The sequence below is a fragment of the Crocodylus siamensis genome, chromosome 3, assembly GCF_052110815.1.
Source record: "Crocodylus siamensis isolate JL-2025a chromosome 3, ASM5211081v1, whole genome shotgun sequence".
Classification (NCBI taxonomy): Eukaryota; Metazoa; Chordata; order Crocodylia; family Crocodylidae; genus Crocodylus; species Crocodylus siamensis.
The window spans coordinates 131,618,689-132,741,293 of NC_143397.1; the positions used below are offsets into that span (position 1 = coordinate 131,618,689).

The 1,122,605-nt window shown below is 43.1% G+C and overlaps 9 protein-coding genes, 4 long non-coding RNA genes and 1 pseudogene across 32 annotated transcripts; 4 read left to right on the top strand and 10 right to left on the bottom strand.

Annotated features, from left to right (window-relative positions):
* Positions 1 to 176,030: 176,030 nt before the first annotated feature.
* On the top strand, positions 176,031 to 646,716 carry PHACTR1 (phosphatase and actin regulator 1). 5 transcript variants are annotated; one of them, XM_090039210.1, is made up of 15 exons: positions 176,031 to 176,091; positions 177,309 to 177,432; positions 191,892 to 192,038; positions 455,874 to 456,038; positions 533,089 to 533,169; positions 554,844 to 555,029; positions 557,628 to 557,834; positions 568,163 to 568,493; positions 587,714 to 587,922; positions 592,466 to 592,622; positions 620,349 to 620,404; positions 626,297 to 626,358; positions 636,557 to 636,697; positions 641,453 to 641,529; positions 644,173 to 646,716. In XM_090039210.1, exons 2-15 carry the CDS (start codon positions 177,372 to 177,374, stop codon positions 644,186 to 644,188), a joined length of 1,896 nt encoding a protein of 631 aa, XP_089895336.1. In that variant the 5' UTR covers positions 176,031 to 176,091; positions 177,309 to 177,371; the 3' UTR covers positions 644,189 to 646,716. The 5 variants fall into 5 exon arrangements, with proteins under 5 accessions (XP_089895336.1, XP_089895338.1, XP_089895334.1 ...); XM_090039212.1 differs by lacking the exon at positions 557,628 to 557,834; XM_090039208.1 differs by lacking the exons at positions 176,031 to 176,091; positions 177,309 to 177,432; positions 191,892 to 192,038 and adding an exon at positions 424,989 to 425,235.
* On the bottom strand, positions 641,566 to 653,372 carry LOC149868821 (uncharacterized). Its single transcript, XR_016441338.1, has 3 exons — positions 653,183 to 653,372; positions 643,142 to 643,232; positions 641,566 to 641,844 (listed from the first exon to the last, which is right to left on the bottom strand). It is a non-coding gene; the product is annotated as an uncharacterized LOC149868821 (long non-coding RNA).
* A 14,258-nt stretch (positions 653,373 to 667,630) lies between these two features.
* Positions 667,631 to 698,942, bottom strand: TBC1D7 (TBC1 domain family member 7). 3 transcript variants are annotated; one of them, XM_090039214.1, is made up of 8 exons: positions 698,827 to 698,942; positions 695,266 to 695,385; positions 693,361 to 693,441; positions 689,047 to 689,234; positions 686,484 to 686,621; positions 684,334 to 684,479; positions 668,854 to 668,983; positions 667,631 to 667,861 (listed from the first exon to the last, which is right to left on the bottom strand). In XM_090039214.1, the coding sequence occupies exons 2-8, from the start codon at positions 695,375 to 695,377 to the stop codon at positions 667,775 to 667,777; spliced, it is 882 nt and encodes a 293-aa protein (XP_089895340.1). In that variant the 5' UTR covers positions 695,378 to 695,385; positions 698,827 to 698,942; the 3' UTR covers positions 667,631 to 667,774. The 3 variants fall into 3 exon arrangements, with proteins under 3 accessions (XP_089895340.1, XP_089895342.1, XP_089895341.1); XM_090039216.1 differs by lacking the exon at positions 693,361 to 693,441; XM_090039215.1 differs by lacking the exons at positions 667,631 to 667,861; positions 668,854 to 668,983 and adding an exon at positions 681,730 to 683,589.
* A 532-nt stretch (positions 698,943 to 699,474) lies between these two features.
* On the bottom strand, positions 699,475 to 713,882 carry LOC149868823 (uncharacterized). The gene is made up of 3 exons (XR_016441035.1): positions 713,828 to 713,882; positions 700,272 to 700,457; positions 699,475 to 699,613 (listed from the first exon to the last, which is right to left on the bottom strand). It is a non-coding gene; the product is annotated as an uncharacterized LOC149868823 (long non-coding RNA).
* A 2,640-nt stretch (positions 713,883 to 716,522) lies between these two features.
* Positions 716,523 to 829,476, bottom strand: GFOD1 (Gfo/Idh/MocA-like oxidoreductase domain containing 1). 2 transcript variants are annotated; one of them, XM_090039218.1, is made up of 3 exons: positions 828,963 to 829,476; positions 724,799 to 724,977; positions 716,523 to 724,660 (listed from the first exon to the last, which is right to left on the bottom strand). In XM_090039218.1, the coding sequence occupies exons 1-3, from the start codon at positions 829,213 to 829,215 to the stop codon at positions 724,058 to 724,060; spliced, it is 1,035 nt and encodes a 344-aa protein (XP_089895344.1). In that variant the 5' UTR covers positions 829,216 to 829,476; the 3' UTR covers positions 716,523 to 724,057. The 2 variants fall into 2 exon arrangements, with proteins under 2 accessions (XP_089895344.1, XP_089895343.1); XM_090039217.1 differs by having other exon boundaries at positions 716,523 to 724,977.
* An 11,845-nt stretch (positions 829,477 to 841,321) lies between these two features.
* On the bottom strand, positions 841,322 to 869,755 carry LOC149868825 (uncharacterized). Of its 2 annotated transcripts, none has more exons than XR_016441340.1 (4): positions 869,589 to 869,755; positions 864,264 to 864,425; positions 862,017 to 862,712; positions 841,322 to 848,433 (listed from the first exon to the last, which is right to left on the bottom strand). It is a non-coding gene; the product is annotated as an uncharacterized LOC149868825 (long non-coding RNA). The 2 variants fall into 2 exon arrangements; XR_016441339.1 differs by having other exon boundaries at positions 864,940 to 869,755.
* Positions 869,756 to 879,021: 9,266 nt separating this feature from the next.
* On the bottom strand, positions 879,022 to 886,307 carry LOC149868826 (transmembrane protein 14C-like). 3 transcript variants are annotated; one of them, XM_090039219.1, is made up of 5 exons: positions 886,231 to 886,307; positions 883,929 to 884,005; positions 880,490 to 880,591; positions 880,089 to 880,176; positions 879,022 to 879,852 (listed from the first exon to the last, which is right to left on the bottom strand). In XM_090039219.1, the coding sequence occupies exons 2-5, from the start codon at positions 884,002 to 884,004 to the stop codon at positions 879,795 to 879,797; spliced, it is 324 nt and encodes a 107-aa protein (XP_089895345.1). In that variant the 5' UTR covers position 884,005; positions 886,231 to 886,307; the 3' UTR covers positions 879,022 to 879,794. The 3 variants fall into 3 exon arrangements, with proteins under 3 accessions (XP_089895345.1, XP_089895346.1, XP_089895348.1); XM_090039220.1 differs by having other exon boundaries at positions 886,136 to 886,275; XM_090039222.1 differs by lacking the exon at positions 886,231 to 886,307 and adding an exon at positions 885,163 to 885,184.
* Positions 886,308 to 888,482: 2,175 nt separating this feature from the next.
* Positions 888,483 to 906,674, bottom strand: PAK1IP1 (PAK1 interacting protein 1). Its single transcript, XM_090039223.1, has 10 exons — positions 906,523 to 906,674; positions 901,142 to 901,304; positions 900,352 to 900,472; positions 900,168 to 900,242; positions 899,386 to 899,438; positions 898,365 to 898,510; positions 898,174 to 898,271; positions 893,334 to 893,433; positions 890,539 to 890,665; positions 888,483 to 889,097 (listed from the first exon to the last, which is right to left on the bottom strand). Exons 1-10 carry the CDS (start codon positions 906,583 to 906,585, stop codon positions 888,943 to 888,945), a joined length of 1,101 nt encoding a protein of 366 aa, XP_089895349.1. The 5' UTR covers positions 906,586 to 906,674; the 3' UTR covers positions 888,483 to 888,942.
* LOC149868828 (tRNA selenocysteine 1-associated protein 1-like) lies at positions 906,230 to 918,996 on the top strand. 4 transcript variants are annotated; one of them, XM_090039226.1, is made up of 10 exons: positions 906,230 to 906,352; positions 907,779 to 907,961; positions 911,452 to 911,548; positions 912,513 to 912,586; positions 912,690 to 912,814; positions 913,325 to 913,456; positions 914,402 to 914,521; positions 917,083 to 917,275; positions 917,822 to 917,867; positions 918,589 to 918,996. In XM_090039226.1, the coding sequence occupies exons 4-10, from the start codon at positions 912,557 to 912,559 to the stop codon at positions 918,720 to 918,722; spliced, it is 780 nt and encodes a 259-aa protein (XP_089895352.1). In that variant the 5' UTR covers positions 906,230 to 906,352; positions 907,779 to 907,961; positions 911,452 to 911,548; positions 912,513 to 912,556; the 3' UTR covers positions 918,723 to 918,996. The 4 variants fall into 4 exon arrangements, with proteins under 4 accessions (XP_089895352.1, XP_089895351.1, XP_089895350.1 ...); XM_090039225.1 differs by lacking the exon at positions 906,230 to 906,352 and adding an exon at positions 906,614 to 906,723; XM_090039224.1 differs by lacking the exon at positions 906,230 to 906,352 and adding an exon at positions 906,718 to 906,849.
* A 4,898-nt stretch (positions 918,997 to 923,894) lies between these two features.
* NUP153 (nucleoporin 153) lies at positions 923,895 to 995,947 on the top strand. Of its 3 annotated transcripts, none has more exons than XM_090039228.1 (22): positions 923,895 to 924,158; positions 949,990 to 950,206; positions 951,176 to 951,424; positions 953,515 to 953,651; positions 953,758 to 953,886; positions 956,198 to 956,314; positions 956,453 to 956,497; positions 956,598 to 956,651; positions 959,120 to 959,266; positions 961,343 to 961,395; positions 964,484 to 964,613; positions 968,523 to 968,666; positions 969,430 to 969,522; positions 969,751 to 969,838; positions 975,228 to 975,347; positions 976,908 to 977,540; positions 979,255 to 979,449; positions 979,970 to 980,836; positions 984,196 to 984,558; positions 988,006 to 988,281; positions 991,619 to 991,781; positions 992,339 to 995,947. In XM_090039228.1, exons 1-22 carry the CDS (start codon positions 924,069 to 924,071, stop codon positions 992,421 to 992,423), a joined length of 4,395 nt encoding a protein of 1,464 aa, XP_089895354.1. In that variant the 5' UTR covers positions 923,895 to 924,068; the 3' UTR covers positions 992,424 to 995,947. The 3 variants fall into 3 exon arrangements, with proteins under 3 accessions (XP_089895354.1, XP_089895355.1, XP_089895356.1); XM_090039229.1 differs by having other exon boundaries at positions 949,993 to 950,206; XM_090039230.1 differs by lacking the exon at positions 923,895 to 924,158 and adding an exon at positions 924,678 to 924,758 and having other exon boundaries at positions 949,993 to 950,206.
* On the bottom strand, positions 984,920 to 987,999 carry LOC149868830 (uncharacterized). The gene is made up of 2 exons (XR_016441341.1): positions 986,230 to 987,999; positions 984,920 to 985,909 (listed from the first exon to the last, which is right to left on the bottom strand). It is a non-coding gene; the product is annotated as an uncharacterized LOC149868830 (long non-coding RNA).
* Positions 995,948 to 996,085: 138 nt separating the features above from the next.
* FAM8A1 (family with sequence similarity 8 member A1) lies at positions 996,086 to 1,007,535 on the bottom strand. The gene is made up of 5 exons (XM_090039231.1): positions 1,007,101 to 1,007,535; positions 1,003,073 to 1,003,193; positions 998,563 to 998,686; positions 998,093 to 998,232; positions 996,086 to 997,808 (listed from the first exon to the last, which is right to left on the bottom strand). Exons 1-5 carry the CDS (start codon positions 1,007,483 to 1,007,485, stop codon positions 997,664 to 997,666), a joined length of 915 nt encoding a protein of 304 aa, XP_089895357.1. The 5' UTR covers positions 1,007,486 to 1,007,535; the 3' UTR covers positions 996,086 to 997,663.
* LOC149868832 (large ribosomal subunit protein eL33 pseudogene) lies at positions 1,007,484 to 1,008,165 on the top strand (annotated as a pseudogene).
* A 1,426-nt stretch (positions 1,008,166 to 1,009,591) lies between these two features.
* CAP2 (cyclase associated actin cytoskeleton regulatory protein 2) lies at positions 1,009,592 to 1,113,599 on the bottom strand. 5 transcript variants are annotated; one of them, XM_090039234.1, is made up of 14 exons: positions 1,113,471 to 1,113,599; positions 1,092,903 to 1,093,035; positions 1,087,579 to 1,087,679; positions 1,065,387 to 1,065,464; positions 1,051,558 to 1,051,701; positions 1,051,260 to 1,051,345; positions 1,048,652 to 1,048,757; positions 1,033,471 to 1,033,660; positions 1,031,993 to 1,032,168; positions 1,029,913 to 1,030,036; positions 1,029,605 to 1,029,687; positions 1,026,513 to 1,026,653; positions 1,024,718 to 1,024,847; positions 1,009,592 to 1,010,735 (listed from the first exon to the last, which is right to left on the bottom strand). In XM_090039234.1, exons 2-13 carry the CDS (start codon positions 1,093,024 to 1,093,026, stop codon positions 1,024,764 to 1,024,766), a joined length of 1,437 nt encoding a protein of 478 aa, XP_089895360.1. In that variant the 5' UTR covers positions 1,093,027 to 1,093,035; positions 1,113,471 to 1,113,599; the 3' UTR covers positions 1,009,592 to 1,010,735; positions 1,024,718 to 1,024,763. The 5 variants fall into 5 exon arrangements, with proteins under 5 accessions (XP_089895360.1, XP_089895358.1, XP_089895363.1 ...); XM_090039232.1 differs by having other exon boundaries at positions 1,009,592 to 1,010,740; XM_090039237.1 differs by lacking the exon at positions 1,009,592 to 1,010,735 and having other exon boundaries at positions 1,023,664 to 1,024,847; positions 1,113,471 to 1,113,598.
* Between the last annotated feature and the right edge of the window lie 9,006 nt (positions 1,113,600 to 1,122,605).

Genomic DNA, 1,122,605 nt, shown 5'->3' on the forward strand with positions numbered 1-1,122,605 from the left:
TTAGGGTAAATCTACCGCAGTCAGTCTTTCTCAACTGATGTCATGCCGCTGTATCTTCATGCTTCTGCTGATTCTTACGTGAGAATATTGCACCCATTGATTCTAATTTGTCATGAATTTTCTTTGAAAGACCAGCTTTTTCCCCCCAGACACCCTTGTTCTCTGTATATTCATTGACTTCAATGGAACAGTATATTGACTGAAAAGACAATTTGGTCCACAGCACGATTGCCAAAAAGAGAAGGTGGACAGTAAACAATGCAAAGCTGTATTTGAGTTGTTACATTTTCAGTTAAGTTGCAGTAAAAGCACTCAGTTAAGTTGTAGTTGCCAGTAAAAGCCACTCAGTTGTTCCTAAATTAAACATAACAATTTGCTGTAAGCAGCAACTTGGCCTACAAGGCTTGGCAAATGAGTAATTAATAATATGACTTAAACTGTTTCAGTCATTTAAAGATTGCCAGCAGTTGCGAGTATGCTTTCTGGAAACTAACTTGTCTAATGATGCTTAGCTCCTTTGTAAAGTACTTTGAGATTTACTGATGAGAAGCACTATGTAAAACATGGGAAGTCTCAAAACAATGGAAAAAATGTTGTAAAACGATCCTGGGATTGACTGTGAATATTCATTTGTATTTGAAATTTCAACAAATTGCTCGGGGTACATTTGCATTTTCTTTGAGGTTGTATTTGTGACATTCTTTATACTCCAATTTTGTTTGTAGGAAAGTTCAAAAGAAGGTTGTATTTGTGACATTCTTTATACTCCAATTTTGTTTGTAGGAAAGTTCAAAAGATGTAAGTTTTAAACTGATTTTGATGAACATTTCCCCTGGGACCTTGACAGTAAGATCGGCTGTGGGGGGACCCCCAGAGGCACCAGTCACCAAACTGGGGGGGGAGACCCAGAAGTGGGCCAGAAGTGCTTCTGATCTACTTCCAGGTCTGCTGCTTAGTGTGCTGTGGAGTCCCCCGTGCTCCTGTGGGATGCTCCATCCGCTCCAGAATCATAGCTTTTACATGCTACCTGCTACCTTGAGGTATGTAGAAAAAACATTTAAAGCTGTGTCTACTATGTCCAAATTTCCAAATCTCTCCAAATCGATTTGGAGGGTTCCGATTTGATTCGGAGAGATTAAAGGGTTCGTTTCAGATTTGGAGTTTTGGCCACCAAATCTCTGCCAAATCGAATCAGGGACCAAAGCTTCACGCAGCCCTACTGAAAAGCCCCAGACCAAACTCCCTTTTCTCCCTTTCCCCCCTCCCATTCTGAAACAGCTTGAGGCTGGCAGGCAGTGGAGACACAAGTTACAGAAGAGGCTTTGCTTTTAAATGTCTTCATCTGAGTCAGATTTTCACCAGATTGGCCATTTTTAAAGCTGTCTACAGCTATGCATTTGTGGTTGGTCACTGTTATAAATTGCTTTCTGTGGCCAGATCAGGCAAAAATTATCACTTCTGTCTGCACCTTTTGTCTCCCAACCCACAGAACACTACTAATGCCACACAAATTGTGATCAAGAGCAGTTAATTAGAAAGTGCTGGAAATTTGTACTTTTGTGGTTGACCTCTGTCTATCCTAGACTAGACCTTGTTGGCCCTTTTTCCCAATTAGACAAAGCATAAAATCGAGCTGCTAGCAGTATGTGTTCTGTGAAGTTTTTTCAAGTTCTGCAAATGTAAAACTGTGGTTCAAGGACAAAGTGTTATAATTAGACTCATATCGCAGATACAGCAACTGTTCTGTCTGTCATTCTTTATGCAACAAAAACAGTATAAAGAAACCACAAGGGTGGGTCAGATCCTCCAAATAACTGGGTTTACTAAATCCAAACAAACATTCAACACCTAGATACATACTTCTGTTCTGACTGGTTTCTGGCAGCTTCACCAGTGGAATATTCTATATTACCCACAAATCATCTAAAGGGAGCTACTCTAGGAATGCAATGCAGAACAGTAACTAGAAACTCATTTGGGTAGATATCATCATTGCCTGTTTGAACAGATACGGAGGCATGAATGTTTCCTGGCAGCTCTTCTTTTAAGGACCTTGGCTCTTAATTTCTTTTCTGAAGCTGATTTAGAGGTTATTCTTGCATCCTGCATTAGCCTTCATCCCATGAGTGACTGACCTGTGTCAGGACTTAAGCAAACTAATCTTGCTCTGTGTAAACGGCGTCCCTCAGTCCATGAGACAGATTCAGAGTCTAGGGCCTATGAGTGATCAGCAAACTTTGTACAGAATTCTCATCTTCATCACATCTCTTCTTCGTCACAAGGGATTGCTTATTCCCTTCAAGGACAGAATGAGCATGACTGTCTTTTGGACAGTGGACAATGGAACTTGGACTTTCGTTCCATTGACTTTTTTTAACTGGCATTGGCTAGTAATAACTGTGTCATAAATGGCAGTTTATTAGGCCCCATCTACATGTTACATGTAAATTGTGATTAACCAGTTAATCACGCCTTAAGTGGTCACCTAGCCATATAGTCAATCAATTCATGGCACGATAAAGAAGAATAAGCTACAAAGTTAGTTTACAAAATATGTGTAATAGCATTTTAGCTGCTTCCTACCATGCCATTAATAGAACATGTGGCCAGGGGCCCTATGGCTTACAGCCCTGTCAGCTGGCTCCCAGCGGGGGTGGGAGGGCGTGTGCACCCTTCAGCCTGGGAGCTTCCAGCTGATGCTGGCTCCAAGCCCACACAGCTGGGAGCCCCATCAGCTGACAGGGTTCCCAACTGTGCGGGCATGCCATGCACACTTGAGGCTGGGAGACTGCTGCTGAGATCAGCTTCTACCTGCAGGGGTGTTTCATGCATCCCTGTGGCTGGGAGACTGCAGCTGATACAGGCTTTCAGCCATGGGGTGCTTCATGATACTGTTATTTCTGATCCACCTCTGATACTCCAAGAGTCTTAAATGTATAGGGGTGGAAGGGACCTTCTTCATCATCTAGTCCAGCCTCCTGGAGCACTTGTTATCACCAGTAAGGCAGAGAGATGAAAAAAACCTGCTAGATATAGGCACTACTTATTTCAGACTCTTAACAAAAGGCAACATGCCATAGTGATAGAAACCTGGGACTAGAAACCTAAGTTACTGCACTGTTGTATGGGAAGATGAGAAGGCAGGGAGGATCGGAGACAAATGGGCTAGCAAGCCACATGGGTAAATCTGGTCACACAAGAACATGCATAGTTTTAATGTATGAATTCACTGATGACTGAACTAATGAGTGGGTTAATTAAATACCCAGTAGTTTTTCCAGTGCACTTATTGCAGATATACTTACATGGTCCACTGAGATGGCATTTCCAATGAGTTAAGGTCCAATCTAATGAGCCTTGTTTGTAGAAAGGTTAAAGTCATGTTTTCTTTTTCAGAGCTTGTCTGGATTATCTGTAATCTTCCTTTTATCAAATTTTGCTAAAGTTCATTTATTTATAGCCATGACAAATTGCTTTCATACACATTCTTGCTGTGATTTATTGTGCAATTGTTTTGCATTCCTGAAATGTAAAATAAACCCACAAAGTAAGGCGAGATATGAAATATTTATTTTTATGAAAATACAAGCAGGATACAGAATGATTTCTTGAAACGGACAATGTCAAATGTAAATAAATAAATCAGCTGTTGGGATGGTTCAGGCAAGGTTTAAAATAGAGGAGTCATAATTCTGATGAGTTTTACATGAGCCACATAAGCCCTTTTTTTGTTAAACAGATGAAGATTATGCCTTTAATCAACATGTCGCTCACCTTTCCAATAATTCCCAGGCCAATCCCAAAGCACGGGCAGCAATGAGACAGGGCAGGACATAAGATTTTCTTCCTCATTTGCCTTTGGACTTAAAATGGCTTCTCTTGAAGGTTGATCCATTTTCCACTGAAGTCCAATGGAACTGAACCAGTCTCTTTTTTGCTTATAATCAATTAACATATTTGGGTATACTCTGTTTCTTCATCTTCCAGTTTCATAACAGCAAACACAGAAGGAACATGCGCTGCCATCAAGGTACTATATAAAACAAAGGAATTTCAAACTGAGCTGTTTCTGTGGATTGAAACTGTGTAAGGAGCACATGGGGAGAGAAACAGCTGTTTAAGAAGCCAGCTTCCAAACACTTGCTATCAGATAAACAGATGCCAACATCAAGAGCTGAGATGAGCTGGCTGCTAACTGACTCCAGTGGTGCCACAACCTCAGCCAAGTAGCGGCCCATTTTGAGGTAAAGCATCTTGGCCTTAAAGCAGAGGAAGGAAAAAGAGAGGAATCCCAGCATACAACGTAGAGTCCATTGTGGAATAACCTGCAACTTCTGTGGACTGATCTGTGACTCAAGGATTGGACTCTTAATTCAACTCAAGACCCATCAATGAGTTGTGGTAGAGATCATCCTCAAATGAGGAACTGCTGCTGCTGCTGCTGCTGCTGCTGCTATCAGATACTAAACTAGATGTTCAACAGCCATGGGCTACTGGTGCCTCCTGAGTCAGGGGAGCACTTAGCCCCACAAGTGGACAGTCAGTGACTGGGGGAGGGAGTGTCCTCCCATGGCCAACCCTGCAGGCTGGGGGAGTGTCCCCCCGTGGCCGATCCCGCCGACCCATAACTGGCAGCAGCGCACCACTGGCACTTCAGGGAATGCCACTGGCACTTCTGGGTCAGTAGGATAGGCCACAGAGGGGGACCACTTCTCCTGGTGTACTCCCTGGCCAGTGCTCTCAGGGGGGAGAACCAGCGCTCTCGCCTGCCCCCCCTGCCCAGGAATGCTGCAGTTAGGGGGTGCACCAGTGCTCTCAGGGGGTGCACGTGCACCTCCTACATGTTGCCATTATCAACAGCACTGGCCTAGTAAGAGGAGACAGAGCTGGACCCAAATATCATCTGTCTACTGAAGACACTATAGCCTATGTCTCCTTATTTATCTAGCAGATGTATACTACATGAGAGAATGGACAAAGCCACATTAGTAATTCTGAGAAAAAAGAGAATTCCTTGCAGCCACATCTAGTATCATCATCTGCACCATGATCGAAAGAGACTTGGGGGTCATGATTGACCACAAGATGAACATGAGCCACAGCAAGATAAGTATCCAAATTTCTTAAAGATATCAAGAGTAGGTGCTTGCACCACTTCTGGGAGGAGTCTATTCTAGACTCTGGAGACTCAAACTGTAAAGACGGTTTTCCTTATGTCCAGACTAAAATGGTCTTCCAGCAGTTTGTGACCGTTAGACCTTGGGATGCCCCGGTCATCAGACGTTCTCCCAGTTCCTGGTGCACAGCCCTTATATACTTATAGGCTGCCACCAAGTCACCCCTGAGCCTGCGCTTCTCCAGACTGAAGAGTCCAATGCCTCTCAGCCTCTCCTCATAGGGCCTGTTCTCTTCACCTCTAATCATGCACATGGCTCTCCTCTGGACTCTCTCAAGCTTGTCCACATCCTTTCTAAAGTGTGGAGCCCAGAATTTGATGCGGTACTCCAGTTGCTGCTTCACCAAGGCCGAGTAAAGCAGGAGGATGATTTCTTGGGTCTTGCTTGAGATGCATCAGTAGATGCAAACCAGAGTTTTATTTGCTCTGCTGGCCGTGGCATTGTATTGGGGTGATCTGACCCCAGCTGACTTCCTGCCCTTTGGGCAGTGGTCTGGACCCAATGATCTCACAAGATCCCTTCCAGCCTTAATGTCTATGAAATCTATGAAATCTGGGACTTGGGGGACATGTCCCCACAAACAGGGGAGTGTGGTTGCCACAGGGGAAAAAAGCAGTAGCACAAATTCATGCTGCTGCTTTTTGCCCTGGTACACACCCCTTCATGTAGAGTTAATGCAAAGAAAAATGCTCTGGGTGGGGTAAGGAAGGCTGGGGCCAACACCTGGGCTGGCCCCAGCAGCTTTACCTGGGGTTCTGGGGGCATACCAGGACTCCAGTGGCAGCGATCTGGGCATGCAGAGCCTAGCTGGCAGCCAGAGTGTGGCTCTAGCTGGCCAGGCTCTGGTTTCAGGTGGTGCACACTGCCACCACATGTGCCACCCCGCTTTTTTTCTGGTGTGGGTTTTTTTGACACCGAGATCTCCTGGTGTAAAAAAAAAACCCCACTGCACTGCAAATTAACAGCATTTTGAATACCTGCATGTACAGCATGTGTGGTTTATGGTGCTTCAGATAGGTCTGTTTGCTTGTCTAGATGCAGTCTGGAAGGGCAATCCTGTCTACTGTTACTAGTCAACACCTATTTTAAATAAAGATATGACACACACACACACGCGCGCGCTTATGCACCTTGCAAATGGAAGTAGTTTCCTTCTGATAAATTGCAAAGCTGTGTTGTAATGAATTTATGGTCAACCTTTCACTACTTCACTTATGAATGCATACCTAATGCTTGCCTACTAATCCATCTTCCTGGAGTGCTGTCCTATTTCCAACCCCTCCATCAGCTCTAAATGGCCAGTTAGTCAGAAAGACTTTGGTCCTTTTATGTTGTTTTTCCTTCCCTCTGTTAAATGATTTTCTCCCGCACTTCATTGAGATGTCAGAGGTTGATCTTAGGAGTTATTTGGATTTGCCCAGAGTAGTGGCTTGGTGAATAGGCTTGTGGTAGGGATACTCAGTGCAAGGGATAGCATAGAAAAGTTAATTGAATGCTGGTGAGATGAAGGAGAGTGTTTAGGGTAGAATCTCTGTCAGAACAGGAAGACATGAAGAGATATTTGGTCAGAAATGTGGACTAGCTGTGCCAATACCGGGCCATGAAAGAAAGGACAACTCGGGAATGTATTACTGTTTTGACTGGCACTTGCTCCTTTCCTATTTGCTGTTTCAAAAGGCAAATTCCCCTCCTGTTTACTGAGAGATTTTTACCACCAAGAAGGGCTTCACAGCTGTTCATTTCTATCCTTTAGTAATATGCTACCATGTGTAGTTGCACGCTTGGTTTCATAGAACAAAAATCAGCCTGCCTCTCAGAGTACTGTGGGCGTTCTAGGTCAAAGGCTGGCACAAGGTTGTACCTCAGATATTGAATACAAAATAAATGGCAGAAATTGATTCAAATCCCTCTCTATTTTAAATAAGAATGACCATAATAAATTGAATACTGTTTTTTTAACCAAAACCAGGCATGTGAAAAGTTTCAAACTTTTACAATCCTACATCTGAATTTGACCATTTAGAATTACTATAATGGACCACACCAACATTCTAGACATCAGCACCAAACTTTGGAGGGAAGATGCCAGTTAAAATCCTTATATCATCTCTAAGCTTAGCATTCGAATATTGGGGACAGGTTTTTTTCTCTTATTTATACCCTTCATGTTGATGAGTGTTATCAGAAAGTCTTTATGTACAGGAAGCTAGGAAGCAGATTTCACATCCCCTCCCTCAGATTTTTGAGAGAGCAAATTTTTACCCTCCCAAATGGCAATAAAATCTCATATTGAAAATCTGAAAACAGTCTACTATGAATTAGCACCACTTAAAAACCATGGGCTGGCACTAATGTGCCATGGCACCTATTACGGAGCATTAAGTTAGTACCTGTGGTTACAGATACTAAATTTAATGCACCATAATTATAATGCATTAATGAACATGTAGACATGCCCAAAGTACTTTTGAACTGGAAAAATGGAAAAAATTGCTTAAAAAATCTCCAAGCAGGTTGTTTCAACAATTTTAAAACAATAAATTTATCAAAACTGATCGTTATTCACCAATAGTTTTGGTTTTGGCAAATCTGCGCTTTTCAACATAGACTTGATCAAAACAACAACAAGAACAAAACCCCTCCTAATCATTTTGTTTACATGGGAAACAAAATCAGTTTGCCATTCTTTGTTTTTCCTCTCCCTGTGTATAAATAAACTTCATTTGTCATGTTTATCACAGGATAAAAGGAAAAAAAATGTCAGAACCCTTCATCAAAACATTAACGGGACTTCACTGCAACTAAGAACATAAAATGGTCCACAAGGTTCAGGACAGTCTGTGGTGTAAGCATCTGAAAATGGAATAAGTGAAGGGAATAGCTAACATGACCGTAATCAAAGTCTTCACTTGAATGAGAACAGAAACAATACACAGAGCTCCCACATTCCTGGAAATTTATGAAATAATCATGAGGTTTCTTGGTTGTTTTGCTCTGTTTAATACCAATTGTTTAAGGAAAAAAAACTGTCTTGAAAAAGGAAATCAAGAGCATTTCTCCATCCCTACTGTTGCTGCAATAACAGGAAACAAAACTCACAAGTACAGCTCACCCGATAAGAGCTGACTTGTAGCTGCCTATGAAAAAGCCCCCTACCAAATCTACAAAAGAAAATGAAATTGTGAATTCAAAAGGCAAACTGTATGTTCTGTTCTAAGCTATATGAAGCTAATACTCTGCACATGTGAAGGGAAAAGGGCTTTAGACCATCTTTTTACTCCATCAAAACATAGATGAGCCTTGGGGCTACTCCAAATTACATTTATTTCAAGAATAACACCGTCACTGTAATACTGACATGTCCCTTGCAAAGATGGGAAAGGATGGGTGACTTGCTATGCCAGGGATTTACCTATGTCAGTGAGAATGTCTGGGGTTCTGCTTGGTTGAACAATGGAAGGAGATTTTAATGAACTAAACATGAATAAGAGTAACCAGTGCAGTTTTTGTGGTGTTTATATTGGTTGTAAATTCAATTTGCATTAGGCTTTCTGGCCACTTTTCAGTTTTTTGGGTTTTTTTAATGCTGTAGAACTTTGCATTGGCAACATAACTGTTTTGTAACAGTTGTCATGGGTATGATGGACATTTTGCAGCCAGCTGAGAAGATTTGGTACCTGGAAGGCAGTATAAAGTTGTGAGGGAAACATGCCAGCTGGAAGAGTCAGCTAAAATTACCAGCACTTAAATTGACAAATGGTATTTAAATGGACATCTTTAGGTTTCAGGCTCAGCAGTGCAGTTACGAAAATTTCTTAGAGTTACTGTTTCAGGTTGCCTGCAGACTCAGAAAGACATTTAGTTTATACTTGTTTCACTCACCTTTTCAAGGTTGTCTTCACAGCTATCAGCACTTGGCAAAAACCAAAGTATGTTTTTTATGGCTAGATGAGGATTTCACAAACAGTTTAACAATGAAGGAATACAAGAGGTCTTCATTCTACCAGACAGTTTCCCGTTAGAGCTTTGGATCTGTCATTTTTAGTTATTATGTAAATTTCCCTTCTGGCTCATGAGCACAGACTCTGCAGTTATACGCAGGGGTTTCTTCTAATCTTTTATTTTTTTTGTGAAATTGTGTGTGTGTGTGTGTGTGTGTGAAATTACTTTCTACAACCTCACCTATTCTGGGCAACCATCCAGCTATCATGACTAAATGTTATTCCAGGCTAGTACTGAACGATGTCCTACTTGCATGCATTTTTTAAAAAATAACCTCTTGAGTCAGGTACTTGTTACCTGTTTGGTATTATACACTTATTCAACAACACTATGTATGGCTTGGAAGCTAAGAAAATAATAAAGTGCCAAATTTTTAAAAGGTTCTAGTGTTCAAATTTATAGACAGTTACACTTAGGCTAGGTACAGACATTAATTTCCTTCAGACTGGGTTGCAGTTGCCTGTGTGTGGTTCCTGATGTATCCATGTTGAGTCAGTTTTCCCATCCTTCCACAAGAACATAGGTCAACTGAAGTCAACTGTGCTAAGTACAGGCAGTCAAAAAGCCCAAGGCTGAATCGGTTCAGTCTTTGCAGGTTAGTCTAAGCTGTGATTGAACCAATAAGCAAGTAAATAGATTGATTGCAGAAATGCAGCCACATGCCTACAGTGGTTCTGGCCAGAAGCTGTGGGAAGCTAGAGCATGCCTCCCTATTCAGCCGGAGCAGACAAGGCTGGCCCCACTACACAGAGGGGGTGTTTGCAGGGGAGGTGCAAAGCATCCTGGGATGCTGGGGACTGTGACTTCACTAGAATGTGGAGGGGATCTGGGCCAGAAGTTCAATAAATTGATTTAACCTAAATAGTTTCATAGTTTCATAGTAGCTAGAGTCGGAAGGGACCTAGGTAGATCATCTAGTCCGACCCCCTGCCTTGGCAGGAAAGAGCACCGGGGTCAGATGACCCCGGCAAGGTGCTCATCTAACTTCCTTTTAAAAATCCCCAGGCTAGGAGCCTGCATCACTTCCCCTGGAAGCCGGTTCCAGGCCCTAGCCGCCCTGACTGTGAAGTAGCGCCTCCTAATATCTAATCTAAACTTACCCTCCGCCAGCTTGTGACCGTTATTCCTGGTCACTCCTGGGAGCGCACGGGGGAACAGGGACTCCCCCAATACCTGCTGATCCCCCCTGACCAGTTTGTAGCAGGCCACAAGGTCCCCCCTTAACCTTCTCTTGTGGAGGCTAAACAGGTTCAGGTCCCGTAGCCTCTCCTCATAAGGCCTGCCCTGCTGACCCCTGATCATACGAGTGGCCCTCCTCTGAACTCTTTCCATATCGTCCACGTCCCTCTTGAAGTGCGGCGCCCAGAACTGGACGCAGTACTCCAGCTGCGGCCTGACCAGTGCCGCATAGAGGGCGAGGATCACCTCCCTGGACCTGCTCGAGATGCATCTGTGGATGCATGACAGGGTACGGTTGGCCTTCTTGACTGCCTCCCCACACTGCCGGCCCATGTTCATCGTGGAGTCAATGACGACTCCAAGATCCTTTTCCGTCTCCGTGCTGGCAAGAGGGGAGTTCCCCAACCTGTAAGTGTGGTGCCGGTTCTTCCTCCCCATGTGCAACACCTTGCGCTTATCAGTGTTAAACCCCATCCTATTCTCATCCGCCCACCATTGCAACCTGTCAAGGTCAGTCTGATACTACATCTGTTCAGGTTTATCTTAAACCAATTTCAGCCATTTTGAAAGTGGTTTATGTGCACTGAACTTCTGTTGTATTACAAATTTGAACAGGTTTCCGATCACTAATACAAGTTTATGTGTAATTTCTGTCCCTAGCCCTGGGGTTGTCTGTGGGAGTCAGGGTTTCACCCTTCTATATATTGTGCTGCTGGTTAAACAACTTATACACAGAAAATTTGTCTGGCTGTTCTCTTCTCTCTCCTCATTGCTAGTTTCTGAGACATTCTCTTTGTTTCTTTGAGTACATTCCCAGTATCCTCTGTGGTTTTCCTTTCTGCTTTGGAAGCACATACCTGTTACCTTAACAGGCTCTGATTCATACCTATTTACCTCCTAAGGTGTGGAAGTGTACATCCCTTACATATATCAAGATGATATTGTAATGAAGCAAATAGCAGCCCCTTCATTATTGGTATTATTAATGTAATAAATCTGTGATCGTTTGAAATTGACAGGTGATTCTTTACTTTATGTCAGAGTCTCTGGAAGTTCAGTGGCAATGAAGTTAGCTCTCAGAATGGTCTCCTGCCGCATTGCAGATCCTTACATTCCCAAGTAGTATCCCCAAGAGCAGTTAGCAACAGTGGAGCTGTGGTCCATGGCTCAGCAGCTTTGATGCCATCATACAGAAGGAGATATGCATAACCCTAGCCATCTTATTGTGTTTTTCTTTTAAGTCACTGCAAAATGTCTTATATCAGGCATAACTTGGCTAGCCATATTGTTTATTTTTGTAAGTGGAAGAAAAGCTTGAAATTATTTGTATTGAGGGTGGTCATATTTGTTGTGGGAGAACAAGAGGTGAGGTCGGTAGCAATTCAGAATGCAACAACGTGCATATTGCAGGGTTATTGAAACACATTAATAAGAAGCAGTCAATGGGAATGTAAGTACATACAAATTTTCCAGTTTCTAAATACTCAGAGCACCCAGCACTGTAAAGCCAGTGGGAGCTTTTGTATGCTTCCATAATATAAATATTTTCTGTTTATAAAAACAACAACAACCCCATAATCTCTGCTCTTTTGCCACTGAACACTGTTTTTGAATGACGCCCTTTCTAATGCCATGCAATCCCCTTGCTTCTACTGGATTTGCACAGATAAAGGTGACTGCAACTTAGCAAACAGTTCTGTTAATGCACAGATGAGACAGAACAACCACCAGCCACCACTGTGGTAAGAAATGTTAGCCAAAAACCTGGGTGTAGATTAAACTATAGAATGCTCACTCCCAGTAACAAGCAGCCCACTCAAAACAATTCTTTATTAATACATCATCAAAAGCTTTCATAATGTACTGCATTGGGTTGACAGAGGAGTGAGGATTAAGTGAATAACAGGAAGCATACTGAAAGAATTTCCCCTAAAGCACTAAGGGCAAGCAAATAAGGAACCTGCAGACAGAATCAGCCTGCATTTTACATTTGTGGAATGCATGTCTTTTGGGAGCGGTGCACACTCCTGGTCCTGGCAAGCTTCAGCAATTGTGCACAGGGGGCAGAGAAACTCAGTGCACAGGGGACAGGTGAATTTGTGACTTCAGTATCAATTCACAAATCATCACATTTCATCTTTGGTGTAAAGCCCACTGTTTTCCTATAAATTTAGGGCAGATTCACTGTTGGCCAGTACCTTGGAGTCATTTTCATTGGTGTAACTCAAATGCAAAACAGTTTAGAATGGTAGTATTGTACTCTGATTTTTGTAATAGTTTTCAGGGTAATGGTGAGTGATGGTCATACTTTCTGCAAGTGGAGGGCAAGGGGAAGCAAAGAGGTGTTTTTAATAATAAGCCCTAAGGGAGAGGGACTGTTTCTGTTATATTTTTATATCACCTAGTATGGCGGAGCACCAAATTCTTGATGTTACCACAAAATTAACAGTAAGTAGGAAGTGAAAAGATTCCAGTTTCTACACAAGTGCACACAGTGTTGTTGAAAGTGGTAAAACAACATTTTTGACATACGCCTGTGTTTTCACATAGTACTAGCTTTCTAGAATTCTCTTCTCTTTCTAGGTTTACCTATGGTATTTTTTTTTGCTTAGGATGTACAAATGTGTGAAGAAGACATTAGGATAATGAGGGGTGGGGGACCAGGACACCACCCCACCAACTGCTGCAGCTGGCCTAGTCCCTGCAGCCATCCCTGCCACTGCTGCTGCTCAAGGTGCAGACCCTGGCCTACCTCTAGAGGAAGGCTCAGTTTACCAAACTAGATCCTATCTGGCCCTCATCATCATTGGTGCTGGTTTACCTTGGCTAGGGACAGACATTCAAAAATCCTGAGCCTGAATTGATTCAATCTTTGCAGGTTAGTTTAACCTGCCTAGGTTGAACTGGTTTGCAAGTGCACTGACATTCCTTCTGGACTGAGGAAATGCAGGCACATACCTGTAGTGGCTCAGGGTAGAAAGCAGGCTGGGAGGTGCTACAGCAGCCCTCCCTTCCCTTCCACAATGCTGAGCTGAAGGGGGCCGTGGCCATGCCCCAGCAGGAAGCTCTGATTAGGGAGGGGTTTAAACCCCAACCCTGCCTGCACAGTCCCAGGCTTTCCCCCTCTCACTGCTCAAGGGGCAGGAGTGTTGCCAGCTACCACTCTGAGGCAAAGGGGAGAGGGGAGGGAGGACTGCTTGTGTTCAGCACATGCACTGGTTGATGATACTGAGGTTTTCAATCTTCTTCTCCTTGCTTCTTCATACTGCCTGCAGCAAACCTTACAGGCAAGGGAGCCAGAAGATGGGCTGCTAAACTCTGTGTTATCAGCTCACGAGAGAACAAAAGCTTCTCTCATTAGTTCCAGTTTTTCTTAAACAGCTTTTTCAAAGGAAGGAACATAACATTACTAGCTGACCTGTTGATTAGCTCCAAAAAGCCCTAAGCAGACACTGTACTGCTAGGGAGCAGAGGGGCGGGGCCAACCCTGCTCTCTGGAGCAGACAGCCCATCCCAGGCCAGGGTTGCAAAGCATCTGGGATGCTGGGGGACTTTGGTTTAACTTAAATCAGGAAGGGGGCTGGGACAGACATTGCATAAACTGGTTTGACCCAAATCAGTTAAGTCTGATACTTTCAACCAGGTTTATCTCAAAACAGTTTCAGCTATTTTGAAACTGGTTTACGTGCACTGAACTTATGTTTTGTTACAGATTTAAACCAGTTTCTGAGCACTTAAACTAGTTTATGTGTAATGTCTGTCCCTAGCCCTTGAGCCTTTTCCTTTACCCCATCTCCAGTAACCAGGCCTATCTCGCACATTGCAGAGCAGCAATTGAATATGACACAAGAGTTAGATATCTGTATTAAAAATATATAGCCTTCCTCCTACTTCTTGGAACCAGTTTGTTCTTAGGCTTGTTGGCAATGGAAGGGCATCATCTCATTGTATGCAAAGCATAAAACAATAATGATAAAGAACAGATGGAGACCTGCAGGCATCGTCACCAATTGGTGACAGTTTTCTTAAAAAACAACTTCTGAGTGGCTGTGACTCAGGAACTCAACAAAAAGCAAAAATAAACTTACCAAGAAACACAGTGATCCATTAATATTACGTGTCCTTGTTTTCCACAAAGCAAGGGAATGAATGGTACCTTTAGGCCACTGAATACTGCAGAATAGATTAAAACACTTCCTCTAGATTGCTTCCCCATACAAGAAGACAACCACATGTGTAAAAGGAAAAAAGCCGTCTGTGAAACTCTGAATAGCACTTTGTCTCAGGATATCAACTTGAAATTACTGTATCAAAGAAGTGTTCCACTAACTTTTTTTAATTAAAGACCATTAATCTTGTTGCCATGCAGATAATGCTAAAACAAACAAGTGCATTTTTTCATTCCTGAAGAAAGAGTATTTTTCTAAGAATGAGGTAGTAGCCATGCAGAAAATCCCTATGGTATAGAAACTATCAGAATTACTTTGTTAACTTCAGGCTATAACTGACAAGTCAGTATGGAAAAAAAAAGTTGAACACTATAGTTGTTCTTAGAGGTGGGAGTTGGGGAAAAGTGTTTTCTTCCCAGCCTCTGAGCTACTGTGAAACCATTTAAGTCCTTCGTCCAATATGATATAAGTATAGAAATGGTCGTGCTAAGATCTATGAACTGGACACAGGGCCCAGTTTTTGTTAAAGTCCTGTTACCTCTTTGTCAAGGAAAGGCAGGAAACACAGGGCTCTGTCTGTCTGAGGTACTTACTTTGTCCCTGTTAATGTAGTAGCTGAGCTTGAAGTATTTATTTCCACAGTTTCCTATGAAGGAAGAGCTTTGTTATCTACATTGTATGGAGGTGGTACAATAGGACTAAGAGGCTTATCCCAAGTTAAATACTGATGAGGGAAATGAGGTAATTCTTCATCTACATTTTCACAAAACCTGCCTTTTTCACCAGTTTGGGACTGTTTTTTGAAAAAACCAAAACCAGAGATGCTGTGGCTGAAAACTAAAATATGTCAGTACTAAAATGCCAGTGAGGTTTCTTATGGGATTGGGTATTTCATGCGACTCATATCCATAGACTGAGTTCCCTGGTTGGACTTCATGTCTCACAAGGCATCACAACCTGGCTTTCTGTAGAGGTCACATGGAGAAATGAACTCTGTCTGTGGAATCCAACCCACAGAGAGAAACAGAGAGCATTTCAGAATAGAAGTATTTTATCTTTGAAAGAGAGAGGTTGGGTTTTGACTATAGCCAGGTTTTTGTTTTTCAGTTTTTGGTGGTTCAGTTTTTTAACAAAATTCAAAATTCTCCACACACAAATTATTTTTAAATTAGAAATATCATTTTGTTGACCCCAGCTTCCATAGAAAAACACTTCCAACAGAAACATGTTCACTATGACAAGCCAAAAAGAAAATTCCTATTTGCTGTAGTTCCAGCTCAAAAGTAAATTGATATTAATCGAAATTTGTTCATAGATAGCAGACAGGAAGGGGTTGCCTATCAGTTGAACATGTGCAGTTTATGGGATATTTAGCCTTAGGAGTTTGGATTACTGGGATAAGGTTTCGGATAATCATCAAAAAGTTTAGATCTTTATCTAAACCAGATCTCTGAACTTTAAAGGATTACCCCTCACCTATGATAATCCTGTTGTGATCTCAACACCTGTACTGAAGCTCAGTGGGTTCATACCCTCAGCCCACTAGACTAGTGTTCTCTCACCCTATAATTTGTCTCTGATGGTTAAAACCAATCTGTGTCAGATCCAAGCATGACTTTCTGGGCATGCTTATTTTAAATGACAGGGTGGCAAGATAATCCCAAATTATCAGTAGGAGCACTTACTACTAGAAAAAACCATGAAATTTTGCTCCTATAAACCACAAAGAAGATGTGCACAATTTTATGAACATTTGCATGCATCTTTTCTTTTGTTTTGGATAGGATTCCTCTTTAGATGCATTCTTTGCTGCCTTCTTTTGCAGTTACCTTGGAAATATTTTTACCTTCACAAAAAGAAAACAGTGCACTATAGAATGAAGTGATTGATCCTAAAAATAATCACCTGCAAACACTCAACACAATATTTCATGTAGGGCCTGGGAACTGTGCTTGTGCCAAACGTATATCCCAAAAGACCAAAACTGAACTGATTTGCATAAGTGATACAGGTAGCTATGTCACATATTGTACACTGTCTTCAGCATGTAGGATCTAAATCTAATGGATTCCCAAGTGAATTGGGAGTTTTTGAACATTTTACTCATCAGTTTTGCTCAAACTTTTCCATCGTACGTAACAGGTTTTTTTGTTTGTTTGTTCATGTTGCAGTTTATTACACTGCAAGGTAAGGAAAAAGGAGGATAAATGGTTTGGAATAGGTGGAGAGGAATATATTTAAATTGTATGCATATATTAGATGCCATTTTAACAAGGATTTCAAAATGCTTTGTCAGTATTAATAATTTAGCCTCACCATATCCCTTCATCAGAGAAATTAGTATTATTCTGGCAACAGAACTGTGTACGTAATTCAATCTTTCCTATAGCATTTTGGAAAACAATTCAGTGTTCTACATTGGAGACACTGTTCACAATTAATTATAGAGAAGCACAGCCTTTTCAATAGAAAGTTATTGGTTCCTAGTGGGTTCTAGAAGACTTTTTCATATGAGCAAGAAAAAAGATAGTATTTTGATATTTTGGTCTAACTTGTAGGAAACCATGAAAATTTCTGGAACTTGCTGGTAGCTTTCATTAATCTCTTGATGTATCTCTTGACTGGGAAAATATGATGTTGTTTTTATCACTGGTGTACCGTGTTTGGAATTAGAAGGAAGGTTTCACTCAAGAGCACCGAGTAAGATGTGTAGGAAATATATTATTAAATGCTGATCTTAAGGCACCTTATTTCCAGAAAACAAAGCGGATGCTGTTAATGAAGTTTCCGGTTAGGTATTCAAAAGGTCAGGTTAAGGAATGGCTGTCTGGATTATAAGCTAATTGCTTTTATGGTGAAATCCTAACCTCATTAAAGTCTATGGGAATTTGGGAATTTAGCAACTGACTTCAGTAGGGTCAGGATTCCAGTCCCTGAGAGTTCCTGCTCAGTAAAGGACACCTTATTACATATGAGTCTAGGAAAGATGGCAGATGATGTAAAGTAGGCATTGGACACAATATTCTTTTGGTTTGTTTGTCCTGTCCTAAATTGTTCAGCACATTAAACTGCTGCTCAAACACACCAGTATTTTAAGAGAGATGCACAACTGCAGTCTTTTTAGCCTGACACAACCTTCTTGTGAAAGGGCTGGACCCATTCACAGAGAGAAGGGTCAAATGACATCCTCGTTCTCTTCTCACACAAAATCACTTCCTTCTAACCATATTGATTCAGTACCTGAAATGAAAGATATCTGTTAGGAATGTTAAGATGTTGTTCTTGAAAAATGATGGTCCAACATAAGGTTCACATTTTGTAAGACTTTGGACTCGGGACTGTTTTATTCAAGAATTTACTGTGGAAAATACCGATTTACTTCTTGGGGGCATTTTCCTGACCCACAAAGATAAGTCTTTTCTGGTAAGGACCAGAAGAGCAATGACTGCATGGGCGGGATCTACACAAGACACTAAAGATGCAGTAGACTAATTCTGCTGTGCATTAGTGTGGCTGCAAAAACCATGCTAATTGGTTTACTGCACATTAGTGCACCGGCACTACTGCGCAGTAGCATCAATAATGACGCATTAAGTTACTACCTGTAATTACAGGGCACTTTTAGATGTGCTCCAGGAGTGGAGGGAATGGCGCTTTAATTAGAGTGGCTCTGGCAGCCTCTGCGCTTATGTATAGGCACTCGCAAGTACTAAACTTAATGCAATGTAGTTACGGAGCATTAATGAATGTGTAGACGCACATGAAAATTAAAATCAGCATTGTGATTAGGTGATAGGACTTGAAAAAGGGGCTACCAGAAATCCTCAACAAGCTTCTTCAGCACACCTTTGCAGCTACTACTGCTATGTTTCATCCCAAAATAACTGCATGTTAATGCCGGAGGAAGTGAGTCCAAGACTTATTTGCAGCATGCCCAAAGGCATGATATTTCATAGATTTCATAGACATTAGGGCTGGAAGGGACCTCGGGAGATCATCGAGTCCAGCCCCCTGGACCATACATAAAACCAATTGCAATCACATAGTCTGCAGTGGCACTAAAAAACAACTGCTTTGTGTACTAATAAGTAACCTTCTTCAGTCCTAGTACTTGGCCAGCCTTTGGAACAATGGTAAAAAATAGACCTCAGTCCAGGGCAGAAAGGACTTAAACGTCCAAAGCAGAGACAGAGGACAGAAATGCAAAGTTCACACTTGTTCTAGACTTCTTTAAGTTTGTGGATGTTCAGGTCTGGGGCATTAGCATAGGTCCATCTTTATTAAAGTAAATTTAGGTGTGAGGTGTCACTTTTCCATGCTACAAAATTATACTTTGGTGAGGTCAACATGCTGCTCCTTGAGTTGGTTGGCTATTTGTTGTGGTGGTAAGAAAAACCTGAAAGGCCTGTGTGCCCCTGGGTATGTCAATGCTGTCATGTCAGCCAAAACCTTCCCTGTCCATCTGGTCCCACTCGTATGCTAAAACTGAAGATACCCCTGGGAAGTCACTGTAGGACACACCTTTGCAGAGGTCCCAGGCTCTATATACTTGAGAGTGACCTGTGGTTTTAGCCCCAGAGTGTACTCACTGGTGTATTTCTGAGTTTGGGGCAGGAATGGACACACGTGCATTTGGTGGGTGCTCAGAAACATCCCAACTGGGACACACTGTGGTGCTGTGACATAGACAGAACCATTGTGATCTGCTATGTACAGAAATGCTGTTGAGAAGATGAAGGCCAAGGAGCATCTTAATCCCAGGGCAACCTTGCAGAAGACATCTGCAATGTTATAGCCGGCATTCACTATGCATAAGGCCATCACCAGGGAGGACTATACCTCAGTTGCTCGGGGCTGCAGGGGGGCAGTCAGGAAGGCCAAGGCAGAGATGGAAGTGGAACTAGCTACCTGGATGAAAGACAACAAGAAGTCCTTTTTTTAAATACATAGGGGGTAAAAAGAAGGTACCGGGTAACATGGGACCTCTGCAAGACATGATAGGAAATCTGGTCATTGCACCAGACAGCAAAGCTAACATATTTAACAATTTCTTTGCTTCCATTTTTTGAGCAGGGACCGGGTCACACCCTCCCCACTGGGACCCCCATAATACCCAGGGGAGGAGCACCCAGGGCTAGGGTCAGTGAGGACCTAGTTGGGGAACTTCTGGAGGAACTGGACATATTTAAATCAGCTGGTCCTGATGATCTCCACCCCAGAGTGCTAAGGGAATTAGCAGAGGTCATTGCGGGACCCCTGGACCAGCTTTACAAGCACTCATGGTGCTCTGGTGTGGTGTCAGAGCACTGAAAAAGGGCCAATGTGGTTCCCATTTTCAAAAAAGGGAGGAAGGGGGACCCAGGATACTATAGGTCAGTAAGTCTTACCTCGATCCTGGGTAAGTTTTTTGAGAGAATTATCTTGGTGCATGACTGTGAGGGGTCAGCAGGGGAGATTATGCTTAGGGGCAACCAACATGGGTTTATTTGAGGCAGGTCCTGTTAGACCAACCTGGTGGCCTTCTAGGACCAGGTCACAAAATCCTTAGATGCAGGGGTAGCAGTGGACATAGTATTTCTGGACTTTAGGAAGGCCTTTGACACTGTCTCTCACCCCATCCTCATTAAAAAAACTAGGAGACTGTGGTGTCAACACCTACAGTCAAATGGGTCGCTAACTGGCTGGAGGGCCACACCCAGAGAGTGGTGGTGGATGGGTCATTTTTGACCTGGAGGGATGTGAGCAGGGGGGTCCCCGAGGGCTCGGTCCTCGGATCCACACTGTTCAACATCTTCATCAGTGACTTGGATGAGGGGGTAAAAAGCACCCTGTTCAAATATGCAGACAACACTAAGGTGTGGGGAGAAGCGAGCATGCTAGAAGGAAGGAATAGGCTGCAATTGGACCTAGACAGGTTACAGGGGTGGGTGGATGAGAACAGGATGGGTTTCAACACTGACAAGTGCAAGGTGATGCACCTGGGGAGGAAGAACCAGCAGCATACCTACAGGCTGGGGAACTCCCTTCTCATCAGTGCAGAGGCAGAAAAGGATCTTGAAATCATTATTGACTCCAAGATGAACGTGGGCCAGCAGTGTGGGGGCGCGGTCAGGACGGCCAAGCGTACCTTGTCATGCATCCACAGACACTAAGATGTGGGGGGATGTGGGCATGCTAGAAGGGAGGAATAGACTGCAATCGGACCTAGACAGGTTACAGGGGTGGGCAGATGAGAATAGGTTTCATAGACATTAGGGCTGGAAAAGACCTCGGGAGATCATCGAGTCCAGCCTCCTGCCCAAAGGGCAGGAAGTCAGCTGGGGTCATAGGATCCCAGCAAGATAAGCATCCAATTTGCTCTTGAAGCTGTTCAGTGTAGGTGCTTGAACCACCTCCGCTGGCAAACTGTTCCAGACCTTGGGGGCTCGGACAGTAAAGAAATTTTTCCTTATGTCCAGCCTGAAACGGTCTTGCAGGAGTTTGTAACCGTTCGACCTCGTCATCCCTAGGGGCGCTCTGGTGAACAGACGTTCCCCCAGATCCTGGTGGTCACCCCTGATAAACTTATAGGTGGCCATCAGATCACCCCTGAGCCTGCGCTTTTCCAGGCTAAAGAGTCCCATGGCTCTCAGCCTGTCATCGTAAGATCTGTTTTCCTGACCTCTGATCATGCGCGTGGCTCTCCTCTGGACTCTCTCAAGCTTCTCCACATCCTTTTTGAATTGTGGAGCCCAAAACTGGACGCAGTACTCCAGCTGCGGCCTCACCAAGGCCGAGTACAAGGGGAGAATGACATCCCGGGATTTGCTCGAGAAGCATCTATGGATGCACGCCAGCATTTTGGTCGCTTTACTAGCCGCAGCATCGCATTGCAGGCTCATGTTCATCTTGTGGTCAATGATGACCCCCAAGTCTTTTTCTTCTGTAGTGCTAACCAACGTAGCACTGCCAAGCCTATAAGGGTGCTGCAGGTTTTTCCTCCCAAGGTGAAGAACCTTGCATTTTTCGGTGTTAAACACCATGAGGTTCTCGTCTGCCCATTTGCTGAGCTTGTCCAGGTCAGCCTGGATCACCCGCCTATCTTCTGGCGTGGATGCTTTGCCCCAAAGTTTGGTGTCATCGGCGAACTTGGCCAGTCCACTCCTAACTCCAATGTCCACATCGTTAATGAAGATGTTGAACAGTATGGGTCCCAGGACAGAGCCTTGAGGGACCCCACTGGTTACAGGGCACCATGATGAGTGACTGCCATCAATCACAACCCTCTGGGTCCGACCACAAAGCCAATTTCCCAGCCAGCGGATTGTGGTGGAGCCAAGGCCACAACTGGGCAGTTTGGCCAAGAGGTGATCATGGGATACCAGATCAAAAGCTTTTCTGAAGTCAAGATATATGACATCAATCTCTTCTCCCTTGTCCAGGTGATAGGTCACCTGGTCATAGAAGGAAATGAGATTGGTCAAACAAGACCTACCCGCAACAAACCCGTGCTGGCTGTCCCTTAGAATGTTAGCCTGGGCCAGTCCCTCAAGGATGGCCTCCTTAATAAACTTTTCTAAGATCTTCCCCAGGATAGAAGTCAGGCTAATGGGCCTGTAGTTAGCCGGATCCACTCTCCTCCCTTTCTTGAAGATCGGCACCACATTGGCCTTCTTCCAGTCTTCGGGCACTACACCAGAGCACCAGGAGTTTTCAAAGATCCATGCTAGGGGCTGGGCTATGATGCTCGCCAGCTCCTTGAGTACCCTGGGGTGCAGGTTGTCAGGGCCAGCTGACTTGAAGGTATCCAGCTTCTCAAGGTGTTCCTTCACGAGGTCAGCATTGATGGAGGGTAGGGGATTCCCCTCACCCAGATTTCCCTGTCCCATAGCAGGCATGGGCATCCCGTGTGACTGATGAAAGACTGACGCAAAGTACCTATTTAATAGGTTGGCTTTTTCCTGGGCGTCAGTTGTCAGTTGCCCCATCTGGTTTAGCAGGGGACCAACATTGCCCTTGCTTTTCCTCTGGCTCCCCACATATCTGAAAAAGGACTTTTTGTTGTCCTTGATGCCTGAAGCTAGTTGGAGTTCAGTTGCAGCCTTGGCTTTCCTGGTTTGGTCCCTGCAGGACCGGACCAGCGCGGAGTAATCCTCCTTGGAGGTGAATCCCGACCTCCATCCTTTGTAGGCTTTCCTTTTTAGCCACAGTAGGTCGGCTAGGTCTCTGGAGAGCCAGGGGGGCTGCTGTGCCTTCTTGCTGCCTTTCCTCCGTGTTGGAATAGATTTAGCTTGTGCACTGAGGATCGCTTCCTTGAGAAGCAACCACTCTTCTTGAACTCCCATCTCCCTGGGGTCATGGTCCCTGAGGGCCTGACCGACTAGCCTCTTGAGCTTGTCAAAGTCGGCTTTTCTGAAGTCAAGGACTTCTGTGTTGCTGACTGACTTGCCAGCTTTACGGCGGATGGTGAAGGTGATCAGCTTGTGGTCGCTGTCACCCAACTTCCCATCGAACACTAGGTCGCCGATTAGGTCATCCTCCGTAGCCAGTACCAGGTCAAGCAGCGCTTTGCCTCTCGTTGGCCCATAGACTTCTTGGGTCAGGTAGAGGTCATCCATGCACGAGAGAAAGCTTTGCGCCCGCTCAGATTTAGCTGAGTGATCTTCCCACAAGATGTCCGGGTAATTGAAGTCACCCATGACAACCAAGGTCCTGGAACAAGCGGCCTCAGTCAGTTCCCGGGTGAACTCCTGGTCAAGCTCGGGACTTTGAGTGGGAGGTCTGTAGTAGACTCCCACCGTTGTGTCCCCTGTGCCGAATTCCCCACGAATTTTTACCCAGAGGGTCTCTAGCTGTCCATGCCAGTCACCAACATCAGCTTGCAGGGACATGTAGCTTTCCTTCACATAGAGAGCTACACCCCCGCCCCTTTTGTCAACACGATCCCTCCTGTATAGGGTATAGCCCTCTATACCCGTGGTCCAGTCATGGGTGGAGTCCCACCAGGTCTCCGTTATCCCAATGACATCATATTTCTTTGCACTGAGCAGGAGGATGAGCTCGTCCTGCTTGTTGCCCAGGCTCCTGGCATTAGTGTACAGGCAGGCAAGTGTGCCCTTGGGGGCTCTTGCCTTGCCCACAGATTGTACCAGGGCTGGGGCAGGGGTGAGCTCCCTTAAGTGCCCCCTTAAGTGCCTTGGTCCGCTGGCTTTGCAAGGGCCGTTCAGCGGGCCAGCAGGGGCAGTAGTCCCCCCATCCCCCAGCAGGCTTAGTTTAAATCCCGGTGGAGCAGGTCAGCCAGCCTGGCTGAGAAGAGCCTCCTCCCCAGGGGAGAGAGGTGGAGGCCATCTCTTCCCAGCAGCTCGCTGCCTCTCTCTCCAAAGAGTGGGCTGTGGTCATGGAAGCCAAAGCCTTCCCGATAACACCAGCGCCGCAGTCTTTGGTTCACCGCGTGGATCCTCCTCTCCCTCCTCAGCCCATAGCCCGAGACTGGGAGGATCGAGGAAAACACCACCTGAGCTCCCAGACCCCTAAGCCCTGCTCCGAACTCCCTGTAGCGCCTCATGACCTGGCTGGGGGTGCTCCGAGCCGTGTCATTGGTGCCCACATGAATAAGGAGCATGGGATAGTGGTCTGTGGGCCGGAGGAGCTGCGGGATCCTCTCCGCAATGTCTCAGATGCGGGCCCCTGGGAAGCAGCAGACTTCCCGGGCTAAGGGGCCGGGGTGGCAGATTGCCCCCTCAGTGCCCCGCAGGATGGAGTCTCCCACAACAAACTCCTTACGCTTTGTCTTGGGGAGAGCGGGGCCAGTAGCTGCAGTCGAGCCTGGGTTGCCTGCGGGAGCTGGCAACTGCGTGGGCTCTGCTGGGGCTGCAAGAGGTGCGAACCTGTTGCTAAGCTCTGGCGGGGCAGCGGCCTTGGTGCGGCGGGCCTTGGGGCCCTTGACCACCTTGGTCCATGCCCCTGACTGGGCAGAGCGGGAGGTCCCAGAGTCCTCCTTAGTCGCGGAGGGAGATGGAGCTCTCCCCTGCGGCTCCCAGGGGAGAAGGGCCTGGCAGTAGGAGTCTATCTCCTGCTCACAATCCCTGATGACACGCAGTCTCTGGACTGTGGCCTGGAGCTCCTCCAGCTGGCGCGCCAGAGACCCCAGTAGGGAGCAGACCCCGCAAGGGGAGGGGGCCATGCTCCCGGGCCCCAGAGCCTGAAAAAGGGACAGGCAGCCCCTGCAGCCAAGAGCCAGGGGCTCCGTCTGCGTGGAGCCCGGAACTATGGGCTCCGTCTGGGTGGCCGTCTCTGAGGTGCCCAGTGGAGGGGCCGCAGATCCCGAGGGGACCCTTGGGGTGTGGCACGTGCCCATCCTTGTCATGCCTCTGGTAGGCTGGCTACGGCTGGGGCTGGCTATGGCTGGGGGGGGTCGCAGGCAGGGTCTCGTGCCCTCCCACGCCCTCCCCTGCGTGAAGTCCGTGCTAACTCAAGCGCCTGTTTACGCAGCCTGTTCGCGCGGCTCTGGTGGCGGGGCTCCCTGGGGGGCTGGGCCAAGTAGGGGCCTGGGCGGGGGCTGGACCTGGCCCGGCACCAGGCAGTGGCCTCCTCCCAGCAAGCAAGGAGTTAACCCCTTCCCACCACGATCCCGCTTACCTCTGGCTGTGCTGGGGGTCAGCAGGGGGCTCGGCGGCTGCTGAGGGGGTGTCTGGGGGGCTTCGGGGGAGTGGGGGCGCAGCGGGCTTCACCCGTGCGTCTCTCACCGCTCCAGAGCCTACCTGAGTGTGGTTTTTTTTTTTTTTTTTTCCCCCTGGCTGGTGGGCCCTTTTAAACTACGCGCATGCGCAGTGGGCCTGCCGTCGGGGAATGCTGGCTTCTCAGGCCAGGGGGGCCCTGCCCGGGATTTGGGGGGATTCAACACTGACAAGTGCAAAGTGATGCACCTGGGGAGGAAGAACCGGCAGCATACCTACAGGTTGGGGAACTCCCTTCTTGTCAGTACAGAGGTGGAAAAGGATCTTGGAGTCATCATTGACTCCAAGATGAATGTGGGCCAGCAGTGTGGGGATGCAGTCAGGAAGGCCAACCATACCTTGTCATGCATCCACAGATGCATCTCATGCTGGTCCAAGGAGGTGATCCTCCCCTTGCATGCAACACTGGTCAGGCCGCAGCTGGAGTACTGCACCCAGTTCTTGGTGCTGCACTTCAAGAGGGATGAGGACAACATGGAGAGGGTCTAGAGGAGGGCCACTTGCATGATCAGGGGGCAGTTGGGCAGGCTCTACGAGGAGAGGCTATGGGACCTGAACCCGTTCAGCCTCCACAAGAGAAGGCTGAGGGGGGATCTAGTGGCCTGTTACAAACTAGTCAGAGGGGCTCAGCAGGCACTGGAGGAGTCCCTGTTTCCCCGAGCACTACCAGAAGTGACTAGAAATATCGGTCACAAGCTGGCAAGGGTAGATTCCCATTAGACATTAGGAGGCGCTACTTCACAGTCAGGGCAGCTAGGGTCTGGAACCAACTTCCAAGGGAAATTGTGCTTGCTTCTACCCTGAGGGTCTTCAAAAGGAGGCTGGATGAATGCCTTGCTGAGGTCGTTTGACCCCAGTACTCTTTCCTGCCATGGCAGGGGGTCAGACTTGATGATCTGCTCAGGTCCCTTCTGACCTTACCAGCTATGAAACTATGAAAGGCGGGTGAAATGGGGAGTGATATTCCTGGTGAAACCCAAAGAAAATGTAAACTTACCAATCTTGCTTTACAAGTAACTGTTAGTGCTCAGGTGGTGGCACTAGAAGGGGACACGTATTGTATCTTTCAAAAGGCAGGCATGGTAACCCCAGCCACTAGTCCTTGCTGCTTCACATCACCATTCCTCTCCCCCTCTTCCCCCCCTACCCCTACAGTGAACTTCTGGGTGCAAAAGCTACAACTGAGCCATAAGAGCATGCTGATATTGGCCTAGTCTCATACCAGTGTGACCCTATTGATATCCGTGTGGTTATATTTATGCCACTGGAAAGGAGATTGAGAACCAGACCCCCAAGTCTGTCAGGTAGCAGAAAGGTTGTTTAACTAAAAATGCCATGCAAACAGTGGCTAGAGAACACACCTCTTTCCTTCTTTTAATCTTGTAAACCAAATGTTAGTGTGCATGGTAACTGCTTTTAGATCCATGGAGTGATAATAAAAGGAGCGTGTAATTGCTGTCAGGTTACCTGCTGTTTATTACTAGGTGAAAATTGCATAGCTGTTAATGACTCTATCAGCTAAGACTATTTGTGCAGTATCTGTTGATTTGTGCAAATTGAGTTCATTAATCTTTCTTTCAAAACTAACATTGCTTTAATTTGTTCTTTACTAGGCTTTTCCATTTTTCCCCACAAAGTGTAAGGATTGTAGATGAACCACTTTGCACTGCTGTTTCCATTGCAATGCAGTTTGTGCTGTCAATGCATCTTGACAATACTTGCAGCTTGATGGAAATACTGTCCATTATCCAGCAGAGTGCCTGAAGTTGATATATGTGACACAGCACTCTAGATGCTTGTACTTAACATGCAAATATTCAAATATATCAGGTTTTGCAGTCCAGTCAGAAAAGTCTTACCTCTGTTTCATTCAAGAATAAACTGTCCCATTCTAGTTTGTCTCTACAGTAAGGCAGGAGAGAGCACATAAATGGTTACCATGATACAGCTATAGCCAATAACTCTCAGCACTTTGTTAACTTGCTGTCATTTGTTGTCCTTTCTCCATACCCAGTGTTTCCAAATAAGTAAGATGAAGTGAATTTCTCCAGTATCCATTAGTTTCTGGAATCTTCTATTTAGGAATCTCAAAACAGCTTGATGAATAGAGGGTCAGGTTTTATAGATGACTGAACTGGGTCACAGAGAGGTGCCAAAGGCTGAGCTGGATGACTGCAGCAAAGCCAGTAGTTAAAGCCAAGAAAATGGCTCTGCATTGCCAAGCCCCTTGTGTAGTTGTTCACAGTAGTGCAAAACACTGCCTTTCTGACTGTCTCAGCTTGCAAAGCCTGGCATGCTTGGTGGCATTTCCCCATTTGGATATAACACAACGATGTTTGGCAGCTACAGCTGGTCGATTCCCAAATTTCAGGGGACATTGTTGCCATCAGTAGACAGGGCCACACTCTTTTTGAAGAAAATCATAGAACTAGGATACAGAAGGTGGAACACATGGAGCCCCTGGCATGTGACAGCCACAGCCACCTCTGTAATTTTCTGTGGATCATAAAGTCGGCTGATGTTAGCCAATAATACAATGCAGTGTAACAATTACTGGTCTCCCCAGATGAGCTCTTCCAGTGTTCCCCATGCAGGTTGGAACCTTGAGAAAGAAAGAGAGTGGGCATGAGCACAAGGATCCCGTGTGGGGAGAAGAAAAGGAGACCTGGCATCAGAGGATTAGAGGAGCACATAGAACCTCTGGTGTGGGGCAAAATGGAGTGGTCCCATGGAAAAATTGGTGGAGGAAGAATAGAGACTCATGGCATAGGGGGGAAGGGAAAATGGGGTGCATTCATACTATCATAGAGAAGTCAGGCTAGAAGGGACCTCCAGAGATCATCTAGTCCAACTCTCTGCCTGTGGCAGGATTATCCCTGTCCGACCAATTGTATACATAACCATAGTCCTAAGCACTTTGTAAAACTAACATCAACCCTAACACAACAAAAGATATAATGCCCTAACCTGCCACAGATGAAGCAAGAGAACCATGGTAGCCAATGCCTTGCTTCTATAAAAGGTTGTTAATATATGGCCAAGTGACCCCAGGAAGAAGGCCACATCCCTAGCTATAGAGGAAGGCAAAAACCACCATAGTCTGACTGTGAGCAGAGGGGCAAGGCCATTTAGCCAGAACCTCTGGCGTTAAGTCTCAGCAGGCTCATTGGCACACCCCAGTCAAAATCCCCAGCTTTGGCTTTAGCCAACACCCAGTGCCTCTGAGGAAGACTTAAAAACATCTTGACACATGTAGCAGAAAGGAGTGGGGGCAAGCAGAAAAGCCCAGAAGCATGGGAAATACCCATAGTAGAGCATAAGCATAGCTACACCTATATCATCCCTGACCAGTGGCTGCCCAACCTCTTACTGAATACCTCCAATGATGGAGTCCACAGCTTCCCTAGGCAGTCTGTTCTACTGCCTCACTGTTTTAAAGGTGAAGAAGTTTTTTTCTGATATCCAATCTAAGTCTACTTGGCTGCAACTTCAAGCCATTGGTCTGTGTCCTCTGTACAGCAAGAGAGAAAGGCAGCTGCCTTTATGGCAGCCTTTCAAGTATTTGAAGGCAGCTTTCATTTTCCTTTGTAAGTGGCTCTTCTGAAAGCTGAACATGACTAGCTCCTTTAACCTCTCCTCATATGACTAGCCTTGCAAGCCCTTTATTGTCTTTGCCATCCACTTCTTGACCCTCTCTAACTTCTCCATGTCCTTTTTAAAATGTGTAGGCCAAAACTGCACACGGTGCTCTAGATGAGGCCTGACCAGTGCTGAGTAGAGAGGCACTTTCACCTCCTGCACCTTGCGCCTAATGCGTCTACTGATCCATCCCAAAAATGCATTCGTCTTTTGTGTGGCTCCATCGCACTGCAGACTCATAGTGAGATCTACCAAGACTCCCAGATCCTTCTCTGTAGCATTGCCATCCAGCCTGGTATTGTGCATTTATTTATTTGTGTTTTTGATTATTCTTCCCAAGGTGTAGCACCTTGCATTTGTCTATACTGAACTTCATTCTATTAGCTCTAGCCCAGCTTTCTACTGGGTTGAGATCCTTCTGAATTGTGCCTACATCCTCCAACACATTCATAATTCTTCCCAGTTTTGTGTCACCTGCAGACTTGCTCAAGAAGCTTTCTATGCCAGCATCCACATCATTAATAAACACATTGAACAGCACCGGGCCCAGGACAGACCCCTGTGGGCCTCTACTTAAAACCTCCTACTATTCTGACATAGTTCTGTTAATAATTACCCTTTGTTTGCAGCTATTGATCCAGTTGTCTATACACCTTCTAATAGTTTTGCCCAGCCCACGCTTCTTCCATATGTTTATAAGAAGATGATGTGCAACCCTATTGAAAACTTTGCTGAAGTCCAGATACACTATATCTACAGTAGGCCTGTATGAATATGGAAGTATTTGATTCAACTTTGATTCAGATTTGGCTGATTCGGAGGACAGTGATTCGAATAGGAGGTTCAGATAACTGTCCTGAATCAATTCGGCCAAATCAGCTTTGGAAGATTTGGGACTGATTCAGAGAGATTTGGTGATTCAGATCAGCCAGGGAGAGGCAGGCACAGGTGGGTGGCTGCAAGTTCTCCCATGGCTCCTTTGGCTGTGCCTGCCTCTCTCTGGGTGGGGAGAGCTGCAGGAGAAGCCCCCATGGATGCCCTGCCTGACCCCATCTCCTGCCTAGCCTCAACCTAGTCCTGGCACTTTACAAATAAAATTTTAAAAAAAAGCCCTGAACTCACCAGCTGCAGGAACAGTGATTGGGGCCTCTGGGTTCTCAAGGCAAAGCCCCCCGCACAGCATGGGGGAGTGGGGATCACCTCCCCACCTTGGCACTCATGCAGCAGCTACCCCATGGTGCGAGTGCAGCATGGTTTGGTAGGGCACCATGCACTGCCTGGGAGCTGGGGCCACTAGGGTTGAGCACTGCTGGGCTCCAGCCACCCCGGCTCCCAGACAGAGCATAGTGCCCTGTGACAGCTGCTGCATGGGTGCCGAGTGGGGGGCAGATCCCCGCTGCCCCTCACTGCTCTGCACTGCATGGGGGGCGGGGGGGCAGGCTCTGCCATGAGCACCCAGAGGCCCCAGTTGCCACTTCTGCATCTGGTGAGTGCGGAGCATTTTTATTTATTTTTTTATATAAAGTGTTGGGACTAGGCTGTGTCTGGACAGGGGATGGGGCCGGGCAGGGCAGCCATGGGGGCTTCTCCTGCAGCTCCTCCAGCTGTGCCTGCCTCTGCCCTGGTGGAGGTAGCCACGGGGGCTATGCCCTGCTGCTGCTTGTCCAGCCAGCACAGGGGATGGGGGCATGATGCAGGCGCAGCTTGCTCCAGGCAGCAGCAGGGCATAGCCCCTGCTCCCAGTTCTGCTGCAACCTCATCAGCTGTGGGAGTGGGGGCTCTGCCCTGCTGCCACTTGCCAGCTGGCATGGGGGAGCATGGGATGTGGGTGTGGCAGCACTGGAAGCAGGGGCTATGCCCTGCTGCCACTTGCCCCCTTCTGCCTAGAGCAATCCACACCCGCATCCCACCTGCCCCCCGCCCTGGCTGAGCAAGCAGCGGCAGGGCAGATCCCCCACGCCCAGCACTGCCACACCCTCATGCCCCCACACCTCTACACCCCTTTCCCCAAGTAACGTGCCCCCCACCTTGGCTGGGCAGCTTGCCTGAGCCCCAATCCCTCTATCCCCAACACCTTTTCCCTCCCTCCTCTCCCAACCCCAACAGACTTACCAGCTGGAGGCAGCTGTCAGCTGCCTGTTTAGTCTATGGCCAAATCTCCAAATCAGCTGAATCTTTTCTGAATCATTTTCTGATTGATTCAGATGCTTTTAATTGATTTGGAGCTTTTACTTGGTCTCCCAATTTGATTCAGATTTGGAGATTCCATCCCCAAATTGGGCTGAACCTCCTCCAAATCGAATCAGCTACCGTAGCTTTGCACAGCCCTAATCTACAGCATTCCCTTCATCCAACCATGAAGTTACTTTGTTAAGTTTGTTCTTAGTTAATCCATTCTGGCTGTTCATGATCAGCCCTTCCTCCTCCATATGCTTGCAAATGGTCTTCCTTAGTATATGCTCCAGTAATTGCCTGGGTATTGGAGTGAGGCTAACTTGTCTATAGTTCCCCTGGTTGTCCTTTTTGCCTTTTTTGAAGGGGGACACTATGTTGGTCCTTTTCGGTACATAGCTCATGTCCCACAATTTAAAGAAGATCATTATCAAGGGCTCCAAGATCTCCTCTTCCAGTTCCTTCAGTGACCTGAGATGAAGTTCATCCAGCCCTTTTGATTTACATTCATTCAGACCAATCAAAAGCTCTCTGTCTATTTGGTTACCTTATTCTGCAGCTTGCCCTTTCCTTATCCAAATAATCCTAATTAGGTGTCTGGCAGAAGCTTTTTTTTTTTTTGTGAAGACTGAGGCAAAGTAGCTGTTGAGTAGCTCTGCCTTCTTTGATTCTTCTGTTAGGAGTTCCCCAGGGCTTGTTAACAGCAGACCACAGCTTCCTTGGTCCTTCTTTTTTAGCCAGTGTACTTAGAGAACCTCTTTTGGTTGTCTTTAACCTCCCTCACCAGGTGCAGCTCATTTTTTATCTTTGCCTTCCTGATTTTGTCCTTGCAGGTTCCTGCTATTTCCTGGTATGTTTCCTTGGTGACCTGCCCATTCTTCCATTGCCTGTATGCTTTCCTTTTGTATTGGAGGCAGCCTAGAAGCTCCTTGTGCAGCCACATTAGTCTCTTGCCGTTCTTTTTGTGTTTTCATCATGTTGGAACAGTTTCTTGTTGGGCTTCCAATACTGTGCTCTTTAGAAGCTCCTGGATGCCTTTATCATTCAGTCTGTCTTCCCATGGCACTTTGTCCATGAACTTTGAGTTGAATGAAATCTGCCTTTTTGAAATCCAGCATCCTAACTTTATTGACCTTGTTCATTCCCTGTCTCAGGAACTGGAATTCTATCATATTGTGATCGCTACTTCCTAAGTTGCCCATCATCTTCACATCCTGCACCAGTTCTACCCTATTGCTCAGGACAAGATCCAGGATAGATGATCCCCTAGTTGTATTCTCCACCTCCTGGAACAGAAAGTTGTCCTCCGCACAAATTAGGGATTAGCTCAACATGTAATCTCCAACACCTGGCTTCCCCATTTTACCTTAGTTCCGGGGCTTGTGCACAATACAGCCAAACATAAAATGTCAAGCCAGTTCCTAACTTGTGTGGATCTGGTTACTCCGTCTTTTGAGAAATATACTTCTGGCAAAAGGGAAATTTAAGCACTAGATGGAACATCTAGGAGTCTGAGTTTCTGAGATGTATGGGATTGTTTCATCTCTCTGTTTTCCCAATAAGCTCCTTGGACCTTCTTGGAGGCTATGCTCATATCCCTGTGTTGTTGCCTCACATTTGCATATCCCTGACACTGAGAGGGCACCATTTTTCCCTGCCTACCAGAGACCCAGAACCCCTTTTCCTCTTGCTCACCCCCTATGTGAGAAGCCTATTTCTCAAAAGAGGGAGTAACCATCTCAGAGACAGACTCAGCACTTCAACAATATTTTAGTTTGGACATACCTCACCAGGATTTACGAGCAGCACAATTTTTAGCATCAGTTCCCCAGGCATTGAAATACATTGAAAACATTGGCTTGGCTTCATCTTAATTTTCAACCATGAAGGATTCATCTGCCTGAAAGGTAGCAGCAACAGCAGCCTCTAGGAGTTGTCAATAAGTGAAGAATTGTGTTTTTATGGCTGCTACCTTGATGCTGACTGCTACCTCGATGCTAAAGCCATGTGCTTTAAAACTCCAGGGATTATCTTTGTGTTTAACTTGTTGTGAAAACAGGGAGTTTGATTGCAGCAGGAACATTTTCTTTCCAAACAGTTACCAGAATCCTATTGTTTTTGTTGACCTTTTTGTAAAATATAATAACCCTATTCCCGGTCTTGCCACCTTCAACTGAAGTGATTTATGTTATGCCAGGATCTGAGGAGGGACTAAAATGATGCATCACAATATGAAGTTCTATTACAATGGAGTTGTTGAGAGGTAAAAATTCAAAGGGCCTCGTCATCAGGAGAGCCACATCTTCTCCCCTCAGGTTGAAAAAAATCTCTGTAACAAAATGACAAGCTTTCACACTGGCATCATAACCCTGTTTTTAGTTGAATCACACCAAACTATTAAACTGTCCTTTTTATATAGAAATGGCTATAGATATGGATATAAACAGATAGCGGTATCTGTATCTCTGTCCCTAGGGTTTTGAATATGATGCCGTCAATGTCATCTTCTTATCCAGACAAGAAAGGTAGAAGAAGAGCAGCAACTTGGGCTGCCCCCACCTTTGGCTAATGCCCTTTAATCTTGTCTGAAGAAGGAGTGTAATTCTGTCACCATTTCTTTTTAATCCACAGCTGCCTTGGAATTTTTATTAGGTATAATATCTAATGATGATTTTGGAGATGGCAGCTGGTTAACATGGATTCACAGACCTATTGAGTCATAAAGGGGTTTAACTTGCTTGGTACGTAATATGCAAATAATGAGCTGACAGCAGAAGTAAACTATTAACCCAGACACAGGTGTGGACAAGTATGAAGTGATACTTTAAAAGCTAAATATAGTAACTAGAGAGTATGAAGTGTTTCTCATACTTCCCAACATCAAAGCTATTTGTTGTTGATAGCTGACTCAAATTGAGGTAGCATTCACATATAAAAGTATGTGCCATTATGATAAGATAACATTGTCTTTATGATGCTGTTTGCTGATTCAGTTCCTACGCATTACTTTAATTTGTCACTAATGACTGTAAAAACTTTGTGGAATGTATATATGAAACTGTGTTATCTACACCCAGCAAAGCTTACAGTATAATTTACATTGCTTATCTACAGGGGTAAACTGGTCTGAATTAAAGACTGTGTGCCACAGACTACTTATAAAAATGCCCTTGGCATTCTTCAAGCCTCATTTCCACAGACTCCCATGTGCCCCATAACAGATGTCTTGTCACCTACTACCAGTGCAAAGCACTAGCCCATCAGCAAACCCTGGGCTGGATCCAGCATGCCAAGGGATTGTATCTGGCCCATGGTGGGTTCCTTGGGGCAGCCTGGGCCATGGTGCATGCAACTGGCCCCATTGCCCCGAAGCACAGAGCGAAACTAGGGCAGTGGTGGCTGCACTTGGCTTCCTGGAAGCCCTGGTGGTGGCAGCTCTTTCTGACTGCCACTGCCAGTGTCACTGCTACTGGCCCTGCCCACTGTCCAGCTCCTACATGCCACTCTTCACCCTTCTGTGGCCCCATTCCTTTGGCCAAACACACCCTGCTTGTAGGGGGTCCCAGGCTGGTTCCCATGGAAACCTCTCCCACTTGCCTGCCCTCTCTGTCCGGCACCCCCCAGCTGCAAGTGTGGCGCAGATGGGCCCAGGGCCAGTTAGGATAAATTGGTATCTCCCCACCATCCCCCTCCCCCTACCCTGCACCGAGACCAGGTCAGCACCCCCTCCCCTCAGCCTACAGCAGCTCACCAAAACTCTGAAGTGGCCCTCCAGCCAAAATAATTGCCCACTGTCCTAAAGTGATGGGAAAAGCTCTTCTGGTTCCAGGACTCTACACTATTGGCCCTAACAATGATGAACCTGAGCTGTAGTTTATCAGACCATTTCATGAACTTGTCCACATCACTGGGTTAACTTGCTTTTCCATGTGATGAACACAGCAAAACTTACTTATTCTAAAGAAGAGAACACAGGTTTCACATGAATGATTCCCTAGGATTGTTGCACATCACATTTGTCATTTTCCTCCATTTTCCACAGCAACATCAAACTTCTCCTCTTAGTTCAACTGGAAATGACTCACTGGCTGTCCACCTGGAGACCATCATAAACTAGACAGAGCTGAAATATTGCTGAAACAGAACAGTTAAACTGCTACTAAAGTATGATCTATGTCCCAACATAGTTTTTGTGAACATAATATGTTATATAAGTACATCAAGCAAAATAAAGTTATTTGTCCATGGGCACACAAGGAGTCGGTGAGAAAAGGGAAGAAAACTAGATTTCATTTTGTTCCCTCTTCAACCCTAAACACATTAAAACTTGTGTAATGGTAAAACTTACCCTTACATTGGTTTAAAAAAGAAACTAGCAAAAAAATCAGGGATGCAAAAACAGTGCAAGTCAGGGGTGGGCATTTATTTGGGCTGCTGGGCCACTTAAGCTTTGGTGAGCTCTTGAGGGCTGCACACATCAAAACTTTCAGAACATATCATTTTAACAACTTATAGATAAAAGCAAATATTATACTAAAATCAAACATCTAGTATAATATATTTTCATTTTATTTCAAAAAATAATTTTGTCCTGATGTGTTTTCTGAGTAGTGCATATAGAGGTGATTGCACAATAGCTCAAAATATAGTCTTACTCTTGTATATTGTGTGTGTATGTGTGGGCAGGTGTCTCAGGTGTTGGAGAGATGGTGTGGGGAGGTGTATGTGTGCGTGGGGTGGGCTGTCCACATGTCCAGGGAACGAGTGGGGGTAGGGGAGGCAGGGATGCATAGAGTAGAGGTATCTACAGTAGTTGCTATTACAGTGCCTGACCACTAGGTACCAGAGAAGTCAACAATAGTCTGCTTGCATTGACCACATGCCTGCCCCAGAAGAGAAGTGGGCATGTGATACCTACATAAGTATAACTTATATCAGGGGTGGGCAAAATAAGGCCTTCAGCCAAGATCTGGTCTGCCATCTGATTGAATCTGGCTTGCAGGTGGGTACCTACCAATTGACTAACTGGTCTGTGGCTGCCCCCACACTGCTCTGCATGGGGCTGAGCCCCACCTGCTTCCACCTGGGGCAACATGCACTGTGTTTCTGCCCACATTTGCACCTGTCCCCAGCCCTGGCTCTGGCCAACATGCACGGCTTCCTGGCAGGCCTACCCACAGTGTGGCTGCATCCGCCCAGGTACTATTTGGTTCCCCCCACGTCCAGCAGTTCCTCCTCCTCCTGCTGCTTCTACTATGCTGTTCCGGGCAGCAGGTAGCAAGGGGAAGGGCTGTGGCCATGGGGATTTATCCCAGATACCACATGCCCAGCCAGGTGGAGGGGAAGCTGCAGCTGGGTGGCTCTTGCCCTGGCATGCAAAGCTCCAGCTCCAGCTCCAGATTCTGGCTGCCTTCCACCCCCTCCACCTGCATGCAGGTGGCTGCTCATCACACTGGGTGGGCAGAAGACAGCTGGGAGCCGGACCTGAAGCCCTGCACAATGGGGCAGGAGCTTCATGGTTGAAGCTTCCTTCCTGCTTGGCTGGGAGGAGGAGGAGCTGCTGGAGGCAGGGTGAGCTGAACAGTACGTGGTAGGCCTGTGCGAGTCAGCAGCAATCCAATCTGGCTTCAAATCATGTCATGAGTTTTGCCTGTCAGCAGCTAGGGGTGCAGGGCCCCAGAACCCCCCTGCACCAATCTCCTCCACAGCTGGCAGGCAGTGTGGCCTCAGCAGGGGCCACCATCCCTGCAGCTGTCACCCCGCTGTGCCTTAATGCATGCAGTGTCACCCAAGGCACGAGTTTTGCTTGTCTACAGCTTGAGGAGCAGTTCCCCCCAAACCCCTGCACCAATATTCTTGAAACTCGGCAGACTTTGTGGCCTCAGCAAGAGCTACCAGCCCTGCAGTTTTGACCCCCCTGTGTTGTAACATGTAGCCGTGACAGGAGTTTTGCTTTCAAGAATTTGGGGTGCAGTTGCCCCCAAATCCCTATACCGATCTTCCTGAAACTTGGCAGACTTTGTGGCCTTAGCATAAGCTACCACCCCTTCAGTTTTCACCCCCCATGTTGTAACATCTGGATGTGACATGAGTTTTGCTTTCAAGATTTTGGGGTTCAGTTCCCCCCAAACCCCTGCACCGATCTTCATGAAACTTGGCAGGCTTTATGCTTTCTGCAGAGCCTAAAAGAAATCATCCAAATCAGACACAAAACTAACAAAGTTATAGATATTTTATTGTTTCCTCATTATACCCTATGGCCAGATCTCTGAGGCAGCTCTGAAGCACTTTGCAAGCTCTGAACCACTTCAGGAAGCCTAACGAGGCAGTGCTTCAACTCGGATGTGCTGCTTCAGACCCTGAAGTGTCCGAAGCTTCTCTGGATCTGAAGCTCTTTCTGAAGCCTCGCACAGCCCTAGTACCTGGGAGGCTACCGCTGCATTGGGAGCAGCCCCGCTGGGAAGCTGTGCACACTGACCAAGGCCAGGCCTGGAGGCATGTGTGGGCAGGAGTGTAGCATGGGCCATCTTGGGTAGGAGTGGTCAGGGTTCAGCCCAATGTGCAGTGCTGCAGGGGCAGCCACAGGCCAGATGCAATCAATTGGCAGGTGCCTGCCCACGGGTTGGATCCAATCAGTTGGTGGGCTGGATGTGGCCTGCAGGCCATATTTTGTCCTCCCTGGTGTAAGCTATATTGCTGTAGGTATCATGTGTCCACTTCTCTCCTGAGGTAGCCATTTGCTCAATGCAAACAGGCTATTGTTGGCTTCCCTGGTACTTCGTGGTCAAGCACTGTAATATGGGCAACCTCTGCTTAATGCTGTTTCGCTTAGCACTGTTTCACTATCATGCTCATTTTAAATTGATACCTGATTCCACTTAGCGCTCAGTGAATTTCATTATAATGCTTGCAGCCACCATCTTGGGTCATTGAAGATGATTGCAGTCACCATCATCAAAAACTTTTGGGTTCATTTAATGCTGATTTCACTTAACACTTGTTTTTTCAGGAACCAATTAAGCATGCTAAGCAGGGGTTGTCTGTAGCACCTACTGCAGCTACCCCAGGATAACTAGTCATTTGTCTACTCCTAACACTAGTGTCTGGTAACTAGTAGGAGTATATCAGCATTGAGCTGTTATGTATCTAGGCCCTTAGATTGGTTTTAAGCAAGCTCAGTAATTAGTTGCTTTGGTTAGATCTTCAAGGGAAGAACTGTTTTGTTTGGGTTTTTTTAAAATTCTGATTTTGTACAGTGCCTAATGCAATGAAATATTGGTCCATAACTAAGGATCAGGGCACTTTTATGGTAAAAATATTAAACAATGTAAAGATAAAGAAAATATTTATTGAACTGGAGATATGTCTATGATAGGCATGCACACCCCCCCACACACACCCATATAAAAATTGTTGGCCTACCATAGCCATAGACACATAATACCAGCCCAGACTCCTAGTTTTAGAAACTTGAGAGCAACATTCTTCTCCAGTAAAATAAACACTGTTTATTTTCTCTCAACCTAGATAAAGTGTTGGGTGTTTTTGATAAATCCATATGGTTTGCTTATTTGCATAAGAAAGAATGAAAGACAACAATTCCCTAGATCTCCTTCCTCAGAAGTTGCATTATCAATAAATGCTTGTGGTATCAGCTGGGTTCTTAAGCCCACACATCCGGCTTGTATCTTAATTGCAATAACTTCATGTCCCAAAAAGCCAGTGCAGAGATATGTGACGGACCTGATTCCAACCCCTAACCTCCCAGAGCCGGGAAAGTCTTTCTGCATTCCTGCAAAGTTACATAAGAGAGTAGAAGCAGATAACATTGTATGTTTGGAGTTAAAAGTGCAGAATGCTTGTGTCCCCTTGCAGAAAGGAGTGAAACAATGTCCTTTGAGGAAACATATTGGAAGTAGATGGGTTCCTCACAAGTGAACTTTTCACAACACAAAAACATCTCAAGGAGTTTCAGGACTATCCAACACCCCCTCCCCCATCAGCTTTCACAGCACTCAACAGCACTCAACAATGTGACAACTCCAAACCTATCCAACAAACAGACAGATCCCCTATGATGTGTAGCATGGAGTTGCTCTACACAAAGTTGTGCCCACTCCACCTACCTCTTGGCAAACAGTAAAAACATAAGGCCAAATTCCATGCTGACTTGTAGCTAGCTAAGTTTTGCTAATCTCCAAGCAGTTTTATGAGTATAAAATAACTAAATGTTTGACCCATCAGGTCTTAATGAAAAAGGCAGTGGCTGACAAGAAATGACACTTTTTTTTAAATGTAAAGCATAGGCTTGTGTTAAAGACTGTCTCTCCCAGAAATAGGAGTGCTGTTTCACTCTATTGAATGTAATTATGGCTAACTTTATGAGTGTTGCATATGTTAATGATATCAAATTTACAGGTAGATAAAAGTGCAAGAGTGAGATGAGTGTACTCTAACTCAGTTTATAGGGAAAGTATTTAACAATCCCATTGTGGATTTATAGAGCTAGTCCCCACATTCCATGGGAAGACACTTGGAAGGGAACTGGAGGGGCTGGGAAATTTAAGTGATGGTGATGTCAGTTTACTGTACATTTTTCCCTCAAGAGTATGAGGATCCTTAGATTTGATAGAGGAAGAAGGCCTCATGGTCCTACTGATCCAGAAGCAATGCTGGGCTTTTACAATGTGGGAAAAGTATTGCTATTGTGTGTCATCCTGTGGAGTCTTAGAGCCAACACTGAGGGGATTCAGAAAGTTATCCATGCTTCAGGGGTCTTTGGTTCTTGTAGACTATCCCCTGAGATGTCTGTAGGGTGCAGTGATACAGAAGACAGTGCCTCAAAGGGCACAGAGCTGCAGGTGGGAGAATCCACAGTAGGAGTGGGAATTCCATCCTCCTTGCTCTTCCCTGCAGATGAAGGAAAATATGCCCGTCTGCTCCCTGCCACATAAGAAGAGAGATTGCTCGTGTGCATTGTTATTCCCATAAAATTAAAGGTGTTTTTTTGCTCAAGATTCAGTGAGTGTATCACTCATTTTTAAAGGTGAATTGCACTAGAAAATAAAGTTTGTGGTCAAATTCCTGCATACCCCATCTGCATTCTGAAGTCATAAATTATTAACTAGTTTCCATCCAGATACATTTCTAGCCAGAAGAAATTCTACTCTTTGGTGTTTAACCAAGTGTTTTATGCTGAAATGATGAATTAATATTATAACAAGAGACAGGCTGACACAAAATGCTGTATTCAACTACACTATGGTTTTGGAATAGGTTTGAACTGACTCCAGCTTAGTCTCAAAGCCCATTGTTAATTATAGTAAGTTGGAGACATAGTAACAATCTCCTGTTTGAGCCATTGCTATTGCTGTTTTATTATAGTAAAAACCTACACGCCCTTCCATCCCTGGGGTAGGGGACCCATTGCATGGAGGTCTGTACACACACATCCCAAAACTGTTCCCTGCACAAAAGAGTACAGAGTCATAGTGATGAGCTATAGGTACAGGGGGGAAATGGGGAGAAAAAGGTGCAAGTTGAATGATGTTTATTAGAATAAGTAGCAGACTGAGCCCACCAGCTGCCAACAGTTTTCATGTGATTTTTTTTTTTTTTAAGAATCATAGCAAAAATGGGTTTGTAAATTGCATTAAGCAGTTTGTTTTCTACACATCTGAAAATTGAAGCTAGTCATTGAGCTTTCTAGATGGAATTTGCTCCTGGCACCTAGCATGGTGCATCAGGTGTGTGTGGTCTAGCCCCTGTATGAAGCTGCCCTTTCGTTCTGACTTCCCTAACTGAAAAGAACAATGCAGCTGGACATCTTTAGTTAGTTAAATGGCCCAGATTATTTCCATGGCCACTCTTCTCACTGACCCTTAACACTTTGCTTGTTATGGACTTTAAGAGGCTCTCTCTTAATCTTCTATCATCAAAGGAATCAGAGCTGCTGGAGAATGTGGCTATTTTTTTATGTTGCTTTCCCTGAATTTCAAAAACCCACATTTGCAAGTCTGCGTGTAGTTGGACATTTTCTTGGTTTCATTGAACACTAGCAATAAATAGTACAAACACTTAAATTATGCACAGTTTTTGGTGTAAAGACTGATATGTCGCCTTATTTTTCCTAAGGCTGATTAAAGCAAGTATTGCCAGAGAAGATACATACACTAAGATTCCTTGAAAATTGAACTTAGGGGAAAAGGGGCTGAGTGGATCTTTTTGTTGTTCAGGTGTCTGCTTTTCTATTCTTGTTCTGGACCAGGGAAGACTTGGGTACTTCAGAAAGTGATTTTTCTGCTGGTGACATTGTTCTATTTGGGTCTAGGCTGAAGCAGCGTCCTATCATATTGTTAGAGGTGCTGTGTCACTGAGGAACCCACGTTCTGGTTGAAGTCATAAGTCAAGATTCTGATACAGGCTGGTTATTAAATTTCCCACAGCCCTTTTTTGTAAGGGCAAAAGGGCATACCCCAGTGTTCTTCTAGATTCAGTTTAAATAATTGTATTCTTCTCACCATCAAAACGGTCTTCACGTTTTGCTCAGTTAAGCACTCTTTTCACATCTTGTCCTAAATGGCTCTCTAAAGTTGTTCTCCTGGGTTAGCAGCAGGGAGGATAACCATGGCTATTGTCATGATCTCGAGCTGATCCGAGAACTCCAGCCAGAATGGGACTTAAGCATCTTAAGGTTTAAGGCCACTTCATCCTTCTGTCATCCATCAGCCCTCCCAGTAGAGCCCTGTCAGAGCTCTTCCTGCTACTCAGCAGAGATCAGAAATCGCATTTGCTTTCCACAAGGGAGGGATGGGTGGACAGGGAGTCAGCACTCAGCAGCAGCTGCTATTCTTTTACTAAAGTTAGTACCGAGAATGACATCCCTTAGGCCACAGCCCACAGAAGGTGGCTGAGATGAAGGTCCTACTGATGTGGAGGAAGGTGATCTAGAGTCTCTTAATAGTAGTAAAGGGATTTAAGAGAAGAAATTAAGTTGGACATGAAAGTGAGGCCTAGTTGTAGGAAGAAAACAGGAGGAGGGAGAAAAGAATGCATTGACAGAGGGGGGAAAGAAAGGAGAAATGCGTGAGTGAGATCTTTCAGGTATGAGGAGAAGATTTTGACTAGAAGTGGTTGTAATTATTTACTGCTTTAGTGTGCACAAATGCAGTGTGACTACATAAGCCCGGTGCTAATCCACCATAAAGAAATGTCTTTTAAATGTTGGAGGCCTTTGGATGGAATGCTGCTGTTATGATGTTTTCTATCATGGCCAGTACTGAGGCCCTCCAGAGCTAATGGCATAAACTTGAGCTACGGAGCCCAAATCTCAGCCTGTGTGAACTGCAACTGACTCCTAAGTTTTCCAAGTCCAGTCCAGATTTGGGATATTGAACATGCAATGTGTTGCAGCAGTAGTTATCAATCTTTTTAGATTCAAGGCACCCTTCAGAAAATGCCAGCTCTTATCCTCTGCTCATTTTTTGATTATGGAACAATAATAGAGCAATTCTTCTGTGGCAAAGAACTCAGAAAGACTACAGCAGGTCCAAATGTTTTTGACATTATAGATTCTTATTTCAAATCTCTAGATTTATCCGATGAGTCACATGGAGGTGTTTACATACCTAACAGTGCTAATATTGCACAGCATGCTTAAAAGGCTCTCACCATACACCAGGGATACTATATATTTACCAAAGGCAGGAGGTGGAATCAGGGGGGAAAACAGCAAATTCTGAATATGATTTACTGATTATTTTCGTATTTATATGAAGAAAATCATTGGGATTCACCACTAACTTCATTAGATAGCTTACCTACAAGACAGACCTCTTAACTGTACACTAATTGTACTGCTTTGGTACCATGGAAACAATTTCTAGTAGTGGAATATCCTCACTTATGTGGGGTACCTCTTGTGCATGTAGTCCTAATGGGCTTCAATGGAATTTCTTTCATAAGTAAACACCACTTGCATCAGTGAGGGCTCACAGATTCAAGCCTCAAGTGCCTTGTGCGTAGTATCTCTAAATTGGCAAGCCTTGACTTGGTTGTGCGACATTCCTTCATATCCTGTCCTCTATTGTTGACATTTCTTTCTTTATTTTCTGGTTGACCGACAAGCCTTTAAAACAGAAAACAACAGGATAGCATTGGATGGTGGGAGGAAACATTGTCATCACCTTGGGATATCATTATTGAAACAGCTACAAATTATCAACAGCTTCAGAGGGGGGAAATGCTGATACTTGTTTCTGCCTCGGATACTATTCCCCATTCAATAATCGACTTCTTGACTCTGTGACCCACTTTCCTGTAATAAGAATTCTATGGAAAATCCAATATTTCCTCCATCGGTTCTTATACCTCTGCTTGCATCCATGGCCTGAAGATTTTGCTACAGCATGCTAGTGATTACTTCCAGCCGAGTGACATTACTGATTGTAATTAGTAAAGACCTTTCCCTCTTATCATTTTAGAAATCTTGTTCTAATCCTTTCTTTTGCTGGCTTTTGTTAGTTTCTCCCCCAGGGGCATAAGAAGGTCTAGAATGAAGTTACTGAGAATGATCTGATTTTGCTGAATTCCTGAGGGCTGTAGGGGGCAAGAGGGGACCAGATCTTTTTACCTTCAGGAATATTAAACTAGTTCACATATCACCTGAAAAGAGTTTGGTGGCTTCTAATCCTAATAAATATGCTGAAATTACAGAGCTCCTCTTGTCTGAGAATATTAGAACTTTATAAACATGAATTAATTAATCAAACGCTCCTGCCTGCCAGCCGGTCTGCCACATTTCTGTTTTCACTGTTGTATTTTCATACCACAGAAGCTGTGACTGGGATCTGATGGTACAGGGTATTTACACTAAGCGACTGCTGGACTAGGTAAAGAGTGAGTGGCAGGACTGGGAATAAGTCATGCACCTGGCTTCTCTACCTCTGCTATAACCAAGAGACATACCTTCTTTTTGATTAACCCTGAGCAGTCAGTGTGCAATTAACTTAAATCAGCTTATTTCTTCTGTTTTCGCTGGGGAATGATTTCTTTCTGGAATGGTGCTAAGAGTTAAGCTAAACAAGATTCTGCCAAAACCCTGGGAAGTAGCAGGAGTACAAACTCTGCTTATTCTGATGAGTACTCTTGAGTTATGGAGCAAGAAGCAATGGAGGTGATACTATTATTTTTTTAAATATCAATGAGATTCTTTAATTTTCATTAAAAAGAACGGATCAAAAATAAATATCAGTAAAAATATCAGCAGATTCCACAGGAGTAGCACAAGTTCACAGGGTACTTCATGTATTCGTAGACCGTATGGCGAAGAGGGACTACCATTTCATTTAGTCTATGCTCTTGTACAGGTTTCCCTTGATTTATGTGGGTTCTGTATATGTGAATTCGCTCTTATGTAATGACTCTTTTTATAGCCCCAATTTGTTACATGGGAGGTAAATTCACTCTTATGTGATCAGCTCCGGGGCTCTGTTTGTTCCCACTCACCCCAGCCCCTGGGCTGCACCATGCCGTGGTACGAGCAGGTGGTGGTAGCTGCTTCTGGGGCCACTGCAGCAGGGGCTGGGGTGAATGGGGAGAAGCAGAGGCCTGGGGCATGGTGAGGTAAGTCTGTAGGGGAAGGGGCAGGGGGAGAGGTGCTGTGCAGCCCTTTGGCCACTCCCGGGGTTGCAGCAGGGAGCAAAGCAGAGGAAACTGAGTGGGTGTGGGGCACGGGATGGAGGGAGACAGGTGGGAAGTGTGGCTCTTGTTGCTATGCACACCCCAGGAGGGCTGCAGGCTGGGGGGCTGCACCAGGCTCTTCCCAGGGGGGGGGTGCCCCCTGATCTGCGTGCGGGAGGACAGCAGGCTGTTGCTGTGGGCTGGGGACAGTGGCAGCACCAGGCTCTTCCTGGAGTTTGGGGTGGGCCACAGTGATGGGAGGGGGGCTGCTGCTACTGCAAAATTTGCCATGCCCCCCACAACCTGCTCTCCCAGCACCACTGCTGAGCACCGGCAAGAGCCTGGTGCCACTGCCAGCCCCAGCCTGCAGTCCCAGCCTGCTGTCCTGCATGGAGATCCTGGGAAGCTCCTGGCACAGCACCCCAGCCCACAGCCCTCCTGTGGGCCGCACTCCTCCCCACCAGCCTGCTTGGTCCTGTGCTCACATCCACTCACAGTTTCCTCTGCTTTGCTCCCTGCTGCAGCCCTGGAAGCAGCTTATGGGCTGCATTGCGTGCCTCCCCCTGTCCCTTCCCTAGTCCTAGCCTTATTTCCTCCCTCCCTCACTGTGGAGAATGTATCCCTATTTGTTACATTATAAACTGGGTTCCCTTTATGCAAAGTTGATTTATGCACACTTTTCCTGGAATGCATGTATCGCATAAATTGAGCAAAACCTGTATAATCAGGACAAACAACTTCGCAGTTAGCCCTGCCTTAGCCAACAATCTAAGTTTAACTAAAGCATCTTTTGCAGAAAGGCTGCCTCTTTTGATTTGAAGATTTGCTTTCTCCCTTATAGTTTCATCCAGTGTTCAGTCATTACTTTCTCTAAGTCAACAGTGCATCTAGCAGTGTCAAAATCTAACAGTTCAGTTCTTGGGTAGTAAATGAGGATCTCTTTATTGCAATGCTGCTGCAAACAAACTCCTAACATTTGCTCCGGAGGGAGTATACTACACCCTCTCTCATTGTTTATTCTGCACCTTTGCCACTTTGAGCTTCTCCCACCCACAGCTTCATTCTTCTGTCCAGCTGTCCTATTAGGTTGAAACAACCTTTCACTTCTTACACTCACTGTCAACTCTAAGTACCTGCTTGAGGCACCTTCACTTCTGCTCAACTGCATTACTGCTATTGTTCTTCCTGTTGAAACTGGCTCTATTCCATGACTTAAGATTTTTTGAGCCAGAACTTCCAGGCAAGGAATTACCATTGTTTTCTGTGGGAGTCCAGCATGGTAAGAGTTTTCAGAATGGGGCCTTTGAACTGAAAACTGAAAAGGGCAAAAGCATACTTCTTATGGGCTCCATTGCAAGTATATCAGAGGCACACTGATTTAGGGAGGTGCTCCAAACAGTTCTGTACTTGAGCACCTCCAGTCTGTGGGTGCATGTGTGATTAAACTCCTTCATGCAGAAGTAATACTGTCCTACTGAATAGCTTTTATGCTCAAACAGGACCCTTCATACCTTCTTTCCCATGACATGCAGATGTGAGATACTAATGGTCTGCAAAACTGTAATATTTATATTTCTGGATACATAGTAATATGTAAAGTGTATGAGGCTAGATCAAGGGTGAAAGTCAAAAATAAAGTGTTACTGATCTCAAGCGTATTGAGAACACCTCTTTTAGGGAAGGACTGAGGGTGGTATTAGAAATGTTTCTTTTCTGAACCCTTCAAAAGTTAAAATCAATGCAAATAGTTAAAAGAAAACTAGAAAAAATTCAAAGAGCTACTATTATATATAATGCATAGGGATCCTAGAGGAAGAGTACTTCACCCATAGCTGTTGGAAAAAATTATACTGAGTAGTGGTGATATAACAATAACTATATAAATAAGTTAAAGGAAGTCACATCAAAGAAAGGAAGAAGATTATCTGGATTATCTAGAAAGTGGTCAAATAAGAAATAGCAGCCTAAATTAAAACTGGAAAAATATCAGGCTAGACACTGGAAAAAAAATATTAACCTTGAGTGATTAGACCTTGGAAGAGCCGATCAAAGGAGGCAGTGGAGGCAACGACTTGGCTGTACAAGAACAGATAGGATAAGACAATAGGAATAATAATGCAGGGAAATAACCTCTCTAGTGCAGGTGATTGGATTGAATGACCCAACTTTTTGTTTTTCCAGGCCCTACCCTCTCTGTACAATTGTATGAAAACACTCAACAAAGCATTGGCAAATATATCAGTGGCTTCTAATTCAGATTGCTCTAAATGTTGGTAAGTTTCTGTGCCCCACCCCATCTAGTTTACAAACTGTTTGTACAGATAGGGCTGTCTGAAGCACAATCCAATTTGCTGTAAATCTAAATATGTGGAAGAAGGATAAAGTACCAGTCCTATCCTTCTCTTCATTATGGTCTCTGGGGTTTTAAAACCTTTAAGATGCAGAGCATCTGGCTTGGGGATATTTTGTGCTGAAATTGTTCTTATTTACTTTTTCACTTGGTCGGATGCTGCTCTCAATTTTTTCTGTGCTTTCTCTGAGTGACATTTCTATTTCTGGCAAGGTCCTCTTAGTCTCTGTAGAGCAGTTTGAGCATATGATATGGGAATGAATAATATGAGACATGAATTTTGACCTCACTTTTCAATTTGACCATGAAGTAATGATTTGGTGGTGGTAGGGTTGGGTGGAGAGAAAGTGGAGAATTTGTCCAAAGTGCCTACTTAGTGAAGTCTCACAGCGGGCTTCAAAAGTGGAACAGATAAAGAAGATGATGTAAAATAGAAAACTTTAGGGTCATGTTTTTTTGTTGGGGATTTTTGGACTTTGAAGTGTGTGTCCTAAACTAAGCTAAAATACCTAAAGTACCTTAATTGAATCAGAGGTGCCTACATATTTGTGAGCAACAGTGCATTTCATCCTGAAAGCTTAGGCATCTCTGATTCAATTAAGGTGCATCTCTATCCTGCCCTCTGTCTGGTTTCTATGACTGTGCCAAGCTTTGGGTGCTGATTTGATTCAGAGGAGTTTCAGCCCAATTTGGTGGTGGAATCTCCAAATCCTAATTGAATCAGGGGACCAATAAAAAGGCCCAAATCAATTCGAAGCTCTCCAAATTTTTGGAAAAGATTTGGAGAGCTTCGACGATTCAGGCAGTCCCTGCCCACTGCAGCCCTGCTTGGAGCTGGTAAGTACAGGGTGGGGGAGGGGGGACCATGGGGGACCCCCACCAGGGACCACCCCCTGCCTGCTCCCCCAGCCCCCATGGCTGCCCTGCCCAGCCCAGCTGCCAGTGCTTTAAAAAAAAAGCCCCTACTCCCTGGGTGCTGTTGGGTGGTGGTGGAGAGGGTGATCCCTGCTGCCCCCCACTGCCCCATGCTGCATGGGGGGGCTCTTCATGAGCACCCTGACCCCCCGTGTCCCAGCTCCCTACCCCATAGCTGCCTCACCCACCCCAGCTCTGGCCCTTTAAGGAAAAAAAATGAAAAAAGCCCTGGGACTCACTAGTTCCTACAGTGGCCTCAGGGCTTCGCTGGCCTTGTGGAAGATCCCCACATTGTGGTGGGGGGTAGCTGAGATTGCCCCCCACCAGGGATGAACTGGTGAGTCTTTGGGGTTGGGGGGGTTCTTAAAGGGCCGGAGCCATGGCAGGTGGGGTAGACACGGGGGGACTGGGGCAGTGGGGGGGGGGGGGGGGTCAGGAGGCTCATGCAGAGCGCCCCATGCAGCATGGGACAGTGAGGGGCAGCAGGGATTGTCCCCCTCCCAGCAGCACCTGTAGAGTGGGGGCTTTTTTCCCCCAAAGTGCTGGGAGCTGGGGCAAGGCAGCCATTGCCAGGGCTGGGAGAGTGGGTGGGGGATGGGCCTGTGTGAACTGGAGATTTGGCAGCAGCCAAATCTCTGAATCAGATTCAGCCAGATCGACTGGGGCAGTGATCCGAATCACCGAATCAAATCACTGTTCCCTGAATCGACCGAATTCAAAGTGAATGCTAGCTACTTTGCACAGGCCTACTGGTTTCATTCTGTCATAGTAGACTGGGGTGAGGAATAGAGGAAGGGCAGGGTGGTTGGAAATTCTCTTTCCTGAAGAGAAAAGAAGTCTAAAATGTGTAGCCCAATCATGCATTTTTCCCATACTTATTCTGTGAATTACAATTCAGATTCCAGAGGCATACCAAAAGGGAAGCAGCAAGTGTTTGGAGTACTGCCAAATACTGTAGACTGCTCCATGCCACAAATGCCCATATAATTATTATTTTTATTATTATAACATTTTAGTTTGGCCTCTTGCTGTTTGTAAATTTATAACACAGCCTATCATGTTCCCACTGAAGTCAGTGAAAGTTTCAGTCCTGGTTTCTAGATATTGTCTCTCCAAAAGAGTGCTGTAGAACTAGAAATGTTTCAGAGAAGGACAAAACAGTTTGGCTTTTACAAGTTCACATTTTCCAGTTTGTGTCAGGAACAAAAATTTTCAACAGCTGTAGGCATGATCAAAGGAAATCAAAAGTGACAAATTCCAAATGAATGTAAGGATGTACTTCTTTCTTTACAGCGTGAAATTAGTGTGTGGAACTCATTGCCACAGGATATCCCTGCAGCCAAGAATTTAGTGAGACTCCAAAAGAAACCGGGAGTTTGTACTGAGAACAGAAATGTCCCCAAATTATAATGAATCCCATAAAGATAAGTTTTAGAAGGAATCAATGTTCCCTCTAAGGAGCAGCAGTCCATGAGCATGCTGCCTCAGTCCAGTGTGGACATTTACTGAAGGGGGCCAGGTGCTGAGGGCTGGAGGCTGGATCTGGGGGCTGGGGCCAGATGCTGGGGGCTGGAGCTGGGGGCTGGAGCCGGAGCCTGGCATGGGCTCCCCAGCTCCGGGGAAGTGCTCCACTCCCCCACATCAGGGCTGGGGAGTGGAGTACTTCCCCGGAGCTAGTGGAGCCCGTGCCAGCTGCTCGCACCAGCCTTCACCCCTGCTCTATCTTGATTAATCCAGGCCCTAGTCTTGTTTAGGTGCTGAGAGTCTTAATTTCTCCTAACTTCCAATGAGAGCTAGGATAAATGAGCAAATTACCTCTGGGGCCATATGTGAATGGAAAAGTGATTTTTTCTTTTATGTTATTTTGGTACACTCTTCTCCAAGAAAGGGTATGCATACTCAGAACCCTGAAAATTATAGTAGTGTAAGACCAACAGTATAGTTGGGATAGAGTTAGACAAGCTTCCAAATGCCAGGCATTCTTTATCCCATCTGACCGGGACAAGTGAAGCACAGCATAATAAAAAAAAACTATTGTGAGAGACATTGTCAGGGGTAGCAGAGAGACAATTAGTAGCAAAAATGAAGGTGATTACTGGGAGATTCATAGCCCACCAAAAGGAAGGTCAGTCTCACCTTTCAGGAGTCAGGTAGATGTTATAATGTGCCATAGAACCAATATCAGCGTTAAGTCCTTGGTTCTTAGTGTCCAGCCAGTTTATGATTTTTTGTTCTCAAGTTCACCTTTTATACATGTTAAATAGATTTCCCTGGAGCATGAGGACAGTGAGGTCAGAGAGGTAGTGGTTGTTCAGTGAGAAATGTTCTCCTAATGGTGCGTGTTGTGTGTGTCTGGCCTTTATATTTTTCCTGTGAGAGTCCGGTTCATAGTTGTTGCTTAGTTTCAGCCACATAGTTGCCATAAGGGCATTTGGTACATTAGATCAGATACTTCTCATTTTGGGAAAGGCATGTGGAGGAACCACAGATTCTGATGGTTTTGTTACGGGGAGTGTTGATTATAGTGGCAGTGGAGATATGTTAAAAGATATTAATAATGATAATAAGTTGGGCATGGTTAGGGGGTTGTCCGAAAGCCAGGAGCAAAGAGGTTGGGGATATTTCACTCGGGGTCTGATCTTGTTGTGTATAAGCTGCAGTTATCTGATGATTCTTCTGATCGGTTCCATGGTGGGGTGATAGATGACCACCAGAGATGTGCGGTTATACTGGGGGTTATGCCATCTTCTACTTCACTGGAAACAACTTGTGGGACAAGAATGTAGGGAATTTCTGGATTTTCCTGAATCCCTTGTTTGAGTGCATAATGAACACAGTGCTCATGGACTGATAGGCGTCTGTTGCAGCCATGCTTAAGTGGTTGATGATTGTCCTTCTCTGGAAACAATACAGTTCATTACATAAATAAATGCTAGTACGGAGACTTCTGTCTTCCAGCAGACTGTGGGTGTGGACTAGACTGTGAATTCCAGTATAGCCCCACTGGTATAATAAAATTACACATCACCAAGAATACTGGAAACTAGAACACATTAAAACACCCTTTGATAAAGTCTTTTAAGTGGGTTTTGATATGCTTATGTGTCACCTTGCTGACATGCTGATGCATCACCTGCTCCCTAATTTTCTTTTCTGGGTATGAATTAACATGCATGTATTTTATAAACTGCTACCTGTTATAACTCACCTGCTACAGAGTCTCCCAGCCCAACCCCCATTGTTGTGGAGCTCGGGCTGAGAGTTAAGCATCTCCCAGCAGTGGCCTCACAGTTGCGGGGCTGGTGTTGGGAGCTCCATGCTGGCAGAAACTGGAGAGCTTGTTCCCTGGAGCCCAGGTCTGTGAGGCGGAGGAGTTCACTGGCGAGGTGGCAGAGCTGGGTGTGAAACAAGCTCCCTAGCCCCACCCCCTGCATGCCAGGGTGGGGACAATGTTCCCCTGCCCCAGCAGCAGGGAGCTTCCAGCCCCTGCTTCCTGATTGCAGTTGTGGAGCAGGGGCTGGGAGATTGTTCCTAGTTTGTGCTCTCCAATTGTGGAACAACAATTGCAGAGCAGGGGCTGGGAGGTCCTTGCATGGGATGAGTTCTCCACCCAGCCTGGAGCTGGCTGGGACCTGCCCCTGACTAGAACAGTTCCCAGCCAGCCCCAGGCTGGACATGCAGCCTGGAGACGGCTGGGGACTGTCTTGTTTCAGGTAGTCCCCCACCAGCTCTGAACTGCACATGCAGACTTCCCTGCACAGCCCAGGGATGGCCAGGAACTGTCCTGGTTAGGGGCAGATCCCAGTTCCATGCCCTGATTGGGTGATCAAGGCATGGGGCTTGGAAACAGCTGCAGGGGCAGGCTAGGTTCCATCCCCCTGCCCTGATCTGCCAACGGGGCACCTAGCAGCAAATTAGTGGTTACTTCCCCACCAGCAGATCCAGACAGGGGATCTCCCCTGCAGCTCTTTCCAAGCCCCATGCCTCTGATTGGGAAGCCAGGGCCAGGAGCTCCCTTCTGCCAGAGCAAGAGGACATTGTCCTCACCCCAGCAACAGGCATTCCCCCAGGGCCAAGAAACAGCTGTTTTCTGGCCCATGCTCCCTGCTATCCCCTGGGCTAGCTCCCCCCCAGTGGCAGCAGGGGCCCATTGCACTGGGTATTTATTTCTCCCAAATGAATGACTGGACTTTTTGGATGGGTATTCATTTCTCCCAAAGGTGTGCCATGCTCACTGCACAGGATTGACTTGTATTCTGGGGCAGCATGCAAGATGACTGTGTGAGATACAGCCCAAATATAAATGACCAGTTTTACATAAAACTTCCTGCAGAAGTGGAGCCACGCTGCTTTTCCTTTGTAAGATCAGCAACTGGCTTGTATTTTCAAGGCCATCTTTGTAATAAGCATAAAGGAGGAAGCAGGGAATAGAAGATGGAACATGACCTCTGAAAATGGCTGGTCAACACCAGGGGAAAATACTCTGTTTGAGGATGTTTTAGGTATATGATCTTGATTCAGTTTGCTGTACAGTTCAAGAAATCTCATTCCAGATCAGGAAACTAGCCCATTTATCATATTTATATATAAAAAGAACTGTGCCTGGGGCAGCTGTGACTCACAGAGCAGCACTGGCTGGTATAGTGCCAGTCGTACTGCTGTAGCAGCTATTTTTGTGCCTCCGTGTAAGTCCTGGACACTGAGGTGAGGGACAGACATTCAAAAAGCCCGAGCCTGAATTCATTCCATCTATTCAGGTTAGTTTAACCTGCCCAGACTGAACCAATTTGCAAGTGAATAGCCATTCCCTCTGGACTGAGGAAATGAAGGTACATGCCTGCAGTGGCAGAAGCCAGGAGCTGGGGGGAGAGGGGTGCCTCTCTTGAGGAGGCTGAAGAGATCCAGGTCCCTCAATCTCTCTTCATAGGGTCTTATCTGCAGGCCCATAACCATCCAAGTAGCCCTCCTCTGGGCCCTTGCAAGGTTTTTCACATCCCTCTTGAAGTGTGGCATCCAAAACTGAACTCAGTACTTCAGCTGCAGCCTTACCAATGCTGGATAGAGGGGAAATATCACCTCCCTAGGTGATGCACTTGCTAATGCATGATAGAGTGCAGTTAGCTTTACTGATCACTTCATCATACTGACAATTCGTGTTCATCTTGGAGTCAACTATGATTCCAAGATCCCTTTCTGTTGCTGCGCTGCTTAGGAAGTCATCTTCCAGTCTGTTTGTGTGTTGGTGATGATTTCTCCCTAAGTGCAGTACTTTATACTTATCTTTGTTATCCTTGCATCCTATTCTGTACTGCCCACTTTTCCAACCTGTCCAAATCCACTTGAATCCATTCCCTGCCCACTAGTGTTTACTTTGTCCCATAATTTGGTGTTGTCCATGAATTTAGACAGAGTGCTCTCCATACCCTCATCCAGATCACTGATGAAGATATTGAACAGGACTGAACATTTGGGGACCCCGCTGCCTACATCTTTCCAGGTCAATACCAACCCGTCCACGACCAGTCTCTTGGTGCAGCCCTAAAGCCAATTTGCCACCCACCTGACTCTGTAATCATCTACATCAGGGTCTTTTAGTTTAGTTATGAGAATGGGATGAGACACCGTATCAAAGGCCTTTTTAAAATCCAAGTAAATGACATCAACCTTGACTCCTGAATGCAAGTATTTTGTGACCTGGTTCTAAAAAGAAACAAGGTTAGTCAGGCAGGATCTACCTGCTATGAATCCTTGCTGGTTGCCCTTCAGCATTATTTTTCCTGCTGGACTCCCACAAATGTGTTCCTTAATAATTTTTTCAAAGGTTTTCCCAAGGATAGAGGTGAGACTAACCAGCCTGTACCTATGCAGATCCTGCTTCCTTTCCTTCTTGAAAATAAGGACCACATTGGCCCTTTTCCAGTCCTCCCGTACCTGACCCGAGTACCACGAGTGCTTCAACAGTCATGCCAGTGGTTCTGCTATGACACTGGCCAATTCCCTCAGCACCCTTGGATGAAGATCATCTGGGTCACCTGACTTAAACAAGTATCCCTTCACAAAGTCGGCGCTAACTTTTGGTGGGTTGGTGTCCCTCCTGTGCCTGCCTGTGGTTCAGTTGGGAGATTTGTTTTGATCCATGTTCAGGAACACATAAGCAAAAAAACTCATTGAAGAGCTCATATTTGGTCCTCTTATCTGTCACCACTGTCTCAGTCTGTCCTGTGGGGGTCCTGTGTTACCATGGGCCTTCTTTTTGCTCCCTATATACCTGAAGAAGGACTTTTTGTTGTATTTATTTTTGTTGCCATCCTGAGTTCCATTTCTGCTTTGGGCTTTCTAAGTGACTCCCTGCAAGTGTGAGCCAAGGTATACTCCTCCTTGGTGGCCACCCCCTCCTTCCACTATCTGTATGTCTCTTTTTTCACCTCTAGGTTTTCCTGGATTTTCCTGTTCAGGTTTTCTTGGCCCTTTTGCTCCCTTTTATATGTAGTGGGATTGTCCCCTTCTGTGCCCAATGATTGTTCCCTTGTGGAATGACCACCCTTCCTGGGCTCCCATCTCACCAGTGCTCTTGTCCTTCAGTGCCTTGCTAACTAATCTCCTGAGGTCATTGAAGTTAGCCTTTCTGAAGTCTAGCACTACTGCCCTGCTGGTTATCTTTCCCACCTTTCTCCGGATAGTGAATTCTAATAATTGGTGGTCACTATCCCTTAGGTTACCCTGTATCTGTAGGTCTCCTACCAGGTCATCCGCTGTAGCAAACACCAAGTCCAGTAAGGCATTTCCCCTAGTGGGACCATATACCTCCTGCATTAGGTGAAGATCCTGTATGTAGGTTAAGAACCTATGTGAATGGTCAGATCTAGCTGACTGCTCCTCCCAGCAGATGTCAGGGTAGCTTAGGTGACCCATAACAACCATGTCCCTTGACCGCACGGCCTCTGAGAGCTGCTTTGAGAATTCCAGGACTAGCTCATCCTCCTGGTTTGGTGGTCTGTAATAGACCCTCACTATCAAGTCCCTTTCCCTCCTAACCTCCTTGTATACTGACCCACAGCACCTCAATTTATCCCTCTTCTGATCCCATCTTGATTACAGAGGACATGTATTGTTCCTTAACATAGACAGCAATGCCCCCCTTTTCCCCACTCTGTTGCATCTGTACAGCCTATAGCCTTCAATGCTTACTGCCCAATCGTGGGCAGGGTCTAACCAGATTTCAGTTAATCCAACCAAGTTAAAGTATTTGTTTGTATCTCAACCCAGTTTCAGTCATTTTGAAACTAGTTTATGTGCACTGAACTTATGGTCTGTTACAGATTTAAATCAGTTTCTGATCACTTAGACCAGTTTATGTGTAACTTTGGTCCCTAGCCAGAGTCTTCAGGAACTGGTTGCTCCCAGGTGAAGCCAGCAGGCATTTCTGGGTAGCAGAGCAGGGCAGGCCAGCCATTGTTACTTCTTACTGCAAAAAGTTGTATATAAGTTTCTGTAATAAAGAGTTGTTCCATGTCACAAGCCTTCAGATATTATATCCCCCACCAAAGGCAGCTCCTAGGGCTGCCCCAGTTTCTCTCTCACCTCCATTCTTCCAGTTACAGTACTGTAAAGAAGGTCTTTTCAGGGGCAAAATACGCACATCAGTTTATTAGCTGTGAAATGGTGCTGTTTCATTAGTAGTAATAATAGAAAATTTAGGGTATGAGAGGTAATCAGTCTGATAGTAATTACTTTTTCTCTGTCTGACGACTGTCTTTATTTCTAATGCTTTCACTGTTTCCTGATCATCCTCATTTCTGATCTTCAAAACTCCCTAAACCAGCAGTATGACAAATGCAGCAAAAAGGGCCTTTTTTTCATTCCCCCTTTACTCATAGCCTGAGGACCTGCATATTTATTTAATGCTTACATTTTAAGGCATGCAACTGGCTGACATCCTTCAAAGTTTGCAAGCATGTTTTTCTGGCAGTGCAGTCCTGGAATGAAATCCACATCTTGCTTCAGGGGACACCTCTGCCTCTGAGTGACAGGCCTCAGCAGAGTAATTAATCTGCCAAACTTCTTTAGTGACTCGAAGGAATTTGGGAGAAATGCATCAACACTTGTTCTCATCAGAGAGAAGTCTTTAAACAGCAGATTCCCTTTTCTCTACTCTGTGTTATTCAGGTCGAAAAGGGGATTGGATTTTAAACAACAGAAAGAGTCAGCCTGGTTTAGTTAGGGAAACTGCAAGGACTTGTTAGCAGCAGCTACAAATAGGTACAAGCTTCTTTCGTTAAAAAATACTCAAAATCCATAGGATCCTCCCTGACCAATTCAGTCATGGCATAGGCATGAAATAATATGGAGCACATTAAAGAACACATCAGAGAGATGTACACTGCCATTGCTATTTGACTTAATAAAATCCTGTAAATTATAGATTTAATCTTTTCAAAAAAGAAGGGATATAGTTGTTCTTCTAAAGCTGGAAATTGACTTATCACAAAGTCTTGGGTAGAAATTCCCATTAGACATTTTTGGAAGAGAACTATGAGCCCACCGGTTTACATCCTGGTAGCTGTTCCATAGTAGATAATAGAGAAGTTTTAAAGATTTCTATGTTTTTCATAGATCAACAGAAACCTTATACTCGGTTTGAAGCATTTTTCTTTTATATTAGGAGAGCAACTGAACAAGAAAGAACAGTGAAAGTCTCCTGGAGAGAGCAAAGTAGGTATGTGCTTGTGTCCAGGAGGCTGCATCTGAATGGACAAAATAACTGTGGTAGGAACAACAAGAGAGGCTTTCCTCTAGTTAAAGGAGCAAAGCACAGGAAATAAAGTAGTAGATACCAATTACTTGTTATCAATATTTATAAAGCCATCTAAGACTCCTCCCTATTCCTCCTCAAGATGCACCTTTACTTTAAGGCAGAATACTGGTTTCTAAAGGGTAGGTGGGTTGGATTAGCATGATTAATGCTATACTAATTGCAATGTGCACAGTTCATAGCATCTTCTTATTACACCAAAGTACCCTATTATTTTTGTTACACTATATTCTCTCCCTCCGCACCTAGTTCTTGGCAAATTCTTCCTGTTACATCTTCTTGTTTAAAGTGCATGCTCTTTGAGATAGGAACTGTCATTTACTGTTTATCGTTTGCCTAATACAACAGGAACTAATCTGGATGAGACCCCTAGATCACCAACTCCCAAATGTATTGATTCCCATTTCACCTTCTTTAAAAGCTCTCCTTCTTGTTAAGCCTTTGTAGGTTTAATGCTACCATTTCCAGGTTCTAGTAAACCCAAGATCGAAGGAAGCCTAAATATTTTATTATAACTAGGGCTGGCTGTGAAACAAGAATTCCATTTTGCAAAAGCATGCCAAGACATCAACACTTATGTGGATGTGGAACAAAACCAAAATCTTTCAAAAATGTGTTTTGTTTTGCAAAAACCCAAATTAGGATGTTGTTTCTCATCTGAGTGTCCTAACCACTGGACCATTGACCATTTTGGAGTATGCTGAGACTTTTCTTTTTGAGCCTAAGAAACCTCCTCATCAAAAACTTTAATTAAAACAGATGTATTTCCACAAAAAAAAAAATCTGTTTTGGCTTATCAGCACTTCCCAGTGAGGAATGTTTCCACCCAAATGTTCCGAACCTAAGTATAAGGCCCCTTAAAAACATTTCAAGTTTTAAAAAGAGCATCAGAAAGAAACTTAACATACCAGTCATCATCATTTTTAATGTTTATTGTATTGATCAAATTACAAGGGCCAGTTGCATGTCACATGTGGCCTCTTGATATATTTTTGGAATTGTGCTTTGGGACCCATCAGTGGCTTGGCTTTTTAACTATAAATTTGAAATTCCTGATAAATCTTATCTGGGTTACTGTTGAACACTAGCCAGAGCTCATCCTGCTTAGCTTCTGGCAAACTGAAAGTTCAGCAAAAACAGAAAACATTTGGAGTAGAAAATGAAGACAGTGCCCTTACTGAGAAGGGTGCTTATGCATGTTAAAGAGAACTCAGAAGGGAGTCTTGGCTAGATTTGGGGCCTTCCTCTGGGTATCAGGCAGCTTTAGTTCAAGAATGCATCTTGCTTCTCAGCAGCTGTGTTCTCTCCCACCAAATGTTTCTGGGTTCCTGCAATGATGGGCAAATTTCACCACAGATCTCCCTGACTGGGGGATGTGTGTGTGGAGGCTTCAAATTGCAGCCAAGAAGGTGCTCTGGTGCTGAGGACCCAGGCAGCTTTTCATAAGACCATGTTGCACATTACACTTGGGGTGAGTTAATTGCACTTAAAATGCCAGTGGCCATGCATTCAAGCAGTACAACGCATGCTAAGTGTGCTCATATTGTATCAAAATTACTGCTTTTGCAGGGGAGTATCACCAGATCTTATTAAGTAGTGTGTTCAGCCTTGGTCTGGGTGCTGCACGGAGATCATACAAGTTCAGAACTGGTGCGCTGTGGAGACTGGGACTGACAATCAGCTGTTTGTCCATCCCAGCCCTACCACTGCACTGCAGCTGGTTCAAGACTTCCAGTGGCAGAGATCCGGCTTGTCCCATGGATCTAACAGCAGGAGTGGCACCCTCTCCTGCGTTCAGCTCCCTATGCCTCCCTCCACACACTGCCAGCAGCAGAGACCCAGATCACCCTGTCCAGCCAGACCATCCCTGGCTGGGCAGTGCTGGGCACACTGTGGGGAGGGCACAGCTTTGGGCATGGGGCAGATATGTAAGCTGCGATGCCTGGGGCCAGGGTCTGTTGGGGGCGAGGAAGGGGGACAACAGCTAGCTCCAGGCCTCTCCAGAGCAGGCTGAGATCATAGTAAACATCATTGTGAGACTGTTCAGAACACATTCTAACTTCTAATGTGGCACAGTAATGCTTGAATATGATCTAAATAAAACATGCTAAATGTCCCATGCAACAAGACTTTTCATTAGCTTTTTTTTTTTCCACTGGACACTCCCTTGGCCTACTCACATCTCTGCAGAGAGGAAGGGAAATCCCTAAGTATCCCTGCTTTCTAGGCCAGCTGCAGCTTCTGCATGGCACTGAGTGCAAAGCAGGGGCTTCCTACATGAGGAGATTTTGGTATGATTTATCCCCTGTTGTTGCACAGTTTGCAACTGCTTTGAACTGCCATTGTTTTACATGTGACTTTGTAGACAAGTTAAGCTCTGGTCCTATCATCTGGAACAAGGCGTGTTCTCTGCAGTAGCTTGATATGTGTGACTTAGCATGAGTTGAAGTCCTAAACCAAGGAGAAAAACAGCCAGCTGAGCACTAGACACACAACACACCACTAAATAGTCATCTGCTGATATGGTTGGTGACTGTAAATCACCATTATTGAAGAGAGCAGCCAAAAAGACATCATTCTTTTCTGAGGCACTTTCTGGCATTCTGCCATGCATGCTGTGACAGTTCATTGGAAAGTGACAGTGGATTTTTTTTGGGGGGGGAGGGTCTTTCTAGAAAGGATTTTAAAGAGGTTTTTGAGTAACAAACTCACATTTGACAGTTTGGCAACTGCTGTTTTAGATATTTTCACAATATAAATAATAACAGTGGTTATAAACAAAAGAATACCCATACACACCAGAGATTTAATCAGAAATGAATAGCTTTTCCACCAGTGAAATAATTGGGGGACAGGAGATTACAAAACGACGAAATAAACACTTCAAGGGAATTGTATGTCTCTGAAGCCCCTGACAGACATTACACTTAAGAAGTGATGAACTGGTTAATCATGCCTTAAGTAGTGACCTTGGTGCACATTCAATCAATTAATAGTGTGATAGAACAAGAAACAAGCCACAAAGTTAATACGCAAAATATGTGTAATACTTTTGTGGCTGGTTCCTATTACACATTTAATTGAACATATGGTCAGTGCCCAAACTCTAGAGCAGGGGTAGGCAACCCCTGACACATGTGCCAGAGTGTGCCATGCGAAGGCATTTTGCTTGCCACATGCACCTTGGCGCAGATGGTGAGGAAGGGGCCAGGGCTACACCGACCACAACAAGGATCAGGCCCCTCATGGCTCCCCTGCTGTCTGCCTCTGGTACATCAACATCTTCCAAGTCAAGGTTGCCAATGTTTTTGGCAAAAAACATTGCCAACCCCTGCTCTAGAGCACATAGGACCCTATCAAGACTCCCCTGTGCTCCAGAGACTAAGAGCATCCCTCAGATGACTGGGGCTCCCATCTGCAGGAGTATATGATGCGCTTCTCCGGCTGGGAGACAAGTTTGCTCTTGCCGGTACAGGGGGAGCCTGGGGTCGGACTCTCTTTGCACAAGCATGTGGTGCAAAGGAATCTCATGTGGGATCTCAAAACTATCTCATCTAGGAATTGCATCTTCTTGCCATAAACATATGGCAGGAAGCATGATTGTTGGGATCCCTTATCAAATCCCACTGTGTCTTTATTGTAACTTCTGTCAGGGGCCTGAGAAGAAAACTGTTGGCAAAATACTTTTCTGCAGGGCAATAAGAAGCTTAAGAAAACCAAAGCATCTTTAAAAATAAACATGTTGCTGGAATGCTTATTAATAATAAATATAATGCTTCAGAGATTTAATCCGACATTAGCAGAAGCTTCACCACAGAATAATGGAGGAACTGTGTCTTGTTAACTGAAACCACTTCACGAAACTGTGTGTCTGGGAAAGGAAACTGCTAGGAAATTATTTGCATCCAAATATGAGCAGGAAGGCAGGAAAACCTAAGCATCTTTTGCTGGAAGTAAAGCAGCAATATACATATATGTTTCAGTTTCAATTCATTAAAATTTTCTAACCAAAGACAATTTTGTCTTGATATTCCCAATCTGCTCTGGTTTTGCATAGATCTGCCTCTTGTGGAAAGCTTATGTGCCATATTTTCTAAACTTGACCAGAAAATCATTGGTTTTTGTTTGAATGCATTATAGAGGTTACACACACGCACACACACTCTCTCTCTCCTCTCTCTCTCTCTCTCTCTTTTCTCTAGGGGTTGGGAACCATCTATATGTTCAATTTAAGATGTAATAGGAAACAGCCACAGAATTGTTACACATATTTTGTGGATTAACTTTATGGCTTATTTCTTGTTTTATCGTGCCATTAATTGAACATGTATGTGTGGTCAAATTTAGAAAATGAGGCAAACAAGCTTTCCAGAAGAGGCAAATATATACAAAACATGAACTGCCTGGGAATATTGTGACAACATGATATTTGGTATCAAAATGTTGATGAACTGAAACTTCCTACATGCAATGGGCAGTTTCAACAAAATTATTTGGGGAAGCTTTCTTATGGCCAGGATGGAATTTCTGGTGAGCAAGAGTGAGCCCAGAAGAGCTAACAGCACTCACTGGGATGAGAGAGGCCATGGTTTAAGACCCTTCTCTGCATTATTTGGAGCTTAGAATTTAGTTCGCCCACATCCCAGATGAATAGCTGAACCAATAAGTGACTCTGCAGTGTATATTTCTCAGGCTCTCTGGGTGTGTCTATATTATTTCATAGACATTAGGGCTGGAAGGGACCTTGGGAGATCATCGAGTCCAGCCTCCTGCCCAAAGGGCAGGAAGTCAGCTGGGGTCATAGGATCCCAGCAAGATAAGCATCCAATTTACTCTTGAAGGTGTTCAATGTAGGTGCTTGAACCACCTCCGCTGGCAGACTGTTCCAGACCTTGGGGCTCGGACAGTAAAGAAATTCTTCCTTATGTCCAGCCTGAAACGGTCTTGCAAGACTTTGTGACCATTCGACCTCGTCATCCCTTGGGGCGCTCTGGTGAACAGACGTTCCCCCAGATCCTGGTGGTCACCCCTGATAAACTTATAGGTGGCCATCAGATCACCCCTGAGCCTGCGCTTTTCCAGGCTAAAGAGTCCCATGGCTCTCAGCCTGTCATCGTAAGATCTGTTTTCCTGACCTCTGATCATGCACGTGGCTCTCCTCTGGACTCTCTCAAGCTTCTCCACATCCTTTTTGAATTGTGGAGCCCAAAACTGGACGCAGTACTCCAGCTGCGGCCTCACTTAAGGCCGAGTACAAGGGGAGAATGACGTCCCGGGATTTGCTCGAGAAGCATCTATGGATGCAAGCCAGCATTTTGGTCGCTCTACTAGCCGCAGCATCGCATTGCAGGCTCATGTTCATCTTGTGGTCAACGATGACCCCCAAGTCTCTTTCTTCTGTAGTGCTATCCAACGTAGCTCTGCCGAGCCTATAAGCATGCTGCAGGTTTTTCCTCCCAAGGTGGAGAACCTTGCATTTTTTGGTGTTAAACACCATCAGGTTCTCATCTGCTCATTAGACTGTTTACTGCAGAACTGCCTAACTAATTCCACAGTAAAGTCTCTGCATCTACTGCATGGCAACACGCATGTAGATGGTGATGGGGCTGGCAGGGGCTGCCTGCCCGCTAACCTCGCATTGAAGTACCTTCATGCCTCAGCCAGCCCCTCTGCAGTACATTGAGCTGGGTCGGAGTAGGCCTAGGCTGGTAGGCTGACCCCCAAGGCCTCCTGCTAGTTGAAGTTGCTCTGATCCAGCTCAACATGCTACAGTCCTGGGTGCACATTCAAACAGCATGCCCAAGAGCAATAAAAGTTAGCACAATATGCACTAGAGTTTATTGCATCAAATTAATAGCATGCTTAAACATGTTCTCTCTCTCTCTCTCAAAAAAAGGAAGGCCTTGGTTTCATCCAAGTGTGGAGCAAGAGGTATTTTTGACGTTTTTAACATTTACTAAGAACTTAAACTGAAGTTTAGGAGGATTTGGGGCTTTAACTGAGCCAGCCAGCTTACTTACAAGTTTACATTGTTTTGTCTACTACTCTAGTATTATAGAATATTAGATAATGCCCAACACCCCTTTATGGTTTACGCCTACCTTTATATTAAGACTGATTTTTTTTTCCAAGCCAGGAATTCCATCTGCTTTTTCCTTAATTTTATGCTTTCTATTGTAAAGTGAAACAAACAAGATCTTTGGTTTTTTTACCCATTTGTACGACTGCTTCCCACCCTGCTCTGCACAGATTTAAAACCCAGTCCTGGAGCAGCTTTACCTTTTGGATTCTAGTGTAACTTCTTATATGGAGTAGCTGTACTTGTTCTTTACTGTTTTTGTTGCATCCACCAATGGTCATACTATGTTTGGTTGCAAGGTCTTGTATGATGGGTATCCTCTTTTTAGTACAGTGACTAGAATAGAGGGAAAGGCACTAAATTAAAATGGTGACTCCTAGACAGACGAGTAATAGTGATAATAAAAGCAATATTATAAGTTGTAGGGCCTTTCTTTGTACAGTTTAAGTGTACATCCTCAGTTTGAAATAACCAGTCATGGGTGAATGAGGGTCCTGTCATGTGTCTGGGAAAAAGCACTTATAAAATGCTTACTTTGATTGCAGTCAGTTCAAGTTCCTCAAACTTACAAATTGCAGCCAAGAAGGTGCAAACTTACAAGTGTGTTAGGAAAATTGATTTAAATGTGTGTGAATTGTTCAGGCAGAGGTGTAGCATGGAAAAAATGCACTTGTGGTAGTCTTCTTTCACCTTCTCCCTCCTTCCCTGTCATACGTTTTGGTTTGTGGGCTGCAGCCCATTGCCTCATGCCCCACTGTTGGTGCAGAAATCTTTGGGGGGAGAGGCACATGCCCCCACATGCCCCCCCAGTGTGTCACTAATAGGGTCAATCCTTCTCCCAGCACCAGTGCTTCTGTGCAAAAATATGATTCCCAGACTGCCTTGCACTCTTTGACTCACATTGCCTGTGCCGAGTGCTTCCTGCAGTCGGAAAGTGCAGGCAGAACCAGGCAGGCAGGGTGAGGTGTTGCCCCCATCCTTCTGGCACCCCTCCCCTTAGACAGTACCCAGGTCACATGCCCTGCTCACCTATCCCATATTATGCTACTGTATTCAGATACTGGGAAGATGGGGACAGAGAAAGAAAGAGGCTGTTGAGGAGACCAGATGCGAAGAGGTTAAACAAGTACTATAAAAAGAACTGAAGTAGGTGAATTTCTATTGTAAGACTTCATAACTATTCCACTTATAGGTGGAATTCATGGCCTAAGGGAGCGTATTCTTTTGTTGCTGACACCAAACTAATAGCATGAATTTTATTATTTCCAAGTTAGTTTATTTTTATTATACCTACAGTTTGCAATGACATTTCCCTCCTGGAATAGCTTGGTTTTGTAAGATTTTTTTTTAACGAGAGAGAGAAATGCAGGTAATTAGGAGATTTTGACAGGAATGCAATGGTTTGTAAACAACGGATATTTTTCTGTCCGTTTGTGGGTGGTCAGATGGTGGCTAGCAACAGTTGTGATAAAGTAACATCTACCAGAAATATCCAATGCCTCAGATCAGCAAAACACTTAAGTGTGTATTTAATTTTGACCACATTTGTTCCATCTGTTTTGCAGAATACTTAAGTACCTAAAGCTAAGAAGAAAATTACCTTGTAAAAATCATAAAACTCATAAACATGAAGATTGGAAAGGACCTCCACAAAGTAGTTCATGCCCCTGCTCTGAAACTGTTCATTTATTTCTAAACTATCCCTGGCATGTGATTGTCTAACCTGTTCTTAAAAATCTTCAAGAAAGAGATTCTAGAATTTCCCAAGGAAGTCTATTCCATTGCTTAAATACCCTTGAGCTAGAATTTTTTCCCCACTATCTCAAAGATGAGAAAACTCATCCTTATTACAAATCGGGTGTATTACATCAGTAAATGGAGTGAGGAATTGATCATGGTCCTCTTCATAGTGATTTTGCTTTGCATATTTAGAGTGATGTTACACATTACACTTAGACCATACTAAATCTGTGAAATGTTAAGCAATGTTAAAGTTAGAACATGTTGTGAGAAATCACACAGGGTTAATCCTGTTTCTTACCTGCACAGCTCTGACTTGCCATTAGAAAGGCTGGTAAACATTTGAGTTACCCCTGCTCTGGTTGCTGGAAACAGTGCATCCTGAGGTGCTGGAGCATTTCAAATAGCTCGTTTTACCTCCATGAAGCAGACCGTAGTTACCCTAACGTGAACTAGGTAGCACAGCCCAAAGTTAACCCTTGCCTGAAGTGATGTAACTTTGAGATGCTCAGAGGGCATTTAGCAAGTGTTAAGGAGTGTTAATGTTGTAAGTGTCCTTAGTATGGTCTAAGTGTAAAATGTAACTTCACCCTTAGAAGACTTTCAGCCTTTCCTTACAGGCCATGTTTTCTAAATTTCTTATCATAGTTATTGCTCTCCTCTGGATTCTCTGAAATCTTTCTCAAGGTGTGTTGCCCAAATCTGGACGTTAATCCTTCCAGTATTGAACAGGGCAGAGTAGTTATCACTCTTTCCTTACACATGTCCCTCTGGCCAATACATCACAGAGTAAGAGTTGCCTTTTTTATAATAGTCACATTTATTTGTTTTCATTTTCAATTTGCAATTTATCAACCTCTCTCCCCCAACATCTCTTTCTGCTAAATTGCTGCCTAGCCAGTTTTCCCCCATTTTTCTTTGTGTATTTGATTTCCTCATCCTAAGGGTAATACTTCATATTTAAACTATCTTGTTTTGATAATTTTGAATTATCATTTTGAATTTTAATCTTGGTCTCCAAAGTGTTTATAGCCCCATCCAGGTGGGAATCATTTTGAATTCTCTTAAGTGTGTACACTGGTTTATCACCCAAGTTACTAATGGAAATATAGAAACCTGAGACAGGCTCCTGCAGGACTCCACTTGCAAAGTCTTCCCAGCATTTTATAGTGAACCGCTGATACCTAATTTTTCATGTGAGTTTTTAACCAGTCATTTATGGTGATTTCATCTATACCAGGGATTCTCAACCTTTTTTGTACCAGGACCCGTTTTTAAACATCAATGACCAGTCCCAGCCTATTGCCTGTCATCCCCTACTCACTGCCCCCAACTTTGGGGCCCCAGCCCCTCAGTGTATGGGGGATGGGGTGAGTGGGTGGGGCAGGGGGGTTGTGGGACATGGGGATGGGGCCCAAGCAGCCCCTTGCAATCTGGAACTCTGCCAGCCTGCAAGGGAAAAGCCATGCTTTTCCACGTGTTTCTCCTTTAAAGGAGAATCCATTTTTAAACTTTGTTTGCAACCCTTTCATATATTGTTGTGTCACACTTTTGGATTGTGACACACAGGTTGAGAAACTCTGATCTAAAAAACCATCTCTACTGTTCCACCCATATTCACTCAGCCACTCACTCTGTCAAAGAAGGAACTCAGATTGGGTTGGCATGCTCTATTCCTGACAAAATACATGTTGGCTGTTGTGGATGTTATCACCCTATCACCCCAGTAGGTACGAATTATTTAATAAATTGTTTCAATATCTTTTTAAAAATCAATGTTAAACTTATTAGTTTATGACTCCCCAGGTCCCCTTTTGTTATCTTTTTAATGATAGGTGCTATCTTGGCCCTTCTCCAGTCTTCTAAAATCCCTCTCATCCTTCACAAGTTCTTAAAAATAATTGCTAATTTTTAAGAGATTAAAAAATTCCTTCACCTTGTTCCTGAAGCACTGTACAAGTACAGTGAATTATAGCAGGTCCAGCCAACTTGAACCTATCTATCTTACCTACATATTCTTTGACCAGTTCTTTCCCTATTTTTGGCCTGTGCTCCTATCCCTTAACATTCATTCTGTTAAGTGTATGGTCACACTTAACCTTTTTTGTGAAGACTGAAACAAAAGGGCTATTGAATTCTTCAGACTTCTTTGTGTCATCTGTTATTTGCCCTCTTTCCCTCTTAAGTAATGGGCTTTCTTTTCTTTTTCTGTTTTCCTCTTATTTTTTAACTTATTTATAGAGCCTTTTCTTGATGACTTTATGTCCCTGGGTAGTAACAGCTCATTTTGTGTCTTGGTCTTTCTGAGTTTATTCCAAAGTGCTTGTGCCATTTCTTTATCCCTGTGCTTATTCATACATCCTTGCTTCGATTTTTTTTGTATAATTTTAGGTCATTAAAGAACTCCTGGTGCAAATACAGTGGTCTCCAGCTATACATGTAATCTTCCCTCTGCATTAAGGTCAGTTTTCTGTTGTGCTTTAATGCAACTGCCATTTTTTTCTTCATTCCATTTTCCTCTTCAGAAAATCGTCCCAAAAGACCCTACCTACCACTTCCCAGAATTTGAGGCTCTGCAGTATTTGGAATCTGTTTTCCTTATTTGGTTGTTCTCATGTTTCCTTAGAGTCATGAGTTCTGTTGTTTCACTATCGTTCTTACCCAAACTACCTTCCACTTTCAGATTCCCAAAAGCTCCTTTTATTAACTGAAATTAACTTGAAAAGAGCTGCTTCTCTGTTAACACCTTTCCCTCTCTGAGCCTATCATGCACAGCACATCCCAAGAAAATGGTGGGCTTCCTATCTCCTGCCACATCACTTACCAACCACTACTGGACAGTCAGAGTTCCACATTGCCAGTAGGTTCTGTCCTTTAGTTATTTGTCATATTTGTTCAGGAAAAATATTATCCACCCCATTCTGAGCAGGTGGCCTATGTCTCTCCCCGTCCTTGACGTTGCTCTGGGTCTTTTCCCTTTTTAATTTCACTTAGAGACAATCAACAATTCCTCTCACATCTAAGGCCTTGCTCCTGCAAATGCTTTTTCCATGTGCATGCATTAAGAATGTCTGCAGGAAAAGAATTTTCTTATGGACCACTAAGTTTGTGCACACACACACGCACAAAAAAAGAAAAGAAAATTATCCATTCACAAACATCCTGTTTCAGGGTAAATTTGTTTGGTTCAAGTTGAATGACTTGAATGAATTCATTTGTGACTTAATTCTAAGTAACTAGGAACTTGAAATAAAGCAATCTCTTTGATTATAGGTTTGAATGAATGTGCAATAATACAATAATTTTCCCTGTTTTTGGAAATCTTGCTTTATAAAAGTCAAATGTTTACATTTTAGCCACTGTGTACTAACCATTTGAATGTACATGTTACTCTGTGTTACTGAAAACTGTATAAACTGGTGTTGGTCTCTTCATGTCCTAAAGCCTCAATCAAAACATTGTGAAAATGCAATTTTTTTCAATCATTCAAAAATACAGAAATTTGGGGGAAATGGCAGTTGCAAAGCAAAGGCAGGTTTTTAGTGCTAGTATACCCTGAGGTAATTTCATCACTGGTGATCCTCTGCTATTAGCAGAGTGATACCAGAGATGGATTTGATCTACTGAGTTTAAAACTAATTCTTTATTAAAAAAAATGAAATATCTTCTTAGTCACTTTTGGCAAGTACTGGGGCCTTTTAGGAAAAAATTAGATTAGAATCTCTTGAGATGCTGCAAAGACCTCTGCTAGCAAGTGGAATAACCAGTGGCAATAGTACATGGTCAGATCCAGGATTTGCTAAAGGGAGATGTGGCATACCTCTCCTCAGACCATATGGGGGTTGGGGCAAGGCATGGCTGGAACACTAGAGCTGGCAAGGGACACCGCGGAGTCAGGCAGGGAGTAGGCCCATGAAGGGGGAAGGAACCCAGCCACCACTGCCAATACAGCCCAGTTTACCGCAGAGCTGCTCCTGCCCTGCTTCAGCTGGTGACTGTGGGGGACAGCTGTGCAGGGAACCAGAGTCTGCCAAGGAAAGTGGCAGCAGTGCACAGGGTCCTCCTTCCAGCTCCTGCTTCCTGCCTACCCTTACTCCCATACCCATCACTGGCTGGGAGTAGGTGCTGGAAGGAGGAACCTGCATACTACTGGTGCTGTGCCCAGATGAACCTGGTTTCCTATATACACAGATGCTGCCTGCAACTGGAGCTCTGGGGCTTCCCCTGTGCTCATGTCCCCTGGGGCAGTGGCGGCAGCAGGGAGTGGGTTTCTCTTTCCAGTGCCTGCTTCTAGCCAGAGGGGACCTAGGGATGGGGGAATGAGGTAAGGAGCAGGTGCAGGAAGAGGCAGCCTACCTCCTGCTGTGGCTGTCTCCTTCTGAGCCTGGCACCATGTACAGCCACAACCTTTGACTGAAGTGGAGCAGGAGCAGCTCTGGGTTCCCCCTGTGCTCAGGTCAGCCAGGGGTAGCAGATGGTGGGTGCACCTGTACTGTTGCACCACAGCCCCTGGATCCACCCTGGTCACCTATCATCATTGTTGTGCAGCATTCGAGGGAGGTGGGACACGTTACCAGTGGCTTTCACGGAAATTTGCTGACAGTAGCGGGATGGGGATACTCCAGAATCTGGGGCTTCTTTTCAGATTTTGAAGGAGGGATGCACTATAATTGGCAAACCCCCCACCACCACCCTCTAAGCTTGACTAGTTCTTCCCTCTCCCCCTCAGTGTCTTCACAACTCTGACTCCTTGTTCCAGTCCCATTCTCCTTATTCTCCTCATCCCCCTTCCACTCTCCTTGCCTAGACAGTCCTAGACTCTCCCTACTCTACTGGCTCATTGTTCAAAATCAGTTGGAATTAGAACACTCTAGCATTGCCTCACCATCATGTGTATTAAGCCCTTCATGTTTTAAAATGGCCATGGGGGTGCTTTAACTAAAGCTCATTGAATTAGCTTTAGTTAAAGCGTCTCCATGGCCATTTGAAAATGCGAGAGGCCTAATACACATGACGGTGAGCTGTTTTAATTTGAGCAGCTGTAGAGGAACTGCTGTAATTAAAATGGCCTCTTCCCATCCCTGAGCACATGTATAGGCATCGATCCACAAAAAAGGATTTAAGCACATGAAGTTGACCTTAGGCAGACTTTGGGAGCATGACCCCTGGACTAGGGACAGACATTCAAAAAATCTGAGCCTGAATTGATTCAATCTTTGCAGGTTAGTCTAATGTGTCTAGGCTGAATCTGTTTGTAACTGTACAGAAATCCCCTCTGGACTGAAAAAATGCAGGCACATGCCTGTAGTGGTTAAGCTGGAAGCCGGGGGAAGAGGGGTGGGCTAGAGCAGTCCTCCTTGCCCTGCCACAATGCTGAGCTGAGTGGGGCACAGCCAGGCCTGCTAGGATGTTCTGATTAGGGAGCACCCCCGCATTCATAGCAGAGCATCTGTCAGCTCTGTTATCAGCATTTATCACTCCATCAGAAAACAAAACCTCTCCCAGTAGTTCAGTCTCTTCTGAAACAACTGTTTCCAGGGAAGAAATAGAGGGACATTACCAGCTACCTGTTGATTAGTTCCAAAAAGCTATAAGTGGACCCTATGCTGTCTGCCTTTTTCCTGTCTGCCACAGCATGGACCATAGTCAGCATGTGGTCTGCTAGCTAATACTGAGAGGTGTCTGTGTAAGACAGAGGGGAGGGGTGATTGCCTGCTTAGCAGGGAGTGCTGAGGAGAGCGCGGGAGCAAGGGAAAGCTAGAGAGACACCTGCAGTATCTGCCAGACCTCCAGCCAGGGAGCAGAGGGTAAGGGCCAGCTCTGCTGTGGAGCAGAGAGCCCTTCCCAGAGAGCATGCTGGGATGCTGGGGATTTCTGGTTTAACTTAAACCAAGAAGGGGTCTGAGACATTGCATAAACCAGTTTGACCCAAATCACTTAAGGCTGATACTACATTCAACCAGATTTATCTCAAAGCAGTTTCAGCCATTTTCAGACTGGTTTATGTGCACTGAACATAAGTTCTGTTACATGTGTAACCTGGGCAGTACTCCAAGAGGTACCCCCTCTCCAATTGAAGGGATCAAAGCAGGTGCACAAGTGCTGTGGGAGGTGTAGGGACTCTCTGCCACCTATAGACCAGAGCCAGACCACCAATGGGGACTTAACCATATACCTTTTAATACTGGGAACATAACAGGCATAAATCAGAGGGTCTAGTGGACACTACAATGCCCCAAGGGGGCAGGATTCAACAAAAGTTAGACACTTAGAATCACTGACAAAAAAACAGGGTTAACAAAATATAAAACGCAAACAGCAGAACAAACAATATGGGTTGGTGAAATATAAAAAAGGCACAAAATGCAAAATGTCAAATGACAAGGAAATATAGGTCCTCGGTACCTCGAGGGGGAGAAAGCACAATGGCCCTTTTCCACTGCAAGAAGATTTGCTTCTTATTATCTCACTCACCCCAAGTCACCTCAGCTGGAACTTAAACCCAGATCTCCCACATGGTAGGTAGCAATGCTGCCACACAGCCACCACTGGTGGCCCTGCTCCAACCTGTTAGGGGTCTTGACCTTCCTGGAGCACCGGCCTCACATTAAGCTGCCTGGCCTCTGATTGGAGGAGCTGGAAACCCCTTGGGTCGCTGCTCAGATCCTTCCTGGAGTTGGGGGAGCCTCTCCTGCTGGCTGCAGCCTCTTGTAGGGGATTCTGGAGCCCAGTGGGGAGCTTCTCCTGCCGGCCACACGCTGAAGGTCCCACTGCGCTGCTGAAGGTCCCACTGCTGCCTGCAGGTCCTGCTCTTTCAGGCTCTTCTCGGGCACTGCTTCTGCCCCGCTGGTTCAGCTCTTGCCAGCTGTATGAAACTCCTTCCTTGTTGTCCCTCGCTGGTCTCTCCTGAGTCAGCCCACGCCCAAGGGGCCAATCAGGGGACACGGGGGGGGTGAGTCTCTGGGACCTGATTGGTGCGGAAAGGGAATCCCATGTCCTCCAATCATCTTATACTCCTTCAAAACCCCTGGGCCAAATCATTACCAGATTGGTGAGGAAAGGGAATCCCAAGTCCTCCAATCACCTTTTGCCTTTTCGAAACCCCTGGGCCAGGTCATTGCCAGCCAGCCCGTCACACATGTTTAAACCAGTTTCTGATCACTTAAACTGGTTTATGTGTAATGTCTGTCCCTAGCCCAATAATGCAATTCTCAGCATGCCCATTGTGCTTTTGCTTAATCCTATAAGCACTTAAAGTCCAGTGGTGTCTAGGTATTTTATATTACAGTTCCCCAGCACCTGAGTTCTGCATCTAAACATGCCTAGAAGCATCTCTGTCTTGCTAGCACTGAATTGCTCACTGCCTAGCTCATACCTAAGTCACAGTTGAATCTGCAAACTATGCATTACTCCACGCATGTCTCAGAAGAGTGCCTTAACAACAAAGCCATAGCTATTCCAGGTGTGTTGTTGTGTGGAGAAGACATTAGGAGGCACTGGACTAAAGGGAAAGAGAGTGAACATGATTTTGGAGCCCAGTTACTGGAGCACTAACCTAGCTCATGTTGCTGGTCCTTGTTCTAAGGATTTCCCTTGAATAAAATAAAACTTGGGGCTGTAGATCCACTCTGGGAGCCCAGAGGTTAAGAAGTAAATCCTTTATGGGGGTTTTTGTTGTTGTCTCTGTGCTTCAGGTTCCCATGTTGTAAATGAAGTTGGTTAAGATAGCTACCTCTTAGAGATGTAAATACATTACGGGGTCTGTGTAAGTAATTGAGATTGACAGATGAAGGTCATATGTAGCTAGAAGCACCAAGAGGATTTGTTTAGTTAATATTTTAGAAGGTGCAACTTTCATACATTAGTTTGTCCTTTATTCATGTGATGACATGGCCCATACCCATTTTTAGTGTCCATCATACCACAGGAAAAAAAAAAGGTAAATCTGAGATTGGAAACCCCATGGAAAATGTGCTGTCATTGTGGGTTTTGCATGGTGCCCTGAACAGTGGGACCCTGATCCCTGCTTAGTCCCACAAGTATTACCCAGAAGGTATTATAGAATCACTTGAATTGAAATACAGTCTGCCCTCAGCTGTTCTGATGTCCTAGGAGGGGAGGATGTAAGATGCCTCTTCTCTTTCTACCCACAAGGAAGGATGGAAGCCTGGTATGTTTCAGATAATGGTAGGAAGGGGCAGGATCCCATTGACCCATGCACTTTAGTTCTCAAATTGAGACAGTCTCCCAAATGGGTCTACCCAAATCCAGGTCACTCTTGCATTGCTGCCAGTGGTCAGCAGGGCATGTGCCTGATGCCTCTGTACTCTGTCTTTGTGTAGACCATGCTTGTAAATCCATGGGGCCTAAAGCAAGGACATCACTTGGCACGTAAGTCAGAAATTCACCAAACAACTGGCCAGGAATTCTGTCATTTGTAGTAGCCCATACCACTTTCTTTCAGACTTCTTACCAGTAACTATTTAAAAAAAATTTTTTTAAAGAATGTCTGGCACCCCAGTACTGGCAGCTCGAGGTTGTTGTCCTTGTGGAACTCCTTGCACCCCTAGCAGTGGATAGCTTTATCAGAAGTCTCCCCTCTACTCTTTAACCAGTGCCAGTGTTACAAGCCTCACTAGACTGATGATATTCACATGCAGGAAACAATGCAAGGAAAACAGGATTTGCATGGCTCCGGCTGCTCTGCCCCAAGAATTCCAGGAAGTGATTGTACTTTATGAAACCGTCTGTGCGCGGCTAGATTGTCTATAGCTTTTAAGGTCAAGTCATATCACACTGCGTTTGAAAAGCCCTTTGTAATAATGAAGACTGTTTATGAACCAGAGTACAAGCTGTATTGTTTACCCTGAGGTTTGGTTAAAAGGTGCAATATTTCAGCCTGTTTTTCAGGATGGCACAAGGAATCTATCACAGGCTTTTTTGGCATCAGCTTGGGATTAGTTCAAAGGGGAAATGTCCATCATGTCATTTGAAATATCTTGGTGCATGGAAAAAGTCACGCAGTAAGCATAGCCCCCCAGCTATGTAGCACAGATGAAAGTGAAAAGCAAAATGTTTAATACGTGTCAGGTTTGTATGATTAGTTTCCAGTAGTCACTGCAGTAGCTGAGGCGTCTCCTCGGAGGAGGGTGCCCCAGTAACTGCTGCTTTCAAACCTAAGGAAAGGAGTGGTGTAAGTGTTTTACAACCCATGCCGGACAACAATGGCATCTGCCTATTAGTAAGAAAGTTCTGGGAACCAGCCATAAATTCAAGGTCCCTTTTTTGCTAACTCCCTGATTCTTTAATAATAGCAAGAACTGGCTGGTGCCAACATGGGTCTGTGCAACTGAGCTCTGAACAATGGATTTCTAAACCTGTCGTACTCCACAAAGGTACTCAGACTTTCTAGTGCCTGGCTCAGTTTAATAATATGTGGGTTAATGAGCTTGGTATAAAGGCTTCAGCAAGCAAGTTAGAGAGCTTGGACCTGAAAGGTGACAAAGAAAGAAATTTTCTTCAAGTCTCTTACATTATGGTCTACTGAAGTCCACTTGTGCTTGTTAACTCAACTAAATGCTAACCCCAGTTTTGCTCACATCCCTAATGACAAATGATGCTGTCTGTAAGTAGGTTGTCTATGTAACCTGTGACTTATACATAAAACCACAGAAAAAAATGTCCCAGCATTTGTTCTGTCAAGGCAATGAAAAGGCATTCTTTCTCTAACCTATTAACTCCCATTCTGAGCAAATCTAATGGTTACAAGAAGCACATTCATGCCCAGAAAGCCTTTTGATGTAGCTGCTGGTAGGGTTGAGATGTCAAATAGATGATAGTTGATTAGCCACTGGAAGGCAAACAGTGGGATTCAAAGCAGAGGAGGTGAGAAATGGTCAGCTTGAGGAATGGAGGTTTCGATTAATGATCAAGATAGAATGAAAACTGTCAGAGCCGCTAAACGTATGACAGAGATACAGGAAGAGCATTGCAGTCAGTAAAGATCAACAGGAATGGAGCTTACTAAGAAGGGTGACCCATAAGCGAGCATGTGTTCAATCAACCTTGAGAGAACAGTCACAGATGACCCCAAGCATGTCACATCAAACAAACAGTGTGAGGCTGAAATCAGGAACTGAATTTGCACTCCAGAAGGGTTGCTTTCCATTTGAACTGGCATTCTGCCGGGGTGTGGCTGCTGTTTGCCAGTGAAGACACAAACCCGAGCAGCGAATGACTTAAAGGCTAGGGACAGACATTACACACAAACCAATTTAAGTGATCAGAAACAGGTTTAAACATGTAACAGAACAGACATTCAGTGCACATAAACCAGTTTGAGAATGGATTTTCAAACAGGTTATGCAATGTCTGTCCCAGACCCCTCCCTCGTTTAAGTTCAACTAGAGTCCCCCAGCATCCCAGATGCTTTAGAGCTCTGGATGGGGCTCTCTGCTCCAAATCAGAGCTGGCCCCACCCCTCTGCTTCCTTGCTGGAGCCCTGGCAGAGATGGCAGGCACAGCAGGGTCTGCCTGACTTCCCCCTGCCCCATTGCCCCTCACTTCACTTGCTGCTCAATCGGGGATCCCTCCCTCCTCTCTCCCACAGCATGGACCGTAGCCAGCATGTGGTATGATAGCTAATGCTGAGAGGTTTCTGTGTAAGGCAGACAAGACAAAGGCAACAGGACAGCGTATGCTTAGGGCTTTTTGGAGATAATCAATAGGTAGTTGGTAATGTCCCTCCATTCCTTCCTTGGCTGGTCACTGACTGGTCACTGGGGGAGCACATGCCCCTCCCTGACTAAAGTGGCACCAGTCGCCCATGACTGCAGTAATTAACAACATCAGTCCCCTAGAAAATCATATACTGGAAAAGGCATCTTTTTTCTTGGCTGCTTTTCTCCATGATGGGAGTACACAACCCCAAGCATATCTTATAGGTGTTCTTCTCTACACACATCTCTAACTCTATCTGGCCAAGAATGAGCTTCAGTCTGATTTATGCTCATTTAGGCCTCTCCCTTTATCATGTGCTGGGACAGCATCAAGAATGTGGATGCTGGTTGTTATCTTAGAGTACTACAATCTAAAGTGCCTCATAAATATCCTTACCAGCCTCCCATATATTTTGAACAGAAATGGTGGCAGAACTGAACCCCTGGGCTATAGAGGAGAGTATCCTTTGGATACTCCTTACCATCTTTTAGGAACACTCAAAGAAGAGATAACGCAACTAATTAAAAGCTACTGCATCCATCATTGCAAGGTCCCCTAGGCAAGTCAGCAACACCTTATGGGAAATAAGATTGTAATGGATTTGCCTAGGTTGCAGGCAGATGTAGTTGGGGAGAGAATCTGAGGGGACTGGAAAGTGAAATCAAGTGTTCTTGCTGTGGTGAGACATCTGCACTAATAGAAGCAGGAGCATCTGTCCATGAGGGTTGTAGCTGTGTTAAAGTTTATTGGGTTTTTTTACAGTATTTCTGATACTACAGCTTAGCACTCTTTTGAGATATCATTTAATTACCTAGCCAAAAGTTTTTTGTTTTAGTTTTATTTCACTTCTTAAAATCTTTTTTTATATATAATTGTGCATATTAAAATAATACAGTAAATCTTACAGAAATGTGTTAATTTCAATTTATGATGTGTACCACAACAACAATGGCTCTTCTCTCATACTATATTTCATAGTTTCATAGTTGTTAGGGCCTGGAAGGGATCTTGGAGATCATTGGGTCCAGTCCCCCCACACATGGGCAGGAAAGACTTCTGGAGTCTGATGACCCCAGCAAGATGGGCATCAAGATGCTTTTTGAAGATTGCCGGGGTGGATGACTGTATCACCTCTGGGGGAAGCCTGTTCCAAACCCTCGGCACTCAACTTGTAAAGATGTTTTTCCTTCTGTCTAGCCTGAAGCAATCCTCAATCAGGTTGTGCCCATTATTTCTTGTCCTCCCCTGGGGGGCCTTGGTGAACAGATACCCTCCCAGGGCCTAATGTACACCTCATACTTATAGACTGCCACCAAGTCCCCTCTGAACAGGCTGAACAGTTCCAAGTCTTTCAGCCTCTCCTTATATGGCCTGGTCTCTAGGCCTCTAATCATGTGCGTGGCCCTCCTTTGGACTCTCTGAAGCTTTTTCGCATTCTTCCTGAAGTGTGGCACCTAGAACTTGACACAGAACTCCAGCAGCGGTCTCACCAAGACCAGCTAAAGAGGGAGGATGACATCCTTAGCCTTGCTCAAGATGCCTCGGTAGATGCATGCCAGTGTTTGATTGGCTCGGCCCGCTATGGCATCGCACTACTTCCATAAATTGTGAACAATGAACAATTTTGTAAACTGATTCAAATCTTGAAGTATATTACTGCTCTTCTCAACAGTAGGCTTAGATTTTGTTAAGACCACCTCTTCCCCAGAAACTACTTGGTAATAAACATTTCTAATTTTGCATTTTTTTAATGAGGAATTTGGCATGTAATCGAAATTTAATGAAAATTAGAATTCTGTATCAATAGAATCAGTATTGTTTTCACAGTGCTCTTTTGAGAATCTGTTCATGAGCATAACAGACAGATATATTAATGTTAACATTACAAATGCTCATCATTTTATTCCAGATCTTTTTGCATATATAGTTGATAGGCCTGTGTGAATAGGGAAGTGTTCAATTTGGATTCAGATTTGGCCAGTTCAGAACACAGTGATTTGATTCAGAGATTCAGGTCATTGTCCTGAATCAATTTGACCAAATCAGCTTCAGAAGATTTGGCACTGATTTGGAGAGATTTGGCCATAGACCATAAAGGGGAATCACTGAAATACCTATAACTCCATTATTTATTGGCAGATTTGGATGAAAATAGCAGGGATGATAGCCCCTTCTGAGGCCATGAAACCTGCTAGGTTTCAAGGAGATAGGTTTAGGGGTTTCTGGGAAACTGTACCTCAAGGTGCTGAAAGCAAAACTCATGACATGTCTGACTGTGTGTGTGTTAAGGCACAGCAGGATGAAAACTGCAGGCATGGTAGCCCCTTCTGAGGCCATGAAACCTCCCAGGTTTCAAGGAGACAGGTGCAGGGGTTTCTGGGAAACTGCATCTCAAGGTGTTGACAAACACAACTCATGATGTGTGACTTCGTGTGTGTGTTAAGGCACAGCGTGGTGAAAACTGCAGGCATGGTAGCCCCTGTTCTCACCCTCACAATTCCACTGCAACCAGTAAGCCTCAGGCCTCTCAAAGATCTTACAGGTCTGGCTTTCCCCAGCCAGGACTGTCCGGTGGCTGGAGGTTATCAGGTGCCTCCTGCTCCTACATTCCTTTCACCAGTGACATTTGCAGTCCTGGCATTTCCTGGGGCTGCTGAGCCACTGGCAGTCCTACCCAGGCCTCCCTATCCTGGTAGGGTGCAGTTTTAGGTCATTCCCAGGGTGATGTGAGGCCTCCTCCCCATATAGCCCCAGTTCTTATATCTCCAAGTTCTTCCTGGTGCGAAAGCTAAGCAGGGAGATGTTATTCCTCTGCTGACTGTGCTGGTGAGAAACTAAACTGCTGCCTCCATCTCTGAGACTGGGGCCTTAAATGGCTGCTCTATCCTGCCACATACATCGCCCCTTGTACAGGCATGAGGTAGGCCTGCCAGGTTTCAGGCAGAGTGGTGCAGGAGTTTCTGTGAAACTGCACCTCAAACTGCTGAGAGTAAAACTCATGTCACTTGTGTGTGTTAAGGGGTGTAGGTTGTAGCCATGTTGGTCTAAGGACATATTCCAGACGAGGTTCTTGGGGCCAATCTGATATCTTTTATTAGACCAACTGAAGAGTTGGAGAAATTCTTCTTTACAAGCTTCTAGGTTTAAAAACCCCTTGTCAGGCTGAGGAAGCATCTAGTTGTGGGGGGTGTGCTCTTCTTGGATGGAAGGAATAGTAAAGAAGCCAGAGGATGGCATGCAATGCAGGCAAGAAAGCCAGTCGGTGAAAATGGAAATGGAGGCGTCAGGGGGTGAGAGACAGGCTGGGGTTGGGGGAAAGGGGGATGTAGCTGGTAAAAGTGGAGAGGTACCTGCTTCCTGGGGAGTCAGATGTCCAGGAGGTTGTATTGTGTTATAAATCCAATGTCTATATTGAGTCCATGAGTTTCTGTATCTAGGAGGTTGATGAAGTGAAGTTCATAGACCCATCTGTTAAATGTGGTTTGTAAATTCAAACAAGCACTGAACCTTGCTAACCTCATTACCAGAAGTCAACTTTCTACAGGCCAAAACACACCAAATGGATCCAGACCATGCCATGACAGGACATGCAAAACATGTCAACATATCTCCAGTACCCCCACCAACTGCATACCAGAATCTATCAAAGACAAGAATACCCAACTACCTGTAGGGGAACGTTTCTCACAAGAAAACCATTCTGCTTCCAGTCTCTCAGTCCTGATCCTCAAAGGGAATTTACACCCACTTTTCAGGCCATCCAAGGTATCCCTGACTATGAGGTGCAGCTTGTGTGGATGCCAACAAAGTTGGCATCATAGACTGCCTTGACCATATTGGCCTCATTGTTGGTGACCATGAACCCATGGGTGATCTCACCCTGCCCAACAAGCCACCCCTGCACCATGCAGTTCATGGCTACCATGATCTCCGTTCCCGTGTGGGACTCATCCATCACCTTGGCTTGAAGGAGAGCTGACTGATCACACCAGTGCCCTGTGAGGGAGAGGTAGGCATGATCTCCACCCCGGCTGCTTCAGATGTCAGAGGTAAAGTGCAAGGCTACCTGTGGTCTTGCACTGCTCCTCCCTCAAATACTCCCTGCATGCCTTATACAGGGACGGCACTGTCCTGCTAAAGGTGGTGCATGCAAAGGTGGTGCGTGCGAGCACTTGGTAGGATGGGGCCATAAGTGCCATGAGCCACCTGAACCCCGGCCACTCAACTAAGGAGAAGGGCTGGCCATCCAGAGCAAGCATTTCCCCAATGCTCTGAGTGACCTTGCTTGTCCTTGCAATCATCTCCAGCATGTGTTATCTGCGGCTTGCCCTCACTGCTCCAGGGTGGCCTGCCTCTGCTTTGTGGGGACGGGGGCTTTGGAATGAGAGGGGAACTCCTTTTGGGCATGCTCTGATTGGTGCTAGGCTGAGCAGGAACAAGGGCAAGGGGATACTGCCTCCTGAGATGCAGCAGCATCACTATGGTGGTGAAGTGTTTCACCTCCTTTTCACAGCTGATCTGCCTTTGGCAGTGCTGGCAGATTGCATACTTGGGATCATCTTCCACCTCAAAATGATCTCACACTACCCTACCCCCCACTTCTGGGTTGAGGGTGGGGATCCTGCTTTATCCCCCTCCTCAGCAGGCTGAGGCACAACAACAGGGGGAGCTGACTCAGCTGAGCCACTTGCCTCCACAACTTCAACTTAAACCTCAACCTCCTCTGAGGTGCTTTCCAGAAAAGAAGACCTGGCTCTAGGGGAACTTTGAGGGGTGTGGAACACGAACTCAGATTTCCCCTCAGTCCCCAGAATTTCTTTTGCTAGGGCACCTCTGCTTCCAGATCCAGCTCCTCCTCTGGCACTGGGAGGCTCACTCTGGGAGATGAAATTGGGGTGGAGGAGACTGCCATGCTGGTGCTGGTGGCTATTTCTGGTGCTAGTGGAGGTGGTGCAGGTGCAGGGGCAGGTACTGCTCCCACCTCCTTGCTCCTACTGGCAGGAGAAGACTCATTGCTTCCAGGAAAGGATGCATCTATGTTGGGGGGGGGCCGGGCTTGCAGCTCTCCCCCTATCCCCTCCATCCCCTCCTCCACCCCTGCCAGAAGACCTGGCACCTGCATCTCCAGCATGCCTCATATTAATTTTCCTGTGCTGGAAAATGTGCCTGTGTGTGTGCAGCTGTACTATCTCTTCTTCTGTGTGTAACTAACTAATAATATCTCTTCTTCTTTTCTGATTACTGTATGTGTCTGACTACTTCTTCTCTGTTGTGTTTACTGTATGTGTGTGTAATTATAATGTTAATATTTCTTCCCTGATTACTGTATGTGTCTAATATCTCTTCTTCTCTGTTTACTGTATGTGTGTAATTAATAATATTAATATCTCTTTTTCTTCTTTGTGTATGTGTGTGAGTGTGTGTAATTTATGTGCTTTCCTGCAGAGTGATGGATCACATTGCCAGGGAAAACACAGCTTTCTTTTAAAGTGTGTGGGGGGGAGAAAAATAACAAGAACAGATAAGAGATTTGTGCTGGAAGAATAAGTTGAAAAAAAAATGGTTTGGATAGGGATAAGTAGAGGGATTTTAGGCAAGGGTAATTAGTAAGCTGTAGCCAATCCTTTCCAGGAACAAAAACTAGCAGGAGACTGACTAGGAAGCCAAGCCAGTCCAGTAGTACCTTTCAGGCACTGTTGCTCAGGCAGAAACAGCTCACAAAAAGGACAGAAAGGCTACAGACAGAGGCTTATATGCTGTTCCTATATCCTTCCCCCAGAGCACTGTGATTGGAAGGAGACTCAGGGAAGGATCACAGTCACTGATCAGCTACAGATGTAAGTCTTCCCCCCCGGTCTCCCTCCCTCTTCTGTTTCTGTTCCCCTGAAAGACTGCCTTCCGAATCTCCAAATTACTTGTGGCTGGACTCTGATGAGGGTGGGTTGCCAGGAGCACATACCTCTAGTGTTTTGAAGTCTATACCTGCTCCCAGTAACTTTCCAGGTGCAGTTCAAGGTGTTTGTTTTGACCTGTATGGCCCTAAATGTATAGGTCGAAACCATACCTATCCTAAGTATCATGATAAAACCATACAATAAGTATCATGATAAAACAAAGCTTCCTAGAACAATTGGCCAAGGTAAAACTAAAACATGTTGGAGATGGTCTAACTTGCCATAATAAATTGAAATCTAACATGAAAAAAATCATGCATGTGTATTTCATTATGCAACTAGCCTAGAGAAATGGCAATTTTTCATAACATTCTGTAACATGTATGTAAACAACTTGTAATATGTACAAGCACCCTAAAAGCCTGAATTTTCCTTTATGCTTCATCATGGTCCCTAGGGTCAGCTGAGCACCATCTCCTACAAGTACCCACAGTAAAGTAAGCCCATTTGATGAAAAAATGGGGAAGATACCTCTCCACAGTCTCTCCTTAACTCTGGAACTCCCTCCGTCTAAGTACCTGCCAGAGTCCACATCTTTCAGGAAACATGTAAGACCTTCCAGTTTGGGTGGGCATTTAGCAAACAAAGCTGGGCTGGGATATTGTTTAGGGCATTATATGTTGACATTCTAGTTTCCTTGTAAGCGGTTTTGTTCTCTTCTCACTCTCCTGTTTAATAAAGTATCTTTTTCTCTTACTGTAAACTCCGTTCTCTTATTGTAAGCTTCCCCAAGCATTTGTTGGGACCAGTGGCATATAAATTGAGTGAATGAATAAATAAATAAATTCACCTCACCATTTCACAAACACTCAGGAGATTCAACTAAGATTTCCATTTATGATACAAAATCCACAGAGGCTAGTACAGGTATGAATTTTCCAATCTCTTGCTACTATTTGTGTATGCTTAACAATACAAAACCTGGCACCTCACTAACACTGGGTATATTATCTAATTAAACCTCTGTATTACATTCTGGGACAGCAGATAAACTCAGTCCTGTGAACAGCAAAAAGTAAAAAATCATTAGCCCAGCCCCTTAAAAAATGATCATATTGGCTTAAAAAACATGAGGTTTAGGAAGGAAAACTCGTATTTGGATAGGGCTGTGTGAGGCTTTGGACAGAGCTTCAGATCTGGAGAAGCTTCGGACAATTCGGGGTCTGAAGCAGCACATCTGGGTTGAAGCACTGGCCTTGTTAGGCTTCAAGAAGCAGTTCGGAGCTCCCAAAGAGCTTTGGAGCCGCCTCAGAGATCCGGCCATATGGTATAATGGGGAAAAAATAAAATATCTATAACTTTGTTGCTTTATGTCCAATTTGGATGAAATTTTCAGGGATGGTAGACTCTTCAGAGAGGATGAAGTCTGCCAAGTTTCAAGAAGATCAGTGCAGGGGGGGAACAACACCCCAAATTCTTGAAAGCAAAACTCATGTCATGTCTAGGCATTACAACATACCGGGTCGAAAACTGGGAGTGGTAGCCTATGCTGAGGCCACAAAGCTGCCAAGTTTCAAGAATCTCAATTTAGGGGTTTGGGGGCAACTGTACTCCAAATTCTTGAAAGCAAAACTCCTGTCATGTCTATGCTGGTGTTACATCATGGGGGTCAAAATTGCAGGGGGGGTAGCTCTTACTGAGGCCACAAAGTCTGCCAAGTTTCAAAAAGATTGGTGGAGGGGGTTGGGGGGAACTGCCCCTCAAGCTGTGGGCAAGCTAAATTCGTGCCATGGGTGCTTGTGGGACTGTCTCTGTCCTGGGGTGGGGAGGGAAAACACTACTACAGGCCTGGCAGCTAAGCTACTGTGTTACCAGTTACCAATCAGTCAGGGACCAGGGACTCAGGGACCAGCTCAATACACAGGACCTAGCTACTACATAAAAACTTAACGAGCATCAATTAGCACCTACAAAACCAAGCTAAGGAGAGGAAAGAATCAATACAGACAATCAACTGCCCCAAGACAGACACAGTCTTGGCACAAGTTTTGCTTGTCAGCAGCTAGGGGTGCAGGGCCCCAGAATCCCCCTGCACCAATCTCCTCCACAGCTGGCAGGCAGTGTGGCCTCAGCAGGGGCCACCATCCCTGCAGCTGTCACCCCGCTGTGCCTTAACGCATGCAGTGTCACCCAAGGCACAGTTTTGCTTGTCCACAGCCTGGGGTGCAGTTCCTCCCAAACCCCTGCACCAATCTTGAAACTTGGCAGGCTTTGTGGACTCAGTAAGAGCTACCAGCCCTGAAGTTTTGACCCCCACCCCCATGTTGTTAACACACAGCCGTGACATGAGTTTGGCTTTCAATAATATGGGGTACAGTTCCCCCCAAATCCCTGCACTGATCTTTCTGACATTTGGCAGATTTCATGCAGAGGAAACAATCTCTGCAAGTTTTATCCAAATTGGACAAAAAACAACAAAGGTTTTAATTTAATGGATTCTCCATTATACCCTATGGTCGGATCTCCGAGGTGGCTCCGAAGCTTCAGAGCTGCTTCAGCTGGATTGAGGCAGAAACCTGGTCTGGAACTCTATATCAGATCATGGCCATCCAAAGTGGCTGGATCTGAAGCTGGATTGGATTGCTGTCAACTCGCACAGGCCTATATTTGGGGTAGTTTTCATCTATCTTCTGAAATTTTGAACATTTCAGGTGCATTTAGGTGAGATTTTTTTCAGCTGTTTCTTTGTCACTACAAAGATTCATAAATGTTAAGGCTGGAAGGGACCTCGGAAGCTCATCGGGTCCAGCCCCCCTGCACCAGGCAGGAAAGACAACTGGGGTCAGGTGACCCCAGCAAGGTGACTATCCAGTCTCCTCTTGAAGATTTCCAGGGTATTGAACCACCTCTAGAGGGAGTTTATTCTACAGTCTGGACACCCTAGTTGTGAAGTAGTTTTTCCTAATGTTGAGCCTGAAATGCTCATCCAGGAGTTTGTGGCCATTAGTCCTGGTTTTCCCCAAGGGTGCCCCGGTGAACAGTTGTTCACTGAGCCCTTGATATACCCCCCGATATAGTCGTAAGCTGCTACCAAGTCCCTTCTCACCCTTCTCTTTTTCAGGCTGAAGAGTCACAGGTCCCTCTGCCTTTCCTCATATGGCATGCTGTGCAAATCTGATCATATGGGAGGCCCTCCTCTGGACTCTCTCAAGCTCTACCACATCCTTGTTAAAGTGCAGTGCCCAGAACTGGATGCAGTACTCCAGCTGTGGTCTCCCCAATGCTGAGTAGAATGGAAGAATTACTTCCTTGCTTTTGCTGGAGATGTATCAACTGATGCATGCCAGAGTATTATTTGCCTTGATGGTTACAGTGTCGCACTGATGGCTTGTGTTCATACTGTGGTCTATTATTACCCCAAGGTTCCTTTAATTCACGGTGCTGGTCAGTTTGGCACCACCAAGCTTGTAGGTGTGTAGGGGATTGTTCATCCCTAGGTGGAGCACTTTACACTTCTTGATGTTGAACTTCATCTGGTTCTGATCCACCCAACTTGCCATCCTGTCCAGGTCCACCTGTTAGCCTGTTACCTCTCAGCTCCGTGTTCTTGGGGAAGCCTGGCACAGGATGCAGCCTATGTGACTCACAAAGAACTCTCCCCCTCCCCACCTCTGCCTGAATAAGAACTGATTAGAGGAAGAGCTTACAGAATACAAAGAAGATGCTTTGGGAGATGCACCTAAAGCCCTCCACACAAGGGTGACAAGAGTGAAGCAACCCCCCTGGTCTCATTTGCATCCAAGATGGAACCAGATGACAACTCATTTAAATGGGAGATTGGACAGCCATGCGCCTTCATTAGCATTCAGGATGGAGAACAGAGATTCCAGGGCAAGGACCGCACTGAATTCTGGGATCAGAAAAGCAGGGGAGCACTGCATGATGGGGAATCCTTGCTCCAAATGCTAATCAGCCCATGTCTACACACACCAGCTCAGCATTTATCAGACCAACTCTAGTAATGACTCCTCTATTGGTATCCAAAATGCTGAATCTTCCTGTCTGTATTGTAAACTCCCTCAGAGTAATGCCACTTATAGCCAGCAGTGATCAATTCCTATTATCCAGCATATGAGCCATTGTTTACCTCTAAACAAACCTAGTGTCCTCCCTTGAGCCATTGTTAGTTCTCTACAAAAACCCTTACCCAAGCTCAAGTGTCTGTCCTGGTACTTGGATCCAACGCTGCACCAGTTCCACTCCTTTTCTGCTTGGAATCTCTCCCTTGATCGTGCTGAGGCCTCTGCCTGTCTGCCAGCTCCAACAACACCTGGGAACCCTGACTGAGTGGTTCGCTGAGCAGTGAGATCACAACTCTCTCCCTCTCTCTGTGCCTTCAGGATCCTAACTTTTATTTTCTTACTCCAGGCACAGCTTTCTAAACTTGACTTTTGCTAATCAAACTCAAGCTAGACTTCCCCAAAAACCTAATCAAAACGATATAATACCTTAACTGTTTATTTCTCTCTCTCTTGTATGGCCATTACTGGTATCATCATAAGTTCATATACCTGGCAATAAATAACTTATGGTCAAGCTGGTTGCTATACTTTCTTTCTGAACCTCACCTACTCCTTCTTCCCTTTGACCTCCCCATTTGTTCTGCAGCAACGCTTCTTTTACCTAAGCCAAAGATCCCTGTAATGCCCAAAACCACAGTGGGGTCTGCTCATCAAGGCGGTTACTACTAGGACCATTGTGACAAGAGATTGGGACGTGCTGAGTTTTGAGGTGCATGAGGGTATCAGCTGAAAGTGCTAATCGGACCCAGCCTGCTCTCAGACATACTCTGTTAGCGTGTGTGTATGTGTGTCTAACTGCATTTATTATTGTCCTAATGAACTGAGTTCAAGGCACATGAGGGTGTCAGCCTATCAGTGCTGAATAGTCTAGCCTGACTCCAAAGTGCTCTGTTAACGTGTGTGCTTGTGTCTGATTGCATTTTATTGTTGCCCTGATGAACTGAGTTCAAGGCATATGAGGGTGTTAGCCTGTCAATGCTAAATAACCCAGCCTGGCTCAGGCATATCCTGTGTGTATATGTGCGTACATGTGTTTGACTGATTTGGTGGCTGGAGGAACCCAGCCCCAGTGAAACTGAGTCCTGCAAGATAGCTCCATTGGGGGTGAGGACTTGTAGAAGGGAGAGATACAGCTCCATATAGAAACACAAGTAACACAAGCAGCACACTGATAGAATTTCAGAGACCACCAGAAATGTACCCCTAATAAATGAGCACTCCCCAAAGTGATGGGCAAATCTGGTAACAAGCTTATCTTCAAGCATGACCACGCTTCCCATAATTTGGTGTCGTCCGCAAACTTGGCCAATGAGCTCTTCACCCTGACATCCAAATCATTGATAAAGATGTTGAAAAGCATTGGGCCAAGCACTGACCCCTGAGGAACACCAATGGTCACTTCTTGCCAGGATGACACAGATCTCTGGGTCCTACCCAATAGTCAGCTTCCTACCCACCTGTCTTGCAGTTAAGCTCACAATCAAAGGCTTTTTGAAGTCGAGGTATACAGTGTCAACCTCCTCTCTCTTATCCAGGTGGTGAGTTACCTGATCATAAAAGGAGAAGAGGTTGGTAAGACAGGACCTACCTGCAACAAAGCCATGATGGCTGTCATTCAGAATTCTACCTTTTGCAATCCTATCGCACATAGACTCTTTAATGATTTTTTCCAGGATTTTCCCTGGCATAGAAATTAGGCTAATTGGCTGATAGTTGCCTGGGTCCTCCCTCCTGCCCTTCTTGAAGATGGGAACAATACTGGCCATCTTCCAGTCTTCAGGGACCCCTCCAGAGTGCCACAAGTTTTGGAAGAGCTTCGCCAGGGGTTCCACAATGGCTTTGGCTTGCTCCTTCAGGACTCGGATGAAGTTCATTTGGTCCTGCTGACTTATATATGTCTAATTTTTTTTAATTGATCACACACCAGTTCTATGGCAATAGTAGGAAGGTGGTCATTCCTACTCTGCTTACTCTGTACCCTATCTGGCATGATTTTCCCCTTGACCCAGTGAAATACTGAAGCAAAGTAGCCATTCAGGAGTTCAGTTTTCTCCTGAGTTGTGGTAACTAGCTGTCCTAAGTTGCTGAGCAATGGCCCCACACTCCCATTTGTTTTCCTCCTGTTGCCTACGTACCTAAAGAAGGACTTCTTGTTGTCCTTGATTCCTGTTGCTAATTTAAGTTCAGTCACCACTTTAGCCTTTCTAATCTGTTCCCTACAAGTGCAGGGCATTGTTGAGTAGTCCGTCTTGGGGCCTGTCCCAAGCTTCCGTTGTTTGTACACCTTTTTCTTCTTTTTTAAGAGGACCATGATTTCCTTGTTTAGCCAAGATGGCTTCCCAGCCCTTCTGCTACCTTTCCTCCACATGGGAATGGACTTCTTTTGCACCTAAAGGATTGTGTCCTTAAGGAACGACCATTCTTCATGCACTCCTTTTGCCTTCAGTCCCTGGTCCCACAGCACTTCCCCTACTAGTGACCTGAGATTGTTGAAATTTGCTTTTTTTGAAGTCCAAAACTTCAACCCTGCTATCTGATTTGTATGAACATCACATGCCTCCAGAGGCTGGGGCGGCACAGTCACCTCCTGTAGGCGGCAATGGTGGGGGCGTGTTGGTAGAGAGCGGGGAGTTTTCACAGGCAGTTGCAGCAATGTCAGCAGCGGGGGTGGCGGGGTGGGGATGGCAAGTGCTAACCAGCAGTCAGTGACCACCCACAGATACCACAAGCAGTAGGGGCGGTGGCCAGCGGTGATTGGAGGCCACCCACAGACACTGCCAAGGGTGTCAGTGGTGGAGGGGGTGGCGAGCAGTGACCACCTGCAGGTGCTACTGGTAGCGTTGGTGGCGCTTTTTGCAGGGGGTGCACCACGATCTCGGGGGGTGTATGTGCACTCACGTGCACACCCTACCCATTGCCAATGTTGATTTATCTGCCTTGTGGCATGGTCACTGTTGCTCAGGCTACCCTCTGAGTCAGTCACCAGGTCATGTCCTTTGGCCAGGACCAAGTCTAGTTACATCTGGTTGGCCCATGTACCTCCTAAGCCAGGAAAAGCTCTTCAATGCAGGTCAGGAAGGAACGTGACTGATCCGACTTGACTGAGTGCCCTCCCCCTCTCTTTTGCTGGCCCTCCCCCCTCCCCCAAGCAGTTTGACCCAGAGGGTTTCAAGCCATTCTTCTCTGGAGCTGATGTTGGCCTCCAAGGAGGTGTATTGCTCCTTCACATAGAGAACTACACCTCCACCTTTCTTTCCTTCTTGGTCCCTTCTATGCAGGATGTAGCTCTCTATGGCTACTCTTCAATTGTGTGAGGAGTCCCACCAGGTCTCTGTAACCCCTACTAGATCACAATGCCCACTGGAGATTAGCAGGGCTAGCTCCTGCTGCTTGTTCCCCATGCTCGTGGCATTAGTGTACAGACAGCTGAGTCTTCCTACTGAGACCTTCAACTTCCTGTTGAAGCTTTACTTTTCAATGGCAGTTGAATCTCACAGAATCATAAAACTCCAGGACCTGTGAGTTTTAGGTAAATTGTGAACTGTTGGGAGACCTGCAAGAAAATTATGGTTTATACCAGCACAAAAAAAAAAATTAAATCCATAAATAAATAAGCCGAGTTATAACTGAAAAACAGAGAGTAGCATTAGAGCATATATTTATATTTAGGTGGCTTTGTAAAATAGATCCTAAGCACAGGAACAGTCTGTTTATAACCCAGCAGGAGTGAAAGTGCTTTTCTTTGTCTTTTATGTGAAAAGTTTGCACAGCAGTCAAAAAAACCAAAAAATTACCCACCCCTTGGACCCCAATCAACAAATGATTGCTAAAACAGGCATTTAAGTATCACTCCTTCAACACGAAAGATGCCTGAGGTGTGTGTGTATTTTAATGCTTTTTGCCCTCCTGCTCAAAACATGTGGATTATGCTAAATAGAAATCTCAAAGCTTTAAATCCTATACCACCACCATATATCCACCAGGCTTAACAAGAAAATCCCTAAAGTATGTTTGTTGACAGACTGGTAACAATGGTTGATTTAATACTGCTATTTACCCCTCTCCTTTTTTCCCCCCTTGCTCACACATGTATGCTCTACTTGCCCATTGATACATCTAAACTCTGTTTTAATCAAGAAGAACAAAGGTAAATGTGACCTGGATTTCTCTTGCCTGTATTGTTTGTTTGAAGATTAGAGAAGTTTGGGGGAAAGGGACATTTCAGGCTTGTCTCCTAGGATGTCTTAATAAAGGATGGCAGCTTCTTATCACATATCATCACACAGCTGGCCCCTTAATTCCTGTTATTTCTCAATATACATTCTCTAAAGTTTTGCTGGTTGACACTGATATAATTTGTGGCATTCCTTCTACCAGCTCCCTTCCCTTTCTGTGTCTGCTTTATCTGATTCTTTTAGCTTTCTTATTCCATGGGGAAACTAGGGAAAGTATTTTTAGGTTTCACAACATTTAAAAATGTAAATGAAAATAAAAACTAAGTCTGGATGGAGAAATAATCTTCAAATTTCAGAGTGATGTATAGATTAAAGCAGAGTGAATGGAGAATATGTTTTAAAGATGGATGGACTTTATTTAAAGTTCCATACTCTGTGCAGTCAGTTGTAAGAAAACCTCCCTGTCACCATGTTTGGCAGAGCTGTAGAGAACTCTTTATGATGCTGGAAATTATGTGGTGATTTTAATTAAATAAAAAAATATTCTGTGATGTGTAGCTTCTAACTCCAAGCTGTGGAGGGCAGGCAACAGTAAAAGGAACAGAAGTACTGTGTTGGTGAGAGTAAGAAATTATTTTGAGAGATTGGTGAATGCATTTGATAGTTTCTGTGCCAGTTTGAGTATAAAGCTGCTTAAATGTAAGTTTTTATATTCACTCCCAGGAGCTTTGGAACACATCCTACAAGGCAGCTGTACTATTATAGCATAGGGTTTAGGAGCTCTTTGTGATAAACGGTCTGTTGGTTGAAGGTGATGAAGTAACAACCCACTTGAGTTCTCTGCTCATTTGAATCCTGCTGTTCCACGGGGTGGTTTTTTAGGAATGGTAAATCCTGTACAGGGGGTTGGGCTAGACACTCAAAGTCCCTTGCAGCCCCACAGTTACATGCTTGGATGAAAATGTTTTGCCTAGTCTGTCTTTTCATTCCCAGTTCCCCACCTCCCATACTTTAAGAATGTGCCCTGCTGTTTTCTCCATTCTTCTTGAGTATATGGAGTTTATTTCAAATCAGCGGGTCCAGATGCTCTCCACCCCAAGGTGTTGAGGGAGTTAGCAGGGGTTATTGCAGGGCCTTTGACATGGGTTTATGAGCGCTCATGGTGCTCGGGCCAGGTGCCAGATGATTGGAAGATAGCCAACGTGGTCCCCATCTTTAAAAAGGGAGGAGGGAGGACATGGGGAACTATAGGCCTGTTAGTCTCACCTCAATCCTAGGGAAATTCTTTGAGAAGATCATCAAGGAGCACATCTGCGATGGGCCAGCTTCAGGGATGATGCTCAAGGGCAACCAGCACGGTTTCATTAGGGGCAGGTCTTGTCAGACCAACCTGATTGCCTTTTATGATCAGGTCACAAAAGCCTTGGATGCAGGTGTCGCCAAGGATGTAGTCTTTCTGGACTTCAGCAAGGCCTTTGACACTGTCTCCCACCCCATCCTCATTAAAAAACTAGGTGACTGTGGCATTGATGCCTACACAGTCAGATGGATTGCAGATTGGCTGAAGGGTCGCACTCAGAGGGTGGTGGTGGACGGGTCATATTCAACCTGGGGAGAAGTGGGCAGCGGAGTCCCCCAGGGCTCGGTCCTTGGGCCCACGCTGTTCAAGCTCTTTATCAGTGATTTGGACGATGGGGTGAAAAGCAACCTGGTTCAATTTGCTGATGATACCAAAATTTGGGGTGAGATGAGCATGCTAGTAGGGAGGGAAAGACTGCAGCAAGACCTGGATAGGTTGGAGGGGTGGGCTAGCAAAAACAGGATGTGTTTCAATATTGACAAGTGCAGGGTGCTGCAATTGGGGCAGTAGTAACCAGCAGCACACTTATAAGATGGGAAACTCCCTTCTTGAGAGCATGGAGGCAGAAAGGGATCTTGGAGTCATTAGTGACTCCAAGATGAACATGGGCCGACAATGCAAGGTCACGGTTGGCAGGGCTAACCAGACCTTGTCGTGCATCCACAGGTGCATCTCTAGCAGGGCCAAGGAGGTGATCCTCCCCCTCTACGCAAAACTGGTCAGGCCACAGCTGGAGTACTGTGTCCAGTTCTGTGTGCCCCACTTCAGGAGGGATGTGGACAACATGGAGAGGGTCCAGAGGAGGGCCACCCGCATGATCCGGGGACAACAGGGCAGACCCTACAATGAGAGACTGCGGGACCTGAACCTGTTCAGCCTTCAGAAGAGAAGGCTGAGGGGGGACCTGGTGACCGTCTATAAACTCACTAGGGGGGACCAGAGGGGTTTGGGAGAGACCTTGTTTCCCCTAGCACGCCCTGGCATAACAAGGAATAACGGCCACAAGTTGTTGGAGAGTAGGTTTAGATTAGACATCCGCAAGAACTACTTTACGGTCAGGGTGGCTAGGATCTGGAACCAACTTCCAAGGGAAGTGGTGCTGGCTCCTACCCTGGGGGTCTTTAAGAAGAGGCTTGATGCCTACCTGGCTGGAGTCATTTGAGCCCAGTTTTTCTCCTGCCCAGGCAGGGGGTCAGACTTGAAGATCTACAAGGTCCCTTCCGACCCAACTTCTGTGATTCTATGATTAGTGCTGATATTAGAAAGAATTATGGGATGATGTCACACCGTTACTCAGAGATTCATTACCCAGTGATTTAAGGGATTTAAAAATCCATCCCCTCTGAATATTACCTGATATTCCCATCAGCCAGCTCATACACTTGAATACAAATGGAAAAGCTTTCAGTAATAAAACTATTTGTATTACTAAAGTAAGCAGCCCCCATAACTTTTCAGACATAACAAGGAACAATTTACAAGAGCCAGGACATTACAGCATCATCTGAAATTCCCTAGTTTATCAGTTGTCAGGAGGTAGGCCTGAGGAAATGTAAAGCAAAGGAATTACAGCAGCAAAAATAGACTTATATTGTGTAAACAAATAGCGTGGCACAGAGAGCAAGTGCCTTGAGCATTGTCCATCTACACCGTCCTCATTTTTCTTGGCTTCATTGCTGTTTTTCTTCCTCTTCAGACATTGCAACTCCAGCTTTCTTCCCATTTCTACCACTGGGTCTGGCAGTTTCTACTTTTCCACTAAAAGGTCTTTTCTTCAGCAGAGTTTGATCCTGGTGTGCAGTTTCAACTTCTCAGCTTTATTTTTCCATGCTGTTCATTCAGTTGTGTTTTTCTCTTGTTTTGATTTTGTTTTTTTTGTGATGGGCACAGTATAAACAGATACCAAAAAGCATAATTACAAATTCTGGGCAAACATTGTTCATTCTGCAGATTAATATTGCAAAAACATAATTTAGAAGTGGAAAAGAAAGGCTAAAGATAAGAGTAACTTGAACTACATTAAGAAGGCATTTAAGGTAATACATTCTTTCACATCCTTTGAAATCTTGGCTTGCAGCCTTTAGACCATTTAAGCAAGGCAGTTAAGCAAGGGACTAACTTTTAGCATATAATGGCAATTGACTCGTGCTAAAAGTTAGTCTCTGGCTTAAGTACTATACTGCAGGGGTTGTCAACCGGGGGTACTTGGAAAGATGCTAGGGGCTATGTGCAGGTGGGCAGGGATGGAGCACCGCCACCTACTGCCCCATGCTGCTGCCTCTGAGGAGCAGAGCTGGGGGAGAGGGGGGCGAGGGCAGCAGCACCTGTCTGTGGGGTACACAGGCACTGCCCAGGTGGCCAGACATAAGGGGCAGGGGAGTCTGCACCCAGCCGCCGCTGCCACCCCCACACCCTCCCTCCATTCACACACACTCCATGTCTGGCCGCCGCCACCAGAAGGAGTACACTCCTTAAAAAAGGTTGAAAACCCCTGCCATACTGAATCAGGGCTGGAGTGTGGGCTGTGGAAACAAATGAGTGGTTAGACTTGAAGGGAACTGGTTATAGTGTTGTGGCAAAATATCGTATTTTGCACCTCTAAAAACCTGATTCCTGGAAAAGGCTAAAAGGAATTTAAAAATTATTTACACGGAAGCATTCAAAAAGTCAAAATGTCAGTTTTCATATGAAGTTTTGGTCCATGGATGTTCAAAAAAGTCACCTGTGAAGATTTCAAACCCCAAGGAAGGTACAACTGCATTTTGAAGCAAGAGACTTGACCTCTGCATTTAGTTTCCTAATCCTTAAAAATTACTTAACAAGCCACAAGTAGTACCTTTGACTCTACAAAGCTTAGTGATTTTAGAGTTCATAGCTTCATACAAACGTAGGACTGGAAGGGACCACAAAATGTAGTCCATGCCCCTGCTCTGAGGCAGAATCAAGTACATCTCAGCCACCCCAATGATGTCTGTTTAACTTTCCTTTAACAAACTCCAATAAGGAGATTCCAGAACAAGTCTGGGTACATATGTAGGTTTCCCCTAATTCTAACAGAAAACTTTCCTGTTGTAAATTAAGTCATTTACTACTTGTCCTTCTCCTAGTACAATGTATAGGGGAGACATGAAAGTTTCCTGGGGGATATATGTGAATCATGGCAGCAATCATCAGTATCTTCCATATTTCAGTTGCCACCAGCACTTCCAGTGCTTCCAGTTGCCACTGGTGACAGGAATTGATGGCACCCCATCTACTTCAGTCATGCTTGTATCCATCAGATTCAGTTGCTTCTCTTGCAGCAGCTGGAGTAGGGGAGCACGAGAGTGTCAGACTTTACTGAAGTTGGGCATAACACACAAGTTTTGGGAAGTGCTGTCTTAGGGGACAAGGGAGACAACCAATGTCCTTTTTATGCAACTTTATTTACATATGGGAGGGTTGCTCTGTTCCCCTTCAGTCTTTTTTTCTCTACTAAACAAATGCAGTTCTTTCAACTTTTCCTCATGTTTGCTAAACCTCTTTTGGAGCAGGGAACTCCCCATCACCAAGTAGAATGGAATGATTATTACCTCCTGTATCATACCCATACATCATCCCATTGTTGGCTTATATTTACTCTGTGACCCTGTGGAACACCAGGATATTTTCTGCAATACCAGCTGGTTATTTCCCATTTATTGTCAATTGTAAATATAATTGGCCACATTTTTTGGCCAAACAAGCCAAATCTCAGTGTTGTCATAGCAAGTTCCTGGAGGACTTAGTGGCCAGGTAAAGGAGGCATAAACCTGGGAGATGGGAGACAGTATGAGGTGCCTAGTCCTATTTCTGACATTGGCATTGTTGGTGGCTGTAGGTGAGCCACACAAGCCAGATTCCTGAGGGAGACTTAGATGGCTACATGTCTCTTTATGGGTCTAAAACCAAAGTTGAGATCTATGGTATTTCAAATCTCCTGGGTAACCATGCAGATAACTAAACAACCTTGGAGCCAAAGTTTCTACTGTTAATGTCCCTAACTGCTGGGTGCTTATTTCACACCATGGCACCAGCAGGATTCACAAATTAGGCGTTCATCTGCTAGTCTCATTTATAGGCCTTGATCCAGAAGTTTGTGGGGGTGGGGACCCAGGTGCAAGTGCACTGTCTGCCTGAGAGGATTTGAAGTCCCATCTCCCAGTGAACAGATTAGCCAACGAGCTATTAGTTAAAAAGAGGTTGCACCACTACCACCATCTTCTCCTCCTCTTCCTTCCAGCTAGGTCATGAATCTAGGATCCAGGATTTTGGAAAGGGGGATATGGCAGCAGCAATTGGTGCTGCACCCCTACTCCCAGGTTCCCTTTCTCCCCCCAGACCCCAACACCAGTTCAGGTAAACAGTGGTCTGGGGGCAGTAGCCATGACTTTTTTTAAAGTCCCCAAATCAGGTAAGAATCTTCCATTCCTGCTGATCTCTCTCAACACCCCTCTCCTCCCCTCCCCATCTCCCCTTCCCTGCTCACAGCTGCTGCTGTCCCTTACTGTCCCAGAGCAGGGGGAGGTCCACAGCCATTCCTGCCCTGGCTGTTCCAGCCAGATTGCATAGAGAGCTGGGCTTAGTGGCAGTGGAAGGAGACAGGTTTCTCCTTCCTGAGCTCATTCCTGGGCTAGTGGGGAATGCCCAGGAGGACTGTGCAGTAAGAGAGAACCCACCCACTGCTACTCCTGTTGCTGCTGTCCCCAGCCGAGCCTGGTTTGCTGAACAGTCCAACACCCAGTCTGCCTGGAGCAGGGCAGAAGCAGCAGTGGAGTTCCCCCTGCTTCTGGCTTCAGCTAGGGGCAGTGTTAGTATCAGTGGTGGGTGGGGAAGCAGGGGACATGCAGCTGAGCACAGAGGGGAAGGGAAAGAAGGGGTTCTCATCTGATTCAAGGACTTAAAAAGAATCATCTGAAAGGGGGAGTGCAACCATGACACTTCACCCAGTCTGGATCCACCCCTAGATTTGCAAAATGTTCTCTAAGTGCAAGTCATCAAGGCTAGAACTTAGGGTTTCCTAGCACCCAGCCCTGTCTTCTGTCCTTTAGACCAGGGTCTTTTCAGCACCTCCCCCTCCATTTGACAAGCCTTTTAAAATCCCTATTCATTGATTATTATTCATGTTTTTTAAATTAAAAAATGGCTTTTTTAATAATGTCAGCCAGAAAGCAGGGTAGAGATGCATCTTATAAACTAAATCAGAGATGCATAAGCATTTTATGAGCCTCAGCTCACTTCATCAGGTGCTGCCCAAGTTAAGAACAAGACATTAGAAGCAGTTTTAAAAGAGCTCTGCTTCATGGATATTTTGCAAACTCAAAGCCAGACAAAGTTAATCCAAAAATTGCCTTGTCATGACTTTATTTCGACTCTATAAATCACACTGCAGTCAGACAGGCAGTGAAGCACACACTGTTCCCAAAATTATGCCCTGTTGGTACACCTCCAACAAGGCTCATTACTGAAAGCCCATGCCCACCATTGTTTTAGTTCTAGTGAATCCATGTTTCTCATATTTTAGGTAATTGCATTTATAAAAGTGTACCTGCTGCCCTGTGCAAGTGTTTCCTCTCCCCTTCCACCCAGCATGATGGGTGTCCTCTGACTCATGTGCATATACGGTGTTCAGACATCTAAACTGTAACTGGGTTTCCCTTATACCAGCTGTGCACAAAATTATTTTCACCAGAAAGTAACTGAACTTTTATGTTGCTTAAGGTTGAAATGTTAGACACTGCATACTGCAAGGCCACATGTGTATCAAGCTTTTATAGCAAGAAAAGAAAGCACCTAACAGGAAAGGAAAAATCAAGCTGGAGTTTCCTTGTACCACAAGCTTGTGGTTTCAGGCTTTGCCCCTGCATTCCTGTGGCCTAAAGCCCACTTGATCATTCATAGGTGAAATAGGACAGGATAGAACAGCTATCATTTTGCCTGTACAATCACAAGTATAGTTTATAAAGGTGTAAGTCAGAAACACTGCTGCTGTCAGTGTAATTAATCAGCATGTAAAATGAATGCAGATGAGATCTGAATTAGGCCTATAGTGCTTAATCTTGCACAAATACGACACATCTGCATGAGATGTTTACTGCAGAGTTGACTAATTATTGTGCAGTAAACATTACATATACACATGTGCCCCTTTTAAGCTGGAATAAGCTAATTAACTCCTCAGCAAGGTAGTGCTTGTAAATACAAGGACTATCTTGCTGTGGAGTTGTTTATTCTGCAGCACCTCATGTGTAGATGCTTCCCCGGCTGGCTGAGACATGAGGGTGCTTCAGTGTGGGGGCTGGCTGCCAGCTAGCCCCATATTGAAGTATCCTCATGCCTCAGCCAGCCCTCCATAGCATGCTGAGCTGTGGGAAGCATCTCTGGGTTGGCAGGCTGACCCCCCAGACCTCCTGCCAGCTGGCACTGCCCTGATGCAGCTCAGTATGCTGTGGTCTTGAGTGCATGTTCAAATGACGTGCCCAGGAGCAATAAACTCCAGAGTAATAAGCTCCAGAATTTATAACTTCACATTAATTGCACACATAGACCAGCCCAAAGAGAAGTAAAGCTAAATCAACCGTGTCATGTGCATTCAGATACAGTAGCTGTCAGACGTAGAGCATTCTGGGGCTGCATTTGTGTAGGTACATTCAGAAAAATGTAGAAAAACTGCATGAGCCATTGTTCCATACTTCAGATTTTGCCAATAATCATGTGACTTTATGTGCACATGAAGTCTAGATTACTTTCTCAGCTATATTAGCATAAATCTAGTTATTTAACTAACTGCAAGGAGTCATTCCATACCTAAATTAGGATAAATGAAGTAAGAATCTGACCTGCCAAGCAACTGCATTTCATATGCTAAAGCATGAAGTACCTGAGTGCCAGAAAAGAAATTCCCTGCCATGACAGTCGCCAAGGTATTGGTGGTGTGCTTGCCTCTCCCGACATATTCTAGTTTGTTTTACCAGGTGTTTTGTGATTGGAGAGTGAGGGGCCAGACCTGTTGTTCTTGTGGACCCTTGCAGAATAATGCTACCTGTGAATCTAGGTTCTGAACTCAATAGCTCAGTGCCTCCTTCCCGTATGTCATACCTCTTATGTCCCCACATAGACCCTGATACTTGCATATGCAGTATCATGAACAAGAGACCCATGCAGTCATTTTCAGATGCTAGACTCCCCACTTTATTTAAACTACCTGGCTTCAAATGTTACTTTAGTATATATATTTTTTTCAAGCTAATGTATAGGTATAAAAGATACAACCATTGCTTTGTCATTTTATTATTTTATATTCCTATTGCACATCTTCCCATCTTCTCCATTTTTTCTTTTATGCATACACATTTTTTCAAATATTTCCTCAGCTGTTTGTATTTAATATAACTTTTCATAGGCTTCTCTATTTTTGTGTAGGCACAGCAGTATTTATCTTCTCTATGTATCTTGTACCCTTTCCTCTCATCCTTTATCTTTGGAGTCTTAGAACTCATTAGTCTTGATTCAATGCACAGTGAAGTCGGTGATAAGCCTCAGGGCATGCTGGATCAGGCCATAAACTCTTCAGTGGACTGTCTCTTGAGCTAGTGTATAAGACAACAGGGTCCCAATGGTGACAGAAGTGTGGGTGCTGTTTGTGTTTGGATGGAAAGAAAAGACAGAGTAGCTTTTTTAAGTACTGCTGCAACTTCAGCCACTGTTCTCTTTTCCAGTGGTATCATATCAACATTGGATAGCTCTGGGATAGGATAGTTTTTCTGGTCCTCTAAGGGTGTTCTTATAGGTTTGATCTAAAAGGAAATCTCTGAACGAGTCTCGGTATCTTTCTATGTAGCTGGTTAATCATTACATAGTTAATTTGTCCTAACGCATCAAGCTATTATTTATTTTTTTCAAAATGTGGAGGCTTATGTTATAATACATATTTTTATTGCTAGCTTTATTTTCATAAATACTTTTCACAATTTGACTTTTTTGTTGTAACTTGCAACAAGCATTTACAGTTAAAATGGAAAAGCAAGTTTTCAAGTTCTTTTCCTGTTTAGTATAAATAGGTAAGTTCAGCCTTTTGATCTAAGCTATTTTTAAAAATTTGCCAAAGCATCTCTGTTGCTTTTCTTATGGCTGTTCTTAGTATTACCAATTCATCTTTTCTCATTATGTTTGCTAGTTGCTGGTACTGAATGCTAGAGGTATTTTTTTCTTCCATAAGCTGCATTTGTGAAGAGCTTTGGTCTATTTCCCAAATTTTCTGTTAAGTGAAATGTTGGTGCCCTCTAGTGACCACATTTAAATTTCAGTCATTAAAAAACCTGTTGAATAGTGGCAGATGGCACTGTTTTGCAGTTTTGTGGTGCAGGCTGAGCAATATTTTTTTCCTATTTAATATATTAAGAGACTATAATGGGAAGGGGGAGAGGGAGGAAATGGAAGAATTGGCTTGACAACTCTGTAATCTGAAGTCCTCTAACGACCCAGTAGGTATCTGTACAATAGCAACTCCTGAGGTAAAAGGACCACAGCTAGTATAATAGAGCAAATCATACAGAGTAAATACTTTCCTCAGCATACACATAGGGTATTTTTGTACGCTGGATAAGCAGTTCGGTCATCTCACAATTACCCTTTGGATTAGCCAACAACATTTTATGGCTCCTTGGCATGCTCCTCAAACACTCCTTTCCTGTTAATGCTTCCTTCCCTCATTTGTATATCTGTGCCTGGCAGGTTGCAATGCTCACAATGTTTCTAACAGTAATAATGGCCCCCTCTCCTAACAGTTAGCTCTTGTCATATGCTAAGCTTGTAAGTTCTTTGGGGCTTGGGGTATGTTTTTAATACACGCCTGTTAGTGTTTTGTACAGTGATGCTCTCATTCATGACTGAGTTCTGGAGGTGCTTCAGCAATATGAATAATAACGAGTATTCTTAGGGAGGTTAGGTCATTCCAATGTATTTTTTCCCTTCTTATATTTACACCAACTAACTGTATACAAAAAGTGGCCCTAACTGGGAAGGATGGAAGCAGATTTTTCTCCAGTCAGTATAACTACCTCTGTGTCCAGGTTCTGGCAGGCTTTTTATAAACACTGTCCCCTTATGGGCCTGGGCTCTGGATAAAATATGCTAATTGCATTTATTGACCAGAAGTACATAATAAAGGACAGAGTCATAGCAGCAAGGGATACATTGTTTGACCAGCTCCAGGGCAGTCCTAATATTGCTGCCAGCTTGGCATTGTAAGAACCAGCAGCAATACTCTTTGCCAGCCAGGAAGCTGCTACAGAGAAATGTGCGTTAATTTTTATTGGGATAAGCAGTCAGTCAAACATCTGGGTCAGAGCATTGCAGTGATTGGGCACAGGTTGCCCAGTCTGGAGAGAGTGGAGATGATGTCAGCCTGCTATCATATAGAGAGGCACGATCTTCTAGAGATGGCATGTTTCCAGGTTATTTTGAGGTAGATGAAGCTAATGCTGCAGACCCCTAACTTCTCTGAGAAACAGTGATTTTGGAACAAGAAGGGTCATAGGTAGTAGATCTATCTCTCTATCTATCTACCTACCTACCTACCTACCTACCACCTCCAATGACAGGCTATTCTAGACCTTGGGGGCTCAGATAGTAAAGAAGTTTTTCCATATATCCAGCCTGAAATGGTCTTGCTGGAGAGTTTATAACCATTTGACCTTGTCATCCCTTGGGGTGATCTGGTGAACAATTGTTCCCCCGGGTCCTGGTGAACACCCCGATAAACATATAGGTGGCCATCAGATCACCCCTGAGCCTGCACTTTTCCAGGCTAAAGAGCCCCATGGCTCTCAGCCTGTCGTCGTAAGGTCTGTTTTCCTGACCTCTGATCATGAATGTGGCTCTTCTCTGGACTCTCTCAAGCTTCTCCACATCCTTTTTGAATTGTGGAGACCAAAACTGGATGCAGTACTCCAGCTGCGGCCTCACCAAGGCTGAGTACAAGGGGAGAATGATGTCCTGGGATTTACTTGAGAAGCATCTATGGATGCAAGCCTGCGTTTTGCTCACTTTACTAGCCGCAGAATCACATTGAAGGCTCATGTTCATCTTGTGGTCAGTCATGACCCCCAAGTCCTTTTCATCCATAGTGCTAGTCAGCACAGCACTGCCGAGCCTATAAGGATGCTGCAGGTTTTTCCTCCCAAGGTGGAGAACCTTGCATTTTTCGGTGTTAAACACCATCAGGTTCTCATTCAAAGACAGGGAAAAACAGGTAGAATATGAAAAGGCAAGCTGAGAGATGAGAGTGACTAGAATAACAAAGAAGAAATTAGAATCAAATATAGGGATCATTCTAGAAACTCTGGGAAATCGGAAAACACAGAAAGATGGATTGGCCTTCCATAAAGACACTGGGGAAGCTTTAAAAATAGTGTTCAATGGACAACTCTTCACACCCTTGGGGAAAAGTATGGGCCACCATGGCAATCTTAGGGAAAACTAGGAGTAATGGCCACAAACTCCTGGAAGACTTTTTCAGGCTCAACATTAGGAAAAGCTACCTCACAACTAGGGTGTCCAGACTGTGGAATAAGCTCCCTCCAGACGTGTTGTGTGGCAGGGCACTGTTGGTGCCTGCCACTGTAAGAGCGGAGCCAAGCAGCCAGGAAGTGCTTGATTGCAGAGCCCATTTTAGACCTCTGGCTGCCTATATAAAAAAAGAGCAGTTTGCATCTGGCAGGCCAGGCAGTGACATCGCCTGGATGCAAGGCTGAATACAACATCCTGGAGGTAAAGGCAGGAGCTGTAGGGAATGGCTTGGATCCTGGTCCTGGGCATGACCTAAAACTGCACTCTGCTGGGAGTGGGTGGTCTGGTGGGACTCCCAGTGGCGTAGGAGCCCCCAGGAAATGCCAGGCCAGTTACCACCCAGGTGAAAGGTGAGTAGGTGTGCCTTAACCCCAGCCCTCACCTTTGAGTGGCAGCCTGCACCATGTGGCATGCAAGACCCCAAGAAATGAGAGTTGGGGCCAGGCATGGCTGTAGCCATCTGAGCCCCCCAGGGAGGGAAGCAGAGATGTGGAGCCCCAGTGACAGGGCAGCTGCAGTGAAGGGGTGGTGTGGAGTTTCAGTGAGGGGGCATGAGGATGCCCAGTGAGAGGGCGGCCCCAGTAAGGCGGGCGGTATGGAGCCCCAGTGAGGGGGCAGAGAACCGTATGTGAGGGGAGTAGGCCAAGGCATGTCTTCGTATGCCTGAGGCTGAAGTTTGGGCCAGAGACCAAGTAAGGGTCTCTGGCCCAAGAGGTCCAAGGGTAAGGGTGAGTTCTGACCCCGGTAAGTCCTCCACCACTGGGAGGCTGAGTGTGGGTCAAAAGTAAGACCTATAGTTGAGTACAATGACCTGCTGCTCCGGGGAGGAGTGAGAGTCCCTGTGAGATGCCAGAGCACCAGTCATGATGTGGGATAAGAATGCCCCAGTGATGGGTAGCCCGAGAATGGGGGCAGAGAGGAGGGACCCCAGTGGGGTGGGGGAGAACCAGAGGGCTGGGAGCCCAGTATGACTGAGTGTACAGAGTTGCCCTGGAAGGGGCCAGAGCAAGCTTAGGCCCAGTTGAGTAATTGGCTGGCTGCTACCCTGGTAAGGGTCATGGGAGAGGCCCAAAAGACGGTACATCTGCCACCCAAGGTATGAACTAGCTAAAGCCTATGGCCAAAGGGGCCTGCTCCAAGAGGGAGCAAGTCAGTACAAGTTGTCGACACATGAAAGAGACCATGTGAGAGAGGGTGGAATGTGAGACGCCCTAGTGAGAGAAGGACGGTATGAATGTGAGTGTGTCTGAGGCCTAAGCTTGATCCGGCTGTAGGCCAGGAGCATTGTCATCTGGATGCCATCTGTGAGGCTTGGGCTGCGGTGTAGGGGAGGAATGGAGCTGCAGATAGCACCCCATGGCATTGGGGCAAGAATGGGTAGCTTCTCATCTTAATCAACAACTTAATTAATTACCAACAAGGCATGGCAGGCGAGTCAGGTGGGTGATGTTCCCAAAGGCAAATGGGGAAACTAGCACTGGCTAGTCGGGGAGTCCCAGTTTGCCACATGGTGCAATTGCCTACCCTCTAAATCTGCAAGAGGAGACTGTACAATCACCTTGCTGGGGCTACCTGACCCCAGTTGTCTTTCCTGCTTGGTGCAGGGGCCTGTACCCGGTGATCTTCCAAGGTCCCTTCCAGCCTTACAATCTATGAATCTATGAGCTCAAAAGAAAATGCTGGAAAATCATGAGTTCAGATCTGTACTCATAGTAGAGTTTCATGCAAATGGAATCCCATTGTTACTTATTTTACAAATTTCTTTACTAAAAATAAAATTAGGAGAACGTCTGAACTTTTTAGAACTGTGGCTCCAAAAGTAATGATGCATTTCCACTAAGATGGGCTGAAGTGAAATCCCTGGTTTGAACACTCCAGGCTTTTAGGAGTGCTTGCAATCTGGGTTTGAATTCTGCATTCTGAATTCCTCCTGTGGAAGATTGCAGAGTATGTCATTTTCATTCTACGTGTCTTTTAATTCAGATTTACCCTATGTGACAAAGTGCAATAGAGCATAATAGAAAGTTATTTTATGTGGTTTTTTTTTAAAAACAATTTACTATGTAGATGTTGTCCTGAGTATGACTGTAAACTGCATCTCCCTGGGGGCCTGATAGTAACAAGATGGGGCTACTTGTGGCAAGGTAGCTCTTATAAAATGCCACAATGTTGCAACCTCCAGAGTAAGGTGAGTATAGAACACCTCAAAACCCTTTCACCAACTGCCTTGTGGGTATTTCTTGGTTGAACTAAAGATAAGGAACATCATCCTGACAGAAATGTACCCTCACACAGGCATTAGGCAGTCAGCAGCAGCTCTAATCTGTTGCTCTCTGGCAGAAGCTACAACTACCAAGGCACTATCTGGAGTCAGTCTGGCCTTTGGACTCTGTCTCAGTGGTCTAAGGGGGGAATGTTAGATCTAAAGCAGCTTCCACTCCTCCCTAATCTTGCCTAGCTGTATGCGTTGAAGGTCTGGGTGTGATGGTTGCAGGACTCCATAAGGAGCAAAAGGAACCTGAGGCAGCCACCCAGGCATCCAAGCAGCCCTATTCAGGGTTTACCTGCTTGCCTGTCTTGTGGAAGTCCCTAGAAAAGGTGGGGTAAAAAAAGCCATGCCCCAACTCAATCTATTGTGGCCAAAATGACATAAAGCAACTCATATGTTGCAATGTTTGGGCTCAGACCCCTGGATTCAATTTGGACTCTGATTTACAGAAAACAGAAATACTAAACAATAAATTGGTTAGACTCAGAATTGAAATCGCTATGTTATGAGAAACTTGGGTCCTAGTTATGTGTTCTATCCAAGAGAATAATTACAACATATTCTGGGATGAGAAGGCAGCAGGAGAAAGGAGAGAGCAGGAAGTAGGCTTTGATATTAGAAACAGTTTACTTCCTGTGAAAGCCCCATTGCTGTATCTGTTTGACTCATGACACTCAGTGTGCTGGATTTGGTTTTGAGAACTGGCCTGGTATTCTAAGCAAATACAGAATTGATAATATGAATGAAAATGACCAGGGACTGTTAGAACTGTGTGCAAGTCAAAATCTGTATATTACCACCACCTACTTTACTGGGAAAATTGCAAGAAAGACGTCATTGAAACACCCAAGATCATTCGTACCAATTAAATCTAGTACTGACCAGGTGCAACCACTTGAAAGAAATCCTGCACATGAGGCCTTATCACAGTGCTGACTATGACACTGACCATGCCTTAGTCTGCTGCCAAGTCAGAATCAGTCCCCACAAAAAGATCCATCATAGCAAAGCCACCAGTCAGCCTCAGAGTGACATCAGCTAAACTGAAGATGTAGAAAGATGCAGAATATTCAATGAAGAAGTTGTGAAAGCAAGTTTACCTAACAATTCAGTCACCAAGGCTTGAGAAAGCTTAAAAACTAACATGTACAATGCTGCTCTAACAGTGTTTGACAAAAAATGCGAGAAAAATGCAGACTGGTTTCAAGAGCACTCTGAAACCCTTCTACCACTGGTTGAGAGCAACAGGAAGGTGCTAACCATCTAAAAGAAATCTTCTAACACCACAATCCCGAAAAATTTGAGAAAAGCTCAAAGAGAAATGTAAAAGGAGACTAGGATGTGTGCTCAGGATTTTTGGCTGAAACTTTGTCACGCTATTCAGAAAGCAGCTGATGCAGGTGGTAGCTGCAGAATGTATGAAGCTATCAAATGAGCAATTGGTCCAGTCAAGAAAAAAACAGCTCTGCTGAAAGACTTAAATGGAAATATCATTACCGATAAACAAAAACCACTCAGTGGTTGGATTGAACATTTTGGAACAGTATACTTTAGTGAAACTGAAATCAAGCACAAAGGCCTTCAAGGATTACCACAGTTTGAAGTTATGATGGATTTGGACAATGAACCTATATTAGAAGATTTGCAGAAAGCCATTAAAATGATTCCTGGGAACAAGGCATCTGACAATGACAGCATGCTTGCTGACATCTACAAATATGCCAATGACAAATTACTTCTAAAGCTCCATGAAGTTATACTGCTCTGTTGGTACTGCAAGATTCCAAAAATGCTCAGTTTGTACGATTAAAAAATATACAAAAACAAGGGGGATAGAAGCAACTGTGACAACAACAGAGGTATCTCTCTGTTGAACATCATCCAAAAAGTTGTCATTGCATTATGCTTCCTAGGCTGCAGTCTCTAGGTGAAAGACTCTATCCTCAAAGTCAACATGGTTTTCACTCAGGACACTTCACCATTGGTATGATATTTTCAATCAAGCAACTGCAAGAGAAGTGTAGAGAAAAATAAATACCACTGTATATCTTTCATCAATCTGATGAAGGCCTTCAATATAGTCAAAAGACAGGGGCTTTTTACTGTTCTGAAGAAAGTGGGTTGTCCCCCACAAGCTGTTGAACATCATTCACTCACTATATCAAGATATGAAGGCAACTGTAGTGTATGAAAACAAAGAATCCTTGGATGCCTTTGACATCAACAGCAGGATGCAACAGAGGTGTGTTTTAAGCCTCCTTGCTCTTTAACATCTACTTTTCATTCCTGCTGCTTCATGCATTGAAGGGCAACAATGATGGCCTTTATCTTTGAACCAGACTAGATGGAGGCTTGTTCAATATCACAAGGTTTGGAGTGAAAACCAAGGTGAAAGAGCTGGTTCTGAGAAATTCCCTGTTTATAGATGACACAGCCTGCAAACTTGACTTGCAGACTGAAAAGAAATCAGACTAACAGAATCAGAAATCAGCTATGAATTTTGGGCTATTACAGAAATGCACATGGAATAACAGCAAGCTGTCAACTAAGGTGATGATTTGAATCTATGAGACTTTTATCCTTGCTTTATGGTTCAGAAACATGGACTACATATGCTAGGCACATGAACAGCTTCCACATGAGATGCCTGCACAAGATTCTGAAAATAAAGTGTGAAGACAAAATGCTAAACACGGAAGTGCTGGAGCACTCAGGATTAACACACTTACAAACCACTATCAAAAAGAGGAGGTTGTGACAGCTTGGCCATGACAGGAGAATGGGAGGAGTCTGTATCTCCAAGACTATCTTGTGCAGCAAGACTCCAGATGGCTCTAGAAAGCAGGGTTGCCCTCTATGGTGATACCATGACCTATGCAAGAATGATATGAAATCGTTCAGCATCAGTGTAGAAAGCTGGGACGAGTGCACAGAATCCTATCCAATCTGGATGGAACATCTGGCACTAGGTGCAGCTCAACGTGAAGCGACTTTGATACAAAGGATGGAAGCAAAGCAAGAAAGAAGGAAGCAGTGTGCTGTAAACTTGGACTCCAAATCAGACCATACATGGATCTGTCAAATGTGTCACTCTCAAATTGCGCTTGTCACAAGCAGATTCATCAGGCACCTAACAAGACCTGTTACGCGTACACCATGATCCGGAGGACTGGCAGTTGCCTATATAATATATATAGATGTGAAGTGCTATCCCAGATATAGATTTCTGTAAGAGGATATCATCCCATATTTAAATTCATTCATTCCCTGTTTAAATGTAACCATTTCCAATGAAAATCTGCAAGTCCACCATTTTAAATTAAGAACCCTATTAAATTTTTACTGTGTCCAATTGGTTTTCCAAAATTAACCTTTTACATATTCTTTTAACATGCCAGGTTACAACATTTAGCTATATCCTACAGTAATTCTACAGAGTTTCTTTGTATTGTTTTGTTTGTTTCTGGTTTTGTCTTTCTTTCCTCCAAGTGGAAATCTGTTGTTGTCTAATGCATGCACTGCTCAAAAGAACAGCTAACAGGGCTTTCCTTGAAATTCCAAAGCATTTAATCCTTGGACAGAGACCAAGCATTAAAAATGTCAGGGTAAAAAAAGAGTGATTGAAAAAAAGTGATTAGCTGAGGAAAGAAGTTTTATTTTATAACTGAAACTATTTTGCAAGCTTATTTGTTGCTGCAGTGGTAGTTTCACTAGATAATTCATTTCTAGTAAGTGTTCCAGTACCATAGCAATCATGCAGCATAAAAGTCTAGTAGAACAGCCATAAATTTGTTTCTATAATACAAGCTGAACAAATGGTCATAAATATATTTAAGGCAGCCCTACTAAGTGATAGGTAGAATAGTAATTTACAATTGCACTTTAAAGAGTTTTGAAATACTGTAACTTTAAAAGTTGTATTTTATAGCCCCTGTCCTCAAATTCTCCATCATTTGAAACTAAAGGATGTTCCATTCTTCCAGCATTTAGAAAATGAGGCTGCCAACAGGGTTGGCTTCTGCTACCAAGACATATGTCTGTGATACTGGCTTCCTGTATCCTTGAAGATAAGTAGAAGCAGTTTTGCAACCACCCAATATAATCATTATCTTGCAGCTATACCTGGATTCCCCCCTTATTTTGTTCTTTTGACATTTATCTTGAACGTGTTGTGTTTCATACACAAAATATGTTCTGGATTTTAAGGCCATGGACACTAAATAGGGAAACTGAAAAAGGTTAGCAATCTAAAGTTTCTAGTTAAGTGAGTCAGTTAAAAAAATCCTTTATAACATGACCCCTCCAGAGATTTCATAGTCTGGCACAGCCCTTGAATAAATCGTTTCTTTGTGCATTTATAAACCCATTAATTTATGGCTTAATTCAATTGATGCGACTACAAAAGCATTTTTATTACCACTGACAAAATATTTAGAAGTAGTTTACACTGCCCTCTTCTACAAGACACTAAGTACAAAAGAATAGTTCAGATGCTTTATTCTACAGCCATTAGTTCTAAAAAACAGAACTGAATCCTCTCTCATGACGTAGTCCTCTGTTACAAAATTCTCCATCTAGGACACATATTTCCTCTAGTTATTATTTACAAAATGATGTCTATGGTCAGGATATCACATATTATGTACAATACCATCTCTTCATTTTAAGCCTTCTCTTCCTAATAGCTGTTTTGAAGAATAGGTCTCATTTCTGGAAATGCGGTATGGTTACATAAAGCCTGATTGATGTGAGCTTAAGTGGGCAGAAAAAGTTATCAAAATCTGACTGCTTTGAAAGAGAAGAATGCACTTTTGTTTGAAGTAGTGGGAGGGTATAATTACCTGCTCTGAAGAGAGAAGAAATGTAAGCTCACATTGCAGAGGCAGAGTCAAGTCTATAGGCATTTTACACCAGTCTCCCTTTCTCTGGTGGTATTCAGCTATATGTGACAATGACCAATGAGTGTTCATCTTTTAAGATATGACATGAATGGCACTTGAAAAGCATGTATGAATAATATCAAACAACACAATGTTGGGTACTCAAGTATCCTATCTATAAACCTATGTTAACCTAATAACTTCTTTATCCATTGCAGTGGCAGGACAATGACAACTTCATTGTCATTCCCTGCTTTCTACCTATGGCATGCTGAGGGTGGCCTTTGATTCTGTTTTTATAAGTAACTTCATGTTCATGGCATGTATAAGGTGCTGCAGTGTACAGTTTCTAGGACTCTGGGTGAAAGGTGCCTGTGAATGCAGGGGTCTGGACTCAATGGCTGCAAGGTCCCTTTTAGTCCTGTTTTTCTATGTTAGTATGTCATCTGCATACAAGGTGTTAGTGCCTCCTGTATTTACTGCTTTGGTATTGCAGAATAATTTAGCCTGTATTTTGCAAAAAGGTACCCTTATTGGATGGACACTACTATGTGTGCAGTCAAGTTGTGTGATGCTGCCTTGAAAACAAAAGCCACCATGGTCCTGAGCATGCATGGCTGTGGAACACAAAACAGATACATACAAGTGGAGAGGTGAAAGAGTAAGGTGGCCACATGGATTTTGTAGAGCTGTACATCCAAATGAGCATCTGAGAGGAAGAAGCTGCAGCTGGCATCAGCTCAATGAATCTGTTTCATTTTCAGGGCACTTGCTCATGATGTGCAGAAGGGAACGCTGAAAAGAGCATACTAAAGAACGACAGGATGGTGCCTCAGAATCTGGCTCTCAGTTAGAAATGGAGCCTGGCTTGCCTCCATCCCTACACTTAGAATATCACTCTTAAATCTGTCTCTTTAAGCAGTTGGATGTAATATTATCAGCATTTGAGTCCTCTCAGGCCATGGGGATAATATTTTCTTCGGCATTTCTGTGAACTATATGTGCTCAAATATTTCAGCAAAGCTTTGTTTTGGCCAGTGAAAGCATTGTTTTATTCTGATGACTAGCACTCTCCACATCACTTCATTATGCACAGTCTATCAAAAATCCAATCTAATGCCAAACTACTTAATCAAACAACTGACCATGGTAGAGCATATGACACTCACGTGCACAAGACATATGGAGGCAGTGATAAAGATCAGAACTGGGATGCACATAAAGGAATCCAATAAAAGGGACTCCTCATTAAGCATGATGTTTTGAGACCAGTGGCAACTCCTTAATGACACTTCAATTACCAGCTGCCTGCCTAATAATGAGAAAAGCCCAAACAAATCAATTATGTGTAAATGGGTGATTTGCCATATGTGTATTTTTTTTAAGTCTGCAATTAATATTCTCACAGAGAAAGGCAAGCCATGCCCAGTGTGTATTGAAAATGTCCTACCTGCAGTGACAGTACAGTGATGCTGGCAAACCTGTAACCTGCAAAGCCCCTCTGTTGTTGGCATGAACTCACTGGCCTGTCAATGTGGCCCCTGCTGGAATTCAGGATGCACACTGAGATCTCTGAGTTCATCAGCATGTCAGTCTGGGATCTGGCCAAAGGCATCACTTTTGCACAGCTCCTGAGACTAGGGGGTGAACATCATTATTGCAGGAGTTTTCAACCTTTTTTAATAAGTGTACCCTCAGGGCCAGATGCAAAGTGGGGTGGGTGGTGGTGCATGGATGGATGTGGAGCAGGCGGGGGGTGGGGGGGATACGGACACATGCAGAGCAGCAGCAGTATGGGGTGGTGGATGGCGGTGGGAACACCGCCATGTGCAGACTCCCCCCCTCCCTACCACCACTACCCTAGCCCCACCCCAGCCCTGCTCCTGGGAGGCGGCAGCGTGGGGTGGTGACGTTTTGTCCCCTCCCCCTACACATACCCCCTAGGGCCTTCCTAAATACCCCCAGGGATATGTGTACCCCCAGTTGACAACTCCTGCACTATTGCTTGGGGAAAACGGGAGGAGACAACACTTTCCAAGGTGGATCCAGAATTTTGAAAAAGGTGTGCAGATGATGTGGTGCATCATCACATATAACGGAATGCATACTTTTATCAAGTTAAAAAGAAACTGGAAGCTTTACTAATAATCTAAAGGCCTAGGGCTGTATTGTTCATTTTATGATCCATGCAATAGCAAATATAGATTTGCTATATCATATATTATGTATAAAAACACACACAAAACAAACTAGGCAAAAATATATATTGTCTGTAATTGTTAGAATTAAATGAATGTCTTTTTTTAAGATTCATATTAAAAAAATAGCCTTCTTGAGCATCTTGACAATGTATTCAATGCTTCACTGAAAGTTACTTTCACACCTAAGAGCGTGTTTTTAGCCAGCGTTAAAAAAAAGCCCACTGGGCAGTGAAGTAGGACCTACATTACCAGGAGTGGCTAAAAGACAGTAGAATTGCAGAGGAAAGAATAGCTTCATTAGTGGAATATCAGGACCATTAAAAAGAAGGGTTATTAACATACCTGTGGAATGAAGAATTTAGATGGAATCCAGTGGAGTATAATGAGCCATGAAGTCAATTGTTTCTGTCATTGCTGCCTGACTAGAAATGAATGCTGCTCCCACTGCCAGGCCATTGGTTTTACATGTTGGGTAGAGCGGTAATCAACTGTACCAGTGCACCTCCTTTAGATCTGACCCTGGTGTTTACCCCTGGGCTCCAGAGCTGTGTAAAAGCAGTACCTCTGGATACAGCCAGCAGTGACATGCCAGTTTGCCCAGAGAGCTCACTGTGTATGTAGTGTACACTAGGGTTACTATATTTCCAGTTGCAAAAAAGAGGACACCTGTTGAGGGGTATGATTGTGGAGGGGCGGTGATATGCCCGTGCCCTACCCTTGCCCCTCACTCCCAAGCCACAGCCCCCCCAGCCCTGACACTGACCCTCAGTCCCAACCCATAGTAACCTGCCCCCTAGACCATCCTGGTGCCCCTCACTCCCAACCTGCAGTATCCCCATTCCTGCTGATACCCCTTACTCCTGACCCACAGTCCCCAGCCCCCACTGGTGCCTCTCACTCCCAAGCCACAGCCCCTCCCCCAGCCCTGACAGTGCCCCTTATTCCTGCCCCACAGCTCCCTGCCCCACCATCCCTGCTGGTGTCCCTCACTCCTGACCAACAGACCCCTGCTCCTCCCAGCCCTGCAGTGTTTTCTGGCTGCCCCATCCCAGTGAGCGCAGGCACTGGCCCCAGTGCCATGAGCCCAGCCACGCAGTTCTCTGCCGCCCCCAAAGGGCTCCCGCCACCCCCTTCCCCCACTGGAGGGGCAGGTGCCTCCTCCTGCTGGAGCCCCAGCTCCTGGACAGCTTCCCTCATTGCTGGCAGGCACCTGCCTCCCTCCTACATCCCCCTGCCACACACACTCTCTCTCTCTCTCTCTCTCTCTCTCTCTCCTCCACCCCCCAATTCCTGGCTTTCCAGCCCGCTGTGTTACCTCAGAAGACCAAGGAGTTAAACTTACAGAATGATAAAGCTTGTTTATTCAGAGAGCATTCTTAGCCTACTGATCTGCTGTTTCCCCTGTGATCCCCGGGGGCCAGGGGACATCTTATACCTAACAGTCTTAAAGGTATCCACACATCTTCCCGCTTTATATGTTACATATCCCTATATAATACTAACATTGTCAGTTTAGTTCAACACATAGTTAAAAGCACATTTCAACAGGTCTCTATAAGTCTCTGTGTTGGTTTTTTAGCTCTAAGTGGTCTTCTCAGTTTCTCTGTATTCTCAGTCCTTATCAGTTCAGTTCTTGTTTGGTTTCCTTGTTTAGATGTCTCTAAACCACTGCACCAGACGTCTCTACTTCTGTGTCATTTTCAAACTTCTCTGTCATTTCTTGTTGCTTTGTTAGCTCTGTTTCCTTTGATGAATCTCGTGATGCTGCTTCTTTTCTCCCTTTTATGAGCTGCAGGTGTCATCTGTTCCTTCTTAATACCTGTCCTTCCAGTGTGGCTACTTGCTAGGATCTGGGAGCTGCTTGGTAGGAAATTAGTGCTTTTTGTTTCCACATTTGTCCATTTGAAATCAGCACCATGTCTGTTGTGCAGTTGTGGTAACTCCCTGGACCCCCTGTCATAGTACTATTTTTGTTTGAGTTTGTCGAATTTTTTAAATGTTTTCACGTTTTGCTTTTCATTCTGATAAGCACCAAGATTTGTCAGCCTGGTTTTGAGTTTCCTGTTAAACAGCATTTCTGCTGGGGACAATCCATGTTTCATGGGCATTGACCTGTAATTTAAGAGTGACAGGTAAACATTAGCGTGTGAATCTGTAACTTTTTTCAACAATTTCTTCACTATTTGTACTCCATTTTCTACCACAGTATTTGGGTTGTGGGTATTTAGGATTTGAAGTGTTGTGACAGAATCCATATTTCTTTGCAAACTCTTTAAAATCAAGAAAGTTGAGGTCCATTGCCTGTTCTCACAATTTGTGGAATCCCATGTCTAGCAAAAATCAATTTGATGTGAGTTATGACATGTTTTGCTGTTGTGCTTTTGAGCATTACTATTTCAGGATAGTGAGAATAATAATCCAGCACTAATACATAATTTTTTCCTGCATGCATGAATAAGTCAATGCTCACTAGATACCAAGGAGCTATGGGCTCCTCCATGACCATCATGGGCTCTTTTCTTTCTGCTAATCTGTAGTTTAAGCACATTGTAAACAATTTTATAGCATCTTCTATGTCATTATTTATGTTGGGCCAACATAGAGCACTCCTTTCTCTGTGTTTGCATTTTTCAATGCCTAGATGCCCCTCATGTATTTTGTTTAACATGTCTTTCTTTAATACTGGTGGGACAAGTCATGAGCCTTTGAACAAAATGCCATCCAGTACTGAGAGTTCTTCTTTGAGCTGAGAGGAGGAGCTAGGTATATGTTTTCCAGGTTAACCGGCACAAATAGCTGTTATCACTTTTTGCAATATGGTGTCCTGAGGAGTAGCTTCTGCAATTAGTGCCCATATTTTATTTGTGACAGGGATCACTCTTTTAATGAGATTAACATGTACTATGTCTGTGTCTGGAATTCTGTCATTTTCCATTGTGTCATATGCTCTGGACAACATATCTGCAATAAGTAGGGTTTTTTTGGCATGTACTGTATGCATAGATCATACATTTGCAATTAAAAGAAAAGTCTCTGTAATTTGAGTGGAATGTCTGATAACTTTTTCTTTGCTATAGTTACCAACAGTTTATGAGGTTTTAAATGTTGAGGTTTCCAATGCCCTAAATGCCCTAATGGAAAAAACGTAGGAAAAACCAAACAACCACTGCATACCAGAATGAATGCACACCAAAAATCCATCAAAGACAAAAATACCCAATTATCTGCAGGTGCACACTTCTCACAAGACAATCATTCCCTCTCTAGCCTCTCAGTTCTACTCCTCAAAGCGAACTTACAAAACACCTTCCATAGATTAGCCTAAGAACTTCACTTCATAAATCTCTTGGATGCAAAAAATCAAGGACTCAATATAGACATTGGATTTATGACACATTACAACCTGCCTGACATCTAATTCACCAGGTACCTGTCTGACCTTAAAATTTACATTCCCCCCTCCCCCTTGCTCTCCTCCCCTCCTTCTCTACCCTTTCTTTTCTTAATTTCCAACTATTTACTTTTTCACAGACTGGCTCTGTTCTACCTTGGAGAACACATTACTACAGCAGAGTCTCTCTTGCTTACCTTTGGCATTCCTTCACCCATTTTTCCCCCCTCGTCCCTCCCCTCCCCTCCCTTCTCTACCCATTGTTTTCCTAATTTCCATCTATTTACATTCTCACTGACTTCCTGTCACACTTTTTAGATTGTTTCATTCCCTGGAGATCTCAAAACAACAGCAGAGACTCCCTATTCTTTTCTAGGGGAATTTGCCAAAACCCAGAAGAGGCATCCAAAGTGGAGAAATATTTAGCTTCTTCTATGTTGCCAAAAACCTCCTCCCTGGTGGGAATAGAAAAATGCTCCCTTTTGATGTATATGTTCATTTGCTTAGGATCCATGCACAATCTCAAGCATGAACAACGTGTGTCCCCCAGAGGCTGGGCAGGACACAGCAACTCCCCATAGGTGATGGTGGTGGCGGCAGCAGGGTCATGGTGGCAGCAAATGGGGAGCTCCCGCAGGAGGACGCAGCAGTATTGGGGTTGAGTACCAATGGACAGTCGGTGACCACCCCCAGATGCCACAGGCAGCATCGGTGGTGGCCAGCAGTGATTGGTGACTGCCCGCAGATGCCTCCAGCAGTGTCAGCAGTGCGAGGGAGAGGGGGTGGCAAGTAGCAACTTCCCACAGGCATTGGCAGCACTTCTTTCAGTGGGTGCACTGCCAATCTCAGGGGGTGCACATGCACCCCTTATGTATTGCCAATGATCTCAAGGATCCATCTTGTTTTTTTCCCAATTATGGCCAGTGAGTAGAACCCAAGCAGTTGATTGCTTGACTTTTTCTATTATGTCCATGTTAACTAATCTATCTATTTCCTTTTTCAGTTTCTCACTTAGCAAAAGGGGAACATTTCTTGGAGAATATATGGTGGGAATATTTGTTTCTTTTAATTCTATCTTGTACTCAGTTGACAATTTCCCTATGCCTTGGAGTACACCATAACATTATTATTCTAGGTTCTTGCTTTCTAGTCCCTCAGTGGCATCCATTCTCATAATCAAAGCTAGAGTTTTACACATTTGCTACTCAGTGATTGGCACTAGCTTTCCTGGGACTGTTACAGGCTGAATTTTTACTATATTACCCTTATGTCTAACATGCAGCACACAAACACATTTTGTTGTAATTATGTTCCCACTATATGCTCTAAGTTTCACTTTCTTATTCTTGTAATACACAGGTTTAGTTTTCATTTTTTGAATAATGTATTCTAGTTTTACATTAACCTGTGTCCATGTATCTAATTTAAAAGTCACCATTTGTTCATTGGTGTCCAGGGTGATTGTCCTACCCTCAGAAGAATGAACTTCTTGCATTGTACCAATGAGGAATTCTTCCTCTTCCTTTTTGCATAAAGCATGTACCTGTTTTTTCTTGTGTGGTCCATCCTTCTCCTTTCTGGAATCAAAACACTTGGCAGAGGTGATATCTTTTATTAGACCTTTTCCTTTTGCCTCTAGAGCGATACAGCAGCAACCTGGATACCTGCTCCTTTCTGCAAACTCTTGCAAAGTGATTGAATCTTTTGCATTTGTTGCAGGGCTTACCAAATGCAGGGCATTGCATGGGTTTGTGGTAACCCTCACAACATCTGCAGCTGTCCATTGTTTCTTCAAGCAATTCTCTTTGGCTTCCACTTCCGTGGTTTGTAGTGAGGTCCTCCTTTCTGTATTATTTGTATATTGCCTTAGGTTTTTCCAGTCTTGTAATCCTGTCTAGTTCAGCTTGTTCTGCTTTTTCCACCAGCTTCTGCAGCCTGGCATTTGTTATCTCAGCCACTTGGCACAATTTAACTTCCTTTTCCAAATTAAGCTGAAGATCCTCTAACAGTCTTTTCCTGAGGCTTGTATCCCTTATATCTAATACTATTTGGTCTCTGATAATGGACTCTTTTAGATCTCCAAAGTTGCATGTCTGGATCAGCAGTCTGAGGCCTTTGACAAACTCTTCAATGGTCTCACATTCTTTCTGCTGTCTCATGTGGAAATTAGAGTTCAAAGGTTTCATGTTCAAAGATTTCATTTGGTTTTCATATACAATATTCCTCAAACTTTTTTATTACTGTGCCATAGCTTCTCTGTTCTGCTTCTGATAGTTGCAGGCTATTATAAAGAGACAGAGCTTCTGGGCCTGCTATATTAAAAAAAAAATAAGTACCTTGAATGGATCTTCCTTCTCTGTAGTTCCACTGGTCATGATGAAGCTCTGCTTAAATTTCTTTCTGTTTTCTGCTGCATTGCTAGACAGCTTTAACTCCTCTGGAATTCTGGAATATTTGTTTCAGTATTTTCTTCCTGAGAAAAGAAAAATATATAGTACTATTCAGAATTATTATTCTTTCCCAAATACTGAAACTCTTTTTTTTCTTTACTCTTTTCTTCCGGTACCCTCCCAAATGTCCATTATCTTTCAGTGGTAAAAGAATGTTAAAGAAGGTTAGTTACCTAATTCTCTTAAAGCTATGGAATATGATTGGTTTCGGTCTGCCAACTTCTGATCTCCGAGTATTCCATTCTTGCTCTTTATCCAAGCTGCAGCTCAATTAATCACTTATGGTTCCTAAGCAGTTTAAATTCAGCTCCTAAAGAAAGAAAACAAGTTATGCCAAAACCGTTTTTTTCTATATCTCTTTATTTATTTATTTATTTAAAATTTCTTCTCTTCTTGCTTATTACAGTCTAAGAAGCCATTTAGCAATAAATTGCTTTTTGCACTTTGGCATCTCCAAAGTTTATGTCCACTGGCCCTCTCCTCTGCTGTGTCAGGATTTTGCTTTGCAACTAGTAGGTTTAAGAAGTTTGACCACCCCTGTCTTTGTCCCTTCCTGGCTTTTACAGGGATTGTTTCTTCCTTTATTAACTGCTCATATCCCATCTTTATATTTCTCTACTAAAAGATTGATATTTTAAAAAGAGCAGAGCATCTCCGCCATTTTTACCCTTCATTTGCTGTGTGATGTACTTTCTTTCTAGCACTATTTTTAAGACAGTAAAGATTCAACTAGATAGTAAAACAACTAGAGATGGGCTCAAGCAACACATTTCCAATCTAGGTGCAAACTTTTTCAAATTCAGGTGCAAACCAATGTTAGGAGGAAAGCCCAGTTCCATTGTTGATAATATATTGAGATGGTATTTATAGACAGGAGGTGTGAAGTGGCTGAAAAGTAGCTTGATTTGGTCTTCTGTTTCCCCTACTATAGAAGTGGGGCAGGTCCTCAGATGTGATGCTTACTGACTTCCTCTGCCTTCTTTCTCCCCACCTTGGAGTGGGAGGCATGCTGGGAATGAAGCCAAAATGATGCCGTGCATGTCAGTTAACAGCTGCTGTGTAATCCTTTGAGGATGGTTACCAGCTGGCACACTTTAGAGCAGCCTCCTGGCCCCTCTTAACTATGCCAGAGTTGGAGATGGACTAAAGCCAATTGGAGAATCATACCTAGCTCCCCATCCAGACCTACAGTTCTGCTCAGTACAACTAAGACTCTAGGCTGGTCCAGTCTAGGAGGCTGCTGCCACCACCTTGGCTTTGCTGGCAGCACCTCCAAGTGGAAAGATGGCATATGGCCACAAAGGGTGCATCCAAACGAGCCCACACATGCCTCTTGCACCATCTCAAACCCCTTTACAATGCTGCAAGAGGCACATGTGAGAACAAAAAAACCATTCCCCATGCTGCAAATTTGCAGCGGGGTAGCAAAATCAGACTCCTGGATATTGAGGGGTCAAACAATACCCCAGGGGATAAAAACAGGTCAGGGCACAACCCCAAACCATGCCCTGAAGCAACCAGAGGCTCAGTCCTCCACAGAGGAGTGTCTCTATGATTGGCTCTTTCCTCAGTCCTGAAGTAAGCTGCTTGCCTGTGTGAGGCTGGCAGCAGTGCAAGCTGCAGGGACCTCATCCCAGCTTCTGCCAAGTAAGTAGGGGGTTGACAGGCTGGAGAAGGGTGGAAGGGACCTTCCCCAACTCCCCATTTGTTCTCCTCACCCCCCTGCTCCTGGTTAATTCACCTAGCTCTTCGCTCACTCTCCCCACCCCCTGTTCATTCCACCATTAATTCCTCCCACCCCCATTTGTTCCCCTAGCTCCCTGCTGGCTCTCCCAGCTCCCCCACACTCACTGGAAGTAGCAGAGAATGAGCAGGGGGCTGGAGAGAGAAGGAAGCTGGACACAAGCCCCTGGAGATAAGCTGGAGACTGCCTCTGCTCTCTCCAGCCTCCTCCTCATTCTCTGCTACTGCCAGTGATTGGGGATGAGGTGGGGGCTGGGAGAGACAGCAGGGAGCTGGGAGAATGAAGGATGGTGTGGGGAATGAACAGGGGGTGGGAGGAATGAAGGGGGGAGCTGGGGGAACCAACAGGGGTGGGGGGAATGAGCCTCCTGCTTGTTATTCTCTTCTCTCCAGCCTCCTGTTTTTTCTGTTCATCTCCAGGCTCAGGAGGCTGGAGAAGAGCAGGGCCAAGGCTGGAGAAGAGCAGGGGAATGAGCAGAGGGCTGGAGATCAGCGGGTGGGCTGAGGCAGGGGGAACTGTAGCCCGTGGGAACAGTCCCCCCCACACCTACACACAGTGACTCACATCTCCCCCCACATCCCTCCACACCTACCCATATCCCCCCACCCCCTTCCCACTCCCTCCTGCAAACCCCACATCCCTCCATCACATACCCACCATGTGATAAGGAAACCAAAAGCAAACATTAAAACATATAGATATTTAGGATTTATTTTATTATGATGCTAGAGACACTGGTAGGCTTCCAAATTTCTTTAACATTGTAAATATAGCAATAAAACATTGCCCATCTAATCAATACCCCTTTCTTTTGTTCTGTAAGAATGTGGATTTGGGGTATTTTAAAAAGTGAATTTGGGATGCTGCTTCTGCAATCTAGCTGACACAGGGGCTTGTGTCCCCAGATACCAATTGGCTGGGCCTCAGAAGCTTCTGTCTATTTGTAACATTCAAAATAGCATGGGCCCTAAGGCCCACCTGTCTAATGAATAGCCCCTATTGTATGGGGGCTAGTGGGTGAATGTTACAACAAAATACTTGGGACAACTAATGAAAAAAACATGATAGGAGTGTCATGTGGGTCAAAGGGTCAAAATGTGAAAATAAGTGCACCTGAGGGGGACACCAAGTACAGCCCCCCCAAGCCACACCCACCCATCCTCAAAAGCATCCAAGGAGCTAATGGACAATGCCTACTGGTGCTCTGCCAGGAAACATGCACGGACAAGTGAGAGGAAAGCAGCCCCACAGTCTCCGGGCACCTTTCCAACCAGAGCCTCCTTCCTGGTCAAATACAGGGCCCACTTGGCCAGGGCCAGGAGGAGGTTGATCAGGAGGTCCCAGGACTTTGTGGGGCCATGGATGGGGTGACCAAAAACAAAAAGGTGGGGAGTGAAATTTGACCAGAACCTCAAGAGGAGGCTTTGGAGGTGGAGGTAGAGAGGCTGCAGCCTGGTGCACTTGAGGGTCAGGTATGCCAGGGTCTCCCTCTGCCCACAGAAGGGGCAGAAGCCCCTTCTGTGAAGCTCGCCACATACACGCCTGTCGTGATGGCTCCATGGAGGAGCCACCAGCTGAGGATCCCAGTGGTTCATGGGATGAGGGTGGCCCCAGAAACTCCTGAGGGCAAGTAAACCTGAGCTGCCGGCCAAGGCAGGTTTTTATATTGCTGGGGCCAGGGCAGGGCAGCTTTTTATACTGCTGGGGACAGTACAGGTGCTGGCCCCAGGATTTAGGTCCCCCTGGCTGCAGATCCGGGAGGAGTCAGGCAGTGTTATTTTATCCCAAGTGGCACAATTTGCTTTACAACAAAGTGCATGTCCAAGCATGTGTGCTGAAGCAAGAAGCCCTGGTTCAAATTTGCTCTTCTTCTGTTTGAGCTGCTGCAAGCACACATGCTTGCATGTGTGGACGTGCCCAAAAGGGTTTTTTTCTGCTTAAATGATAGAAACTTGCTGGTAGAAGACCTTTTCTGTTGGCATACTGGCATCCAGAGGTACGTTGCCTAGGCAACATGATCTCTTCCAACCCCTAACTGACAAGAGCTATGTTGGCAAATGTTTGTAATGTAGACCAAGGCTCTTGACTTGGATAGCAGGTCAGAGAAGTAAACATACAAGTTGTTATTGCTGTTAATTAAAGCACTTCAGTTTTCAGCCACAGTGACTAAGGCTTGCTAAGAGTTCTACTGTGTTTATAATAAAAGTAGTGCTTTAACAATAGGAAGCCTTAATAGAAGCAGTTGCTATGTGGGAGGATATTGAAAACACCAGTTGGCGTACATCTTTCTTCTGTTTTCCGTGATGCACGTAACTCAAGAATTGGAGAACAACTTTTTAGTGAGGATATTTCTGTCCATCTCCCTGGTGTTTTCTTTCAGTCTTTAATGTTTTAGAATAACTTAAAATAATCACAAAGTGAATGAGGGTTTCTGTTTTCCAAAACAGTTATTTCTGTTATTAGTGTTTTAAGTAGTTTAGATTTAACTGTACCTTGTGGTTAAAAACAAATAAGCCTATTCTATCCAAAAACCTAGGTCAGGGAAGCAAAGAGTGAAGTTTTCAGAAAGAAGGCATAGCCTCAGCCAGGTGAAATGTAATGGCAAAGCTCTGAAAAAATAATTCTGCATGAGGCTAACTCCACTTATTTTCTGGTCAAGTGCAAATGGATGGACTGTAGGCAGTCTGGGGGAGTAATTAAGGCTTGGAATCTACTCCCAAAGCACCACCTAGCATAGCCAGGTTGACACAAAGGGAGAGGTCTGGGGGACTTGTTATATGATTAGCACAGATGTATCCACCCTCATTCCAAGGGGGAGCCATGCCGTGACATGGTCAGAACATGGTTTCAGGTCTGTTTGCTCAAACCAAATCCTTGTGAGAAAACCCCATTCTTGCCCTTAAGATCTGGGCAGTGGGGTTCCTCAGGGCTCAGTCCGTGGGCCCGCACTGTTCAACATCTTCATCAGTGATTTGGATGAGGGGGTAAAAAGCACCCTGTTCAAATTTGCTGATGACACTAAGATGTGGGGGGACATGGGCACACTGGAAGGATGCAACAGGCTACAGTCAGACCTAGACAGGTTACAAGTATGGGTGGATGAGAATAGGATGGGTTTCACCACAGACAAGTGCAAGGTGATGCACCTCGGGAGGAACAACCGGCACCATACCTACAGGTTAGGGAACTCCCCTCTTGTCAGCACGGAGGTGGAAAAGGATCTGGGGGTCATCATTGACTCCAAGATGAACATGGGCCGGCAGTGTGGAGAGGCAGTCAGGAAGGCCAACCGCACCTTGGCATGCATCCACAGATGCATCTCAACCAGGTCCAAAGAGGTGATCCTCCCCGTCTATGCGGCACTGGTCAGGCCGCAACTGGAGTACCGCGTCCAGTTCTGGGTGCCGCACTGCAAGAGGGATGTGGACAGCGTCGAGAGGGTCCACAGGAGGGCCACTCGCATGATCAGGGGGCAGCAGGGCAGGCCCTATGGGGAGAGGCTACGGGACCTGAACCTGTTCAGCCTCCAAAAGAGAAGGCTGAGGGGGGATCTTGTGGCCTGTTATAAACTAGTCGGGGGGATCAGCAGGCACTGGGGGAGTCACTGTTCCCCCGAGCACCGCCAGGAGTGACCAGGAATAAGGGTCACAAGCTGGCAGAGAGTAGATTTAGGTTAGATATCAGGCGGCGCTACTTCATTGTCAGGGCGGCTAGGGTCTGGAATCAGATTCCACGAGAAGTGGTGCTGGCTCCTACCCTGGGGGTGTTTAAGAGGAGGTTAGACAAACATCTTGCTGGGGTCGTTTGACCCCAGTACTCTTTCCTGCCATGGCAGGGGGTCGGACTAGATGATCTGCTCAGGTCCCTTCCGACCCTAGAAACTATGAAACTATCTTTCCAAGCTGAGACTTGCTCCTGTTTCTACTGGTACCATTGAAAAACTCCCGTTGACCTCAGTCAGAACAGAAACAGAACCCTTGACTGAAATCTATTTCAAACTGAGTGTGGTTAGCTCTAGTTCCAACTAGAGTCACTTGGATGCTTATCTTGCTGGGATCATTTGACCCCTGCTGAGTGCCTGCCCTTGGGGACAGGAGGGGAGTGGGTTGGAAGTTCTCCAGAAAACCTCCAGTTCCAGGAAAAATGAAACCTGAAAGATCCAAATGATCAACTTCTAAGTGCTGAGCAAAAAAAGAGGCAGCTAAGGTGAATCTAAGCAAGCAGGGAAAGAAAGAAATGGTGAAGATTATAAGGGTAGCAGTGAGCAAACTTCAGGGTAAACTCATAAGTGGAGTTTCAAGAAGGGTTTTAGAAGCAAGGAGGAATGAAAAAAGGTTGCATTTTAATGGGAAGAGAAAATTCCACTCCGTGACTGAATACAGCAAAAGTCTGATTGTCTCATTTCATTTGCTGTACTAGGAATCTTTAACAGGTCTATCCCTACACAACTCAAAGAGGAGACTTCTGTTTGAAATGTGGTTTGTGATTTCATAATGACTTGAAAACCACAGTGTTGCCATTTTGAAACCAATCCCCTTCTCTCTATGCAGCAAGTATAAAGAGCTCAGAGTAATTTTGTGTCACGGAATAAGAGAAAATAGGGCTGGCAAGGACTTTAGTAGGTTATCTAGTTCAACTTCAAATAGTCAGGACCACCCCTTGTCTAAACCCAGTCATACTGTTGCACTTTGAACAAAAAGTAAGTGATGGAGAAGCCCCTGCTAAAATCTTGCTAAAATAGGATAGTTTGGGATGGCAATACTACTTCAGTGATAATGATTTAAGGATATAGTTACACAAGCTCATATTAACAGGGTTAATTTTAGTCTGAGCTGTAACTCTTACTCCCTCTGATATATTGAGGTGCTGACTATAGACACTGATGTGGCTTACATACTTGTTTTAATCTCCTGGATCTCACAAAGTTTGTCTAAGGTAGACCAGCACTTACTCATGTCATGAAATCTTTGCTTAGCTCATAAATGTCACCCTGCGATGATATCTTCTTTTGCTCTAAAGAGCATGACTGTTTTAAAAAATAAAATAAAATCACAACTCTGAAACTCCTTGCTTTACATAATAGAAAGCTTTGATAAGTGAGAAAACTTATTAGAAGCAACAATATCAGTTTAGTTATGGAAGGTTTGTACAATGAGTCATTTCTCCAGTTTATCCAGGTCATTCTGGATCCTTGCTACACGCTTCAGGATATCTAGAACTCTACCCACCTTGTTATCATGCACCAATTTGCTAAATATGCACTCAATGCCATCCTCCAAATCATTGTTGAAAATGTTAATACTGGACAAAGAACAGGCCCCCCACTTGATACCGCCAAAGAGAGGTATACCAGGTAGACATGGAACCATTGCCGAGTATGCACTGAGCACACAAATCCAACCAGGTATTACAGCACTTTCAGCTGATCTGCATTTCCATAATTTATTCTTGCTAATGTTGTCGGGGAAAGTGTCAGAAACCTTGCTAAAATCAAGGCATATAACATCCACTGCTCATCCTCCATCCACAGAGGCTGTTACCATATCATAGAAGGAGATTAAGTTGGTCAGGCATGACTTGCTCTTGGTAAACCCATGCTGGCTGTTCCTGATCACTTGGTTCCTCTTCAGGTGCTTTAAAAAAGACTCCTTGGTTTCCTCCTCCATAATCTTTCCAGGTATTGAGACCAGATTTATTGATCTGTAATTCCCTAGATCCTTCTTCCCTTTCTTAAATATGGACAGTATAGTTGCCTTTTCCAGTCATCTGGGACCTCACTCAACCTCCATGAGTTCCCAAATATGATAACAAGTGGCTCTGTATTACCTCAGCCTCTAGGGCGTATCCTGTCTGACCTTCCAACCTGAAAACATCTAGCTTCTCTGAGTAATCGCTAACCCTTTTTTCCACTAATCTAAGCTGCTTGTCTCTTTTCCTGTCTTTGCTGCCAGCTGAAGTTGGCACCTGGTTGGTAGCTTACTTTATTTGCGAAGTAAAAAAAAAAAAGGCATTAAATAGTTCAGCCTTCTCTGTCTCATCCCTAACTGGATTGCCTTCTGCACCTTCCTTGATTTTCTTCGCACTACTGATTATATTCATTGAATACTTTATTATCGCCTTTTGCATCTTGTACCAGTTTCATCTCCAATCCTGCTTTGGCCTTTCTTGATTTTTTTTCCTCACATGCAGTGCCATGCTTTTATATTTTTTCCTATTAACATGACCTGGTTTCTACTTCATAAGTTTTCTTTTTTGAATTTCAATTCACTGATGAAATCACTGCTTAGCCAGGCTGGTCTCCTGTTGAACTTCTTGCAGCATCCTTTTATCTACTTACCACATGCATTTTCTAGGTGTATAAAATGCTCAGAAGCTCTCCTGTTAGTATTCTAAATGCTTCTCCAGCACCTGCTGGAAACACAGCATTTGTAGTCTATCATCCTCTCCTAAAGACAAGCCATTTTTATTTATGTAAGGGTATGACTACTTTCTTAATCCTAGTGTCCAAGGTGCCTTCCATATCTTCATTCTGCATGATTATAGGCTTGTTTCTGCAGTTTCTCTGCAGTCTCTCTCTTAGGCCTGCATCTATCTCGGGAGCATTTTTGTCTTGCCATATAAGCTTTATGCAATCTATTCATCCCCTTTGGGTGTGTCTACATGTGTGCTTTACTGCTCAATAGACTAATTTACTGGTCAGTAAAGCATCACCATCTACACATGCCTGGTAATTGGGCTGGTGTAGACTAATTTAGAGCTCTGTCAGATAATCCTGTCAGACACAGGTACTATCCAATGATGGAGTAAATTACTGTGCTTAAACTCACGTGTAGATGGTGATATTGAGATTAGTTTACTCCAGCTCAGATTGCACCAGAGTTTATTTAGTTGCATTAATTGCACATGTAGACATGGCCTTTATGTCTGTCTTTCTTAAAACTTGCCAGGTCTGCCTTCACTTCTCTAGTCCCACTGTCTTGCCACTTCACATTCTGAAATGCATTGCTCATCTCTTCTTTGTTATATCAGGCCCAGGTGAGACTCCATGTTGGCAACTCTGCCCAAAAGAGATTTTCCCCATTTAGCAGGCTCTCAAAAAATCATTTCCACTTTTTCTTCACTTATTTTATGCAGATGTATCTCTAGCAATTTTCTCCGGTCACCATCTATAAATGGTATTAATGTACTCTAGCATCCTCCTTCCTTTTAATTTTCATTTTTTGCCAAGCTTTAGTCCATCCATCTGTGAGCAATTTGTAATTACATACAAATGATCCAGGACACTCTTTTTGGCCTTATTCACTGCCTTTTTAAAAGCTTGCTTCCTTCACTTCTTCATACTTGTCTTTATTTGCTCCTGATGAATTAATTCTATGCTCTTCTCCCAGGTAATTACTTGTACACAAACACTCCTCTTCCTTACTTGCTTTTAAGCAGACGTCTGCTAAATCCATGTTCTTTTCAGATGCTTCTATTCTTCTGTGGCTAATGCATACCTATCAAATTTTGTTTTCACAAACATCTCTGGCAAGCTCCCCCTTAATTTTTCATACTCTAATCTTGTTTCTTTAGAACTTATTTCCCTCCATTTTTTCAACGCTTTGCTGCAGAATTCACCACAAATGTAATAAACTGAATAATTAATAACACCAGAACCAAGAAGGAGACCCCTAGGGAAATAAGGTCCACACTTCATACCTTCACACCAATTGCATGAAGTTCACACAACTAATTAAAAGAGGTTTAAAAGAGTAGGATGAGTGTAGCCATAGCCAAGGATAGAATCTGACTTTAAATCTTTCCCAAAGTTAACAATACCACAAGAAGGCACTGCAGTTCATTTTTCAAGTGTCTAATTTGCTGCATAAGCAAAGTGCAGTTGTTACAGGAATCAGATAGAGCAAAGAAAAATAAGACATTTGATTAGATTCCACTTTTTCATATAGACAGGTAACGTCAATGAGCCAGGAAGCCTTTTCACCAAATCCTACAGACTGGAATTATGTAAGTCTAGGTAAAAGGAAGAGAAGTGGAAGTTAATATATTACATTTCACTGCAAATGGTTACAAGGACACAAATGGTCTAAAGGTTATTTACAAGAAAAATAGAATAATTAAACATGATTTATGTCAATTTTCATATTAATACGGAGGATAGTCTTGTGATTAGGTCGTCTATGACTCAGCAGATCCCAATTCTGTCACAGAATTTCCATGTGATCTTAGGCAAATAACTTGGTCCTCAACGTAGTTTCTGCTGAGTGGAACAGATATAATGATATTTCTTTTCATCTGTCAATTGTCAGCCTCATTTATCAGATTGTATGTGTTTTGTGTGCAGGGACTGTCTGTATATGCATAGCCTGCTCTAAATAATAATATAAACATAATGAAATGGTGAGTTGTCTCAGTCATGTCTGAGAAAAATATAGGGTTCGGACAGAAAGCTTTATGAATACCCTGTCTGGTCCCGGTCATGGTGTCATCTGCCACATGTGCTTATGTTGAGCCCTGCTTTGTCCATGAAATAGGCAAGCTTCGTTGGTTCTTAGTATGTTTGCCAATCCTCCTTGACATCCTCAGTCAATACTTCTTTGATTGCAGAGCTCAGGGAAGACTCAGAATACTGTCTTCCTCTAACATGATAGAAAAACACTTGGAGATACTCCAGCATGCCCCACACAGGCAAATTACAGACAGAGGCTGACATCCAAACACTTACTTTCTCCGTATGCAGTACATCCGGCTAGTACACTTCAACACTAAACCTTCACTTGTTTTAAAGTTCATTATGTGGGAGAAGAGGAAGCGGGGACAGCACAACCTTGTTCAGCTGCATAAATGGGTTTCTCTGGCAACCAGCGTCAAATTGCTTTACTTGTTCGCACATGGCAACTAAGTGTAGAAGTGGCTATATTTAGGCTCCAGGTTTGCCATAACTTATTTTTTTCCTTTGTTGCAGTCAATTTGCATGCATCTGCTACCTCTAGACAGCTGAGGTGTGGGGTACTTCTGTCAATCATTTTAGAACGCTTCTAGTACTGATCTGCCTAACAGGCCAACATCATCCATCTTTTGCTTTTATCTATTTTTAAATGGTTTTAATCTCTTTTAGAAGGTTTATTAGCCAGTGATGTGGTGCCTGTTTTGGCTTTGAGATCTATTGTGGCTAGTTAGGGTCTTGGCTGTTAATGGACCTGGATCTCTTGTTAGTCCCACTTATAGCAGTGAGGCCTTCAAATGAATTTAGGCTTCTATCTCCCAGTCATCTTAATTACCCTCAAGGATATGGGTCTGACTTCTTCAGTGAATACCTAATACAGCACAGTTTTGCCATGACTCTTTAATGCTCCATAGGATAGGCTACTGCACATTAAAGCACATGTGTAGATGCATCTACCTTGTATGTTAATTGAGAGGGGAAGGGGAGGGTTGCTGGTATGCAAATAAGATGAGGGACTTTTTTCCTCATGCTTATTTGCAGTGGGGTGCCATACAGTACTTACCAGAGCCTTTGAGATTCATGTAAATGACCTGAATGAACTGTTGAAAATTGACTTGTGCTTAGTTTGGTCACAGACAAGATAGCAAATGCTTAAGGCTCCTATGTGGTAAAAATTGTACTAGTGCCCTATTATTCTTTTGCAGATGCTTCACCACTGAAGGAGGGGAGTTTAGAATGCAAATCTCTTCTAATAAGCTGGAGTTATTTAGAAACTGAATTTCAAAATAGTGAGACAGGCAACAGTGGGAACTCTTCAGAAATGTGAGGTGCCTTTTAATAAAATGAGTGTTTTGGTTACTGACAGTGCTGCCTACATGACAGATGTGAGAACAAGGTCTCAGAGCTTTGTTTCTGAACAGTGCATGTGACTTGTACAGCGCATTTGCTCAACTTAATTGGTGATAGATGGAAAACAGCAAGTAACAAGCTTATTAATACAGCAAATGGGCCTTTACTGCCTGCCCTGTCTGCAAGGAATTGTTCTATCAGCATTTCAAGGCAAAGGGGAAAGATCCTGAAATACCACCTTGACTGGTATTCACAAAAGGTGGGACAATTGGCTGGTAACCGCCCACATTCAGCCCAGCAACCTCAAAGAGTACGTAGAATTATTTGAGGAAAAGCATGAGCAAAGGTTGTAGTTAAGGAGGAGGGAATGTGACCTGCTAATGTGGGTGGTGAGAAAGAAATGTAGATATTTCAGCAATGGAAGCATTTGCTCCAAGAAAAATGCCCTATGATTTGGGTGATCTTGCCAACTGGACAAACTAATTCCAGACAAAAAAACTTCTCAGCAGCATTTTTGCTGAAGTCATCACTAAAAGCAGTGCCAAAAATGGAAACCTGCAAGCATAGAGCTGGACAACATTGTCAAGCTGATGCACTTTTGGTCAGAGCATGCTCAGCGTTTCATCCCAAATGAGTTAAACATTTTGACCTCACATCAATAAGTGCATTTCGTGCAATTCTTATGTCTGAAGATAGTACATTGGCAAAAGTTGAGGTTGGTAGCTTCCAACACATCAAATACAGAGTTGACTTTTGGTGCACGACTGAAATGATTGCTTTCCAACAGTCACTGTTATTTCTTTGACAAATCTGTGAAGAGTCCAGTGGGAACCAGACTTTTTGTCAGGTGTGTCACATGTTAAGCTCTGCACCCTCCCTGAGTGGCACTCTGATCCTCTCCCTGGCCCAAACTTTGGCTCTGCTCTTTGCTCCCTACCTGATCTGATGCTTTTCTTCCTGCACCCTGCCCTACCTGCCACTTAACTCCCTGCTCCCTCCCTGATCTGTTGGGTGCCACGCACAGAGGCTGCCCAGGCCATGTGTAGCACAGGTGTTGTAAGTTGGGCTCCGTGGTGCAGCCCGGGAGAGACCATTTTCTTCTTTCTACAATGTTTTATGAGGTCACAGACATTGCATCAGGGATGCTAAACCCACTCCATGTGACTGTTTTGGAATTGAGGAAAGCTCAGATTACTAGTACAAACCACCTTTTTTTTCCTTGTTAAATAAGATAACACTTAAGCTCTTTAGTAGTAGGTGATTTTAATTGTACCTGTTAGCATTGAGGGTGTTGATAACAGGCACTTTATTAGCTCCTGTGAGTGGTGAAGTCATGAAAACAACATAAATTGCTAATCTTTCCATGAATATTGGGTGTCTTTTTTGCATTTCTGCTGTGCAGTTTACTAAAAAGTACATAGCCTTATTCATCATTGCCCTGGGGCCAGTTGCAGTAGCTAGAATGACACAGTGAGGAAACAACCTACCCCACCATTTCTTTTTATCCAAAGAGCCTTGCACAGAATCCTCTGGAGTCCTATTAGCCTCCTATGATTTAATCACAACCACCTTTTAAAGTCTTAAGATTCAGCACTATCCTTGTTCTGTATTCTGTTGCATATAACTCTGACAAACCTTAACTAATCCACTTGGCATTTTTCCAGGCTTGCTCTCACCCTTGCGCTGAAATTTCTTTCTCTTCTTCTTCTTCTCCTTCTTTTTCTCAAACTTCAAGCACAACTGGTTGAGATGTTCTTGATTTTGTAATTATTCAATCATTCTTCCTTCTTTCCTCTTCAAATTTAATAAGATTATTGAAATATAGGTACCTAGAATTTTCAAAGCAGTGGTGGATTGTTCTATGTCATGTTCCTATTAGTGATATGTCATAAGCAGGGATCCTAGTTTTCTCTGATTTAAAAAGTTCCCAATTTTCAGTTAAAAAAAAAGTAACCCCAAATCCACATTGTCCCATGATTAAAATGAAATACCATTATACATATATCTATATATTAGTGGTGTTTCATTTAACTCACAGAAACATGTGGATTTGGGGTTCCTTTTTTAATCAGGGAAAACCAGAATCCCTTGTCATAAGGCTTTAGTTTTGGATTTAGTAGTCATGAAGATCTTCTGTTTCTTACCCTGCTTTATTGTGGTAGAACATATGAAGCTGTTAATATTTATAAAAGCCCAATGTGAACATGAGTCTTGCTATAAAGAATGTTATATTTTCTAATCCCTTACTGCTTAGTCGCATGAGATATGAATTTGCAAAACATACAAACATTTCGTGCCTCCTGCCTATTTGAATTTTCAGGTTATTTTTCTTTACTAGCAGAACCCAGTTAAATGGCAGAAATGTGGCTTTCCACAATGTTAAGCATACATGTATATGGTAGTGTGTGAAATACTTGATTGAAGTGTCACAGCAGTGATTGAGTCCCCTGCAGGCTCTGTGGCTCAGGGACTCAACTCAGTAATATAACATTGCAGTAATAAGTGACTTAATATCTTTGGCATTAGTGTATGAAATCCAATTTGCTTGAAATCTAACATTAGTGGGGTCCAGTTAATAATACTATCAGATTTTATAGTCTAACCATAAAGCACATTGCTATGAATGCATGCATAGAGTAACTTGAGATACCAGCTTTCTGCTGCCAGGCACATAATTAGTTATGCTATCCAAACCATTCTTAGAATGAGTATGCTTCAGCGATGCACGATAAGTTCTGCCTTCTTGCTGGCTGCCGCAATGGAATTGGCTCTTGTTGGCTGCTACAACTGTAATGTAATACTGTGGTTGCTAAGGGCATGTATATAGAAATTTCAGGTCCATATAATGTATCAGACATGAGCTTTTTGCAGTGTCAGATTCCTACAGAGGGCCAGCAGGCGGTGCTCATGCACAGATTAGATAACTTCCCAAATTGATTCTACTTCCCTTGCAAAACCCATTCTGTCTCAAACCATTTAAAATACCTTTATCTGAAACTTGAAGGATACACTGGGTCAAATTAATCCCCCTATAACTCTGGAATTATAAATTATATCAGGGTTAAAGTTGAACTACTGAGTTCATGCTGTGCATTTGATTTTTAGATATTTCTTAGATACTGTTCTATTAACTCTTCTGAAGATGAGCCACGTCTGTAAGAAAAAGATCTTATTTAATTTGCTATAGTACATAAACCAATATTTACTTATAACTGGACAGTTTCTCTCACTGTCTGGGGATCTATTACACACTTATTATATGTGATAGTATTCTGCTTAGATTCCAAGGAGATAGTACTGACTTAGTGCTTAATATAAACCTTTAATTGTTGATATCTTTATCTTTGTCTTCCAGATACTCAAGGATATCAGAATTGCACAAATATTGCTAAAACAGCTGCCTACACCAACATAAATGAATCTCTCCCTCTGCATTAGGCTGAATATACAGCACCGCAGGACAAGATGGTTTTATCCTGGAATATAGCTTTTTACTTCAGTGCCCAAGGCTGGATAAATGTTTCGTAAACATTTCACACTTTTGCCTTTCATTCTAGTGATATGACAGCATTTCCAGTAGCTTCAGATATAGTGGACACCTCTTGCTAACCCCCAGAAATGGCTGAGGTGGCATGTACCTGTATAGCTGCTACTTTTCCATCCTGAAAACATGGTGAGTGCCAGAAATGGAGTATGTATTATTGTTGTTAGTAATATTTTGCATCCTTGAATTATTACTGTGATTAGTAATATTTTGTATTGTCCTTTTAAGAAGAAAGTCAATTACTTTCAGGTAAGGGGGAAAAACCCGTTCCGAAAGCTTTAACCTTTAGAAACAGCTTTTGCCTTGGGCATTTTTTAAATCCCAGTGAAGTCAATATATTGACAAGATTCCTTGGGTAAACCTGATATCTTTTATTGGACCACCTAAAACAGTTGGAAAAATTCTTCTTTGCAATCTTTCAGGTACAAACACCCTTCTTCAGGCAGTTGAGTCTTAGCCATTTAAATTATTCAGGGGATCAAAATGAATGAGAGAAATGTATGGAGTCAGTTATATGAGTATTTGGGCCAGGCTCTGTGCATGTGCGTGAGAGAGACCATGCTCATTTTCAATAATATTATACATGCATATTTCTTACACATTGTATGGTAAGTGCTGTCAATACAATGAACAGTATTTATCTCACACTTTCAACACACACAGAGCATATTTTAAGCCAGTGTTCTGGCCACTAACTTAGCATCTGAAGAGTTATTCAGGCATTTCAAATCTTTAAGAAGCTTCAAACATCTGCTCTTTCTTTTTAAAAAGCCCAAAGGCTACCTCAGGTTCATCCAAAAATGAAATTCCTCTTCCTCTCCCCTGAACCCTCCAACCCCCAAAATTACCCCAGTGAGGCTATATTTAGGCCTGCATCAGTAACCAATTTAAGATCAGATACCTCACATTTCCCACTGGGACACACACTACTGCCTTTTAGTCATGGAAACAGCTGAAATGTCAGGCTTAAAATCATTACATTCTTGGATGCATGAAAGCTAGAGGAGGCCATTTTCTGGGTGATTTTATTTTTTTATTATTTTATTTAGAATTTCCTAGTTATAATTTGCTCTCTCACTGAACCTTGTAGCCTTTAAGCAATATGATCCTGTAAGATGCTGAGCATCTTGGTCCATAGCTAGAAACTACTTCAGTATATGAATGGTCCCATGAAAGATAATCCATTCATGGTACTGGAACTGGCAGGCCTGCAGGGAACAAACAAAACATCAGAGATGGAAGTCCAGCATGGTGATCTGAGAACCGAGTATTTTGCATACTATTTCACCAGTTTATTTGTGTGTTATTGAGCACTAAGCATGTTGTCCAAGAAATAATATTTTAATGAGCAGGATATATAGTATAACTATACTCTTCACTTCTGCTGCAGTGGAAGAACAAACTTATACTTAACTTTCTCATTAGAAATGATCTGACCTAGCAAGCCAATGTGTTTAACTAGACCTTTGCAAACTGTTCTAACAAAAATGTTTATTAATGAGAGAGGGTATTTTTTCTGCCTAGTTTTGACCTGACTTGTGTTTATGTACCTCATCTTGCACTTAATATTGTTTCCATTTTACCAAATGTTGGAAGTCCCTAGGAATCTCACATTAGCTGTTTCATTATTACGGTTTCTAGTTAAATATCTGAAAGTAATTTTCTTGGTAGCTGTAAAAGCTGCATTAACTAAGACCTTATTAATATAACCATTTCACAAGGGAGTCTTTTTTTCACTTTTAAATGTTTCACCAGTCTATCAGGTTTGATATTCTCATTTCCAAAGTAACATAGTGATGCACTTACGTACTTAACAGTATGGGGCGGTTTGCCATGTGAAGCCCTAATTAAAAGGGTTTATATAGTAACTCTATCAAAAAATGTCACTCCATTCCGAAACTTGGATACACAGAAAGAAAGCACTTTAAAAAGAATAGGATTTAGTGTACTGAACATTCACTGTGTCTGGTTTTTAAATGAACAGATGGAGCTGTTTTGGCCGATCTGGTCAATAATCCACAAGCTAAGAAGAATTTACATGATAGATTGTAATGGCTTAAATCCACTTTAAAAGGAACTGATATTGATATTTGTAAAGCCACAAAACAATGCACAATAAATTCTGGGTGCAATGGCTTCTTGCGTAAATAAGAATCTACTCCTCTAAATGTCTAGAGGCATTTAAAAATTAAATGAATGTATTTAATAACGGAACTTTAAAATGCCTGAACTATATACCGTGCTTCTCCAAATCTCAAGCTATATAAGCCTGAATATTACGTGTTACAAAAGGGACTTGATTCCAAATTAGGAAAAGAGCATTTCCAGGGCTAGTAGAGCAAGATAACCCTGTTCTTAACCTGCAGGTCAAAGGCGGCGAGTGAGAATGATGGAAAACGTTAGTTAGGTGAGTCCTTTCCTGCATTAGGATTCCCAGGCCAAATCCATCCCAAGCGCTCTTGACTTCACTGGGGAACCAGGCAGCCGAAGAGCATTGTTACATATTATGCTTAGCATGTGTCATATTTAGATGGTAGCAAGCACTGATATGCCTTAGAAAGTTTTACAAGCAGTTATACATTAATGCCTATTATTATTATTATTATTATTATTATAGATATAGATTGCAGTACTGCAGTGGTATCTTGAACCAGCTCTGGTACAATCCCAGGCCTGAGACTGAAAATCAGTTGATCTCACCTGACCTCAATCAAGGTTCCAGAGATATAGGGTCAAGGCGAGACACAGCACATCACGGGACCCAACTGCAATCTCCAAAACCACATAGGAGCCAGTCCAAGGCTCTAGTGAGGTAAGGGGGCTAAGAGCAAAACTGGCATGGAATAGGAGCCAATCACAGCCCCTGCACGGGACCAGAGCCTTGAACCTGAAAATCTCTGGTGGCGTGGCGATGGGACAAGAGCCTGACAACAGTATTTGTCAGGCTCCTAGCCTTCTTACTGTGTGGGAGCCATGAAGTGGCAGGGCTCCAGTGCAGTGCAGGTGGGTAGGAGCTGTTTGTCAGCCCCTTCTATCCCCTACTGCACCAGAGCCTTGCTGGTTCAAGGTTCTGGTGTGGTAAGGATGCTGGGAGCCTGCCAAACAGCTTTGTCAAGCTCCCACCCCCACTCTACACCAGAGTCCCCTGACCACATTTTCTCTATGGAGCAGTCCAATATTAGATCATACAAGTTCCGGAGATGCTTTTTGCTGGAAAAGGGCTAAGGTCAGGGCACTCTTTCTGCTCTGACACGGGATTCCTAATGATATTATCCAAACTACCTAGGATTTGTTCTTTTCCTCCTTGTGTTGAGTAACACCTTGCTCTGCAAATACTCCCACTAAATTATTTGTCAGCCATAATTCAGAACCAGTTTGAACTCTTGTGCTATTGTGTAACAGGGAACTGAGACTGTTCAGACCTCTTGAATGGATCTGAGCCTTATGTTCAGCCCCTGCTTTTTGAATACTCTCCACCACAAGCAGAGGCAGGGCTGGACACAGACATGGGTGAACTGGGAAATCACCCAGGGCTTGGACAGAAAGGGGTCCTGAGATGATTTTAAGATGAATTAAAAGACATTTCAAAGTAGCAAATAAGTTGTTTTGAATTGGAAAAAGCAAAATGCTTCATTTAAAATATCAAAACAAAATGTTACACCTTTTTTCAGAATTTTTCCAGGTTATTTTTTAAGAATATAAAATTTCATAGTTTCATAGAAGTTAGGGGCTGGAAGGGAGCATACAGATCATTGGGTCCAGCTGCCTCTGCACTTGGGCAGGAAAGACTGGTGGGGTCTGATGACCCCAGGAAGATGGGTGATCACCGGGGTAGGTGACTGTACCAGCTCTGGGGGGAGCCGAATTTAGTAAAAACCAAAAATCAATGTGTAAAATATTTCTAAGGCAAGGATTTCTTAGTGGGCCAACTTTTACTGGACCAGCTGCATAGTGGGGATAGAGTTAGAAAGCAAGTTGTTCTTCATCGGGTCTGATCCGAACAAGTCAAGCACAGAGTACATTTGTAGGCGGGGGTGAGAGAAATTGCCAGGGCTACCAGACAGACAATTAGCAGCAGGAAAGACGCTGATTACTTGGTGATTCAAGGCCTATAAACAGGAAGGAGAGTCAGTCTCACCCTTCAGGTATGGAAAGAATTCAGGAGTCAGGTAGATTATACTGTGTCATAAACCAGTATCAGTATTAACTCTTTGGTTCTTAGTGTATAGCCAGTTCATGATTTTTTTATTCCCAAGTTCACCTTTTAAAGGTGTGTGGTAGATTTCCCTGGAGCACAAGGATAGTGAGGCCAGACAGGAGCTGGTTGTTCAGTGAGAAATGTGCTTCTAATCATGTTTGTGTGTCTCTGTCCTTTTCCTGAGAGTTCATTCTGGTGCATAGTTGCTGTTTTGTTTCAACCATATAAAGTGCCATGAGGGCATCTGGTGCATTGGATTAGAGATATCACACTTTGGGAAAAGCATATGTAGGAACACATGGGCATATGTAGGAACCCATGGGTTTTGGGCAAGGTTAGGAGGTTGTTCGAAAGCCAGGAGCTTTCAGAGATCAGACTCAGAGAGAAATATTCCCAGCCACCTTCAAACAACCCCCTAATCCTGCCCAATTCAGCATCAGAAGCAAACTCCCCACTGCCTGACAGACATCAAAGGCATTTATACGCATACTTTTTCATCCCACGATGCACTGAAGATCCGCCACTTCAGAGCAGACTGGATTAATCAAGTCTGCACTGCATGCGAGCTGATGCGCACCAAGCTGTGCCATGTGTTGTATAAGCAGCAAAATGCGCTTCAGCGCACAGAAAATGGCGGCAGTGGGCTGTTGAACTAAAGCACCTCTGATCTGTTTTAGTTCAAAAGTGCACCACCACCCATTTCTCAGCACTGATGCACATTTCGCTGCTTATACAACTGCAAGCATCACAGCACCTAATGCTTTGAAAAGCTTATACAACAACAGTGCTTGCATGTGTAAAAATGCCCCAAGTGTGACAAGGGCTTGTCTTAGCAAGAAATGTTTAACCTGTCAACACATCTCCACTGTTACTACAGTCAACACCCCCATAACACAACCATCAGAATCCATCAAAATTCCTGAATCCTTTCCACTCCTGAAAGGTGAGAATGACCGTCCTCTCTTTTGATTTCCCAGTAATCAGCTTCTTTTCTTCTGCTAGTTGTGTGTCTGCTACCCCTGGGAATTTCTCTCACCCCTCTTACAACTGTTTTTTACTATGCTGTCCTAATTTTTACTGCTCAGACCTGCAGAAGAATGTCTTGCGTTCAAAAAATTTCCTAAACCTTGCCTCTTGCATAATTCCTGGACCATCACATATACAACAGCACTGTAACGGTACCACAGTGTTTCTGTCATCAAATCTGCATTTTCCACTTTAAAAAGCTTTCCATTTAAAAAAATGGTGCCACATCTGTAGCCAAGATGTCACCGGAAACTATATTACTATTTCAACTCCGTAACTTACATTCTGGCCTAATCCTTCAGGTATCAAAGTCTATGTTTCCTACAAACCACTGCCTCTAGCCAGTGCATAACTGACGTGTGAGAAGAGCAGTAAGATACATGATGTCGATATATCAGTGTGCAATGCAGCACAAGAAAGCTATTTAAATAGAGCTATTCATCATCTGACTAAATCAGTAATGGAAACAGAAATCTGGATAAAGCTAAAAATTCATTTCTGACATATGGCACGTTCAGCATTTTTTGACCACTAGAGACTGAACAGTGTAACCACATATGAAAGGATCCTGTCTGATGAAGGCAGCTACCGGAAGGAATATCAGAAATATTACAAACTTCCAGAGAAACCATTGAGAGGTTTGCCATTGTGAGTTTAATGGGACCAATATTTCACTATGCTTTTCCAAAAGAGTAACAGGGTAATTAATTTAAAATGGAGAGATTAGGGGAGAGAGAATCTTTGCAGATTGATTTATGTAGGGTCAGAATACCTAAGAAGCATTTCAAAATGTAAGGGTTTTTTATTATTATTAATGAAATGTTTCAGCTCATATATTATCCGTCACAGGTTTCTTTTCTAGTTTTTATCAGTCCACCCCTTCAGATATAAGAGTTCTCTGCTGTGTTGCAGTCATAAGACTTTGGTTTTTTCCTAGACTGAATCCAAGGCTTTGACAGCCCATGGATCCAGTGTGGTTCCTTAGATAATCCAAATGTAGTTCTTTCTTCGAGAGCCTGTCATGAAGAGGAAGACCAGAAAGCCTTTTTGCACGAAAGCAGTGTTTCATCAGAAGAGTAGGAATACAGCATAACACAAGGGGCAAAGGGTCTTGAAATAATACTATATAAACTTGTCTATCTCACATAAAGACTTCATAGTTTCTAGGGTCGGAAGAGACCTGAACAGATCATCGACTCTGCCCTCCTGCCATGGCAGGAAAGAGTACTGGGGTCAAACCACCCCAGCAAGGTGTACATCCAGCCTCCTCTTAAAGACCCCCAGGGTAGGGGCCAGCACCACTTCTCTTGGAAGTTGGTTCCAGATCCTAGCCGCCCTGACCGTGAAGTAGCGCCTCCTGATGTCTAGCCTGAAACTACCCTCTGCCAGCTTGTGACCGTTATTCCTGGTCACTCCTGGCAGTGCTTGGGGGAACAGGGACTCCCCCGGTGCCTGCTGGTTCCCTCTGACTAATTTGTAACAGGCCACTAGATCCCCACTCAGCTTTCGCTCGTAGAGGCTGAACAGGTTCAGGTCCCATAGCCTGTCCTCATAGGGCCTGCCCTGCTGCCCCCGATCATGCGGGTGGCCCTCCTTTGGACCCTCTCTATGTTGTCCACATCCCTCTTGAAGCGCGGTGCCCAGAACTGTGGCCTGACCAGCACTTTATACCTTGTTATGGTACTCCAAGAAGCCCAGCCTCTTTGGACACCCCAAATTGTGTCTGTGTGCATCAAGCTGTTCTGAGTAACCACTGCCTAACCTACTGGGCAAAGTTCTTTTTTTCCCCCCTTTAACTCATTATAATCTTTTTAGTCTGCTGGCCCCTGGAATTGGCCAAGAAGCCTTTGTAACCAAAAATGAGCTACTGGGCAAATGGGCCCCTCTGCTTCCCCTCCAGGAACCATGCAGCTCCTCCAAGCCTAGCAGCCTTTTCTTCCTTGTCCTGCAGCCCCTGCAGGAGCTTCAGGGCAGGGGTTTTTAGGAGTGTTGAGTCACAGGGAGCCCCAGAGCTTGTTGTAGCCTGGCGCTTTAAAAGAACCTTGCCCTGAAGCTCCCGGAGGCTGGAGGGGAAGGCAGTCAACCTTCAAGGATGCAGGAACCCAGGGTTACCTGTGACCCAACACGTTGAAGAGCCCAAACAATAAGTCCAGTCCCGAGAACATTTCAGCACACCCTGCTGGGGACCTTGCAAACACAACTGGTTTGCAAGGTTCCTCTTCAAATAATGTGATTGAGATCAGTCCCTGATCCCCAAAATCATGGATCCTGCTATGCACATGTAGCATGGCAGGTTGCATGATTGTTGGAATTGGGGATCAGATCCCATTGCATCATTACTGAAATGCCTGCCAGGATCCAAAGTGTCAGAGGCTGAGACCAACCGAAGGTCACAAGGCAGGGGGCAAGAAGCAAGGCAGAGGACCAGAAATCAGGAGCAAGGGTCAGGAGAGAAGCTTGGGGTGCCAGCCAATAAGTCTTCCAGTGTTGACCAGCTGGCAGTCAGTTGCCATAGGTGGCTGCTGCCTCCTTTAGTGGCCAATTAGGCAGTGTGCATGGGTAGCTAGCCTTGTGCTCCTCAGCTGGCCAAGCAGATCAGGTACACCGGGTTGTTAAGAGTCCTCAACAAATTTATCTTAAGCTGTTGTTTCACTTCCAGCATGTCCTTTCCAACGACTTGCTATTAAAGTGAACCAACATATTCATACAGTAAATATCCTGATAAACAGGTCAACAGACAGTATTCATACAATATTACAGCAACAGCTCTATATCTCTCATGCTATGACTATGTTCTTAAGGGTATTTTTTTAATTCACCCCTTAATGGCTTGTCAAGTCACTGATTTCTGTGTATGATTACTTGTGGTTACAAGATATGAGACCCAGCCTAGAAATAGCTAATTTTGTTATTACCAAGCAGGTTCTCCTGAGTACTTTATCAATTCGTTGGAAGTCAGGTTTTCCATTCTATCAGCCCCTCAAATAAACAAATCTATTCCTAAATAAGTTTTGCTTAATATTGTATGTGAGCAGGATCCTTTGACATATGCAGAGGAGGAAATCAAATGAACAAATTTTAGTTTTAAAGATAAACCAGTTAGGGATTGTGATATTGTTGCTTAGTTCTTGGCATACAGCCATCATATTACCAGAGATAAAGTATCTGGCTATTTTGCATCTCAAGCATGGAATTTATTGCTTTTTCAGATTCTGCAAATCTCCCTAAACTCCTACCATTTTAGCTAATTCATTTGAACAGTTTCCTCTCTAGTTCAGTTCTTGGATTTGCTGTGAGAAAAAATGGGAGGGGTAGGCCGTGCCTTGAACTACTGTTCTGTACAACAAAGTAGATGAAGAGAGAGCTCCCTTTCCAGACCAAGGCAATTTATGAGTTTGGCTAGCTGGAGGATGCTGTGCACCAAAACTGTACCTACTACCTGCATAAGTGAGCAGGGGAGAGAGTAAAATGGACTGAGCTTTGACTCCAGATTGCTGACACAAGCTGACCAACGTGAGTGGTGTCTTAACTGGCACCTGGTGTGGCCTGCAGTAAGTTCTTATGCCCTTCCCTTTGGGAAGTGGGGAGCAGTAGGAAAGAGACTGTCTCTGAGTTTTGTGTCTGTGTCTGAACCACACAATGACTTTGGGCTTTGCCTAAAGGCAGAGTCTAGCCCAGGCTTATTTAAGAAGTAATGCTGAGCCTTGAGTTTTATGTCTTTTGCTTTAACATGGATACTCTTCAGTTATCCCTTGCTCCTTTCAGCAGAAGTGCTTGTCTGCCATCAATAGCAACAGTGACTAATAAAATGTCACTTCCACTGACCATTCTGATTTTTTTGTCTTTTCTTCTTGGCTTTAAATAGAAAATTGACTTTATCAACTAAGAGACATAACACCAGTGCTCCAGAGACCGCAGGAAGAATCACTAGAGATGCTGTTATTAGAGTGATCATTGAGATTAGTCAATAATGAGACATCACTAATAAGCACTGTTTATAAAGGCAAGTATTCTTCTTCCCCCTGAGAGTGCACTATAATTGATAATGTTGTTCTACAGTGAGAAAATATCAAGCAAAATTAAGAACTTAGTTGACTTTAAAATAGCAACTCCTGTCCTCAGGTACTTCTTTGTTTTATCAGTCAAAAAAATGTATATAGATGACCACCTGTCAGTCAGATCATGGGAATTGCCTTACTTTCACATAAGAACTTTGCCCACATAAAGATCCCCTTTGAGAGAAATAAGGATATTTGTTCACATTTTCTGGGAGCCTTTTTCATTGCAGGTGTACCCAGCTACACGTAGGCAGGTCTATAGCCAGGTATGTAAACACATGTTTTTTTACACATACTGATTTGCTTGTACAGAATAATGCTAGAAGCATAGCATCATTGAAAATGTTTCTTTTTGACACAAAGTTAGAATGGATTTTTTGGTAAGCAAGTACATTGAAGCACTGAATACTAATCAGCCTTTGCGAAAGTGTTGATGCTTAGCTAACAGCAAACAGCAGTCTAAAATGAGAAAAGGAGGATGAAGAAAAGAAAGAACAGGTAATGAAATAAATATTTCTTCTGCATAGTAGTTCATGTGCATGCATTTCAGGAATATGACTTTATGGAGACACTGTATGCATATATTATGAAACTTCATTGCAAAGTAAACAACATGTTTTACAAACAGTTGCATTTCTGGATCATATTATAAGTAATTTGCATAAGAATGATGAGGTAAAGAATGAAAACAATCATTGTTGTAATTAATTTCCAGATTCAAGGATGACTCAGACAAGGCCAGTCAACCTAACATCTCAGCCTAAGGTCAGTTGAAGGATTCCTAGTCCTGTGATGAGTCAGCATATGACTCACTAGGCCAATTGCTTTTAGCTCTGACCTGGTTCCTTGCAATGCCACCCACAATTCCATGGCAGGCCCTCCTTAAGCCTCCTGTGCTGTTCATGTAGATTGGCACTATCTCCCTGGTTAACACATTTTATTCCACACATGCAATCTCTGTCTGCCCAGAGCCAGCTGTTCCCAGCAGTTAGCTTCCTGTCCTGAAAAAGGACAAACTTCAACAGATCTATGAGATGCTGTTTTTTTGGCTAGCCTTTCTTTGACTGCATGCCAGTTCTCCATATAGTAGCTGGCTGCTTAGTTATGCACTTGTAAGGCATGTATAGTCAACCTGCTGGTGCTGCACCTTTTCTATCACATTTTCAATGCTATAACACAGGAGCCAGTTTATAGCAGTCTGAGCACTGAAGATTCAAACTGTCTGATCCTCTGGAGGAGTTATAAGCAACATGTTAGTGGAAGCTGTCCAACCTTAATCTTTGCAGAAATGTAATTCCTCCAGGTCCACCTGCTTAATTTTCCAAGGGCTGCATTTGTTTTCAGGATGCTGGAATCAGCTTCCTTAATGATACTGAATTGATCTATTGGTATGCTGTCCAATTAACCTGACTTATGAGGCATGAGAAGTCACTTAAATACATTTCAAGTATACGGCTGCATACTGGCTGATGGTATGCACCTCTAATCGAGCTTTGCCATTTTTCAACATCTGTATAGAATTCAGGCTCCTTTAAAAGTAGTTTGTGATATAAGGATGTTGAGGCATCTTGCCCATGGTATGTTGGGTAGTCCATCATCAGCAACATTAGATTTATTCAGTAAGTCCTGCAAATGCTGCTGCCATGGCAACCAAATGCCAACAGGGGCAATAATCAAAAACCAACCGTTACACCCCTTCACTGGCATTGATATGTCCTAAGCATGACTATGCGCAGCATTAAGTTGCACAAGGAACAGCTTTGTCATGCATGTCAGCATGCTCTAATAGTTCATGTGCTTTGTCATTCTGCAAGATGTCCTGATTCGATGGAGTTGGATGTGAATTTCGTAACAAATCATTTTGTAATCCTGCTGATGGACAAGGAAATCAGGGTTGTCAAGAACTTTTGAGTGGATTATTGTCTTTTTATCTAACAGTTTTTGGATTATATCACCATTTGTGTAAAACCAAACCTGCTGGTAGCAGGCCACAAATGTGATATTTGGCTCAGTGATACGTGACACAGTACAGTGTCCTGGATGTTACCCCACGCTGTTCCAGCAAGTACATCATTAAAAACTGCAACACCACCAAGCAAGCAGAGGTCAGCTTTCTTGCATAACCCTGAATGAACCTGTTCACCTGTCAGCTGATATGTATTCAGCCTTCATGGAAATTTTGTTATAATGATATTAACATTTGAGCTGAATTTTTCAATGTTAGCCTTGAATGCACTATTTGATCATCTGTCCAGGAGTGCACCCATTGCATGACCCTGGTATCATTAAGGCTTTCTGCCACACAGTGACAGCTAATTAGGGGCCACTGACAAGCTCAGAGATGCATGCTTGACACCTTCCTCTTATCCACTTGCCAAAAAATGTGCTTGTAATGACCAGGTTCTTCCTGATGCACAATGACAGAAGCACAGTGAGCTATGCAAATGTGCTAAATGTGCACATGAGAAGCTAAAATTGCTTTTAGCTGACTCAATCAACAGCTGCATATCAGGAGTGAGTCCAGAGCAGGTGCAGGGTCATGGCTGCATCTTTCTTTTGGACTGGATCACACTGTGGGAGCCTTCAGGGGCTTTTTAAAGTCCCTAAAGCAGGTGAAAATACTCTCTCCTTTCCCTTTCCTGTTCAAAGAAATGCTGCCTCCCTGTCTCTTCCCCACAAACCCTCCCTTTTCTCTTGCTCCCTTACCTGCCTTTCTACACTGTCCCAAAGGTGGGGAAACACCAGAGCCATTCCTGCCTGCTGTACATGAGCTGGGCTCAGCTGGGGATGGGGACAATGGCAGAAGAGATGGATGAGGTTCTCCTTCCCCACACTGTGACTGGGCAGGGTTGGGGGTGGGGGGGCAGAAACTCTCCAAGAATTCTCCACTTACCCTGTTGCTGCTACCCTTTCCCAGTTGTGCCTACACCTGCTCGGCCCATCTGACTCTGGAACTTCCCTGGCCCCCAGCTATAAAGAATGAAGCAGGGGCAAACAGGGAAGGGGAAAGGGAGGGGGCTGTGTTTGAGCTTGAAGAGGAAGGGAGGAGGTATTTTTACCGGCCTTTGGACTTCAAAACTACACAGAGGCTTCTGCAGTGTGGGCTGCTGGCACCAGTGGGGCAGAGAGGGCTGGGAGGTGGGCATGAAGCCGCCCCTGTCAGCAGTCTTTCCCACAGTTGTGGCTGGAATCATTTCATTTCAGAATGCCTTTGGACAAATATAATGGATCTGATCACTGGCACAGGCAGAGCCAATGCTTTGTGTGCCCACTGCTTGATGCCAGATACAACAATCTTTCATGACGTGTGTGTAGTGTTTCCCAATCAACAATCAGCATGCCTAATTTGGGACTGGCAGGGATGATTTGGTCCAAGTCTAGGTCTTTTCCTTCTTTCTTATTTACATTTAACAGTGTGAGTACATGCACTTTAATCAATGTAGTCTATTACCACTGAATGGGAGAGACAGCATGAACATCATTCTACCACTAATCCCTTCAGGCCTATTACAGTCAGTCCAAATAACAAACCCACTTCCACAAGGATACATTTTCTCAACTGATGAGCCTCACCCAATAAAAATGTACATACCTTTCCCAGTGCTCAACCAGATGTCCTTTACCCACCAGCATAGTTTTAGTCAGAGCAGTGGTATCTGTATTGTAAAGGCCCAGTTCCTTAGTAACATCCTTCAAGCAGGCCATCGGTGTGGCTATCTGGTCAGGTCCATGTAAAGTACAGGTCTTTATGTAAGGGACAGTGCTAAAGGACTATCATCTGATTGCAGAGAAGCGTACCCCATTGTACCAGCCCTTCAGTTGCCAGTTTGTCTGTGAACTCACATGCCACTGAGATGATAATAGGTTGTAACCATCAGGAAGACTGTTAGCTATCCCCAGGTGTTCAATATCATTGGTAGTTGTCCCATTGGACTTTGGTGAAACAATGCTTGTGATATGTTTAAGTGGTTTTTCAGACCTCATAAGTCTGGTTATCTGGACAGTGTGTGCTGATAGATCAAGTCAGTATCATTGAGGAAGATGGTTCCAGTGTCTTGAAAGCAAATGCAGCCTTAGAAAAATTGAGCTGGAGGATCTGGAGACAATTAGGAATTAAGGTGTCTATGAAGATTAAAGTTTGTATGATTGTGTTTTTTATTATTTTGCTTTATGGGTGTGAATCCTTAAGATTGTACAGGTGTCCTCCTGGCATCTGGAAGAAGTCCCATTGGTAACCCACGCAAAATTCATTTTCCAATCTTCATCCCTTTTCTTAGCAATGATTCTTAATTCTTTTGAGGAAATTCTATCAGATAGATCACTTCCATCCAGAGATATTACAATGAAAAGGCCTTTAGGATGTCATTCAGCAACCTCTTCCAGATGTGGGTTGAAATGGCACAGCTTAGGTCCAAGGTGGGCCAGCACTAGGACCTGGCCACCAATACAGCTGCTTCTCTCAGCTTCCACTTCTTTCCATTGCCCAGCTGCAGCTGGCACAAAAGCACGGGAAAGCTCCCTGCAGTGCAGACAAAGCCCTCACTGCTGTCAAGGTCCCTCACCAGCTCTGTGAGCTGCATCCAATGGCTTTGTGGGCTATACATTGCCAGCCCCTGCCTTAGGGTATGCGTGATTCAAGAGTTCTCCAGAATTGCTCAGAATGGAATGAAATGGTATGTGAATCAGTGAATCCAGCTGTGCTAGTAAAAACATGTCCTTCCCCCTTGTTCTTAGTTCACACATGTGAAATACCAAAACAAATGTAATATATCTGTTGTTTGGCATAGACTCCATTGCTTTGACTCTTGAGCATGATTAATAGAGCAGTACTGAATGTGGCCAGCAATGCTCTGACAATTACTAAATTAAATTTTTTCAGCATTTAGCACACACATAGAGGGAGAAAATGGACAGATCATATTTTCATGTGGAATAGGTATGCCTGAAGTGAAGGAATACTGTTAACGAAACAAAACAGGTCTTAAAAATAGAACAAGATTTTTCTTCTGAACAAAGGGCATCTATACATGTGCTCCGGGGTGGAGCAGGGGGAAGGCACTTTAATTAGAGGAGCTCTGAGAGCTGCTCTAATTAAAGCACCTACCGAGTCATGTGTATTCAGAGTCCCATGCTTCAAAATAGTGGTGGGGGCCATTAACTAAAACTTGTTTTATGAAAGTGCCCCCACCACCAGTTAGAAGCATGGCGATGTTGAATAGAAGTGACGTGGAGGCTGCTGGAGCGTGCTAATTAGCATGCTCCAGCAGACTCAATCAAGTCTGCTCCAATGTGTGCTAATTAGCATAGCCAAGTGGTAGGGGCCTTCCCTGCCACCGATGCCACCGGCAGCTTCTGTGGGTACCCCCCCAGACTCAAGAAGCATCAGTTGCCCATGATAATTAACACACAGAGCAGACATCCAGCGTGTGTATAGGTGCCCAGCAAGAGCATGTAAGACAAAAGTGTTGTGAGATCAATACACGGGGAGGGAGAGGTAAGTGAAATATACATAACTCTCCATGGGCCAAATTGTGCCTTTGGGGACTCTGATATAAATCAATGGTGTTTACATTAATGTAACTGAAGCCAACATTTGATGCATAGTTGACTTATGTATTTTTCATTTTCTGTTATGACTTTAAATCCATCCATTGTATTTTAGTATGTTCTAAGAATTATGTGTTCTTTCAGTGCAAAGAAACCTGATGCTGTGTAACTGAACTGCTTTCTGTTTCCAGAAGCTTAAATTATGAAAGCAGTTCAAGATATCTCTTACACAGAGGAAGCAACTTTTTGTGTCAACTTTATTTACAATTCTTCATGCTTGTTTCCTTTGTCAGACTCTTGCTTTTGATGGGGGGCGGAGGGGAGTGGACCTTTACATCACCAAATCCAATCATTTCCACTTTCCTGAATGAATAATATAGGGTCATTTGGAGTGACTTGTCTCTTTGCAAAGTCAGCTAGTACACAGCTTGATAGCGTGTACGGTGGAAAGGCAAGGGAAAATAAAAACACCTTTTCTAATTTCTGAAATGGTATTAATTTCACTAATACATATGATTATCACTATGCAGTAACATCACCAATACATCTGATCATCAGAAAACCTTGCAATTTATGGAGACTCTGGAGAAGGTTGCTTCAGGGCTGCCTTTGTGTGAGACTGCAGAAGAGAAGTGGTGAAGCATCAAAACAAACAAACAAAAAATGATCTGTGTTACTGCTGACTCTATATTTGGCAAGCAGGTCAGAAGAAACCTGAACTGATTTGGGGTGCACTCACATGAATTGATTCATGTGTCAAGGTCAAACAAACTGCTATGTTAAGTCACAGAAAGAATGCTTCAGGTGGAACTTTGAAAGAAATGAGGAAAGCAAAGTGTGTTTTTCAACAGATTTCAAGACACTGTCCCAATGGTTATTGGCTGTGACTGTCAGTCCATATTTGACACTGGAAAAATCAGAGGCATGTATGACAAAATCAAGAAGACAATAGGTTCCACTGAAATGAAGTCAGTCCCATAGAAGACAGCATCAGGAGAAATCGTAACAGACCAAAAGCAACAAATGGAAAGATGAGTAGAACTTTAGCTTGAACTCCATTCAATGGAAACTGATAGCACTGACACAGCCCTTAATTTCATTGAATGTAGGTCTGTCCTTGAAGACCTTGACAGTTTTCCAATTATTGAGGAGCTAAGTAAGGCCATAGACAATCTGACCATTGGGGAAGCCCCAGGACAGGATGGCATTCCTGCAGGAAATCGAGGGTGAGAAACCTGGGCTTCTTCCGCACCTATACAAGCTTTTGCTCACTGCTGGACAGTAGGGACAGTGTTACAAGATATGAAATGTTAATATAGTTACTCTGTACAAGAATAAAGGCAACCACAGTGACTGTAACAACTGTTGTGACATTTCACTACTAAGCATTGTTGGAAAGCTCATTGGTTGGGTGCTGCTCAGAAGACTTCAGATCCTTGTTGACCATGTTTGCCTTGAGTCACAGTGTGACTCTTGAGCTAGTAGGTCCACCATAGATATGATCTTCTCACTTTGACAAATCGCAGAAAAATGTAGGGAACAAAAGAGACCCCTGTATATCACCTTCATTAACCTACAGCCTTTGACCTTGTCAACAGAAAAGGGCTCTTCAAATTATTGGAAAAGATGGGCTTTCCACCAAAACTTCTCAGCAAAACCCACTCTTTCCATGGTTAAATGTGAGGAATAGTCAGCTATGATGGATCAATTTCTGAGGCTTTTGAGATCTGAAGTGGAGTCAAGCAGAAAAGAAAAGAAAATCTTGCTTGTGTTCTTGCCCTAACCCTGTTTGGGATTTTCTGTTTCCTTTCCTTTCTTTTCCTTTCCTTTCTGTTCAGGATTTTCTTTTCTCTTCCTCTGACATATGCTTTTGGGACTACCACCAAAGGAATTTAGCTATGTATATGCTCAGAGGCAAAATTATTCAACCTCACATGCCTTAAAGCAAAAACTGAAGTGCAGGAAGTTTTGATTCATGAGCTGCTGCCCTGTTTGCTGTTAATGCTGCACTGATAGCCCGCACAGAGTGACCTTCAAAGCCTCATCAGTCACTTGACTCATGCCTGCCAAGACTTTGGTATTCCAATCTGCATCAAGATGACCAATGTTATGGGCCCGAGTAATGATTCACCAAGAACAATCACAATAGGTGAAAACATATTGGATGTGGTTAGTAAATTTATGTACCTTGGCTCCATTGTTACTAGCCCCCTGTCACTTGAGGCTAAACTGAGTCCCTGTACTGGCAAACCATCAGGTATCATAAGCACACTGAATAAACAACTGTGAAACAACTCTCAGAGTCACCGATCAAGCAGGTCAGCCTGGGCCAATTGCTACTAGGGATCATCAGGCAGGCCACTTGGGATAATACCTCAGCAGTCACACCAACAGTAAGCCTCAGCGAATAAACTCTGCCCTGGTTTAGGAGCAGCAAGCATCCTGATTGGCTGCTGGGAATGCTGCCTATCAATTTAGCACCAGCTGCGGCTCTGGGTTTGCAAGCCAGTCAGCAGTTCTGCTGTGGCAAGCCTCCTGGCTCCTGCACTCTGATTCTCCTGGTTCCTGATCCTGGTTTTCAACTTATTTCTGGACTTTGGCTTTGGATTTCCCTGTGGAAATTTCCCCTTTTTAGATTTTGCTGTGTGGATTGCCCCTCAGATTCATACTTGGCATGTGACCCCTGGATCCTGAGCCTGGACTGCATTGTGGACTACTTCTGGAGTTTCCTCTTGTTTTGGTATATGGCTCCTGCCCTTTGACCCAGCCCCAGGCCCTGCTTTCCTTTGGTAGCCTAACCAGTAGGCCAGACTGCCTACCGTACAGTCCCTTACAACAACAGCAAACTGTTGTTAAAACCAAGACCAAAGCATATCATGCTTGTGTCATGAACATGCTTTTGTATGGCAGTGGATCCTGGACCACATACTCTATGTAAAAAAGCACCTCAACAGCTTCCACTTACATTGCCTTCACCACGTTCTGGGGATTTCCTGGCAAGGCAGATTTGTCCACACTGAGAACTTGGAAAGTGCTAATATTCCAAGCATCCATTCTCTTCTTAGTCAGTGCCAACTTCAATGGCTTGGTCATATACAGAGAGCGGATGATGGCTGTATACCCAAGGATCTCTTGTGTGGAGGGCTGTTTACAGAAAGAATGCCGTGCAGATGTCTTTATCTACAATTTAAAGATGCTTGCAAGAGAGATATGAAGGCAGTGAACATAGAGCCAAATGACTGGGAGATTATTGATGATCAAAGCACTTGGAAACTATGAAACTATGAAACAGTCTTTTAAGCATGGAATGAAGGCTTTTGAGTAAAGAAGAAACCTTAGGAAGAACCTCGTATCACATTCAGGATTGTTTGATATGAACTCCACATGTGGTAAGTGCCGAATGGACTGTCATTCAAGAATTGTCCTCCACTGACACACTCACAGATGTTCAGCAAGCTGATACCTCATTTGGCTCAATTCTATTGTGTTGTTAGACAGACAGATAGATGCCTACTACTGCCTACTATTAATGTTCACTAAGGGTATAGGAAGACTTAACAGCTCTACCTGCATGGAATGATATTCTTATAAACTAAAATGCTGCAAATGTTTCACTCAAGTTTAAAAGTACAGCAATTTAGTCCACTTATATTGCTTTAGGAGAGTGTGGATATAATAATTACATGACAACAGCTGACATAGGATGGCAAGCAGCAAATTCACCCTCCCCTTTTAAAGTGATTGAAAGTTATATCTATCCAGTGTTCAAGGCTTGTATTTTCCAATTGGCCTAAAGGTGTTGGGTATGAAATGTGCACTGGCCTTCTACCCCTGAAATACTAGTGTGCATTCCAATCCTAAAAACTCTTATATCAGACTTCAATATTCTTACTCTGGTTCAGTAAAAAAGGTAATTCCACTGAAGGCCAATGAGACTTCTGATGGAGTGACATACATTCTTGTATAACTGCTACATCCACACATTTAGTGAAGAAACATTAAGTGCTTACTTCAACGGTAGTTTTAGTGATACTATTGAAGTGACAAAGGTATCATAATCTGACCCTTTAGCATGAGATGCTTTTATGATACACACAAGTAATTTCTAAGTATTTTTAGAATTGTTAGGCTCTCTTCACTATATTTGCAGTCCCTTTTGAGAGGCTGCATAGTGGAAAGGGTTGTTCTTATTAGGTTCTTTGTTTCTGCTATTTACAAGATAGAGTAAGTGTATCATTTTTACTCTAGAAAATTACTACAGCAAAAAATGTCTTTAATTTGTCATCCAATATTTTTCCTGGGCTGAATAATTTAATTTCAGTGGCATTTGGCCTCTAATTTAGAAAGCTCTTTCAAGAGATGCAGCTTCATTTGACCTTGCTGTGAATATATAAATCATTTATATTACATTCTGAATAAGGCAATGCTTTTTTTCTCTTGCTAGTGGATTTGTTGTCTTAGACATGAAAGCTGTAAACTGAGAATGGCGCAGTCTTGTTACAGATATCAGTTCCTTTCCTTTCATAGGATAGTCCTCCCATATGAAATGGTGGTTCAGACCACTGGAATTCTTTTTACCATTTGAAGTCTGTTTTGGACTGTTTAGGGGTTTCCTGGTGCAGCACAGGTATAAATTCTGTGTTTTCCTGCAAGTTGGCATGTTTCATATTCCAATCCTTATGCTGTCTCTCAAAGGTAACCTTTGGGGCCTTTATACCATTTTCTTTATGTACTTCCACTTGATTCAGTAAGAGAGAGGCATAATCTAAATTTTCACAATGAAGCTCAAACTGCTGAGCATCTCTATGCAGCAGCAGAGTGGTCTTACAAACACGATGATTCCATTCAATAATGTATTACTGATTCTATCATGCTTGATACTGATTCTGTCTTCTTGTCAGGCTAACATCAGGCACAATGATGGATAAGTATCTTAGGTCCATTACTAAAATGTCTTTCTGTTAACTGTGAAACATTTTCAGAACTGTACTCAGCAAAACATATTTGAAACAACTGATAAATGCTTTATATCCTCAAGTTAAGAGTATTGCAATGCCTAGTTAAAGGCTTCTGTGTACACCACAGTAGAACTCAGCTTATTCAAAATGCAGCCTCCTGTAATCCTATTAGCACTTAACTGACTAAGCGTATTATTCCTTTCAAATTATCCTTTCACTGTGTTCCTTTTAAATTGACATCTCATTTCTGAAGTTCTTTTACTTACCTTCCAGGTCCTTACAATTAAAATTCAGGTTTTTAGCTCTGTACATCCAAACAGGATCCGTTTCTCTGATTCACCCACAGAGCCAGACCAAGTGGTCTGCATTAACTTCAGCACAGGAAAATAAGTGGCTGAGTCTCCATGATACAAGAAAGAGATGGAAATAAAACAGGAAATTCTGTAAATAAAAACTGGCTCAAGAAAAAGCTAAAGGCACTAGGTGCAAATATATGCCTTTCTCAAAAATCTCTTAAGGACACCCTACCATGAGATGGCTTCAGATAAGTTGTTATCCTCTGACTACAGTTTACTATTAAACATATATCTATATAAGTTAAATTCTGATATGGAAAGTATTAATCACAAATGTCTTTTTGAAATTCAACAGAGAGATTAAAGCAATACAGCAGATAGTGAGGTGCATGATGTGTCTGATCAGACTGATTTCCTGAAGTAGCATTTAACTGATTCTAATAAAATAAAAGTATAGATGTATTCATTATTTTTAAATGATAAATAATAGATTCTGCAATGTCTAAAATACTTCATAAAGTCAATTCCAGTCTTTGGAGCTGCTTGACTGCGGACCCTTCTAATCCTTACCATAAAAATAAAATTATTATGTGCCAGCAGTCTGAACAATCAAATCCCCATTCATTCTGTTTCAAGTTGTTTGCTTTTATCCTGCTTTTCCCCAACCAGAGCTCAGTACAAAGTGATAACTCAGGCAACAGGTCCACAGGTACTGATTCTTTAACAAAAAACCATTTAAAAGAGGTTGGATGTGGTGGTTATGAGGTTTTGGTTTTATTTTCTTTTTGTTTTTGGCATTGGCAAGTAGCCAACATTTGTTTCTACATTATTCAGAACTAAACATTCTCCTTCTAAATCTAGAAAAACGTATCTCTGCTTCCAAAAGACTGTTATAAATCAAATGGCTCTGTGCATACAAATATGAGAATTTTCTTACCTTTCCAGGTACTGGTTTTTGAGGGGGTTTTTGTTGGTTTTTTTTTTTTTTGGGGGGGGGGGAGGGTGTTAATATTCTTGATCTGCTGCAAAGTGACAGTTATGTTGAGACTGTATTATAAAAAGAGAAACTGGAGATTTAATTGGCTTTTTAACTGTATTGTTATTAGTTATTTGTTCTAGCACAGAACTCAGGCTTCCCAGTCGTAGGCCAATATGACACTGTGAAGGGATCTGTGCAAAGACAACACAAAACAGTCTCTGCCCTGAAGGACTTACAATCTAAGCATAAGATGAGACAAAAGATGGATATAAAAGAAAGGGAGGAGTGCAAGAAAACACTATGGCTAGGGACAGAAGTTACATATAAACTGGTTTAAGTAATCAGAAATGGGTTTAAACCTGTAACAGAACAGAAGTTCAGCGCACATAAACCAGTTTCAAAATGGCTGAAATGGATTTAAGATGAACGTGGTTGAAATGTAGTATCAGACTTAACTGATCTGAGTCAAACCAGTTTATTAAACTTCTGTCCCAGACCTCTTCCTTGTTCAAGTTAAATCAGAGTCCCCCAGCATCCCAGCATGCTTTCCAGCTCTGGGCTAGGCTGTCTCCTCCAGCAGAGAAGGGTTTGGGGGGAGGGAGGTAGACAGACAAAGACTGCCCTCCCCGCCCGCTTCGCCCCTCCCCCCTGGCAAACCCTGGCTGAGGTCTGGGGCCGGGGTGGGGAATTAAACCCGCCTTCTCCCAAATACAGAGCTGCCCTGCTGCTGAACTTATTGAAACTTAGTGCTGGCTGTGACTGTGGACTACAAATCCTAGAGGCACCTGGAAGCAGGAAAAGGAAGTGATGAGCAGCCCTGCAGAGTCCTGCTGTTGTGATTCTGGACTGCAAATCCCAGAGACCTCAGAGGCAGCAGGAAAAGGAAGCAAATACACAGCCCATGCTGGCTACATGCCAGAGAGACATGCTGTAGCATCCCCCAGCTTCTGGCCTAAGCCACTTGAGGCATGTGACTACATTTCCTGAATCAAAAGTAAGCATGTGTCCAATTGTTTCTCAGTTTAATTTCTGCAGTTTAAGGTAAACTGCAAACACTGAATTGATTCAGCCTCAGGATTTTTGACTGTCTGTACTTAGCCTATTAGTCAACAAGGCAGTGATCTCACCAGATCAGAAGCCTAACTATTGTCAAGATCTTTGTAGGCAAAGGATAATTTCAAGGAGGGGTTTGGAGGAATATGAGAGAGCTTCTAGAGGCTTACACGAAACTTCTCCAGGTGCGAGGGAGTCCACAAGAGAGAAGAGTATGATGTTTTTATTTGAAAAGTGGCTGTATACTAAAAAGTAGACACTGGACAAAATCTGATCTCTTTTGAGAATATAATTTGGCCAGGCATCTAAGTAACTGCTTAAACCAGATTTAACTTAATTCTTGTTCAGCAGAGCAATGACAGCAACTGTGACTTTAATATGTTCTTCAGTGGTTTGTGTGTGTGTGTGTAGGGATAGTTTTAAGCTTGAACTAAGTTTCATAGACATTTGGGCTGGAAGGGACCCCAGAGGATCATCTAGTTCAGTCCCATCCCCCAGGGGCAGGAAGTCAGCAGGGATCATAGGATCCCAGCAAGATAAGAATCCAAATGTGTCTTGAAGGCATTCAAAGTGGGTGCTTGAACTGCCTCCAGTGGCAGTTTATTCCAAACCTTGGGGTCTCGGACAGTAAAGAAGTTTTACCTTATGTTCAGCCTGAATCAGTTGAGTCGGAATTTGTGATCATTTGATCTTGTTATCCCTTGGGGTTCTCTGGTGAAGAGATGTTCCCCCCAATCCTGATGAGCACCCCTGATAAACTTATAGGTGGCCACCAGATCACCCCTAAGCCTGCGCTTTTCTAGGCTGAAGAGTCCCATGTCTCAAAGCCTCTCATCATAAGGTCTGTTATCCTTCAGACCTTGCATGTGGCTCTCCTCTGCACCCTCTCAAGCTTCTCCACATCCTTTTTGAATTGTGGAGACCAAAACTGGACACAGTACTCCAGCTGCGGCCTCACCAAGGCCGAGTACAAGGGGATAATGATGTCCTGGGATTTGCTTGAGAAGCATCTATGGATGCAAGCCAGTGTTTTGCTCGCTTTACTGGCCACAGCATCATATTGAAGGTTCATGTTCATCTTGTGGTCAATCATGACCCCCAAGTCCCTTTCATCTGTAGTGCTAAGCAGCGTAGCACTGCCAAGCCTATAAGGATGCTGCAGGTTTTCCTCCCAAGGTGGAGAACGTTGTATTTTTCAGTGTTAAACACCATCAGGTTCTCATCCGCCCATTTCATGAGCCTGTCAGGATCTGCCTAGATCACCCTTCTGTCCTCAGGCATGGATGCTTTATCTCAGAGTTTGATGTCCTTGGTAAACTTGGCCAGTCCACTTCTGACACCAATGTCCACATCACTGATGAAGATGTTAAACAGTAGGTCACCAGTGGGGTCCATTGGACAGAGCCTTGAGGGACTCCACTGGTGACCACACACAACAATGATTGGCTTCCATCAACCACCACATTAGCTGGTGCCTGGGATAGACCCACATCCTTGTCAAGTGTGACTTTGGCTGCCTCCAAGGTCGCTAGCACTCCCTCACTGCTTACCTTGAAATGGCCAAGAACAACCTATGGACCAGCTTGTGTGCTGCACAGAATCTCTGAGGCCTGGAGAGTTGTTCTATGAGGCCTGGGTAGAGGAAGTGCCATGAGACCAGGTGGAGGTGGCCTGGCAGTGGGAGCATGAGCTGCAGTAGCAGTGGCACCTGGGCTTGGAGCACAGGAGCTCCCAGGAAGCTGGGACAAGGAGCTGGCCATGCCCCACCCTCCCCACAGGGGGCCTCTCTGGGGAGACACCTCAGAGCCAACCCCTCAGCACACCAGTGCTGCACCTCAAGTGTGCCCCTGCTGTATGTGTGTCCTGGCTGGTGCATGATGAGCTGGTTGTACAGTCATGGCCACCCCTTGTACCCCTACTTTGATGCAGCACTGCTGTGCTGACCTGGACTGCCTGTGATCCCACATCACACCCGACAGCTTCATAAATGTAGGCATTCAAGTGGCCACCCCCACTCCAACTACCTCTGCACTTCTGTGTCACCCCAGAGTGCCATGAGGTCACCAATCTTCTCCAGGCTTCAGCTGGGGCCCCAAGTGGAGGGAATGGGCATGCACACATGGGTTGGGCTGGGTCTGGATGGGGAGGATGGGGAGGACATGCTGCTGGGTCCCGCACTGGCTCTCTGGGCCCCTGGACAGCTATCCCTGTGTTGCCACCCCTGGGCAGGCAGCTGCCAGCAGCATCCAGCACAGGAGCATGGAATGGGACTGGGAGCTGCACAGCTGAGGCTATACCCTGTAGCATCAGCAGTCACAGAACAGGCTGGTAGGGGTGTGGAGCAGGGAATTGATGCTGACCCTGCTGCACTTGGCTGCCTGCAGGTGGGCCTAGGGGCTTCCAGGCCTGCCTGGAGACTGCAGCAAGCTGCAGCCAGCAGCCACAGGATCACCAGACAGAAGGAGGACACACAGGGTCTGCAGTGCCCTCAGGCTCCTGTGGTGTGTGCCCCAGGGCAGAAAATGACTGCTGGATTTTATAGTCTGCAGATAGGGGCTGCCAGTGAGGCAGCCCAACCCTGGAGCAGGGGAAGCTCCCAGCCAGGAGCTGTGGGAACTCAGCCCAGCCCCCTAGTGGTTGGGCAGACCCAGCAGCAAACCTAGTGCCATGTTGCGTCTACACGTGTGTTACTGTGCATTAACTAATCACATTTATATTTGCTACTTGCTTATTTGCATTTTTAAGCACATTTAGGGGAATTTACTGCACAGTAAGGGCACACACGTGTGGACGCTCACCCATACTGTGCAGTAAATTAGGCTAATGCGCTGTAACGCGTCTCATGAAGATATGACTTCTAGCTTAGGTAAATACTTCCTATTTCCTAACTTGATATTTAAGACCATGATTCTCATTTCACACTCTTTAATTTAGGTATTAATCTTTGACTCATCCCTGACATTTTACTTACACCTACCAGCACTTCAGTGCACAGTGTGTTTCAGAATTTAGTGAAATTAGATATACTGCATTTTGGCAGGGAATGATTTGAAAAAGTAGTTTTTTACTAGGGTACATGCAGTTCATATGCAGTAGAGGTGAATAGGTAGGTAGACTTTTATCCAACATATAGAAATTTAATATTTTTTTTATACCTAGAAACTCTAAGCTTTCAAAAATGTAACATATATAAGATATAGTCTTTCCATTGCTTGTTGCTTCTCCCAATTCCTGTCTTCATTGCTCTGGTGAACAAAAATAGACTTAACAAAGTAAAACGTCTTCTCTAGTTCTCTTTGAGCCCCTTTCCATAAATCCTGGTGTCTCCTAAGTCATGAACTGGGTATGGTATATTTTGCTTTGTTTTGTTTTTGAGGATTGCATCTTTACATTTCAGTGGGGTTTTTCTGTTGATCCACACAAAAATTGCCATTTTCTGAAGCAAAGGCAAAGCAATCTGTTATAAAGGAAACATGCCTCTTGCCCTCTTGTTGGCAATATAGTTTTGTTTGTTCTGTTTTTTGCTGTTGCCCATAATTGAAAATGTTGCCAAATATGAAATATGCATAGTTCCTTTGATATCTGGGGAAGAGTGTAACAGGATGTTTGCAATAAGATAAGGATAACGGTGTCCAGAGAAAGGGAAGGAGCAATGAAAAGGTGCCCTTTAAAAATATAATACATACACACACGCAAGCACTCATGCACACATGCATGCACACACACACATGCGCACACACACAAACACATGCACACGTGTCTGGCATGTGGCAACTAAAGGAACAATGATATGTGGCAACTTATGGAAAAATATGGGAAATGTCCAATTCATTGAAAGCTAAGAAAACATTTGAAACTTCTGTTCTTCAGCTAGAACAATGATTTGGTATCTTGTGCTGCTGCAAAGGCTGCATATAACACTCATCATTATCTTGCTTTCACCTTGTGTTTCCATTGTTTATCCATTATACACTTGGGCCTCAATCCTGGGAGCTTTCCACTGAGTATCAAGGTCATAAGTTTCTTGGGAAAGAGTATTTTTTTTCATTAAATATGTTTATTGTGCTTAGGACAGTGGAGCCCTGCTCTCTGATTATGGCTATTAGATGCAACAACAAAGCAAATGATATCAAATAATGTTAGCAAAATAACATACATTATTAAAATAACAGAAGTATATTTTGGATCTAAGCACTATTTCAGTATACTGGAAAGAGCCATTGGTTTTCTTAAGACTGGTGAGAAGAGTGACCTCCATAGCTTAAAAGCAAAGACATGTTCAGAGAGGAAGCTTACTAACTTGCAATGCACTTGCAATGAGTAAGAGAATGGTGGAATAGGGCATTCCACTTGGTAGGTAGGCTTCACTGATAATTGAGCTAAGTATGGAGGAATATGTACAACTTTTAAGAGATTTTGATAATAGTATAAAACATGATTTTACTCTTAGAAAAATGTTCTTCTTCTCAGAGTCAAGCTGTTTGTCTCGGACATAGCACAAAAACATATGGAACACATCCACTAAGAGAGAAAACATGAGTCTCGTAGAACATGGCTGTAGCCAGCAATGTTTGACTAAGATTTTTTTTCCCTAATGCTAATGTCCATAAAGATGAAGACAACTCATCAGTTACACCAAATTTATCAACTTTAGTCAGTCAAGTAGGGTATGAAAAAGAGGGGTTAAAGCATCTTGCTACAGCTCTAGCTTCACTCTGAATTTGTAACAAAGCCTGCCCTAGTTGACTCAGCTGTAAATAGGCACCTGGCAGTGCTGTGTAGGGAGTCAAAGGTGATGAGAGGTGACACTAGTAACATCATTCCCTAGTGTGCCATTGGCTACAAAAGGCGGCATGCCTTCACCATGCTAGCCTGATGGGTCTTTCTAGACTTAGCACACCATGCTGACTGAGTTAATCAAACATCTCTGTTTTTACTAAAGCATATGTAAGAAAGAGTTTAGGATTAAGAGACCCACTTAAGTAAAAATCAGTTATTCCAAACTAATGGTGCATTTAGGCATTACCCTACTGTTCCAAGGCAGCTTTCCAGTGCAGAAGAGTGTTGTTCTTCAAACACATGTAGAGACTGGAAACACAGAGGCAGCACCAATCCACTTGTTTCCTAAAGCCTGTTAAAAGCAGAGATAGGGAGCACTGAGATGAGTGAAAAACTCAGTCAGACCTACTGCAATGACGCTGAAAAGAATACTAGTGAGGTGGATTTGTCTCTCCAGATCACAGTGAAGGGAGCCTGCCTTGCCAAGTATTTCTGTTTTGTTGTTCCTTCACTTTAGCCTCTGGAGTGTGGCTCGCATGGTAACTATAAAGGCATGTCTCCGAAAGGTCCGTGCATAATTTTGATGGGTGTTTCATTTCAAAGCTGTTTTGACTCATTTCGAGCTCCAAACAGCAAAATTGAAATTAAACAAAAGGCTTTGAAACAGCTTTAAAATGAGATGAGAGCACTCAAAATGTTTTGAAACTTTCAAAACATTATGAGTTTTGAAGCCAGGCTTGCTTGCAGCTAAAAAGAAACTAAGGAGAGGTGAGGGGGAAGAAGGAGGAAGGACTGCTCTAATATTGACATCTAGCTCCTGGTTCAATTCCCCAGCTCTCTGATCATTTTCCCAGCTCTTTCCAATGGGTGTGGGCCCCTGATCTGCACATGGGGTTTCAGCAGACTGCCGCTGCAGGCTAAATGCAATGTGCAGATCTGGAGTCCCACACCCCAAAGGAAGAGAAGGGGGAATGGAATTGGGGGCTGGGGAATTGAACAGGGAGCTAGGGAATCAACCCAGGGGGCTGGGGAAGTGATTAGAGAGCTGGGGAATGAACTGGGAGCTCCGGCTGATGCGTGGAGTTGCCCCAGCTCTGGGACAGCACACAGCACCCTGCCAAGCCACGCTGCACCCGTGCGATGGTGCAGCTGCTGTGCGGGTGCCAGGTAGGGGACAATCCCTGCTGCCTGGGGGGGCTTTTCCACGAGTCCTCAGAGGCCCCAGTCACCACTGCCAAAGCTAGTGAGTGTAGGGCTTTTTTTTTTTTTAAAGCTCCGCACACCGGCTGTGGAGCATGGGGATGACAGCAGGCTGCCACTGCTGGCAAGTGATATCAGTTTTGCTTTGAACAGTTTGAGGTGCAGTTTCACAAAAACCCCTGTACCTGTCTCCTTGAAACTTGTCAGGCTTCATGCAGGGCCACCATCCCTGCAATTTTCATCCTAATTATGCAAAAAATGAGTTATAGGCATTTTCATGATTCCCCATTATAGCCTATGGGCAAAACGTTGAAATGCATCGAAACAGCATTGAAACAGCAAAACAGAATAGTGCTTGAAAACAACAAAATGAGTGATTCAATAACCTGAACTTATTTTTCTTCAAAGGGAAACTACTTAAGGAAAGAGCTTACAAGAAGGAAGACTGTATTTGGGGAAAAAAGAATGCTGAAAGGGCTAGAATAGTACATACTCAACCTTCACATGCTGCTTAGTGGCCTCAAAAATTATCTTTGTACCACATTTAGTTCATATTGTAGTTCCTGAGAGTAAGTGGAACCCTGCTGATTTACAGCAACTGTGGGGCTTAATGTGATGTTTATCGTTGGGCTTCTTTGTTTGATTATTTAAAAATGGCCTCCACAGCAGGTAGACATGGTCAGCCTTTCTACACTTCCAAGATTTTCCCCTGCTTCTGAAATCTCAATCATTGTGGTTGTCTTATAGTCACATATTTATGGAGGGCAGTAATGCATTTCCCTTTTAGAAAAAAATGACAGACTGTATTATTTCTACATGAACAAATACCACTTGCATCATATCTTTTGATTTATTTGCTGTTGTTGTAATGATATATTTCATTATGTTGTTTTTCACTGAAGCTTCCGCCCTACCCTGACTGGCTGCCTTTATGTGATTTTTTTTTTCCACAGTAATCCTTTTCCTGGGGAATTCACTAGATCTCTTTTCTATTTGAAATGTCCTTTCAGTTTTGGTAAGTTTCAGACCTCATCTCCTCAAATTTCTTGCTCTTAGATCTGTTTCCATTAAAATTGTATTTTTTTAACAAAGTCTAATCTTCAGAAAGAAGATTGTAGCCTGTTAACGTAAGTTCACGCTAATATAAAGCGTTGAATTTCTGCAGTATATTTGATATAGGGTCAACTATACATTTGATATGGAGCCATAGATTCATAGATATATGAAACTACCAATCTTGCTGACCACAGTGGTGAAACTCATTTGGCCCACAAATGTTGCTGCATGTCCTATAAAGTCCTTTCCCAAAGTGATTAAGTAGTGCCCACTTAGGTATTGTTCCAAATATTGTAATTACATAGAGTCACACACCATTTCCTGCTTTCAAGCCAAATGAGGTGTCATATGATGCTCTCTCATGTATCTACTACCTAAACAAAGAGTGGTAGTTACACTATTCCAGGAGTAAACCAAAAATCAGTTTTTGACTGAGGCACAATCTGATCCCCCACTTATCCCCATGCTCAGGGGATGGTGAGGAGGGATATAGTCTGTGAAGTCATATACTTGGCCCAGCTCCTTCCCCATTGTTTCAACTGCTATATCCTGTGGGCTGGGGAAGTGGAGTCAAGATGCAACCCAGTCTATACCCCTGGGAGTAAGAGGACAATTTATAATCATTTCCCTGTCTTTGCAGCTGCATAGACAAAGGTGAAATTTATCCCTTTGCTCTTTGGGAAACATGCTGGGTTTTCTCTTTTAGTGTATTAGGTTATATTTGGTGACATTTAGTCAGTTCTGTAAACATTTGAATACTATCTTTCACCTAACTCAGTAGAAACTTTTTCCCCCTGCCTTAGCATTCAGTTATTTCTTACCATCACTCTTTATCCGTCAACTTCTGTTCACTGTACGTGTCAATTGGGTAATGCTGCCCATATCCCTACATCAGTATGAACAAAGTATAAACCAAAACAAGAAGAGAGATGAGAGGGCCACCCATTTTAAAGGAATACATTTCCATTACATGTAGAGATACACTCCCTTCTTGTTGAGGCCACTTCCCTCTTTCTTGCTGTTTACCAACATTTGTGTGCTGTGGAGAGGCTGTTTCAAAGTTAGTCTTTGCTGTAAAGTCCAGTCCTTGCAATACACACTCAATTACCATCAGTCTGCTTAAGAAATCACACTGTGTTGGACTTTGTGCTTTGTGAACACTAAAGCTAGGGACAGACATTCAAAAAGCCTGAGCCTGAATTGATTCAATCTTTGCAGGTTAGTCTAACTTGGCTAGGCAAAACCAGCTTGTAACTGCACAGACATCCCAGACATGCCTGCAGTAACTCAGGCTAGAGGCCGGGGGACACTAAAGCAGTCCACCCTTCCCTTCCATGGTACTGAGCTGAGGGCAGGGGGCCTGGCCAGGCCCTGGCAGAATGCTCTCAGTAGCCCAGCAGAGAATTGATAACACAGTGTTTATCACCCCTAACTCAGTGTTTATCACCCCATTATGAAAACAACAGTGGACCATTACCATCTACCTGTTGATTCTGCCTTAGTCCTATCTGGCACAGTACAGACCATAGCCAGCATGTGGTTGGCTAGCTAATACACAGACACCTCTCAGCAAGGCAGAGGGGGAGGGGGGAATTCCTGCTTAGCGGGGAATGGTGAGGGGGAGTGGGGGAAGCAGCCTGCAGTCTCTGCTGAGCTGCAGCCAGGGAGCAGAGAGGAGGGGCCAGCTCTGCTGTGGAGCAGAGAGCCCCACCCAGATGAGAGAGCATGCCAGGATGCTGGGGGTGTCTGATTTGACTTAAACCAGCAAGGGGTCTGGGACAGAGATTGCATAAAACAGTTTGACCCAAATGAGTTAAGTCTGATACTACATTCAACCAGATTTATCTCAAACTTGTTTCAGCCATCTCCAAACTAGTTTATGTGCACTGAACATCTGTTCTGTTACAGGTTTAAACTAGTTCCTGATCACTTAAACTGATTTATGTGTAATGTCTCTCCCTAGCCCAATTCTTCATGCTCTGCACATCACACAATGGCAGTACATAATCCTCTTGCATAATGATCCATGTTTCATTACCTGCAACAGAAAACAGTCTCAACAAAGTTATGGGGGAAATTCTTTATGAAAATCTAAACCTCTGAGATCAGTTTCTCAGCAGGGGTTGGGTGGATGGCCTAACAAGTGGACCTATGTCTCTTTATGCCAATGACAGGAGCTGTTTGTCCCTTGCATGGCCTGGCAGAAATATTGACAGAAAACTTCTAGTAAGTTAGTTAATGCCACCCTCTCTCTAGCCCATGTTGTGTGCCTCTAATTAAAAGAGGCACAAAATCTAGCATAATTGGTAATGCTGTCTCAGAGTCTGCTATTAAACTAACCAGCATATAGTTTTTGTTCTGTGGTGCTTTGTGCAGTTGTAGCTGTCTTGCTGGTCCATGATTACACAAGCCCCCTTGTTTACAGAGTACAGTGTTCCCGTAAAGAATTTAAGCATCCAGGCAACAATGGCACATTCTAAAATGAAATGAATGATCCCCTCTGAAGCTTGGAAAGCTTCAGTTAAGATACTACTTGTAAAGACACAAAAAGCCCACTTGTTTTGAGGCAACCGATACAGTTCTCATCACTGTGATTGTCTGGTTTGCCAAAGGGTCATTGCTATGGTAGTCAACCATTCTCAACAGTGCTGTGAGAGCATTTTGTCCACCATTGCATCTTAATCTGTCCTAGTTTAAATTGAGATTCTGCTTTTTCTGTATATTGCACAATTTCAAATGAAGCAAAGGAGTTATTACTTCATTATTTACGTAAACATTGTGCTGTATATTCCAGGAGAGATACTATCTGCCTGAGCTGGAAGTAGATACAGATAAAAGATACAGAGAGCAGCAATGCAAATGATTTATAATTGGGATAATCAAGCATTAATTTGCAATACATTCTTGTAGCCAATAATTTAGTTGTGTTTAATTGTAAATAATGAATACTTTCATATCCCTCCTTATTGGAAGGGAATCTACTCAGCAATATTACTTTCTCATGCTTCCATGTTTTTTTCATATTTAAGCCTTGAGTATCAGTGGCCTATAGTAACTTCTGATGCTATTTTGTGGTAGGCTGACAGGAAAGATTTCAGGAGAATGCAGAAAAAGTACCATATAGCTTTTAAATGCATGATAACTTTTAAAACTTTTTAGTTCCTTATGTGCCAGGACACAATGGATCTGATTGCTACTTCAACAGATTTTAAATACTGCTGTTTCTACTGACTTGATCTTTAGTATTTGATTGCCTTTTTTTCAGCAGCAACATTAGTTTTAATGTTGAGACTTCTAAAATTACAATTATGATGCATTATGCATTTGTGTTTTAGGCCTTTGTTAATTTCTTCCATTGTTTTTTCAGGATCAATATTTCATTTCTAATTGGTCATTTGATCTATCGTTTTGGTGACGTTGGACCTCTGATGCATGTCACTTCAGGAGCATTTTCACAACATTGTAGGCGGCGTGGAGCAATTTTAACATAAAAAGAAATGTATAACTAGAGATGGCGGGGGAGCAAATTACATTTTGTATATATAGTATTAAATGCTTCCATTAGTTGCCATAGGGATGGGCAGAAGTTGGTCTGAAATGACAGCTTTTCTGATGCTTGATGTGTTAAAAAGAAAACATTGTTCAGAGTTTTTATTATTGCTCTTGAAGACTTTTTAAATGAAAAAGGAGGAAAGAATTAAAATGGTATTTCTCTAGGGGATGTGGTGGAGGGGGGCGGGGGTTAACAGAGCAGGTGTCATCCTCACCTTTCCTTAGAGACACTGACCACTACAAAACATTCGGCTTTGCGGCTTGAGGGCTTGTAATGCCACAGCTGATTTGGAATTCACATTTCCCTACCTTATCTACCATGTCAGCTGCTCATTTCCCTACCCCTCTTCAGTAATGTTAAAACCAGCAGTGTTGGTAAGCAATGATAACAAATGATAAAGTGTTTTCCTACCATAACCCTTGCATTCATTCTATATAGAACAGGACTGGATGGACCTGCTGTATGAGGGCAGTGTGAGTTATACACATAATTAGTGTAAATTTCAGAAATTGATGTAAAGCAAGCCTCTATTTTATGGCCATCCCCATGATCTTCTACACGATTGCTTCAGAAGCCCAGAGGTATAAGTGACATACCACAACATGCCTTTCAGGCCTAGGGCAATCAGATGTTAGAAGCATCATTCATGTTAATTGTAACAATGTAAGCCAGCTGTACTGTTTGCCAGCATCCCGTCCCTTGGAGGATTTGTATGGTATGTGCCACACGTGGGGCCTCTTAGCAGTTTTGCTAATTGAAAAGCATAGTGTTTGTTAGTTACTACATTACAACTTGTGAATAGCACCAAATAAATGGGGCCTGTTTTGTGGAGGTCTAGAAAACACAGCAGATGAGCAATATTTAGTCTGAATATTTAGTCTGAGGGAAGATTTGAAAACTGCCTTGAAATACAAAAAAGATTATTATGAAGAGGATGGTATTCAATTATTTACTGTGTCCACAGGGACAGAACAAAAAGTGTTGGCATTAATTGCAATAAGGAACATTTAGGTTGGAGATAACCTCCATTCTTGGAAGTTTGTAAGGGCAGGTTAGATTAAAAATTGTCTCAAATGGAATGAGACAAGAATGTTTCTTTTTTGAGCAGTGATTGGACTAAATGGTGTCCTGAGGTCCCTTCCAGTGTATACTGATATATATCAGTGTAGACTGCACTGCAATCTGGAGTAGATCATGAACACCTATTTCAGAGTAACTGCTTGCTTTAAGTGCTATTGTAGTACTTCTTTATGTGATGGAGACCAGGTTATAGCCTATTTCCCTAGTGGCCCAGGGGACACACAGAAAAGTGAAAATTTTCATCTGATCTTACCGCAGGAAGCCTTCACCAAACATAAATGCATGGCTGTAGACAGCATGAAAAATGGCTGGTCGGGTGAAAATCTGACTCAGTGCATAAGGAGTGGGATGAAGGCATTTCAAAATAGGGCAACCCCGACCGCATTATGAAGGAATTTGAGGCTCTGGGGGACAAGCTTAAGGAGACAGGGGTGCAGGTGGTATTCTCCTCTCTTCTTCCAGTGAGTAGGCGGGGACGGCGACATGAGGCCTGCATTGGTGAGGTCAACGGGCGCTTATGCAGTTGGTGCTGCCAGGCAGGCCTTGGGCTCCTACATAATGACCCATGCTTTCGGATGGGGGACTTGCTGGGGTGGGATGGGCTTCACCTCTGTCCTAAAGGCAAGCTTGTCTTCTCTTCCAGGTTGGCTAATCTTGTACAGCGAGCTTTAAACTAGCCTCACTGGGGGAGGGAGCTGCAGGAAGACGAGAAGACACCACCCGAGCAAGACAGGTGACAAATGCAAGGAATGCCCAGGTAAGAAACAGGGATCCAGGCAGTCTCCCATATTGGGGGGTGGCACACGCAGCTAGGCAAGGCCTTAAATGCCTATGTACCAATGCTCATAGTATAGGGAACAAACAGGAGGAACTTGCCCTCAGACTAGCCAATTCAAACCCAGACATAATAGGGCTTACAGAAATATGGTGGGATTCATCCCACAACTGGGCAGTTAGCATTAGGGGGCTATAGGCTTTACAGGCGGGATAGAGAAGGAAGGAAAGGTGGGGGTATGGTGCTGTATGTCAAGGAACAATACACATCCTCTGCCAGCAGAATGGGGTCAGAGGAGGGGCAAGCTGAAGTGCTCTGGGTCAAGATACAAGGGGGCCGTGGGGAGAGGGATTTAACGGTGGGGGTCTGCTACAACCCCCCAACCAAGGGGAGGAGCTGGACCAGGAATTTTCAGGCCAGCTTGCAGAGGCACTTAAGGCAAGGGATGTAGTTGTCATGGCTGATTTAAATTACCCTGACATCTGCTGGAAGAAACAGTCAGCCAGGTCAGACCGTTCCAGGAGGTTCCTGGCTGAGATACAGGACCTCCACTTAATTCAGGAGGTGCACAGTCCCTCCAGAGGAAATGCCCTGTTGGACCTGGTCCTGGCAACAGGTGACGACCTGGTAAGAGGCCTCCAGGTTCTTGGCCACCTGGACGATAGCGATCATCGCTTGCTGGAATTCACCATCCAGCGCAGGGTGTCAAGGGCCTGCAGCAAGGTGGTAGCCCTAGACTTCAAGAGGGCTAACTTCAACGAGTTAAAGAGATTAGTGGGAGATGCACTGGGGTTCTCGAGAGCAGGGGAACTCAATGCCCAAGGTGGGTGGTTGTTCCTTAAGGAGATGATAATCTGGGCCCAAGGGGTGACCATACCAACAAGAAGCAAGCGGGGCAAGAGTGCCCAAAAGCCCCCTGGCTCACCAAGGGCATCCAGGAATGCCAGATTGCCAAAACGGCAGCGTACAACCAGTGGAAGGGGGGTGCTATCTCCAAAGAGGAGTATACCTCCTCTGCTCAGGCCTGTAGGGGGGCTGTCAGGAAAGCTAAGGTGGACATAGAGCTAGGACTAGCCTCCAAGATCAAAGATAATAAAAAGTCCTTTTTCAAATATATAGGGAGGATGAAGAAAGCACCGGGAAACATGGGGCCCCTGCATGATACTCTGGGCAATGTGGTGGTTGCTCCAGAGGAGAAAGCAGACCTCTTTAACCAATTCTTCACCTCCGTTTTCTTGTAGCAGGGACCGGGACTTCCCCACCATGATGCAAGTCGGACTCGAGGGGAACGCCTCCAGACCTCAGGTTGGGGAGGACCGGGTTAGAGAGCTTCTGGAGGGGCTGGACATGTTCAAATCAGTGGATCCAGGTGCTTTCCACCCCAGGGTGTTGAGGGAGCTAGCAGGGGTTATTGCAGGTCCCTTGGCATGGCTTTACAATTGCTCGTGGTGCTCGAGCCAGGTGCCAGATGATTGGAAGCTAGCCAACGTGGTCCCCATCTTTAAAAAAGGGAGGAGGGAGGACATGGGGAACTATAGGCCTGTTAGTCTCACCTCAATCCTAGGGAAATTCTTTGAGAAGATCATCAAGGAGCACATCTGCGATGGGCTGGCTTCAGGGATGATGCTCAAGGGCAACCAGCACAGTTTCATAAGGGGCAGGTCATGTCAGACCAACCTGATTGCCTGTTATGATCAGATCACAAAAGCATTGGATGCAGGTGTCGCCGTGGATGTAGTCTTTCTGGATTTCAGGAAGGCCTTTGACACTGTCTCCCACCCCATCCTCATTAAAAAACTACGTGACTGTGGCATCAATGCCTACACAGTCAGATGGATTGCAGAGGGCAGTGGTGGATGGGTCATACTCGACCTGGGGGGAAGTGGGCAGTGGAGTCCTCCAGGGCTCGGTCCTTGGGCTCGCACCGTTCAATTTCTTTATCAGTGATTTGGATGATGGGGTGAAAAAAACCCTTTTTAAATTTGCTGATGATACCAAAATTTGGGGTGAGGTGAGCACGTTAGTAGGGAGGGAAAGACTGCAGCAAGACCTGAATAGGTTACAGGGGTGGGCTAACAAAAACAGGATGCATTTCAATACTGACAAGTGCAGGGTGCTGCACATGGGTACTAGTAACCAGCAGCACACTTATAAGATGGGAAACTCCCTTCTTGAGAGCATGGAGGCAGAAAGGGATCATTATTGACTTCAAGATGAACATGGGCCGACAATGTGAGGTCACGGTTGGCAGGACTAACCGGACCTTGTCGTGCATCCACAAGTGCATCTGTAGCAGGGCCAAGGGGGTGATCCACCCCCTCTACACAACACTGGTCAGGCCACAGCTGGAGTACTGTGTCCAGTTCTGTGCGCCCCACTTCAGGAGGGATGTGGACAACATGGAGAGGGTCCACAGGAGGGCCACCCAGATGATCCGGGGACAACAGGGAAGATCCTACAATGAGAGACTGTGGGATCTGAACCTGTTCAGCCTTCACAAGCGAAGGCTGAGGGGGGACCTGGTGACTGTTTATAAACTCACTAGGGGGGACCAGAAGGGTTTTGGAGAGACCTTGTTTCCACTAGTGCCCCCTGGCATAACAAGGAATAACGGCCACAAGTTGTTGGAGTGTAGGTTTAGATTAGACATCCGTAAGAACTACTTCACAGTCAGGGCGGCTAGGGCCTGGAACCAACTTCCAAGGGAAGTGGTGCTGGCTCCTACCCTGGGGGTCTTTAAGAAGAGGCTTGATGCCTACCTGGCTGGAGTCATTTGAGCCCAGTTTTTCTCCTGCCCGGGCAGGGGGTCAGACTTGAAGATCTACAAGGTCCCTTCCGACCCGACTTCTATGATTCTATGATATGATTCTATGAACTATAGATTGTGAATATTTGTCCTGTCAAATACCATTTCAGAATCTTCATGTATATTATATGATGTCAGATTTTACAGGAATTCACATCAATAATAGGGATTTTTAATATCTCTAACAACTTTGTTAAATTAAGGTGTAGAATGAATGTATTGTTCCTCTGACTTAAATGCAGAAGCTCCCTCTTAAAATATTGTAGTTGACATACTGACAGCATTCTCTGAGAGCAACTTCCATTCAGATATACTGTCTCAAAGACCAGGCTATTATTAAGTTATGGAAACTGGGGAAGAGGATCAAAATTTGATTTTCCACAATGAAACTTCAATTATGCCTTGATCCTGGAAGTCCTTGCTCAGTTCACTGAGCAGTTTTGCTTCAGTGCAGCTAGAAATTTGTGAACGCATGAGCCAGACTGAACATTATGCCTGCTCCTCTGAGCCTGTATAAGATCCAGAATGAGCAAGTGGCAGACAGAAAATTGGCCTTTCTCAGGTGATACATGAACAACTGTAATCTTCAACTTGCTAATGAAACACTAACCTATAATATGCGTTCCCCTCTCAGGCCATATGTCTAGTATGAGACAGAAGTAACTTGATACCTGTACAGTAGGACTGTGCGAAATTCTGACAAGTGTTTTGTTTCGAAGCTGTTTTGATGCGTTTCAAGCTTGAAACAGATAAACTAAAATGAAACAAAAGGCTTCAAAATAGCTTCAATATGAAACAAGGGCACTCGAAACGTTTCGAAATTTTCAAAATGTTTCTCATCTAGCTCCCGGTTCTGTTCCCCAGCTCTCTGATCACTTCCCCAGCTCTTCAAGGGGGGGGGCAGGCCCCCAATCTGTGTGCGGGGTTTCAGCAAGTTGCCGCTGCCAGCTGGGGCCTCAGGTGCTGACGCTGGCCACAGCCAGCAGCAGCAGACTGCTGTCACCCTGCATGCAGATCCAAAGTCGAAACAAAATGGTGCTGTTTTGCACAGCCCTACTGTGCATTACCACTGTCATTAATGAAGGGGTACATTCTCTTGGCTCTATATTTTGCTCATTGCTTTTTATAATGTGCTTATACGCACAATCCTTCACACATGAACTGCACATGATCCGATCCTTAATGAAACACTGAAAGCTATTCAGAGATAAGGTCATGTTGTATAACTACTGTTTTACAGAAACACAAATTGAATTCCCATATGAACATTGAGTCGAGCTGTTGGAGAAGCAACAGAGAAGTTGAGCACATTTTATACGTTTGAGAAATACTTTCAATTTATTAAAAAAACACAGGAAACTTTAGCTCATTAATACTTCTATTCAAAATAACTTAAAATTTTTGTATCCAACTTTGGGTATAAACCCATAAGTAAATTATGAGAATATGCACATGGGAATGTCTGAATATTGGTCTTTCTGTTCATTTTTATTAAATACATGCTCCTATTTATGTCCAAAGCAACAAATACAAATGTCAAGGGTGATGATGAATCTTAACTGACTCACAAGCAGCACAAGGTATAAAATGTGAGCCAAACCAGTCGGATTTTAAAAAGCTCTCAGTGTGCGGATCTATACGAGATGCTTTACTCAAGATTAGAGCAAATTACTGCATTGTAAGCACCGCTGTCTACATATACAGACATTTACTGCACAGTAATTTGCTCTAATCTCAAGTCAAATTTGCTACCTGTAAATACAAGTAGTACATTGACTTGGGAGTAATTATTGTGCTGTATGGCACCTCTAGACAGCCAACTGGGAGTAAATTTGCTCCTGGGCAGCAGGGGATGGGAGATTTCTCCCTGCCCTTAGAACTGCCTGCTGCCAGGGCAGGCTCTGCCACCAGAGCCCAGGTGGGGACAATGTCCCCCTGCCCTGGCAGCAGAGAGCTCCCAGCCCTTGCCCCACAATTGAGACGTGGGGGCTGGGAGCTGATTGTTCTAGTCCCAGCTACTACTCTAGAATAAATCCATCTCAGAACCTTTTCATGTGTAGATGCACCCAGTCTTGATTTAAAACTGTTTCTGCTGAAGTCAACCATAAAAGCCAGTGATGAACATATTTGAAAATCCTGTGGAAACTGATAGGAGTTTTTGTAGGGTGGCACAGTACAGATGGGATATAACATATAAAAGAAGACTGATTTGATGTAAATTCTGTAAGATGTTAGAATTCAAATGCAACATTTATTTCCTCTACACTGTAACAGGTAATTTTTTTACGTAATCTGTAAATTTTGATGACAATACTCTGTATCTTCACTAATACGCTGTAGCTATGCCTTTTTTTTGCTTAAAGCCAGACTGCAATAAGTCCTTTATTTTGTTCTAACCAGATTTCAATGTCTATATTGTATCACATGTAATCAGTTATTTCAAAATGGTCTAGCCTGCTTACAACAGGGAACTGAGGCAAAATTTAGGTATGATCTTCTTACAGGGTAACCACTCAAATGGCATTAGAAGCCAGCAAGCACCATTCATCAGGTACCCTGTGCTCCATTTATATATGAAGTAAATTATAAATATAAAATATAAATACACTTAGAACAATATTATCTATATGTATATATTTATTATCAATTGATAACACCTTTATTTAATTATCATATAATATATTTCCATCTAGATAGTATATATTATATGCTACCTTACATATATTATATGGTGAGATATATTTCTATTTTGCTTAATTTTTGGCTCCATTACAAAGAGCTATTGATATAATAATCAGTAATTGTCTTGGTAAACACACCAGTGCTGACATAAAGCCATAAATAGAGCATATTATTTCTTCTAACTATTATTTCTTCTTCCCATCGTTCTGTCTCCCCTGTAATTGGAAGAGAATGACCTCTGGAGATGGAGATCTGTGGATTTGTAATACTATCTCAGGCTGCCCTTTCCTTTGGATCCCTCTGAATTTTTTCTTTTAGTGCTTCATAGGAAATGAGCTGCAGAGGGTTTGTGGGAGGAAGAAGAGATGGTTCAAGGGTTTCAGCTGCAGTCTGTAGCTCTCAATGACAGTTACTTGGTGCTGGACCACAGAAGGATGGCCCTGTAATGATGATGATGTTGACTATGGTGATGAGCCAGTTGATTTCAGGAGTTCTACCTGCATAAGGCAACTAAGAATTTGTTTAACAGTGTGTGCACCATATGGACTCTCCCCAAGACCCTTGGCTTTATCACAAAAGACATCTATTCCACCTCAACTTCTGAAAATAAGTCTATGAGGTTGCCATTCATCATAGCAGCCTCTTATTCTAAAGCATCCAGCCTCTGTGCCCTCCATGCTTCATTACTGTATTTTAAAACTGTCACTTTCCATGGGAGCCTTGGATTTTCTCTTTTTTGTTCCTTTTCATTTTGCATTAAAAATCCTGAGCTCCTTCATTCAGGACTAAATTATAAGGCTGAAATCTTGTCCCTGCTGAGATCTCTGGCAAACATCCTAATGTCTTCAGTGAAACCAGGGTTGAAACCCAGATCTTCTTCAGTTCAATGTCTATTGGGCATTGGTTTTTTTAGGTGAGGTTTCAAAAGTGTCTACAAAATTGGTGTGTTTTTGTTTTTAGATAGGCACTTCAAAACATGATTGTCTCAGTCTGGACCCTTGGAGTGACCAAAAATTTGGGGACATTTCTGCAAATTTGGACTCTATTGCTTTATATCTTTGTAAAATGCTGGAAGACACTACTGCTTGAATACATCTATATATTTTATTATGTCTTTTATTTATTGCTCCCTTGTGTAAGAGATTCAGAAACAGAGAATGTATTCCCTTTGCTGTTTGTTAATTGTCCTTTCTTTTTAATCCATCCAAGCACAAAGTTAATAATTATGATAAAAACGCTATTCTTCACAGCTTAGTGGCTTAAACTTTTATATTTTCCCTTTATTCTGAATGTATCCCTCAGGAAACAACTCTCTGTAATAATCACCTTGCCTACACTTTTTTCAGTCACACATTACATTCTCTCTCCCACTTTCTTTTAGGTTAATATTAGTGTTTGTCAGCAGCAGAATTTTTTCAGCCTCTGAGTCATTACAGTCACCGTTATGTTCTCAATAGAGAGTTCAGAGTAGAGAAAAAACTGGTGCCTGCTAGAAAACCATAAGGCTACTCTTTCTTTGTAAATGCCAAGTGTTCAATTATTTTCATTTTGGGTTTTTTTCTAGGGGGCAGGGGGCTGGGAAATCAAACATGAAACAGTAGATTTTTTAAGATTAATAATAGTGCATTCAGGTGTGCTGGTTGAACTGCATGGAGAAGTTTGTATAATGGCTTCTCCGCTATTTCTGGGTTCTCTCATTCTGTCACTGAAATGCTCTCTGAAATCAGCCTACCACCTTTCAACATAAGTTATAAGTCTACTCTATATAAGCACTACACCAACATATAACTAGGCAGCTGAGGATTCCCCCAGAGTGAATAATCTAGATTCAGGATAGACAGGTACTATTACCTTCTTCATTGCTACCCACTTGGAAATCAAACAATTCTAAGTGTCAGAACTTGCTGCATTGCAATTTAAAGTTAGCTTCTAAGAGGAACTAAGATGTCAGGAGGGAGTTAGGTGCTCATATACTGGTCAGCATGAACAAAGATGATGATCTGAGTGACCATACTTTTGTCAATCAATGGGTGCATCTACATGTGCCCTTGCGGTGCCATTGTGACTGCCCCATCATTTAGTACACAAAAAGCCACAAAACATCCTTCTTTAGAAGGAACAGAAATAATGTTTCCCCCTGTGTCTACTCACCAAGATTTAGAATCATACTGTATATGTGAAATATAGAAATTTCCATACTGGTTCCAAACAACAATCTACATAGTCAAAGCATTTGTCTCTAGCACTGATTAGTAACAAATACTAATCAGAGAAAAATGCTAGAAACCATGGAGTAGAAATGCATAGAACAGCCTGCTTATCAGGAACATTAGTTTCTAATTCCCATCAGTAAAAATTAGCTTCTACTTTGTAGCTACACCCTGTATAATGAGGGTTTATACTCTATCTAGAAAGTTATTCTTTTTGATATAATTGAAATTTCTCATTAGCCAAGTAAATGCTAAATCCATTTCTGACTTCCAAGGTTTAAGTATTGGTATTATCTTGTAGTAAGCTTCAGAGCTTAATTATACCTGCTGTCTCCAACAGGTTATCTATGAATATGGAGACAGTTGACTTGACTCTCCAAAAAAGCAGGAAGGGAGAAGGATGAAAATGTTACCTTTTTCTCTCTCCAAAATCAGAAGTAACAAAAGGTTCCCAAGACTTCCCTGCATTGGTTCCCATTCATATTCTGGGATCATTAGAGCCCCAAATTTGATTGTCTTGAGGGATATTAAACTTTGTGACCTGAAATTCTGCAAAAAAAAAAAAAGTGGTATACAACATGTCTGTCAAATACACAAGTCAGTTTAAAAAAATAGAATAAACATGATGTTACTGGAAAGACCTAAGTAGAGAAACATTCTGTTTCTATTGCACGTAGATCTGGATATTAAACTTAAGAGGACCATGAAACAGTGCTGTTAGATTTGTTGTTTTTATTGGAGCTTTGACTTGACAGTTTTGTCACAGTGGATTGCTAAATGGAGGAAAATTCAGAAACTGCATCAGACAACCACTCAGTATTTCATTCTAGAAAATAACTAGCAATTATAATTACTCACCATATTTTTTGGCTCAGAATAAAAGTGGCATTGCACAAAACCACACTGAATATTCGTCGTGATTAGAAAATGCTCCACACCTTCAAGAGCAGTGGAGACATAAGAATAATTTTAAATGCAAATTAAATTGAGGGGGTAGCACAGAGAACAGATAAAAGACAGTAAAACAAAGCCTTTCAATTTCCTCCAATTAGCAGGCTAATGTAATATAAAAAGCAGTTCTACTCAGATCTGTGCTAAGAGGTTGCATTTCATCATAATATAAAACAGCAGATCCATCACCTTTCTCTACTCAGTACTCTTGATTTTGAGGTTGAAGTGAAAATTAGAAGCTGTTCGTTCTGGCTCACAGACTTGGTTGCTTTGCTTATTTCACCCCTGTAGAATGGAAAGAGGTCAGTGATATTGGTAAGTACCTATCTCCTATATAAGCTTTTATTTTTTTAAAGATTCTTTTATGCAGTGCCTTTGCTCTTAACAAATGTACATCTGCTGGAAAAGCTGTATCATATATTTTGTATAATGTTGTATCCTTTTCAGAAACATTATTGCTCCTAGAGAATGTTAGATTTTAGGACATGTTCAGCAGTGAATCAATTACAAAACATACAAAATGTTCCAGGATAATCGGTGTATGCTGTGGCATCACTGGAGTGAATTTTGCATTGCCTTTCTATACTGTATTAAAACAACCTTGCCCAGCAAACAGCATCAGGTAGGCACAGGAGCAATCACTGAACCATCTCATGACATTATTATTGGTTTTATGTGCATGGGGAAATACATACTAGTCTCATTGGTCTTCTGGTGAATAGTTCAAGTTAGTGAAAGTAAATTATTATATAAAACAAAATGCTTCTGTTAATCATTACAACCCACTTGAGGTTTTATGAGTTTATGAAAGGGAGAGTGAGCAAGTTTGAATAAAAAATAAACTAATAAAGGAACTTGAGGTAGATATTTTTTTTCTTTGGAAAGTTTTATCATGTTAAAACCAATGGCTTAATCCTTCAGTGTGGAGGGTGAGGGGGAGTAGAGGAGATGATGATAGTGTCACCTTCTGTTGCTAAGTAACAACATCTCCTGGCCATTTTTATCAGATAAAGGAAGTCCAGTTGACGTTATGCATTATTCATCAGAGTTCCAATCAAACAATCAAAATTGTTTGCTTACACTGGGGACATTTAGTAAGATCAAAGAAGCCCTCCCTGAAACTGCTGGAGCTTCTACCACTGGCGGGCAGTTCTTGATATTTTGCAGTAAGTATCATTTGTTATTCAGAGTGCTACGACGGAGGAATAGAGTAAGGAATTTAAAAAGTTCTCTTATTCGTATAGGCTTGTACATTTAAATGATTTCCTGTGAATTGATCCAAGCAAAGAGATTTTTTACTTTGGAATTCTGGTTTTACTGCTTCTGCCTCCTTAACTGGTGGTATTGTTTGAAATGTGATTCATTCTTTCACACACATAAAAAAGACATGTTCTGAAAGTGGAAGGACTATGGAGATTTATTTTTGTAACATAGCAAGCTTATTAGTGATATTTACAGTTGTGTATACATCTCTACATGCATGCTGTAACAGATGGGAAAATGCCATTATCTGTGTTATCTGGAAATTCTGGACAGTAAATGTAGAATAGAGTTATGTGAAGTAGAAGAAAATACAGAAAGGAACAGAAAGTTGGCAAAGGTTCGTGATAATTAACCTGTCAATATGTATCATACAAGCAACTCTATGTCATGGTTACTCAGTCTACATGATGTGTGGATTCAAGAGAATGCTATTACGAAAAGCTTGATGAAGAATCGGTGGTAAGAATATTCAGTGCTGTGTTAATGATATGTCTTATCAAATATTTTAAAAGCTGATGGTGTGATGTCCTGCTACTTCCTCCATTCTTCATATAGAAGCAATAGAATGTAAAAAAAAAGATTATTTTTTCTTCACATGGAATAAAATACCTGCTGAGTGAAATCTATTACTTCCTCATTTGAAGAAACATTTCAGTATTCTACAATAAATGTTATAACCAGCATTTTATTTACATTAGTTCCTTCCTAATGGCCCTAGCTAGGTCAGAACCAGTTTTGTTCTAGGTACTATACGGGTATATATTATAAGAAAGACCCTTTCCTGAAGTTTTTACAACTTGAGCTCAAGATAAAATATAGCAAGTGGGTGAAATGAGTCCATTATGCAAATGATGAAGGCTGTGGATGGGATTACAGCCATGGTGGCAGGAATCTTGTGTATGCTTTGGTTCCATTTACTTTATGTGTCTTTCAAGTGGGGAAATGGGTAGGAAAAATCCTGTAATTTGAAATAAATAGTCAGCATTTAAAAAATTTAAGAATGACCATTTGAAAATGTTTTGCCCCAAATCCACTATGATAACCCAAAGTAAATAGTACATACACATTTTTTTCACTCAAATTGATGTCTATTCATCTGTTTGTCCCTTTTTCCTTGCAGGAATTTGACTGATTACATCACTTTGAGAGAAAAGAAGTATTGGCAACTAAAATCTTCTCCAAGATGGACTACTTTCTGGATGTTGAGTCTGCTCATAGGCTGTTTTACAGTCAAGGAGCTCAAGGTAATAATGGTTAAGATAGGAAATCAGAAAAAAATCTATACAAAATGCCCACAGAGCCAAATTCTGGTTCCTTTTGAAGGTGAGCTGTAGAAGTTAAGGTGGAAGAAAGCCCTTTCTCCAGAACAGCCACACAAGAGGAAATAACTTACATGCTTTGCTGTTTCTGAGCATAAAGAAGAGTCACTGAACTTGAGCAGTGGCAGCAAAGCAGACCTTAGGCTGTCCAAAGATGCACTGCTTGGCACAACAGGTATTGTAGAAGTGGGTACAACAGGACTGAAGTGAGTCTGTACAGGAGGTTTATCAAGTGATACTGCTGAGTGTGGTTTCCTCAGCTTTCCTGGAATCATAAATGATATGCCTCTTCACTCACTGATTATGCATGAGCGGTACCTTCCTCTCCCCTCTCCTTTTTCAGCACTCCACTGGCTATCAGAGCCAGAATTTAGAGCACTGTGTTATACCTAGTGCTCTCACTAGTACAACTTTTAGAGCAAAGCTCTGAATCACTTCACTGTACAACTTCCTATTAGCATAAGACCAGTAGGCTGTAAAGCATCTCAGACCTACACCTGTTTTATTTTTCGTTATCTCTAAAGTGCCAGAAACACTCGAGCATTGTTATAGAAATAACCCCAATAATAATAAATATTATACTGCCATTGTCAAAACAGGCATCCTTTTTTGATTCAAAAGAAAGAGAAACTGAAATTAAGAAATCCGCACCTTAATTTTGCCAGTTTCTAACCACCAGGTGCTAAGGTTTTTTTAAAAAATAAAAGTAAATTGAACCCCCTCCCCCACTCCGAAATTCCATCACAGAGAAATATTCTGATTGCCACTTGGATGATCAGTGGGGATTTGACCTTTAGATCTATTACATAGGCCTCTACCACTTGAGCTAATGTAGTACCTGCATATGAACCAGCTACTAAAGGGGGTTGAGATGCATGCTTTGCCCATGAGTTCCACTAAATAAACTGATGTTTTGTAATCCTGAGTTCAATCCTAGATTCTGTCAGAAATGTGCTGTAGTAGCAATAAACCATGTGCCCCATTTTATGTCAATTTATCTTTGACTCTTCTCCCCCCCACCATATTTTCTTTTCTATTCTTGCCCTTACACTTCTTCCTGCTTCCACTTTACCTGTTTCTCATCATACTCCTCTCCTGCTCCTGTCCTTGCTGCCTGCCATTCCTGTGCTCATTAGATATCATCCCCATGGTTCATGTGCCTCACTCCCTTCACTTCATCTCTTTTTATTTGTTAAGCTGCTTTCTTCTCTTTCTCAGTGAGTACCAGTAGAGAAGTCATTGAGAAGACAAAAGAGACAGTTTATCTGCTCTCAGTTCTGGAGCCTAGCAGCCTTTGGCCATAGGAGGGACAATTGAAGGGAAAAATGGATGAATAGCCTTGGCTGGCAATAGGAACTGTGAAATGATGGAGTACGCCCAGTACAGACAGAATCTTCAGAGTATTTAGCGTCTTGCCTTTACCAAGCCTATACTGAGCATGTGCCCACTGAGATTTTGTATTTGAAACTTCCTCAAAATATTTGGGCCAAATCAGACAGTCCACATGAACATTTTAGCTCAACAATTAAAGTCTGGCACTTACAAGCAGCTGGGCACAGGGTCTTGGAGCAAAAAAAGTTAGACAGTGTTAACAATAGGCATCACAAGCATCTCTACCTAGAATAGTTGTGTGGAAGAACTTGATGGTAAAACTTTGTTTCAGATGGTACTATTGGGTTACATGTGAGAGTTAAAATCTACATTATACTGAGGTCAAGTCAAGAAAAATTAACAAATTCTGCTATTAAATACACTGATAGCAGTTAATTAAATTACATGTATGGTTTATTATTTGCCTTAATTATTACAGTTATGACATTATTGTATGCCATGTTTACAGAGTCTGTCGAATCCAGAAGTGTAACAACACAGCTGGGAACCTCAGGCAGGTGTACACATGGGGTCAACAATGACTTCCAGCTGCCTTCATGTTGCTGGGATAATTCTAATATTTTTCTGCCACTTCCCTAAGTGACTTCCCAAGTTACACAACTAGTAGAATCTGGGCTTGTGAACCGTATAATCTTCCTGCGAGATCAGAAGACTTCTTTTTATTACTTTGATCATCTAAATCAATCAAAAGTGCACTGTCTGATGTTTTCACACTCATGATCAGTTGAAATATATTCCAAACTATAGCTATAAAATTCAAGATGAGGGGAGGGAACCAGACAAGCCTTACTCCATATTTTTAGTTGTATCCAAAATTTGTGAGGCTGATGGAGCGGCAAAGAAGCCCATTGTACCTCACTGATCTACATACCAGTTCTGTTTTACCCCCGGGCTTGACATAATTTAGAGCAGCATAGAATTTGCTTTGATTTATGCCAATTGGCTGGGGCCCCCAAATGCCAGCCAAAAGTTGCCTTGTATACTCCGGCTGGCTCTCTTCTTTGTCCATATTCTGGGAGCTGGAAGAGAATCATGCAATTCCATCTACTTTGTGATTGGTTTGCAAAATGGAAGGAGCAAAGAAGGGGATGTAACCACCTGCATCCGATACCTTGTACTTTGAACCCATTTGAAATCTGAACATGGGTCTGCATTTTGAGTTTGCAAATGGCCACTGTCTTTACAATATGGTGCACTACATCCATTAAACAGCTCTCAAACTTGGATATCTTTTAAATCTAGTTTTAAGTCCAGTTGTTACAGATTCTGATTAATTTTGATCATCTCTGAAAATGTATAATGAGCACCAAATTCCAAGATGCAAAGAGCTGGATTCAGGGACCTAAGTGGGACCTAGGCAAAAGTTAGATGCCTAGGTCTGACCGCACACGTGCTGCACACTGAAAAATGTGGGGGCAGCTGCTGCTTCCTTTTTTAAGGCTTTGGGGTTAAGAGAAAGTGGAAGTCCCCTTCCATCTACATCATAAAACAATCTAATGGGTGGAGGACTTTGCCAAGATGTGGGGCCAAGATGTGGGAGACCCAGGTTCAGGTCCATCCTTGATCTGAGGGGATTCAAACTCACAGTGCCCACTTGCAAGAATAATACTCGAATCACCACACTATCACGTATCCAAATTTTTTTCCAATGACTGTTTCATGTAAAATACACAGGCAATCTTGGGAGTAGGGATGGGAATGCAGTTCTCCTTTCTGTTGGGTGAAAGATCAACATACCAGGCAGTTCTTCCTCTTGTGCTATTTTTCTGTCTAATGAACCTTGAATTCTTTTCTGCTCAGTGGCATGGCGACAAGGAGAGGGTTAGAGACTGCCCTCGGTCAGCCTAGTTTATAGCTTAGCCATTAAAGCTCCTGGACAGTGGAAGCTGTGGCTTTGTGCCCTGAGACAGAAGGTAGAATTGAACCTGCATCTCTCTTTTCTTGGGTAAATGCTCTAATCTCTAGGAACAGAAAAGAGCAACTCCTGCCCAGTTCTTGGAAAGGAAGGCTCCTAATTTCAGGGGAAGGCTCAGGGCTCTGAATTTTGAAGAAACAGAGGCATCTTCCTGCAGCAATGAATGAAGTGCCTGAGAGAGTCAGGTTTCGTTTACCCTTATTCTTAGCACATCCCTATTGGCTAGCCCTAGACATCTGCATTATGTTTTGGATTCCACCTTGAGGTGCCTAACTCTTCCCTCCACCGCATATCAAGCATAACTCAGGGGTTTGGATGCCAGTCTGCAGACCAGGCTCCTAAACATTAGGTATTATAATGCTTAACTTTCAGGTACCTAAGTCCTTCACTGGAGCTAGTCCCAAATCCTTTCTAATTTCATAGTTTCATAGTTGCTAGGGTTGGAAGGGACCTGAGCAGATCACCCAGTCCAACCCCCTGCCATGGCAGGAAAAAGTACTGAGGTCAAACGACCCCGGCAAGGTGTTCATCCAGCCTCCTCTTAAAGACCCCCAGGGTAGGGGCCAGCACCACTTCTCTTGGAAGTTGGTTCCAGATCCTAGCCACCCTGACAGTGAAGTAGCGCCTCCTGATATCTAGCCTGAATCTACCCTCTGCCAGCTTGTGACTGTTATTTCTTGTCACTCTCAGTAGTGCTCAGGGGAACAGGGACTCCCCCAATGCCTGCTGGTCCCCTCTGACTAGTTTATAACAGGCCACGAGATCCCCCCTCAGCCTTCTCTTGTGGAGGCTGAACAGGTTCAGATCCTGTAGCCTCTCCTTGTAGGGCCTGCCCTGCTGCCCCCTGATCATGCAAGTGGCCCTCCTCTAGACCTTCTCCATGTTGTCCACATCCCTCTTGAAGTGCGGCGCCCAGAACTGGATGCAGTACTCCAACTGTGGCCTGACCAGTGTCGCACAGAGGGGGTGGATCACCTCCTTGGACCTGCTCGAGATGCATCTGTGGATGCATGACAAGGTACAGTTGGCCTTCCTGATCACATCACCACACTGTCAGCCCATGTTCATTTTGGCATCAATAAGATCCTTTTCTGCCTCTGCACTGATGAGAAGGGAGTTCCCCAGCCTGTAGGTATGCTGCTGGTTCTTCTTCCCCAGGTGCAGCACCTTGCACTTGTCAGTGTCGAAACCCATCCTGTTCACATCCTCCCACCCCTGTAATCTGTCTAGGTCCTATTGCAGCCTATTCCCCACTTCTAGCGTGCCCACTTCTCCCCACACTTAATTTTATAGTGTGCTTTTTTTTATTCTTCTAATTTCATCTCCTCTGACACCAGCAGGTGGCATAGTGCATAAGATTAATTAACTTGATTAATATAGTACTTTCAGGATGTTAATATATGTTAAAAGTGTTTCCAAAGTGGTTGCCACTCTATTTGGCAGGATGCAGTGTGCATATTTAAATAATGATACACATAACTCCCTTGAATCTCACTTTAATCTATGCTTCTGTATTATAAATAGATCCATTTTATATTAGCTATGCCCTAGCTTCTGTTTTGGGAAGAGGGAAATAAATGGGTCTTCAATCTGTTTAGTTATTATAAAGAGTCATACATAAATGGAGATGAACAAGATTATCATGTGAGGACAAACAGAGAACTTTGGATAAAAGATTACAGAACAACATAAAGGATTCTAGCACAGAAGATTCCAAGAAGCTCTTTTACCTAAATCAGTTTTCCAGGTTTGCTTTATGAAATACAGTACTTCCAGTTTCAGTGGTTATTTCCTAAATCCACCCTTCCCCATTTGCCTCCACTTCATCTCCACAATTTTTTAATCTGAAATTTGTTTCACTTTCCTCATTTATTTCACTGTATACACTGCTAATCAAGTTCTAGAGACTTGCTTCTGTTGGCTGCTGCCATTTCCTCTCTGCTTTCCTCTCTCAGATTATATTCACTGTTTTACCAAAACTCACTTTTGCAGCTTTACCAAACCTCAGTCAATAATTATTTGGTTGCTGATTCCTTCCTTGTTTAAAGCAGGATTATGTATCCATGCCCACCAAAATGTTGAATCTATCTATGAATCCTTCATCATGATTATTATTGTTTACACTTTTTTTAATCTTCATTAACTTTATCAGGTTGGTGTTTCTCAGTAGGCAATGAATACCAAATGCTTATTCCTGATGTATTCTGTTTCCTTACCCTTAAATCCAAGAAATGAGCAATCTAACTTAATCATTACTCAGTCCTTTTTTACACTTTTCCCCTGCCGTTTTGTCATCTCTTTTACAGTCTTCATTATTTAGGGCTTAGAGTTTTTTTAAAAAAGTCTATTATATTTGACTGCTTGAGTCCATCCAGTTTTCAGAAGTACCACTCAATAAATATATGCACTATTCTCACAAATGGCTCAGCACCTCATGCATCCGGTTAAGAGTATCTGGGTGTGTTTACATGTGCATTTCATAGACATTCATTTCATAGACATTAGGGCTGGAAGGGACCCCAGAGGATCATCGAGTCCAGCCCCCTGCCCAGGGGCAGGAAGTCAGCAGGGATCATAGGATCCCAGCAAGATAAACATCCAAGCGTGTCTTGAAGGTGTTCAAAGTGGGTGCTTGAACCACCTCCAGTGGCAGTCTATTCCAAACCTTGGGGGCTCTGACAGTAAAGAAGCCCTTATGTCCAGCCTGAAATGGTCGCGGAGGAGTTTGTGACCATTCGATCTTGTCATCCCTTGGGGCACTCTGGTGAACAGATGTTCCCTCAGATCCTGGTGAACACCCCTAATAAACTTATAGGTGGCTACCAAATCACCCCTGAGACTGTGCTTGTGCAGGCTGAAGAGTCCCATGGCCTCTCATCATAAGGTCTGTTATCCTGACTTCTGATCATGCGCGTGGCTGTCCTCTGCACTTTCTCAAGCTTCTCCACATCCTTTTTGAATTGTGGGGCCCAAAACTGGATGCAGTACTCCAGCTGTGATCTCACCAAGGCCAAGTAGGAGGGGAGAATATGTCCCGGGATTTGCTTGAGAAGCATCTATGGATGCAAGTCAGCGTTTTGCTCGCTTTACTAGCCGCAGCATCACACTGAAGGCTCATGTTCATCTTGTGGTTAACCATGACCCCCAAGTCCCTTTCATCTGTAGTGCTAACCAGTGTAGCACTGCCAAGCCTATAAGCATGGTGCAGGTTTTTCCTCCCAAGGTGGAGAACCTTGCATTTTTTGGTGTTAAACACCATCAGGTTCTCATCCGCCTATTTCATGAGCCTGTCAAGATCTTCCTGGATCACCCTCCTGACCTCAGATGTGAATGCTTTACCCCAGAGTTTGGTGTCATTGGCAAACTTAGCCAGCCCGCCTCTGACACCAATGTCTACATCATTGATGAAGATGTTAAAAAGTAAAGGCCCCAGGACAGAACCTTGAGGGACCCCACTGGTGACAGGGCACCACAAAGATTGACTTCCATCAACCACCACCCTCTGGATCCTGCCATGGAGCCAATTCCCCAGCCAGCAGATCATGGTGAGGTTGAGGCCACAGTTAGCCAGTTTTGCCAAGCGATGATCATGGGATACCAAATCGAAGGCTTTTTTGAAGTCAAGATATATGACATCAATCTCTTCCCCCTTGTTCAGGTGATAGGTCACCTTGTCATAAAAGGAAATGAGATAGGTCAAGCAAGACCTACCCGCAACAAACCCATGCTAGATATCCCTCAGGATATTGCCATCAGCTAGTCTGTATAGGATGCCCTCTTTGATAATCTTTTCCAAGTCCTTCCCCAGGATAGAGGTCAGGCTGATGGGTCTGTAGTTTGCCAAATCCACTTTCCTCTCTTTTTTGAAGATAGGCACCACATTGGCCTTCTTCCATTTATTGGGCACTTCTCCAGAGCACCAGGAGTTCTTCAAGATCCGTGCCAGGGGTTGGGCTATGATGTCTCCCAGCTCTTTGAGTACCCTTGGGTGTAAACCATCAGTGAACTGCACAGTAAATTCTTTCACAGTATGTTACTTGCATTAAGCAGTTTTTAAGCTGCTGCCTGTATGTGCAGCCATTAAAGCACAGTAATGCTGTATGTGGACTGACTTGAGACTAAAGTTAGTAGTCCCAGTAAGGCATCTACACGTGCATTACTGTGCAGTAACTAAATGGGCATGAATTTGATTCCTGCATAATGCAGGTATCAAATTTATGCCTGAGTCAACATGAGTCACCACAGTTACTGTGCAGTAACTTAAATTACTGCGCAGTAAATGTGCATGTGTAGATGTGCCCTCTAAACAAAAAGGCCAAGTTTTAAAAAGCTACTCCATGCTTAATATCTCTGATTGACAAGTGCCAGTTATAAAATAGAAGCCATTTTTGAACATTTTGACTACACTCATTGAATCTGTTGGGGGGTTTCCCCCATTCCTTAAGAATTTCTGCATAATTTGCTGTCTCTCCAGAGTTATTTCCTATGATTAAAGTAACCCACCCTTTATCTGCTGCTGTTTTATTATCCAGAGCTCCTTTTTCCTTTGGCATAATCACTTCTCCAAGGGCCAGATTTTCATATGACAAAGGAACAAACATGCTCTCAACAGCTGTGTGCAAAGATGTTAGTTAGGCAGCCCCTGTGCATGCCTTTTCCTTGAATTATGTGCATAGCTATAACAATTGTGTGCACTACAGTGGACACACTTTTACATACAGGTCATATGCAGAGTTCAGGCCTCTATTTTGAAAATATACATTTTCATATTTTGCTTCAAAACATTGCACAATGTTTTAATATAGTGGTGAAGCTTTCAGAAGTCTCATTCTTGGGACATGAAGCAAGGCAGAAAACCATATGCATACTTTTCTCTGCAGGTGTTTGTTCAGGAATTGCCAATACATAAACCATTGCTCACAAATGACAAATTATACCCCTTTCCAATCCTCACATACATGCTTTTGCTCTTTGTTCCTCTGTTAGCCTCACCTGATTTTACAGCCCTACTCCTTCACATGCTATTCTTTGTGATCTGAATTTTAAAAGAAATTAAAGTGAAAAGGCAATAAATCAATCAGCCTGATTCCATTCTTCAGTCAGTGCCCAACTGAATTTATCCCCTGAATGTATTCATATACGAATAATCAAAATGTATGTACTTTATTTGCATAGTATAGATCCACCCTCATGTTCTAGGCACCTCAAAATGTTGCTGAACTTCTTTCTAGAAGTCCTTTGATTTAAACCCCAAATTTATCGGGATGCCACATATTACCTGTCTGAACTCTTTATACAGGATGGTGAGAAGATTGAAAGAGGAGAGAAAGCCAGTAAAATATAATCTATTAATTACCCCCTGGTCTTCCCTAATGAAAATAAGAAGTAGCAAAAAAGAGTCCAACTCAGCACTAGCATTATCACATTAAAATAAATTTGATACATGTTCTCCAGAGAATATTTGCTCAATATTTGCACTGAGTAGTGAGTTTTCTCAAAAATTCTTTAAGACTTTATAAGACAAAACATTTTTCTATGGCTATTTCCATATCTTTGGAGTTTCTTTCAATAATATATGTTAGGAGCGCATCCCTGTCACTTAAATACAGTTAAAACTGTATGTCAAGTTAATATGTTAGCATATGTGTACTTTCAAGAAAGATTATAATAAAAAAAAAAAAGCAAAACAAAACCCAAAACAAAAACCCAAGCAAAGCCTTTTTGGTAGAAGATGCATTGGTATGTGAGTTATAATTCCTCAGATGCTTTCATCAAGTCAAAATTCAAAGTGGCAATATTTAAAAATAGATATTCTAATTTTAGCTGAACAAAAAATGGATAACCAATTTCATGAATATTCAAAGTTATTTGAATTTCTTTGGGCTTATATAGATTTTTTACATGTTTTTGTGAATTTTTAAAAAGATTTTTCTAAAATTTGTTGAAGTGAGTATTGAAACATTTCATTGAAAACTTAGTACCCAGTAAACAAAATCAATATTATTTCTAATAAAAAAATCTAAAATAAAAATAAAATGTATTGTGTTCATTATAAAAAATGACAAATTACGATTTCAGCAACATTTTTTTCAAACATTATAGTTATTTTAAGACGTTGTTTAATAGATTCGAATAGTTTTTGGGAGAAAAAAGCAACCAGTTCCACCTCTAGTTTAACATACTGAATGTAACCTTTCAAGTGCCTGTTAATGTGCGATATAGTTTTTTATATGCTCCTCCCTACATCTTTATATGTAAAGTGGTTTGAGATTGTGGATGAAGGCTTCTGTGTAATTTAATAAGTACACTTATCCTGAACATAGAGACACACTTACTCAGACAAATACAATTCTTTTTTAAAATTCTTTTTTCCTATAGGCATTGCTTTTTCCTTTTAGTAAGGGTGGCATGAGCACTAAGGTACATGGTTGACAGCCTAGAGGTCATGTTTCAGGCCATAGCAGAAGTGCTCATGGTGTAGCCTCTGAGATTACAATGAATCTGTGAATTTTGCTGTATATCTTGTCACAAGGAAACAAAAACAATGAAGGAATGAATATTATTGTTATTTCTTTAGAAAAGAAATGTATTTTATGAAAACACTGAGGGTGTGTCTACATGTTCAATAATGTGCTTTTGCTATTGCACATTAAATTTAGTACCTCTAATGTGAAGTACTAACTGTGCAGTAGGCTGCCCTAATGCGCAGTAGCTAAAGCGCATATTTTTTTAATGATGCTTAATATACAGTAGCTTAATTTTACTGTGCATTAGTGTATTAGCACAGTTTTTACTGTGACACTCTATTGCATGGTAAAATAGGCTACTGTGCATTAAATTGCATTGTGTAGCTGCACCCTGAGTGTTGTGGCGGCCTGTTAAAATGAGTGCATGGAGTTTAGACTCAGGGACAAATATAGCCTTATAACAGAATATGTGCCTCTTTATGGCAAGGCTGTATATCTGTGTCCAAACAAAGCTAGCCACTGATGTATGAATCCTCCAAAATTCCCCCCAAAAATCTCTATTCAGGAGACCTGCAGGGATGCATAGGGATGTCACTCCTTTATCCAAAGTCTGAACATTTCCTACTGTTTTCTGATTTTCTTGACAAGCCATCTTTTAAAAATTGTCTTTGAATGCATGAACTTCTGGAAGTTCATATATCAGTTGGTTAGCTTTGTTTGGACACACTGATCACCTTGGCCCTTTAATCTATAAGTAGTTCTATCAGTTTCAGTAAGTAATGGAGTAAGTGCAGGTACATTTATGAAATAAGTAAATATTCAATATGATTATGGGTAGCAGAAGGTAGTATAATATATTTTTGTTATCCATCAACTGAATGAGAGCATATCTTAAGCTTGTAGAGCAAAATTTCCTAATTGAAAATTTGTTCTCTATGAGTTGTCTCCAATAATAACTTAAAACTGATTATTTCCATGAAAATTCCTGTCAGGAAACTGAATTGCAAAAATGTAATCAAAGAAGCTGCAAACATGGTGGAAGCAAATCACTTAAATATTTGAATGATATTTTAGGGAACATTTTTGCAGTATTGACGCAGCAGAAGTCAAAATGAACACATTGCAAAGCCCGCTATTTAGACCAACAAGATAAAAATTGAATTCCAAACAACTCAGTAGAAAATAAACTCCTATTCTTTGTTTACAATAAACACAAACTCAAATTTGGACATGAGTTTCCACTTCCCTCCAACTCTCAGTATGTTAGCTGAAGCAAACATTCATTTTCAGCTCCATAAGGATGGCACCATCAGGCAGTCAGTTAATAAAAAGCTAGATTCTACAACATGTTGCGTGTCCTCCATTTCCCCTGAAATTGGGGTTTCAGGCTCAGATCCCTGCAACTTCTAACCTGAGACTTTCTTCAGTATTTTGTTTCCTGAGACAGAGCACTGAGCCCTATTAAATGCAATTTCTAAATGGTCTGTAAGTGTGGATTTACATGTTACACTTAGACCTTAATAAAGCTGTAGAATGATAAGGGGTGTTAAATAGAAATGGAACACTAGTAATTTAAGGAAAGAATCTTGGCTACAGGACTGCAAAAAAACGCCTACAATTTCTCTCAGTCAGACTTTCCATCTTCCCATGGAATATATTTGGTGATGCATAAAGGCTCTAAGTTCAGGGTCTGATTGTGCTACATGCTATCCAAACACATGGCAGGAGGTATCACAGTATTTGGATTCTAACTAAACAAGACAAAATGTGTGCTTCACTCTAGGTCCCCTAAGAAGTACAGACTTCTCAAGGTGGACATCCCTTCAGAAGAGAAATCTGCTGGTTGGGCGTTCTGTGAGCAGAGCTCATTCCTTTGACAGTCTGCCAAAGCCACTTTAAATTTCTTAGCATCTGCTCTGTTCCCTAAGCTGTTAGGGAAGAGGTGGGTGGAGGTGGACACACTTATGGGAATCCTCTATGAGTTTTAAGTGAGGGGATGGGTATCCAGAGCACTGGATAAACACCTATGATTATAATAATTCAGTAATTTAGAAGTGTGAATGAAAATATATTCTACACACACAACAACAGTGAAAAAGCCTGTGGTAACACAATATGATTAGGGATGTACAGTCAAGCATTTAAAAGTTAAGCAATGCCAGAACTAAAGTTGCATGTGCACCATTCATTTGTTGCCTTTTGCATATGCATCATAATACAGTCTAACTACATGACCATCTACTGTCTTTCTACAGGAACACTGCCTCATTCAGTTTTCAGGATGAATGGTGCTCACTTAAGTGCTATTCAATATTTTGTTTTTCCCTTGTTCAGCACATAGCCTCAGGCCTTGTATACTGAATATTATTTAAACTCATGATTAATTTCCTCATGGGATTGTCTGTGGCACTTCACTATAGCATATAAGTGCTTCACAAACATTAATGAATGTATTTGCACAACAGCCCCACTGAATAAAAGGGTATTCTTATGTCCATTTTACTGATGGGGAACTGAGACGGAGAGATGAATATACCAAATATCCCTTCATTTTGAATTTCTCAAACTGTGACAGAAATATAGGATCTTATTTTTACAAGGTTTTTTCAGCACATAGCATGATATAGCATCTTATAAAATGAAAGCACAGCTACTATTAATTTTGCTTGCAAATGTGAATGCTTAGTACTTCTACAAATCAGAACTCGCCTACTGAGGTCAGGTACCACAGTTAGAGACCACTGTGAAAAATATGATTTAAACAACAGGAATAGAATTACATTGGACTTCTGTAGCAGAAGCAGGGGTAGACTCCAATTCTCCAGGCATTGTTCAACTGTCTTGAACCATAAGTCCATTTCTTCTCTTCATGTAACATGGACATACTTTCCAATTTTTGTTACATCTGAAGCAGGGAAAAGCCTCCTTCCTACACAACCCTGATTTGTCCTATACACTGAATGAAATAGGGATCCTATAGTAAAAGAATATATGATCATATAATTAAAGACCAATTTACAATGCATGAATATGCACAAGGGGGTCCTGCATTGTCCACTACTAATGGGACAATGATTCAGTAGACATTCAGCAGGGATAATAGTGCCACTTAATCACTAGCATTGCAAACTGTGTCAGCATGGTTTTCTTCTGAGGGCTCTGGTTCAAGTACTACCCAAGATTGCTCCTATTTAGCAAGCGATATTTGATGAGATCACAGCCTAACCTAATACATTTGTAAGCACTAAAGAAAGCTCTGACCTCAGCAGATTTGTAACTTCAATTGGCATGAAATATAACAGACAAAGGATTTGGGTTTCCACAAGTGAATAACGGAACTGTCCTAAAATAATGTAGCCCTGCTGAAGTTGTTAGGGCTGCATACAGGTACTTCAACCCTGACATCTAATGTGGCTGACACAGTAAAAACAACAAATCAGAAAAACTGAACAATTTGTTGCCTGTAAGTGGATCAACAAATTTATCTGAAAAGAGGAATGCAATCAGTTGAACTTATACAATAACTGGTATGCATTTTATAATAATTGTGTGCATACTTTCTTTAACTCTGTGGCATCCCCTTAACTTCTGTGTCTCTCACTGTCTCTTCCAAGAATTATGCTAGAACATAATTTATACTATGTGAAATCAGGGTTTAGCATTGCTTGCATTACACCAACAGAGATCCCATCCTACCTGAGGTTGGAGACTCAGTATGTGCTGGGCAGTGAACACTAGGCGAGAGCCAAGCAGTGCCATGAGGAGTTTACTATTTTGGTAGTCAAGCCGAAAGGGAGAGGGGCAGAAGCATTATCCTCTTTTCACGCCTTAAGAATTGAATCACAGATCTCGATCTAGGATCACTGGGGGGTGATCTACAGTAAAGGGGACAATGACACCCACATGTCCTTGTCCTCAATGTGTGGTGTAACTGCCAGTCCCTTCTTCTTCTCTAAAATACACTTGGGGCATTTGCTTTTTATAGCTAGAGCCCAACAAGGTTGACTTGGGCACCGGACTTGGGCACCTCCGTCCCAGGCCTAACTTGCCTAAGGCAGCCCAGGCGCCTGAGTCACTTGGCACGGCCGGGCCGGGGCTCGTTCTGCTCGCCGCGGCCGCGGTGCCCCCGGCGGGGCTGAGGCAGCCCTGTCTTGGTGCAGAGACCTTTCCCCAGCAGCCCGGGGGCCGGTGCGGGCTCGAGGCGGCCGCAGGTGCGAGCGGGGCAGCCGGCCGCGGGCGCCGTTGGGCTTCCCGCCCCGGGCGCGGGGTGCGGGGCCGGGGCCGGGGCCGGGGCCAGGGCCGGGCGGGGAGAGGGCGCTGGGCAGGTGACCTTGGCCGGGCGCGGGGCGGGACCCGGTCCCTCGCGCCGGGCCGGCCGCGGCTGCAGGGGGGCGCTGGGCAGTGCTGCTCCGGTCCAGAGATCCTGATCGGGTTTTCTCTCCGTCTCCTCCTCTCCCTCTCCCTCCCTCCCTGTGTTTCTTTCTCCCTTTCCCTCTCTTTCCCCTTCCTCTGCTTCCCCCCTCCCCTCCCCCTCCTCTGCGCCTCTTCCTCTCCCCTCCTCCTCCTCCTCTCTCCCACCCCTCTCCTCTGCCTCCTTTCTCCCTCCTCAGCTCGCCGGGCGACCCTGCTCACTGTCCCCACATTAATGGCGGCATCTTCCGAGGAGGAGATAGACCGGAGACCCATCAGGAGAGTCAGGTCCAAGAGTGACACCCCGTACCTAGCCGAGGCCAGGATCTCCTTCAACCTCGAGGCAGGTAAGAGGCCCCCCAGGGCTCCAGCCCTCTCCTCCGCCCAGGCTCCGGCGCCGCCGCGGCTCTGGCTCCACGCACTCTGCCTCTTTGTGTCTGCTGGGTGCGGGGTGCGGGGTGCGGGGTGCTGCTGCTGCTGCTGCTGCTGGAGGCGTGGGGCCAAGCCCTGCCTGGGGCTCCCAGCCGGCTGCCCCCTCCTCCCACCCTGCCAGGAGGGACTGGTGCCAGGCAAAAGGCAGTGGGCTGGCAGGGGTGGGCAGGATGGGAGCATTAGCCCTTGTGGTGGTGGATGGCAGCCTTTGGTTTCTAGGGGGAGCAGAAAGCAGTGGTGTCATGTCAAGAGGGGGCAAGAGACAACCCCCAGGAAGAAGTTCCTTCCGGTCTCTCCAGTAACACCCTGGATCCCCAGCTCTCCTCCAAGACAGCTGCCTCCATCCTCTGCATGGATTTCCAGTGGTCCCTCTTCCTGCCCGGCCTCGCACACTCCCACCAAACTCTTCATTCTGGTTTCCCTCCCTTTGGTTCCTCCTTTTTTCTAACTCTTCCATTTCCTCCCATGAGCCCTATACTACAGCCAGTGCTGTGCCCTGTCCCCTCAAATCCTGTGTTCTCCCCACCCAGTAACCCAAATTATTCCCTGCCAAAAACTCCCATGTTTATCTTTCTTCTCTCCCCAACAGTCCTTACTTTTATTTGCCTTCCTTTTCCGATAAATGCCTCCCTATATTCCCATGCTCCTGCCATTCTCCTGTCTACTATCCAGTTCCTTTCTCTCAAGCCCCACCTCCCTTTTCCCTCTCCCTAACACCTCTTTCCCTACTTCTTCCAAGTTTCCCATCTTGCCTTCCTGGGAGGGGCAGGGGGGACAACAAAACCTCATTATTCCTTTCATTCTCTCAAACTTTTATTCCCCCTTCTTTCCCTCTCCAGTAATCCTGTCTACCTCTCAAAACTTCATTCCCCCTCCGCACTCCCCCCCCACCCCGCATTTCCCACTTTTCATTATATCTTCTCCCTTCAGTCCTTAGTATCCATCTCTCATGGGCCTTCACTCTTCTCTCCTGTTCTCTTTACTTCCTGCTTTTCATCTGACTTGTCTTCTGCCTCATTCTAACCTCTCTGAAAACATTCCCCATGTTCACGGTCCCCAGTCTTTCCTGCTTTTTCCCCAGTTACATCCATCCTAGAGTGGCCTGTGGTCTGAATCTTACATCCCCTCTTTCCCACAATCACTCTTACTTGCCTTCTCACCATATCACTTCCTGTGCCTCCCAGTGTTACAACAAATATGTCTGCCTCTCCCAGAACCTCATCCAATCCCTATGGCTCTCCAACTGAGTCCCCAGAGTCTGGAATAGACTCCCCTCGGAAGTGGTGCAAGCACTTACCCTGAACACCTTTAAGAAGCACTTGCATGCCTATCTTGTCAGGATTATTTTATCCCAGCAGACTTCCTGCCCCTTGGGCAGGGGGCTGGACCCGGTGATCTTGCAAGTCCCTTCCAGCCCTAATGTCTATGAAATCTATCAATTCACCTCTCTAAAAACCAACCCCCAACTTTACCATAGGTTTCTCATCTGCCCTTTTGCATGTCTCCCATAAAACCCTCCAACTTCTCTTCTTCACGTTTCTGCCTCAATGCCCTCAGGGTCTCCCCTACATTTTGACAGTCCTGTCCCAGATCCCCTTTCACATTATACCTCTCCTCAAGGCCCTTTCCCACCTGGCCTGCTCCCTTCCTCACTTCCCAGGGCCTGCTCCTAGGGGCACCACTGGCCCCAGAAGAATGGGCAGGAGGAGAAAGCTGCTCTTAGCAGATAACTTGGTTTCTTCTCTACCAGGCCAGCCAACAGAGATGGCTTTAGACAGGAGTCTCAGCTGCAGCCTCCTGCCTGTCCCAGCAGTGAATAAAATGACCCAACTGGAAGGATCCTGCAATGCAGTTCCCTTCCCCAGCTGAGCCCCTCAACTCACTGTCTCATTGCCAGCCCAAAAAAAGGAAGTGAGCATGCCCCAGAGCTCCTGCTCACCATGCTGCAGCCTCCCCTCCTTTCCCTTCAGCAGACCGAAAATTGGAGGTGACAAAGATATGTTTTCTCCTCAAGACTGAAAGTTGGTGGGGGGAGGAGATATATCCCCCTTATCCTCACTAGAATTACACCAGTGGTAACAGGTAATATTAGCTAATTCTATTTATCACTGACTGGTTGGTTGATCATGTTGTACTATGGGTAATTATTCTTTTATGGTTGTGACTATTTTAAAAAAATAATCCAATCAAGCTTTACACAGAATGGGCATGAGTTACAATGGGATGCCTGGTGGTGTAGATGACAAAAAGAACTGAAAGTGAAAAACAGAGAGGGGGAAGGAGAGGGACACAAATTGGTATAAATAAAACAGAGGCTATGTATGGTTACATGGTTGCTGAAAGAAAATGCATGTTGGCTTGCATTGTCACAGGTAAATGTTATGTCATGGAGTTATAAATAGATTACCAGTTCAGAGGAAGGTACGTTCAGGTTGCCTACTGCCTCACATCTTTACACACTGAACCAGACTTGTAGTCTTTACTACAGCAGATCCCAGAGGATTTACTGCTCTCTAGATTTCTCCTCCCTGTGATCCATGAAAAAAATGGTAAATGCATTTAGCCTCTTCCTCTTTTTCCCTTTTTAATACATGTGCTGTAAAGCTTCCCTTCTAACCCAATCAGGAATGGGCTGCCTGTAAAAGGAATAATTAAAAGAAACAGTGCTGGTTTGTCAAGAAATATAAACAAAAAAGAGTGTGAGTGGATGGTTTTCATTAATCCATCTGGCACTGGATAGTTTGAGTTTTGAAAAAAAAATGCAATTGCTTAGCAACCAGAATTAACTTAGTGAGCCAGTGCCAGTGAAATGTGCTAGTGCATTTTTGGGCATTTGGTTTTTCCTTTCTGTTTTCTGAGGAAATACAAACTGGGTTCCATGCATTTGGGGACTGGTATTACTGATAAATGTTGTTTGTTTTTTTATTTTTATTTATTTATTTTGTAATTGGATAATGCTGGGTTTAGGGTTTGGCTGGAAAATGTTCATTATGTATTTATGCAAAAAGTATTTCAAAGGTTATCTACTGATATATAGGCTGGAAAATGAACCTTCTGTGTAGCTCATTAAAAATTACTTAAAATGCTCCATTTTTTTTAAAGAAGCATTGGGAGAGTAGCTGTCTATTGCTGTGTTGCTGACATTTTAGCTTTCATGGAACAGTTACAAGTACAGCATTAAAGCAAAACCAGAAACACTTAACTTGTACTGGCACCTTAAACTTTATACCTTTGGCTTACGGCAGGTAAAATGTATATACTTGGGAATCCAGTGCTACTCACTGCAGATAGCTTACTTGATGTTGGGTGGAAGTATTTCATGTGGAAATAGATTCCATATTCTTTGTTTCTCCTCTCTGTTCATAGTTATGTACAGTTTCTTTATTGCCACATTCTCAAGTACTACTTTTCTGTTATTTAAAGTTAAACAACTACTGCCCTGAATTTGTACCATCGAGTCTAGCGTCAGAGAGTGTTTCAAAGCAAGGTTGAGCATGGGGCGCTGTTCAGCCTCAGGTGGTGCTGAATGAGTGTCTGTATGCCAGTGAGAAAACTGGGCCTTTTGCAATAATTTGCTCTTTAGAGTAATGGCGGGTTTATATTGTATTTTTGTATTCTTTAAGTGCATGTGTATGTGCAAGTGTGTAAGTAGAATGTGTCTATGTATGGGAGGTAGAAGTAAGGAAGGAATGTTATTTCCTTTACTTGGTGATGCAGTCAGGACTAAAGTAATGCGTGGGGAACAGGAAATATTCCCTTCCTTACACACCTACCACTTGCCTCCCATTTAATGCATTTTGTGTCTGAAACTCCTGCTGTTCAGCCACTGCTTACAGTGCTGTTTTTCCTTCCAGCTGCTACAAGCTTGGATGCGTTCCTCTTTGATCCAGTCATTGTCTTGTTCCAGGATACTGGCTGGGATAGGTTGCGGCATGCTGCTGAGTTTTTTGTTTGTTCTGATTTGATTTAGTTGAACTTTAAATCCATTTTTATTAAAGGATCCATATGCTGATGTTGGCAATGTTACATTTCTATACTTTTAAATTCATTTTAAACACTGGTTAGAAACTAACAGTTTTATTTATCTTCTTCAGCTGTAAGTTATAATTATACTGTTACTGCTGTTATCTGTATTGTTGGACTGTTGAGAGATTTTGAACACAGAGTCAAGTACAAAATATGGGTATTGCAAAGATTTTTTCTGATTTTGAAAAAAAAATGTATAAACAATTAACTAAGGCAACCTTTATCTGCTCTTCCATTCAAATTACATTCATAGTTTATTTTTAACTTGGATTTCTTGAATAAGTTTTCAATAAAATGTTTATGAGGATTGTTTCCAAATAATGATCAATTATAGTGTTATAATTTTATGTAGTATGAATTACCCAATGTTGTTCAATTAGAAGACTCCAGTATATATTTTATGGAGGCCTTCCTGAATTGACTAAAATAACAAAACTGTCTTCCAAATTAAAGGAGTTAGTCTCCTGACAGATATACACCTGCAAATCCTATTAGTCTGAGTTTTCTAGAGGATAATATTTTCCCAGAAGACTTAAATCTCCTCTTCTGTGAAAATGAATATAGCTGCAGACCATCCTAAAATTATAGACAGATTTAAAATTCTCTTTTGAATATTTAAGATAGTATCAGACCATGTGCAAAGAAATGCTAAATTTGAAAACTATTATACTGAAAGAATGTTTTGGCTGTACAGCATAAGTGTGCTCTCTTTTGAAATACATTTTTTTGAAAAAAGGATTAATACCCTAATTTTTTAGTGAAAATAGTTATTTTAAATGCACCACTTCCTGGATGCTCAATTCTAAAGGGAAGTTAGTTCTCAATACTGACTCTTATAAAAGCAGGCCTGTTTAAGGACTCCATTTGGGCATCTGGAAATCAAGGTGTGTAAAATCACTAGGCACTTCTGAAAATTGAGGCCTCCATCTGTTAGAACTGTTCAGTCACATAAAATATCTCTCCCCTTGTGTGCTATGACATCTCTGCAAGGCACATGTGTTCACCTTACACTCTCCCCTGTTCAGATGTCTGCTTTTCACAGAGGACTAGAACTTAAAAATGGCAACAAATTAATGGAGTATTTGGAAAATGGAGAGCTTCCAGGCTGGAAAAATGATTATGTTATTATTAATAAAGTGTACAAATAATTTAGTAATTCATGTTTGATGGTCTGAATTTTAGATTATTCCCCTTTGCCCCTGAAAGAAAATGTACATGTAGTACTGCAGATAAATGGGAAATCTTATTTGCAATCACAGTTAATTTGTTGAAATAATGGGCTGTTGGGTTTAGATTATTCAGGCTCTGTATTGATATTCCTTACAATATTCAAGTAGACCTCTTTGCCTACTATTGACCTACACTGGTCCAACTTATAAGATACTAGATCAAGGTCAATAGTGTCATACCTGGTGCTTCCCCATATGGAGTCAATATTTCAGCTACAGAAAAAGAACAATGGTAAACTTTGTGTTACTGTCATCTTCAAAGTAATTTCTAGGCAAATTGACACGTGTTGAGCTGAGGAAAAAGCCATTGTTGTGCCACGCTGCTGTGGATTCTCCCTGAGGTAGCTTAAGGAGGTCACCTAGTGTCCTTCTCCACTTGAGTTTAATTGTGTACTTACCATTTCATCTGGAAGTTAAGTTTTGATGGAGGAACAGCACCCTACTTTGGAGAAGGCGATATAGAGCAGCGTGCTTAATTAGATGTGTGAAAGGTTGCTAAAGATGGAATGCTTCCTTCAAAGAGCCATAATTTGCCTCCAGTGTGAAATACAGAAGATTTAGGGAACATACCATAGGAAACATATATTTGATCATCTGTGGCTGATCAAACATACGTTACTGCTCAGATCTTAAGTGTATCCAAGTTACTTATTAATCTCACCTTAGTAGCCAGATCCTCAACTTATATAAATCCATGCAGATATGCTGGCTTCAGTGAAGGTTCACAATTTACACCAGGTAAAGGATCTGAATAGGAATATGGAGACATAGAGGTTTTTCTCTCCTTCCATGAAAAAAGACCAGTTTATCTTCCTATGTGTGGCCACATGCCCTGGAATGTGATCTTTGGAGGGAGAAAATGAGAGAGAGAGCATGAGTACACACTTACATTTAGAAATGCTATAAGGAAGGGAAGACTGAGTGGCATAATTAATGATGTCACAAAAAGATACATCAAAAACATCCATAATATTACCACATGCAGGGAAAAGTAGGCCTGGTCTCTGGACAGATAGGTGGAGTCAGCAACATCTGCTTTTCTTGAAACAATGACTAGTAACTTGCACAGAAAACAGCATTACAAGTTAATGTTGCTGTAAGCAGCATTAATTCACAGTATGCAAGGAAGTATGGAGGGGGAAAGAACATGATGAAAACTGCTGAATGGCTAAAAGGAACATGAGTGAGCCAGAAAAAACTTAGAACAAGCTGTTCTTTGGATGAAGGAATGGGAATGAGACACGAAATAGAACAACAGTGACTGCCTAACAGTCTTATATGGAGTATATTCCCTGTTCTCCCCCAGTTGATGTCAAGGGATCTTTTGTTTTCACATGTACTAGTATCTTCCACAACATATTCAGGCTACCTCCTTTTTTTTTTTGATAGCTTGTATTATGCCAGTTATTATAAATTATTCATATAATTTTATTAATCCAATTACATAGTGCATGATGTTTCTTAGGGGGCAAGATGATGCACAAGTTCTCTTTTTTAACTATGATCATTATGTGTTGCCCTCTGTATATTGATATATATAGAAAGATATGAAAACATTTTCTCCTCTGGTCAAGGAGCAAGATTCAGTGATTAAGCATTTCAGATACTATGTTTTGCCACTTCCTAAAATAAGCAATAATACTTATGCTGTTTTTGAAAAAAAAAATTCAAAAGATGGTTAAAAGTAGCTTGATTAAATAGTTGAATATTCTGTGAGATATCTGCATTCCATTCATTTTTAATTGTTTCTAAAACTCATCATTGGTTTTAAAGCCCTTGTTTGAAGTCTCTAAATTTACCCTCTGGCCACCCTTAAATATAATATAACCCCACTAACCCAATTAATCAAGCCCTTACTTATTTAAAATGTTATTAAATGTCCTCTTTTGGGTTGTACTTTTTATTTCTGTTTATCTACTATATGTATGTTTATATCAATACTCAAGTATTCAGCATAGTTTCATACTTAAAATGTATAAGACCTTAAATGATATAGGACTTAAAAGTATCCTGCTTTTAGGGAGTTGCCAATTAAAATTGAGACTTAAGGGGTAACCTGAAGCGTTATGGAGTGACGTGTGTGTGTGAGACATATACGTGTGTCAATATAATATATAGATATATCTATATCTTTATATCTATATTTATAGATATAAAGCATACACACACACACACACATATATGTGTCACTGTAACTTTAAGGTTTAAGGCTAGAGAGTATAGGACAAAGATTATACAACTGTTCTTATTTGGAAAAATGCCACTTTGCACAACTTCCTCCCTCCCACCCCCCCGATCTGATGATTCTAGATGTTATTGCCATGGAGTTACTCTTGTATTCCCAAATCATAGCTCTAGTAAAGCATTACTTTAAGGAAAACCTTTCTTAATAAGTATGAGTAAGCAGTCTCTCTTTTGTAGTTATGACTTACACTGGCATTTTTACATCTGTATTTTTGTATCTTCAAGCAAATTGTGAGTTCTAGTCTTAGTACTTTTGCCTTTAACAGGTTATGTTGAAGTACAGTTAGAAGTGTGATCTTCCAGTTTGTGCTCAAAATTTATTGTGTGGTTGCATTTTACACCCACAAGTGGAAAGACCCATCTATAGTGCAGTGAAAATATGCACCTGAATTTAGCATGTATATTATGTGGAGAATTTAGGATTATAGGCCTTATCCAGTGCTCAGTGCAATACATTATATTACTTTGTCTTTCTTCACCTGTGATTGCATCACATTCTCTTCTGTTTTGGTGGGGGGGTTGTTTGCCTTCTGGTTGATGAGCCTTTAGAATTAACACTTTTAAGTTAATCTCTGCAGCCATGGATACCAGAAACTTTAAAAACAGTAAAATCAGAGATATTTCTTTCAGGAATAGGGACTTTATGAAAAAGTACACATATTCTGCAAAATTCCTGATAGTCTTGTCAGAACTGGAAGTGCTCTTTGTGTATATCAGCTGTGAAATAGTGTACAGTGAGGTCTGACACTAATAATAACACTGGGCATAATGCTTAATTACCCTGAGTAAACTAATTGGTTTCACTGGGACTACTCTTAGCAATATTTACTACCAGCCAAAGTATGTTTGTAGAATCAGGCCTAAAGTTCATAAACCTTTGCAGTATAACAGAGGTGGCTAACCTATGGCATGGGCGGGCTGTGTGTGGCAGGCAGCAGATTGGAGCAGGGGCACGCAACAGCAGTAGGTAGGACAGGAAGCAAAGCAGCAAACTGGGCAAGAAAGGGGATCAAAGTAGGAGTTTGGGAGGGTGGGGGCTAATATGTAGCAAGCCTGCCAAAAAGGTTGGCCCCCGTCTCCATTATAACATAGTAACAGATTGCATATACTTACTTTCACTGCTAATAAGATGTGCAGGGATTGTGTGCATCATAATCAGTTCATTAACTTCAGAAGCTAGCATGTATATAAAAAAAGGAATATTAAATTTTCTTTAACGGTAAAACATAAACAAGCAATGTTACTCTTACACCTCCTTGGTAATGAATATTCATGACAGAACATCTCTTGTGTGTAAAATGCAATGAAACTCAAAGAAGTGTAATTTATGACATTTTAATTATATTAATTTTAAACAGGTTTCGCATTTATGTCAAAAACCTTAATCTTTAAAATTATATAAATGTACTTACCAAGTATGGTTTCAATAACCAGAAAGCCATTAGGGTAAAATTCTGTCCTTTAGTTATAATCATGCAATTCTATTGAAATCACTGTAATTGCATTGGTAGGTATTCCAATGGCATTGTAAGGATGTAATTTAGTCTTTAGCATATGTCTTCCTTCAGTTAAGTTTCATTTGGGTGCTTTTATTAGGTACCTGAATAATAATAAACACATATAGGTACTGAAGATTTTGCATATGGATTCATAATCATTTTGTTGCTGGAAATGTATTTCATATGAATTAACTCAGATGAGAGGCAGATATTCTGCACCAGAATTCCAATGACTACCAAACTTTGCAGGAAAATGAGGAAACACTTGCAAATTAAATTAACTCTAAGTCCTGTATTCCTTCTGCATCCCAACTCTTACTAGTTTCATTTGGAGTACTGTATACACAAGATATACAGGAGTAGGTGTCAATTGTTAGTTTGTTAATCTAGTGAATAGACACCTACACAGACACCTGACATTCTAACTATGATGGATGACTAAAACATACTGAAGCACATTTCAGTTAATCACTGAATTCTTGTTATGCATAATTTATAATGCAATAAGATTTTTACGGGTTTAACTTACAGCACTTGGACAGAGAGACATTTGGTAAATAGTTTATCAGCAAATGAAATACTTGATACATTATTAAAATTATCTTTTGTTATGGCTAAGTGTAGTTATTCCTAATGGTGAAATGTTTGAAGTAGTTTTGCCATTTATTTTGTAACAATAAACATTTATTTGTGGCTCAAATAAATGGTAGCAGTTAAAATGTAGGTAACATTTGCATTGATAGAGTTGGAAGATTCCTCTCTCAGAAGTAAGCAACATTAATCCTGGTGCTCAATCCTGTGAGATGCTCAGTGCCTTTAATTCACACTGACTTTCATGTGAATTGAGAAAATATTTCCAGTACTGATTGAATACTTATCCTAAATTTTAATCTGGGAATAGAAATTATGTTGTTAGTTGTATTACTTGAAATGCATCCCCTATTGTTTGGGTGAGGGCAGGTTTGCATTTTGGATTTTGCCTCTTTTTAAAACCTTAATTTGGCTCTGAATGCCAGTATTTAAATACAAGAGATTTAGTGCTTGTATTCAAATGCAAAATTACTATGTAGGGATCTTCTGCATTTCAACATCTTTTTAAATTATGTCTTTAATTCAGGGTCATTTCATTTGTATGAATCAATCAGGCATAAGCTTTTTAAAGTAACATTAGGAGCAAGCTTAAGCTCTCAAAAGCAGCCTATATTTCAATGAATAAGTTGATCCCATTATACCAGATCTTTGCAGGCCACATTGAAAAGATTATAGGGGTTATGCCAAGTCAGAAAAAGGTAAAATGTACCAAATATTATGACGGAAAAAGGAACATATAACTGCACCACAGTATTCCTTGAGAAAGAGTATACTTCCTTCATTCAATGCTATGTCATGATTTCCTTTCTAACAGCCAGAGTCCTGCAGTTTTCATACATAATTTTCAAATAGAAATTTGTTGTCACTGAGTGTAGTCTCTACAAAATCCTCTGATGGTCCTCACTCACATATAGCTTCAGGTGCTGCAGTCCACAGACATACAGAATGCATTCTGCAGCCCTTCTGCAGTAACACTTGCCAGCAGTGTTGCACTAGCCTTTTCCTTTGATGATGAGGCCATCATAGAGAGAGCCTGTTGTTTTCACTTTTTCTCATCATCCACTGTATTTGCCTCTTGGTATCAGAGATGCATCTTCTGGAAGCAATGTTATTTGTGCTGCTGTTTCTCTTGAGTTTTCCATAATATTCCCAGATGTGTCCTCTGACTCAAGATGTTAGGCATGAGGCTCTACTTTGCTCCTGATCACTCCACCCTTTTGATAGGGTACAGATAGAGTGGTGTTTTTGGAAGCATTTTTTCTGATGGGAGGGCACTGCTTCTGTATTTGTAAACAACAGAGAGGGTGAGCTGTCTCTTTTTCTTGTAACTTACTTTGTAAGCATTCCCCTTGTGCTCAGCTGCTGGGAACATATGGCCCTAAATGATCACCCTGTGTTTATAGGCCATCTGATAAAGAGTCCTATAATCTACAAGGTCCTTTCATGAACCCAATTAAGCGAATAATTTCACAGAGTGATAGCTTCTACTCTCTGCTTTCTGACTCCTCTCTGATTCCATGTCATTTAAGATAGTTTCATGAAAATGCTGAAGTGGAAAGGTGAGAAGTGACTGAATGTAACTACTGCTGAGCAGTGCCTCACTTATACTGAAGACAATATGGTATGTTCACCCAATCATGAACAATTTTCATTTTGTCTTATCACAACATTTCTTCATCAATGTCTTTGGTACGACTGTGCTTCTGATGCACTGCTGTGAATATTTCCCATACAATTTAAAGGCTTGTTTCAGAAGTGCTACATAATATGTAGCTATTTATTGCATTGTGTTTATTTCATTTATGCCTATTGCAATCAATTGCTTTGGCTTACTGTATACTGTATGTGGAAAGAGCTTGGAGTAGTTTAAAGGCATAAAATCAAATAGACTAAAAAAAACCTATAATTAAAAAGCAAAGGCAAACAAGTAAGTGTCCCTGTTTGCCTTAATCTTAGCCAAAGGCTCAGAGTCATAAACGTTTGTACCAATTGAACAATTGGTTATTTGGGACTGAGATAATATAGTGAATAAATTTCAAAATTGCTTTTAAAATGCATAGGAATGACTAAGGGTTTTAGGAACACAATCCTGGAAACATGGAAATAGTTCATGTGAATTCAGAGGGCTTGTGAGTGGTCTTGTTAAATTCAGAGGGCCTATTTGCATAAAGGCTATGTAAAACTACAGAACCAGGCCTCCTTTTATTTTAAAACATCTTGAAACATTGACTCTTTATGAAGGCACTTCCCCATTCCCCATTCATTCTTTTTCCTTTGGACAGTTTTCTTTAGATAGTAGAATATCTGAGATTGATTTAAAGCTCACAGAGGTCAAAGAGAGTCTGGTCTATGGGCTTTGGATCTGGTCCTAGGTTCCTGTCAGTGGACATGCCTACATGAGACCTTCACTGCAGAGTAGACTAATTAGCTCTGCAGTAAATATTGCACATCTACACATGTGACCCTATTATGCAGCCTTAGAGGTGCTTTAGAGGTGCAGGTTCTATTGGATTTAAATGGGTATAGCCATTTAAGGAGCTGATAGGTGCACACTTAATCTCTTGTTGCCTAAATCAATAACATGTATACATGCGGAGCACAGGTGCATAGCATCATTTCCACAGATTATATTTTGATATGTTGGTTTTCTTAATCATATTTACTGTCATTTTGACCAGCTGCATTGCAGAATGGTGCCATGGCACATTACAGAGGAAAATGTGACCCTTATTCAAGTGACCCTGCATATAGATGTTTGCTTTTCACAGTTTTTCCTCTCACCACCAGGAAAAAGGGTAACACATAGCCCAAGGGTTGCATGACCATACTGCAAGCCTCCCCCGTACCCCGTGCCACACAGCATGGGCACACCTGTACCATGGGATCCCTGAGCCCTGCAGGCCATGCTGCCCCACCCCAACCTGAGCCCAGGGCAGGAAGCAGAAGCTGGAGGGAGGGCACCTGGAGACTTCAGTAGTGGCAGCAGGAGAATGATGTGGGGAGCAGCATCCAGACTGGGAGCCTGCGAACTGTGAGTTGGACAGCCCTGATATAGCCCATAACATGGTGAATAAATGAAGGCAGTAAAGATAGTAATAGAGGCAGAAAGATTATCAAGAATCAAGGGAGGAAAAGAAAAAAACAAACCGCTATGCATGTAGATTAAGCAGTGGTACTAGGCACAGCTCATTTTAACAAAGACTTCAAGTTTCTCAGATAGCAACAGCAAGTTACATAGCAACATATATGTATTTTATTTTTTATTGTGCTTCATTTTTTTGCTGGTAACTTAGGTTTTATAAAGCAAAATCAGTTATGTTTATTAAATGTGCTATAACCCTTAGTATACATATGTTCCTTCTTTCATTGAATGGTGTGTCTTCAGTGATTTACATTGATAACCAGATGCTTTTATCACCTTTGAGAATTTGTGTTGAATTTCAGGCATAGCCTTAAAGTAGATTATGCATGGCAGTGTCTGCTGAGGCCTCAAATGAGGATTTTTCAACAACATAAATCAAGGTTCATGTGTCAGCTTAACTGCTGTCCAGGATAGAAGAAGAGAGGCCTTATTTGATGTAATTACTTCATTTATTATTTATTTGAATTTATTTTTAAAAAAATTCCCCCCATCCCTTAACTAATGTGTCAGCCTGTAAACACAGGGCCCAGATCCAGAGGTTTTTTTACTTGGATCACTCTGGAGTACAAGATGAATGTGTAGAAGGCGTCTTTTGTCTGCCTGAGTCCCCTTTTCCTGAGGAAAGGATCAAGAGAGGGAGGAAGCTGGGGTCTAGGAATGCATATAGGAGAAACGAGGAGGAGGGAACGGGTAGATTTGGGAAGGATTAGGGAAGGCAGAGGGGAAATATGCTGTATGTGTTTCCCTAACAAGCCACAAGCAGCTCAGGACAGAAGCATTATAGAGCTGTGGTAGGTAAACTCACCCCACTTCCTTTAAGGCAAATCCAGGAGAAAATCATCATATGAGGAAACCCTGCTGCGGAGCACAGGAAAGGACATATAACCATCGCTTGCAGTTTGTGGCCTCTCTTCCAAGGCAGCAGGGTAGGGATGTACCCTTCAGATACTAAGACTGGACACTTCATGAGGACAAACCTTTTGGTCGCCTTCTCTTTTTCTTTCCTGGAAGGAGCGATCAGTGTATATCAGGTTTTCATGCAAAATTTTCAGTGAAATGAATGGCCTATTCCCTTAGGCACGGACTTCCAGACTTGGCTCACAGAGCCCTATGTTTGGGTTTTTTGCAGGGACCATTAGTAACCAAGTGCCAAACACTGTCATGTTGGAGCTTGCAGGGCACAATTCAGAGCAGCTTTGATAATTAAGGTGTATTTTCTTTTTCTTCCTAGAAAGAATAGTAACACATTTGAGGGAAGATGTTTGTTTGCCCTAGAACAGAACATGATTTTATTTATTTTTTGGCTTGCTGGGTTTCAGGGGGCTGTTTTATGTCCTGTCTCTTAATACTTCTCAGAGAATATTACTGCCGAATCATTCAAGCCCAAGAACAAGGAATTAAGTATAAACCTCAAACATAGAAAGTTTACATGAAAGTACACTGTTCTGCCACTGGACTTGCACAATTTGTCTCATGAATATCACAGTGTTCTTGTTACCAGTAATAATACTGTTGCTCAAAATTATTATCAAATTTCAAAATGAAAATGAGAAAAATCTTGATCAGTAGAGCTCTGATAATACAGTAGAAGCAACAAATTGTCATTTAATAAAACTTTGGCTGTGGTTCAGTGTATATTAAAATATAATAAGAATATTCAGAATTAGTCTGTCTGATTTTTTTTGTCATTGTTTTTAAATTATGCATGTATCAAAAGACCACTTTATATTATGTAATTGTTTCATAATCACTGAAAAATCATCTGAAGACCTCCTTTTGTTAAAACTGTATCAGAAATAATCTCCCATGTAACCTTTACAGAGTTGCAGGGTAATTAAGCTTCATTGATACAACTGAACCTAGTTGGCTATATAATTACTTAATCTCCATAGGAAAGAACTGCTGCATCATATCTTAAATCCCCTTTGAGGAAGATAATGAAATTATGTTATAGCAAAGTTAATGATCAGCTTGGTTGTTTAAACTTACTGGACAATAATCTCATATTTAAAAAATAATGCCATTATAATAAATCATCATTAGGATAGTGTGATTCAGTTAAATATATATTCTGATACAGTAGTTAGTATAGGCAGACTTAGAAGAGAAAGAAATGTTGTACCATTGTGCTGGATTCACTGCACTAGAGAGCTTTGTACATCCCAGTTCTGGAAAACACTGTAAGCATTTACTTTATTACAGCCCTATTCATGACAGGACTCAAGCACAAGTTCTTGAAAGAGGTGTTCCTTCTTGGGTGTGGGCTCTGGTTGTAGATTAAATTCTGCTTTATGGAGAGCATCAGTCTTATTTGATCTTCTATAGTCATATTTTAGTTTCAGAAACATTTTCAAACCAGGAACTTTTGAAAACACTTACAGCTTTTGGTAACATCCATTCTGGCAATAGCTCCTAATGAAGGTGTTTATTTCTATTGTCATTAAAGGCATTGTATAAAAAGTAGTGCTCTCAGAAGGACACTGTCCAGATCCCAGTGTATTAGAACAGCCTCTTTAGTGATATACAGTTCTTGTCACAACACTGAAATAAAAGCACAATCATAATTAAAGGTTTGTGTTTGTTCTCAAAAGAATTAGGGGCAAAATGGAGACTTTCCCCTGTCCTCCTTTCTGTTTTCCCTTGCAACCATTCCTTCAAGCTTCCTGCTCGTCCCAGCTATTGTTAAACTCAAATAAAAACAATTTTAACTAGACACACTGATAAAAACATCATTAAAATGAAGTTATGTTTGAAGGCCTGTATCAGTGGCATGATTAAAAAATTATAGTCCCCCAAAAATGGAGGAAGCATACAATTTTTTTGTGAAGAACCTCAACATATTCATTTTATAGGGTTTGGAATAAACCTCATTTTGGGTAGGAAGGATGCCAGTTATTCCATATGAATTAATATTGGCATATTTATTTATTATAAAAGATTTTAAAAACTATTTAAATAATGATCAAACAATTTGGTGACCAAAAATCAGGTTTAAATAACTTTTGAATCTGTCTGATTCTTAGCTCTTCTCAGAGCAGTGGAGCTACCCATGTCTACTTGAATGTACAGTATCCTCCATTCGGCTGTCTATGGACAAGTGCACAATTCTAAGTCTTGTTGAATCTCCACACCTGTATATGCTATAGGAACTCTCCTCCTGCCCCACTGCAGTCCACCCTGCCTTGGCTCTATCCTCTATGAAGGACAGTCTGTGGTAGACTAGCACCAAAAGAGTTCTTTCCTGGCTAATAAGAAATTGTAATGATCCCTGGGTTCCACTGTCTATACCACCACAGTAGCAGTAGAGAGAATGTCACCTTCTCCTCCTGTAGAGGCTAAAAGATGAATACATGAGTAGAAATTACTGGGTTAAATTGCAGCAAGCCACTACGGAACTCCAGTATTACATAAGAAGTGCCATATTGAATTGCACCAAGCGTCCCTCTAGTCCAATATCCTGTCTCCCTCAATAGCCAGAATAAGATGATACAGAGAATGCCAGAAGAACCCTGTAATGGGCATTATGTAAGTGAGATGCTTTTATTTTCAATTATGCATAACTCAGGATGTTGACTATTTTACTGATTCTTCAGACACATAAAATGCCATAAATAGAATAACTCATTTGTCACAAAAATCATACATACGCTTGTTTTGTGGGGGTTTTTTGTTTCTTTTTAAAAAAATAATATTCATAGCTTCTAAAATGTCAGGACTTTTTGCATGTAGGGTGAGGGGGTGGATGTGATAGTAATGGGTAAACCAGTTTCACTGAGGAACTTAAGAGCTGCCAAGCTTAAAACCCACATTGCATGAAAATGTAAGAGAAATCTGGAAATCTTATAATCAGCATTTACTGGTTTATCATGTTAGGAATTCCATCATTTCTGTGGCTGAGATCTTCTCTGACTTATGTGGATGGGGACCCTTTTCCAGCAAAAATAAATTGCTCCATGACCCAATTGTTTGAAATAAATAGTTTGCCCATGACTGATTGTTTGAAATAAATATAAAGCTGGTGAGTGCTTACTAGCTAATTGAAAGGTTCTTGAGTCCTCGTTTAGGGTTATGGGTCCTAGTTTAAGAACACCTGTTCAAATGTTCTTGTATATGGGACAGATAGTGATGGTAGGGCTTCTTCTGATGATTTAAGGCACCTGTACACATGTAGCAAGGCTGCTCCAACGTGCTGTAATTACAGCACATTGGAGCAGACTTGATTAATTGAGCCTGCTGGAGAGTGGTAAATGCTGTGCTCCAGCAGACCCCAGCATCTTATACAGCAGTGGCCCCATGCTGAAAAATGGTGGTGGGGGCACTTAACTAAAGCTCATTCAGTGAGCTCTAGTTAAAGTGTCCCCGCTGCCATTTTTTAGTGCAGGGATGTTGATACATGAGATGCTCCAGGCACTTTAATTAGAACAGCTCTGAGAGTGCCCTCCTCCCCCCCGCCCCCAGCACATGTATAAATGCCCTTATTAGTGCCTAATTAAAAAGTCCTTTGAAGTTAATAGAAACATCCCACCCTTCCCTTGTTTTTGGATGGAAATTCAGTAGGGGCCCAGTTTTAAATCTATGAGATCTTGATTTCAGTGAGATGACTCCCTTCTTTTAGAATGGGTACAGACTGGAGTGTCTTTTGTTTGTCAGGGGACCCCAATGACTTTATTGGACTTTGGATTAGGTTCTCAGGATGTGACTGCACAGTGCTGCTGTCCTGGCAGAGGCTAAGTCAGGACCTAGCGATCCCTGACGTGCATGCCAGAGCATGGCACTTGAGGCCATTTTCTTCGGCACACCACAGGTGGCCCAGGCTCTAGACAGCTACCACCAGGCACAGAGCCCAGACTGCTTGCAGCAGGTGGCTGGCAGCCGCTGCCCAGAGCGTGGGCTAGCTGTGGCAGGCAGACAGAAGGATGTAAACTGCTGCACTGGGCTCTGGAGCCCCTGGCCGGGCTTGCATGCATACCTCTGGGCAGACAGCAGGGGAGGGGCCAGGGTTATGCTGCCTTAGGCCCCTCCCTTGCTGTTCACCCAGAGTTACACACACAGCCGCCACCATCAATGAGGACTGGGCCCCTCGTGGCTCCCCTGCTGTCTGCCCCGGCATGCCAAGTTAAGGCATGGGTCAGGATTGGGGTGTTTTTGGCACTCTGGCCAAAAACATTGCCAACCCCTGGGCTAAGGCATATAAAAGGCCTGAAAGATGTGGTCATGCCTCTTTCTATCTCGTTCTCGATTGCTTGTTTTCACAGCTCTGAACTGGCAGACCCCACAGCTATGGTTTTTAAATAGGTTTGAGCAAGATTGTTTGTTGTGGGCTGTCTGTCCCTACTTCCCTCCTTTATAATTTGCCATGACAAAACTCTTAACCCTAGCCAGAAGAAATGGAATTTATTTTTTCCGAATTATCTTCACTGTTCATGCAGTGCTTTTAAAAAATTATGCTGCAAACCCTGCATACTTCCAAAGCTATGTTTGATTATAAAAATAGAGGTCAGGTTTCTAACAATCTTTTTTTTTTTAAAGCAATAATGATTGACAGGGGATGCATTACTTAGGAGCTAACAGCCTGCTGTTGCAGCCAATGGCCCAATAAAAAAAAATTAACTGCTAAGAAATACCAAACCAAAATGTCATTACTACTGCTGTGTTCTCTAAAAAATAAAAAAATGAGATTAAACTGAGAGCCAGATTTTGCCATTTCCGTTATCCTCAGCAATGCCTTTCTCCACAGGCAGCCCTATTGATTTCAATGGGGCTGATCTCAGGGTGAAATAATAGTTAGTGTGAGTAAGGGTGACAGCTGAAACCTTGGTAATTACTATGCTTCTTCCACCATTCACCTGTAGACCTGTATGTGCAGCCATTGCTGTAGTGTTTATAGTTCTCGTAATCTAGCAGTTAAAGACCTAGTATCTAGAAAATAAGTCACTCATTCTCAGTATTTTTACCATCAGAAACATTTCTGTGGTATTTCTAATACAGACTAGTTCTGAAGTGAATGTCACAATGACTTTTAAACCTTGTACCAAATGAAAAGCTCTTATAGTAAGTTTAGGAGCTAAGTATGTTGGGTCTAAGAAATACTCCTCCATGTCACTGTGCAGCACAAGGACACAATCCTTTCTCTTCTCAGACTGAACTGGCTGCTGTCTTTGTGCAAGGCATAAAGACACTATGCCTTGAGTAGCATGAAGGAAAAGAGGCCTTTGTGCTGCTCATAAGTACTGGCTAACTGCTGTGGCCACCCACACATGAGAGGTGCTGTGGTCTCTGAGGTGTCCTGACAGCAGGGTTACTTCTCTAATGTGCCCAAGAGAAATTTTGTCTCACAGAGGTTCCTGGTACAATGCCATGCTTCATGGCTTGCAATAGAGAACTGTGTCTTGAAGCCACAATTCTTAACTGTTGAGCGATCTATGGAATGATGACACAATATATCCCCCTAAATATTAATTTGTCCATCAGTTGGTCAGTGTCTTGCTCTCAGTTGCACTGATAAAAATAAGAAGGTTGAATTTAACCAGTATAAAAGCAATGAAAGTGAGATAAGAATCCAGCTTACAAAATTTGCCCAGGCACACACAGCTTCAGCTATGTGTGGTTCCATCCTCTCTCTGTCCTGTTGGCCAGTAGATGACATTGAGTAAACAGGGCACATGATGGTCATGGATCTTTTGATCGGAAGGTCCAGGAAGGTGAAAGCAGTTGAAGGCCATGAACTTTGCAAGCTGGTGAGCTGGGAAAAAATATTTAATGCCAATTATGAAGCACTGAGCACTAGGCTCAGAAAGATGCTCTTCACTTAGAATCTTTGCAAGAACCTCTGTGTTAGCAGGCTGACCTTTCTCACCTTTTCTTCAGCATGCAACCTTTAAACATACAACATACAAAGTTATCCTTTGCTTCCAGTAGGAATGACTGAACATCCTATAAAGGGCTACTCTGCATACCTTTTATATTGATTGGATTATATTTGAATAGCCATAAATTTGCCATGTATCACCAGCACTCTTGCATGTCACATTCTTTTCTATTTGTTAATTTTCATGTGTGGTTTCATGGTGCTCTGTTAGAGGTAAATTCCTTTGCATAGGTACTGAGATGTAGATACTGAGTCAATGCTGTCAGTGGTCACTAGTGTTCAGTTGCCACAATAAAAGAAGGGGCAGTATGGTTGCTGGATTAAAGACATGAATTTGTTTTTCTTTCAATAGTAATTCCCATCTGCAAGATGGAGCCCCAAAGCATGCTTGCAGATCTGGAGTTTTAAGAAGTTGGTCCAGAGCATCATAGTCCAAAACTGAAATTTTGAGTTTCAAATTAAACCATAATGTTATTGTGTATTTTTATGTCTCCCACTACTACCATGTTACTAGTCAATGCCACTGCATGTGAAGATATAGCAGTATACCCATTTTTCAATCTGAAACCCCCACATTTCAGAATCTTTATTGTGAACATTTGCTCCAGGGAATAACTTGACATTTAAAATAAACACTTTCATATTTAGGTTTGCCAAAGTAAGGTGTTTTTTTCCTCCAGTTGTCAGATAAAAAGCAACAACAAAATTGTTTAGACTAAAATGGCACTGTTCCACTTCTCTGTATCTCTACCATAGTTATCTATGGAGCTTGTGCTTGTGTGGGCAGTTGCTTTGGCTACCTGCCACAAAGTCCATCCCTGGCTTTGATTAGTTTTGTAAGTTTTATACATTCGTTTAATTTCTTTTGGACAGTGCTTTCTCTGGTGACTGAAGAGTGAAGTACATTAAAAATAGATGGTATGTACTGAATAGAGGAGAACAGAGAAAGGGTAAGTGCCACTAGGTTTGAGAGAAAGGAGAGTGTAACAGTCAGAGAGCAGTAGGGAACAAAATATTGATTTCTTCCACTTTTGCTTGTTTCATTAGAAGACATGCAAATAAAATCACTGATACAATCTGTAGAACAGTGATTGTCCACTAGGATGCTATACAGTCTTTGTACTGCTAGGTATACAGACATGGATCATACAATAAGCTTGGAGATTTCAAATAGGAATCCATCATGTTAAAAACATTCTGACCTGTTGTGTTCTTTCTGAGTTATTGGCAGCAGAAGATTTTTTATACTATTTTTCTGTAGTCAGAAATTGAGTGAAAACTAAGAGAGGCCATTTTTGAGGGGTATCTTGAGTCTACAGAACGGTGCCTTGAGTCTAAAAAAGTTTTCTACTGCTATAGAAACTATGAACATAGGGAAATTTGGAAGAAAATGTATTTGCATTTGTATATTGTGCATAGATGCTAAAACTGGGGTGGCCACAACTGGCATGGGCAGCCTTTATGTGGCATGTGACAGATCAGCAGGGAGTGGGGAGCATAGTTACAAATATGGCAGGGAACAGACAGCAGAGCAGCAGTTTGGGCAGGGAACAGATTACCTGGAGCAGAAAGCAGAGCAGCAGACCAGGCAAGGAGCAGAAAACAGCATCAGGTTGGTAAGGCAATTAGAGTGGCATTTGGGGAAGGCCCAAGGCTTAAGTTCTAGCATGCCTGCCAAAAAGGTTGGCCCTCACTGTGCTAAAACATGGAGATCATAACCCTCTTTTGTATTTCCTAAACTTTAAATGCTCCTTTGACTTAGTTGCTTCCTACCTTCTGGCCACAGCTTTCTCTGCCATGTATGCAGGTGCAGTAAACCACCCAGATTTGGCCTGCAGCCCATATGTTACTGGCAAAACATTATAATTATGTGCCAGTACAGGTGCTGGGTTTACTGTTACCAATATATATAAAGAAAGAATGAACATGTGTATTCTCTTCACTCCTTAATATGACTTTGTTCTCTTTCTTTGCTAGACCATGCACGACATTCTTCATCAGGCCAGACCAATATAAGCCAGGCATAGCATAGTAAAAACATTTTGTGTGATAGCAGTTCAACCTCACCATCTGTTTTGTGATGTAGCAAATATATTCAATGTATAGTTGACAATTCAATTAAATAAATAATTAGGCGCCTATATTCAATGTGATTTCATATTACTGCTATACTACCTAGCACTGATAACAGAAGCTGGGCGCATCTACCTGTGTCACTATGGTGCCGTTGTTGCTGTGCTGCGCTATCATTTAGTGGCACAGTAATAGCCCATACTATGCTGTGCACGCCATGCACAGTTATTTTTAGGCACTACATCACTGTAGTGACATGCTATAATGAGGTAGTACATCGCTACAGTGACATAGCTGCAACATCACAATTCTTGCTGGCGGATGCTACGGTGACATAGCATGACATGTAGACGTGCCCAATGAGTGTAAACTTTTGAACAGCTCCTCTGAAATGTTTGCTTACAAGAGTTTTCAAATGACAGAATGCTGTCAAGTTCTGAGTAATCCAAAATTTGGTTTGGTACTCTTCCCTCCCTGCCACCCGCCCACCCTCCCCGATTAGTGTTGCCAGTGAAGAAATAAATACTGGAGCTTTTAAAAAAAATTAAATGTGAAACCACTCAAAATACAATATATTTCTTCGAAAGCACAATTGCTGCTAGTTAGAGACCATGGATAAGTAGCATAACTAGGAACAGGTGAGAGGGGCACCCACCCAGGCTGCCACGTTAGGAGAGGGGCTACAATGGCCTCCTCATTGGAGTCTGCACCATGGCAGCGTGCCCAATGCTTTACGAGCAACAGCCAAGGCAGGCAGAGGAGTTCTGGGCTGCTCCTCACCCACACTCTTGGAACTGAGCTCTTGGAGCCCATGTGCTCTCCCTTACCATCTGCAGGGTTTGCCCCAGGCACCAACTCTACTTGTTACACCACTACAAGGGATTGACATCTCAGGGAATTCGAATCCCATTTTTAATACGAAGAACATTAGTGCCATTTATGTAGTCTGTATGTTCCTTATCCATGACCTGAAGGCCAATTTAAAAGGAGAAAGGAAAGTTCTACCTTTCTTGTTCAGTCTTCAGCCAATCTTTTGAAAGTTTGTCATTTGCTGCATCTCTCATTCAAAATGAATTGAGGATCTAGTGTACTTTTATAATGTGCTATAAGGTATGATACCAATATCGCAGCTTAATTGAGTTTTGAGAAAGAAAATCCAGAATTTTCATTTGAGTAATTCTCCATCCTTCACTGCTTTTCACTTTGTTCCCAAGTTGCAGATGTGCAAAAGCAGATGTGTCTTTCATACCTTTTCAATAAAACAAGCAGCAGCAGTACAGTCACCAAAGTTTCAAGGGAATTCTATGTTCAGTTGCTGAAAGGCACAAAAAAACCTTAGCTTTTCATTCCATTTCATGTGCAGATTCAAATAAAAGAACCCAAACAGTTTCTGATTAGAGCTCATGATCTTTACAGCTGTGCTTTTGTGTTTTACTTGTTGTTTAATTACTTCAAATCAGATGTGCTTCATTTATGCTAAAGAATGTTCATGGTGAAATCTGTTCCTTTCTTTTTTATGCAGAAGACAGGCCAGGGTAACATTAGAGACTAACTGATTCAGAGAAATATAAGCTTTAATAGGTGAGATCCTCCTTATTTTGATGCTGTAAATGGACTTGCAAAAAACAGGGGTTCTATATAGAAGGTAATTAGAATACAAAGGATCCTGGGAGAAGGCATTGCTGAGAGAGGTGAAGGTGAGTTGAATAGGTCTGTAAGGATAAACATGACAGAACCCACTGAGAAACATAGGGGTTATAAAAGTTAACCCAGGTGTTGGGATAAGAATCCATAATCTCTATTGAGACCATACTTAACAAAGTTCAGTCTACTGATGATTTCTTGTTCTACGGGTTTTCATTCAAGTTGGCTTTTAAGTTTTATTGTTTAAAACCAACTACTCTGAGGTCAGTGATGGGCTATCCAGAAAGGTTAAAGTGTCCTGCCACAGGCTTTTGTGTATTTCTGGAACTGATGTTGTATCAGTGTCTATCAGGAAGGAGGGTAGATTTGTACATTATAAACTAACTAAATCAGAGATGTATAGCACAAGTTTTAGTCAGTAGAGGACTTTTTAAAATCAGAGGCTGTCTGATTTGTCTATTCATTCTTTCATTGCCCCATTGGTATAATGTAGATAGAAGAGAAGCACTGCAGAGGAGCACCTGTAAGCAGGTGATGGTGTATATGACTGTAACAAGTGGGCATCCTGGGTCTGGTTAAATAATTGGCCTGCCCACTTGCTTCCAGGCAAGCCACCCACCTAGCTCACCTGCCACACCTTGATGATAATAATTTCAATGTTACTCAGGTGGGAGGCTGCCCATTTCCTTGCCCAATGCTAAAGATGTTACCCACAACTCCTGCCTTCCCTTATCATGTCCCATGCCTCACAGATGTTTCTCCCTCCAGTGTCTCGCACTGGGACTCGAGCTCCAGAGTCTCACTGGGACTCTCGCTCCCCACCGGAGTTCATGGTCGCAGCGCCCTCACCCTGGGTTCTCTCTTTACACACACTGGGCCCCAGGCCCGCATTCTGGGCTCCAAGCCCGCACACTCTGGGCCTCCAAGCCTGCCTCATGGGATCAGGGCTCTGAGCCCCATTCCCTTGCTCTCCCTGGGCTCTCCCCTTATCTCTGGCCATGGGAACTTCCTTAATAGCTTCCCAAGGCTCAGGGCCCCACCTACCTTGGAGCTTCACTCTAGCTCCTATAAGCAGCCTCAGAGTTCCATCACAGAGTCTGGGTGCTGCCACAGGTCCCTCCACCAACCTGGGTCCTGCCTTGGTACTCTCAGTGAGTCTGGGCTTCCCCTGCTCGATTGCACCCACCAGGGATGTGGAGTTAGGGTTAAGAGATGCCCCATGCTTGCCTTTCACCTGGGAGGTAATTGGCCTAGCATTGTCCTGCCACAGTCCCACCAGGCCACCTATCCCCGGCAGGGTGCAATTTTAAGTCATACCCAGGACCATGAGGCCTCCTCCTTCCCCATAATCCCAGCCCTTACCTTCTAGGGTGTTCCAGGGACAGCAGCTCAACCAGGTGTTGTTCCTTCAGCTGCTGGTAGAAAACTGCTGTTGCTTTGCTGTTCAGGGCCCTGCTCTTGTAGGCAACAGCTGGGCCCTGTTCCCCAATCAGGCAATGGTGCCTAACTGGGACTGCAGACAGCTGCAGACCACCTTGCTGCTGCTGCTTAGGCCTCTGCAAGTAACAGAGTACCCTGTGCTCTGTTACAATGACATTAGTAGAAGAATAGGGGAATTAATTCCAGATGCGTGTTGTTTGATTCAGTGGTGATATGATCTGTGTTGATGAGGGAGCGCAGCTGGCATTTGGGTCTATGGCAAGTTCTGGTGTCTTGGTGAGAATAGGAGATGTAATAGGTCGGGGGGCTGCCTGTAAGCAGAGCCAGCCTTAGGAAAAATGGCACCCTGGGTGAACTTATATTTTGGTGCCCCCATGCCCTTCCTGCTCACATTAGTGGAGCTGTTGCAGGCAGAGGCAGGTGGGAGGGGCCATGGGATGCAGTCTGGCAGGGAGGTCGAGTGGCATGATGCACCAGGCAGGTGGATGGGCATACACTGGTGCTGCAGTGTGGAAACAAGGTGGGTGGACTGGAGCAGGTGATATCCTGCCCAAATGTCCTTGACCCAGCTCCTGATCAGTGGCTGGAGGGGAGGGGGTGGGGACGTGCAGGCTGGGATGGGCACCACTTCTCCTGCTTGGACCATGGCAGGGCAGAGCGGGGCAAGAGAGCTATTTTGAGCACAGGCTGCTCGCTTGTGTGTGCATGTGTGTGTTTGGTGCCTCCTGACCGTAGTGCCCTGGGCAGTCAGCCACATCCCCCATGCCATGAACATTTTGAATGCATAACTGCACAAATTTAAATTCTCCACTATACAAAACTTTAATTTAGTGCATTTGTAACAAGGAAAATATCTATATAAAAATGTTTCTACAGTTACTGTTTGTTTGTGAGTTCCATAAGAAGCCCATTTAGTTTAATAAATCAAGAGGTGATTTTTATAACTGCCAGGATCTGTGTGAAGGTCAGTATTTCCTAAAGAGTTTAGTGAAGTCCTTCCTTTAGGATTCTAGCCTGAGTGTAGATGAACTGTTTAATCTTCCTGATGAAGCTGCAGAATTTTTTGTTTGTTTGTTTTGGAAGAAGATTTGTTCAAAGAAGCTACTCAGACAGGTCAAGTCATTAAATCTACACAATTGGCTTTTGTTTCACAGGCATTCAATAGCTTCTCCCTTCCTCAAGTCAACATGCTTTTGCAGTTTTATGTTACCTCCTTCATGCAATGTTTCCCTTCTCCCCTTGTAGATATGTTGAATTGCAGGGGTTGTGAAAGCTCCTGCTTGATGGTAGGGCTGGACACAGGCATGAGTGAACCAGATGGCTGCCCAGGGACCAGACAGAAAGGGGGCCCAAAAATGGTAATTTTAAAATTATTATTACCATTATCTCTGGCAAATGGTGGCCCAACACTAAAAGTTCATCTGGGGCCACCAGGAGTCTAGGTATGATGCTGCTTGATGGCAGTTGTAATTTTTGATTCAGTATCTTTTTTCTTCTTTTTGAAACACAATAATCATATTTGGACCTATGAAACAGTTCCAGTGACAGGAACAAGATGTCTGCCAGTTTTAATTATATAATAAAGAATTAATTTTAAAAATCCATGTACATTTGACTTACAGGAAGACCTTAAATGCATTAGATTACAAATGGTGATTTTTTTTCTCTGTCTGGAAAATAAATGTATCTTAAGCAGAAAATTAATTAACCCACAGTACTTTGAAATCAAGAAAATTATTATTCAATTCTTTGGCAGCTGGATTAAACCTTTTTGAAATACTGCAGCAGGGAGATCTCTTATTACTTTCTCTAGAGCTACAGGGAGACAAAAGCAAGCTTCCCAAAAAGGACTAAGGCTTGAATTCATGCAATGAGTCATGAAATATAGAATTAAAATAAAAGGTGTTTCAGGATACACTTCAAACTGAAACTTAATGCCCATATTTGATACAGGTAAACTTTATTTTGGGGTCCTCTTTCCTATTGAAAAATAACAGTTCTGGAGTATGGATTTAAAAAAGAAATAATTCAGGCCCTTAAATCTATGAACAACTGTGCATTAGAATTATGTCATAGAACCAATGATAGCTTTTCCTACAGAGAAGTGGAACTGTAATCTTCTATGTAGTCTGGAAATATTATATAAAGTGGGCTGTAATTTCTTTCTCTAGAAAGAAGTTAGCCATGGTAGTCTGAAGTCAGGCAGAAGGCAGGCAGGGTAGCATAAGCTTTCATAAGCAACAGCCCACTTCATAGTATCTAATAGGCCTGTGCGAAGCGGCTGTTATTCGCTTTGGGTTCGGATTTGGATTCAGCAGATTCAGGGGACAGCGATTTGATTTGGTGATTCAAAACACTGTCCTGATTCGATATGGCTGAATCTGATTCAGAGATTCAGCTGCTGCTGAATCAGCCAAATCTCCGAATCACGTAGGCCCCATATCCTGCCCAGTCTCCCAGCCCCAACAATGGCTGCCCCGCCTGCCCCAGCTCCTGGCTCTTTGGGGAAAAAAAGCCCACACTCACCAGCTGCTACCAGGTGGAGGGGGTGATCCCCACTGCCCCCCACTGTCCCACCCTATATGGGGGGCTCTGTCATGACCCTCCAACCTCTCCCCCCGCCTTTCCTAGCCCCCCTGTGGCTGTCCTGCTCTGCCCAGCTCTGGCCCTTTAAGAAAAAAAACCTCAAAGAACCCTGGATCCCCACTGCTCCCTGCTGCCCCTCACTGTGTGGGGGGCTGTGCATGAGCCCCTAGAAGCAACTGCTGCTCTGATTGGGCCCCAAGCATATTCCAAGGCCTAGATGTAACAAAACACTTAAACAGATACTTAAAGCTCATTGCTTTTATGGGATTTAAGCCTCCTCTTGCCACTTCGCAGCCTGCCATGAAGGACAGAAAGCACAAATTTGTACCGCCCACAAAACAGACCAGGGATCATTTGTTGTCTCATGTCCTGCTCATAGTGTCTTGGGGGAAATAATTTACATCCCTTTTCTTCTGGCACAGTTTACCTCTTTCAGTGCCTTTCTTTAAGCTTGACAGCAGTGCCACTGAATTCCATATGCTTTGCTGTCACCTGCAGCATGAGTTCAGTTGCTCTATACCTTTCATGGAGTTCGGTTTTGTAGCAGATGATAGCATGTATAATTACAGATAAGTTAGTAGGTTGTGTCTGGTAGTGATGAGATATTAGTCTGGCCAAGTGCTATAGTTGCCTAAAAAGGTTGCAAATGGCTGTATTAAAGAAAAAACCTGTGAGCTCAATAAGCTTACTGGGAAAGCAGTAAGCACAAAGTCTACACTCCAGTCATAATAGTAAAGTTAACAAAGCCTGCCTTACACTGGTCAGCAACATTCACCACAATGTTGAAGATTTATGCAAAGCTTTCTGGAAAGGTCTTATTGGTGGTTTATCTTCTAAGGGTCTTTTTTTTTTAATCACGCCACACATCTCAATGATTTCCTGTTTATGTGTAGAAGTAGAAATAAGGTGGAAATAAAGACCTTTATTCATTCTATTCTTTCTGTATAACTTTCTAACTCAGAGGCCCCCTCCAGATATTACATTTGTTGCTGGTTGTGACCTTCCCACGGGGGGGAGGGGGGGCGGGGTTAACATGCAGGATCTTTGGGCAAGTTATCCTGTGATAAAAAATGGCAAACCAGTGACACAGATGTTCTACATCTGACACATTTTATCATAGATCTCAGAAATTACATGTCCATGCCAGGTCCTTCTTCAGGGGCTATGGAATCCTGTCAGTCATAGTTCTTAAGTATGGTTTTGACAGATATTTGTCTCACATTGTTTAGATAGGGATAATCCTGCCTTGAGGAGGGGGATGGACTGGATGGCTCCTCAAGGTCTCTGCTACACCTGCCTTTATGTGGTTTCATTCTGTTCACCCAGCTTAGTTAATACAAGTGAACTAGAAAATGGTGAAGCTTCAGTAGTTCAGATGTACTGTGGGATTGCTGTAGTTTTCATTGCACTGTGTAATACCTTTGCTAGGTTCCAGAAATTGGTTTTTGACATGATACAGTGATGGTTGTGTGGAGACTGAGCAGAGGAAAAACATCATGTTTCTTACAAGGTGAAGTCTACCCCAGTGTTGTTCCTCAGAACCCTATTTACCATTTCATCTGCTCCCTGTTGAGGGCAGGAAAGGAGAGGATAAGAAATATGTTTCATTCACTGTATGCTGTTTCTTGCATTCCCTTCCCCCCACCCCGAGCATATCTCATTCTTCTTACACAGAGGCTCTGATGTAGTCTCACTTAGGCTTGCCAGTATTTGAAAGGCATGAAAAGAAACATTTGGGATAGAAAAATAGGTGCGCAGGACCAGATCAGTAATGTTAGTTTTGCATATACCTGATTGCATGTAAATTAGGTGTATCTTAATGTATGTGTCAGAAACCCATAATATTTTGAGGTGTTCGCGGAATGTCATGCATGTCTCCCTGAATTAGGTTTACTGAGACAGGGTGTTTGATGGTTATAATTTTGTTGTTTGTATATATTTAATATGGATGTATTCCCCCACTCACATGATAGTCAAAGAGACACAAAGGCTATTCACATCTGGAGGGATCAAACCTCTGAGTGTTTAGGAGAAGTCAACACTGAAAATTTACATTTTCATAGCTATTCATTTGGGTGCTGATGTGAGGTGCCAAGGCATGACCCAGACACGGGAATTACTTTTTAAGGGAAATAATCTACTGAAATAGTGTTTGATTAGAATTGGAATACTGGACTAGTAATCTTTGTCTGAAAGGAGGAAAATATTATTTCAGTCATAAATTGGTTAGTAAAGAGACCTGACTGGTCAAATGGCTACATTAAAAGGGCAGGAGATTATATGCATATTTGATCTCCAAGAATTCCATTGAAGAATGGAATTGGCCAGATAAGAACAAATACTTAAGCCTTGCAATGAGAGAAAGTGGTTGTCTCAAGTTTCTTGGGCCTAAGGTGCTTTGATCCCTTAGCCAGTTGGCTGAGCATGATAGGCTGACAGGAGAATTTATACAAAAGCCCTAATAGGGAGGTCAGAGGTAGCAGCTGTTTTCTAACCTGGTGACCTGAGAAATGAAAGTTGCATTCTTAAACGTTAGGTAAAATCATTATTCTGTTATTTTTCTTTGTTTATTCTTACATCTCTTTCTTTATTGTAATATATGAAAACTAGCAGAATTTTTATATGGAAGGGGCGGATATAAAACCTTTCTGAGCACATGACAAAACAAGGTTGTGATTTTTCTAGCTGGCAGAATCCCCTTTGCTAAGACCTAGCAAGACCTAGGTGAGGCGGGTAAAGCTGAGGTGCTATAGATCAGAGATGTGAACTTTGGAGTATTTCAGTGCATTAGTGATGAAGCAGCAGATGGCAGAGAGGGTTTGAGGGCTAACGGCACTCCTGAAGGTGTGAGAGCACCCTGGGATTATGTCTCAAAGGTGCATCTGACCAAATCTGAGGTCACAGTGGGCACATCTACATGTGAACAGTTATTGCACAGTAACTGAAAATTACTGCATAGTACAGGCATGTGTTTACACACGCACACGCATACTGGGCAGTAACTATGGCAGCTTTATCTGCCTTTAGTCCTAAGTCAGCCCACACACAGTGTTACTGCACTGTCATGTCTACATGTGTAGATGCTGGCATAAAAAAATGCTGATTGCACTTACTACACAGTAAATGCACTTGTATACATGCCCAGTGTGTCACAATATGTGTACAGTTTTGCAAGCCTGAGTTATACCCTTTTAATACTGTGGAAGTAGGTTAGACTCTGGGGCTAGGGACAGACATTACACATAAACCTCTTTAAGTGACCAGAAACTGGTTTAAACCTGTAACAGAACAGACGTTCAGTGAACATAAAGCAGTTTGAAGACACTGGTTGAAGATGCTGGTTGAATGTAGTTATCAGACTTGACTGATTTGGACCAAGCCTTCTGGTTTATGCAATGTTGGTCCCAGACCCCTTTCTGGTTTAAGTTAAACCAGACTCCCACAGCATCCCAGCATGTTCTCTGAGCTGGAACGGGCTCTCTGCTCCACAGCAGAGATGGTTGCTCCCCTCTGCTCCCTGGCTGGAGCTCAGCAGGGACTACAGGTGTCTGCCTGGTTTCTCCCTGCTCCCCCCCCATCCCCTCCCCACTCCCTGCTAAGCTGTGGTGGATTTAAGGTTAGTGGGGCCCTGTGTGGGGCCCTGTGTCCTGCCCCATGGCACATCCACGGGGGAATTATCGTGGCACACTGGCCACTGGGGAGGGGATGGCCAGGAGGGAGGTCCACAGACAAAATGTGGGAGGCTCTCTGGCCAGGAACCAGCCCCCACCCTCATCCACAAGTGGCAGTGTCTGCAGCGGGGCCCCCTGTCGTTGCTTCATGGTAAATCCGCCACTGCTGCTAATCAGGAATTATTCCCCATCCCCTTTGCCTTACACAGACACCTCTCAGCATTAGCTAACAAGTTGCATGCTGGCTATGGTCTGCTGTGGCAGACAGAACAAAGGCAGAATCAACAGGTAGCTGTTAATGTCCCTCTGTTTTCTTAATGGGGTGATAAACACTGAGTTAGGGGTGATAAACAATGTGACATCAATTCAGTGCTGGGCTGGCAAGAAGTTGGGGGGAATCCCTCCCTAATCAGAGTGAGCCTGGCCATGCCCTCCTCAGTTCAGCACTATGGAATGGGAGGGAGGGCTTCTGTAGCACCCCCAGTTTCTAGCCTGAGCCACTGCAGGTATGTACCTGGATTTCTGGGATGTCTGTGCAGACTGATTCAGCCTAGCCATATTAGACTAACCTGCAAAGATTGAATCAAATCAGGCTCAGGATTTTTGAATGTCTGTCCCTAGCCTGGGAGATTTTGTTGATGCATCAAGAAGGGGAAATGAAAAAGAATTTTGCTCAAAAAATAGGAACATTTTCCTAATTAGGGATGATTGGCAGGTGTGTTTTATATGCCTCTCTTTAAGTGAGATTGAGAAGTGCATAAGAGGCTTTTATGGTCTGGACCAGATGCTTACAGAGGAAAGCCGTATCCTGGTCATACCTCCAATGTACAATTTTAAAACTATGGGGAAATTACTGAAAAGGCTAAATTGCCCACTGAAATGAATGGTAATTAATTTTTACCCAAGAGGAAAATGAGAAGCAGTTATAATGTCAGTATATATAATGCATTATCATGCCAACTTATCTCACAGAACATTGCAAAATATGTATAATAGCTTACAAATACAGTCTGCAGTACCAAGTTAATGAGTGAAAGCAAAAAGAAAACAATGAGGCTTCAGTTTCCTAACAGATTGGAACCTGCTGAGGGGAGCATCCTGGAGGGACCGGATATGTCCTAGGATGGAACCAGACGGTTTAGAACATTAGATCTTTTCTCCCCCTTAAGACATCCTGAGCAAGGAGTGGGTATGGCTGGCTGTAGGATGGAAATATTGTCTTTGGAGGTTTATGTTAGTTGAATTTGGCATTCCAAATTGTACACAAAAGAGGTGGTTGCTGCTGGTTTTCTGATACCTCTGAAAATTAAACCACAAAGTTTAGTTCATAAGCCACTTGCAACAGCTCTGCTTAAATACTTCACAATAACAATATAAACCTTTAACATTCACAAAGTGCTTTGAGATCCTCCAATGAGAGCATCTTCCAAAGTTTTTTATGAGAGTTCAGAAGATTATAGTCTTCAGTATATTTTTATTAGAAATAAAATGTTTTGGGTTTTTTTATATTACATTAGCCTGACAGAAAAACCTGGTGAGAATGGAACTCAGAAATATGGTGTGATGGTACAGGAACTAAAAAATCATAGCTGCTGCTATACGCCACTTGGATGAATTTAGGATGATTTTAAAATTAAAGAGAATGTATATCAAGTAGCACTAGTGAGTCACTAGAAAGTGGATGACTCAAGTCATTGCTTTGAAATCCTGTGAAAAGTGTTAAATGACAGGCTCCCACAGCTTCAGTGCTGCAAATCTCTAGGTGACAAGAAGGGAGTTGAAATATCAGTATGATGAAGTGAAATTTAAATTACATTAGCTCTGTCGGGAACAATAAGTGAAACCTTTATAGATCGTCCGATTTCACAGTTACCCTTGAAATATCATACTAGAATCTTTCATTATAGCTTGCTTTTGGGTTGCCTTTGAATGGGAGAATAGCATTTTACACAATATACTAATTCTCTGAAATGTGTAGATGCTAGTAAAAGTGAGATTTTTTTGGTGGGTTTGGCATTTAGGAGGCCTTTAATTGTGCACATAAACACAGGACCAAACACTGAAATGTAAGCTGTCTTTTGACTAATTTGTAGCACAATGAACTATACTCATTTAATTGGCATGTCTTTTGGTCTGTGTATTGTTGCCCCCTGCTGGATGGAATGAGATCTGTTCACTACTGTCATGTGCCCTACACTGTAGATTCACATTTTGTTCAAAGGTTAGGCATTTCTGTTTTGGTGTATAACCTAAGTCCATCTATGAAATCTACAGGGTTCTAAGTTTGTTACAGTATGGGGGAGGGGGGGTTCTCCAGAATAATTGGTTATTAAGAGAGGGAAAGAGAGGGAACAGAAGCGGCATTTCTGATTCAGCTTTTTAAATAGAACATCAGAAGGCAATTTGGCTGAGATCACAAGTGCAAGGCTCCTGAAAGCTTTAAACCAGTGGCACAGGTAGAATGAATAGAAAGGGAAATAGCCACCCACTCAAGGCTTTTGTTGTTGGTGCCAATCTGAAATAATAATCTCAACCAAATCACCTTTCTTGTTGTCTACTTTGACTTGGGCTCACTCAGCATGATCTGAAGAATTCAAATTTAGGTCCTCTTGAATGTTCCTTTCTTCCTGAAGAGTTTGAGATTCGATATGCTGCAGAGACAGGGCACTCTGTAACTCCTCAAGTGACAGTGCCTTGCACAGGATTTCTAACAGTAACCAAGGGCATTATAACATTTAATAGGTGCTGATTCAAGCCACAGGAAGCTATAAGAGCAGGGACTCTTCTTAGACTTAGACATTGCTCAGTTGGAACAGACAGCCTGGGCCAAGGCTAACCTACCCACCCTGTAAGGGAGGGGGAGAGGGCTTGTGGGGGAGGTGCAAAGCATCCTGGGATGTTGGAGGACTGTGAGTTAACTTGAATCTGGAGGGGATCTGGAACAGGAGTTCAATAAACCGATTTAACCTAAATCAGTTAAGCCTGATACGTCATCCAGCTAGGTTTATCTTAAAACTTATGAGCTCTGAACCGTGTTACAGTTTTAGACTGGTTTCTGATCACTTATACCGGTTTATGTGTAATTTCTGTCTCTAGCCATAAGTTCATGGGTATGCAAATTAATTGCCATGAGGCAAGCTAGTGTATAAATGTATATGAATGAGCTACTCCATGGTTACTGCTTGTTTGTGAATAAATTTACACCATAGTAAATGCAAGGGAGTTTACCAACTTTAATTAAGGGGCAAGCTACAGTACATCTACTGGGGAGGGAAGAGGGTAAGATCGTGCACATGGGCAGTTACTGCAGGGCAGCTAATGTACCGTAAATTCATGGTAATGTATTTGTATGCCTGTACCCTAAGGTTCCTTTTGCCATGGAATCTCAGTGCCCGTTTATGTACCCAGACATGAGTTCAATAGGTCCACGTTCAATTTTTAGAACTGTTTAGGTAGCAGTTTTGAGCCACTCACCCGTGATACAAAGGTCAGAACCTACATGGCATTCAAGTTCAGTCACGTGCTTAACAAAATGCTGAAAGCCTGGAGGTATCACAGTAATGACATCCTCACTGGTGGTTTATCTCAAAATGTAGGGCCCATTCCTGGAGGCTGCTCATCACTTATGAAAGAAAATCAGAGTTAGAGATGAACAGTACCTCTAAGATCTTTTTTTTACAAAAGCAGAATTAGGCAGGAAGGCAAAGGGATGCAAAATCAGTTGTGTCAGAGCAGATCTTTGAGCCATCTAGTTCAGACTTTGGTACTAGGTAAAAAAGAAGACTGGATAATGCACACCTATCTATGTCTTTGTACAGTGCTAATTGTGGAGACTGGAGTTAGAGCAATTCCTCTTGTGCCCCTGCAGTCTGCTGATCTCTTCCTTAACACATTGCTCGCTTCCAATTTATTGCTTTGCTACATAAATTAATATGAATATTGTTCCTATTAAAATCTTCTGTGTGCTGCTTCAGACCATACATAAACTAGAAATGTACCCCAAAAATTACAGTGACCTCACTGGCTACCAACTAGTTGGCATTCCCCAGTACTGGCTAGTTTCAATAAATTCTTCTCTAAAGAAGTCTGCAATCAAAGCATTTCAGAAACTTCCAACCTAGACGACTCCTACTCATTTGCTATTCTTATCAAGCGCTATCTTGCAGTCAAGGATCACATGCAAAGCTTTTATATTCTGTTCAGTTTGTCAGTATCTTAAGATATCTTTCTTGCTTGTTTTATATTTAGAGCTGCGTCTTCTGTTTATTAAGACATGCACGCTCCTTTTGTAGGGTAAAATGTAATAGTTAAAAACTAAAAACTGTGGTATTCAGCTGCCTTGTTACGATGTTGAAGTTAATGCATGTTTTTATGTTCAAGGGTCAACTTTTTCCCAGTTTTATTCTGGTGTTTCATAGTAGGCAGACATTGCTACTGCAGTACAATCTTGGTACCTTCAGTCCCTTCACAGCCACAAACAGGCGTCAGCTTCTCCTGGTGGAAATTTCAGCCTGCACCCTCCCTGCCCACCTTCTCCAAGCCAGGCTCTGAGGATGGATGCGGAGTAGCTTCCTCCACTCCTCTCCCAGTCTCCAGGAGCAGAAGGGAGTGCTAGGGAAAAGCCCTAGCCTCTTCCCCAAGCTGGGCAGTCACTGGCTTGGGGTAGAGGCAGGGGGCAACAGCAGCTGCTCCCTTCCCCTTTAAGACAAGTCTAGGAAGGGAGGGATACAGCAAGATAACCCCTTCTCACCCACTCTCCAGGCCCAGGACCCCAGTTTGAGGAGGAAGCAGGAAGCAAGGAGTGGCTGCTCCTCCCCTCTGCTCCCAGTGGCAGAGAGCCTTACTGGGAGCTGAGTGGAGGGAGCAACCCATCAAAACCTCTCAGGCTGGGGACTTCAGTCTGGGGATTGCCTTGTGAGCAGCAGGTAGCTTATGGGAGGGGTGGGAGTAGCTGCTCACTGTGGTTTCTCCACACTTGGGTGACCCTGATCTTGGGAAGTCATGGGGAGCCTTTCCTGCCACTCAACTCCTCCTGGAGTCAGAAAGAGGCAAGTAGCAACTAACCCCATGCTCTCCCCAGATTGGGAGATGCAGTCTCAGGAAGGCATAGGAGCATTTTCCTGTCACTCAGCTCCTCCTGGTACCTGAGAAGAATCAAGCAGTGGGAAAGTGCCAATTCATTTTCCCAGGAGTGACCTCTACTAGGTTAGAGATGTTTTATTTTTCTTCCGGAACAGCCATTTTCTTTCTAGGAGACAATGTGTTGAACGCCAGTACGTTCATGGTTTCTACCGGGAAAGCTGGGATTCTACTGGCTGAAATGTAATGCCAGCATGTGGCCCATGATTATGTTCACTTTTACAGTTACATACATGCCTCAGTGCTATGCTGCACTGAATGTTTGTTTGCAGTAATAACTGGGAAATGTGTTGCAAACTTTTGAAATCTGCACCAGTGAATAAGTAAACAAACACATTTGGAGGAGCAAGCCTACTGCACTACAAAACGGACTTCATTTATTTAACAAACTTGGTTTTGGTTTTCATAATTAATGATATCCTATAAGATACTACTGAGTACAGGATGGGAAAGAAACAAGTAATTTGGGTGATAGGATAATAGCCAAATTGATGGTAAAAAGATTTTAGTCTTTTGGAAGTATAAAAGTTTTGGGGCGGTTTTTTAACACTGGTTAACATGCTTCTGAAACCAGTAAGAGGGAGTGAGTGAACATTTAGTAGACATGCAGAAAGTTTACTTCTTTTTGGAAAGATTTTAGGAGTATGACAGACTGAACTCTATGATTTTTTTAAAAAAAGGTCAGGAGACAAACTATGAAACTATACAAAGAGCTCAGTGTAGCACTCTGAATATAGACCAGTATGTTTGAAGAAAATCTTAGACACTATATCAAAGATAAATTGGGAGGCCGTATGGAAAAAAACAGTCTGATTTAAGGAAAGTCAGAATGAATTCAGGCAGAAGAGGTCATTCATGCCAAACCTAGATTTCCTTGAAGATCTTGCTGCCACAATGCAGTGGGTGCTAGTAGGCTTAGCATTGTGTCTCAGGCTATGCAGGAGCTAGTAAAATCAAAATACTCAGTGGCCTCATCGACACAAGACTGACTGAGCAGTTGTTACTGTGCAGTCATTTAGTAGTTGTATAAGCAAGAATGAAATGACTGCACAGTAACCAGAGGTACTGTGTAGTATTGTTGCCAAACAGCTTTTAGACGACACTGACTGCACAGTAGCTCATTACTACTGCTCAGTAGCATCGCATCACATTTCCTGCCATGCAATGCTACTGCACCTCAGTAACGAGCTACTGAGCAATCAGCGTTTCATGTAGACATGGCCACTAGTGACACGTATAATGCTGGATCAATGGTATAAATGGACTGGGGTGCCTTGGGCAGCTGACTAGAGTGCCATCTTGGGGAATAAGTGTGGGGGGGGGGGAGGAAACAAAATGGCCGCCACTACAACCACATGATTACACCAGTGGTGTAGTGGCAACTGGAAGTTTCCACTGCCCTTATGTGTGGCAGCTCCCCCATGTACCTAGGCCTTGGGCCACAGTATTATGCCTCTGTGCTGAATTCTGTCAATCATGCCTACACTGTACAACTATTCACATATTATTGACCAAACTCCGTAAATCTTGTTCCAGCCTGAATATAGCTCAGTTTAAAACTTGGGGACTATCTATCCTTTTGATCGGGGTGCTCACCTTCCAATCTGTGGACCAAATGTGGCCCGCAGAGCCTTGCTTCTGGCTCCCCATGGATCAGGAAATTTGGTGCCAAGGGAGCAGTGGCCATTAATACAAATCCCAAGCTGTGAATTCCAAATTCCTGAACCCCAAGCCCTGTGTGTGTGGTCATGGCTGGGCCAGGCCATGAAACCTTCCCCATTGGGGTCCAGGCCAGGCCCTGCCCCTCTGGATCACCACCAGGATGCACTCCCTCCCCCCTGTGGAGCCAGGTTGGGGCTTGGCCATGCTCCCTTCCCCCCATGGCATCAGGGTGGACTGGCCCACACCCTCTTCCCTCCCCACGGGGCTGGGTTGGGGCCTGGCCATACCATCTTTCCTGCAGGCCTTGGCCATGCCCTCTTCCTTCTCAGTGTGGCTGGGCCATGCCCCCTTCCTCTCATGGGAATGGGTTGGGGCCTGACCATGCTCCCCCGCCTGCAGAGCGAGACCATGCCCCCTTCCTTCTCCGTGGCGCCCCCCTTCTCTCTCCTGTGAAGCTCTTTTTCCCTGCAGGACTGCAATGGAGCCAGTCTGCCCCTAGCCCCACTCCATGCAGGTACTGGATTTGGAACACCAGCCTGAATCAGGCACACAGAGAGGAGTGGGCACTGCCAGCTGGGCCCACTGGACCAAGTGGTTGAGTGCTCCTGATTTTCTAATTCTCATTGGGCATCTGGAAACAATAAGTTAACCAAAAGCTATTTCTGAGCATATTCTTCATTAGTTATGCGACTAGGACAATGGAGATGCAATACATTTCTAGTGACAAATACACCGTCATACTACCACAAAAGTGAATGTTCAGGCATTCAAGTGTCCTTTTTTCACAGGAAAAAAAACATGGCAGTTCCACAAAGGACTGTTAGTTCTTTTGAACAGCAGCTTTTCAGCATCACAGTGATTTCTAGCACCAAATGTAATGCCTGTCCACTTATGTGTAGCATCACAGGACATGCCTTGGTCCTCCAGCATCCCAGGAGGCTCTGCCCCTCACTCCTCCCTTCCCTGGCTTATTATGTGAAGACATTATGTGGTTATGACTTTCAATTGTTATCACCAATCTGGGCTGGAGTCCTAAAAGTGAAGGCTGTGGGCCTTTCTACATGGCTTTACACTTTCATGAAGTCAACAAAATAGTTTTAGTTTGATTGTTACTGGAAGAAGTCTTGTAAAATTTTGGAGTCCTACATTTTTCCTAGCTATTGACTTTTTATGGGATATTACTACATTCAGTAGAAAGACAAGCCTGTTTCATGATGGTCATGTGTTTAACAAGCTGATATCTGAACAGTAGCCTCCTTAAAAATTAAATCTACCAGAGTTGTCCAGTATTATTAATGATGTAACAGCTACAGACATGCTGAATATAAATATCAGTATCCCACATTGTTTTATGACAGCTAAAATAGTGTATGGAATAATTCATTTGCTCTAGGAAAACTTTTCAGGGCATGTTATGTCTTTGTTTCAGTGCTTGATAATGACTGTGTCCTGGGTGTTCTGAATGCACCAGCAACTACTGCTCTACCTGCATTTCAGTTCCACATAAGCCTCAATAGTTATTTCATGAAAAATTACTTTCTAATTAAGTTGCACAGTGGTAGAGCTAGTGCAAACTGTACTGAGAAGAGGATGCCACTTTCAAATCAGCTCCAGAAGCTCAGCAGGGTTTTGAGCAAATTGAATAAATGGCTGTTCACAGCCCAATGCTCTGATATGTTTGACGTCTTGCTACCAACTACAGTATTTTCTGGCGAAGGTTACCCTGTCTATCTTACAAATACAACTCTGTCATCAAACCAATTACAGTATGCTTGTCCCCAAATCAGGTTGCAATGCAGGTTCCAATTTGAATGATAAATAGAAACATAGTTGTGTTTTATAACCTGGAGCCATTCTTTTTTCAGCAGAACTATTGTGTATTGTATTGTACTCAGTACAACCTGGGGACCTTGAAATAGAATGAAGAGATCAAGTCAATGGACATGTGTGTTCAGTTACACAAGTGTTACAGATTAATTTCTGTGATGAAAACGTAGTTTTAAGATGCTGTTCTTGAGAGTGCTCCTAAGATACAGAATATTTTATGTAAATAGAAAGCTCCTTTTATAAGAAGTAATAGATAGGGAATTATTAAATCTTACATTAAATGGAGCAAAATTTGCACTTGGAGGAGAGATCATCCAGCTACGGGCACTTAGTTGGCTTGCTGAATTGAGAAGGAATAGGAAAGAGAAAGCAGTCAGTCAGGTAGTACTAGCAGATCATGCACTTCATTTGAAGCTGGTTATAGATGAAAATATGATTAGGCACACTAAGTGGCTAGATTTAATGTAGACCTAAAAAATTATGTGAAGCAGTGGAATTTGGAGGAGAGGAAGAATAGTTTATTAAAGCCAATGATGGTTTGACCATAACCTCTATTTACCTCTCTGCATATTGTGTGTTTTACCAGCAGTTTGTGTACAAGGTCATTCCCTGCTGCTTTTTGCTTACCTGAGAGCCATTATCTGAAAGGCTGCTGAAAGGCAAAGGGAAATCTTTTAGGACCACCTTTTACAATAGATAAGTCTAAAGATACAAAGAAGGCTGCACAGGACCCAGTTTAGCTTTAGGCAGTTTAAAGTCACCAAAACCTAAACTGGGAGTACCATATGCAGACATTCACCACTTGCCAGAAGTGGCATGTGCAGCCTGAAGTAAGGACCCTAGGTGGGCTGGGGGGAGAGGGAAGAGGGTGCAGGAATCAGGGGGAGCTAGCAGGTCCATGGTAGAGATAGCAGCTCTTGTGGGGGTGGTGATGGGTCTACAGGGGGTTGCCCAGCCAGGGAGGGGTACAAACAGAACAGCCCCAGGGATTTGGCAAGTGGCTGGGCTTTCCTAGCCCTGCATCTGTGCTGTGAACACGTACAGGTATTCAGTAGGCTGGGTTAACTGATGTTAGAATAAGCTAATCCAGGCCAATCTAGAGTTAGTTCACCTCTGAGATGAATTAACTTTACATCGGGTGTGCCATTTTTATGGTGACCTAGCCCTACAAATACCTGCACACCCAGCCACTTAGATCAACTCAACCTTGGTTAGGTCAATCTAAACATAATACTTGTATGTACCCCTACTTACTCACAACTTGGATGCAGATGGGCCTGAAGAGGTCACCATGGCTAGGGACAGAAGTTACATATAAACTCGTTTAAGTTATCAGAAATGGGTTTAAACCTGTAACAGAACAGAAGTTCACTGCATGTAAATCAGTTTCAAAATGGCTGAAACTGGTTTAAGATAAACCTGCTTGAATGTAGTATTAGACTTAACTGATTTGGGTCAAACTGGTTTATGAAACTTCTGTCCCAGACCCCTTCCTGGTTCAAGTGAAATCACAGTCCCCTGGCATCCCAGCATGCTCTGCAGCTCTGGGCTGGGCTGTGCTGTCTGTTCCAGATAGCAGGGCTAACCCTGACACTCTAGTCTTCAGCAGGAACAGGGAGGGCTGGCTGATGTGGGTGTGGGGGACAAGCCCTACTGGGGATGAAGCCCAGTCTTCCGGGTTGGGGGGCTGCCTCCCCCCAGACAAACGTTGGCTGGGGTTTGAGGCCAGGGATGGGGGTTAAACACCCCTTCCCCCACTCAAACTTACTGCTGGCTGCAGCTGGACTACAAATCCCAGAGGTACCTGGAAGCAAGAAAAAGAAGTGATGAGCAACCCTGCAGAGTCCCGCTGCTGTAATTCTGGACTGAAAATCCCAGAGACTTCAGGGGCAGCAGGAAGAAGTGAGCACACAGCCAGAGAGCCATGCTCTAGAATCCCCTGGCTTCCAGCCTGAGCTACTGCAGGAATGTGGCTGCATTTCCTGATTCAAAGGTAAATGTCTGTTCACTTCTGTTTCAATTTAATCTGTACAGCTTAGATTAACCTGCAAAGACTGAACTGACTGACTTTCTGTACTTAGCCCATAAGCACAAAATACACAAGCCTGGGGGCAGAGACTTTTGTGGTGAGTCTTATTGTCATTTTCATGAATACTGCTATATTACCATCCTTGGAGAATGAACGTGTCCTTATTCACTGAGTGCTGCACAGCACAGGCAACATCAGCAGCAGGCAATACTTACCCGCATTCCTTCTCTTTGACCTGTGGTAAATAACTCTATGGATAAGAGTTTGGTATAGCTCATAATCACCACCGTTTTTGTTGTTGTTTGTTTATTATTGGCACTTTTTTACTTGAGGCTAATATATTTGTACCTTCACATTTCTATTTAGTGGGTTTACCACATATGCACCCAGACAGCTATCAGAACCAGTCAAAAAACAAACAAACTAACTTCTCCTCTCCACTCTCTCCATCTGCCTTAGAGAGGGGAATATCAGGTGTGAACTGCCCCTCTCTGCTTTAAGCAACTGGCAGTCACAGTCTGAGCAGGGATGGAAAGAGGGAAGGTTTACTTACTCCTTCTTATTTAATTTAAGGTTTGTGATAATTTAGGCCTCAGGAACCATGTGGCAACCAACCTGCAACATGCTGAGTACCTTGTAAAGGATAGCACATGCCCTTCACATTCACTTTCTTGAAAGGATATTGAAGCTCTCAGCTCTATTGTGCTGAAATCTCCATCGTTGGAGGTTTTACAAGGCCCAGCTTGACAAAGCCCTGGCTGGAATGAACTTGTTGGGGATGGTCCTGTTTTGAGTAGGGGGCATGGATTAGATTAGATGACCTCCTGAGGTCCCTTTAAAACCCTAATTTTCTATGGGTGCCTATATCCAAGCAGCAAGGCACTTTGGAGTAGGCTCAATTAATTCAGTCTCCTGGAGCATGGTAATTACTGTGCTCCAGCAGACTGCTGTCTTGAGTATCAGTGTCCTGGAGCTTAAAAATGGTGGTAGGAAAACTTTAACAAAAGCTCATTGAATGGGTTAAAGCACCCCTGCTGCCATTTTTAAGTGCCAGGACATGGATATATGCGACAGTCCAGCATTTTAATTAGAGAACCTCAGAGCTCCCCTCCCCTCCCAGAGTACATGTATAAATGCCCCAAGATTCTATTCAGGAGATGCTAAGCATTTTGTAGGATCAGATTCTTGCTCTCCCCCTAAGGAAATATGGAGGCTCTCTGGGATTAGATTCAGTTCTGTGCTAGTATACATTGCACCTTCTTTCAAAATTTTCTTTGGTGTCTGTCTGGTTTTGTTTAATGATTCTGATTCAGGATTTACTCCTCTCCATCCACAATTAATATGCTACAGGTCACAGTCAGAGAAGCACTTGCATCCCTTTACATAAATACTAGGAATGCTTTTGTTTTGCAGATCAAACTATTTTTTTAGGTTGTTAATGCATTTCTGATAGAGGGTCAATGACAACTCTGGACTTTGTCATATACCTGTTTTCTGACCAATAATGCTCCATTTCCCTATTTAATCTTGTATTATGAAAAAAATATGCACATAAGACCTTGTTAGAGTACTTCAGCTGTAAAACTCATCATAAGAAGGCATTAAAGCCTCAGGAATGAAACCTCCTAAAATACATAAAATTATTCTTACCGAGTAGAAGCCAAATTCATTTGCAAAAATGTAAAATAACAAAGATGGACACAACATGGGTGGCTTTTCCAATACCTGATCAGATATCATTTTGGGTTAGAACTTACAAACTGTAGATAATTTTACTGAACAGATATTGCAAAGTTACCTATAAATACTAGCCATGATAGAACATGAAAAGGTTTAGCACTGGTACCTTAGGAGGCCATGGGCCAACTTCTTAACAGAACTACTCTGACTTATGCAACCAAAATGTTTGCATTATTACATTCCTACTTTTGCCAGTAGGGTTGACCTCTTTCTGAATAAGTTGCAGTTCATGGATGACTATCCATCATGAACATTCTCACAGTGAAGCAAAGTGATTGATGAGCTGGGAGCTCTGGGAGATAGAAGTCCCTAGAGCTCATTCAGGCTTGAGATTTGTTTTTCTTTTCTTCTCCCTCTCCTTGCAGACTTGCAGAAAGGGAATGTCTGGAAAGGGTACTCATAAATTGCAGCTGGGAAATGTCAGTTCTTGATGTTTACAATACCAAATAAACTAATATTTAAAAGCTGCAACTTTTATTTTAATTCTAATGAAAATCAGTAACCTTTGCATAACATATGGCACAGCACTCAACTTCTAATGCTGTAGGAGGAGTTTGCATCTGACAGCACATATGTTCATACAGTATGTTTCAGAATTCCCAGATTTAGATATTGTATTATCAGTATTTTTTTTGATAGAGTATCCATATCCCCTTCCAAAAATATAGACATTCCATGTTCCCCTGAGGTAACCATTAGATTATTTTTCTTGTTTTGTATCTTGAGGGACAGTTTCTGATGTTTCCACTGTTTCTGTACAAAATCCGTATTACATGGTAATTGCATTTCTGCTCAGGTGAACACAAGATCCCAGAGGACATCCAGCTAAGAACACATATGATGTCTTGTCTTTTTGCCACATTGTTATTTTCTAGTGCCAATAGAACTGCACCCTCACTGACCCAACCTAGGCTGAAATTTAGAGGGAATTAATTGTCGATCATAACTGAGAGAATGCTGAGGCCAAATTTCCTGCCTAATTGATATGGAGAGACTTTTATGTTGGTTAAGTTCCTTTCTTAGGCTAGGGACAGAAATTACACATCAGCCAGTATCAGTAATCAGAAACTGCTTCAGATCTGTAACACAACAGAAATTCAGTGCATATAAACCACTTTCAAAATGATCAAAACTGATTTAAGATGAACCTGGATGGATGTAGTATCAGACTTAATTGATTTAGGTTAAATCAGTTTATTGAACTTCTGTCCCAGGTCTCCTCCAGATTCAAGTTAACTCGCAGTCCCCCAGCATCCCAGAATGCTTTCCACCTCCCTGCAACCTCCCCCACTCCCAGCTAGCCTTGACCTAAGCTGTGTGCTGCACCTGAGCAGGGATGTGCTTTTGCATCCCCTGGCTTTTGGCCTGGGCCACTCCAGGCATGTGGCTGCATTTCTGGAATCAAAAGTGAATGTCTGTTCACTTGCTTTTCAGTTCAATTTACAAAGCTTAGACTAACCTGCGAAGATTGGATCGATCAGCCTCAGGCTTTTTGAATGACAGTAGTTAGCCTTAGTAATAGATTGTTAAAAAGGTGTTGGTTTCCAAAATCAATTTCAAGCCTCAAACATGAACCCACATAAAACCTCGCTAATATTTATTCAGCAAGGTGTCCTGTGAGAGACATCTTCAGGCAAGGCAGCAGAGCTTTATCAGAAAAAAAGCCCTCTCGCATCAGGAGCTTGTTTTGTCAAAGCTTGTGTTCTGGCCCCATCAGGGCAAAATGTGGGCCATATTTATGTGGTTTGGCATTAGATTTTGTTTGTATTTCATTGTGGGTAGAACTGTATTAATTTTTCGGTTGTATTTTATATCACACTATTTCAATTCCAAAGCAATAGACCATGTGTACATTAATTAAAAATAAATATAAATCAATAAACGCCTGGTTTAATGAACACAGAAGTAACACCTCCTTACTCTGAATCAGAAGTTGGGTGTAATACGCCTTTGCAAATTCATGAATATCATCCCACTCTCCTAAAGTATAACATCTGGTGATTAACTGAAGAAAAGATAAGTGTTCAGTGGTGACTCAAACATAAGGATAGGAACTCTAGGGCCCCAAGGTGGAACAGATATAAGGATTTCTTGCAGGGATAGAGCATATTGAATAAGTATGCTCTCTAATTCATTCTCATGGGGTATGTGAAAGGCTGGACTTCTATCTCAGCTATTATAGAAATTATAGATTCCAAGTTTTGTGGCTTTTCTGTTTTGTTAACTGAAAGATAACAAAGAAGTTTGATCTTGGGTATTTGAATGAGTAGGTGGGTAGAATGGTAGATGCTTGAGTGGTGAACAAGGTTAACAGAGAAAAGGCGCTCACTAACAATAATGTGATAACACAGAGGAGCAGATTAAAGGTGGAATTTTATCAGCATCTAAAATGAAATGTTGACTTTTAGGGATGTTCCATGCTTAATCCTGTCTTGAACATCACAGCATGTGCCTAATTCTGATATGGTCTACACCAAGGTCTTGAACCCTTCCTCCACTACAAAGCAATGATATAAACCCAGATCAAAACATTACAGCTTGTACCTACCTCCAGCTGAAATACTCTTTGCTGAGAAGTGTATAATCTCAGCACCCTTCCACGCATTTCCTTTCCTCCCAGTAAATATGTGTTTTGGTTTGTTTGGGTTTTTTGGTAGATACATTCAGATTCATGAAGTTAACTCTGTGCAAGTTTATCAGATAAGGCCTTACAAATACATTCTGTATACACCTGGGAAAGAACAGAGTTAAAAGGAGGTTTTCAAATATTTGTTAAAATAAAAACACTACATTTATTTTGATTGTTCATGATCCTCTTTCTTCATTTATTATGAACATTCATACACATGATAATGTTTTGCCTGCAAGTATATTTGAATAATTAAATCTAATTGGAGTTTCTTCAATAGTATTTAAACAACATAACCATTTCTAATGCAAATAAATCTTTAGATTTCCATCCTACATTTTATAAAAGATAAAAAATGATGACCAATGAACATTGTGAACAAAGTTAAAAGTTCAGGGGCATTTCATGTGCCCACAGGTGTTTGCCTAAGGAATTTCAGCAATTCTATAATAGCAAATTCATAAGAAAAAATTAGGTTTTTTAGAGAAAAGGGGGCTAATTTTTTTCAGAAACTTAGTATAAATATTTCATACAGTTCTGTTTCTGTCTATAGTTTAAATGGCCATTCAGAAAATTGCATGGAATTTGTTAGGAGTATTAATGAGGACAGAAATTTACTTATGTCGTGAGGCTCTGATCCTCTTGGTTGTTATACTGTATTATCATTTCAGTGCTGTGATATACGTTCTACATAGTTTCTTATATAATATCTACCACCAAACAATAGCCAGGTACAGGTGTTCAGGTTCTATTGGGAGAATTTATGTTCTCTTGGTAGAAACCAAAAGTGTGCAGATCTTAAGGCCTTTTCTCCTGGACCAAAAATGGCTGCTCCAGGAAAAAAATAACCCAGCAACAATTAAGTTTAAATTGCTCCCAGGAAAGTTTCTCCCTAGAGATTCCACTTCAATACCAGTGGTTATCAACCTTTTTAGATTTGAGGCACCCCTGGACAGATTACAGGCACCCTTGGGAAAATATGATCTCTTAGTTTTCATTCTTTTTTGACCACAGAAAAATAATATAGCATTTTCTTCTGTTGCAAAGATCTCAGAAAAACTATGGATTTCTATTTGAAATGTCTGAGTTTATCTTGCAGTGACACCGTGGTTAACAATCTCACTGGTTTATACAATTTTCCATGGCTTAACTCCTGTGGACCAGGATGAGTGGAGCTGGTTCCCTGCCTTGCCAAGACCAGACCTTCCAGTCTCGGAAGACATGAGGGCAACTGCTCCTCCCCTCCTGTACTTAAGCTAAGGGGAACTGATTCCACATCTCCATGCCTCTTCTCCATACTGGGCAGTCCCTAGTTTTGGAAAGAGGCAGGAGGCTTTGCTGGCTCCTGTTGGCTTCTACTTACTGTCCCTGTCACCCAGCTGAATATTGGGTTGTCACTTTAAAAGCTGGCCTCTTTTCCAGGAAAGTCTTTCTGACCCAGCTCCCACCAGTTCTGCCTTGCTGCCTAGCTGAGTGGCAAGGTGGCAATTTAAAAGCTGATAGCTGGGAGCAGGCCTTAGGGACCCTTCTTCCAGGTGCCAGCTTTTAAATCACCAACATGCTGCTCACCTGGGTGGCAGGACAACAAGGGGGAGCTGGGAGCCGGGCTGGACAAAATCCTGTGTATGCCCAACTCTCACCTTCTCCAGCTTTTAAATTGTGATGCCTATTGCTCAGCTGATTGGCAGGGGGGCAAAGGGAAGCCAAAGCAACTGGGAACTGTGCATACAGATACTTTCCCTATCCCTGCTCACAGCTTCCATCCTGCTGCCTGTGCTGCGCAGCTGATCCAGCAGTGTGGGGTAAAGTAGACTGCTGTGCAGTGGCAACAAGGCTAAGGAGCCTTGCCACCATGGTGAAATGCTGCTGCTGTTCTCCTCTCCTCCTGCATTCCTCTAGATCAGCCCAGAGGTGTGCAAGAAGCAGGACTGTTATCCTGTGGGGAAAAACCAAGAGTCCCAACCACAGGAGAATGCCTGTCCTTGCCGGTCAGCAGATTGCCAGGATTGGGGAGGGGTACATTCTGTCAGAGCTGGACTCCTTCCCAGCTGTCTGTTGCAGATGCTGCTTTTTAGCAGTTGCCAAGTGTCTTCCAAGGCAGGGGAGAGGCCAGGCTGTCAATTAATAAGCTACCCTAAGGGTGGGGTAGGCTCAGGGAGCAGCCCTCTAGTGCCGCATGGCTGGAGAGTTCACCTCTGAAGCTCGCCAGCCATGGAACTGAAGTAACATCTGTACAGTCCAGCTCCCAGGCTTTTTTCAGGTAGATGAAATTTCTTATGGTAGAAATGAACATCTGTATGCAGCCTATTTCTGAGCTCATTCCAAGGATTTCTTAAGCAATGTATGCCATTTATTGGAAATATTTAAGTAATAGTTTCATGTCAGGTCAATATCTTGAAATAATACTCTTTCTAGCAGAAGCGATTATACACCGTACAAGCTCAGCTGGTGCCTAATAAATTCTTTGCCATGTCCGAGGTGTTTTCTCACAGTCACGCTGGCTTTTAGGAATCTCTATGTGCTGTCTTCTATTCTGTAATACAGTTATTATATTTCTTTGCTTTGATCTCTAAGCACGCTGTAGAAATACCTCAGGCTGCTGGCTTGCAAATATATTTGAGGGAGAGAGCCCTTCTGTTTGCATGTAAGTTTTAAGTATAGGTATTGCTCAGAGCCACTCTCCCTTTCCCTAGTGTTCTGAAAAAACTGCTACTTCACCTGTCCTTTTATTTGTTGTTTAGGTAAATGATGATTAGTGCAGCACTGAGGTGGTAGGTGGTTAGTGGTAGTCTTTTTGAAAACTTCAGTTGGCTCATAATCCATGTATATATGTGTTTCAGAAGTTGGATTCTTCTCTCTGGCTCCAACTTTCATTGATCTCTGGTTCCTATTCTGCAGGCAGCTTGCCAAGGTCCCTGATAGTTGAGGGCAGTCTTTGTTCTGCACTGGAGACAATGCAGTCTTGTTTTAACTACACTTCTCTATTGAAACTTTCACTGAACATTGGGCTGAAAAGTGTCTTGCTTTCCCATTGTGGATTGTTCTCCCCCAGTCTGCTTCACCTTCATGATGTAAAACATTCGTCATGACCATCCCTAGCCAGGCTTCCTTTTTAAAGGGGGTGTCCCTGGATCAGAATCAAGCCTTTTTGGCTTCTAGTCCTGTGGATGCATAATGCTATGGAACAAGTAAGTAATTGTTACTAACTCATGGTAGTAAGATTGAACCTGGTAGTAAGTATCTGTGAGATCAGGGTCTTGATGGACAAACCATCTATAGAGCATGCATAATGATTGCATCTCCTATATGACTACGAAAAGTGTTTTGCATATTATTCAGAAACAACTTGCCATTTGCAATACTTTTTCCTTACAGGAGGCATAGGTCAATATGTGACAGCTTTCAATGCAACCAATTTGACATCTCAAACTTTGCTAGTGGTTTGGGGGTTTGTTTCCCTCTAAAAGTGAGTGCAATGCCATGCCAAATTCCAAACCATTATCTTTCTATGAGAAAAATACTGTTTAAAAACCAGCTAAACCTGATAAAGCACCTCTCTGAAAATAGAACTTGGCTCTTAGAAAACCTAAGACCTTTGCCCTTTATAACTCAATAGATTGAAATCTTAAAAAGAAAAGAAAAGAAACCCTCATAGCAAAGGACCCAAATGCCTAATTTTCCAGTTTTTAATAGATATTTCAGGGGAGTTGGGAGTTCCTGTTCAGCAAAGTTTTAAAAAAAATAAGACCAAGGATATTTTCTGCCTCAAATAAGTCAAACGCATTGAATTATTTTCATTTTTTAACAGGTCCCTTCATTCATGTTATTGTTTTTACTTGTGCTGTAAAGCTGTCTCTCATTTTCTTTACATAATACAATACAGATGGTACTGATGTTGGCACTAAAGAGATGAATATGTTCATATTGTTCAGAAGAGATAAAGGCCAAATCATGGCTCCTTCAGCGCAGGTTTGCTGGCATGTGTGGGAGGACACAGATAACCCTTCTCTCTGTAGTGCACCTGCTCTGGGAGAAGCCATAATTAAGCTTCAGGGTTTGGGAATATTGCCAGCTTAACACAGTCAGTTCCAAGGAGGAGCATTAGGTCTGAGAGGGCCACCATGTGCCAGCAGTGCTGCCCGAGAGGGACCATTGACTACATCTGTTCCTGCTGCCGAGGGGTCTCTCCTTGATGCCTTTGGAGAGGCAAGACTTAAGGCTGTGCTCCCTCCTTCTTCCCTCCCCAGCACTTCTCAGCTTCTGCAGAGGCATAATTGTGCACTAAGCCTTCAGAGAATACTGTAAAACTACTGTAAAGTATAATTGCAGTCTTTTGACAGGATCTTTTCAGTGCTGAAGGTTGCTTTCATTTGCTCCTATTATTGTGTCAGTTGCGCATGGTTTTTCTTGTTTAAAAGTACTTCATCTTTTTGTTTTTCCTTTCTGAAAAAGCTGACTCATGGGATGAAAGGGTAAGGTTGCTGTTTACATGGAAAGTCTGACCCTCAAGGTAAGGGGCCCTTATCTCCCAGTGACATCACTCAGCACATTAGAAGAGTGTTGAGCACCTCACACTATCAGGCTCTCCCTCTCTTTTGAACTTCCTGATAACTGAAAGCATTAAAATACAGGAATATGATAAACCAAGCTTTTGGGAGTAACCTTTGTTTATTTGAGTGATATTAATTCTCCTTCTCCCCAAAGCATCTATCATTTATCAAGCCTTGCTACCGTTTCATCCATATTCAATTTAAAAAATGCACTCCTTTTTAAACTATAAGTTTGAAACTATATATTGAATAGAGACTTTTTAATGCTGTCATCCTTATGTAAGGGCTTTTCGTCAGTCTCTTCCTCTCAAAAGGCTTGATTCACAAAGGGGTGTTTTGGCATTCTGATAAGCAGTTGCAACCCTAGACCTGAGTTTGCCCATTTCCTTCTACAAGACATGGGCAAACTTTGGCATTTAATAATGCAGTTTACAGAAGACAGCAACGCTGAACCTGTGAACATCCAGTAGAAAATGCTAAGGAAAGAGACAGGGTTAGGCAGTAGGGGTGTGCGAAATGGGCTGTATTTAATTTGGATTCGGATTCAGCCTGAATCGGGGACAGTGATTGGATTTGTTGATTCAGATCACTGTCCCCGATTTGATTCAGTCGAGTCTGAATCTGAAAGATTCTATGCTGATTCGGATAATCAGCAATTCGGCCATAGACACAGCTTTATATGATTTTTCTACATACTACAAGGTACCAGGTGTGGCTCATGAACGCTAAAATGTTGGGGACGATGGAGCATCCCACAGGAGTGTGGTAGGCCCCCATGTGTGCTCAGCCATGAACCCAGAAGTGGACCTGAAGTGCTTTTGGTCCACTTCTGCGTCTACTGTCGAGCACACTGGGGACCCCGTGCAGCCCTCTGGGTTGGCAATTGGCTGTGGGGAGACCCCGGGTGCTCCCCCAGACCCAGGAGGTACCAGTCACCAAGCTGGGGGGCACACCCCCCCATGCACCTTTAAACTAGGGTGGACCCAGAAGTGGACTAGAAGTGCTTCTGTTCCACTTCCAGGTCTGCTGCTGAGTGTGCTGGGGAGCGCCTCGCACTCCTGTGGGACACTCTATCCGCCCCATCATCTCAGCATTCACGAGCCGCCTGGTACTGTAATGTATGTAGAAAACACATTTAAAGCTGTGTCTATGTCCAAATCACTGAATCTTTCCAAATCTCTCCAAATCAATTCAGAGGATTCCAATTCAAAGGGAGTTGAAGACATGCTTTCAAATTTCTACTCTGCCTGACTTGGGATAAGGATTTAAGGACAGGTTTCCCACATCTTAGTTGACTCCTTTAAGTACTGTATCAAGTCGTTAGGTATCCAGGAGGAAATATCTCTGTCCTTTTGTGGCTTTCACAGTTTTCTGTAGTATTCTATTTTTTAATGAAAGTGAAGTTTGATAAAAATTAATTTTTCATAAGGACTACTATTGACCACTGAATATTAAAACTAAAGTAATCAGAACAGCATCTTGAAATCATAAAGTTCTGTTTCACTTATGGCTTGTCCTCACTGAGGTTTTTTGAACCTGGCTGTCAACCAAGTTATTTCTCAAATTATGATGAAGTTTAAAAATGTATATGAGTGCTGTATTATTTAGTTTGAGATTAAAATGTTTTAATCTCAGTCTAGAAAAAATACCAATAATCTTTTGCCAAACCTTTTTCCTGCACATGTACAAATAACATCACCCATAATACACAATGAACTGATAATAATTTTAAATTTAATTTATTTTGACTTTTCAACATGTGACTGCAGATAACTTGAATTGTAAGTCTATTTTAATATAAATCACACAGTTATTTTAAGCAGTGTTTAGACCAGTGGTAAATATTCTTAACATAAAAACTCATTAATCCAACTGTTGTAGAAGCTGTCAGTTTCTTGATAGCAATAGTCTTGCTGTTACTCTTGATGAAGAGACATGTCTTTTGAGCAGGAATAACATTGTTAGTATGTAGCTGTTCTTGCAACATGCACAGTGGGTTGGCATCCATGCTTAGATTAATTACAGCTCAGAAAGGACGAGACTCAAACTGGGTGCTTTTGACCACTTTTAAACTTAACTATTATTTCTCTGCATTTAGGGTTAAGTGTACTAATAAAGCATAGGTACACATTAGACAATTATTTCATATATGCCTTTAACTTATATGTGGGCTTTCAGAGGAATAACATTTGGCTTTGCTGTAAGTCCTATGGGAAGAGCAACATGAAGTCATGCTGTAACAAGAAGAAACAAAGAAGTAGACTGTCTCTCATAGGTCTGAGTCAGACATAGGGGGGTCAGTATTTAGGAACCAGGGGTCAACAGGGGGAAGTGGGAGGGCTTTTATAGCCCCTCCCATCAAGGCTTCAACTGGTTCCCCTGTGTCACATGGTGCCCCATTAGGAACCTTGGGAGAGATCCCAGGCTGGGCTAGGTCTAGTACCCAGCCAGTTGCTTGGTGGTGCTGCACCATGGAAGACTTGGGCTTGAGCCTCAGTGGTCCTGACCCTCTTTCAGTGGGGCATAAAATAGAGCATAGTCTGCATCAGTCCTCTCTCTGGCACTGGTCTGTCTTGTGCAGGCTGACATGCTGGGAGGAATGGATTCAAAGGTCTATCCATTACCTTCCCTTCCTTTGCTTTATGAAGATTGTGTCTCATGGTATAGAAAGCATTTGTTTTACTTTCACAGTGACCCCATGTATCAGACTTCTTCCAGCCCTAGTTAACTGTTTACAGTTCTGGTTCTATGTGCCTGTGGTAGCTGGGTAGAAGGATAACAGGTCTTATCATTGATGAAACACTATTCTCCTTTTTAATGAAGTATTCAAGTTCTTTCAGAGGTTCCTCAGTTCTGGCCTGCAGTTGTACCTGTCTTCAGATTGGCCCAAATGATCTTTTCCCCCCCAGCATTATATCAAAAAATTTGCAAGACATTTAACTCAACCTAAGTGAAATGGACATTAGGAAAATGCCAATCTGTTTAGTTTTTCCTGGCTATCATGCTTTGGGAACAGAACTGACCAAGTTTCATATGCAGGTTATTTCCTCACTGATATGTGGTCCAACAAATTCTGCCTGCTTGGTGGTAGCATTATATAATCAAGAAAACATTTTCAGAAGTTAGTTTGAAAATTCAGCTTTGAAACTGGGTCCATCTGGGTTACTCTGCATGTTCTCATAAGTCAAGATTTGGAGATCAGTTTGCTAAGCATGGACCATAATTTGTGTTTGGTTCTATTATAGAAACATGTTTCTTGGTTCCTGAATTTTTACACTTCTGTAAACTCATGTGTGCAGTGACAATGGGATTTGATTGTGTATGTTGATTATTTAAATGTCTAATGACCCAATTTCTATGCATCATTTTAGATGGTCAAAACTATACAAAAATGTAATATGACAAAAAAAAATACATATATATGGCTCCACCATTATTATTCATATTGAGTTCTTAAATTTGTGCAGAAATAACAATAATTCATCTTAAAATATCATGAAAATCCATTTTTGTGGATTTAATGGATTCTTTTTATCATATGGGGCCTCCTTAAAGGGGAAGAAGAGTCTAGGAGAACTGGCTGTACTTTAAGGAAACCTTACTGAGAGTGCAAGAATAAACCATCCCAATGGCAGAAAACAAGCTTGGCTTAGCAGGGAACTCTTCAGTAAACTTAATCATAAAACACAAAGAGGCACTGTATAGGAAGAGGAAACTTGAAGAAATAGCTAGGGAAGAATATAAGAGCATTGCTCAGGTAAGCAGGGATGAAGTTAGGAAAGCCAAAGCACAATTGGAGTTACAGCTAGCAAGGGATGTGAAGGGTACCAAGAAGCATTTCTATATATGCCAGTAGCAAGAAGAGGTTCAGCGAAAATGTGGGTCCCTTCATGGGTGACTGTTGCCTCCTGGCTCTGGGGTGGCACCCGCGGCTGATCGCCGACCTCAGGGGGGAATGTTCCACTGGAAAAACCAAAAGTGCCAGCAGCACTTTTTTTGGGGGGCGGGGCAGCACCGGCTAGTGCTCCCCACTCCCTGGCCAGTGAGGACCAATTTCAATGAGGGCACATGCCCCCCATGCTCTCCCTACACGCTGCCTATGGGTCCCTTACTGAATGTGGACCTTGTTACGCAGGGTGCAGAAAAGGCTGAAGTGCTCAAGTGCCTTTTTTGCCTCCATCTTGATAGGCAAGGGCAGCTCCCAGACTATTGCACTAGGCAGCACAGTTTGGAGAGGAGTTGAGCAGCCTTCCATGGTGAAAGAACAGGTTAGGGATTGCTTAGAAAAGCTGGATGTGTACAAGTCCATGGGACTGGATGGGATGCACCCAAGGGTGCTGAGGGTGTTGACTAATGTGGTTACAGAGCCACTGGCCATCATCTTTGAAAACTCATAGCAATCAAGAGAGGTCCTGGATGACTGGAAAAGGACAAGCATAGTGCCCATATTTATGAAAGGGAAAAAGGAGGATCCAGGAAACTACAATCTCACCCGAGTCCCTGGAAAAATCATGGAGCAGATCCTCAAGGAATACATTTCTAAGCACTTGAAGGAGAAAAAGGTGATTAGGAATAGTCAGCATGGATTCACCAGGGGCAAGTCATGCCTGACGAATCTGATTGCCTTCTATGATGAGGTGACTGGCTCTGTGGATGCAGGGAGACCAGTGGATGTGGTGTACCTTGATTTTAGCAAGGCTGTAGATATGGTCTCCCACAACATGCTCACAGGCAAGCTAAGGAAGTATGGGCTGGATGAATAGACTGTAAGATGGATAGAAAATTGGCTGAAGCATCGAGCTCAGAGAGTAGTAATCAATGGCTCAATGTCTAGTTGGCAGCCAATATCAAGTGGAGTGTCCCAGGGGTTGGTCCTGGGGCCAGTTTTGTTCAATGTCTTCATCAATGACTTGGAAGATGGTATAGAGTGCACGCTCAGAAAATTTGCAGATGATACCAAGCTGGGGGGAATAGTAGATATGATGAAGAGTAGGGCTAGGATTCAGAGTGTCCATAAATAAATTGGAGGATGAGGTCAAAAAAAACCTCAAGAGGTTCAACAAAGACAAGTGCAAAGTCCTGCACTTAGGGCAGAACAATCCCATGAACTGCTACAAGCTGGGGGCTTACTGCCTGGGCAATGGCTCTGCAGAAAAGGACCTAGGGGTTACAGTGGACAATAAGCTGAATATGAGCCAAGAGTGTGCCCTAGTTGCCAAGGAGGCTAACAGCATAGTGGGCAGCATTGGTAGGGGTGTTGCCAGTTGGTCAAAGGAAGTGATTATCCCCTCTATTTGGCACTGGTGAGTACACATCCAGAGTACTGTGTTCAGTTTTAAGCCCCGCACTGCAGAAAGGATGTCGACAAATTGGAGAGAGTCCAGTGGAGGACAACAAAAATGGTGAGGGGGCTGAGGGACATGGCTTATGAATTAAGACTGAGGGAACTGGGCTTATTTAGTTTAGAGAAAAGGAGAATTAATAGCAGTCTTCAACTACTTGAAGGGGCATTCGAAAGAAGATGGAGCTAGGCTTTTCTCAGTGGTGGCAGATGACAGAACAAGGAGCAATGGTCTCAAGTTGCAGCAAGGGGAGTTTAGGTTAAATATTAGGAAGAATGTTCTCACTAGGAGGGTAGTAAAACACTGGAACAGGTTACCCAGAGAGGTGGTGGAAGCTGCATCCTTGGGGGTTTTCAAAACCCAGCTAGACAAAGCTTTGGCTGGGATGATCTAGCTGGGGCTGGTCCTGCTTTGAGCAGGGTGTTGGACTAGATGTGACCTCCTGAGGTCCAACCCTAAATTTCTATGATTCTATATTCCCTGTATTAAATACCCCACGTGTATGTTAATACAGATGGGAATATCCCAAAGTACTACTAATTCTTACACATATAAACTGTATTAGTGGAAAAATAAAGCAAACTTAATAAAGGAAAAACTGCTGTCTGGGGCTTAGATACCATTGTGAAAGGTACCATACAAACCAGATAGAAATACTAAATGTAATTTAATATTATGTTTTATAATCTAATAACAAAAGCATTGCTATTACTTTAGTTCATAGCAATATCCTATGGTGGATTTTAGGGGAGAAAACTATGAAGTATATATAACACTGTTGTTTCCTTTAGACTGAAAGCCAAGAAACAGTTTACTGTTTCAGATTTGAGCTGTGCACAATTAGAACTTAAAATCTGAGAGGTGACATTGATTACTGGACACATTCCAGCTGACCACCAGTAGCAGCATGGTGCAAATATTGAAGGAACTAAGAGCATGAAAGGTTGCCAAAATACATGCTAGTCTCTTGGAGATGAGCAAAGGCTAGCAGGAGCACCTTTAAACCAAAGCAGATCTCTTTTAATATACAGGACAGGACAATCCACCTTTGCTCATACGTTTGTTAAACTGAACCCAGAATCTTTACCTCAGCTGAATATTGAAAAAGGGAGGTTTTAATTTTAGTGAGGAGACCAGTCCTGAAATTGTATACTCTGAACAGGCTTAGAATATGGAAGGGCATTTAGTCTCTGCTCTCTGAAACATGTACCTAATGCTATCTTTTTATTTAGCCTGATAGCTGATGGCATCTACCCCATTTTTTAGCCCCAGATGAGTTGAATACTGTTTTCTGTTCTTCAGTACAAGCCCTTTAGAAATGTGTGGTTAAGAATTATCCCTTCTTTGGGAACAATGTATGACAAGCTCTTATGTTCACTTTTGCTGGTCACTGAATTCTTGGTATGGCAGCAGAGTACCTCAATGACCTAGTCAGAGATGTAGGTGGAAGGTGCACTGAGATTGCCAGCAGCCACTGTTGCCTCAGTGAGTCATCTAGGTTTTGTCTGCACTAAACAGTGAGATCATGAGTAGGAGTGTTGACAAGGTGCCAGCAGCCATTGGCATTTTAACTGCTCTGCCATCTAGACTTATTGCAGGCAAGATTAGATGAGATAGTGGTGACAATGTCAGCAGCTTGCCTGGCATCTTGTCTATACTAATGCTCTCATAGATAGAAACAGATATAGATTTGTAGGTTTTCTGCAAATTCCATAAAGGTCAGCACAGTTATCACTGAAAATGATTTATCTTTATTTCATGCGGGAAATGGTGCAGAAAAGGCATATTAGGGGATATAGAATAAAAATTAAAAAACACACTTAGTACTTACAAACATAGCAAATAGTCAGAGATCCTCGTTGCATGAGAAAATCGCTCCACAATTTAATGATAGTCTAAGTGTTAGTCAAGCAACTAATTTTTACTGAATGTTCCTTGGGATTTTGTAATGAATGTTGTATGTAATAACACCTACATAACATGATGATTGGCATTTTATAAATAAATGTCTGACGTGTATAATAATTTGGTGGGTGAGAGCAAGAATGAGTATAATAGACCTGGAACACAGTGTACAGGAGATTTAATCACATTTTGTTAGTTTTTCTTAGGCTATTTTTCCCTCTGTAAATGAATAGACTAAGGTTGGTGGGTAGTGTCTGAAATAAATGCTAGTTTGAAAGTCTCCAATGGATGATGAGGGCTTAATACAATGGAAGACAAAAGTCACATTAAACTGTTACTAATATTTATAAGATATTTTATGTTGGCTCCTATGAATGTCTAATAGTTCTAATGAATACTTAATTCGGATTTTTTTAATGAAAACAGTGAAATGAGTACATCTTTCACTAGAAAACTACTTACTTTACACAAAGAAGTTACATCAGGTTAAGTAAAAGCAGTTTAAAAGTAATGTTAGAGTAGGGACATACATAGTTTACCATGGGGTTAAAAATAGGCTTCATCACACTTCAACTCCTCCATGGTATCTGTCCATTTGCAAAGTACCCTATGATTAGTAGTAGCTAAGCTGTAGTAATTCAGTCCTCAGTGAAACTGGCTCAATTTAAGTCCTACTTACAATGCAATAAGAGTGCAATGAGCAGTTACCATGAAGCAGCTGATGCATGCTAACACAGTTTCCATGTACCCTGTAGCATATGGTTCATACGGTTATATCTTAAATTTATTGGCATGAGCCAAATTAATATAAACCAGGTATGAAATTAATGAAAAATTCCCACACAGTTTTGCATCAGTTTAATTATACTAGGTTAAAATAACACCTTAGTTGAACCATATAACTTTATGTATTTTGGACCTAACTTTAAAAATGGAAAGCTTGAAAAGGCATGTGAAAAAAGACAGTGAGGATGTAATGTATAAAGGCACAGGGAAAATATTCCCAGATTCTGCGTCTAACACAGAAAAAAGATTTGCTTGTGAGATGGCACCAGAAAAACTACTGAGTTTTATGCTATGGCAACTCCAAGTCATGAGCAGGGGAGTGATAGGCCATCACATGAAATAATACATATTTCCTAGCTGCGTTATTGTGCTAAATGAACCTTTGTTTCCAAACAATAAACTAGAAAAACTCATGTTACAAGTACCATTTTATCACCATTTTCCCCACTGAGTTACATTAGTAACCATGTTGACATGCCACTCTTTTTTTGTTTGAAAAATTACTTTGCAATTGACTTCAAGAAACAGGGGATATTTAGATATGCAAATAGCTTCTTCAGCAAACAATACTTCAGGGGTAACAGCAGAAGTGAATACACATTTATTGGTGCTTTGGTTGACATTTCCCTTCAGGCTGCAAATGGTTGCTTAGCTTCTGTTCACTTTGATAGGTACATGCTGAAGCTATCCAGAACATATAGACTACATACAATGTGACTGATTACAGAGCATAACAGTAGAGCTTTGGAAGAGTGTGCTTAACAAAGACAGTTTCTACACATGTGAATAAGCATATGGTTCTGTCATGTAAAATTCAGCCTACTGTAATTCAGAGTTTCTGCTCTGCTATCTTCAGAACTGCAGCCTAATATGTTTCTGAAGATGGGTCATTGATACAAGGCATCATAGTGCTCCAGAGGGTGTTTGCCCTAGGTCTAAATAATACTTTCAATTTTTTTTAATAATATTTAAATCTGTCTCACTGAAGTTAATTTTTTTTAAGAATCCCAGAAAACCTCAGAGAACCTCAGAGTGCATATATATATATATATTGCAAATTATATATTCATTCCCATTATATTTTTATTTTTGTTATTGCTATTGGAATATATTCCACACTGTCTCTAGCATTCTTAGGAACAAAGAACTATGAAGGAACAAAACCAGCTTTGTATAAAGCTACATAAAAATGCTTATTAGCTCTGAAGGATCATGAAAATTTAAACAGTAAATTCAGTATAAACACAGTTTTAGGAGACCAATGTTATTTGTGAATTTGGATTCAATTTGGCATATGGTGTGAATAAAAAAAATGGAGGAAAGTTTTGTTTTAACATTTCTAAATGGAACAATTTGGAATTGTTGAAATGTTTCATTTTGAGATGTTTTAAATAAAATACTTATATTTTTCAAGATGTTTGTTTTTCATTTCCAAAAAAATCTAGATTTGGAAAAAGTGTAAAAAGGATTTAATCTCAGACTTCATTTTATTATTTGTTTTGGGCTAAGCAAAATATTTTCTGGTGTTCTGAAATGAAATATATCAAGTGGCATTGAATAGAGTACTTTGGGCTGATCCAATGGAATTTGTTGGGTTTGTTGTTGTTGTTGTTGTTATTTTGCTGCAATAAATATACATTCTGATTTGGTTCAGCCTGATTAATTTTTTTCTGAATTTCTGTTCAGTCACCGAACTGAAATATACAGTATTTTCCCATGCCTGTCCATGAAAACGGTGACTCCTCTGCTCCATTTCCAATAATCAACCCAGTTCTGTACCTGAATGTTCAATAGAAGTTTTGCCAGTAGATATGATCTGAACAGATCAAGTTGTGTCTGTTAGAACTCCAGTGGGGATATGAATGTACAACCAAATTACTTCAGGGCAAAAGGAATCAGATCTGTATTATGCATCAACTACTCTGAAGTAACTGTCTTTGCCCATGTTCTTATCTGCAGTAATTTTGCTAAGGGCTAAACTATATTGATTTAGTTTCCACCTGCTTCTGGGAAAGTGTATGGCTGGGCCATTAGTCTAGAACTGAGATTTGGGAAAGCACCACACTCTTTCACTGGGCACATCTGCACATCACTGTATGGCGACATAGCAATCATGCAGGTCTACACGTGATCATCTGCTGTTGCCATAGTGGCGCACTCCCCACTTATAGTGCACCACGGCAGCAACATAGCAAGCAAATCTAAGTGTGTGCTGTCCTCATGGTGCAGTACAGGCAGTTACTGCACTGTGCTTTAGTACTTCCATAATGGAAGTATGGTGCCGTAGTACTTCCATAAAGCACAGCGCCGTAGCAACATCGCCATACAGTGATGTATAGGCACACCCACTGTGGCTAGAGACAGACAGTACACACAAACCAGTTTAAGTGATCAGAAATGGGTTTAAACCTGTAACAGAACAGATGTTCAGTGCACATAAACCCATTTGAAAATGTCTGAAACTGGTTTGAGATAAATCTGGTTGAATGTAGTATCAGACTTATCTGATTTGGTTCAAACCAGTTTATACAATGTCTGTCCCAGCCCCTTACTTGTTTAAGATAAACCAGACACCCCATGCTCTCTGGGCTGGGCGGGGTTCTCTGATCCACAGCAGGGTTGGCCGCCTTCCTTCTGCTCCCTGGCTGGAGCTCTGGCAGAGGCTTGCAGGCACAGCAGAGTCTGCCTGGCTTCCCCCTCCCCTACCTCCCCACCCTTGCTGCCTGCTGGACAAGCAGGGAACCCCCCTCCCTCCTATCTCCCACAGCATGGACCCCAGCCCCACAGCCCCTAGGCATGTATTATGCTAGCTAATGCTGAGAGATGTCTCTGTGTGAGTCTCTCCAGTTTCACTGGGAATGACAGACAGAACAATGACCACTTAGGGCTGTTTGGAGCTAATCAACAGGTCATCTGGTAAGCTGTTTAAGAAGAGCTTGAAGTAATGGAGAGAGGCCATTGGTTTGCTAATGAGGTGATAAACAGTGTTAACAGCCTCTTGCTGGCTTGCTCGCCTGTCAGTTTGCTGCAGACAGTATAAAGAAGCAGGGAGGGAGATTGAAAAGCTCCGTATCATCAACAGATGCATGTGGTGCACACACCCCCTTGCCTCAGAGTGCTAGAAGGGGCCTGGGGTCCAGCAACACTCCTGCCCCTTGAGCAGTGAGCGAGAAAATTCCTGGGATGCTGCAGGCAGACCTCCCTAATCAGAGCATCCTGACAGGGCCTGGCCATGCCTCCCCCCTTAGCTTAGCACTGTACAAGGATGGAAGGGCTGCTTTAGCGCTCTCAGGCTTCTAGCCTGAGCCACTGCAGGCATGTGCCTGCATGTCTGGTGTGTCTGTGCAGTTACAAAGTGATTTAGCTTAACCAGGTTAGACCTGCAGAGATTGAATCAATTTAGGCTCAGGCTTTTTGAATGTCTGTCCCTAGCCTATGTGGTAAATTTTTTGCATGTCCATACTCTGAGAGTTTCAACAGTGGACAGTTTTATACAGAACAGCTTGTTCAGGTCCTATTAAAGTTATTGGCAAAATTTTCATGGGCTTTATAGAGTCATAGAGTATTTTCAGAAATCAGCTCAAAAGATGTAACAAAGTCAGCCTTCTACAGACCTACAGGATGCATATGATTTTGCTATTCTCTAGGTAGTGGCAGCAAGCAATTCCTTATGTAAGAGATGGTTAGCAAATATACTGTTTCAGGTACCCAAAGTATTAAGGTATACATTTCTGATCTCCACTATTTCTGGTAGAAAAGAAACATCTTTAAATTAGCTTTCCTTTCTTTAATCAGATCAAGTTGTACAGGAAATCCCAACTTAGCGCTCTTATCTCATGAGGTAATTATTGTACAAATACTTTAAATAAATCACTCACTATCTCAGACACAGTTGCATTACTGTTTATTATTAGGATGGCTAATTGACTTTCTATGTGTAAGATTTAACTAACAGCAATAATGAAAAAGCCCATATTCAAGATAATATCCCTACTGAAATTAAGGCACTTCATGTGTTTTAAGGCATGCAAAAGAATTTTTCATAAATCTCTGAATTTCACTTCATAAAATGAAAAAGAGGAGGAAGATTTTAGAGCTTAATAAGATTAAATTATACTTTAATAATAATTGTAGCCTAGTCAAGCTATTGTGAATTTTCATGATGATGCAAGTGTCTTGTAATATTCTGGGCAAGCTTCTTATGATTTGTATAAAATGAGAATTTCATTTGTTTCCCTATGGTAACAAACATTTTTTTCATTGAAAAATCTTGGTCTGTTGAAACAAAGCCTTTTACTAGTAATGTACCGGTTTTGGTGAAATATTTATCGGAAAAGTTCTCAGATCACGGAGAGGATTTTTCTTGTACCAGAGAGAGAGATCTCCCTTCAGAGCACTTTCTAACCCAGTGGTCGGGGCAGTCAGCTGGACTTCAGGAGATCAGATCTCTTATCTGAATCAGACAGTCTTTTCCTCCAGTCCAATGAAAATGTATGTATTTATATGAAGCAAAAGAATACAAACAGGAGAAATTGAGAGAAAGACACTGACCATATAGTGTTGTGCTGGAGCACTCTCCGGGGTTGACAGAGAGAAATATTCAAGTCCCTGGTAGGACAAAGAATGATTGAACCTTGGGATAACTGACAACTATTCACTGCTTGGTGACTGGGTGTTGTAGGATGAGGGAGTTTCTTTGATTTTTATCGAAAAATGGTGAAGTCTTGGGGTTGTCTCTGTGTAGAATGGGAAAATGTCATAGGGTGGGGATGCTGTCTCTCATCGGAGTCTCATTGAGACAGTGAAAAGATTCCTCCTGACTTCAGGAGGCTTTCAATATAATCATACATGAATATGCATGCTCGCCTGTCTCTCAAACCTGATTTGTTATATGACTTGAGTTTGAATGTCAACTATATCCTCCAAGACCTTGTCATTGACAAGACCCAGGTATGCTTTCTGCCTGACGTCAGACTGACAAGCTACCTCTCTCAAGTATCCTTTACTTCAGAAAAAGTTCTGATCTTTGTGCTGAGTTTACTACTGTAGTATCTAAAGGCCTGATGAAGCAACACCTGATGCATCTAAACCTAGGAGCATGGTTAACTATTCAGATAGTTTTCTCCATTCAATATATTCTACTAAAATTATAAAGATCAGGACTGGGATATAAGCAGGGATACTAGTTTTCTGCTTGCCATGCAAAAACATGGATTTTCTCATTTTAAGGAATAAAACATAGCTTTTCTCTTTTGAAGAGAAAAGCACAGGAAATGGCAGGTTTCCTTGCAGGCTGGCAGAGTTCCAGTCTGCAAGGGGCTGGGGGAGTAGGAGGAGGCCTATCAGGCAGGGAGTGCCTTGTGCATGGCAGCGAGGGGCTCTTAGCAGTAGCACTGAGCCTCCCCACCCTGCTCTGCAATGCCATGCTATGCCCCACCCACTGAGCTGCACAGGCCCCCAGGGGGAGGGCAGCAGCAGGGCAGGAAGCCCCAAGCCCACAGCCACCAGCCCACAGCTGCCCCTTCCCTATGGGCTCCACTCCAGCCATGTCCCACGTAAGAAACAGGCTCCATGCTCTGCACCAGCTGCAGCAGCCTCTGCCTCCCACAGGTGCTCAGGTGCTTCTAGGTGGCTCTGGGGCTCAGGCACTGCTAGGTGGGGGCAGGGAGCTGTGAACCCAGGTCCATGGCCCTGTAGCCCTGGCAGCTGGGGGTCCTTCTAGTAGAGCTGAGGAGGACAGGGGCTGTGGGTGGGGAGTGAGGGCACTAGCAGGGCAGGGAGACTGGCTTGGGAGGGGCAATGGCATGGGCAGGTCACTGGCATATCAGGGCTGCTCTGCTCCAAAAAGCAGTGGTGCGGGGAGAGCCGCAGCTGGCCTCTCATCCTGATGAGCGAAAAGGGCAGGGGGAGTTCTGGTTTTCCATGATAAAAAACCCCAAATCAAATGCCAACATTTATAAGTATTTAGAATTTACTGTATTATAGTGATTACGACAAGGTTTTGAGAATACACTGATAGGCTTCCAAATTCTTTTAAAATTGTAAAAATATCAATAAAACATTGTGTTCAATTGATACCTATATGTATAGTGGTGTTTCATTTTATTCATGGAAAACCACAGATTTTGAGGGTTTAAATCAAAGAATTTGTGATTTTTAAACAGAGAAGAGTGAACTTGTCGTAGACTTGTGTAAAATTATTTTTTTGTGATTTTTAAGGATATTTTGTAGTCTTTAAAGTCTGTTGTTATGCCTTTCTTGATAAGATTCCTTCTAAAAGGTGAAATACAAAGAGAAATTGTATTTGCTTAAATGCAGAAGTTGATCTCTTATGAAAGACTGTCTTGAATTTCAAAATCTGTAAAAATTAGATTTTATTTAAAAATAGAGTCCATTTATTTCAAAACTACCTTAATTGAAGCAGGGGAGGGAGTGTGAGGAAACCCATGCAGTTCTGTTGGTTCTTCATAAAATTGGATAAGTTTCACAATATTAAAATGAACAGCAAAACTTCAAATTTTCAAGTTTTTGAATTTTACTGTTAATAGTTTGCTCAGTATTAACACACTTTTAAAACTTGTTCTGCAGGACATTGTAAAATGTATTTATAGGAAAAAATTAAGATTAAAAACCACATAGGGGTTGTTTTTGGTATTTGTTTTATTGTTAAACAAAGGTAATTCAAACATTGCACAAAAAGCATGTCCTACCCAGATAAATACAGAATTTCTTAAGCAGATGAAAACTTCTTTCAAGCTTTTTTGAAATAATGATGAATATTCTTGAGCATTGTTGAGAAACTTAAGCAGAGACAGATTTAATAATTAATTAATTGAATCTATTTATGTCTCTACTATATTGTAAAGCTTTGTCATCTAAGTTGTAAAAAAATGTCCTGCTGGTGCTTGTGTACTGAGAATGCAAAACAAGATGAAAGCAAAATCACAAAGGCCTGTATTACTTGAGTAGGTGATTTTAATGCTTGTAAATGAATTGTTGCTAAAGCTTATTTTGGACACGCTAAAACCTAATTGCTGGTTTTATATTTTTAATTGAAGCTTAATTTAGTTTTAAGTGGAGCTTTGTTAAAGTCTTGATCAGAGCACTATCTCCTTTCAGCAGAAGACTATTTAATTGAAAAGGCTGTCTCTACTAGAAGATGGATTTAACATTTTGTGCTATTGAATAAACTCTCCCAGTGCCATGCGCCATTGCCCATCACGTAGATGCTTAAGCACAATAGAACTATCTATATTCATACATGTGAAATAGTATTTCTTTTCTGAATGAGGGGATAGAGAACTAAATGTGTGCACTTTCAAGGAATTTTAGAAGGATAGGGTTAGGTGGAACATTGAAAGGTCATCCTCCAGCATGAAGGAAAGGAGCAAATATGCTTGTACTATCCCTGTTGGGTGTTTTGTCTGTCTTGTTCTTTAAAACCCCTGTGAGCTTCCCTGGTCAACCTGCTGCAGTGATTCACTACTCCCAGAATTATAGTTTTTACGAATATTTAGCATAAATCAGCTTTGCTGCAATTTAAGATGATTTCTTCTTGTTCTGACCCCAGTGGACATGAAGTGTAATTGAAAAGCATCTTCCCTATAATGAATGCTTTTGTATTGAAAGATTTTCTGTACTCTTCCGGGTTCTAAGCGGACCAAACCCAGTTGTTGCAGACTTTCCTCATAGATCATGCTTGCTAAACTCTGTATCATTTGGGTTGTCTTCTTATGAGTTCTCCACCCCGCTTAAAAAGCTATGTCCACACCTAGATGCACTTCATCTGAGGCCTCACCAGCAGACAAAAGAGTGGAATAATTGCTTCCTGTTCCTTAGGACATAGATAAATGCTTACCACAGTGTATTTACCATGAGTTTTATAGGCTGTTATAAATTATACTGGAATCTGAAACAGATGAATTTGAAGTTATCCCAGACTAGCAGCACACACCTCATCATCAGGTGGTGGGGAGCATATAGCAAATGGTTACTTACATTGGATACAGACAGAAAACACCTAAACAGTATAAGTTGGGTTAGTAGGATTTTACTTGGATTCTTTTAGGGGTGTTTCTCTACTGGATTGAGTGGCATTATCCAGGTTTAGGGTTGGCATAACTTGCCTCTTAATTGTAACACTAATATAACAATAAATACACCAGTGTATATGTGTTGTTTTTATTGCTATTAAGAAATAAAGAAATAAAGAAATAAAAATTCAATAAAATTAAAGATGTTGAGTGTCTTCTCTTATAGACAGACTTTTAAAGTAAAGTAAACAGTCTTTTGGTGAAAGAAGATTGGACTCTGATCAATTGCTTAACAAATCTAAATTAAGCAAATGTAAAAACACCAGTATAAATGTGTTGTCTCTCATTGGAACAGACCACCTAGAGAGGCTGTGGAATCTTCATTCTGAGACATTTTTAAGAGCATATTATACACACCCTTGACTGGGATGGTCATTGCTTGAGTAGAGGACTAGACTAGATATCCTGATTTCCTTCCCAGCCCTATTTCCTTGTGATTGTATATAATACCTGTATTTAATATATCCCAAAATAAGGTTTCCCTTTTTGTAATAACATTGTCTTGTTAAGTTATATTGCTTAACAATCCGCTGTAACCCTCCAACTTTTTTTCATACTACTATCTACTCAGATAGTCTCTATTTTGTATTTGTGCATTTGATTTCTGTTTCCTGGGTATAGTACTATGTTCCTGTCTTTGTTGAGTTGTGAATGGCTTCTCCAGTCTATCAAGATCACCTTGAATTCTGCTCCTATCCTCCAGAGTATTTGCAGCCTCATCTAACTTGGTATTATTGATAAATTTTGTAAGCATACTGCCTATTCCATCGTCTGAAATCCATTTGCAGCATCTAGAGCAGAGGTTCCCAACCATCGGGCTGCAGCCCGGTACCTGGCCATGGCTGCTGGGTTGTGGCATGAGCTTTAACCACTACTAGCAACAGTTCTATGCCCAGGAAAAGGCCCATGCCATGCTGATTGGTGCCACCAATGCAGAATACACTGCCAAGCATGTAAACAGCAACACCATTAAAGCAGAATATGCTGCTGAGCATGTAAATAGCAATGCCATTAAAATGGTGCAAAAGGGCATTTATGCTGCTTTCAAGGCCAATTTTGTTGTATGTACAAAAGCCCCAGGTAGGCTAGAATATTCATCTTTGAGTCTCAGGCTTTAGGCAGTTCACTGGCACCAGTTACCAGGACTGGTAGAGTGGGCAGAACGTCAATCTCTAGAACTCTGGCAAGGACTCGCATGGATGGCTAGGCATATCCAGATGAGAGGGCAAGAATCTGTACTTGTTTAATTTCTGGATCCAAACCTATGTTCTGCTTTATTTGTATAACTCTTCCATCCTATGCAATGAATTCTTTTGCTGTTTGTCCCCTTACTGACTGCCAGTGGAAAGAGTGATTTCCAGACAACTGGTCTTCAAGAGTACTTCTTCCACAGAAAGGGGAACCTATAATTTCTTCCATATCTCTAAAGTGGGGGCCACTCAGGCCAACAGAGATCCCTCACTGCAGCTGCGAGTCCAGCTTAAGGACAGAGGAATTGAGATGCTGGGATAGAGAGCTATCTCAGGGTAACCTTATTCTGTTTCTTAGGGCAAGTGGCAGTACTGTATGGTGAGACTCAGAGCTCCTGGGGTCCCACAAACATGGGTTTGTGGCAAGACAAGATTATTATTACCAATAAGCAGTGTTTTTATAAAAATGTTTTGATACAGGGCTTCACAGAGATTAAGACCTGATGAAGGCTTCATAGATTTTAGGACTTTTTCCCACCCCCTGAAGTATAGCAATACCTATTATTAGGAAACAGCAGGGTACCCCCAAAATAAATACTGACTCTCTCAGAGGAATGTAGGACTGGAAGCAACCTTTTATATGTCACTGAGTCCAGTCTCCTGCTATCACATAAAACACATTCTCAAAACCTTGTCGTAAGCTTGTTCAGTTGTTTCAATAGTTGTGGGATCACTTTTTCAGTAACCATTGCCTGGGATATTTCTAGTATCTTCAGCCATCCTGCAGTCACCCTTGTAATACATAAAAGATGACATAAAGTCATTCATTCATTAGTCATACAGTCATGTGTGACAGACGTGATTATATTTTGAAGACAAATGAAAAAGACCAAAAATAAGGTTTGTATGTGCAAAGGTTCTGTCTTCTCTCTTATGTGCCCAAGAGACCATTTTCAAACACAGGGTACAGTATCATCAGTGTGGTTAGGAGACCATTTCATGTCTCAGGAATCCCAAGAGATTTTTTCCCCCCTTATTTGGATAATATTTGATGGAGGCATCCAAGCTTCCTCAAGCCAGAAAATGAAGTTCTGTGAACTAACTAATACCTAATAATATGGGCTCTATCTTCTCTGTTTCTTCCTATCTTTTTGAAGGGATTAATTTGGAATACTGAGTCATTTTTGAGTGGGGGGAGAGAGGGTTAGAACCATAGAAAATTAAGGTTAGAAGGGACCTTAGGAGGTGGGAGTGAAGATCAGCAAAATGTCCTAAGTTTTTGTTTGTTTGGTTTTTTTACATGAGTGACCTGACTTACTTTCACTCCAGTTACTCTTACAGTGGTCAGAACATTTTCCTAGTATATATAGATTTTTTTTGTGTGTATGTGGAAAATGTGTGTGTATCTTTTTTGTTTGCATCTGGAAAATTTGATTTTAGTTCAACTGATTTGGTTTAACTGTGCTGTTTATGTAGTTTCATTCTTTTGGCAGCTCATACCAGCCTTGCAGAAGTAACATATATCCACGCATAATCACAAAATTAGTGTTTTGTGTAGTTGCCTCTAGCAGGGTTCCCAGTGGTGCATCTCCATCAATGGCAACTGGCTAAGAAAGAAGCAGTACATTTACTCCTTGTTTGGAACAGCTGGGATCATATTGCACCTACCTTGCATCCTTTGTTGTCTGTAAAGTGGCAGATTGACTTTACACTGACATTTATTTTTAAAGCCTTTAAATTGGAAGCCCTGACTGCGCTTGAGAACTTCTCCTTGAGCAATGTCCTGAAAGAGATGATCATCCTCCTCAGAGCAGTCCTAGTGCAGGTAATATCTTAAGTCAGCAGGTGATTGTGCCTTTGTTTCGGCAGGATCAGTTAATATCTAATCACTTTCAAAATAACCATTTTCCCCCCAGAGGAGCTTTGGTAAGACCCCTGTTGGTTCTAAATCTGTTAGTTTTATTTTCACACTCATATGCCTTTTTCCTGTATCCAAACTCTCAGATTGTTTTGCTGGCAATATTAATAATAATCATTGAATGCAAAAGCCCTTCATCCATACAATGTTGAGGTTGTTTTTTTTTAATACACAAGTCACAAAATGTGAAAAATTCTCTGTTGTAAGTTCAGTTTGACATTACAGTGCATAATACATGAATTAAGCAATCTAATGCTCAATCAGAAATGTTATATGTGTACTGTATGGGTGAATTCAGATTGAGGTGTTTTGCTTGCTTTGGTCAAATCATGCGGTTCTTACTCTTAAAACATATCCATTTACAAATGTGTACTGGAAATATGTAACAGCACATTTTTGTAAGGGGTTTTGTATGTAATTAATTTTTATATTTTGTTTGGGGGGCGTTAAAGAAAAAAGGCAAATGAAAAAGAAAAACAATCCCTGTATGTATTAAGCATTTTAAAGGTCTCAAAATAGGCTTCATGGATCTCACTTTACTGAGATAAAGACAGTGAAGAACAGTTAATTCACTCTTTTATTCTACTATTACTGTTTCCCATAATGATTTTTCTGGTTAAAAATGCAGTACCAACACTGAAAATGCAACGGATGAGGGCAAAAGAAAGGACTTTATCCTGGGAACAGTAACTTTACCAGCAGTGCTAGTATTTTCAATATACTCAGTGTTGATTGACTGTGATTGCTGCAGTATTACTTAAATGCATGCTTACTAGAAATTATTTGTATATTTGGACCTACCTGTCCCCAGCATACTCCATGTAGTCCCCCCACAGGTAGTCTGAGCAGTTCGGAATAGGCTGGCCAGGGACATTAACTATTAAGTCTTAAGGAGATAAGGCCTCATTAGGCCCTGCTGGAACCAACAGATATCAGGATTGCTAACTATCCATAAATTTATGGATAGTCAGTGAAAAACATCAGGCTAAAAATACCTGTCTGTAAAGCCTGTAAATAAAGTTCAGCCATTTGGGGCACATCTACACAAGACATTTACTGCTCAGTAGACTAATTAGCTGCGCAGTAAGCATGCACCTCTATTAGGCTGGTGTAAACTAATTTTCTCTGCAGAAGGAGACTACTTGTAAATAAAAGTACTACCCTGCTGCAGAGTTTTTTCATGCGCAGCAGCACAAGTAGATGCTGCCCCAGCTGGCAGGTATACGAGGGTACTTCAGTGCAGAGGCTGCCTGTTTGCTAGCCCCACACAAGCATCCTTGTACCTTAGCCAACCCCTCTGTAGCACACTGAACTGGATCTGAGCATCCCTGGGATGGCACACTGACCCCCAGGGCCTCCTGCCAACTGTGGCTGCTCCAGCCTGGCTCAATGTGCTGCAGTCCTGGGCACACCTGCAGACACCTCACCCAGGAGCAATAAACTCTAGAGCAATAAGCTTTGGAGTTTATTCATGTGCATTAATGGCATGTGTAGACATATCTCAGCAAAAGTACAAAGTACCTTGACTGAAACTTCCTCTCAGAGCTTGATTGAAAGACCAACAGCACAGAGCAGGGCCACCTAGTATCTGGACAGGAACATAGCAACCTGTAGGAAGCTTTCTCTCAGGGCTTTGCAGACTCTTCCCCTGATGATGTGTTCATTTCTGTAATATTGCTGGGTTGCTGATCGGCTTCTTCAGGAGTATGTGCTGGGACAGGAGAATAGGACTGTTGTGGGTAAGGTTGCAAAGTGGACTGGGGTGGGTGGGCAGTATGGTGCAGTTGGAGGCAAGGGCAGCCTGACATTAAACTGTTGCTTCAGTCAAACAGTGCTGCCAACACAAGATTTTTTTTTAACTGGAAACTTTTTACTGACAACCAAACTTTTTTACTATGCTTGGTGTTAAACCCTAAATCTGAATTAAACCCTTTTAATTGGGTCCTGGCAAAACAGTTACATCTTCATTATATAAAATGTATATAGTTAAAAACATGGGTCAATAAAAGGGTTTGTTTGCCAATAAAAAACAATTCTAGGGTTGGCAACCCTGGCAGATGTTCACTGATCATTTTTAGGATTTTTTGGTACTTCAAGCATTTCTATTCTATCAAAAGAGCTTATTCTCTTGTAAATACCCTTAACAGCAGAGTGTAAACCACGCAGCTTGAAGCCAGTGGCAAATTTATAAATCTGTATAAGGTCTAGCCACTGTAATAGAGCAGAAAACCATACAGCATTAGTGTCAGTTAAATAGGATTGGAATTTTCTTTAGCTGTGTTTGAACAATTATTGATGAGTAAATGAGTCCAAATCAAAATGCCTCCCACCCCTCTCACCTAAGAATTTACTTTTACTTTTTCTTTCTTGAACAACTTTCAAACAACTAATGGGGCTTTTCTTCAAACACTTCCCCTTTGAGCTGAAACCATGTCATCCCTTGAGTACACTTTTTGAGTATTGATAAACTGTTGTTAATAATAATGACCTTAACTGGAGTGGTTGTTGCTAAGCAATCCTTATCAAAAGATTTTGTGAATCTGTCATTTCATCTGGTAGGGCAGAGGTCCCAAAAAGTGTCATGGGTAACCTGTCATGCTGAGTTGTGGGGTCACCTCAGGGTCAGGAGAAGCCAGGAGGTCAGAAGCCAAGATATCTGTCCAGTAAACTGAGTCAGAGATCCAGAGGGTCAGGAAGAGCATGAGGTCAGGGAAGCTAGCTAGGTCAGGTATCCAGGAGGTCAAGCCAGAGTCAAGTTCAAGAGCCCAAAGGGTCAGACAGAACCAGTACCAGGTTTGGCACTGGGGGCAAGCCCACAGCAGCAGCCCACCCTCACTCCACACACAGATCTTGGGGGCACATGCCTCCCCATGCTTCCCTGGGGCAGCATGCAGTGGCAGAAACCGCTGTCCCCATGCCCCCCCCCCCAAATGAGCCACTTGCAGCTCCATCCCAGACCCTTCCCCAGCTGAACAGCCTGTTGGCACCCCTTTGCTTCGGCACCTGGGGCGGTTGCCCCACTTGACCTCTTCCCTCCCGCCCCCTCCCTTGCTACAGCATTGGGCAGAACACAAGGTCAGGAAGCCAGACAGATCAGGTATCCAGAAAATGCATCAGAGTCCGTAGCAACACAATCCAAAGGTGCACCATGTTGCCCAGACACTTCCCTTTCTGGGTCAGGGGCTTATATGGGTAGGGGTAAGAGGTCGGCTGACCTTGGCAGGCTGCTCCAATGGCAGGGAGTGGGCATGTGTCTAGACCCAGATGGACTGTTCTGGCCACCCATGACGGCCACAGTTGTGCTGGGGAGGTGGCAGACTGGAGCGAGCCTGTCACAACCTCTGTATGTGGCATACAGCAGATCAGGGCAGGGGCAGGCAGTACAGCAGCCAATAGGGCAGAAAGCAGAGCAGCCGACTGAGCAGAGGAAGGGGATCAGAGTTGGGGAGTGCCTAGGACTATTTTGTGGCCACCTGCCAAAAAGGTTGGCCCCACTGTACTAGAAGATATATAAACTTTAGCAAACAATTCATAGACTGTCCCCATGTGGTAGTTATGTGGTATTATCTCCATTTTAAAAGTGGTGAACCTGAAACAAAACTGATATGAAAATCTGCCTATCATAAGAGAGCAAAGCTTTGGTTGAAACCACTAGTTTTGTTCACATTAATAATTTAAAACTTAACTTTAATGTATCGCTTTTTATCTCCATGTGAAGACAATAAAATTGCTGTCCTTTTTCAAAAATGGGGAAACTGGGGCATGGATGGGACAAAATTACTTATCCAACTTGCCATTGCAGGTTAGTGGCAGAGCAAGGAATAGAACCCATAAGTCCTGAGTAGCACACTTGCCTTATTCAATGAATTACTTTGCTTTAGGTAACTCATTACAGGCCATAAAAACAGTCTTTTTCAGAGCTAGAAATAGCACTTGTGGGCATGTCCCTATAAGTGCACGCATGCAGGGGCATGCATTCCCTACAGAACAATATCAGCAGCACATGTTTGTGCCACTGCTATTTTTCTCTGGTCACACCTCTGCACACATGCTCTGGCACACAGCAAATGGACCCAGGTTGGGTAGGGGAGGCTGGGGCCAGCACCTGTGGGCCTCCCAGGACAGCAGCAGTGCTGAGCTGACCAGGCTTCATTTCTGGCAGTGCATGCTGCTGCTGTGAGCCATGCCAATTTTTAGCACCGTTTGTAGGTTTTTTTGATACAGGAATCTCTCTTTGTAAGAAAACCCCTCCATGCTGCAAATTAGCAGCATGGTGAATGGGTGCACATATTCTGTGAGCAGTTTGCAGCACCTTAAATGGATTTGTGGCATCACAAATCACATATGAACACTCAGAGGGATGCGCCCCATATCTGCTTGTTTTCCAGATGACCCTTATTCTTTCCTTAAGAGTGTTTTATTACAATATTTTATGCTGTGTTTTCAAACCTTTTTGTACTACCCAGAGAGCACTTTACATGCTGTTCTTGGTACCAGTTCAGGAAAATGATTGCATGCCTGGTTAAATCTCTTCTTATTCAAGACAGAATTTAAGGATTAATTTGCCTTGACTTTAATGGGACTTAAGTTTGATTCAAGGTAACTGTGTGAGCAAGCACTGCCCTGCAAAAGAAGTTCTTTGAATTATTAGTAATGAGTAATAACAATGGACTAATTCATGTGAGTGGTATTTTCCTTATTTTTTATACTTATTTTATTAGTGTGGCAGGAATGCGAGCTGCTTTGCTAGGTGTGTAGCCTACTAATAGTTCTTCTTATTGGCACCTAAATAATGGCAGAGGGCTTTTTCAGGATTTTCATCAAAAGACATGTAGGTCGTTTCTCATACACACACCAGATTATACTGTAATTAACCATATTGCTGTAGTTGAACCTGATGTCTATATTCTGTTTATTTTCAGGGAAGGTTTACATTTTAGCTGTGAAAAGTCTCTAAAGCCTTTAATCTTGGTGTAGACTACAGTATGTGTTCTTTCAACCCACAAGGAAATGTATATATTTCTGTAGTGAATTTATAATTTTATACATACAAAAAGACGCATCTGATTTCTGAGCCCTTGTTATACTTCTGTAACAAAAAACATTCTTAGTATTTCTTCAACCAGAGAAATCCACTAGTGGAGTTTCCTGAAAATAATAATACCTTGTGGTTTTGCTTTGCTGTCAGGCAAAACTTGAGTACACATTTGTAAGATGAAGATGATTAGACTTACCCACCTTTTTACCATGCTTTAAGGTCTACAGTATGAATGAGGAGTCCTTTTCAGTGTGAAGTAGTATTTAGAGTGAAGTAGTATTTGTGTCTATTATTATGAAAAGAATGTGAAAAGATTTGGTATACAGAAATTTGTAAAGGTTAGGTAAGCTTATGTTAAATATATTTATTTACAGTTTTCATAGTCATCATGGCATAGTACCATGCAGTAAAATCCTTTCTTTCTGCCAAATTATATTTACCAGAGAGACTAAAATCAATCTAAGACATTCATAGGTTCTTGGTAAATATACACTTTATATACAGCTGTAAAAATGTATCTAGTCATTATCCTAGTTCTTGACGTTTCTAATAATTTGCTTGTGAAGTTTAAATTAAACTTCTCTCTAAGCGTGATTGCAGAATAAAGTAGAAGTGATGAAATACCTCAAGAAAAGCTGTTCTCTTAAGTGTTTGGCAGGTTCCATACAAATCAAGGGGGATCAAGGCTCCATCTTGCATAAAATTCTTCTGAAATTGCTACTCTATCAGTGGTAGCAGGTGGTGAACACTAAGATAGGAAAAGCATTGTTTCGAACACCATGTTGTATAGCCCTGCTTTGAGCAAAGTTAGCTGTTCTCCTTAAAATGTGGATGGCCCTGTCCACACTGATTGTCCAGTGGTAGGAGACTTTAGAAAAAAAATAATTTTGTATTCCCCCAGCAAAGACATTCAGTGAAGTTTTAGAACTGAATGTTTGCCCAACAGTGGTAGGTAATTTAAACCAATGCATTGACTGATATGAAAATGAAAGTTCCATCCAGCACACGCACATGCATGCCTGCACATGCACACATATGCACACCCCGCCCCCATTCTCAAAGCCTTAAGGAGGGAAATTCAACAGCCACAGGGAAAACATGTAATTAAAATGATCTGCCAGCTGTTACATTTTTCCTGGTTAAAATAGCTTTATTTAAAACATAACAAGATGCAAGTTTTCAGTGTGAGCAAACTCAGTCCAGCTAATTTTTGGCCATCAGCTTTTATTATCTCATATAACCATGGGTGGGCACTGTTTAATAGTTCTTTAATGGGCCAATATCTTCATAGTTGGTAGGGTCAGAAGGGACCTGATCATATCATCAAGTCTGACCCCCTGCCATGAGCAGGAAAAAGCACTGGGGTCAAACGACCCCAGCAAGGTGTTCGTCTAGCCTCCTCTTAAAACCACCCAGCATAGGAGCCAGCACCACTTCGCTTGGAAGTTGGTTCCAGATCCTAGCCACCCTGACAGTGAAGTAGCGCCTCCTGATGTCTAATCTGAATTTACCCTCTGCCAGCTTGTGACCGTTATTCCTGGTCACTCCTGGCAGTGCTCGCGGGAACAGGGACTCCCTCAATGCCTGCTGGTCCCCTCTGACTAGTTTGTAACAGACCAGTAGATCCCCGCTCAGCCTTCTCTTGTGGAGACTGAACAGATTCAGGTCCCATAGTCCTCCTCATAGGGCCTGCCCTGCTGCCCCCGATCATGCGAGTGGCCCTCCTCTGGACCCTCTCCATGCTGTCCACATCCCTCTTGAAGTGCGGCGCCCAGAACTGGATGCAGTACTCCAGCTGTGGCCTGACCAGTGTCGCATAGAGGGGGAGGATCACTTCCTTGGACCTGCTTGAGATGCATCTGTGGATGCATCTGTGGTTGGCCTTCCTGACCACGTCCCCACACTGCGGACCTATGTTCATTTTGGCATCAATAATGATTCCATGATCCTTTTCTGCCTCTGCACTGATGAGAAGGGAGTTCCCCAGCTTGTAGGTATGCTGCTGGTTCTTCCTCCCCAGGTGCATCACCTTGCACTTGTCAGTTTTGAAACCCATTCTGTTCTCATCCGCCCACCCCTGTAACCTGTTTAGGTCTGATTGCAGCCTATTCCTCCCTTCTAGCGTGCCCACATCCCCCTACATCTTAGTGTCACCAGCAAATTTGAACAGGGTGCTTTTTACCCCATCATCCAAATCACTGATGAAGATGTTGAACAGCACGGGCACGAGGACCGAGCCCTGGGGAACCCCCCTACCCATATCCCTCCAGGTTGAAAATGACCCATCCACACTACTCACTGGGTGCAGCCCTCCAGCCAGTTGGCGACCCATTTGACTGTGTAGATGTTGACTCCACAGTCCCCTAGTTTTTTAATGAGAATGGGGTGAGAGACAGTGTCGAAGGTCTTCCGAAAGTCCAGAAAGATTACATCAACTGCTACCCCTGCATTTAAGGATTTTGTGACATGGTCATAGAAGGCCACCAGGTTGGTCTGACAGGACCTGCCTCTAATGAACCCGTGTTGGTCGCCCCTAAGCATAACCTCCCCCGCTGGCCCCTTGTGGACATACGCCAGGATAATTCTCTCAAAAAGCTTACGCAGGATCGAGGTAAGACTAACTGGCCCATAGTTTCCTGGGTCCTCTTTCCTTCCTTTTTTGAAAATGGGAACCACATTGACCCTTTTCCAGTCCTCTGGCACCACACCAGAGCACCAGAAGTGCTCATAAAGCTGTGCCAGGGGTCCCGCAATTACCTCTGCTAATTCCCTCAGCACTCTGGGGTGGAGATCATCAGGACCAGCTGATTTAAATATGTCCAGTCCCTCCAGAAGCTCCCTGACTAGATCCTTACTGACCATAGGCCTGGATGCGCCTCCCCTGGGGCCTGATCCGGTCCCTGCTCAGGAACATGGAGGCAAAGAAATCGTTAAATATGTTAGCTTTGTCATCTGGTGTGACAACCAAATTTCCTAGCATGTCTTTCAGGGGCCCCACATTACCCGGTACCTTCTTTTTGCCCCCTATGTAATTAAAAAAGGACTTCTTGTTGTCTTTGATCTGCGTAGCTAGTCCCAGTTCCATTTCTGCCTTGGCCTTCCTGACCACCCCCCTGCAGCTCCGAGCAACCGAGATATAGTCCTCCCTGGTGATGGCCCCTCCCTTCCATTGGGTGTACGCCTCCCTTTCAGCTAAGAGACGTTCCGTTATGCTTTTTGTGAGCCATGGGGGCTTTTGCACCGTCTTGCCCCCTTTGATCTTGTTCTAATGTATTTTAAAGGCACCCATAAAGGCGCCAATATTTTAATTGGAGGCCCTTACAGAAATGTTACTTTAGGTTGTAATAAAACAAAATGTTACTTTAGGCTGTAATAAAACAAAATATTTTATCTGGGTTACACATTCTTATCCTGAGCAAGAAGAATGAAGAATAGAAAAATCTGTTTTCCCCTTACATTATAAGTCCTTTCCCAGACATGACCCTGGTGGTAGGAAGCACAATTGTGTAAACCAACACAGAACACATGAACTAGGAATGCATATTGCATAGTTCTGAAAACTGTTGGAAAGGAATAGGATAATATTCAACATATGTCATTAGAAACGCAAGGCTGTTGGTGTAAGTGGGAATATTTCTCTTCTGTCTATTTAATAACATCTGCTTGCTTTTAGATATTTGCACATCCATAATTCTTTATACTGAAAACTATTTTTTACAAATACATATACAGGGTTTTTTTAAACCCAGAAGTATTTTGCAATCCAGAAGTGGTTATTTAGTCATCTCCACAAGAAATTAATTCCATCAGAGGCAAGGAAGTCATTTAAATCTACCATTCAGTAAAATTCTAATGAGTAGCTCCCCAGAGCTGTCTCAGCCTGCCAGTGTGCTAAAAGCCATTCAACACAGACAGACTGCATAGTACACACACACAAAACCTTCTGACTCTGGTCAAGTTGTTAATCAAAACTTGATTTCACACAAAAGTTCCTGTACCTATATTCATGCTCCCTCTTCTTCCCTTCCCTCAAGACATGTTCTCCTGCTGCCTCTATATGACATGATGTTATAGCCTTGGAAAGAGCCAGGATATGGTTCAGCTGGTTGCACCCTACCTATGCCCAACCTATGATCAGTTTTTAATGCAATAGATTACATTATGGAGAACACCATGGACCCACTGAAGTCAATGGCAGTGCTGTTTTTGCCTTTTCGTTCCATATATTTTTATTACATCAAGGCCTATTCCCAGCTGATGAGTTATTTGTTGTAGTTTGCATTACTACTATGTATGTTGAATTTAGTTGTCATAGTTCAACTACTGTATTTTTCTGATCATAAGTTGATCCTATGTATAAGTCAACCTCACTTTTTCACATTCAATTTTAGGAAAAATAGCTTTCTCTCTGAATATAGTTGCAGATAAAAAACATGGATTACCATTACCTTTACAAAGTTCCATAGGAGAATCAAATAATGCAGGAAAGGACCTAATGAGTTAAATTGTACACAGTTGTTAAAATAAAACTGAAAAATATTCTGACTTTGGTATTTTAATTGCATCCACAAAAACACAAAAGCCATGACTGTCAGGGACTTGATTATACATTGATCCCGAGTATAAGTTGAGTACAACTTTTATGGTTTGCTTAGAGGGAAAAAGGTGGTCTTATAATCAGTACAGTACAGTTGTTACTTCATGATTTTTTCTTTTCTAATCTGTGTGACAGCAGTTTGTTTTTCTTATGTAACTTTACCTCAGCATAATTCTTGGTCTTCCTCTCTGTAGAGAACCCGTATTTAAATGATACAGGATGCATCTACACATGAAATTAGTGTGCTTGAATAAACTGTGGTGCAGTTCACTTCAGAGTTTATTGCTCCCGGGCACAGAATCTTCACATGCACCTGGGACTACAGCACACTGAGCTGGGGGGAGCATCCCCAGCTGGCAGGGCGTCCGGGGGTTGAGCCTGCCAGCCCAGGGTTGTTCTGCCCCAGCTCAACATGCTGTGGAGGGCTGGCTGGGGTATGAGGGTGCTACAATACAGAGACAGGCAGCCGGCAGCCCCGTACTGTAGCACCCTTAAGCCCCAGCCAGATCCTGTCACCTGTCTACACATGTATTACATCAGTGTAAATTATTCTGCTGTAGAATAGTACTTGTCCTGGACGGAATTAACAAGTCAACTCAGCAGTAACGCACACATGTAGATGCACCCACAGAGTACAATGGTCTTTTAGGAAGGTGATTTCATTGTCTCATTAAATATTTTATGCCTGTTTTTCTAGATTCTTTCCTAATAGTTTAATCATATTTTGTATGGTAATGATTTATAAAAATAGCACTTTCCTTCTGCGGAGCTCAAAATGCTTTACCATCATTAATTCTCTCCCCCCCATGCCTCTCCCCCCTGCAAAAAAGGTAAATTGACTAATTTACCTTTGACTAAGTCTGTGACAGAGCTCAGATCAGAAATGGGCGTGTGTCTACACAGCAAAACTGCAGTACCATGTAGAGTTAACCAAATTAGCTGTAAGCAGGCAAACTCAGAAAATTATAATCCAGTACAAACCAGTCTTCACAGGATTGGTTTGACTTGAATAGCTTACAAACAGAATCTTTCTTGTGCGTATTTTGTTGGTAAAGTGGAAACAACTGAGTTTGTGGAATATAGCACTGTACTTCCTGTTACATTATTTCACTTCTGCCACGTGGAGGGTACTTCTTTTTCCAGAGTTAGTACAAATGTTCATGTCTTCTATAGATGTCCCTTGTAGATAAATTAATGAATAACTGCTCATGTGATTGAGTAACCTCAAGCAAAGAGTAACTATAACTCAATGTCATATCTATAGTCAGATCTTTGTCAGAATGGCGGTAGTTTTGAAGCGAAGTTGGTCTGGTCTAAGTCTGGTGGTGTTTAATCTTTTATTAATTATTTGGATGGAAGAATAGAGAGCTTCCCAATCAAGTTGCCAGATGACACACAGGAGGGCTTGCACACTGTTGGAAGATGGAATTAGAATGTAAAGGGCTTTTAATAAATTGGAGCACTGGCCACTAGACCCCAAAATGAAATTCAACAAAAGCAAATGTAAGATTCTACATCTAGGGAAGAAAAAAACAAAGGCACAATTATAGAATGGGAGATAACTGGCTGGGCAGTAGCATTGCTGAGAAGCCCTGTACTCATGTGTTGCTCATAAGGTATGAGAAGTGATAGTATCACTCTCCTTGACACTAGTTGGGTCTACAGCTGCAATACTGTGTGTAATTCTGTCCTCAGAATTTTAAGAAGGGTGTACAGAAACTGGAGGGGATCCAGAATTGAATGATAAAGGCATTGGAATGCAAGACATATAAGGGAAGTTTGAGACAACTGCGTATGTGTAGTTTGGAGAAGAGAGGAGGCATGAAAGCAGTTTTCAAATATTTGAAAGGCTGCTGTTAAGAGAGATCAACAGTACTCCCTTGCCAGGGAGGGCATGACACAAAGCAATGAGTTTAAACTGTAGTAGAGCAGATTTTAATTAAAGTTCAGAAAAAATTCTTAACTGTAGGAAGAGTAGAACAATGGAACAAGCTTCCCAGAGAAGCTGCGGAATCTCTTTTACAAGGGTTTTTCAAGATGATACTGGAATGCCTTTGTCTAGCATGGGTTAGGGAATCCACATCCTACATCTGAACAGGGCACCTGATTAGATCAGGGGTATCAAACTCATTTGGCCCAGTGATGTGATGCAGGTCCATGGCCTGGATCAGGCCCACAACCTTGTCCCCTGCTCCTCCTCAATGCCCAATCCAGTGCCTGCACTGTAATCTGTCTCGCATACGTCCCTTTCCCTACCATGTGTGACGTGGATCCTGGATCAGCCGAAATGAGAGCTGCATGTGGCATGTGGTCTGGTGCACCTCACATGCAACATATGGGTAAACTCAGACCCAGGGGCAGCATCGGGGAGGGTGGAAGGGAGGCAGATTATGGGGGTCCTCAGGCTAGATCCTTGACAACCCTGCATTAGATGACGCTTGAAGTCTCTTCAAATCCTGTGATTTCCTTTCTTGTGCTTTTTACTCTGGACCTCCATGATGGCTGCTAAGCTCTTCTGATACGTTTTCTCTGAGTTAAGACTCTACAAAGTTATTGCAGTCAAATCTCTTGAACTCAGTAGAATTGAACTGAAATGAATGAGAACAGAATTCGACTTACTATCCCTGTGCTATGTAGAATTCAAAGAATTCAGTTGTTTTCAGATTGGTATTATTTGATATGTTTATTGATAATCTGGAAAAGAGGGTATAGATTAAGAGAGAAAATTGCAGACATTTTCAAATTACATTTCACTTTAATGAAGACAAGCCAAAAGTGTGATAAACTTCAGAGGTGATAAACAACAAAGCTAGATAACTTGCCAACAAAATGGTAGATGAAGAGTAAATTTTTGCACTACTCCTGCATTACCACAATCACACTTAGTCATATCCTTTCAAAGACATGGGCAAAACCACAAAGAGTTCAGTGAAACCATGTGCTCATTATGTAGATATGTTCAGCAAGATAACCAAGATGTTACCAAATACAAAGAAAGTGATAGAAAATAGTACTGAAAATATTATAGTGTCATTACATCAATTGGTGGCACCCCCTAGCCTGGAATAGAGTTACCCACCAATTAACACAGTATCTCAGAAAGGTAATGCTGGTATTCAAGTTTTGCCAGATATGAGTAGAGAAAATAGATGGTGAGACATTTGTATATAAAGTCACCAAAAAAATTAAGGTTAGGGTCCCTTAGTTTAGAGGAGAATCAAGTAAGAGGGGAACACGAGAAAGTTGTATAAAATAATGAATGGTAAAAATTAAATGGATCTTATCTGCCTATGTACAAGTACAAAGAAGCCTCAAATGAAAGCCGATGGCAACAAGATTAAATTTGACGATAGGAAATATTTTGTAGAGTGCATAACTAAGCTATGGGGCTCATTTCCACAAGATATTGAGTCCAAAAGTGTTTTGCAAGCTTTGAAAAGAAGTAGACATTGATGGTGTGTTTAAGCTACCTCTGACTCATTTAAAAAGAGCTACTTTTTTCAGTGGCTATAAATCCTTTTGCTCCACAACATAAATTGACCAATAAATGACAAGAATTGGAAATGTCTCCAGCGGCAAAGTCATCACTGATTTTCCATTTTCTCTACCATATACTGAAGCATCTGGGGGTGGCTGTAGTGGGAAATTAAGTACCATTGTGTAAAAGGTGGTAAGGTGCAGCATTTGTACAATGCTGCTCTAATTTTTTTCACTTAATAGAGTCCAGAATATTAATCGACATTGGATTAAGGAACATCATTATTAAGTCAGAGCCTGTTGAATGAATTGCCTCCATGGTCAACATCCTTCTTGTTACTGAAAATCAAGGCAAAGTATTGATTTAGCTTATGGATGAGAGATACCTTGGCTTGACCTTTGGCGATTCTCATTGCATCCTTATGCTCCCTGATTGTGATCACTCCTTTTATTTATTTATTTTTATTCCATGTAGGCTCTTTTCTAATTCTCAGTATTCTTCTGAGGTGGTCATTCTTCCTGCTTCTTTTTCCAAGGATTTTTCACTGCTTTAGAATAAAGATTCCTGAAGATTTAGGCATTTTCACTTGAAAAAACTTCCAGACCTCCTTCATATTCAAGTCTCTGAGCTCCTCAGTCTACCTGACTTTACTAGTTTTATCAAGATTTGCCCTTCTGTAAACAGAAAAGTTAATTGCAGGCTATGTTTCTGATTTGCAAATGTGACTTGCATATGGGAGTGAATGAAAAGTTTGGTCTTATTTAACATCATCAGTGTCCTAGAAGGAGAGATTTAAATATTTTAAATCATGAATCTAAACTGGAATGAACTGCAAAAACAAGGGAGCATGGAGAACTAATACAGGAAAACTGAAGAGACCAGAAATATAGGCAGAAAATAATAAAATAAATGTGTTCTAGTCTATGGGGGAATTAGTTGATAAACTGGATATTCGGTCCTCCATGCAAAAAGATTTGGACCAGATTAAGGTTCCCTTTGGACAGACTGAATTCAAGGTCAGCAATATTTTTGCTAAATTGCATGTCAGTTTGTACAACAGACCTTTTGTAATAGAAATGTGTTTCTAAATCATACTTCAAAGTGTCCACACATGAAATTGATATAATCTCTCCAAGTGCCATGTAATTTGAAGTTTAATATAAAAGGCAATATATTTTATAACTAAATCTATAAATCCAAACATATCAAAGGTACTCCTGCTTTCTAATACAAAAGTCAAACAGTAAATACATTATTTATGTTCCACACATATTTATACCTATTTTTATGTCTGCTTGTGTGTATAGATTACCAGATGCTTTTACAGGACAGTTAACAAAACTACTAGCGTCTCTATTATTGTTTTGGTGATGTCTATTTCTAGCCTAAGTAGTGTTAAAATAAATGTTCTTTCTAGATTATTGAAATATATTATAGCCATTTAGGAATGTAAAAAAGAGATACTGAGTAATGAAGGGATGTCCAGATCAAGTAATATGTCAGTAGGAATACAGCTATATAGGTACTAGGACAGGATATCTTGTCAGCGAAATGGAGGCCACACATGGAAATCCAGCTCTAGACTGAAAGGTATGATATTAAGGATTAATATCAGTGAAGAAAGACCATAAGGTGATCTTCCATTCTTGTGAAATAAATCCTCTATGCAGTGGCTGATCTAGCTGGATGTGCTTAGTGGAATGTCTGCTGACTGAACATACTTACTGCTGAGATTTCCACAACTGTTTAATTTTATCACTGGGTCTGTGAAATTAAGGGCTAAAAGAAAATTGACAGCTTTTTCTTGAAAAGATATTCACTCAACCAATGGGCAGCAAATCCTAGCACCATAGGGTATGCATACTTCCTATCCATAACAAACAAAATAAAAAATTAACCAGTAGTCATTTTTTTAGTGCTTTAAGAAAAGAGATTTATATAAGGTGAGATCTTTGGAGGATGTCACTTGCAGGTTTTCAGGTCATCACGGGTAATGGTAATATAAATACATAGTGCATAGGTAATACTTCTTTTATCTGCAAAAAGTTCTGTAAGCATTAGTTAATGTTAAGATCTTGTTTTAGTTTAAATCAGGAATCATTTGTGTGCCCCTCTAAGTGAAGAGAAGCAATTTTCTAATGTGATTGTCAGTTTATAATAGAGCTAGAATTATCTGGACAAAGAAGTAGCAGTAGGTTTTGGTTAGTTAATGGAAAGAGTCCAATCTTGGTGGGCTTAGTGGGTAGGCAATACAGTTGCAGATCCATATTACACTACACACTCTATAAGATGGTGGTGCAGCAAAAGATTTTTTGTAGAAAATTAAGATGTCATACTGTAAGTATCTATAGATTATAGATTCTTCCTGTCTTTTGAAGTTCTCAGTATGACTTGTCACTGAACTTTTCAATTAACCAATACAATTTTATTTAGAAAAGCTAGTATAGGAATGTTATATAAAGGATGCATGTTCTTATATGCATTACATAGCACTCTCCACACCTTTTAGAATTAAAGTGAGCAGACAGCATTTGACCCTTCTTTGAAGTCACTTGCTACCTTGAATAATTAGGGCCCTAGTGAATTAAGAGCAAGCAGAAATACCTGGATGTGCATGTGTATTGAGACAGAAAAAGATTTATATGTCAATATGCAGTTCTTGGATGATTCCCTTCTGAAAAGGCCTCTAGAATTAAATAGAGAAAGAAACCTATCCATAGTAGTTTTTAAAAGCATTTTCTACAACTGAAGAATTAATTGTACTCCTGCTATAGAATCCAGGCAAAAGAGAGAGATCCTCCTCCATTAAATCCTTCTGACTTCCATTGGACCAGCTCCAGAGAGACTGGAAAAGGGCCAATGTGGTCCCTATTTTCAAGAAGGGGAAGAAGGAGGATCCGAGTAATTATAAGCCAGTCAGTCTCACCTCCATCCTTGGAAAGGTCTTTGAAAAGATTATGAAGGATCATATTTGTGGGAGTCCAGTGAGGAAAAATAATGCAGCAGGGTAACCAGCATGGATTTGTAACAGGTAGATCATGCCTGACCAATCTGGTTTCGTTTTATGACAGGGTCACAAAATGGTTAGATGCAGGAGTAGAGGTGGATGTTGTTTTCCTGGATTTTAGCAAGGCCTTCCATATGGTATCTCATTCCATTCTCATAAATAAATTAAGAGTTTGTGTGTCCCGGGATGGGGTCCCCAGGGATGGCCATGATGCCCCTAGGGCTCTGTGACCGTGCCAGTCTTGCCCAACAGGCACCCTTTTCCTTGTCTGTCACATCTTGCTGGTAATTATAATAAATAGGGAGACTGCCCTTGAGTTTACCCGGGCTGCTGCCAGAGAACTAACTCCTGCTGGTCTCAGCTCTGGGACTTATATGCACCCAGGACCCTGCCTTCTTCCAGTCAGCTGACCAAGTGCAGGTGCAGGCTAATTCCCTTGTTAGCCTGCTGCCATAGTAAGCTGCACTTGTGGGGTTTCTGTCTGGCTCTTAGGGCTCTCTCCCTAGGCAGTTTTCTGCTCTTAAAGGAGCAGGCACTTTAGTGCCCTGCAACGCTGTGACATAGATGTTTACACAGTCCCGTGGGTGGCAAATTGACTTAGTGGTCACACCCAGAAAGTGGTAGTAGACAGGTTGGTATCAATCTGGGAGGATGTGGGTAGTGGGGTCCCATAAGGTTCAGTCCTTGGACCTGTACTCTTCAATATCTTCATCAGTGACTTGGATGTGGGTGTGAAGTCCAAGTTTGTGCATGATACTAAATTGTTAGGTGAAGTGCACACTCCTGAGGGTAGGGAATGATTGCAGGCAGACCTGGACAGGTTAGAAAAGTGGGCAGTACACAATAGGATGCAGTGCAACAAGGACAAATGCAGAGTGCTGCACCTAGGGTGCAAAAATATCCAGCACACCTACTGGCTGGGAATTGACACTCTTAGCAGCACAAAAGGAGAAAGGGATCTTGGAGTCATAGTGGACTCCAAGATGAACATGAGTTGTCAGTGTGACAAAATCATCAACAAAACTAACCGCACTTTATCATGCATCAGTAGATGCATGACAGATAGAACCAAGGAGGTGATACTTCCCCTCTGTGTGGCACTGATCAGACCACAGTCGGAGTACTGCATCCAGTTTTAGGCGTCGTACTTCAGGAAGGATATTGATAGACTCTAGAGGGTCCAGAGGATGGCCACTCATATGGTTAGGGGCTTACAGGACAAGCCCTATGAGGACAGACTGAGGGACTTGGACCTCTTCAGCCTCTGCAAGAGAAGGCTGAGAGGTGATCTTGTGGCCTCCTACAAATTCATTAGGGGGATGCAGCAAGGGATCAGAGATGCTCTGTTCACCAGGGCGCCTATTGTGGTAACAAGGAACAATGGTCACAAACTGACAGAGAGAAGATATATGCTAGACATCAGGAAGAATTTCTTCATGGTAAGAGTGGCCAAAATTTGGAATGGGTTTCCAAGGGAGGTGGTGCTCTCCCCTACCTTGGGGGTCTTCAAGAGAAGGCTGGACAGGCATCTGGCTGGGGTCTTCTGACCTCAGCACTCTTTTCTGCCTAGGCAGGGGGTCAGACTCGATGATCTGTTGAGGTCCCTTCTGACCATAGCATCTATGAATCTATGAGACTGAGCTACACCAGTTTACAAAAGATCAGAATGTGGCCACACAGGCTTTTAAAGTGATTTCTGCCACGATCTAGAGGTTTTGCAGATCCTTTCCATAAGGGTGCACAGGGAAAGCCGTAACTAAAGAGTCATTTTTTCCTAATATCAAGCATATTCTCAAGAAGTAATACTTTTCCACCACACCCTGAAAACTCAGATTGACAATTGATTGATTAAATCCTCTAAAAGAGCTCGAGTTGTGCTGGCACAACACAAAGAAAAGATTCTGCAACAGCATGTGTATTTCTGCATGTCCTAAACTCCTGACAGAAATAAATTTAATTGATCGAATTGACAATTTTTGCTCTAGTGGATGTGTCCCTGCCTGGAGGTCTGGGCTGGTTTGGTGCAAAGATGAGCCTTGACTCTTATGGAGCTGATCGTTACTGGGGAGGAGAGAGAGAGGTGCTCACAGTATAAGGAAACATGCAAAACAGTTACGTAGTTGTACAGAATTGATTTTGCCATGTAAGTGTAATTTATAATAGGAGAGGATCATTGTTATATGGAGAGAGAATCTGGTTCTGTAAGGCTGAGATATAATGAATTTATCCCAATAGGATAGATTCAGTGAGATGGATTCTTGGCAAAAAAAAAATGTAATACATCTCCAGTAATAATTATAATTAATAATATTTTATGCCTCAGTGTAATCTTCCATCCTTGAGTATCAAGAAATGTTTGCAAACACCTAACTAATGAAGTTGTCCAGCACCTGTGTGAAGTAGGAAAGGAAACCAAGGTATAAAAATGTTAAACAACTATCCATAAAGGTAACAGTAATTTTATTCGATTTAAAAAAATTACAATTAATTCTTTTGCACCTTTTCCTCTCTCCATGCATTTCTCCGTCAGTTATGTGTGTTTATTTTAGGCTTTTCTTCAAAATAAATAAAATTTATCTTTTTTTACATTCCCCTACTTTCTGCTCCTTATCATTGTTTTGCAGTCAATATAGAAAATTCTAACCACGCTGTTTTTCTTCTGTCACTAGCAGCATGTTGCATTCAAGTCAGCTTTATTCTTCATTTCGGAGCAGCTCAGAGTAATGCTGTAAATAAGCATTGAAGCTCAGCCTTTGTGGTGTGTGTTAATTTGGGACCCTTCACTGGCAGTAAACTCTCTTGAAATTCAAAAGAGCATTTTTCATTCTTCTGGTTTATTTTCTGCTGTCTCAGGAGGTTTTCACTCTAACAAATAAAGGTTTTGCAATGTCCGCAGACTTCTGAACTCTAAAGTGGATTCTGTCCAGTCTTGGTGCCTTGTGACTCCTCAGTCAGAACATATACAGATTTCCCTCACTTTATGTGCGTTCTGTATATGTGAATTCACTCTTATGCAGTGGCCCTTTTTACACCCAAAATTCATTATATACAAGGTAAATTTTTTATACATGAGGTACATGTGTAGGGGAAAGAGGAGGGGTGCGGTGCACTCAGTGGCTGCAGACAGGCCACTCTTGGGGCCGCAGCAGGAAGCAAAGTGGAGGGAACTGTCAGTGGGTGCGGAATATGGGGGGCATGGCTTTTGCTGGGAGGGCTTCAGGCTGGGGAGGCTATGCTGGGCTCTTTCCAAGTGGCGTGTGCCCCTGGATCTGCATGCAGGATGAGGGCAGGCTGCTGCTATGGGCTGGGACCAGCGGCAGCACTGGGTTCTTCTCAGCAGGGGTTTGGGCCATGCTGCACTCACGGTGGGCAGCAGTGGTGCTGGGAGAGGAGGTTGGGGGCGCCTATGGCGAATTTTGGGGTGGCTGCATCCCCCTTTCCAATGCCACCACTGCCCATCCCAAGCGCAGCATGGCCCAGCTCCCTGCCAGGAAAAGCCTGGTGCCACCACTGGCCCCAGCCCACAGTGGCAGCCTGCCCTCATTCCACATACAGATATGGGCACACCCCCACCAACCCACTGCCCTCCCAGGGTGTGCGTAGCAGCGAGAGCTGCACCCCCCGTCCCACACCCTACACAAATGACAGTTCCCTCCACTTTGCTCTCAGCTGCAGCCCTGGGAGCAGCCAATGCCACCTGCCTGCAGCTGCTGGACTGTGTCATGCCCCTCCATCTACCCCTTTCCTAGTCCCAGCCCCAGCCCTGGTGTGTAATGATTTCTCCCTCAGCACCATGGGACTCTATATCTATTTGTTACCTTATAAACCGGGTTCCTTTTATGTGAATTTGAGTTATGCGGTTTTTTGGGAATGCATGTACTGCATAAAGTGAGGGAAACCTGTACTGTACTGAAGCATTCACTTATTCTGGCTAGTTTCCAATTTCCTTCAACAGCATCCCTTCTCCTGGGAACCATAAGCCTGATTATAGCATTAGTCCCTTTCTCCTTTGTGTAACAGTATGGCAATAGGTCATCTGTATGAATGTGGTTGGGGGGGGTTTTAAGCAGTGTCTGCTGCTTCTGCCAATGAAGCAACCTTGTTTAATCTTAAAGGCTTTTCGGTTTTAGGGTCTTAAGATTCCTGCATCCTAAAAGAATCGTAGAATCTTAGAAAATTAGGGTTAGAAGGGACCTCAGAGCAGGACTACCCCCAACTATGTCATCCAAGGCTTTGTCTACCAGTTTTAAAAGCCTCTAAGGATGGAGATTCCACAACCTCTCTGGGTAGCCTGTTCCAGTGTCTCACTACTTTCCTAATGAGAAACTTTTTCCTAATATCTAATCTAAGATTCCCTTGCTGCAACTTGAGACTGTTGCTCCTTGTTCTGTCATCTATCATCACTGAGAAGTTTTCTCAGTGGTGGACAAAATATGATCTTTGGGCTGGATCCAGCCTGCAGACTGACTCTGTCTGGCCTGCAGTGATGCCCTCAGTCCCACTTGACCCAGGTGCCATCTGGCCTGTGGCAAATCCTGCCACCCCTTGGGTGCACAGTGGGGCTGAGGCAGCTCTACAGCTTGACTGTCTTTCTAGGTAGCCCAAGTGGTGGCAGCTCCTTCCAGCTGCCACTGCTGCTGGACCCAGACCCATGGTACTGGCAAAGATGTGCAGTCACAGCCCCAACCTGCCCCATGCCCACTTCTGACTTGGCCCGGCAGAGTGGACCAGCTCCAGACCAGCTGGAGCCCACACGCACAGCCCTTACCCTGGCCCACCTTGTGATTACTCCAAACTCGCCCACCCATGCTGAGCAGTGGCAGCAGCCAGACAGAAGCTGCTGCTTGATACAGGGTGGTGGGGAAGGGAGCAAAGCAGACCCTCCCCTTCACCACTGCCAGGCCCTTCTTGCTGCAGCCAGCCAGAGCCCATGCCCAGGTTGCCCTGCAGCTCCTCTGCACTGCCACCGCTGCCCTGCTGAGTAGCCCAAAGGCAGCAGTGATGGAGGCGGAGAGGGGCCACAAGACAGCCCAAGCATTGGCTGTGGGCGGGCGCAGCAAGAAGGGCCTGGCAGCAGTGAAGAGGAGGGGCCACTTTTCCCCCATGCCATGCAGCAGCTTTTGCCTGGCTGCTGAGGCTGTTCAGCGTGGGCAGGCAGTCTGGAGCAGGCACAGGTCAGGTTGGGTTTGGGGCTGTGCATGTAGGTTCTGGCATAATGATTTCTGTCATGGCACTTGGGCTGGTACTCAGAGTGAGTCTACATGGCCCCAGATCAGTGTACAAGTTCAATAGCTCTGTTCTTAGACTAGATGTGACTACATCAAGGACCTATGGGAACTACCAAGCCAAGGTCACACAGAGAGGGCTGAACAATCAAAGGCTTATGTTATAAAAGATTTACTGTACTTGTACCTTAATTTGAATGTCATTCCAGCCTGCTTTTCCTATATATAACGTTTAGGCATGAAAGCACTGGAGTGCAGTGTCAGGGGATCAGATTCCTTGTTTTCTGATGACTTCCTATGCATCCAATTAGACATAGATCCAATAAAGGATACAGATGCCTGGAGGCTGAGCACTGCAGCAGCTAACCTTTCTAAGTGCCTGAAAGGAATTAGGAGCTTCAGAACAAGACCTAAACCAGTTAACAGAGATACAGCAGTATAGCAGAGCAGCTCCATGGCTTGGGAAACAATTTAGCACAGGACAGTGCCTGCTGACATGCTGCTGTCAGTAGTACTGTGGCCAGCTGCTAGCTGCAGCAGCAACTATTTTTGTTTCCCTCTCCACCCTTCTGCAAAGGTGGCACTCAGGGCCCCAGTCTCTCTCCCTGAGTTAATCTACTGTCAAATATCCCCCTGCATAGAAAGCCACCTGGGCTAGGGACAGAAGTTACACATTAACCAGTTTAAGTGATCAGAAATGGGTTTAAATCTGTAACAGAACAGAAGCTCAGTGCACATAAAGCAGTTTCAAAATGGCTGAAACTGGTTTAAGATAAACCTGGTTGAATGTAGTAATCACTTCTCGGCCTCTTGAAGGCTCAGATCGAACTTAACTGATTTGGGTCAAACTGGTTTATGAAACTTCTGTCGCAGACCCCTTCCTGGTTTAAGTTAAATCACAGTCCCCCAGCATGCTTTCCAGCCCTGGGCTGGGCTGGGCTGTCTGCTCCTGAGAGCTGGTCTGACCCCAACCCTCTGCTCCCAGTCTGCAGGGAGGGGAACTGCCCCACCCCCAGCAAACCTGGTCCGGGGCTGGGGAAGGGGGTGTTAAACATCCCTTCCCCTGCTCAAAATTACTGCTGGTTGCAATTGTGGACTACAAATCCCAGAGGTACCTGGAAGCAGGAAGAGGAAGTGATGAGCAACCCTGCAGAGTCCTTCTGCTGTAATTCTGGACTGAAAATCCCAGAGACCTTGGAGACAGCAGGAAGGGGAAGTGAACATACAGCCAGAGAGGTGTGCTCTACTGCCCCTGAGCTTCTGGCCTGAGCCACTGCAGGCATGTAGCTGCATTTCCTGAATCAAAGGTAAATATCTGTTCACTTCTGCTTTAATTAATCTGTGCAGCACAAACTAATCTGCAAAGACTGAATTGATTCAGCCTCAGGTTTTTTGACTGCCTAGCCATAGAGCTTGCTACTGAGAAATACTAAGGGACAGGGTATGTATGAAATTTCACCCCTCTCTGGGTTTAAATTCCTCTGTGGGACTGCTAGAAGACATTGACCTCAGTGTCTCATGATCTCCTGAGATTGAGCCCCTACAGATATCATTTCAAGGGGCTGTCTTGGGGTCAGTTTTCTTTCAAAACATGGCCAAAGGAAGAGGAGGTGATGATGGTACAAGAATTGGAACCTAGGACTCCCAGGTTAGTCCTAGCTCCCAGGGTTCAGAATCATGCTCCGTCTTGTTCTCTTTGTCAGGCCTTTGTTGGATTCTTTGCCTCGAAGTGGTACATCTTCTTGAGGAAGAGGAGAAAGTGCCCCTATCTAGTTTAGCTGTTAGCCTGACTCTCCAGAGAGGTGGCATATGTGGACTGCAATCCTCTCATCCTCTTCAGCTATTTCTCTTCCTATGTGATTAATCTATCGAGTAGGCTGCTATATGAAAAATGAGCAGATTTTTTGAGGAGTTTACCTCTGTCTATCTGTGTTAGGCATGTTCTGAGATTTGCCTACTGAATTAGGGACTTAGGTAAAAGAATGTCTAGCTTCTGTATCATAACTGGGTTTCAGTATGAATTTAGTGCTAAGCAGCTCACACTGGGCATTCTAGCCATGCCCAAAGTGTTCTGGTAACCTGATGATCAAAGTGTAAGATGCCTATTGAGTTTAGACAGTCACTAGTGGGAAGAGGAAAAGGAATGTGTCTCAGAATCACAAGTTTGAATTTATGTACCTAAATTCCACCTAGGTCCTGTTTTGGGCTTTTAAGCCTTGATTGTGCCTCCTTTCCATCCTTTGTAACACACATGACATAGAAATGTTGTGATAATGCTGTGGTTTACTGTTGTTTGTAAATGGCTTTGAGATCTTCAGGTGGAACCCATAGTATTGCTGTTACACTTGAGATGTAAATATGATCTTCTTTAGTTTTATTTTGTATGTGTTGTAATCTTATTTTAGAGCATGAACTACTGCTAAATGCTGCAAATCTAAAAGCTGAATATGAATGGAGGACAGAGAAAACAAAGCAAAGAAAATTTTGCCTTAGGAAGTAATTTTGAATGAGTGAGCCTTAAAAATACTTCCTAAGACTATTTCCACTTAAAATCAGTCTTGAAGGAGGGAGATAATATTAGCACATTGCTTTTCATTTTACAGTGGTCTTTGTAACAAGTTAGAAAAATCATTGGAGTTTTCTCAAATTATTATTTTATTGCCTGTTATTCCTCCGTTCATTAATATCTGCAAATTCCTGCCAGGCAGAAATACTTTAATTTTAGAAAGTGTCACAGAAGTAAAATTTCAAGCAATTATTTAATCGTAATCAGTTTTCTATGTGGCAGTTGAGAAATGGCACTCTGGAATAATTTTTCGGAGATGGAAGTTAAACCTGTTCAGTTTCATTTCTGGAGATGTTTCTCATTCAGAAATTTAATTTCCATAGTCAAATACTTTGCACTCTTTTAAAATGAAAGCATCTAATCCTAAACCCTAATCCTCTTTGGATTTAAATAGGATACATATGTAAACTCCACATAACTCCATTTCTTTGTGTTTTGATATTGGACAGCCAATGCATAGAATCAGAACACTGACATCTTCTATCACATTCTTATTGCTGTACATATAAGCATCCCACACAGAATGGGAACAAAGATGAAATCCCATCTTGGAAACTGCACTTAGAATTGGCACTTATTATTGGGTGCCTATACATGTGCTCTGACACTCTCTAATGAGAATGCTCCAGCATACCTTACTGTCATGTGTATTAAACACCTCACATTTCAAAATGGCCGAAGGGTTGTTTTAACTAAAAATCATTGAATAAGCTTTAGTTAAAGTGCTCCCACAGTCATTTTTTAATACGGGATGCTTAATACACATGACACTGCAGCATTTAAATTAGAATGGCTGCCTGGGAGCCACTCTAATTAAAATATGTCCACCCCCACCCTGGAGCATATGTATAAACACACATTATGTATTATTTGTGTTCCAGTGATTCTTAGCTGCCCAAACCAAGATCAGAGCTCCATTGTGTTTCATTTTGGATCAAAAAATAAAGAAAGCATCAGCAATAGTGGAGGCAGCCATGACACAGTTCCTTGCTTGCAGGCAGGGGAGCTGTCTTGGGGCTATAGGACTTCCATTTCTCTCTGCCCCACTCCTCCCAGCTTCTGCATTGGGTGCAGCTTCCATCCTGTGGGGAGCTGCACCAGGGCTAAGCAGCTTCCAGATGTGCCCATGCTACAGCTGGGAGACAGAGGTAGGAGGAAGCAAAGAGAAGCATCAGCATCACGGAGGGTGTTTGCAGCTCCCTATCCCCCGCAGCCCCCTACCAGCTAGAAGCTGAGCCCCCACACTGGTAGGGAACAGGATAGGGGCTGGGAGAAGCAGCAGCAGTGGAAGCACAGGAAAACCTCTTCCCTTCAGCTCAGCACTCTGCATTTAGTAGCTCCATGGGCCAGATCCAGCCTGCAGGCCATGTTTTGCTGACCCTTGCTCCAAATAGATAAGGTAGACAAATGGTGAGAGAAGAAAAACACTCTGTTATTCCCTTTACTATGAAAAGTTGAGGCCCAGAGAGTTGAAGTAACTTGTAGAGGTTACACTGGAAGCACGTGGCTGAATCATGAAGTGAAGCTTTTGTGGATTTTGGAGCTCTGGATTCAGTATGAATTGCTTTTTGAAACCTACACAATGAAGGAATGCCCAGTTGTAGTTCTACAAAAAACTAGAACTTTTCTTGGTTCCAAAATGATACCTTTCATTAGACCAGCTGGGAAATCACAAGAAAATTGTGAAGCCCACTGTCCACTTCGAGGTGCTGATGCCAGAGTTGTGGAGCCTGTCGTAGCTGTTTGCAGCCTGCCTGCTGCTTGCGGCAGCTGCCCAGGGTCCAGGCTGACTACAAACAGCTGCACTGGGCTCCGGAGCCCAGTCACCAGCTCTGTGCTGGGAGTGGAAAAGAGGCCGGGGCTGTGCTGTCTCATGCCCCCACCCCCCCAACTGCTCCAAGGTGCACATGCATGTACTGGTACAGAGCTAATGCTGGAGCCCAGCGCAGCTGTTTGCAGCCTCCCGGCTGCAGCCAGCCCCGGCTCTGGGTAGCTGTTGCCAATCATGAAGCCCGGAGCTGCTCCCAGCAGGGCTTGCAGCCTCCCAGCCACCAGCTGGGAGCAGCCCGGGCTCCATGGCTGGCAGCAGCTACCCAAAACCAGGACTGGCAGTGGCGTGCTGAGCAAAATGACCTTGCATGCCATGCTCAGCACATGTGACAGGGGTTGCTGACCCCTGGTATAGATGGTACAAGATGGTTAAAAGTCCCCATAGGTAGGAAATAAACTTCATTTTTGTACAGAGGGACCTGAAGATGAATGGCTGTCCCTCTGGGTCCATGAGAATGTCCAACTGTAGTTCAGCCTTAATAGAACCTGAAAGGATATTGATGGTGGACTGGACTTTAAAAAGTCTATTTTATGCTAGTGAAAGATGCACATTTGACAGCTATGGCACCTGAAGTTCTTTACTGTTCCACAGAATAACAGTACTGTTGTGTCAGCAAATATATGTGCAATGTACCATACCACTGTGTTTCAGTCATAGAATCATAAGAAAGTGGGCCTGGAAGGGACCTCACAAGGTCATGGCAGGATCATCCCTGACTAAGCCATCTCAGCCAAGTGTCTGTTGAACCTACTCTTGAAAACGTACAAGGTTAGAGATTCCGCAGTGTCTCTGTGGACAATGAGATCACCCTCATAGGCAGAAAGTTCCTCCTGATCTCCCACCTAAATTTTCCCTGCAGAAGCTTGAGGCCATCGCTCCTAGTCTCATTCTCTACACTATCATACTGAGTTGTGGGCAGCCAGGTCTGAGACCACTTGGAAATCAAGGTGCTGGCCAGGGTCAGGAGGAGAAAAGAGAGTCTAGTGTCCATTGAAAAGCCAGGTCAGGAAGCCAGGAGGCCAGTCCAAGAGTGGTGTCTAGGAACAAACTACATCAGGAAGCCAGGAGGTCAGGCACAGAGCAGAGTCAGAGCAACAAGCCAGAGGTGATAGCAAAGCAATCTGGGATCAGGTTGAGCCCCATTGCCCCAACTCTTTGTGCTCTGGGCCTGGGGTTTATAGGGAGAACTGAAAGGCCATCTGACCCCACCTGGCCACTCTGGTGCTAGTGAGTGGACAGAGGGCTAGGCCCTGTTGCATGCTTCAGGCCAGTCTTGACCAGCCTGGGTGACCAGATGAAAGGCAGCAGGCTGAGATGAATAGATGTGCTGGTAATGGTCAGGCTGAGGCCACAAAAAAAGTGCATCTCCCTCCTCTCTAATTGCTCTTCAGGTATTTGAAGGCTGTTATCAAATTCGATCTCAGTCTTCTCTCTCGAAATTAAATAACCCTAGTTCTTTCAGCCTTTTCTTGTTAAGTCTTGCTACCTAGACCCCTAATCATTTCTGGTGCTCTGTGCTTAACTCTTACTAAACTGTCCTGACCTGTGTCACTTGTTCAGAGAGTGTAGCCCAGAAACTGTATACAGAAAATTCCTGTCTTTATTTATGTTTGCAAAAGATTTTTCATTTTTGCTACCACCTGTTCATCTCTTCTAGTGTTTTCATGCACCAGGTGGCATGCAAAGTGGAATGAAGATAGTAACAATAGACATTTTACCTGCTCAGGTTTTGCAACATTGGCTGATGTAGTCAAGTCCGCAGTAGTTAGCAGATTGACAGTCCGAGTAAGGCCACCAAAAAGCATTAATTAATGTGAATTAGGGTTGTAGATTTTGAAATGTGGTGTTCTTAAAGTAATTAGATCCTTTTGTACTGCCCCCATCCAACCTTTCTCTTTTCTACACTATATGATTGAAATAGAAGTGCAGCAGAAGAGAGGGTAAAAATCTGAACGTGAACACCTTTTTTCCCAATTTAAAAATACATCCATTTATTAAAACTAACAGTACAAGTTAGGTCAAAGCTGTCAAGCATATGGCTCTAGCCTGGATCCAGCCAATACAGCCCCATAATCCAGCCCCTGTTGCTTCTGTTTGCTGTGCTAAATCATCCCCACGTGCAGTGCCTGGGATATGCACTGCCCAAGGCATTCAATTGGCCTGGATCCCAGGGTGTGCTGCCCATGGTGCCTAGTTGGGCCAGCATTCTGGACCTTCCTTGGTAGGTGCAGCCAGTGCTGGATCAGGCATGCTGGCAGGGAGGGAGGGTATCCACAGGCCTGATGTAGCCCATGGAATGGTCTTGTGCCACTCAGCTGGCTGAGAGGGCCAGATGAATTTAACACCCCTGGTTTATGTAGAAAGCCCTAAACTCCTTAGTCTGTAATAGAACCAGTTTCAGAAAAGCTAATTTCCAGTACCAATTATTTATTTTTATTGAATATTGATAGTGGGTAGCCAGAATCTTAAAAAGAAAAACTGTATTTACCTGAATCCAAGATAACTTGAAACTTAAGAGGACCCAATAATTCGATTCTATATATGAAAAATTAATATTTTTAATAATTTTCCAGGTACGAAATCTAATTATAGAAGCATCATCTTTAATTTGTCATTCCCCCCTCCCCCCTGCTACAGTGGAGAGAGCTGCAGCAGCAAGGGTTCACGCAGCCCTCTTGACCTCTGTCCCCCCTCATTTCTTCCCCCTGCCACCTGTGCCTCTCAGCAACTGCTCTCTACAGCCTCTGCCTCCTTCCTGCTCCTACAGTCAAAGGCAGCTCTAGCTCTATTCCCTTCAGGGGCACAGAGCACATGGAAGCATGGCCCCTACCCAGTGTCCTGTGTTGGAGCTACTCTCCTGCATATTGGCCAGGCAGGGGACAGATGTTTTATGTGCACTGTGCCCCCACAAGCAATGGAGCCAGAGCTGGAGCCATGCCGACAACAAGTGGGGAGAAAAGGAGTAGAGACTACAAGGAGGAGGCTGTGGGGGCAAACAGCTGCTGTGGCTCTGACTCTGGCTCCTACCTGGTCTCAGGCCTATAGTCAAAGCTGCAGCAACCATCTGCCCCTTACCCTCCCACTTCCATTCCTTCTTGTACTTGAATCCAAGTTGAGGGACTTTTTTCTCCAGGCTGAATGGGGGAAAAACTTCCTCTTGGATACCAGTAAAATTGCTAGTTCAAGTTGCATTGAAGGCAGAGGTTCAAAAGAGTAAATATATCTGGACAGTAGCGCATATAGGTATTAGGGCTGTGTGAAACAGCGCCATTCTATTTCAATTTCCACTTCAATGTTTTGATGGGACAGTGTTTCTTTTTGAGTTTCATTTTGTTTTGAAACCACTGTACCGTTTCATTTTGTCAAAACTGTTTTGCTGTTTCGACGCTGTTTTGACTTTTTGCCCATAGGCTATAATGGGGAAGCATGAAACTGCCTATAACTTTGTCATTTCTTGCCTGATTCAAATGAAACATGCAGGAATGATATCCCCTTCTGAGGCCAGGAAGCCTACCAAGTTTCAAGGAGATAGGTATAGGGGTTTCTGGGAAACTGTACCTCAGGCTGCTGACAAACAAAACTTGTGACGTGGGTGACACTGTGTGTGTGTTTTAAGGCTCTGGGGCCTCTACAGGACATGGTAGTGTGCCCCAATGAGGATTCCTCCTCCCCTATAGCCTCATACCAGTCCACCACTTTAAATGACACCTGATAATAACTCAGTAAGCAGTACAGTAGCACCAGCAGCATCTCAGGCAGCCAAGCTGTCACAGACTAGAGCCTTTCTTTCCTCTCCTGCAGGAGCTTCTTGTCCAGCAGCTCCCAGAAAAGTCTCCCTGACAGCCCTGGGGCTTAGATCTGCGCAAGGTTCTGCATCTTTCTGGACAGCTGACCAGGGACAGGTGCTTGGTGGTATTGGACTAAGGACATGGCACTGGAAGACAAGGACCTTTGGGTCAGTCTGGTATCTTTTAATAGACCAACTGAATAGTTAGAGAAACATATCTTAACAAGTTTTCGTGGTTGAAAAACCCTTTGTCTGGCTGATGAAGCACCTGCAGTTTGTGTGTGTCTGCTGGTCCTAGATGGAAGGAATAGTAAAGAAGGCAGAGGCTCACATGCAATGCAGGCAAGAAAGCCAGTCAGTGAAAATGGAGGCATGAGGGGATGAGGGACAGGCTGGGGGGTGAGGGGATGGGAAGGGACATGTAGCAGCACAGGCAAAAGTGGAGAGGTACCTGGGGAGTCAGATGTCTGGCACATTGTATTGTGTCATAAATTCAATGTCTATATTGAGTCCATGAGTTTCTGTACCTAGGAGGCTGATGAAGTGAAGTTCATAGGCCTGGCTGTGAAAAGTGGCTTGTAAATTCAAACAAGCATGGAACCTTGCTAACCTAACATCATCACCAGAAGCCAACTTCCTACAGCTCAAAACACAAAACCTACCAACAATCTCCAGTACCCCCACAAACAGCACACCAGAATCTATCAAAGACAAGAAAAGCCAACTACCTGTGGGGGCACATTTCTCACAAAAAAAACCCCACTCTGTCTCCAGTCTCTCAGGCCTGATCCTGAAAGGGAATTTACAAACCACTTTTCTCAGCCAGGCCTATGAACTTCAGGATCCTAGGTAGTAGGTACAGAAACTCATGGACTCAATATAGACAGTGGAATTCTGACATACTACAACCTGGGTTTTTCGACCCAAAAGCTGGCATCCGAGGCAGATAAGCTGAGCTCACCTGGAGCCTTACAACTCCACTGCAACTAGCAAGCCTCAGGGCTGTGAAAGACATGACAGGTCTGGGCTTTCCCCAGCTAGGACTGTGTGCATGCATGTGGTAGCTAGAAATTATGGCACCTTCTACTCACCTTTCACCAGGGAGATCCTCAGTCCTGGCATTTCCTGGGGCTGCTGCACCGTTACCAGTCCCACCAGGCCTCCCCAACCCTGGTAGTGGTTATGCCCAGGACCTGGGGCCTCCTCCAGGCCTCCCCAGTTTTAGTGGTTATGCCCAGGACCTGGGGCCTCCTCCTTTCCCATAGCCCCAGCCCATACCTCTGCAAGTTTGTCCTGGCACAGAAGCTCAGCAGGGATATGTTTTTCCCCTGCTGGCTGGTGATGCAATGAGTGCCCCCTCCAGCTCTAACAGCAGGGCATACAATGGCTCTTAAAAATGAAAAAAGGAAATAGGTGCAGACAGAGTGAGGAGGGTGGCATACACTCTATCTGCACCTGGAGGTTGGGGAACCCCAGCAGCAGGAGGTTCACCTTGAGGAACAACGGCTGTTCCACCAAACCAGGATCCAAACAGGTGGTGGGATGTCGCTACATCCCCGGCAATGCTGAACAGCCACTTGCTTGGAACACTGGTTGGTGGACAGGACAGGCGTTTGTGGGCAACTGTGGCCAGATCTGGCTGTTGCTTGCCCAGTAGGCCAAGGGGTTGCACAGCAGTGGCTCCACATCCTTAGCAAGATAGGCAGCCACCAAGGCCTGAGTGCTACCTGCCTGATGGTGGGGTCTGGTGCCTCTGGACTCCACCATGGAAGCCATGTCTTTAGCCCACATTGGCAGCACCTGTGGTGGAGGAGGAGACTGACTGGGGGATGGTGTGGTAGCATGGGACAGTGGATCCCCCTCTTCCACGTTCCCCCCACCTCCACCATTCTGCCTCCCTGACTCTCTTCACCAGTACCTCCGTCCACTGATTCAGGCTTTGGCTGCTTCATAAGCTGTCCTCCACCCTTGGGTCACACATGGTGGCCAGTATATGGACCATATTGGACTGCAAAGAATCAAGCCATTTCCTGATGTCCTCCATCCACCTCACAAGTGCTTAGACATTTTCAGCTTGCCACAGCCAGGAACATTGATCCCCCGGAAGCTCTCCATTTGGCTCTGAAGTTCCCTCACTACAGGGATCACCTGACTAAGGAGGGCATTGGCACTGTTGAGGGTCTTGATGGCCTTGAGGAAGGGATTGAGGACCACCAAAATCTGGGAGATTGTATTCCACTTAACTCTGTTAAGGGGGCCACTGATCCTAATCTCCCTGAGTAAGGCCATCTCATGGATGGCCTTACATTTCCCCACCCGCCTCTTGAGCATAAGGTATGTGGAGTTCCACCAAGTCTCCACATCCTGCATGATTTTGTGCTGCAGGATGTTCAGCTCTGCTTGTTTTTCCCACAGCATCTTACCCCCTGCTCCGGTGGAAGTAGCCTGTCACCTACCTGCATTTTTAAATGAGCTTGCTGGTGATGCTGCTGCCATTACCAGCAGCCCTGTCCCCCTCCAAGGCATCCCTGACAATCAGGTGGAACTTGTGTGACACACAGCAAATGCCAACAAAGTTGGCATCATGAATTGCCTTGACCATATTTGCCCCATTGTTGGTGACCATGAACCCTATGGATCAGCTCGCCTTGCCCAACGAGTCACCCCTGCACCGAGTGGTTCATGGCCCCCATGATCTCTGAGCACTGGGGTTGGGAGGGACTTCAAGGAAGGATCACAGTCACTGGTCAGCTACACAGTCAATAAGAAAGCAGTCCTTCCCCTTCCTCTCCTTACTTTCTGTTTCCATGCAGGCAAGCCTAGCTTGAGCTTCAAAACTTGAAACATTTTGAACTTCCAAAATGTTTTGACTGCCCTCATTTAGATTTGAGGCTGTTCCAAAGCCCTTTGTTTCATTTTGATTTCGCTGTTTCAAGCTCAAAATGAGTTGGAAATAGCATTGAAACGAAACAGCCAGCGAAATTTTGCACTGGCCTAATAGATATTCTGTTCCTCATCATTGCAGATACTTCAAAACATGCTAAAGGCAAATTAATGGATAACCCCCAAAATGCAGAGGACCAAACGGGATGGGTCAAGTGGTTGTGTTCGGTTTCACTGTTCTGGATGAAAAACTTCTCCCAGGTTTCATCTATGACATAGAGTAAAATGAATCTGTAAATCCTGGTACAAGATGCATGGCCCAATAAGATTCAATAGTTTCAGAACCCCAATTAAATGTTGAAGAAGTTACCTGTCTAGTCAACCTGGACATTGGGAAATGCCGTTGAGGATCCATTATGTATGTTTACTGTTTGCTCATCTCTGTACTAAAACAGGTTTTCCTCTCTCTCGTGTTGCTCAACTTGGGTAAAGGTATGAGAATATCAATTTCAAAAGACTTGGTGGACAGAGTAACAGACAGAGAACACATAAGCAAATCATTAATATGTCATCTTAGTTCTTGCAAGTTACAGCAGGGACATCAAAGCTGTGATGGGAAGTTTTCTTGAGATAGCAGGATTTTTTAGAAAATATGAAAGTGATTGTTTTAAGTATATATTAAATTAATTCTTGCTTTCTAAATTATTATTTCCAGATTCTAGTACCTTAATGCCCTTTAATATTCATATTTTTATGACTATATTGTCTTGCATACAACACATCTTCTTTTCCCAAAATAAATTGGGGCGTACATTATACATGAGAAGTATGTTTCTGTTGCTTACTGGGCAAAAGTGAAAGTCAAAGTCTGCTGGAGATCCATGGGGAGAAGAACAAGGAACAGACTTGGCTCTCTAGCTTCTGCTACTCAGTTATTTACTACAAGGAATGATCTTTCTTTCTTCACTCTGCCCTTCAAACACAAGGTGTGTATTCCAGGGTGCATTGTATGTGAGAAAATGTGGTAATATAAGCATAGTGATGGTATTAATTCAGTACGGAATGGCTGAGTCTAAATGAGATGCTGATTGCACAGTTGTTACTTCATAGTCATTTAGTACTTGAATACACAAGTACTAAATGACAATGCAGTAACCTGAGTTACTGTGTAATAATGTCTCCGAATGGCTTTTTTGGTGATGCTGACTGCAACAGCTCATTACTACTATACAGAAGCATTGCATCATGCTTTGGGCCACATGCCACTACTGTACAGTAGTAACAAGCTACCACACAGTCAGCATCTCATGTAGATGTGACCAGTTAACAATTTTTTATTGGGATGTAGTTATGGTATTCAGTAGTTTCTTTTAGCCCAAACAGTTCCTATGCAAGGATCAAACTAATGGATGCTAGTGGATATTTTGTTTGCTTTTTAAATCTGAATAGGGAAAGAAATACTTGCATGAACTTTCATGAACTGTGGTGCTAGGAAATTAAATCCACAAGCACTATATTGACCACAAATGGGACAAAAATAGGAGACTTGTGAATAGTTTGTAGAAAACTTATGTAAGCTACAATTTTCCACCTACTCGAATAATTAAAAATAGCCATATGTACAGAGGGGGACCTCAGACCCTGATGGTTGCAAATATATTTCCTCCTTAACAGATTGCAGGCAAGCTGTCAAGTAGAGTGGCATAAGAGTATTTCAGTACCTCCAAATTCTACTATGAAACATTTCTAAGTCTTTCTTTTTGTGTCACATTTTGTTTGCTAAACCTATTGTTTAGATAGGGGGAAACAAACTCAGTGGTTAGAGAAAGCAAATCCCTCACTGCTTGATGTGTCTACATGTCCAAATGCTCTGGGGTAGGTTTACTCCAGAGTAATTTACTTTAGAGTAAACCCACCCTGGGCAGGCGTCTACACATGCAGGGAAGTGGCAGCAGATTTGCTGCTCATGGCAGCAGTCTGCTCCCACTCCTGTCAGCCCTGCACCAGCTCCCTGCAACTGCCAGGGGGAGCTTTAGGCTCCACCTGGGTGCTAGCCTAGGGGCTTGCAGGAAGCATGAGGCCAAGGGACAGCTGTCTTCTGCAGGAAGCTGAGAGATTGCTCCCTGCCCTAGGGAGCTGCCTGCTGCTGCAGGGCTCTGCCACCAAGCCTGGGCTGGGACAATGTCCCCTGGCAACAGGGAGCTCCCAGCCCCCACTCTACCTGGGAAGTTCCCATCTCCCAGCCCATACTTCGTGATCACGATCGCAAAGTGTGGGGCTGGGAACTCCCTGCCAGGACAGAGGGACATTATCCCCACCTTGGCTCCAGTGGCAGAGCGGCAGAGCCTGCCCTGGCAGTAGGCAGCTCCTGGAGGCAGGGAACAATCTCCCACCCCTGCTGCCTGGCTGAATAGGAGCAAATTTGCTCCTGGTCAGCCATCAACTTGTACCAGAATGTGCAGTAATTACTCAAGAGGTATTTTGCTACTTTTATTTACAGGTGGCAGGTTTACTCATTATTAGAGCAAATAACAGCACATTAAGTATCTGTACATGTAGACAGTGATCCTTACTGTGCTGTAATTTGCTTTAATCTCATGTAAAGCATCATGTGTAAATGCAACCACTGAGGAGCAATTTTATTTTTAGCAGCATTTATTAAATTACAGGGGAAAAAAAACAGTTACTGGTACTGTTGTCTACTCTTCTTTTCCTCTGCAAACCATAAAATGCTAAGTGATGCAAGAACATCATAAAGTCTGAATTACGAAGCAACTCAAGAAGAACAAAGCATCATCCCTACTTTTATAAGTAGCCTCAAGAAGAACAAGGGTTACCTGTAGAAATAATTCAGTGATAAATACCTAGGCAAAAAATTCAAATTTGCTTAACGCTGTTTAGTTAAACCCATGTTTACAGAGCTGTTTTCTAGGGATGCTGAACATTTTTAGCTCCCACTGGAATTGAGCAAAGCTACGCTGAGTAACGCTACCATGCCAAACTTTTCTAACACAACCTTTATCGCACGCAACACCATCTTGCAATCAGTGTATGCCATTTATGTAACAGAAACTAATATTTTAAGAATGAGTTTGAGAATATTGGTACTGTTTCTCTACCTTACTTATTATGAGTCCAGCTCTTCAGAAGGATAAAAAAATTAGAACTAGCATGTACAAAAATAATAATTCTATGCATATACAAACAAAAATCAAACTCAAGAATATGCTAATGACTTCCCTACTAAATAAATTATTAAGAAGCATTGAACTAGCCATTTAAAACGATGCTGTTTTCCACAATGATAGCAATCCAGAGGCCTTACACGCCCAAGCATTACTGTACTCACACCCAATGCCATGAGCTTCTCATTTCTAAACCCCCTTACTCCCAGCATAAAACTTCCCTTCAGGTTCTCAGTTAAATATGTATATGCATATTCAATTAAAAAGTGCTTCAGTGAAGGCATAGGCAGGCAAGGTTCTTTGAGCAGATGTGATATCTTTTATTAGACCAACTGACTAGCTGGAAAAAGATTCTTGGCAAGCTTTCAGGCTCAGTCACCCTTCTTCAGGCATGCATAGGTTTAGTTTTAAATGGCATATTTTGTTATTTCCAACCAGGAATTTATGAAGCCAGTGTTAAGGTTGTTGTGTATTAAAGATACATGTGAGAGAAATGTATTATATCATGTTTGGGTGGTCATAGACGATATCCTTGAATTTCTAATGATTGCACAAAAAGGAAATGCACAAGAATGGAAGTGTATTGTGCATTCCCAAAGAGGACCACATTAATTGGCAGCAGTCTCAGCTGGAGCTTATATAGCAACTACACACAAAACTTCAGTGACTCGGGATTTTATCCATCAGTAATAACTGCCATTGGGCTAACCTCATTAATTCTGTATTTCTCTTGATTGTTTTTTTCTGAGCTGGGTAAAGTAACTAACTACAGTTTAGTTTAAAAGTTAAATTTAATTCATTCCATGAGTCAGAATTGCAAAATGTGTTACATTAAAGCCCAGTCCTTTGGCCTTATATATTTGTGGGGTTCCTTCTAAGGCATGATGGGAGCTTTTGAGTTCTTGTCTCAGGAATGGTTCCTGAAAGCTGGAAACACAAGACAATGGAACACAAGACTCAATCCGGGTCGATGTGAGAAAGTTATATCAATTAAACTAAAAATTGTTGTTGTTGTTGTTGTTGTTTGTAATGTAGGATCATCTAGAAGGCCTCAGTCATGGAGCAGGACCCTGCTGTGCTAAGTACTGTAATAAACAAAAGATAGACCGAGCTCTGAAGAGCTCCTAATAAGAAGTGGAGTTAATTAGATCAATGCAAGTGCTTTGTGTAGCTGTTCTTTTCTGAACTTCAGGAATCCTGATATCTGATGTAGCTTATATTGATTTCTTACAAACTTAAACTACATAGAGGTTTAAGTGCTCCTAAAACCAAAATAAGAATGTTCAGGCCGGGAAGTTGTCATGATATAACTAATTCAGTTTCAGTTAAATTAGTATGATTTCCTCACATTGATAGATATGGTTCCAGTCTCTTTGTTTAAGTAACATTATTGTGCAAAATGTTATTTAGGCACATCAGCTTTTGTTGGACCACAGCAGAAAAACCCAAACCTGCCTGAAGTGTCTACAAATGTAAAGAGAAACATCTGATTTAGTTAGCCTCTGCAGTGCAAATCTTCCCTGCTTTCTTCCTGATTTCAGATTAACACAGCTAACTACCTCTCTTATTTTGCCATTTTGCTGTCTGTAGGAAATCATCTTGTGCCAAAGTGCTATTCTGCTGACATTAGAGATTAACGAATTTATTTAAAATGGCTGTGGGGGGTTTTAATGCCTTCATTCCATAAATGAAGAAACTTAAAACCAGTGGTTTATTGTCCTATGGAGACCTGCAACAGGCATTGACCACATGAAGCAGATTCAGGTTTAAACTGCTTTTGCGGACCTTAAAACCAAGTTCAGTTGTTTTCCAGTTTGAATCATAGATACCTTTCCTGCACGTGCACAGGAGGAGAAAAAGCCTATTTAATGATCAGATTTAAAAAGAGCACAAATGCTTCAGTGATGGTGTAAAAAGAATACACGCTGAATAAAAAAAAAGCACTGCTCAGACGAGAGTTATGTACACATTTATAAGATTCCAAGCTCATCCCCTTGTACAGAATCTGGTAAAAGATAGAACCCTTGGGCCCGAATCTACAAACCAAAGATCTCCTCCATCACTTAAGGAAGAGGTTCCATAGTGGATACCAACGGACAGATGACTGCATGAGAGATTGGACAGGGGTGGGTTAGAGTGAGTTTCATTTCTAGATCATGAATTTAAGTCCAGTTCAGGCTGGAAGTGACTGAAGGGCCTATATTGCTACTGATAACCACACTGTATATTACATAGCAGTTGGCAGCCTCTGCAGTGGTTCACCCAGCTCAGTACTGATAGACATTACTGGGGTGTTTGAACTGCTGCTGGAGTGCTGTAACTGAACATACAGAAGATTTCAATCTCTGCTTTAATTCATCTGGAACCTCTTTAAAGCAATACATCTCTCTGTGTGTGCTCATATACACAAATCTAGCCATAACAATAGAGTTTCTTGATGTTTTGATATAAATGCAGGCTTCTCTTTAGACGGTATCGTTCTTAAGATAGTCTAAGTCTAACCTGAAGCAGACTAGTTGAAGCAGTTGCGCTAAAACCTGGCATTGCCCACGGTGCAGGGATAGAGAAACAAGCTATGGGAATGTTCTCTTTTTTGCATGGGTTTCCTTGTTTTGTAGGCACTGAAAATGTAGTGATATTACCTGCCAATTAATGTAGTGTTAATATATGATAATTTTTATTGCCACTATAAGTTTAACTGCTGTGTAGAGCACGTTACCCATAATTGCGGCCACAAGTCATCAGACCTTTAGTACATACTTTCCCAACTCCTTGTTTACATCTCAGCTTGATGTTGCTGACTGAGGCTTGTATGCTTGGACAAGAAAAATTCAGGGAAAAAATCTTTACTGGGAAAAAAACACTTAGGATATGCATAAAGCTAAGGATGTGCTATAGTCTTGTCTTGAATAAAGACAGATGTTTTAGTGGTCCCCTGAAGTAGGGTCCTTTACAAGGAAGGATTTTTAAGCAAAAGAGGATGGTACAGCTCATTCCCAAACAGAGCATTGGTGGATGTTGAGCAATTTAAAATGTTGTTATGAGGTACAAAGTATTGTTTTTTTTCAGGTACAGCATATGCTGCAATACAACACTGAATAAAAAGGTTAGCTGTTAGTATTTGGTGAGTGCACTGAACACAAGTTATTTTCCTAAATTATTGAAGGGATTTAGGGATTAAATATTCGGGGGGTAGGGGAGTGGTTCTTCAGTTTATTTCATGTTTTGTGGTATGTTCATTGTTTTCACTCTAAACCAATTAATAAGTTAATCAATTTTAAATGTGTGGATTAAAAAGTTTCCTAAATCCACATTTTTAATTGTAAGCAACTTAACCAGGTTCATGTCTCAGCCATTAAGTACAACTGTCATGCTTTAAATCCATTCCCATTTCTAAAGAGGGCAGAGCATTTACTTTTGAATGTTTACACAGACTCCATAGATCAATTAATTTGTATTCTTGTTTAATGAATCAATGGTTTTTCCTTCCAGGGAAACAGGAAAAGTTTTATCCATTTGAATTGAGAACCGTTTCCTTTATATACATACGTGACAGTGAGAAAAGACATTCTAGCAACAGTTTGTGATCCAGAGGAGGACTTTTCACAGGGCAATCACAAGTTTAGCCTCCATCTGTTGGCCTACCTGCTTCTAGAAGTCCCTTTGGGCCTCTGTACATACCACAAAATTGGCCTGTAAAGCAGCTTAAATGCCCTGTTGCACCACTTTAACGGCATTGCTATTTCCATGCTCAGTGGTGTATTGCGTTTTAATGGCATTGCTGTTTGCACGCTCAGTGGTGTATTCCACTTTAAATTACTTTGGAATATAGCAAAATAAAACACCACTGAGGTGTTTTAGTTTGCTACTGGGGCTCTGAAAGCCGACATGCTCCCAAGACTGCCCAGTGGGTGGGTGCTGCCTGGAGGGGGCACTGCTACTGTCACAGAGGGATGCATCAGCTCCCCTGCAGCCGTGGAGGGAATCACCAGGCCCCAGTGCAGCTCAGGAACTACTCAGCACATTGGCAGCTCACCCCCCACGTCCCCTGCTGTCAGAGAGGCTAGTAAGGATCAGGCCCTCACCCTTGTGTACACACCACGAGGGTTTAATTCGGTTTAATTCTTCCTAAATTGAAATGGTAGAAACAGTGGGTTTTTAAAAACCCACCGTTTCAATTTAGGAAGAACTAAACCAAATTAAACCCCATGGCATGTGCAAGCACCCTTTAACACTAGGGTTCTACTAGGACCTGAAAAAAAATAACCTCATAGCAAAGCCACATAAATGCTTAAAAATGATATCTAGATACATGCACCTCTGAAAGAAACTACACTTTTCACTCAACTGTATCAGCCATACTAAGATCCCAAAAGTGTAGTAAAGAACCAGAAGAGGGAGTTGTTGTTTTTAGGAGAGCATATTTGTGGAGGTCAGGGGGAGATTAGGAAGAAAAAAAATTAAGAGGAATCCAAACATATTACAACAGTTGTTAGACTTTCAACACGGGTTAATAGGAATGGATTTTATTTAGGCCTACATGTAGAAATGGAGTGATACCCTACCTTCTATCTCTTTGCAAGGTAAGCTATGTTGGCAATCGAGACTAGCCAGTTCAGAAACTCATGAAACAACCTGCTTCATCAGATGCTATGAATGGACTGCTGGAAAGAAAAGATTTTACATGGAAGGGAAGGGGCGGAGGGATGGGATGCTGCTAAGAGGTAATAAGTGGTCTCATTAGATTAGTTGATCAACAGGGTAGTTAAAACCTGGAGAGATACCAGGGTAAACAGCTAGTTCAGGTAATGGGATAAGAAGCCACAGAGACCATGGTTAATATAATTTGGTCTGTGCATGATTTCTTGTTCTGCAATTTCACATTCCAGTGAAAGAACTGTTTAAAGTACTCATGGTTAAGCAGAGCTACTTTGAGGTCAGTGATGGGATGTCCAGGAGGTTAAAGCTTTCTCCCGTGGGCTTTTATGTGTTTCTGGATTAGATGTTGAACCAGTGTCCATTTGTTCTGTTGCATTGAGATTGACCTCTCTGGCCAACATCAACATCAGTGGAACAGTATAAGCAGGAGACCAGGAGATAACATATATGATGTTAGTGGAGGAGACAAGTGAATGAACCCCACCTGTTGTACTTTGTATTTCTTGGTCCAGTGATGACATGGCGGAATTGGCATCTGGCTCTGTAGCAAGACCTGGTATGTTGGTAAGAATTAGAGTTGGGTAGTCTGCTGCTGGCAAGACAGCATATGAGGTCATGGGTGAGGGGTGCCTTTTAGCTAAAACAGGCTTGACCGCTAAAGCTAATAACTGTGATGACAGGAGGAATTCTGTTGTCATGCGATTAGTATGTAGCAGATCAGAACAGGGTCTGAGTCTGGCTCTGTTGATCTGAGTGGTGATGGTTTGGGGATTGTAAGTGTAGGAGATATTCCTTTTTAATAACCTCTGTAATAACTTTGTAAGTGTAGGAGACCCTGTTGTAGATCCATGACATATGCATATGGTCAGTGGGATCAGAGCAGTTTGTAATGTAGGGTTTGGTTGTAAATAGTTGTGTCCTTAGGATGAAAGCTGGTGGTATGAAGGCAGCTCCAGCAGTTAGTGGCCATTACAAAGTGTCATAGTACTATCTAAGAAATGACTTTTCTGGGTGCGGTGTTCAAGGGTTCTTTTGGAGGGGTGGAGATTGTTAAAGTCCTGATAGAATTTCTCCAGAAACTCCCTCCCATTTGTTCACATGTTGAAGAATATTATTAATGTACCTCAGGTGTACTTGGGGGATGAGAGAGTAGCTGCAGCGGAAGGGGACTTAGCCATTATAAATATATTGGAATATTTACAGGGGTGGGGAGGCAGAAGGGTTGGGGGCAGCATTGCCAGATATACAATAATTATTGCATTTGTATAATAATTTCAACCCTTGAACAATGTATGATAGGTAATACTAAAAGTGTTCAAAATGTACGATAATTTTGAGGCAGTTAATTGATGCAGTTTATATAAAACCCAAGTCACTCTCAAGGAATCTTTGGGGTTTGCTGTCAGTACTTTCTTATGACTGCTTGCCTCAAAATAAAGAAATGCTTCAACTTTGAACCACTTCTCACTCACTCACTGGGTTTACAATGAGCAATATAAAGTAAATAAGAAGAAGGCTTATTTGCACAGTTATTTGCATACTTTTTTCAGAATATGATAGTTTTTCAGAAAATATGATAATTTGAGCTTCCAATACGATCATTTATATTTAAGACCTGGTAACACTGGTTGGGAGAAATGGAAGTCCATGTGTCAGGCCATAGCCTCAAACATGGGCCCTCAGCCTGGCTAGTACAGCTACTTATTTGGCCTGCCAATCTACAGCTGGTCACCGAGCCTGGTTAAGGCTAGCCTGATTCTTCCAGCAGGGTTTAGCCCTGGCACCAGAGTGAACAGCCAGGGTCACCTGACCCTCCACTTGTCCTATATAAGCCCCTGACCCAGAACAGGAAATGTGAGCAATCTGGCTCAACCTGACTGCTTTGCTGGTTCCTTCAGCTTGCTCATTAACTCTGTCCTGGTCTCCTGGCTTTTTGACTTGGCTTGTTCCAGGACCCTCCTCTCCAATTGACATCCTGGCCTCCTGACCTGGCCTGTTCTTAGATTCTTCTCACTCCTCCTGAATCTAGTCGGTACCTCAGTCCCTGAGTGGCCCCCAGGTTTGGCTGCCCATGATTCAGCATGAGACCATGTGTATGCCCATGGCTGTAGTGTTTGTTTGTAAGTATGAGGAGTCTCTAAATCTGAAATAGTTGTATGTGGGGACAAAGAGGGAAAGTGTGATGGAAACAGAGGTGGTGCCATTATTGGGGGTAATGTTTCATATGGCTTGTAATCAGTCCTCATGGGGGATGTTGGTATATGTAGATGTGATGTCTGCGGTGGCTAATGTGGTGTTTACTGGAATTTTGTCAAAGGAGTTTAGTTGTCTGAGGAAATGTGCGGTGTCCTTCAGATAGCCAGCAGCTCCAGTGGCATATGGAAATAGGATAGCGTTAATGCTGGCATTGGCACCATCACCCTCTGTGCCAGAGACAATTAGGTATCCTATGTCACCAGGGTTATGGAGTTTGGATAACAAGTAAAAAATGCCTGCCCTAGATTTCCAGGGGATAGAAGCATAAACTCTCTCCTGTATTTATTACAGAGATAATTCCAGATGTAGAGATTCTAAGAGGTTGTGCAGTTCCCTCTGGTATTATTCCATGGGGTCTTTCATGGCAACTTTGTAAAACTCACTGTTGTAAAGTTGTCTCATCTTCCCATGTGTATGCTATTGTGGCCATGACGACAGCCTTATCACGCTATTGTATGATAATGTCTGGATGGTTTTAAGGCCAAGTATGGCTCTCTGTTCTGCAATACTGAGGTTACAATGTATATGTTGTTGGTTTTTTTGGCAATCTCAGAATGGGCAGAAACAGCCTATGCAAAGTCCAGAGTAAAGCCAGGGCCTCCAGGAGGAGTCCAGGCAGTGTTGCTTCTCCTGTGCTGTATAGGGACCAGATCCATGGCAGGTTGATCATTGTGTGGCTCCATGTCATAAAAATATTCCCTTAGTTGTAGGTTATGAAGATACATCCTCAAGGTCTCCCATATATCTTTATCTTATTGAGCTGTGTAGCGGGATAGAAGGAAAAACCACAAGATAGTTCAGTCACCTCAGAAAGGGCTGAGAGAAGGAGGCTGGATAAGTTAGTGATGGGTTGCTGTAGATTGTGAGGTTATTGTTGTAATGTGTAACTATGGAAGTTTGATTCCTTGCAGAGAGAGGATTTTTGCAGAGAGAGCAAGATGGATTCACGTGGAAGTAAAAAAAAATGTACGTGCACCTCTGAAAATACTGCAAAGTTACTAAAAGTCTTTGTTTCAATGATAGACTACATTTTATGTTGCTTGTTAATGTAGAGGATGCCTTTGATTCAATGTCCTAAATAATATTACCCTGACAGAACTGGACTTAGAGAAAGAATGTCTAGAAGCGATTTAAAAAACTTAATGTCCTACCTCTCCAACAACTCTTTGTGATGGTGAGGAATGGGTTAGTCTTAGTGTTGTTCTTCAGAAAGTATATGCTAAGTACAGATACTGTGGTATAGCTGCTTAAGCAAAAACAGATGTACAGGAACCAGCAGTGTAGACTCAGCATGTATCTAAGTGCAAACAAGGAGGGCTGATGACTACTAGAAAGGAAACCAACCAAGTAGAAATATAATTATTATTTTACAGGAGAGGTTACAGGAGAATTCAATAAAGCCTTTGAGAACAGGCACTGTTATTCAATCCATCCTTTCATAATGCTTCTTAATAGGAAGACCTTGTTTCCAAATGTCCTTTGTGAAATGCCCCAGCAAAATATACTTCCCTGTTGTAAACCTCCTGGCATGGTAAACCTCCTGGCATGGTAGAAATGTAAAAGTAAAGTTAATTAACCAGTCCATCCAAGAGTTGAGTACATAGTGGGTGTGTCTATATGAGATGCTTTACTGTGCAGTGGACTAATCTATTGCACAGTAAAGTGTCACTGTCTACATGTGGACCATTTACTGTGGTGTAAATTAGTCTACTGTGCTGTTAACTACTGCACGGTAAATATAGGTAGTAAACTAATTGTGCAGTAGGTACTGCACAATAGCACTTGTGTAGATGCTGCCCGGGAGCAAATTTGTTCCTGGTCAGCCCCAACATTACATAGCCACAGTCTTGATTTTGCTCAGCTCCCAACTCCCCCCAGGAGTCAGGACCTGAGAAGTGCTAGGATGGGGTAGCTCCTTGGATCCCTGCTTTTCCTCCACCCCATCCCAAAGCTTCTCGGCTCCCCACTCCACACAGGAGCTAGAAACTGAGCAGCTTTGGGACTGGGGAGCTCTCTGCTTTCCTGCACAGCCAGGGTCTGACCAGGAGATTTCCCATTTCTGGGTCAACTCCTAGCCAGCCCCCAGCTGGGTGGGGAAAGCCTCACTGTGCATAGGGCTTGTCCTCATATGCACAGGGCCAGGAGATCTCCCAGCCTAGTGCACAATGCACTTCAAGATCTCTCCTAATGTTCAGGGAGGCAGAAGACAGCTGCTGTTGCAGTCAGCAGAACTCTCCTGGTCCCATGTGCACTGGGGGCCAGCCTGGAGCTCCCTCTGGCTGCTTATGGGGGCCAGAGCAGGGGAGGAGTAGCCCTGTACTGGGCTGCTCCCATTAGGAGCAGATTTGCTCCCAACAGGGAGCACATGTAGACGTGCTCCCAAGGAAGGTTTACTGCACAGTATTTTTTTCTGCAGTAAGCCTTTATAGCATTAATAGCATATGAAGACATGCCCGGTGAAAAGAAGAAAAAGCTTCTTTATCCAGACTTCCTAGAGTTGAAGACTGTAAGCATGACTTGCCACACTCATTGAAAACTATTATTATCGTATTGACCTCAATCAAGGTCTCTGTTTCCTACTCCTCATGATTTTTAGCATGAGTCTTGTGGGACTTGGGGTTTTCCTAAAAAGCCAGCTCCTGACAGCTTTCCACATCTAATGATTGCTGATAAAGGCTTGAGAATATGCCACATAATGGCTCAAAGTCCAAAAAAGAAATAAAAAGAGCCCAAATGATATTAAAAATCTCATGAGAGGCCTGGCTCATTATTATGTAATAGTGTGCCTTTTCAGTACTGGAGATTACTTTCAGGTACATGAGTATTAACAAAGAGTAGAATTAAGCATAGGCGATGTGTAGTGGGGGCAGGGGGTACAGGGGGACCCCCCCCAGTCAGCAATCAGGCACTGGTGCCCCCCACCCCAATATCAAGAGGCACCAGTTGCCCATGGATTTAAGTCAGGATCAAAGAGAGAGGCTGGTATAATTCCTAAGTTTGTATTACAGGAGGCATGTACATAGGTGCTTTACTGCTAAGCTGACTAGCTCCACAGTAAAGCATCACTGTCTACACAAGCTGTGCTTTAGGCCAGAGTAAACTAATTCACTCTGCCATAGGATAATGCTGCTCGACACAGGTACTATTCTAGGGCAGAGTTATTTTGTGCACCACAATGCATGTGTACCTGATGGCCAGGGCTGGCTGGGGCATGAGGGTGCTACAGTGTGGGGGCTGCTTGCTGGCTAGCCCTTCACTGTAACACCCTTGTGCCCCAGTCAGTCCCTCCACAGCATGCTGAGCTGAGGAAGAGCAGCATTGGGCTTGCAGGCTGACCACCCAGGCTCCCTAACAGCTGGGGCTACACTGTCATGGCTCAACATGCTGTGGTCCCAGGCACATGTGTAAATGCTGCACCCAGGAGAAATGAACTCCAGCACGAACTGAACCAGAGTTTATTCAGCCACGCTAATTTCACATGTAGATGCACCCACAGTAGCACCTAGGGACTGAGTCACGAACAAGACCCATGGAGGTAGATGCATAACTAAAAGAAAGGCCATAGCTATCTCAAAGATTTTACTCCACTGATGCCATGGATACCATTGAGCCATTCTCGTTTTACAGTATAACAACAGTGTTTACCCCTGGGCTCCAGAGACACAAGTAAGCAGTGGCTCAAGCAGGAGCCCTCATTGATAAGCTGGTGAGCTCAGAGAGCTCTCTGCACACATGCCACACAACTGAAGGAGGGTGTCGCAGCATTCCTCTCTAGCCCCGCCTCCATAATTCTCCCTCCTGGATCTGTCCATGGACTTGGCCAAGGCATCTCAGGCATTCAAGTAGTACAAAATATAAAAATAATGAAGCAAATAAGCTTACACAGAATATTGCTAACAAAACGCTTTTAAAACAGAACAGAAAATTAGACGTAACAAATGCGCTCATGTAAAGTATCTTATTTTTCAAGCTGTTTTTCTTGAGCCAATAAAAATAATTATTCATTTATCTTTCAAAAAAATGTTAAAGGCCAGAATACAAGCTGATAGGATAGTTGTTCCTTTTCTTCAAGTTAAAACTACCTCTCTCTTTTATTCTGAATTAAATCATAACTTTATGGAGGAAAATTATCCCTGAGGTTGTAAGGCTAGATGATGCATTTATATAGGAGCTTGAGTGTGTGCATGAAGCTGGAGTACAATACTTGATTCCTTCTCATGTCTGATGCCTGTATAGCCGCCTCATAGTTTCATAGTTTCTAGGGTCGGAAGGGGCCTGAGTAGATCATCTAGTCCGACCCCCTGCCATGGCAGGAAAGAGTACTGGGGTCAAACGACCCCAGCAAGGTGTTCATCTAACCTCCACTTAAAACCCCCCAGGGTAGGAGCCTGCACCACTTCTCTTGGAAGTTGGTTCCAGATCCTAGCCACCCTGACTGTGAAGTAGCGCCTCCTGATATCTAGCCTAAATCTACCCTCTGCCAGCTTGTGACCGTTATTCCTGGTCACTCCTGGCGGTGCTCAATGGAACAGGGACTCCCCCAATGCCTGCTGGTCACCCCTGACTAGTTTGTAACAGGCCACTAGATTCCCACTCAGCCTTCTGTTGTGGAGGCTGAACAGGTTCAGGTCCTGTAGCCTCTCCCCATAGGGCCTGCCCTGCTGCCCCCGATCATGCGAGTGGCCCTCCTCTGGACCCTCTCCATGCTGTCAACATCCCTCTTGAAGCGCGGCGCCCAGAACTGGACGCAGTACTCCAACTGCGGCCTGACCAGTGCCGCATAGAGGGGGAGGATCACCTCTTTGGACCTGCTTGAGATGCATCTGTGGATGCATGACAAGGTACAGCTGGCCTTCCTGACTGCCTCCCCACACTGCCGGCCCATGTTCATCTTGGAGTCAATGATGACTCCAAGATCCTTTTCCACCTCTGTGCTGACAAGAGGGGAGTTCCCCAACCTGTAGGTATGGTGCTGGTTATCCTCCCCAGGTACATCACTTTGCACTTGTCTGTGTTGAATCCCATCCTATTCTCATCCGCCCACCCTTGTAACCTGTCTAGGTCTGATTGTAACCTGATGCTTCCTTCTAGCGTGTCCACGTCCCCCCACATCTTAGTGTCATCAGCAAATTTGAACAGGGTGCTTTTTACCCCCTAGTCTTCTGATGCCACTTAAACCAAAAGTAGCAGTACTGACTCTAAACCAGATTCTGCAGGGCAGAACTCTTTGAACTCTGGACTTTTTAAAACCAGCACTCTAAAACATTCAGGAAAAGTCTCTTTTTCCCTTTGGCTTCCAACAGCTAGTGGAATTACTTATTGTTTAGCTTTTACTGCTAAGCCAATATTGTCTATAGTGCATTGTTTTAAAAAATTAAAAACCTTTGAATAATATAACCTCAAACCTTCCTAAACTACTTGTTGCTTTTGACACTTACCTGGATCAGCACCTCATGTGCCTCAGAGTGAGCACCTATGAAATGTCACTGTAAGTTTTTTCAATCAACCCTTTGTGCTTTCATACCTAAGTAAACCGCTTTAAAGATCTCTCATATTTGCCGCTGGGATGGCAGAAAATATCAGCTTGTCCCAACTGGGTAAACATATTACTATGGCAAGATGTTTTGTTTCTAACAGTCTGAGGATGAGATGGTTCCTAACCCACATCAACAAGAAGGTAAACATCATTTTTTTTCTGTCTCTGAACACCCGAAGGCACTATTTTCATTTGAGTATTGCACTAAAAATTTGATCAAATACACTGAGCCAGCACATAGTAAAGCACAGACCTATAGGCTATTGGATATATTAAGTGGTATCTTTCTGGGACTAACACAGGCAATAACAGTTAACTGTATGCAAGTGTGTGTGAGAGAGATGTATCTTGTAAGTCCGTTTCATGTGTAAGAAACTGGAATGCCTATTTTCCAATAGCAGTTTTTTTGACCTGTTTATGTTTATAGGCCATGAATGGATAGGGATTGACTGAGCACAATTTACAAATTGGGCTTGGTGTTGTGCTAGAGAGGAAAGAAAATTATGATGATGCTTAAAAGTGAATTAACATTGTTGCAGGTTATCATAGTTATGGTATGCAGCAAACACTAAACAGACTTTTGCAGTCAATTATTTAATCTGTGACCCATACAAGGACTTGTTTGGTGAACCTGAGCCTTGGTAATCACTCGGTAAAGTTGATTATATTTAAATTATCTCAGCTATTAAAAAACAAAAATTTTAAAAATAGTAATAATAACATTAATCTCAATCTTTTCCATTATGCTACAGTTTCTTGTCCATTGTTTTGCTCTTTTTTATATAGCTCCTTTGACACTTATCCAGAATGATGACTGTTTGGCTGGCTATAGCATAATACTGAATTTAAAGAGCTTGGAGCACACTGTAAGTTGTAACAATGCCCCTCGTAAGTCTCTCCCTGCTTCCTCTCCTTTATCAAGGCATTTCTCACGTCATTAATGATCGCTGAAGTAATAGCTCCTTTTAATAGCTCTGTCATGCCTGTTCAGCATGCCCTAGAAGAATACACCACAAAAATCTGGTGAGACCACCCCTTGCATTTACATCTGAGAGAAGTGCCCAATCCACCTAACCAGTAACTAAACTTCCAACATACTCTTTTCTCCTTCCTTGACCTACAGTAACTTTCTCTGTACAAAGCCCCAGTAGATAGCCCCCTTTTTTAAGTGACAGCTTCAAATGAAGCCAAGATCTCCTTTGCAGTTCTCCTTGTCTTAACTAAAAAGACAGTCTTTACACATCAGCTGACTTTCTTGGTGGGGAGGGACAACAGGGGAGAATAAAGGTCCCTTAATAGGTCATAAATGTCAAGAGAACTGGTTGAACAAGACTCTCATTTTGCACAAACCAGCCATATCTGACTGGGTCAAACCTACCTGGAGAATCTGAATGAAATCCTGGCCTCATTCAGGTCAATGGGGAAATTTCCATTGCCTTCATTACAACCAGGCTGTCATCCTTTGAGTTCTTGACAGGAAATTTTTTAGAGGTTTTGAGCTTGTATTAGGTGAGCTTCACCTGTAGACTAATGGTGGGAGAAGAGGGTTGATCACCCTGAGAAGTGGGCATCCAACAGCTGTGGTGATAAAGCTTTTCTGCATAGGGAAGAACTAAGGCTTTGCTTCCAGGTCATTGAGTTTTGTGGTGCATCTAAACCCTGTTTTCTATTGCTTCACCTTACTTTTCGTAGGATAAGCACCCTATATTATAGCAGCTAAAATGTATGGTTTCTAGCATGCTAATTACATAAGTAAAGCTGCTATACTATACAGCATTTATCTTACCCTCTTACTCCTGCTTACCAATGATACCCCTCAGTTTTCTGTTGCAGTACTCTACAGTCCTGATTCTGATGTTACTTACATCAGGACACCATAAGTAACTGCACAGAAATCAATGGCAAAACAAAGTGAAAAGGGAATAGGATCTGGTATTCTGGTTTCTATAGATTTCTTTTTTTTAATTTTGGGTGTGGAATTAGTGCCCCTGAAGTATGCCAGCTTTACAGCCCTGGAGACAGAAGGCCTTTCACTTATCCATAAAATGTGGATAAGACATTGAGCAGCAGTGCAGATGTCCATACTGTGTGCCAACATATGCAGTATAGGATTGTCAGAATGGGCTAAGAAAGTAATATCTACAGCCTGGTTTATTCATGGTAACAGACATGTTGGAAAAGCAAAAGCAACATTTTTGGGAGATGGGAGTATAGCAAGATGAAGAGCAAAGTTCTCTGCTGGTGTGAACCCAAGTACACTTCCTTTGCAGTCAATTGGGCTGCACCAGTGTACACAAGGAAAGGACCTGGCAAAAATATTCCACCATAAAGCCATACAGAATTTTTGGATGTACATCTACAAAATTACTTTTCCCTGTATGTTCAGAATACAGTAGCTGCATTTGCATGTACAATTAATGCAACTGAATAAACTCTGGCACAAATTGAGCCAGAGTAAACTAATCTAGATGTCACCATCTACAAGTGTTTTAAGCACACTAATTTACTCTGCTGTTGAATAATACTTGTAGGCATGTCTACACATGTGCTTTACTGCGCACAAAACTAATTTGCTGTGCAGCAAAGCATCACCGACTACATGTGCATGGCAATTAGGCCAGTATAGACTAATTTACGGTGCCATCAGATAGGCCTGTCAGGTACAAGTGCTATCCAACAGTGGAGTAAATTATTGTGCTTAAATGCATGTGTAGGTGTTGATGTAGCCCTGTAAGGTTAGGCCAACTCTCAGGATCTCAATATTGCACTGTTAGATAGGAGGGTGTGACACAATTGCACATATATAAACACACAAATCAATTAGGTGCATACACACACACTACCAGCTCAGGCACATGCACATCCAAACCAGCCTAGGCACATGTATACCTATCACCAATTCAAGCGCATACTTGATACACCCCAAAAGTTAGACACAGATTACTAATTCATATATCATGCACACACTGCCACATATATATATTACACATGCACACACACACACCAGTTCACACACAAGTTCCTAAGTTGGACGGTACAGTGTGTATGTGTGTGCTTGTGGTACCTGGGATACTTGGAGGAAGGTTCAAGTGAGAGAGAGATTTAAAGTATAGGGAGTGAAAGTTGCCAGAACTGGGATTAGAACTGGTGGACTACAGAGAAGCTGGCTGAAGAACTGAGACTTGGGTTTACTTAAGGCAGACTGTGGCTGGAAACTGAGGCAGACAGCTGAGATATGGGGGGGGGAGGTGCAGATAAGTGGTGGCAAGTAGGAGACAGCCAGGAAAGAAACTGAGGCAGAAACCTGGTTGCTCAGGGGAAAAGGAAAAGGCAGTGGGGATAAGACAGTGGCAAAGATGGGCAAAGACAGTGGCTTGGAGGTAGAGAGGAGCTCAGGACAGGTGTTGGAGATAGCAGTGAGCCAGAAGCAGGGGAGGGAGAAATGAGACAGAAGTTAGAGGGACAAGGAGCAGAGATTGGAGCAGAGCCAAACCACAGTAAAGCAAAACCCAACTTAAGGGTCCAAATAACAGTTTTATTACACAGACAACACACTACACAGCCCCATGAAGTTATTGGTTCTCACACACACACACACACTCACTCACTCACAATGGTAGCAGGAGAAGGAGACTCAGTGGAAGGGCTGGAGTCCAGGTAGGAAAGAGAAGCAGAGTCCAAGTCCTTGGTTGAGGAGGGGGTGGGGGGTGATAGCTACCTACCCAGGCTGGAAAGGGGTCCTTGTCCAGTAGGTGTTGTCCAGAGAGGGGTTGCCAGCAGGGCCTCTGGGTGGATAGGTGGTGTGGCATGGTGCTGGTCCAGATGGAGAGGGCATCCCACTGGGTCTGTCTTCACTGTCCCTTTTTATAGGGGCAGATCTTGTGTGACCCTAGTGACAGGCATGCCCAAGCAAGGGTCAGCCCCTGGCATACTAAGCACGTGTGCTCCATGCAGGGATGTGCAGTTGTGGGTGCCTGTAATGGTGGGGTACAATGGTAGAGTTGCTGGTTCTGCAGGGCCTTTTGTCTTTCAAATACTGGGTTCTTGTCTCTGTTCCTGGGTGAGGTCCGTGGTTCCTGGATAAATCAACGTGTGAGGTGATGGCCCAGTCCTGACAGGCCATTCAGTAGAGGCTTGCTACCTTTGTATTTCAATCATTCCCAATCACTCTCATTCATCCGGGAACCAATTTACATGGGAGAGGTACATGACTCATACAGTTGCGACACAGGGGATGCCCCGGCAGAGGACACAAGATGTAGACTTGACAAACAAAATGGAAACTTGACATTACTTTGGTTCACTTACAAACACAGGCCTAAACCATACAATATCCATATGAAACAATAAAAATCAATATGAAAATGATAATAATATAATATACAACAGTAAGAATCAATACAAATCTTATAATATACAATATAGTATATCCAAAGTGGATATCCAAAAACTTGCTACCAAAATAAAAATATTAAAGCTTATCCTAAGTCTGAGCTCGCTTATGCTTGTCTATAGGGAATAGAGAGGGAGAGAAAGAAAAGCCAGAAATAATTGGGGAAGGGAAGGGAATGCATATCTATCAAATATAGATAGATAGATAGATAGATATGTACATATATATATAAAAAAAACAAACTGGGGTTTTGCTACAGTGACATCCGCATTAGTTTAGTCTGGCTCAGATAGCGCTGGAGTTTATTCAGTCTTATTAATTGCTCACGTAGACATGCCCTGTGTCTGATGGGACTATCCAATGGTGCAGTAAAACAGTCCACACTAGCCTAATAGCTGCACATGTATATATCGTGATGCCTTACTGCTCAGCCAATTAGTCTACTGCACAGTAAAGTGTACATGTTGATATGCCCACTGGTATTTGTTTCTCCCCTGTCCTAGAAAATCTCCTTATAAAATAAATTACAGCTGTTATCCTTTTCAGTGGACACATCTACACATGAAATTAGGCCCTGAATAAACTTTGATGCAGTTGCTCCCGGGCTCAGCATCTCCATGTGCGACTGGGACTGCAACACGTTGAGCCAGGGCAAAGCAGCCGACCTGGTTCAACATGCTGTGGAAGGGCTGGTTGGGATATGAGAGTGCTACAGTGTGGGGCTAGCTGGCGAACAGTGCTGCACAGTAGCACCCTCATGCCCTAGCCAGCCCCAGTCAGTGTCTACATGCGCATTGGAGCAGAGTAATAACTCCACTGTAGGACAGTACTTGTATCAGCAGTTTACTCTGTCCTAATAGCTCTACACATGTAAAGGGAGGTGCTTTACTGTGGAGCTAATTAGGCAAATCTACAGTGTCTCCAGTAGGTAAAAAAGAAGTCTCCTTGGGCACAGTTAATTTCTCCTGTGCCATTTTTGACCAAGTTTCTCAGGGCCATGAAAAAGCAGGCAGTCATCTACACTGGCTGCCCCATTTGCAGGTTGGAGATGCTCCATATGAAGTATGTAGTTATCTTCTTTTTTTTTTTCTCTTGCATGCTTTTTTCTCAAGTAGGGATAATTGAGACCAGTTTATAATAATCATTTGCCCCTTTCTCCTTTTACAGGAGTTCCCACCAAGTCATCTAACCCCCAATCAATAATAGATTGAGCATTTTTTCTCACCTTTTTGTCTCCGTAAACAGGGAAAACTGCAATCCCAGAAACGATTGATTTTTTTCAGTTCAAAATATTAAGTTTTGCTGAAGAGGAGCAATATCTAACACACATATTTAACCAGTTTCATTGCTTTAAATACATTTATTAAGAGCTTTAATGATGATCTTTCAAGGTCCCTTCCAGCCCTTAATTTCTATGATTACATTTTTATTATGTTACAAGACAGTAAATGATGGATTTCTTATATACTAATTTTCTTTTTATTTGGGATTCATGTCAGGTTGTTTCTGGATGGAAAATAGAGTTCAGTTTTAAAATGCATGAAATCAGCATTTTAAAATTGTTTTAAATTAGATAAATAAATATCATAAATATGCTAGGTACATAAAGGTGGGGGAGTAAGTTGATCAAAATATGTTTTGCATTCAAAACCAGCGGGGGGGGGTTTAAATAAAGAAAGGACTCGCCATAGTTAGTAATTTGAACTGATTGTTGCTGGTCACTGTGTCCTTCAGGTTTTTAGAACAGAAAGATATCATCTTATCCTATTTCAGTTTTTATTTGTAGATTTGAAGAGGGAAACAGTTGAAAGCCTCTTCTTTTTCAATCCCCTATTGTTCCTTCTCCTCGCCCTCCCTCCCAACAATACTGTATAAGCCTAGTCTGACTATACTGGAGAAGTATACATTCCTATTACCTATGGGGTATCAAAATGAAATACTTTATTATTGAAAGTTCTGTGAAGCAAGTGATGTTGGCTACTGCTGGAGATAAGCAGTGCTAGTGGACTAGATGGAATAGCAGTATGGCCCAATATGGCAAGTCCCACATTCCTACTCTTGGAAACAGTTATCATTCTCTCCTATGTGCAGCTGAACAAAAAACCCATGCATCTTTTCAATTTATGGGCTAATAATTTTAGATTTTTTTTTCACCTGAGATCTGAAGTATTATTATTGTTTTTAGACAATATTCAATACATCTTTATTAGTTTCTCTGTTAACTCTTCAGCCTTTATATTCGTTTTGTCTTAAATCATTAGGATTTAGTGCATATTAATGTCATGGTACACAAACTATGTAATGCATTAGTTTTGGCCATTGTTTCAGTTGTATACTCACTTAGATGTTTGTTTTATTCTATGAAAATAGAAATTGGGAGTCTTTCTTGCTTTAATATTGAGACCTGTAAAAAGAAGAGGCCAGTTGGAAACAAAACTACACCCAAGTGGGATGTCATTTACAAGAGATTTTGCAAGCCATCATAATAGGATCATCTATCCCCTTTCTTGAAAGACTTCATCCTCATTGTAATCAGGTTCTTTAAAGGTAAGAACTATAGACACTCTAGGTTTCTCTAGGGCTCTTGATTATGATAGCTGTAGTCTCCAAATGGACTGTCATTCACTTAACTCAGGGGCAGGAGATTATTTCAGGTGGAGGGCCACTTACTGAGTTTTGGCAAGCCCTCGAGGGCTGCATGACAGGCAGCCGGGGCAGATAAATATTAATTTTCTAAATTTTTTAGGGGCCCTGTGGGCCAGGTAGAATGGCCTGGCAGGCCACATGTCACCCACAGGCCGTGTTTTGCCCACCCCTGACTTAACTGTACCCAATTAAGCTATGTGGACCTGGAGGGCCACTGCTTGTAATTTTGCCCTCATCATCCCATTTTGGGGCACCTATGGTTGTAATGCTTCAAATAATGATGCTGTGACTGGCACCGCACTTAGTGAAAGGGAAGCTGCCAACTGTACTTAAAAAATGATCATCAAGTTGAACCAGGTAAAACAGTAGCAAACACCAGATTTTGCTTCTTTCTCACATTACTATGCAGTGGGAGCTTTTCACACAAACGTCTAGTGATAGTTGGGCTCATGCAGCAAACCCTCAGCTAATAATTGGAGTTGACTACAGGGGAGCTGCACCACCATTTGATCTAGCTTATTTTTGCCTTGCACAGGTACTGCTTGTATAATTTTACAGCAAACAGCCTAATGCTTGAAACCACAGGGCTCTGCTACAGTTAGGCTGTAAAGTGTGTAAAATCAATGTGAGTAAATGTCATGTTTGCAAATAATTTTGTAATGGCCTCCCTGCGTTTTCATTCTCATAAAAGCTGAGAGTTCTAGGAATTATGTCCTAAAGGCTTCCTTACAAAATGAATTACTAAAGAACTCTTAAAAAAAAAAGATGCTTGACTTGTATTCTCCTGAAGAGAATCCTAGAAAGATGAGTATTGCTTAAAGAGAAAACTCAATCTTGACTTCAGCTAACTAAGCTTGCTTCCATAATGCTTGACCTTATTGCTGTGCTGTGAACTTGAGCCTCAGCTGGGGATTTATGCTTTCATTGTGATTGTGGAGAGATCCTGGATCTACATTTCATCAGTTTTGGTGTCACCCTATGTAATAAGGGCATTTAGCTAGGGGGTGAATAGACAGGAAACAATGGAATGGGATGTTGGTAACCTATTGAATCAGGCCTACAAATAAATGTCAAATGTGTTGTAATTGTTTTCTTAAGAAGTATGATTACAAGAACATACAGTGTTTTATATCCCAATGAAAAGGTTTTTCAAAGCTTTCAAGGGCAGACACCACTGCTTTACAGATGAACTGCTTCATTTTTTGTTTCATTCCTTTTCTGCTGCAGTTCTCTGTAATTAGATCTGTGTTTGCTTCAGGGAGAGCTGAGAATAATCCAGTTGTCTGTTTCCAAAACAAAAAGGAGAATGTTTTTAATGTAATGCTTTTGTTTTATGTCTAGTAGGGAAACTTAACAGGGGTGGAACCAGGATTTCCCAAAGGGAGGCACAGGAGCAGCAACCCACGCTGCAAGGGTGGCTGCACCTCCTGCTCCCAGCCTCTTCCACCCACACCAGTGTGGGCAGACCAAGCCATGGGAATCTCTGGGGAATTTTTAAAGTTCCTAAAGCAGGTGAAAATCCCCTCTCCCTTCCCCTTCCAGCTCAGAGGCAGGTTATCTCCCATCCTCTTCCCTTCCCCCATCCCTACCCCACTTTCCTACCTGCTATTGCAGTTTTCTCAACTGTTTAGGGGTAAGGAAGCTCCAGAGCCAGCTAAGCTAAGTGGGGGCTGGGCTCAGCAGGGAAGGGGCAACTAAAGAATAGATGCCCCCTACCCTGGAATAGATCCTCCCTACCCATACCCAGTCCTGGATCAGGTGCAGGAAAGGAAGAAGTATTTTCATCTGCTTTGGGAACTTTTAAAAGTCCCTGAAAGCTCCCGTGATGCACTGCAATTCAAAAAGCAGATGCAGCTGCACCAGTGTACCCCTTCTGGATCTGCCCCTGAAACTCAGTATTATGTGGTGTTGGGTGCACTGAAAAAAATAGAAAACTAAGATGTGGGCATGCTAGAAGGGAGGAATAGGCTACAATTGGACATGAGGCAGGGAGTAGACGGGTTACAGGGGTGGGCGGATGTAAACAGGATGGGTTTCAACACTAATAAGTGCAAGGTGCTGCACCTGGGGAGGAAGAACCAGCACCATACCTACAGGCTGGGGAACTCCCTTCTTGTCAGTGCAGAGGCAGATAAGGATCTTGGAGTCATCGTTGATGTCAAGATGAACATGGGCCGGCAGTGTGGGGATGCGGTCAGGAAGGCCAATCGCACCTTGTCATGCATCCATAGATGCATCTCATGCAGGTCCAAGGAGGTGATCCTCCCCCTCTACATGACACTGGTCAGGCCACAGCTGGAGTACTGCGTCCAGTTCTGGGCGCCGCACTTCAAGAGGGATGTGGACAGCATGGAGAGGGTCCACAGGAGGGCCACTCGCATGATCAGGGGGCAGCAGGGCAGGCCCTATGAGGAGGACTACAGGACCTGAACCTGTTCAGCCTCCACAAGAGAAAGCTGAGGGGGGATTCAGTGACCAGGAATAACGGTTACAAGCTGGCAGAGGGTAGATTCAGGCTAGATATCAGGAGGCGCCACTTCATGGTCAGGGCAGCTAGGATCTGGAACCAACTTCCAAGAGAAGTGGTGCTGGCTCCTACCCTGGGGGTCTTTAAGAGGAGACTGGATGAACACCTTGCTGGGGTCATTTGACCCCAGTATTCTTTCCTGCCATGGCATGGGGTTGGACTTGATGATCTGCTCAGGTCCCTTCCAACCCTAGCAACTATGAAACTTGGTGTGCATGCAGTGATTTGCTGCACTTGGTTTAAGTTTATGCAGTTTAAACCACCTAAATGCATGTAGAGAGGTGCCTGGAGAGCCAAATGTAAGTAACATGGGTGGGGGGTGGGTGTTGGTGGGTCTGGGGAAAGTTGAAGGAATGGAGAGGTGGTGGGTCTGAGGGGTTGCTCAGTTGAGGGGGTAGGGCTTGTAAGGCTAAAAATAGCCCACTACGGGTCCATGTGGTGGGATTAGCACATCCCCAGGGCTGGGATGAGTGGCTGGGCTTTCCCAGTCCTGGGGCCGTGCTGTGAATGCATGCAGGGGTATGGGAGATCAGGTCAACATTTTCCTAGATTGGATTAACCCAATCTCAATTTAAGTTAGTGTGCCTTCTGATGTGAACTTAAATCAGGTATGTCATTTCTGGGGCATATTAAATCCTCTGAACACATGCACAATTAGGCATTTAGATTGATCTAATGCTAGTTTAGTTTATCTAAATGTACATAGCCTTGCTCAGGAAATCCACACAGACATTTGCAGTGGGATGAAAGTACTGGTCTCTTCTAAAAATCCTACTATGCAAAACATGTTGCGTGCATGCTACCTGGAAGGATGCAGAAACTGAGAGAAAATAAACCACATATCAATAAAAATCTGTTGTTAAGTCAATGGTCAAACTACTAGGGAAAGTAACATAATTAATTTAGATCAATAGGACTTTCATTTCAGTCATGCCCAGATCCTTTACCTGAAATATAAATATCCTTTATACTTGCCCTTTTCTTAAACTTTTACTATTCTAAATGCATTGGAGGCCTAAATCTGAAGCATAGAAAAGAACTTGTTGGAGGTTAACTTAAAAAGAGTTATTCTTTCACCCCTTTCAAGATTAAAGGTCCAGGTTCTGCTTTTCAGATTTCATTTCTGGCTTCACAGCAAGGATATAAACTAAGAGAACTACAGATATGACTTGGTCAGTCAAATTTATTCCTGAAGTAACTCTACCTCATGGAGCTCCACCAGGGATGAATTTTGCTCGCTGCTTCCATAGAAAAAGTTGGGTTGTGGGACAACGGATGATTACGGCTCTAATCCCAATTTATTCCAGCAGGATTTCCACCAACTTCAGTTAAAGCAATACTGGCAAGTGCTGAAGAAGCAGCCTTCTTCCTAATCCTGTTATCTATATAAAAAAGTAGGTAATTGGTTAGTTATATGTTGGAAGGCAAATGAAGAGACAAATAAGAGAGAAGGAGCACATTAGCTGCCTGAGTGATCATCATTATTAGGCAAAATTATAGCTCTTCAGGATCCAGGCTAACATCTTCAAGGAGTTCAAAACAGATGATGATAATAGAGTAAGTTAACTGCCATGAGGGAGCTAGGGGAACGGGGAGGGTATTAAATGTAGGTGGAATAACAACTTTATGTATAAAGTGAATAAAAATTAGGCTGCAACTCTATAATGGATCTCAGTGTGTGTGCTGGTTTCTCCCATATGGACATCCCCAAGGGTCAGAGTTTTAGGATTATGTGCACAGAAGGGACTAGAATCAGAATTGCAACACCTAATATTTAAGTGTTCACAGATACCCAGAATCTGCAACTCTGAATTAGGTAGCTAGCCTTCCTAAGGCATTGGGATTTATAGTGGAAAGGATCTAGCACTGTTCATTGGAGCAGAGACTGGAACCCAGGCAAGCTTGCATAGAGGTTCGCCTTCCTGTAAATATTCCTTCATTTCTTTGAAGGTTGACCAGCACCAACGGCAGGAATTGGGAAAGTCCCAGATCAGAATACCTCATGGATGGTCAATAGAATATTCATGTAGGTGAAGTGAGTTTACGTCTCTTCAGTCAGAATTGGGTACTCATTTGATCTATGCGGCCAAAAGGTTGAGCACCACTGAGCTAAGCTATAGATCAGGGCGGGCAATTATTTTGGACAGAGGGACGCTTACTGAGTTTCAGCAAGCCATGGAGGGCCGCGTGACAGGCAGCCCAGAGCAGACTAATGTTAATTTTCTAGATTTTTTAGGGGCCCCGTGGGCCAGATAAAATGGCCTGGTGGGCTGCACCTGGTCCCCAGGCTGCATTTTGCCCACTCCTGCTATAGATCCTAATGAGGCTTAGGTGTGAAAGAGGCAACAAACAGGATAGCACTGTTAGGAAATGGGCACCGCTGGGTGTGAACAGAAACAGAATTTTAGATGCCTCAAACTTTAATATGAAAACTTAGACATCCATTGAGTTAAGGTTGCTATAGGTTTAAGGGGCAGGCTTGAAGATGCACATTTTGGACTTTGTTCTCTGAAGTGTCAGTTAGTCACCTAAATTTCTTTGTAGATGCAGTCCTAAGTAACAGCAGTAAATCTCAACTGAAGTGCAAATTAACTAGTATCATAAGTTTATACTTATTAGTATCATAAGTTTATTAATTATAAAATGGTCCTTTTTTCTCACACATTTTTATTTAGCAATTTAGCAGTCTCTTATTAATTATAATAAGCTACAATATCATTTTATTGATTACTTTGTGCAATTATAAAGTTATTGCATAATATGTTGTCACTTTACTAGAAACAAGAGAGCAAACAAATAATATATTTTAAAACTAATTTCATATATATAAAAACATACACACTTTCTTTGTGATCAGCCTGTGAATCAAATATGCGTTGACCAAGCCTACACCACAAAGTTTTGGCAGCAGAGCTGTTGCTGTGGAGTAAAACAGGAGTAGAAAATACTTATAATCAACATAGCTATATTGACTCCCCTTGTACTAATAAAAGAACATGTTTCCATTGTAAAAGCCACATTTCTTTGTTGGTATCGCTTTGTATTAGCAAACCCTTTGTAATGCAGACCAGCCCTTTGCCCATCAAGTTTCTGGTAGTGATTTGCTCAATAATGAATGGTGCTGTGTGAGGAGAGCTGTATAGAAAGGAATTTTCACCTCTCCAGTCTCCCCAGGGGATACCTTTTAATATCAGTCAAGTCACCTTTTTTTGCTGCCATCTCTTGCATCTAGATTGCTCTCCTCTGGATTTGTAGTCCCTTTTTGGATTACTGCTTTCCAAATCTGATCTTTGGATAACTATTCTTCAGATGTGCTCTATTAGCTTGCATTTTTTTTCCGGAATGGATTATGTGTCACTGTTTTCTGCCCCTATATCTTGCTGCCATAAGTTCTTTTAAAGGATTTCTCTTATGTCATGGATAGTTGCAATTGTTTCCAGTTTGGTATCACTTACTAATTCAGTTAATGCATTTGCTTTACCTCCCAAGCTATTAACAAAGATGTTAAATGTTCCATGTTTTCAAATAGAACATATGAAGCATAGATGGAGAGGGAAAAGAGCTTGAAAATCATCTGTTCCAGTCCCCTCTCAATGCAGGCATGTTCCATTCAGCAAATTAATTTTATTTCTTGCACCATGAGACCTCATTTAAGTCCATGTCTGGTACTGTGTGACATGTCCAATTTTTTGTTCTGGCATGCTATAACTTATAGTAGGCCTCAAGTTCACTGGCAAGGGAAAGATACTTCCATTATATTGATTAAACAGTAAAGTTCATAGCTGTGAAAAATCTGGCTCGTTTTTAAAGAAAACAGGGTTTACTTATACTTCCCTTCTATGCAGCACTGGTCAAGCTGCAGCTGGAGTACTGTGTCTAGTTTTGGGTGCCGTACTTCAAGAGGGATGTGGAGAACCTTGAGAAGGTCCAGAGGAGGGTCACTAATATGGTTAGGGGCCTGCAGGCAAGGCCGTACAACGAGAACGTGAGGGACCTGAGTCTTTTCAGCCTTCTGAAGAGAAGGCTGAGAGGTGAGCTTGTGGCTGCCTATAAATTCATCAGGGGAGGACAGCAGGAAATAGGAGATGCTCTATTTTACTACAGCACCCCCTGGAATAACTAGAAATAACGGCCACAAACTGACAGAGATCAGATTTAAGTTAGACATCAGAACGAACTTTACGGTGAAGGTTGCTAAAATTTGGAATGGGCTTCCAAGGGAGGTGGTGCTCTTCCCTACCTTGGGGTTTTTTAAGAGGAGACTGGATAAGCACCTACCTGGGGTCATCTGACCCCTGCACTCTTTCCTGCCCAGGGCAGGGGATCGGGCTCGATAATCTGCTGAGGTCCCTTCCGACCCTAGCATCTAGGAATCTATGAGAAAATGCAGTCTCTCTGTTCTCACTAATTATGAAAAGAACTTGTTGAATTGTCCTCTGTTTCCAGCTCCAAATAAATCAATATATTCAATATTATAAAAGCCTATGTCTGTCTGTCTGTAACACTTTATTCGCCCTCTGATTGGCTGATGGAAACAGCCAATCAGAGTGCTCCAAATGTGAGGGAGCACCACGATGACTCTGAAGCCATGCTGAGGGCTCCCTGCAAAAGGCAGAACAGTGGCAGCATGGGGTGTTAGGTGGCATGACTCCATCCCAGCCCCCTACCCACCCCCCGAACCCCTGTCATTCTTGACGAGCAATTGGCTAGTACATGAATAAATTCATGGATGTGCATGGTGTCAGCCTGTCAAGTTCTCTTTTCACAATTGTGGTATGAAGTGATAACAGTCTGTGAGGGGCACTGCTGATGTCAATTTTAATTAGTGCTTAGCAGCCTCTGTGTGTCAGGGAGAACCCATTAAATCTGGTGCTGACTGTCTTCACCTTTAAGAAGGTGATTTAAGGGCTCTGTGTGACACTGTGCAAGCTCTATATATCACCTTGCTATGATCAGAATGTACACATCTACATTAGCTCTGTTGTGTCCAGACAAATTAATTAATGAAATATACACCCTCTTCTTTTTTTGTCCAACTTCATCCACTTCTGTTGTTTTAAGAAATTTGATTCCATTACGTAATGTGACAATCATTTGCTCTCTTCTCTGCCCTTGGAAAGCAGAATTATGGAGACACGGTGGCATGATCTGAGGGACAGAGTTCCCAGACTAAGGGTCAAGAGACTTGATTTATATTATCTCTGCCACTAACTCTGTGTAATCTTAAGCCAGACATTATACTTTAGTTTTTCCCTCTGCAAATCACTTTTCAAAAATCCTCTTTCTTTTTATCCAGTCAAAACTAAAAAAAGGATGACTCTACAATGTTCTAAATCATATTAATATTTTCAAGGACAACTCATATATTGGGTTATTAATGTGAACACTGACTTACATATTTTAAAAATTGTTCAGTCAAATTATTTAGTGTTGAGTTGGTTAGTGCTGAGATGGCTCTTAACTGCTCCACACCAATAGCAAAAGAACAGGTTAGGGGCTATTTAGAAAAGCTGGACATGTCCAAGTCCATAGGTCAAAATGCACGTGAGGGTCATGTGGGGGGTTGGCTGATATGATTGCAGAGCTATTGACCATTATCTTTGAAAACTCATGGCAATTGGAAGAGGTCCTGGATGACTGGAAAAGGGTGAATATAGTGCCCATCTTTAAAAAAGGGAAAGAAGGAACAATCAGGAAACTAAAGACCAGTCAGCCTCATGTCAGTCCCTGGAAAAATGATGAAGCAAGTCCTCAAGGAATCCATTTCTAAACACGTGGAGGACAAGTAGGTGATTAGGAACAGTCAGCATGGATTCACCAGTCATGTTTGGCCAAACTGATTGCCTTCTATGATGAGATGACTGGCTATGTGGATATGGGGAGAGCACAGAACATGATATACCTTGACTTTAGCAATGCTTTTAATACCTTCTCCCACAACATTCTTGCAAGCAAGCTAAGAAAGAATGGGTTGGATGAATGAATTGTAAGGTGGATAGACAACTGGCTGGATCATAAGGCTCAAAGGGAGTAATCAATGGCTCAATGTCTAGCTGGCAGCCAGTATCAAATGGAGTGCCCCAGAGGTCAGTCCTAGAGCTGGTTTTGTTCAATGTCTTCATAAATGATCTAGAAGATGGTTTGAAGTGCACCCTCAGCAAGCTTGAAAAAGACAACAAGCAGGGTGGATAGATATGCTGGAGGGTAGGATGAGGATTCAGAGAGGCCTAGACAGACTGGAGGATTGGATCAAATAAAATCTCATTAAGTTCAATAAGGAAAAGTGCAAAGTTCTGCATGTAGGACAGCCTTTATCATCCATTTCATTAGTACAAAGTAGTTATTTCTAATATCCCATTAACTACACTGGATTCTTCATAGAAACTTTCAACTCTTATGAGTGATATTTCTGAAATATAGGCCTTCTGAATGCAACAAGCAAAATCTAGTCACCAAACTTGGAGGTAAATGAGCAAGATCTTCTCCACATTTTTAATAAACTATAGATGATCCAAGACACTTAGGGAGGAAGAATTCATCATTGAAAATACATTACCCATTAAAACAATGTATTACAACATTATCTGGCACCACTGCCAAATTCTAAAAGCTAAATATATGTATAATTCAGTTATGATTCCATCAGCAGATTTGCCTTTGTTCTTGTACCCCTCCCAACCCTTCAACCACCTTGCTGTATTGATAAAATGGATCACTAAACATTTATAGAGACAGTAGCCAAGTTGACAGAAGAACCATTGATCTGCTTCCTGCTTATTGATCAGACTCTGACCTCCCACTAAGAGTTGAAATCAAAGCTATGATCACAGATAGCAGCTAAACAGCATCCTAAAATTAACATAATCAAAGGGCTGGAAAGGGACCATAAGGGTCATCTGATAGATGAAGCAATGCTCATTTGGCCTCAACTTCAAAACCGCCAGTGAAGGAGGTTCCACAGCTTCCCTGGGTATCCTCTATGGCTGTCTCAGCATGGAGGTTAAGGTTAATAAACACAGGAAAAAACCCCAAATAAACTATCTTCACAACCTTAGAGGTTAATCTTCCATATAGCACCATCTCATAGCAGGAAGAAATCTGCACTACTATTTTATGGAACAAATTTTAATCTCCCAAGCTGGCAAACCAGTACTACATTCAAGACTTCTAATAAAAATGTTATCTTTTATTAGTTCACTAGAAAGTTCCACTACCTTTATTCATCCTAATAAGCCTTTTATTTTGTACAGAAACATTTTCAAGATGCTGAAGAGGTGTGGGGGAAATCATTTATTTTGCTTGTCAGAGCTCAGTGTGGGCTGCATTTGCTACTTCTATTCAATCAGATATCCTTAAATTTGACACCATATTTGGTAAAAAGTTACTTCACAGAATAATTCTAGCCACATGAATGATGGAGAGTGGGTGTAATATGGAAGATAAAGTGCACTGTGAGAGTTCTACAGGTACTGTACCAATTAGACTGCTGAAAAACAGGAATAAGTATGGGGATCATAAAGAAATATCTCTGGAATGTATTTTATAACTAAGGTTCCCATAAGCCACACAATTACTGGAAATACTGTCTGTTTTGAAAATACTGTATTTCAAGTTTTTGTTGAGATTGTTCATTCATATTTTTCATTCATTCAGTATAAAAAAACACTAGTACTCAAACATATGTTGCATCAGTTTGACCTTCTAGTGGCTGGGACCCCATATATAAGTTCTGCATTACTTTAGTGATCCATTTCCAAACCAAAGTTGGCCAGAGTAGGTATCAACTTGCTACTAGGGAACTGACTGTACTAATGATAGGTTGCATTTGCAGTTTGGGAGTAACCAGGGGCAGATCTGAGGGGATGCAGTAATGTAGTCACACTCACCCCTCCCCCTTTTGATTGCTGCTCCATCCTAAATTTAAAATAAACTGTGGGGCAGAATTTCTATTCAGGTAGCAGTGACAAGGTCAACTGACTTCATGGCTCATTATAATCTGCCTTCTTCCTTCTAAATTTGTCATGCCACAGGTGTTAATGACCCTCCATCATTTTTAATGGTTTTTAGTGGAACCACTAATTAGGCCCTTCTTAGGTGAGGGCTTAATTATTGTAACCTTCAGTATAACCTGGACAAGTGCTGTCTTTGCACCTCGTTCTCTCTTTTCTGCCCCAGTATATTCAAAAGATGGGTCCAAAGACAATTTTCCTGGCTTGCTGCTTCACCATACCAACTCTCTTTGCATACATCCACCACATCTTCCTTCTCATAAATAGTTTGTCTTCACTTTTAGGACTTTTCCTGTTTTAGAAACTATGTTTTATGTGATATTGAGCTGAGGCCTGCCTCAGTCCTGCAAATATGCATTATTAATCATGTTCATTACAGTTGTAGCTAAGACCCAGGAAAGAATAGGGTCTGGTTGTGTTAGGCACTGTATAAGCACAGAGAAGCAGACAGTCATAGTTTCTAGGGTCGGAAGAGACAAGGAGATCATTGAGTCCAAACCCCTGCCATGGCAGGAAAGAGTAATGGGGTCAAATGACCCCAGCCAGGTGTTCATCCAGCCTCCTCTTAAAGACCCCCAGGGTAGGAGCCAGCACCACTTCTCTTGAAAGTTGGTTCCAGATCCTAGCTGCCCTGACCATGAAGAAGCGCCTCCTGATATCTACCCTCTGCCAGCTTGTAACCATTATTCCTGGTCTCTCCTGGTAGTGCTCGGGGGAACAGGGACTCCCCCCATGCCTGCTGGTCCTCTCTGACTAGTTTGTAACAGGCCACTAGATCCCCCCTCAGCTTTCACTTGTAGAGGCTGAACAGGTTCAGGTCCCGTAGCCTCTCCTCGTAGGGCCTACCCTGCTGCCCCCTGATCATGTGAGTGGCCCTCCTGTGGACCCTCTCCATGCTGTCCACATCCCTCTTGAAGTGCTTACAATCTCCATAACCCAGACACACACAGGGTGGCAAAGGGATAGAACACACCCAAGCAGGGAGAACAGAGAAAATGTTGTTAAAGGCATTGAGTATGATAGTGATGGAAGTGGGGGTGTTGGGAGGAGATTAACTAAATAAAGAAAAGTGGAGGCAAGGGGAAAGAAAATACAAGGAACAGATAGGAAGTGAAGCTGAGGAGGAGACTGAAAGGATGAGACAGAGGTCTGATGCTATTAGCCAGTCACCATAAGACAGAGAAAGTCCAGTCAAATCCATAAGATGTCCCTGGCTGCTTCTCTCAAATTTTCTGTGGCCTTTCTTCAAGGACCCATCATGTGAGGGTGATGGGGACAGAATACTACTTGGGTCCTTATTGTCTATTCCTTTGCCCTGCACAGTTCTGAATTGATCAGGATGCTGAGGAAAGGTTGGCTCTAGATGGATGCCATACTAGCCTTCCTCTAATACAGTGGTTCTTGCTGTAACTCCTTCTCCACTTGTTCTACAACCTAGAATTTATAGCTGGTCTTCATTACACGTTCATCAAATTTAACATTAAACTCCTTCATGTTTTCTCCTGTGCTGCCCTTTATGCCTTGTTGGGGGCACTTTGCAAAGATTCACCAGACTTCTGATCCCGTCTTATAACTCGCTTGTGCCATGAGGCCCACAAAACACTTAATAATTATTCAGGCAGCTGGTGTGTCTGGCTGCTGCTCATCACGCTGTTCATACAGGTCTCACAGTTACCTATTTTTCTCTACCATCTTTTGTACCCAGGTGTTCTGCCTCCTCATGCTTGCATCATAAACACTTTGGGGAGGGGTAATCTTCATTACACTTGTGCATTTCCCACTAGAAGGAGCTCCTTTGGGAGCAGACAAAACATAATGGTAAATGCACAGTTCCTTGTACCTTGCTCTTAAGTCACTAATAATAACCCATCCTAGGATGCTGGACTAGGTAGATCACTGATCTGACCTAACTATGGAAATAGCTGTATGGTATGGGTTGAGCTACCATTTGTCTTGTATTCTGTGTATGGAAAGAGGCTCTCTTCTTTGTTCATAACTCCTTGTTTCCCTTTAACTCCCCTTCCACTCATCCCTCTCTCTCTCTCTCCTTCCCATTCTCTCATCCTCTTTTTCCCTTACAGCATTCCTCTGGGGACAGGAGAATTAGCGCTTGTTTTTTGAGGTTGTTTGCAGAGCCTGCATGAGGCAATATATTTCTCTGCAACATAGGTCTTCCCTACACTTCCATGGGTTAACCCCTTGTCAATGGGCTATTGACCTATTTGCCCACACTGGAGGAGTGTTTTTGGTTATCAGTTGTTAACCAGTCCCATCAGTAATACAAATATGGCAATGTCAGAGAAAACCATGAACATGTTGGGTACCTATACACGTGACTGTCCTCTGCTCTGACACGTGCTAATTAGCACATGTTGAAGCCGACTCGATTAATCAAGTCCTCGGTAAGTTTTCTGAAGCATGCTAATTAGTACACGTATTCAGCATCCTCACATTTCAAAATGGCAGTGGGGGCGCTTTAACTAAAGCTTGTTGAGCTTTAGTTAAAGTGCCCCCACCACCATTTTGAAGCATGGGATGCTGAATACACATGATGCTGTGGGCACTTTAATTAGACTGGCTCTCACAGCTGTTCTAATTAAAGTACCCTTCCCCCTCTACCCAGAGCACATGTATAGATGCCCATTGTTTCTCACCAAAATTGGTGTCTGTATATCACACTCAGCCAGGCCTGTGATGGAGGATAATTCTTTCATCTTGCCCTACCATGACCATTAAGCTTTGTGTGGTACAATGTAAAAGTTTTATGTGAGAATTACCCTTGATCAGCCATGCTAAAATCCTTCAGGCTCCCAAGCTGATGATGAATGCATTTGCTTTTGTAGTTCTTACTTAAAGTGAAAATTGCAAACAACTTAAGGATTCTTTCAAACTGAGTCTCTCTGCCTTCTTTGATCAAAACTGTACTACCTGAAATCTTGGTTTTTGAATACACTATTAATACAGGTTTCATTCCTGTAGATTTTTTTAAAAATGTATCCTGTTCCAGAAACACCAAAGTTTTCACTATAGTGAAAGATACTTATCCTGTTCTAGAAATGTCAAGATTCCTTTTCTTTTTGCCTTCCTCTTCCCATATCACGTCCTATAAAGACTGGTTCGGAGGAAAAGTTGGCTTGGGAAACTCGCTATCCATTCAGTAACTCCTTTGACATTAGTTGTTACCTAACTTCAGCAAAAACAAAATGGTGCCCTGATCACAACCTGCCTTTGTGCCAGGATCCTGCTAATCGTGCATGGGACTTAACTTGGCCTTGCTAAACATGGCTTCATGTAGGGTTTGCAAGTTTAAGATCAGGACCTCAGCCTCAGAGAATCATCATTTGCAATCCTAGTGCCAGCAGTCCTCTGGTTTTTATTCAAGAGAAACTCTTCTTGATGTTTTCCATGGGAATTTTGCTTGAGAAATAATGACAGCCTTAAGTACTAGATGTCAGTGTTGCTAGCAAAATTGGTTGATATGCAAATTTTAAGTCTTGATGTCTGGATCCTAAAGGCAGGGGTGATTTTGCTGAGCAAACTAGAGAGGCAATATTTATACAGTTATTTGGATTACAGTGCCTTTCCTTCTAAAAGATCCCAGAGCACTTAAACTGTAGCCACTTTTGAAGAGGCAGGGAAGTAAGCAAACAAAGACATTATACTGCTCAAAAATGGGACAAGGAATGTACTGGTTAAGGCAGTGGTTCTCAAACTTTCTTGTATCAGGAGCTATTTGTAAACACTGATGGCCAGGCCTGACCCAGTAAATAGTTTAAGTAGAAAACACACAAGTATTTTGGCCTCCAAATACTTACTACACACTATAAATTAAAGCAGCTCAACAATCTTAATTTTAAATACAGAAATCAAAATCAACAGGAAAGCATTAACAGCAATATTAATATGTGGCCCTCCATTGCTCCCAAGTGACATTCATCACTGCATAATCTGCACAGTGCAAATAGCTGGTGCCCCTCACTCCTGACTTGCAGCCCCCTGCCCTGCCAGTGCCCTTTAGTCCCAACGTGCAGCCCCCCAATCCTGCTTGTGCCCCTCACTCCTGACTCACTGCCCCCTGCACTGAGACCGTAGCCCTCAGTGTGCTGGGTAGGGGGTGAGAGTGTGAGGTAGAGGGGCGGGTCCGCCCACAGAGGGCATGGGGCTGCAGCCTGGCTGGACTGGCATGGACAGGAGCTGCCTCTGTGGCCCACCAGATGAGACCCAGAGTGGGGAATTGAGACTTGTTGCTGCTGACACAGCTTCCACCAGGACCCCTGTGCCAGCCATACCACCAGCAGCATGAGAAGTAACAGATGGGAGGGGCACACTACTCTCAACTCCTCCTGCTGTAAGCTTCTTGCATGCTGGGCTGCAGCTCTATCCCACTGCCACTGCTTCCCTCCGGCCACCCACTGCCCCCCACCTTCCCCCCCCTCCCCTCCAGGGTAGAGCCTAAGGGGAGCAATGGCAATGATAGGAGGGTAGGGCAGTGCAGATCCCTGCATCTGTTACTCCTTGCACTGTCGGTGGCATGGCTAGTGCAGCAGTGCTGGCAGTGGCAGCAGCAACAAGTCTCAATGCCCCACTCTGTGTCCTGTCCTCTGGGCCACAGAGGCTGTGCCAGTCCAGCGGGGCTGCACCCCATGCCCACTGTGGGCACACAAATCCTGCTCTGTGCCCCTGCCACCCTGTTGACTTACCTGCAGGGAGCTGCTCTCCATGCTGCCTGGCTGCCATGTGCATGTGTTATATATCACCTTCCTCCCTCTTCCCCCAGGCCCAGGCAGCCCCTTGCAGGCTGGAACTCTGCCAGCTTGCTAGGGGTAACCTGTGATTTCCCATGTTATTCACCCTTAAAAGGAGAAAATCCATGATTTCCCATGTCTTTCTGTGATTGTTCATGATTCTTTCATATATTCTTGTGACCCACTTTTGGGTTGTGACCCATGGGTTGACAACAGTGGGTTAAGGGTGACTACTACCGTTCTTATTATATGAAAGGCCATGAGTTTCTTGCTGTTCATCCAGAATAGGTAGGCTTGTGGTTTTCTTGATCTTTTCCATGAGCAACCTATCAAGAAATAAACTTGATGCTCTGTGTTTAAATATTATATATGGCATTGTATTTAATAAGGTGTCATTGTTTGTTTGTATTGGAAGGAAAGGAATAGGAAATATTTCAGCTTCACTAACATACTCATGTTTTATATGCATTTTGTATAAATTCATTGACAGAGGCTGGTGGCTCCCATAAAGTCATAGTGCTCATCGCATCATTGGGTTAAAAGAAATACTTCTGAGAGACTTCTACTGAAAATAAGATTTAATTCATACAAGATGGAGAGGGAGGAAAAAGGTACAAGTAACAGTCCATTTTTAGCAGAGGAATTTTGTTGTGCGTCTCTGGTTTTTTCAGAAGGGTTTGGACTGTTCATAATCATAGTCCAATAACACAACAGGATTTATAAAGTCCCACTAAAAGAGATGTCAGATTTGAAGCCTCATGATGTTTGCAGCTTGATGGGACCTCATTCGCATAGGTTTGTTATCCAGTCAATTAGATCTCATGATTAACTTTGAAAATACAGTTAATTTTTTATATTTTATATTAAGATTATTCTGCTAGACCCAACAGTTTCCACTGTCATAGGCTGACCTCCTGCCATGAGATGTACTGGGAATACCGTGGAGCAGCCTCAACCTAAATCCCAACACTGCTCATGTAGGAGTTTTTATTCTTCCACAAACTGCTGATGTCTGGAATCAACAAAAAGTTCTGAAGTTATAACAGCTTTGTACTTTACAGAACTGTGCCTTGCTCACCTGAATCCTGATGTGCTTTCCCCTGCTCTGCTACCTCAAACTCTCGGAATGGGGAACCAATGGCTTGCTGAGAGAAAGAATGTTTAAGAGACAGGAGTTTTTACTTCACTAATGTAGGTTTATTTATCAGACTGCACACACTTTTAAACTAAGAAATGCACTAGTAACCTTGCAAGTGAGTCTCACTTCCTATCCTGGTGTTTAGACAGCTCAGTGTTTCACTGGGACAGGAGTGTAGTAGGGCTATCTGAAGCTTTGGGTGCTGATTCGATTCAGAGGAGAGTCGGTCTGATTCAGTGGCTGTATCTCCAAATCCAAATCAAATCGGGAGACCAATAAAAAGGTCCAAATTGATCTGAAGCTCTCCAAATCAACTCAGAAAAGAGATTCATGCAGTCCCCACTCGCCACTGCAGGGAGCTGGACCCAGACTCCGTGCCAGTAAGGAAGGGATGGGGGGCTGGAGGGGAGGGGACCAGGGGGAGGTCCCAGCCCCCTTGAGTGCTCCCCAACCCCCACCCACTGTCCCAGCCCCATCAATGGCTGCCTGACCTGGCCCCAGTGTCCCAGCTCTAAAATTAAAAAATAAAAATAAAAAAGCCCTGCACTCACCAGCTGCTGCCAGGCGGGGGCAATCCCCACTGCCCTCCCCCCCACCACTGCCTCACACTGCATGGGAGTGCTCTGTCATGAGCCCCCAGAAGCCCCAACAGCCACTGCAGCACCCAGTGAGTGTGGGGCTTTTCTTTAAAAAAAAAAAAAAAACAACAACCGGGAGCTGAGACCAGGCAGGGAAGCTATCGATGGGGCTGAGAAAGTGGGTGGGGAATGGGAGCTCGTGGCAGAGCCCCCCCAAGCACTGCCAGGCAGCGAGGGGGCAAGAACCAGCAAGTGTGTGGTATTATTATTATTATAATAATAAAGAGCCAGGAAGCTGGGGCCAGGTGGGGCAGATACTGACGGGGCTAAAAGAGTGGATGGGGGTCAGGGAGTGCTCAGGGAGACTGGGAGACCTGGCAGGGGATGGGGCCTGGTGGGGTCCCCTTGTGGTGCCCACCCCCTCCTGAAGTCCCCTCCCCCCTACTTACTGGCATGGAGTCCAGGTCCAGCTCCCTGCGGCAGCAAGCAGGAATGCCCAAACCTCTGAAGCTCTCTGAATCTTTTCCAAATCAGAAAAAAAAGAAAGAAAGCTCCACCCTCACCAGCTGCTGCAGCAGCCACTGGGGCTTCTGGGGGGCTCATAGCAGAGACCCCCTATGCAGCGTGGAGTAGCAGGGGCAGTGGAGATGGCCCTCCCACCTGGCAGGAGCTGATGAGTGTGGGGCTTTTTCCTTTTCTTTTTTAAGAGCCAAAACACTGGGGCAGGCAGGGCAGCCGTTGACAGGGCTGGGAGAGCAGGTAGGGGATGGGGTCTGTTTGATTTGGAGATTCCGCCAATTCAGCAGCAGCTAAATCTCTGAATCAGATTAGGCTGAATTGATTTGGGACACTGATTCAAATCACCAAATGGAATCACTGTCCCCTGAGTCCACCGAATCTGAAGTGAATACTAGCAGCTTCACTCAGGTCTAGAGCACAGTTCAGTAATCCAAAGACCCTTTGTTCCCATACTGTTTTTATATCTTTTGTTTCCTGTATGTTCATTATTTTTACTACTACTAGCTACTTACAGACTACTTCTATAATTGATTTCTTACCATTGTGCATTTTCCTAAACCCTTATATGCATAAATACACCCATATCTGCAGAACTTTTTTTTAATCACACCAGAACTTTTTTTTGCACTTTTTCTCCCCACTGTCTTTGATAAAGTTAATGCTTTGACAAATTTGTAGCTGCTTGCCCAGCTTGTCAGGCTGGGCCTCTCTTGGTCTGTTATCTGGTACCATATAAGGCAGTAGAGCCTGTTTCATGGTTGGTTTGTCAGTGACTAAATCAGCACCCCCACCTGGGCTAGCCTGGGTGAGAAGGGTATGTAGATACCCAGCAGGATCTAAAACAAGACCTTTCAAAGGGCAAATGAGCTCCTTGCAAGCCAACAGCTATCCATGCCTGGAGAGGATATGTGTATTGCCAGGTCACTCTGCCCGAAGAATCACCAATGATGCAAAGCAACTCAACTAACCTAAAAGGGTTATTATAGCATCTCTGATGCCCCAATGGTTGCAGCAGCCTCAGAACTGACTTGACTTGCTCAACTTTAACCAGATAGTGACTTCCTCACCTACTCAGTTGCTATGCAACACTTCACAGGAATGGACACTGGTATCTTTATGGTTATACCACCAAGTTCATTAAGGGCCCAGTCCAGTTGCTTTTTAATGAGTAAAAAATTCCACTGATTTCAATAGGAGTAGGAGCCTTAACTTCCTGGCCCTAAAGGAGCAGGGAAATGAATCCCTGCAAGCAGACTCTGATCATTTAAATTAATTATATGCAAGCCAAACTCATTGTTTTTTTCCAATCGATATGTCCCAAATTCACAGAAAATGGTTTAAGTTTGGCAAAGTTGTGAGCAGCTGAAGTTCATTCAACCAGCTTTCATGGCTGAATGACATGATTCTTCCATTCCAGTTTCCATCCATCCCATTTTTATTTGCTTCCCACCTGACCATAAAATGCAGTGCTTTGAAAGAGAAAGATGATAGAATAGAAATTCTGAAGCAAGTATAAAAATCACCAAGTCTGAACTTCTTCATAACCCAGCAAAATACATGGATAAATTGATTTGGAGAAAAGAAAACTGACCTAGACCTTTGCTCAAGACTTGAACAGAATTTTTTAGCATTATTTTATTTTCATAATTGCTTGCTTTATCTCAGTATTTTGAGCAGAGGAAATAGAGTATTGGGAATCTCATGAGAGAGGGGTTTTTGCATTACAGAGGTTCTGGTAATTGGGAAACAGTGCCCAAATTAGTGGATGCTCAATCCACCCAGGCATTTTGGAGTTTACCCATCTCCTACTTGAAAGCATTGAGCCTGGAAGATTTAAATCAGTGTGTGTTTACATATTTCCCTTGCCCAAGAGACAGAAATACAGTAACTATACATACTTTTCTATGAGTGATGGCTGATTACAGCATGTTAATCAAAGTAGTTATTTTTAAATGTGGGTTGATGTCCCTTAACCTTTGTCATTACCCATATTTCAGATGCAAACACTTAATAGGTTTCTTTAGCTATAAATAACCAACTAGGACCAGTATTTTCACAATGGACATGACTGTTGTTAGGAGCAGAAGCTTCCTGAGTTTTTAAGGTTCTTGTGTGCCAAGATAGTGAGCAGTTTTTACATTCTACCTGGAGACATCTTAAATCTTAATGGTTTGGATTATTGGATTGCCAATAATTTTCCATATTGAGGTCACCTGATAATATATTTTAAAGCTTCTACCACCTGCTATTTATGACTTGTCCTAATTAAAACTATTTATTTGTTTAATGTATAATTTGACTCTGAACCAGATTAAATGCACAAATTAACCACTGCTATTCCACAGAAGTTATCATCCTTTTTTTTTGCTGGTCACCATGCATCTAAATCATCTCATGGAGAGCGGGAAACAAAGAAATAATTATTTATTTATTTTCATATAGATTGTTCCCTCTTTAGGCCTTTCCAGCTTTATTTTTTAGGTTTGTATACTGTAGAAGTACAGTGACATGGGCTACGGACAGACATTACACATAAACCAGTTTAAGTGATCAGAAACTGGTTTAAACCTGTAACAGAACAGATGTTCAGGGCACATAAGCCAGTTTGAAAATGGCTGAAACTGGTTTGAGATAAACCTGGTTGAATGTATTATCAGACTTATTACATAAGCTGGTTTGACCAAAGTGAGTTCTGTCCTAGACCCCTTGCTGTTTTAAGATAAACCAGCATCCCAGCATGCTCTTGGGCTGGGCAGGGCTCTCTGCTCCACAGCAGGGCTGGCCCCTCCCCTCTGCTCTCTAGCCAGGGCAGGGGCAGGGTATGGCCAAATGCTGGTGGCCCCTGAAGCAAATTTCTCCCTCTGTCCCCTCTCCCCCCCCCCCCCACCTTGTCACAGGGCAGGGCACAGGAGCAGCCATGATCTCCCCTGGCGCCCCTACTGTACCAAGTTGGGTCTCAAACGCACCCTCCTTCTCACCCGCCATGTCTTGGTTTTATATGGGAGGCTGCCTTCTTTCCCCTTGGACACGGTGCTCTCGCACTGGCCCTACTCTATGCAGTGATCTGGTGCACCCCAGCCTTATGGGCTACGCGTGCTGCCGACCTCCCCTTTAGCACGCCTCAAGCCTTGCAGTTCTTCCAGACGTTGTCTTGCCACTATACTTTCCCTGGAGGTCTTCCCCACAAAAGGTCCCTGCCCGAGTATTCACTCTCTCTGGGCTCAATCAGTTCACGCTCACCCTGTCCAGGGCCTTCTATCGCTACATGCCTTCTCCAGGGCTTCTCTCCATGCACACCCTCTCCTGGGCCTCTCCCATATATGCACCCCCTCTCTGGGGCCTCCCCAATATACGTGCCCCTTCTCCAGGGCCTCTATTCATGCACCCGCCCTTCTCTGGGCTTCTAATCGTGCGCCCGCCCTTCCTGGCCACAATCCACATGTCTGCCCCCTCTCCATGCTTTACTTGTGCGCCCTCCCCTCTCTGGGACCTTTCAACCGCATGCTTGCCCTTCTCCGGGACTTTATGCCGATCCGGTGCCTCACCAGGCTCTCTGCCCGTGCATTCGCCTTTCCCGGGCCTCTCAATGGCCTTGCCTTGCGCTTCTCATGCTCGGTCGCCCGCTCTGGGGCCTTGCCTTGCGCTTCTCACGCTAGGTCTCAGGTGGCCCGTAGCCATGCCTGGCCCCCTGACCCTCCTCCTGGGTCGCACGTCTCACTGGGCTACATACCACCCCACACAGGGCTGGGGCCACAACCCCCAAAATGCCGCGCCTCTCTCCGGTGCTCACTTGTCCCACGCACCCTGCCCTTTCTGGGCCCTCTCCCATGTGCCCTGCCCTTTCCCGGGCGCCCTGCCCTCTCCGGGCTCTTAATCGCATGCTTGCCCTGCCTTGGGCTTTTACGCTGACCCTCGCCCCTCTCTGGGGCTTCCTAGTAGGCTTCCCCCCCTTTTGGGGCCCATGCCTCACATTCTCACCCACACTGGGCCTTGCTCACGCCTCTCACGCTTCCCTTGCCTGCCCTCGGGCTAGTTCCGCTCTTCTCACGCTCCTGGGCACCAATCTCTGTGCCTTCTCAGGGCCCCCAGGAAACCCCCATGCTATTTGGGGATCTCCCCTGAGCCTGTCCCAATAATCACCCCACTGGGCTGGGGTCAGGACATCCCAAAATGCAGCACTCCCTCCAACACCAGGAGCACCCCCACCTTCCTGGGCAGCTCCTAATGAGGCCTCCTCCATCCCCTAATAGCCTCACCCGGTCCTCTAGTGCAACACAAACATAAGCCATAAGCCAATCGGCTACAACATCCACATAAGCCTCCTGGCTCTAACACAACTCTAAGCCACCCGGCTGTAACCCCAGAATGAGCCTTGTGGCTATAACATAAATCCGACACCACCCTGGCCCTCTTGCAATACCTCCTTGCCAGGGGTTCTTTCTACTCGCATCATCAGGCAGATGGTCTGGCTGTTCTACTTGGCTCGGCAGCCAAGCTCTTGCTCCTCAGGCTGCTAGATGGTAACTGCCCTGCCCTGCAGCAGAGCTGCTGCTTCTTAGGTTGCCAGAAGGGAACTGACTCAGGCCTTGGCCTGGCTTTTTATAAAAGCCAGGCCCTGCCCCCTTTCAGTCAGCTGACCCAATCTGTCGCTTAAGCAACCTTCAGCTGTGCTGCCCTGCTGATTGGCAGTCAAGCCCTATTACCAATGCCAGTAACAGGTACCCTAGTGCCCTGCTAAATGCCCCTTCCTCCATTGGCAAACCCTGGGACTGCAGCTGCTATTTGCCAGCCCTAGCTGTACCTCCATGGCTTGTCTTGTCTGTGTGTCCCAGAGTGGAGGAGAGAGGTGTGCAAATCCAAGCCCTGCATCTGTGAGACCAAAGCTGACTTGCAGGACCAGACTGAGAGGTTGGAAGTTGTGACAGAGACCAGACAATCATCAGTGATCACACACGCTGGAGATATAAAGGGAAGCTGCAGGCAGCTTCACCAAAGAATGCACAGAGCTACATTACATTATAAAGCAGAACATGTAAACAAAGCCTTTCTGAATGCCCAGCTATAAGGAGACACTCTGCCCTCAGGATCAGTAAAACTAACTCTCATCTTTCTGGTTTATATTTTAAATTAGGCTAAGCTGTGTATGCTGTGTTTTACTGGGCTGTATCTTCACTTAGGCAAAGATTTTTGGTAGTTCCCTGTTATATGGTTTGCAAATTGCTGTGTTTAATTCCTTGCTTCAGAGAAAGGACTTTTCCCCTATGCTGGCATCCCCTGTGTCTGCTAGCCCCCCGCTGGTGCCTGACCATGCCCCCTCTACTCCAGCAGGGAGGGTGAGAGCTCTCTTCCCTCCCCTTTGGCAGTGGCTGGCAGTCAAGCTCTAGCATCCCACAACTTCTGGCTTGAGCCACTGTAGGCATGTGCCTGCATTTCGCGGTTGAAAGAAGCATGTCTGTCCAATTATTAATCAGTTCAAACTGCACAACTTGGACTAACCTGCAAAGAGTGAATCAATTTAGGCTTGGGCTTTTTGAATGTCTGCTCCTAGCCATAGAGAATTGGGTTCCCAGTTTCTGACATTAATCAAATATAGTATCTTCTCTATCATCCATCAAGAAAGAAATCTGCTTGCCCATTAACTTTCAGGTTGGGCCTTAGTGATGACAGGAAATAGTAATAATAAAAAAGAAACCTTCTCTGATTAGTATTCCACTTGGCCTCATCCAAGATGAGGAAGAAATTCAAAAATCCCAAGGTACATTATAATTTTTATAATGCTTAAGATATTAATAAATGTTACTGGGTTACCATTAATTAGAACTAAGAATTGTGTCAATCCATATACCTAATATATGGTAACCTAGACAGGAATGTCAGACTCGCCCTCAAGCCAGCAGCAACTGCAGTGGGTCCAGGATCAGTGACATGGGTCCATGTTAAGGTGGCAGGGCAAGTCAGGGATTGGGTGGCAGTGTGGGACCAGGAACAAGCACCAGTGTGGATTGGGGATTGGGTGGCTGTAGGGCAAGAAGGGCTGTATCATTTGCTCCTTGCCACTGATGGCCATATCTGTCATGCTCCAGAGATCCCAAATTCTGCAGCAGGCTACGCCTCACTGGCCCCAAATTCCAGCAGCCTTCCAGACCACCAGCAGTCTAGCTAGAATGGTTCCACAGGCTGGATCCAGCCCCTGGGCCATATGTTTGACACTCTTGTCCTGAGGTATTGTTGCAACTCTATCTGTCCCCAGTATCTGTGGGTTAGACTTTCTAAGTTTACATGAGATGCTATGTCGCAGTAACGTAATGTCAGTGGGCACTAACTGTGATGCTGCCACAATTGTGCAGTAGGGTCAGAAATGATATATATGCCACCCAGACTGCGCAGTACCGTGCAGTCACTTAGTACTTGCTTAAGCTAAAGCATGTACTAAATGACTGCACAGTACCAACTGCTCAGTGGGGTGCACATGTAGACGAGCCCAGCGTGTCCTGGGCAAAACACTTAATCCGTACTTTACTTTCCCATCTGTTAAATGAGTGTTAGAATCTCTGGGAGATATTAGGAGGCTTCGTTATTTAATGTTTATAAAGGTTTTTAAAATCTCTATTCAAGGGTAAGGGTACTTGAACAAGGTACCACTGATTTAGCTAGGTTATACATTTACAACAAGTAAGTTGTTTTTGCAAGCTCTTACCCCATGGTAAGTGTGAGGTAGCTTGCCCTTCAATGAAAATGGGTAGGCTATATAGCAAGGCAAAGCTATGAGCATGGGCAATTACTAAAGAGCGGGCAACATGCTATAATTTAATGCTTTAGCTATCTTGTGTAGGTATTGCAAATTTGATCAATTTTCAAAGCTCTCTAGGGTTATACTCAGGAATATTGTTGTTTGCTGTATTAAACATTGTTTCCATGGCTAGTAACTTAACTAATTACTGTATTCTTAGACTAGCGTAATATTTAAAGTGCATATATTTCAATATTTTTGGAATGAAAATTAGATTTTTCCTTTTCTCATCTACCAACCAATTAACTGTTTCAAAAGTAATTGTCCCCCAGACCTCAATGGGAGATACTTTACTAACCATAACTTGTTATCCTGGGTTAGCCCCGAACTCAAGACTACAATCAAAGCCTCCTTTTGATACAGCATTGCAGCTCTTTATTCCACCAAATAGGAAATCCCACTGTGACGAGCCAGTACGGTATTTACTTTGTGATGATTGCATCCCAGACTGCTGAGCAGAGACCAAGAAACTAATAAATTCCATGTGCTGGTGATAACATCTAAAATCAGTTAGATCACAGTAACAGTGACTGAGCGTTAATACATCTCACCACTCAGACCTGTTTTATTTTAATTTTTAAACTCTATCTCCATCTTGTGGTCATCCTAAATATCACAATGTATGTGAATTTGAACATCTTCCTGTCTTTGGCATTTCTAATGCCTCTTTTACTGAAGGACTAATTAACAAAGTTTTTTGTATCAGTGTAAGTATACCAGTTTGGAATGTGATTTTTTTTTTAATTACTAAAATAATTATATAGGGCTAGACTCATTTGTTTTGGTGTGAAGGTAGATTGAACCAGTATAATAAATTTCCTTTGGTACAGTCATTTCTGAGAGGAATGTGAAGCACCTCCTATACAAACAACTATGTCCATATTAAACAGTGTTATACTAATTTATCTGAGCTGGTATATTTAAAGAAGGTGGATGGGATCTGAATAGAACAGATGGTAGAGCTGTTATATTTGGAGAGCCTGCTTATATAAAGAGTGCTATTCAGAAGGACTAGTTACTTTCTACCTCAGTTGTTCATCTTGTGTAAAATATATTGTCTTGTATCACTTCCTGGTATACCTTTCCAGTTCCATCCCTTGGACTTCTAAGATCCATACAGACTACTGAATTTCATCCAGAAATTTCTCTGGGAGTTGCATCATGTGCATATAAACTAATTTCTCTATCTCTTCTTCTCTTTCTTCTTCCCACCCACCCCCCCTCGAAAAAGGAAAGATAGTAATTTTATATTTCTGTTTTTCATTTATTACTTTTCTATTTTACTTCCATGTCAGAATTAGACTTTATACAAAATAAAGTATTGTAGGAAAATAGTTGTCCAGTCTGAATGAGTGGGGCAGGTCAAGCAGTATGTAGTGTGACAAGCAACCATATAATACGTAATACTTGTAAGAAAAAGTATAATGAGTACTGAAGTATTTTAATTGAACTTTGAAAATACAGGAGATGACTTTGGCAATACATCAGAAAATAGACTACTGTGCATCTACAACCTGTGTCCTCAGCCCTTCAAGCAGACCTCATATTTACTTAGATCCCATATAGGTTCTAAAGGTTTTGTGCAGTCGCAGGAATCTTCTTACACTGATTGAGCTTCAGGATGGAGAACTGTAATGATATCATAGATATCTCTAAGGGCCACATTTTCCACAAAAAAAAAACAAAAAACCCCTTAACCTGGTTAAGGGTTGTGCCCAGATGTATTGAGTATGTGCCATTATTTGTACATGCAGAATTAGCAGTTGGGCATCTACTACCTAACTCATGTCAATATAATGAATGGGAGTGATAGAAGTATCTGAAGAAAAGTAGCTGTTTTCTTTTTACTGCACAAAAATGCACAGTCTGTTTCTCAAAAAGAAGGGTCCAGACTTGTTTCTGTTAAAGTTACTGCCAAAGCTCCCATGGACCTCAGTGGTGTCATTTCAACCCCATATTGTAGGTAGGACTACTCCACTCCCCCTTACCTGGTAGTAAGACTGACACTTCCACTTTCAAGACTGTTTGCAGCTGCTTACAACTTTGCCAAACCTAAACCATTTTCAGTGAAAATGTATGGGTTGTGTGTCAGCCTCTGGCTAATTTTTATTTCTTTTCAAAACTAGTAAGCCATGTGTAAGAAGGAGGCTAGGGGAAAAGTACTTTGCTTTGTCCATTGTAAAAAATAGGGAGTGTGGGAAGGTACATTGAAAGAAAGTGTTCATGCAGAGATGGAAGGAAGAGATTGTACAAGATGCTATGTGAGGTTGTGGGAAACTGGAATTGGCTAGGTGAGGAGACTGGGGCTTGATATAAGGACGTCTGGGAATGGGGATGTAGATCAGAGCTCAGACAGCAAGCCAGTATGGAAGGCAAAGGTAGGCTGGGCCATGAGGCAGGGAGTAGCGCTGTACAGGACAATAGCTATCTGTTTTATGGAGGATTCTGTTGTTTTGATATTTATTTTTGTTTGGCATTGAAACAAAACCCCAACATTTCAAAATTCACCATGAAAGGGAATGGAGGCCCAGATCTGAGATGGTCTGCCTGGAGAGCTGGCTCAGACTGCAAGTCTGAGCCTAGGGAAGCCTTTGGGATCTCTGCCTCGGAAATGATACAACTTATGAGCTGTTCAGAACCAGGGGAGAAAAAAGACTAAATGGGTTTAACTGACCGTGAATACAATTAGACTGGAAATAGGGAGGATCCTAACCATCCAAGGAGAGGTTCTAGAATGAGGGTGGGCAATTTTTTTGAGCGGAGGGCCGCTTACCGAGTTTTGGCAAGCTGTCAAAGGCTGCATGGGTAGTCCCACCCCTTGACAGGTGCCCTGCCCCCTAGTCGCCATCCTGTGACCAGAAATCCCACCCCCTAACCCCTGACCCTGCTACCAGAAGCCCCTTCCCTTGTCCCCAGAAATACTCACCATTTTAACCAGCATCATACCTACAGGTTGGGGAACTCCCCTCTTGTCAGCATGGAGGTGGAAAAGGATCTTGGGGTCATCATTGACTCCAAGATGAACATGGGCCGGCAGTGTGGAGAGGCAGTTAGGAAGGCCAACCGTACCTTGTCATGCATCCACAGATGCATCTCGAGCAGGTCCAAAGAGGTGATCCTCCCCCTCTATGCGGCACTGGTCAGGCCGCAGTTGGAGTACTGCGTCCAATTCTGGGCGCCACACTTCAAGAGGGATGTCAACAGCATGGAGAGGGTCCAGAGGAGGGCCACTCATATGATCAGGAGACAACAGGGCAGGCCCTATGAGGAGAGGCTATGGGACCTGAACCTGTTCAGCCTCCAAAAGAGAAGACTGAGGGGGGATCTTGTGACCTGTTATAAACTAGTCAGGGGGGATCAGCAGGCATTGGGGGAGCCACTGTTCCCCCGAGCACCGCCAGGAGTGACTAGGAATAACGGTCACAAGCTGGCAGAGGGTAGGTTTAGGTTAGATATCAGGAGGCGCTACTTCACGGTCAGGGCGGCTAGGGTCTGGAACCAACTTCCAAGAGAAGCAGTGCTGGCTCCTACCCTGGGGGTGTTTAAGAGGAGGTTAGATGAACATCTTGCTGGGGTCGTTTGACCCCAGTATTCTTTCCTGCCATGGCAGGGGGTCGGACTAGATGATCTGCTCAGGTCCCTTCCGACCCTAGAAACTATGAAACTATGAAACTCCTTTCAGGAAGGGTTTTTGCCATCTCAGAACCAGAAAAATACCAAATTATATTCTAAAAAGTGATCATCTCCAACATTGATTAATTTGATTTCAAAAAATATTTTTTCCTGATTTACATGTGTCTGTGTACGCAGAGGTGACTGCACAATAGCTTAAAATGAAGTCTTACTCTTGTATTTTGTGGGGGCTGTGGGTATGTGGGGTGTGGGTGGGTATGGAGGGAGAGTGGCTGGGGTTTGTGTATGGCAGTGCAAGGGGAGGCATACGTGCACGTGTATGGAGGGGTGTGCATGTGGCACTCACCTTATGAACACGCACACACACACCCTGCCTCGTGCCTGCAGACATGCACATACTCTGCCCGTGTGCCTGTTGACACATGTGCGCACTCATACACACCCTTACCAGCGCAGTCCCATGCTCCGCAGTCTGGGGATGCAGCCAGGAGCTACAGCCACCTGGTGCTGGAGCAGAGTGAGGGCAGGAAAGAAGGAAACTGGTTGGAGGTGGGCAAGGCTGGGCTGCTCAAGCCTGCAAGCCTGCTGAGGCCTCCCTCTAGGTCCTATTGCCCCCGGCTCCAACCAGCTTTGACAGGGAGCCAGGGCAAATAAACATTAATTTAATACATTTTTTACGGGCTCTGCGGGCCAGATAGAATAGCCCGGTAGGCCAGATCCAGCCTGCAGGCTGTATTTTGCCCACCTCTGTTCTAGGACAGCCTTCCAAAATGAGTAGTGGGGATAAGCAACTTTAGTACTGTAACCCTGGGCACGACACTACCCACACCCTTAACTGAATTGTGGGACCCTAGGGTACCCAGTAGCCACTGGCCCTGCCCAGCTCCCTGGGCAGCTGCTGCAGGGTCCCAGAGTGGAGAGCCTTCCCTTACAATCAAACAACTTTGCAGACTGTTATAAAACTATTTATAGGATATAATTATTTACAAGTTAACATATAACCAATCCAATAGACCAAATATTATACCGCAGGACCTGGTGATGGTGGCTTAAGGGTTAATGCTTCTTGGATACACATTACACTAGGGGAAGGTATACAAATTACCCATGATAAATAAGGAACCAATAAATAATAAATACATTGATACTCCAACTAATAAACCATCAAGAACTCATTTACACAGTCTATAACTTCTACACTGTGTACTGAGGACCCTGTGTGCACAGCCCCTGGCTGGGTGTCACAGGGAGCAGGACTGCACCTGTGCCCCTGCACGGGATCTGTGGGTGGTCCTTGCTGCTGGCATCCCTCTCCAAATTCCAGGGGTATCACTACAGCAAGTGGTGGCTCCTCCCCTGCAGTCCCTGCAAAAGAACTGATTCCTGCCAAAACCCCTTCCCTGGGCTACAGGTTGAAACAGTTTCCCCTGCCCAGCACAACCTCACAGCACCCAGCAAATGCAGCCCCTCCCTGGGCCCTGTCTCCCCTGGGGCTTCTGGCGGCTGGAGCAGTTCCTGCCCCCCTAGCCCAGGGCTCCCTCCAGCACCCTGAGCCTGCCCTTCTCTTGTGCCTTCTCAATCACAGGGGAAAAACCAGGCCAGTCTCAAGCAGTCTCCCCCTGGCCCTGTGTCCCCGTCCCCTCCTGTACTCACCCAGCTCCACAGGGACTTGCATGATGGTCTTCCCAGGCAGCTTCTCTCTTGTCCTGCCCAGGCAGGGCTCAGAAGGGAAGGGAGGGAGAATGGACACACTATAGCACTCTCTTTGCAGCCTCTCATTGCTGCTTCTGCGGGGCTCTGCCAGGGGCTCTCGGGAGAGATGGCCATGGGGGCGATCCTTTTCCTGGTCTTCAGCCTGTCTCTCACCCCCTCTCTCTCTCCTTTGTTCTCCTCACTAGGAAAACTGCTCCCCTCTTTTAACCAAGCCTCTCAGCCAGTCCCAGGCCAGGACTCTTCCCGGGCTCTTGCTAAGGTATCTTATTCAAACCCTGCCAGGTTACATCACTCCTCCCACTTCCAAGACAGCTACCTCCAAAACAGCTTCACTCTCCCTTAGAGCAAATGGTGTGCCTACTGGGACAAACTCTGTCTCTTAGTACTCTGTCCTTCTACAGTGCAGCCCTTCCTATTCCTTGAGGTGGGACTATTTTTAATGCTGCTACACTGCATTTAAGGTGGCAGCTTAGTTTGCCTTTGATAGGAAGGAGATCACTTCCAGTCCTATGTTCCCCTGATAATGGATGCTCTAACCCTGGCTCCTTGGCCTTTGTCATCCCACCAGTGGCTTTATTCTGTAAGACCCCAGAGAAGCTGATAGCCCTGACTTTCATCCGGGACTTCTGTCACACTCTGCAAGCCTATTTATGACTTGGGTAATGGTAGGCCTGACAGCCCTACTGCACAGAAGCAAAATGAATGAGCCTGGGAATTTAGGACAACAGCAGTTAGAGCTACAAAGATTCCCAAGCTCTAAGCCAGTGGTCTCCAAACTTTTTTGATCATGCACCCCTATCAGTAAAAAAAATTTTGAGCACGCACCCCTAAAATATGTATATTTATTTATTTATAAATTATATACATGTACTACTCACATACCGTACATGACTCATGACTGTCTGACACATGGACCAAGTGAGGGCACCAGTGTCAATCCATATATTAAATATTAGTAAAGCTTAATTTCTTTCTTTTTTTTTTTAGATAAAAAATAAATATAAAAAGAAGTTCTAATATTTTCGTCCCGCCTCTCAATGGATTGGAGACCACTGCTCTAAGCTACTCATCAGCTTGCCAGACAATCTGCTTCAGGATAAGGAGCCTGGTAGCCTGGGATGAGAAGCACAGGGAGCTGGGACTGGGAGTGGGTACACCAAGAGAATGGGACTAGGGCAGGAAGTCAACAGGAGGAGACTAGACTGGAACATGTATAGAAGTGAAGGGCAGGACAGAAGGAGTTGTCTTAGAGGAAATGAGTAGAAGAGGCTGTGCCTGCTACATCACAGCTCCGTCCACTCCATTCTATTGCTTGGAATGGAATTTGAGATTCCTCGAAGAACTGTAAAACCCACAGGCAAAGTGTGTGTCTCATTCTTCCCTGGGGCTGGTCCCTCTAGAAGTTCACAACCTATTACTGGTATGAGATATTCCATTAATTCAGGTGGCAGAGGACCTACTTTATTTGTGCTCTCATGGATTTCATGGAAACTGTGAAATCTGGGATTATCCATGAAATCTGTAAAATTAACAAAAAAAACCCTTAATAAAAATAAAATGCAATAGGAGCCAGCAGTCCTCGCTGCCAGGTGAGGAAGATGCCGGCTGGCGGTGCAGCACAAAGGGCAGCAGACAAGATGGCAGCTGCCACCTCATCTCTCCTCCCCTCTGGGGCCTCTCTGCCAAACAGCATTGACGGGCAGGGCCTCTCTGCCAATCAGTACCTAGAGGCAGGGCCACCATGAATTGACTAGGGAATTAGAACTTTATACCATAATCAACCTGTGATTTAGGTAGACCCCTATCTATATAGTGAAACTGAATGTCCTAACTTGTCTCAGATGATGTTAATATGATGTATATGATGCACTTTCTAGTTTTATAGTTTTATCAAGCACAAGAAATGGTATTAAAAGAATCTTAGAAAAATTTGTGCAGTCAAGCATGCCAAAATTCAGGGAACTGGCTAATTAAAATTGCCTGTGCAGCCTTAATTTAGCCACCTGCTGCATATGTATTATGTTAGTGTGTTAATTACAGGATTGTAAGCTATATTTTCCACAATACTCATGCTTCATTTAATGTAAGGATGGACCTTCTCTAAGGATGAATCTAGGGTTCTCTAATAAGAGAGGCTCTTGTGTGGGACTGGGGAACCTCCATTTCATTTGTTGTGGAAATTGGAGTTGGGGAGAGGGTGAATGGGGCAGGGGATTTACAGAAGAGAAAGAATGATTGCAGGGTTACCACAGTTGAATGCTGCCCTGCTCCTGCTACAGCGTTCCTCTGTGGTGCCAGGCAACTCAAGTTAGACCAGATTTTTCAGAAGTGCTTACCAGTGGCATGTTCCTCATTTGCTAGTCCACAGCTTGATACTTTAAGGTCTGATGTGCAGAAATGCTGAGCACTCATAGCTGTATCTGAAAGCTGGCAAGCTGTTCTTTGAACGTCTACAATATGAAGCCTGGTATACTGAAAGATGCAGTCCTTGGTATTTCAGTTCAGGCACCTAAAATAAATGGATTTGTTTTACCTTTGAGTCTCAGCTCCTCCTCTACAAAATAGGAATACTACAATCCTCTGATTAAACAGAGGTGTTGTGAAAGCAAATTTTAAAAAATTATGGTAGTCAATGCTATGAAATCACATGAAGAAATTAATAATTTCATATTTAGGATGGGATGTGGATAACATATAAACATAAAACCTTGAATCACACATTGAACAATTAGGAGAAAATTATTGAACAGTTGCACTGCACTATCCACTGGGTCAGAAAGGGGAACTGTGGGAAAAAATAGTGTGCTAAACTATTTCCTGTATACCTACCAGGGAATAGAGTTAGGTCAAATATCTAACTCCATGTTTTATTGCATGTCTCATGAAGGTTTTACATTTTTCTTCAGAAATACTTTTATGGCTCTTTACTTTTTTCACTTTTGTTTGTTTGTCTCTTTGAATATTTTCAGCCTGAAATCTTGGTAGTGTCATATGAATATCATAATGCTTTCCCAGTACAAAACTCAATGGGATCTGATGACAGGATAATTGATGTCTGCATTAATCTCTCTCTAAAATGGACTAAGACTAATGAAACGGAAGCCTTCATTAGTTGTGAACTCCTTCCTCAGGCAGAGCAGATTTGATCTGTGTAGAGCATTACGAGGGGTTCTGTATGAATTGTTCTTGGAAGAATAGGTTTACAACTCCAAAAGTCAGATTGCCCAACTTTTTGTGATCACTTAATGACATTTTCAAAGGATCTCACACCCATGAAGAAAACTCTAAAAATCCAACCATCTTGTTATGTAAAAAAGTGCATTAATAGCTGGTGAATGGAACAGCTGGCACATCTAGACCAATAATAGTGGATGCCAGAGATGGTAATGAATAGGGGTAGATCACTCTAGATCAGGGGTGTCCAACCTTTTTGAATGTGGTGCCGGATCATGAACTTTTTATCACCCAGCGGGCCGGCAGTAGTGGGCGCTCGCGCAGCCTGTCCAGTTCAGCCGCAGCCTGGGGACACAGGGGTCAAAGGGTGCCACCTGACCCCACTGTGTCCTCCCTGCCACCTGGGCAGCCTCAAGGATGCTCCCACACCTGCACACCTGGGCTCAGCAGCCAGGGGGACGTGTGGGGACTCTACAGGGGGTGTGGAATGTGCAGGGACACCCCCCTGCTCCCTCTCCCCTGGGGCAGCCCAAGCCCAAGCGGCAGGGGTCCTGCCTTCCCCAGGGCCCATGACTTACCACCCCCAGCACATTGTCTGTGGGCACAGAGGGAGGTGGGGAGGTGGGAGCAGCGCCGGCTTCCCACCCTGACAGCCACAGCAGCAGCGGCAGCAGCATCTCTTGCGGGCCTGGCCTCAGTATCCCTCCGCGCCAGCATCCGCGCCCCCTGTGCCCACCCGCCCTCGGCACTGTGACCTGCTCCAGCCCACACAACTGGCGGGGACCAGCACAGGGTGGGGCTGGCATGCAAATGAGGAAGGGAGGGGCGAGGCAAGGAAGGAACACAGTGAAATGAGGGGGGAGGGGAGGAGCTGCACCACGTCAGCAACATCAAGTCTGACCCGGTATGACATGTTTTATGTTCTTTTTTTAATGTATCTAGAATGCTGCTAACTTTAGCTATGATCCTTAAGGTGTTGGGCTGTCTCCTAAGGAACTGAACTTGAAGTTCAGACTCCCACTGTGCACAGTTCCTGCTTTCTCCACTCCCGCCACACACAGCTAAACAGCTTTGAAACCACTGAGCACTGTAAGCACATATAACAGCAGAAGCAGGTTCTTATTGTTCCAGGAGTTTCCAAAACCATCTCAAAGTATCTGTGCATCATTGGTGGGTTATGAAATTGCCCTTAAAATACTTTTCAAAAATGTAGAAAATATTAGCTAAAACTTAAATATATCCTGGAGACCTAGAACCTAAGTTCCATGGAATTATCTAATTTGCATCTTTAAAATGAATTTGCCAATAGCCATATTGTTCTGATAGCTGTTTTAGAGTGAATACGAATCAAATTTCTATAGGGATTAAGGAAATTAAACCTGTTCTTGTAGTAGCACACATTAATCAGTAATTCTGGGAATATGCACAGAAATTAAAAGGAATTCTGTTCCAACAGAAAACTTGATGATGTAGAAAGAGAAAGGCTCAATTAGCTTTTTAGCTTTAACTATGCAGAAAATCAGTTGTAATTAAATCAATTTATCCTTTCCGTGGGCCCTGATCCTGTACAATTCAAGTCAGTGGAAACACTAGCATTAACTTAAGTAGGTGCAGAAATAACTGCTAGGGAAAAAAGTTTTAATGTTGAAAGAACTTACTATATTGGAATTGAGCCAATCTCAACACTCTAGACAAGCTTGATAAACCTTTCTATTCTGAATATTTTCCCAGATGTTTCCCCAGCCATGAAAAATTCAGTTTGACATTTGACTTGCAAGACACAGTAATGCATTTTAAATATTTTTCTTTCCCAAAATTATTAGTATAAATCTTTCTATAATTGCAAGACATAATTTTTACAGTGAAATCCTAATATTACAGACCGTTCTTAACACTTTATATTGTGCTTGGATTTATCCACTTATACTATTCTGTTTGTTTTTCCATCTAGCTGCCTTTCATTGGTACCTAGTACTGAAGCACCTGAATACCTGTTCTGTATGTATAATTATACACAGTTCTTGATTCCCTATACTATTGCAATCCTATTTTACCATGAATTTTAGATAATTCTGGCTCCCTTAAAAGAGTCAGTTGAATTTCTTTCCAATACAATATTCAGTTTAGGTTTTTTCATTACAAGATCAGGCATGGTATTAGAACTCATAGAATCACAGAAAATTAAGGTGGAGGGGACCTCAGGAGGTCATCTAGTCCATCAAAGGAGGGTCATCTGCAGCTATATCACCCCAGCCAAGGCTTTGTCTAGCCAGATCTTAAAAACTTCTAAGTATGGAAATTCCACAACCTCTCTGGGTAGCCGGTTCCGGTGTTTTACTACCCTCCAAGTGAGAGACTTTGTCCTAATATCTAACCTAAACTTCCCTTGCTGCAACTTGAGACCCTTGTTCCTTGTTCTGTCATCTGCCACCACTGAGACCATCCTCTTTGTAACCACCCTCCAGGTAACTGAAAGCTGTTATTAAGTCACCCCTCCTCCCTGTCTTCTCTTTTCCAGACTAAATAAGCCCAGTTCCCCCAGCCTCTCCTCCTAAGTCATATGTCCCAGCCCCCTCACCATTTTCATTGCCCTCGACTGGACTCTCCCCAACTTGTCCACAACCTTTCTGTAGTGGAGGGCCCAAAACTGGACACAGTACTCCAGATGTGGCCTCACCAGTGCAGAATAGAGTGGAATAATTACTTTTCTCAGTCTACTAGCAGCACTCTTACTAATGTCGAAGGGACCTTTCTCCTAGTTTGGTAAATCATGTGAATGAAAGGGAGAAAATACTGATTGAAGTGCTTATGTTAGCGCATAATCTGTAAGTAGCCATGTTATTGAATTTTTTAGCTTTTCTGGACTCACAATAAAATCATAAACCTGGTTTCAGAATGAAAAAAGACCTTGTGTAATTTAGCCTACATCTCTCTCAGAATTCCTAAATCACCTGCCCCATAATTTACATAAAGATTATTCTAAAATGAGCTTCCAAGCCCACATGGTGGTTAATTATCCTGAAATAACAGTTTTGTTATTAATTGTAGAATAGTGCCAGCTACCCTTAACTGCAATTAAGCTTGCAGATCCTGATTATTAGAAAATGTGTTGTCATAATAAGTATGGCTTCGTTTATTTGCTTATGCTGAGTTGCAGAATCTATAATTATATGCAAGGATCATCAAGTTTTGGCTTGTTTGTATAATTATATTAATTGAACATGGACGTGACTTAGAAATATCAGAATATAAAACATTGTGTATAGTGTAGAGTTGGAATAATTAGTAGATTAAAGGGTGGGTTATTAGTTAGGATAAAGGATTTCATTATTTTTATAGTAATAAAGCCCATGTATATCTCTTTGAGCATTCAGTAATAGCTCAACTTGTTTATGGATTCTCATGGGCAGATTTTCAAAGTATATGGACTCCTAAAAATACAGATCATAAAGTACTTAATCAAGGTAGGTACCTAACTCTCATTTAAATCAATTAGTATAGTAGTTTTTCCCAGTGGTTTAAATTAGCCTTTATGTATCATGTTTTCCCAGTTTTTAGAAATTACCTTCATTGTTATGTAAATGAATGAGAGAAATATTAAGTATTACTCACATTGATATAGAAAATTAAAGCATCAGAAGTTACAGAGTGGTGCCTCTGCAAAAAAAAATCCTCCTCTTCCTTTCTTTTTTGTTTTTGTTTTGGTTTGGGGGGGGGTTGTTTTTGAAGACATATCTCAGAAATCTGTATGATGTAGTAAGTACAGGAGGACACTGAGGATTTTTTCAATTCACTGAAAATTTGCAACTGCAGTTAAATTTTAAGTGGATAAAAGAACATGAAAGTAATAGGCCCAAATGCATACTATAATCACAATTTTGCACTTGAACATATTTCTTCAAAGAATTGGTTCTTTTCATTTTGTCTCAGATTTGGATCCTGTTTTTGAACTCATCAGATCAATAGGGTTTGGTTAGATCTATTTAACATCTATCCACGGCATTATCACTCATATTGGTGTTCATCAGGAATAACTACAGTGGAGCCAGTGGAGCACAATTCGAATTACAGGAAGGCTCGGGGGAGGGGGCTGAGATGAGACCTCATTAGAGATGAGAGCCCCTCGGCAGCTGGGCAGAAACTGCTGTTTAGCACAAGGGAAAAGTGGCCCTTCCATTTGGTCACTGCCGGGTACTTTTTGCAGCAGCCGCCTGGAGCCTACACTAGGTCTGCCCTGCAGCTTCTCTCCACTGCTGCCGCCAATGCCTCCAACCCCCAGAGTCAAAGTGTAATTTGAACCCTGCAGTGGAGTAAACTAAGTAGGCATGCTAGCTCTATTGGTTGAGAAAAATGGCATGGGGAAATGATTCCCTATCTTCCAACCACTGAATTTGGGGTAAGGAAGGAGTCTTGGGTTCAACTCTTGACTCTGCCATTAACGTCTAGTGAGTCTGTGGGCAAGTTGCCTACAATCTCTGGTTGGAAACAGATAGTTTTTGTAGTGCCATAAAAATGTTTATGGTGGCACAAAGGCCAAGCAAATAGACATCCATGCCTCTTGTCCTACCACCAGTGCCCAAAATTTGTGGTCACGACAAAGATGGTAATAATTTCTTCCTCTTTATTGCAGCAGACATCTATTAGGTTTATGGCAGGAGACCACTGTCAGCCCAGAGCTGCTCATGCTCTCCACCCTCCCTGGGCAGGTGCTCCCAGGGCTTGAGAGGCACCATCCTGTGTGCCCTGGGAATTCTCACACACGATTGGACCCATCAAACCACAGGAGTGCCTTCCCAGCTTTCCCCTCTTACAGAAACATGCCATGGGTTATCTCCAGGACATGTCTCTGAAAGCAGAAAACCCTTGTTTTCTGCATTGACAGAGACACATCCCAGGGACTCTCTGAGGCACACGTTGCCCATTGTCTTGCAGGATCAATCTCCTGCCCATTGAGGATCTGCTGTGGCAGGACAAATCCCACCATAGCTGATCCACTTCATTTGGTGACATCTGTTTAGATATTCTTTTTATTTATATGTGAAATAGATATAAATACAGTAACACTTCCTTTGTGGGCCGTTGGGTGGAATAGTAATTAGAAAGGGCCAGATTTTTGAGTAGAAAGTATAATATACCTTTCCTTTCTGGAGTCTTTCCCACTGCTGCCATCCTATGTTTTGCTTTTTTTAAGAAGAAGTGGCAAACAAGCCATCCACAGGAGCATGAACAACTATGGCAGTGGTTCTCAGCTTTTTTACACTTGGGGCACCCCTGAATAAACTTGAGGCAGCCCTCAAAAATGCCAGCTCTTAGTTTTTACTCTCTTTTTGGACTACAGAAAAATAATAGAGCATGTTTTTTGTTGCAAAGAACTCAGAAAAACCACAACTATACATTTCTATTTGAAATCTCTGGGTTTGATAATACAAGAAAATACAAGTAGTAATACAAGAAATGGGTTTAATCTGGTGGATTATGTTTCTAAATTTAACAGTACTAATGTTGTCTGGCTGCCTATGGCCCCCTTGAAAGAATTTCAAGGAACTCCAGGGTGTGTGGCATCCTGGTTGTGAATCACTGAACTAGAGCATAAGGCCTAGGAGCACAAATTTTCAAAGCATTTCCATGTGGAGAAGCTAATGCCTTCAGTAAACTAGCAGCTATCTCTCCACTCAAGGGTGGGAAGGCATGCTTTCTGTTTTCACAATATGCTGTTTTGTAGGAGTGTGGAAAACGGGCAGTATTTGATTTGGATTCAACCCGAATCGGAGACAGTGATCGATTTGTTGATTCAGATCACTGGCCCCAATTTGATTCAGCCGAATCCAAATCTGAAGATTCAATGCTGATTCGGATAACCAGCAATTCAGACATAGGCACAGCTTTAAATGTTGTTTCTACATACCTTGAGGTACCAGGCACAGCACATGAACACTGTGATGCTGGGGCAGATGAAGCGTCGCACAGGAGCACAGGGTGTTCAGTGGTGAACCCCCCCGGTCCCGCCCCCAGCTCAGCAATCACCACGGGGTACCCTGGGTGCTCCCCCAGACCCAGGAGGCACCAGTCACTGAGCCGGGGGAGGAGGGGGCACAAGGGGACCACCCAACGTGCTCTCCGGCAGACCCAAAACTAGACCAGAGGTGCTTCTGATCCACTTTCAGATCTGCTGCTGAGCACACAGGGGAGCCCCCCATGCTTCTGTGGGACACTCCATTTGCCCCAGCACCACAGCATTCATGACCTTCCTCTTACCTAGAGGTACGTAGAAAAAACATTTAAAGCTGTGTCTATGTCCAAATCACCAAATCTTTCTGAATTGATTTGGAGGGTTCCAGTTTGATTTGGAGAGATTAAAGGGTCCTCTGATTCAATTCAGATTTGGAGATTCAGCCACCAAATTGGGCCGAATCTCCACCAGATAAAATCAGGGTCCATAGCTTCACACAGCCCTACTATTTTGTGGCTTTTGCAGTGGTCCTCATGTCACTTTAAGGGGAAAAAGTTCTACTGTTAAAGTTACCTTATTTATCAGTGTGGAAAAGACTTACCTGAGATGGAGCAGAGGTGGTGGGATGCTGTGCAGGGAGATCAAAGCAGCAAAAGTGAAACTGCAGTGGGTGGAGCTACCTCAGGAAAATTCAAAAAGGAAAAAAACTGTCTGAGTCAGAGAGAGTCAGGATCGGCAGCCCCATCAGTGTGGGCACATTTTATAACAGCATGCTGGGACCAATTGGGCAGCCAGACCTCTGGATTCAGGATAAAAAGCCCAATGGAAAACAAGTGGGAGGAACCAAAAATGGCATCCCCAGCCAACCCAGAGGGGCCACAGAACATAAACAGTCCCAGCGGGGGATCTGGTGGATACCCCAAGAAGGGGTCTCCATGACTACGCAGAACCAGAAGGGGCCTGAGAAGTGGTCCACACAGCTGACGTGGACCAAGTAAGCTGGCAGCAGAGACTGGAACCCGGCAGAACTTGGCAGAGTCAGGACATAGGCAAGTCGGATGGATGGCAAGTACCAAACCTAGGGCAGAGGCGATGCACTGGGGGACAGACCAGTCCTGAAGCCAGACAACACGTAATTGGGAAGGAGGAAGGCCGGAGGAAGTGCTCGGGATAACAATATCTTTTCACACCCGGCAGCTATCATATTCCAGGAACCCAAGCATCAAAGCTGGCACAGGACATCAGCCTCAACAATGCAAGTGACAACATCAAGGTTGGTATTAGGCGGGGTGTAGGGGAGGTTGGAGCCCCACAAAGGCGGAGCAGCAAGAACAACCAAGGGGGAACACTAAGGGAAGACGGAACCAAAACATCATCCTTCCAATCTGGAAGCAATCATCATCAAAGATGTGGAAGGCAAGGCCACTTGATGAACCGATCTGAAGTTGTTCCCATAATCAAGCTGTTCATCCCTAAGAATAACAGCGAAGCCAGAGAGGAATCCCCATACAAGACATACCGGAGAAAGACACGGAAGATTCCAGTCAGCTGTCATAAGGGCCACAGAAACAGAAAATGAAGGGCACAGGAAGGAAAGGAGGGAGAAAGAGAATATGTAAAATGTTTTCTTTAGAATTGTTGTTTGTTTTTATTTAGCTTGACTTACAAAGAGAACAAGAGGAACCTGAAGCACCTCACTGCGAAGTGCTACAGTACTCTCCCTGTTTCATCCAGGGTCATGTTTTATACAGTTCAGGCCAGCTTGTAGTGTTATAGTACTGTGCATCATTGGTCTGTTCACTGTTTGTAGTGCCTTTACGCTTCTTAAGGAACTGTAAATGCTGTCCAGATCCTCAGCTGTTTGTTTCATTGACCCCAGAAATGGCTTAGTGATCACTTGAGACAAGCTATTTGGAGCAGAGGCATAACAAGCAGGGTGTGTGCCCTGCACAAACCTTGCATGAGAACAGAGTGGGGAAGGGGGCACAGTTCTGAGAGGAGGAGATGGGGAGTGCAGGAGTCTTAGCGATGCTGGGAACTCCAAAACAGTGCCCAGCTGCAGTGCTGCTGCCGCCAGCACAGCCACAGGCAAAACATAGGACAGCAGCAATAGCAGAGACTCTGGAAAAAACTTTTAAAAATAGCTGTAGTGTGTCTGTGGGGGTGGGGAACAATTCTGAAGTCCCTTCTTGCCCACCCCGAGTTCTGCTGATAGTTTAGAAATAAAGAAATTACACAAGGTGGCAGCAAGTGTTTAGTTTCTACTTCTAGACAGAAGGAGTGAGAGAATATTTTTCCTTCTGGTGTAGGGCAGCAAAAAGGATGACTGAGCAGAGCTGAGTGAAACTTGGTAATCAATTTGTAAGTGGTATGAAGCTCAGCAATTTCTAACTTGTATGAACCTTACCTAGTTTTGTTCCCCTTGTGCCGAATTCAAATGTGATTTGGATATAAATGTGGATATAAATGGGGAGAAGGCATGTCGATTTTGGTAGACATGTATGTGCTCACACCAGGTTTGAATTTGTTCCTTTGAGTTTTGAAATCAAATGCAACTGAAAATCAACAACTTCTAAATCTTGATGCTATCCAGGATGAATCAAGAGAGATTCATTTCCAGCCTACTCCTAGCCTGGATTTTGCATATGTTGGAGATGAAACGTTAAATCTAGATAGGTATTAGCTGATTCTAAGTGTTTTAAGACAGGCTCTTATAACTCTGCTAGCTTCCAGTAGTTTATGTAGTGCTGACACCTGGTGGCAAAAGACATTACAAAACCCAAAGTTGTATCCCAGCTCTGACAATGTATACTATCATTCCATTTCTGTAGTTTTAAATGATATTTTCCCAGTTATACAAGAAAAACAAACAAATAAAAAGAGATAGAGGATCCTTAGTGCTCCCATAACATAAATATTAAATAATAAAAATAAAAAGGTAACACCTAGCTAGGTAACAGTAGGATTTACAAAAAAAAAAAAGAGTACACAATGATGTGGTTAATGTGAATCTCCCCAGTTATTTTAGACTGGTTATATTTTTAGAAGGGATGTAAACCCTCCTACTTCAGAGTCTAAGACAGCAACTAATAGATGGAAAATAAGAAGAAGCTTTCCCAAAGGACAGTTCATGATAGGCTCATGCACCTTTCCTTTCAACAGTTGCTTCTTCCCCCACATCCCCTAATCACAGCTAAAAAAGATTTTTAATGTAAAGAGGCAAAAATCAGAGGTGAAGAAGAAGACTAGGGGCACTGTATTCCCTCTACCAAAGCCATTCACAAAAGCTGTGTGTGTGCAAATAGTCTATTAAAAATTCATTAATGATTTCCTTTCAAATGACATCTATTTTTAGAACAGCTCCAGGAGCTACTCCCATCTCCTAACCCACTCCTCTAAGTTAGGATTCAGTGGTTCATCTTCATTCTCTGCTACCTCTGCTTTATTTTTATTTTCTTGCCATTTGCATTTGGACCAGCAAGGAGGTCTGGGACCTGCTGCTGGGTCTTATTAAAAGACTGCAACTGCATTTTCAATCCCAAGGTAGCAAAAATCAAAAAACAAACAATTAGAGTGGTTTAAAAACATGCATGTTTTTCTATTGGTGAAAAAGAAAATGGAAGCTTTACTAATAATACTAGGAGCCTAGAGCTATATTGTTCAGTTTAAGATTGAAGCGAAAACAAAGGTAACTTTATTGAACATGCAGTCATTTGCTATATCATACATTTGTATTCAAAAACACTACAAACTAGGCAAAATATTCAAAAGATGTTGTTTCTTTAGCCTTGCAGTCATTAGAATGAAATGTACATCTCTTGAAAATGTACATCCAGAGGTGGTTCAAGCACCTACTTTGAATGCCTTCAAGAGAAAGTTGGATTTTTATCTTGCTGGGATCCTATGACCCCTGCTGACTTCCTGCCCCTGGGGCAGGGGGCTGGACTCGGTGATCTGCCGAGGTCCCTTCCAGTCCTAATGTCTATGAAATCTATGAAATCTTTCAGTTCATAAAACAAAATCTAGCCTTCCTGAGCACCCTGGCTAAGTCCTGAAAGTCAAAAAACCTGAGGCTGAATTGATTCAGTCTTCATGGTTTAATCTAAGCTGCATAGATCGAACCGATAAGCAAGCAAACAGACATTCACTTTTGATTCCAGAAATGCAGCCACATGCCTACAGTGATGCAGGGCAGAAACTGGAGGGGGATAGGGACCAGTGTGCTGGAGCACAGCTCCCTGCTTAGCTGGAGCAGACAATTTGGGCCAAGGCTAGCTCACCCACCCTATGGGGGGTGGGGCTTGTAGGGGAGGTACAAAGCATCGTGGGAAGCTGGAGGACTGAGAGTTAACTTGAATCTGGAGTGGATCAGGGATAAAAGTTCAATAAACCAATTTATCCTAAATCAGTTAAATCTGATACTACATCCATCTAGGTTTATCTTAAACCAGTTTCGGCCATTTTGAAAGCAGCTTCAGTGTACTGAACTTCTCTTGTGTTACAGATTTGAACTGGTTTCCGATCACTTATACTGGTTCATGTATAATTTCTGTCCCTAGCCCCTGAGAATGAATCCAATGTTTCACAGAAAGTTATGTTCACACTTGAGTTAATGTTTTTAGTTAGAATTAAAAATAGTCTGAAGGGCTGTGAAATAGCTGTGAATTGCTAACAAACACCACAATTGCAAAAGAACCAATAACTTGATTAATGGACTATTAAGACTATTAAGAAGAGGAGAGCAGGTTGGTAACACCTGTCGAATAAAGTTTAGAAGGAATCAGGTAGATTATAATGAGTCATGAAGTCAAGTGACTTCACCAGTGCTGCCTCAATAGAAATGCTGCTGCCATGGCCAGGCAGTTTGTTTTAAACATTGGGTGAAGCAGGAATCAAAGGCAGGGGGAGGAGAGGGGAGCAACTCTACTACTGCACTCCTCACTGGATCCACCCATGCCACTTTCCCACCTTTAGTTATCCTACTGCATATTTCTGACTCTTGAAGTGGTGGAGATCCTCAGGGAAGATAATTCTCAGTGTAATGTCTCTTATAGTTGGCTCCACTAGACAACCATTTATAAATTTTCTGTGAATCTGCCAGAGTTTTACAAAGCAACCCTTTTTATTTTATTTTTTTTTGAATAGCAGAGCTCATAGTACTATGCCATCTGCTAGAGGGAAGCATCTGTTAAGGAACATTCTTCTCTGAGATTACAATCTCAGGTCTCTGACAGACTTATTACTGAGTGTAACATGTAATAACATACATAGATCATCTACCCACAGTTTTATGTTTGTAGAAGTGATTTAAACAAAAAAAAGAGACAGCTGTCCAGTTCATAACAAAAGAAAGAAGCTAACCAAAAATCCTAAATTAGACTACTTAAGATCTTCAGTTATTACTTACAGAATATATTTCTAGCCTCAGAAGTATAGGCCTCAAGTTTATAACTACATAATGCAAGTGCTTAACAAGTAGTTATACTGATTCCAAAGGAAGTAGGAATAAAGTTACATAGATTCATAGATTCATAGACATTTGGGCTGGCAGGAACCCTGAAGGATCATCAAGTGCAGCCCTCCACCCCAGGGGCATGAAGTCAGCAGGTGTCGTAGGATCCCAGCAAGATAAGCATCCAAATGTGTCTTGAAGGTGTTCAAAGGCCCCTGCAAGACACACTAGGAAATCTAGTCATCACACCAGACAACAAAGCTAACCTATTTAACTTCTTTGCCTCCATTTTCCTGAGCAGGGACTGGATCAGCCCCACCACTGGGCCCCCCTCAGGCCCCAGGGCAGGCACACTCAGACTAAGGCTCATTGAGGATCTTGTCAGGGAACTTCTGGAGGGACTGGATGTATTTAAATCAGCTGGTCCGGACTATCTCCACCCCAGAGTACTGAGGGAATTAGCTGAGGTCATTGCAGGACCCCTGGCACGGCTTTACAAGCACTCATGGTGCTCTGATGTGGTGCCAGAGGACTGGAAGAGGGCCAACATAGTTCCCATCTTCAAAAAGGGGAGGAAGGAGGACCCAGGGAACTATAGGCCAGTTAGTCTTACCTCGATCCTGGGAAAGCTTTTTGGGAGAATTATTCTGGCACATGTCCACGAGGGGCCAGCAGGGGAGATTATGCTTAGGGGCAACCAACACGGGTTCATTAGAGGCAGGTCCTGTCAGACCAACCTGGTGGCCTTCTATGACTAGGTTACAAAATCCTTAGATGCAGGGGTAGCAGTGGATGTAGTCTTTCTGGACTTTAGGAAGGCCTTTGACACTGTGTCTCACCCCATTCTCATTAAAAAAACTGGGGGACTGTGGTGTCAACACCTACATTGTCAAATGGGTCACTAACTGGCTGGAAGGCTGCACCCAGAGAGTGGTGGTGGATGGGTCATTTTCGACCTGGAGGGACGTGAGCAGTGGGGTTCCGCAGGGCTCGGTCCTCGGGCCCGCACTGTTCAACATCTCCTTCAGTGACTTGGATGGGGGGATATAAAGAACACTGTTCAAATTTTCTGATGACACTAAGATGTGGGGGGATGCGGACACACTGGAAGGAAGAAACAGGCTGGAATCAGACCTAGAGAGGTTACAGGGGTGGGCGGATGAGAACAGGATGGGTTTCAACACTGACAAGTACAAGGTGATGCACCTGGGGAAGAAGAACCAGCACCATACCTACAGGCTGGGGAACTCCCTTCTTGTCAGTGCAGAGGCAGAAAAGGATCTTGGAGTCATCATTGATGCTAAGATGAACATGGGCCAGCAGTGTGGGGATGCAGTCAGGAAGGCCAACCGCACCTTGTCATGCATCCACCTTGTTGGACCTGCCTGAGATGCATCTGTGGCCACATGTCAAATATGGGGCTGAGACCAGCATGGTACTGCATCAGAGCTGGCCACTGATGTTTACAAATGGGTCCTGGTATAGAAAAGGTTGAGAACCACTGCATGAGATCATGCTTCTGTCTTCCCTTTTAATTTAGTTTGATTGTTTAGACCCCACCCCCCCAGTGAAGTTTAACATGAGATGTTTTGCTGGCTGCAGTGAATCAGGCCTTTAATTGGGAAACCAGATATAAACTGTATCAAAAATACCTTATACAAAATTATGTAGAAATATGTCTTTCTGTATGCAAAAGGAGATAGCAATTCTCATCCTTCTTTGGGGAAATGCCATAGTGGTTGGGGTGGTAGGAATATTCTGCTAAGGGAGGATCTGTTCTGAGCACTTTTTTAAATTACTCAGGCTGAATCTGGCTTAAATGCACTAATGACCAAACTCTTTCTATGAATTATGGAGTGCAGTTTTTGGAGCTTGTGTTTGCAATAGGAAATCTCTCGACAGTCTTTCTCAAATATATTTGACTAAATAAGCTAACTGACAAATGTCAGGGGCTGCTGGTAGCAAGCTGCCTCTGTTATAGGTCAACAATATTTTTCCAAGCAGTTAAACTGGGACATTGTGTTTTGGGATGTCACTGGGAAAAATTTGTTTGGTGATCAGGGAAATTAGTAAGAAGAGAAAGAGGTACTCTCTTCTTGTACCCTTTTCTCTCCTATCCAAATGAAAAGCTGTGAGTGAACTCTATTGCACAGTCAAGGGCAGGATAAGAGAAGACAGTATTTAACCATCTGTCACTCCTTAGCTGTTTTTAGTTGTTCCTCATGTCCTTCCTTTCAATTTAGCTCTGACGTTCCCACATCTTTTTTTTTCCTCTCCTTCCTACCATATATGCATACAAAACCAATTCCACCATGTCTCTTATGATGATTTAGAGAATTTGTTTTTGTAAAACTTATGAATTCTGGTCAAGGTCATGAACTTACTGTCACTTCCACTTTCTCAATATATGAGGAGTCCACCAAAAGCTGCCAGGGTTGCCTCACGTATCTCCCAGACCAGGGAAATTAATCTGATGGCTCCCATTCAAACAGGAACAGATGAAGACTATGGATAACCAAAGTCTGGGGAAACCAGTTTCGCTAAGTTTGTCTGTAGCGATGATGTGTAGAGCAGTGGAGTATCTCCAGGAGCAGAACAAAGAGATGAAGTTCTTATATCAGTTCTCAAAGCTGGTTCTTAAATTCCACAGAACAGGAAAGATGAAGGGGGATTTACAGAAACATGGAAAATTTGAACAAGGAAGGTGCTAGTTTAGTTGAGGGTCCAGATGAGGCAAGAGGAAACTGAAGATTCCATAGAAGACTCTGACCTAAGTCCAACAAATTCACAAGAACAGTAAGAAAATTGAGGTAGAGAAATGCAGGTGGGAATTCATTATTTTGTCTAGATGTCTACATTTTTGTGTTAAATAAAGCAAAGAATGATTTCTGTTCAGAACCGTTCCAAGGCCAGCGTCCCTGTCTGTTTCAGCTGTTGTTTGTCCTGGAGAAGTACCCAGAAGGTTGAAGATGTTAGAAAGGCTGTGTTTAATGAGTGGAGAGCCCGGAAATTAGCACTGAGTATAGTAGTCTATGGCAACAGGGCCTTAAGGCCTGCTTTCTGTGAAGGGGTATCCAGGGCTTAGGAGGCATGCCAGAGAGGCCAGGAAAACAACCAGTGCTACTGCCTTTTCAGACCAAGGGAAGTATATGGGCCCATTGTGGTAAGAGCCAAACACAACAATATTATGACTATAGAAGATGGCGATTTACCAGGGTAGCATGAAACCTGCACTACTAACTCCCTGACTCAGTCTCTCTAAGCCCCTTATCTTCCTCAAACCCTGCCTTCTCAGACCTCCACCCCATCCCAAACACTGAGAGGCCCTTCTCTTCCTACCTAACTTCTCCTCCAATTGCAGTCACAACTTCAGTTCTATAACTTTCCAACCTGGTGCCTCTGCCCATTCCCACTCAGACCACTGAGCAAAGCAACATTCAGGCTCAGAAAAGCATCAAGAACACAATCTCCTTCCTTTCCTTCCATATCCACAAAGCAGGTATAGCAAGGAAGCATTTGGATGCATATGAAAACATTTCTTGATAAATTGCATGCTTTGTTCAAATGCCAAAAAGCACTGATCTTGAATACATTCCAAAAAACTGAAATAAGCAGGCCAGATCTTTTTACTATGGCAAAATGATATGGCTGATGCCAGTGGAATAGCATCAATTTACACTGGTTGAGAATCTGAGAGATTTTATGTACCAGTCAGTACCTGAAAAATCAGGAACTCACACTGCTTGCAAGGGGAATGATACCAGTAAATCAAGGGGAACAATACCAGTAAATCAATTAGAAAGGTCCAGATTCTGCTGCCCTCACTCATTGAAGCTAATCATTCAATAGGAGGAAGGATAGCAAAATCTAGTTACCATGACTTGCCATAGAAAAGTGGTCAATATTGTCATCTAACTCAAGAAATGTACCAGTGGTCCATAAGAGGAGTGGGTGTTTCAATGTCTCACAGAAGGGGTGTCAAAGATGTGGCCTAGACTGGCCTTACTGGGCTAATCTAGGGCTTTCAGTACACACAGCACAGTACACAGGGTCAGTCTGGAACATAGGCTACACTTGCAGCATGCTGGCTCTGGCACATGTCCTACCTGAGGATCTGAGGCTGGCACGCTGCATGCAGCATGCACTGGTTCCAGGACCACATGCTTCATGTGGACCCCATTGCCCATCTGTTGTGGGCTGCACATGGTGGCAGGGCTGGAGCCAGCACATATTGAATGCAGCATATGGAGCGATTTTGGAACATGTGCTGCATTGGGCCTATAGACCAGCCCCACACGCCAGATGCAGTGTACTGCAGATCAACCTCCTGAACTGGATGCAGTCCAATTGAATGTTGCACCCTGCATGTGGGTGCTGGAGCCAGTGCTGCATGCAGAGTATAAGCAAGGCTAGGATTGGTCTAAATTGAGCCCATAGACCTGCCTACATGTACCAGGGCCAGTCTAGTGTGGGTGCCACATGAAGCACACCCTCCAGACTGGCCCTGCACACTGTGTATAAAGCAAGCTCTGGAATGGCTTTGCATGCCATGTGCCATGGCCACATGTCAAATATGGGGCTGAGACCAGCATGGTGCATGTAGTGCCCATACCAAACCTGCCCTGTGAAAAGCAGGTGAAGAAATGACCAAGTCTGGTTTCAATTTACATTCTGCCTGGATTGCTAGGCCAGGCACAAAGCAGAGCTGAGGGGAAGTTATTTATAGTTTTGTTTCCTTACTCTGAATCCGCCCTTCTTGCCATGCTTTCATTGCTCAGTAGTTGCCAAACTATACATAAGCAAACCTACTTGTACATTATGACAACACACAAATTCACTCCTCTCTACTGCCAACACTAATTCAGACTTACGGGTACATACAGAAGTTGATTTCTTTTACCATTTAAAGCGCTTTATTGCCATTACTTAACAGAAGTTCACAGCTTGACAGCACTTTAAAAATAAGTACAGGGCTTTTACATTAAACCTCATTAAATGTGGCATTAAAATTGAAGCACTGTATTTTACAGCACTTTAGCAACCTACTACACTTTAAATTACTTCTGTACACTGGTCAAATTTCTGACCAGTGGAGAAGCCCCAGGAGGTTGTGCAGTGCCCCCTGCTTCCTAGCTTGGAAACTGCAGGGAGACTCAGAGGCCCCACAACCAAACACTGCACTTCTATCATGTTTAAGAGAACTGTAACTTTATAGTGCTATAAAAAAGTGCTCTAAATTAGAGTGTTGTAAAATGTGCTTGGAGTACTTCTGTACACCTAGATTCGCATGAAGACAGCCAACTCCCCACCGCCTCATAAAATACCTTTTATTGATAAAACCCAGAGGTAGAAGAGGCATAGGCACAACAGTAGTTTTCAATAACTATGATATAATGTACAATAAAGTTAACTTAACAAAGAATTATTTGGAATTTTAATGCATACATAAGGCCAGAACATGTTATTTCTATCTTTGAATAAAACAGGCATAATGTGAGAAACAGAAATCAAATTATATGTAAAGTCAAAAAAGAATACAGAAAACATCAAAACAAGTAAAGGTGACATAATATACCTCTAAAAGACGCAGTGCAAATCTTGTAGTCAAGGAAGAAGGGCGTTTTATGATCCTTGGCATACTGGCAACCCTTTGGGGGCTGGGTTGGTCCACAGTATATATCAGACAGTGCCCAAAGCTTACTTGATGTCAAATTCCCTGGAATCTCCCTAGCACTATCTGCTGCTATAGCCCATGTGCTAGGACCACAAATGCCCCTCCTGACCTTTGCCCCATCCCTAGTGCCAAGTCTTGTGAAGAGGTCCTAATTAGGGAACCTTATGGCTCTTTTCCACAGTATCTGTACTTGGGGGGGATTCTCCTCCAATCAGGTAACTTCTCCCTCACATAGACTGGTTGGATCTCACCCTCAAAAGGAAAGCTGTGCTGTTATCTATATTTGAAGGTAGTTCCCAAAACAAGACCTTGAAATCATAGAGTTCTACTCATCTTGAAATCTTGCACCTGCAAATACCTGTTCACAAGGACCAGAAATTGCTTGATATGAATGAAGATTACTGGAACTGGTCACTTCTCCCTCTCTGAATACATTTTGAAAGGTTATCAAGACAACCATGTGGAGATAGGTAATACACATTTTTATGGAGGATTTCAGTACTTCAGGCTTCCCTGGGGAACTCAGCCTAGGTAAGCTGGTGGAATCTTCTTCACTGGATATCTTCTAAATGAGGGTGGATAGGCATCTGTTTGGTATGGTTGAAGAGTAGCAAATCAGGCATTCATGCAGGAGGTTGATCCATCAGGTACCTTCCAACTCTGGAGCTAGAAATAAACATTGTCAAATGAAGCATATCAGCTATGCCAGAATGTATCTTGGCACACCTAATCTACCTCACTGAGCGAAACATTTTGCCCATTGTTCTGCCTGTTGATGCTGTAGCACAATGAATGGATGATTTGTTCTCGTGAGGCTTGAGAGGCCTGTTCTTGAGTGCCTCAAGAATTCCCGCACAGGACTCAGCCCCTCAAGTTTTGGGACTGCTACCAGCCTTCGGCTTTCCCCCCTTACAGATATGCACCCCCAAGATTTCCCAAGGCACCTATCTGTAAGAAGGGAAACTTGGGCATGTCCTTCTGGAGCTTAAGGGGCCCAGTCACTCATAGGAATTCCTGGGGTGTGCGGAATCAGACCCTTCAAGCACTTGGAGTACCTGTCCAGGTAGCTGGAGAGTGTAGGCAGCTCCAGATAGCCCAGGCTCTTGCACCTTAAAGCAAACACATGTCCACAGCTCAATAGTGGCACAAATCCGTATCACCTTTGCTGTAGCCACAAATGTTGGGCATTTGTTTGCTTGGCCTTTGTACCACTGTAAAAAATGTTATGGTGGCACAAAGGTGACAAAAGATGATGTCTGTTTCTACTCTATGAATCTTTGGTTTTGTTTCGACTTGGAATGAAAGCCAGAAAACTTCACGATTCTCTGAAAAAGAGAAAGCCCCAAGGTCTTTAACTCTGCAGCAGTTTACGTGCCAGGGAGCAAAAGACCATGGGAGGCCTTGAGGTCTAGGCTCTGTAAACCTGGGAGTTTGGAAATCATCACTCCTAGGGCTCCAGGCTGTCAAATCTCCACCATTTCATGAGACAGGCTGTCAAGGAGCCAAGCAGGCTCGCTGGCAGGTAACAAGATAGTTTTCTAGCAGAAATCCGATTCCTTTTTTGTCAAAGAATGCTGTGATCTCAATGAATCAGCATGCTCAGGTGGGAATAATTCCAGGGGAGAATTTCCTATTAGTTTTATTATAAAGGCTTTATGGTTGTGAATTTAGGCTGGTTGCAGAACTCAAGAAGCAACATGTGATATAAGCAAGTGATCCTAAAAAAATGGTGGTAAAACATTGCTATCATGGCACATCATCAGTATTGCACAAATATTTTATAGAAAACCTGTTTTAGAAATGTTTTAGATAGCCTTTAAAAACAATTAGCTATCCCATTTTATGTTTTTCCTCTGTCGACAGAGGCAGGGAAAGATGATAACTAATAACATTTTAGAAGTATCTAAAATGATCCATAATAGCTTTTCCATGCATCAAACTGCAGTAGTTTTCATATCTGATGGCCCAGAGCCTCCCAGGGCTAGATGTAAAAGCTGTATACAGTTTGAGAGCTGTGTATCCTGATTCCAGACCAAGAAGGGCTTTTAAATGTCAGACCTTTATACCTGTTACTTTTTAGGGCACCATGGTCTAGCTGAAAGGGCACTAGATGCAAGCCAAGAAGTGTGGACTGTTCTGGACTCTGCCATAAATGAACCATGAGACCTGGTGCAAATCGCATCACCTCTCTGCTCTGATTTCTGGGGGGGGGTTTTCTATTTTGACTGTAAGCTCTTCAAGGCAGCAACTGCATTTGTACAAAGCTACAAAATCTCATGTTTTTGGGTTAAAGCCAATCTCTTGCAATTGAAGGGAAACTTCCCAGAGAAGCCATAAAACCCCATCCGGTGCAAGATTTCTTGGACCTTCTAAAAAGGTTCAGAAGAAGAGAGCGCAGTGGATCTGACCCACTCACCAGGGACACTACAGTCCATAACATGTGTATTGGGAAAAGCCCTCCCACCCTGCACATAGTCAGATGGTGCAGTTTTTAAGCAGCTTTACACAAACAGAAAAACTTACAGGTATATTAACATGCCAAAGAATCTGGCCTGAACCTGGTTTTCTTTGCTGAAAATAACTTCTTTTGTGTGGAAGGTTAAGAAGGCTGTGGTTATGGTCCTATTTTCCTCCACATCTAATCAGAAAACAACACTGAAACATGGTTGTTCCCCCTCATCCCCTTTAAATTGATCAAAGCTATTTAATGTCATTTGAAAGAGATTAAGAAGTCATTAGTTTACTGAGATAAGATCTACTTAACAGAATGAAGTCAGAAGAGTATAAACCAATTGTGTAAAAATGAGAGGTTTGTTGCCTGCAGTTTTTACTTGCTTTCATTTTGACAGACAGCTTTTTGCATAAAACTATATGCAGGCCATGTGAAGTAACATGCTCATTATGCATGTCACAAATATTGTATTTGCTCTAAACATAGCAGAAACCATGGATTACTGTGATAATATTTACAGCATCTAAGAGGAAGTTCACAGCCAGGTACAGAGATACCCGTTGGCTCTTTTTTTTTTTTTAATTGCTAATTGCATCAGATAAGCATTACTTTAGTTGTGATTTTCAGTACACCACATAACTTTAGGACATTATAAACTAGTTAAAGGAATTTGCTTTGCATTGGGCATGTCTACAAAAGATGCTATACTGCATAGTAGAGCAAAGTACTGTGTAGTAAGCATCACCATCTACTTGTAAAGATCCTTCCTGAACAGTAATTTGCTCTATTTGGCATTTAATTTGCTACCTGAAAATGCAAGTAGCAAATTACCTGCCAAGTAATTACTGTGCAGTAAGGCACATGTAGACGGCCAATCAGGAGTAAATTTGCTCCCAATCTCTTTGCCCCTGGGAGCTGCCTGCTGCCAAGCAGCCTCCATCACCAGAGTCTAGGTGGGGACAATGTCCCTCATCCCCAGCAGCAGGGAGCTCCCAGCTCCAGTTCTGCAATTGCAAACCAGGGCCTGAAAGATTACTCCCTGCCCCTGAGAACTGCCTGCTGCTCGGGGCATGCTCCATCACCAGAGCCTGAGCAGGAAAAATGTCCCCCCTGCCCTGGCAGCACGGAGCTCCTGGCCTCAGCTTCACAACTATATGCATATGCAAGAAACCTGTGGGGAACAAAACAGCCATTGCCTATTTCTTCCCAGTACAGATAAAAAATATAGATGCATTTTTAGCTGCACAGTCTTCTTTCGGTTTGACTGTTTTTTTCCTTTGATGGGTTGACTGGTTTACTTGCTTTTTTTTCTTCCCTGTAATACTTTTGATTCACTCCTTGAATATGACATGATGTTAAAAGTTGCAGTGGAAGAGTGTTTTTCTCTCTTGGTATTGACAGCTCAGGCCTTGTTCATGTCTATAGTCCTTATTTTTGTGAGTTTTAAGAAATCATTTTTGTAGCTGTATTTTAACTGGATGGTTTACTGTATGTACATGATATTTTATTTTTGCACGTTTTAATATTATTTTTTTAAATGCTGCAATTCAAAAGAGAAAACATTTTAATTGGGGGCAGTCTCCACTTTGTATTTATAAGCAGGGGTGAAAGAGTACTGATTTCTGGAGTTTTATGAAAATGAAGGGCATGTTCTATATCTAGGCAGAATTATGGACATAGTGCATCTGATAAACTAGCAGGTTTCAACATTTTTCAAAGCGCTATGCATTTCAGGAGATGATCGTTAATGTGAGGATCAGAGGTCCACTGGAATTGGAGCAATAAAAGCTTTCACCAGAGTACTTCAAAAGCGCCACAGAGTTGGACTGTGGATTGTATTCTGTACAAGTGCAGAAAGTAGATAAGGTAGATTGGATTGCTTTAGACAATGTTGCACAATGGTTCATGTAGCTTAAAAGATGGCACATGCTGTCTCAAAGGGCTACAGAGCAAAGAATTTGATTCTGAATGAAAATAGGGCAGAGCACAATAAAAGACACCTCAGCTTCTATTAGTTCAATGGGGTTCCCAAGAATTGCACTGCCTCCAGAGAAGTGCCCTTGAAGAGGTTCACAAATAGAAGGGAGGTGTTGAGAGAATAGCTTCCTTTGTGAAGGATGTTGTTATCCCAGTGCCAATTGCTTCACTTATCTTGCATTATGCTTGATTGAACTCTTTAGTATGAGTCAGGGCTCTGTATTTGCTGGAGAGAGACTTCCATGAGTTCTCCTGAATGTTAGTTTCTAAGGTGTGCAAATGGGTTTTCTCTTAAAATGTGTAGATGGTTGGGGGCTGCACTAGAACAGGGAGTAAAGGCATTTCTTTGAAAAGGTATAAGAGAAGTCCTAAAACTCCAATATTCAGAACCAGATTTGGAGCTCAGTTATGAATACCCAAAAATTTGGTTTTCATTTCAGAACTTGGTGAACTCTGGTTCATCATCTTTCTGATGTTGTCTATGGGTTTACTATTATCAGGCTGTGTAATTGCTTCTATTTGTCATTCTCTCTTATGTTCCATGCCCATACTGTGCAGAGGGCTTCTTTTCTTATAATAATGCTTTGCCCTGTATGTAATGGTCACAGGCTATTAATGGGAGAGCTGTTTATCTGGGGTCCCTTTTGATGCGCTCAATATGAAGAATTAAGTGTCTATCAGCATCTATAAGAGTCTTTGGTGAAAATGTTTTAAGGGGTTGATTTTCTTGCACTAAATACAACCCATCTGAGTAGGATGGAATAGAAACATATTGCCTTATTCCACAACTTCACCCACATATCTTTCCTTGGCAGGATATTGGTGTATAACTAGGAATGGACCCAGGCCCTGAAATTAGATCTTTATTCAAATCCAAACTTCTGTAAATTTAGTCTGGAGCCAGACCTCCAGTTCAAGGCTATTGCTTGTGACAGCAAATTCAGCTAATGACATGCCAATTGAAAGCACTGCAACATTTGGACAAGTTTTCATTAGCTGAACATACTCCAAAGGTAGGATACTTCTGAGAGCTGGTGTTCCAAATTAACCCTTTTATGGGTATCAATTGCCAACACACATTACCCTCCCATGAATGACTATCATATTTTGGGATTGGAAGGAGGAGTCAGTTTTCAGGGCTTTACACTGAAGGCATATGAAGATGCTTGCAGAAATATTTCTGACTAGAAATCTGCATGTCCCTGGGAAGTTTAGCATTCTAGATGCAATGAGCTGTTTGGAGGAGGCCACTTCTTAGTGGAATGCTTGTTAATGTGTAGTCTGCCACCTCACTTTCTTATACAGAAGGTCAGACTGGATGATCACAATGACCCCTTCTACTTGATAATCTGTTACCTTTCTTTGAGCGCTTATTTTTGCATTCAAATGGGAGAGCTCCCTTTCCCTAGCATCCTGTTCAGTGAAAAGCTGACTTGATTGATGTTCACAAGTTTGCGGCACCTCTCCAAGACGGTGATTCACTAAACCACCTCTGATTAAGACAGCATATAAGAACATGCTTTGCATCTAGTACACATTTCACTCTCATTGAAGACATGGGCTAGGTACAGACAGTCAAAAAGCCTGAGGCTAAATTGATTTAATCTTTCAAGGTTAGTTTAAGGTGCATAGATAGAACCAATAAGCAAGTGAACAGGCTCTTCTTGCCTTTGATTCCAGAAATGCAGTGGCTCAGGCCAGAGGCCTGCAGTGGCTCAGGACAAAGGCCAGGGGGCACTAGAGCATACTTCCCTACTCAGATGGACCACACAGGTTGGCCAAAGCTAGCCCACCCACCGTGTGAGGAGGGGTTTGCAAGGAAGGTGCAAAGCATGCTGGGATGCTGGAGGACTGTGAGTTACCTTGAATTTGGAGGGGATCTGGAACAGAAGTTCAATAAACCAATTTAACCTAAATCAGTTAAGTCTGATACTACATCCATCCAGGTTTATCTTAAACCGGTTTCGGCCATTTTGAAAGCAGTTTATGTGCACTGAACTCCTCTAGTGTTACAGATTTGAACTGGTTTCCAATCACTTATACCAGTTTGTGTAATTTCTGTCCCTAGTCGTGATGTTTACAGTTTAATCACATATTTAAGTTCTGTCCTGCATACGGCTGGATTTAAAAGCACATTTCAGTGCTTTCCTGAACTGAAACGTAAGTCAACTCTACAGTTTTCTAAGCCCTTGTAGATGGGCTTGTTTCCTAAGATAATGAGATATGCCCTGCCATGTTACATATATCATATGCAGTTCCTTTGTCTTCTCATGTTTTGCCTGTCACATCATTGCCTGGCACATGAACTTCCATGGAGTTATATCAGAAATTATTTTAGCCCATTGTGGTACATTATATTTTTTCCTAATTTCAGCAGCTATTCCCTCTTCCTGTTCCAAGTTACTCTTTTCTGAACTTCTAATTCTGAGCTGTATTATTAAAAACTCTAGCTATCATTATTACCAGTGTCTCTCTGAGCTGCTTCGTCCCACCATCAATTCCACTTTTAACTTCACTGCCTTCAAATACAGGACATTTTTAAAACATGCATACACTTTTAATTCTGGTTTATCTTCTCCTCTGAGATTCTCCCGTCTCCCAATCTGTCCATCTCCATATCTGCTCACCTCCAGTCTTGCAGAAAGGATCAAGGGTTTGGTACTAAACTGTTTTATCGAATGGAAGAGCACATTTTTCTGCTGCCCCCACAGGCCACATTCAGATGAGTGTGGACGTTTGGGTCTCCGGAGACATATAGCAGTGGTACACCTTGCATCAAATCCCTACTAGAAGCCCTGGGGAATGCCCATTGGTGTGCGGCAAGTTACCATGGGGATGATAGGGAAGGCTGGGACCAGCACTGTGCTGACCCCAGCAGCCTTACCTGGAGTTTTGGAGGCCTCCTGGGACTGCAGCAGTGGTGATCCTGCCAGGCAGAGCCTGGCTGGCAGCTGCAGTGTGGCTCCAGGCTACCTGGCTCTGGTTTTCAGTGGTGTGCACTGCCTTGGTGTGTGCTGCCTCATTTTTTTTTTCCACAGAAAAACCCACAGAAAAAAAAGTAGAGCAGCACATGCACAGGCAGCACACCCTGGCAGCACGGAGAACACCTGACTGTGCAGTATGTGGTGCTGCAGACATGTTTGCAGCACCACATACTGTATAACCGTGCTCATCTGGATGCACCCACAGGAAGTGGGTAATTACCCTGTGCTTCCTTACAGAAAATCCCTTTTCTGTTGCTTATAAAACAAAAGGTCCCTACAGCTGAGACAGTGAGGAATTACTTAAAAAGGATTTGAGATGTTTCTCTTTTTCAGCTAGTTTGCAGAAACCATTGATGCTAAACCACTATGCTTCCAGTGACCTCTGGATCCAAAATCAATTTCAAGTCAGATATTGGTTTAGCCTTGGTAGACAGACCACAGATTGTTTGATTTTTGCTGTTTTTAACTGTTCGCTTTGACCCCACAAGAGGTCAGGCCCTGAACAATTTATGCCTTTGCCCGATTCCAGACTTCAGTTAGACTATTCATAGGAATACAGCAAAAAAGGATTTGACCATGTATGTTTCACATATAATATCACAGGCCTTACATGAAATAAGGAAACAGGCTACTTTAGATTTTCTATTAGTGCTAGGCAGATTTCCTGTAACTTTTTAATGAGACAAAGAGCTTTAGTTAAGCATCCCAGAGATTTTTCGCACAGATAAAGTAACTTATGCATTGAAATTACTAGGCTATGATAATGATCCCACCAAGAATTGAATCAGGTCCCCAGCAGTTAACCGGATTAAATAGTCTGGACCTGGACAGTCTCACTGGAAAAAAGGAATAGGATCTTTCTGTACCCCTACCATGGCTTTCACCCTTCCATGCTGACTGCAGAGGTTAATGGATCCTTCACAATAAGTCAAGCAGCTTTTTCTCCCAACAGGCCTCTGTGCCTACAAACCCAAATGGCAGCCCTACATCATGTGTAAGGTGGTCACTACCTACCTTCCTTCCTCAAGTCCTCCCTCTCTCCCCTTACACCATACAAAAGAACTACATTAACTGCAGTGCACCTGGAGGCTCATGATGCAGGCAGATCCCTACCATTTGATGTGATGAAACGCACATGTTGGAGTTCGCTGTTCTTACATCCATGTCAGTGGTTTTCCAATTGTGTTTTGTGGAACCCTGGAGTTTCACGACAGGTCCTCAGGGGCTCCACAAAGAGACTGCAGGTAATGGCCAAGCGGGCCAGAAGGCAGAGCACCACCATTGCTGGGTGAAGTCACCTGGCTCCACGTCAGTTCACATGACCCGTGAAGACAGAGGCGGGGGTTCTGCAGCAACAGAACTGATATGAAAAGGTTCTGTGTCTTTAAGAAATTTGAAAACCACTGATCTATGTGCACAACTTGTGGGCCAAATTAATTCCAGGCCTGAACAAGTTCACGTTCATTGGCTTCATCCCATGTCATATTGAGTCTCATCCTTGACTAATTGGCTGGTTAACATGGGAGAATACTGAAAGACAAATAACCAATGCAAGGCTCCTTGGACCAGTGCTGTGCAAACAAAGAATGAGAGGGGCTTGCCCTGAAGAAGTAACAGTTAATAATAATCCCAGATGTAGACTGAAGTGCATGTGAGCTCTAATCACAATTATAATGGTAACTCTTGTCTTTCCCTGGGGTTTTGGCTAAGAAACTTAATCATTCCACCTCAGCTTGCTTACCTGGCTAGTGGGAATAATAGCGCCTTCCTACTTCAGAGGAGGGTTGTGAAGATTAATGAATTACTGTTTATTGAAAGTTCTGGAAGCTAGAAAAGGCTTTACAAGTCTGAAGTGATGTTTTCATCATGCAGTTTCCAGGACCTAAAAGAGTACAGTGGCCCATCTGTGTGTTGTGAAGTATGTCGGGAGAACAAGAACATCTTGGGAATCTATTTGCTCAGGGGCAATTTTTTAAAAATATGTGTATCCAAAACAGATTATTATCTGGGCTCAGGGAATAAATTATGTATGCAGTGCCAGAAGCAGCACTGGAAGATTGCATACTGCATGCTCCATTGCCATTTTGTGTGATGATCTTAGGCCCACAATTCTGAAATCTTAGCCCCTACCATTAAGCCACCTCCTGAACTGCTTCTTTATTTTGTGGTGTTGGAACAAATTCAATCTTTCAATTATTCTGTTTGTGTCATTAGATTCCCCCCAGGAATAAATTTGACTTACTATTTCTAGGGTTTTTAGAAGCAGGCTTTGTGTTGGATTTTGTAAAGGAAAGGAAGACAGAGCAACATTTTAATTGGGTTATTTCACTGAGATGTCAAATTTAAAAAAGTACTTATTGTCAGTGAAATTAAGGAAAAATATTTTTCTCTACATTTCTCATAGTTTACAAATTATAACTGATCGTCAGGGGTTTTACCCACTTTCTGCATTGATCAGACTTTTATCTCCCATGTTTATGATGGGATGGAGGGAGTCTTACTTTTCCTATTCGCCCCCATCCTAAAGAAAGAACAGGCACCGAGAAGAAACAAGTGCACTGAATTCAGTGAAGCCAGTGGAGTTAGAGGGTGAAAGTTGCTCAGATGTTCAATTCCTCTATATGTGATAAAGGCAGAAGTTAGGGCAGGGTGTCTGACTAATAGTAACATGGCTAACTATCTCTGTGTGACACAGGATTTGACCAACCTTGTGATTTAATCTTGAGTTACACAATATTTTCTGGTAGGATCAGATTCCTGTTGTAGCCATGATGGTCCAGGAAATGTGAGAGAAAAAAGGGGGTGTTTTGGTGATATTCCATGTGTTTTTTTAATTTTTTAGGTTGCGTCTGCTAATGCATAGGCAATTTTAATCTGTGTTAGAATCCAGTCCTAGTTGTAGCCAGCCACAGGGCCTGAGTAGATTTGAAGACTTCTAGTACTGTACTATTGGGCAGTTCAGTGCAGGAAGACCAAATATGCTTAACAGTAAGTTAAGCATCTTGTTTAACAGATCTTACAATCCAGAAATCTGCTCAGTGATGGTGTTTAATGGTCAAAAATCCTGTTTTGTTTTTTAAATTTTAGTCAATCATGTTGATGCTGATTTATTTTCATTTCCATAGTGTTGGCAGTCTGCTGAGCACTGTACAAACTTGTCTGAAAACACATTGCCTAATTCCTTACTGCACTGCCCTTTAGATAGTTATTTACATTTTTGGAAAGTAGGTAAAAAATCCATCCGTCCACCCACCCTGAGAATGCCCTATTGCATACATCATCTGTAATAGCCAACCCAAGGAAAATCCATACTAGAGGCCAGGGTCCTAACGGATTTTATCTAATCTCTGAAACAACTTCTTTTCCTGCATAGCATTTTTGGGTTTCATGCTGATGTTGATTTCTTAAGTTTTTGCCATTGGGTAGATAGAGGGTTATTGGGTCCACTTGAACCCCCAGCCACTGATTTCCTTGCTATCATAGGGGAAGGGGGTGAATTTAAGACTACCTTCTAATAATTATATTATATATCTGGAAAATTATAACAATGTCATACATTTTCCATATATAGAATCTAATTGTGGGGGTCGTCTTAAATTTAGGGTCACCTTTAGATTCAGGTAATAAATAAGACAATCCATTAAAGAGCTCAAATGGATCAAAGGCAATCAATTAATAAGTAAGTCCAAGGGAAAATTAAATTATAATCAATTAGTTAAAAGCATTTGACAACAAATATACAGTAATCAAATAGGTTAAATAAACAAGACATCAAACAGTGAAATGTGGAAACAAAAGGAGTAGCCAAACCATATTGATATCATCAATGAAAGAGGGGAGGTGATAGTATTCACCTGGATCCCAGGCCTGTGGTTGGGACAACATGAATTGCATCTAAACCTCAACTTGCTCAGCTCTAACACTCCTACCCTGCCCTGCGGAAGTTCAGATCTGTATCTTGGTAGCAGAGCTCCACTGCTATAAAAAGGTAAATCAAAACAACGAATCCAAGTACTCCTGAATTTGGGGGTGATTCTAATTTGAAGCTGAAACCAGACACAAAATCCACAGTTTGGGACCATCTCTAGAAAAGTCAAAAGATATTCTGATATTTGTGCCTGTACGCCGTTCTATGTTACAGTACATCACCATGCTGTACGTATGACAGTTTTTGTCTGAATGTCCTGACACAAGTTTTCCATGAAAACGTTTTTATTGTGCATTTAATTTATTTATGAAGATGGATTCTCAGATATTTATATGTTGAATTAAAATATTAAAAGCACTTTAAAAGCACTTTCTTTGGGGTGTGGATCCAAGTCTGACACTCTCAAGGAGCCCATCTCTCTAAATCCATTTACCACCAACCCGTTGAAACAGTGGGAAACTGGAGAGGTACTGAACTGGATCTGAATATGGACTTTGCTACTGGGGTTTCTTTCCATACTGTAGGTACAAGAATTCCCGCCCCCTCTCCCCAGGAAATTGATTCAATCAACTGTCTTGTACTGTTGAGACCTTTCCTCTAAAAGAACTGTAAGTGCTCTTTTAGGACTCCATGTACTACTTGATGCCTTTCTAACTCAGGTTGGGTATTAAAATAATGTGGCATCCTCCTAGAGTTGGTTTGGAACAGCACTCATTAAAAGATGCAGGCTGCAGATACGGACTTCTGGTCAGAGAGAGAGAGTATGCACTTCCTCTGGGGGAGCGGGGGTTGTGTGTTTGTTTGTTTCCCTCCTTAGCTGTGTGATTTCAAGATTGAAAACCCTGAATAACCTTAGCACAGTTTGAATTATATAATTGTGCTGCCGAGTCATGTGACTGGCTGTCTGAGTAATTCCCTGCAGAAGGAAATAAACTGCATGTTAAAAAGCTCAACAAATAGTGTTTAAAATTAAAATTATAGACATATAGGACATAGGATTTTGTCACTTCATTTGAAATCAGCTACTGCTGTAACAGCCACATGGAGATTTGATTTATGGTTCACAGCTTAGTGATTTGATGGGATAGAGAACAGGTGGGACTAGCTGGACCTCTGGGTTGGTTTCTCTTTCCTTCAACAATATACTCTGTCCCCGAAACTGGTTGCATCTAATGCTGAACAAAATGACTGGTTCCTTGGAAACCTCAGCCAGAAGCTAGGAACTGTTGCCTGTGGAGGTAAGCAGCAACCACATTCCTTATAGTATGAGAGCTTAAAGCCATTATTACTTTTTCTGTGACTGTAAAACAGAAGGAGGGAGAGGGGGAAAGAGAGCATATCTGGCACATCTGTAAACTGTGCCAGGGTCCACTAAAGATGTATTTATAGGTAATATATGAGGGGCAGGAGGATGAGGGGTAGAAACTGAATGTAATTTTTTATCTTAAAAATGCCGTGATGCTGTTCCCAGAGCTGTTAATTGGATTGATTGTTCTGACCTCTTGATCTTCCTTTTCTATGCAAGTTGAATCAGTGAATTGTAACTTGTTTTCAACTGGCTGAATCAGAAGAAGGGGCTGTCTGGCACTGTGAGGCTGGGTGGGTGTGTGTAGTGCTGTGTGTGTGTATTTTCATACCGCAACACTTAAGGAGACTGTTGCTCAGATTTAGAAAGCGCAGCTGTTGCAGAGAGAGTGTGAAAGCTGCTTTGTGATTTCTATCAGGTAGGCAAGCTCATAAAGCATATGTTTTTTCCTGCATATCTTCCTTTTTCAAAGTACTGATAATTTATATAAACACAGCATGGTCTTCAAAGTCCTTCTGTCTGTATTGGTCAGTCATAGTTGATGACTGCAGCTGCCTGTGCCCAAAAGCCACCATGTGTGCATGAGAGGAGATTGTTAGCTGTTCAGAAAATTAGTGAGGCATCTGGGATTGGCAGTGTAGGGGATTAACTTGCAAATCCTACTGCAACAGAGGTAGTGTCATTGCAGCACTCATGATTGTTTGAGGAACCCTAGAAAGTTATAGAGGAGACTGCAGTGGTTAAGTGCAGACTGACTTGAGCAGTCTCTCTGGAAAATGAGAGAGAGAGCTAGAAAAACTTGAGGGAAGGGGGAATATGATCTTCTACTGCCCTGCATTTGGATCCAGTTGCTGCCATGTGAAAGAAATATACTCCAAGAGAAGGAAGTCTATAATTGCTTGCAGGGACTGTGTTATAACACCTATACTGAAGCCCAAAATCAGAGGCTGGGGAAAAGGCTTGCCCTTAAAGAATCCATATTGAAATGGGAGTTTAAACTTTGATTTCATTTTTATTCAGTACTGTGGTTTTGTGGAATAGAGCAACTTCAGGCTAGAAGAGGAAGGAAAGGGAGAAGAAGATTCAAGATTAAAAAGAAAAAGTGTAAAAACAAACATTGGTTACGGCATAAAGTAACAACTCTGTAAATGCTATTTTTAGAAACTGTAGCCTCCTGAATCCTAGCACTGAGTGCATTATTTGTCCTCCTAATACCCCTGTAAGGCAAGCATTCATATGCCTACTTTTGATGTGGGAAAACCAAGGCACAAAAATGTGAGTTTATCTATGGTCCAAGTCAGACTGTGCCAGAACACATGGCTAGTGGAGGTTTGTTGACAAGTTGCACAGGACAACAGGACTATTGATCTGTATGACAGCCTTGGCCATGATGAAGGGCTATGAATAATTTAGGATGTAGTACAGTTCTATTGTGATATTACCCCATTCACACTATAGATAAAAAATAATAATAAGGGTTGGACTACAGACATCCCTCACCATGCCAGGCCAATAGTAAATGTATAGCATAACTTGCCTTAAATCAAACACAAAGTTTTTAACCCCCTCCTTTGCCATAATCTAACTATACCTTAGCTTGGATATTTACTTTCTCCTTACATACATTTCCTACTGCGGTTTCAACCAGCTAGGCTAGGAACAGACATTCAAAAAGCCTGAGCCTGAATTTATTCAATCTTTGCAGGTTAATCTAACCTACAAAGTTTGAACTGATTTGGAGGTGAATAGACGTTCCCTTTTCATTTCAGAAATGCAGGCACATGCCTGCAGTAGTTCAGGCTAGAAGCCAGGGGGCACTATAACAGCACTCCCCTTCCATAGTGCTGAACTGAGAGGGGGCAAGGCCAGAACCCAGCAGGATTAAGGAGGGCACCCAGAAGGGAGTTGATAACACAGTGTTTATCACCCCTAACTCAGTGTTTATCAGCAAATTAAGAAAACAAAAGCTTCTCTCACTTGTTCAAGCTCTTCTTTAACAATGTTTGCCAAGGAAGGAATGGAGGTATGTTACCAGCTGCCTGTTGATTAGCTCCAAAAAGCCCTAAGACAACACTGTGCCATCTGCCTTTGTTCTGTCTGTCTCCCACAGCAGGGACTGTAGCTAGCATATGGTCTGCTAGCTAATGCTGAGCGATGTCTATATAAGGCAGAGGGAAGCGGGGAATCCCTGCTTCAGCATGGAGTGGGAGGTGGGGGTGGGGGGTGAAGAGCAGAAGGAAACCAGGCAGACCCTGCTGTACCTGCAGTCTCTGCCAGAGCTGCAGCCAAGGAGCAGAGAGGAGGGGCCAGCCCAGCTCTCTAGAGCAGAGAGCCCCACCCAACCCAGAGAGTATGCCAGGATGCTGGGCAACTCTGATTTAAGTTAAATCAGGAAAGGGTCTGGGACATGCATTGACTAAACTGCTTTGACCCAAATCAGTTAAGTCTGATACTGCATTCAACAGGTTTAACTCAAACTGATTTCAGCCATTTTGAAACTGGTTTATGTGCCTTGAACATATGTTCTGTTACAGATTTAAACCAGTTTCTGATCACTTAAACTAATTTATGTGTAATGTCTATACCTAACCCTATTGTTATTCTCTAGTGCTGTTGTGTGGAAATCTTTCATGTTAGGAAAGGCAGCTTTTCAGCAGTAGGTGATATAATCCATAAACTATATATACAGTAGTATGTAAATCTGTAAATTAACATTTTGAGATCACTGAATAAAAGGTGCTATGAATGAATGTTGGCCTTCTTGAAAAGTCATGTTACATATCCTACTATACGTTTGGAAGTTTGTATGTATTTGCATTGTTTACTGAATCACTTGTTCTTTCAGTCTGTAGTTATTGGAGATACTTGCAATAAAAAAGTTGTAGCTGAATATTTGAAACATATGCATGCTCTGTCAGATCTGTTGTTTGAAACATGTACATGTGTCTCCTGTGCAACAGAAACAACAGATGCAGCTAGAATAGGTCAGGTTCTGCCACCCTTAAATCATACCCAGTGGGGCCTCCTTACCTCCCAACAACTCCTGGAGGGGCAGAGCAGGATTATATATATACACACACGGACTAGCCAATTGTCCATCAAAAATGACAGTGGGGGGGGCAGGTGGGGACAGAGTGCTGCCACACACCACCCCATGCTGCCATAGCTTTCCAGGGGTGGGGGGGGGGAAGTCTGCGCCACTGTCCCCCTCTGCCAGCCACCGCCTCCAGTGCCACTGGCCTCACCCCCTTCCCACCCCCTCACCCCCCGCACTGCTCCTTGAAGGCAGCAGTGCACCATCATGAAGGCGGGGCAGAGCAGGGGGAGAGGGGGCAAGACTTTTGTTTTTTTAATGCGATGATAAACACTGAGTTAGGGGTGATAAACACTGTGTTATCAACTCCCTGCTGGGTGCCCTCCTTAATCAGAGCATCCTGATAGGTCCTGGCCATGCCCCCTCTTAGCTCAGCACTATGGAAGAAAAGCGAGGGCTGTTCTGGTGCCCCCTGGCTTCTAGCCTGAGCCACTGCTGGCCTCACCCCCATGCTCTGTCCCCTATGTCCCTGCTATCATGGCGGTGCTCCGTACTCTGATTGGTTGTTTCACTAACCAAAGTGCTCCAAGAGTGTTACAGACAGACAGGGAGACCTTAAGCCCTTTATGATATAAAAATATAGATAGATCTATATCTATATGTATACATCTATATCTATATCTCTCATGATTTGGCTACTAGGATTACAAACTCCCAAGTCCTTCAGCTTCAAAAGTGCAAACCTCAACTGCTCAGAATAAAGAAGGATTTCTGTAGTAGTTGGTACTGGTAGTTCCCTTAACCACTCAGTGGGCTATAGCCAATAAAGCATAATCACTCATCTTCTTCTTTGTACAAAGCCAGTAAACTAAATCTCCCTGCAGCATAATGTCCCAAGGTAGGCACATTTTGTCTAATTCATGCTTGTTATCATCTGTTGACTTCAGTAGAGAATCTGGTCAAATAGGAGCAGATAGTACAGATCCATTGATTTTCATAAGTGGTAGTCAGCCAAACCACAGATTAGATCAGAGATGTAAAACATACGGCCCATGGGTTGGATTTGGCCCACTGAGCCCTATCATCTGGCCCACAGTACTGCATGTGAGATACAGACCAGTGTACACCATGCACTGGACCCAGCCCCATGCATTACATGTGGCATGCAGAGCCCATCTCACACAAGCTACACACAGCATGGGGGGCTGGCACATGCTACACAGAGCATACAGAGCCAGTCTGAGGCATGCACTATATGCAGCATCCATGCCAGACTGGCCCTGCATTCTGGATCTGGAGCTGGTCTGGATCAGGCCTACAGACTGGCCACATGTGCCAGATCCAGTGGGCAGAGCCAATCTGCATTGGCTTCACATGCAGCATGTGCCCCAAACTAACCCCGGACACTGTGTAGTATATGCCCTGAACCAGCCCCAATCAATGTGCTCTGTGTTTAGCTGCAGCCAGCATGTACAGCATATGGTACACAGGGCCGGAGCCAGTGCATGCACTGCAAGCAGGGCTGGTCCAGGCCTTGTAACACCCACACCAGACCAGCCCTGCATGCTGGATCTGGCACATGGGGCTGGTCTGTGGGCCCGATCCAGCCCATAAACCTATTCTGCCCCTCAACCAGCCCATGGAGCTATATTATTTTGACACTCCTGGATTAGATAACCAGTATTTCTGAGGCTAAGTAGAGACTGTCAAAAAGCCTGAGGCTGAATTGATTTAGTCTTTGTAAGTTAGTTAAGCTGCAGAGCTTAAACTGAGAAACAACTGGACAGACATTCACTTTTGATTCAGGATGTGCAGCCACATACCTGCAGCTGGGAGGTGCTAAAGCATGGCTGTCTGGAATGTAGCCACCATGGACTGTGTGTGTGCTTCCTCTTCCTGCTTCCCCCAAGGCCTCTGGGATTTGCAGTCCAGAATTACAGCAGCAGGACTATACCAGGTTGCTCATCACTTCCTCTTCCTGCTTCCAGGTGCCTCTGGGCTTTATAGTCCACAGTCAAAGCCAGCAGTAAGTTTTTAGCAGAACAGGGTGGTTCTGTATTCAGGAGAAGTGGGGTTTAACCCCCATTCCTGGCTTTAGACCACAGCTGCGGTTTTCCTGGGGGGGCATTCCCTGCCTCCCCCCAACAACCTTTCCCTGCTGTACCAGATAGCACAGCACAGCCCAGCCCAGCCCAGGGCTCCAAAGCATGCTGGGATGCTGGGGGACTGTGATTAAACTTGAACTAGGAAGGGGTCTGGGATAGAAGTTCCATAAACCAGTTTGACCCAAATCAGTTAAGTCTGGTACTACATTCAGCCAGGTTTATTTTAAGCCAGTTTCAGCCATTTTGAAATTGGTTTATGTACTGAACTTCTCTATATGTACTGGTACTGAAACTGGTTTATGTACTTGTTTATGTACACTGAACTTCTGTTCTGTTACAGATTTAAGCAAGTTTCTGATTATTTAAACTGGTTTATGTGTGACCTCCATCCCTAGGATGAACAAGCCATCATGCTTCATTGGATACATAATCTGCAAGTTCTAAAATTAGAATTTATCAAATCAGAATTTATCTGAGGAGATTGGATGTAATAAACTATGAATAATTCAAAACAGTCTTTTATACATTGATTGAATAAATAATAATGGTTCCAAAGGACATATTATGATCTAAATAAATTGACTGATCGATAGATTAAAACTTTGGCCTGACCTGCAGTAGGAGACCATAATGGGTCTTCATAGAGTCCAGATTCCACTCTCAATGAACCTCCTAGTTATGTTACTTAGGGCTGTGCCCATAAAACCTTAAAGATGCCATTCTACTTTATCACTAAGCTCATTAGAATGATTTAGAAGATTATTTGAAAGCTTGTGTTTTAATATTAACCTAAACAAATTACAAAGGACTACATTTAAGTAACATTAATCACTTGATGAAACCAGAAGCAGTGAATAAACATCATAAAGGAATGAAAATTGAGGCTAATACTTTAGTTATGAATTTGGCTGGCTTAGTAGCATGCCTGCCTCCTGAGAAACCTTGCTGTACACTCTATGCAGTGTTGCTACAGCAGCACTATGCAAAATGTTCACAGTTAATCCTGAAGCTGTGTGAAACATGTTGGTTTTCTTATTTCCTTACAATTCAGAACTCAGCTTAGGCTTGTTAACCATTCATGAAATGGGAAGATCCAACACTGTTTTCTCTGCTTTAAGAAATGTATAGAGCTTTTTTTGCTTCCATTCTACTTTTTTTCTCCACGTTTAAGCTACTGTTTCTAAAGGGAAAAAAAATGCTTGCAACAGCACTTAGGGCCTTTACTATCTTTCTGTCCTGCATAAAGAGGGTAACTTTTTTAATGTGTTTTTATAATAGATTTCTTCTTACAGAGTGAAAAAAAATTCTTTACGGACAGGTGGAATTTTAAAGAATGGGAGCTATAAGCAAAGGTCTAGGCTAGGTAAAAAGAGCATTATTTTTAAATTAGTTTTTGTCCTGCTTCTAGGTTTAGCAGAATAATAGACTATAAATTCAAGAACGCATATAGCTGGCCTGAATTCACAGCATGCCAGAACACAATGGAGCTTCACTCTCAAATGGCTCAAGTTCTTTTCTAATTCTAGAATCCATGTTCTTCAACAAAGCTCTAATATAGGCAAAATAGTTTTTCCCATCATTTTTCCCCAGCATATTGAGCTCACTTTTAAGTAAATCTGGACCACTTCATAGTAGATCGAAATCTTACAAAATTCTGAAGTTTCAGTTTGAAAGTGGGTGAAACTCAACAATGGTTGAAAAACTTTGAGATGTGAAAGTTTCAAGCTATGAAATTTTGAGCATGCTGGCAAAAGATACCTGGATAGGAACTGAATAAAATCTTTGCATAATCTTCAGAGAAATTTTGCTGAACTCCCCATTGCCTGGCATTCTTGTGGTGGTATTGTACTTTCAGAAACACTCTTCATTTCACGGCATGTAATGTTTTGAGGTTTTGGGGTTTGCTTGGTTTTTTTTAACCGCCTTATATGTTGTCTGCAACAACAGGAGTTGAAGTCTGGGTGAGTGTTTTCAATTCCTGCTTTATTCCAAAATTACTTAAGCATACAGCTTTTGTTTTCCAGTTGAATAATTTATATACAACTCTAATGCAAAGCACTTTTAAAAAATAATCATCCGCAGTTTCCCACTGGGAGTTGGAAGTGATACCCAGAGGGGGAGAACATGCACTTGATATCATCATAGCAGTAGGGTTAGGGCCAAATTCATTCCTGGTTTAGCTCTATCATTAGAATCGGTGGAATTACAGCAGGGATGACTTTGTGCCCTCCTTCTGCCTTTTCCACCTTTTTCTTCATGCAGTGCAGTGAACTAAAACTTTACGGACTTGTAGAACACAGTTCCTGTTAACAGAAATGTCTGCAGATTAGTCGGGCTGCAGTGTTTTTAATTCCTGCTTTATTATAAATGACTGTTATGTCATGACAATGAGATTTCTTTCCAGTTTAACTGGTTGAATATTGCTGATTGAAGCTGCTGGGCTTTTTGCTAGTATGTTATATTCAGCCCTTCTTTACTAACGTTTTGTTAAATCATTATGGAAAAATAGTCATTTCTTGCTGATCTTTTGGCCTCTGATAAGCACCTTCTGGACAAGCAAATGAGACAGGGAAAGATGTTTTAATTAGTCTTGCTGATCACTCTTTGCCATGATATAGGGGTGGATCCAGGGGGGGTGTGGTTGTACCCCCACCCCCTTTTGATTCCTGCACCAGGGGTAGGGAAGAGGAGCCCAGGTCCTAATAAAGGCTGTTGGGGCAGGGAGGAAAGGAAAGAGTTGGCTTTGTGCTCTCATCAGCTCTGCTGTGGCAATAGTAGTAGCAGCAGTGGGTGGGGTTAGGGCAGAGGCTTAGCAGACCCTGGGTAGAGTGGGGTGGCAGTAGGGAGAAATATTATGCCAGCCATAGGTGATGCGTAGGGGAGGGCAAGGGGGGGGGCATGGCCACCCCCCAAAATTGGCCCTCACAAGCCGGGGAATGGGGGCATTGAGCAAAGCACCGGTGGCACTTTTGGTTTGGCCTCTGGTGCTTCCGGGGTCAGCAGTTGGCCACTGGGGGACCCTCCCCACACACCTTGGTCAGCGATCAGCTGCTGTGAGACCCCTCCTCTGGTTGGCAATTGGCCACTGATGCCCCCCCGACTCAAAAGGCACCAGTCACCCATCATGCCAACTGTTGGAAAACAGCCGTGGTAGTGGCAGTGTTACCTACAATATTTTGGGCTCCTTGCACTCCAGCTCCTATGGAGGGGGCATGGGTGCAGATAGAGGCTCTGACTGCAGTAGCTGGGAGATGGGCTGCCCCTTGGCTGTAGCAGCCACTGTAGTGTGAGCTTGCGAGGGGGCCATCAGGCTCATGCCCTGCTTACCCCCTTCCCTGGCTTACTAGTCTTCCCCCAGCTACAGCATCTGGAGCCCACTTCTGCACCACAGCAGTGACAACAGGAGTGCAGGAAGCCCAACCAGGCCTGGTAATGCCATCACCCCCACCTGCCATTCTCTGGTGGTCACCATAATATTCTCCCCCACCCCTCTCTGCCCAGGATGTGAAAGCCCACAAGAACAGGATCAGGGTAAAGCGGGCAGCAGGGCCACATGGGGCCAGGGACATGGAGAGGCTCCCCAAATTCCCACCATGGGGCAGGAAAGGGGCTGCTCCCTGCTTCCTCACCCATTGACTCCTCTCCTGTGGAGCACCTTGGATTGGCTGAGCCTAGGGGTCTGCTTGGCGAGGAGCTCAGTCTCCCCCTGGTGTGCTGTTCTCCTTCCCTGTCAGCAAAAGAGGCATAGGGTTGCACCTCCCTTTTCAAAATCTTATCTCCACCCATAGCAAGATATGTAGTCAGGGAAAACTGATGATTGAGAGAATCCTAATAATACATTTAAATATTTCATTCAGTGTCCAAAGCATAGAGTAGAAGATTATGAAGATAGACAAAAGACAAACAACTATTTTCAGTAGCATAAAAGTTAAAGAAACAGGAGCCTTCCTTCCTCAGGGTTTGTTTTAACTGGAGGTATCCATACAATATAGTTGCCTCACTATTTTATATCTCTTGTCTAAAGGCTCAGCACAGACCCAATGCAGATGAGTAATACATATCTCTCAGTGGAGACATCCCAGCCTTAAAATGAGAGCTGAAGGCGTTAAATGAGAACATCAATATTGCTATCAATATAGGGCTAATGTAGATGGGGAATACATGTTTGAAATCTCAATCGTGGCCTCTCTTTGTTTTTCACACAGAAATAAAGTTATCTGTAGAATTGTGGGGTTTTTTGTCTTATAACTTATCTACTGAAATAACCATTGTTATCTTTTACTTATTAAAAGATACAGGAATAGCTTTTAGAAGTATCATATCAAGGCATGGCACCATTGTGAGAGACGTTGAACCAAAGACTAAAACCAAAACAAACTACATCTGAGCCTGCAGGCTAGAATTATAAGAGGAGTCTCAACTTTTGGCTAAACATGCAGATTAGTAATGCTCACAGATGCCTGCTAAGAATTGGACTGAGATGAGAATTTCATATGCTACAGGAGAGCAAACACTGATTCAAAAGTAACAACTTTGGGTCGCTCCACTCGGCACTACTGTATTTGAATCACCAATTGAGAAATGCAAGGCATCATAATCTATTTACCAATTCCATAAGCTAGCAAGTAAACTTTTATAAGACTGTAAACTCCATAACAGAGGCAAAGAGACACAATAAATATTGATCTCTATCTAACTATACATATGTTATATCTGGGAGTCAAAAGAATAGCTTTTGGATTTGATTTGATTTTTTTACGTTTAGTGAATTCAGGCCCTGACTTCAGCTGAAAGAGGTCTTATTGATGCAGTAATGACATCAAGCAAAATATTTGGTTTTATTTTTCAAGCCAAGATCCTTTTTGTGCCCGGAAACCAAAATCTTTAATTTCTATTTGGGTAATTATGTAACTGAGTTTGTAGATCAGACGTGGCTACTTTACAAATAAGATGAATTTCTGAACAGGTTCCTTTTGGGAAAGAAGCATAGCATTGTATTGAGCTGGAGGTAGTCAGATAGGGATGGAGGCATTTTTATGGGCAGAAATATCATTCAGATGCTTTTGAATGTTTCTTAAACAATGTTGCTGTTTTCTAGCGGAGAATGCTGTTACACTGGCCTGGTTACAGTCTTCTCTGTAACTAAGCTCTCCTGCTTAGAAGTTACTGTTATTAGAAAAGAGACTGAGCATTGATACAACCACTCTATGCCGCATGTTACTTCTGCTTCTTGTTGGTCCATGTGTCCAGAAGCATGCTCAGCTGAATGAAAGGCGTCATTCTGACGTTACTAATATGATTCAAACTTGCACAATTCAACTGAAAAATATTTTTAATGACTAAATTGGAATGTTTGGTTCTGTTTTATGCCTAACATTACAGGGATTTTGGGGTGCTTAGCTTGAGGCACCTTAAAAGGACATCATTTTCAGGAATGAACCTTAAATCTTTAAGGTAACTAAAACTGTGCGCCCAGAATTGCTGGTCACATGGGAATTTAAGCCTTAACATTTTCTTCATTGCCTTGTTATTTTAAATTCTTTCAGACCTCAAGGGACAGGGAGATAAATCACAACCTAGTGACATTCCATTAGGAAAGTGAAATTATTTTGAAGTGTCTATCCAATTATGTGCTCTAATAAAGAGTAACTTTCAGCATGTCAAAACCTCAGAGATTAAATGTGATAGCGAAATGAGAAACCTTGTCCAGTTCAAACTAAAAGTTTGCATGCGACTCATTTTCCTCTCCTTAAAGAAAAAAACAAAAAAGACTTACGTATAGGCAAGTTGTGTCATCAGCAAACAAAAAGCATGTGTCTGCTTATCACACTATCTTTCTATGTTGTGTGGGTGTTCCAGTTTACATGAGAACACAGGGGCTGTGCCTTTGCTGTGCTCACAGCATCTGTATATAATAATTGCCAACTCACTGGAAATGATACCTAATTATAGCTCATGTTGCAAAGTGGAATGGTAGTAGCCCTTGAGAATGGGAGATTCCATTCTGCACTGAGCTTGATACTGATGGGTAGCAGAGATCTAACGAGAATGGCTGCATCTATAGGGTATAAGCTGGAGAGGGACGTAGGTAAGTTGATCCAGGTGTCCTTTCATCATATGCAGTCAGGCATGGAGCAGAAGGTTGTAGCATACCATTGGTCAGTCAGGTTAGGATTATGGGAGAGAAAGGAAATAATCCTTTGACTTTGTTTCCTATTCTGTTGCCATTCCATTTCAGAAGTCACCGTGGGGTATTTGTAGTTTTTCTGAGACTGAAAAATAGCTGCATCTTCTTCTGATACTGTAGTATCACTTTACAGCTACCCATTTTAGATTACCCAAAAAATGCATTTTCCAATGCTTAGAGAGTGAACATATTGTCCCTGTGACTCTCCTACCCCCTGTCAGTCTCAAAAAGAGAATCCAGAGTTCACTCCAAATACATAGGGAATTCATTTGCATTGATGCTTGCTTCATATTAAAAAGAAATACAGTTTTTTTTCTAGCTGTAATGCTGATGGTACTGAAGGAGATCCAGTTAGACCAGGGATGGGCAAAATACAGCCTGCAGGCTGGATTCAACCCACCAGGCCATAAAAATTTTAGAAAATATTTATCTGCTCCTGGCTGCCTGTCAAAGATGACAGGAACCAGGGGCAGTAGGACCCTGGGGAGGTGTTAGCAGGATGCAGCAGCCCAACCCTGCTCCACCCCCAGCCATTTCCCTGCCTTCCTGCCCCCACACTGCTCCAACACCACGTGGCTCCTGGCTGCATCACCAGACCATGGGAGCATGTGCCCGTGTGTGCGTGCATGCATATGTGTGTTCATAAGGTGAGTCCCATATGCAAACCCCACCATACACATGCACCCACACACCCCTCGCACTGCCATACATGCAAACCCCCACACCCACACCCCCTCACACATCCCAGTTATGCTCTCACCACACACAGCCCCCACAAAGCCCATACCCACCCACACCCCACATATCCACACACACACCCACGTGCTCCCTCACCCCACACCCACACCCATCCACACCCACAAACACCAGCACCCTCCCCATGCCCCACATACCCACACATCCACAGCCCCCCACAAACCTATACCTGGCCCCGCACAACATACAAGAGGAAGACTTCATTTTAAGCTATTGTGCAATCACCTCTATGTACACTACACAAACACATGTAAACCAGGACAAAAATAGTTTTGAAATCAAGTTAATGAATGCTTTAGATGTTCACTTTTTAGAATATAATTTGGTATTTTTCTGGTTCCAAAATGGCAAAACCCCTTGCTGAAAGGAGTATTTCTGGGGTCAAATGGAAGGACTTTTGGTGGCAAAGGTCAGGGGCTAGGGGGAGGAACTTCCAGTCACAAGATGATGGCCAGGGAGCGAGGCACCTACCAAGGGGCGGGGCTACCCATGCAGCCCTTGACAGCCTGCCAAAACTCAGTAAGCGGTCCTCTGCCCAAAATAATTACCCGCTGCTGTGTTAAATACACTTCTGCATATTGTAGCAAAACCTCTAGCTGCCAAGAGAAAAAGGATTAAGGGTCTCATTCAATGGCTCTTGAAACTAGTAGGTGCATTTTCATTGGCTTAAGCAAGTATTTGATCAAGCTCTAAAAGTCTGCTCCCATTACTTAAATAAGAATATACATTCTGGGTGTGTATAAATATAGACTTAAGAATGCTGGAAAAAATCATAATGAACCACCAGAATTTGTGGTTGGCTCTGACATCAGTTTTCATTCTCTACACAAGAGTGGGGGACTAAAGTAAAGGGAAAGATCCTTCACTGTATTCAGCACTGGTGAGATCTGTTAGAAAGAGTCCAATACAGAGCAACAAAAACATTGAGAAGTCTAGAAAACCTTGATGTATAAGGAAAAGTTGGTATAACTGGGATTATTTAGTCCAGAGTACTGAGGGGTTGATAATAGTCTTCAAAAAGGCAGAGGATGGTGATAGATTATTCTCTGTGGCTGTACAGGACAAGACATGGAGCCAGGGAAATTTAGGTTGGATATTTTTACTATGAGGATAGGTAAGCATTTGAACATGTAGAGTGATTGTGGAATCTTCATCCTTAGAAGATTTTTAAGAGCAGGTTAAGATGTGGACAGACAGAGCCTGTGGAGCTGTTTTGCCTGGTCTGCAGGGCTCCCCACAGGCCTGGAAATTTGGCTACATGGCAAACAATGGCAGCTGTAATTGCTGCATTAATTAATGCTGCCTGCCACACAATTGTCAGACCTTGGGGAGCACCAGGGTACAAAACAGAAGCACAGACCTGTACCATCTGGTCTGTGGGGCTACACATTTAGCAATGGGATACCAAAGCTCCATGAGCCCCAGCAGTTAATTCTGTCACCACCAAATTCCCACCACATGGCTAAATGATGCGGCCTCTCACTCTGGATCTGGCCTGTGAAATGGCACTGTACTCTAGATTCAGTCCACATACCAACCCTGTGCCACTTATCCAGCCATTGAGGCTAGATGAGTTGTACACCGAGTTAGACAATCTTTTGTCTAGGATGGTTTAGACAGGGATGATCCTGCCCTGAACAGGGGATTGGTTTAGATGACTTCTGAAGTCCCTTCCAGCCTCACTGTTCTATGATTCTTTGAATAGACTGTACTGTATATACTTAGGGTTCATTTTGTTTCTGGACAATATCACAGGTAGCAGGGCTAGATAAAACTTGTTATTACATGTGTATGAAAAAAAAAAGCTTAGCTGCATCTCTTCATGCTTCCTTATCTTACAGGGTTTTTTTGTTGCCAAATATTTGTTAATGCCAAGAAAATGTAGTAACAAGTCTTCAAAAAAGCTGGTAGTAGTATTAAGAGGCAAATAAACTGAACTAAGATGGAGAGGAAGGCTTTAGCTTTAAGTTTTTTGTATGCCCTTTGGGGAATCAAATAGGGTGTATCTTTACTCAAAAGTTAACTTAATTATGCTTCAGTTATTCCTATTGATCTAGCCACTTAAGTTGTGTCAGCACTAGCTCTGCTCTCATTTGTGTACAGTGCTAAGACTTGTAGGGAACAGATCCCAGGGTTTTTAGCATTGCAGCAAGCAAAGCTACTCTACAGGTTATTTTTTCCATGAATTGGAAGACAGCTTGTCTGCCTTTTTCAGCTAATATACTATGGCACTTCTGTGATTCCAGCTTCCATCCACACCACAGGATTACTGTGTTAAGAGCTGAAGAGTTGTTGTAACTCAATTTTTAGACAGGATTGCCTCTTGAGCCAAGCAACTCAAGTTAAAACATTCTCCATCACATAGGGCACATCTGCACAAGACGTTTATTGAGAAGCAGCCAAATTAGCTCTGCAGTAAAGTCTCAGCATCTACACATACAGCCCTTTTGCTTGCAGAAAACTAACTCTGCCATAGCTTAGTACTTGTAAACACAAGTACTGTCCTACACCAGAATTTTTTTAATGCACAGGAATACACACGTAAATGCTTATGTAGTTTCTGGGCCATGAGGGTGCTTCAATGTGGGGGCTTCCTTGCTGGCTAGCCCGGCACTGGAGCACACTCATGTCCCAACCAGCCCCTCCGCAGCACATTGAGCCAGGGCAGAGCAGCCCCCAGGCTAGCAGGCTGATCCCCTGGGCCCTCTGCCAGCTGGAGCTGCTCTGACCTGGCACAATGTGCTGTGGTCCCAGGTGCACGTGTAAATGTGCCGCCCAGGAGCTATTAACTCTGGTGCAATATGAACTTTGTCAAATTAATTTCACATGCGGATCACCCAGAAAGTGTTGGGGGGTTTTTTCCCATATGAAGGGGTGTTGGTTAGGGACAAATACCCAAGTTGACTTTTGACTGAAGACAAGCCTTGAGTCTAGCTGTCTCTCAGTTTCCTGTCTGTAAAAATGGGTATTTTCTTACCTTAGAGGTTCATATGTTGTAAGGATGAACATGTTAAAAATCATGAGGTATTCAATTAACTTCATATTAACTTTCTAAAATGCTAGATACCTAAGGAGAAGACCACATATTTTTTATTTAAAAAAATGGGATCTAAATCTATAGTCGCTGGTTCTGGCTTTATACCTGAATAGAGTGCAACCCAAACTTCTAATATCCCAACGTTTAAGAGAAATTTTAAACATTTTAAGTTTTAAAAAATGAATATTTGCAATAATGAAACCAGGAGCTAAAAGCAGCTATATATAGGAACACCAAGGCAGGTTAAGGCCACCTTGCACTGTGCCATTTATAGCAGAAGTGCTGTTGGTTAAAGTCATTCTCCCTTGTTATGTCAACATAAGTTGGAAATATGTTTTCAGAGCTACTTGACTATTAACTTGGGGGCACGGCTTATATCCTACTTCAGGGAAGAAAGATATTGTCATCCTAGTTTAGCTCTGTTTTTGCCCCCAGAAGGTAGGGTAGAAACATTGCATAATATGCACCATTAAGAATATTGGGTTCCTAAAACACTTAAAATAGTTGTGAAAGTAATACACAAATCCAGAAATACTGCACTGAGGGACATTCACCTTATGTGTCACAGAAGACACTGCTCTGTAGTTTGGGATTGTTAAGTCTTCCACTGTTAAATCTAGCAGAAAGTATCTTTAACTCATTGATTATTTACATAAATTGCTAAATCCACCTTACTTGAAAGCTCTGAGGATCTGACTGCCACTCATGCATTTGAAAATTAATAGATTTCTTTCTTTTAACATTAAGAAATACATATTTCTTTTTCTTTGAGCTTTCATTTCTGGGTTGCTATCTTTCAGTTTTCCAGAATGGCAGAGGCCACTGAAAGTCAGTCCTGGGGTGAAGAAATGAGAGTAAAACATTTCATACCTCAGTAACTCTGCTTCCTAGGGATATGCTAGGCACATATTGTATTCATTTTCAAATGGACTACATTAAGTCTGTGAAAAACATAGATCTGTGCAAGAGAATAGAAGCTTATGTCAGTGGAATCATCATCTACAGAACTGTCTTAGGTGCTGAGAACAGTTTTGCTATGTATGCTTCTTCAGGTGTGTAGCCTGGGTACACCCAGGGGCATGTCCTGTCCACAAGTGGAACGGATGGGGTGGTCAGGCAAGAGTGCTGTGAGAGGGGCCTACTACCTAGGAGCAGTTCCCTCTCTTCCCTATAGAGCCAGGCTGAGACATAGCGCTTAACTATATACAAATGTATTGCTACATAAAAATAAATATGAATAAGAGACATTAAATAGTTACAGTAAAATTAGTATGTCACACCATATACAATAACCTGTACTCAACACATTGCACCACTTTGAGGGACTGCAAAACAGAAACCGGGTGATTCACAGCATAGGCAATAATTAACACCACCTCCTCCCCCTCCCCCCCACACAGAATGAACATTAACACTCTGGAACAGGTAAGTCAAGGCATCAACACAATAAGCACACGTAAGTATCAACTTAGATAAAACCAGGTAAGTTGAGGTAATAATGCAATATTCCAATAATAGGCAGTAAACATATATAGGTAATGAAGACAGGTAAACCCATACAACCCCCCTTAACATCTACAGTACGAAGCAATCATCAATCATAAAATAAGGGGGTGCACTCAACACCCCACAAGGTGTTCTGTGGAGCCCATCCCCTTTAGGGCCCCAGGATGTGGGCATGCCCCGTCCCACAATGGAGGAGGTTGGAGGCTGCAGACCCGCCTGTCCCAAGCCCACCTCCCCCTGTGGGACCCACTTCCCCAGCAACTCCCACTCCTGCTCCCACTCTGAAGCAGCCAAGACTCATTCCCTGGTGGCTAGTCCTGCAAGGGCCTCTCTCCAGTGGTGCCTCTGGCTCCTCTTAATGGCCTGGTGCCCCTAGTGCCTACCAGAGCCAAGCCCTTACTGGCTCTGATTCCCTGGCCTCATGCTGGGGATCCTGCACTTTCCTGAGCCCTGCTCCAGGTACTGGGGCTCTTTTAGTTTAATGCTGAGCCACACTGTGGGGCTTCAGTTATTCGGCCTAGAGCCTGGGCTAACTTGAACAGCCTTGAGCTGCTCTCAACGTCAACCCTCCCTGTGCCATCCTGCACACCATGTGGGGCCCAAGCAGCCTCGTGCTGCTCCCAGAACTGGCTGTCTGTGTGCCAATCCACGCACCGCCCACCCAGTTACTTGCCGGGTTCACAGGCTCAAGCCACCTTGAGCAGCTCACAGAGCCTGAGTGCCATGCACCGATCCACACACCATTGAGGCTCAGGTAGGGTCCTGAGAATGGTCTTCTCTGGAGCTCTTCTCTCCTTGCCATCCCTCACCGCATCTCTTCCAGAGTAAACTGGGAGAATACTGAGACATGGTGTTCCCCACCTTCCACACCTTATCTAAGCAGAGCTGGCTGGATTCATTGGAGGGAAGCAATCACTATCTCTTACCATGTGCTTTTACTATGCCTAGAGACTGAGACCTCCTGGGGTTCATGAAATACAATTATTACTAATAATAGATTTCCAGTGGCCTTGCATTTATCTCTGCAGCTTAATCTGTAATCATAAATGGCTTGCACACTTGCTGTTTGCATATTTTACTTATTAAAGCATCATTGAAGAAGTGCAAGTCTGTATCTTCTAAGAAAACCTTAAGAACCAGATTCTGGCATCCTTGCTTCCATTGAAGATGTGGCTTTCCTCACAAATATTTCCACTGAATTCACAGGGTACTGCCATGGAATAATGCAGTGTATAACATAAGAATGACATGACACAGCCATCAATGAAAATCATTAGCATGTGAAAACCTTAACTTGCTGGGCACCCATTCTGCTATCCTTTCTGTAAGTCCTATTAAAATACAAAAAATAACACTATATACTTCCAAGTGAGGTTCTACCTAGTGTTAGTAAGCACAGCAAGCACCATTTTGGTGTATGTGAGATAAATTTATGGACAAAGTCCCTCGAAGTTTTACAAGGATGCAACTCTGTTTACTTCTGGGATGATCAGATTATGGCTGCATACACATGCTCAAATGTTCTGGAAGAATTCTTCTGGATTTGTTTTCCTGGTAGAAAAACTTACCTGGAGATACCATAACAGATATTCAGATGTGAAATCCCTGAAGAGCAGAGCTTGCAGTGGTGACACTGCACAGCCAGGGGGCCTTGAGCATACATCTGTGTGCTCTACAGGCTCTCTTAGTCCATCTGGAGACAGATGCAGTAGTACCCAGGGCACCCCTGATTGGTTGATCCAGACTGCTCAGGATGAGCTTACATCTCCCTGCAACATGATGTGGGGATCGTGAAAGGACTGTGTTCTGCTCCCTGCTTGGATGAAGTAGTAGAGTCCAGCAAGTGGCACACTGTCTTCCTGGGGGTGGGCAGGAGCAAAGTACCCTGGGATGCTGGAGGACTATGTTGTGGCTTCTCTCAAAAGAGAATGTGTACAGACATTCTCCCAGGAGCTATTTAACCCTGGTTGTTCCCAAGTTATTTTTCTCCCTGATTGCCACTTTTGCTCTGGAGAAAAATCCTGAGCATTTGTATACTAGTGGTTTCTCAGGGGAAAGAAGCAACTTTTCTAGAAGAAAGTAAGGGTGTTTATTCATGTGCTCGGGGAGGGGATGCTTTAATTAGAGTGGTTCCAAGAGCCGCTCTAATTAAAGTGCCTGGAGCTTCTCATGTATCAGCGTCCCTGCACTTCAAAATGGCAGTGGAGGCTCTTTAACTAAAGCTCACTGAACAAGCTTTAGCTAAAGCACCCTGCCACCATTTTGAAGTGCAGGGATGCTTATACACAAGACACTGGAGGCTGCTGGAGAGCAGTAATTACATGCTCCAGCAGGCTCGATTAATTGAGTCTGCTCTGGTGCACTGTTATTACAGCACACTAGAGCAGCCTCACTGCTCATGTATAGGCTCCCTGAATGCCTGTACATGCCCTAAATAGGAACATAAATAGTGTGGATGCACTTGCTTACTCCAATAATGAATTTGGCCCTCTGGCTCTATATCTGAAAAAATTACTAGCCTTTATATATTTTAAAAAATAACTGCAATACATTTTTTTTCTTTCTGTTTAAGGGGAAAATGTGCATCTTACCTTCAGAAAAAATCCTTTTATTTTAGAAGTTTGATAATGGGATTCTGCTTATACACACAGCTTGTTTTCATGTGTGAAGAATTAAATGATTTTCAAATTCTCATAGAAATTATTACTTACAGATTGAGATAGCAACCTACAAAACCTACGTTCATTTGCCAAGTTCCTGTAACTGCTAATATATTGCCTTGTTTTATTAAAATCCATCCTGGTTTTTTCCTAGAGTTGGATGTCCAAATTAAAGCAAATACCAGGCTATGTCTGGAAATGAGCACACAATCTGACAGGTGTAGCTGGACAGCTCCATGCTCCCAGTAGCCATGCAATGCCTGGGGCAGTGCCAGCTGCTGTGGTGCCAATCTCAGTGGCATAATTAACTGCCACTGTGTTCTTGGCTATTTTTTAACCCCCTCTCCCTCTCCACAGGTGGTGACCAAGATAGCTACCCCCATCCTAGCCTTTCCACCCACATAATTACACTATTGCAATCTGAATTAAACACACTCCTGCGCACCCAGGAGAGGGCTATCTGATGGGCAGAGTTTTCAGGACAGAACTCTCATTAGGAGTCTGTGAGGTGCTACTCTTCCAGAGATCCCTGCCAACTAATGGCAGGTAGTGGCAATAGTCAGAAGTACCTAACAGCAGGTTCAGTGTTTACAGAAGGAAAAAAAGTGCTCCACGAGCCCCACTCCACCCTTATCAGCCCAGCCTCCTCTTATCACAGATTTTTAAAGGACAGGAACATAAAGTGAGAGGAGACAGGCATGTGCATGGGAGGTACTTAACAGGAGGCCATGTGAGTGTGTACGCTCTTTGTGGTAAGCATCTGGGACTCTGAAGTGTTTTGTTCAGTTGTTTTTGTTGCTTGTTCCAGAGTTACAGCAGCACACTGCTGGTGATATAAATGTCATCCATCTCCCCTAGCTGATAGTTCTGCTTATCCCTCTTGGAAGTCATTGGAAATCCCATCAGTGGTCTATTACTTCTCCCTCTGCAGAGCTTAGTTTGCATGGACCTGCGCTGTGCTTTTACCCAATGGATATGTGCTGCTACACTCCATCTGCATGTTCAGATGAAGGAAGCTCTGTATGAAGGCATATAAGTGCTATGGAGTGCATGGGAGGCTTTGAGGGTTTCCTGCACACCTAACAGAAGCATGGCGTTTCTGTTGCATTCTGACTTTACTCTGGTCCTACAAAGACTCTTGATATTTGCCTATCCAGAACTCCTGTTCTGTTTAAATAACATCATGTTTCGACTAATTTTTATTATTACCAGTAACTTATTGATCCTCTGCATTAAGTTCTCAACTTTAAAAAAATCAAACTAATACAGTAATTTATTTTTATCCTTCCCTTGTTCCTTTTCAAGGTCTAAATATTAAAGAATTTCCATTGCATTATAGATCAGTGTTTGTTGCATTCATCCCAACATATCAGCCTGTTGTATGGTCTACTGGTCCTTGATCCTCCAATCTTAAAATATTTGTAACAGCAAAAATGTTTCATAGTTGGTAAGGTCAGAAGGGACCTGAGCAGATCATCAAGTCCGACCCCCTGCCATGGCAGGAAAGAATGTTGAATGAAAGGCATTCATAAGGTAATTTATTCTTTTGAAATCTAGCTTTCCCTTCATGCAGGTTAAACTGAACTTGGCTAATTGGATTGTAACTTGGTTTATTTGAAAATTGCAGTTATGCCACTGCATTTATAGTTTACATACACACTTTTTTTTTAAGCAATACAGAGCAACTGTACAATAATGCTTGTATGTATTTGCATCTAGGTGAACATGTTGTGAGTTTAATTCTATTTACAGGAAACTGAGCATTGACTTGCATAAGCAGTTATTTTTTTATCTTAGGACAAGGCAAAACTCAGATAACAGGAGAACCAGCTTGTAGTAGAGTCCTGTTCCTTTCAGAGAAGACCATGCTGGGAACATTCTCTAGTGTATATATTGCAAAAATTACTAAGAGAAGTAAGTCTGGCTAGGATCTTGTGTAAGAAAGACCTGGAGACATTACAGTAATTTTTGAGATATGGAATATATCTGGTTTTCTTTTTGTGAATGATTTGGCTTCGTATTCTTCTAAACTCTTGGATCTAGATGACCCTAAAATGCTTATACTTTGCCATGACCAAAAGTGGAAAATGTTGAAATTCTATAAGAAAGGGTTAAGATCCCAGTCAGATCACTCTGTGAACTACTCTGACTAATTCAAACAAGTTTACTTGAATAGATATTTGTTCATTACTTAGTTTTAGTTCAAAGCTCCATTCCTCCTCCAGTGTCAATGAGCCTATTTAAAAAGGCAAAGGGACACATTTTAAATGAAGTTGCATCTTCTTATAACAGCTCTGAATCTGACCTTATATTTTGTATATTAAATGCTTAATGTGCAATATTAAATCACCTGAAGTTGTATCTATCAGAAAAAAAATCAGGGTAGGCTATACATTAATTTCAAACCTCACTAACTGAGACCACAGTCCTGTAGCACAAATTCAGACAAAGTCCATGAAAGCAGAGGGAAAGTGGCCTGGGTTAGGATTTCAGTGTTGAGTCCTGAGAAGCTAAAGCAGGTGAATGGGGGAAAAAAGGAAAAAGCTGAAAACAAATAGCTCAGTTAGTCCAGGAACAAATACCACAGCTACTTTTGTAAAATATAATTAGTTTAGCTTTTGTAATTAAAAAGGATCATAAAAAAGTGTGGTAAAAACTAAAGCACAGGTTAAAAAAATATTAGATTTACAATGCTCCAGATGTTTTGCTCAGAATAAGCTCCATTGACCTGGAATATTAAAGTGCGCCAGCATACTCACTGGAGCATAGTTAATGCTTCTGGTAGGGTTTGTTTCAGGATGTTTGGTTTGAATATCAATGTATTTCACGTTGTGAGCACAATGATGTGCAGCAAACATTTTGAAGATTAAACTCGTAAAGGTATTTTAAGCATCCAAATACCAAGTCTTAGATAATGATTTTTCCCCCTTTCTAGCAAATCATTCAAAATCCATTGTTCCCTAAAGTCATATCTTCATAACACTTGTATTATCAAAAATTGTCATGAGGAGTAATCTGTTTAAAGGACCTTCTTTTAAAAAACGGATAGCTAAATCATCTCCCTTATGATTAGGATACATCAGATTGATTCCTTAGAAATGTGATGCAGAAGTAGCCTGCAGGTTCTCTCCATCAAACAAAATGGCTCAAACCTGGAGCAGGAGCATTTAAATGTGGAATAGAAGTCTGTACTCTAAGGGCATGTGTAGATGAAACGGGGGCCCTAAATCAAAGCGGTGGGTTTTTAAAAACACTGCTTCAATATAGGGCCCTTTAAACCCCCATGTCATGAACACACCCAACGTACCTGCCTCTCTGGCAGTGGGGAGGGGAGGATGAGCTGCCAGCAGGCAGAGCAATCCCTGAGCTGTAGCGGGGGCTGGTGCTTCCCTCCATGGCAGCAGCAGCCTCGCCCCCCGACACGCAGCACCTGCCCGCAGGCACCGGGCTCAGGAGGTCCTGGAGGGCACCACAGCTGCAGAGGGAAACACCAGGCCACCATGCAGCTCAGGCAGGCAGGCTCTGGGGGTGGAAAATAAAGATCAGGCTCACCACTTTTTTTTCCTCTCTTGGGTGGAGCCTGTCTTCCTAGGCTGCTGCCACATTGCCTGTAGGGCTTCTTGCAGAGCGCCTGAGCTGCACAGAGCCCGGTGCTTTGCTCCACAGCTAGTAGGACAGGAAACTAAAACTCCTCGGAGAAGTTTGTTTGCTGCGCCCCAAGTCATTTAAGGTGCATTATGCTGCCGAATTTGCTGCAGCGGCTGTAATTAATGCGCAATATGCAAACACTGACACCATTAGAGTGGTGCAACAGCATTTAGCCAGCTTTAAAGTGTCATGCACACATGCTTGTTGTTTCGACTACACATGGACTAAAGTATCATGTGTACTTGAAATGGGAAAGAGATTGAATTCTAAACTTCACTTCATAATTTAACATCACTAAACAAAAAGAAGGTCCTGACTGCACAAGAGAAACTGCACTAGAGAAACTTGCACTGGTGTAACTGCATTGACATGGTCATATACTTGCAAAACCCTAATATACTACTTACTGCATAAACCCAAAACTAGATTTTACACTGGTGTGTGTTAACTCTGGAAATGGATTAACCAGATTAACCATCACCATAATCTGTATTTTGTATCAAAGCAAAATGTCTATGTTAGGTGATTGCAATGGTGGAAGAGCATTCCTTACATTAATACAATTTCTCTTATTTAAACACAGCCCATGTGTACTGCACAGCCCAAGTTTTCCTTATTCTCTTCCATGTGTCTCTTCCAGTCTTTGCTCCTGCCTTCCTCCTGTCCTCCTTCTTTCTCATCTATTCAGTTCCTTCAAATAATCTTCCACAGTAAACCTACCTTTTCTCCCCACAGTGGGAGAACTCTGTTCTTGTACTCCTCTTAGTATTCAAAGAAATACTAAGGGAGTTAAGATTCTTTCTTTGTTTGCTTACTTATAGGGTCCCCATGTAATTATCTGGTAACCGATTACAGAAGGAAGAGCAAAAAAACAGGTGTGACCTGGACATGGTGATACATTGAAAATACTGTCATAACCACAGTTACAGGTCTGTAGTTGGGGCACAGACCTCCATCTAGGGATTTACCACATTTTCTTTTGCATCAAGATATGTTTGGTACAGGACAGATGAGCTGGCTACAGAGCCGTTGTCGTTTAGAGCAGACTATTTCCTGCTGGCTGCCTTAAGGTTCTAGTTTACCTGCTCCTACCATGGTTGGCTGTATCAAACCTCAGCTGCTAACACCCATTCTCCTCCTCACCAGGGAACCTGGCAAGAGTTGAAGAGGAGCACTGTTGTTATTAGTAAAGAGTCGCATAAGCCCAGCTTCAATATATTGTGTTTTATATAAACTGTTAGAAGTGCACCAGGCACTTTCCAAACACACAAACAAGAGAAGTGGTCTTGTTGTTCAGGCACTGGACAAGAATTTGAGAAATGCTTCAAATTCTAGGTCAACTATAACCATCCTGTGTAAGTTGGACAGATCATTTCTCTTTCATGTGAAAAGGAATGCGCTGCAGTGGATGGCTGCAGACATTGAAGCAATGCAAATAAGTATTTATGAGGAGTCCTTTCCCCACCCTTCTCATGCAAAACCAGGCCAAGACCACCAAAGTAGTTTCACATAAATTGCTGCAAGTCATCAGGTAGCATCACCTTTTAGTGAGTATTGACTTGAACTGGATTCACTGTGCTGGGATAGAAGTGAAAATCTCCCTGGATTTTTACAAAGCCTCATCAACCATTCATCTTGTATCCCTTTGTTGTTAACTTCCTATCTAAGCATCAGGCCAACCATTCATAACAGCTTGATGATAACCATTTCCTGCCCTTCCACCTGTTTTATCTTTCTTCTCTTTTTTTCTGGCTCTCCTTGGGTGCAGGGGACCCATCGTTCCCCCAACCCTGTTCTCTACCTCCATTTTGAAGCCTAGTTGGCTGAGCTGCCCTACGCTGCATCTAGCCGGGCCCTCCTAGACCCCGACCCCTAGATCCAGCATTCTAGACTGTGACAGTTGAGCCACGTAGCCACGGCCCCGCATACACCCTCCAAAAACACCCGCCTGTCCTGCCACGTCAAGGCAGGATGGCTCCTCCTCCCATCAGAAGCCCCTCCAAGAGCTGCCTTATGTTCCTATGCTGCTGTCAAACGGGGAAGGCCTCTGCTGGGTTTCCTTCCGGTAACCGTGTCAGCCCCATTTTGTGCCAGAGTCAGTCTGCTCCCCAGCCCTTCCTGCATCATGACACAACGCAGCCTGGTGGGGCGATCTCTTTAGAGGTAACAGAGTCAGCTTGGCAGTCCTGGAGAAACTGGAACAATGACAGAGTGGAGAACAACATAGAAATTCAGGGTATCTCAAAGTCTCCAGGACCGCGGAGAGGTACGGTCAGTGCTTCAGTCACTGTGGGGAGTCAACTGTGTCTGGAGCACGGGATTTGGTGGGGGAAAGGGCAAAATGTACCTCCCATGCAAAGAGACATAGGCATGGGGCTTATGCTTTGCCCATCCTTGTCTCTCCTAGAGAGATGAATGCTAGCATGCATTGCCCCTTTACCCAAAAAGATCACAGCAAACTCCACATTTTGACTTCACTTCCTCAGACACTGCCTCCTGCCTCTTCTTCCCCTGGTAGTACACTATTCTAGGGAAGCTGTAACTTGGTCCTTAACTGACTAAATGTTGGGATGCACCACTGTATGAGTTGAATCTAGATGAGGTTGATAGACTGCTGTCTTCAATGATGAGTAACTGGAGATAGCAGCTGAACTCTTACCCTGTGAAAAAAGAAAAATAAACAAAAAAAAATTTACTTTGAATACTGAAGACCACATTCACCCCTTGATCATTGCACAAAAATCCAACTGCTTCCAGCCCTTAAGTAATATAAGTTATTATTCACATTGATGTAAGGAAATGGCTGGGGTTTTGCCTGGTACTGTAAATTTCATAGCCAATCAAAATGTTATAAATCTTATACAGTAAGTGACTCTGACTGCTGTTGAAATTGGGGTGCACTTAGGACCTTGCAAGAACAGGTTCTTTGGTCCTTAAGTCTGCACATTTTAATCTCAAAGGAGACTAGAAAGAGAACATTGGAAAGACAAGATCATTAAGTTTAAAAACCTGTCATTGTTGCACACTGCAGTTCTAGCCTCTGTTGGGGAATGTTGTCTTTACTGTAATACAAATAACAGACAGCCATAATAAAAAAACAACATGCTAGAAATGTTCTGCTCTCTTGCTAGTCAAGTTCAAAATATATAGTTTACTGAAGACTTTCCGCTTAGACTTTGTCTTAGTTTCATCTTCTGTTTGAACTTTCAGTGAAATCATAAATATTTTTCTTAAGTCTTTAACTTCCTTTAGCATTGGACTATAGTGGTATCTGAGTTGGATGGGATGCGTCTACATGAGATGTTTACTGCTGAGTTGATTAGCTCCTCAGTAAACAGCTCACGTCTGCACATGCAGTGCTATTCAGCAGGAGTAAACTAATTATTTACAAGTAGTATCCTGCTGTGGAGTTTTTTACTCCACAGCAATACTTCTGTAGACTCTGGACGGGCTGGCTGGGGCATGAGGATGCTTCAGTGAGGGGGCTGCCTTCTGGCTAGCCACACACCAGAGCACCTTCATGCCCCAGCCAGTCCCTTCACAGGACGCTGAGCCAGGTTGCAGCAGCCCTTGGCTGGCAGGGTGAACCCTGGGATGCCCTGCCAGCTGGGGTTGCGCCAAACCTGTCTTAATGTGGTATGCACCAAGGCACAAGTGTAAGTTTGATGCCTGGGAAGCAATAAACTGCGGAGCAATAAGTGCCAGAGTTTATTGCTTCAACTTAATTGCACATGTAGTTGTTGTTGCCCATTAGGTTGCTCATTAAGGTGATGTTGATAAACTGCTCTCCCAAGTGATGCACACTATCTTTGAACTTTCACTTGTGTAAAAAAAAGAACCAAAACAGCATCTTCTACACAAAAAAAGCCTTTACTTAAAATGCAAAAAGCCACACTCTCCCTTTGATCATTGCACAAAACTGTTAATGGTTTAAGCTGACCATATAACTGTGATCACACAAGCAGGTACTGTGACTTCACTGCTGTATCAGGCAAGAGAAGCACTTGATTTTTTCCATGAAGAAATTCCTCATTAAAACCTCCAGAGATAAACAACAAATTGTTGTTACTCAAACAACAAATGCTATGAGTAACTGTAATTCTCTCCTACACTAATAATTTTGCAGATATTAAAGCTAAAGATTTCAAAGAGTGTTTCAAACAATGTTCAATATCTTCATTAATGATGTGGATATTGGAGTCAGAAGTGGACTGGCCAAGTTCGCCGATGACACCAAACTTTGGGGCAAAGCATCCACACCTGAAGACAGGAGGGCGATCCAGGCTGACCTGGACAGGCTCAGCAAATGGGCGGACGAGAACCTGATGGTGTTTAACACCAAAAAATGCAAGGTTCTCCACCTTGGGAGGAAAAACCTGCAGCATCCTTATAGGTTTGGCAGTGCTATGTTGGATAGCACTACAGAAGAAAGAGACTTGGGGGTCATCATTGACCACAAGATGAACATGAGCCTGCAATGCGATGCTGCGGCTAGTAAAGTGACCAAAACGCTGGCTTGCATCCGTAGATGCTTCTCGAGCAAATCCTGGGATGTCATTCTCCCCTTGTACTTGGCCTTGGTGAGGCCGCAGCTGGAGTACTGCGTCCAGTTTTGGGCTCCACAATTCAAAAAGGATGTGGAGAAGCTTGAAAGAGTCCAGAGGAGAGCCACGCGTGTGATCAGAGGTCAGAAAAACAGACCTTACGACGACAGGCTGAGAGCCATGGGACTTTTTAGCCTGGAAAAGCACAGGCTCAGGGGCAATCTGATGGCCACCTATAAGTTTATCAGGGGTGACCACCAGGATCTGGGGGAACTTTTGTTCACCAGAGTGCCCCAAGGGATGACGAGGTCAAACGGTCACAAACTCCTGCAAGACCGTTTCAGGCTGGACATAAGGAAGAATTTCTTTATTGTCCGAGCCCCCAAGGTCTGGAACAGTCTGCCAGCGGAGGTGGTTCAAGCACCTACATTGAACACCTTCAAGAGCAAATTGGATGCTTATCTTGCTGGGATCCTATGACCCCAGCTGACTTCCTGCCCTTTGGGCAGAGGGCTGGACTCGATGATCTTCCGAGGTCCCTTCCAGCCCTAATGTCTATGAATCTATGAAATATAGGGTAGTGAATTATGCAAACACTTAAGCACTAAGCCTGGTACATGTTAGCATTTTCTTCCTGTGTGCAAGATCCTTTTCAGAAACATTTAATTTGCTAAATGCTAAGTGTGGGTCTTCAGACATTTTATAATTGTCCAAAGGACAGATGTTAAAATGCTAGGCAAATTTCCCTTAAAAAGATGTGTCAGGATTTCAGCAGAAACTGATTATGCAGCTATTTCTTCAGATCCATTAACTTATTCTGGCTTCTTTTGTTGATTGCTCTTCAGAGCTTCAAAAATTCAAACAATATTTAGTACTCCTAATGTCAGTGAGATCTACCGATGGCACATGAATTGTCTGTTGGTGTTATTGAGACTTGCCGGGTTTTGTCAAACTCTGGGGCAGTAAGGGAATGATGACATCAGACTGACGCAAAACAAGACTTCCCCTGCATGCTTTATGCTCTGTACCAATCCTCAGTAGAAACGTGAGCAGCTGCTAAGACGCTGGAAGTCTGACACTGAAAAATAAGTAGACTACAATAAAAGGGGGATGGTAAGAAGAAAGCAAGGATTCCTTTGGGAGGGGGGGAAGGGCTCCTCATGTAATTTCTGTACTGTTCACAGGAGCTACTGTTTGTGTTGCAGGAGAACAGACCCAGAAAGACATTAATTATATTGTCAAAAGCTTCTTGCTTCATTTCAGTGCTTTGCACTATGAGCTAAGCAGGTGCTATGTATAGAATCTGCATGCTATTCCTAGGGATGTTTGTGCTTAAAAGAAAAATTATTGGGGAGAATTTTCATGCTCATTAAAGTGAGAGATTGACAGTGTGTGCTACAGGCAGACACAAGGTGGGCAGATGCTGTGAAAGCTTCCACCTACAGCTTCACCAATGTACCTTAATCTTTCTGCAGTAGCCCTGCTATTCTGGATTTTCATACTGTTCATGCATAATTGCAAGGCACTTTTCAGTGATGGGGAAACTTCAGAAGGTTGGGGAAGGTCAGCCAGTTCAGATAAGCCCTGACAGTTTGAATGTGTGGTCACAGCTTTTCAGATGCTTTAGATTTTCTTTCTCCTTCTCTCTATCTTTATTAAATGCTTCCTTTCTCTTCAGATTCCCTTCTTTCTTCCCTCTTTTCTCCTCAAATCAAAATATATTAGCTCACTTTACCTTCATCTTGCACATTTCTAGTAGAATTCCCAAACTTTCCCTCCTCCCTGCCTCAGCACCTTTGGGGCTTTTCTATCCTTGTTCGTTCTAGATTTTCTGGGCACATTTATGCATACACTTTACTGTGCAGTCACTATTTACATGTATGGTAATTAAGCTATTGTAGACTAATTTACTGTGCTGTTAGTCCCATCAGACACAAGTGCTATCCAATAGTATAGTAAATTACTGCATTTAAATGCAAATGTAGACAGTATGAGGTTGGCTTGGGCACAAGGGTCCTTCAGTGCAAGGCTAGCCAGCAGGCAGCCTCCATGCTGAGGCACCCTCCTGCCCCACCCAGCAACTCTGCAGCATGTTGAGCCCTATTGGAGCAGCCCTGGACTTGCTGCTCCAACCGAGCTCCATGTGCTGTGGAGTGGCTGGCTGTGGCATGAGCAGCCCCTGTGCTGAAACACCCTCATGCCTCAACCAGCCCCCCTAGCTGTACATTGGCTGGAGCAGCCCTGGCTGGCTGACAGGCTGGCCCAGGGCTGCTCTGACTAGGCTCCACTTGCTGTGAAGCACCTGGCTGGAGCATGAGGGTGCTTCAGTGGCAGGACTGCCTGCTGGCTAGCCCCACGCTGAAGCACCCTTGTGCCCCAGCCAGCCCTTCTGCAGCACGTGGAGCCTGGTAGGAGCAGCCCTGGGCTGTCAGGCTGACCCCCTGCATCCCCTGCCAGCCTGGGCTGCTCCCATCAGGTTCCATGTGCTGTGCACAAATAAACTCCGGAGCTAATTGCTTCAGAGTTATTTGCTCCCAGGTGTACATTCAAACAGCACACCCAGGAGCAAAAAAGCTCTGGAGTGTATTCATGCACATTAACTGCACATGCACACATGCCTGCTGACTGGATATTTTCCCCCAAATCCTTTGTATTTTATGATTTTCTCAGTCCTCAAGTTGCCTCAGAAATGCATTGTTTTTTTGGGGAAAGGTTGTCAGCAACCTTTCAGGAGCCTTAGGCCAAAGTAGGCTGCTCAGTCTGAAGGTAGGCTGAGCTAGCTCAAACTCATTTGAACTGGATTAACTCCAAATTACATATTTTTCTAAACTTTCTACCGCTTGTTTTGAGAGAGAACCTCTTTAATGGGAGTGCCTAATGCAATTAAGTATTCCTAATCTTCTAGTAAACTATTTTAAACTACTAGCAATTGAGTTATGAGCCCCTAAACAGCCCCTCCCAAATTCTGGTCCATCCTATTACACTACTTCTGTAACATGTTCAGTATAGGCTGATGATCTCACTAGTCATTAGCAAGCTTTTCAGATAATAGCTATTCATTTAATTGCTCTGCATTCATTCTTTTACTTTATCCAGCAAGCACAAATCTTATTCTTGTTTACTTTAGATATATGATTTAATCAAAGAGATCTGCAGGCTGATCCTTCCATGCTATTTTGTTTGGTAAAGTAGCAATAAACCTAAAGATTAGCAGCAGGGGGTGTTAGAATTGTGGATATTTTTCAACAAGTCATTAGTCGATATTTCTGGAACTGAATTTCTTTTAGGTCAGATTTTCTCCAAGGTGTGCTGATGCAAGCTGCCTTTAGTAGAACTGCACTGTGACTGAGATCTGATTGTTGCCTATTTTCTTAAATCTTTTCCCACACATTGCAAAGGAAGCCAAAAGACTAGGTCCTTCCTAAAAGCAGGTCAATCAAACTGGTTTGCAGTATACAGTGCAAACTTGAATTGCCAGAGAGAAAGAGTAGAAGTGACCAATCTTGGTTGCCTCCATTTTTAAGAGCACAGCTTGCAACAACTTAAAGGGGGTTGATTTTCAGAAAGTACATGCCCACCCTGTGAACACCAAGCTTGTTTAAGGTGGTTGAGTATCTTAAAAATTGAGACACTAAGAATTGTGGTCTTTTTTAGACATTGACCATATTTGCACAAATGCTGCCCACTACAGCTGAGGTGAAAGGATAATGAGGTCGTAGGATCTAAAGAAAGTAGGGCTGGAAGAAACCTCACAATGCCATCTAGTTTAGTCCCCTTCTCGATGCAGGATCATCCCTGATTAAACCATTACAGCCAAGTGTTTGGCCAACTCAGGGGTGAGCAAACTATGGCCTGCGGACCAGATCTGGCCTGCCAGGTGATTTCATCTGGCCTGCACCAATTAATTGTAGCTGGCCCAGCCTGTGGCTGCCCTGCCACACTCTGCAAGGGCTGAGCCCCACCTGTTCCCACTGGGGCAGTGCATTGTGCTCCCATCATCATATGTGGGAGGGCCCTGGCCCAACCAACGTGCAGATTCCAGGTGGGGCTGCTGCTGCTGCTGCTGCTGTTGCAGGTGCCCAGGGAACTGTTCAGCTGCCCTGGCCTCCAGAGGCTTCTCCTCATGTCGGAGTAGCAGGTAGGGAATCAAGGGTGGGTGGAGGGAAGCTGCTGCTGGGTGGGGCATAGTGTATGGGGCTGGTGGGAGCACAGAGCCCATGCCCAGGAGGGCAGCAGGAGTGCAGAGCCTGGGCTGGCCCAGTTCCCTTGTGCAGGGCTCCCTACGGCTCATGTGCAGCTCTTGGGACTCGCACACCCCTAAAGGGAAGTTCCACACAGTGAACCAGTGGACTTCCCCACTCCCTGCCTCTGTGTGTAGCACCTGGGACTCCACCAGAAGTGGCGGGGTGCCCTGCACAATGGAGCCAATCTGACTCAGCCCCACTCCCTGCTTCCCAGTGGAGACCCAGGAGCTGCATGTGCTGGCAGGGAGTGGGGAAGGCCACTGGCTCCATCACACAGGGCTCTGGCTGGGTCCTGGGAGCTACACGTGAGCTGCGGGGTACCCTATGCTATAAAGCTGGGCTGGCCTGGCCCTGCTTCCTGCTGCCATGTGCAGGTGCCAGGACTGGCCAGAGCCACACACTGGCAGAGGCCATGAGCACCCTAAGAACCCACGTCCTGCTGCCACTGCTGATGGCAGGGGCTGTGCACCATGGAGGTAAATGTGGTGGGATCCCCACACACATCCCACTCCCCCATACTCCACTTGCCCACCCATGGCCCCCTGCATACCCTGCTTGCCCCCTTGATCCCTCAACCTCCTCCTCCCCCTGCTAAGTGCCCCATCTGAAATTTCCTTAGATAGGGTAGCCATTATTGATCCTGTCTTCCCCTAACCTCCCCAAATGTCTGTACGTACCCATAGGTTTTGCCAATGCTAATCCGTTACAAGCCCCACACACTGCCTGTGGGGCCAGCAGGGGGAAGCACCTGAACAGAGCTAGGGGACTGCCTTGCTTTCCCATCTGCCATATCTCCCCCTACCCTTCCCATATCCTGCACTTTCCCAGCAGCAGAGAACAGAATAGGAGCTGGCTGGAGATTTGACTGGTACAGGAGGAGATGTCATTTTTTTTTTTGCCACCAAAGATAGCCACTTGACACACACGTAAGCAGCAAAGAAAAGGAGGTGGTATTTCCCTTCACAATCTCAGGCCTGCTGCTGTTGCCATATGTGCTACTACCACCCAGGGTGAAGAGCTGGGCAGTTAGACCTCTGCCATTAATATTTATTTCCTAGCAGGAAATTGCGGGGGGGGACAGAACTGCTAATATATGAAGTGGGTCCTTCATGCATCTTTTACAGGGTTTGCAAAGTACTTGTCCTTATCTCTCCCATTTTTCAAGATACACGTCTGGACTCTGCCTTTCAGTTCCACAGCTAGGAGCATTTGAAACAAGAATAAGTTAGTCTTTTCCCCGAGGCTTTTCTGCACACACTTACAGAAACACTGCCTTCCACCCTCACAGGGTGCTTTTTAGTATTCTGTGGAGGCGGGTAACCTTGTAAAGAATTATAAATGCAGACGGATACCTCACTGCGTTCTTACATTTTCTGCTCTCATAACTGTATACCCTGTTTCTGGTGTGAGGGATGCAAGAGGTACAGAGCTAATTATGTATTTATTTATGAGCAAGAAGAGGTTTCTGAAAAGTCTGTGACACGTATCACAGGTTCTGTTCTTTCAGGTTCAAGCAGGACATAATTAGCTAGGAAGCTGCCACATGTTTGCAAGTCTAGAAGTCACCATTGCCTTTGTATTTTCTCGGCATAGCTTCAAAACATTTGTACATTGCAAAGCAAATAAAACCACGTAGGACTCAAACTTGTTTTCTCCCTGGTTTTAGACTCATATAATTCCCTAAACTTCTTTGGAGTTATTTCTGGGGAACTCCAAAAAAATTAATCAGTCTTTGTGGTAGACATGCTGGCTCTAGTTAAGCCAGTGGGAGTTTTGCTACTGACTTCAGTAAGGTCTGAATGTGACACTTAGTACCAACTATATAATTCTTTCCTATTATTCAGAACATTGTCTGGCTCCACTATTAGACTCCCTGCACTGTTTTGTATCCCCCATCTGTGCTGGTTCATTTCATGAGCTCGCCTTTGGGCAAGTCGAACTTGCATTGTCCTGTTTTAGCCATTGGTCATCCCCCTCCTGCCCCCTGCCACTGTTGCCACATGTCCCCAGAATGGTTCTGTAACCAGGAATTTGGCAGTGGACCCCATCCGAGCCCCTCTAGGAGTTCCATATACCATTTAGTTTTTGTGCATGGCATTAAGGCTTGAGATGGCAAATCAGCAGCCTTCCCACTGTTCTTTGGGATGAGAAATAGGAGGTTACACACTTTCTTTCCTTCCGCCCCGCCCCCTCCCCCTCGGCTTCCCTCCCGCCTCTCCCAAAGTGCTTTTTACCACCTGCATTTAATCCCAGAACAGCAAACAGGTGTTTCCAAGCCTGTGCTTTTCATGAGTAACCTTTTCAGTTAGGTTTTGTGACACCATATGGTTTCTTATAAAAAATAAAGCATGGCTTCTCCTAAGTGAAGGAGCTGTTGTATAGCAATATAGCATGTGCCAGAGGCATTGAGATTCCAGCAAGAGGCACAAGTGGATCTGCAGGGTCTTTCAACAAAACGTAAGAAACGTGGGAAGGCCAAGACGAGTGATTCCATTCTGCTTCCTTCTCTTCGTGTATTACTGCAGCAAGTACAGTCATCTGACCCTCACAAGCTCATAGCTATGTGGAGCAGCTCTGATTGTTGTACAAGGATGAAACTGTAGCTACAGAAATCAAAGAAGATCTTGCAGTGTGCAAAGTGGAGTCCTGCCCAACCTGGAATTACTGACTGCACTCTTCCTCCCTCACTTTATCACTCTTGGGTTAGAGGTTTAAGTAAAAAACACAAATGTTTTAAACATGGAAAGAATGATTATTATTACTTTTTGAATTGTGGCAATGGCTCCAAGCCCCAATCATGGACAAAGATTTGTAGTGCTTAGTGCTGTGAAATGCAGAACACATTGTAGCAGCCTTGTAGTTTTACCATAGACAAGTGGAAGGACAGTCCACTCTGCAACTTATTCCTTTGACTACCTTTGGCTGTCAAATATGCCTTGTGGCCATCCTGGCTTTGTCAGAGTGTGTGGAGTATAGGGTGGTATTGAAAGGGATGGGCTACAGGTGGCTCATTCATTCATTATCACAAACATTTTTGTATATTTTTTCCCCTTATTTAGAAAGTGTTGATCAGGGGATTTTAGTCGATCTCCTAGTACCTTGTAGCACATGTACCAAGATAAAACCATCACACACAGCTTGCATTTGATTTTACATATGCAGTTTTCACAGTACTAAGGCAAGAAACAGCCAAAAGGAAAATGGAAATCTTGTCAAACACCAAGGGAGTCCAAAAATAAACATTAAACAAAGAGGTCACATGTTTAATATACAATTTAAGGCCATAAAGCTATGAACAATAAGGCTATAATGTTTTAGGATCACTAACATTTTAACTTGTAGTCGCTGAGATGGGCTCAGTCTGTTAATGAGAACTGCTGGAGGGATCAAAACTTTAGTGCTACAAGACCTTCTCTGTATTCCTCTGTTGCTGCAGTGGTGATATAGGTGAGAAGCCTTCCTGCTATTCCTGGTACCTGTTTATCTGCATGAGTAGTAGGAAAAATATTGTCTTCCAGCAACCCTTAATGACCTCAAGCTGGGGCAGCCTAGAGCAGTACGTAGAAGACAGGTAGCAAAGAAAGATCTTGTACTCACCATCCAGTTGTGAGGATGAACAAATACTTGGGGTAGGCCAAATGCTATGGGTCAAGGCTGGGTACAACATGGTATACCCAAAACTTACCACATCCCTGAATCCCCAGGTAGAGCACAGTGAGTGCAGAGCCCTCCCAGGTGGCTTAGGGATGACACAGTGTAACTTCATTTGGATGCGAGAGCTCAACCAGTCAAAAGGGAGGAGTAATGCAATGTGAATTGAATGTGTGTAACAGTAAAACAGGGACAGGTGATTATTTTGGGTGAAGGGCCGCTTAACAACTTTTGGTGAGCTACTGAGGACTCCATGGGTAGTCCCGCCCCTTGCGAGTTGCCTCACCCCCTTGTTGCCGTCTTGGGGTGAAGTCCCACCCCTAAGACCTGACCTGTGCCACTGGCAGTCCAGCCCCTTGGCCCTTGGAAATACTCCTTTGGCGGGGCGGGGGGTTGCCATCTTAGAACCAGAAAAAAACCAAATCATAAAATAAAAGTCAAACACCTACTAGAACATATTTTAATTTTATTACAAAAAATATTTTGTCATGATTTGTGTTTGTGTATGGTATATAGAGGTGATTGCACAATAACTCGAAACTAAATTCTTAGGTTTCTATATTGTGGGGGGGTGTATGTGATGTGTGTACACAGTGGGTTTGTATATGTGTGTAGTGGGTGTTTTTGTGTGTGTGTGGTGGGTGTGGGGGAGTGTGCATGTGTCATAGGATGTGGGGCATGGTTTGTAAGGGGATGAGGATGTGTGTGGAGGTGCACAGGGTATGTTGGGGGGTTGTATATATGTGGGGACAGGGTGTGGGTGTGAGAGAGGGTGGGGGGGTATGCAGCAGCAGGTGGGCTGCGCAGGGCGCAGGTGCCTGGTGAGGCACATATCTGGCCAGCGCTGCATATCACAGCAAGGGACACAGCCTCCCCCCTGCAATCTGTATTGCTGGCACTCCCCACCACTTGCACACAGCCCCTGCACTCACACAGCAGGGAGGGAAGCCCCACATGCTGGAGCCGGCTGCCTTCCCTGCCAGGGCTACGCAACACAGGAGAGAAGCCTCAGACTATAGAGCCAGCTGCCTACCCCGCTGGGGCTACACTGTAAGGGAGGAAGCCCCAGGCACCTACCATTTGGGGAGGCGGGGTAAAGCAGCCAGCTCCAGGGTGTGGGGCTTCTGTCCTGTGCTACATAGGCTCGGCAGGGAAAGCATTCAGCTCCAGCACATAAGGCTTCCCTCCAATGCTGTGTGAGCACAGGGGCTGCATGCGAGTGGCAAGGAGCACCAGCCCAGCGTAGGTGGCTCTCCTTGCTGCAGTGTACAGTGCTGGCAGGAGCCGTGCTCTGCCAGGCAACTGCATTCTGAGCGCCCTGGCGGCTGCGGCTGCTGCTGCTGCTGCCACCACGTGGTGGGGCTGCGCACCATGGGGGGGGGGAGTTTGGGGGTGCCTCCCCACACCTCCCACCCTCCCTCACACCCACAAGCCCTGCACCTGCTGCTTCCCTACCTGCTACCGGAGCCAACAGGAGACCAGGGAAGTGGAGCAGGTCCCCTGGGGCGGCAGCAGTGGCAGCAGCAGTCGTGCACAAAAGCTGCATGCTGGTGGGCCAGGGCTCTTGTGCCCAGGAAGGTGGGAGTGAGGCAATAGCGTATGCTTGGGGCTGTGTGTACATGTGGGTGCCTTGCTCTCACCCTTGTGAGCAGAAGGGCTGGGTGGGGTGCAGTTGGTTAGGGGGTGCCGCAGGCCAGATGAAAGTGCTTGGCAGGCCTTATCTGGCTCGCGGGCCATATTTTGCCTGTCCCTGCAGTAGAAGGAACCAGCGGACAGTCTGCAGAGCTGTGCTTACAGTTAATTTGGACTACCTTCAGGGGTTGTGGGGGCAAATGACAAAGAAAGAGGAAAGTTGGGCTAGAGTGAAGGTAAGAGAGAGCAGCATACACATGGAGCCTGGTCGCCCTACACAGAGGAGCACACAGTGGAGCTGGAGACTTCACTGGCTTGGTCAGCCAGGACTGTGGACTAAGGAGGCTGGACTCAGATTTGGAGGCAGCTGCATGCTGCTGCTAGAGCATGCTAGGAACTAAAGGCTTCTTTGGGGACACCTCCAGAGGTGTGTGTGGGGCGGAAATAAAGGTGCTGAGTTTGTTACAACAGTGTTCATGTGTCTTTACCTGTTCCCTGTCTTTGGCCTGTTGGCTTATAAAATCATAGAATCATAGAAGTCGGGTTAGAAGGGACCTTGTAGATCTTCAAGTCTGACCCCCTGCCTGGGCAGGAGAAAAACTGGGCTCAAATGACTCCAGCCAGGTAGGCATCAAGCCTCCTCTTAAAGACCCCCAGGGTAGGAGCCAGCACCACTTCCCTTGGAAGTTGGTTCCAGATCCTAGCCGCCCTGACTGTGAAGTAGTTCTTACGGATGTCTAATCTAAACCTACTCTCCAACAACTTGTGGCCGTTATTCCTTGTTATGCCAGGGGGTGCTAGGGGAAACAAGGTTTCTCCCAAACCCTTCTGGTCCCCCCCAGTGAGTTTATAGATGGTCACCAGGTCCCCCCTCAGCCTTCTCTTGTGAAGGCTGAACAGGTTCAGGTCCCGCAGTCTCTCATTCTAGGGTCTGCCCTGTTGTCCCCGGATCATGCGAGTGGCCCTCCTCTGGACCCTCTCAATGTTATCGACATCCCTCCTGAAGTGGGGCGCACAGAACTGGACACAGCACTCCAGCTGTGGCCTGACCAGTGTCACATAGAGGGGGAGGATCACCTCCTTAGCCCTACTTGAGATGCACCTGTGGATGCATGACAAGGTCCAGTTAGCCCTTCCAACGGTGACCTCGCATTGTTGGCCCATGTTCATCTTGGAGTCAATAATGAGTCCAAGATCCCTTTCTGCCTCCGTGCTCTCAAGAAGGGAGTTTCCCATCCTATAAGTGTGCTGCTGGTTACTACTGCCCAAGTGCAGCACCCTGCACTTGTCAGTATTGAAACTCATCCTGTTTTTGTTAGCCCACCCCTGTAACCTATCCAGGTCTTGCTGCAGTCTTTCCCTCCCTACTAGCATGCTCACCTCACCCCAAATTTTGGTATCATCAGTGTATTTAAACAGGTTGCTTTTCACCCCGTCATCCAAATCACTGATAAAGAAATTGAGCAGCGTGATCCCAAGGACCGAGCCCTGGGGGACTCTGCTGCCCACTTTTTCCCAGGTTGAATATGACCCGTCCACCACCACCCTCTGTGTACGACCCTTCAGCCAATCTGCAGTCCATCTGACTGTGTAGGCATCAATGCCACAGTCGCCTAGTTTTTTTTAATGAGGATGGGGTGGGAGATGGTGACAAAGGCCTTGCTGAAGTCCAGAAAGACTACGTCAACGGCGACATCTGCATCAAGTGCTTTTGTGACCTGATCATAAAAGGCAATCAGGTTGGTCTGACATGACCTGCCCCTAATGAAACCGTGCTGGTTGCCCTTGAGCATCATTCCTGAAGCTGGCCCATTGCAGATGTGCTCCTTGATGATCTTCTCAAAGAGTTTTCCTAGGATTGAGATGAGACTGACAGGCCTATATTTGCCCGGGTCCTCCCTCCTCCCTTTTTTAACGATGGGGACCACGTTGGCTATCTTCCAATCATCTGGCACCTGGCCCGAGCACCACAAGAGCTCTTAAAGCCATGCCAGGGGCCCTGCAATAACCTCTGCTAGCTCCCTCAACACCCTGGAGTGGAGAGCATCTGGACCCGCTGATTTGAGCACGTCCAGCTCCTCCAGAAGCTCTCTAACCTGATCCTCCCCAACCTGAGGTCTAGAAGCATTCCCCTCGAGTCCGTCTTGCATCACAGTGGGGAAGTCCCGGTCCCTGCACAAGAAAACGGAGGCGAAGCATTGGTTAAAGAGGTCTGCCTTCTCCTCTGGAGCAACCACCAGATTGCCCAGAGTATCTTGCAGGGGCCCCACGTTTCCCGGTGCTTTCTTTATTCTCCTTATATATTTGAAAAAGGACTTCTTATTATCTTTGATCTTGGATGCTAGTCCTAGCTCTGTGTCCCCCTTAGCTTTCCTGACAGCCCGCATACAGGCCCAAGCAGAGGATCCTCTTTGGAGATAGCAGGCCCCTTTCACCAGGTGTACACCACCTTTTTGGCAATCAGGCATTCCCGGACACCCTTGGTGAGCCGGGGGGCTTTCAGGCACTCTTGCCCCCCTTACTTCTTGTTGGGACGGTCACCCCTTGGGCCCTGAGTGTCATCTCCTTAAGGAACGACCACTCATCTTGGGCACTGAGTTCTCCTGCTCTCGAGAACCCCAGCGCCTCTCGTTGAAGTTGGCCCTCTTGAAGTCTAGGGCTACTGCCTTGCTGCAGGCCCTTGACACCCTGTGCTGGATGTTTGCTATCACCCAGGTGGTCAAGAATCTGGAGGCCCCTTACCAGGTCGTCACCTGTGGCCAGGACCAGGTCCAACAGGGCATTTCCTCTGGTGGGACTGTGCACCTCCTGAATTAAGTGGAGGTCCTGTATCTCGGCCAGAAACCACCTGGAACGGTCTGAACTGGCTGACTGTTCCTCCCAGCAGATGTCCGAGTAATTTAAATCACCCATAAGAGCTACATCCCTTGCCTTAAGTGCCTCTGCAAGCTGGCCCGAAAATTCCCAGTCCAGCTCCTCCCCTTGGTTGGGGGGGGGTCTGTAGTAGACCCCCACCATTAAATCCCTCTCCTCATGGCCCCCTTGTATCTTGACCTAGAGCACTTCAGTTTGCCCCTCCTCTGACCTCATTCTGCTGGCAGAGGATGTGTATTGCTCCTTGACATAGAGCGTCACACCCCCACCTTTCCTTCCTTCTCTATCCCGCCTGTAAAGCCTACAGCCCCTAATGCTAACTTCCCAGTCATGGGATGAATCCCACCATGTTTCTGTAAGCCATATTATGTCTGGGTTTGAACTAGATATTCTGAGGGTGAGTTCCTCCTGTTTGTTCCCCATACTACGAGCACTGGTATATAGGCATTTAACGCCTTGCCTACCTGCATGTGCCACCCCCCTGATTTGGGAGTCTGGAACCCTGTTTCTTACCTGGGCACTCCTTGCTTTTGTCACCTGTCTTGCTCGGGTGGTGTCTCCTCGTCTTCCTGTGGCCCCCTCCCCCAGCGAGGCTAGTTTAAAGCTCACCGTACGAGATCAGCCAACCTGAAAGAGAAGACACGCTTGCCTTTAGGAGAGAGGTGAAGCCCATCCCACCCCAGCAAGTCCCCTGCCTGAAAGCATGGGTCATTATCTAGGAACCCAAGGTTATGACCCTAACCCCTATCATTTTCTATATAAAAGTAGGAACTTCCCCTTGCTTCCTGTGCCAGTTTCTGGCACACTAGGATTTGCAGCCACATATTGAAACAGTGAACAGAAAGGTTTATTACAGTGCTTTTGACCTATCTTTAAAAATAAGACAAAGCAAGTTATTTCCTGTAGGAATACTGCAGTTTGTTCATCTTACATTATTTGTGCTGGAACTGATTAACAGTGCCAGCTTTCACCATAATTACACAGATCATAATTAAGCATATTTTTGTCTTACGAGCTGTGGCAAATTCAGACTCTCTATAAGGCGGCTCTTGGGAATGAAGGCAATTTGCTTGTTATAGTGAAGTGCATGTTACAAGAGACACATTGGCAGATGGCTTCCCGACATGTTTGCATCCAAAGTACATAGCACCTGCAAGTGAAAATGCACCAAATTTTCTCAGCGGTAATTTGGGTTTGCATCTAAATGGAATTCCTATTACCCATTGGGCCATCTAGTTAGCTCCCAAGTTTCCCCAAATATAGCAGAACAGCTGTGATTCTGTAGTCCAGTGGAGCAGACCTCTTCATTTCCTACATGCTGTGAAGCAGTGTTCTGGCGTGGCTCTTTCAACAGTACTGCAAAGAGTTCAGGGGTAGGGAAAGCCACTGGAGAGGTCTAGCCATGATGGCTAGGGACAGAGATTACACATAAACCAGTATAAGTGATCAGAAACTGGTTCAAATATGTAACACAACAGACATTCATTGCACATAAACTGCTTTCAGATTAACCTGGATGGATGTAGTATCAGACTTCACTGATTTTGGTTAAATCAGTTTATTAAACTTCTGTCCCAGATCTCCTCCAGATTCAAGTTAACTCATAGTCCCCTAGCATCCCAGGATGCTTTGCACCTCCCCTGCAAACTGCCCCTTGCAGGGGATCAGGCTAGCCTTTGCCCAAGCTAGTGCCCCCACCCTCTCCACCCCCTACTTCTGGCCTGGACCACTTCAGGCATGTGGCTGCATTTCCGGAATCTGAAGTGAATGTCTGTTTACTTGCTTATCAGTTCAATCTATGCAGCTTAAACTAGCTTGTAAAGATTGAATGGATTCAGCCTCAAGCTTTTTGACTGTCTACACTTAGCTCATGTGTGGGAATACCTGCAGTATTCAGAATCTTGGTGCAATGGGGTTAAAGACCAGGTTCAGCCTCTACTACCGGTCATAGAAATGTTAGCAAAAATTCCTCAGTTAAGAATACATTCATTGAAAAATGCAGTTCTGGGAAGCCTCAAATGATCAGTTTGGGTCAAATTTAGCAAATAGTTTATAGCTTAAAAAACAATTGGAGAGGGGGAATGTTTCATTTCTGGTTGGTTAAAACATTTTGGGCCTTCCCAAATCCAAAGTGGGGAGTCTTTCCCTGAACCCCACCCCCAAACCTGGTTCAGCTGCTGAATCAAAAATCCATTACTTGTACATCCCTACATGTCTTTTGGCCTCCATCCCTGTACTCAAAGAGCATTTCCTGGACTTCAGTGAATTTATTCTTGTAGCACAAGGAAATAGTATCATCCTCACTGCATAGACAGGGATCTGAGGCACCAAGAAATTTCTAGTGATTTGCCAAAGATCATACAGGAAGTCTGTGGTGGAACAAGGAATTAACCCAGATTCCACAGAGTCCCAGAGCAGTTCTTTCACCAATAAGCCCCTTTGTCCCAACCCATAGGCTTTAGTATTTTGCATCTTTGGAAGATGCATTCTGTCTCCTCTGTAAGGCAGGCCTTATACAGCATAAGAACATAAGTGACATAATTGATCAAACCAATGGTTCATCTAATCCAGTATTCTGTATATGGTAGTGGCAAGTATTAGATGCTTTAGAGGAAGAGTATAGAAACAGGGTATGTCCAGAATGACCTACCACACCTCTGAGATCTGCAGTCATTAGTTTAGGAATGTCAAAGGATTTTATTTAATAGCTCCCAATGAACCATGAATTTGTCTGTTCCCAACACTCCATAGCTGGGGCCTTGGGACCAGGTATTTTGAATAAGGAGTTGAAACCAGACTGGAATACTAGGTCTGAAACCCCATTATGAAACCTTGAGTAAGGTCACATCTGGAGTTAGTTTTCATCCCATTTATTTCTATAATATAGCAATGCAAAACTCCAATTATATGCAACACTGAGCTGTAGAAAAGTTCACAAAGTAGCTTATGGCCACTTTTTTCTTTTTATATAATTACTTTTTGAATTATTCCCATGTTTTATTCCTTTGGGAGTTAGTAAAGTTAGGAGTCAGTGAGGTTTAGTTAAGACAAAGGATATAAGAGAAAATCTAGAACCATGTGCATTCTGGTTTTGACTGTCATGGAAAGGAACAACCAATTTTCAGCTTTTCCTTTTCAGATTTGTAATTTAACACCTATTCTCTTTGAATGATCTCAAATGTCAAAGCATAGCTTTTTAACACATTCACCCTTCAATATGTGATGCAGACATATTACCACATCTGCTTGTGCTTGAGATTCTGATCTTGCATTTCTTGTACATTCTAAACTTTTGGGAATTTTGAAGGAGCAATAGGTTCAGGATCAAACTCTTTGTTGCTAGTAATGCAATTTGACCTGATGTGACTGTTTCCTGTTCAAGGCAAACATGCACATGGGCGATGTACGCACATGCCTGAGTAAATGGCATAATTCTACTGGAAGCTATTTCAGTATGATCTAACAGTAACTAATCCGGTTGTTGGTAATGCCAAGAAAACTGAAGCATTGCATTTACTGCTGTAAGTGATAGGTTTCTGCTCCTAGAAGTGAAGATGAGAAGTCAAGCCTGCATTAGAATGATGCACTACATGTAGGTCAGCTCTTTTGTCATATTCCATTTTTTTGGAAAAGATGCCAAATACTATAAATCCTAGGACTGGCCCCTGAAGTTTGTGTTCTATCCTTACTTGGGCAGAGCTTTCAATGAATGCTCTGTATAAAGGTGGATTAAGTAAATAAATAAATAATGAAAAGGCATCAGGACAGTCTCTTTGGGCCCATGATTGAGTTGGAATGTGTCTTCTGTCACGTGACAAATGTGTCACTTTCTACTAAAGCTGAACCAGGAATTTGATTAAAAATATGTCCTTACTCGGCATCTCAGCTGCACTGTAGTGCAGCCACCTAGAATGTGTGTAGCTTTTATCTTGCTGAAGATTTAAAGAAACAGTGCCCATATTGTCATAACATCAGTGGTTGATTTTGATTTTTCTCACCTCTCCTGCTGCTCTTCTATACTTCTTACCCAAACCCTATGGGGTACAAGTCCCTTTCACTTCCCCACCATTCCAGTGCATCTTTGTACTGGCACAAGTCTTCAGGATTTGTTTGCATCCAAAGTACATAGTACTTGCAAGTGAAAATGTACCAAGTTTTCTCAGGGGTACTATGGGTTTGCACCGTAATGGAATTGCTGTTACCCTTGGGCTCTGCTAATTTCTCAAAACACTGCAGAACAGCTGTGGTTCTGCCATTCAGTGAGGCAGGCCTCTCTCCATGCCCTGCCTGCTACAGAGCTATGGCACTTCTTCAAAGTGCTGTTTCAGCAGATATGATAGTTTAAAGCTGCTTGGTGTGTTTGCTAAGGTGAGGAGGGGTAGTGTAGACTCTCCAAAAGGGATAGACAGTTATCATGGGATAAATGAAACACAGGACATTACATAAAATTCACCTGCAAGCCATGGGCTTCATGATAGCCTTTGAAAACAACTGACCATAAGTGTGCAGAAATGGTACTGTATTGTTCTTCAGAGCAGCTGTCCTTTTAGTTAGGGAGAAAGAAGAAAATGAGAGGGTATTTCTCCTGAGATTGGAAGTCTGAACAGACTCAAAGTTTCTGCTGTCCTCCTGGATGAGCCATGATTAGTTTAGGAAGAAGGATTCCATTCTGGAGAAGCCTGCATTGTTGTCACTAGTCACTGCCAGCCACTCTCAATGGCTGTCATTGTGAGCCACAGGACAGATGCTTCCTCTGTCTTTTAAAAGAGCCAAACAGAGGGTGGAAAAGCAAAAATGAAAGGAGTGTTTAAAAAGAAAAAAAAAAAAGGACAGAGCAAAATTGGCTGCAATGGGTGCACAAAGTGCAGAGACCTCCAGTTGTCAGATAGCTTGGATTCCTCAGAGGAATGGTAGAGGGAAAGCCAGCCCTATGTCAACATGCTGGATGATTCTCTTTTGGTGTGTAAAATATTAATTTCAGTGAAAGAGGTTGCTGTGCTGCCTGAGCACAGAGGCAACAGTGTTGTTCAGTGGACTAGAGAACTGCAGCTCGTCCTGCAGCAGGAACACAACGTTGGCTGTCCGTGTATGTACCACACCAAAGGCTTCCAACATTGCTGATGCTCTGTGTGATAATTCTCACAACTGCTTGTCAGAGCAGGAGGTGAGGGGAAGGGGAGGGGGGTGAGATAGAGAAAGGAGGAGATGGGGATGGAGGGAGGTCTGTGCACTCATGGGATACATGTAGTAAGCAAGGTAGCTGAAAATAATTAACGGCCGTTTTGCTGATGAACATGTTGAGAATCTGTGGTTGAGAAGTGAGAAGCATCACAGGTATGGACAGAAGAGTGACAAGCTGGGAGCACACTCCAGCCAAGACCATTTGGATTGGCTAAGGCAGCCGGGTTGCAGAGGTCACCAAGGCTCAGGCAGTGCTTCCCTGCTCTCGCTCTCTCCCCCAGCCCTCCCTCCTAATCCTTGTTGTGTGTGTGTGTGTGGCAGACAAATGCCAAAGCGAGAGGGAACGGATGGCGGATTGCACACACATTAGGCAGCCTGGGATGCTTTCTTTTTCTTCTTCGGGCTGCAGGGAGGGCTCTGTTCCAGACATGAGTGGGGAGAAACCTAAAAAGAAAGCCTTCTATCTAGTGAGGATGAAGCCACTGAAGGAGCCCGCTACTAACAGCAATGTATCTTTTGTGATACACTGTCACATAGGCAAGGAAATCAAACACATATGCAGCAACTGCAGTCGTGGGGAGGAAGCCCGTGACGGTGAGTGATGTGATCTTGTGGGTGTGAGAGAGAGACAGGAGTATGTTTGCTTGTATTTAATGTGTGTACATGTGTGCACTACTGTCAGATGCTTGATGCTTCGCTCTCTACTTAACGGATTGCGGAGAAACAGGGACGGAATGAATGGACTGTATGTACATTCAGCATGTTGACCAGAGACGAACCAAGAGGACGGTTGCCTTAATTTGTCATAGAAACCTCGTGTTAATGGTTAAGGAGACAACTCTCTTTAGTTGCTATAGAAATTGCTTGTGTATCGATTGGTTTCATTAGCATTCCTGTGAATTTAAGATCAGTATTTCTGCCTGGGTACATGAACTTTTTTTTTCCTTGGCTGTGCTGCAGTAGTTTGCCTGACTTAATTATCAGTATTTGGAAGACTGGTTTACGTGGAATCAATCTAGTGTGATATTTCGCCATGCTGTCAGCTCCAAAAGCACTGGGGGGCTTGTGTTTTTATTGGAATTAATACAGTGTCCTTCATCAGACAACTGCTATCCCTACCTCTCCCTGTGATTGGGATTGAGCAAAACCTCCAAAAGGGTATTCAGAGAGAGTGACTCTATAATCACAGGTGTTTCTACAGGTAAGTATATGCTTTTTATGTTTTGTAACATCAATGTTTAAACAAAGCAATGACAAATTGTTTGGATTTTGCCAGAGTCAGCAGTTAGGATATGCTAAGAACTAGAAGAGGCATAAAACCATCCAAGCAGAAACATCCTCACAGATGTTCCCCTACATCTCTACTCAGTGTTATTAGTTAGTGTTTTGTTTTCGTGTTTTTACATTTTACTTTAGATTTGAAGTCTCTTGAGTTTGCTGTAGCTGAAACTGATACAGTAGGCAGGGCTTATTTCTTGAAGGTCAGGGAAAGGTTTTGGGTTGTAAATGTGAATATGAAAATGCTGTAATTCTCTAAGCTGTTCGCTTTGTCGATGGTTCCACTTTATTTTCCTAGCTTTTAACATTGAGGTAGATTCAGGAATGAACAGAAGCCCATTTAGTTTGTTCTTTGCAGAGGAGCTAAATAGTATTTGGGGTCTGGCAGTCCTTTGTCAGCCATAGGTTTGCGATTTAATGAAGGAACTATGGCTTTGCTAATGTCTATTCAAAATTAGAGTCCTGCTAGTGTAATTATAGTTTTCTTTGATTTAACTGCAAGAGAAGCTGAATGTAATTGTTTTTGTGTAGGATATGCAAATAGCCCTGGAAATCACTGTGGGTAAAACTCTCCTTTGGATTATTCCAATACAATAGAGAAGAGTTTGGCCCATGCTCTAATTTTTTTAATGTTTCTGTTTTTCCTGTTCTGGATGAGTGGTGACAACAAGCCCCATAGAAATTTAATCCAAGAGGTTTGCAAGGCAGTAGCAAGTACTTGACAATATTAGCATGATTCATTTATCCATAAGAAAAGACTAAGCCACTTTTTAAAAAATACACCTTGCCAGTTTCATTGAATTGATCTGCAAATGGATTGCATCAGCAACCTTCACTAATTTTCTCAGCCTTGTATTTCTAAATACAAGCACAGTAAGAGGAGAACAGAGCTGTGGTTCCTTCTAGTGCGAGTGTGTAATCTCAGTTGCATGTACCCTTTAGTAGACTCACAGATGCATATTACAGTAATCTGCTTCCTTTTTATGTTAGATTGTTTAGTCCCTAATTGTCAGTGGGATGCAGACTGGTAATGATATCCTGTTTGATATGAAATAACCTAGTAAAACCCGAAATGCAAAAGCACGAGATATGTGGGTTTCCTGCTGATGAACCTTTGGGACATCTCATAATTCTGATTTCACTTTGTGATACAGTGGAATGGTATTTCATTTCATCTCATTTCAATCCTTTTTGATTATAATGATTTTAAAAGGATAGAGTTTAGTTATAATGTTTAACCCTTTCTCTGCTACCAAGATAAGCATGAAGTGCTATGAGCTTCTTATACTTGAAAGTAATGGGGCTCTGTTTCATAGAAAGTTAGGTTTGACAGAGACCTCGGGAGGTCATCTAGTCCAACCCCCTGCTCAAAGCAGGACCAGCCCCAACTAGATCATCCCAGCCAACGCTTTGTCCAGCAGGGTTTTGAAAACCCCCAAGGATGGAGCTTCTACCACCTGTCTGGGTTAACCTGTTCCAATATTTTACTACACTCCTGGTGATAAAATTCTTCCTAATATCTAACCTAAACTGCCCTTGCTGCAACTTGAGACCATTGCTCCTGATTCTGTCATCTGCCATCACTGAGAACAGTCTAGCTCTATCCTCTTTTGAACCCCCCTTGAGGTACTTGAAGGCTGCTATTAAGTCTCTTCTCAGTCTCTTCTTCTCTAGACTAAATAAGTCTAGTTCCCTGAGCCTATTCACTGGACAGACTCTGATAAATTATTTGTCACTAAAGAATGCCTTTATTTCCCTGATTAGCATCAGTTCTACCCATTTGGGTATAGGGAATAGGCTTCATAATAAACTGAACTTATCAAAATATCTCATGGTGTGGGAATGCCATGTGAGACCCTCAAAAGTGCAAAATCAGCACAATTTCATTGCATGGTGAGCACGTGAAGGGGTCTATGTAGTACTTGCTTACTGTGAAGGATAGCTGTGCATCAACTTCCAGAGTGAACTGTGAAAGAATGATTTGCTGAAAGATTCAGATATGGAGCTAGTGACTATGCAGGCCCACTAGCCAAAACCTATGCAGAGGTTATAGGTGTCACTGCAGGTTGGTTCAATGCCCCAAAAAGGACGGTATGGGTGCTCTGTACCCTGTCTTGAAATGGATGGGGAATTCAGTCCTTTCTAATACCATGGGTAATTCACCTGCATGATGTCTATTTATCTGGACTGTATACCGAGACAAGGATTTAGCCCTAGTCAGTGGAGTTGCATGGTTATAATCCTTTCCTACGTCATATTAATGAATTTTAGACTCCTATAATTAGGAACCTATTATAGTCACTCTTGTTATGATACTAAATTGATAGAAATAGATTAGGGAACTTAATATTCAAAACAAAGTATAATTTATAACATGAAGAAGACCTAAACAGGGTGTACAGGAGGCTTGAGTCATGAGAAGGCAGCTGTTGGGAATGTAAGTAGAAGTGGTAAGCAGGAACCAAGTTGTACAGGGTCTTGGAGGTCAGGGTGTATAGTTTGTACTTAGTGCAGGAAGTACGAAATTTGTGAAGGAACTTGTAGAGGACGTTAGGTCTGGTAAAGACCAAGAAAAAGGAAGATGATTTTTGCTGTAGCATTTTTGGTGGGCTGATGAGATGGAAAGTGGGAAGAAAGAAGCCCAAAGAGAAGAATGATTCAGTAATGAAGGTGCAAGCTGAGAGATGTTTAGGATTGAGAAGAGCATGGCTCTAAATTATACATTTTACTTAGAGGATTAAAATGTTAAAAGAGGAGTATGAAGCACCAAGACTGCTAGCATGGGTAGCAAAAAGAAGAATGGAAATAGTGAAGGAGGTGGAGACCAGGAGTGATCGAGTGTGGAAAGGTAGTCACCAATATAGGGATCATAACTGAAGCCATGATGGCAGATACGGTCACCCTGGAATTGAGTGAAGAGAAGAGAGAAAGGAGATTAGAATGCTGAATGGGGCTCTAAAGAAGAAAAGACAAGGAGACTATGAAAGTGGTGTTGAAAATCCAAAAAAATTAGGAGAGAAGTGAGCTGTAGAAATCCTGTGACAAGAAAGAACAGAGAAAGAATACTAATGGAAGTGTCAGAAGCATCAAAGACAATAAGGACGTGTCCAAATTTAGCCAGAAGAAAGGTGGCCTCAGTCAGACCTAAATCAGTGGAGTGGAAACAGGATTATAGCAGACCCAGAGGCTCTAGGTACTCTGAGGTGTTGAACATCTCCTGGGTCATGCTGATGCTGAGGACTTCCAGTGAGATCATGCTGATGCTGAGGACTTGTAGACTGATTTTAGTGGTGGCTGATGGTGGTCCTGGCAATATGAGCCTTGTTAGACTGTGTTCTTGTTGTGCTCAGAGACAGCTGAGCGGTAGTTGGGGAGGCAGACATCTATGATCAAAGGAAACTGTTTGGACTTTGTGGTGGTGTTGATGGTGGTGGTGCTTTTATTTATGGGCGCATATGTCCTTAACACTGAATCCAAATCTCCTCATACTGGTGGGAAACTTTGGGCCTAATTCTGAAGTACATGGCTCAGGGCCATCTCTAGCTCTTTTTTAAGACATTGGAAACTACCACAGGTTTTGGAGGCTGCCAGAAATGAGCCAGGTAGAAAAAAGGGGCGGGGGGGATTTTAGAATGAATGAGACATAGTAGCACTGAATTCTACTCCAGACATTTGACCAGTGTGGGGGGGTTTCTGTTTGTTTGTTTTGAAGGAAAAACTTGGGTACATGGAGTTGTCTGAACTTGTACTATGGGAGGGAGGATAAAGAGGCTAGCTATGTGGTTAAAGCGCTGTACTAGAACTCGAGAGATCTGGTTTTAATTCCCTACCTTGCTAAATGTGTGCTACTGTGAGGTCACTTGATCACTCTGTACCTCAGTTTTCCATCTGTAAATTGGGTAGAGTAATAGTTCCATTCTTCCATCATTTGTCTGCTTTGTTTATTTAGGCAGTCATCAGCAGCAGTCTCACAAAACAAGGATGACAGTAAACTTCTGATACCGGTGGTTCCCAAGCTTTTTAGATTCAAGGCACCCCTCAGAAAATGCAAGTTCTGAGCTTTCCCATGTTTTTTGAGTGTGGAAAAATAACAGAGCAGTTATTCTGTTGCAGAAGACTCAGAAAGACTGCAACATGTCAGCATGTGTTTAACCCTTTGGATTCCTCTTTGAAAGCTGTGGATTTAGCTTGTGAATCATGTTTACACACCTGACAATGCTAACAATGTGTGGCACCCTGCAGCACCCTTGTAAGAGGAACTCAAGGCACTTCAGGGTGCCACGGCGTCCTGGTTAAGAATCACTCTAGACAATAAACTCCTTTAAAAAAGCTGTCTCTTACCATGAGTATATATGGTATCTAGAACAACAGAACCCAAGTTTTACTCAGTCTCTGGAGACTAGTGAAGTAGAAATAAAATAATGCTATCAGTAAATAGCACCTTTTAAAATGTCAAGCATAGTTTCTATCTAGCTTTTTTGCCACTTGTCTACATAGTTCAATATTTAGCATATAATGATATTTGGTCATCTATCTTATAAATGCATGAAGGACTACAGTATACACAGCTGCAATTAGTAAGGAATACAGCACCTGTTTTTATTTTTATAATCTTCTTTAGACAGCTTAAAGATATGTGTTTCACAATTAGAAACACATTATTTCAGTCCCTCCTAGAAATGAATGCTGGTTCTTTTTTTCAAATGGGAACTTTGAAAAGAATGTACTTTGTTATTACTTAGGAGATTGCTTCCAAGGTGATTATTTTTGTTACCCACAAAAGTAATTATTAAATCACATAGTTATCTTCTAGACAAGTCATGAACCCAGCAGTGGCCATTTATAAATATGTTTTTCATCACTAATTCTCCTATTGCTTTGAGCTGTAAAAGTTTTTTCTTTCCTGTCATTAAAATGAGTGCAGTAGGCAACTAGAAGTCATTGCAGCCATTTTAAAAAAAAATTCTAAACTATGATTTGGAGAAAAACATTGGCCTTTACTAAATAGAAAAATAGAAGATTGCATGCACAATCCTGTGTAGTTAGAGAAACGTTAAACCGTATCTGGTGTTTTAACAGACAACAAAATTATACAACGTGTGGCTTTAGTTTCTGTGGAGGAGTTACCCAAAAAATTAGCACTGAGGTTACTGGCATGAATTGTGGAATGAAATCTGTCTTCATGACAGCATGGGTTATAAACTAAACTTAGGTTATTTTTGTAGGTTTAAGTCTCTAACATTTGTAGGTTTTTTGTGAATATGGCTGCTGGCCAGAGAAAGTTGCAGATGTCTAGTAACCAAGGACAGTTCATATAAAAGATTAGATGCTGTGAGGTACACAGTACCCCCAACTTGTTTACTGAAGGAGGAGGTGGAGACCCTTAGTACTTCACAGAATCGGGCTGATGCTTAGCCTTGGCTAAGGAAAAGGTGCATTGTTACTAAATGGTAAATTACACACGTAATATCTTAGTGAAAAGAAGACACTTTGTTGTTTATCTTGACTTGCTAGCATTTATGAAAATGACTGTCTGCCTTCTGTGTCTTCACTTGGATGCTACTCTGTGTTAGTTATATGTTATAAATGGCCGTGGGCCAGACTGTGCACTTCACAAACAGCCCTGCGCTACTGGTGGGAGGCAGGGTATTCACATGGGGTGGTAATGCCTTGAAGGGAGCTCTTGGAACACCCCTAGCATAGAGTGCTCTCGTGTGATATGGCCATCACCTTTGGCTGAAGCTCAAAGACAGCCCAGGGACTTATCCCTCCTTTTCCCTCCATACCCCTTCAAAATGTCTTGTGCTTCAGGGAGTAACAGCTAAATAGTCCATGTGGGGATGGAGTGCAGGGGACTGCAGCTGTGTCTGGCCCTTTCATGTTGCTACAGAGGGAAAGTTCAAGCAAGACTGTGTGACAGAAGTATCTCTGTGTCACATATTTAAATACTGTGGTAGTAAACTGGTGATTCATGTGACTCTTTCCTTAAACGCCGGAATGTTTCAGTTGGCAAGTCGGTAATAAAAGAAGAGAGGAAGGGAAAAAAACATGTCTTCAACCTTTAGGTCTCAAAATAAGGCAAAAGGAACCTCTTTGCCCCAGCATTAATAGCTGTGCCTGGGGCAAGTGGTTAACTACATTTATACAGCACTGTAATGAATAATTCATAGTTTTTTAAACTGCCTATGGCAGAAATCTCTAACCCCAAATAAAATGGTTGTATACAATTGCAAATATTTCCAAGTCGAGGATGACAATGAGATGTTTTCTGGCAAGGTTGTACTGAACATCACCCTGGGGAGTACTGGGTTTATTAAAGAGCCCTAGAAAATGATTGGACATCATTTGGATGCTGCTGTGTGTTAGTTAAACGTAGAATTCATATTATTGACTCAGGCCTTGGAGACAAATGCAGATTGTAAGTGGGGAGCTCCTCCTGGGGAAATTAGATAACATAGCATGCAATCCAGGCTTCCTCAGGCTAGGTCCAAAGATCAACTTTCCAGTTCTCCCAGTGCACTGGACTGCATAATGCCTGTATTCTCTAGGGAACGGTACGAGTACCCTTCGAGAAAAAGGGCAACAGGCCTTATGAGCCATACAGAGCAGTGCACAGTTAGTGTAATTGTTTTCAGTTTTAAAATCATAAACTTTGGAGCTACTATCCACACTCAGCAAAATGGCAAAACAAGTGGAGAAAGGCAGAGGAGAGACTTGTTAGAGAGGGCTTTGTTAGGGAAAAGACCTAACAGTATGGTATTGGCTTCCCATTTCAAAGCATCCTTCTGAGGAGTAGCCAGATGAAATTATTCTACTTTGGCTTCTCCCCATGGACTCTGCTGCCTTCTAAGAAGACACCATCTTTTGAGAGAACCTGCCACCCTGCTCCCCCATTTTGTGGATCTAGTTTAAAATATTGTGCTAGGTAAGCCTGTTAAAGAAAAGATATGGGCAGTGCTCTGAGCATTCTCATTTAAAATGTCAGTGCTTGGAGCTGGCCATTGGAAAGGCAAAAAAAAGTTATGAAAGCAATAGATATTGTTCTATAACTCACTGGTTCTTGTCATCTCCAGCAGTGTGTTTATCATTTCCAGTGGGGAACACTGGAACAACACAGCTATAACAGAAATAGAAGGAATCCAGGGCTGACTGATCAAAATCGGGGGTATCAGAGTCATTTAACCCATGGGCTGGATCTGGCCTGCAGGGCTCCTCATGGGCTGGATCCAGACCCAGCAGCAGAGTAAGTGGCTTTAGCAGTGGTAGGGAGCACATATCCTTAAAATGTGCTAGTGCTGGGATGATATTGTAGCCATGATGATCCCAGAAATATATGATAGGCAAGGATTTTTGTGGTGTATTTATTTTTTGAACCAACTGTATAGCTAAGAGGGATATAGACAAGCTTCTGGGTACCTGGTACCCTTCCTCAGGTCTCATTAAGGACAAAACTTTAAATATGCTAGTGTTAGGATGATGTTGTAACCATAGGAAGGGTACCTGGTACCCAAAAATATGTCTGCATCCTTCCTAACTATACTGCTTGTCCATTAAAAGATGACACCCATGAAAATTCTTACCAAAAACTTTAAAGGGATTTGATGTTAGCTTCAATAATGTACTTGTCTACAGCTAGATTTAATGGATTTCTATAAAGACTGTCTGGTGAATTCTCATGTGTTAGAGCAATACTGAAACACAAACTTGATACAGTTTAGGAAGAATTTTTCCACATGGATAAGTAATTCCAAAATTGTTCACATCACATATTACTACACCATCCTCCTTCCAAAGCTGGACACTCTGAGGCAGGTGCATCAGACTACATAGTCATTAGTCTGAACAATAGCTTCCTTTCTTCTCGGATATTTTCTTTACTTCTGGCCTTAGGGCCTGCTCTTATTTTTTCTATCTATCCAAGTTTTGCATCTGTTTATCATATGTGGTCAGTTTCTGTCTCTCTTTTTTGTCTTTTCTAGGTATTGTCTCTTAGCCTATTTGGGCTTTTTTGATCCAACCTTTCCAAAGGAATGTTTTGCTTGGCTGGTGGTTTTGTATTTAAAGCAAAACTTGAGATACTTTAATGGAAAACATGAGTGGGTTATTTAAAATAAATAAATAAAAGAGGAATACTTTATTAATAATAATGTGTTGGTGCAAACTTGAGCTAAGGAAGTACAGATGAGATAGATAGGGAAAGTAGGAAAGGCATCAGGAAAGCAGATCTATTCCTATCCTCAAATAATTTGTTTCCTTTCCTTCCTTATCCACTTTCATTTATAGTTTATTTCTTTTAACCTTGTGCATTATTTACATCATTTTTTTTTTCTACATTCGGGCAGAATGACATGATACTTTTTGCCTGTGCTCAGAAGCTGCTCGTGCACATACTCAGTATCCTGAAAGAAAAAATGCTTCAGGGTACAAGTTTGAGCACCTACTTGACTGGCATTGTAAACCTGATCATTATGTTGGACATTTAGTGCTTTGGCATGCTTCTGCTTCCTCAGAGAAAGAGGCAAACTTCTGTTTGAATGTTTGCATTGATACCATTTTATTTTTTACTCTATTGCAGTGATTCATAATAGACAGGTGCCTATTTTTTTATGTTGTAAGAGTGCCTTGTTTGCATCATACAGTATAAAATACCTTGGCTTTACATTGTGGTCATTTTATCCAACCAAGTAATTAGTCAAAACATAATTTCAGGAACACAGTATGCATGTATAGGGTGATATTTTGCTAATAGTCTGCAGGGTTTTCAGGGGTAACTGGATGAAGTTAAGCAAAATAAAAATTAGTTTCTTATTGATAAAAGCTACTAGACTAGCCCTTTTCAACCATCTGCTAACTGGAGGATTAACCCACAAGCCAGAGACCGATTTAAAATAATGGGGACTGACTGTGTCATGGGCAAAATTTAAGGCAGCGTTTCTCTACCTTTTTAGAGTTGAGGCATCCCTTGATAGACTCAAAGCACCCCTTCAAAAACTCCAGCTCTTAGTTTTCCCTCTCTTTTTTGACTACAAAAAAATAATAGAACATTTCTTCTGTTGCAGATAACTCAGACCACAACAGGTCAGAATATTTTAACACCATAAATTTCCCATTTAAAAGCACGAAATGTATCTTGTGAATCACGTTTGCGTACCTAACAGGCTAAAAATGTGCAGCATCCCATGGCATCCTTGACAGAATCTCAAGTCACCCCAGGGTGCTCCAGCACTGATTTAAGTCACCCCAGGGTGCTGAGAGTCACCGATTTAAGGGAAATGACACAGGAAATTCAGTATTGAAGAAGCCTAGTTTTCAAGCCACCTCCATCTGCTTGGTAGATGAAAACATTTTGATTTTTACCAGATCACTAGTGGGCTGGGGGTGAAGAGTAGGATGAGAATGGAGTATGTCTAAGGCTCCATCTTTTGTAATGTTTTTGTTTGTTGATAACTGATAAATTTGAAGTTCTGCCCATCTAGCTGATGGAAAGCAATTCAACCTATCTGTCTTCTCCCCACAACACACTATAAGTGATAGTCGAAGACTCATGAGTGTGCAGTGTGCTGTGCAAGCTCTGTTACTCTAGCACCAAGCATATGCAGGTATTAACACAGTACTACCAACAATAATGACAGGGCAACAGGTGTGTTTCATGGAAATTGTTAAGATGACATTGTTTACATTGCACATTGGAACAAACATGAAAGCTTTCCAGTGTCTTCACAAAAACAGAACTGGCTACAAAGTGACCAGGAGAGGGCATGTGTGTTTGTATCCACCTTCATTTTATATCCTGAGAACTAGGGCGCTCATCTGTGGTGCAAAAGACCCTGCCTGACATCTCTCCTCTGTATGCTGCAGACTAATTATTCATCCCAAATCACTCTGATTCAGTCAAGTCAGGAATTTGAACCAAACCACTGATGCCTTGCATTGACCCATGACATCATGCCTCCCAGCCCAGTGCCCTGTCTGTTTGTATCTTCTAGAGATCGTGGGCCTTCAGGCCCACCTAGTTACCAATAGCCCCCACTACTGTGTGGGGCCAAAGTTTGAAAGATACAACTTTTTTTTTTGTGGAACAACTAAGGAATAAAAGGATAGGAGTGATGTAGGGGTTATAGGTTGAAAATGTGAAAAGAAGTTCACCGGAGGGGGACACCAAGCACAGGCCCCCAGGCTGCACCCAGTGGTCCTCAAAGGCATCCAAGGAGCTGGTGGACACTGTCCACTGGTGCTCTGCCTGGAAATGTGCATGGACAAGGGAGAGAAAAGCAGCCCTGCAGTCTCCAGGCACCTTCCCAGCCAGAGCGTCCCTCCTGGTCAAGTACGGGGCCCACTTGGCCAGGGCCAGGAGGAGGTTGACCAGGAGGTCCTGGGACTTGTTGGGGCCATGGATGGGGTGACCAAAGACAAAAAGGTGGGGGGTGAAATTCAACCAGAACCTCAAGAGGAGGTTCTGGAGGTGGAGGTGGAGGGGCTGCAGCCTGGCGCACTCAAGGGTTATGTGCGCCAGGGTCTCCCCTGCCCGTAGAAGGGGAAGGAGACTGGGGTGTCCACAAAGCTCGCCACATACACACCTGTGGCGACAGCTCCATGCTGAGGCCCCCAGTGGCTCGTGGGATGAGGGTGGAGTACAGACTCAGCCGCTGGGGTGCCCCAGCCATGCCTCCCTGAGCAGGTCCCACCACTTGGTGTCTGGGCAGGACGCAAGGGAGGCATGATGGACAGTGCAGCACATGAGCACGTAGAGGTTGCGGCGATGGACAGTAGAAAAGTGGACCAGCCTGGTGTCCTCCAGCCAGCTCAGATGGTAGAGCAGGAAGTGTCATGAAGCTGGGCAAGGCACTGGCCCCATGACAAACTCTGATGGGCTGGAGGATGTGGGGGGAGCAGGGGCCACCACCACGCTAAACCTGGTCAACAAAGGCAAGGGTGTCAGGAGGTAGGGCAGATTTCACCTCCTGGACCAGACAGCAGGTTGCATGTATCATAGGTAGATCCATGTGCCAGGCCAGCACAGCGGGATCCACCCACTCCCACCTATCGTAGTCCAGGAGGTCTCCAATATGGGTGACACCAGCCAGGATCAACCCCTGTCGCAACCAGGGTGCCTCTGCCATCGGCGCCTCCAGCTGAGGGTTCTAGAGGAGGAGCTCAATGAGCAGGTCAGTGCCCTGGGTGACTGTTGCAGGGGACCTGGAGGTGGAGATCGGCCTCCAGGGCCGGAGAAGGTCCTGGTAAAAATCTGGCCGCCCTTGCAGGTCCTGCAGGGAGAATCCCCTCAGGCTGAGGAGCTACCAGTCGTATTGGAGCCCCTGGAAGTGATAGAGGAAACTGCACCCCAAGTGGCCCCATGCTGCATGGCTAAAAATAACATATAGCAGTCTCTGCAGGGCCTGAAGGCAGAACCCTAGGACCTGGTTGCATGGGCAGACCAGGCCCTGGCCGCCCTCCCGCAAGGGGAGGCTCAGGACCTGTGCAGCAACCCGGTGCCATCCCAGCCAGAAAAACTCCAGCACCCATCTCTGGAGTCCTGCCAGGACCTCAGGGGGCACAGGCAGGGTGTATAAGTGATGCCAGAGCATGGACAGGACCAGCTGGTTCAGCACCAGCCACCCAGTGCCCTGACCACCAGGCTAGGTTCTCTCTTGTTTTCATTCATCTACTCGTGTTCACACTGAGCCCAAAACCTAAAAAAGTTTGGGGGAGGGGGTGTTTGTATATTTTGGCAGGGATGTGTTTGAAACTCTCCCCACAAAATGTTTCAGCTTCAACAAAGTATCATATTTTGCTGAAATTTCATTTAGTTGAAAATATTCCCACCAGTTCTAATAGTAATGCCCCTTACTGGGGATGCATATACTTAGATATGGCGATCCCTGCTGAATTAAGACCAGTTATTTTCTTGGTAAATTGCATGCAATGTTCTATTACCTAGGTTTGTGGTAGGTTGCTGGAATGTAAGCCCTGATAGCTGTTTTCTGACAAATCTAAAAGGAATGTTGTCTTTTCTGCCTGTCACTGGGTTTACAGAAACACTGAGGTGACATTTAACATATGAAAGAACTTCTCAAAAACAAGTTATTTTGCAAATTAAAATGATATTTAAATGATCCCTTATGCAGTAAACTGTCATTTGAGTTCCCTTTTTAGCACCCCTGTGATATAAAAGGAATGTAAATCCAAATTGGCCGCATCTACACAAGATGCTGACTGCCCAGTCATTACCACCCAGTCATTTAGTATGTGTATAAAAAAGTACTAAATAACCAATGAATGTCTTTTTGTGACACTGCTGTGGAGTAGCCTAATACTACTGCGCAGCAGTGTCGCATCATGGTTGTTACCATGTGACACTACTGGACAGTAGTCATGGGCTACCACACAGTGAGCATCTCATGTAGATGCAACCATTCAGTCCCCTCTTATGTGAATGTAGCAGGGCACAGAGGGTGCCAGGCACCATCCAGTGCACTAGTATAGCATCAGAGCACCATTCTAATACACCACTCAAATTATTACAACAGGGACCACCTACCATGTCTATTGGCTGACTGTAGGCTGAGGAGTTGTGATCAACAGCTAATGGGATACACCAACCTCCCACTCCCTCAGCACATGTGACACAGGGTTCTTTGCACACTTTACCAAGGACGTTTTGGAGATGCTACTCTATATGGTCTCCTCTTCTTCCCAGCCTTCCCAAAACTATTATGCCTTTTACTGGGGTGATGGTACTAGAGCCATCAGTCAAGGGATGCCACTGCATTTTTCTCTCTTACACTCAGCTACACCACTTACGAGCAGGATTTTGCTCTTAGTCATCTTTTGCTTGATATTTTTCAGGCCATTAATCTAATGGATTTGTGCACTTCGTATATGGAGAATAAAAATGTTTAATGCATCCAATTATTTATTTTATCATAGGAGATTTTAGCAGTTGGGAATTATTTCTATTTCACTTTGCATCATGGGGGAAGTTGATTGTCTAAAGGACCACAGGAAAGATATTTTAAAACTATTTAAGTTTTAAAAAGGATTTGTAGCACAAATGGTCAGTTATTGCAACACAGCTTAAATCAAGCCTTTAGAAAACAGGCTTTCTTGAGTCCAGTCAATTATTGAACTTGGTATTATTTTACAATGAGCATTACAGAAAGGGGGTGTGTAGATTGTGATGTGAAAATACTATAGTCTTTCTATTGAAGAATTAAGAATCAACAGATTAAAATGTCACTAAGCTGACCTCAGTGCTTTGGAGCCTTCATCATCAATAACCTCCATATTATAGAGCCCCTGAGTATGTATCAACAAGATAAAGCGGCTCTGGAAATTCTGTTACAGTCTATTGTGTCCACAGTCCATGCATTAAAAAGCTGCTCTGGAGCATTTATGATCCATAATGTCAGTGATCCGTGTCATAAGCATTCCCTAAGAGCTCGTTGACAAAGTCGCCTACACATCCATTGAGGTACAGCTGCTCTGAAATTAGTCGTATTGAAGTAAGTGTCTGATATAGCACAAGTGAAGGGTGTAATTTAATATCCAGCATGGAGACTTTGTCACCTTTGCTTCATTTTTTTTTTATGAGGAAGAAATTCATAAGAAACAAGGTTCATTATAAACCCTGTTTCTTTTGAAACCGCTGAAATTTAAATCAATAGAAAGAGGATTTTTGTTGCTCTACCAAGTTTATACCTTGTTATTTTTCTAGCATTGCACTGCAAACTACTTAACGCTGCAAAGGTTCTGTGCAGAATCACGAGGCTGAGTGTTGTGCGTGTGCTATGCTGTGCTGTGCAAGTGCACACATGCATCTGGTGGGCAGTATATGTCCCAAAAGTCAGAAGAATCCTTTCTTCTTTCTCCCTTCAAGTGTAGCCATTGCAGCAGCTGAACAGATATTCTCCTTGTTGGGTGCATCTACACATGCAATTAATGCACAGAAAGCTTACTGTATAGTAAATTATGGTGCAGTAAGCTTTCCACGAGAGCTTATCTACATGTAGAATGGTTGGGAGCAAATTTGCTCCCAACAGGAGCAGTTCAGAGCAAACATACTCCTGCCTGGCTCTCCTGTCATGTGGCAACCAGGGGGAGCTCTAGTTTCCTCTGGATGCCAGCCCCAAGATGGCAAGGGACACAGGGTCCCTTCCCAAGGAGCAGAGGGAAGCAGCTGTTTCCAAGCCTCATACCCCTGGGCTGGAACAGTGTCCTCTCCCCCATAGCTGTTTTCCAGATCCCTCCCCTGATTGGCCTGTGCAGCAGCTGGCAGTGAGGTTCCCCACTCAGCCGGGGGCTGGGCAGGAGTTATCCTGCTGGGGGATCCTACAGGACAGTTCCTACCCAGCCCCTGGCTGAATGGGGACTTCCCAACTGAGCTGGGGACTCTCTGGCAGGTGCCCCATCTAGCTGAGCAGGGAAGCAACTGCTCCCCAATCCTGGAGCTGCTCAGCTCTTGACTCCCGTGGGGAGCCGGGAGCCCTACAGCACTGCGGGGGACAGGCACAGAGGGACTTGGCATGAATGACATGTGGCCGTGGAGGCTGCGGGGGGCACAGTGACTGCCCGCAGGCAGTGGCAGGGCTGTGGTGGCAGTAACTGGGGAGCTCTCGCAGGCAGCCACAGTGGTGGGGGCAGAAGATGGGGCTGCCAAGCACCAACCAGTGGTCAGCAACCACCCGCAGATGCTGCCAGCAGTATTGGCAGCGGCGATCAGCGACCACCGGCACATACCGCCTGCAGTCTTGGTGGCGGTGGGAGGAAGGGAGCATGGTGAGTGATGACCATCCACTGGTGCTGCCAGCAGCATCGCCGGCACTTCTCTCAAGGAGTGCACCACCAATCTCAGGGGGTGCACGTGCACCCAGGTGCACACCCTATGCATCGTCAGTGGAACCTGGCCCCCATGCTGATCAGCTCCTTGGGAGAGCCAGGAGAAGAGCAGCCCCGGACCAGACCCCCTGCTGCTGTGGCTGACAGAGAGCAAATTTGCTCCTGGTCAGCATTTACATGAGCTCTGTTGTGCAGTTAGTTTAGTGCCTTGATTTACAGTACTAGCTAACTATGCAGTAGACTAATTTACTGCACGGTAGCTGCTCCGCACAGCTACATGGTGATGCTTTACTGTGTGGTAGATTAGTCTACAGCACAGGAAAGCATCTCATGTAGACACACCCAGAATGGTGCACTTACTCTGTTCAGCAAAAGAAAAAAGTGCTAACCACAGGTCACATCAATATTGACTGGCCCTAGGGTAATGTAGTCTGCTGTCTTATGGCCATGAGTGCTAAATGTCACTGTAGCTGGACTGCACTAGAAGGAGTGCAGTGGTGCAGTTACCCCATTTTGGCTGTGTTGCATATGAGCTCTAGACACAGGATTTGGGCAGAGCTCCTCTTCTTATGCAGCACCAGAGCTCAAGGGCTGAGTGCTGCCACCACCACTCATCCCCCCCCCTTTCCCCTGCTGCTGAACTGATTAAGGAGGGAGGGAGAGGGGAAGAGCAAACAGCAGCAGCTTTCACCCCCTATGCTTCAAAAACATGTAAAAATAGAGGCTCCGGCCAGATCCCCATCAGCTAATGAGTTCAGAGCTTGCTGTTCATATTGAGCTTCAACAATGCCCATACTGACAACCAGGCATGAGCTCAAAGCTGACTTTGCATGCATGACACAGCCAAAGTACAGGGGCTGCACCCACCTCGCCTCATTCCTGGACATGCTGGTGTTACCAGGTGCTCACTGGGGGGTTCTTTTATGCAGTCTAACTTCAGTTTACTCCAGGACACTCGCTCTCTTTCCCTTCACCCTGAAAAGGCCTCTCTAAGCAGTGCTGCCCTGTGCCAGCAAGAGGGCTCAGGCATCATTTGCTTCTCCCATCTTTTGAAAATTGCATCTAGATAAGAACAGTTTTGTCTTTGTAGTTTGATTCCAAATATGTATCAGTTGGCACATCTACATGAGATGCTATGTCACTGTAGCAATAAGCTGTATCACCATTCCTTGTTGCTATTGTGCAACAGCATGGGAAACGACCCGTGCAGTGTCTGGACAGCACAGTAATGTCAGTTACTGTGCAGTCATTTAGTACGTTCTTAAGCAATTACTAAATGGCTGTGCAGTAACAACTGCATAGTCTGGCACATGTGTAGATGTGCCCAGTGATACTAACATGTAATAAGCTTTTTACAGGGCCGGTCCAACCATTAGGCAAACTAGGCGATTACCTAGGGCACCAAAATTATATGCAGAACAAAATAGGAACATCATTCTAAATAACAGCCCTGGCTGGCTATGGCTCCACCTTGGTCTAAGACCTTTGGTTTGGTAAAGGGAGAAAGACCTCTGAAAAGATCTCAGCGGAAAGATCACTAGAATCACGACTCTTACCTTTTGGGCGCCAAGGTACACAGTTCACCTAAGACACCAATTACCCTTGGACCAGTCCTGGCTTTCTATGCCTCCTGGCCATGATATGTACACCTTCCATGCAAATCTTTAAACATTAAAGAAAGCATGAAAAACCTGCCATTTCCAATTTATGCTTCCCATACTTTGTCATAGGTTTCCAGAGTGGAAAGTTCAGCTCACAGTAAGGCCCCTTTTTTTAGCAGAGATAGATACAGCCATTCATTTAACACTCCACTCTGCCACTAAAAAAATTCCCCTCCCCACCCTTTCCTCAAAGTCTTTCATGGGCATTGGGTCCATATGTGACAGAAATAATAAGAAATGCAGGTCCATATTGTGGGTGGGTGGGTGGTAATTATATTAAACATCAGCTAACTTGAGGTAGGAGAGCTGTTCCTCAAAATTCAGTTGACTAGCTAGGCATGCAGTTCTTTACTTACTATCGCTATTCATTAAATTTAGCATTTTTGTGCTATGGTTGTTTTTATGTTGTGAATTTATGTCTGTTTGTAATTGGAATGGACTTGCTATGGCCTTAGTGCACACAGGATCATGGAAAGGTAGGGTTGGAAGGGACCCCAGGAGGTCGTTAATCCAGTCAGGGGATCAAAGCAGGATCATCCTCACCTAAACCATTCTAGAAAACTCAGGAATAGCCCTCATGCACAACTACCAGGCATAATACTCAAAACACCAAAAATAGCCTTTCAATTGCCACAGGTAGAGGGGGTGAATACTATCATCTGAAACACAATCTAGGTTCATGGATTTTTCCTGGGCCAACATGAAACCACTGGTTTGAAGCACCTTTACACATATTGGAAAGTTTGAAATCTTGATCCAAATGCTGTATTTCAGATCCAATTTACAAATATGAAGTAGATCATCCTTGTGCCTTCTGAGTAAGCAGAATTTTTTAAAACTAAAATTCTTTCATACAGATTCTAATTTAGTTAGACCTTTTTGTAAGCCACCAGTTGCCACAGTTCCCTGGCCCTGATGAAAAATTGTCCATGAAATTCGTAGAATATTGCAAAAATGTTGTGAATTCGCCATAAAACTGAGTGCAGTTCTCTTCCATGTGATACCAAGGAATTTTTTGCTGATAGCAACAGCATCTCTATATCTCTGTGCAAAAGGAGAACTTTGGGAAGCACATTGTGTGTGGCTATTAGAAACCAGGTTTCACCAGCTCTTGTGTATATAGACATTCTTTGCACAGGCCTGCTGTTGGGTACCAAGTGCCCAACAGTTTTCAGATAAAGAAGGATAACTGTTTCTTTTTGTTTGGGTTTTTATCTTCTCACTGTACTGAAATAAAGTCTACTGCAAACACCTATTGCTGTTACCCGCTTGATATTGCAAAATGAAATGGTCAATTTCACGGGCAAGTGGCTCTGTATAGGCACACCCCAATGTGGGTGTACTGCCAGAACGCTCTGTTTGTATTAAAGCTTTAGAGCAGGTCATTGGTTTCTTTCTCAAACAGCCGTTGAGGGCCATTTCACCATAAATACAAAAGAAAGCATTAGCTTAAGAAGACTATAGTGTCTATAGTACTTCCCCTCCTGATGTATTTTTCTGTATGTGAGGTTTAAGTGCTGAGGAAAAGTGTCATTAACAGTGCTGGGCATGGAAGTCCTCTCGCGACAGGACAGACAGATATCCTATCATGCTCTGTCAGCATGCTGCAACCTTGAGCTGGAAGGAATCAACCCTAAGCTAAGTACAGACAGTCAAAAAGCCTGAGGCTGAATTGCTTCAATCTTTGCAAGTTAGTCTAAGCTGCAGAGATTGTACTGATAAGTAAATGAACACACATTCACTTTTGATTTAGGAAATGCAGCCACATGCCTGAAGTGGCTCAAGCCAGAAGCCAGGGGGTGCTAGAGCATGCCTGCCAGCCACTACCAAAGGGGAGGGAAGACAGAAGTCCTCCAAGACTTTCCCTCCCTCCCTGCAGAGGGAGGCATGGTCAGGCCCCAGTCCATGCTCTGTCTGGGCAGGGGAAGGTAGTAGCATTGAATTCATAAAAGTTTGAAGAAGAATAGTTCTTTCTCTGAAAAACTATAACTTGAAGAACTATAAACTGTAGTCCAGAATCAGAGCAGCAGGACTCTGCAGGGTTGCTCGTTACTTCCTCTTCGTGCTTTCAGGTGCCTCTGAGATTTGTAGTCCACAGTGACAGCCAGCACTAAGCCAGCAGGGCAGGGCATCTCTGTATTTGGGGGAAGGTGAGTTTATACCCTGTTTCCTGGCCCCAGATCCGAGCTGGGGTTTTCCTGGGAGGGCCAGTGAGCCCATGCTAGGGAGCAGAGGAGTCGGGCCAGGCCTGCTATCTGGAGCAGACAGCATAGCCCAGCCCAAGGCTGCAAAGCATGCTGGGATGCTGGGGGACTCTGATTGAAATTGAACCAGGAAGGGGTCTGGAGCAGAAGTTTCATAAACCAGTTTGAACTAAATCAGTTGAATTTGATACTACATCCAACCAGGGTTATCTTAAATCAGTTTCAGCCATTTTGAAACTGGTTTATATGCACTGAACTTCTTTTCTGTTACAGGTTTAAACCCGTTTCTGATCATTAAGTGTGTATGTAGACGAAACGAGGGGTATGTGTGCACGATGCTTTAAAGTGGGGTAAATGCTTTTGTGCTGCTTTAATGATGTTGGTGTTTGCCCGTGTTGGTGACATATTGTGTATTAATTCCAACCACTGTAGCACATTCGGTAGCGTAATGTGCCTTAAATGACTTTGGGGTGCAGCAAACTAAAACACCTCCGAGCAGTTTTAGTTTGCCGCCCTATAGCCGTGGAGCAAAGCTCAGGGGCTGTGCAGGCAGCCTGGCAGCAGCCTGGGAAAGCAGACTCCACTGAAGGGGAAAAAAAAGAGTGATGAGTTTGATCTCCCCCTCCACCCCACCCCACTCCACCCCCACGAAGCCTACCTGCCTGCATGAGCTGCGTGGGACCCAGTCCTCCTCTCTGCAGCTGCAGTGCCCCCCAGGACCACCTAAGACAAGTGTCTGCAGGTGGGTGCTGCCTGGGGGGGACTGCCACTGCCACAAAGGGAAGCACCAACCCCCTCCCCCTCGCAGCCCAGGGACTGCTCCTCCTGCCAGCAACTTGCCCTCCCCTCCCCCGTCTCCAGAGAGGCAAGTAAGAGGCAGGTGTGCATGACACAGGAGTTTACTTTGCCCTAAATTGAAGCAGTGTTTTTAAAAACCCACCGCTTCAATTTAGGGCCCCTGTTTCATCTACACGCACCCTAACTGGTTTGTGTGTGACTTCTGTCCCTAGCCCTAGAGGTGAGAGTGTTATTCTCTTATTCAATGGTTGCTGCACAAATCTGTCAGGGTCTTTCTGGCAGATGCCAAAAGAATATAGGAGCCATATCCTGCCATTGTGTACAAGTAGGTGAAACTGAAGAAAAAAACGTATGCAAAAGTCCCTGACTCCTAGGGTCATTAATCCAGTCTCCAGATATGCAAGGTAAAATTGCTTCTCCATTGAAATCAATGAGAATTTGGCACTGACTCAGTGGAGCCAGGATAACACCCACTTCTTTTGTATTATAGCCATTGAGCCTGTCCACATAAGAATTGATATGTGTACAGTATTTTGTTAACTTTCATCTGTGGTGTTTTTTAGGTTCTCTGTAGTATTTTTTTTTTCTAAGTCTGATCTGAATGGCCTTGTTTATTAGGCTATTTTACATTGCTGGACTTGGAATTATTCATGAACTTGAGGCTACGAGTATAGATCTTGTCTTTAACTTTTATGTTTCCTAAATGGATACGTCAATTTGTTTGACTGATTGGCTCCATCTATTTTTGAAGGCAGGAAGAGGATATTTCTCTGTTGCCCACACAGGAGCCAGAATGAATTAAAAAGATAGACTCTCCTCTAAATCTTAAGAGCAAAACACCAGAGTGCAATAACCATGAGGTAACCTGGAAGTTAATAGCAAAAAAATGAAAACATGACAGTGGAAATCATGTAAGAATATATGGGAACACTTGATCAAAAATCAGGGACTACATCCCTGGGTTGTCATCATCCCTCAAATTCAAGACACTTACATGAATCAAGGATCTGATCCAACTTTAAATTTAATCAATAGAAGCATTCACTTTTGACTTTAATGAGAGTTAAATCATATAAGTGCCTAACTTTTCCCTAAATGCAAATACTTAGCCTTTCCCTTTAAGTTTGTGGATGTGGATTGATAGCTACAAACTGGCTTCTTCAGTGTCACTGAGACAGATTTACAGATTTTTGGTTACATTTTTACTTGCATTCAAGCTCATTAAAAATGTACCATTTGGTCTAATTACTCTTTTCCTCTTGGCCAGCTTCCTATCAGTTTCTTTAAAGAACAGAAATAGTAGTTTGTAGTTCTTAAAAGAAACAAAGTATAGATTAAAATGGAATGACTTGAGTTTTTTTAGCTCTTGAAATAGTTGTCCTTTTCTGCTGGCCCATATAGTGATAGAAACTCCAGTGGCAAAGCTGTACTCTTCTACATAGATAGGAAAAAGGCTACTTATAGGGTCCTTTCCTGTTCCCAAAAGGTTTCAAAAGTCATATCAGTGTCAAATACCACTTTTGGTAGACATTACAATCTCATCCAGTTTGTGATTTTTATAAAGGTCATTTATTAAAATATTATTAGATAATTCTACTTCCTGGAACTTCAGAGGGAGGAAAGGGATCAGCTATAACTTGTAATTGACCAAAAGTTTCTAGCAAGTGTCATATATTTAAATTGTGCTTCAGAACCATCTCAAATTAGAAAGGCAAGATTTGGACCTAATTCTCTACTCCATATGATGGCTTTTGTGGAACTCATTTTGACGTACCTACCTGTTTCCATGTCTAGATTCTAGATGCCTGCCACTAGGGTTTGGATTCCAGTAAAAATTACGGTTTATGGTATACAGTATACAGCTGTCAGGTACTTTAATCTCTTATTGGATTTGTCCTACGGAGAGACATTTGGCTGGGATAATTTAGTCAGGGATAATCCTGCCTTGAGTAGGGGGCTAGACAAGAAGATCTCATATGATCCCTCCCAGCCCTACTTTCCTATGATCTTTCCTATGAGACTGTACACTTGAGAGGAAGAGCATGTCTCATATTAGCCAATCATCCGTCTTTTCTCTAGAGCTGGGAAACAGGCAGAGCTGGCTTTAGGGAAAATGGTGCCCTGGACAGACTTGCATTTTGGTGCCCCTCCTCCCACCAGTGGCACTGCTGCAGGCTGAGGCAGGTGGGCAAGGGCGCAGGGTGCAGTCCGCTGGGGAGGTAGAGCCACCCACACTGCCTGACCTGGGTCCTCCTGAGCAGCAGCTGGAGGCAGGGAGCGAGCTTGACAGTGTGGGTGGCTCCCCCTCTTCACCCCTGCCCATCTGCCTCTGCCTGCAACAGCACTACTGACTTGGTGGGGTTGGGCATTGCTGTGTGTGCGTGGCACTCCCTTGACCCTTAAGGCCAGCCCTGGAAACAGGTAATATAACTATGACTGATATGCTATACAAGTAAAGATTTTTAGTTCTTCATAAACACACAGACACACACCCCTTAGTGTTTAAAATGATTTTACATGAATTAAAACACTACAGCATAGTTTGTAGAGCTTAAAAAAAACTGGCTGACGGACTGCAATCAGCAATTAATTATTAACAATTTGCCTCAAAAACTGAGCAAGATATAAAGTGAGGTCCTTCAGGGGTCAGATTTAAACCTGTATTTTTCAACTACATTCATTCAGGACGAATGCTTTTGTTCTTCATGTTGATTAAACTTGCAGCTGCCATCAAACTAAGATGAAAGCATAACACCTAGGAGAAATCAGAATTGCAGAGTGGTCTGACAGGTATATTGAGATGGGAAAATGTAAATGAGATTCTGGATAAAGATACAACGTAAAGCGCTGCCTAGAATACAGAAAAGTTATGCTGACGACCTTCAAATGACGCACAAACTTTATACACGCAGCCAATTCAGTGGCATATGTGCACTGGGATTTCCTACTCGTTAAGAGACAATAATCCCACCTTGGAAAAATTGCATTTGGAATTTTGCAGAGAATGTTGGCCCTTCCATTTTAAAACAGACACTGAAAAGTCAAGGAAAGTTCAAATGGTCAATTAAAATAATAGAGTGAGCATTGATGGAGTTTAATTCCTGAAACACAAGTAATTATAGGAGATAACACTATAAACTTATTAGGTGTTAATAAAATCATAGCCAAGGTCTCCTATTCGAGGAAAGCAAGGGTCTAATACTATAGATGATCCAGTTTAGATAAAAAAAAAGGTTTCAACACTAAGAACTTCTAACATGTATTGTAATGCTAGGAGATGTAAAAATGGGTGCAATTCAACCAAAACTCCAGCTCTGGTGATGTATGGAGCTGTTAGTTTTCAGGAGTTTGTGTCTACTTTAACATTTGGAACCTAGCAGCTGGACAGTTCAAGAGAAGTCTTGTGAGAAGGAGCTGCAGCAGGGCATGGCTGAAAGCTGAACTGAAGAACGAAGTGGAGTTAGATGTAGTCTGTAAATATGGCGCCAACTCAGTTTAGACCACTGCAGGTAAATAAAGAGGTGTAAATGGTCAAATGGATTTTAAAAACTTCAATACAATTACCTGAGATTTACACAGATATGTAACAGAAAGCAGAATTTGGTCTGTGGTCACTTCCCTGGAGAATTTAAAGTCTAGCTTTCCTACGAGGCAATGAAAATAAGCCACCTAATAAGATAACTGAATATTTATCAATAACAGGGTTTATCAACACAGTTAGAAAAAACTCAGGTGGGATGCCTGAAGAGTAATATGCTATTCGATTCATTAGGGTTGGGGCAGATGATCTGATAGAGGACTTCAATCCAATAGTGCTCACGCTTTTGGCCCCGAGGGCCAGATGAGTGACATGGGGATGGTCTGTGGGCCAGATCAAACCCAGTGTGCCAGGACTGGGCCCTAGGCATAGCACCATTTCCCCCTGTCGCCTGCCCCTGCACACTAGAATTGGGCCCTGGCATGCCTCAATTCTGGCACGTTCTCAGCCAGCCCTGCATGCTGGGATCAGGCACCCAATCCAGCACACAGGGCACAGGGCTCCCCAGAGGTCCAAAAATTTGGCAGGAGAGGAACAGTGCCACTGTTCCCTTACCACGTGTGTGGAGCCAAGCGGGCAGGTTCACGTGGCACTGTGGGCCAGATCTGGTCTGCGGGACCCAGGAGTTGAGCACCTCTGCTTCAATCCATTCGCTTATGATATAATTCTGCATACTTGTCATACAGGTCACTACATTATCTCAATTTTTCAGAGAGGTGAGGCCAATAAGTAATCAGAAGCTTTCACTGAAAGAGGCAGAAAACTCAGAACAAAGTGCAAGGTTGTTGGTCTTGTTTCCCCCTGGCCTGCACGTTTAACAGTCGTATAAGGAGCTGCTTTGAAAATGGCTCTGCCCTGACACTGCTGCTGAGTCCAACTGTGTACCACATGTGGTACATCTGTACTGTACTGCCAACCCCCAAAATTAAAAGATTGTGACTCATGGCCAAAAAAAAAAGTAAAGCAAGCAAAGCTAAGGAAACCATAATAAACCTGTGGTTCTTTTTATTGCCTACTAGTTTTTAATCCTTGTGGTATACTGTGACATTTTTCCCCCAAGCTTTTATGAGTAACCATGAGCCAAGAAACTTAATATTTTTTAATGAAAACTGAGTCTCATCTAATCTTTTGATGTGAATCTGTATGAAAAGCTACAAATATCTTGATACTCATGATCAAACTTTGCATGTTGTTTGTTATCACCCGACTGCCTGTGAAATGCTGTTGTATTTAGCATCACTGTTACTATTCCAAGGCATCAGTGGTGAGGAAGGCGGTGGAGGGATATGGATTACCCACCTGCCACAGTTGCATGTCTTCTTAGGAACCCCGAGGAACAGCTTTTCTACCAGATGTTGTCAAGCTCAGGCGTTGTTCAGTCCAATCAGTGTCTCTGTTCTCATGGCAGCATTCCAAGAAGAAAAGGGGCACAGAGCAAGCAAGTGCCATATATTATTAGTAAAAACATCTTCAATTTGTGATGTCAATGAATGAACAATATTTTAATACTGTGACTAAAAGGTCCCACCACACATGCACACATAGCAGTTGGCCAGTATCGAGGTAGCAACTGGTAAACACTGACCTGTTTTTCTCTTCTAAAGCAATAAATATGCAGGTCTCAGTTAGTTTATAGTCGGCAAAGCACCACCTTCTTTGGGAACAGCAAGGGTGTGAAAGCAGCCTACAGAGCCTGCTGTCAGCAGTGGGTGTCTCAGCCCACAGCCAGTCAATAATCATTAGGAACTGAAAAGGCAAAGGGAATGGGGCCAGCTGAGGCAAAAGAGATTACAGTAATGCAGGAGTACAGAAATATGGCTTTTATTCCTTTACAGCTATCAATTCTTGTTGTTTTATTAGGACTAAGCACACTACTGCAATTCATTCCTACCTTGTGATTTTTATGTTTATGGTTTGAGTTAGTAGTTCATTGGAAGTGTTTCTCCTGAAATAGGAGGGAAGTCCTTTAAAGAGAGGGGAGCAGGGGGTGGGAAAAGAGAGAAAGCGAAAGGGGGGTGATTTATATTATCTCCAAATTATGTTTGTTTGGAAAGGATGAAGGAAAAGATCACCTTTGTCCCCTTCCAGCTGATAGAATACAGCGCAGGACTCCGGGAACACAGTCCTTCATGGCCGTTTATAGATGTTATGTTTTTCTAGGTTTAATCACTATATACACGTGGATGTCTGTAGTCTGAACTAACATTAGGCCCACTTCAAATTCACTGATCCTCATTGAATGAGGATTAGAATTAATGCGGACTAAAGCGGCCCAAACCAGGCAATTTAAACTGTATTAATTAACAGGTATATATAGCAGATATCTAGGGCTTCCTGTTGCTCATGCTCACCACCAGGTGTAGCAAGTGAGTGCAGTTTTGTGGCCCTGATTGTGAGTGGTGAACAGAAGTGCGGAAATGCACGAAAACCTCCATAACTATCAATGACAGGTTTACTAACTCTTAATTCAAATTGAAATTTGATTTGAACTGTATGATGTGAATCAGTTGACATGGTTTAGAAAACAGTGAGCATGTCTACAAATGGCCCGTGAGACGAAATACTGAAATTCAGAGGAAGCCAGTCAGAATAAGGAAAGAGTTTTGACACCATTTCTTGCCCTTGGTGAACCCCATCTTTACTTTAGGTAAATTCCCTTTGACTTCAGTGATAGACCTGCCTTCGTAATACAGATCCTTAAGGTATGGCAGTGAAAGAAGTATCCTTGCAGCAGGGAAAACATCCCCTCTGTGAGAAGGGCTGTATATCAGGGTGCGAGGGGTTAATAAGGAAGATCGCTTCAGCTGGATCCAGATCTAGTAGTCGCCACAGCAAAAGCTTCCTTATAAAGAGAGACTACCATGTACTTTTTTAGCAGTAATAACAGCTCACTGAGGAAGCTGGGAGGGCAGAAAGACATATGGAAGTGATGTGTTTTTGTTTCCAACTTTGTTTATCAGAAAGATATGTATTTTCTGTGAGCTTTCCTACTTGGCCTGACTTGCGTAAGGTTGGTTCAGTGAACTGCTTTTATACACTACACAAGGAGTAGATAAACTTTTCCAGCTCCAAGCCAGAATGACCCACACCAGTCAGAGGAAGGCAAGTGCTAGGATCTGGCCACCTCCTTTCTTGGGGGCACAGGAAGAATGCCCATAGTTGGTACTTGTCCCCATAGCTAAAGCAGCTGAATGTTTTCAAAGTCCCACATCAGTGAGCCAGATCTAATAAATACATGGGCCTGATTCAGCCCATGGGCCATAGGTTGACAATCCCTGCTCTACATAGTCTCCAGTCAAGAGAGCAATGACTAAAAATGAGCCTAGCTTTTCTAATAGCAGCCCCCAAAAATGCAGCATTGAAATGTCTCAGGACATGCTTCTTTAGATGTGCCTTAGCTGTATGCATTTTAAAAGCACGGGTGAAAGGCAAAGTTGGGGGGAAAGGGAAGTGTCTTTTGATTCACTGTTTCCTGAATGGAGAGTGATGTGGTCTAAAAATCATGTTCTTCAGAGCTTGTCATCCTTGAACGAAGTCACAGGGGATACAAAGTCTTCTGGTTTCTTCTATTTTTTACTCTCACCAACTTGTTTAGCACAAGCAAACAATATCTAGCCTTGATTCAGCAATCCATACATCACAGTGGCCTCTCTGTGTGAGTATTTCTCTCGGCACCCAGTCCTGTGTACCTTCTTATGAATGAAAGCTTTGACCTGGTTACCTTTCTTTCCCTCCCTTTACCACAAAGCAAGCATTCTCATAAATGTCTTTCCCTCTCCCTAAGGACTGAGGTAGATTACTTTGCTCTTCTGTTTTTCTGCTTCTTCAGCAAAGTGCAGTGAGTCTTCCAAGTACAATTTTTGCCCACTTAAGCTTTTGTTATAATCACACAGTGGTGTAATGAGGAGCAGATTTAAACACATAGACTATTTTTATGCTTGCTGAGATTTTAAAAAAATTAACAACTGGTTGTAAACTAAACTGATTAAATATCCATGATTTGGTGGCCCAAATAAAGCTTTTAGAAATGTAGAGCAGAGTTACAAATGGATTAGAAATGGGAGAACATTACCATGTTCAAAGTCATGTGAACCTTTCAAACTATTTTGGGGACTTGAAAAGCTAGTTCAAGTCTGTAAGTTATTTTTCCTGTAATTTAAAATGCCTCTGGGTGTATGTTTTTCAAGATTGTTTCAATTAATCAAGGGAGAAAAACAGAAAAGCATGTGTTTGCAGCTAAAAGGAAAGTTGTTCTGCATGTTGAGAATAGAAAAACATCCACCCACCCACCCACCCACATCTTCAAAATATCTATGCTGGCACAAGTGGGTAGTCTCTGCCCATATAATATAGTTATGGTAGCATTACCTATTCTTAAGGTTGCCTGACGTTTTTCATTTATAAGATCCTGTTTTCAGTTTTTTATAACTTTTGGCAAATTTTAACTGTTTGAGTTGAAACTTTCCATGCTGGCTATTTGTCTCTAGCTGAATTGTTTTTTCTTTGGAAAGCTGTAAGCAAAAACAAGGTCAGCAGTTTCTGAGAATGTAATCTTACAAGAAAATGTGTTATGTTGCCTTCTTACAATTAAAAACCTTACGATTATTTCAATGAGAAGCTCTAGTACCCATGTGCTTTGGAGCAAGGTTTGAAAATTTGGCAGGGCAGTTGTTCTGGTGTCAGGGATACATGCCTTTTGCTATTCCCATTAGAAATGGATCCAATTTGGGAAGTTAAAAACCTCTGAAAATTCTCCTTTTGCAGGTGCTCAGTTTAGACTTATTAGAATCACGAATTTCTGAATCTTCTGTCAACTCTGATCAGGCTTCATTCTGTCACAGCAGGGACACGCTGACTGGTTTATGTCTGTACTGTTCCTATCAAGGAACTGCGTACAGTCTAGCCTAGAGCTGCACATATGAGCAGAACTTTCCCTTCAGATGCTGCCCAGAGCTTTTTGGGACCATTGTACAATACTACCAGATACAGGAAAAGAGTGTAGGGACTGTCTCTCCTGTGCTGTTAGTGACCTACCCATTCTGACATGCTAGTAGGTTGGAAAAGGAAACAGCTTGATATATGCAGAGAGACAAGGGCTAGACTAGGGAGAAGAGTGGAAGGCAGGAAAGGAGACGTAGGAAAAGGCTGGGATAAGTTGCTGGGAAGGCAGCCTTGGGATTAGCTAGGGGAGGAACCCAGAGACTATGACCTGGAGATGGCAGGGAGACAGAGTGGATTTGGCATGGGGATTAATGGAAGACCTGCACTTGTTCTGCAAAAAGACTGGGAGTGGGAGCTAGTGGGTGGAGAGGGAGAAAGCAGATTGAGCCACCCTTAAATTGCAGTTGAGGCAGAATTGGTCTCTGGCTGATTCTGGAATAATGGGGGTATCATGGAGATGCAAAAACAGGTTCTTTCCTACCCACCATAGGCTGAACAAACTCTGCCGGACTGGGGAACCTGGATCGTAGTTTGGTACTTAATAAACCTGCTGTTTCTTGTGTCTTTATACCACTACTTACAAACTGAGAGATAGCAACCTAGGATTTTGCCTGGTGCCTGCATTGTATACAACAGACCCTACTACCATAAAGGAAAGGCCTAGCTCTGGTCTTTTCACAGAGGTACCATATAACCTTGGAGAGATGTAGCAGGAAGTAACCACACAGAAAAATAGCAGGGAGGTTGGGAAACAGTGATCTCTTTTCCCGTGGTTGGTTGTTTTTGTTGGTGGTGTTTTTGTTTTTTGGTTTTGGTTTTGTTTTGGGGGGGTTTTTGCAGATAGGCCACTTGATTACAATTTACCCTGCAATGGGTAAATCTGTTATTTACAACAAGCCTGAATCTACCCCTACTTGTACTTTGGCAAAGTTTACATCTGATCTTTGTGGTTCAGTTCCATCTCTCATTTTAGCAAAATACTGATAATTTGTCCCAAGTTATTACTGATCAAAAATGCCAGTGCAAGCTTTGCCCATTAACAGGACATCATACCAACAGCTAGTAGTGCATGAAAAATATCTCCAGATTTTGCAAGTCCTATTAATCTTTTTTATATAAGCAACAGAATATCATTGCATGAGCAGCGGGCAATGTTCTACTTGCATGTGTATGAAGCAGGTGAGATTTAAAGGCTTATTTTTTTGGATATTGACTGAATAGCAGCTAGCAAAACAGGGACTACAAGTCTATTCTAAAACTTCTCTAACTTTGAATTTCCAAGTAGGGTTACAATTGTCACCAACTTTGTTTTGATACTTAGAGGTTGGTTAGGTGTCACAATCTTTATACTGAAAAATTCAAATATTGTGGAGCTCTGCTGAATTCCAGTGTTCCAGGGGTGCAAGAGAGCCATGGCAGGAAAGGAGAATAAGTGGGAAGGAAGATAAGCTTGGAGGGAGCTCTGTGATTAGAGAAACCAGTCCTCTACCAACACAAGTAGTCACATCTGTATGCTTTTCTTATATTGATTGTGGTTAGCTGAAAAAATAATAGTAGCTAAGGGTTTTTCAGTTCTTAGTACTCACAAAATAGTCACCTAAATAATCTGTCTTTCCTGGTGAAGAACTGCAATATTTCTCTTACAGTATTTTTCCATCACTTTCTTCCCCTCCTCCATGAGCATCAAACGCCGTATGAAAGCACCACTACAAAATACCTAGTACTTCTGTAATCCCCCTGGGTAAAATCTCTTTCAGGATTCTTCATCAACAGCAGCTGTTTGATGGACTACCCAATGCACATACAACTACTCAGGAGTGATGTGTTAAGCTTTATCATTTTGCTAATATATAGAGACAGAAAACTGAAACCTCTGTCATATATTTTTCTTCTGTTTGACTGTCTGTGTGGTTCTACAAGAAGTTATTATTAAAACATTCAATTTTTCTTCCTCTTTTTTTTCTGGGTGAAAAATAGCTGAGGAAGTGGAAAGACTGGCTGCAATGCGTTCAGACTCTCTAGTACCAGGAACCCACACACCTCCAATCAGGAGAAGAAGCAAATTTGCCACTCTAGGAAGGATTTTCAAACCCTGGAAATGGAGGAAGAAGAAGAGTGAAAAATTCAAACATACATCAGCAGGTAATAAGCATCCTTTGGCTGTTCTTCAATGGTGGGCTCAATGAGTTAAAAAGGAAATAGATATTCATTAGCAAATTATATAATCCCAAATTATGGTTGAATTTACTGTTATAATAGACTTGTTGGAAATGTCACCCAGCTTCTGAAAGATGCTTAACTTTTTGTTGCTGGTTTGTTTGTTTGTTTATTTTTGTGATGTTTTAAAGGCTGATGGAACAATTCGTGAAGTCTCCCTGCTGCTTGTCATCAAGCAAAACTTGCCATTGCTAAGTACACAACTTCCTCTATTAGTAAAGTTCATCACAGTGAAGTAACCCAAATAAAGTCTTGTTTCTCACAGGACAGAAGCCAACATGCAGGGTATACATGCAGCCGGTTAAATAAAAGGACAAACTCAGTGAAGAATGCAATTATTTTCAAACTTCTAAAAAAGTTTTTATGAACAAGGAAGAATAAAAGTGAAAGTGAAAAAAGCAGATGACATTTTGCTTTAATGCAAATTAAATACTTTTAAATTCTTTATTCCAGTGGGCTGGAGTGACCAGCAGCCCATCTGTAATGTATGAAGATCTCTTTTCTGCATACCCTTTTCAGATTCTGAGTCTTAGAGTATTTTTTAAAATTGTATTGAAAAGCAGGAAACAAAACCATATGTGTATACTGGAAATAAGGTTGAGCCAAAACCCTAGAGGTAAACACTTGTCAGCCTAGGGAGTTTGTATCTGTATTTGCTCTTGATCTCTTCTCTGTTATATATCCAGAGACCTCTTCCCTGCAGCCCACACAGAGATTGATAATATGTGACTGGACATGTTTCTGCAGATCTTGATCTTGGATTGGCAAAACAAGAATTCTCACTGCCGACCTCTTTATGATGGTAGAATCAGACACACAACACTGTGAAGCTTGCAACTTTTAAGTGCCAGCAGAGATTTGGAATAGAACCAAGGTTGCCAACCTTCTGTAAATTTACAGCTAATCTGTAAAAGAAGGGGTTAAAAACACTGGTACAGAAAGTCTATAAAAATATTTTGATATCCATAAAATTTATGGACACATGGAAACCCTGCTGCTGCCCAGCAGGGCCTTTAGAAAGCAGAAACGCTTGGAAATTGCACGCATGGAGTCAAGCTTCTTTCTTGCTTGCTCTTAGTGGGAGGGGGCAGGCAAGGGAAAGTCTGCCTTGCAGAAAGCACATCTGAACACGTGGGGCATGGCATAGAGCAGGGGTGGGCAAAATGCAGCCTGGATGCCGGATGCAGCCCGCCAGGCCATTCTGTCCGGCCTGTGGGGCCCCTAAAAAATCGGGAAAATTAATATTTATCTGCCCCTGGCTGCTTGTCATACAGCCCACGATGGCTTGCCAAAACTCAGTAAGCGGCCCTCTGCCCACAATAATTGCCTGCCCCTGGTACAGAATGTCCCCATCCTGTACTCAAGATCCCTCTTCCCTTTTGTCCAGATTTTGGAGCACATGTCCCCCCTGAGTCCCCTGGGTTTGGCGCAAGTAGCACAGAGCTGGCTGGGGGGAGGACTGAGGTGCCCTGGGGACTGGACACAAAAAGCCCACCAGCATAGTCCAGGAGAAGTGATGCTGCAGGGACAGAGAACAGACCCTGGAACCCAAACTGTGGTGGGGAGATCAGGGTGCTGCAGGGTAGGGTTGCCCTCAAAGTAGTGAGTCTTGGCCCTCACTCAAACCTAGCCCCATTACATGAACCTCCTGCAGGGCACCCCAAGCCTCAGCTACCCCCATCAGGGCTCTGTCTGGAGCTGGACTCAGGCACTAGCTTGCCTTGTGGCAGACAAGAGCTGCCTGCACCCCAGAGAGATATGGCTTCTTCCCCTGGTCCACACACATCACAGATGCTCCAGGGAAGTCCAAGGTGCAGGGGCTGTGTAGACTACAACTGCTGGAAAGGCACAAAGCCAGCCAGCAGGACTGCTGGGTTCCTTTCACACCAGCCTCCTTGGGGACCCCTCCAATACATCCCGTCTGGGGAAGAGAGCCAAATCCCTTCATGGATTCACTGTGTGTGTATGTGAGAGAGAGAGCAGTCATTTGCATTACATTTATGCAACATTATGTCAGTAAACATTTTTCATTGTCTATAAGAAGTTTGCAGATTATCATTAAAAAAGTTCTTGGGTTGGCAAGTTCTCGGGGTTGTTTACAATGCAAAACTTGTAGTGTAGACAAGAATTTGTCCCTTGATCCTACTGGTCCATACTTGTACAACAAAAGTCTCTTACTTAAGTGGAAATTCTTTTAGGAATGCAAGTACATTTTTGCATGGTTAGAGGCTAAATCTACTCTTCAACTCTGGCTTTATAACTGATGTCTGGTCAGGTAGGCAAAGACAAGTGAACTGGAATAAGTGGCTGTTACCTTGAGTGACTGTGTTATTTTTTGGCTTGACAGCTGAGAAGTTTTCGTATCAAGATGACATGATTTTTTGCAGAAAAAAATGGCCTGTCCTTCATGTTGTGTATCGGTTGTTATTGTAGTGCAGTACCTGTAGTAGCACAGTTTCTGTGAGAATCACATAGCTCTTCATGCAGGCTAGCTTCCAACTAACTCCTGCAGCTAGGGCTAGCTGGGTAGACATGTTCACACATTGGTCAGCACAGGCTAAAGAAAACAGTGGAGTGTTTACCCAATGTGTCCCATTTCTTGACTGAGTTTTGCAACCTGCTGTCAGTTATGTGCTGCCACAGGCAGCTTTTAAAGGTAGCTTGGCCATGTTGACACAAACTAGGGTTCTTTCTTACATATGACCTATCTGATGGACATCATAGACTGAGTATAAAAGGGCACACATTTTATGATTATCTTGTATTGTAAGCATAAATGTCATCTTGTTCCAAACTTTGGATCCAGATCAATGGTTTCAGTCTGGAATTGGCCTAGCAGCATCTCTAGATATATGAGTAGTTTAAGGGGATTTTCAAAACAATGTATGGAAAGGATTAGTCAAAAATGCAGTTGTTCTCAGAGCATTTTTTTCCAATGGCAGAGTTATAAATCCCTTAGCAGTAGTGAATTTTAATAGACACTCCATGGCAGGCTCTTAACTCAACAATACAACCAGACTACACCATAAGCATCTATTAGTAAAAGCATACTAGACAGTTATTAAATTTAATTAAATTCAATCACATTTTCATTTATGATACAATTAATGTTTTAAAAGACAGTTTCTTATCTAGAGCTCCTTTTTTTCCCTTAATTACCATAAGGGATTGAGGACCCTTGGAAGCAATGAGCAACCTAATAATATTGACAGAAATAGCTATGGGAGCATAATAAAACTTCTAAATGGCAAGACTGCATCTCTTGATGGGGCCGTTCCTTTTATCTCAGTGATTCTCAACCTCATTAGGCTCAAGATACCCCTTGTTAGCCTCAAGGAACCCTTTGAAAAATGCCCTCTTAGGGCACCTAAGATGTCTGGGGGCATTTGATGCCATAGCCCTGGCATCTGGGGGCACCCTCTGGCAGGGCTGGGGGGGCAGGCAGGTGTGGGTGAGGAGTGAGGGGCACTTGGAGGGAGTGAGAGGCCATGCTGAAGCAATGGAGTCATAAATGGGGTCATGCTGAGGAAGAGGTTCGAAAGCACTGGTCTAGGCATAAAGGACATTTTTACATGTGCTCTGGGATGCGGCACGAGGTGTTTTAATTAGTGAGCTTTCCTAATTAAAAGCACCCATGCATCATGTGTATCGGTGTCCCTGCATGCCCCCATACTGAAAAAATGGCGGCAGGGCACTTTGAACTAAAGCTCAACGAACGTGTTTTATTTCGAAGTGTTCCACCACCATTTTTTCACTGTAAGTATGTACAGGGACACTGGTACATGTGACATGGAAGGCTGCCAAAGCACATCAATTTCTGTGCTCCAGCACACTGAATTAATTGAATCTGCTCTGACATACTGGATTTCCAAAGTTTTCTAAAGATTTTAAAGAGTCTATATAAAACTCCTAACCTGTTTGACACTGGGTGATAGTTGGACAATATAAGCCATGATTCTGCGGCTGTATCTCTCTGGAGTGCAGGAGTCAAATGTGTAGAATTAAAATATAGACAACCTGGGCACATCTACTTGTGTACTGTAAAGTGTCACAAAAACGTGCTTTTTAGCTAATGCACATTAAAATAGGCTAATGTGCCTTTTTCTGTGCCTAATGTGCATTACCTAAAGCACATTAATGAACATGTAGACATGCCCACTAAGGCTGTCTTTCAGCTAATCCAGGACTGAGGCTTTAAAAACTGATTGAAAATCTTAGCCCAGATTTCCTGAAGTGGCCTCTGCTTGTAGATGCATAGCAGTAGAACTGATTTTCAAAGATACTGCATAGAGATAGCCTTTCTTTCTTTCTTTTTTCTTTTTTTTTTACCAAAAAGCAAATTCAGAAACAAAAGGGCAGTTTTGGTTGAACCAAAATTATTTGTGAATTTAGATTTAATTTGGCACCTAACTCTAATGGCTGTTTCTGAAAACTTGATCCATTGTCTTTCAGTAGAGTGAACAAGGACAGGCTGGAGAGCTCTCATTTCTTTAACTGGGTTGGACCATAGGTTTCACAAGGGTCACTTTCAGCCATGCAAACAGAGTAGCATCCAAAAATGTACTGAAAAATTGCTTGGCAAGACTGAGCAGAAGTTGGATCTTTTCAATCTCTTATGTCTGTGTTGCTGGAATTACAAATTATGCATTATTTTTAGATTTGGTATTTTAAATGGACTAAAATCTCAGAAGTACTAAATTATATTCAGAAGATGCAGCTATGCTTCTTACTCAGAAGGCAATTGTAAGCATTTGTCTATTTTTACACATGCTTTGCTAAATGGGAGTTTCTGAAGAAAATGGATGTTTATTCCACTGTATAGCAGAATCTTTGTGTATTCTTGAAATCTGGTACATGACATATTTCTAGTCTTTAAGCTTAGCTAGACTGAAAAGGCTTTTTGAGGCTATATTCATCCCTTTGCCAGCATTACACATGCTTTAATGGAACATTTGTGAAAAGGGCCCTTAAATATGTCCCATCTTACAGGAAAGGAATGTTTAATAAGGCTGTTTGGTTTTTATGCTAATTACTCTTCCAGCTGCTGTGAAGATTATATGAAACCACCCCAAACTATAGTACCGCAGCATAATTCTGCATTAATGTATTCTTGCAAAAATAACGTCATAATACAATTAATCTATTAGAGAATTTACAGTGTGTTCCAATGCTTAAAAAAATAAATGCAGTGAAATGCACTGTTAATACCATACTCCTTTACCTTTTATGAGGGCTGGAACACCACAAGTTAGAGATATTTGGAGAAGCATTTTACCAACAAAATTAGAAATAATAAAATCTTTGGTTTTGAGGATATTAACTTCTGAAAAAGCTGATCCTGTCTGATCTGAAAAAGTGGTCTGCAGCCTCAGCTACTATCACAGTAACATAAGTATAGACAACCCCCATGACAACAGACAGCTACTTAAAGGCTGGCTTCTATAGAGTTTAATTTTATTTTTAGATTCCCCTTGAAGTGTGGAAGCTAATAACCCTGTTTCCTAAACTAGTGTCTTTCCTTCATGTTCTCACTGTTTTTCTACCTTTTTATAGAAGTGGATAAAGATATCATTATAGATGGGACCAACCAACCTGTTTTAAGGCCAGGAGACAGAAGAACAGGGTACAGGGCATCCAAATGTAGCCCAAGAGCCAGATGTAGCCAAGAGACTCCTGCAAGAGGGTGACCATGGGCAACTCTTCCTATTCTTACATGCTGGGCACATCTGTATAAGATGCTTTACTGCACAACAGAGTAATTTGCTGCAAATTAAAGTGTCACTGTCTACACATGCATGACAGTTAGGGCACAGTAGACTAATTTACTGTGCTGCTGGATAGTCCTGTCAGATACAAGTGGTATCAGGCAGTGCAGTAAATAACTGCTCTTAAGTGCATGTGTAGACAGTGATGTTGGAATTAGTTTACTCCAGCTTAGATTGAGCCAGAGTATATTCAGTTGCATTAATTGCATGTGTAGACATGCCCAGAGGGCAATACTGACTGGTTACAGGTCTTCATTCCTGGCAAAAATCATACAGTTTGATTTCTACTATTCTAGCAAAGAAAAAATACTAGAAACAAGTATAATAGAAACAGGTATTAAAATTGTATGAATTTGTGTATCTATATATATGCATTTGTGTGTCTCAGATTTTGGCAAACTTCAGTCCTTTGTTGTACAGAATTTGAGTACTTCTGCTGCAAGAGACATAAATCCCCAGTGTACCGCCATTGGATTTATTGCAGTTATACCAGAGATGAACTTGACCCTTTGAATTCTAGAGCAATAAAGTATAAAACCTACTACACCTTTCAAATGGCACTGTAGTATAACCTTCATACAGGAAAATTGTTGGATGTGTTCACTGAAAATTGATGTTGAAGGGGTTTTATTTCTATTTCAGTATCATACTCTCAATCTGTATTTCCTACAGCAGGATAAATGAAGCAGGAATCCCTCAGGCCAGAATGGAAGTACACTGAATGAGTGCTGTTCCAGCAGTGACCTGCTTCATATCTGACCTATATTTTGATTGGGCTACTGATTATTGCACTAATGTAAGCACATCGTTCAATTACTCTAGTTTTATGGGTTGTTGTAATGATTTTAGAGATTGCCCTATATTTGGTTATCTCTGAATCATGCTAAAAAGACATATATCAAATGAATAGCATACTGTCAGTGTGAATCAGGATCCCATTGGTAATGACCTGTAAATACAAGTACTAATAACAACTAGCTTCATTGGTTCATTTGAGGACTGTTGGATGGAGAATTGCAAACTTATCTGAATAGATGGTTGTTTTGAGGCATAAATTGTGACCAGAAAGTGACTAGGAATTACTCTGTTAACTAAGGTATAAAACTGACCGTGAGTTAAAATCAAGTATTGCCTGATGTACAACAATGTTTCTCTTTCTAAGAAGCTTATTCTACAGAGGAACACTCAGAGAAGTTCACCTAAATGAACTAAAGCTGTGACATTAAAGTGAGTTAGTTAAACCATATGGGCTAGGGACAGATATTACACATAAACCAGTTTAAATTATCAGAAACTGTTTTAAACCTGTAACAGAACAGATGTTCAGTGCACATAAACCAGTCTGAAAATGGCTGAAACTGGTTTGAGATAAACCTGGCTGAATGTAGTATCAGACTTAACTGATTTGGGTGAAACCAGTATATGTAATGTCCGTCCCAGATCCCTGGCTGGCTTAAGATAAACCAGACTTCCCCAGCATCCTGGCATGCAATCTGGACTGGGCAGGGCTCTCTGCTCCACAACAGGGCTGGCCTCTCCCCTCTGTTCCCTGTCTGGAGCTCTGGCTCCCTTCCCACCCCCTCATCACTCCCTACGAAGCAAGACTTCTCCTCTCCCCCTCTGCCTTGGTGAGAGGTGTCTATGTACTAGCTATCAGATGACATGCTGGCTAGGGTCAGTGCTGTGGCAGCCAGAACAAAGGTAGAATCAACAGGTAGCTAGTCCATCTGTTGTTTACTTAATGGGGTGATAAACACTGAGTTAGGGGTGATAAACACTGTTATCTATTTCCTGCTGGGCTACTCAGAGCATCCTGCCCACAGGCCCCTCATTTTACCACTATAGAAGGGAAGGCAGGGCTGCTCAAGTGCCCCCCAGCTTCTAGTCTGAGCCATTGCAGGCATGTGCCTGCATTTTTTTAGTCCATAGGGGATGTCTGTGTGGTTACAAATAGGTTTAGCCTCACCAGGTTACACTAACCTGAAAAGATTGAATCAATTCAGGCTCAGGCTTTTTGAATGTCCATCCCTAGTTGTGAAGAGTGTGGACACTCTTATTCACTTCATAAACTCAGTTGTTTTATCTTAATTCCTTAAATTACTGCCACTTTAATTCTGAATGCAATTGAACTGATCTCCATTAAATATATAGCTTTTAACTGAAAATTAGAGGTAGATTTTAAGGACTAACTTTGATGAGAACTGCACATTGTTATTCCAAGACTGCATTTGGGGGATAGAAAGAATGAGTTTAACATAGTTATTAAAGCAGGAGATGGAGACAGAAGTAGTAGAATCAGATTTTGGAATAGAATCCAATAATTTGAGTCCCAGTCCTGCTCCCACAGAAGTCAGATGATAATACAGCTGCTCTTACAGCTATTGTGGAGCTAAATTACAGTTTTGCTGACTTTTGTGATTTTATTGACTCTGTTAATATTTAGTAGGGGGTTTTTTTTAGAGTGCCAGCCTTTGTGATTACAGAGAAAAGCTTTAAAATGTAAAACAAGTTCACCGTAAAGGTTTAGGAGCCAGGAAAAAGGAAAAGGGGGATTTGTTTTCTTAGAAAAAATATGTTATCTTAGAAAAAATACACATATAAACCAGCCAAACATAATAATCTTAAGTTAGTTTTTCCAGGGCCTGAACTACAATTTTTGCTCCTTTGGGACATGCAGTACTGAACCCAATGAAAGTTTGTAGAGAAATGAATTGGGTCCTTAACATGGTGTATGTATATGTATATACAGAGTAGTGAGCATAATCAAAGAGAAGATTGGTAATGGTTTACATTGATTTGAAGACTACCTGTTGTGAAATGTATTTCAGTTGTCTACTATCCATGAGATGTTTTTTTCATTACAGTAAGTTCACTCAATCTTTGTCTCTACATTTTTAGAAAAAAAGTAATTGCAAAGCAGATCAATGACAGCTAACCTTTATTGACTACTTCTGGAGCTGAGTAACAAATATACCTTACTGGGTTAGAAGACAACAGTGCAGTGAGGCTGGTTTTACCATTGTATCTGCCTATATAGAGCCTTTCAGAACTGGGACTTTAGTTTGTCTTTTGATTTCAGGTTTTAATATGGCTCATTATGCTGTGCCACTTTGTCTTTTAGTACTCTGTGGCTGTATCTACATGTGCAATTTACTGCAGAGTTGAGTTATTAGCTCTGCAATAAAGTGTCACTGTCTGCATGTGCACTGGTATTAAGGCACAGTAAATTAATTAACTCCACAGAAGGATAGTACTGCCAGGGTTAGTACTATTATAATGGGGCGCTTGGTGCACACCTGTCACTCAGAGGAAAGAGTGAGAAGCAGTGAGACGCAGCCTGCACATGTGGTCAGAGGGGCTGGTTCTGGAGTGAATAGACCAGGAGGGGCCCAGGCATGAGGCATGCAACCCCAGGGCCTGAGCTGGGCAGGTAGTCTAGCCCTGGGAGCATTGGGAGAGGACCTCCAGGCAGCAGGGTTGCAGCAAGACTTCTGAAGTAACTACTGAGCTGGAGAAAGCAGCACTGAGGCAAGGAACAAGCCAAGCCTAGGAACATATTGGCCTGGGAATGAGAGCAGGTGATCCTCTAGCTTGGAGAGGCATGGCAGAGATAGGAGGGCCAGGCTGCCCAAAGGCCAGATAGTGAATAGAGCAGCACCTGCATGGCAAGGCAGGTCTTGGAACAGATCGACCTGGGGACAGAGGCAGGTAAAAAAAGGGCTGGTAATGAAAAACTTAGTGGTTGTGGAAGGGACTGGAGGGGAGTTATGGAAGTCTCACCTGGCCCAAAGAGAGGGAGTGGGACCAGAAGAAGAGATAGGCCTGAGGCCCACAGACAGAGAGCTTGAGCCCAAGAAGGACTAGGTACTTGGGAAAAGAACCAGTGCCTGGAAGGGACCAGGAGGGTCTAGTACCCAGGGGGTACCGAGGTCCAGTGGCTGGGACTTGCCAGAGGGCAGAGAGTAGGGCCAAAGGACACAAGCCCATAAAAGAGATAGCGCCCCCTCAGCCATCCCAGCAAGGCTAGAGAGCCCAGAAGTCTGGAGCCCAGGAGGCATGAGAATTGGGGCAGGGAGCTCATAGCTCATGAAGGGCATATATTAGCAGATCACCTGCAAGGAATGGGAGTGCATATTGGGGAAGATGGAGTCCATGAAACTAGCCGTTAAAGCAACCTGTGGTCCTAAGATAAAACCAGGCTTGGAAAGCCCTAGGCCAGCCTCCCTTTCATCAGAAATTAATAACATCAAGGCATGGCAGGCGAGTGACAGGGAGAGGGTCCCAAGGAGAGCCAGGTCAGTAAGGGCTAAGCAGGGGTCGTTGTGACCACCCCAGGACAAGCACTTACTACAACTGTCTTACCGCAGAGTAATTGCATGTGCTGAAATGTATGTGTAAATGGTGACGGGGCTGGCTGGGGCATGAGGGTGCAAAAGCACTGGGGCTGCCTGCCACCCAGCCCCACACTTTAGCATCCTCATGCCCCAGCCAGCCCCTCCACTGCCTGATGCCACCACCTGGAGTCCAGAGCTGACTTCCCAGCCCCCTGCCAGCCCAGGGCTGCTGCACTCCAGCTCTAGCTGCTGTAATCCCAGGAGCACATGCAGACACTGCACCCAGGAGCAGCTGACTCTGGTGCACTGGAGTTTATCATGTCATCGTAATTGCATGTGTAGATGTACCCACTGTCTCTGAAAATCATAAAATACCTGATGGCTAAGAAAGTTTTTCCATGCTGTAAGTTCAACTTTTCATTCAGATGAAATGGACTCACTCTTTCAGTTTTACCACTGGCAATATTTGCCAATTAAAAAAAAATGTTCCTTAAGACTTCACATTTCCCAGTAGCCACTGTTTGAGTCTGCACACACAAATCTGCTACATTCTTCCTACATTTTGCAGGAGTCCCTTGGTCTTGTTAATTCCTCATTTAATAGTGCACGGCTGACAGCTGCAAGTGGAAAGATAAGAATCATTGTAAAAAAGCAGAAACATATCATGTGTGTATCCTGGAAATACCTCACAGTAGACCTGATTCTGATCCTGCTGAAACTGATTTAATGCTACCCTTCTCATGGGTTCAGGATTTTAGCAATGCAGTGCTGCATATCAGAAGCTGACACTTCAAGTGAGCTCCTGAAGATCCTGTGAACTCTCTTGCCAGCTATGATACCAATCTGGTGACATACTAAGTACCCCTAACTCCAACTGAAATTAGTGAGACTTGAGGTAAGTTCAGTAACTTGCAGAATCAAGTCCTGTGTTCTGATTCAGAACCAAAAATCTTGTCAGGCTGCAGATGTGTCCTTAGACATTTTAAAATACTGATATTACCTGGAATTGGTCTTTATTTACAATTGTATATAGCATAGGTGCTAACTTTTATTTTTGCTGGGATGGGGGCTATGATGATGGACATGTGCCCTCTGCCCCCAGCCTCCCCAGTGTGTGGGGAGAGGGGGGTGTGGGCACAGGTGATGCATGGGGTGGCAGGAGAGGGTGCAGGTGGTGCAATGGGGGGGTGGGAAGGGACATGCTCCCCAAGATTTCTGCTCCCATAGTGGGATGTGGGGTGCAACCAGACTGGACAAACTCTGGGCAGGAACCACCTCCTCAGTCATGGCCACCAAGGTGAGGCACCCCCTGCCCACCCAGCAGCAGTGGGGGCACAACTCGAGACTGCTGCCACACCTTGCCTTTGTGGCCATGGAGATGCAGCACTCCCTCCCACACCAAGTGCCACCAGCTGGGCCCTGGATGCAGCTCCTGCCCAGAGTTGGTCCAGCCCAGTTGAAGCCCTATGGACCCAGAAATCTTGAGGGGTATGTGCCCCCCAACCACATCATCTGGGCCCCCTGACCCTCTCTGCCACGCTGCCTGTGCTTCCCCACACTCCCAATACATCAAATGCCCCCCTTGCCCTCTCAGTGCATTCCTTCTGCTCCCTTCAGCCATGCCAATGCATTGCCTGTGCTGAAACTCTGCCAGCCTGCAAGAGGAAACCCACAGTTCTTCATGCATGGCTTTTCCACACTGAACGGAAAACCTAGATCTCTGGTAATAGCTCAGGGCTTTCGTAGTCATTCCTAAGCATATCACCTTACATCCAGCACACTCAAAATAACTGAATCCATCTTTTACAACATAAAATAATATAGAAATATTACATAATTTTCCTTAGGTTTTAGCCCGAGCAGCCCTCTTTCTGAGCTGGGCCAGGGCCCTTGGGCCCCCACATATTTGGAGCCTATGGCATATTGAGATTTCATTTTTAAAAAGAAAAGGTCTACCCAACATGATCGCTGTTCTTTATGGGCCTGATCCAAACCCTGGGAAGACAGTCATTAGACTGCCAAGGGGCTTGAACCAAGCTTTGTATGAAGTGTGACTGAAACATGGCACTTCTTCCACAGTCCCATGCCAAATGAGAATTTGTGCTACAAGCAGGTTAAAAATCAATGAGGAAGATGTACATTTTTCCTAAAAGTGATTCATGCTAATAGAATTTTCCCTAAAATTTGTATATTTTAATTTTTTGTTACATTTTAATGGTTTTCGTGAAGTTAAGCCATGCATGAAGATATCACTTTATATATTTAAAAAAATCTTCATGATTTATTCCCAGCAGCCTATTTTTGCAGGCTGTTTTCCTCAGTGGATGGAAATTACTTCCCTGCATCTCACACTAGGCACTATTTAATATTAACATGCCTGTTGCCTGGGAGACAGTTCTGACCAAAAGAGTAGTGCAATTGCTTACTAATGCAGTAGCAATAAAAGGTCAGGAAACAAATGTAATCTTTCCAGAAATAATCTCCATTGACAAACCATTTGGAAATTGTTGCCTTGTCAGACACATTAATAAGAAGAGAATAATAGAAGATTATTTCTGGAAGAATTACATTTGTTTCCTGACCTTTTATTGCTACTTCATTAGTAAGCTTTTGCACTACTCTTTTGGTCAGTACTGTCTCCCGGGCAACAGGCATGTTGATAGACATAGCAACCGTACCCTGGTTTGTTGCATGTTTGAGTACCAGGGTTCCATGAATCTGGGCATGAGGATGGGAGTTGTAAAATGATTCCAATTAAATGGATGCCTACCTATAGTGTACTTGCTAACCATTTCTACCTATTATCTACATTCAATTATTGACATCCCAGTCTAAAATCAGATGGGTGGATTTTGTTCTAACCCTTAGCCAACTTGGGTAGCTGCTGGAGCCCAGGCCATTCCCAGCAGGGCTTGCAGCATCCCAGGAGCCTGCTGGGAGCAGCCCAGACTCCCAGCTGGCAAGCAGCTCCCCAGAGCTAGGGCCAGCTGCAGTCGGGAGGCTCCAAACAGCTGTGCTGGGCTCCAGTATCAGCTCCATACCAGCATGTGCACCTGCGCATCAGAGGGGGTGGAGGGGAGGGGCCTGAGGCAGCACAGCTCTGGTCTCTCCCCTGCTCCTGGCACAGAAGTGATGGCAAGGTTCCAGAGCCTGGCACAGCTGTTTGTAGCCAGCCTGGGCTCTGGGCAGCAGCAGCAAGCAGAGGGCAAAATGCAAACAGCTCTGCTGGGCTGCACAGCTCCCGCATCAGCTCCATGCTGGCAGCAACTGCACGAGCACCTTGGGGCAGGCTGCATGTGCCGGGGGTTGCTGACCCCCTTCCCTAGACCAACTGACTGAACTCCCATCCTGGAGGCAACATAGGAGCTGGGACGGGAGGGCTAAGGGACAGAGGCTGAAGGCATGTAGCTGGCTGCAAACTGGAGCTTAATCCCCCAGACCTCCAGACCCAACAGAGAATGTCTGTTGGGTCAGGGGGATTGCTGTACCTCATGGCACTTCCTGTGAAGCACCATGAGTTGCAGTGGGGAGCTGCACATCTGTCAACACCTTTAGTTACACCACTGCTGGTACTTCTTAGGAACAGACCATTATTTAATCTTTAACATGATAACCTGGGATTTTTTTTTTCAAAGTTTTTAAGTATCTGTTCTCCAATCCCGTAAACTGAAAAACATAACTGGCACGGATCTTTGAAAACTCCTGGCACTCTGGCTGGCACGGATCTTTGAAAACTCCTGGCGCTCTGCTGTAGTGCCTGAAGACTGGAAGAAGGCCAGTGTGGTGCCGATCTTCAAGAAAGGGAGGAGAGTGGATCCAGCTAACTACAGGCCCATTAGCCTGACTTCTATCCTGGGGAAGATCTTAGAAAAGTTTATAATGGAGGCCATCCTTGATGGACTGGCCCAGGCTAACATTCTAAGGGATAGCCAGCACGGGTTTGTTGCAGGTAGGTCTTGTTTGACCAATCTCATTTCCTTCTATGACTGGGTGACCTATCACCTGGACAAGGGAGAAGAGATTGATGTCATATATCTTGACTTCAAAAAAGCTTTTGATCTGGTATCCCATGATCACCTCTTGGCCAAACTGGCCAGTTGCGGCCTTGGCTCAACCACGATCCGCTGGCTGGGAAATTGGCTTCGTGGTCGGACCCAGAGGGTTGTGATTGATGGCAGTCACTCATCATGGTGCCCTGTGACCAGTGGGGTCCCTCAAGGCTCTGTCCTTGGACCCATACTGTTCAACATCTTCATTAATGATGTGGACATTGGAGTCAGGAGTGGACTGGCCAAGTTCGCCGATGACACCAAACTTTGGGGCAAAGCATCCACGCCAGAAGATAGGCGGGTGATCCAGGCTGACCTGGACAAGCCCAGCAAATGGGCGGATGAGAACCTGATGGTGTTTAACACCGAAAAATGCAAGGTTCTCCACCTTGGGAGGAAAAACCTGCAGCATCCTTATAGGCTCGGCAGTGCTACGTTGGATAGCACTACAGAAGAAAGAGACTTGGGGGTCATCATTGACCACAAGATGAACATGAGCCTGCAATGCGATGCTGCGGCTAATAAAGCGACCAAAACGCTGGCTTGCATCCATAGATGCTTCTCGAGCAAATCCCGGGACGTCATTTTCACCTTGTACTCGGCCTTGGTGAGGCCACAGCTGGAGTACTGTGTCCAGTTTTGGGCTCCACAATTCAAAAAGGATGTGGAGAAGTTCGAGAGAGTCCAGAGAAGAGCCACGCACATGATCAGGGGTCAGGAAAACAGATCTTACGATGATAGGCTGAGAGACATGGGACTCTTTAGCCTGGAAAAGCACAGGCTCAGGGGTGATCTGATGGCCACCTATAAGTTTATCAAGGGTGACCACCAGGATCTGGGGGAACGTTTGTTCACCAGAGGGCCCCAAGAGATGACTAGGTTGAATGGTCACAAACTTCTGCAAGACCGTTTCAGGCTGGACATAAGGAAGAATTTCTTTACTGTCCAAGCCCCCAAGGTCTGGAACAGCCTGCCAGCGGAGGTGGTTCAAGCACCTACATTGAACACCTTCAAGAGTAAATTGGATGCTTATCTTGCTGGGATCCTATGACCCCAGCTGACTTTGTGCCCTTTGGGCAGGGGCTGGACTCGATGATCTCCCGACGTCCCTTCCAGCCCTGATGTCTATGAAATCTATGAAGTCTATAAAGTTAATTCAGTTCTTATGTTCTAGATTCCACTAAAATTCTTTCTTGATCATGTTTCAGGGATGTATTTGGCAGCCATGTTGATCTGAGACAAAAAGAAATGCAAAACTGTAGAACTCTTGGTTCAGAGATGATACCTTTTATTAAACCAACTAAGAAATCGCAAAAAAAAAAAGGGTTTTTTTGTGATTTCTTAGTTGATCTAATAAAAGGTATCATCTGTGAACCAAGAGTTCTACAGTTTTGCATTTCTTATTGATCATGTAGTATTTGATCCCAGAACACCAAAGACTTCAGTTAAAAAGTCATTTATTTATGGAACTTTATCTCAGTTATCCTGAAAATTAACAGTTTTGAATACTTCATGTGGATGGCTTATTTTGGGATGAACAGTGCCAAAAATGCTAAGGTCATTATGGAAATTGTTTATAAAGCATGATTCAGAGCTGTGCAGAAATACCTGAGCTAGCTAATTAAAAAGAGCCAATTAGCTTGGGCACTGTGCCATGCTAACGGAACTATACTATGCCCAATACCTGAGCTAGCTCTTTCAGAGGAAGCTTGGTTATATCTGCATAAATAGTATGTTTGATGTTGATGTTCATGAGTCAGTTGAACTCCCTCCACTGTTTATTAAAAAAAATCTTTCTGATATGCAGATGTTTTTTTTCTGATGATGATCTGATAATTGAAAGATTTGGTAAATGAGAGGATTACTTTTACAGAGGGATAAACCTAATGCTGTGCCCGCTTAATCCCTCAAAGCTTTTGCTATATTTTTTTTCTGGTGACTGAAAGTAATTAGTGTAAGAAGGAGCTCTTAAACCCTCTAAGCCAGGAATGGCATATTTAGTACAGTCCTTGTCCCTTCTGGAGATTTTGCTAGATTAAATGTTCACACATAAGATAGTGCATTGCAACATCCCTAATCTTAACTAGAATTATGTGATTTTTCTCTAGACACTGTACAAATAGAGTCTTTACCCAGAAAAACCATAACTATATACTCCCATGATGGGCAGATCCATAGTGTTAAAAAAATGCATTGCATGTCTTGGATATACTCACAAAAAATCATTGCAGTTTTCCATCCAGAGAAAAAGTGAAAATGACTGCAGAAAACTCTCTCAAGCCTGTATCTTATCCTTTTATAAAAGGGATACTTTCAGTCCCTGAGAGACTAGATGTTTATCTTTGGTGTTTCCAACTCAGAGTGTCTTTACTGCCTATTTCCTTTAGGAATGAGTAGTTGTCTCTGAGTATTTTGTGGTTTTAGTGGTTCTAGGATCCAGATACAAATAAAGTACCCATAGCCTGAAAAAGTCACTTCATCTACCAGTCAGAATTCCCCTTAGCGGTCCATATTCCAGTTTCATTTGGAAGGATGTAACCCTGGATAAACTTCAGTTGTGTTGTTGAAGTTAGTGTGAAGTTATATCTATGCAACTGACATTGAGAAAGCAAATCTCTTATTACTATGGCTCAGACTTGAATAAGCATGCTTGTGACTCCCGTGTAGAAATGCTGTTATCAAAGCCCACACCAGGTTCCTTTGCTCAACAAGCAGAAGTTGTGCCACACTTGGACTGGGGGAAGGTGGGTGGAAACTGAGTCCCCACATACATTACTTAGTAAAAGTAATTCACAATTTTTTGTCATCATATTTGGGTTCATTAGTTTGTTGATAATTCATTCATAGCTCATTGTATTCATTGAAATGAAGTCAGCAGAATTCCTCTGAGGGAGAAGTATAAAGACATTTTGAACTTCAGGTAAACATAACACTACTGCCACTAGTCAGGCTTTCTCTACATCTCCCTAAGGACTGTGCAACAACACTTAGAACTAAATCCAGATGCTTGAGAAAACTGGGCTGTAGCTGGGAATGGTCTCTAACTTCTTCATCATCTTCTGGTGCTGTACAATTTACTGCACCCTCTCACTGGTCCTAAAAATTTAGAGCACAGCCATGATCTCTGTACTCAGTCCCAAATCCATCAAAACAATCATTGAGGAAATGGGAGTCATACCTTAGCAAGATCTGCAGAACATTTCTTTTTTAAAATCGTGTGCTTTGTAGGAGGGAGTAATTTTGTGAGTGCATATTTATTACCTTGCTAGCATGTGTTCATCCAGGAAATACAGTATGGTTTGAGACTATTCTTGGAAGTAAGTGTTCACTAACGTGAATGACGTTTATACACTGATCCCTTTCTGGAGGAAGGAAGTTTATATTATATCATGAGGGACTGTATGATTTACATTGTCCTAGTTTCCCTGCATTTGTGGACATGGTGAGCATAAGGATCTGCACTGAGAATAGAAAAAACACACTCTGGTTATTGTATAAAAGTTCAAAATCAAATTAAATGTGATGTGCTTTTTTCCTGTCCTAATGGAATATTTGCTTCTAATACCACACTATAGTTCAGTAGAAAAGCAGAGGGGGAGTTCAGAGGTTTGCACTGAGTAATATTCAGTAAGAACTCTAGAAGAGCAGATCTCTTTCAACCCTTGTTAGAGCAAAATGGGACAGAAATGTGTCTTGTGAATTATTTGATGTGTGTGCTTAATCTAGAGCTCTCCACAGAAAGAGTTGCCAACCACACATGGACATTAAGGCTAAGTACAGGCAGTTAAAATGCCCAGGGTAGAATCAGTTCAATCTGCACAGATTTCTCTAAGCTACATAGATTAGACTGGTATCAAACAGAATATATGTTTACTTAGGAGTTGGCCAAGCCAGGAAGATGTCTGCACTGCCAAAGTGGGGTGCTTGGGCACACCTCCCAGCTCTGCCAGGCTGCAAATGCCCCAGGTCCAGGCCCTTGCCAGGCTGCCCTGTGTCAGCTGGGGTGTGGGGGCATGGGAGTGGAGGAATGAACTCCTGCTCTGGCTCCCCCAGCTGGAGTCTGCACAGTGCGTGGGGAGAAAGCCACCAAGGAAGGAGCTTTCTCCCCCACAGAAGGCCCCACTGGGCTGCAAACACCTCAGCCCTGCCCCATCACAATCCCCTCACCAATCCCCTGCCTATCAGCCATGTGGGGGTGGGGGATAGACCCCCCAGCCAGAATCTGCACAGGAGGTAGGGAAAAAGCCCCCCCCACCACCACCAGGTGGTGGGTTTTCACCCCCTCAGTGTGGCTCTACCCCCTGGCCCCCAGCCTCATCCCTCACCAGTGGGGGCTGGTGAGGGGGCAGGGCTGGGGCATTTGCAGCAGAGAGGAGCCATGCAGGGGCTTCCCCCCACGTCCCCACTGTGCAGACTCCAGCTGGGGGGACCTGGGGCCAGGACAGTGGTCCATTCCTCCCCTCTCACTCACCCTCTGCCCCTGCTAGTGGTGCTGGGGAGGCTACCCCAGGTCTGTGACAGCCGGGTGCGTGGCCATGCAGCTGGACTGGGTTAGGTAAGCCGGGATGTAAGCTAGCCTTCCCAACCTACAGGGGGGAGCTAGCAGGGGCTGCAGGGCATCCTGGGATGCAGGGCGACTGAGACCTAACTTGTGTCACGAGGAGATCTGGGACAGAAGTTTGATAAACCAGTTGAACCTAAATCAGTTAAGTCTGATACTGCATCCATCCAGGTCTATCATAAATCAGTTTCGGTCATTTTAAACCAATCTGTGTGCATTGAACTTCTGTTCTGTTACAGGTTTAAACCAGTTTCTGATCACTTATACCAGTTCAGGTGTAATGTCTGTCCCTAGCCGAAGGGTATTGTGTAGAGTGTGTACTTTTCTATTGTGTGCATTGAGCACACTCTTATCTAGGCGGGAATTCAAACCAGCTCCAATTAACACCAGATATAACTGAACCTATCTGAAGATGTTTTTTGTGCCACAGAGGAGCTGGACACTGGAACATGCAGTACCACCACACTATTAAGAACAATGAGCTAATAAATTTTCTAGTGAATATGCAGGGTGGGACACAGGAAGAGGCAGCATACTGGAGCTAGGAAAGAAATACCAAAGGCCAGAGAGAGAAGGAGCTATTTTCTGGCTACATCTAAGACAAGTATCTGTCTGCAAATTGAATTGTTTTAGCATTGTTCTGTTCCTGTTTTACTCTGTTCAGAAAAAACATGTTTCATATATATTTTATGAATGAAAACAGACTATGAAAAAACACCATTTGTGTGACTAACTTCTCTTACAGTGGGAAACTGACCCACTGCAAAATCTGTTACCACTCAGCACAGGACCAAACTGTGATTATCTGAGTGATCATGTGACTTTCCAGTCCAGAAGAGGCCATTATTCTCTTCAAAGACATAAACAAAAAGGAATATGTTACTTGGAAAATATTTGTTCTTTGCCAGGCATGAACTGACTTGTTTTACATGCAGAGACTGTATGAGATACCAGGACCAAACAACTTGACACAGGTGAAAAATGTGACTTTGTTCTGTCTGGTTTCAGTTGCAAAGTTCAAGTACTTCTAGACAACCAGTTACTAAAGTGTAGTGTGTAACTTCCTAATGGGTATTTTGTTGTAACCCAGCCATTAAGATTCATTGGGCATGTCTACACACCCAATGCCAACATAGTGACCTGCTATATCACCATATGGTGCACTATAGTGACATAGCGATCACACAGGTCTACACATGATTGCCAGCTACATCACCATAGCGGCACGCTCACTTGGTATAGCATGCCGCTACAGGAACATAGTGGCAAAATCTAACCATGCACCACACACACGGCACAGTAACTGCCCACGCTACACCGTGCTTTAATACTTCCACAGTGCCATAGCAATGTCACCATACAGTGATGTGTAGATGCACCCTTTGTGTCCATTCTCTTGTTAAAACAGTGGATTCAAGTACCACATTAAGTGAACTTACTTTGTTGCAACTCTAAACTGTGAATTATTTGGTCTGCTTATCAACTGGCACGTACCAAAGTGTCTACAGATTCTGTCAGCTTCTTGATTAAAGAATAGAGAGAAAAGTGTGCAAAGAGACAAGTGAGAATTTCTCTTTGATATACTATACAAATATATTTTCTTCTTCTTAAGTCTCCTGTTTGGGGTGTGAAATCTGCTCTGATTGTCAGATGAGTTCATATAAACCTGAATATAACAGTAATCTCATATAATGAAAGGTTTTGCTTGTCAGTAAGATGTAGTCATTGAGGTCACAGGAGTGCAGTTCAGCACCTGCTTTCTGCTATTCTTCCTTGGAAGAGCAGTTTAGCATATGCTTAAGTCCTATTGACTTCCCTGGGATTTATGCAAGTGCTTCAGTGCTGCCTTGAACAGGGGATGCATCTTTGAATTGGGACCTGGGGAAAAAAATATTCTTTCTTTGGCAAATCTCCAGAGACAAAATCTTGTTGGCTTCAGTAGAGCCAGATTTGTTCCTGTACAAAAAGTACAAAAGAACTGATGGTCTTAGTTTTAAAATATCAGAAAAGCCACACTGTTAATAATAATAATCTATTAAAGGGATACTTCCAAGTTAAAACTCACATTTTAAAAAGAGCACATAGAGCTCTGAGAGAACTTTAGAATACCAAAATGAAGGATTTTTTCCAGGTTTTTTTTTTATTTCACCACTTGTTTAAGATTTGTTTTCTTGTCCGTGGATTATGAATATACACTAGTCACTTAATCCTCTGGGCTATTCCTTATAGTTTCTGGCTTCCATGACTAGCACAATAATTCTTTAAACTCTTTTAGAGTGACTAATTCCCCTTAGTGAAAAAGATTGTCTCAGAGGACATTTCTCTCCCATTCATGATCATATAACATTTCTGAGGCAACTCCAGCAACTGCATAGAAAGGGGAGTAACATGAGGAAGTGTTCTGGCAGTTTTAGCTGTCTCTTAATGAAACTTAACAGCTGGAAACATGGAACAGCATTAGCATCCTGGGACCAGCCAGCTCTCTGAGGACAAGCAGTCAGTACTCTGTGAACCACAGTGAGTAAGCCTCTGTATTAGCACCAAGTTACAGTGATTGTGTTATTGTTCAGGAATGTTAAAAGCCAAACAAAACCTTTATTGAATTAGGTTGGAAAAACATTTTTTCAGCATCTGAGTAGAATTTCAAAAATTGGACCAAATTCAGACTTGTTGTGGGTGCACTGACTTTCATCTGTTTACAGGGTGTTAACAGGCTGAATCAGTCTGCTATAATGGCACATCAATTATCCTGGTTTTTCTGAACCTTTCAGGGGGACATCATGTGCATCGAAACTCAAGCTGCTGCATATTTTTCTCTGTTACTTGCCCCATCATTGTTGACTATATGCATGGCAAATCTCTAACAAACTTTGCATTTAATTTTCTATGTTCTCTATATAATATGAAAATAACATTTCAGTGCAGAGAAGTCAGTTTGATGTCAATGACATCAATGACACAATCTATTCTTGATGAAACTGTGATATCACTTTCACATAGACTTCTGACTGTCCCCACCCCTCATTGCCTAAGTGAGAAGCACGGCCTGACAGGGGGTGCACTACCACTGTCAGGTGGGGCATGTGCACCCCCCTGCACCCCATACACGTTGCCACTGTCTACATGAGATACTTTACTGCACATTAGACTAATCTAATGTGCAGTAAAGCATCACTGTTTATGCATGTGCAGCAATTACTACGCAGTAGATCAATTTAAAGCACCGTTTGTTAGTAGCCATAGATATAGGTACTAGAAAATGACACTTTAAACTACTGCACCAAAGCACATGTGCAGACGCTGACTGGGAGCAAATTGTTCCTGATCAGCCCAGGCAGCAGGGGGCCACAACAGCTGCCTGGCTTAGCCCCGAGCTCCAGAGGGTGGCAGGGAGCTGTCCCCAGCTCTGGGGGCAGCTCCCAGCACCACAAAGCACATGTGTAGACGCTGACTGGGGCATCACCCCAGCCACTAAGTGGCAGCAACACCCTCATCTCTCCCCTCACTTTGCTTGCAGGTGGTGGAGGAGCCTGAGATTAACTTGCTGTATCAGTCCATCATCAAGAAAGGTAAGGAGGCATCCGACCACTCAGCAGCCTTGGACCCTGCTCCAGTTTCTGGAGTCGGATCTTGGTGAGCTCCATCCTGTATGTCTCAGGGTCACTCTGCCTCTCAAGGCACTCAGCAGCGATGAGCTAGGATCTCTCAGCCCAGGGCCCACCTCCTGCCCAGGATTGAGGGGAGGCAGAAGCCAAACCGCCAGGAGATGTGCCCCCCCCCCCAGTCCCAGGGCTGGTCAGCTCGTGCTTCCCCCCAGCACTGGGCAGGAGCCAACTCATTGCTGTTCCCCCTCCAACTGAATGCCTTGGGAGGCAGAGTGGCCCTGAGGTTCAGAGGACAGAGCTCACCAAAAGCCAGCCCCAGAAACTGGAGCTAAGTCTGAGGCCACCAAGTGAGTGGATGTCTCCTTATCTTTCTTAATGATGGACTGATCCAGCAAGTTTATCCTGGGCTCCACTACCTGCACACAAAGAGAGGGGAGGGATCAGGGAGCTGTGGCTGCTCAGGCATGGAGCATCACCCCCAGCCAGTGCCACCGAGCCAGGCTGTGATCCTGAATTCCATGTAGCTGGCAGCTGGCAGCTGGCCCTGGAGCTGTGGACAGCTCTCCCTAGTGCCATCCTCCCCTCCCCACCAAAGCTTGGGACTGAACCCCACACCTTCTGCGAGTCCATCTTGAGCCTGGAGGAGGGGGAGCCTGGAGTTCCCCCTGGCTGCAGCAGGAAGGAAGAGTAGGGTAGGAGCAGCCCCAGACTATAGTCTGCTCCTGTTGAGCTCAGTTTGCTCCTGATCCAGGCACACATGTAAATGTGCACCCAGGAGCAGTTTTACTTCACAGTAAATTCAGGTGCATTAATTGCACATGTAGATGCACCCACTATGAGAACAAGTGCACTAAAATATATCTCAGAGGTTAGGACTGAGATTCCCCACTCTTTTTTCAGACCCTTTTGAAGTAAAGGGTCGCTAAAATGACATTGCCAAGCAGGATTTCCACAGTATAGGAACAGCCCAGGTTATCTTCTGAGAATTTGCTTATAAGCCCTGACATAGGCATGATGGGAGCACACTGGCTCAGAGAGGAAAGGGGCACAGAATGTAGCACTGGAGAGATTATGAATTAGCCTCACAGTCCATATGGCAGCCAAGAAGACTTCCGTAACTTGGAAAAGTCTCCTGGGGTCAGGAGGACACAAAGTTAGTTTAAACCCATATTAGCTCCCTCCTATGCCTGAGCTATTTAGTTTTATATGCTGCCTCAAGGAAATACAGCACAGAACCTCACCTAGAGAGATGAGGTGGGAGGAAGCAAAATCCTGTGTTTTTTAACAGTAGAGAGTTACCAGAACTGTCAAGAAAAATTATAAAAAACACATGAAAGGTAGTGGATTTATATTTAGAGTATGATTAACAGGAAAGTTTTCAGTTATGTGCATGTTCTTTCTTTAAATTAATACTGTGATGCCATCTGGGTAACTTGAAACAGAAAAAAAAAAGCCCAACATTTTTGTGCTTCGCCAAGATATTTGCCTACATAAGGCCAACTCCTTCTTTGGTCTACGCTCCCATTTCAAATAGCTCAGACCAAATTAGGCTTGCAGTACTGCATAGAATCATAGAAAATTGGGGTTGGCAGGGACTTCAGGAGATCATCTTGTCCAACCCCCTGCTCAGATCAGGACAACCCCCAACTATATCATCCTAGCCAAGGATTTGTCTACCCAGATCTTAAAAACCACTAAGGATAGAGATTCTACAACCTCTCTGGGTAACCTGTTCAAGTGCTGTACTGCCTTCCTAGTGAGGAAGTTTTTTCTTAATATCTAACCTAAACTTCCCTAACTGCAGCTTGAGACCCTTGCTCCTTGTTCTGTCATCTGCTGACACTAAGACCAGTCTAGCTCCATCTTCTTTGGAACCCTCAGGTAGTTGAAGGCTGCTATTAAATGCCCTCTCAGTCTTCTCCTCTCCAAACTAAATAAGCCCGGTTCCCTCAGTCTCTCCTCATAAGTCATGTTCCTGAGGCCCTCGACCATTTTCATTGCTTTCCACTGGACTCTCTCCAATTTCTCCTTTTCTATAGTGGGGGGCCCAAAAGTGGACATGATATTCCAGATGGGGCCTCACCATGCCAAATAGTAGGGAAGAATCATTTTCCTCGATTTGTTGAGAACGCTCCTACTAAGGCAGGCCAGTGTACTGTTGGCCTTCTTTGCAACAAGGGCACAATTGTTGGTTCATATTCAGCTTATTGTTCACTGTGACTGCCAGGTCCTTTTTTGCAAAGCTGCTTAGTCAGTCAGTGCTTAGCCTATTCTGTGCATGGGACTATTCTGTCTTAAGTGCAAGACTTTGCACTTGTTCTTACTGAACTTCATGAGATTTCTTTCGGTCCAGTCCTCTAATTTGTCTAGGTTGCTCTAAATCCTTTCCCTACCCTCCAGCATATCTACTACTCCCCCCAGCTGGTGTCATTTGCAAAATTGCAGAGGGTATACTCCATACCATCTTCCAGGTCATTGATGAAGATATTGACCAAGACAGGCCCCAGGACCAACCCCTGGAGTACTCCGCCTGATACCAGCTGCCAACTAGACATCAAGCCATTGATTACTCCCTTTGACCCCAATGATCCAGCCAGCTTTCTGTCTACCTTACAGGCCCTTCATCCAACCTGTATTTCCTTGGCTTGCTTGCAACAATGTTGTGAGAAATTATATCAAAAGCCTTGCTAAAGTCAAGGTATATCATGTCCACTGCTCTCCCTGTATCCACAAAGCCAGTCATCTCATCATAGAAGGCAGTCAGGTTGGTTAGGCATATCTTGCCTGTGATGAATCCATGCTGACTGTTCCTAATCACCTTCTTTCCTCCAAGTGCTTAGAAATGAATTCCTTAAGGACCTGCTCCATAATTTTTCCAGGGACTAAGGTATGGCTGACTGGTCTGTAGTTCCCTGGATCCTCCTTTTTCCCTTTCTTAAAGGTGGGCACTATATTTGCCCTTTTCCAATCATCTAAGACTGCTACTGCTCCCAATTACCATGAGTTTTCAAAAATAATGGCCAATGGCTCTGCAATCACATCAGCCAACTGCCTCAGCAGCCTCAGGTGCATTGCATCCAGCCTCAAGGACTTGAGCATGTCCAGATTTTCTAAATAGTTCTTAACCTGTACTTTCACCTCTCATCTGCTATGTCCTCCCTAATCTGTGCTGCGAGGTGCAGTAGTCTGCCAGCTGATCATGTTTTAAAATGGCCAATTGTGTGAAAATTGAATCATCATCTGATGAAGTATCAGAAAGGGGCTTTCTAAAGCCAAGCACCTTAGGGAACTTGTGTACAGATTCCCTGCGAGGATTAATTTTGGGCAATTCTGCCTGCATCCTATGCAGCTTTCTGCCTTGTGCCCAGGGCTGTCACAGAGAGGAGACAGAGTCCACCTCCCTGTGCAGCAGGGAAATGAGGGTGATGAGGGAAAGGGAGCCCTGCCTGCCATGTGTGCCCTCTCCCAGTTACGCTTGCTGGGGTCTTGTGGGGAGCTGGGCCAGATCCACAAGGCAGGGGGTGCTCCCGTCCCCCTGCCTCCTGTGCAAGCATCTTGGCAGCGTTTTTTTGCAAAGTACCATGAGTTAGAGTACCTCCTGACAGGCTGGCTGCCCTTGTGTACATGCCCTGAGGTAAAAAAAAACATTGAGTACCTTTTCCTCCTCATTTGTCACTAGGTTGCCTCTCCCATTCAGTAAGGGACCCACATTTTCCCTGACCTTCCTCTTGTTGCTAACATACTTGTAGAAACCCTTCTTGTTACCCTTCATGTCCCTGGCTAGCTGCAACTTCTGTTGCTCTTTGGCCTTTCTGATTTCATCTACGTATGACTGAGCAATACTCTTGTACTCCTCCCTAGTCACTTGTCCAAGTTTGCACTTCTTGTAAGATTCCTTTTTGTGTTTTAGCTGACTGAAGAATTCCCTGCTAAGCCAAGTTGGACTCCTCTCCCCCACAGACTGGCCTCCCACGGGATCCTGCTCATCAGTTCCCTGAGTGAGGAAAGTCTGGGAATGTCAAGTCTGCTTTTCTGAAGTCCAGGGTCCAGACTCTGTTGCTCTCCCTCCTTCCTTTCCTCAGGATCCTGAACTCATTCATCTCATCGTCTCTGCTGCCCAAGTTTCCATCCACTTCTACATTCCTCACCAATTCATTCCTGTTTGTGAGCAACAGCTCAAGAAGAGTATGACCCCTAGTTGGCCTCTCCAACACTTACACCAGGAAGTTATCCCCAACAATCTCCAAAAACATTCTGGATTGCCTGTGCACTGCTCTTTTGCTCTCCCAACAGATGTCAGGGTGATTTGAAGTCCTGCATGAGCATGAGAACCAGGACTTGTGATCGGGAAGCTTCCATTAACTGTTTGAAGAAAGCCTCATCCTCCTTGTTTAGTAGTTCATAGCAGACCCCCACCATGACATTAATTGTTGCTCTCCCCTCTGACCCTAACCCAGAGACTTTCAACAGACTTGTCTCCAGTTTCATTCTGAATCTCCGAGTAATTATACATGTCTTTCACATAAAGTGTAACTCCTCCTCCTCTTCTTCTCTGCCTGTCCTTCCTGAACAGTTTCTATCTATGCATGACAGTGCTCCAGTCATGCAAGCTCCCACCAAGGCTCTGTTATTCCAGTCACTTCATAGTGCCATCACTGTACAAGGAATTTCAATTCTTCCTGCTTGTTTCCCAGGCTCTGTGCAGTCATGTACAGGCAGCTGAGGTAATTAGCTGATTTCTTAGGAAGAATGATAAGGCCTCCTCTATTGTCTCCTCCTGTTTGTTTCCTCCAGGTCACCCACTTCCCCACTTACCTCAAGACTTTGGTCTCCATCCCCTGGTGAACCTAGTTTTAAGCCCTCCTCACTAGGTTAGCGGGTCTGTCTGTGAAGATGTTCTTCCCTCTCTTTGTCAGGTAGATCCCATCTCTTCCTAGCAGTTCTTCCTGGAACAAGTCAGTTGGACCAACAAGTCAGTTGCATTGCTTTAAAGAAAAGTATAATTTAGATCATGACTCAGAGCTGTACATAACTTCCATAGTTTTTTCATCTCCTTCAATCAAACTATGCATTATCTTCAGTCTCTTTCCCCCTAGGTAGGTGTTTCTTTGGACATCAGTTCTGGTAAATACAACATATGACGCTAACCCTATGCTTCCTCACAAAAGCTAACCCTGTTCTCAGGGAAGATGTGGAGAGTATGAAGAGAAACAGAGTTAGAACCAATCTAAAATATATTGATATAAATACCGTGAAAATGTATATAACATTTTTTATTTTAAAAATCTAATGAAAATGTTTACATTGCAGGGCATTAAGTTAAAATTGGGTGACATGGTATACACGGATTAATATGAATGACTGATTACTCTAAAAAGTTAAATGTTTCCTCAAGAAACATTTAATTCCTCAATGTAGGGAGAGAGCCATCAAGAGCAGCATGCTCAAGGGCAAAAAAAATGTATATATTGATATTGCATGGCCCAGTAAGCTGAAATGAGTTGAACGGCATGAGGTGCTGTGGGTTTTAATTATTAGTATTGATATTTTTAGTTTTACTTGTTTCACGCTGTCATTTAAATGTCATTCCAGTTCCTATTCATAAAACAAATTTAGCTTTAATCAGTTACATAAACATAAACATTTTATATTAATTTTACAATGAATCTTATGCATTTGAATTGGTTTCCTATGCACAGTAAATAGGGGTAGTGCAGCACATCCATAATTATTTCCATTTCAGTTTCACCAACCTTGGAAAATAGATGTCAGAAATTATTGACTTCTTAATTGATCATTGATCAATAACAAAGAGTGAAAAGACCATAATGGGTAAGATGTGATGGTGTTAGGGTTCCTAGGTATGATGGTAACACAAATAATAATAATAAATAGATATGCAGTGACTGACAGTATAGCATACAGGTCGTGAAAAGAAACTGCATAATGCCATCTGGCTCTTATTTCACGTGTCAACCACAAGTGGACTTTTCACTCTCTCCAGCTCTGACCAGGTGTATATATGCAGAGATTCTAAAAAGCTTCCTAAGTATAACAGATATGTAATTCCTCTGTAATTAATGTAATTAATGGGAACTGGGTTTCCCAGTGTCCAAGGAGCTAGGCCACCTTGAAAAATATCTGCTGAAATTTGCAATGCTCTGTCTCTCCATCTAGAATTAAAACCTGCCCAGTCCTTTCTTTATTTCATAGTGAAGCATTTGCAGATGCTCACTACTTCCACATTCAGTTTTAAGTGAAACTGAATGGGATCCATAAACAATACTGGCAGCTTAATTAAACTTGCCAGATTCATGTCGAGTTTTGAATGAACCCAAAGCATTATTCTAAATTCAAGGGATGTAAAGCCACACAAACTAGGTCTGGAAAAATAGCTTGAAACTTCTGAAGTGAAATTAGCACATTTCACACAGATTTCACTGGAAGCAGCTTTGTAACATTAAGTTGTCTGAGGGCACATCTTTTTCTATAAAAGAGACATGGTAAAAATTCAGTGTAAAGAACAAGGCAATACTATATTTACAGTACTGTTAAAATCAACCACTTACAAATGCAGAAAAGAAATTCATACTGAACTATGATTTTCTGAGGAGTGTCCACTGACAAACCTGCTTCAGTGCAGCTCAGAATATTTTAAACCTCAGTGTTTACAGCTCTCATTTTAGCTACTGCATAGTAACATAGTTTTTAGTAACATGCCAACTTAAAGCAGTGCTGATATATTGATTTTTCAACCTATCCGGAATATTTACTGATGATATCGAGGAGAGAAATGGGTTAGATTTAACAAACCACCCAATGTCTTTTGAGCAGAGAACAAAGGCAGTCACGTGTTCAGAAGTGGCTGCTAATTCTGGCATTTTTGAAAATGTCGGCCTTGATGTTTGAAAATGTCAACTCCCAAAAGGCAGAACTTTTTAGTTTTTATGGTGCATTTATACTATTTGTTTATACTTGAAGTTAAATACAAAAATGATTAGACCTCTTGTTTTTTCTAAAGGCTTCTAGAGTTCTTGGAGATCTTCCCCTATGAGATTACCTGAAAATGCTGTCATTATCATTGTGGTGGTATTAGAGCATTTTGTAAGCTTATAAACATTTGTTTGACAAGGATTTTATATTTCTCACCTTCTCACTTTACTCCATAGTATTTAATACTATTATGGTAGAAAAATTTGCCTCCAGGTATATCTCTGCTTCTCTTTTGAAGTCAGTGGTGGTGCTTGGGCACAGATGAGCACAGAATTTAATCCTGAATGAAAGAAATACCACCACCTAAAAATTGCAACAAAACTCATGTTTTATTCATTTGAAATGAACAAAACAGAATGTCCATACCTCAAGACCAGTATGTTGCATGGAATCTTCTTTGACAGCCAGCAATTAAAATAGAATTTATAACTTCCGGATATAATGGCCCACTTCTGAAAAGCACTACATAAAAACATGTCACCCTTCTCATGGAAGATCTGTTGTATAAGTATACCCACTTAAGCCTGAATTCTCCAATACCAGTTGCTCTGACATGCAGGTATCCAGGGGAAAAAAGTCCTCCCCCATATCTATAGCAGCATAAATTTTTATTACTAAAAGATATCTGTTGTAGCCTTCAATAAGTTGTAAAACAGTAGTTGCCATTAACACAGGTTAGTCCAAAACTTGGCTAATTTCCATCATGGATAGTTAAATCCTGCTTATCTAACGTTTACTTGGCAGTTGCAGTGGGAGAAGTTATTTTTCAGTTTCTATTCTAAATAATAGGTCAGATGTAAAATTCAGATTTAAAATTCACATGTGATTTTTCTTTTAATCAAAATTTGCTTGAGTTGAGACTGAAAGTCAGCATAAGCTCGTCTCTACACATTTTTACTGTTTGCTGTTATAATAGCTTTTTTCGGTCATTTTAATAGTGTATCCAGCATATCCTAGCTATCAGCAGACTTTTTAGCATTCTTCCTGAAATCCCACTTCTCACTGCTGAGCTTTTACTTATACATACTCAATATGGAAAGAGCTTTGTCCTTCTACCTACACTACATTAAACCTTAATCTGAAAGTCTCTGTAGCCACTTGTTTCCTTAGCCAAGAGATCCAAGGTTATAATGGTATCACCATGCATTATGGTATGTTATGTTACGTTTTAACACTGTCCACCTAGGAGGGTCCCTTTCCAGGTATGTGGACACTGGTTTGGAGTCCTGCGCAATGAGAATGTGTCCACAGACAGTCATCCAAAGGAAAAAGAGAAGTTATTAGTAACAGGAGTTCTTCAAGATATCATCTATATGTACATCCCCATGCTGTCCTCTTTTCTCTTTTCCTCAGTATTTCATGCAAATTAAGACTGGTTGAGAGAAACTGAGGAGTGGGAAGTATGTACTTTTGTTTATCCCCCTCAGCACAGAGCATGGCATACCTTGTGGATACATAAGCTCAGCTAGGGCAAAAATCTCCCAAGCTTAAATTTTGTGATGCATGCATGCCATAGGAAGCAGAAGGCTGGGGCGAATGGGGCTTATCCCCCCCAAACTTGGCCGGCAACAGTGGCTCCACCGCCAGTGGGAGAGAGGAGTGGGGTCAGGCGGGGACGCTCGACACCGCCCAGCCTCCCCAAATAATATTTTCTAGTGCTGTTTATAACATACGCCCTACACTGACACTGTACTTATGGACAACACATCTTAGAAAAACTCCAGTTACTGGTAAGTAACTTATTTTTTCAGTAAAATCTTCTGTGTGCTCAGTACATCTGAAAATTAGGCCACAGACTTCTAAGAGTGAAATTTGAGAGCTTGCTTTTAGTCATGGACTTTTAAAGAATTTGGCCAGAATAGCTCCTATTGTTATATTCTGTCATTTGAAAGGAACATCTTGGTGGGAAAAACAAACAGAACCAAGTATCTCCTGGTGTCTTTGGTTATACCTGCTTTGCTTGTTCTTGGAGAGACCCAATTCAGCCTGTGTTACAAACTTCTTCACTCATTTTCCTTGACTGTATAATCAGGTTAATATTGATTTTGCATAGGAAATTGTAATCCTTATTGCTCTTTTTAAGCATGTAGCTCATAATGAACCAGGTGGATTGTTCCAAACAGAAACAAATGCTTGTAAATTTCAGAAAATGAGCATTATCCACTGAACAATATTTTTTAGATAAAGGCTAATCTGCAGATGCAGAAGCTAGTAGTCCTGGACCATAATTTGTAACACTTGTTCCTTCAGTCACACTTTTGGAAGTAATTGTAAGTGTATATAATAAAAATGATACGAGTATTATGTAAAGAGAGCTTATTTTGGATACTGATGGAACTGAAAGCCAAATGCATCAGCCTTACAGAATTTTCCATACACTAGAAGTAAAGTTAAATGTAGTAACAACTACTGGAGGTCCTGGAGGCTGATCCCATACTGCTGTTAGTTTTCAAGTGAAACTCCCTGTTGGAACTAAGATTTTTTTGCATTTGAAGAGCAATGCATCCAGATATTGTTTCTCCCTGTAGAACATTAGTGTGGATCATAGGGAATTTGTCTCCATCCTGTACTCTCCCGGTGATGTCTGGTGGGACTTTGCACAGACCAAACACATTCATTGATTTGATATGAAGTACAGAGCATCTACAGCATGGAGTATATGGACAGATATTAATCTGTTCTCTGTTTAATAGTTTTATGTAATTAATACTACCGTATTTTTGGGGGTTTAGTAAATGTTGCAAAGTAGCAGATATGGCTTAAACAAGAGTTAAATAAAAAAAGGACCATTTGAAGAGCTTGGGATATACACAGAACTAAGTTGGAGGAATGTCTCTGTGTAAAGGAATGACATTTAATCCTGTGTAATCAAAGGATTGTAAAACTATTTTGGTGCTATACATGGCACAGAAACTTCCTTGACATTGTATTATACATTATTAATACAAAAAACAGAGCCTGAATACTTGAAAAAGATGGATGGATAAGACTGCACGGAATTCTTTATTAGCTGCCTGCCACTCACTGGCAAGACAGCTCATTAATGAGAGAAGAAAGTCTGGAACCATTTGCATTATAGTACTATTGCAAGCTGAAGGAGAAAAAGCCTACAATGTTATTGACATTACATATTTAACTTGTATTCTGCAGTAAAGGTATTGTTTAGTATCAGGATTTCGATGAAATGACCATACAGATTGCAATGTAAGGCATCTCTCCCTTGTCATCCTTTCCTGTCAAGGTCTGTCACAATTACCTTTTCTCAGATGTGCTTCACTTTACTCCACAAACAACACTGGCCTTGGTCTCACAAAGCAAGAGTTAGCTTCTAATATTTTTTTATATTTTTGATAAGCATATCAGCAGTCAGCAAAATGACGTTACTGGTGATATCAAAATATGTTGTCATCTATGTAGCCAGGGAGTGTCAACAGTAATCATTTTGTTGAACTATTGTAAATCTAGTTGAAGTCAAGTAAAATTAAAGAAAACAAGTTCTCCAGAGTATATATATATTGCTGTAAAGCTATGTCCCCAAAAGCTGCTCCCTCCACTTTATTAGTTTCTCAGCACAGATGGCTAGACTCTGTGGGGATCCATTAGAAACATTGCTGAACGTGCCCATCTGTGACATTATATACTTGTGGCATAAAAGAATTCAAGAAATCATGACACTCAGCTATCACCAGTTCGATTTCTCTTAGGAGGCTGGAGCAGCGAACTAACTGTTTGCTGCATTTACCATTTCTGTCTCTCTTGTACTACTCATTTGTGTCTTTAATATGAAGAAAGAATGAAAGGCAGGCTCTGTCCTAGGTCTCCCATTCTTTAATCATATTAGTTATTTTCCTCATGGAAAAGCCCTAATACAGGAGTCTTCCACTAAAATTCAGCTTACCCAGCTCTAATACATACTAATCTTGGAAAGCACCACAAAAATTAAAAATTAATTTGCTTAAGTTGTGCACCTATTTCTTAGAAATTTCTTTCCATTAATATTTGTACAATCAAATTTCATTTACATGATTGCTCAAGCATAAAATGTGCTTTTTGTGCTGGCTGAAGGAGTTGTGATCAGAAGTAGAATAGTATATAGGGAGAAAAATGCTTAACATGGCATGAAGAGGCAGAACTACCAAAGCTTTCACTCGAGCCTTAGCACAGAGGCAGTTAGATAAGCCAAAGATCTGACCCTCACCCTTCATAACTAAGATCATGAAGGAGAAAATTAAATCTAAACACTGCTCTCAAATAATTCTTGTCTTAGCTTAATTTTTATAGTAGGATTCCTTGGCTATAGCTTGTGCTTCAGAAGAGAGAAACATTTCCAGCCATTTTAAATGTGTTGCTCCTGCATGTTTACTGCTTCTCCTAGGCAGATGGAAAACCCCAGTGGCTTTTACAGACTCTGCATCCAATCAAGGAACAGACACAACACCATGTGACTAGCAGAACCAATTATAGCTCACCAAAGCCACTCAAAATATCAAGTGTTCACAGTTCACTCGCAGGGAACTGATCTTGATTTGCCTGCAGACTGGGAAGAGGGCCCTTCAAAATGTGTTAAGTTCAAATAACAAACTCTAGGGAATTGCAGTCTGCTCATGGATGTTCAGTGAGCAAAAGGAGAGATTAATTTATTGAATAAAATATTAACTGCATATTTTTATTTGGCTTTGATTAATACATCAATGTACATGAGCTCAAAAGACAAAATAATAGTTAGAAACAAGTTTTCTTCTGAGACCATGATATAATGTATATGGGGAAAAGCCTTCTGTAGAACTTTTATCCCAATTAGCTAAAATGATGGAAACCCTAAACAGGCAAGTATCTACAAAACTTAAGTCCCTCATCCAGCAAGCTCTTACAAACAAGTTTAAATTTAAATGTATAATACACCATGATTACATGCATAAAGTCGAAGCTATGCATATTTGTTTTCCCAATGTCTTTTAAGACACTATGGTTCAAATTGAAGGCTTTTGTATTCCTATTTTCAGATAAAATGGGCTTTATTTTAGCATTATGTGATATCACAGGTCTACAGCTTGCTGTATGAAAGACGTAACTGACATATAATAGGGTTCTTAGTGCACATCTCCACAAGACGCTTACTGTGGAGTTGCCTAATTAGCCCTAGTACTAACCTACAGCGGCATTCTTTAATGTGCACTAACGCACATGTAGATTCTGACATGGCTTGCTGGGGCATGAGGCTGCCTGCTGGCTAGCCCTGCACTGTAACACCCTCATGCCCCAGCCAGCCCCTCCTCAGCACATTGAGCTGGGTCGGCGCAGCCCCATGCTGGCAGGCTTACCCCTCAGGTGCCCTGCCAGCCAGGGCTGCTTCAACCCAGCTCAACATGCTGCAGTCCCAGGCACATGTGTAAACATGGTGCACAGGAGCAATAAACATTTGTGCCAGTGTTTATTGCTCCATGTTAATAGCATGTGTAGATGTGCCCTTAGAATCACAGAATAGTATGGCTGAAAGGGACCTCAGTAGATCATGCAGTCAAACCCCCTGCTTTAAGCAGGGCCATCCCTGACTACACCATCTCAGTCATTGACTGTTTAAACTCCTGTTATAACTTTCCAGAGATGAAGATTCTCAGAGTCGCCCATTCAAATGCTTAACCATCCTTATAGGAAGAAGGTTTTTCCTAATATCCAACCCTAAAAATTTCCTTTGCTGCAGTCTGAAGCCATTGATTTTAGTTCGGTCTTCTGTGACCACAGAGAATAATCTTGACCATAGTCTTCTTGTTTAAGTTCTGTTCTTTACGGATTTCCTTGTTGTTGATTTCATTTCATAAACAAATGTGTCTTCACATTCTAAGTCAGTTATTAATTACTTTATATGAGTTTCCAGGGAAGGAATGGAGTTGATCAGTTAGAGAGATGTAGAAAGATAAACCATTCTCTTTCTTACCATAAAGACGTTGCATTGTAAACCAGAGTAGATTGTGGCCATACTGATGATATTTTTGATTGCAAGTCCAAGGGTAGATTAGCTAGAAAAATGTAGACCTGGTAACTAGAAACAACTCAAGGTTGTGCTTTTTTTCAAATTAGAATAGATATAAAGTCTGATAGAAAAGTTGTTTTGTTGTCATTTGTTCTTTGTATTATCGTAGTATCTTGAGGCCTGAGTCAGATATCTACTGTTCTTGCCAAACATTTTACAATCTTTATTAAAGCTGTTTGCTCTCTGTTCAAAAGGTATTTCTCACAGTCATGCAGCTGTTAAATTATGGTAAGAGTTTAGCTTTTAGTTGGAACTCATGAGAATTTTATATTCCTACATTTTCCACAGCCTCAAAGCTAACGCTCTAATGAATAGGGTTTAGGAATAAATGGAGAGCTTATTCTCTGTTCGTGGTACTGCTATATGACAGGAAATTCATTTCCACTTCATGCCTTTCTTTCCCTTCTGTATATCAAATTTGCAGGGAAGAGAAAGTTTCATACAGTGCCTAGCACCATGGAGCTCCAGTCTTGGTAGGGCCTTCGAGTACTGCTACAATATAGATAAACAACAGCAAAAATAGTATGTGGGACACTATGAAGGCATTCTGTCATTGATCAGTGTGACTACTTACACTGGGTTGCTAAGGTCGTTGGGGGCCTATATATGTATTCTGGAACCAGTACCTATGGTGCTTGCTCCAGTTGGTCTTGGACTGTGTCACAGTGGCACTCATGCTGGTTGATCCAGGATGCCAGCCACACACAGCACCCACTTCAGTCAATATGGGGCAGACACCATATATAGTATATATCCTAGACCTGCTGGAGAAAGCTTCGGATCTCGCATTTCAGGGACCCACAAAACCCCTACCCACTACTTGCTGAATCTGGAGCCTACTCTAGCTTGTTTGGGCTGCACTGTACGTAATGTCTGCTCCAGGACCTGCACTACAATCAGTGCCTGCCCTGTACCAGCCAGAACAGGCACCAGGTGCAGCTCATGTCCTGGCTAATGGTAATGCCTGGCAGGCATGTTGTGCAGCAAACCATCCAGAGTGGGTACCACCAGCACTGGAGCCAACTTGTGGGAGGATCCTGGACTGGTCCCATGTAGGACCAGCACTGGAGGCCAAGTGATGTGGCTCCATGGGTCAAATATGGCCCACAGGCTTTATCTTTGACACCCCTGCCATCCATAAAATTGAGCATATGATTTCCCTGAATTAATTCTGCTTCAATTCTAATAGCTATAGTTGAGTTAGAGCATATTTATAAGAAAAACCTCCAAACTTAATTTAAAGATTTCTAGCATTGGAGAATCAATTTCAGCTCTTAGCTTGCTGGTGCAATAGTTAATTGTTATTGCTCTTCAAAATTTGCACTGTATTTCTGGTCTGAATTTGTCTAACATCTTCTGCTAGTTAGAATGGACACATTCTGCATAGAAGGGAGAGAGGCAGCTGCAAGAGCCCAGCTGCCACTTGGGCTGCTGACAGACATGCAGGCCCTTACTCTAACTCATGACATTTGACATAAATCTCCATGAGTTAGAGGCCCCCCGCCCCCAACCTGACAGATGTTTGCCTATTGGGTTGAGGGGTGGGGGAAGAGCGGAGCAGCCAGTCAAGGAGCCGCCCCTCTCCTCAGCCCCACCTGCCCCCCTTCCAGCTCTGGGCTCTAAGGGGGAAGCAAGCAGAAGCAAGCTGCTGTCTGGGATTTTCCTGGCTTGAACTGAAGGTGGAGCCGGGGGGGGAGGGGTGCTGTGAGGCAGGGGGTCTCCAATCCACCTAACTCCCCTCCAAATCAGGCTGGGCAGACCCCAAATGGCAGCCCACTGCTGATCACTTTCCTCTAACTTCCTGCTGACAGCCTCAATCAAGTGACAAGTTAACCTTAGGTAGCAAGTTCCCTCAGGCGCTCTAAACTAGAGCGCCTTTATCTGATACCTCATTTGATGAGAACTATTTTTTTCTGCAATCAGCCACTTTAAAACCACTCTGCAGTCATATACGTGTGTCACAGCATGGCTGTAGATCGCTTTCATGGGGGCAATCACACAACAAACGTAACTTCTGTCTATGCCCATGGTAACCATGCATGGGCCACATGTTTATAAGCTATATATCCGTGCAATATCAGCAGTAGTTATTTTGTTGAACCACTGCAGCTGGTTCTCCCACTCATTCTTGTGTTGGAAGAAATGTAAAGCTTTTGTTTTCCTGAGACAGACAGAAAGATCAAAGAACTATTTATAAGAGAAACATTTCATCATCTAAATGCCAGTTACTTCCCTCCAGAAGCAGCACTGAAAAGAGCCTGAAGCCTATGTGTACACTGTTCTGTAAGCAATATGACTGCTTCACGATTTAGCAATCACTCAAATGTGTTTAGTGTAAGTCCATGCTTAAATCCTGCTGAAATCAATTAAAGGTAAGCCATATAATGACATTATATGTTTTACTGAATTTGATCATATAATAGAACTCAGCTTCTCTTCCTTACCTGCTGCTGAAGAAACACTCATGGTATAATTGGGAATTTGAAAACATGCATTCTAGGTTTGGTTTTGGTTTTGTTTTTTGGGGATATCTATTGCAGTAGATTATAAATTTTAGAAGACTAACCATGCAGTAATTTTTCCTACCCCTTTGTTGGTGTCTTACAAGGAAATTAAGAAGATGAATGCAGAGAGTAAAAATATACTAATTGTTTCAAGTTTCCTTTTTTTCCAGTAAGACAAAAAGTATTTTTTCTGACAAAAATACCTTATGAATCCGCAAAATAACTAGTTAGAACTAGATTCAGGGGGACTGCAGTGGTGCTTTTGCAACCTCACCCCCTTTGATGCCTGCTCCACTCAAAGTTTAAAACTAAGTGCCTGAGAGGGGTAGCAGCATTTTTGTTCAGGCAGTGCTGATGGAGTCGATTGACTTCATGGCTCATTATCATCTTCCTGATTCTTTCTAATCTCTTTCCACTCCACAGGTGTTAACAACCCTCTCTTATTTTTAATAGTTCCACTGTTCAAACTATTCATTCTTCTGCTATTTTGCTGTCTATTAGCCATTCTTGGTAATGTTTATCTTCTATTTCACAGCCCTGAAAACTGCTTTTGGCTTTAGCTAGAAACCTGAACTAAGGGGTATATAAATGACTGACAGTGAAGTATGGGAGACACTGTCAAGACACTCAAGAAAACTAGATTCTCTTTTACAGATCTGAATAAGAGACATATATTTAATTATAATGACTACAGGACTAATGATACAATATCTTTTGACTATTCTGACTTTTTTGCCTAGTTTGTGGTGTTTTTTTTAAACGTAATATGTGTTCTAGCAAATTAGTGAACATTCCAAAAGTCAAAGCTTTTGCTTTGATCTTAAAATGAAGCATATAGTGCTGGCCACCAGCACATTAGTAAAGCTTCACTTTAACTGGAGAAAAATATGTGGTGTTATACGAGAAGATGCACCTCCCTTTTCAAAATGCTAGACCCACTCATGTAATCAGCCTAGATTGAAAGGTACTATAGAACATCTTCTTCCTGTTATTAACCCATCGAAGAATTTGGAAACTTCAAATCAATACATTGATTTTTGAAGCTGAACAGGATTCAAACAAGAGACAGTGGAACATTTTCATCCTGTAGAAAGTACCTTTGTTTTCGTGAGTGTGAAGTATTTCATTTATTATGATACCAGTGAACATCCTATTTGCTTTGGAAATTTGGGGTGCAGCAGTAAGGTTATTTACAAAGCTGGAAGCAATTTGCTTTTGGATTTGCTTCCATTTTTCCTCTGTATTGTCATTCATACTAAGGGCAACGATTTTAGTAACATTCTTGATAGAACTTTTGTTTGCAATCAGAAAACTCAGCAGTCTGGCATTCGTTTGTCTAGGGAAGCGCAGAAAGTTAAGCCAGTATTCTTCTGGTGGTTACTGTATTCAGGCATGGCCAACATACTGCAGGCATACCACAAGTGGCATGGTGGGGGCAGGGGGGTATTGCAGTGGAAACTTAATACTACATTGATGTCCAAAAAGCAAATTCACACCACATAGCCCTATATTTTGCTGACAGATCCAGAATTCAGGTGCTGTGAGCCACGAAAATGTGTAGCAATTCAAAAAGCAAAGATTTTAGTGGGTGATGTCTCTGATTGAACCACCTGCAAGGTGGAGATAGGCAAGCTTTTGAATGGAGTGCATTCTTGAGTTTCTCCAAGGAAAAGCTTCATATTGTCCAAAAGAGTGTATTAGAACTCTTTTTGGGCAGTGCTTTCCAAGATGTTCACTGCCACTGTGAAAAAAGGAAATGACTTTGTTATTGTACACTAGAGAGACAGGTCCCCAGGTGTGAGATGCTGCAGAACGGAACACATGCACCTGCCTCCCTTAACAAAAGAATCATTGCAGAGACAAATCTCATTTGTTACATCTAGCTGAGCCTCTATAAAAGGCTGTAATCAAATGACTGACAAATGTGATCATCCAGCAACTCTGGTTAAGGCCTCTGGGTTCTCCTTACTGGAATTATTCATTCTAATAAGGAAACTGTCCATAGTCAACCAGAATTAAATAACATGAAAGACACATCCATTGAACAAATAGTTATTCCTGTTTATTCCCATATGGAAACTAATTAAAATAGAGATCTACCGAGGGGAAAAAAATATGTCAAAACATTTGGGCTGTCAATTCATCATCGTTAACTTGTGCAATTAACGCATGAACAAATTAACACGTTAATTTTTTTTAACACGTTAATTGTACATGTGGTTTTGGAGCCTACGCCCAGGTTCCTCTCTGCTGCCATCACTCTTGCCAATGGGCCATCCAGTGGAGCAGCGCTAGCAGTAAAAAGGAGCCTCAGGGCAGCCCAGGTGCAGGCTCCAGGCTGCTGAAGCAGGAATGCAGGGGGAGGGGGGACACACTCATGGGCTCATACACACACACACACACACACACACACACACACACACTCTCTCTCTCTAGAGTTGCACCAATATAAAAAAAAAAAGTTCTGGTCCTAGTTCTTTAGTATGGCCATATTCTGTACTTTATCTCATGAAGAATGAACAGAAAAGAAAGGGAAAATAGACAGACTGCATGGTTAGTAGCCTAAAGTCTCTCTTAAAAATAGAACATAATAAAAGCTAGACAGTTTTTGTAAGTCAGCTAAATCTTATCATCAGGAGTCCAGGTTTTCCATGATTCTCAAGCAGTGGAACAAGTGGGACAAGATATTCTGCCAGAAATAGCAGCCCTCCAGTAGTCATGAAAGATTATTGTAATGTGAAACCCCCCACTGGCTACACTCTGCACAAAACAGACCTGGCATTTTAAATTCAGACATTCTCTTGTAGACTAGCACCTTATTACAGTATTTCTTAAGACTTAGATGTTAGCCAGTCACTCACCATTTGGCCTCCATTATGAGGTAGACAACACATGATTGTCAAAGATTGTTTAAAGAAAGACTAAGTGCTATGGAAGTGGGGGGAAATTGTTGCTTTTTAAAGAATGTTCACATGAAGGAACTGCAGTTAATATTATCTGAAGCTCCCTTTGAAGAAGTAAAGCCACTTTTATAAACTGCTGGTATGAGAGTACTGTGATGTCAGGTAGAAAGTCTCTGGAAGAAAGCCTGTGGAAAAGTGTATGATCAATTTAAAAATGAAAATATTGAAATGCTTTAGTTTATGCATCTGTTTCATATGTGTTTTACACTATTACCATTACACTTACGGTTTTGCATGTGTTCTACACTAGCAGACAAAGTGGTTATATGGGTTAAATTCCTGCACGGTTTTCTTCAGGAACTTGCCATGCTAATGTCAGGCTTTACTTACCCAGGGCACTACTTAGAATTTGTCACCTTCACAAGTGGCATCCCACCATTGTTTCTTTTCTCATTTCTTTGGGAAGCCCACCACTCAGCAAGTTTGCACACTTTGTTTAATATAAAGTATAAAAGTATTGTACGACTAAGAATAGCAGAAATTGGTGTTATTACTTGTGAAAGTCTGATTCTGATTCCATCCATCTAATAAGGTTTAAAATAAACTATGAAGCCTCCACAGAAACTTGCCCTTCTCATCAAATGACAGAGCAGAACAGCATGTTCAGTGTAGGCATACCAGTAAGAGAGATAAGTACACATTCTCGCACTACTACAGACCAGAATTTCCCCTTTTGGCTCTTACTCCTGGTTTCCTTCTCTTTATACTTCCTCCTACACTTTTTCATTAGTCCTGAGACCTTTCAGAACTTCCTAGTTCTTTTTCTTTTTCTTCAGCTGTGCTGCTAGACAACATTTTTTTTCCTGGGTGGTTGTTGTTCTTTAGGCTTTTTTTTTTTCACTAAGTCACCCTCTGCCTCCAATTCTGATGAAAGCATTAAACCAACAACAAAATCAGGCATTTAACTAGGCATGAGACTGGGTTAGGCCTCTGTATGCCTGAGGCATGTTCCAGACTGGTGAGTCTCACAGCTGAATCATGAATGCCCAGAAGCGTGGGTTTGTAAGAATATGATAAAACTCCAAATGAATTAAATTTAGAGATTAGGAAATGTGACTAAACTAGTTGTACTCCTGTTATGCAGTATTTTTCTGGCTTCCAGCTGTGGAAGAGTATTGTGACTGTAAGATAACAATTTTGTGGACATACAACACTTTCCATTTTATCAGTCAGTAACTCTTAATTTTTTTACCCTAGGTTATGCACAAAATAATATTAACAATCAGTTGAGTGAATTAACTATACCTTTTTCTTTATAGATTTATTTCCTTTGGTGATTTAAAAATCTGCATGCAGAAAGGGAAACAGCAGACCTGTTGCTGCTGTTGCAAAATGTTTATAAAGGTGGTGGAATTAGTTTTGATCTTCACCAGGGCTACCCAGTTTCTGAGTGGCTGCAGACCAGACACATACACACCATCATGCTACACCATGCAGGGCACCAGGCCCCCCCCGAGACCACTGGCCCAGGCCTCCCCTGAGACCACTGGCCATCGGCCCTATGGGTCAATCTCCCTGCCCCATGCACAAGGACAGGGGCCAGAAGCAGGAGGAGGGAGGGGGAGCACCAAGACTCAGGCAGCACTAGGAGAGTAATGAGGGGAGTGGTGTCCAGACCAGAAGCCCAGGGGCTGCAGGTGCCCTTGGGAACTGGATTAGGCCCATGGGCTGCCAGCTGGAGAACCCTGCTTTACACTATTGTAGTCAGAAGGCAGGACAGGGTGACACCATTGTAGGAAAGGGTCAGGTCTTTGTATGTACTCTAAATGTAATCTTGCAGGCATTGGCACCTCTTGTTGCTGTCACAATAATTCTTTATATGTTCTCCCAAAATGTGGTATGTGCTGTCAGTGAGTAGGGACCTGAAACAACCTATACAAGGCTTTAAAACACTAGCAGCAATCTGAATCACCAGGATGGTCTTCTTTCTTTTATGCACCCCTTGCTCTCCCCAGAATTACAGTGAAAACAACTTCATCTGAAGGTCTGACTAGTGATTTGGACACCTCTGGTTTTGGTACCTAATGTAAGCCTATCTTAAAAGAACCTGGTTATCGTTGAATAGATATTTGGCTTTCTCTGGACATTTAAGGTGTTTCATGACTGAGCAGCAGAACCAAGGAACCCAGAATTACTGGTGACTCCTGAAAACAACATAGTTTGTGTTTTTGGTAGAGCCCAAATTTAGATGATGGCCTTGGATCTAAAAAAGCAAATAGTGACTATATTACAGTTGCAAATATTAAAATGAAATAAAATGAGCTGAACACTTCTCTCACAGAAGGAATATTACTTGCATACAGTTTGTAAACTGAAAACTATTAGCTGAAAATAAAGCTTTAAAAATCTTTTTCAATAGATACAAAAGGATGTTGTATATATTTTTCTATTAAAATTGAATCTTTTCCATTGTCTAAAATTATCTTCAGTTAGGATTGCATAACCTCACAAGACAACTGCTGATGATTAGAACCAGCAGTCACATTCAGCTCATGCTTTAATTAGATTAAGCCCTTCATTGCTAGAAGTAAGAGATGGTGCATTAGGTCTCTTTAACATTTAATTTGGAGGATGCTTTATAATTGTATTTAATATTGCAAAACAAACTATAAAGAAAAAAAGCAATCTGCCTCTGTATTTTTATGTATCTTTTACATCACTGTCACATGCAGTTCTGGGAATCAAAGCTAGCAAAGGAAGGGTCACAAAAAGGAATCTTAAAATAACCATAACAGAGATTTTTCACCCCATCCAACTAAACTTTTCCTTCTCCTTTCCCTGTCCTTTAAACTGTATCTAGCCCACTTCTCCTCAAATGTAGTAGAAAAGCCTTGAAAAGAAGTGAGCCTAGACAAGTGTCCAGTAGGTCATCAGTCTATAATCCATCAATCCAAAGTGCCAAGATCACCAATCACAAACTCAGCCTATGTCAAACTGAAATAGAGCAGTGGCTCAGGTATTAAGTTAACTCAGTAATAAATTAGTTTATATAGCAGAAGGGACTCCAGCAAGGGTTGCAGTTTCTCATGGGGTCTTAATGTTACCTGCTTTCCTGAATTAGGCTCAAAGCACACACCACATAGTAACACTGGACTAGTGAATTTAATTGGCATCTTTATAATTCATTTTGCACTATTTTCCATATTTTCTCTGATTCTCAAGAACATGGTGACCAAAAAGTTTCCATTTCTTTATGTGGTGGATTCTTGAAGTAGAGGAGAGAGAACAATACAACTTTCTTGTATTAACATCAGAGAAAAAAAGTGTGAGCAATGTGGTATTGGCCAATGTACTTTTCCACAAATTGCAATATATTATTTACTGAATAAGCAAAATACCTTGGAAAGTTGTGTAGCTGCACAGGGGGTTCAGTAACTGGTGTTGCCCTTTGTAAGGATGTAACTGAGGCAACACATGGCAGCAAACCGGAAGGGGACACGAACTTCCTGTGTCAGCCACTCCACAGTAACTGCCGATGTGTGTGCCCCCTATGGTAAGTGAATGCTAAAGCATGATAACTTACCCCTCTTGCATTGAATGGTAGGCTAGCATAGTTTAGATTTCATTTACCATGAAGTAAGAACTTGTAAATGTATAGTTACTGCCAAGCCCATAACTCCACTCTGCTTTGTACTGTTCTTGCCCATAAAAATCAAGCATGGCCTTCAGCTGCCCTGGTGACTCCTGTTGAATTCCTTTCATGCCCCTAGTATACAGAGACTATACTATATATTCTTTATATATAGTATAGAGGGATGTGACTGGATAGCCCTGTGTCCCAGTGAACCCTGGCTGTGAGGCCAGTGGACACCTTGGCAAAAGTCAGAACAACCTTTAGGCTTTATCAGTTAAGTCAGGTACCTAGCTGGCCCTCACCAACCATAAGATTATAGAAGCATAAGGAATATTCAAGGACTCCATTCCTCTTCATCATCCTTCCCATATGGCTTTGATCCTGAGCTGACCTCAGCTGGACTGAAAGGGAAACCCAAAAGTATTAAAGTACTGAAGGATCTGTGTTTCTCAACCAATCACTCAACCAATAAATATCCCAAAGATATTTTAGGAGGATGTTGGGGAGTGTTCTAGCTGGAATTCTAAGTAACTTCTGCTTGCCTGTATTCCTGTGTTTCAGCTGGAAACAGTAACTTTCTTGACTCTCTGATCTGAATGGTTATATTGGTAGAAACATTTTAACTGCCTTGTTTCACTCTAGAGGTGGCATCATGTCAGTAAAGTAATTTAAGATTCTTTGTGGTTGAGAGGTAGTAATGTAAATGTATGATTTTTATTATAGGGCACAGAAATAACAAAATTGCAAGTTAGGTCACTGAGAACTGAACTCAGTTTTTCTTCATGGGTTGTGCTCTGGTTCTGAGCTGGCCCATCCAACTAATTTTTGACACTACTCAGCTTTCCTAATGATGAGAAAAATATAGTTAAGATGATTGGTAACACTTTCCCCATGTATATTTGAAGCTATTGGGAGTTTTGCTCTGTTGAAGGACCACTGAATTTGGCCCTGTAACGTTGACCTCAGTTTTAAAATGTCCCTGGAAAAGTGTCATATACAAATATACTTATTTTAATGTAGAATCAATGACATATCAAAATATTTTATTAAAATATTCATAGAAATAATGAAGAATAATAATAAAATAAGGAACTGTGTCTATTCGTTGAACTTGTACCAGTGATTCTCAGCCAGGTTGCCTCGAGATCCTTCCAGTGGCACCATGGGATGCCACGCAATGTTAGCAATGTTAGTTGTGCAAACATGATTCACACAATAAACCATGCAATTTCACATAAGAATCCCCCATGTTAAAACCATTCTGATCTGTTGTCTCTTTCTGAGATCTTTGAAACAGAACTGCTTTATTATTTTTTCCATAGTCAAAAAATGAGTGAAAACTAAGAACTGGAATTTTCTGGGGGTTCCTTGAACCTAATGAGGGGTTCCTTGAGTCTAAAAAGGCTGACTCATGCTATAGGAAAGTTTAGTATGAAGCAGTTTTACATATAGACGTGTGCAACATCGTATAAACTGAACTATATAATGTGCTATTTAAAATTCAAGAATTAAACAAAGGTGAATAGCTCTCCAGGAAAAGCAATCAGCTTATGTACTCACAATAGTCTATCTCAAGCCTTATATAAGTGAGATTCATGCTAACTGAATCTCTTATTACAAACATACTTGACAGTAATCATGGCTGTATTTATTTCCATGAGAAAGGTTAATATTTCTAATTACAAGGATATTTATTACAATATTCTAAAATCAGTTTTCTTTCACTTTTAACAGATAGTTTCATCAGCCCTTTGAAGTATTTTCCTTTTAAAAGTTTGATTCTGACTTTGTAGACTAATCAAATGTTTTATTTTCTACAATTTTTTTATGTGGGAACCTGGCTATTTTATATAACTTCTGTGCATTTTATTTCTATATTTTAAAATGGAATTTGAAATATTTTAAAATTTATTTTGGCAGCTTGGGTCACTGAAAACAAATTCTGCAACAAATAAAAATGGATTCTATGAAATGAAGATCTTGATACCTTCAAATTTTGCATGGAACTAGGATTTTTTTTTAAACTTCTGGACCTGCTGCCACACCATTTAAAAGTAAATATATTAAGACAGTGGGTTGTATGACTAAATTAACAGAGATACTAGTGCTAAAGCAATATAATCAGTTCTTCACATAGAGAACGTTAAATATTTAGAAAAAACTACCAATGGAGGTCTACCAGTATTACAAAAGGGAGGCCGGGAGAAAGTGGGAAGGAAGAAAAAGAGGGAATCAGCTAGGCACATCAGAAAAGATGTAAATCTAATTCTCAGACTTAACCTTTCACTTCATAGATCATGGCAGTCCATAACTTTGGGAAAAGGTCAGAAAACAGTGTTGCAAAGTTTTCATAGCATCCCTGCTAGATTTGAAAATGACTTTACCCATTCACATCCTATAAAGAGGAAACATTTTCTAGTAGTTCAGTCACAAAGCAGGAGCACTGAAGAGCTAATTTCTGTTCCAGCTCCTGTTGTACTTTGCCATGTTAGTAACTCCAAGTCTCTCTTCAGTTTTCTAGTGAAGATAATACATACTTGGCAGGACATTGAGAAGTTCATTTCACTAATGTACAAGCCCTTAGCCTGATGAAGGGTTTTTGAACCCAAAAGCTTGCTTAAATATTATTCTCCAACTATTTAGTTGGTCTAATAAAAGATATCAGATTCACCCAAAGAACCTTGTCTGCCTAAGCCCTCTGAGGTTCTTAGAGGAAAGCATCTGTAGAAGTGTGCAAATTATTCCTTCTTTATTATACATGATACCCACAACGCAGGAAAAAAGAGTTGTATTGTATTTTATTATTTGTCCAGCAACACTGCTTAAAAATATAGGGGAAAACTGGAATGGGCCTCATGACTCTAGCCCAGATTGAGGAAAGTATTTTATGACATGCTTAACGTTAAGTGGACGTAAAACCAAATATGAATAATGAAGTAGAAAAAAGTAGAAAAGTGAGACTTCATATCCATTTCTTAATTTCAAAAATGCAAGATCTTAGACACAAGTAAAAGGGTATGCAATTCTTAACAAAAGAAAAACATTTTAAAAGCATAGATTGAGTTTAGCTAAGCCATAGTATATCCTGTCAGAATAATACCCTTGCTTCTAATGCAGCTATTTCCTTTATTTCTGGTAGGAATGAGGAACACATGAAAGTCTAAAGAAATAGTAGAGCCCAAAATGAGTTGCAGGAGTGGGAAAAATGAGGGGGAAAAAATATGAATCATAAGTTTTCTGAAAAGGCTAAAGTACAGCAAGCTTAAAGTAGTAAGAATATGCAGTCTGGTCATTATTCTTGATAAAATTATATCAGCAACAGTTACATGAATGCTGCTGCACTTTATTTTAGATGAGAATTAGAGTTTGACCGAGGGTAACTCCACAGCAGCAGCATGTTAGAAGTTCCCAAGGCTGTATGTATTTTAATGGATGTATTTGAATTATAAAATTCAGATGAGATAATTTATTGTAGCAATACTGAATAAATTACTCCTCATGGTTTCAGATACGCTTATAAAAAAATATAGGGCTTCTGCATTCTGAGAAAAACTTGTTTGTAAACTGCGATCACTAAGGATTCATAGCACTTGTGCATGTGCATAATACCCATCAAGAGAGGCATTATGATTTTGAGAAGAGATCATGGAAGCATAAATAAGGATACCTGGGCTGCATTCCTGCCTTTGTAACTAATATTGTATGACCTTGGACAGGTTCTTCACATTTCTTTTTGCCTTACTTTCCACTTTCAAAAAATAGAGAAATTAATATGTATTCACCCAAATGAAATGCTTTGAAAGTTGCTGATGAAAAGCACTACAGAAGTGTTCGGTAGTAACGTTTGTTAATTGTAATTAATAATACTAATGGGATATGCTTCCAACTACATACAAGTGTTAGGGTATACAGAAGTGCTCTGGCAATGCAAAACAAAAATCTTACTGCCAGCTAAACTGTCTTGAAGAAAATGTGGGGTGAAGGGAGGGGCTGAGTTTTTGAAAAGTTAAGTTATTTCTCTTCTCCCTTCATACTTACTGTTAAAAGAAAAGGCAGACTTCTACATCACCAAGCAGTTCCAATTGCAAGCATGGTGTAATTAGCATATTCCACAAAAGGCAAATACACATATATTCATGATTTCTCCTAAAAAACTAAATTCTTCCATTTCCCCATGAAAATCTTTGTTTAGCTCTATATATTGGAGGGCTCATAAAATATTAAAGCCATCACTAGTATTTTTCCCCTTATCATGTGTCTGCTCTGTTTACTATCTTCTCAAGCTCTTGGACTTCAATAGAAAGATTTCCTAGCACCTGCAAGAGCCAACATACAATTTGGCTCTTATGAGTGTGTTTACTGAGGGCCAATTTCTCAGCTTTTTGTAACTGTGAGTCAAAACATTTGGCTCAAAGGAGGAGGAACCCTCCCCATCAAGCCTGGCAGTGGAGTCTACTGGGCAACCACTAATGTTCAGGCTTGGAGCTTCAGTAGCCTTCACTGCTGTTGCATGCTGTATTAAAGACAGGGATTTGTCTGATGGATCAATATAGTCCAGGAAGCTCTGCCTGACTTCTCTCATGGTCCATCTCACCTTCATTTCCCCACATGTGGGGGGATAGAAGAATCTCCCAGAGAGCACGGGTGCTCAATTCTCTGTACCTGAGAGAGCGTGGCTGGAATGTCCTCACCTTGGAACTGAAATGCTTTGTTTTTACTGAAGGACTTTTGTCACTACCAAGTGCCAGGAAATTGTGACCTAGGAAATAGAATCACATGCATCTAATTCAGGGGTGGGCAAAATGCGACCTGCAGGCTGGATGTGGCCCACCAGCCCATTCTATCTGGCTCGCGGGGCCCCTAAAAAATTTAGAAAATTAATATTTATCTGCCCCTGGCTGCCTGTCATGTGGCCCCCGATGGCTTGCCAAAAGTCTGTAAGTGGCCCTCCACCCAAAATAATTGCCCACCTCTGATATAATTGCATATATCTGTGAGGAACATGTTTCCACAGTTCACTATAAGAGTTTCTGGTTTTGCTATCACTATACAATGAAGGTTGTATTCTTCGCCTTTGTAGAAAAAGGGTAAAAAACTCCATGATTTGTTCTTCCAGGGAAAACCAGGGAACTGTAGGATTAGGGTATGGTATTGATGATTGAATAGTACACATGCTTCTCTAAGTACTCATATAATGCCCCAGTCCAGTCATAGAGGGAGTCAAGCTGCCAAAGACTATGCTTTGGGTGAAGCCAACTCCCTCCCCCACCCTCCAAAGACCTTCTAAAACCCTTATCATAAGCAGCCTTGCCATCACTGAAGACATGCTGACATTTTCACAAGAGCCTAAGGTATTAACTCTTGAATCTCAACCAAATTCCAGCTCCTGTCTTTGTGCCATTTCAAATTAAGTTCAGTTTTGCATTCTCTATGTATAGTTGCTAGCACAATATAATTACTGTATTCCACCCCAGCAGTGGATGCATTCCAGTAGTGGGCAGGCAATATGTTTGTGTAGATTCATAATTCATTATAATCCATCTGATTTAAAAGATTTAGCACCAAAAGCAATGGTAATGTGACAGATGATTTTCTTTCTTTCTTTGTATGCTCTTTGATCACCAAAAGGATCTAGCTACCATTTATTTAATTGTGACTGCCCTTCTTATTATATGATAGCATTAAGGTGAGGTTGCTGTGATGCCCCAGGAAATATGTGAGGCCAGAATTCTTGTAGGTAATACCTTTTATTGGACCAACTACATAATTGAGATACAAACAGGGAAGCTTTTGGGTATCACAGTACCTCAGCCTCTCAATGAGGCCTGAGAGACCTGAGAAAGAGCACTGTGATATCAGAAAGTTTTCCTATGTCTATCCTAACCATGTAGTTAGTCCAATGAAAGATATCATCCACATGAATTCTTGCCTTCCTATAATATGCCATGCTAGTGTAGAAGGCGGTGCATGCAGCACATTTAAAACTATCACCAGATAAAGAATGTTTGATAAAGAACGTACTGTAGATTTTCTTTTTGGCTGTGAGACATGCTCTGTGTTAAAAAATAAGCTGTGGGGTAGGTTTTAGGAGAGGAAGTAAAAAAGGATTTTAACTTTTTTACCCTTTGATTTGCACCAAAGACTTAAAAGTTGGAGAGTGTTTTCTTTATACGTGTATTCATACATTTGTGCTATGTGCATGTTTTCTTATATAAGAAATTTAGGTCTTATCTGTGCTGGAATATTTTTATTTTTATCGTGACAAAAAATAGAGAAACATGAGGAACAGAAAAGGAAAGCAATTTTTAATTAGGCTGTTGAAAAAACTTTATACTTGTTCGCACTTGTTGAACTTAGACAACTAATTGACACTTTGGAGTAAGGTCAATTTCTGTTTAAAAATTGAATCGCATTCACTTCTGTGAAGTTTTTGCAGGTCACAGAACCAGTCATCTGATTCTCTTAAGAACTATACCAAGAACACTGTAGAAGAGTACACTTGACTTTTCTGATATTTGAGATAAAGGAAATCACCTCCATTAACTGCCAGGCACTTTTTGTTTAGCAAAAAAGGACACATCAATGTAATTTAGTAGCCTTTAATTATTTATAAATTAGACTAATATGTTAAAAATTGCCAAATTCCTCTCTGTGCATCAGTGTGAATGCACAATATTTCAGTTGAATTCAGTGAAATTTTTCTTTAGCTGTAAATCACTGTAACTAAGAGCAGAATTTGGCTTTGTAATTGCGGTAATTAGATCTCTAAATTGGATATTGTTTTTGTTGATTTATTTTTACTCCTGAAGATTCAGAACATTCTATGACATTTTGGGATGGAAGGAGGCCATCTGGCTCATTTATATCCTTCCATTGAATAAATACGTACATAATAAAATAATTATGATTTTATATTTGTGCAGAATCATTTAATGAGGCCATTTCCCATGCTTGCTGAGCCTTGAATCCTGTTGTACATATGCCTCATTGCACTTCCCTACATTATGATGGGCACTCACACCTGTCTAACTCCTCCTCAGTGTATAAAAGTGAAAAAAGAAGGCCCATTGCTCTCCAAAATATTCAACATTGTGCTAGGGAAATTTGAAATCTTTTAGGGTTGCACTTCTTAAGCATTACACAGCATTCACATGTCCTCTGGGCATGTCTACATGTGCATTTAGGCCCATCTAAATTTAATGCACGTTAGCTTAATGTGCATTAAGGCTATTTAGGCTTATGTCTACACATGCATGCGTTAAAGCATATGAACACCATGTGCATGGACTGACATGGAACTAAAGTTACTCCCAAGTCAGTCCATACACATTGTGATTGTGCCTTAACGTGTCTATATGTACATTAATGTGCTTTAGCTATTCGAGCCTAAATTTGATACCTGCTTTTGCAGATATCAAATGTAGGCACAAATAGCCTAAAATCACCATTTTTAAGGTACATTAAGGGCACACACATGTAGATGTGCACCTGTAATGCACCTTAAATCAAGCTAAAGCACCTTAAATAGGCATGTGTAGACGCACCCTCTGTGTAATATTTGGGAAACATTGATCTCTGGCCCTCAAAATGCCTAACTTGTCATTTATGTCCCAGGTAAAACCATATGTTCTAAATTTGCTAGTTATTTTCCCCCTTAGACTTTAGTTTTTCGTCTTCAATTGATTTTCATTCTGTCCTATTCTATTTCATGCCTTCATGGATAATCATGTTTTCCTATCATTTGTGTCAATTTACATAACTTTGTAAATGCTGTTGGATGCCACAAAGCACTCTGGAAATGCTCTCCAAATTCATTAGCTTCTCAGAGCTGCTTGGCTAAGCTTCTATATTTGAGACCTAACAAAACCTAAAAACCTATTGTATTTACATCTGCAACTGTTGTCCTCAGCCATTCATGTGCTATTAAACTGTAGCAAAACAGGAAAATACCTGATAATTGCATACAATCTTTTCTACTCTTTGGGTACATGTGGCTATTAATGTGCAGCAATTAACTCTGGAACTTATAATATATGGTAGCATCAAGGTGATGTTGCTGTGATGCCCCAGGAAATATGAGGCAAGAATTCTTGCTTATTGCTCTGGAGTTTATTGCTGCCAAACACACATCTGTATGTGTTCCCAGGATCACAGCACATTATGCTGGGGCAGAGCAATCCTGGCTGGCAGGAGGCCCTGGGGGTCAGTCTGCCAGCCCAGGGCTGCTCCCCCCAGCTCAGTGTGTTGCAGAGAGGCTGGCTGGGATATAAGTGCTTCAGTTAGTACTTGTAAATACCTGACCAATACTTGTAAATAAGTCCTTGTAAATTTACTCCTGCTGTGGAGTAAATTAGTTTACTGTAGCCTAATACGAGTGCACATGTAGACACCAAGATGTTTACTGTGCAGCTAATTAGTCAACTACACAGTAAATATCTCATGTAGATGTGCCCTTTTGGTACAATCTGAATGATAAATCCCTTTCCAAAGAGTATGAGAGATTTTCAAAGGGTCTGATCCTGTAATAGCCTAATCACTTTTAACATGCTTCAGAGGGAGCTTACTGGCACAAAAGACTTTTAAGATCAGATTCTGAAAGCATACCTGGAAGATTGTAGTTGTATTATAGGGACTTTAAAACTTGAGTTAATTGTATTTGTTCAGTCCAGGAAATTTTGATCGCCAGTTTGAAAACTCCAAATTAAGTGAATGGGAGAGTTGTCCAACTAAGGAGTCCAGGACTGAGAGACAGTCTCATCATATGTATTTGTCCATCAGTAACAGGAGCAGTAGCCAGTAGACATGCCATTTAGAGTAAAATGGAAGCCCACCAGAAACTTCCTTCAAAACTCAAACTAAATTCTTTTTTTTCTTTTTCCTTTTGAGTACTGGCTTACTTCAGATAACATTTAATCTTCTGTTTTCTGTTTTGAATTTCTCTGTACTTTCTGATTCCACCTTAGGCTGGACGTGAACAGCTCCAGAATTGGATGAGTTGATGTGATTCTTTTGAGACTTCTGCATCCATTTTTTTAGCCCTAACCAGTTCACACATAAATCATCAGTTCTGGGGGTGATTACCTGAACTTCCAGACTTAGAATGCAGTTCTGCAAAGACTTAGTCTGGGATTACTTTTATTGGAATGAGTGGTAATGTTCAAGTCAAGGGAACCACTTCCTTAAATGAAGTTACACATATGAATAAGTGTTTGTGGGACCAAGTCCCTTGAAAGGGTCCCATCTCTGACACAGCTCAGTGAAATAGGTCCATCTGCTTCAGGAGAAAGAAATTTAAGAAAGTTCAGTTTGACTCAGTGAGAATTGTGCATACCTACCCCTTGCACACAGAGTTTGGGAGAACAGATCTTGGAGTCATAACAGTATTTAATTTCAGTAGTGACTTAACTGATAGAATTGTGAAGAACGCTCCAGTGCATCTACGGTAATCTTCAACTAGTTGGCACAGCTAAGACTAAACACTATACTGATCAATCACACTATACATCTGTCAAAGATGATCCGGAGGACCTTTTCATGGAGTCATGATTTCCTTGTTACAAGGTTTAATTCACTGCATGATTTCCCTATTGCTGAATTCTTATCTTACATGTAGCCATGGTTTAGTAAGTTTTTTTTTTATTAAGATTTGTGATAATTAATGTGGAAGATGTACTTCATTGTTGAGCAGTGTGAAAAGTCTGATGACAAATTAGTGAATTTGGGCTGTGTCCAAAAATGGGTCCCACTGGGTTCTGCCTTACCACTCAGAACATAGGCTATCTCCCTTCCTTCTTCTCCTCTTCAGCTGAAAAGGGGCTGTCAGCATGGCCTGTCCTCATCACTTCTAGGAACTGGGGGATTTGACAGAGTTTATACACTTCCCAGATCACAGCAGAGCTTAGACAGGACTAAGGTAATTAGGTGAGTGGCCGGGATTGCTTCAGAGCATGTGCAGCAACCTAAGTCTTGTCATCTCAGGGTATTTCCAGCCAAAAGGTAGGTACCTAATGAATTCAGTAAATGACACATTTTTTGGTACTGAGCAGGATAAATTAAGGTTGCTCTTCATGATTTAGGTGGCCAAACTCTGGCTAAGTCCCATCTAGGTGCCTTAGAGATCTTGGGCCTTTAGCTCAGTTTTCCTCTGAAAATCATAATTAAGGGGTTCAGTTTTTATGTGAAGACTTACTTGCTTTATACTAATGATATAAGGAAAATAACAATTTTATAATACTGTCACCTTGAAAATACCATTCAAGCAGTGTTAATGTAGAATCATTACATGCAATCTCTTAAGCAGTTCTTGTTACAGTCTGAGGCAAGGTACAGGCCACAGGCGCTGTGTATGGGGTGCACATGGGTGCACATGCACCCCCTGCACATGGTGGTGCACCCTCTGCAAAAAGGTGCCTCTGACCCCGGCCACCACTGACACTGCCAGCAGTGCCTGCAGGTGGTCGCCAACCCATGGTTGGCGCTCGTTTACCACCACCACCACCCCCGCCGGCAGCATCTGCAGAAGCCCCTTCCCACTGCCACTGGGCTCCCACTGCCGCATTCCCACCGCCACCAGCACAGCCGTGCCCCTCCACAGCCACCGGGGGCACATGCCGTTCATGGAACAGGCATTACACTCTTACCGATATAAATGATCAGAAACTGGTCTATACCCATAACTGAACAGAAGTTCAGCACAACAAACCAGTCTATACCTGTAACAGAGCAGAAATATGGTGCACACAAACTGGTTTAAACATGGTGGAACCCAGTCTAAGGGCGAATGTGTGTTCTGTTTGCTACCAAGCTAAGCTATGCCACTTACAGAAAACTGAGTAACTTAGATTCTGCCTAGGGCTTTTTGAATGTCTGTATCTAGCCAGAGAGGTGCATTAAACTGAGTGCCAATGAGCCCTAAAGCAAAATGCTAAATAATGCTAAGGAGTTCTGTTACAATTTCTCCACTAGAAGTTTTATTTTGTCTACTTTGTCCTTCCTTCATCAGATGAGATTCATTAGTCTCTAGTGAAAGACACAGTTTGAGACTTGCCTTTCAAAGAACTATGTCAGCAAGAAAATTCTAGCCACTCCTTATGCAGTTACTTGAACACCTGTTTCTCTTTCATTTAGCTGCCAGAAGGCACATGTTCACGTCGTGCCTCCTGAGGCTGGGTGGGCATGACGGCCACCGACAAGTGGTGGTGACAGTGTCAGCAGCAGGGGTGTGGCGGTGGCAAGTGGGGACTGTCTGCAGGCGGTCGTGGTGCACCGAATGGCTATCTGAAACCACCTGCAGATGTCACCGGCAGCTTCAGCAGTGAGGGGGAGGGGAGAGGAAGGGTAGTGAGTGGGGACTTGGAAAGGTAGCTAGCAGCAAGTCCCTGGTGCAGCCCAGCCACTATTTGTTGCCCCACTGGGACATTGGGGCAGGGGGCTGGGTCCTGCCCCACCTTTGCAGCTCTTTCCAAGCCCTGCATCTTATTCACCCAGTCAAGGCGCAGGGCTGGGATTCGCCCTTGACCAGGACAGTTCCCAGCCCCCGCTCTGCAATCTCAGGGCAGAGGCTGGAGAACCTGTTCCTTGCTCAGTTCCATGAGCATGGAGCTGGGTGGGGAACAGGCTTGGGAGCTTGTTCCCTGCCCAGCTGCTTGATAAGGCTCTCCCAGCCCTGGGTCCATGACAGCAGAGCTGGCACTAAGAGATAAGGATCTCCCTGCACCAGTCCCACTGTCACAGACATGCTGCTGGAAAATAAGGATCTCCCAGACCCTGTTCCCCAGTCCCAATGGCAAAGCGGGGGATGGGAGATAAGGATTTCTCACTCCCCGTTCTGCAATCACAATCTCAGAGCAGGGGGCTTGGCACTCTCTTCTGCCAGGGCAGGGGGCCATAGTCCCTGCCCAGGCTTCAGTGGCAGAGCCCACCCAGGCAGCAGGCAGCTCTCCAGGTTAGGGAGCAATCTCCCATCCCCTGGTGGCCAGCTGACTGGGAGCACATTTGCTCCCAGACAGGCATCTACACATGCATTACTGGGCAGTGACTACTTGTGAGTAAATTTGCTATTTGCATTTGCAAACCTTGCAATTACGAATCTCATGTAGATACGCCCAAAGAAATGTAAGATCTTTATAAAGGTTAATAGCATAGCTGGATTTTTTAAAGGTCTGGATAATTTTAATCTAAAATATTAGATCCATCATAAGATTCATTGCTAATATGGCTATAATAATAAGGAAGAATAAGAACAGAAGGAAGGTAATGCTCCTATCACATCCTCCTAAATGTCTTATTTCTTCAAAATGTGGGTTTTTCTGATATCTAAAATGCTTCAGCATTCTGTCAACCTGTTCTGCACTATAGTAAATTCAAAAATCACAGTTATTGGATTCTTATATTAGTCCCAGATCATAAACTTCATCTTTTCCTGCTGCTTATTTCTCTTTTGAAACTGTAATCATCTACAGTTTTGCAACCATCTTCACAGCAATTAATTGTAATGTCACAAATAGATTGGCATTAGATAGCTGATATGCAGTGTAAACAGTTGAACTCTTAAAGGTTTCTTCATTCAAATCTTATGATTAAAATAAAGCAAATGTTGGAATAGGGAATAAAATAGTCTCAATGCATTTTCCCATTTAAGGTTTCTTTGTTACTTCACTAGATCTTTCTTCTTCTCCTCATTTGAACCCAAGACAAATGAGGAGAAGATTATTGGAGAATATATAAAATACCTCAATATTTATATATTCTCCAATAATAATAAGATATAAAATATATATTGATTTAGCAGATTAATATTTTATATCTTATTATTATTGGAGAATATATAAAATACCTCAATATTCTTGTTTTTACTGCTGTTTAGGTCACAATCAAATGTCCTTTGATGTTTGGTGACTGACTGCAAAATAAAACTGGATTTATTTTGTTCAGGTGCTTTATTGGTATTTGCATGCAAATGTTAATAAATATAGTGGCATGAAAACACAAGTGGGAAAGGAAACATTTGCTGTATTAAAAACAAATCCATTTCATGAGAGAAAGGTGAGATAGAAAATCAGGAGTTACCAGAGGTTCTTGAAGTACTGGGTATTAAAACTGAACTGTCTGAAAGAGAGATATATGATTCATTTTATGACCTTGGAAGGAAAAAATAGACCATATTTTCAGAAATGACCAATCATTGGGAGGGGGAGACTTTGGGGTATCTCATTAAAGATACTTTAAAGTGTCGAGCTCCCCTATTAAGTTTGGATTAAAGAGAAAAAGGCCATGATTCATGCAAATACAGACTCCATGGAGAGAGTTGTAGGCCTGACTCTCAGCTCACATTTAAAAAGGCAATTTATTTGGGGTATTACAGAATATGGAAACTTGAAAATCAGGCTCCGATTGGTGTTGTCCCTTAAATAAATAAATAAATAAATGTTACCATGTGTATATGTACATTTGAAGCCACCGAGAGACAATTGTGGATATATCAGTTAATAGTGAGCAAGCAACACAATTTTTAAAACAATTTATAGGAAAACAGTTTCAAATACTTGTCCACTTTCAGTAAACTAATAATTCTACATGAGTGAATGCTTCAAAACCTCTTTAGTTTTTACTGTGAAATATCAGCCAGTATCTAGAGAATGGCTGGGGTTCCTTTTCTGTAATAGGAAACAGGTAACAGTGTCCTGAACTGGCCAAACTTTCAGATTCCAATTTTTCATTTCTTCGGTGCTTTCAGTATTGCTCTCCTTTCATAAAACATCAGTAAAACTGCTCATAATTAGGAGATGCCTAACATGAAACATGGCATGTCATTATATCTCCTACATCTAGAGGAAGTTGAACTTTCTCTAAATCAATGAATGAAAAACCCTTAAGTTTACAGAGCTCATGATGAAAAGACTTCTAAGTGAGGATGACACAACAGCTGGCAATGTGATGTGCTATTTGACAACTAATGCAAGTCACGGTACAGAAGTTGCACCCATTTTGTAATTTTGGATACAAATATATATAACACTTTGTATTACTTAGCATAAATCATCTGATCATAGAAATAAAGCCCTGGTAAATCATGTATGCCAGGAAATAAAGTCCCTTTGTTTGTTAAAATGTCACAAATTAAATTGTACAATTTAAATGACGAGCCTACATCTCATTTCCTAAATTGGGGGTGGCCAGGCCAATCTGTGGCACATTTGCCAGAAGTGGCACAAGCAGCCTCTCTTTGTGGCACACAGCAGATTGGGAAGGGGGCAGACAATATAGCAGCAGATGGTAGGAAGCAGGTCAGCAGATCAATCAGGGAGCACAGTACAGGAAACAGAAAGCATAGCAGAAGACTGGGCAGGGGGAAGGGATCAGAGTGACACAAGGAGGGTACAGAGCTACTTTTTGGCATGCCTGCCAAAAAGGTTAGCTACCAGTACCCAAAACCATAAAGCCCAGTATTTAAATAGTATACTGTTAAGACTTGAAACAGTCGAGATGTCATTACATTTGGGGCTCTCAGGTCTCAGGCAGTAATTATGCTAGAATTATTCTGTATATTATCTACAGTTAAATTATGCCATGTGTAAATTATGCAATGTTCAGTGTAACATATAATGTAAATCATGACTACAGTTAGTATTATTAGTATTACTTGTTAGTGTTTACAAATATTTCCATGCTGTTATCAACCCCTTTTCCTTCAATGTCCTCTATTTCTGTCTGTCAGTCATCTTTACAGTTCTTATTTTTCTTCATAGGTCGGTATCTCTAGCTTCTGGTCAGATAGCTTATTCTCTAATTTCCCTCCAATATCTTCCAATCCATCTTGTCATAATTAATAAGTTCAGTATCTGAAATAGTAAGTAATACTAACTTTACAGGACCCAATTTTTACATGAGTTATACCTGCATGAGAGGAAAATCAGATCTCAGATTATCTTCTTTTGCTTTTAAAAATAAACATCCCACTCCGAGGAATGGAACGGTCCTTAGTGCTATATGGCCAAATTCTAGTTGAGTTACTCTGGCTTTATCCTAGTGTGACCCAAATTACAATCTGACCCAATGTAGTCTTGTAAACTCCAAAAGGCAGCACCACTTTGGAAGCTGGGAAAATTTACCTTTGCTACCAAGAAAGCAAAAATACAGAAAAAGATCCCAAATCAATTAAATACACTGACATTCTGCAGGCATTTGCTTTTATCCTCAACTTTACTACATCCTTTCTTTATCAGCTACTGGTTCAAACAAAGCCAGTATATTTGGTGACAGAAGGTAACAACGTGACAGTTACCCCTTGACGTGGTGTTTATCTATGCCAACCAGTTTTTGCCATGTTACAAGCTAGCGTTGACATATACTGTCTGAGCTAATTGCTAGATGGTGTGACAGTAGTGAACCAGAATACTCCTGTATTTTGGAAGATACTTTTTTTCTCTCTCTCTGGTCTGGTATTGAATCATTCAATCAAGCATTAAATGAACAACTCCCCACTTGGCTCTTTGTAATGTCTACATTTGAGGGATGATGCCAGTTCATTTTCATAAGTGGTTTTGAGTTTATTCACGCTTAGCAATTAATCTTTTGATGTTTCTATGTGGAAATATAGGAATCGTGCTGTAGGTAAAATTTCCCAGGGTTTGTCACGAAACACTCGAAAGCAGGATTATATGCTGCTAAATCAATTCTGTGGGATTTTTGGAAGACCTATCCTTTAGGGCATTCCTGAGTGCTAAGTTTGTTGAACTGTCTATTTTAACAGATGCGTGTGTGGACAAACATCTATGACCATCCATCTGCTTGTCTCTGTACCTGAGAAGGCTTTTGTCGCATTAACTATTCTAGCCAAGGACTGGAACAGCTTTTTTCCCAAACCAGTTATCATTTCAGCAAGTGTCAGGAGAGTAGGCACAAGTATAGCAGAACCTTGGGTTTAACAATGTCCTTTTGGGTATGTTTTTTCCCTACGATGCAGAGGTTTGACAGCCAGTGCAAGTCCTTCTCTGGTACATTAGAACAGGCCTATCCAACTGGTGTCCTGCTGGCAGCCTACAAGGGGTTACCATGAGGCCCCTGAGTTCCCACCTGGCTGCCTCTCCTCCCACCATTCTGGCTGCAGTAGCAGCTCAGAGCTCTGAGCTCTTCCTCTTCCTTCACCTTCCTCTTTTTGCCTCCATCTAAGTGGGGATGGGCAAGATGGCAAGGTATAGTGTAGGGCACTGTGAGTTCAGTCCAAGATGCCCACAGGGAGTGGTACAATGAGAGTGAGGGAGGCCATGCAATGCAGTGGGGCAGAGGGGAGCACCCATGCAGTGCAGTGTGTGGGGAGGAGCACCCATGTAGTGCAGTATATAGCTGGTGGCCTCAGCTAGTGCAGCCTACCTAGTGTGTGGCCCCTGACTGCTCAGAAGTTGGACAGTTCTGGACAAGAAGAATCCACCAAATTAACCTTTCCACACTATAGTCAAGATAAGCTTTCATTAGAGAAATAGAGCTTGCCTCTGTTACCCTAGCTTTTGGTAAAGTTCAAGAACATAGCAGTCTAATTTGCAGGTCAAGGGTAGGGTGCAAATGTTTGTAGTCCTTAGTCATTGCAAATTCACCTTTTCCTGTAACACAGGTATCTTCCTCACCGGCAGCATGAGAGGCCAAACTATCCCAATTGGCTGGTGGGTTCTTGTCTATGCTGCAGCAGTAGTGTATCCCGCTCAAGCCAGACCTGATCACAACCTCATCTACCTGCACCTGTTGGCATGCATGGCAATATGCCAGTGAGGCTGCCCTGAGCCTTTGCCCCGTGGCTGCTTTCAGCGAAAACTAAGCTCAAGAGTGGCCACAGAGACATACGCCAAAGCAGATTTTATATATGCCTGTGAGTATGGCTGGACAATGGATGAGGTGTAGGCTTGGACCTGTCCAGGTTGGGATAAATCATAGATCACTTGTCTTTCCCTGACCTTATCTGTCCAAGCTATCCATCTCTCTCTCCTTTATTCATGCTTTTGCCTCTCCCCCATAACCCTGTTCTCTGTTATCTTCTTATCTGACAAGAAAACTAACAGGTCAATCCCATAAACTGCAAGGCAGGGCTAGATTAATACTCTTTGCTGCTTTTCAGTGTAGGAGTTTATGCTGGTGAATCTAGTCTACTGAAATCTGTTAGACTTGTATCTGTAAATTGTGGTGCGTATTTTGCCATCTGGCTGTGTTGTCTGATGGTGAGCACATCCAAAAGTGGCAGCTTGGCTGGCTGTTCACATTTTATGTGTAAATTCTATTTTGGAGTGGATTCTGTTGAGCTGCCAGAAATCATGGACTTTTTTTTTCTTTCTGGCGATGTCATTGACATGATATGACTTGATTTTGGTTTGATTGAGATTAGTTGCACTATTTGTATCAAAATGTTGCATATGTATTTCTGTAATTACATACACTGCTGATCCCTGTTTGTGAGCCATCTGTTTGCATATTGTACTCTTGCTGTAAGAATAGTACATTATAGTGAAAGAGGCTCTGGCTTATAATACAGTGCAGTATATAAGGATTAATGTCTCCTCAGGCTATTCACTATGTTCTTCCAGCAGTAGTTGTGTTTCTTTTAAAGCCTCCTTGCCTGGCACTGCAAGATGTTTAAAGGAAGTTGAGTAGATAAAAAGATACACAGTTATCTGGACTGAAAGACTGATCTCTAGATGATGATTCCCTGGATCACATTCTTTTTTCTTTTACGTAGTCTTCAGACAACTTCAGTGGTGCTGCATGGCTGGAGAGGTTTGACAAGTTGAAACTACAATTTCAATATTTTTGCTGTATTTCTTTGAGATTGGCATTTTGCTATGCTATGGGACCACATTTTATGTGGAACCATTATTTTATGTTTTGCTATGTTCTATCTGAAAAATTGTGGGAGTCTTCTAATATGTACATGGCATAAAGGCTGCACAGTTCTTGATGTGTATACACTGCAGTCAGAGATGTGATGGTAGCACATTTAGGTGGATCCAAGCTATCTTTATCTAACTGCCTTGGGTTCTGACAGCAGTTAAGTCTTGGCAGCATGGCAACTCACACTGAAATCCATGCTATGAGTATCAAAATGAAATTAAATTAAAGTGACTGTGGATGTGATACAATCAAGCCTCCTGTTGCAATGCAGACAAACCCTAAGATTAAATATACCAACTTATTTTGTTTCTTGATTTGAACCACAGACACAGTTTTTAAGTACTGATCAGCTTTATCTATCATATCTGTCTTGCATGGGTGTTATAAAATACCACTAACTATATTCCCTGTTTCTTCACCCAGCATGACTTAGATCTACTATAAATCCTGGGATGGATTATTCTGGAAGCCATGTTCTTTTAGGTCCAAAGTCTCAGTCAGATTTCTGATGTTATTCCTCAGATCCTGTACATTATTTCTGAAAATGCTAAAAATAAATTGTGCAGAACAGTTGAAAAATGATGGTTTTTATGCACGGGGTGGGGTGGCATCTAATCTCAGTGATATGTTACTGTTAATGTCTGAGTCACTCCTGCTGGTACAGAAGGAGACAAACCATGTCCCCATCCCAGTATCAGTGGGGCAGCTGAACCATATCAAAGGCACTATTTATACCATTCTCTTTCTGGGGGCTCAGCCAGGAGAAGCAATATTCTTTTGTACCCATGACTTCATAGTAGTCTGTTCAGAGAAAGATTTGCTAGGTCAGAACATCTTCCAGGAGTCCTGGCCCCACTTCTCAGTTGCATCATACCTGTTGGGACTTTTTTAGCTCTTCCTGGACCCTAACAGAACAGCTCGGATAGGCACCTGGTATATCTGCAGATTTCTTCAAGTGAACTTGATTCTGTCCTGTATTCCCTACTGTGTTATTTGCACAAGCAGAGACTAAGGCCAGACCTTAATCTTGGGTTAACAGGGCAACTTCTATCCTTTGGAGAAATCTATTCATGGGTTTTATTTGGCCAGTCAGCCAAATTGTTGTGTAGGCCAGATTTAGAATTATAATTGTACCTACTTAGTGGGGTTTATACCTTCCTATCTATCAGTTGTGAAAAAATGGGGATAATGATGTTTTTCTTTAGGATGGCGAGGGTCTTGCATTCATTCAGAGTTACAGTATCTTTGATTTTGTTCTTAGTCTTTCTGTTTTTTGCCTGAGATTTCCTGTTTTATTTCTTGTCTTTGTTTATTTATCTTTTGTCAGACTTCCTGTATTATTCAGTCTGTGAAATCCATTATGTTGCGTTTTACCAGTGTGTCTCAAAATTTCTCTCCTTCTGTATGAGAGATTGACACTCCATCTGGTTTTGGATGGGATTTCTGATTTCTTCAGTTCAGTTCCTTCTGCTAATTACGTTTGATAGAGATGTTCAAATTTTATTTTATTTGGGTGTCTTTATGGAATTCTTGGTTGCAAGCAATACTTTTTAAATCCTATTACTTTGTCATGATTTCCTCTGCTTAAAGTAGTCTGCAACATTTTGATTAGCTCCTGTAATTCTGTGTTAAGGGATTTGATTTTGCATTTTTTTGCAGATCCTTTCCTCTGAGGGGTTAATTTATGCTTGATGGTACTCTATGTAGATCTGCATTTTTTATATTAGTCAGTGTTCATTTCTTGTGCCAAAATCCAAGTAAAGAATAGATACAGTTCATCCTACCGACCAGGGAAATTGATATTTTACCCTGTAGTTAATCAAAGTAGGATATATCAGGGTTGCCAACTGTCCAGAAATTTACAGTCTGTAAAAATAAATAAATAAAAAAGTGCAAGTTTGTGAAATCTGGCACCTGGGGGGGGAAGAAGGAATGAAGCCATCCATAAAAAAATCTAAGAAATGGTGAGCTTGATTAAAAATCTGTCATTTGAATGCTAGACAGACAGAACAGAGCCATGCCACCCTGCAGCTGGATGCACTGTAGAGAGCTCATTGTCAGGGCTTTGTGGCCCATGGGAGCTTCCATAGTCACCGTCCCCAGCCACATGCTGCCACTGCATGTCTGGGCCATCACTTGTCTGTAATGGCTGGTCAGCTTCTTATCTTGAAGGTAGGAAGGGCTATGTGGCTTTGGGCAGGACAGAGAAGGGAGGCAGAAGAGGGAGAGGTAGTGGAAAGAAGGTCCATGCCACTACTGGACCAGTACTCCAACTGCGGCCTGACCAGTGCCTCATAGAGGGGGAATATCACCTCCTTGGACCTGCTCAAGATGCATCTGTGGATGCATGACAAGGTACAGTTGGCCTTCCTGACTGCCTCCCCACACTGCTGGCCCATGTTCATCTTGGAGTCAATGATGACTCCAAGATCCTTTTCCGCCTCTGTGCTGACAAGAGGGGAGTTCCCCAACCTGTAGGTATGGTGCTGGTTGTTCCTCCCCAGGTGCATCACTTTGCACTTGTCTGTGTTGAATCCCATCCTATTCTCGTCTGCCCACCCTTGTAACCTGTCTAGGTCCGATTGTAGTCTGTTGCTTCCTTCTAGCGTGCCCACATCCCCCCACATCTTAGTGTCATCAGCAAATTTGAACAGGGTGCTTTTCACCCCCTCGTCCAAGTCACTGATGAAGATGTTGAACAGTGCGGGCCCGAGGACCGAGCCCTGGGGGACCCCACTGCCCACGTCCTTCCGGGTTGAGAAGGACTCATCCACTACCACCCTCTGGGTGCAGCCCTCCAGCCAGTTGGTGACCCAATTGACTGTGTGGGTGTCGACACCACAGTCCTCCAGTTTCTTAATGAAAACGGGGTGAGAGACAGTGTCGAAAGCCTTCCGGAAGTCCAGGAAGACTATGTCCACTGCTACCCCTGCATCTAGTGATTTGGTGATCTGATCTTAAAAGGCCACCAGGTTGGTCTGACAGGACCTGCCACTGATGAACCCATGTTGGTTGCCCCTAAGCATGCAGTCCCCAGCTGGCCCCTTTTGGATGTGTGCCAGAATAATTTTCTCAAACAGCTTGCCTAGGATTGAGGTAAGACTACTGGCCTATAATTTCCCGGGTCCTCCTTCTTCCCGTTTTTGAAGATGGGAACCAGGTTGGCCCTCTTCCAGTCCTCTGGCACCACACCAGAGCACCACGAGTGCTCATAAAGCCGTGCCAGGGGTCCTGCAATGACCTTAGCCAATTCCTTTAGAACTCTAGGGTGGATATCTTCCGGGCCGGCTGACTTAAACACGTCCAGCCCCTCCAGAAGTTCCCTAACTAGTTCCTCACTAACCTTGGCCCAGGTGTGCCTCCCCTGGGGCCCGAGGGGGGCCCAGCAGGGAGGTGACAGTTCTGGTCTCTACTTAGGAAGATGGAGGCAAAGAAATCGTTAAACATGTTAGCTTTGTCATCTGGTGTGATGACCAAATTTCCCAACGTGTCCTTCAGGGGCCCCACATTACCCAGAACCTTCTTTCTACCCCCTATGTATTTAAAGAAGGACTTCTTATTGTCCTTAATCTGGGAAACTAGCCCTAATTCCATCTCAGCCTTGGCCTTCCTGACTGTCCCCCTGCATCCTTGAGCGACTGCAGTATAGTTGTCCCTGGTGATGTCCCCTTCTTTCCTTTGGGTGTACGCCACCCTTTTAGCAAGGAGACATTCCCAGATGCTCTTGGTGAGCCATGGAGGCTTGTGTGCCCTCCTGCTCCCTTTGATCCTCGTTGGGATTACCTTCTTTTGGGCTTGGAGGATCGTCTCCTTAAGAAGCGACCACTCTCCTTGGACACCTGGCTCCCCTCCCCCCCGGGACCTCAGCGCTTCCCCAACTATCCTCCTTAGTTCATTGAAGTTTGCCCTCCTGAAATATAGGGCTGCTGCCTTACTGCAGGCCTTTGCCACCTTGTGCTGGATGGTGAATTTAATAGCTATGGTTTTGTCTAAAGTTGTATACTTATCTCTTTCCCCCTTTAATAAACCCTGTTTTAGTTAACATTTGCTTGTGAGTGGGGGAGTTTGTTCACAGTGGAATACCCAGTTAAAATTGATTTTCCCAGGTTTCTGGGTGGAGGCTCAAGCCAGATTTAGGAAGCAGTGTTAAACTTCTAAATTTGAACCTGGCCTTTGTTACTGCTATCCAAGTCTTGGCAAAAGGTTTACATTTACATTATGTAAAATGTAAGTCAGTCAAAAAGTTATGTTGTCAGTAAAATATTGTAGTCTGCAGTAAAAAAAAAAATATTTTCTTGGGTTGGCAACCCTGGCTATAAGGCTTAACCCTATGCTCTCAAAGGTATGAATACAAGTTATGTTAAGATATATCTTATAAGTTTGTCTCTGTTGTATAATACAGACCACAGAATTTCACTTATTTCTGTGGTGCAGGGAATTAATCTTTTCTACTCTCAGGTAAATGACCCCTGATTTGGCACAATTTTGCCATTTCTATAGGTCCAACAAATTAAAAACACATTTTGTATGTTCCCATACACATTTCTCAATGATTTATTCATATTTTACGGTACTGAATTGTGGCAACACAACCTTTGATAAAGATTTGTAAGAATTTTCTCCTTTACGGGCCCCACATAAAAATAATGATATCACATTTCATAGTTAATGTGTGTCACACACAGAGATGATATTTTTAAACAGTGATGTGTGTGAATCATATCTTGTAAAAAGTGGTATTGCCCTAAATCCACGGATGAGACTAGTCAGCCAAAAACTTTTGTATGAAATTTTAAACTTGGTTCAGTTTTGCCCAAAGATTCATAAGTCTTTGAAACACTCTTCCCTTCCCCTAAGTTTGGAGAGAGAATCATAGGTTTAATTTGTAACCAGACAAAACTCAGTGTATATTTTCAGATCTAAACAAGGCAATATTCACCTATTTTGGCTGTACTGCACTTTGACTTTCAAGTAGATTCAAACCCCAGACTCAAAGAAAAAAACTCATAGATGTCACTGAAACAAGCCAAAAATTAGTTGAGCCTTTTGTAAAAGGGAAACCAGAATAGTTTTCTCTTCTAATTACTTCCATGAAACTGGGACCCTTTCAAGGCTTGGAAAAATAGGCAACTGCCTTATCAAGTACAAAGTTAGAAAAGGCACCAAACAAACAAAAAAAAGACCCCAACCCCCAAAACCCCCCACATTTGCAAAGGTGGAGCATCTATCATTCACCAGCAGAGTGGTTTTTGTTTTCTTTTAATTAGAAAATTGGCAATGCTGTGGATTTTCTGTTGAACAACAGCAGGTGAAAGGTGATACTTTCTACCTAGATCCATCCATTTATACTTTATTGTTAGAAGCTCCTAGATTAGCTTGTATTTATGTACAAGCATCCTCAGCTCAAATGGTTTCTACCAGTGACAGTATAAATCAGCAGTCAACAATTTATTGAGATTAGATTAGAGCAAAGAGAGTAGATCTAGGCCATGATCCAATCTGATGCTCATTCTTTGTTCCACATTTTACTCATGGCTCACCAGCCTCCTCCAGCTGCTCTAGCTCTGTCCAAAGGGCTGTTTCTCACCCTTGTTACAATTTCTGGTCACTGTAGTGGCTATATTAGCCACTTCAAATTCTCATTCCCCGTGCTTGTCAGCAGACAAGAGAGCAGCCCTCTGCCAGGACAACTGAAGTAGCCAGAGGGAAGGATGGCCTGTGGTACTGGATGTGTTAGAAGCTGCAGCCTGTCATTAATTAAAGGTTGTCAACCCATGGTGTAAAACATTGTGGTTGAAACCAAAAGTAAAAGTGACAATCTTTTGTGAAAATGGTAGCATCTGTCTGAAGCTGAATATCAAGCTAAAAAAGAAAAGTCAAAGGAGAAATCATCAATGGAAAGCAATGTCAAGCACTTTTAAGATTTCTGGGATCAACTGTTTTCCCATTTAATGGCTACATTGGAATTTTCTTGTGAAGGTTTTTCCAACTAAAATACCTGCATTCCTGCTTCTGAAAATAGCCATCTAAGAAACAAAGATTTAATTTCTTCTGATAGTTCCAGTATGTCTGAAAGAAGAGAACAAGAACCAAAAATAGAACACTTAATTAAAGCCAGAAATGAACTGTTAATGAATCCAGAAAAGAACAATAAAATCAATTGGTTTCTCTTATGCTTTGGATACTTCCACAGAGTCTCTTGAAAAAATGGTTTTACAACTTGCAGAGCACCACAAGTATTTCATGTGACATCCCTGCAGCTGGTTGCAAGGCTTAGGAGTGAGAGCGCAGCTGCGGGCGGTTAAAAGTGACAGTCTGCCTGCTCAGCCATGGGCAAGCTGCCAGCAGTCAGTGCCTGGCCTGGAGGAAGTTAAAAGCTCCCAGGAAGTGGAGCTGAGGGAGGAGAGTGGTGCAAAAAAGGCAGAATCCTCTCTCTGGGTCCGAAGAAGGACCATTGCTATGAGTTAACCCTTTGTTGACTGTACGTTTGCTTGCTCAATATTGAAGATGTGTCCTATGGAGCAAGGCTGCCCAGGCACAATGAAAGTTTAGTGAGAACCCGCTATAATCTCCCAAACACTAAAGAAGCTCTTCAAAAAATTGCAATAGCAGTGCACTTTTTAAAGAAAGTATTGAAAAATAAGCACCCTGGTGAAGGGATATGCATGCCCTGGATCTCTGCATTGAACATCAAGCTCTTAGTAGGGTGCTGACATTTGGAATGCACCCAAAGCAACATTAGAGTTTTTATGCAAAAATTAACTTTTGTGCTTTTTCCCAGACTCAGGATTCTGTTAACCTTGTATACCTGCCTGAGGTGAAGAATGCAGGTTTTCAAAACTCACTTAAGACTTCTTGTGTTTGACAGCAGTTCAGTTGCAGTTGAGGAGGATGGCTCTAAATTTAATTTCTAATGAAAACCAAATTGTGGAGAGCATTGATCTGGAAGATGCTGTTCACATGTATTAAAGAAAGAAGTGAAATTCACTAAAGATGAAATTCACTGCTAGTCCCAAATCTTTGTGAAGAAAGGTTTTAATCGTTTGTTTGTATGGTTGATTTTTACGTTTTTCACCTTGTTCCATACTTGTATTATCATCAATCAGTGACATCAATCAGTTTAACTTGCCTTTACTGAGTAGTTAGAAAGTTAACAAGAAAGAGCAGCAAAAAAGTATTCTTGCCTGTCCTTAAAATATAGAGATGGTAGCTCTGAAATCAGATGAGTTACCAGTTACCTCTCTGTCTGGGTGAAAATTAGAATTAGAATTAGAATTATAAAGGAGGATCTATGTAAATGTCACATGATACTCCCATGAAAGGAATCAGTAAGCTGTATATCTTTACACCATGGAGACAGATTCTCTGGTATTTACTTTGTGAAATGACTCCAGCTCTGGAATAATTGAAAAGCAAAATGAATATTAATTCCAGACATAGATTACAAAATGGAAATTTTTTGCCAGGAGCTCTGTTGTTGTAACAATTTTAATTGACCATAATACCAATGAAAATTAGTGGCCTTTAAAAGGACATGTTCATGCTATAAGGACCCCGGTGTTTTTTGAGAGAGAGACCAGAGGTACAGTCTAACAGCAAGCTTAGGACACATTTAAGTAGGTCGAATAGCTTATTAGATGTGAATGTCAGGTGGGGAGGAAAGAGTTGAACTAGTTTGTTTGGTCTTTCGAGTGGTATAAGAAGCAGCAGCAGTACATCATATTCTGTAAAGGGTGGGATCTTCTTTTGGACATGTTGGGGAAGCTCTCACTTCCTGCAAAGGTGACAAGCTTGGTGTCTGAAGGGTGGGTAGGAGAGATAATGATAAGCTGACATGTCCTCACTGCATAAATGTCTCTGGCTGTTTAACAGAGCAGCATATGCACTTGCACACATAGGCCTCATGCTTCACCTTCTCAACTGAAGGGGCAGTCTGTGATCACAGAGGTCAGGCATAAACATTACACTTTTACCAGTATATGTGGTTAGAAACTGGTCTATACCCATAACAGAATGGAAGTGTGGCACACAAAACCAGTCTATACCCATAAAAGAACAGAAGTTTGATGCACATAGACTGCTTTAAAAATGGCAGAACCAAGTCTAAGATTTGCCCCCCGCCAAAGTGTGAATGTGTGTTCTGTTCACTACTGATCTAAGCTATGCCACTGCTTACAGAAAACCATGTAACTTAGATCGATTCCACTTCAGGCTTTTTGAATGTTTGTACCTAGCCTGACTTTACAGAGCACCAGAGTTTTATTCAGGGAACAAAGGCATAACAGCAGTATGCTTCAAGAACAACAATTCTCAACCTTTTGGCCTCATAGGCCAGATGAGTGGACAGGGTCAGTTCACAGACCAAGCACCACAGATCAAGTGCCGTAGGCCAGGACTGGGCTCTAGGGCTGGGAACCATGCCTTCCCTGCCCTGTGCTCTGGGAGCAGACCATAGGGACCTAGCACAGCCTGCTCCTGCTGAGATTGGTCCTTGGGAGCCTAGCACTGCCCCTCCTGTCCCAGCACACAGGGTTGGGTCCTGGGGCCTGCCTCCACTGCCTCTTGAGCCCTGTGAACATTGGGATTGTCATTGGACCTAGCACCACCCCTGCAGCTCCGCGCACTGGAATCAGGTGCCCTGATCTAGCACACAGGGCCCCATGAGTCCGACAATTAGGCTGTGGGGAAGCACTGTCACCACTCTCCCACTGTCAAATTTCCAATCCCATAGGGAGCCCCATGGGCCAGATGACACAGGGCCATGGGCTGCGTCTGACCCACAGGCCGGGGGTTGAGCACCCCTGCTCTAGGACGAAGGAACAAGAAATTCTTATGAGCTTGTCTGAACTGTACTGCTGGCCTAACTGCAGCATTCACAGAGTAAACTCCACCAACTGAAATGGTTTATTTTAAAACTATTCATTTGTTAAATTAGCAGTTTTTAAACTTAACTAGTTCCCATAGATAGAGGTTGACATAAATTCCTCTCCTCCTGGAAAAAGAACAAAAGGACAAAACAGTCTAATTAAACATATCACTAATGAAAATCTCAATGGAAGAACTACATTTTTAGTTAAATTTAATCATATTTATTTTCTGCACCCATGAATCTACAAGTTTTCCTGAACTGAAGGTTAATTCAACGATTTTTTTTGTTCCTTTTGTTGGATGAGTCCTTTCTGAGTGCTTAGTGAAACAAGTTTATGGCACCAACTTCTTTGGGAAAAAATCGTTGGCAAAAGAAGTTGCAATCCTTGTCACAATAAGACAGAGCTGTGTATTCAGTTCACGTTTCATGCTAATACTTTGTGAGTTTTACATGCAGACTTCCAGATAGGCCACTGTGATTGTTTAACCTCAGTTCAACAGCTGAATCACAACATGTGCACATAAATATACTGGATATGTTTGGCGAGAAGAGTCCTAAGAAATAAAAACGTAAGTTTTAGTACTATCAACTACTGCTGTTATTCAGTGTTGTCCTTAAATGAACAGCCCAGCCAGTCCTTTCTTTATCACTGGTTCACCAAGGGAGATGCTTCCCTTGTAGCAATCAAATCATTATAAGCAGACACAGGAAGAATTTTTTAAAGAGAAAAGTTCTCATTTTAGCTCAAGCTTTGAACAGAATTTTTTTTTTAATCTTCTGGTAAGGTAGCTGTCACAGGTAGAGCTGTGTTAGAGCTTTCTGCACAGATGATCATCCAAAGTGACCCCGGAAAGTTCTACATAATTTAGACCTAAAAATAGTTATTAGATGAGTCTGTGGTTTTTCAGTACTTCCTGTCTTGCTAGTGAGCAAGATATAACTAATCCATAATGACTGCCATATCCACCTTTCAGAAATACTGACTTCACTTCATGAAATTAACACAATCTTTACTAGATCATTTTTTCCTTAAAAGTCAGTAAATGTTGAAAAATGTAGATTTGGAGAAACTGAAGCTATTTGTGATTCCAAGCCTAATCTGGTGGATTTTTTTCACCCCAAATGCTGGGAGGACAGAATAAAATACTCAAAATTGTCTAATTTTGATATTTTACTAAATTGAGTGTTTAATTTCAGTAATGCCAAAAAGGTTCTATTTCAACATATAGACACAAATTTTTGGCCTTTTTTTTTAAAAAACCCAAAAGTTAAATAACTCAAGAATGAAATGAAATGTTTAATTTTCAGTTGAAAGAAAGAAAATGGCATTTTTTTTGTCATTTACAAAACTGTTTAGACTTTTTATGAAAAGCTTTGAAAAAAAACAGTGTAAATTTGTTTCTGGTTTTGGCTTGCTATTAAGGGCTAATGACACTGAAGGTCAGCTAAGTATGTTCAAGATGATATGGTCGTTAGGGCTGTGCGAAACAGCACCATTTCGTTTTGACTTCCATTTCACCATTTCATAAGGACGGTGTTTCATTTTGATATTTTGTTTCATTTCAAAGCACTGTTCCGTTTTGTTTCATCAAAACTGTTTTGCTGTTTCGCCCATAGGCTGTAATGGGGAATCACAAAACTTCCTGTAACTTTGTCATTTCTTGCCTGATGCAAATGCAAATTTCTGGGATCGTGGCCCCTGCTTAGGCCACAAAGTCTGTCGAGTTTCAAGGAGATAGGTATAGGGGTTTCTGGGAAACTGCACTTCAAGCTGCTGACAACCAAAACTTGCAACGTGTATGATTTTGTGTATGTGTTAAGGCATGCCTTCACTGGCGCTGGGGCCTGTACACAACACGATAGTGTGCCCCAATGAGGCATCCTTCTCCCCTACAGCCTCAGTCCAGTCCACCACTTTAAATAACAACACATAAGCACTGCAGCACAGTAGCACTAACATCTCAGGCAGCCAAACTGTGACAGACTAGAGCCTTTCTTTTCGTTCCTGCAGGAGCTTCTTCTCCAGCAGCTGCCAGAGAACTCTTCCTGCCAACATCAGCCCTGGGGCTTAGATGTGCCCAGGGCCCTGCCTCCTTCCGGTCAGCTGACCGGGGACAGGTGCTAAGGATGTTGGTCTAAGGACATGGCACTGGCAGACAGGGTTCTTTTGGTCAATCTGGTATCTTTTAGTAGACCAACTGAATACTTGGAGAAATATATCTTAACAAGCTTTCAGGTTGAAAAACCCTTTGTCAGGCTGAGGAAGCACCTGCAGAGGGGGTGTGTGTGTGTGTGTTCCTGGATGGAAGGAATAGTAAAGAAGCCAGAGGCTGGCATGCAATGCAGGCAAGAAAGCCAGTCAGTGAAAATGGAAATGGAGGCATCAAGGAGTGAGGGGCAGGCTGGGGTTGGGGGGAAGGTAGCAGTGCAGGTAAAAGTGGAGAGGTACCTGGGGAGTCAGGTGTTTGGCAGGTTGTAATATGTCAGAATTCCACTGTCTATAATGAGTCCATGAGTTTCTGTACCTAGGAGGTTGATGAAGTGCAGTTCATAGGCCTGGCTGCGAAAAGTGGTTTATAAATTCAAACAAGCACTGAACCTTGCTAACCTTATCACCAGAAGCCAACTTCCTACAGCCCAGTATGGAGATACTTTCATGATACATATCTCCATCTGTGGAAACAAAAAGAGGATTTTGGGGGAGGAATAAATTGAAAGGAATGAATTAATATAATAATTAAATAAAAGGGTATAGAAAGCAAAAAGTATTGATGAATCCCACTTGCTAGAAACATGCTAGGAAGTAGGAAATGATGGCCTTTGTTGTCTGACGCTGCTGAGCTGCTCACAGCTCAGTAACTGACCCCAAGGCAGAAAGCAGCTCACTTCAAACAATGCTGCTTTTCCATCCCTCCCACAGAGCACTGGGATTGGAAGGGACCTCCGGGAAGGATCACAGTCACTGGCCAGCTACACAGTCAATATGACAGCAGTCCTTTCCCCCTCTTCCCCCTCCCTCTCCTTACTTTCTGTTTCCCTGCAAGCAAGCCCAGCTTCGAAACTTTTGAAACATTTCAACTGCCCTTGTTTCGTTTTGAGGCTGTTTTGAAGCCTTTCATTTCATTTCATTTTGATTTCACTGTTTTGAGCTAGAAACAAGTTGAAACAGCATCGAAATGAAACAGCCAGAAAAATTTCACACAAGCCCTAACGATCATGCTGGTATTTTATCATTTAAGGATATTTAAGTGTGTGTTTATATTTTTAATGGTTGTATAGCTTTTGGTAGAGCATTGACTACACAGGAGGGCTGATTTCTTTAGCTTTATTTTTAAGCTAATATTTATTTTAAAAGGACAGAACAACATTTCTTTCCTAAGGGACATATTACCTTTTCTATAAGCAGGATTATCATAGGCCCTAGAGCACAGCACTTCACTACCTCAAAACAAAACACCAAACTACCCATATGTAATAGCAAATAAATTCAACAAGATGTATGTCAATATAAACCTCGCTAGTCCTCCAAGTACACAGTGAACTTAGTGTAACCTGGGCGGTACTCCAAGAGGTACCCCCTCTCCAAATGAAGGGATCAAAGCAGGTGCACAAGTGCTGTGGGAGGTGTAGGGACTCTCCTCCCCCTATAGAGCAGAGCCAGACCACCAATGGGGACTTAACCATATACCTTTTAATACTGGGAACATAAGAGGCATAAATCAGAGGGTATAGTGGACACGACAATGCCCCAAGGGGGCAAGATTCAACAAAGGTTAGACACTTACAGTCATTGACAAAAAACAGGGTTAACAAAATATAAAACACAAACAGCAGAACAAACAATATGGGTTGGTGAAATATAAAAAACACACAAAATGTCAAGGAAATATAGGGCCTTGGTACCTGGAGAGGGGAACACAATTGCCCCTTTCCACTGCAAGAAGATTTACTTCTTGTTATTTTGCTCACCCCAAGCCAGCCACCTCAGCTGGGATTTGAACCCAGATCTTCCATGTGGTAAGCAGGAACACTGCCACACAGCCACCACTGGTGGTACTGCTCTAGTCTGCTAGGGATCTTGATCTTCCCAGAGCCCCAGCCTCACATCAAGCTGCCTGGCTTCTGATTGGAGGAGCTGGAAGCAGAGCTGGGAACCCCTCAGGTCACTGCTCAGATCCTTCCTGGAGGCAGGGGGGGAGCCTCTCCTGCTGGCTGCAGCCTCTCGTAGGGGATCCTGGAGCCCAGCGGGGAGCCTCTCCTGCTGGCCACACGCTGCACTGCTGAGGGTCCCACTGCTGCCTGCAGGTCCTGCTCTTTCAGGCTCTTCCGGGGCACTGCTTCTGCCCTGCTGGCTCAGCTCCTGCCGGCTCTGTGAAGCTCCTTCCTTGTCCCTCGCTGGTCTCTCCCCCAAGTCAGCCCACGCTTCCCCTTTTATCCCCCTCCAGGTGACCCAAGGGGCTAATCAGGACACGGGGGGGGGTCTCTGGGGCCTGATGGGTGCGGAAAGGGAATCCCAAGTCCTCCAATCATCTTTTGCCCTTTCAAAACCCCTGGGCTAGGTCACTGCCAGCTAGCCCATCACATCAGAATCATAGAAAAGCAGGGCTAGAAGGGACTTCAAGAGGTCATATAGTTCAGCCCACTGCTCAAGGCAGGATACTCCATGATTAAACCATCCTAGACCATTTTATTTATCCTATTCTTCAGAAATAACCCTCATACACAGCTACCAGATACTATGACAATATCACAAAGGGCTATATAGTCATGTTTACAGAGGAAATGCCAGGGTGGGGAGTGGGGGAGCATTTTAGAGCCTTGTTCATTTTAAATCTGCTTTGGGCATCCTGAAGTTCATTCCTCCTTGCTCATTTGCTGTGTGCTGCATCTGACAGGGGAGCATATGGCATAAGTAATTTGCCCTTGACAGTCCCTCTTTTTTGGCAAGCTGAGCCTTGTTTTTTGCAGAGCGTACATAGTCTCAACATCCCCTGCATATCACTTGCTGTGCCCCTTGCTCATTCTCTTTCTAGTGCATACCTGAATATATTTACTTTGTGATGTTTTGGTTAATTGGACATTGTCTTAATTAGTGCTAAACTAATCAACCACTAGAATTCTATTCATCTCCTGTGCCTGTGGTCTCCAGGCACCAAATACAATAATTATTTAGTTTTGGGCAAGCTCCTTGACTGGTGTTAATCAGTGAATCTTCCTTGACTTTAAATGGAGTCTCACAGATTTATTTCCGTTTGAGGCCTGGACACAACATTGATGTCCTCTTATGAATGGTGGTCCACATGTCAACTTTTCTGGGGAAGTCATCCTTAGGAAGAAGGTATTATACCAGCCTAAATATCACTTCCTCTGTTGAGGAAATGCCTGTACAAACAAATGTGTCCTATACTGTGCTGTAAGAGCCTGTTCTTTTCTCACTGAAGTTAGTGACAACTCCCATTGACTTCAAAGGTACAGGTCCAGGCCCTGGAGGAGCCAAGGACCAAGCTTATCATACTGTCTGGTCTTGTCTGGCATAGGAAGGCTCCACAGTTTAATGCTATTCAGTTGCTATTTAGAAGCGTATTAATGCTATTTGTCTTTAGGAAAGCAGAAGGAGTATAGGAGTGTATATAGAGGTCTTTCTGGATCAACACGTATCAACAGCCATGTCATGACAGCCAGTAGAAATCTATGGAGTTATAATGGTCCTTCCTTTCAGATACAAATGAGAGTTTTACCATGGATTTCAGTGGGGCAAACAGTATACAGTAAATAAAAACTATAAAGGGCACACAGTCTTTTAAAATTACCTTTATTTTTGTAATTATATCTACCTCTGTCTTTTTGTTGTAGCGTTGGAAAGAAAGATATCAATGAGGCAAAGCAGGGAAGAGCTTATAAAACGAGGCGTTCTGAAGGAAATCTTTGATAAAGGTAAGAAATGCTTGTGTGCATGGCACCAAGTTGGCAATTTGCAAAGTCTTATGGCTTGTTCCTGCATTGCTTGAACACCAGTAAATTCAAGGGTGTTAATTCCTGAATAATAGGGATATAAGTGAATTCAGAATCAGACCTTCAGATTTCTGTTTATATTTTACTTAAATCTGCCATATTGTCTAAGTAACTGTTTACAATTATCTAGTAGGTAAAATTAAACAAAAGCATACAGTAGTTGAAGCAGGAGCCTAATAGTTATTCTTTAGAGAATAAGACTTCCTGACTGAAGCCACATTTCTGCTCTTCATACCATTATTCTGATGAAGGCAATGAGGGATTAACTATTAAGGGAAAGGGAATCAGTTAAATTGCTTTGTTTTCCTTGGTTTCTGGAGGGCACTGCCGGTCCCCATGTAAGAGTTGAAGATCTATAACATTTATGGTTTTCTGTCTTGGATACCATGGGGGGGGGTTTTGTCATGACTATTATTTGCTCTCAGTGATAACACCATTCTTTTATGTCATTCCAGCTTAACAGGGTAACAAAAATATGCCATCTACTGCATTCTAAATTCAGCTTCAGTTTATTCCATCATGTCCCCTGTGAATGCACAAAGGTTATGATGTGCCATGTACTTTACTTTCACTTCAATGAGACTTCAGTATTTGCTTAAATGTTTTGCTAAATTTAGGTTTAATGGCATGTCTCTGTGGAGCAAGGCATCACTGTGCAGAGATACACAGGATAGCGCTGCATGTTCTAGCTCTAAAACCAGAAGCAGCAGCCACATTAACACAGCACTGTACCAGGGCTAAGTTAGTTCTGCAGAAGTACAGCTTACTAGCCCGGGCATAGGACTATGCTAGCACGCTGTACTGGTTCTATGTCTACAAACAAGCATTACATTTTTCCTGGGACAAACCATTTTATCCAGGGAACAAGGTTCAAATTACAGGGGAGCTCGGGGGGGCTGAGCCCTCCCCAATAAGAAACAAGAGCTCCCCCATAAGAGACGAAAGCCGCTCTGACCCACTGCTCCACACTTCAGACAGTGGCAGTGACTTCTTCCAGGTGCCACCACTGCAGACCCCCACAAGAGTCAGAATGTAATTCGAACCCTGCCTGAGACCAAGTGCAATCATTCAGATGCCCATGTCTGTTGTCCTGGGATAAATCCTAAAAGGATTCATAGGACAAGATATACTAACAGGTTATCCTGGGGCATTGCAAAATATAGCTGAACAGTTATCCTGGGATTGCATTGTGGAAGAATAAATCTCTCTGCCTGCCTAGCTCATAGATATAGGGCTACAGACTAAAACCCCCTACTCTGGTTACAAACTGGGTGCTGAATGCACTTGCATCTCTCCTATGTAACTCTGAACTCTCACCTAAGGGTGCTGACGTTTTTTAAACTAACCAACCAGCATCAGCCATGGTCTGAAAATACTGGTTTGTGGTTGGGTCCAAAGGATGAGGTCAGATAAGTTTCATAGATTTCATAGACATTAGGGCTGGAAGGGACCTCGGGAGATCATCGAGTCCAGCCCCTGCCCAAAGGGCAGGAAGTCAGCTGGGGTCATAGGATCCCAGCAAGATAAGCATCCAATTTACTCTTGAAGGTGTTCAATGTAGGTGCTTGAACCACCTCCGCCGGCAGACTGTTCCAGACCTTGGGGGCTCGAACAGTAAAGAAATTCTTCCTTATGTCCAGCCTGAAATGGTCTTGCAGGAGTTTGTGACCATTCGACCTAGTCATCCCTTGGGGCGCTCTGGTGAACAAACATTCCTCCAGATCCTGGTGGTCACCCCTGATAAACTTATAGGTAGTTATTTAAGGGTCCCTCCATCTTGGGAGAGGGAGGAGAAACATCTTGGAACGCACTCACACAGTGCCTGCCTCCAGAGGAAACTCAGCCTCTGGATGACACTTGTGAGTAACTTACCTGAATTTTAGCTAGTAATGTAGGATGAAGTGAACTAGAAACATAGCAAAAGGCTACCAAGCTCTTTCTGTTTTCCCTGGGATTTTCTTTTGCTACTTCTCTGACTTGTACCCCTCCCCATGCCTACCCTCTCTATCCAATAAAGCTATCCGATATAACCGCCTTGTGATACAAGGGAGGGATTGGGCAGGCCTCCTTGCTCCCTTCACTCATTTGACTACGTTCCATGCTTCAGGCCATAAGAAGCACTTAGATAAATCCTGCTGAGCTTAAGCAACCCCTAGGTCTATAGGGCCTGTGTATCCCGAGTGGCACAGGGCCCAAACAAAGACCTGAGTCCAGGTGGTGGCAGCACTACCCCAGGCTTGCAGATGTGCTCCAGGAAAGGGGTTGGCCAGAAGTTGGCACCCCTGAGACAGCATCCGAGGCTTGGTTTTTGGCTGGGTGCAATGAGGCAGGGGACTTAGCTCAGGGGTGCCCTCTTCTGGCCTACCACATGCTTCATTGAATCAATTGCAGAAAAATGACAGTACATTCAGCCACTCACTAAACTTTGATTGGAAGGGCAAGGTGTGTACATACCAACACTGGGACATTTTTATTCCAAAACAAATACGGGCATACTGTGTCCAGAGATAAATACAGCTTCTGTCCTTAGCCTGGATCTGGAGCTAGCATGAGCAGAGCTGGGTAAACTGACTTAGTCTGGGAACAGATTAGCCCAGGGTGGGCAAAATATGACCCACGGGCTGGATCCAGCCCACGAAGGGATTTTGTCTGCTCCATGGCAGGTCCTTCGGTCCCGCCCAGCCCAGGCAGAAGGGGCAGCTTGTGCCATGGAGCATGTAGCCAGTCCCACCACTCCCAGGCACGCAGTAGGGTTAGAGTGGCGCTCTGGTCAGACTCGCTTCCTGGCAGCCCCGATAGCATCAGCTCCTTTCAGCACCACTGAATCCAGCCCTGCTACCCAATCACTCTGGCCCATCTGTCCTGCACCCACTGCTGGGGGCTGGATGTGTGGGCAGGGCACATGACTGGGCAGATGGAATGGGGCTATGGGTGAGCAGGTAGCAGTGTTCAGGAGCGGGACAGGTGGGTGAGGCTGGGATTATGACATGGGATCATGCGGCAGTGACAGCACGGGACTGAGGCAGACTGCGATCTGCTCCCTGCACACCCCTGCAACAGGTGTGGGTTTCACGGGAAGGTTTGCGCAGGGAGTGGATTGCAGCTCTGCCCCAGCCCTGGCCCCACACTGTAACCACGCCAAGATCCTGGCTGGCCGCTGCCCCAGATGCAGCTCCCCACCCATCCACAGCCCCAGCCCATCCACCTGGCCATGCACCCTGCCTGCATGGGTCCCAGCCAGTTCACATGGAGACCCCAAGATTGGGGCAGTGACAGCACGGGGCTGGGGCCTGAGGCAGAACTGCAGTCTGCTCCCTGTATGCCCCTGCCTACAGAATCAGTGCCTGTCACAAGGATGTGTGGGCAGCAAATCACAGCACTGGTCCACACGCAGCTGGGATGGGGCCAGGGATAAAATCTGGGGTGCAGCATCCGGGAGCAGGATGGGCAGGCAGGCAGGGCTGGGGGCTGGGATCACAGGGCAGTGACAGTGCAGAGCTGGGCCCCACCCAATCCTGGTCCCACCTACCCACCCATCCCACTCCCAGATTCTGCTCCCCCAGGTTCCAGCCCTATCCCAGCTGAGCACAGCGCAGAGCTGTGATCTGCTGCCCACATGCCTCTGTGATAGGCACTGGTTCTGCAGGCAAAGGCATGCAGGGGATGGACCGCAGCTCTGCCCTGGGCTCTGGCCCTGTGCTGTCACTGCCCCATGATCCCAGGTTCCCCATGGAGACTGGCCAGGACCTACGCAAGCAGCAAGTGTGGCCAGGTGGACGGGAGGGGGCTGCTTAGGGAGTTTTAGTGAGCTGTTGCATGATGGGAGACCTGGGGATGGGGGCTGTTGCTTCCCCTGATGCTATAATGTGTCTTATACCAAGCAAGGACACTAAGAAATGGTTGTCCTAAACTAAAAGCAAGTTTCTTGAACCCTAATATATACAGCTCTAATAAGAATTGAAGCAGTAATAAGCAGTTAAAATTTAGAACTGTAGCTAGTCAAAGCAAATGCTCACCAACCTATAATATCATGAACACAACTTCACTGGTTGGTCGGACTGAGTTCTTGTCTGGGGGCTTCTGGCTTCCACGTCTGATGTTGATGCAGGATCTTGGAACAATGACAGGATCTCTTCAGGCTTCCTCCAGGAGTGTTGGGAAGGGTACGCTCTCTCACCTCTCTTTATATACCATATAGCTTTCATTTTCTAATATATAAAATTAGATTACGCCTTCCTCTTAATCTTTCATCTGTTTGCCAGGTATAGTTACCTTTAACTGGAATTTTCTATTCTGAAGTGATTTTTTTCATTCTTAGGTGCAGGTAGGTCTTGCTCTGACTGTTCCTCTTTTCCCCAGGCTATATTTATTCAATTTAGTTAGCTAAGTTCCCAAGTTGTTTTAAGTCAGGGACAGTATTTTTCCATCTGCTCCTTTCACTGGGTGCATGTCTCAACCACAATTCAAGCTAAGCATATAGCTTGAGTTAAGCATAAATGTCAAACCCAAGTCTGAAGGCCCCTGGCTGGGTCAACAAGGCTGACCCAGCCCTTGACAGCTCACCAGAACTCCATATGTAGCTCACAGGCCCAAATACTTGCCCACCCCTGGATTATTTTGATCTATCGAATGTCTGTACACATTTGGAATGCAGCCCTAGGTGCTTACCCCAGCCTTGGAGTTACACTCTTCCTACCCTCCTATACCCTGACCAAGTTATTTTTAGCTCCCTGACACCCACCCCTGGACAGGCAACTCCCCTGGACCCACCAACCTCCCCTTTCCCCCGCAGACCTACTAGCCCCCACTCCGATCCCACCTGCCCATCTCTCACCCCACATTACTTATACCAGGTCCCTGGCTCAGCTCATAGCACTAGCAAACATCTGCATATGTCCATCCCAAACTATGATCAAATGGCTTAAAGTAAGCTGCATGATTATAGACAGAGGGCACATCTACATGAGATGCTACATCACCATAGCATCAGTGGGCACCAACAGTGACACTGCTACTACGTCACCGTAGCTTGTTGCTATGGCAATGTAGGGTCAGAAACAACCTGTGCACCACTGGGACTGCGTAGTACCAGTGGGTACTGTGCAAACTAAAGCAAGTACTAAATGACTGTGCCATACCAACTGTGCAGTCAGGGGCACATGTTGACACACCCTGGATGTAAAAAACTTTTGCCCGTACCCATAGTTATAGCTTTAGAATGGCTTAATGCAAAACATTGTGTTAAGAGTTTTGACACAACTGCAAAAAGAAGCCATAACCAACACCTCTTAGATTTGTAAAAAAGACATGGTTGGAGAAACAGAAACAGAGTGTTCAAATGATGTGTGATTAGCTTTCTTCAGTTTCCACTGAAATCAGTGAAGACTTCATACCTGCCTCAGTGGAAACTAGCCTGGGATTTAGACACTTCAATGAAAGTAGTCTGATTTCTGTTTCAGAAGAGGCAAGCACCCACACCTCACAGTGAAGCTTTCATTTTGTCTGGGGAGAGGCATTTGGAGTAGGGGAGAAGGGAAAAATGTCCCACGTGGGAGAATTTTGCAACAGATTGTTTCACCTACAAGTTACCCAAATTTGAAACATTCAGTGCTGATACTGGACTTGGAAGTTTGTGTCCCAATGTTGCAAAATTTCAACTTGTGTCACCATGATAATGTAGTGGACCAATTTCTTCAAAAATGTAGGCTGATTTTGGCAGACTTGTATCAGTTTACAACAGCATTTGTGACAACTGATAAGGTTTTTAAAATAATATATCCTTTTAAAAACCATAACCTATGTGAGTAATTTCTCTTTAGTTGTATGTGTTGATATTTTTTCTGTGTGTCATTAGAAGGTCAGGGAATTAACAATCAACATTTTTAAATGTACAAAGAAGATAATTTTATCCAGTTCTAGTAATGACTTTAAATAAAAACAACTTTCTGCTCAAGCCTGCCAATAACAACATTTTTTAGACAAAAAGCCTTCATCATTCCTAATATCTTTGGGAAAAAATGGAAATGGAAGAGTTTTTGTTAATTTCTACTTAAAGAAACAGGAATCAAACAGGACCACCACGGTTTTTTAATAAAACAAGTATTTAGCCAAATGAAAAAGACTGACAAAAATGTCCTTCAGGTAACCAAGAACTTGCCCAGAAGTTTGACACAGATTTCAAGGTCAGTCTCTGCTGTCAGCTTTGTTAGTGAAGATGAGAGGAAATCAGTAGAGTGTCTAGTTGTGTGAAGAATGAACTTGGCCTTTCATGATGCTGTGTCAGAATAGTCCCAGAGGTCAAAGTTTTAAAAGCAGGCCTCCTGGAAACACAAGGCAGAAAACAAAAAGCTTTGATACTCAAAGATCAGAAGGGCAACAAGCTAGATCTGCTTGTACTATGCTGAATAATTGCTCCCATTGTGTAATAATGCTCTGGCTTGCAGTTTGGTGTATCTCTACATGAAGGAGATTAAAAGATACCCACAGGTCCTCACCCCAAAACAAAATGTGAAAAGGTTATTCTTCCTTTGTATTCGTTTTTTGCTTTTCGTGTCATAAACCACAAAGATGGCATTTATAACCAGGTTGCACAGTCCTCTTCTTCCATCCTAAAAGGTAGACGGTTACATTTGACTTTGCAAAACTCTGCCTGCCAGGAAGCAAGGACATGAAAATTAGAATTCCTCATCCAGCCTCCCTTCCTGTCTCTGGCTAAAGAACAAACAAACAAACAAAGCCTGACTATTAGGATTAGCATCCTTCCTTGAAACAAGGATGGGCTGTAGGATGGGAGAAGAGGAAATGACAATGTACAGAATTACTGGTGTTTATTTTTCCCTGTTGTACATCCTTTTTCCCAGTCCTACATGAAAGACAGTCAAAAAAAGAATGTGGATACTATGAGCAGTACGCATAGAAGATCATTTCTTTGTAATGATTGTAGCAACTTCCTCCCAAAAGAGGTATCTTGTGGAGACAGTAAATTGGAACCTAAAACCAACTGTCCATAACTCCCCTTTATAAGACAAGTTGAAAGCAGAACAACAGCCTGCAGTCAATAGAACTGATGAGTTAGGAAGTAATTTTCCTTTAAAAATCCATACTTAGCAAAGCAATCCAGCATAGATGCACAGAGCTGAGTGTCTGAACTGCTGGGAACACAACATGCTTTGGTCTCTTCTTTAATATTGTTCTGGATGAATTAAAAACAGGATTAGAGTGTTGACTGTCATTGGCCTTTGCTACACAGCACTCTCAGGTGACATTGCCCCATCCTGCTTTCTTCAGCCCTCATTAATTTCCTGCAGTAGCCCTTTTGGGCCCAAGGACCAGATGAGTGGGATGGAGCTGGTCCACAGGCCAGATTGATCCCCATGTGCCAGGTAGCAGGCCTTCCCCCTCCCCCCCATCCTTCCGTCCCCAGTGCACCAGGATTAGGTTCTGGCAGTCTGGCACTGCCCTCTCCCAACCCCATGTGCCAGGGGCCCAGTGCTGCCCCCTCCCATCGGGGTTGGTCCCCAGAGTCCAGGCACCACTTCCGCCTGCCCCCGTGCTCTGTGATTGGCCCCTAGGGCCTAGATATCCCCTGTGCACTGGAGTCAGGTACCTAATCCAGTGTGCAAGGCCTGGGCTGCTCGTGAGTCCAGAAATGTGGTGCTGGGAAAACAATGTCATTGCTCTCCTGCCACCAATTTTGTGGACCCATTGGTAGTCCCATGGGCTGGATGGCACCCCAGTTGAGAGGGGGAGGGGGGAACTGCAGCGAAACCAGAAGCGCCAGCAGCAAACACAGAAGTGCCACTTTTGGCAAAACCAAAAGTGTTCCTGCTTCTCTGCTCCACTTCCACGTACCCTCCTGGGGGGCTTCCCAAGTACCCCCCACGTACCCTCAGTTGATAACCCCTGATCTAGCCAATGTGTTTTAATAAAACTCAGCATTTTTTCATCACAACAATGAACCCCATTGCTTAAACTATTAAAAATAAAATCAGTGAAGGATAAACTGCAGGGAATGACCATGTAGTGGCAAGGAGGAGACTAATGACTTAATAGATCTTTGCCATCTTCAGCTTCTAAGGTCTTGTGATTTCAGTCTATGAAGGTACAAGAGAGGGCTTCCAAATACTGTATCATTTTTAAAAAGAGCACATTAAAAAATTATTTGATTAGGTGCCGGGTGCTCTAAATGGTCTGTGCCACATGATAGTATGAGTTTTAAAGCATAGGTTTTAACCATAATTTAGAAAGTACCGCAATATTTAGAGTAGCCCACCCTTCTTTTTTCATTGCCCATCTTCAAATGATTGTTATGTCTACAGCTACACAGAGATACCGCTATTTCTCAGGCCTGTTTCTACACTGCCTTACAATTTGTAGTGCGTTGTAAAAATGCTACTAAATAGAATTCCCCCAAGATACAATTTCATACCCACTTTTCACTTTTTTATATAAAGTATGTAAAAATGAAGTAGAAAGCAGTTTCTGAGAGTCCCAGGATCAAACTGTCTTACAGAGAAGTAGTTGTATTGGCTGTGGAGTAGTCAGCTCAGGGCAGGACAGGAGTTGATCTAGAAGGGAGTGCAGTGGTGCTTTTGCACTTCTCTTTGATTCCTGCTCCACCTAAACTTGAAAACCAACTGCATGGGAGGGGCAGTGACATTTCTATTCAGGCAGTGCTTAGAGAGTCAATTGACTTCTTGACTCATTGTCAATTGCCTAATTCCAGCTAATCTCTCTCTACTCCACAGGTGTTAATAACTCTCTATCCTTTTTAATGATCCCAATGTTCCACTAGTCAAACTATTCCCTTTTCTGCAACTTTTGCTGCCTCTTAGCCGTTCCTGGTAATGTCTCTCTTCTATTTCACAGCCCTGCAAACTGTTTTTAGCTCTAGCTAAGAACCTTAACTCAAGTGTGTTAATATGAACTCAAATGTAGAAATTACTGACAATGAAGTATAGAAGGCACTGTCAAAACATACAAGAAGACCAGAGATTGTTTTATGAATCTGAATAAGAGGTATACATTTAACTATAATGACGACAGAACTAATGATATAGTATCTTTTGACTATTTTGACTATTTTTTGCCTAGTTTGTAGTGTTTTTTTAAAACTTCATATATAATCTAGCAAATTAGTAGTTATATTTCTTTTTGCTTTGATCTTAAAGTGAATAAGTTAGTGTTTGCCCCCTAGCATATTAGTAAACATCTAGTTTCTCTTTAACTGGAGAAAAATATGTGCTGTTTTATACAGGCATACCTCGGAGATATTGCGGGTTTGGTTCCAGACCACCGCAATAAGCGAGTCATAATCTTTTTGCTGGTGGAGGGTCTTGCCTCGATGTTGATGGCTGCTGACTGATCAGGGTGGTGGTTGCTGAAGGCTGGGGTGGCTGTGGCAATTTCTTAAAATAAGACAACAATGGAGTTTGCTGCATCGATTGACTCTTCCTTTCACGAAAGATTTCTCTGTAGCATGCAATGCTGTTTGATAGCATTTTACCCACAGTAGAACTGCTTTCAAAATTTGAGTCAATCCTCTCAAACCCTGCTGCTGCTTCATCAACTCAGTTTATGTAATATTTTAAATCCTTTGTTGTCATTTCAACAATGTTCACAGCATCTTCACCAGGAGTAGATTCCATCTCAAGAAACTACTTTCTTTGCTTATCCATAAGAAGCAACTCCTCATCCGTTAAAGTTTTATCATGAGATTGCAGCAATTCAGTCACATCTTCAGGCTCCACTTCTAATTCTAGTTCTCTTGCTATTTCCACCACATCTGCAGTTACTTCCTCCACTGAAGTCTTGAACCCCTCAAAGTCATCCATGAGGGTTGGAATCAACTTCTTCCAAAGTCCTGTTAATGTTGATATTTTGACCTCCTCCCATGAAGCATGAATGTTCTGAATGGCATCTAGAATGGTGAATCCTTTCCAGAAGGTTTTCAATTTACTTTGCCCAGATCCATCAGAGGAATCACTATCTATGGCAGCAATAGCCTTATGAAATGTATTTCTTAAATAATAAGACTTGAAAGTCAAAATTTCTCCTTGAGCCATGGGCTGCAGAATGGATGTCATGTTAGCAGGCATGAAAACAACATTAATCTTGTTGTACATCTCCATCAGAGCTCTTGGGTGACCAGGTACGTTGTCAATGAGCAGTAATATTTTGAAAGGAATCTTTTTTTCTGAGCAGTAGGTCTCAACAGCGGGCTTAAAATATTCAGTAAACCATGTTGTAAACAGATGTGCTGTCATCCATTTATAGAGCACAGGCAAAGTAGATTTAGCATAATTCTTAAGGGCCCTAGGATTTTCGGAATGGTAAATGAGCATTGGCTTCAACTTAAAGTTACCAGCTGCATTAGCCCCTAACAAGAGAGTCAGCCTGTCCTTTGAAGCTTTGAAGCCAGACATTGACTCCTCCTCTCTAGCTATGAAAGTCCTAGATGGCATCTTCTTCCAATATAAGGCTGTTTCGTCTACATTGAAAATCTGTTGTTTAGTGTAGCCACCTTGATCAATTATCTTAGCTAGATCTTCTGGATAACTTGCTGCAGCTTCTACATCAGCACTTGCTGCTTCACCTTGTACTTTTATGTTATGGAGACGGCTTCTTTCCTTAAACCTCATGAACCAACCTCTGCTAGCTTCAAACTTTTCTTCTGCAGCTTCCTCACCTCTCTCAGCCTTCATAGAATTGAAGAGAGTTAGGGCCTTGGTCTGGATTAGGCTTTGGCTTAAGGGAACCAGTTGTGGCTGGTTTGATCTTGTATCCAGACCACTAAAACTTTCTCCATATCAGCAATAAGACTGTTTCGCTTTCTTATCATTCATGTGTTCACTGGAGTAGCACTTTTAATTTCCTTCAAGAACTTTTCCTTTGCATTCACAACTTGGCTAACTGTTTGACGCAAGAGGCCTAGCTTTCGGCCTGTCTCGGCTTTCAACATGCCTTCCTCACTAAGCTTAATAATTTCTAGCTTTTGATTTAAAGTGAGAGACATGCGACTCTTCCTTTCACTTGAACACTTAGAGGCCATTGTAGAGTTATTAATTGGCCTAATTTCAATATTGTTGTGTCTCAGGGAATAGGGAGGCCTGAGGAGAGGGAGAGAGACAGGGGAATGGCCAGTCGGTGGAGCAGTCAGAACACACACAACATTTATCGATTAAGTTCGCCGTCTTACATGGGCGCGGTTCGTGGCGCCCCAAAACAATTACAATAGTAACATCAAAGATCACAGATCACCATAACAAATATAATAATAATGAAAAAGTTTGAAATATTGCGAGAATTACCAAAATGTGACAGAGACACGAAGTGAGCAATTGCTGTTGGAAAAATGGCGCCGATGGAAAAATGGCACCGATAGACTTGCTTGAAGCAGGGTTGCCACAAACCTTCAATTTGTAAAAAAAAAAGGCAATATCTGCGAAGCGCAATAAAGCGAAGTGCAATGAAACGAGGTATGCGATGATCTGCCACACCTACTGTAGCCCACTTTTCTAAATCCTAGATCCACCAACAGAGCAAGATGTCTCCTCGGGAGCTTCATAGATCGCTCTCATAATGTTTAGTTAAAATTAAACCTATTACACTTCCCATTTCTTAAGTAAATTGCTTCAGGGTCACAAGCTGTTGTAAGAAGCAGAAATTTCCCAACTTCATTTATGTTAACAAGTATGAATCTGACCCATTGTCTCCAGTTATGACCACATTTCCAAATTTTGTTTGCTAATGTTAAGATAAGCATCGAAAATATCAGAGTATGTGAATGTCTGGCTTGGAAATACAAATAAAACAGTCACTGTCCTGAAAACAGTCTTTCCTGAGAAAGCCAGTGTTCCTGGATACTCTTCCACACAGGATCATACCAATCACTAGATTTGGGGTCAGGAAGGCATTTTTCCCCCTAGGTCAAATTAGCAAAAACTTTGGGGAGTTTGGCCATCCTGTGTAGTAACTACGGCATGGTTCTCTTTCTAAGATCCTTTTAATATTTTTTAATGAATTACTTCTCTGTCACTGCACTGGCAGGGCATGGACAGCGCTCTTGTATCCCTTTTTTTTTACCTGTGGCATCCTGTCATTCTCAGCAATGTTTTGGAGCCGGTCATCACTGCTCCTTTTCCCTGATGCTGCTTCTCCCTGCGTCTTGGCTGTGGCATGGCAGCAGCTTCTTGCTGCCAGGCCCTGGTGCACATGTAGACAAAGTCCCTTGCCACCAGAATCCTTCCAAAGCCCCCTGCCACCAATACACCACTGAAGCCCCCAAGCTCTGCAAGGCAGGTTCAGCCAGCAGCTTGTATGTTGATGAGCCCTGTTGTAGGGTGTCTTGTGCCTAAAGGTCTTTCCCGGCCTCCACCCAGTTTCTGGTCATAGTTTTTCTTCAACTGCATGCTCCCAGGAAATTCTAATCCATCTCAAAGCAGATATGAACAAACTGCAGTCTTCTGAGCATGAGGAAAGCGCAGGGCAAACACAACTACGGAAGTGGAAATACAAGATAAAATTGTGAGAGTGCCAAAAAATTGCACATAAGCAGTTACACAAGTGCCACTTATGTTCCTTAAGGGTGAAACAGGATTTGGCCTTCCCACTGACTGTAACCAAAAAATAGACAAAAGATCAAATTCCAGGTCACAGCCCCCAAATTGCCTGAGGTTTGACTCACAAACACTGCAGTGAATGAAACCTGCTGGAAGTCTAGGAGAAAAGTATTAGGTTTTGATGAGATGTTTTGTGGGGAGGGTGTAAAAGTGAAGAGTCTCACTGGTGCTTCAAGGAGAGAGGCAATGGGATCAGTTAGAGAGTTTGGCTAACACAATAAGGTCAACCACATTGTGCCCTGTGTATCCCCAATGCCCTTTCATAGATTTCATAGACATTAGGGCTGGAAAGGACCTCAGAAGATCATTGAGTCCAGCCCCCTGCCCAAAGGGCAGGAAGTCAGCTGGGGTCATAGGATCCCAGCAAGATAAGCATCCAGTTTACTCTTAAAGGTGTTCAGAGTAGGTGCTTGAACCACCTCCGATGGCAGACTGTTCCAGACCTTGGGGGCTCGGACAGTAAAGAAATTCTTCCTCATGTCCAGTCTGAAATGGTCTCACAGGATTTTATAACCATTCGACCTCGTCATCCCTTGGGGTGCTCTGGTGAACAAACATTCCCCCAGATCCTGGTGAACACCCCGATAAACTTATAGGTGGCCATCAGGTCACCCCTGAGCCTGCACTTTTCCAGGCTAAGAGCCCCCTGGTTCTCAGCCTGTCGTTATAAGGTCTGTTTTCCTGACCTCTGATCATGCACGTGGCTCTTCTCTAGACTCTCTCAAGCTTCTCCACATCCTTTTTGAATTGCAGAGCCCAAAACTGGATGCAGTACTCCAGCTGCGGCCTCACCAAGGCCAAGTACAAGGGGAGAATGACATCCCGAGATTTGCTTGAGAAGCATCTATGGATGCAAGCCAGCATTTTGGTTGCTTTACTAGCTGCAGCATCGCATTGGAGGCTCATGTTCATCTTGTGGTCAATGATGACCCCCAAGTCTCTTTCTTCCATAGTGCTAGCCAGCCCAGCACTGCTGAACCTATAAGGATGCTGCAGGTTTTTCTTCCCAAGGTGGAGAACCTTGCCTTTTTCAGTGTTAAACACCATCAGGTTCTCGTCCGCCCATTTGCTGAGCTTGTCCAGGTCAGCCTGGATCACCCGCCTTTCATCTGGCATGGATGCTTTGCCCCAAAGTTTGGTTTCATCAGCAAACTTGACCAGTCCGCTCCTGACTCCAATGTCCACATCATTAATGAAGATGTGGAACAATATGGGTCCAAGGACAGAGCCTTGAGGGACCCCACTGGTCACAGGGCACCATGATGAGTGACTGCCATCAATTACAACCCTCTGGGTCCGACCTCGGAGCCAATTTCCCAGCCAGCAGATCATGGTGGACCCAAGGCCACAGTTGGCTAGTTTCACCAAGAGGTGATCGTGGGATACCAGATCGAAGGCTTTTTTGAACTCAAGATAAATGACATCAATCTCATCTCCCTTGTCCAGGTGATAGGTCACCTGGTCATAGAAGGAAATGAGATTGGTCAAGCAAGACCTACCCACAACAAACCCGTGCTGGCTATCCCTTAGGCTGTTGGCCTCGGCCAGTCCATTAAGGATGGCCTCTTTAATAAACATTTCTAAGATCTTCCCCAAGATAGAAGTTAGGCTAATGGGCCTATAGTTAGCTGGATCCACTTTCTTCCCTTTCTTGAAGATAGGCACCACATTGGCCTTCTTCCAGTCTTCGGGACAGGAAGAGATGTGAGGACATCTTACTTATATCCTGTCTCCAATTCTGCCCCCAGTTCCAGATGCTGTGAGCTGGGTTTTTATAGGATTCCCAAAATTCCAGATTGCCACAAATGAAGTTGTGGTAGCAGGGGAAATCTTTAGTACTGCTTATTTCAGGAATTAAATACATACACCAGTCACAGTGCCAAGGTCACTCCCAGGGCTAGAAATCAATCCCATGGAAGAACAAGCCCCCAAAGGCTCCCACGGGAATTCTGTTAACTCCTCCTCTAACCCACAAGAATCATGATACTGATACAAACATGAGTGTTCCCTACTTTTAGCACTCCTTCCTTCCCAGAGACAATGAAATACATGTCCTGACAGTTTACCTTAGAGAGGAGGGGATGATTTAATTATCTGTTGTGATAGCAACATGGTGTGTATTTTCCTACCATTAAAAATGGGCCCTGCCGTGAGGTGCTTAGAGTCTAGAGAGACTGGTAGTGAGTTCTGCAAGAAGGAACAACAAAAGAAATTTCTATATAAATCAAGAAGACACAAAATGGACAGCTCAGCAGAAGCTGTTATTTTTTTAAAGTGCTTAATGTGGAGATGATGGGCTTTGTCACTCAGTTCAGGAGGACAAGCCATATAGAGGAAGGGCTACATTTTCCAGTATCACTCCTGAATAGGTTGGCTTTCACCCTCATGCTATAAATTTTGCACTATAAGATGAATCGAAGTGTCAGTGTAGCACTTTCTGCATTATGTAGTTTCAAATACTCTTCAATTACTTTAATGGCTATTAGGTGTGCTTTGCGTCCTGATTAACCAGCTGGGGCCTTCATGTTCTCTGGTAGCAGAAATGCAAGTTCTTTCTATTTCCATTCATCTGGTATGGATTTATCTTCAATGTGCATTTCCAAAATCTCAGGCAATATTGGAAAATATTCTCTAGCATGCTCCATGCAAAACACTGCAAAAGATTCACAAATATGAGGAAAAAAGTTTATGTATTAGCATTACGCCAAAATTAACAGCTCCAACTTGATATTTGTATTCTTCAGGGCTAACCATTTGTAGTTTGTAATTGAAGCAACAATTTTTGCCTGATCTGGCCACAGAAAGCAGTCTATAGCCATGACCAAACACAAGTGCACAACTGCAGACAGCTTCAAAAATGGTCAGTTGGGTGAAAATCTGAACCCTCATTGCCTGACAGGTCAGGCAAAGACTTTTCAAACCAGAGCATCTTCTGTAACTTGTGTCTGTGCTACTTGCCAGCCTTGAGCTGTTTTCAGAATGGGAGGAAGGAAAGGGAGCAAAAGGAGCCTCTCAGGGAGGCTCCAGTTCAACCACCCCACTCTTCAACAGTGCCTCGAGAACCCCTAGAACAAACTCCCTTTCCCCGCTCCTGTTCTGAAACTTTGCAGCCTCACAAGGAGGAGGGGCCATTGCTAGGGGAAATAAACTGCAGCCAGCAGTTGGATTCCCCTCCCCCTGAAGCCAACAATGAACTTCTGTTTGGTCCCAGGGATCGTTGCAACTCAATGCTTCCTGCAAAACATTCTCAGTTACAGCAGGCAGCTGCACTTCTGTCTGCATCCAGTATTACTAAGTTCTAACTTACATTGATTTCACTTGTATTTCATTTAACCAGAACAGCTTTTAAAATGCTTTTTTTTAAATGAGTTTTACGTGTGACTATCAAGCACGTCTCTTAGCCAGGATTAATTCATTCTGGGAAATTCTTCTCTACAAATGACCATTGTGTTTAAACCTTTGCTTGCTTTCCCTGCTGTTAACTAGCAAGTAGTTGTGTTGCTCTCCTTTCTGAATAAGGCCAAGCTCTGGGGAATATATTGTTCAACTTTTATATGTCTGAAGATTTTAGGAAAGTCCAAGTAACAGTGAGCTAATATTAGATGTTAAAGTGTAAATAAAGATTACATTTGTGCTGAAATCAAAAATCTTGCCACCAACAAAGAGAATTATTATGTGTCCTACCATGCCACCAAAAATAATGTAATCCAGATAATGTGTCCTTTGTACAGAATTCTGTATACCTGCTGAGAAGTGAGTGCATGAAATCAACAGGATTTTGGGGTGCTCACTACCTCAGGTTTAGCTTTTTTCCATAGTTTTTAGAATGTTGCCCATTACTGGGTATGGTCAGAATTTGCACTGGTTTAAATCCAGGAACACTCTTATGAGTTGCATATGTCCTGTACCTTTCATTTATGATAACTGAAAGGAAATGAGGTTCCTCTAATAAACAAAGTAGCTGAAACAGTAGTGCCCTCCACTTTTAGTCCAGACACATGTCATTATTTAAAACAAGGCAGATGTGAGCAAAAGGTTTTTGCTGACTTATATTGAGGTCTGAGTGTCCATGAAAGAGAGAGAGAAAAAATAAGGAAGGAGACAGAAAAGGCAGAAAGGAAGCACCAGATACAGCCAAGGCTGGCCATGTTACCCTGGGGAAAAGCTGAGAGAGAGAACTTTTTTTAAATGAAGTGGTGGCTGAAAAAAAAAGTATAAGCAAAGAAATTAGGCCTTGAGGTTTAATTCCAGCTGTTTTTAGGGTGTGTCTGCAAATGCAGAATATGCAGCACTGTTAATACAGAGGCATAAATTACAACCACAGAGTTTGTTGTGTTAGCTTCTGACCTTTTGTCATCTGACCTTTTTGCCATTGGCATCTGAAATCAAAGACTTTAATCTTTGACAATTTGTTTTTGGACTGGTTCCACAACTCTTTCATCCAAGAGGTAGAAAAATACCTAGACTCCAAAAGGCTGCCCTTCAAAGTTCTACTTATCTTGGACAATGCTCCAGGTCACCCACAAAGTCTGCAATTTGCCCACACTGACGTGGAAGTGGTCTTCCTACTGCCAAACACAACTTCCCTCATCCAGCCTCTTGACCAGGGTGTGATTGCTACTTTCAAAGTTTATTACACCAGGCGCACCTTCGGTCAAATTCATAATGCATTGAAAAGTGATCAAACATTTGATGTTAGGAAGTGCTGGAAGGACTACAACATTGCTAACTGTATCACTAACATAAAGGAGTTGATTGATGAAATAAAGCCATCAACCGTCAACACCTGCTGGAGGGAGTTGTGGAAGGAAGCAGTCAATGACTTCACTGGTCTCTCATCTGTCAGTGAGGAGTTCAAAAGGATTGTGAGAATGGCCCGTGAAGTTGGAGGGCAGGGTTTTGAGGATATGGAGGAATCAGAGGTTGAAGAACTGATGGACTCGCATGCCAAGGAACTGACTGATGAGGACCTAACAAAACTCATGACAAATAGTGAAGATGAAGATGATGAAAATTAAAATGAAGAGACAGAAAGACCTAATTTCAATTTAGGGACACTAGCTGAGTTCTTCAGATATAGCAAACAACTCACTGACAAAATGTTTGAATATGATCCCTCTATGGAACAGAGCCTGAAGGTTAAGAGGGAAATTGAAGCTGCAATGATGCCTTACCAAGAAATGTATAAGGACCTACAGAAAAAGGCTGAACAGCTTCCCATCATGATGTTCCTTTGCAAACCGTCCTCTGTCAACCCCCCAAGTCCTTTGGCCACCACCCCTGCTGATTATGAGACAGAGAGCAAGGACTGAGGGAATGAGTTCAAGAAATTAGAGGGAGATTAGTGATCAGCTGATTAGCAATCAGTTAGCACAATTACTGTCACTAGTTATCATAATTACTGTCTCCAAACCTATTATCAGTATTCGCAGATTTCGCCATTTGTGGGGATCTTGAGAATGTATCCCCGGCAAATGGTGAGGGTCTCATGTACTAACTACTTAGGTTGAAAAGAGATAGTAGTAGTCATCAAAATACCATTTTTCAATTTTATTTATGTATGTATTTATGTAATAAATTTATATACTGCCCTGCCTGAAAAAGGCTTGCAGCAGAGTATGACAAAAGACAATGAGAATTATAGAAACAGAATAAAATCTTAAAATATGAGAGAGAGACCAAAACATGCCCCCCAATTCAAAAACAAGCCACCTTTACCCCATCCCTTCCTACTCCTCTGCCTCTGACCAATGAGAGCTTCCCCCCTTTCCCAGCCATCTACTCTTGCTTCCTAACTCCATGTTCCCTATCTCCATAAAAGAAAATAATATTCCTTTCCCTCTCCCCAAATTCCCTCCCATCCCTGCCCAACTCTTCAACCCGCCTCAGACCGAGTATCCTCTCCATATTTTCTTACTGTCCCTCCCAAGCCCATACTTCCCTCTCTCACAGGCAGGCCAATACTGCCCCCAAAACACACTGAAAGGAAAAGCTATGAGGTTTGCCAGCATCTCGGCTAGAGATAGACATTATACATAAACTGGTTTACATGATCAGAAACTGGCTTAAACCTGTAGCAGAACAGAGGTTCAGTACACGTAAACCAGTTTGAAAATGGCCGAAACCAGGTTGAGATAAACATGGTTGAATGTAGTATCAGACTTAACTGATTTGGCTCAGCCTGCTTTATGCAACATCTGTCCCAGACCCCTTTCTGGTTTAAGATAAACCAGACACCTCCAGCATCCCAGCATGCTCTCTGGGCTGGGCAGGGCTCTCTGCTCCACAGCAGGATTGCCTCCCTTCTGCTCCCTGGCTAGAGCTCCAAAGACTGTGGGCTGCTTCTCTCCTGTCCTCACCACTCCCTGTTAAGCAGGAATTCCCTCCTCTCCTCCACCTTGCTGAGGAGGTGTCTATGTATTAGCTAGCAGACCACATGCTGACTGGGGTCCATCCTGAATCAACAGGCAGAATCAATAAGTAGCTAGTAATTTCCTTCTGATGTTTTCGTAATTGGGTGATAAACACTGCTATTAATTCCCTGCTGGGCTAATCACAGCATCCTGCCAGAGCCTGACCATGCCCCCCCTCAGCTCCATGCTGTAGAGAGCTCTAGCAGCTCTCCATTTTTAGCCTGAGTCACTGCAGGCATGTGCCTGCATTTCTGGGGTGTCTGTCCAGTTACAAAATGGATGTAGCCTAGCCAGCTTAAAGTAACCTGCAAACATTGAATCAATTCAGGCTCAGGCTTTTTGAATCTCTGTTCCTAGCCCTCTAGTTATAGAAGTTGTAGTTATATTTTCTAGCTGTCCAACCCTGACTGTGATCTCATACTCTTTGAGAGTAAGATTAACCCTGCTGAAGGCAATAGAATTACAGCCTTTTAATATCAGGGCAAGTAAGATCAAAATAGGGCCATAAAATTAGCAGTCGGCTAAAACCACTAGCTTTCATTACTATTACCTCAATTTTCCAACTCAGCTGAGCATAGTTTAGGCTTCAGCCTATTATAATATCTGTATATCACTTCTCAGGCCCTCCAAAATTCCTGCTGCAAAACAAAGTCAAGACCTTATTGAGCCTAATACATCCAAGATACCTGAAAACCATCTTCAAGTACTGAACCTTAAACTTGCAAACATACTTTTAGCTGCACAGCAATTAAGCATATTATCAATGTCTTATGGTTGAACTGATTGTCTTATATTTTCCATCTCTCAATAATTGTTTTAAAAACCAAGCACATTGTGAGATTGGAATGCATTTTTGTGATAGGTGAGCCTTCTCCTTTAGTAATATACATTTCTGTTTGGTGCACTGAAAAGTGTTGTCAACCCCCAATGTTAAAAAAATCGCAAGATTTAAATACATAAGAAATAGTAGGTTGTTTTTCTCTGCCTTCTCTTTTCTGAACTTACAAGTCACTTTCTGGTTATATTGTCAAGCTTTTTACCCACATTTACATAAATTTGCCTTTCTTAAAATACAGTAACTATTTTTATGTAATCATTTCCAGCACCTGGGCTGTTTAAGAAAATGCTAATGTATATATCATGAGACTTGCACAGGAAAACCACAGATGTAGACAACAGTGGGCATGTTGTCTACACAAGATGCTTAATGTGCAGTAACCTAATAACACTATGCAGGAGTGTGTCACAGCACGGACAGTGCTAATATACTACTGCACAGTATTATTAGGCTTCTGTGCAGTAACATCACTAAAAAGTACTTCATTAAACAAGTACTAAATTAAATGTGCAGTAAGTACTGTGTATTAATGAATGCGTAAACGTGGTCAGTGAAAATGAGACCAACTCTTTCCCGTTCCTACCTATTTTGAGCCCCTACAGTTTTTGGTGGGAAGAAGAGATCAGTTGCTGATATAGAAACTGATTCAGATAAATGAGAGGTTTTAAGAATTTCACGGATGAACTTTCTAATGGGAATTTGTTACATGCCAATAGTAAGTCCTTATAGCAGCTGCCTATGAGAGTTGGCCCCTTACTTTATTTAAACTCTCAGTCATGCTGGGAGCTTTAATGGCTTTAGTGGTGTGTGAAATAGGGGCAAACCTGTGATGCTATTTATGTCTCCTATGGCATAAAAACTAGTTCAAAGGAACAAAATAATGTAAAAGCTCCATAGATTTAGTTAAAGCATATTCTCCACATCTACTTTATAAGTTTGGCAGGACTGCAATGCAAGTTTTGTGGCGATATAAAGGGGCGGTAGGACTCAGTCAAATTTGGTCTTTTGTCCAAGGATCATCAAAATTTTCCAGGGGGTTCTTTTGTGACCTAGAATTTTTTTGTGGGGTGCTCTCAAGTCTACTCTTGAAGCAAGTGAAAGACCATCAGATTGTAACACAGCATGTCATCTTGTTGTGACGAGACATTGCAACCTTGCATTACCCAGGTCCTGTGGCCCGGTATGAGTAGTACAGGGTTTCTTCTTCAAAGACTCCCGGTGGTAGGGATTCTGACAGGCCTCCTCTCTCTTCCTCCCCCATCCCCCCAATCCTTTACAGTAAGGCAGAAGCCCTGTGCTGCCACTGTTCAGACACAGAAGCCAGACAGCACAGCTCTGCATCATGTAGTGTATCTGGGGGCAGGAAGCTAAGTGGAGCAAACAAAATAATTCCCCTGTGCTCAGTTTGCTTGCTATGCCTCTGTCTTGTTTCATCACCAATGTTTTCAAGTTGTACTACTGTGATATAAATAATATGATTATGTGGAAAGGGAAAATCAAGAAAAAATGTGAGGCACAGTAAGCAGACTTCTAGAAATCTGTTTGGTCACACCTAAATGAATGCTTTCACTGTATTTTCTGTCCAAATCTGTGGTCTCAATTCAGGTTCTTGGGCCAGGAATAACCTAATACCAAACAACTAGAGACATTATTCTATTTAAATTCTTGCAATATTTTACTTATCCACATTCTGATATCATTGTGCTTTCTTCCAAACAAAACCAGATGGAGAACTTTCCATACCAAATGAAGAAGGAGCTTTGGAGAATGGGCAGGCTCTAGGCTCTGGACAAGCTATGGGGTCCAGCCAAGCTTCACTATCATCCCTAGCAGAATTGGAATCAGGCTCAGCATCTGGGGAACCCTGTACATATGAGGTGCTCCCAACCACAGAGATTATGGATGGGACAGGTAACACTTCAGTTTTCATTTAAAGATATGGAGATTCTTCTTTTTTAGGGGCTTTTGGCTGTTTAAAAATGAATTATGTTGCTTTTCTGTTTTTGACTTTTGATGTCTAATACACAGGGGTGTTGTTTGATGTCTAACACGCAGGGGTGCATACAGGTTTGATGTCTAATACGCAGGCGTGTATACAGGAGTAACTATAAGCCAGAACCAGAATCCAGGACCCAAATACTTCAGAACCTAGAAAAAGTTTGGATCCAAGCTTCATAATTTGGTCTTGTCTGTACTCTGGATGCAGAGTGGGGTTCCCATCTTTCTTAAATGTACTATGAGTGAGTAAAATGCAGAAATCAGTATGCAAACTAAAATTATAGCTTATGCAGTGCAAATGTAGAAATTGTATAGATTTAATGTATTTCTGATGCTATTGTATTGCATTTGCTCTTTGCAAAGAAGATTGCGTAATAAGAGCAAAAGTAAGGCAAGTTTGCATACATTTATGTGTCAGACATGAATGTTATGCTTCATTAACTAATTTAACTGATCAAAAAATGGTGGGTAATACCAAATGGTCACCAGATCTGTGGAACCCTCACACCAATCACTGAGGTAGAAAAAGGGCATTTATCTTGTGGCCAAAATGTTAAAAACTATTATGGATGATTGAGTGATCGCATTCAAGTTAGGATTGGATTTCCTTTAAAAGGGTTTGAGTTTTAATTTGTGTAGGAAGTAACATTGAGAAGTCTGGGTGACCATGCAAACCTCCAAGCCCCCTAAATATGTCACAAGGGACCACAGGTTTTCTCAAGTGATTTTGATTGCTTCTTGTTTCTGTTCTGAGCAGACCTACCCTTTTAATTTTCTACAATATTCTATTTTTCTGGTCCTGGAGATGCAAAGGAATGTAAAAATGGGGGGTAGAGCAACCATATTATTGTTAGTTATTATTCATCTGAACATTTAAATGGTAGTTTTAAATTTTGGACCAAGATAATTTCAGCTTTTATTTATTAGACTTAGTCCACCCATCCTTGGTTCGCATGCTGAAGACTGTACCTTCTCCCAATCAAAGCAAGAAATGTTATGCAAGCAAGTTCTAATTTTGCGGATTTAAAAGTAAGACAACTTTAAGGAGGCCCTTGCTAGAGATCTTTTTAAAACTTCAGCCTAGGAAGCCAAATGAAACAGGAACTGCCTTAGTGTTCTGGTTTGGTTTTCTACCTCTGCTGACCTTGTGGTAGTTAAAATGGAATATATCAAGGTGCAAAATAAGTCTTCTAATGTTGCTTGGTTGAATCTAGAGCAAATCTACTGCCTTTTTTCAGAATTTTTGCTGATTCTCACCAGTGTAAATGAATCCATAATTTGGCTAGATGTGATTAGAGCCATGATATTCAAGTTGCTAATGCTTACCAGTGACATGAAGAAGTTAGAAGCTACAGTTTTGTCTTGCACCTGCCAAAGAAAAGCTATTCGATTAAACTGTACAATAGAAACAGCATAATAAGTATCTCTGTATCTGCTATTTTGAGAGGCAGAGTGCTAGAAAAAGAAGCAAGTAGAATCACAAGAGCATTCAAATAATAGTAGGCTAAAAGCATCCCCAGTGCTGAAGGGGCTCTGGTTCAGCAAAGAAGCTACAATAAGGCAGGAGGGCTCAGACAGAAGTTCAGGCCCTGCTCTAAGTCACGGTGTTTTACATAAAGCGCCATGAGTTAGAGCACGCTCCCTGCTTCCCCCCACTACTGCTGACCCACAGACATTCGCCTGTTGGGTATGGGGGGATTGAGTCTGCCTGCACCAGCCTTCCTGGCAAACAGACAGGGGTGCTGCAGCAGCCTCCAGGGACACTGCTGAACTGCCCCCCTCCCTAGCCCTGTCATTCTGCCCGCCCCCCCCCCCCGCCCCCAGCTCCCAGGCTGCCAACAGGGAGGGAGGGGGAAGTGAAAAGCACTGAACTGCCAGCTGGGCTTACCCTGGCCTGAGCTGGAGGGGCAGAGGGTGGATTGGGGCCTCACAGCCCAACTTTCTTGCTTTTCAGCTCTACCACTTTTGCAAAGTAATTTCAAGACACAAGATATACAGTGATCATAAACATTGCTCCAAAGATTGAAAATGAGAAGGAGCAAATGACTGGTATAATTGCACATCTATGATCCTGTACAACTGTGTGCTCTATTGAAAACATAATGGACATGATGTTATAGGTGTGGGAGGATAATCTTATAGGCCAACTACTTATATTAATCTGAACAGCTGCAGTTTTACCTCTCTGGAGAGGCTAGAATTTGAGACTTCGAAGTTCTTGATTGTGCTAAAGATGTAGGACTAAATTCAACCCTGGTGTAAGCAACAGGAGCTCTTCTGGTGTTAATGGATGGTTTGGCCTGTTGTGTACATCTCTCTCTCTCTTTCTCCGTCTTTCTCTTCTTCTTTTTCTCCATCTCTCTTTCTGTGTTTTATGATGTTTGAGTGAAAACTACTGGTCATGTTTTTAATCTGCATCACTGTGTTGCTTTTCTTGTTTTACTATTGCTGTTTTCTGCTTCCGCTTTGCTTGTAATATTGTTGCGTCTATGATGTGGTTGTGTCCTCCAGTGTCTGAAGAGAGCCCCACTTCCAATGAGTCTGGAGTCCTCCTGTCCCAAGATCCTTCAGCTAAACCAGTCCTGCTACTTCCCCCCAAAAAATCTGCTGCTTTCCTTGGAGACCATGAGGACACCCCAATGAAACAGTTGTCCCTGCTCAAACAGCCCCCTGCCCTGCCTCCTAAACCCATTGCCAGGATTGCCAATCACTTAACTGGTAAGTAGGTGTTGTGAACACTCTGTGCCACTTCCTCTGTTAAAGAAAGCAACTGCCCAATATCAAGATTCATAGTGTCTTTTTTTTTTGTGCAGATGTTGTGAAGATGTTTGTGAAGAAGCTTCTCTATAGATGTTTGTATGTGCATTAGTATTTCCTGTGTGTCATCCTTGAACAAATTCATCAGGGTGGGGATTCTCAGATTTCTTCAAAGTGTGGGTGAAGAATGTCTTGCATTCAAAAGCTTGTTTAATTCTACAGTTGGTCCAGTAAAAGATATCACCCTGACAAATCCTTGCCTCTTACACAGAGAATATTTCAAAGACACCTCTCCTCCTGTCTGAAGTCTTGTAGGCCACCTTTCCTCCTAATCAAATGGCCACAGTCCTACTCATCCATAAGCAAAATACTTGCAGTAACTATTTAGAAAAATAATGTGAAGAAGGTACTTCTATGTGTTTAATTGCATTTTACAGGATAAGCAGTCTTTCTTCTTTTGAAATAAATGAGTTCTGCTCTCTCCCCTTGCTCTTCATTATATTTCCCTCTTCCATGTGCCTGTTCTCCCTGGTTGACCCTGCACATGTTCCCCTGCACTTGCTGTCCTTTTCTAGGTCCCCTTCTTTTCCAGATCCCTACACAAAATATTGTGCTCCATCTTCCTCTGCCCCTCATCTTTCTTGCTTATGATACCCACGTCTCCACTGCTTAGACATATCCCTCCTTTTGGTTTTGTTGGGTACTAGCAGCTCCAGTTCCTGTGACTGTCTGCTCTACTCCCTAAAGATACCGTAGCATTCTCTCTTGCTGTTTTGCAGCTTGTCAAGGAGGCAGGCTATTCAGGATCCTTTCCCTTGTTTTCATTTATTCTACAGGTGTTTGGGCTCTCTCTTGGAATTAAAAGCACCTGTAGGAACTTATGGAAAACGGGGCACGTCTACATGAGATGCTAACTGTGCAGTAGCCTAATAATACTGCATAGTAGCACGTCACAGCATGGGCAGTGCTAATGCGCTGCTGCATCATATTATTAGGCTACTGTGCAGTAGTGCCATTAAAAAGGTGTTTACCAGTGGTATTACACAGTAACTCCAGTTAGTGCAGATTTATTTAGTACTTGATTATACCAGTACTAAATTAAATGCGCAGTAACCACTTCTTTAATGAATGTGTAGACATGCCCAAGGAGAACAGTTAGTACTGTAAGACCAATCAGTTCTGCCCATCTACCACCAAACCATTGCAGTAAAGAAATATTAAAGTTATACATATAAAGATAAGAAAAGGTATAGGTATTCCTAGATGTATGGCTATACCTTTTGAGATGTATGTGTACAATTATGACTGTTTTCATAGAGGCACAAGATAGATTATTGGGAACATCTGGGTTCTAAACTATCCAGATACAACTCCCTACCTGTTATTAAGCAGGTCAGAGTCTTCACTATCCCGTGACAAGTCCTTGCCTCCCATAGGTGGTTTTTATGAATGCTAGGTAGTACTCATTTTCTTATTAGTTCATTATGTTTTGTTTTGACTACTAAGAAGAAAGATCACCCACTGGTTTTGTAACATATCTTTGTGTGTTCATTTAGGTGGCAAATGTGTTTTGTTTTGTTTCATCTAGTTTACTCTTGCATGGGATTTCTCTACCCTTATTGCCTGCCACAATTCATACATACTGATAAATTATGCGTAAAACTGAAAACTAAAGGAATGGTCTCCCAAGCTACAAAAAGGAGGCACCATTCTCATTTATTTTCTTTAGGCCTCATAATAGAAGGCTTAAATTTGCTTCCTGTTAACTCCTGGAATTTTGTCTACCCCTATTGAAATGGTGAATTATTGCTCTCAAATCAAGTCATAAGAAAGGAACATAAACGAAAATATCTTATACGCGGGGTGTCAAAGATATGGCCTGCATAGCCCCATCATCCAGCCTCCAGTGCTGCCCTAGGGTCCAGAGCTAACCCACATACCTCAGGGATCGTGCAGTAGACTGGCCCTATATGCCAGGCCCAGTACATGCATTATACATAGCACCCACCCCGGCCAGTCTAGGATACATGCCACCTTCCTCAGCCAATCTGTGTTGTATATCACTCCTGGCACCTTCTCCAGCTAGCCCCCCAGCTGCTCCAGGGCATGCATCACATGAGTCTTGTACCAGCTGGAGTGGACACTGCATGCGGTGTGCATTCTGGACTGGCCCTGCATGGGCATTGCATGAGGCATAGTCCCTTAACAGCTGGAGCAAGCACCATATGTATGGCTGGATCTGGCATGTGAGGGCAGGGAGAGAAGCAGGTCTGGAGGTCCAACTCATCTGGCCCATGAACTGACCCTGCACCACTCATCCAGCCTGCAGGGCCAAGTGAGTTGTATACCCCTGTCTTATACTAACTATACATTGTACAAAAGTGTGGAAAAAGAGAATGAGAGAGAGAGCAAGAGTGCACACCTTGCTTTTTAAGTTAGCAGAAAAATCAAAGGATGAGTATGTCTGCCAGTATGTATTTTATAGCTGAAACTTTATGTACAGAATGCAACCTACCTTAAGTACTTCAGGGACTTAGCAGTTTGTTAAAGAGGTGGTCTTCCAGCAAAGGTGGGGAAGCTCTATGCTCTCAATATTTTTATCTACTTTAAAGACCGGATGACTGAACAAGGCAATCTTTTCCACACACACTTCACTGTGGAAAGGAGATACAATTTCAGAGTTATTTACAGGATCCTCATTTAACTGATAGTTGGCCCACGGTGGAACTGAAAGCTTCATTCATACCAGCCCTTATAAATAAAAACATTTCAGGCCTGTAAGTCTGTTCTGTTCTTCAGAGTTCCTCTTACTGTGAAATCTGGGAACATCAATTTCTTTGGACCTTAATGGTCTTCTTTAGGGATTATATTGGTCTTGTATAGTCTTTGAAGATGAGCAATTAATGCTAATGAATTACATTCACCATGAGGAAGCTAAATTAACACTATTCTTTTGCTAATCACTCTGGAGACATCCTTGGTTTGTCTTTGAGAGAATTAGTAATATTAGGATGAAGACCAAATGAAGACTTTCAGGTTTTCACTGCATTTTCAACGTTTGTTTTTCTACTGATGATTTTGTGAGGGAAGTAAAGGACAAATTCGGACACCCCAAGCATGATTAATTCAGAGTGACAGTGGTTAATGGTCTTTTAAATCTGTGTAGGAAGCTATGAGATGAAATGTCATCTTGGGATGAGTTTCATTTCAGATATATCATTGACATTGAGGTGGCAGAAATGCCTCTGAGCTTTTATGTTTTTAAAAAAATGTAATTTTTAGACACAAGCGTACCTGAAAACAAAATCACCACAGGCAGGGCCAACAGAGGAAAGAATGCAGAAATGTTTCAAATGATGCAGAGATACAATGGTTCCTGTAAATGTGATCTCTTGTAAAACTTCATGTAACTTAGAACTCTTCACTTAGGACTTTTTGGCCTAGCGCACATCATCTGAATGAAGACAGACCAAAGACATTTGCCTGTGGGCATCTAGTGTGAATTACACAGAGGTAGGGGGCAAGAATCATCCCTTCCAACATGATTTGAGAGCATTCTTCAGCATTATCACTGTCTGTTTGACATGCAAGTCATTCATCCTGCTGTCAGTTAACACGGTGCCTACCCCTATACACACAAAAACCAAAAATACCTTTTACCCCCCTAATCATAGCCCATAGCTACACAGTACAAAGCAGACAACCCAAGGAGTGGTATGTGGCTCTTAACTGTTCACTATGCTTCCCATTGGCCTATTATCTTACATTAATCCTTTCGGCAACTGTCAAGCATAAAAATTAATAATAAACCAAATTTCATGTATATATTTTTATCTACTCTAAACTTTCTCTGGAACAGAAGGAGGGTGCTCAGCTGAATCACTTAGGACAGGGAGTGCAAAATCCAATATTTAGTCTAAATTATAGATTTTAAATAACTATCTGACACTGTATTTGCTAGGATACTGAGGTTAATATCCCAAATTGCCATGAGCTGTTTAATGACACAAATTGCCAAGGCACCAGCTTTGTCTTATATGAAAGATAACACTCCCAGGAGCACAGAATACCACAGTTAAGTAATTGATTACTTCTCAGTAGCAAGCTTGAAATTCTCTGCAAAATCCAGGAGACCTCCTTTGGGGCCAGATGATGATTTCAGCAACATCTGAGTAAATTCAGTGTCAATGGAATTACTCCTTTTGTTTTACCTTGGATCAGAATCTGGCCCCGGAATTCAACAACCATTTTGGAGCTTTTAAAATGTGTTCAAGGTCATTCCATTGTCTTGCTTCCTCAGTCAGCTGTTGGGAGGAGGACGTGTGTCACGTTCTTCATTCTAAGAACATGCAATCTAGTTATGTCTACATACAGTATGAGTCAGACTACCAGCCAGCTGAACAACAGTGATAATTCAAATATAGCACAACTGATCCCGATTAGAGGTGAACATTTAATGGGGAAGGAGGTGTTATAAGTCCATAAAAATAACTACTGATAATGTGGGCCTGCCAGGATTGCATTCCAGAACAATGAATATAAGACATTTTGCTGTTTTATCAAAACATGGTTGATTGTTAGTTACAACTTTACAAAAGTATTTACAACTACAAATTTACCTGACAGATAATCTCCACTGGCTGAATAATTTTTTAACCCAGCATTTACACATATAGCTCCTTAGTTGATTAGTCCATTGCACTGCCTGTAGGCTCTTTGATCTGTCACATAAGGTGCTTTTTTCTCCTCCAGTACTCCAAACTAGTTATTTGGTTTTGGAGTAAATTCTCATATTGCATAGTATGAACACCTGGGTTCTGAGTTTGGGAAGGTGCAGTGGAACAAGAACAAAATGGAAAAGTCTTTTCCCCCAGTGTGTAGAGTGCCCATGGGAATGTAGTTGCTTCTATGACTTCTGAATGTAATTGCTTCCTACAACACCTGTTATGTGAAGAGCAAGAGTTTCAGTAGTTAAGGAAGCAGCAGAACCCTTTGGCCCTAACTTTAAAACCTGGTCTGAGATTAATTAGGGACACCGCACAGAGTAGGACTTCATGGCATTCCCACTGTCTACAAAGGTTGTCCAAGTCCTACTCCATACTGTGTGCAGGGTTTAGAGTTCAATTTTCACCTGAGAGAAACATGCAGCTCCCATTACAGTCGACAGAAGATGCTTGTACATAGATGCGAGTATAATTTGACCCTTTAGTGTGGACCTGATCCAAATTCTACTGAAGTCAGTGGAATGATGCCAATTGACTTGAGTCAGGGCCTCTTTGAGGATCTGGGAGGGAAGTCAGAGAGCAATAAAACAACTTGCCAATCTAGGAGGGAAGTCAGAGAGTGATAAAACAGCTTGCCTGAATCAACACAATGGATGTCAAGAATAAAACTCTGGTTTTCTGGCTCTCATATAAGCGCCCTACCCCTTGGCAACGGGCAAAGTGCACAGGCAACAGACTTTCTGCATACAGGCAAAGCATAGAATTCACCTCTGCAAAACCTCACAAGGGTAAATACTGGAACCAGAGCTAAAGAGGAACTGTCTACAAGAAAGGAAATAAAATATAATTCTTGGTCACAGTATGTGTCATGAGGGGAGTTTTCTCCCATTCACTTCATGTCACACTTGGCAAAGGGCATTATGAGGAAGAAAGAGGAGTTGCCCTCCTTTGACACATCAGTCAATGCCGTTCATCTGATGTGGCATGTCTCATCATCTGCTGTATTTTTGCATAGCTATCATCCAGCAGTGTCACTAGGATGGGGCAAGAGGGGTGCCACCCCCACCGCGAAATTAGACTCCCCCCAGGAGTCTTTCCTGCAGCAGGCACAAAGCTGAGCAGGCATAGCCAGGCAGATGCAACATCCAAAGTGGGAGCGGGGTTGAATGACACCCCATCCCCCAGGCTTTGCCATGGGAAGTGCAACCCTCACCCTGTGGGGGAAAGGGGAAGGAAATGGGGCACAAGGAGCAGCATTTTGCACCCTGGCCCAAGCACTGAAAGAGCTTCTCATCCCTCTGGCTATTGCCATAAACAGTGGCAAGCTTTAATTTTCTAATATATTTTGCGCTAATTTTTGCATGGGCAGGGCAAATTGCTGGGTGGTCTTGATTCCCACTAGATTCAGAGGGATTTGAGGGACTCAGCCTCTAGCATAATTGGGTCTATGATATATAACACTTACTATAAGGAACTTCAGCTAGAAAAGATAAATCAGACTTACAAACCTGTTCTGTGCTGCTCTCCTGTCATGTCAGTACTTTGTGCAAAAATTTAAGATTGTGGTAATGTTCCACTGGGAGGACTTGTAGCACTGATTTCCTGTTTGTTCTGTCACCTGCCTTTGATTTGCCTACACATGTATACATACGATGGATAGTCCTTGGTGGAGACTGTTCATGTCTTCATGCACGACACGTATATTATGTTGGAAAATATTGTGGCTTTAAAAAAAGCCATAGACTGTGTTTGTCCCAGTCTCTTACAAACAAAGTCAAATTCTCTTCTCATTAACACTGGATAAGCTCCATTGAAGACAATAGAGTTTCTGCTAGTGTAATTGGAAATAGAAATTAGCCCATGAATTTGGTCAAATCCTGAATTTTCTACTCATTCAAAATCTTCATTGAACTGAGTAAAACTTTCAGGGTGAGGCCCATTGACTCCTTTTAATCCATTACCAATATCCTTGAAGACAGACTTATCTGAGTGAATGAGTCAAACTCTCCTTGTGCTGTGATGTTTCTCCTTTCAGTAATTTTTTTTTAATAGACAAGGAAAATTGTCCTAATGGTAAAGGGCAAGGAAGAAATTTTTTGCCTGAGGTAGTACATTTTTCTGTTTAAATTGGAGTGTCTCTATTACCATTTTCCATGAAGGTATGCTGACATATTATCCCAACGGCATCTAACAAAGTAAGCTGTTGCTTATGAAAGCTTATGCATGTCTAATTGTCTAATTTAGTTAATATTTAAGGTACAACTCTACCTAGCCTTTAGCCCTATATAGTTAAACAGAAAACAAACATCTTACCTATGTGATAAACAAGGTTTCAAACAATTAAATTAAATGTTATTAGTTTAATGTATGTTTTATGCACTCCATTTACATTTTTGTATTTCACTTTGTAGTTCCCATGGACTTGCCCATAACTAGTGTTTTGTCTGTGAATCTAAAAGCAGACCACTTACATTCAGAAAGGAAACAAACCTTTCCCTTTTAACGTAAAGGAAAAATTGAAGTGTTTCTATTTATTCTATGCCCAAAATGCTTTGACAGATTACTCCCAATTTACAACCAGCTCTTTTAATACTTAAGAATAGGAGGTAGCAAACTCAATTGGTGCTTCAAATTTTAATTCAGTCAGAAGAAGGAATGTGCAGCTCCTGTGGGATGGGATCACTTTGAACCTCACAGTGAGGATGATTCCTTGGCATCATGATCCGATCATGGTCCAGGATTGTGGTAACACTGCCTTGCAGAATTCCAGCTCTGCATTGAACCATACCAGAGATGAAGCCAAACTGGACACCTCAAATCTAAATATTCCAGAAATTAAGGGAAGCATGGATGTGGAGCTGAGTTTTGCAGCCCAGACCCATTTCCATTAGCCTGAAGCACTAATATATTTAGCATGTTTTGCTACTACAGCTCTCACAGAAGCCTAATTCTCTGGGTTTTATTCATAGATTTCATAGACATCAGGGCTGGAAGGGACCTCGGGAGATCATCGAGTCCAGCCCCAGTCAATTAACACTTTGTCATTCCTTTGACAATATGTTAAAGACAAAGTGTTCTTTTGTGCAGAGTACGAATATAAAATGTACACAGCTAGAGTGTACGTTGTGTGTGCATCAAAAATGTTACAGTTCAGCCTCTTCTGTATTTGAGCAGAAAAAATGAAAATTTGTTTTTGCAATGTGTAGAAGACAGCCTGCATTTTGAAGACAGTCAGTCCATACAGGAAGAGACAGAGGTGGCGCTGCATTTGCTGGCCATTTCCAGGGCCACATTCAGCACTGGATACAAGTAAATGAAAGTGTTGTTTTGAGAGAAGGCAGTGTGGTCTGGTAGATACAACACTAGCTTGCCAGTCAAAAGACTTTGGTTCTGTTCCTGGCTCTGCCACTAACCTTTTTCTGTGACTCTTTCATTTCACACCCATATCTAATTTATTCATTTACTCACATACAGCATGCACCTTTTCTCCCAAAATCTTTCCCCAAAATTTGGGTGCATGTGTGAAACAGGGAAGCTAGATGTTTTCTTCGCTGGAAAAGACTAAGCCTGGAGCCACTAAGCATGCCACACAGCTACCAAGATGCAGAGTCCTAAGTTAACCTTCTCACAGCCATAGCTATTGGCTGAGCACTGTAGATTGTGCTTGAAACAGCAAGAGAACTGGTAGTTTCTGGATGAGGCATGTGATGTGGAAACAACATTTTATTTACAGGAACTTGCATCAAGAACTACTTAAAGTAAAGAACTAATGGCCTTGCTACTGCCCCCGCAAGGATCTGGGGACCTAACTTTATGTGAGATAGCATCCTCCTAGAATCATCTCTCTAGGAAGTGTGGCATCTCAGGAGACAATCTGCGTGGATACTCTGCACTCCCAGGAGGACTTAAGTTGTGTCACATAGTCAGCCATGACTCTGGAAAAATATTTTTTCCCTATATTCTCCTTTCCAAAATCAAAGCACGTGTCTTATTTTTGGGTGTGTTGTACATGAGAAAATATGGAATTAAAAGTGTTCTGGGGAGGGCACTGTCTCTGTTGTGTGTGCACAGAGCCCAGCACAGTGAGACCTGGAGGTGCTAGTCAAACGGAAGCAGTAATGGTGAAAAAAAACCCTGAATTTTGTCTCTGTTCACTTTCCTCTTCCAGCTGAGTGTCTCTGTTCAGTTTGCTATTACAGGAGAGGGGCCCCAGCATCAATCCCTCTGTCCTCTCTCTAGTCACTGCACAGTGGTTCAGACAAATAAATATCCAGCCAAGCAGTTATAGATACAGAAAGCAAAAAGCTCCTGTGAATAGCTAGTAATAACATGTATTATTTGGAGAAGGGCTTTTAAAAAATGTGCTGCAGTTCATGAACGTGCAATGGCCTTTGAAACCTGGGCTGCATCATCTTGCCTGCTGAGCTTTGTCAAGTCAAAGCAAGTGGCTGGCACTTTAATCTCTTTCTCGAGTTGTAGCAAGGTGCAGGAATTTCAGGAATAGAGGCCAAACTGCACAAATGTCATGTTGTCAGAACTCCTTTGCAGGACTTGAGTGTCTGTGATTTATTCGGGCCTGTCTTCTACTAAAGAAACTTTCACCCCTATGGCATGACCTCAACCTCAAATAGCCGTATGGCATGACCTCAGTACTTAGTGTATACTCTGTCTTCCTTTGTCCTCATAACCTTTGGTGACTAGTTCTCCTTGACCTTCCTGTTTTTGACACCCTTGTTTCTCTGCTACCTTTTAAAACTATTTCATAAAACAGTCAAAGTCTCAAAGTCTCTTTCTTACAGCTGAGTGCAGCCAGCCAGTGCACTGAAATTTTGTTTGCTTATAATCATCTCTATTACATGCACCTCTAAAATGTTATTCAGTCCCCACAGAACCAAGCAAAAACCTTTCCCTGAAAGATTCCTGAAAATATCGTGAGTTTTCAGGAATCCTAAAAAACAGATATGTTTAACAGATGTTCTATAGACGAATCAGTCATTTCTGCTGCTTTACTAGATTATCTCCCTTTATCATTTATGCCATTTTTCTTTGATGAATGTTTCCTTAACCAAATGCTCTGCAAAAATTCGAACGGTTTTATCTGCAGTCGTCAGGCAAGAGAAGTAGGAATCATGTAGTTTTAATCCAAGCTGTGATGGCAGCGATTCATGTTGTGAGTCTGTGCACCCAATCACTCTGCTTTAGTTTTATGCATCTGTTACATGGGAAATGCTCAACTTGCAGGGCTTTTTTGGGAGAAAGTGTTTTGAAAGTGAACAGCAGCACATAAATCTTGTTGTTAAATTAAGTGCAACATAACATACCATACAGGCAAGCACTGCCCTGAACTGTTTTCAGGGGGCTCAAAAATGTGGCAAAGTGAGAACATTCCTTCTGAAAACAGTTGTATTATGTGATAAAATATCGTCTGTCAATGCCAGGAAAGGGATACATCCAATGAAACTTGTCTATTGTCATTACTGGTAACCTGACTACCAAAGAGATAATGTGGTCTTCTTTCTAATTCCACAGAAATTTACCGCTGTGCCTCTCATCCTTATGTTCTAGATCCTGGCGCGCCTGTGAAACTGCCTTGTATGCCAGTTAAACTGTCGCCTCCGCTACCTCCAAAGAAAGTCATGATATGCATGCCTTTAGGGGGGCCAGACCTCTCTCTCGCAGCTTATTCCACACAGAAGAGCTCCCAGCAGCCCTTGGCTCAGCACCATCACACTGTACTGCCATCCCAGTTAGCAGCCCACCAGCACCAGCTTCAGTATGGCAGCCACAGCCAGCACCTGCCTTCTGGATCCAGCTCATTACCCATTCACCCTTCCGGATGCCGGATGATAGAGGAATTGAACAAGACACTGGCCATGACCATGCAGAGGCTAGAAAGGTAATGGGAGATTTTTAAAAACAGTGATTTACATAGTTTCTTTGCAGCATCCAAACATGATGCCCTGTCATGCCCTTAGGGAGGGCTTTATATTCAAGGATCCCAAACCTTTTACGAATCACTTGTGGATAGGGAAATTGAGACCCTGAGTAATTAACTGACTTGCCCAAGATTATGCAGTAAGTTAGTGGCAGAGTCAGGATTAAAACCTCAGTCACTTGAACTATAGGCTGGAGTAGGTCCATAGGAGGAGTGCACTTATGCACTTGCACCCCCCTTTGATTCCTGGTCCACCCAAAATTTAAAAACATTGGCAATGGCAGCAGCATTTCTAGTCAGGCAGTGCTGAGGGAGTCACTTCACTTCATGTCTCTCTGATCCCTTCTAGACCTCTTCATCCACAGGTGTTACCAACCCTTTCCTCTTTCTAATGGCCTTGAGGTTCCATGAATCAAGCTATCTTTTGTTCTGCAGTTCCAGCTGCTCAGCAAAGCTCCTATTCCACAGCCCTGCAGAGTGTTTTTGACTTAATTTCAATCAAGTTATATTTATTTTTCCTTCAGTCTTAAAACGGAATAATACAGCCCTTGGCCCCACAGCATACTAGTAAAGCTTCTAGTATATTTTTAACTGGAGAAAAATATCGGCTGTTTTATGTGTGATAATGCACCTCACCATCTGCACCCCACTTTTCAAAATTGTAGATCCACCTATGACTATAGCTCCCTGCTCTAATCACTAGGTCATGGTGCCAGGACATTAAAATCTCTTTGGATTTTCCTGTTTTACAATAATATAACACACAAGGTCTTAGAAATAAAACTCTGGTTACAGGAAAGAAAGGGAAAAAAGGACAGAACTATAACATTTAGAAAAGAACAATAAAGACCAAATACGCTGTACCATGAAAGTATCTGCATAGCACCGATAAGCTAGAAGGAACTTATAAAGGCTCAAGTTAGCCACATACTTTTTGAAGTAATATTTTCGTTATTTTTACCGTACAGAGTGACTAAAATACATCTAAAAATAAAATTAAATGCCTTAGGTACATAGGAAGCTTCTGTGCATATCTCTTTACCCACACCTACATACACATATTTGCCACTGCTTTTTAATAGCGGTTGCAATTTACGTTCTACAAAGAAAATACAATTTTCCATTGTACCTTCTTGTTGTATATTCACATTTGGAAGATAATTATATATTTAATTGCAAGCATTTAATCTAATTTGAGGCTCTTTTTTATAATCATCCTTTGTGGATATAGTTGGATGTCGGTCCAGATAGTCAAGGTAAGTAAAACAGATTGTATCAAATTTAAGGTGTCCTCCCAGACTGCAAGATCAGCAAGTTTAAGAAAATGTATTTTCATTTGCAGGCTGAAATTGAATGAGTCTCAGAATAAATGAGGTAGCCAAAAGATAACATTTTATATTTAAGAGCAGGAGCAAGGTTGTAACCAGGTTGTTCTAGCAGGATCAGATCATTTTTTTTATAGACAAGAGGCTAAATAATTCAGTCTAACAGAGGAAATCCTAACTTGCTTAATGATTTGCCCCTCAAATATTACTGCCCCAAAGATATTAAGTGTTACTTTTTCCATATCACGCATCATAATGTTGCAGTTAAAAACATTTTCAAGTTAGGAAGTCCATCTTCCTCTATGCATAGTTGTAACTTAGTTTCACGGCGTAGACTATGGTCATTTGTACACATACTAGGGCTGTGCAAAGCTTTGGGTGATGATTCGATTCAAAGGAGATTTGGCCCGAATCAGTGGCTGGGTCTCCAAATCTGAATCGAATCAGGAGACCAAGGTAAAGGTCCAAATCAATTCAAAGCTTTCCACATCTTTGGAAGAGATGTGGAGAGCTTTGATGATTCAGGCAGTCCCAGGTGGCTACAGCATGGAGCTGCAGCCACTCCGAGCTTATAAGTACTAGGGGCAGGGGAGAGGGTGCTGGGACAGGCGGGAGAGGACCATGGGGGGACCCCTGCCAGCCCCCTTGACCCTCCTGCTCCCCCAGCACCCTCATAGCTGCCCCCCCTCCGCCCCCACCCAGGCCTCAGAGCTTTGGGGGCTCATGCAGAGCTCCCCACGTGACACGGGACAGCAGGGATCACCCCCTGCCCGGCAGCACCCGGTGAGCACTGGGGCTTTTTTTTTACAAGAGCCAGGAGCTGGGGTAGGCAGGGCAGCCATTGCCAGGCTGGGAGAGCAGGCGGAGGATTCGGCCAGATCAAATCGGAACAGTGATTCGAATCACTGAATCAAATCACTGTCCCCCTTGAACTGGCCGAATCCGAATCCAAAGCGAATACTAGCCATTTCGCACAGGCCTAACACATACCTTTTCATCCTGCAACACACTGGTGATCCAGCAGGTCGGAGCAGACTCAGTTAATCTAGTCTGCTCCGCACACGAGCTGACACGCACTGCGCTGCTTTGGATGCAGTTGTATAAGTGGCAAAATGTGAATCGGTGCACAGAAAATGGTGGCAGCGCACTTTTGAACTAAAACACCTCCACTGTGTTTTATTTAACAAATGCACTGCTGTCATTTTCTCGGTGCTGACAAGCATTTTGCTGCTTATACAGCTGCATGTGCTGCAGCACCGAGCGCTTTTAAAAGCACCTGGCACTGTGACACAAGCATGTATACAAATGCCTATCACTAATCTTATTTGAGCCATGAAAATAATCTGATTTAACTAACTAAATAAGTGCAGCTTTGTGTGTAGACACTGCCATTGCTTTAAACCTTGCTTATGTGGAGGGGCAAGCTAAAGTAACGTAACCAGGTTTCAATTGATATCCTACCTGTAGGTAAGACGATGTTAATGACAGCTCCTTGTTAACTGGATATTTAGGCCCCATATGGAAATTCTCAGTTTTCATTTAAGAAATATAACAGTCTAATCCAGCAGTTCCCAAACCAAGGGTCACAGAATTTATGAGTGCAGTCATGACCCCTACAGATCCCCAAAGTCTCCTAAATGGGGCAATTATACCATGTACCCACAGTTAACCTTCTTACCATACTCCAGCTGCTTATTGGTAACTGGCCCTGTGCCACTATTTACCCTGAGGTAAATGAAAGTGAAACTGGGCACATTATCCCTGTTTCATTCATGGATAAATTATTTCAGAGTTAAGTTTTTACTATGGGGTTAGAATAGGAATAGTTACCCTGGAGCAGCTGAGGCATGGTAAATCCGCACCGGTACCTCTTAGTTGCAGGCACATGAACAGTTACCACTTTATGGGCTCCATTAAATTATTGGTATCTAAGTAAGACCACAACCAAAAAAAAAGTTGGGAGCAGCTGGTGTAGACCTTTCCCTTGAAAATATCAACTAGTATGAACTAGCTAGCACTGGAAGGAACAAGCAGTTGGGTTGCACTGAAGCTTCAAGGTATCTTCTGGGTAGCAGGACCTTTGGATTTCCTAGAGCCTTGTGAGACCTTTCCAAGAAGGTAGATGCAGTTGTGGACATTACAACAGGCAGAATTCCCTTTTGTGAGGGAGTCTACATACAACTGCAGAAAATCTTTGGGAAATGCTTCCAGTTCAAAGGAAGCAATCAACCCAAAAGTCTAGATAGGAATACTCAGAGCAATTCAAGAGGGACTGCAGAGGGGTAGCTTAAGGCTGCATCCTGTGACCTCTGCTAGTACCAGATGAGTTCCTGGCATAAATTAGAATATATGAATGCTGAATGAATAACTAATTTGGGGATATGAAAAAAGGACATTTTCCAGAAAACCAAACCTGTGCAATTTTAAATAGGTATTGGGACCTTTATAGCTGCTTTAAATGGGCAGCCAGACATTTCTCCAGAGTAAGGGAATCAATCTTCAGCTAGTATAAAATTGTCTGACTTATACAGAGGAGTTCCTATTGCCACAGGTAAGAGGTTCTAGCCGTGGGATAGGAGGCAGTATTCGAATTACACTTTGACTTTTGGGGAAGTCTGCAAAAAAAATTAAACCAGTTCATTGATTAGCAAGTCCACCTAAGTAAAGGAGCAATCCAATCAAAGATTCCCCCAGGTTATGATTTTCAAATCTTACAGGCGGGGCTCTTGTCTCCTATGGAGGGCTCAGCCCCCCCCCCCCCTCCATCCCTGAGCTCCCCCTTAATTTGCACCCTGATAGGAGATAACACACTTTAGACATGTGCCATAGAAAGGTTAGAAAAATGCTGATGGCACAGTCCTGTTGCCTTCACTTTGTTAGCCTAGCTGGCCAGGGCCACATGGTAGAATCAGCTGCATCATCCTCAGATATGATCTAATGTACATACTCCTGGCCACAGGGAATTGCCAGTAAAGGACTCTTGTGTCTCCTGGAGTTACCTCTGGGGAAAAGCAGCTCAGGACAAGTCAAGGTGCTAATTAAATAGTCTGGCTAGCAAGTCATACAAATTGTATTTCATTCTTCAGAGCTAATGAAATTTCTCACTGATGACTTCATTTTGGTATCTGTTACCCCACTGTAATGGACACTCAGGTCTCTAAACTACCATCATTCCTGTGTCTATAGGTCAGTTTACCTACTAGGAAGAAAATTATATAGTTTTTGTTTGTTTTAACTATTCATTAGCAGCTGGAACTGGGCAACTTTGTTAAAAATGAGTAAGCAAAGAGTGAATTCTCAGTATGAAGCATGAGTCCTCCTTCACAGAATAGAGTAAGAAAAATGGTGGCATCGATATGTTTTCACATTTTAAATGGAAATGAATACCAGTTCTTAATAAGATACATAATACAACTTTGCTTGTTTTTAATTGAGTAACTATTTTCCTTGAACTTCACTGATGATTTCAGTCCTGTCAAAACAAATCAGTAATATTTGCAGTACTTAGAAGATGAAAGAACTGATGCCTTATTACTCTGGAAAAGCAGTCACTGTTTTCTTAATGTATGTGGACCACACATTTACAAATATGACACATTCTGTTACATTCTTAACTTAATTTTCTGAGAGTCACTCTGTTTTCAGTAAATTCGTTAATAACTTCAAGTAGATTACTGTAGCTTTCCAGAATAGATGTATTTGATTAGAGAGGGGATTAGTTTCACCAAGTGATATATTTTCTTCATATTTTTGACAGTAATACTTATCTAATTGTATAAAAGCATGTTTAAACCCAAAGGAAGTCATGTTGAGGTATTTGTTATAGGACATTTCAGTTTGAATATCTTGCAAGTTTTGTAAATGCATGTGTTTTAGATATTTCTTCTATATATAATTTAACAGTCATGTTCATTACACATGCAGGGTCTCAAATTGGGTCCTAAGCTTTTCTATGGCTTTCAGCATAGTACACTGTTGGATCACGGCACCCACGTCATCGTCTGAGGAGGAAATGAAATTCCTGGCATTATGCTGCAACACTAACTAGGAAATGTTAACATCACTAGGTAGCAATCACTTTTGCTGATTCTGGTCCTGATCTAAAAAAAAAAAGCGAGAGGAAGAAAAGAGAATATTAGAGTATTTGAGACCAGAGGTGCTCAACCTCTGGCCCATGGGCCAAATGCAGCCCATAGAGCCATGGTACCTGGCCCCCAGGTCAGAAAATTTGACAGTGGGAGAGCTGTGGCAATTAATACCTCCACCGTCCCATGCTGCCAAATTCTCAGACCTCAAGCCCTGAGCAACAGGTTGGGGTCGAGCCACACCCCCTCAACCCCTTTGCCCCCCCACATCTGTATCAGGGCTGGGCCATGCCCCTTCCCCCCCCTTCCATGGGGCCAGATTGGGGCTGGGTCAAGCCCTTCTCTCCATAGGATTTGTGAGGGTCCAGCCAGGATGTCAGCAGTCAGGCCTGCAGATAGGCCTCTAAAGGAGGTCAGCTGAGTAGGGATGCAGGCTAGTGAGGCATCAGTTTGGATCAGCAGAGTAGAGATCCAAGAGACATAGGCTGGGGTGCAAGCCAAGGTCAGAAGCCAAGAAATCAGATAGCGAGGCACAGAGTTCCAGGGAAAATCCAAGAGCAGGGTCAAGGAAAGCTGAAGCTGAGTCATGAGCCAAGAGGACCAGGGAACTGGTGCCAAGTTCCAGGGAAGATGCAAGAGCAGAGGCAGAGAAAACCAAGTCAGGAGCCAGGAGAACCAGAGAAAGCAGCGAACTTGAGGCTTGCCAGAGCAATCTGAGGCTGTTGTCAAAGTGTGCCTACACCCTGAAGCTGCAGATATGCTTAAAAGGACTGAGTGGTGCTCTCAGCAGCCAATGCACACAGGGAACGGAGGCAGTCACATTAGCCAGGGATCAAGGTCAGGTGTGGAAGCTCAAGAGCTTATCCTGGCAGGGCCTGACTGGCCAAAGGCCCTGACAGGACTGGGCTGCTCCCCTTCCCACATGGCTGGATGAGGTCCTGCTCTGACAGCCCTAAGCACCATATTGGAACCCTGAGCTGAATCCAGCCCGTGGATGGACTGGGCACTGCCCATCCAGCCCGCTAACTAAAATTGTTGAGCACCACTTGTCTAGACTAACTGCCCCAAATACTGGAATAGTTGTGTTGTCAGATGGAGTCAGCTATGGTGAAAAAATACTGTGGAATTTTTACAAGCAAGGATGATGTTGGTGACCCCAAAGTGAACCACAACCATCCATATTCAATCAATGTATTGTTAAGGCAGGTAAATCTTTCTTTTCTCTCTAGCTTCTTGGATCCTGAGTAGAATGGGATTTCCTCTGCTCTGGTATCTCCTGTTGAATTGGCTTTATCCTACCACCCACCTGTACTTTTCTCTTCAAATTGTCCAGTATTCTTTTCTTTTCAACCCCCATAACTGCTCCTGTCACTACCCCCCATGTTTTGGACAAGAACAAGGAAAAAATAAAGAATCTTCTCCATTTAGCAACACAGGTTTTTTGCTTTAAATGACCATATCTTTAGAGTCTTAATAGTCTAAATACATTTAAAGCCCAATATGTGAAATTAAGGAGGAAGTGACTTGCCAAACAGTTAGAAGCTTGTCAGAGAATCTTAAACTTTAGGTGAGTATGGGAATGGGAACCAGACACTATGTTGCACTATGCTGTGTAACAGTGATCAGGTTAACTAATGTATCTGCCCCCGTTTCCCTTTTACAAAAGGGGGGTGATTGCACTAACTTGCACCACAAGGATTTTGTGAGCATTACTAAGCTAGTATTCTTAAAACAGTGAAAACCAAAACCTTTATATAAGTGCTAAGTATTGTATAAAATTACATTTAATCCTGAGTCTTGTTAAGGATCTGCACTCACTTCTGGTCTAGTAAAAGTTATAGAATCTGAGGTAGATAGCAGTTTTCCTACCAAGGGATAGCAATGTGTCACAATTTAAACTGAGGGCTAATTCAGAATAACAGACTTCTAGAAAATAATATATAAAAGAATTATAGAAAAGTAAGGTTGGAAGGGACCTCAGGAGGTCTTCTAGTCCAGCCCCCTGCTCAAAGCAAGATCATCCCTATCTAAACAATTCTAGGCAACTGTTTGTCTAACCCAGTGGTACTCAAAAACTCTTGCCCTGCAGGCTGACTGGGTGGTGCCTGCACATCTGCAGCTGTATCTGGCTGGTGGGCCTGATTCAGGGAACACAGGGGCCTGATTCCACAGCAGAGGGAGATGGGGAGGCAGCCTGGCCATCTGGCTGTGCAGGGCTTGGGAGTTTGGCAACTGGGGAGGGTGGCTATATTAATTGCCATTGCTTCACCACCACCAAATTTCCCAATCCATGGGGAGCCCCACAAGCCACATGTCATAGTTTCATGGGCTGGTTTTGGCCAGCAGGCCAGGGGTTGAGCACACATGGTCTAACCTGTTCTTTAAAACATCCAAGGCTGCAGATTCTACAGCCTATCTAGGTAATCTGTTCCAATGCTTAACCAGCCTTATTGTGAGAAAGTTCTTCCTAATATTCAACTTAAATGTCCCTTTCTGCCATTTCAAGCTACTATTTCTTGTCCTGATTCCTGCAGCCAAAGAGCATAGTCTGTTATCATCTTTTTCATAACTCCCCTTCAGGCAATTGAAGATTATTATCAAATCCCACCTCAGTCTCACCTCTCTTCTCCAAACTAAATAATCCCATTCCTTCTAACCTTTTCTTCTGAGTCATGTCACTAACTTTTTAAAACTGGGATCCCAAGGTTTTCTTGCCATATATATTAGCTATCAGAATACTTCACCCTAGAACTCTCTCACCTTTTAGTGCAAAATAACTGTCAATGACTTACTATATGATTTACTAATGCTGCTTTTCTGGCTTCACATTATCTCTTATAAACTGTCAGCCTTTAAAACATTAGGGATAGAACCTGAAGAAATGACTGCTATAAAAACTTTTTCTTTCAACTATTTATCTTTGTTGAAGATTTGTATCCAACCAGTATAAATTGCAGCTCTGGTTTTCAGTGAAAGACTTGGAAGTTGAGAACACATCTTTGAATCCCACATACCACAAGGTATCTATCAAGAAAAATCCTGACTGAATTCCGTTTGCGCTTCTTGGAGTGCACTTTTGTAGAAAAGTGTCAGTTTGGTGGTCTAGGATACCAGAGTCTGCAGAGGGCTTGGTCCTGCTGACTTCAATAGGAATTTTATGGAAGTAAAGCCTACAGAATCAAACCCAGAGGAGATGCTGCAAAAGCAGTAAAGACAAGCCTTACAAAACAGTTTCTGCTCTCCTCCAGTGTTTCTTAACCCTGACTTGAAGGCAATTCCTTTGGGGGTGAGGCTACTCTAATTTCCAGCCAGGTTGTCTGATGTAGCTGCCAATTAGTGTCAATCACCTGTGTACTCTTGTAAACTAGCAACTGGATTCAGGCTGCAACTTCTTTGATAACAGACTACTGAACAGCTATCAGCTTCCAGTGACCATTACCCTTGACTATATTTGAACCAGAGTTTCTGTGATGAGTTCCTTTGGGATATCCAGTTGCTTCAGACTATAATTTTATAAACTAAAATGTATTAGAGATTGCTACCAATAGTCCTGTAAACATTATCAAGTGTATCTTGGACAAAAAACATTTATTTTCTATGACACTTGTCAAAAAATTGCTTTCTTTGGTCTAAATTTTACAGGACCCAAGAATAGAAAATTTTAATATTTATAGCTATTTTTTCTCTCCCATACTCGAGTACTACATAAAGAAATCCACAGTAATGTGAATCATTTCTGGATTTTAGTTCAAGCAACCAATTTTGATTTGTCTGATAGTTTGGTAGAACTTCTTGTGGTAATCATGCGCCTTTGAGTAACAGATCATATGCATGCCTTCCAGTATGCACAGAGGAGATAAAGGATGATGCTTTCTTCCTGTTCTCTAGTTCTTTTAATTGCTTTAGTTCAAAAGGAAGCACTTATTGGCTTGTGCTCTTTACAACCTAGTAGTTTCTTTAAAGCCCTCCTTTCAGGGCGTTTGTGCCTTTCAACATATTTGTGCATGTGTTTGCTTCCTTGTGCCTTTAATAAAAAGGAAATCCGTTTTTAAATTTTTCTTTCTGCCTTTTTCTTAGGGTTGTGGCCCAGGGTTGGCCTCGGGTGCCACCCTTCCCCTTAATTTTATTTGTCCACAAAACTCCCTAATCTGGAGATTGTCATGTCCTCTGCCACTTCTTTTTCTTTTCCTTTTTTTCTACTTCTGTCTCCTTTCTTCCTTAATTTGAGAGAACGTACATCTTAAACTATGTGGCATCTCCCCAGTCACTGGTATTTAAACTCTGCCTATCTTCTGACACTCCCATGCCTGCCTCCAGTGTGTACTCTAAATACTTATAGTGCCTCAGAGAAACCCATATTCTTGCAAAATCCTCCTTATACTGGTCATGTGTCCTGAGCTGAGAAGGGTGCAAAACTAGAGTTCAGCGCTTCCTCGTGAATAAGTTCATGGAATCCACCTCCATTAGGAATCAGTCAGGTACTAGTCATCTCTCAGGACCAATTTTTTAGCAAGACTTTCCATCTCTACAGCTCCAAGGAGATCTTCACTGGGTTGTATTTCCAAGACTGGATCCTGGGTGAGATCCCTATCCCAGGGCTACACAAGGAAGACAGTAATTCTAACTGCCTTACTCCACATAATCCAAGACTTCATGGTATCACAAAGAGCAATTCTGCTGTTCCAGTGCATACCTCCACTCTCACTGAGAGAGCTCCATGTAACTTTTTGGCCAGCTACCAGTGACTCCCTCTTCACATGGACTCTATACTGCTGTTCCCTGCTGACTTGTCCAAAATTCTTTCCATGGACACACCACTGAATCAAGCCTAAGCTATGGTTCTCAGGCCCAACTCAGGAACCAACTTCAATGGCACCACCTAAAGAGATTGGCTAGCTGGAGTTTTCATCTGATTCTGATTTGGAGCATGGTTCAACTGTTTGCATAGCCACCCTCGAGGTCCAGAGATTCATGTAAAGAGCAGGCTTGGCTTCAAATATACGTCCTCAGGCATCTTGGTTCCTGCCTAATAGCTGCAGAGCTTCTATCCAGCCTTCCCAGTGTGGCCAAAAGGAATCTATAGTCCTTAGTCTATCCCAGCTATCAGGAGTAGGTTCTGTTATTGAGTCATACTTTTCTACTTCACTGGTCCAAATTCTTCTGGGCCATTTGACAAAGCTCTCCCCAGACCAAAAGGATTGTCCAAATACAAATCCAGGACTGGGTGAGTTGTGCAATGAATCCCTTTTCCCCTTCACCAAACCAGGCTGTTCCACCAGTGGCATTTCAGAAGTATGCTTAGAGGGGCATTTGTGTAGCCCAACCTGTGTAAATTTCCCTGGAGGAAGTTAAAGAGCTGTTTTACAGACTAGCACTTAAGGCTTAATGGTGTCGCTTTACCAATCAGTGGGTGCATCTACATGAGATGCTTTATGCACAGTAGCCTAATAACACTGTGCAGTAGTGTGTCACAGCATGGGTGATTCTAATACACTACTGCACAGTAGCATCCCTAAAAAGGCATTCGCCAGAGCTACTGTGCAGTAACTCTAGTTTCTGCACGTTTAGTTAGAACTTCATTAAGCAAGTACTAAATTAAATGTGCAGTAACTACTGCACATTAATGAATGTGTAGACACACCCAGTGTGAGGTATCAGTGAACCTAGCCAAAATGGTTTGGCAAACTCCAGTTCCTTGTTTGCCTACTGCAAGAAGGGACAAGAATAAATATCAAGTTCTCCAAATATCTCTGTAGCCATCTTTTACCCTCTTCAAGAAACACACTATCCACTTCTTGTAGGTTTCATCTCACTAGATTTTAGAGGAATGATTTCACCTTTCCTCCTTGAGTAAATGATTACCAGCATGACAATAATCTAAATTCAGACTTCTCACATAAATCTCTTCTCAATAGCACCATAGTTAGTCACAGCAGTACAACTTCTTTGCACTTCTGATTTTATTAAGAGGGTACTACAGAGTAACCAAAGGTGCTTATAATGATAGTTAACTCAGAATTCTTCACATTTATGTGTTGAGTTAAATTCTAAAACGAGCCTGCTTATCTGTGGTTTTGATGTGTGACAAGCAACACAGCAAGATCCTCAAATTGCTTTAAAATGGGTTATTTGAACATTTAATAATTTGTTTAATACATACTACTGTCAGTCCCACAACCTTTGAAAACTGTTGTGTAATAAGCCACATGCCAATGCATATATTCTGAAAGCAAAAAGGAAATCTACACACTTTGGAGTTGTTTTATGACCTTGACTGTCTTTCATATACTTATCTGCAATACTGCAGATACTCCACAGTTTCACAACACCCAGTCAGATGACTTGAAGAATCAGACTAGTGTAGAGAAGAACAGTTTTAATCAAGCAGCGCATAGAATATCAGAAAAAAGTCAAGCTTAAAATAGAAAGTGCTGTTGTTGGGAGGCTGGGTGACTGAGGGATACAATAATGGGAAAAGGAGCCTTCCATTGAACTAGGTCACTAGTTCAAATCAAGCCCCAGTAAGATAGTGCTGGAGAACTATTACTGCCTGATCACTAATTGTCAGCCTAAATTGTTGGTCTTGTTATTTTCACAGGAATGAATAATCCATCTCCCCAAAACACTCTATCACAATTAGCACTATGGTTGGCAGTCCTGTCTGAAATGTGAATGATTAAAATTAGTGGAACCCTGATCTGCCCTTCTGCCCTTTCATTGGTCCTTCCAAAACAGATTTAGTGACCTTGTACTGCCTGTGTGCATGCTTTTTTTAAACTCAGCTGAATGATTTTGCTGCCTAGTGTTCACTGTCTTTTCTTTTTTTATATCTAACAGCATTATGCTGGGCATTATTATCTCTAAGAGATTAAATCTACATCTTCTGGATTTCCTGTAGCTCCCATTGAAAGGTTATGCAGGAAAATAGATAAGGGGGAAACAGGCATTTTTAAAAGAGAAAAGGTAATTGAATTTAAATTATTAAAACTTATCAATCAATTAAAAATTAATTAAAAGTTTTTAATTCTTCATTAAAAGAACTCAGTTGATGTATCCCAAAATCACTTCTGAGATAAAAATAGATTTATGTAAAAATCATTGAAATCTAATACAGAAATTCACAACCTAATTTTTCATAAATATTTAATATTGTAGGGTGCAAAACAGATATCTCTAGGCAACCTGAGTTCTCTCTAAGAGGTTCAGCCCATGAAAACATACCTTGGTTTGTTAAGCTATAATACTAAACCAGTTAACAAGAAGATCTCTCATGAAGCTAGACATAATAGTAGAAATGTGGCAGCATTCACTATCAGCCCTTAAATGCCCTAAAATTTCTAAGCACTTTATAGAATAACAATGTAGCTGCAAAAGTCACTTCACCACCTTCACCAACTACTCTGAAATGCAGTCATTTCTGGGGTGAAATGTGGTAACTGCTTAACACAGTCCATATCAACAATACAATGAAGGTTAGGACAGGAAGTGAAGAATAACCATTGACATCACAGTCATCATCATCATCAGTGGCAATCCCTTTCAGTTGAGGATGAATGTCTTCCATGATTGTGTTATCTGTGGGTCTGCAAATGGCTTAGAAGGCCAATCTAGGATTAACAGGTTCTATTGCAACTCAGGCACATGTTTCCATGCAGAGTGGATGGCTCTGCATTCCTGATTTGATCCATGACACACTGTTTCTAACTTTTCCATCTCCTGTTGTCATTGTGGGTTTCAAAGTACTGAGATCCCTGTAGCAAACTCTTCCTCCATTTGGCAGGGTCCTCAGAGATAGTCTCCTGTGAGTTGATTTCAGTGTTTCATTTTTTCAATTTGGCCTTGAGGACATCCTTGAAGTGCTTTCTCTGCTTTCCTCTTGAGCGTATACCTTAACTGAGCTGAAAGAATAAAGCTTGCTTTCGGAGTTTGGAGGCAGAGATCCGGATGACATGGCTGGCCTAAAAAAGTTGGTGTTGAATGCTCATTGACTTGGTGCTTGTGGTGTTTGCTTACAAGAAGACGCTAATGTTGGTGCGTTTGTCTTCCCACTAGATTCAAAGGATCTCCTATAGGCAGCATGGATGGTACTTCTCCAGCAACTTGAGGTATCTCCTGAATGTTTTCCAAATCTCAGCTCTATGGGCAACTGGTGCCTCCTGAGTCAAGGGGGGCACTTATCCCCCCAGCAGCCAGTCAGCAACTAGTGAGGTCCCCTCATGGCCAATCACACTGACCCGGAAGTGCCAGCGGCACACCCAGAAGTGCCAGTGGCGCTTCTCCTGGTGCCCCCATTACCCAGACAGTGCTCTTGGGGCGCACGAGTGCTTCTGCCTACCCTCCCCACCCCCCGTCGCCTAAGCAGGGAATGCTAGCTGTCAGGGGGTGCACCAGCATTCTTATGGGGAGCACATGCACCCCTGTGCACCCCCTACACATCACTACTGCTCAACTTCATACAGTAAGGTAGAGATAATGACTGCTTGATAAACTGTGAGCTTGATTTCAAATCTTATGTCACACTCTTTCCTGTGGTGGACAGCAAGGTGATCTTTGTAATTTCCACAGATGGACCCTTCTCCTTTCATGAAGATTGTCATGATCATGGCATCCCTACGGTCCTTAAGATGAGAGAACAAAGCTGTGATGTAAGCTTCTGTCTTGAAGAGTTTGGCAAGAATTCCATGTGCTCCAGATATTTTGTCATTCTTCATCTGTTTTTTGCTTTTTGTATCTTGTCAAGTGTTGGAGGGATTCCAAGATCATCTCTGGTGGCACTAATAAAACCATGTATATCATGGATGTCAGTGAGATGTTGAATCTCCTTGATGTTGAATCTCTCTCACCTAGTCTTCCCCCCCGTGTTCTTCATATCATGGGTCCTCTTTGGATCTCTGCTTTGATTTGTTGGTGATTCAGTTTCTTTTCCTTGGAATTGATGTCATTTCACTGAGCACAAGACCTTGTGCTTACAGTCAGTCAACTCTTGGATCTCCTAGCCATTCTCATCAAACCAGTCTTGATGTTTCCTGGTTGTGAATCCAAGTGTCTCTTTGCAGACAAAGGTGACTGTGGACTTGAAGGTACCCCAAGCACTGCTGGCATTCTCCTATTGTTGTTGATAGGAATTCTTCAATTTTTTGTTCAGGCCTTCGTGGAAGAGGTCTCACTTCATTGGTTTTTTGAGTCCTTCAATGTTGACCTTCCCTTGACATTGCTTCTGCTACAGCCACAATTTGGGAGCCAGTTTGAGTGACATAACTAAGCAGATAAGTTCATGATCAGTCCAGCAAACATCAGCTCCTGTAGACTCAATAGCTTGAGTGATATGGATATCTTAGCAATCCCAGGCGCAAACAATGACACAGTCAATCAAGTGCCAGTGCTTAAATCGTGGGTGTTGCCATAATGTCTTGTTCCTGTTTTTCTGGAGGAGCAGGGTGTTGGTGATGGTGAGTCTGTGTTCCATGCATTTGGTCAAGAGGAGGATGCCTTTGGAGCTGATCTTTCCTACTCCTTCGTTGCTGATGGTTCTGTTCCAGAGATTTGAGTCTCTTCTAATTCTAGCATTGATATCACAGAGCAGAATAAGTCTGTCTTCCTCTGGAACATCAGAGAGGACTTAATCCAGGTTGGCATGGAATTTCTCCTTGGTTTCATCGGCAGCATCAAGAGTTGGGTCTTTTGCATTGATAACAGTGGCACATTGTCTCCCTGCCAATTTAAGATGAAGAGTCATGAGGCACTCATTAACTCCAATAGGAAATTCTTTGAATTGGTTTATGAGTTCATTCTTAATGGCAAAGCCGGCTCCCTGAAATCAGAGTTCTCATTCCTGTTTATCCTTCCACAAGAGGGTATAACCACCTCCTTGTTCTTTGAGCAGCCTGTCTCCTGGTCACTGGGTCCCACTTAGTGCAGTGATGTCAACATTGTGTCACCTGAGTTGTCAAACCATGATTACAGTGTGGCACTCACTATTAGGATTGCCCGGGAGGGTCCTGATGGTCCAGGTCCCAAAAACAATTGTATACCTTTGTTGATTTTGACCACAGTAAAGATGATCCCACTGGATGCAGTTATCCAGTCAGGAAAAGAGTGGGTAGGCAGACTATGCTTAAGCCACCTTTTCTAGCCCCCTCCCCATGTAGAGTGAGAGGGGCAGATCCTAAAAAGTGTTGCTCACTCACAGCTACAGAATCACACCCCTGCCAATCCAAGTGCTAAATGACCTTCTTGTTACTGCCACCTACATGCCAGTTCATGACTGAGAGTTTCCAGGCCTCACAAACCTGCTCCTGTCATCACTAGTTGGTTGCCAAAGGGCTTGAAAGCTGGTGAAAGCTGTGCTAAATCCATTTTCATGGAAGGCGCCTGTGTGTGATTTCTTTTATCATAGAGAAGCTACTGCTTATCATCTTCCACATGGTTTTTGACAGAACAAGGCCCTGATCCAATGACAAGGAGGCCAAAACAATTGGAGATTTCCCTCTGCTACAGTCTTCATCCACTTTCACAGCTGTTGGGATTCTAACATCCTCTTCTAGCTGCTCCACCATTGAGGACTTGTAGATCCATGGCTGGGGGCTAGACAGGCTTATTATAGTGGTAACCTGTACTGACCATGTCACAGCACCATTAGAGGTTATATGTGACTTTTCAGGAGAAAGAATATTGCCATCTGCTGTCCCCACCACATCCTGGGGGTGCTGCAGCTGCTTGGTCTACAACTGCTTATTCATCAGAGTAAATTCTGCTGCTTTCACAGCTAACCTTCCCTGAAGGTCATTCCACTATCTGCCACCTGTGGATGTGCTGGGTAGCACTATAGTTCTGCTGCCAAACATCACAGTGGGTGCGTCTACATGTGCAAATGATGCTGGATGGATTTACTCCAGAGTAATTTACTCAAAAGTAAACCCACCCTGGGCAGATGTCTACACATGCACCTATTTGGGGCTGGCAGGGAGCACAGGGCTAGGAGACAGCTGTCTCCTGGTGGGGGCTGTGAAATTGTTCCCTGCTTCTGGGAGCTGCCTGCTGCTGGAGTGGGCTCCAGTGGTGTCTGAATTTCCCCATCTTTAAAAAAAAGTCTTTGTCGACACTTGGCTTTCTTTATAGAGTTGCATTAAGATCTAAGCGTGAAAAAGCTAAATACTAGTAATACACATCTGTACCTGTTATAGTGTAGGAAGCAATGAAATCACAGCCTAAGATACGATTTTCCAGCAGAAATATGACTAAATGGTTAGAGGGTAATGCAAATAAATAAAATAAATACATTTCTCCCCTGTGCCTGGCTTTTGGGGATGTCACAAGTGACTCATTATTTCTGTAAATCTAACTTAGAATTGCTCCCAAAACAGAGAATGACCCATGAGGCTCCCACATGAATGTATAGACTGACAGTACCAGTGTGCATTTGCACCTCTTTTTTTCATTCCTGTAGACCTCCTTGCTGATAGTCTCCAACTAAACATGACCTTCACTGTATGCATCTGAAAGCCAGTAGTTTCAGATGCATGTGGTTGAATGGGGATGAATGCAGTTATCCCCATTCATCTTTTGTTCCATTGTATCCCAGATAAAGTGAAGAAAAAACCCCCTCAAAATGTACATTCTGTTTCAGCTTACCTGAGCCCAAGACAGAAGATGCAAAATGCAAAAAATAAAATAAAATAAAAGGGAGGGGGCAGGGATGGGAGGAGTATAGAACCATCTGTTAGTTCAAATTATTCGGCAAGCTTGGAATGGCTTTCTTAATCTTGCCTTGGTTGATAGAGAATTCTAGATATTTCCCAGGGCTTTAATGTCTGTCTGTCTGTCTTTTTCATAAGTAATGTATGCACACAAAAACTGCATTTAAAAGATCTTTATTGAAGTTTCAAAGTCAAGAAATGTCAGATATGAGGCCACCTGTGCAACTATAATTCAGTCCTACTGCACATATGCATTATGAGGCGGTCTGAAGTTCCATTATTGTATACTATTTTTTTACAGGACCCCTGCTTCAGTGCACAGAAGGAAAAGTGATCACTGTATGCACAACTATTCTATATTTTGTTTTATCTTCATTGTTCAATATGAGGCTTTTATTCTTATTTTACTACACTGATCTGAAGACAGTATTATTAATTTCCTCATGGTTTCATCACCATAGTATTCATGTGTATCACCCTAGTGTGAGTGTTTCACCACTATTAATTAATTTCTCTGTAGTGAAGGGGGAAGAAGGTAGATGAAGAGGTCACCTCTTCATTTTGCAGATAAAGCAGTAGTACACACATATTATGTTTAAAGTATATATGAATTTTGGGTGCCCAATTTGAGACACCTAGAACTTAATTTATTTTCCACAGTACTTAGCTTCCTGTAGCACTTCATGCATTCAGTGCACAGGTCCCATTGACTACTGTTTCAGCCATTCATGTTCAAAGTTTCTTCAAGTCAGACCCCAGAGTATTAAGTTGGGACCCCACAAAATCAGGCATGCAAAATTAAGTAAAACATCTGTGAAAAGTTTAATTTAAGTTACTTGATTAGCATTACAGAGGAATTCTGTGATGGAGACAGAAGCAAAATCAGTTCTCCAGAGCAGCATTCAACTTCCTTATCTTTTGGCACTTCACTTTGCAACCTTAAAAATATTATTTTAATTGTGTGGAGTGGTGTGGCGGGCATGTAGATGTGTGTAATTTCCCAGGTATTTTAAGTAACCTGAGAGGGGGCTCCAAATTTCTTCATGTGGCATTTTACTGATACTCTCTGTGGTTCATCAGCCAGGTTGGAACCTTCTGATCTACCACACAGACCTCTGCACTTGAGCTAATGGAAGAAATGACAGCAGCTTTAGTGTGGGCCAGGCCACAGTGTGGGCCAGGCCACAGAGAAAGAATGTCACACCATTTGCCAATGGGCTTGGCCATTATTTCCCTATGTCAGAGAAATGGTGAGACTTAAGAAACTTGGGTTCCCTCATGCACTGGTTCTTAATCCCAGTATGTTTCTTCAGCCAGCCCCAGTCACCCCATGACCCCAGCTCCCAGTCACCCCATGACCCCAGCTCCTTGCCTGAGCTTAGTGTGCGTACCTCCAACCAAATTTCTTCCACAGCCTCCATTTTTCTCACTGGTTCTCAGTCCTGGCATCCCACCTCCGTGGCTTCCCAGCCTCAGTTTCCTGGTCCCATTAGTTCCTGCCTCTCCACCCAACCAGTCCTTCTTTAATCACTCTCACCGCAGCTCCAGTTGAGGCTCCCCTTGATTTGTCACCTCTATTTCCTGCCCCAGCCGGTCGAGATAATTTGTTCTCTGCCCTCCAGCCCCTGCATGTATTTTATCCAGAACTACTCTTTCCCTTTCCTCTGCCTGACTTTTATCTTTTCTGTATCTGAATCAGCTACCATCCTCCTCCACACTGTCTCAGTGCCAGCAGGAGGCTGAAAGACCCACTGGAGGCTTAATCATCACAAGGAGCTGGTGGGAAGATTTCCATTATATCTTCAAATTGTGTTTAAATATAGGTCCTTTGCCTCTCAGCCCTGGTTATCTAAGGTTTTAAATTTGAATCATCCTTTAATTTCCCAACTTAATTTCTTCTGTTTATCATATTTTAGTCCATTGGATTTCTTGTTGATAACTAAAATGTTTCTCTCCTTCCTTCTTTTCTCAAAAAATGCCTGCAGTTATACACCCCTGACTTCAGAGAAAAGCAGCCCTAACTATGCAGCTAATTCTAGTTCCTTCATTTGTTTTTTCTTGTTCTTTTCCATTAGCTCTGGTTTACACTCTGGTGACAGTGTCATGAAAACAGGACCTGGCGGCCTTTCAGACATGAGACAAGTGCCAACTGTTGTGATCGAATGCGATGACAATAAAGAAAATGTGCCTCATGAATCTGACTACGAAGATTCTTCCTGCCTTTATACAAGAGAGGAAGAGGAAGAGGAGGAGGATGAAGATGATGACAGTTCATTATTTACAAGTAATGATCATTTTTCTTTCTTTTATTTTTTTAAATTAATTTTCAACCCACAAAAAAATAGGTGCTATGGATTTATTCTTATGAGCCCGGTGTTGAACTCCACTGATCTTTTTTAAAGTAATAGCAGTATACATTTGACACTTTTGAAAGAATCTGCCTTTCTATACTTATTAAGTAATGTCAGAATATTTACCTATATTTTTAATGAGGGTATTGTCAAGTAAAGAAATCCCCAAATATGACTTCTTTCAAAGAGCTGTTTTTTTTCAGAAGCACTCAGATTTGTTCTCCCTTTGAAATCAAAAGGATTTTTTCTAGTCAGTTTAGCAGAATCAGACATAAACCAACACTGAGCAATTTTACAAACACAGCCTATAGGATCAGAAATCAACCAGCATTGAGCAGTTTCACAAATACAACCTAAAGGCATCAGGACCAAATCCCAACTCTTACTTAGGTTTAACTTAGCTGTCTGTGGCCACATCTACGCAAGATATTGACTGTGCAGTTGTTACTATGCAGTCATTTAGTACTTGCTTAAGCAAGTACTAAATGTGCAGTAACCTGCATTACTGCATGGTAGTGCTGATGAACCGCTTTTTTGTCACACTGACTGAGCAGTAGCTTGAAACTACTGTGCAGTAGCATCATGTCATGGTTTCTGCCATGCTACACTACTGTGCAGTAGTCTTGGGCTACTGCTCAGTCAGAGTCTTATATAGATGCGGCCAGTGGGTGCATCTACACGTGCAATTAATTCTAAGCAATAAACTCTGGAGCAGTTTGAGCCAAAGTAAACTATTCTCAGACACAGTTTCTACTGTGCACCTGGGACAGCAGTGATTTGAGCCAGGGTAGAAGGTCATCCCCAGGCCCAGGATGGTGATGGCAGGGCTCCCTGGGGCATGAGGATGCTGAAAATGTATAGCTGTGTGGCTAGGCAGCAGGCAAGAGTCAGGGCCCCTGCTTGCTGGGCTGACTGGGTACAGTTTATGCCCATAGTCAGCATCTACAGGTATGTTTAATTGCAGTTAATTACTCTGCAAGTACTATCTTATGGCTGTGTAAATTAGTTTACTGTTGCCTAATAGTGTTGCACATGTAGATAATGATGCTTTACTTTGCAGTCAGTAGTCTACTCCACAGTTAAGTGCACGTGTAAATGCAGCCAGTTAGGGCCAGAGTACATCCGATAAGTGTCATGCAAGTGGAATCAGCTACCTTCAAATTTCTTGCAGGGAAAGAGAATTTGTATGGGCAATTACTACAGTATCCATAACACAAACCTAAATTCACAGCCTAGCTTACCCTGCAGTAAAGTGTTCAGACAGCCATACCCTTAGGTAAGCTCTTATTCAAGTCAGTGTGTATTTGCCTGAGCAAAGACTTCAGGATTTAGCTCTGGGATTTTTGTCAAAGTAAGAATTGAATAAAAATAAGGAAGGACTTAGATTTTGGCTCTGAAATTATAGCTAATTATATACGGGGCTATTTTAAATCTGAGTAACATTGCTATGTTGTCTGGCATGGATCATACATGTAGGAGAAGCATGTGCACTGAGATCACAATAATACAGGTACACAGTTCTGTTATGACTATTTACTTGACTTCCTGGACTCATTAAGAATAGAGATTTAACAAGGTGGGCTGCATTTAGCCTTTGTGCGCTGTGTTCATATTTGTTTTTAATTATTTAAAGCACTGACTTCAAAAGCAGAAGCCTGATTTGAGGTTCTTTTCCAGTGTTATACCCAGTGTGATCCCAGTGACACCTGTGGAGTTATTCCTGACTTACACCAACATACAGAAGTTCAGAAAGAGATTACAAAAGCCTAAGCTATCACACAGAGAGTGTGTCTACATGAGATGCTTACTGCGCATTAGCCTAATAGCACTGCACAGTGGTGTGCCAGTCAAAAACCATGCTAATAGCCACTGCACACTGTGATTTGGTTAATGCGTAGTAAGTGTCACAAAATAACCATGCGCTGGTGCTACTGAGCAGTAACTAGTTACTGTGCATTTAGTACTTCATTAGGCAAGTGCAGTAACTGAGGTGCGTTAATGAATGTGTAGACGCTCCCAGAGTGAAATTCCTGCTTACAATAGGGACCTGATTCACCACTGCCCTGCACTTGGTGCAAATATTAATATCAGCATGGTGTACGTAAAACACTGTTCCTTTATTGGGTATCATTTTGCTCCTGCACTTGTCCCAGGTGGTGCAAGGTCATAGAATCATAGAAGTAGGGTCGGAAGGAACCTTGCAGATCTTCAAATCCGACCCCACCACCTGGGTGGGAGAAAAGACTGGACTCAGATGAGTTCAGCCAGGTAGTCGTTAAGCCTCTTCTTAAAGATCCCCAGGGTAGGAGCCACCACCACTTCCCTTGGAAGTTGGTTCCAGCTCCTAGCTGCCCTAACTGTGAAGTAGTTCTTGCGGATGTCTAATCTAAATCTACTCTCTAATAACTTGTGTCCATTGTTCCTTGTCATGCCGGGGGGCGCTAGGGGAAACAGTGTCTCCCCTAAACCCTTCTGGTCCCCTCTAGTGAGTTTATAGACAGTCACCAGGTCCCCCCTCAGCCTTCTCTTGTGAAGGCTGAACAGGTTCAGGTCCCGCAGTCTTTCATTGTAGGGTCTGCCGTGTAGTCCCCGGATCATGCGGGTGGCCCTCCTCTGGACCCTTTCAATGTTGTCCACATCCCTCCTGAAGTGGGGCACACAGAACTGGATGCAGTACTCCAGCTGTGGCCTGACCAGCGTCACACAGAGAGGGAGGATCACCTCCCTGCCTCTACCTGAGATGCACCTGTGGATGCACGACAAGGTCCAGTTAGCCCTGCCAACCGTGACCTCGCATTGTCGCCCCATGTTCATCTTGGAGTCAATAATGACTCCAAGATCCCTTTCCGCCCCCGTGCTCTCAGGAAGGGAGTTTCCCATTCTATAAGTGTGCTGCTGGTTTCTACTGCCTAAGTGCAGCACCTTGCACTTGTCAGTATTGAAACGCATCCTGTTTATGTCAGCCCACTCCTGTAACCTATCCAGGTCTTGTTGCAGTCTTTCCCTCCCTGCTAGCGTGCTCACCCCAAATTTTAGTATCATCAGCGAATTTAAACAGGTTGCAATTCACCCCGTCGTCCAAATCGCTGATGAAGAAATTGAACAGCGCAGGCCCCAGGACCGAGTCCTGGGGGACTCCGCTGCCCACTTCCCCCCAGGTCGAATATGACCCGTCCACCACCACCCTCTGAGTGCGATCCTTCAGCCAATCTGCAATCCATCTGACTGTGTAGGCATCAATGCCACAGTCGCCTAGTTTTTTAATGAGGATGGGGTGGGAGACGGTATCAAAGGCCTTGCTGAAGTCTAGAAAGTCATGGAGAATCAGACCCACTAATGATAACATGAGTTAAATTTGACACTTGCTATTGGAGTTAGAAACCAGCAGCACTTCTGCACTTTTCTGAATTTGCCCCACACCCCCTAGCTCAGCAATTGGTGCCTTCTGGGTCTGGGGGGGTATCCAGGGTCCCCCCATGTCTGATCACTGAGATGGGGGGACATGGCAGGGGGGAGGCCCAGCACACTCCCCGGTGGACCCAGAAGTGGACCAGAAGTACTGACAACAATCCTTCATGTTTAATTAATTTCATGTACCACTTCTCACCCTACAGGTTCATCCAGGGTTTCAGCTGCCCTGATTCTTCTGTTCTAGAACCTGCAGGCAGTGATATTTACTATAATAGTCTTTTTTCAAATGAATCATTTTTATTTTCAGTAGTACAAAGTCTTTCAGAAAAAGATAATTTTAAAACAACTAATAACTGCGTGCATATTTACAAGTACAAAACAGAATCACCCTATTTTCTCCTAGCAGAATCCAGCCCATGACTGTACATGACTGTCTATGAGACTTTCAAACTAAGAACATATATTGCATTTGTCCAAGGGCCAATTGTGTCTGTTTGTCCTGGAAGACAGAAGTTTCAGGATTGACATGTACTTGCATCACTCTTCAAATCAGGGTTTAGCAGCTAGCTGAATGCATGGCAGCTTTTGTGTCATAATCCCAGGAAATAATCCAATAACGTAATCCCAGGAAAACCATTCAGACATACTCTGTGATGTCTTAGGACAAACTGTCAACACTTCTTAACCCACAAACCTTTGTAGGGTTTATCCTGGGGACAATGGATGTGGACATCTGAATGTCTGCACTTTTTTCTGGGACAAAATTATTTCTTCTGGGACAAATGTGATGTCTCTTCATTGCCTCAGTCTCAGGTACTCTTAGTTTGGCACAACCTATTCATGATGACTTGGGAGGAGTTAAAGAGGCCAGACTTGAGTCTTATCTGTATCTTAACCTCTGTAGCCCATTGGCCCAAACAGTGATACCACTAAAGCAGATGCACACTTATGTACCTGAAGGCCTAATTTATGTTTTTATGCTCTTCTTTTCCTGATTATTTATCTTTATGCTAGTGTATAAGATGGTGATGTCTCCTTTGTTAAGGTCTGTCTTTCCCTCCATAGGTTCTCTGGCAATGAAAGTCTGCAGGAAGGATTCCTTAGCAATCAAACTTAGTAACAGGCCCTCCAAAAGAGAACTGGAGGAGAAGAACATCCTCCCAATGCAGACTGATGAGGAGAGACTTGAACTGAGGCAGCAGATTGGAACAAAGCTAACAAGGTAAGAGGCAAACATTTTTCTAATATTTTCTGGGGGAAAAGGGGTGGAAGACAGTACAAGATACAGCTTCCATCTTTGCTCTATGAAGATTTGGGGTCAGTCTGCTTACAGCGTTTTATACATGAAAAGTCAGCCCACAGTCTGAGAAAAGACTAAAGGCTGTAGATTTTACCTGTGCTTCTGTATAATTCCCCATACATGGCTCTATTTCATTCTTCTGGATTACCCACTATTGAAAAGAACGGTCTCAGGGCATTTTGCAGGGAAAGGGAGGGTCTGTACTGTCTTGCAAAATCATTGATACTGCCGAAGGACTGACACGTAACCCTTCTTCCTGAGTTACCTTTAAGCAGTTAAGTGTTCTCCTGATCAGGAACATTTATTATGTCTTTCACAACATGGCTTTGGGGATTAGGTTGGGATGGAGTGTCTCACTTTGCAGACACTTTCATGTCTGTGGCCTTTTTAATTCTCACTGGCTGGTCCATTTCTTACTGTGTTAGATTTGGGCTGCTGGTAAGAGGCAGTCACTGACAAGAATCCTTCATGTTTAATTAATCCAGTCAGTTTAATTCAGAATACTAGCACACCTGGAAAAAAAGTGTAAGAAGCTCAAGTGCTCTCTCAGGCTGCCGTTATCTGTGCATTGTGTATTAAATCTCATGCTTTTATCTTATCAGCAGTTGGCACGGCTAATAAACATGTTAGCAGCACTCCAAGATAATAGTAAGTCAGAATCCGAAATGGTGATGAGGAAGTAGACTCTGATCAGTAAAATCTTTTATCATCTTAGAATTTGCTACCATGTGTTTTGTACAATGCACCTATTTATTATGTCTGGTTCTAGTATTATGAATCACAGAGAGTAGAAACTTCCAAACTACCTTCCCTACATTATTCATTATTTTATATACATGTCTTCTCTTATTCATCTCCTTTCTGCAGAAAACAGGATCTTCTCCATCTCTCTCTATGAGAGTTTTTTCAGGTCCCTAATCATTGTTATCCTTCTCTGAACCTTGTCTCTAATTCTCAATTTCCTTCTGGAGATGAAGTGAACAATCCTGCATGTAGTACTCTAAATGAAGCGGCACCATTGATTTATCTAATAATTTATCTTATGATTCCCCCACCCACTCTATATGCATTGTAAAATCTGTTTTGACTGCAGTAGTCCATTAACTCGAGACCATCAATAAACTAGCTATATAGTTTGAAAATAATGTCAACCCACAATTTATTCCCCTATCCAGATGATTAATATCTTAACCAGCACCTTTCCAATTTGTTGCCCGTAGGGAAGCAATATGTTTCTATGGTTTGACTTGTATAACTCAGAAAACCAATGCTGGCAACAGCTGGAGCCTTCATAGAATCATAGTATAGTAGGGCTCTCCAGTACACTCCCTTTGTATTCTGTGCTCCTTCACAGTCTCAGATTTGATGCTTGAATCTTGTCTTCAGTAGCCAGGTTCCTGATACAAAACACCACAAATGTTTCAAAACAATGTAGAAGGTCAAAGATCCTACCAGTAACAGCCTAGAAATGTGACTTATACTAAAATATGCTATATCAGAGTATGAGTCCAGCTAGGGAGATGGGTAGTTTATTGACATGGAAGGGAATTTCTTAAGTTAGATGTACAAAAAGGTACCACTTCCATGGCTTCAAAAATAATTCTCACAATATTAAATTGATTTCCTGATCAGAATGATGGTTACATTTCATTTCTGCAGCCATCTTTTTCCATCACTCTGAAATTGGAACATAATACTGCAACTCTCAAGCAAAATTAAAGGAATACAACATTTATACTCCTTAGGGAAGAGCAGAGATACAGAATATAAATTGCAGCTGGCAACTTCAATAACATTTCTGAAAAATGTGTACCACTCTGGCAGTGGTCCCTAAAGATTTAAAAATAACCAGCCAATTAAATCACATAAATTATTTGCAGAAGAAACATAAAATACAGAATAAAATGTTAAGCAAATAGTTACCCTTGACAGCAATGGACTGGATCTCTTAATTTTCACTAAAAGTCTTGTTTGTATACCGCAGCATTTACACACACTCTGCACAATATTTTAGTTAAGAAATGCTCATTAGCTGCAGCATTTGGCAGGTCCAAATTTAACTCTAAAAAAGAGTAGGTTACTTTAAAAAGGAGCTTATGGTTAGACGTATTGAGAAACCGGCCTCTGACATATTGAATGGAATCAAAATCATCCCTACTGTAATTCTACTGGCTTTATTGGAATTGAACTAGGAATGAATTTGGCTCTGAACCATTTGCTCATATCCTATTTAAGTATTGCTGGGAACCTTTAAATCTCAAATCATTCTCAGAAATGGTTATGACTCTATTATTGCATTTGCCAACTGGTACTCAGGCACCAGAGCAAACTTAACCAATTAGCCGTTTTCCCACTGGACTTGTGGAACCAATTCTGGCCTGGCTTATACCTCAGTAGCCTTAGAGCAGTAAGTAGGGATGCACAGAAAACAACCTACAACACAATTTGTCCCATTAGGCATACTCCTTGAATACTACCTTAGCCCAGTATAAAACTAGGACTTGTGTGGTCTATAATAATAATAACACTTAGTACATTTATAGTGCTGTACATGTGTGAGTAAATGCCACTATCACCATATTAAAAATCAGGAAGCTAAGCCTCTGAACAGTAAAACCGCTTGCTAAAGATTGAAAAAGGAACATGGCAAAGGCAAGAAGAAAATGTAGACATTTCAGTTACTGGATGGACCACATACTACTTCCCAACTGTTCAGATGCAGTAATGTCAGTACATGATTAAAGGGAATCCTCCCTTTAGCCAACCCAGAATGAACTGTTTTGGGATATGATACCTAGCAGTAAAACTTCATTAGCAGTGAAATAAAATACAGCATGTAATCAAATTTGAGATTGGGGTAGGGGCCATATGCTAAATCCTCAATTGCCAAAAACATTATAGTCTATAAAGGTGGACTATAGATAATGGTGGAACTACACTGGTTTACAACAGCTGAAGATCTGACATAAACAGCATTTCTTTAATACGTGCCTGGTTTTCAACACGTATGTTTGGAATCATCTTTATTTCTCATGCTCAGCTGTTCACAGACTTCTCGTCCTTTGTATTTTGTGTCTACTCACATCCATAGCTATGCAGAAAGGACCTTACAGCCTTCAGTTACCAAGCAATCTGCACCTCTGACCAATCTTGATTTCTCAGAGTGCCATCTTGCTGTAGATCTCAGGTTACTGCCATCACCCGGCTCAAGGTGGAATCATGAGTCTCCTGTGCTCAGTCTGGGTGTCAGAGGGCAGCCTTCCTGGTAGTACTCATGATTATCTCATTAGGTCTGATTTAAGCTAAAATTCAGTAGTGCCATTTCCTCAGGGAGCAATGGTGGTAGTAGAGACCAAACAGCCCTCAGTGAGCCAAGTCTTTTTTGTAATTTAGAACAAAAGAATCCAGAAAAAAAAAACTTGCTTTAAAAATAAGAAACCATACCATTCTCACTTTCTTTCCCAGAGGCTGGCTGTTCTTTGAAACCAGGAAGGCTCTCAATGTCTTTAGATTCCCTCAGCAAAGATGCTCCCAACCTGAGCCAGCCTGTCTCCCTAGACAATTGCTAACCTAACACATAACCCTTGAGTTGAGCTTTTAGACTCTCTCGTGGTCTTTTGAGCTCCGTGCTTTCAAAATAAGGGTTGATACTTTATTAGAGACCAGACAGGATTCTTGAAGCTAATGGCTTTATCAGTTGTTTTTTTAAGTATGTAATGTGCTAGTGTCCTCACCCAGATCTTGTGTGTTGCTTTCCTGTTTGCTCTTCCTAGTGCCCCTCTTCACTGCTAAATCAATATATCCATACAGGAAAATCTAATAACCTAACACACAGTAATTTCCCTTCACTTACTAGGTCACATACAATGTTCATAATGTTCAGTGTTCTCAGCAGTCATAACTTTATTATAAAGCAGCACTGCACCTGTCACAATGTCCTCCTCCCCGTATCAGAACAAAGTCACGTCATAACCATGGGCTACAAGTACATTGTGTGGAGTAAACAAATGCTGCCCTCAGAAGCATATTCCAGAAGATTGTCCCATTGTCTTCCTGTAGGCAAGCTTGTTGGAACAGCCACTTTTGTAGCATGGGATGTGCTCCTGCCACCCACATGCCATTGTCAGAGTTATGTCTGAGCATCACTGCGCTCAGTGCACCCTTTGAAGCCTACCAAAGATGGAACTGGGAGCCATGATTCCGTCCTAGCTCCATCCACAGACTTAGGAATTAAAAAGCAGCAGCTAATCAGATGGCCAACAAGAGAGTCTCTTTCTAATATGCACACATAAGCTTGTCATATACCTGCTGTCCTCTTCTATTTGAGGAAGAGGCAACTAGATAATCGGTTGAGTTATAAATAAGCTGTTGTATATGCATTGCCCCATGGTCAAAAACGTACAGGCCACATATAGCAGGATGTTCTGCATTAAATGTTGTTCTCTAGCTTTAGATGTATTCCCTCCATAATACATTACGGAGCACTGGAAAATCTGATTTGAGGCAATAGAGATAATATATTGTCCGTGCCAAAAGACAAATGACATGATATCTGAAAACAGATTGAGGCAAAATGTATATATACACACACGTGTACGTGTGTATTATGCTACATATGTGTATGTAGCATAATACAATCTCAGATGATTTAAAAAATCACTGGCTTATTTCTGATTTAGCTATGTGGTGCTAAAAGACAAATCTCTGTTGAATGGCAGACTTGACAGATGGTTATTGTCGCCTATTGTTTTGGAGATGAAGTTAATCGCCTGTGCCCACTCATCCTATATAAGCTGTGTCTGCCACAACTGGGCTGAAAATATTGTCTAGAAACCAAGGAATTGGGAGATCAATAGGTTTTGGTGAATATCTATGAAATAAAAGTTCACCATATAATCTTGAAACATCATATAACCACAGTGGGAGTTTCTGAGCTTGTTCAAATCAAGTCCTGTTTCCTGTGTATTTTTATGTACATGTGTATGACAAGGAGGGAGAGTGCTCACACCTATGACAAAGGGTGAGCTAGGGAAAAAAAGGAAGATGGAATAAAATGGAGATAGTAGGAGGGGGAACTTGACAAATTGGAGAAAGACAAAGAGAAGTTATGGCATCAGCTCAGGCATGATTTTGACCAGAAATCTCACAGAATTGTCTTCAATGTTAAAGCCCAGTAAATCTGCAACATTTGCATAACAGCCAGGGCCCTGGATGTTTGGATAGTCAAATAACTTTCAGATAAATTTGACATATCTGCAAAACGGGATTTTGCTTCTCTCTGAAATATAAGTCAATAAAAGGCAATCAGGTTATGTAAGTCAGATGCATTTTTCAGCTTGGCAGACCTGATAGAGAGTGATGTGATAGACAGAGGCAGGTCCTTGGTTGTGTTAGTAAGAGGGCTGTCCAAAAAAATAATTTTTTATATAAAATGTTAAATATTTAAGTATGGTTACACCATGGCATCATTTATGCTTTCAAAATAGACTAGCCATTGTTGAAGTCACCATGCAGTGAATAGTGTGCTGGCACTTTCAGCACCACTGTGCCCCCTGTACTCCATACCAAGCTGCTGACAGATGGAACAGGGCCTGTATCTGCCACTTCCCTTTGCAGGACAGCACAACTGATCTATGACCAGGTCACAAAATCCTTGGATGCAGGTGTCGCAGTGGATGTAGTCTTTCTGGACTTTAGGAAGGCCTTTGACACTGTCTCTCACCCCATTCTCATTAAAAAATTAGGTGACTGTGGCGTCAACACCTACACAGTCAGATGGGTGGCAAATTGGCTGGAGGGCCGCACCCAGAGAGTGGTGGTGGACGAGTCATTTTCGACCTGGAGGGATGTGGACAGTGGGGTTCCTCAGGGCTCGGTCCTCAGGCCTGCACTGTTCAATATCTTCATCAGCAACTTAGACATGGGGGTGAAAAGCACCTTGTTCAAGTTTGCGGATGACACTAAGATGTAGGGAGAAGTGAGCTCCCTTACACTAGAAGAGAGGGACAGGCTACAATTAGATCTGGACAAGTTACAGAGGTGGGCGGATGAGAACGGGATGGGTTTCAACACTGTCAAGTGCAAGGTGCTGCACCTGGGGAGGAAGAACCAGCAGCATACCTACAGGCTGGGGAATTCCCTTCTCATCAGTGCAGAGGCAGAAAAGGATCTTGGAGTCATTATTGATTCCAAGATGAACATAGGCCACCAATATGGGGATGCAGTCAGGAAGACCAACCGTACCTTGTCATGCATCCACAGATGGTCCAGGGAGGTGATCCTCTCCCTCTATGCAGCATTGGTCAGGCCACTGTTGGAGTACTGCTTGCAGTTCTGGGTGCCGCACTTCAGAAGGGATGTGGACAGCAGGGAGAGGGTCCAGAGGAGGGCCACTCATATGATCAGGGGGCAGCAGGACAGGCTATGGGACCTGAACCTGTTCAGTCTCCATAAAAGAAGGCGGCGAGGGGAACTGGTGTCCGTCTATAAACTTGCCAAGGGAGACCAGTAGCCAATGGGAGAGTCCCAAACACTACCAGGAGTAACAAGGAATAATGGCCATAAGTTGACTGAGAGTAGATTCAGGCTACACATCAGGGAGCGCTACTTCACTGTCAGGGCGGCTAGGATCTGGAACCAACTTCCAAGTGAAGTGGTGCTGGCTCCTACCCTGGGGGTCTTCAAAAGGAGGCTAGACAATCATCTAGCTGGGGTCTTTTGACCCCAGCATCCTTTCCTGCCCATGGCAGGGGGTCAGCTCGATGACCTGCTCGGGTCCCTTCTGACCCTACCAACTATGAAACTATCAACTATGAAACTACCCATGCCCACATTGCTCTCTGTTGCCTCCCAATTGCTGTTTCTCACATCAGCAGCTCTAAATCTGAACTTGGGCACTAAGTCACATGTTGCCATGTTGAAGAAATGCTAAATCTCACTCTGAGTCACCACTGTGACAGCACACACATTATTCAGTGACACAGTAATTGTAGTTACACTGCACTGCCTGCCTTTACCAACAAGCAAGGTATTGTTCAATGTTTTAAAATGCACAAAGGTTCTTTAAAAGGCCTGAGGGAAGCAAAGAGTGTAAAGGCATCATTTTTATTTACAAAAAAACGTTGCTGTGAGGAGAGGCAGCTTTTTTAAAGTGATTTATTATTTAAACGGCATTACAGTCCCCTTGAGACTGAGGCTTTGTTCAAGCACAGACTGGCTTCAAGATGTTCCCTGACAGTCAAAACTGAGTGACTGCTCTGTACCTATTTCTCAAGCATATTTTTATTCTCTCTCTGTCCTAGAAACATTTAGGACAGGGCTGTCCAGTATATGAGCAACTGGGGGCCAGTGGTGTAACAGAGTTGGTACCCAGAACAATCCTGGCAGGGGGAAGGAGGGGAATAGGCTTCAAGAGCAGGGAGGACACCCAGTTCCAAGAGCAGGGTGTGGGAGGGAAGGGAGAGTGATAGGCATTGCTGACTAACCCATGCCAAGATCCTGACCAGTCCCTCACTGAGCTACTGCTGCTGCCACTGCCTGCTCTGCCTTCCTCAGCCATTGCTGTTAAAGCAGAAGTAGCCAGGGACTGTTTGGGAGTGTTGGCATGGGTATACTGCCACCATGAAAATTTTGCAAGAGTTGGGGCACTATTCCAGTACTCCTCCTAACTCACCCTTCCCTAGTTATGCTACTGTTAAGGGTTTCAGGCCTCTGGCCACCTGCTTCTTAGCCATATGCTGCTCGGGCAGCATGCCACACCATACTATGTGCCCATGCCCTGGTGCTGTGCACTGTGCCACATGCCCTCTCCCCTTCCCACCCCTCTCCACTGCACCATGCTATGCTGCTCTGCACTGCGTGGTCTTCCCCCAACCTCAACCCAGTTAGCTGCCGCACCTTGCCTTACCCCCAGGCACAGAGACACAAAGTGGAAGCTGGAGGAGGGATGGAGAGCCAGAGGAGACTCCAAAGGCACTAGTAGGAGAGCAATGGGGACAGGGGTGACTGGTGCCTCCTGAGTCTGGGGGGGCACAATTTGTGGGTGGGCCAAAAGCCCCATATCCACTCCTATACTTCTGTGCCATGGCTTAGTGCTCCCCCCACAACACACCACCAGCCCACACAGCAAAAAACCTGCCCCGTCCTGAGTGATGCTGAGTTGGGGGTTGATCTGGGGGGGAAGAATGCCCTCTGAGCCCCCCCCGCTAGTTGCCTGTGAATGGGGGAGAGGCATCCAGGCCTGGGGATTTCAGATTAACCCCTCAGGGGCTGGACATGGCCTGCAAACCAGCAATTGGATAGTCCTGGTTCAGGAAGAAATGGACAGACAGTAAAATTAGGCTTTACTCAAAGATCTTCTAATTCTTTGGTCTGCAGTTGTAACTTGTGTCATTAGCTCTGATTAACAGAAGGAAAGAGAGCCCAAAGCCACAGCTCCTTCACAATGGCAACAGTGTTACAGACTGTCTCTTCACATGTTGAACTGTGTAGATATGTCACACAGAAAATAAGATTGTGGCCACAAGCTCATGCAAATCCTGGCTTAGAAGGGAAGAAGACAGAGGTCCAGCAGAAAGAGATGTTTGATTTTTGTGTGGCAAAAATAAACTGGGCCTGGTTTTAATGATGATAGTGTCTAAGTTGAACGACATTCTTTTTTCCTAGTTCAATTGAATGAAGAAAGCCCTATGTTTCAGAGGACCCCAGGGCTATTTATGTAAATTGCCCTGTCATCCCAGAGGAGGTGGTAAGAGAGAGCCCTGAAGATTGCAAATTGCAGTTGAGCAATCAGTCTTGTCCCACTGAAAGGGACAGCCTTGTAGTTAAAATGCTGAGCTATGGAGAAATCTGCATTAAGTTCCTGAATCTTCCACAGACTGTGTGAGACCTTGAGCAATGCACTTAGGACCAGACTTTTTTAAAAGAATAAAGAAGCCAATATGCCCCAAATGGGGTTTCTTAGGTACCTGCCTCCACAGGAGGATCTAATTCTGAAAACAGGGATGCAGATGGTGTGGTTCATCACAATTGAAACAACACCCATTTTTTGCCAGTTAAAAATAAACTACTGTGGTAGCTTTACTAATATTTCAGAGGCTTAGGGCTGTATTGCAGCAAAAACAACTATAACTTTATTGAAATGAGTTAAAACTGTCTGCAGGGCTTGTTTTAACTCATTCCAATAAAGTTATATTTGTTTCTGTAATGAAGCACCTATTTCACAAATTAGGTACTTCATTACCATAGCAGAATTGCAGAACAAAGAATAGCTTGATTGGTGGAACTTCAAGACCATTAAAAAAAGAGAGGGTCATTAATACCTGTGGCATGAAGAGTTTAGTAGGGATCAGGTAGATTATTATGAGCCATCTAGTCAATTGACTCCCTCAGCACTGCCTGACTAGAAACACTGCTGCCACTGCCAAGCAGTTGGTTTTAAACTTTGGGTGAAGCAGGAATCAAAGGTAAGGTGAAACTGTACCAGTACATTCCCCCTGGATCTGCCCCTGCCTACTCTGGTCCAACGGATGTTGTGCCCTGTATGTGAGAGAAGAATTGTGCCTCCATGTAGTAGATACATATAAGATGACTGCATTCTGCCCAAAAGGAAATAGCTACCATTGGATCTCCAGCTTCTAAATATGCCAAAATTGTTTATTTTTGTTATTTTGAATGAAGAGAGGTGTCTGCTGATGCTCTTACCTGAATTATAGACAGATGCAAATTGAAAGTAGACAGAAATCTCCCAGGAAGTATCCATGTGGTCACTCGGTAAATGGAAAGTGATTTACTTTACATTACTTTAAAGATCTGTATTTCAGATAGAGGTGCTATTAATCAGTGAACATCTCTATTAATCCTGTAACCACCCAGACCCTTGCTATCTGCTGTCACTCTACATATCCATTCTGGTGTGTGTTTCTCCAGTCCTTTCCCCATGGAATCCAAATCAGTTTATGTAACTGGATTGCAAATTCCACAATCCCCTCATCCCCACCCTATGATCCTCCATATTTGCCCATTAATCTCTAGATCAGATTGTTAACACAAGAAAAAATAATGAATTTTGGCTTTACTTCCTTCTTTAAATTCAGTGGAATATAGTAGCTTTCATTTCCTAGCTTAAATTGTCACATGGCTTTGGTGTATTTGCTGAACAGCTGCATTTCACTGTTGGGTTAAATAATTCTTATATATATAAAATCATGTGTGCATAAATTAATAGTTCTTATACTATGTATAATCATATACATATATAGCTATAATTCTTATATATATAAGACTCGATAGGGCCTTACATAGTAGACTACATATAAGAAATAATATATATACCTCTTTATATTTTATATAATATTATTTATATATACACACACACACATTTTTATTATAATATCTATATAATGTATGAGTGAGATAGAAATTATAAAACAACCTTTGTCAATAATAAAAATAGAATTTATATAACTCCAAAAATAGGATAACCACATAGAATCCAGACAGTTTTCTATTTTGGCTAAAAAAAAGGACATATTTTAATATTAAAAATTGTGAAATAGTTGGGAGCTAAAACAAGGAAAGCTGTTTAAAATGTTAATGTGCAAACTCTAAAAGAAGAAAATAGTTTGTTTTTTCTTTTGCTACTTAATGCTCCACTGGGAACCAGCTCATACATTTCCACCTTGATAAATCTGATCATCAGTCTTCACATTTTGAGTCTGCTGATTGTAGGAAGTTAATCACAACAATAATAGTTGTTCAGGTTGGATGACCTTGTAAACTCTGTGAAGGAAACAAATCAGATAGCAGCCCAAATAGTTAAGGGAAGCAGACTGACAGGAATACATTTCATTTTATCAGTTGTTGACTGTAAAATGGAGAAACTGCTTCTTGGGCAAGGCATTTAACCTCCCTTTGTCACTATGGATTCTCTTTTTGTTCACTGTAGTCTGGCCTATTTGACAATTGATGAACAGTAGATTAAGACAGAAGACTCCCATAAAGCAGTCAGACATAAGGCCGATTTTCATTCTACCTCAAGCCACCTTTTGAATGTACCTGAGCACATTTATGGGCATAGCCATGAACAACATGTGCTCCTGGTGGCTGGGGGGCACGGCAGTGGTGGGAGTGTGGCGGCGATAAGTGGGAGCTCCCGCAAATGCCGCCTGCACTGTTGGTGGCGGGGAGAGGGGGTGGCAAATGCCGACCAGGGGTTGGTGATCACTGGCAGCAGCAGCCAGCAGGGATCACTGACTGCCCGCAGACGCTGCCAGTGGTGTCAGCACCTGGGTGGCAAGTGGCGACTGCCCACAGGCACTGCCGACAGTGTTGGCGGTGCCTTTTTGTAGGGGATGCATGTGCACCTGCGTGCACCCCCTACGCCTCACCCCTGGGCATAGCTGCTACATTTGTAAAAGCAAGTTGCTTTGCTAGACACCACATAACAATCTGGTTTCTGTGCACAACTGTCACTGTTTGCAGATCAGCCTGATAATTTCACATGCGGATTGCTATATGTAAAAATTTAAAGATCACTTGGGCCTTTACATTACATATTTAACGAAATCAAATGTCTTTGGGAGGTCTGCATCGGTTTCAAGAAAACTGCTCTCTATGTTAAAAAGTGATAAAAGGTTTGCAATATTACATATTCTTTTTGAAAGACACAAGCTGCCATGGGAGTCAGTCTGAGGTAAATAAAAATGTGTTTCATTTGCATACACACAGAATAATCAAAACTATTCATTTTCTAGGAATACATAGCTAAGGGGCATGCTAGCATCTCAGTATACTAGAATATGTGTGAACAGCTTAAAACATATCTAGAGATTAAAATATGCTTCTTAAGCTAAAGATCTTGATTTGGGAAATTATAAATCATTATTACTAAGTTAATTAGTAGAAACATGCTATAGCATGTGGTGAAAAGAATAAGCATTAGACCACATCTAAAGATATGGAAAAACAAACAAATTAAAGTGAACTAACAAGGATCAGGTGCTTAGCAAGCTGGCACATGGGTTGCATACAGACATTAATTTCAACTGAAAGAAATTTCTTCCAGTAGAAAAATAAACTGGACTACACAGATGCTCCTCCAGCCCCATGGCTGGAGAGCTTAACAGACAAGCTTTTGACAGCAGGGCAGGCATTCTGGCATGTACTTGACAGGGGGGAGGGCATTCTCCCACGGTGGGAACCCTCTTGGTTCTCTCACGCTGTCTCCTGGTGAAGAGAATAGCCCCCTCTCCTTGCCCTGCTCTGGGGGAGGTGGGGAACGGGGTGTTCAGCCACTGCAGCAAGAGTCCAGGAGCCACTGTAGCAGGACCATGGCAGCCTGACTCTTTGGTGCTGCTGCTGGCTGACCCGGAGCAGTGTGGGGCAAGGTGTGGGTCTTTTGCTGCATTGGCAAGGCTCCCAACCCTGGCTGCCCTTGACCAGCAGTCTGCCTCACTCAACACATGTCCAAATCAGCTGGGCAGCATGGGAAAGCTGGCAAGAGCAGGTAGCCGGCCTGGGAGAGGCCTCCACATGCCCAGTTCTCAGCCCCTTCGGCTTCCCCATGTGCCCCCATCAATCAACTGAGTGGCAGACGTGGTGATTTAAAAACTGCCAGGGTTGGGATATATGGGCTTATGATGGCTTTCGCCAACCCAGCTCCACAAACCTGCTATCTTCCCTTTGCCACCTCACCACCCAGCTGAGCAGTAGGTCAACAATTTAAAAGCCAGGAGCAGAGCTCAGAGGAAGTCTTCCCAAGCCAGCTCCCGGCTCTCCTCTGCAATGAGGTGGCAATTTAAAAGCCAGCAAGTGGGAACAAGGCTTGGATCCCTGAACCCCAGTCTCAGCCATTGTCTTGTAAATCACTTCCCTGTCCACATGGCTGGGCAGCGAGACAGGAGACAGAAGCCAGGTCAAAAAGACTTTCGCAGAGCCTCACTCCCAGCCATCAGCTTTTAAATTCCTTGTGGAATTTCTGAGTTCTTTCCAACAGAAGAATTGTTCCATTATTTACCTCTAGTTAAAAAATGAGTAAAAATTAAAAGCTGGCGTTTTCCAAGGGGTGCCCTGGATCTGAAAAATGTTGAAAATCTCTGGTCTATATATTGGTTTCTGCCAAAAGAACAACAGTTCTCCCAGTTGAAACTGGATGTCTGTACCTAGCCACAGGAACTGCTCATGAGTCCATGATTACCCTGGAAATTAGGCTTTATAAACTTAAGTTTGTCCTTATGTTAAGTGCACTTTAAATCCACAGTTATAATACCTGCTGTAACAATTGGCCTCATAATGGAGACTTTTAATATACTACATTAGTAGGAAATGATGTGATGAATTATAAACTGTAGGTGTAAGCATTCAGGATGTTATGTTGCCTCCAAGAGCAGGTACTTTTGTATTAGGATTGGATCAATGATCCAAAAAAGGCCCATATTCTTTAATCTGCCAGCCAGATCTTCAACATTTCCTTTTTCTAATGCAGCTAGACACTTTCTGCTTGTGTCTCCCTGTTTATAGCTATCTTGATTAAATATCAACCCCACAAGGAGGAGATCCTAGTCTAATATGGCATGGTTATGGATTGGAGGGTAGTAGTACACTGTTGTTTTAAGTAATTATCCTGCATACTTTCTTAATTAAGGTGCTGGTGATCATAATATGTGGAAAGATTCTGGATTTTCTTGCCCATTGGGCCTACAAAGGGTAGGGTGTTAGCAGAGTTAGGCATTGTTCATCAATGATTTCTCCAGCTTTTGAAGGTGTAGCATGAACTGGCTCCAGGGGTAATCCTATTCAGCTTCCCGGGCCAAGGAAATTGGGTGGCTGTCAGAGCCTTGGGATAAATAAGCTATGTATTAGAGGTATAATAGTCAAAGGGTTAACTCAAAAGCAAAAAGGGATTCTCTATTAGAAAAGGGGTTTTTTAAAATCTATTAATTCAGATTTTAGATCAGCATTTTTACACTGTTTTGTTTGTTTAAATGAGGGCTGTATTACATCATTTAATGTCACATGCAGACATCATTTTCTCTGCACCAATGAAAGGTTCTGGCCAGGTCTCAGTAAGCCCTGGGAGCCACTACTGAATTCTTTTCCCTTTCTCCTGTCTCTTCCTTCCAACATATTTGTAATTTTGAAAGCGCCTATGAGACTCAGTCATGGACCTGGTCCAGCATGCCATTGTGCTAGGTGCTGTACAAACACAAAGCAAGAAGCTGGTCCCATCCTATAGAATTTCCAGTCTAAGTATAAGAGATGGCAGATGGATACAGAAAGTCAGGGAAAGAGAGCAAAAGAAACCAACGAGGATCTATTGATCAGGCGACATTATCTCATGTTGTGTCAGCCCTGTATCCCCCACTTTGCTTTTCTTGTCCTTTCTTCCCATCTTTGCCCATTGTTATTGGCATTAAATATTAAAATATCTAATGCTAATGTTAAAATATACTGTGGGAAAACCTGGTGGTGGTATTACTAATACATGGAAACACATATTTCATGAATGAATTTTTTAGCCCAACAGTATATAGGTCTTAGTACTGTACTTTTTATTAAGAAAAAATATTTTAAGAAACTAATCATATCATTATAACATAGGCCCTGAAAATAACTAAATAACTTGAGTATAAGCCGCCAGCCAAAAATGCCATCCCTGTGTTTAGTGTGATTGATTGTTTTGTTGAATTTTCGTGCACATGCTCTCTCACTCTCTCGTTCTTCCCACTTTGTCCCTTCTCTCCCCCCCCCTCCCCCCCCCCCACACACACACAATCCTTAACTCTCTGGATGGCTAAATAATGTTCCAATTAAATACTCCAGATTTTGCTACCAAACAAATCCAGAAAGTCTAAGAAGAGATGTTTGAGTGTGTCACACATTCTGCTTGCTTATATTCTGATATAAATAAAACTAACTCCTGCCTTGCATTGCGGCAAAGTCAATCTATGCCTATGCCCAGGGGCAGATCCAGGGAAGGTGCAGTGGAACATATACCCTCCCCTTGGATTCTTGTTCCACCCAAACTTTAAAAGCAACAGCCTGAGAGGAACAGCAACATTTCTATTTAGGCATTGCTGACAGAGTCAACTGACTTTATGGCTCATTGTTATCTCCTTTATTCCTGCTAATCTCTGTCTACTCCATAGGTGTTAATGGCCTTTAATGATCCTTTTTAAGGTTCCACTATTCAAATTATCCTTTCTTCTGCAGTTTAGCTCTGTTAGCCATTTAGCTGTCTGTTAGCCAAAACCTTAACTCAAGTGTTACAGTGGCTGACAGTGAAGTATTGGAGGCACTGTCAAGATGCACAAAAAGGATAGCTGTTGTGTTATGACTCCAAATAAGAGGCATATGCTTAATTATAATGACTATAGGACTAATGACACACTATCTTTTGACTATTTTGACTATTTTTTGCCAGTTTGCTGGGCTTTTTAAATTTATATATAATCTAGCAAATTGATGCACATTCCAATAGTTATATCTGTTTTTGCTTTGATCATAACTTGACTAATATAGTGCTAGTTCTGTAGCATACTAGTATATTTTCTAGTTTCTCCTTAACTGAAGGAAAATGTGTGGTGTATTATATGTGATAATGTGCCACATCATCTGCACCCCCTTTTTCAAAATCCTAGATCCACCCATGCCTGTGATCTTTGTGTGCTGAGATGAGGAAGGGGCAGGGGATTTTTTATTTTTTATTCCTTTGGTGAATGGCGGTGCCTGTAAAGTTTCAAACCTTGCAATAATAGATAATGTCAAGCATAAAAGTAGTACTGGCATCCATCTCTGCCAGCCCACTGACCTCCTGCTAGGTCTGCCATGGGCTTCAATTGTCAGTTGTATGGTGTATTTTTGGGTTTGGTCTGTGCTGTGGTCATTTTGTTTGCTACCTCCCCCAGGCCAATGTGCAGCCAGGTCCCTGGAACTGAGCAACTAGTGGAACCCCTCTGCCACACAGAACTATCCACATAGCAGACATTAGAGCACTGCCTTGTAGCAGGAGAATCAAATTGCAGGGATTGATATTTCATTTCTGGCAACTCTGTGCATGACGGTCAGATTACCATGCCAGTAGAATCATAGCAGAAAATCTAGGACTCCCATATGTAACATGAAATGGTGGGCAACTGCAAACACGTCCACAGATACTTTCTAGCTCTTGCATACAGAACAATTTGTAATAACAACTCCATTCAGACTCTGCGTATCAGCCAAATAAGCTGTTCACTCTAATGAAAAGCTCAAAAGACAGTTATTTGCTCAGTGCATCATTATTTTAGAGAGCAAATAAAAAACAATTTGCAATTTTTACTAGCATTGCCATTTGAAATGTCCTGCTTGGGAGTATAATTTGCCAGCAGAGTCCCAGTGAGCTGCGAGGGGTGAGATGTCCTGCAGTATCAAGAGATAATGACTCTTTTTACTAGTTCAGCCAGGAGCTGGGCTTGTTCTCTTTGTTCCTTCTCCCCTTCTTGCTTAACATCAATTCTTATTAGGAAATGTTCCTTATGAAAAGATTAGCAGTCCCCCAGCAATGACTGCACTTGGATTGAGATAATAAAGCAGGCTTTTATTTTGGTAGTTTTTCATGTCTTTACCACATTGCCTCAATGCAGTTGGCAAAGATGGGGGGAAGAGGGTGCCAGGAGGTTGTACATATATGAGGTGTAGGCTACTGAAGTACCATTGATAGAAAAAATGTCAATGGGCATTAGACTGAGCTTAAGAAAATTCAAGGAAAATATAGAGAGCTAATGGAAGGGAAAATTCTGTTTAAAACACTACCTGTTCAATGTGTGATGTTTTATATCTCCCTCTGCAAAGTGCTTTTTGTGTGCTTGTTTTGTTTTTAATAAATTAACGGGTTTTTTCTGGATATAGGACCTTTTTTATTTGGAGATTATCAATTCCTGCTGCTAATTCCTCATTCAAAGTAGTAATCCTCTTTGCAACATTACATTTGTTTGCTGTGGATATGGTTATGATGCAACAAAGAGAGGATTATGACTTCATGGGCCAAATTCAGCTCATATGTAATTAAATGCAGCTATACAACCTGTAGGTAAGGCAGAACTTTCCCTGAGGAAAAAAGAATCCTGTTGCCATACAGATCTCCTTAATGTAAAAATGCAAGCAGGAAAAAAGACTATGGGTCAAATTCAGTTCTAACTGATTTGGTATAAATTCAGAATAACTCCATTAGGCGCATTCACACATACATGCACATGTGCTTGCAGCAGCTCAAGTAAGGTGGCACAAATTTGTGCTGGTGATTTTTGCCACAGTGCACGTATCTGAACATGCATTTTGTTGTGGGGCAAGTTGTGCCACTTGGGGCAAACTGACCCTGCCAAGGATCCAGGAGGATCTAGAGACTGGAGCCAGGACCTGTGCTGGCCCCAGCAATATGAAAACCTGCCCTGGTAAGCAGCTCAGAGCTACTTGCCCAGCCAGCCGGTACCTGGGGACACTACCCCTCATGACTGCTGACACAGCCCTAACCTGGAGTGGTCCCTGCACCTTCTACCCACTGCAGCAGCCTGGCAGTGGGGGCTGCTGCCTAGCTGTGACTTGCTGAAATCTGTCACACTATCCATCCACTATCCATCCATCCCCTTGGACCTGTGACCCCATGGCTGAATGCCTGCCAGGGGGGCTGTGAGGTTCCTTCCAGCCCTACTTTCCTATGATGCTTTGTCGTCATTTTAAAAATTACTCCTTTGCTTTGGAGATGGTTGTTTTACCTGGGATAGTCCAGGAAATGTATGATATGATCAATAATGTCCTGAGAAAGGGCACTTGTTGCCCAAAATTTTGCCGAGCAGTTCTCCCAGCTATGCAGTTGGTCTGATAAAAGATACCACAAAAAATCTTCAATCCTCTGCTTTGTTAATTTATAGAGACAGAAATATAGCACAGCAATAACTGCATACCAGCCAGAGAAATCTTAGAAGGAATGATTTGTTAGTGTGTGTTTGAACAAGTTGAGAACTTGAGAGGACAGGCAGTACTCTGGGTAAGTAATGGTGAAACCCAACATTTAAAAATTTATGAATAGGGAAAGGATTGAATTTACAAGTGCTGACACACAAACAGATTCATAGCAATAAAAGCATATGTCACAGGTGCCAGAAAGTGGGTTGGACGGAGAGAACAGGCTACTTAAACCCCAACCCAAACCTCAGAGGTTGTGGGGGAGGCACAGGGGAGAGGAGAGATTATTTGAGCCAGACCAGAAGCAGCACCTGTGGAGGAAAGCATGCAAAGCAGCAGCAGGCAGTTCCTGATTCCTGAGTGAGACAACTCAACTGCAAAAAAACTAGAGAGATACTGTAAAAAGAGATGAAGCAGCCAGCTGGTGAGACTGGTACTTGGAGAGAAAGACTCCAGTTAGAAAGGATAAAAGTTTTGGTGTTTTCTTGGGGGTTTGTTTGTTTTTTGCCATCCCAGGGGTGGAAGATTTTTATGTTGTTAATTTCATTTAAATCAATAAAAATAAATAAAAATAAATACTTAAACATTGAAATTATCAAAACACAAAAATTGAATTCTACCAAGCCTAATTATAATGATACCATATAGTATAGTATAGTATAGTATAGTATAGTATCCTGATTGGAAATGACTGATTCTCAGCAGGAAAAGTCAGACCCTCAAGTTTGGTGTGCCACTTGGTCAATAACTGAACTGCCAAGCCACACAAATGCACTTAGCTAGATGCGGTGTCATGAGAAGAAAAGGTGATTCTTTCTTGACTTCGGCTTGTGCATGGGAACCCGAGAGCTCATTGTTCTTCCCTTCCCTATCTCTTTTCTAATCCCCTGTACATCTCATTGGACAGAAAAAAGCTCTTGGAAGACAATGCTTTACCAACTTTATTTTAGTTACCATTTTAGGGTAAAGTCAGCTAAGCTACAGAACAGCTCACATAGTGCTTTGGGCTCATTTTAGAATTTTCTCAGTGTCCTGTCAGGAAATAAAGCTGGTGTAAATTAAGGTAGCTCTTCTGGCTTTAATGTCAGCTGACTGAGAGGGAACATTTTTATTAAGGACAACTGCTGAAGTGCTTAAATCAGTGTTACCTGTTTCCCTAGGTCTTGTCTTACTATATGAAAACTAATTGCATCAATATAACAGATGTATTGCTAAGGAGCTTTTACTCCTGAGTCATTTTATATTGACACAAGTTACATCATAATCGTATGCACTAGTGCATCTCTGCTCCAATTTATCCAGTGGTCCTCCAGGCACTTTCCCATGCAGCTTTGCACCCTGCCCCACATGGTCATTTTTTTTTAACAATGCTTCAACTTCTCGGGAATCACGGGGCATTTTTACATGTGCTCTGGGAGTGGAGGGGGAGGGAGTGGCACTTTTATAGGAGCAGCTCCAAGAGGTCTTGGTCTAATTGAAGTGCCCAGAGCATCTCATCTAAACTGGCAGTGGAGGCATTTTATCTAAAGCTTGTCCAACAAGCTTTAGTTAAAGCACCCCCACTGCCATTTTGAAGCATGGGGACGTGGATAAACGAGATGTGGAGGCTGGCTGGAGTGTAGTAAATTACCACGCTCCAGCAGACTTGATTAATTAAGCCTCTTCTGGTGGATTGGTATTACAGCATGTCAGAGCAGCCTCCCAGCTCATGTATAGGCACCCATGGGTAACCAGATGTCAGCTTTCTGTTTAAATGCTGGCACACAGGCAGGTTCTCTCTCTTTGTTGTCACACACTCTAAGTCAGTGTCCATAGCAAGCACTTAATACATTTTTCCACGAAGTCCTGTTCCAAGTCTAGTTGTCATACTTCAACATGGACCTGTCCTGAGGTTCTGGGCTTTCTTGTTTTCTGGGAGGCATCAAAGATGCACAAAGTCCTTGAGTCCTGGTGAAGAACCTACATTTTGAGGCACTGCCAAGCCAACTGCCTCATGGGGCTATGAGGAGGACACTATGCAGTGCCGCATAAAGCTCCAGAACTGAATGGTGACTTTTGAAAGTCTTAAAGACAAAAACACTGTCCAACAGCACTTCACCCACCTACCTCTGTTCTGAAGAGCTAGGCAGGATTTTAGTATAAGACACCAGTAGGAACCTGCATTTTCTTGGACACAACCAAGTGAACAGAGGACACCAAGAAGAGTAGGATCGATTACTTCTTCCCAAGAGGATACACCAGATAGACAGGAGCCTTTCATTTCATGGAAGGACAGTCAAGACCCCACACAAATCAACCTGAAGTCCCCATCCCAATTTCCAGCCAGCCTTCCATTCCTGAGAACACTCTGCCAGCCAGCAGCACTGCAAAGGAGAGTGGTAAGCATCACTGCATTTACCTTTATTATAACTGGCATGTCTTGTGTGCTGAGATATCCAACTGGCAGTTGTTTATATTCCTGATGCTGGACACCACCATATTAAGTGATGTCAGCAAGTACCTTTTTTAGTTGTGTTTGCGATCCCTGTGGGTTACAACCCCATGCCATGGTAAAAAGATGATGACTGCAGTCAGCATAAATGCCCCCCTCTGTTTCCTAGTACTTTCCCCCACCATCTTGTGCATGCCAATTTATGACTCCCCCCCCCCCCCCCCCCGACTGCATACTTAATATTACGACCCAGTAGCTGCTGGCTTCTTATCTGGCTTACCTCCTATCCTGACACTGGCCCCCAGAGCCTTCATTCACCCAGCATGCCATCTCCCAAAGGAAGCATATTAAAAAAAGAATAGCCTGCTGTAGAAATGTGTTAACAGCCCCCAGCTCTTGGTATAGTTCAGTAACAAAATGCATGCTTTGTTTTGATCATGCAGGAAACTAATTCAGAAAATCAATTTGTTTGCAAGTTTGTCATTAATACAAATCCTACGAGTCATTTTCTTTTAAGTAAAAACCTCATTAAGGTGTTTTTCAGAAATATTGTAACAAGGAATTTTTATACAAATGTAAATCCTAAGCTTTTTTAATGGTAAATCCTTTTTATCAGCACCATTTTTACACTGTAGGAACATAAAAAGCAGGCACAGACAACACAATGGAAAGCATAAATTAAGGTACAACCCTTTCTTGCCCCCCTTAAATGTCTGAATCTCACTGCAGAACAGTATTAATGGCACAGCAAACTTAGAATAAGTCTGCAAGGGAGATGAAACAGAGTTTTAGATACAGAGAGTGCTTTAGGAAGGCTCTAACATTGCGAAGTGGGACTGCTGCTTTCCTAGTTTAAATAGGTAGCTACCTATTTGCTCTATCTTTCCAGCCAGGAAAAATGTTAGTGGGTAGCATTCTAGTAAATGACAGCAATGCTCACTTTATTGGATTCCCCTTGGCCTTCACAAATAAGCCATTTATTTGTTTGCCTTTCATCACTTGCATCGGGGCACATGCTTCAACATTAGGACAATCTGCAGAAATACAGTTCATCATTATCCTGGCTTCACCACAACTCCCTCCCCTGTGCCTGCCCTGCCCTTATTATTCTGTTTAATAAGATACCTGGCCTCATGGCTACTAGCCCCTTGAAGGCCCTATTTAGCCTCCCTAACATTAAATTAAATATAGCAGCAGTCTGGTACACAATCCCTGAGGGGGAGCCTCTATGAAGCGAGTTTCAGCCCACAAAAGCTTGTGCTACACACACACACACACGCACACATATATGCACTGTGACAGGCCAGTAGGGGGTGCTCATGCATTGAGCCACCCAGCTCACTGCACCCAACCAGCTTCTAGGCTCTGTGTGCCTCCCTGGGGGCGCCTTACGTCTGGCCGACCTCCTTCCTGGAGCACACCTGCTAGCCTGGGGGTAACACTGCCACCACCCAGGGATGGGCTTGATTCTGGCTCTGCACACCCTGGGAAACACAGGCCCAGTAGCCCTCAAGGGTACTTGATTCTCTTCAAGAACTTGGGATGCTTCCCTCAGTCAGAAGCACAAGTAGTGGTCAGCCAAACCAAAGGGACCCCAAGTCATAATCGAGACCCACTCTAGCCTCCCTAACATTAAATTAAATATAGCAGCAGTCTGGTACACAATCCCTGAGGGGGAGCCTCTATGAAGCGAGTTTCAGCCCACAAAAGCTATAGTCATAATAAGTCACCCATACTAGGTACAAAGGAGAACTTTATTGGTTACAAGGGGTAGGGTTGGAATAGGATACAGGGCACAGCAGTATCAGAGAAATCCCATAGAGCAAACTGGCATGGCTAGGTAGCCTTTGATCATGCATCTGAGTTACTGCATGCTATATATCTAGTTAGACTCAGGTAGCTTACTCACAAGTATCATCCAGAGGCAGGCGGAGATTCCCTCTGGAGGCAGGAAGTTCCTTGATCGTGAGTTCTGAGAAAGAGAGCAAGTTTCAGATGGTCCAGCTCTTCTCTCTCTCTGAGTCTTCCTCATGGCTGCTGCCCCCTCCTCCTGGGGAGTCCTTAACTTATATAGCCCTTATGACCTCATTTACCTGGTCCAATGGAGGCCAACACCTGTTGGCTGTCAGCCAACCAATTTGAAATGCATCACTAGTTGCTGGGCAGACTGGCAGTTCCTAGCTCCCCAGGGAGTCCAAGCCCCTCAGCCGGGCATGTGACACCAGTCAGGTAGGCAGAGGAAGCAGGTTTCCCCCCTCCCCCAGGAATGCATCCAGCTCAGGTTACCTAAAGAGATAGGATAAGGGGTGTATCCTCTGCTGGGCCCATCCTAACCAAATTGTCACAGGAGAGTTTTTGGGGAGAAACAGAGGTGGCCTTCTGCCACATGGACACACACACACTTTGCTTAGTCTGTAAGGTACAAATCTACACTGCCTTCTACTTCCATGCATTGTGATCCCAAAAAACAAGAGAATTTCCCAAGAATGGGAAGAATCTTTTGAAAGGGTGAAGAAAAATATTGTTTTTGTTACCGGGGAAACTAAGCAATGAACAAAAACTTCTTATTTTTCTTGTCTCACATGTTCCATACCTACAGCATTCTCAAAGAAATTGGCATTAACCACCACCCAGCACCTGGTGAACATGAGAGTTAAAAAGACAACTGAAGGAGAGATGTTCAGAAAGCACTGAAAGACCTCTGAGAAACACAAAAGGGTAGATCAGACATGGAGGGCATCTCTGAGGCAAGAAAAGAAAAAGAGATAGGAAAAAGAAGAGGAACACATGACAAAGGAACAAGGCACTGTGGGTTGAGCAAACTGGTGGAAAAGTTAGATTGGGCCTGAGAGCTGACAGAAAACAGCTAGAGAGCCTCACTGTGACAGAGCAGACCAGTGGACCCAGAGATACGGCAGCAACAGCAGCTCTTGGAGACAATGTACAGACAAGCATTGTTGGGGAACATACTCCGTCAGAGCCACCATTTACCTCTTATGTCCTCTCCCAAAATCTTCCTGCAGTGTGTGGTCAGCCAGAAGGTTCACCAGCCCTACTTCCAGAGCAACTGGAGTAGTCAACCTATTTGGAGTCGGCATTTGCCTAAGAAACCCCCTGCTTCAACCTCTTCCAACCTGAGAAAGTAAATGGCTCCTTCAGCCTCTCTGACACAAACACCGCATTGTAGCCATATTAACGAAACCCCCAAGCTTCCCAAGGAGCCCCAAAGTGGAAAGGCTGGTTAGAAAGGCTGTGAGCCTTTCCTCTCTCCAGCTTTCAAGATAAATCTCTCCATTTGTACTGTTCCCAATGTTCCAAATTTTCTGTGTTTGCTCTCACTCTGGTTGTATGAGTTACACTTTTAGGTCTACAAAGTCATATTTTTGTTAAATTATATCAAATTTAACTCCAGGTTGTTAAAATATCAAAAATGGTTCCTGTTATCTGAAAAGAGGCAGTGAGAGAGGAATCATGGGATCCATAAAGTTTGACAGGGAGAAGTAGAACATGGTAATATCTAGCTTGCTTCCAACAGATAAACCACCATGCTCTATGGATACAATCCTATAAGGCAGTGGTCTCCAAAGTGGGGTGCATGTACCCCAGGGGCTGTGCAAGACGATCCATTGGGGTGCGCGAAGAAAATATTAGAACTTGTATTTTTAATTATTTTTTATCTAAAAAAATAGGAAAGAAATTAAGCTTTACTAATATTTAATATACAGATTGACACTGGTGCCCTCACTCAGTCCATATGTCGGACTGTCACGTGTCACGTACAGTATGCAAGGTATCCTGAGGGAAGAAGCATTCGTTCACTTTCAGCATATTGCAACGTATTGCAGTTTATGTGTGCCCAGTTAAGTGGATTTATGAATTATATTGTCTAGTTTTAACTAAACTAACCCTCACAAAATGGACAAGTGGCTTAAAAAGATTCCAGCAAAGAAACCGTGGATTGAAGATAATACTAATAATGCGAGCACAAGCAAACAGCAAGAAAATGGCAGAGCTGACACTTCTCCTACTCCTAGTACGAGCTCTTCGTCAGCCACATTACAAGGTAAAAACTAAATAATATTTTTTTTAGTGAGAGCAAAAAGGTTTTTTGTACCATTAATGAATAAAATTAAAAATATATATATTTTAAAAATATTGTTTATTCATCTTTATCTCATCCTTTTTTAATTTCTATTTTATAATGTACATAATATATTATTACAGTAGTACATGTATAAAATTTATAAATAAATATACATATATTGGGGGTGCATGCTCAAAAATTTTTTACTGATCGGGGTGTGCGATCAAAAAAGTTTGGAGACCACTGCTATAAGGTAGTGTGCCTGCGCCAAAGAAGTGTCAGATATTTGCTTATAATGCTCAGTGCATACTTCAGAGGTAATCCCCACCTTGTGTGGCAGCACTCACTTGTAGTGAAGTACATGTTGGCTGTTTGTTTTCCCAAAGCTACTTCCTGGGCACGTCTACACAAGACATTTACTGCAAAGTTGACTGATTAACCCAACAGTATATGTCTCGGTGTCTACATGTGCACAGCTATTAGGCTGGAGTAAAGTAATAAACTCTGCAGCAGGCAGCATCACACATGTAGATGCTGTTGTGGCTGACTGGGACATAAGGGTGCATCAGTGCAGGGGGCTGCCTCCCCTCTAACCAGGCATGGGAGTACCTTCTTGCCCCAGGCAGCTACACAGCACATTGAGCCAGAAGGGAGTAGCCCCAGGGTGGCAGGCTGGCCCCCAGGCTGGCAAATTGTTCCCCAGGGCCCCCTGCCAGCTGGGGCTGCTTCCACCTAACTCAGTGTGCTGCAGTTCCAGGTGCACCTGCAAAAAGCACACCTGGGAGCAATAAACTCTGGGGCAATAAGTACTGGAGTTTATTGCTTTGCATTAATTGCACATTTAGATGCACCCTCTGATAATTAATATGAAGTAGCTACATCAAAGAACCTTTCTTCAATGTAAATCCCCTCATATGGACAAATTTTTACTAGGAAAAACCTGAGTATCTACTAGGAAATTCAGTCTTTGGCACTATATTTGAAAAATGTCCTCTGTTAACTTATTTTCATGTCTGAAAACTATGGATGTGCCAGTTGGTCTCTTTAAATCATTTTCTTTTGGTACAGAAGGGGAGGATCTTTACAGGAACATCTTTTCCATAATGTCAGATGGCTTTCTGTTTTTGCTTTATTGTGATGAAAAACATATAATTCAATCACTAGAGCTACACAGGACAGAGGTGAACTGTATGATGGTTTTCTCTCAGATTCCTACACACCACTAGAAATGAAAGTTTTAATTACTTCATAATATTCAGGTGATTACCCCATTTATGACCAGTAATATAAGAATGTGGCAGGATGCCCACGGTAGCTGCTGCACCCAGGGGTAGCAACAACTTCAGCTGTGGCAAAAGCTGATATTTTCACCCTCTCATCTGCATCAGCACCCAGGGCAGTTGCCCCTGTCATCCCAGCCTAGTTATACTACTGTTTGTGACAGCTATCCTGTCTCAGGAACATTAAAAAATAGTGGGACTTGAATAAGCACTTTCCATTCATTGATTATTTTACAAACCTTAAGTCATTCTGAATTAAGAATGCATTTCTCTCCTTTTCATCACCTCTTCCAATGAATTGTCCAGTCTCTTGTGGCAAATAGACAAAACTAATGGTCCTAAGTATCTGCTATCTGAGGGTTACTTTTTGGTGCCCCAGTGTTACTCTGGCTTTATGGACACTGCATCTGACCATAGGATTTTCACCCCAGCAAATGTGTACAGACATTGTGGCACCCTTGACATTTCTCTCTCCATACTTCTGGCACAGCAGGGGTGGCTAGTGGAGGTTCCTTCTATCTCAGCTTCTGTGATGACTTCTTAGCCCACAGGCAGCCAAAACAAATTGGAACAGGCCTCAAGCTGCTCTAATGTACTCCTGGGCCTGAGTAGTTAAGGTGTCCTGCTATGTTTCCAGATTGCCTCATTCTGGGCTTATGCCAAAGGTTATGTCCAGGCAATGCAGCTATAAATGGGTATCTGGTCATTTGACCTAGGGTGTCAATAGGAGCTGAATATGATACTTGTCTGCCACTGGCTACAGAAGCTGGTGTGCATTGTGCACAAAACCCCAATGGACCATTAGGCTTAGGTAGGCCTTTGACTTGACTTTGATTGCACTGGCACAGGATCACAGATTTGTATGAAGACTGCTTAAAGAACCCTTTGCACTTCCCCTCTGGGCAAGCCCCAAATCATTTCTTAAACTTTTCTAGGCAATAGCCCTGATCCTGGAATGTCCCAGGCAGTCACAGTTCCCAATTATTTTGATAGGAATCATCAACTTCCTTTTTGTAAATGAATGTATTGTGAGTGGATGGTATGCGGCATAGAATCAAGCCCAGTGTTCAGAACAGCTCTGAGCAACCATTTTTGAATGATGATGATGATGAAAGGTCTGTCACTGATCCAATTGAAATTAATGACAAAACTCCCATTGACTTTGATGAGAGAAGGAGCCTGCTAAACAGTTTTGATGTCATCTTGTTTTCTTTGTTTTTCTAATGCCCTTTGTGCTACTGTCTCTAGCTTTATATGCCAGGTATTCTGATTTATTCTGATCTCAGTCCATCCCCTTGTAATTGGATTTTGTTTCTTGCAACTGTATTATGTCCAGGTTGACTAGCAAGGGTTTCAATTTATGTTAATTTGTCATTATAAAATGCAATAATGCTATTAAGGGGGGAAATTAGGGTGGAGGAAAAGAAGAAGAGCTGCTGTTGTTCTGCAGTCTTCACAGTCTAACCAGTCCTCATTGTTTCTATAGGCTGCCTTTGTGTCCAGATTCTGGACAAGTTGGGTTCAGTGAGGAGGTTTGCATAGCAAGCGGGAGGTCAGTGAGGAGGTACTTGTCTGTAAATCTGTACTTGTCATACTTGTGAAAGTCAGGAAACTGGCATAGGAGGAAGGAAATGAAGTGAAGGCATCTGCATAGCCTGACTTTCAGCAGATTTGACTTGGGTGGCCGTGAGAGGGTCATGCTTAACATGACACAATACATTCTGGTTTTCCTGAGGAAACTGCAAAAGTAAAGTACTCTGCATTATCACACACAGTGCAGACATACTGCATATATAATGCTACAATGTCACTACCTTGCTCTCAACCTGCTTTGCTACAAAGTGACTCATGAATTCATTGAACAGAGGATGATGTGATATGGTCCAAAAACTGATCCTGGACTTTTTTCGCAGACGACTGAGCCAGAGACCAACTGCTGAAGAATTGGAACAGAGGAACATTTTGAAACGTAAGTAATTATACTATTAAAGTTTCATCTGCAGCAAGGTTATTATGTGTTTTTTCATTGTTATGCTATAAGCTATAAGATATACTGTAGGTGTATTGCAAATAAGCAATAATATCTATTTTTAGAACTGGTCTGAGTGGAAATGTCTGTGAAAATCATATTCAGCAAGGTCAAATCCAATTTGGGCTTATCATCCAAAGTCCTTATTTTGTACACTCACAGACAAGTCTCCCTTTGAAATCTTAAGGGCTTCAGGATTTAGCTGATTTTTTTCTAAATTCTAATCTGTATTGTTCCTTTAAGCATACAAAGCCCATTGGTAGATGAATCATCTTTTAAGTATTTAATGTTGTTTGAAAGCTACAAAATAGTACCCAGAGAGCCTTTTCCCATTCCAGACAACAGAAATTTGGCCATCGATTTTTTAATTTTTTTGGGGGGGGGGGGGTGAGCAGTATCGAGTCCAGAATGAACAATTAATCTCACAAATGAATTGGACACTGAAAACTATGATTTTTTTAATTGAACCAAATTGGTTCTGAACATAAGGGCTAAGCACAGACAGTCAAAAAGCCCAAGGCTGAATCAATTCGATTTTTACAGGTTAGTCTAAGTTGCATATATTGAACTGATAAGCAAGTAAACAGACATTGATTGTTGATTCTGGAAATGCAGCCATATACCTGCAGTGGCCCAGGCCAAAAGGCAAAGGACAGGGGGGATGACACTAGACCATGCCTCCCTGCTTAGCTGGAGTAGACAGCTTGGGCCACATCCACCTACAAGGGGTGGGGGGTTTGCAGGGAAGGTGCAATGCAAAGTACCCTGGGATTCTGGGGGACTGTAAGTTAACTTGAAGCTGGAGCAGATCTGGGACAGAAGTTCAATAAATCAATTCAACCTAAATCAGTTAAGTCTGATATTACATCTATCCAAGTTTATCTTAAACTGGTTTCAGCCATTTTGAAAGCGGTTTATGTGCACTGAACTTCTGTTGTGTTACAGATTACAACCAGTTTCTGATCGTTTATACCTGTGTATGTGTAATTTCTGTTCCTAGGCAAGAAGGTTAACACTGTTTAGCTAAATGCTTTATCGAAATGTGACTAATGTAAGTGTAGAGAACAAAGGGAAATTTAACGAAACTGTAGTGATGCATCCTGTTTAGGAATACATATTTTTAAAAGTGTTCTAAAATAATGTGCAGAAATTACTTGGGGGGGGGTTAGGCAGGATCACAAGAGTAAGCATAAAGTACATATGTTTTGCATGTTAAATTCCTTTGTCACAGAGAGTACTAGGAGCATGCAGTGTGTGGTGAGGTCTCAAGAAATGAGTAAAATAAATTGACTGAGTACCTAACAATCAGATATCTAAGATGTGTCAGCAGAATAGCTGGAGAATAAACTACTGGGTAGTTTACAGTGAGTATGCGAGTATGGCACATAAGGAGACCAACAGTTATGTGGATATGAATATATAAATAAATAAAATTAGATTAGATAGCAGTGCCAGATCAAGCAAATCTGGGGCTGATAGCAAAGCCGCTCAACTGGAGTCAACTTCTGAACATGTCATCTCTTTACCATTTACTCTGGATTCCTGTATCAGTCAGGTAGAGGAATTTAGCCTTTGAGTGCCTGGGAAAGTAGGCAAGGTATCCAGAACAGGTGTGATTCTGTTTGTAGAGTTAGGTGAACAGAGTAAGATGGAGGAAGGAAGCAAAACAGAAGTTCATTCTCCAGGGAACTCATATTTTTATCCCAGAATTCTCATTCAGCATAAACCAACATGTATCGTGCACCACCTGCCGCTGGAGCATGGCCAGTAAATACCATGCTGATGCTGGCAGTGGTACTCGGAGCTCAATGCAGCTTTGGCAGCAATGTCTGAGCCACTCAAAGTGCCCTTAAAATGCAGTGCTGGGTACTTTAATGGACTTGTAAAAGTAAAATTTTCTAAAGTGCCTATTGAATTAAATTGTGACTTAGTTTCCTAAGTCACTTAGATATTGTTGAATATACAATTTAGGATCCTAAGCTATCTAGATGCATTTGAAATTTTTGCTTGAAATCTAGAATTGTTTTGTTACCTAAATAAAAATCTCATACTAGTTAGGGTTTTGAATACAGATCTACCCTAGAATGGCCTGTCTTGCTAAATGAAAAAAATCCTAACTACAGGAAAAAATATCATTTAATGTAATATGTAAGATTATATGACATAATAATGGTGTTTATAAAGAATTGCGTAAGCATCAGAGTGATGAGCATATAAGTAAAATATTATGTAACAAAAAATCACAAAAAGAATAAAATATGAACAAAAACAAAATAAGCAATATAATGTGATTTTCATATGCTTTTCCTTAAAAGTTTAGTGACAGAATTTAAATGAGTATATAACAACCTGGAAGCACAGATTCATATAGAACAATGAAGCACATTAAGTTTAGAGGTCTGTATCCAAGTAGATCACACTGCTTTAAAAGGCCAGTTGACAGCACAAGTAAACATGAGGGGTTTTCCCCAAGCTGAGTAAGTACATTTTCTTCTGTGGTTAGAGCTGAAGTTTCGCTGATGCGTATGACATGTCTGGTACTGTGACAATCTTATGACAAATGTACTGATAAAATGAAGTAAGCTGCATTTGCACATGCCTTCTTTAATTACATACTTATAACCTGCTCATTTCCTAGCCCCACTATGCTGGAATAATTGAGATTGGGATTGGATTCCCAGGGCTTGTGTATCCATAACACAAGACCCCACTGGCCACAAATGACACTAGTAAATGATGATTTCCTTAGCAGAGAATCTGAGGACTGAGGGACTGACCCTGAAAGATGCTGAGTAGCTCCTCTGTGGCACACCATAACCTTCACATTTGCTGATTTAAATAGGAGTCAAAGTCATGCAACATCTCAGATGATGAAACTGCAGCATGCTGAGTTCCTGCCCTGGAAAAGCACAAAGCCTGATCTGTTCCTTACCCAGACAGATGGTCCTTCCATACCAGTTATGCTAGTTTTCAGTCAAAGTGACTGAGTGCTGTATCTGTGATGAAGTACTTCTGCTTCTACGGTTACCAGTGTGGCACTTTCCAAGAGCATAAGTTTCCTGTAAAAAGGCAGTTAGAGCAGGTCTGTTAAGTCTGGCATTATTCCAATTGAAATTTCACATCGGCACGTAAGTCAGGCCACAAAATTCCAGCCCTCATGAATACGGTATAGAGCAGTGCTTTTCAGCCTTTTTAAACTAAAGACACCCCTCATTTGACTCAAGGCACCCCTTGGGAAGTGCCAGCTCTTAGTTTTTACTCTTTTTTGACTACATAAAAGTAACAGAGCAATTATTCTATTGCAAAAGGGCTCAGGGAGGCCACAACAGGTTAGCATGTTTTTGACACTATGACTTCCTACTTGAAATGTTGGGGTTTATGTTGTGAATCATTTTTGCACACCTACCAGTACTAACATTGAGTGGCACCCCAGGGCACACTTGAAAGGATAATGCAGCCCAGGAGGCCACATTATGAGAATCATTTGTCTAGAGAGGAAGAAAAAATCTCCTGAGCATTTACAAAAGAACCAACAGTTCTGTAGCCACTGAAGATCTAGATGACTTAGTTTTAGCCATGAGGACAGATTGCCAAATCCTAACTTTCACTATTGTAACTTTCACTTGGTGAAAGTTTTACCCTGCCCTGCTGTTTCTAAACCTTAGTAAAAACAAAAAGCAGGAGAAATTGAGACACTTGTTACAATGAAATCATTGAACGTAATTATTTGCCATTGTCAATGGCTATTTCACCTCTAGTAGTCTGGAAAATGCATCAGGGGACTTGGCAAGTCAAAAAGCCTTTCTGTGCTGCAGATCTTGTTGGTGCACAATTTAAGTACCATTTAAACTGTGCTGGTTTGAATCAGTGTGATCATTGAATGTGGACATCCTTCAGTCAATTGGAGTGTCTTAAGCTGAAATAGTAACTGAAAGCTAGGTAGTCTAAACTGATTTAGGAATGCCTAGGGTAGAACGCTGCATGGATTTTTAACTACTTTGGTTCCTGCACCAATTCTGTTAAATCGGTACCAGAACCCTGTGGAAGACAGATCTTAGCTTTCCTATATGTAAAGGGAGGGAGGTTGTGGGATGATATTTCCCCGCCTTTGCGAAGTGTTGAGGTCTTCGGATGAAAGCCATTGTATATACTTATACTGTATGTGTGAAGTGCTGTTGTTATGTCACAAGTTATTGAAGCTGCTCAGCCTCAGAGTGTACCAGCAGCAGCCCAGGGACAAGCATCTCTTTGTGTCGTATATTTATTAATATCAGTTATTAACTAATTACCACCTTCATATTTCAGTTGTGTCTAGAAAGGGTGCATCTTCACTGCAGAGTTATAGGTACTCACTAGCCCAGTACAAATAAGAACAGCCACCATGTAAAACATCACTTGACTATACAGAGCAAACGTGCTGATGCTGCTATTCTGTACCCACCCTGAGTGAGGCAACTTGAGTTAAAGGCAACAGGACATTCTACTTAGGAGTTTTACACACAGATGGGACTGAAGTTATGGGCAAGTCTTAAGGTATTCTCAAATGGGGTCTGAAATGAAGAAAATCCCTAAATGGCTCAGCTGTAGCCTACAACTCCAAAGTTTGGCCACCGGAAGTCCAGTTTTGCCAGCAGAACATTGAGGGTATCCGCGTTGGACGCTACTGTGACAACAGAAGCCGTCTTTCCATTGGCAGAGTTATTCCACATAAAGTTAGGCTTGTCCCCAGCCCAGCAGCCAGCTGAAGAGGTGCAGATGGTCCCATGCCCTTAGCTGGCTACCATAGTCCATTCAGCTGCTGGTGCCTTCCCAGAGCATACTTTGTGCCCAGCAGCACAGCTGTTGAGCAGAGCCGTAGAGAGCCAGCAGAAGCATACAGGAAGGCACGATGTCTGCAGAGTCAACAGAATGTAAATGGGGCCTCCCAAATACATTTTCAGAAGTGATATAAGCACTTAAGACCCTAAGTCCTATTGGGTTAAATTCCTAAGGGACTTTAGAAAATGGGACTGATCTGCTGTTGAAAATTTTACCACAAGCCTACCTTAAGTTGAGGGATCTATGATGCTGTGAAGCTTTAACAGAGAAGGTGGTGTTAGATAGTTAACTCTTTAAGGTCTAGGCTTGTCTTGGTCAGAACCTACCCTGTGTGGCCTCTTTTTCATTTTAAGTTTTGAAACACAATGCCATTTATTATGGGCTGTGGTGCTTCTTTGCTATGCTACAAAGACTCATTTCAACAGGAACCTCTAACTGCTCTGCTAGTCAGTAATTCAGACCACAGCAAGCTCATCTGTGTGCCATGCTTGGGATGTTACCAAATGGCTTCCTTTCCATTCTTTCTAGTGAAGAGCTGTCAGCAAATTCTGTGTCCAAGGAAAAATATATTTGCCTTTTTCTTGTGCTGGTACCCTCTCAACCTATACAGAGGTAGGGCAGTGCTGGCTGCCATGGTGCCAATCACAGCAATGCAAACAGCCACCATTGCCACCACGGCTATTTTGTGCCCCTTCACACAGATGGTGCCCAGAACTGGTGCCCCAGTTACGCCCTCTCAATTATGCTACTGAGCCTGCACCCCTCAGAGACTAGCAGTATCATCTCTGCTCACTCCAAGGCCTCTGGACTTTTGGCATTGAGACAATGGTTTCTAAACATTCCCCTTCTGGTGGTGCTAGAAAGTGAGACACCAGGAAATGAAATTATTGTGAACAAGGGGCTAGGGAAGTTCAGTTACTGGATGGACTTGGCCTGTACTGCTGGAAAGGTGTATTGGTTGCACACTGTGGATGCTTGATTACTCCAACTGAGAACCTTGTAAATCTTTTCTAGCTCGGAATGAGCAAGAGGAGCAGGAGGAGAAACGGGAGATAAAGAGAAGATTAACACGTAAGGTGAGAAACAACTTCTATACAGCTCTGGCATTACCTGTAACTTTCTACCTACTAAATAAGTTTATCAGGGGTGACCACCAGGGGCCACCTATAAGTTTATCGGTGTGACCTCCAGTACCTGGGGGAACATTTGTTCACCAGAGCAGCCCAAGGAATGACGAGGTCGAACGGTTATAAACTACTACAAGACCGTTTCAGGCTGGACATAAGGAAGAATTTCTTTACTGTCCAAGCCCCCAAGGTCTGGAACAGCCTGCCATCGGAGGTGGGTCAGGCACCTACACTGAACACCTTCAAGAGTAAATTGGATGCTTATCTTGCTGAGATCCTATGACCCCAGCTGACTTCCTGCCCTTTGGGTGGGGGGCTGGACTCGATGATCTTCCGAGGTTCCTTCCAGCCCTAATGTCTATGAAATCTATGAAAATTAGTCTTTGCCTTTTCATTTTCCAGAGCATCCTTTATAAACAAGAACTTTAAAGCAATTGTCCCTGTTGTAATGTGTAAATCAAAAGAGAAAGCAAGGAACAGTTTTGGGGTCCACTGGAAATATGTGAAAACAAGCAAAAGATAATTTAGAGGCTGTCTGAGAAGTAAAGGACAGATAGGCTTAGCATTGGTTTAACTCAGTTCCCAGGGAAGCTAATAGTTCCCATTGATTTCAGTGGGAGCAGAGTTAAGGCAATGCTGATTGCTTTTGAAAATCCCAGTCAACATTAGTTAGACTGAGGAACAAACTTTTAATGGAAGAAAACCTGTTGTTTGAAATGTTTAAACCAAACAGAAATAAAGCACTGGAAAATAGCTTTATAGGACAGAGATGAAGCCTCTCATGGCAGGACATATTCTTCTACTCTTTTACTCAATCATTTTAGAAATATAGGTACTCAACTGGGGTAGATGCCCACAGATCTACTGACTTCATGTCATTATATGAATGGAGGATTTGTTCTATTATTTTTACATAGTCCATTTTGGCAATTCTGTCATAAAATTGTATTGGTAACTGAGCACCCATACCGGTTTTTTTAGGTGGTTTCTTCTTGTTGGTCTGTATGTGGATTGCAAGCTTGTATCTCCTGTGGTGGGCACGTTAGTTATTTTTTTTCTTTTTCCCTATAAATATTTGCTGTCATTTTATAATTATATAAAAATAATTCTCCTATCCAAGCAATTTTATAAGTATCAAAAATTCTAGTGCATAGTTATAAGAAGTGTAAATAGGAAAATTTTGAGAGGCTTAGTTCTAGCTTGGTTTCTCTCATCCTTGAAAATAATAGGCTACACCATTTTAGTTTACCCTAGTTTAGGATCTCATCCACTGAGCTATAATTTCTGTTTTTTAAAGGACAGAAATTCCTGACTACAAGATTCAGCCCATCCCCCGATTCTAATGTTTGAAAAAAGAACTAGTTCATACGACACACTGTGACTGCATCCACACATTCACTTTACTGCAGTCGACTAATTAGCTGTGGAGTAAAGTGTCACCATCTGCACGTGCAATGGCACGAGGCCACAGTCAACTCATTTACATTGGTGTAAGAGAATACTGTCAGGGACAGTACTATCTTACACTGGGACAATTTACTATGATTAAACACACATGTAGATGCTGACTGCAGGCTTAAATTGTTCCCAGTCAGCCAGGGCCAGACTTCTGCCTGCTACTTATCCACATGGCTCTGCATTTTCAGCACCCTCAAGCCCCAGCCAGTCCCTCCACCACCCAACACTGCCACCCAGAGCTCAGGGCTGATCTCCCCCATATTCTCTGCCAATGTGGGCCTGCTCCCCCCGATCCAATTGCTGCTACCCTGGGCACATGAGTCAGCATTATGCTATACTACTGGAGTAGCTTACTCCAGCTCACACTGCTTTGGAGTCTATTGCTTCACATTAATTGCACGTGTAGATGCACCCTTTAAGAAGGAGCTGGGTGTAGACTTCAGTAAAACTGGCAATACCACGTTGCAGTCCTTTAATTTTTGTTGCAAATGTGCAGAAACCCAACCCAAGTGTGTTATTTGATAAATAAAAGCAACGTTGTGCAGACACAAGTTATTGCCAAAGGTACCTGGATTTCCTAAACCAACTTTTACTGTCACTATGGTTTTTTATCTCCTATCTTCCTTTGAAAACTTAAGCAAGCAGTGCTGCTGTTTGCACTGAAGGTGAAAATCTCAGCCACAAGGACTAAAATCCACTATATAATTTCAGCAGTATTGATGATCCTGAAAATTTCAGTTATTTGATGAGCAAGCATCATACGCATGCACGCACATGCACATGCACATGTGCTCACTCATAATTTTTTTCTGTTCACTTTCTTCCCTTTCTTTTTTGTGCTTGTGAGGAGGACAATAGTTATGTCTGAACCTGATAGCATTGCATTAGTTTCTCTTCATGTCCATATCACAATTGATGTTTCATTCCTCTTGGCTTCCAAACAAATCACAATGTGCTCTGGTGAGCCCAACATAGAAATTTCTCTGAAATTCTTTGGGAGATTTTTGCATATGGATGTATGGAATTGGGCCCTAAATAGAGAGGTGTCTTATCTATTCTCATGTCTTTAAATAATAGTTCTAGTAACAGCTTGTAATTGTGGATAATAACACAGTGCTTCACTAATAATGAATTTTATCATCTGCAAACAGACTGTGTCCCTGTAAATAACAAAAGCTCAGAAATCATGAGAGGAAGGGAATAAATTCTGAGAGTAGATAACTAATGATTAGAAATGCCAGGTACCTGGTGAATTTCACAAAGATTGCAGTTGGTCCCTTGCTATCACCTTTCTGAGCATGGCCCAAATATGTCTCAGCATCTTGAGCAGAGTGGCAGGTTTCTTCTGCCCATCCCTATTCAAGTCTTATTAGCAAAGGGAGCTAAACCTGAATTTAGGGAAGAGTCTAACTGATCTTTTCAAATAATCATCCCACTAGACCTGCCTGGTTATCATGGCTTTTGATGTATGCACCTGCACCTGCATACAGAGGGTAAATTCAAGGTGAAGAAATGCGTGCAGCATTCTATTCAAATAGCTCTGTATGTCCACCAGCAGCGAGGAAAGGCAGATCTGTACAGCCCATTCTGAAGTCTCTTCGCTGTAGAGCGTCAAACTACGCAAATTATAATGTGCATCCTGGTTTTTGCAGGGTCACCCTGAAGTCAGTGGAACAGTCCCACTTCATACATTGAAGTACCCTTAATAATCTCTGTGCCGACATTTTGTCACTGCAAGTGACATCGTGGTACAACATCATATTATAATGGGTAAGATTACCTTACCAATTCTAGATGGCTTACTAGAGATGACAATAAATACCTAGGCAGACAGTCTTTAAAAAATGAGACAACCTGTATTAGCTGCTTCCTTGTCATCCCTATGGAGCCCTCCAACTCCAGTTTCACTAGTGGTGGCAGCTGCTTTTTAAAGATCTAAGGGGAGGCAAGTCCACAGTGTGGTAATGCCTTGTTTAACCAGGACTCTTCTTTCAGCACTCTGTATGAATGAATACTGCCCGACAGATTGCCAAGAGTGTGAATGTGTGGAGACTACTCAAAGAAGTAATTAAGTTTTATCATATGTAACCAGAGTTCTTCAGAGTCACACTCCACTACCACCATACATGTATGCACATCTACCCCTTCCCCTCTTCCTCAGGTTTTTTATTTCAGCTTTGGACCAGGGGAGGCATTAGAAGGAATTCAAGTAGTTTGTATGCCAGGCCTCCCTTCTCAGCCCCAGCTTCTGATCATTAAGACCTTTGAAGGGAGCAATAAGTGAACATAGGCCTGCCCCAGTAAGCAATGCAACTATTAAGTTCTCTGGTTCAAGCTGTGCCATTGGCACATCCCAAGAGGGTGACTGTGCAAATGTCATTTCAAAGATTTCACATTCAAGAAAAGCAACCTTCATGTAGAAGGGAATACCTCAAGCAAATACCTCAAGTTTTTTATCAGGCATGAATTTTACTGAACCAGCCTGGGTAGTGTGAGAGAAAGTACTCCAAGACAGCTTTCAATACAGGGATAGAATTGTACTCCAGGTAATGGGCCAAGCTACAATGTGTAAGACCATTCTTGGGAGAGGGTAAGGTATAAGACCATTCTTTCCCATTTATTTCTTCCCACGATAGCTCAGCACTCCAAGTTCCTGGGCACCCTGTCTATTACTCTGGAGCTAAACATCTTTTCAGGCCCAGAACTAAAAGCTTACAGCAGCACTAACAACAACAAAAGTGATGATCTGTGGCTGTATCTGAAAGGCCACCCATGAGCTCCATGAAATCTTAGCTACCATTTACCATTAAATGCCTGCCCCCGTAGAGCTGAACTGTGTGCTCAGTAAAGAGTATGCTGGCACCTGGCTGGGAAGTATCTTGCTGTTCAATCATTTCCTTCACTGACCTCTCCCATCTTGGGTCAGCCCAGGGTGTTTGTAATAACTATCCTTTGAGAAAAGTGTTAGCAGCTGGTGGGGTGGGGGAGGTAAAACAGCTTAGGCAAGAAAACAGAATGGTTTGCTAATTTAGATAAATTGCATTGTTAGTCTCAGCAAGAAAAAAGGACATCGAGCAATTTGCATTATACCCTGTCCTTGTGCTAGGTCTACACAGTCCTGGGTTTTATCACAAAAAGAGCAACCGTTTTGTGTGTGTGCTACTAATTGAATTTTGATTTTGGACCTTGAATCCTCTAATAAATAACAGCCACTAAATTTTAATGTGCTAACGTGACAAAGATGCCAATAGAGTGAAAGGGATGCAGTGACATATTGGTTGCTGTCAGGGTAGGAATCCAGCAGGGCACATGAAACATTTAAGATCTGGTTACTTCCCATGAGTGGACTGGCAGAGCCTTAGTTTGTCAGGTCTTGGGATGGCAGAGTTTTGCTTTAGTTCATTTTGCAAGTTGAAGAGACAGAAATTTGTTTTATCTTAATTTGCAAGTATCAGGTAAAAGATAAATGGCTTAGTATCAGAGTTTAAAGTGAGCCGCTTTCATATCCCCGCAGTTCTGAGCACACAGAGAAACCTGACTAATACATACAGAAAGCTGATCCTGCTTACTGCTGCAACTCCATTCATTTCAGTGACGTTACTCCTGCTTTCTGCTGGATTTCAGTATCCAACTCAAAGAAGTACCCTCTCCAATGTTTATGTTCATATGTGTGCATGCTGAAATAAGCATCCCTATGTCTATATGTAGAAGAAGGAAAAAATATATATATGTCCCTGTATCATTAATGAGGGCAGCTAAGAGTCCTTCCATCCGCAGTTTGTGTTGGATGTTGTGACTCATTCCAGATATTTAGATCATAACTAGTTCTAGAAGCCACCAGCTTTCTCCAGGTACTTCTTTTCCTAAAACACTATCCCAAAGTTTCCCTAGGTGAAAGCAAGTTTCAATCAAGTCTATGTTAAAACTCTTACAAAGCCAGGATTTCATTCAGTAAGTCTATACCTTCTCCTCCATTAAGGAGCCAGTTTTGGCGGGTCCTTGAGCATAGGCGACTGGTAGGGGGTACACAGGGATGCATGTGCCCCCTCCCTCCCCCCGATGGGGCTGTTGGTGTTGGTAGGGCTGGTGCTCCCCCTGACGGGGCAGCTGCCATCAGTGGCTTCTGCAGGTCCCCCCCAGATTCAGGAGGCACCAGTCACTCACGTTCTTGAGCATAAGTTTCAGACAGATTTCATTGCATTTATCATGATGCCTATCCATTATGAAATGCAGAGGTCATCTTCACTAGTTATCCACTAAGTTGTTCTTTTTGATCCAAGTTTCTGGAGCTTACAAGGAACAAAATTAAGCTTCAAGAAAGGTCTCAGATGACCTGAATATTCTTACCATGAACAAATACTGAAGTGATAAATACCCTGGTGCTGCTTAAAAATCTTGTCCTGCGAAGTGCTGAGTATCCTAAATCCTGCTGAAGTGAAATGGAGTTGAAGGTTTGCTGCACCTTGAAAAATCCAACCCTGTGGAAGATGAGAGTGCTCACTCAGCCTGCTATAGGACTGAGCCCTAAGAAGATGTAATGTGGGGATAATAATTGGACTTCATTGTAGAATCAAAACCAGTTGTTAGCATGTCTTTGTTAACAGTGTAAATACATACCCTGGATGTATTGATAGAAGTCTAAATCATAAATTTTCTTTATGGTCATTTTTTATTATCGTTAGATTTATTGTTAGCACATTTAATATGTGTAGTGGCTATGTAAATATATTTTTTATGATAAAATTAGTTTCATGGCATATACTTGCAGCCCACCAGTCTGTCTTTTAGTGGGCAGAGCATCCAAACTGGGACTGAGGACGCCTGACTTCTACTCCTGGCTCTTGTGCTGGTATGCTGGGTGATCTTGAGAAACTAATTCCATACATCTATACCTCAGTTTCCCCATTTTCAAAATAAGGATAAGGGTATTGACCTCCTTTGTCAAGAGCCTTGAGGTCCACACGATGTATACTATTATAAGAATAGGGTATTTATTTATTATGTATGTGCAATATAGCTCCCTAATTTCAGCATGTATCATTGTTTGTGCTCTTAAAACTTTGCATGTACAGTCTCCGTGCACTGTCACCTAATACATGTATTAAAGAATCCATCTTCACAAAACACACTTGCATTGGCAAAATGGCTACTACTGGGTTTCAGACATGTAAATGCTAATATTTGTGTGCACAGACTATGCACAAAATTCAGTGTATGGGTTGGCACGCAGACAAATTCTATCTGAAAAGAGCCTCCTTGGATAATGCAGCTGTTAATATTTTAAACTTGCAATTAGGCTTCAATCTGCTTTTACTCTTTATATATCCTGTAGGGGGCAGAGAAGATGAATTCTCTGTTGCAATTTTGAGCTATCTACCTTCAGCTAAATTAACTCTCAATGCAAATTAAATGGTCCAAGGCATTGTGTCTCCTGATATGGCATGTGGAAGGCACGACCCACCCGCCAACTTGGCATGGCATGGCACGAGGCATCAAAAGGCACTGTCAAGTGTGACACCCTCTCTGGCAAAATAAGCACATTGCTTACTTTGGCAATACCACACCAATGCTAAACTAGGTTAGATGTAAAAATTGGGCACAAGCTATGAAAGAAAATAAATTACTGTTAAAAAAAACTCCTCCATGAAAAAGAGTGCAGTAATTTATCAGTTAAAATCTGTGAGAATTGTCTTCACTGTTTCTTGTGTATTCCCTTTAAAAACAACTGTGGTTTATAATCTTTCATGTAGTGATTATGTGTCATCAGATATTCTATAAGGAGGGCATTAGGTAGAAAAATCCTCCATTCTAGTTTTAAATGACAGCTAGGTTCTGGCACACACTGACAAAAGCTGAGATAATGCTGTTGCCTCCTCTGCAATTCAGCTGTTGTGAGGGAAAAAGGCAGGTTGGCCCAAGTTAAGGATGAAGTGCCTACCTTATCTTTGAATTTCCAGGCTTTCGGGGCCAGTCTTGATATTATTTAAATGTAGGGTTGCCTGGGAGTTTTTTTCCCTCTTCGTGTGTTCTGTCCTTAGATAAACATTTACAAGCGAGATACTCATATTAAACTGCTGCAGAAGTGCTCAAGTAGCAATGCACTGATGTTAACAAACCCACTGGCCTTTGTTTATCTTTTGTTTTATCTGGCACAATAAGTAATGCTTAATTCAGGATTGCATTTGAGGTAAGCTGTAAAACAGAGAGAGGCCTCATCTACAATGTAAAAATAGCTATGATTGTAGACCAAACATGCTATAATTTGTTATTATCCTATTCTATTCTTATCTACTTTTGTAATGTGCTTGCATCTCAGCCCTAAGACTAAATCATACCAAGCAGTAAAGAGAAGTAGTCAGTAGGGGTGCACTGATAAAGATTTTTTAGGCCGATACCAATGGCCGATTATTAATGAGCCATATTGGCTGATACTGATCTGATTGCCAATACGCAGCCTGGCAGTGTGGAGAATGGCATCCAGCTGGTAACTCTGTTGGGAGGGGAAGGGGTTGGGGGAGAGAAGGGGCATGGGGGGGTGCAGATTGAGGCCCCCACAGTAAGGGAGGGAGTGGGGCTGGGGCACGGGCTGCCCAGCCAGGGTGGGGCATAGCACAGAGCCATGAGTGACTCATCTGTGGGCCACAGGGAGGGCAGAGAGCTTCTGCCATTTTGTGCACCCCCAAGGGAAGGCCTGTGTGCACGGTGAGGATGGGCTGCCGCTAGTGGGTGGGACTGGGGGCAGTGCCAGGCTCTTTCCAGCAGGCGGGCTGGGCCAGGGCTGCGCTTGGGGCATGTGGGGGTGGGGCAGGAGGTGGCAGTGCTGGGAGGGGGGCTATGGGGTGGGCTAGAGCTCCCCATAGCCCCGCCCCTCCGAGTGCAGCCACCACCTGCCCTGAGCCAACCCCCCCAACCCTAACCCAATGCCCTAACCCAACCCCACACCAGGAAGAGCCCAATGCCACCCTCCAGCCCCAGCCCACCCTCACACAGGGGCATATGCCCCCCATGGCTCCCCCAGGGTGCACACAGTGGTGGGAGCCTCCCCCCAATCCCCCCACACCCCCAGACAAGTCACTTGCAGCTCTGTCCCACACCCTGCCCTGGCTGCGCAGCCCCTGCCCCTGCCTCAGCCCCCACTCTCTCCCTCACGATGGGGGCCTTGATCTGCCCCTCCTGCGCCTTCCACCCCCAGCAGACTTACCAGCTGGACACTGGTCCTCCAAGCTGCTAAGCTGGCTGCACATGCTCGCAGGATTTATCAGTGACATTATCAGCCACATCAGCTAAAAAAGCCTATTGCCAATAATGTCAATTTTCCTTTTATCAATGCTGATATGATATGGACTGTAGTAGTTAGCAACAGTGCACGTGTAGTAGTTAGTTCTGCTAATCTGAAGTCAGGCAACAGGCAGAACAAGTTGGCACCTTTAGAGACTAATTGTGCTGGCTGTGCACTGGGCCAGTTTCTTGGGGTGTGCAAAATGGGCCATATTCAATTTAAATTTGGAGTCTGCCTGAATCAGGGTCAGTGATTCAATTACTTGATTCAGATAACTGTACCCAATTCAATTCTGCCTCATCTGAATCTAAAGATTTGATGCTGATTTGGAGAATCAGCTATTCGACTACAGACACAGCTTTAAAAGTTTTTTCTACATATCTTGAGGTACCAGACAGACATGGCCTATGAATGCTGGGGTGGCTGGAGCATCCCACAAGAGCACGGGGGGGCCCCCCCACATGCTTGGTGGCAAACCTGGAAGTGGACCGGAAGTGCTTCCAGTCCACTTCCAGGTCCGCCACTGAGTGCGCTGGGGCCCCCCCACACACACCCCCACGGCTTGGTGATCAGTTGCGGGGGAACCCCAGGTGCCCCCCCAGACTCAGGAGGCACCAGTTGCTGAGCCGGGGAGCCAGGGGTCCCCAGCGTGCTCCCCGGAGGACCCAGAAGTGGACCAGAAGTGCTTCCGGGTCTGCTGCCTAGCGTACTGGGAACCCCCCCACCCCCATGCGCTCCTGTGGGATGCTCCATCCACCCCACCATCACTGCATTCATGAGCCACCTGGTACCTTGACATACATAGAAAAAACATTTAAAGCTGTGTCTAGATCTGAATCGCCGAATCTTTCTGAATTTCTCTGAATCAATTCAGAGGGTTCCGATTTGATTCAGAGAGATGAGAGGGTCTTCTGATTCGATTCAGATTCAGAGGTTCAGCCACTGAATCAGGCCGAATCTCCATCTAATCAAATCAGGGACTGAAGCTTTGCACAGCCCTACCAGTTTCTGGTGCCAGCTCTAAACTTCTACTGGGTGCCGTCAGCATCCAGCTATCAACAGAGCCACAGCCCCTACCTCAGCAGCAAGGGGAAATGACATATCGGCTTTAGGCCACTACAGGATTGCCCTTACACCTACTACTTTACAATGATGCAGCATAACATAGCTGCAGTGCAGCCCACAGTGCAGCCCACAAAGTGGGGGCGCTCCTGTCTGTTGGAAGGAAGACAAAACAGTGGCTTGTCATCTGCTTCATGAATGCAGAGGCTAATAAAAGCCAATGATGCTGGGAACAGTTCTTTTGGGACCTGATATCATTATAACATTTCTGCCCATAAGATAAGCCAACAAATAATGTTGAGTTGAAAAAAATGACTTCTGGTGCCATTCCTCTCCTAACACCTGCAGCTGAGTCAAAGGCCTACAGTTGAAGAATTACGTGAAAGGAAAATCCTCATCCGCTTTAGTGACTACGTGGAAGTGGCAGACGCTCAGGACTATGACAGAAGGGCAGACAAACCCTGGACGCGGCTCACAGCTGCTGACAAAGTAAGTAAAGTGAGCTGCAGGTGGAGGGAAGTAGAAGACCCCTGAATGGGTTACTGGTTCCACGGTGCTGGTGTGATATGATGTGGAACCACAGCACTCACGGGACTGACTCAACTCCATTGCCTTCCAAAGGCATCCATGTTTTTGTCTTTCCTGCTTATCTTAATTTATTATGTTTTCTAGTTATGAACATTGGATGTCAGTCACCAGGACCAGCTCCACTGGAGTCAGTTGCATTACACTCATTTAAAATCTTAGAAGAAGAGACCATGTTAGTTGCCCTTGTATTTATTTTTTTGCCCTGTTCTGCCAGTTTACAAATGAGTGGTTCCTATCCACAATTTTCCATGTAATATTGGGGGACAGTATTAATGAACCAGTACTTCTGAAGTACTCACCTGAATTGCAGTCACACAATTTATCCTACAGTACAAAATTGTAATGGGTACATGAAAATTCAGTGTGTTCAGTGAAAGCCAATGGTACAGTTGAAGATATCATCCAGTATCGTTGTTGGAAGACAAAATGGATAGATGTATCATGCTTCAGACAGGATATCTCTACCACTCTCCACATAGTTTTTTAACCACTTAATTGCTGTTGTATGCCCCAGGTACATAGCAAAAAGGGCACTCTCTTGTGAATGTCACTGCACCATGGAGTCTAATAGGGGCTAGCAGCAAAAGGGTTAATGTTCTGGCACAAGTAATTCATAGACTAAAGATTAATAGTGCAAGGGGAAAGAGGTGAGCTTTGTTCATACTCTGTCCATCTTATTTTTTTTTTATCTTGCATATATAGTACCATGTCTGTTACTGTTTTGTAAACATGCTCTGCCATTTCTCAGGCAGACAAGATGACAGTCTCCACAAAAGGGACAGAAAAATGTTAAGCTTTTCTCACAGCTCTGAGGATGATGAGACTATGCATCTCATAAGTATTTTGTGCACTTTCAAGCCCTTTAAGTTTATAAGGCATCAATGAATGTGGAAATCAGGACCTGATTTATTTTTTTACTATGGGGCTGGGTCAACCCTGGACTATTACAAACAAGCAGTGGCTAGGGAACAGGAGGGGGAGTTGTAGCTTCTAACTCCAGCACTGCCTCTGATTTACTGTGATCTTGATTTCCTGGGTGCATCTACACATGTGTTTTACTGAAGTTGACTAATTAGCTCCACAGTAAATCATCACTGTCTATAAGTGCGCTGGTATTAGGGCACAGTAAATTAATTAACTCCATCGTAGGATAGTACTGTTGGCGATAGTACTATCCTACAGCAGAGTAATTACAGACACTGAACTGCACGTGTAGACAGTAACAGGGGCTGGCTGGGGCATGACAGTGCTAATGTGCAGGCAGCTGACCACCACCTAGCCCTGCAGTTTATTACCCTCATGCTCCAGTCAGCCTCTCCAGGGCTGCCCTACCCCAGCTCAAACTGCTGCGGTCCTGAACTGTGCTGTAGTTTATCACATTGCCTTAATGGCACATGTAGGATGCATGCACTATGTCGCTGAGGGAAAGTTTTGCCAGTGGTACCAGTCGAGTTAGGCCACAGGTCACACTTATTCCAAAAGCCTTTCTTGGCACAGAGAGCTGTACAGATGTTGAAGAAGATTCCTGCGGAAGAGAACTGGCTTTTTCCCACCCTCTAATCCCCCTGACTGGAGAGCTCGCCTATGAAACTCTCTAGTCATGGGGCTGGAACATATGTACATATTCCAGATCCAAAGCTATTTTGCTATCAGTAAAAATGTGTTACTAGTAGAAATGAACATCTGTACACAGCATATATGTTACAATTTACACTCCAGCTTTTGCCATTATGAGTGTCCTGTGAAAAGCACCCCTTAGGAACCAATTTGTATTTTACAGTATTTTTTTTTTCTATTTTATCTATGGCAGAAATGAATGGCTGTTCAGCTTTGCAAAGCATTTATGTATCTATGACTGGAATTAAAAGATTTGATTATATGAGCTGGATACTTGTGATGCCAAGAGACAGTATTCAGTAACCTAAGAATCTCTCTTACTCTTTCTTTTACTGGAAAGTAGTATGAAAGTGCTAAGTACCAGTGTTTAGGATGGCATGGAAAGGCAGCAAATAGTGGGAAAAAGTAACTTGCACCCTATTTCAACTTTGATTTATGTAAATATCAGTCCATATTACTGAGCTCTTGGGTTCTCTGAGTGAGACCTCTAACAAAGACTTGACATTTCCAGTTCTTAGTCCATCTGTATGTATAAGGAAGCAAAGAAAGAGCACAAGCCTATTTTTCCTTATGAGAGTCTGGTCTTGTGGTCAGTGCCATAATTTCTGACACTCACAGTTCCTGCTTTTCTCCCATTTCCGCTCCTAAAACAGACAGCAAAGCAAATTCAAGCCAGCTCTCAAAATGCCTGACAGGGCTGCAAGTCCCCTGTAAAAGATGATTCCCCTTCAAAACTGTGATCCAATACCTCCATCTTCACTAGCTAATGCAGAGGAGATTTATTGCAAAAATACATTTTTGTAATGGATTTTCTGTTTGTCACTTTATCTTGCTCTCTGTTCTGGGTATAAGGAATTGTGTTCAGTCTCACTTCAACTATACCAACTTTAACTGCTTGAAGAATAAAAAGGGCATCTTAAATCTTAACAATAGATCAAGACATGTGTGGGATAATAGATCTCAGACCTTGTGGGAGTCAGCTGCCTGTGTGGCCCCCTTCACAGTCACTTAAGCAGCAAATTGGTTGGCTGAAGGTAGGCTCTTGGGTTGCTGCATAGACATCACCCTCTCCAGTGACAGATGAGGCAAGGCCTGCCAGTTATTTTCAAAGTAAATAAAACAACAAAGCTATATGTAAAAAGCACAGAGGGCCCAGACCTGTGTTCATGTTCACAAAGCGTATCACTTAGGGCTTGTCTAGATGAAAGCAATTTGCACTTGGATAAATCATTCTGGCACAGGGTCTCTGTTGTACTGGTCTCTGTACTGTTAGAGCGGTAAACCCATTGAGATATCCCTAAATAAGTGATAGTGGGGCTGCCATGACTAAAAGTTTTTATAACCATGTACAAAATTAGCAGCATCAACTGATAACCAATAACCTAACAAGCCAGACGTTCAAAGATAATAGCTTCTAGAACAGATCCTGGGCTCTGACATCAGCAGATTTGCTGCTTGGAGACTCAACATACTCTTCAGTCAGGGCTGATCTTTGACCCACTCAAGTGAGCTGAGGGAAATTCTTTCCAGCACATCCAGCTGTTGGGATTTGATGCTGGTTTTGGCTCATAGGCCCCTGACAGATATTTAAGTAGAGGCACAATGGGATCTGATGCAGGATCCCAACAATCACACATTCTGCTATTCCATACATGTGCCTTGCACTAGCAAGTAGCTTCCTGCACTCCCCCACCTAGGAACACCAGTCAGCTGATTGGAGCTCCCAGCTGGGGAAGTGCAAGGTACGCTCCCATGATCATCTGACTGGGGCTCCCAGCCATGGGAATCATGATGTGCTCACGGCTGAGAGCCCTGATCAGTTGAGGGACACTCCCCGCTGACAGAGTGCACAAGAGTCTTGAATGGCTCCCATGTGCTCCATGGCTGGGCATTGGCCACACATTCAGTTAAATGCAGGATAGGAACCAGCTGACAAGTTATTACACATATTGTGTGTAATCACTTTGTGGCTTTTTGTTTGTTTTGTCACACCATTAATTTATTGAATGTGTGGCCAGGTCGCTTCTTAAGACATGATTAACCAGTTAATCGCATCTGAAGTGTAACATGTATCGGGGGGCTTAATTAGCACCATCTCTTGCTAAGAGTTCTGATTATGCATAAAACAGTTATTTCAAATAAATAATGGGGCCATTCAAGCTGGGAGTCTCATTATTACCTCAGTGAAATTTAGGCTCTAAATTTCCCAAAGGTATTTATGAGTTAAGTATCTAAATACCTTAATCTTATGGATCCTACACTTCTGAAAAAATATTATCCTGTATTGTGGTTACACATGCCTTTTGCTCTTTTTCACCGGACAGCTGGATATGCTTTATTTAGGACTGTCATTGCAGATCTCTCCAAATTTTCTGCCATGACAGAACATGACCATCGGCCTTTCACAGGCCTATGAGAGCCTTTAGCATTCACACTTGGTACCCTACACTGGCTTCCTGTCTGCTTTCAGTGTATTCAGTTATCATTTATAAAGTTCTGATTTATCTAGGACCTGCCATTTCCATGACTTTATAGATGTTGTTGTGTGTCCTGCTACAGCATCAGCTCTGTAGGACTAAATGATCTTGCTCTCTGTCTTAGAGGTTGAATTAATGGGAGCAGGGAGCAGGGCACTGTCAATAAAGGCACTCTAATACTTTCTCCTTTTGGCTTCTGTAGAGTCGAAGCTTAGAAGTCACTCAGCTGTAGCATGAGATTAGTTGGTCTCAGCTTGCTTTCTGTTGCTGTTCCAACATATATGCTTGCACCTGTTTAAGGGTATTTGCAGAAGAAACCAGAACAAGACGCTGTGTCTCACGATTCAGACAGGTGCCTTCAGCTGAGATATTGCTTTCCTCTATGGGGTTTAGATCATATTCATCTTTCTTTTTCAATATTTTAAACAGCCTTTTTCTCCTCTCTCACTGAAAACAGTATTTACGGCCTCTTCACTCATTAAGAAATAAGTTCACTCTGTACTCAAAGCAGTTTGTCTTGATCTTCCATTTGTGTATTTATGGCTTTCTTCATCATTTGCAGGCAGCCATTCGGAAAGAGCTCAATGAATTTAAAAGCACTGAAATGGAAGTTCATGAATTAAGTCGGCATCTAACAAGGTAAGCATCTAACAAGGTAGGCTTGAGAGATTTTTTTTTTAAGTAAACGAAGGAATACTGTTGATTTGCAAAACATACTAGCTCATTTCCTAAGCACATACTGAACTCATAGCCACATGCAGACAACAGCCAGAATCAAACCATGAGTGCACACGCACACACTTCAGTATTGCATGTTTGTATACAGTTTTGTGCCAGTTCCTAACCTCATTTAATCTATTTTCTTTTCTTTTCTTCTTTCCTTATTTTTGCTCATTCAGGATCCCTTTTCTTTGCATTTCACTTGTTCCAGTATCGAAAATAAACAGTTTGTGTCTGAAAGGAAAAGAAAAGCCAGGGAATTATAGCAATCTTCCTTTTGCAGAGCTAATGCATGTCAAGATGCTGTTACTCTGCAATGGGAACACAAATCATGTACTGTTGAATACTCAGGTTATTCCATTTATTAATCCCTGAGTTCCAGGTCTTTTCACAGGCAATTCAGTGGCAGAGGATCAAGTTCAGCATTATAACTACCTACAAGGATATCAATTAATGCTGATCTAGGCAGAAAAGCTGATGACTGAATAAGTTAGGAGCCTGAGCTAACGTCTCATTTCTAGAAGCCCATATTCTAGGCACTTTGATGGATCAAGAAGTTTCCCAGCCCCTCTCCTTGCTGTTTCTATTCCGGGGCTTATTTTAAGAGCTGCTAACCCCCTGCAATGCCAGGTGAAGTTAGTGGGAGCTGTAAGTGCTCAGCACCTCTGAAAATTGGGCTCTCTGCAGTTAGTAAAGTCCTACACCTAGTTCACTTTTATTCTTTTATAGATTGAAACAACTGTAGGTATTCATGTTAAAAGGGAAGTCTTGACAAAACCAGAGTGGCTCTAGTATTTGTACACTTAGGGAAGACTGCCAGAAGTACTCATACAAAATTTAGTTAATAACTTTAAGAGTGATGCTGAAAATATTACAGCTGAATTAATTCGCCACCTGTAGATCTGTATTTATGAAAATTAAAAGCTGAAGTAATTTCTTTTAATACATTGGGCTTCTGCTCATTTTCAGGAATAATCCACTAGCTTAGTGGGAGGCAAGACTTTTTGGCAGATATGCCACAAATTAGTCCCACACCCTCCCTGAGTGCCACTCTGATCCCCTTCTCCAATTGGCTGTTCTGCTTTTTGCTCCCTGCCCTATCTGCTTCTGTGCTGCCTATCCCCTCCTTAGTCTGCTGCATACTACACACACAGGCTGTCCCTGCCATAGGCAATGTGTAGGGGGAGCACAGGGGGGCATGTGCACCCCTTAAGATTGTCTGCTGCCAAAGCCACTGGCAGCTTCTGTGGGCAGTGACCACCCTCCCCCTCACCCCCCGCTACCAATGTGCCTGGCAGCGGCTGCAGACAGTCCCTGCTCACTGCTGCCAACAGTGTAGACAGTGGCTGCAGCCAGTCCCCGGTCCCCACTCGCCACCATGGTGGCCCCCAGTCACAGGAGGCACCAATCATTCATGGTCCATGCTACTTGTGGCACACATGCCGCAACTGGCCACCCCTACCCTAGCTAATTCAAATAACTTCTTCATAGATTGCTGTATTTAAAGTTATATAATAGTCTGAATACTTACATGACATGATAGAATGCGTCTCGTCTAGGAAGCTAAGCAGTCCTGTGCCTGGCTATTAGTTCAGTAAAAGGTGCTCTTGGAATCCCACATGCTGCTAATACAAACCAAAGAATTGCCAGTGAATACTAGACCATAGAAACCGAATGAGTGGAAAGATTTCATTCAGTCCTGCTGAACTGATCATTGGGAATAAAAAATGGTGGGGGCAACGGAGTAGCCATGTAGCAGCAACCTAGTGTTTGAATGTTTGCAAGAGGTGAGCAGCTGCTTTTGAACCATGAAGTCCCAGGTCAGTGTCAGTTCTGACAGCAGTACTGCCAAGAATGTGTATGCAATATTTACTCACAGGGCACACACTTAGCAGAATCAGTAATTCTCCTAAATAAACTCAGCTAACTAGCCATTATAAAATAATTAGCAGGGTAATGAGCTATTCTTGTTGTTAAGGCATTGACATATGTACTGGATCAAACATGTGAATCGTACAGATAAATTAGTTCATGACAGTAAAAAATCAAACCTAAACACTGCCCCCCCCCGAGTCTGCACAACCTGGGGACAAAATCCTTCTGGTTATGATACAGTGCCTGCAGGAGAGCTGTGAATTTAACACCAAATGTCTCTTTAAACTGAAAGATTTATATGAATTCTTTTTACTTGAAAATCTAAGGGTTTGTCCAAACAAATAAAGTACTCTGGAATCAGACAGGGTGAAAATTTAAAGTGCAATGGTAAAATAACTTCCATGGAGACGTATCCTAAAGGTTTAATCCAGACTTTGTCACTGACTTCCATAGGCTTTGTATTAGGTCCTTAAAAACTTGTAACAGCACTGAGTTTGCTATTCCTGTTGTTTAGGCCCATTTTTAGATGGGTAGATTGAGGACTAACTTTGCACAGAAAACCAGAGATGTTGGTTTCCAGTGCCTTGCTCTAAGTGTTAGATAATGATGCCTTTATTATTAATATGCAGGTAAGAATATTTCTGTTGCAGAATATTGCATTGTTTTCATTCACCCTTTTTCTTTTAGGTTTCATAGACCGTAGCAGTTCAATTCTTCCTGACTACTATGCCGTCTTAAAAACATAATTAAAAGGAACCATAAGTGCTGGTATTATTCACTTCCCTGTTACATACAATGTAAATCTTCCAAACTGCCTTTTTTAAAAAAAAAATAAAAATAGGGGGAAAAAAATGAAAATTGTATTTACATGTGATGGGTACTGCTCCTTCATCAGACCTGCTGGCACATCCCTCAATAAGAGAAAATACCCCTGGTGGGAGTCATGCCAAGATCTGGCACCTATGTTTAAAGACTTCCTGGCATGTGGATTCACCATATTTGTCCAAGCCCAGCTGATAGTGCATCCATTCTGTCTTCAGTCACCCCTTATCCTTGCAAGCATTTGTCACCCAACTACAAAGACCCCTGAAGCACTTGGTGTTCTTCTGGGAATGACTCTCCTGGGTGAAGTCTCCAACAGGCCTGCACCCCAAGCATTAAAGCACTTAAACCAAACATTCCTTTCTATTTGTGAGCACCTTAAAAGAAGGATGAGGGAGAACTACTGTAAGGATCGGCCCATCTTGAACAGTTTCTGAGTACAAAGAAATTCATGTTCCCTGGAAAAGTGTGTGGCTGCCTGACCATCACTGTTTTGCTTCCCAAGAAAAAAGCGTGCTTCAACCAGAGCAGGATTCTTCATGGAAGGCTGGTTTCACTCCATCTTTTTGTATTTCAAAATGTAGTTTTCTAAATATAACACTGAATCCATACATTTAAAAAGAGGACATTGTCAGCAAACATAAGGGGCTTCACTCCCTCCCTGCCTTGTACCGTGTGTAGTAGCCTATGCCCGTGCCTCATGATTGTAAAGAGGATGTAGAACACAACCCAGTCAGGCTGTGTTTTACATCCACTTTGCACAAGTATCAACGACAGCAGGTGCAAGTCCGTGATGAATTGGGTCCAAGATTGAATTCCAAGAAGTTCCTTTTGGGATATATGCTGTCTCTCTGCATGTGGGAGATTGTTCAAAGACAGTGTGGGTATTAAGGGTGTGAACTTAAATCTTACTGAAAATAACCTCTCAGGTTGATTCCATTGTATTGTTGTGGGTGGTCAGAACTGGCTGCCATATCTAGCCCCAAGCTGTTCAGCAAAAAACAATATGTATCTATCTCTTTCCTCCATTGGCATGTTTAACTGGTAAAGGGTCCAACTAGGGTTCAGTTGTGCAAGGGGCTGAGCGCTATTGCTCTACTCAGGCAATGTACTTAAACACATACTTAGCTTTCGCTAAGAGCATCATTAGTCACTTTGCAGGTGACAGTACTCACATGCTTTGTAAGATGGGGACCAGATTGTTCAGCACCCTGCAGAATCAAGCCCTTACAGAGTATAACCATAGCAAGCTACATACAACGTTGTATGTGATCTCGTATAAGAAAACATTATGCTGTGCTGTGTAGGTGGTCCAAAGCACTGTGGTAATATCCACATAGGCAACAGGGTTCTGGATAGTATCATTTTTATTTTATAATTTGTCTTTTGCATTTAAAGATTTGTAGAGACGCCAAAGTTTTCTATGACCACAGTGTCTTTTGTAAGAGAGTTTTCTCTCTCTATGTGTTATACGAGCCCTCATTTTCTCACTTCTCTGGGTTGCTTTGTAACTGCAGGTCCCTCCTGCCACCTCAGTTTGATTTCTGACTATTAGAATCAGGTGGAGATTTCTCTTCCAGATAGGAGCTGTCACCAAGCCGGTGTAGTCACCCTGGCTCTAGTCTCATCTCTGCTAAGACTTATTGCTGGTCTAAATCAGGAGTAACTCCCTGGCTCAGTGGATCTACATTAATCTTAAAGCTGATGTAAGTGAAATAGACTGAGGGATCTTGATTTCAGAAGGACTTGAGGGCAATCAGTTATATCCCAGGGTTGGGTTCTATATGGGAAATGTGAAAGCATTTTGTTCTTGTGTGGGAGCACCAGGGTGAACACATAATTATTCGGAGAATAATACATGCTAGAGTATGGTGGAGGCCTACAACTTTTTACTTTTTACTACAGAAGCTGAAGAACTAAGTTGTCTTTTTGATTTGTGGTAATAGGTCTTTGGAGTTAAATCATGCACAGATTACCATGTTCTGCCTAGTGTTTTCCTGATAGTATGTAAATACCTACAGTGATCCCTATGCCCTGATCATGTGCATAGGATATGTCTGTGGGTCAAAAGAAAATAACCCCACTACCACCAAAATAGAGATGGTTTCTCTCTGTCTGAGGCAGTGTTACTGTCCTTGGAACTATGGTCTGCTATTGACTACTGATTACAGCCTCAATTACAGGACCATGCCAGTTAAAGTTCCTGGACCTACAATGCATTTCCTCAGACACGAGTTCACTAGTAGCAGGAACACAACGTGAAATGTTATCAGCACCGTGCAGAAACAGTAGAGAAGTTCTCACCCTGGCATATATTGCTTGCTACATGCTGTTTTAGTTCAGGCATTGGAAGGCATATCTTAATTTGCGCGCACACACACACACACACACACACACACACACACACACACACACACACACACACACACACACACACACAGAGCAAGGAGGTGCTGTGGCTTCAAAAAGAAGAAAAGCCAAGGTCTTGGCATTTGAGCATATATAATGCATTACTATCAAATAGCTGTAGGGCCAAAGATCCCTGCTCCAGCTTCTCTGCTATGTTACTGAAGAGGGTCAGTCCTGCAGGATGGGTTGAGGTGCAACAAAAAAAATCACAGTCACCAGAACTAGTATGACTGTGGGAGGAACTAGAAAAAGGGCAGATTTTCTGTTAAAGACAAAAGGGCACCAAAAAAAAAAAAAAGCATTGAGCAGTATTTGCTGTGAAGATCTGTCTATGCTAAGTAACTCACACTGCACAACCAGATGCAGGAAATGCCGCTCTAGCACTGCACTTTACCCTTGGTGTCCCAAGGTACCAACCCCAGTGGGAACCTATCCTGACTGGGCTGGCCCTGCTTCACAGCCGTGTAGGGTGTGTTAGACCCAGCTGTGGGTAACAGTAGAAAGAGTTTGTTTGTGGTAGTATTGACATCCAAGCAGATGAGCGTGCTAATCTGAAATAGTAGTCAGTGGACCTGCTAATGTTTCACTACAGCAGTGTTGTTCAACCTGTTTCCTTGGTGGGCCAGATGGGTAGGCTGGATCCAGCTCATGGTCCTCCTGATCCAGTGCCCAAGGCAAGTGCAGCAGGGCCCCATCCAGGTGGGGGTGGGGGGCCCTGACCCAGTCATGCAGTAAAGGGGGCTTCGCCTAGCCCCAACGTGGTCCCATGGCGGGTGGAGGGGCACCACAGACTGCTCTGATGGGGAAAGGGGCATGGCCTAGCCCTGATCCAGCCATGTACTTGAAATAGGATGTGGCACAACCCCAACTGGGTTGTGCAGTGGTGGCAGGGTGGAGGGTGCCCCAGCTCTGATCCGCCAAGGGCTGGGGAATCTGGCAGTGGGGAGGGGTGGCAGTATTCATTGTATTCAATTTGTGGGGAGCCCAATGGGCCAGAAGTTGAGCACCCCTGCTGTAGAAGTACAAATACCAGCATAGTGGAGTACAAAATATTACTGAAGAATCCAGCCTAAGTAAGTGCCCAACACTTTATCATGGAGTAATCTATGCTACTGAGCTGGTATTTTTACCGTTAATAATGTTTTGGGTATTTCACAGGCGTTAAAGGTCACTGATGACAAAAGACTAGACTGCACCCTTATTTTGCATGTATAGCACCCAATGACATTAATGGGCACTTCAGAGCAAAATGACAGGGGTTTTTTCACCAAACTGTGAACATGTTCCCTATCAGACACTATGCTGCAGTCAAGTCCACTGCAGTGGTGCATGCAGTACTTGGTATTCTTTTTTTTTGGAAAAGAGAGGTGTGTACACTTTTCCTAACATAGTCCAGGTGGAGGTAAGGAAAGAGCAGATGCCTTCCCTTTGGAATAGTCAGTTATCAGCAGTGAGCTTCATTTGCAACAGAAGGCTATCAAAAAATAAGAGCAATGTATCTTGCTTGAAAAAGAAATAAATGCAAGTTGGTAAGAACAAAACTTGCTTCACTGCATTACTGATCACTAAGTATGCAGAAGAGGAAAAAAATGCTAATGTTGAAAAAGAAAAATTGTCAGTAATAACCTAGTGAATCCTAACCCACTCTTCTTAATGTTTCTAAGTTGCAATGTAACTTCAGCTCCAGAAAGAAGCGAGAGCATTGAGTGATAGTAAAAATAACTGTAACACTTCTCACTAAATGTTTTGAGAACACAACACAAACTTCTAAGGTAAAGCAAAGGTGACATCTCTTCCTCCCCAGCCTTGCAAAAACAGTTGAGGCTAGACCTGGGTGGAGGATTCATAAATAACAATGTATTTCACAGCTATAGCCCTTCTTCCTGTATACGTGTTTTCTATTTGAGCAAGCTTTAGAGTGTACACTCTGGGGTGGAGCCCATGGCCTCTCTTGCACCCGTACAGTGCCAACACACACTGGGGGCATTTCCCAGGGGAGGGGCGAAATAGTGACTAATAATAATAGACTTCAATTTGTACTAATTTATATTTAAAACTTTTCAAATAAACCCCTTATACGAATAAGATTTGGGTTAACTTTACTTGTATGCACTTTACCATCTCATCAGCTGTTCTTCCTTCACTGACCGCATGGATCACACATTGTGGGTGCAGACTGAATGGTTGAAATGGTATAAACAGCACTTCCAATGTGATCAGAAAATACTTTCATCTGGATTAAAAAAATACTCATATTCACATATAAATGAGAGGCTTCTTAATATTCCTGCCAGTAAAACCACTTCGTACAAACATTCACGGAAGAAAACGGTGAAAATTTGGGCCACAGAAATCAGAAAAATTGGGTGCAAATGACCATTTTTCCTCAGGTGCTCACCCAGCTCCACTTTAGGATGACTGATAATACAAAAATTAAGTGAAGGGCACATTAACTGCTTTTCCATGCATCTCAATTACTTCAGAGCCAGTTGCATTTTCCAGTTGATATCCAAGTGTATGTACATAGCTCGTCTTTGTATAGGAGTGAATGTGGTGACTGTCAATCATGTGCTCTTCCAGTATTGTAATTTAACAGATTATGGCTGTATGAAAACATGTAAATAACTAGAAAAAAAATTAAACTGGATCTCTATGTCCTAGGTTTTGTACATACTGAAACTGCATGCTATTTAAATTATTGTTTGTCCCTGTATGCAGTTTCTTAAAAAAAAAAAATTTTAAAAACCATGCCTGCGCTCATGTATTGTGTTATTCTCTCTGTCACGCTCTTTACCCAATATTTCAAAAAAAAGGAATGTATTTGAGGAGAGCAGGGAAGGGAGGGCTGTTGGGTGCGCTTCACAGAATTACCAGAATGGAGAATAAATTCAGTAACTGGGGTCAGATCATCAGTTGATGTGTAGCGGCTGATGTGTAGTGGTATGGCAGTGTGGATTTTAACGGAACAACGTCAATTATACCAGCTGTGAGGCTAGTCAAGGATCTATGAAAGAGTTCAACAAGTGAACAGGACACCTGTCTAAAATATCAATAAGTTCTGTAGAAGAATCTAGTCAACAAGTGAATGTCATGTTTTCATTTTAAGTCAGGTCTGCTATAGACTCCCCTCATGGCAATCTGAAAAGCACAGCAGTTTGATGGATAGCAGCAAAACAACTTGTGAAGAAGGTGCAATCAGAAGAGCCATGAACAGCACTGGCTCACTGCAATTTAGCATGATGCCATGTCACGCTCCTCCAAGCCCCATGGCTTCAATTTCTCTTTCTTCATTTTTCTGCAATTGCTATAGTGATTGCAAAAGTTGCCAGCATATTGCAAGTGTCTATATAGCCATAAAGCAAAACAAGATGAAGTGCACAAGAACAATTCTCCAGGACATACTAGCCAGCCTTGCCTTACCAGTCTGTACAGAGATGTAACAGTTGTATTACAGGCATGTCCATTCAGGCCAAGGTAATCTGTGCTTTGAATGCCTGTCTGTCAGGAAGTGGGCTGAAATCACTGACTCATTTCACACCAGGTTCCTAGTAAGCACAGATGACCACTCAGCCCTAGTTGGTGAAAGCAGTTATGTTCAGGTACTCATGTTGGACTGCAATATCCATGTATTTCAACCCGTCCCATATACTACCCAGCTCCAAATTTGCTCTTCCTCACTTCTATTCCTGAAGAAGACCGTACATGGTAATAATTATGTCACTGTTTTTATTTATTTATTAAGATCAAACAAGGTGAAAGAGATGTTCCACTTAGGTTGCCCCAGCAACAACAGCTACTCTCTGTTTAATGACCTACAAGTTACTATTTCCAGTAACCACTTGACACTCCTGCTTGCCTCACAAGCTTGGTATACACACAACATCTTATTCATCAAGCATTGGCCCAGGTTTGCTAGTTTTAAATAAGTATCTGCTCCTTTTCTTTATCTTCTCCTCTTTCCCAATGGTTCATAAGGACGTGCAGGACCAGAACCCGTAGGCAAATCTAGCATTTTGAAAGGCGGAGCGGCGGTGCAAATGGTGAGGTGCATCATTGCATATAAAACAACATACATTTTTCTCCTGTTAAAAATAAACTAGATGCTTTACTAATATGCTAGCAGCCTAGGGCTGTGTTAGTTTAAGATCAAAGCAAGAAACAAATTATAACTCCACCAGAATGAATCAAAAACAATCTGCAGAGCTGTGAAATAGGAGCTTCATGACCAGGAGCAGCTAACAGACCGTGGACCATAGAGCTTGATTAGTGAAACATCAAGACCACCAAGAAGGAGAGGGGGTTATTAACACCTGTGGCATGAAGCATCTAAAAGAGATCAGGTCAATTGCAATGAGCCATGAAGTCAATTGACCCACTCACCGCTACCTGGCTAGAAATGCTGCTACTATTGCCAGGCAGTTGTTTTTAAATTTGGGTGGCCTAGGAATCAAAGGGGGGTGCAAGTACACAATCTCCCCACCCCACCCCCACAACTGATCCATCCCTGCTAGAACCCACAACTCCCCTGCCTTGGGAGGCACAAGCTCACTGAGGTGACATACAAAGTCAAGCTTCAGCTTATTCCATCTCTGGTGTCTTTATGCATTTTCAAGTGTAAAAGACAGCATTAAACCTGGGAGAAGGAAGCACAACCCCCGCCCAGCACACATGCGCGCACACACACACAATCCTGAATCTTATTACAGCCTTGCACATCATATTAAGAAACAAGAACTGAGGTCCAGGGTACAACACAAAGGGGAAACTTCTACTTGCTTGGAAAGACTACAGGTCTTGTCTACACCTTGATCCAGGCCCAGGTGGCACCACCTACCTATGTGGTGGAGATGGGGCATCAGTGAGTTAAAAAAAAAAATCCCTAAGAGGAGCCCCATTGGTCTTAACTGTTGCCAGTGTCAATTTGGACATGAGCCAGGACGCTGTAAGCTACAACGAGAAAAAGGGCAGGGGAGGGCAATCTTCCTTCTGATGTATTATCAGAGAATGAGGAACCAGTGTTAACACCAGAGAGTTAAGATGACAAAGTGCCAGGACTGGATCCAACAGCTCTAAATGCAAGCTCATGGCCCCAATTTATCAGACAGGAACAAGTGGGGAGGAGAGGCTCATAAACTCTGCCCCACTGTGCCCTTCCCAGGGGAGGAATGATAGCTAGTATATCATGTTTGTATGATCACTGGGATTGCTTTGCTGACTGTGTGAAATGATAGCAGGTGCTCTGTCTCAGCAGGGCATGTAATTACTGCCGGGAGCTCCTTGAGAAGCAGGCCAGTGCCATCTGCCTGGCAGAATGCGAGGTAGCATCTGTCTGTGTTCAGCTTATGGATTCTAACTGATGCCGGAAACTCTTTAGTATTTTCTCACCTTCACAAGAGGTAACAAAGGGCTAACATTAGGCAAAACCAGTCAAAAGTAATCCAAAGCTTCCCAGCCTGTTGGGCTGATGTGCTTCAGGTGCACAGGTTTCTTAACCAACGGCAAAGGGAATAATTACTTCAAGCTACTTTTGAGTACCCATGCTAAATGGCCAGGCACTTATTTCCAGCTGGACTGACTGTGAGGAAGTCTTTGGCTTGAGTCCCAAGCAGGGCATGAACTTGTGTTTCTGGAGCCACAGCAAGAATCCCTCAACCACTCGGCCACCAGATCCTGGCTAATCCTGGGGTAGTTAATCTTTGAGATGCTCCATTTAAAGGGAGTACCTATAAACAAAGAGCTGGCAGTGGCCCAAGGTGACATTTTACAATAAACAGTCATTGACAAAATATTGAAAGTGTTTGTGGAACATGGATTAGAAGCAAAGCTACCCCATTTCACATAAATGTCCCCAGATCCAAACTCACATGTCATGTGTGCATACTGTCTCTCTCTATCTCTCACGTGCAAAGTACAATGGCTTCAACAGGAGAGTGTGGGCATGCATGACCCTCTCCTCCCCCAGAACTGTCTAGTAATTAAAGAACATTTCTAGGAGGTAAGAAGTACACGTGTCCCATCAACCAGAAAGAAATCGTCTCCATCCTGGGTAACTGCTCCAACCACGGAACTCTAACAGGATGGTAGGAGCTAATAGGATCACTTGTGCTTTAAAGGAAAACGGGGTATGATAACATTATTCACCAAACCCAAGCTGGTCTGGTCCCTCAGAATCCAGCTGCCAGATGGAGTTAGTTGGCTCACTGGTTAGCTCACCTGCCAGAGACATGGGAGAACTGGGGCAAATGGCTTCTCACTAAACACATTCACCACTAGCAAAAAAGGGTAGGAGATGATGGCTCCTCCTTCATCTCTTTAGCCCAATGACTCATTAATTACTCCAGGCAAAGTGAAGGTCAATTAGAAGAAATGTGATATGAATATCAATACCTGGAAGACTCAAGGACTGAATCTTCCCCAATGGCACTGTGAAGTATGACAAAGCATCAACCATTTTGAGCAAACTCACCTCACCATGGAGGCAAATAGGCCAGAACGATAAGAGGAAAGCTCTGTGACCCAACATCACCAGGATCCACTCCTTCCTTCTGCAACTGTATGCCATGTGAAACATGCAGATCTTGGATTGGTCTCTTCAGTTGTCTCTGGACTCACTGATAACTTCCATATCATCTGGAAGAATGTCATCCTGGTATCAAGGGACTGTTGGCAACAATGAAGATGTTAATTAGTCGAGGCAAGTGCAACACAAGCTGAGAGAGCACCCAAGCACAGAGCACTGCAGCACCTAAGTCTTTTTGTAGATCCTGTTATTACCAACTATCCCTCTCTGCTACACGTGACTCCAAGACAGGTCACACATTTTACCAAAATCACCTCCCAGTCACAAAAAATCTGTAGTTCTATCACTTAAACACACTGAGTTCAGACTTATTGAATCTTGTCCATTGGCTTTATTTGTCATTTCAGTTCCACCTTCAAGAACTGAGCTGCTTCCCAACCAACCCCATCTCCTGCTATCTCAACCTGTTAAGCTTTCCCCTGTGCTTGACATTATCTTTATCATCTGGGGTCTTTTTCACACATTGCAAATGCTGGTCATAAACTGGGAGTTGGCAAAGTGAGAATTAGATAATGGTACTTAGTTTCAGCTCTGGACATGCCTGCTTTTCAGGAGAACTGGGCCAAATTGTGACTATTTTATTTGTTTGTCATTTGTTTTATGTATTTTCCTCTAAAATGGAATGTGTTGATGCTGCTTTTATTGTCCTAGTAAAAAGAAAAAGAATTCTAGCTGCACTCCACTCAGAAACATGCCTGGAGCAACAATACACAGGCAATGGCGGAGAAATAATGTAAATAAGGATTTCTGTTTCAAGCTTCTCTGGAAGAAAAAAATGCTTATAAATATTATTATCTGATAGCTTACCATGCTCTTCATAAATTCACAGAGAGCTGATAGAAAAATGCAATAGCACAGTTAACCCCCTTTGGCATGGTATGCCAAATTCACATCTGGTACCACTGGGTGCAACTAACTTTTCTTCTTACTACTCGGATACAAAATTGGTAGGCACTCATTTCAAAGCCTCAATGTAATTAAACTAGGTAAAGGTAAACATATATACATCTTAACTACCCAAAGTGATTTTATAAGCATTTTTAACACGATGTCACTTACAGTAGACAAGAATGCTTGCAACTATGTCAGAACAACCCCTTCTCCTGCCACAAATATGTATCTATCAGAAGACTCTCAAAGCCTAGATGGATCTCCAGATCAGGCACAGAGCTGTAGTAGTAGCCATTCATGCTCTTTAACACCCTTCCAACCACCTGCCTTCTACCCATGCTTATCTCACAAACAATGTATAATTAGGCCAAGTGTTTTTCTGTATTTGTTTAGATATTAAGCTATAAGTTGTTGCTAAAAGCCTAATTATATTTTAAGATGTAGTGAGGCCTTGTATAAAGTAAGGACTAGTAAATTTAGCAAAGCCTAGAAGTAGTAAGGCCCTGTGGCGCCGGTAAAATTACCTTATCAAAGGAATGCAAGGCTTGTATTGCTATTGGTCAGTCTATGGACAGTTGAAGAAAAAGGAATCTAAGCGGTCATACATTATCAGGGTCCTTCAGAAGCTATAAATTAGCTGAAATCTCTGGAAACTATTCAGAAGGAAGATGCAGCTCTGTGAAAAAATTAGTTAGCTGTTGCCTGGATCAGTGGGCCCGTGGACCTCAAGGAGCCCAAGAACTGCATTCCAGGGTCCTTCCCGGCACCCCTCAGACAGCGTTGCTTGGGAACACCAGACCTCACTGAGCTTTGTGGAAAGAGAAGTTGCTGTGCATCAGGACTGCCGATAAGCTGCCGACACGAATTGCTTTCGTCTGTCATCATTTGTCTTGTTACTACGCGTAGTTGTGTTTTTGCTAAGTCAATAAATCTTTCTTAGCTTTCTACCCCTGACCACACTCTCAATCTAAACCCTCCGCAGGCAGCTGGGACACCTGTCACTTGATTGGCTACCATATTTTTGATATATAACTGATCTACCCACTTCCCACAGGAAACAGCCCAGTTATTTAAAGGTCTCCCAGGGGGCAGCAAGAGATTACTCCATGCATCTTCTGGTCTCTATCTTGGATTGAATGTTGACTCACTTTTTAATTGGCATCTAGTTCTGGCTCTTGACAACAAGACTGGCATTTTGGCTAGCAGACTATGGGTCTGACTGTCAAACTAGACTACCCAGACCCCAGTCAGTGGCAAGCACTGCCAACATGTTTGTTCCGGTGGCCTGTTAGGTACAGCTGGTTGAACAGATGAACGTCCCACCATGTTAAATGATAGCAGCTTGCTCAGGGAGTGGCAAGCCTGTGCTAGAAGCCCCTTCTTTCAGAGGTGAACAATGTGGTTGTGCAAGGGGACTGAAATGGTCACTTGGTTCTTTGCCAGTGATCTCCCTCTGCTTCTTGACACCACACCTCCACCCCTCTCCACATGTCCGTCCCCAACTATCATTTGTTTCTCAAGATGCCTAGACATTACCACAGATCCCCCTGCTCTGCCACCACATTGCCATTCAGCTCAAGCCCTGCTCTTTCTCATTCTCCTCACACATCCTGCCACCCCATGATCACCAAAACCCCAACATGCCCCTTTATTGTCCTGAGCCCTGGTAGCATGTTGCTGAGGCTGCCAGCAGCACTGGAAGCAAAGAAGAGCTGAGATAGGTGAGTAACCACAGTGGTGAACTATAGGCATAGCTCCTTAGAGATGTGAGGAATTAAAATAGTTACTGCAAGACAAAAGTGGCCAAGGAATAAAGGCATCTCAAGGGGAAGAAAAGAGAAGTGAGAAACCAAGGCTAAATACAGACATTCAAAAAGCCCAAGCCTGAATGATTCACTCTTTGCAAGTTAATCTAAGCTGCATAGGTTGAACCAAGAAGCAAATGAACAGACATTCACTTTTGATTGAGGCAATGCAGCCACATGCCTGCAATGACTCAGGCTAGAAGCCAAGGGATGCTAGAACGAGCCCTCCCTTCCCTTAGGCACTGGCCAGAAGGCTGGAGGGAAGCTGAGTTGGTGGGAGAGTGTGGTCAGGCCCTGGCAGGCCACTGAGTATGATTGGAAAGGGGTTTAACCCCCCACCCTGGTCTACAGAGACCCCAGCACGGGTCTGCCTGGATGGGGAGGGGAGAAGCAGCCCTTGCCAGGTTTGTCCCCAAGCAGCAAGGGGCATGGCCAGATGGTGACCCAGGCAGCGCCTCAGGCAAATGGAGTGGGGAGGGAGGGAGGTTAACCCTCCTCCTCCCTTCTCCCACCAGCTCAAGTCCTCAACTAGGGTTTGCTGGCTCCCCCGCCCACCAGCTGCTCAAGCGGTGGAGGGCATGGCCAGCCAGTGGCCCAGGAAGCACTTCAGGCAAAAAGGGAAGGTGGGGGAGAGGCGGTGGAGGGAGGCTGCTTCAGCTACTGGCTGCCCACGCCCCCACCATTCGAGAACAAACCTGGCAAGGGCTGCTTCCCCCTTCCCCCTCCAGACACACCCTGGCTGGGGTCCCTGCAGGCCAGGATGGGGGGGGTTTAAACCAGATGGCCTGGCCATGCTCCTTTCCACCGGAGCAGCAAGCAGGCAGGAAAAGCCAGCAGCTCCTGGCTGGGGTCCCGTGGGGGTGAGAGAGGGGAGGCAGGGGGGTTTAATTCCCCTCCCTACCCTTAGCCTGAGCCTGCTGTCCCATGCCCCCACCCTGTCCACTCCAGCTAGGAAGAGTCTGGCAGGGGCTACTTTGTCCATGCCAGGCAAGCCGGGCTGCATCTCCAGCCAGGTTTCCCACCCTCCACCCCCTAATCAGCCAGCCCTCACTGCTCTGGCTCGAGAGCAGAGGGGAGGGCCCAGCCCTGCTCTGTTCAAGCAGACTGCACAGCCAAGCCCAGAGCTGCAAAGCATCCTGGGATACTGGGGGACTGTGATTTAACTTGAACCAGGACCAGGTCTGGGACAGCAGTTCCATAAACTCATTTGACCTAAATCAGTTACATCTCATACTACATTCAACAAAGTTTATCTTAAGGTAGCTTTGACCATTTTGAAACTGCTGTATGTATACTGAACTTCTGTTCTGTTACAGGTTTAAACCAGTTTCTGATCACTTAAACCGGCTTATGTGTAACTTCTGACCCTAGCCAAAACTAAATTTTAAAAAGAAAACACTTTTCCAAGCTACTTCTGAGCTTCAGAAAGCCGGCATGATGAAATGCGCCCATTCAGGTGTGAAAAACATAGCTTTTAGTCCTGAAATGAAATGCTTAACCTAACAGTTGACTTATGACACGTCTAATACCTCCAAAGCATGTTCCATTTTGAAAAAAAACAAACCAAAACTGCCATGCCAGGTCGTAGGCAACCAGGTCTGGGGCTTACCTCAGAGTCAGAAAAAGCAGCTGAGGTCCAAGGGGAGTGTGCCAAGGGAAGCCAGAAGCCGGACAATCCATCCAAGGAACTGAGTCAGAGATCCAGAAGGTCACAGAACAGGCGGTCAAGAAGCTAGCTGGGTCAGGCATCCGCAAAATCAAACCAGATTTGGGTCGGGTATCCAAAGGGTCAGGCCAAACTCAGGGTGTATGGGCAAACCAGGTCAGGTATCCCGAGAGTCTGTCGGGAAGCCAGTAGCAGCACAAGCCAAGGGTGTAGCAGCCTAGGAACAGGGTTGACCCTTGTTCCCCAGACACTTCCTTTTCTGGGTCAGGGGTTTATATATTGGAAGGGATGAGCCCACTCCAGTGGCAGGGAGTGGGCATGTGGCTGGGCCCAGCTGGAGGGTACTGGCCACCTGCGTCCACTCTAGTGCTCTGCTGAGGATGAGTGTGCCACAAGCTAAGACCACGGGTATAAAGCCATAGTCTGACACACACAAACCATAACTTCCTTGGTATTTTAAACTAGATTAGTTGTGCTGCTTTTTTCAAAAAAAACATTCCTGCTAGATGGGGCCCGGCCAGTACACCAGACATAATTCCACTGCCTTCATCAAAATCATTCCATTACCTCAGTATAAGAGTAATAAAACAGGTCCTTTGAACCAATTCTTCCCCCAGAGTCATACTCATCTAGCAACTTCAGTCAGAGTTTTACATATGCAGATTTTAAAATGAATGTTTTTATAGAGCCACTGGGCCACAGTTGATGCAGACCTGATTCATGCTTCCCAGTTTTGGGGAAAAGTTTTCATCTGTCCACAAACTTTATAATAGACTGAGTACAATCCCCAAGGCCAGATTTTGGAAATGGCTCCAGCTCTAAAATAAATGCAGTAAAACATATATTCAAGTCACTAACCAGATAATGATGGAAGGACGCTAGAGCTAATCAACTATTTATTTTCCAACAGAAATTGTTCCTGCTTCACATGGAGGCAGATTAACTAACTAATGAACTTGCCCCTGAATAAATAATGCATATAGTTAAACAAAATATTTCTGCTGCTGCTTTGTACATGCAACTGAACAAATGAACTTTCAGCTGATGAACTTTCAGCTGACATTTAAACGGTGACACTTGAATGCATTCTGGACAGCCTATGAGGATTCATCTAGGACTTATAAAATGTTTATATAAATTACCATTGTTCATGTGAAAAGTTCAGAGCCGCATGCATCTCTTGTCACAGCAGTCACTAGGACCTGCCTGTTGTTAGACATTGCTAGAAAAAGACTTTGTTTTGTGCCTTCAGTTAAGTAGCGATTTAAAGAACATTCGCCTTCAAGTCTGAAAGCAATATGGCCTAATTGGCATTTCTGATGAAACAAGATTAGATAAGCCTCTCTTCCCAGCATACAAGTTATTGATTCCCTCTCAGGACCAAATTCACTAAACACATTTTCAGTGTTTTTTAATCATAAAGTAAACTGCAGTCCAAATCCTGAATAATGAATACACAATACACTTCTAGATGAATGAGCTGAACAAATTAGAGGAAAATAGTTTAATTGGATAATCTCTCACAATGTACTGGGGCTTTTTCTTATTTAACTTTTTTTTTCATTTAAATACAGGGGGATTTATTGCTAGTTACCCACAGAACACATGCATCCTTTCCCATTAGTGTGCTCCAATTCATGTCTAGACTAGAAAAACAGGCCACATGCCAAAAATGTTTTATAACTACTGTATTTACATAAATCCAAGATGACTTGGACTTTAAGACAATTAGAGTATATACATGGAAAATTATATTTTTTTTTTAATTTTTCATGTATAGAACTTAATTCATAGATTCCTAGATCGTTAGGGGCTGGGAGGGACCTCACAGGTCATCGGGTCCAGCCCCGTCACTCTAGGCAGGAAGACAACTGGGATTATGTGACCCCAGCAAGGTGACTGTCCAGTCTCCTCTTAAACACCTCCAGGTTAAGTAACTGCACCACCTCTAGAGGGGGTTTATTCCACAGTCTGGACACCCTGACTGTGAAGGAGTTTTTCCTGGTATTAAGCCTGAAGCAGCTTTCCAGGAGTTTATATCCATTGGTCCTGGTCTTCCCCAGGGGTGCCCTAGTGAACAGTTTTTCATTGAGCTCCTGATGCACTCCTCTGATATAGCAGTAAGCTGTTATCAAGTCCCCTCTCAATCTTCTCTTCTTTAGGCTAAAGAGGCCCAGGTCCCTCAGCCTCTCGTTGTATGGCTTGCCTTGCAAGTCCCTGATCATATAGGTGGCTCTTTTCTGGACCCTCTCAAGTTTTTTCACGTCCTTATTGAAGTGCAGCACCCAGAACTGGACGCACTACTCCAAGTTCAGTCTCACCAGTGCCAAGTACAGCGAGAGTATCACTTCTGTTTACACAAGATGCATCAGTTGATAAATGTCAACATTTGCCCTGCTGGCCACTCCATCGCACTGACAGCTCATGTTCATGCGGTGGTCAGTCATTACCCCTAGGTCCCTTTCAGTTGTGGTGCAAGTCATGCTGTCACCTCTAAGCCTGTATGCATGTTGAGGGTTATTTGTCCCCACGTGGAGCACCATACACTTGGAAGTGTTAAACTTCATCTGGTTCCAGTCCGCCCAACTCTAGCTTGTCCAGGTCTGCCTGTATCAGCGACTGATCTTCTGGTGTGGCCACACTGCCCCATAACTTGGTGTCAACGATGAACTTGGCCAATGAGCTTTTCACTCCCCTATCCAAATCATTGATAAAGATGTTGAAAAGCACCGGTCCAAGCATGGACCCCTGAGGGATACCACTGGCCACTTCTCACCAAGACAACACGGATCCATTCATGAGAACTCTCTGGGTCCTACCTTGTAGCCAGTTTCCCACTCACTGAACAATCGAGCAGCTGAGCCCACAATCTTCCAGTTTTCCCACAAGGATATCGTGGGATACTAGATCAAAAGCCTTTTGGAAATCTAGGTATACAACATCTACCTCGTCCAAGTGGCGAGAGACCTGGTTGTAGAAAGTGATAAGATTAGTAAAACAAGACCTACCTGCAACAAAGCCATGCTGGCTGTCATTCAGAATCTGACCTTCCGCAACCGTATCACAGATTTTTTTAATGGTCCTCCCTCCTCCCCTTCTTAAAGATGGGCACAATGCTGGCCCTCTTCCAATCCTCAGGGATTTCACCTGTGCACCACAAATTCTGAAAGAGTTTTGCCAGGGGTCCCACAATGACCTCAGCCAGCTCCTTCAGCACTCTCAAATGGAGTCCATCTGGTCCCGCTGACTGATAAACATCTAGCTTTTCTAGTTGGTATTGCACCCGCTCAGCATCCACAGTGGGGAGGCTGTCAGTCCCAGCATGCCCCCTATGAGCTTTACCTAGTTTGACTTTCCCCACGCTCCGGTGAAATACTAAAGCAAAGTGGGTATTCAGGAGTTCAGTTTTTTTCTGAATGTTGGTTACCAGCTGTCCCAAGGTGTTAAGCAGGGTCCCACACTTCCATTTGTTTCCTTTCTACTGCCTACATACCTAAAGACTTCTTATTGTCCTTTTGGAGTATTCGAGTATTAGAGCATCCTCTTAAATTCATCCTTCTACCACTATGGCGAGGAAAGCAGCAACAGAGAGTGAAAGGCCAGACCCCAACCTAAGCCAAGCCACATGCAGCAGGTATCCCCTGCATGCCATCCCACACCTGCACTCCCCTTGCCATATACCTCCTCCCTTGCTGTACAAGTCACCCCAAGCCCAGGACAGGCAGAAAATCAGCTCCAGCTTTAGCCTTGGGTCCAGGGCCAAGCTGGAGCTGAGCTGCTGCCTGCCCCAGGGCACTGCTCGACTCAAATGGTGCACCTACATACGATGTGTTAATGCACATTAGCCTAATTTAATGTGTGTAACAGGCATGTGTCTACACGTGCATGCCCTTAATGCATATTAAAATGGTGAAATTAAGCTAATCATGCCTAAATTTGATACCTAAAAATGCAGGTATCAAATTAATGTGACATTAATTAAAGCACATTAATGCACTTGTAGGCATGACTCAGCACTAACTTTAGTGCTGGTCTGCCCAGCCACTAGGGACAACATGGCAGGGCTGCAGGGACTTGGGACTAACTTTAGTCCTAAATCCTTGCACGTGTAGACACTTGCCAAAAATTTCTTAGTGCACATACATTTAGTCATGCTTAAATACACATGTAGACGCACCCTAAGGCAAGGATATTTCCCCCAAGTTGATCAGAGAGGGGGAAAAAAACTCATCTTGGATTCAAGTAAAGACAGCATTTGGATAGATCTATGCTGTAGTCACAGTGGCAGTTGCTCTATGGTATGGACATAAAGCACACCGGCAAGTTTTAGACTAGCTGGGCACCAGATCTAGGATGTTTAAAATTGGGGAGCTGGCAATAGGGTAGGTAGAATTTGCACCCTGGGCAACAGATTTGTACCTGACATGGTTTGTACCTTGGGGCATTGGAATGGAAACATGGGGAGAGAGGGGCAGAGCAGGATGTTGCTACAGTTAACTAGAAAGTTAACCCTCCCCTAGCTCTGCAACCATTGCAAATGAAGATCCAAAGTTTTTAAGTTCAGTGGTAGCTGCAGAGCCAGGGGAGGGTTGCTGGCCAAAGCCCTCCATACCTCCCCTCACAGCAACAGCAGCATCTCCCATGAGGGGAGATGATAGGTGAGGAATTGACCAGAGCCTTGAGTCCCCCTGCCTCCACCCTGAGACCTACCTATACCAAGCACCAAAGGCTAATGTCTCAGGCACCTGCCCTTACTTACACTACTGGGAGGAGGAATCAAAATGAGATGCAACTGCACCACCATGGCCCCATGGATCCATCCCCTGTTGTTAGGTACCAGGAGCAGTCTAGCCACAGCATCACAGCACACAGCACAGAATACTTTAATCTGTTTTCCAGGCACATTTTGCCACCTGCGTCAAGCATCTAGACTGCTACTAGATTGGACCTGGCTAATTTAAAACTAGTTTGGGCACATCAGTGCTGCACTACCAGGCCAAGTTGGGCTTTCCACCTAGTGTTGACAAGTATGTTTAACCCTAGGCCTCATCTTGAGTTAAGCACAATCAGGTAATCCAAATTTAAATATGATTTTCCTGTCTACACTGGGTTCAAAGCCCTTCTCATATGCATGTCAGGCAAAACAGTTTGAAATAACCTATTATCCAATTGTAAATACATCTCCTCGTGACTTTATCTGTTAGCAGCCAAGAGAAGCTCAGAGTATCTTAGGCAAGGGTGTCAAACATATGGTCTGAGGGCCAACCTTGGTCCATGGAGTTATTTGATCCAGCCTGTAGATAGCTGGACCAACCCCATGCTGCATCAGCATGCTACATACAGTGTGCTTGCAGGACAGGGGGTCAGTCCTGGGCACCACATGCAGCCCCCACCCCAGACCCCAGGCTGTAAGCAGCACCAGGTGCAGCCTACACACTACCAGCACTGTATGCCCCATGCCAGCACCAGGAGGCTGTATACACAGCAAGCCCTAGGGCCGACATATGCTGCCCAGTGTGTAGGGCTGGGCCAGTCACATGTCCAGCACACGATACAGAGCACCAACATGGGGCACACACTACATGCAGTGTTCTGCCCAACGCACAGCACACTGGCTGGCCAGCAGGGTACTGCACAGAGTACACACCCCTACCAGCCCCCTGTGCCACATGCTAGACTAGTGGGTCTCAGGGCTTGCTGTGCACATAGCCCTCTGGGGCCAAAGCAGGGACCATGGCTACTCCACAGGGGGTCAGGCCTGGTCTGCCCAATAGACCATCTCAGGGATGCTCATACAGCCCACAAGGCTGAAGGCATTAGGACCCCTGGTCCAAGGCAGTTCATTGCTGGACTCCTCTTCATTCATTAATTGATTTTATATAGGGTCAGTTTCCCCATGAAAACTGAAATGAGACCAAATATGCTTCACACAAACCAAATAAGCATTACAGTCTACACTTATAGTAGCAGTATGCTGGTACTTCAGAACTATGTTGCTATTAAGTGGTTGTTGCTATTACAGGGCATGTCATCTGAATACATGGTGTGTAAAATGTTGCCAGGGAAATGTTGCTGGTAAAAAGGTTTCTGGCTCTTAGTGACTGTGACTGCAAAGATGCATCAACTGTAAAGGTAACGGTTTTCAATTGCTACAAACCTGCACTGGTTATGAATCGGCAATATACAGCAGAGGTGAAAAGCTTCCCCCACAGTCCATTTGTTACTCCACTGGACTGGTTTGTTTTTTTTCCTTTCACTGAAGAGAAGAGATCCCACCTAAAAGGAATTTCTCAAACATGCCTAACATTACATTTTTCTTTTAAATGAATAAGGTACACTTACATTAAGACTTCCACAAGCTCTCCACAAGTTGTTTTGCCTTTGAGAAACATGCAAGTGTCATTGGAGTCAAATTTTGATATAAAGGTTTAGTGTTATGTAAGCCACAGGAGGAAGAAAATGTTAGAGCTAGATTTTTTAAACAAAGGTGTGACGTGTGCATAGGATTGTGATCAGTGTCATATTTTCCATGACCTCAGATGAAATGTCTGAAGCCTCCTATCGTGTTTTTCTAAGATCTACACACAAAAGATTGCAAAATAAGAAGCGAAGGTCTTTTCTCACAGAGGCTAAAAGGGGACTTCACTCTCCTTGGGAGCCAGAAGCACTTCACTACATTTACTCACATGTTTGCAAAAATCAGCCCTCCAAAATTGGAGAGCATGTCTTAAGTGGGGAAGCTGATTTTTCTTCACTGGAATAGAAGCAGGGAGATACTGCTCTAAGATGGCTGCCATGCTTCCCCCTCTGCCAGCCTTAAGGAGGGAAGGGATGGAGTTCATCCTTCATGGTCAGAGCTACAGTGTTAAACTTCAGTCAGGATCCCATGCAGTCAGTGTTCAGCCACAACTAGAAAACTCTTTTTCTGTTCGTTCTGCCTCTCATGTACTGCAAGCGACAGTGCAAGTAAGGCCCAAACCTTTTTACAAGATCAAAAACCAAGCTAGAACCTTGACTCTACAGTCTTTTACCTTCCAACATTTACAGGTACGAATATTTAAAAAGAAAAATGAAGAGGTACAAGAGAGGGATGTAATCACCTTTTTAAAAGAAAAAAAGAATGAATGTAATGTGTCAGGTACTGCTCTGGTTCCTGAGACTCCTTTGTCAATACATGAGGGTTTTATAAGTCACATTTTCTATTCCACTAATTTTCTTCCTTTGGTGCTATGTAAAACACCTACATAAAACATTTTAGGGCTGGACTCGATGATCTCCCGAGGTCCCTTCCAGCCCTGATGTCTATGAAATCTATGAAATGACTATAAAGGGAAACAGTGAAATGGATTGCATGAAGTGCCAGCTGCACAATGGAGAAGTGGTAGCTGCCTTGTTTTCATAGATTCATAGATTTCTAGAGTCAGAAGGGATCTGGTAGATCATCCGGTCTGACTCCCTGCTCCAGGCAGGAGAGCACTGGGTGGGTTAGGTAACCCCAGCCAGATGCCTGTCTAATCTCCTCTTAAACATCTCCAGGGTAGGGGAGAGCACCACCTCCTTTGGGAGCCCATTCTATATTTTGGTGACCCTTACTGTGAATAATTTCTTCCTTATGCCCAATCTAAATCTGCTCTCCTTCCATTTGTGGCCACTATTTCTGGTAACCTCAAGGGGCGCCCTGGCAAACAGTGTCCCCTATTCTCTGCTGGTCCCCCTGATGAACTTCATAGATTCCATAGACATTTGGGCTGGAAGGGACCTCCCAAGATCGAGTCCAGCCCCCTTCCAAAGGGCAGGAAGTCAGCTGGAGTCATAGGATCCCAGCAAGATAAGCATCCAATTTGCTCTTGAAGGTGTTCAGTGTAGGTGCCTGACCCACCTCCGATGGCAGGCTGCTCCAGACCTTGGGGGCTCGGACAGTAAAGAAATTCTTCCTTATGTCCAGCCTGAAACTGTCTTGCAGTAGTTTATGACCGTTCGACCTCGTCATCCCTTGGGGCGCTCTGGTGAACAAATATTCACCCAGCTACTGGTGGTCACCCCTGATAAACTTATAGGTGGCCATCAGATCACCCCTGAGCCTGCGTTTTTCCAGGCTAAAGAGTCCCATGGCTCTCAGCCTGTCGTCATAAGGTCTGTTTTCCTGACCTCTGATCATGCACGTCGCTCTTCTCTGGACTCTCTCAAGCTTCTCCACATCCTTTTTGAATTGTGGAGCCCAAAACTGGACGCAATACTCCAGCCTGTAGGCAGCCACAAGATCACATCTGAGCCTTCTCTTGCAGAGGCTGAAGAGATTCAGATCCCTCAGTCTGTCTTCACAGGGGCCTCAACCATATAAGCAGTCCTTCTCCGAACCCTCTCAAGGTTATCCACATCCCTCTTGAAGTGTTGCGCCCAAAACTGGACACAGTACTCCATCTGTGGCCTCACGAATGCCGCATAAAGGGGAATTATCACTTCCCTAGACCTGCTTGTGATGCTCCACTTCCCTACCTCCCTTCTCTTGTTCAGTTAGAGTAATCTTAAGGGTTACTTATAAAAGCTAGAAAGTAAAACATGTCAGGAAAAAAAAAATGATTTTAAGTGTTTCCAAATTAGGAATTTTCAAGAGGTGTAGATTAGCTGTCTGCCGCTGTACAAGTGTTATTTTTAATTTAAATCAGACAGTTTTTTTTGTAGGCGACCAAAGCTATTTTTCACGTACTAAAGACAAACATCCATAATCCAGTACAGTTTTGTTCTTAACTTCAAATTTATAAATTTATCTCCCGAGTTTCTTCACCCAATAAGATTTATTGTCGTTAGCATGACTACTGTTAGAAGCAGAAAAGGTCTGTTTATCATTTGCGCACATAGATATGCAATGAGCAGGCAAAATGCCTCCTCTTGGGAAATGCATACCATTTTCAATTTCCACTGAGTAGAGGGGCTAGGAGGTGCTTCCCACTATTCAGGATCAAGTCCAAAAAGATAAAAGATAGCTTTGATGGCTAGGAAGAGAGTAGTAAAAAATACATCTAACTGTGATGAAGCATTTCAATCAGGATTACCACGATATCCTCTAGTCTCCTCATGCTGCTGTTACAAAGGCTCCTTGCAGAAATGGGGGAAAAAAAAAAAACCAAGCAAACAAACAGCACTTTATTTTAAACTCAGTGAGCTCCTGCACCGAGACCAGTGCATACCCAGAAGTGGCAGTGTGTTAACTGGACTCAGTACTCCCAACATCTGCATAGAGCAAGCACTTTAGTGGGGATTTTTTGGGCGCTTTTATCTCTGCATTTCAGAATTTCTATCCAATAACTCAGAGAAACCACTTTTGGCAAGTAGCACAGTGCTGCTACTGCTAGTAAAGTCATGTTCAAGGTTATATAGCCATTAACCATAGTCTTTGAAAGCCACTTGCATTTCTCTGTATGTTCAACTGTTCCAAAGCACTTCCATAGTATTTAATTTCATACCAGTACACAGTCTGAAGCCAGTAAATATTAGTGTGTCAGGCTAGTCTTACATGAGTTTTTCCTTGCATGTAAATGGAAATTGTGTTCAATAAATGTTTCACTGTAAAAAAGTGGCATTAGGAAGCCTAGTAAGTTCCTTAGGCTGCTAAAAGTCTCAAAAGACAACTTTCCTTTTCATAACCTGCCCTAAAGATTAAAGCCTGGAGTACTATCAAAGGAAAATTGCTCGGTCACATATATACGGTCAAGTACAAACTACTTTGGCCTCAAATACAAGAAAGTATTCAAAAGTGTTTTTCCATCATGTTTTAGTATACCTGCTCATGCTAATCTGTTCAAGGCTGTGCCACAAATTACTTCCTGAGAATGATGTTGTGACACTATCCAATATGAACACTGAAATTGATTCACCAAGAAACACTCTGGATATTATCACAGCCCACCAGAACACTTCATTAAATCTATTTTTATTGAAAAATATTTACACATCAAGCACCACACTGTGAACTAATTTTTCAAGTTATTTTATTGGAATATTTATCGTGAATGATAAATGAAAACAGAAAATTGGTATCTGTACATACTACATACTTTGAAAGAAAATACCTTCAAAAGGCATCTTTTCCCAATCTGCAGATACTTCAGCAAGTTCTCACACCAAATGCGCTGGGTTTCCACAATGTTTGTGCCACAAATCAATAGCTTTGCTCACAATCGCATCCGTGTTGTCTTGTGGAATCTAGAAGAGATCAGGGCAGGGGAAGGGGGATTAATTGATTGACTAATTTAAATTTGACTAAGTAAAATCTTGAAAGCCCCAGCTGAAGTTAAAAATGCTAAAAACAAAAACCCCAGTCTCTCCAATTACTCAAGACCTCTGTTTCATTCTGTTCACTCCAGATTCTCACCTGGTTGTCAATCTTCCACAAAAACAAAACATGTATGACAAATGAGACTCAGAAAAGCACAAATTCCCTTCAGACAGCCTACCAGCTTGCTTGTATAATCAGCTGGCCTTCCTGGGAATTTGCAAAAGATCCTAATCCATTTTGAGGGTGCACCTGTATATCCACAGGGATCCCTTTGGCCCCTCAAATAGAACAGGATTCAGTAGTGAGAAATAACAAATCTTAGCTTGATAGGTATGTCATAAACTAATACAGAAGTACACAGATAGACTAGCAATTTCCAGTACATATTTAGACATCCATGGACACCTTGGCTCAGATGGGAATGCCACCAGTGGGACAATAAGGGGAACTACCGTAGAGTAGATCTCCTCACAACAACTTCTGTGGATTCTGTGGAGGTGTGACTTCAGTCTGCCCCACTGAAGTAAACCCTTGCATATTTATTTCCAAAACCCAAAGACTGGATACTTTCCCCCAGATTCATGGATTCCTTTCTGAAAAAATTCTAAAAGAAGACGCTAACATTTGGGTGACTGCTAAAGCTATTAGGATGGCCACTTTTTTGTTTTGTTTTATCATGTAAAACGTAAGTGTATACATATTTATTTAGTGGTAATATACAAAAACATTTGAATTTGCTGGGTCTGACTTAGGAAAAAAAGTCAGTCAATCTTAACTCAATGCATCTTGACAGCATGGCTAGTCCTCAGAGCAGTGGGGGATACTATCATTCCAGAGTTCACAATGAAATGGGGTAAATGATAAGTTTTCACTTGCAAACAATATTTTACAGTGCTGATAAAATCCAAGGTGTACTTACATTTTCCAGAAACTTGGTGATTTTTTCTGCATTGTTTAGGGCCATGATCTTCATTCTGAAGGTTAATAAAATCTCCACAGCAACAAAAACAAGAATCTTGCAGGATCCACTAATAACTTTATCCCAAACCCTGGAGAAATAAAGTAACAAGGGGTCACCAAACAATGCTATTCTGATTTTACCCTATTTTCTCACATACCACACACATTTTGTTTCGAGGAAAGCAGAGTGAAGAAAAAAGATTTCCAGTTATGACCACGTAGAGCAGGGGCAGAGCCTAACCTTCAATTCAGTCACCCTCACTTTCCTGCTCAGGCAAAAGCTGCTTTTGGCTGAGCAGGAAAGGAAGAGTGAGTGAGTTGAAGATTAAGCTCTGTCCATGCTCCAATTCATCTGTGAAATAATTAAAATGGTAGCATCTACTCAAAACTGGACCTCCCCCTCCCTTCTTGTATGGTAAGGAAGCAAGAAAAGCAGCAGCAGAAGCCATCTGACAGTGTCTCCATGCTTCTGTTCTGGATAGAAAGTCAGCTTCCCTGCTTACGATACACACTTCAACAGTAATTCTTTTTATTCGGTAAAGACATCTACATTTATTAATCTCTTTTTTTCCATTCAAGGATATAGAAATGTGCTGAATTATACATGCAGTGTCTGTCTGATGATTTACTAATACTAACTATAAAATTTAAAAGGTAAGAAGTGCCTGACTTTTGGATATCTACACAGAATGGAATAAGGGCAAACAGCACAGGATGGGTGCTGCAGAGCTTACATGAAGATAAGGACAGGTAACAGCTTCCAACACTGCCATCTCTCTCTCCCCTTCACATCAACTATGAACAGACATTCCTTTGAAATGGTAAGAATTTCAGGGGGATTTGCAGCACCACAAAGCTAGCATGAAATGCACATCCAGACACTCAAGTCCTGGTTGTATGGAGCAGTACAGAGCATGACAAGAGCATGTACACCACAGGCACTCTACAGCCAGGGGGCTGACATGAAGCAATCCCATGATGCTTTGCAGAGGCCTCCATCTGTGCAGGACAGCTGAATGCAGAGGAAAATGACTATTGGCTGGCAGTCCAGGGATCCCATCCCCTCCCCTCCCACCCTGCCACACTTGGGAGTACAGAGCTACAGGACATGTGTTCAGTTTCCACTACATGCCCCATGGCTGCCATTTCAGCAGTGCTGGCAGGTTCAGTGCATGCTGTACTCCTGCCCGCACAGAGTCAAGGCCTACCCCTGGGAGGTCAGCAACAGGAGGGAGGTTCTGACGCAGGCTCCACTTCAGGAAGGGGGCCCTGTGGACTGTCCCTTACCCCAAACAAGACCTTTCCAAATTACAGCAGCTGATCACCATGCAACACCCTTGCATCTCCTGGCTGTGCCACCTGTAGCACCACCTCAGGTGGGGCTCTGATGCTCCCTCTGCTTCTGGGAAGAAGCTGAAAAGTCTCCCCTTCACCCCAACCATGATTTATAGCTTGTAGAAGCAAAAAAGCTCACCTTCCTGAAGTACCCAGACACAAGTTCCACCACCTACAATTTCCTGTTCTGCACCCTTCCTCTTGACTTGTAGGTAATGCCAAAGATGCTGACACAACAGGACAGAGGTTTTTGGCATAGCACGAGAATTTGGCAGTTGGATTCGTATTAGGGTTTTTGGACAGGAAGGATTTTATCCTGTCCACAAAGAAAGACAGACCTGGAAAACAAATCTGCATGGTGACTTGTGAACCTGACTCCTCCTACCTGGGGCAGTCAAGTTTTTGCACGATAGACAAACTCCCTCGAGCTGTACGTGTGTGCATGTGCACACAGGAGGACCGGGGGGGAAAAGAGGGAGGGTGGCTGGAGGTACATGGGGGAGATAGGAGCAAAGCCTTCTGGGATACTGGAGGACCATACCATGCCCTGTGGTGTATGTGCAAAGGCATTACTAGGTGGTGCTAGAAATTGAAGCAGTGCTGAAAAGTTACTGTTGGAAAGAGCTACTATTTCATCATGGACCCACCATGTATTTTTCCATGAAGAACTACCTGAATTGCTATGTTTGCTTTTTGCCATGCTAAATGAATGTATTTCTTGATACAAATGAAGAAATGACCTGTCCACGGTCATTAGCAGACCCTAACAGACTGCAGGGACTAATGATGACTTTAAACTGGAACCTGAAGGGTAAATTCCCAAGGGCTGCAAGTAGTCTTGCTACATGAATCCTGTGAACATAAAACCATATAACAAATTTGAAAAACTACCTTCAAATGCTAATGAACTTCATTCAGCCAGTAGCTCTCTCTCAAACCTGAATCAAAAGATTCTGGATTTGAGACTAGCCCTAAAGCTCAGCTCACCCATTATCCAATGCCAGAGAGAAACCAGCCTTCTGATGACAGTCCTGTTCATCTGCATTATTTTTAAATCTCTTGCCTTACGACCTGTCACAAAGACCCTGAGAGGTTACCTGTGTTATTGTTGTGTCTGTGGTGCTTACTCTAAAAGAATCTTTTAGAACAAAAAAGAGGAGGAAATTGACCTCCTCTGGAGGTCACAGAATCATATACTGTTTATCCTTCATGATCTCTGTGAATATCCAAGACAAACACAATTAAAATGCAACCTAAAGAGGTTTTTTTCCTTCTTCACAATGTATAAGGGTACCCTAAAAAAAGGGTTACAAGACATAGCTTTGTTTTCTGCCTTAGAAGAATTGGTAATATTAAATCCATTTTTCCTTTAAGTACCATTAGAGAGGGTCTCACAGCTTATTTATTTTAAACTGTTGTAGATCAAGGGCTGGCATTATCTTTCTAACGAAGTTTCCCAGGAGAAACTACAAGTATACAAAGGTTTAGAATTTTTGTCCAAGATCAAAAATGGTCACGCCAGGAGAAAAACATCCTGGGAACAACCAAGGTTAAATCACTTCCAAGAGCTTCTCCTAGGAAAAGAATGTTGTATACATTCTCTTCCAGAAGAAGCCACAGCACAGTCCTCCAGCATCCCAGATTGCACAGGGTCCCCCTGGCTGTGCAGCATCAGCACTGCAAGCTCTCTGTTGTTCAGGGGTTCAGCATTCAAATATCTATTCAGGCATCTCTGGGTAAATTTTTCTACCAGGAAAATAAACCCAGGAGAATTCTCCTAGATCATTTGTACCTATGTACACAGCCAAAGGCTTCTCTTCTTGCAAACATGGATTACCTATTGCAACTAAACAGGTATTAACATTTTTAAATGATAAACTACCAAAAAATCCCTTCTTCTGCACCGTTGATGAAACCTATACTTTCATAGCTTCTCTGGTATCATCATTTGCATAAGTTTTTCAGTCATCAAAAACAAACTAGAACTACATTTTTTATTAAAAAGCAAGTAAAACCCTCAGGCCTACTTTAGAAATCATAAATCAGGAAAAGACACAAGCCCAGTGCTTTCCCCTTTGCAGATAAACTGTAAGTTTACTGTTACTATATTATATAACATCAACATAATCCAAACAAGAGCAACAAAATTAATAACCCAAACAAAAACCATTATTGCCTCTATTGGTGTTTAAATATCCCACGACAAGTTGCTCCTCTAGAATCTTATGTTGTTGCTGGATTCTATCAGTTTATGCAAGAACTAAAATGAAAGAGCAATTATTTCCTATTCTACAAAAATAGGTCTTTAATGTAGCTATCCCCAATTCCCTAATATATATTTTTTCAAACCAAATAATGGTTTCCCCACAGGTTTAGACAATTTTGTAAAGAGTCTACATTCATTACAGAAAGTAATAGTAGAAGTTTTTTCCATAGTGTATTTAACCTAATTCCTAAACAATTTTTTTAGCTATGTAAATGTTCATGTGAGAATAGACAACCAGTTACCTTGTCTCCTGTTCAAGACACCAAAGAAGAGGTTTATTAAGTGGAAACACAGCTAGCACTAACTGGCTACATCTTCTGAGGTCATACTTTAAAATTGTCAGTGATTATTACTATAGCAGTAGCTCCAGCAAGCAGTAACACAGTAGGAAAGCTAGTGTATGGCACTGTCATAAATAGTGTAGCAGTTGTCAAAACCACATAAAATACCGCAAAAGGAGCTGCATTATAACTGGCAGTGACAGAAAGTTTTAAGCAGATACAATCACAATGCCTTTTCTTTAAATTACTCAACTACATGGTTAAATATTTTATATCATAGTAGCTTTTATACATGCTTTAATCATTGGTTTCATTTTTATATCCTACTCTGACTTTTCAAAAACAAGTCACCCATGATCACATTTGCTTTCATGAATTTTAGCTTTAGAAAACTGTTAAAAAATATTTATAACCCAACTAATGGAAAAATGATCATAGACATTTCAATGAACTATAGTAACAGTCCCACTCAATTCCACTGAAATAAAAAGCACATTTTTCTTAAGATATCATCTTTGGGTGGGGAGAGGCTGTTAATGCATTTGAAAATCTACAGGTGTAACTTTTAGCCATAGGAGGCCTCACTTAGTGATCCTTGTCTTATGCAAAACTGTGCTGTCAGCACAAACCTACAAAACTGTGCCATCTGCACAAATCTGCAAGTTGACCCCATCCTCGGAGACCCCCCTTTTTTTTTCCTCCTCTCATTTTCCCATGTGCGCCAAAGGCGGGTGCAAAGAATTGACCAATCAATACCCATGGTGCGAGTGACGTCATTTGGCCTATAAAACCTACGTGCGAGCTTCTGCTCAGCAGAAACAGTGCTCCTCAGTGCATCGAGGAGGAATTCTTCCTCCCCGCCCAGGCTTGGCCAGCCTTGACGTGCTTCTCCGCCACCGATTATGAAATTTCCCTGGCATACCCCTCCCAGTGCACCCAATAAGACCTCGTTCATCTCTGTCTCAAGAGGGTCTCCGCAGCTGTCGATTTCGCAACACAACCGTTATGTTTTTTGCTTGATCTGCGCCTACAAGTCCATTTCACTGACATGCAACTAAAACGAAAACAAAATCCTGCAACCATTATGCATGTGTAGCCACCTCCTTTACAAAACCCACCCAAGGGGACAAGACCCACCAGCTAGATTTGGGATTCTCATTAGGAAACACCTTTGTTTCCGGGGCTCTCTCACACACCCCATCCCTCAAGATGCCGTTAGGCGTTCTTCCTACTTCTCCTTTCTCATATCCCGGTTCCTGACCTTCTCTCTCCATTTCTCCTTTGCATCGGGATAAAAAGTCCGCCACCATATTTGTCCTGCCTGGTCTGTAGGTCACCGAGAAGCGGTACGGTTGGAGGGCTAGAGCCCAAAGCATAATGCGTGCATTGTCAGTCTTAGCGGTATGCAGCCACCTCAGGGGCACGTGATCTGTAATCAATTTGAACTCGCAGCCTAGCAGGTAATATCGGAAATACTCCACCCCCCACTTTATCGCCAAACACTCCCGTTCTATAGTGGAGTACCTGGTCTCCGGGTCGTTTAGTTTCCGACTGGCGTAGGCAACGGGTCGCTCCACCCCATCTGCTTCTTGTGAAAGGACCGCCCCCAGAGCGGTTGCTGACGCATCGGTCTGTAAAGTGAACAGGATAGCAAAGTTGGGGGTACGCAGGCCTCTGCAAAGGCCTCTCGTCGTTGTTGAGTCCATTCAATCACTCCTGACCGCTGGCCTTTGGTGGTTTCTACCAGAGGTGCCGCGATCTCCATGAAATGAGGAATAAAACGCTGGTAGTAGCTCGCCAACCCCAAGAACGCTCTCATTTGTTTCTTCATGGTCGGCACTTTGTAGCCTCTGATGGTCGCCACCTTGTCTGTCAATGGCCGAACACAGCCTTGCCCTACTAGGAAACCTAGGTATTTGGTTTCGCGTTTACCTAGGGCACATTTTTTTGGGTTGGCCATCAGCCCGACTTGTCTCAGTTCTAGTAGGACAGCTCGCAGGGCCCGCAAATGTTGCTCCCAGGTGTCCGTGTATATAATAATGTCGTCAATATAGGCCGCTGCATACCTTTGGTGGGGCGCCAAGACCCAATCCATTAGCCTCTGGAAGGTAGCGGCGGCTCCGTTAAGCCCAAAGGGCATACGCTTGAATTCAAAGAGGCCCCACGGCGTCCCAAATGCCGTTTTGCACTGGTCCTCCTCCCAGAGCAGGATTTGCCAATATTCCTTCGACAAATCAAGGGTCGAGATGTATTTGGCCAGACCGATGCCCTCCACTAGCTCGCTTATATGTGGCATCGGGAATGCGTCAAACTGTGTCAATTCATTCAATCTTCGGAAATCTATGCACAGTCGCAGGCTCCCGTCTGGTTTTTCTACCGGCACTATTGGATTACGCCATGGGCTCCGGGAAGGGGTTATGATCCCCTGCTCTAACATCATCTTGATTTCCTTCTCGACTAACGGGCGCGTATGGTATGGGATGCGTTGCCACCGCTCCCTCACTATTCGCCCCTCCTTAGTAATAATCTCGTGCTTCATGCCACGCGCCCTTCCGGGACGCTCCGTGAAGACGTCTTGGAACTCGTGGACTAGCCCCGTCATCTGCCGTCGCTGGGACGGACTGAGGTGCACCCCTATGGGTACCTCCCCTGGCCCTAGCCCTGGTGAGATCAGGAGCCCCTCCGGTTCGTGCCACTCTTTAAGCAGATTAACATGAAATATCTGGCGTTCCCATTTGGCCCCAGGGCGCAGGATCTCGTAATCAACTGGCCCCATCTTCCCGACGACCGAGAAGGGGCCTTGCCACTGTGTTGAGAACTTACTAGCGGCGTCTGGTAATATCAGTAGCACTTTCTGCCCTATCCTTAACTCCCAGGGGTGCGCCCTGCTATCGTAGCGCTCCTTCTGGCGCGCCTGGGCCTGTTCTAAATTACCCAATGCGATCTCCTGGGCTGCTTGCAGCCGGTCTCGCATTTCTTGCACGTATCCCCTCATTCCTCCCCCATGCTCGGGCCTGGCCTCCCATTCTTCCCGTTTAACATCTAACAAACTACGGGGTTGATGCCCAAATGTTAACTCGAAGGGGGAGAAACCTAAAGAGGCCTGAGGGGCGTCCCTCACTGCGAATAGTAAGGGTGGAATCATTAGGCTTCACTTGCGGGGCTCCTCCTGGTGCACCACCTCAACAACCCCTTTAGGGTCCCATTAAACCGCTCCACCAACCCATTGGTCTGTGGATGATGTACAGTAGTCCGCAGGTGCTTAATCTGAAGTACTTTACAAAAAGCCTTTAGGACTGCAGACAAAGTTGGACCCCTTGTCCGTCACTATTTCCCACAGAATCCCAAACATAGCGACCCACTGCATCAACGAATCAGCCACTTTAGCGGCAGTCACCACCCTCAGAAGGAAAGCCTCGGGGAACCGGGTGGTGTAATCTATTAACACCAAAATGTACTGGTGCCCACCTACGCTCTTCGGGAGTGGGCCCACTACATCAAGCGCCACCCGAGAGAAAGCCTCCCGTACCACTGGCCTGGGCTGCAGCGGGGCCCTCCCTGGCCTGTTCGGGTTAACCTTTTGGCAGGTGTGGCACGAGCGACAATACTTATCCACATCTTCGTAGAGATGGGGCCAGAAACACCAGCAAGTCAGCCGTGCCTCCGTTTTATCCCTCCCCAGGTGTCCTCCAAGGGGGTGTTTGTGGGCCAGCCATAATAGCTGATCCCGGAAAGTACGTGGGATTATTAACTGCGCTATCTCTTCTCCCTGTCGCCTTCCCTGCTTCACCCTATAAAGCAGTCCGTTCCTTATTTCTATTCGCGGGGTGCCTTTAGTGCCGCCCGTGGGGCTTACCTGGGGGGTGTCTTCCCGAGCATCTAGCTCCCAGGAGGCGCGCAGTTCGGGGTCTGTCTCCTGTTCCTGCCGGAACGGCTCCGACTGGGTCAGCTCCCCCATCTGCAAAGTGTCAGCTTCCCGACCTTCTTCCCCCGCCAGGCCTCCACCGTCGCGCTGGCCCCTTCTCCCACATGCAAGGATGTCGAAGATCTCGGGCCAATCACGGCCCAGGATCGTGGGGTACAAGATGCCTTCCCTTAGCCCCACTGGGATCCTGCGTTGGGTCTCCCCTATTCGGACGGTCAGCACCCGCCGCTCAATGTAGCTTCGCTCCTTATGGAGGCACACTAGGTTGATGCCCTCGCACTGGGGGGCCTGTTCCCACCTAATAAGCGAGGGCCTAACCAGGGACTGGGTACACCCGGTGTCTACCATGGCCTGAACGGGGACCCCTTCCACCCACGCTTGTACCTTGGGCCAGGTGATGGCTGCCCACCCCACAGTCCATTGCTTCCGCCTCCGGCACCCCTTCGGAGGCCTGGTGATCATCCTGGTGGTATTTATCCCTAAGGGAGCCCCCTCGCATTCCCTGTGGGCAGCTTCTCGCGAAATGCCCCTTCCTCCCGCAGGTAAAACAGGCGGGACCTTGTACTCCCCCTTTCTTGCCCCTCTTACTGTCAACAGCCCACCCATTTGTAGGCTCTGCCCTTTTTGTGCCGCTCACCTGGCGCTGCTCTCCCTGGGCGGCGTCAAATTGCTCAGCCCACTGTAGGGCCTCCCAAGAGGAGGTGGGGCAGTGGCACCGTACCCAATTTCGGGTCTCCCCCTCCAGGTCATTGATAAACTGCTCCATCAGGATCAGATCTTTTATCTGTTCCTTGGAGGTACTCTCGGGCCTGAGCCATTTGCCCAGTAAGTCCGCTAAAGTCTGCCATAAGACACGGGGAGTCCTTACCTCCGCTGGCTTCTTCTCTCTAAAGGCCTGCCTGTGCCTCTCTGGTGTAATATCTAGTCTGCGGAGGATCTCCCCTTTTACCTTCTCATAGTCCACAGCGTCGCTCCTTGACATGGCCCTGCCCAATCAGCAGGACGCCAAGCTGACCGGCCCATTTCGCCTTGTCGATTCCTGCCGCTATGGCTGCTCTCTCGAAGATTTCAAGGAATGCCTCTGGGTCATCCTCTGGCGTCATCTTTGGCATGCGCCACTCTGCGCCGCCCCGGGTCATCCCCATTTGTTGCTGCACCCAGTGTTCCTGCAGGGTCGTCTGCCTGACGGCCTGTTGCTGTCATTGTTGAAGCAGCTGCACTACTACACTCACTAGCTGGTGCATCGGGTCCCCGATCTGTCCAGCCGCCTGGTGCTCCATTGCAGGGGCAACATGTGCCTAGGAGGCCATCGTCGCTTCCCGGCCAATGCACCAAAATGTCCACGCGTCCGACAGCGACAACGCTGGTTCGGGCATCCACGGATGATTGTCCCCTTTAATCTCTGGATGCGGCCCCTGCTCCGGGTGTGCTCATGCCAGGTCCGTCTGCCACGACTTCGATGTTCCTCGGTTCAGTGAGTTACGCTGGCACGTGCACGTCCGGAAGCGGGACCACCCGTCGTGTCCCGTCCAAGGTCCTTGAGGGCTCCTCCCTCCCCTACACCCTCGCCCGGGCTTCCATACACAAGTCCGGGTTGCCCACTTCTCCTCCCCTCTGATGGGGTGAGGGACAACTCCTCGAAATCAAACACAAAGTTAATACCTGCGAGCCGCTCCGTCAGCTCCCGGACGGGTGGCTGACTCTGGGTCCCTTCAAGTCCCGTTCGCCTCCTTCGGGAGGCCTTTGCCCCCCTTTTTGGGGTTCACCGCCCGTGACCGGCGCACCCTGTTCCCGCTTGGGCTCCGCCTCCTGTCCAGTGCCCTGCGGCCGGGGCCCACAGCCTGGCTCCTCCGGCTACCGGCCACACAGCCGTGAGCTGGGGCGGGGAGCTTCCCCCCCCAGCCTTTACAATCTTTCCAATTGCCTTCGGGGCCTTTTGCCCCTCGTGTCTTGCCCCTGCAGGGCCTTACCCTTGGCCCAGAACACTCTTGTCAGGCGCGGGTCGGCAGCCCTCCGCCGCTCCAAACTTCCGCCGGGGATCCGCTCCTCCCCCGGCTCTTCCGGTCCACCGCTTCTCTGCGCCAGTGCTGCTTTTGTGCCCGCCAGCACCGTCGCACACCTGGGGAAGGTAATTAAGCCTCGGGCCTCGAGGCACTGCGGGGGGCTCGCCTCCCGAGCCGAACCCACTCAGCGACTGGTAGGCGATCTGGCCCCCCCTCCGGCTGCACCGCCGCTGTCACACCCCATGCCCCGGCTCTGCCGACACTTTCCTGGTGTGGTCGGGCCAGCCTCACTGCACCCAGGGCTGCCTGGGGCCGGGGCTCTCTCACAATACTGCCATAAAAATGTTTACAGTGCCATAAATGGCAAGAAAAAGGACATCCCTACCCTTTGTTGCACCATATCAGTGGCCGTGATGACAAAAGGTAGTGTAAAAGTGTGCTGCTTTATTGATACAGACATCTGTTTTCACTGCATCAGGAGAGAGTGAGTGGCTCAGTGCTGCCCACACTCTCCAGCTGACTAGGGACAGTGCTTTGAGAGTTCAAGTGGCCTGAACCAGTACCCCACAGGAAATCCCATGCAGGATTGGGCCCCTCCAACCCTGGGAACACCTGCCTGGCTTTCCCTGCTTATAGAGACACAACCCAGGTAATCTCGGGGCACCTAACCAGAATAAGTTAGGGTTCCCTACTTACAGAGACCTGCCCCTGGACCTCCAGGGGCATTTCTGTAAGTGGGGAAAGTCTACACAAGTCCCAGAAGGGAGGCACAGGACCTGGGTAATCCCCAGCAACCTGTGCCTCCATGCTGCAACTTGTGCTAAGTCCCATACCAACCCATGCTTCATACAGAGGTACAAGTCACAGCAAGGAGGCACAAAACAGTGCAGGACATAAAGACATTCCAGGGCCCCACACCTTCACGCCAGGATGCACACTTCCAGGTGAAGCATGGATCAGCATGGCACCTGGTGCAGGTCCTAGCGTGGATGCCTGGAATTCCCCAGGTGCCATGCTGCCCCACACTTCTGCACCAGCATTCACCTCCCAGCAAGCAGGTATGAGTAGCAACAGACATGGGGAATCCCTAGGCAAGGAGAATACACGAACACCATGTGCCCCCAGAGGTTGGGGGGGGCCACAGCGAGTTCCTGCAGGTGGTGGTGGCAGTGTCGGTGGCAGGAGCATGGCAACGGTGAGTGGTGAGCTCCCGCAGGTGGCCACAGTGGTGCTAGTGGCGGGGGGTGGGGGGGAGGCTTGGCAAGCACCCACAGATGTCACCGGCAGCAACAGTGGCGGCCAGCAGCAATCAGAGACTGCCCACAGACACTGCCAGTGGTGGTGTCGACACAGGGGAGGGGCGGTAGCAAGTGGCGACCACCCGCAAGTGTTGGCAGCAGCATTGAAGGCACTTTTTGCAGAGGGTGCACTGCCAAGCTCAGGGGGTGTACATGCACCCACATGTACCCCCTACTTGTCACTAATGGGAGAATACATTGCTCTGCCTGATACAAGACAACAGGCAACATGTATTTCACTCAGTGAGGTGGATGAGCTGTGGTGGGACATGTCTGGCAACATCTGTTTTTACCCTTTCATCCCAATTAAAATGGCTGTCCTGATTAAGGCTCTTGGCCCAGAAAAGCACTTAATTAAGCACATGCTGAAATATTCTGCTGCAAATTAAGTGCACATTTAAGAGATTTGCTGAATCAGTGCCCAGACCCTTATCTAGACAGAATTTTCGGGGAGTTAGCATAATTCAAGTGTTCCCTCATTACCCTCCAAACTTCAGCTTAATCATTAGAATGGTACTTGTAGCCTAAGTCTAAGCTATGGACTCCTGCTGGTGCTAATTATATCAGGAAAGTGATGAAGTGTGTAGAGATCAGTGGTCCTGCACGCTACACCAGGGTTTTATAACAGCAAAACTGCACAACTATGCTGCATAGCTATACTGGCAGGTTATTCCTAATGGAGATTTGACATAAATCCTAAGAAAGATTTTCTACACAAGATGTGAAAAAAATTAACTAAATCAGGTATCCATAACAATTTATTTGAACTGGCACACAAAATGTACCTATGCCAGGAGTAAGAGAAGAGGGTGCTAGAAAATGAAGTCTTTAAATAACTTACTGAAAACAAAAAACACTCAACTGAATGGAGAGAGAATAAATCATAATCTGCATACTTTACCGCCTTCTCTCTCTATTTTCTCCATCTAATTGTTACTGATAGCTTCTGGATAAATTCTGCACAACAATCAGAGAAACTGTATTGAATAGCAGTGAATACAACTGTAAGCATTTGTTGTACGGTGGTATCTCCCCCAAACAAGGGCTCTTAAGTAAGGCAGGACTGTCCAGCTTTTGGGCTGCTGGAAGTTGTATGCCGGATGGGCCCCTCAGACTCCCTACTGCAGTGGCAGCAGGCTCCCCAAGGACTGAGAGCTATGCCACCCTGTACCCAGGATGGGGGTAAGAGGTAGGCCAGGGGACGGAAACCAGGTCTACTGCATGAAAGAGAAGCTACTAACAGCAGAAGTGGGAGCAAGAACCTTAAGATACTGGCCAAAGCAATAGTGGGAGCAACTGAGGGAGCAGTGACCAGGGGTTAACCACCTGCAGGTCAAATAGCTGTATGCAGACAGCTCTGAAAGAAAGCCAGTCACAGGATGGGTTATTTTGGGTTTTTTTACTGTCTCCCATAAGATGGTTGACTACGGCTAGTCCAAAGTGTCATGGGAAAAGTCTGTGTTCACATCACGTCCCACTTGAACAGTGTGAATAAGAAAGCCTGCATGGAAAATCCTGTCCTTGTGAAAGTCCCAACGCCCTTTTGCAGATCTCAGAGACTGAAACACTGTCACGTGGATACATTACAGACACGGCATTTAGGCTTCTAAATTCTAATCCAAAATGAACCTCCCAAACATTCAAGTGCAACCATTACAAGTCACCTGTAATTAGCTAATTTTTTGGCCGATATGATTCCAACTGAATGACTAAACGTACCTGATCTGACAACTGGACGTTTCTAATGCTTTCAGTACGGTAAGCTGGAAAATGGAATTTCTGTTCTATAAGACACTGCAACACATTAAAATCTGTTTGCATTCCCAACTGAAGTGAAAAGTCACTGTATTTTGAAGTTTTCTATGAAAAGAAAATTAAAAAACACACAGAAACGTGCACACACATTTTTTTTCAAAACACGAAAATGTTTGGTTCTGATAAGATAAGTAAAGAAAATTACTACTTACTTAGCATTACAGTGACTTGGTGGAGTAAATCCCAACACTGAAATACTAACTATACTAATACTAATATAGCTTGTTCTGAAATAACAGGTATGGGGGGGAAACGCATCCTTGCACCATATGTCAAGATTGTGTGCACTTGCTGAAGGTCCAAGAGAATGAGAGCAGCAGATATGTATATCTGTGTCATGATAAAGGGGGGAAGGAGGGAGAAGTTCAATGATGTTGTGGTAGGAGTATATTCAGAGGTGGACTGGGGCGGGGGAGGAGGGTCCACTGGTACACTCGCACCCCTCTTTGATTCCTGGTGCAGCCAAAGTTTAAAACTAACTGCCTGGCTGTGGCAACAGCATTTCTAGTCAGACAGTGCTGATGGAGTTGCTTGACTTCCTGGCTCCCCACCTTCTCCCTGATCCTTTCTGGACTCTTCATTCCACAGGTATGAACGACCCCCTTGTTTTTAATGGTCTTGAGGTTCCACGCATCAGCCTATCCCTCGTCCTGTAATTCCACTGTCTGTTAGCTGCTCCTGGTCATGAAGCTCCTATTTCACAGCCCTGCAGACTGTTTTGACTCATTCCAATGACGTTATATTTATTTTTCCTTCAGTCTTAAACTTAATAATACAGCCCTAGGCCCCTAGCATATTAGTAAAGCTTCTAGTTTATTTTTAACTGGAGAAAAATGTGTGTTGTTTTATAAGTGATGATGCAACTCACCATCTTCTGCCACCCACCCTCTTGAAAATTCTAGATTTGTGCATGAGTGTATTAAAGTCCACCCAAATTAGGAAACAGAGACAGTCTCGAAACAGGTAACATGAATATTTAAAACGGAATAAGCTAATAATAATGAGGGATTTTAACTTCCCTGATAACTGCCGGAAGAAAAATATGACAAAGCATAACATATCCAGTAAGTTCTTTACCTATAAACAGACGTTGCATTTGTCCTGGGAGAAACCACATCTATTGTCCCAGGACAGTTCAAGGGATAAGACGTGCTAACATTGTGTCCTGACACATCACAAATGCATCTGAATGGTTATCCTGGGACTGCATAATTGAATCAATGGCAGAAAAGCAGCTGCTCACCAAACTAACTGGAAGGGCAATGTGCATACAAACCAATTCATTACTTTTTTGTTCTGTGAAAAATCCAGGCACAGCTGGATCAATGCAATGTCTGTTGCTAGTCTTACTGTGAGTAGAAATATAATGTTCCGTTTCAGAAAGAGGGAATAACTAGATGTTCTGACCAAGAGAGACAGACTGATAGGAGAATGTGAAGATGGTCAGAACACAGGGAGACTGTGACAATAAGTCAGAATTCATTATTTTAATGCAAGGAAGGCAAAGGAATAGGAAAGCAGGGCCACTACACTTTCACTACCAGAAAGGGCATGTCATTATTGAAGAATAAAACACAGTAACATGAACATATTAGGACAAAAATCAGGAAAAGAAAGATGAAAAATGAGTTACAACCAGCAAGAAATGTTGAAGATATCCGCCAGAAATGAAAGGCAGGGAAGCCATGGGTCTACTGCTGAAAAGCAATGAGCTACTAACACAAGACAAAAAGAAAGAAAAGTTGCTCAATGCTTGCTTTGCCTCGGTGTTCCTAAAAATGAAAAATAAATTGTGAGCAGACAACTAATAATAATACAGACACAGAAACAAAAGGGCTGCAAATTATGCAGGCACATGGGGGCAAGTGGCAGGCACTGCAGTGGGGTGAAGTGGTGGGGAGGACAGAAAACAGAAGACAAAGGGTGGGGGTCAGACCACTTGGCTCCCCCACTGCCTGCCTCACTGCAGCAGCGTGGGGGATGAATTTAAGATGACCCTCCAATACTTAGATTCTATACATGGAAAATTACAACAGATTTATAACATTTCTATGTATTGACTCTAATTATTGGGGTACTGTATTAAATTGAAAGATGTCTTAAATTCAGGTATATATGGTAGGTTTCCTTCTTTGGCTTTACAAGAAGCTCTTCCTCTTTTTATTCAAAGATTCTCCCTAGCCAGTACAGAAATGTATACAGCCTAAACTAACTGATCTTGACATGACAGGACTTGAGCAGCCTTGCACTTCAAAGTTTCAGGTATTTTTCTCTAAAGAGCTACCCTTTCTTTACAACAAACAACATTTAAAAATATAGCCTTATTCCTTTTCCTAAAATGGACTGAGTTCCACGTAAACAAGTAAGAATACCAAACTCACAATTAACATTAAAATCTTACTGCAGTGAAGAAAAATATTTTTTTCTCAAAAACACCTTCTTTAAGGTACTCCATTGGCCTCACTTCTATACAAATTGAAATCTCCAACAGTTGTAAACACAGAGAAAGTACTTGCCTCTGTAAACTGGATTCTGGTAAACAGCCTGCAAAACACTTCTTAAACCAAAGATTATAGGGAAGCCTGCTCATTGTGGAGCACGTCTTCAGATGCATCAGGAGTCTGCTGTCTTCAAGGTTCAAATACTGTTCAAGAACTTTTGGCTGTAGAAGGAAGAGAGAAAGTAGTTTTAAATATATGAAGCATAAGCCAGAGTTGAACCTACATACAGGAAGTAAATGCTAACAATCAGTGTTGTTAGATAATAAAATTGCAATGTTAATTTTACAAAATTTAAGCATGGTTGAACTTTGTGACTTACTAAGGGAATATTTTGCTAAATAACTCCCTCCCAGCTTGCAGAAGCAACAACCTCTACAGGGATACCTAACCAATGTAGCATTCCCTTCCACAGGAATGAGTAAGAAAGCTTCAGGTGATGCAGAGAATTAAAACTGCCCTAATTGCTGCCATCATCATAGGTAAAAATAAGTTTAGTCAGTCTCAAACCTAGTTCCCTTTTTGTACATCAAGAAAACAAAACAAAACAAACACAGGAAAAAAATCAATTCTCAAAGTAAATCCCTTTGCAATTTATTAAAACTTAGGTACCATTTTATTGCTAAAAAAAACCCTTTAGAGTGTTTTAAAATGGCCAACAGAACAGCACAGAAAAAAGATGACAATTTAAACAATTATCATCTATTTATATTCCAATTTATCCCAATACATACTTTCACAAATTCAAAACCTACACTATACATTACAACACAGCTGAAAAAATTGCTAATTTCTTCATTTACTAAAAGGAGTGGGAAGGGGAAGGATTGCTTTTGTCTGTATTCTTCAATCCAGGTATGTGGTGGAATGAAAAACCATTACAGAAAACCTGGAACAGAGGAATGCAACTTCTTTTACTAATGAGAACAATGCCAAAGCACCATTTCTTTGGGGGGCATAGACACCATTTTAAAGAGTTACAGCAAGTGATACAGTTGACTTCATTAACTCTGGTGACAGAGAAATATCTTTGTAAACCTGCTTTCTATGTTTTATAAGATAACAGCAATATGTATCTGTATTTAGAATCTGCATCGATACTCACCAACTTCAAAACTGCAGATCAGACCCTCCACTATGTGTTAATATCAGTAGACTTGGGTTAAGAACAGGTTTTTTATCCTGTCATGACATTTGAAAAATTAGGGGAAAAATACAGATATGCATTTTTTTTTCTTGTGAGTGCTAGCAAACTTAAAACGAAAGCCAATTTTATCAAGAGGCTTTTTTTAAAACAGAAATCTTTTCAGAACTATATGGTTACAAGAACTTGTAAGTGTTCACTGACAATAAAATTCATGATCTACTTGTCTTTTTATTAGAGTAAGATTTAAAAGTTACTATTTTCCTAAAGAATAAAACACCCAACTCCTGTTATGTGGCAACCTCAGAACTTGTTATCTGATTATCAGCTGAAGAGGATATAGGCAGCAGAGAGACAGCCATTTAAGCAGGTCTACAAGTGATCTAAAAAGTATCAGAAAATTGTCAAAATGGCATTAGGATTGTGACAGCTTTTTTAAATTGGAATAGAGGACTGGAAGGGGCCTCCTGAGGCACTGAATCCAATCGCCTGGCTCTTGCAGACAACCGTTAGACCAATAACGTGTCCAAAGCAGCATCCACATCCTCATACACCACAGCCATAAAACACCCTAACAAACAACCTACAATGTATCACAGTAAAAAAACAGCATCTACTGCTTAAAATCAAAAATGTTTTCAGGGTAACCACTGGTGTAAGGATTTGCAATTAAGCTTAGGGACAAACATTAAAGCATCACTGTTCATGATACACTGTGATCAATCATCTTGGCCTGTGCTTGAACCTATGCATTTCTCTGTTTCAAATTTAAATGTCTAAACACTAAAAAAAAATAAGCAAATCATCTGTTTCAGGGAACAAGAGTAGTTTCAAATGTCATATAATTTGGGTGTTAGAAGGAAATGTATACAGCACAACTAGAGAGCTCTAGTACCAAAGTAGCTAGTACAAGAACAAAATCCAGATCTATTAACTCATAGACCCTTGTGCTAGCGTCTGGATACTACTGCTACATCTCCATTCGCTCTGTGTAATCCCTCTTTTCACAAACCACTTTTCTTACCAATTGTTGCAATGAATCTTTGTACTTGTTATGTAACTGATTCACAAAACAATTGACAAGCCAATAGCAGTCAATAGGATCCTCCACCATTTCCTCCATGGCTTTCGCAATAGCAAGAAACACTTCATCTTCTGCTTCCTAGAAAAGAAGAGCAGAAAAATTACTATCTACAAAATTGTTAGAGACTGTCCAATTTGAATTACTGTTATAGTCTTTTACCCAGTTGCTTGGATAAATAAACCAGGAGACACATATGTAAATAGAACGTGGGTTATGGATGTGCTGACATCCATAATTACAAAACTTGGCAAAAACTGCATCTTTGTATTACCTGTAAAAACCAAATGCATGAAAGTGGATTGTTTGTACTTTCAGTCAAAAGCATTAATCAAAGTTTGGATTAGAAAACCTGAATTCTATTCTAATAGTTATTGTGAAATAGAACTAAAGCTCTCTAATTTTGCTGTGTAAGAGAAGTGCAAGTGTTCTTGGTAGTCTCAAATCAGTCAGTATTAATGATCTGCAACCTCCCATGAAAAAGCAGAAGCCTTTTTTTTTTTCCATTCACACACAACACTCCTTGACAGTTTATAGAACACCATATGCTCATGTGTAAAGAATGATTTGGTTTTAAAAAAAGAGAAAAATGACCTTTTATCTAATTGCCTGGGTGCAAGCAAACTTACCTTCCAGGAGTCAAGACACTTTCTTCCTGAAGTACAACTTTTACACTAGATTCACATACCATTCCTTTCCCTAAACGGTACACTATCCTGCCACCATCACTCCAGATACACCTATATGACAGTCACTGGTTTGACTGAAAGATAGCACATACAGACCTACACATTTAAACTAGTTAGTTCAGGTGCCAGCAGCAATGTAGCTGTAATAAGACTTCCAGCCCAGGACACAAAACCTTCCTGCAAACTAGGCTAAATACCTCAGCTGCTAGCTTAAAATAAGTGCTGTATTTCTACATTATACTGTGGACATAACAAGGACTACAGCATAGACCTATTCTATACATCATACCCTCTGCTTTTAGACACAAAAAGGCATAAACCAGAGAAACTCACTAAAATGGTCCAGTTTGTTAGAAAAAAAGGTTAACCATCCCAACATCATGTTTTTCCTCCCACTGACTCCACAGGGGCTCTTCAGCACAAGCATTAAATTTTCAGCTACACAAGTTTGAAAGAATTGACTGGATTGAGAAAAGGTACAACAGGGGAAATGATATTCTATGAAGCATAACTCCCTGGCAAACCTCAAGGGTAAATACCCCCAGGATTTAATCTTGACCTGGTTAGCATTTACACCAATATGCATTTTCCACTGTGAACTCCATCAGGAGAATGAGTGTTGCTTGGGTTCAGAGAGGCAATGACTGCACAACTCCTCTAGAAGCCATACTTGCACAGGATGAAGAAACAAGGTGTTGGTTACCACATTAACATCACTAAATCTACAGAGTTTTCCTTCAGGGAATATGCTGGGTTCAATAGCCACACCCAAAGTGTATAAGTACAGATGTCTCTCCCCCTTCTACAACATGCCACTCTACCAGGGGGGCAGAACAACAACTAAGTTTTCCATAATAACATTAACCTCCAACGTATTTCTCTTAGGAAACAGTAAGGCTCTTAGGAACCGGAAGGTAAAAGAAACAGGAAACAGAATGGATGAACTGGGAAATGAACTAGTGTACATGGAAAATGATACTATTATTATTAGGTTTACATCCCACGTATGCAATTTCCTACAACAAATACATGTAATATTTGAAGACTACTATCTCACAAACCAGAGTTGATTTTAATATCAATATACTTATCATCAGCAGTTATTGAGACCAGTTACGCAGACACCCGTCACTCTTTCCAACCCAGAATTCTGTTTAGAGACAGCAGGACTTCCAACATTAATGGTCAAGCACTCCCCTTTAGGCACATGGACATGAAACATGTACTCTTCTCTTTTCAATTAAATAGCACGCTTTCATGTCACCAAACTGTAGATATGACTGGATTACCATCGCTGCGGTGACTGCAATGCAGTTAATGCACCAGACTTGTGTGCTTGAATAAAATCCAACAAACAGCTCAAATTAACAAAACTGCCAGATTGCTAACCTTCATTCTGGATTAAAAAACAAATTATTTTAGGACACTGCTTTTATTGCCTCTGATCTATGACAGAGGACATTTGATCTTACTGGAGCAAATAGGTTCTTATGTCATTATTGTTACTAATGTTCTGTAGATAGAAAGTAAATGCCAGGAGGAGGGAGAAGGAAGAGCAAATATAAAAGGCTATTAGCCCAGAGGAGAAAAAAAAGCATACAGAAAAGATTTTAAGGCATAAAAACTTAAACAAGAATTTGACAAAGATGAACTAATGCACAGTTTCATTAAGCCCCGGTATGTAACATCCATATTCTCCTGTTCTATATTCATTTTAATTTATTTATCAGGGCGCATCTTCCATGCTATGATTTGTTTTCATGGCTTCAGTTCAAGGGTTCCTTTTACTGTAAAAGAGGCCAAAGGAAGCAACTGACCAGAGGAAATGCTGGATTTCGAGGCAACTTTCCTGCTTCTAGTTGATGCATGCGAAGGAAAACTTCCACCTGTGGGGTAGAATCACTAATGAAGCGAATTACTTGGAGGGCATGATACACATCCGTATATTGCTCCTTCCGGTACATCATCACCAGGACGTGAGATTCATGATGAGGAGGAAGAATCCCTAAAAGAGATAAAAAGAAGAAATCAGAACAGAGAATCCCCTTCTCAAAAGACTAAACTTAGTTCCATTCATACTAATGTTTAGCCTACAAAGAATTTAGAACCTGGCTCTGTAGTTGGTTGGTTTAGGGGGACAAAATACAAAACTATAAAGTGAAAATACACAGGACAAGCAAAGAGGAATATACTTATCAAAAGATGACTGACTACAGAAGCATGATCTTTGCTTTTAAGTCCCCTTACAGGAGGGTGGAACATATTTTGCCCATCAAGTTACTAGTGGTCAATGAATAAATAAGAGGTCCCCATGTTTGGAAGACGGGGAAATTATTGCTTATTTTGATTTACCTTATTGTTACCTCATTTAACTAATCTTTTTATTGCCACTGGTTTATATTTATCTGTACCTTTGTTAATACTGCATTATTTGCATGTGTATTTGTACTTAACTTTCCCTTTATATTGATCAAAAAAGTGAATATATTAAAAAAATCTGTATCTGATTACTTTGTAAATATTGTATTCTGTACTGCAAAAGGCATTTACAGCTCCACAGAAAAACAGGAGTGAGGTCTCATTTTAGACTAGAGCATTTCCTATACAAACATTTTACCAAAAGCATGATCAACCTACAAACAAAAACTTTGCCCTGCTATATATTTGAGAGAAGAGGTACAAAACCAGAACTAATTCCTTTTCCAAATTCCAGTTCCTCTTAGATTACCAGGGCTACATGTGCACATGCAAGTAATGCAAACATGCTACACTTACCTTTCTTATTCTTCAATTTACTCTCAAGTCCATACTGAAGCCTTTTCTACAGACTTACCCCTCTTTTCTACAAACTTACCCCCGAGATTAACCCTCTTCTGAATCAATGGTTCAAGAAAATTTCAATAGCAGAGGTTGATTCAATATGGTTACAGCCAAACCAGTTTGTAAGGCTACAGTTAATCGCACCACAATACTACATTGGATCAATTGTATTCACCCATCTCCCCCAAATAATAGCTATTTATGACATCTGCAACTGATGCTTGATGTACAACTCCCCTAGTGCAGGGGTGCTCAACCTCTGGCCCACAGCAGTGTCATCCAGTCCATGGGGCTTCCCACAGATCCAGAAATTTAGTGGTAAGAGAGCACCGCTGCCCTGCTGGCAAATCTCCAGACCCACGGGGAGCCCCAGGCTCTGTGCACTGGGCCCGGCACCTGGTCCCAGCATGTATGGGTCCCAGGCCCCAATCTCAGTGCAAGGGGGGCAGGAGTAAGCAGTGCCAGCTCCCCAGGACCCAATCCTGGCATGATGGGGGCAAGCAGGGGACAGTGCCAGCCCCCTGGGACTAATCCCAGCATGTTGAGGAGCAGAAAGAGGTAGTGTCAGCCACCCAGGACCCAATCACAGCACATGGGAGGGACAGGGGCTAGAGGGGGCAGTGTGACACGCCTGGACCCAAACTTGGTGCACAGGGGCTAGGAGGGGATGGTGCCGAGACCCAGCCCTGATCTGGCCTGCAGACATCCCCATCTCGCCCCAAGATGGCCCCTACTCATCTGGTCCAGAGCCAAAAGATTGAGCACCACTGCCCTAGTGGTCTGTCTATTCAGACCTTTCTTTCCCCTTAATGACTGCACCTTACTTAACACCATTTAGTAAGTGTATAGCAAACCTGTCTCTGACTTCAAGAGAAGGAAGATTCTCAAGATGCCAAAAGTGACATAGCACTTTTGTAGCACTAGGAGAGCAGATATAGTCCTTTTATAGTCAAATCAGAAAGAGACATTCTTTAATATCAGCTTTAAGTCAGGTTACCTGCTGCTTTCATCACTCCTTTAAAGGAGTACAATGTTCCCAAGCGTTAACCCAGGAAATTGCTGGGGTTGAGTTTCAAAAGCAAGAAAAAGAGATTTACCTTCAAACAGCTAGTATAAACCTAACTGTACTCTAAGAGCTAGACCTTGACTTTCAATTTGAATCAAAAATAGTGTAATATCATAATTAAGCAAGTATGTGCTGCTAAGACCAGTATGTTAAATCCAGAAAATTAGGACACTGACCCTAGCCAGGACAGTCAAATAATGCAAGGAAGTCTATAAATCATTTTATCACAACCTACACTCCACTTAGCTACGATGGGTCATACTTGACTCAAGAAGGGCATATTCAGCATACCATATACCCAGGGAAGGCATCAGGCTTGTTACATTTCAAATTTAATTTTAGATTGAATTAACTGAAAGCCATATTAAAATTGTTTACAGGAGACATAATATTTCCCTTCAGCAATAAACAGAGCTGTTGTTCAAATCACCAAACCACAGATGTCTTGTAAACACCCATTTTTCTCATGAATGTTGACAATAAGATAAAAGAAAAATCCTCAAGGATATATTATAGGCAATTTTCTTTGTATGCAACTATGTCTTACGCCTCAAAGTAAACACTGAATGACAGACTGGTGCCTTCCCCTATTCTGGGTTGTGAACTTATTTTGAATGAACATGTTTTAAGTTTCCAGACTGAGATCCTAAAACGTCATTGGTAAACATGTTTCTCACATTCTCTGTGCTTTCAGAATCAGACTTTGTTATGACACAGCATACAAAGGAACATAGAAAGAACCAACCTAATAAACATTTAATTGCGTCAAAGTTCACAAATCACCGTGTCTTAAGGCAGTCAATAAATGCTGTTGATTCAAAACTACATTACAACTTTGTACAGAACCTTCTCCACAAAGTTCTCTTTTTGAGTCAAAGATCTACCAAACTGGTTGTTAACATTATATTATTAAAGGATTAATCTCCACTACATTAAGAAACTGGGTTTAAGTATTCTTTATTTTCCAAAGCTTAGCCCTGCTGTTATTTGGGCTTTCATTATGTATAATCAATTTACTAAAGAGAAACATTTAGGAAGTTCAGAAACAAGAGTTAGGATCTTGCACCAAAAATGTGTTTACAAAACCTAAGTTAAATGTTTATACACATTCATGAATGTTTTAAATCATTTATTTATTTTTAAATCTATTAAAAGTGGTTTGACTTTTACATGGACTTTAAACATTCTTGTTACATTATTTGCAACCCACAACCAAGTGTCAATGCCTATAAATGAGGATGTAAAACTGAATAGATGAAGCAATGATATTTACAACTCTACTTTTCCTGTTCAAGAAATGAAAGAGCATACTATCATCTCCTTCAAATCATACTTTTTTTAAAAAAAACTATAATCTTTAATTATGTAGAGCATTATTAGAGACTTAGGTAAGGATTATTTTTATGTCTGAACTGGCAGTATTCCTTTAAAGGCAATGAATATTTTAAAAGCATTCCAGTGATACCATTCATGTACTACAAATTATCATGATTCTTGGGTCCTACATCCCCCATTACATTAGTTCATGCTTTTATAAATCTGGGAAACTCAAGAAGTGGTTCCAAAAGGCCATTATTACTTTTTCAATTAGTCATCTGACTCTCTAACTACAAGGAAAGTAGAATTCAGTGGATTTACAGTTTCTGGACATACCTTATTTTATTCTTCCCTTCAATGACAAATGCCACCCATCACAAGAAGCAAAATCAGAGCCAAATCTCATCATGAAACTTTAAAAGGAAGTCTCTCACTCTGGCGAGATTCTATTAAATAGCCAGTTCAACACTAACCACCATCTTCTTAAATCAGTTTTGATTATAAAGCTTCACTTTTTTACAGCTTTTTTACACTTCTGATTATACAACTACAGCATCTTTTTTAAAAAGAATAAAACTGAAAACTTTCCCAGATGGCAGCTATTTCTGTTGCACATTCAAATATACACACACTAATTATATCATGTTCATTACAATAACAGAGGAGTTCATTTTATTTTTGCAAATCTGTATGTATGAAATTTTCCAAAATGCATGCATAAAATACTTAAGTAATCAACAGCTCATCCAAGCACATTAAGTGTTGGATATGTGGAACTTAACTGTATACAAAAGTAGACCAACAATTGGTAGCAGTAGTTATTAAAGACAGTATACCAATATACTGCTATGCCCCTAACAATCAACAAATACACCACAGGCATATTCCAACTAGTATACATATGACTGTAGTCTTTAATATGCCATACCTAAAAGTACCTTCCACACCAGGATACGATACATGGACGGAAGAGGAAATCTTTGACTAAATGTGCAAAGCTTCTCAATATCTGTAAAGAAAAAAAGCTAACATATTTCAAAACTCTTTCTAAATTTTCAAATTTACACCAAAGGCAATCAGGACTCAGTAATTTACACCAAGAACTCTAGGGCATTGATTCACAGGAAAAGGACAATTCTTTAGGTGCTGATAGCTGTCTGCAAATCGCACTTACAAAGGACAACACAATATTCTTACAAATTACTGAGCTGCAGTTAAGAACAGTTGGAAGTGCTACAAAAATTGCTATTACAGTTCCTTGAAAACTTCTTAGTTTGAGTTATAATGAAACTATAAATCTACTAGATCTCAACAAGAAAAGATTGTGACATTTTAGGCCTGAAGTTAAAAAAAAAAAAAAAAAAAAAAAATCTCTCTTTGCCTTAAAACTAATTACAAAGAAGCTTTTTGGTGTAAAAAACACAGTAATCTTTCTGTTCTGTTACAGGCTTAGCACACATATAGGATGAACAGAAATAATCATCATCGTATCACAATGCATTGTAATTTTGAGAAGAGAACAAATTAGGAGAAGGAAACAATAAATTCTCAAGAAAAAATGACCTTCATAAAAAAACCACTTTTGGCTTCTTGGGCACAAAGAACGAGAGAAGAAAAAAAGAAATAAACAAGAGGTTCTAAAGTAAAATAGCAACTGTTTTTTAAAGTCTCTCAGATGCACCTTTAGTAACCAACCAGTACTATCCAAGTTAAAATATCCTCCAGTGCAATAGTTGCAAAACGTTTTGTTTTTTTTAAGTCAAACTCTCAAACTGTCTCATAGACCCAACATGTATTACTGTCACCAGCTTTCAGCTGAAAATGTTATCAGGGTACACAGGGCCTGATACAATCCAGGACCAGCTACAGACTACTTACTATGACGTCACAGCCAAGCAGTGGTCCATAAACGATGTACTGTTTTTTTCTGGCACACCCCTGAATAAAATACATTGTTTTTGAAAGGCAAAATTAATAAGAACAGATCCTTCCTTGATAGCCGTTAGGGGAGGAAAGAGAAAGTATCCATAACCAGCTGCAGTACGTGCACTTTCGGGCTGAAAATAGAAGCTGCAACAAATTTATGGAAGCCCAAAAAACAAGCAAACAGACCTCCATGCCCATTATGGACATCTGTTTGGCTTTATAGTAGAAGCCATCCCAGGCAGGAGCTCCCGGGGCTTCAGTGGCCCAATCCTGCACACACCAGGAATGCCTTTGCAGGGGTATTCCCAGGACATACAGTATCCTGCCCAGGTTGCCTGCTTGCAGAGGCACATCCTGGGAATCCCCCATCAAGAGATCTCCCGGGCACAGGTATTGCACTACCATGCCCCAGAGTAAGCCCATTTGCAACTGTCCTGCAGGATTAGGCCCTTGAAACTCTGAAAGCGGCAAGATCCAGACCCTTCAGAATGACAGGCAACGACTTTCTCACCCAACAAAATGGACCAGCCGTGATGCCGCAACAGCTGATACCGCAACAAAAAATGATGTCTGTTTTTAGCCAGGCTTTCACGTCCATCTGGCAGACTCTTAAGCCACAAAAACTGCTATATAAGTATTTCCTTGATTATAATGCACATCCCAATTCCCAGCAGCTGATTTTTAGGAAAAGGTATGTATTGTACATGGTAGTTTGAGAACCACTATCTTGGTAATATCTAGACACAACTCTAGATTCTGCAAGCTCCATGGTAAATGATATGGAGATTGATGAAAAATTGCCTGGAAAAATCAGAGATGTTGAACACAACATCTACCATTGACTTCAGTGAAGATACTCATTTTTTACAAAATTTATACCCAAAGTACAAGAGTCAGATCACTTTACCCAATCGGTCATCTTTCAGCAAAATTTCTAATGATTTTTTCTCTTCAACTCCACGGAACCCCACTTTTTCATAATAGACCGAACGGAAATTTCTCTGAGAGTCTTCAGCCATGATTCATTCTGGAGGGGAAAAAAATGGAAAATGTTTAACAGTTTACATCTAACAATGTGTTCTTATTGCTTTAGAGTGCACTTCCTTTGAAAAAATCAATGGAAATTAAATGCCTTTGTCCGTAATGAAAATAAATGCCTTTGCCACAAAAAAAAACCTACTTGAATTTATAAGACATCCAGGATGTTATTCGGCATATTTGGGTATGTGCCACTGCAGAAACAAAGCATTTGGACTAGGTCAGGACTGCTCAACCTCCAGCCCACAGGGTCTGGAAATTTGGCAATGGGGGAGCAGTGACACTGTTCACCTGCTGGCAAATTTTTGAAACCATGGGGACCCCTAGGCTACACATGCTGGACAGGGCATTGGAGCCCAGCATGGTAGATGAGAGGAGGGTGGTACCAAACCCCAGGGCCCCAATCCCAGCATGCAAAGGGCAGGAGAGGGTGGTGCCAGGCCCCCCAACCCAATCCCAGAACACAAGGGATGGTAAGGGGCTGATGGCAATCTCCCAGGACCCAATCTTAGTGTATGGGGAAGGGAGTAGAAGGGTGCAGTGCTGTGGCCTGGCCCCACATCACTTATATGGCCCATGAGGCCAAAATGTTGAGTACCCCTGGACTATGTAGTGTCCAACAGAGTCAGATGTAAGGGAGAATAAGCTGGATATTTTTATTTTGTGACAACTTACATTGCTTTAGAAAACAAAACCAATTTAAGAAAAAGAATTATAGTGCACAGTTTGAAAGAAATATGGCTACTAGGAAACCTGGACAAGCTAAACTGCCACCCAGATAAACAAAACTGTCAAGCTTGCCATCCCACTATATAATAAGAGCTGAAAAGACCAGAATGAGGCCAAGCCAATCACAGTTGCACTAAGCTCTGAAAGAGCAACAGGTGGATGAATGGAGGTTGTTCAAGTCTAGTGCATATTTTAGTAAGATATTCACGTTGCTCTGATGTACTGCATCAACCAAAACCTTGCCCCTGTTATTCCAGACTGAAAAAAATAGGTTAAACCTGCCTTTAGATGAATGAATAAATAAACAAACAGCCTATATAGCGCACAGTGGACACATTGATAATTTGTACCACAACTAAACTCAATTTTTTACTCAGCTAATTAGTTTGCAAAATACTAAACCTGGAGCAGGAAAGACAATCCTCATCATTAGCCCACAAACATAAAAAAAAACATTAAGAGATGGCGTGTTGCTGAATAGGACATGAATGAATGGCACACATACCGAGCCAGTCCAATTACATTAAGCTGCTCCATGTGGTACTTAAGCAGGATGAGAAACAAAACATTCACAAGTATACAGAAGGGCCCTTGCAAAAGTTAAAAACATGTTAATCTTCTCCATGCCAGGAGGGCATAGAGAAGCATACTCCATCTACCACGGTCAGCAGCAGCTATCAGAGTAGAATTCCAGCCACCGCTATGCTCTTTCATTTCTTTGACACATTTAACTTTACTTGAAACACAAACAATTCCACTGCTGGCTTAAGGTGCATGTGCAGGTCTTTGCAGAATCAGAGCCAGCTGAGTACCCAAAAGCAGGACTAAGATCAGTAAAGGACTTGTTCAGAGCTTACTGTGTTTGACCAAAGCATAGATTTAAAATCAGATAAAAACTGTTTGTACTATTGATGAGATATCCCTCTTAATGCCCAATACCAAACTGTTCCCACAAATATTTGGGACTCTTCACAGCTCAGACATTTCAGGATCAGGCCTTCAGTATATTTATTATTAACTTGTGCCCCAGAGTCCAATCAGGAATGAAGGATGCCATAAAACAAAGGAGGTCCCAAACTGTTTGGATTTACCATTATTTAGCTAACAAACAAGTGCCAAATCATCACAGCTGGCAGTGACACTTTAACTGGAGCAGCATTCAAAGATAAAACTAAACCTAGAATGACAGAATGCTAAAAAATGGGAAACCTGGATAAAAAAAGGCATGACAATTCGAAAAAGAAGAGTGCTATTCAAGCTAGACATCAGGAGGCACTACTCCACAGTCAGGGCAGCTAGGATCTGGAACCAACTTCCAAGAAAAGTGGTGCTGGCTCCTACCCTGGGGGTCTTCAAAAGGAGGACACTCATCCTTTTCTGCCATGGCAGGGGGTCGGACTTGATGATCTGCTCAGGTCCTTTCCAACTCTACCAACTATGAAACTATAAATTATCACAATAGCTTCATTTTACTTAAGAATCATGACACCCTCCTCCCCCAAAATAAACATGGAGGCTAGATGTACATCTTGCTGAGGTTGTTTGACCCCAGTACTCTTTCCTGCCATGGCAGTGGGTCAGACTTGATGATCTGCTCAGGTCCCTTCCAACCCTAGAAACTATGAAACTATGGGACTACTTCATTTTCTTATCAAGCAACCAGCAAATGTTATATGCTGTCATTGATTAGTGAAAAGTTACTTTATCCATTAGATAGGTTCCTGCATTAAATCCTATCTTAACTCAAGCTGTCTTTATGGAAGATAAAAGCATTTTTGTTCTTAAAAGGAAGGTTTTTTAACCATATCATTAAATCTCCTGAAAGGCAATTCAGGAATAGCAGTAAATTTGTATTATTAAATAATGCAATTGTCCAACTCATAGAAAACATTTTCCAGTTGCTGATTTCATGAATTGCATTTGTGATCCTTATCCTATGCATAGCTTAAGCATAATTCATTACATTGTTTGAGCATAGTGTAAGCTTTGCATAGGGTAAGGATCACAAATTTAACTCATGAAATCACTCGGCAAGTGTTTCCATTTCAACTGGAAAATGTTTTCGACAAGCTGGACAACTGAATTGCACGCTGTTTCACGAAAGATGGCGGTTATGTTGATGTCTACACTTTTGAGCTGTGTTGTGTTAAAACTGAACACATTAGGCTTTCACTTGTACACACAAGAGAAGCAAACTGTAAATGACATCTCAAGTTATTAAAGTCACACAAGGGCTCGGTAAAAACCCTGTACTTGTAGCAGGACTTGGACAGCGACAAGACAGAGGATTCTGCCTTGAAAAGGAAGTTCAAATTTTGGCCCCCACTGATAGCATTGGACTGGCATAAAATGAGCCCCAGGCTCCCCCATAGGAAGTGTTACTCCTATCCCCTTCCTCTGCCCAAGCTGCTTCTCAGGTATCTGGTCTAGAGGTAAAAGGAACCAGAACTCGTGGCAGAAGTGATCTCTTTTGGGAGACCAACCAGGCATTTGCAAAAAAAAAGTTTTTTAAATTATTTTGCAAATACCTAATTGGTCTCATAACAGATATCACCTCTGCCACGAGTTCCGATGCCTTCAATCTGCTGCTTTGCTTTCTACCGGATCTGCCGCTCTACTTGCTGCTTCTTGCCCTCTTTGCCGCCTGTCCCGCCCCTGCCACGTACACCCAAGCACCCCTCTCCTCGCAAGAAAGACTTACCCCGGGTGGCCGCCGCAGAGGACCGTCACGCCCCATGACGTCACGGCGATACTCCCTCCGCACTGGAGGAACTAGATGTTCCCGGCAAGAGGCGGAGGGCGGCACTAGCGGACCGGAAGTTAGGGGCACTTCCGGGTTCCGTCGGCACGGGAAGCGCCAGGTTCCTGGCAGGCAGGGAGGAGTAGCTGCGGCAGGGCAGGGCGGGGCGGAATTGGTACAGTATTGGTTCCGGTATCAGAGATCAGAGCTGGTGGTAGAGGCAATCACTTTTATTAGGCTGGCTAGCTGTTTGCACACACACACACACAAAAAGCAGCTATTGGGGAAAAAACATGCCTTTCTTTGCATTTTTGGCACCAGCACCTTTCCTTGGGGCTGGGGGTGTGCAAAGGTTGGCAAGGTTCTCCCAGGTGAAAGTAAATTCATATTGCACAGGAGAGCTGGCAGGTGCGGTAATGTCTGTTTGGCAGAGGAATCAAAGCTTGTGGGAGGGGTGATGTCTTCTACTAGACCAACTAGATGTTTGCCCCAAAAATTTGCTTTACCTCGATACCTAACTTTGCAACAGCTCATTTGGTGCAGATCAGAAAAGTTGGAACAGTCTCTTTTTCTTTTTTTTTACTTTTTTACCTTAAAGTTGTCTGGTGGTGGGTGCAAAGTAGAAGCCTGTTTCCCCTTGGTCCTCATGTTTGATATTTCACAGAAGAGCAGGAAGATGCCATGATCTACTGGGCAGGAGTTGCTGTTGTGGAGAGGTCTCTCCCTGCTCTGGGAAAATGCAAATTACCTTGAACAAAGGCAGAAGCAGGGTGTCAGGTTTCAAGTAGTTAATTTTGCTTCCTTGTAAAATTATGGAAGCTTTCATTTCAGAAAGCAGCTAAAATTTGATATCTTCCATGTTTGTCTATTTGTTGTTTTTCTTTTCCTCACACCCTGCCAGAAGGTTTCTCCAGACAGAGAAGATGCACAGGCCACAGGAGTAAGACCTGGTGTAGGGAGGACTGGGGTCCAGTTGGAGCCAGGCAATAATGCCGCAGGTGGCCTCCAGCGGTTTTTCTGTTTGTTTTCTGCTTATACTTTCCTCTCCCGTACTAGTGAGAGAGGTGTGAGGACTCGCATTGCTGTCTTAAGGGTGGCCCCAACCCACAGACCCATTAAAAGGGGAGCCAAAGGACTCCAAAGTGTTATCCCTGGCAGGAGATGGGCAGAAACTGTTGGGGGGGGGCGGGGGTGTTGTTACAGGCAGTCTTTGGACTTACGATGCAATTGGTTCCTGAAAACCATGTCTTTAAGTTGAAACATTGCAACTCAAAACCGATTTTTCCCATAGGAAGCAATGTTATAAATGGGGGATTGATTCCTGAACCAAGGCCCAATACCCTGTTTTCACCAAAAATAACCAAGAAACTTGTACTCAATCAATTATAGATTCATAATATACCTACATTAATGTATTTATACTGTAAATAGCAATCATATTGGTTTGGAAGGACTTCTTTGAGGTGACTTTGCTGAACTTTTTGAAGGGCTCTTGGCTTCTTGACTCTTCTCAGGAGTCTTGGCTGCAGGTTTTTCTGGAGTCTTGAACTTGCTCAGTGGCATGGCATCACATCAGATCAAGCGTTGTAAAGCTGAAATGGTGTCAATTTATAGAAGTTGTAAGTGCGAAACATAAGTCAAGGACTGTCTATATTTCTTTCTTCCCCATAATTATGTTTCAGTGAGCAGGGGATCATGGCTACCGGTCACCAGCCATCTACGGTTGACTGGAAAGACATGGAGTCAGGACAGGTCCTGGACATTCAGACTAATAGGCTGAGCTGGGACATACAGAACAGAGCTGGTTTGGACAATCCTGACCTATTTGAACATGGACAATTTGGCTCAATCATCAGCCTGGACCCCAGACCATTTGATACAGTCCACCACCAGTGCATTGTTTTGGTGTGGTACGGGCAGGGGTGTGAGGGGAAGGAGGAGCCCCGAGAAGACCCTAGGAGCAGGACACCAGGACAAAGTCTGTCTGTGTATTCCAGCTCCCATATAGTTAAGCATTCCATCAAGTCATGGCAGATGAGAGAGTGCAATCCACTGGAAATCGTGGATAAACGTGTCCCTGGGCTGCTTTCCCAACAGCACATTTGGATTGGACTCCACAAAGGTATGGGCTCTGGCCTTACTGGATGGCCCCTCCCCCAACACTAGATACCAAGTACAAAAAACCAAAAACCCCAAAGATGCTAGTGCTGAATGGATACCTCCAGCACTTCCTAGTGAGCTGGCAAACAATCTTGGACCAGTGATGCAAAGTCTGCTTGCTTGTACTTGCTCTGACATCCCTTCCCAACCAAGGAGTAAGACTGCTTCTGCTTTGGGGGCAACTGCCCCTTTTGGATTAGCCATCTCCAACTGCTACTTCTTTTGTATGTCTGATGAAGATACAGAGCAGCAACTGTAATTTTACATTTAGGTGGTTGAGCCAGACAATTGCATCAGGAGCAGCAGAATATATTGCTGTGATGCCCCCTTCATATTTGTGGATTGGTCATTGAGTCATTATATGTTCCATGTTTTGGGTGACCACAGTCACACACTGGAGAGTTTTTAGTTTTCCATTCGTGCATCAAGACCACTACTGACCCAGCTGCTGACATTTTTACTGCCTCAGCCCATAAGCTTAGCTTGCATTTCCTAGCATCATAGAAAATTCAGGTTGGAAGGGAACTCAGGATGCTAACTAATCCAACCCCCTGCTCAAAGCAGGACCAGTCCCAATTAGATCATCTCAGCCAAGGCTTTGTCTAACCAGGTCTTTAAAACCTCTGATGATGGAGATTCCACAACTGCTCTGGGTAACATGTTCCCGTGCTTTAGCATGCTTGGAAATGTGAGTTGATTTCACCAGATTTCTTCTGTTCCCACTGACTGAGGAAAAGCCACTAGGGGGAGGGACGTGGTGGAACTGACACACACACCAGCTTCCACCTCCTTGTCCATCAGATGCCACAGGAACACCCTCAGTCCACCCCACCCCCCTCACACCCCATGCAGGGAGGAAAGGGGGTTCTGGCCCCCAGCAGAGACACCTGATGCAGGAAGGGGTGAGGCTTCAGGGTGGGTGGCTCTGCCAGATGGGGGAGGACAGAAGACTGCAGATCTGGGGCCAGGGATGCTGAAGAGGTTGGAGTGTGTGTGTGTGTGGATCTAGAGGATCCTATAGGGGCTGAAAGGGAACAACAAGGGTGGGGGCGAGCAGAGAGAGACACAAATACACACATAGGCAGAGCTGGGTGGTGGCAGCCCCTCCATGCTGGGTCCCTGGGCGGCAGTGGCCGGATGGAGTGGGCTTGGGTGGGGCGGAGAGCAGCAATGGCTGCAGGCGCTGTTCTGTGCTGTGCTGTGCTGTGCTGCCCTGCCAGAAGGAGGAGCCCACTTGGCCACAGCACCAGAGCAACCTCCCTGCAGCCACACACATACAGACTCACAGGCCGCCCCCGGAGGTAGGAGCAGGTAGATGCCCCTCTGTCTGCAGGGTCACAGTGGTGCTCACAAGCATCCACACATCCTGACACACCTGCTGTGGCTCACACACTGATTTACATGTGCCGGTATACACATGCATGCTGTGGCTCATGAGCACTGTGACACACACATACACATTGACACAGCTTACGTGCACATCCTGTGGCTCACACACACTGCCTCACACTATGATTTATACATGCACACACCCACTGGCTTGCGCACACATCCTATGACTCACATGCACACTATGGCTTGCTCTCACACGCAAGCACCCACACACACATGTGGCTCACACTGTGGTTTATACACTGTGGCTCACACATTGACATGGCTTTCATGCTCTGGCTCACACTAATTTATACACAGAAACTGTTTCACGCACACCCACTGGGGCTTACACACACACACATCCTGTGGCTCACATGTACACACTGGCTTGCTCACACACATATACACATATGTACATGTGTGGCTATCACTCACTGTGGCTCACATATTGACATGGCTTACACACACACACACACACACACACAGGCTCACATGCTGCCTCACGCACTGTGATTTATACACACACACAGCCTCATGCACACCTACTGTGGCTTACATACACATATTCGGTGGCTCACATGCACACAATGTGGCTCACACATTGATTTATACACACACACTGGCTCATACAGTCCTGCTGTGGCTGACATGCACACTATGGCTCGCTCATACATGTGTGGCTCACACATTGACATGGCTTATACTCACACACTGTGGCTCACACACACAAAGGCTCACGCATATTGACATGGCTTATATGCACACGCTGGTTCACACACACACACACACACACAGTCTCACACTGATTTATACACACACCCACTGTGGCTTACACACACATCCTGTGACTTACATGCACACGCCGGCTTGCTCACATACATACACACACATTATGGCTCTCACTGGCTCGCTATGGCTCACACACACACACTATGCCTCTCACATAAACGCTGGCACACACACACGCACACAGTGACACGCATATACATACCTGAGTCCCACCACCTCTGAGGTGGCGACAGAGAGCAACACATAAACACCCAAATCAACCCCAGCCACAACATCCAGTGAAAAACAGTCCCTCAGTCTCCCCGCAGCTTTCCTCAGGTTTGTTTCCCACCCACTCCCAATTTTTCAACCAGCAGTACTGGGATAGCCTGGAGCAGGCAGGGGGGTTGTGTGTCACTGCCTCCCTCCCCAACCCAAAAACCCAGCATAACCTCTCCAGCACTGTCCTCCTCCTTGACCCCAGAAACAAGGCTGCATTGGCTGTACTGATTGACCCCTGGGCTTTACTCTCAGCAGCAGTTCCCTGCCTGGGGAACTTCTAAGAGAAAACAGAATTGAGCAAGATATTCAATGAACTTCCCTACTTTCCCACAGATGCCCAGAGGATCAGGCAAGGTCCTGGAAGTCAGACCCTGGCAGAGACACTGGCTGCATTTAGAGCAGTGGTACTCAAGCTTTTTAGGCTTGAGGCACCCCTTGGAAAATGCCAGCTCTTCACTTTCCACTCCTTTTTAACTACAGAAAAGTAATAGAGCCATTTTTCTATTCAGACCACAGCTATAGATTTCTATTGGGTTTATTTTGTGAATCATGTTTGCAAACCTGTAACAGTGGGTATACCTACACAGGCACTTTACTGCAGTTGACTAATTAGCTCTACAGTAGAGTATTGTCTACATGGATGCTGGTATTAGGGCACGGTAGATTAATTAACTCTGCTGTAAGTTATGGCAGAGTAATTAACTGCTAAAATGCTTATGTAGATGGTAACCAGGGCTGGCTGGGGCACAAGGTGCTGCCCACTGCCCACCCCCACACTTTAGCAACCTTGTGCCCCAGCCAGCCCCTTCTATACCACCACCCAGAGCCCAGGGCTGCCCCCCCAAACTCCCTGCCAACCTGGGGCTGATCTACCCCGGTTCTAACTGCTGCGGCCCCAGGCACATGTGAAGACACTGCGCCTGGGAGCAGCAGACTCCTGCACAAAACTGCACCAAAGTTTATTCTGTCCCACTAATCGTATGCATAGACACACCCAGTGTGTTGCAACCCGCAGTGTTCTTGAAAGGATCTCAAGGTACTGGGGTGCCATGGCACCCTGGTTGAGAATCACTGATTTAGAGAAATCTCTGTGAAAGCAAGTGGGTTTTCCCCACATTGGAGGGAAACCTAGACTTAAGTTTTCATCCCTTAATATAGATGTAATGGTTACCACTTCAATATTGTGCATATTGTGAAACAAAACATTCACAAATTAAGAGTCAGTCTCAAAATCATGAGACACTGAAACAAAACACTCCCGAGCCTTTTTATCTGCCTTTTTGGTGTTGAGTCTTTATGGAGCTTACATGGTCAAGTTTATCTACACAACCACAATACCTACACAACTACAAACTTACCAGCACTTAATGAAAACAGAGATTCTCACCTGGTACCTTAGCAATTAAGTCTTTAGAAAGAACATCAAGTATCAAAAAGCTCCTGACCTAGCCATGCCAAGACTTCTTTTAGGCTCTGAAAACCTGGCCTATTTTTAGAAAAAATAGAACATCCCTTTTTAACACTTGACCAATATTGTTTTACATGTATGAACTGACAAGAAAAAATCATATTATAACACAGTTCAGCAACAATTCAGTTTAAAAAACAATTTTAGTTTTGTGTAGTGCAGGGGCCTATTTTCCATTAAGAAAGTTTACTGCAGTTATTCTGTACAGCAGCAGGTGGCAGACTGATACTATCTTTGTGCTCTTTCTCCCCCCCCCAAACAAAGCAATCAAGAGATGGCTCTTGGCTAGGGATGGAGTGGTTTAAGGATACTGTTTTGTGAGCTTATCATTATCACAAGATCCAGGGAGCTGCTGCTGTAACTCTTGCTTTCCAGTCTTCATCATACTGTTACTTCAGGCCTTATCGACACAGTAGAACCCCGACTTACGCGTATATTGCGTTCCTGAGAAACCTCGTGTATTGTGAATTCACACAACTTGAGGTGAATTCTCCCATAGGAAATAATAGAAAAGTGAGGGGTTGTGTTCCTTGGACCTCACATTTATCACATCAAAGACACCAAATACAACCTTTTTCAACCAATTCAACCAGGGGGTGTCCTGGAGCATTATCAAGAAGCAGTAGAATTTTGAAAGGCAGATTTCCCCTCAATTCCAAATGCAGCAGACTGGAAAAATAATCTTCAAACTGATCTGGTAACCCATCCTTTCCAGCTGGCTCTCCAATAGACAGGCAGGTACCCCTTTGTATAACCCTTAAGTGCCGAAGGGTTTTTGGCGTGGCAAACCATCAACAGTTGTAGCTTGAAGTTGCCGGCTGCATTCACTCCGAGCCACAGACCAATCCTTCGCAGCCTTGAACCCTGGGGCAGTTCTCTCCTCGACTGAGATGAACGTGCTACTTGGCATCCGTTTCCAGAAGAGTCTGGTTTCATCCAAGCTGAAAACTTGCCTCGGATCATAGCTCCCTTCCTCAATGGCAGCCTGTAGAATTGAAGGCAATTTATCTGCAGCACTTTTATCAGCAGCTGCTGCTTCGCCCGTCAGTCTGAGATTATGAAATCTATGGCGTGCTTTAAACATATCAAACCATCATTAATGCACCTGCATTAAATGGCTTGGCTTCAGGATCATCACGCTTTAACACTTCATAAATGCTGTGTTCCTTTGCTTGAATCGCCTGGGTCAAAAGCAGCACGTGTTCTTGATTCTTGTGCAAAATCCATGTTGTCAACATGCGTTCCATTTTCTCCATGATGGCTCATCTTGTTAACAAAATGCAGGCAGTAGATAAATGTGTAGCACTCTTACAGGACTCCTTAATTTTCTCCACATTATCCCTGATTGTATGGAGAGTTGACTCACTGAGCCCTGTAGCACACCTAATTTCCTTTGTCTTCTTGCCTCTTTTGTATCTCTTCACAACTTCAAGATTTTCTTCCAAAGTTATAGCTTTTCTTTTCCTTGTAGAGGTGGAAGCACTAGTAGAATCGGTATTAGAAGCACTCATCTTGAACACAGTGGTGACACTGAGGCTGAATCCTGAATCCTGCTTGGGAACCCAAGCTGTGCATAACTCCATTTGACTCAGTCTGCGCATCTCACATATATACACGAATGACATGCATCTCGGGGTGTATTTTTATGCTAAGGTGTTGATATTAATTCATGTAAACATGAGACTCAGGCAAGTTGAATATGCATAAAACAGGGTTCTACTGTACTTAGCATAGACTTGTACCAGATAAAACAGTATGCTAAAGTATGCAGCTAGTACAATTAAATTTTAGTACAGTTTCAGTGTAAAGCTCATATAGGATTTTTAAAATAATTATGCTAGCAGAAACTCTGCTATGGAATTATACACTGTTACAATTATGCATTATTATTGGTATGACAACATCTACAGGCTCTAATCTAAATTGAGACCCCTGGTTTAAGATGTAAAAATGCAGCTTATAAATCCATGCCTTAAAAACATAAGAAACTATAGCCCACCTCCTAGCAAAGTTCCTGAATCAGTGACAGTGTGTTTTGCCACCCTGTTAGGTATAGACACAAAGTATGTCATAATTGTGTTTGAAAACAGTTTTAAATATATTAATAATAGTCCTCAGTGACGACCTTACTTGAGGCAGTACATAAATACATCTGTTAGCTATAGGCCAGTGGTCCCCAACTTACCTAGACTCAAGACACCTTTGGAAAATGCCAGCTCTTGGTTTTCACTCTTTTTTTGACTACAGAAAAATGATAGAGCAATTATTCTGTTGCAAAGAAGTCAGAAAGACCACAACAGGTCAGAAAGTTTTTAATTCCTATTTGAAATATCTGGGTTTATCTTCTGAATCATGTTTGCAGACCTAACCGTGCTGACATGGTGTGGCAACTTGCAACACTCTTGAAAGAATCTCCAGGCATCCCAAGGTGCCATGGCACCCTGGTTTGATTATCAGGAAGATTGGGACCACACTGGGGCTTGAACCTGGGTGCAATCTCTGCCAGCCAATGGTAATGTGATTGTCCTCTGGTAGTGCCCATAGTGTGAGTGACTTGAGCCCTGGTGCTCTCCCAATCTAGCCAACAATCAGCTGATTGTTGGCCAGCTCCAGGGGTTCCAACCATCCTGGTGGATCCCCAGAACCAGCTGACTGTTGGGCACCTTTGCTGGTGCAGAGGGATCCCAAGCTCCATCTGCACTGGGAAGTAGGACATGATTGGGGTGTGATCCTTAATCCCGAGCAATGCACTCTGCCAGGCACGTGTAGCTTGGCAGGAGGTGTGATTGTTCAGATTATAGATCAGATCCCATCATGCCTTTAACTTAATGTTTTTCAGCAGCCTTAGACAGTTCAAGTTCCTCACCATCTGCTCCACCTTTAGGAAAAAAAACATTTAATTAAACTATTTAAAAACATAAATGAAACAGAATGCATAAATTTATCATGTCAGGTATCCAGGCTGTAGCTGTATTGGTCCAGAATTGCTCTAAAATTTCTTTAATTGCAAGCTTTCAGGCACGAGCACCCTTCTTCAGGGATTAGAGAAAAGATTGTAAAAGTTCTCCTAGGTAGAAATGAAAGTTCATACTTCACAGGAGAGCTGAAGGTGGTAAAATCTCCTGTTTGGAATGGTTCATTTTATGCAGGTGGAGGCTCAAAGAAAAGTTGGAATAGTTGTTTACCTCCAAGTTATTTGGTGGCAAGCAGGATGTAGTCATCTAGTTCTGATGTTTCATATTTCACAGAAGAGTAAAAGCATGGAATGTTCTTCTGGGCAGGAATTTTTTATGTGGTGAGGTATCTCTGGGCTCTGTGATGATGCAAATTACTTCGAACAAAGGTAGGAGCAGGGTCTCAGGTTTCAGGTAGTAAAATTAGCTTTCTCCTTGTAAAATTATGAAGATTTCATTTTTAAAATCAGCTAAAATTCTGTATCTTCCATGTGTTAGGTATCCAGTTAGTAGCCTTATTGGTCTAGGGGCAAAAGGAATCAGAACTCATGGTAGAGGTGATATCTTTTATTAAGCCAACTAGATTATTGTAAAAAAATAAATGCATCATGGTGTGGCAATACATGTCACTGGCACAGTAATTACTAGAATATGAAACATTGTCATCTCTAATAGAAAAACTTGTAATATATAAGATCATATAAAAAATTCTACTTCCAGCCAACATACATATTTCTTCCTATACCACTGAATATCAAAGTGGTCTAGAAGATTTTTAAAATCACCTCTTGCGACTATGAATTCAGCACACATTGGAATGAGACTGAGAATTTTGTCCATAACTTCTCAGGTTCTTGTAAGCTAGGATCTAGTATAAATGTGTTTCAAAACTTTGATCCTAACTCGCTTTAGTAGGAGGTACACTGCCAGCTCAGATTTTAATCAACCCCCCATTTAAGTCAAAGAAGGAATCCTATGGACTCCAATAGGAGTTGGTTCCGGTCTTTAGTAGTTCATGGAGCTCCCAGACAGAAATTAAGTCATGGTGGCACCTGAGGCCACGTTTAGATGATTGCAGACCCGCAACATGTGCTGCCACAGACCCGTCTGCGGTGCCACACACTGCACATGCAAGCATTTCCTGCACTGCTGCCTTGCAGGATGGGGGTGTTTTTTGACCCCAGGAGATCCCAAGGTAAAAAAAAAAAATGCGAAAAAAAGTGGGATGGCACATGTAGTCAGTGCACATTGCCCAAAATCAGAGCCTGACCGACGGGAGCCACACTCCAGCTGCTGGCCAGGCTCCCAGCTGCAGACGTGCCATAACTGCAGCTACCTGAGGACTCTAGGTAAGGCTGCTGGGGCCAACACAGTTGCTGGCCCCAGCCTTCCCTAAACCACTGGGGGGTAGTAACCTGCTGCATGCCAGAGCACACATGGCATGGGTATTCCTTGGGTACAAGCAGCAGTGGCACAAGGTGTGCTGCTGCTACTTGTCCCCAGGGAAACAAACATCCACATGCATCTGGACATGGCCTTAAAGACTATCTGGTTTAGAGAAGCATGACTTTTCATAGGCAACAATCTACTTCGACAGATGCTCAGTAGAGCTACAAAAACTCATGACTGAACCAGCCTCTAAAGTGCCACCCTGCCCTACCTTTTGCCTGTTTTCAGACTAACATTGCTAACCATCTGTGTTCTCAAGGAAGTCCCAGTGACATAAGACCCTAACTGTCCCTTACATGAACTTCTGGTGACTTTGTGGTTCACCCTTCTAAGCAAAGATGTCTTTATAAGACAGTGAAAAAATATATTACACTATATTATTAAGAAGATACTGTTATTACTAATATGTTGTTAGACATCTGTTAAACAATCATAGTTTAATGTGCAGCAAAGACAACAGGAAAGGGGACATAACAGAAATAAGGGAGTTGCTATCTGTGTCTCAGCATTACCAAAGCAATTAGTTGCTTGTTGGCATACTGTATCTCTTGGTTCTCAACTGTTACTTTGCATACAAATGCATTTGTTTTTTATTATGCCATGTTTATGTTGCTCCAGTGAATTGCCCATTGATATTCAAAGCAAGATGAGAATGAAATCAGATTAGTGTTATTAAATATTTTATTGAAAAATATGAACCACATTGTGTCCCTTGTTCCTTATGAAAAGTAATGTCTTTGCTATTAAAGCAAAACAATTTAATGGCAGCTGCAGTCTGTCCTCTTAAGAGTTACGCCTCTTTGAAAGCATTTTGTCTTCCTGTCCCTCTTGTATCATTATTGTATCAATGGGATTACAAAAGATTATTTGAAGCAACAAAAATGCATTGTAGTGTGGTTAAATTATCCAAAGAAGATTGAGCAGTGGAAAGCTGTGTGAAAAGGTGATACAGGGGAGTAATCTTCATTGTACACAGAATTGGTGCTTATATCTCCATAGCATTATAATACCTATGACATCGTAACATATTAAAGAAGTCAGACCCACACCCAATGTGATTTGTATCTGGGCTCATTTTAATCTGAATCAGCTATAGGTGCATTTGTGGCCAGTTTGCAGACACTTGACCTTCAGCCTCATAATACATAGGAAGCAATATGCAAAAATAGCCTAGTACTAAACCCTCCCTTTCACCTTATTGTGATCATATGATTATGACAATAGATGGGTAATACACTATAAATAAAATGGGGGAAATGGATAAATAGTTACCAGTGACAGCTCAGGCTTTCCATGTCACCTGTTTTCTTTAGAAGAGTGGAGATTTTTAAGACTGACAGGTGGGAGGAGGGGGCTGCATATTCATGTAGCTTTTCATTGTATGCCTGAACAGAGCTGGGAAAACTTGGCCCCATTTCCTGGCAACATCCTTAGCCACAACAGACTCAATCTACTGTTTACATTATACCTGCAAAAAGAATGTAAATGTTGTAGTTATAAATATTCAGACTAAATGCTTTGTTGAAGTGAGAGACAGATAAAAACAACAGGTTAAAGCATTACAAACACAATAAAACTGTTTTGCAAGAAAAAAAGAGTTTAGCCTTTCATTTCAGCCCAGCAGCAGAGTAAGCAAATTTGTTTCTAAGTGGATGTAGGTTTAATCAGGGAAGCAGGTGTGTATAAACAAGCAATAGAAAGCTCCATGAAATGACAATAGAGAGCCAGCTTGACAACCCTGGTGGAACACAATGTGCTGGATTCATAAATGTCCTCAGCGTTCTCCTTTCTAAGGCCGATATACAGTGGGAACATTGTAGAAGCAAGGTTCACAGTCCTGGATGGGAAGGGTGGAAATTTTTAAATTATGAAGCCTAAACAATGGCCACCAATATGGACAGTGCACCCATGCAGAGTCTGATTGATCTCAGAGGGGCTCTGAGGTTTTTGCAAGCAGATATACTTCCAGGATTGAGACCTAATGATTTAATTGGTCTAACATATCTGTCATGCTTTTGGAGCTTGACCAAGGAACAAAGCAATTAACTGGAAGAGCAGATTATTGGCCATTTTGAGATATAATTTATTCTTCTTTTCTGTTCCATATTTTCTAGGATAATCTTTTGTTTTAGATCTGCATTTCTGTTGGTCATTAACAGTGCTGCAGATTCTAACCTTCTGGTTGTTGCTTTTCAACATAATATTGAGCTATGAAAGTCACAACCTGACATGCCCAGGAGATGTATAAAATTACCCTGGCTTTCTGGATAATTCCTGGCTGCCATTGATATGGTGGCAGTGGGAAATCAGTAGACGATTCTGTGAAGATTTTTAAGCAGAAATATTAACCAAACTGAGCAGAATACTCTTTAGGATGCAGGGAAAAATATTTTTCTTATGCATTTTATTAAAATTCTGTGTTTTGGTAACTGAGCTGGAGGTCTTCCAACTTAATTATTCCTTTAAATGATCATGGATCAACAACAAACTTTTGCACCAATTTAACAAGATTAGCTTAGAAACACAGTATTGTTAAATAAATGGACAAAGTTATATAAAGGATTGTATTGTATTGTACTGTACTGATAACCATCACCTATAAGCACTGTTAGCACTTTTCTAAACAGATGCAATTCAACTGGTAAACACAGACTGTGCAGACAGCAGTAATTTGTTAGTGTTCACCTACCACAGCATATTAGAAATGGATTAGTTATGACTAATTGCATTATATTAATGATAATGAATTAGAATTAGATTAGATTTAAGAGATAGAGTGGGGGGAAGTAGACAGTAGGAGACTAGAATTATTGTTTTTATGTTGCTACTGGATGCTATCAGGTAGATTTCAGATCTAAATCACAGGTCTGCGAAATGTATCAAGGGTGCCAAGGATTATCTTCCAGGCTTGGCAGAAAAGAGCAATAAGGTTCTTTTAAGTAATAAACCCAGCTGCAGACAATGGTGGTAATGACAGGAGACAATGTCACACCAGATTTAACTCAGAAAGATTAACAGGGATTTCCCTGGTTGCAAGCACAAGGTTAAAGTTCCAACCCAACCTAGTGGCCCTTCAAACTAGTAAGCATGATTAAAAGCACCTCAGTTTCTATAGCCGATTGCACATAATGAACTGATGCGACTAGCATCATATCCAGCTAACTTTGACACTCCACCCTGAATGACCAAGTGCTCATTGAGAGCCGAGTCACTGGGAACAGCCTTTGGTACAAGGCTACCTCTCCAGGAAGACACCACTTGCCACCAGACCCTGTTGCAAACACAAAGGCCTAGGGCAGGGGTTGGCAAATTTTTCAGAGGCAGACCACCGCCCAGGGCCGGCCCATCCTGTCCTATCCTACAGAACCTGCGGCTGCAGAGGGCCCCACAGCCAAGGGACCATGCCCTACTCACCTTCTGCTGCCCGCACCATGTTTAAAGGGCTTGGTGCAGGCAAGGAGCCCGTTCCCAGCCCCACTCCTGCCCTGGCCCCAGCCCTGCCTCTGGGGAGAAAACCCAAGCGTCCCCAGCACATGGTGCCCCCACCCTGCACCCCCGACAGCACAGCCCACATGCATGCAGCCCAGCCCCAACTATTTTATTTCAGTGAGTTTATACCGCAAATAACCGCAATTCTGATTTTTCAATAGATCAGGGACCCCAAAACATTGTGGGCCAGCCCTGCCACTGCTGTCACCATTATTTCTTGCCACTTGATCCCTTCTAAACTCTTCTTCATTTCACAAGTGTTAACAACCCTCATTTTTAATAGTCTTACTGTTCCACCAAACAAGTTACCCTTTGTTTTGCAATTTGATTGTCTGTTAGCTTCTGGTAAAAAAGCTCCTATTTCAAAGCAGATTATTTTTAACTCATTCCAATGAAGTTATATTTGCTTTTGCTTCAATCTTAAATTGGCTGAGCCGTAGGTGTCTTGCATATTAGTAAGACTTCTGGCTTATTTTTAACGGGAGAAAAAGGTGTTTTATATGTGATGACATCTCACCATCTGCACCCCCCTTTACAAAATTCTAGATCCACCTATCGGCAGGTTTGATGATTTCTGAACAAGGAAACTGCCAGCTGCTGTGTTTCTAGTGTATGCAGAAGAGCAGGATGTTGTAATGCACAGGTTATACTTCAAAAATACATTTGAATCACGTGACTGAGTCCTCATCCTAATGAAAATAAATGTACAATACCTGCAATAGGAGCTAAGAAGCAAATTATCTTCCCTTTCTGGCTTAGGAGGCTATTTGAGCTCACTTCAGAGACAACTAAAACTTAGCTGAGTACTTACTAAAAGTAAGGTACATGGACAGTAAAGCTAAGCGAGGCTTTGGTTGCCAATTCGATTCAAACCAATTCAGCAGCCAAATCTCTGAATCCAAATTGAATCAGGAGACCCCTTAAAATCTACAAATTGAATCAGAAGCCTCCAATTTGATTCGGAGAGGTTCAGAAAGATTCAACAATTCAGATATGACAGCTTTATATTTTTACATACCTCAAGGTACCAGGCAGCTTGTGAACGCTGAGACGCTGGGGCAGATGGAGCAGCCCACGGGAGCAAGGGGGGGGGGGGGAGGGTCTCTAGCACCCTTGGCTGCAGACCCGGAAGTGGATCAGAAGCACTGGTGCATCCTGGGTTTGAAGGGGCATCCAGGGACCCCCTGTGGACAATTGTCAAGCCAAAAAAAAAGCGGCATTAAAATAATACAACTTGTAATTAAGAGATAACGATGGACGAAACGTAAGCCAGATGAGATTTATTGAACTAAAACTAGATCCATAGCAAAAATCTCATTTCCAAATAGCTCACCATTCTCTTTGAAATTGGGATCTGAATTTTTAGCTCAAGTCCACCTCGAGTGAAAAGCATGAATTATGAAGTCAGATACATTCAAAGGTCCCATCATTGTCCAAATATGAAATTAGAATTTTTGCAGTCTGCAAGATGTGATTAACTGCAAAGCCAGAGTTATTAAAACTGACTGCAGCAGACCTTGAAAGGTTTTTTGAAAGAGTCCCCATGCACAACATTTCTATAGCATGGATTATGGTACACCAACAATCAGAAGAACTATGCTTTCAATATCTTAGGCAGTGTTCACTAATGCTCATATTCTTTCATATGTAAATTAAGAGGTTTCCATTCAAGTTTTCTTCATTCACTCCACTTTGCTTAAGAGCTGCTTACTGTTTTCTTTCACTGTATTTTTACAATTACTATATAGGCTTCTCTAGTTTAATGAATAAAATATATGAGTGGCAGGCAGAAGATCTAGGTTTTTTTTCTAATTCTAGTAGAATTATCCTGTGACCTTCAACAAACTGCTCTAGCTATTCATCTCAATAAGGTCATTTATGAAATGGGATATTTGGCACTATTACTTAACTGTCTCAGAAAGATTTGCAAAGCTAAATTAATTACAAATTAAGCAAACTCAATAGAAATTAAGTATAAAGACCTCCTTGAATGGAAGACATTATACAAATGTTAGGTAACCATGGGGTCTGCATTAGTTAGTATATGGAGCAAAGAAGGGCTGCCCTGTGTACCAGATATGTCTCCAGTGAAATTTGTATATATTGATAGCATAGCAATATTTCAGCGAACTTCAGTACCAAACACAAAGGGCAGCAGGAATCAGCAGTGAAGAGCATAAGTGCATCCTCTCTTTGGTACAGCAGCACTTTGTTGTAAAATAACAAAAATTCTTAGTTAGAAAGAAGAAAGATGAAGTTTATTTATCATAGTATTTAAATTTAGTAATTATGGCTCCTGATTCTACGGCCATTTTATTACATGGACATTAACAAACATGGACACAGGTAAACTTATATAAAATATTAATGAAAACTTTAGATTCACCTGATTTTTAAAAAGTATGGAAAAATATCAGAGAATTCCTCACAACCCACATTTCTGATAAGCAAATCATTTGAATACCCAAATCAATTGTTAGGTATCTAACTCTATCAACCCAGGTTTTAAAATGTTCAATTCAGCCTTTGTATGCTCATCAGTATGAAATATTTAGGTTGACTGTTCTATTTATTCTCACCTGTATAAATGATATATTCTCTACTGTAACTACGTACTATTAATCCCATTCTATCTCTGGCACCTGGTTTTCATACTAATGGACCCAAGGGTGCTGTTGTACAAGAGTTGATGATGTTTTTTACCCTGGAAATAGAAGTAGGTATGGAGTTGAAATGAAGTTGATGGAGAAGTAAATTTCACCCTGATGATACTGCAGTGGTTAAATAGTTGGAGATAGAATTGTGGAAAGCTGGCTGAATACAGTAATTAATTATACATTTACTTATGTGGGAAGACCAAACTTGGAAGCATATAATGTCCAAAAGATATGGGGACTAATTCCATACATCCTGGCATTTTGATCCTGTCTAGGCTAGAAGGAAGAGGTCTTTAAAAATATATTTTAGCCAATATGTTGAGCTATAAACAAGTCAGCACCCTGTGCCAGCAGATGTTAACACCTTCAAAACATGAAATTATATTGTGTCCCACTCTAGCCTCCCTTAATGGACTGCATTATTGTGATGAGGGAAGTGAGTACTAAATACAGAAACATGGAGTTTATATTTTGTATGCAGTTCACAGCCCTTCAGAATAGAATGAAAGGCATGTGAGCATGCATAGTGATAGTTTTACATGTGACGAGTTTCTATACTTTGATGGATTTAAAGTGTATTGGAATCGATGTGCTTTATTAGTGGCTGGGAAATGTGACAAGTCTGACTCTTTAATCATCTTTTTGGTATGCCTTTCTGTAAAATAGGAAAGGCAATATCATATAAATAGAATGAATGAATGAATGAAAGAAAACACAAAAGGCAAGCCCTACTGCCTTGCAAATTTCCAGTGCTCAATATAGGCAATGTGCTTTTTCTCTTCTTAAACAGAATAAAGTTTCTCCTGTTACAGAAATCTCTCCAGGTTGAATATTCCTGCAGACCTCAGCTCAAAACTTGCCAGTTAAACCTACTAACAGTTTAATATTAAAGTCTCTCTCCCCTACATTCCCTGCCCAATCACCCATGCAAACACAAACCTTATGTATTCTACTCAGAGAGATGTCAAAATTCACAGTCAGACCAGAAGGCGGAAAGAACTGATAGCTATTACACTGCACAAAACACAAACAGGAAAAGATGGCCGACAGCTGGAATCACATCCTTTTATGCCTTTATTTGCCATTTAAGATCCTTTTATTCCATCAATGCAAATATGTAGAACAGCAGGAAACCATGTTTTAAGCAGCACATACCAGTTGGCTGAACAAAACTAACTACATCCCCCGAGCAGTGTAAAAGTAACAATGCACATCATCTTTCCAGAGAAGAGACAGACAGATTGTTGCAGCTGAGAGGCACAGCAGGCAGCTTTCTTAAGAAATACAGTGGCTGTGAAAACGACAGAACCGGCCCTTGTTCATTTCTTCAACATCCATAACATTCCCCAAAATTGTCCTACTATATAATTTAAAAGGTATTTTTTTGCTATCTACATTAGATATAAAATATAGACTCTGTTTACTTTACAACACTTACTTTTTCTTGATAAATAACTCTTTAAAATATCTACTGTACATATGTCCATGCATTGACATTTTTATACAAATTGCATTGATATATATCTGTATTTGAAAAAACACAATAAATATACAGTTAACATTTATACAGCAACAAACTGAACATACATTTGCTTTCAAGATTTAAAAACAAACAAACAAAAAACAGTAGAGAGAGAAGCAATGGGCATCATTCCTGCACCAAGCACAGCAGGGAGCTTCTGTCTGCCCTGGCTGGGAATTGGGTATGTAATCTACTAGAACAGCTGGGAAGGTATTATTCTTTAATTTATTTGCTTTGAGATTAGCTTCAAATCAGTGACTAGGCTCCTCAGCTACTATACATAACATGGAGAGGGAACAAACCTGATGCAAAAGCAAAAGGATGCCTTTTTTCACAAACCCTGCTTTAATTGCTTGATATGGAATGAGACAGAAAGTCCACAGAAGTGTTTGACTGATGGGTAAGGAGATGGCAGAGAGGACAAAGCAGAAGAGTAACCACTATTTTTTTGCACCTGAGGCACAGATCTGTGGGGCAGAGAAGGAGGGGAGAGGGTGCCATGTGCCCCGACAGCTGCTGTTGTGGTACAGGCTCCCCAGGGGCCATAATACTGCTGCCTTATCTAAGTTGGCACCCAGAGCATGTGCTCTGCTCACCCTTTCTAGTTACATGACTGCTGAGAAGTAATAGATAGCCAAATGATAGACTTGGTAAGCATCTGTAAGGGCCTTTAAGGATGGCAGCTGGCACCACATCGACAAGGAGAGACACTCATGTCTTTCCACCAAATGCATGCAAGAAACCAGAGTTCCCTAGTTAAATCAATGGCAAGATACAATTGAAACAAGCAAACTGAAACTCTAAAAAATGAAAGTAATAGCATTTCACCCCTTACAGCTGCACTGAGTCTGGCCCAGTTAAATTAACATGTTAATTAAGCAATGACATCAATTTGGATGTAAAGGTGACATCCTTTTTAAAGGGCAAGGATCGTTCAGTCACGTTGGCAGAGTTGTCCTGGTTTTATGTTTCAAATAAAACTGCTCAAACAGCAAATTTGCCAAAAAGGAGTTGGAAAGAGGACACCAAAACTAGCCACACATTTGGGCTAAATCTGGTGAATAGTTTTGAACAATAATAGGACAAAGATTTCTATAATGTTGAAACCATTTAATTTTGACACTTTTGAAGTGAATTGCTTCCTTTAAAAATGCCTTATTTCAATTTTATTTTAAATTTTGAGGCTATTTTTAGAGGTTAAAAATTGACGTATATTTAAAATAATATTTAAAAAATCCAAATGCAAGAACAAAGCATTTCATTTCAGGTAAATAAAATATTTTGGATTGATCCAATTTTTTTTTTATTTTTTTTATTTTTTTACAGTCTAACCAAAAAGTCGCTAAAATGTTTCTATTTGTGGATCTGAACCAGTTTTTCTCCTTTATTTTTCAGGTCTCGAAATGGATATAATAATCTATTTGTATGCCTGACATTTCAAATGCTTGGCATCAGAGCAGCAGTAATGATGTTACAATATAGGTTCATAAATGCAATCCTATCTACAGTCCTAGTTACTTAAAATTCCTTCTCATGAAGGATGGAAGTCAGAGAAGAAAATATTTTTACAAGAAGTTATTGTTATCCAAATGAATATACCCCACAGGTCAAGACATTCCCAGAAAGAAGATACATTTTTAAAACGGACAGGATGGTAGATGATTTCTTGGTCATACTTCAGCTGCAATATTAACAAATTTTGCTTCCAATGTTAACAACAGAAAAACACCTGTTTCTGGATAAGCCTGCCATTTCACAGCTTGTCATAAATAGCCAGAAAGCATCGTTAGAGATCAAACTGTTCAAAGTTCAGCTTTTCAGGTACTTGAAGACATACTTGCTCATCAAGAAAGTAAGAGCATTAAACCAATGTGTCAAATAGCTTGACAAAGCCTAATATCTGCTGGATGCTTTAAAACCCTTATAAATATGGAAATGAACAGTGAACAGGCTCCACTTGTTTTATTTACCTTAGGGGAGCAGGTAGAAGACCAGGGTTTAAAAACTTTCAGTGACAAGATATGCTGTCAGCAGTCATTTATGGACCCGTCCCACCCCCCAAAAAGACACTGTGGAGATACTAAGTTTGCCTTGTTCTGTGAAACAAAAACAAACAAACAAAAAAAATCAGCTTAGCAACACCAATTTTTTGTTCAATTGAGTCTTTTAGTTTGAAAAATGTCTGCCGCATTTATGGGGGCATAAAAACAAACAGGACAATGTCAGGATTGAATTGTTTATATGCTAGAACAATGTACAACAGAGCCGTGTTCCTCCCTCCCTCCCTCCCTCCTGCATTTCTGTGATGCCCCTTCTCTTCTCCAGTCACTGTAATTCAAGAGCTTCACAAAAGCAGGAAACATTTGGGACAACGTGCAAAGTACTTCTGGTTGCCCATGTGAGCTGAATGGGGATTTCTCCAGCTTTCATACAAAGCTGTGGATGAGTTCTAGAGAAATTCATCCTGCATCTGAGCGAGTATATAAATGCACTGACCCTCTGCCATATAAGTAGGAATGTACTGTCTTTATGTTGGTATTTTCTAACTACCTAGCCTGAACACTACTAATCCAGCCCTGTGCATGATATGATGAGATAAGGAAAATGCCATAACTCAAGGACTTAACTAGGCATCTTCAGGAGTTGAAACATACTCCCCGTGCATGGCGAGCTAGTGCATATAAGTACAAGGCAAGGACATACCTTATCTTCATCTCCTTTACAGCATCTTTTACCTCCTAGGGTGAAAAGGACTGTAATTGTGTCCTGCTACTCCTCAGGGACATGGTGAAAGCTTGCCCTCAGTCCACCTCTCTTTTCACCTATAACCCTATCCAATGCCTGGTGAAAATCAGTGGCAGTCTTTCTGTTCTACGGCTGTTTGATAAAGCACTTGTAGAGCAGTAGGGTATAATCTGCCTCTGAACAAGCACTCCTTTGGCTGTCTGCATCTTTGGCATCAGAGCACAAATTTTAATATTATATGTACATAAGGAATGAATGGCAAAAGAAAGAGTCTCATCAACAGCAGCTCTAGGAAACAGAAATATCTTTGATTCAGCAAATGCACAAAGTTGCTTCTAGGGCTACTGCAAATTCAGCAGTAGCCTGGATCTGGCTACTACACCTTTGTTTATTCTAGCAGCATTAGTCTCAAGTCTTGTGGCAATGGAGAAAGAAAAGTGCAATTCCAAGTGCATACTCCCTGGTCATGTACCACTTTTGAATTCAACAAAGTATATGTTTTTTTAATGAACTGTTAGCCCAATCCGTTAACCTGACATGAACTTCAGCGGCCAGATGTAGCATCTAGCTCAGTGTTGCTCAGGGATGAGTGCTTGAAGGTGCACAGAATGGATCCAAACATCCCTTGTACTATAGAGTAAATCCCAATTTTACTGACATAGTATAGCTATAGTATAAATCTATTCCAAGCTCTTTTAGATGTGAAGTAGATGACAGCTTAGCATCTTTATGCCTAAAGCTATCAAAACCTTGACTGAATAGCAATGTGTCATCTGATCTTACACTCAGGAAAGTGCAAATGCAGTCCTCCAATCCTTACAGTAAGCCATTACTACCTGCCATCTCAGTTAGGATTTAAGCTCTGCCAAACTACAGTATCTGAATCCATAAGTGGATGGGAAGGGAGGATGATGCTTCAGCTCTGGGACAGAAAAGCTGTCTTAGCATCTTCCACACAACTATGAACAGCCACAGGATTCTACCCACACCACTGGGGCCCAGGATTCCAGCATTTCTGCTTCTGACCAAAACCACAATAGTGCAGAGCTGAACAAACAATAAAATAAAGGAGCGAAAAACATTATTTGTTTTAAAACACTTTCTGCAGAGCCTACTGCAATCAGGGCCAACGCCAAGAGTGAGGCTTTTCAAGTTCAACCCTATTACAAATAGTAAATCATAAGAAACTCAGAAACATATGAACTCAGATCCTCTATACAATTTACTACCAGGTTTACTTATATCAGGCATGGTTTCTCTCATACCCAATTCCCTGCCTTCAATAATTCTATCACTCGCTTAGCGTACATTCAGGACTCCTACTGGCCATTGTCAATGGCAAGGAGATTGCACCTTGCTGTATTGAAAAAAACAACAGATTTCTTTCTCTTGATTGGCTCTGGTAAATATTCTTCTGCTAAGAGAGAAGCAGTTTTAATTGTTCTATTTCAGCATTTTTTTTGAGTATGCTTTCTGGCAAGGACTTAATAAAAAATAGTTACGTATGCAATGATGATTGTCTTGGTTATTTCCTGTTTGCATTATTGCTGGGTTTTTTCAATTGTTTTTAAAGGGATTGTTTTAAACAATAGGGGAAAAATTCCAAACTTTCCTGGAACCCCCAGCAAGAGAAGCCCTGCAAATTTGCCCAGGGGCCAGCCAGAAGCAGTCAATATCAGGTTTCATTCCTAGAAATGGTCAAACAATCTTGATCAAATAGTTCATTTGACTCATTTTCAATATTATTTAAACAAATGACATGACAATATCTCTCCATCATTCACACAGTTTATAAATCTCGGCAAATAATTCAGGAAGGTTCACACATGCACATACATACACATGTATATTTACAGGGTTTTATTTTTTCCAAATTAAATATGCACCAAACCCTTTTCATTTATCTTCCAGTTCATTGAATTCAGCACTGCACCTGGACTCTGACAGCCAGCAGTGGAATGCAAACCAGATAGGGGACAGCTGTAGAATACCTATACAACTGCCCCTGAAATGAACAGAACTGTAAACCTTAAACATCTAAATTGTCATGAATTTTATAACCCTAGCATTGATTGATATGTTGACCTGGGTCAGATTTCTCTCTCAGTCCCTATTAACACAAATATAGCTAGCATGTGGGACACTCACAAATTACTCTGCTTCCTATTCTTTCTGGCATTACATTTTGCCATAAGATTGTTCATATCTCTGGACCTGTGCTGTAAGCTTAAGCATGCAAACAGTTTTACGCATATAAATATTCCTATTCAATTCCCTAGAGCAAGTCACATTCACTTGGGCAAATTCTTGGCCAAATCAGAGTTTAAAACATTAAAAAAGAAGGGAATATGTATACTGTACCTGATCATACTAGGGAGGGCTGCTGTGAAAAAATGTCTTGCCCACTAACTCCCACTCTGTGCATAGTAATGGCAAAAGAAAATACAGTACAGCTACCACTGTAAAAATATGTCTATAAAAGGAGAGCCTGGGAGCTGTGCTAGCTCATGCCCAACAAGGATTTGTTTTGTTTTGTTTTGTTGGGGGGGGGGGGGGGAGGGGGCGGTTGACATTTCACCTTCCAGGCATCGTCAGAGACAACATGGATATATCCAGAGGCCAAAGAGACTAGAAACAATTTGTCCATCCTGTCAATGATGATAGGAAGGGAAATCAGTACAGTACCTGTAGCTAGCTATTGATTAGCAGGTAAAGAAGATTTTCTGATTTTGTTGGGTTTTTTTCTCTAAAAATCAGTGGGTGTGTCTACATGAGATGTTTATTATGGAGCTGCCCAAGTAGTTCTGCAGCAAAGTCTCAGCATCTACACATGCAACCCTATTAGGCTGCAGTAAACTAATTAACTCTGCTGCAAGTACTATTCTGCAGCAGTGTTCTTTACTCTGCAGCAGTGCACATGTAGATGCTGACAGGGCTGGCTGGGCCACAAGAGTGCTTCAGTGCAGGGGCTGCCTGCCAGCTAGCCCTTCACTGAAGCACCCTGGTGTTCAAGCCAGCCCCTCCGCAGTACATTGAGCCATGTCAGAGCAGCCCCCGGCTGATCCCTTGGTCTCCCTGCCAGCCAGAGCTGCTCCAACCCACTCAATGTTCTGTGGGCCCGATCACATGTGTAAGCATAGCACCCAGGAGCAATAAACTCCAGTACTATATGCACCAGAATTTATTGTGCCACATTAATTGCAAAGTGTAGATGCTCCCAGTATTTCTCTCATTCCTAGTGATTTTTAGTTCACACTCTTCCTGTCTGGACCTGGAAGTCTGCAGGTTGGTGCAAATATTTTCCTTGTAGAGTCGGGGTTCACTTAGGCTTAAAAGAATACAAAAGTTAAAACCACCTTCTGTCATACCTCACCTGGGTTTGGGTGGCAACCCACTTCGTTTCGTACATTTACAACCTCAAGCCATAATGCAAGACAAATTCACTCACAAATCAATGCCAGGCATGCTGAAAATTGTGTAAACCTTGATAAAACTGGCCTGAGCTTTGATCGTGCAACAAAACCCACTATCAGCAGAGTATCATGCAGCCTGGAGTTTTGTTTACAAAGGTTTTGCTCAGTCCTTCTTTATAAGCAAATTTGTATAGCTAATATTGAAGCTCAGCAGGAGCTTGTAGAATGCCCTCCTACACACACACAGACACACACAGGAGTTGCTGTTGAAGATTGATTTGTTTATAAAAGCCACAATTTTCCCTATTTAATTATGCTAAAAAAAAAAAAAAATACCCCGCAGGCTCTTAGAATAAGCTATGAAACAGGAGCTGCCAAATTTGTCTGGGACACGTGACACTGTCACACGAAGCCTTATTATTCTATGCATTGGTTAGTAAGGTAATAGTACGGGGTGTTGTTGTCAGTTGGCATAGTACGAACTATTCACATCAGATACCATCAGAAACTTTCTGACATGAGAGCACCTTCACAGGCCCTAGCACGAGAGGGGAAAAAAAACATCAAGAAGGACCTTCCTGATCTTTCACAGTAAACACAATTGGGTTTAAGCACAGCACCTCCAAGTAGGAGACTGAGTTCATGATATCATTTTATCCAGCCAGTTAATACTGCTACTAAATAGACACCACAAGTTATTTAGATTAGCTCTTACACAACTCATTTTTATCTATATCAGGCATTTTCACTGCTTCCATCACTGTAGCATCTAGGCACCAATTAGTTTAGTTGATCTAAACACGTTTCCTTCTCCCAAAATGTCGACCCTTTCCATGCCCAAACACTTGCCCTGTCTGACTTTTCTTTAAGAACTGTGCAATTTCCATTCTGTGCTAAGAGCTGAAGTCCAGCTAGCAGTACAGAGACATTCTGCTCCTACGCATGGCTTCACTGATGAGGTATGCAGGGCTCAGCTCCGGCTCCTCTGTCATGATTGAAATGTTCTGCCATTCCCCGAGCTGGTTTGACTTTTTGATGGTGTCCACTACACACAAGGCATACAGACAGTCATCAAAGGTGGCAGCCATGGTAAGGGGCCTTCCATCCCAGGTTCTTCTGTCATCTTGGTCCTCAAATGCCTGCCGGACAGCTTGCACCATCTTAATAGTGCCTCGAAGGTATGGAGATGGGATGTCACTGAAGGCCTTCTCAGGCAACAAGGAGTTGCTGACGGGTGTGGAGTCCTTTAGAAGGAGCTCCCTTTGAGGAGAACTGTTGCTCTGCCCATACAGATCAGTGCCTATTACAATCAGTCGTCCAGCTGAACCTACCACAATAATATCCTGTTTGAACTCCCCTGGGACATTGAAGTTCAGAGTCACAGTGCAGCACACCCCACCTTCCAAAACCATTTGAAACGTACAGAAGTCATCACTGGTGATCTGACGTATGCCTTTGATGTGGTCCGTCTGTTTCACAAAGGTCTTGAGCAACCCATGGACTTTCACAGCCTTCTGGCTAGTGAGGAAGGTCAAGAGGTCAATGATGTAGGTGCCAACTGAGTGCAAGCCCCCACCCCCCATCAGGTCATCACAGCTCCAATTATACTTTTTGCCCAGCAGGCTCCCACTGTGAACCTGAACTTCACACACCAGGAGCTCCCCCACATAGCCCTCCTGAATCAGCTGCTTCATCTTCACAAAAGCAGGCAAGAAGCGTAGGACATTCCCCATGATGCTCATAAGCTTGGGGTAATAATGGGCAGCAGACATCATCCTGAAGGCATCTAGGGGGGTTGCTGTTCGGTCACAGATAACATTTTTCCCAATACCTGAAAAATAGTTAAAAAAGAAGAAAGAATAAAGAGTGAGCAAACTTAGGGCAGTTCAGGGCTGCATATACTGGGCACAGCCAATGAAAAATACCCAAGAAGGAAGAAAAATGTTTTTGGAAGCATCTAAACAGTGGTTCCAAATGTGCAACCCCTTCCCCTCCCCACTTCAGTTTGTTCCCAAGATGGATGCATCCCCTTCCTGAGCCATGGAAACATGCCCCTTTTACTTTTCAGAATTCATTCCCACTTGAAAAGAGGTATAAAAATGAGAGATGAAGCCTTTACCCACACATGCTTTCAGCAGCTGTTGTTGGAGACAATCACATGTCTCGAGTAGGACACTGACAATCCTATGGTTTTCTTTTCAGTGGTATCATGCCTGTCCTCACTATCCAAAATGTGTGCAGGATTATGAGGGAGGATGGAAAGCATTGGGTAGGTGGATTATTTGGATGATGGAGAAAATATTTTACCCACAGAATGTTACATGTTATTCTGGTTGGAGTGGGAAATGTTTGAGGAACCCCCAGATCAAAATGTTAGCAGCACATCTGCAATGTCATGGGAACCCCATGATTTTTCTAAGAAGAGGTAAAATTTCCAGTCTTGACAATCCACCCCCTATGGAATTTCCTGTATGTGCACCTTGTTTATTGAAGTTTCATGACAGTCCTGCGTTAACAGGCTAGCTAGGCATACTGAATGCAATGTCAGCTAATAATGGTTGTATTATTGACGCCTCCTTGATGAATGCTTTCATTCTGTACATAAATAAATGCAGTGACAGTAAAGCAAAGTTACATGAAAGTACCTACAATAACTGCTAACGTGCAGAAGTAGTTCAAAGTGACAGCAGTGTAAATCACTTTGTAACATTGCCATTTAAGCATTAGTTACAAGAGGCATCTGTCACCAGATAAAAAAGACCTGCAGCAGTGTATACATGGCTGTATCTGGGCTTTTCACGTGGCTTGAAAGGAACTGCCAGTTCTTTAGGTCTTAATTCCATTTATAATAGCCTGACTTTTATCCCTGATGAGCAGCAGCAAGTGTGCAATGCTCCTTTCACCTATTTGGCCCTGCACATGACAGCATACAATATTTCCTTACTTCCTCCAAACAAAAGGCTGTGAAGGAGGAGGCTGGCTTTTTGGCTGAGATACAGGTTTCAGACTGAAGGGATCTAAGGTCACTTCCCTAGCTCTATTATTAATCAGTAAAAAGTTAAATGAACTTGGGTAAATGACATCATCTGTGTGTGACTCAGCTCCTTGTCAGGATCCTTGCTTCCCTTACTAGGCATGCTGTGAAGATGAAATCTGAAATGTTTATGATGTGGTCAGAGGAGGGCATATATATACAGAAACACACTTGGGATCACATTGGGGACAAATTTATGAGAAACTAACTGCTTCCAGGGGAGAAAGGAGTCATAATCTGGCCCTTTTATAAGCAATATTTATCTGCGTCCTTTTCAGCATCTGTCTGTCACACACTGAAACAACTGGAATTGGCAGTAGGGGTGTCAGCACAGAAGCATGGTCGCAGTTGGGAAGCCATCCCAGCAAGACTAAGAGCATGCCCACCCTCCATCCCTGGAGTTCCTGAAGAGCGACATGCCACACTTGCATCCTTGCTTGCACACACCAAACCCAGAAATGCGATTGTGAAGTGCTCAGGGAATGGATCCCCATGGCTGCCCTCAGGTATGCTGGAGGGCTCAAGAGCAGCTGCAGAGGTTGCCCCTGAAGCCATTGTACAGCTGCGGTTCAAGGCTAGCTTGTGTGAACAGGAGTGGGTAGGGTCCAGAACGTCTCTCTTTAAAAGCACCAGGAACAAAGCAGACAAACCCTAAGGGTCATGAAGGTCAAAAAAAAATACCAAACACACACACATGCAGGCACTCCTGCTCTCATTCGCCTTTTATATGGCCCCTAACAAACTAGCACATATTTACTCTCCCCGTCATTACTCTTGTTGTTATTCTGGATCCTTTTTCTATAGTCATGGGCTTCTCTTTATTTTCATTCCTATTCTTACAGATTGCCTAGCTACTAAACTGAAGCCTCCACTTTTCTAAGTACTTTCCTGTGTAATCCCCGTGCAGGATTTGTTTGACATCATGTATTCATTTACTTGACCTATATTCCTCCAACAGGTAACCTTCCTGCTGTATCATTTGCTGCAGACCTACTGCTACAGATCAGGGATTCATTTACCAAGCCATTGTCCATTAGATGGATGCTTTCATTCCTCAGAGCACTCATCCCCATTTCTATCCTCTTTCCTTCAGACATTCACCCCACTGAGATTCTTCCTTTGATCGATGCTGCTCACCCTCTCAGAGGAAATAGCAGAGCTTAAAAGAGTTGCTCCACAGAAAGCCCATTTCTGTTAGGAGTTACACCAGCGATGGGCAAAATACAGCCAGATCCAGCCCACCAAGCACTTTCACCTGGCCCATGGGGCACCCCCAACAAATTGTGCCCCAGCCCCGACCCAGCCCTTCCACACACATGTACAAGCAGCCCCCAAAATGTATCCTATTGCCTGGCTCCCACCCTCATGGGTGGAAGGGCCTGGCCTGCCAGAGTGCAGCTTCTGTGCAGGGCTGCTGCTGCTGCAGCCCCCAGGGACCTGCCCCACTTCCCTCCTCTCCCACTTGCTCCCGGCAGCGGGTAGGGAAGCAGCGGGGGTGGGGTGCAGCTGGGAGGGAGTGCAGACTGCGGGGCTGGAGCTGGGGCTGGGGGACGAGGGGCAGCGTGTGGGTGTGAGGGAGAGTAGGGAGGTGTAGGGACACACTCCCCCCATGGCGCACAGCCCCGGCAGGCGGCGGCAGCAGCAGCAGCAGCAAGTGGGGCACTAAAGGCACAGCACCCGACAGGGCACGGTTCCAGCCAGTGCTGCACATCGCGGTGAGGGGCGCAGGCCTTGAGCGGGCCCTGTGTCGCCCGCGCTCCCTGCCACTCGCGCGGCAGGGAGGGGAGCTTCACACGGTGGAGCCGGTTGCCTTCCCTGACGGGGTTGCGCAGCACCGGAGAGAAGCCTCGGGCGCTGGAGCTGGCTGCCTTCCCCACTCCGCAGGGGAAAGCGCTTGGGGCTTGCCTCCCATGCCGCGCAGCCCTGGCGGGGAAGGCAACCGGCTCCACCGCGTGGGGCTCCCCTCCCTGCCGCGCGAGTGGCAGGGAGCGCCGGCGATACAGACTGCCCACCAGAGGTTGTGCCCCTCGCTACAATGTGCAGTGCCTCTGCCCTGACTGCCCTTACCTGCTACTGTGCCATGGAGGGAATGGGGGGGGGGTCCCCACAGCCCCCCCAACCTCCGTCATACCCACACCCTGCCCCCACAGCTGCCCCACATATTCACAACCCAACATACCTTATGCCCCCTCTCACAGCCACATCCCCACACACAAAACTAATTATTTATTTCTGAGTTATTTTGCAGTCACCTCTATATACCAAACACAAACAAATCATGACAAAAATATTTTTGTAATAAAATTAAAATATGTTATAGTAGGTGTTTGCCTTTTACTGTATGATTTGGGTTTTTTCTGATTCTGAAGGGGCAGAACTACCCACGCGGCCCTCTACAGCTCACCAAAACTTGTTAAGCAGCCCAAAATAATTGCCTGCCCCCGAGTTACACAGATATGCCACTGGTGTCACTTTGGAGATACAGCCTTGTACGTAAGACTGGAAACTGGCCCAGAAATCAATGAAGCACTGGAGGGCAGAATGGGGTTGTTTCAGTTATGAATTGTTTGATTTTTCAAGGACAGTGGCTTCTGCAGTGCTCCTGTGTCTTGTCAACTGAGGAACAAGGGAACCATGCTAGGACATCACATGCAACAAGTGCTGTAAGGTGCTCTGCTGGCCCTTCTGCCAAACCTTCATTTGCAAGAGGCAAGGACTTCTTAAGGTGGTATCTTTTACTGGACCTACTGTATAGTTGGGATGAAGTTAGACAAGCTTTTGTGTGCAAGACAGTCTTCCCCAGGTCTCTGATTATACAAAGTTAGGCACAGCAAGTGATTTGAGGAAGAATGTCTTACATTCAAAAGCTTGTTTAACTTTATGCCAACTATGCAGTTGGTCCAATAAAAAAGATATCACTCTAAGAAATCCTTGCCTCTCACACAGTTTCTAGATCATCATGGCTACATCTCTCTTACAAGACCTTCATTCATTAACATGCTCTCCCAGTTTTATTACAAGGCTCCTAATATTTGGTGTTTTTCTTAAATCTCCAGCTCCTGGATCCACATGATTATGTATGAATTTCAGCTTTCATTTTAGAGAAAAGGAAGTTTCTAATTCTCATAGCTGCTCTGAGCAACATTAACCTAAGACAGTAGTTTTCAACCTTTTTATACTCCAGGCACCTCTCAAAAATGGCAGTTCTTAGCTTTCACTTCTTTTTCCATAGTAAAAAATAAATAAATAAAAATAGAGCACTTCTCTTGCAAAACTCAGAGTGACCACAACAAGTCAAAATGTTCTTGACGCCATGGTTTCCTGTATGAAATCTCTGGATCTAGCTTGTGAATCATGTGCAGGTATTTGTACACCTAACAGTGCTAATAGCATATGGCAGCCTTAAAAAGGTCTTACACCACCCCACGGTGTCACAGGACCCTGGTTAAGAATAACTGACCTGGAGGTTCCAAAATTAGTCCATATTGTAGCCAAAAAACCCTAAACTATCACATAAAATGTATAATTATTTAACATTTGATTTTTTTTTACACCATCCCATAATTTTGAAGACCTTAGTAATATTTTATGACAGCCTGGTAATGCTACAGAAAACACTTGCCTCCTTGGTTACCTGCTACCTACCAAGTCCCTTTGTCCCGACACCATCTTGCAAAATGTCTTAATTAACAGAAAATTCCCAGTTTTATGACTCAGCCAATGTGCCACGATCCTAAAGTACTTACTTTCTAATTTATTCAATTCTGAAAAATCGACAATGCCAGCTTTATTTCACCATTCGCTCCGATTGCTTTGGATATGTTAACAACCCCGTTTTTCCTGAAAACAAAATGAATATCCAAAGTCCAGCTGGAGTACAGCTCAACTTGTATCCATTCAACCCAGGATGTGAAGCTATAATAAAATATTTTCTCCTCCTCCAGTTCATGAGGAAATCAAAAAGGGCTTCATTTGCAATCTAGGCATATAATCAATTCTTAATTTAAATTGCAAAAGTTTCATTAGTCAGGACTTACTTATCACCATTGCTCAGGGGAGGTTTCATGCTAAGATGTGGGGCAATGAGCTAAATTAGTGGGGAAAAATATTTTTGGAAATGTAAGGCCAATTTAGATGTTTAAGGGTTAATTTGAACATTTCAGCAGAGAGTGGGATTCCAAACAAAGGCTGCATATACAGGCCAGGGTGAACAGAAGACCACAATTTTTTTTATTAGATACTTTTATTATAAATATGTTTCCTTTTAAAAAGGAATTAGTGTACGATTAGATTTGAAATTATGACAGTCTTCATCAAAGCCAGATACATTGCAACAATACACCTTCCTCACATTTTTATGAATTAAGGAACATTTTTTTTTAAATGACAAGAATCAAGAAGAAACAGCTTTAGATCCATTTAAGCTTTATAAGTATGTCACATATAATGTAGAACCACTAAGTGTCTGACTGGGAACTGAAAGAACAGAAAAGCTTGGTTTCTTTTTCCCAATCAACGTAGAAAAATCAGAACAGGATGAGACTTCCTATTACAAAACCTTGTAGGACATGGGGCCAAATTGCAAAGGTATGTAGGCACTTAAAAGATGAAGAGATGTACCTGCTGGGATTTCTGAAGTGCCTAAACAGCATAGGCAGGCTCCTAACTCCCAATGATTTCACCAGGAGTTAGGCACCTAACCTATTTTGTAATGGCTGCAAATTCCACTAGGCATATGTATACTCTTGAAATTCTGGCCATGGGCACCAGAAAGAATCCATCCATTCACTAACTACAGTTTTATTTAGTAAATCAGTTTCCAATATTGAACTTGCTTGTATCCAGTGCTTTTGAGGTTGTTTTATATCACTCCTTAAAAAAGTTTTTTTTTTCATTTTAAATTAAATTCCAATTTCCATTCAAATGCACTTTAACTCAAAATCGTAAGTTAAAACATTATCTACAATATAAGAAGTACTTCATTTACCATTTCCTATGATAATGAATATGTTAAAAATTAAGAATCTAAATAAATGTATACTGAGATTCATAATTACTTATGGAAATCTGCATGGATATAGTGCAGCCTCCTGATTAGTGTAAAGATGTACCAAATTTAGTAGAAAGGCTATCTTTATTTGCGAATCAGCATAATAATAGAAAGATAGCAATAGAGGTGAAAACCTCAAAGCCATTCAATCCATACCCTTCTACTCCAGTTGACTATGGGTCATTGTTGGTTATGAACAGGCCATCTCAAAAATCCTCTCAACTATTCAGATGTATTCATTAGAATCTTGGGAAGACTGCAAACAAAACAGGTACATAAAGTTCCCCTTTCTTTTTGATGTAGTTGCTTAGAAGAAAATCAAGGGGAAGCACAGGCAATTACAGCTGTATTTGGATTGAACTGATAACTGTAGTTCAGATTTATGGGGAAAAAAAACAACAAACAAACCTATGTATGCATCATACTCAGTCCTAGAATTGCTTTTTCTTTGAAGTTTACAGTCAGAATCTGATTTATACAAAGCCAGATGAACCATTTTTGGCTTACAACATGCATCTGGCACAGGTGTGCCAGAAAGAAAGGCAGGCGCACAAATTCAGAACTGACAACTCTGCAGTCATATGCAAATACAGAGCTTGAAAGCAGTAGTTCAACATTTTAAATAAATTAGAAGTGGCAGCATGATTTAGGATAGCTTTGGGAGATAGTCTTATCAGTCTCTTAGGGGCACAGTCATAATCATACAGGCATAACCCAGAATATCTCAGGCATCACAAAATGTAAATTTCTGGCATCATAAGTCACGATTCTCTGGTGTCATTTCTTAAACCGATCAGACGTAAAACACTGGGTATGCCGCCTTTCTGTTGCACTGGTGCAAAAGTCACTGACTTCAGTGCCTTTTCTTCAGTGGATGCACTGGTGACACTGAAGATACTTTGGCCCACAGACCTTTATCATCCAATAATCTTACTGCTCAGTGCCAAGGTCTCCAAGCATTGCTATCAAGCACGAAAATCCTTTTGCTATTTGGCTGACTCTCCAGTATACTGCCATAAGGATTTGAGGAACACTGTACTCATTAGAAAGGAGCACCAGGGACCAAAAATGTAACAGGGACTAGTAGCACCGTAATGGGGTTTGTCTGTCTGGGCCTCAGGAGGCCTCTAGGCAGCGTAGGCAGGGCTATTTTGCATGTCTGGTCTTCAGGAGAATGACACTAGACCATACAGAGCTAAATAACAGTAGCTGGGGAGTGAAATAGTTTCTGGGTTCATTCAGAAACTCTGACTGTTGGAGCAGAGACCAGCAACCACAATACATATAGCATTACCATGAAGGCAGTACCATACCTAGACTCCTGGCAGCCCCGGGCAAACTTTTAGTATTGGATCCCCCTTCACCAGAGATAATAATTGGACAACAGAAAAAAATACAATTTTTGGGCCCCCTTTCTGTCTGCCCCCCAGGTGGCCACCCAATTCACCCATGCCTATTGTCTGGGTCTGCATGAGGGGAAAGGGAAGCTGTGATCCTGAAGAACCAAAGGGACTGCCTGCTCTGAGGGCAATAGGGCTCTTTGATACCACTGCCACCCTTCCTGCTCCCCAGATTTCTGTCCATATATTATGGTACTGCCCGGAGAGCCTATCCAACATGAAGACCCCATTGTTGCTTGGCACTGTACAAACACAGTCCCTGAACGCAAGACCAGAGATGACAAACTAGTGTTGAATGGGCAGAAGTGGGGGGAGAAAATGTCTGAGCAGCATGGAAATGATGTTAGTGCCATGATCTTCTGTTGACCTGATTATTTTGTTAATGTTTGGAGCAAACTGAGGCACAAAAAGGGGAAAGGGAAAATGATGGGAGAATGCCAGGTAAAGGAGCAAGAGAAAGGCAGAGGAGAAAGGTAACATGGATGGGGAGGCTAAAGACACTGGGGAGGGGACAGAAGGCAACTGGAAAAATATAGCCCAGGGAAGACATGCCCACAGCAGGAGCTGCACAAACTCATTGTACTCATCACCAGTACCCATGGTTTCCAGGGGACTTTCCTAGAAGCATGTCTTCTTCAAGCTCAACACCCCAGTGTGTAGAGCTAACACTTCAATTAAATTCAGACACTTTCTTCAATGTAAAAACAGCAATGGAAAAGGATGAAAAGACTTTTCAGAGATGGATTTTTCCACTCAAAAGCCTGGCAAGCAAAGATAAAGAGAGCAAATCAAAGGAAAAAATGGTGGTGGTGGCAGTGTATGTCTGCCTGTATAAAAAACCACTACTCAACATTTATTTTCATTCTAAAAAATTATTCAGCCAGATTAGAAAGCAGGGCTTGTATTTATTTCTGAATGTATTAAATTTGGAGATGCATAAATCTCTTATTGAATACTGGTGTGAAGAGTCTGCATTGCTCTGAGATTGGTCTAAATTAATATGAAAATGGATGTCTCCAGCAGCACTTTGGAGGAACAAATAGAAGACAAGTCTGGGCATGGAAATGTCAGATGCCTTATGAAAAGAAGTACAGCTGAAAAACAAGCATTTAAAAAAAAAAACACAACACTTGCTTATATCACATGAACTCCATGTAATATATACAGTATGTGGTAAGAATTATGATAATAATGGTGCTTATCTATGGAATTCTACCTCTTGAAGAATCAGTTCATTTTAGCTGCAATGGGAAAATTCAGGGCAACACTGCATTTCTTTGAGGATATTTTGCTTAACACACCTCCTCACAAGAGGATGAATCTGGCCGAAGAACATACAGCAAAGGCAGCATTGATCATGACGGTACCCTTGGCTAAATACAAAATCTATTAGGACCAAGAAAATATACCATGGCAACCCCCAGTCTCTTTCTCTCAATTAGAATAACAAAACAAATTAATATATTTTTATTTATTTGGAAGTCAATTTAGAGAAAGTACAACTCACAAGTGCTGAAAGAGACTTTGCTAAATATCCGTATGTCAGAACAGGATGTTTTGCCCCAAGTACAAGTTTTCCATTCATTCACTCATACTTGGGCCTGATTTATCCTGGTGTGATTCCAGTTTTACTTGGATGTAGCTCCTCTGATATCTCTGGACTGAGGCAGGCACAAGGCTGGAGTATCACAGTGGCAAATCAGACCCCTTTAGGAACAGCGTCTGAGGTTCAAGAGTGTAAAGTGATTTCAAGGAGTTCTGGCTCTGCCACTGCCTAACAACAGTTTTATTGGCATGTTAACAAAAATGAACAGCTTGTTTAAACACATCTACAGGAGGGGCACTGCTGCTCCTGCCTCCCCCGCCCACTGGCTAGCTTTAGTTAAAGTGTCTCCGCTGCCAGTTTGAAGCATGGGATGCTTAATACACAGGACACTACGTATGTTTTAATTACAGCAACTTCTGACAGTTGCTGTAATTAAGATGCCCCCCCTTGCACCCACACCCTGGAGAATGTGTAAAGATGCCCTAATGGCTCACAGGACACAACTCAAATCTCACTTATCAGCTTAAGTGCCACCCAGCTCTTAAGACTTACACAACTTACACATGCAGTGTTAGAGCTGCAAGAAGCTATCCAATTTTATCCTTCAATAGAAACACACAGAGTCAAGAAAACAGAGATACAACAGGCTAATTTCAAAGTATTCAACTGGCATAGGTTTGCAGAGCTCAAGTCAAGAAAAGAGAAACAAAGAGAGAACACTGGGTGTTCCTGAAAGGTAAAGATGTTAAGACCCCATAGGGGTAGGCTCTTCTGGCAACCAACTCAAGACATGATGCTTAAGTGTCCTTATTAGGGTTCAGGGCTTTGTTGTGATAGGCACAGCATATGTACAAACTGTATTGCTCTGCTGGTGGCTACATTTGTTTCCCTAATACTTAGGAACCCTCATCATAGACCAGGATACCACTTGTGCTTAGTACTCTAAAAAAAGCAGAACAACTAGTCTGTACAAACACAGATTATCCCTCCTTCACAAAGCCTTTTTACCTGTGTCATTTTGAAAATCTGTTGCCTTGAGGACCACTTTCCTAATAACTCCCATGTGTGTTTTTATGGAGTCATTTCCAGGTGTTCACTTGTGTTGTTTGCTTTTTTACTTGTGGAATGTCAAATTATTTTACATTCCAGGCTTGGATTTGTACATGTAAAGCCTAGGCACAGACCTGAAGTCTGACTCCACACCAGGGAAATCAAGGAACATTTTCTCACTGGTTTCAGTAAGCTCAGGATCAGATCAGACAACTGAATGTTACTGTTTCCTTATTACCCATGTACAATGCCAAAAATAGAGTCTTCAGAACATGGACCATAGCTTAAGCCAGACACCAGTTCATGGTCACCTCCCTTCTCATTCACCATCACTAACATCCCTTTAACAACTCAACCAAATGTTTACGTGAGAAAGCACAATTAATGAAGCGTTCAATATATTTTAACTGGTCTTATTATAGCTTAAATTGGAATCCCCACTGTGTATCAAGCTGAGAAGTTGTTTTACTGAAAGGAATATACAGATACTTATAGCTTAACTCTGTGGTTCTCAAGTAAGGTGCCACAAGAACCTGCCAGGGGTGCCGCAACACCAGCACCACTGCTGGTACTGCAGTGATATGGTCCCACACACCTCAGGTTTTGGGAGGTACATCAGAGCCAAACAGACAAGTATCTGCACCAGAAAGACACGCCAGCCCACATTACATTATGCAAGTAGTCACACTATTTCTGCTGCAGCCCTTTCTGGTTTGGCTCCAAGATGCTATGCACACCTTGGTTGTCAGGAGGCAGTTTCACCCCAGGGCAATGGCAGCCTGGAGATAGATGCCACTGCCACCAGGTAAAACTACAATGCACTACTCCATTTTCAGGAGGCCCACTGGAGCCAAACTGGGAAGAACTACAGCAGACACAGCAGGTTTGTCTTTCTGCTGCAGCTGCTTGTCAACAGCTGCATGCCAAAAAACGAGGCATGTGGGACAATTCCACCTGCACTACACACACCTGTTTCCAGGAGACACCATGGAGGATCGAACCAGGAAGAGCTGTGGCAAGAGTTCATGATCCTGCCACAGTCACTTCCTGATCTCGTCCTGCTGGAGATGTACAGTGCAGTTCCACTGGGTGGAGGCAGCGACAACAATGTGATGAGTATCATTCTTATATAATAAAGGGTTTAGTCCAGTGGAGACACGTAGGGGGTGTATGTGCACCCCCTGAGAACGCTGACAGGCAGTGCTTCCCACTTAGGTGACGTGCAGGTGGGGCAGGCAGGAGTGCCAGTGCCCCCCCTGCAAGCACCAGCCAGGGAGTGGGGGCACCAAGTGAAGCACTACTGGCACTTTTGGGAGCGCCACATGCGCTTCCTGGTCAATGAGATTGGCCACAGGGGGACAACTCCTCCCGGTCGCTGACTAACCACTGGGGAGGGAAAGGACCCCCCTGACGCAGGTGACACCAGTTGCTCATGGCTTAATCCGTCTGTCCGTAACACAGCGGGACCCCCCACACACCCCAGTCATCCTTGACGGGCAATTGCTAGTATAATTATAATGTCCTAATCAACTGATAACATAATTCATAGCAGAATTGTGTATATTGCAATATGCATAACATAACTAAATTATTTTTTTTAATGGGGTATTCCTACATTTTGAAAATGTTTGCAGGGGTTGCCTAGAGTTAAAAATAGGTTCAGAACCCCTGGCTTAACTACTGGAAATGTGGAGAAAGAGCCAATGTTGTCTAGAGGCAGGCCACTAGCCTGCGGTCCAGGGATCACAGTTGGAGAGTCTTTCAGCTCAGACATTCGACAAATGCTCACATTTAACCTTCCTGTGCACTTGCTAGGTGGTTTTGCTTGTGTTTTCCTGAGGAGGTGAACTAAGTTCAATCAGGAATGGGTTAACCCAATCTACTGAATATCTACATGTTTGTAGCACAGCCCCAGGATTGGGAAAACCCAGGTACTTGACTCAGTCCTGGGACTGCACTTTTCCTAAACCTGCCTGAGCTATTTATAGGCCCCTAGACTCCTTCACCCCCAAACAAACACCCTGCCCTGCAGACCCCTCCTACCACAGTCCCACTTAAAAGTAAGCCATGTGATAGTAGAGGAGACGCAGTGAATGTCTGCATGTTCCCAAAGATTTCAGCCCTCCCCATCATCTGTTCCCATTCCTGCCAAACTGCTCTGCACTGTACAATGCAGTCCATCAGCTAAGTCCACATACCATAGACTTAAGCATAGTTATCATGCTTTACCCTACTCATGAAATCATGTGGAAGTCTGTGGTCAGTCTCCAATCTACTTTGGTACAATTAACTTCCTTTAAATATGTTTTTGTTAGCTGGCAACAACTAAATGCTCAGCTGTTGCAAAGGATTTGGGAGGATTAGGAACTTGTTAGAAATGGAATATTGTTAGAAATGCACAGCTTGCATCTTGCACACGATAAGAAAGAAACACTGCCAAGGACTTTTTTCCTTTCCCAGCCTTGCCACAGCTTTTCTTATGCTAAATCGCAGACTCTCCCCCAGCTTCTCCCTAGCCTTTCTCATGCAGATTACAGAAGCTGGAATTCAACTGACTCTGTCCTTGAAAAGGGGGGGGGTTTGAACTCTTGGTGACCTGCTGTAGTTTCTGAGCATGCTTAATTAGCTGGTGCATATTTAGCTCTCCACCCTGCATACTTAAGTAGTTAATTATACTATACATGCGATGTATGTAGTGATATAACCACATGTATGCTTGTATGAAATGGAAGTGAGCTGTAAGAGTTCCTGTTTCTGCACACGTGCCCAGGAGGAAGAAGATAAATACTGCCTGCAAAATTCCTTTGTTGGTTCGGAGTAATCTGAGTTCTTGACTCTGCTCTCACCCTATTTGCAAATACACCTTTTGTGCCATCTAATGAGTGTGTGTCTGTGATTTTTGTGGCCTCCAGAGAAACGAACCGCTTTATGCGTCAATCTGACACCCCAGATGGGACGTCTCTGGATCACCTCGGGGCCCAGTGACAAGATCGTCTCTGCCACCAAGGGGAGTGCGCACCGAGCCACCTTTTTGGGCTCGCCCAGGGGGTTTGAGACGTGAGTCGGGGTACCCGAGAGATTAAAGGCTCCTGTGCAAAATTTTTGGTTTCTGAGGACGCCAGACACACATTCTGGCATTCTGATCGAGATCTCTGGGGTATCTGAGTGAGTATAAGAATTTCCTTGCCCAATTTGGTCTGGATCCGGGAACAAAAACGTGTTCGATTTACCAGGGGATTTTCGGCCTGGTTTTTGTTGCGAACCGTCTGTAACTAGGATCTTTTGGTATTTGGTGTGTGGTGGGTGCACTTTTGTGGGCATTAATATGGGTGCAGGTCACTCCCGTGTAGAAAACTCGGATACGCCTTTAAGTTATATATTACAAAACTTCAGTAAATTTGCAAAGCAGGCAGATTATGGAGTGAAGATGAAAAAGGGTGATTTAATTAAGTTTTGTCAACTCGAGTGGCCAACATTTGGGGTCCACTGGACCCTGAAAGGATCCTTTGTAGTAAAAGAAGTGATAGCTATCCATGAAATAGTTATGCAGAACAGATATTGGAATCAATTTCCTTATATCGATTGTTGGTTGTGGGTGGTTCAAAATCAGCCACCTTGGATTAAGAAATGCTTAGTAAAGTCTCATGTGATGGTTGTTAAAGGAAAGACTCGAGAAGGACCACCTGTACTCCCCGAGTCTAATGAGGGGGGGAATTCTGAATTGGCTGAGTATTGGACTCGCTCTCCGGTCACCCTGTCAGGTAGCGAGGATGAATCAGACACCTCCTCGGGATCCAGTCCCTCTGCACCACCGCTCCCTCCCTCAGGGAAACCATCACCGGCGTATCAAAGCATACCTAATGATTCAGAGCATGAGCCTCAGCCAAGTGCCCCATCTGAATCAGGGAATAAGGGCTATTATTTGCGCAAGACTGTAGAATCACAGCCGGTGCTGAATTGCCCGATGCGAGAGGTTATCGGAGAGGGGGGCAATGCAACTTTTGTCTACACCCCATTTAGTACTTCAGATTTATTTAACTGGAAGAATCAGAGCCCCTCTTTTTGTGAAGACCCTGAAAAGATGAGGGACCTGTTTCAATCTATTGGGCAAACCCATCGACCCACCTGGGCTGATGTCCAGATGATGCTCCAAACCCTCCTGACCCCGGAGGAGAGGAAATTAGTGTTGGGGACGGCAGAGTGCTTTGCAGCAGCCAGGGTAGAAGCAGAGGGAGCTGCTGCTCGTACCTTGCGTGATACCTGCCCTGTTGAGGAACCGAGATGGGATACTCATACCACAGAAGGAAGAGAGCTGAGTGCACAGTATCTGGGGATTATAGTGGAAGCAATGGGGAAGGCAGTGCCTCGGGTTACTAATCTGTCTAAATTGTATGAAGTGAGACAGGGAAGAGAAGAGGATCCCTCAGCTTTCCTCGGGAGGCTGTATGAGGCGTTCCGCAGGTTTTCGGACCTAGATCCAGAAGCCCCAGATAATCAACGCATGGTAAATCTTATGTTTATTGGTCAATCCGCTGCTGATATTCGTAAGAAGTTACAGAAAACTGAGGGAGGTGCTGGGAAACCGATTTCAGAGCTGGTGGAAATTGCATATAAGGTATATGGGAATCGTGAGCATATGCAGGAGCGCAAGGAGGATAAAAAGGCTCAGCGACAGATGGCAGCACTGGCAGCTGCTATAACTGGAGGTAACCCTGGAAAGGCTGGGATGCAGAAAGGGAAAGGAGAAAGAGTGGGAGCAGACGTTTGTGCTTACTGCAGGGAGAAAGGACACTGGAAGAGGGAATGCCCAAAGTTAAAGGAGAAGAGAGAGGGCGAACCAAGAGGTCACCTCATGCGGGCAGAGGAAAAGGGTGAGGACACAGAATGAAGGGGACGGGGATCTAAGACCACTACTCTTCCGGTTGGAGCCCGAGAAGATCCCATGGTAACCATTAGGGTTGGTGGCAAAAAACTTCGAAGCCTTGGTGGATACTGGGGCTACATTTTCAATGATTCCAGAAAAACCACCCCCGTGCAGGAACTAGTGAACAGCATGTTCTTGTGGAAGGGATTGAGGGAACGCAATCCTGACTCCCTGTTTGTAAGCCACTTCTCACCAAAGTGGGGGACCATTTGCTTGAGCACTCCTTTGTATATTCTCCAAGTTGCCCGGCTGCACTACTTGGGCGGGACTTACTCACAAAATTGCAAGCTGAGATCTTTTTCAGAGACGACCAGATGGTGGTCCAGCTACCTGTCAAGCAGAGCTCGAACTATCAGATGGCTCTCCTGGAGGACCGACGCCCTGTAGTAAGTTCTGAGGATCACGTGACTGGAGTAGACCCTTCGGTATGGGCGGATGGAACCCCTGCACGAGCTAAGTCGGTCTCCCCGGTAAGGATCATACTCAAGGATGGGGAGGGGCCCGTTCAGCTAAAGCAGTATCCACTCAGCCAAGCAGCCAGAGCTGGACTCAAGCCGTTAATAGAGAAATACAAGAGGTGCGGATGGCTAGTGGAAGGGTCCTCACCATATAATACCCCCATTCTTGGAGTGCCGAAGGCAGATGGGATCTCATACAGACTGGTCCAAGACCTGCGAGCAGTAAATAAGAAGGTCCTTTCAGACCATCCTGTAGTCCCGAACCCACACACGATTTTGACACAAGTACCGGGGGAAGCTGAAATATTTTCAGTGCTAGATTTGAAAGATGCTTTCTTCTCCATTCCCCTTCACCGAGAGAGTCAAAAATTGTTTGCTTTTGAATGGGAGGATCCAGATACTTTCCATAAAGTCCAACTTATGTGGACAGTTCTTCCACAAGGATTCATAGCAGCCCCCCATATTTTCGGACTTGCCCTTCAGAAGGACTTGGAAGAGTGGAAGGGATCACACCCCGCAGTGACTCTCCTCCAGTATGTGGATGACCTGCTAGTTGCAAGCCCAAACTTGCAACTCTGCGAGGAAGCCACCAGATCACTGTTAAACACTCTAGGGGAAAAAGGATATAAAGTCTCTAGAGAGAAAGCCCAAATATGTCAGCCTCAAGTTACATTTTTGGGATATAAGCTCTCAAAAGGAGTCAGAGCCCCGAGTGCAGATTGCATATAGGCAATCCAAGGTCTAACCTCACCTAAGTCACCCAAGGAGCTGCGGGCATTCCTAGGGCTAGCTGGGTTCTGTCAACTATGGATACCAGATTATGGTGGGAAGGCTAGACCACTCTATGACTCCCTGACTAAGGAGAGTCTCACTGAATGGAAATGGAATAAAGAAATGCAGCATGCCTTTGATCTGCTTAAGGCAGCATTAACCCAGTCCCCTGCCCTGGCCATCCCAAATAGTAAAAAGCCATATCGACTGTATGTTCATGAGAATCGAGGGGGTCGCATCAGGGGTGCTGACACAGCCATCAGGCCCAACCTGGAGACCCGTGGGATATTACTCAAAGGTTCTAGATCCAGTTGCACTCGGGTGGCCAGCCTGTCTTCGGGCTGTGGCAGCCACAGCAGTGGTTGTTGAAGAAGCCCAGAAGATAGTCATGGGTGCAGATATGGAAATACACACCCCACATGGAGTTCCCCAGATTCTAGGGACTGAGGGAGGAAAGTTTCTCAACCCCTCCAGACAATCACGGTATGAAATATTTTTGCTCTCTAATCCAGGACTTACTTTCAAACATACTACAGCCTTGAACCCTGCAACCTTGCTGCCGGAGCCAGGGAAACCGACGCATGACTGCCTTGAGGTCCTGAATCAAACCACACAGGTGCGGCCTGATCTTGCCGAGGACCCAATTGAAGACCCAGATGCTGAATACTTCGTAGACGGCTCCAGCTCTGTCATCGATGGAAAAAGACGAACAGGATGTGCAGTAGTAACCTTGGATAAGGTAGTATGCAGGGAGTCATTGCCGAGCTCATGGTCGGCACAGGCCGCGGAACTCACTGCGCTCACCCGAGCATTACAGCTGGGGACAGGCCAGCGGGTTAATGTATACACTGATTCTCGCTATGCTTTTTCTATGGTCCTTGCGCACGGACTATTGTGGAAAGAAAGGGGTTTCATTACGGCTTCTGGGAATAAAATTGCTAACGGCCCTCAGATTATCAAGCTACTAGAGGCACTCCACCAGCCTAAAGAGGTAGCAGTCATTCATGTGCGGGCCCATGGGAAGGCTGCTGAGGAAAAGCATAAGCTTGGAAACGCAAAGGCTGATGCGGCAGCAAAGGAAGCCGCATTTATTGGTGGAGAAGCAGAGGAAGTATCCAGGCAGGCCTTGTCCCATGCCATATGGCCATACGTCCGGGATTTAGTCCCGCAGTATTCCTCTGAAGATAAATTTGCACAGAAGACTTGTGCAGAAAAGAACTCCCAGGGGTGGTGGATAGTACCAGGAGGAAAGGTCATGATACCCAGGCCATTGCTTCGGGAAGTGCTGCATCAGCTTCATGCAAGAACCCATATGGGAGGCTTGGCTATGGGTGATCTAGTGATCCGCCAAGCAGTAGCCCCAGGGCTATATGTAGAAGCTCAGCGTATTGCTACCAGGTGCATCACATGCCAGAAAGTAAACCCTCGAAGGGAACCCCCTGTGCCAATGGGAGGTAGACCCTGGGCAGCGTACCCTGGAGAAGCATGGCAGATTGATTTTGCCGAGCTCCCACGGTCCGGACATCATGGGTTTTTACTTGTCATGGTAGACCAGCTCTCTGGTTGGGTCGAGGCATGGCCCACCAGGACTGCCACTGCGGCTACAGTAGTGAAGTATTTGTTGCAGGAGATCATTCCCTGGTATTCTCTGCCCGAATCCATCAAGTCGAATCAAGGACAAGACTTTGTGGGAAAGGTAGTTCAAGAAGTCGCACAAGCTCTCAAGATCACTTGGAAACTACACACACCATGGAGACCACAGAGTTCAGGACAAGTGGAACCCATGAATAGGACCTTAAAGACTCTACTCACCAAAATCTGTACTGAAGTGGCCTCAAGCATTGCCGCTAGCTCTTACTTGCATTCGAAACACTCCCCGACAGGGCATTAAATTAACCCCATATGAAATTATGTTTGGCAAGCCCCCTCGAGTCTTACCCCCTGGGATGCGAGAAAATGTAACTTTTGAATTAGGTAATAGTGAGCTTCATATGTACGTTATTGCTTTGCAGTCTGTCTTGTCTTCTCTTCACAGGTATGCAGCCTCCTTTCAGCGTCTGCCTTTAGACGTACCGGTACATGACTTCTGCCCGGGAGACTGGGTCTTGGTGCAGCGGTGGAAAAAGGAACCTTTGACTGAGAGGTGGAGTGGCCCTTTCCAGGTACTTCTAACAACCCACACCGCTATAAAGATTGCTGGCCATGATCGTTGGATACACTATACCCATGTGAAGCGAAATCCACGAGCATCAGAGGACACCAACTCCCAGGACGAACTCACTCCGGAAGCTGAGTCATCCTCGGAACAAGAAGCCAGCAAGTAGAGCTGTGAACCTACTGGTGATCTCCAAGTGCGCCTGAGACGGCTTAATCAAAGTTCAGAAAATTAGACAAGAAAGTAAAAAGAAAAAGTTTACGCTGTATTTGATCTCAAGAAAGGGAGAATATGGTGGGAATCTTAATATGCCTTGTTGTTATCTATGCAGTAAGAGAAGCAGGATTGAGCAGCCCTAGCCGCCAGCCTATATCCCCGCTTCCCTCAATTGCTCCCCCAGGGACAAATTTGTATGTTGACATGATGGAAAGAATTGCAGGTACCTTCAGTCTCACCAACTGCTGGGCCTGTGGGGGACTCCGAGAGGCCGGAGAACAGTGGCCTTGGAGGGCTTTTCCTTTGGCCCCAAAATGGTTGGTAAGTGATAAGGCGGATGTTAAGAGTACTGGTCAAGAATGGGATGAGAACCGCAGCTGGGATCTTTCTCAAGTGGCATTAGGAGAGTACTGTCACTAGATTGATAACCACCACAGTTGAAGGGATGCAAGTTGCAGCAGTCCCCCTCAAAGCGCAGACTGTAGCAAAAGTCATGGTACTCAGAAAAATTCCTCATAATTATCTTGATCTGCCTAAATGAAAATGGGGAGCAGAAAGCATCTTGAGGGGGGAATATTGTTAGAAATGCACAGCTTGCATCTTGCACCCGATAAGAAAGAAACACTGCCAAGGACTTTTTTCCTTTCCCAGCCTTGCCACAGCTTTTCTTATGCTAAATCGCAGACTCTCCCCCAGCTTCTCCCTAGCCTCTCTCATGCAGATTACAGAAGCTGGAATTCAACTGACTCTGTCCTTGAAAAGGGGGGGGGGTTTGAACTCTTGGCGACCTGCTGTAGTTTCTGAGCATGCTTAATTAGCTGATGCATGTTTAGCTCTCCACCCTGCATACTTAAGTAGTTAATTATATTATACATGCGATGTACGTAGTGATGTAAGCACAAGTATGCTTGTATGAAACGGAAGTGAGCTGTAAGAGTTCCTGTTTCTGCATACGTGCCCGGGAGGGAGAAGATAAATACTGCCTGCAAAATTCCTTTGTTGGTTCGGAGTAATCTGAGTTTTTGACTCTGCTCTGATCCTATTTGCAAATACACCTTGTGCCATCTAATGAGTGTGTGTCTGTGATTTTTGTGGCCTCCAGAGAAACGAACCGCTTCATGCATCAAACTGATGCAGTTGAATTTTCTTAGGCTTCCCTTTCCTACCCAGAACTATTCATGCAAATGTGAGTGGGCTAAATTCAGGGCTATTCAGTCAATTCCCTTTGTGTTACTCTCTCCTAGCTGTTCCATCCTCCCCCAAAACAAGCACATCGTAATCTAGCACTAAATGAGAATCTTGCCCCTTACAAAAAAGAAATATCAGATGGCTGCTTAAGAGTAATTAATGCAGCTATTTCTTTGATAGATTTGTGCAGGATTTATGCAGCCCTGCAAATTGCAGGAAATTATATCTTGTCGGAAGAGTGACAGGAGATCTAGGCCCCCATTTAAAAGGAGTTGCAAGCTGCAGTGCCAGGTCACCATCTGGATCACACACATGAGCACTCAATGCAGCAAATCCTACATTCTACACACACAATTTTTTTGTTAGGCTGAGGGGTTAAAATACACCTTCTATGCTACAGTCTGAGTGAGGTACTGCAGCTTTATCATTATCCTTGTTACATGTTGATGATGAGATATGAAGTCTACTTATTCTGTTAGCAACAAATTACAGTGGCTGTGGCACTTTGGGCACTTTTACATGTGCTCTAGGGGTGGGGTCACAGTGCTTTAATTAGAGCAGCTCTGAGAGTTAAAAAGTGACCCCATCACCTTATCTGAAGTACAGGGATGCTGATAAATGAGACGCAGGAGGCTAATGGAGTGCAGAAATTACCACGCTCCAGCAGACTCGATTAATTGAGTCTGCTCCAACACGGTGGAATTACAGTGCATTGGAGTAACAACCTCCACGTTTGTGTACAGGCATCCTTTGGTTTTGTAAATCCTTGATCTGGTTTCATTTGAGAATACCTTTCTTTACAAGGGAAAAAGGATGGGATAGCCCCCCCGCTTTTTTTTTTTTTTTTAAACTAAATTGGAAAAGGAAACTGGGGTTGAGGATCTGAAGCCTCTCAAAAAATGACAAAGCACAGATCCTTTGGCATTTTTTTTTTTTTTTTTAAACTGGTGGGGCCTGTTACCGCTAATATTCAGGCCCCATCCCAAATGTTTTACCTCACCTTAATTTCCTCTGTCATTTCAAGCAGATGAATTACACTTCCTTTCCTGACCTTTGCAGTTTAGAGTATGCACTCTGTTAAATGTATATCTGTCCCACATGCCCAAAATGGATGCATCTGAAGAGGACACATGTGTGATATAATTTCCTAATCTGAGTGCCAAAGACAAGTTCGCAGATCCACACTTAGGTTCCAAAATACTTGTTTGAAGCACTTAAGTATCCATCAAAATATCTACCTGTACCTACCTACCTGGATATCCTAATTTAACTGCTCCTGTTTGAAAATTGGAATCCTCATTGTGTATCAAGCTGAGGACTTGTTTTACTGAAAAGGAAATATATACATATACATACATACATATATATATATATATACACACACACACACACACACACAGAGATGTACCTGGCCACACATGTCGCACATAAAGGTGGTGCCATCTTACACAACTATTAAATTTGAAATCAATTATTTTTTTAAATTAGACTGATTAAAGAGCCCAGACTCAGTCAGCCTGTATTACTGTGTTTAGTAGCAGAAGCCAGTTTTCAGGAATGATCTTGAATTATGGAAGCACTGGATACAAGCCAGACAGTAAAATAAATCTTAGGGAAGAGAATATTCTCTCATTCATTTCATGCTTATTGTTTTAGAAGTCCTCCTCTGTTAACCAAATCAATGAGCATTAGCTTCAGCGCCATTAGAAGCTTGCAAGGTTTGGGGCTTTTTGTTTTAGGAGGATTATAGGAGAGAGAGAGAACTGAAAAATCAGGAGTCCAAAAAAAGGGATGGAAATGAAACAGACTGTTTAGATCAGGCTTCTGACTCTACCCAACAAGCACAGGATTCCCCATCAGGCCCTATAATCTGCCTGCCTGTTTTTAATGTACCATTACCACAAAATCTGATATCAACGAGATTATGTGAACAAAAGTCAGTCTGCTGAACTGTATTCCCCTCCATTCAAGTCCATGTAAGTTTTTTGTTTGCTTCGATGGTTTAGACCAAGGGTGGGCAATTATTTGGGCCTGCAGGCAGTTTTGGGGAGCTGTTGCAGGCCCCCCACATGCTCCCCTGCAACAGCTCACTAAACCTCCCCATATGGGATGTGGCTGTAGGCAGGCTGGGGAGGGAAGATGGCACAAGCAGCAGCTTCAGAGGGAGCTCAAGCAAGGCCCCCACCACCACCAGCACTACCTCCAGCCCACCCTTCTACCCCAAGGAGGGACTCAGACAGACACACGGGTCCCCAGAGGGAACCTGCTGACTGGATCTTATATTAACTGCATAAGCTGCAAGGCAGGAAAAGAATGAAGCACACAGGATTTGGAGATAAAAATGACTAGTTAAGCCTGGCCTGAAAAAGAAAAGCATACCAAATTAACTAAATTGGTTATCCAATTTAATTAAATTGGTACAATCCCTTCACTGGGATGCCCTTAAGTGCAAATAAGTGTCCATTCAAAATCTTTGCTTTCCTTTAAGTAAATGAGGTTCTAAATCAATTTAATCAAACCAGTATAGTTTTCTTGTAGAAACAAGTCTTTTGCTTATCTAGTCCACCTCAGTGTCAAAGAAAGACTGTGCTATAGAAAGTCATGGAGCTGCTCGACACCTGGATCTTTGAAAACTCCTGGCACTCTGGTGTAGTGCCTGAAGACTGGAAGAAGGCCAATGTGGTGCCCATCTTCAAGAAAGGGAGGAAAGTGGATTCGGCTAACTACAGGCCCATTAGCCTGACTTCTATCTTGGGGAAGATCTTACAAAAGTTTATTACAGAGGCCATCCTTAATGGACTGGCCGATGCCAACATCCTAAAGGATAGTCAGCGCGGGTTTTTTGCGGGTAGGTCTTGCTTGACCAATCTCATTTCCTTTTACTGCCAGCTGACTTATCACCTGGACAAGGGAGAAGAGATTGATGTCATATATCTTGACTTCAAAAAAGCCTTCGATCTGGTATCCCATGATCACCTCTTGGCGAAAGTGGCCAATTGTGGCCTTGGGTCCACTACGATCAGCTAGCTCGGAAATTGGATCCATGGTCAGACCCAGAGGGTGGTAACTGATGGAAGTCAATCACCATGGTGCCCTGTGATCCGTGGGATCCCCCAAGCCTCTGTTCTTGGACCCATATTGTTCAACATCTTCATTAATTATGTGGACATTGGAGTCAGAAGCCAAGTGGCCAAGTTTGCCAATGACACTAAACTTTGGGGCAAAGCATCCACACCAGAAGACAGGCAGGTGATCCAGACTGACCTGGACAGGCTCAGCAAATGGGTGGACAAGAACCTGACAGTGTTTGACACTGAAAAATGCAAGGTTCTCCACCTTGGGTGGAAAAATCTGCAGCCTCCTTATAGGTTCAGTAGTGCTACGCTGGCTAGCACTACGGAAGAAAGACTTGGGGGTTATCATTGACCACAAAATGAACATGAGCCTGCAATGCGATGCTGCAGCTAGTAAAGCAACCAAAACGCTGGCTTGCATCCATAGATGCTTCTCAAGCAAATCCCAGGACGTCATTCTCCCCTTGTACTCAGCTTTGGTGGGGCCGCAGCTGGAGTACTGCGTCCAGTTTTGGGCTCCACAATTCAAAAAAGGATGTGGAGAAGCTTGAGAGAGTCCAGAGAAGAGCCACGTGCGTGAACAGAGGTCAGGAAAACAGACCTTATGATGACAGGCTGAGAACCATGGGGCTCTTTAGCCTGGAAAAGCACAGGCTCAGGGGTGATCTGATGGCCACCTATAAGTTTATCAAGGGTGACCACCAGGATCTGGTGGAACATTTGTTCACCAGAGCGCCCCAAGGGATGACCAGGTTGAACGGTCATCAACTACTACAAGACCATTTCAGGCTGGACATAAGGAAGAATTTCTTTACTGTCCAAGCCTCCAAGGTCTGGAACAGCCTGCCACTGGAGATGGTTCAAGCACCTACATTGAACACCTTCAAGAATAAATTGGATGCTTATCTTTCTGGGATCCTATGACCCCAGCTGACTTCCTGCCCTTTGGGCGGAGGGCTGGACTCGATGATCTTCTGAGGTCCCTTCCAGCCCTAATGTCTATGAAATCTATCAAACCTCTCCAGATCTGGTTCTTCAAGCACAGTTACCAATATTTGCTTGCATCCTGTTCAACCCACATACGCAATGGGAGCAGTGGTGGAAGATGCTGGAGAATTTGGTCTTCAGTGTTCTCTCTCAACAACAGCCAGTGAATTTCTACGTGTTGGCAAGTGCTAACATAACACAAAGTGGTCAGTGGAGCAACTTAAAGAACTACCCATCTATTTCTTGTTGAGTTTGGATTGTATGATGTAGAGTACGACTCCTGTAGTCCAGAAAGTCCCAGTTATCAGGGACCATGTCCCTGATTATTTCACTATTTGTTTAGCTATATTCCCTGTCTCCCAGGCCATGGAGAGAGTAGACCTGAAGAACAGTGTGTGCCCAAAAGCTCATCAAATACCTCTCCCAGCTATACAGCTGGTCTAATAAAAGACATCACAAAAAAAAAAAAAAAAAACACAACAAGAAACCCCTTGCCTCTTATAGTAATGTCATTGTCAGGCCATGGGCTTGAACTTAGGGCTGGACAGAACAGCTACTCATCCTGGTTTGTCACCCTGCAACTGACCACCCAGACTGAGCAAAGTTGGCCTAGAGCCTCCATCAAGGCCTAGCACTGGGCCATTCGCTGTCCCAAACCACTCATGGTCAGCCTACTCTCCACCTCCCCGATATAAGCTCCTGACTAAGAAAAAGTAGTATCTCGGCAACAGGGCTCCACCTGACCTGAGATTTCTCTGCCCTATCTCCTGGCTTCTTGACCTGGCTTTTTCTCCAGCTCTATGTCTTGCCTGACCTCCTGGCTTCCCAACTTGGTTCACTCTTAGCCCCCTCTATTGAATTGACCTCCTGGCTTCCTGACCCAACATGTCCCTGGATTCTGCTTGCTCTTCCCCACCCTGGCTGGCACCTTTGTTCCCAAGTGGCCCCAAACCTGCCATGATAGTAACTGAGGGAGAAGAGGGGAGGAACTAAGGCAGCAGCCCTAGGTGCCATCTTTGGGGGGAGGCTCAAAAATAGCCTCTGCCACAGCTGGTGACTGGACACACTACCAGCTGTGTCCAGGACACGGAGCTGCCATGTTATGCCTCTAGACTCTTGTACAAGTAATCCATGGTTTAAAGGCATTGTTCCATAAAAAACTGGATTAGCTTTTTAGTTCAAATTAATGTCCTTATGATATTATTGCTCTCTTTTGGGTAATTTTTTTAATCCCCATTCTAGACAAAAAAAACCCAAGACCCAAAAAGTTAAGGCATTCTTTGTGTTATCGTTTTATTCTTATCAGGGAGAGCTGAGTGCTGTTAAACAACAGCCATAAACCCATTCTGAAAACTAGCAACAATGGACACAATAAATCAGCACCTCTAAACACGAGACACTTGCATCACATTGCCTTGCTTCAACTCTGGATCCATAAGAAAGACTGATGCTTGATTCATTATTCCCCAGGCAGCACAATTTACATGAGTGCCAAGGTCTCCACTTCAGCTCAAGCAGCTGACTCAGACAGAAAGAGTGCCTGAGGTTCAATCTGTGGATCTCAGCCCTCACTACCTGCACTCAGTTTGTGGTTCTTTCTGAAAGGCTTTCTTGAATGTCATTCATGCTCAAACTGGCTAATTGTGTGAGCTACAAGGCATAAATAAACCAGACTGTGGGCACATCTACATGTGCAATTAATGCACCTGAATCTTCTGTGCAGAAAATTCAGGCACATTAAAAGGTGTGCATCTGCAAGTGTGCCCCCACTGGGAGCAAACTGAGCCCAACAGGAGCAGTCTAATCCAGGACTGCTCCTGCCCTGCGCTGTCCCCCTGAAACAGTCAGGGGGAGCTCCAGGCTCCCCTGGGTGCCAATCCTGAGCTGGCAGGGAGCATGAGGGTTAGGCCTGGGCTCCAGGAGGCAGTGGGAGATGTCCCACCTGCCTCCCCAGGGTGCAAGGGAGCCACCCCCACAGCTTGGGGCTTAGCCAGACAGCCATTGTGGCCCCCTTCTGCCTGGGCTGACTGGAAGCAATTTGCTCCCAGTCAGCATCTACACATGCACTTCGGTGCATTAGTTTAAAGCACTGTTTTCCAGTACCTGTATCTGTCACTGCTAGCAAATGGCACTTTAAATGAACCTACTGCACAGTAATTGCTGCACACACATAGACAGTGATGCTTTACTGTGCATTAGGTTAGTCATATGTGCAGTAAAGCAGCTCATGTAGATGCACCCAGTAAAGAGCAATAGTGTCTTAGTCTGTGTTCACTGATTTTTTTTCATTTGTTCGTGTTCAGTGGGAGTGCAGGTGCCTAGGTAAGAATGAGGTTCTTAAAAATGTTTTTTTAGATCTGTCTCTATGTACCTTTAGTTCCAAGTTGAAACTCAGCATTGATTTCTCCCACATCAGGGATGTCTAACTGGCAGCCTGCAAGAAGTTAATATTCAGCTCGTGGGCTCCCTTCCAGCCACCACTTCCCAGCATTGCTCTTGCTGCTGTGGCAGACAGGGTCTCCTGGGGCAAGGCAGCACCACAGAAGAAGGCAGGGAGAGTGGGTCCTGAGGGGCCCGCATACGTTTGCAGCCCTTGTAGCATGCAGTTTGTGTGGGTGTGCATCCTGGGAACCCTCATGGCACTAAGCCCCAGCTGCTCAGAGGTTGGACAATGCTGCTTTCTGTATGTTCAAAAAACAACAGGCTGGGATCAATACATTTCCCAAACAACCTGTTCCTACTACTTCTGGATGATCTGACTCATGTAATAGTAAGAACAACAACAACTACCACTTCATAATAACAATTAGTTATTATCATCATTGTTATCTAAACTAATGTAATAATATATTATAATACAATTACACCTATTTGTGTTGCAGCATCACCTAGAAGCCCTGGTCACGGGCTGGGCCCTATTGTGTTACGTACGAAGAACAAAATGACAATCCCTGCTCCAAAAAAGCCTCCTTTCGTGAACACTGCCGGTCTGCCCTGCCGCCCTTACCAGAGCAACCAATGTAGATGTCTTGCTGCATCACATACAAGAAAACTTTCTGCCACTAGAAAATGGTAGTCTCCTCCTTGTGGTATTCTCTTAGGTCACCCCAAGATGGAGGGATCATTCTTCACATACCTCAGGTAGAATCCTGAAGGCAGTGGGAAGCTCAGTGAGACTCAGCTCTGTTACAAGTGGCCCTGTGGGGTAGGCCATGCACTCTGTAAAGCCTGTGGCATGCAAAAGTGAATTGAATCCATTAACCAAATAATGCCCTTGTGAAGTTGGTAATTATTATCTCCATTTAAAATGTATTGCAATCCTAAGGTTTTCCCTAACACTTCCTACCATGTTGAGGGAGGGAGGGAGACAGATACCTCATTTCAAAGCGATTTACCGTATTTCACAGTGTATAAGTCAAGGTTGAAAGCCAAAATATTTACCTTTAAATTTCCACTTCAACTGATACATCATCCCCTGTGAGCAACACTACCTGGACCACATGCAGTGCCCTGCCACATAGGGAGGGGGCATGCTGGCAGGCTCTGGAAAAGTTGGATCAGGCCCCTGGAAGCTCAGGCAGCACCCGGCCCACTGGCAGCCCACCCACCAGCTGCAGGGAGGGCAGGCAGGCTCCACCAAAAGCAGGACTCACCCCTCACCACTTCTGCCTTCAGCAGGCTCCTGTGGCTGGCAGGACACTTGGTGCCACCTGGGAAGGGGCTGGTTTGCTCTATGGGCAGCATGGGTTGTTAGGCAGGTGTCAGCAACCCACCTCTCCCAGGAGCCCACCCGGGCTTCCAGCACCTCGAACACCATCCCCACCACCACCACACCCAGCCACCCTCCTGCTGTTCTCTCCGTGAGGCAGGGTCAACTTATACACTGGATCTACAAAAATCCTAACTTCTTTGTATGGAAATATGGGCTCGACTTGTACATTGTCAACTTATCCACCATAAAATGCAATCTTCCAAAGTAAACAAAGGTCACTATTTCTGAATGTCAGCCTCCACAGAGGAGCTGAATGCATTCTAGAGCTCTTTGAAGTCACACTTTTAGTTACTTTGGTTTAACTTCCTATGTAGACCAGGCCTAGATAGGTTTTCCAATTTAATCATAGCCCATGCATCTAAATCAGTGGTATTTGTTCACCAAACACATTCTATATCCCACCTGAAATCCCTATGGAGTAAAAATGATTCAGAGCAATTCAGAAACACAATTTTCACTGTCAGCAAAGATAGCTTTCACAGTTGGATCTACTGACACATTAACTTACATTGATCTTTTCATTGGACACCTATCTATCCGCCCAACATTTTAACGCACTGTCCTGAGGAATCCCATGGTTTGGATGTTAAAAAGAAACTTAGAAAAGTAAATACAATTGATTAGGTTAATTGCAATATTTATCTGAACTGCTGGACTTTGAGAGAGCACCAGCTTCCATGATTAGCTCTTCATGACAACTAAAAGCAAAAAGATGTTGGCTTCAGAAAATTAGATTTAAGCTAGAATTGACTTATTTTATGCAAGTAATAATAATAATAATAACTGTTAAAAGAAGATTATGAAATAACTATACCTGCCATATACAATAAGCTTGCAACCAATGCATTTGATACTGATAGTGCATATGTCAAATGGCAGTGATTCCAATGTAAGCTGCAACTTCAGATTGTAGTTCTATAGTCTCCTTGTACAGTATATAAAATTACTTCATAACAATATGACCTTCACTTTAAAATTGCTTAATGTATTCCAAAGTTCTAGTAATGAAAAAGATGCCTTAACAAACACAAACTTAAACCAGCCAAGGATACTTCATTTCTTAAACGTTGTCCACAAGCAAATTTTACCTATTTATCTATACTGATGCAGTTAAAGTAATATAACACCCTCAGTTTTGCTGGTGTAAAGGTGAACTAAAATAGTATATATTATTTGTGTGCAGGAAAGGGAATAAGTTCTGGTGGTATACTTTATAAGGCACTCATGTCAGCACAGCTGCATACACTAAACTACTAGTGCTATACATACTATACTACTATACATTCATTAGAAAAATATCAGTTGTGTATAGACAAGGCCTACTATTCATTAGATTTATGGAATAAACAATCCACCCAATTTCAGCCTGGATGTACAAAACCAAGTGTAAACATATAGAGGTGGATAGAAGGAGCCTAGCTCATGACTCCAGCACTAGAATTCAACCTCTGGTGTCTCTGTGGATAAAGGAACATGCTAACCACTCCAACTGGAAGCTTTATAAGAGACCCACACTGTCATTTTACAAAGGGCTAATTCACCACTCTTCCAAGAGCCTTCCTAGGATGTGTCACAGCAGCCTCTCTAGGATGTTTTTTGAGCATGATATGATCTACTCACACCAACAGAGAGCTTGGATTTGCACCTATTACAGGAATTCAGGAGTAATCTTTCTCTAACTCTTCTCAAGTTGGTGTTGTTACATAAACAAAATCAAGTGGCAAGTCACCTGAATAAACATTTGACAATATTGTTTATGGTCAAATGTTTATTCAGATGACTTGTCACTTAATTTTGGCAGACAAGATTATTTAAACCAACTCAAATATTTGGAAAAATAAAAGATCCCAGATTTACCCAAAGAAACTTGTCTGCCTACATCCTTAGATCAACATGGCTACAACCTACACCCTGACAGTATTATAAGCATTCAAGAGGCACTTGCTGTTCATTCATAGATTTCAAAGTACTTCACAAAGTACTCATTGGAAAGACAATGAAGGCAAGGGTATGCATACACAGCACAATGCAGCTAGTTTGGGTACCAGAAACAGCATATCTGGTTTACCATAGTCTAGAGGAGTCTGCCTTGCTTTTCAATAAAGCTGACAAAGCTTGGGCACAGAGATACATTGCAATAGCCATACTGATTCCAGTACCTTAGCTAGCTCATTCAGAGCTAAGTTGGGTATTTCTGCACCCATATAGGTACCAAGAGGTTAAATGTCTTGCCCAAGTTCACACAGTCTGTTGGCAACAAGTAAATCTAATCTATTCCAGTCCAATGACCTTTCCATTTCAGGAGGTATCAGATGCAGTATTGCAAAATTTCACAATTTTATCATGGCTGAGTCGCAGGATATTCGGATTTCCTAAAGCCCAGTCTGCCACAGTCAGTTCAGTGGAGTGAAAAATCTCAATTTCCAATCTAAAAAAGTTTCCAAACTCCCCTCTCAGTTCAAAATGTGAAGCACAAAAAGCACATTAAAAAAAAAACAAAACCCCAAACTATTTTTTTTTTTAAAAATGCACTTCATGATTTTTCAGGCAGTTTCATAATCTTTCAATGCCTAGGATTTGGAAGGCTGCAAAACAGTCCTTGCAGATTATAGTATATCTATGCTGTCTTAACAGAACCCCCCTTGTTAAAATATGTGATGCTAGGAAAATATAGGATTACTACTTATAAATGAGTACAGGGGAATGCTCTATTGTATGCTTCCCCATGAAAAGAGTGCATTTTATATTACACCATTCTGTCATGCTAGTTGCCTGCTTCTATTAATACTATACAGAAGCAAAATGACAGGTTCACAGCACCAAGAACCAAACATAATGGACTTCAGAAAGGAGGCCATGCTGGTTCCAGGTAATTAATTGCAGCAGCAATAATTCCAAAGCACTGGTTCTCATCTTCCCAATACCAGCTGCATCAGGTATTGAAGTGACTGTAACGGTCATGCTACTAAAAGCAGGTTACTCCATCCCAATAAAGTGCATGTTTTTCCCTTGAAATAAGGACAAAGATTTTCTCTGACATTTTTTAAAGATAAAGAGCTGCCATTTTTATATCCCTTTTATATCCTTCACAGGTAGGGGTGAAGTAGCACTTTTGGCAAGACTGCAGCTAGGTTCAACCCTAGCTACGCTCCTTCCTATCAAACCCTATCTAAACTCACTAGGGAGCCAGACCCTCACAGCAGAAAGTTTAGTGGTAGAAAAGTTGGATTGTGGAAAGCTGGGGCAGGGCATGGGACAGAGCTGCGAGTGGCTTATTTGGGGGAGAATGGGGAAAGGGGAAGGCCAGCTCCTGCTGCTCCATGGACTCCCAGCCAAGCATGGGAGGCGTGTGCCCCCTGGATCTGTGTGCAAGGTAAGGGTGGGCTGCTGCTGCAAACTTTGCCCCAGGCACTAAACTTTGTTGCTACAGCACTGATTTGCTCTCTCTGCTGTAAAGTTCATCCTAAAGTAGGCTGATAGGAACACCTCTGAAGCATAGTGGGTGCATCTACACGTTGCCCTATGGCAACATAGCGACATGCTATGTCACCATATGGCACACTACAGTGATGTAACAATCATGCAGGTCTACACCCGATTGCCAGCTACATAACCGTTGTGGTGCATTCCCTGGTTATAGCATGGCACTACAACGACGTAGCAGCAAAATCTAACTGTGCACCACACACATGGCACACAGTAACCACCCATATTGCGCCATGCTTTAGTACTTCCAAAAGGAAATACTACCCACTTCAAGAGATGAGGCTTTAAAACCTCCTATCATGTTGAGCTTAAAGTCAGCATGATGCATCTCTTTTTCACTTTAAGCTCTGCTGTGTAAGCCCTGTGTTGTGCTTTGCAGGTAGGTCTGACACAGACAAATTTCATAAATTTTCAAAGCACAAGCAACAGTGCAAAAACATTTTTGCAAAACTACTGCCATGATCAAGTAGAGTTAATATTTGCATCAACTAATGGGAAACCAATGCAGTAACAAAGGCAGGACAGACCAATTGATAATTGAGAAGCTTGTAGTGGGCAAAAGTTCACCCCTGCGACTCATTGTATTAAGAAAGAGATGCCAAAAGGAACCACTTATTCTTTCTAATTAGTTAAGCTTAGATCAGCAAGAGGCATGACAGGGAACTGTATAACTCCAGGGACATGAAGATACTTTTTGCCTCTACAGTGTGGACCACAAAGACTCTGGGGCAGGCCAGTAGGGACTGAGTGACTTGTTACATTTGATAGCCATCTAGTGACTTCTTGAAAAGAAGTCTGGCCTCACTCCACTCCCTGGAGGAGGGGTGTCCCCCTCACAAGATTGGCTGCTACTGTCGGCACTAATTAGCCCTCTTAGGGCAGTTTCAGCAGAGGTTAAGGAATGAATGTGCTATGGAAAGTGAACTATCTTGCCGCAGAGCTGAGGCACAGAGCAGTGCATTGGAAGCTTGCCTTGCCACAGCCCTCCTATGCAGGAGCAATTTCATCTTCCATAGAGAGGGGCCTCCAGCATGCTTTCCATAAACTGTCATATACATTAAAGTTTTCAATTATATGTCACCAGAAGCAATCACTACCTCCCACTAATCTACCACATGGTGCCAAAGCCCCTGCAACATATACATTTCTGCTTTTCTGCCAGGACTGCTATATGAGCAGACACTGCTACCTGCACTAAAAAAAAAAAAAGGCAGGATAATCCCTGGGACTAACGGGTCCTCTTATGACGCATGTGCTAAATTCCTTTCCTGAAAGCACCCCCAAATTCCATGCTTATGACAATACACCTGGGCAAAAATGAATTTTATTCTGAACAAGAAAATATTATGGTTTATATTACAAGCAAAAAGGGCAAGGCAGGTGGGGGCACAGAGAGAGGAAGTCAAGGTAGGGGCTAAGGAATGTAAGACCATGGATGAATTTGAATCCAATTCACAGCTCGGAGGAAGCCAGCGGAATGACTCAAATGATGGGAGGAGGAACATGAACAAAGAAACAAGTGCCTTCTACCTTTTTCGTTATTATTTCTTAGGAAAATCATCTGTATTTAGGCCCTGGCTCCCATCCAAACTAATTTTAGAATGGACCAACAGTCCAATCCTATACAGTAGTTATCGCTTGTCACAACAAAACAACTTGTATAGTATGGCCAGTACAGCCTGAGTACTTGCTGCAACCTCTGCCAAGATATTTATGCCCTGAATGTTATCTGACATTACTAGATTTGTACTTGTGCTCTGGAAGAAGCCTGACCTAGTAATCTGAACAGAGAGGCTACCAAGCTGTCGTGAGACTTAGGGGAGAAGAGATTTCAGCCAGCAGCTCATGTCTCAAAAGCTCAAAGCAAAAGGAGCTGCCAGACTATTGGATCCTGGGGGATTTCAGACATGGACTGTTCCTGCCTACCAAGCTGCATGCTGAATGGTTTTAATGTTTATTAAGCCAATTTCGGGTAATCCAATGTAATACCTTGGTCTCTTAAATACATCTTCTGTGGTAACTCCAGCTGGCATTTGTCTCTGGGGCCCTGTTCTTGCTGGGGGAATGCAGGGGTGCAATGTAGCTATACCAATTCAACCCTTCATGCAGATGCACTTCTCTGGTCAGCATAAGACTATGGGTGAAGGATGGGGAGGAGGAGCATTTCGGGAAATGTAGTGGAGGATTTTTATTGCAGTTTGGCATAGTGAGTCATGTACACAGTCATCACACTACTACTTCTTCAGCTGACACCTCCTCAAGCTGCAGTGGTTATATTAACTAGCCTTAGATGCCTCAGTTCAGTCATCCCTGAATCTGGAAGACTGATAAGGATGACCCTGTGAGATGACTGGAAACTCCCCCTGCAGCTGATTTGTAGGGAAGTATTAATTACCGATGGGCAGCCATAAATGAAATGCCTCTATTCATGGCACACTAATACCTGTGACAACCACACTGAAGGCTGCCAGCCCTGGGAAACTTAATTCCTCTATCAAACTGCCTGCCTGATTTAGGGTGTGGCAGGGAAAGCTTCCAAGACACTGCTTACTTGGTGAATTCCCAGGGGGAGGGTCTGGTGTCTGCTTTACTGGGGCTTTACACTGCTATATCTTAACTGGATCTAGTTACACCGGTTGCCATGTCCTGAGTCCACACAAGCCCTAATATTGAGTACCATTACATCTGTGGGTGTAATTTTCTTGGAGGGGGGAATATCTTTTTTTTTTTTTAATTAAGATAAGGTAGTTAAAAATAAAACAAACTAGCAAAGAAGTAAACATAAAATGACTAATCTAATTCCTGCAGTGGTGCCAATGCAATTATATCAGGGATTAATATGACCCTGTGAACTTAAAATTAAGCTGGCTTTCCAAAAAGCTGGAGAGTTCAGCTCCCTCTGAATTGCATCCAGTTGGGCTACCCTTTGGAAAAAAGTATGGTGTTTGTTCTCAACAAAACTGACCTCCAACTGCAAGTGTTTGCAGATTATTTTGATTTTCTAATGGTTTTGATTTGGGGCTTTGCTGTTGTTTTGGATAATCCATCTACATCCCTTCCAAAATGAGAAACAGTAAAACAGAAACATCAGGTCATCTGGTCATAATATTCTGCTGACTCAAGGGCATGCCAGCCCCAGCTAATTGCTTTCTCTTCTGCTTCTACTTCAGAAAAGAATAAAGTACCTCCCTTCACTAATGGAAAGCAAATATTCTCCTTGTGTATTCATTACTGAAAAGTTTTGCTTGCCATGCAAATAATCCTAAAAGGACAACAAGTACTGAACACAGCCAGTCCTAAATATCAACCACAGCATGTGTTCATTCATTCCACATCTGCTTCCCTGCTTAATTGGATCAGTCACTTGATAAAATTTAAGGGTATGGCAGGGAATGTCTATTTCTGGGAAGACAGAAAAGAAGGAGGCTGTCTGCTTAACACCAGACCAGCTGGACTTGTGAAATAACTGCACCAGTCCTGTAAACAGGTGAAGGCACTCCACAAGAGAAAGATAGCTGCTGAAAGGAAAGGAGTGTTTTAGTTAACCAAATCCATAACAGATGCTTCTCACAAAGCACAGAAGAAAGTAAGCAGCCCTAGCAACAGGAAACACAGACAAGTGAGACCTATACCCATAATGAAAAGAATAGTATTTGAATGCATCCCCACTCAAAACTGAGCACAGATTGGGACACATCCAACCATCACATAGGTGAAATTGCCAGGGTGAAATCAGTCCACCCCCAAAAGGGAACAAGTGGTCTACATGCAGATTTTGATTAATGACTGCCCTCATGTGCCACATAATGAATAAGCCTTTAGTTGCCACCCTGCAATGATTGTAAGTTACTGATCTTTATTCACTTAATTTGTGTTTCTTTGGCAGGAGTTAAACAATGAAAGGCCTCCTTTTTGGAAGGACATGTGAAGCTGACCTAAATGTGCCAGACATAAGCAACTTGTATACATGGCTTTCAATCCACCTCCCTCATGCTCCCATGAAGGCCATGCCCACATACATCACAAAAGCAGCACATCCCAACCAGGACTGCCCCGAGGAGATACCTCACTCTCCCATGTCTGCACCAAACCCCAAAACATCAGTGAAGATACTCTAGTCACTCTCAGCCACTGCTCTAGAGTGGCCATCACAGAGGACATTTCAGTTTCCTGCTACTCTGTCATCTATTGGTACAAAACTGGACGCCTTTATGTCCTCTATTTTTCTCTCGAGAAAAAAAACAGAGGACATAAAGGCATCTGGTTTTGTATCAACAGAGGACAACCAGACTGTCCTTTTTTGATGGCCACCCTAAACTGCTCTCAAGCACACTGAAGACCAAAGTCTTGAGAGTAGCTACAGAAAAAAAAAAACTAGAGCATCTTCACCAGTGTGTCTGAGTTTGCATCATGCACACTGCCAACCGGTGAAGCTGCAGAGGAGGAATTCTGTTCTACACTCCCAAGTCTTCTCAGGCCCAGGAGCAAGAGCAGAAGTGGGTGCTGAGCCTGCTGTGCAACTCGGGGGGTGGGGGGTATTCAACACCTCACAAAATCCTGTCTTACAGGCCCAGTCCTTACAGGTGTTGAGTATCCACAACTCCCTTTGAAGCCCCACGTAGCAGTTCGAAGGCTCTTTGCCTCTCAGGAAACAACTATACAGCTGGTCTTAACTTTAGCACCCCAACTTTAACTCAAGTTTCAAGGTGTTTTAAGCCCAGGATTGTTTACCTGGCTCAGGCACTGGTTAGTGCCCCTGCTCTGCTTGAGCTGAAATCCACCCATTTTACATAGGGAAAAAAAAATCACTTAGTGTCTTCCCACAGTCCTCCCTGAACAGCAGACAAGTTCTCTTGCCATTGATATAATTAGCAAGACAGAATCCTAGAGTATCTCAGCACTAAAAACCACATGACATGCAGCTTTCACAGACAACCGAGCACAGGAACAATGAAAACAATAATGCCTGCAAAGCTTTGCTGTGGAAACATTCACAGCCATGCTAACCTGAGTGCTCAGACCCAGGTGCCAGTCACCTTGGTTCACTGTAAAGTATTGATAGAGCTTTAGAATCAGGCACTCCAAATACGTTAGGGTTACCATCTGTCCAGGTTTTCCAGACATGTCCTCTTTTTGGGTCCTCCAATCTCCATCCAGGTGTTTTTTTGAAATGTAAACAAATGTCAGGGATTTCGCCGGTAGAACTATATTTCCCAGCTTGCTCTAGCACATACATGTTTACCAAGGATCCAGGTTTTCCATTTGCTGCAGAAAAGCATATATTTTCCTCTTTAAAGGAGGAAACCATAGGTTTCAACTTGCAGGCTGGCAGTCTTCCAGGCAGGGGCACCACATGCATGTGGCCAGCATACAGCTAGGCAGGGTGAGGTACATCTATGGGAAGCAGGGGTTGGAAGGCCAGGGCTTGAGGACTGTCCATGTGTGGGGGCAGGGGAAGCTGTAGCCAGGCTACCTGGCACAGCACAGCAGCCCCAGCCCCGGGGGGCAGGGAGCTACAGGCCTCCTCTCCTCCTCTCTCCAGCCCGTGCCAGAGCCAGACTCAGACTCATTCTGCCACCGCCCATACAAGCCACAGCTGCCACATTCTGGCCTTTGGCAGGGCTGGGGGGGAGCAGGGGGGCTGCAAGTTGGGAGTGATGGGCACTGGCAAAGCTTGGGGTGGGGTTATGGCTTTGGAATGAGAAGCATGAATGGGGTGGAGGCTGTGGGTCAGGAGTGCTGGGCAAACCCCCCACCCCCCACACCTAACAGGTGTCCTTGTTTTTAGAACTAGAAGGATGGTAACCCTAAAATACATGAATTTCTACATTGCTTTTAGTACAAAGTAGGGAACAGGAGCACCATATCCAGCCAAACTTGATGGAATTCCTGCTTCTTTGAGTTGCCCTCTGAATGACTAGATTATTTCTTACTGAGTTGGTTTCACCAAGTCTTCTCAACCATAAATCTACTGCCCCTCAGGGACCTCTATGATGTATTCTGTCACTTTATCCAAAGAAATAAGAAAAATTAAGGCCTGTCTACAGTGAAATTCTTTTGCTCTCTGTTAAACATTTTAATAGGAGCATATAGCTGAAATGGTGAAGGGCAGAGAAGACTTTAACTAGTTCATAGCTACTTATTTGCACAAATAGCCACAGTAACTTATCTGATACTTTCACTAATGCTCAGAAGCAAGTCACTTCAGTGCAACACAATCAGAATGACCTCTGGGCGGCTGAGTCAGGGAAAGGTTAACCACCTCTTTCCTAGAGCAAGACCCCGCTCCAATTGTGTCATTGTGCTTAATTTAATTTTCTGCACAACATCACCCACAGCTAATTCTCTAGGCAGTACTTGTCCCATTTGTCTCATACAGTTTCCAGAAGTTGCACCTATGAATAGGTTGTTCAGTTGCAACTGAACTCCAACTAGCTTCAAGCATCAAGGACAACAAAAAGTCCTTTTTCAGATATGTGGGGAGCCAGAGGAAAAGCAAGTGCAACATTGGACCTCTGCTAAACCAGATGGGGCAACTGACAACTGACACCCAGGAAAAAGCCAACCTATTAAATAAGTACTTCGCGTCAGTCTTTCATCAGTCCCATGGGACGCCCATGCCTGCTATGGGACAGGGAGATCTGGGTGATGGGGATCCCCTACCCTCCATAAATGCTGACCTCGTGAAGGAACATCTTGAGAAGCTGGATACCTTCAAGTCAGCCGGCCCTGACAATCTGCACCCCAGGGTACTCAAGGAGCTGGCGAGCATCATAGCCCAGCCCCTGGCATGGATCTTTGAAAACTCCTGGCGCTCTGGTATAGTGTCCGAAGACTGGAAGAAGGCCAATGTGGTGCCAATCTTCAAGAAAGGGAGGAGAGTGGATCCGGCTAACTACAGGCCCATTAGCCTGACTTCTATCCTGGGGAAGATCTTAGAAAAGTTTATTAAGGAGGCCATCCTTGAGGGACTGGCCCAGGCTAACATCCTAAGGGATAGTCAGCACGGGTTTGTTGCAGGTAGGTCTTGTTTGACCAATCTCATTTCCTTCTACGACCAGGTGACCTACCACCTGGACGAGGGAGAAGAGATTGATGTCATATATCTTGACTTCAAAAAAGCTTTTGATCTGGTATCCCACGATCACCTCTTGGCCAAACTGGCCAGTTGTGGCCTTGGCTCCACCACAATCTGCTGGCTGGGAAATTGGCTCCGTGGTCGGACCCAGAGGGTTGTAATTGATGGCAGTCACTCATCGTAGTGTCCTGTGACCAGTGGGGTCCCTCAAGGCTCTGTTCTTGGACCCATACTGTTCAACATTTTCACTAATGATGTGGACATTGGAGTCAGGAGTGGACTGGCCAAGTTCGCCGATGACACCAAACTTTGGGGCAAAGCATCCACGCCAGAAGATAGGCGGGTGATCCAGGCTGACCTGGACAAGCTCAGCAAATGGGCGGATGAGAACCTGATGGTGTTTAACACCGAAAAATGCAAGGTTCTCCACCTTAGGTGGAAAAACCTGCAGCATCCTTATAGGCTCGGCAGTGCTACGTTGGATAGCACTACAGAAGAAAGAGGCTTGGAGGTCATCATTGACCACAAGATGAACATAAGCCTCCAATGCGATGCTGCGGCTAGTAAAGCGACCAAAATGCTGGCGTGCATCCATAGATGCTTCTTGAGCAAATCCCGGCACGTCATTCTCCCCTTGTACTCGGCCTTGGTGAGGCCGCAGCTCGAGTACTGCGTCCAGTTTTGGGCTCCACAATTCAAAAAGGATGTGGAGAAGCTTGAGAGAGTCCAGAGGAGAGCCACGCGCATGATCAGAGGTCAGGAAAACAGATCTTATGATGATAGGCTGAGAGACATGGGACTCTTTAGCCTGGAAAAGCACAGGCTCAGGGGTGATCTGATAGTTTATCTATAAGTTTATCAGGGGTGGCCACCAGGATCTGGGGGAACGTTTGTTCACCAGAGCGCCCCAAGGGATGACAAGGTCAAACAGTCACAAACTCCTGCAAGACCGTTTCAGGCTGGACATAAGGAAGAATTTCTTTACTGTCCGAGCCCCCAAGGTCTGGAACAGCCTGCCGGCGGAGGTGGTTCAAGCACCTACATTGAACACCTTCAAGAGTAAATTGGATGCTTATCTTGCTGGGATCCTATGACCCCAGCTGACTTCCTGCCCTTTGGGCAGGGGGCTGGACTCGATCTCCCGAGGTCCCTTCCAGCCCTGATGTCTATGAAATCTATGAAAATCTGCCCACAAAAGGGTGACTTGTGGTCACATCTGATTTTGATCTATTCGTGGAAAGGCTAGTTGAATCCTCTATGGACCAGTTTATTTGGTTACAAATATATGGGTGTAGAAAGAAGTCTGCCTGGGAAATGCAGTGAAATTCTTCCCAGACAATGCCTTGGACAGTGGAAGTGAAGCCTGCAGCTGTTTCTCCTCGTATGGCACCAAAGCAGGGAGAGTACCAGGGCAGAGGCCTCAGCACACACCTCAGCACTGAAGGAAATTATGTTGATAATTCAGCACATACCACTTTGTCCCATGGGTCATTTCTCACCCAACATTTCAGCCCGGTGTAAGCCTGCAAAACGCTTTCTCACCGGAAAGCTCCTTATCAGACGAAATGTAAAACTATATCAAAAGGCTGTAACGTGTTAGCCCTGGGGGTAGCAATCCAATTCCAACTGAAGTAACTAGCTTCCTAGATTCAAGGATTGTAAGGCTGGAAGAAACCTTGGAATCTCATCGGTTCCAGCCCCCTGCACCAAGCAGGAAAGATTCTGCTTACTAAATTCCCCCTGTAGTTTCAACTGGATACTCTTCATTTGAACTTATCTTACTTTCTTTTACAGCTGTTGTACTTGACAGTAGAGTGAAGCAATCCCTATGGTACCTGTGTAGTTGTTTGGGGAGTAGTTTTTTTATGCATTTACCAAGTATTTGGGAAACCTCTGAATAAAGGATGCTACATATGTTACTGTTATTGAGGCATGGCCTGAGTTCTAGTCAGTCTTTACTCTTTAAGGATTTCATGATTTTGCCAGTTAAAGCCTCAACTGAAGACATGGAGAGCAGATACTATCAGAACAATGCCTGGGTAAAGGAAGAAGGCTCTCTTTCTCCACTGCCTGCAAATAACTGTTCAAAAGAACACTATTTTATTTTTAAAAGCACATAGCTTGCAAACCTGCTTGACCATCCAGGAAATTTAAAGATGTGACCTTCCATATTTCTCTTAGGACCCAGAAGACACCTCTACATATGCACTTTAATACTCATTAGCCATTTTAATGCATATTAAAGTGCCACAAAAAACCCGTGCACTTTCACTAATGAACATTAAAATAAGCTAATGTGCCTTTTTCTAGTACCTCACACCAGAGATACTAAATGTAATACACATTAGCAAAAGTACATTAATGAATGTGTAAACACTCCCAGAGATTATCACTAAAATAGGCACCTTCAAGGGTACCTCAGAGCAGCTCATGGTTACAAGGCTCCAGTTTTTATATAATGTGCCTTTACCACTAGATGTATAACATACTTCAAAAGGTAAAGAACACTACCAGGGTGCCCAGGATGCAATAATGTACAGCCTAGCAAAAAAGGTCTGATTCCCCACACCAGGGGTAAGCATCGGCATCTGAGAGGAGAAAGTATAAAATGCAGCCATAGTGCTTGTATAGAGTTTTACACCCACATGACACAGATGATAATGATAACACAAGGTGCAGCAAGGCACAGGGGAGCCAGGGCAATATATTGTGAGCAGGAAATAAGAACCTGGACCAACCTAGAGACCTGCAAGATCCACTGGCACAATACAAGAGTGACTCCTAATTCCCCAAAGCATGCAAGGAGAGTGTTGGGGGAAAAAAATTAGTGAACAATTTTGAACTGCAGGAGTCTGGGCCACAAAGCTGCACAGGAAATCTGGATACAGCTTGGACAAATTGTGGGGCTGTGTCTGGGGAGATGGAAACAGACAAATGGCACTCTTCACAGCCTGGCATAAGAATGTACGCTGTTGGCCAATGCAAGGTACTGCCCTCCATTCGAAAAGGAAAAAGTGCCAGTAAATATTTAAAGAAGGATTTTTAAAGAGTCCAAATTATGTCAAACAAAATCAATGACATTTAATAATAATTCCCTAGGTCCCTTTGCAAAAACGCTCATCTCTTCATACACTGCTGTGTAGGAAACTAAATAATAAATGCAACCAAACATAGCAATAGAGGCTGAATTCTGGGTCTAGTTACTGTAATTCAACCAGAAGTGGCATGCTGGTCCCCAGCAGCCTCAAAAATTAGTTGTGCATCAGAACAATTGATCCTATATGATAGAATGGAAGGAGACACTAGGGCAGGGAATTAGTGTTAATAAGCCCCCCTCTCCTAGTCAATGACCTTTGAGTGACAGACAGTATTACTACATAATAAAATATTCCATTGTATGTCTGTGTGTATCATAGTATATCATACATTTAATGTAATAATATTAATGTAGTATATTCATATATTTAATATTAACAGCTTATGAATTTTTGTTCCTAGGCTTGCCTTCTCCCAGTGTTTTTGTAACTTTCTCCTGAGCATGAGGATAATGAGATCAGAAAGTTATTCAAAAAACAGAAGATGGTCAGAACAGTGAATAAGTCTTAAACCCTGAGACTTATCAGAACAAAGGCCCAGACTACCTGCTCATCTAGAAGACAATGGTGGGATCCTTCAGAAGTGCATGGTGTCGGGGAAACAAACTTTGCCATATCAGACCCCCAGAGACTTCAAACGGTCTGAAAAACAACAGCATCAGCATAAAAGCTACCTTACATGTTATAGGCAGCTGATGTAAGACAAGCATAATAAGACCCTGTAAGGGAGCATACGCCTCCATCCTGAATATGCTATCTGTGGTAGAGATGCACTGCTGGAAACCCATCAGAATGAATGAGAGTAGTCAAGTCTTGACAACAGGTCAAGTGTGGCTATTTCAAGCTTGTTGTTGGATAAATAATAGGCAGTTTGCACTCACTGCACCATTTGGAAATAACATTTTTATAGCCTAATAGGTGATTTTCTATGGAACAGCAAAATTGAAAGAGGAAGGATTTTTTTTGTTTTGTTTTGTTTGTCTTTGTTTTTTTTTTTTAAACACAGGGAGTTCCCTCTATACACAGCAATACAAAAAAAAAGTGAGGGCACCCTCTTTATGATTACTATGATTCTATGCATCACAGTACTGCTCAGCTAAACTAGTTAGGTTCTGGGCTCTGAATTGCAAGGCACTGTATGAATATACAAGCAGACCTGAAGATTTCAGCATCCACCCCAGTTGGTCAGGTATTGTTTTTGAGTAAATATTTTTCCATAAAAATGTCAATTTTTTCTAAATTTTTCAGTCTTTTCCAAAATATTTTTTAAACAAATGACTTAAAAGAAAAAAGAAAAATTTTGAAGTAGTCCATACTTTCCAATAACTCTAGCTTTTTCAAAATTACAAGTTCTGGCTTTCTAGTTCAAAGTAGCTTTTCCTTTAAAAAAGTGTGGAAAAAATACCCATTTACAAACAGCCAAAATCTAAACTAACCAATCAAAATAACTCAAGCAGAGCTATTCAGTTGATTCAAACCAAGGCATTTTCTCACACTTTGACATTTTTCCCCCCTTTATAGCAGAAAGATGAGAGCCGCTCTAATTAAAGTGCCTGGAGTGTCATGTGTATCAGCATCCCCACACTGAAAAGTAGTAGTGGGGGTACTTTAACTAAAGCTTGTCAACTGAGCATTAGTTAAAGTGCCCCCGCCACCATTTTTCAGCATGGGGACACTGATACATGGGATATTGGAGTCTGCTGGAGCGCTGTAATTCCCACAGGCCAGCAGATTCAATTAATTGAGTCTGCTCTAACACACTGTAATTATAGCGCATTGAAGCAGCCTCTCAGCACATGTATAGATGCCCCCAGTTTTGAAGTCTGGCCTTCAATGGTTGCAGAGCAAGCCAGAGGCCCAGGCAAAAATAGAACCCAGGAACCCTCCGCCCCCCGCTTTCCTTTCTCCAAGCCTCTAACTGCTTTGCCTTTCACTGTTATCATAGTTATGTTGCCTAGTTATATAACAATTTTTTAAAAGCAGACCTATTCCTCAAAATTGTAAGCTATTTACCTTAAGTTTTCTAGATCATTTACTCACTCAAGCAAGTGATAAGGTAAGCTGACTCCCTCATTAGACAATCACGTCTCACTAAGGCTCAAACACCGGTGGTTCACCTGTGGCCCCAGGGGAAGCAGTGTATGACAAAACTAAAGCAGGATTGAGCAAAAAACCCATGCACATTCCTACTAAAACAAAAGCAAAATGAGAGCATCTGCCCAGACAAAACCACTGAAATACAGGGAGGTTGAATTAGAGCTTCAAACATGGTTGAAATGTAGGGAGCTTGAATAAGAGTTGCAGACATGCTCTGGAAGAGTGAATAATTCTAGTACCTGGTTCCGGTGACCTTATTCCAGGAAGCCAAGAAGGTGGTGATTGGGAAAGAACAATTAGCTATTACTGGCTAAAAAAGTCAGGCTTATCTGTCATTGAAAAGCAGGTTGCAGTGCAATTTCTTGGTGGATTTCTTAGGTTGTCAGGCAGTGGGCACTCTAAGCCCTACAGTCACCTCTGTAGTGCCTGAACATTCCTTCCAGGTCTGCCCGTATTGCTAAATCAGTCTGGCAGCATACCTTCACCTTTGTATCTTCTGGCCTGAGCAGCTCCAAGGCTCTAAGTACCAATGCAGGAGGACAGTATTTACAGCAGCATTCAGGACCAGAAACAAACTGGTGCTTATCAGTCTGTCTATGCAACCCATTCACCCACTTACCCATGGATGTGTCCAGACAGTCTCTGATATCTGGGCACAACAACTTCGACTACACTTTCCCACAAGAAAAAAAGATTTCCCATAGCCTCCCAGAAGGACTATTTAGATCCCAACAGGGCACATCTACATGAGATGTTACTGTGGGGTAGACCAATTAACTCCACAGGAAACACTGCATGACTATACATACACCCCTATTAGACTGGAGTAGTTAATTAACTCCACAGCAGTATTTACAAGTACTATTTTGCTGAAAAGTTTTTTACTATGCAGCAGCACACATGTAGAGGCTGCCCTGGCTGGCTGTTGCACGAGGGGCAGCTGCCTACCAGCTAGCCCTGCACTGAAGTACCATCATGCTGCAGCCAGCTCCCGCACCCCTGCAGCACACTAAGCTGGGCAGGAACAGCCCTGGGCTGGCAAGCTGACCCCCAGGGGCCCTGAAATCCCCTGGGATTCAAATGGTGCACCTGGGAGCAATAAACTCCAGGAGGAATAAGCTCCAGAGTTTACTGCTTAGCATTAATTGCAAGTGTTGATGCACCCACAGCCTGGCAGCAGAATAGTGACATATGTTGCTTCTGCCTGTAGGGTTCTTTACACAGACAACTTAATACCAGGGATAGCCTTAAATATAAAACACAAAATTATTCTATTCCAGGGAGACAGAAACAAAGCCAGAAAACAAGTCCCAGACAAGTAGTCTAAGAGGAGATCCCCTTAGGGGTTCTCATGAAACCTACTGAAAAACAAAAAAGAGGATCAACCTCCTAACTAATCCAGATAGGTCAAACAGGGTTGTCCAGCAGGACACCCAAGTACATCAGGAGCTTAAATCAGCTGTTAAGGGAATCAGGTGGCAAATGCATGCTATCATTTAGCCTTGATCCACAAAGACAGTATTCAAATAAGTTGAGGGAAAGAATAGTAAGTAAATATATAAAAGGAATGCATTAAACTCAATTCCTGGAATATATTTGAAACTGAATGCAGAAAAATTGATCTAGGAGCGATATTATGATAATATAGTATACATACGTAGATGATCAAATCAAATAATTTAAAAAACTCCCTGCATCTCTCCAGGGCCACAGAGACCCTTATGTAGTCTCTGGTGGTCCCTATTTTAGAATTAAGAGCCCAAGAAGGAGACCATCACTTCAATTTAGTTTCCACCTGGCCAAACAAGAAGGTTGCAGTGATTTATGGCAGGCAGGGGCTTCTAAATCTCTGGCAAGGCTGTAGTCCTGTCAGGCTGCAGCGTGAGTGTTTTGTTTATACCACCCAGCTGCAACCTAAATGACTTTGCCAGTTAACTTTACCAATCCTATTGAAATCCAGTCTGACCCAGTCACATGGTAGTATCACAGGACTCAGATGGCTCTTTCTGCAGTGCTACTTGCAGGTGCCTGAAAAGCTCCTGTGTCATGTTTCCTATGGACACAACTGCAACTACAGTGAAGCTGAAAATAAAGCAAACATTGCTGCAAAATCTGTTTATGCTTCCAGGAGGCAGGTTTCATAAGCCTGCATTCATGGGAAAAAGGAAGGACAAAGGTTCCTTTTCCTCTTCCCTCTCCCCACCCCAAGAAAGGCAAGAGCTAAGTAAAGACAAAAAGCCTGAGGCTGAACTGATTTAGTCTTTGCAGGTTAGTCTAAGTTGCATAGATTGAACCAATAAACAAATGAACAGACATTCACTTCTGATTCAGGAAAGGCAGTCACATGCCTACAGTGGCTCAGACCAGAAGCTGGGGGGTACTAGAGCACAGCTCCCTGGCACATAACCAGCATGAGCTGTGTGTTCACTTCCTCTTCCTGCTGCCTCCAAGGTCTCTTGGCTTTGCAGTCCACAATCACAGCAGTAGGACTCTGCAGGGTTGTTTATCACTACTTCTTCCTGCTTCCAGATGCCTCTGGGATTTGTAGTCCACAGCTGCAGCCAGCACTAAGTAAGCAGGGCAGGGCAGGGCAGCTCCATACTCAGGGGAAGAGAAGTTTAACCCTTGTACCTGACCCCAAACCCCAGCTGGGGTTTACCTGGGGGTAGGGGGAAGGCAGTGAGCAAGCCAGCCCTCACTGCTCTAGCTAGGGAGCAGAGGGACAGGGCTAGTCCTGCTTTCTGGAGCAGACAACACAGCCCAACCCAGCCCAGCCCAGGGCTGCAAAATGCTGAGATGCTAGGGAACTCTGATTAACCTGAACCAGGAAGGGGTCTAAGACAGAAGTTTCATAAACCGGTTTAACCTAAATCAGTTAAGTCTATATTCAACCAGGTTTCTCTTAAACGAGTGTCAGCCATTTTGAAGTTGGGTTATGTGCACTGAAATTTTATTGTTACAAGCTGAAACCAGTTTCTGATCACTTAAGCCTGTTTATGTGCAACTTCTGCCCCTAGCCAAGGTGTTCAAAGCCACAGTCATTGGTGCCATCTCCATTTGCTCTGGGCAATGTTGCATTCCTTCCTAACTATTCAGGGTACTTAATGGGCCCTGTTACTGCATTAACTGAGTATTTCAGAATCTTCATGAGACCCTGCAAGGTGAGGGGTACTATCGACTCCTTTTATGAGTGGGAAAAAAACAATGCAGGCTGTGGGCCTTGAGCATGCTCACAGGAAGTTTACAGCAGAGAAGAGAACTGAACCTAGGTTTGAACCTACATCTCTTACCCAGGCTAATGAGCTGGCTACCAAACAACCTTCTCTTTTCCAGATACGTTAAAACCTGGACCAGTACAGTGTATTTGTGTAGGACATGTGCAAAGAAAAACTCAACTGCAGTATGTCTATGCTACAAAACAGATTTGTCCTTAAAGTTAAAATAACAGTGAAGACAAGGAAATATGGGCGATAACTTGGGCTGACAGCTCAAAGTCAAGCCTGTAAGAGGACCTTGGGGTTGAAATCAATCCACTAACCCAAGTTACCATGCCTTTCCTGCTATTTCAACTACAGTTAGCTGCCTCAAGTTTAGCCAACCCTAAATAGTGACACATCTTTTACTTTGCACTGTGGAGATAGCAAACAGACTTCTGAGGCACAGGAAGAGGTGTTTAGTTTACCAAGTGGCTGTGGGAGGCTGCTAAAAGAGTCCAAGCATGCAAAACAAGTAATGGTGTGACTTACCATTCCTGATCAGCAGTGTACCAAAAGGAAACCATAGGCTGGGTCAGATGCTGAGGCAGTGGGATTTTCAGTACCTCGCTTATGAAAATGAACCACAAGCAGAGCTTTCTGAAGCCAAAAACAGTGCAGCAGAAAGGTACTGCTTCCATGACCCCATCCCTGCCTAACACCACCCCCTTCCTGATCTACAGTCCTGTTTTGGTGGTTTAAGCTGACAATTTACACCAGCTGAGGAGCTGGTCCCTAGCACAGGAAATGTGACTCAGTTGAAAAGGGCAGATGGCATCACGGACAAATGTCTCACAAAAGGATGAGATTGATATCACCCAATGATTTCTTTTCAACTCAAATGAGATGCGAGCCCACAGCCGAAGTGAAATTCTAGAGCATTAATCCATTGCTCCTATTACCTCACTTGAGATTTAAAAAAAAAAAAAAAAAAAAAAAAAAAAGGCTGTTGGAGCATGAGTCTGTCAATAAAGTTAGAACACTTGGTAGCACTTTTTATGATGGTCGTGGATGAAATGTTATTTCTGGAAGGCAGTCAAGCCACCTACGGTTTGGGTACCCAAACATTAAAGTCACTGTATTATTTTGGGTGGATTATGATGTCTAATGAAATGAAGAACAACAAATAAAATTAAGTGAAGAAAGGTGTGGAATTGGTCAGTGTTTACGCGGGAAAATGTGTTCCAGCATCTTTTTAAAAGGGCTGGGAATCTTAAATGAAAGACCAAATGAAAGGCCTTAATTGACAAATAACTGCTAAAATAAAGTTTTCATGTTGCCTTGATGGAAAATTTGAAATTCAAACTAAATATTGATGTATTTGCAAAGAAAGGGTCAGGAATGCTTGCAAGGAATGCCATGCCTTTCACACTTTATGCTACCCCAGTTTTTCACTATGACACTGAAGAGATCTTGCTCACTATACTCAATTATTTATAATTTACAATTAAGCAGGGATGATTCTTGGAGTAGAGGTCAAAAGGGTAGAACTTCACAGCTGATCTTGGCAGGAGGTCTGGTTTCAAATGCTTTCAGAAAATCACCTACCAAATCCAGTACGCCAGGGGACAGTCAAACTGGTGCTGTGTGTGCAAACAACACCCAGAGAACAAATAGACTATATTGTGCACAGATGGTAAGGCACTTTGATCCTGGAACATATTCCTTTCTTGGCCCAAACAGGTAACTCCAAAAGGAGGCAGCATTGTGCATAGCTACTCCTTCTGCCATCTCCACTGACACGTGGCATGAATAAATGAAATGTTGAAGTGTTAGTGTAGAAGAGTAAGGAGAGTGGGAGAAGAAAAATCTACGCTCACTGTCTTCCCTTTAGCATCTGGAAGTCAAACAACCCCAACAGTAAAGAGGCAGGACACAGAAGCAGTTGAAACAGGGCAACTGCAGAGCCTACTCAGAGGCAGCAAACAGAAGAAGCCCTTAGACACGTCTGGGAGCAAGGAGAGAACTAAACCCTTACCTGCAGAGCACTCTCAAGTGAAGGGGAGAAGCATCCCAGCAGGGAAAGCCTGTGTTACAGAAAACCCCAGGAGAACACAGAGACACTCTGGCTGGCCCCCTTAAGGTTCCCACTGGAAAACAGAACCCCTGGAAAGGGAAAGCCCTATTTGGAAACACTAAGATGTGGCTGGAAAACCTCAGGGGAGAAGTCACTTGGTGTCAACCCAGGTGCCTCTCTTCAATACAGGACAGACAAGCTACAGCTGGGGACCAGAAACCAGTGCTGATAGTCATTGATACCTGTGGAGTGAAGAACAATGAGCCATGAAGTCAACTGACTCCCTCAGCCGCCTGAATAGAAATATCACTACTGCTGCCTGGTAGAGCAGGAATCAATGCAGGATACTTCTTATTCCAGGTAGAAAGTCAGCTTCCTACTTAAAACACATGTCCCAGTTTTGGAAGTAAGCTAATTTTGGAGGAAAGGTGCGAGTAACTATAGTAATTCATAAAATATAACTATTGTAAAACTAAAAAAATGAGGGAGTCTGAAAGAAGGTACATAAAATTGTTTTTCACTTCTTGTTTCTTTGTTGACTAGTTTCCAAGTGTACTATGTCCCTTTAATAACACAAGGCATTATAGATGTTTCTCCTTCAATTCATTGTGTCCTTTCAGTGCAAGGAGAGTTGCTGCCTGTTCACTAGACACACTGTCACAATTCCCATTTTACATCTTCTCAAGTCACCCGGTTTCTGTTCCCAGAATATATCACCCAGACACAATCAAAAGTGATTTACATCTCAGCAGGAAGCCTCTGTCTGTCCAGACACTTCTGGCTTGGTTCCTTTTGTTTACACAAAAGACTTTACCCAAAAGCCACATGGAGGAAGGGACTCAGGAACTGTTTTGTTCTGTTGCTTGTTTGTAGAATTCCCTCCAGCTGGATGTGTGCTGTGCTCTACTGAGCCTGTTCAGAAAGCTGTTCTGAATCTCTGTCTTGCATATACTAATTAAATTGATTTTTGTTGAGACATTATTTAGAGCTCCCCTGGTTTATAGCTTATTTCTAATATGTAGCCTGTTGGGGCATCCTAATGATAGGATACAGTACTGGAACAGCTGAAAGGCTAGAAAGCATTTCCTCTGTTTTTTTCCTAGCATTGTCCAATGTTCCTCCCACCCAATATAGAGTGCATGTTTTGCCCCTACATTTTATCAACTTCACTAATGACTTTCTCCTAGTCCTTCTTCATACCCAGCTAGTTGCAAAAGATCTGGGATAAAAAGTGTGTTTTATAATATGTTTGTACAGCACATCAGGGCCTTGATCTTGAACAGAACCTGTAGGTATTACATAAATGCAAACAATAAATAACAGACTTGTTTAGATCACTGCTGTTTTGAATATGGTTTGGTCTCTAGTAAAGACAAACAATGTCCCTGCTCCTTAGCACACTAAGAAAGTAAAAAAATATATCCTACCTAAGTACAAAGCGCTTTATAAAGGCTAGCCTAATCCAGGGCTAAACACATCATATGCTTCGACTTTCCACCAGTCCATGTGCTGGTAAACATCAAAAAATAGGTAAACATCAAATGGAACAGGGAGAAAAAATGAGTCAGATCTTTATGTTCCCCGACTTCCCACCAGATTCAGCTTCCTTCCACAAGTGAAGTCTTAGTAACAGAGAAACTACATACCAAAGAGGAATGGTGTATACCAAAATGAGAACACACCGCCTGATTTAGCTTAACAAGATAGAATAAAAGAGTGCCAAGAAACCACAGAAACAGCTTTGGAGACAGATCAGAAGTACTAACATCGATGGAAGCTTCAAGTTTCTCCCAACCATTCACTTATTGCGTTACCTGGGTCAGAGGCAGGTCACAAGAAGTGAAATGGAATAAAGAGTCCCTAATGATAAGAGATAGTGGGAATAACTAACCACAGATGTGGGTGTTCAATTGAAGTAACATTAACTTCTCCCATTAGCCATAGCAGAAAAGCAGTGCCTGGCAACTCACAAGAGGCTCAGAATTGTTTCCAACTCCTGGAAGCTCTTGTTCTTGTTTTCCATTCCCTGTAAAGTTAAGGAGACACTCAACTCATTTTGGGGTATGAAATACTCACTTTGGCCACTGTTGGTTCTGGGATTCACAGCCTCACTCTGACAAAGAATAGAATATTTTCCTTTCTTCTGCCAGGGGCATCTTAGGTAACCACGAATACCAGCAAGCCTTCAGGAAGTGAAAACACAGAACAGAACCTCAAGAGAAATCACTCCTGAGAGTGTTTCCAAAGTTGTTTCCTTTTAAACATCTTTGGGAAAATATGTGAAAGCATAGTCCTGAGCTCTGTGGTTAAGATAGTTTGCAGCCTTTTCATTGCAGCTGAAGGGACCGCTGCAAAAAACTGGAAATATAACAGCATCTGCACTTGACCTGTGTCAGCTGCCAGATTTGTGGCGGAAGCCTTGCTCCTATTAAGCTAAGGTAGGGCAATCCTGTCAGCAGAAAGGAGAGTTGTGACATCGCAGCAGGGTTGTGGATGTGGACACACTCACAGGGGAACAAAACTCGGTGGTGGAGACAAGGCCTTAGACCACTCACATGGCTAAGAGCTGCAGTATGGCACCTGCGGCCACTTCAGTTCCTACCATCTCTGAATCAATATGATGCATTTCTAAAATCCACTGAGGACACAGGATTGTGTGAAAGCACCTGAGCCAGTGGCAATATATACAGACATTGTAACACATCCTTTTAATGTCCCATGAAATTAAGAGGAAGCTGACTTGCAGGATATACCTTAAAGCCACTGTTAAGGATACTGCTGCTTTCAACAGTTAACCGTTTGCAGACTCCACATCAGTTGTTCATTTCCCTTCCCTTGGTTGCAGCAGGCACAAGATGTTTTTGAATTCACTTCAACTCAAAAATATGATGTGCAGAAATGGAGCAAAGACATATTATGCCGGAAAGCTTATCCAGGGTCAGATAGTTAGAGATATTCTCACTCTTATCAGTTTCATATTGATTGTTCAACTCTTCTGACTTTAATTAATTATACTTCTAATTTACACCAGGAGAATTTATGGGAAAAATCAGGCCCCTAATCTATGCATAAATCACCACCTGGTACCCAAGTGCATTGTCCCTCTCTTCCCAAAATGTGATTGAAGCATTATATTTGCATTTTGCCAGGAGAAATGTAAATTGTTTCCCCAATACAAACAGTGGCTTGTTGAGTATTGTGACAATTTTTAGCTCTAATATTTTGTCTGCAAAATACAGTACAGCTCTTTTTCTTGCCAAAATTGCTTCATGGTATGAAATCTGAGAGACTGAAAATTCTCTGAAAAACTGACCTACTGTAACATAAAAAAATGTGACCAGATGCTGGTGTTCACAGTGATATAAGCAATCCACATGGAAGTCCTACTGAAATAGGGTACACTGAGCACAGACCTAATGAATCTGTGGATGACGCCAAGATGAGTAGGGTAGCAGATACTCTGGAGGATAGGACTAGGATTCAAAATGACTTTGTAATATTGGGAAAACCATCTGAAATAAACTGGATCAAATTCAGTAAGGATGAGCACATTAGTGCTGCATTTAGGGTGGAACAATCTAATGTACAAAAACAAAATGTGAAGTGACTGGCTAGACTGCAGGCCTGCAGAAAAGAACCTGGGAGGAGATTTTGGACCAAAAGCTGAATATGATTCAATAGTGTAATACTCTTGCAATATAAACTAATAACATACTAGTAGAATTAACAAGAGTGTCATGTGCAAGATTCTTCCACTACATTCAGTGTTGGTGATGCCTGTTTCAGACAAGTTTTGGGCATTACACTTCAATAAAGATGTGGACAAATTGGAAAGAGTTCAGAAAAAAGAAACACAACAGATGAGAGGCTTGGAAAACATGACATATGAAGAGTATGAAAGAACTAAAAATATTCAGATGGGAGAACATTTCTCTAGCACAGTAGTACTCAACCTTTCCCTCTCCAGGGCCAGATGGGCAGTGCCCAGACCATCTGTCCATAAGCCAGATCTGGCTGATGGTCCTGATAGGGCAGCCACACCCCATCTGGCCATGTGGAGGGGTCAGGGGGCATCCCAGATCCAGCCTGGCCTGGCACTGAGGAACGATGGGGTGTGGCCCAGTCCCAAACAGGCCCCACAGGGGCACGGGCATAGTCAGACCCAGGGGGGAAAGGGGACATGGCCTAGATCCAACCCAGCTCCACTGGGGGGGGGAAGGGGCTTGACTCAGCTCTGCAGAGAGGCATGAAGGTGACTTGACTTGGCCCCTTGGGGCAAAGAGGGCATGGCCCAGCCCTAACCCAGCCTCATGGGGAGCAGGGGCAGGGGCCTAGCCCAGACGCATCCAGCCTGGGGGGAGGACCATGGCCTGTCCTCATCCGGCCATGGGGCCATGGGGAGTGGGTGTGACCTGGCCCCAACATGCTGTGCAGGGCTTTGGGTTTGGGAACTTGGCAGTGGGGGAGGGTGGCTGTATTTATTGCCACTGTTCCCCTGCTGTCAAATTTCCTGATCCATGGGGAGCCCTGTGGGCTGGATACCTATGGCTCCATGGGCTGCATTTGGCCCATGAGCCAGAGTTTCAGCACCCCTGGTCTAGCATGATCTAGACAGGGCAGCTACTTGGACTATGTTAACTCCTGAAGTCCTTTCCAGCCCTATTCTTCCAGACCTATGATTCTATGGTCTTCAGTGTCAGTGGCTGATCAGAGCTGAGACCCTGCTCTAGTAGGTTTTTTTTATTTCTAGCAAATGCAGACCAAATCCTACTACCCTTGCTCACACTGAGTTGCACTTTACTCCATGAACAGTCCTACTGATTTCCATAAGTCAGTCTGTGGATTCATTAATCTGACTGAGAAGCAGTTGCTTGCTCAAGTATCCCACTGACTTCAACAACCAGCTTGTCTGCCCCTTCAGGTAACTGATGACTGGTAACTCGTCACCAAAGTGAGTAAGGAGTGCTTGATTTGGCCCATCAGGGCCAGTGAAAGACTAAAGTGCTATTTGAAGTGATTGGGGTTGGCAGAATTTGGTTCTATGGCTATTCTTCTCATTGTTCAAAGAACCCCATTAAAGAAAGTAGAATATTATGCACAGTGAGGTACCATTCTTCTTGAGTACCAATACCAGAAGCTGGCCTTTAAATGGTTACATGAGAAGCTGTGACATGAAAGATAGAATTCAAGAGATGCAGGGCCAAATCCTCAGGTGATGTAAATTACCATAGCAGGGTTGTATACTGATAAATAGTTGATTGTGATGACTCATCACAATTATAAAAAGCACTACATTCACATATGACAATGCTGAGATCACACTAACCTTCACCATCCAAAGTATTAAAAAGGAACTGTGATTTGTTTAGGTGATGCAAAGAAACAACTAAATGTTACAGAGGAACACAGAAGCTACTTATTACAATTCAGCTCAAATCTGCCAAATTCTGCTCTATTCTTTTATTGTATCCTAGGCAAAAAAAAAAATGGACAGTGTAAATTTCCACTAGCAAGAAGAAGGGATGTACAACAAATTTGAAGGAGAGAAAAAGATGGACAGCAAACAAAGATTCTGCTGACCTGAGCCAGAGCTTTTATTCCAATGGAGGCTTGTTGTCTTAAACCAGGGGTATCAAACTCATCTGGCCCCCTGGGCCAGAGCAGGGGTACAGGGCAGGTACTCTGGTTGGTTTGGGCCCAACAACTCGCCCGACACGCCACTTGCAGTATGTGCTGAACCCAGCCCTGAGCTGCATACAGTGCTGCTAATGTCATGTAGGGCTGGTCTGGGGTACACACTGCATGCAATGCACAGGACTGGATCCAGCACATGCACATCCCATGCTGTACTGGTCTTGAGCACAAGATCCAGTATGCCAAGCTGATCTGCGAGCCCAATCCAGGCCAGTCCCAGACTCAGCATGCAGAACCAGTCCAGGGCCAGCACTGGATGTAAGGTGCAACCCAGACTGGCCCCACAGTCTGCACACAACACACACACCCAGTCCAGCCTCGCCTGCTGCATACACAGAGCATAGAAATGAGCATGCTCACCACCAGCTCACAACCTACCCCACCCTTCCATGTTTTCCACATTTCCAAGCACCAGTATTTTTGTGAAACAGCAATGAGGTGGAATAGCATTCTGGGTATTGGCATGCAAATGAGCACACTAATTAGTATAATCTGGTAATGATTTTCTGTTCAAAACAGAGACTCTTTATTACAATTTCATTGTCCTTTCATTGCTGAAAAACATGCTTCTCAGGCCTTCTGTGTTGCTTGGTGGATGGAGGTGGGTTAGATCAGAAGAGCTGAATGACCTATGGTGCTCTTGGTATGGGTAGTGCCAGTTAGACTGAGAAGTTCTTCTGTTATCACTCGACTAGTGAGTCTCAAGCTTTTGGGGCCAATGAACCAGTGCCAACTCTCAAGACCTCATAGCACCCTTATCAGGCTTTGACTTAAAAACCCTTAAAAAGTGCATGAGGCACAATGAAATGTGAATACCAACTACGGAAAACTTACCTGGACAATATGGACTACTTGCAGACTACACACAGCACAAGCAGCTTTGGTTTTGGAAGGACTACTCTGGGCTATTAACTCACTTGGCTCTTTGGCAAACAGCCATAATAGTGTTTTTTCTGGAAACTAATGGAACGTTACTCCAATGTTTTACATATTTGGAAATGCTCAGAATAGATACCAGAGCCATAAGAGAAACTTTTCTTTTAAAATATACTATTTCACCAGTGAAAAGGTAGCTGACTGGCTTCTAAGATGGACCTTAGTTTCAAAATAAGAGAACTAGAATAGTTTCAAAATATAAGGTTGTACTAGTTAGCTGAAGTGGGATATTTTAAGGAAAAAATGTCTAGTTTGTACAGTTAAAGCACATGGAAGGATTAGTAATTCAGGCCAGCTATTAGCCAGCTTTTTTTTGTGACCAGTGATCTAAGGCTTTTAACTTCATAAATGATACAGACTTTTATTTCTGCACAGTACCCAAGGCAGTGGATGTGCATATTATAGTATCAATTAACCCTGCTGTATTTATCCAGTGCCTTCCACCTGACACTCCCAAACGTTCTATGATTATTAATGAATTGGGCTTCCCAACACTTTGCAACATAGGGAAGTTTTCTCACTTTCCTTTTCTTTTCTTTTTTTTTCTTTTTTTGGTAAGATTGGAAAAACTGAGCTATTCCATGGGACTCTTTAGCCTGGAAAAGCGTAGGCTCAAGGGTGATCTGATGGCCACCTATAAGTTTATTAGGGGTGACCACCAGAATCTGGGGGAATGTTTGTTCACCAGAGCGCCCCAAGGGATGACGAGGTCGAATGGTCACAAACTCCTGCAAGACCGTTTCAGGCTGGACATAAGGAAGAATTTCTTTACTGTCCGAGCCCCCAAGGTCTGGAACAGTCTGCCGGCGGAGGTGGTTCAAGCACCTACATTGAACACCTTCAAGAGTAAATTGGATGCTTATCTTGCTGGGATCCTATGACCCCAGCTGACTTCCTGCCCTTTGGGCAGGGGGCTGGACTCGATGATCTCCCGAGGTCCCTTCCAGCCCTAATGTCTATGAAATCTATGAAAATCAATGTTTTCAAAAAATAATCACTGATCTCAGGCGCTTTCCCTATTGACCGTCAACATAAGATACTCTGAGTTTGTATTTCTTCATGGGTGTTGAAGGAGCCACTGAAGCTCTAATAATGATCAGTGGGAGCTGCACATACTAAGCACTTGTTCAAACACAAACCAAAGTGCCTCAGCCTCAACCTGAACATCCAAAACCTGAGATGAGATTGAACCCCAACTTTAATTTCCAGCCACCCACCCCAAAAAACCTGTCTCAAAGGCAGAGTTCTGACCCCCTAAGAAGAAGCTGCCATGAAGCTTCTCATGGCACCTCATGAGAAGACTCTCATGAAAAGACTCCAAAAAGTTCACTGTGGATTTTGCTATCGCTATGAAGTGCTTTAACACTTCAGTGATGGGCAGCAATATAAAACACTGCAAGGTAGGTTTATAATCAAGCAGTCTGAGGTCAAAACATAATTCACCAGACTGATCAACTTCCCTTCCTGTGCTTTAACCACAAGACTTATTGTTGAGTATTTATATCAAATTTAAATCATCATTTTCATATTTTAAACTATTTCCATTTTTGCACTAGAAAAAACATTTTTACTGATTTGGCAGATCTGAATGGGCTCAAGTCTTCTATTCACATACACAGTGATATTTTCTTTAACTATGTTGTGTTTTAAAGAGAGGGGTCTGGAAAAGTGATAGCATAACTGGAATGAGGAAGCATTTATCCCTGGGCTGGAACACATGCTGATGAAGTAAAGCTGCTATTTGGAGAATTATATTTATATTGCTAAACCTAATGTGACTCAGTATCTTGGGATAAAATGTGATGCCACTGCTGTATTCTGCAAGAAATGTGACCAGAGGTTCAACTAAATGCAAGCTGCAATTGCATCATCAAGCCAAGCTAGGGAACATAAACTGAGACTTAAGAGCCAGATTCAGATTAGTAAATTAGGCATCTTAAACATACCTCAGGCAGAATTTAGGCACTTGAGTCAAAACTCACGCAGGATTCACCCATGCAAGCAACCAAACTACATATTGGACATCAAATACCCCTAGGCATCTACTCCTTTTTTTGAAGCTGTACAATGGATAGTCAAGAGAGCAGTTGCCTAATTTTTCGGTGTGCCAAAACCTACACTGAAGGTGCCTATGAGAAAATGGATTTTACCCTATATAGATAAATCATTGCATCAGACATATTGCTGTGATACACTTGTTTCCTGTGACTCAGACTCTCCTAGTACACAAACCTAAAATCTTTCCTATTAAGAAATGGACACAAAACATACATAAATAAACATGAAACATGAGTCCTTTGCAACATTCATTGTTACAGTCACTTCTCCTACGGTGACTTGACAAGTCTGACTTATTTATAAGAAGCACCTTCCTATCAAAATCCCTTCTGCTACCAATGCATCAGTGATAAAAATACACAGGAAATGGATAAAGATGACTGTACCATTAGTGAGCAAGGACATTCAGTACAAAGTAGAATTTGATTTTAGTGATTATTGCCTTTTGTGATCATTCTTGTTCTATGGATCAATAAACAGTCTCTCAAAAAGCCATTTTCTGTTGCTACTGAAACGATCAAAATTTGGTTGTGTTGATCAGGTGTTTAGAAGTCATTTCTTTAACATTTAGAAAGTGAGAGAAGTTCTAGCCATGGAAGACATTTCCAGGACATCAGATGAATTCAGAGCACCTTTCAGAAGCACTGCAAAAACTTTCCTTTTTAATAATGTTTTCCTACCATAACCAGAAAGACATTCATAAAAATCAACCACCTCCTTTACCCTCTGCTGTTAAAAATATAATCCACCCCATGTAGATCTTTCCATTCTCCGAAAAAGCAGAAGAGCCACTCTGTGAAGCCCACTAGGGATATCACTGTGACTGATCTATTTGATGTGGAGGGTATTCAGCTACTACAGTAAGAGATGGCAGTACAAAGTTATTAGACAGGGAGAAAGAGAGAGAATGAGAATGTTATGCCTCTAAGTGCCAATTATTTGAAACTGAATAATGCTGTAGCTCATAAGCATGTCACTTAAAGCCAATAATAAGGTAAATTGGCATTAAAATACCTTAGTATTAACATGTCCAACAGAGCTTATTCCATCCTTGCAAAATTAAGATAAATTCAGAGGTGAGTTCAGGAGCACTGAAGAGTCTTGAAGAAAATACAAGTTACAGAAATCTGGTAGAGTCCTGTGGACTGCCCTCTGAATTTAGTTCTTTGTTGCTATATATGTGTCTTATTCCATATGTGTCTTTAATAAATGGGTTCCACTAAATACAATAACTGCCTGTACAGCAGTATATGGATTAAAAAGGTGTAAAATGTTACTGAGTCAGAATGGTAGGATTTTGTGTCTTTGTTGCACAGGATTAAATGCTTGTACATGAGACAAGGCAGATCATTTCATATTTGACTGAGAAGCGTACTAGGTAATAAAAACCTTCATATAATCCTGAAGATTTTATGGATGACTCAGTTGTATATTTCCTAATGGCTCCCTTTATGTGTGGGCTTACCTGACCAAATATTGATGGAAAACCTATGAGAGGATGCAGCGGGCAGATCTCTGCACCATTTGCTTCACTAATGTTTCTACCCCATCAAAGAGGTAACATTTGCCTTCAGCACAGGAAATAGCCTGGGGCCAACTCACAAGTACCATGGGCCTATTGGATCCGTGTAAACTGTGGGAGATTAATAGGAACACATGGCCATCCACATGGAAGTTCTGTAAACCCATACAAGCTTGGTAAGGGAAAAAGGGGGAGAGGGGAAGGGGACAGTGCCATCCTCTGTGACTGCATGACTACAAGGGCTGGGCTGGGTAGAGCAGATGGAGATAGGGATGGGGACAAGGAGAAGCAGTAGTAGCATTGATGCAGCTTCCAGCTGCAGGGTCCCAGTTGTACCAGCACAGCTCCCAGCTGCATGGATTTGGTGGGAGTACAGAGAAAGCCCCCACCACTGACATGCCACTGAAGCCACCCAGCCAGCATCAGACCTAAGCCAGGTTGTTCTGACCCACCACTGACATGCCACTGAAGCCACCCAACCAGCATCAGACCTAAGCCAGGTTGTTCTGACCTATGGCTTAAAAAAGGTTGCTGGCCCATGATATAACCTATTTGTTTTCACTTGTAAGGTCCTTCATGGCCTAGTCCCATCCAGCCTCTCATATCACATGCGTTACAGAGGGGCTGATTCCTGCCTCTGACCAAGCCACGAAGCCAACTTCCATCACCTGTTAAATTTTCACATGGGCTTTCTCCCATGCCCTCTCTCACATATGTAAGGAGCTCACTTTAAGCTTTCCTTCCCTATCTGTTTATCCTCATTCATATCCATCTTTCAGAAGCCTCCTTTTTCTGGCATGCTTAAGAAATTGACAGAGATTGGGCTTCTGTTATGCTGAGGGCACTTCTTATCATATGGATCAATATTGTCTCATTATTTCTCCTGTATTCCCTTTACTCTCTATATCCAACAGTAGTATCTTGTTTTATACTAAGAATAGAAACCCTCTAGAGAAGCAAATATCATTTTGTTCTGGATTTACATAGGGCCCAGAAAAAGAGAGTCCCAGTCCATGACCAGCACTGCTGGGTGTTATGGGAAAACAAATAACGCATGATAATATAGGAGATATTAAATTATTTAAATTACCACAAATCCTTGAACAGCATCTACTCAAAACACACTGCCTACAGGTCACTAAGCTGCCACCTTTTTCTTTACTTGCCATGGACCCAAGTGTAACTATACAACATTCACATCAAATACACATATCCCCCATCACCGTGTGTGCCTTACAAACCACATACACAGCATTTTGAACTGACATTCATCTCTTGGGAGGGAGCTCACCAACTTATAGGAAAAATTCACACAAGTAATCATCTTTTTATTGTTGCTTACAGTGTCATGTATATGTTAATACACATGTTGAAAATTTTGCATCTATTTAAATAATTCCTGATATTTATCCTTGAGCTAGAGACCAATCTGAGAAATGTTCAATACACAAGCTTACACCAACATAAATAAATAGTTATTTTGATGTAAGCCACAGAGTGAAAACTCTTATTTTGAAATAAAATAGTCCTCTATTAATTTAATTAGGTATCTTTACATGACACAAACAATAGGAAACCATGATAGTCTAGTTTTAGGAGTCAATATCAAGGTCTTGTCTATACAGAAATATTTTACTGCTTTAACTGCATCTATTCATCTACTGTAAATGTAGTTATACTGGTGTCTGTACTAGAGGTGCTTTATACCGATGTAGCTTCTTCCCCTGCCTGCACAGGGAGGCTGTCTATTATTAAAAATCATTTTTATACCAGTATAACTGCATGTACATTATGGCTTTTGCCAGTATAACTTTTTCAGTTAAAAAATAAAAACAGTTGTGTGGACAGCTCATGTGAACAGACCCCAACCTAGCTTTAATCTTCTACCAACAGCAGTGCAGTCACAGCAGCATCAGCTCTAGCCCGAGTAAATACCCAGGGTCTCAAGTGACTTTTACAGCCTGTGCCAAAATTACTTTATTGCTAGCAATACTAGAGCATGCTACCTAGAGTCATGCTACATCCATACCTCCCCAGTGCAGTGTAGACTAGGAGGAGGGCATTTATACGTATACATTTGCCTGCTCCAATGCACTCGATCTCCGCATGTTAACTGATGAGCCTGGCGCTGCATCACATGCATTTGTATAAACAGAGAAATGCGTGTCAGTGCTGAGAAAGTGGCGGCGAAGCACTTTTGAACTAAAACACCTTCAATGTGTTTTAGTTCAAAAACGTGCCACCACCATTTTCTCAGCACCGATGCGCATTTTGCCGTTTACACAAATGTATACACCGTGGTGTTGCAGTGCAACCATATGTACAAATGCCCAGAGTCACTGGTTTTAAACTTGCGCTGCTAGTGGATAGCAAGGTCCCAGTTCAGTTGAATCTGCGTGGCAGACAGACCTCAAGAACAAGGTGGCTGTAGATATTCCATAAGCCTAGCCAGCCACTAAAGCCATCCTTTGCTTTTCCAGACCTACTGCAGTAAACCACGCACAGATTCACTGGTTCTGACTGCATGAAATGTTTTTAATCCAGGCTCCTAGGTGACTCAGTGGAATTGGCAGAAGCCTGAATGACAGAAAGGGTCAGAAGGGAATTTTACTGCAGTGTCTGCTCAAAACCACAGTCTGTCTGTAAGCTCTCAGTAACCTTGTTTCCTGTGCAATACCAGCTACATGGAAAGGACTCTATTATGGTTCATTGACCAGAATGTAAAACAAAGCTGCAGAAGAGAAAGCCTGTTGGAGACTGACAGTGCTGCAGTGCATCCTATCAAGGTTCATATCAAATAAAGCACCTGGATTTAAACCCACTTTCATTCCAAGCTTTTCTGGATGTTTCTACACATGCTCGGGGTGGGGGTGGGAGGACAACTTTAATTAGAGCAGCTCCAAGAGCCGCTCTAATTAAAGCGCCCAGAGCATCTCATGTATCAGCATCCCCACACTTCAAAATGGCAGTGGGGGCACTTTATCTAAAGGCTGTCAAACGAGCTTTATTTAGAGATCCCCCACTGCCATTTTGAAGTACACAAGTGCAGTGATACATGAGCTATGGAGGCTGGCTGGAGCAGACTTGATTAATAGAGTCTGCTCTGATGCACTGTAATTACAGCACATCCAAGCAGCCTCTTGGCTTGTGCACAGGCACCCTTTGTTCCCCAGTTCAGAAGAGGAAAGTATTTGGTGTGGGATGCATATGGATTTGTGTGTGGTTCTGTGCATTTTCCACTGCTTCCATTAAATACTTCTAAATCTGTGTGTAAAAAGAAATTATAAATATACATACTTTTAGGACATCATAAAACACATTATAGCAACAGAAAAGGCTATTTAATATTAGCCTGAACTGTTGTCTCCGGTGAAGTATAACACTCTCCCACCCACAACCCCATGACATAAACACCCTCTCAAACCTTCTCTCCCACCACAAGATCTCTCAGACATCTGTATAAAGTACACCCTGCCTACATTTACATTAATCATCTAATCCCTGTGTTTAATCATGAAGTGAGGAGCACTTCTCTGCTGCAATTCATTAGCATGTGAGAAAGGTCACAGCTTCAAATTCACAGCTGTGCTAATGCTTCTTTGCTTATGTGTTTCATTTGAGCTAAGAAGATGGAGAAAAGAGCAACAAAGGTAGAGTTGCTCTGAAAAAAAACGAGGCCTCCATCTGTCTGGATCTTTTGTAACTGTCCTAGAGGGTAGGAGGTAAGCAGTTGCAAAACTCCACCCAAAGGGTTTCACTTTCACAAGCTGCAAACCCAGAGTTTAACTCACAACTCTACCAAATGCTAACTGCTTCCCGGGTATAGTATCTTATAAACAGGGATCTGGGCTTTCTGTTTGCAGCAGAAAACTGTGGATTTTCTCCTTTAAAAGCGAAAAGACTCAGGAAACAACTGGTTTGCTCTTGCAGGCTAATAGAGTTCCAGCCTGCAAGGGGCTCTGGGGAGCAGAAAAAGGGTGATCAGACAGCAGTCGCCACATGCATAGGCACACGCACACGCGCGCACACACACACATATACACACACACGGCAGCCAGGCAGCATGGAAAGCAGTTTCCGCAGCTCCCCACAGGTAGGTCTGTGGGGTGCAGAGGGAGGAATTGAGTCCCTAAGTGCAGGAAGGAGGGAGGGAGTTGGGTGGGGCTGCTGGCGCTGCCCAGCCAGGGCCGTACGTGGGGCCTGGGCATAAATGTGCGGCTGCAGGGACCAAACAGGAAGTGTGGTGGAGCTGCAGCCAGCTCGTCAGGTGGTGGTGGGGAGCTAGTTCCCTGCCACTATGCGCACTCCGAAGAGAAAGAATGGGGGGGGGCACATGCCCCCAGATCTGTGCGCCAGGTGGGGGTGGATGTAGGCTGCCTGCTGCAGGCTCAGCCCCCCTCCCGCCTTGCTGCCCTTCCCCCAGGGATCTCTGTAGCAGAGCGGGCAGGACCTGGCACAATAAAGCAGAGCAGGACAGAGACTCAGTGCCACTGCCAGGAGCCCGGCACTGCCATGGTGAGGCACCCATTGCATGCCCAGCACTCACCTGCTGAACCACAGAGGCTCCCAGGGGAGGGCAGGGAGCCCCAAACCCACAGCAGGCAGCCTGCATCTGCCCCCACCATGGACTCTGCTCCAGCTGTGCTGCATACTGGGGAGGGGGAGCCAGGCTGTGGAGCAGCAGTTACCTCCCACAGGCAATAGCCAGGGCTTGGGAGCTGCTGGGGAGTGGGGGAAGGCAGGGCCAGAGACTGTGAGCCTTGGATTCCTGGCTCCATAGCCTTGGTAGCTGGGGGCCCCTCCAGCAGGGCTGGGGGGTGGGTGTGGGGGGCAACAGGTTGTGAGTGAGGGTGCATCAGCAGGGGTAAAGGTGGCTGTGAGTTGGGGAGTGAGGGGCACCGGCAGGGCCCAGGGGCCTGTGGGTCAGGAGTGAGGAGCATCAGCAGAGCCAAGGGGATATGGGTTGGGAGACAGGCACTAGGAGGGCTGGGGGAGCTGTGGCTTGGGTGTGAGTGGCAATGGCAGGGCACCAGAATATCAGGTATTTAGAATTTATTTTATTATAATGATCGAGCTGCTGGTAGACTTCCAAATTGCTTTAAAACTAAATATATCAACAGAACATTGTGTTCAACTGATACCTATATATATATATATATATAGTAGGGTTTCATTTTAATCGCAGAAAAATTGCGGATTTGGGGTTTTTTTAATGGCGGAATTTGGAATTTTTTTAAACCAGAGAATTTACTCTTTTTAAATAGAGAAAACCAGGATCTCTGCTTATAAGTAAGAACATACTGGGCACATCTACATGTGCATTAATGTGCTGTTACTACTACACATTAAGTTTAGTATGTGTAGTAACAAGTACTCAATGTGTGGTAACTGGCGCAACTGTGCAGTAGTGCCAGCGAATGGTCTTTTAGTGACGCTAATGAGCAGTAGACTAATTTGACTGTGCATTAGCACAGTAACACAACTTTTGCTGTGATGTGCTAATGCACAGTGGAATTACTCTATGGTGCATTTAGTGTCCCATGTAGATGCACCCACTGTGTCAGATATAAGTACACCTGCCCTCCACAGCTGATAACCTGATTCTCTTTACACCAAGATCCCTTTACTTTGCTCAGAGAATTCAAAACAGGTTCAAAGGAGGTTATGTGCACCACAATTTGATGACACTTTGACAGTGCCAGAGCACAGCAGCAACATAAATGATATCAGTTCCTATGTTTGTTTTATTTACAGAATTTTTATTATAGGCAATGAGAATCTTGTGCAAAAGCTGAAGACAGGCTACAACCACAAAAAACAAAATGCACTAGTAGGAGTACGCATCTAGAGCTCCCTGCTCCCAGCAACAGAGACTTCCACCTAAACAGGGGTTATGAATCTGGCTCAGATTTACAAAGTAGTATTTTATGACTGCAGTGTGTGAACTGCAATGACCCTGTATGAAAGGAAACAGTAACACAGCTGTCTGTCCATGAGAGGAAATAGGCGTGGAACTTGTCTCAAGAGGAGAAAGTATGTGCAAATGTTAAGAACATGGCCATTGACAAGGCAGCTGGTTTTGCAAAATACTGTTGACAGGCTCATGGCTGCCTATATAAGTGCTCAGCGGTGGTTGCGGGGGGACGTTTTAATTAGAGTGCTTCCTGGGAATCTGCTCTAATTAAAACACTGCAGTGTCATGTGTATTAAGTTCTTGCATATTTCAAAATGGTCACACGATGCTTTAAACTTCGATCAATGAAGTGAACAAAGCACCCTGTGGCCATTTTAAAACGTGGGGGCTTAATACATGTGACACTGCAGCGATGTCCTTTCTCCCTGTCCTGCCCCCACAGTCAGATCCAGTGGGCACTGCCCATCCAACCTGCGTGGCCAAAAGGTTGGGCACCACTGGGCTAAACAATGTAGACTTCCAATAATTGCAGAGAAGAGGGGAGATCTAGACTTTCATTCAACTGATTAATCATGGGTTAAAGCATACACATCTTTTCCATGCTTGACTTTTAAAACATGTTAATTAGCACAATAGATTACACATGTTAACACCGCACTTTTTATTGAAGGCAAGACAAGGCCTAACACATTTTATTTTTAACTAACAGGAAATAAAACTAGATTTTACCCTTAGTGGCTGTGGTTACACTGGGGATTAAAGGTGTACTCAAACACATTAGACAGATCATGTTTAAACCTAGTGTAGACAAGGCAAAAGTTCTAGTTTTAACACATGCAAGCCGTACAAAGTAAACCCTAGGAGACAGTACTGAACAGAAACTAATTAGCAAATTCTTAAACATGTTTCCTTGTCTACGGCAGGTTTTATATCTTACCATCACATCAGTTAAATAAAATATGTTACTTGGCATGCTTTCTAATATGATGCAATGCAAAGATATCCCAAGCGGGGGGCAGAGGTTTTATATCAGAACAAAAGGTCAATGTCTACCATCTCATGGTAAATGTACTTTTCCCATTCCAAACTGAGACCATATGCTCTGAGGCAAATATATTTCTGAAAATTAGGTCATGTTTTGTGGCCTGTCAAGCCCATTGTTTCCAAAAGTACATACTCCTTATCCTTAACCCACAATCATTCGCTTTCCTTAAATCAACAGCTTTGAAGACATGAGGGGAAAGGCTTGTCTGTCCAGATAACCTCAGCTGGAAAGGCCACCAACTTTTGTGCTCCTTTTATGTCCAGGAAAACTTGCTCTTTAACTATTTATTTGACTGAATTATTTTCCTCCTTACAGCAGAAGCTCAGAACAGAATGGAGCATTTTTACCTCTTCTGATCTGTGCTCTTATAGGAGCCACAAGGTTAGAACTGAGATGGTTGTAAACATGTTGAACCCTTAGGCCCCTGTACCCTTAGGCCAAATTCTATTCCATGTCATAGGTGTGTAAAAGGATTTAGGCACCTGAGTGTGGTCCTATTTCACCCTGCTCAAGTCCCTGAAAAACAGCTAATGCAAAAGTAGATGGGTCTTCCTCACTGCTTTTTTGTGAGTCACCTTGAAGGGTTAGATGATAGTGTTACAGAAGTACACGCATTAGTGCATTTCCAGGGACTTGACCATGGTAGAACAGACTCACACTTAGGTACCTAAGTGAATCTGGCTCCTTTATCTACACAAGAACTCCCACTGTGGTTACCTTTCATGTAGCTAAACACAAAACTCACTCTTATTATTCCTTTGTAGCAGCATTATAGTGTTGCCTTGCCTCTTTGATGGCTGCTTTTGGCATCAAATTAAGGCATACTTCGATGGACTATAATTATGTTTTTTTTTTCTGAGGGACTGCCAGCTCCAACTGAAAAGGCTTTGGTCAGTGATCTGTGGTTGGACTTGCCTTTATTTCTTGTAATTTCCCACAGGTTTAGAAAGAACTTATATCAGTCATATGGAAAGGGTTTTAACATTGAGATTCTCAGGCTGACTTGAAAAGGTTGAAAGAAAACTGTAGATTCTGAAGGGGCTAAGACCTGCATCTTAGTACAAATTTCCCTGACTTGGGAATTTTCAATTGTTTTTCCCTTTTAATGCTAATTACTGCTTGGAAGCTATCAAGTTCCAGAGGCTGTCATGAAAGCTTAGCACTGGTTTATCCCTACTTTAACTGAAGTTACTGTCAATAGCAGAGTTAGGCCAACGTTGAGTCCTTTTGAAAATCTCACCCGTGTCTAACAAGAGGCCTCGTGCAAAACTCTGAGGTCAATGGAAAACTCCCATTAACTTCAATGGGCTTTGGCTTCATCCCACACTAAATTACTGTCCTGTGAGCCATTATGTTTAGTAATTTACAGCCCAACAGCTCTTCCAGTTTTCACCCTGTTTCAGCCTAAGCCTAGTGTGTTTGTTTATTACTCTTTAGATAATACCCACAGTATATTCAGGCCTGGGGAAAGAGGAGGTTTCCTCCTCAAAACAGAAGTGGCTGAACCAGATAACTACTTTCTCTGGGCTGTTTAAGGGTAAAATGCTGCCACTGAAGAAAAAGGAGCTCATTATAAACTCCAAGCACAGGGAGCGTTACAAGGCTGTCTCTCTGTTAAAGCTGTAGACATCTTCGGTAATAAAAGCAAAGCTGAGCGGAAAAGTCAGAGTATAAGTCAGACAAACACTCTGTTGGAGTTGTGACACCAAGGCAAACTGAGCAGGCACAAAGAAAAAGTAGGTGGGGATGTCCTCTGTTTTGTTTTTATGTTAGAATCAAGCCCTAGGAACTAGGGTAAAAGATGGGATTTAACTGAGATGCAGCAGTGTTGCTCCACTTGATCCGGCCACAAACCTCTCTGCTACAAAGCTGAAGATAAGGTATAAAAGATGGAGCATGATGTGCCAGTACACAAGTTATCAGAAAAAAGCAACAGACAAGGATAAAGAGAGACACCAAAGGTACAGACAGAAGTGCAACTCCCTGCTGTAACTCACAGCACTTTGCAGGAAGTGCTATGAGTTACAGCAATCACTCAGACCCAACAAAAGTTCCCTGTTGGGTCCTAGGGGATGGGGCATTAAGCTGCAATTTGGAGTGGCTGCATGTCCATAGAGCTCTTCTTAGGGGCCAGATCAAGCAAAAATTGTCACTTCTGTCTGCACCTCAAAGGAACAAGGAACCAGGAAACCACTTTCACAGGCTGATTTGAACATCTGAGTCTAGGCTCTGGGAACTTTGAGAAATGTATTATGACTGTATTTTTCCTGTGTCAGGGTATATTGTGTCACTTTTGTTTGCATTTCTTGAATACATGCAAGGCAGCTTCTCCCCACCCCCAAAGCAAGAGGATACAGACAAAATTAAGGAATCTGTTTTGTTGCACACCTGTTACTCATACAATGATTTCTGCTACTGTGATGGTTACCCTCTTGGCTGACCCACGAAATACTGAATTCTTGCTTTCCACTTTTGAAAACACGATCTACAAGAATTTCAGTTAGAGACAAAGCACTCTGGCAGAAAGCTGTAAGAGCTCTGTTCTAGGCCCAGAGAGGACCCTTTAACACCCATGCTTCAGTGGGCTGCAGTACCTTTCTACAATCCAACATTAATTTTCCCTTACTGAATACACTCGTCTGGGACTTTGCTTATGTACATCCTGTACCTATTTGCTGTATTCGCTGCAAAAATTGTGTATCTGTGACCTGGAAATAAGAATAATAAATAACAAATAATGAATCATAGAGGCCAGCATATACTTTGTAGCACCCTTCATGTAACAAGATACCCAGAAAAAACCTTGAATGTAAAAACGGCTAAATCTTATTGTCATCACTTTTATACCATTGTAATTCCAACAGAAATCCCTCGGCATGGGAAAGATATGAGAATGTGACTCAAGTATCGCAAGGCCCAGGTGATTCATAGCTTCCAAAACCCCACTTTTGGCCTAATGGAGCCAGTGTAAGAGAACACCTACAGAAAACCCTCAAATTGAAGTATCATGCCCCCTGCCACCAAGTGCAGCCCAGCCAAGCCAAGCTTTCTAGGCCACAAACAGGAGTAGCATAAGAATGTCTGCTACCTTAGGCCTTATTTTGTCACCCTCCCTTGTAACATACCTGGGACCTGGCGAGGGCGGGCACCAGGCAGAGCCACGGAGCAGCGTCTCAGCAATGCTGAAGCTGCCCTACTTGTTTTTGCACATCCCTACAGTCCCAACATGGCCCCTCAATGAGCATATGTGAGGTGTGTGCATGCCATTTTTGCTACCACCTTCACTTTGCCCGGCTGGTTATGCCAGCCCTGGTTATAAACTTGTGGATCAGGGGGTAGGAAACATACTAGCTACTGAAAGCCTTGCTCTTGAATGCTGTGTTGCAAATTTCTATTCCTTACATAATTAAATATGTTGACAATTAACACATGCTAAGAAACACATGTGTATGGTACAGTCTAAAGACAACTTATCTAGTGCAAGGTTTTCAACCTTTTTGGGTCAGTGTACCTCCACTGACCAAATGCGGAGCGGTGTACTCCTGGCAGCTGCACGCAGAGTGGGGTGGGAGGGAGGTTGGCAAGCAGCTGAACCTCGAGAGGGCGGGGCAGGGCGGGGAGGGTGGCGTATGGCTCAATGCCAAGCGGGGTGGGGAAGGGAGAGGAGGAGGTGACGCGCGGCTGAATGCAGAGCAGCGGCAGCTGTCACATGCAACCTTCCCCCACCCCCTGCATCTGGCCAGACAGGCGGTGCCTACATGGGATGGTGCATGGCAGCTCTCTGTCCTCACCTACCCATGCATACCCCCTAGGGCCTTCTCAAGTATCCCTGGTTGACACCCCCTGATCTACTGTATGGCAATTAAACCATAAATTAAAGCCTAGAAACAATACCTAAGCTCTAACAACTTCAATCTGCAAAAGTTAAGAAATCCCTGGATTGAAAATGCTTCATGGGAGGAAGCAGGGAAATTATTCTAATCACCAATGACCGAAGCTTGAAGCTGATCTGAAGCTGGAATCAGTTCTGCTCAACTAAGAATATTAATGATTTCTGGCTAATAAGCAGGCCCCAGACTTAAAGTTGGGTTAAAGAAGAAGTCAAGATATGGTTTCAATTAGAAGGAATACTTTTCTGAAATGAACATTAGTTTTTGTCATAAAACTCCTCTGATTTTACCACCATCTGCCACACAACTCAATGTCTGATTTCAGAAGTTGTGAGACCTGACTAACCCAGGGAAGTAGAATCTGGGTGGTGGATAGGAGAGTGCAGCAACAGTGACATATTTATGAAAGTTATGAATTATAGATGAGTTCCTGTGTAAACCAGATGGGCTTAACTGTGCCATCTATTCTTCATGTATTACATATGGATCTCATAACATAACAATCGCATTTTATTCTTCAGTGAAGTGGGGGCTGGTGAAAGTGCAAAAGAGACAGCCCTGGAGACTAAAGTCTTCTACTGTCAACATAATAGATACGGCACACAGTAGTACAGCTTCTCTTGGCATTGCTCTAATCCTAAAGGGACCAACCCTCTTGGGGTGAGAGAGCTTCAGCCTCCATGTTCATGTTCATCAGTGGCAGGTCTTGTCAGACCAACCTGGTGGCCTTTTACGATCAGGTCACCAAATCATTAGACGCAGGGGTTGCTGTGGATGTAGTCTTTTTGGACTTCCGGAAGGCTTTCGACACTGTCTCTCACCCTGTCCTCATCAAAAAGCTGAGAGACTGTGGTGTCGATGCCCACACGGTCAAATGGGTCGCCAACTGGTTGGAGGGCCGCACCCAGAGGGTGGTAGTGGATGGGTTCTTCTCGACCTGGAAGGATGTGGGCAGTGGGGTTCCGCAGGGCTCGGTCCTCGGGCCTGCACTGTTCAACATCTTCATCAGTGACTTGGATGAGGGGGTAGAAAGCACCCTGTTCAAGTTTGCTGATGACACTAAGATGTGGGGGGATGTGGGTGCACTAGAAGGGTGCAATAGGCTACAAGCTGACCTTGACAGGTTGCAACGGTGGGCGGATGAGAATAGGATGGGGTTTAACACTGATAAGTGCAAGGTGTTGCACATGGGGAGGAAGAACCGGCACCACACTTACAGGTTGGGGAACTCTCCTCTTGCCAGCACGGAGGCGGAAAAGGATCTTGGAGTCGTCATTGACTCCACGATGAACATGGGCCGGCAGTGTGGGGAGGCAGTCAAGAAGGCCAATCGTACCCTATCATGCATCCACAGATGCATCTCGAGCAGGTCCAGGGAGGTGATCCTCCCCCTCTATGCGGCACTGGTCAGGCCGCAGCTGGAGTACTGCGTCCAGTTCTGGGCGCCACACTTCAAGAGGGACGTGGACAATATGGAAAGAGTTCAGAGGAGGGCCACTCGTATGATCAGGGGTCAGCAGGGCAGGCCTTATGAGGATAGGCTACGGGACCTGAACCTGTTTAGCCTCCACAAGAGAAGGCTAAGGGGGGACCTTGTGGCCTGCTACAAACTGGTCAGGGGGGATCAGCAGGTATTGGGAGAGTCCCTGTTCCCCCGTGCACTGCCAGGAGTGACCAGGAATAACGGTCACAAACTGGCGGAGGGTAAGTTTAGATTAGATATTAGGAGGCGCTACTTCACAGTCAGGGTGGCTAGGGCCTGGAACCAGCTTCCAGGGGAAGTGGTGCAGGCTCCTAGCCTGGGGATTTTTAAAAGGAAGTTAGATGAGCACCTTGCCGGGGTCATCTGACCCCGGTGCTCTTTCCTGCTAAGGCAGGGGGTCGGACTAGATGATCTACCTAGGTCCCTTCCGACTCTAGCTACTATGAAACTATGAAACTATGTAATCCTCAACCTTCCTGCTGAGCTAACAGGATTGCTCATTAGTGCCAAGTGTGACACTGGAGTTAAGAAGTGTGGGCGCCTTTCTCCTAGGAAATTAACTGAGACAACTAACTCACTTCACGCAGGCTTGGACACTGCGATGCTCAGTAACTCTTCAAGAATTTCAGTAGTTAGTAGCACCATAACAAATCAATATAGAACATCATGGCAAAGTACAAACAGTCAAAAAGCCCAAAGATGAATTGATTCAGTCTTCAGAGGTTAGTCTACGCTACATAGATTGGACTAATAACCAAATGAAGATATTCACTTTTGATTCCAGAAATGCAGCCACACACCTGCAGTGGCTCAGGCCAAAAGCCTGGGGACACTAAAAAATGCCTCCCTGATTAGCTGGAGCGGACATCTTGGGCCAAGGCTACCCTGACCACCCTGCGAAGGGAGCTTGCAGAAGAGGTGCAAAGCAGCATGGGATGCTGGGGAACTGTGAGTTAACCTGAATCTGGAGGAGATCTGGGACAGAAGTTCAATAAGCTGATTTAACCTAAATCAGTTAAGTCTGATACTACATCCATCCAGGTTTATCTTAAATGAATTTTGGCCATTTTGAAAGCAGTTCATGTGCACTGAACTTCTGTTGTGTTGCAGAATTGAACCAGTTTCTGATCATCACTTATACCTGTTTATCTGTAATTTTGTCTCTAGCCCATGTGAGCATTACCAACTATATAATCTATGATATGGTGCTCTTTCATTGACCATATCCATATTAAATTTGTAATGGTATATGAATGTTTCACATGCACTTAATGCATTTCCTCATAGTGCAGCTCCATTTCCATAACATTATATCAGTGTTCATTAATAAGACTTTTATATGCAAACATCATGTCCGTCCCTAATGGCCCATGAGATGATTGAATATATATGTCTCTCAAAACACAGCCTACTGTAGGCCCTGTGTGTGTGCCTCATATTTGAATGAGTTTTACAAAAAGCCTACTATTCCCCTGTGAGTCTCTTCTGTCTTCACACTGCAGATTTTCAGCTCCCATCCTGGAGACAGAACAAACGTTTCTTTAAAATGCATGCTAATTTTAAACTGGCTTCATCTGATCAGCAGCTTCTTCCCTCAGTTTTCAGATGCTGATAGAGCATCACCCACTTGAGTGACAACAGTTATTGCCAGACTTGGAAAAACAACAGAATGTGCCATTTATTAAAGGGCTTAAAATCATGGTTACTGTCCACCTACCAAACAGGACCATGATCAGTGGTCATAATAGACTCCCTTTGCATCCTGCAGACTTGCTTAATGCAGTATAGTATATAAACATAATCCTGAGTAATTTAATCATTCCAATAATGCACATCTTGAGGTAACATATTGTGATGTTTTCATGTGTTCTAAAGAGTAACTGCCTATATTTTCCTAACAGTGATGGCAAGAACTTCACAACTCAGATACCACATTGAAGACAAAGTCCTTGAGTATTACACTAGAAAGGGTAGAGCAAATGGATTATGACTACATCCCCAGAAAGCATGGAAAGCTTTAACATGCCATTCTTTACTCCAGTGGCTGGCATCTTTTTCAAGGCCTGGGCAGGAACAACTCGACTCTGGTCTGATGTGGACCCAGTGGATTCCACGGAGCATCATCAGTGAGAGAGGGGCTTTCCCTAAGCCCTGCTGGAGCCTCACATCTGGGACCTGCACCTGCACCTGCATCCTTGCTTTTTATCCCAAGCCTCCACACTCCAGTACAGCTTCCAGCCAGTGGGCAGTTGTGCTAGGGCCAGGCTGGGGGGCAGAAATGGGGAAGAGCAGTAGTAGCATAGAAGCAGCTTCCAGTTCTCCACACCCAAGCAGAGCTCCCTTCTAGCTGGGAGCTGACTCTGCATTGTCACTGCTTCTCCAAGCCCCCCAGGTCCCCAGCTGCAATACAAGTACAGATTCCACCTGGAAGAGAGATGGGGAGCTGGTCCCCATCCCTGCCCTCTACCTCCCATCCAGCCTAGCCCAATGCAGCTCCCCAGCAGCTAGAAGCTGCACTTGCACAGCAGCTTTGGGGAGGAAGACAGGGAGGGAAGGAACAATGGGGTGGGAGAAGCAGCAGCAAAGAAGGTACAGCTTACAACTCTTCAAACTCAGAAAAGCTCCTCACTATTCAGCCCCAGCATGGATATAGGCACAGGCAAAGCTCTGCAGCAATACTGGCTGGATCCAGTGGCTCCTCACATCAGCTTTGGCCCACAGGCCAGATATTGCTGGCCCTTGCTGTACTCCACACTAAGGGCTGTGAATTTGATGCAATTTCCAGCTGAAGATTGTGTGACTTTAGACTACCTGTCCCACTGGCCACAGTGGTACTGCCATCTGAGTAAAGTCCAGACAGGTTCTGAGAGGTGTGGCATGTGATAGGACTCCAAGAATAAGACTGAAATAATGGCAGGCTGCGCTGACACATTCAATGGAGAAGAGCAGACAAATAAAAATGGAAAATAGCTACCTGTAAGTGGCTAGAAATGGCAGGGATGAAAGTTAATTAATTGGGATCCTTGGAGTATAACAAACAGAGGTGGGGATGAAATCAGGAAACAAAAATATAGTCTGGTATAGGAACACAGGCTTGCAGCACTGAGTCCAGGCACCTGCTACTGCAGACAACCTGATCATTATAATCTCCTCCATAGCCTCAACCTAATTAATTTAGCTTTGTTTTGTTTGGTTCTGTCCCACTACTCCTTCTGTTAGACTGTTCAAGAGTCTCACTGCTTTACCAGTTATGAACTTCCTTCTCATTTCCAGCTTCAGTTTATCCATGGCCAGGTTACAACCCTTGGTTCCTGTGCCAGGTTTATCTTTTAGCTAAAATAGCTCCTCTCCCTTCCTAGTAGATACTTCTGGGAATATTTGTTTGTTTGTTTGTTTGTTTATTTAATTTTTTTGCCACCCTTCCCAACAAAGGCTCAGGGAGGCTTACAATAAGAAAACAGAATAAATTAGAAACAGGAGAGTGACAGGAACACCAAACAATTTAAAAGAAACTAGAACATCAAGATAAAGCAGACACATTCCTTCCTCCCTCCCCCCCAATCACCTATTCAACATCTCATCCTAATTTTGTTTGGTAAATGCCTGCCCAACTAGGAAGTTCTTCAAGTGCTTTTGAAAGATGTCCAGGCCTGGGCTCTGCTGAGCCTCGAGAGAGGGAGGTTCAGAGCTGAGGAGCAGCTGCCAAGAATAGCCTCCCATGCATTTTCACTAAATGGACTTGGCATACCAATGGTACTTGTAGGATGTTGCTCCCAGATAACCTTAGAGATTGCGATAGGGCATAAGGGAGAAGACAGTCCCTCAAGTACGCAGAGCCCAGACCCTTTAGGACCTTACAGATCTAAACTGGCACCCTGAACTTTGTCCAGAAACCTAGTGTGGCCAGTGCCGTCTGGAGCACTGGAGCTTTGTGCTCCTGGCAACCCACCGTCATGAGAAGGCGAGCAGTCAGTAGCCATGTCCCCTTCTCAGCTTTTGTTCAAGCTCATACAAGCCAAGCTTCTATAATCTCCTCTCACATGAAAGGCTCTCCATTCCCCTGATCAACCTAGTAAGCCTTTTCTAAACCTGTTCTAGCTTGAGTTCACCTTTCTTGAATGTGGGTGACCAGAATTGTATGGTATTCCAGTGTACAATTCACAATGGTACTAATACTTCCGCATCTCTGTTGAAAATAGCTCATTGTCATTCTTTGATCACCTGGTACTAGCGAAAGGAGCTCCATCATTTAGGATCTTTAAAACTAGCTTGGTTTAGAAAATGCATTGTGGGAGGAAAAGCCTGCACTGGCAAGGGACAGCCAGGATGACCTAATATGTTTGTCATCACACAGTGCTACAGAGTACTTAAAGCTTAACAGAATCCATGAGAAGGACAATATTTATAATTTTGTGTGTGAAAACAAGCCCAAATATGAATAGCTATAGCCATGCTAAGTCAGTGGTATCTTGTGCCTATGAAGTAACATGACCAGGCCAATACAGTCATAATGCAAACACAAAGATATTTCCAGTTCACTCTGTTTATGTCAATTTTGTAAATGCTCTTATTTTTTACAGTGATCTACAAATTGTACACGAGCAGAACCACTCCAGGATAGGAGTTACCACAACACATCTATGCCTGCAAAAGTTCTGCTACTAAATAAATAACACTAAACAAGCTGAGACAGAATACATTAAAATGGCAAAGTTAATCTGATCTGTGTGCTGGTCAATGTGTTTAGAGGTCATTTAGCTGGATTATGCTGTAGGATATTAGTGAATAGACCTCTGTTATCCTCTTAGCCCACTATGTACAATGCTTAGGCGATAAGAAAATAGAGACAGAAAAAAAGGGAAGTATCTATTTCTTTATTGTCAAAGCATTATCAACAGGTACAAAACACTGAGAGAGGGGGCTGGAGGGACAGTCAGCATATTTTAGGAGTTTGTGGGAAGAGAACACTGGCACAGTTAACAGTTCTTCTCCCATTCGGTCACCTAAAATCCCTTCCGTAGATCCATGTTGCTATGTCTCCTCAGTTTTCTTGTAAGCAAGCACTTCCAGAAGAAGCAGCACTCTATGCTGAGCTCATCACAGACACTCTAACCCATTTACAGCATCACTGTCAGGTTGAACAAGAACAGTCTCTTGCTCACCTGCTCCAGTAACCACTGGGCTACAGCTAGCTGAACTGAAACATCTCATACTCTGACTCCATAAGACTGTTAATTGGATTCCTTGAGCTCCTGCCATGACAGGTATATTTTTTACAGGGTTATGATTCAGAAGCACACAGCAGGTGGCTGAGATGGACAGCTTCTAATGAATATTAACACTATTTCATTTTCCATATGGCAAAAGACGGAGGCTGCAAGGATGAAGTATTGCAAAAGCATGGGTAGTGGCTGGGTGACCGGGGATATCATTGTGGCCAGATCTCCAGGCATTCTCTTTTTCAAAAAACCTTTGGTATCCATTAGTCATTGTGTTGCAAAAATAGTAAGTCATTACTGAATCTGAATGACTTTCTGTACCAACTCCTGAGCCACAGCAGCTACAGGGAGAAATCAATTGGATCAGCTCCCATGTTTACCCTCCACTCAGACCTACAGATACTTCCCAAAGCAACAAGGTAGAGAAAGTGTGTAAGGAAGAGACAGAATGTGTGTGTATGAGAGACAAAGGGAATGCATGTGTGTGTGCTTGTACCCAGGGGTATAAAAATCAATCTTTTCATGAATGTCTTTACTCTTCATGCAGCTCTTAGGTCCAGGTGCAGTCCAGCTTGTGGTTTCTAAATACAAATGATTTTCTTGCTGGCCTCTTTGGTATACAGTAGTCTATATCACAAACCCATCTTGGTAACTCTCTGTGCATTCCTAAGCTTCAACACTTCCAGACCAAGGCATGAATTATGCCTCCCAAGAGCAGACAGGATTCTCCACTCACACCAGTTTCACAAAGATATTACTGCATTGCTTTAAGTAGAGTTATTCCTGATACTACTGCTGTACGTGCATCAGGTTTAAATAACCTACAAGGGATGAATCAGGAAGAGTTGAAGTTGCATGTGATACTCACTATTGCCATCTAGGAGATAAATACTAGGTATTAGAGGAAGCTTAACCAGTCTGTGCTGTTCAGAATGAGAAACATGAAATGAGTAAGCACATAAGAGAAAAAAATACTGAGACAGGATTGTGAGAGGTGAGGTGATGAAATATTACCAAGAAAAAAATTGCTGGCATTAAGCCCGGGAGGTTTAACCTCAGGGGATATAATATTAGGAACCCAGTGCAGTAGCTGTACAGACCTTGAAATGTCATGTTAGCTCCTCCTTGTACATTTTATCTAATCCAAAGTGTTTCTCATGAGAAAAAACACAGAAAGAAGCCAAAATAATATAAGCACAGTTTGGCCATATGAGGTCATGCTAGCTACAGAAATAGTCAAACTAGGAAGAGATTAGTTGTTCATTTAGTCAAGTTAAACAAGCCCTAGTGAGGGTTCACGTGGTCTTCTGTTCCAGCCCTCAATTCATAAACTTGTATGCAAGGGCTTTGTTAGAGGGAAGCAGCAACAAATTGCCCTTAACCATATCTTGACCAATTGGCAGGTGAGTGTATTTTTCAATTGATCTGTTAGAGAGCTCATCCATAAATTATTTTCCTAACATGCCTTTATTTACTTATTCATTCACTCACTCAGTTGTTCATTTGACAGGTTTAGTGGTAAATATTTGTCATATCTGCATGGCTAGCTTCCCTCCTTCCCTCTTCCCTCCTGCTCCCCCTCCCTATGGTTCAGCACGAAAAAACTGCCCTTCAGAGTTGGGTAGGGTCTATCGTCCTACACCCCTATCATAAAGTGGCTGTACAATAGTAGTTCTATTGCTGAGCATTAAAGCCCAACCTTACTGCTACTGACCAATTATATCCCCTTTGTGCTGACATACACAAGCTACTTTCACAACCTTTGCCTAGAGCTAAGCTTTGTCTGCACTTGGAAGTTTCCTACCCAGTTCTCAACAATGGGCCAGACTGCACAGCTACTTAACAGTGTTTTTATTTCTGCCATCTAACCAGGTTCTGAGATAGTAGGGTCATAGGACAATAGGGATGAAGGGGACCTCACAAGGTCATTTAATTCAGGCCCCTGCTCAAGGCACGATCATCCCTAACTAAACCATTGCAGTAAAGTGTCTGTCCAACCTGCTCTTGAAAACTTTCCAGGGACAGAGAGTCCACAACTTCACTAGGTAGCCTGTCCCAATGCTTAACCACCTTCATAGTCACAAAGTTCTTCCTAATCTTCAACCTAAATTTCCTCTGCTGTGGTTTGAGACCATTGCTCCTAATCCTGTCTCCTATAGCACAAAAAGTCTATTTCCAACCTCTTTAAAACTGCCTGTCAGAGAATTGAAAATTGTTATCAAATCTCCCCCTCTCAATCTTCTCTTCTGCAGACTAAATAAATCTAGTTCTAATAATCCCAGTTCTAATGGTAAAAGAAACTCATATGTACCTACCACAGAGCCTACAGCACTGGTAATACAACTGTTGGTGCACCACTGCTAGAAAACAGGCAAGATATTTTTTAGATGTAGTCACACACTGTGCTTTTTAATACAGGATCACTGGGTATTTGTGGTTGAGCTCTCACAGCCAGGAGCCTGGTCACAGCAGTGAAACAGCGCAGCAGGAAATGGTGTAACACATAACTGACTGTAGTGAGGAACATCAAGGGCTTGAGTAGGAAGACTTCCTCAGAGTCTGGGAGGAAGATCTTATCCTAGACAGCCTCAAAATCATGGTGATCCTTCATCTACTCCTAACCACATCCTGCATCCTGACTAGATGATGCCTCCCAGACCAGTCTCCTTTGCACGTCAACCACCAACTCTGAGGAAACATGGCATGTGTATTTATAAGAACATGCAGAGAAACTTAATTGAAACATTGCATCTCCAGCCTCACAGAAACAACTGTGCGGAACAAATGCTTGGCAAACAATCTGCAGAGATGCCATAAGCCTTTTACTGAACACCTCATAATTTATTGCTGCAGCAGCAGATATTTACTGCCTTATTTAAATAGATTGTAGTTCTGACTAACTTCAGATGGAAGTTGCTATCTTGTCTGCTGGTCCAGTCTTTTTCTCCCTACCTGCCCTCAGAATCTCAGCACCATTTTACTTTAACAACTTCTTCAATGGGAATTTTGGAATCGACATGACCTTTTTTTTGAGCAGAACCACTGATCGTTATGCCCTGTAATAAGTAATTGAGTGTGTAGCCAGTGGTGCAAGAAGGATTACTCTATGTTTCCCCAAAATTCTTCCATATGCAACTCAAACTGTGAAGCTTGTTTCCATTAAAAACCAAGTGAAGTTAGTGTTAGTGAACAAAATCCTGCTCTACTGCAAGTCCCCTTAAGGCATTCTCCACCTACTCTGGATGAGAGTGAGGGCTGGAAAGGGGATAAATCCACCGGGGCCTGTTTGTCAGCCATAGAAATGGCCAATCAGTGACTCTCTCAATGGAGGCCTCCAACAGATGTTTTATTTTTTAGGCTAACAGAGGGAATTTCCAAAGGGAGTGAAACTAAATCCTTACTCTGATCGTGTTTGAGATCCTTATTAGTACTGAGCCGTTAGAGAACAAACAGCTAACCCTAGAGCATGTGCCAAGCTCAGAGTCCCAGTAAGCCCTGTACACTTCGCAGGTAACCGTGTCTCAATGGAAGAAATATGTAAGTAGTTCCTAATAGCCCCAGCAGTAGTTCTTGATGCTATGGAACTTCAGGTTAGCCCAGATGCAAAGAATGCCCATGCCTTCCCCTGGAACATGCTGTTATTTGTTTGGGTGTGTAACAGAGCACAAGTTGTGTTCTGTTACTCACAGGGGCGTGAGCAAGCAGAGGAGCAGCTTGCAGGTGGCTGCACTCCCAATCAGACACAATTGCCTGATTGGGAACGAGGCCCAGCTGTCTATTATAAGAACAGGACTCCAAGCAGTGGAGCCAGCAGTCTGCTGCAGACAGCCGGAGAGGGAACATTGCCCAGCTGAAGCTGCTGCTCAGAACAATTTGAGAGTACAGAACAGGAACCATGGGGATGGCTGGAGGTTCCTGGTTCCTGGGGCATGACCTAAAACTATACTCTGCTGGGGCTGAATGGTGTGGTGGGACAGTCTCCAGGAAATGCCACACCTGTGCCTCCCCAGTGAAGGGCGAGTATGGGGCATCAGAAAGCCTCATCCCCCACTGCCTTGTGGGTTACCCCATAGAGGGGAAAGACTAGGAGCACACCCCGAAGACAAAGCAAGTGTGAATCCCAGTGTGAGGTCACTGGATTACAGGCCAAATGTTAGGTCATGTAAGTTGAGGCTGGGTGTTAGGCCATGGATGCCATCTGCGAGGCCTGGGTCACAGTATAAGGGGAGGTCAGAAGCTGTGTATAGTCCCTTGGCATCAGGGCATGTAAATGAGCAGCCTCCCACCTTGTTATCAACTTTATCTTAGTTTCATCAAAGGCATGGCAGGAGAGACTGGTGGGTGGTTTACCCTGAGACAAGTGGCCAGGCCAACATTCAGACTGGCCCTGGGACACCCAACTTGTTACAGGGTCCCAAGCATGGTGGGTCCAAAAAGGGCTGCATGGGGGAGTAAGATCATGTCATATGTATATAGTCACCCTGCACACCAACTTCAGGCAGGCACATGAGGGAGATCAGGTTCTGTAAGAGCCCTGTCACATATTACACTTAAGACATGTTAACAGCACTTAAAATATTAGCATCTGAGCATTCAAGCAGTAAAAGACATGCTAAGTGCCATCACAACGTACCAAAGTATGGGCTTTTGCCAACAAGGAGTATCTCCCAATCATTACCTAACACTTGTTGAACTAACATCTGAATGCTTCCCAGAAATAATATGTAGGGGTCTCCCTAAATTGCAGGGGGATTTACCAGTTTTTGTGGGTTGATCATGCTGTAAAGTTCTAATGCCGCAGCCATTTCACAGCAGCTCTGCCCCTTGGTGCTGACCGGTGGAGAGACCCTGGGTGGGGACAAGGGGGCGGCCATCATCTTGACTGCTGGCTGTCCTTTGCGTGGCCCTGCCCCGTGGTGCTGATTGGTGAAGAGGCTCCAGCAGGAGGAGGAAGGATGATGGGGCAGCTGCCATCTTGTCTCCTGCCCTTCATGCACCCCACCAGCTGGTGCCTTCCCCTCCCAGCGGCAAGCACCACTGGTTCCCACTGGGAGCTGGCATTAAGGTTTTTTTGTTGATTTTGCAGATTTTGTGGACAACCCACAATACACTGCAGCACACAGTTGTCTTCACAGCTCCAGCACTTAGGATGTGCTTTATTTAGATCAGTGATTTACAAACTTCCTAAAGTCACAGAGCTCTTTAATATGACTTTTTTTTTCTGCCACAGAACCCTCACCCCTATCCTAAAGACCAATGCAGAGCCAGGCAACCCAGCCTGGGAATGGGTTCCCAGTCTCTTTGGGGAACCCCAATGACCTTTTAAAGAACCACCGCCTTCTGCGGAACATCATTTGAAAGCCACTGATTTAGATGAGGGGAAGCATTACAAGCATTACCACATGCCAGCTCAAATGTTCCAACTTACAGTGATGCTTACTAAGGTCTTAATAAAATACGCCCTAAGTGTAATGTGCAACAACGTCCTAAGGCTACTGTTCCCCATGCATAAAGAGATGGGGGGATGGAGAAAGGCAGAAGGCAAGAGTTAACTTTGGACCAACTCTCCCACGCTCAGCCAGCAGAGCTGAGTCCCACTGAAGCAGGAGGCTGAGTTCGTATCCCACCATCCACGTAAAACAGGGTACAAGAGGGTGCTCTCCCCTCTTCAGCTGCTTTTAGCAGGGAAAGAGGAAGGAAGCCCCATTCTGCTCACCTCTAACTCACCCCACACTGAGCCAATAGAAAGTGGGCAGTATGCAACACTTCATAGTTGGCTATAGCAGATTAATCCCTCTGGAGAAAGCGAGAAGCTGTAACTCTTTCTGAGCTACCATAACTGCATGCCACCCCCTTACACAAAGGGACAATCTAACTCAGTGATCCCAAACTCTTTGGGACCAACAGCACACTATCCACCCTTAACATTTCTCATGCAACTTCTAATTGAAAACTGGAGATGGAAAAGTGAGTACAGGCTGCACAGCCCTCACCAAGGCCTCAAAGAACATCAGGGGTCTGTGGACCACAGTTTAGGAACCACTGGTCCAGTCCATGGCTTCACAGGAACAGCAGTCCCTCCTCCCCTCCATTTGCAGCAAATCGAGCTACAACACAAAGTATTGCTTAAAACTGGCCTCACCCACACTTTTACAGTCTCCCTTCCCTGCTAATCTTCATTCAGCTTGTTTCCTGTCAGCCAAACTTGTCATTATCAGCGGTTCCCTTTCAAACTTTCTTTGCTAATTTATTTTTCCGTTCTAACAACCAAGGTGTGTCCTACTTAAGCACTGAGAACAGCCCCTCCTCTCTTATCGTTTCACCCAAATGCATCCTCCTTTCCAAATCAGTCAGCAAGCATCTAATGTTTTCAACCTTCGTGTAAATTTGTGTTTTCTAAGATAAGCGGCAAAGACTGTCACACTTTGGTAAAATTACGCCATACTCCTTATACTTGTCTTTCTCCACCTCTCTTCCAACTAAATGTAACAAGCCAAATTCATTCTAATGAAAGTATGAAAAAATCAGACACCAACACACAAAGATCTATACTTTCAATTCTGTTTTGTCTAAGGACTGCTGCAGTACAAATTGTGTGGGTACCAATAGCACAGCTATGTTTCAACACATATTTCCATTACAAACTCTACTTGATTATCCCATTTTCATACAGTGCACACAGTTCAACTATACAAATCTGCTCTGCAGAAGAAATTTGGCAACAGGGACTTATCCAGGAAGCGAGCTCTGCATTAAGAAAAACAAAAGCACTTGCTTAAAAACAAACAAATAAAAAAATCTAAACAGACATTTGTAAGTTACAGAAGTGCCAAAAATACAAGTGCATGGGTCCAGCATTCTGTATTGTGCTACAGCAATGAAGAACAGTCTCCTCAGATATTTTTGATAAAACGATAACTGCTTTGGAAGAAAGCAACTTCAAACAGATGTATTTTTCCAACAGAAAATTAGAAGGTTCCTTTAGTCTTTAGATATAGATCCTTCCTATCTCAGCCCAAATCCAACAGCCAATTAAATTCCAAATTCAAATGAGCAAAGCTCAATAACCATGTCTATAAGTATCCATGGGCTATATTTTCTACCAGACCAGTATCTTATGTGTAAGTCCTAGGCCCACAGGCCTGGGAGTTCAGCTGTCCCCCATTACACTTGATCTGAGCCAAAAGGCGAAGAAGGGACCTTCTGTCTTTAAACTTAGCCTTTATTTCTCCTAGGATGAAAGGCTAAGGTTATTAGATACTTCTTACTCACATAAAAACCCCACTTGGCCAAATTCTAAAGCGTGTAGAACACCCAATTTTTTCAGTAAAGTCAGTGGCATTTGCAGGTGCTTAGCACCTTTCAGGATTGGCCCTTAAAGCAGACATGCTGCAGTTTTTCTAAAATGATTTCAGTGGGTAAAATTCACCTTTAGTTCCCTTTAAACTCCTTTTTAACTTTCTAAGCTTTGCACGGGCCTTACACTCTCCCTGGGAACATCTACACATTCATTAATGTGCAGTAATTACTGAGCATTTACTACTTGCTTAATGAAGTACTAGGTAAATGCACAGCAGCTACAGTTACTGCACAGAGCACCAGCGCCCTTTTTTTGTGACGCTTACTATGCAGTAGCCTAACAACACTGGGCAATAGCAAATTAGCATGGTTTTTGACTGGCACGCTACTGTGCAGTGTTATTAGGCTACTGCACAGTAAGCATCTCGTGTAGACGCACCCCCTGTTCATAGTGCCTAAAGAATCCCAGATCAGGGCATGAGGGTGCATGCTGTATTGGGTTAAAATTAAGCTAACAGGAATAGCTGAGAAGAAAAAGTAAGTTGGTCTGTGTGGAGGGGACCCTCAGACCTCCTCACTGAGAATAATGCTGTATATGAAAGAGAAGGGAAGATTAAACAGCAATCCTGGAAAGCTTCCTCATATCCATGTAGGATTTTTTCCTTATTCCCCAGAACATCCACAGAGACAAAACCATAAACCAAGTACAGGAAAAGAAACGCTAATGCCCCCACTGCAAGCTGTATCAGACCTACTGCAGTAATCACAGGAAAAATTATGCTGCCTTGGACGCCATTCATTCCTACTGGATGCTCTGTAATTCACATGCACAGAATCACAGCAAGCAGCAAAAGCTACTTTTCCTGCCTTTGTCCTGAGGCTCTCAGGATCTATGAAGAAGAATGGAAAGGGGAAAAAACTTCATGGAGCTAACAAAGCTCTATGGGATTGAGGAACCAGCTCCCTGCAGGTTCCTGACCGCTGCTTCACCTACTCCACGTCTCTGGCAATCAACAAACATATACATAGGAGAAGAGAACACCCGCAAGAAACAGTTTATTGGAGTTGCAGAGTTTGGTCATTAATCCTTTCTCCTCTGGGACATTTTAGCACAAGCCTAGAAATATTAATTTCCTCTAGGAAAGCTACAGTTACATCACAGATTGCTCCACATTGCTCTGGTTCCTGGTTTATTCACCCCTGACATAATGGGCTACACCCCCAGGAAGTGTAAATAAACAAAACCCCTTTGAAGTGAGGATCTGTAAGAACCTACAGATATGGTGGGGTGGTGCAGTTGCACCCCTCCCTTTGTCTGTGTGAGCTATCTGCACAGGTTCTGGCCAGAGCTCCTGCTTTTCCACTGCTCTGGAACCTGGGGGTCAGTGCTGCCCCCCGCTGCTCATCCCCTTTTTTTCCTTCAGGCTAGATTCAGTAGAGAGAGAAAGCATGGGGAAAGGTGAACAGCAGCAGCCATGTTCACACCTTGGGTTTTAGAGCCACATGAACACAGGGGTTCTGGCCAGCCCCTGCCATGATCAGCTGGTCACTGCTCAGAGCTGTGGTGACCAGAGAGTGAGCTCAGGGCTGACTGCATATGTACGGCACAACCAAAGTAGGGGGGGCTGCACCTCCTTGCCCTGTTCCTGGATCTGCTGCTGTTAGCCCTGAACCTCCACTGTTTTGCACCTTCAGGAGTCATTTACAAACTGCTTATCCCAGTAGTGTCAAATGTTTCAGCAGAAATAAAATATATTTTCATTTAAGTTCAACAGCTCAAAACAATCACATATATTTTACTTCAAATTTCTTAAGCAGCATTTAATAAAATGAAATGAAAGGCATGTTCTTATCTGCAGTATTTTCATTAACACCATAAACTATTGTGCATGTTAATCAAGTCCCTCATCATCTTTATTCACAAGTTTTGGAATATTTGGGGATGTTTTTGTTTAATCTCTGAACCAAAGTTTAATGTACTATGTTTTCCAAACAGGAGTATGAAGCTGTTTCTCTGCCACTCCTTTTATACTTTTTCACTGCATGTGTTTTCACATTATTTGAGATGCTATAGGAATTGTTAAGCCCCAATTTGGGGCAAGCAAATGAAGATAGTAACATTATCGTCAACTTTAATTTCCCTAATACTAACTTCAGGCCCCAAGATATTTTACTACAGCAGGTAAGCCTAACAATACTAGACAACAGGTGAGAGGAGAACAAAGGCTGGACAATATTTACATGCATCTCTGAACACCATTAGAGCTCAGTCACATGCTCTTTAAATGTCATCTTGTTCTGTCATAAAAGGGCATGTAAATTTAGAACTGTACTCTGAATACTTCTGGCCCATGGTGGGCAGGCCCCAGCATCACAGATAAAATCTTTGAGGCACAGACTCCCTTTCTGTCCTGTGTTTCTACATCATCTATTACAATGGACTCTTGGTAAATGACTGGAAGTACTGATATTATCTCACTACAAATAATAGAGTTATTTATACTACTCTGCTAAGTTTTCATGCACCAAGTAGGACTTCTTAGGATTACTGCTATGTAGGTGCAATGGGGAGAGGACCAGGGATGTCTGCTGGGAGAGAAGACAAACCAAGGTATTAGTTTTGATGGGAAAAGCTAGTGTAGTCTGATAGGTATACAGTGTTCTTTGAGTGAATTTAAGTGACAAAGAGGCAATGGTTTTGTTCCTTTATTGCAGATGGGAAGAATGGGAGATCTCTCCATGGAAAGATTTGTATATATGGGGAAAGTTAAGGTAAATGAACTACATACACGTGGGAAACTCAGACAGCTTAAAGTGTATTAATTCCCCACATGAACGCTCCCATTTATAGAAACTAAGTAGACTTAGTTCCTTCAGCTCTATAAGTGGCACAAGATCCACTTGTATATGCATATAATAACCAATCACAATAAAGACATAATATATATGATATGCTCAGAACTTCCAGCCTGAGGTCACCTCCTTGACCCACAAGTAATTTAGCTTATACTATGGAGAACAAATAGGGAGTTTTTTCAGTGCGTGTGTGCGTGTGTCTGTCACTCTTTCATTGGCGCCATAACTGTAATGTGAATGTCTGCTACTTCCAAATAGGGTATCTAGGTTGCCTATTTAGATTAGAAGGACTCTGAAAATACAAAGACCTTCTAAATATATGCAAAAGCAGTCTGCTTTCACCACCCTTGTAAAGTACATTCTGCTATTTCTAAAGCATTTTCTAACATTTTCCAATGTACTATACAACTTCAGAAATTCTCGCTTTCCAATAGCATATTGTGTATGGCCTGTACACTATATCAGCAGATTACCGTAATGGAACCTCCTATTTGGTTAATTAAAGCCATATTTGAATCCTTTATATGCCATAGCCTTCAAGTGAATGCCATGCGTGAGTAACCACATGAACATGAGTAAAGGGATTCATAGATTCATAGATGTTAGGGGCTGGAAGGGACCTCACAAGATCATCACCAACTAAAGAGGTGTATTGATAAGTGAGGCTAATTAAAGATCCATCAGATTATACTGAAGACACTTTAAAAGACCACTGAAATGATACCTCCATTGCAATTTGATTCAGCATTGAGAGTATTTTTCAGTATCATACTTCAATATTCCTTTAAATGGTTTAGATCTAGAAACCCTTCTGCCTGCTTACCAAACTGGCTAAATGCACAAAACACATATTCACAAAAGAAACCTGAGTATGTGTGGTAATTTATAAGGGGTGAAGGGTTTCTCACAGTTTCATTTTGTGTCAGTTACTACGAAGTACAATGGTGTGACTGTAAATGGCCATTAGCTTCGCAGTTATCAGCCTTCTGACTTCTCTGGTCCCTCTTCACCATACTGTATGGTTCTACTGCCCACCGTCAGCAAAGAACTGAGCAACACACACGAGATGCCTGAAAATTGACATGAGCTGATTCTAAGCATCTTGTAATGTCCGGAGCAGTTCTTACAGCAGCGGCAGATCTGAACTTGCTTGTGTTGGCTGAAGCGTTCCCTCAAGGTGGTATCTACAACCAACATTATACACATGTTTTGCACTGTTTGTCTTCCAACATACCAGCTGCTCAAGTCAGCCTGGACACATCACCTCTTTTGCAAATGCAAGACAAAAAAAAAGCTTTCCCAGCATGCAAAGGCCCAAATCATGCTCTGAAAAGCACAGAAACTTCATACTTTATTAAAAATAAACACACAAATCTTCCAGCTGCTCAGCCATCCTTCCTGGCAGCAAACTGACTTCATGTTGTTTTTGCAATATCTATTAGAAAGGTGCAAATACCAGATTGATGATTACATGCAATAATCATCTACGGAATATTGAATGGCAGATGTAATCCTGAAGTATAGCCATAGCTCACAGCCACAACTCTAAATTTTACTTTTTTTTCTTCCTTCCTGAGCTCAAGGACACAACACTTTAAAAAGCCCTCAAGGGGTTCTTCCACTTTTTTTTTTTTACCTTTTCAATATCCTCCTCCTTCAGCAAGCATAACGTGGCCTATCTTCCTTCACTTATTATTTTTAAGGGGACAATGCTGATTTACACCAGTTAGGCATTAGTGATCAGCATCTTCAGTACTGAGAGATACCAGTATACACCACCACAGACATTAATCCAGTTCTGGGAAAAAAGGTAACAATATGTAACACTGTGAGGAGAGAACATTCGGGCCAAGGTTGGAAAGACAGGCCCTCTTCTCTCACTTATAAAGTGACATTCTTAATAACCATAATGAGTGATCAGGAATGGTTTTTAAGGATCCCATCCCAAAGACCATCCCAGTATACCCTGACTGATTTCCACCTATGGCAAATAAATGTATATATCTGGACTATGGCAGAGAAAACGGAGGTCAAAACAACTGTGCCCATCACCTCTGAGAGAGACTGCTTGCCATGTGTAAACAAATCTGTAACTTCAATCATGAAATACAGTGCTGCTCACCAGCCACAATTAATTTTGGGTCCAAAAGTTTTGAAAGAGATAGCCCTATAATCACAGGCCTAAATAAATCTCTGCATACAGCCTACAAGCTAGATAAAAGAGTAAATGTTTTCACTTGATCTGAGCCTTCAAGAGGCCGAGTACTACACCTCTATGCAAACCTCCATCCAGTGGGGCCATATACATGCGCTGTAAACAAGGCTGGATAGGCAAACAAGGTTTTTTCATTTCTGAGGTGCACAACAAGTGAGGTTTTTCCCTTCCTAACCCCACAGAGGCACCAGGAACCTTACAAAGTAGTCCTATATTTCAGATCCCTGACACAAGGAAAGGTTTGCTACAGATGAGCTAAGTCTGACTCTGGCAAGGTACCACTCATACAGAAACGTGCTGGACGTCCATCCAGTTTTCTGCTGCCAATTAAATTAACAATAGTTCAGAGTAGGACAGAGTCCTCTGTGGCAACAATGATAAAATGCTTAAGAATATGCTTGTTTAGTGAGGTTTTAGTAATTGTATATATGACACTGATTTTTAAACAGAATTCCCCACTAGGCATGACTACACGTGTCGCTATGGCAATGTTGTTACTACACCGTCATTTAGTACTTCCTTTTGGAAGTACTAAAAGGCATTACAGTAACAGCCCGTACTGTGCCATGCTAGCTGTGCAGTTATTTTTGGCTACTATATTGCCGCAGCAATACACTATAGCGAGGGAGCACATTGCTATGATGATGTAGCGGCAGTGTCACAGTTTTTGCCAACAGCCGCCACAGCACCATAACACCTTGCTACAGTGTTATCGTGTCTTGTGCAGATGTGCCCACTGAGTTTAATGATGAGTTGTGCTCATTAATCAGCTACACAATATTCATGTTAACTTCTCATGCATTTGGATCAAATTATATATTTTCTTTACCTGCTAATCCTATTCAACAGGTATTGCTTTACTATAATGCCCAGGATCTTTTGTTCCCCTATCATGACATCTCAAACTCATTGCAAAATGCCTGTCCCAATATGAAGTAACACAGCTTCACACAAAGTAACTACTGTAGTTATAAAGGATTTTTGCACATTCTGTCCTGTTAACTGGCTGAACAGCTTTCATATGCTTTTATATCAAAAGTTGCTAGTATTCTAAAACACCTCTGCTCCAAATATCTCCCATCTCATTTTATTTTTACCCTGACTTAACATGTTATACCGGCATAACTGCATCCAAATTACTTGGTTGTGAAGATTAGACAGAATTGATTTTACTTAAATTGGTGCAAAGGCTATGTGCTAGTAAGCTGTCACTTAAACTGACAATCAAGTATAACAACCATTTTGCACATTACAGTGGAGAAATCAGGTTACTCAATTTTGATGAGTCTACTGAAGCAAAGATTTGCAGACTCAAGCTCAGAGACCCCAGCAATCATTTTCTAAAGGGATATGTTTCTTCATTCCAGTGATTTTGCTCTGCTATGAAATCCTGCTGCCTGCACCGTGCTGTTTATAGGCCAAGCCATAGTCTGATCTCAGTCATGGTGATGTAAATCTGAAGCATCTCCATTAATTCAGTAGAACTATTCTATTTTTACAGCATGGTATATGAGATCATAATCTGCCCTTAAAATTCATCTTTCACAGCCATACACTGTGGGTATGTATTTTAACATGCCATTCTGCCTCATCAAATTAGAACTTTCCAGATGTTCTTTAACATATTTGCCTTGCCACTGTATAAAACTATAAAATTATTTTTTTGTTTTTTTATATAGTGAAGAAGTGAAAAAAGATGGCTGGTAGAGGAGGAAAGGATCTTCCAGGGTTTTTAAATTAGATATCATAAACACTTTTCACCTTAATTTTCATACATGTGCGTGCACACACGTACATATTCATAGGCATATATATATATATATATATATATATATATATATATCGGTACACACATATACTACACATACACACACTTATGAGGATATGTATTCTTTTAATTATTTCTACATTTTAAATCACTGTGACACAGTCAGGATAAGTGTTATATTTGTATCTGCTTTTATTTGAAGCCATTGCAAGCATGTGGGTTTGAAAGTCTCTTTATACAAAGGCATCTTATTATGTACGTGGGGCCTAATATTCCAGAGACTTTATTTAATACAATAATGACCACTCTTTCAGGCATTTCCTGGCAACTAATGAGCATATAGTGGAGCTGAGGGCTGCCAAGCATTCGTTGTAAGGACGTGCCAAGACAGGGGTGCTTGTTGCTGATATAAGGCATGAAAACAAAAGTTTTAAAGCTAAATAGCCGCCCTATTTTCAGAAGCACTCCATTAAAGCTGTATGTGTTGCTACGGAGCTACACCATCAAGTTTTACCCAGCAGTTATATGCTGGTGCAGTAGCATATGAGAAAGAAGAATTTTATTCCCAGTGTTAAGCCATTATTATGTTTATTCTTATATCATTAGCAGTCACTAGCAGTCACTAGTCACATTCATTTACTTAGTTTGCAGACTCCTCAGGGAAGGGGCTATAGGGTCATATATATTCTCTGGTTAGCACTCTGTTCTTACCTATGTGGTTTATGAGACTGGGCCTAAGTAAAGCATTGCATAGGAAAAGATGACATGAGGCAGCAGTGCAGGATAGGAAAGAATATGGTTTATATGATATTGAGTCATTTTTTCTTTTCATTTTACTAAAATATAGCTCACACAGAGAAAAAGGTCACTGATGTCAGTCAAACTGTATCTGTGGAACTGAACTCAAGAGAGGAAGGACTGTCCACTGGTCGTGCGTTCACTTTAGGACTTGGGAGCCCTGTTCCACCACAGAGTTCAATTCTCTGTTCCACAACAAACTTGCACCATGACTGTAGACAAGGTATTTAGTCTTTCTGTGCCCCAGTTCCTCATCTGTAAAACTGAGATAACAGAACCTCCTTATAATAAGGGGTATTTGATGATAGATTGTATTAGAGGTGGCAAAGCATTCAAATACTTCTGTCAAACATCTGCCCAAGCCAATAGGCTCATCAGGCCAGCATGGTTTAGACATGTATTTTCAAAATACCAGGTATTTATTTCCATCAAGGTCAGCTGAGGGTAGCCTTCAGCACCAAGCCAGAAAGAGAGACTTGGACTCGTATCCCTGGTGCCACAACAAGAAACTTTCATTGCTCTACAACCACACACAGACCAGATCCTTCAGTCATGAAGGGCCATATGAGCAGGCCTGATTATATTGATTAAAGATTCAGTATTAGTTAGCCAGAACTATGTATATGCAGGTGGAAAGAAAAAGCCAGCTGTACTTGGATGATATTTCATTTTGGAGTATGATCCTATTTTGGGTAAAGTATGAAAGGCGTGGAATAGCTTTCTTGGTTTAAATGCTCTGCACTGATCTCAGTTAGTAACATGGCTGCGCCTTAAGATTCATTATTTATTTAAGTCATCTAAGTGATTTTAATACTAGTGAAATATGCAAGAATAATAACCCTGGAGTTTAGCTTAATTTCCTCATTTAATACATGAAACTTTCAGTCAACAGGCAGCTGACCCCACTTAATATCTACTTAGTATCTGCTTACATACCACGCCACTGATTTAACTACTACAATTTCTGTGTTTAAGTAAGCCCTTAGTCTGGGAGGTCTCTGGAGTAAGGGCTGGCTTTTTGTTACATATGCCTACAGTGTTTATCACAATGAAACACTTTTTCTTCTTGCTGACCTGTAAGAGCTACTATTCACTATTATAAATAATACAGGAGAAGTGGGAAAAATGTTTCTGCGTTAGTGATCTCTTCAGCTTGAAGAAAGACAGAGCACTTTTTATGCATATCCTGGATAGTACTGTGGCAAACACTGATACTAAATGGTCTTGGCTGTATAGAGAAGCTAGATCTAGCTAAAGTGTTCCAGGAAAAGAGAAGCCAGTCTTATCGATACTGGGGATTTACCCCGATTCCATGTATCAGTCCTCAGCCACCACTGTAGCTAAATGGATGTAAATCCCTGGTGTATATGGGGTATTACCATATACTAAACCAGAGATGTGGTGTTCCAGAAAATTTTGAATTGAATGCCCTAATTAGAGCGTGATCTGATTTAGCATGTTTGACTTGTATTTGGTAAACAAAACTAAAAACATACCCCCATGTTAATTTTATGTCCCAATAGCCACATGTATTTGAACTAAAGCTAACTGCACTTTATCATGCATCAGCAGATGCATGACAAACAGAACCAAGGAGGTGATACTTCCCCTCTATGCGGCACTGGTCAGACCACAGTTGGAGTATTGCATCCAGTGTTGGGCGCCAAACTTTAAGAGGGATGTGGATAACCTGGAGAGGTCCAGAGAAGGGCCACTCGTATGGTTAAGGGCTTGCAGGCCAAGCCCTACGAGGAGAGGCTAGGGCACCTGGACCTCTTCCGCCTCTGCAAGAGGAAGTTGAGAGGCAACCTTGTGGGTGCCTATACATTCATCATGGGGGCACAGAAGGCAATTGGTGAGGCTCTACTCACCAAGGTGCCCCTGGGGGTTACGAGAAATAATGGCCATAAGCTAGCAGAGAACAGATTTAGACTGGACATTAGGAAAAACTTCTTCACAGTTACAGTGGCCAAAATCTGGAATGGACTCCCAAGGGAGGTGCTGCTCTCCCCTACCCTAGGGGTCTTCAAGAGGAGGTTAGATAAGCATCTGGCTGGGGTCGTCTGAACCCAGCAGTCTTTCCTGTCTATGCAGGGGGTTGGACTCGATGATCTATTGAGGTCCCTTCTGACCCTAACATGTATGAATCTACGAAATATTTGATTAGGAAAAAAATTAAATACAGCACACTTAATGTTATATTCAAACAAATTCAAAGCTTTATGTGGAAAGAAATTATTTTTATTGGAATACTTGTAAATCTGTAAAGACAATACACAATAGCATGTCCCTCCCTTACATTGTTTGTTTAAATTTAAGGAAAAAAAATGAAGGCACTAAAAACTGTTGACACACTCATTTTAACACAGCCAAAGAACTGTGTTTGATATGCCATGCTTTGGTTTTGATTTTACCTGCACAGCCAATTAGGTGAATTCATAACTTAATTTTTGGTTTGGATTATTGTGAATGTATTTACCCTCCTGTTTACAAATCAATAAAACATGTATGTACTCTCTAACACACTTCCTAAGGATAATCACCTGAAAAACATTAATTACAACCTTGAAACTGCCAACCTTGCCTAATATTGTATTGGCATCCATTCATTGCTACTATTGAATTTTATGAAACAATGAATTTTTAGAAATGGAAAATTTCCCACAGAAAAATAAAGCAGTGGAAAATTTTCCACGCCACATCTCTGCAGTAAACTGAAACCATCGAAACCATCATGTTCACTGTCCATCGCAAGGCAGGCAAATCAGCTAGCAGGGTTGAACTTTTGAACTTCAAAAAAGCAAATTTTAACAGGCTCAGGGCAATACTAGGGAAAGCACTGCAGGACCAGGGATAAAAGTGAAAGTAGTGTGTGAAGAGTGGTCGTTTCTTAAGGACACAATCCTTGAAGCACAAGAGAAGTCCATTCCCATGTGGAGGAAAGGTAGCAAAAGGGCTGGTAAGCCCTCGCAGCTTAATAGAGATATCATGGTCCTCTTGAAAAAGAAGAAAGAGGCATACAAACAATGGAAGCTTGGGACAATCCCCAAGGAGAGCTATATAACAATGGCCCACACTTGTAGGGAGCAGATTAGAAAGGCTAAGGTGGTGACTGAATTTAAACTAGCAACATAAATCAAGGACAATAAGAAGTACTTCTTTAGGTATGTAGGGAAGAGGAGGAAAACAAATGGAAGCGTGCGGTCATTGCTCAACAACTCAGGACAGCTGGTTACCAACACTCAGACAAAAAGTGAATTCCTGAATGACTATTTTGCTTCGGTCTTTCACCAGACTAAGAGGAAACTCGTACTAGATAAGGTTCAGAAAGGGCATGGTGGGAATGACCGCCTTCCTACTGTTGACATTAAGCTGGTGCATGATCAGTTAGAAAAGTAGGACATTTATAAGTCAGCAGGATTGGGTGAACTTCACCCAAGAGTGCTGAAGGAGCTGGCTGAAGTCATTGTGGGACCTCTGGGAAAACTCTTCCAAAACTCATGGTACTCGGGGGAGGTCCCTGAAGATTGGAAGAGGGGCAATGCTGTGCCCATCTTCAAGAAGGGGAAGAGAAAGGACCTGGGCAACTATAGGCCAGGGAAAATCCTGGAAAAATTCATCAAGGAGTCTATGTGCAATACGTTTACAGAAGGCAGGATTCTGAACAACAGCCAGCATGGCTTCATCGTGGGCAGGTTTTGTGTTACCAAATCTCATCTTCTTCTACAACCAGGTAACTCACCACCTGGATAAGAGCAACACTGTATTACTAGACTTCCCAAAGACCTTTGATCTGATCCCATGATGTTCTCACAGGAAAACTGGAGGATTGCAGGCTTAACTGCTTGAAAAACAGGTGGGTGAAAAACTGGCTGTGGGGCAGGACCTGTGTCTGTGTCATCTGAACTCTGTCATCCTGACAAGAAGTGGCCAGTGGGGTCCCTCAGAGGTCTGTGCCTGGTCCAGTGCTTTTCAACATCTTTATCAATAATTTAGATGTGGGGGTGAAGAGCTCACTGGCCAAGTTTGCGGATGAAACCAAGTTATGGGGAAGCATGGTCATGCTTGAAAATAGGCTGCAGATATAGGAGGACCTCAACAGGCTGGCAAGTTGGGTGCATCAGAACCAGATGAAGTTCAACATTGAGAAATGTAAAGTGCTCCACCTGGGGACAAACAATCCCCAACATACTTACAGGCTTAGTGGCACCAAATTGACTAGCACCACAACTGAAAGGGACCTAGGGGTAATAATAGACCATAGTATGAACATTAGCCATCAGTGCAATGCTGTAGCCAGCAGGGCAAACAATACTCTGGCATGCATCAACCAGTGCATCTCAAGCAAAACCAAGGAAGCGAGTCTTCCACTTTACTCAGCATTGGTGAGACCGCAGCTGGAGTACTGAATCCAGTTCTGGGTGCCACACTTCAACAAGAGTTCAACCTGTTCAAATTTGCTGATGACACTAAGATTTGGGGGGATGTGGGCATGCTAGATGGGAGGAATAGGCTGCAATCAGACCTAGACAGGTTACAGGGGTGGGCAGATGAGAACAGGATGGGTTTCAACACTGACAAGTACAAAGTGATGCACCTGGGGAGGAAGAACCAGCAGCATACCTACAGGTTGGGGAACTCCCTTCTCATCAGTGCAGAGGCAGAAAAGGATCTCGGAATCACTATTGATGCCAAGATGACCATAGGCCGGCAGTGTGAGGATGCAGTCAGGAAGGCCGACCACACCTTGTCATGCATCCACAGATGCATCTCAAGCAGGTCCAAGGAGGTGATTCTCCCCCTCTATGTGACACTGGTCAGGCCACAGTTGGAGTACTACATCCAGTTCTGAGCACCGCACTTCAGGAGGGATGTGGACAGCATGGAGAGGATCCACAGGAGGGCCACTTGCATGATCAGGGGCCAGCAGGGCAGGCCCTACAAGGAGAGGCTGCGGGACCTGAACTTGTTCAGCCTCCACAAGAGAAGGCTGAGGGGGGATCTAGTGGCCTGTTACAAACTAGTCAGAGGGGACCAGAAGGCATTGGAGGAGTCCCTGTTCTCCTGAGCACTACCAGGCGTAACTAGAAATAATGGTCACAAGCTGGCAGAGGGTAGATTCAGACTAGGCACTGCTTCACTGTCAGGGCGGCTAGGATCTGGAACCAACTTCCGAGAGAAGTGGTGCTGGCTCCTACCCTGGGGGTCTTTAAGAGGAGGCTGAATGAACACCTTGCTGGGGTCGTTTGACCCCAGTACTCTTTCCTGCCATGGCAGGGGGTCGGACTTCATGATCTGCTCAGGTCCCTTCCGACCCTACCAGCTATGAAACTATGAAACTATAAGGGCATGGAGAAGCTTGAGAGACTTGCAAGGCAAGCCATATGAGGAAAAGCTGAGGGACTTGGGTCTCTTCAGCCTAAAAAAGAAGGCTGAGAGGGGACTTGGTAGCAGCTTACCACTATATCAGGGGAATACATCAAGGGCTTGGCAAACAACTGTTCACCAGGACACCCTTGGGGAAAACCAGGAGTAATGCCCACAAACTCCTGGAAGACCATTTCAGGCTTAACACTCTGAAAAACTTCTTCACAGCTAGGGTGTCCAGACTGTGGAATAAACTCCCTCCAGAGATGGTGCAATCACCTACCCTGGAAATCTTCAAAAGGAGACTGGACAGTCACCTCAGTGAATGGCCACCAACAATGCCTGAAATCTATCCCCTTTAAGACCTCCCAATCCCAATCATGGGAGTGCAAGCAGTATCAACACCGACAACTAAAAGTGGGAACAGCAGACACTGCAAATCTTGGAAAACATTTTTCTTTTGTTCCACTCATCTACATGTTTCTTCTTAGCCACACTGCAACAGAGGGTTCTTCCAAAACTCCACAATTACAGAGGCAGAGCACAAGTACTTTATCTACAGAGTTATGCCAGTAAAACCTATTGTCCTTTATCTGTATCACTTGAGCACCCTAAAGCAACAGCTCAGAAACATGAAAGAAAATACTTAAAGAGTTTTAGAAATGAGATAAAGTGGTATTACAATGGGTATGTGAAGGTGGCCACTACAGTTCAGAATAAGGTTATTGTTGTTCTTAACTCATGACTGTAGCTACTGGCTGGTATTGTATATGAATCACACGGTATTTCCCTAAGCAAAGCTGCACCTTCAACAGTATTACAGGTCAATTGTTACAATAGGCAGCTTCTATGGATAATGATGGAACTGAAAAGAGCTGCAGGACTGGACTGAGTTAGTTACGTTATTCTGTAATACACCTTCTTTGTTCAGTTGGTATTGGGAGTTTACTGCTGATTGCCAGTGTATTGTTTGCGCTGGTTTCCTAACAGATGGCCCCCACTAAACAGGTACCACAATCATTCCTGACAATGCTAATTACAAACAGACTATTCTGTGTCTAACTGTTTTACTTGTAATAGGACTGTCATGACTCAGGCTTAATATTCTGCAAGGTCATCTGCTTTCCAAGCACAAGAGTATTACATGTCCTTGCTGCTGGGCCAAATTTAGACTTGATATAACAGGACAGATATTATGTTGTTATTAATAATAAATAATCATGATAATATTATACCTTAATAGAACCTCTCATCCCAAAGGAACCCAAACCACTTTACATACTATGGACCAAATTCTACCCACTTCCATCAATGCAGCCTCTTTAATGGGATGGCATAGGTGCAATGGAAGGCAGACATCAATTATGGATTACATTAGATGCTTGAATCACTTCATGGCATTGTTGCTCCTACTTATGGGGTGGATCTGGTGATATGCTACCAATATTTATTAAGGGGTTCTCAGAAAATGTTCTTTCCTATGCCATAAGCTTTGTCCTATGCCTCAAAGGTACCTATGCTCAAAGAGAAGAAGAGGGAAGAACTGTGGAACCGAATCTTTCTTTTGCCTATCTAAATAAAAATGGTCTCTCATAACTGCTGCCAAACACAAAAGAAGTCCCAGTCGCAAAGAGACTTAAGTGCCACTTGAAGGAAATAAGCTCTCTAAATTGTCATTTCCTATATGTTTGTACAGTATCTAACAGAATAGGCTCCTGATATAGTTGACCTTTAAAGGCTACTGAAACATAAATGTCAAATAAATAATAATGTTAATAATGTTTAGCCTTTATGCCTAAAAAATGAAGGTGAATATTCAGAGCATAGTAGTGTGTTTAATCTCCATAATCTGAAAGGAGGAAAGAAGCAAAGGCCTTGAGAGGGCAGCAGAAGGTAACATCCCCAGAGATGTATTTTGAAAATATCTGACACATGATGCATGCAGAAGTATTTATATGAGCCCCAGGGATAAGTCATCTCTGGCAGGGATCATTAAATGGCAACCACACAGGAGGTGAACTTCAACACAGACAGAGAAATGACCCCAACTGTCTTCTCAACTTGGTGACTGAATTTGACAAAAAGATATTGTATTTAATGAAACAGGGGAATTTGCATTGTCAACATTGACAATTCTGAGAGTCAGAAGGATGTCAGTACATACAGCAGCTCTGCCAGAACTGAGTGCTAACGAGAACTGCAGTGACACTTTGTCTTTGCACTTAGACATGCCTCATGCTTCTTGCCCTGGCTTGATCCCCAGTGTTAAGCCCAGCCTGCATTCTTAGCACTATCATAGGTGGGTGGTGGAAGAGCAGACTCTTCCAGCTCATGGAAAAAAGAATGCAAAAACCAGTTGGGACAAGTTCCTCACACTCTCCAGTCCACTGAAAAAGAACACAATTGTATGAATTCCTTTCATATTTATCGTACCATTGTAACGCTGGCATCCACCATCTTAGAGTAAATGCTGATTACAAGCAGCCTGGTGGAACCTGGGATGAACACACTTCACCCATGTGTCCCACAGAGTGACACTAAGCGGCTTACTCAAAGTTATCCAGGACGCCAGTAGAAGGGCGGGGACTTGAAACTGAGCCTTCCACCAGTTTCCAGACTAGCACCTTTACTGTTGGGCCATCTTCCTTCCAGAGTCATATTAAACACCAGAACAAGGCCCCCAGGCCCATACTGCCATTCAGTCTTTGATCTCCTCAGGCCACCCAGGAAAAAGCTGATTGTGATATTATTTTTGTTATATACATTATGTTAGTGTCTAGTGATCAAACACAGTGAAAGATGAGAAGAAAGCTTACCATCTAAATCAGGAGCCAGCAACCTTTTACAAGCCATGAGCCAGAATGACCCGACTACACTCCAACACAAGCCAGATGGCTTTGGCAGCATGTCAGCAGCAGGGTTTCCAGTGCTTAGGCCAGGCATCTCAGAGGTGTGTGGGCACTGCCACTGCTTCTCACAGCCCCTGATCCCTTACTGCAGCACTTCTGGCCAGTAGGGAGCTGTACCAGGACCAGGTATCAGCAAACAGATCCATGGTGCCACTGCTTCTCCCCACTTCCCCTCCCCCTACCAGCTGCAGTACAGGCACAGATAGAAGCTGCCCAGCCCCTATGCAGCTCCCCACTGGCTGGAAGATGCATCCATGCCACACCTCAACAGCAAGCACTGGGAGAAGCAGCAGCGGCGCCCCTCACTGCTGATGCACCACTGAAACCACCCATGTCAGACCAGAGTCCCAGCACAACTCCATGCTGCCCAGGTCGAGTTCAGGTACAGGCATGGGCACCAGCAAAGTCCTCCAGCTCCCCAGACTGTATCCAGTGGCTCCAGAGGACATGCCAGATCCAGCCCACAGGCCGTATGTTGCCAACCCCTGATCTAAATAGTCAGGATAGACAAAGGATGAGAGACTTCATTATCCCCTTTTCAAACATGGCAACCAAACTCATGGATCTGAATACTCCCACAAGAAAATCAGACTAGTATCATCAGCTAATTTTACAAAGGTGTCAGAACAGCCCTGGATTTGCAATAACTTTTGGTCACTGCCAGACAGGAATGGCTTGAAACCCCCAGGCCTGGGGTCGTCCTTTATTTGTCTAGCATAAGTCTAGGTCCAGGAGCAGTTCCATCTGCCAGTCGGAACAGTAGAAGCACTTTCGAAGACAGAGAATTGGCTAATCCAGGTTAGACAACACCACTGTAAGAACATCTGTGCATTTTCCACATGCCTGGGATATGAATCAGGAATAGATCAACAATGGGCAAACTGTTGCAAATTCACATTGTGGATACATTTAAAAAATGACAGTGAATTATTCCCAACCAACTGGCTCCACAAGCTTTCAATGTTTAATAACAAAACATTTCATAATGAAAACAAAACAAAACAATCTACTCTTGCAGGTGAAAGGTCCAAATTTTATGACAAAATCTTTCTAAACATACAATGGGGAAAAGAAAGGCAGACTGCTGGTAAAGAAGTCTTGTCACAAACCTGTTCCACTAGAAGACTAGACCAGAATGGAGTTCTATATGGAAAAACACTAAAGAACTAAAGCGTTCCCCTCCACCCTTTCTGCCATAACCAGGACAACCTAATTCTAACAAGTTAAATCCCTGGGTAACGCTGGCTGTCACTGACTAACTTGTCATAAAAATGTTTCTTGAAGCTAATGGTGAAGATTAAGAGAGAAACAAGCAAAGGGAAAAGTAAAGAAGAGGTCAGATACACTCACTTTCTCTCTCTCTTTTCTTTTCTTTTCTTTGCCCTGCTCTGCCTTCTTTATCAAAGCCACTGAAGGCTTTTCAGGTCTGTGAATCTGTGTGATACTTTCATCAAGCTACACCATGCTACACCACAAACTGCACTCCCCTGCTCAGAGAAAGATGTTTGAATCCATCCCATCATTCTGGGTCCAGCCTCCCCTCCAAAACAGATAATTCAATGCTTCAAACAAAATCATTCCTCTCTAGCCTATTGTGTTGTTCTGCATGTAATTCACTAGTATTTTTACTTTTGCATTGCAGGACTAGACTGATGTCTGAGTTCAAAACCAAATCACATTCAAAGAGATCTCTTTAAAACGAATGTGTGTTGAGAGATGAGCAGCTACTCTTGTAAATAATGTTCTTAATATGTACATCACATGTTGCACATGGTACATTATATGTTGGGCTGAATTTTATTATTATATAGAAGGCAGGGTAAGGGGGCACCTTATAGACTAACTCATTCAAAGAGGCATCAGCTTTTGCAGGCTACAGCCTATTTCATCAGATGTTTCGAAGTAGGCTGTAGTCTATGAAAGATCATACCTTTCTCAACGAGTTAGTCTATAAGGTGCCGTCCCGCCATGCCTTGTTCCTGACTTGACACTAACATGGCTAACTACCTCTATTATGGTATTCTAATTTCTATTCTAAAATTTCTAATTTTTCTTCCTGACATATTTCACTGGAGCTGCAATGTTAAAATAATGTACAAAATGGTCAATAGGAAAAGACAATATTACCATAAACACAAGGGAACAGGAAGAGGGCCTGTCAAGGAGAAAATATCATTTCCTTTTTTAATTTTTAGCCTCAATTTATTTTGCCAAACCCGTTCTGCTGGTTTGCCAGCATCATCAGTAGCTTCAGTACAACATTGGGAACTGCTTGATAGCTAATGACTGCTGTACAGACAGGTGAACAACAAAACATGGTGTTTTCTATGACCTTCAGAAACAGCACCTGATGTTTTCCTTTTTGGTTTCTTAGGGTCAGAATCTCTGAAACAGCCCTGGAGTCCTGTTTTGCCCAATGGCATTCTGCAAGATGTAGGCCAGAGGCAAGTATAAGAGCAGTGATACAACAGAGAGAAACAGCAAAATGTTTAAGAATCTCCAGGAATCCCATGGTCCAATTACAGCAATTTTTTATGGGGTCAAATTTGAGGCCTATGAAACTTAACACTGTCTTTTGGTAATTGGTAATTTGGTAATTTTGGTAATTTTTATTCTACAGGACACTGCTATCTACAATGGAAACCATTAACACATGCATGTACACACTATAAATCTGGCAGGCAATACAGTCTTCTAGCACAAACATGTTATCTTGAGAAAAAGCCAAAGGCTTACTACAACAAATGACCAAGCTCTCTTATCCAACCACTTATATGTAAAGATGATGACACTGTTCAAAGCACTATAAATGCCTGTTCTATGCCAGAGGGAGACTCATATATGTACTTCTTAAAAGAATGAAAATGCTGGGACCTTGCTAGTGACAATTTAGTAAAGCATATCCTATATTGTAAAGCATATCCTATATACTTAAAACATTGAACATAGTGGTAGCAATCGGCCCACATAACTGCAGTCTGATACCAAGTAGCCACTATTTGATTCGTTAACCTAAACATAGGTTTGTCAGTTACAAAGATGACTCACTGCATTTTCCCCAATTTACATTTCTCCTATTACATTTCTTGGACTAAATTCAAAACTCTGTTACACTGGTGCAAATACGGGACGTATTCCACCAAAGTCAGTCCCAACAGAAGAAAGTTGTCTACAAGGGCGGTCATGAAGTGAATGGAGAAAGTCCAGACATTAGCTAATGTGAATGAAAGCAAAATGTGGCCTATGGTTTTTACATATCAAAGTATATTTAAATCCAAATAATTTATTTTAGAAACATGTGCCTCCCATTCTTATTTGTAATTTTTTTTTCCAGAGGCATGTGCTTTGTCTTTTCTTTCCATATGATCTTTCCTTGCACCTCCTATGAAACTATTTCCTTTATGGCCACAGTTTCCTGCTTGGTTTCCTGGTTTGCATCTGGTAACACTTGTGCCCTCATTAAGGGTGGGGGGAGAGAAAGACAGTGGGGGGGGCTGCATGCGTATGCGTGTGTGGCTGGGTATGTGTGTGTACATGCATGTGTGTGGGTTCAAGTTTGTATGTGGGTGCATGCAAGATCCTGCATATACATACTCCATACAAAAAGTGAATCAGTGAATGATGAACAGTTCCCGTAACCCAGCTTCGGGCACCCAGGAAAACTCCCCATCCAGAAAAGACCCCCCCACAAAAGATGCTCGTCTTTCTCCCTGCTCACATGAAACAGGGTGGATTTTCTTTTCTCCTTTTCTGCTCCCCAGGGCCAGGCCTTCAGAGCCCAGGAATGAAATCCTGAAGCCCAGGGAGGGGAGCCAGCTCCCACCCTCCTGCGGATGAAGACAAACCAGAAGCCAGCAGCTCCCCTTTCCTGCCCAAGTGCCGGGGGGTTGGCCCGATGGCCTTGTAAGGTCCCTTCCATCCCCTACCAGCTATGAATCCATGACCACTTTCCAAAACCAGAAGTGGGGGGGCAACCACCTCCTACAACCCCGCCCTCTTGGATACCACAGCCCGGAGAGGGGGGAGCCCTCCCGCCTGCACCCAGCGGGACTGCAGGAAAATGCCCCCCTCCACATGTCAGCACCCCGCTCCCATCCCTGCAGCGGGATGCAGCCCCCCCGCACGGGCTCAGACACGCGCCCTCCCCGCCAGGGCCGGGCTATTGTCTGCCCCCCGTCCGCCCTCACTCACCCAGGGTCTTGACGGCGACCTGGCGGGTGAGCGGCGGGGGCAGGTTGATGCACACCAGGTCCACGTCCTGGTGCAGCAGCACCTCGTCGATGCGGCTGGTGTAGAAAGGCACGCTCATCTCCTTGGCCAGTTCCTCCGCCTCCTCGGGGCTGCGGCCCCACAGCGCCTTCACAGCGAAGCCCTCGTCCTTCAGCAGCGGGATGATGACCCGCGCCGTCAGGCTGGTGCCGAACACCCCCACGCCGGGCAGCATGGCTCTCGCCGCCCGCCGCCGCCGCCGCCCTTCCCCCGCCCGGCGCGCTCAGTCCCGGCCCCGCGCCGCCGCCGCCCGGGAGCGGGGAAGCCGGGCAGCCGCCGCCCCCCGGCTCCGCAGCCCAGCGGCAGCCCCTGCTGCGCCCCCGCGCCTCCCCTCCATGCACGAGCCTCTTCTGTGCCTCCCCACGCGAGACGAGCCCCCCCAACAGGTTGCGGGGGGACGAGGAGGAGGCCGCCACAGCCCCTGGACCTTAATCTGCCTCGGCCATGGGAGAAAGGAGGAGTGGTTGCTTGAGGGGAGGGCGGGGGGGGGTTATTATTATTTTTTTCTTCCCTCTTTTCACGCTGTCACCTAGTGGGTTTTCCTGCAACGCCCTCTTTAGAGCTCAGTGTGTCATTATTATTAGCCGCCAGGGGGAGGGGGAGGGGGAGGGAGGTGGCTGCCAGCTTTTTTGCCACACCAAGTGCCCGGCAGCTCCACAAGAGTGTCCCCACTATTGAAGGGGGAAGAGAAGGCAGGCCTGGTCTTGTACCTGCAGTGCAAGTCATTAGGCTGCCTCTCCCCTCCATCCCTCGCTTTTCCACTACTGCCTGTCCTCCCTCTCCCTTGGGGCAGGTCAGGAGCCCTCCCTCTGACTTTACCGCTTCCCCAGCCTCAGTGGGTGGGCGGGCAGCTTGCCCTACCCAGGGGAGCAGGCTTGCCAAGTCTGGACAGTCCGCACTCCTTTTCTCTGGCCTGCCTTAAAAGGCAGAATTTTTTAAACAGCTCCCTTTGCACAGAGGATTTGGCAGGCTGGTGTTCAGGGACGCATCTGCAGTGTTCTGCGCCTGTCGTGCCACCTCACTTGCTCTGCTATCCCCGGATCGAACGCAGTAGTGATGATGGGGCTTGGCCAATGTTAATGGCTCCCACTTTAAACATCCCCTGAGACAATGAGGCTTGGTGTCCTATCAAATATTTGGTATGACAGTAAAGACACTTTGAGAGGCAGAGTGGTCAGCGATAATGAAGACGACAGTGACACAACCGGACCGCGAAACAGCAACAACAACAGCAGCGTCAGCAGCAGCAGGAACAACAGTGAGAGCAAAAGTGACAACAACAGAGATGGGGAATAAGTGGACAATGTAAACCCCAACCGCAAGGTGAAAACTAAGAGATTGAGTTATGGATGGGAGTGCCGGTGTACAGATGCATGTGGGTGACCATTGTAACAGATGCACACATTTTAAATGAGTTTTAAGGTCTGTGTAAAAATGCTTATCCAGGATGCTGTATATATATAATGAGATAGATAGATAGATATTCCCCCCCCCCCCCCCCCAAAAAAATCTTTGGTATAACAGTAAAATGCAAAATAAGAAGTGAACTGCCGTTTTGGCCTCGAAGAGAATGAAACTGCATCAACTTAGTCTATCTAAAAAGTTCTTTACAAATGTCCTTTGGTATTTCAGCATGGGCTTTTTCACATCTTTCTGCAAGCGCCACAGTCTCTTCTGTCTCTATAGGAGCAGGACAGTAGAGCCCAGCAGAGCCGTGCAGCTGGGTGAACGGTCTCTCCTTATTCCTGACGCCACAGGGATCCCTCTGTAAAGAAGGGGATCTGCACTGAAATACAGCTGAAAAGAAGGGAGCAACTGCTATCTGTCAAGAGACCCCTATTGACTCCACAAGGCTGTTGGGAAGTCAGTGATGGAGCCCACCATGCTCTGAATGCCGCTTGATAAGTGGCTCTACCAAAATAAGTAGCAGTAGGTCCCCTGGCAGTAGGTCTTTGACATGCCCCTTTTCATCCCAGAATACATGTGCCCTATACACATTTGATGCTGCCTTGCTTTTATTGTTGAAAATGATCTGCATGAGAAGAATCATGAAAGCTGAGGTGAAAGGAGTAGTTATGTACAAGCACATCAGAGGCTCCATAAGTTCCTTTATTAAAATTCCCTGTAACTTCCCTGTACCCATTTTGAGTTGCTCACACATTGCATATTATGGAAGGCAACCTGGGAGAGCTAAGATCCAGTGTAAAGAGAGGTACAAAATGGCCTTGACTTCTGTTGATTCCCCAAGATCAGTACAGATCTTACAAATCTGCCATTTTTATAGGACAAACCTCTTCCTTCTGCCACAGAGGAAGAAAATATGAGGGAAAAAAATCCAAGCCACATTCTGTGCTGACTTACATGGGTGCAAATCCACAGCAACTCCAGTGAGGGCAGGGTAGTTACAATGGTGTCACATCATTTCTGAGGGAAAACATTCAGGACCATGAAGCTTTCTGATCCTACGTAAAGGGGAAGGGCAAAGATTTAAGACATTATAATCCTGTTTTTCTATCTGTTCTCTTCTCTGCCAACCCACATATAATGAAACCCAGATAAATGATAATAATAAATCATTTTTATTATTTATATTATTAATTTTTGAATGGTATAATTCTTGTGGCTTCATTCATTTCTTCCTGAATAGATGTACTGCACTGCAATATAGCTGGGGAGAAAAAAAGCCTTTTCATACACTAGAACCTTGGAGACATGGCACAGACATTTCTGCAAACATAACTCACCAATATATGACAATTAAGTTCAGAATAAGAGGCATTTCTCACATGATGCAAGGAAATTTTATTTTTCTTGCCACCATCTTGGGGCAAAGACTTATTTCCTGCAAGAGTAATACAATCCCAGAGGATCAACATAAGTTTTACAAGTTTTGCTTGCTGTGCACTCTGTACCGCTGAAGTAACTGAGATGGATACTCTTGGGCTCCTGACAAATGAAACATGATCCAGGTCCATTTGTCAAATAACCACAGCAGCATTACCCTACCTGAAAATGTCAAGGTTGTATCGGGACATCAGTCAGACTCTCAAAACTATTTATAGACTATATGTTCCCAGAATGATTCATTTGGAAATTGCTTTCCTTGTCAAACTCTCCTTGGCTGTGTATAACAATAAAACCCAAGAATGTAGCTAAATCATAGGAATAAACAGTTGAAGACTAAATGGAAGCAAAGGCTGAACTTCTATGTATTTATTATGCTTTTTATTTCTTTGGTCCAAAAGTTCACTAGGCCCTTTACAGACAAAGATGCATACAGGGCCTGTGGTTTGAAGTTTTTATAATAAGCAGTAGGGAATAGGTCCCGAATGACTAAGAGGTGAAGCTGGCACATATCCTGTTCATTCCATGAGTTTATGGGTTCTTTGCTTGATTTTTTAACATCTATAATTTTGCTAACATTAGCTAAACGTTTGCTAAAATTAGATAATTTTGTTAACGTTATCAACAAATTCACCTTTCAGGTATGTACTTACTGCATTGTTAACTCAGGTGAGGGGCATTTGGGACTGGACACCTGAGTTAGCCTGTCTTCAGTCTGAGCTACCACATCACAAAGCCAGACCTAAGTTACTGCATCCTCAGTGGTGCTGCACTCTTGCATGTATGTTGGTAGGACTTCTGGGAACACTTCCCATGTTGCTTTGTGCTACAGGAAGGTGAGCCACCTTATGACAGTTCTCCAATGAATTATGAGAGATGTCATGTCAGGCCAAGGTGCCATCCCAGCCTTGTCTGTCCTGTGGACAGAGGGGATATTGTGGGAAAGCACTGAAGGACTGTCAGCCCTCAGGTGATTTAACTTGCATGCACTCTGCAAAGTGCATGGGTTACTAGTGAAAGTAAACAGAATCCACTTAACCCAAATGCCTAGCTCTGCCAGCTAGCCCTTGGCTTAACTCAAGGTTTTTATGTGTGAAAGCAGGGATGGTTCAGTCATGTACAGTGGAGGGTGAGTGCGTTAGCTGTAACTTGGGAACGACAATGTCCTTGTATTCTGTGTATTGCATCTTTATGTTTCTAAGAAATCTGCAGAGGGCAGCCATTTTGTACTGTTTGTGAAAGGGAGCTAGAGGCAGTGCTGTAGCAATGAGGTTTGGCACCCAGGGCAAAGCCTGCAGTAGCAGCCCACCCTCACCCCATGCAGAGATTGGGGGGAGGGGAGGGACATGCCCCCCCCATTCTTGCCTAGGAGCCAAACAGCAGCCAGAGCTACCCTCCCCCAGCCCTCTCCTCCCCTCCAAACAAGCCACTTGCAGCTCAGTCCTGTGCCCCACACCAGAAGGGTAGCACCTCTTGGCGCCTGGGTCAGTCCTCCCAGTTCCCCCCACCCTTGCTACAGAACTGGCTAGAGGCTCCTGTCATTAAATGAGTCTCAGAGACTGCTGTGTGGGGCTGCAACAAAGGAGCACAAGCAGACCATTAAGCAAAGGGAAACCTCTGTGTATGGCTAAGGAACCACATGACCGGAAGGGGTGGGACTTAGAGACATATAAGTCCTGGACTGGAGGCAAAGCAGGCAGTCTGGCCTTGCATGTTGCAGAGGAAGGAAATCTTGGGGGAGAGGGGCTTCAGGAAACAGTTCATGAATGCCTCAGCTACTCAGGGAAGTTAAGACAGAGCAGCTAAAGGGGAAGCATGGCTTGTGGTGGGGTGCTGACCCAGAGTGGGAGTGAAGTTTAGTTTGGGAAGCAGTTTGCTTATATTTGTGTTATGTTTTAAGTTTTACACCAGAGGACTGGGTTGCATCTACAGAGGCAACTGAGGGGCACCCAACTTGAAGCCTGGCCTGGATCAGATATCCCCAGGGCAGCTGGGCAGGCTGAGAACATTCTGGCTGAGTATCACAGGGCCTGAAAGGGCAAGATCAGAAGGCTGGAGTGCGGGACCCCAAAACCCAAGAGGGTGAAATCAGAGACTGGAACTCGAGAGGGTGAGACCAGAGGCTGAGGTCCAGGGTAATGGACCTTAGCTGAGGGGCACAGCCGGAATACGAGGGCCAAGGCCAGAAAGTCAAAGCCCAGACAAATGTTTGAGGCCTGAAGGGCCAAATGCTGCATTAGGAGCCAGAGGGCTCTGAATCAATATTGAGTGACACCTGCAAGGCTTGGGTATGGCTACGGGGAAGGGTGGAGGCCATGATTATTGCCCCTAAGGTGATTTATAGCCTGAGGGCAACAAGACACAGCACAAGATAGACACTGTGGGACCCTGGAGCAACCTCCCACAATATTATAAATTCCAACAAGGCATGGCAGGAAGGTTAGAAAAGGAAAGGTACTCTTGGTTGCTGGGGTGCGGCAGGAGTCACTTGAACATAGCCAGACTTGCTACAGCATTACTCTTGTCTGCAACTGAGCCACACTGAAATTAAACATTTTATTAACCACCATAGGTATCATAGAAAAATTGGAAGTGACCTTGGGTCTGGACCACTTACTCTGAACCTATGCTCAGGGCAGGATCACCCCGTCTGAACTATCTCAGCCAAGTGTTTATCTAACCTGCTCTTAAAAACTTTCAAGGATAGAGATTCTACAACATCTCCACATAATCTAAGGGCCCTGCTACACACTCAAGTTTAAGCTATAGAGTTGTTACACATTGTCAGGCACTAACTTTATAGCTGGCTGGGTGCATCTACACGTTGCTGTATGTGCTGTTGCTATGGCACCATGCTTTAGTACTTTCTTTTGGGAGTACTTTTGGAAGTACTAAAGTATGGTGCAGTATGGGCAATTACTGAGCTGTGTGCATGGTGCATTTTGCAGCTACATCACCATAGTGACACACTATAAACAGGGAGCATGCTGCTACAGCAACATAGCTGGCAATCATGTGTAGACCTGCATGATTACTACGCTGCCATAGGGCAACATGTAGTTGTGCCCCTTGGCTCATTTTTATCATGTGATTATTACTTTGCATGTGAGGTTGGTTTAAATTTCTTGTATGATTAACCAGCTAATTTTATAATTATTTTGCATATGTGACCAGTCTCAATTTGTTCAGTAATTAACTAGTTAATTGCATAATATACATAATATGTAGCAGGGGTCTAAGAGAACACATAGAGAAAACGTGTGTTCTCTAAAACAGACTTTCTTCTTGCCCCTTCTTGCTGCTTTGACTAGTCTAAAATAAAAGTTGATAGCCTGAAAATGTAAGGTTGCACTTAGTCTACGGAAAAGCCCACCTATGAGTGTGGGGCTGAATTTGTATATTTCTGAATTTGTACTTTTATTCAAGGCAACTTACAGGTAGTTGATAAAATATTATGCTGTAGCCTATATACCTTTTATAGATTATTATTGCAAAGTCATTATATTGTAGAACGTGAAGTAGAATTAGTTAAATTGCAAGCTTTATGGAAAATTTCCTGTAGAATTTGATCACTGTTACAAAATTCTATAACATGGTTTGAAAAAATAATTGAAAGGAGCAGGCTTGCTGTTCAAGTCTGTATATGTTGCAGTGATTTCTACAGACCCCACTCTGGTTTAATCCCTATTAAAGTGTATAGGACTTTCTGTAAGGAGATATAAAATATTAAATCCTTCTCGGGTTTTTTTTAAACTCCTGTTTTCAGAGATTCTACTGAATGCATTAGATTCAGTCAGCATTTTGTATATAAGGCTCTCAAGTGACACTTGCATATAAGAACAGTACTTATTACCTAAATAATCAGCTATTGCCTGTAAAAGTTACCACTTGGCAGGTCGGAGTCTTCCATTCACCTTTCAGATGTGTTCACTTGTAAATTATGGTCCCTTTATAAATATTTTGTGAGGCTTCTAGCTAAACCTCACTGAAGTCCATGGAAAGATTTGGGTTAGATCCTTAATGATTTTGGATTGTAAGTAATTTCTCTTGCTTCATTCTGTTCTCAAAAAAAAAAAGAACGAGAGAAAGAAATATCAGTTCATCTTCAGTCTATTGTATGACAATGATACTGTCAGAGCCTATAACTCCAACACTCCACCTTTTTAATAAACCAGTCAGAACAATAGTGAGAAAAGCTGAACAATATATAACTTCTGTGAAAGCATGAAACAGGAATTGCAATTGTTTTACATGAAGATAAGAGTGATTCAAAGATAAAGCAAGTGGTGATTCAAACCTGTCTAGTTCTCCCACTCAGATGTTACTGAGTCATGCATAGCTATAAAATGTCTCAGAGTTTAAGGACATTTTTCCCAGTACTACAATCTTCTTTGAGCTTGTTCTTCTTCCTTGAGCTTGTTCAATACAAGTTTGGAGCATACCTACAAGTTTCCCAAAATGTATGCTGTACATGCATTCATAAACGACACGCAACCCCAGCAGCTGGTGTGGCATGGCAGCACTAGCAGCAGCAGGAGCCCAGTGGTGGTAAGCAGGGAGCTCCTGCAGATGCCACCAGCACTGGTGGTGCCAGGGAGTGGGGGGTGACAAGTGCTGACCAGGGGTCAGTGGCCACCAGCACGAGCTGCCCTGAGTGGCGGTGACTGCATGTGCTGCTGCCGGGCGGCTTCATGGCTCACAGCTCCTGGGGCACTGCACTGACAGGGCCGGACCAGGCCAGGCTGCAAGGGCTGGCACTGTGGAGGAGCCAGGTGTGGGGCTGTCCTTGGCCCAGGAGTTTCACAACTGTGCTGTTATCATGCTGCCCCTCATGTATGGCACTGGCACCGGGGTGGGGGGAAGGCCCCCTCCGTCCCTGGGCAAGCCTCCTGGACTCCGATAGTCCTGGCACCCAGCCCGGCTGGGGCACCACTCACTGCAGCCACTCCCCCTGCCTGTGCCCTGCTCCCTCCCTCACTGTGGGGCCTTGATTTCCCACCCCCCAAGCCCCTTCCCCCTCACCCACAGACTTACCTGCTGAGGGGAGGGGTGTGTGTATACTTACAGTGTACCACACAAAGCAGCTGACTGCAGGCTTCCACCACGCCAATTGCATAATAGTTAATTTATCTTGCATATAACACATTTTTAGTATAAAAACGGTCATCGCATAAGAGCAAATTTGCACATACAGAACCCACATAAAGTGGGGAAAACCTGTATTTCCATTGGCTGAAGCCATTTTTGAGAAGATATATATTTAACCTTAAGCATATATGAGTTATTGCAAGACAGCTGTGAATTTGACTTCCCAAGTCACTAGCAGAAAATTTGTGTAGTCATTTACATGTTCATTTAAGCCTGAGGACTGACAAGAAGTTGCAGACAGTGACAATTTTTGCCTGATCTGGCCCCTGAAAGCATTCTACAGCATGACCAAACACAAGAGCATCGCTGCAGAATACTTTAAAAGAGCCTGATCCTGCAAAAATCTGAACCCTCATGCAGATGATTCAGTAACTTGTCTCTGTGCCACCTCCCAGTCCTGGTACTGTTTTCAGAATGGGAGGAGGGAAAGGGAGAGGGGGGAGTTTGGTCTGGGGGGTTTTCAGCCAGTACTGGAAGGTGAGGTGCATAGATTGGAGCCCCTCCAAGGTGGGGGTACAGGACACCAATCCACCTGCTCCACCTCCAGCACTGACTGCAGAATGCCCAGAATGAGCTCCCTCCACTCCCTTTCCCCACTCCCATCCTGAAAATAGCACCTAGATTGTAAAGGGGGAGGGGCATTGTTAGGAGGGAGAAGCTGCAGGCTCCCAGCAGCTCTAAACAGCAGCTAGATTCTCCAACCCCCCAGGGGGTCTGGCAATCATTGTAACTCATGGCACTTTCTGCATAGCTCCATGAGTTACAAGAGGGAGCTGTTCTTCTGTCTGCACACAGAATGATGTTTCATCCATGGATCTCACAACACTTTACAAAGGTGAAACTGAGTGCAACTTTCTCAACTGGGGCTTCAGTTTTTAGGTGTTTGTCTTTAGCTGGGCACCAAAAAACTGAGGTACTCAAAATTACTGGATACTATAAAATGTTGGGCCTAGATGATTTGCATAAGCTTATATAGGGGCCAGTTCAGGTGACACTTAAACAGCTGCCCAAAATGAACAGTCTCACTGAGTTGAAAACTACTCACAACTTGCTCATCTGGAACAATAGTGAATCAATATTACAGAAGCCCTGAATATTGAAAACTACCTTTGGCCCTACTCCCTAGTCTAGACAATTATGCCACAAGTTTATAAAGTGTCATGCGCATGTAAACTGCTCTAACAGTGTTTATTTGTATTAATAGGTCATACTACGTACACTGCTTGCACTGTGGCTAAGAAGTTTCTTTAGGAAGAACATGGTGTGGAATTATAAGATTATTAGTCACTTTGAAGAATTCAAACAAATAATATTGATTTAAGAGTTCTGAAGCATTCCCTAGTAAATAGGATATTAAATATAATTAAATGGGGTGGAAATCTATTTTTGGGATACAGGGAAAGTTACATACCAGGTCAGATTAGGAGTCCCTCTAGTAAAGAATCCTAGTGACCAGGAGAAGATACATTAAGGGAAGGTGCAGGAACCCTTACAGCAGTTATGAGGCACATGCATAATAATAAAGCAAACTTGCAAGATATGTTACATACAGGACACATCTACACATCACCGAACAGCAATATTGCTATGGCACCATGCTTTAGTACTTTTGGAGGCATGGTGCAGTGTGGGCTGTTACAACACCATGTGCATGGCGCACAGGTAAGTTTCACTGTAACGACGCACCATACACAGGGAGTATGGTGCTCTGGTGATTTAGCGCATCGCTACGTTGCCATAGGGTGATGTGTAGATGCGCCCACAGCTACCTTGAGTAAGCCAGGCCTCTGAAGTAGCAAGAACAAGTAACATTTCACAATGGGAGGAGCTGTTGCTGTTTACTTGAGTTAGTGATTCGAAAAGATGAGGCACCAATTTCATTTTTTACCCATTGCAGCATGTATGCAGGCTGCATAGGCTAGCTAAGTGGATGCTAATCCCAGGAGTGTCTGATTTCATGGAAGAGATGAACCTAGAACATGATTCTCTCATTTCAGCTGTCTTCATCTATGAAGCTGCCTGACAGTGTTCTAATGCTGAAATTTTGATGTGGTTGTTTTTTAACATACTAGTATTTATGCTGCTTACTTTCTAGGTTTAGGAATTTACTCTTCACCGTGGTTTATGAGCTTTGTTAACTTGCCAAGCACACTGAAAAGCCTCTGTCTTCTCCAAGTATTGAAAAGGGAGTGAACTGAGGTAAATGCACTTATAGGAATCCTTTAGATTGTTTATATGATTTTTTTAAAATATTATCATTTCAATTTTTTTTATTTATTGCATAGGCACCCAGAGCACTAGATAGACACCTAATGTATTTTAGAGGTCTAAAAACAAACAAACAAAAAATCTTTCTTCTTATCCTTTATGCAAAAAAATAAGGGAGTGGAAAAACATTTCTTGTTACACCAGCCAGTTTAGTCAGGTCTACAGCAATAACCAGTATGTTACTTTATTAGTAGTATCCCAAAGCAAACACACATTTGAGTGTTTTCCTTTCAGATCTTTGTACACCTCTGCACGGCTGTGATTCCCAGAGGTTTTCAAACAGTGGTGTGTATTTGCTAAGCTGTCCAACTCTGCAAATGTATTATCTAACTCTGTCAAGCCATTTTCAACATAGTTTGTATGAAGGAGACTAATAAAAATATAATTGCTGGGGCTTGTCTAGATTCTGGACAAGTGGATTAAACTCTTCTGAAATCTGAAGTCATCAAGTCTAAATGTTGTCCGTATTGTTTCCTTATTATATTTACAACTGTACATTATTTATTTATTACATTTCCTACTGGGAGATGCCCTTGAAGTAAATGTATTTTCATCACGGATGAATTCTGCCCAATATAATACATCTGTTGCTGTTCCAAGCAACTGCTCCATTGAGGTTCTCCTTTATCTCAAGTGGTTGAACTATTGCTTTTAGAATGGAGTAAAAGAATCCTTTGTTAAAGTCCAGGCGGAAACTAATTCCTTATTATTCAGAAAACAACTCATTAAGGTAGTGGCTTCTTTATTGGAAGGGGAGTACCGTCTCATGGGTAGAGCAGTGGACGGGGCTCTGTTTTCAAATCAAATGATAACATACAGGAAACACTTAGGGCTCAGTCTTGCAAGATGGAGAGCATTTCTTGAAAAGTGTTGAGAAGCTCAGTGACTTCCAGAACTGGCCTCTAGTTCCAGATTTTATATTGAAATGAATATTTCACTCTTTACTTAATTCACAGGAGTTAATATTTGCAAACCACTTTCAGATCCTTCATATAAATGTTATTGTAGAAGCGGGGGAATGCCCTCAGGGGCCGGAAGCGCCAGGGACAGACCCCAACACTCCCGGAAGAAGGCCCAGGGACCCCAGCACCGCAGGAAACTTACCCTGGTGGCAGACCAGGACAGGGCGGAAACCTCACACACCAGCGCTGCACCAGCATTTCAAGTGGCTATCAATCAAGCTGGGTGGTGGCTGGCTGATGACATCAGCTGTGACCACCACCATGAAAGATTTAAAAACCCTGGCAGAAGCCAGGTGCAGGGGGCAGGTAGAAAGCAAGATGCTGAGCTTGCTGGGGTGCTACCTGGCAGAGCAGACTCCCTCGCCCCCCCATGATGCTGCCTCACTGGGAATGAGCGAGGGCAGTAGTAGGGAGCCAGACAAGGCTTCCCAATTCCAAGCTCCATGGGAAGGGTCTTGGAGTCAGTCACCAACCCTACGGCCTGGGCTGGGCACAGTCAATCTCGAGTCTGCAGTGGGCACCACAGACACAGGCCTGGTGCAGGGACAGAGCAGGGCCAAAGTTTAGGAGTGAAAGGCAGGCTGCAACCACAAGCCTGCACTTCAAGCGGAGGCCGATGAGGTTGAGACCCAGAAGCAGGATATAAGAGGCTGGAGCCAGGAGTTGGCGCAGCGGCACGATGGCCCTTATGTTTGGTGAGTGGACAGGGTGTAGGGGAGGCACAGCCCCAGGATCAACTGCGACAAGCCAGTGAGTATTACCATGTCCGAGGGAGAGGCAAGGACACCACTGAACCCCTCCTTTCAGTTACAGTTCCATCAAGTCATGGCAGACGAGTCAGGGCCTGGCCCAGGAAGTGGGAAGATGCTCACAGCACCAACTGAGGGCACCACAGCTATATATGTGTAACTTTAATTATTGTTATTATGTAAATGCTACCAAGCCCATTTGGTTTGTCCCAACATGCTTCCAAGTTAAATGTACATATATTTAGAATATCTTGCATAATATTTCTATGAACAGGTACTACCGACATATAAAAATATCTTATTTTATTAAAAGCACCATATGAGAAAATTTCAAAACTGTTCTACATGTTGGATCATTAGAAAATCACAGCGTCATTTAGGAACTAAATTTAGGCATTGTAAAAAATCTTTGGAGGGTTTGCCAAATTTAGCCTAAAGAAAAACTATGGTTGTTGTGTTTAACATGGAGATTTTTTGTGCAAGAACATTTTCTTAGTTCTTGCACAAGAGCGCAAGAACCAGAAAGTAGAATCAACTATCAACTAAAGTTTAGACCCACTTTAGTTTAGATAAATTAGGGAAATTAAGGGTTGGTTTGTTTTTTTTTAAAGGGAGTGGATATAATGAAAAGTTGATTAGATTTTTGTTTTAAGTCTTTCAATTTTAATAGTCAAAGGTAAAGTTTTCCGGACTTTTCAAAGCTGACCTCTTCTGTTTGGGAAGACTGTACTAACCACTACGTATTCTTCACTAAAGTGTTACAGACCTGACAAAATGAGCTATCATTCAGAGTATACTATAATTACATTTCATGCTAAAACTTCCTTCCCTTTATCTGTTTTGATGAAAGCTGAAAATAGTTAAGACTGCTGATATTCCAAGTGCACTGGAATCTGAGTTTGCACTATCTGAAGCAACCTGCACATTTCAGCAAACTTAAGGAGACATCCAGGCATCAGTTGCACTTAAGTCCTATTGGAAAGATTGGGGCGGGGGGATATAGGCACATAAACAAGTAACTGCAGGGTAAGCTAGGATCTGAACTTATGGCAATTGGTTACCATGGAATAACTATCTGTGTTCAAGTTTAACTTACAGTAAATATGAGGTGAGTTACCTCTCCATGAAAGTAAGGCAAGAGCATGTGTATGAGCTGTTACTGCGTTGTAGCTGAAACACTTTACATTTACATTGCATCTCATCTTACCTATCACACCCTAAATCTCCCCTTCAAAATGAGGATACCTTAAATAACCATTTTATTTAAGAGGATAATTTTCCTGGTTAGCTGATTCAATTGACCATACTGTCCATCTATTGATAGGTAGTTACAGTAATAGGGATCCATTATTACTTGAGGAACTGATCATACAATCATGACACTCAAAAGTAATCCATTTAGAAGTCTGTCACTGACATCAGAAGGACAGCTCAAGGAGTAAGGCTTGCAACAGGGCCTTTGATCACCATAAATTTAATTGAGCGTTCTAATGTTCCAGTTGCATTCAAGCTTTTCAGGAGAATAAAGACACACAGCCTCTTTTAATCTAGGGCAAGTGACCAAAATTGGATGAGCAAGAAGTACTTAGTAATATAGGATTTTTTTCTGAATATTAATAAGGCTTCTGTATTTGTACCCAGCACTTCTCATGTTAGTAAATCATAGCAACAAAGAAAGTAGGGCAGCTTTATTAAGGACAGTGTGGATTCATGAATATAATAATACTGTACATATTGGGCTGTATCCCACATACTGTATATGGGACACTGAAAAATATATAGCATTGTTCTAATATGAAGCAGGAGGAAAGAGGGAACTGTGAGAAAGTAAAGCAAGCAGTGGGAACATGTAGGTATATGTTTATGTGAAATAGAAATACCGTACTGTTTCTGTTCTCTAAAACCCTGGTTATACCAATAGAAAGCTACACTCCTTTTAATCATAATAGTGATTAGTCAAACTAATTTTAAAAAATCAGATTAAAACATCCACGCTCAGCTTCAAGTTTTGACATGTTGCGACGCCACAAGGAAATAGTATACAGTAATGTGTTAGTCGGGATTTGAGTAGTGGTGGAAATAAAACCCCATGCCAGAACTAAATCTGGATTAGAAAGATGTGTGAAGTATTCACAATGAAATTACATAAATCTTGAAATGCGAGGTGTCCAGTATATTTATCTGGTCTAATTTCCTATAGAAAAAAGACGATATATCAAAGTAGACGTGGTTAATCAAATCTCTGTGTTTTACATTTCGGAATGTGACATTTGGTTCAACAAAGACCCACTTTTGCACAGATTTTTTTTATTGTTTCATGTCTAAGTGTAAAAACGGCCTGACCCTTCATTTGGGGAATGAAATGGCCTGGAATTAGCTTATTACTATTCCTTTTGAGAATTAATGAAAAAAATTAGATCTTTTCCCACAGTTGTGCTTTTAGCATAGTTTCAAAACAGTCTAATGGAGACATAAGTCCAGCATGCTCTCTGTTATAGAGCTATATAAAACTCATCGAATCACTTACAGTTCTGAAACTATTCTTCTTAAGGCAAATAAAATTGCCTGGAGGTAGTTCTGCCACATGTCAGAGTTACAGTGCAGTTAGCTGATGGATAATGGGTTTTTGCAATGATTGTTGTCTTCTGTTTCCCTTTGTACCCCAAGCAGTGCATCATGCAGTAGTATTTGATCTGGGTGCTGAGGGCTGTTACCATGCTTTACCCTTTTTTACAAAAGTACAGAGTCAATTATAACCAGTCTTGGAATAAATCAGAAGTAACAGCTGGGATTACAGAGTTCAATAACCTTGCACAGCAGCTTCACAGTGGAAAGTGGTGGTTTGCACCTTGGAAGCACTCAGGAGTCTGATTCCTTCCTCTTTCTGAGAGATCTAATTACTAACTTGACAGCAGATTCTGATGTCAGGTACATGGCATCATTTTGTAATCACTCCACTGACTTCAGTGAATTTACAGTGGCTTTACACTGTTCGGTTTAATGCAGAATTTGACACGGCACAACTAATGCTTTGATTTCAAAGCCTAGAAGGAAGGAAAGAACTGAGCAAACTGGTTCAGAAAAGTAAGGACCAATCTGAACCTTAAGCAAGGTCCTTCCCTGAACTAAACCCAAATCCACTTCATTATGGATGTTCCCTCTTTAGCCCCTGACACCCAGATCTTTATCATAGTCTCTGACTAATCCACCTTTCTCCTCATGAACAATAATAGATCCCAGCTTCCTCCATCTTCATAACCAAAGCCCTGCAACGGAACTGGGATATTGTTGGGATCTGCCAACAAGGCAGTAGAAGTGAGAAAAATAAAGTGTGAGCAGGACTGGGCAGAAAATAATTTCCATTTGCAGATACTGGCAGGGTCAGATTTCGTTTGCATATGTATAATGATCAGACCAGAGAATAAGTGAGACTCAAACTGATAGAGGTAGAAGCAGAAAGGGTAGTGGTGGGACAGGATAGGATCAGGATTAAATATAACGTCCCATGGAGGCTCCATGCACAACCTCCAACTGTGCAGGATCTGAGAAGCCATAATACAGTGGCTAGGCCTTGGGCTGTTGCTCCACTCCTATATTACTAAACCCAGTGTGGTCACTAAGAAACAGCCCTGCCCAGACACTTACTCCTGTCTTGTACGTAACCAAGCCCAGCAGTTAAGCAATGAGGACAGCCAGAAGGGGTACTGAGTGAACACTCAACAGTACTCTGGGGCCACCCAGTAGACATAGGAGGACAGACAGGAAAGTCTGAGAGCAATGCCCCTCTAACATATCTACAGGCAGTCCTCAGACTTACTACATAAAATTGGTTCCTGAAAACCCGTATCTTAAGTCAAAGCATTGTAACTCGGAACCAATTTTCTCATAAGAAACAATGTTATAAATGGGGGGTTGGCTCCTGAACCAAGGCCCAATACCCTTTTTACACCAAAAACACCCCAGAATTTTGTACTCGATCAATTATAGATGAGTAATATAGCTACATTAGTGTATTTATATTGTAAATAGCAATCATATTGATTTGGAAGGACTTCTTTGTGGTGACTTTGTTGGACTTTTTGAAAGGCTCTTGGTTGGACTTTTTGAAGGGTTGTTGGCTGGAGTCTTCTCAGAAGACTTGACTGAAGGTTTTTCTGGAGACTTATCTGGTTTCTTAAAGAAAGTGTCCAAGGAAGTTTGGACAGATGTTCTTCAGGAGATGAGTGATGCAGCGAACTTGTTGGCTGGCATGGCATTGCATCAGATCAAGCATTGTAAGTTGAAACTGGCATTGTAAAGTTGAAACAGGGTGTCAATTTATAAATGTTGTAAGTGCAAAATGTAACTCAAAACATTGTAAGTCAAGGACTTCCTGTATACTGCTTGGGTGCACAGGGCATGGGAGTAAGTTGTGAGGCTTGTTTCTTAACCATGGTCCTGGGCTTTGTAAGGTGGCATCAGGATGGCTTAAGGCAGTTTGTAGCTCCCTAGTCAGCTGGAGATAAGCAGAGGAACACCTATTTTATGAATACTGCTGGTGTCTAGGTTTGAGAGAAATGCTAAGCAGCTTGGCACTCTCAGGATTTTGGTGGTTATTGTCATGGAGAACAGCAGAAACATAGTACCTCCAGGACTTTACCAGGGAAAATTTAAGTGCCAAGGAAGTTTATGCTGGCATAAGGTAAGCAGGGTTTTATCAGTGGGCTGGAGGTAAGCACCCACCTCTTTCTTGTGAATGTAGCCCAGTGACCATCCAATCACACTCAGTAGAGCAATACAAGATCCAGACACAGAACCCAGGTCTTCTGAGCCCCAGTCCAGTGTCTGGGGCATCATCTAAATCAATTCCATAGCCTCATTTCACCTGGCAAAGGGCAGTTTTCCTGTCTATGCAAATAAGAAACACTAAGAAACATGTATGAAGAAATGTTTCCAAAGTATCCCCTATCACCACTGAGGAAAAGCTCATGCCTCCTCCTCAAGGCTCACCGATACATAGCTAGTTTATACCAGTACTTCACAATGTTTCCTTGAGTGAAATTTCACTTTTATAATTTATTGGTTGTAATTGTTCTAATTCTACTGGGGTTAGTAAATGATTTATAATGCCTCATCGTCCATATCCCAAAGGTGTTAACCTGGACATACCATTGCCCTTTACTGGAGGGAATTAATTATTAGTTTGATCCTGACTTAGCCACTCTGTAATCAAAGGGGTTTCCTGGAGCGCAAATCAGGCACTGCTGGACAGGGCTACCAACCTAACTATGGCAAAAGAGATAGGACATGCAATTGAGAGACTGCTTGTGAAATGTGTAAACTAAAACACTTAAATGTCTGCACTCCTATCCCGTGGAGAGTGAGCCGGCTGTTTCAGGAGAATGCTTTCAGTCTTTATGCTGTGTTTATTGACCTGACACAACACAGAAATAATCTGAGTGTCTACATAATCTCAGAGAAAGGAGAATGACTGGGTTTTGAACAACTTGAAAGGAGTTTGCCAACTCTGAGATTGCTTCACTTCATTGCAATTTGCTTCATTGTAAGACTACGTGCATGGGCCAGCAGCTTTCCTCCTACTCCCCCCAATTCCATGCAGCAGCATCAGTACTTTCTGAAGTTTATATTCTTCATTAGATTGATGCAGGGATCTCCAGCATAAAACAAAAATGTAATGTGTGCAGCAGTTGTAACCAGACTCTTCAATACTAATCTTTTCAGCATCTGTGCCTATAAATGTTTAATGCTGTCATCGCTGCATTGTGAATAGCTGGTTTAAGCTGAGAGTTTTTGAAACACAGTCCCTCTAGGTAGGAGATTTGGAAAATTCTGGCATGTACTGGAGTTAGTAATATCTTAACATAGAAATGCCTTCTCAATGGGGGAGGAAGGCCTCAAGGAGCTATACAGTATGCATAGTCATTAAGTTTTAATCATTTAAGGCTACTGAATTGTTCAGAACATTAACCAGTCAGGATGAATTCTAATGACTGATCATTGATCAATATGTGTAGGAGAGTGCTGTTCAGCTTATTCACAGACAATGAGTAAACCCACAAGAGAACACCTATTGCATATGTGTGCCTCTGTGTACTCGTGACTGTAAACAAGGGCAGAATGGACAGTCATGGAATCATAGTAAATGAGGGTTGGAAGGGACCTCAGAAGGTCATCCAGTCCAACCCTGCTAAAAGCAGGACCAGCCCCAACTAGATCAGCCCCTGCAATTTACGGTACAGGGCAAAACCCACATATTTAAGAATACTTAGTCTTCCTCATTGCCTTCTTCCCTCCCACAGACATCTTTCAGTTTAGGATGAATGTCAATTCAAGGAACTTTAAAGGCATTTTATTTCCTTATTCAGCAAACATAGCATTAACCAGCCACAGGTTTGTCTCAAAGGCAATTAATCCTGGGTCAGGTGCATGTGTACAATAAACGTGATGTGAGGAACAATACTTCTTCCCACTAGTTTTTTGACTGGATCTGAAAACATTTTCAGGAACTTCCATTTAAATTCTCAGGGTGTCATTATCACCAAATTGTCACAGTCTTGTGTTTAACAGGACACCTACCTCATGGGAGTTTATAGAACAATATTTATCAGCCCTTTCTTCAGGATGTATCTTGGTCTCCTCTAGGAGCACTAAGAAGGTAGTGCACAGTGAGAACAAAGAGTGAATCATTTTTTCTACTATTGCGATCTGAAGAGCTTTAGAAATGGGAGCTGGGAGTGAGAAGGGAGTATCAGTGTCAGAGAGGGCTGACTGAGGTGACAGTAATTTGGAAGCAAAGAGAAGGCACCACAACCATGATAAATTTGGCTTATGGATGCTCTCCTTTGAATTGCATCAGCCTCAGGAAGATATAGAAGCAGGAGAAGGAAAGTGAAAGGGCTAAGCTTGTATTTGTGACCCAGGGAAAGAGACAATGAAGACTTTCTCTGGAATTATCAAATAAGACATGGATAGTTTTAATAAAATCTGAACCAACCCTACAATCAGACATTCACAGGAGATCCCTATAGGGAGTAGAATCATGGCAAGGAAAAAACAGTTACTTGATTGAACAGTTTAGTTTTTGTTTGCTTTGGGATATTTTGGAGACAGAAAGCTCATAGTTTTGGACCTCTTGCCTGATTTCCAAAATTCACTTTTGGAGCTCTCGCAGCTATGTCATTAAAAAAAAAAAGCCTTAAAAAATTACTGATTTCTTTTCACATAAAATCACTGAAGGTTTTTCCACACAATTCACCATAGTACTGAAGTCAAATCCTCCCTCCAAACATATTTTGCAGCACCTCACAAAAACAAAGTTACTCAATAGAGTATATATCCGGGTGTCAATGCCTTGCTGTTCCAAAGCCATTTTCCTCCTTTTGTCTCTGAGGCAACCACTCCTATGGAACTTCCTTTGAACACCTGCACAATGAGAATTGGAAAATGAGCTGGAGATACTACAGAAGGCCTCTATAAAAAGTTAGCTTCATTTTAAAGTAAAAGAAGCTGTTTTCTGCTCCTTTACAACAGCTGAGGCTCCTTTAAGCTAACAGACCCCTGAGGGATGGCTTGCAAGCCATGCTAGTTTTCTCTAACATGATAAACAAGTTGTGGCAACATAATCATCCTAATGAATGTCATGTGTAAAAATTGGGTATAATTTTTAAATAATCTGCAAGCCTTTTAGTGGTCTTTCTGAGTATGAAACAAGTAGCAGGGTTTTCAACCTATTTTTTTTCACTGACAATCTGCAAACTTTTTACTGACAACCAGCTTTTTACTGATGAAGGTTTTTACTGATATACTAGCCAATTGCCTATCAAAAATGATGGCAGGGAGAGGGCCCAAGGCGCTGCTGGCCCTGTTTCCCCCACCCCCTGTCCAGTCCTCCGCACCGCTTGCAGGGAGCAGGGTGGCCTCGGCTCAACTCTGTGCCACTTGCAGGGATTGGGGTAGGAGCTCCCCCACCCTCTGTCCAGTCCTCAGCATGGCTTTGGAATCATGGCGGTGCTCCCCCACACTTGGGGCACTCTAATTGGCTGTTTCCAACAGCCAATCAGAGTCTGAATAGTGTTACGGACAGACAGACTTAGGCTTTTATAATAATAGAATCTTTTAAATAATGTAAATGTAACTTTTCTGCCAGGCCCTGTCTTGCTTCCAGATCCCGGTTAGAAAGGCTGAATTCAAGTTTAGGGATTTAATGCAAAGCATAGTTAAAAAGTTAAAAAAAGTTTGGTTGTCAGTAAAAATGTTCCAGTAAAAAAGTATTTCTTGGGTTGGCAACACTACTTGACTGTAACAATAGTTTTACACTGTTTCTCCTACCCCATGGCTCCTCTACTCATACCCACACCCTGATGCTGCTGATGACACCAACTCCCCATCCCACCCCTCAGCCTTAACCTCACTGGCCCTGCTCCCCTGTTCTACAATAGACTTCCAAAGATGCCTGTCTGCATCCCAGTAGTATTACAGGACCAAATGCAGCAGCACATGGCTCAAGGGAGGAGAGGTCTACAAAGCCCTGAGAGAAGGCTTCCTGCAGGGTACTATGCTCCTGCTTGGACATCAGGCAATGCTGCTGGGCTCTATGTGTGCTTCAGTCAAGCTCTAGCTAATCCAGCTTATTTCTGAGAAGGAGCTTCAATCAAGAAGATCAGCAGTTTTGTGAAGGTTTTTTTGTTTGTTTTGTTTTGTTTTGTTTTGTTTACAGATGGTTCAAATTTATTCATGGACAGCCATTTTTAGCCTGTTTTTTTACTAACTGTTTGTAAATGTATAGATAGTTGGCAATCCTGTCAGGTAGCTAGCCATGTTAGTCTGAAGTTAGTCAGAAGGCAGGACAGATTTGCACCTTTTGTTATAGGCTTACTCATGGGTGGGCAAAGTGCGGCCCACCAGGCCATTCTATCCAGCCTGCGAGACCCCTAAAAATTTAGAAAATGAATATTTATCTGCCCCTGGCTGCCTGTCATGCGGTCCTCGATGGCTTGCCAAAACTCAGCAGCCCTCCGCCCAAAATAATTGCCTGCTCCTAGGCTAACTAAATCAGAGATGCATAGCATAAGCTTCCATAAACAGCATCTCATGAAGCTGTTGCTTATAAAAGCTTATGTTGTGCCTCCCTGGTTTAGTTTGTCTATAAAGTGCCTTCTGCCTTTCTAGGTAGGAACAAAAATTATGCAGAGTTAAAAGGTGAGGGGAACTTACAGTGTGTCAAACTAAGTTGCTGTAACTGTTTCCTGTGTCTACTCTATCCTACAGTAAGTGAAAAACTAAACCTCAGTGATATGGCAGTTTTCATTCATGCATAAACTGGCCCAGTTCAGCACTTACTTAGTACAGGATAGGAGTGGACATATGAAACAGGTGCTGTGGATCAGATGATATATAGTGGGTGTATCTACACGTGCTATTAATTCAAAGTAGGCTTACTGCTCAGTAAAAGCTGAAAGCATGTCTACACATACTCCCTCTTGGGAGTAGATTTGCTCCCACCCAGGCTCCCCCTAGGTGCTAGTCCAGGGGCTGTCAGGGAGCATAGGGCTGGTCTCCATGTGCACAGGACAAGGACAGCTCTGCCAACTGCAGCGGTAGCTGTTTCCTGGCCCTGTACATATTGGGAGGGGTCCTGATGTGCACAGGGCTGGGAGACAGCTGCTGCTACAGAGCTGTCCTGTCCTGTGCACATGGGGACAAGCCTTGTGCCCATCGGGGCTTCCCCACACAGTTTGGGGTGGTTGGGACTTGTCCCATTCTGAGGCAGGTCCCAGCCAGCTCTGAGCTGGGTGGAGGATTCCCCATGTAGTCCAGGGCTGGCTGGGAACTGTCCCATTTCTGGGACACGTCCCAGCCAGCTTTGGGCTCCACAATGATTTCCCCACACAACCCAGGGCTGGTTGGGAATTGTTCCATTCTGGGGCAGGTCCCAGCCAACTCTGGGCTGCACGAGGATTTCTCCATGTAGCCTGGGGCTAGCTGGGAGCTGCCCCATTTCTGGGGCAAGTCCCAGCCAGCTCCAGGCTGCATGAGGATTTCCCTGTGCAGCTTTGGGGAAATATCCCTGTGCTGCATGGGGAAATATCCACTCAGCCTAGAGTCAGCTGGGACCTGCCCCAGAATCAGGACAGTTCCTGGCCAGCTCTGGGCTGGGTGGGGAAGCAGGGAGCTCCCGAGTCCCAGCGCTGCTTGGCTCCCAACTCCCATGTGCAGGGGAGGATTAATGCACAGGCCCATAAGGCCTGGGCCTGGGCCTGGGCCCAGGGGCCTCTGCTAATCAGGGGCCCCCTGGGGGCAGAGGCTGGGGCAGGGGCCTGCCACACTCCCCAGCCCGCAAGGTAAAGTCTTACAAAGCACCATCACATGTTAAACACAAGAGCCACAGGGAGGCAGTGGCTAGGAACTCGTCTGACCACTGTATGGGGACAGGCGGGATGAGGCCGCAGTGAGGATCCCCGTCACCCCTGCTGCTTGCTGCCCAGCCAGTCTGTCTCTCTCCTGTCCCTTTGCCTGAAAGGCATAGACAGCGGGAGGCTGGGACTAACAGGGCTTAGCCTCTGCAAACTAATTGTGCGGCAACAGGGCAACAGTAGCCACTGTCCCACTCTACCCAGTGTCACTTGGTGCCACCACCATGCGCTGCTGCTGCAGCGCTGCACCCAGAGCCCCTGCTGCACAGTTCTCCGCCATTGGCACACACCAGCCTCACAACAGCTCTTAGCTCCCCCAAAGAATATTTCCTCCTGCTGCTACCACTGAACGGAGCCTGATCCTGCCCTTTTTCCCTCCCCAGGGTCAGCTCACAGGGCAGAAAGGCCACTTGGGATAGGCTGCCATGCCGCTTGCAACAGATGCAAAATGCATGTGTGTGTTGGGGGGCTGCGACCTTCAAGCCATGCCAAATGCTGTCGTGCGCAGTGCGTACTGCTTTAGTCCCTCTGCCAAGGGCTACTTTGGGGCATAGAGAAGAGGAATCCCACTGCCCCTGGATGCTTCTTGCAGTTCTTGACCCCAAGTAAGGCTGCCATTAGAGATGGGCCTGCAGCTCTCCCAAGCAAGGACAGCTCATGTGGGGAAATGCGAGGTCTCGCAGGGGCTGATTAGATACAGATCTGTCTGTCTAGATATACATATATGAGAGAAAGATTGTGTGTGTGCACATCTATATAGATATCGAGAGAGAGAGAGAGAGAGATATACAGGTAGAGAGAGAGAGAGGAGACATTATGTGTGTGTATATATATGTATGTCTATATCAATATATCTATACAATTTGATTACATAATTATGTGATGGTAGTATTAAAACGTGTAATGGGTACAGGAAAGAGAGCATTACAGTATATGAAGTTGAGCACATGCTTAACGTTTCAGAAAAGAGAAAAAAACCCCACTGAGATGTATTGTGTTAGCCTACTGCTTTATTTTAACTGCAATAATTGGTATTCTTAGACTCATACTCAAGGCTATAAGTATGGCCTGTATTTTTCTTGTAGTAGTTTACTGTAGTGTACGTACCATGTAAAATGTGTATTTTTAAAAAATAGTCAAACAAGAATCTATATGACCACTAAACTAAAATGTATTTCCTTTCATGTTATTATATATTTATGGAGATCCCATGCATCCGAGTCATTTTCCTAAGGCAGTTGTTTTATTCAGTTTTGTGCGTGGCAAAATTGAGTAGTTAATTCTGACATGGCATGTTATGCTTTATTTATTAGTGCACTATGAAAATATTTAATAGGTCTATTTATTAATGGTTTTTGATACATTCATGTTTATAATGGGGTATAGCAGGGCCCTCCAATTTTCTGTTTATCCAGGGCTCCAATAAATCTTAATCCAGCATTGTTTGTGAAGAGCTGGGAGCTAAGCAGCACTGGGACAAGCATCTCCTGATGCTGCTCAGCTTCCACCTTCTAGGAGGATCTGGGAGCTGAGTAGTGCCAAGATCAGGGGAGTTCCCTATCCCTGTGGTTCCCTAGTGTAGGGGCTGACTGGGAGCAAATTTGCTCCCAGCCAGCATCTACGCATGTAGATATAGGTAGTTTACTACCTATAAATACAGGTAGTAAACTAACTGCACAGTAGACTAATTTACTGCACAGTAAATGTGCGCATGTGTAGATGGTGATGCTTTACTACACAGTAGATTAGTCTACCATACAGCAAAGCATCTCATGTAGACACATGCAGTAAGTTTCCTCCCGCTCACACATACCTTTTAATTCATCATTGTTTTGTCTATCCGTGGCCCCTCTCTTCTATTGCACAAGCCAGAGGGACTTGTCCAAAGCAGCAGCACACACAAGCAGCTGGGCCTTTATATTTACATGTATTCAACTGACACAGCTGTGTCCATGTGGTTTCCTCACATTTTTGTGCAGTTGTATAAAAAGCAAAGCTAACAGAGACAATAAGGGCTTTACCAGGAGCTAAGCTACATTCTTGGGCACCACCTAACAATGGTTTCCAGCAGAAGTGAGCATCTACCATAAGCACACAGCAAAACCACCTTCCAGGTGCCCCTGTGCCATGAAGTATAAGAGAACAAAATTACCATGACAATGCTGGCACCAGTGTTCCTACTTTAGGAAGCTGGAAAACAGTTCTTCCCTTGGAATTAATGAATGACTGCTTGAATGGCAATCAGGCTGCACATTACCATACCCAAAACTTCAGATGTAGCAGCTTCACCAAAGCCTCTCCTCCATCAAGCTAGTGGGAACTGTGCTGTGCTTTATTAATGTCTATATTTACCAGTACTGTAGCAATGTGCTAACAGGCACATCAGACTCGTTCTGCTAAAAGCTTTCTTAAAAAAAAAAAAAAAAAAGACAGTGCATGGCATCAAATAATACCTAGCTCTTTTTATCCATAGGTGTCTAAAAAAAAGGTGTTTACAAAAAACACTAGTGCCATTATTATCTTTTTTACATTGAGGGAAACTGAGGCACAAGAGGGGAAGTGATTTGTCCAAAGTCATTCAGCACCAGCACTGGGAGTAAGTCACATTCTTCAATTTTCAGTCCAATTCTTATATCTATCTATCTATCTAGGACAAAAGTGGTCAAGTGTTTACTCATGAGATAATAGGTCCACAGCCTAACATTTATGGGATCAGTGGCTCATTTTGGGATTTATTTAGTGTGTACACACACACACACACATATACACTTCACCCTAGGCCTGTTCGAGTCCTTAAGCATCTCTTACAACCCCCTGCTAATCTTCTTATTCCCTCTCCCTGCTATTTATGATCTTGCCCAAAGGCCCCATGCTGCAAGCATCATCCTTCTATCTATGCTAATGTGGAATAAGTGATCTCTAGGATAAGGGTCAGCCAGCAATAATTGGCTTTCTCTTGCCAAAAAGTATGTGATTTCTACACTGATCGAAAGCTGATGGCTCTGTTACTTTCTACTTGAAGAGAAAAGTAGTTACATTACTAGTTTTTATTTTTCTGTGAAAAAGGTAAATGAATAAGAATAAACAGCTGTTGCAAGGCAACCTGGTATTTCAGGAAATGTCGAATAAATGTTAGTTACCTGGGTAAATGGTGGAATCCCTGCATTGTTGAAGCTGTGGAGCAAGGAAAGCTCTGAGAAATTAAAGTTTTCAGGAAGAAATGGGAGAAATGGGAAAAGACATTTCCAAAGAAAGGCATAAAAAACCTGAAGGGCTCAATCCAGCAATGCTAATGCAAGTGAAGCTCTTTAACTGAAGAGATCAAAACATGCTGCATCAGAAATCAATATCCAAAGTTTTCAGCAGCATCCTTCACTTGTCCTCTAAAATTTCCTTTGTCTGTTCCTGGTCTAAGTTTTTCACACATTTAATACCGGTATTTCTGATATACCCTCTAAGTAGTGGTGGGTCACTAGTATGAGAAAGAGTCATACAAAGTATTTTGTGTATCAGTGTACAATATTCAGCTGGAGACCAGGATAATTCCTCAGGAGGTTTGCAAAAATTACATAACTTTTTTTTTTTTGAGTGTAGTTGAGAGATTTGCTTGAGAAACTGACTTAATCTCTTGCATAAATATATTTTGTTATTCTCCTTAGAGATTTGTTTGCTTAAAACATATGGTAGATCCTTGTGTGTATATAGGTATTATTAACACCTTAGGGGAAAAATACAAGCAGGATGAAGTGGTAGCACAAACCAATACATGCCTAGATCTGTGCTTCCCTCTGTAATTCAAGCAGCTTCAACTCCAATTTCTCTTAATTTTCCCTGAGAATTCCCCCTGTGCCCCAGCCAGGTACGAGTCTCAGCCTAGGCTACTAAGTTCATGTTTTTGCCAGGATGTTACACCTTTTATCTTAGTCAGGCATTTTCTGTTTTCAGTGCATGTCTTGGGAAATCACTGCCCAGGCCTGAGCAGTGGGTTAAACCCAGCCCATGCATGAGCAGCCCCACTGAAAAGTCATGTGTTAGAGTGTCTTCATGGTGTGTGTTTTGGACTTTCAGGAGACATATCCCATAGATTGGTGATTCTCTACCTTGTTAGACTCAAGGCAACCCCTCATTAGACTCAAGATACCTTTCAAAAAAATGCTAGCTCTTGGCTTTCAGGTTTTTTTTTTTTTGACTATGGAAAAATAATAGAGACATTCTTCATTTGCAAAGAACTCAGCAAGTCAAAAAGTTTTTGTCACTATGGATTCCCGTTTGAAATCTCTGGGTTCATCTTGTGAATCATGTAGATGTTTGCGTACCTAACAGTGCTAATATTGCATGGCACCCTGCAACATCCTTAAGGGCTCTCATAGCCATCCAGGGAGCCGTGGCATCCTAGTTGTTGAGAATCCCTGCTGCATCTTTGAAAACCAAACTTCTCAGTGATATTTTTCTCTATGAATCGTGTGCCCCTCTTTCTGGGTACAGGGAGGAGGAGGATAATAGGAAGACATTAGAGGACTAACTGTATGAAGTGATTTTGCCTTGTGCATGAGGTGGGTAGCTGGCCTACATGAAGGCAGAATCTAGTTTCTAACTCACACCTATAGGCAGGTCAGGTTGAAACTTGGATAACATCATTGTGTGTGTGGATGGTAAGTGGTTAGTGTACCACCTCAGTGAAAGCATGAGTCAATGCAGAAGTGAAGACAACCTTCAGGGCCAGATACAGAGAGACAACAAGGCTGCAAACAGATATTGCATTTGTCCCAGGGAAGCCATTTTCTCTCAGGACAAAGTGCCAATCAACCATTCAGACATTCATGTCTTGTCCCAGGACAAACTCAAGCGCACAGGATAGAAAATTCTAACAGTTTGTCCCAAGACAACCAGATGCACTTTGTAATATCCCAGTATTGCATAATGAAATCAATGGCAGGAAAGTGGCAGTACATTCAGCGCTCGGTAAACCTCAGTTGGCAGGGCAATGTGTGTACAAGTCAATCCCAGGATTTTTCTGTTCTGGGTCAAACACAGACAACTGGTCCTGGGATTAATGTAACATTTGTCCCCAGCCTAAGTGCTTCTCCCTGTCATTCCTGCCCATGGATTTTCTCTCACATTTTTTCCCCACCCTCCACCACCTGCTTCCCTTTCAAAATTTCATATACAAGTCCCTTGCTGGGAGAAAAGAAAATATTAGGAAACTCTTTAAAGCAAGAAATCTTTTAAAGGGTTCAGTTTGCCCTCATGGACACATGAAGGAAATGCTTTCAGGCTGCATAGGAAGTGTGCCGGCACCCTACGCAAGAGCTGTGCGCTTGTTGTGAGGAAATGGCAGATGGACCCCAGCAACCACATGAGTTTAGCTGAAAAACCACGCAGACCAGCCTAGAGAATGCAACACATACACAGAGATGGTCTACTGGGCAAGTCACTAGCCTCTCCCCGTCTCTGCAAAATAGATCCCTGCCTCACAGGGCTGCTGACACAGTTAATTCAGTACTGCTGGTAAAGCACCTTAAAGTTGTCCTGCTGCTTGTAAACCATGCCAGGGAGCACTAGAAAAGAGCAAAGTGTAAGTGTTTAAATAGTAATGACTAATGCTAATTAGCTTCCTATTCATTTCCAGTTGCAATTCAACATGCTTGTGTGGCTGCAGGGAGCCTTTGTTGGCTGTTGTCCTAGTTATCACCATAATGCCTCTCTCTTTGATAGCAATTCCAGCCCACTCCTCCACTGCAATGATCCCATCCTGATACACCTCATGCACTTCCCAGCCCTCACATGAATTCTTCATGCTGCTCTACTAGGGGGAGACCAGGAGAAGTTTGAAGCAAGGCCAGAAGATTCCCCCCTACAGCAGAGTTGCTGCTAGTTTTGTTCCAGTTAGGAAAGGTAGAAGGAATTAAACAACCTCAGTGACAGAGAGAAACAATCCTCCTGGTTCTGCCCATGCGTCCAGCTGCTTGGGTTAGACATCAGGCCAAGGATGTTGGCTATTCTACATTAGGAACCCCAACCACTGAGATCCATAGGCATGCTCAGGCTTACAGATTCACATAGTTTATGCTATAGGCATGAGCCGCCTCCACCATTTAAACAGAACCAACTTTCTAATCTGAGGCACACTAGCAGGTTCATCTGAGCAGGTGCATTTAGAAGAGAGGTGGTAACTTGGCTGGACTTTTTTTTTATTTTTAGCTAGGGTAGGTCATGTTTTGTGTCCTGTATCCCAATGTGGGTTTGACTAGTCTGTGTGTGTGCTTTAAGCATGCATCATGCCTAGAAGTTAGCCATTAGGTACAGTGTACAAATTGAAAGAATATATAAAAAAGATGGATGATTAGTAGCAAGTGGAGAACACAGGAATTAGTGCTATAGCAGGTCACATGTTGACTTTGAAACAGGGTTTCGCATTTACTGTTGGATTAGTTACACAGTGGTTGGTTTTGAAGCCACAGAGCAGCTTGGCTTACGGAAAGTTGACTCTCAAGTAAGCTACTCTGGAGCACGTGCTTCAGCTTCCTGACTGAAAGCAGCTCGTTACCAGTATTCAGCAGCACTCCTGTCCTGTCCTACTACCATTATGCACGTGAGTCATCTTATTCATGTGAGAAGTCCCACTGAAGTCAGTGAACTAATTACTTAAGTAATCTTACATACATACAAAAAAGTGTTTGAAAATGAGAAACTCGGGGGGGGGGTGTTTACGAGCAGGTATGTTCATGCTTCTTTAGGACTGGGAAGGCCTATCCAGCAAATAAGAAGTTGGAGATAGGGATAAGGAAAAAGTACAATAACCTTTTATAGATTCAATCTCTACATTCCCTGGGCTAAATTCTACCCTCCATTACATGTGGGTAACTTCAATAGGTCAACAGTGGTATGGTAGCTTATGAATTCCCTATAAAAGGAAAAAAAAAAATCTCACAGTGCTAAAATCTAGCAAAAACAAGCTTATTGGCATGTATTATTCATTCCCCATGTGACTCAACCACAACCTTTTTCCCTCCCCCACCTTTATGTTTGTTCCTCAATTGCCTGTTACCTCCATCCCACAATACTCAGCCCATCATATCATTTTCTGATTCTGACAAAAAAGTTGGATTTAGGTTCGTTACCTAAAACTCATTCATCTAGGCAGACAGCATATCGATATTTATGCACTGCGTTTTCAGTTTATAAAAAAAACCAGCTTTGAAGATGAGTAACTATGCAGGGTTGGCATTCCCATTATAAACCTTCTTCAGAATTGTATCTTTTGGTTGCAAAATTACTGTGGCCCAAAAGGTTATTTTTACATATCAGAACAATTCAGTTGATACAAATGAATTGCAAACACATCAAGGAAAAAATCCTCAGTCAGGTGAATATACATGTACAGCAAAGAAATGGATGAGGGGCCAGGCTTACAAAGGTATGTAGATGCCTATAAAAATGCAGATAGGCATCCAGTGATATTTGCAAAAAGCATCTAAGCGGTACCCAACTCCCATGGGCTTTCCCAAGAGTTTCCAAAATTAATGTTGCATGAAAGACCACCTGATTGTCACAGAATTACTGCTTCCCTGATACAAGTAAAATGACACCACTGGGTAAGATGTCGCTGATGTGCCAAAGGGAGGACATCATATAGCTTGGGTATATTACTACCTATATTATGTTATGTGCCATGCAACCAAACGTTTGCCAGGAAAAGCTACAGGGAGAACTAGTTGTAAGCAGGGGACAGGGTGGAATATATGACCTCCCCTTCCAGGGCACCTTTTCACAGAGGGGGGAAAGGATCAGAGCCTCAGAAGTAGGGTCTCTGGGCTGCAAAAGGCAACTGAAGTGCAGAGGCCAGCAGTGACACCTGTCAGTTTACACACATACTGCACTGTCTGCAAAATGAGGGTCATGTATGTTTTCATCTGTTGCTTACAAAGCACTTTAGGAGAGATAGTTTCATAGTAGCTAGAGTCGGAAGGGACCTAGGAAGATCATCTAGTCCGACCCCCTGCCTTGGCAGGAAAGAGCACCGGGGTCAGATGACCCCGGCAAGGTGCTCATCTAATTTCCTTTTAAAAATCCCCAGGCTAGGAGCCTGCACCACTTCCCCTGGAAGCCGGTTCCAGGCCCTAGCCACCCTGACTGTGAAGTAGCGCCTCCTAATATCTAATCTAAACCTACCCTCCGCCAGCTTGTGACCGTTATTCCTGGTCACTCCTGGGAGCGCACGGGGGAACAGGGACTCCCCCAATACCCGCTGATCCCCCCTGACCAGTTTGTAGCAGGCCACAAGGTCCCCCCTTAACCTTCTCTTGTGGAAGCTAAACAGGTTCAGGTCCTGTAGCCTCTCCTCATAAGGCTTGCCCTGCTGACCCCTGATCATACGAGTGGCCCTCCTCTGGACTCTTTCCATATCGTCCACGTCCCTCTTGAAGTGTGGCGCCCAGAACTGGATGCAGTACTCCAGCTGCGGCCTGACCAGTGCCGCATAGAGCGGGAGGATCACCTCCCTGGACCTGCTCGAGATGCATCTGTGGATGCATGACAGGGTATGGTTGGCCTTCTTGACTGCCTCCCCACACTGCCGGCCCATGTTCATCGTGGAGTCAATGACGACTCCAAGATCCTTTTCCATCTCACTGCCGAGAGACAGTGTCGAAAGCCTTCCGGAAGTCCAGAAAGACTACATCCACAGCAACCCCTGCGTCTAATGATTTGGTGACCTGATCGTAAAAGGCCACCAGGTTGGTCTGACAAGACCTGCCACTGATGAACCCATGTTGGTTGCCCCTGAGCATGCATTCCCCCGCAAGGCCCTCCTGGATATGTGCCAGGATAATTTTTTGAAAGAGCTTACCCGGGATTGAGGTAAGACTAACTGGCCTGTAATTTCCCGGGTCCTCTTTTTTTCCCTTTTTGAAGATAGGGACCACATTGGCCCTCTTCCAGTCCTCCGGCACCTCACCAGAGCACCACGAGTGCTCATAGAGCCGCACCAGGGGTCCCGCAATGACCTCGGCCAGTTCCTGTAGAACCCTAGGGTGAAGATCGTCCGGACCAGCGGACTTGAACACGTCCAGCCTCTCCAGAAGTACCCTAACTAACTCCTCGCTAACCCCTGGCCCAGGCGTGTCTCTCCCGGGGCCCGAGGGGGGCCCAGCAGGGAGGTGGCTGAACTGGTCCCTACTTAGGAAGACAGAGGCAAAGAAATCGTTAAATATGTTAGCTTTGTCATCTGGCATGACGACTAAGTTGCCCATCGTGTCCTGCAGGGGCCCCACATTACCCGGGACCCTCTTTTTACCCCCTATGTATTTGAAGAAGGACTTCTTATTGTCCTTAATCCGGGAAGCTAGTCCTATCTCCATCTCTGCCTTGGCCTTCCTGACTGCCCCCCTACATCCTCGGGCGACTGTAACATAGTCCTTCTTGGTGATGACCCCATCCCTCCATTGGGTGTATGCCTCCGTTTTAGCAAGGAGACATTCCCGGATGCTCCTAGTGAGCCATGGGGGTTTATGTGCCCTCCTGCTCCCTTTGACCCTTGTTGGGATTACCTCACTTTGGGCATGGAGGATCGTCTCCTTAAGGAGCAACCACTCACCTTGGACATCTGGCTCCCTTCCCCTCTGGGTCCTCAGCGCTTCCCCAACGATCCTCCTTAGCTTGTTGAAGTCAGCCCTCCTAAAGTCTAGGGCTGTTGCCTTGCTGCAGCCCTTTGCCACCTTACGCTGGATGGTGAATTCCAGCAAGCGATGATCACTGTCTCCCAGGTGGCCCATCATCCGCAGCCCCCTCACCAGGTCATCACCCGTGGCCAGCACCAGGTCCAACAAGGCATCTCCCCTGGTGGGGCTGTGCACCTCCTGGGTTAGATGGAGGTCCTGCACTCTGGCTAAGAACCAACGTGAGCGATCAGACTTGGCTGACTGCTCTTCCCAGCAGATGTCTGGGAAGTTCAGGTCCCCCATGATGACCACATCCTTAGCCCTCACTGCGTCTGTGAGCTGACCTAAGAATTCCTGGTCGAGCTCTTCTCCCTGGTTGGGGGGTCTATAGTAGACTCCCACCGTTAAGTCTCTATCCCCTGGACTGCCTTTTACTCTAACCCAGAGCACCTCAGAGTGCCCCCCCTCTACCTCCTTGCTAATTGACGAGGAAGTATATTCCTCCTTGATGTAGAGTGCTACTCCTCCACCTTTCCTTCCTGTCCTGTCCCTCCTGTATAGCCTATAGCCCTTGACACTCACCGCCCAGTCATGCGATGAGTCCCACCACGTTTCTGTGATCCCCACTATGTCAGGGCTGGTGACAGCTAGGAGGAGGGCAAGTTCCTCCTGCTTCTTCCCCATACTTCGAGCATTCGTGTAGAGGCATTTGAGGCCTCCAACGGTTGTGCCCACTGACCCCCTAGTCTCAGCAATGCCCCGTCCCCCATCACTTATCTGTTTCTCCCTTTTGACCATTGGTCTGGGCTCGCTGGCTGTTGCTGGGCCTGGTAGTTCATTGTCTCCTCCGCCCTCATCTTCCCCCTCCCCCGACGAGCCTAGTTTAAAGCCCGCCGAAGGAGGTTCACCAACCTGGAAGAGAACACACGCTTACCTTTAGGGGAAAGGTGGAGCCCATCCCATCCCAGCATGTCTCTCATCACAATGTGCTGGTCATGGCTGAGGAAGCCAAAGCCTGCCTCGAAGCACATTCCTGAAGCCTCTAGTTGGTCTCCGCTATGCACATCTCGTGGCGTCTGCCTAGACCGCTCACTGGCAGGATGGAAGAGAAGACCGCCTGTGCGCCCATCTCCCTCAGCACACCTCCCAGAGCATGGTAGTCCTCCATCAGGCGATCAGGGGCTCTCCTGGCCGCATCGTTAGTACCCACATGGACAAGTACCATGGGGTAATAATCGGTGGGCTGGATGATGGACTGGTGCATCCCCTTCACATCCTGAATCTTCGCTCCGGGCAGGCAGTAGACCTCACGTGCTGAGGGATCCTGGCGACAGGTGGGGCCCTCCGTACCTCTCAGGATGGAGTCACCAATCACGATGACGCGACGCTTCCTCCTCTTAGGCCTCTTGACTCCCACCGCCCGCACAGGACATTGTGTGCGCAGAGTCTCCTCCCTGGTATCTTCCACTGCTCCCTCCTCCTCCAGGGCTGCCAGGGCCTCATACCTGTTCTCCAGATGGACAGGAGGAACTGGTGCCGCAACATGGTTAATAGCCCTGGCACGGGAGACCGTCTGCCACTCAGCAGTGGAGGGCTCATCCCGGTCTGCCCTCTCCTCAGTCGTACCACCCTGCAGAGAAAGAAAATACCTATCAATTTCCTCCTCTGCCTCACGGATTCCCCTCAGCCTGCTAACCTCCTCCAGGAGCCCCTGCACCGTTCCTCCAGGGTCCTAAGGTGGATACCTACAGGACAGGTGCAAAACTGTGGCAGACAGACGATGAGTAGGTTGGACAGATATGAAAGGATAAGGCAGGCCAAGAAGGGAATGGGCACGTCTACATGTGTGTTTTACTGTGCAGTAGACTATTTACTGCACATTAAAGCATCACTGTCTACACATACACGGCATTTGGGCCAGTGTAGACTAATTTACAGCACCATTGGATAGTCCCATTAGACACAGGTACTATCCAACAGTAGAATAAGTTACTTAAATGTAGGGTAACAAAAACATGTCACTTCTATCCAAGCTGGAAGTAGCCAGCACAGAGCTCTAGGCTGCTGAATGGCCAGAGCTGGGGGAAAGGAAGTGGGGTGGGAAATGGAACCCTCTCATCTCAGGGGCCCGACCTGGCTACCCCAAGTGCCACAGCTGAGGTATCTGGGGCAGGGGCACAAGGCAAGAGAGCCCTGTTCCCCCCACCCCTCCAGCTCTGGCCATATGGCAGCTGGTAGCTCCCCCCCACACCTCCCCCACTGACAGCCCCAGAGCTGGTGGGGGCACAGGGCAGGGGAGAGGGGCAGTTCCACAGCCTCCCCAGAGATTGCTTGAGCATCCCTGCTTCCTGGCTTAGGTTGGCTCCAGGAAAAATTAAGACTCCTTTCTCCCACTCTTTGCCTTACTTGTTTAGACAGAAACCTCTTTGAGGCAGTGACTTGCTCTGTTTGTACAGCACCTAGCACAATGTGCAGCCCGTTGTTTCTCTTCAGGTCACTGGGTATTGATGAAGAACAATAATACACTAAAAGGATAAGATCTAGCTGACATTACAATGCAAGTTTCCTGAATATGCAGACTCTGCTTATTTATATTATGATGCTAAAATTAGTGTATTGTTTTCTTCACATTTTAATTCGAGATAATTTTTTGTCCCCCTCAGTTGTGAACAAGATCAGGAGGATGTGAAGCACAGAGTTTGCATTATCCTCTTTGTTCCAAACCCTTTGCAACATCAGCTATGCACAGGGCAGGAAAGCTAGCAGATCTCCCCAGCTGGGAATAACCCTGACAAGGGGAAGTCTACACAGCTGGCAGACCGCAAATATAATTATCTCCTATTTCACCCATCCTGTGGCCCTCACATCAGGGAGTTGGAGAAGTTATTAAATGAAGTGCTACAGCACTCTGGCTAGTCTCAGGCTCAGCTGGCATGCTGGTCGCCAGAGGATGCACACAAGCAACATACTTCAAAGCTACTCCTGAAGCTGATCAACCCCTACATTAGGACCAAGACTGGTGTAGACCCATCTCCAGGATGTTCACTCTTTTTTGAGACCTCACTCTCCCTCACAGAGAATGAGCTGCAGCTAGGAATACATTTCTGTAACTGAAATAACTCTGATTCATTGTCTTAGAAGATATACATTGATCAAACCACTAATAAAATAAGAATCTTACTGAGCTGTATTCTCCAGGCTGAGCTCAAACAAAAGGGAAATAACAGGAAGTTCGACTGCACTACTTCATGGAAATATCCAGACAGAATCAAGGTTCACCTGGTGATTAAAAGTGCTTCAGGCTCTTCTCCACTTCCTCATTTTCAACAGATTTCATAGTAACCTCAGGAGACAGTAACACAAAAATTAATTCACCTAAGGTCATCCTTGATGAAGAAATACCCAGTACCCAGATCCTGGAACTGTTCTTTAAGCCTCAGATAGCATAGTCTAGATTTACAGAAAGCCACTCTCTCTGACGCTCTTGCTTGTAAATCTTTCCATTTAAAGGAAACAGATATAATTCAAATCACTAAGGGAGGAGGATAATAAACATCTAGACACTAGTCCATGTAAATCAGCAGAGTTCACTAGCATTGGTAGTGCCACACCTGTTTACAACTGCTGAGAAGCTGTTCTGAAGCCCTTTTTAATGACAACCCCATGAAAGCTCACCATAAACACTGATTGGATTTTTCACATATGGATGCCTCTTCTACCCAAAAGCTTGAAAAGAAGAAATTTTTCCAACTATTTGAGTTGGTCTCATAAAAGATATCAGATTGACCCAAAGAACCTTGTCTACCCATATCCTTAGACCAGGGGTGGGCAATTATTTTGGGCGGAGGGCCACTTACTGAGTTCTGGCAAGCTGTCGAGGGCTGCATTGGTAGGCCCACCTCTCAACAGGTGTCCTGCCCCCTGGTCATCATCTTGGGGCCGGAAGTCCCATCCTCTAGCCTCTTATCTTTGCCACCAGAAGTCCCTCCCCTTGCTCCTGGAAATACCCCTTTGAGCAAGGGGGTTTGCCATCTCAGAACCAGAAAAAATACCAAATTATATTCTTAAAGATCTACATTCATTAATTTGATTTTAAAAAAATATATTTTTGTCCTGGTTTACATGCATTTGTGTAGTGTATTCAGAGGTGATTGCACAATAGCTTAAATGAAGTCTTACTCCTGTATATTGTGGGGGAGGGGCATGGGGATAGGTTTGTGGGGGGCAGTTAGTGTGTGGGTATGTGGGGTGTGGACAAGGGTATGGGTGTGGGGGTAAGTATGGGGTGAAGGAGTATGTGGGTGTGTGTATGGGTATGTGGGGTGTGGGGGTCTGTGTGAGGGGGGTGTGGGTGTCTGCATGTATATGGTGGAGTGTGTGTGTGGGACTCGCCCCGTGAACATACATACACACACAGCCTCTCCCTTCCTCCCCCCCAAACACACACTCCCTTCCACGCCTGACCGTGGGGTACTGGCATGGCCCCATGCTCCCACAGTCCAGCCATGCACCCACGTGGTGCTGGAGCAGTCCAAAAGCTGCAGCAGGCAGAGACTTCAGGTTGGGGGTGGGGCTGGGCTGGCCTTGTTGCTGGCTTCTGCCAGCTCCCCCTAGGTCACACTGCTCCTGGCTCCTGTCATCTTTGACTGGCAGCCAGGAGCAGGTAAATATATATTTTCTAAATTTTTAGGGGCCCTGTTAGCCAGATAGAATGGCCTGGTGGGCCACATTCAGCCCATCGGCCGTATTTTGCCCACCCCTGCCTTAGACCAACACAGCTACAACCAACATACCTCTTCTCTGTCACTTAGATTCCTGTGGGAATGGGGCCCTCCAAGGTGAGAGGGGAAATTAAGACTTCAGGTAAACTATGTTAGCTGCAGGTGCTCAACCTTTCTTAAGAATTAGCTAGGAATTGGCTTGAGCTAACAAGCTACACATCCATTCAGGAGCCTAACTTTAGGCACCCAAATTTGAAAGCTTTGTCTACGGATTTAGGAAGCTATGATATGCTTAGTACATTTGAAAGCCACTTTATGATAACAATTCATTTTTCAAACAGGCATCCCCTTTTTAAAATCCTGATAATCCTCAAATTCCTAATTCTCACTTTATTCTCTAGGATTAACTATCGTGCAGTAATAGACATAAGATAGAAAGTCATCATTGTTGCCCCCCGACCCCACCATGCGCAAGACCTAGGAAGTTTGATACCACTCTGTTGGTTCAGGGTCAAAAAATCTACGTTAGAGGTTAATGCTTTATTCTCATGGATACATAGGGCACAGATCTGGAAGGGACCTTCCGAGTCTAGTCCCATTATTATAAGCAACTACCTCATAGAATCTTATTCTCAACAGGATTTAGTTTCTTACCCTTATTCCTCCTACTAGGAAAGTGTTCCACAGTCTCACTTCTTTGACAGTTGGAGTCTCCTAAATGTCCAGTCTAAAATTCATTTATGGTTAGTTTCTATCGATTTATTCATATGGCAACATTGTCTTTTAGCTTGAATATCAGGTGATATTAAAGAGAAAGAGCAAGCCTATCTTTTCCTCATTTCATTGGAGTACAGAAGCAAGCTTTTTGAGTCTCCTTTCATGCAAAAGGGTCTCTAGTCCCCTGATCTCCCTAATTTAGTATCCCTTCCTGCTCCTCTTTCAGCATAGGTGACCAGAATTATAGTTACAGATGAGGTCTTGGCAGCGCCTTGTACAATGCGATTAAAACCTTTCTTTGAATATAGTAGCAGTTTATGACCTATATAGGAATAATTCTCCATAGCTCCACTCCTTTCAAAATCCTCCTCTCCCCCCTCATCTTTTTAATATTCATTGCTGGAAATGAATGCTATACCACCCACATATAAAAATCATAGTATTACTGTGCTTGTATAATTGTTTCCATTTGAAGGAGAAATTAATTATAAGGATCAGGCATTTCTTAGGATAATCCCATTTCATTCTTTGTACATAAACAAAGTTCCACGTCCCTGAACATTGTAGAAGTGACTGGTAGTTTCATTGCTCAGAAATTTGCAAGTCTATCACACCACAAAGTTCCATGCCCTACAAGAAGCTCCATTTTTCAGCTTCTGCTCAGGGTTGTGCTCACTACTATTTTTAATTTGCTATTGGCCTTTTTCCTTGGTTGGTCTGCCCCTTACATGACAGCAGCCAGAGCCAAACACATGCTTCTTGTCTTTGCAGCCAGGAACCCCCCTTACTCAACTTCTTTAGGCAGCAGATCTAACAAGGTAATCTAAGGCAAGGCCTGAGCAATTTCAAATGTTTCCAGTTGTCCAACTATTAGCTCCACCCATTAAGCTTGAAGAATGCGTTTCTTCATAGCATGTGCGGACTGTGATGGTCTTCAGGCAATTACAGGCTCAACTGCCAGCAGCCATAAGCCATTTTCATTTTAATAGTATGTGAACTTTGTCAATGGAGCTTCTAAATCTATTAATGTCTCATGTATGGTAGAAAATATTTATTGTCGTAGTTATACCAGAAAGCCATCCTACTGAAGGCACACCTCATACGAAAAGTGTTTTTGTCAGGGTAACTTTTATACCAGTTTGGTGAGTACAATAGACTATACCAGCAAAAACATTTTTTTCCCCAGCATAACTGCATCTCTGCTCCAGCTTTGGCTACTATAGATGTGTCAGGAGGAAACCAAAATCTTAAGTGACATTAGCATCCAAAGAAATTTTTCTAAAAGAGACCCGCCACTCTCGATTCAAAAGATTCTGAGAGAAACTCAGTGGGAAGACAGACCAAAAAACCCACCAGAATAATACAAAGACACTCCTAATTTTTATATATATATAAAAATAATTTTTTTATGCTCATATTATATATATGAGCAAACTAAAACAGAGACAAGACATAAAATGAAAGCGCATTAAAAATAAAAAATGGTGTCCAAGTTACTGATCTCTTAAGCTGTAAGAAGACATCAGATTTGTCCTGGAAGAAAGTGTTTGCCCCAACAACCCATAAGACCACTGTCCCTCTTCAAGTCCCACCGAAGTATGAAGTGTACTATTATTTTTTCCTGGGATGTGGGGTACCTGAAAGGTTAATCACAAGCCATTTTCTAAAAAGCTGTCTGGCTAGAGCAGACTTCCTGGCCATATACTGACCACCATGTGGAGGAGCTACCTATACAAAATGACTGCACCACTCCCGTTTTGAGCTGGTTAAAGTCTGGGACAATCAAGACTTGGTTAAATTCAGCACTTATTTACATCCTTACTCAAGGTAAAAACAAAACAAAACAAAACAAACCCAAACAAAAAAAAAACCAGACAAACAAACAACTTAGTCATGCTACTTGGCTTCAACAGGACTACTCCAGAAAGTAAGTGCTCAGCAACCAAATAAGCAAGGTCTTCACTGCAAATACATGTTCCATCATTCTGTCAAACCCTAATACAGACAAGGCCCAGGAAGGTTTTATTCTGACAGAGCCAGTTCAGGTAGTTATACTCTCTACCTAGGATTGACCTCAACTTCAAGTATGTAAAAGAAACCCAAAAAACAAAAACCTGCAACAGACACTTTTTTGCAGTAGATTAAGGAGCAGACTTTTAACATGGTCTAAAGCAGCCAACACAGGAAAGGATAGAGGGAAGAACCACAAGAAGTCAAGGAGTTACATCTGTAAAGAAGAATCACCCTGAAACAAGGACATCACTCATAAGAATTCTTCTGCGAAAGGAAGAATACATTCCTGTGAAAAAGAATAACTTTGGAACAAGCTTAAAGATACCTTTATTCAGAGGACAATCAATTCTCAGAATACAGTCCAAGTCCCCAGAAGCCCAAGGGAGAAAGTGTTTTTAAGACTGTTTTCTTCCAGGTTTTTTACCTTGATTTCTATTTACCCTCCTTAGTCTTCTGTCCCATCTCCCCACTAGCACCATTTTAGTAGAAGTAGAGAGACTGTACCTGACCAGCTGTACAGATAACAAGATTCAGTCTCTCTGCACCTGAATTTCAATTTCTGGCTACTTAAGAGACACACGTTTGATAAAGAGCAAGAAACTACTATGCACTCCTGAAAAAAGTGCATCAAAGACCAATATGCAGGACTTCACAGTATTACCATCTTGGGCTTTAAATCAAGATAGCAATTAAAGCTTTGAATGAGGTCAGTTGAAATGGCCCTGCTAAACAAGACACAATTAATACTAGGCTGACCTCTCTTACCCTCCTTCCTCCAAATTCCCTCTCTCCCCTGTGCCTGTAGTCTTGGGGCAGGGAAAAGAAAGGGAGAGATTAGCATTAATTAGATCTCACTTAACCAACTTGTTTATATGGTTAACCCTTTCACTCTCTACCTTCTTTCTCAATAGAAATATGACATCTATCAATGGATGCCTTTCACCACCCTCTCCCCCTTTTTTGGTATCCTTCCCATCCTCATGGAGAGGGGTCAGCACATTTTAAGTATTTTCACCCCCTTAGAACTTTACCTTCAACCTTTCAGTTATACTCACTAGAGACTGCTGGCTCTGTAGAGGAGACACAATGCGGTATCTGTCCTGAGCTTCTCATTTAATGCAGATATATGATTAATGCTCTTGCCCTGTAGGAAGCCCAGTGGGATGCATTCTATAAATAAAAAAAACATTTGACAAAATCCATGGCTCCTGTCGGTCTCTCTTTAACACATCTCTCTTTTTCTGTGTTAAGAATTTACCAACCTGATGGTTAACATCGCAGCAACATAGGGATAATGGCACATCACTGTTGGCTCTGTCACAGACTCACATCAGGTCTGTGAGCTTTTAAAATGAGGTGTTTTACAGCATGTGCTTTATTGGAGGCCTTTGAGTGCAGTGGAAAAACACTAGTGAGTGGCAGCAGCCACTGAGAAAGAAGAAAAGAATAACATAGGAGAGAGTGCAGTGCATGTCTGTGCATGCAAGTACATGCCTGTCAGTGTGTACATGTGTCCATGTGGCTGCAAATGTGTGGGGATATCATGACTCAAGCTGGGCAGGAAATTTCAGTGATATAGTTTTCCACTGGAAAAATGCTGATCCATTGAAAGTGAAACTTTTAATAGGAGTATAAACATTTTTTGGGGGAAAAAAGTTCTGAATTTGATCAAGAAATATTTTTTTCTGATCCACAAAAGCATTTCTATTCCAAATGAGAGAGATCCCAACCCCCTTAGTGGCCAGGATACTCAGACAGGATGTGGGAGACCTACATACAATCCCTGTTCTGCCTGATCTGTAGTTAGGGACTTCACCCTGGGTCTTTCAATTTGCAGCTGTAGGTTACTGAGTCACTATTGATGTTTTACCCAATTAGTCCTGATGTAGCCATGCCTTTTTGTGTAACTGTTCCCAGAATCTGAAAGTGACTATGTAGCCCAGTGGTAAGGGACTCATGTGAGAGAGTCAGGCTCAAGTCCATGTTTTAATGGGTATTTAATTATTTGTTTAACAGCTTTGACAGTTGAGACTGAGAAGGACCCTACTCATCATGCCTTATTGAGCACTCACCTGCAATATGGGAAAATAACAGGGCAGGTCTGTAAAGGTGGGTCTTTTATAACCAAACTGGGTGTCCTGATCACCAGGATCTTGGCTATTCTGGCATCATCCTCATTTTCTTTCATGAAAATCTCTGAGTATCCTTTTTGCATCAGTATTTGTCATGAAAGAATGGGGAGGGAAACTGTCAGGTTGCCATTTTCTATTCACTGATTTGCAACCCTGGCTGTAGAGCAGTTTAGAGCAGCCTGATCTAAAACATGCCACTTAGCCAGTTAGGCAACACTACCTAAGATGAGGATCTGCACAGCACTGTATACTCTGCTACTCCTTCCACCTTGTTCTCCCAGACACCTGCCTTAACACCCCCAGCTCATCCTGGGTCCACTGGCTTGGACAGTTGTTGACGATGGATCTGTAATTGTCAAGACTCCCCAGAAGCAGGCTCAAGAGCAATTTGTTCTCTTTGTGCACCTCTAAAATGCTACTGGTATTTATTTTGCCACTATGAAGCATGGCAGGTGCTGGCAGAAAACAGAGCCCTGAAGAATTTTGAGTTTAAGGTCCCATTCCTGTAGGTGATCCATGTAGGCTTAAAGACTAAGCCTGAAGGCCTACGTTTTTAAAGGCCCAGAGACTTTGGTGACGTTTGCTGGGGCCTGCATTTCAGTAATACAGCATGTGAGAGTTATGAAGAAGACTGGACTGGGCTGAGGCAAAATGGAGAGTAACAGAAATACCTTGGCATGACACTTAGGATAGGCCTGTCAGAAGGGTCCATGCAAGCATTTCTATATAGAAGTAAGGATGGATGTAAGTGAATATTCTCAACTTATTTACCATGATTATCAAAGAAGAAATGAACATTCAGGAGCGAGATGACTGGAAAAAGGGTAGACAAGTCAAAAGAGGCAAAGAGGCATTTGTGGAAGAAACAGAGGAACAGGGTAATGTGGCTGTATTACTGGCTGAGCTGAGGGTTAGAAGTTGTTGCAGTAGAAGATATGGGGACAAATCCTCACCTCAAGTGAATCATCATAGCTTCATTGACAATTTACACCAGCTAAGGATCTGCTTTAGGATGGACAAGAGGGAAGAGAGCAGTGACACAGTGCCCAGAGAGCAAGGATATTAAGCTTCAGTGTGACGGCAATCAGACTGATAGGCCAGAAAGGTAATTTTAGTAGCAGTTCTGTGAAGGGAGTGAGGTGACAGCAAAATGCCTTCAGGGAAAGTTTATGCATTTTGCTTCCTCACCACTGTTTCTGACCTCTTACTTGCAGTCAGAAAAATCTTCCTCTTGCTTTTCTGTGCTGTGAGAAGCAAGCAAAAGTATTTATATAGATCATTATCTCTCTTTGCTTAGCCAGTTTGGGGAATTTCCCTCCCTGTATAAAGTAACTTGTAAATCTGGGTATTATTATCTGTATTTTTGTGTGCAATTTACTAGCATCCACAGGACCTGATCAAGGACTGGGACTCCATTCGATTAACTATTCAATAGCAAATGTTACAGCTCTGAACCAGACTTGTGTGATTATTTTGGAGCCACTTTTAATCCCTTAGCAGGTCACGCAGTGCATGACCTGTGGCAGTTTCTCTGTAGAAAGTGAGGGTGGAGGAGGGAGAGCCTCTGGAGATATTTTACTTTAGAGTTTAGAAGCATTTACTTTCTTCCCCTGCTCTTCATCTTCCTCTTCCCTTTGTGTGTTTTTTCATCCCTCTTGGATGTGGTTGTGAATACTAATGAAATAATACTTGGCCCAACCCCCAGAGAAAGTTATATTCAGACTGAATGGGGGGCTTGAGAGGGGGACTAGTTATTTCAGCAGGTCTGATAACCCTAACACCCAAGATGCTTTTGTTTTGTGTGGGAGCAGGTAGTTGAATCTAGCTATTTCCTACTGTTAGCTGATCGTTTCCCTGATTAAGAAACATCACTTCAGAAGAAATGTATCCAACATCTCCTTCTTTAGACACTGAAATAATTGACTACATTGTTCAGATGGCTTAAAAAATAAAATAACCAATAACCTTACTTCAGAGTAGCCACTATTTATAATTCCTTTCCACTTCTGGTACAAACCAATCCAACTTGACAGGCACTTGCACATCAATATTACCTCCAGGTATAAGCCAGGTTGCAAGCATAGTGTCAGACCAATTACGGTGTCTCACTACAGCTCTGTAGGTGTGAGTTCAAGTTTTGTTCTGGACTATATGAAAATATTGTCCCCAGCTGACCCATCTGTAAATGGGCACCTAGTCATTTACGCTGGGGAGTTAAAGGCAGCCAGATGTGATGCTGGCCACATCACTCCCTTGTGGCCCAGTACCTGCAGAAACTGGTGAGCCTTAACCATCCTAGTCAGATGAGTTGTTAAGCTCAGGAGGCCCCTTGAATTGATAAATCAGTTTAGATACTTACTGTTATTACCGTGGTTCCTGTGCATATCAACAGGGAATAAACTGATCTCCAACTACAGAGCCAGAAAGGAGTTTTGTGCAGGGCAGATAGGAAAGAAGGGCCAAGCTTCTGTTTAATTTTTCATTCTGAATATGATTCTTGTTAGCTTGCTAACAGCAGTAAGCATGAATGGTGAATGAGGATTGAAGGGTGTAGGCACCAGCCTCCTAAGTCAATGTTGTACCATGGCAATGGGAAGTATTGACAGAATTCTCTTTGTTGCCATCTAGCATTTCTTTAACAAATACTTTGCTTTATCCCAGTGTAACATTCCTGCAGTTCTAGCGCCCTCTGTTGTTTAAGCTGATCCAAAATAATGGGCATAATTGCAGAATGGAAAGTGCACAAAGGTATATAGAAGACATCTGTAAAAACCCAGATGCATAAAGTATTGGAACTAATCAAAGCTGTCAAGAGACCCTCACACTTCAGAAAACTGCAAAAAGAAAAATATATAGTCCAGAGCTTAATGTAATACCTGTACTATTGGGAGGACGATGCAGAATATGCATATGGAGCTGTTACTGTTTAGTTTTAATTATGGTTGTAATTCAATTTTATTACCTATAAATGTGAGTTTCTGAAGGAAAAACCAAGGTGAAAGGATGGGCAGATTAGCAGCAGGTCAATATGAGCGTTTCTTCTGTCTCATAAACATCCACCAAAACTAAACTGTATGTAATATATGATGCCTTGATTAGGGTGTCATTTTTACCAATTCAGATATTCATAGAAATTAAGGCCAGTGACTGTGCAGCTGGCCAGTGACTGTCACCCATCCCTGAGGTCTCTTCCAATCCCAGCGCTCTAGGGGAGGGATGGAAAAACTGCATAAAAGGCAGCATTGTTTCAACTGCCTGCTTTCTGCCTTGGTGTCAGTTAGTGAGCTGTGTCTTCCAGTTTTGCCTGTCAGCAGCTAGGGGTGCAGGGCCCCAGAACCCAGACTCCCCCTGCACTGATCTCCTTGACAGCTGGCTGTCTTCATGGCCACAGCAGGGTCTAGCAGGCCTGCAGCTTTCGCCCTGCTGCACCTTAACACACACACAATGTCACCCTTATCACAAATTTTGCTTGTCCGCAGCTTGAGGTACAGTTTCCACAAAAACCTTGCACCTATCTCCTTGAAACTTGGCAGGCTTTGTGGCCTTAGCAGGGGTTACCACCCCGCTGTGGAGGGCTTTTTCATTCTAAGCATGTCATGTTGCTAAAGCTGTTTAATTTGAGGGAAAGGCCTCTTCTATTTAAGCCTTTTCCTCTGCAAGGACTCTTCATTGCATAGCATCTCCTATGGTAACTTTCAGGCTACACATCAACCCAGCCCTTCTCGTAACATGTCTGACCCTACTCACAGTTCTACCACTGTAAGGACTTATCATCATGGCCCAGGGCAGGGAAGAATGGTGCCATAGGTTTGGCTGACAATACCCTAATCCACCCTAAGAGCAAACAGTGAGGTCCATTTCTAGAAATGACCATCCAGAATCCAATCCCAGAGGAAGATCATCCACAGTCCAGTCCCAGGGGGATGATCAAACCCAGGTTCTTATGCCTTTTCCTCATGTCAAAAACTAAGATGCTGGTAACAGTGTACATTTATACAGCATGTTGCTGGAAAGGATCTATAAGTGCTTTAAAAATGTGAAGGAAATAAGTCTCCTGGCACCTCCATGTGGTCAGTATAGTAAAGTTACCTTATTTTTATACCTGGAAGACCTGAGGTATGGCACCCTTGCCTATGCTACTCCAGCTCTGGGTGAAGGGGTGGAGATGTCATCCCTTCTCCTGGTGTCAGTTCTTATAGTGGCATTTTACAACATCTCTAGGGAGTTCGGTGGCACAAGGATTCTATATTTAGGGAATATTATTTATTCTGTAAATTATTTAGGAATAGATTATTTATGAAATAACTACCTTAAGCTTTTCCTGCTCATTTTTCCAGGTGATGAAATTATTCCATCTGAGGGAATGAATAATGCCAGCCAGCTAGGAAATTACAGCACAGCAAAATGGTATCTGCTTATTACTTCAGGCCATATTTATTCAGCATGCATTGACCCTCAGCTGGAGATGACAGCTCATGGCCCAATGAATGACAGAACTGGGCCATGGCAAATTGAACTTTCAGAGCCTCTAGCAGACTGATAGCGTGGAGGAAGTTCTGCATTAAAAATAAAGACTCGTGTTATATTCTTGGAGCAAAAAATAATGTAGGGCAGGCCCTAGGCATTATCTTTTAACCATTTCCCATTTCATTTTAGGCAAGGTTTTTTTTCCAGTTATAAGGTTTTTCTTCTCCTTCTCAGCAGTCTTCTTTCAAAGCCCAGGTGACAGCTGGTATTATTTCTGCTAAGAGTTAAAGAAGGTTTAATTTATTGCAATTTTAGGAAAATGTAGGGGTTATTCATAAATTCAATATGTAGCCTTGTAGTCAGATCAGTGTTACATCTGTGCTTTAGCATGGTCAGAATGAGTACCATACTGCTGGAGGTACTGCACCAAATCCAATAAAGGATTTAAGTGTGTAATGCAGTATTTAATTTGAAGCCTTGCAAAAAGTGAATGCAATAGAAAATAAAAGTAAGCAGCTTTTAGAGACCTGATACTAACGGAACTTGCACAGCTACGCAATTTGGCCTGAGAGCTATAGATTTCTCTTTCAACAGACTATTTCCTTCTCCTGAGAGGAAGTTTTTAATGGGCTGCTCAAAGGCTCTTGCAGCAACCAGTAAACTGAAAATGTCACTCTGGCTTGCACTGTTAGAACCTGCATTCAACACAGAACAGCGTAATGTGAAAGCTTCAGTGCAGTGATTGTGAAGTCCATTCTTTATATAGTCCTTGAAAGGAATACAGTTGTTACTGTCTGCTTTGAGTATTATTTAAAAAAAGGAAAGTATTATGTGTACATTTGATTAGTGTGCATAAAATATGAGTTACTGTTCTGGACCTCACTTTATCAAAATTGGGTGGTTGTGTAATTTATTAAGGCTTGTTTCAATCAAGCCCTTGGCAGATGTTAACTAATTAATCATGTCTTAAATCAGAGGTGGGCAATTATTTTGGCTGGAAGCCAACTTTTGGTGACTTTACAAGAGCTACCTCTCTTTCTTTCCCTCCACACCCTCTTGGGAACCTGCCTGCAGCTGTAGCATGCCCCATTCCCCACCCTAACCCAGAGCCTGCTGGTTATGTCCATAGCTGATGCTAGGGCATCTGCCAAGGTCACCTAATGCTGACATGTCAGCTCTGGGCAGAAGCAGTCCTGCCCACCCACCCAATGCAGCAGAAACAGCCCCATGTGCCTGCCTGGCACCATGCAGCCGCTGTATCCCATGAGTTGGCAGCTGCCTGCCCACGGGCCAGATACAATTTAGTGGGCCAGATCCAGCCTGCAGGCCATATTTTGCCCACTCCTGTCTTAAGTAGTACCCCACCCACACATTCATGCAATTAATGTCATGCTAAAACAGGGACTAAGCCACAAAAAAGGCTGCTGACAGACATGAAGAAAAAGGGTGCTTTACCAGAAGAAGCAGACTTTGTAGCATTTGTATAAATTGTACACTTCAGCAGGGCTTTTTTTTGGCACTTGTATCTAATAAACGATTCAATAAGCTATTACATAAAAGTGCCAAAAAAGCTCTGCTGAAGCACCCAATCTATACAGACATTGGGTAAGCCATGTCCAGCTAACGCAATGCCTCTTCTAGGCATGCACTGGGCTTGGTGCAGGGTTGTGCCAAGTTTAAACTAAAGAATGAGGGGGTTTTTTTTACATCTGTAAGCAGCCATCCTTATTACATAAAATATATGTAGTAACTGTGGGTAGTTATGACTTCAACTGGATGTGACTTAAACTGAATGTGTGTCCAGGCTGATCAACTGATCTGCCAATCGGGGCGCTCAGCCTGAGGAGCGCATTGGAGCCTTTGACTCCAATGGCTCTCAAGGCTGGGACCACTGATCAGCTGAGTGCTTCTCCCAGCCTAGGGGACCTACCAAAGCCTTGGCTTTGATGCATCTCTGAGGCTGGGAGCAGCAGTCAGCTGATTGGGGCTCCCCACCCTGAGGACACATTGGGGCCCTTGATTCTGATGTGTTCCAGAGGCTGGGAGCCTTGATCAGCTGACTGGCTTGCTACTTGCCCAGGATCGTGATCCCAGGATCCTACTGCACTGGCAATATAGTGCAATTAGGATCTGATCCCCAATCCCAGTTACACTTCCTGCCATGCATGTGTAACATTGCAGAACGCGCAATTGTTGGGATCGCAGATCAGAACCCATTGCGCCCGTAACTGAATGTCTGCCAGGGGCCTAAGAGAAACACAACTGCCTCCCCAAAAGTGTTTCGATATAAAAAAAACCTGAATAGTAGTTAAATATCACTGTAGAATATGACCAAAGGTCATACTAGTCTATACAGTTCTAGCATATTACTAATAAAAATGTTATAGAAAATTCTAATGAATCTTCAATTTATGATTGTTTTTCCTTATATACTCCTTTCCTTTTTCCATTGGAATCCTCAAATGACAGGGCTGGAAGAAACCTCTAGACATCAGCCAGTCCCTCCTCCCCCACATCCAGACAGGTTCATTATATCTAAACCATGCCTGAGAGATGTTTGTTCGGCTTGCTTGTCAAAATTTCCAGTGATGCAGGCAACTCAGCCACCGTAGGTAATCTGTTCCAGAGCATAAAAACGTAAGTACCAAATTGAGTCAGACCAATGGTCCATCTATCCCTGTATCTTGGTCTCAATCAATGGCAGTAGTGGATGCTATACAGGGACAGCATTGAACCAGATATCCCCAATGGCCATGGAAAATAATTTATAAACGTTTCTTCTTTATAACAACAATTTACGTATTTGAAATAGGTTCTTTTTTTCCCCTTAGACATGATCCTGCAGAGCCAACATGGCATCAATTGTACAAGTAGACAGAAGCAAAGGTTTAAATTGATAGGGCAGTAACCCAGGGTCAGGGACAGGCGTTTTACCTGTGCCAGGAAAAAGGACTTTTTCCTGGCACAAAAAGCTAGTGTACAAGTGTTAAAAGAGTTTTTTCCAAAGAAAACCAGCTCTTCTGCAAAAAAAAGTCAAGCCTTCCCACCAACACATTTCCCAGAAAGTTTTTTGGTGCCACCTATAATGAATGTACACTATTTTGGGGGCACAAGAAATCCACTGTCCCATAGTCCTCTGCTCACCCCAATAGCCTACCAAATGGCAAGCTGTCAAGGAGCTCCGCAGAGACCATGCTGCCAGGTGCTTCAACAGTGCCAAAAATGTTCAAGCCTTAGCACTGATTTCTACCCTTCAAACAGCACTAAGGCTCCCTGATAAAAGGACAGCAAGACTTCCTGCCACTTGAACCACCCAGAGAACCCCATGATGGTCCAAGCAGTGGCTGTGTTGCTTCCCAACCCCTTCTAGGTCTGCCTGGGACTGTCCAAAAAGAGAAGGCATTTCCTCACAGCTTGAATCAGCCCCAGGAAACCCAGGACAACTTCCCCCACCTCTTGCATGGGTCCAGGATTGTGCAAGGAGTGGGGAGAATGCCTGGGGGTTCGGAAGGGATGAGGACAGCAATTCTCCCTGCCAGCCCTGCAGGACAGGGGAGCTGTCCTTGGAAGCTGCTATTTTTCAGCAGCTGCCAGCTGATCATTGACAGCCTGCCCCCTTCACCAGCATGCGAGACCATTAGTAGCAGTAGTGTTATTGTCCAATGCTACTTTACTAAGATTTCCTAGCATGGGCAGAATATTTATCTGTTACATGAGGAGATGCTATAAATGCCTGTAGATTCTAATCCCAATTATGCCTTTAAAACCAGATCTATACAATTTAAATTCTAATTAGAAATGAATATTCAAATGACTATATTTTAGACTCATTTCAATGGTTCATGAACCGAAGCACAGCTTATTTAAATAATCTACTATAGAGGCTTCCTCTTACTGAGGCTTTAATGCAGTGTTAACAGAGTACACATACTCCATTCCATCTCCTCCTCCGCTTAAAGAGGTGAGTCTTTTACATGTGATCGAGGACTGCATGTGGATAACTATGCATTGGAAAGACACAAGAAGAAGCCAAACAAAACAGACACAACATTACCCAATCAGAAAGAGTTTTGCAACACTAATCCTCAGTTTTTCCTAGTACAAAAATAATAATAATAAAATCAGTCTCCTTAAATGTCACTTTGCTTAACATACTTTTGCAATAAAATTTGAAGAAAAATATTTATCTGTGTTATACAGACACATTCTTATCCATGCTCTGGGTACTCTTTATGAAAGAAGACATATATGTGGACTGCGTTGTATTTGGGCAAGTACTCCTTCTGGCCTAATGTGGGTATTTTCTTTATGATTACATTGGCTCCAAGTTTCCCTTCCTTCTAAAATGTTGCAATACATTTTCTGAGTGACAAACAAAGTGGGAGGGTTACATTGCAAAAAGTATTAGCAAAATTAAATTAACACTAACTCAGTTTCTTAGCATGCAATAGAGATTATTGACTGACTCGATATAAATGACATTTTGTATATAAAAAATCCCTCCAATCAATTTTCTTAGTACAAAAAAAGAGTAATTAAAAAATCACATTATTATTTGATATTAGAAATGGGTTCATATTCTCTGTTCATTTTGTGTAGCATCTTCAGGCAGCTGCGCTTTCACACTTTCTATACACATATCAGGTCACATCATATGCAAAGTTATTCATCGTTTGGTTTTTCCATCATCTTCAGACCAAGTCTCCCAACCATTAACAGACTGTTTAAAGGAAAATATAGTGAATTTACTGAATTAAAGAAATAAAATAAAAACACAAAACAAATGTATGTACTTTCTTCCAGAAAGTAGCAAACTGAAATAATTTGTTTAAACCAAAATTAAACCTTCCTATTTTCTTGTTCATTTAGACTCTTAGAAAATGTAGTCTCAATTTAATTAAAGAAGATTGAGTCAAGCAGATGGGGTAGGATCAGAAACAGCATCATGTGTAGTACCTGGCACCAGCAATTAATCCTGCAGGAATGAATTTTCCAGAGTTCAAAAATCTCATTCCCATAACTGCAGTCAATGTTCCAGATGCAACTAAGTAAAAGATAAAAAGAACCCAGGTTAGCAGGTGAGGGGACATGTGAGGGACATTAATTCAGAGCTAGCAGAAAAAGAGCTATAATTAACAGCACTGATTACAATATGAAACCTATTTCTATCACATAACAGGCAGAAAAGTCAAGAAATCTGCCCCTTTTTTTACTAAAAGATCTGAAGCTCCTGCTAAAACTGAACTTTGTAACATATTCTGATTGTGTTGCAGCTACTGCTGCACCATATAATAGATGTTTTAAATCTAATAAAACATTAGTCTATGTTTTGCATATATATTTAAATCGAGACTTACCCAGGGAAAGCCACACATTCTTTGGATCCTGAGATAGCTGGTAAGCGCCTAGTCCAGCTAAACTGCCAAAGAGAAGACCAGCAGCTAGTGATGGGACACTACCTTGAATAAAACAAACGGCATTATTAGAAGAGCAGACATGAATATGGTTCATAAAGCAGTCAAACAAAAAAATCATTATTCACTCTTCTGAGTCAGACTACAGCTTAGATCAGGGATTTCAACACTCACCTGGGGCCCTGGACTGAATCTGGACCTGGTAGCTGCAGCACCAGGCTTAATGCAGCCAAGCCCCAGTTCATCACCTCATCCCCTGGCCCCATTAGGAACCCTGTGGTCCAGGTGAAATGGTTCCATAGGCCATATCTGGCCTGCAAGCCACATCTTTGACATTCTGGTTAAATCAAAGGATCTTAAGTGAGCCTGAATTTTACAAACATAGCCATTATTCATACCTAACACGGCACCATGCTTAAATAATCCTGCAGACAATATTACTGTCTTTTAACGTGCAAATAAAGCATTGGTTGCCTTAACAATACAATGTAAAACTAGAAAAGTAAAGGGATCAAAGTTGAGACCCATGATAAATAAAGGAGATTTGGGGGGTTTTTCCAGTTCAATGTTCCCATACTTCCTAGAGAGGCAGTACCATAAAAGATGGGGATTAATCAAACAGTAGTGGCTTGAGACTCAAAAAAAAAAGAAATTTACACTAAACTAGACAGCAAGAGCAGTTAGACAATGGAATGGCTTAGTAGAGAAGGGCTCTGAGGCATTGATGATAAAAATAAATTATAAAAGGTTAAACACACACAAGACCTGATTCAGAGCCCACTGGAGATGTTGGCAAGGGATTATTGGGACTTTGGATCAAGTCTTTAGTGAAAAGGACAGCCCCTGATTGTCAAAGGAGGTGGAGGCAGGCTGCTGTTTCCAGTCTTGTCCTCAGGGATTTACAAATGACTGCTGTGTACATGGGACTGACAAAATGCCTCCACCTATGGTAAGTGCAGAATGTCTCCAGGAGCCAGGCAAAGGCTACATTCAGCACCTGTTGCGGCTGGGGCAGTACTTTGTCTTTTCTATTTGCAGGTCACCTTTAGACTGGAAATTGCCAGAGCAGTTGGCAAACATCAGCTCTCCAAGTTTACCAGGATGATAAGCAATTAGCGCTATAGGAAACCAAATCAGTGTCAATTCTGCTTGTGCCCTTCACCACCCACATGCTCTGGCCTGGTCTGTAACTCTGACTAGGTATTTTATTATCAGTGCCAGCTCAATGGGGGCCCTTTTATGTGACACTAGCTCACTTGACTTGGCATATATTTGGTTGTAGAGGTAGATACTTAGCAGGATTAACAGACTCTGAAAGCTCCATTGGGAAAAGTATCAATAGCTCAGCTACAAACTGGTTCCAATCTGGCAGGAGGGATAGACAAGGGAAATAATGGGCAGGGTTGATGCTGGATATGTGTACTGAGGGGGTGAGGTGTGGGGACTGAGATATAGAATCATAGATAAATCAGGCTGGAAGGGCACTCAGGATCATCCAATCCAACTCCCAGCTCAAGGCAGGACCATCCCTGTCTCAGCCTTGCCAGACAAGTGTTTGTCTATACTGCTCTTAAGACTTTCCAAGAATGCAAATTTTACAGCTTCTCTAAGTAATCTGTTTTAATGCTTCACCACTCTTACAAATTAAAAAGTTTCTCCTAATATCCAACCTAAATTTCCCTTGTTCTAGTTTAAGACAGTTATTTCTTGCCCTGTCTCCTGCAGCCACAGAGAATAATCTATCATTATTTTTGGCCTTCAGGTACTTTAAAACTAATTAACTTCCTCTCCAGTCTTCTTTTCTCAAGACTAAATAATCACCATTCTTTTAACCTTTCCATATAAATCATGCTTCCTAGGACTCTAATCATTTTTGTCACTTTCTATTGGACTCTTTCCAATCTGGCCACATCTTTTTTGAAGTGTGGGGCCAAAACACAGCACTTCAGGTGAGGCCTTACTATTGCCAAATTGAGTGGAAAATAGGCATCTCCTTTTTGCTGGGATATTGGAATGGTCTGTGGATTCTATGACCTGACTGGTTCAGTATCTTCAGCTGTACATTTAAAATACAGATGATGATACAGAAGAGTCAAGTAAATTATACCCAAGGACAGAGCCATGCACTTAGCTACCATTCTTCCATTTCTAGCATGCTTATCTAATATTCTTACTGTCACAGGCTAGTCTTACTTATTGGCAGGGACATAACAGTCTCCTTTTTTCTCTGAGTTACCTTATTCACTTTTACTATTCCTTTCAAAAAGCTTAGGACTGGGAGTCAGAACATGTGGGTGCTATTCCTGACTCTGCTACTGACTTGACACATGACCTTGGGCAACTCTGTCTCAGTTGTGTCAGCAGTGATGAGAGGATAATAATACTTATTATTTTGCAATGCCCTCCTCACCACACATCTCCACTCACAGTGCAAAGGATGAAGAAAGTCAGCAGAAAACACACTAGTAAACTCTCCTAAGTGCCAATTTAATCACATTTATGGGCACAATTCCTGCCGATTCCAATTGTGTGGGAAGAGCTCTTCAGGGAACAGCATATATCTCAAGACCACATTAAACATCAACCTGTCCTAAAGAACTCATGAGGATTTCAAGATGAATCAAGGGCCTCCCTACAAGCACTTTCAAACTGAAGATTTACTTATCTGCATGAAGGAGATAAACTAAGAAAGCAAACAGGAAATGGAACAACAAATGAGAGAATACAGTTCCAAGCCCCACCACGTTCAGTCATGTCTAGCAAAGCAACACGGCAGAGTAATTCAGAGCTAGCGCAAACATAATGCAGGTCGGACTTCCTACAGAAAAGTTACCCTTGAAAAATCAGCTCTCTGAGCAGCAGTAGTCACCAGCTTAAACGTACCATTTTCTGAAGTGGTAAGAGAACTAAGTGTAGTGTGTAAGATGGAGCTAGTATGATTTATGAATAATAAAAATAATTACTGTCTTAAGGAAAAAAGCATTGAAGATTTTGTCTTATATATTATTGGGTAATATACAATTGTATAGGTCATTGATGTTCAAGACAGCAGCACTAAAGCCTCTCTGAAGCAAGCTTACATGGAGTCACCCGAAGAATAAAAAAGCATAAAGCCAAATGTTGGTAAGGAGTAGGTGCCTGATAGGGAATTTATCATTCAAAAACTGGAAGTCAAATAAAACAGCGCCCCCCACACCCAAAACTACAGAGAGTTATCAGCATACAGCACTAACTGTCAAACTTAACAACAGCACAAAGTTAGAGATAATTGCTGTACAGAAAATTGCTGTACTCTCTCCTTTACTTTTACATATGAGATATCATTCATTAACATTTTAAGCAATTATGTATCAGAAAATGTAAGGGTTTACCAATACCATACCTGCTTTAATATAACCAGTTATTCCTCCTGATGCAACCAGCGCTGCATAGCCAAAACCAATCCAGTCCCAAGCCATTCTGGAATACAAAGAGAACATCAACACTTATTTACTGTTTTAATTTCCTCTCCTTCTCCACCCATCCAGTTTTCTTTTACAATGGACTTTATCGCTTATGAAGGAACCAATGAATTAAACTTGTAGATGAAATCACAAGTTAGTAGGGAGAGAAAGACTGCAGCAAGACCTGGATAGGTTACAGGGGTGGGTTAGCAAAAACAGGATGCGTTTCAATACCAACAAGTGCAGGGTGCTGCACTTGGGCAGTAGTAACCAGCAGCACACTTATAAGATGGGAAACTCCCTTCTTGAGAGCATGGAGGCAGAAAGGGATCTTGGAGTCATTATTGACTCCAAGATGAACATGGGCCGACAATGCGAGGTCACGGTTGGCAGGGCTAACTGGACCTTGTCGTGCATCCACAGGTGCATCTCAAATAGGGCCAAGCAGGTGATCCTCCCCCTCTACGCAAAACAGGTCAGGCCACAGCTGGAGTACTGCGTCCAGTTCTGTGCGCCCCACTTCAGGAGGGATGTGGACAACATGGAGAGGGTCCAGAGGAGGGCCACCCGCATGATCCGGGGACAACAGGGCAGACCCTACAATGAGACACTGCAGGACCTGAACCTGTTCAGCCTTCACAAGAGAAGGCTGAGGGGGGACCTGGTGACCAGCTATAAACTCACTAGTAGGGACCAGAAGGGTTTGGGAGAGACTTTGTTTCCCCTAGTGCCCCTTGGCATAACAAGGAATAACGGCCACAAGTTGTTGGAGAGTTGGTTTAGATTAGACATCTGTAAGAACTACTTCATGGTCAGGGTGGCTAGGATCTGGAACTAACTTCCAAGGGAAGTGGTGCTGGCTCCTACCCTGGGGGTCTTTAAGAAGAGGCTTGATGCCTACCTGGCTGGAGTTATTTGAGCCCAGTTTTTCTCCTGCTCAGGCAGGGGGTCGGACTTGAAGATCTACAAGGTCCCTTCCGACCTGACTTCTATGATTCTATGATCCCTGACGCTTCTTTTTTCATATAATGGGAAGTTGCAACATGAGCTTCCTTATACTTCTCTTCCAATCCACCCACAACCAAACATTGGCAAAGCAGGAACAAATGAACCTCACAAACATAAAATCCCAATAAATCCCATAATCCCATAAAAGCCGATCCATGATCTCACCAAAGCAGAAACAGCCCTGGGCTGGATCCAACACGGTAAAGCCTAAAACCTTAGGAAGGATTTTTAAAAGGTTAGAGGAAAGTTAGGTCTAAAGCACTAGAAAGCACTGATGTGCTGAGGGAGGGGCAGTGTCTAAGGCAGTGGTTCTCAACCCTTTTAGGTGTTAATTCAAGCCCCCCCTCCCCCCAAAAGTGCAGGCTCTTAGTTCTCACTGAATTTTTTCACTGCACAAAAAGAACAGAGTCATTCATCTGCTGCAAAGAACTCAGAAAGGCCTCAGCACGGCAGAATGGCTTTGACACCATAGATCCCCTCCGCGTTTATCCCGCTCATCCTGGCAGTGCACCTCCCAGGGCTAACCTTGCCTGAAAGGATCCCGAGGCAGCCCTGGAGAAGAATCTCTGCTCTAAGGCAGCCAGACTCAACAGAAGCCCCTGGGGCTGGTTCCCCACTAAACCCCAGCCCTGATGACAGTGTGAAATGTGGCCACCTCTGATGGCTCTGTGGTCGCTCCAGCCCAGGAGTTTTGGCCAAGGCAGAGGTTGGGTTGGATGGAGTCAGCCCCAGACCCAGATCTTGATCCGGATCCAGACCCAGACCTGATCCAATCCAATTCAGATCTAGACCCCACCTCCCTCTTACCCCCATGACCCCATTGCAATTTCAGACCCAGATCTAGACCCCATCTCCCTTACTCCCCCAGTCCAGACCCAGACCCAGACCTGCATCCAGATCTGGACCCAATCCCATACAATCCAGATCTAGAGCCCACATCCCTCTCCTCTCCAGATCCGGATTCAGACCCAGTTCTAGAGCCCGACTCCCTTACTCCCCACTCCCGACCCGACCCGACCCAATCCAGATCTACAGCCCACATCCCTCTCCTCTCCAGATCCGGATTCAGACCCAGTTCTAGAGCCCGACTCCCTTACTCCCCACTCCCGACCCGACCCAATCCAGATCTAGAGCCCACCTCCCGGTGTCGCCCCGCTCAGCGACCTGCCCCAGCCCCAGGCGCGCGGCGCGGCGCGGGGATCACGGAGCAGCCCGGCCCCGGCCCGCACTGACCTGCCGTCGCGGCGCCTGCGGCCGGCCCGAGCCCGCCCCCGGGCGGGGCCAGGGGGCCGGAGCAGAGCCGCGGGGTCCCCACCCCCGGCGGGATGGGAGGGGCAGGGGGCTGAGCACCGGCAGGGCTGCGGGGCATTCCCTTTCCCCCTCTCCACCCCGCCCCCCCGTCCTCTTTCTGAAACTATCCCCCATTGTTTCTGCAGCCGATCCCACCCACATCCACTGCTTGGGAGTTTTAGGTGCACACCCCTGCGGATTCAGACGCTTAAACGTAACACCAGTGTTGGGCTGGGTAGCACAAGCCAAGAGGGTGGGTGTAAAAGCGTGGGTGCCTGTGCAGATGAGGGGAGAGCCCCCCTTCCAAGGTCAGCGGGGTGCAGGGTGGTTCCTTTAAGTTCAGCTGTTTCGGGCTGAAATGGACTTCCTGGCTCTTGCTGCAAATGACACATTCCCAGAAATGGAAGCTCAGAGGGCCAACCAAGTCTTTCTTGTTCATTTCAAACTACTGCGTATATAGTTTGATGCACATTGTTTCTCTTCTACAGTCAGGGTTCCTTCTTTTATCTGCTTTGAGCTCTCCTCCTTAACAAGTCTCATCTTGCAGGATGCGTCCTAGGATAGCTCACTCCTAGGAGGGCAGGTCTATGACGGCTGTGACATGGTGATAGAACTGCCTCAGAGGACAGCTAGAGCACAAGCCCAGAGCCTTCCCCTTATCTCACATCCACACAGCCCAGGGCCCCACCTAACATGAAGACCTGCTGACAGTGCAGAAATTGATCTTCATCCTCTTTATGAGGACAAATTCTTCACAATAGTCTGCCCCTTTCCCTCTGCCTGCAAGAAAGAGCAGCCTGGTTCCACATCAAAGAACGTGGAGCAGAATGTCTTTTTGGTTAGATGAACATTTTCCTTTAAGGAAGACTGCAGTAGCTAAGCTACAAACCAAGCCCAGCGGCCATGACTGCAATTTTCCCTTAAGGCCATTTTGTCAAGAGTTTTTGATCTTTCGGAGAGTGTCTGTGTTATCAGAAGCCAGTCTGCTGGATTTGCGAAGCGTGATACCAACAAATATTTTACTATGGAGCTAACCTAGACCTTATCTAATAAATACAGATGTCCACAGAAACTTTCTATTAGTTTACCCTACAAGGCACGTGTCAGCTAAAATGTTTGCCATCTTAAAAAAAGGACAACTTTTGTGTGTTCCTCAGGGCCCAAGTTTGTCATTACCACGTCACACGCTAAAAATACCCAAAAAGGAACATGGTGCATACACAACTCAATAATATTGGGCTTCAACCTAAAGCAAATATGAAAAATATTTCTGAGACAGTTATAACTTAGTAATAAGACTGACCTAGGATAGCTGCCAGCATGGCTGAAGGCCAATCTTATGGACATTGTATCACAGTAACATTCACAATGTTGAGGCTGCTGTTAGCAGAAAATAATGTATATACCCCTCTAGTTAGAGGAGAAAACTGAAAATGGGCTTAAGCAGAAATGCCAGTTTCAAACCCCACTGACAAACTCACAGGAAAATCCAGATGCTGATGATAAATCGATTCCTGGACTCATGTCTAATAAATAGTACTATAATCACTAACTCAGTTTGTATCAGACCTCTACATTTAACATATTCGTGATTAGCACTGTTTTCAATTGTTGTCTACCATTTACCAGAAAGCCTGTATACAAAGCATTTTCAACCCTTAATAATATTCATAGCAGCATGAATTAGAACAGCACCCTCTCCCAACACCAATTATGGCAGAAGGAATGTGTTTTGAGAAGGAAGTGTTTCGCACTGATATTTTGTTGTCAAAGGCTTGTGCACCAAGATAAAATATATCCCCAGAGTGGTGCTAAAACTATCAAAGAATTAAACTTTTATCCACATGGCTGCTTAAAACTAGCTTGCCACTGCTTTTTCAATTAAATGGCAGTGTGCAATTCAATGTGAACAGCTCAGTGCTTATTCCCTCCTAAGCGTGACTGGGACACACAAAACAGGCCTTCTTCTACCTGAGTCCCAAGAGTGACCAATATAGTAGTTACTCTCAGTAAACAACAGACTCACTACTAAACATAGGTGTACTATCTCAAGTTTCTTTCCACTGATGTATGAAGGGCTTTCCCCTGATGTATGAAGCAGTCAGAGTTTTCAGATGTAAAGGATAGCATAGTAGGATTGCCTAAAACTAACTGGCAATGAAGGCAGAAAATACATTGAGTAAGAAAAATCTATTGTTTTCTCGTGGGTGTGAAAACAGTCAATTGCAGGTATTTTTAATATATATTTCATTTAAACAGGGTTTTGGTTTCACAGTTAAAGAGAAAACATACCAATCCAGAGCTACAGAAATCCTTGTAGTTTTCAACTGAATGTTAAGACCCATTCAAAGAGATAATTTATGTTATATTTGGTATATATGAAAATATAAATGAAATATTCTACATTATGTATTCATTTCACCATGATAGGGTTCAAGAGAAGTTGGTACCATCTGTTCCACCATCTTCCAAAACAGTTCAGTATTTACCAGTTCAAAAGAAAAAAAAAAATCACCACTTCTGAAAACAAAGAGAGTTTTATACCTTGGGAAGGAAAAATATCATTAGCAGAAGTAAGAGGTATAAAAAGAAAAAGAGTGGTAACAAATTTACTAATATCAGCTTATTATGTGAGTGGGAAATATACACTTATGTTCAGCTCTGCAGATTTTTTTTCTTCTTTTGTTGTGCACCTCCCAATTTTTGTTTCTTGGGCGTCACATGCTTTTCTACTTTTGTTGATTTATCAGAAGTATCAGACCAACAAACTTTCCTTTTCCTGGTAATCAGTGGCTGCTCATCTTCATTTGCTAAAACAAACAGAAAAGTATTCATATAGGTTTATTTGTACAGTCAACATATTGAATCTACATTGTGTCTGTTAGCACAATGTGCATATTTACATCACCCCATTTTGACATAAACCGAAACTGCATGAGCTACATACTGTATTTACTTGCATACCACACATGGACCCCAATTTTGGACACGTAGTTTTTACAAAAAGGTGAGTTTTAGGTAAGGAAGCTGATTGCATACTGGGAAGGATGCATGGGAATCCTGGAATGGCTGCTGAGGTTGTGGTCCCTTCCCAGCCATATGTAGGAAGGATAGCGTTCACTCCTCAGGAATCATTCATCCTTTCCTTGCAGTTCCACAGCTAAAGGTTTAACTCTGTTAGAGCCACTGCCTTAGTGCCAGCAATTTTTGGCCGTGCCAATTCAGCAGTGCCCATAACAGGGGTAAATAAACTTTTAGGTGTGGAGCTGCAAGGAGAAGGTAAGTGACAAGTTCCTGTTGCATGTGGCTAGTAACCAGTCATGGTAAGCCCATGCTGTGGCACGTAAGATTCTGGAAACATCTTTTTCTCTTCATTCTGCCTTTCTAGAACAAGATGAATGTCCTACCTGGGGGCACATGGTATGCAAGGAAATACAGTCTTCAATTTTTGGGGGAGATGAGGAGTGGGCCAAATGCTCATTTTTCATGTAGTGTTCATACTTTTGAAGAGCAAACTAATGTATTTAAACAGATGATCACACATGAGAGCAGAATGAAAATATACTGGTCCATATTTTCTACACTAGGCCAATGCTTAGCTATAAAAGGTCTGTCTGCATGTAAGATATGCACACAACTGACAAGCTTGTGACCTAATAGACAGCCATCCTTAGCATCCCTCCAGTTAAGAGCAGTATCCTCAGAGCCTGAGCATTTTACTTTACATAAATGTCACTCTAATGATTCTTAGTTTAAAATGATTACAGTAGGATATAGAGAACTAATATGTTGCTCAGCTTGGAATATTTCAGTAATTAAGTCTGTAAGGATGTTGTTGTACCCTAAAAAGGTGTTATAGTCTAAGATAGAAATACTTTAAAGAATTATGTTTAAATGTCTACTTCTGTTTTGAAAGGTGATTTCTGCAAATGCCACTATAGGAGTTATTTAATGGTCTCTGTCAACTCTACTCAGTTTACAAGCAAGGCTTTTTCTCTAGCTGCCAACCTAGGATCTGACAAGCACACAAAGCTCTTTTGTGCCCACTGCATCATCATAGTGATAAACATACTGCAGGCCAATGTTTGCTCCTTTCAATTGCTTTAAAGTCACAACTGATTGGAATTTGGTAAACAAATTCTGTTAACTCTTGCAAAAGAAAGAGAATAATCTAATTTACTCTCTCCAGTATGCTCTACTTCCTCACCAGTGAAAAATAAATAGGGTTATGAATAGAATAATTTCAGTTACCACAGGATGAGGTTTCAGCTTTGTCACAGTTTTCTTTAATTTCTGAAGCTCTGTCCAACCATACTGCCAGACATGTAAGCCTCGCTTTAGTATTGACTTCACACAGTAAAGATGGAGCATCCTGGATCTGAGAAAAAAAAATAGATTCATTCAGACTTATTCCAATATAGCTTAACATAGGCTTAGATTACTTTTTTTAAAAGGTATTTTATATGCCTAATTCCCACTGATATCACAGGAAGCTAAGGGCCTACACATGTAAGAAGTAAGCCCATAACTTGTACAACATCCTGCTCACAACTCAACTTTTACCTTTGGTTTTGTAAACTGTCAAGGAGAGAGTTCCTTTAGGGACAAGCCTCGACAAGCAAAATGTGCTTTTCATTAATATTAACTCAACTCAGGTAATTTAATGTTACTGAAGCACTGTTAGCTGAGCTAGTTGTTGTAGTGTAGAAACTTCAAAGTTAGATAATAGAGCTCCAAATGGTTAACCTTCATTTTAATGGGACTTCTTAGCAGTGTCAAGCTAATTCAAGTGAACTAATTTTTCTACTAATGCAGTAACTGGTTAATTGTAGCCTGCTTTCTTGGTGTTCCCTCAACAGCTTTCTACCATTATAAATGCATTGCTGTATCCACATCTTTCGTATGTCCTAAACGCAAGTTATTCTGCATCCTAGGAAAGTCTAGGCAAATATTCCAGCATACATCATTACAGCATAATGGATGTATCTACACATGCAATTAATCTGAAACAATAAACTCCAGAGCAGTTTGAGCTAGAGTAAACTACTCCCAGGTGCAGCAGTTACATGTGCCCAGGACAGCAGCAATTTGAGTGGAGACAGAGCAGTTTATGCCAGGGCTGCTCAGCCCCAGGCTCTGGGTGGTGGTGGGACTGGCTGGGGCACAAGGATGCTGAAATGTGGAGCTGTGTGACTAAGCAGCAGGCAAAAGTCTAGCCCCCAGCTGGTTGGGCTGACTGGGTGCAATTTATGCTGTTGGTCAGTGGCTATATGTGCATTTAATCACAGTAAATTACCCTAACATAAGATAGTACTGTCCTAGAGAGTACTGTTTTAGTGTGGCATAAATTAACTTACTGCAGCCTACTACAATCTCATGTGTAGATGATGATGCTTTACTCTGCAGCTAATTAGTCTACTCGGCAGTAAAGCACATATGTATACATGGCCAATATGTCCTGAGGATGAACAGGGAACAGCAACAACTCAAGCCACATTGAGAATTAACTGTGTGAATCACTGGCTACGGTTCTTCATCTGTATTGAAAAGTCATTAGCTTTGACAAGCTAGCACTGCTAAAACTGTTCACCTTATACTTCATGGAAAAATGCAAGACATTTTCAAGCAGAGAATTTGCTTGCTATGTCAATAATAAAAGTTTGAAAATGCCAGAAAAGTGTTCAGGATGATATGGAAAGGCTCAGTGCTTTTTGAATTTTTCAAATCAAAGCAACATTTTTTCTTGCATGAAGTGTGTGTACACACACACACACACACACACACACACAAACTCTTTATGTTTTGGGTGAAGTTTAGTCACCAGCATTGCTGAGGTTGATAGCAATTATTAATGCATATAAAGCCTTGTCTATATTGAGCTATTTTTCATCACTAGAAATTCTACGATGGCTGCTGTCTGCCAACCGAGCATTCATTGGTGCTTGCTGGCTCCTCTCAGTGGCAGTGCCAGCCAGGGCAAAGTATATCCTCAGAAGGCATCAGCTGCTGAAGGGACCACAGCAATAGGCTGGTGCGGGCTTGCCTATGCATACCTTCTGATGTTTTCCAAATGGCAGCAGAAGCCCCTAGCGCCTGGAGATGCACCATTATACTGCCAGCAAACAGAATGGGTTCCATCACCAGGTAAATAGTATTTACCTTTGCTAAAATGTATATAGAAGAACGTTAGGACCCTTATTTTTGAGTGTAAATACACTCATTCTTTTATTGGCAAAGAGGGAAGTGTTGTGCAAGCAGACATTAAACTGACAAGAAAGCTGTGAGCTTTGTCAGTTAATAATCAGAGAACAAAACCCAGAAGATGGGGAGTGAGATCTAAATCCATGGTTTTCAACCTTTTCCCATTTGTGGACCTCTAAAAATGTAAGATGGAGGTGTGGAGCCCTTTGTAAGTGTGGGTATTCACATTCTTTTGACTGATCACAGTAATCTTTCACAGTCTCCTTAGATGTAGCCCACAGACCCAGTTGAAAACCACTGATCTAGATAATTTTACCAGATGTTTTATCATTACCAAAAATTTAAGAAGTTACAATAAGCAGTAATTCTCAACCTTTCTTGACTCAAGGCAACCCTGGACGGACTCACAGCACCCTCAGAAAATGATGGCTCTAGGTTTTTTGGTTTTTTTTGACTACAGAAAATAATACAGATATTTTCTGTTGCAAAGAACTCAGAAAGACCACAACTATGAATTTCTATTTGAAATCTACGGGCTTATCTTGTAAATCATGCTTGCAAACATAACAGGGGTAGGTAGCAGTGTGTGGCACCCCTGAAAGGATCTCAAGGAATCCCAGAGTACCATGACATCTTAGTTGAGAATCACTGCAATAAAGAAACAATTAGCTGAAAGATCCATATGTATAAAAGAGTGCTGCTGAACATAGTACAAAAGTTATCCATGTCAAGATTACAAATAAATTTCTGCTGTTCTTTAGCATTAACCTATACACACATTCTAATATCTAAAATTCTGGAAATTTATTATCTGAAGTTTTTCCACAAGTTGTTAATCTGCTTACCTTATTGAGATCGAGACTCCACATTTTAATATATCCATCACTGGATGCAGTAACCATAACCTGTTGCCCTTCTCTTTCAAAGCTGTATATATCTTTAATTCTAGAACAAAATGAAATGATTATTTGCTTATTACAATGACAACTTGAAGCCAATAAGGACAAACGTAAGAAGTGATAGAAACTGAAAAAAAAAAAAGGCAAAACTGAAAAAATAAATTGCATACAATGGATGTTGTATGTGGATACCTTTATTTAGGTGTGTACGGTGCAGCTATACATGTAGGGGGTAAATTGTTTCATCTCTTGTGTTTCAAAAAGTAATATTTACCTTTGCTAAAATTTGTACTGAAGAATGTTAGGACCCTTATTTAGAAAAGCACTTAAATGCTTAGGTTCAGATTGGTTTTTATTAGTAAATGTTTAGGATTGGGAATCCAAAAAAAAAGATGACATAGCCAATAGGGAAATGCAGATTGCCCAAGCGAGGGACTAACAATAGAGGGTTGGGGGTGAGGAAGGGAATGCAACTAGGTTACAGGAGATTACTACTATACTATTACTACACTTGATCTGAGCCATCAAGAGGCCGAGAAGCGACTGATATCAAAAGAACTTCAGCATATGCCTTTGTGAATTGGCACCTATTAGGACAGAATACCAGACCTGTATTTTAAGGGTAATACAGAATATACATGACTCCCCTGGTATTGTCTGGTATTGAGGTCAACTGTGTTATCTTATATGACCGTCTATTTAGTCATAGGGGTAAGCTATAAACAGGTAACAACATTTAATGAATGACCCTTTAGATTTAGTAAAAGGCAGATCCCCTGTATAAACTGTCAAATTAAAAAAATACAATCTTAAAATCTTAAAATGACTTCCAAAACTGGTGCATCATGACATGTTACACAGACTTTTTTTGTTTTGCTGGCTCCACTCAGCAATGGGATTTAAAATGGGAATTAAAATGTCTTGTTGTATTCCCCATAAATGGAACCTATAATCAAAACTAAGTTATAGCTGCTGTCACACTTTCACATCTAATCCATAAAATCCATTCTGTGTTGTATTCATGGGTTTTTTTTCATTTTTATTGTTTAACATCTGGTATAAAACAAGATTCATACTACTTTGCAGGGAAGACCAGGGAAAACACACTAATGCAACTAGATTTTGATGCTTTTTTGTTTTGGTCCATAAAAATCCTATCTAGTTCTCACTTGAAGTTAACGGGAGCTTTGTCCCTGATACAAACAGCAGCAAGACTGAAGCCAAGTGATGTTTTAAGAAAGTAACATGCTCTTCCACTGTAATATTTTCCATCCCTGCCTCCACCCTATTTGGCAATCTCTGTTTCAAACACAACTCATTCCACATTTTTATATACTCTAATCATTGGAGAAATATTCAGTAAGGTAAATATTTAAATCATAACAATTGGGCATTTGAATTAATACCATTTGGAAAAACAAGGCAGTTCATACCTATCAGAGCTATGGTTTCCACTTTTTGTAGATGCATGCAGGTATTCCTATATTGTTTCACTTTTTATAGATTCTATTACTTTCACTTTATAAAGATTTTCTCCTCAACCAGAAGAGCCACAGGCTTTTATTTAACGACAAAATGAGATGAAGCCTTGCTTATGTTACAGAGTTTTTTTCTGGCAGAGCTACCACATTTAGGCCCCTGGCACACATTACACTCAAGAGATGATTAACCAGTTAAAAATGTCTTTAGTTGTTGCCTGGCCATACAGTAATATAGGGGTGGGCAAAATACAGCCCGCAGGCCAGATCCAGCCCACAGAAGGGCTTTATCCAGCCTGTGGTTGGTCCTTGGTCCAGCCTGGTTCAGGTGTCGCCCAGCTACGGCATGTCCTGCTGCCTCCTGGGCACACATTGGGGCTAGGGTGGCTCCACAGATAGACTGCCTTTCTAGGCAGCAGCAACTCCTTCTGGCTGCTGCCGCTGCTGGCCCCGGCCCAGTGGTACTGGTGGGGACCCACGTGCACAGCCCCAACCCAGCATACTCAACACCTACTCTAGACTCACCCATCCAGGCTCAGCAGCGGCAGCAGAAACAGCTACTGGACAGAAACTGTTGCTTAGCATGAGGGAAAAGCAGCCTCTCCCCCTTGCTGTTGCTGGGCAGTTCTTGGTGCAGCCACCTGGAGCCTATACCGCACCAGGCTGCCCTGCAGCTGCACTTCACTGTTACCGCTGCTACGCTGGGCAGCCCAGAGGTGGTGGTGATGGCAGTAGAGCTGCAAGGCAGCTCAGCGCAGCACAAGCTCTGGGCAGCTGCACCAAGAACTGTCCAGCAACGGTGAGGGTGAGGGGCCACTTCTCCTCTGTGCCAAGCAAGTTTCTGCCCAGCAGCCACCTCTGCTGTCACTGCTGAGCCTGCATGGATGAGTCCAGAGCAGGCGCGGACCACGCTGGGTCATGGCCACATGCGCAGGTCCCTATTGGTACTGCAGGGCTGGAGCTAGTGGCGGCGGCAGCAGTCTGAAGGAGCTGCCCCAGCTCCGCTGTGGCCGAGGGGGTGGCAGGATGTGCCACACCCAAGCAGTATGAAGTAGGCACAGGGTGGGCTGGGGCTGCATGCTGTTGGTGGTGGTGGGGAGGCACTGCAGGGCACGCAGGCTCCATACCTCTCACCCTCCACAATATATAAGAGTAAGACTTCATTTTGAGCTATTATGCAATCACCTCTATATACACACAACACAAATGCCCACAAATCAGGACAAAATATTTTTTAAAATAAAATTAAAATACATTATTGTCAATTTTGATTTTTAGTATATAATTTGTTTTTTTTTCCAGTTCCAAGATGGCAAACCCCCTTCTGAAAAAGAGTACTTCTGGGGGCAAGGGGAGGGACTTATGGTGGCAAAGGTCATCGGTCAGGGGCAGGACTTCCAGTCCTAAGATGGTGACCAGGGCAGGGGCACTTGTGAAGTGAGGGATGTGGACAGCATGGAGAGGGTCCAGAGGAGGGCCACTCGTATGATCAGGGGACAACAGGGCAGGCCCTATGAGGACAGGCTGCGGGACCTGAACCTGTTCAGCCTCCAAAAGAGAAGGCTGAGGGGGGATCTTGTGGCCTGTTATAAACTAGTCAGGGGGGATCAGCAGGCACTGGGGAAGTCCCTGTTCCCCCGAGCACCGCCAGGAGTGACCAGGAATAACGGTCACAAGCTGGCAGAGGGTAGGTTTAGGTTAGATATCAGGAGGCGCTACTTCACAGTCAGGGCAGCTAGGGTCTGGAACCAGCTTCCAAGAGAAGTGGTGCTGGCTCCTACCCTGGGGGTGTTTAAGAGGAGGTTAGATGAACATCTTGCTGGGGTCGTTTGACCCCAGTACTCTTTCCTGCCATGGCAGGGGGTCGGACTAGATGATCTGCTCAGGTCCCTTCCGACCCTACAAACTATGAAACTATTATAACACAGACACCATAGTTAAAGCAGCAGCAGATCTATAGCCTAGACTAAGACTATTGTGCCAGATGAGAGAATCAAAAAATGCAGTCCTTAACTAGACCCACTCTGAGGCCTGGTGCCAGGGGTTCACTGACCACAGAACCTCCATTTTTTATCACTAGTAAAAACTATTTGACATGTACTCCAAAGGAAAAATTAAAGAAGATGTAATTTGTTGTAACTCTGGATAAAAATCCTGAGAAATGTAGCACTGTTTAGAAAACAGGTGCAAGCTGACGCTTCTGTGTATAAACACTGGCATATAAATTGTATGGGTAAAAAAAAACTGTACTAGAATAAAAAAAATTAAGTGATTCCCTAGCACTTTTTCTCTTTGCTTCCCTCCAACTCTGTAAGGCGTTATCAGGAAAGGGTTGAGCTTCTTTCATTACAAGAGTTAGATGAATAAATTAATTCAAATTCTCAAGAGCACAAAAAATGCCATACTAGGTCAAGCCACAGTTTCAGCTAGTCCACTAACCTCCTGTATTTCACAGCGGCACAGCACAGATGCTAGGAGTAAGAGTACAGTATACATACAGGACCTAGCCAGGCTGATCTGTCCCCTGAAGAGGTGTAACCAGTATTTTCTACACTCTGGGCAGCAGAGCCATGTCTGGCAATGGGGCTCCAGGATCTGCCTGGTTAACAGTGAGTGATAGGAAGTGGCCCAGCATCCCTGGGGTGCAGGCAGGAGGGATCCAGAGTATTACTGGCGACCATTCTGAACAATACAAAACACCTAGTTCAGCAGCAGGATTAATCCCCTTGGCTGCAGGCATGTGTGTACACACACACTTCTCCACTCCTGTTCCAGCACCCCTGCTTAGACAGCATCCTGGATTCATGTCCCCTCCCCACTGCTAAAGTTAGGTACTAGTCCCTTGTAGCTTCAGCTTCCAGCATTCAGAGGCCTAGCTGCACTCTTTATTATCATGTTTAGCACTTACTAATGAACCTGTCCTCCATGAATTTGCCCAAATCCTTTTTGGAACTTGGTTAAGATTATCAGCCTCTACAACATCTTGCGGCAGTAAGTTCCACAAGTTAATTACCGGCTGTGGGGAAAAGAATTTCTTCCAAGTTTATCATATATCCAATACTGAGCTATTAATATTAATTGCACAAAACCATGTCTCTGCAATTCATATGAAAGTGTGTGCACATCCATATTCATAGTGAGAATACAGAAGTATGCAAACCGAATCTGCAACTCAGTACATTGAAACCATTCAATACTCTTTTCTTTCTTAAAAATAAACTTCTACAGCTGATGTGCAGAACATTGCCATTAAACGGGCTAGTATAAGTAGTGCCACGACTTTTAAAGGAATACAAGAGGACAAATACCTGTTTTCATGAGCTTTAAATTCACAAAGGCACTTTTGGGATTCACAGTTGTACAACCTTACAACTTCATCATCTCCAGCAATAGCGAGAACAGAATCCTTAAAAAGGGTAGGAAGAAATACATTCACTTAAAATCACTGAAGAAATGTTTAAACAAGTTAGCTTCCCAACACCTCCCTTTTTGTACTTACTGTTATAAATCGAACTGAGGAAATTCTCTTTTCAGCTGAGATGGTACCAATGATAGATGCAGTGTCAAGTTTGTAGACATCCATTTTATTAGATATCACCACCACATACTTCTCTCCACTGGGGGACCATTTGATTATGTGCGCATCTAAATAATTACGAGTAAAAAAAAATTAAATACTTCAATAGTATTAATAACCAGTCTCTCCACAATTTCATGTTAGACATCCTCACCATACTCTTTAACACACTCTTCATATGACTCGGTCCTGCAAACACCTATGCAAGTGCTTTGATTTTACCTTTGGATTTCAATGGTATATTTGGTAGCAAGTATAAGCATATTATTAAGCCTTTACAGGAATGAAACCTATATGCCTAGCTGGAAGAAGAAAGCTTATCAGACTCTGATATTAAATTGGATTTATTCCAGTAGTAACCAAATAGATTTTTAAAAGGGAGACTGCCAGGTCTAAGTATTTAGGTCTTGTTAAAAAAAAAAAAATTACAAAATTAACAAAATTTCTAGTAAATTATATTTGTAAATAAGCAAATTTTCTTCTACAATGTTTGCAATCCATGTGGTTAACAATACCTGAAATGAAAATCCTTTGAAAATAAGCTAACAAGTTCTTGTGTACAAACTGAGAGAAAAGCTCGAAACAAGTAATAAAATATAAAATAGAATGAATAGTAAAAATCAAATTGCTTTCCTAAAAAAAAATTCTGTTTGGGTAATCTGAAGTGTTATAATAGTTAAAGAATTAAATTAAAATTGCCTGGCAAGGAACCTTTCTAGCAGTTAATGAGATTTTTATTTTAGCATCATTACAGCCTGCTAACAGCAGAATTTCAATATTGCAGATACAGTTACAAATCTTTATTAAAAATGGAACAGAGTGAATTAGTCAAGTCAGAGTGAATAATTTAAAAATCAGTCATTTCTAAGTCACAGGTTACCCAATGTATATCATTTGCTAAGACTCTAATTCTACTAGAATGTAAATCCATATTGATACTTACTTTGTTTCAGGTTTTTAATAAAGGCAGATCGTCCTTCTACAAGATTCCATGTTCTGTGAAACAACACAAACAATTTGAATGATGAAACTTAAAAATAGCTAAGATAAATTAAAGTATGTTACCAACTCCTGGCACTGAAGAGGAGCTTTTGAGTGGACTCCATTATACTATATCATATGATCAAGAAGATTTAAACACTAGACATTTTTGTTTCTGTACAGTTAAATTTGCATCGCTTATTTTAAAAGCTACTCTTTTCCAGTGATTTCCTCTTCAAATTGATGCCTACGCATTTGTTTAGACTAAGAATGTGACTTATGTAAACGTACTTATGTAAAACACAATATATAGTTTTTGCTTACAGAACAAGACATAAACCAGGGATGTTAAAGAGCTGGCCTGACAGCCAGATCTGACCCACAAACCCATATCATCCAGCCCACAGCGATGCCTACTGCAATGCAGCATGTGCTAGAACCAATCCTGTGTGCAGCATACAGCACACAGAACCTTTCAGTTAGAGCTGTACATGGCACAAGGCTGGACCAGCCCTGCATGCTGGATCCAGGGCCTGACTGGATCAGGGCCACAGTCGGGTTCTGTGTCAGATCCAGTGTGCCACTGGATCAGAGGTGTGGGCTATGTCTGGCATGCGGGGCTGGTCTGAAGGCTTGATTCAGCCCAGAGACTGGCCCTGTGCCCTTCGTCCAGCCCACAAATCTGGATGAGTTTTACACCTTTGATGTAAATTGAACTAACAGGGTCAAGTAGTTCTGACTTACCTTAATGTTTTGTCTGTTCCTACTGACAAAGCTAATTTTCCAGAAGGGTGAATAGACAGGGATGTCACATGCCCCCTAATGAAAGTCAATACAACAATAAGAAATTAGCCATGTTTTCTGTGTCTGTGTCTGTGTATATGTATAATATAAAATTAATGCAAATAAGCAAATTCAAAACACTCACTTATGTGCTTTAATGGATTTAAGACATTCCCATTTCTTTGTGTTCCAAATATAAATTAGTCCATCTTCAGCTCCACTCAATAAGTGTACATTACCATAGAACTCCAGACAAGTCACTGTGCCTGCAGATCAAGATTAGCAACAGTACACTTTGAATAGCCAGGTACAGACTGAAAATGTTAGCTTCATAACCCTCGGTATTTCAATTATAAACTTCAAAGCATCTAAGAGCACCACATATAACATTATATTTTGAAGTGCAAGAAAAGAATGACTTGAGGTTGACTTAATTTTTGGATGACACCAGTAATGCATGTATATCTTCATACAATTCTTGTTGGTTGTACCTAGGAGATATAAGATTGCAAGTACACAGCACTCAGTGTTGGCAAGAATAATGAAAGACATAAAGTATACAGTAATATATAAATAGCTGTGAAGAACAGCTTACCCCTAGCATCCAAACAGGCCAGCCAGGCATTTGTTCTACTCATTAGAATAATACTAGTTGATTTATTACATTCTTCTTTCTGTAAGTTAGTTTTATCACAATATTAAAATAACTGTTGTCTTTCTATTGTTTTCCTCTGAAGCAAAGGAGCAGCATTTCCCTCTGAATTCTATCTGAACCCTCATTCTCTCAGGTAAGTCTCATTTACTTATCTACGCACACTTTGGTTTCATTCGCATTTTTCTCTGGTAAAAACCTATTAAAATTGACAGTGCTTTGGTACATAGCTTACTGGTGATGAGGAATTTGTCATTAATACCTGTAAGATAAATTTCCTTACCATTATGTTGCAGCAATGCCCCATACTCTGTCTTCTTTTTCATGTCATAGATTTGGATTGTCTCATCCCTACTACCAGTAACTACATATCTGTTATTCACAGCAACTGCTGATAATGAGGCAGTGTGGGCATGATGGGTAAAGTCAGGAACAGCTGTCCAGTTCTGAAAATTAAATACAAAATAAACAAGCTTGTTTTCTGAAGCACACACAAAGTAATGTGCTCTAGCTGTCTGCGGTTAACCCACTGGTAACAGCACCTATCTGAAGACTCACATTTACAGTACAACAAAACAATTATGAATGTTTTGCCAATTATACAAAATAGTTATAAGTGACTGAAGTGACACTCCACGTTTCCTACTACTTACAGTATCACAAGTTGCAGAAAGTATAATACTAGTGGTTAGACCAGTGAATCTCAACTAGAGTGCCACGACACAGTGAGGTGCTGCGAGAACTTTTTAAGGGTGCCACATAATATTAGCGCTGTTAGGTGTGCAAACAAGTTAGCGAGGATTTAGTTAGGGAGCTTCTGGAGGGGTTGGACGTATTCAAGTCACCCGGTCCGGATGATCTCCACCCTAGAGTTCTAAAGGAACTGGCCCAGGTCATTGCAAGTCCCCTGGCACGGCTTTACGAGCACTCGTGGTGCTCTGGTGAGGTACTGGAGGACTGGAAGAGGGCCAATGTGGTTCCCATCTTCAAAAAAGGCAGGAAGGAGGACCCGGGAAACTATAGGCCAGTTAGTCTTACCTCAATCCTAGGCAAGCTGTTTGAGAAAATTATGCTGGCACACATCCAGGAGGGGCCAGCACGGGACTGCATGCTTAGGGGCAACCAGCATGGGTTCATCAGTGGCAGGTCCTGTCAGACCACCCTGGTGGCCTTTTACGATCAGATCACCAGATCATTAGACGCAGGGGTAGCAGTGGATATAGTCTTCCTGGACTTCTGGAAGGCTTTTGACACTGTCTCTCACCCCGTTCTCATTAAGAAACTGGGGGGCTGTGGTGTAGACACCCACACAGTCAAATGGATCGCCAACTGGCTGGAGGGCCGCACCCAGAGGGTGGTAGTGGATGGGTCCTTCTCAACCTGGAAGGACGTGGGCAGTGGGGTTCCGCAGGGCTCGGTCCTCAGGCCCACACTGTTCAACATCTTCATCAGTGATTTGGATGAGGGGGTAAAAAGCACCCTGTTCAAATTTGCTGATGACACTAAGATGTGGGGGGACGCGGGTACACTGGAAGGATGCAACAGGCTACAATCAGATCTAGACAGGTTACAAGGGTGGGCGGACGAGAATAGGATGGGTTTCAACACAGACAAGTGCAAGGCGATGCACCTCGGGAGGAACAACTGGCACCATACTTACAGGTTAGGGAACTCCCCTCTTGTCATCACGGAGGCGGAAAAGGATCTTGGAGTCATCATTGACTCCAAGATGAACATGGGCCAGCAGTACTGGAGGCAGTTAGGAAGGCCAGCCGCACCTTGTCACGCATCCACAGATGCATCTCGAGCAGATCCAAAGAGGTGATCCTCCTCCTCTATGCGGCACTGGTCAGGCCGCAGTTGGAGTATTGCGTCCAGTTCTGGGCGCCACACTTCAAAAGGGATGTGGACAGCGTCGAGAGGGTCCACAGGAGGGCCACTCACATGATCAGGGGACAGCAGGGCAGGCCCTATGAGGAGAGGCTATGGGACCTGAACCTGTTCAGCCTCCACAAGAGAAGGCTGAGGGGGATCTCGTGGCCTGTTATAAACTAGTTGGGGGGGATCAGCAGGCATTGGGGGAGTCACTGTTCCCATGAGCACTGCCAGGAGTGACCAGTAATAATGGTCACAAGCTGGCAGAAGGTAGGTTTAGGTTAGATATCAGGAGGCGCTACTTCACGGTCAGGGCGGCTAGGGTCTGGAACCAACTTCCACGAGAAGTGGTGCTGGCTCCTACCCTGGGGGTGTTTAAGAGGAGGTTAGATGAACATCTTGCTGGGGTCATTTGACCCCAGTATTCTTTGCTGCCATGGCAGGGGGTCGGACTAGACGATCTGCTCAGGTCCCTTCCGACCCTACAAACTATGAAACTATGTGATTCACAACATAAACTCAGGAGATTTCAAATCAGAATCCATAGTGTGAAAACCATCCAGACCTGTTGTGCTCTGAGCTCTTTACAACAGAAGAACAGCTCTATTATCTTCCTGTGGTCAGGAAGTGAGTGAAAGCTAAGAGTGGGCATTTTTTGAGGGGTGACTTGAGTCTAACAAGGTTGTTAGTTCCCAGAATTTCTCATGCATGACGACAGAGATAGGTTGGTATTATCCTGAAAAGACCATATAGGGCCTTTGGAAAAGACAGTCAAATACGTACTGTTATGGAAACCCAAACTTAGTCTCATCTTTCCCACCAAGCCTTTTGGATAAGTCACAATATAAATCTACAATAATAAATCTGATCATGTATGGCCCCCACTTGCTGGAGAATCCAGACAATTCTCTGGGGACCTCGTATGACCCATGTTCACAGCTTGGGTCTCTCTGCCCCTCCACTGGTGGGTGGGAAAGAGAGATGTTTCATAGTTTCATAGTTTCATAGTAGCTAGAGTCGGAAGGGACCTAGGTAGATCATCTAGTCCGACCCCCTGCCTTAGCAGGAAAGAGCACCGGGGTCAGATGACCCCGGCAAGATGCTCATCTAACTTCCTTTTAAAAATCCCCAGGCTAGGAGCCTGCACCACTTCCCCTGGAAGCTGGTTCCAGGCCCTAGCCGCCCTGACTGTGAAGTAGCGCCTCCTAATATCTAATCTAAACTTACCCTCCGCCAGTTTGTGACCGTTATTCCTGGTCACTCCTGGCAGCGCACGGGGGAACAGGGACTCCCCCAATACTTGCTGATCCCCCCTGACCAGTTTGTAGCAGGCCACAAGGTCCCCCCTTAACCTTCTCTTGTGGAGGCTAAACAGGTTCAGGTCCCGTAGCCTATCCTCATAAGGCCTGCCCTGCTGACCCCTGATCATACGAGTGGCCCTCCTCTGAACTCTTTCCATATTGTCCACGTCCCTCTTGAAGTGTGGCGCCCAGAACTGGACGCAGTACTCCAGCTGCGGCCTGACCAGTGCCGCATAGAGGGGGAGGATGTAGGACTAACACATTTCTCTTACTTGGTTACAACTCCATTGCCCCACTTTTTGTACTTGAGAGAGATCTGAGTTGGTCTAATAAAAGACACTGGATTTACCCAAAGAACTCTGCTTGCCTATGGCCTTAGATCAACACAGCTACAACTTACACCCCTAAACACACTGGCATGCATTCCAGGAACAAGCTATAGTGTAAAGGGCTGTGTGACTCTTCTTGGCTAGAAACAGATGATCAGTTTATCCCAGGACAAAGCCTTCTACCCTGGAACCCTACAAGCTCCTTGTTCCACTTCAAGTACATGTGAAATACCTGAACGTAAGGTAGAAGGGAATAGAATCAAAGCTAATTCAGGGTAATTTTCATTAAAGCTGCCTGTGTAGTGTTCAATTTTTTTGGCCCCAGAGGCCAGAAGAGTGGCATGGGGCTGATCTGTGGGACAGATTGGAAACAAGTGCCCTGTACTGCCCTCTCCCACTAGGATTGTGTCCTGGGGCCCTGGCACTGTGTAATCCCACCTCCAAGTGCTGGGATTGGGTCCTGGGAACCTGGTGCTGCCCCTGCCTGGCCTTGTGCTCTGGGACTGGGATACAGTACACAAGGACCGCCCAGCTATAAAGCGAGGGAAGTAGCTACGGAGTTAATGCTTGGAAAGGTGTAAGTGCGCTAGAGCCAGACTCTGTGCAGCTGTCATTTGGGCGTGTAGCAGGGCCCATAGACCTACAGGGCCTGGGACTTCCCCTGGGTCTGAAGACTTGGCAGTAGGGGAGTGGTGATGCCACCAAATTTCCAGACCTGTGAAGAGCCCCATGGGCAGAATGACAGTGCTGCAGGCTAGATCTGGCCTGCAGGGTGGAGCTTGATAACTGGTATAAGCAGTTATCCTGGCCTGTTTAATCAAAACCTGGGACAAATGGCCCTGGATTAAACTGGTTGCGTGGGCTCAGATAAAACATAGTCTTATGCTTGCTTGGCAAGGGAAACACTGTGATCACTAAAGTGGTCTTCCTAGTCGCACCTGGGGAAGACTGCTCTCCTGGCACGGGTATAGTACTGTACCTGCCAAGGTAATGTATAGTAAACCTCCCACTTAGCTTTGGAGCAGGAAGGTCTTGGCCTTATACCCACTTTATGGAAAGGGGAGATTCATCCCTAGCTTCCTCCTGGGGCCTTATGGCTGAGGGCAAGCAAAACACAGGGGCATCCAAACCCCAAGCCTCCAAGCTCGGGCCTGCAAGTAGGATGCCACCAAAAGTTCTGGAAACATCTGAAGCCCAAGATGGGGGTAGAGGATGTTTGCCGGTAGCAGGGCTACTTGTGGTTCTGGACCGACTCACGGATTTGGAATTTGTTTTGGCCAATTTGGCTTGGAATACAGAAAATTTAAATAAAAAGCAAAACAATTCGGTTCTCTGGTTTTAGGCCTTTTGTCCCGATTTTAACCTGGATCAATCAGAACTGCCCGAGACGCCACATCTGCATCCTGATGAGGAGTGGGGGGCAGGAAGAGGCTGCAGTGAACATAGGCAGGTCACTGATCTCAGACAGCAGACTCTGGATCTGCAGCCCTGTAGGTCTATGGGCCCTGCTACACGCCCAAATGACAGCTGCACAGGGTCTGGCTCTAGCGCACTTACACCTTTCCAAGCATTAACTCCGTAGCTACTTCCCTCGCTTTATAGCCGGGCGGTCCTTTTGTGGCGCGCTAATTCCTTTGCGCACATGGCCGCTCGAAACGTGCTGCGCGGTCCCCCAGCGAACCGCATGAGAACCCTCTTGCACGTTGGCTGCGTGACTCCCCAGTGACCCAGTTGCACGGGCCGCCGCCCTAAACGCACGGCGCGATCCCCCAGTGACAGTGGTTTTGCACGTGGGCCGCCCCCTGTATTTCCGGCGCAAGGCACCAGTCAGCTGCGCAAAGTACGTAAGGCTGATCAGAGGCCTACACAAACTCCTCCTGCAGTGAAATCACTGAGCGGGCCGACAAAACGCGGGGGTGGGAGGGGCCAGCACTGCCTGGGCTTTAAATGGCCGCTCGGCAAGCACAGCGCCAGGCGCCTCCCAGCCAGGTAAGTGAGCAGGCAGGCTCCAGCGCTGTCGCGGGGCGGGGCGAGGCGAGAAAAGAAGAACGCGGGAGGGTTACGTCATAGCCAGTGGCCGTTGCTCACCCTCGAAATAGAACGTCAGCTCCCCTTGCCCCCCGCCCCACTTCCACTATGGAATCGCCCCCCCGCCTTACCTCTGCCGGCCGCACCGCGAAGCCGAACAGAACCTGCTCGTAGCAGCCGCTCACCAGCTCCATTGGCCTCGTGGGGTCCTTCCGCCCGCCCCGTCGCAGGGGCTGCCCGCCGCGCTGCCTGAGCCGGGGAGCTCCCCCCTTCCCCCGTCGCCTCGTACGAAGAACTGCTCCACCCCTTCCCCGACGGAGGAGGGAGGGGAGGTGCTTTTCTCGCTCGATTTGGGTGGGGTGACAGGCGTGGGCGGGACAGTCCGGGCGCGAGGTCCTGGGCGGGGGCGGAAGCAGAATCCTCACTGCTCTTCGACTGCGACGCGGCGGACGCAGGACGTTAGTGCTGGGAGCGGGCCGGGGGTGCGGGCCGGGGAGGGCAGCGGCGCGCGCTACTGCCCTGCTACCGCCCCTCGCGCGGGGGAAGGCGGTTGGGCCCCGGCCCGTGAGGAGGGGGGGAGGGGAATCCATCTCCCAAAAGGTCGATCGCCGTTGGGGGGGAGGGGTGGAATGCCCCCCCCCCCCGGGCAACCGCCACCCTTAGGATTCCAGCCGGCCCCGAGCGGTGCGGGGGGGGGGCCTGGTCCTGCCCTGGACTCGGTGCCGCGGTGCGGGCCCAGCTGCAGGCGTGCTCGCGGCCTAGCCGCGCGGGCGCCGCCAGCTTCCGGGCCTGAACCCGTGACTCGGCCCGCCCGCATGGCGCTGCTCGCCTGGGCCGCGTGCGAGGCCGGGCAGGCGCCTGAGGCGCTGTCGGCGGGTTTTCTGCGTGCGGCCGGGCCGCGTTTATTGCGCGGTTCGCCTCTGAAGTGTGTGCGTCATACACAGGCCTACACACGCGCCCCCGCCCCCATCCCCCTAACGGCGGCTGCCGCCCCCGCCCCTACAAAATGTGCACCACAGGCATCCCCTACGGGCGCACAGTGTGTGCCCATGCATGTGTGTAGCGGCAACCCAAGTTCCTGTTGCTGACTTGGCAAATTTGGCTGGTCTCCATTTATTGCGTGGTTCACCGATGAATTGTGCCACGATGGCTTTGTACATGTGACTGGCCCACATGTACTGCACAGTTCACCAGTGAATTCAAAACGTGTAGCGGGGTTCTGAGCTGTGCTCGGCTTTGCTGTGGCTGCACAAAGGCTTGAAGTTCTCGTCCTGGATCTTTCTGAAGATTGAAGTTTTAACCACCAAGTGGTAAATGGTTTCTGCAGCGATGAAGGGGGCTTTTATTAGGCAACATTCTAACTTTTGAAAATGCGTTTGAATTGTAGTGAACAGATCCAGTGACAAGAGTCAAGCTCAGAGGATAGAAGTACCTGAACTGCTGTAGTCTAGAAGCCTGTGATCACTTCAAACAAGACCTCACTGCACCCCTTTATTCTGATACTTGCAATTTTTCTGCAGTCAAACTCATTTTTATTGTGCAGCATCTTGCGTTGAATGCGCACATAGTGGTAAGTCCAAAAATGGATAGTAGTATGTAAATGAGAGAAGCCTTAAAGCAATGATTCTCAACCAGGGTGCTTTGATCCTTTCAAGGTGCTGTGTATTGCTGCGCTAATTCACAAGATAAACCAAGAGACTTCACACAGGAATCCATAATGTTAAAAACATTCTAACCTGCTGTGTCTTCCTAAATTCTTTGCAACAGATTGCTGTATTCTTCAATAATTGAAGAAAAGGAATGGAAAACTAAGCTGGCATTTTGGGTGGGAGGCCTGAATCTAAGAAGGGGTAATTTGATTTTGAAAAGATTGAGAACCTTTGCCTTAAAGTCAAAGAAATAAAATTTTATAATGAATTAAGTGGAAATCTTGACAGCTTCCCACTAAATGGCAAAATTGGTACCAGAATTAACCTTATAAAGCATAATTTTTTTTAAATCTATGCATTAGTTACTAATTCCCCTTAACTCTGAGTAATCGCAGGGATTTAAAAAATAAAAACAAAACCTACTTTTTTTTTTTTTTTTAAATCTAAAAATTAATTCCAAATGGACACTTCCACGATTAAAATGAAATGCCACTAATATATATATCCTGGCTTTCTTCATCCCAAATCCACTATATATGTATATGAGTGTGGATTTGGAGTTAAGAAAACCAGGATCTCCGGTAATTGGCAGAGTACTCTCATGGATCTCATTGTTAAAAATTAATTGCTTCTATGGGATAGTATATGGACTGATGTATTGCCCTGACTTCAAACTTGTAATGATTTTTTCAGGATCAACATCTACGTATGTGAATTTATTTGAGGAATCCCAATGAACTGCTAACCTTCTTCATAAACTTACTATTGTTTAAAGACTTGCCTGTTGTTATAAAAGTAACTTGAATGAGGGGAGGGCATGGAATGAAGGAGGGGTATGAATTTGGAATGAAGTAGATACTCCTGGAAAACTCTGAATGATCATATTCTGATGTAAAGATACTTTTGTCCTGTTTAACTTAGCCCACTTTTAGAGAAATATTAACGAATAATTCCATCTATAATGCTGTATAGAATTTTTTTTGTTTTTGGTGATTAATAGTTCCTTCCAAGACTGAGGCCACTGTTGTACTATGTATTTTGCTTTCTGAATCCACTTCAGAATAACATGTTACAATCTTTCTTATGTGGAACTATGCAAGGATTTAAATTTAATCAACTGGGTATTTATTACAGGAGGGAGAACATTGAACAAAAAAATCACTTGCAGTAGAGCAATAGGGAGCACTGTAGGGGGAAAATGGTATTTGCAATGACTTGCTCTTATCCTCCCAGTGTTTTACTAGTTGGATAACAGAAAATAAATTACCAAATGAATAACTCGTTTCTAATCTTCTTTTAGAAACTGAAACGAACAGGTGAGAGTTGAGTGAGGAAGGGTACAACTAGCTGTACAAAGTCAAGTACTTTTGTTTGCTGATGTAGTGCACAATAGAGAAACCAAAATTTCAGAAATTCTACATAGTGGTTTAAGTTGCATGTCACAAGGAGTGTGGAAATTGCATGCTTCAGTGACAGGAGGAGGAACATAAGAATATACATACTGACATATTGGGTCATGCCAGAGGTCTACCTAGCACAGTGTCTTGTCTCTGGCAGTGGTAAGTAGTAGTTGTTTCAGAGAGAATATCAGAAATCAGGCATGTGGGGGGGGGGGAAAGAGTTCTACCTTCCCAGTTAACATCAGAGAGATGTAGGGATGTCCAGAACCTGAGGTTATGTGCCTGACTGCTAATGTTTCATAGTCCCTGATGGACAAAGCCTTTTGAAACGTTTCTTGTCCATCCTTTAATTCTGTTTTATGCCATTGGCTTCTAGAATGTCTGATGGGAAAGAGTTCAACATGTTTAATTATGTATTGTACAAAAGTAATGTTTCTTGCTTTTAAATGTGCCTCCTGACAATTTCATTGGGTAGCCTAGTTCTTGTATTCTGAGACACGGCAAATAATTGTTCCCTGTTCACTTTCATTTCCATACCACTCGGAATGAGCAAGATCTATAAAATCCTAAGTTTCTCTTCCAGCCTGAAGAATTGCACCCATTTTAGATTCTTCTCTGATAAAATCCATTTCATACCCCTCATCTTTGTAATATTTTTAACATTACTATATTGTTTTTGAGCAGATCTCCACATGGTATTCAGGATGTGGACACACTGTAGACTTTAATAGCATGATCAGAGTTTCTTGTTGTGTTTTTGTGTTTTTTTTAATATTGGTACAATATGCAAAATTCAAACAGGCAAATATATTTTTAAATAATTAGGGAAGGGATTCAAACAAAAAGAAGGACCCTCAGTGACTCAAAGATGCTTCCTGAACGATAATGGCTCATTTGGGAGGTAATGGCACTCCCCCATGTGCTTGATCTACCACTTTGCCTACTCAGTTTTATGATAACTCTCTAATTCAGTGGTCTCCGAAGTGGGGTGTGCAAGACAATCCATTGGGGTGCAGGAAGAAAATATTAGAACTTATAGAAATAGAAATATACTTATATTGGGGATGCATGCTCAGTTTTTACTGATAAGGGTGTGCGAATATAAATGTATGTATATTGAGGGTGCATGCTCAGATTTTTTTTTTTTTTTTAACTGATAGGGTTACGCAATCAAAAAAGTTTAGAGACCGCTGCTCTAAATCATCACATTCAACTTTGTATTTGACTAGCTGTAACTTTTCTACCATCTGGATACTTTGCCATCTTGGGATCTACTCCTTTTTCAAGCTTACTTGTGAATGTTGAACAGCATAGATCCTGTGGTTTCCCACAAGGAAGAAGTAGCTAGAGGTGTAGAAGGGCAGGAACTTCTCTGCTTTAGTTTCTTTTGCCCTATTGAGCATTTCTACTCAATTTACCCCTTAACACTTTATTTTATTGATGGGTTACGTATACCAGCAGCTAAAGCAGCTTTTAATTTTGCCCCCAAAAAGAACTGGAAATATCCAAAACATATCTAGTTCTGTACTGGCTTCACTGCAGGGAAAAAATATTATTTCTTAAATGTTAAATGAAGGATCTTGCCCTTCTCACCTCAGGAAGAGAAATTGCAATTGGATGCGAGATGAGGAGGTGCTGTGTAAAGCAATAAGGCAGTTGGAGACTATAGACAAATTTCCCAACACCCCAAATAGGATGAAGAAAGAAACAAAGATAACTAGTGTTCTTGGTAAATAAAAAGTGTGGCTATTTTACATCATGTTCATGTCAGTGTCATAATATGATCTGCAAGGGTTCAGTAACTGCACAACCATAAGCATATTGAGGTGAGACTTCTGCAAAGATGAGTCTGAACATGGAATCTTTCTAAATTTTCCCCGAGTTAAATCTCTTGAATCGGATCCAAGGCAATGGAACAAGTTCACAGCTGTGTAGCAACAAGTATTTTAGTTCAAGATTAGTTTATTTTCATAGAAACTTCTTCCCCTTCTCTTTTTCTTACTTTAAATAGAGGATCAGAACCAGTTGTGAGACAGCACACCAGCTTACCTTTTGTCGAGACAACTTCACCTTTTGTGAAGACAACTTTTTGAACCCTGGCGAACCAGGTAAGATCATTTGGTGAGAACAAGTCCAGGTTCACAGGTTCTCGGTGCTGAAGAGGGATACAGAGCCATCCCAGAATCCCTGGCAAATGTAAAACTAAAATAGTTTGTCTGAATGGGTTTCTCTGAGTGCTTCAGGTAATCTGCTAACTGATTGCTCACCTCTGCTCTGGAAACCTGATCTTGATAACTGAAACAGGTTGAGGGACGTGGCACAAAGCTTTTTCATCCCTATTACTTGTGAGTTCTTCTGGAAGGGCTTGATTGTAATGCTCCACAAATGAGATGCACTGGAGGCAGATTATTAATGCCTACTGAAGTGGAATTTATTGAGAAATACCAGCTGTACTTGAGCCCCAAAGACAAGAACCCTCATTCTTATTGAGGTGAGGGATGTGACCTTTAATTTGGCTGTTGTCTCCCTCCTCTTCCTAGTTGTCATCCCACCTCCTCCTCTTCCTTCTCTTTGAGTGAGGCAGTCCTTCCTGTTTCTTCCTGACCTGTGCATCTGGGTCTGAGTTCCCTTTGGCTCCAAGCTAGTGTCTGTTCCTGGTCTGCTTTCCCCTTGCATTCTATCTATTACTTCCTCTCTCACACGCACACACTCTTGGTTCCTGGCTTGGGAGAGTGCCTGACAACTAATAGTGAGGAGAGGCACCTTACAGCGGAGGTGAAGAGTTCCAAGGTGAGGGAAGGCAGGGCCAATTGAGGCTCACTCTAGATGAAAGTGATGATTTGGATCAATCTCCTTCACCAGAAAAATTCTTCTACAGAGTCTCCTAGCAAGTCCCAAAGATTACTTAGTTGCAATCCAGTCCTTAAAATGATCAGCAGGACTGGCTAGCACCTAAGGGCTAACTGCAACTTTTTTTAATTCCAAGAAGAAGCTGTCAATCCTTTAGCCAGCTTGACAAGTCAGGGGAATATGGCTGTTCATACAATCCTTTGGCTCTGTTATTTTTGCCAGGCGTTTTCAGAGGCTGCTTTCCCTCATGGGAGGCGGAGGGAGAAATGGGACCCCAGGCTTCTTTCAAGGGCAAGGTGAATATGGGGAAATCACCTGTGGTGATGGGGAGTGGGAGGGAGGAATTTAAATGAGACTAACTACTATGAAGCTGCTTTTTTTTTTTCCCCCCCCCAACAGGACCTTATGGGAAAACACAAGAGCGAGTGTCTACCGGCCTATAGTTGGTGGAGAGGACCCCAGAAGAAGCGGAAGAAAAAGAAATCTAAGTCTGCTAGAGTTGAATATGTCAGTAGTCCTGGCAGGTAAAACATTGTGAAATAGGCAGAATTGGCTTTTGTCCATAACAACCAATCTAAATTAAAACTAGTGATTGGAGTACTTTGTGATCCTTAATGGAGGATGTGAGTGCCAAATATTTATTCTGGATATTATGTAAGAGTAATAACTCTTTGCAACAAGACTTCATTACAATTTTCTTCTATTTTTGCTGAGAAGCAGGTAACAACATGTGTTCTGTGGAAACTAACTGGGTTGGATAGCTATTTATATGGCACTTTGAAGTACAAATGGTTTATGGATCTATTTGTTACTGGGGTTTTTATGACTTGCCTTATTTCCTGGTACTGACATGTATAGCAAAACTTAAAATTAAAGTTGAAGAGACTTGATGCATTGTTTTTAAGATTATTTCAGTGTACTACACTGAGTGTCATGTAATGTGTCATGCTAGAGAAAATGGTTATTGTCTAATGTTGTTTTGATTTTTCTGTTGCTAATGAAGTCTGCAAAAATTTAATTGTTTTTCTTTTTAGACCAGATTATTCAATATTTGTAGGAGAGCTAACTCCTGAAGTGGATGACTTCCAGCTGTATGACTATTTTCTGAAGAGGTACCCTTCATGCATTGACTGCAAAATAGCCACAGATCTGTTGGGATACTCCAGGTAATATCTATACAGAATCAGAATGCTGATAGAAGTGATGTTGACTGTTTTAAAAGCTCTAAAACTTTTATATATGTCATTTCTGCATTTGTTTTTTCAATAGTTGGTAGAAGGCAGACAAATTAGAATCCTAATATAAAGATCTTCTAGCATTACTTTCTATTGCTATTTCAATTCTGTCTGGATTTGACATTTGTATACGGGTAGATTCTGACTCTACTATAGGCATATTTTTAAAAAAGGGAGGATGGCTCTGCATTGTAGTTGGTACTCTTCTGTTCAATGCATGGCAGCTGCCCTATTGTATAGTAAGCTCTAGTGCTGATGACCAAGTATTACCCACATTTTACAACAGAAGATGAACATGAGACCTCAAAAATGAGGAGGAGATTGAGATCCACAAACTTCAACTAGGAGCAGATATGATCTAAAGGAAGTTCTGACTTGACTTGACTTGTCACCCAGTGACCTTAGTCTTATGCCCCCATTCCCCTGTTCAGCCCATATACTTCATTTGACAAGAAATACAAGCTACTGAGAGAGTGAACTTGTCTCTTCCCTCTTTTTAAATACTGTAAATTGAAGTCCTGGTTCACACTAGTTAAGAACATAGCAAATCTTTTGCCATGCATATACATGGAATTTGACTAGATAAAGAATGAATCGGAGCAATTCATTCTTTAGTTGAAAACCAGCATAAACTTTCGTTTAATCCATCTGTAATCATAGTCACTTCTGATAGAAGTCTGTTCTGACAAAGTGTGTACAGACAGTATGTATAATACATGTCAAAACACAAGGGTGGTGGACAAATACGTAACCTAAAACTAGAATGACTACAGTCTTTAAATAAGAGCATTTGTCCTGCAAGGAAAATGTTCAGCTAATCAGCTGTAGTATATTGTGGCTGATGAATTACTAAAATCTTTGTTTTGGAATTTGCAGAGGATATGCCTTTGTCAGGTTTGGTGAACAAGGTGATCAGATGAGAGCTCTGCAAGACTGCCAAAATGCAGCAGGTCTAGGGGGAAAACGAATCCGACTGAGTATAGGAATTTCTAAAAGGTAATGAATTGATCTTGTATTCGTACAGGAATGAAAGATGCCATTAGATATTCATAGCTCTACTTTATCAGTGCCTATTACTGCAAAGATTGTCTTTTCACCTTTCATGACAGTATGACACTGGGTCTAGTTCGGTTTTTGGTTTGTTGTTTTTGTGTGGTGTATGATACCACTCATTCTTAATCTGCATTTTGGTAATTCTGAGCCTTAGTGAGGGTGTGGAGTCAAATTTTTCATAAGTATTTAGGTAAGTGTATATCTGATGTCAGTAAGATTGTTCAGATTAGTACATCTTTTTTCATTGGGGTTGCTCATAGTAGCAAAAAAGAGAAGTGTTTTCTGATGAAATTTAGCACATTTTATTTTTACAGCAGTGTGAAATGGAGGAAAAATCAGAAAAAACATAATGGTGTAAAAGGTAAAAACAAACCAATATACTGAGTACAAAAAAAATTTCTAGCTTCTGGCACAGTCCCCTTTTAATCTGGAGTTTTGGAGGCAGAAATGGGACCCTCCAAAGAAGTTTGGTACTCACTTTTTTTTTTTTTTATGTTAAAAGTTTGAATTGAAGGAACAACTAATAAAACACTTTTGAAGCAGCCGTCGTGTTCTATGAGCAAGTGGGTGTAGGATTCTTTGAATATCAAGTTACTATGCTGTGAAGTCAACTACAGGGGTGGGGGGAGACATGATCTTTATTTCTTTTGTTTATCCTAAGATTTTTTTATTTTATTTTTTTTTTTTGCTTTCCATTCCTGTTTTAATATTAGTATGGAATACACTTAAACAATCCCTTTCATCAGACCTTAGAAATACTACTGCTTCCCCTTTCTGTGGGGAGAGGGTGCGGGGTAGAAAGATCTAAACTAGTCTGGCAAGAGTTAGGTTTTTGTTTTTTGTTTTTTTTTTTTTAACTTTGGCTTATGAACACAAATGTTCATGCAGGTTTTAAAGCTTTTGTGTATTTTCTCCTACACCCCAAACAGGATCATTCAGAGTGGTCATTTCCAGTCTGCTCTGGACATGTCTGTGCCCATTCTGCCCACCTGCCCCTTTTATTTGGTAAAATTGACTCTTTTTGTCTTGTATAAAATATGAGCAATAATAACTTGGCTTCTGTTTCTTTTCACTTATTGTAAAAATCTTAAAGCAATAATGTGATTTTTGTATTTGTGTTGATCCTTAGAAATATGAATTGCTATCTCGTTTCAGTGATGGTGTTGTTGACTTCAGGGTCTTAAATTTTGGAGGATCTCACTCTCTCTCAGATGCATCTGTCTTGTGAACGATTTCAAATGTTGGCTTGACCTAGAAACTTCTGCTTTTTACTTTGGGAAACCACTTGCGCTTGCTAGATTTAGGGCCTGATTTTGGCAATAAGCTTGTCTTTACCTATGCAGAGACCCATAAAGGCAAACTGGATCCCGCAAGTGTGAGTGGGATACATAACCTTTTGCAGTTGGCTGTGGAATTCGGGCCTAAATATAGTTACCTGTTTTATCTCCTCTCCACCCCCAGCAATTATGCACTCAAGTCCACTGGCTTTTTAGAGCAGTGGTTCTCAATCAGGGTGCTGGGGCACTCTTGGGTACACTTGAGATCCTTTCTGAAGGGTGCCACAGGAAGTATGAGGAGATAACAGATAAAGGCAGGCTTGTGACATCTTCCACCGTGCCCCCCCCAACACACGCACGCACACAGACACCCTCCTCCCAGTCTGGCTCCTCTATACTGTAATAAATTAGTTTGTGAAATAGTTAATGGAGGGGTGTGTTGAGTCTAAAAGGTTGAGGGGGAAAAATTGGTCTAGTGTATATTAATACAGTGTCCAATTAACTAAAAATTATTGCCTCACATCTTACTCGAAAGATCATGTGCACTTTTTCTGCCATTTTTAAAGGGCTGAGGCTGAAGCTGCTTCAAAAGAAATCTTTCCATTCTCATAATGCTTGCTACGAGTTGAGTATAATGTCACAAGGAGTATGGAGTCCAGCTGCTGGACTCCTAACCAGTCTTGTCTGTACAGTTTGTTTTTTGTTTTTTTAAGTGGAAGGGAACTTTTAGTTTTGTGGTTCTGTGGTACAGAGAAATTGGAATTTCCCTCTCTTAAAAATTGTGGGCAGTGTCATCTACTCCTTAAAACTATGGGGGATGTGTATTTACTACTGGAATAAGAATATTTAGCAATTAGCCAAGTGAAATAAAGGACTAATTGAGAGAGTGGGTGAAGCAGCTGTGCTTGCATATTCAGTAAGTACTAATCAGCCAGTCTTTAGCAGAGCACAAAAAGATTTGGCTGCAAAAGCTGTACTTATTTTGACCCTAAAATTTGCTTTGTTGGAAATAAGTGCTATGGGTTTGGATTTAATCCAGGAAAGTTATTGGTATTGGCAGAGGTGAGAGCATTTGCTTGTGTATAAATACGAAGTACTGTGCTGTCTTGTCTTGTGCTCAGTTTTTTTCAATGAAATGTTCGTCTTCAAAACTTGATATGCAGAAACGAACTGCCTAAAATCAGTTTTGCAGCCAGCTTGTCTCAATTTTCTCTCTTAATGTTTTAGACTGAAAGCAGAATTCCAGCGGTACCAGTCTTATAACTACAACGATTATTACCAGGACTATCAAAACTACTACTCGCAATGGGGTTATGATCCTTACCCTGACTACAACTATAGCTATTCCTCCTATGACAACATGCATCATGTTGCAGACACTGCTATGAGTGACCAAGTTATGACTCCAGCTCAATTTGAGGTATTGATATTTACTGAACTTGCATCTCGAAGAGAACTTACCAAAATGAAGGAGTTAGTTATTATGTAGTTTAAACCAAGCAGACTTGGACCCAGTTTTCTCTCTGAAGTCTTAAAGTTGAAGTCATGCTTAAAGTTGGACCTAGATTTTGAGTCTGCTACTCTTTCTCAAGTACTGTAAGCCTCCTGGGGTTTTTTAAATGTTTACCATGTGTGTTGCATCTTGGTTCTGATAGCTATATATGCGTATATTTTTATCTTCATCATTCAGTTCCATAATACCCCTACTTTAATTGCTTTTATTTTGTCTTATTAATCAGATGACTTCTTCTGAAATGTCTGGTTTTTTTTAAGAAGGTAATAGATTTAGATGTTGAGACAAGAACTCTTTAAAATACTGATGTCCTCCTTTCAGTCTTGTTCATGAACACATTGAGTCCTTTTTTTTTTTTAAATATATATGAAATTTCTCTGAAGAGCATAGTTTCTCTCTAGAAGTGGAAAAGCTTTGTCTCTAACCTGAATATGCTTTTGTTTGTTGTATTAGGAGCCTGCAGCAGTGGCTGAAATCAATGATGATCTGATAACCGAAGGTAATGCTAATGCTGTTCTACTTATCAACTGAATTTGGTTCTAATGTCCTTTGGCATCTTCAAGTTCTTAAACCAGAGTAGTGCTAGTTCACTATGAAGAAAGTTTAGGACATTGGCACAATGTAAGAACTCAAAGTAGGAGACCTTGTTTACACAGGTTTTTGATGCTGCCTGACTTGTTTAAATCTGAGGCAACATTTTCTAACCATTTATAAATGAATAGATCAAGAGACTTTTTATAAAATTAAGAGCCCCCCCCCCCAATGAATTCACAAAGTGAAGATCACTTTGCTAGTAGGGTTATACAAGTTTATTTTTTGAGTTTATGCACAAAGTACTCTGCCCTGAAGTGTCCCTTGGGACCACTTCTGCTGATTTGGCCTACAGCTGCCTTTTGTGCAGCCGTGTGTCTTTCTGCCAATTGGTGGGGTGGGGTATCCCTCAACCAATCAGCAACAAGGGGGTGGGGACAGGAGGCTTACCATGAAAAAACTAATAAAAAGGTTGGGTGCCAAAAATAGTCCACTATATTTTAACTTCCCCTCCAGGTGCTTAAGTAGATTCCTAGTTATGTTTTAGGTATTTGGCAAACAAACTGGTTCAAACGTTTCAGTGTTTCATGACTATGACTAGATGTGTGATGCATTAAGTTGTTTTCTTTTTGTTTGTTTTTTAAATTGGAGCCAACATGTATGACCACTTACCAGGCTAACTTTTGCAGATCCACAGCTTTTCCTGGATGTTGATGAAATGAACAAACAATTTATGGAAAGAAGTGAAGAACTGTACGATGCACTCATGAATTGTCACTGGCAACCTCTGGATGTCACCTGTGAAATCCCTTTTGCTTTCTAAGTGTCTTTATATAGCATGATCGTTATGACCGAGGTGCTAAAACTACATTTCTTCTATGTTTTACTTTAGACCATAAGTTTTTAAAGCACAATGATAGGTTGTATTTTCTGTTTGTTTTGTTTTTTGCTATGCTTTGGACAGCCTTTGTAACTTTTGTTCACCGCCATACTCTATGAAGCATCTTGAAATCATGTAAATATTCTAGAAATGTAAAGAGTTAATTAGGGTCTAAAGGATAGACTTGCTTGTGTAAATAAAATCTTGTTTCTGCAAACCTGCCAGTACAATTGCACTCATTCACTTGTGTGGAGTACCTGCTGTCTTCTGGCTTTACAAAATCCAAATGGTAGTTTTAATTCCATAATAATCTGCCTTCCGTTCTGGGGTAGCTTCTTCTATTGAATGACTGGAGCTTGTGGATGCTAGGTTTCATGTCAAGGAAATAAATGTGAATATACTGTGCAAACTCTGTTTCCATTGGTAACAAATGCCTTTTGACGTGGAGGTTGTACCTTTCTGTCTCTGGAGCTCTCAGTTGAACATGGAGCACTTGTTCTTGTGATTTGTCTTGCAAACTGCTGATGGTGACTTTCTGAAAGAGCAGTTGTATAGAAGCTTGCTGCACTACATTTAAAACAAAGTAGCTTTACACTTGGGGTACATAGAACAACTAATTGGAGCTTGGCAGTTGAAATCTATTTAATGTATTATCCTTCAAAGTCCTTGAAACCTTATCTTTGTGGCAGGAGGGTGGTTTTCCCCCCTCCCGCCAGCTTCTCTGTCATTTATCCTGGTTGCTGGATACTACAATATTCATTGATCCAGACTTTAAGAAAAAGGAAAAAAACTAGTTCCTGCATCTGATTTACTGAGTCAGTTCTTGAAAGGGTTTAAAGATCAGTGTGGCTTTTGATTTTATTCATGTCAATCAAAGCTCTAAAACTTTTACTTCTCTAACTGGGGACAGCTGTTATGGTAACTTAATGTAGGTTTTGGGATTTATATTTTGTGGACCTTGCAATAGCAAGCAAACAAGCTGATTGCATAATCCTAGAAGGGGTTCACATTTCCCTCCCGCTATTTTTAAGCAGCAGGAGTCTACAGCATTCACTCTCAGAACTGCTTCAAAATGGATAAGATCAATTAACAGTACAAGCTGCAAGTAAGGATTTGCCACAGGAACCCAATACTTGTGTCCTAGACTTGCCTTATTTCCACCTTCCCCTTTTCCCCCCCCCCCCCCCCCCCCCCCCAGTCTGCTCCCCTACTGCTTATTGCTTTTCTGGTTATTGACAAGAAACTTCCTTTTATTTCTGTCTTTTTGCTTTGTGCCTCCCTGCTTGAGGATGTTGTTCCAGCCCTATCACTGATGCATGATAGAAAGGGATTGGAGAGCTGCTTTCAAATGACCCCAGGGGTATGTCCATTGTTTCTGTGGAGTGTACCAGCTGTGACTGCATAAATTTGCATCTGTTCCAATGCTGATCCCAAACCTATCTGTCTTGAGCTGTGGTTAATGCCTTACAGACTCCACATCTCTTAAGTGGGCCTTTTTTTTTTTTTTTTTGTGTGGTGTTTTTTTTTTTTTTAACAATCCTGCACCAACTGTCTACTTGGTTTCACTTTTTACCCATTGGAAGTCTATTTTAGCTTGTCAAGGGTATTTTAGTAAAATTATATTAGAATAATTAACTTTTGTTTTGTACTATCAGGTGCTACCTGTACCCATCAACTGTTGGTGGCTTCTCTCCTTGTTACGCATTTCATCTTTCAATTTCAGATTTTTTTGCCCAAAGAAAATAGCAGTTATACTATATTTTTAAACAAACATTTCCTACAGTGGGAAAGGGAACTGGATGAAAAGAGTAAATGGGTACTTGAGCTTTTTTCTCTAAGGGTAGCTAAGATCTTAGCTGGAAGAAAATTTGCGTGTCTTCTTGCACTTCTTGATGTACATGGACAAAAATCCTGGGTTAGATCTTCAGCTGGTATAAATCTACCTCATTCCATTGTCTTCAGTCTTTGACCCTTGTTTGTCACCTTAAGGAATAACTTCCTGTGCAGACATTCTGGAATAAGTAGTGTGTAAGAGCAATAGCTATTGTAGAATAACTCCCGGTATGGACACTTAGTCTGATATGGGAGTACTTTTTCCCAACTTACTCTAAATTTGGAAAAAGGCACTCACTTCAGAATAAGGCTGCACATACCAAGAGCTAATCCACTTTTTTTTTTTTTTTTTTTTTTTTCCCTTCCCTCACCACTACCTCCTCCCTTGCTGCTGTGTATCCTTAACACCCAGACAGAATCTCTCCCTGTGCCTGACCTGTGGAGTTTATGCATCCAAGCTTGAAACATTACTTTTCTTTACTCGGAAACAGTGAAGCGCTATGCTGCTCCGTAATAGGGCTGTGCAACACTTTGGGTAGTGATTTAGATTCGGCGCAACTTTTTTTTTTCTCTTTTCAGTGCCCAAATCTCTGAATCCAAATTTTGAATCGGGACCAATTAAAAGGTCCAAATCAATTCAAAGCTCTCCCCACTACCCCAAGCTGCATGCGGAACTCTGTCTGCAACAAACCCCTAACCCCTGCCCACCCAAGCTTCCAGCCCTCTAAACAACCTACCCTGGACTCACTGGCTCCTGCAGTGGCTTCACCACTAATGGGGGCTTGTGGAAGAGCCCCACACAGTGAGGGGGGGCAGCAGGGATTGCCCCCTGACAGGAAAGCAGGGTGAGTTGATTGGTTGGTTGTCTTTTAAAGGGCCAGGAACTGTGGCAGGCAGGGCAGCTGTGGAGGGACTAGGAGAGTGGCCAGCGGTGGGAGTGGGGGCTCACAACAGAGGGCTCCCCTCCCCGCAAATGGAGCATGGGCCAGTAGAGATTGACCCCTGCCTGGCAGCACCTGGTGGGTGCCAGGCTTTTTTTTTCCCCAAAGAGCCAGGGGCTGGGTGGGGCAGCCACTGAGAGCGGGTGGAGAATGGGGCCTGTGTGATTCAGAGATTTGGCTGATTTGGCACCAGCCAAATTGATTCAGGACAGTGATTCAGATCACCAAATGGAATTGCTGCCCCCTGAATCTGCCAAATCTGAAGCGAATACTAGCCTTCTTGGTATACTAAAGGGAGGTTTTAGGAAAAACTTCTAGTTTTCTTGCAAAAAAAAAAAAAAAAAAAAAAAGCTGGAGGGAGAACTTTCAACTATAGTTTCTGCTTGAACTCAGTCTTTCATTTAAAAAAACAAAACCCACCAGCCTCTGATCTGAGCAATCAAATCACCACTATCCTTGGTGCTGCTTTCCCCTGGAATTGTCCCTGAGGCCCCTTACCATCCACAAACAAGTTGGGGATGGGGAAAACAAAAGGAGTGAGAGAAATCTGCTAAGGCCTCTCTGCATGTGTAACCTAAGGTTAGTGCATGCCAGTCGGGGGGGGGAGGAGTGCACTGGTACACCTGTACCAGTAATGTGTTTTTGCTCTTTTAATTTTTTGGCTTCAGTCTTAACTTGAATACTAGAGCTTTAGGCTACTATCTATCAAAAGAGCTTCTAGCTGCTTTTTCTCTGGACAAAACTGTGTGTTGTGATGATGCACCGTATCATCTACACCTCCCCTTTTCAGAATCCTAGGTCCACCCATTGCTGTTGCCCAATGCAGAAATCAGGCCCAGGAAAGAGCTTTTCAGGTTGTCTTTAAAGTGTGTGTGTGTGTAAGTAAGACTACCATCACCCCTGGTTTAAAATTTTATACATATATATAATGACTACTCTCTACCCTGACACAACGCAGACCTAACACCTGAACCTGCTGCAGGCCAGGGGAGTTTCTCAGCATGAGAGAAACAAAAGCTCTCTTTATAAAGGGTATAAACATATATAGAGCCTTTTGTTTCCCTCATGCTGAAGAACTCCACTGTCTTGCAGCAGGTTGCAGGTGTGAGGTTCATGTTATGTCAGGGTTGAGGGCAAGTCTTTTGAAGGGTTTGAATTACAGGGGAGCTGGGGGTGGAGGGAGGTCGAGTCCCCTCTTAAGAGCTGAGAGCCCTCCTGTAAGATTTGAAAATCATAACTGGGAGGGGGTGTCAAAATTTTACAGATTCACAGAAGTTTAGGCTGGAAGGGATCTTATGAGATCATTGGGTCCAGCACTCCTGCTCCGGGCAGGAAAGACTGCTGAGGTCAAATAACCCCAGCAAGGTGTGCATCTGGTGTTCTTTTGAAGATCTCCAGGGTAGATTTTAGGGGATTTTATTAGGCATTGTGATGGGCAACCCAACTTTTTGTTGCAGACTGTCCCCCCAGAGTCAAAGTGTAATTCAAACCCTGGTCTTTCATAGGGGTTGGTCTGTCAAGGGCTGATCCTGCTTCAGGCAGGGAGTTGACTAGACCTCTGGAGGCTGCTTCCAGCCCCACTTCTCTATGACTCTGTGAGGCTCCTCTGAGGCAGTGTTGCTAGGTCTGAAATATTAAATTACTGAAATTACTATATTTTCTGCAAAACGATTGGACACTGAAAAAACCGTATGCAAATAATTATGTGAATCAGCCTCATTTACTTTCTATTGCTCCCTGTAACCCTCTAGTGAGTGAGAACTGCGGCATCCACGTTGAAGCATCTCTTCAATTCAAGCCAAGCTTTTAGGAGAAAGTGCTGATAGCAAATCCGGAATTTGGTTAAGACCGTCTTGTGAGTGACTTGGGGGTTTTTTGGCATGTGCTGCACTAATGAGCTGCCCGGAGAATGATCGCCCATTTTGACTGCTTTTAGTATTATCCATCTACTAGGGGTATATTGTGCAAGGGTTGAACTTGCGCCAGAAAGGCGATCATTACGGTAATTAAGCCCAGTGAATCACGGAGTTGGGGGCTTGAGGGCGGGGCTACGCCACAGCCTTGATCTGGCGCTGCCACCTTCCTTCCTTCCCTCCCTCCCTCTTTCCGCTCTGCTCTGTTCTGCCGCCCCCCCCACTCGCGCAGGAACTACCCTTCCCAGGAGGCCTCGGGGCGGAGCGCGAGGGCTGCCGGGTAAGGCGCCCAGTGGGATGACGCAAGGGGTAGGGCGCGGGGTAGTGACGATCCGCTGCCCGGGCGGGCGCTCGCGTGGTTGGCTGCTGGGCCGGACGGGGGAGGGTGGGGGGGGGAAGGGTGTGCGGACTCGGCCGCGGCGCGGGCGGGCGGGACGGAGCCGGCGGCGCGTGAGGCCTGGGAGGCCGCGAGACGAGCCGCGCGGGTGCTGGGGCGCCACTCCACAGAGCCCGTGACGGCACAGAGAGGCGGGGCCGGGGAGCGGCCGGGCCGCGGGGGGAGGGGCGGCGCGCGGGACCCGGGGAAGGGCCCGGGGCTCATCATGGCTTCGGGCAGTGGCGGCGGCGGCGGCAAGATCCGGACGCGGCGCTACCACCTGGGCGCCTCCACGCCCTACCCGCGGGGCAAGCAGGTGAGGGGCCTGAGGGCGGGCGCGGCCTCGGCCCCACGTGGGAGCCTCCGCGCCGGGCGGGGCCGCGTGGCGGGCGCGGCCGTTGGCGGGCGTTACACCCCGGGGGGAAAAAAAATCAGGGATTAACCCCTTCCCGCCCGCAGCCCCGGTTGAGCCGGAGGGGGGGTGTTCCATGGTGGGGGGTCCCAGTTGTGGGAAGAACTGAAGGGATGGATGTGGCTGGGTGGTTGGGCCAGAGGGGCTTTCCAGCCCTGCCCGTGGTAGGAGGATATGGGGGGGTTGCAGTTGCGTGTGCCTTTGTGGGGGGCAGTATATTTTTTCCTGATTACTTTACTTTTTTTTTCCCTGATTTTTTTTTTTTTTTTACTTCATTCCATTGATGTTTCAGATTTTTGCTGCTTTGAACCTTTGTTTCTGTCCATCTCAGTCCAGCTTGGAAAGCCTCCCCCCAGGTGCTTCCACTGAGGGCTCCTGCATCACAGTCACCTTCCCTGCCTCATTCCTCTGAAGTTTTTCAAGAGTGGTCCCCTGCACATGGCTTTTGCCTGGAACGTCCTGGGTGTGATAGAATACGAGGGGGGAAGCAGGAAATCTTGCTTCGTAAGCTGTTCTCCTGCCTCCCCCTTCTTTGCCTTGCCTTCCTGGGTAAAGAGAGAATGAGTTTTGGTTAACAAATTGCTACTCTTCCCTCAGGGAGCTGTCTTGGGTGCCTAGCCCAAGCTGCTGGAGGCAGGCAGGAGGGAAGGGTCTGCTCTGTTAATGTCTCAGCTTGCCATCTGTTTGAGATGTGCTTGTGGCAGCTTGCTTAAGGGTCCGTTCCCCTGTGTACTTTGCGAGCATCACTTCAGGAACATTTAGGGGATGTGTTTGAAGGCGACAGTCTAAGTCACTGCTTTTTTTAATTAGTAACTTGAGCTAGAAGACTGTATAAATGAGGATTTGCGTGTATGTGTGTAGATACAGGTTGTGGGAGGTGTACCTTCACCGAGGGTGCCATGGTATCCTGGGGTGCCTTGAGATCCTTTCTAGGGTGCTGCAGGGTGCCATGCAGTGTTGGAAATGCTAGGTATGCAGCCATGATTCACAAAGTACACCTAGAGACTTCATATAATCCACAGAATCAAAACCATTCTGACCTGTTGTGGTCTTTCTGAGTTCCTTGCAACCAAAGAGTTGCTCCGTTAATTTTCCAGTCAAAAATGAGTGAAAGCTAAGAGATGACGTTTTCCAAGGAGTGCCTTAGTTTATCATGGGGTGTCTCGAGTCTAAGAAGTTTAAAACCCCCTGATCCAGATAGATGTTGATATATGCTCAGACGCAGATACACACAGACATATATATAATGTCATATTTCCTTTCAAAATAATTAACATGGAGTTATAATTTGTGTACAGCCTTAAGCACAAGATTGTTTTATACAGCATGATATGTGCGTTCGTCTCGGAAATTCTGGTGTGGCCTAATAACAGACATCTAACTGTTGAAAGTAAGTTGCTACTCTTTCAGATCAAGTATTGACATACTTTTGTAAAAGGTGAAGCAGAACTGAAAAATCAGGTAATGTGCATGATGATGAGACCTAGTTAAAGAATGACTGATAAAGCTGTAAAGATAGATACTGAAGCCAAAATATACCAATCAAATTTAAGCTAAGATAGGGTAAAATATCTGAGGAAAGTTTCTTTTCCTTATTGTAATAATTTTAAATTCCATTGTCTCGTTGGTTTATTAAATTGTGCATGTTTTGTTGGATATTTCAAAAAGCACTTTTCCAGGTTGAGCTTGTAAACTTGCAGAACATTCTGCAATATTTATTTCTGGGCAGCTAATTTTAAGTAGTAGGCTTAAATTTTCCAGATGTGTGGTAATAGTCTAGACTAGGGCCCAAAACATGCAGTCTTCCAGTGTGATCCCTGTGGCCCTCCATAATTTATTAAGTTAGAAGATTTGAACAGCAGCAAAACAGTGAGTCCTGTGTCCTTGTTGTGTGGTAGTTTGCTAATCTGCATGCATGCCTACATGTACAGTCCAGTTTTCTGCTTGTAGCCATGACAGGGCTGATGTCCAGTCAGAGTAGATCCCACTAGGGACAGCCTCCTTTTGGAAAATGTATCTTGCAAGAGGGCCTCAATAAAGTTTAAATTGTTGGCCTTTAGATTAGTTTTTTTTTAATGACCTTTGAAAAAATTTAGGCACTCAGGTCAAAAAAATTGCAATCCTAAAACCTCCTGAATCAGACCTGTCCCTTGAGGCATCTCCTCAATACATGCTGCAGTCTGTAACCTTAAAATTCCTTCTCCTTTTTTTTGCCTGAAATTTCTATTTCTGCATGTACCCAGAAGCACCTTGGTGCTAACCTACTCAGTCTTGTTGAAACCCAGTTCAGACGTATTCCTCAATCAGGATCTAAAAAGTAGGCATTGATCCAGCTAAGTCTTTAGAGGGATTTGGTCCAGTAGACATTCTTCAAGCATACTCAGCATTTACCAGTGGAATCAGACCTCATATAGCAGGATGTGAGGCTTTGGCAGCCCACCTGTCTCCCAGCCAGGGTTGGGTCGTTCTGGCCTGCAGCTGCAAAAAGTTGGCTACCTCTGACCTGTAGGATACATTGGCAGCTTTAGAGGTAGCTGGAGGAAGGGGTTTGAGCAGTGGGATGTCTCGGGTCTGTATAATGATCAAGGAGTTGTTGGCTCTGTTGTGTGAAAGCTTAATGATTTTGCACTTGCTCAGAATATGGGGCCTCAGTCGGTTTCCTCTTCTGTCTGAGATGATTTAGACCCATATCTCCTGTCTTACAGAGCATGATATTCTAGAGTGGGGTGGGCAAAATATGGCTCATGGGCCAGATCCAGGCTATCAGTTGACTGGATCCAGCCTATGGCTGCCCCTGTAGTGCTCCACATGGGGCCAGGCTCCACCCGCACGTGCCTGGGTCCCAACTTGTGTCTGGGCACACAGCTTCCAATGGGGGTGTTCTCAGTGCTGCTCTGCTCTTCTCATCTCCAGCTGGAGCTGCCCGGCTGAAGCTTCCGCCTCCCCACCTGCTTGCCCGCCTTGGAGTGGCACAGTAGGAGCTGGAGGTCTGAGCTGCTGCTGAAATCGAGGGGAGCAGAGAAGCACCCGATTGGCTACCATTGCACTGGGAATAGCCCCACCAGAAGCTGTGGGTGCTGGCCAGGGCCCAGGCCAATAGGGCTGCTCTGGTCTAGCCCCCAGCTGTGGCTCCTTTCACCCATGCTGCAACACTTTGGGCAGGGGGTGCTTCTGCCCCAGAGTGCAGGGCTCTGCCTCCAGCTCCTGGCTAACTTTCACCTGCTTCCCCCACCTGGTTCGATGAGCTGTCACCTGCGGGCAGAGCAGAGTAGGTGGAAATTGGCCAGAAGCTGGAGTTGGAGGCAACTGGCTGAAGCTCGCCTGGGCCCAACAGGGCTATTCCCAGTATGGCTGCAGCCTGCAGGGTACTTACTGCTCTGCTCCCCTTGCCTCCAGCAGCAGTTGTTCCTCCTGCTCGGGGCAGGTGGGAGGAAGCTTTAGCCAGGCAGATCTGGCGGGGGGTGAGGGAAGCAGAATAACACCTGGCCAGCTACAGCCACACTGGGAGCAGTCCTACCAGAAGCTGCATGATCGCTGGGGCCATGACCAAGGCTGGGCTGGCAGGTGTGGAGAGGAGCATGGTATGGCCTGTCATGGGCAGGGTTGAGCCCCATACAGAGCACTGCAGGGGCAGTTGAAGCCACATCCCCTAAGGGAGATCTGCTGCATGCACCTCCTGCCTCCCCCCACTTTGCTTCTCATGCTTATGCCCTCCCCACAGTTCTGTGCACCTGGCTGCCAAACACTGCTCCCTGCCTGGCCAGAGCCTCATAGGGAGTTTTGATGAGTTGATGGTGGAGGAACAGATGCTGACCCTGCCCACAATAGCTCATCAAAACTCCCTGTGTGGTCCTCAGGGCCCAAATAATTGCCCTGTCTATTCTAGAGCGTATGGTCTCCACTCCTGTTGAAGCTGGGCCACTGTGCAGAGAGGAATCCAGAATTAGTTGAGCTAGAGAGAGAAGGATGACTTACCCAGTGGTTAAGGGTATTGACCTAATATATTAAGTAGAGCTTGGAGCAGGGACTAGAATCCACGTTTAACTCTCCATTGGGTTTCTTAATTGCTGGGCTTTGCACTTGGTTCCCCTTTGCACACTTTCTGGCCATATGATACCTTGTGTTCTTTTTTTACATAGTGGTATGGCTTTGAACACAGCAGTGAAATGTGGATGTGAATACATGCAGGCAGAAGAGAGAATTGAGCTGTGTTTTCTTACCTGGGCAAGTGGTGTTAACAATTAGCCTTCCTTTAGGAAGGGGGTGGCATTACCATTAACTTTCTTGCTGACTTCATTTAAAAAAAAAAAAAAGTAATCCTGGTATGATTCTGTGATGAAATAGTACTAGGCTAGTTCTAGGTAAGTTCATCATGAGGGTAGGGACCTTTAACATCTCCCTGCTGCTTGTGTTGGCAGCTTTGGATTCTGTTCTGAGGTGTCTTTCCCACTCCATTGTATAAAGAGCCTAAGCACCTACATTTGTGTTCTGGATTCCTCTTTAGGAGCCAAAAAGTTAGTTGTTGCAGCAGCAGACTTCAAATCCTGTTATTTGAGCTAGCTGTCATAGTTTCTACTGCATTTACTTCAGTGAAATTGCTTGAGTTATTAAAATAACATGTATTTGGTTGTGGAATTAGGTCTTGTTTTACATTAGTGGGCCCACAGGCTGAATCTGGCCCATGGAACCATTGGATCTGGCCTGCATACATGGGGCTTTGACAGCATTCAGTGGTAGAGGGCTTGGATGGCTGTTGCTGTCCATGCTGCCTCAGGGACAAACCCAGCAGTGGACCTGGGCGGATCTTAGTGCCTGTCTGACCATCTGTCTCTGACCTGGCCGGGTTATTCCAGCCTTCAGCCAGAAAAGGTTGCCTACCCCATATTACTGTCTTTGCAGGTTTTCATATTCCTGGCATTGATGTTGTGCCATTTGCTTTATACTGGGTTACCTTGGAAAACTGTTCTTAGTATGGAGGCCATAACATGCAAGCTAGTTTGAACAGTCATCCTAAGACAAGAAGAGGTAGAGCAAAAATTCTTATACGTAAAAAAGTGATTCTGTTTTTTCCTGTGTTTAAGCTTTCACACTGGCAAGTCTTTCTAAGCGTGGCACTGTAACCTGGTACATTTTGTTTTAAGGTTCAGATTAGTGGTTGTAATCTTAAGGCTGTGGCATTGATAGTCAAAGTTTCCTTTTTGCACTGTGTAGTTGTACCATTGCAAATTCCGTGTGTGTGTGTGTCTGTATCAACCTATCATTATAGAGATGGGCCAGTGTGCCAAAGTAATATGATTCACACTTCTGCTTACAACCAGATAAGCTACACCCCTGCCACTTCTTTACTCTTGGGATTTGTGTTGGTATTACTGTGGTATTCCAGAAGGAGAATTACAGTAGAAAAGTTATCTGGAAGTCTTCTGGTCCTTATGATTCAAGCATCTCTGGGTAGTTAGCTTCCTCTTAAAGTCAGTGAGGCACAGTGGAGGAGTCTGCCCCAGCAGAGCAGGTGTAGGATTAGGACTCAAACAGTATGTTGTAACTTCTAAATTAATCAATTTTTCACTTGACTTTTTAAAATGTTTTTTATTTCTGATTTCCAGTTTGTTCTGCTTTTGAGTACAGTAGTTTTTGAATATTGTGAGTTGGGGAAGGTGAGCATTATGATTTAGATCAGGGTAACTTTTATTCTTTTCTCTGAGAGGCACCTTCTGATTGCTTGCTGTTGATATCCCGTGAGTAGGCATAATTTGCAGAATGTTATGGTCCTCAATGTAATGTTGACGTGAAGTAGGTATCTCTTAGTTTAAATATAACATTCATTAGAGGAATACCTACGTACAAAATTTTGTCAGCATAACTATACTGATATAACTATCAAAGAATTACATTAGTTTGAATAGTCACGCATGTCCAACTGTTTGCTTAAGTTCAATAGCTAGTTGGCCTCATTAACTACTAATTAGTTTTAAAAGCTCATAGAATATGTGCTAAAGGCTTATCTGCCCATCTTTTAAGTACAGAGCTATAAGATCACTACATCTTAGGTTTTATCTCTGGCATCATCTGTATCTGTTTACTAGAATCTATTAGGACTTAAAATTATTCTCTTTTCTTCTGTAAGTAGGTTAGCAGTGGTGTCAGCATTGCTTGAAATGCCAATACGGATTGGGTCCAGGCACGTTCACTAATGTTTCATATGTTCCAGTTCAGCTTAGATGTAGCTTAGCATAGTTTTATGAAAAGTTTGTAGAAGGGCTCATCACTGTTAATAGCCAGGGAATGTGTATTAATATAAACTTCCAGAATACATGTTGAGAAGGTTGTAGAATCATAGTTGTCTGTATGGGTAAATATTCTAACCTACTCCTTATGAAAGAATAACTTCCTTTACCGAGAGAGCTTTTTCTGAAGAAGGGAAGTAACATATCCTGATGTAGCACTTTACACTATTATAACAAATGTATCAATTTAAATTGTGAACTTCCCACAGAGAAGGAATACATTTAAGCTATTTTAGCGATATTATATTTTCAAAACTTGTTTGTAGACCACCATGTTTTCAGATGCTACATCATGCAAAAGGACAACTACAGTAAATAAATTAGTGTTACTTTGTAAGCAGCTGGTGTATTTGTTGCATGAAGATTGGGCAACTACAAATTATGGAATGGAAATATTGCACGGTCATGATGGAGGAGGAAGTGGTTCCCACTATGAACTTTCTATTACTATGTGTCCTATGGAAAAGTTCGGACTTTCCTGGATGGTACTATATTTTGTGAAACATTATAGACCTCTACTGCTATACAAATAAATTGCACTGAGTACTTTAAAGCAGTGCGTCTCAGAAACTTACTAACGAAGTTCTGAAATCTGACTCATTAGAACAGAACTCTGGCATAATTCCTTAGTTTGTCCCCTCATTTGATCGTTCTTCAAAGCAGAGCCATGCAGGATTGGACAACGTATGTCTTTTACAGAAATAATCACTCACTGCTCTCAAACATCTCTTAGTCTTCTCTATCACCTGCTGTGATTTTTTTTCTTTCTTTCTGTTTCTTCTAAAATTCAACTGCATTGCATTGTCTGAACCCTTATGGCTTATCTGCATGAGAAAGTTGCATTGATTTAACTGAAGCTGTTATTTAAACCGGCTTTGTTAAACAGGTGCATCCTATGCTTTTATTTTGGTTTTAGAGGAGGTGTGCATACATGTGGTTTTATCCAGTTTGACTTGCATTGATTGGGAACAGGGTTAAGATAAAACTCTTAACCCAGAATAAGATAGCAAAGTGTGGACAAACAGTTAAACTGGAGTTAACTAAAAATGAACAGGGACTTATTGCAGAGTAAATGGCACATGATAACTGTCTGTAATTACTATATAGTAAGTGAAAGCTAAACTGGGACAGCTCTAACCCCAGTTGAATTTAAGGGTAAGCTGCTGCAAGTCAGCTTTCACTTACTGGAGTGGGAGAGGACAGAGTAGGTAACTGCATAAATAGTTACTGTACCTCAGCTGTTGTATGGAAAATCCCTACCTCCCTTTCACTTGCTGAAGATTGAACATGCTAAAGATACAGTGCTATAAACTAAGCTGTGAATATGAACAGTTAGGTTTAACAATATTGATGCAGCTCCTGCATGTGGGCAGGCTTATTCTGATGCAAGAGCTGTATCAATATTGCCTCTGGAACAGGGTTGGGTTTTTTTAATTCAGCTTTCTTCATTTTGGAAGAGGTTTAAGCTAAAATGAAAATCAGTGCTCTTACTGGCAAGGTGGTCTGAAGGCCTTAACTGTACTGATATAATAAAAGCGGTATAACTGGGACAACTTTCTTGAGTTTTTAGGCTTTAAAAGATACAGCAGTATAACTATCCTATGTAGACGAGGCATAATTCTTCTATATTCTCCAGCCTTTACTTCTCGTTTAATTATTTCCGCTACTTAAAAATGCTGCTGCAAAAATCAAAAAACTACAGTTAACTCTATTTGTTTGCTGTATTATTGTCTTTTGAGCACCAGCATGTATATTTAGTCTATAAATTGTTCATAAAACATGCCACCATGATCCCCCAATACTGTCTTTTTTTAAAAACAAGCAACAACACAAAAAATACCAGGAAATTGCATCCAGTTAAGCATGAGCGTCATTAAACTCAATGACCAGTGAGGGAAAGGGAAGAAAAGTAATGAGTTTGTAAGAGGTAAAATTCTTAGTGTCTCAAGATTGTTGTGCTGTGAAAATTCTTTCTAAACAGGGGAGGGAATACTAATATTTTCAAGAATGGGGTCATCGTTGGTTTTCTGTAGTTCAGCCTGTAGTTGCTTAGCTTATTTAGTTAAAATGAAGTGTTAGTGATGTTATAGCCATGATGGTTCAGGAATTATGCAAGAGGCAGGGATTTTTTTGGATGATATCGAGGGGTGCACCGATTGAAGATTTTTTTGGCCAATAACTAATCAGCCATATCGGCCAGTACTCATCCCATAGCCAGTATGCAGCCCAGCAGCTTGGAGATCAGTGTCTGGCCAGTAGGTCTGTGGGAGGGGAGGGGAATGGGGATGGAGGGGGCAGATGGAGACCCCCATGGTGAAGGAGGGAATGGGTCAGGGGCAGGTGCTGCCCAACTTGGGCAGGCAGGGCATGAGGGGGTGGGAACGAGGGATGGGCCCCCCTGGATTTGTGTGCTGGGTGGGGGCCGGTGCCTGCCTCTTCCTGGCAGGGGCTGGGCCAGAGCTGTTCTCGGGGTGGGGCAGGGCAGCACCAGTGGCACTGGGAGGGGGAGCTACAGTGAATTTTGGGGTGGCAGTAGCCTACCCTGTAGCCCCTCTGTGCCCACAAGTGTTGCTGCCTCCCACCCCAGGCTCAGTCCCAGCCCAGCACCTGCTGGGAAGAGGCCACTGGAGCCGCTGGCCCCAAGCCTGCAGCAGGCAGCCTACACTCGCTCCACACACAAATTCGGAGGTCACGTGCCCCCCAAGCCCCTCCCCCTGGGGTGTGTGCAATGGTGGGAGCTGCGTCCCCCCCTGCGCTCCCCAGACAAGCTGCCCATGGCTCCATCCCATGCCCTACTTGATTCTGGCTAGGCAGCACCTGCCCCATTCCTTTCCTTACTATGGGGGCCTCAGTCTGCCTTCCCCATGCCCATTCCCCCCAACTCCACAGACTTACCAACAGGATGCTGCTCTCCAAGCTGTCAGGCTACATTCCTAGCCGCGTGTATGCTGCAGCTCTGCACATGCACACGGCATTTATCAGTTATGTTATCGGATATACTGGCCCAAAAAAACAGACTGCCAATGATGTCAATTTTCCTTTTATCATGCCAAACTGATATGGTCCAATATATCGGTGTACCTCTAGTGATATCTTTTACTGGACCAACTGCATAGTTATGCTAGACTTAAACAGGCGTTTGAATGTAAAGCATTCTTCTGATGACCTAAAAAAGAGTTTTTGAGACCTGGAGAAGAATGTCAGGCATTCAAAAGCTTGTCTAACTCTGTCCAAGCTATTTCGTTTGTCCGGACACAAGTTACACACAAACTAATTTAAGTGATCAGAAACTGGTTTAGACCTGTAACAGAACAGAAGTTTAGTACACATCAACCAGTTTCCAAGTGGTCGAAACTGGTTCAAGATAAACCTGGCTGAATGTAGGTTGAATCAGCTAAGCCCTATCAGAGTTAGCTGATTTAGATCAAACTGATTTATGAAACTTCTGTCCCAGACTCCTTCCTGGTTTTATTTAAATTGCAGGCACCCAGCATCCCAGGATGCTTTGCAGCCCTTGCCTGGGCTGTGCTGTCTGCTGTAGAGAGCAGGGTTGGCCCACCCCTTCTGCTCCCTAGCCAGAGCAGAGAGGGCTGGCTGACAGGGGGGTGAGGTGGGAAACCCAACTGGGGACAGCCCTGTCTTCCTGTGGCAGGGGAGGAGGGCAGCCACTGCCAGGCCCCTGCCCCCTGCCTGAGCTCACAGACTGAGTAGGGGAGGCCCCAGACCACAGCAGAGTTTGCCTGGGGGGCAGTCCCTCCCAGGCTCCCCCCACTCAAGCAGTATGGGGGGTGTGGCTAGATGCTGGTTGCATGGGGGGATTAAGGGGGCCCAGGCTCTTCTCTCCCCACCCCCCCCTTGCTGTTTGAGTGATGGGGGTTTGGCCAGATATTGACTCTGGGCTGGTTGCCTGAGGTGAAGGTGGAGGAAGGGTTGAATCCTGGATACCCCAGCTGGGGACCTTGCAGGCTAGGGTGTGGGATTTAAACCCCTCCCCACTCGTGCTCCGTGGCTTGCTGTGGCCTGCCCAGGCTCCCCCGCCCTCCCTTAGCTCAGCTTCCCTCCAGCCTTCTGGCCACTGCAGAAGGGAAGGGAGGGCTCTCTCTAGTGCTCCTGGCTTTTAGCCTGAGTCATTGCAGGCATGTGACTGCATTTCCAGAATTAAAAGTAAATGTCTGTTCACTGGTTTCTTAGTCCAGTCTACACAGGTTAGACTAACCTGCAAAGATTGAATCAGTTCATGCTTGAGCTTTTTGAATGTCTGTACTTGGCCTAAAAGCTGCACCCAAGGTATTTACCTCTGATTATTTTCTGAGCTAAGTGCTGACTCACAAATGTATTGGGCCTTGTTTTTATTAGGAAAAATACTGTATTTTAAGCCCTGATAATCGATGCATGTTAAAATCTTAAAAGAAAAGGCATTTATAGTTTTAGTGTGTTCAGAGGAGTAAGAGTTAAAACTAGGACTAGTTTCCTTCAGGCACTGAACTGCTTGCTGTCAGTCTGGGCTGGATTTGAACCAGTGACCTAGAAGAGAGAGCCTCTGTCTGCCATTATTAGTCCCCTGAGTCATGCAGATTCTGCCTGGAAGCTGATTAAGATTCATGGTTGAAGCCTTCTGTTGAAATAAAAGGTGTTTAAAAGTGTTAGTTTCTTGCTCTGTCCTTAAAAACAGTCCCAGTTTTTCTAAGCAGGCTTTCTAAGTAAATAGCTCATTCTAATGTCTTGGTTCTTATGACTTTTTTTCTGTTTATTATAAGTACTATTCTTAGTGCTTTAAAATACAGAAATTTAGTTTGCTTTTTTTGGTTTATAAATATATTGAGAGAGAACCAATATAATTGGCATACATTTTTAAAATAGTTGGGTTAAATGTATTTTGAACTTCCTGCAGTTTTTCTGTTTCTTTGTGGGGGGGAAATATATTAACTGCTTTTTATAACTGATTGGAAGGCATTATCTGTGTGGTGTTGTTTTAAATCAATCTCCTTCAAATTGATTTATGCTAACTATTTAGTAGCTATTGTCATTAAAATGCTGTCCTTTATATAATGGAGTGTGTAGACGGGTGATATGCTCTACTTGGCCACTTTTATTGGAACATTTTTATTGTGGCATCAACATGGCATTTGAGATTGGTCTACATTTAAAAGTTTTATTGGTTTAAATAGATCAGTTTTAAGTCAATCTTGTTAACTTGGTGTGAATCCCTAATGGAGATGTACATAATCTGATTTAACTCTTACTCAAATCATTTCATCTTAATTTGATAAGGGTCAAACAATTTTAAGTGTTTCTGTTTTGCTAAGTTTCACTAGTTTTTTTAATAGACGTTATTAAACTAACAGAGGACTTTTTTCCAATGTAGACAAATCCTCTGTGCCTTCCAGTAGTGTCTTCAGTGAAATAATTGCAGTCTAGGCTGAACGTTTAGGAAACAAACGGCCTGTGTCCTGGAGTACAAGGTCCTGAATCCATACAGTATACAGTGTTTCAGGATACTCGCCCAATGTAAAATAAAATTAAAACTGTTTATGCTGTCCTCAATTTACAAATATAAATACACAAGAAGTTTTATCTTCCCTATTAATGATAATAACTTTCCTGTTTTATAGTTTACACATGTTGCATTTATAATCTTAACTCTGTTAGATATTTCTTTTTGTCTTGTTTTCTGAGACCAGGATTGAGGTCGTACTTACTGGTTTAATACACTGATGGAAATTACACTAAGAGCTGGAGCAGACTGGTTTGCTCTCCTACACTAGCTGCTTGAATTAGGCATTATTATAGTACCATTATTACAGTATTAGTTTGTTTTGTCTCTGATGTTATGCAGTTTTCAGAGGGATTTGGTGCATGTTAACCAGTACATTTAGCCTTCCTCAAGCAAATGGTTCATGCAGTACTGCTTGCATGCATCAAGCTGAGCAGAGTGAATGTGCAGCAAGGTTAAATTATCTGCAGCTTCCAGTGTTGTGGGTTAATTGTGGTTTCTAATTTTTTTTGACAAAACTACTGCAGTATACATGAGTGTTGGCAGGGCTTCCTTGAGCCCTGTTAAAATTTAGATAGCCTTACCATCTAATTTAGAGTTACTTTTTAAAAATTAATTTTATTTAGCTTTTCCTACTATCCTTAGTTCTTGGTTAGGGCTGTGTGTATACCAGATCTCAAACATTGGTCTTTTTGGATCTTTTGGAGTGTCTTGATTTTTCTAATGGTAATTTTTTTTTTCCTATTTAAATCTAGCTCAGAAATGATGTCACAGGAAAGGCTATTGTGAATAAGATAACAGGTTTAATATCTAATGGGACTGGTACATTACATTTTTGGAATCCCAATAGCACATCCTATTATCAGCTCAATTTGTGATAAAAAGACATGATAGCACTGATTCTTGAGTAGTATGCATCTTGAACAAATCCTGGTAAATCATATGCTTGATGACTAAACATCAACAATCCCATGTAAACACTGTTATATTTACCGCCGCACAGGTATTTTAAACATGTGCATGTATGTAAGATGACTTGACCATCTTTTAAAAAAAATTTAGCCTACTAAAATTACCAAGGCTAATTAGTATGATTTTTCTGAGTTAATTAAAACTCTGACGATACAAAAAAGTTTCTTTGAAAATGTTGTATATATCTTTTTTTATTGTGTTTGATATTTAAGAAGCTAGCTCCACCCTTGTTGATACAAAGCAGGTGATTCTAAGTAATCCTGCAATCCTCCTCTAGTCCTTTGTATTTAACACCAAATTGTGCTTAATGAGCTGCTACACTACTCCAGAGTGGCAAGAGTGAATATTTGTAATGAGGAGGATTTCACTAGTGAAGCAGGATACATTATATAATGATACCAACAGTATGGGTGCTTCTAATAGTGGCAAATGATGCTGAGCAGTTCTTAGCCATTGTTTCAGGAATAATTCTGAATGTGGCTTGTCCTTGTGGACACTTACAACCATGCTTAGCACTAGCTCAACTTCTGATAACAATTAATAGTAGTTTTTCTAGTATAGATAAAGCTAAAGTGTTGAAAGTGATTATAACAGTCTGAGCAGAGTTGGATGATGTAGTAATCAAAATGATGATTGGTTTAACTAGTGTTCCCACTGGTTTTGCTACAACAGTGGCAAGTGAAGGTGAGAAATTATGTCAATTTAGTCTCCTAAATAAACTAATTTTCCTACAGGTTAATGGGAAAGGGGTAGGAAGAGGTGGCATGTTTTTTGGAGATCTCTATTTCAGATACTCTAGATATATGACCACTTTCATATTGGTATTTGAGCATAAGTAACGTTATTTTGAATTGGACACCTTATGCACCCAGAGTATTCTAAATGAAATATAGGTATGTTAAAATGAGCAGATTTAGCAAAATATTATGTGCCTGTTAACACGTGTCTTAAGGCATCAGGCAGTTGTGGAAAATGCTGTTAACTCTACCCCAATAGATTCTGTACATGGAAAATGTATAATGTATTATAATTTTCCACATACAGTATCTGATTAGTGGAAAGTCATCTTAAATTTGCTCCCCTCCCACTCTTGTGGTGGGGAAAACAGCAGCTGGAGGGTGAGGGCCAGAACCCTGACCCTTGTCCCCTGTGCCTGTTCCCCTAGTACAGGGGTGGGCAAAATATGGCCTGTGGGCCGGATGCGGCCCACCAAGCACTTCTCTCCAGCCTGCGGAGTCCCTTCAAAACCATGTGATGGTGGCTGCCTCTCTAAAAGGCTCTAGTGGCACCAGCTGCTGGCTGCAGGACCTCAGGGTGTTTCCTTGGGTTCTGGTTGTGAGGCAACCAGCCCTGACCACAACCTGACCCAGCTGGTGTTGCTCTGCCCCTGGCTCAGGCCACATTTGCAGCTTGAGAGGGGGTGGAGGCTGGGCCAGAACCTGTGGTGCCGGTGAGGGGAAACAGTGTATGGGCCGGGTTCTTCTTTGCTGCATGGGACTGGAAAGAGCCCTGCCCTGCAGGTAAGCCCAGGAAAGTGACTGCTGGACTGGCTTTCCCTGTGCCGTGCCGTGCTGTGCCGTGCCAGCCATGCAGGGTTGGGCTGGGCCAGCACTGGGGAGGGGAAGCAGCAGCTGGGCCACAGCTCCAGCCCAGTCATCACCAGGGAGGAGAGGTGGTGGCAGAGCTGTGTGCTGCTTGGGACAGGATGAGCCCAGCTGGAGCGGCAGGGGCTCAGCTGCATTTTCCCCCTATCTACGCTGGTCAGTCCTGAGCGGCACGTGGCTCCACCGCTGTTTTGCTGGCTGGTGCAGGCCTGGCTGGGCTCGCCCCATCCCCAGCAGCACGTGGGAAGCCAACTTCAGCAGCATGCCACATTTCCTGGCTGGTGCAGACCTGGCCCGATATGTCCCATCTGGAGCAGCATGCGGCTGAAGCCAGCTTCCCAGGTGCTGCTGGGGGCAGGGCAAGCCTGACTGAGTTGGCACTGGCCAGCAGAAGCGGAGTTGGAGCCTCCTCCTACCCATGCGGCCCTTGACAGCTTGCCAAAACTCATCAAGCGGCCCTCCACCCGAAATAATTGCTGGTCCCTCCCCTAGTACCTACTTCCCCACACTCCCTGCCCTCCTCCCACCCTTTGCCTTTTGCTGCAGCTCTGTTCCTCTGAGGCAGTCAGCAGCAGTGGTGGCCCTGGTGCAGCACAACCCAGCCTAGCCAGGGAGAGGTGGTAGCAGCTCCTGGTTGGGCCAGGTCAAGGCTGGAGGGACTGGAGCTAGAGCAGAAAGTAAAGGGGGAGAAAGCAACTGGGGTGGGGGGGACCCACTGGTGGGGCACCAGGCTGTAAGAGGGAGCAGGGAGTGGGGAAAGCAAGCACAGGCACAAGGGAGGCAGGCTGTAGGACCCCCTTCCTTCAACCTTGCAGCCTCTCCAATGTGCTTCTAGCCATGGGGGCTATCTATCCCTTGCCAAATGAACCATTCCAGCTCAGGGGGGTGGAGGGGGTGTCAACAACTCAGCTGTGACTTCAGCCCATAGTTAGGGGTCAAACCCAGAGCTGAGCTGGCACCTATCCCCAGCCATACTTGAATCCAAGACAAAGCTTCTTTCCTTCCATGCTCTTTGGGATTTGAGTAAATACTGTGTATACTTGGATAAAAGTACTTGTTCAGAGAGTTATGCCCTACTATGCCATCCTAATATTATGCATTGTTTTGCCTGCTGTTGTGCTTTTGACCTGAAACAAGCTTTATTTATAAAAAGCAAACCATTTAGAGCTGGGTGTCCATCAATATAGTACAGAAATTTAGAAGTATTTACAGAATGTACATCTAGTAATCTTACAAATAAAATATGTAATTAACTGAATCCCCAGGTTCTGTTCTCAGGCTGAACAAGAACTAACTTTTCCTTTCTGATTTAGTGTAACACCTTCAGTGAAACTTGAGGAGGCACATGTGTACACAGGAGTATTTTCATACTAAAGTTTTTCTTTCCCTTTTTGGAGTTGGTTGATTGCTATCTGAACGCAGCATGTGCTCTGATGTAACACCCATTGTTCTCCACCTTGGGAGGACAAACCATTGTTGATCAGGATTATTAAAACAGTGAACAGAATCATTCAGTATTAGAGGAGTGAGGTTGGAAACAGGATTGAATTTATTGGAGTTTGAATTCTTTGGGACCGGTTGGGGGTAGGCACAATGTCTCCAACAGAGTGTAATGCTGGCTTCTTGCATTATGATGAAATAGGTAATTATAGGCTAACTGAACTTTGTAGATTTCCAGGCAATATTAAAATGCACAATAGGGCTTTGCTGTCTTTGAGATGTTACCTTTAAAGTAGCTAGATTTTTTTTTTAAATTATTATCAGATTTCATTTTAAAGAATGAAAGGAAAATATGTGGGAATGTAGAAACAATCTTTCCTTCAAGATTCTACAAAACAAATTGTGGGAAGTGTTCCAGTTGCCCTAAATGAAGTCCTTTCCAAAAGATTATGTAATTGGTGGCATGCCAGTAACACGCTGTTCAGAGCAAACTAAGTTCCAGTAAACTTCTGATTCAATATCAGTAATTTACAAAATAAAAGCAAATGTGCAGTTCTGCCCTACTCCCACATCACTTTGGTTACTTAGCTTCAGCAGTTTGTCAGTTTTCATTTTGATTATGCTGATGATTCATGCATTTTAAGAAGGTAAACTGTGTGACAGGAAGAAGAGAAACCCATGAGAACTGGGCTAGATATGAAAACTTACACTCTGTTAAAAGATGCTTATTGATGGCTAATTTCCCATTACTGTCTGCTTTAATGTGCGCTGCTGAACATTTGAAGCTGTTATATGAACCTCATGTGTGGTCTTTTAGTCATTTTATAAGGTAGACTTGTTCTGTAGCTGAAGTTTCTTAATCCTTTCAGCCTGAAATAAATCAGTATTTTAAAAAAGATATTAAAAAGCAGAAAGTAGTTTCAGGTAGTACATTTGTTTTGAGTTTTCCTGCCTATTCTTGTGGTTTCAGAATCACATTTTCTTAATTTTTATAAACGTTTCTTCCTGTTGCTATGTGAAAGGTCTATATGAATTGAGAGACTGTCACTTATAGGTTGTTTTCAGATGCAGGAAGTAAGCTTATCAAGGTAGATTTTTTTTAACAGCTTGGAAATTGAAGCAAGATTATAATCAAACACTCATGACTTTTATATTCATGCTTTTCTCTGTTTTTTAATTCTTTTTGAAGTATGCATATTTTTAAAACAACTCATTGCAACAGTTACTTTATATTGGTAATGGCCATTAATCAGGTCATTGTGCTAAGTAGAACCCTAACTGAACTTCAGATCTGCATCCTTCTATGTACAGAGCAACCCTTTCAAAACTTAAGGGTATGTCTGAAAGGTTTAACCAGCCAACACCTGTAGTACTGCCATTTCTCTGCATGCAGGGCTAGATTTGAAGCTCTCTGATGGAGTTGCTGGACACAGTGTGATCAAAGAAGTATATATAGGTAGAAGACACTAAACTTTGGGGCGAAGCATCCACACCAGAAGATAGGCGGGTGATCCAGGCTGACCTGGACAAGCTCAGCAAATGGGCAGACGAGAACCTCATGGTGTTTAACACCGAAAAATGCAAGGTTCTCCACCTTGGGAGGACAAACCTGCAGCACCCTTATAGGCTCGGCAGTGCTACGTTGGTTAGCACTACAGAAGAAAAAGACTTGGGGGTCATCATTGACCACAAGATGAACATAAGCCTCCAATGCGATGCTGCGGCTAGTAAAGCGACCAAAATGCTGGCGTGCATCCATAGATGCTTCTCGAGCAAATCCCGGGACGTCATTCTCCCCTTGTACTCGGCCTTGGTGAGGCCGCAGCTCGAGTACTGCGTCCAGTTTTGGGCTCCACAATTCAAAAAGGATGTGGAGAAGCTTGAGAGAGTCCAGAGGAGAGCCACGCGCTTGATCAGAGGTCAGGAAAACAGATCTTACGATGACAGGCTGAGAACCATGGGACTCTTTAGCCTGGAAAAGCGCAGGCTCAGGGGTGATCTGATGGCCACCTGTAAGTTTATCAGGGGTGACCACCAGGATCTGGGGGAACGTCTGTTCACCAGAGCGCCCCAAGGGATGACGAGGTCGAACGGTCACAAACTCCTGCAAGACCGTTTCAGGCTGGACATAAGGAAGAATTTCTTTACTGTCCGAGCCCCCAAGGTCTGGAACAGTCTGCCAGCGGAGGTGGTTCAAGAACCTACATTGAACACCTTCAAGAGTAAATTGGATGCTTATCTTTCTGGGATCCTATGACCCCAGCTGACTTCCTGGGGCAGGGGGCTGGACTCGATGATCTCCCGAGGTCCCTTCCAGCCCTAATGTCTATGAAATCTATGAAGAAAGCTCCTCTGTCTCATTTCAGTTCTAAATTCTGTAGCTTGTCAACAGCAATGAACAAGGATTGTCAGTAGGACTGCAGATTGTCAACAGGGAGGTAGGATTTGAGAATGGTCTGTGGGTTTAATGATGGGTAAGTGAAAGTAGAACCTAGATTAAATCCTGAGGGTGAGAGTTTTTAATAGATTTTTAAAAGGAGATTAAAGGGTTGTTTTCTGAGGAGTAGGCTCTGTTTGTGTGAAACAGGTGTAGGTAGCTTCTATTTAGTATAGATCACTTAAGCCAGGGATACTCAGCCTCCAACCTGTGGGCCAGATCCAGCCTGTGGTGCCATGTGATTTGTCCTGTGGGGCTCCCCACAAAGCCAGAAATTCGGTGGTGGATAGCACTGCACTGATACGTTGGGGTGGGCTGCCGCTGAGGGCTGGGGCCAGGGCTAATGTGGGGGGGTGGGCTGGGGCTGTGCTTGAGGCAGGTGTCAGGGGGGCTATGGCAAACTTTGGGGTGGCTACAGCCCTTCCCCCCCACACACCCCATAGTTGCCTGGCCCAGCCCCTACTGGAAAGAGCCCGTTGCCATCTCAGCCCCAACCTGCAGCCCACCCCACCCTTGCCCCGCACGGAGATCATGGAGCATGCGCCCCACCTCCCATGCCCTCCTGGGGAGCATGCAGCAGCGGGAGCTGCCCCCTCTTCCCCACGCCCCCCAGACAAGCTGGGGCTTTGATCCCTCCCCAATTCCCTTCCACCACAATAGACTTACCAGCTGCATGCAGCTCTTCAAGCTGCCGGGCTGTGCATCGGGAATTGGATGGGTATCGGTCAATATGCCTCCTTAAAAATAGGCTATCTGTATCAGCCTCCTAAATTTCTATCCATTCCCCTCTGGTGGTGGAGGACCAGTGGTACTGCTGTCCAGCTGCCAAATCTCTGAACCCATGGAGAGCCTCAGGCCCTGCACATTTGATCTGGTGCCTTATCTCAGCACGTAGGGCTGGGAGGGAGCAGTGCCAGGCCTCTGTGACCCAATCCTGACATACAGGGGCTGCAAGGAGTTGGCTCTAAGCTGCTGGGACCTAATCCTCTGGCCTGCAGGGGACACAAGGGCATGGCTTCTGGCCCCTGGGATCCAGTTCCCTTTGGTGCAGGGGGCAGCTTCAGGACCCAATTCAAATAGGCCCCAGGTTGCTCATCTGGTTTGCAAGGTCAAAGGATTGAGCACTGCTGACCTAAACCTAAGTTTTACATTATCAACAAGACAGTGTTACACTTTGTTAGAATTGGTGTCTTGAATGTTGTACACTGTGCCTTCAAGGGAGAAGTGTATGTACATGCATTAATGGGTACATTGGACTTTTTTTCAAAGAAGGCCCGAGTTAAAGTTGCATTGGTATGTTATATAATGCTTTGTTTCTTGGTTTATGTGTTTGAGTGACAATGAACTCAGTGGTCTGGAAGGGCAGGAGGAACCTTCAGGCAACCTTAACTAAGTGCTAAAAAATTTTTATCAGTTAATTTCCTGCTGTTTTCTTATATACATAGAAAGAGACAAGTTCTTGTATGGCTAAGCAATAATGATAATGCCTGCCTCCTATGTGGTGTTCCTCATCAGTATTTTTCAAAGCATTTGACAGTATTGTCTTTATTTTACAGATGGGGGAACCTGAGGCACAGGGGTGAATGGATTTGCCTGAAGTCACTTAGCAGACTATTGATGGAGCTAGTGATAGAACTGGAGTTCAGGGTTTGCATCCTTAGGCTACACAGTTACTGTATGTTTCTTAAGTGCTGCTCCAGCACCTCCTTACACTTTCCTATAGTGAAATGTTTGCTGTGTGTAGCCGTTGACAGACCTGGTGAGAGAAATCCCATACAGTGGTCTGGCCTGGCTAGGTCCCTTGCGGGGCTGGACCCCTCCCTGGCTGCAGCTGCTGAGCGGCCCTGCCTGCCCGCCCCAAGGAGCCAGTGCCTGCCTGGACAGCTCCAGCCGGTGCCACAGGCTCGGGGCAGGCGCAGGACAGAGCCTTCATGTGAGAACTTTGCCGCCAGGTGGCGGAGGAGCGGCTCTGCTCACGGGCCTGGGACACACCAGTTGCTGGCAGGGAGGCTGCACGTCTGGGAGTGTCTGTGCTCCCGCCTCCCCACCCTGACACGAGCCTGTGCCCAGGCTCTGTGCTGCCCCCCCCCCCCCCCCCCCCCCCCCCCGGCACTGTGGCTCTTCGGGTCTGGCTGCCCATGTGCAAGGCCCCGAGTCCTGAGGGGGCTGCTTCTCATGTGCTGCTAGGGACGGGAGGCGGTGCAGGTACATGCAGCCACTGGGGCAGCAAGATGGGCAGCGGTGGAGCGGAGGGCGCCTTTCCTGCACATCCCAGGGAGGCTGTAGCTGGGAAGATGAGGAGCCCGGACTGGGGCTCCTATGTGTGGCAGCAGCTGTCCCTGACCCGCTTCACTCCATGCCCGGCTGCAGCTGTGCCCAGCTGAGCTGCAAGTCTCTCTTGCAGCCTCTCGGATGCACTGATGAGCCCCTCCTCCCTCCCCTCCCACCTGCCCCTTGCAAGGCAGTGAGTGACGGAGGCTGCAAGGCGCCGTGCAGGTGTCTCCCGCCAAGACACATCCCTCCACCTTTGATTAGTTTCTACTTTGGCTGATAACTTTTCCACATTTTATCTGTCAACTTGCATTATGCTTCTTTCATTGTGCAACAGTGTTTATTTTAGTCAAGTGTTTGGTATTATTTCATTGTTGCTTTTATATTTTTCTTATTTTGGATTTTAAACCACATTTCCAGGCCCATTTCATTGTCCCTTCCTGCAACTTCATTGGTGTCAAAGGTCACGTGATATCACTTCCTGATGTGATACCGCTTTCTGTGAGGTCTTTGAATATGGCTCGCCGGCCCACTGGGTGATAAAAAGTTTGTGATTCAGCCCCACATTCAAAAACATTGTACATCTGGAGTACAGTGTCGTGTATAGTATAGGGTGATGTCCTGCTTACCACGTAAATGGCTTCCTTCTATGCTGTTTCCAGCTTCTGATCTGATTTAAGATGTTATTCCATACTGGGTGGATTGCAGTAGTCAGTGTCTTGAAGAGATGAATAATCGCAACAAGATCAGAATCTGAAAACATAGGCAATACTGTTCTGTCTAGCTGTAGTAGGTAAAATGTCATCTTGTCTAATATCCAAGTTGTAGTTGTATTGGTCTAGAGGAAAAAGCAATCTGGGGTCATGGTAGAGGTGATGTTTTTTTATTAGACCAGCAAGATTTTTGCAAAATAAAGAATTTTTTTTTGCAGAAATCTTGTTGGTCTAATAAAAGATATCACCTCTACCACGAGCCCAGATCTTGACTAATACTGATTTTTCTAAGGACAGAAATAACAGATAGAGTTCCTACTCACTAGCTAAGAAGGACATGGCCTTCATAGTCCAGGTTGTGGCCTAATACTTTTCCAGTATTCCGTGATATGCAAAACCTCAGTAAATTACTCTGACTCTCTCTAAAACAATCATAAGAGATATGATGGTTGTTCCTGCATGTCCTTTAAAAATGTAGATAGTTCTGCCCGAATAGGAACAATATTCTCTCAAAAAAAAAAAATATCCAACAGCATTTGGTAACGGAATGGATTTGAATTGGCTGTAGAATGGAAAGAATCTGCCTTACTCAGGCTGCCCATCAGAAACCCCTTTTGAGAGAGGTTTTGCAGATGCTCTAATGCAGGCAAAAGTATCTTCACTTTGATCAGATGTACAGCTGAAGCTTTCAAGAACAAATTGATACAATTGCTCAGTTTCAGTAGTGGACTTTCACTGCTACTGATTGAAAAATTTGTTATCTGTCATGACACATTTTTCTAACATGACTTTGTTTATACTGGGAAAATAAAGTTGTTATTTAAGTTATTACATCTTTACTTAATTATAAAATTAATTGGCACAGCATTATACTTGTGTAACCAGCTCATTTGGAAGCTGTTGATTTTTGGGGCTGTCCACACTGCATAGTTAACAACAATGATTGATATCTGCACTTGAGTGCTAGCCTTGTTTGGGAGTGAGCCTTCCCATATCAAAGCTGTAATAGTGTTACTGCATCCTCAGTGTTTCTATTTTCCTATGGATTGTGTTAAGGGCATGTCCTGTTGTTCTTTGTAATGAGACTTTTTTTTAGTACCCTTTTCCACTCTTTTCACTTGTGGGAGAACTTGTCTGTCTGTCAGAGGGGACTTGTGACAAGAACTATAAACACTCTTTTTTCTTTTTTTTTTTTTCCTGCATCCCCATTTGCAGAGTGGGCATTGTCCACCCTAAGTGAAAACAGCCCAGGTTCTGACCCATGTTCCTGCTGAGTTAGCTAGCATGAACTTAAAGTATCGCCAAGGCCAGGTCAAAACCATTTTCTGTGTGGGTGTGGGAGAAATGTAGCATTAGACCTAATAAGAATCCTATATAGTAAACCATCTAACAAAGATGCACCTAGACAGCCAAACCTTGGCCATGTCCCCATGAGGAATGATTACTGATTAGGAATATTGATATAGTATTTCAGCAAAGAACTGGTAGCTGCAGCTATACCTGTAAAACTGCATTGTATTTGAACAGTAAAACTCCCCCCTATGGATGAAATGAGTTAAAGCAGTAAAGCTCCTTGTCCACTTGGAGCTTTTGTAGCGTAGATGCAGGCTTTTTCAGCTGTTTCCATGTAAACTGGGAAGTGATTAGTTCATATATGCAACCTTCTGTATCTAACTACCAATATTTACTAGATAATTGTGGAAAGACTCACTTCAGCCAGAACTACAGGGAGACCAGCCATCTGTTGTAAATCTGGCTTTCGTTCTGGTTCTCAAAACTAAATAAATTTTGAAACTTCCCAGGTGATTTTTGTCAAGATACATTTTTTATGGAGGAAAGGTTTCTTCCACTTTGTTACTTTCTTCTCACTGTGGAACTGTCTATATGGCTGCTTGAACTACATAATCTCTGAAACCTACTGCTTCAGTTGACTTCCACTTCCACTTGGACCATGATAGCAGAGGATTCCCTGATAGGACCCTCAGTGCTGCTTTGTTCCATTAGGATAAAACAAAGATATTTGAAATGCCTCAGACCTCATAGGAGAACTTGAGGTTGGATTTTCAGCTGACTCATTTGACTATTTCTAGCACAATATTAAAATCTTTCACAGTACATGTATGGTTGAGTTTTGTTTGCTTTAGAGTGTTAATGAATATTCTCCGTAATGTCTTGGTACAAGTCTGATTGGTATGGATGAAATAAATAATTTTAGGGATTTAAAAACAAACAAAATACCAAATGGAAACGTGCTAGTTCTGGTTTTGGTTCTACTACATCAGCTGTGCATGAGTGATAGGCTGCCATGCCCCAAGTGTTTTAAAGTGCTTTCTAATTGCATACCAGATTACATTTGTCTTGATTAAAAAAGGGAATAAATGGTCAGCTGGGCTGTTTGTGTTATGAATTGTATTTTACTTCTTTGATGATTTAATCAGCTGTCCCTGTAGGGAGGCTGAAGTTTGTTGCTTGTCTGGGACAAGATGCAAAGTGCTATCTTAGTTTTGTATCCTGTTTATGTCATATCCAGTTTAGTGTGTTTGTGATGATCTTTTGCTTTTTATCTATATACAGCATCAAAGTAGAGTAATCTTAACTCCTTTTCTACCCCCTTCAGTGGGGGCTAGGGTGTCATTCCTGTCCAACTTAAGCTATAGCTGAGGCCATGAACAGGCATTATAGTGCTTAGTTGAGGGGACAGGCATACACATCCCCTGTAGAATTACAGCATGTTGGAAGCACTACAGAAAAGTTCCTGGATGAAAGTTCCTGTAGCACTGTTGTAGTGCTACATGTAACATCTGTGCAGTACACCATAGCACTGTGAGAGGGTGTGTGTGTATTTGGGGAGGGGGGGTCTCAATCTGTTCCCCAGCCTCCCATAGTGCTGTGCTCTCCCTCCCTCCTTACTTAGGGGAGGGGAGGAAGAGAACAGGGTGGACAGTCATTATGAGTGTAGTCTTAGGGGAGCAGAGCTCAGTTTCATGTGTATATGTGCATAGCTGTCAAGGAATGTGGGATCGGAACTGTGTGCCCACAGTGGGCAGGGTTGCAGGCTAGTCAGGATTGGGGGCTGCAGCTGTCTTCACTTGCAGTTCCCTTCACCTGGATTCACTTGCAGTTTGGCAGCACTTGGGGCAAGCATAGTTGCAACCCAGCTGGGACCAAGGGCTGGAGCTGGGCTTACTATTGTCCTGGTCCCATGTTTTACTGATAGCCTGAGAGGGAAGGTAGGAAGGCTGCAGCTTTGCTCATTATGCTCAAAATAAGGCACATACTTCAATTTCTTCTGGTGCCTGAAAGGAAGGGATGGAAGTTTTGAGATGAGAGCATGGCTAGTGGGCAGAATGGACTGGAGAGGAATACAGGAATTGAGATGGATGGAATTCTAAAGTTTTTAGAGGGATCATGCAGCTCTCATAGTATGGTTTTACATATATCTGTTTAGTTGCTTTATTTTTCAGTTTTCAAACTACTGAATTTAATTTTCATTTTAACTGTAGTAAATGCGAAAGATATTATTCAGTATTACAAGTGATTGCCTAACATGTCTAAAGTTACATTTAGACATGCCAACATTTGAAGGAAAGGCAGGGAACAAATTTACAAAAACACAGGTATTCTAAAGTAAAACATAAACATTGCTAAGAATTGTTAATTGGCAGGATGGAATTTGTTAGAATGGGCTTGTATCCATTTTTGAAAGTATGGAAAAGTAGGATTTGAAGATTCTTAAAGAACAAATATGCCACTGAGGGAAATTTGATTTAGGTGGATGAGCAGTATTTTGGTTGTTTGACAGTCCCAATTTTGAAAATGATGAAAGATTGTGATTACATCTGTTGTCTGTGCAGTCTGTCTTCAGCTTTCCAAGAAATCTCTGACCAGTGGTAAAAAAAATCAGTTAACATTAGTAAGGCCCCCTCTACAAGTTGCAGGTAGTAGTAGGCAACCATTGATCCTTCTGGATCATGGTATACATGTAAGGGGTCACCAGTAGTATTTGACAGGTTGTGAGACAACAGAACGATGTTGAAAAATGCTCCAAGCATACGATTTTGATGTTTGTGATTATAGCAAGTAAGCTATCTCTGTAGATAGTTGTTGACTAAGTACTTGCAATCCATGGAATTGTTTACCAGCGACACCATGGGAAGTCTCTCTTTCCATGGAATAAGTGCCCATAATTGCAGTTGTGCATGAACAGTTGTTACTGAATAACAGCATATATTAGACAATCCCTTTGTGAACTGTCACCTGAATATTAGAGTTTTGAGAATTAAGTGAGGGAAGTGTAGGTACTCTAATGCAAAGTAATAAATCAGTGAGTCAGATGAATAGTCATCATATTTGTCCTTGTTGTAAGTAATATTTATTTCCAAAGTGGAATCAGATTCCTTTGTCCTTTTCTTTTTTTCAATAGGTTTTCTGTGAGACATTTCATGAGTCAGGAATGTTGCACATCAAAATATATTTTGAGTTTATGCACATAGTTAACCTCAAATATTTTCTCTTTCAAGCAGGGAATCATTAGTAGAGTGACGGAGTCGGTGAAGAACATTGTACCAGGGTGGTTACAAAAGTACTTCAATAAAAGCGAAGAGGAGCATGTAGATACAAGTGAACCTAGAAACCAGGGTGAGAATCCATTAAGCTACCATCATGATTATACAGAGGAAGACACCACTGTGATTGATGGAAGAGTCACTCCTGAGTCTACCAGAATTATTTTGGAAGGTATGTGGAAGACTACAGCTAGTTGAATAAGATTAATACATTTAGACTTCAGAGATTTTATGAATACTAAAATTCATAGATTTTAGCCTTCTGGATTTATTACATTTTTAAAGGAAATTGGAAAGAAAGGTTTGATGAAATATAATACAGTTGTTTAATTTTTTTTTCCCCCCCAACATTTGAAAAGGTTTTCCTTCTGGTGTTCTCTAGGTTGTCCTTTAGGGATAGAGACTGATCAGTTTTCCCTAGTCCATTAAATAGCTGTAACATGGCTGTAATTTTTGCTTAAAAAGTGAGCAAGGTGATTTCTGCCGCCCCCCCCCCCCCCCCCAATTTAATGCAAGATCTGGAGATGAGGAGTTGTGCATTTTGTCCATTTCCCATAAACTTAGAAGGCTGCATCCTCTGTATGGCAAAATCTCAACAGCATTTCACAGCAGAGACAGAAATTTTTCATCAGTATGAGAAGCTGATATGAAAGAATTAGGGGGGGGAAAAAAAAGCCTATGCTATTATGCCTATGTTTTAAATGGTAATTAATATTTGTTCTTAGTCTAGAAATTAAATTGTATATTGTTACATCTCATCACTTTCAATGTCATTTTAGAAGCACAGAAAAACACATCATGCTTTATAAATTGATGTAGGCTTTGTATGATAACTATTCTATAATGGGGCCTTTGAGCTTGAGGTAGGTTAGAATTTAAACCTTTGATGCTGAATTTCCTGACTTCTTTGTAGTTTAACAATTTCATATTTAATGTTGCACTAACTTAAGTACTTGCATGTTGTTGTTCTGCTAACAGACAGTTAAGTGAAACCCTATATGGGTGAGGAAGAAGTTAAAATTGGCTTATCTCTATTTTTGTACATGAAACTTGGCAGTAGAAAAAGAGTGTTGATAGAAAACAGCTTTTGACTTATGCTCCCACACACTCCTTACCTGCTAATTGTATTATCTTATTCTAGAACCATCCACAAGTAGATCTGCATTAAACTTCTCAGATGTGTTAACAAGGCCCTCTCTTCATCGAAGTCATCTGAATTGCACCATGTTGGATTCCCCAGCACCACACTGTCAACCTTCCACATCCTCTGCTCTTGGCATTGGCAGTTCTGGACTCTCCTTAGTAAAAGAAATAAAAGATTCTACCTCTCAGCATGATGATGATAACATCTCAACTACCAGTGGTTTCTCTTCTAGGGCATCTGATAAAGGTAGCATTTATTTTACTGGGATCATTCGTTTGCCCAATTCTGTTCATAACAGATGCATTGCATTTTTTACATGTTTGATCTGTCACCTTGGAAAACAGAAATTTGTCTGTTACTTGGGTATAAGCTTCTGATATGCAAGAGTTAGATACCAAAATGTAAAATTAAGTATCATGTTGTAACTTTTTTATAGATATACTAAAAGATACTGTCATAAATGGAAAGTAAAGCTTATTGTTTAGGTTATATTCAGTTCAAAGGTTGGAGAGTAGCTACTAAGGGTGCAGACAGATGTAATATTTGAAATATTTTATTGGGTAACAGGGTTTGAAACATCTTAAAAAATGGAGTTTTTCAGCCATAGACAGACTCCTGGCACATCCCACCACTGGAGCACTTCAGAATCTTTGGGCTGGCCCTCAGTGTTCTGCAGCTGGGGTGGGGGGTGTGGATAGCAAGTCCATCCAGCCTGTAGCTCTGCTCCTACCTTGCCTCTGCAACAAAGTGCAGGAAGAGCATATAGTGGACACTCAGTGAGTGCTCCTAGTTACTTTAGCATTCCATCCTTTTTCTCTTCTGTGAAATATGAAACGTCATAACCAGAAGAAAATATGACTACATCCTGCTTGCCACCAAACAAACAATGTTGAAGTAAACAGACTGTTTCAATTTTTTTCTGAGCCTAACCTGCATAAATCAAGCTGTGTCAAACAGGAGATTTTACCACACCTTTAACTCTCCTATGAAATATGAACTTTCATTTCTACCTGTAAGAAATTTTTATAATCTTTTCTCTTATGCCTGAAGAAGAGTATTTGTACCCAAAAGAGCTTGCAATTAAAGCTTTTTTTGCAAAAATCTATTTGTTCTAATAAAAGATATCACCTCTACCACAAGGTCAGATTCCTAGCTGCTTTGGGGAGATGAGGCAGGAATGCAGCATTGTGGGATGCCAGAGAACAGACACCATATACACTTGTTCCAGAACGAAATAGCACAAAATTAGTACCTGCTTCCTCTAGGCACATTTTCCGTCATGCTTTGGAGCGTTTTTATCAGGTGTTTTATTTCTACACGTTCTCTTTTTTGACACATTTGAAATGTTACATCTGTCCACAGCATAAAGCTTGTTTGCTGTGGACTTTCGAATATTTGGTTTGCACATGGGCTGGGTTACTGCTCTTAGGGTAGCTAGTAGGCAAGCTTCTACTGTTTATGCTTTATCTTTTGCAGATGGAGGATTTCAGTTCTCAGTTCTATCAAGCCTGTCATCTTTCTTGAATATAAAATTCACTAGGGCAAATGTTATCTTGACGTTTTTGTTTAACATCTTATTGACTAAGACTTTTGGAAACTTAAGCCCTTTCACTACAGAATAATTGCCAGATAGAACAGACAACAGTAGCGCAGGCTTCCACAGACTGTGGAAGCAGGTTTCTGTTTACCATGCCTCCCCCTTATTTTAAGGGGGAGGCTGTCCTTGGAGTCCACAGTAGTTGTCTGTATACTTCTGCTTTTTATTAGCAGGCTCAGGACAAACAAGAAAATGCTTGTGGCTTTCAGTGGAGTGGACAGTTTGTTAGAAATTTAAATAAGAACATTAACTGCAGAAGAACCAGATTTAAGACCCACCAGTTCTACCCTGGGTTGAACTCAAGTGATTAATCTGCTTATGAGAATTTTGTATGCCATTAGTAATGCAAGTGTTACTATAATTTCTGTCCTTCTGAAAGAGTTTCCTAGTAAAACCATCAGTCTGAGCTTTGTTTAGTGCTTATAATTTCCAATACAAAGGATGGTTCTGTATTGATTTACATGACTAGGACCTGGGTTCATGAATTATGTGAGACTTTGCGCTTTCTGATGCAGATTGTTAACAGAATATTGTAAGATTAATCTGTTCAGAGAACTCTGAAACTAGGTGTTGAATGACTTGGGACCGAATGTGGCATTTTATTATGTGTTTCTTTAATGCAAATTTATATTTAGTTTTCTGTGTACATCAACTTTGCTTTAAATTTATAACTTTTATAATGCAACTAAGGCCCTAACCCACTCAAGGTATTTATGCATACCATACATCTTTTTGTCAGATATAGCAGTTTCAAAAAATACTGTACCACCTCTCTGGTCCGCAGAAGCAGAACGATCTCATTCCCTCTCACAACATACACCTACCAGCTCTAAAAAACCTGCATTCAACTTATCAGCTTTTGGAGCTCTCTCCCCTGTAAGTACAGCACGATGTTGTGGGATTTGGTGGGGTTTTTTATTTTTTTTTTTAATTGTGTTATTTTTATCCATTTTGCTGACTTTCTCAATGTGTCTTTCTTCAGTCATTTGGTAACACTTCTGTCCTTAAGACAAGCCAGCTTGGGGATTCTCCATTTTATCCTGGAAAAACCACTTATGGTGGGGCAGCTGCAGCCGCCAGGCAGTCTAAAGCACGAATTACTCCTTATCAGGTAAGAGAAACTGGAGCGAGGTGGGCAGTAAAGAGCAACTGAAATGTAATACTTGTGCCACAGGTTAGCCATCCCCATTCAAGTATGTGATGTGGTATGAGAGTGATCAGTGAATTATTGCAAAATGCATCTTCTTGTTTGTAAAGGAGCATCTAAGCTGTGGTACATAAATTAGGGCTGTCAACCTGCTATAGTTACAGTTGCATAAAGTTTTACATTCATAAACTTTGTGCTTGCACACAGCGTATACATATGCAAAAATAACTAAGCATCCTTAACTGTAACAAAAACTGCTGCTCCTGGTTATTTTTTAATTTTTTATTTAGAGGTGTATTTAGTGGTATACTTACAAAAAACGCATCTGTGCTGATCCTTTTCTTTGCACTCCACTCCAGCAGAGATTAAGGTACAATGTTAAATGCAATACATGTTTCCTTTGCTTTATACGGGTCCTGTATGTGCAAATTCAGTCTTATCCAATGACCCTTTGTATACCAAAAATTCATTATATGCTAAAGGGTGTAGGTTGTATGTAGGTTATATGCTACGTACATTCACTCTGATGCGATTGGTGTGGTGGAAGCCCACAGTCGGCTGCTTTGTGCAGTGCATTGTGGGAGTGATGTGCACCAAAACATAGTCTCCTGTGGATCTGTGCTCCTCGCTCATCTGTGAAATGTGTTTCTGTAGTTGCAATCCCACTGTGAGAATGCCTTGTGCTTGTGTGTATTGTCTGCTGTTGGTGAGTACCAAAACTGTCTTGTAAAAGTGCTACAAATGGGCCTGGGGGTCAGTACATTCAAGGCCTTGGAGCATATCCCTATTTGTTATATAGTAAAGTGTGTTCCCTTTATGTGAATTCAAGTTATGCGCTGTTTTCCAGGGACACGTGTACAGCATAAAACGAGAGAAACCTATATTAAGATAGACACCAAAAAGCAAAATCCATTTCAACGTACTTAACTTGACTAGCTGTGCATGGCACTATCAAAGCAATGTTATCCACCCCACGAAATAGATAACAAAATCTAACCTAATTAATGTTGAAAACAGCCAATAGGGATTGATTGGTAGGACTGGCTGAAAAAAAATGCCTGTTCGTAGAACTCTTATTGTTTCATTCAGAACATCTTGGGCTTGATGCACTTTTACCAGGTCATGGAAGTGCAGGATCTGTGGTCCCTAGACAGAGTCTACCTGTCAATTCTGTTCCAGAGCAGGGGAACACTGGGGGCCCCTGCAGCTACCTAGTGAAACTGATATTCTTTAGCTGTTAGTTGTGAAATAAATGGAGCAGGAGGTAAGTTTCATTAAACAAATGCAGGATCCTAGGAGCTCCTTATTCTCTGAAACATTTGAAACATGTTGGTGCTGTTTGGTCTGAAACCTCATTTTAAAACAAACCCAAAAACAAACAAACCCTAATACTTCTGTTTTTTCCTTACCTCTATTGATTATATTTTTAAAAAACTTAAGTCAAAACTAAAATTCAGTGGTTCTAGGAAAAGAAAGTCCTGCTTCCTTTAAAGTAAATCCTACTTCTTGTAGTGCTAATAAAATGTAATGAGGATTACACCCAGTATCATTTACTTATTCTGCTTTGCTTCCTGCCTGGGCATACCAGCAATGTGGTAAAATTAGTTTGTGGTTACATAGTGGCGATGCAAGACAAATAATAAATTAATATTTAGGTAAGTTAATGGAATGTTATTTTAGGCTTCCTGTTGCTCATTTAGCATAACTGATTACTGTTTGCTAATTTTACTTTATTTTTACCCCTTTACAATTTCGTATCTGTCCTCTTAAACAAGTTGTATGGTACTGTCATTGCCAAAGTATAGGCTGTGAGAATAAATTAATGAAAAAGTGAAAACTGGAATTCCTGAGGATGATGTAATCTGGTTAAGATGCTTCATTTACATACTACCATGTAAATCTGATGTTGCTTACCCACTTAACGTTTATAATCTCTGTGTAATATCAGTCTCAACTTTACATTCTTTTTTCTACCCTACTTTAAAAAAGATATGTTATTGTCTTCACAGCTTTCTTAAATATTGACTAAAATTTATATGAATTTTAGATTCTTCATATTTGTCCTGCACCTGTCTTTCAGGCATGTGGAGAATATGATTCAATTCTTACTGGAAAGTAAATAGGTTCCCATTTACTTCAGTAGGTCTCTAGGTTTTGGTTGTCAGTAGTAATTCCCCTGCCCTCCTCCCCCTGTCTGTCCTAGAATAATGGGATCTAACACAAGACATGAGTGTTAAATCCAGTGCAGTTAAGTGTGCAATGCTAACTTTTTCAGATGCCGGTAAGAAGACAAATGAAAGCAAAGCAAGCAAATGTGCAGTCCTATGGAGTGACAAGTTCCACGGCACGGCGCATCTTGCAGTCTTTGGAGAAGATGTCAAGTCCTTTAGCGGTAAATGGCTTTTATTACTCCATTCTACGTTGTTTCATGAGCACATGGAACCCTCTAAGCACATTTGTATCAGATAAGCTTTAAACAAGGTTTTCATACTTTTCATAGTGTAACTTTATTGTAATGTTTATTCAACAGGATGCTAAAAGGATTCCATCCTCTGTTTCTTCTCCACACTCTTCTGTAAGTTGATCTCTGAACTGTTTTCTCTGTTTTGTTACATAGAAACCTGTAGACCAGTTTTCTTTTTAAATGTTTCTGCTTGCTTTCTTTTTTTTCTCAGCCTATGGACAGGAGTGTGCTGGATATTACTGGCTTCCATTCAAAAAGAAAACGGGTAAGAATTACTGTCATCCCATAACAGCAGATAGCTAATTTAAATAGCGGATTTTCAATCTTTCTTGGTTGGTGAACTGACAGGGGTGGTTCCGCCGTGCACACCAGTGAAACCAGAAGTGCTTGTGGGAAAACCAGACATGCCCCCTGCTTCTCTATGCCACTGCCATGTTACCCCCTGGGGGCTTCCCAAGTACCCCCAGGGATATGCGTACCCCTGATTTAAATTTAAATGTTTTTGTTACTTTGGAGATCTAGGGGGATAATTGGCAGTAGGGTACAAATTGGTAATGCTGTGTGACTTGTTTAGGTGTGTGTTCAGTTTTCAAGTATGTCTCCATGTATTAGTTGGGAGGGTTGTGGAGACTGTCCACTCCACTTCGGGGGCATTAGCCAGGTAGGTTAGCTCTTTGTGTCTTGTGTTTTGTAAATGCTTACTCAGGGAAGCATATATGGAACTTGGACTTAAACTCTACCCCTTTCTGCCACTTGGAGGTAAGTAAGCTGTGGCTATGCTAGGCAGTTGTGTTTAGAGAGACCTTGTACAGCCAAATTGAGGAAATGCCATTAAAAAAATGGTGAAAATGGCTCTGCCAGACTTGCATATTTAAATGAATGATAAAATGTGTTGCCTAAACAAGCCAGTCTAAACTACTGATAATGCTGTAGTCAAGAAATGAAAGATGTTAATAGAGATTTTTTTCAAGATTTTTAGATACTTTTTAACATTGGACTCGTATATGGAGCAAATGAATCCAAATACCCTCAAGTTTAGTCCAACAGTGCTTTACCAAGAAGCTAGTCTAAGAATGAAAAGATTGCCTTCCTTCCATGGTGTTCCATTGCATGAGGCTTACATGGGGAGTAGAGTGTGTTCTTTGTATTGCTCCCTTTGTTGAAAGTATTACTGCATTTGAAAATTTACCTGAAAAATCTCAATCTTTAGTATATACTGAAAAGAAGGTATAAGAACGCCACAAAGTGTAGGATGTCCTTTTGTAAATGTAAAGTGTCATGTAAACAGACTGCAAACAAAACAGCAAGTGCTCTCAGCTTAAATTGTAGAACTGCACCTGTGATGAGGCATTAGAAAACATTTGTCAGTTATGTAACGGAGATCCTGGGGATGTGAAGCTAAACAAATGTAGTACACAGCTGTTTCTATGTGAAAAGGGAAGAATTGTCTATTCATAAAGTTTAAATGTTTGGCAAGAAATAGAAAGTCCTTGACAGTAGTAATAGTTGCCCAAGAAAAGAGGGTTTTTGTGGTGTTAGAGTAGACTGCTTACAGAACACTTGTGCACTTAAGTAAAACTGTTATAGTGAGATCAGTAGGGTGATACATTTTTAATTCCAGTATCCTTCAGTATAGGCCAGTGACATTAGTGCTCTACAACCATAAACTAGTTTTCATTTTAGTGTTTGAGTAATGTATATTTAAAAATGCATTGAAAAGTTCACAACGGGCTAGTAAAACTATACAAAGTTTTACATAAACATGCAGTTTTTAAAAGAACTCAAAAACCATGCTTTTCTCTTAAGTAGTTAGTCTTGGAAATGGCTTGCATTAAATGGAAAAAAATCAGTAGGATCGACTTTTAAATCATTCTAGACCACTTCTTTACTCCATATTAATAACAAAACTTTAGATGAGATTAGTGCAAGGTAAGCATTTCTATCAAATTCAGCTTGCTTTCACTATTTTTGTTTTATCCATCATTTTTGTCAGTTTAAACAAATCGGGGAAGTCTGTTTAATACTTTAGTACAGCTGTGTATAAACTTCAAATATTGTGCAGCAGATACTGATTTTTTTTTTTAAACAAATACTTCCCATTAAAATATTTTAAAATGGAAAATAAATGAATCTATCCTTAGCTGTTTCTGTTCTGTAAAAGAGTGCTCTGTGTGAAATAGACATTTTGGGTTATAGTTGACTTGAGAGTATTCTTTTTTTTGGAATGCTGCTTGAGAATTAAATTGGGTAAAATTTTCAAATGTATTCAAGGAGTTTGGGGGCTTGCTTAACTATAATGTTGTTGTAGCTTTCTGGTGTTGAACTTGTTGGAATAATCAACATCAGAAGTTTGACTACCTATCTGTAAGCATTTTAATGTAGAAATCTGTTTCTGGTTTATACAGAGTATAAATCTAACCGTATGTGTGTAGTACAAGAAAATACTATGATGATTTAAGTGAATTATGGTGCCCCTAACAGAGTAAAATTAGTTGAGGAATCTGGGTGTGTTAGGTTTAGGCATGTCTAGACTACCCTTCTTGACTTTCTTAACTTTCCCGCGCAAGTTGAATACCTTTCTAGCACATTAAGCATTTTCACTGAATGTAGTGATTGGGTTAGGAATAGGTAACTAATTTAATTCATGTTTTTTAAATAAAAGCACTTTTAAAATAAAAACACTTCCTACCTTCAAAACCAAATTAACTGTGTTGATTAATCCTGGTCCTAAAGGTGGAATCCCAACTCCCACCGGTCCAGAAACTTGTAACACCGAAGACCGTTTCTTTGTCAATGAGCCGGTCCCAGTATTTTAAACCATCTCTGACTCCTACTGCTGAGTCAGGCAAAGCTCGACAGAGAGTAGACATAAAGCACAAAGTAAGTATGCTTTCTGGTTCATATTTGCACAGCTTACCATTGGAATGTCTATAAATATTATCATAGTATGTTATACCTACACTGTATAGAGAATGCAAGGTAATACTTAGGACAGTAGCAATCTTTGTGCAAAGAACATTTCAATTTGTTTGTATTGCACTGTATTTATGAAACAGTATGTGGTTGGTAGGTTGTATACACAGTGTAATAATATACTGTTGGCTTGGACTGTTTTTGAGCTGAAATAATAAAATAATTGTGTAGTGATGTTCAGGCCTATTTATGAGTACTTCTCTGACAGCCTGGCTAGAAATTTCTGCTGATAAAATGATCCAGCACAGTTTGGATTATTTGTATATTAAATCTGCATTTGAGCTATCCCCATTTAAATTGTACATCCCAGGTGATTTCATTTGTGAGTTTCTACAAGGTAATTCGGTGTTGGTGTGTTTCATCATGGACTCAGGAATAAGCTTTTGCAGTGTCCCCTCATTTGCCAAAGTTCTTGCATGAGATTTGTACTTCCACTTTGGATAATCCCATCCATGATTTAAATCTTCAGGATTTGTTTACAATAAGATATTTGAATATCATTTCCACTTTGGGTTAGGGTAGATTTAGTTGTTGCTATTTCTGTTGACCATCCTGTCTTTGTTGCCATGTTTACCTTCCTTCTTACTAAAAACTAAGGCAAAATGTTTTTGTGTTTGTTTTTAAGTTTGGAACCATAATTAGCTTATCTTTACTCTCTACCTCTTCCTCCTATAGGAATAATATATGTGGTATTACTGATATTTTTATAGGGGATTGGTGAGTTGATGTCTGTTTCAAAATTAGAAAACTTGGGTACAAAAGAATGATTTGAAATTTGGAAAACTTACAGTGGGCAATTTTAAGAAGCTCAATCTATTTAGATTATCCAAGAGAAGGTTAAGGGGTGACTTGTTTAGTCCATAAGTACGTGCATGGTGGGAATATTTTTGATAAAGAGTTTTTATAATCTGGCAGACAAAGGCATTCAAGGTCCAAAGCCTAGACGGTGAAGCTAGACCATTCAGATTAGAAATAAGGATAAAAGCTTACTTAAGTATGTGAGAGATGTTCTGTCATTCCATCTTGAATCAAGATGGACATTTTTCTTTAAGAGACAAATACTATAACTCTAAATTATGAGCTTGATTTAGAATTTAGTGAAATTCTACAAGATATTTTTTGTAGGAGGTTAGACTAGGTCAGGAGTGGCCAACCTGCACAATATGTACCACAAATGGCATAGGCAGCCTCTTTTGTGTGGCACACTGTAGATTGGGAGGTGGCAAGCAAGTACTACAATAGACAGGACAAAGCAGAGGAGCAGGTTAGGCAGGGGAAGGGCATTGGAGTAGCACTCAGGGAGAATACGAAGCTTAATTGGTGGTATGCTTGCCAGAAGGGTTGGCCCCCACTAGACAAGATAATCACACTGTTCCCTTGTGGTGCTAACATCTATGAATCTGTTAGTTTAGCGTGCACAATCTGTCTTTTGCACTGAAAGAAAATTCAGTTAAGAGTGATAGCAGTTGTGTTTTTTTTCCTTTGGTAAGTGGAATGCTTAAAATGGCATGGTTCTTAATTAAAAAGTTTCACTGTGAGTCTGGCACAGATGATTGTCAATAAGTACTAGTTCTTGAATTGCCTGTGTGGTAAGTCATCACAGTTTTAGGTCAATATAATTTATTATATAATTTGCAGTCAGGTGTTTGTCATAATTAGTACTTATTAGGTTTGGGGTACAGGCCAAGGTAGTAAAATTTGTTTAATATGAAGAATTTACTCTGTCCTAAGTTTAATACGCAAAAGGAATAGATGGCTGTTAATTTATTCTACTTTAATTGAAGTTAATATACTAGTGAATTAACTTCTGCGTCTAAATGGATACAGTGACGTGGAATTCTAGTTATTATAGTGACTGCTACAAATAAAAGAAGCAGGATTAACATAAGATTTCCAACAGAGCAATTTAGCTTTGTTTTTAAAATAATTTCTCCATATTTGCAATTAACTAAAATCTCAAATTTTATTATCTTATATTTGCAGGGAATGAGGGAGAAAAATCTAGCTATAGAACTGCGAACAGAACCACCTGAAAGGTATGTCAAATCTAGAGTTATCCTAAACCATGTATTAGGATGGAGTGGTGATGCATACCTTTGTGATTTATTAAATGTAATCTACACGTTCAGGCTTTTGAACAGAGTATAACAAATAGTTCTTGTTCCTACAACAGGATGGACGATGGGTTTTGTTTGTTTTTTTTAAGATTTGTAACCTGGGAATGAGGTGGGAAATATCTAATGTTTTGATACAAGCTATGCATATAAATAGGAAATAAGAGAAACGGAAGGAGGATATAAAAATAAAACTATATATCAGCAAACCTTTTGGACTAGATACGTGTTCTTACCAGCAAATAAAACAGGGAAGAAAATGAATACAATGTCACTCCTGCAGAGGGGGCTCTGTGGCTTCTGAAGCTCAGTTCTTTTCCCTTGTACAGTTTTCTAGCTGGCTAAACAAGATTTCAGGAATTACCAGAACTGTTTTAGCAATTCTGTCCATACATATTTTTAACAGGATTAGAGGATGCAGAAATAAACCATTTCACAATTGAATTATTTTTCCTCATTCATCTTAATGTTCTGTAGATTACAGCCCCATTTTTCCTAATTGGCTGAGACCTAAAACCTTGGTCTAACATAACCCAGGGTAACACTCTACTTCCCAGAACTTAAAATTAAAACCCCAGTGCAATAGACGGTCATTTAACTTGTCCTGCAGTGCCTCACCTTCTCCTCTTTTATGATACTGAAGAATGTATAAACTCAACAGCCAGATGCTACATTAGTTGCTTGTAGGCATGATGCTTATGGTATAAGATGGTACATCTTTGCAAGACATTTTTCTGCATGTAAGTCGTATCATTTTTTTAGCTGTGTTTTCTGTGGAAAAGGACATGACTTCTCAGACAAAACACAAACCTCTTTAGGTGATACTTTTCTGCCTGTCTGCATACTGGACAAATTGCAGCTTTGTTTTTGTAGACTGAAGGCGCTTGTACAGTCTGATGTGACCATGAGTATCATCTGGCCAGTTCATCTTGAAAAGCAAAAGCTTCATGCTTACAACATTTTCATGTAGAGTTATTGGGTCCACAACAGCCTCTCCTGAAAAAGGGTTTTGAGATCTTTCTAAGGTTTTACCATAGCATGTTAGTGTAGCCATCATTAAATACAGGCAGTCCTTGAATTACAACATTTCGAGCTACAACATTTTGCACTTACAGTGTTTATAAATTGACACCCTACTTCAGCTTTATGACATCAGTTTCAACTCAACAACGCTTGATCCAATGCAACACTACGCCAGTGAACAAGTTTGTTGCATTGCTTATCTCCTAAAGAACATCTGTCCAAACTTCCTTGGACACTTTCTTTAAGAAAGCAGACAAGACTCCAGAAAAACCTGCAGCCAGGACTCCTGAGGAGACTCCAGCCAACAACCCTTCAAAAAGTCCAACCAAGAGCCTTTCAAAATTCCGGCAAAGTCACCACAAAGAAGTCCTTCCAAATCAATATGATTGCTATTTACAATATAAATACATTAAAGTAGCTATATTACTCATCTATAATTGATCGAGTACAAAATTCTGGGGTATTTCTAGTGAAAATAGGGTGTCAGGCCTTGCTTCTGGAACCAATCCCCCATTTATAACATTGTTTCTTATGAGAAAATTGGTTTCGAGTTGCAACATTTTGACTTAAGATGCGGTTTTCAGGAACCGTTGTGTCGTAAATCTGAGGACTGCCTGCACAATGTTACTCTGAGTTTGCCTTGGCTCTCTGCTTTCTCTGATTCCTTTCTTTTGCAAAGGACCTCCTTAAGGGAAATTCCAGGAAATGAAGATGAAATTGAATTGGTAATACAGATGGTGCTTTCTAAAGCAGGGTACACAAAACTTTGTAGTTTCTGGACTGTGGTTCTTGGATTTAATCCACTGCAACTGGTAAATCTCTTGTTTGGTTGGCCCACCACAAATTTCCTAGCTCTTAACTCTAGATAAGAACTTCTAGATTTCACTCTTTCCCAGAGGGATAGAAGTGTGATTCTGCATAAACAATTCATAGGTGTATATAAAAAAAAAAAAAAAGGGGGGCTACATATTTTGCATGGAGGTGCATACCTTCTTTCTTCAGAAATCTGGGTTGGGCTCTGCTGTATTATACTAGAGTATCTCAGAAGCATAAGCCTATGCCATGCCTTCAGTCTCATGGGGAACTTGACCTAGTGCCTAGATTTAAGTATATGTGAAAGCTTCTGTTTCAACAGTCATGTGTTTGGCCAGGAGAGGAGCTTCTATATATAAGTCTGTTCGTTGGGTATTTGGGTGTTGTACCCACTTCTTCTTTCTCTGATGAGGGTTTTGCTTAATCACATTCCCTACTTCATTCATTTTGTCTGCTGGCTTTTCTCTTTTACACTTGAGTTAGGAAGTCTTTCTTTTTGCTGTTCTGCCCAAGCTTTTGGCAGAAAAAGGAAAAGTGCTGATTTGTATAAGGGGTTTATCAGTCAGTGTAATGAAAAGAACTCTGGAATGCAGACCAGCAAATGCTGCCTTTGTTCAGCGGAAAGCCCTGTGAAAGAAGTAACAGCTTCTAAGGCTTCTGTTAAGCTGCGCAAGCTGGAGTTTCTGCCTTGAGCTGTGGACAGTCATCCGGACCTCCTTGAATCCCTTTCTCTTTCACGAAGGCTTTGTTTGATGGTGTTAGCACATAGGACCTTCCTCTTTTCCATCACCAAAGGTTCACTGCTGAAGTAAAGACCAACTTGAGTGGCTGTATTGAAGGTCCCATTAGGGATGTAGGAAAATAGTTACTTAATTCTCCTGTTTTCTGTCTTTTGGCTCAGACTTAAGTTTGTGTTGAGCATGGGGACAGTCTGCTTAACTTAACTTATTTTCAACTTTTTTTGTAACTGTTTGTGTTTTAGAAGAATTCTTATTCCTTGGGAAATCTAGTTGAACAGCATCAGACAACTTGCACAGAGCTTTGCGTTTCACTTTGTTCGTTAGCATAGGACATTTTTCTCTGCAAGGGGAACAGATCCAGTAAATAGCAGAGCTTGATGCAAGTAGGTAATAAAAAGCTTGCTCTGCTCATACATTGTTTATCTCTGTGCCAGCAATTCTACATACCCCAAATTCAGTAGTCCTGCCTCTAATGGACTGTCTTCAGGAGGAGGAGGCGGCGGTGGCGGCAAAATGAGAAGAGAAAGAGGCCTACACTATATATTGAAACCTGGACAAGAACAGGTTGGTGAATTTACTCCAGTTGTGCTACTGCATCACAAATATATGTATACTTGGCTCATTAGAGGCTCCAGATAGAATTAATGGTTACAAAACAGTTAGCTTTTTGAACTACATAGGCTGGAATGGTTAAAACCCTCTCTGTGCACCTTCATTTTGGGAGCACAGTTTGATTGGGGGGGGGCTATTTTCACAAGTGCTTAGTTACTCCACTGTCCCATTGAGCTGAATTTAGTAGAAGTTGCAGGTGATCCTTGCTTCTGAATAGGAGGCCTATATTTCTCAAGTTAGTGTATCAGTTCTCACACCCCAAAAATATAGACTACTTTTGGAAATTTTGGACATATTTGGGGATTATGACTTGTAAAGCTACTTTATTAACAGTGGAATGAATAAGTCCTCATACAAGAAAGCTGGGAAAGTAGAGTTTTCAGGTTTGTATGTATAGTAGTTGCAAAGATTTGACATGGGCAATAACTACCAGTAAGCAAATTAAGTATTCTTTAAATTAATAATAATATCCTTCTATATGGTGTAATGCTGTATGGAACAAACCAAGATGTGAAAATGGAATAAAATATGACGGCACTCTAGGTCAAAGTATTAAATGAGTTTGTCTTTAAGGGTATAAACAGATGTGTCCCTCCACAGCTGATCTGCTTCATTGGGCAAAAGACGTTGCCAGTTTTTCCACATCATACAGAGGCCTGATCCTGTGGAACTACAGGCAGTGTGTTCTCTGCTGACAGAGATGTTCCTGGGAGATTCTCTGGGGCATGTCCCTTTAAGTGGGGCAAGCCAGAGAGGTGCTCCTGGGGCTTGTGGGGGAAAGAGGCAAGCCCAGCCAGACAACACAGACCACCTGTGCTGAGGGAGGGAGGGAGCACCTGTGAACAAGCAGCTAATTGCTTAATTGATTAATATTTCAGCCACTGGCTCTTTCCCTCTTAGGCTATGAGTACTAGTCCCCCTTGCCCCTGCCCCTTCCCCTTCCCCTTCTCACTCCTCCCTCCTGCCTGCCTTGCTGCCTTCCAATTCCTGCTGGGGCACCATGAGGCTTCCTACCCCACCTTCCCTGCCAGATTGTGCCTGCCCCAAGCTAAAGGATAACTGGTAAGCTAACCAGTTATCACTTTGCTTATCAATTAAATGATTAACTGTTTAACGTTTCACATCCTTATTCAACCCCTGGGATCACCTACCCCAGGCAGGTGGTAAGAGCATGGACAGCTCTATCCTGCTGTAAACTTAACGTACTACATCTCCTGAAATAGTGGCACAAATTGATACCATCTGTGGCATGAGAAGGGAACAGGATGTCTCTTTTTGCTTGGCCTTCATGTTACCATAATGATGTTTTTGGTGGCACAAAGGCTATAGCTGCTTCTACCCTGGGTATTATTCACAGATTTCCAGTGTAGTAGTTCTCAGCCTTTTTAGATTCAAAGCACCCCTTGGAAAGTGGTGGGTCTTAGCTTTCACTGACCTTTTTCTACAGTCAGAGTTAAATAAGTATTAGAGCAATTTTGTTGCAGAAAACCTCAAAAGACCACAACAGGTCAAAGTGTTTGACACTGGGTTCCTATTTGAAATCTCAGGCAAGGTTCTTTGGGTACATGATTAGACTAACTCAGTAGCTGGAAAACAGTTCTTAGCAAGCTTTTGGGTGCAGTCACCCTTTGTCAGGCATAGGGAATCTCTGCTGGTCTGAGACTCCAAGGAATGATGGAAGCTAAAAGTGTGGAAGGATGTCAGTGAAAATGTAAATAGTTAGAGATAAGCAAGACAAAAGGAAAAGCAGGGAAGGGAGGGGGAAGAGAGGGGGAAGGAAAAGTCATTTATCTTGTGAATCATACTAAAGCACTCTGGTTGAGAATCACTGCTTTTGGGGGGGAGGGTAGGCAAACCCAGGCAAAGTTACCAGTGTGGCACATAAAGGCACTTTCCTTGGCATGCAAGTCTCAGGGTAGATGGTAGGGAAAGGGCTAGGGGCTGCACTGCCACAACAAGGATTTGGGCCTCTTGCAACTCCCTTGTTGACTTGCCAGGGGCAGATGACATCTTACAGGTCAAGGTTGTGAGTGTTTTTGCTAACCCCTGCTGTAGTGTTTACCAAGTTCCCTTCTTAATTGAAAACATTAAAAAAAAAATTAAAAAAAAAAATCCCAAACAAACCATAAGTGATGTGCATGGACAGAGAAGATCATATTTGTGAGGAGGGTTGGTGACAAATATGTGCCTTCCAAAGTATGGGCTCCTTATTCAATTGTTTTCTTATGTATAGTGTTATGAGTTCTTAGACTATTCTGTTGGTTCTACTGATTGAAAGAAAACCAACATAAATACAGGAGATCTTGCAGAATATTGCTGTAGCATAAATAAAAGATCTAACTGAATGTGAGGCCCATCGATTTTTTTTTTTTTCCCCCCTTAATTTTGATTAGCACATAAATAAAAGTAGGCATTGGGAGAGGGCAAAAAAGTTATGCCTTAATTTACTTACACTTAATGGCTTCTACCCATAGCAAAGGGCTTTACTATCAGTTGTCAGTACAGTAAGTCTTTAGAATAGTCAGTGTAGTTTCAGCAGCTAATTCCAATAAACAATAATAAATATATTTTGCTTAGGTTTCTGTAGCTTCAGCATTTTTTACTTAATTGTTTTGTAGGGTTTCTTGCAGTTTATCCTAAGGGATCTTCCTGTGTCCCTAAATTTTGCTTCACCAGGCCTGATTGGCTGGTGTGTATTTGAAAAAAAAAAAAAAAAAAAGTTGCATCTCCCCCCCACACACCTTTTAAATATCACCTTAAAAATATCAGACTTCAAATTTTATAGTTTTGCAACAGAACCTCTTAGCACGTGTTGCAAGACCTCCTATTTTTTACGGAAGTAGTAGGAAGATTAGCGGGGGTCCTGGTTTTTTGTTTAAAAATCATAAAAGCTCTGATGACCCTTGCAAGTTCTCTGATTTAAAAAAAAAAAATCTGTATTTTTCTGTGGGTGGGACCCAGTGCACGATGGAATGCTGTGCCACCATGGTGAGGTGCGGAAGCTGTAGTGGTGGCAGCACGGAGTTGGTACCCCTCACTGCTGCTTCGTGGGCAGGGGGCGCCTCACTTTGGCAGCAGTGTCTGCAATGGTGGCTCCTATCCAGAACTGGGTGCAGCCCAGTTGCAGTCTGGTGCCCTGCTGTGGTGTAGAAATCTTGAGGGTGTACGTGCACTTCCTGCCCCACTGTTGTGTGGCCTGTGTGCCTCTCTTATCCCTTCTCCCTGCCCCCAGTAGGTTTACCTGGAGGGAGCTGGTCTCCACCGCTGCCTGGCTTCTACGTGCATGTATGTGTGCATATGCACATGGTGCTCCCTGTCTCCAGTCACCCTCCTCTTGTCCGTACAGCCCCTTGCATGCTGGAACTTGGCCAGCCTGCAAAGGGAAACCCATGATTGCCTGTGCTTTTCTCCTTTAAAGGTAAAAATCCACATTTTTCTCTGTTAAAGGAGAAAATCCATGTTTTTCCATAATGAACAGAAAACCTGGATCCCTGGAGATCAGTAAGCAGAAGCATCCTTTTTCCAAATTTTAATCAGTAACATTAATTACAAAAAAAAAATCCAATTTTCTCTCCTTGTTTATTACTTTGTATTACTTGTGTGTGTGTGTCCTTGAGAATTAATGAGGAAAGGTGGGTTAGCAGGTTCAAGCAAATCCTTACTCTGCAGACGATTGGCGTAGCTATGAGAAGGGCCAGCAAAAAATATGCTCTAGTGGACTTCAATAGGCAATTGGATAATTTTTTAATCACTCAAATGGCATTGTTTTACATTTGGTTTTGGTACTTATAATTTTGTATAGAAATAAGAACAGATGTATTGTAGAAAGAAAAGAATAACCATATAAATGTATAATTTCAGGAGGTGGAGGAGCCAGTACTTCCAAAAATATCTTTACCCATCAGTACTATGTCATTGCCTCAGTTCAGCTTTGGTTCCCTTGCTGCTACTACTACTACTGTCTCATCATCATCAATCACTCCGACACAACCAGTGATTAACAAGGTAACTTTTTGGACAGCATATCTCCATAATACTGTACAGGATTAACATGTTTACCTTGCTACAAATCAAATATTTTTTGAGCATCTTTGCAATGAATTATATTAATTTATGTCTAAGTGAATTAAGACCATCACATTCTGATTTAGAATGAGGTTATAGGATGATTTTTAATCTAGTTTCACAGAGTTTTAGGTGGAGATAGTTAGTGGACAAGGCAGCTGTAAAGTTCCTGGTAATTTTGTTATGGTAACAGTAAGCTGAGGTACTTCACAATTTAGAAGTAGCATAAAGTGATAGAAGTACTAATAGGCAGGAATTGTCATCACCATACTTGGTTTATCACTACAATAAAGTAAACATGAAAAATGCATCAAGTCATTCTCATATTTGTCTACAGTTTAAAGAAACACAGATTTCCATTTCTAATGGAGGTGCCAGGAGCAGCTGCTTGGTTAAAATTTTGTTTAGGTATCTTTTATTATATTTGCATATCTTTAATTGTACTTAGACTTGACTTAACCATTATCTTAAATTAGAATTTCCTGGGTTTATAATACTTGGCTTTAGAGGTAATTACAACATCTGGAGAATATTCACCCAGCGATTACTTAAATTCTCTCAAATTTAATTCTTTGTAGTTGGGTACATTTCAAAATCAAATTTTCTAAATTCACTGCAGAATTTTGTTTTCTAACTTTCAATAGTTACTTTTTGTTCCAGCATTTTTCTTTTAAATTCAGTCTTGATTCTTTTAAAAACTTAGGTGCCGCCAGCAAGTAATGCTAGCAGCCCTGTGTTCAGATTTTCATCTCCAATTGTAAAATCTACTGAGGCAGAAGTGCTACCTCCGTTGTCTGTAAGTAACAATGCATAGAGAAGCTCAGTTCTTTTCAAAGCTCTTCCTGTCATTTTTGTAAAATATTTCAGAACAAGTGGCAGTAATGGCAAAGTGAACATAAGTTTTTGTATTCATGTTGTATGCCAGCAAGTTGAAACTTGGATTTCAGGCTTGTCTTTGTATGTTAAATCAAATAAAAGTTTCTTCCATTGGGAATTTAAAAAGTATCTCTTCCTCCTTCTTCAGATTGGGTTTACATTTAGTGTTCCTGTTGTGAAATCAGCAGAGCCTTCTGGATCCAGTGATAGTCCAGTGCCACATCTGTTTAGCCCAGGTAACTAAAAATTTAGCACATCAGCTCCCAAAAAAATTCTTTGGCTTTAGATCTGTTTTGTTGGTGTATGAAAATGGATATCCTTTCAACCAGATGTTGGATCTGGATGAATTTCTAGAGCATTCTGCTCCCCTTCCAGTCTTTCACCTTATCTTGCATTCAAGTACAAGTGGGGCTAGAGTGGGGCAGAGGTGGTGGCAGGGAGGGCAAGTGATGAGGGGGCAGGGACTAGGGCATGTAGGCAGAGGAGGAAGCCGTGACTCGTGTGCTACCTACTTCCTCCACCAATATTTGCCCTGCTGCAGTGTTGGGGAGGGACAAATTTAAAACAACCCTCCAATAATTGCGTTCTGTACGTGCAGAATTGTAACGTTTATAAGTTTTCTGTGCATGGAATCTAATGGGAGGCTCTTCATAAATTTGAAATCAACTTGGATTCAGGTAAACATAGTAGTAATTCCCAACTAAAGCCTTCATTTTGATGTACAGATACGTTTTTAACTACATAGCTAAAATTGTCTTATTGTAGTATGCTTCTTGGAAAATGTCACTGAAGTATTATACTTGCAAATACTGCGGAAGCTTCCATATAGTAGAGCAAGGTTTGATTCATATACTAATACTAAAAGGGTAGGTTAAAGGGAAACTTTAAACTTCAACTTTGCAGTGCTTGGAAGTTTTATGTTTTACTAGTACAAGAGTGTCTAATTACTGTAATGAAATATTACGAAAAAATTCCTTCAAGTTTTTACTTTCTACCCTTGATGTTATTTTCTCATTTGTTCACTTTCCATCTTGTTTCACAAAGCAGCATGATTTTAAAAGATGGGGAAAATGTAGTTGTAAAACAGATTTAGAGGCCTAAAACTACTTAATTGTGACTCTCACTAATTATATTTAAAAGTACAGTTGTTTGCTTAAGATCATGTCTTTCAAATTCAGGTCTTCTTGCTTGCTTATTTGATTTCTGTACCACCCTTCCTAACCAAAGTTATGGCCAGCTTATAAGAAAAGGACAGAATAACTTAGAAAGCAGGAGTGACAAGAGAACAAAGCAACTTCAATAGGGAACTAGAATAGCAAGGTATAAAGAGAGCCCCTCAGCTTAGCTTTCTATGCTAAACACTTGCCCAAATAGGACTGTTTTGCAGCACTTCCAAAAAATGTATAGGCCCAGACTCTAATAGGGCTTTGCAGGGGGCGTTCCAAGCCTGAAGAGCAACTGCTGGGAACACCCTTCTATGCGTTTTGCCAAACAGACATGACGTACTGATGGTACTAGTGCTTATAGAAGGCTGCCGTTGGTTGCAGTGATGCATGAGGAGAAGGTAGTCCCTTAGGTATATAAGGCCCATTTTGTTTAGGGCCTTACAGGTCAAAAACAGCACCCTGAATTGTGCCTGGAAAGGTAATGGGAGCTCATGCAAACTCTGAAGCACTTGAGTTATATGCCCACCCCCATCAGAAGACAGGCCACTATGTTTTGTATCAGCTACAACTTCCTGATGGTTTTCAAGGGCAGCCCTGCATCGAGCATGTTGCAGCACTCAAATCTTGGGGTTACAAAGGCAGGGATGATGGTGGCCAAATGTGAATTTGAAAGAAAGGGTCACAGCCTTCTCATCAGATGGAGTCTGTGAAAGGTGTTCCTAGCCACTGCTGCCACCTAGAGATCCAAGCGTGGCAGAGTACATAGTACTTGCACACTATAGACTTACAAAACATTTCCTGTGTAGTGATTTAGTACAGGAAAGTCTTACTATTGACACATTTCCCTTCTGAATCTTAGCAGATGTACATGTGTTCCTGGGATAACTACTCAGATCGCTTAGGAACTTGTTCTAAACTTTGTTTATTGGAACTTCATGTTTGTGCCACAAACAGGAGTTGTTTAGTAATATCTTGTATCGGACTGGGGCTCTGTTCCTCTTAAGAATGAAGTAGCCCAGCGAGGGAGCAGTGCAGGCCAGGCAAGGTGCAGCAGCTGCAGTTCAGTGGCCACGGAGCAATGAGGCAATTAGCAGGCATCTGCAGGCAGCCCGGGATAGTTGGCTGACCGGAGGGATGGAGAGGCCTAGGAGTATATACATTTGAGTTGGGAAGCTAGTTTACTCCTGCAAGCCGCTGGGTAGGAGCTTCTGCCGAGGAGAGCTACCTGGGGACACTAGACGGAGTGCTATGCTGCCTGTGGGAACAGTGAGGCTCAGGGAGCTCATAAGGAGCCCAGGGCTGGGAGGTATTCCAGCACAAGGAGCAAGGGAAGGTTTCCCCTCTTCGAGAGAGGGCTGCTTCCCCATTATGCTTGTTACAGCCCAGGAGCTTAGTGTTGGGGTTAGGACTGTAGTGGCATGTATTTGCCTTGAGCCCTGCCAGGTGCAGGCTTAAGGCTCAAATGACTGTTGAGCCCAGAGAAGGGCAGAGTGTGAAGCCACAGAGCCAGACGGGTCCGGTGTCCGAGGAGGGTGCAGCCAGATGGGCCTGGGGCCCAGCAAAGAGGGGCCCAGTTCCCAGAAAGGCCAAACCAGAGAGAATGCCTTAAAGCCAGGTCCAATACAGTGGGCCTGAGCTAGAAGGCATATCTAGAATAAAGGGGCAGAAGCCAAGGAGGCCAAAGCCCCAACAGGAGAACAACAGTACAGAACGGCCATGTAGGACATGGTATAGGGGAGGAATGGAGCCATGCAATTAACCCTTAAGCCTGTAGGTGCCCCGGTCTAGAGAGGCCCAGTGAGGGGCCTGGGAGCAGTGCAGTAGAGGCTAGTAAGGTGCTAGGGAACCTCAGTGGGGGGATTCATCTAGACTGGGGCCCATGCAAGGGCCTGTAGGCAGCCTCCCTAATGATGATGATAATAATGATGATGATTATCATTATGATAATCATAATAGTTTCATAGTTTCTAGGGTCGGAAGGGACCTGAGTAGATCATCTAGTCCGACACCCCCGCCATGGCAGGAAACAATACTGGGGTCATACAACCCCAGCAAGATGTTCATCCAACCTCCTCTTAAAAACCCCCAGGGTAGGAGCCAGGACCACCTCTCATGGAAGTTGGTTCCAGATCCTAGCCACCCTGACTGTGAAGTAGTGCTTCCTGATATCTAGCCTCAACCTGCCCTCTGCCAGCTTGTGACCATTATTCCTGGTCACTCCTGGCAGTGCACGGGGGAAGTGACTCCCCCAATGCCCGCTGATCCCCCTAACTAGTATTCCATCAAGGTGTGGTGGGTGAGAAGGGAAGGCACCTTAGGGGCAGAGCAAAGCACGGTCAGGGAGCTACCCATTTGGGGGGTGGGGGTGCGTCACAGCTGCCCTTGGGACCCTGATGTGCAAGATGGACCAACTATTTATAGTTGGGAGAGAAGCTTAGTTAGACATGCTTTCAGGCTCAAAATGCCCTTCAGGGCACTGCAGCTTAGGTTCAGGTGATCCCACCCTTTGAATTATCATTGGGTACTTATAATTTATTTAACTTATAAGCTATTGGAACTGTCATGCTGGAATTTAGGCAAATGCAGTTTCTGTCTGGTAGTACCAAAGCAAAAATAGTAACTTGATTAAATTAAATCATGTAGCATTTCTTTAAAAGTGAGTAGATTAGAAGAATTCAGGATGCACTTTATTAGATCAGTCCATAGAAGCGTTTATGGACAATCTGCACAGAAAGCCTCACTTCTCATGCAGTGGTAGTATGACAGATTGTTCTGATAAATTTGAGGGCTTGAAAGGCAGTTTTGCTTTGCTTCCTCTGACCATCCTTTCCCATTCCTGCTCAGTTGTAGCCCCAAGTGATTTTGTTTTCAGTAATACATTTTCTTTCTAATGCAAAAATGGGTGATACTGCCATTGCACATAACAAGGGCTGGGTGAAACAAAATCCATCCTACAAGAAATTGTATTTAATATAATAAATAATTGGATTTGATAGCAGCCTTCAACTACCTGAAGTGTGGTTCCAAAGAGGATGGAGCTAGTCTGGTCTCAGTGGTGGCGGATAAGAAGACAAGGAGCAATGGTCTCAAGTTGCAGCAAGGGAAGTTTAGGTTAGATATTGGAAGGAACTCTCTCAGGAGGAGGGTAGTTAAGCACTGGAACAGGCTACTTAGGTTGTAGAATCTCCATCCGTGGAAGTTTTTAACACCTGGCTAGACAAAGCTTTGGTTGGGATAATGTAGTTGGGGATGGCCCTCTTTGAGCGGGGGGTTGGACTAGCTGTCCTTGTGAGGACCTTTCTAACCCAAATTTTCTATGATTCCGTGAACTGCGTACTTCAGCAGCACTTTGTCTTCAATTCCAATTGGGAAGAAAAATTAGGTGGAAATATCAATAATTTAGTTAGAGCAAAAAGTTGTGAAAATAGTTGATTCAGAAATGGCAAGAAGTTATCTTGCAGTATTTTGAATCAAAATTCAATATTGTGTAACCTCTCCAAATGGTTTATTTCAGGGTAGTTGAAAATATTTCAATGCCATCCCCTTGTAATGGTGCCTACGTTGGCTTGTAGCTTGGACATCCTATGTTCCCATTCTCCTGTCAGTCCTTTGGCCAAAATAAAATTTTCATGTTCCATGCAGCCCAACGTAATGTGACTGATTCATGGAAGGAAGAGTCTGTTCCTTATGGAAAACAGGGAATAGGAACATGAGGCAACAGGACACCTGAGGATGATGTTGAACCAACTCGAAACAAAATGTTTGGGTTTATTTCAACAAATTGAAATACTCTGATTTTATATTGAACCAATCTCAGTTCAAATTTCATTTTTTAATGGAAATTTGAAACTCAACAAAATATTTTCCTATGGGAAGTTTTTTGTTTTTGTTTGTTTTTTGAAACAAAATCATGTGTGTCCAAAAAACCCAAACATTTAAATATATATTTTTAGATAGCTTTTTTCTATACGCAACCTGGTGAGGGGGGAAAAAAAACCTATTCTACAAGAAATTGTATTTAATATAATGAATTAATATGGACAAGCACCTAGCTCTTTCCTGCCTTGGACAGGGGTTTGGACTTGATGACCTACTGAGGTCCCTTCCGACCCTAACATCTATGCATCTATAGCTTTCTTCATAGCTGTCTCGGTATGAATTTTATTTTGACAGTTGAGTTTAAAATGGGGAATTTGCTTGAAGTTAAAAAGCAATTTTGAAACTAAATAAAATGTTGATTATACCTCTGTGATGCTTACGGTAACACACATTTCTATCTTTTTGTGAACATAACATTTTAGAAGCAGATATTAGAAAGTAGAAAGACCACATCTGTACCTTTGAGAGGTCTGGGTATCTTTGAGATCTTTGGTTTCAGCAAATATGATTTTTTGTCTTCAGTATATTCAACATGTTACTCCATGAAAGTTTGTTTGGTTTTTGTTGTTGTTTTTTTAAGGTACCACCCCTTTAAATAGCACCAGCAATAAGAAGAAAGGAAATGATGACTATGATGGCCCCTTCAAGCCTGCAAAAGTCTTGAAAGAGGGGAGTGTGCTGGATGTTTTGAAAGGCCCTGGTGAGACAATGTATTCAGTTTAAATAGACCTTGTAGAAAAACATGTATTTGGATTCAGCCTCTTGTATATGGGCACTTAAATAATTAATCTAAGATTTAAGTTTTGCTAATTTAACTTGAAAATGTATACTCTTTTAAATATTGACTGGCTTTCACTGCAGTCTAAGGGTTTGCATTAGCTGCACAGATAAATGTAGGGACGGACTGCAATATAAATCTACTCTTTCTGTTGTGTGTCCCTTTATGCCAAACTAGAGACTTTTCTTGTGTAGTGGGACGCTAGTAGAACTGAGGACCAAAAAAGGGTTTGTCAAAGTGAATAGTCAGTATTCCATTTCAGTTAAGTAGCAGTGTATTAACAGTAGGGTTGTCAGGAAATTGTTTTCCTATCCTGGGAAAATGGTTTAGATTTCATAATAGAAACAAGTCAAAACCTTAATAATTTTTAAGAACCAAAAAACCCCCTGACTTGATAAACGCATGTTAGTTTCAAAGCATTTGGGCTTATTTAGCATTCCATGTTTTTCAAAACTTTTTTTATTTCAGTGGTAGAAAAAGATGGTTTTATTTTTCAAAACAGGAGATTTGTCAAAATTTACCTTTTCTCATGTAAGGTTTTGATGAACTGACATTTATTGATGAATAAAACATTTGATCATAAAATTCCTAACCTTACTCTAGTCAAGAGGATAGCATTTTTGTGTACAGGAATGAGCTGCATGCAAGCGAATAAAATAATTTGCCTGTTCAGCTTAAGGGACAATCTCCAAAATTAATCGCATGGAATTATCCCTTTTTGTGTTTATGAGAGTCTGAGGCAGGCAGGCATTCGAACAAGCCACATTGTTGGGAAATTTCAGTTTAAACAATATACCCCTTAATTTCAAGCTTTACCTGTATTTTTTATGGACTAAGGCAAACAGCTTCTTTCTGTATGTGAGCTGGCAATTTTTAAAATAAGGAGTTGGCTTACGGTAGTACATTTTTAGGGGCAATTATGGAATGCTAGAGGGTTAATTGTTCTGACCAGTGTACGTCTACTGCTTAATGTTCAACTGCCCTGGTAAGAATAGCATGTGGATGGCTGTACAAGGTACAAACTGCTATACAGCTGCTAAAGTAAATATACATCATCAGTGACAGTATAAACAGCTTGAGAAATGTGGTCTAATTGGATATAACTTCTTAAAATTAAAGTGTGTGGTTTTCACATGGGAGGAAGCGCTGATAAGAGATAACTCCTGCACTTTGTTCACAACTATTTCCTGGCAGCAAAAGCTTCTGTACGCAGTATTTCCTTTTAACTAAGGTTCTGTGTCAGATTAAGCTGGGGTAGTCATTTTGTTACAGCGAAACCTTGGCGTTTTACCCCTTTACACAGGATACTATGGAGCTGTCACTGACAGAGCCTTTCATAATGTACATAACTGTAACCCCCTGGTGTACTATAGGTTTAATTTAACATCTGCTTTTCATTTATAAGCTTGGTTACATGTAAGTGAGCATTAAGACTTTATTTCATGAACGTTCAGGCCTTGTTTCTGGTTTGTTCTTTTCTAGGATTTACTTCTCCAAAAACCCACTCTCCTGCAGCTGAGCAACCAGTTACAACAAGCACAGTGGTTTATACAAGGCCTGCAATAAATGTTATTTCTGCAGGTGCTTCAGGAGCTAAAGAGACTTCTAAACTGACTTCATTATATTGGCAGTCTGACGCATGCAATACGTGTCTTCTACAAAACAAGACTGCAGATGACAAATGTATAACTTGTCCAGCTGAAACAGTGTCAGCAGTAGATACTACTAAACAGACTGGAACTTCACCTCTAAACAACACTGTTAAGTCAGCTGTATCTGCAACAGGGACACTGGGCTTCGGAGACAAATTTAAACCAGCAGCAGGAACATGGGATTGTGATACATGTTTAGTCCAAAATAAACCTGATGCTACCAAATGTGTGGCCTGTGAGACACCAAAGCCTGGAACAGGAGTCATGCCTGTTATGACATTACCAGTAGTCATAGAAAATGCAGTAGCAGTGACTTCCTCTTCTAGCTGCACTGAAACAACAGTCACTTTGGGGTTTGGAGACAAATTCAAAAAGCCGAAGGGTTCTTGGGACTGTACAGTGTGCCTTGTGTCAAATAAGGCAGAGGACAGCAAATGCGTAGCCTGTCAGTCTGAGAAGCCAGGTAAGTCATGGGGCTTTAATTTTATCTCTCCTTTCAGCTTCTGTCAATTATTTCTTCATTGTTACTAGCTAATCTTTTTGTCCAGACAGCTGTCAACTCTGTGTCCACTAAAACCGTATATCTATACTAGTGGTTTTCAACCTGTGGTCTGCAAACCCCTGGGAGTCCACAGACTAAGGGGCCCACAGAATATGATTCTGATCAATCAGAAGTATGTGAATAACCACACTTAAAATTCAAAGGGGTCTGCACTTCCATTCAGAACTTCCATAGGGGTCTCCACTGCCATTTAAAATGTAGGGGTCCATATATGAAAAAAGGTTGAAAACTACTGATCTGTACTGTCACTTTCTTATCCCCATGGAATACTGGGGGGAGGAGAGGTAGGCATTTAGATGCATTTAACTGTGACTTTGGAGTTGTGTTAGATGAGGATGACTGTGGCTGCTGACTGTAAATTGATGCGAGAATGCCCAGTACTTTACTGGCAGGTTCCTCCATGAGGAACGTTAGTACATTTGTGTGGGAAGCATGTGTTTGTAGTGCTGCACTTGTTTGAGGCTTGGAAAAGGAATGTTTTTACTCTAGAGCATCTGTTTGCAGGCAGTTCCCGTCACAGGTCTAGGAGTTTTGCTTTTCCTTCTTGCATGGAATTTGGTAGCTCTGTCCCAAAGGATGTTCTTCTGTACACTCATCTTTCAACCCAGATGACAGCTTGGGTAAAACTACTATTAATTTTATAAATTGATCTCTAGGAAAATGTACTTTAATTTCCCAGGAGGAGTTTTTACATTAGTGGTTCTCTTCCAGTCCCAAAATGGAAACTTTCATAAGTTGGGGCTTAGAGGCTTTTTCCAATTTTGGAGACCCGCTGATCTCTTCCTGCTCAATTGCTCTCTTGAACTGTACTTCCAATTAGTCTTCTTTAAAAAAAAGAAAAATTAAAAGTGCCTATTTTCAGAAGTGCCAGTGTCGTCTCCTCAGTGAACTAGAGTATCATTACACCAGGAGTGTTGCGACACTGGCTGTGTTTAGCACACAGCAGATCAGGGAGGGGACAGGCAGCACAGCAACAGATAGGGAAGAAGCAGAAGGCATGGTGGGAGATCAGGCAGAGAACAGAGGGTGGGACAGAAGCCAGAGCAGTGATCTGGCTGGGGAATGGGATCAGAGTGGCACTCAGGCAGGGTACAGAGCTAATTGGTGGCATGCATACTCCATGGCAAATCCCTTCCAGGCTCTTTTTCTGTCTAAGTAATGCCCAGCCCTCATGAAAGGCTGCTTGACTCCCAAAGGGTAAGGGAGGATTTCAAGGCGGGGTAGGGGTGTCCCTTTCAGTAAACACATAACTAGAAACCACCTACAGATATGCCTGTTTTCACTTGTTGACTGCTGAAAATAACCACTCCTACTTGCAGAGCCTTGAGTTCATTATAAACATAGTGTTATGGCCCCAACTGGGTCCTTCTGTGTGTGGTATGATCAGGGTGATCCAATTATTTACATGCAGCATATGACACGTTATGCAGTTGACTGCCACATGGCTTCAATTCTACCCCTGCTTCACTTTCCTGAGGCAGCAGAGATAACTGGCCTCTTTTCTCTCGTTGAAAGCTATAGCATATGTTAGGACCTGTAAATCTAAGAGGTTCCCCGTAAGATTGGACACCTTATGACTGTAAGCAGGCTTTTAACACCTTCCTTTGCCTCCTAGGGGGTTCAGTGCATGTGACCAGTAGCAGTACTTCCTCGTTCTTTGTTCCTTCTGGAGGATTTATGGGATTAGACAAATTCAAGAAGCCGGAAGGAAGCTGGGACTGTGAAATCTGCTTGGTACAAAACAAAGCAGAGGCCACAAAGTGTGTAGCTTGTGAGAGTGCAAAACCAGGCACCAAAGCTGAGCTCAAAGGTAATACTTGATGAAGTAAAGTAGTCACACTTTTTGTTTTTTTTTTCTCCTGATTAAATTTGCTTGAATCCTGTCTAGAAAAATTATTGAAACAAGGTAACTCTTGTAAACATCTACAGGCTATCCCGAATTGAGTGTGGGCATGAGTTTTATTTAAAACAAAGGCACCTTGTGTTAGGGCTCAAAACGGTGCCTTTGTGTCTAAGTGAATATCACTTATCTGGGGAGGAAGGAATATAATCTTGTTCTTACAGTATACAGTAACACAAAACTGGTCATGTGGAGTATATACAAAAATGGAGAACTGCTAAATAACTTCTCTGATCTTGCTTGGCGGTAGAGGATTGCCACCCCCAGAAAGGGCTTTGAATTCTAAATAGCTGACCATGGACAAACAAGAAGACAATTCTAGTGAGATAACTGGATCCAGTTAACATAGTTGAAGGTTATAGAACTGGTTGTAGATGAGGACTCGCATGTGCTTTGCATTATGAATACAAGATATTCTTCCTTTCTGCAGGTTTTGATAATGCAGCTGTGTCCTCAGGTGTTCCTGACCCATCATTTACATTTGGTATTCAGACGTCGTCCTCAGAGTCTTTGCAGACGTTAGGAAGCACAGGAGGTTTTAAGCTTGGAGAGCAAGGGGGTTTCAAGTTCGGCATTACATCAGAAGTGGGATCCTCAAGCATTGTAACAGGGGGGTTTAAGTTTCCTAAAACTTCAGGGGACTTCACATTTGGAGTCTCTTCTTCAGACTCTAAATCAGAGGAGAGTAAAAAAGACAGTAAGAGTAACAACAGTAATTTTACCTTTGGACTTCCCTCGGGTACAAGCAATCCATCTACTTCAGTTTGTCAGTTTGGAACGTCAACCCTGGGACAGCAGGAAAAGAAGGACGAACCTACCTTAGGAGGTTTCAGTTTCGGCACAAGTTCCACTGCCTCCTTAGCTCCAGCTGAGAATAAAACTGGAGCAAGTGGCTTTGGTTTTGGCACCAAGGAAGACAAAGATATTGCAACAACTCCCTTTGCATTTAAGAAATCGGATGAGAAAAAAGATGAGACTCCTTCTACAAAGGGAGGCTTCTCTTTTGGCAATGTGGAGTCTGTGCCTGTACCTGCACCTGCCTCACAGTTTGTTTTGGGAAGGACAGAAGAGAAGCCGGACTCTGTCACCTCCACTGCTACTTCATTAGTGTTTGGGAAGAAAGTGGAGAATGAGGAAACCAAGACACAACCCATGTTTTCGTTTGGAAAGTCTGAGCAAACCAAAGAAGAGAGTACAGCGAAACCCACTTTCAGTTTTAGTTTGGCAAAACCAGCAGAGAAGGAAACTGAACAAACAAAGCCAACATTTGCATTTGGGGCACAAGCCAATACTGCAGGTAAGATGACATTCTCTTTAGTTGTTTGCTCAAGTCTGTGAGGTAACACATTTTATAAGTCTGTGCAGCCAAATTTAATATTTCTGACTGGTTTTGTGTGTTGGAGCTTTGAAAGCTGTATTTGTCCCATTAGGGGGCATTTACTGTTCTAGGTCTTGGGAGGGTAGATGAATTATATTACCATTCCTCTCTAGATTTCGATGGAGTTGGACCCTGTTGTTTTAAAACAGTGTGCAGTATTTCTTGGTCATAATAAACATTCTTTTAGGCCTTGTCAAACACAAAAGTTGCATTGCATCAATCCTGGTTTAATTAATTATTTGCATAAAGGGAGAGGAGAGGGAAGAATAAGCTGTAAATTGCATTCAAGTTCTGCAGACTGTCACTGTAATTTCTACCCCTCAATGCAGTAAATAGTGTAAGATTTATATGTTGACTAGGCCTTAGTGTTGTGCAGTAGTCGGTAGTGGGTAAGGCCATCTACTGAGAGATTGAAGAAGAATATGGAAACTTTGTGACAGCACTAACAAAGGTTTCAGTGGTTACCTTTTATTTGCCAGCATTTTCAAAACCCACTTTTTTCTTGGATTCTAGCAAAGAATTCTGTCAGTAGCCCCAAACAGAAAAAAATGGTTTTTAATTAGGCTCTTGCACAGAATAGTGCTGTTTTGAATCTCTATGGCAGGGTTGTTAGTGAACAAACAGTATATGGATAGTTATGTTTTTTCAGAGTTCTGTAACTGGAATGCCATGGTAAGTGTTTACAGAGCTGTTTTCATTTCCAGTGCGCTAGTATCTGCAAGGAGTCCTGGCCATTCTGTGAGGGTGGGAGGGGGGTGTTGGTCTAAGGACATAGGCAGACAAGGTTGTTTGGGTAAATGTGCTAACTTCTATTAGACCAACTAAATAGTTGGAAAAATTATTTTTCGTAAGCTTTTGGACACAAATATCTTTCTTCAGGCATAAGGAGAGTCTGCTTGTGTTTTGTGTTCTCCTGGATGGGATAGAAGCCAAGATGCAAAATGTAGGTCTGATCCTCACTGCCATGTATTTGCATTTTCACAGAGGCAATGGGGAGACGATACCTACCTGTCTCACACCTATCGTCTCCCATGACCTCTAGTCCTCACTGCCCTGCATTTGCATTTTCATAGACCTGCGTTTTGCATATTGGCTTCTGTCCCATCCAGGAGAACACACAACAAACACCAGAAGACTCTCCCTTTGCCTCAAGAGAAGGATGTCTGTGCCCGCAAGCTTGCAAAGAACAATTTGTCCATTCTGTAGTGTTCTAGTTGTAAAGATCTGAGGCAAGAGAGCAAAAAGAAAATTTAGTTAAGTTTTAGTTAAATTGTAGTTAAGCTGGCTAAACTAAGAATTCAACTAAAATTTAGTTACATTTTTAAGGGACCTCCTGAGGTCCCTTCCAACACTAATTTTCTGTGATTCCAAGTGATCTTCACAGTGGTACAGTCTCTGTTCCTTAAGCATGGGGTAGATGAAACAAAGGCCTAAATATTAGAAAAACGGAAATTAGAGGAATTGAGACTGAATGCATATAGCTTAAGGGACAGGTTTTAACCCGATGAGAAACTGCTTCTGAAAAGTGGCCTTGTATCCACACTGTAAATTCACAATTTAGTGTTCTTTAAGTAAAGAAGATTTAGGAGAATATAGACTTGAGTTTGTTTGGGTTTTTTTTAGCAGAATCTAAATACACACTTTTAATTAAATACACACATATGGGTACTTCTACCAGATCATTTTGAACAGGGGTGCACCAATTTTGGGGGCCGTCCCAGTAGCCGATATTTAAGGAGGCATATCAGTGGGTACCGATCCAATTTCTGATGCATCTGCCTCCAGCTGGTAAGTCTGGTGTGATGCGAGGGAAGGGGCATGGGGGTGGAAGGGCCAGTCAACACCCCTTCGGGTTAGGGAGGGGGCAGGGAAAGGCTCCTCCTAGGCAAGGGTGGGGTGGGGACTGGAGCCACGACTCATGGAGGGGGGAGGTGGTTCCTGCTGCAGTTTGCATGGGGGTGGGGCGTGTGCTCATGGATCTGCACAGGGCCGGGTGGGCTGCAGCCAGAGGTGCACAGTGCTCTTCTTGGCAGGGGCTGGGCTTGGAGCAGGCACTGGGGGGGATGCTGCATCCACCCCAAATTTTGCTGCCGCTCCACGCCCAGCGTCTTGGCTGCCAGCTCTCTGGCACAGCCCCGTCTCTTCCTGGCATATGGGTAGAGGCAGGACATCAAGTCAGGGCTGCACCGGGCAGCTGGTGGCGCTGGGAGCGGAGCAGCAGCAAAATTTGGGGTGGATGCAGCATCTTCCCAGCACTGCCAGCACCCGCTCTGAGCCCAGCCCCTGCGAGAAGAGCCCTGTGCAGATCCAGGGGGCACACGTGCTCCCCATGCCCTCCCAGGGTGCAAGCAACAGCGGAAGCTGTGGCTCTGCAGGGCCTGCCCCTGCCTCCTCCCTCACCACAGAGGGTCTTGATCTGCCTCCTCCCCTTCCCTCCCTCCTCCCCTTCCACCACACCAGACTTACCCAGTTGGAGGCAGCTCTCCATGTTTCTGGCTCTGCTTCTCTCTGCCTGAGTGCTGCGCTGCAGCTGTGCTGTCCCATCAGGCCAATATCCAATACAGCCAGTTTTCTTTTATGTTGGTACCAATCTGATATCGGACCAATGTGGTGGCGCACCTCTAATTTTGAACTATTTTCCAAACTTCTCAGATGCTAATTAATAAACTTATTCAAAATCTCACAGTCTGAGGACAGGCAGGGCAGGGGTACCTTCAGTTCTGCAAAAGTAGACATTTTTAGCTGCAGGCTCCCAGTTTTGTGAGTTTTGTCTGACTTGTGGTTGAAAGAGCAAGACTTTCTCAGAGCAAGAAATGGTATTTTTTGGAAGGAATAATATATCTGAATCAGTTTTTGTCTTGCAAAGTAGGATCTATTTAGCTTAACCAGAAGGCTTTTGGGGTTTTTGCACTATTAATGCCTGAAGTGCGTGTTGGCCAGCTGTTCCAAGAGAGAGCAAAGTACTTGTGCATATGTTATACTAGTTCAGATGTTCATAAGTAATCCTTTTGATCTTCAAAAGCCACAACTAGACTCAGTCTGGAGTCTCTTTCCTCTCCTTCACAGCTCCCTTCCACCCCTGCATCTGTGTCCTTCCTGGGAAAGAAAGATCAGTTGGTGTGCCCCTTTTGGTTTGCATAAGTGCTGCAGGAGCCTTGATAATCAGCTGTCATTCAGCATGGTGCTCGTTTTCAGATGGCGCAGTGTATATACTGTTATCATGCTCTTGAAAATTGCCTGCTGTTCTTGAAGTAGCTTTAATTGCTTCCTCTCCCCAGATCAAGGAGCAGCAAAGCCAACTTTCAGTTTCTTAAGTTCTGGTTCCTCCAGCACAGCTGTACCAAGCACTTCAGCAAACGGCACTGGTGTGTTCGGAAGCTCCACCTCTGCCTCGAATCCACCACCGGTTCCCACTCCCTTTGTGTTTGGACAAGCCAGCAACACTGTGAGCAACTCTGCTTTTGGCAGTTCTGCAGAGTCTACTGCATCGCAGTCATTTGGGTTCTCTCAAGAAAACAAACCAGCAACATCCAGCACAGGGGCAGCTGTTGCTCCATTTGTCTTTGGTTCAGGAGCTAGCAGTAACAATACGGCAAACCCTGGTTTCGCTTTTGGAGCCACAACTACATCAAGCTCTACAGGTACATTTAAAATGATCTGAGTTTTGCTACTGCCAGTACATATAGGACCAAGAAAATGTATATATCCATCAGTGTTTTACTGTGGAGAACGTGCAAACAAAATACCTGGCATGAGTGCATGCAATGCTTTGCATTATTGCTGTTAACAAATGTGTGAATATAAATATTATTTACTGGGGCTGTCTTGTTACAGGTGTCAGAGGGAAAAGTCACAAATAGAGTGGAAAAGGAGAACAGAATATGGGTGCCTTGTATTAAACAACACAGTCCCCATTTGTAGCTTTTAGTTCCCATAGCTATACTTCTACTTACAGGATAAGACAGAAGCTAGATGCAAAGAAGAACTGCAAAACTCTAGAACTCTTTTGGTTCAGAGAGACCTTTTATTAGACCAACTAAGAAACCGCAAAAAAATTACCTTTTTCTGCAAACTTTCAGGCACACATGCCCTTCCTCAGGCTCAGGGAAAATTAAAGATGGTAAAAAGTCCCCATAGGTAGGAAATAAACTTCATTTTTGCACAGAGGAAGCTGAAGGTGGAAGTCTGTTCCTCTGGGTCCATGAGAGTGTCTTTGTGAGTTGCTCTTAGATGTGTGGATAAGGCAGGATTTCTACCGTGGTGGTGTCAGAAGGCAGGAAGGCGTAGAAATCTTTCTTGTTGTTCAGCAATGGCATTTAAATCCAAAACAGTTTAAATGCAGCTAGATGCAGTTGTTGATGAATACTGTTCTACCAGGGCCAGTTTTTGAAAACCAAACCTAACTTTTCAAAGCATTTTAAACATGAAGGGGCAAACCAAAAACTCTTGGAAGAGGGTAAGGCCCTTCACTACACAGACACAGGCCTGCTGTTTTGTTGCCACATCAGTGTTGCAGAGCCCTTTCTCAGTTTGCTACCTCAGCTGTTTTGGATCTGCTGTACAGTGCTCCTGTTCTCTGAGGAATGGTTCCTTTGTTTGCCACCTTTCACCCTTTCCTGCATAAACATGCCAAGGGTTGGGAAGATTTCCTTAAAAGTACAAGTCTTCCTGACCACAGTGCGGCCTTTTTCATGGGTGCATAATTTGCACACTAGCTCCAAACGCAACATACCAGTGTTGCTGCTGCCCTTCTTGTGGCCTCCCCTTAAGAAGAGATTTTTTTTTCCTCCTGAATTGATGAGTTATGGCTAGTGGCTCCATTTGTGTATCCCACTCATTCAATGCAGTTTGAAGACTGAAGTCCAATCCTGGTCTTATCTTAAATGTGTCATCTTATTTGGGTGGGAATCCAGCTTGAACTTGCATATGTACTGAGCAGCTTTGCCTTGTACCTTCAGCATTTGCACTATTAAACTGTGCAGGGATCTGATTCTGCAAATGCAGAATTAAACTTAGTCAATGATTTAGTTTGCTACAGTTCCTTGCTAAGAGAGAGGATTTAAATTTATCTGATAGTCTTGCCTCTAAGGAGCTGAATTAAAGAACCCTTCTCTACCTGAAGCAATAGTTCAGAAGGTGGACCTGGAATTACCATCTGAAGACTTTCATGCTTTTAAAAATTGCAATAAAAGTTTAAGTCCTAATTCTGAATTATATCTTCCTTCCCAGTTTGTTACTTCAGTCAGTCAGGCTTGAAAAATTTGATTGAGAGAGAAATGACATTAGGAGTCATTATAATATAAGCAACTTACCTTCCAAATTTAAAAATCCAGAATGCAGCGGAACACTCTTTTCCTCGTAAACTTAAGTGCTGGGACATTCTAGGTTACAAGACAGTAGTTCATAATATGTTGTGACTGCTGCGTGATGTTAAAACGAGGAAGGTGGTACCTTCTTACTCAGCAAGTGTGTTCCCTTTCATTGTCACATCTGCTTATGCTGGTCCTGTGTTTCCATTGCATTTTACTTCTGTATACCTACAGAGCCAAGATAAGGGGAACTAGAAAGGGGCACAATTGTTTGACTGAACTGCAGTCTTTAGCCAGTCAGTAGGGGTTGCCCAGGTGCAACTAAGAGCAGGTCTGACTTGTAGAACTTCAGCTACTGGTAAGTAATAGCTGCAAATAGGAGGAATCTGGTTGTTGGACTCCTCCAATTTTCAGGTTGAGCATACAGGACTGGCAGTCCATGGGGAGGGGACAACTCAGCAAGCACATTTGGTGTGGAATCATTTAGGTGACAAACTTGAGCCCTGTTCCCATTTTAGAACTGCAAGGAGAACCACACATCAAGAAATCTGACAAAAATAATGGTACAAAGAAGCTGTACTCTTTCCAAGGTATAAGTAGGCTTGGCAGAATTTGATTTTTATTTATTTACTTTTTATAATTTCAACAGCTAAAATCTATTTTTATTTTTAAGCATTTATTTCAATTTTTCATTTCCTTGCCCCTGTGCACAGCACCACTGAGCTCAGCACCCACTTTCCTTCTGTCCCATAGTGGTTGCTGCCCACCCTTTCCTGCTCTGTACCTCCCCAGCAAGGAAACATCAGGCTGGGGTGGGGACATATGCAGAGATACAGTGGCCACCCTTGGCCCCTCTCCTCCACCTCTAGCTGCTGTTCAGCAAGAGCCTGCCTGGACACTGCAGCAGCAGCCTGTTCTTCCTTTCTCTTTCTATAAATTTTACTTGGTAACGATGGAAATATTTTTTGTGAGTTTGAACGTGGTGAAATTTACTGATGAAAAACCGAATTGTGCCAACCAGAGTTGTAAGGAATTCTTACGTGCAAATCAGGTTCCCATTGATGGTATTTGCTTGTAGAATGTGAAAGTAAAACGAATTTGAAATCGAGATCAGCTGGTTCTGGGCATGTGACTGTGGTGTGAATGTATATGATGCATGTAGCGTTCTGCAGGCCAGGCCTCTCTTGGTCTGCTATCCAGTGCCATGTAAACCAGTACAGCCTGTTCTATGATTGGGTTGCCAGCAGCTAAACCAGCACCCACACCTGGGCTTGCCTGGACATCCAGCAGAACTAAAAACAAGACCTTGCAGATAAGCTCCCTGTGAGCCAACGACCATCCGTACCTGGAGAGGAGATCGTGCTATCAGGGCACTTTGCCTGAAGAATCACCAATGATGCAACAGCATCTAAGGCTCCCCAGCTTTCACAGAGGCCTTGGGACTGACTTGACCTGAGTGCTGTGCAGCTGTTCAGGTTGAAAGTGAATGTTCTGAGAGGCAGTTGTTTCTAATGTGGCTTTCATTGTCACTTACCATATACAATAGTATGTACTTCACTTATCTCCTGTGGGGGAGCTAACATTTTCTGTTCATGCACTCTGCTGAAGGGTGTATCTAAGCCACCTCAGATTTCTTTTGAGAATAAATGTGCCATTCATTTAACAACTGTGATAATGTTAGGCTCCAAATACAAAAGCTTCCTTGTTTCTCTCAAGCAGGTTTGTCCCTGTGACGTTCACTATTGTACTCAAATTTCTGTTCTGCTTTGCTTTTTCTAGGTTCCACCTCTTCATTTGTATTTGGCTCTGGGTCTTCAGCACCTGCTGCTGGTCCAGCATTTGGTGTCAGCCAGACACCAGCATTTGGTCAGAGTCAAGGCTCCAGCCAGCCAAATGCTCCAACCTTTGGATCCTTATCATCAACCGCTTTATTTTCAGCTGGCTCTCAGCCTGCCGCTCCAGCCTTTGGGTCTGGATCAAGCAGTAGTCAAGCTCCTGCATTTGGACAGCAAGCAAATCAACAGCCTGGCTTTGGCTCTGGTACACCCAATTCTGGTGAGTACAGAATGTCTGCCCTCTGCTTGTCGAAATCATAGAGATGTTTCAAGAAACAAGCTCTCCTTTCAGCATTCAGTAGAGAAGGCTGCATGGGGTATGCAACCAGCTTTCAGATAAACCCCTTTTTCCCTTCTTAAATGTTTAGTTTCCTTTCACAAAGTGCATCCACTAACAGATTTATTGAGTAATCTGTCTTTGTTTTGGGCAGAAACGGCATAAAAATTCATTAAGATGTAATAATGCGGCTGGCACATCATTAAAGACCTACTGAATTCATGGCGGGAGTGGAATGCACTGCGGCTGCTTTAATCTTGCAGGTTCCCCCTGCACTCCCACCCTGCTGACTAGTGGAGGGGCTTTGCTTGCAAGGTTCACATGGGGGGAACATGCAAGATTAAAGGAGCTGCCGCACACTCTGCTCCCACCATGGATTTGGTAGGTCCCTACATATCATTAAGTAGCTTATTCTCTTTCAAGAATGTTAGTGTTATAACCAAAGTTAAATTTAAACCACAAGCTAGTTATTTCTGAGTTTTGCGAACACTTACACATTGGATATTATGGTTTAAGACAGCATTTCTTAACCCATGGGTTACAAGAATATATGAAATGATTGTGAACAAACTTTAAAAATGGATTCTCCTTTAAAGGAAAAAAAAATGTGGAAAACTGGTGGCTTTTCCCTTGCAGGCTGACAGAGTTTCAGCCTGCAAAGGGCTGCTTGGAGCCTCCTATACTGCACACACTGGGAGGGCTGGGGGGCAGTGGGTCATGAGGGATACTGGTTCTGGACTGGCGATCAATGTTTACAAATGGGTCCTGGTACAAAAAAGGTTGAGAACCACTGGTCTAAGAGACTGGATGGGCAAACTGTTACACTGCTGTGAGCAGCTAGTGCATCCTTTAGTGATAATGGTTTCATCTGCCTGCTCCTATTCCATTGTAAAGCTAAACCGTGGTAACAGCCCTGTTTCTTTCCAGGGTAAGCTGCCCTAGGTTAACTCCCACTTGAGGATAGGAATGCACAAACAAAGGCACTTACTGTGGAATCAGTTAAACCAGTGGTTCTTAATCTTTTTAGACTGAAGGCACCCCTCCATAGCTCTCTTGAATTTGGCAGCACTTCAGCTGAGGACAACTGTTGTGCTGACTCAGTGTATTTCAGTGGTACACAAGCTAGGTGCTGCTGTCGCAGCCGGATGGAGATCTCCCCTCCCATGCACATTGTGCAGAGTCCAGTTGGAAAGCAGCTACAGCAGGAGCACATGCTCCTATTGCTGCCCTACCCTACAGTTCCTCCCCGAACAGAGGTGTGCCTGTCCCCTGTGCAGGGCTGGATGATGAAGGACTGCAGTAAGGGTGCATGCTTCTGCCTGTTTTAGGCTTATCAAGTGACCATGATGCAGGCTGGAGTCCATACTTATGCTGCAGCTGCTTCCTAGTGCAGCTCTGCAGGAGGTGCACTGTGCGGTTGTGGTGACTACCTAGTCGTGGTGACACCACCCACAGTGTGGCATCCCTGCAAGTCTTGTGGCACCCCAGTTGAGAACCACCGAGTTAAACTCTGACACATCCTCACTTTATTTACCACACTGTAATTAATTTCTCAGTCCATACCATCTAAATAAGTCTTGGTATGCATCAGGATCCTCTGCTGCCTTCTTCATTTTTTTGTTTGATTATGGAAGCCTAAGTAATAGTCAGAAAATTATGCACATTTGTCATTGAAGGTAAAAAAAACCAAAAAACCAAAAAAACCCTTCTTCCCTGTAATACAGAAAGCCTCATTTTAAATGAGGGGTGAACACAGGAATTTTATATAGATAATAAATATCACCCAGAAAAATAAGTGACATTTCTCAGTAATAATCAGTTAAGTCTGGTTATACATAGAAAGATACTAAGTTAATCACTCATCCATTATACCACCTTGGATCTGGAGGCATTTTGAAGACCAGAGTTTTCTGATTTTTCCTTGTCTGTGCAATTAAAAAAAAAAAAAAAAGAGAGTGCTTAAATGCCAACCAGGTGATGACTCCACTGTGTTGGGTGTAGTACAAACATAATGAGCCTCAGAGCCTTCAGGACTATACATTTTACAAAACTGATGATACTGATGGTACATGAGTGCTTAAATACCACAGCTCTATCACTTAAGTTTGTCATTTCAGATTTTATTTATAGCTAGGAAGTTTAACAGTGAACAGTTTTTGAAGGGTATTTAAGGGAGAACTCCAATTTTCTTACCTTTTAATGCTGTAAATATATTAATTTGGACTCTTTTTAATTTTTTCATCATCTTTGTATTATTGTTTGTATTCTATTTATGTTGGACAGGAACAGTACAAAAGTTTTGTTTAGCACATTTCTCTTGTTCTTCTGCACTGACCCAATGACTGCAAATTCTGTTAAGGGAGTGTTCAAATGCAAATCCAAACTTTGCAGAGAGGCGTATCCATGTGCTGCAGTGATACATATGAGGAGGGAGGGTGAAGTCTAATTAATAACGAAAACATTCTATTTAGAAGGACACTATGAGCTTGAAAACTAGGCAAATTTTAAAAAGAGCTGAGAGTAACATACAGGTAGCTTTAGACAGAATGCCCATTGCTGAATCTTTGTATTTTTTTTATATAAAATTTAAAATGGAAAAAAAACCCCCACCAAAATGTTAAGTACTTTTGGTGCCTAAGGAGCCTCAGAAGTGCTGTTAAATGGGTAAGAGCGTGAATTTAAACACCAATAAAATTGTGGCTATTAACTTGAGGGGTTTAAGTTAAGTGCAGTAAAAGGTTTAGAACGAGCACCAGCATTCTGGTCTTCATTCGTGTTGATTTGAAGTCCCAATGCTTGGTTAACAAAAGCCTGGCTGTGGTCCTTACTTGGGGAGGAACTCGGAGCAATTTAGTCTATGACAGCAAATAACCCTTGAACAGAATTCCTACTTCAGAAACCTCTGTGGGTATAGATTAATGGTGCAGGACTAGATGAAGTTCATAATGACTGAGACCAGGTATAGTGTATTCAAGTGTAAGCCCTCAGTTTCTCTTTTGGGAAGTGCTGTCAGTTACTGTATTGCTAAACCTGCTGACAAGGCCATTCCTTCTACACAACAGCAATGCTGCAGTAACTCTTAGCTTAGGAAACTGCCGCACTAGAGAGAACGAGCGCACACACACACGTGTTTATTTAAAGTAGGTCTTTTGGAATACCATTTTTACTGTCACTGCTCTGTGAAGCACATCGTCTGATTCTAAACTGGTATGTTACAATGGCAAAGTAGCATTTTTTTTCATACCGGAGGAGCTAAATGGAGACTTTTGATTGTTTTTAGGTTCGATATTCCAGTTTGGAAGTAATCCTACTAATTTCAACTTCGGAAATAGCAACCCGGGAGTATTTACCTTTGGTGCAAATCCCAACGCACCAGCAGCACCAGCCCAACCCTCTGGCTCTTCAGGATTTTCATTTAACCAGCCTCCAACTTTTACAGTGGGGTAAGACTATTTTTAAAACAGACTAAAGGTAGGGAGGGGCTTGATTGTGTGGATACTAATCAAAATGTCATAGTTGTTAATGAACCAGTGTTGGGCTTCAGCAGCTTTTAACTCACAAAACGGCTTTTATGTGAACATTAGGAATTCTGCTGAACATGCTGTACATACCTATGTACTTCAGCCTACATTTTAAAGTGATTTTTGGATGCCTGACCTCCCACTTCTCTCAAGTGGCTGTATTTTCAGAAAATGCTGAACAGGCAAGTTCAGAATAATGCAGGACTGATATGTGACTCAAAGGCTATATTCATGTTCGCACATAGCACATACTTGAGAGATTTGTTGCTTATCAACCATGTTCTATGTGATCTGCTTAATACAGCGAATGTGGTTATTCTTTTTTGTTTCTGGGAACCCTTCTCTGGCAATATATCTTAGTTTGGTCCAGTGTTCAGATACCTATCTGAATACATATTATTGCAGGAAATGACTGGACTGAACTGAACCTCGCAGCTACATCGTGCTAGAGTTTGATTACTTCTAACTTTTTTTAACAGGAGTAATGGGAAAAATGTTTTCTCTGCTTCGGGATCTTCAGTTTCTGGTCGGAAGATAAAGACTGCGGTTAGACGTAGAAAATAATTGTCAATGATTGTTACAGACAGCAACTTTCACAACAGCTGATGCCCTGCATTGTTCAATTGTTGGGATTGTACCTCATGCTGGGTTCAGCTGAAGTCAGATCTGCCTACAGAAATTTAAAACTCTGCTGTCTTTTCCCCCTATTTAGTTTTTTGGTAATAAGTAGAGTTGGCGACAGGGAGGTTCTCAAGCAAAACTATTTTAGAATCCAGCAGTTTCTTTATTCACTGACTTGGCATGGTCTGGCTATAGACATGAATATAGCCTGCACAGCGAATGGCTTTGTATAATACCTCTTCATCTGCACCACTATGTGCGCTCATCTGCGTTTACTGACGCCTCAAAATTGTAATTATATCAGTGAGGGATTCTGTATAGAGTAGAGAATGTTGATAATGAATGATTTCTATGCTGAGTTTGTGCTGGTGTATGTGTGAAGTGAGTGAGTTGGGTGTATTGTGCACTAAAATTTTCTGATAGAGGAAGACTGATTTAAAGGATGGTCCATGCTAAGGACTTGTTAGACCTGTAGTTCTCCATTTAATAATTATACGCTATTTCTATTCTTTCATTCTTACAGCCCTTTATCACCTGTCTCGCCTTTTTGTTATTTTATTATGGAACATGTGTAAATACAATTTTGTTTCTCTATGTACTTTTTTGGCATAACAAATCTGTGAACTTGAAATTTTAATTTTGTGTGTTATGGCAATTTTTGTTTAGTATTGTCTCAGATTTTATTATGTAAATTCCATTATTCAAAGTTGCCTAAATCCATTTAGAAAATCTTTAAAATTGGGAATTCTTAAAGTGAGTTTATTGGCTTTTCTGATCCATTTTTGTTTGGACCAAAAACCAGTATTGTACAAAGTATTAAGTATATATTTTTATATTTACTGAAATGGACTGTGGTGACTTTGGATAATAAGGAAAAGTTTAATATTAAAGCCATGTTTATTACAGTATAATTAACATGTTTAAACCATGGGATAAATGCCATCAATAAAAATTATGAAATATTGGTTGTGGTAGTTTTAACTAACCTAAAGTCACACAGTGGAACCAATGTATGCAAGCTGCACACTTGCATGTTATCTGGAGGACATACCTCTTCTGCAGCATTTCTGCTTTTAACAGAAATGTTGAGTTAGTAAAAATAAATATGCGCCCTGCTACTTAATGATTTCCCCATAACCATGAGAATCGTACCCAAACGTATCAGTCCAAAGGGGCTGTTAGCTGCTTGCCTACATACCTGCATACACTTAAACATGTACATAACTTGATAATTAAATCAAATACAAGTATAAGCATTACAAGTGCTGCTTGGAGCTATAAACCAACAAAAAAAGTTTAGGTGTTCAGAGCTATAACATACAGCAGCTACATGGCAGAATTCTTGCCAGTGATCTGTAGAGAACTGATGTGGGCAGTGGAGTTCCCCAGGGCTCAGTCCTCAGGCCTGTGCTATTCAACATCTTTATCAGTGACTTGGAAGTGGGTCTGGAAAGTATGCTGTCCAAGTTTGCTGATGATACAAGTGTGAGGTGAGGTGGATACACTGGAGGGGAGGGATGAAATCCAATTAGATCTAGACAGGTTACAGAGGTGGGCGGATGATATTAAGATGGAATTCAAGGCAGACAAGTGCAAGGTGCTGCATCTAGGGAGAAGGAACCTGCAACATACCTATAAGCTGGGGAACACCCTTTTTAACAGCACAGTGAATGAAAGGGATCTTGGAGTCATTGTTGACTTTAAGATGGACGTGAGCTGCCAATGCAAGGAAGCTGTCTGTAAGGCTAACTGCACCTTGTTGTTGCATCACAAGATGCATGGCAAGCAGGTCCAGGGAGGTGATCCTTCCCCTTCAACTGTGGCCTGACCAGTGCCACATGGAGTACTGCATCCAGTTCTGGCTGCTAACCTTGAGAGGGTCAGCAGGCCAGGCCCTACAAGGATAGACTGAAGGGCCTGAATCTATTCAGCTTCCACAAGAGAAGACGGAGGGATCTGGTGGCCATCTATAAACACACCAGGGGTGATCAGTGGAAAATTATGTGAGGCTCTGTTCCCCTAGGCAGCACCTGGGATAACAAAGAATAGCAGCCACCAATTGAGAGCAGGTTTAGGCTTGATATCCGGAGGCGTTACCTTACAGTTAGGGCTGCCAGGCTCTGGAAAAGGCTCCTAAGGGCAATGGTACTCTCCCCTACCTTGGGGGTCTTCAAGAGGAGGTTGGATAGATATCCGGCTGGGGTATTATGATCCCAGCACTTGTCCCTGCCCAGGGCAGGGGGTCAGACTTGATGATCTGTTCAGGTCCCTTCTGACCCTAGAAACTATGATCACCAGCATAGATTCATCCTGATTCTCAATATTAAGTGATTTAAGACAGAAAACAATACACATGTTCTTCTACCTAAGCATTTGCAAGTGAGATTCTATATGGCAACAAATCAGGTTAAGAGAATTGCTAATCTCTAATTTTTTTTTCCACAGGCTCATACCCTCCCTGAGGGGCTAGTACTTCCTACTAAGTGACCATGCATGAGAGATTAACATTCAGTAGCAGAATCCTCTGGCAACAACAGATACTTCACTTTGTTTCTCTCTATAATGTACCCTCTATACTGCCAAAGCAGTTGATAGGCTGGAAAAAGTCTTGTGAGGTATAAACACAGGAAGTATAGCATGAAAAAAGCAAGGGAAATGGATTATCAGATAAACCCACTTTGGAAGAGGTTGCATTACATCATTTGAGATTTGGTTTTTAATTCCTTAATGAAGTTATATTTAAATACAAGAACAAGCAGCAGCAGCAGAAGTGCACTAAGCTCTAAAGCAATTGGCGGTGTCTGTCCAATATGTAATGCACATTCAGAGCTTGAGTACCAGACTGACATGTTTTTCTTTACTCTTATTCTTGACTTTTGCATCTGCATGAATTAATTCTGTGCATTAAAATAAGTGACATTTCTTTTCATGCAGAAGAAACTGGACCACTCAAATCACCTTTGGGGAAAAAGTTTCATACAGACAATCTTTAGAATAAGTGGTTGATGCAGGTGGTTCTTTGAACATGGTAAGTAATATAACGTGCTCTGATGAATAAAAATTAAAAGGAAAAAAAAAGCTATTCTGTAGAGTTTATGGAATACTTAGCCCTGCAGTTTCCTTCAGTACTCTTCTTTTTTTAAGCCACCTAGAACCACCACTGACTCAACTCAATTTTTTGGTTGCCCAAAGAGACAAAGGCCCGCTGGTTTTATTTATTTTATTATTACCCAATTATTTTACTTCAACTGTAACTTCTTTGGCAGAGGTTCACTTTACTGTGACAAAGCCCTTGCAGGTGCCACTGTGATGGTTCTAGTTAAGTTATGCTTAACCTCTGAACTGATATAGTTCAGAACTATTTTGACATGCGGTGAGCCCTCTATTAAACTGCTTTTACAGGCAACGAGATGCGCAACAAAACCTGCGTCAATAAAGGGAGGTAGACACCCTCTTAACTGGAGGAAAACAACAACCTCTAACAAACAGTAGTGCCTTAGTTTTTGTCTTAGTACAACTGGAAGAAGCTGTGACAAGGAACAGAGAATACACTTGATAGAATTCCACAGCATTTATAAAAACAACCACTTCCTGGAAGCTCATACTTGAGTAGTGACTAGCAAAAAGGGTAGCTTTTATTTGTCTGTCTATGAAGACTAGGCAATACTTTACAATTATTTATATAGACAAAGTTGACAAGCAGCAACAATTTCACACTTTAAAAACCCACTCAGGCAAATAAATAAACTTCCACTTCAGAGAGAGATTTGTTTGCAACTGGTAACCAAAAAAGATTAGATACAGCTGTAAGTAGAATGTCAACGTATATCAGTTTTAAGAAGCATGTTGGTACTTACCCTAATGAAGGTCATTCCAAATAAAATACTGTGCTATTATGCAAGAAAGTGTGACAGAAGCTAAACTTAATCTTTTTAGCTTTTGATTAATTCACTATGTTTTAAAAGAGGCATCTTAATCCTCATACTTTCCAACATAATAGTGGACAGCAAGAGTAACTGCTATAACCTCAGAACAGTATTTACTCCTAATCAGACATGTTAACCTAGAGAATGCTGACACAGTGTTTGTAAGCTGTTTCCCAGCCACTGTTACACACTGGAAGAATAAACAGACATTATCAAATCTGTGTAGCAGTCTAATGCAAAATAACTAGCTTTCTTTATTCAGAGGTTGTCTAGAAGTTATTTTGAATATAGCACTGAATAGTTAGGTAGAATTTTAGAATATAACAGTAAATACTCAATTTTTAACTTCTGTGAAGTTAAAACCATAACACTATCTGGTTAATATTTTCTGCATGCTGAATACAAACTCCTTCAATTGCTTTATATGGTCTTGTATGCAAAAACTTGACAGACTCCCCCCCACATCAAAAGGAAAAAACAAGTCAGCTTGTTACCATGATCTGTACTGTTCCTGTTACAACTCTGAAGTTATTTACATACATCTAATTCACTAAATACCACAGTGTAACTTGCCCTTCCCACAGAAAAAGCAGCTACTACTTCACCTCTTCATTAGGTCTGACACAAAGTAAATGACTTAATGCTTAAGACTTAATCATGCAAAACCTTGCCACAATACATGTTTAGGTAAAACATTTTAAAAGTGGTAACGGAATACAGGTCCTGGAGTAAAGTAATTTATTGCAACACTTTCAGGGAAATGATTAATACCTGGCTCCCCCACACACACTTCAGAAATTCAAGGGAACCTGATTTACTGTACTTCTGCTGCCTCCTTGCACAGAAATACTGTGATCCCCTAAAGGGGATATTTTCTGTTATGTGACTTATGCAGATGTTACCACCAAACAGGTGCATTCTCCAACTTAGTTCTCTAACTTTTTATGGCAGAAAAATCAGCATTTCTTTTGAAATGGCAAAATTTTAGGCAACCACTTTATGTTCTGACAGAAACAGTCTTTGTCTTTCCTGCTAAACTAATGTTAATACTTCTACATTTAAAACAATACTTCCAGATTTTAACTTCTTTGGCATTCATGGAAAAGAAAAAACACTCTCAAAGTAGTTGCTGGCACCATACTGAAGTGATGCATTTTGTTTAACTCTCTATCCCCAGATACTTGGGCAATGTCATTTATTTTAGGGGTATTTTTTAAAGGAGTTCAAAGTGTGTGGAAATCTGTTTTTTTCTTGGTATCATCTGACTCCATTCCTTTTTACCACAATAGTTCCTGCCACAATATCATAGGCTGTTCTGTTATGCTGAAAAAATAGTAGAGTAATAAAAGCTGGAAAAAATGAAGCAATAGAAAAGTTCTTGATCAATGCTCTTATTGTAGACCTGGAATGATAAGAGAAAAAGCTTATTTTAAGTTTACTAGTCTATACAGAAAAGCAGTTTTGCCAGACACAAATTATATTCAACGGGATTTGGAAATCAAGTACTGTATCATTTAAAGCTGGAGCAAACCCTTTAACTGATTCCTGCATCACAGAATTACAATGGACAATAGGATCTTGCCCAACAGAACCAATACTAGGTCATTTGGAATAATGATAAGTCTTTCACTCAAATTAGAAGATTTTAGCAATAATTTGCTAGTGACAAAAGTTAAGACTACTTACGTTGTTATGCTGACATTAGAGGATGGAATCACTAACACGCGACTTGGTGCAATAAGTACAGATGTATCACATGTCACAACTCGCAGTCCAAGCAGAAATTTGCCTGGGGTTGCCCCACCTGCTCCCCAAATACAGATAATCTACAAGAGAAGTCACTTATTTTAATTCTGCAGTCAAATACTGTTGATTCTCCAGCAAGCATATGTCCTTCACAAAGAAAAGCAATCAGAATGGCACAGAAGCACTATGTTTTAAGCAATCTTAATACAGAAAAAAGGACTTTGCTTTACATGTAGTAAGTTTATGCAGTAATTTTACTTTATCAGGCAAAGCCTCCAACCACTGGTAGCATTAGAGCACATACTTAATAAGATCAGGTAACTCAATAATTTGATGCATCTGGTAGTTGCACATTTCTGACAAACATCCAGTTGACAATCTTAATTAGAGTTAATGCTAATACTATTTACCTCATAGAAGCAGACTAACATCCTGTAGATAAGAGCCACTATCATCATTTTTTGCAAGTCTTCCATGGATGTGTCTTCATCTATTTCTTCTATTATATAATGCATAGCAAACTTGGAGATGTCCCTGTATAAAACAAGACTCCTTTAATAAGAAAGCTATTCCACTCTTATCATATTATTGCTAAGTTTGTAAATTCCGTATGCATAACTGGAATGCTCTCTCATCACTTGGTACTTTAAGGGTTTCATTTTCTGGATCCTCAACAAAAAAACAGAGTCAATCAACCATTATTAAGCAGACTTGCAGATTTGCTACACAGTGTAATATTATCCTCCCTAGCTCATCTCCTCTATTTGAGGCCTTCTGCAAAACTGCCTTAACATCTCTGGTGGGAGATGCACATAGGATTTGTGCAAGAGGAAACATCCCTGCATAACCTGATAGGAGCCCACCCCTCTCCCTATCACCACCATCACCTCACCTTTTCTGGTACCAGGGAGAGCACATACTTCAGGCTGGATTCTTCCTGTGTTCTAGCTTTCCTTGGAATTAGGTACTCTCAAGCAGCACAGCTGGTTTAGCATATGTAACTTCACTTTGTCCCAGGAACCACTGACACTCTGCCAGGACCACGTGGAACTCCTGACCAGTCAAACTGGAGGCACTACACAGGTCAGGCAAGCATGGCTGTCTTTCCATTAAAAGGGGGATGCTTGGATGTTCCAGCCTCATCTGTTTCTTGGTGCCTAAAGCCTGATTCTCAAACAGCACAGAGACTAGTCTAAGGTCCTCTGAGACAAAATCCAAAACATGTATTACCATTCCAGGCTCAGTATTATTTATCCAAGACTGCAATTTCATTAACATTAAACTGGGAGCAAATCCCTTACCCAGTAGCACCAGTGGCACCTAAATCAAAAGCAGCTTGGAAGACCAAGCCAGTCTTGCCTACTAAGACCTCAGTAGCTTTGGCAACAATGCAAAAACAACTCTGGCTGGCATCTAGTCATTTGGCACTAACCTCTGGTGCCAACACCTCTGCAGTGGCTGTGAGTCTTAGCAGATGCTCATCAGGATACAAAAACAAGTGCACCTTCCTACAAGAGAAGCACAAGCAGAAGAAAGACTATCCTTTTCCTTTACATTCTGCCCCACCTGGACTTCAGACTGCTTGGCACTTAACTGCCATGCTCCTCTGGAGCCCAGTACCTTTACACTCAAAAGGGAGGTTTTTGAACCTCTCTGCATCCAAATAGCAAAAATTAAGTGTACTGCACAAAACTTCAGAAGTGTTCAGATTTATTAGAAACAAAATTTTCTACACACCCAGCCTCCCACTTCTGGGCATTCAGAGCAGAACTGTGAGCAGTAATATGAGCCTAACTGCTCCAAGTATCTTCATCTCCCACAATTTACCCAGGAAACCATTTTAGCTAATGTCTTTGTCAGCAAGTAAGGATTCAGCCTCCCAAGCAGAGATGCTACTTTTCTGTATAAAGGGCAACCTTGGACTATTTCCATCATAAGGGTGACATCTTCTGAAAGTCCAAAAAAAGAAAAGGTCCATCTAAAATGTTACTGAAAACAGGAACGGTCATTTCCCAGCACCCTGCACAGTAAGGTAGAGTCCCCACAGTTCTGCATCTTAAATTGCAGGGCTTAGCTTAAGCTTCCTTCAGAGTCTATGTTTATCAGTATTTGCTCAGTTAGATTAAGGACCAGCCCATCCTCTCTCATCCTACAGCAAGACATGTTAAATATACCATGGTAAGTACAGCATCCCCAAAACAATTTGCAAATCCCTACTTACAAGCTTCTGGTGCAAGCCTTAAAATTTGTTAACAAAAACAGCTTTTTCTACATGGCAATTATATTTGTTAGGAGAGTGAACATGTACTGCTCTCCAGATGCCAATACCGTGGTCTGCAAAGGCAAAGTCATCATAATGCCCCATCTTGGCAAATGTGTGAGGTGCTCTCAGATAGCAGTGTACCTATGGCAGGATGACAAGGGCAACTACCACTGCCCCCATGCCCCAGGCTCCTGGCTGTGTGGCTATGATCTTGCTCTCAGATTTCTACCTGTGGAATATTTCCTTCCACATGCCCACCCAAAGCAAACTCATCTCCATAACCTACACATAAGAAATATTTTTACATAGGAAGACCAAACCTTTTTGAAAATCCAGTAGGTCAACTGAAGCACACATGAAGAGAGGCTAGGGACAACACATCATTAACATTTAATGAATAAGGTGTAGCAGTATTTCACACATTGTAGGAAACCAGCTCTTCTCGATTCAAATATCCATTCCCTAAGAGGCATTACAGCACAGTAACATTCATTTCTTAAGCTGGCTCTCCCGGCTATGAAGCACAACTTTGGAGTTTAGAGCCTGCTTTCACTAGGCACGCATGCTGGGATACAACATATGGACCAATGCCCAAGCACAGAAGCAGCGTAGCAATCCATATTTATCTAACCATCTTTTACACACCCTCATCCTGACATAGTACTGGTTTACTAATCCACCCCACGCAGGATTACACAGAGACCTTCCAGAGAGAAGTTACATAACATTTACTTGTTTTTCAAGGGCTGCCTTCGGGCATTCACCATGACTTGCCCACACACCCCTGTATTTAACATCAGGGCTCTGCAATTAGAGCTGAGGCACTACTGGTGGTAGTGGCAGATGGGGCATATGCTCCCTTAGAAAACACAAAACACCCAGGACATGAATTTTCAGGAAAGTTCCTCAACTTATCATTTGATTTGAAAACAGGCAACTCTTTTTGAAGATTGTTATACATGGTAAGCAACTTCCCTCCCCTCAAAAAAGGCATAAGATCATTAAAAAATAATGATTCCCTTAGATTATCCATAACACATACTCTCCTTGCCCCTCTCCCTCAAGAGGCCAACTCTACAGGGATGAATGAGGAAAAGAATACCACAGGCCAATCTATCACTTTACATGCTAAATAACTGATACAAATTTTCATAAGTATGGCTGGAAGTTTTGGCAGCTGGTAGATAGATGATAGAACTCTGGACCAGGAACTTTAGTTGGACATTTCTGCTGAAGTGCTCAGTAATAAAATGTCAATGGAAACATCAACATTTGCCATGCATTTTTGGACTATTCCAACATGAGAACTACCAACACATTTTTTCTTAGGCTGTTTTGGCAAAAATGTGAACTCAAGACAGCCTCTAAAGCACAATTCTGTAGCTGGTGCATTGGCCTCTGCTGAAAAAAATCTCACACCACTCCAGTATGACACCATGGTGGCAGAGAAGTGAGACAGGCCTTAGTTTGTCCTGCTATCTCTTACCCCAGGGTTGCAACAGCATAGCAGCCTTGGCATGCACGCGATAACACACTAATAAGCTGAGATAGTGCCTATCATGCCTACAGAAGCTGAGCCTTGTGTTTGTTCCATGGTGCTACACCAGGGCAATGTAGACCTCCTCAAGTCACAGACAGAAGTAGAATAAGGTAGGGTTACACAGCTTCAAAATTTAAAGGTTTCAAAGATCTAAGCTCCATTAATTGAAAGGTTGGCAGACATCTTCAATCACAGAACCAAGAGGTTCTGAAGAAAAGAGAACAAAAGCCTCTGGGCTTAAACAGTGTATGGGAATAAACATTTAAAATGAAAGATCTCTGAGTGGAATACAGCTTATGCATACTATATTTTGTTGGTATTTTCTAATCAAGTCTCAAATAAATCTAACTCATGATCAGTGAAGATGGAAGCGTAAGACTACTAGTCAATGAGTCATATTTTTAAACATTTATACAGACAGCATATAATTGCATATAACATTTAAGTTCAAGTTGTACTAACCAATAAGGAAGGGACCAGTCAAGTTTGGTAGGTTCCATATTTGTCCTGCATTACCACACCTAGTCACAGTCCTTCAGACTTATTTTAAATAAATATTGTTTGATCTTCTTGTTGAAGCATATGCAATGCATGCAACCCTTAAAAGTTCTGGTATTTGTAGAGCACAACTGACAGAGAGAAAGAAATTCTAGTTCAAGTTTTAAAGGTTTCTATTCTCTCCCCTTGCCCCCCTCAAAAGGTAGACTCAGGATTTCTGGAAAGCCTTGGCAATATCTTTTTGAAGAGGAGCCATAAAACTAGTTTCAAATGGTTTCTTCCCACTACTCATTCTCTCCTATTCAAATTAACTTTCTAAAATAAGTTGTCCTTGCCACGATAAAAATTGTTTGATCAAACAAAATTATTTTTAGGCAGACAAAATAATGTTTGGAACACCTACAGTATGTAGCTATATTTTGAAAAGAAAAACCCTGTTAACCCATGAAAGGAGCTACATAACAATTCTTAAGCATGTTCCACAAGTCATCCTAACATTTAGAAAGGAAGAACTGGTATAAAGGTCAATCGTTAGCTGCTCTAAAATGTAAAATATGCTTCCAAATGTCAGAAAAGTGACAATGCTTTATATAATAAATGCCTTAAATTGATAACTTACTTTATTCCACTGAGGTGCATAATACTTAAGACAATGGTTGCTTTTATAAAGAACAGAATAAAGAAATCCACCATCTCTGCTATAAACCTGTGCGCCAAGGATGGAATAATGAACTCCTGACCTGTAATAAAAATAAACTGAGATTATGCAAACTTTTATTTCAACAAAGCAAAGTTTACAATTTAAACATTCTGTACACTGCAAACGAATTTACAAGAAACACATTAAAAGGGTATTCAATATTTAAGAAACATTTTAAAATCCTTGTTCTGATCTACCAAGCCCATCTCTTTCATTCAAGCACCTCCTTAACTTAAAATACTCTTCACAATTCTGATCAGAATTACATTCAAATTAGAAAAGTTAGTTGAACCAACTACAAACTCATGTTTTAACTGAGTTATAGGTCTTTGCTGATGCTCATTCTTCCTTATTGTTTTGAGTCTTATCATATTTCAGTTTTTCATGTTAAAAGGTCACTTCTTTGTAACATGCCTAGGACACATCTACACCTATCCATTTTTTCATTCTATAGTTTACAATTATTTTGGTACAGGATGATTTCCTTCAGCTTTTTTTCTTTAAATCTGGATACTTCGATTAGGGGTAAAACTTGTTGCCCCTTCAGTTTAGAATGGTGGGAATTCAATAAAGAAAGATAAAATAACTGTTAAACTGCTTTTAAATAAATTCTGATAATGTTACTAACAAAAATAAGATTTAAAAAAAATTCTTTTGAACAGTTCCCCAGAAAAAAAAAGTGCTATAGAGAACAATCTAGAGACTGATACAGCAGTCCCATATTGGATTAGCACCAATATAAGGAAAATTGACAGTATCAGCAGTTGGCTTTTTTTGGCTGATGTGGCCAATGTCACCAATAAATGCCCCTGTGCATACGCGCAGCCACAGCAACATGCAGACAGCAAAGAGCACAGCCCAGCAGCATCCAACTGGTAAGTCTGCTGTGTGGGGGAAGGGGTGCGTGGGGGGCGTGTTCTGCCAGCTGTGTGCGTGGGGCAAGCAGGCTGGGGTTGGGCTCTTCCCAGTGGGGGGCCTGGGCCAGGCTGTGCTCAGAGCAGGCAGCAGCACAGAGGGGAGCCATAGCAAATTCTGGGGTGGCTGCAGCCCTCACCCTGTAGCCCCGCTCTCCGTGCTGCCACTGCCTACCCCAACCACAGCCCACCCCAACCCCCTGCTGGGAAAAGCCCAGTGCTGCCCTGGCCCAAGCCTGCCCTTGCCCCCTGCACAGATCTGGGGGCACACGCAACCCCCTCCCCCCCATGCCCTCCTGGGGTGCACACAGTGGTGGGAGCCGTCCCCTTCTCCACACCCCCTAGATGAGCTGCTTGCAGCTTCATCCTGTCCTCCAACCCGGCTGGGCAGCAGCTGCCCCAGCCCCAGTCCTTCCCTCACTATGGGGGCCTCGATCTGCTCTCCCCCCACCACAGACTTAGCAGCTGGATGCTTCTCTTCAAGCTGCCAGGCTGCATATTAGCAATTGGATTGTATTGGCTGATACAGCTCCTTAAAAAGCCATTGGTATCAGCCCAAAAAATCTCTATTGGTGCACCCTTAGAAAAATCCTAGATGGTATATATTTTGCCAGTAGCATATACAGAGTAACTTCCCTGAAACTAATGAACATCCTCCTAATTGAATTCTAATTAAGGACACACACACCCCTGACTTAAGATATCAGTCCACTGTTTGCAATGGTTATATACACGAGTGTCTGTCTGTTCTGAAGGAGCCAAGGATGGCATTTACTATCCTCTACCTAGCACCCCACCCCCCCAAAAACATTTCACCATGGTAACCTCATTTACAGAAAAAAAGCTGCACAAACGCTGCTGTAAATATGTGGTACGCTGAAGGAGTTCCTTGAAGCCTCAGGTGCTCAGTCTTTTTTTTTTTTTTTGGTCTGTTCTTTCTTTCAAAAAGGCTAGTTTGTGACAGGAGAGTGAATGGATAAGAGCACCTTCTTATTAACATATCCCCTTCTTTGCATCTTCCTCCTATCTCACTTAAAAGTTTTCATTAGCACTGCAGAAGACCAAAATGGATTCAATTCCCATTTATGTAGTACCAAAGCTGTCAATAAAATTCCCATCATAGACAGTTTATCTAATGGTGAAGAGAGCCAGAACAACCCAGCTAAGTTTCCTGATCCCAGCTTGGCTGTGCATAGCCATTAGTTACAAATCATAAAGTTCCCAAGTGAGGCTATTTATTCAGCAGGAAACAAACTAAAGTATTATTGTGACTACAGTCACAATAAAATTACACTCCAATTTGATTCTACAGAGACTTACAACTAAATAAGGAGCAAGACATTGCATCACAAGAGACAGGGAGAATTCACCTGAGACTTATCAGTGTCTCCACTTAGTCTATGGCAGTAGTTCTCAACTCAGGTGGCCCAAGGCCCCCTTAAGGGTGCCATGACAGTGTTCCAAGCTGCTGCAGTACCTGCAAGCAATCCTGCCTGCACTGGGGGGCTCTCTGATCAGCTTAAAGTGGGAAGGAGAGAAGGTTTGCGCTACAGCCCTTCCCAGTCTGTCCCCTGAATGCTCCTCCGGGAAACAAAGACAGGACAATTCCACCTGCCCAAAATGCCTCTGTTTCCAGGAGATGCCATGCAGAGTTGGACCAGGACAGGCTGTAGCACAAGCCAGGTATCCTGCACACTTCAGGCTGAGCAGAGACCTCTAATGCATGTACTGCAGCTTTCCCGGACTGCCTGTACACAGAGTATTCTCACTGCTGAGGTAGCAGCTTTCAGTCTAGAGGAGCCATGCAACGTAACTGATTTCTGTATAAATCTCCTTCTGTCACTGAAACATTAGAATAACTGCATAAACTCTCTAAACAGATACAATTAGCTCACTGTCTAAACAGGCATTGCTACAGACATTATTCCAGATTTAATATGGATTTTTTTTTAAACTGGTCAAAGATCACTATAGTGGTTTTCAGAAAAATAAAAGATAAAAAATAAGAGTCTTAACTCTTCAATGTCCACCTCCCCCTTTCAACACAGGAAGGTTTTTTCATGGTCCCTCTATGCCTCTTCTAAGCACTGCCCATACAAAACACATGAAGTAGATTGCAACAGTTCAGTGGTTCTCAACTGGAGATGCTTCCACATTCAAAAAGTTGTGGACAAGTGCCTCCAAATAACTTGTGCCCAATTCTAAAAACATTAAGGTTCACTCATCTACGCTATACCATGGAACTGCTACTGCCTTAATTTTAGTGTCTACACCAGGTGTGTCATGGGGCCAGTCCACAGGCCAGGCAGGACCCACAGACCAGCCCCGCATTCTGGATCTGGAGTGGGTACTGTGCGTGGCATGCCTCTGCTTCAGCAACTCTGGAGCTCTGCAGCATGGCCCTGGAGCTGACCAGGTGCGGGACTGCATGCAGCGTGGCCCTAGAACCCCAGAGCACCACGCTGCCTGCAACACCCACTCCAGGATATGAGCTGGAACATCTGTTCAAAGCTCACAACTGGGGGAAAAAAGTAAAACCTGGAAGCAATCAGATTTCACTCATTTTCGCTGGTCTCCTCCCCTTGACCTGCCATGTAGGTCCAAAGAGAAGTTACTGATCTGTAGCGTGGGGGGTCACTCTAGAACAGCGGCTGTCACCCGTCCAAGACTCAAAATGAGCCCTGCAAAGATTCAGGGCCCCCTCAGAAGATGCCAACTTGCCTTTTTCTGGCTACAAAAAAACAGCCATTCCGGTGCTGCAGGGCAGAACAATGCCAACACCGGGGACGCCTGGCAGAAATCTCCAGGTCCGTCTTGTGAATCATGCGTGTGTGGCGCTGACAGCGCACGGCACCCCGGGGTGGACCTCAGGGTAGCGTGAGGGAGGGCGGACAATCCCTGCTCCAGTGCGAAGGGCCGCTCAGCTTTCTGGGGCCTGCCCCAAGGGCCCCCTCATTTTGATCTGCCAGGCTGGGGGCTGACAAAAGAAGTGCGCATGGGGCAGTTCGTCCCCCCACCCGAACCGCGGCTCACCTGCCGGGCGGGCGCTGTCGCGCGGGGCGCTGCTGGCGCGGGGCGGGGCGGCGGGGCCAGGCCGGGGCAGCGGGGTGAGGCGCGCCGGGCCGGGTGCGGGTAGCACGTAGAAGGGGCTGTAGTAGGCGGCGGCGGCGGCTGCGGCGGGGCCCGCGCTGCAGGGCCCGGTGCCCGCGGCGGCGGCGGCGGCCATGAGGGCGGGCAGGCCGCTGTGCCAGCTCACGTAGCCGCAGTACGAGTCCCACAGCCACTGGTGCACGCGCCGCGCGTACTCCGCCGCGCTCGGGGGCGGGGCTGGCGGGCCCGTTCCCGGGCTGCCCCCCGCGCCGCCTTCCCCCTCCTTGACCCCGGCCGCGGCCGCAGCCGCGGGCTCCGGCTCTGCCATGGCCCCGGTCTGCTCGCGCCACACGCCCCTCCTCCACTGCGCATGCACGACCCGACAACCTCGCTCCGCCTCACCCACCTGCCAGGTGGGAGGGGGTAAGAGCGGGAGCGACCAAGTGAGTGAGGAGGTGGGGGGGGCAACACCGCTCCAGCGCGAGAGGCTCTCGTCCGCCCCCCCAGGAGATGGTATCGTCGTCACGCCAGCCGGAGGCTGGATGGAGCCTGAGGAGTGACAGGGAGGAGCTGGGCCGCGGGGGGCGGGGCTTCCGTTGCCAGAATGATTGGTGTTGCGCAGCTCGGCTCGTGGCACGGTGACGTCCTTCCTCCAGGGCTGCTGTCATAGCTACCGGACCGGGGTTACCAGATAGGCCTTCGAAACCAGAGGGAGCACACAGCCCTTCTAAAAATTGAAGGTGTTTACGCCCGCCAGGAGACTGAATTCTACTTGGGCAAAAGATGCGCGTATGTGTACAAAGCTAAAAACAACACCGTAACTCCTGGTGGCAAGCCCAACAGAACACGAGTCATCTGGGGGAAGGTGACCCGTGCCCATGGAAACAGCGGCATGGTTCGTGCCAAGTTCCGCTCCAACCTTCCAGCCAAGGCCATTGGTCACAGAATCAGAGTGATGCTGTATCCATCAAGGATCTAAATTTTTTTTGAGAATAAAATCTAGAGTCTTCCATTTTTGTAAAAAAAAAAAAAAAAAAAAGGGGGTTACCAGATATGGGCGGGCGGCAGCTTCCACCCCGCGGTGGCTCAGGGGGTGCCTGTCTACTCTCAGGGGTAATACCGTAACAACCCCAGGGCCAGGGGGTAATCCCGCAGTGTCACACTTGGGGTAATCCCTGAGCACCACAAAGCCATGCTCAGTGGTAATCCCCTAACACCACGCGTGGGGTAATTCTGCCACACTCAGCAATCCCTTGCAGTCCAGGATGACAGCCTTATATGTGTATCCTGAAATTGCTGCTGAGGCGAGGCCTATCCAAGACTGACAAGAGTCCGCTGTGCCTCGGGCACACGTTTCCACGGGGGCGGGTGGTGCTGCGTTCTGACTCATGTTGTTGCGAAGTTTCAAAGTACTGAGATTCAGCAGAGTCCTCCATTTGTGGCGGCCCTGGGCAATGGTCTCCCACCACGATGTCAATGTTACGTTTTTTTCAAATTGGCCTTGAGGACATCCTCTAGGTGCTTTCTCTGCCCTCCTCTGGAGTGTACCCCTGGACAGAGCTGGGAGAATAAGACCCACTTCGGGATTCTCCAGTCTGGTGATGTGGCAGGCCCAGCAAAGATGATACCAGATGATCATTGCCTCAGTGCTCATGGTGTTTGCTTGCGAGAGGATGCTAATGTTGGCTTGCCAATCTTCCCTCTGGATTCAAAGGATCTTCTGCCAGCAGAGGTGATGGTACTCTCATCCTGTCACACTCAAGGCATAATTCCATAGTATCACATTCAAGGGGTAGTGGTATGCTCAAGGCACAATCCTATAGTGTCATGCCTGGGGGACAATCTCACAGTATCATGCTCAGGATGCAATTTTGTAGTGTTATCTTGGTGCCAAGAGCACAAGTTCAGCTGCTAACAGAGAAATGACCTCAGGAGTTCTGCTGTAAAGCATCTGAGAGGACAAAATAATGCCACAAATGCTGGTTAGAGCCACTAGCACAGTAGAGTGTTGCAGAAATGTTTCCTATTGAAAATAGGTGTATTTCGGGACATTCTGTCTTTAGCAAATGCTTTAGTGTAAAGTGTTTCTGAGAGACACAAGTTCATGCCCCATGTTCCTTTAAACAAGTTCTCAAATGACTACATGGGCTGCCTTCATCATATTGCAGATACCACATACAGAAAGATTTTATGTTGGATGCAAGGGGAATGTTAACATCCAGGTGGAACACACGTAATCAAATCCTTCAATCCCAAACACCCTCAGTTTTATTTCTTTATTAAAATGTGTCCCTTTCTAATAAAAAAGAGAGGCTTTGGGGGTTGGTCCTTTGGTAAGCAACTTTTATTGTTCCTGTCACTTCCCATACTCTTGTACATGACAGTCCCAAAAGCTGTTCAATGTTATGCTCATGTAACACAGGGTGGATAAATATCAATCATTTGAAAAAAAAATCAGATTTTTTAAAATCAGATTTTTTTATTTAATCGCATTTTTATTTTTTGTTAAGATGCTTTTTTATAAAATAAATTTATATAGTTTTAATTCAATATATGTTAAAGCTCAAAGATATCACCATGGAGTAGGGATTATAACTTCTAAATATATAGTATTTGAGACAATATATTCATGTAACCTTTTTAGAAGTGTTATAAATAGGTCACAATAGGCCATGGACTGTATTAGGGGCCCAATCTTATGGGGTTCCAGATGCTCCTCAATAGATTAGTAAAGATTAAAGAAAACCATCTACCCAATGGGACTCAGTGCTCAGTCTAGAAGATCCCATTAAACTTAGTGATGCTTAGTTTCAGTTCTCAAACTGGATTTTTGTCTCCAGAGATCACAGGCAGACAAGGTTCTTTGGGGAGATGTGATATCTTTTATTAGGCCAACTAAATAGTTAGAGAAATTGTTCTTTGCAAGCTTTTGGGCACAAACACCTTTCTTCAGGCATAGGGAGAGTTTGTTGTGTCCAGAGATATTAGCATCCTTGTTAACAGCAGTACATGGAGATGAGAGATAATAGACCTGATTCCCATCATCCCTCTCGTCTCTCTGCAAGTTTGTGTACACACAGTCAAGCCCTTACCTTTCTCAACAAGAATGCACTTTTTGTAGAAAACTATGATTAAACCAAGGCTTCCTGACCAGTGATTTAAATCATGATTCAAATTGATTTGATTTAAATCAACTCCACTCTGGTGTAGTATTGATTTCAGCAGTATGGCACGTAACATTATAAAGTTAAGATCAAGTGAATCTTTTGTCTGAAACTCTTACTAAGGTGAAATGACATTCTGAATTCAAACTCAAATTTAAACTGGTATAACAGGTTGTAGTTTACACTAAACATCTGCAGATTCCCTTAAACTCGCTTGTAAATTTGGCCAAGATCACTGCTATATTAGTCTTAACGTGCCCTGTCAATAAAGTTGTCACTATTTTTGCTGCCACTTGCTGTCTACATTTCTAAGTTCATGTAACTGGATAAATTTAATTTTCCGTTTTTGTTCTTGCTCTCACACGTGTGCTTTCAGCTGCAGATAGTGACCTCTGGTTCCTTGCAAATCGCCTTCTGTTCTGAAAACAAAATTAGGCTTGTAATTGTGAGTTTTCAAATAAGAAAGGAGTTAAAATAAACTAGAGGCTACATATTGAAATATATATCAGGGCACAAAGGGAAGGTGTTAGCTTAAAACTGCGACTTTGCTGTTTCCCCTAGTTGTTTCTAACTCATTGGTCATTTTGGTAGCTATAGCCAAGTACCTTTTTCCTTCACTTTCTGTCTCTGTTTCTTTTCCTGTCTCCTTTTTTACCTCTGGGCAAAACTTTCAAGTTTAAGAAACTGAACTGAGAGTTTTAAGGCAACTTCCAACTCAGCAGTCCAAAAGTATCTTTAGGCTAGGTGGCTTCTGAGCAATATAACCAGACCACAAGTTGTGTGATACAGTTCCATTAGTCTCATGATGTGCAGATAGATAGTTCTAGTGATTACAGACAGGTACTGCAATACTTAGGTTTTCCTCTGAACACCCCCTTTAGCAGAGCTGATAATGGTATCAGAAGACAAAACCACAGCTTCCCTTCATTGCCAAATTATGGTGCCCATAACTCACGAACCATGTCCATAATGGAATTCTCTCTCTCTCTCTCTCTCTCTCTGTGGGGACTACTGCCACTGCTGGCCCACTGAGCAGCCCTTGCAAAGCCAGCAGACCAAGGCACATAAGGGATCCCACCCTAGCCCCAGCCATGGAACAAAATGTAGGCAGAGCAAGGGCCCCCAAGGGGACACTTGCATGCCTAAACACAAATGCCAGGATCCTGGGGAATAAACAGGAGGAACTTGTTCTCCTGCTAAATACAAATAATTATGATGTCATTGGGATAACGGAGACCTGGTGGGACTCCACCCATGACTGGACTATGGGTATAGATGGCTATACACTGTACAGGAGGGATCAAGTGGACAAAAGGGGTGGGGGCGTAGCTCTATGTCAGGGAAAACTACACGTCCCTGCAAGCTGACATTGGCACCCATGATGGGCTACTTAAGACCCTCTGGTTTAAAATCCATGGGGAACACGGCACAAGGGAAACTATGGTGGGGGTCAACTACAGACCCCTTACCCAGGGTCAAGACCTTGACCAAGAGTTCACCAGGGAATTGGCTGAGGCCGCACACTCCCGGTGTATGGTTGTCATGGGAGACTTTAACTACCCAGACAGCTCGTGGGAGGAGCACTCAGCCAAATCCAAGTGGTTGCAAAGCTTTCTCTTGTGTGTGGACCTCTATATGACGCAGGAAGTCTATGGGCTGACAAGAGGTAAAGTGCTGCTTGACCTCATACTGGCAACCAGGGACGACCTAATCAGTGACCTAACGATCGAAGGGAAGCTGGGTGACAGTGACCATGAGCTGATCACCTTCACCATCTGCTGTAAAGCTAGCAAATCAGTCAGTAATACAGAAGTTCTTGACTTCAGGAAAGCTGACTTTGACAAGCTAAGGAGGCTTGTGAGAGAGGCCCTAAAAGGCCACAACCCAATGGACAGGGGAGTTCAGGATGAGTGGTTGCTCCTCAAGGGAGCAATCCTGGATGCGCAAGCAAAGTCTATTCCTTCTCAGAGGAAAGGCAGCAAAAGGGCACAGCAGCCCCCTTGGCTCTCGAGGGAACTGGCGGACCTCCTGCGTCTTAAAAGGAAGACCTACAAAGGATGGAGGACTGGAACTGCCACCAAAGAGGAATACTCTGCTCTGGTCTGGACCTGCAGAGAGCAAACCAGGAAAGCCAAGGCTGCGACGGAAATCCAGCTAGCTACAAATATCAAGGACAATAAAAAGTCCTTTTTTAGATATGCGGGGAACCGGGGGAAAAGCAAGGGCAACACTGGACCCCTACTAAACCAGATGGGGCAACTGACAACTGATGCCCAGGAAAAAGCGAACTTGCTAAATGGGTACTTTGCATCAGTTTTTCGCCAGTCCCATGGGACAGCCCTGCCCACTATGGGTCAGGGAGGCCCAGGTGAGGGAGATTCCTTAGCATGCATTGAAGCTGACCTTGTGAAGGAATACCTTGACAGGTTGGATATCTTCAAGTCAGCCGGACCTGATGGGTTACACCCAAGGGTACTCAGGGAGCTGATGAGCATCATAGCTCAGCCCCGGCACAGATCTTTGAGAGCTCATGGCGGTCTGATGAAGTGCCCGATGATTGGCACTCCCCCTCTATGCGGCACTGGTCAGGCCGCAGCTGGAGTACTGCGTCCAGTTCTGGGCGCCACACTTCAAGAGGGACGTGGACGATATGGAAAGAGTTCAGAGGAGGGCCACTCGTATGATCAAGGGTCAGCAGGGCAGGCCTTATGAGGAGAGGCTACGGGACCTGAACCTGTTTAGCCTCCACAAGAGAAGGTTAAGGGGGGACCTTGTGGCCTGCTACAAACTGGTCAGGGGGGATCAGCAGGTATTGGGGGAGTCCCTGTTCCCCCGTGCGCTGCCAGGAGTGACCAGGAATAACGGTCACAAGCTGGCGGAGGGTAAGTTTAGATTGGATATTAGGAGGCGCTACTTCACAGTCAGGGCGGCTAGGGCCTGGAACCAGCTTCCAGGGGAGGTGGTGCAGGCTCCTAGCCTGGGGATTTTTAAAAGGAAGTTAGATGAGCACCTTGCCGGGGTCATCTGACCCCGGTGCTCTTTCCTGCCAAGGCAGGGGGTCGGACTAGATGATCTACCTAGGTCCCTTCCGACTCTAGCTACTATGAAACTATGAAACTATGGAAGAAGGCCAATGTCGTGCCTATCTTCAAGGAAGGGAGGAAAGTAGATCTGGCTAACTTCAGGCCCATCAGCCTGACCTCTATCCTGGGGAAGGTCTTGGAAAAGATTATCAAAGAGGCCATCCTTAACAGACTAGCTGAAGGCAATATCCTGAGGGATACCAGCATGGGTTTGTTGCGGGTAGGTCTTGCTTGAGCAATCTCATTTCCTTTTATGACCAGGTGACATGTCTCCTGGACAAGGGGGAAGAGATCGACGTTGTATATCGTGACTTTAAAAAAGTCTTTGATCTGGTATCCCATGATCACCTCTTGGCTAAACTGGCCAATTGTGGCCTTGACCTCACCACGATCCTCTGGCTGGGGAACTGGCTCTGTGGTAGGACCCAGAGGGTGGTGGTTGATGGGAACCAATCATCTTGATGCGCTTTGACCAGTGGGGTCCCACAAGGCTCTGTCCTAGGGCCTATACAATTTAACATCTTTATCAGTGATGTGGACATTGGTGTCAGAAGTGGACTGGCCAAGTTTGCCAATGACACCAAACTCTGGGTGGCTTCTGAGCACTATAACCAGACCACAAGTTGTGTGATACAGTTCTATTAGTCTCATGATGTGCAGATAGATAGATCTAGTGATTACAGACAGGTACTGCAATACTTAGGTTTTCCTCTGAACACCCCCTTTAGCAGAGCTGAAGAAGGCCAATGCCGTGCCTATCTTGGGGGTAAAGCATCTACACCTGAGGACAGGAGGGTGATCCAGGCAGATCTTGACAGGCTCATGAAATGGGTGGACAAGAACCTGATGGTGTTTAACACCGAAAACTGCAAGGCTCTCCACCTGGGGAGGAAAAACCTGCACCATGCTTATAGGCTCAGTAGTGCTATGCTGGTTAGCACTACAGATGAAGGGGACTTGGGGGTCTTGATTAACCGCAAGATGAACATGAGACTTCAGTGTGATGCTGCGGCTAGTAAAGCGAGCAAAATGCTGGCTTGCATCTATAGATGCTTCTCAAGCAAATCCTGGGACATTGTCTGCCATTGTACTCAGCCTTGGTGAGGCCACAGCTGGAGTATTGCATCCGGTTTTGGGCTCCACAATTCAAAAAGGATGTGGAGAAGCCTGAGAGGGTGCAGAGGAGAGCCATGTGCATGATCAGAGGTCAGGAAAACAGGCCTTATGATGAGAGGCTGAGAGCCATGAGGCTCTTCAGCCTGGAAAAGCGCAAGCTCAAGGGTGATCTGGTGGCCACCTATAAGTTTATCAGGGGTGCTCATCAGGATTTAGGGGAACAAGATCGATCACAAACTCAGCTGTGACCAATTCAGGCGGGACATAAGGAAGAACTTCTTCACTGTCCGAGCCCCCAAGGTTTGGAACAGACTGCCGCTGGAGGTGGTTCAAGCACCTACAATGAACGCCTTCAAGACACATTTGGATGTTTATCTTGCTGGGATCCTATGATCCCTGCTGACTTCCTGCCCCTGGGGCAGGGAGCTGGACTCAATGATCCTGGGGTCCCTTCCAGCCCAAATGTCTATGAAATCTATGAAATCTCTTTTAGAACAATCATACAAACCTTGAGCTGGTGCAACTATAGACATTTTTAAACTCACCTACTTAGTCTGCACATCCCTAAGGCAGACAGACTGAAACACATTTATATTGCAGCTGGATTGCTGCCAGCCCCATCAGGGTAAATCAGATTAAGTGTATCTAAATTAAGAGCTGGCTCTTGTATAAATACATCAATTTAAAATGGATTTAGCTGTGCTGATGTACATTTTCAAATATAGTCCGCTTTAAAGTTCAAGATGTGTTTAGATCAGTGGTTCTCAACAGCTTTAGCCTCAAGGCACCCCTCATTAGCCTTTAAGCACCCATCAAAAATGCCACCTTAGTTTTCACTCATTTTTTTAACTACCAAAAAATACTAAGAGCAATCTTTCTGTTGTAAAAAACTCAAAAAGACCACAACAGGTCAGAATGTTTTTACACTGGATCCCTATTTGAAATCTATGGCTGGGGTCACACAAGCAGGGGTGTGCCTTTGCAGCAGCACATATAGTAGCAGTACAAATTTGTGCCATGACTTTGTGCCCCAGTGCATGCCCCTGCCCATGTATTTTGCAGCAGGATACCTTGTTCCACTGCTCCATGTGCTGCAGGGGCGGGAGGGGGGGGCCACATGCTGGGGCACAAAATGCCTAAGCAGGGGCTAGCCATCCCCTGCACTGAGGTACCCTGTGCCTTGGCCAGCTGGGGAGCAGCACATAGAGATTGGGGAGCAGGCAGCTGAAGACTGTGAAGCCCCCACATCGAGGCACCTTGTGCCCCAGTCAGCCACTCCCTGGCTGGCTAGGGTGTGGGGTGCCTCAAGATAGGGGAGCAGGTAGCCCTGGGCTGGCTGCTCCCATCTCCACATGCCTCAACACAGGGGCTCCACTGCAGAATGCCCATGCTGAGGCACCTTGCACCCCAGCCAGTCATTCACGCCCCATCTGGCTGGGTTCAGTGTACCTTGAGATGGGGGAGCAGGCAGCCTTTGGCTGGCTGCTCCCATCTCCACATGCCGCCACACTGGGGCACGTAGAGATAGGGGAGCAGCCAGCTCAGAGCTGCCTGCTTCCCCATCTTGAGGTGCACTGCACCCAGCCGGATGGGGAGTAAATGATTACAGATAGGTACTGCAATACTTAGGTTTTCCTCTGAACACCCCCTTTAGCAGAGCTGATAATGGTAACAGAAGCCACAGCTTCCCTTCATTGCCAAATGATGGTGTTCATAACTCGAGAATCATGCCCATAACAGTATTCTCTCTCTTTCTTTTAGAACAAACATACAAACCTTGAGCTGGTGCAACTATAGACATTTTTAAACTGACCTACTTAGTCTGCACCCTGTGCCCCAGGCAACCAAGGAGCGGCTGGCTGGGGCACGAGGTGCCTCAGCATGAGGGCTCCGCAGTATGCAGAGATGGAAGAGCAGGCCACTCTGGGCTGCCTATTCCCCATGTCTGTGTTTGTTCCAGTGCTCACCACTTTGGCCTGGTTTGCTCTGCTTTTTTTCCAGTTTTTTTTTTTTTTTTTGCTGCCAGGAAATCCCAGTAGCAAATTTTGCTCCAGCACTCCAAATTAGCAGTGCTGAGCACTGATTAATGTGCAAGTCATGCAGTTTGTGTCTACAAACTACACATGCCTGTAAGTCTGGATCCAGCCTCTGGGTTTATTGTGTGAATCATATTTGCATACCTAACAGTGCTAGCATTGCGCAGCACACTGCAACACCCTTGAAAAGATCTTAGGGCACCACAGGAAGCCACAGCATCCTGGTTGAGAACAATGGGTTTAGGTAAATGAACTAAGTATTTCTTACACTGTACAGACTGGCATGATGGAGAAAAATACAGGAGGAGAACAGAAAAGAGAAGGGAAGGTGACAGGCAAAGGGAGAATAGAGTACTGGACAGAAGAAAACTACATAACATGAAATAGCTGAAATAATCTTTTAAATGAGAGACTAGAAAGTCTTACAGAAGAGGAAAGAAATGTCCCACTGGTGAATGACTTCTACAATTGCATTGATGGGGGGTTTTAAGAACTCCAGAAAAACAGTATTTTAAAATGACTATTTACTCATAAAAGAAGACATCTTTAGAAAAGAACTATAAAAGTGCTACAATTAAACTCCTAATTCATTATATTCAACAGGTTTCTATATATTGAGTTCTACTGAAAATAAAAAAACAGGTTTGTATTCTACCAGCCATTCAAACTTACTGGCTTTCAGTCAGTTTAATTTTTCATGTGATTGTTACCAGTAAAAAGAAACCTTAATGCCAGCTGAGACCCTCAGTTACATCTGTACTATGTCATAGGCTTTGAACTAATCCATCAGTGGTTTTATACAGATGCAATGGATTGCAAATTGGAACACAATTCTTCTATCAAGGCAAAGAGGAATGCAGTTGTACTTTTAAATAGGAAATCAATTGGTTTTGTAAACATATAGCTCTTATGTATTCTCTTGTTAATAACAAAGTTTGAAATTGTGTGCATAGCTTTCTGCCACCTGCTGGATATATAGGGTTAATACCTCAACACTTCCAATTATATTTTGCTATATTTCTAATAGTATAACTGATTAAATGGAGGTGTTTACAGACCCTCTGTTTTAAGATAATATGAAACCAAACAGTGGCTATTCCATCTTTTTTTTTAAACAACAGCTAAAGAATTATTATTTAATTTACTCCTTGTATTTTTTCCTTCAGGGATTGTAGCAGGACACCAGGGTGCCTGCTACTAGATAATGGTGTGTAGCAGGGCACTAGGTTGCCTGCTACCGAATAGTAGTAAATGGGTTTAGCTGCCATTCATTAGGGCAGCAGGTGCCAGTTGCTATGGCTACTAATTGGGTCAGCTGACCACCGGGGGCAGGGCCTGGCCTTTATAAATAGAGAAGGCTAAGGCCAGAGCCAATTCCCCTCTGGTAGCTGGAAGAGCAACAGTCTCTGCTGTGGAGCAGAACACGGCACGGCACGGCACGGCACGGCACGGCACGGCACGGCACGGCACGGCACGGCCGTCTGACTGAGAGTCTACATGGTGAGACTGGGGGCGGGGGAGAGAACCCTGATAGGAGTGTACGTTCTAGCTGGTAGGCTTATTGTTATGTTACAGCCGTGTAGCTTGTGGTTCTGTTTAGTGATTATTACACCGGAGGACTGGGTGAGGCTGTAGGGGTGGAGGAGGCCTCAAGGGAGCTCCCCGGTAGAGGGGGAGTTCCTAGCACCACAGAGGGTGCTGCTAGTGGGGTATCTTGACCCCAGCCCCGCAGGGGCAATATAGAGACGAGCCCCAGTGGGGCATAGGCCCAAGAAGGTGGGCCTGGGGGGCCAGGTGAGGCTAAGGCCGCCTGAGCCCCAACCTTAGGAAGCCCGAGTTGGGCGTAGAAGGCCCCGGGAGAGGGTGCGTATATTGGACATTGGGCAGGCCCCGGGAGAGGGTGCGTATATTGGACATTGGGCAGGCCCCGGGAGAGGGTGCGTATATTGGACATTGGGCAGGCCCAGTGGGGCACTGCCTGTGAAGGGGGCAAGCCCAGTGGAAAGCCCTGGAGAGAAGGGCGAGTCTACTAGGAAGCCCGAAGAGAGAGAGCGGGCTGCTTAGGGCGGTCACAGAGACAGGCTGGCGAGGGCCGGCATAGGGAGTGGCCCTGGAATCATGGTAAAGCAAGACCGGCCCCATGCCAAGGGGGCAAGAAGGCAGCCTCCCATTGATAATAATAAGATCAAAGATGTGGCGGGCGAGATAGAGGGTGCATTCAGGACCCAGACTTGGCACAGTGGGGCAAGGGTGCTAGGGGAGGTCACGGCACCCTTAGGGACAGTCCTGCCACAGGGATATTTCCTGTAATCAGTCTGTATACGGTTTGGTTCAGATATTATGTAAGGTTGGAGCTTATCTAGAGCTAGGGATTATTTCTAAACCCTTTCATGTATGATGGCCTGCTCACATTAAAACCAATGCCAAAACTGATGTTGGCTTTCGATCTAGGGAACCTACCCTTGTCAAACCCTACCCAAGGTGCACAACAGTGGGGAAGAAAAGGTCCAGTATTTGCAAAAGAGCTGAACTTCATCTAGGATCCATCCAGGATGTTCCTGCCACAGCATTAAGCAGCAGAATCTTTACTGTGTTGCTTTCTACAAACTGGGTCATTTTACAAACTATTATTTAAACAGGTGCACACCTTATGGGGGGGATGAAAATTATCACATTGTTGATGAAGAATCGCACATTCAGCTAAGTCTGATGTTCATTTAATGTTGCAGCTATTTTAATAGTACTATCATGGAATATACCCATTTGAATTGTACTGCCCTTCTCATTTTTCTTGTCAGTATCAGTGGGCACATCTACACGTGCAGTTAACGTGCCTGACTTTTTCTGTGCATGCACATTAATGGGCCTGACTATTCTATGCAGAAAATAGCAGGCTCATTAACGTGCTCCCAGGTGTATGTCTACATGTACAACTGTCAGGAGCAAATTGCTCCTGACAGGAACAGGCCTGTCCAGGGCTGATTCTGCCTTGCTCTGCCCCCTGTAAGAGCCAGGAGGAGCTCCAAGCTCCCCTGGGTGTCAGCCCAGAGGGCTGGCAGGGGACACGGGAGCCAGTCCCAATCTCTGTGGGGCAGGGAGAGCTGTGCCGGCTGCAGGGGCAGCTGTCTTCCTGCTATATGGGGATTGGGATGGGTCCTGGTTCCCATGTGGCCAGGACAGTTGTGCCAGCTGCCCATGTCCATATGGCAGCTATCTCCCTGCCATGTGGACAGGGTGAAGACACAGCTGCCCCTGCAGCCAACACAGTTCCCCTCACAATGGTGCTTAGCCAGGCAGCAGCAGGCCCCTGCTGCCTGGGCTGACCAGGAACAAATTGCTCCCAATCTGTGTCTACACATGTGCTACAGCACATGTCTAGTACCTGTATGTGTTGGTACTAGGAAATGGTGTATTAGACTAATTTAATGTGCAGTAAGTCCTGCACATGTGTAGACAGTGATGGTTTACTGTGCATTAGATGAGTCTAATGTGCAGTAAGGTGTCTTGTGTAGATGCACCCTATATGTTTGTTTGCTAATAAAAAGTGATGGCAAGTTTGGCAAATGAAGGTAATGCCTTCATTATGTACTCCCCAATTGCAGTATTCACTGAAGTGGATTCTAAGTAGCATGATGTGGCTATCAGAACAGGGAATAATCTTGATAAGCAAAATAGGGGTGTTACTGGGAGTAGGTAAGCTGGAATCAGGAAGAAAACTAGTGAGGCAGTACTGGATAATAAAAAACAAGTCATAGCACATTATGGCTGCACAGAGTTCATTTGCTTATGTCTCATCTGAAATCACAATCTACTAGCTGTGGTATCAAACCTGGAGGCAGCATTAAACGAAGACCAAGGCAGCAGACTGCTTTAGTATTATCAGATCATTATTTTGCAGAACACTCAAACATGTAGACATTTACCCACATGATTTTCATGACAGGATTATTCTCCGGAGGCAACAACATAGAGATTATGTAAAGAGAAGTTAGAAGCTGTTTTTAAAATATGTTAAAAATGAGTTGTCGTCATAGGTGAAAGGGCAGTCCAACCTACTTGAGGACTGATGTCAAGGAAGTTTAACAACCGTTTTTTAAAAACGTATTAAAGGAACTCATGTCTGATATCAGCATCTAAGGAGATCATTTCTTCTGTGTCATTTCCACAGTATTTATGGAATATTTGCAGGAACATAATACAGCCACAGAAAGCTGCACCAGAGGGGTAAATACTCTCTATAAACATGTAGGAGAAGAGTTGTACAAGTATACATCTCTTCAAAGAGTAATCACCTCTGTCCCTAGAAATTTTCAAAAGTAGGTTAGACAGACACTTGACAAGGATGGTTTAAGTCAGGGATGACTCTATCTTGAGCAGGGGGCTGAATTTATGACCTTGTAGGCCATGTCCACACATGGCATGGACATTTGGTTTCCCAGGGACAGCTAACAGTGGCACACCTTGCACTGCCACTAGTTGTCCCTGGGGAACACCCATGCCACGCATACTCTGGCACACAGCAAGTTACCCCACACAGGTGGTAAGGGAGGCTGTGGCCAGCACTGGGCTGGCCCCAGCAGCCTTACCTGGGGTCCTCCTGTGGTTGCAGCAGTGGCGATTCTGCCATGCAGGGCTTGGCTGGCAGCTGCAGCGTGGCTCTGGGTGGCCCAGCTACACTTTTTGAGCAGCACGTGCTGCCCGTGCATGTGCTGGTCTATTTTTTTTTTCTCCATAGGTTTTTTTTGACTACTGGATATCCAGGGGTCAAAAAAAACCCTCCACGTTGCTCACTTGCAGTGCAGAGACCAACTGAACATGCAGTATGTGGTGTTGCAAACATGTCTGTGGTGCCACATACTGCATAACTGCACTTGTCTGGATGCATCAAGCTCCCTTGCACCTCATTATTTCCTATGATCCTATTTGAGGTGAGAGCTGATACTACTAGCTCCTCTTAGGCATATGACTTGACTGAGTAATAAATTAAGGATGCATCTCTGCTTTTTGCTGATTGTTTAGCATTCACACCTTGTTTTGGGTCAGGAATTCAAAGGTTTAGTTGGTATTGTGCTGCTGAGGAATGATATTTATAATCTTAATATTGGATGCTAGATAAAAAGAGAATCCGTACTGTTCAGATTCAGAATGCTCCAATATGTAATTAGTTCATTGCAGAAATTATTATTGTGCCCTGAAGGTAAATAAAGCTGTTCTGCCATGCCAGTTATCCAGTTTATTCTGCTAGTGGATCACTCCCTGCTGTACATCTCTGAAAATAAGACCCACAGCAACACACACACATTCATACAGCGAGTCAGTGGCACAGACAGATCCAGGATCGCAGCAAAGAGGGGTGGTCCCACCTCCTTTGGCAGTGCAGCACATGTGCAGTGAGCTCTGAAGTCACTGGCATGTCAGTGTAGCTCCTACCTAAACTCTGCACAGGCCATGAGCTCTCTGGGCTCACCAACTGATTGGCATGGGCTCCAGTTGGAGCCGCTGCTTTTGCACTGACTGTAGAGTCCAAGAGGTGAGCACCATCACTGTTCACCCTCCCTTCTTCCTGTACTCCCTCATTGAATTCAGGAGTAAGGAAAAAGAGGGAATGAGTGGTAGCAGCAGCGCTCACCCCCATGGGTCCAGAGCTGTATGAAAGCCAGAGCTCCAGCCAGAGCCTGCATTGGTCAGGCTGCTGATGAGCTCAGAACTCATGGCACATGCAGGGATCTTGCAGAAGCCCTTCTTACATTTTGGTACATGTACCACACAGCTGAAGGTAGGGGGCATGACTGTGCTGTCAGACCTCCCCCCTCCTCAAGAAACCTGCCTTTGGTCAGTCAGTAGCAAGGCTGAGAAAAGAAATCAATTCTCACTGTGTGCATCTACACAAAATGTTTACTGCAGAGCTGACCAATTAGCTCCACAGTGAAGTCTCCATGTCTGCATGTGCAACCCTATTAGGTGTAGTAAACTAATAAACTCTACCGTAGGGTGGTACTTGTAAACACAAATACTATCCTGTGGTGGAGATCATGTGCCTCAACCCACATATAGACACGGATGGGGCTGGCTGGGGCACAAAGTGCTTCAGTGCAAGGGCTGCCTGCTGGCTAGTCCTGCACTGGAGCAGCCTCATGCCCCAGCCAGCTCTTCTGCAGCACACTGAGCTGGGTCAGAACAACTTCAGGCTGGCAGGCTAAGCCCCTGGGCCCTCTACCAGCCAAGGCTGCTCCAATCCAGCTCAACACACTGGAGACCCAGGCACATGTTCCAATGTAGCACCTGGGAGCAATACACTCTGGTGTGAACTGCACCAGAGTTTATTGCTTCGAATTAACTGCATGTGTAGACGTGCCTGCTGACTCCCACTGGACCATGATCATTTCAGTATACGTGCCATTGGGTTTGTCTAGGTGCACTAAAAAATGAGGAGGTTAAACCATGAATTACAGAAAGCAGAGGTTTCTGCTAAGGCTGTATGTATTAAATTATAAGTTTGTCTGTTGTCCCACGACAGAATACACACACTATTCTCTGGGAGAAGTGAGGTGGGATATGGTACAAAAGAGTCTCAGTCAACAGCAGGTAGAGCTGCCTCTGCTCCTTCCAACTTTCTCAAATGGCATTTAAGGAAATAGAAACCCATAGAAGGTAAACACTTTGAGGAAGTACACTCTGAACAAATCACTGTTTTTAAACACGTACAGTTTCCTTTTTTTTTTTTTTTTTTTAATTTCAGAATAGGTTTACTGTTGAAAAATGGTATGTACTAAAGCCACCACATTATACATATAGATAAAACATCAGATAGCAAAACCTTATTGTATGAGCAATTAGTTGTAGTACTGTATAGATAATACAATCAAAGATATTTAAAAAAACCTAAAGGAGTTATGTACTTTGAAAGGCGCATTAGGCACAATGTGTATCCTGTAACTAGCTTTGCAAGCATATAACCATGATTTCACTGTTACAAAGTATTACAAGTGATCAAAAACATGAGCTGATTGTTAGTACTATGTGCTGAAATTGTACAAATGTATACAACACTCCACCTTAGTGTTATAAAAGCATATACAGTAAGGACTACAAAGTAGAATCAAGGAGTTAAACTAAGAAATTATCCCTTTAATTTTGATTCAGAATTAATACGGAATAAATCTATGGCTTTACTTCATGGACACATGTGAAGATTAATATGCAAGTTTTGCAAGTGGGGGAAGAAGCAAAACTTTATCCCCAACAAATATGACCTACTATATAATACTTAAATGAAATACAATTAGTAAGAAAACCAGTTCTAAGGCATCTGACAGATGGCATGTGCCCCAAATCACAAAATAACCCCCTCAGTCATCAGAGCTGGATGTGAGATTATGTATGTGTTAAGGGGGAAAAAACCACCAGAGAATATAGCAAGAGAATGAACCACAAATAGAGGAGACAACAGAAATCAGAGGAGTGAAGAACTTCTAAATGATGTCCCGAAAGGCTTTAGCTTAAGTAACATCTTCTAGAAAGGATTATAAATCTACAATTAGCAAAACAAAACAATTAGTCTGTGTAGAGTGAAATAAAAACTTGGCTGGTTGAAATTTGAGGGATATTCTACACAGACATATTAGAAAAACGTTTGATTAAAATATTCTGCCTTTATTTTCCACTAGCAAAATGTATTGCTGAGAGAGGTACTTTTTGCTGTTTTGAAATAAAAACCATGATGCTTAGGACAGAGCTACAAGAACCACACACTTTCTAGGGGTACATGTTCATCACATCAGACATGAGTCATTTAAAGGTAAAAATAAAAATCTTACTGCTTTAAATATTACTTTTGACTAGCAGAAACATAAAAAGGAATGCACTGGAACATGATTGTAACAGACTGTACCATGCAGAATTTTGGCTTATTGTATGCTGTGTACAAGCCAATGATTTGAATGGAGTATTTTGTATTTTAATCCCTTACATTTGCATGACATGAGATCGAATCAAAACTATACATGAAGGCAAACTGTGTAGAAACTGAAAATATCAGAATACCTATGAAAAGCGTGCTGGACATGTTTATTGTTTTTAACATAAGGATCTGCTGCTTGAAGATCTACTACAGCAAGCATGCTGTACTGCTACTTCTAGTTCTTTATGCTGCTAAGCTGACCTTAGTCTGTGATCATGGCCAGCGGGTGCTGTATGGCATTAGGAAGTTAACACATAATCTCTGCAGGTTCAGTGACCAACTTGGAGCCATCCCATGCTGTCTTGAACTGTTCAGGAACAGGAAATTCTTTCTGGTAAAGGGCAGAATCAACAATGACAGTTAGATAAACACCGGACATCTTATGCAAACTGATGGAATACTATTAGTGCAACATGATTCATAAGGCATTTATAACTCAGCCATGCTTGGATTATGGAGAGGCCTTCTTCATTACCCCAGGAAGCCATTTCAGTGCCACAAAGAGAACAGACACATTATTACCATAGTTCATATGGCTTTGTTAATGCACTGGCTTGTTACAGTGCCCCTCTCCCATTATTTGGAACAGCTAGGCAAATGAATCTTGTTTCAGAAAATATTCTAGATTTGATAAACTGCCAGTCAAGCTAACTCAGTGGGAATGCAGTAAAAAAAATTTACATTTGAATATTTAGTGACAAAGCTAATAAGAATTTTAAAGAGGAAGATGATGTTCTGAAAAGCAAATCCCATGGCCAATCCCCAGGATTTGTGGAAGGTTTAATCCCTAATCTCTGGCTAACTGTTCAGCAATTTTTCCTTGACAGGCCACAGTGCCCATAAAAACACAACAGTGCTATTACTTTAAAAGTGAGGCATTCCAAAGGCTATAATATCCCCTGCAAAGCAACGTCAATAAAGCAGGACTTGACAGGAAACCTCCCTCTGCTTGTTCAGTGTGTATCTGTCAAGGCATGCAGGGACACTGCTGGAACCCTTGCCTCAATCCTAGCACATCTTGTATGGTGAAAACTATATGCCACTTCTAAAGTGGGGAGGAAAAAGTTCCTTCTTACAGACTTTATTAAGAGTATTTCAGTAGGCTTCCTTTTCTGAAGTAACTGGATGGTCATCCTAAAACACATTCATTAAAGGGTTCTGAATTTCAGAAAATGTTAAATACCCATTCTCTGGAAATTAGACACTTTATGGCATCTGAAATTGGGCTTCCAAAATATGCTTTCATTTTTTAAATATTTGAACATGGTGCCCTGTTTCTTTCTATTGTTCTTTCTCCTCCTTTACAAAAACAAAAATACATACATAAAAAATCCACTGAAGGAAATTTCAGTACAAAAAAGTTGTAAAATCATGAAAAATGCTTGGTTAACACTTGCACTCACAATTTTAAATCTGACCACTTGAGGGGGAGGGTGGGTGCAACAATGCAGTTCAACAATACAACCAATTTCTATTGTGTGTAGTGAATAATGCTAGCAGCAAAAGAAAATGCTGTGATACTGCAGACCTGACTGTAGTAGAAGAGCCTTAGCAGACACAAGTAGGAGCCCTTCAGGCAATGTACATCTTATATTTGAATGGCTTTCATGCATATATGTTATAATGTACTGTATTGTGTTTGTACACTAAATACATTTCCTAATGTTCAGCCTGAAACTATCTTCCAGGAGTTTGTGGCTGTTGTAGATACCTATTTCATTTAGGATAAAAACTCAATTGATATAGGAGGACAAAAAGGCTTTTTTAATGTAAGGAGTTACCTTTCAGCCTGGAAAAAGATATCCCTTGATGACTCATGGCTGAAACTACTGGTGTATAAAGGAGGCTATATTTCTGTGTATTTGAAGAGGCTGTATTTAAAGTTCACTATTTAAAAAATCTGGCACCTGTTGCTGGAAAGTATAAAAGGCCAATAAACTACAAAGACTACAAATGGGGGAAGAACTGTGACAGTCTTTAAAAATATCCCACTTACATAGTCACCATCTTGGGGGATAAGGATGTTCATTTCAGAGGACTTGGCACTCACAATCTCACAGTCTAAGGATTCTTCGCTGAGGTATATGTGGCAGCCTTCTGTCTTATTAATAGAAATAGTTGGCACTTTTCCCATCACCTGAGGGGGAAAAATATATCTAATACCCAATCCAGATTATTAATACTACTAGTAAAATAACAAAAAAACAAACCTTCTCCACCTGCCAGGGCTATCATTGTTCACTCATATCAGATGCATATCAGCTGTCTGTCTAATATTTGTATTTGGGAGCTTAAATATATTTATTCCGTCCCTTTAATATGCTAGTAGAAAGCTGCTATGTCAGTGGTTCTCAACCTTGTTAGACTTGAGTCAAGGCATAACTCAGAAAATGCTAGCTCCTAGGCCACCTATACACGTGCCAGATATCTGCTCTGATGCATGCTAATTAGCACACTCCAGCAGCCTCCAGGTCACGTGTATTCAGCATCTCCATGCTTCAAAATGGTGGCGGGGGTGCTTTACTTAAAGCTTGTCAAACAAGCTTTAGTTAAAGCATCCCTGTTGCCATTTTAAAGTGTGGGACACTGAATACATGTGGTGCTGTGGGTGCTTAAATTAGAGCAGCTCTTGGAGCCACTCTAATTAAAGCACCGCCACTTCAAGCCCAGAGCATATATAAAGGCACCCTTAATTTTCACTCCTCTTTTGACTACAGAAACATAACAGAGCACTTCTTCTGCTGCAACGAACAAAGGAAGACCACAGCAGGGCAGAATGGGTTTACTACCATGAATTCCTATTTGAGATCTCTGGGTTTATCCTGTGAATCATGCCTGCACACCTAACAGTATTGATATTGTGCAGCTCCCCATGGCACCTTTGAAAGGATCTCAAGGCACCAGAGGGTGCTGTGGCACCCTGGGTGAGAAGCCATTGTGCTAAGATTTGCAACTATATTCAGTTTTTTCCTCCAGACCCCAAAGTTCTAAAATACCAAATATTAACTTAAACATACACACAGATTAAAATCCCCAACCCTAATTGTCTTTACCAAAGGGGAAAAATGTGACAGAATCCACGTACAGTCCTAGTGATGCATATGTGCAACTGCAAGGTTCCTCACTGAGATCCAGACTTCCTTACTTCCAGTGATGGCAAATACTCCTGAGCTAGAGAACCACTCCAAAAGTTTCTTGCTGCAGGCTGGAGGGGTCTCCAAGGTCTTAGGAAAGGGGTTTTCTCTCCAGCCACATTGCAGCTCTAAATGTATACTGAAATCAACTCTCATTAAAATGATAAAGGCACTTCTTTATATCCCTCTGAAAGCAAGTGCACAGGCCTTCTTGAAGGGAGATGGGAAAACAAACCTGCTCTCGTTTACAATCCCACAGAACTCAATATCTCTACAGGACAGGCTGCCTGAGTCACCACTTGTCAATATTCCTACTCCTCTTCCCACCCCTTCATAGCTGAAAGTAGAGATAGTGATATAGTCTGGTCAACAGATCAGCCCGGAAGAGGTAATTCAAAGTCATAACACAAAAACAGTGTGTGATCACTGATAAGTACAGAGGTCATCCAGTGCCTAATGGCCCATCGTTGCATCCAGCTATCTTTGACTTTCCAATCTGAATTACCAGTACCCATTTGCAGCTAGGTCAGCTGAGAGCAGCCCTTAGCCTAAGTGTAGAAGAAAGCTTGAACTCATGCCTCTAGAGGTGTAGCAAGGAGTCTTAACTGCTTTGCCACATGTGAACCCTATGCTAAGCACGTACATAACAATTTTAAAAAGTGTCCCCTTTTCATTCCTGTTAAGACTTCATTTTCAGCATCAGTCTCCTACTACAATGATGATCACAGAAGCATAGGAAGTGAGGGTTGGAAGGGACCTCAGGAGGTCACATTTAGTCCAATCTCTGCTCAAAGCAGGACCAGCCCTACTAGATCATCCCAGCTAAGGCTTTGTCTAGCCAGGTCCTAAAAACCTCCAAGGATGGAGAGTCCACAACCTCTCTGGGTAGCCTGTTCCACTGCTTTACTACCTTTCTAGTGAGAAGAGAATATCTAATGAATAATATCTAACTAAACTTCCCTTGCTGAAATTTGAGACCACTGGTCCTTCTTCTATCATTTGCCACCACTGAGAAATGAACATAATCAAGGGTGCCTATACATCTAATTACAATGCATCAGAGCAGACTTGATTAATCAAGTCGGCTCTGACTCTCGATTAGTCAAGTCTGCTGGTGTGTTCTAATTAGGACACTCCAGCATGCTGCAATGTCTCATGTGTTCAGCATCCCATTATTCAATATTCAAAATGGCAGCAGGGGTGCTTTAACTAAAACCTTGGGGGCGCTTTAGTTAAAGCACCCCATAGCCATTTTGAAATGCACATGACGCTGCAGCATTTTAATTAGAGTGGCTATCTGTGAGCTGCTTTTATTAAACCCTGGAGCATGTGTATAAACAACCCAAGTGTCCATGGTCACATACAGTCTCTTGTCTCATCTTTGCAATTAGACCATTGCATCTAGGTTGATTTTAATGTCAATCAATGGGTTGTATCATTTTAAGTAGAAGAATCAATTACTATCAGTGGGGAATGTTTGCCTAAAGATTGGCTTCAAGGTGGGAAATAATGCATTTCTCCTTCTGTCATACCAGCAAAAATGCTGGAATACTTACTGACCACATCTACACGAGAGCCACTCTATCTAACCTGAAATTAACTGAATAAGCTTTAGGTAAAGTGCCTGTGCCACCATTTTAAAGCACAGGGACACTGATACATTAGATGTGGACACTGGCTGGAGGCTAGTTAGCACACTCCAGCAGACTCTATTAATCAAATTGGCTCCAATGCGCTATAATTACAGCACTCTGGAGCAGCCTCCCAGCATGTTTACACACACCCACAAGCAAAAGTCACTCGCAACCCTTTTCTAGGCAAGTTGGAAGGATGTCATGAATCTTAAGGTAATTTCAATAGCATATGGTATACTCTAGATAGCATAAATAACCTCTAATAACTGAATGTTATTTTCTTCTTTTTTTTAATCTTTGTTTTCCAAATGGATATTTACCTGAATCTGAATATCTCTGGAATTGATCACTTCCACAATGCCCACGACATTGTCAAACACAAGGCCAAACTTTTTGCAGTTGTCTGAAGAAAAAACAAACAAATGAAGGAAAATAAAAACTGCTTCTTTAAAACAAACAAAAAATCATCTTACATTACAGCATTTATACTCATTCCTGCAAAAAGTTAGATATGTGAATAACTTTAAGCATGTAAGTAGTTCTATTAAGCAGAATTATTTGAATGCATAAAGTTTACTTGCACATGCCAGTTTTAACAGAATGATTTCAGATGACACTGTCCACTTACCAACTGTAATGGAATTTATTTTTCCTTTTATCTGTAGTGTAGATTTGTTGCACTTAAAAATGTATGCCACTTGCTTGAGTTCAGTGTCAGTAATGACAAGGTCATTCTTATCCTCTTGGTATTCCTGTTTTTTTTTAAAAAAATGCATACGTTTGTTTAATTGATTATTGTCTTAAAGCATCAGTAAGACAGCAGATTTTAACATGACTCATCTTCCAATGACTGCACTTTCAATTCAAAGAGAAATATCCTAGAATCATAGAGTCACAGACAATGAGGGTTGGAAGGGACTTCAAGAGGTCATCTAGTCCAACCTCCTGCTCCAGGCAGGACCATCCACAACAAAAACATCCCAGCCAAGGCTTTATCTATCTAGGTCTTAAAAACCTCCAAGGAAGAAAATCCCACCACCTCTCTGAGCAACCTGTTCCAGTACTTACTAGCCTCCCAGTGAGACAGATTTTCCTAATATCTAACCTAAACTTCCCTTGCTGCAACTTGAGACCACTGTTCCTTGTTCTGTCATCTGCCACCACTGAAAACAGTCTGGCTCCATCCTCTTTGGAACCCTGCTTCAGCTAGTTGAAGGCTGCTATTAAATGCCTTCTCAGTCTTCTCTTCTTTCCAAACTAAATAAACTCAGTTCCTTCAGCCTCTCCTGAGGAGTCATGTATCCCTGCCCCCTAACCATTTTTGTGGCCCTCCACTGGACTCTCCCCAATTTGTCTGAATCCTTTCTGTAGTTGGAGGTCCAAGACTGTACATAGTACTCCAGATGTGGCCTCACCAGTGCCAAATAGAGAGTAAGAATCACTTTCCTCAATCTGCTGGCAACACTCCTACTAATGCAGCCTAGTATGCTGTTAACCTTCTTCCCAGCAAAGGCACACTGTTGGTTCACTGTTGGCTTTCTGTCTTCTGTAACCCCCAGGTCCTTTTCTGAAGAGCTGCTGCCCAGGCAGTCGGCCCCCAGCCTGTACTGGTGCATGGGATTGTTTTGTCCTAAGTGTAGAACTTTGCACTCGTCCTTAATGAACCTCATGAGATTTCTTTCAGTCTAATCCTCCAATTTGTTGAGGTCTCTCTGAATCCTAGCCTTACCCTACAGGATATCTACTAATCCCCCTAGCTTGGTGTCATCTGCAAACTTGCTGAGGGTCCGCTCTGTCTTCACTGAAGGCTGACTGAAACTAACTGATGGTGCCCATGAGGAGACCTTGAGTGGCAGGTGTGCAGAGGGCTTAGTGCTGTGGAGTTCTGCATTTTGGAGAACTTAGTACAGATCAGGTCAAAAAGCCTGTTTGTTTTGGAATTAGGTATTTATACATACAACTATTTAAAGTTACACCAGTGCGGTTGCTTGGTTACCACTCAATTTTAGAATAAGTAGGCTCCTTCAGAAAGAACAATTTTTTGCCATACTATTACATAATGCATTGGTGTTAGGTGTGGGCAGCACCGTACACAACAATGATTAGAACATGAATACGTCTCCTTTCATTTGTAATGTACCAAGGGCTCAGGGACATCCTACTTCAATAAAAAGTCTCTGATTACACCAGCAGTTTCTAAGTGTTTTTAAACTAGCATAGGCAAGTTAATGCAAACACTGTCTATAATTTCATGTGAACTGCGATCCATGGAAACAAGAGCTCATGATATTCCAATGCAAACTTACAACTATCTAAACTACATTTTGTCTTTTCCTTCTTATAACCAGCACAGCCAAGCAGCCACATAATTTTCCCTGAATAACTTATTTGCATGTCCCTACAAAAACCAACACCAACATCTTTAAATCAATCAAACTATTTCTTCTACAGGCTGCGTAAGAAGATGGAGAACAAATATTTTCTCTGTTTTAACTAATTAAATATGGGATGGTGATACTTAAAATATAAGTACTTAAGCAGCATATTCCCATCTGCTAATAGAGAGGCTAATCTGTGGCCAGACAGGGCAGCGCAGAACCACCCTGTCCTAGGAACAGCACTGAGATTGCCATCCCTCTGAGGATGTTGCCTGTGCAAGTGGTCATTGTATGTGTGTAAGATGCCTGATAGACATGACCTGAACTTACCACTCTCCATTTTTTTCCTTCTAGTTCTAACACAGGTGAATGGCTCTGCTGAGGAGGCGTCTTGGGAGAAGTGGGGCTTGGCGTATGACTTTTTGTAGGAGAACGCACTGGTGGACCCTGGACACGTAGACTAGGATTCTTGTGAGTCTTCTGGTCATCAGAGACATGTCGGAGCCCTAAAGAATTAGAGGCACTCAAGTGAAAAAAAATCTCTTTTCCAGTGCTAAGCTCCTAAGAAGGTTGATGTGTAAACAGGGAAGAGAATATTTTAATTAGTTTGGTTATAGCGGTATTAAAAATTTCCCTACACTTTTACTTTAAGTATTTACCCATAAAGGTAACTATTTGCCCTCATACCTTTAAAAAAGTTTTAACTAAAGTTATTTTACTGTAGATGGCCTGTCACAAAGCAACTCAGCAATACCTACTGGCATCTATCCACACACAGATCTAAATACTTGTTATAGCTGCAATGAACCATGTACTGTGCCACTTCATTTTATAGTTTCATCTGTGACAATTAAATCATCTCTTTTACCCATATCTTGTATTGCAACCCCTCCCCATAAGACCTTGTGCTAAAAGTCTTATTTCATTGCATGTATTTCAACTCAAAGTCACATATTCTAAATAAGATTGTCTAGTCTTATTGGAAAAAGCTTAAAAGCTGTACCTACATGTACTGACAACGTTACAGACTGGTATAGTAATAGGCACCTCTTTATCTAACACAATAACATTTCAGTACAAATCAACACACTGTGTGTGAATTTGCAGAGTGGGCAAATTCTGGTTTATGTTACATCTGGACACTGCCACTGAAGTCAGCATGAACAAGAATCACAAACTTGAGTGTTCATAATCCTTTCCTTTCACTCCCATTCATCAGCTCAGCAGCAATGATGGGCTGAATGAAGCCTTATCATTCATTTGGTTTCTATGGACTAATATTTGCCAAGCATTCAGCCATAAGTCCTTGTCTTGTATTTACAGTGCCATAGTTTCAAGGTGGTCTCCAATCCAAGTGCTGGCTTGGCCCATGATACTTAAGACTTGAATCCTATTTTACCTTTATACATTTACATGACACTTACAGGGCTGCTTAAGTAAAATTTTGGGACTTATGGAGAATTTAGATAATCTTTCCACTTGTGTTCCACTTCCAATTCTACAGGGCTATTTTTGATGCCTGTAATATGGTGCCTAAATTCATACTGAGCCCTGAATTTCAAAAGTGCTGAGTACCTTCAGGTCCTACTTATTTCTATGGGAGTTACAGGTACAGAGTTCCGCTGAAAATTAAGCTATTTATTTGGGTACCTCAACCTGAATTTAATCATCAAATTTAGTATTCTGAGCTCAAAAATGCTGACCTGGCAATCTCTAGGTGTGACCACAGACAGAATTTGGTTAAGTACATGTAGCGGTAGCTCTCTCAGTTGGCCAAACAGTGACAGAATGAATTATTTTCCTCTGACCTCTGGTAATTGTCTCTCCCTGGTTAAGCTGGGCAAATAAGGCTGAGCGAGATGCAGTTGCTTCATCCTTGGGGCTTTCTGTGTCAAAGAGAGGAGGAGGTCCTGGTGGTGGTGGTGGAGGCGGAGGCAGTGAGACACACTGTCCACTTGTTAGAATGGATCGCATAGACATTGTTGATGCAACTGGTCCCTGTAAGGAAGAGATGGAAATTATTTTCAAAATAGAGTTTTAGGGAACACTTCGTCATTTCTTTCCATTCTTGGACTTAGATTTTGACCAGCAATAGACTCAGGAAGACTTCTGGAACCAATCAATGAACAATTATTCTCTCTCATATATAAGAGAAAAAGTGTTTTCTTTCCCCAAATACTCAGATAAAATAAAACAGAATGCTGTACATTTAGCAGAATCCAGACAGATACCGATTTTGTTTTTACATGCACACAACATACAACAGCCATCCAGGCACCGCTAAACCGTCTATGAACATTGTTTGGAGCTTGCATCTATCTTGCAAATATATAAATTACAACATGGTGAAAAATTATGTTAACTCCAGCTGGTGAAATTCAATACTGCACCTCAGAAATTACAATTTGGCTGTTTTTAATACTTCTAAAATTACAAGTGTTTCTATAGCAACAGCTGTCTGGATTATACTGTCTATGCACTACATTATCAAATAAGTTGTTTTGGTAAGGTTCTAACTAAGATTTAAGATTTCTAATCCGTATGACCAGTGGGGACCACAGAAAGAATCTAAAGAACTGTGATTTGTTTGTTTGGTCTTGCCACTGAGTGTCACTCTGACTCCAAGAATCATTCCTCTGGGCAGCACTCTATGGAGCAGGGCAAAGACTACTGTAAAATTTTAAGGACCGTCTGTGATAGATGAGATTGGCTCTTATCAGTATGGTTAGGGATACAGTCATTATGAGTGTATTTATCTATATATTCACTAGACAAACAAATACATGAAAAAATAAGATAAATTTACACAGTCTGAGCTGACGTAACTGGATTCCTTTTTTAAAAAGTTATGTCCAACTAGACATGCATGTTATGCTGATACTGAAAAGTTAAAAAGTTAGTATTCTTTGTTAGATTTAGAGGGTATTTAACCCTTTAAGGTGCTATATATTCCTGTACTCCATTAACATAAAAAGAACAAGTGACTGAATATCCCATTTTCTTCATGCTTTTGTCAAAAAAAATGAAAGTCGTATTGAATAATTTTTAAAAAGAGCTCACGGCACTGTAAAAAAATACGACCCTTTCATCCCCCAGTAACATTGATCAGGGGGAATACAGCGTTTTTTCTTGCTGTAAAAAAATACAGGCCTGGTCATCACGTGATCATATTCTAGTTTCATACCCCGACCCTCCCTGGGGTAACATTAAAAAACGAAGCCATAAAACCGCACTGGTTAAAGTTGTATCTTTGCCTATGGCATGTGGGAACAGAGTATATACTCATAATGGTGTTACATATTTGAGTTGAGAGACTGTTAGCATCCATAGCATGTTTTTCTGCTTAGCATATGGGAAGATGTTTTCATACAGATATTAAAATTGTACTGTCAACATCTGTGGAATACCATCTATATGTATAGAGAGACTGACACTTGGGTCAGTATCAACTGAGTAGGACACAATCATCTCTACAGGGATCAGAGCTCTCTTCTGGATACGATTCCTGCTTTCTGACAGTGTTGCTGATGCCTTTGGAGTGAATGTAACCATAGATTTCAGTTCCAACATTGTGCATGTCAGTGAGAACAATGCCCTCTAGAGCCAAGCAGCATGCACGTACGCAACAGAACTAATTCCAGATGTACATCACTGTTGTACACATTAAACTGTTGTTTGGACATGGGAATTATTAGTTAAGAAGAAGAACTCGATAAACTTGATGACTAAAATAACAGGAACAGCATGAAACTCAGCAGTACCAAGCAGAAGACTAACAAGAATTACTGCTATAAGCTGGGAGCTCATCAGTCGGAAATGACAGCAGAGGAAACAAGATCTTAGCTGATAACAGGATGACTATGAACCACCAATGCGAAAAACGCAGATGCAATTCTATGATGTAACAGGTGAGGTATTTCCAGCAGACAGAGAAATATTAATGCCATTGTCTAAGGCATGGTGATCCTCATCTGGAATACTGCAATCTGATTACCCATGTTCAAAGAAATTAATTCAAACTTGGAACAGGTACAGAAAAGGGCTGCTAGGAAGATCAGGGGAATGGACAGGAGAGTCCTAACTCTCATGAACAGAGACCAAGAGTGCTCACCTTGTTTCATCTAGTAGAATGCCAAATGAGAAGGAGATATGGCTCTATTCAATAACTTTGTCTGTGTACCAAACACCAGGGAGCAAGAGGCACTATTTCAGCTAGTGGACAACATTGGCAAAAGGGTAAATTGTATAAACTGTCCACGAATACATTTTGGCTAGGAATAGGAAGAAAGTTTCTAATCGTGTAAGCAGGGAGATTCTTGAATAACCTTCAAGTAAGTGTAAGTGAGCAACGGACTTGGATACATTCATGATTGGAATTGCATCGTGTTGTTGATTGTAATGCCAGGTGACTGGACTCGATGATTCAGGAGATCTGTACCTTCTGTCCTATGTCTCTGTGAGGCTGAGTCCACACCAAAGCTGTATTACAGTCCACAGCCTCAGACAGTAGCCATTGCAAATAAAGTCTGCTCTGGACAACACAGTAGCCTAAAACATTGAGTTAAGAGATCCATTTCACTTCCATGGTTGCCCTACCTACACTAAGCACATATACTGCAGCCTTATACACACCCAGCGGATATCATCTGCAAATGACCATTTTTTCTTCAACATTTCTCCATGCTGCTGGACTGCTTTTCTATCCAATAACAGACCTGGTCCAGAATCCATTGGAGTCTACAGGAATCCTTTTATTAAGTTCAATAGGTTTTGGATCAGGCTCTATAGCACAGGAGAGCACAGTGACAATTCTGTCAGAAGCAGAAAATGTTGCATTAACTGCCCAAATTATGCTAATACTACTATATATTTGTCTATCCAACAATACATCTGAAATGTTCTTTTTAGCTTTTTTACTCTAGGATATTCTTACATACTGTATATTACGTTTCTTGCAGTAAGTAAAGGGTCAGAAAGCTAACCATTTAAAACCAGTGCAGCTTTGTATTCTTCCTATTCAGCAGTACAAGCAGACAATAGAGGTGACAAAAAACCTGCACTTCCACTACTTGTCTAGAATTGGCTGCAGTGCTCAATGATCAGGGATCAAAAGGGCAAATCTGTTGCAGTTTCTCTTCTCTTAACTAGCACATGTTTAGGTAGCCTGGGAAAGTGGAGCCAAGAATATGCCAGATCAAGGACACAAAATTTACAGTAAACCTCTGTGGTAAACTTTTATCCTGCCAACCCAGATTCTCTCCTCCTTCACAGCCATGAAACTCAAGAGCAGAACTTACTCCTGTCTTTTAGATTCTTGAAATCTAATTTCATGTTAGTGTTATTCCAGCTAGTTCCAGTTATAATTCAGGCCATTAGGACAACAGCAACAAATCTCAGGCACTGGGTTTGCTGATAATTAGCTCAGGGCTGAGTTTGCTCCATTATGCAAGCACATCTCAGACCCCGGAGGGATAAGGAGTGTACACCAAATGCAGTAAAATCGCAGTAGGGAAAGAATGGGAAGAAATAAAGCAGGCCCATTTAAATTAGGTGGCAAAGAGACCGTAAACTCTTTAAAAAAAAAACGTAAACTTTTTAAAACACCGTAAACTCTTTTTAAAAAAAATATTTTACTTGACCAACTGATATGAAGCAAACTCTCCTAGTAGATAAAGTTCACACCAAGAAAAAGGGCTCATACAAGGCCCTCCACGCCTTAGAAATCCTGGATGTTTGTGAGCAAAGAGATGGGGGCATGCAAGCTGACAATGTTCAAGAAAGGTCTCATCCCTTGCATACCTGGCACACTGGCATACCTGGCATACTGGTGCTGTATTGCCACCAAGCAGGCAGCTTTGAAAGGGTCAGGGCCTGTCAGTCATGCTTATATTTAAGAAGACCTATGCAGGTATTAGCATGGGGGAGCTGTTCCTATAGGAGATGAAATATTAGCCATAGAGGGGGTTTATTATGGGAGTGATATCACCAAAATGGGAGTTGGAGGGGGAGGTGGAATTCTATAACTATCCAATTTCCCCTAAGTTCTCTTCACAAAGTCCTTTTTTGTGCTTGTATAGGGTGGTACACGCATGACCCTTTGGGAATAGGAAAAACAGCACATTATATACGCACAAAAGTTCATCTTTTCTAAGGCAGCAGGTGCTTAAAAGCTTTGCTATTTGCAAACAACTCTTGTAGATTAACTTTGAGCAGATGTTAACAACAATGTATCTTCACACAAAGAGTATTTAAAAGCCATTTGACTAGCAAGAACTGTTATCTGCAAGCCCCCTTTCTTCTAGGTTTATTTCAGCTGTTTGCCGTGGTAACAGCTGCTCCCCTCCGTGCTGTGGTTTATATACATCAACTCAAGTTGTACTCATGGATGCTTGTTCTCATTAACATCTTTGGGTGGTCAGTTTTCACCACTTACAAGTGCTTTCCTTGTTTTTAAAAAAATGTGAGGGAAATCAATTAGTTAAAATGACAATTTTATATAAACACGTGCTTCCTTTCAATATACTCCTGTCTCATTCACTTCAAAGCTAACCTCTCTTCATCAGACAGTAAAAGCAATACTGACATGATTTAAATCTCGCCTTCGAGAAACTTCATAATTGAACAAGGTGCTTGCGTAATGTCCTGTGAACAATGCAAGGTCTGGAAAAGTCCAAAGGGTCTCAAGCTTTTTGGATTTCAGGCACTCCTCCAAAACTTTTCTGAACACTGTACATACAATTTCAAAACATAATTGATATGTTACAGTGCTTACATCCTTGCAGAAGGTGCCAGGCAGTGGGAGTGGGGGAACAAGCTTGAGGCGGAACTTATTTACTTATTTTCTCACACGTCCGGGCACCCTTCAAAGACTCTGGCATGGGGTGACTGATGCCTCTTGGCGGGTACAATTTGGGGGCGGGCCTGGGAGAGGGCCAAAAGCCCCACATTCACTCCTATACTTCTGTGCTGCGGCTTAGTGCCTCCCTGCAACACACCACCAGCCCGCACAGCAAAAAAGCTGCCCCGTCCTGAGTGGTGCTGAGTTGGGGGTCAAACTCAGGGGGGGCATGTGCCCCTCTGTACCCCCCCCAACAGTCACCTGTGATCTAGCAACACCCAAAGGTGATTCAGCATCTGAGTTAAGAATCACTGGTCTAGAACTTGCCTTTACATAGCTTTAACAGCCTGGTAAGGGACAGAAAACCTCCACATTTTCTTGCCCTGGAATTTCTTTGGCAGTTTTCTGTCAGGGGAACAGGACCAACAGCAAAAGACCTTGGGCCAGATTCTATTCCATGACTAGGTGCATAAGTGGACTCGGGCACCTGGGTGTGATTTTCTTCCATCCTGACTGAGTCCCAGAAAAACAGTTAATGAAAAATGCAAATTGCTCCTCCTCCTGCTTGATTTTTTCTTGTGACTGAATTGTAAAGTTAAGATGGCAGCATGTTAAAAAACTAAATGTGTTAATGGATTTTTAAGACTTGAACATGGTGGAATAGAACTGCACAGAAGTCAACTCAGGCGCCCAATAGGTAGAACAGAACCTGGCCCCTTACATCTTATATACTGACTCGGCATTCTCACATGCTTACAAGGCTCCTGCAGCTTATACCTCCCTAGGGGAGCTCATTCAAAGGGGGATATCACCCTCCTGGCCTGGCCGCAGGGGAAAGAATAGAAAGTTATATAGAGGCAGCTGACACCCCTACACTGTATCCGGGTGGGGGGGAGGGTATGAACTAACTTTATGTGTTGTGTGCAAATCTAGAGGGATGTCTGGACCCAAAGTTGTTTTTCTGAAGTAGCTGTTCTGTGTAGATCTTGGTGAATAATTTAAGCAGTGCAACACGCCAGAGAACTTCAGCATTTGGTATACAACAGCAATAGGCACAAAGGGCCAAATTCATCTTCACTGTAACTTCTTTGACTTCACTGGAATGATACCAGAGACAAATGTGGTCCTTTATTTCTTGTAGTTTATGTCCTGATTATAACAACTTCCTTTCTTTTTTCTTTTTTTTGTGGGGGTGGGGGTTAACATCTATAAGCTTCAGCTGCACATGTAGGATGCTATGGACACACAACATCAGTATTTCATCTGTGTGCCACTTGCTAAATACAATTCAAGATGTTGGTTATAGCTTTAGACTTAAGTCATTAGGGACAGCGTTTCTCAACCTCTGGGTCATGACCCAAAAGTGGGTTGCAAGAATATTTCGAAGGGTTGCTAGCAAGTGCAAAAAGTATGGGTTTCACGAAAAATGCGCAAAAGTGTGGGTGTCCTCTTGCAGGCTGGCAGCATTCTACCCTGCAAAGGGCCAGCCAGACAGGGTCGTGGGAACAGCCCCAGCACTGGATGAAGGTAAGTGTATAGGGAGCAGGGGTTGGAGGGCCAGGGCTTGGACTATCAGGGATGGGGAGGCAGCATGTGCATGCATGTGTGTGTGTGTGCTGGGGTGGGTGGGCAGGTGCCTGCCGACACTGAGGGAAGGTGGCTGAATGGCCAGGAGCTGAAACTGTGGCACTGGGGTGGGGGGAAAGGGGCCCTGTGGGTTGGGCACCAACAGGGCCAACAGGGTGTGGGTCAGGACAAGCCACTGATCTTTGCAAATGGGTCCCAGTATGAAAAAAGCTGAGAACCAATGATCTACGATCCCACCATAGAGAGAGTTTCTTTATGTCCAACATGGATTTACAATCTCCTGGACCATTCTTGTTGCCACTTCCCAAAGCTCATGTGCTGGCAGTCCTAATCATGCTCCAGGACCATTTGTTCCCTATGGCAGCTGGTCAGAATTCAGATGTAAAGAACCACAGAATATTGTTATGAAGGTGATGTTCGAGTGCTCTAACCAAGTGAGATCATCTGTGGTAGGCACCATGCAAGCACAGAGGAAGGCACAGACATGTATCTATATTTCAAGGTTTTTTGTATAAGGTATTCTATTTACAACTATAGGGAAGATGGGAGGATGAGAGTACTTATGAAGTGGGAGATGGTTATGGGGCATTTAAATGGGAACACAGCTCTTACAGTTTTACCAATTTCTTTTACTGAAGAAAGCAATGGGTGAAATTAAATTTCTAAATGCCATATACAATTAATTATAAATGGCTATATTAAGTTATACATGGCTACATTTGATTAACATATGTGAAAACAGGGCCATCTGTTTAACTGTAGATGAAGAGACAGGTGGTTATGGCAGATGCGCCCCCCACCCTTGAAAAAAGTTTGCTTATTAAGGCAGAAGTTGAATAAAAATCCCAATTGGGGATGGAAGGTGGGGGGGTTACATTCTCCTATAGAACAATGCGCCACCCTTTTTATAATCTTAGTTACACACCTAAAATGATTACAGTGCTCTATACTGTTCTTTTCATACACGTGGACACAAAAAGATGAGGATCATGGAGCTCAAAATATCAAGTATCAGCCTTTGGGAACAGGTGGACTATGACATGGACACACAGATCTTTTGTTAAGGTGTTTCTTCTGTAAAAGTAGCTTAGGAGTACAGCCCTATGAACTGGAACATTTCAGGCCACCTGTCTGCAAGTATTCATGCTGCCCAGTGATATGCAATTTACAAGATGAAACAGCTGACGTGCAGGATCCACAGCCTTTGTGAATTAGAAAAACAAAAAAAAACCCCTCTTATTCTGATTCTTGGCAGGATTATGTATCAGTTTGGCCCTTAAGCCCAGAAGCCCCTTTTTAACACACCAGTGGCATTTATCTTCTGTTCAGAATTGAAGTTCATGCTTATATCACCACTGAGTAATAACAGCATTCAATCACCCCATCAAAGACATTCTGCTGTGCCTGGACCATCTACATCAGTCTGAAGCTGAATGCTGATATTTTATTGCTGAGTAATTTGTCTAACAGGACCACTGAAGCTCATCCATAAATACCAAAAAAGATACTCAGAAATGTATACATTTTTTATGTAGAATCTAATTACTGGAGCATCATATTAAATTCAAAGTCATCTTGGATTTGGATAAATACACTACTATTGAAAAAAAATATCTCTGTACTTCACACATGACAGAGATGAATGCTTTGGCTCATAATCCTCAAGTACTGTTTCTTTCATAGCACTTATTTGATATACAGGACATAAGCAAGCTTATTTGATATACAGGACATAAGCAAGCTTTCCTTACTGTCAACTGTTTTCATGTCATAAAGTTAACCTGTATAAATAAGAGCAAGAATGTCAATCTTCCCCCAGCCCATTCATACAAGCCTTTTGCAAACAAACTTTTACGAGACATTCCTGCTGGTTTATATTACAGCTGTTGAGTCCTCTTCTACACAGACAGACACACAGACAGACACGGCAGAGATCCATAGTTCAAGAGGATCACTCTCTTTAAACAAAAAGAGGCTCTTGCATTTAATCTGTGACAAGTAAAAGAAGAAATAGGTTACTATTACAGCTGCACACTTGAAAGTCAAAAAATATAATAAGAAAACCTGACAACTAACTGATCTTTCAGATAATTTCTGAAAACTCACACCTTCTAATCAATTTGCTGAACCCTAGAAAGCTTTTTAGCTAAGTGATTGCAGGGTGAATGCTTTTGGATCATAAGGACAAGAGCATTCTTTTTAGTTGGACATGCGCAGTATTGGTAATGTTAAGAGTTCTGCCTCCACGTCATGAAAAAATATATAGAATAGTATTTTAAATTATATTCTAGTGGATGGAACAGCTTTCCTGCTAAACACCCATATATTTGTGTAGACACGCTTCATTGTAACCATCCCATATTTTTTTCAGTAAGCACACAGCCAAGATTTAATACTAATCCTTTTCATTATATTTTTTAAAAGCAGTAGTTACATAGCGTCAACACTACATACACTGAATAGCACTATACTTCTCAAGCAGTGATATGTGTTTCCATGGGAATATTCAAGGGATAAGGTACTACTCAATAGATGGACAGAATCAGGACCAATGTGAGTAAGGGGGACAGAATAGGTCCCATTATCAGAACCTTTCAAATTACACCAGCAGAAACATAAATAATATTATGAAAGCTAACTGCTTGCTTGCATTTTCATTCTGTCATGCTTTACATTAACGCCCTTATCCTGTATCCTCATAAGCTATTGCTTGTGTCTGCCTGTGTTGCAGATGCAAATGACTGGTGCCAGAGACAGGCATACTGAATGAAATGCCCTAATATTTGGATTTAGTCTGACACAACCCCTTATCTCTTTGATTTTGTATGTTTTCCAAGCTAATTATGAATTGGCTGAAATTGGTAGTTGCTAAAGTTTATCCAAGATTCCTTGCAACTCCTCAAAATCCCCACACATGGGGTTTTCATACATATTACATATATTGATATATGTAAATATAAAAGTAAAAGTAAACTAGAGATTTTTATATATTATATATATAATACATAGGGGTGTGTGTATACACATTCCCACACACCTAGATATAATATATAATATTATTATACATAGATATGCCTGTGTATATCTCTAGGATTAGCTTGTCTACTTTTGCAGGTGTTCTGTAATATTCACAGGAAAAATTACTAGCATAACATGCATTTATACCTATACATTCAAACTGGCCAAGAATCCCTTGTGTATACAATAGCATTTCTGCATAAACACGTTCTTTTACATTCATCTTTGTCAATCCCAAGCCAAAGTACCACATATGAGAATGACACAGCCTGCTACAATTAGCAGTTTAACTTAGAATATCCCTTTGGACCTACCTAGAACCCATATCCTGCAAACATGTATGCACATGCTCTGCTTTGTGCAGTACAGATCTGATCCTGGGTCCACAAAAAACAACGCCAAATCCTCATCGACTAAAAGGCCAGAGGAACAGATCCTGTATTTTGCCGACCGCACCAGGAGAACAAATGAAAGTAAAGTAAGGTGGAAGCATAAATGTTTGCAGGATCATGGCCTAAGCTGGTCAAAAGTTCCTTTCTGCATGCTGTATCTTTGCGACAATTACTTTACTTGTGACCAGACTCTTTGGATATGGACAGAAGTTACACATAAACCATTTTCAGTGATCAGAAACTGAATAGAACAGAAGCTCACTGCACATAAACCAGTTTCAAAATGGCTAAAAGTGGTTCAAGATAAACGTGGTTGAATGTAGTATCAGACTTAACTGATTTGGGTCAAACCGGTTTATGAAACTTCTGTCCCAGATCCCTTCCTGGTTCAAGTTAAATCAGAGTACCATGGCATCCCAGCATGCTTTCTAGCTCTAGGCTGGGCTGGGCTGTCTGCCCCTCTGCTTCCCAACTGGAGCAGTGAGGGCTGGCTGACAAGGGGCTGGGGGAAGTCAGCCCAGCTGGGGATGCAGCCCAGGCTATAGGTGGGGACTGCCCCCACCCTCCCACCCCATTAAACTGGAACCAGGGAGGGGGGTTCAACACTGCTTCCCCCACTCAAACTGTGGATTACAAGTCCCAGAGGCACCTGGAAGCAGGAAGTGGAAGTGATGATGAGCAACCCTGCACAGTCCTGCTGCTGTAATTCTGGACTGCAAATCCCAGAGACCTCAGGGGCAGCAAGAAGACAAAATGAACACACAGCCAGCAAGCCATGCTGTAGTGCTTCCCCCGGCTTCTGGCTTGAGCCACTGCAGGCATGTGGCTGCATTTCCTGAATCAAAGGTAACTGTCTGTTCACTTCTGTTTCAGTTTAATTTGTGCATCTTAGACTAACCTGCAAAGACTGAATTGATTCAGCCTCGGGTTTTTTGACTGTCAGTACCTAGCCTTTGGGGTATCACTTCTAAGAGCATACAGAGACATTCAGAGAGAAAATGCTGCAAAATCAGTAAAAATCAAATTACCATTTCTAAGACTAATGGATATATTGAGAGTGCCTTTTGCCAATCTTAATAAAAATATCTAAACAGCAAAGGTGTGTGCTGATATATTAACTTCTGATTTGTTTGCCTCATTGACATAACAGCATGTCACAATTTATATATTGCATCAATATAAAAACTTGTCTGGAATTAAATTTCTGAGTCTCATTAACAAATGATATTCTCAGAAATTCATTTCAAGTACAAGCATATGCCTGAACTGAGTAAAAATGGCACTGCATCAGATGTAGTAAATGGTTTCTACTAGTGATGGATTAAACACTCTCTGTGGATAATTTATGTTATGTACATCTGCCTGTGTTTATATTACAGCACTCTGATTAACAATTAAACAGAGGAAATAGAGAGACTCTGGTGGTGATTGAGTTGTTCTCTTAAGATCAGTCAAATGAATTCTGTAGTAGCTACTGTTTTGGCAAAGACTGCAGATACCCACAGAGTTGACGATGGCTCCTATTTGACAAAATGCCAATGACATAGCTTTGTCTTATAATGTTATTTTTTAAATTGTAAAGTTCTATTATGTAAAATTAAAAGTGTTTCTTTTATATAACAGCAGACACAAAAATTGGCCCATATTCTAAGCCTCTTTCTGCTAACAGAGTAATACAGTTCTTTTTGTCTCGTCTTATAATCATTTCAAAACTTAATTCTTTGCACACCCACTAAGTGGATTAAAATAAAATAGGACATAGAAAGGGTGTAATTTTGTGCTAAATGCAGAGAGTCAAGTTTAACGCTTTAAATCTTTGCTAGAAAAAGGCACTTACATAAAGATGGCTGATTTCTCAGATCCTCCACAAGTTTTACCTTTAACTTTGCTCAAGATAAAAAGCAAATGCAAATGATAGTTTCACCTTTGAATTTGCACCTCAGAGATGTAGGAGTTGGCAACCTACAGCTTGTGAGCCAGATCTGGCCTGTGGAGCCAGGGGCTTCTGTGGTGTTTTAACAAAATGAAGGGACTTTAACAGTGTTTCTGTAGCAAGGAGCTTTGCCTGCACAGCTGCCTGGGTGATGGCATTGCAGGGGAGGAGCACTGACTTCAGAAGTGACATTGTAGGCAGGTTGGAAGAGGCCCCTGCTCAAAGCTAACCTCTATTAAAACAGCCCACCACCCCAAAACACTGCCAACTGCTGCTTTAAGATCTTGCCCAGTGCCTTGGAAAGACTGCAAAGTCCATCCCTGGTCATTCGTAAAGTTAAACACCAGCCATAGCTGTTGTCACTACATAGAAATACGGGTCTGTCTACACTACAGGCACTTTCTAGCAACTGGCTCAAAAACTGCCAGAAGTCTAGCTGTAGCAGCCTGGAGCTCAGCATGGACTAACCACTCCAGTGTTAACCCAGCTTCTTGAGTGCGTTTTGCAGCTCCACATTGTCGTGGCTAAACTACCCAAAGGGGCTAGGTATGTCTATACTTTCCTAGACCTATCCTAAGTTTCATGCTGCTTGTCTGCAAGGTGTGGACAGTGAATGCATACATCTCAGGACACATGTGAAGCATGACTCTCTCTAAGTTCCTTTCTCTGAGCCACTTTAACTCCCATTCACTACCATGAGAGTCAAATCATGATCTTTATGATTATTCCTAACTACCTGACAGAGGTAATGTGGCAGCAATGAGTTTGTAATATTAGAATAAGTCTCAAAGGAGATTACTTAGTGGGTAGAAAGCAGGCAAGGTGGCAATCATTAGAGATTAATATATTTTATCACAGAAATCATCTCCATATATGGAGCATTTATTTCAGGAAGATGAGGTAATGTCTCCATATCTGAAGTTAAAACTTCTATTTTAGCCCTTCTACATCTCTGGACTGAAAAACTGGTTTGGTGTGAACGTTTAATTATGTTATTTAAATTAACACCCATATTAAATCTCCCTTTTTTGTCTACACGGAAAAAAAATCTATGACCAATGTTACCAATTTTTAAAACCTAGGAACCTCCAAAAGCTAAAAACTGCTAATGCAATTTTTAAGGCTTAATATATTATGAGTCACCTCAGGAATTCCACTAAATAGGTAAGAAAAATAAGTTAATTTTATAACTCCAAAGTTATACTCTTGCAATTAAATGTAGAACATGGTTCAAAATCCTTGCGTGTGTGTCACACAGTGTACATTAATCTTAAAGTTTAAAGGTCTCTAAAAGAAAAAAAGTTGATAGATTGCTAGGAGAGTATCTCGTGTAGTCCTGCTTCACAAAAGAAACACACCAAAAGCTTACATACACTGTGCATATGTACATACATAGTAATATATGTACTCACAGCATGCAATTTAATGTCCTGTATATTTATAGACTACTAGAGAATTGCCTGTCAAGAATGACGGGGGAGCGGGGCAGGGACGGGGCGCTGCCACCCACCACCCCGCGCTGCCACTGCTCTGTGTCCCACCCTGCACCTCCCTCCCTCTCCCTCTCCTCCACTCCGCATCCACTTGGCCTACTCCACTGGGGTGGAGCTACCACCCCACATCACCACTGCCCCCCAGGAGGTGGGGGTAAGCTTGCCCTGCCATCCCCTCCATCTCCCACCGCTGGCTCCAAGGAGCAGGGCCAGGGGGTGAGGCTGAGGTCAGCGCGGCTGGCCTCCCCCCTTCTCCACCCCCCCGCTCCATCCCCTACATCATGGCAGTGCTCTGTCACCGCCGCCTCCTGTCTGTCTCTGTGGAGCACTCTCATTGGTTGTTTACAGACAACCAATCAGAGTGGTCCACAAGTGTTATGGACAGACAGACAGATGGACTAAGCCCTTTATTATATTAGAATTGTATATGTATGTATGTGTCCTTTGTGTTTCTCTTTCTTATTATTAAGCATTCCTCTTTCTCCTAAGTCTTTTTCTGCCATCGCTCCAACTTCTATTTCACTCTCTGTCAATCTCTTCCTACTTTATCCTCCCTTTTTAATCTTAATGGTGCTCACTCTTTATATCACCTAACAGTGGAGCCCAGAGAACCTGCCCTCTCTTCTTTTCCTCCACTGCTGTTGAGGACTAAGTCTAGAATTGATCTACAGAATTTCTCCATCTCTCGAGCATAACTGGCCTGAAGCATCTTTCCATCCATCTTTCACACCTGTTTCAGCTTTTCATACCTGTTCTCAGCTGAAAGTGCAAAGAATGTCAGTTAGCTGTTGGCTAAAAACAGCGAGTTGCTACTATGACCTGCTCTGTCTGGGAGAAGCGCAGTTGTGTGGGAACACAGCCAGCCCCACTTAGTCTTTAATTTCTGTACAGCACAATATTTCTAGGGAAGGCTTATCCTCTCTGTGTCTCTTAGATCATGATGCTCAAGCCATGGCAAAGGAAAGGGAGGGGCTTAAAATAAAAGGGAGGAAGGGACAGACAGTCTAACAATGCAGCTAAAACAGGGGTGCTCAACCTTTTGGTGCTGTGGGCTGAATGAGTGGCATAGGGCTGGATGGGCCCCATGTGCCAGAATCAGGTCCCATGCCGTCTCCACCTAGCCCACCTCTGGATCTGGGCCCACGCCACCTCCCTGGCGCCCCTGTGTGTCTAGATTAGGCCCCAGGCCACATCTGCATGGTAACCTAGCATGCTACCTGGCTGGTGGAGCCCCCCCATGGGTCTGTAAATTTGGCAGCAGGGAAGTGGCAGTTGTTGCTGCTGCTCCCCCAAATTTTCAGTCCTGTGGGGATCCCTGAGGGCCAGATGGCATGGCTCTGTAGGCCAGATCTGGCTTCCAAGCCAGGGGCTGAGCACCCTGACTTAAAAAAAAGGAAAGGCCTGAAGCCAGTGTGAACCAAGCCTCATGTGCATCTGCTGGCTTGCAACCATTGCACTCACCACGGTCATTTTATCTGTGCACTTAGTCTTTGCTAATACCAGATTGAAAGGCTGTCTAACAACAACCCATTCCCAGCTTTGCACAGAGGATCAGCGACTGATGTTACTTGTTTCCTTGCTTTATCACAGTTTTAAATACAGAAATGAATTTCTTATTTTTGCCCTTTCTCTTCCAGAGATGCTGTCTGGATTTTCTGCACCTGCCACAAGGAAAATCTGTTAGTGATATTTTACTGTTCCAGCAGCAAAAAAGGAAAAAGCACTTACGGTTTTACTCCAGCTGAGACCTGTGGTATGATGCTCTTTAATGTAAGCTTGGAGCTCAGACCAAATGTTCAGGTATGACTTCACCCAATCAACATGACGTGAATCACTGTAAAGACAGGAAATAATTGTGTGTGTGAATGTTTGTGTTTGCCCACAGAGCCTTGTTCCCCAATGCTTCAAGTACACTACGGATTGTGTCTGTCACTGGCCACATACAATTAAGTCAGAAGACTGCTCTCAAGCAAGCAGCACAGCAAACACTGAGGCCTGGCAGATTGAGGAGTTCTAATGTCTTTAATGAGGGAAAGATCAGAGCATAATAGGGCACTAAGACAGACTTCCTGCAAACACATCATTTTTTCTCACCAGGCTCAAAGTCAATAAAGCCAAATGAAGCCTTGCACCAGATATCCACACTTGGCTATGATATTTTGTGCTGGCTCTTGACTTCAAATACAGCTGTCAATTCCTTACAGCCCTCAAACCGGTGCGCTTTCTGAAACCTGCCTCCCTCCCAGAACTTTTAATAGGGACCATGAAAACTCTTAAACAACACAATGTATATACACAACTTCTCATAATGGAGAACAAGCCAGGAAGCGAAAATTTCATAAATGTTTGGGGTAGACAGGCTGATGTCATGTTTAAAGTTTGTTAAACTCAAATATGTGCAAACCAAGCTTTTTGAAAACAGGAGCCTAAACTGAGGCTCCTAAATCATTTATTTAGGGTGTCTTTACATGTGCGGGGGGGGGGCACTTTAATTAAAACAGCTCCGGCGTGAGGAAGGGTGCTTTAATTAGAAGTTAATTAAAGTGCCCACAGCGTCACATGTATTCAGCATCCCACACTTCAAAATGGCAGTGGGGGCACTCTAACTAAAGCTTGTTTGACGAGCTTTAGTTAAAGCACCCTACCACCATTTTAAAGCACAGAGACACCGAATACACAGGATGTGGAGGCTGCTGGAGCATGCTAATTACCACACTCCAACAGACTTGATTAATTGCATTGGAGCAGGCATCCAGCACATATATAGATGCCCTTAGGCACTAAAGTAAGTGGCCTAACTTTCCAAAATTCCACGTACTTGCCATTGGCTGTAATGGGACAGAAAATGGGACTAAGAAAATGCCTGGAAGTAACTGATTGTGGGCTCAAGCCCTTCATGGTAAAAATCCAGTGAAAAGTAATGGCTGAGAGACCCTGACACTCAAAGGTTTTTAGCTGGTTAATTCCCAGCAAAGGTAGTAGCTAGGGACCTCTGAAGACTTGGGCCTAAAGGCCTGGTCCAAAGCCCACTGCAATGAGTGAAAAGCCTTCCATCAATCCAGTGGGAACTGCAAGCAGGTCAAATGTACAAAGAAACATTTTAGCTTGACAAATTGAGCAAAAAGAAAAGAGAGAAAAGAAGAATTACCCAAACTAAGTACCTATGGTCTCCAACAAGCATTCAGAATTATAATTTTAAAAGCTTTGCCAAAACTCATATCCATGCACTGATTTTGCCCAGGGGAAGTGATTAGGTGATCTATATGCTGTTTGATCTCTGCTGAGCTGTGTGCAAGTATCACCTAGACCAGGGGTTTCCAAACTGAGGTACATGTACCCCTGGGGGTATGCAGGACATCTCTTGGGGGTAAGCAGGAAAAAATGTGTAATGGCAGATTTAATTTTCATTATCATAATCACTGGCATTAAGGAGTTAAAATATGAAAGGTACGGTGGTAGGGCTATGCAGGCAGCTGGTAAATCTGAAAGGGGGTATACAATAAGAAAAATTTTGGGAACCTCTGACCTAGACAGATACCAAGGCTCACACCTGATAGAACTGGGTTTACATGAGCCTAATTTACCCTGTCAGATGATGGACAAGAAAAAAGCCTGATCTGCCCATAATGATATGACGGGTGATACTGGAATGATAATGCAGTACTCGGGGCCAAAACCAGACCCCTTTGCAAAGGCGAAATCAACGGTATTTGGGCAAAGATTCTCTGCAGGGGTGCTGTAGCCAGCCTCTCTCTTGCATGCATATGAATGCATATGAATCTGCTCCATGGCTGCTATTGTAGTTACACAGGATCTTTAGGGTCAAGGCCTTCAAGATGACCTGTGCAGAAGTGAACAGGGCACGCTGTCAATCTGGGGCAGCTAGGCTTTGGCTGCACAGCCAGGTACAGGAACCAGGTGGTAGAGACAAAAGGTAAATTTTCAATTAGAAAACATCAAGACAGTTAGGGAATTCAGTCCTTCCAGAATGCAAGTCAGAGTAGTGCTGTGGCTGGCAGTGTGCGTGTGTGTGTGCACATGCATACACGCACGCTTGCATACACTTGGCCCAAATGCCAGCACAAAGTTGTAGAAGTCTAAGACCAGCACTGTGAGTGCTAATTTACAGTGCAATACACCACGGTACCTAAAGGCAATAGGGAGGGAATGGGATACTGAAATTAGAGCCATGTTAATCAAATTAGTAATATCAAAGTGCACTGAGTGCTTTTCAATTTCCATAACATTTTTTGTGGTGGGTCTTCTCTACCCTCGCAATACAGCTAGTTCTAAGCTGTCCTCAAAACAGTGAGGACATTCACATTCAGCAACATACCTGTTTTTGTAGTCCTTTAACACCCTGTTAGTATAAAAGGTAGCGGCATCGTTCATCTCCTTGACATAAGGGCCTGGTTTAGGAGACTAAGAGAGCAGGAACATCACCCAAGGATAGCAGGAAAAAATGAAAGAAGAGAAGATGTAAAACATTAGTCACAAACCTCCACCAGCTGACTGTAGAGATAAAGGGATAGGAAGGCAGAGTTACACGATATTGCCAGTATTATTTGTTTAGGAGGTACTACAGTATTAAGATGTGTGTTTAAAGATGCTCAACTTTACTGTGAGTAACTCACCGCTGCTATCCAGCCAAGGGCTGGTATGCTTTCACTGACAGCGGAGAGGTGATTGAACATTTTGCTTCCTCGGTTTCTCTCTCTGAAGTTCTGGATTTCCTGAATCTTGTCTGATATTGGTTTGAGAAGCATTGGCACCTCATTCTGCAGCAAAACAGAGAACTACTGTTACTTTGGCAAACCATGGCTACTGCTGTAACCTTGACAAACACTCAGGACTCTGTCTGCAGTGCCATCAAGTTGAGGCGGGGCAGTTAAGGTATTCTTTAAATGCAGAGCATGCAACACACCTTCATCTCATCAGAACAGCACAGACTAATGTGCACTGCCACATAGATCCCTGTCAACTTCAACATGTGCTTCTTGAGACCCTGAACATGAAGTGATCACATATCTTGATGTTACTGGGACTGGTATGGTTTTTCATAGGATAACCCAGAAACTTCTTCAGAATGCAAAATGACTTGGTTATCCATCAAAATTATTTGGTGTCTTTTTTTAAGGAAATAAAAGATATTTGTGGAGACCAGCTTGGGAGCCCTGCAGGTAGGGTGTGCTCAGCCAGGAGGATGGGATTGGGGCTGAGGGTGGATGGGTAGCAGTGTTCAGGAACAGGAGGGCTGGATGAGACCAGGGCTGAGATTGGGGGGGCAGTGACACTGCTAAACTATGCTGGGAGCAGATTGTGACTCTGCCCCAGGCTTGGGCCCCAACCCCAGCCCACACTGTTACCACTTTGCAATCCTGGACACTGCTCCCTGCCTGCCCACAGCCCCATTTTATCCAGTGCCTCCAGACCAGTCTAGTGATCCACCACTCAGGGAGTTTTGGTGAGCTGTTGTGGGTGGGGTAGGGAGTGCTGACCTGGCCCCTAACACCTCATCGAAACACCCCAAGTGGCCCTCCAGCCTAAATAACTACTCACCCCTGGATTAAACCAACTGAAAGATACTGATGGACAAATGATAATACGTCCGCTTAAATGGGGCGGGAGAATGCTAGTCAATTCTGCCAGCAATCCTGGCATGTTTGACTCTACAGTAGAAGGAATATGGATCTGTTTGTGCTGAGGATCCTAAAGAATGATCTCTTTATTGCAATGGATATTAAAACAGCTGGTAGTTATTAAAGTGAATGTCTATACTGTATCTGCAACAAAAAACAGTTCAAAGAGATGAATCAGAACAGTCTGGTTGGAAAAGTCTTCAACATGCCTTTGGCATGTGCTACATAAAGTTTCTTGTCATTTAACACAAGGCACAGTTGTTTAAAAGTAATTTAAGAATCTTTGTATAAATACTTGATGCGGTCCTATTAAACTATCTTTTTTCTGGAATTATTAAAATGAATCAGTTATACAACTTTAAAATACTAAATTTAATTCTTACCTTGTCTCTACACTTTAACCTTTGCTTTTATAATTATTAATGCCAAACAGGACTCTTTCTACAGATACTAATAAATAGCCCCTAAATGCAATGCTATATTGCTCCTGCTTAAGTCTACATTGCAAGGTTAAATGGGAGCAATAATGCTTTTGAATTGGCTAGCCAAAAACTTTCTAAAACAGTCATAACATACAAAGAGTTTGGATGCTGGCTTCAGGGAACTGTTTAACCCTTGACACCCAGTCATACAAAATTACACTGCGCATCCATGAGCACTGTTATCTCCTTACGCATCCTCATTTGTCTGCAAACATGTAACTTTACCCATAGGAAAGATCCAGGGCTGCATTCATTTAGAGGAGCAGGGCCTGAGAATGGGAGTTCAGGTGAAATCCTGAGGCAGTGTCATCAATCTGTGCAATTTTATTGCACATTCACCATATTTTGTAGTTATCTTAAAGCTCTACCATCTGGAGCTGGGTAATCAGTTGTGCTGAAAAGTCAGAAAACATGGATACTAAAAGCTCAATCCAGAAGACAAATAAAAAGAACCCAACATGCATTGCTTTCTAAATTGCAGTTTTTTTAGGCTGAGTTCATAGTGCTTGTGGGGCTTAACAATTGTCATTTTATGCATGATGTTGGCAATGCTGAGTTCACTCAGTTCCACGGTGTCTCCACAAACCATAGCTCTGCTATCTTTTTTTCATGCAGTTACATAAAGTCCATCATGCTTACACTATATTTTTACCTGTGACTGTGGAGTTCATTTCACACACTAGGGAAATTGCTATCTTTGCAAGTAGTAACTGGGATCTTCCCCATCACAGATTCCAAAATATAGTTTCCCACACCTCCATCAAGGAGTAAAGTGTAAGTGAATTAATGCAATCAATGGGGATCATGGGAAGTCACAAACAAGTTCCTTGTGACAGACCCCACTTGTCAACCTGCTGGCTTTGAACTATCATGGTGAAACTGGTCCCTGCTAAACAGGTTTAGGACAGGCCAAGGCCCCTGCGCAGCCAACCTTCACCACTGGGGCCTCAATGCTAACCCATCCTGCACTTATGGAAAGATACAAACAATGCTGCACATCACTGAGGAGTGTCCCCTCCACAAACTAAGAAGTGGATTAATAACTTTGAACTCAGCTAATGAAGAGGCTATTGCTTGCCTTCACAGATTTGCAGTTGCTAAATAAATAAATGCAATCAATGCACGTGTAGGAATAAGATAGGATAGCTATTGTGATCATCAGCAAGATGAAAAGTGTTATGGATAGGTAAGATTATCTCAGAGTTTCTGGCACCAGGGGCAGAAGTAAGATAGTTTGGGTCCATCAACTGTGATTTTCTCCATACTTTCCAATGCCTGAATTCCTTTTACGGGCAACATTCAAAAAGGATTTTTTAAATAAAATTTATTTATTTGGTTAGTTTGGATTGTTTCGTCTTTTGTATACTTTGGTAATCTCAACAGGGCAATCAGTGTGATAGAATAATTATTCTACTTAATCTTATTAATAATCTGATTTGCAGGAGTGCTCACATCAAGCTGAGAAATTACTTTCAGAAATGAATCAAAATAAAACCAAAGTAAATCACTAAACTCACTTAAACCTCCAAGAGACAGCAGCCAAGGGAGGGGGAGGGATCTCTGTCTCCAGTAGAATTACAGTTTTCTTTTTTTTTCCTAGCAAAATATTTCCAGCTTTCAAAAGCAGCTGCCAAACGGATCTTTTTGGACAGCTCCTCTCCATGAGGTGAAATTCCCCCCATTCTTGCACAAAAGGGCCTTGTGTGCCATTTGAGGTTTTAGTCTGAAGGGGATGGAACTGAATCTCTTCTGCATCCGCTACTGCAGCCTCTGGGGCCAAAACAGCATCTGTTGCCCTCATGCACCAGGAAGGAAGTAGGTTCGGATACTGAGTATGTGTAGATGCAGTTCCAGAAGAACCTCCCATCCTGACTCCAACAGTCCTCCAAACAAAAGCTTATTCAAATACAACTGCATTTAGTGCTTTTTTTGCTGAATTTAATGGTATAGTCCCCACTGACCTTCATAGTGCAGTATCTGGACCTTACCATTCTGAGACAAATCTCAGGAAAAATTGCAGGTTTTACCAAGTTGGTGGCCTATTACTAGCTACACGTTATTCAGCAATGACTTAAACAACATTTAACATATATTTTCCTTAAAAACCATACAAAGCCCCAAATTCATAAGGAATGCTAGTGACAGAAGCAATTGCTCTGCTTTAAACACCGACGAGTTGGCCATTTTAATTTTAGGCATTACAATTTAGGAGACAAATTGGAGAGGAACAGGATAAATGTGGATGGTATAAACAGAGAACCAGGCTGAACAGATTTATCCTGTAGGCTGGAGTTAGTCTGACTATTTTTATAATTAGAATTGAATGTTACAGCACAGTGCATCCCCCCTACTATACTTTAGCTAGGAAAATCTACAGTACATCCAACAAAGGGGCAGACAGGCCAGGAAGGGCCAACCAGCTGTTTTCGTGCCCTGGACAAAACAGGAAATACTCCATACTCAAGAGTCAAAAGTTCCCCAAATGAAGCTTTTGATTTGCTTCAGACCAGTGGCTACTATAGGTTATCACAGGCTCTGTTTCTGTGGTAGACGGCAATTCATATAACAGAATTTCAGTAGTGTAATGGAAGGCAGTAATCAGGACAACAGCCCTGGGCACCATTTTGGTGGGGGAGGAGGGAGGCACAAAAATAACCAACACAGGCACAGGGTGCAAAGCTGTCCCGTTATGCCTCCGCAAAATTTTGCCAGGCAGGTTGACATGCCCAGAATGCTTTGTTGAAAACATCCTGAGTTTGCTATGCCTCAGCTGAATCTAAGGCAGGGCTCAGGGATGTTGGAAGGTGCAAGTCCCAGGCCCCAGGGCTGCTCGATGAAATGGGTGTTTGTAGAAAGTTTCAGTTTGTTTGTTGCTGCCGTTTCAGTCCAATTCAGGCTGGAATCAAAATTTCAAGACAAAACCTCCCCATTTCTCAAAAACCAGAAACCCTGCTTTTCAGCCAGCTCTCCCTACAACAACTCAAGACACTGAGAGAGTTAAGTATGGCTTTAAGTGTTTGCTTATGTGTGCATGTGTGTGTTTGTGCCTGCATGTGTGTGCAAATACAACTACCAAGGATGCATGGGCGGATCTAGGAGAGGAGGATGGGGGCTGCAGCTACTCCTCCTTTGGCCATGTGATGCCAATGCAATGAATGCACTGAGCCCTCAGCTGGTCAGCTGCCCGAGCTCTGTCCATGTAGGGAGACAGCTGATCAGTGCAGGCTCTTTCCAGAGCCATTACTTTCACTTGCTGAATGCACTTCCCAGAGCCATTCCTCTTCCCCATGCCACATTCAGGGGTAGGAGAATGGGGGAAATGATCGTGACACCCACCCTAAGGCTCTGGAGCCATGCAAAGCAAGGCAAGAGTCCATGCAGACCAGCTGATGAGCTCATTTGCATGTGGATCATAGAAGGGGAGTACAACCACACTGCCACATCCCCACCCTACTGTAGCACTCAAGAATATGAGCCAATTTAATTTTGGGGTGGAACAAAACCCCCCAAAAAACATGGGTTCTAGTAGACAGGGGAATCTTACCATTGCATCAGAATGGCTTAATGGAAGCTTCTCTGGTATTAGTGCATGAATAAAAGCATGACTGCAGGGACTGAAAACTGGCTGAAGTACTGGAGAGAAAGGGCTATAATAAACGGGAGCATTTCAGATGGGGCAGAACTCCACGAAGGTGAGAACAGATTAGTATTCTCTATCTTTATTAATGATCTCCAAGATGTAATAAGTAGCACTTTTCTTGAACGGCAAAATAGCATTCAGCCACTGCCTGGATATCCTAAACAGCAACCAACCAGGTTGAGAAACACTGCTCTAGACCAGCATGTCTTCCCACAGCTACATGCAATGCTCCCAGTGCAGAGCTGGATCTTAAATGCATCAGACTTTTAAGCTGTGTGTGCACAAATCCTCCCCACCCTCACCCAACATGGGAGGTTTTGCACACATCAGCAATAGTGTCCATGGTGGTTAGTTACCTGCAGAAAATACCATGTATGTGCAGCCGGTAAAATGTAATCAAGTACATCAGAGGAAGTTATGGGAAATACATAACAATAGCTACGTGTCTGGAAAGCAGCAATGCCTTGCAACAAAATAAAACAAAATTTGGGAGAATAGTTGGCATCAGATTGGATACAAGTTTGCAATGCTAACCAATAAGGAGCTCATGAATAGGGACTTACCGAATTTGGGGCAGCTCCCCACCGATTTTGTGGGCAGAACGCAGGGCTCAGCAGCCATTTTGTGGACAGAGTACAGCAGGCCCCCCATGCTTCTGATCAGCTGAGGGGCCCGGGTGGCCCTGACCCTTACCACTGATTGGCTGTGAGGGCTGCCTGTCATACAGCCCAGCCAATCAGTGGCCAAGGAGGCAGTCATTGTGCTGGCAGCCCTATGGACAGGCACATCTACCCTCACCCCTTCCCCACCCTGGCAGGCCCTGAGGATGGAGAGCCAGCATTTTATTTTCAATAAGTTTTTTCCCCCCCCCATGGATTCCACAGATTTCACGGGCATTGCCCACTTATGTGGATTTCACAAAAACCATAAAATTGCAATTTTGGTAGGTCCTTACGTATGAACTACAGGGGCTGCCTATACAAGGGTATAATACTCAGGAGCTGAACATGACGTGCTATCAGGGGTCAATCTCCATGTGATCTTGCTGAGACCACATACAGCACAGAGTTTTACGCTTAGTGACACCAGAAGTATGCCAACAACTAAGAAGGAATTCAAAAAACAGGACAAAAAAAAGTACCTAATGTTGCAAGGAGTTGCATACCTCCTGTTTGGGGTTCAAGGCTCTCAACTCCCATTCATAATACACTAGTATATTATTTTATGTAACATACAATCTCTAGTATTATTTCATCCACTTTTGTCTACACACACATTATATCTTAACCGTTGCATGGGGGTTTTTAAAGACACTTGAGGATCAACTTCTATTCCTAGCTGCAGAGGCACAGCCCCAGTGACATCAATAAATGAGTAACATTATAGCAGAATTTGGCCCACATTATTTAGTGTTGATGAGCAATCACTAAACAGGTCAACAATTTCCTTATCTACAGTAAATAGGTAATGGTGGCTCACAATGGCATTATTAGTAGCACAATGGAAATGGATAATAATAAGCAAAAGTAAAATCTTAAGTAGGACCAAGATCCTGTTGGCTTGGGGAGTAGTCTTCCAAGGGAAATGGAGAAGGCCCTGTCACTGTAGTCATTTATAAAATAAATGGAGAAAAAATCCAAGTTACAGAGAGAAACTGCGCACTGACAGCTACTGGATGGCTGAAAAGCTTCCTCTTCATGTCTACGGACCAGTTTGGAGACCGAGTAAAATCCTCCACTTGGGCAAATTCCCATTGACTTTAATGGAAGTGACCCCTTTGAAATCTTCAGGTTTGGTTCCTACAGTTTTAATTATAAAGCCATCAGTTTGTTGTGAGTGTCTGAATATAATTTATTATGATTTGTTTTTTTTCTCCATGAGCCCAATCCCTCTGCCCTGAATTACATAGAGAGTCTGAGCACTAAAGGAAGGTATTTGACTGGAATGTTCGTCTCCAGAATGTTAATAATCAGACCAGCTGGGCATTGGCAGCCATATGAATTCAATCAGCACTTTTTTGGCGTGTGCCTGAAATTATATTCTAACACCTTTTATAGTCTTAACTGCACCTGTCATTTAAATCTGGTTGAGAGTATCTCTTACCACAAGGTTTTTTTGCATTGATAGTTGTGTTTATTTGCAAGGATGCTACCTCTTTAGTTTGTAGGAAGATGGGAATTACATCAAAAATGCTGTAGCATAACTTTTAATGCATAAAATGACGCTCAAAATGATATTGCGGGTTTTAAAACATACTGAACTTTTAAAGTAAGAGGTGGCATATAATTCATTGTGCACAGAATATTTTCTGCTATGACCCTGAACACTATTTATTTATTTGATACAATTTGGCAAGGGATCATAAAGTGTTGTTAAACAAATAAAGTTCCTCAGGGTAATTAATAATTTTAAAGTGAGTACAGAACAAAAACATAATGTGTTTGTTCCAGAATTATATTTGGATTAACATATGTGGAAATTGGAAATTCAGATCAAAATTTATTATGATGTTTATTGGTTAAGAATATACAATTATCTTTTGAATGGTTCAGAAAGCATATAAACAGGAGCTCTCAAAATGCTTTTAAAATAATTTCCGCAAGAAGAGAAAACAGTTACTTCTAACTCTCCCCCTCTCTCCTTCCCCTTTTCACCCTCCACATGTAAATAATTTATGGCAGTCAGTTCTAACAGATTTAACATTTAAACTGTGGCGTCAGAAAATTATTTCTAATAAGTGGATGAACTAAAAAATCACATCTTTGAAGAATGAGTCTGCATCCAGCAGCCATTAGCTGGGACACACAAACACTAATATCAAATGATAGTTTTGTCATGTGATCTTTTCCACTGCACACACAAATATAGAACATGACCATAAAAAGTAACAGAGCATGCACTCTGCTAAGTAATTTATTGCAGTTGATGCCGGACTGGTATGCCAGCTGGAATTACCTTCTCTGCTCCTACTATTTTCATATATACAGATGATAAAGGCTCTGCACCACAAATTCCAAGAGGAAAACATGTAGAGGCTATTAACAAGAAACAAATCTGAACAAATCTAAAGTTAAACAAGCTTAACTATTAGGACATTTGCTAGTGTCTCAGTGACCTCAGATGCTGAATAAATTAAATGCATATCAACATCAATATTTGCCTAAATAAAAGAGGAGGAAAATCCCTGCCTCTATACATATCTTTCTCCATCTATTGACCAGTAAGCCCCCTTTTATATCACAATAGCCATCTTTTCATTTTCGTGCCCCCTTCACTAAATTTTTAAGCAAAAAGAACTGAATTAATTTATTTTTTTTAGGGTTTTTCCTCTTTTTTTTTTTGGAAATGGCACCATGTGCAACATCTCAACATGACAGGAACTCAGTAAATCCCCTCGGTCTCCAGGCCGCTGTCTGAATATCTACAAAGCTACTATGCCATAATGGCAATTCATTGGCTCATTCACAGCTTTACATTACCAAAGCAAACAGTCTAGACAGCTGAATGACAGAATTACTCTCTGTTCTCTTGCATTTACAGAGATGCTGTCATCTTCATTTGCTTTCCTCTGTTCTGTGCATTCTGATACACTAATGATTAGCTTTCCTGTTTGGATTCCACATTGACTCCTAGCTTTAGGCTATAAATACAAGCAGAATGAGATGACATCACACTGATATAGTCACAGGGGATCCTGATTCCTTTTCTCTCCTGGGCTATGCAATGCTTACCAGTTTTCAGATGTGGTGCAGAAAGTAATTTGCAAACCTGTGGCTTTAGAAACACAAGGTTTTTTTTCTCCCCCATCACAGATATGCAGATATGAAAGAAACAAGTATGGTACATGAAACTACACTTCTTATTGGAAAACAGTATTCAAGCTGAATCAAAATATGTAAAATAGCAGCCTTCAGCAGTTTTCAGGTCTGCCCATTGTATAGCTGAGTATAAATCTTTGCAAATAACTGTGTATGAAACACTAAGAATGAACAACGTAAGTGTGTGTATTTCTTTTTAACCCGTATGTGTATATAAAGCAAGATACACAAGACTGGGACATGCCAGCAAAAGTGCAACTAAGACTAGCCCTTGTATTGCCAACTCTGAGCCTTGATTGCAAATTTTTTTAATTGCTGGTGGTTTTCTTAAAGTTACTGCTCCTGAAATGGATAATTACATGCAAACCTGAATTTTCTTCATTTTTTAAACAAAAGGTTGTGGTACTCACAGTTACCAGGAAAAAGCCTGAAAACCTAACTTAAAAGGCTCAGAAACCAGTCGGCAAATAAAAAGAACCCGCAGAGCTTTTTTTTTTTTTTTTTTTGGTTATAAGCCAGTCTTTTTTTAGACTTCTTGGGCTCTTCTGCTACAACAAGGCAGAAAAATGTTGCCAGCAGCACAGCACTATTCTGCATGGAGCAGGAATAAATTCTTTAGGGCAGCATGCATCCTGTTTCTCACTGCTAGCATTACTTTTCCAGTGAAACACTCTGCACCTGTGCTGACCACAATAAAACCTCTGGGCTAGGGACACACATTCAAAAAGCCTGAGCCTGAATTGATTGAGTCTTTGCAGATTAGTCTAACCTGGCTAGGCTGAGCCGGTTTGTAACTGGACAGACATCCCCTCTGGACTGAGGAAATTCAGACACATGCCTGCAGTGGCTCAGGTTAGAAGCTTGAGAGCGGTAGAGCAGCCCTCCCTTCCCTTGCACAGAACTGAGCTGAGTGGGGGCCATGGCCAGCCCACAGCATGACCTCTGATTAGGGAGGTCTGCTTGCAGCATCCCAGGCTTTTCACCACTCACTACTCAAGGGGCGGGAGTGTTGCCACACCCCAGCCTCCTGCTAGCACTCTGAGGAAAGGAGGGGGTTGCAGTGCATGCATCTGTTGATGATATGGAGCTTTTCAATCTCCCTCCTTGCTGCTTTATACTCTGTGCAGCAAACTGACAAGTGAACAAGCCAGCAGGGAGATGATAACAGTGTTTATCACCTCATCAGCAAAACAACAGCCTCTCTCCATTAATTCACACTCTTCTTACACAGCTTACCATCTGACCTGTTGATAGCTCCAAACAGCCCTAAGCAGTCACTGTTCTGTCTGCCTACCCCAGTGAAATTGGAGAGATTCACACACAGACACCTTTCGGCATTAGCTAGCATAGCACATGCATAGGGTCCACGGGGCTAGGGTCCATGCTGTGGGAGATAGGATGGAGGGAGAGGGGGATCCCTGCTTGTCCAGCAAGCAGCGAGGTGGGGGGTAGGGCAAGGGGAAGCCAGGCAGACCCTGCTGTGTCTGCGGTCTCTGCCAGAGCTCTGGCCAGGGAGTCAAGGGGAGGGGCCTGCCCTACTGTGGAGCAGAGAGCCCTGCCCAGCCCAGAGAGCATGCCAGATGCTGGGGGTGTCTGGTTTATCTTAAACCAGGAAGGGGCCTGGGACAGACAATGCATAAACCGGTTTGACCCAAATCAGTTAAGTCTGGTACTACGTTCAATAAGGTTTATCTCAAACCAGTTTCAGCCACTTTCAAACTGGTTTATGTGCACTGAATATCTGTTCTGTTACAGGTTTAAACCAGTTTCTGATCACTTAAACCGGTTTATGTATAATGGCTATGCCTAGAGACAAATTACATTTCCCTTCATCAATTGACTATCCCAGTTATAAATTCTCCTTTACTATTTGTATCAGTCTTGTTTGTCAGATCTGAAGAACCTTCTGAGTGCTAATTAACCCAGGCTTGTACAAAGGCTGTTATATTACTAGAATAGTTTATTATTCTATTGCAACAACAGGACACAGATAAAAGAGCTCAGCAGTCCCCCAACAGACCTGACCGGGGCAAACCCAGGGGGGCACAACAGCATGGCCACATCCCCTTTCACGAGTTCATGATGTGCAGGACTCTCGCAGGAGCTACACTGATGTGGTGGCAAGCTCAGACAACTCATAATCATCGAAGATCAGGGCAAGGGGGGGTGCAACCACACCATGCCCCTTTCAGCTGAGCTCAAGCTGTGTAGGTGCCACAATGAGCTCAACTGTGCAGACACCACAAATCTGAGGGGCCCATGCCACAATCCTGGATCTGCCCATGGACCCAACCATTCAACCTGTTTCTAAGGTTCAGATGCCACCACATCTATGCAATAGTAGCGAGGTAAAGCTGACCTTGGGGGAGCTAATTCAGCACAAATGCCATGCCAGAGAACACATCAGACCTTTGTTTGGCTTCCCAATTCCCATATCCAGTACTGCCCCCTGTAGATAGATTTTTATTCCTAAACTTAAACAGCTGAATGCAGCTGTTGGCAGATTTGACCATGAGGGCTCACATTGTGGATACAGCAACGTGATTGGTCAAAAAGGCGTGACAGATAAAAGCAGGGACAAGCCACCACAGTTCTTACTTGCCAAGCACCAAGAGAATCATCCTGACATCTCAGCATCTAACCAGACAAGCAAAGGCACTCCCAGATAATCAGCTTTTTTACTGTTACAGGTGCTGGGAATTTAACAACAATACATAAGAATACAATGGGGTTCTGGGCCAAAGAATACAACTGTGTATTGAAAAGGGGTGATTTACCTGTGATTGTGAAAAGCTTTGTGCAGGGCTGGCTACAATTACATGCATCAGCACCACAAACGATTGCACGAGGACCTACTCTGCTAGGGAGTCTGCATGTTCTCAGGGAGTAAATAACAACCCAGTTTTGCCCTCTAGGACAAAGGGCAGATGGAAACCAAAGTCAGACACTAGCCATTCCTTGCTCAGGTCCGTGTAAATAAGAAGTCTGTCTTGGAGTCTGTGTCAGGGCTTAGCCTTGTGTTCCCATAAGTGACCATGCCATTGCTACTTAGAATATCTTTTTTTATTTGTATCTACATCAACATCAGTGACAGTAGTCCCAATAAAGCAACCCAGCAGCTGGGAGTTTTATGGAGGGATTATTTAATCTGGTGAGTTATGGATTAAGAAACTGAAACAAGGAGTCAAAATCACAGGCCCAGGACATACTGTACACATGGACTCTCACTCCCTGCATGCCACATGAAAGACATTTTGAGGACGGCCTCATGGGAGGGTTGGGTACATAGTCATTGCATCTGGGCAATGTATAGCACTACTAGCCCAAGCCTCATGTTTTACAGAGGCTGCAAAAGGACTTCCACAGCAACTGCAGGTCTGCTCCATGCTCATCCTCCTAATATGTGATGACATACTCAGCTAGTGGCCATTAAAAAAAAAAACACAAAAAAACCCCAGCAACCTGACAAGGAAACATTTCCTCCTTCTTCTCTTCAACGGGTGCATCTACACATGTGCTTTAATGCACAGTAGCCTATTTTACCGCACATTAAAAAGTGTCATATCAAAAACCACGCTAATACACTAACATGCAGTAAAAAAAGGCTACTGTGCATTAAGCATCACTAAAAAAGCATGCATTTTCACCACTGTACATTAGGGCAGCCTAATGCACATTTATTTAGTACCTCACGTTAGAGGTACTAAATTTAATGCACAGTAACAAAAGCGCATTAATGAACATGTAGACACACCCAAACTGTAGTATTTTTCTCCTAAAATTAGTCTAACCAAGACCTCAGACAGAGGAACAGCCAGTCTGTGGGCAATGTTAACTTTTCAATACATAAAATATCTTGTATCCCTCTAGAACCACATACAAGAGGTTTGTTCCATGGAACAGAAGAGATTTTTAGTTTTCCCAGGAGAGAGACAGCTCTTACTTCCAGTCCCAGAAAGTCCCAAGTTCCCTTTAATATTATGATACTTCTAGTTTGGAAAACCTGTTTTTGTTAACATTAACATTTTGTATGACTTTTCCCAATTTCCAGTAGAATTTGAGAGAACTTTTCCCAATTCCAGTAGAATTTGAGAGAATTTACACACTGCATTTTATAGCTGGGGATGGTAGGGGTTGCAAAAAGTACTCCTAATACAGTAAAAGTTCTGTTAACAGGCATCTTACAAGCTGGCATGCTCTGTTAACCAGCACGCCAGCTTGTAAGATGAAGTAAAACTGGAAGTGCAGCCTGCTCTGCTGAGCCCCACTGCCTGGGGGCATAACAGGCTGTGTGGGGCTGTGCATTACTGGGGGATGCTGGATAACAGAGCTTTTACTGTAAAGGTTTTAAAAAATCAAAGGTCTTTTCTACACATGAAAATTATTCCAGAATAAAGTGGTGTATAACTTTAAAGTGGAACAGCTACTCTAGAACAACTCCATGTGGGAAAACTTGTTCTGGAACAAATATGTCTTTTTTCTGGTTTAGTTTAATCTTCCAAGAAGGATTAAATCAATTCAGAAGGCACTTTTCTTCCAGATTTAAAGTGTCCACAGATGGAGTCATTCAGAAACAGCTATTCCTGAATAACTCAGTGTGTAGACAGGCTCAACAATATTTGTAAAATGTATCATATGTCTGACACATACAGCATAAATCATAGTTCGGCTATATCTGCACTCACGAGCTGCATAAAAGCCAGCTGTAGTTTTGCCACTAGTGCATACTAAGCCCACCACAAATTCATGCCGATAAAGTATTCACAACAGACCATTGCACATTTCCTCTAAATACAGAGTGATGAACAAAGATTTTTTTCTACATACATGCAGCAAGATGTTGTAGTATGTCACCTCTTACGAAAATTAAATAGATTTTCTTACCTCTTGAGGCTCTTGATACTGAGATGCTAACAACAGGAAGGATCTCTGTGCTTGGAAAGCAGCACGTACCATTTCTGCCTGTAAGAGGAAGAGGAAGAAAGTATTAAAACTTGATCTTGGAGGGAAAATATTTCAACAGTAAAATTAACATAATATTGCTAAACATTATTTCTTATGTCTTCTCTCTTCCCCATGCAAACTTCAATTTATATTTATTGTAGGTGACTCAAAGTCAAGCATGATGGCATAATTCTTTCTTTCTATGACAGTCCAAATCACTGTACCAGTACAGACTAGTGAAAATAGACCAATGGTTCAGTGCATCTCAGTGGTTCTCAACCTTGTTAAACTTAAGGCACACCCTGAAAATGCCAATCTTCACTCTTTTTTGACTCTGGAAAAACAATAGAGCAATTTTTCTATTGTAAAGATCTGAGAAAGACCACAACAGGTTAACATATTTTTGACACTATGGATTCTAATCTAGGCTTACCTTGGGAAACATATACAAGTGTTTGCAAACTTCACAGTATTAATATTGAAAGACACCCTAAAAAAGGTTCTCCCAGGACCCCAAGGTGTCATAGTACCCTGGAGTGCTGTAGCACCCCAGTTGAGAAACACTGATTTGTCTACAAACAATTTGTAACTATAAGACTGATAGGATTTTCCCTTCTTCAGATTACAAAATATACTGACCAGACTTGCATACGAGTTCCATTTGGCGAAGTATTTATAGAAAGGCTACATCACAACCCTTCAAAGAAACTTAAGGTTCTTCTCTAAGCCCAATGTCTTAGAGTACCGAGGCCAGGGCCAGAAGTTATACATAAACCAATATAAGTGATCAGAAACTGGTTTAAACCTGTAACAGAACATAAGTTCATTGCACATAAACGAGTTTCAAAATGACTGAAACTGGTTTAAGATAAACCTAGTTGAATGTAATTTCAGACTTAACTTGATTTGGGTCAAACTGATTTATGGAACTTCTGTCCCAGACCCTTTCCTACTTTAAGTTTAATCAGAGTCCCCCAACATACCAGCATGCTTTTCAACCCTGGGCTGGGCTGGGCTGTCCGCTCCAGAGAGCAGGGCTGAACCTGCCCATCTCCCCCCAGCCAGAGCTCCAGCTGGCTGAGAAGGGGGTGGAGACTGCATGCACAGCAGTGTCTTCCTAGCTTCCCCCTGCCCCACCCTCCCCTTGGTCAAGCAAGGATCCCACCTTTCCCACAGCAGGGACCCCAGTGGCATAGACCCTAGCTGGCATTTGGCCATGCCACCCCATGCTAGCTAATGCTGAGAGATGCCTGCGTATGTATGTGTCTCCAATTTCACTGGAAGAAAGGCAAACAGAACAGTGCTCGTTTAGGGCTTTCTGGAACTAATCAACAGGTCAGCTGGTAATGTCCCCCCGTTCGTCCTTACAAATGCCTTGGAAAAAGCTGGTTAAGAAGAGCTTGAAATAATGAGAGAGAGGCTTTTGTTTTCTTTGTGTTCTGATAAACTTCCTGCTGGCTTGCTTGTTTCAAAGGCTGCAATCTGTCAGTGTTCCACAGGGGACAGAGACAGGTGTGAGAAATGATCTGGTTTGCAACACATGGAGCCTGTGAGTGCTGTCAGTTTGATGCAGACAATATGAAGAAGCAAGGAGAGGGAGATTAGAAAGCTCAGTATCATCAACAGATGCATGCACTGCACACAAGCAATCCTCCCTTCCCCCCATTTGCCTCAGAGTGCTAGCTGGGGGCCAACACTCCCTGCCCCTTGAGCAGTGAGCGGGAAAAAGCCTGGCAAGAGTTGTTTCCCCCTCCCCCTTCAGGTACAAAGTGCCTAGGGACTGTCCAGGCCAGGGTGGGGGTTTAATCATAGTGTCCTTCTGGGGCCTGGTCATGCAGCGCCCCACCCAGCTTAGCACTGTAGAAAGGGAGGGATCACTCTAGCACCCCCCAGCTTCTAGCCTGAGCCACTGCAGGCATGTGCCTGAATTTCCTGAATCAAAAGTGAATGTCTATCCACTTGCAAATCAGTTCTATCTCTGCAGGTTAGACTAACCTGCAAAGATTTAATCAATTCAGGCTTGGGCTTTCTGAATGTCTGTTCCCAGCCTGAGTATCCTCCACTTCCTTGGAAGACAACAGAGGTGCAGAAGTTCAGCTCCTTCCAGGATGTGCTCAGCCTCTTGCAGAAAGAAGTTTTGTATGTTTTAACACATAACATCAAAAATTTGCACTAACTAGAAGGATGCAAACTAACTACTGACAGGGAGATTCAATGCAGACATAAAAGAGTTAATAAATTCTACACAGACCTAAATCAGAAACATGAAAACTATTAGATTAACTTCATAATTGTACATTTAAATAAGAATGTACAGACCAATACGTTGTTTTTCCTTTATTGTTCAGGTTTCTCCCCCAGCCCTTTCTAAAAATAGACCAAAAAATTAAATGTACCAACTAATGGAAATATAATTCTGGCTTGAGATTTTAAACACATGTAAGTACAGAATGTCAAGGTTATAGCAACAGTAAGTCAGCCACACTGTGCATGAAAGTTAACTTTAACACTATATCTAGCAATGCCAGATACTCTCTGAGCCAATTTAAGTCTGCGCTGTAATGCTGCTGATTTCAGTGGAATTACTGTATGCCAAGGATGCCTTCAGCCCCAGAGACTACAGACTGCTGTGTTAATTATAAAGCTCAAATTCTTGGCCTGAGCATTTAAATCTCAAGCAATAGGTTGCACTAGCATAGCTCTTGCATTTAATGCAGCATTTAATGCAGTATCTTCTCATGAAGACCTTCTCCTGTCACTGTTATCTGATTCTGTCTTCCTCTAATAACATTGAAAAATAGGCCTCTGGAAGCGTGCTGCTGTCATTCTACATATTGCTTCACAGAAACACAGATCATTCTTGTTACACTAATGGCCTTGTATTCTCAGTCAGCTCCCTTTTTATTTGCCTCCTAGTCTTCGAGTTTCTATTTTACGCTTCTCATGGCTACCTACTACTTTTTTATCAAAAACAGAGAATGCTCAGCTTACAAGGAACTGGTCTTGAATAAGATTCCATATACAGTGCGAGGCAATCACACTGCACTGAGCCTGGGGTGATGGGTCCCCAACAATTTGCGTTGTTGAGCACACAGGCTGTGACATTTTGGATCAAGCTTTGCTACTTTTTTTTAAGCTTTCTTCAGAAATAATACGAGTCTGCAGGTCACAAATGTATGAGTAACCATTGTTAGATTTGCGTTAACAGAATGGGCTATAAACTTACAACTCTCTGCAGGGTGAAATAGGCATGTTTTGGAACAATAGACAGTTGGCCTCCAGAAACTTTTAGCTTCTTCATGTCTGTGCACATAGATTTCACAATCAACAGGGTTTATACCTTTAACTAAGGAATGTTACAGGGGAATCAAGTTCCTCAAAACACTTCCCCTTCCTAGCAATTTTCTCTATGTTGCTTCAAAAATTAAATAAATATTCCATTACAAGAGATGGGGCAGTACAATTGACAGAAAGTGTATGGGCCTGAATGCTCCTTTATTCTAACCTGTACCCTATATTCCCCTGTATTCTAACTCCAGTTCTGATGTGGGTCTTTGGGCAGCCAACTCTTCTGCCTCAGTTTTCCCATCAGTCAAACAGAAATGAGAGTACATTGTTACTAAGCACTACGGCTGTATGAAGCTTCGGTCCCTGATTTGATCTGATGGAGATTCAGCCCAATTCAGTGGCCGAATCTCTTAACATGAATCGAATCAGAGGACCCTTTAATCTCTCCGAATCAAATCAGAACCCTCCAAATCAATTCAGAGAGATTTGGAAAGATTCGGCAATTTGGACATAGACACAGCTTTAAATGTTTTTTCTACATCCTAAAGGTACCAGGTGGTTTATGAATGCTGTGATACTGGGGCGCATGGAGTGTCCCATAGAAGCATGGGGGGCTGTTCCCAGCACGCTTGGCAGCAGACCTAGAAGTGGACCAGAAGCACTCCCGCTGGGGAATGCGCCAGAGCCCCCCCCACACCCTCCCCCTCCTCCCTGGTTCAGTGACTGGTGCCTCCTGAGTCTGGGGGACACCCAGGGTCCCCCCACAGCTGATCACCAAGTCATGTGGGTGCAGGGGAGCCACACTGTGCACTCCCTGGCAGACCTGGAATGAACTGGAAGTACTTCCAGTCCACTTCTGGCTTCACCACTGAGCACGCTGGGGGCCCCCCTGTGCTCCTGTGGGACGCTCCATCCGCCCCAGCATTGCAGTGTTCATGAGCCACACTGGTAACTCAGGGTATGTAGAAAAAACATTTAAAGCTGTGTTTATGTCCAAATCACACTGAATCTTCAGATTTGGCTGAATCAAATCAGGGACAGTGATCTAAACCAACGAATCAAATCACTGTCCCCGATTTGGGCCGAATCCAAATCAAATAGGGCCCATTTTGCACACCCCTATTAAGCACCTACTTTTGGTGGGTTGCATGGGTTAGTGACTACACAGTGTTTTGAAGAGGAAAATGGCTACAAGTAGCCTTACAAAACCCCAAGTCTTTCCTGTTGAAGTCTTTAGTTCTTCCATAACCTACAATGAGAGAAGGAGCTGCTGTTCAGCACAATCCTAGTGATAATTACCAATGACAGGTCTCATAACTGTGCAATCTAGTTTGCTGGTGTGCAGAAATTAGTACAGAATCCTGTCAGCCGAGTCCTGGGGAGACAGCTGCTCAGACACATGCACATAGACTAGAACAACAAAAGAACTCAGCTTGCAAGAGCTCCCATATAGATATCTGAAAAAGTGGTTGGATTATAAAGTGAGATCAGTTCCTATTTAGTGCCAATGGGAACTGCTGGGCTGTGAGCAGATTTGAAAATCTGATGCAAATACAACAGAATAAAACAGCATAGAGACAGCTCTTACAGCTATAAAGGCTTGCACCCTGGTTTTCGCCAGAACTTTCAGAAGGCACTATGAAAAGCAACACGTGTACTCTTTCTTAGCTCACATGCTTGTCAGCTCCAACCAAAACAGCTGACTTAGAGATGAAATAAATGAACCCATAAGCAGAACTATATGCTGTGTTGTATTTTTAAATGCTATTGGAGGCGCACCTACGATTCCATATAAGTGGGCTCATGCTGGATAAAATTTAGGCTGCAGTTCAGGCTTTCATCAATACATATGTCTACAACATCTGGACTGGAGGGTATTTACATTTTTGCAGCGGCTGGTGGCAATGCTCTCTGAGGAAGGCCTTTGGCTCAGGAATTCACATCTCTTCTTGATCCAGCAAAGTCCCTGTTTTTTTAGGCCTGGTCTATTTCAGAGGGTTTTACTGCTTCAAAGAACTGTCAGCCCCACTCTCCTTCCAGCAGGCTTGTAAAATGCCTCATATCTACACATACACGTTTCAAATGGTGTACAGAAGTTCCAAGACCATTTGGATTAAATTTCCTTTTAGTCAGCTTAAAGACTTTTTCAAAACAAACTGTTAGAGCCAACACAGAGAGACACTGCTGCCCTAATGACAAGGGCTCAGCCCACACTCTCACAATACACCTTTAACTTTTTAAATATTTCCCACAATTCACTACGCTAGGAATTGTCACAGACTACAGGAAAGGTAGTTGGGGAGGATACCACATTTGTTCAGAATGTGAATTGAAAAGGAAATACCAGACCATTTACACTTAAACCAGTTCTGTTCGAATGCATCTGTTCTCTAGTGCAAACCTGGCCTAGGATGTTCTAAGTCAGGAGTGGGCAAAATACGGCCCATGGGCTGAATCTGGCCTGCCAGGCCATTCTATCTGGCCTGCGGGGCTCCTAAAAAATTTAGAAAATATATTTTTATCTGCTCCTGGCTGCCTCTCAAAGATGACAGGACCCAGGGACAGTAGGACCCAGGGGTAGCTGGCAAAAGCCAGCAATAAAGCCAGCCTGGCCAGCCCCCCCCCCCAACCGCTCCCACCCTCAGCCCCCCAACCTGCCTGCCACAGCTTTTGGGCTGCTCCAGCACTACGTGGCTGCATGGCTGGACCATAGGAGCACAGGGCCGTGCCAGTATACCACGGCCAGGAGTGGGGGGGGGGGGGGGGGTCCATGCAATGAGGGAGGGGGAGACGCTGTGTGTGTAGGGGGTGAGGGGAAGGGGGAGAGACTGTGTGTGCACGTGCGTATGCGTGCTTATGTGTATGCGCAGTGAGGGAGGGAAAGAGAGAGAGAGTGTGTGTGTGTGTGTGTGTGTGTGTGTGTGTGTGTGTGTGTGGGTTCACAGGGTGAGTCCTATACACACATCCCATCATACACGCGCAGACACCAACACCCACGCCCCTTCTCACATCCTCCCCCACACACAGCTCCCCACAAACCCCACACCCCACATATCCACACACACACCCACATGCTCCCTCACCCCACACTCACACCCACACCCTCCTCCACACCCCACATACCACACACCAACTGCTCCCCCACAAATCTATTCCCATTCCCCTCACCACCCCCACAATATACAGGAGTAAGCCTTCATTTTAAGCTATTGTGCAATCACTTCTGCGTACACTACACAAACACATGTAAACTAGGACAAAAATATTTTTTTAAATCAAATAAGTGAATGTTGTAGATTTCAGTTTTTAGAATATAATTTGGTATTTTTCTGGTTCTGAGATGGCAAAACCCCTTGCTGAAAGGAGTATTTCTGGGGGCAAGGGGAGGGACTTTTGATGGCAAAGGTCAGGGGTTAGGGGGCAGGGCTTCCAGTCACAAAATGGTTACTGGAGGCAGGGCACCTGTCAAGGGCTGGAGCTACCCATCCGGCCCTCGACAGCTTTCCAAAACTCAGTAAGCGGCCCTCCACCCAAAATAACTGTCTGCTTCTGTTCTAAGTCCATCTGTTGCCCCAGGAATCTGGGGCTTTGATATTTGAAGCAGTGTAAATTCTGTTTGTACATTTAATACAAACACTTCATTTAATATGGACACTTTTGGTCAGTATAGCGTTCCACTAGCCACAGAAAGGAAGCAAATTCCATAAATAAACACACAAAAAACCCCAACTCAGCTAAAAGAAGCTGATTATAACCCAAGTCTTTTTCAAGTTAGGAAGTGAGAGACTAATTTTCCAGCATGACCCAGATACCTCTCTCTTATATGCCCTGCATTGGGTTCCTGTCTGAAGTTATGCATTCTGCATTGAAGAGTCATTGGACAAAATGTATAAAATGTTAGGAACACAGGCCATCACCCAGAGCTCTCCCCTCTTAGGTCAAAGCCCTCCCTACTGAGCTAGAGTCCTTGCTTGCTCTCTTTCTGGCCTGATGAAACTCGCATTTCTTTCTGCTCAGTGACCCAGTTTAAACAGGAGGGAAGAATAGAGCCACTCACCCCCTAACAGGCTGGTCAGAGCACTCTCCTGGAAGGTGGCAGATGCAGCTGGAACCCTTGCAGGCTGGACTCTCACTTCATGGGCAAGTGCATGGACCACCAGTGTACTGTCAAAGTTTGGCAGGCACCACCCACCTTGTCCTCCAGCTGTGTTTTTATATGAAAATGGCTGGGCCTGCCCTGCTCCACTGTCAGCTGTGCTCCACTGTCAGCTGTGCTCCACTGTCATACTGACTGAATCCAGCTTCTCGGGGGACTTCAGTATGAAGACGTCTGATTTGTGAAACCCAAACAAGCCTTGAAAACACTGGTGTTTACGGACACTCAGACATCTGAGCAGTTATACAGAGATTTTTCAGTCATTCTCTTGTTATTTAGATGCCTAAATTCCACCTCAGTTGCACTTTAGGGGACATATTTGCTTGTTCTATATCTGGCCCTTAGTCTCCCTGCACCTTGATTTCCCACCTGCAAAACAGGAATATAAGCACCCTCCCTGTGAAGGGCCTGGTAAAGATGAACACATTTAAACAGGCGAGGGGTTTAGCCACTATGGCAACAGGGCAACATAAATACCTAGAAACCTGCAAAATATATGACCAGGGCCTGACATCACCTAACTGAATTAATACTGGCTTAACGAGATGCCACTGAAGACAAATTATTCACATTATAGCAAAAGACCACACTGACAGACTGATGACCATGGTATTACCATGAGCTCATAACCCATTCTTTCCTTTAAACAAGCAAGCCATCCCCAGCAAGAGACTGTGGTTTTGCCTCTTGGATGCTTTCTGCTTTCAAAAGTCCCTTTGCGTATGACGTGTCTCCTTTTTGAAAAGTTTGAATTGATGATGCTTCAACAGCACAAGTAAGACATGGAGAAAGAATGGAGCTTTGATTAATGATGGACATGAAAACTATTCAGTGCAGCTGTAGAGACAATATTTATATTGTACTGCTAAATAATTGTTTTGAGGGGGGGGTTTAAATAAGCAAATGCTAAAGAATTAGGAGTTCTCTAAACACTCCGTTTCTAACCACAATGGACCAGGGAGAAGAAAGAGCAAACAGAACTGCCGTCTTCCACTGATTCACGTCACTAGGTGGGGAATGAACTGGGTGTTTTCCTACTGATTTGAATGGAGACAAGTTTCACCCCAGATATTTGCCTGTGTATTTTCCATCAGATACTTGGCCTACCGCCAATCAGCTGTATTTAGTCGTGCTTGTTTATGGCAGTGGTTCTCAAACTTTTAACACTTGAGGTACCCCTCAACAGATTCAAAGCACCACTGGAGAGACTCAAGGCATCTCTTGATAGACCCTCGGAAAATGCCAGCTCCTACTTTTCACTCTTTTTTTTATTACAGAAAAATAATAAGAATAATTCTTCTGTTGCAAAGAACTCAGAAAGACCACAACAGGTCAGAATGTTTTAATACCATGTATTCCTATTTGAAATCTATGGGTTTATTTTGTGAAACACATTTGCACACTTCATGATACTAGCATTATTTGGCACTCTGTGGCACCCCTGAAAGGATCTTAAGGCACCTCAGGGTGTCATGGTATCCTGGTTGAAAATTACTGGTTTATGAAAGGGTGGGGTAGTATCCCCAGCGGTGGCTATTTTGGTATTTTGGTTAAAATTTCCCACCAGCTGGTAGTGATGGTGGACACATGAGTACTGACGGAGTTGTAGGTATCAGCATCATCATTAGTGATGAGGAACTTTATCAATAATGCCCTTGTGTGGATGTGGCCCACAAATGAAAACTGCCTATAGTAAAGCCCTGCTTGCCTGTCTGTCACCTTCCTTATTTATTTGAAATACACATTATAGGTAGGAACAGGAGCTAGTCATAAGTTACAGAAACATACCTGTTCCTTGTTTCCCTCATAGTGAAGTTCCCTTGAAAATCCATCAACTGTTTCAAATGTTGTACCTTTGAGATGTGAACTATTTTAAATTAACTCAGTGGAATATTAACTCGAATCCAAATGAACATCAGCATTACTATTTCATTATTAATTATAGTAGCAAGAACATTTGGTTATTCTGTTTGTCCATCAGCATTGAAGGAAAGGCTGAATACTAGCCTAAAGCAACAGTGGAACACTTACTTATTGTCAAGCATCTCTGGGGTGAGGAATTAGAGTGCAAATCCTTCAAAGAAATTTTTAACAGCTCTTGCCTCTGCCCACCATGGAGAATGAGAAAGTTAGAGCCCAAAGCCTCAACATTTTGCTGGGACCTAAAACCCAGTATTACACCTCTAATCTTCCCGAGTCCACACTGCTTCAAAGTCCCTGCATGGTAGTCAAAATCTGCAACTCTCTCCACTTCAACTCCTCGCAACTTCTATAATGAAGCTGTCAGTTATCCTTAAAAAAGTCTACAGTACTCCAGCAACTGAAAATTCTGAAGCAGCTCAAGCAGAATTTAACATGAAAATGACCAGTCCAGACAATACATGAAACACAACTCATTTACAGAGTGAAGGGCTTTTTAAAATACCCTTCTTCCTCGAATTTGTTTTAAGAAGCCAAAGAACTTAAGTTTCACACCTACTACATGCTGCCTGAAACAGAAGCTGGGGGCAGTACTGGGGTCCTAGAGTGCATGGGCTCAAACCCTCAGCTTGTGTAAATTGTTTTAGCTCCTGGGTGTGAATTATACAGCCCACGGGCTATATTGGTGTTCCACCTGACCTGCCAGGCTACTGGAAGTTGGGAAGAGATTGGGCCAGGAGCTGGGCCTGTCACAATTGGGCTCCTGGGACCTGGCCAACATGGCCATCACCAGGGCAGTGGGGAAACAAAGGCTGTCTTTGCTTGCCCTGGAGCCACCAGACACCCTCCCCCACCCCCGCTGCCCTTGGACCTCTGCTGCCATCCCTGGCCCCACAGATGTGGCCCAAGAAGAGTGCCAAGTTCTGGATCCACCCTGGAGCTCAGGGGGAATTTGACACCCCTGCTTAAGCTGAATGGAAGTCAGCGAAGCTATGGCAAGTCACACCACCAGCAGATGTGACACACAGGACTATATATATATAATATATAATCTGATAGAGAGAGACAGAGAAAGTGTGTCCATTCTTTGGCTAGTAACATATTAAATAATGTCCTTACCTTCAGAATTTTAGAGCCCAAAATTCTGCACTCTGCAAGGTATAATTAGAGATTGTCATAAAAAAAGAACACCAGATGGCTACAGCAAGCATAATTTCCAGGTCTACATGGAAAATATATTGCCCCTGACAGCAGCACCTTCAGACATCCGCATCGCTGCACCCAACACTGGAAGCAGTGCCACTGCATCCAAATGGTGCCACAGGCAGCTAATTAAATTAGGAGATGGGTAATTGGCACTGTCACTCTCCAGCCCAAAGGACTGCATGCTACTTTAGGTTTAGGATGCAGCCTGCACAGGGCAGCAATTTATGCTTAACAGCAACACTGCCTCAGTCAATCAGTTCATGAGTATCCAGCAGAGTTTCTCTGCACAGTCCAAGACAGCACTCTACTCCTAAGCCATACTGTTCTGGCACTCTAACTGTGAGCCTCCCATAGCTCAAGATGGTCTATCACAGCAAGTGATACGAGCTTTGTAATTTGGATAACAGCCAAAGCTGCTTTCATTTATGATCTGCCTTCAGTTTGAACCCAAAAATTCCTAAGGTGAAAAGCTAATCCTATAAAACAGTAACCACCTAGAAAGCATGTGATTTTCTAAGTGGAAAAATATTTAACAAAACTACTTTACAGGAATAACCTTGGCACCCCAGGTCAAAGGTTATGGGGAGTAAACATGGCACAGATGTGATTTGTTTGGATTTAGTCCTAGGGTTAGAAAGAGATGGAGGAACAAATGCATCACAGCCTGCAAATACATCTGCAGAGTGGTGAAGAAAGTTGTCTTCAGAAAGGTCATGTGTGTCTCTTCTTACTGGAGGCAGTTGTGACTGGCATGACAGTGGAAAAGGGAATCACGGCCACTTCAACAGCTTAACAGCAGAAGATACTGCATGCTTATGCTTTCTTATTTTCCACCAACATTTTAATGTTTCTAGTACTGAACCACACTGGGACTCAAATTCTATCTCTAGCAGGAATTGCATGCTTGCATTAAGAACCACATGCATGCATTGAACACATGAAATTTAAATAGTTAAGAAAATTTCACCCAGGATACAAGCTGCTTCAAGACTTAAAAGAGGCTGGAAAAGGCAACTTTAAATCAGGCTCACCTCATTCTTGAAAACCTGAATGCAGAATTCTACATTTTCTTTTGAGACATGATTGTCCTGTGCTGCAAAGTTACCCAGGCAAAGGCCTATAAACCCATGGAGCTTTCCCTCATGGGCTAGGGACACAGTAAAGTGATTGGAAACCAATTCAAATCTGTAACACAATGGAAGTTCAGTGTGTATAAACCTCTTTCAAAACAGCTGAAACCAATTTAAGATAAACCTGGATGGATGTAGTATCGGACTTAACTGATTTAGGTTAAATTAGTTTATTAAACTTCTGTCCTTAATCCCCTCCAGATTCAAGTTCACTCACCATCACCGAGCATCCCAGGATGCTTTGCACCTCCCCTGCAAGCCCCCAACCCCCACTTGCAGCATGGACATGCTAGCCTTGGCCCAAGTTGTCTGCTCTAGATGAGCAGGGAGGTGTGCTCTAGTGTCCCTGGCTTCTGGACTGGGCCACTGCAGGGATGTGTCTGCATTTCCAGAATCAACAGTGAATGTCTGTTCACTTGCTTATGAGTTCAATCTACATAGGTAGACTAACCTGAAAAGATTGAATCAATTCAGCATCACACTTTTTGACTGTCTGTACTTAGCACAATATCTATGTGGCATTCTTCAGCTGGAGAGGGCTAGGTGTATTATCCTGCAAAATGAATAGGGACCATGGACCTTCAAATTAGCAGACCCTTAGAATCCACCCTAACTCTGCTAGAATCAATGACACTACTAATTAGGGCTGTGTGAAGCTTTGGTCGCTGATTTCATTTGAAGGAGATGTGGCCGGATTCAGCAGCTGAATCTCTGAATATGAATCAAATCAGGAAGCCTCCGATTCAATTTGGAGAGATTCAACAATTCGGACATAGACACAGTTTTATATATTTTTTTTTACATACCTCAAAGTACCAGGCAGCTTGTGAACGCTGAGATGGTGGGGTGGATGGAGCATCCCATGGGAGCATGGGGGGGTCCCCAGTGTGCTTGGCATTGGACCTAGAGTGGACCAGAAGAACTTCCCAGTCCACTTCTGGGTCCGCTGTGGAGGGCACGGGAGCGAACCACCCACCCCGGCTCAGCGATTGGTGCCTCCTGGGTCTGGGGGGGGCACCCAGATTCCCCCCGTGGCCAATTTCTGAGCCAGAGGGGCACGGGGGGGGGTCCCCCACACACTCGGTGGCAAACCCAGAAATGGACCGGAAATACTTCTGGTCCACTTCTGGGTCCACCGCCAAGCTTTTGTGGGATGCTCCATCCACTCCACCATCTCAGCATTCACAAGCCGCACCTGGTACCTCAAGGTATGTAGAGGAAACATATAAAGCTGTGTCTATGGCCAAATCACTGGTTCTCCGAACCATAATCGAATCTTCAGATTTGGATTCAGACAAATTGAATCAGGACAGTGATCAGCGAATCGAATCACTGTCCCCCGAACTGGGCCGAATCCAAATCCAAATCGAATACAGCCCGCTTCACACACCCCTACTACTCATGGAAGTAAGTGTGTTAGCATTTGAGTATTTGGCTTCCAAGTATGCCACTTCGGAAGAATCTCAGGCCCTAAATTCAAGCTGAAATGGCTAGGGACAAACATTACACATAAACCAGTCAAAGTGATCAGAAACTGGTATAAACCAGTAACAGAACAGACAGGAACTTAATGAGCATCTCTTTTGCATGTCTACCCTCAGAGCCTGTTACACTGTTCCTTTTCAGAAAAAATGCAGAAGTCCAAATTCACCGGTCAGTAGGCACATCTACATGTGTGCTTGAAGGCACGTTAGCCTATTTTATTGCGCACTGAAGTGTCCCCAAAAGTGCTCTTTAGCTAATGAGCATTGAAATAGTAATGTACCTTTTACTTGTACCTCTACAGTGGAGGGACTAGATTCAATGTGCATTACCTAAAGCGCGTTAATGAACATGCAAGCATGCCCAATTACCTGCTAATATACATCCAAAAAATCACTCTGCTGACTTCCAGTGGAATGATTCCAGGGCCACAGTTATGGGACTGAGGGCAAATTCTGAACTAATGTCATTCTTTAAATAGGAAACTATAGAAAGTTTTCAGTTGCAGCTACTTACTTCAGAGCCCTGGTTTGGGGGTAAAACATGACATTAAAATTTGTAAAACAAACAAGCAAAAATTGTATTGGCCTCTCTTTACCAAGAACAAATTAACTATAAAATGATGCAGCTTAGTTGATAGATTCTATATGCTAACAGTGGCAATAATAGGATTATTCTACCTTGATCAGTCTCCAGCATTCAGGAAAGAGTACACAATATGCATTTACAACACCACTCTTCCCATGACACCCTGCACCCCTCCCAGATTATTTAAAACAACATTCAAACAGTACGTTGCTCTTTCTTATGGTTTGATAATGCTCATTATTCACTAAACTCCTTTTTATTAGAAACTGATGGAACAGCCAGATTCTGAGCTCATTGTTAGCATTTCTGCTGACTACAACACACAAACCTCTCCGTTTCCAAACCAAGCATTTCTTCACACACAAACAGTTGCAGCCAACAACTAAAAATACAGAGAGGCAAGGGAGGGGAAAGGATTGTGCAGACACGTGGCTCTTGGAGAGAACAAGACTAAAAATTAATTAAAAGGTTTGCTCATAGCCCGTAACAACAAATGACTCCAATCATGCACACACACACACATACCACTTGTTACCAGAAGAAAAGCTGAGCATGAGAAGTTGTATTATGCACAGCATGAAGAGTTGGGCAATAGCTCTAAAATGAAAAATTATAACATGCCCTCCTTCATTGTGAAAGCCATTAATACCACACAGAGTTACCACCTAGTGTTGGTGCAAGGAGCTGGAAAGGACAAGATTCAGAGGGGTTCCCTCTGCCGGGAAGAGCGGGTGAGGTTACCTTTGGCATTTTCTCTCAGGTTTTTGGCTGGAACAGGGCAGCTTTATTTTTCTGACCAACGCTCCATAAGAAGCATAGACTGTGCAGCCCAGTAGGAGTAGCAGCTAACCTGGCTTTCACATACTTTTACACCTACCCAAACTTTTGGGCAGAAGAGGTTCATAGTTGAAGAGTCATGGGAGATTCTCAGCACTCCCTTACGGGCTGCAGATCACCAGGGCACCATTATGACGTACTTCCCTCCCCTTCTCTAAACCTCCCATGCTGTAGCTTGTATTCTTTACAGCAATCTTAAGTTGCAGATACCTGAGTTCACCTGAGTACTACAAGCCATGCAGCTTAGTGTAGGATGGATGCAGCTTAGTGCAGGCTGCAAAATCCACCCAAGAAGCTGGGTAAATATACTCCGTTAGCTCTTCCCAAGCTTTGTGCTGCCATGGCAATGCTGCTAGCATGACCAGAGCTAGTTAGTTTAAAGCTAACTCAAGGTGTCCACACATACCCAATTAACATGGCAGCCACAGTGAAGACTTCCCAGTCTTGCGACTGCCTTCTGCACTGGGCTCCTCCCTTGGCAACTTGAGGACTTTATCCCACAGCCATTTTACCCTTTGTGAAGGGACTAAAGTAGGGTGAAGATCTCACCTCCCCAGTGAAGGCTGTAGAAAAACCTCAGCAATAACTTCACTCTCCTATCCCACAGTTTACTTGTGGTCTGCATGAAAGCTTGTGCTAAACTCGAGCTCATTTCACAGTCACTTATTTTTGAGGTCAGTAACATTACCATTGTCTTCTCTTCTATCAATGCCTTTTATTCTTAATACAGCTAAGAAAGTCTGAATTTAGCAAAGAGTTAATCCAGACTGGAGTATTATAGTTATTGCTACTGCTATTGTTCCTTATTGTTTGCACTGTGCTAATGCCCAGAGGTGGTCTTAACCACGACTCAGATTTTTCAAGGTTAAAAGAGATGATTATGATCCTCAAGACTTATCAAGGTCCATACAGTTTCATCAGGTGGTTTTTGCATCAAGCCCACAATTTCTGGTTGAGTTACAGCATATTTCATGCTCAATTAGAAGCTTCTAGGAGCCAAAAATACACCACATCCTTGAATAAATTGTGGCAGTAGTTAATTACCCTGACCACCAAAAATGTGTCATCTATTTCTAAACTGAATTTGTCAAATTCAAGTTCCAGTCACTGAATCTTGTTTCATCTTTGTCCAACACATTAAAGAGCCCTTTAGAAGTCTTCTTCAAAACTGACCGAGTTCTCTTAGCTTTCTCTTGGACAAACTAAAATTGAGCTTCTTTAGTCTCTCACTGTAAAGCACCTTTCCAGATCTTATTCTTATAGATCTTTGCTGAACTTTTTCTAATTTATCAATATGCTTTTGGGGATAATAGGAAACTAGGGCTGGAAGGGACCTCCAAGGTCATCTAGTCAAGTGCCTTGTTCAAGGCAGGATCATCCCTGACTGAAGCATCTCATCCAAGTGTCTGTCCAAACTGCTCTTGAAAATTTCCAGGGACGGAGATTCCACTACTTCTCTAGGTCGTCTGTTTAAGTTTTTGACCACCCTCATGGGCAGAAAGTTCCTCTTAATTTCCAACCTGAATTTCTTTTGCTGCAGCTTGACGCCATTGCTCCTATCTCTATCCTCTCCATAAATCATCCTCCAGGAATTTAAAGGCTGTTAACAAATCCCCACCTCTACCTTCTGTTCTCCAGGCTACATAATAACCCTAGCTTTTTCAGCCCTTCCTCATAAGTCATACTTTTCACGCCTCTATTAATTTTTGTTGCTATTTACTGGAGTCTCTCCAATCTGTCCACATCCTTTTTGAAGTGTGAGGCCCAAAAATAGACATAGTACTCCAAGCGAGGACTCACCAGTGCTGAATGGAGTAAAAGAATCACATTCCATGATTTGCAAATGACACTCCTGTTAATACAAACCAGTATAACGTTGGCCTCTTTTGCAACAAGAGTACACTGTTGGCTTATATTCAGCTTACAGTCTTCTGTAACTCCCAGATCGTTCTCTACAGTACTGCAGCCTAGCCAGTCATTCCCCAATCTGTATTTGGGCATGCAGTTATTCTGTCCCAAGCTCACAGCTTTGCACTGAGATATGCAAAGCATTTGTCAGCATCCTTTCTTATGTTATCAATAGAGAAACAGACATGACCTCTGCGTGGTAAGGTTTACAATCTAAAGTACAAATCCTGCTCATGTTTATGCATAGTTTTAATTTTGCTGCTTCCGACAGGCTTCAGTGTGGCTGTTCACATGTTTAGAAAGTGTGAATTGGATGTACAGAGTCAGAGCCTAGTAGGATTTTTCTGCACCCTAAATTGGTCCTATACATGGACACTCATATTCTAGAACATAGTTTTTCAATCTGTGGTACGTGTACCCCTGGGGGTACGCAAGACACAGGCAGGGGGTACGCAGGTACCCCAACACTGTCTCTCTTGCCCTCTTTTCCTCTCTCTCTCTTGCCCCTTCATCCTCTCAAAACTAAGGCAAAAAATTTGGTGCAATTAAAAAAATTAAATTCCCCAGTAATAATTTGGTGTGCCGTGCTAGGGGTTCATCCCTCCTAGTTTTGGCCAACATCACCTCTAGCCCAGGTACATACCTGAGTTGTGCAACCCTACCCACACCAGATCAAACTTCTGTCATATCACGCCCTTATATACACAGCCCTTCTTCCAATGTATGGGACACATTAGTTTGTAAATATAAAATCCCCTGGAAAATTGAGTGTCAGGGTACTTGTTCAAATTTTCAGAAGTTAGGGGGTACTTGCTACTTAAAAGGTTGAGAAACACTGTTCTAGAACTCTGTATGTAGCCCCAGTTATTCTACAACTACATAGCTACAAAAGCCCTAGAAACAGGTTGTATGGAGCTGTTGACAGGTTTAACTGTTTCTGGTTTTCAGTTTTTATTAGAAAATATCCACTGAAGCATCCTACCAAGTTTTTCACCCCTTAGTATAGAGGTGCACATTTCTGGGGTCAACAATACTCAGCTAAATGCCCAGTACACACAAGGCATGTCTACAGAAGATACTACTGAGCAGTGGTTACTGTACATTTATTTAGTATTTGTCACATAAAAGATGTTTGCTGAAGCTACTCCACAGTAACTCTGGTTACTGAGCATTTATTTAGTACTTGCTTATACAAGTACTAAATAAATGTGCAGTAACTGGAGTTACTGTGCAGTAGCGCCAGCAAACATTTTTTAAGTGACGTTACTGCACAGTAGCCTAATAGAACTGCACAAGAGCATATTAGCACTGTCTGTGCTGCGACGTGCTACTGCGCAGTATTATTCAGCCACTGTACAGTCAGCATCTCATGTAGACGTGCCCACAGACATCTATTTTCTCAGATTTTAAGTGATACCGAGACTTGTGTTTTATTTTCTTTTAAAAAGCACGGGAAGCTGGAAAAGAGAGAGCGAGAGGAAGAAAATAAGGAGTAAAATACTTCATAATATCCCAACATCAATGGTAAGAAACAAAGAACCCAAATAAATTCCCACTGGAATCAATAAATAAATCCCCAGTGACTTCAGAGGGGAGTCAGTCTACATTTATCATAAATAAGGAAATTCGTGAAGATAGTGTTTTACTGCATTTGCATTTCATGGCACCAGTATGAAACGTGCAATGTAGCTGAGTTAGGATTATTAAAGCAACTTTAACCATGAGAATTTTTTTTTTTAACCCTGAGATTTCCATCCCATCCCCTTAATGTGGCATTAAAAATAGTTTTGGCATTTGCTCTCTTATTTTGAAAAACATTTTTACAGTGTACAAAATATTCATGGGTATATGCACACACATGAAGGGAGGAGCACTAGATTAAGTTGTGTGTGTTTTTTTTTTCTTTTATTCTTTTTTTCCACTATCCTGAAAACTACCTAGTACAATGCTTACTTTCAACCAGCAGAAATACTTCACAATGGAAATGCAGACAGCCCGATGCATTTCTCATTGGACCCATTTACATCACCCACTGCAGTGCTTTGAGCCCTGACTCAAACTTTTAATATAGAGCCTGAAACCACAAAGCCTCTGGCACAGCAGGATCAACATAAGAGGACATTTCTGCATTTTGTCACCCTGTAAGCACATTACATTATAAATGAGGAATCAGCCATATAACAAGTTTGACAGTCTGTTGTTAAATTAGGCAATATAAATTGTAGCTGTGTTTTTGGCACATCCCAGAAAGTACTGTTGAAAATTCATGGCTATGAAAGTCCACTGTCTCTTCTATATACACCCTATAAAATATAAGATAATTCGTCTATAGGGAGTTTCACATAGTTTAATAACCAAGGTCTACTCAAGACACACATTTTATTATCTATTGTGTTTTTAGTAGTTACTACTTGGAAGAAATTAGGAAACTCTCCTTCCTTCATTTTAATTAAGAAGCTCAAGAGCCTACAATTGAATTTGCTTTGTGCTAAGCATGGTACATATACCTTGTAAAAGACAGTCCATACTCCAAACAGTTAAAATCTGCATAGACAAACTGAGGGAATGCTGGCATCCCCATTTTACAGATACTGAACAGGGGCACAAATTGCTTGCCCACTGTCTCTTGTGCCAATCAGGCACAGCAGAAGTGCTCTGCTCACACTCCTCTACTGGCCTCATGATGTACACATACTCTCAGGACCTCTGTATCGGGATGTATACAACCTGCTCTGTAGTCTCTGCACTACTTACAGAGTCTCCTGTGCTACAGTAATATTCAAATAGCCAGTTCAACCAGCTTGTGGCCCATCTGCATTACCACAGCAACAAAACAGGACAGAAGATCTAGCCTTCAGTGTTTAAAAGTGTATGTTTTAAACTAGCAACACACAAATCTTAGCCCCTCTCTCTCATCTTTCAATGTAGTTAAAAATTTTAATTCAGTGGACTACAGTGATTCAGAAGTGGATATGCTATAATCTGAATCAGAAACTCCTTTATTATTTGGACTAGGTATATGCAGAACTCTTCTTTAACAGACTAACCTTTAAAAAAATCCACTGTGTTGTTGCGTTTAGCAGAGCTTGCTGAAGCTAGCTATCATTTCTCTTTCATTTTGCTTCCTTTCAATAGACTACTTAGCATGCAGCAAGCTAAGAAACAACACACTGCAGCAGGCATTAGCTGTGGCTGCACTCTTCTTTTCATCAGGAACACAAACCGCACAATTCTTACAGCAACCAACATGAAAAGCCTTGAGTTAAATCCCTTATTTATTTAGTGTACTATAAAGGCCCTACTCTCTCATATTACCATTCTGATCAATCAGGTATGTGAGGTTTTCCAGGCAACAGGTGTTTTTTGAAACAAAATACAACCTTCGCTTCAGCTCATTATGTGAAAGAGACAGCAGCTGCAGGCATAATGCTTAGGACACATGGTCTATAAGACACCCAGAAGAAAAACACCCCTTGTTCTACTTGTTAAGGTAAAGCACAGATGTTATTGCAGCACTAAGTAGAAGCATAAGGCAACCATGGCCTGTGTGGCATGTTGTAAATTCAGATTCTAAAATTTCAGAATAACTTAATAGGGAGTAAATGTAATCACTAATTTCTTTACACAATGGAAACTTGCTAATGTATCACCCTTTGCTTCTGAAGAAATAGCCATTATTACTTTTTATTTATTTATTATTTATTACAGTGGCATCCATACAATGCTAGCACTCAGGGAAATTAAATCCATTTACATTTAAGTATTCTTTCAACTGACCAAATTGTCTATGTCAAATGGTAACCAGAATAGGATAGACTTAATCGTTCAGCTGAACCCAATGACTAGATTTGCAGTTCTGTAGAAGGGATTTAGTTCACAAAACTGCTGGATTTTTTTGTATGTTCATTTTTTTGGTCTGATGCAATACTACATCTGACCATTTTTAAGCAATGCTGAAGAAGCTTCCTTTCATGGAGGATTACAGTACTGTGATTTAGTTTTCACTCGCTGTGGGCACACAGGCAGTCACCATATACCAGCTGATGTGCAGTTGACCCACCTTGTAGTAAACTGTTCCCATGTCCTAAAGCCATTTAACTTAGTCAAGTTTTATATTGCTGTGCATCACCACAGCTTCGAGTGCCTTCCATGTAAAATCACTCACCAACATTCCTCCCTTTTCATGACCAAGCCTGTAAGGGAACAGGTTTTTGTTTTTGATTATTTTCCAGATTATCGATTCCCTCCATACACGTACTTTTCTTTGGCAGGCAGAGGTTTAAGGGTAGAGCCAAACATTGTGTTGTAAGTGTTGTCATTATGGTGGAAAGGTTTTTCCAAAGAGAAAGGCCCTACAGTATTTCTTAAAAATACTCAGACTCTGAATTTCTCTGACCTCCTGGTTCCCTCTAATTTTCTCTGTCTCTGACTGAGAACATCTTACCTTTTGGACTATTATGTCTAAAATTATATAGGAAACACAGCTGAAAGCACAGCCTCGGAACTCCTATTCCTTGAGCAGACTGTCTTAGTGCATTTTAGATGTGATACACTCGGACACACAAGCAGATAAAACATGCACCCTGTCTTTGCAGCCTAAGTGCACGCATTTCTGTCTGCAGGGTTTAGGAATATGGAACAGCAGCTGTGATTAATTAATGCATATGGGGAAAAGGCAAGATCACATAGACTTATTGAGATGTGTGAAAATCCTGAGACTCCTTCAATCCAAATCCCATTTAGTGGAAAGCACTTTACTAATTCTGGGAGATGAGCCTCCTATCTGCACATAGCTTTATGGCACTGCCAGGACTGATACACTGTCATCAGATATTTTCAGATGGATTTACCCTTTGCCCCTCTACCTCAAAAAAATAATGTTAAAAAAGGTAAGATTAAACAAAAGCATCCTACAGGCAAGATAGTATAGAAGTATCGCTCTACAGAGTGGCTTCATTTACTCTGAACTGACTTCAACTTTATAAAAAATTCCTCATTGCAAGATTTATTGCAAGAAAGAAAAAAAGGAGGAGGAAGAAAAAACAGGAGTACAAGAGAGAGAGAAATAGATGACAACTAGCTTGAATTGAATAAATTTCAAATAAGATAGGTCATGAGTTATAAAAATAAAAATATGCAAGGATACAAATTTTCAAAAATAATTAAAAAACCCTATAAATTATTTTAAACCAAATTGTGCAAATTAATGCTCTGTGTAACTCCATGATTTTGTTTCCTCTTACCTTTCTGATGATCTCCTACTTATCAAAAGTTGTCTTTAATTAGGCTAAAGTGTACACGTGTGCTCAACTCAATGCCAGAATGGACTATTTACATTGTTCACTGTTTAGAGTCTCCATGAGTTTCAGCAGCAGAAGGGCCTTAAGTCTTCTGAAGGACAGACTTCATCATCCTACGTGTTCATGAAGCCCATACTACTAGTGCTCTGTAGCTACATTTGACTGAGGCCTTCAAGCATTGTTGCCATGCTACTGGAAAGGTAAAACAACTGCAAAGATTCCCCTCCTGTACAATTAAAGCAGGTAGAGAAGACCCAAAGGTATTTTGAGACAGCTACAGTTACACTGGATGAGTGAAAATACGTAGATATACTCACATGTGTCTTCACATCACCTTCTAGAGTTCTGCTATTCCTGAGAAATTCGGCCACACTCCCATTCAACAGTCTATCAAAGGCTTCAACATATGGTGCTACACCTATGAGAGACAGCATTTCATTACAGCTGGTTCATAAAAGGTTGTAACTTACAGCACTGTCCTTTGCAGTCTAAGGGAAAGATACTGCAGATATAAGGGGGAAATGATTAAATTTAATATATTTCTGTCCCCACTAATTTGTAAAATCAGTGAAAATGAACAAATAATGGGAATTTCCAGAACAACAGATACAATAAAGTGGCAAGCAGAATCAAGCAAGCAGTGTGAAGATGTTAACTGTATACTGTATGTGGCTAGCCTCTTCTGTACTAAGATAACTGGTTCCAAAAATAAACACTCTCCACTACTTGCATAATAAACATGATTTAGATCTTTTTCATTAAGGAAGTGATATTAATGTACATAAAATAAACGACATCTTTATAAAAATAATCTTTATCTTTAGGGGGGCTGTTAGGAAGGCTTAGGTGGAGATGGAACTGGGACTAGTGACCTCGATCAATGACAACAAGAAATCCATGTAAAAAGATGTGGGCAGTGGGGTCCCCCAGGGCTCAGTCCTCAGGTCTGCACTGTTCAACATCTTCATCAGCAACTTGGACAAGGGGGTGAAAAGCACCTTGTTCAATTTCGCAGATGATACTAAAATGTGGGGAGAAGTGGGCACACTGGAGGAGAGGGACAGGCTGCAACTAGATCTGGACAGGTTATAGAGGTGGGCAGATGAGAACAGGATGGGATTCAAAACTGACAAGCACAAGGTGCTGCACCTGGGGAAGAAGAACCAGCGGCATACCTACAGGCTGGGGAACTCCCTTCTCATCAGTGCAGAGGCAGAAAAGGATCTTGGAGTCATTATTGATTCCAAGATGAACATGGGCCGACAGTGTGGGGACGCGGTCAGGAAGGCCAACCGTACGTACCTTGTCATGCATCCACAGATGCATCTCGAGTAGGTCCAAGGAGGCGATACTCCCCCTCTATGCAGCACTAGTCAGGCCGCAGCTGGAGTACTGCATCCAGTTCTGGGTGCCGCACTTCAAGAAAGATGTGGACAACATGGAGAGGGTCCAGAGGAGGGCCACTCACATTATCAAGGGGCAGCAAGGCAGGCCCTACAAGAAGAGGCTATGGGACCTGAACCTGTTCAGCATTCACAAGAGAAGGCTGAGAGGGGATCTGGTGGCCGCCTATAAACTGACCAAGGAAGACCAGCAAGCAATGAGAGAGTCCCTGTTCCCCCAAGCACTACCGGGAGTAACAAGGAATAACCGCCATAAGTTGACTGAGAGTAGATTCACAATCAGGGTGGCTAGGAGCTGGAACCAACTTCCAAGGGAAGCGGTGCTTGCTCCTACCCTGGGAGTCTTCAAAAGGAGGCTAGACAATCATCTTGCTGGGGTTGTTTGACCCCAGCATCCTTTCCTGCTATTGCAGGGGGTTGGACTTGATGATCTGCTGAGGGAGGTCCCTTCCAAACCTACCTACTATGAAACTATGAAACTATAATCCGTAATGAACAGCTGCTATGTCTAGTCACCCTACCCATTCCTGGAGCTTTGGTTGGTAGATGTTAATAAACAGCAAGCCATGGGGCTTTCCTTTAGCAATAGTGCAATTCTATGATAGGACGGGAATGGTTAGTTACTTTCTTATCAGTTTAAACTTTGAAGCTCAGTGTTTTCTTGTTTTCTCATCTTTGTTGGCCAAACTGTAAATTCTAATAATGATAAAATTTCATTCAGTCATTTGGCAAAAAAGGACAGTGCCACTAAATTACTCATCTTGATTAGTATATATACCTAAGTACACCACAGAAGTAGGAATGCCAGTTACACTAAAGAGTATACTACACTGTCTTCTAAGGCTGACTTGAATCATCTGGACAATTGGAAAATCCAGATATAAGAGCTACTTTTTTATATCCAATTGATTTTATGCATGGCTTTACATATCAACTAAGGCAGAGAGATAATCTTTTCCAGGAGGATTTCCGGTCCTCCTTGACATGTCCTCATACCTCTCGATGGCCCTGATCCAGCATGTGTTAATTTAAGCCATCCATGGCCTTTGTGAACCTGGGTGACTGGAGATCCCAGATTCATAACCATGAAGGCTCGTTTAGCAGTAGCAGCATTTTGGCCCTTTGACAAAAACTACAGGCTTAAGCCATCAGAATTCAGAACTGCCTGTACAAAACATATTGTAGTTAGGCTGCTTGAGGGGATGTCAAATTTGTCTTGTTCTCCTTATGTTACTTTCTTTTTTCACCTTATATGCTAAGGAATTTTGGCGCTTTCATCCATTTAAAATGTTAATGCACAAGGCCTTTGTATGTCTTACGATACAAAGTTTTCAATGGTGGGGAAGGAAATGTTTTCCAAAGCCAGTTCAGTGTTCGTCAAATCTGTCCCAGCCTCAAAGACACTTGTTTTAGCCTTTCCTCTGCAGCGCAGCCTCAAACAGAATCCACCAGCTGCACTAACAACACACAAAAACAGAACATAGCTAGGCCTATTTTTAAGAATCAGTTCTGCTGACTTATGAGAATATAAACTAGAGCAGCGGGTCCCAAAGTGTGACCTGCAGGCCAAGTGTGGCCAACAACCCCTTTTCATGTGGCTTGCCACCCAGGATTGTCCCTTTGGAAACAAAAGTTTGAGAACCCGTGACCTAATGTTTCTTGGGCCCTTGCTGTAATTTAACAACTCTTTGATTTGTCTTCAATCCTGCCACTATAATCTTCAGAAATAAAATGGGTACTATTCTCTCCTCACTATTTTGCCCTGCATGCTAACAGTATAAATTAGAAAGATACAAGTGAGACTAGAATGAGTCCCTTACACGTTATAAAGCAAGTAATTTATAAATTCTTTGAATCAGTAATATGGAAGAGAGCAACAAATTTCTATTTCTGCCTAAACCCTCAGGGAATTTCAAGAGCAGGAAATATAACTAAATACCAAATTTACTTGATTCTAAGATGACCTTGAATTTAAGATGACCCACCAATCATTAGGTTCTATGTATGGAAAATTTATAAATTTGTTATAATTCCCCGTGTATACAATCTAATTATTGGATGGTCATTTTTAATTCATCCTTCCCACCATTGCAGGGAGGCAGGCAGTAGGGGGGTAGGTGGTGTGGGGAGATCAAACAGCTTGCCCCCTGCTTGTGTCCTCCCCCCTGCCACCTCTGCCTCCTGCCTGCCCCCTCACAGCCTTGGGCCCCCATTCCCCTTCCCCCTCTTCCTCCTCAGTCTCTGCTTCCCACACCCCGCCTTACATTTGGCCAGCAGCCTCCATCCCCATTCTGGCAAGGGGCACTGAGCATTGCCACAGGTCAGCTCCTGGAGTAGCTGTGCAGGCTGTGCACTGCTGCTGGGATGGGACTTGGTGTGCTTGGTGTCCAAGGCTGCAGTGTGGATGCAGCCTGCCAGCAAGGAGTAAAGTGAGGAAAGGAGAGGGAGGCAAGGGAGCAGAAGCTGCATGGGGAGGGGAGATAGGTAAAAGGGTTTTCTTTCCCACGTTAAAAGGAGGAAAAAACCTCATCTTACAATCAAATAAATCTGGTAGTAATTTTAATAACAGCAACCTGGTAATGAGCTCCTGTTCTAAGTGAGGCAGGAGAGGGAAAGAGCCTTCTTGTAACAATGATATAATCAGTAAGCCATTAAAACTGCTTAAAATTGGAAAGAAAACCTACCCAGAAACATAATAGCATAGGGATACATAGCTGTGCTCAAGCTACCATTTACAAAGCAATGGGCCAAAATGAGAAATATCATTGGAAATTGTACTATCCTTTCCATTCCAGGATTAGGGTATGTTTTGTAAATATACAATATTTAGTAGTAATTTTTATTTCAGTTTGTGTGTGGGTTGAATGTTCTTGCCTGACCACATACTCAGGCAGTTTAGTTTAACATATACATTCAGAAACAAGTAAAATTCTAAATTCAGATATGCAGAGTATGACTAAGTATGGTTTGGCCCTGTGGTGTGGGGAACACATGTAAGTAGGTTCTGATACTAGCTTTATTTCTCTGTTCTTACGAGTTGCGCTTTGTAGATGCACTTCTGTGGGTGGAGCACAAAAGACAATATGCATTAAAACCAAAACTGAAATGGCAGCACTTCGCAACAAAATGATTATGAATGAGCGCAGATAAGATTTAACTGATCAGGCAATTAAATGCAATGACTATGCAGTGAAATCAAGGAAGCTGGGGGGACTCTACATTTCTGAATTGCCAATTTATTCAGCAAAATTTGTATTCTGGCTTTTCAGGAATGCTCATTACCTCTGCTAGTTAGAGCTATCAGACATTTGCAATGCATGAACCCTCTACAATAATATCAACAGTAATATGGAAAGAGCAGGGAAGCTTTGAAATAAGGATTATATTTAGGGTAGGGATTTCAAAGATAAGGTTCACAGGCCAGATCCAACATGCAGAATCATATCATGTGGCCCACAGGACTCCTGAAGGGACCAGGAACTTGCAGGCAGAGTGAGAAGAGGTGGCCCTACAACCAAACTCCTGTGTATGGAGCCTTGTTGGGGATGCCTGTTGGCAGTGGAGGGGCAAGTGACAGGTGCACTAATTGTTTCAGATTGGGAAGTGGTAGAATCATAGAAAATTAGGGTTGAAAGGGACCTCAGGAGATAATCTAACCCAACCCCCACTCAAAGCAGGACTGTCCCCAACTATATCATCCCAGCCAAGGTTTTGTCTAACTGTGACTTAAAAACCTCTAAGGATGGATATTCCACAATCTCTCTGGATAGCCTGTTCCCTTGCTTTACTACCCTCCTCGTGAGAAAGTTTTTCCTAATATCTAACCTGTATTTCTAATATTTCCCTTGCTGCAACTTGAGACCACTGCTCCTTGTTCTGTCATCTGCCACCACTGAGAACCATCTGGCTCCATCTCCTTTGTAACAAGCCTTCAGTCACAGTGGTTAATATCACCACTACTCACCCCACCACCTGAGTGGGTCCAGATCCAGCTTGCAAGCAGCCCTGCAGTTTAGGTCTGGCCTGGGGGACCAAGGAATTGTGACACCCCTGGTCTAGGATACTAATTTATGATTATGATTATCCTGGTAAATTTTCCAGACGTCTTCAAAGAAACTGATCTTTGTTAACTCACAGCTCCATAAGGACTTGTTCTCTCTCACTGAACATAATACGTGCTGCTCTAACAAGCTCTGTATCCAGCACTCCCAAAAAATGTATAAAAGAACAAGACATACCTCCATTGACTCCATTGACAGCTTCATACTCCACTTCTGCAGACCTGTGTGAATCTGAAAACAGCGATTCCAGTCGAGTAACAGCTTTTTCCAGCCTCTCCATCAACACATGAGTCTCTGCCATTCTGAAACACTAAATCAGAGATGGAAACTTTGTTAGTTATTTCAATGACGGCACAGGAATTTACCACTATCATCACTCTGCCATCTTTTATGGTTTTAACTTTCACCAAATTTTAGAATTTGACAACTTCTGACAACATTGTAAACAGTTCCCTCTCATATCCCCAAAAACTGAAGACTACATTTTAAGGGTCAAATATTCAGAAATGGCTTCTATTTTTAATCCTGCAAATAAATGGAAAGAAAAAATGCATGCCAGTGCAATTTTGGTTACCTGGACAGCCTGATGGCACCTACAAATTGGAGCATGAGATGCCCAATTTAAATACAGATAAATGTTGGCATAAGGTTGTGCCTTCTATTTACAGATACTAAATACAGATCCAGTTGAGACTAGACTGAAAGCTAAGCTTTGAATGTGTACCCTCTCTCTCCGGATTTTGACATGGCACTTTCTTAGATCCTCCTAATGCTTTTATACTTTGCAGTATGATTCTGTTCCAGTCATCTTACTGAAGACTCTGCATTAATAATTAAGCAGCCAAGAAGGTCTCTGCTTTACTTCTTCAAAGTCTGACTTTTCATCAGTTTATGTGTTTTTCTTTTCTTTAATAAAGTACACAGTTAACAAAATGCATCACTGAATATAAAAGCCTGGTATCCACTTTTCCACAAACATTATTTAATTAACAGCTTCCATGCACACATTTGTCATTTAACGTTGTGAACTTTTCACTCTGCTAAGTGACACACAAGGTATGCACATGTTACTACCTAATAAAATGTCACTGCTAAAAGTGATAATCCTTACAGATGCCAATAGTAACACTAGATTCCAACAAACTGCATTAGCAACCAACACAAACAGAACTGTGGTTCTCAGAAGTCCCATTTAACTGCAGGGAGCGCCTAAAATGCTATCATTAGAAGGTAAAGCAATATGAAAAGAAGCTACTATCATTATTATCCTTTAAATTTAAATTAAATAACAGCATATTAGCTGTTAGAATCCTGCGCCAAGGTGCAGAACAGTTTTGCTGACTCAGAAAAGATGAGTCTGTTCAGCTTAGTCTTCCCTACATAATAGTCTAAGGGGGTTTTACATGTGAACTATATGAAGAGATGGAAGATTCCACAAGGAGAAACATTAGAGCCAACCGTTCTCAAGAGAAAGGGTTAACTAAAGTGTGTTTTGTCTTTATTTACATTAAAAATAAAGACATAGATCAGGGAAGGAGTAAGTCTGAACTATAACCAAAGTGCATGTTGTGCTAAGTGCAGACTGGACATTCAAGTTTGCTCATATTAGAAATCTCCATTGTTCTTCTTTGCAAAAGTGATTTGAATATCCATTAGTAGTTCAAAAATATGTGTTTATTGTTTAATATAAACACATCTTTTGATTATGGGGTAAAATAGTATCAGGAGAGCTTCCGAAATGTGCAGGATTTTTTGAAATTTTGTATTAATAACCTTTTCTTAAATAAAATACAAAGAAATTGCAGATTCTCTTCACTCCATGTTGTATCAAATCTGACAGAGTAAAAAAACCCACTACCAACTTCAGCTATAAAAGCTCCTAAACTGAGTTTGGGCTGACTCAGTTTGGGGAAAAAAAAACCCAGCCAGGCTCCGGGAACAGCATGAGATGCGCAGGTGCAAGCCCGCTGCGCCCCAGTCCCCCAAAGCCCCTCAGTGACCCCCAGCTGCCGCGGAGCACCCCCGCCAACGCCCAGCAGCAGTCGGAGGGAAGTGGGGCCCCTGGTGGGAGGGACTAGCCCCAGCCTAGCCACAGGGAAGTGGCTAAGTTGGAGCCGAGGGGGGTCTCGCCCTGCCCCGGCCCCTACTTCGCCCATCCCCCCAGGGAGCCGTGTGACCAGAGCCTGCACAAACAGGCACACTTGTCTGCCCGGCATGTGAGTTAGCACAGGAGTTCGCACGGGAGGGCGAGCAGCAGGGCCCAAGGCCTTGCCTGTGAGCCCCCCAGGGTAGGCATCCCCAGCCGCAGCCGGCCCATCAGTGGCATGATGCAGATGGGCACATGCCATACCGCGAGAGTCCCCTCACGGTCTGCGGCCCCCCACACCGGCGCCTCAGAGGCCTCCACCCAGGCGGGGCCCATGGTTCCGGGCTCCATGTGGACGGAGCCCCTGGCTCTCGGCTGCAGGGGCTGCCTGTCGCTTTTTCAGGCTCTGGGGCCTGTGGGGTCTGCGGCGCGCCAGCTGGAGGAGCTCCAGGCCACAGTCCAGAGACTGCGTGCCATCAGGAACTGTGAGCAGGAGATTGACTCCTACTGCCAGGCCCTTCTCCCCCAGGAGATGGAGGGTAGACCACAGTCTCCCTTCAGGACAAGGGAGGACTCGGGGACCTCCCATGCTGTCCAGCCCAGGGGTTAGACCAAGGTGGTCAAGGGCCCCAAGGCCTGCCGCACCAAGGCCCCCCCACCACTGCAGCTTTGCAACAGGTACGAACCTCTTGCAGCCTCAGCAGAGCCTGCCAAGCTGCCAGCTCCCACAGACAACATGGACACTACTGTAGCTACCGCCCCCGCTCTCCCCAAGACAAAACACAAAGTGTTTGTCATGGGAGACTCCATCCTGAGGGGGACCGAGGGGGCAATCTGCCACCCTGATCCCTTAGCCTGGGAAGTCTGTTGCTTCCCAGGAGCCTGCATCTGAGACATTGTGGAGAAGATCCCTAACTTCCTCCAGCCCACAGACCACTATCCCATGCTCCTCATCCATGTGGGCACTAATGACACGGCTCAGAGCACTCCCAGCTGCGTCACGAGATGCTACAGGGATTTGGGAGCAGGGCTAAATGGTCTGGGGGCACAGGTGGTGTTTTCTTCAATCCTCCCAGGCTCGGGCTATGGCCTGAGGAGGGAGTGGAGGATCCAGGTAGTGAACCAAAGACTGCAGCGCTGGTGTCATCGGGAAGGTTTTGGCTTCCATGACCACAGTCCACTCTTTGGTGAGAGAGGCAGCGAGGTGCTGGGAAGAAATGGCCTCCTCTTCTCCCTGCTGGGGAGGAGGCTCTTCTCAGCCAGGCTGACTGACCTGCTCCACCGGGCTTTAAACTAAGCTCGCTGGGGCACAGGGGGATTACCGCCACTGCTGGCCCAGTGAGCAACCCTTGCAAAGCCAGCAGGCCAAGGCGCTTAAGGGACCCCAGCCCTGGAACAACCAGTAGGCCAGGCAAGGGCCCCCAAGGAGACACTTGCCTGCCTGTACACAAATGCCAGCTTGGGGAATAAACAGGAAGAACTTGTTCTCCTGCTTAACACAAATAATTACACTGTCATAGGGATAATGGAGACCTGTTGGGACTCTACCCATGACTGGACCATGGGTATAAATGGCTATATCCTATACAGGAGGGATAGAGTAGACAAAAGGGGCGGGGGTGTAGCTGTCTATGTCAAGGAAAGCTACGCATCCATGCAAGCTGACATTGGCACCCACAGTGGACTTGAGACCCTCTGGGTTAAAATTCATGGGGAACACAGCACAGAGGATACTATGGTGGGAGTCTACTACAGACCCCCTACCCAGGGACAAGAAATTGACTACGAGTTTGCCAGGGAACTGGCTGAAGCTGCATGCTCCAGGTCCATGGTTGTCATGGGAGATTTCAACTACCCAGACATCTCGTGGGAAGAGCGCTCAGCTAAATCCGAGAAGTCACAAAGCTTCCTCTCGTGTGTGGATGATCTCTACCTGACTCAAGAAGTCTACGGACCAACGAGAAGAAAAGAACTGCTCGACCTGGTACTGGCAACCAGGGACGACCTAGTCGGTGACCTAATGATCGAAGGGAAGATTGGGGACAGCAACTATGAGCTGATCACCTTCACCATCTGCCGTAAAGCTGGCAAGCCAGTCAGCAATACACAAGTCCTTGACTTCAGGAAAGCTGACTCAGACAAGCTCAGGAGGCTTGTCAGAGAAGCCCTAAGGGACCACGACACCAAGGGGATGGAAGTTCAGGAAGAGTGGTTGCTCCTCAAGGGAGCAATCCTCGATGCACAAGCTAATGCTATTCCATCTCGGAGGAAAGGCAGCAAAAGGGCACAGCAGCCCCCTTGGATCTCCAGGAAACTAGCGGACCTCCTGTATCTTAAAAGGAAGGCCTACAAAGGATGGAGGACTGGAACCACCGCCAAGGAGGAATACTCTGCTCTTGTCTGGACCTGCAAAGAGCAAACCAGGAAAGCCAAGGCTGTGACGGAACTCCAGCTAGCTACAAATATCAAGGACAACAAAAGTCCTTTTTCAGATATGTGGGGAACCAGAGGAAAAGCAAGGGCAACACTGGACCCCTACTGAACCAGATTCATAGATTTCATAGACATTAGGGCTGGAAGGAACTTCAGAAAATCATCGAGTCCAGACCCCCGCCCAAAGGGCAGGAAGTCAGCTGGGGTCATAGGAGCCCAGCAAGATAAGCATCCAATTTGCTCTTGAAGGTGTTCAATGTAGGTGCTTGAACCACCTCCGCTGGCAGGCTATTCCAGACCTTGGGGGCTTGGACAGTAAAGAAATTCTTCCTTATGTCCAGCCTGAAACGGTCTCACAGTAGTTTATGACCGTTCAACCGCGTCATCCCTTGGGGCACTCTGGTGAACTAATGTTCCCCAGATGGGACAACTGACAACCGACACCCAGGAAAAAACCAACCTATTTAATGGGTACTTTGCATCAGTCTTTCATCAGTCCCATGGGACGCCCCTGCCCACTACGGGACAGGGAGGCCTGGGTGGGGGGATTCCCTGCCCTCCATCAATGCTGACCTCATGAAGGAACACCTTGAGAGGCTGGACACCTTCAAGTCAGCTGGCCCTGACAATTTACACCCCAGGGTACTCGGGGAGCTGGCTAGCATCATAGCCCAGCCCCTGGCACAGATCTTCGAGAACTCCTGGTACTCTGGTGAAGTGCCTGAAGACTGGAAGAAGGCCAATGTGGTGCCTATCTTAAAGAAAGGGAGGAAAGTGGATCCGGCAAACTACAGGCCCATCAACCTGACCTCTATCCCGAGGAAGGTCTTAGAAAAGATTATTAAAGAGGCCATTCTTAACAGCCTGGCCTATGGCAACATCCTGAGGAATAGGTAGCATGGGTTTGTTGTGGGTAGGTCTTGCTTGACCAATCTTATTTCCTTTTACAACCAGGTGACTTATCACCTAGACAAGGGAGAGGAGCTTGACATCATATATCTTGACTTCAAAAAAGCCTTCGATCTGGTATCCCATGATCACCTCTTGGCAAAACTGGCCAACTTTGGCCTCAGGTCCACTACGATCCGTTGGCTGGGGAACTGGCTCTGTGGTCAGACCCAGAGGGTGGTGATTGATGGAAGTCAATAGTTGTGGTGCCCTGTGACCAATGGGGTTCCCCAAGGCTCTGTCCTTGGACCTATATTGTTCAACATCTTCATTAATGATGTGGACATTAGTGTCAGAAGCAGACTGGCCAAGTTCGCCGATGACACCAAACTCTGGGGCAAAGCATCCACAGCTAAGGACAGGAGGGTGATCCAGACAGATCTTGACATGCTCAGGAAATGAGCAGATGAGAACCTGATGGTGTTTAACACTGAGAACTGCAAGGTTCTCCACCTTGGGAGGAAAAACCTGCAGCATCGTTACAGGCTCAGCAGTGCTACGCTGGTTAGCACTACAGAAGAAAAAGACTTGGGGGTCATGATTGACCACAAGATGAAAATGAGCCTTCAGTGTGATGCTGCAGCTAGTAAAGCAAGCAAAACGCTGGTTTCCATCCATAGATGCTTCTCAAGCAAATCCTGGGACGTCATTCTCCCGTTGCACTCAGCCTTGGTGAGGCCGCAGCTGGAGTACTGTGTCCAGTTTTGGGCTCCACAATTCAAAACGGATGTGGAGAAGCTTGAGAGGGTCCAGAGAAGAGCCACATTCATGATCAGATGTGAGGAAAACAGACCTTACGACAACAGGCTGAGAGCCATGGGACTCTTTAGCCTGGAAAAGTGCAGGCTCAGGGGTGATCTGATGGCCACCTATAAGTTTATCAGGGGTGTTCACCAGGATCTGGGGGAATGATTGTTCACCAGAGCGCCCCAAGGGATGACGAGGTCAAACAGTTATAAACTCTTGCAAGACCGTTTCAGGCTGGACATAAGGAAGAATTTCCTCACTGTCCAAGCCCCCAAGGACTGGAATAGCCTGCCACGGAGGTGGTTCAAGCACCTACATTGAATGCCTTCAAGAAAAATTTGGATGCTTATCTTGCTGGGATCCTATGACCCCAGCTGACTCCTGACCCTCAGACAGGGGGCTGGACTCGATGATCTTCTGAGGTCCCTTCCAGCCCTTATGCCTATGAAATCTATGACTCACATTGTAATGAGGACCACCTTCTGCCTAAGCCAGTACTCCAGCTCTCCCATTGGTTTCCAGTACACTTTTGATCCACCATTATTTGATGGCAAGTTTTGTAAAGCACCCACTTTCTAAAGTCAAATTTTCAATGAATATATGCACAAAATTATAGCTAACTTATAGCGTCTACTCCTGCTAGGTGCTCAGTACCTCCTGTAAGGTGAGCTGGGCAGTGAGTCAGACCCTCACAGAACTGAATGACCAAATGGGAAGTGAACATTTTGTGCAAGTGGGATCATTTCATGGGATGAAGACCCTTTCTGAGCTTTAATTTTTCTTTGCATGAGTTATCAAATTGTATGTGGTTCTCTTCAAAGCTGCCATCAGCATCAGGACACTAGCATCAGGACACCAGCAGTCTGTCTTTACTGAGTCTAGCCACATTACACAGAATTAAGAAGTGTTTCTGCTACATGCGACAGGACTGTCAGGATTTCAGGGTTTTTTAAATGAGAAATGCAGCTGCCATGAAGTGTGCACTCATTAGGTTCAGTATGAATAAATCTATTTTTCAGGGTATTTATAGTTCACTCATCACCATGATATTTGCATCAATATCCATATATATGTGCATATATGCATAACATATACTTTTCCCACAACAGTTATTTGTGCTGTTGAACTGTGTCTGAATCTTGATTTGTCACTAATTATCTAGGAATAATCAATCATTTAGTAAGAAATTCAGTTGAATAACGCAATAGTCCATATACATTGATTTCATCATCTATTATGCCTGCGACGTCCCAGACTATTTTACAAACGCAAAATACAAGAATCCTCTACTGAAATGAAAACACCACCGGACACCAGCACAACAATGTATGCTGCTCTACAACAGATCGAAAACCAGGATGCACAAATTTTACTTATGCGCATCCTTACCAGCATCTCTCAGTAGCTACCAATTGTATATTGCTTGTACCTGTATTCAAAGTTTTGTATTTTTATGCTGTCATCCTAGCTTGCACATTGAACAGTCAAACTGATATCCTATAGCCACAGTGGATCTTTGGAGGTTTTACACTGATGCAGCCAGTCAGGTTCTACACTATGTCCCCCCCTTCTCCCCAAAGTGATTGTGTTCAGCAGCACCCAGGTAAACAGTTGAGCACCTTGTCTCACTAGGGCCTTCCATTAAGAAGGTCTCTCAAGTTACAGGCAAACACATCTTTTAAATACTTTAAAAGCGGGGGGGGGGGGGGAGGAAGCTGCTGCTTGGGAGTGTGCATCAGTTCTTGTGAACTAACTGCTACATATGCATGATCCTGCATTTGATCCTAAATTTGACCCCCAGTGAAACAGAATTAAAGTTGCAGTGTTTTTGCTACAGTCATATTGTTATGGCTGCATAATGCTCTAATGTTTGTATTGTAATAGCTTGTATCAATATCTTTTGATATAAATACAATTGTTACATCAGCCTATACCAGTGGTGAGCAAAATATGGCCTGCAGGCCGCATCCAGCCCACGAGGCCATTCTATCCGGCCTGCGGGGCCCTTAAAAAATTTAGAAAATTAATATTCATCTGCCCTTGGTTTCTGTTGTCATGTTGAATGTAATAGTTTGAATGCTTGTAATAAATACCCATTAGCCAATTTAGAAAAAAGGCAAGGTTCACCTTTTTATCTAGGATCATTGCTTGTTTCTGCCTATATGGTGAATGTCTTGATTCTGAATTTTATCTTTAGAGGCCTTGCTGCGAATGTGCTGAATGTCTTGGTTTTTGAATTTTATCTCTAGAGGTCTTTAACAAAGTTAACCTAAAAGCGACCCTTGGGCAAACATTTCAAGAGATTGAAACCTAGGGGCTTTTGAAAAGGGGTTGGCACTAGAGGTCACAGCGATGTTGTGAAAAATCTCCAAAAAGCAAGAATACAAACTGACCACCCAGCAGAAATCTGTTAAAAGATCCGGGCCCAAATTTGGGAGTAGTGACAGGTTTGGGTAGGAGGGGCCCAAGATGGCAAATCATCCAATAAAAACTGTAACCTACAGTCCCAATTTGGAGGTAACCTCACTTGCAGAACACCGAAGGAAGAATCAAAAGTGTAGGCCGGATCAGACTGATCACCTGAACCACCCTCTCCGTGAACAAGAACTCCCATTCGCACTGAAGCCTAGGAGCGCCTGAGTGGGACCAAAGTTAAGGGGATTTGTTCCTATCACTGCTGAGACCAACCCTAAAACCATAACTAAAGAATAAAAGTATATCTGGGGATTTGGTTTCTAGGAATTCTAGGATTGTAAGTATACCATGAGAAATAATAGTAGTGATTCCAATTTAACTTCTACTTGTAGTTGTTTTTGTAATACTAATTCTTATAGTATTGTTTGGGAAGGATTTCTTAAAACTAAGCAGTGTTATGTGTGTAGCAAGGAATTTTAAAATAAAATTGTGTTGTATGAATTAAGTGTAAAATCATTGTGAAATCATGCAATCAGCCAAATACTCCCCCAGCCAGGTGCATCAAACAAATCAGTAAATTGTGTGGGATCTTTCTTTATCCCATAAACCACCAGAGACACCCATCAAAAATGGCAGTAGGACCCAGGGGAAGCCCAGCAGGCTCCTGTAACAGCAGGGCCTGCCCGGCCCCACCCCCTCAGCTGAAAGCCCTAGGAGGGGCTTCTGGCCTGGGACCACGTGGCTACCCCAACCAGAAACTCAGGTAAGGGCAGGGTGGGTAGGGAAGGATGCTGGACAGGGAAGGAGCATGGGGAAGAGTAGCCCAGAGAAAAGCTGAGAGTGTTGTGGGGTGAAAAGCAGCCCCTCGCCCACCCCATGGCCAGCGCCCCATGTTACAACCGCTTGCAGCCCATAGGGGATTGCCTGTGCCTGCTCCGGACAGCCCCGCGTGGGCTGTGAGCGGCTACAGCAGGGAGCACCGGTGACAGGGCAGACGAGGGGCCACTTTTCACCCCCACGCTCAGCTTTTCTCCGAGCTCCTTCCCTGCTCCTTCCCAGTGTGGAGGAAAGTGGCCCCTCACCCACCCCGTGGGCAGCGCTGCCTGTTGCAGCCACTTGCAGCCCACGCAGGGCTGTCCAGAACAGGCACAGGCAGCTCCAGGCAGGCTGCAAGTGGCTGCAGCACAGGGCCGCTTGCCCCCACACATTCAGCACCACCTTGTAACCCAGTCCTGCAGCCAGCCTGGGCCCTGCGTGGCTCCAGGCTCGCCCACTGGGGCTGCGCATGGCAACAGCAGCTGCGGTCCCCCCACTTGCTGTACCGGGTACTACTGCCTGTGCACTGCCCAGAGCTCAAGCTCTGGGTGGGCAGCAGCAGCCAACACTCCCTGGAGCGGCAAATGGAGGGGCTGCAGCTGCTGTTGCCATGTGCAGCCCCAATGGGTGAGCCCGGAACCAACATGGGGCCCAGGCTGGCAGTGGGGCCAGGCAACATGCTGGTGCTGAGTGCGGGGAAAAGCCTCATGCCTGGCACCCCACACTGTAGCTGCTTGCAGCCCGAATGGGGCTTCCTGTTCCTGCTCAGGACAGCCCCGCATGGGCTGCGAGCGGCTGCAGCAGGGAGCACTGGCAATGGGGTGGGTGAGGGGCCGCTTTTCCCTCACACTCAGCACCAGCTTCTTCCCTGCTGGCGAGCAGGGGGTTGGGGATGTGCACTGTCCCCAGCCTGTACTGTGTGGCTGGGGCCACTAGGAGTGAGCAGGTGCAGGAGCCAGTGGGAGCATGGGGCCCGCACCAGTGTCCCGGGCCCAGTGCCAGCAGGTCCCAGCCAGCAGGGGCTCTATGGAGCCGGGCCAGCTCCCCACTCTCCCTGCTGGTGCAGTGCAGCCCAGCTCCACAGACCCCTGCCAGCCTTTACCCACTCTGGGCACCACCGGAGCTGGCCCTGGGACACTGGTCCCACGACATTGGGACACTGGTCCCAAGGTGACCGGGGGCGGGGCACCTGTCAAGGAGCAGGGCTACCCATGTGGCTCTCAACAGCCTGCCAAAACTGGGTAAGCAGCCCTCCGCCCAAAATAATTGCTCGCCCCTGGCCTATACCAAAGGTAAAAAAACAACAACACACAACTCTTTCAATGAAGACATCATTTACCTGCCTGGGCAAACAGCCTGGAACAATGGCTTGGAAAGGTATTCAATGGTAAAGTCAACTCGGATACTCACCAACAATAATTTTAGTATCAAAACTTCGCTAATTCTATAAGACCACAGATCTGGGCAATTTACTATGAGTTATGTTTCCTTTTGGTGTCACAAGTGGGTGGCCTTGAGAGAGACCCAGTAAAAATGGAACTTAAAGTCAAGTAGTTTGGCTCAGCCTCTGGGAAATGGGTGGAACTTATTTTGTGGGCAGACCTAGGAGGAGTTCTCCCAAACCTGACACGTACCTGTAAGTATAAGTTGGCAATAACCCAGGAAAATAAAACAGGTTTGCAAAGGAAATTTTCCTGCTATCCTTCATCTAACGAAGCTCTCATATTAGTGAATGCAGAAATGGCAACCTACATGGTGCTGCTTCTGCCATCATTCTGCACAACTTAGGAAGAGAACCTTCTTGCTTCATTTTAGGTAGAAAAAAGTTGCAGCGAGGCCACAGGGAAAATGAATGATATATAAGCTAATGAACATGAAGAGCAAAGGTTTTGGTTTTGGACATAGCACAGATGGTATTTCCTAAAATGTAAGTCTACTTTGGAAAACAACTATAAAAAAGTAATATAAGGTGTCTTGTTCTTTGTGTTCTCTCATTGCCTTATCACTTACTAGAATAAAAGCAAATGTTTTTTACCTAGCTCCCAGCCCTTCAAAAACCAAACTGAGACCTGAAAAATCAAGCCACACCTTTCTTATATAGCCTCATCACTTGAGATATGACAAGCCAAGTTCTGCCCTCTTGTTACACCTGTGCAACCTAATAAATCATGATTGGGAAGATGAAGAACTTGGAGCCAGATTTAAAAAAAGGACTTGGGTGCCTAGAGCAGACCTTCAGTACCTAAGTCCACAACTGTAGTCCATAAAACACCGCTCAGCAGCTGCCCAAATTGGAAAGACTTCCCTACAGGCCTGTAAGTTCCTTTGGTGCCTGAAGTTCTGCTTGTGCCTGTGGCCAGAATTCCCCTGGTATGAACAGCTGGGGTCCCAATTCTTGCCTCAGCCCTACTGAGATCCAGAAACTAGGCCGAGCACTACCTGGGTTCAATCTGGTGGGCATGTTCTGAACATACTTGCGAGACTGGGCCCTTCACAAATGTTACAGTTGCTACTGCTTTTCTTTTAAAACAGCCAAGATAGGAGAGCATGGTGGTGCCAAAGCTATCACATAATAGCCTAGTAGTTAGAACACTTGCCCAGGTTCACAACTGATTTCACTCTTCTCTGCCTGACAGGGTCCAGGCCAACATCTCCTGCTTCCCAGAAGTGCCCTAACCACTGGATTATAGGTTTCTCCAGGAGAGAGAGGAGACTGGAGGTGGAAAGGTGAGAGAAACTCTCCATGCTTCCTATTGAAGCTGTGCCACCATATAAAAAGAACCACAAGACTCCTGGAGTTAGAAGGAGACAACACAGGATGAGCTTGACTGTAGCTTAATGAGTCAAGCACACAGCCAGTATAGAAGAGACCTGGGTTCTACTCCCAGGAGTATTTCTGTTTTTTTAATGCAATATTTAGCATTGTTTAACACAGGCAGCCTGAGAGCAGAGGCCAGACCCTCGTCTCCCTTGTAACCAGAGGACTGTCCTAACCATGGGCAAGAGCCAGGCTTTCTGTTGCCTTCCGCCCACCACATAACTTCATAGTTTCATAGTTTGTAGGGTCAGAAGGGACCTGAGCAGATCATCAAGTCCGACACCCCGCCATGGCGGAAAAGAGTATTGGCGTCAAACGACCCCAGCAAGGTGATTGTCTAGCCTTGTCTTAAAGACCCCCAGGGTAGGAGCCAGCACCACTTCCCTTGGAAGTTGGTTCCAGATCCTAGCCGCCCTGACAGTGAAGTAGCGTCTCCTGATGTTTAGTCTGAATCTACCCTCTGCCAGCTTGTGACCGCTATTTCTAGGCACTCCTGGTAGTGCACAGGGGAGCAGGGACTCCCCCAATGCCTGCTGGTCCCCTCTGACTAGTTTGTAACAGGCTAGTTTGTAACTGTTGTAACTTGACCAGCTTCAACAGAATAAGCCCCATTCAGTCTCCAACCAACCACTCATCATGTTATTAAAGAGGCAGATTTCTGCTCAGTTCTTTAAAAGAAAGATTATAGGAGCTTTCCTTCAGAAGAGGATCTCAGGCTCTGCATTCGGAGTGGATGGAGGTCCCTTCCTGCAACCCAAAATTGGATGTCAAAGCTCCTGAGAGACGCAGGCTTTCAAACTGCTGTGCTTAGCACTTGCTTTCAGCTAGCACTAAGCAGCTCCCCATTCAGAGTATGTTAAATCACCCTTCTGAGGCACTGCTAGATAGAGCCTACTCACCTAGCTCAGGGGTTCTGGACTCCACTTGGCAGCCAGGACACCAATGAGACACCTATATGCTTTATGAGATCTAGCCATTATTCCCTTGCACTGCTTATTAAAAATCTCAGTTACAGTCCTCAAATTATATAGTAGCCCATACATTTCCACTTTCTTTCTCAGAGGCTCCAATGTTACTGAGCTACAAAATATACAAAAAAGTACCTCCAGAATTGGAGAAAGATAGCATCTCACATTTGCAACTGGCTTTATTAGAGATTGCCGGTAGCATACAGCAACCTATTTCAGGACAACCGGTTTCATCAAACAATTAATATATTTATATATGGCACATTTTAATGGCAGGGGAAACATTGTTACATGTTCCTGAAAGTCTTCTCAAATTGGAAAAACACCCAATGACTTATTAATTGCCATGAAAACGCAGCCAATGTGGTGAGCTGGAAGTACAATGAAGCAATTACTTCGCAATATGGTTGGACTGCAACCACCTTCATATTGTTACAGGTCTTCCAGCATTCCTTACTGAGAAATGCAAAATTGCTGATGCTCACCATACTACTTATGCTAACAGAATAAAGCCCTCTTTGGCTAGCCAATGGTCTCTGGCCCTAAGAGTTAATTCCCAGCTGGAAAGCAAAGTCAGTCTAAGAAGCATTACTAGCTGCTGCTAATTAAGTGCAGCTGAAACTGTTTAGGTTTATCACCTCAAAAAGATTTAGGGTATTGATGTCAATCTGCATTATATCAGGACTTCTGCAATAAAGCCTTATCTAGAATTTGTATTCAAACCAAGCCTTTGGTGGGCTTTTCCTCCTTGCTGCAGGTTCTATTAGAAAGCTGCTCTTGCCTATAGAGAAGAAATTAATAGAAAATTGTGCTATATTTAAAATACTCTTATACTTTTATAGAAATTTAATTCTTCTTGTCAAAACTTTGGCAAGCTTATTTGCTAATATGGAAAAAGCAAAATGTGCATGGGTTTGTACCATTCCACCCTCCCCCACTCCTTTGGTCAAAATTTGCAACTAACAAACTGTTAACTTACTTATTTTGACTGGTTCTTCTATAGTACAGCTAATAAAGGTGCATTGGTTTCTACATTGATGAAAAGATATGCTATAAAAACTTATGTGCTACTAATGAAAATGTGCCCTTTTCAATAAAATACTACATTTTTATTGAAATACTAATATTCATATCATGAATGACATACTAAAACAATGTCCAAAAAGGCTTTTTTTCCCCCTTCCCCCATGAAATTTGCTCTTTGGGGATGCTATGTGGCCAGAAACCTCTGTGGAATTGCTGGACTTCTTATTCTCTTTCTCCTTCTGTTTAAATTCAAGCTGTTTCTTTTCTTAGCTTAGTCAAGTTGGTAACCAAATTTAGCCCTGCAAACCAAGTTACTGCATGTGCTTTGGGATTTTCCTTTTGTTTGTTCTTTTTTCCTTTTTCTAACAGACTTAAGCTTACAAAAATAAACATTGGGTGAGGAATGGGGCATTTTAAAAATACTGTGAGCTCTTTCATTTGGAAAAAAAGGCATACATCCTGGCAAAATGGAGGGTAAGGCTGCAAGTGTATCTTATACTTATTTATCGTATCCCAAATTTGCCTCCTATTTAAGAAGCAAGCAATAATGCATGTCAGGCAGTGTCTCAGAAAAATCTATGCTCAGTGTGCTGAGCTCCTTGAAATATTTTAGTGGTGCAGTGTTTATTTGTGTGTACATGTGTCAGTTGCTGTTAATATATACCTTAATTTCCCAATTGCATATATGTGAAATCTCAAAAATCATTCCTATCTATAGTTGAATAATTGTTAATATGTTATTGATTCTGATCAGGAAGACAAGTTCTTATGTAAGAGTAATAAAATAAGAAACTACTGTTGCTTATCAGTCTGCATAAGCATGATTGACTTAAATAACCAAGGCAACCCAGTTTCCTTCTAATCTCTCATGCTGCGTTTTATGTCACCGTGCTCAGAGTTCTATCACCTGCTTTTGTCATGTTTTATTTTCTTCTCTTTGTGACCAATGAAGTGTAAGATTTTAAGTACCTCTCCCATCAGTAGATACACAGTTCCTAGGCACCTCATTTGCCGGGTGTTAGCATAGTGCTTTTCATGTAATCAAACATTCCACAAGCCTTGCAAGCCACTTAATTACATGCCACAAGTCCAATTACTGTATATAAGCAAACATCCTTGCTAAACTTGGAAAAATATTCTGCCTGAGGTCATAGACATTGGTGTTACTCAAGTGAAGCAACCACATGTAATAAGACAGAGCTAGGGGTGGATCCAGAGCTGGGTGCAGAAGTGCTGAAGCACCCCCTTCCCCCCAGTTGATCCTACTGTTAGGAGAAGCATCTGGGGACTTTTTTGAGTTGCTGAAGCAAATAACAATGTCCCTCTCCCTTCTTCTCTATGTACAGCAGCATATCCTCCCCCTTCCCTACCACCCTCTCTCACCCACTGCTATTGCTGTCTCAGGCTGCCTAGTGGGCAGGAGGGTGAGGGGGCAGAGTTCCACAGCTGCTTCTGCCTGCTCCAGCCAGGCTGTGCACAGAGCTAGACTCAGCCAGGGGCAGCAGCAGGTAGGTCCCTCCTCCCTGCCCAGTCCCTTCAGGTGTTCCCTGCCAGCCCAGCAGCATGTGTGCAGGAAGTGAACCCACTCTCTGCATCCACTGTAGTCTCTAGCTAAGCCTGGATTCATATGCAGCCCAGGTGGAGCAGGGGCAAGAGCATCTCTGGACTCCCCCCTTCTCCCCTGCCCCAACTCAGTTAAGGACAGTGAAAAGTGGAGGGGAGAATGGGAAGGTGGGGAAAGGAACATACTCCTGAGAAGAAAGGAAGGGAAGGTTTTGTGTATGATAGCATGAACCAGTACAGTGCTCCTATATGCCTTGCCCTTATTATCCTGACTTTGAATAAGGTGGGAGTTTTCTGCAAATTAAGGTGAAATAATAGCATCTGGATCAAAGTGACAAGACTTGTTTCATTTCTGTAAAAATATGGCTAGGGCAGTTTTACTGACTAGCACTTGTAATAATAGAGGTGCACAGAGAACCACTGGAAGTATAAACTACATCAGAGGTAGCCAACCTGTGCCACGTGCCACAAGCGGTAAGGGCAGCCTGTGTGTGTGACAGCTCAGGGACGGACAGGCAGCACAGTGGCAGATAGGACAGGGAGCAAAATGCAGAGTAGCAGATCAGATGGGGGGACAGCACAGGGAGCACAAAGCAGAGCAGGAGATCAAGTCAGAGGAGGGAATCAAAACAGCCCTTAAAGAAAATGCAAGGCTTACAGTGTGCCTGGCAAAAAGGCTGGTACCCACCTTACAAATTTCACATTCAAGCATGAATTTACAAAAAATACTGTGATAGTTACCCACTCCCTGTAAATCAGGCCCTTAGTTCATACCACAATTCAAGCACAACACAGCTGATAGCACAATCCTTCAAACACTATGCTAGGGTAGAAGTTCAGTACTGGCTCAGCTGAGAGTACCACCTGTTAACTCACCAACACTACTTATTGCTTCTTAGTTCTGGTTCTTAGTTGGAGGTCTTAACGTTAATTACAACTCAATCCAGTCTTATAAGAGCTGAGAGGTAGTATGATCATAGTTGTTGGATACTATTGGTCATCCTGATCTGGGTCTTTTCTGTGCATTTTTGCCAAAATTTCTGAGTGTGACATTTCTACCTGGACCCATCTATGTGTTTCTGGCAGTTCCACATGGCTCCATAGAGCAGCTATACTGTCAGTGTGCACAATGCACCCTGGGAAGGCACCAGCTGCCGAGCAGCTGGATACAGCCAGCAGAAGGTGTGGGAGTGTTTACATGTGATTTGCCAGTTGCCTGACAGTGGCAGAAAGTTTATTTGATCCAGCAAAAGAAGGGAGGGTTTTGCTGCCAGCCAGAAAGGAGATTTGGCTAAGATTTTACTCAAAGTGTTTTAATTAGAAATAGATGTTGGCCAGAAAATCTGCAACGGAGATTAATCTTAAGTCTTGTTTATCTTGATTACCTGTTCAGTTATTCTTTTCCCAAAATGGCTGCTCTAGTAGGAATAAAATCTTTATATGATTAAATATTTCTTTTTCTGTAAGTATTAGTGGTTACATGTGAAATCTGTTGAATCACTGTCTTGCTTTAGAAAAGCAATGGATAAATATATAATTGCATTAATAGAACCACGGTACAAAAATCTAACAGAATAGAACTATAACAGGACCAGAACTTGCTTTCTTGGGGAGGAGGGAAAAAGAGTGTGGGTACATCTACATGAGATGCTTACTGCATAGTTGCCTAATAACACTGCGCAGTAGCATGCCAGGCAAAAACTGCTAATATGCTACTGCGCAGTAGTATTTGGCTACTGTGGAATAAGTATCACTAAAAACCCATGCACTGGCACTACTGTGCAGCAGCACAAGTTATTGCACATTAATTTAGTACTTAGTTAACCTTGGTAACTACGTGCGTTAATAAACGTGTACACACGCTCTGTATGTACTTGGCTGATTATTTGTCTTAACTAGTTCATAGACCCAGACCCTTAAAAGTTCTTATGTTTATGACAAATAACCATTCCCACCCCCACCATTCCACCCCCACAAGAGGGTGAGCCCATGACATGTTGAAAACTACTAACTAGAACTGGCTCAGTATCTTGCAAGAGTAAGTCACTTTCCTGCATGCATACTAACCAACAATGGAACCTGCTCTGAATCAAGATGCTGGAGTTCGGAGTTTTCCAAGTGCCATTGCAAGTTAGCATGTCAAGCTACACTGGAGACAGGAGGCACTGATGCAAGCAAAGGTGAAGCCAGGGTCTATGCCAGGGGTAGGCAATGCCCACCATGCATATCTGAGTGTGGCGTGCAAAAGTATTTTGCTTGCCATGTGTGTGCCTTAGGATGGGTGGTGAAGAACTGGCTCAGGCTGCTCTGCTACAAGAATTGGGCCCTTCTCAGCTCCCCTGCCACCCAAACCTGGCATGCCAACATCTTACAAGTCCAGGTTCCCAGTGTTTTTGTCACTCTGCCTGAAAACACTGCCGACCCCTGGTCTATGCTATTATAGCTATGTTGACTAGGAGTATGAAAAAAAAGTCATGTCCCTAACTAACTCAGTTATGTCAGCAACCCACCTCCTCCAGATGTAGCTAGGCTTTATTTGACTTGATCTTTCATATTCAGAGGTGTTACAGCTATGTTAACAGAAAAACTCTGCGGCTCAGTCTACACTACAAGGCCTTGCTGGCATTACAACATTGGCTAGGGTGTCATGTCTGCTAAGTCATTGGACACGGCTATTGTTGTGGGCTTTTGTGGGCTTAGCCTATCACTACTTTTAGTGTTCCTTTTCCATCTTAGTTTGGGTTATGATTGGATGTTCACTTTATTCTTGTAAGCAGAGGTTATTATGAAGATATGCATTTGGATTAGGAGATCAGATGAGCACAGATCAATAAACAATTTTTACTAAAATTAATATAAGATCTTAGTATACCAAGGTCACTCAAAATGAATGAATATTCTTAGTGATATTTATTTTTATTGAACTAAAAGCCATAATCTTGTAAAGGATGAGCAAATGGGATGATATATTACCCCTCATGTAATAGTAAATAATGCACATCCTTTTTCAATTTTATTTAATTGAGAAAACATCTTTTATTCATTACACTTGGAGTCGTGCCTGGCCACCTTCTAAATCTGAGCAGTATTTACTTGAGGGGGAGAGGGCTGATGAATCATAGAAAAATTCTGAGGACCATGTAACATTTTGTTATAGTCAAGATCTAAATTGTCATATTGTTTTACACAGCTTTCTTTCCTGTACACATACAAGCTGCTGAAAGATTCCCCTTCCTTTCCTCCCATTCAAGTTTTTATTTAACAACCCTGTAGTGTACTACATTTTGGGACACCCTTTTTTTTTAAGTTTACTGGGAAAGTTACTGTTCTATAGGCCGTAAGCAATGAAAAAACCCTGCTATAGTGTGGTTGTATAAAAAGTAATATGTAAAAAGTATTCATTTTGCCAACCTATCAGTTACTTGCGCAATAAATACAGCTTTTATATAGCAGTGCATTTTTATGAGATTTTTATCCAATCACCCTATTTACAATATGCTTCTTAAAATTCCTCACTCACTCTGAAATATGAATGCTTTCCTGATGATGATTTCATAGAACAGTGAAGCATGGTACCCGATGAATCAATGCCACTTTTGTCTGATGCCCTGCAGCATTTTTTTTAACTGAGTTTTCACCATTATATAAAAACTGATTACCTTAATACCTTTGTTCCAAGATCAGGATATTTTTTTCCATAAATAGGGCCTACACTGCATTAGTAAGGCATATGGATATCATGGAACTAAAGGGAGTCATATTTTTCAGGTTTCTTTGTTTAAAATGTATGTATGTGTAGCGACTGTGATGAAATGGGAGCCAATCTTGATATAAGCCCTCTACGACAGAGAGAGAATGTGGATTCACACTTGTCAAAGCCAAAGCTGTGTTATTTTCTTTCCATGCAAACGTTCCTTGGCTATTGTGCCACGTGAATCTCTGTGGGAGTATTCCTTTAAAATGTCAAATCTATTTCCATGTGCGACACCGGAGCTTCGTGTTTCTCGATTCTCTTCCCCTTCTGCCCTCTAAAAATACTTTCCCCTGGCTTTGCGACACCCCTGCAAGCAGTGCCCTCTCTCTGTTATGTGCCCTTCCTTCTTTTTTTTACATCTGTTTTTAACACCTGGCTTCTGACACAGCTGCATCTATCAGCTAACCACCAACCTCAATCCCCTGTCACCTCCCCTGCAGGCTCCTGGCTGTAGGAGTTGCCTCGGCCCAGCCTGGTGGCCACCAGATGTTAATAGTGGCTGAAGGAAAGAAGACAACCCTTGCCGATATCCTAATCAGTGCAGCATCACCTCACAATGGGAGCCAGCCACCAGCCCGGAGGTGTGCCTGCTAAGCTCTTAGAAACATGGGCTGACAGAGGGAGCAATGGTGATGGGGAAGCAGGGGAGAGGACCCCAAACCAACACACCCAGAGATGTGCCTGCTAAGCTTTCAGAAACGGGGGATGCTAGGAGGGGGAGGTGGTGATGGGGAAGTGGGTGGGGGGAAGCCAAACCAATGCACCCAGAGATGTGCCTGCTAAGCTTTTAGAAACACCAGCTGCCAGGGGGGAAAGGTGGTGATGGGGAAGCAAGGGGGAGACCCCAAACCAACCTACCCAGCACCCCAGCCTCCCCTCTCCCCAGGGGATTGCCGGGCAGGGCGGGGCGGGGACGGGACCCTGCGGGGGCAGGGCTGCCTCCAGCTGCGGCACAGGCCGTGCGAGAGCCGGGCCTCAGCAGCAGGCCAGGCCCCATCCCCCAACACAGCAGGCAGCAGGGGGAGGGGGAGGGATGACCCAGATCCGTGCAGCCTCTGCCCCGAGCCGGCCGGGCTCGCGCCGCCTTCCTCGCCCGAGGCAGGGGCGAGCAGCGGCCGGGGGCAGCGCCCCTGCACCCCGGGGTGCCCCGCCCCGCCCCGCCCCGCCTTACCTGTGAGGGCACCCGGCAGCCGCTCTCGCTCCGACGGTCCGTGGCTGGGCAGCGGCTTCCCCTGCCAGCCCGCCCGCCCCGCGCCTCCTCCTCCTCCTCCCCCGCCTGCTCCCTCCTTCCCTTCCTCCTCCTCCTCCTCCTGCTCCTGCTCCGGGCGAGCCGCTGTCACTCCCTTTCCAGGCTCCCCCAGGGACACGGCGATGCCCGGCCGCTTCCAGCAGCTCCAAATAAAGACAGGTCCAGGAGGGGAGAGATGGAGACCGGCAGCAGGAAGGGGTGGAGTGTGACAATGGAGAGGCAGACGGGAGAGCAGGGCGATGCCTCGCCGCGCGGTGTGTGACAGGGGAAGGCGAGGCTAGTGCAGCCTGCCAAGGGGCTTGGAGCTGGGGGGGGGAAGGCAGGCAGGGCTTATCCTTCCCCCCTTCCCTGCTCCCCAAAGCCAGCAGGCTTGGGAGGAGCAAGGGTTTGGGAGGGAGATATCAGAAATCATGGAGAAGTGGGGCTGGAGGGGACTTCCAGGGGTCACCTAGTCCAGCGGCTCCCACACTCTTACAGATTGCGCTCCGCCACTAGAGAATGAGGCAGCCTGAGGTACCACCAGCACATCTGTGTCATATAAAGGAATTAACTTCCCTACCTTGCTCAGCCTCTTGAAGGCTCAGGACAAGCGTAGCCGCTTCTTAACGTGGCAGGGGAAATACCAGGCATCTGTGTCCAAGAAGGCAGTCTTCCTGAACTGCATCACAGGACAACTGCTCTTCTGGTGTGGTTCAGTGCCCACCAAGGTGCAGCGACTCTAAGCTCACTTTATGGAAATGGGAGTCTTCTCTCTTGCTTGCTCCAAGGGCCTTAGGGCTAAGGGCATGCAAAACTCAGGGGCATCCGAACCCCAAGCCTCCAGGCTTGGGCCAGCACGTAGGGTGACCTGCCAAAAGACCTTGGAAATATCTGAAGCCGCTGGTGGGGATGGAGGATGTTTGCCAGTTGTAGGGCCACTTACGGTTCTGGACTGACTCATGGATTTGGACTTGATTTGGTTTGGAACATGAAACATTTCTTTAAAAGAAAAACTTGGGGGCATCCAAACCCCAGCCTCCAGGCTTGGGCCTGCAAGTAGATATCTGCCAAAGGAGTTGGAAACATCTGAAGCTCCACATGGGGGTGGAGGATGTTTGCTGGTAGCATGGCCACTTACGGTTCTGGACTGAGTCGGATTTGGAATTTGTTTTGGCTAATTTGGCTTGGAATACGGAAAATTTAAATTAAAAAAACCTAATAAATCTGTTAACAGGTACCACAGGTTGTCTATGTACCACTGGTGGTACATGTGCCACAGATTGGGAACCACTGATCTAGCCCAACCTCTGGCCTGAGGCACGATCGGACCTAGTCAAACCATCCTATGCGACCCATAACCTACAGTCTTCCTAAAACTACCGTTCACCCTGGCACAACACAACACAACACAACACCCTATACAGGTAAAGCAGGGGGACCACGGCAGTCAACATGCTCCTGCTGGAAAAGGTTGTAATACATCACTCAAGAGATCCCAGGTACAGGGCCATGCCCCCTGATACAGAGGAAGGCAGAAACTCCCCCACAGTCCCTACCAATCTGACCCTGAGGAAATTCCTTCCTGACCCCAACTATAAAAATCAGTCTGACCCTGAGCAGAGGGGCAATACCCTCTAGCTAGCAACTGCTGGCTTTAAATCCCAGCACCCTCCAAGAAAGGCTTAAAAAAAACAAAAAAACACACCTGACATTAAAAAAAAAAATCAGGTAGGGGAAGAGGGGCTCCTCTATAGTTGCTCACAGCTACCTGCCCTTTCTGTAGCAAGGTACACTTGCACAGTACAGCTGCCCTCCAAATACAAGATAGAGGGCTAGACTCAGTCCAGCAGTCAAAGCAGTGGAGTTAGGTTTGGTCTGCATTGGACAAGTTACATTAGTATTGGTGGGGGGAAGTTAATTTTTCTTTTGCCATAAAGCCATTGTGCAGATGATTTAGCTCAGGAGTGGCTAACCTGCCACAAGTGACATGGGCAACCTTTGTGTTTGGCTCATGGCAGACCAGGGAGGTGAAAGGCAACATAACACCAGATAGGATGCAATCAGAAGAACAAAGGAGCAAAACAGGCAGTGAGCACAGAGCAAGAGAGCAAAAAGCAGAGCAGCAGATTAGGAAGGGGTACAGGGCAGGGAATAGAGCAGCCAATCTGGCAGGGGAAGGGGATGGAATTGGCACTCAGGCAGGGTGGGGGGCCAAATTGTGGCATGTTTGCCAAAAAAGTTGGTCTCTATTGGTCTATCTTATTTTATGGACTGAAATAAGCTAGGACAGCATAAGGATGTTTTTAACAGCAACTGCATCCACGTGTGGGGGTGGGGTGGGCTACTGCTTTAAACTCTCCCTGGATGGTTCAAGCACCGCCATGTGTGCAGCTGACAAGCCCTTATGTAAAGGGGTGAATGTATTTCATTATTTGCTGTAAGGTAGCAACTAAATGTGCAGGCTTGCTATTGCCATTACACAGCACTCTTGACCAGTGTCCCAAATTAGTTGTAATCCTGTCATCTTCTGTAACCAAGGTCTCATGGATTAAACACATACAGTTCAATTTAGGGATGGGAGAAAATGGGATGTCTTTTTAAGTACTACTTGTGTGTTTAGAAAAGTGGCTTATTTTCAAAAGGAAAAAAATGACTAATAAAAATATTACATTCATCTTTATAGTCAAGCACACAGTTGGCAATTGTGGCAGCTTTCCATACTATATATACAGATGTATGTAAAGAAGCCTGTATCTAAAATGTCTGTTGATTTTTCTACACCCCAAGGTTAATATGAAATATAAATATTTGTTCTAATTATATAAGAGTTCACTGTGACTGAGGAAATTTACATATTATTAATCAGGACAGTACTATCTAATCAATTCAGTAATTCAGCAGAGCTGTAGAGGTTGATAAGGGGAGCTATAAAAACATATGAGAGAGAATATAAAAGCTGACTGTAGAAATAAAAAAAGTCTGGAAAACCAAATTCATCTTGCTGGACAATGAACGGTTCCATTATCACCAGGAAGTCAATGAGATGGTTACAAATCTCTGTATATGGTTAAGAATATTATTGTGGCTCCTTGGCCTCTCTCAAACTCCCACTGAAGTCAACAGAATTACTCCCATTTAATTCAATGTGTCCAAACATCCCTTCAGAGGGAAACAATAACGTGTGAGGTGAAAGACAAATTGCAAATAATATCAACCAAAACATAGACACAGGACTGCAGTGAAAAGTAGAAATGAAAGAAAGATAACATGGGGCGGAGGAGCCCAGAAAGATTAAAGGGATTTCTTGTAATTAACTCTAAAAGATCCATTTTTAACCTTCTTTTATATCCTGTTGAGGAAGGAGAAAAAAAGTCTACCATTAATGGATTGCCAATGTACTAAACAGAGGGTTCAAGATACTAAAATATATGTAAACATTTCTTCCTTCAAAATGATAGAAAGTTAGTTTGAGACAAAAATGGAATTCAGTTAAACATCAAAAGTGTTTTTTAATCACCTGTTATGGGTAGAGCGCATCCAACTAAGCACAATGGTTATCAGTATCATTTATTGATATTATAGGCTTTTAGAGATGAGAGATGGAAAAGCTCTAACAGGACAATCTTGGCAGTGCAACGTTGTCCAGGTAGATACCAAGATGGCAGGTGGTCTATAAATATTGTAGATTGTTCTCTGCTGCATGCCTTCAAGACCTTCATTTAGCCTGATTTCAAACACATTAAAGAGGAACTGTGACAATCAATAAAACGAATCAAACAAATAACTTTCATCACTTTCATCACTTCCATTGGTAACAACAAGATCTGAAACTAAGCAAAGGAAATAAAGCGGTAAATTTAATAAAAAGGAAAAAAAGAGTTTGATGTTATTGTAAATGATTTCAAAGTATAGAGGAAAACTCAATAGCAATCAAGAGATCGAAAACAAAGATTCTGAACATATACAAATATTTCTTAGAGAAAAAGCCACATCTCCTTCTGTGACTATATAATTAGAAAAACACTAAAAGAAAAAAAAAAAGTTTCACAAAGAGATGTTATGAGCCTCCTAAAGAGAAATAAAGACCTGAAAAAATTAGGTCTGTGTAGCTTATTAGAAGTTTATAAAATACCAGGAATTAAGCAGATGACTCATTACAGTTTCAGCACATCCGGAAAAATGATCAGAATGCATTAAACTGTATTTGGTTCACAATAGATGTGATATGACACCACATGACACTGCCTTCAAATGAAGTCTTACTTGTGTAAGAAAGGATCACAGGGTCAGGTTTAAAAGGCTGAGTACTCTGTCCATGATCCAGCAAAGCATTTATGCATGAGTTTAGCTTTCTGTGGGAGACTAATCCCACAGATGCCAATAATAAACAATAATCACTTTTCATTTTAAGTGTGAGTTTAACTGTTTTCTTTTTCTTTTGCTGAATAGGCACCCAACAGCTTTCCAGGATCCACTCAATACCGTTTATAAATTTATGAAGGGCCTGTCTTAAAATCCCATTGAAATGAGCAGGAATTTTACCTGAGTAAAAACTGCAGCAGTAGGGTTTTTGCTAGAGATTGTCTTATTACACTTTAATTCTATATGAAGTGTGGTGTGTATGGCACTGTTCTGTTTTGACTTGTGTTTCGACATTTCGACAGAACACCATTTGGTTTCAAATTTCGTTTTGACTTGAAACCACTGTTCCGCTTCATTTTGTCGAAACAGTTTCGCTGTTTCAACGTTTCGCCTATAGGCTATAATGGGGAAGCCTGAAACAGCCTAAAACATTGTCATTTCTGGCCTGATTTAGATGAAACTTGCAGGAATGGTAGCCCCTTCTATGGGCATGATGCCGGCCACGGGTCAAGGAGATAGGTATAGGGGATTCAGGGAAACTGAACCTCAAATCTTGAAAGCAAAACTCATGTCACATGTATGCGTTAAGCCACAGCAGGGTCAAAACTGCCCATAAAGTCTGCCAGCTTTCAAGGAGATAGGTGCAGGGGTTTTGGGGAAACTGTACCTCAAGCTGAGGACAAGCAAAACTCATGACAGGTGACACTGTGTGTGTGTGTTAAGGCGCAGCAGGGTGAAAGCTGCAGGCCTGCTAGACCCTGCTGTGGCCATGAAGACTGCCAGCTGTCAAGGAGATAGGTGCAGGGGGAGTCTGGGTTCTGGGGCCCTGCACCCCTAGCTGCTGACAGGGAAAACTGGAAGACACAGCTCACTAACTGACACCAAGGCAGAAAGCAGGCAGTTCAAACAATGCTGCCTTTTATGCAGTTTTTCCATCCCTCCCCTAGAGCACTGGGAGGGATGGAAAAACTGCATAAAAGGCAGCACTGGGATTGGAAGAGACCTCAGGGACGGGTGACAGTCACTGGCCAGCTACACAATCAATGACGAGAGCAGTCCTTTCCACCCTTCCCCCCTCTTCCCCCTCCCTCTCCTAACTTTAGTTTCTGTTTCCCTGCAGGCAAGCCCAGCTTGAGCTTCAAAACTCAAAATGTTTTGAAATTTTCAAAACGTTTCGACTTGCTTCGTTTCGTTTCGAAGCTGTTTTGTTTTGATTTCGCTGTTTTGAGCTCAAAACAAGTCAAAACAGTGTCAAAATGAAACTGACAGTGAAATTTTGCACAGCCCTAGTGTGTTCGACTTTACTGGATCACATTTAATATCACTTTCTATAATTGTTTTAATTTTACCTTTTGATTTTGGCACACAGTGCTGCCACAAAAAGGGCTTGCTGATTTTATTCCCTTTCATAGAAGCAGCCAGTTCTGTATTTATACAGTGATCCCAAAATGTTCAATAGAGGCTGCTGTAGGGATAATATATCTCAGTCGCTATAAAATGACAGCATTATATCCTATTAAAAGCTGCACCAGGACATTTCTAATCTGCATAACCATTTCTACATAAAAGAAAACTCAGAAAAAGTTAAGAATCCACTTCTCAATATTTACAATGGTGGACTAGGAATAAACTTGTTGGTCATACAGCGGAATAATAGCTTTGGTAAAACATTACCAGTGGCATAAACCATATCTTAATTTGGAAACAAATAGGATTATTATGTATCTTGATTTTATCAAGGGTATTTTGTTGAAGCATTGCAGACAAAAGATCATTTGTTTTTTGTAGCAGTAGTAATAATCTATTCTAATATTATAAAAGCCTTAGTCTGTCTGTCCATAATGCTTTATTTGCACTCTGATTGGTTGTCTGAAACAACCAATAGAGTGCTCTGAGAAAGTTCTGGACAGGAGGCAGTGGTACAGTGGAGTGCTGCCATGGTAGTTGGGCTGGAGCGGCTGGAGCAGGGGGGTGAGCAAGGCAAGCTTTCCCCACCCCAGCCCCCTTCTGGGAGATGGCAGTGGCACGAGCTGGTGGGCGGTTGCACTCTGTCCCCCACCCCGATGGGCAATTGGCTAGTATTAATATAATATAATATTGATGTCAAGTCAAGTCAACTCAGTCCCAAGGCTGCTGCAATTATTGGGCACCTTAGATGCTGTAACAACCCTCCGCCACTCCAGTAAGGTTAGCTGAGTTACTTTGCATCACTGATGATTCTTCAGGCAAAATGACCTGGCGGCACCCATAGCCTCTCCAGATATGGATGGCCATTGGCTTGCAGGGAGCTCGTCTGTCCTTTGACAGTTCTTGTTTTCAGTCCTGCTGGGTGTCCACACACTCTCCTCACCCAGGCAAGTGCAAGAGGGGGTGTTGGTTTACTTGCCAACAACCTGACCATAATACAGGCTGTACTGGGTTACATGGCACCAGATAACAGACCAAGACAGGCCTGGCCTGACAGAGAATATTGATTTCAAGGCAACATACTTTAAAACTGGAATAATTGTAAATTGCTACTCATAGCTATAAGATTTACACAGCACTCAGGACATATCATGATACCTTTCACTTATAATGCCTGCAGCATAGTCTACTGCCCAATGGAAACCTGATACAATTAATTAATTAAAAGGCTCTTTGAAAAGTATTTTGTAGACATCTTGCACATATCAGATAGCAAGATGTGCAAGGAAGGAAAGAGATATTGCAAAAAAGTGGAAATAGGAACAAACAAGTTATAAATAAGGGCAGAATGTGTAATCCTTCCTGTTAACCACCAACAAAAGGTTAGAACAGATTCAGATTACCTCTGTTTTCATGTAGGACATAGTAACACTGCTTAATTGTCTTGTTTACTTTTTTTGTCTTTTGTATTGTAAGCTCTGCGGGGCAGAGGCTTTTATTTAACACATACTTATATAGTGGCTTGTACAACTGGGTCGTGGCCTGCGTGCTTTTTAGCTGCAGCTACATATAATGTTAAATAATAAGCCTGCTTAACTTCAAGCAGGATTGTAATCACATTGCTATTGAGCAGAGCACTTCAGCTGCCTATTTGTGTACAAGCGGTTTGTGGAACAGCAGTGTCTGCTGTAGTTCAGCATCTGCTAAGGAGCTTTCCTGAATCAACACCCTAATGAAAAAGGGTAATCTCAGACCCTGATGTTGCAAATATGTATGCAGGTCAGTAACTTTACACATCTTAATTGTTCCATTATGTTCAGTGATGCTTTCATTGTAGTTAAAGCTACTTGTGAACATGTAGGCTGAGGCTCTAAATGTGCTTGATCTCAAATGATTCATTCCTTGTAACCAAAGGATGGTTTTTCATTTATTCGTACAAGTTATGGTACTTATTCTGCTGCTGATAATCCTACCTTACAAAAAAAACACCAGACAAACCCCACCCCTAACCTCCCCCAAAAAACAAACAAACAAAAAACCCAAAAACCATTGAGTCAGGATTACTTGAGGAGCAGGTACAGCAAAACCAAAGGAGTTACGTTTTCATAAGAGTAAGCCTAGTGTTACCTGCAATATTTGAATGAGAATTACAGAATCACTGCTCAACAGAGAACTTTAGATTTAAAGGTTCAGTACCTAGAAAAGTGGAAGTGAATACTGCTCCAGACCACTTTTTAGATGCACTACTGCCTTAAATCTGTAACCAGACTAGATGAGACAATAGCCCCAAAGGAACTATAAACTGTTAGGCTAAGTACAGATAGTCAAAAAAGCCCAAGGCTGAATCAGTTTAATCTTTTCAGGTTTCTCTAAACTACATAGATTGAAACAATGAACTGACATTCACTTTTCAAACAGGAAAGGCAGCTGAACCCCTGCAGTGGCCCATACCAGTAGCTGGAGGTGCCAAAGCCCACTTCCTAGCCTGTTGGCCACTGCAGAGAGCTGGGAGCTGTGTAATTCCCCCTGCCCCACTCCCCACTTCAGCCTCTGGGTGGGCTGAGAAACAGGTTGGGGGGAAACCCACCCCTACGGCCTGGCACCAGACCCCCACCTGGTGTGGGGAGCGGGGGGAGGGCAGGTGGTGAGGGGAAGTCTGACTGGGGGCCTTCCTTTGCCCACCCAGAGCTGGGAGCAGGACTGGAGTCCCACAGCCATGTCCCCTCCTCTGTCTCAGAGCTGGCTGAGAGGAGGCGAGGAAAGCCCTCACAGGGTCTTGGCTCAACCCCCTTAAGTCAGGATCAAGAGAGTGTCTGCAGTCCCCAGCCATGCCCCACTCAGTCTCTAGCCCAGAGACTGAGAAGGGGTGTGTGGCTGGGGGACTCCAGCTCTGTTCCTGGCTCTGGGTTCCCATGATAGAGACAAGCCCCACTTGCCCCTCTCCCCTTCTGCCTCCCCCTCCCCCCCATGCCAAGAAACACCAGGCTGGGGGGCTGGTGCTGGGCCAGAGGGGTGGGTTCCCCTCCATCCCTCTCCTCAGCCAGCCAGAGGAGTGCTAGTGCTCTGGCTAGGGAACAGAGGGGTGGGGTAGACCCTGCTTTTCTGGAGCAGACAGCACAGCCCAGGGCTGCAAAGTATCTTGGGATACTGAGGGACTGTGAGTTAACTTGAACCAGGAAGAGAACTGGGACAGAAGTTCCATAAACCGGTTTGGCTTAAATCAGTTAAGTCCGATACTACATTCAAACAGGTTTATCTTAAACCGCATTCGGCCATTTTTAAAGCAGTTTAAATGCACTGAACTTTGTT

Coding starts and splice junctions, on each gene's coding strand:
- PHACTR1 (XM_090039208.1), top strand. CDS start 424,989: ATGGCGGATTGCACACACATTAGGCAGCCTGGGATGCTTTCTTTTTCT. Junction 557,835..568,162: donor GATTGCCAATCACTTAACTG/GTAAGTAGGTGT, acceptor CTTATGTTCTAG/ATCCTGGCGCGCCTGTGAAA. Junction 587,923..592,465: donor TGACAGTTCATTATTTACAA/GTAATGATCATT, acceptor TTCCCTCCATAG/GTTCTCTGGCAATGAAAGTC.
- TBC1D7 (XM_090039214.1), bottom strand. CDS start 695,377: ATGGCTGAAGACTCTCAGAGAAATTTCCGTTCGGTCTATTATGAAAAA. Junction 686,622..689,046: donor GAAATCCAGCATTTCCTCTG/GTCAGTTGCTTC, acceptor CTTCTTTTCTAG/GAAGCAGAAGATGAAGTGTT. Junction 684,480..686,483: donor AAGATTCATTGCAACAATTG/GTAAGAAAAGTG, acceptor TTCCTTCTACAG/CCAAAAGTTCTTGAACAGTA.
- GFOD1 (XM_090039217.1), bottom strand. CDS start 829,215: ATGCTGCCCGGCGTGGGGGTGTTCGGCACCAGCCTGACGGCGCGGGTC. Junction 724,978..828,962: donor GGTCGCCGTCAAGACCCTGG/GTGAGTGAGGGC, acceptor ACTATTTTTCAG/GTATTGGGAAAAATGTTATC.
- LOC149868826 (XM_090039219.1), bottom strand. CDS start 884,004: ATGGCTTGGGACTGGATTGGTTTTGGCTATGCAGCGCTGGTTGCATCA. Junction 880,592..883,928: donor AACTGGTTATATTAAAGCAG/GTATGGTATTGG, acceptor GTTTTATTCAAG/GTAGTGTCCCATCACTAGCT. Junction 880,177..880,489: donor GAATGTGTGGCTTTCCCTGG/GTAAGTCTCGAT, acceptor TCTTTTACTTAG/TTGCATCTGGAACATTGACT.
- PAK1IP1 (XM_090039223.1), bottom strand. CDS start 906,585: ATGGAGCTGGTGAGCGGCTGCTACGAGCAGGTTCTGTTCGGCTTCGCG. Junction 899,439..900,167: donor GGAACAGACAAAACATTAAG/GTAAGTCAGAAC, acceptor GTTGTTTCACAG/AACATGGAATCTTGTAGAAG. Junction 898,272..898,364: donor CCTCAGTTCGATTTATAACA/GTAAGTACAAAA, acceptor ACCCTTTTTAAG/GATTCTGTTCTCGCTATTGC.
- LOC149868828 (XM_090039226.1), top strand. CDS start 912,557: ATGGGACCCCAGGCTTCTTTCAAGGGCAAG. Junction 917,276..917,821: donor TGACTCCAGCTCAATTTGAG/GTATTGATATTT, acceptor TTGTTGTATTAG/GAGCCTGCAGCAGTGGCTGA. Junction 917,868..918,588: donor TGATGATCTGATAACCGAAG/GTAATGCTAATG, acceptor TAACTTTTGCAG/ATCCACAGCTTTTCCTGGAT.
- NUP153 (XM_090039228.1), top strand. CDS start 924,069: ATGGCTTCGGGCAGTGGCGGCGGCGGCGGCAAGATCCGGACGCGGCGC. Junction 956,498..956,597: donor TTTCTTCTCCACACTCTTCT/GTAAGTTGATCT, acceptor TTTTTTTCTCAG/CCTATGGACAGGAGTGTGCT. Junction 956,652..959,119: donor TCCATTCAAAAAGAAAACGG/GTAAGAATTACT, acceptor CTGGTCCTAAAG/GTGGAATCCCAACTCCCACC.
- FAM8A1 (XM_090039231.1), bottom strand. CDS start 1,007,485: ATGGCAGAGCCGGAGCCCGCGGCTGCGGCCGCGGCCGGGGTCAAGGAG. Junction 998,233..998,562: donor TGTTAGTCTGCTTCTATGAG/GTAAATAGTATT, acceptor CTTCTCTTGTAG/ATTATCTGTATTTGGGGAGC. Junction 997,809..998,092: donor TCTAATGTCAGCATAACAAC/GTAAGTAGTCTT, acceptor TTATCATTCCAG/GTCTACAATAAGAGCATTGA.
- CAP2 (XM_090039234.1), bottom strand. CDS start 1,093,026: ATGGCAGAGACTCATGTGTTGATGGAGAGGCTGGAAAAAGCTGTTACT. Junction 1,087,680..1,092,902: donor TGTCAATGGAGTCAATGGAG/GTATGTCTTGTT, acceptor TGTCTCTCATAG/GTGTAGCACCATATGTTGAA. Junction 1,065,465..1,087,578: donor AAGGTGATGTGAAGACACAT/GTGAGTATATCT, acceptor TTCCTCTTACAG/GCAGAAATGGTACGTGCTGC.